Source organism: Saimiri boliviensis, chromosome 13 (genome assembly GCF_048565385.1).
Source record: "Saimiri boliviensis isolate mSaiBol1 chromosome 13, mSaiBol1.pri, whole genome shotgun sequence".
Taxonomy (NCBI): domain Eukaryota; kingdom Metazoa; phylum Chordata; class Mammalia; order Primates; family Cebidae; genus Saimiri; species Saimiri boliviensis.
This window is the reverse complement of record NC_133461.1, coordinates 79,973,647-81,127,079: the sequence shown is the minus strand read 5'-3', so window position 1 is coordinate 81,127,079 and position 1,153,433 is coordinate 79,973,647. Positions and strand designations below refer to the sequence as shown.

The 1,153,433-nt window shown below is 37.9% G+C and overlaps 1 protein-coding gene and 1 non-coding gene across 9 annotated transcripts; both read left to right on the top strand.

Annotated features, from left to right (window-relative positions):
• Positions 1-198,260: 198,260 nt before the first annotated feature.
• UNC5D (unc-5 netrin receptor D) lies at positions 198,261-757,742 on the top strand. 8 transcript variants are annotated; one of them, XM_074383876.1, is made up of 17 exons: positions 198,261-198,671; positions 515,547-515,765; positions 535,683-535,826; positions 562,940-563,043; positions 646,933-647,113; positions 647,969-648,136; positions 649,924-650,088; positions 668,554-668,586; positions 684,479-684,625; positions 688,686-689,063; positions 693,414-693,498; positions 710,841-711,009; positions 713,290-713,517; positions 721,721-721,870; positions 729,610-729,774; positions 736,675-736,853; positions 751,547-757,742. In XM_074383876.1, the coding sequence occupies exons 1-17, from the start codon at positions 198,569-198,571 to the stop codon at positions 751,749-751,751; spliced, it is 2,823 nt and encodes a 940-aa protein (XP_074239977.1). In that variant the 5' UTR covers positions 198,261-198,568; the 3' UTR covers positions 751,752-757,742. The 8 variants fall into 8 exon arrangements, with proteins under 8 accessions (XP_074239977.1, XP_074239974.1, XP_074239981.1 ...); XM_074383873.1 differs by having other exon boundaries at positions 684,479-684,664; XM_074383880.1 differs by lacking the exon at positions 647,969-648,136.
• LOC120361551 (U4 spliceosomal RNA) lies at positions 507,231-507,371 on the top strand. Its single transcript, XR_005577729.2, has one exon. It is a non-coding gene; the product is annotated as a U4 spliceosomal RNA (small nuclear RNA).
• Positions 757,743-1,153,433: the final 395,691 nt, after the last annotated feature.

Below are 1,153,433 nucleotides of genomic sequence, written 5' to 3'. Positions count from 1 at the left end.
AATAGATTTGCCTTATCTTGTGTTTCACTGGGAATTTATTTAACCAAGACTTCACTGATATGAGCAGTTGTTTAAATTGAAAAATTGCAACGCTTTCCCCAACAACCTTGATACAAGTCTTATCTGTGCATGAAAGTGACAAAAACATATCTTTTTGTTGAGACAGTGCTGGGATTAGCTAAGCGACATAAAGGTGTTATTTTATATCTGTGGCTGGGAATAAAGAAAAGTCTTTGTCCTTTCTTTGAGTTCACCTGGTTATCCTCACAAACCTGATGTAAGCCATGACTCCCTCACACCCTGGAGGACTGTCTCAGCAGCCTGAAGGAGGAGGTCATTGCATTTATATAGAAAAACATATAGATTCGTGATGTTTAGATTTACTAAGGGAGAATCTCTAGATGTTATAAGGATTAATTATTTGTTGAATCAGTTAAACATTTTTATGGGGATATCACCAATGTACTAGTAGATCCTAATAATTTAATAGACTCTTTTGTGGTGGCCATAGTTAAGCATCAAAATAATCAAGGTGTACATTCAGAAGAGTTGCTCCTTCTCAAATATATAGCCATTTAGCCATTGAACTTATTATGTGAAATAAATACACTTTAGGCCAGAACATATCACACATATGGATATTTGTTCTTAAAGCATAAAACAATTTTTTGAGTTTAAGGAAATACCTGAGCATAGCATCATGCAATATTGAGCTTTACCTTTGTTTTCCTTTATAATTTCTTTATTACATGTAAAGGTAGAAATGGTACGGATCATAGCATGGAAGGAAGAATGACTGCATGTGTGTATGTGTATGTATGTTGTGTGCACATGTGTGTGAGAGGAGAGAGAGACCAGAGAGACTGAATGATGGTATGGGTAGATATTAAGGGTATAAATGGCCAGATTACTAGACCGTGGGATGTCTAGAGTCAGATGAGAAATGCTTCTCAGAGAATTGCAGCTGGTTTACAGGAATGACACTTGCTGATATATGCACCAGAAGCATACCATTTCCAGATAAATCACTTTGCAGCAATGATTCCCTAGGTGAGACAGTAAGAGCAGATTACTAGTATCAGATGAAAAATCAACCAGGAAAAGATCATATGATATATTTTAGGGTCTTACATGGTCTCTCAGTTTTGTAAAGATACAAAATAAAAATAAGAAATAAAAAATGTTTCATCCCTCTGAGTAAGGAAGAGGTGGGACCAAATACAGTTTGCTGTATTCTCATGCACAGTGCCTGGGCTGGCAATAACAAATTCATCATGAGGCACTTTAAGATATCTTAAATCTGTATGCAAACACACACACACACACACGCACACACACACAGACGCGCGCGCGCGCACACACACACACACACACAGAGAGAGAGAGAGAGAGAGAGTTATCTTGTAGAATTCCTTTTCAGCAGGCAAATCATCCCCCAGTGGGTTTGGCTCACCTATTTATTTCCACTTACATGAATGAAATTTGTCTTTGCAAAAGAAAATGTAGTCACTGGCCTTTACGTGGAATGAGAAGCAACACTGCCACCCTCACTTCCTAATCACTCACTCCTCAGTCAGTCCTCAGCCACAAGACATTGGTAAAATACTAGCTGTCAGGGAATAAAATTTTTAAAAGTCAGGAAAGGGAACAACAGTAGCTAACAATATCCAGCCCCTTTCCAGGAGGCTAAGGAATCCAAGAAGCGAAGGCTCTTTCTGGTGACAAAATAAAATGCTCTGAGCTTCTAAACCCTGCCTTTGCTACATTTTCTTCAATTTGCCAGTTAGGATTCAACGCATTGCCTGTCAGCATAGCATTGTCTTTCTGATGTCTGGAGACAAGTTTAAGCTCCGTTGATGGGATCAGTACTGAAGAGGTAAATCTTGACTTAGACTTGGAGAATGAGGACAACAATATTCCATACATTTCTCTGGGGCTCAGGACTCAAGCAGACACAGATATTATACTCTCAACTTGGGAGAAGCTCGCAATCCTCATAACAGTACGAAAATACTAGAGTGAAACAACCCAACCACATCAATCAAACATGTACTGTTTGTTCTACTTGTACTATCTTTAGTTCATGTAAGATTTTCTGTAGGGAAATATGCTACCCATTTTGCAAATGATTAAACTGAGGCTTAGAGAGGTTAATTTATTTTCTCAGGGTCACCTAGCTTGTGGATAATGACAGAGTCAGAACTGGGTCACTGGTCTAACTGATGCTCAACCTTTACCAAGACTTCACCAAGCCTCTCAAGGGTCAAACTTAAGAGAGGAGAGCTGTTTTCATCCAAAATCACTTGGCCATTGCTTTAATCTAATACTTGTGTCCTGACTTGATATGAGAAAGTCTGCTGGGTGATACGGGAGTATAGAAAAACAACCATACAAACGCAGTATTATGGAGGAGAGAAAAAACACACACAAGGGCAAAGGCATTGTAATGAGTACATAGTAAATACATGCACACAAAAGGACAATGGAGAAACAGGAGAGAAATAGCTTAACTCTGCGTTAGATGATTAAAGACACTCACAAAAAAGATGGAAGTGTAGTTATACTTTGAGGGATAACTACACAGATTCAGGAAATGAGAACATTTCAGCTAAAATGGAAGAGTGGAGATAAGCTCTGAGTGGAAACTTAAGGACAGATCTGGGAGGTTTATGATTTAGCAGGATTCAAGAGCATCTAGGTGTTAAAGTAGACTTCAAAACGCAAGTTAGGAAATTTAGATTGTATTTTGTATATAAAGCAGGTATGTGAAGTTTTCTAAAGATGAAAGTGTAATTGTTTTACAAATTATGAAGGTTATTCTGGCCCCAGCCTGCAGAAAGTACAACTTAATAGACTTTAGGCTCCAGGGGAAGTATGTCGAGTCTAATAGAAATAAGAATTAAAATATCTGGGAAAAAAATATCTCTGGTTGAAAGCACTGAAATTTGAAAAGAGAGTCTAAGAGTCTTACTAATGTGTCTGACCCTACAAACTAATAAATAATGACCCCAGGTAGCACCAATTCAATTAGCATTCCCACCTGGGAACCCATTCCCTGCACTAAAAATGAGGATACTTGTTTTCAGAGGGGTGAATTGAACGCCTCTCCCCTAGGAAGTGAACAATAAACATTATTTCCACCAAGCAAGCTTTGGATAAGCTTTAAGGGCAGTGAGTTTTAGGCCGTGCACTTCCTGACAAGGGTCTGGAGAGCAGTTAAGTATGGAGCTTTATCTCTTACCTGCTAGCTAAGGTAAGCTCTGGGCACATATCCTCTTAGAAAAGTTGAGAATCTGGAAAAGACGCATCTATGTGCTTAAGCCCACTCTCTCTGTGTGCAGAGATTGCCTAATACACCTGGCAAAATGGCTAAACTTCTTTTGACAAAACAGCTTTCATTTGCTACAATCGAGAATCAACAAAATGTACATTGCCTTCAAATCTTTTAAGTACTATCATTTACGTCTGAAAATATTTAAAGCAGACAAAACTAGACTGTATATATCATTATCATTTGCAGTAATGTTCCCAAGAACTCTGAAGTAGATTTACTGTAACGCTAATGAGGTTTATGTTTCAGCACTCCTGATTTCTGGGCTCCTTCTGAGGCTCTTAGAAGGATTCTAGAAACTTGTGAAATAGACTATGTGTCAGCTTTTTGAATTGTGATTTGTTAATTTTTTTCTCATCTATATAAACATTCACATTTACACTGATTTTTAACTCTGTTTTGTAAAGAAGGTCTCCCCAAATTCTATAAGCATCCTTTGAATAACTTTTTACCTTGGGCCATATAACTTCCTGATTTATTCCTCGAGATAAATTGGTTGAAAACTCCATATAAACCCAACTAACTAAATAAATTAACTCACTAAACATGATGATTGATTTTCAGTTATGTAAGTATCAGGAGTTATATACCAGTCATTAAATTGGCTCTGCAATAGTTGTGTTGCAGTCATTCATATTGTCAGTTGACAAATGAGCCTGTTGTCTATTCAGGTCAATCTTTGTTCCTTATGACAATCTATGTAATATGCATAAAAGAGAAGGCATCATCTTTTAGTTCTCTGTGGCAAAGGGCACATATGCATTTTATAGAAGAATGATTTCAAGATATTAAGTAATTAGTTAAAGAATAAAAGTGCAGAACACATCTCCATTTTTTAAAATTTTATTTTAATTTCTGTGGGTACATAGTAGGCATATATATATATTTATGGGTATCTGAGATACTTTGCCATCAGCATGTAATGCATAATAACATCCATTTTGAAATGCCAAAAATTGTGATTATCCAAAATAACTTCTTTATTATTATCATGGCTTTCTGTGAACAATAATAACTCAGTAAGGAGGGATTATCTAGAGCTCCAGCAGTTTACCTGCCAGCTACTCCATGTCCACAAAGTCAAAGTAAGTGGAAAGGTAAAAAAATGACTGTTGGCCGGGCGCGGTGGCTCATGCCTGTAATCCCAGCACTTTGGGAAGCCGAGGCGGGTGGATCACGAGGTCAAGAGATCGAGGCCATCCTGGTCAACATGGTGAAACCCCGTCTCTACTAAAGGTGCAAAAAATTAGCTGGGCATGGTGGCGCGTGCCTGTAATCCCAGCTACTCCAGAGGCTGAGGCAGGAGAATTGCCTGAACCCAGGAGGCGGAGGTTGCGGTGAGCCAAGATCGCGCCATTGCACTCCAGCCTGGGTAACAAGAGCGAAACTCCGTCTCAAAAAAAAAAAAAAAAAAAAAAAAAAAAAAAAAAAAAAAGACTATTGAAGTAAATTGGACTTAAAATGCCTTCAGACGTCGAGTCCTTATGTAACAAACTACAGCCTAACTTAGCATTTAAACTGAAAACCTAATGTAAGGATACACTTTTGTAACAAATATCTGAATTAGCCAATTACAATAGCCATGCCTTAGTCAGTCACAGGCACCAATGGATCAGACCATGTTCATAGGAGGCAAACACCAAGGTAGCCCATCCAGCTGCTTCTGTATCTCACTTTTGTTTTTTGTCCATAAATGCTGCCTGTCCACATTGTAGAGCAGAGCTATCTGAACCTCTATGTGTTCAATTTGTGAATCATTCTTTGCTCAATTACACCCGGTTAAATTTCATTTATCTGAACTTTATATTTTAACACAGTTATAACCTTGTATTCTTTTAGCTGATTTCTATCCCTGGTGATAAACAGTATCATTAATTGGGGTCAACAGCAACACAGCTATATATGGAACTTGTTTTCCTTGTGTAGAATATCCATCTTAGAATAAGCAATGTAATAATCAATATGAGAATTGGCAAATGTTTTATATAGAATGTTTCATGACCTAATAGCTGTTAATTAGGGAAAATAAAGAACTGCTATCTTTATTAAAACCCTGATAAATTCCACAGCGGAGTCTGTCAAAGCAGACCATGTACACAGAGTTGATAAAGGTAAATAAATTGTCACGGACAATGTCAGTCAACCATGAAGAGTGCTATTCGGACAGGTCTAAAGACAGGAAATCAACCTCACTTTATATGTTTGTAAAATTTCCCTTCAATTATGCAAATAAATGAGTATTGTCAGCACTCAGACAGAAAGGGGCTTTGATCTTACAAAGTCCAGGGCAGTTGATCTGCTTTATGAATCTAGGGAAGCCAGCTCCCCAGTGCCCACTGGGGTGTGTACATTTATGTCTCTCCTATTCCAGATGTGTTAGCCAACCAAGCTCATCAGCTTTTCCCACATACCATTATTAAACATGAGGGTTTTTTTTTTTTTTTTGAAATCTATAACAAAATTTAAGTAGAATAAAAATCCTAAAGGAATGCTTAGTGCATTGCAGTGTTGATATATTTGGTTTTATTTTTGTTACCTGCTCATCTTGTTAAACTTGTCTCTCTGTCTATAGTGAGTCACCTGTTCATTGATGTGCTCCAAAGATAAAACTGATTTTAGAGCACCCATCGTCAGCTGCTAATGAGTGGGAGGACAAATTCTCAAAGACTACAAGGAAATTTTCATTTTAATTATATTCACTGCATTTTTACTAACAATAAAAGTAGTAACTTTTCCTTTGAAAACCAACATAATTTTTGTTTTACTGTACTTGTCCATATTCCTACTTCACAGTTACTTGAGATTCTGAATCAATAGAGCTAAGGTGGGACCAAAACATTTCTGATTTTGATAAATTCTCCAGGTGATTCTGAGGTACACCAATTTTGAGAACCAATTTTGAGCTGTATATGCTTTCTTGTTATATTAACACATTTTAACAAAAGATTTTATAAGCATATTCTTAATTCATTAAAAACTCTTTGAAAGCATGATTTTCAGTGGTCTCAGTTTCCCATTATAGGAATAGATCATAAAGTTTTTAAATATTTTTAATATATTACCATATATATTTAAATATTTTAATACACAAGTTTATTTTAATTTCACTATTACAAACTATGTAGCACTAAACATTTCTGTATATAATAAACTTTTCCACACTTATGACAAATTTTTTTCTAGATTTCTAAAAGTAATATTACCCAATCAAGATGAAAGGCATGTTTTTTCTTTAAAACATGTTGCTAAATTATTTTCCAGAAAAGTCTTAATAGTTTATGCTAGCACTAGTAACACTGCTCTTCTGACCCTAGTCCATGAGCTGCAAATGTTATAATTATGTTTGTGATTGCTTATTTGACAGCTGAATATTGTTATCTCCTTATATTTTCAGTTTGCATGTATTTGAGTAAAAAGGTTAGCATTACTTTTTTTCTTTCTGTTTATGGGCTCCTGATATTTTTTCCTTAGTGAACTATCTGCTCATATTTTTCAAGACAGAGTTACAGGTCTTAGATAACCACAGGTGGCCAAGAGATTTATTTTATTTTATTCTATTTTATTTTAGTGACAGGGTCTTGCCTACTCTATCGCCCAGGCTGGAGTGCAGTGGCAGGATCATAACTCACTACAGCCTCCAGCACCTAACCTCAAGTGATCCTCCTGGCTCAGACTCTCAGAGTGCTAGGATTACATAGGATTACACATGTAAGCATTTCAGACACTGGATTTTGGGATAGAAGGTGCTCAACCTGTAAATGTGATTAAATGCAACCACCAACCTTAATCAATGGCAGCAACCACATGCCTGCATGAACCTAGAAGGAAACATACAACCATGCCAACTGGTTTCACTTCAAATTCACAGACTCTTTGTTCTTCCCAGCCATTCAGCTATATTTCTAATCCACAAATACACCCGTTTCATAGGACCAGTTATGACTTTCCTCTTTCTACAGGCATTTAAAACATACTCAATTTTAGCTCATGACTTTGACTTATTTTTCTAAATAAATAGGACATATGAGAAAATAGCATCTACCTCTATCCAATTCTCTTGATCTATATCTGTCCACAAGGCCTTGCCTCTTGTTGAGTATACTTCCCTACCTTTTGATTTTAGATTTGCCATTGTGACTTGCTTTGCCCATAGAATCGAGCAAAAGTGACAATGCCAGTTCCAAGTTTAGGTCTCAAATGAGGCCGGACATGTATATCACACTCAGGTGTTCCAGCACTTTGGGAGGCCAAGGTGGAGGATCTCTTGAGCCCAGGAGTTTAAGATCAGCCTGGACAACATGGTGACACTCCATTTCTACAAAAAAAATATTAAAAAATTAGCCAAGCATAATGGTATGCACCTGTGGTCCCAGCTACTTGGGAGGCTGAAGTGGAAGGATTGCTTGACTCTAGGAGGTTGGGGTTGCAGTGAGCCATGATCTCATGACTACACTCCAGCCTGGGTGACAGAGCGACACTGTCTCAAAAATAAAAAATAAAACACAAAGTTATCAAGTGGCCTTAGTTCTTCCCTGGCATTCATTTGTTTTAGTCATTCCATGAGCCTGGGCTTCAGAATAGGAGATGTGTAGATTAGACTTGAGCCTACTTACCTGGAGACAAGCTGACCCAGCTGCTGGGCTTGAAAGAGAGCTGCATAGCTTCTCTAACCCAGCTTAGATGTGCTGACCCCTAACACACCTGCAGGGTTACACAATGGTCATGGCTATGTGACACTAAAATGGAGTGGTATTTGCTGTCAGCATTGTTGCCTCCATAGCTGCTCTATGATTAAGCTGTGTTAACTATTGTGCATATTAGATTCCAATTCACAACTTAATCTTCCTAAAAACTGTTGCCTCTCTCTCTCTCGCAGTTCAAGTTTTCCTTCTCTCCTGAATCAATTCCATCATAATAAAAACATAATGAAATATCTAACTTCTTTTTAAATACTTCCTGACACAATACTTCTAGTCATAAACCAATTTATCTTTCTTCTTAAAGCAATTTTCTATATTTTCTTCTGTTCTTTCCCAAATTCCTCTTGAACCAACAATAATCAGGCTTTTATTTCTACCATTACACCAAACCAGCCTTGCCAAGGCTAATGAAAACCTCCCAGATGTGAAAATTAAAGGCCCATTTTCAATCATCAGCTTATTTCAATGACTAGAAGCTTTTGGCATAGCTGTTCACTCTTTGTTCTTTGGAACCATTTATTGACTTGGCTCTCAAAACATGAAAAGTAGGAGAATAGCCACCCAAAATATGCCACTTTGGCCTATTGGTTATTTTGAGCTGAAGATAATTATCAAGAAGCAGACAAAAAAAACTCTTTTCCCATCCTATATTTTTTAGGAATGGTGAGAAGATTCTTAATTGACAGAGGAAATGCCAGAAGAATGTATATAATATGCCTTACTAACTAGCCTATCTTTACCAGTAGTTTCACCATATATTTCTTTCCACAATTTGCCACCTCTAGAAGCTCAAAGTCCTCTCCTTTTTCTTATCACTTCTGCAATTATTATTATTATTTGCTAAAATGCTTAAGTTCTAACCCCTTCTTTGAATTACCCATCATTGAGTGTTTTCATGTAGATGAGTGATGCCCATGTTAATAAAAATCTGTGTTTTTTTTTTTTTCTCTTGTTAATCTGTCTTTTGTCAGTCTAATTGGCAGGGTTCCAGCCAATAAGGCTAAGATGAAATAATAATTTTTCCTTCCACTGCAATTCTAATTCTTTTGGTTTTTCTCTAATCTTCACTGGTTATTCCTCCCTGTCTCATTTACTTGGCCCTTCTTATTATTGCAATCTCATATACCAGGGATGCTCTCCTGCTCAACTCTGACTGTATCTCTCTTCTTCTTTACCTTTGTATTAAATGATCTCATATGGTCTCTTGGCTTAAATACCATAAACATGTTATTGAACCCCAAATCATTTCTCCAGCCCAGGTATCTCATTCAAACATAGGATTTACATTAATAGTTTCCTAAGGGAACTTACAATATGGGAAAGGCATCTGAGATTTATGGTTCAGATTCTCACTTATGCCACCTCACCTACAGCTTCCTCCTTGCCAAGCATTATAAAAACAAATCTAAAAATAAGAATAAATATTAGAAGACAAATACTTTTATATTTTAGTTTTCAAAAGTGATTATGGCAGTCAGTTAAATGGAAAATTAAAACACTAAGTGTAAGATAGAAGAGAAAATAAAATGTACAAGCTAAGGATAAAAAAAGTTTAAAACTCCAAGAGAAAGTTAAAAGTTGAAAATAAAAAGATAAAAGAGATGAGATTTATAATAAAAGATAAAGAGCAAGAAGCCAATGAGATAAAAGGTTAAACACATAAAAAAAGAAAATATAAAAAAATTAGAATAAAAGGTTAAAACCTGTGAGATAAAAATTTAAATACGTAAAAGAAGAATGGATTAAAGATTAAAAATAGAATAAGGAACTTTAAATGTGAAGCTGAAAAATGTTAAACTGAATAAGTAAAAAGCATTAGGAGAAAATCATTTTTAAATAAAAATAAAATGAAATGCCTGAATATTAGAGAAACAAATAGTCTTAAAAACATAGGAAAATTCTTCGGCAGTTGACTAGGAGCAAGAATTGCCTGTAGCACATTTCTTAGGTCTTTGTAAGTCCTGGTGGCATTCCTCTTCCTCCTGCGCAACTTGTCCTTTGAAGCAGAACTTGCCTTCCTGAGCCTCACATCTAGAAAGCCTTTCAGTGAGGTAGCTCTCATGGGAGCTCTGGGTTTCATTTTTGTATACCAACAATGGGGCTGAGTTTCAGGCTGACATAAACACCACCAATTTTTGCCTCTAGAAGACTCTAGGAGAAAAATAAAATAAAACGTGTGATATAGAGACTCAATACTCATCACATACATTTATCTATTATTTGTAAAGCACATTTTCATATATTATCTCCCTTTGACTTTTATTGATAAGTTTGGCAGAAATAGTTTGCACCTTCAAGAGGAAACAAGTTTTTAGAGCTTAGAGGTTTACAGAGCTGACAAGGGTGGAATCAGATTAAATACTATGAAGAAAGAGTGCTAAAGATGAGGCTACTTCTGAAGCTGAGGGAGAGAAAACCACATGTAAACATTCATAAAACAGGAGGCAGAACACAGAATGGAGAAGAGGAAGTCTTTCAGAATTTTTGCAATAAAGCTCATGAACTCAACAGTGCTGAAGGACCTCTGTGAATTGTTTCAGCAAGAAGGAAATCTCTAGAAGGGCCTCTGTTCAATTTTAATATAACACTTTTCCTGTTTTCTACTTGCCCTGCCATATGCAATCTATCCCGTAGCCATTTGTGCAGCCACCTAGTGACCTTGCCACTGCAGGTAAGAAATGAGAAATTTTGAGGACAGCTGCACTCCCTGGATTTTCATGGCCTTGGCATAAAATATTTAGTACAGGTGCTTTCTGAGCAGTGAACTGATAGAGAAGGTTTGCAGAATGCTGTGAGCCACAAAATCACCTTTATGCCTGCGAGGGTTGGTTCCAGCCTCACAGGCCATGATATTGTGTAAATATCAAGGCCAGAAAAAGGAGAATCATTGCTTCCTGTGGTATCATTAGAGGGTTACCCCTTCGTCTAGGCTTTTCTAGATCTTGCTATAAAAAAAAAAAAAAAAAAAAAAAAAGAGAATGGGCTTTCTGCTGATCATTGAAAGGTGCATTTTATAACCAATGATTAACATTAGATTTGCACGTCCCTTTGGGTTTGGTAGAACATCATTCATTGACGAATCAAGATGTTTGATGGTGGTAAGGATCTGGAAGGATAGGCAAGGACAATCATTGACTCTCGAGCCTCTGCATCCTGCAATTTTGAAGCTTGTTAATAGGCTGATTTGATTTTCATTGCTCTTGAGTTGTTGAAAGAGAAAAGGTAACAAGGGAAACAAAATAAAGATAGCAAGACAGTATAGGTAATAGAGGAACACTTATACAATTTTTTAAATAAAGAGAGAGTCAAACTTTCTAAGAATAACAAGGAAGACGTGAATGTTATAGAAGAATCCAGAAAGGCTCTCCTTTAGCTTCTGTGTGGTGCATTCATGTTTATTCTCTGCTCTGACCTTCCGTTCCCTTTCTGTCTCTTTTTTCTTTTGTTTTAAAAAGCTAACCTCATAGCTTCTGTCTAGCATCTTCACTCCCATTAGGAGCAGTATGACCATCCATCCATTCGTCTTTCATTTAACAAATACTACCAAGTGACTCTTCTGTGCCAGGCACTATCCTAGGCACAGAGAATGCTAATAACAATAAATGCTTACATTGATACTGCTGTTTGCAGTAATTGAAGCACTGTAGAAAAGAAGCCGAGAACCTTCCAAAAGAAATGCTGGCCAAGGTCTTGCTTCAACTAAGATAATGTCTGCAGTCATCATTTGGTTGCAGAGTCACTATAGATACCATCTTCCTTCCCTTTAAAGAAGAAAAAGGTGGTTGAATAGTTCTCATTGATCATTTTTCTTAATTTCTTTCTTTTAACTTTTATTTTAAATTCAGGGATACATATGCAGGTATGTTACATAGGTAAACTTGTGTCATGGGGCTCGTTACACAGATTATTTCATCACCCAGGTATCAAGCCTGGTACCCATTAGTTATTTTTCCTGAGCTTCTCCCTCCTCCCACCCTCCACCCTCCAAGAGACCCATTGTATAGTGTTTCCCTCTCTGCATCCATGTGTTCTCATTATGTAGCTCTCACTTATAAGTGAGAACATGCAATGTCTAGTTTTCTGTTCCAGTGTTAGTTTGCTAAGGATAGTGGCCTCTAGCTCCATCCATGTTCCTGCAAAGGACATAACCTCATTCTTGTTTACAGTTGCATAGTATTCGATGGTAAAGATGCCAAAAACAATTGAAACAGAAGCAAACATTGACAAATGGGATCTAATTAAACTAAAGAGTTTCCACACAGAAAACAACAACAAAAAACTATCCACCAAGTAAACAGACAACCCACAGAATGAGAGAAAACTTTTGCATAATATACATCCAAAAAAGGTCTAGTATCCAATATCTATAAGAAATATTGACAATTTCTTATTTATCTAAATTTAGCCCTGTTGACAGAAATATTATGATGGTTATCCTTAAAAGTTTCCAACACATGAACTTCATGGCATACATTCAAACCTTAACAAAACATAAAGAAGCCAATGTTGAAAGGGCATTAAGTAATTTTTTTCTAGGATAATTAAGTAAAAAGACTGCTTGATTAAACACTTTCATATGTCACATATATTTTTGTCACCTGAACCCAATTTCAGAAAGCGCAAATAAAAGTAAAGAACTAATCAAGTAAATAAATTAGTTCTAATGAATACAGCATATTGTTTACACCATGTTTTGAAGCAACGGTAACTGACATATTACCTAAGAATAGAAAAAGGAAAGAAAAGGCTGATAATACTGTTTGTTTCTCACTGGTTTTGTTTTTTATTTTTATTATTATTTTTTAATCTAATGACATTGGAAACACTGGTCTAATCAGGAGATCTTTGTTCTTTCCTGTGCTCTATTCAGGCATTGCAAGGAGAGAATCTGGAGGTTTAATTGAAGGGAGGGTCTCAGCATGGAATATTTGTGTCTTAGTTGGATGCAAAATTTCCCCTAATTCCCAACATTGTTCAATAATAAATATTTAACAGGAAACCATGCAGAGATGGAAAGTATTCAACTCAGAGGAAGATGTAGCACACCAGGCCAATAGCTAAGCCAAATGACTACATTTTGCAATTGAAAGCAACAGAGTTATAAAGGAACTGATGGAAAAATTGAACCACCTTGTGAAGAGCATTGAGTCGGAAAAATATTAATCCATCTACAGGCTTAAATTATTTTCATTTAAACATGTATAAAGTGCATTTTCATTGAAACAGACATTTCCATTTAAACGTGTATAAACATTTTATTTAAACATATATTTCATTTATACATAGGTAAACCTGTAAAACATTAAAGGGGGAAATTTATAAGTCCAGGTAATGGGGATCAGACAAAGGCGAGCTTTAAAACAAGGGCTGTGGCTGTCATATCCTGACACAGGTGAAAAGCTCTGAAATGATTGTCTAGAAAGTCTACTCTATAAATCAGATAGAATAAACCCTTCATCAGGTACTAACATATTATTGGCAAGTCTTCCATTCTTTTTCGAAACCTTTTCCAATGCTGGTATCATGTGTTCCTCAATCTCACCACCATTGTTCATTTAGAAATTTGAAGAAGATAAGGATACAGGATTTCACAGAGATTCCAGAGACCCTAGTTAACATTAAGAAAAAGAGAAGCTGGGCATGGTGGCTCATGCCTGTAATCCCAGCACTTTAGGAGGCTGAAGGGGGCAGATCACTTGAGGTCAGAAATTCTAGACCAGACTGGCCAACATGGGGAAACCTCCTCTCTACTAAAAATACAAAAATTAGCCAGTTGTTGTGGCAGGCACCTGTAATCCCAGCTACTCAGGAGGCTGAGGCAAGAGAATCGCTTGAACCCAGTGGCAGAGATTGCAGTGAGCTGAGATCATGCCATTGCACTCCACTCTGGGCAACAGAACAATACTCCATCTAAAAAAAAAAAAAAAAAAGAAAAGAAAAAAGAAACAACAACAACAACAACAACAAAAAAAAAAAACAAAGAAAAGAAAAGAAAAAGAGAAACATGCAAATCAATTAATACATAAATAAAGGAAGAATATTCAGATGTAGATTGTAAACTGATCTCTTTTAAATACATTAATACAGCTTCTGTCTCTAAGGTAGTCCTGTCTTGAATCCCTTAAAGAGCAATGATAGCCTTGTGTCTATTTTGTATGTGTGATTTCTACCCATTGAATTTCCTGAAGCAAGGAAATAAACAAATAAAAATTATAAAACTCACTATGAAGTGTTTAAATGATCCAAGCTATTCCTTTCCCTTCTAGCTTGCTTTCTTTCATTCTTTTGCCCTTTTCCTCTACACCTTCTTCATGAAAGGGGATTAAATCTGATCCCATGGGGCCATTATTTTTCTGAAGACAAAAGAAAAAGACAGCAGCATCCAGCCTCCTTCCCACCCTGTTTCCCACCTCCTTTCTGTTAATACCCCATGAGGGACCTAATTGTCTAACATGGGTTGGATATGAATATACTAAAGGAAGATTTATGGGAGGTTGCCTCTTTCCACTTAAAATTCTTCAGCTACACACATCTTCTGGCAGAGTCTTGTGAAATAGAACAGCTTCAATTGATTTAAATTAGACTCTTTCTCTTTTCTTCCTGTAAAAAAGAAAAAAAAAGTCACTCAATTCATGTGACATTTTGCTAACAGTGATCATGTCATTCAGTGAATACTTAAATGTTTGTAAGCTACTGAAAGTATTCTTTTTAGTTTTAAGCACTGATTTGTTGAGAAGTATGTGCACACATTTTGTATACATCGAAAGTTTTAATACACTTTGAAGCATCTAAATAATGTAAAGGAAAATTAACAGTTACAGTGATAATGAGAGTTCACATTTATTTAAAGAATACTACATGTCAGACACTTCTGAGTTTGCCTAACTAATTTAATACTGCACACTACAATCCTAAAAGATGAGTCATCTTATCTCCATTTAACACGGGAAGAAGCTGAGACAGGTTGACTTGTGCAGGGATCCATGAACTGGAAGTGGTGAAGTCAGCACTGGAACTCCGGTAGCGGTCTCAGAAATCTGTGTTCTTACTGAAATGAGCAAAGGAAGAAATGAAGACAACTTCAAAAGAGAAAAGAAGAAATATCTGCAGGCGGCGGGGCAGTTATTGAAAGATTAAGAGATACACACGTGCCCGCTGTTTGATTACTGGGGAAGAGATGGCGGGAGGTAAACATCATCCAGGACACAGGCATGTCCCTCCAATCTCTTCCAGACCAAGTGGAGCATGATGGTGAGGGAAAGTGTTGGGAATTCCAAAGTCCAGGGATAAACAAAGAGATGGAGACGGTAGTAAAGCAGGGTCGTTTCCTGATGGTGAAGATGCGCTTAGGGAGACAAGAGCCCATTCAGGTCCAGAGTCGATCCATAGACAGCCTGGCAGAGCAGTCCAAGAAGAAATCCAAGGCTATGGATGTAGAAGATTCTAGAGAGAAAAAGAATATGATGCTAGGGGCTGTTGAAAAGGCACCAATAACTGAGAAGAAGGGCCTCTTCCACAGGGCACCTTAACCGGAGAGGTCGGGGAAAGGCGTTGTGAGGTGGAAGAGCCCATTTCGGCTGTGTTCACAACTGTCCACAGTAAAGAGGCAGCCTTAACTAGTCCCACAGCACTCAAAATGGGAAGCTTCTCCACCGTCTGTTCTCAAGAGCAGTCAGAGTCAGCCTTGTAAAATGTAAAACAGGACACGTGCTGTCTCCGTTCCAACTCCTAAAGTGACCGCCTGTCTGAAGGAACAGAACTCAGAACTCAGACTTTCAGCAGCGCGCACAAGCCCTTCCACTCTGGTCCTCATTGACTGTGCTTCAACCCCATTGGCCTCCCTGGTTCTCTGCAAGTCTACCGAGTGAACATCTGCCTCAGGGCCTTCGCACCTTCTTTTCCACTTGCCTTGAATTCTTTCCTGAAATGTCATCGACACTCACTCTCTCTTCTTTATGGTTTTTCTTCCAGTGGCCCCTTATTTTGAGGCTTCTTTCACAAGGCACTTGGTACCTCTACTTCCTGCTCTATGTTGTTCAGAACCCATAGCGACAGCTGGAATATTATCTTTTTATATAACTTCAACTTTTATTTTAGATTCAGGGGTATATGTACAGGTTTGTTACATGGGTGTATCACTTGATACTGAGGTTTTGTGTATGATTGATCCTGTCATCCAGGAAGTGATTGTAGTATCCAATAGTTTCTCAACTCTGGATCCCCTTCTCTTCCTCGTCCCCCTAGTAGTTCCCAGTGTCTATTATTTCCATCTTTATGTGCAAGAGTACCCAATATTTAGCTCCCACTAATAAGTGAAAACACGTAATACTGGGTTTTTTGGTTCCTGCACTAATGTGCTCAGGATAATGTTCTCCAGCTGCATCTATATTGCTGCAAAGGACATGATTTTGTTCTTTTTTTATGGCTGCATAGTATACCCTCTGGAATATTACATATTTATTTATTTTCACTATCTCTTCCCACTAGAATGCAAGCTCCAGAGTGACGTATCTGTCACTCTGTGCTATGTCTGTTATGTCATGTCTGTCACTTAGTGCCTATGTCAAGCACTTAGCATAAAACCAGTTGCACAATAGACATTCTACACTAGTTACTGAATGAGCAAATGCATTAGGCACTACTGGGACTTTTGAATAATGGAAAATGGGATACAAGGTAGAAAAAGACTTACGGTAGTGGTCTTAGAAACCTGAATAACTGCCCTGAGGCTTAACTCAGTCCTCAGCCATGTTTTGTTCTTTTACCTCCACAGCAATATTTCACCAATATAAATGAACATTTAAATATTGAAAGTGCACATAAAAATCCAGAAAATTGTTTTCAAAGAATGGAAAAGATCTGGCAGCCACTGGACCCATATCCCCATTTCAGCAATTGTCTGAACTTGAGTAGCAGCTGCCCTGCTGAGGCCAGGCCTGTCTCTTCCAGCTGGCACACACCTGCTCTGCTCTCCTCAACATCAAGGCCAAGTGTCCATTGCCACTTATGATTGTTATTGTGCTGTTGTGTAGATAAAGGCAGAATAATATTTCTCTGTATTCTTGTCCCTATCAATGGCAGGAAAAGACAAAGAGAGCAACATGATTCAAGAAAAATGGAAGTAAATTTCTTTACAGAAGTGAAGACATTTCTGTATGTTTAAAATACCAATATTGGGCCTCCTGTTTCATATATAAGACCTGTTTGGCACCTGTAATCACTTGTGTTTACCACACTGTACTCTGAGCAAGGCAAGAGCAAATGGTAAACCAGGCCAGCAAGCTTCTTGTTGACTGGATTTCAGTGGCCTTAGGGTAAGAAACGTTGACCGAATTCCTGTTTCTTCTTCTTTGCTTTTGAATTCACTTCTTACTTGTTATTTTTTCCCTTCATTTTGTAGAAAAGTCTCCTTGGTGACCCAGCAATACCATTACTGGGTATATGCCCAAAGGATTACAAAATATTCTTTTATAAAGACACATGTACATGTATGTTTATTGCAGCACTATTTACAATAGCAAATACTTGGAACCAGCCCAAATGCCCATCAAAGATAGACTGGATAAAGAAAATGTGGCACATATACACCATGGAATACTATGTAAGCTATAAAAAAGGATGAATTCTTGTCCTTTACAAGGACATGGATGAAGCTGGAAACCATCATTCTCAGCAAACTGACACAAGAACAGAAAACCAAACACCACATGTTCTCATTCATAAATGGGTGTCGAACAATGAGAACACATGGACACAGGGAGGGAAACATCACACACTGAGGCCTCTCAGGGTGTGGGGGGAGGGTAGGGAAGGATAGCAGAGGGTGAGAGGATTGGGGAGGGATAACACTTTACCTAGTAGATGACGGGCGGATGGATGCAGCAAACCACTATGGCACACGTATCCCTGTGTAACAAACCTGCATGATCTGTATATATACCCCAGAATTTAAAGTATAAATAAAGAAAGAAAAAAAAGAAACGTGTCCTTGGAAAGAACTCTGCATCTCAGTTGAACAGCCAAGAAATCTATAACTTATTATTAAACACTATGTACCTTGAACATTGCTAAGTGTTTTACATATATTAACTTACTCAATCTTCCCAACAAACTTAAACAATAATAATTATTACAGTTTCATTTAATAGACAGTAACATTAAGGCACAGTTAGAAAGTGTAATTTACAGAAAGCATCAGAGTTAGGAAACAGCAGAGGCAGAATTTAAACCCAGGCCTCTCTGGCTCTACAATCTGTTCTCATAACCATCTCGCTGAGTGCCTTCACTGTAACTCTACCGCAGAGTCTCACCACCTCTACATTACTGACATTTGAACAGGAGGTGGAGAGGTGGATGGGTGGAGTGGAGACGTCCTACACACTGTAGAATATTTAGCAGCTTCCTTGGCCTCCATCCACTGCATTCCAGTAGCACTCTATCCCTACCCATTTTTGATAAGCGAAAATTTCTCCAGATATATCTAAATGTTCCATGGGGGACAAAGTGGCCCTTGGCTGGGAACCACTGAACTAAGAGGAAATGAAGGCTCACTTCTTCCTTCTTGGCCAACCAACTTAGAAGGCTCAGTGGACCAAAAGAAAAACAACATTTTGAACTTAAAAATTTTTGTATAGAAAGCTTTTCAAAGAAATAAATCTAGGTACAGTAGGAAAATGAAGTATATAGACAAAGAATGAACCCTGGGAAAAAGAGAAGGAGATGGGAAGTAGTGATTGTCAGTCCACTGTCATCATGAATTTCCTCTTCTCCAGCGATCATGATGTAACTTAAAGTGAAGGTACTCACAGTACTGATCTTGGTTGACTTCGGTGTGAGGTATAGGCAAAGATGACTTGGACAATTAAGAGAAGCAGAAAAGCTAGATATATACTGAAGTAGCCTAACAATGTGCTAGGCATCAAATTGGTTTTTAAAACATATGTACTAATTTTAAAATTGGTTGGTTTTATTTTTTGATAGAATTAAAGCAGACATTTAAAATTTTAACTATATTGGTGGAGAGTATTGGCTCATGCCTGTAATCCCAGCACTTTGGGAGGCTGTGGTCGGAAGATTGCTTGAGCCTAGCAGTTCGAGACCACATTAAGCAACTTTTTTTTTTTTTTTTTTTTTTTTTTGAGGCTGAGATTTGCACTTGTTGCCCAGCTGGAGTGCAGTGGTGCAATCTTGGCACACTGCAACCTTCACCTCCTGGATTCAAGTGATCCTCCTATCTCAGCCTCCTGAGTAGCTAGTTTTTAATATTTTTTATATTTTTAGTAGAGACGGGGTTTCACCATGTTGACCAGGTTGGTCTTGAATTCCTGACCTCAGGTGATCCACCCACCTTGGCCTTCCAAAGTGCTGGGATTACAGGCATAAGCCACTATGCCCAGGCTTTCATCCCTATTTTTAAAAAAATCTGCATTGTTTATGACACAAAAAAAGGAGCAATGCTTGATGTGATGGATACCTCCTTTGCACTGTTCTGATTATTGTACATCAAATGTCTATATGAAAATACCCCATGTGCCCCACAAATATATAACCTATCATGTACCCACAAAAATTTAAAATTAAAAGAAGTAAACTTAAATGTTCACTCTGTGAAATAAACGTGCTTCTCTGACATCAAAACACTTAAAAACAAAATACCACAAGAGTGAAACGGTGGTCCACACTGCCCAGCTTTCACTTTGGCACCACCTCTGCTGTCACTGAGAGTGAGTACACCATGTTTTGGAAAGGTTAGTTTAGCGATATTTTACTTTGATTGTGCAATGGTGGCTTCTGGATTTAATATTACTTGGAAGATTTAGATTCAATCGTATATTTATATTTCACAAAAATAAATGTTGGTTGAAATACCTAAAGGACATTTCTAGCTATAAAATAAGAAGCAAACAGTATAAAAAAGTGAGATACAGGTAATGTTCCTTTTCTGTATGTGTATTTGAGTATGTCCAGCCTTTACTGGGGAAAGAATAATAATATGTGTGCGGTTTAGCAAAATAAGCTTTTTTTGAGAACTGTTTGACAGGTAGCGTGTGTGTACAACAGTCCTAATGAGGGGGCACGGTGGCTTAGAGAAGACCTTTGCTTACAAGTAGCAGGGGCTCCACCATAAAGGAAATTTATCAGAAAGATTCTCAGGTGTCGTGCAGAATCCAAAGCTGTTATTAATAACCGAGACTCAGGAAGACAGGAGCAGAGCAGCCTAAGGATCTTGACAGCAGGAGTTCAGCACCTTCCTGGAGTTGTGCTGTTCACACAGTTCAGACCTCGGTTCCCAGCTCTGAGAATCTTGTTGGCCCTTTCTAAGCAGGTTCTAATCCTTGGTGAAATCAGCTGTGTCCTAAGAGGTCTGAATCCCTTGGTAGAAAGGTGGCTATGGAGGCTCATAAAGTGCTGGCAGTGAGGGTAGTTCTCAGTGATAGATATCTGGAAGTATGATTTTGAGATAGAGAAAAACATAAATGCAATATGGGGAGAAATAGGAATTCAAAAATCACAAAAGTGCATTATATAGTGTTGAAGATTATAGTCTCTGAAACTATAATCTACCTGGCTTCAAATTCTAGCTCTGCCACACATGAAGTGTGTGACCTTAAGCAAGTCACTTGACCTCTGCGTGCTCAGTTTCTCCATCTACAAAGGGAAGCCAAGGGATTCTCTTTCTACCTTTCTCCCAAGGGATTCAGACCTCTTGGGACACAGCTGATTTCACCAAGGATTAGAACCTGACTTAGGAAGGGCCAAAAAGATTCTCAGAGCTGGGAACCGAGGGCTGAACTGTGTGAACAGCACAACTCCGGGAAGGTGCTGAGCTCCTGCTGTCAAGATCCTTAGGCTGCTCCACTCCTGTCTTTCTGAGTCTCGGTTATTCTTATACCTCACTTATTTAGTTGCTGTGAGGATTAAATAAATGAATATATTTAAAGTATTTAGGTAGCATCTGGGTCATAGCAAATGCTAGATAAGTGTTTGCTAGTATTAAAATATTGGAGATGTGACCAAGATGGGACTGGCTGCCTGGGGGTAGCCTTAGCTCTTGACCCTTGCCCAACTGTAGGGCAAAGGTCATACTAAGTTCATATTTTCGATGCCCCTCCCAAAATTCCAAATTCTACAATATATTAGCAAGATAAATAAATAGGTGATAGGTAGGTGATAGATAGATAAATAGATGTATAGCTGTTAAACTTACATAGGAAGACAAAGAAAGATTTGCATATATAAAGGACTATATACATACATATATAAAGGATCACATTTATATCAATAATATGTGATAAAATCCTTACTAGGCACTTCTGATATTTCCTCTAGTTCCTCTCTTGCTGTGGGCTTCTTCTTTTTCCCCACACAGGCTTTGAAAAACCTTCTACTGTCTTTAGCAATTCAACCTAAGTGTGCACTCTACTGAGGGTGTTAAGAAAAAAGCTCAGCATTGAGGCAAACTGACACACCACTCCATGGGGCTAAGTCTCCATAGACAAAGTAAACAGGCATAGTCTTGTGGGTGGTGCAGAAAGAGGAAAAGGAGAAGTGAATAGGAAGAGGAAGGATTTTGCTGCTGAGAAAATCTAGACTTTTTTTCCATATTGTTTCATTTTATAGATATGGAAAGCCTAGAGTGGAGAAACCTGGTGGGGGTAATTTGGAGGACCACTGGGCTTACAGGGCGGGTGGAAGAGAGGTAACAAGGGGTGGGACTGAGCCCTCAAGCTTGGCTTCTCTGTTCTACTCAGTTCTTCTCAGCAGACAAGCATTTTTGTAAAGTTATTTGATCCCTTTCAATTCCAATCTTTTCATCTGTAAAATGAGGATAAAAATAACATGTACCTCATAGCTTTATTTTGAGCATTAAATAATGTAAAACATGTGCAGTGCTTAGAACAATACTTGTATATCACAAGAGCAAGCTATTATTATAAGGATGATGATTCATTATGATTATTGAAGTGTGATTTTATAAGGCAGAAGATGCTGGGGTCAAGGGATAGGGCTGGAGGATGGGGAATCTGGTAGAAAAGCCTGTTGCAATTCTAAACTGGTTCACCAAATGAACATTTTTATTCCACATTTACAGTTATGAAATTTTATACCTGTATACAGGTTTTTCTTAGGATTGCAACAAATGTACTAAAGTAATTTTTCAGCCTTAAGGATGAGGAGATGAAAGAGAAGTAAAAGAACAGGTCATAATCCAATAAAATGTGATTCGAAGAATAGTCCCATCCCTCTACCCGTTCATACCCAGTGACCTCAGGGTGCTGGGACTCCTGACCTCAAAAGTGCTCACAAAAGCATTGTGAGCCAGTGCAGAATGAGTCATAGGTTTGAACCATATGATGCATCCCAAGTACAGCTATCAGTCTTGTGTTCATCACCATCATGACCCACTGCCTAGTCAGTGAATAATACATGTTGGGAGGCTTGGGCATATTTATTTCATAAAATATCAGCTACTGGAGCCAGTATTTAATCCTCTTAACCTTTTGAAGATTGTATCATTATCCACATGTACTAACAATAGAACTGAAGTTCAGAGAGAGGTGTGCTTTTCTAAGATCACACCACTGATAGTAAAAACAGGGTTTAAGTTCTGACCTTTCTTTCATCTTGATATTTTGCAACGTTTGTTTGGGAGACAACGAACAAAAGGAAAACCCTCCTACTGCTTCTCATTGCAGTAAGAAGTGATTAGACAGACATTTCAATGCCTGCAAAGATCTCATACCCTCCGCCTTTCTAACTTCCTTTCCTACTTGTTTCTTATACTTGTATCTCCAACCAAGTAAGATACTCTTGCTGATTCACTGAAATTGCCACGTTTTACTCTTGCTCTTGGTTCCACTAGCTAGAATATCTCCTCTACTATGACACATCTCCTCCATTAAGCCTTTTCTGACCTCCAAACTAGGAGAGACTTTGCCTCCTTCTTAATCACTATAGAATATTCTTTGTGCCTATATTAAATCATTTTTAATTTGTTATTTAAAAATTAACAATTGATGTGACTATATTATCCTTGAAAACTTAAGAGGAGTCAATCACACCAATCTATGATGGCTAAAATATAGTTTCTGCAGCTTCTAATAGTCTTGAATGAGGGTATACTAAGGAACTATTAACTGAGAGAATGAGCATAGGAGACCATTTCAGAGGTGGTCAGGTAGAGGAGTGAAATCTACTTTCAAGTGCTCAGCCAGGCATGGCACTACTTGGGTTCTAATACTTTTACAGGGCCTGATAACATGGTTCAGGTATAATATGTGATTTGAGCCAGCACATGGGTGGGATATACAGGTCTAAGAAGTCAAGACTGGAAACAAGAATGGCTCCTTTTACTAACCTAATAAACCACTAGAAATGTTTAACTTTTCATCATCAAAACTTTGGGTTCTGCTTTTCTAAAACAACAAATGTGTTACAACAAGGGTTTCATGGGCCTGAAAGTTGAGGCTGACATGCGACCACTATGTGGTCCCAGTGTAGTGACCCGCCAGCCAAAGAAAGGGTTTATGTATTGGCTGCATAACTCTTCTTGAGTATCAAGGGGAAACAGAACTACTCTTACACAATGGGGCATAAAGGAACATGACTGGGACCAGAGGGATTTTCTGGGGAACCTCTTAGTGCCCCATATCCCAGAGTAAAAGGTAGTAAGTAACCACAATAACATAACACAAGCCATACCATGGAAAGCATGAACTTACCAGAATTAGACCCATGACTATCTAGGGTGCTGGCTAAGAACAAAGGGAAAATGAAATGAACAGTGGACAAAGAAAGTTACAAATAGCAGTAACAGCCCCATGACCAATTGCAAAAGTGAGAACTAAATTGATTATGCACATTTTAAATTGTTTTAATGTGTATAATTTATATATATGCAATTTTTCTTCCATTCTCCAACTCACTTTCTATCTGATGTCAGTTGTGTTACTAGCAGTTAACTGCATAACTTAGTATTTAAATTGAAGGATAACAGAAGGGTTGTGACTACACTAGAAGAGTAAAAAAATATCACACACTAGGGCTAAAGCAGCATGAACAACTTAGTGTCTTCACTTTGTGGGAAGGTGAGGATGGTTTTGGTTTTAGTTAGAAGAGCAGCATCTTGTAAGATATTTTTCTGGTCTTTACCAGAAGCTAAATAGGATGGGTTAAAGGGGTGGTGTAGGTTCTAAGTTGACAATAGAGTGGGCTGTAATAGATTGTCAGAGTACAGTCTTTGACTAGCTCTTCCAGGCAATGGCCATGTGAATATATTTCACAACCTGCGACTACCGGAAACTTACTTGAGCAAGGGCCTCTGAAATCTGTTGCCAAATTTGCACTGAGACCATACTTACCATGAGCTGCTTCCAGCGAATTACGAAGTGTGGCAGGAATCTAAGGCAGACATCTTTCTGGGAGACCTGGGATTCTTCCAATGATCAAATCTGGCTTGAAGACTTTCTGACACCTTGGCAAATCATTAAATTGCAATGTTATCATTTGCATCTAATCTTCTCTCCTTATTTTAGCATTGATCAGAAGAGCATCATGGTCTAACAGCTCTTTCAGCCTTCCCTAGAACGCTCTCTATTTTCTCTTACAGGCATTTCCCCTAATAAAAGCTATTTTTAACTCCAACATGGAGTCCACTTCTTAGAGGACCTGTACTAATACATCCCCATTCTAAGATCTCCTCTGTAATGCAGTATGGAAGCTACGAGTTACATTTTCAAGATATTCCTTTCCTGTATGGTTCTGGGTTAAAGTTTACCACAAAAGTAACTCGCATGGTATCTAAAAGGCAGGATGGGGAGGGGGTCATTATATTTTCGAGGCCATTTGTGAGCAAAGATAGTGGCTTCATGGATATCTATGAGCTATTTCTTTATTGCATTCAGCTGGGAAAATGATGGGATCCTTCCCAAAGACTTACAATTTGCAGTGGTTTACCTGAATACTTTTGAAAATCAACCAAATTAGTGTTTCAAGGATTGGAGAGGATGTTTACAAACACCTATCATGTCTTTGTTTTATAAGAAAACAGTAACCTCTTAACTGATCAAGAGCCCAGATCATACTAGGTATAGGGGAAAATTATTTTTAAAAAGCAGCTTCAGCCGGGCACGGTGGCTCAAGCCTGTAATCCCAGCACTTTGGGAGGCCGAGGCGGGTGGATCACGAGGTCAAGAGATCGAGACCATCCTGGTCAACATGGTGAAACCCCGTCTCTACTAAAAATTTAAAAAAAAAAAAAAAATTAGCCGGGCATGGTAGCGCGTGCCTGTAATCCCAGCTACTTAGGAGGCTGAGGCAGGAGAATTGCCTGAACCCAGGAGGCGGAGGTTGCGGTGAGCCGAGATTGTGCCATTGCACTCCAGCCTGGGTAATAAGAGAGAAACTCCATCTCAAAATAAATAAATAAATAAATAAAAATAAAAAGCAGCTTCATATACTTAAAGAACTGACCCATATGTTATTTAGAAGAAAATATATATGTTTATAAAATCAAATTAGGTTTAAAAAGAAAGGGATAAAATTTGTAATCTGAATTGAGCTTATTATAGAATTCCAGAGAACATTATATATAGACAATTTCTGATTAAACAATTTTACCTAGATTTACTTGTCTAGGGGATCACCAGGCCCTCCAAATTACCCTCATGTGTACACCTGCCTCTTTTTAATGACTTATCAAATAAGCACACATAGCAATGCTTTAAGACAAGATGCTTTATTTTCTACTTTGAGATAAATGATCTTATTCCATACCAAAGAAAAATACAATACTATTCCATTACTAATTTCAGAAAAAGGCTGTATCTGAGAAAATAACAATACTCCTGACTAAGTTGAAAATCTAAACAAGCCGAAAGTCACCCTTGGAAACCTCCATTGCTGGTAAATGGATTGTATTTGTGTTTCATGCTTCATTTTTTCCCCCTCAACTGAAACATTAAGAAATTTCTCCAAACCACCCGGCCTATTTGTTTAACAGCACCCCAACGGTTATATATCATTCTTTGGACTTTGACCTCAAAAAAAATCTTTTCTTTTCTTTTCTTTTTTTTTTTTTTTTTAACTTTTCCTTCAAGGTAGGCAAATAACACAAAGAAAGCTTTAAAATAGGATCTAACAGGTAACGTGAGTCATATTACAGACAGTCCTGGACATCTACAACTTTCAAAGAATAAAATCAGAATTCAGAAGCCAAAGAAATTAAAAAATCCCATACTTCCACCCTCCATTTCAGTAAACCAAAAGCATTATCCTTCCTCTGGGGGTGTTGCAGAGATTAGTGCCACCATCGAAAGCTGCAAGGTGCAAGAGTATGTGATTTCAGCCTCATTTAACTCACCTGTTTGCCTGGCACAAGATCCATGCAGCTCAGAGAGTGAGGGTAGATTGTTGTAAATTTCAACAGGTGGTGGGGCCTATTGTGGCTATAGTTCTAGAGGTGGGACCCACTGGCACAAATCAACACAGCTCCTGGTACTTGATATGCAGATATTGGCTGAACACACACTTTGTTTTCAGTCCACGTCAACAAACATAATCCAAGGCAATTTGCTTTCAGGAAGCAGAGACAGCAATTTACCTCCACTTTGTAAGCTCAGAGATTTGTGAGCTCTCTAGTTCACTGTCTGGAAAACATTCAAAACTGGATATTGGGATGGGCACGGTGGTCCACACCTATAATCTCAACACTTTGGGAGGCCAAGGTAAGAGGATCACTTGAGGCCAGGGAATAAAGGAATAAAAGTAAAGGGATAAAATAAAGTGATAAATAAAGTTTAAAAATAAAAGGATAAAATTTGTAATCTGAGCTAACCTTATCATAGACTTTCAGAGAACATCACATGTAGACAAGTTCCAGTGAAACAATTTTACCCAGATTTACTTATCTAGGGGAAGCAGCACAGGACCATCATCATGCTGAAAGACCATGTTACTCACACCAGCCTGGGTAACATGGCAAGACCCCGTCTGTACCAAAAATAAATTTATAATTAACTGAGCATGATGGCACACGCTTACAGTCCCAGCTACTTGGGAGGCTGAGGTAGGAGGATTACTTGGAGTTCTAGGCTACAGTGAGCTATTATCATGCCACTGCACTCCAGCCTGTGTGATAGAGCAAGATCCCATCTCAGAACAAAACAAAACAAAACACGAAACTGGATATCTCACAGGAGACCACATCGGTTATTACATTCCGGTTGGAAGTTAGTTGGCAGTTTCTGGTTAAGGTAAAGTTTTCTTTTACAATTTACCCTGTGTTGGGTTTCAGTCTGTTTACATAGGAACCCAGGGAACTGAAGCCTCCTCAGTCTAATGGTTTCCCAATTCATTGTTTTAACATATAATCACGGATGGGATGCAGTCCCCTCTGTAAGAGAACTAAGTCATATGATATCAATTGGCTACCCCATTCATCTCTGCCAATTTCATTTTTCATTCTTTCTACCTTGCTGGAAAGTAGGCTAAACTCTATGGACTGCCTGAACCCTCTTGCCTCTGATTAGGTTCAGCCAATCACAACCAACCACAGTATATCCTAAGACAGAAGATTTATGTCTCTGGATCTTTTCCTGTCTGGCCAAGGATTGCAGAAGCTGCATTCCTCAGCCCAGGGACCACATCTCCTCTTCCCAGCATCCCTATTCTGCAGCTATAACTCTCCCCTAGTTTTGATAACCACATACATTACATCCTCCTTCAGGTTGGGATATAACTACTTTATCAATGCCAACTATGTTATCAATGCCTGAGGGCTTCCATTAACCCTGTCGACACCTTTGCAAACAGTTCCTTCCTTAAATTAGCTTCAATTATACCTTTTGAATGTGCCATTTATTTCCTGCTGTGATTCTGACTAGAACAAATTTCATCCTTTATCCATCCTGGAATTCTGTATTTTTTTTGTTCTTGCTCTCTCTTATCTCTGGGAATGGCTTAGGCTTTTTCTCTTGCCTGGAAGATTCTCCTCCAAATCACACATTAAATACATTGTATTATGCGTCTTCCCTAAACTTAAATTCTATATGCACTGTGAGTGTATTTATCTTACCAGTCCTCATGTTCCCAAGACCTCTGACATAGTTTGGCATAAAATGAGTACTCAATCAGTAGCTGGAATAGATGATGCCATGCTCCCAACTGCTCCATCCAGAAAATGTTACCTTATAACATTTTTGTCATAAAAGGGTTTTGCACAGGAAAAGTGTTCACAATTTATTTGCATAATCTATTCTGCTTTCATTTAGCATATTCTCAGTTCAACTGAATGCCATCTTGTTCGTTCCTGAGGTGACTGCTTTTCTGCTTCCAAGACTACCTGAAGCTTTCAAGACAAAAGGGAGATTGTGCTGATGCATGGCAGACAGTTGAGGATCTGAAGAGTGTGGGTTGCCAAATGAGAGATTTCAAAAGTCACAGAATGACTTCTGGTTTCAGCTCACACATGTAAAGTGTTTGAGTGTTGTCATGCCTATTTTTATAACTATGAAAAACTGAATCATTTTATAACTATTAAAAACAATTATGCCCATTTGTATAACTATTAAAAGCTACTGGCTGGGCGTGGTGGCTCATGTCTGTAATCCCAGCATTTTGGGAGGCTGTGGTGGGCAGATCACGGGATCAGGACATAGAGACCATCGTGGCCAACATGGTGAAACCCCGTCTCTACTAAAAATGCAAATATTAGCTGGCTGTGGTGGCATGTACCTGCAGTCCCAGCTACTTGGGAGGCTGAAGCAGGAGAATCACTTGACCCCGGGAGGTAGAGTTTGCAGTGAGCTGACGTCATGCTACTGCACTCCAGCCTGGTGACATAGAGTCTCCACCTCAAAAAAAAAAAAAAAAAAAAAAAAACTGAAAAAAACTAAAAAAACTAAAAAGCAATGACTCTTCTTGGACACATCAGAGAACTAAGTTTGATGGGAAAAGATACAGCCCTAAATCTGGAGAAACAGTCACATTAACATATTCTCAGTGGAGATATGCTTACCTAGAGCAGAGGTTGCTGGAGCCCATTACTGGCAGGAACAATTAAGGTAAGGAACCCCTGAGGCCTGCAGTTTTAAGGGATCCTTCAGACTTTTGTGCTTTATCTCATGGTGCAGATTTAAGAAAGATTATCTTGCCACGTGAAGGCAAAATAATCGTTTTGAAATTCTGTACACCCAAGAGTGTTTTCCATAACTACTCTCTAGGGAAAAACGCTTTCCTAAGCCCCTATTCTATGTGGGGAAAGGTACTGTTTTCACTGCAGGTGCTCAGGTTCTCCTGTATCACCTAAAGGCAAAATGATGCTGCAACAAAGAAGAAATACCTGTGAAGGTCACAGCCTGAAAATCCAGGCCCTTAGAAAGACTAAAATTAAATCCTAAGATTATAGAACTCTTTCTTCTCTTTTCTTGCCACCACATCTATTCATGGTAAAAACTCTCAACAACCTGGAAATAGAGGGGAACTTTCTCAACTTGATAAAGAACATCCATTCTATTATAAAGACATACACATACATATGTTTACTGCAGCACTGTTGAAAATCAAAGACTTGGAACTAACCCAAATGTCCACCAAAGATAGACTGGATAAAGAAAATGTGGCACATATATACCATGGAATACAATGCAGCCGTAAAAAAGGGTGAGTTTATGTCCTTTGCAGGGACATGGATGAAACTGGAAACCATCATTCTCAGCAAACTGACACAAGAACAGAAAACCAAACACCACATGTTCTCATTCTCATAAGTGGGTGTTGAACAATGAGAACCCACAGAAACAGGGAGGGAAGCATCACATACTGAGCCTGGGGGGTGAGGGTCTAGGGAAGGAATAGCAGGGGCTGGGGGATTGGGGAGGGATAGCATTAGGAGAAATCCCTAATGTAGATGGCGGGGTGATGAATGCAGCAAACCACTGCCATAGTATGTGCATATCTGCATTACAAACCTGCACCATCTGCACATGTATCTCAGAACTTAAAGTATAATAAAATAAATAAATAAATAAAAGAACTATAGAATGCCCCTATGCCAAAGAGAAAACAAAAGCCATAAAAATTAATTCAAAGTGGATCATAGATATTAATGAAATGCGAAATGAAGTACTATGTAACCTGTAGAAGAAAATATAGGACAAAAATCTAAATGGCCATGGGGTTGATAATGAGCTTTTATACATCACACTAAAAGCAAGATCCAAAAAAAGGTAAGTTGGACTTTATTAAAATTAAGACTTTCTGTTGTGTAAAAAGGCACTGCTAAAAGAACACAGGCACAGCCACAGCCTGGGAGAAAATATTTGCAAAATATATATCTGACAAAGGATGTGTTTTCAAAATATACAAAAAATTTCCTCTTAAAACTCAACAATACGAAAACAAACAACCCAATTTAAAAATGGGCAAAAGTCCTGAGCAGACACATCACCAAAGAAGATACACAGATGGCAACTACAATTTGAAAAGATGCTCGTCTTCACTTTTCGTTAGAGAATTGCAAATTAAAGCAACAATGAGATGCCACTAACACCTATTAGAATGACAACAACATAGAACATAAAATGAACAATACCCATTGCTGAGAATGGTGTGGAGTAATAGTAGCTGTCACTACATTCATTACTGGCATAATGTAAAATTATACAGTAATTTTGGAAGACAATTTGACAGTTTCTTAAAAAGGTGAACATTGTCTTAGAAGATCCAGCAATCATGCTCCAAAATATTTGCCCAGCTGATATAAACACTTACACCCACACTAAAACCTGCACTCAAATATGTGTAGCAGCTTTATTCATCACCACCAAACTGGAAGCCACCAAAATGCGCTCCAATATACGAATAGACAAGCAACAGGTAATACATTTATACAATTAAATATTATTCAGCATTTGAAGGAAACAAGCTATCAAACCACAAGAAGACATGGACGTATCTTAAGTGCATATTGTTAAGTGAATTAAGCCATTCCAAAAAGGCTATATGTTGTATGATTCTAATGAGATAAAATTCTGAAAAGAGGAAACCAATAAAAATAGACAATAATAATAATAATAATAATAAACTAGTGATTCCAGCGATTTGGTGAAAGAAGAGAGAAGGTTGAGTAGGGGAAGCAGAGAGATTCTTTAAAGTAGTGAAACTATCCTTTATGATACTGTAATAGCTAATACATGACCCTATGCATTCGTCAAAACTTATAGAACTGTACAGCACTTAATGTATGCAAATTAAATAAGCCTCATGAGAAGGATGGGAGAATCCCAGGATGGAATACAGAATATGACCCAAAAAACTAACTAACTGTATTACAAATGTATGAAACAACCTTGCTGTACAGGATAGGGAGAAATTGCTGTCCTAAATAACATGGAAATGATTGACATCTGTAAACCTAAAGGCAAAATCACCTATATACATAAATTGCATTTTAGTTGATCAAATTGTTCCATATAAATTCTGATTAATAATTCTTTTTTTTTTTTTTTTTTTGGCAGTGTCTTGCTCTGTCACCCGGGCTGGAGAGTGCAGTGGCACTGTGGCACTATCTAGGCCAGGTGTCCCCAAACTACGGCCCACGGGCCGCATGTGGCCCCTGAGGCCATTTATCCAGCCCCCTGCCACACTTCAGGAAGGGGCACCTCTTTCATTGGTGGTCAGTAAGAGGAGCACAGTATGTGGTGGCCCTCCAATGGTCGGAGGGACAGTGAACTGGCTCCCTGTGTAAAAAGTTTGGGGACACCTGATCTAGGCTCACTGCAACCTCTGCCTCCCAGGTTTAGGTGATTCTCATGCCTCAGCCTCCTGAGTAGCTGGGGTTACAGGTGCCCACCACCATGCCAGGCTAATTTTTTTATTTTTAGTAGAGTCAGAGTTTCCCCAAGTTGGCCAAACTGGTATCGAATTCCTGACCTCAGGTAATCTACCCGTCTCAGCCTCCCAAAGTGCTGGGATTATAGGTGTGAGCCTCCGTGCCTGGCCAAATACTGATGAATAATTTTAATGCTTCTACATTACACTATGGTTGAACAATTTAAAAAATAGATGATGAGTGGTAGGAGCCAGATTTCTTGCCATTTGATTTGGAAGTTGCAGATAAGCAAGGGAAGGAGATTAGAAGAATTCATGTGGTAATGGGTTAGAACTGGAAACAACATGCACTCATATTTAGCTTAACTATAGATACAGATGGTTGCATATAGCCATATGTGTAGGTGTGTGTGCATAAATAGAAAATATATGTTAATACACATCTATACCCTTGCTCTGTCAGCTGAGAGGGCCTCAGAGCAAGAGCACACCTGCAAACAAGGAGTGCTTGTAGTGCCCAGACCTTGGTTCCTAATCCTTTTCTTCAGTAAAGAGAGTGAGGTCAACTTTAACAAAGGACTGAGTCTAGACCTAGGTTTGGAAATATACAAGATGAGCCTGGAGCATCTTGGAGTGCCCAGAAGTAAGGAATTGCTAAAACCACACAAACAGAGCAGTGAAGGGGTACGAGAAGTTGAAGTGGCAGAGTAGCCGACAGAAAGTGTTTCCAATGGCCAGAGCTAGAACAACTTGAATGACAAAATTAAGTATTATTATATTATTACCCAAGGTATAAAATAAATATTGATGAGTGCAAACTTATATAAACGAATGATAGGATGAATACATGAGGCAGAAGATTTTCAAATAATTTATGTAGGTACCCTGCCCTCAAAGTGGTAGATTATAATCCCCTTTCCTTAATCGTGGGCTGTACATAGCGACTTCTTTCTAAAGAGTACAGTATGGAAAGAGGGGGGATAAGAGTAACTTTAAGGTAGAAAAACTGACAAACCTTATTATCTCAGCCAGTGGACCAAGGTTAGCATCAACAGTGATAAGTCATATTGTTTGCATGAACCCTTGGTAGGATGTGATGGCAATGGCACTTTAACTCCATAGTCTTCTCAAGAGCTCACACCCGACTGTAATCTTGACGAAAACATCAGGCAAATCCTATTTCAGGCATATTCTATAAACTACCTGTCCAATATATCTGTCAAAATTATCAAGGTCCTAGAAAACAAGAGGTGTCTGAGGAACTCTTGCAGCCAGAGGAGCCTAAGGAGACATGATGACTAAATGGAACGTGGTATGCTGGATGAAATCCTGGCATAGCAAGGACTTAGGAAAAGACTAAAGCAAAATGAATAGGCAGGCGTGGTGGCTCATGGCTGTAATCCCAGCACTTTGGGAGGCCGAGGTGGGTGAATCATCAGAGGTCAGGAGTTCAAGACCAGTTTGACCAACATGGAAAAAACTCATCTCTACTAAAAATACAAAATTAGCCGGGCATGGTGGCATATGCCTATAATCCCAGCTACTCGGGAGGCTGAGGCAGGAGAATTGCTTGAATGCGGGAGGCAAAGGTTGCAGTGAGCCAACATCATGTCATGGTACTCCAGCCTGGGCAACAAGAACAAAACTTCATCTCAAAAAAAAAAAAAAAAAAAAAAAAAAAAAAAAAAAAAAAAAAAGCAAAGATCTATGAATAAATGCATGGACTTTAGTTAATTAACACAATATAAGCAAATGATTAATGTTATCAAAAAATGTTATAGTAAATTGCATTTTCAAGTCTTTATTCATACTAATCTCACAAGATGAAATGCTATGACCTCCTCCCAGGATTTCTGAGGTGCATTTTTTCTTCATACTGAAGCTGGAAACCCACCTTTTTCACCAATCCTAGCTCTGCCACTCTAAACCCCAGTGATCTCTCACTCTGAGGACTCGGTTTTATAATAGGTGTCACACAACTTAGTCACTACTTACAGGTTATAACTTCCCTCTCTATTCTGTTAGCGTTTATATCGTGGCTTCCTGAAATGGTCTCCAGGAAAGTGGCTGTGTCTTTGTAAACTTACTTTTATATGGCAATCATTTTTAAATAATTCTAGGTTTGTGGTAGTTAAATTTTGTTGATTAATTCACAAAAAACATTCATAATATGTCCCAAGATACCTTTTTAGGCTCAAGCATATGTGTATTGCTAGGTATCATTTTCCTGTGCTTATGACCTATTGGTTTTGAGATTTACAAGACTGGAAAAAATTAACTCATCTTTTCTTTCAAAGGTCTCCAGAGATCTCTAATAACGATTATAGGCTGGGTTTGGTGGCTCACACCTGTAATCCCAGCACTTTGGGAGGCGTAGGCTGGTGGATCTTTAGGTCAGGAGTTCGAAACTAGCGTGATAAACATAGAGAAACCCTGTCTCTACTAAAAATACAAAAATTGGCCAGGTATGGTGGCAGACACCTGTAATCTCAGCTACTTTGGGGGCTGAGGCAGGATAATCACTTGAACCCAAGAAGCAGAGGTTGCAGTGAACTGAGATCATGCCACTGCATTCCAGCCTGGGTGACAGAGAAGACTCTGTCTCAAACAAACAAAAGCATTATAACAACTTAACTCTTCAGTCCCTTAACCAATCAAATTTTGCCAGAAACTTCAGTCTTAACCCTTGACATCCTCCCACACTGACACTGTGCTCCAAACAGAAGTAATAACCAGTTTATTGGTGAGAGGGAGAGAGGATGAGTGAAAATTTCCATGCTCTACTCTACCTCTGTGTATTCTGAAGTGAACTTCACTCTGTTCAAATCACTTCCTCAATAAAGCTACTCCTAACCCTTTTACTCCTTCACCTAGCAAAACTTAGACACAAATCCCCCCACCATTCTTTGATATTATTTTGAAGGTAGTATCACATTATTTTGAAGTGACTGTTGCAATACTTATTATATTGATGTAATTATATTTACCTACCTATTTTCCTGACTGTATTGTGAGACTGTCAGCAACAAGACATGTATATTCTTCATCATTACAGTCCCTGTAACCGACATAGTAGTTTACATGTAATACATCTTCAAATGAAGACTTGCTTATTGAGAAAATGAATTAATGATTATAAACCTAGCAAATCTAGAAAAGAATGTAGTTAAGCATATGTGAATCCCAGTGACCTAGAAATTCACAGAAAGTAGGCATTATTGATATATTTCCTACAACATTCCAGAAAATGCAAATTTTCCTGAGAAATGCTTTGTGAAAACACTCACTAACCTCAGTGAGAAAAGTGTAACTTTAAAGCACATGGTTTAGGGATGCTAAGCTGCAGATATGACCCTTTTTTGTCACTCTATGGTGTATATTTCTTATTAATTCATACTTTATATGAGTACTTTATATTCTATAATTGGCCTGTACTGGCTGTCATAAACCTGTCCTGTCCTCCCACACAAATCCTGAAAAAAACACTAACCTAAAGCAAAGTTTACCTTTTTCAGTTCCAAGGTCCCTTTACAATTTCTCCTTATTTTATAAGAATCTGAACCAGCTGAGAAAGTGGCCCCTGTCTTATACTTCCAACCTATCAAACAAAACTTGCATGCACCTTGGTTAAGTGGTTGATCCTGGGCCTAGACCGACGCAGAAGCAGATAATTCCTTTCAAGTTGTGACTTAATATCACAGAAGGGTAAAGCTGGAAGTAATTTCCCATCACACATTTGGCACACATTTGGAGGACATGCCAACTGTGTGCAGATGTGATGCTAGGCTCTGGGACCCTATAACGCCAGTCCCACACTTCCATTGCATACAAGGGAAGACAGAGGCCCAAATGGGTACGTTGATTCTCCCCGGTCACCAAGCTAATGATTGACAGGAAAGACTAGAAGCTGGGTCTCCAAGCTTTCCCATTCATTGTACTTTCTCAGTGAGAAGTGCTTGCTGAAGTTCTCTAAAAGGAAATGCCTGCCCTTTCCAGAGAACACTCGAGACTGAAATTCAGCCATTCAGTCCTTGGGTTAACCTCTTCTCTCAAATTCTCCTACGAGAAGTAAGAAACTAAACTTAAAACTTGTAATTCCTTCTAATAAACTAATTCTTAAGTATGGTGGAAAAAGCAGTGCAACATAGAGATACTGAGCACCATGACAGGAAAATAGATAATTAAAAGAATAAAATGCAGGAAGGAAAGAAAATCTAGGCAAAGGACCAAGGCGCCGATGCCAACTATTTCATGACTTTGCCTCAGGTCAACTCGACCTGTTTCACAATGGAGTAATTAGCTTGCTAGAGTCTGAGCAGCTAGTTTCTCTGTGGGAAGATTTCCCTATGGCTTATTAAACTTCATTCTCTTGTCTATGAGTAGTTGGATTCAGTGAGAAATAACCTATGACATAAAGTTTGCTGATGATTAACAGTTACTTCAGGAGTGTAGACTCTGGAGCCCAAAGAACAAAATGTTACAAGTACTAATTACCTGGTTTTGCCTTGTTTTGGGTCAGAAACATCCACAGGAAGAAATGACATTTAAGAAAGGCATCTTCCTAAAATGGTCAAGACTAGAAGAAATTATAGCAAAAGCACAAGCTTTCTGATAAGAGACATCTAAAAAATGGATTAGCCTAGTGCCTGATTTTTTTAAAACCTGTTAATTGATTAAGAAAACTAGGTGGACCCTGAGTGTAAGTAGAAAAGAACCATTCTGGATAAGGTAAGCCTTCATAGAGCAGAGCTAAGACACGTGGTTAGATACGTGAGGGCATGCCACCTAGAAAAGAATATGAAGGAGACGGGACCAGGAAGGCAGATACATTACCCTTAATAAAGAAGTCATTTTTCTCTCACCTTTACGTAACTATCAGCCACTGAAAATCTAGGACCACAAGTAACAAAAACGAACTTGGTTTGCTCTGTTTGTGGAAGGTCTCATGAGTACTGCAGTAAGCCCTGGTGGCTGCTGCTGGCCCTCTGCTTGAAGCATTCAGCATCAGAATGTGGTGGCAGAAAAGGCACCGTCTATGCAAGGACTGTGACAAATCTACCCTGTGTGGGCCTCATCTGCCACATTCACTTGGAGTCCCCATTTCAGTGCTGGACAAAAACCTTCTCCTCCGAGTCTGGATGTAGTTGGAAGGTCAGTTTTGAAGGGGACAACAAGAAAGGTGGATTGAATACTGTCTTAGTCTTTTATCTGTGGCTAACACTGAGTATCTGAGACAGGATAATGGAAAAGAAAAAGCAATTTTTTTCTCACAGTTCTGGAGTCTGGGAAGTCCAAGGTGGTGGTGGGAGCATCTCGTAAGGACCTTCTTGCTGGTGGGGACATTCTTCAGAGTCCGAAGGTGGCACAGGCCATCACATAATGAAGGGGCTGAGTGTGATAGCCTAGATCTCTTTCCTTCTCTCATAAAACCGCTAGTGCTCCACCCTCATGACCTCACCTAGTCCTGATTACATCTCAAATGTTGCACCTCTCAATTGCTGTAGTCAGATTTCCCACCCTCTTAATACTACAATAGAGATTAGGTTACAATGTGAGATTTGGTGAAGACAAAGATTCAAACCATAGCAGATACTCTTTGGTGCCAATTTATTTAGAAATACAAACTTGTCTCCTAGGGAAGAATTTTTTGTCAAAAGGTAGAGAAGATTTGTTCTTTGGATTGGAATCTATGTCTTTTCTGGGAGTTTTCATGAGAAGTATAACATTAGCCAACCCTGAATTACAAACAGTGTAGAAGATGTTTTGTATTTTGCTGATGCTAAACCTATACATTTTTTTATTTTGCCTGTTTCTTTCTTTGGCTTTTAATTGTGGAGAAATTTAACAAAGACATATAGACAACAGTACACAAGGGTCTGTTCATGTACCCATCACTGAGATGGTAATTGTTTGTCAACTTTGTTTCATCTTTTTTTTCCTACTTTCTTTCCCTACATCCATGGGATTATTTTAAAGAAAACTTCAGACATCATATCATTCCGTCATTTGCATAAGCTATATTTATTTTTTTTCCTTTCTTTCTTCTTCTTTTTTTTTTTTTTGAGAGAATTTCTCATTCTGTTGCTCAGGCTGAAGCGCCGTAGCATGATTATGGTTCAATGAAGCCTCAACCTCCTGGGCTCAAATGATTCTCCTACCTCAGCCTCCTGAGGAGCTAAGATTGATAGTGTGTGTCGCTGCACCCAGCCATTTTTAGAAATTTCTTTGGGCAACAGGCTCTGGTTGCCCAGGTTGATATCAAACTCCTGGTCACAAGCAACCCTCCCATCACAGACTCTCAAAGTGCTGAGATTACAGGCATGAGCCGTCACACCCAAAATAACCTATTTTTCTTAACCTATATTTAACTGATATAAGTTGGCTGGCTCTTCTTGGGATCAGATGCTACAGTCCTAGACAGAACACCCTCTTGTCTATGCCCAGAATTATTTCTTCGGTTGACAGTGATACGCCTAATGGCTTCTGATTCGGAAGTTCAGGAAGAAACAAGAGGAGAGATGGGATGACGACATGGTGCCTATTTTCTTCCTGGCCCCTTAGACGTAGAGTCTCCTTGGTTTGAGCAAGGGCAGAAAGTGGATGGAACAATTTTCATACAAGACTCAGAATCAGTGTAGCATAAGCAATGTTGCCTAGAGGAGTTATTTGGGGAAACATTGAAAACACTGATTAAAATACAGTCAGTCTTCCATACCCATGAGCTCTGCATTCATGGATTCAACCAGCCACAGATCAAAAATATTTGGGGAAAAAATCAAAAATAATTACACTACAACAATAAAAATACAATTAAAAAATATGGTATGATGACTACATAGCATGTACATTGTATTAGGTATTATTTAAAAATCTAGAGATTATTTAAGGTAAAATGGAGGATGTGCATAGGTTGTATGCAAATACTATGCAATTTATATCAGGAAGTTCAGCATCCAAAGATTTTGGTATCTGGGAGAGTTTCTAGCACAGATTCTCCACATATCTGAGGGACGACCATACTGCTTTGGAACTGCTTTGTGACATGAAGCTTGGTGGAAAGTCACCTTTCTTACTTCTGCATGGAACTCAACAATACTCTGACACTGTGAGAAACATATAGTATCTGTAAATAACTTTATTGGTTGAGTCTTAAGGATTTATATAATGGAGGCCAGGTGCAGTGGCTCACACCTATAATCCCAGCACTTTGGGAGACCGAGGCAGGCAGATCACTTGAGGTCAGGAGTTTGAGACCATCCTGGTCAACATGGTGCAACACCATCTCTACTAAAAATACAAAAATTAGCTGAGCATGGTGATGCATGCCTGTAATCCCAGATGCTCAGGAGCCTGAGGCTGGAGAATCCTTTGGACCTAGGAGGCAGAGCCAAGATTGTGCCACTGAACTCTAGCCTGGACAACAGAGTGAGACTCCATCCCAAAAATAAAAATAAAAATAAATCAAAAGAAAGAATGTATACAATGGGCATTTTCAGCTCTAACAAAAGCATATTCCCACAATTCATTTACAGATTCTTGTATTTTTTCAAAAATGCATTATTCCCTACTGTGTGTCAGGTACATTTTATGTTACCAGGGTCATAGCAAAGATAAAGCTAAATGGTTTTTGCTTTCATTAAAAAAACAAACAAACAAACAAAAAAACAAAACAAAAAACAAAAACAAAAACAGACAATATGCTTTAAATATATAATATGATGTCAGGTAGATAAATGCTATAAAACTGAAAGCAAACCAAATTAAAAAGTGAATAACTTTAGGCTGAGGATGGTCTTTTACAAAAGGTGAGCATGGAAGGCCTCTATGAGGAGACAATTTCTAAAAACAAACCTGAATGAAATTTGGGGGCAGGACATACACAGGTGTGGGCGAAGAATATCAAGATTGAAGGAACAGCAAATGCAAACTCCCTGAGATTTAGTTAGCTAAGCACGTCCAAGGCTAGTGCAGCTATTGCATAGTGATCAGGGGGTAGAATGGTAAGAGACAAGACCACAGAGGCAGGCAGGGTCCGTTCTGTAGGACTCAGGGGGCCATAATAACAAAATTGTTTGTATTCAAGCTGAACAGGGTCTCTAGTGCGTAATGACAAAGGCACCGTTCATTTTATAGCCCACACAGCACAACAATAGGTAATTCACATGGGCATGGGCTGTGGGCTTGAGAATAAAGGTTTTGGACAATATCAGTTTAGATTTTAAAAAGAAGACTCTGGTTTCTATGTAGTCAAGGGATTGCAGAGAAATACAATGCAGGCAGAGTAATGGTAGAAGAAGCCACTAGAAGATGGCAGGAGATGATGGGGCTAAGCCTAACAAGGAGATAGTGAAATGTGGTTGGATTGAAGCTATACTATCATGTGGAGCCAACAAGACTAGGACTTGCTGATGAATTAGACGTCAAGTGTGAGTGAAACAAGACTCCTGTTTAGAAGTCTGGTCAACTGGGCATACAGTAGTGCCCTTTACTGAGATAGAGAAGAATAGGTTTGGGAGTAATGGAGACACCTTTAGTTGCTACCAAACCATGTTTCCTTCTTGCTGTCTTTCTTCTGCATCACCAATTTCTCCCTCTCTAATGATTATTCCTATAGGTAAACGAAGATACAACAGTATTGCCCGTGCCATGTTTACTGTTGTCATGGCTTCTCTCTGGACCTGTCTGTCTCTGCAGAGTCTGGCCCCTGCGGGTTGCAATTCTCATGCTGAGGCTTTTGTTAGATCTGGAAAATAGAAGAAAATTGGGGGAAGTTGGAGAAATAGAGCAATGAAAAGATAAAATATTCCTTTTGAGCCCTCTGCTACTGGTGGCATCTCTGGCAGAACCAAGACTGAGCCCTTTGGCCCGCAGACTCCATTTAGTTGAGGAAAAGCATGGTTGTCTCAAGAAGGCACTAAGATGGAGTGACCAATAGCAAAGGAGGAACAGGCCTGGCATGGTGGCTCACACCTATAATTCCAGAATTTGGGGAGACTTAGGTGGGTGAATCACTTGAGGTCAGGAGTTCAAGACCAGCCTTGTCAACATAGTGAAATCTTATCTGTACCCAAAATACAAAAATTAACCTGGCGTGGTGGCACATGTCTGTAATCCCAGCTACTTGGGAGGCTGAGGCAGGAGACTTGCTTGAACCCAAGAGTCGGGGGTTACAATGAGCCAAGATTCCACCACTGTTCTCTAGCCTGGGCAACAGAGCAAGACTCTATCTCAGACAAACAAACAAAAAAACAAAACAGGAGAAGGCGGAATCTCAGGAGAGTACCTTGTTTCACAAGCCAAGTGAGAAACGCCTTTCAAGAAGAGAGAATAATCAACTGTGCCAAATGCTGCTAAGTCCATTTTGATAATGACTAAGAATTATTTACCATAATTCACAGTTAATCCCATGAGATGAGCAGCTTGGTTGGATTGGTACAGATGAATGCCTGTAGGAAAGACTGGGCAAAATATAAGAAGAAGTAGAATTAAATATTGGTAAATGTTAAGAAAACAGGGAAATGTGGCATAGCTTAAGAAGAATATAGCATTTGAGGCAGACGTTTCCTAAAGATGGGAGATATATCAGAGTGCCACCACTAAAATGGAAATCTGTCCAACCATTTAAAACCAAGGTAATTTAATCAGGTAATGGAGGAACTGAGACACCACCAGAAGCAGATGAAGGAGCCCAGAGATCAGCACCTGCAAGCTACAACTTCCTTCTGGCTAAAGAGAAAAAGAAAGGGGAGACACTACTAGAGCTCTAAGTTTGGGGTCATTTGCAGAAGCTAAAACTACAACAGTCATGTCAACTTGGAGCTGGAGCCCAGAAGCCTCAGGTTCTACCAGAGATGGTCCACCATTCACGATCTTCCTGCAGAGCTTGGCATCGCCTTGAATCACCTCAGTGACCCAACGCTCAGTGATTTCAGCATCTATAAACAGGATTCATCTCAGAAGCTTTAAAAAAATACCAGGTTGGGCACAGTAGCTCATGCGTGTAATCTCAGCACTTTGGGAGGCTGAGGAGGATGGATCACAAGGTCAGGAGTTTGAGACTAGCCTGGCCAACATGGTGAAACCCCATCTCTACGAAAAATATGAAAAAGTAGCCGGGGATGGTGGCAGGCACCTGTAATCCCAGCTACTTGGAAGGTTGAGGCAGGAGAATTGTTTGAACCTTGAGGTGAAGGTTGCAGTGAGCCGAGATTGTGCCATAGCACTGCAGCTCAGGCAACAGAGCAAGACTGTGTCTGAAAAAAAAAAAAAAAAAAAAAAAGAATGCTCAGACTATACCCCAACTGATTAAATCAGAATCTCTGAATTGAAGAAGAAAGCATTAGATACAGCCAGGTTTGAGAATCACTGTTAGAAATTCTATATTGTAAAAGAGTACTGAAAGCTTTCTTGCACAAAACTGCCTCCAGTTCCTAAATCCAGACCTAAGATATCCATTACAGCAACAAATGGTAAAAACCCCAAACCTTTGAATTAATTTTCTTAATGAAATAGGCTGCTTGAAAGCTCCATCCCTTTAATACTGTTTTGAGGTTATGAGAGCCAAAGAGGCAAAGCCCAGAAGCAACATTCTCTGAGTTTCTTCTCACAGTAAACAGAATAATTAAGCAGTGTGGTTACCCACATGGCACTGAGAGACACATCTTCCAGGATGCTGTAAGTCTTCACTGGTAGTAGGAGAGAGAGGGAGTGTATGCTAGGTGCATAGGGTAAGAAATTAACACATCTGATCTCTTTTCAAACCACTAAAATACCTTTCAGAGCAGCTCATGTTTGCCCTTCTCTTAATTTGGAATCTATCATGTACCTCGTAATTAGGGATTCTCTCTTTCTTGGAGCCTGAAACATTTGTCACTTTTAGGGAATTGCAATTTTGAGTCTGCAGATCAGAAATAAGCTCCCGGTCTTTTATTGAGAATCCTGCATTTCGGGTAAGTAATTTCCCGAAGCAGCTGGGATTTAGTCAGTGTTCTTAGTTATAATTAAATGATAAATCTTCACGTGGAAGGCATCCAACATTGAATATGTCAGTGCCTTCGAAGTGGAATAGAGTACAAGATACATTTACCTAGGAAAATGATTCCACTTTGGAAACCTATCTTCTCTTGTCAGAAGCCAGACTACAAGCCGTTGCCTATGAACCATCAATAACGAAATGCTCTTTAGTGGCTTATGATACATCTTTTACACTCTGCCTCTATGCAGTTTTCTGGAAATAATGAGTGGTTCCCTACTTGCCTAACATTTCCTTATTGGCATCAACATCCCTAGGTCCAAATAGGCTTGGCTTCCGGCACTGATTTAGGAATGTCCAACCCGGAATGCGCAGCTGGAATGCAGTGTACTCCCGTGTACATAGATCATTCTCCCTTTTATGATAGTCGCTTAAGCTGTTCACCAAACAAGCATTTTTAAAATACCTGTGATGACCTGGGCTTGTACTAAGTAAGGTGAGAGGTACAACCTCCCATCTTGACATCTGTAACACTTTTGGTTCCCATGTGTAGCCAGGCACTGAGTTCATTAAGATGAGGAAGGGGAGGAGTCAGAGTTGATGATTTCAGTGGTCCTTTCTGAACTGAAAATTAGATTGCTCCATGTATGTATGTGTATGTGTTTGTCTTGATATGTTTATATTTAGTACTGTTTAATTCACTTTTGTGTCCCATGTGTCCTAGCAAAATGCACTGTAACTACTAAGATTCAGTAAGTCTTGGCAGAAAATGCACTGTATAAATGAGATAATTAATTATGATTATTGGAAATGCATAGCTTAAAATAAAAATATGGTAACTGACATATTATTGCTTACTATGTACAGAACACCATTATAAAGAGTTTAATCATCATAGTAACTAAAAATGGTAACTGTTATTGTTTTTATCTTTCAGATAATAAACTGAAGATACATAGGAATCAAACAGCCCATCCAAGCACACATAGCTGGGTGGGCAGAACGAGGGTGCATAGTTAAGCTTTTCCTAGTTTTGTTGTTAAATTTAAAAAAAGGAAAAGAAAAAACAAAAGCTACAGTCTAGACAGATAGAGTTACCTAGAGTTTGAGTTCTACTAGGTTTTTCTGAGTTAAGGCAACACAGAGGCCTGAAAAGAGTTTTATATTTGGGATCCAACATGCCCAGATTCAACACTTAATAGCTATGTGACCTTGGGGAAGTTCATGGATCTATCTGAGCCTAAACTAGTGGATCAAAATTGAAATTGGACCTGTCTTGTAAGTACACAAATTCTAGAGCCAGACTGCATCACTATGCAAGATACTTATCCTCTACGTTCCTCAGTTTCCTTGTTTGCAAAGTATCATAGAGTATCAAGATCTCGATTACCTCATAAGGTTGTAGATGAAAAACGTATCAATGTAAATGAAATTCTTTAAATAATTTACAATAACTTAACTTACAGTAAGTGCTACATCAGTACTATTTATTATATTGTTATAGATGCCACTATTTTATTAGGCTTTGCCAGAGAATAATTGTTTCTATTGCCACCTATGGTCAATTCTTCCACACTGCAAAAAATTCTACCCTCTATTACCCACTCAAGGGTCTCTTCCAGTAATTCCTTTTTCTTTGCCCTATGTTAATGTTTGGTCGGGTTTCACACTGCTGGTAAGACATATCCAAGAGGACAATTACAAAAGAAATAGGGTTATTGGATTTACAGTTTGACATGGCTGGGAAGGCCTCACAATCATGGCAGAAGGTAAGACTCATGTCTCACATGGCAGCAGGCAAGAGAAGACAGCTCGTGCAGGGAAACTCCCCCTTACAATACCATCAGATCTCCTAAGACTTATTTACTATCACAAGAACATCATGGGAAAGACCTGCCACCATGATTCAATTACCTCCCACTGGGGGTCCCTCCCGCAATATATGGTAATTCAAGATGAGATTTGGGTGTCAACACAGGCAAACCATATTATCCCATGCCTGATCCTTCCCAAATCTCATATCCTCGCATTTCAAAACCAATCATGCCTTTCCTTCAAGCTGTTTTAAGTCAGTCCTCTTGCACACTCCTAGCTTCAGAAAATAATTTTTTCTGTTCCTTTAATTTTGCATTTTTCAGAATATTTTATACCTAAAAACAACACAGTATATGACTTTCATGTTATACTTCTTCCAGTTAGAATAATGCATGAGACTGCTGAGTAATAATCTGTGCTTATTATATTACATAAATGTACTACACATTGCTTATCCATTCACAAGTTGATAGATATTTTTCTTGTTGTATACAGAATTTTGTGTACACAGAGATTTTCATTTCTCTTGGGATTAAGAATGGGATGAATAACAAATTAAGTATTTTATTAACTTTCTAGCAAACTGCCAAAAAGTTTTTCATAGTCCTTATTCCATTTAGCACACCCAAAAAGAACATGTGATAGTTCCAGTTGCTCCATTCCCTTGAAGCATTTGAAATTGTCAAGTTTCTTTAAAACCATTTGAAGAAAGAAGAAGTGGTATCACATTGTAGGTTAAATATCTATTTCCATAATAATAATAATGTTGGGCATCTTTCCTATGCTTATTTCGCTTTTCTGTATCTTCTTTATTGAAACATCTGTTAAAATCATTTGTACATTTATGACTGGGTTATTAATTTATTATTATTAAGGTTTGACTGTAGAGTTTCTTACATGGGAAAACAGCCTTACAATGGATATAAATTTTACAAAATATTTTCTCTAAATCTATGACTTGTGTTTTTATTTTTGTATATCTTTTGAAAAGAAGAAAAATTATGATTTATTCTAATTTATTTTTTTTCTGTTATGATACAAGCTGTTCCTATTTAAGATTTTTTTCCTAAACCAAGGTAACAAAAATTTTCTCCTATGTTTTCTTATAAAAATTTTATAGTATTAAACTTTATGTTTTAATCTATGATTGTTTTTTTTTTTTTTCTTTTTTCTTTCTTTCTTTTTTTTTTTTTTTGAGACGGAGTTTTGCTCTTGTTACCCAGGCTGGAGTGCAATGGCACGATCTCGGCTCACCGCAACCTCCGCCTCCTGAGTTCAGGCAATTCTCCTGCTTCAGCCTCCTGAGTAGCTGGGATTACAGGCACACACCACCATGCCCAGCTAATGTTTTGTGTTTTTAGTAGAGACGGGGTTTCACCATGTTGACCAGGATGGTCTCGATCTCTCTACCTCGTGATCCGCCCGCCTCAGCTTCCCAAAGTGCTGGGATTACAGGCTTGAGCCACCGCACCCGGCTTAATCTATGATTGTTTAATTTTTCACTGTGGTGCGAGCTTTGGGTCAAGAATCACTTCTTTGCATAAGGATGTCCAATAATTTCAGCAGTAATGTTGTCATATAAAATTACATAACATTTGGAGTGATATCTCATAATACTCGAAGGTCTTTATCATACTCAAGATGTGAATATTATACAGGGTTTAATGATTGGGAGATCTTCATAAAATTGTGCCTCCCACTTTGCCAAACTCAGTGATAATATGAGTTTGGATTAATTTCTGGATCTATTCTGTCTTATCAATCTGTCTCTGTGTTTTTACCAATACTGCATCAATTGAAACTTACCAGAAAGCCTTGATATCACATAATGTATACGTCCTCTAAACTTTTTCTTTTTTTCTTAATGTTGTTTCAACTATTTTAGTTTGTTTATTTTCCCAGAAACATTCAAGAATCAATTTGTCACTGTATACAAAACAGCAGCTGAGGTTAACTCCATAGATGAATCTACGGAGAGTTGATGTTATAATGGTATTGAATCTTCTTATCGGTTACCATAGCACATCTCTCCAGTTATCTAGCCCTCATCTAACTTCTCTTAGCAATGTTTTGTAGATTTTGCATACAAATTTTCCCCATGTTTTATTGGATTTACACCTTAGTTGTAGGGGGATTAGTGGGTGCTTTTGTTTCATTTTATTTTCATAGTTTCTTGGGTACAGGTGATTTTTTATTACATGAGTAAGTTATTTAATGGTGATTTCTGAGACTGTGCTGTACCTGTCACCTGAGCAGTCTACACTGTAACCAATCTGTAGTTTTCATTTCTCACCCCTACCCCAACATCTTCCCCCGGGGTCCCCAAAGTTTGTTATGTCATTCTTACGCATTTGAGTTCCCATAGCTTAGCTCCCACTTATAAATGAGAACATATGATATTTAGTTTTTCATTCCTGAGTTAATTCACTTAGAATAAGGGCCTCCAGCTCTATACAAGTTGCTGCAAAATACATTGTTTCATTCTTTTTTATGGCCAAGTAGTATTTCATGGTGTACATACTCCACATGTTCTTTATCCACTTATTGGTTGACAGGCATTAGGGTTGGTTCCATATCATTGCAGTTGCAAATCGTGCTGCAATAACGTGTATGTATGTGTTTTTTTCATACAATGACTAGTTTTCCTTTGGGTAGACATGAAGTATTGGGATTTCTGGAACCAGTTGCAGTTCTACTTTTAGTAGTAGCTTTGCACAGTGGTTGTACTTGTTTATCTTACCACAAGCAGTGTAAAAGTGTTCCCTTTTCATCGTATTCACAAAAACAACTATTATTTTTTGACTTTTTAATTATGGCTATTCTTGCAGGAGTAAGGTAATATCACATTGTGGTTTTAATTTGCATTTCTCTGATAATTAGTGATGTTGAGCATTTTTAAATATGTTTCTTGGCTGTTTGTTTATCTTTTTTTGAGAATTGTCTATTCATGTTCTTTCCCCACTTTTTGATGGGATTAGTTCTTTCTTGCTGATTTGTTTGCATTCCTTGTAGATTCTGAATATCTGTCAGATGTATAGTTTTACAAATATTTTCTCCCACTCAGTGGGTTGTCTGTTTATCCTGCTGATTATTTCTTTTACTGTGAAGATGCTTTTTAATTTAATTAGGTCCCATTTATTTGTTTTTGTTTTTGTTGCATTTGCTTTTAAGGTCTTAGTCGTGAATTCTTTATGAAAGCCACTGTCACACACTTGCTGTGTGGGCAAGTTTACTGTCTTATATAGGGTTGGAATGCAAGGGATTCCTTAAGCTTCTTTTGTTTTCTCATAGCTTACACTTTATTTTTTTCTTCACTATCTTATTTACTCAGTTGATGATTCAGGCTTCAGGCAAAAAAGAGAAGGCCCCAATAAAATAAAAAATGAAAGAATCATAAAGTGAATCAATACATGCTAACAAATTGGATAACCTAATGTGAATGGATGAATTCCTAGAAAAATACAACCTACCAAGATTGAAGATTGACTAAGGAAGAAATAGGAAGCCTGAACAGATCAATAATAAACAAAACGATTGAAGAAGTATTTAAAAACTTCCTAAGGAAAAAAAGCTCAGGACAAGATGGTTTCACAGATGAATTCCACCAAACATTCAGATAAGAATAATATCAATGCTTCTTAAAATCTTTCTAAACATAGAGTTATATGGAATACTTCCAAAAGTGGGAAGAGATAGCGTGGGGAGAAATGACAGATACAGGTGAGGGGACGGAAGGCAGCAAAGCACACTGCCATGTGTGTACCTATGCAACAATCTTGCATGTTCATCACATGTACCCCAAAACCTAAAATGCAATAAAAAAAAGTATTTTATGAGGCTAGCATCACGTTCATATCTAAGACAAAGATAACACAAGAAAGGCATACTACAGGCTATTTTCTCTGAACATTGATGCGAAAATTATCAAGAAAAGTTTAGAAAACCAAATTTAAAAATGGATAAAAAAAGATTATAAATCATGACAAAAAGGATTTAACAGTGACATGAATGCCAGGTTTAACATATACACATCAATGTGACACATCACATTAACAAAATGAAAGATAAGAACAACATGATTATCTTAGTGGATACAGAAAAGGCATTTGGCAAAATCTAATATCATTTTCATTATAAAAGCTCTTAACAGTTTAGATATAGAAGAAAAGTTTTTCAACATAATAAAGGTCATTTATGGAGAAACTCAGCATAATCAACAAGAAACAACTGAAAGGTTTTCCATTAAGATCCAGTACAAGTCAAGGATGCCTACTCTCATCACTTTTATTCAACATATTACTGAAAGTACTATCAAGAGCAATCAGACAAGGGAAAAAAAGGCATTCAAATCAGAATGCAATGATTAAATCATCTCAATTTGCAAATGACTTGATCCTGTATGTGAAAAACCCTAGAGATTTTAAAGAGAAACCTGTTAGAATTAATACATGCAATTTAGTAAAGTTGCAGGATACAAAAAGTCAGCTGCACTTTACACAAATAATAACCTAACTGAAAAGGAAATTATTGCTTTTTGCCATTTGTAGAGTTGTTCTTTATTTCTTTTCTAGTTCAACAATTTTGTCTATTATATTTTTTCTACCTGAAAATCTTTCTTTAATATTTCTTACAGTACACATCTGTTGGCAAGAAGTTGTCTCAGATTTTTTCTGATAAAGTCTTTATTTATTCTCATTATATAATGAGGTTCTTTGTCTTGACATTCTTTTCTTTCTCAACATCCTCTGTTACTGCTTTTCCCCCTCACAAATTTAGTCTACTAAGAAAGAAAATTAATTCCAACTGTATTTGACTCTTCACTTTTCTTCAAAAATTCCAGGCATCTTCCTACCTTATGACCTTTCTACCGAACATTTCCTCTGACTGCAGCTCTTCCCCAGATATCTATAGAGCATATTCCTTCAACTCCTTCAAATATTAACTCAAACATCATCTTTCAAAATAATATCACACCCACCTCCAAAAAGCACTCTTTTTCCTTCTTGCATTGCTTAATATTCCCTCCTAAGACTTATTATCTTTTATTATAGTGTATTACTTACTTATATTTACCTGTTTTCTTCCACTAAAAGAAAATAATAATTTTCATCTTTTTTTCACTGCTGCACTTAGAATAGTGTCTGGCAAATAGTAGACAATCACTAAATATTTATTAAATGAAATGCTAATTTGTGGTCGACTTCATGAATTAACATATATAAAACACCTGACATTTAATGTGACCTCAGTAAACACTTTTTGTGTGTACAAGAGGCAGTGATGGACACATATTATAAATATATTATGATAAACTGGTATGTCTTTTTAGTTTTTAAGTTTTAAATTTTCTATTCTAAGTGGAAATAATAAGTATGTATTTTAAAATTATATCCTCATATGAGAGGATAAGGTAGTAAAAATCAATGCATATTTTGAGATTATTTTGTTTGTGTGTGTGTGTGTGTGTGTGTGTGTGTGTGTGTGTAAGTATGAAGGGAGTTTTTCTCCATAGACATAAAATCATGCTAATAGTAATTGTCCATGCACGTGAAACTTGGATGTAAGGAGAGCCTATTTTCAGGGTAGGAGTGGAGATCAGTCTTCTAATTAAAACTGCAGAAAGGAATGGCCATGAATCTATGTAAACTGTGGATATGTTTACCACCAATTTCCTACATTCCTATGAATGAAGTAAAAAGAGACTTCTGAATATATTCCTGTTAATAATTTATAATTTGACTCTTTTCACTTAGAGTAAGATTTTTTTTAACATGAAAATGAAAAGTATATAAAATCTATAGTTATCTTGGAAGATTTGGAGGAAAAAATAACATTCCATCAGAATGACATAAACAGATAAATATTTTAAAAAGTAGTTGTCTATGAAGGGTACCCTAGGGAACCAATGACATTCAGGGTGATATAGAGACTTCTTTTTCACTGAACACACTTTGTACCTGTTGATTTTTTAAATCATATGCATTTATAATATATAAAACCTAAATAAAATCCAGTAATTCCATTTACAGATGTATTTATCTGAGTTATTCAGAGAAACAGAACAAAAAGCTTTTCTATATTTATAAAGCTCTATTTTAAGGAATTGGGAACTGCAGAGTCCAAATCTGCAGTGTGGACTAAGAGGCTGGAAACCCAGAAGAGCTGATGGTAAAGATGAACTCTGAAGACAGCATGTTGGAAAATTCTGTTGCTCAGAAGACCATTCTTTGGCTCAATTCAGATCTTCACCTGACTGGTTGAGGTCTACCCACATTATGAAGGGCAATCTGCTTCCTCAAATTTCACCAATCTAAATGTAAATTTCACCCACAATCACTAGATTAAAAAAACACAGATTAACCTCCAATATATTAAGCTGAAAGAAAGACGCCTTTCTTAAGAGGGCACAGAAGGTGTGATTTCATCTGTATAAAGTTCTAGAACAGAAAATCTAATCTATGGTGGAGAAAAATCTAATCTATGGTGGAAAAAAATCAGATCAGTGGTTGCAGCTGTTTAGGTATTGATGAGGAAAAGGCATGAAGAAACATTTCAGAGTAATGGAAATGTTCTATATCTGGAAAGGAATTTGGTTTCCAGAGTTGTATGTGGTTGTCACATACATGGAATGGTATTCTAAAAATTTGTACATTTCATTATGTAAAAATTTTATCTGAACAACTAAAAATAAATATTGAGCACTAGTTAATGACATAGATGCTTAAGTATTTATAGGTAGCTAAAATGTTTCAGCATGCATATCATTAACTAGAATTTAATATTTGTTTACTGTGTACAACCCACTTGAAGATGCTTTAATTCATTTAGATAGATTTGTGGATAAATAATGGAACACATAGATGAATAGTTATGTGAGAGAGTAAATATGGTAAAGTTAATTATGGAAACTATGTGGTGGATATATGGGTATTCATTGAACACACTTACATTTCTCTACGTTTGAAACTTTTGAAAATAAAATGTTAAGACAAAAAAATGTGAATTAAATCATTTTTATAAGTATCTCCCTCTATGCATTCAGCATAATTGACCGTCTTTGGGTAAAATCAGAAACCTACTCTCCTAATCATTTTACATTCAAATATAAAATATCTACCAGGAAAAACTGCAATAAAATTTTCATGTACCTTTTTCCATTCCATTTCTTGCTAGAGAGCAGATGCAAACTGCAGTGAAGACTGCAGCACTACTTGTGAGAAAATCCAGATGATTATTCTCTTTAATGGGGCATAAAAGTAAGAATTTTAAAGAAGGGTTCAAAAGGCTCTAATCTCACTGCCTAAAATGTATTCTTGTTGTTGATTTTGCGAACTGTTAGAACTCTAGACCTACAGCCATGACATTTTATATAGAAATGTTGCTAACAAAACATCATTTGCATCCCTACAATTCTCCAGTCGAGAGCTCTGAGTTCTTCAGGTAGAAAGGGAATAATATCAGTCAACACATTAGTCTAATTTCAGATTGCAAAATGAAGGATGAACTTGTATCACATATTTGATTGCAACTTATGCAAACTGGTCAGTGATTAGGCAAAGTAAATATGGGAAAAATAATGTCTTCTAACTTACCAAAGGTGATTTCAGATATGAAATGAAAACATTACCCATGTCAGATAACTTACATTATGTCAATAACTCTGTACTAATGATGGTGAACTTCACTATAGGAATGCTATTATAATTAAGCAAAGGCTCAATTGGAAGTCTTCTGGATTTACTCCACTTCCAGTGTTGTTAGGGTAAAACTCACAAACTAGTCAATTCCGACAGAGTTTCCTAATGTTGAAAAAGTGGTTTCCAATAATAATGCATCAACGCCCTTTCCTTCACAATGCACTTTGCCATTTTAATGTGCCTTGGAAATGTGCAGCTCACTGAGACTTGTTAAGGCGATGCTGCCTACAGCACTAGCTCTCAAACTGTTGTTCAAATGCAGCTGTATAAAAGTCACTTCAGTTTCTTATTTCAAAAGTAGGTTTATAGGATCTACCCCTCAAGTACTCAAACAGAATTTTGTAAGAGGGCATCCAGAATTTTCTTTATTTCTGTTTATCTATCTAGGTATCTAGATACCTGGGTATCTAGATCTATGTATCTATCTGTCATCTATCATCTATCTAATCTATCTATCTATCTAATCTATGTATGTGTGTGTGTGTGTGTGTGTGTGTGTGTGTGTGTGTCACTTTTTAAGTGATCATTGTAATTAATAAATTTCAAAAATCACATTTTTCTTAATAGTTCTGCCAATTCTTGGCATGAAAATCTTGTTGGCAATTGTTACCTGAGGTTCAGCTGGTTGAGACAATGAATAATCCACAATATGTGAGAAACATTTGAACACTGGAATCAAATGGAGACAAAAGGATTAATAAAATATATGTTAGTATCCGTAATAGGATAGCTTTATTAGTGTATGTGTGTATGGAAAAGAGAAAAAGAGAGGAGTGAAATCTGAGGTACAGTTATACCTACATGATTCTGATTGTAAGGCCTAATTCTTTTTTCCTAGAAATTAGTAACAATACTTACCAAATGAGGCTAAGAATGTATCTTTGTTTGATAAGGGTGTTTCTTTGTCATTCTGGGTCACTTTCTTTTTCTGTCTCGAATTTTCAGTGGAATAGTGGCTTTGCAATATCATCTGTGGACAAACTAACACAGGAACAGAAAACCAAACACCGTATGTTCTCACTCATAAGTGGAAGTTGAATAATGAGAACACATGGACACAGGGAGGGGAACATCACACAATGGGGCCTGTCGGGGTCGGGGGAAGAACAGGAGGGAGAGCATTAGGACAAATGCCTAATGCACGTCAGGCTTAAAACCTAGATGTCGGTTGACAGGTGTGACAAACCACCATGGAACATGTATACCAATGTAACAAACCTGCATGTTCTGCAAATGTATCCTAGAATTTAAAGTAAAATAAATAAAAATCAGCTACGAGATTCCAATGTTGAGAGACAAATCTCTATAAGTGTCTTTTATTCTGCATGCCTTACCACAGAGGCACTAACTGCTTTTGTTCTGAGCTATATTTCAAGAATATTTCTATAACAAAACATCCTTGGAAGATAGAGATAATGTCTTCCTCTAGGACAAAGGGTAGGTTTTCTTAGTATTCAGTGTAAAAGATTCAGGTTTTCTGTGTTCAAGGTTTTATCTTCTGTCTTGCAACCCATCACATGTACAGGTGTCACCTGGGTCTCTTCACTTCACCTGGTGAGAATTGAGGATTAGGGTTCTGGTGCAAGAAAAGACTGGTTCTTTAGCTTCTGCTAGTGGTGTAATTTACTCTTCTTCGTCTCTAACCCAGAGGTCATGTGTCTTTGGCAGAATTCATAAATCTGTGGTAAGGTAATTCACCTGCTTAAAAGGGGTCAAAATCTCAAATTTTTGACTTTTTGACAGGCAATTGCGTAACATTTTCGATTTCTCTCTACTTTCTAAAAGTTCAGGTGAAGCAATAATCCCTTAACAACTTTATTTTATAACTGTAATTATCTCTGTTGGTAATCTTTGAAATTCCAAGAAGCTCTTGCTGGTTCAAAGAAACAAACATTCTGGGCCAGGCGCGATGACTCACATCTGTAATCCCAGAACTTTGGGAGACCCAGGCAGTGGGATCACCTAAAGCCAGGAGTTTGAGGTCAGCCTTGGCCAAAAAGTGAGATCTCCTATCTACAGAAAATAAAGTAAAATGAATTAGCTAGGTGTAGTGGCATGTACCTATAGTTCCAGCTGTTCAGAAGGCTGAGGCAGAGGCTGCCTTGAGCCCAGAAGTTGAAGGTTGACATGAACTATGATTGTGCCACTGCTGGTCAGCCTGAGTGACAACATAGCAAAACCCTGTTTAAAAAAAAAAAGAAAGAAAGAAAAGAAAAGAAAAAAAGAAACACTTTGAAAATTCCTTCTACAAGTAATTACAATTCTAAATATGGCATCTCTCCTTTTGCTAGGTCTATACTGTTGTGCATTATTGCTCCTGAAAGTTCTGATATGTGTTCTTCTGGAGGGAAAAGCTGGTGTTTTATCCCTGTTGGGAATTCAGTTTATCCCTATTGGCCTCTGCATGTGAAGCAACTTCCGGTTTGAAGCTAAACTGAAATATGCACTTCCACTGATTTTATGAATGACTTTCTGAATGCCTGAAAGCCTGACCATAGCTGCCTGTGCAACTAGAAAGAAAGTAGGAAGTTAGCAATTTCTTACCAGTTTCACTTCTAGGGTTATATATAGATTTCCAAACACATTTTTAATTGTATTCTCTATTTTATGTAAATATGTAGTCTCATCAACTTAAATAATTTTAAAATTGAAAAAGATCTTAGAAGCCACCTATGTGCAACCTCCCACATTAAGCAGGCATGTGCTCTACTAACTATAAGCAGCCGTGTTTAGTAACCTACAGTGATGGGAGCTTAGGTATTCACATAACATGCTGACTGTGATTGAGTTAATTTAATAATTTAGCAACACTTGCTTATACGAAGCATAAATCAGTTATCATAATCACCTCCAGTAGTTGATCCTACACTCACACTCAGGAGCGACCACTGAATTAATTTATTCCTTCTCAGATATCATAAGCTATCTACCACCAAACTAAACAAATCACAAAGATTTTTTTCATGACATGGCTTCAAAATCTTTGAGTATCTAGCAAAATCCATACTTAAATGTCCTTCATACCTGCTCAGCCCACAAGAGCCTAATAGCAAAACTTAATACTGTATTAGCCTTATTGTGCAGATATATCATATTGTTGATTTTTATTGTGTTCACAGTTAACTGGAAACATCAGGTCTTTTGCACTTGAATTTCTAACAGCCAAGTTCATCACATTTTAAACTCATGCCATTGATTTTGCTTTCTAAATGCACTGTACTAAGTTAGTTTGGTGGGTTTTAATCCACTTTTCCATCCTCATAAGATTCTTTTTGAATGTTATTGTTGTAATTGAACTATTGGTACCTTTTCTAAGTTGTCTCATTTAAAAATCTGAAAAAAAATGCCTTTTAAACCTTTACTCAAGTTATTGATTAAAATATCAGGTAAAGAAAAAACAAGATGCATGCGTTATTTTCCCCCACCATCACTACCAACATAAAAGTTATTCATTAAAAAAGTAATGTTATGAAACTTACAGGAAAAAAAAATGTGCTTTTGAAACACAAATACAATTATCAAAAGGATAGAATAAAATTAGCCTATTTCCATGTAAAGATACCATATAAGAAAAGCAGAAAATGATAAACAATGTATCTGACTAAAATCTCCCTCAAAAAACAATCTTAAAGTAGGAAAAAATTATAGTGCGACACTCAAACTAAATAAAAATCCTACAAAAAATATTTTTAAGATCATACTTATATAATGAATTCAAAATTTAAAAATGAAAATAAAATAGCAAAAAAGGAAATAAATTGACTGTAGTTACTAGAAGTTAAAGAAAAAGACATACAAGAGAATTATATAACTTTCTTTGCACATTAAAACAATTATTATTATTATTTTTTTTTTTAAAGACGGGGTTTCACCATGTTGGTCAGGCTGGTCTTGAACTCCCGACCTCAGGTGATCTGCCTGCCTTGGTCCCCAAAGTGCTTGGATTACAGGCATGAGCCACCACGCCTGGCCTAAAACAATCATCTTTAGTATACTAAAAATGTTATGCCTTATTTGTTCTAATGATTATCTTTTTATTTTTTCTTTTATGACATCTTTAATTCCTCTTTTTCTTACATTTATTACAGTCATGGATATTTTAATAATGGGATACAGTCTGATAAATGTGTGGTCAGGCAAGTAAGTTGTGTGAACATCATACAGTAGACTTATGCAAGCCTAGAGGTTGTGGCCTACTACACATCTAGGCTATACGGTATAGCTTATTGCTCCTAGGCTGAAAACCTGTATACATGTGAGTGTACTGAATACTGTAGGCGACTGGAACACAATGGAAAGTATTTGTGAATTTAAACATAGAAAAGATACAGTAAAAACACAGATGTTAAACCAACAAAGATCACAAGAGATAAAGAAGGGCATTACATAATGGTAAAAGGATCAAAGCAACAAGAAGAGTTAATAATCCTGAATATATATGCACCCAATACAGGAGCACTCAGATACATAAAGCAAGTTCTTAACAACCTACAAAGAGACTTAGACCCCTACACAATAATAGTGGGAGACTTTAACACTCTGCTGTCAATATTAGACAGATCAATGAGACAGAAAATTAACAAGGATATCCAGGACTTCAGCTCACACCTGGACCAAGCAAATCTAACAGACATTTAGAGAACTCCCCACCCCAAATCCACAGAATATACATTCTTCTCAGCACCACATCACACCTACTCTAAAATTGACCACATAGTTGGAAATAAATCACTCCTCAGCAAATGTGAAAGAATGGAAATCATAACAAACAGTCTCTCGGACCACAGTGGATCAAATTAGAACTCAGGATTAAGAAACTACCTCAGAAATGCACAGCTTCATGGAAACTGAACAACCAGCCCTTGAATGTTGACTGGATAAACAGTGAAATGAAGGCAGAAATAAAACTATTCTTCAAAACCAACGAGAATGAAGACACAACGCACCAGAATCTCTGGGACACATTTAAAGCAGTGTATAGAGGAAAGCTTATAGCAATAAACGCCCACATCAGAAGCAAGGAAAGATCTAAAATTGATACCTTATCATAAAAATTGAAAGAGCTAGAGGAACAAGATCAAGAAAACACAAAAGCTAGCAGAAGACAAGAAATAACTAAGATCAGAGCAGAACTGAAGGAGACAGAGATACAAAAATCCCTTCAAAAAAAATTAGTAAATCCAGGGGCTGTTTTTTGAAAAGATCAACAAAATAGACCACTAGCCAGATTAATAAAAAGGAAAAGAAAGAAGAATCAAATAGATGCAATAAAAAACAATAAAGGGGATATGACCACCAATTCCACGGAAATACAAAATACCATCAGAGATTACTACAAACAACTCTATGCATATTAACCAGTAAATTTGGAAGAAATGGATAAATTCCGGGACACATGCACCCTTCCAAGCCTAAACCAGGAAGAAGTCAAAACCTTGAATAGACCAATAACAAGGGGTGAAGTTGAGGCAGTAATTACTAGCCTACCAACCAAAGAAATCCCAGGTCCAGATGGGTTCACAGCCTAATTCTACCAGACATAAGAAGAGGAGCTGGTACCACTCCTTCTGAAACTATTCCAAGCAATCCAAAAAGAAGGAATCCTTCCCAAATAATTTTATGAGACCAACAACATCCTGATACCGAAACCCAGAAGAGACTCAACAAGAAAAGAAAACTTCAGGGCAATATTAATGATGAACATAGAAGCAAAAATCCTTATCAAAATACTGGCAAACCGATTGCAACAGCACATCAAAAAGCTTATCCATCACGATCAAGTAGGCTCCATCCCAGGGATGCAAGGCTGGTTCAATATATGCAGGTCTACAAAAGTAATCCACCACATATACAGAACCAAACACTAAAACCACATGATTATTTCAATAGATGCAGAGAAGTCCTTCTACTAAATTCAACAGCCCTTTATGCTAAAAACTCTCAATAACCTAGGTATCGACGGAACATATCTCAAAATAATAAAAACTATTTACCACAAACCTACAGCCAATATCATACTGAATGGGCAAAAACTGGAAGCGTTCCCATTGAAATCTGGCACTAGACAAGGATTCCCTCTCTCACCACTCCTATTTAATATGGTATTGGAAGTTCTAGCCAGAGCAATCAGTCAAGAAAAAGAAAGAAAGTGTATTCAACTAGGAAAGGAGGAATTCAAATTGTCTCTATTCACAGATGACATGATTATATATTTAGAAGAAAACCTTATCATCTCAGCCCCAAATCCCCTTAAATTGATAAGCAACTTCAGCAAAGTCTCAGGATACAAAATCAATGTGCAGAAATCACAAGTACTCCTATACACCAATAACAGACTTAAAGAGAGCCAAATCAAGAACGAACTGCCATTCACAATTGCTACAAAGAGAATAAATACCTGGAAATACAATTAACAAAGGATATAAAGGACCTCTTCAAGGAGAACTTCCCCTAATGTCCTGTGGAAATGAATGCCTCCCAGTTTTTCCTGGGCTTTGATGTTGTTTATTGTGTTTTTTCAAGTTAAATAGTACATCTTTTTGCTCCGTTTATCTTCTTTCTGATTTTTCAGGTGGATCATCAGGAATTTCCCTAAGAGTTTTACTCCTAACTCGAACTGTAGAGTCTAGAACTGTATATTCTCTCCGAGTGCCAAATATTCTGATTCGGTCCTCTTGCAGCACTGCTGTGATAATATATTCTCATGTCATACTTACCACCTCAGGAAATGAATGCACCCCTGACTCACATCAAGCTCGTGGTCTACCACGCCTGCCCTCTGGTCTTTTTCCCTCTCACTTGCACATAACTTCTTCTGTCAATTGACAAAGTTAGCTTTGACTTTATAAGAAGAACCTTTTCTTTGTTTCTCTTGCCCTTTTGCAGCTTTCCAGGGAGGCACAAGTGTCAGCTGTAGAGGCGGTTTTTAATTATTGACTCATCAGGCTTGGCCTTCCCAGGGGAAAGGGAAACTGCTATTTCACATTTGTTCTACTGAGGGCAATGACTAAGACATGATAAATAAATAACAGTGCATGATAGATGTCTGATCCTCTACAAGCCACAGGAGAAAACTTCTGTCAAAGCAGCCATGCTTCTTTCTCCTTTTAACAAGTCAGTGTCCTGTAGCAGCTGCAGCTGCCACCGTGGAACAATGAGTGCATGCTCAGAGCACCCACTTTTTCTATGCTTGGAGAAAAGAAGGTGGCAACCTTCATAAATCCTATATTGTAGGGCTTGTCTATTTCATCCTTCCTCTGGCCTGCTTTAAAGGAAGAAGAATGGAAATGAGATTTCTTCCTCTCTGAACACTTAGGAGCATGACCTTGCTACATCATTGTAGGACTCTTAGCAGTACACTGTCTTTCCTTTCTTCAGTTTCCTTAACAATGAAATCGAGATATTACTTCACTCTGCTTATACTATATAATTGCTCCAAGACCCTATGGAGATAATCTGTATAAAAATATAAAAAGAACGGGACAAGAACTGAAAACTTCCTGTTGGGTGCTATGTCCACTCTCTGGGTGATGGGATCAACAAAGCCTGAACCTTGGCATCACGCAGTATACCCTTGTAACAAACCTGCACATGTATCCGCTGAATCTATAATGAAAATGGAAATTTAACAATTCAAAAATATATGTAATAATATACACTTGATTTTAACTATTAGCTGTTTTTTTTTTTCTCTTTCCCTCTTTGACTCTTTTTAAGCTCTGTGAAAGCTAAGGCTTTGTTTCACTCACTACTAAGCTTGCAATACCTACAACAGTGCCTGACACATGGTGAGTATTCATTCAATATTTGAGGAACAAGTGCATTAAGCAATGAAGAAATAACATCAGTATCTTCCATGCAGCTACTCTGGCTGCTATTGGGTCATAGAAAAGTGGGTAAAACAGAGTTAATAACCTCTGCCTTTGTGAGATTTATAATTTCACTGGAAATATAGGATGCTCTGAATAAAGACATCAACTTTCCCTTAAGTGAGACAGGACTGGAAAAAACATGGGTAAAGAAAAAAAATAGGTCTAAAAATAAGTGAAAATTTGAAGCTGTCAAATTTATCTTCAGGATCCAGCTTTTCTCTTGCGGATGTATGTCTTCCTTCTGCTGACTTTCTTCTCTATCTTCTCATTCCGTTTGCCCCTTATGGCCAATTCTGGTTTTCTCCTATTTGCAAACTCTTCTTATGAAAATGTATAGGTGGTTTTTATAACATTAATGCATTTCCCTTTGGGATTTTCTATATAGATGATTATGTCATTTGACAATAAGGACAACATATTTTTTTCATTTTTAATAAATATACCCTTTTTCCCCCTAGCTTGTCTTATTACATTGGCTAAATACCCAGTATAAAAGCTTTCTTCTGTTCCTAGTTTTGTTAAGAGTTTTTCCTGGAATAGCTGTTGGATACTGCCAACTTTTATTCTGCATCTGATTAGATGACCATATGATTTTTTTCTAATGAAAGAAACAAGAGAAGGAGAGAGAAACAGCTAACTCTCACACTGAGTGCCCCTTAAAAGCTTCCGCACACATGTGCTCATCAAGTGCCTATATGCTGACACAGGGTCAGCTTATTTCTCCCCTGTAAGACACCTGAAAAACCAGACTCACTGGTTTATGTCCTCGAAGTGAAAACGTAATTTCACTAAGGATTAAATAAGTTTAATATATCAAATTATTTTTTCAGATTAATCTCGTTAGCCAGTAGAAATTTATTCTCAGAACAATATATATGAATTGTTCTCTTCTTCCTATTTCTATGGAAAAATTCCTTTTAAATACTGAAAATTATTATTAGAAGTCAGTCCTGTTTTATCTATTTCATCTCTAGACACTAAGTTTATTCAAAGATAACTTCTGAAGCCTCAAGGTCAAAAAATCAGCCCTTTAAATATTTACTTGGTATTTCTTGGACACTAAGTCATTGTTTACTAGATCTTAACGAAGTTGTGAACTACTTATAAAAATTTGGGGCTTTTGTTGGGGTTCACCCAAAAGCCTAATCAAATTTTAACATCTAGCGAATGCTCAATAAAAAGTTACTGTTTAATCCCAGAATAAACTACTACTACCAAATCTTATTCCCAACAAAATGATAAGCATTCACCAATAGCATTTTTTCCTATCTCTTCTTCTTCTTTTTCTTTTGGAGATAGAGTCACTCTGTTGCACAGGCTGGAGTGCAATAGCATGATCTTGGCTCACTGCAACCTCTACCTCCCAGGTTCAAGTGATTCTCCTGCCTCAGCCTCCTGAGTATCTGAGACTACAGATACCCACCACAATGCCCGGCTAATTTTTATATTTTTAGTAGAGATGGGATTTCACCATATTGGCCAGGCTGGTCTCGAACTCCTGATCTCAATTTATCCCCTGCCTTGGCCTTTCACTGTGCTGGGCTCTCTATACCTCTTTCTAAAAGGGCACAGCTCCTTGCTGGGAGTTTTTGTAAAGGTGAAGTGCTAGGTTCATAATGGAGATATGCTTCCTTCTTTAAGATAAATTTGAGAAAGCACCTTATCTGGTTTTAAGAAACAGTTAAACCAATCAATTTGAGGTCGGAGGTGAAAGACTAATGATAACTCCATATGAGTCCTAAAGTTACATGTTGAGGAAGAAATATGACATTTAAGGAGAAATGAGGCTACTCTACCTGGGAAGGGGCCCAGATGCTCCCTCCAAACTGGATCTTTGAACACTGACTATGTTTGTGTACTAAGCATCCCTTTAGAAGTGAAAATAAACAAGGCTTGCAAGTCCTTTCTTGATTCTAGTTTATCTGTCAGGAGTGGACCTTTTTCAGGCTCTGTCTCATGAGGGGGATTTCATTGGTCTACTTTCCCAACAGAAGTCAAAACCCCTCTAAACAGCATTTCACTTAATCTAGCTCATTAAGCATTCAAGGCAAACAGAAGGTTAAATTACACAGAACAAACACCAGTGGCTGGAGGTGTCCCTGGAGGGCAGAGAGTGGCAGGGCTGGTAATTTTGTGAATTGTATCGTTAATAAAACATATTTTATTCTATTTGATGCTGACTTTAGGAAGATTCCTATGTGATGATTACATTTTTAAGAAGACAATTTTTTTATGGCTTTACCCAAGGGTAAAGGGATATCGAATACAAAATTCAAAAAGACTTAGCCGAAATAGCTATTAAAATTTTAGTTGTGTCCTTTTAGGCGTTTTTAATAGCTATACATTCAAAGCAACCCAAGACAGAAAAAGAAGAAACTTTAACTATTGTATAACTCATAGTGGGAAACTTACAAACAAAAGTATGATGGTTCTATATTTTTAGTTCAAAAACGTTTTAGAAATTCTTATTTTCCTGATTCTTAATATTTAAAGAAAGTTTGTGTGTAGAGACAACCATCTTATTATTGACAACTGGAATTTTTTTCAAGTTAATGAAAAACAAGTTAATATCTTTTTTGTATCTTACAAACCTAGAATAGTACTTTGCCATAAGTTAATTAATTATGAAGTTTTTAATTTACATAATTACAGCTTTGTTGACATCAGTACCTTCTATATTTTAGAATAGTGAAGAAAGCTATATACTAAACAACATTTGGAAGAAGAAAAACCTGGCATCTTTCTGAGAAATTATCGTCTCTCACTCCAAGCATGCAGTGGATTCTATGGATAAAATGAAAGGAAAAGGATGGATATGGGACAGTTTCCCTGCTTTTCTAGAATCAAATGCAAAACTATTGTTATAATTCAAATCAATTATTAAAATGTACCACATTATTCTTCATATTTTCTAATCCAGCATTTAAGGAGCACCTTCTATGTGTAAGATCCATCTCTGGACATAAGGTATACTCAATAATAAATAAAATAGTCTCTCTCTCTCTCTTTCTCTCTCTCTCTCAGAGCTCATAATCTGGAGAGGAAATAAATTACATTTGTTGACAAATATCTTTATTATCACACAGACTAGGATGTGACACAGGCAAATTGCAAAACTCACGACGTTCCTGATAGAAAGACAAATGTTAACGTTATGGCTAAGAGTGTAAGCTCTAGAGTCAAAACACTTGCATTTAAACACTAACTCTGCCAATATGCTGTTTGACTCTGGGGAAACTATTTACCTTCTCTTGCTTTAGTTTCCTTACCTGTAAAGTTTGGGAAGAACAGTTTTGCCTCAGTGAACTGTTGTGAAGATTAAAGGAGATGGTAAACATAAAACTCTTCATCTAGAGCCTGGCATGTTCTAAATCTTCAATAAATCATGTCTATTTTAATTATTAAACACCTAAAATAGTCTCATTACTCATAAACACCACATGTTCTCACATGGACATGGTGGGAGAGTATCACACACTGGAGTCTGTTGTGGGGGACTAGGAGAGGGACAGCGGAGTTTAGGGAGGTTGGGGAGGGATAACAGGGGGAGATATGCCAGATGTGGGTGACGGGGGGGGATGGAGGCAGCAAATCTCATTGCCATATATGCACCTATGCAATAATCCTGCATGTTTTGCACATGTACCCCAGAACCTAAAGTGCAATAAAATACATATATATATATATATATATATAATCAGTGGCAATAACAATGTCCTGATACATGAATCACCAATACAGTATGCCTGTATCTATTAAAAAAAAATAGTCTTTTCACAGATCTGTACCCTAGGCCAGAGATACCAATTGCCTCTAGTCCACTATCAGCACAAAGAATTCCAACCCATGTTGTTTGAAGCCAGAGAGACTGTAATCAGAAATTATGTCTTATTTGGTAAGTTATTTTAGCACTCACATGGCCTGTGCCTACATACTGGGGTTGCATATTAAATGAGATGTTATGAACCAGATCAAGATTAGTCCATAATGAGCATTCGGTAAATTGTAACTAAGTGACAGAGTACTTGGCTATAATATTTCTATTTTTAAATTTATTTATTTATTTATTGAGACAAGTTTTGCTCTGTTTCCCAGGCTGCCATGCTGGATCTCGGCTCACTGCATCCTCTGCCTCGGGGGTCCAGGTAATTCTCCTACCTCAGCCTCCCAAGTAGCTGGGATTACAGGCACCCACCACCTCACCTGGCTAATTTTTTTGTATTTTTAGTACAGACAGGGTTTCACCAAGTTAACCAGGCCAGTTGTGAACTCCTGACCTCAGGTGATCCACCAGCCTCAACCTCCCAAAGTCCTGGGATTACAGGCGTGAGCCACCATGCAAGGCAATATTCCTATTATTAAGACAAGTTGTCATTGAAAGCCAATTGGAGAGCACAAGTTATCTTTAACTATATTTTGATCAAGAAAAAGTCATATGAGTGGGACATGGTGATATAAATGTAAGTCTCCTAGTTATCCAATGACCTAGAAGAAAATATTGTAATCAAACTTTTTTTTTTTTTTTTTTTTTTTTTTTTTTTTGCATAGGCTAAAGAAGGTCAATCATGTTCAACAAGTGACCTTTGGACCAAGAGGCAAACTAAAGAATGTCAATGAGAGAATGAACCTTCACCACTGAAAAGCCACAGAGGCTTCTGCAAGTGTTTAGAACAGAAAGAATATCATCATTTCAGTGAACAAGTTAACTTTAGACTAGTCGGGTCAGTATTTTACTGATTAGCAAGAGTATAAGAAACAACAGTAGACAAAGTCTTCTAGGGCAAACGTGAAAGAGAATAGAATTACTCTGTTCTCTTACCAAATGCATTTGAGCAGGTGAGCCTCCCTGGTTTCATAAACAATTCTGCCAAACTGTCAAGTGGAGACTCAAGTCAGTTTTAATTTGAAAATTGAGGCCAGGCGCCATGGCTCACACCTGTAATCCCAGCACTTTGGGGGGTTGAGGTGGGAAGATCACTTGAGGTCAGGAGTTCAAGACCAACCTGGCCAACATGGCAAATACCCCATCTCTACTAAAAATACAAAAATTAGCCAGGCATGGTGGCGGGTGCCTGTAAGCCCAGCTATTCGGGAAGCTAAGGCAGGAGAACCACTTGAACCTGGAAGAAGGAAGTTGCAGTGAGCTGAAGCATTGCCATGCCTAGGAAATAGAGCAAGACTCTGTCTCCAAAAAAAAAAAAAAAAAAAAGAAGAAGAAGAAAAGAAAAGAAAACTAAACAAAGATGTAACCTTATTTGATATTAGCCAGTGAATTAGGTCATAACAATTATATGAATATTCCTAACATGATACTCATTATTAAGTGACATGTCATGTCAACAGAGAAACAGAATAGCCCACTGTTTCTCTCTTGTCTGGTTTCTTTCTATGTCCAATGTTTCTCTAAGGCTCTTCATCTCAGTCAGCCAACTAGAACCAAGCTACTAAAACCAGGTTTCCTTTAATTTTCAATGAACACTTCTACCCTGCTTGATTTGCAGCACACGTCACAGATAGAAAAAAAAATAAGCAACTGAATACTTTTATGCCCTCTTTGGAGAAGATGCCAGCCTGGCTTGCATTCCTAGAAAAGCCATAAGCTTTTAGCAGTAAGTATTATCTTACGCTTGATGTTTGGTTCTCCATTACAACCAGTAGTGAGCAGATGTATGATTGATGGGTTTTGACTTGTGGGAATACTTTTCATAGTAGGTAGTGAACCCAGGAGCAAAGAAAGCTCTCTGTCACAGAGGAAATTTCCAATATCCCTGTAGTGCTAATCACAATTTTCCTGCTGCTTTACTTATCTGACATATCAATTTCACATCAACCTCCGCCATGCGCTACCCTACTGTTGATGTTTCATTGTCCTTTACATTGACTCTCATTTGCCCAATACCAAGAAACTCTGGAGACATTTTTTCTGTTGCTTTTTGGTGGAAAATGTCAAGTCTGTAAAACTTTAAAGTTTATGCAAAGATTAAAAAAAAAGGCAGTTGGCAGAAAAACTTTACTTGACATCTTGACACGTCTTTTCCCTCCACTGCTAACACCACCATTTTTGAGCCCTTTCCTCTTGCTTTTGTTATTCTGTTCTATGGCAGCAACTATGTTTAGTACCATGGACTATCTACATTCTTAAAAGCAAAGAAAATTTTAATAATGCTAAAGGCTAAGCATCATTTAATTACATGTTTTAAAGAACGCTAAAGGCACTAAAAATATATAACTTCCAGGTGAACTCAGTAAAGTAGTGAGATTAGGCAGTACAGTTCCAATTCAATGAGCAGCAGCCTGGATTTAAAGAATATAAGTGAATAGAAGAGAAAATGTGATTAAAATGTTAGTCCTGCCAATGGTCAATTACTTTCCCAAAAAAATACACTAATAGACTTCCTCAGGCAGTTTATTGTGTCTCTTATCTACACCATCACTTTCCTTTGTGGGCTGGTGAGGTCTCCAATATGGTTTCTCAAATAGTTTCTTACTATTGAAGGAGAGGCAAGCCTTCAAAAATCATATAATTATTATTTGACAAGCAAGAGCTTGCGTTTTCTGTTCTGGTTTATCTTCCAAAAAGGAATTGCTGCCTTAGGACTTTCAGCCATAGTTTTCTCTGTCTCTGACTCTTAAGACACACACACACACACACACACACACACACACACACAAATGGTGTGGGTAATTTGTTAAATGGGATAGAAATGACTCAAAAGTACTGAAACTATAATTGGATAAGGTAAAAAAAAAAGGACAGATTAAATCCAAGATCCAGAGAGAAGATGCTCACCACACATCATTTACCCTGAAGAAGCTCCTCTGGTAACAGGTTTCCCGGAATCACCCACCACCCACATCTACTCTGTTCCAGGTCACCATCTCCAAGTTACTGTTTTTAAGACTTTGATTTTATTATCTATTCAGTTTGATCATTCAAATATATATTCATATAGTCTATATAACATGCATATTTATATAATAAATGTTATATGTATAAATATATATTTTTAAATATTAATATATAATAATATATGAAAATAAACATTATAAAATATAATATATATTATATATAATATATTATAATATATTATATAAAATATATTTTTATAATATACAAATATAAAATATATTTTTATAATATACAAATAAAATTTATATGTTTATATATTAATAGGTATATATAAATATGTATCTTTATATGATACACTTATTAATATACTTATTATATATTTATATTTATATATGTTTACTTAGTACTTCCTCTGAGCCAGTTATCATGTTACAGAAAAGGAACAGGGAAATGAAATAGCATATGGTGCCTTTCCTAAATGAACCACAGAGTTTTCCACAAAAGCCTCCACCAAGTGCAAAGGCACATAGAAGAAAGAGTAACCAGTTGGGCCTGGTGGCTCCTGCCTGTAATCCCAGCACTTTCATAGGCCGAGACGGGCGGATCACAAGGTCAAGAGATCGCGACCCTCCTGGCCAACATGGTGAAACGTCATCTCTACTAAAAACACAAAAGTCAGCTGGGGTAGGGATGGCAGCACATGCCTGTAGTTCCAGCTACTCAAGAAGCTGAGGCAGAAGAATCGCTTGAACCAGGGAGGCGGATGGTTGCTGTAAGCCGAGATGGCAACACTGCACTACTTCAATCTGGGGTGACAGAGCAAGACTACTCCATCTCAAAAAAAAAAAAAAAAGCAACCAACAATATCTGGGGACACCAGCAAAAGCATCACAGATGCATAGAGCTTGAGCTTTGACATAAAAAGTAAGTGATAGGGAAGATACCCCATTTGATAGAATAGCAGGGACAAGAGCACAGTGGATTAAAAGACAATGCTACATCCAAGGAAATGCATTTGTTGAAACGACAGTCATGCAGGATGCACTGAGGGAAAAGATTACAACAAATAAAGCTAAAAATTGTGGACTTGGCAAAGACCCTGATAAAAGATTGTATCACGAATCGGAAGCTCCCAGACGAATGTTGTGAAGAAAATAATGTGATCATTTATCCTGATAGGCAGTTAAAACTAGAGTCAAGGAAATCAGCTAGAAAGTCATCAACATGTCCAAAAAGAGATAACATAGCCCTTGTGAAGGCATTGACAATGGTGATGGAGAAGTGGGAAAAGATTCAAGATATACTATTAGTTAAAATTCACAAAATTAAGTTATACTGGAAGGTAAGCAAGGAGACCGAAGAAGCTCCTTGTTTTCTGGCTCAGACTTCTGGATGGCTTATAGTGCCCTTAATAAAATTGAGAATATAGGAGAAAGGTAAGCTTGAGCAAATAAGCTACTGTTCAGATTTAAGCATGTTTGAGTTATTTGTGGAATCTCTCAGGCATTGACGACTAGCAGGCACTTAAATATATATGCCTGTAATTCAGGAAAGAGTTCTGGGATGGAAACTTGGATGTCAGACTCAACAGCACACAGGTGCTAATGGAAGCTATGTCTTTATACAAGAAAGCTTTCAAGGTCCCTACCAGTGCACTTCAACCTACAATTCTAGTATCACCTATAATTATTTTTCTAATCAATTTCTTTCCTACAGAGAGCATATTATTTTCATCAAATCAACACTAACGTCATGCATTTTTATCCTCACGCCCTTGTTCATATTGTGACCCCCTCCTCTTCCTTCATTTTGACTCTCAACATGCTATTTTTTCTTTAAAATAAATCTACGTTCCTTTCAGTTTTGGAACTATTTCATGGCTGGGTAAATCACACAAATAATTATTGCTACTTCTTTTAAATTCCTAAACGATATAATTGTCTATCTTGACCATCATTTACTTATGTCTTAGTATTAATTTATAATTTTATACTAATTTATATTAATGTATAATTTTAGTTTACATGTTTATAATATTTGTGTAAGTTACTGTTTTGCAGTTTTCTTGTGTTTAAAGGCAATAAATTACACCCTGTAAGATTTTATATGTTACACTATGCCACATGCAAAATAGGTATGTAACAGATATTTGCTGCCAGCTTTGTGATAGACATATTGTAATAATTGTACTATTAATAATGCTTACAAGCCTTCTTTAAAAAAATGTAAGGTTCAAATGAAATAATTTGTTAAAAGCATATTGTAATTATAAAGCAATTTATAAATTTAAGAAATATTATTACAATGTCAAGTAAATGATAAGAGTACGAGAACTATCATATTCACTATGCACAATGAGTGATTGTAAGAAGTTCTAGATCATCTGATGTAACATTACAGACAAGACCTTGGATAGCACTGCTTCAGAGGCTTAGACTGCTCGTCTTTAAGAGCAGAACTCCTATTTTATGAAGTGACAGAAATATTTGTATCCTGAACTAAAAAAGAAAAGAGAAGAAAAACAATTTTAGGATTATAGTCATTCTGAAGAATGTCATGTCAATTCTTTTCTTCTTCTACTTCCTTAGAATTATGTTTTAAAAAGTGATGTTCACTTGTAAACATTCTTTAGAATGCAAAAATGACCATGGAAATTGATTGATAAATAAAAAGCAATATGGAGTCTTACACTACCTGAACTGTAAACTAAATTGCAAAATTTTAGTAATGAAGACGGTGGCACCATAACCAAAAATATTAGACCAATGGAACTGAATAGACCATCCAGAACTATGCTTATACTCATGTGGTAAACTGTTTTGTGATTAAGATACCAAAACAATTTGTTACAAAGAATCAATAAACAGTGCTGGAACAATTGGACGCCATTTGCAAGAAATGAGTTTTAATTCTTACCTCAGCGTTTATACAAAATTTAACTTAAAATTGATAATAGTCTTAAATGTAAAAACCAAAAATCAAAAACTTAAATTTTTTGTTATTTTGATAGCTTTTGAGGTACAAGTGGTTTTTGTTACAGGGATGAATTATAGCACTGTGAATTCTGAGATTTGAGTGTACCCATCACCCAGGTAGTGTACACTATATCTAATGTGTAATTTTTTTTATCCCTGGCCTTCCTCCTCCCACTCTCTTCCTTCTGAGCCTCTAAAGTCCATTATATCACTCTGTAATGCCTTTGTTTAATCATAGCTTAGCTCCCACTTATAAGCAAGAACGTATGGTTTTTGGTTTTCCACTCCTGTGTTACTGCACTTAGAGTAACAGCCTCCAGCTCCATCTAAGCTGCTGCAAAAGACATTCTTTCAACCCTTTTAATGACTGATTAGTATTCCATGATATGTATATATATCACAAAATTTCTAAAAGAAAACAGAGAAGAAAATCTTAGTGATCTTGGGTTTGGTAACAAATTTTTAGACAGGAAACAAAAAACAGAAGTAATAAATGCAAAAATAAAAAATTTGGACTACATCAACTTTCTTTTAAACATGCTCTTCAAAAGCCACTGCTATCAAAGGGCAAGTCACAAACTTAAAGAAAATATCTGCAAAACATATGTCTGACAAAGATCTTGACTCTAAAACAGATAAAGAATACTTACAATTCAGTATTTAGAAGGCAAACAATTTTATCTAAAAATAGGCAGAACATTGAATAGATGCTTCATAAAGAAATATGGATATCAAATAAGTCCAAGAAAAGATGTTCAATATGATTAGTCATTAAGAAAGTACAAAATTTAATCACAATGAAATATTTCCACACACCCACTAGAATGGCTAAAATTAAATAAAAATAACCTTACAAATTGCTGTTGAGAATGTCAGTTGGATCTCACTTTCTTTCCTGATGAAAATGTGAAATGGCACAACCCCTCGGGAAAAAGAAATGTTTTGCAGTTTCTTCAAAAGTTAAATATAAATATAATATACAATGTAGACATCTCATTCTTATATATTTACCTAAAAGAAATTAACAGCTATACGTCCAGTGAAAGATTTGGACATGCATGTCTGCAAAAGTTTTATTTGTAATAGGAAAAGACTGAAAACCATCAATATGTCCACCAATATGTGAATGAATAAACAATTTATAATATACCCACACAATGTGAGACTATACAGCAAGGAAAAGGAACAAAATATTGACATGCACAACAACAGAAATTTATCTGAAAATGATTGGGCTGAGTAACAGAAACCAGATAACAAAGAGCTCATAGTGTTTATTTCCCTTTATGTAAGATTCTAGAAAATGGAAACTAATCTATTTGGACAGAAAGCAGATCAGTTGTTGCCCAGGATAAGGGGAATGGGGCTAGGAGTAGGAAGAGAAAGAAAGGGGTGACAAAAGGCATAAGAAAATTTTAGAGGGTTACAGATAATACTCATCATCTTGATTGCAATGTGTATACATATGCCAAAATTCATCACATTGTACACTTTCACTACAGGCAGTGCGTCAAATGTCAATTATACCTCAATAAAACTATAAAATATACTAAAGACTAAATGTCCATCTCAAACAAAATAAAATGCCAATTAGTATATGTTCTTGAGAAAGGAAAAATCACCAGCTGAACTTTCATGTCCACCAAACCAACCGCTTTGCTTTATATTTCTTTTATTGAACCTCCCGAAGTCCCACATTCATAAGTCATATTGTGTCAGATCAGTGGAGGAGGAGGAAACTTGGTCATGTATCCAGACAACGGTCAGTGCATGAATCCATCTCTTCAACATGGAACACTGCTCAACACGATATAGCCCTGTGTTCGAGTGAGGACCCAGGAATTTTGCTATGTCATTAAAGCAGAAACCTTTACTGTCAGTATTGAATGATGTCATTTCACTGACAAATTCCTCGTGTTTGGGAACAGGCTTTTACTGCCATCTATTAGAAATCACCCTTCATCACAGCACTTCTATGAGACATTTTTACCACCTTCTTTACAAAGTGAATCTTGAAGACTTTTCTGCCATTTATGATATGTGCATGTTTCCAGGTGCATAAATAGATTACAGGATGTATCATATACACCACAATAAGAGTTATGACTATAAATTACAAAGACAATCTGAGTTGTGCAAGTAATAAGCAGTATCAGATGACTTCCACTGAAAATAGAATGTGCTATACATACATATCCAGGAATAAAGAAACTACGTCTTCTGTGGAAGAAAAGGGAGCTTACCAAATGGGAGTGAGCACTGGCCTCTTGCCTTCACCAGACATTCTCAGCCTCACGCGCTAACAGCATCATTCGAAGCCTTAGCTGTGAGTCAGTCCTGACCATGAGTCAGGGATGTATCAAGACATATGTACAAACAAGGCACGGTAACTGCAGCTTCTCTTTCCACATTAAAGTTGGTGTCAACTTAAAGCACTCGTATATTCACTGAGTTGTTGAGTCCTAAGATTTGATTTTTGGATTTTCTACTTATATTTCAATTCACTTCAGTGAATATTCACTGAACCCTGTGATACACCTTAAATCAAGGGACTACATGAATAAATACTGACCAGAATTTTACAAGTTCATGAAAACAGAAATCTAAAAACACACAGACCTTGACCTCCATGAATTTATATGTAAAATGGGAGAATAACTACCAGCCTTCCTACTAATAATGCTGGTCACACACCTAATTATTGTTTGGTTTCAGGCATCTCCTTCCAGGGCCAATTTCTATTACTGCCCAAAATATTCTTGCTGCCACACCAGAGATCGTCTTGGATTTCCTTGGTTGCTGATCCACAATTTACATGTTTTCCAAACATTTGAACACTGTGGGTTGGCTGCTTGGTGACCCATCTTGGGGTCATTCCTTCCATTAACTGTTAGCCCTGCCCATTCCTGCCTTTTTTTTATCTTCCCTATCAGCTTGTCTTAAATGTTCCATAATTATTTTACACCCAATTGTCTACAGGCTATGACACTGTGGTCAATACTAGCTCCAAATGTCATTATGGACCAGTTTGATATTCAAATATTTATCCTGACTTACAACAAATTCAAGGAGGACATCTGAAGTAAGTATAAATACCAAGGAAGAAGAGATTGAGGGTTTTTTTTTTTACTGTAATTTTACTCAAATGTAAAATTAGAAAGATGATTTGGTCATTCTAGGAAAACAATCACTAGGAAAAAATAGTTTTTTTTTTTTTTTTAGAATAACAGAATAGGAATTTGCTCATTGACACAGGGAAAGAGGAAAAACTATACACAGGAAGATTTTTAAAATACTAAAGGATAGTCAGTTAATCTCTGAGGGCTGGTCCTACAGAAAGAGAAGGGGTTATTTATGAACAGGTACATAGCAAAAAATGGCAAAGATAAGGAATGCAATTTGGTGGGATGCTAGGGTAAGGGAAGAGGGGAACAGGAAGACCTCTGATATATTTTGAAATGTTGAAGAAAGTAGAGAAACTCAAAGCAGAAGTTTTTCATTTTAATCCTGCCCAGCACAGTAGAGGTGGTTAGGACCTTCAGATGACATGCATAGTGGTGGGGAACATGAGGATGTTAATAATGTGGAGCACTGTTAACTGTCGCTGTGTGGGAAACTTTCCTGCATCCCCCATAGTTATATAAATAGATAAATCAAAGGATAGCTGAGCAGTGGGGAAGTTCTGAGTTTACCTAGCATGAAATGGAAGTGGGCCCAATTATCTTAGCTTTGCGACTTTCCTTGGCTCCTGCTGATAGTCCAGCTAGAAGAGCAGCGACAGGGCTTGACGGAGTTATCCAGGGTTAGGGATCTATAAAGTGGACTTGGCAGAAGGTTAGGAGGGGCAGTGGCGGATTCTAGGATGCTGATGAAGCCTCACTGCCTTGTCTGAGTGGGAGTCCCAGACTTTGCAAGAAGGCAAGTGATTGAGACACAGTTGTTGTCGATAGAATGGAGAAAATTTCAGGGATTAGAGTCTGTGAAGACAGTTAAAGCATGTGGGCAAAAATAAAATATTAGAAGAAGGATGTAATAAGAGGTGATATTTTTAAAAAAATAAAGGAAGGAAGAAAAACATCACAGAGATTCCAAACTGAATGCTAAGGAGGTTTTTTGGGCATTTTCACTATTATGTGGCTGAAAAGGAAGGAATGTAAAGGTGAAGATAATGGCAAAAACAGAATACAGAGCAAAACTGTAAAAAAAAAAAAAAAAAGTATTGTATTCATTGAGGAAAACAGGAACGCCCTGGCTGTAGAGAGCTAAATGTGGAGAATGAGGTCATTAAAGGATGTTAAAGCAAATGGCATGAACTTCAAAGCTAAACAAGTTACAGAGTGACACAGTCTAGACGTAGCCATAGCATGAGAGAGGTGTTTGGTTTTGGTTTTGCTTTTGGTTTTGTTTGACACTGAGTTATGCACTCAGGCTGGAGTGCAATGACACAATCTCAGCTCACCACAATCTCCGCCTCCCGGGTTCAAGCGATTCTCCTGCCTCAGCCTCCCAAATAGCTGGGATTCCAGGCATGTGTCACCACATGCTGATGATTTCTTTTTTGTATTTTTAGTAGAGACTGTCTCCATGTTGGTAAGGCTTGTCTCGAACTCCTGGCTTCAGGTGATCCGCCTGCCTCGGCCTCCCAAAGTGCTGGAATTACAGGAATGAGCCACCATGCCTGGCCAAGAGAGGTTTTTAAAAAGGTCTGATTGCATCAACTCATCTCAAGAGTTGTCAGGGAGAGGTAATAAAGAAGTCTTTATTGGTAAGGAATTCAGGAAAAGTAATGTCACTGGGAAAAGCCAATTTTCAATTAAAGCGAGGAGGAGAAGGAAACAGCACTAATAGAATACTTTCAAATCGTGAGGAAATTTCCTCGCTAAAGTACCACAGTTTCCATACATGACAAAGGAGTAGCAGAAGACAGAGCAAATGGGGAAAGCTCCTAACGAAGGAAAAGACTAGCCTCAAAAGAGTGAAAGTGAAGAAATCAGGAAAGAAAGGATTTGCTCCTAACACGGTAAATATTGACAATTGGCATCAAGAAAGGAACCCCAAAGCACCTCAGAAAATGTATGCTAAAGACATTTAAGATGCAGACAGCTTAGCCCTGCTCGAATTATCTTTGCTAAATTCTTACATTTTGACATTACTACGTACACATAAGATTTTAATATTAGAAAAAGGTTAAATGTAGAGTAAGAAAGAAATTTAGATTTCGGCCAGTCCTTTCAGTAAGTAAACTGATTCTAATGAAGTTAAGTAACATCCTGTCTTACTCAGTTCAGGAATAGAATGTATGTCTTTTAACCGTACTGCCCCTAATTACCATCAATCAAAAGACTCATATTTTAGCCACATTTCTGTCATTGACTAGCCTTCTTTTTCTTTATTTTTTATCACTTTGCTTATTTTCTTTTATTGTCTTTTTTTTTTTTTTTTTTTTTTTGGTGTAAGTCACACAAAAAGGCAGAAAGCTTGAATCTCCCTGTATCTCTTGGTGGTAGGATTGGTGGTAAGGCTGGTGGTGAGGTAAACCTAATCTGGGACTATGTACTGCAGTAGACTCATTTATTTTCTCAAGTGGAATAATGGAGTGAACCTTTGAATTTGAATTCAGGATACTCACATTTCCACTGGCAATTTTAGTCAAAATGTTATTTTATTAAAATTGCAAACAGGTATGGAGTTTTCTTTGTAGCCTGATTTTTTAATGCGTTTCTCATATTCTGTCCTATGAAATTGTCTATAAAACATTAACAGACTTTGCCACTGACAAAGTGTTTGAAATTGATCGAGTCAGTCCCTCTCTGTGGGTCCTAAGTCATTTGTATGTGAAATGAAGACATCATGCTACACTTACTCCTCAAGTGGTAAAGAAGATATGAGTTTGCTATGAAATTTTTTCTAGTCTCTTCTTTCCTCACAAAACTTCGAAGTGCCATGATTTCCTTAACCTCTATGAGTTCAGAAGTCTATTTAGTTCTGAAATATGTGGCAGATGGAATCGAAATTGCGATTTATACACAATAAAAGTTACTTATTCTCACAAAGTCCATTGTAAGCCTGAATGAACTCTGTACCTTCTTCCATGTGAAACTTCAGCATTCCAGGCTGCTCTGATCTCATGGTGTGTCCACAGCAGTAGACTCTGTCAAGATCTTTGAGTAGACTAGAGAGTCAAGCGCTGAAAATAAAATGCTTCACAAAAAATGGTGGGCAGTACTACTGCTCATGTTATGTAGATTAAACAAATCTTATAGCCCTGCAGAATTTCAGGGGATGAGATAAGTGGAACCCTCTATGTCCACTGATGAGAAAACTTGTTAATAATGAATAGATAAAATAGTGCTGATGGAAATGTGGCATAATAAATTACATTTTTTCTCACTTTAAGTGAAAAACCATTACTGGCTATTAATAGCTGTAATTCAATCAACTAGGCATTACTGTAATAACAATATTACAATGTTTACAGCAATAGATAGTTGCTCCTGTTGTGGATGAAATTTTAACTAAGAGGAATCTGTTGCTTTTTAAATGGTTATAAACAAAGAATATTTAAGAATCATGAACTCTAATCAGAGGATCCATGGATTTAATTCTCTTTATATAATTTCTAATTCTGCGTGTTTTATTCTTTGTGGAATTTAGTTTTTTTTTTTTTTCTTTTATTCTGGTCTGGAAGCATGTATAGAGTCTAAAAATCATTTATCCAACATGGAACTCTGTTATATTAAAGTATATATTACAAAACATTAAGCTGTCATTCTTATCCATCCTGTTGCTCCGTGCTATATTTAAGAAAAGGCAGCCAGGTGTGGCGGCTCATGCCTATAATCCCAACACTTTAGGACACTGAGGTAAGTAAATCACCTGTGCTCAGGAGTTCAAGATCAGCCTGGCCAACACGGTGAAACCCAGTTTCTACAAAAATATAAAAATTAGCCGGGCATGGTAGCATGTGCCTGTAATTCCAGCTACTCAGGAGGCTCAGGTGGAGAATCGCCTGAACCCAAGAGGCAGAGGTTGCAGTGAGCGGAGATCATGCCGTTGTATTCCAACCTGGATGACAGGGGAGACTCTGTCTCGAAACAAAAGAAAAAAGAAAAGAAAAGCCTTCTAGCAGTGTTACTTAAAAAAAGAGAATTAGAAAAAGACGGCAAAAATAAAATTCACATTCAAAAAACTTGGATTTCTCATTATTTGTGTGACAAAATTACCCCAAATTTACTCAGAATTAGTAAGTCTGAGACAGAATATCTGGATCTATGCATTAGGATGTTCTTAAAGATACATCTTAATACAGATCTTTTCTGTTTTCTTTATTTGCACTTTATCTGTGGATAGAAGGAGATTTTCACCAGTAGCCTGCCAAGCATCATGGGAATTTTTCCAGCATGGCTTCATGCTGTGGTTAGCAGACAAAATAATCAATCTATAGGTTATCTCTAGGCCCTTTCACATTTTGCTCATATAGTATGTTCCCACATTATTAAGTGAACAAGCGGGATCCATGATTCTGGATCTTTGGCCACAGTTGACTGGACCAAATGCAGGGACCACGTGTCCTCAAAGAAAGAGTATCTGCCTTAAAAATGCTCAGGGCTGCCGGGCGCGGTGGCTCAAGCCTGTAATCCCAGCACTTTGGGAGGCCGAGGCGGGTGGATCACAAGGTCAAGAGATTGAGACCATCCTGGTCAACGTGGTGAAATCCCGTCTCTACTAAAAATACAAAAAAAAAAAAAAAAAAAAAAAAAAATCAGCTGGGCATGGTGGCGCGTGCCTGTAATCCCAGCTACTCAGGAGGCTGAGGCAGGAGAATTGCCTGAGCCCAGGAGGCAGAGGTTGCGGTGAGCTGAGATCGCGCATTGCACTCCAGCCTGGGTAACAAGAGCAAAACTCTGTCTCAAACAAACAAACAAAAAAAAAATGCTTAGGGCTTACTGAGTTCTGACACAGACATACCCAGGAAACCAGCTGTACTTCCTTTTCTAAGGTTCATAGAATAGTGCTTTAATTTCAGAAAAAAATGTAATTTGTATGTGTTTGTTTTGCTTAAGGTACTTTCTATGGCTTTATATCCTTTTATAACCAAATATCCCTGATTCAGACATTAGGAACATACTTGTATAATCATAATTACAATACAAAGTAACAGTTTTGAGTAGTTACTATATTTCAGACACTATTTTCAATTCTATTTCTCTTTCCATCTATATATACAGTGCTTGAAAGTGTTTATATACATATATGTATAATTTTTGTGTCACAATTGCTTGAGATATTATCCCCAATTTACCAATAAATAAACCAAGGCACGTAAGGGATAATCACCAGCCAAAAATCACATAGCTAGTAAGTGGCAGAGAGCTAGCATTCAAACCTATGAAATCCAGCACTAGAGCAAGTGCCCTTGGAAGTGGACCTTGGTAGGTATGAGGAGTTTCAAAGCCAAAAATACCCAGAGAAGAAAGTCTGAGAAAGCGTTTGGAATATGAGGGCGTATCAGGGTCTGGGGATGCCAGGGACTAGAATACAGAGATCAGAATCTTGCACTAATTGCCTGAGAAGTTTGCTGAAATCCTTACTTAGAACAATGTTGTGGAGAGGAGTATGAAAGGTAAACATGACGGAGAAGAGAGGGGTACTTTTTCTTTTGCCTTTTAGCCTCTTAAGTGAGAGTTTATAAATTAAGGCAACAGCTTATGTGCATTAATCATTTGCTGAGTGACTAGGTTCAGCAAGTTTCTATTTTGCCTGGGAGATAATAAATTTGGATGTTTAAAATATAATTTTTTCCTACTGTTAATAAACTGTGAGTTCCATAGTGACTGGCAAAGATTAAATAATAAATAAATGGATGAGTTATTATAATTTTATAATCAGCTGTATCCAACAACTGAGGTAGTCTCTAGCACTTCATAACAAGAAGTGGCACAGATTAAGCTTTCTGGTACCTGAACAGATTTCTAAAAAGATACAGCAGAAGTCATGCCTCTAATTTCCTCCCCATTGACAAGAGGCATTGGAGATATTGTGAAGTATGGCTGATTTTTATCCACTGTGCTACACAAAGCATCTCTTTTGTTACCTCCATCATACTCTGTTTCTTTGCAGGAAACACTTAGCATGACTCATAGTACCTGCTGGTGTCTATTACTTTGGGCTATGTAAGGGGTAAAATAAAAATGACTGGATTTAAAGGGCCAGAGATAATAAGGATGTAGGAAGAAAATCATCTGGAATAAATGGTTACATGAGGACATGGCAAATGTCTGGTGGCTACATGTTGAGGCTTGGCAGTCCTTCCAGGTCTCCATTTCTCATAAAGGTAAAACAAAATGTCCTACATTCTAGGCAGCAGGAAACAAATCAGCAACGCTGCAGGGAGAAATGATTGTGATTGCTCTGGCACTCAGGTCTAGAAGTGATAGGTGGATGAGTCAAAATCATTGCAGGCTGTTGAGAGTACATTCCTATTAACAGGTGAACATAAAGTCTGGTATCCAGGTTGGGATAAAGGGGATAATGTAAAAGAATATGTCTATACAAAATCTTCACAGACAGGGGCTACAGAGAAATAGGATTCAGTTTTCCATTTACCATTGAAGTCAAAATGCTTTTTTAAAATATTAGACACTGGAATTATGGACAAGCTACTTGTGCAGCAATGCGCCACTTTCTTTGTACCTTAGAGGTCTAACTTCAGGATCCATATATTTTGGACTCTAAATCTGGGGATTTTCTAAGTGCTGTGGACCCTGTTGTGAAGCTTTAACTACTGCGGTCATGGTCCCTACTAATCAACTCGGCTTCCCCCCCCCCCCCGGCAATTTTAGAGGATTGTCCATCAATTTCACAGTGAGGACAGCAGGTATATTCCACTGAGCAATTTTGTAATCTACAGTGTACTTCTCTATTAGGGTCTTTTGTCATCGACCTACGTTAGGGATTCCCGAGGATCCGTGAATATAAGAATCGCTTACATTCTTTGTTCTGGGGTTGTTCTGGTAGTTCTGAATGAGGTCTAGAAATCTAATTTTTGAGCAACTTTGACACAGTTGATTCCTATGTAGGTGTTCCAAGGACCACATTTTGGGAAACGTTTCCCTGGAGTCAATAGGTTTGCAGGACCCATTATTTAGTGATAACCCTGACCTGGGTTCTGCTTAACTACCAATTTGGACTTAGGTTCAAAGAAGAGCTGCAAAACCGAGTGGAGAGATGAAGACCAGGAGAGTCTGCCACAGGCCTTTAACGCATTCATCTCCATACATGGGAAGCAAGGGTCATTTCCATGGGTAGAGGGAAAGCTAAGAACAAGTTTTTAGGGTCCGGGCGCGGTGGCTCATGCCTATAATCCCAGCACTTTGGGAGGCTGAGGAGGGTGGATCACAAGGTCAAGAGATCGAGACCATCCTGGTCAACATGGTGAAACCCCGTCTCTACTAAAAATACAAAAATTAGCTGGGCATGGTGGTGCGCACCTGTAGTCCCAGCTACTCAGGAGGCTGAGGCAGGAGAATTGCCTGAACCCAGGAGGTGGAGGTTGCGGTGCGCCGAGATCGCACCATTGCACTCCAGCCTGGGTAACAAGAGCGAAACTCCGTCTCAAAAATAAATAAATAAATAAATAAATAAATAAATAACAAGTTTCTAGGAAAGTAAAGTAGTAAAGTTTCCTAACCTCTTAGATATATCCATTCTAAGGGCCAGAATATCACTCATTTCCAATGAGCTATTAAATATTACTAAGGGGGATAAGGTGATTAATATACTGATTGGGATCTGTAATCTCAAAAGAGTAGGTTTAATCTCTCTCTGTTATGGTCTAGAAATCCTGGAGTGTCTTTGATTGATGCTATTCTTTATTTAAGGTTGTTAGGCAAACCAAAACAATTTGTATATTTTTGTTATTCTTCCTATCCAGTCCCCTACAACCCCACTTTCAAGGAGTGTATGATCTAAGTCAAGAGTAACTTTGTGATAGCTCAATCAATTGCCAAGCAACTGTATGTAATGTGACTGAATTTGCTTCCTACCAGCCATACCCTATTTGCGATCAGAACTTGCACCTTGGTGCACATGAAAAAATAGACACACTGCAAAAAAAAAAAAATCAAATACAAAGTTGGTCTTTTATGTTTCATGGTAAAATGGATGGTAGGAACTATTACATTATATATAGCATTTCACTGAACGTCTGTTTTCCAAAACAGTTTAATAAAACTCTCACTTTACACAATCTACTAAACAAAGCCCCTGATACTAGTATACAGGGGAGCCAAACCATGTATGAAACTCACAACTACCTCAGTAAAGTGAGAAAGGTTTCTTGTAAAAATTAGACCTATGTTTGGTTAAGTTTACAATCTGTGACTGCTTCTGAGAATTAAGAGAGACTTTTCTCTCCTCATTAACCATTAGCTCCTATGTTTCTTTCCTTTGGAATCTAAAATAAATCAAATTGGGAAATATTTTTAGCTTTTGAGTTGATTAACTGTTTTACCAACAATTATAGAAGGTATTTGTTAGGACCTATGGGAACAATTTCTTAAAATAAGTACTTACAAGTTGTCTGCTATTTGCATAAAGTGATCCTTCACCTTAAAGCGTAGTGAGATGACTGAATGTCAGTGCTATATCTTTGATGGCCAGCAATCATCCTTTCTCTAAGGGCAGTAGCCTCATTCATTTTACATGACATTCCACAGTAATAGATCATGCTGACACTTAACCCTTTTAAAACTCAGTAGAAATACAGGCTCCTGTTGTGTTAATGTCTATAGGAGAACCAAATGTGCTCAGGGAGGCAATCACTCCTTGTTGAGGAAAGTCTTAGCCTCCAAGTAGCCTGATTTTTAATGTTTCTCAAAAGCTCACTGGTCAGATTGAATAAGCCTGTCAGTAAATTGCCCACATTAAAATTTAATTGTATTATTTTTGCAGAATAGTGGGCTACTTCATGCAGTTAACTTTCTCTAACATCAAATGTAGAATATTAGAAGCAAATGTCAAAAAATAAAACAACAAATCCTGAAATATGAAAGTAAAATGTGTATTTAGAGATGATGGTGTTTCATCTCTTCATTTTGCAAATAAGGAAAATGGGTTCCAGAGAGAAGTATCACTGCTCTCTAAACACACACTTTTTAATGACTCTGTGTTTCCTCCCTTTACCTGGATTTTCAGTTGTTTTTCCACTTGGCCAGCCTCTATATACCCCAAAGCATTAATTCACAGACTGTGGGTCCATAGCACTTTGTTCAGATAATAAAACTCTACAGAAGAGTATCAAGATTGTGTTAATGATTAGTTGCATGCTCATCTCTCTAATGGTAGGCAGCAGCAGTCCCTTAATTATCTTTCTATTTCCAACTCCAACTACAATTGAAAGATAGAAGTTACAAAAATCTGAGTGACTTGCTCCATGACATATAAGTAGCCAAGAAAACCACATTATTTTTTTTTTCAACTCTGTCCTGCTAGTACTGCTTACACTTCACTATGTCGACTCAGAGATTGTAGAAAAATTGGCATTGTCTCTCACTCGTCTCGTTCTATCAAGCTATATCTGGAAAAGGCATGAAGTGTCGAAAAGAGCCAGATGCATTCTTCCTTTTTTTTTTCCTGATAACATTGCATCTCATCTTTATGTAAAAGGTAACAGGGCACTGGGATTTAAACAGCATAGGAGTAATGTGCTGGTCACTGTCTACTTGAGAAATTACTCAGGTTATCTGAATCTCGTTTCCTAAAAGGGTTGTTGTAAAAATTAAATGAGATTATATTTGCACAGCATGGGTAAACAGTAGGTATTTTGTGAAGGTTACTTCTCCTATAATTTGACACTTTATAATTTCTAGTTTTTTCAACACACATTATCTTATTTGGGTTGTATTACAGCTCTGTGAGATGGGAAGGAGAGGTATTATCCTCTAATTATAGACAAAGAAAATGACATGCTTAAGATATGGTTCTGAGAAAATAAAATCAGACATTTTGTGTATCTATTAACACAGTACCCATCCAGTGCCAAGAATTGAAGCTAGCTATTTTTCATGTCTAAAGTATAGCTTAAACACAAGCTCTCTCTTCCATGGACACCAGAACTTCCCTTGCAAATGCCAAGAGAATCTAAGGTGACCTGTGGAGGAGTTCTCAGAGATAACCACCATCCAGCTGGACAAGGACTAGTTTGAGTCAGGTGCACTACCAATGTGAAAGAATTACAATGAAATGCAACAGATTAACATAAATCAAACAGGGAGGTTATTGTTACTAATACAAATAAAATATACAAGCAGATCTTTGTAAATACTGCTGAGACACCCCAGGTCACAAAAGGCCAATATTTTCTCTGAATGGGTCAATCCATTCATTTATACTCCCAATCTTAACCAATGGTCTCAAACACATGTGGACAGCTGATGTATCCAAGAAATCCTGTCATACCTCATGTAATAGAGAAGACAGAAGTCAGATTGCTGAGGTGCAATGTTACTGCAATTCTTTTAAGTAAGGGTGGTGGTAGAGGATAATTTATATTCATCTTTTAAGTAAGGGTGGTGGTAGAGGATAATTTATATTCATCTTTAAACAAGACACAAAGTGACCATGATCTTTAATTGAACTGCTGTGGAAAAAGATGTGAGTAAATATGTGCTTAGCTAAAGCTGAGTCTGGGCAGTGACTGCAGTTGCATGATCCAGTTGTTACGCCTTAATATGGTGCTCACATGGATGTGGGAGGCTCCTGCTTAGTGGATGTGGGTGAAGCCCTTTGTCCACAGCTGTCACTGTGTGCAGCTCCAGTTTTCAGACATTCTCATTTCACCTAGGTGTGGTCAGTGAACACATGCAGGTGATTTTCAAGTTGACCAAGAATGGTAGCACTCTGTCAGTGAACTGAGGTATTTTACAATGTTTTTGACTTCCCATTCTATCTGAGGATGTGCTAACTTTGACTTTAGCGGGGCCCTGCCAATAGGAAAATGGGGTTAGTGAAATTTCTGTTCTCTTTAAAAAAAAAAACATACATATGGTTTCTCTTTTAATTTCCGGTTATCATTTCTCCTCCTTAACTTTACCTTGCTTTGGACAACATTCTAATGATTTTCCTTTCCAAGCCCTAAAATAAAATGCAATTGAAATTGAAGAATGTATTTGGACTTACAGTTGGAAAGATGTGATAACATTCAAAAGGATAAAGTCTCCTCAAGTGCTAAGGTTCATAAGAGGCAGATTTTAACCATTTTTCTTTCATTGTCACTGCTCTTACACCTGAACATTTTGGACATCTAGAATCAAGAAGGAACAGTGGGTATGGCAGCATTAGACTGCAGGAGGCTTCCAGTCTTGGAGAGCAAGACTTTGATATTTAAAAACTGATCGTGAAAATAAATCAATTTAGACGCATGATAACCTCAGGCCATTTAAAAAAAATAAACATAATAGTTTCAGAGTTACAGAAAAATTATTAAGATAGGATATTGAGTTCCCATGTACCTCACACTTAGTTTTCTCTATTTTTAACAGCTTACATTAATAGGCTCTATTTGTCACAATTAATAAACTGATGTTATATATTATTAAATAAATATTGACCGAAATTATACTAAATCAATAATTGGTATTGATTTAAATAACTATTCCTAAGTCCGTACTTGATTCACATTTCCTCATTTTTTTCCTAATATCTTTTCCTGGTTCCAGTATTCCTTCTAGGATAACACGTTGTACGTAGTCATTGTGTTTCCTGAGCTGCCTTCTTTTTTTGGTACATATTTTAAAATTTGTTCTTGTTTTTGATTATCTTAACTACTTTGAGGAGCATTAACTAGGTATTTTGGAGAATGTCTTTCAGTTGGGATTTGTCTCATGGTTTTCTGATAGAGTTACAGGCTTGGGAGAAGACCAAAGAGATACACTGACATTTTGATCACATCATATCCAGGGTGATACTATCAACATGACTCACTGTTATTGACTGCAATCTTGATCACCTGATGGTGGTTGCGTTTGTCAGGTTTTCTACTGTAAAATGATTATTTGTAAATAATTTAGTATGCAAATATCCTTTTCATACTAAAATTTTTGGAAGGAAGTCGCTGTGTGCAGCCCATACTTACGGAATGAGGAGTTTTGCTTCTTTTCCTTGAGAGCAAAATATACATATGAATTATTTGAAATTCTGTGCAGGAGATTTTTCTATTCTGTCTCATTAATTAATTTATTTAATCATTTCTGTGAATCACTGTGAAATTTCATGAATATTTACGAGGTATTGGAATATGATACATGTTGTTATTTATTTTGTTGACTTAATTGTTTCAACTTTAGTCATGTCTCATTGTCTAAAAGAAAGTTTTCCATCAACCTTATTTTAAAAATAAATATTTATTGAACATCTACTATGTATAAAAATTATGCTAGGATTAAGGATATATAAATTGAATGAAGTATTCAAAATGCTTCATTTTTTTGAATGAAGTATTCAGAAAAATGCTTCATATAGTTATTTTAAAAATCAAATTAAAATAATTTAAAGTGAAAAGAGGGTGGTAGATCACTGTAGTTAGGAATCTATTCTTGGAACTGCTTTGGCTCATATTCTGCCTTTCCCACTGCTAGGTCTATGACCAGTGGAGCTAATCTGAAAATGTTAACTAACCTCTCAGACCTTAGATTTCATTGCCTGTGAAACAGGAAAATAGAAAAAGCAGAGGATGGGACAGGCTCGTGGGGTTATCAAGAGTTCTGATTTGTTTACCCTAAGTTTATTATTTCTATTAAAAAGCAGAGGATTATCCAGTGAGAATTTGTAACTGGAGCTATAGATAGAGGAGGCACAGGGCTATGAATGATATTCCAAGTCCCCTTTAGAAGAAAGGCAAAGGTCTGATGATTAAGAGGAAACTTAAAGTGAATTATCTTTGTAAGGCTCCGTAGCAACTGCCAATGGTCTAGTGACTGCTGGAGCCCACCACAGAGCAGCTTCTGCTTGCAGCATGAAAACTTGCACTGAGACTCCAGAAATAAAAGCACAGAAGCGGGAGACAGGTTGTAGGAAACTCTGTTCTTTGTTCGTTCGTTTTTATGATTTCAACTTTTATTTTACAATCAGGGGTACGTGTGCAGGTTTGTTACATGGGTATACCAAATGATGCTAAGGTTTGGGATATGAAGAATCTCAGCACACAGGAAGTGACCATTGGTTTTTCATCCCTTGTTCCCCTCCCTCTGCTCTCTAGTATCCCCTCCTGCTTCCATCTTTACCTCCAGGAGGACCCAATGTTTTACTTCCACTTACAAGGGAGAATATACAGTATTTGGGTTTTTGTTTTTGCATTAATTTGCTTAGGATAATAGCCTTTCACTGCAATCATGTTGCTGCAAAGAACATAGTTCCATTCTTTTTCTTTTTTATAGCTGCAGATATACTCCATGGTATATATGTACCACATTTTCTTTATCCAATCCACGTTGGTAAGCACTGGGGTTGATTCCATGTCTTTGCTATGATAAAATGTGCTGCAATAAACAGATGACTGCATGTGTCTTTTTGGTTGAATGATCCACTTTATTTTAGATATACACCCAGTCATTGGATTGCTGGGCTGAATGGTAGTTCTGTTTTGAGTTCTTTGAGAAGACTCCACACTGCTTTCCACAGCAACTGAACTAATTTAAATGCCCATCAGTGGTGTTTAAGTTTTCACTTTTCTGTTAAGCCTACTCAGCATCTGTTGTTTTTTTGACTTTTTAATAATAGCCATTTTGACTGATGTGAGATGATATGTCATTGTGACTTTGATTTGCATGTCTCTGATGATTAGTGATGTTGAACACTTTTTCATATGTTTTTTGGCCACTGACATGTCTTCTTTTGAAAAGTGTTCATATCCTTTGCCCACTTTTTAATGGGGTTGTTTTTTGCTTGTTTAATTGAGTGCCTTATGGATTCTGGATATTGGTCATTTGTTGAATGCATAGTTTGAAAATATTTTTTCCCCATTACAGCTCACTGCAGCCTACCTACTGGGCTCAATCAAGCCTCCTGCTTCAGGCTCCAGAATAGCTGGGACCACATGTGCATGCCACCACACTTGGCCAGCTTACTCTAGGTAGATTGTCTGGAAATCTATGCTGTTTCAGCTACCAGAGCACACTGACCTCATATGAAATAGCTGTTGATTTAAATGTCGGTCTCTCCATTGGAATCTTAGCTTCCTGAGGGCAGGATCTGTATCATCACAGCCCTAGATCCTAGCATTTGAGCAGATACTGAATAAATATTCATTTTAAAAGAATGATGAGACTGGGCATGATGGCTCATTCCTGTAATGCCAGTACTTTGGAAGGCCAAGACTGGAGGACTGTTTGAGCCCACGAGTTTGAGACTAGCTTGGACAACATACTGAAACCCAAACTCTACCAAAAAAAAATTCACAAATTAGTCAAGTATGGTGGCATGCACTAGTGATCACAGCTGGGCTGGAGGCTGAGGCAGGAGGATCACTTGAGCCTAGGAGGTAGACTGCAGTGAGCTGCGACTGTACCACTACACTGCAACCTGGGCAACAGAGTAAGACCCTGTCTAAAAAAAAAAAAGGCAGAATGATGAATTCTGAAGATTTCATTATGTAAGTTATTAGGAAACTTAGGTAGAGAATATAACAAAAGGACACTGAACTTGGTAACCTCACTACAAACCCTCATTTCTGAGAGTTTGAGTGTGTGTTTGTGGCAATTGTGATATGAAGAATGCTAATTTCCTTTTTCATTGTTTTATAAACCTGCTTTTATTTTTCTCTTTTCCTTAATTTTTTTTTCTGCTATAGGAATAAATGAAATCCCAATGAGAAAATCAAAGTCTGTTTTTTTCAGAGTTTGCTATAGCTAAGAAGTCAACCACCACTACTTGTGTTTAAGCAGAGACTCAGAGCAGATGAAGGAGTGGAAAAGCTTCATGATGGATGAAGGGAGGAAGGCTTCAGGTGTGCCCTGATTGGAGGCTGTTGGCATGGGAGAGCTGTGGGTGAGCTTACCAGAAACAGGACATCCTATGGCATTGGGTAAGGGTGCATACCTGGCTTTCTCTCGTTGGTCTTACCTTGGGAGTAGGGACAAGAAGTAGGGAAGCTGTCAGTTATTAATCAGGCCCTGGCCACTGTGGGTTGACTGTTACAGAAGTTACTGTGCAGCGTACTGGATTGTAACTAGAGAGAGCAATCTGGCTTCCTGCAAATCTGACTCACAGCACGCTGGCTTCTTGGGCTGTTCATTGAAGATAAGGAGGTTTCGCTTCCTGATCAGGTTGCTGCAGGTCATTTTTATACAGGACCTGGTTGTTATCCATTTCTACATTCAGTCTCTGACTCTCCTCATCAACTTTTTCATCTCCTTTTCTCCAAATCCTTTTCTCATTTTTTTTTTCTGACTCTTCTCTTTATATTTATGTGTTTTCTCAGATCCCAGTACAAATTAGGGAAGTGGAATGTGAAATGTGGTGAACATTTAATGAATAAGGCCACAGGTGTTGCTCATTCACATTAAATTCTGAAAATCTCTCATCTTAAAGGATGGAGAATTTGAGCAATTTAGTGATCCTAAATTTGCAATGAAGTTTGTTAGTTTGTTTTTATGAACAGTTATTAAATGCCATGTTGTTATTTGGCTATGTTCAAACATAACATTAAAATGTTTCTGTACAAGTTTCCCAGAAAATAGAAAACCTAAAATCTCCAAATATGATTCAGAATCTTCTGGATGTGAGATTGAACTGAACACTTCAGTTTCTCTTCTCTGGACTTGCCAACACATGAAACTCTTTTGAGATGAGGAAGCAGAAAAAATTCATGTAGCCTCCAATAATGGCCTTCTAAAATATTTTATGTTCTTCATTTTAGAGACTCTGAATGGAGCTTTATTGGGCCATTTGGCCTAACAGTGCTTCCTGTTTGAGGATGCATTCAGATCCAAAACTTAGACTTAAAAAAAAATGTGTGTCGGCAGGTGCGGTGACTCACACCTATGTAATTCCAGCATTTGGGAGGCCAAGGTGTGCTGATCACTTGAAGTCAGAAGTTTGAGACCAGCCTGGCCAAAATGGTGAAGTCCCATGTCTACTAAAAATGCAAAAATTAGCAGGGCATGATGATGTCTCCTGTAGTCCCAGGTGCTTGGGGACACTGAGGCAGGAGAATCACTTGAACACAGGAAGCAGTGGTTGCTGTGAGCTGAGATCATGCCACTGCTCTCCAGCCTGGGTGACAGTGTGAGACTCTGTTTGAAAAAAAAACAATGTAGGTGTTTTCTGTCTTTTTGGAACATTACCAACTGGAGCAGTAAACCAAGGTGAGCTAGAGAAAGAAACTTCTTTAAATTAAGATGCAGAACTAATTTGTATGGTGTCCTGATCTTGTGTGCAGAAGATCTATAATCAAAGAAAAAATTTCATATTCATTGTAGATTTGCTAAGTTTGTGGCTCATACTATATTATAATACATAAAATTTATTATTTTTGTATTCATTTTTGTTTTCTTGAGACAAGGTCTAGCTCTCTCATTCAGGCTGGAGTGCAGTGGCATGATCACAGCTTACTGCAGCCTTGACCTCCCTGTTTCAAGCGATCCACCCACCACAGCCTCCCAAGTAGCTGGGACTAAAGGTGTGCATCACCATGCCTGGCTAATTTTCTCTTATATTTTGTAGAGATGGGGGTCTCACCGTGTCGCCCAGGTTGATCTCGAATTCCTGGGCTCAAGTGATCTTCCTACCTTGGCTTCCCAAAGTGCTGGGATTACAGGTATAAGCAATTACACCCACCCAAAATTTGTTTTTAATGACATTCTTCCTCTCTTCTGGAATTTTTTAAGCCGATTAGACATTGACACTGTTAGCTGCGAGCACCTGCAGCATCTTCTCTGATCTGCTCTTTACCCAACATAACACAGGATTTTTCCAAGGAAAGTGTGTACTGCCTTGGGTCTCTAAACTCAAGGAGGAGTGAGATAAGTTAGGCACCAGATCACAACAGTCTCCTACGGAACAAATGTGCTTAAGAACAGTGCTTTGGAAGGTGATCCAGCTGTGCAAGCTGAATCATTTTTTACAGCAATTTTACTAATGCTTCTCACCCCGAATTTTAAAAGCCTGATGAGTCACACTGAATGGCCAACTGCTTACATTATCAAGCAGAACAGAAAAGCATTTACATACACAAGCACAATATATCACTAGATCAACAAAATTAACGCCTACTTGCATAACCCTTCAAACTCCACACAGACAAAATAAATGGTCATTTAACCAGTAGGATTACTGGCAAATGTAACATTAAAATGTTGATTACTCTATTCAATCTCATTTTATATCTATGCTGTTCTTTCATGAAAGTTAACCAGCACCATGAATCTGAAGGTGAGCAAAGGATGAAGGTAAGTTTCCTAATACACTAAAATAATATCCATATGAGGATCTGAGATATTTTCCCAGCACCGCTTACAAAGAAAACATGCTTTCTTTAACTTAAAAGAGAATGGGAGTGGACTAACTCTCTGTGGATAGTGCATTGAGTCTAGAAAATCTTCAGCCTTAGAGAACCAGGTTTATACAAGGCAACTTAAAATCCTTTATAAAGAAATAGCAATATTACCCGGTTTGAAAGGAGACATCTTGTTCCTGTGGTCATTCCATACCATTAAGATCATCACTCATCAGTTATGGTACCTGGTACTTTTTGTGTTCAGAACATTTGGTGCATTTTATCAAAATTTCCACATATCACTAGAAGGCACAGTGACCTGTAACATCCTGTTTGTCACACAGTACTTTTGAAAAGTGTCTAGGGATTCTATTTATTGGATCATCAATGATAGGAAGAGAACATCTATATTTATCAGCACTTCTAAAAGAACAGAGTCAGTTATTTGCCCAAGACTTGAAAGTATTTTTTCATAATAATCTCCAAGGAAAAGGTGTGATCATTTTCCATATTCTTCTTCTTTTGTGCATGTAATACTTCATTACTATGCCCTTTGCTCTGTATCCAAATCATGTTATGTGCTGTGTCATCAAACACCTAGTATGGCATCTGACTATTTATACTCAGTGCTTATGAATAACAATATCACATAAACAGGACAATGAGTCACACTGAATGGCCAACTGCTTACATTACCAATGGGAATGAAATGCTAGGTAATATTATTGCAGAATCCAATAATCTGAGAGTAAGACATCTTGAGGAATCACACATTCTAATGACATACCCCTTCTATGGATGCTAGAACATCTCCAGCAATACGAAACTCACTACCTCAAATAGCATGAGGAGATGTCAAGTTCTGAAGCTGTTCGGGAACTAGGATATTAACATACATGAAAAGGTGAGAGACAAGCCTTGACCTCTTCAAGATAGGGAAGTAAAACTGAGATTATCATATAAAATAAGAACCTCTGTAGAATTATAGACTTAGCAAGTGGGTATACTAGGACAGAAACTAGGCACAAGAATAGGAAGAGTCACAGAAGTTTGTTTGGTTTTATGTGTACTCATATTTGTGTTCTTCTATGGTTTATTTATTTTATTTTGGTTTGGCTTGCATGTTGCAAAAATTACCTCTCACTAAGAATGTATAACATATGCATTGGGGATTTAAATTTTTTATAACTGAATGACCCAAGACTATCCATTCCCAAGCTAATAAAAAATAAGGCTTGATCAATGACAGCTCTGAGAAGCTTAGCGTCAAATACACAAAACCTCACGAACATCTCTAATGAAGCCAACTAAACAACCCTGAAAATCTCAACAACAAATCATTTTATAAACCAAAATTATAAAACACTTAAGGAAATAATCTAAGTGAAAGAGGGGGCTATTAAAAATTGTTTTAAATCTCTAAAATCTTTGTATCTTTCTGGAGAAGGAAGCAGTATATATTAATTTTTTAATCTCAAAAGTCAAGTATACATGTTAAAAACTTAGGGGTTACTAAACCAAAAGAAATAACAATAGCTACCAAATTAGCAGGAAGAGAATATATAACAGTAAATCAGTGACAGTAAGAAAAAGAAGAAAACACTAAAGGATAGATAAAAAGAGAAACACGAAGCACCAAGAAGCAGGTTTTTTAAAAAGCACAAATAAAATGGAAGAAATAAATCCAAACATATTAAAAATTAGTATAGAAGATGATGTTTTTGAGGAGATGAAGTGTTTTCTCTCTATTTTTCCCACTATTTATAACTAAGAACTGTGGACATTATGTACAAAGTAAATAAAAGAAAATTCAGCAAGAGGTAGAGAAGAAGAAATCAGCTGAAGTCCTCAGTGCATAAGGAACAGCACAGTGGTGACCTCCCTGAGTCATCTTGTTTGCTGCCTATATTTTTCACTTAGAAATGAGGTAGCTAGAAACCGAGAAACACCAACAAGTGCAGAGGAAAACATCTCAAAAGAGCCTGCATTCCCTTTATTCAAAGCACCAGGAAACGAATAATCCTGAAAGACAGGAAACTGTCAAAAGATAATAACTCTATTCCAGTTGTAACCAGAGTCATGTTCAGCTGCTCACCACTCAAAAGCCAGACATGAGAGGCAAGGGCTGGTAGGAGGAAAATCAGGTTTAAAAGGAGAGTCAGCAAACCAAGAAGGTGTTGAACCAGCGTTTTAAAGAACCATCTCAAATTTTAAAATCCAGCATAGGGTTTTTAAAGGGAAAGTTGGTTTGGGAGACACGCAGGAGTGCTGAGGATGCAGGGGCTGTGCGTTCTAGTTCTGTCGGCTATCTTGGACAGCTACCCATCTGGAGGTCTGATTGGCATTATCTTGACTTCTACCCCATGGTGGTGGACTAACTATGACTCTCCCTAAGCAAGCAGATTCAGCCGTCAGGGCTCCATACCTGATTTGTTTCAACATTAGCCTCTAGAATTTCTTAAGCAAGAACATAATTAGATAAGCATGCATTGCCAAAGGACAGTGTCTAGAGAGCAAAGGAACAAAGGAGCGAGAGGGGGGAAAAGGAAGAAAAAGAAAGTAGGTGATTAAAAAATATTTTTAAAACTAAGGTCTCCGGTGACACAGTCAAACATCACACACAACACTATAACCAAACTCTCATTTATATTAGCAAAGGTTGAGAGGGGAACCTAGACTTCCACCCTCAGGATACTTTAGGCAGGTGTTCCAACATCCCTGGCAGAATAATGCAAGAGGTAGCCAAGTGGGAGCTGGGACTTTCAACTCTGTGGATCAGTACCAAGACCTCCACACATAAAGTATCAGAAAACATGCATTTCAATACTCACTGAAAACTAACAAGGAGCCCTAATCCCTTTCCACTGGGGTAGCATCAGAGGAGGCCTGCTAGAGAGTCAGGAGTTCCCCTATTGTCCACAAGGAGGCTCCTCTATCTTTAAATGTCAATGGATGGTGAGTGGTGACCCTGGACTGCTACCTCCACCTGGCAGTAGTGAGGCAGTGCCTCCCTTCCCCTGCCAAAGCAGTGTTGGCCAAAGCCAGCTGCCACAGAAGGCTAAAATAAGAAAAGGACCCTTGTAACACAGTATGAAAATATCCAAGTTCAAATGAAAAATCACTAATCATACAAAAACATCACAAGAAACTCAAATGAGGAAAAAAAGCAATTAACATTTAATAACATCAAGATACCAAAAAATGTTAGAATTATCTGGCAAGGATTTTAAAGCAGATATCATAGAACTGCTTTAACAAGCAATGAAAAAAAATGCTGGAAAGAAATGAAAAAAAAAAAAATTGAGCCTAAGTAAATAAATCAGATGACTAAACAAGATAATAGAAGATATACAAGGCGGGTGGATCACGAGGTCAGGAGATCGAGGCCATCCTGGTCAACATGGTAAAACCCCGTCTCTACTAAAAATACAAAAAATTAGCTGGGCATGGTGATGCGTGCCTGTAATCCCAGCTACTCAGGAGGCTGAGGCAGGAGAATTGCCTGAACCCAGGAGGCGGAAGTTGCGGTGAGCCGAGATCGCGCCATTGCACTCCAGCCTGGGTAACAAGAGCGAAACTCTGTCTCAAAAAAAAAAAAAAAAAAAAAAAAAAGAAGAAGTGAAAGTTAAATTTTAGAACTGAAAGCACAGTAACCCAAATAAAAATGACTGGGTTCAATAGGAGAAGGTAGAGAACAGAGGGAAAAATCAGCGACCTGGAAGAGAGAGCACTAGAAATTACCCAATCTAAACCATAGAAAGGAGATAAACCAAAAAAAGGTAAATAAGCAAACAATCCGAAAGATATGTTGGACCATAACAAACGAGTCTTCCTAAGTTTGCTTTAAGTATGATGGTCGATGTGCCCAGTTATACTTAGTGGGAGGCAACAGGAAAAGTATATCTACTGCATTTTCCTACAAGAGGAAGTTCCTTGCATTTCCTCTTTGGATCTTCTCATTCCCTGGAATAAAGTATATATCACCAGGAGAAATTAATAAGTACAGAAAAGCTTGGTATTCTCCCAAAGCATGTTTACTAAATTTGAATTTCTTTTATGTTTCTGATGCCTTACAAAAAGTAAACTAGAGGCCAGGTGTAGTGACTCATGCCTGTAATCCCAGCACTTTTCGAGGCCAAGGCGGGAAGATCACCTGATGTCAGGAGTTTGAGACCAGCCTGTACGACCATGGCCAACATGGTGAAACCCCGTCTGTACTATAAATACAAAAATTAGCCGGCAGTGGTGGCAGGTGCCTGTAATCCCAGCTAAGTGGGAGGCTGAGGCAGGAGAATCACTTGAACCCAGGAGGCAGAGGTTGCCCTGAGCTGAGATTGTGCCACCGCAGTCTAGCCTGGGTGGCAGAGTGAGACTCCATCTCAAACAACAACAAGAACAGAAACAACAACAAATAATAAATTGGAGTGTTCTAGGCAATGAAAGGCAAGGGAAAAAGTAGAATACATCATAAACTGACAGAGTTGTAGGGACCAGTCCCACAACATCCTGAAACTCCCTTCCAGAAACCATTTTCAGTTTTGCTTTCTTCAGCTTTTCAAGATGTTGCTTCTACCTACCATCTGCTCAAGCCGAAGGGGGTCATGCTTCTAGGACTTGGCAGTGGCATGTCTCTGCTGGTACAGAAGCCTCTCATCACTAGCTGACTATTCATTCCATCTGAATTCAGAAATCTCAAAATAATAACATTCTCTTGTTTATTCAGTCTTCAAAACAGGGCACAAAGTAAGAAATTAAAGGAAAGAGTGTGTTTTAATGAAGCAGTCACATATTAAGAACAGAATTCCATAGTTTCCAAGTCCTAATTCTGCTATGCCTTGACTTCTTATATGTAGAAACGATTGTCTTTCCTTAATAAATCATTTTTTTCCTCCTAGGGAAAATAAAACATAAAGATCTTCAAGGTCAACAAAACCTTAGAGATCCCACAGTGCAGCTCCTCAGTGCAACCGAATATACCCCAGTTTCTAACTCCCACACCCAATGAGTTACTCCACCTTAACGCTGTTATACAGTATAATACTTGCCTGTTATACATAATACTTGCCTTGTTAGTCCTAAGAATTTAAACTAGAATAAATGCTTAGTAATCAGTTCATATGTGTGTATGTATGCAGTATTCATAAACATAATTTATATGCACTTTTAAAATGCAAGTATAAAATAGGTGTACAAGTGCTTTGATTTCTCAGAACAGCTCTACACACCCATGGAAATGGTAGTTACATAAGATGAAGCTGAGTAGTTACAGTTACAGTTTTTCTACCTCAATGTATATTCCTACCTTCTTTAAAGGCAGAGAGTTAACTAGGGATTGCTTCAGGAAAATGAGGCAGAACATTTTCTTTTTTCAGAGCCTGCTGCTCACCTTTCCAGCAAAGAATAAGACTTGTTAAGAGGGAAAAGCATGGAAGAGATTTGCTTTAAGTGAACTAAACTCCAACTGTCAACCTCAAACGAAAATAATATGCAAGAAATAAATTAAAATGAATAATGACTTAATCAGGACATTATTAGAAAGGGAACTGAGAATTTTAACTATACCACTTATAAATTTTTCCTCCTTCTTCAGAATCAAGGCATAATCTGTGAACAACCAAATGTATATCTAGCAAGAATTCAGATAGACTTTGTTTCTGAGATTTTTGTAAACATTTTTCTACTTTTACCAGGAGTAATTCAAATAAACATAAATTCACTCCAGTGACACACCTCACTTTCTTAGCATCTTAGTTGCCTCATGAACCCATCTGACACCTCTCTTTCTTAGTCTCTCTCTAGACCAATATGTTTCACAGTATATTCTGTAGATTCCATTAAAAGTTGACTATACGGCTCAGATTCCACGCTAACTTAAATTTGAGAAATTTTGAATGAAATAAAGCTACAGGTCCATCTTTCTTCTGAGCTCTTAACAAAATTTAAAAGCTGAATCTCCTCTTCCACCCCAGCCCAACATAGGTAGAATCACACTTGAGCAAGGAACACCTTCAGGTATCAAGAATGATACTAGTGTTCCTTAAAATTTAACTGGGAAACCAAAGCCTTAGGTGCCCAAGTCAGGCTGCAATATCTAGCCACATTCATGAAAACCTTGTGTGATTCTACCTATCTATCTGTCTAATTTATTGCAAAAGTGTTTCATAGGATGTAGTGTGATATCTCATCTACCACCTAGGGTGTACAGCTTGGTGCTCATAACTTTCGGAAGCAAGCACCACCGATCAATTTTTCTCTTTATCTGTCTCAAAGCTTGTATCCTACAACATCTAATCTCACTTTTGCATAGCTTAGAGTAGATGTGAGAAACCTCATTCTCGATATCCTTCCCTTTATTTTTCTTTTTTTAAAAGTATCATGTAGCTCTTCCTAGCTATAGATAACAAAGTCATGCTCACTGTAAAAAAAGTCACCAAAACCTAAGATGTAAACTAAAATTATCTAACTTAATATTGTTCAAAATTATCACAAAATTTATATTAAGTAATAAATGCTTAATAATATTCAAGAAAATCATGAAAGAGAAAAACAGGAATGAAAGTGATTTTGAAATTTGCCTTAACAGATAACAGAATAACTAAAACTCCACTATGATATAATCGATGTGATAGTGCATAAGAATGTATATATAGATTATTGAAACCAAATAGAAAATCCAAAAATAGATCCAAGCAAAAACTGAAATTAAATATGTAACGATAATATATTTTGATTCAGTGGAAAAAGATGATTTAGTTAATAAAGGATGCACGGAAAATAATTATGAATTAAGGGAAATTAAAGTTACATCCCTTTTTCACAATATACACAAAAATTAATTACAAATTGATTATACACTTAATTTTTTATTGAAATAATTGAAACCTCTAGCAGAAAATTTAGGAAATTACATGTTTAGAATCTAAGGAATGGGAGAGAATTTTAACTAAGACAAGAAACCCATATAAAATTTACAAAATATATAAAATATATAAATATTATATATTCAAATATTTATTTGATATAAATATATAAAACGTCAAATAAGTATTTGGATGTATAAATTTAAATAAGTATTTGAATACATAAATATGTAAATTTTATATGCCAAAATCTAAAATAAAGAAATCAATAGATAAATGATTGGCTTTGGAAAAATTATATAGATGACAATCTACTATAAATGCTTATGTTTGTAAAGACACAGACATCCTTAAAAGATACAGAAGAAATATAAACAACTCTATAAAAAACAAAAAAGTAGAAAAAACATTCCCTGAATAGAAAATTTTAGTGACAAAATTAAAAGTAATTATGGAATTTACCTCAAAGTAACGATAAAGTGTAACTTTATACCACTAAAATTAGCAAACATTTTTTAAAGTGTCATTTTTATTGTTGGCAGAGATATGCAACAAAAGCGTCAATTGTTATCATCTTTGTAGAATATGGGAAGAAATCTGGCAAAAGCAATTAAAATTAAAAATACACTGTTTAACATTACATTTCTACATTTAATAATATTTCCTATTGAAAAAACCTTCAGTGCATGCGAATGTATGTACGTACATGATTATTGCAGAACTATTTATAATGGCAAAATAATGGAAATGAGCTTTACTTCTACTGGGAATCACAAAGCTTGAAAAAGCATTTTCCTCACACTAACAGTAAGAAAAATCTGGATAAACTAAATAAATCATAACTTCTGTTGAACTGATCAGAATAGTTTGAATAACCAAAGATGGGCACACCCCTCCCTGGAGAGATGAGACAAATAGGCCAACTTCTGTGTCAGAGCACAGGACGAGGGTCACCATAGAAGCAGGTGAAAGACATCAACTAAAATTTTAATAGATTGCTGGACAGTGTCATAGGATAACATAACAGTATAGAACATGCAAAGGCCCCTGACACAAGGTATGATTGCATTCATTTGCAGGCTCTGTTCCATGGAATCTCATCAGGTGGTCAAAAGAAATACTGGTGTTAGGACATGGGAGCAGAGGGAACCAGATGCATATACCTGCTTATTAGTGCAGATGGGCTGGAGGGGATGTTGCGCCCCTGTGGAAAAGGCCCAGAGCCTCATTGCCCTCAGTTTCCTACCTTAGATACTATCTCATTTGAAACTAAGTCTTTAAGGTTCTAAGGAGGAGTAATAAGTGCTATTACCTTCAGGGTACATGCAAAGAGCCATGATGGCTGGTGGGAGGATAACAGGAAAAGCAAAAGAAAATAATACTTTAGGGCTGGTGGAAAAGCCTGTATCAATGCCTTTAGAGGTTACTTAACACTAAGTGATGTACCAGCAAATCTCTCAACAGGAGATTTTTCCACAAATACAAAGAAGAACTTGGCCATGGAGAGGAGAGACAGGAAGACTGAGAGCCCTCCCCTTAGGGCTCAGACATTCAGGGCCTGACTCAGACTGAGGGTGGACCAAAGGCAACACCACCATCCTGGCAAAGTGCTGAGTAAGAAAAACAATAGTTACCGTAGGAGAGAGGAAAGAGCTTGACACTCTGCACGCCTGTAGACAGGCATGGAAGGGGCAAGCGGAACGCAGGCACTAAGAAAAGCCCTCTGGGCTGGGCACAGTGGCTCAGGCCTGTAACCCCAGCACTTTGGGAAGTCAAGGAGGGAGGATTGCTTGAGGCCAGACGTTTGAGACTAGCCTGAGCAACATGGGGAAACCTCATCTCTACAAAAAAAATGCAAAATGAACTGGGCGTGGTGGCGCACGCCCGTGGTCCCAGCTACTCCTAGTCTGGAGGCCGATGCGGAAGAATTTCTTGGGCCCAGCAGGTGGAGGTTGCAGTGAGTCAAGATCGCACCATTGCATGGAAGCCTGGTAGACAGAATGAGCTCTGCCTCAAAAAATTGTAATAATGATAATAATGAAAGAAAAGCCCTCTGGTACCATAGCACCCTCCCTAAGCACAAGACAACAGATGATTTAACACTGGAGAATTTTTTTATGTTGTTGTTGAGGGTGGGTAACAGCTTTATTCAGCTGCTAACAGCTCACACAACATATAATTTACCAATTTAAAGTTCCCATCCAATGATGGTAAAACATTCGAAGAATTGCATTAACCATCATCACAACCAATTTCAGAATCTTTTTATCCACCCTTCCAAAGAACCTGTGTACCATTTAGATGTTACTCCCAATCCTCTTACTTTTTTCCCCCTCCCACCCAACTCTTCTGTCTCTACAGATTTGTCTATACTGGATATTTCATATAAATAGAATTACACAGTACGTTGCCTTTTGCAACTGATTTATTTCACTTAGCATATTGTTTTCGAGTTTCATACATATTGTAGCATGTATAAATATTACATTACTATTTAGAGCCAAATGATATACCACATTTTGTTAATTTATTCATTTGTTAGTGGACATGAGAGTTGTTTCCACTTTTAGGCTATTATAAATAATGATGCTATGAATATACATGTTAAACTCTGTGTGTGAAAAAATGTTTTCTTTTGTTGGGGGGTATACTTAGGATTGAAATTGCTAAATCAAATGGTAACTTAATATTTAAATTTTTGAAGAAGTGCCACATGGTTTTCCAAAGTGGCAACATTATTGTCATTCCCACCAGCAGTGTATGAGCATTGAGATTTATCCACAACCTTGACAACACTTGGTTATCTGTATTTTTGATTCCAGCCCTCATAGTGGATGAGAAATGGTATTTCATTGTGTTTTTCATTTGCAATTCCCTAATGGCTAATGATGTTGACATCTTTTCATACGTTTATTGTCCATTTGTGTATCTTTATTGGGAAAATGTCTATATAGATGCTATGACCATTTTAAATTGGGCTGTCTTTTTATTATTGAGTTGTAAGAGTATTTCATATACTATATATACAAGACCCATGTTACATATATGATTTGCATATGCCTCCACCCATTCTGTGAGTTATCTTTTCATTTTACTAATGGTATCCTTTGAGGCTCAGTTTTTTATTTTGAGGAAGACCAATGTATCTATCTTTTTTTTATTTTGTTGGTTGTGCTTTTGATATCATATCTATGAAACCAATGTCCAATGTCATGATATATCAAAATGATATTTATGAACTATCCAATGTCATGAAGATTTTTTTGTATCTTTTTTTCTGTATGTTATAATTTTAGCTCTTAGATTTAGCTATTTGATTCATTTGAGTTAATTTTTATGTGCAGTGTGAGGAAGAGATCCTATCTCTCTTGCCCTTTTTGAGTATTTGAATATCCAGGTTTCCCAGCTCCATTTTTTGAAAAGATTTTCTTCTCCACATTTAATTATTTATCATCATTTCTTAAAATCAATTGACCATAAATGGATAGATTTATTTCTGAGCTCTCAATTTTATTGCATCAATCATAGTTTGTAGTTTACTCTTATACTAGTATCAAACTGTCTAGATTCGTGTAGCTTTCTAGTAAATTTTAAAATTTAGAAGTTTGAGTCCTGAAATTTTTTTCTTAATTTTCTTTTCAATATTGTTTTGGCTATTTTGAGTCCTTGCATTTTCACACAGGTTTTAGGATCAACCTGTCAATTTCTGCAAAGAAGCCACCTGGAATTCTAAAAGATACTGTGTTACATCTCTAGATTTCTTTGAGGAGTCTTGATGACTTAACAATACTGTCTCCTCACACACAAACATGTGATTTATTTGTTTATTTAGATCTGATTTAATTTCTTTCAAGAAAGTTTTGTACTTAAAAGTATATGTTTTATACATACTTTGTAAAAATTATTTCTGAGTATTTCTACTGTTTTTATGCTATTATAATTATAAGGATTCCATTCATTTTATTTTCAGTTTGTTCATTTCATGTGTTTAGATACAGAAATGAATTTTGTATATTAATCTTGTGTCTTGCAACATTTCTTAGCTTGTTTATTAGTTCTAAAAGATTTCTGGTGGATTCCTCAGAGCTTTCTACATATAAGACATGCTGTCTGTGAATAGTGTTAGCTTTATATTTTTTTCCAATCTGAATGTCTTTTATTGGTGTTTATTATTGGTGTTATTATGTGCAAAATCTCCATTATAATATTAAATATATGTGATGAGAATAGACATCTTTGTCTTGTTTCTGATATTAGGGTAAAACATCTAGTCTTTTATCATTAAGTATAAGGCTACCTTTGAGTTTTTCATAGATTCCTTTTACCAGGTTAAGGAATAGTATGTTGAATGTTTTATAATAAAAGGTCACTGAATTTTAGCAAATGCTTCTCTTATTAAGATTTGAGTGTGAGTTTTGTTTTTTATTCTATTGTTGTGGTATATTACATTTATCAATTTTCAAATATTAAATCAACCTTACATTTCTTGGATAAATCTCAGTCATGGTATATAATTTTTATATGTTGCTTGATTTGGTTTGCTACTACATATTTGAAAATCTTTGCATCTATATCCATAAGAGATATTGGTCAATACTTTTCTTTCCTATCTTGACCTGGTTTTAGTATCAGCGAATGAATTGAAAGTATCCTTCCTTTTCTGTTTTTTTGGGAACAGTTCGTGAAGAAATGCTATTAATTCATCTTTAAATGATTGATACAACTCTAGAAAAATTTTTAGCCCTTTGACAGACTAAAGATTGTCATAACACACAACCCAACTCAGGAGCTTAACTCCTGAGTATTTTTACAGTGACATAGAGGTTTGCCCATTACCAGGTGTAAACATTATTGAACTGAATCTCTACTGTTCTCTACTGTTTATCTCAAAGCTACAAACTGAAAACACACACACACACACACACACACACACAATACAACCCATTTTCAAGAGAAAAGCAAACAAAAGTACCAGATCCAGAGATACCTCAGAGATTGCAACTATCAGTGAGTTCCAAAAAATAAACTACAATAAAAATGTAAAGGATAATTATTAATAATATAAAACATACTAAGTAGAGGGTGAATTTCAGAAGAGAGAGGAAAATTGTAAGAAAGCATAAGATAGAAATGCTATCAAGCAAAAAGTGAAAGAACAGTGGCAAAAGAGATAATGAATGCCATTGATGAACACAGTCAAGTGAAGTATTATTGAATTTGAAAATGGGCTGACATAAAGTTCTGAAACTAAAACACAAAGAGAAAAATCAGTTGAGTTTGGGAGCCAGGACAGAGTCTCTCTAAGAACAGTAAATTAATAAGAAAGATTCTAATAACTATGTAATTGGAGACCTCAAAAGTAATGTTGAAGAAAAAATATTTTAAAATATAAGAGCCAAACTTTTTTTAAAAAACTAATGATATTTACTAAAATTCAGGCCCAAGAAGATAAGAAAACTCTAAACAAATGAATAAATTTTGAAAGAATAAAACAAAACACATAGAAATTATTTCATTAAACTACTAAAATAAAAGTGTTTTTAAAAGCTAAATATTTTTTAAAAGATATATTACATACAGAAGAAGAAAGATAAGAACTACAGTATACTTCTCACCAGAAACTGTGAAAGCCAGGAAACAGTAAAATGACATTCTTAAAGTATTACTTAAACAAATTAACTGTCAATCAATAATTAAATACCCTATAAAATATTTTAAAAGTTTTTTACAAACAAATAATCAGAGAATGCATGACCAGAAGATATATGACATAAGAAATAATAGTTGAAGTGCTTCAACCAGTAGAATATCATATCAGACAGAATGTTAATCTACAAAAAAAGAGAGACCCAAAAATGGCAATATCAGAGATAAATGTGTAATACTTAAATTGTTTTTAAAATTATCTTAACTGTTACGTATTTTAAAAAATAATAATGCATATTGGGAGTTATGGCATACATAAAAGTAAAATGTGTGATAATATCACATTCAATTTAAGAGGAAAATTGGAAGTATATTGTTGTAAGGTTCTTACATATTATGTGAAGTAGTATATTATTAGAAGGTGCAATAATTTGCTAAAACTCACAAAATTCACAAAAACAATTATACTCCTAGTTACAGTTTATTACAGTAAAAGGATATTGATTTATAGCAGCTAATGAAAGAGGCATACCAGGGACAGTCCAGGAGTCAAAAAGCATGAGATACCATTTGTCTTTTCTCTATAGAGCTGTGCAGACAGTGCCTATTATTCCCAGCAATTATGTGTGGCAATATATAGAGTATTGCCAACTGAAGGAGCTCATTCAAACACTCAGTATATAGTGTTTTACTGAGGGTTGATTTCAGAGATATGGTGATCAACCATGTAGCTGACCTCAGTTTCCAGTTTATCCATAACTTAAACTGATAACTATCATAGATCATGTGGTTAGCAGAGACTATCTAGAATGACCCAAGGACTTCATGTAAATAAAGATGCTCTTATTAAGCAGAATATTCCAAAGATTTAGAGGTTACCTTCCAGAATTGATGAAAAAAGGGTAAAACTTGGATTTGGGAAGATTAATATTTTCTGCACACTGTAATAAATTGAAGAAGCATAATGCAAATGCTAGAACAGCACTAAAATATTTTTGAAGGATTATTAATAAGGTAAGGGTAAAAAGTCAAATTATAAAATATACACAAGCCAAAACCAGGTCAAAAATTTAAATAGAATAATGAACACATGAAACAAATAGAGAACAACAAGCAAGATGGTAGATTCAAATACAACCCCATAAACGATTGTTTTAAGTGTAAATGGTCTAAATACCCCAATAAAAAGATAGAGATTATCATATTAGTTAAGAAAAGAAGACCTAACTATATACTACTGTTCACAAGAAATCTGCTTTAAATAGTAAAATATGTGTGTTAGCCTGCTTTCTGTCCCTTATAATAGAATAACTGAACCTGGATAGTTTATACAGAAAACCAATTTATTTCTCACAGTTGTGAAGGTTAGGAAGCTCAAGGTCAAGGGGCCACATCTGGTGACATCCTTCTTGCTGGTGAGGACTCTCTGCAGAGTTCTGAGGCAGCACAGGGCACTACATGGTGGGGTTCTAAGTGTGTTAGCACATTAGCTCAGGTCACTCTTCCTCTTATAAAGTAACTAGTTCCCTTCCCATAACAACTCTTTAAATGATTACTCCATTAAGCCATAAATGTATTAATCCACTAATGAGGGCTGTACCCTCATGATTGAATCACCTCTTAAAGTCCCCTCCTCTCAATACTGCCTCAATGGGAATTAATTTCCATATGGGTTTTAGAGGGAACAAATATTCAAACCATAGAAAAATGGATAGGTTAAAATTTAATGGATGGCTATATATACATATATTCTATGCAACCATTACTCAAAAGCTAAAGAGTCTATATAGAATCAAAGCAGACTTCAGAACAAGGAACATTTACTGGGATAAGTGAGTTAATTCATCAAGAATATCTAAGAATATTCTTAATATTATAATGATCAAGGATCAGTTGATAAATAGGGTCAATTCACGATGAATACCTAATAATTCAAAAAGTGTATTTATTAATATAAAACTTTTCTAAATAGATGCAGCAAAGATAAATAGAACCGAAAGGATAAATAGAAAAGTCCACAGATGGCCAGGCACGGTGGCTCAAGCCTGTAATCCCAGCATTTTGGGAGGCCGAGGTGGGTGGATCACAAGGTCGAGAGATCGAGACCAACCTGGTCAACATGGTGAAACCCCGTCTCTACTAAAAATACAAAAAATTAGCTGGTCATGGTGGTGCGTGCCTATAATCCCAGCTACTCAGGAGGCTGAGGCAGGAGAATTGCCTGAACCCAGGAGGCGGAGGTTGCGGTGAGCTGAGATTGCGCCATTGCACTCCAGCCTGGGTAACAAGAGTGAAATTCCGTCTAAAAAAAAAAAAAAAAAAAAAAAAAAAAGAAAGAAAAGAAAAGTCCACAGATATATTTGGAAATTTTGGCATCCCTCTCTGGAGTCAATAGAACAAAAAGTCATTTTAGTAAACAGAAGAGTTGAACAACATAATTAACCAGCTTTGACCTAAAGCACATGAATAGAAAACGCCACCAAACAACACAATTTATATTGCTTTCAAGTATCAATTGAACACTCATCAGAGACATCATAATTAATAGTGGAAAACTAAACATTGTTATCTCTAAGACCGGGAAAAAATAAGGATATTCACATGTGCCAATCCTATTCAACATCATGGATGGCCTAGCCGGTGAAATGAAAAAAAAAAAAAAAAAAAATGCAGTTCCAAAAAGAGAAATAAAACTGCTTCTATTCACAAAAGGCATAATTTTTTATATAGAAAATAATTAAAGACACTTTCTATTCTTTGAGAGAGGGTCTTGCCCTGTTGTCTGAGCTGGAGTACATTGGTACAATCATGGCTCATTGCTACCTCAAACTCCTGGGGTCAAGCAATCCCCCTGTCTCAGACTCCTGAGTAGCTGGGACTACAGGCATGCACCACCACATCTGGCTAATTGTTTTGATTTTTTGTAAAGATGGGTCTCACTGTTCTAGTAAATGAGTTTAGCAGGGCTCCTGGATATAAGATCACCACACAGAAATTATTTTTATTTTTATATACTAACAACAAATGACTGAAAATAAATGTGAATAGGAATTGTACCATAGCAACAAAAACACTAAGTCTGAATCTTACAAAACATGAGCAGAATTTATATTTTAAAAGCTACATAACTTTAATTAGCCAAATCCCTAGGATAGCCAGTGAAAAGATTTAATCAGCTATGAGTGGGGAAAATGGTATCCAGCATGAGACTTCACAGAAATATTGAAAGCTAGAAGACAGTACAACAAGGTAAAATAGACAGAAATATTGGTAGAAAAAGAAGTATTTCATTCACTCTATCATGCCAAATTAATTGGGAAAAAAAGTGAAGAATATATAAATCACAAAATAACATAAATAATAAGTAGGATAGAGTGGATACTAATTGAATTCTATCACGAAAACAGAGAATGTTCATAAAACCTTCACAAAATTGACCATATGTTAGGCTATAAAGAAAACTGCAAGATAAGATCTAGAATAGAGAAAATACCAACTATATTATTTAAGTACATTGCAATAAAATTAGGTATTTCCAAGAGAGCCAGGAAACAGAAAACCCTACCACTTCTTCCTTTAAAAATTTTTGGCTTAAAGAGGAAAATAAAGAGAAAATTTTAGAACATCTAAAAATAATATTACACATTAGATAATATATGATATAACTCAAAAAGTTCTTAAAGGAAAAAAAAAATCATGGTCTTAAATTTAAAATCACAAATATTAGTTGTCAAAATTGGGAGGGAAAAAATGGTAGAATTAACAAATCAACCCAGGAGTCATTTTGGAGGACAGGAGACAGATAAAGCAATCTCAAAGACATTATATATAAAAAGCTGATTTCTGGAGGTTATGTATTATATAATTTCATTACATAGCATTACACAAAATGTGGTATATACGTTCAATAGAATATTATTCAGTTATAAAAAAGAATAATGTTCTAATAAATGCTACAACATGGAGGAACACTGAAAACATTATGCTGCTTGAAATAAACCAGATAAAAGGGATACATATTGTATGTTTCCACTTCTATTGGCAAATTCATAGAGACAAAGAAAGATCAGAGATTGCTATGGGTGGGGGGACAGAAAAAAATGGGGGAGTTACTGCCTAATGAGTAGTTTCTATTTTGGTGGTGAAGAAGTTATGGAAATTAATAGTGGTGATGGAGGCAAAACATTGTGAATATAATTAATGCCAGTAAATTGTACACTTAAAAATAGTTAAAACAGTAAAGTTTATGAGATCTATATTACAATGATCTTATAGTATCAAAAAGCATTGAATTGTACACTTTAAATAGGTGAACTGTGTGGTAGGTAAATTACATCTTAATAAAACTGTCAAAAAATTAAAATACTAAAATTTTATAGATGGGAACAGTGTAATAATATCCAAGGGACAGTGCTGGGGAAGGTGACTGAAAAAATGTAGAACAAAAGAGTCCCTTTGTAGTGCTGGAACAGTTCTGTGTCTTGACTGTGATAATGATTTATGGACTAAAATAGTCCTAATCTACACACACACACATGCACACACAAACACTACTGCATGTAAAACTACGAACATCTGAATAATCTCCAGTCTAACTATTATATTGAAATAATGTCAGTTTTCTGGTTTTGATACTTTACTACAGTTATTTTTTGTACTGATACCATTGGAGAAAGCTGGGTGAATAATACATAGGACTGTACTATTTTTGCTATTTTCTGTGAGTCTGTAATTATTGAAGAAAGTATTAGAAATGATAAGATATTCTTTACTGATTGTGGAAACATATAAAGAAATTAAAATATGCAAAACAAGCAGTGATGTAAAATAAATAAACATAGATTCAGGAAAAACTCAAATTTGAGAGTGGTTTTTCTCAGTCTTAGGGAAGTGACTTTTTGGAAGAGATTGGTAATTTGATCTGGGGTACGACTGACTCATGTTTCAAATCTTTGCATTTTCTCTCCATCAGAAGCTGTTACCTTCATGTACAACACCATCATTTCTTATCTGCACTTTGTAATAGCCTTCCAACTCATCTCTCTGATTCTATCTTATGTTTCCCAATCATTCTTCACACAATAGCAAGAGTAACCTTTTTAAAATGTCAATCCTATCAGGTCGCTGAAAGGATCCCTTTCCTATATTAAAATATAAAAAGTAATTCTCTTGGCTTTTTTTTCTATTATTCTGTAATTTTGTTCAAGTAATTTCTCTTTTAAATTTCATTTTGATGTAAGTTATGGGAATCTATATTTCTTCCAAGCACTTGACTATACTAAATTTAGTTATTAAGGAAGACTTTCTGAATGTATAAATTTGTGATACTAGTTTTATTATACAATAAATCCAACATACCATTATCTGTTTCTGAATTATTTACTGTGTGGCCTCTCTGTTAATTTGTGGTTCATTGTTACATTATTTTATTGTTGTTTTACTTTTATTATAATATATAGTATATTGAAACATTTGATAATATAAATCCTTTAAAACTTCTAATATCTAAAATTTTTGAGTATTCATTTTTGAATATCGAATACAATTTTTTGCAGGATTCTCAGTCATTTTATCTTTATGGAAGAATTATTTACTCATGCTTGCAAGTTCCAAAAAAAGAGACCATTTAGGATTTTCAATTCGTTTGCATTTAAACATGTAAACTAAGTTGTCATGCTTAAAATATTCAATCATCTAATTGTGGAATGAAATGAGCATACTGGATGAATTTCTGATCATTTCAACATCTACCCTGCTGATACTTCCAACAGAGTGGCTCTAGTTTTTTGATGTTTTCTCCTCCAATGACCTCATCTTCCTCCCTACCTCAGTCATTTACTTTCATAATCATAATCCCAGGCCTCATATACCAATAATTACATTTCTTCTGTATCCTCAATTTCCAGCACTGCCTCCTACCTTTTCAGTTCACTGACTTTAGTATCCCAACTCCATTGGTCCTTAACATTCTTAATTCCATTGTCTTCTCACCTTCTTCGTATCCTCTTTTACTGTCACTGTTTTCTTACACAGCTTGGATACTATATTCCCATTATATTAATGATCATTCTCCTGTATAGATACACTCAACTCAGATCCTCCTCTGTATATTCATTTTATCCACCAGGAAAACCTTAACGCTTACTCATTTCAATTCTCTGCCTCCTTATACCAGCACCCATGAAGCAGAATATGTTTGGAGGACAATCATTATATTCACTTTAAATTGATGGCCACCATCTTCAAAGGGCCCATAGTACTACTTGGGAATCCTGTTACATTTCCCCAGCCTATTCAATCTCCAGGTCATCTAGTAACTATTTCATATACTCCTACAGTCTGCAATATTTCTTCCTCATTCTCACTTTCAACTGATGATTTTGCTTTCTTTTTCGGTAAGAAAATAGAAACAATCAAAAAAGAACGTTTGCATGTTCCTATCAGTACAACTTCTAACCCACCTGCATTTGTGCCCATAAACTCTGCTTTCTATTCTGTTGCTAGAGTTAAATGGTTTATGTGACATTTTAAGACCAGCTCTGCTAAATATAAACTGAATTTCTTTGCTTTTGCCTACCCAGGGACATTTGGTCTGGCAATTGTTCCCTCTCTCTCCAGCAACAAAAAAACTTTTCATCACTAAGTTCATTCCAATCATCATATAAGCTTTTCTCTCGTATTAAAAAAATTTAGGTTGACCTCTGTATTAGTTCATTCCCATGTTGCTTTAAGGACATACTTGAGACTGGGTAATTTATAAAGATAAAAAAACTTTGACTCTCAGTTCCACAGGGCTGGAGAGGCCTCAGGAAACCTAGAATCATGGCAGGAGAGGAAGCAAACAAGTCCTTTCTTCACATGGTGGCAACAAGGAGAAGTGCTGTGCAAAAAAGACAAAGCCCCTTATAAAACCATCAGGTCTCCTGAGAACTCACTCACCATCACAGGAACAGCATGGAGGTAATTGCCCCCATGATTCAATTACCTCCAATGGGGTCCTTTCCATGACATATGGGGATTATTGGAGCTACGATTTAAGATGAGATTTGGGTGGGGACACAACCAAACCATATAAACCTCAGATCCTCTTTCACCAAACACCTCATTCATCTGGTCCCCGTATAACAAATTTCTTAAAAGAGCTGTCAGTATACATGAATGGCAGTTCTCCTCCCATCTATGTTATCTGGAACTACTTAAATTATGCTTTAACCCTGATATTCCACCAACACAAAATCTTATCAAGATTACCAATGGTATCCCTATTGTTAAATTTGATCATCAATTTTTACACAATCTATCACTGGCATGTGAATCAAAGATTATATCCTCCACTTTGATTCAATTTTTCAAGTTGGCTTCCTGGACAACACAGATGCTTTCCTTTGCTGTTTTCTCCTCCTCTTTCCTCCAACTTCCTAATGCAGGGCTCTCTCCAGTTTCCATCCTTTGTGTTTATACTTCTATCTTCAAACCTTGGTAATCTGTTTCAGTTCCAAAGCTTTTGTATAAGACTGAATCATATTAAATTGCATTACTTTCAGTCAAAAATCATCAAGCATTGTTGATTGTATATTACTGACCTATCTCCCATCTACATGGTGCCAACTCCCAGCTCAGAAGTATCCTTTAATCACCACCTGTATGGTCAAATGATAGATAACTTGTTCCCAGCCATCTATGACTGAACTGCTAACTTTCACCAAACCACTCATTCTGCAGCCTAACCCAAGTGAATTCCTGGCAATTCCATCCTTTCCATGGCTCAAACAAACTCCTGTGAGTCATCTGTGACTAGTCTCTTTCTCTTGCTCCCCATATATAAACTGCCAAAAGACCCTATTGGATCTACCTTTAAACTATGTCCAGAATCTAATTATCTTCTTACCTACTCCACTGCTGTTACTGTGGGGTAGGTCTCCAGCATCTCTGTCTTGGGTTACTGCAGTTCCCTTCTATATCTCCCTGCCTCCACCCTTACCTTCTACAGTTTATTCTCAGCACATTGGCCAGGGTCATCTCCTTAGTACATTAAGATCAATTGTTTCACTGCCCTTCTCCAACCCACGGATGGCTCCTCTTCTCACTCAGAGTAAAAACCAAATTCAATGCATTGGCCTTGAGGACCTTCCTAATCTGATTTCTCTGACTATTTCACACTATTCCCCTTCTCTCATCGGGCTTCAGGGTTGTTCTTCCTTCTGCCTGGAGTGTTCTTCCTCTGGTTAACCAAGTGGTGAACTCTACAGCACCTACTTTAAATCCCTTCTTAAATATCACCTTATCAGTGAGACCAATGTGAGCAACCAATCCACCCTTTCAACTCCACCAAGGCACTCCCAATCTCTGCAATCCTGCTGAATTTTTTTCATTATTTCATCATGCTAATTACCTTCTGACACACTATGCAGTTTACAAATTTCTTATATTTATGTTTCATTTCTTATTTACCCCTGCAAAAAGACAAGCTCCAAGATTTCTTGCTTTGTTTATTGATTATGTTCTGAATACCTAGAATAGTATCTGACATGTAGTAGCTAACATTAATGCAATAAAAATATTTATCCTTTCATTTAAAATACTACTCAACTATTAGAAAAATCCATACAGTCTTACTTTCTGTATTGCTTGAACAGAACCACCTTTCATAGAAAATTCTTGCAGTTTTGTTTCTCCAATTGATAGCACTCCAAATATTCTTATGTTAAACTATGGAAAATCCTAACATATCCAACACGTTTCATTCATACTTCCCTGTTTTTTGCTTTAAACTTCAAAATGGTAGACCAAAATCTGAGCCACCAAGTGTGTTGACATTCAAATTTAAACTGAAATATAACCATATTAACGGGCTTTAAAACCCCTATGACAATTCACAATGTGAAGTTTCTCTAGTAACTGCAGGTTCCCTAAACTCAGTTTTAACAGAGATAAAATTTCTTTAACTGATTTTTCCCCCTCTCCTTAAACTTTTTAGCTGACACACTAAATTGATGCAAGTCATGTGATGCACTGGAATATGAATCTGCCATCCATCTTGATACATCCAAATTCAATGTGCCAGCTGAATTCATTTTCAAAAGCCCTGCAGCTCCACAGAAATGCAGCTTTTTAAAGTCACACAAAAATAATAAAAGATTGCAGGTTGGATGTTAACTTTTTAAAACACCACAAGCAATAAAAGATGCACCTCAACAGGAAGTGCTCCCTACCCATCCCTTGAAATAGCACACATCACTCTACAGTGATATTCAGAATATGGTTTCCCCATCCTTGGCCTCTTCCAGGTTCTGTTTCTAAGGTAATCAAAAAATATTTATTGTAAAGTGATCTCATATAGTCAGCAATGACACACACAGATCTCAAGGCTGGCACAAAATGTACCATTCAAGTATGACCACTCACTCTTTTTCTCTTCTACTTTGAGAACCAGCGTTCTCCCTAGACCCCAAATAAGAAATATGTAACTGATAGATATACTTTACTATGTGTAATAAAAATAAATTGTAAACTCAGATTGCATATTGTTTATCTGCTGGCTCTAGATTTTGGAACCAAAGGTCAGTATCTCTTTGCAGAAAAAAAAAAAAAAAAGTGTTCGGAATTTTTTTTTTTTTTTTTTTAATGTGATGGAAATGGTTATGTGGCCATTTGGCTATGCTGTGGTTCTCAGATATTTTGTCAAGTGCTGCTGTTGATGTTGTAGTAAAGGTATTTTTTAAATAAATTAACATTTAAATCAGCAGACATGCAGTAAACAGATTACCCTCTAAATTGTGAGTGGGCTTTATCCAATTAGTTGAAGATCTTAAAAGAAATAAAAAACGCTGCTCTACAGAAACAGAGAATTCTTCCCACAGTCTGCCTTTGGACTTCAAGTGCAACATAAACCCTTCCCTGGGTCTCTAGCCTGCCAGCCTAACCTGTCAATTTTGGATTTACCAGACTTGCCAGTCTCTATCAGGGCATAAATCAATCTTGCAATCCTGAACCCAATCTCTCTCTCTCTCTCTCTCTCTCTCTCTCTCTCTCTCTCTCACACACACACACACACACACACACACACACACACACACAAACAGATATATCCTCTTGGTTCCATTTCTTTGGAGAACTCTGATGAATGCATATGATACAATTCATTAAAAGAATTCAAATTAATATGAAGAAAAATTAAATTGTATTGTTATTTTTCATTTTCTTCTTTTCTCAAACTGAAGTAAATTTGGTATTAATAAACCAAAAAGCTTATTCATTGGGTTATTTTTAATAATCAATACTTCTAGGAAAGAAATTTTTTAAAAAATTTGAACTTATAAAAAACAGGATATGACACATTTCATGTTATAGTATTTCATAGATTTAAAAGTTTCTTTTTGCTAGTATAGGTTATTAAATATCCTTTTACTGAATGGCTCTAGAGAAAACCACCCTTGGTTAACATTAGAAAATTGCTTTCTTAATCAAACTTTTTGAAATGTTAGGCTTAAGGTGTATTCTCTAAGAGTATTTATTTTCTCTAATAAGAGAAGTAGCAAAAACAGTCTAATTTCAGAGTATGTTTAATCTGTTTGATCCTTAGGGATGTGGGAGAAGTGAATTATTTATTTGGTTTGGATGCATTATATTTCTTACCAAGGAAGAATAAAATTTGGCCATCTTCTCCTTTGCTTTCATCAAAACTACAAGAAAAAATGCATAAAATCATTTTATATATATTTTTAAGCCATAGTTTAACATAAATCTATAAACCATGAGCATAGCATGGTGGCTGTGGGTGTATCTGAGTTTGAATCCTAATTTTTTCGTGTACTAGCCATGAAATGTGGGGTGGGTTTTAGTCTTTGGGCCTCTGTTTTCTATACATAAAGAGCGAAAATAATTGTACTTTTCTTCATGTTATTGTGCTGCTTAAATGAATTTATTGTGTATAAAATTCTTAGAATGTAAGAAAGAATCCATTTGATGTACTCATACTATTAGAGAGTTTGTCATTTGTATTTCTGGTTATAGATGTACTAAAACAAATTTAGATTAAGAGACGTGTCTGAGTTTGCTGTAACAAACAGAAAGTAGTTACTACTTATCTGATTTCAAAAGTTTTGTTACTACATAAATTTGAGCATTTTGACTCATTGAAATATGATCTCTCTGGATCCACGTGGTAGAATTACCCAGGTTACTACCCTATCTGTGAGATCTCAGATTTTTTTATTATGAGGGCAAGTAATCAGTTCCACTAGATTGTCCATCTGAGAAATTTTCCAAAAAACAGGTCCTCAGACTTTAGTTCCCTCCCCTGCCCTTCTAGCACCAACTTGTAGGCATGTAATTTATCTCTTCTGCAAATTCATTACAGGATTCCTGCCTATTTTTCTTTGTTCTTCCTTCTTCCATTCCTTCTCCCTTGCCATATTCCTGATGGGTTTTATTCCTTCTGTGCTTTAAGATTACTTCTTTTGTTTTTAAACCAATACTTTGATATCATAATTTCCTCTTGTAGCAGAATGGGCATTGACTGCTTTATCCTCATTTGGCTTTGGCTTTTCTTTAATTTTTCATTCTGTTGTGCTGTTTTCTTGTTCGTTATTTTGTTCAGTTAAAGAAGGTAAAAGTAAAATCCACATTCAAATAATGTAATATGAAGGCATAAAATACAAAACAGCTATTAAGCCATTTCCTCCTAAAAAAAACTAATTGAATCTCAGTATTTTAGTCTATATTTTCCCTACTGCTTCTTCAAGGCAAAAATTAATAATGCATAAAATTGTGTCCTCCCTCAACCATAAGGAAAAAATAAATCTTTACCTTCCCCCTCCCCCCCAATTTCATTTTTAGGTAAGGTAGTTGCCATATGGACATGTTAAAAATCATATCTAAAATTATATGCATGCAGATGTTCTGAAAATACTGTTTTTAGAGAAATATGTTTTTTTCTGAAAATCTGGAACATCAGACATGTTCCATCTTGATTTAATGGAACAGTCTAAACCTTGCTAAAATTATAACTTTCATGATTGATTACATCGTTGATCAAACCAAAGCTATTCTGGCATTAACATCTGTTAATCAGCCAGATGTTCTCTGTGGTCTCACTGACTGAAGAAAACTCTTTCTCTGCTGGTTAGGGACAAATAAGGAAGTGTTTGGTCTTTGTTTTTGGTTTTGTTTTGGTTTAGGTTTGGGTTTTTTTCTTTTTTTCTTTTTTTTGCAAGCAACTATTTTCATTGTTGAAGAAAGAGGAACAAAATAAACTATAAAAAGCAAAAATGTATGGTAAGTTTCTTTAGATTTATGCACTGGTCTACGGGAGTTGAACACACACAATCTGCATCGTCTTTGGGTTAATAAATCTGAGCCATTCGTGACATCAATTTGTCTTATTTTAAAGGAGCATATTTGGACTTTCAGTGACACAACAAAATAAAAACTGCTTGTAAACCACGGCTCTTCACCTATTTTATAATTCAATTTCTTACCAACCTTTGGCTTGTCCAAGTAAAATTGCAATATGTAAATTTATCTATCAGCAGCAATGCCAGACTCTCAGTGAGTGATTCATAATTAAAATCTTTAGTTACATTCACGCAGAATTTTTTTTAAATTCTCCAATAAACTTAACTTTATATCTTTGATGTAAAAGAGAGAAAGTGCAGGGGAGAAAACTAAGGAAGGAAGGAAGGAAGGAAGGTAGGAAGGAAGGAAAGAATTAAAGAAGGAAGACAATATTTTATTTATTTATTCCTAAGCATGTCTCAAATCAGTATAGGGCACAATGTTATCCTTAGGAAGTGTGAAGAAAATTTTGTTTTTAATCTTGCTTCAAGGCACATTCCATGCCTAATATTTACATGTGTTATGCTTTAAATAAACCTAAAACAGCATGAGAATTCATAATCAAAGCTAGAAAACACTTTTGCTTTAGAAATCTGAAGGGAAAAAGATAATGGTCTATGTTAAAGGTTGACCTTGGGGTTACAGAAAACTGAGGTGATATTTGCACATTTTGGAGCCCTGACGTGTAGCAGCAGTTAGCAGACCAGCTTCAAGTCAACCTCCCCCATCCTTTGCTTGCTCACTACCTGCATCTGAATCCCCGACCAGGTAAGCCTGCCAGGGCAAGGGAAAAGCAGGACTGCGCATGCCTCCCTGAAGACATTGCTGTTAATATCACAACAGTCCTACCTTATGCTAACACAATGTTCTTTTCCTGACATTATCTCATTTTCATCCTCATAACAAGCCTATAAGGTAAGCACTATAATACTGACGACATAGCCGGCAGAACTAAGGTTCAGCGTAGCCAAGTGACCACCCTGGGAAGGTACATTTGGTGAGGAAGCTGTAATTCTAAGCCGTGTCTTCAAATCTCAAATTAAAACAGTTCTTTTCCTATTCTCCAGAGTAACGGAGGTAGTTCACAGAAACAGTGAAAGGTCAGAAAGGATCAGGGCTGAACAAGCTGACATTTCTTCCTCTGTATCACAAACTCTCTTTCAGAATAACATAACACGGACTCACACCCCCACACTCTGTTATGCTCACAAACCCAAGATGCTGGATGCCTAATCTGGGAGGAGGGGCAGAAGGGTGGATATCTCCAAAGAAAGTAGCCTGGCCATGTGACTATTGTTTGTCTCTTGTATCCATGGAGAATGAAGGAACAGTGATGAATTTTTGCTCACAAACAACCGTTGGGAAAAAAAAAAGCAAAAAAAAAAAAAAAAAAAAAAACCCGAAGAGCCAAAACAATTTCTATTTGTGAGTGATCTTTGCCAGGTGGGACAATTACTGACCTTTTCTAAAGCCTCTTGCAGTGTTGAGCTGCATGTATCTGTGTTTCACCTTAGAAAATCACAATGAGAATTAATAACAGATTTCTTCACAGTAGGAGGGCTGGAGAGACTTTGATTTTACAGCAGGGACCTGGCAGGCTGTTAGCAGTTCGGAGCTTCTCATGCATTGTGCTCGTGATGCAACATTTCAAGATTACGAAAAGCTGGCTTTGAAGGTGAAGCACCCAGAGAGAAATTTGTTCCTTTCCCAGTTAAGTAAGTGTTCAGCTGCAGCCAAACCCAAGTGGGCACATGTATCCTTTACCTTTTCACAAGCTGACCATAGCAGAGACGGTAAAAAGGGAGAAAGGCATTCCATGAGGTCATCTGACTCAAGTTTAAGAGTTATTTATTTATCGTTGTTGTTGTTTTGCCTTTTATTTCAGTATCCTAATACATAGTCTCTGGTAAGCTATGTAGCCTTGTGATTATTAAGTGTCTTGGCTTGGAATATTAAGAGTTTTTGTTTAAATAGAAGCTCCACCACTTATTAACCACGTTTTTTGGTTAATCTGTTAATGGGGATTAATGATAACTAACTTTTAGAATGATAGTGAAGGTTACAAGAGTAATATTTGTAAAACACCTAGCACATTGTCTAGCACATAACAAGTGCCTAATAAATTTTTAACTCCACAGATAGCATATAAATACATGTATGACACAAAAATGTTAAATAAACCTCACACACTTAAGAAAGAAAGAAAAGAAAAAAATCCTCCTAAAAAAGAATGCCACTACTCTAATTCTTTTAGTAAAGTCCTTCTGAAAAACTGCAATCATGTTAGAAATAATAAATATAGCTATAATGTTACATTCCTAGTCCTGTTTATTTCTCTTCAATCTGATCAGTCCCCATAGTTGACCCTGATGTTAGTTCTCTTAATTGAACTTGTTAATGCTATTGGCTTGAAGGAATAAGATAGTAACCAATCAGGACATAGCAGGCAAAGCTCTCTTCATGCCATCCTTTACAATTTAAAAAACTTGAATGTCTTGTATACTCAATGGGCAATTCAGAGCAATGTCAGGTTGATTTCCCAAAGGATAAAATTCAATGGTATAATCATCACACATATGGAATAGAGTCACATACTTGAAAATGAGAGTAAAGCTAGAATGCATTCCTTGTTTGAAGTTAATTAAGGTTGTAGTGAAACAGCACATGAAACACTGTCTGCAGCCAACTAATTCTTCTGTCACAAAGATGTTGATTTGTCTTGCTTCTGGTGCATATTTTTCAAGGGTATTTTTTTCCCCTTGAATTAAGAGAGAAAGGCCAGCCCTGTGGCTCACACCTGTAATCTCAGCACTTTGGGGAGGCCAATATGGGTGGATCACAAAGTCAGGAGTTCAAAAACAGCCTGGCCAATATGGTGAAACCCCATCTCTACTAAAAATACAAAAATTAGCTGGGCGTGATGGTGGGTGTCTGTAATCTCAGCTACTCCATAGGCTGAGGCAGGAGAATCGTTTGAACCCAGGAGGCGGAGGTTGCAGTGAGCCAAGATTGTGCCATTGCACTCCAGCCTAGGTGATAGAGACAGACTCCATCTCAAAAAAAAAAAAAAAAAAAAAAAAAAAAAAAAAGAAGAAGACAGTTCTGTTACTCAAATAAACAAGAGTGACTTTAAAAAAAAAATTACCACAGAGACTTAAAATTTGAAGCTTCAAGTACTTCTTGCTGGTTTTATACAGTGTTCACTTCAGGCTCTAGATAAAAGGAGCAAAACTTTTTGTTCCTGTTTTACTTTCCCTCTCAATTTCAGAGAATATATATATTTGCCATTAAATACTCCCTGCATCAAGAACAGAGTCTGATTGGCAGTAATTCTTCTGATTGTTTAGTGAATAAATACATAACATTCTATTTTTGCTTTCTAAATGGTTTAAGCCCAGTTTTCTTTCTGTATAATCAATAAGACTCAAGAAACAATATGTGTGTGTGTGTGTATGATAGATATTTGTATCATATATAACATGCATATATGTAACATACATGTAAGATACACATACATATGTATTTATATGTGTCTCTGGAAGGATAAAGTCTAAATTTTCTAAGGGTAAAGTCAAAACTATAAGGGTAAAGTCAAAATTCTCTAACACAACATTCAAGGTTCTATGGCAATTGTCATCTTCATACTTTTGGTACTCCCCAATAATTAACATTTTATTCAAACTATTCACTTTTATTTCCCTAACACTTTATCTTTTCTATTTATAAGTTTATAATTTTAAAGAATTACTATGTTTGTTCTTTGCTGTAAAAATTTTACTTATATTTCAAGGCCCAGAGTCATAGACGTCCTCTATAGTATGTTCTCTAATTTCAAGGTCAGAAATTATTTCTTTGTTTATTGTACATGTAACATGTAACACTCTGGCCACATTGTTAACCTTACCTCTGAACACGCTTGTCTTTCCATAATTTTTTGAGGGATTCTTAAGACAAGTAGCAATGTCTTTTTTAAATGTTTATTTTCTAGTTCTTCAGACCAGGCTTTATCCTTAAAAGAAGAACCCAATAAAAATTCCACAAATGGTTCAGAAAATGAATGAATGTACAAAAGCATTGTCAAACATATTTTCCATATGAAACAAGTTGCTAGGCACTGGTGTTTATGAAAATGGCTCATGGTATAGTCTCTGCTTTCAAAATAGTCTAATGTTTTCTCTCTGTATATTCTAACTCATCAAAGATTTGTTGCTGTTTTTTGTACAGTTGTTCATTTACCTCAACTCTTTGAAGAGGTTGGAGTTCAAAGCTGCCTTTTACCTTTTTTCATATTTTATGATATATTTTAGGCTGTTCTTGAATTAAGATGCATAAAACCACTTACCCTAGAAAATGCATAAGAGATCAAAGTGAAATACCTCTGGAGAGTTCACTTAAGAATCAGGAAAGGGTAGTCATTTTACCATATAATCATTTCTATTGTATCTGTCTTTCAAAGCCAAAAGAATCTTTCTTTGCTTTTCCAGACAATCATCATCTACTCCCTCTTACAAACTCATACAGCATGGTGTACCACTCATTTGCTAATTAATCACTGCCTTATATATATTTTATATTATCACCTATTAGTACTATGCATTCTTCTTTCATTTAATTTCAATATTACAGATACCTCATTTCCTCACTAGAGTTTAAACTCTTTAAGCACAAAATCTCCTTCAGAAATTAGTGGTCTGCTCCAAATATTATTTAAATAATAATTCATTTTTGCTTTGTTTTAAACTTTAGAACATACAGTGAAATATTCTTGTTTGTTTTATTGGGGAGGCGTGTCATTTCTTGTGCTTGGTTCGGTTAATTTCACTCTCTGTCATAGGTTAAGCCCTTGCTGGATTTTTTTTTTTTTTTTTTAACTTTTGCAAGGGTGATCTCAAGGCACTTAATTGCAGCAAGCTTCACTTGATGTATTTTGACTGAGCAGGAATTGTTTGGTGGGACGATACTAAGGGAAATCACTTGTGATTTATATTGTTTTGCTCAGGATTTGAATGATTAAGCATACATAGTTCTACAATTGGTTCTGAGAAACAAGAAAGAAAGAAAAGATTCATTCTGCATTAATAATAATGGAGTTTAAATGTCAAGTCTGATCTTTAACTCACAATTTTTGCTACTCCGTGCCCTGGTGTAGTCCGCTATTATTTTACCAATTTTGTCATTTGTATTTATCTAACATACTGTAAGGAAGGAACTTGCTTCCTTCATGTCTGTTTGACTCAGATTTTTAGATTCACATCTGATTTCAATGAAGAAGAACTGAAAGCAAATGAGGGGCTCCTGTGAGATTCTCGAGGCTATTTAATTACGGATCAATAAATAATGGTGAGAATCATGTTTAAATAGTGGCAGTTAGCCTGTACCAACCTGGGGTGGGAGAGCATGTTAAAAAGAAGCAAAAGTAGTCTCTCTGCTTCTTACCATCAACCTTGACCATAGCCTGCTTGGAACACCAAAATGACTCATATCCCTTCCTTCCCCACTCACACTGAATTTGTGGGGAGGAGGACAGGCAGGGGAGTCGGGGAGTAGGCAGGTAATCAGAAGGAGCAGGTAGAATTAAAACTACCCAGAAAAAAATTAGAACAGAAATGTTGCTAAGTATCTCTCTTTCTCTTCTCCCTGACACCAAAAACAAAAACAAAAACAAAAACAAACAAACAAAAAATTCACTAGTGACTCCAGTTTCATTTGGAATGAAAAATTAAAGAAAGATTTGTATTCAGTGTGTTTTTCTGAATTTTCTGCAAAGCAGCTCCATTCCAGTGTCAACACTGCCATAATGCCTTGCCAAGCATCCACTGAAGAAACCATCTATCCAACTGTACCACCCTGCCTAAGACGTGGTGGGTGGACAGTTTTCTGCTGTGGAATGTCAGTAGGCAACCTGCTCATCAAGCCCTCTGAAATCCCTAAGCCAGAAAGACTGCTGCAGAATGCTCAAAGCTCAGCACTTTTTAAAAGATTCAAACTTCCTTGCCGACAACCGTCTGCTAGATGAAAAAAAGGAGGAGGCTACTGATAGGGTTTTTCAAGGGTGAAAATCTTTGTTAATATTTGTTAGCAACATGGCACTGGGAATCCCTAGGCAGCGTTTCTGTTCATTCAGCCTGCAAAATCCTCTTACTGTCCTTTTTCGTACAATGGAGTTAATTACCAGAGCCAGCACTAAACTAACACACGATGACAACTTCCTCAGCTGGACTTGGGGAGCATGCAGTGTGAGGTTCAAGAGATGATGATCACCTGTACTACTGTTTTCTAGCAGTGATGAACAATACAAACTTTTTGAAATCTGCCTTGAAGACAATTTGCATTGGTCCGTCCCCTGCCACTTGTTACCGATAGGTGGAGCTGCTGCAAAGCAGATCAATGTATATACAGGTACAGTGCCTACAGGGCTGTGCTCAACAGATAGCTGCTGAGACATGCATGCACTCTGGCATATCCTGACAGCTATCAGAGAAACCAGACTTAATTCTGCCACCAAAAATGATATTTATTCACTAAGCAAGAGATACATCCACAAATTAAAAGAGCATGTATTTGCCCAGGACCCAAATCTTAACCTTCACTAAAATAAATCTAAACTTTTCTTTAATCATTTTTGAGTTCTTTTCCTTAAATGAAATTAACTATAATTGACTTCATTAAAATATTTTAAAAATACTTATTACAGTACAATTTCCTCAGCAAGTCCTACTGTTAGAGTATTGTGATCTGTTTTAATATATGAAAAACAAAACTTCTTTTATTTTCTCTGCTTACCTGGCATGGTTCTTCTGGGTTTTGAGAACAATACTATTTAATGATGCCATGGACCCTAGGCAAGAGCAGAAACTGTGACTTCAGTAATCTATCCAATAGAGATAAGAAAAAAAATCAAAACCAGATCAAAGCTCACGCGTGCACACACACATACATACCTACACACATATGTGTATGAATGTCTTTATCTTTCCTACAAAATCTGCCCATGTGTTTTATTACATACCTTTCATATCTTGACAGGAGAAATGTAGTCATTTTATTGCAGTGGTGTACATAAAGATAAAGCCAGCTTAAAGGAACAGCAACGAGTTGAACATTACTCTGATTCATTTAAAATGAGTTGCTGATCAGCTAAAAAGAAGCTGTGAGGAAAGAAATGCTAAATAAAGCCAACTGTCCTGCCTCACCTATAGTTGTCTATTTATCTTCTACAATTGTGGGGCTCATTAGCCAGTGACTGATACTGGAGCTCAGCTTTCTAGAATTATGATTCCAAGGGGAAAATAACATGGACCTGTACAAACTTCCAAACCCACAAGACATCTCTGAATTGTTTCCGTGACACAAAAATGACTCAACACCTTCCAAAATTGGTCCTGAATGTCTTTGCTTATAATTCTAGCAAGACATGTATTTTGAATGACACCCAGCGTAACTTTCCCTGAAATCATTCACTTCGTCAAGAAGCTACTGAACTATCCAAGTTTAGATAGACAAATTAAACTTAACTATTCAATGGTCAACCATGTACTTTCTCCATGATTTAATGAAATCAGGCAAATGTTAGTTTCACAGGCATGGAAGGCCTGGACAGGAGAATAGTAAGCAGAGGGCCAAGCAGATATCAAGAGCAATGACCCACATGAAAGTTGTTGGAACTCAGTTGGCCTCAACTCTAATTTCATCACCAGTGGAGCTTTTTTATTCTTGCCAAGCTCAGACTTTCTAAAAAGGGCCATTTCCTCAGAAGCAGGGTTGGTAAACTCAGCTCAGTATTCACTACATCTAAAACCTAAGCTGAGAACCATAGGTTTATGGGCATTCTTAAGGTATTCCATTAACCAAGGTTCCATGATTAATATTTTTAAATATCTAGTTTCAGGAAGTCTGCCTTTTCCTATATTGTCTAAATAATGTATTTTCACATAAGAGAAGTGTGATAGCATCAGGGAAACCACTCCTAACCCAGGACCTTCATCCCAATGAAAAATTATTGAAGCATAAATTAAATATTATGAAAATCAATTCCTAAACCTCCTACAGGTGAATGTGTATTCAGTTCAGTCCCATCTCCATGCATGCTACTATATCTTTCTCCAAATAATGTCTTTTAAACTAACTCACAGTTTCCTTTAAAAAAATGATTATCTTCCATTTCTAAAGACAAGGAATACTTGAAACCCAATTAAACTGTTTTTTTCTTGATAATACAAACATTTTCTAAAAGTCACTTTTCAGTCAATGCAGGGTCTACCTTAGATAGCCATTGATAAATTCTATTTCTGATCTTTCTTTTCTCTCCCCTTGTTTCTCTACTCCTTATTCTCCACATTATATTTAAAGTAAAATAAAACACAAAGATGCTTGGGCTCATTCCAAGAGATTCTTGTTCACTTGCTTTGCAGGCAAAAGATTTTAGAATCAAAAAGCCAGTGAAAGACTATAGTTTATTGAATTTTCTCTGAACAACACATTGTCAAAGAATCATTTCAAAAAACCTATGACACATTCATTGGTCTCATGAATTTTTATTAAGTTCTTAGTCAGTGGGGCAAATTAAATTTTAAGGTAATGGTTATCAAGGTTGTAATTCTTCAAAGTGATTCATCTCAATCACAGAAGAATATTCTTAATAGCATTCATCACCTTCTAAAAATGTCTAATTGTATCATGTTTATTTTCTCTCTCCTCCAACTGAATTAAATTTTATAAAGAACGTTAGAATAGTATTTGATACATTATAGGGACTCAATAAGATATTCTGATAAGTAAATACATTAAACACTATCCCACACATTCTGGCATTATATATGGATGCCATATAAACAATTAATCAATCCTCATACACGGGTGGTGAAAATGCAAAGTGGCCAGTTTTGAAACTGGTTTTCCATTTTCCTATGAAATAAAACAAACACTTACTGTATTACTCGGCATAATGAGACTCAGCTATCTCATTTCTGGGTATTTGCCCTGGTGAATTGAAAACTAATGTTCATTAAGAACCTGTACAGAAATGTAGCAGCTTTATTCACAATCACCAGAAACTGGAAACAACCAAGATGTCTTCCAATAGGTGAGCAGATAAGCAATCTGTAGTACATCCATGAAATGGAATATTACTCAGAGATAAAAAAGGAATGAGCTATTGATGAAACATAAATTCATTTTTCTAACAAAGGAAATTAGACCCAAAAGACTATACATGGTATAGTTAAGTAACAGTCTTGAGGTAGCAAAAAGGGAGCAGAAAACAAATGAGCATTTGTTAGAGGGATTTGAGGAGGGTAGAGACTGACCACAAGGAGGTCCATAGGGAATTTATAGGGTGATAGAACAATTCTGTATGTACTGCAAAGGTGTATACATGACTCTATAAATTCCTCAATACCCATAGAACTATATGCCATGAAGACTGAAATTCACAACATGCAAATTAAAACAAATGAATAAATAAAAACAGTTTGGGTAATCTCAGATGGAATACAGACTCTGGTAAATTAAATTAACTGTACTAGGATTAGGTGAGAAAACCTTACTGAAGGGAGTGGGGCAAAAAAATGAGCTGGCTTAAGTAACTTTGGTAAAAAGTATATTGACTGGAAAATACAGGACTTAAAGACAATAAAAGAGAACTGTACATAAGCACTACACTGTAATGGAAATGTGTGTCTTTCAGGGGTGTAGCCTAGCAATTCTGAAATGATTTTACATATGTTTAGAGTTTAACAAATAAGTAAATGAATTGTATTACTATGGGGGAGCCAAGTTTCTCACTTTCAGTGAAAGAAGCTACAAATAATCAAACAAAAGGTGGATTAGAGTAAGAGATGTAGTATAAATTCACTTTATTTATTTATTTAGATAGATAGATATAGACAGCTAGATAGCTAGATCGATGTTTGTGTATGTGGGGTAGTGTTCATACATATACATTTCATAGTTCTGTGCACTGAGAGGGCCTAAAAGAAGTGACCACACAGTAATAGCAAGTAGTTCCAGCACCACATCTTGACTTCTAAATAGAAGTTGAACCATCTCTCTTCACAGATGATATAATTCTGCACACAGAAAACCCCATAGCCTCCATCAGAAAGTTTCTAGAACTGATAAATGATTTTGGTTAAATTTTGGGATGCAAAATCAATATACAAAATTAGTAACATTTCTGTACACCAATAACATCCAAGCTCAGGGCCAAATCAAAATGGCAATCCCATTTACAGTAGTCACAAAAAGAATAAAATACCTAGGAATAGAGCTCACCGAGGAGATGAAAGATCTCTACAATGAGAATGACAAAACACTGTTGAAAGAATTCAGAGATGACACAAACAAACAAAAAATTCCATGCTCATGTATAGGAAGAATCAATATTGTTAAGATGGAGCTGGCCATACTACCCAAACCAATCTGTTCAATGGCATCACTATCAAACTACCAAAGTCATTTTTTACATACCTGTGAAAAACTATTCTAAAATTCATATGGAACCAAAAAAGAGTGCAAATTGCCAAAACATTCCTAAGCAAAAAGAACAAAGCCAGAGGCATCATACCACCCAAACTTCAAAGTATCCTATAAGGCTACAGTAACCAAAACAACATGGTACTGCTACAAGAACAGACACATAGACCAAAGGAAAAGGAAATAAAGCCACATGCCCACAAACCATCTTAGCTTCAATAAGGTCAATAATAACTAACAATGAGGAAAGGATTCCCTATTCAATAAATGTTGCTGTGATAACTGGCTAGTCATATGCAGAAGATTGAAAGGTGGAGCCCTTTCCTTCACCATATACAATAATTAACTCAAGATGGATTAAAGACTTAAATGAAAGACCTAAAGCAATAAGAACCCTAAAAGAAAACCTAGGAAATAATCATTATGGACATCAACCTTGACAAATAATTTATGACTGTGTGTATAAGTCATCAAAAGCAAATTGCAAGAAAAACAAAAATTGACAAGTGGGACCAATTAAAGAGCTTCTATACAGCAAAAGAAATTATCAACAAAATAAACAGACAACCTACAGATGGGAGAAAATATTTTTGCAAATTATGCATCCAACAAAGGTCTAATACACAGAAGCTATAAGGACCTTAAACAGATAGCAAGCAAAAAACAAATTACCCCATTAAAAATGGGCAAAGGACATGAACAGGTGCTTCTCAACAGAAGACATATGCAGCCAACAAATTTAATCAACAAATTCAAAACAGTGCTCATCATCATGATTCATTACAGAAATACAAATCAAAACCACAATGAGATAATTATCTTGCACTAGTCAGAATGGCTATGATTAAAAAGTCAAAAAACAGCAAATACTAGCAAGTCTGTGGAGAAAAGAGGACACTTGTATACTGTGAGTGGGAATGTAAATTAATCGCTGTGAAAAGCAGTGTGGAGAATTCTCAAAGAACTTAAAACAGAACTACATTTGACACAGCAATTTCAATATTGGGTATATATCCAAAGAAAATAAATAGTTCTACCAAAAACACACATGCACACATATGTTCATGGTAGTGCTATTCACAATATCGAACATATAGAATCAACCAAGATGTCTATAAGCAGTAAACTAGATAAAGAAAATGTGGTACATATACACCGTATATTATGCAGCCACAAAAATGAATAAAATCATGTCCTTTGTAGCAATATGGATGGAGCTGAAGGCAATTATCATTGGCCTCACTGGAGAACCAATGTAGAAACAGAAGGCCAAATATTGCATATTCTCACTTATAAGTGGAAGCTAAACATTGAATACACATAAACACAAAAATGGAAAAAAATGAACACAAAGATGGAAAAAATAGTAGAACTAATGTAGAAACAGAAAACCAAATATCACATGTTCTCACTTATAAGTGGGAGCTACATATTGAATACACATGAACACAAAGATAGAAAAAAAAATAGACACTGTGAACTACTTGAGGGGGGAGGGTGGGAAGGGAACATGGGTTTCAAGGTTGCATATGGGGTAATATGCTCACTACCTTGGTGATGAAATCAGTTTTACATCAAGCATCAGCGACACACTATCTACTCATGTAACAAATGTGCACATATATCTCTGAACCTGAAATAAAAGTAGGAAGGAAAAACTGTGTCAATATGCTGTGCCCTTTCCTCACCCTTTAATAAATATCATCTGAACCTCTAAATATCAATAATTGAAACCAAGGCTCCTTGTAGAAACAGCTGACTGTAGTGTAGGGCCTAGGAAAATATAAGGTAATTCTGGAGTGTCTTCAGATGCCAGAAATTAAAGAAGTGCTTTAAAAAAATGGATGCATATCAAAAAAATAAGAGCTCTCAAAGGAAAATACTAGAACAAAATAAATAAAAGAAATATTGTATTGTAACACCAATAATAAAATAAAGGTTTATGACATTCCTGTATAAATAAATAAATGAACAAATGGGCAAATATTTTAATGAAAAAAATCTTTAGGATTAAAATGATAAACGTAGGAGAAATGAAGAAAATTAAAAACCACCATTAGACCATCATGGAAATAATTACTGCTTGCAAGATCCACAGATAGATGTTAAAATTAATGAGCAAAATTAGAAGGAGAAACAGAAAGTTTGAAGAGCCTCAAAGTAATCTCTCCCACAACACATATTAATTAATTGCCGTCATGATTCTTAACATATGTCCACAAATTCTTTGGTACACTTTTCTGCAGGAAGTACACTTTAACTCCTCTCCTCTGTAATGTAAGCTGGACTTTGTGACTAAACTCTACTGAATAAAATATGAAAAGGAAAATAATAGTAACTTATTAGAGAAACCTGGTAGACACTAACTTAACAAGTGTTTAACGTTGGCATCATAAATAATAAGTCATAATTATATCATGTACCTTCTATTATGATGTTGTATTAGTCCATTTTCACACTGCTATAAAGAGCTTCCTGAAACTGGGTAATTTATAAGGAAAGAGGTTTAATTGAGTCACAGTTACACATGGCTAGGGAAGCCTCAGGAAAGTTACAGTCATGGTGGAAGGTGGAGAAGAAATAAGGACTTTCTTCACATGGCGGCAGGAAAAGAAAGCAAGCAGAAGGACTGGCAGACGCTTATGAAACCATCAGATCTCATGAGAACTCACTATCACGAGAACAGCATTTGGGGAAACTGCCCCCATGATCCGATTACCTCCACCTGGTAGCTCCCTTAAAATGTGTGGATTATGGAGAGATTATAGGGATTATAATTCAAGATGAGATTTGGGTGGGGACATGCAGCCCAACCATATCAGATGTTATGATGGGGACATTTCATCTTTCCATTATTTTACCAAAACTTCATAACCTTCATATAAACATAAGAAAACCTAAAGGTAAATTCAAACATAGGGACATGCTACAGAATATTTGTCTGGTATGCCTCAAAAGTGTCAAAGTCTCTATCTCACACATATATATACACACGTACACACAAACTGAAAAACTGTCACATATAGGGTAGAGAGTAAGGTGACATGATGACTAAATGCAATGTGGTATTCTGGATTGAATTCTGTACCAGAAAAAGGTCATTTTTAAAAACTAGAGAAAACCAAATAAACTCTGTAATGTAGTTGTACCAATGTTAATTTCTTAATTTGGAGAAGTATACCATAGTGATATAAGACATTAACCTTAGGGACAGCTGGATAAAAGATATACAGGAATTCTATATACTATCTTTGCAATGCTTCTGTAAATCTAAAATCATTTCAAAATAAAAAAGCTTTGAAAAGGAAAGCAAGTTAATAATACATGCCAAATGAATAGTAAGGATCAAAACTGACCGCAGATACCACTGTGAAGCTGGACATTATCAAGGAACCAGGTTAGAAATTGAGTGCTGAAGCGTGGTAGAGATTTGGAGTCCTAGACAGTGACATAAAGTTGCAGCATGAAGAGTAACAGCAAAAGAAGTGCACAAAGTGGGTTAAGAGAGCAGTGAGTGAACCAGTCACTAAGTTGGGGTGGAAAATAAGTAAGATGAAAAGTTAGGGCTCTTTCATGGTATTGCAATATGGGCATTTGATTTAATTACTTGTAGTTATTTCTTTTTCTAAATGAAAATATCTTTACCCTTATTCCTAGATAAAAGGGTGAGTTCCTTACTACTATCCAGACTTTATGTCCTCAAATTGTGTGTGACTAATAAAGATAAAGGATTTGTTTTTATTGAATTTAGGGCTTTTGTTCCCCTTTTCAATGACCATTACTGACCCAAATGGTTGGTAAAACATGTATTCAAGTCAGTGTCTTAGAGGGATATTAGGTGGAGAAGTTAAAATCAATGGGTTAGAAGAAATAATGTGAGCTTCCCTGGATTAGTATGTTTGTTTTGCGGTTGTGGTGGTTGTTTACAATTTTAGCCAAAGACCCAAGCAAGCACTCCAGAGCCAATGTCTTCAGTTATTAGCTATTTCTCCTCACAAGATGGTACCTACCCAAAGTCTTCTCCTCTCTCAACATCTTTGTGCGTGGCTTCAGTGAAGCCATCTTTACTGAAAACATTCCTGGTTGTTTCTATATGATTTAACATTTATGTTGGCTGAGGAGACTGCTTGGAATGACTGTGGCATTGTGCATTTTTACATCCCCTTTTGTTTCCATCTAGAAAGCTTCCTATGGCACTCGAGTCCTCTGTGGTGTTCTTTACTGTGCCACATCTTTTTCACTTCGATGTTTTATGGGAGAAACACAAAGCTCATCCTCTAGGGGCCTAGCATGCTACTTAGTTGAAGTTAGACTAATGATAGGAACTGCAGATGAAGCATGGAAGCTAATTCCCTTCATATCTTTGTTTCATTGACAATCATTAAATGCTCCTGGCAAAGTGTTTCCAAGTATCAATCCTTCCATCCAAATGCAAACACACATTAAGCCTCCTCATTGCTGCCAATCCTACACACACACACACACACACACACACACACACGCACACACTTACTTCACCATTATTGGAGCATCAAGCCTAGAAACAATTGTCTGCTCTTGGAGAGGAAAATTATTTCTTTCCTGATGGCAACGGAATGTGTAAAAATGTGCCCATGAAACCTCTGTCTCCTAGGAATTCACTGCTGCTCAAGCCAGAATCTCTGCTGGTAACAAATTACTGAGGAGAGGGCTGGGGGTATTTTAAACAGCTTGAGATGGGCCAAAAAGGTATCTTCATCACACTCTATGCTAACATCTGGACAGAAGGTGGCAAAGTAATCCTGGAGATTATTTATTTTGTCCTGTAGTCCAGACAACATGATCCAACATGAGTAATTTTAATAAATCTACTTTTGTTCTTAAAATTAATTATGAACTAGTCCACAGAGCACTGAAGATTAGCTCCTGCCTGACAAGAGTATCTTATTGTAGAAGTTGGCAGGAAAACATTTCCTAGAATATAAACCTAATTAAACTGAAAATATGGAATGTTAGATTCAGACCTTAGACTCATAGTGTGATTTAATCCAGCAAAAAAAAAAAAAAAAAAAAAAAAAGGCTTTTAATCCATGCAGAAACTGACATTGTGTAAGAATGTGAGTTTGGTGCCAATGAGAGATTCCAGCCAGAAACTCAGAGACCAAGAGAAACCCAAGTAATTGTAACCAATGACTGTTATCATCTCCTCCTAGCCCTTGCCTGGAACCATAGCCCTGTCCCAGAGTCGCTCCATCCTTTTTACAGAGTAGCACGAAACCCCATTCAGAATTTCATATCACTATGAAAACTCAAGCAATTGCTTGATTACGGAAGTGGGTGTTGTCTTATGAATGCCTCATATTCTGAAAGGAAAAGGATTATGTCTAATTCTGATTTTTTCTTGTTTTGCGGTGGTGGTCAATCTGCCTGCAGGAATTCTCCTAGATCTCCCCATGTTTCCAAATCCTTTCCCCCGATGCCCGCACACACACACATGCACACACACACACACACACACACACACACACACACGAAAATCACTGGAACTGAGCCCCTAAGAAAACTGAAATACAAGCCTCTTTTTTATGCACAGTGACAAGCAGGAGCAAAAGCTGTCTGCTCCTATTCACAAATTCTGTTTTATTTCAACAAGAAAGCATGCTCTTTCTCCATCTCTCTCTTGCACACACTCACATACGTCTACTCACAGAAATGTTCTTAGTTTCAGCACATGATCAATAGAAGGGTATACTCCTTAGGAAACTTGTTGAGTGGGCTTTGTGAATCTAGCAGGCAACAGAAACTCTGGCAAACTTCCAAGGAGAATCAGCAGGGTGATCAGCATGAAACCTGATTTTAGTCACCTGGAGAGAAAGTGAGTGAGCAATGGCCAGTTCAGGGTGGGACTCACACAGTCACTTCAACAGCTGAACCTGCCACAGAGTGTCCTGACATGATAGCTTGACATTATATAAATAGATAACTGGGATGAAAAATCTCTGGGGAACATAATTGCACCTGACAGAAAGGGATAGTGTAACATTTCTGAATCTTCCAATCTTTTTCTAAGAAATCACTCTGCCATCAAAAAGTCTCATAGTTAAAGTCTGGTAAGGTTAAAGGGTTTTATTCTCTTTGAAGAAAAAAAAAACAGAACAGTCAAATAAAAAAAAATTACTAGGAAAACAATACTGTGAGTTCTTTCACACTTCAGACGAATAACTCAAAAATCAATTTACGAAGAAAATCTTGCTATTCCTGTGAATTAGGAACTCTGCAGATGAAAAATTCCCTTCCTTGACTTCATTTTCTGCTGTAAATCTGAGAAGCAGCTCAGCTGATGTTCTTGAAAGCTCCACCTGTTGAGGATATATCATGCCCAGGTATTTTTTTTAATAAAATAATCTTTCTCATGCATACAACTTCCAATTTCTCTTCCTCTATGCTTCAGCAAATACCAGCAATCCCCTGCGTTTAAGCCAAATTTTTTACCTAGCTCATCCTAGACGTCATGACCAAATCTAACTTGAACAATTTTATATAATATTTAATGAAAATACTTTCTTTGTTTAAAAGAAAAAGGGTTATGAAGCTTTGAAATGTGATTATTCTATCTCAGCTCATTACAATTACCCTTTAAATAATCAGCAATTACCCTCTTCTATCGTTTAGTTCTTTCTTGGGCTGTAGCTGAAGGATTCAAAAAAGTTAGAGGAATGGGTGCTCTTCCTCTCCAGGAAGCAATCAGTTTTAAAGCTTTCTTTCTCATCCTTTCAATTCTTCCCACTTTATTTCCTTTACATGGGTAGCTTTCTCTTCACTAGTACTCACATGTACAAAAAATGGTATTTGTCCTAAATAAAAATGGAATTTCCAGAATCTGATAGATATTACCTCTGTTTTTCCTTTTTTGAGATGGAGTCTCACTGTCACCCAGACAAGAGTGCAGTAGCATGATCTCAGCTCACTGCAACCCCCACCTCCTGGGTTCAAGTGATTCTCCTGCCTCAGCCTCCGCTTTAGCTGAGATTACAGTGGCCACCACCAAGCCTGGCCAATTTTTGTATTTTAGTAGAGACAGGATTTCACTATGTTGGCCAAGCTGGTCTCAAACTCCTGACCTCAAGTAATCCACCCATCTCAGTCTCCCAAAGTGTTGGGATTACAGGTGATTACAGGCTGAGCTAACATGCCCAGAGGATATTATCACTTAAAAGCAAGAGAAGAAATATGAACTGTACTTACATTCTGTAATACATCAATATAGTTTGACTTTGTGTCCCTACCCAAATCTCATCTTGAATTGTAATCCCCACATGTGGAGACAGTGACCACATGTGGGAGGCAAATGGAACATGTGGGTGGTTCACCCATGGTGTTCTCATAGTAGTGAGTGTGTTCTCACAAGTCCTATGATTTATAAGTATTGGCATTTCCTCCTGCTCTTTCTCTTTCCTGCTGCCTTATCAAGAAGGTACTTGTTCCTCCTTCTCTTTCCACTATGATTGTAAGTTTTCTGAGGTCTCCCCAGCCATGCAAAACTGTCAGTCAGTTCAACCTCTTTCCTTTATAAATGATCCAGTTTTAAGTAGTATCTTTATAGCAGTATGAGAAGAAACTAATACATACGTTATTTTATTTTATTTTTTCATAGTAAGTGTGCAGCAAGAGTCATTGATCTCCAGTTACTTAAGAGAACTGGGGTGCACAGAGCCTATGTAACTTATGCACAGCTGAGTTGAGAGGTGGGATATCAATTCAAGCTTCTGCTACTACCAAGCCTATCTTCTTTCTGCTGTACCGTGCTACTTCCACAGGTCACAAATGGGTGGGAAAGCACTATCGCGTAAGATCTAGGAAAACTGAAATGGTATAGTTTTGTTTGCTTTTCTTTTAAATGAAATATTAAATCATTAAAAATGGTGTTTGTATTGTTTAAACTTCATTATTAATATAGCTGTTATATGTTTTTTGAATGAACACTGGTGGAAATAAGTTGTTATAAAATAATTTTTAGAAACTAACAAATGTGTATTTTTAATTCCAAGAAAAATAGAATTTTACCACTCTTTAAGAATCATATTGATCTTTAATTTTAAAATGCCAACATAAGGAAAATGGCAGTCCTAAAAGCCAGAAATTTACCAAAAAGAAACATGAATCTGGACTTTGAATTACTTAAGTTTAATGGAATTTCAAAAGCACACCGTGAATGATGAAAAATCTTTTCCTGTTAGGGAAAGAAGCCTATCATCTATTGGTAGCAAGAGCAAGAAACATCTTTTGAAGTCTTAACTCTTATCTTTGTGGAAGACATCTACAAATATACATAGATCAAAAGGCAAAGAATCATTTACCACCTACACACGTAAATATAATCTTAGCATTTTACTTCTTAAAGTTCAACTTATCTTAGCATATTCCTTAAAATAGTCTCAATATCTTACCTTTAAAAATCTAGCTCATGGCTGGGCTTGGTGGCTCACATCTGTAATCCCAGCACTTTGGGAGGCTGAGGTGGGCAGATCACCCGAGGTTAGGAGTTCAAGCCACCCTTGACCAACATGGAGAAACTCCATCTCTACTAAACGTACAAAATTAGCCAGGTGTGGTGCATGCCTGTAATCCCAGCTACTCAGGAGGCTGAGGTGGGAGAATTGCTTGAATCCAGGAGGCAGAGGTTGCAGTGAACTGAGATCATACCATTGCACTCCAGCCTGGGCAGCAAGAGTGAAACTTTGTCTCAAAAACAAAACCAAACCAAACAAAAAACAAACTCATACAACTCAATTTATTCATAGTGTGAATTAAACTTGTGTCTATAAAGGAGGAAATTTAGAAGTCATATGCAATAACACCTATACAGTAATTAATACATAACATCTAACTAAATTCTCATTTATTTATTTTGCATTATAATGTTTTCTATTTTATTTTATTTTATTTTATTTTATTTTATTTTATTTTTTTGAGACAGAGTTTCGCTCTTGTTACCCAGGCTGGAGTGCAATGGGCGATCTCGGCTCACCACAACCTCCGCCTCCTGGGCTCAGGCAATTCTCCTGCCTCAGCCTCCTAAGTAGCTGGGATTACAGGCACGTGCCACCACACCCAGCTAATTTTTTGTATTTTTAGTAGAGACGGGGTTTCATCATGTTGACCAGGATGGTCTCGATCTCTCAACCTTGTGATCCACCCACATCGGCCTCCCAAAGTGCTGGGATTACAGGCTTGAGCCACCGCACCCGACCTATAATGCTTTTTATTGATAAATATCGGAAAACTATTACAAAGACCAGTTGAATATTATACCAATGTTGTCAATAAGTTATATAAAAGGTAGAAATGATATAATTATATATTATGCATATATGGTTTTAAGGTATAACATATATATGTTTGTGTTTATGTAGTGCTTCTTCACCAGGGGTTGGCCAACTACCCTTAGGGCCAAATACTGCCCACTGCTTGTTTTTCTAAATAAAGTTTTATTAGAACAAAGCCACATTCTTTTGTTTATATATTGTTTATGGCTGCTTTTATATACACACAATGAGTCAAATAATTGCAACAGAGCCCTTCTGTCCTGCAAAGCTTAAAATATTTATTATCTGGCCCTTTACAGAAAATTTTTGCCAACCTCTGATCTATATATGACACAGTGCTATCAGTTTTTGTAGAGCTGAGTTTCATTAAGGATCTTTTCTGCATTTATTGCAGTGACAAATTCTGAACTTCTGTAAATAAATGGGTGGATAAATTCACATAGTTGAATGAACTCTGTGATGATTATTTCTGTTCAATATAAAACAACTGAGAAATTAGTACATACTTATATGTCTTTATATAGGTATAAATAGATTAGACAGATAAGATGTATGTGTATATATGTATATGTGTGTGTGTGTATATATATATATGTGTATATATATATATATATATATATAAATTAGAAATAAGGCTTTGCTTTATTTCCCAGGCCTGAGGGAAGTGGCATGATCATAGTTCTGCAATCTTGAACTCCTGGGCTCAAGTGATCTTCCTGCCTCAGCCTCCCAAATAGCTGGGACTTACAGATGTCTAACACCACACCCAACTAATTTTTTTTCTTAGTTTTTATTAAAATGGGACTATGCTGTTCCAACTGGTCTCAAACTTGCCTCAAGTAATTGTCCCACCTCGGCCTTCCCAGATGCTAAGATTTCAGGCTTGAGTCACTATGCCCAGCCTACACATGCCTATATATAAATCCTGTATACCTGTTTTCACCTCTGAGGGAAGACATGATGATCTTTTATACAGGGAAACCTAAGACTCAGAATATCAGTTTCATCATCTGGACCACCAAAATGTAAAGTAAATGGATGCTACCTTAATGATGTGCCAGTAATTTGAACTGAAGATTCTTGTCAGAGCTTAGTCTAGAATACCTTGTCTTTGACTCATGTGAAAAAAAAAATTCAAAAAATTAGAATCTGCTACAGAGAGTGCTAATCATTATTCTTCCCGGATTTCTCTAGTTTATATTGCATGAATTTACACTGAAAGCAAAGAAAAACTCGAGGTGGTGTTTATTTCTCTTCCCATCAATTTATCGGGAGCCAGAGAACACCTTTAGAGCATCGTAAATACTAGTCCAGTCCAACAGAAAATTGGTTTAGATTGGGAGTTTTGTGCACTCAGTGACATTTGGGGTCTTCTCTCTTGTACCTCTTTCTCTCATCAGCTCAACCCGGTTTACTAGTGACTGATCTCAGATGATAGTTTCTTGGCTCTAGCTCTGGTTTCTCTCTTACACAGCTTTTGTCATCTTCTATATTTCATTATCTCAGTGTTCAACTCTCTCTCTCTCTTTCTTTCTCTCTCTCTCTCTTTTTTTTTTTTAACTTCACTACAGGGACTGAAAAAGATTAATTCTCTCTGCTTCTCCAGAAAAGCAGCTCACAACCAGCTTCTGCTGATCATAACCCTTCTGCCGGTATCACACCAGACATAGTAAAATGCTTTCACTGAATTAAAATTTAACATTACATCCCTATTTTTCCTTAGGATCACTATAAGAATTTTTCCTATAAAAGAAGTTTTAAAATCTTCTTGAAAAGTTGCTTTTGAAAGAATTGTTCATTGTTAATCAGGGACCAAAATAAAATTATTTGTGTTAGGTTATGCTTGCAGAATTTAGTGCCAAAACTGTTTGTCTCTTCAAAATAATGGATTTTTTTTTTCAGATCATGAGTAAATTTGATCTTTCTTATTAATTTTTTGTTTTTGCTTTAATATCTGGGAACTCAATACTAAATGAACATTTAAGTGCAATTACTGCTGAGGCCAAATTTCTATGAGAATTCTTTTTTTTTTTTTCAATAGCAAATCAAAGTTTATAAATAGAAATGAAATACAGATCTGGTCATTTTAGTTAGAACCCTTTCTTGGATTCAGGTTGAGAATTTTTACTCCCACTTTATGAAATCACACATCTCCCTTTGGGACCCAAAATAAATATAAAACAAATAATATTTATTTTATTGTGATATTTTTCTGGTATTTTTGTTCTTTTGATGTACGGATAAAGTAGACTTAGTGTTGACATACCACGTGCTCTCAATAAATAATCACTATCTGTGTAGGTATATGATTACTCGTCTATACACATTTGGAAAAAGAGAACCCATTTGTGAAAATGCATGGAGAAACAGACAAGTGTTTCAAGATTAATGTGTCTTTACAGAGACTTACTGACATGGTATGTCACTAGTTTAGTGTAGTAAAGACATAAAGTGAGAAAGTAGTTCATCTACCTGTTAACAGTGATTGCTGCATAATGCAGAAAGCTAGATCTTGGGAAAGACAAAATATACAATGAATGCTACTTGCTTAAAGGAAATAATAATCCTTTTTGTTGCTTAACACAACTCATTATGATTTCTCAGGGTTCTAGGAGTTGACTGGCCCACCTAGCTGGTTTTGCTTGGAGCCTCTCTCACAGTTGAAGTGAGAGGTTTTTCCCTTTTGTGTGTGGTGCTTGGGCTGAGATGTCTGGAATAGTTGAGGATGATTGGGCTTGTCTCTTGCTCCCACTCTCTCTGTGTGCAGCCTTTCCAGGTGAGCTACTTCACAGCATGGCAGTCTCAGAGTAGCTGAACTTCTTACATGGCAAATGGCTTTCCCCAAGCCACAATAACAAGAACTTTTAATGGTAGTAATAGTTTAATAAGCACCTATTCCCATGATAGATACTATAAATACATCTTACTTCATTCTCATAATAACCACACAAAATAGGTACCACTTTTCCTATTTTCATGAAAAGGAGACCAAGACTCAGAATTGTTATGTAATTGTACCAGTCCTCCTCACTATAAAATGAGCTATCCAGGTTTTCTTTCCCTAAAACTCACATATTTTCTTCTATGCTTAGCCATCTCATAAAACCATAAAATGTTAAATGACAAATACAATAGATAAATAACAATTCAATACATAATACAAGAGATGTTATAAATCTCAGGTGATTAACAGCTAAATTAAAATGTAGACATTTACTCCAGGAACAAAGTAAAGGGAAAATTCCCTATGAACCAGTATTTCTGAGGCGCCTTCTTAGAAGAGGCTAAGTCATCTAAGTGCTACAAAGTTTTGTGCACAAAAACTGAAGATACTTTATCAAAGCATACATTTTATTATTTATCAGAAACTTTTGCTTACTTCAGAATTCTGTAACTGTATTTCCCCTTTCTTTATATAGATAAAATCCCAGATCTGTGAAAGACAGAGTAGAGAAAATTTTCTTTAAGTGGCTTGGGTAATAACTCTTGGTCATTAAGATATTTTTGCTGATTTCCTTTTTACTCTATTAGATTATGTGACCGTTATGATATAATCCTGAAAGAGAGTACAATCAGCTGATTCAAGCAGGAAGAAAAGACTATTTCATTAGAAGAGGCAGTTGTCCTTTCCTTTATGGGGAGAATAATGATCATAATGCTAAATTGACTGAGTATTTTCTCTGCTAGTTGCAGAGAGATGGGCCTTGTGCAACCCTAACAGACACTTCCAACTTTGTCTTATGCCTGCTGGATGCGTTCTCACTGAGTTTAGAGCTCCATGCTTATGTTGCTTTTTACTGCTACCACATCCCTGGTGAGAGTTCCAGTGAGGTATAGGGCATGCAGAAGATTCATCTTTATGTTGGCAATTTAACCCAAATCCAGCAAGATGGGCCCAAAACAAGTTAGGCAGTAGAGCCATGTGGTAGGTTCACAAGCTGGAGTTTCATACAACCGTCCATTGTTTCTAACACTAGAGCTAACATTCTTTGCTAGAGCCTTGGAGAACAATGTTGCCTGGGTAAAGTGTACATAAAAATGTTGTTCAAACATTTTTTTCTTATTATGCTTTCTATCTGTAGGATTACAATTGTCTTAAGATTTCTGTGGCACCAACCACAGTCTTTTGGCTTGGTATATGGAGTAATTCAATGATTCTGTCAGGCACCCAGTTTCTTAAGTTGCTGGGGGCAGGGATGTAATCACCACAGCAGAATCCTTCCAGGTTTCTGAGGTGGTACTTGCCTACACTGTAGTTGCTTTGTAAATAATACATTTTGAATGACTTCCTTCTGTACACTTCACTCTCTACTAATATTGAACTTGTGCAGCTGGCTTCACACCCAGGCACTAATCTGTCCCTTGCTTATGCTCTTTGCTTCATTATTCTCCACTCATCCTAGTCCTCCCAAGTTTCAGCTCAGGTGTTTTCTCCTCCAGGAAACTTTCCTAAATTTCCCTTACATTCCATGTACACTTCTATCATGTTACTGAAATAGTCTTTTGGAGGAATCTATGTATTGTATCCAACTCCATGAGGTCATTGAGATTAAAGATATCATTCTTATTTATTTTGAATCTCAGCCACTTGCCCAGTGCCTGACTGGTAGTTTAAACTCACAAGTATATGTTGAGCTGATCTGAAGAATGGAGTGGAGACAAGAAACTCATGAGGAAAGTAAGGCGGTTGAACATTCCAGGAGCCACTAGTATCTGTTGCACCCCTTAGAAAAGTTTCCTTGTATGATAATTTTATTCAAATTATCTTCATATTGCATCACAGAAAAATACTATTAATATATTTTTTTTAACTTTCTAAAGTTCAAAATTGTTATAGAAAACACATTTGGAGGGTTCTAATAAATAACTGAATCTCTCTCACTTTCCTTAGGAGTCATAAGGAAACAGATACAAGTTATACCATCAGAGGGGTCCCATGGGCCTCAGGGCTGAAGTGGGAATTTCTTATTATCATCAGAGAAGCACCAAATCAGAGGTTCCTGATCCTTCCTCAAAGGAGATCTCACAAAGTTTTCTAGCTAACTCATGTGGTGGTTGCAGGCCCAACAGGAGACAGTGAACTTGCTCACACACCTAGAACATTGCTACTACAACCAGCATATGAGAGAGCCATTGAACACATATTCTCTAAAACCAAGAGTTCACACAGGGTCATCACCACTGAAAGCACCCAGAGCTGAAGCTAAGTGACAATAAATAATTAATTTTAAAGTTACAATCTCAAGGGAAAAAATAAGAAATTTAAAAACTCAATTTAGTACAAAATAATTAGAAAAAATACTCTACCCAAATGAAAAGGGACTGAAAAATTAATATTGGCTATGTGAAAAAACAGGGCTCTAGAACACCCCCCAAAGATTATACAAACTCTCCAACAATAGATCCAAACCAAGATGAAATCTTTGAAACATCAGATAAAGAATTTAAAAGTTTGATTATTAAGTTCCTAAAAGAGATACAAGAGAAAGGTAAAAATCGACATACAGATATTTTAAAAGCAATTCGGGATATGAATGAAAAGTTTCTAATGAGATAGTTATTTTAAATAAAAACCAATTCAAACTTCTGAAAGTGAAAGGCACATTTAGAAAACTGCAAAATGCAGTGCAAAGTTTTGACAGTAAACTAGACCAAGTGAAAGAAAGAATTTCAGGGCTGAAAGACCAAACTTTTAGATTAACCTAATAAAAAATAATAATAATAATTAAAAAAATAAAGTATCCAAGAAATGTGAGATTATGTAAAATGGCCAAATCTAAGAATCATAGGTTTTCTTGAGGGAGAAGAAAAATATGTTGGAAAACCTATTTGAGGGAATAATTGGAGAAAACTTCAGTGTTCTTGCTAGAGATTTAGACATCCAAATACAAGAAGCACAAAGAATTCCTGGAGAGTCACTGCAAAAAGGACATCAGCAAGACCTATTGTCATTAGGCCAACTAAAGTCAACCTAAAGGAAAAAAATTCTAAAAGCATGAGAATTTAAGTTTCTGGGGGCAAAGATCTAATCACAACAGCAGAATCATTCCAGGTAACCTGTAAATGGAAGGCAAAACAAACACAAAAACAAAACAGAAAAGACAAAAACATCAGGAAACCTGTAAATGAAAACCTTTCAGAGTAACAGTAGACTTCTCAGGAGAAACTTTGCAAGCTAGAAGGAACCGGGGTCTTTTCTTTAGCCTCCTTAAACAGATTAATTGTCAGCCAATAACTTTATACTAAAAAAACTATGTTTCTGAATATAAAATTCACAATGGAGAAATAAAATCTTTCTCAGACAAGCAAATGCTGAGGGAACTTGTCAATGCTAGACGACCTTTAAAAGAAATGCTAAAAGGAGTTCTAAATATTAAAACAAAAGGTTGATACACACCAGATTGGAAACTCTTGAAAGCATAACATTCACAAGGCTTATAAAACAAAAACACAATGAAGAAAACAAACTCACTAGGTAATAATCAGCACAATAATTGAAACAGTACCCCACATCTCACTATTAAAGTTAAATGTAGATTGGTCTAAATTCTCTACTTAAAAGATACAAATTGGCAGTTTGAATTTAAAAAAAAAAAAAAGGATCACAAACCAAATATCTACTGTCTTCAGGAGACATATTTAATACATATTCTCATAGACTCAAGGTAAAGCAGTGGGAAAAAAAATATATGCAAGTGGAAACCAAAAGCAAGCAGGACTAGTTGTCCTTATATCTTGTAAAAAAGACGTTAAGAAAACAACAGTAAAATAGACAAAGAAGGTTATTATATAATCATAAAAGGATCAGCCATACACATAATAATCCTAAATATGTATGCACCTAATTTCAGGGCTCCTAGATTTATAAATCAATTAACACTAATAAGAAAAGGGATATACAACAACATTCCAACTGAGCACACTGGACAGATCATCAAGGCAGACATTCAACACACAAACATTGGATGAAAACTGTACTTTACTAAAATGGGATGTAACAGATACTTATAGAACATTCAACTGAAGAACTGAAGAATATACATTATTTTCATCAGCACATGGAACATTTGTCGATTTAGACCATATGTTAGGCCACAAAATATGTCTCAGAAATTGAAATTATATCAAATCTCTTCTCAGACAACAGTGGAATAAAACTAGAAACCAATTTCAAAAAAGCCCTCAAAACTATACAAATACATGGAAACTAAACAATCTGCTCCTGAATAATTTATGGGTTAACAATAAAATCAAGATAAATTTTAAAACTTTTTCAAAATGAATAATAATAGTTACATAAGGCCTCAAAACCTCTGAGATACAGCAAAAGCAGTACTGAGGGAAGTTTATAGTGTTAAATGCCTACATCATTAACTCTGAAAGATCACAAACTGGCCGGGCGCGGTGGCTCACGCCTCTAATCCCAGCACTTTGGGAGGCTGAGGCGGGTGGATCACGAGGTCAAGAGATCGAGACCATCCTGGTCAACATGGTGAAACCCTGTCTCTAATAAAAATACAAAAAAAAAAAAAAATTAGCTGGGCATGGTGGCGCGTGCCTGTAATCCCAGCTACTTAGGAGGCTGAGGCAGGAGAATTGCCTGAACCCAGGAGGCAGAGGTTGCGGTGAGCCGAGATCGCCCATTGCACTCCAGCCTGGGTAACAAGAGCGAAACACCGTCTCAGAAAAAAAAAAAAAAAAAAAAAAAAAAAAAAAAAAAAAAAAAAAAAAAAAAATCACAAACTGACTCCCTAGTGTCACAATTCAAAGAACTAGAGAAACAAGAACAGATAAAACCCCAAACTAGTAGAAGAAAATAAACAACAAAGATCAAAGCAGAATTAAATGCAAATGTAACCAAACCAAACAAAAAACAAAGAAAGATTAATGAGACAAAAAGCAAAAAGCTGTTTTAAAATAAATGAACACAATTGACAGACCACTACCTAGATTAACTAAGAGAGGTTTAAGTAAACTGAATTAGAAAAAAAAAAAAGGAGACATTATAGCTGACACTACAGAAATACAAAAGATGATTTGAGACTTCTATGAACAAATCGATGTACAAAAACTAGAAAATCTAGAGGAAATGGATAAACTCTGAAAAACATATCACTCCTTAGCTTGAGTCAGGAAGAACTAGAAATCCTGAACATAGCAGTAGCAAGCAGTAAGATTGAATCAGTAATAAGAGAAATCTGCCAGCAACAACAAAAAAGCCCAGGAATAGATGGATTTACAGCCCAATTCTACCAGATGATGAAAGTGGGATTGGTACCAATTCTACTGAAACTATTCCAAAAGATTATGGAGAAAGAACTCCTCCCTAATACCTTCTACAAAGCCATTATTACCCTGATACCAAAGTGAGAAAGGAATATAGACAAAAAAGAAAACAACAAATCAATTTCTCTGATTAATATAGATGAAAAATCCTTAACAAACTACTAGCAAACTGCATCCAACAGTACATCAAAAAATAATTTAGTATGATCAAATGAATCTTGCACCAGGGATGCAGGGATGGTTCAACATAAGCAAGTCAATAAATGTGATTCATCACATAAACAGAATTAAAAGACAAAAACCATATGATCAACTCAATAGACACAGAAAAGTCATTTGTTAAAATCCAGCATCCCTTTGTGATAAAATTACTCAACAAGTTAGGTAGAGAAGAAACCTACATAAGTCAAAATAATACAAGCCATATATGAAAAACCCACTGCCAACATTATAATGACCAGGGAAACGTTCAAAACATTCCCCTTAAGAATTGGAAAAAGACAAGAATGTCCAATTTCACTAGTCCCATTCAACAGAGTACTGGAAGTCCTAGTCAGAGCAATCAAGAAAGAAAAATAAAGGGCATCCAAATTGGAAAACAGGAAGACAAACTAACTACATTTGCTGATGATAAGATCTTAGACCTAGGAAACCCTAAACATTTTTCAAAAAGACTCCCAGATCTGATAAATGAATTCAGTAATGTATCAGATTATAAAATCAATGTATTCAAATAAGTAGCACTGCCACAAACCAACAATTGTCATGCTGAGAATCGAATCAAGAACTCAATCTCTTTTACAACAATTATACAAAAAATCCTTAGGAATATATTTAATCAAGGAGGTGAAAGATCTCTACAAGGAGATAACTGTGTAGAGATCTCCTTGTAGAGATCTTTCACCTCCTTGATCACAAAACAGTGCTGAAAGATTTCGAAAGTGATACAGACAAATGGAAGCACATCCCATGCTCATGGATCGAAAGAATAAAATCGTGAAAATGACGATACTATCCAAAGCACTATACAGATTCAGTACAATTCCCATAAAAATATGGACAGCATTTTTCACAGAATTAAAAAAAAGTTCTAAAATTCATATGAAACCAATAAAGAGCCAGAATTGCCAAAGCAATTGTAAGCAAAAGGAACAAATCAAGAGGCACCATATTACCTGACTTCAAATTATACCACTAGGATACAGTAACCAAAAGATCGTGGTGCTGGCATAAAAGTAGACACATATTCCAATGCAACAGAACAGGGAGCCCAGAAATAAAACCAAACATTTACAACCAATTGTTCTTTGACAAGTCATGGAAAACCATAAATTGTGAAAACAATGCCCTATTCAGTAAATGGTGATAGGAAAATTGGCTAGTCACGCACAGAACAATGAAACTGGATACCTATTTCTCACTATAGACAAAAATTAACTCAAGATATATCAAAGACTTAAATCTGAGACCTGAAACTGTAAAAAATATAGAAGAAATTCTTCCAGCATGGGCTTAGGCAAAAAATTTATCACTAAGACCCCCAAAATACAACAAAACTAAAAATAAATAAATGTGACTTCATTAAATTAAAAATCTCTGGAAAACAAAAGAAATAATCATCAGAGTAAACAAACAACCTGCAGAATGAGAGAAAATGTTTGCAAATTATGCATTTAACAAAAGACCAATGTCTAGAATCTGCAAGTCAACTCAAAAAAGACAAGTAATCCCATTAAAAGGTAGACAAAGGACATGCATTCCTCAAAAGAAGATATACAAATGGCCAAAAAGCACATAAAAAAAAATCTCCATACTGAATGATCAGGGGATTGCAAATTAAAACCAAAATAAAATACCACCTTACTCCAGCCAGAATGACTGTTATTAAAATGCCAAAACAAAACAAAACAAAACAAACTGTAGATATTGGTGTGGACGTGGTGAAAAAGGAATGCATGTACAATGTTGGTGGGAATGTAAATTAGCACAACCTCCGTGAAAAACAGTATGAAGATTTTTCAAAGATCTAAAAGAAGATCTACCATTAGATTCAACAATCCCACTGCTGGGTAACTACCCAAAGGAAAATAAATCACTATATCAAAATGCACACAGCACACGTACATTTATTGTCATTTAATTCACAATTGCAAAGATATGGAACCAACTTAAATGCCTATCAGCCAATGAGGGAATAAAGAAAATATGATTTATATACACTATAAAATACTTCTTGAATATTAAAAAATGAATTAATGTCTTTCACAGCATCTTGGATGGAACTCGAGGCCATTATTCTATGTGAAGTAACATAAGAATCAAAAACCCAGTACCACAGGTTCTCACTAATAAGCTGGAGCTAAGCTTTTGGGGACACAAAGACATACTGAGTGGTATAATGGACACTGCAGACTCAGAATGGGGGAGTGTGGAAGGGGAGTGAGGAATGATAAACCACCTATTGGGTACACTAAGTGATGAGTGCATTAAATTCTAGTCCTCACCACCATACACTTCATCCATATAACCAAAAACCACTGGTACTCCCAAAGCTACTGACATTTAATTTCTTAAAAAATTAAAAAACAAAAATAAATTTAAAAAGGGAGAAGCAACAAACACAGGAAAGCTGAAAGAATGGAGTGATACAGAATTGAAGGGTGAGTTGTTCTGGCCCAGGAGACAAGAGAACAAGCCCGAAAGGCTTAGCATAAATGCAACAGAATGCAGGTTGATTTCCTAGTAGAACTGACACTATTTGAGACTTGTCCCAGCTTGCCAGACTTGAAACGGCCAAAGACTGAACAGGTAGTGATGCTGGCTGCCTTGCAGTGCTTTCCAGAGACAGGCAGCACATCCAGGCCTGCTCCATGGCAGGTCAGAAATGAGGAAGCCCAAAATGCAGGCTGCTCCTGTGAATAATTCAAGCACTGATCAGCAGATCACAAATTTATTTAAGGCCAGCAGGGAGGAAGGTAGGCATCAAGGGCCCCCTAAGGTTGTCTGATCAGCTCAGAAGGCAAGGAGGTAACGGGATGCTAGAGAGCATCCTCCAAAATGAGTGAACCGTTATTCGCATCTCATTGGGGAATAAGTGATGGTGCCGACATGAAAGGACAGGCAGGCATCTGCTTCACCATCATGCTGTGAAACTCCTAGGAGTTGAGACCGAGCCTCACTGCTCTAATGATACTAGAACGAGATCTTCCTCAATGTGTGGCTTCGGCAAATGAGGGCACGAATGCTTCCCATTGAGCTTAAAGAAAAACAGTGAAAAAATCACATCATCTTCCTTAGTTTCGCCGTCAGTAAACAGGATTCATGATCTTGTACTAAGGGGCTTTGGAGTTCTTTTGGTCAAATCCTGTTCATGAGAGCAAGGCATGTGGCTTGCTTGCCCTGAGCAATTGAGAGATGCTCCTGAACAGAGGAGAACAATGAATTGTGGTTCCCAACTGCATAGTGAATGTTTCCTATTAGCTCACTATCCTTTGCAGTAAATCAACTTAACTCTCCATTACAATAGATGGCAATAGTGCATTACTTGTCAGCAACATGCTGCAATAATAAGGCTCTTTGAGGCAGCCTCTCAAATACAGATAGTGATGTCTGTGGAGAAACAGAACTGCTTTTAAAATGAATATGAGCAGTAGCTTCATATTAAGGCCAGATCCAGTATTTCAACAGGAAGTTCCCTGAATTTTCTTGCATGGCAAGAATTTTATTGAAAAGAACAGATGAGAAGTCATTATTTAATTGAAAACTCTGTAAGAAATTGGGCTCCTATTAATTCAGAGAAATATAGCCTCCAAAATGTCTGAAGCTTACAGACAAATTGTCTGGTGGACTCTGGAACCAGACAGAATGCCTAAATTTAAAACCTGTCTCTGCAGATTACCAGCTGTGGCACTGTAGGTGGGTTATTTAACCAACCACCTCTCAAAACCTTGCATGTATAATGGAAGCAATAATAGCTCTTTCTATATGGGATTGTAGGTTAAATGAAACAATGTCTATAACATTCTTAAAACAATGTCTGCAACAAAAGCATCTAATAGATGTTATTTCTTATTATCTTACACCCAATGCTTTAAGTTTCTAACATTGAAGGTCCAGATGCTACATTTAATTTAGGTGACCCATGGAAATGTGTGCTCCTTGTCTCTTGCCCTTCTCCTCATGCCAACATAGATTTGAATTCTCATAAAATATTCCAGGGGGATTGAATTTTGAGCTTCCCAGAGGAAGAAATAAAGAGACCAAAGTCAGCCTGTCCTCACTGGGGTTGGCATATGACAAAGATCTGAAGTGGCTCTGAGGCATCATGGAATATGGTTGAAAATCACATTGTCAGCTTGAAATGCATCAAAGCTATTTGCTGGCTTGAACTACCCTAGGGAGAATTCCCATTCAGTTCAATCCGTGCAAAATCATGCTTGGCCCTGGCAGGACGGGGACTAAGTTACCACCCCATATGGCACCTAATTTGTGATAATCCCTCTACAAGAAAGAAAGAATGACAGTAATAACCCCACTTCACCCACAAAAACTACTCAGTAAGGGACATTCTCACCACTGAGACAAATTCTGATATTACTCTGTGCTGTGGAAAGGCTGACAAAACTCCTCACTCTGCAGCTAATAAGGAGGATATCTTGCCTAAGCTGTGAACATTAAGGAAGTCCACCAATATTAACAAACACCCCTGCCCCATCACTGTGGGTGTGATGCTAAACACAGAGAAAGAACTGATACATTCACTTCAGACTATTTTTCTTGTGTTTAATTCCACTTCATTAGTCAGAATTTCCCCTGTACCTTAGTGTAATCTAGATTCAGTGACGCTTATTTTTCATTTGGATGGTTGATTAATGTGTCCCTTCTATGAAAAAGGATTCTGCAGCTTCAAGAGGAAGTTCCAACTGTGAAAACTATGACCAGCCCAGTCTTTCCTCCTTTAATGGCTGCATTGAGGACCTCCTGCCACACATGTCTCATGAGCCTTGAATAATTTAGCTTCTCGGTAATCGGGGGTATACCGTATTCCTGGGACCGTGGTTTGTAAAACATACACAGTTCCTTTCAGTTTTCTTGTGGAAGGCCATGTCATAGTGCAGGCTATCTCTACACAGAAAGAAGCAGGTTAATGACAGAACGGGGCAGGTTCCAAACCCTTCAGAATTTGACAAGAGTCAAGATAACATGGAGCCTTTTTTTCCTCATGATTTCTTTGCAGATCTCAATAGTATGATTATCTAGGAGAAGCCAAAATTTTCATCCTTGATTAATCCAAAGAAATGAGCAAGGCCTAGTCAACTGAAATGTCTTCGGTGAAGGCAAACACACTTCACAAAGTAAATGGTAAGTGCCAACACCCTGCTTCTATCTAATTAGAATGTGGTGACCATCACTACTTTGACACTCAAATACTTTTCCTCATATCCTTATCATTCTCACAAGAAATAATGGACCCATGTTAACTGGTTGTGACTCATAAAGCAGCTATAACATTTTCAAATTAGATCTTTCTGTTTGCCACTTAAAACTATTAACATGCACAAATTAAATTCCATAATAATCTGCCTGATATATCAATAATATATTATGTATTACATATGTTCTAAGTAAGTCTAAAGGCAAATGCTCCAAAGGCCTGAGAATAATAACTGAGACTTAGATGAATGGATAGTGTTGGCTGACTAGTAAGAGACCAGGTTCCATACTCTGTTCAGTCTGCTTATGCTCAACTGAGCACTTCCAACCACCCCTCAAATTACCTGTCTTCTGTAAGCCTGCATTTCTCATTTTTAAAATGAGAATAATAATATTCTCATATCATAGAATTTTCATAATGATTAAATGAGCTGATTTGCAGATGACACTTACCCCTATGTCTACAAAGCGATAAGCCCTTAGTAAGACTTATCCACGATGATGTTGATGATTACTATTTTACTTTGCATTTTACTAAGTTTTTCAATCTATGTAAAAACACAGAATTTTCTTTCCCATTTTACTTCTCTTTATCCTCATCTCTAAAAGGAGTGTTTGAGAGATGTGACAATAGTGTCAAGAAGAACTTTCCATTGCCTCAAAAATGCTCCACTAGATAATTACGTTAATTGCAAGAAGCCAGGCACACAAAGACAAACATCCCATGTTCTCACTTATTTGTGGGATCTAAAAATCAAAACAATTAAACTCACGGTGATAGAGAGTAGAAGGATGGTTACCAGAGGCTGGGAAGGGTAATAGGGGGCTGGGGAGGAGGAAGTAAGGATGGTAAATAAATACGAAACATAGTTCAAAAGAATTAATAAGACCTACCATTTGATAGCATAACAGGGTGACCATAATCAATAATAACTTAATTGTACATTTTAAAATAACTAAAAGTTTGTAATTTGATTGTTTGTAACACAACAGATAAATACTTCTAGGATAGATACTTTATTCTCTCTGATGTGATTATTTCACATTGCATACCTGTATTAGTCTCTTCTCATGGTGCTCATAAAAACATACCCAAGAATGGGTAATTTATAAAGAAAGAGGTTTAACTTACTCACAGTTCAGCATGACTGTGGAGGCCTCAGGAAACTTACAATCATGGCAGAAGGGGAGGCAAACATGTCCTTCATCAGATGGCAGCAGGAAGGAGAAGTGAGTGCTCAGCGAAGGGGAAAGGCCCTTATAAAATCATCAGATCTTGTGAGAACTCACTCACCATCAAGGGAACAGCATGGGAGGAAATCACCCCCATGATTTGATTATCTCCACCTGAAGATGATTGAGTCATGGTGATGCCCACTATGATTCGATTATTTTCAGATGGAGATAATCACACCATGGAGGTGGAAGGTTGTTTCCCCCATGGTCCTACCCTTGAAACATGGGGATTGTCACAATTCAAGGTGAGACTTAGGTGAGGACACAAATCATATCAATACCTGTTTCAAAATATCTCATGAACCACATAAATATATGCGCCCACTATATACCCACTGAACGTTAAAAAATGCTTTAAAAAAAACTCCACTCTGGGGGAATGAATATCCGGTGCAAGAGATGAGAGTCCTCATAGCAGGTGAAAAATAGAGAAATAAAGTAAGAAACTTGTGAAAAGAAGTCAAAAAGTGCAGTCTCAACTGGGGGCAGAAGGAAGAGGAGTCAGTTGCACAGATTTACCTTACTGTGAGCCTGTGACAGCTGAGCTTCTCACTGATTGAATGGAGACCCAAGGGAAATGATAAAAGGTGATATTTATACTATTTCCTGGGCACAGATTCTATTCCTAATCGGCTTCCAGGAAGTGTACTAATTCCGAGGGTGAAACAAAATCCCACTCTGTCAGAATCACGCTGTTCTCTTTCCTGACACTGTGACTCTGGGTTGGGACATACCAGCAGCAGTCTGTCTTTAGAATCTCTTTCCTTCCTCCCCTTCTGCCCCGGTGGGGCTCCCACATCCTGAAAGCCAGGAAAGCCTGGAGCATCTTTTCCATCCCAGGTGCCTCCCAGTGGCCAGCGTGTTGGAGCAAGTTTCATTAGCCCCAGGGAAAGCACAGCCTCCCTTAGAACTTCCTTATTTAACTAAGCAATGGAATCAGACGCAGGAGACGGAGGTGCCTGAGGGTGGGGTGGGATTTGTTGGGTCTTTATCAGAATCTGAGGATAACTTTCTTGGCCCAGCTCTAGCCATCTCCTTGGCATCAGCCTCTGTGTTTGTCAGAAGGTGACATGGGTGAGGCCTGACATGGGCCTGCCTTGGCACAAGGCTGGCCAGGGGTCCTGAGAGGTGCTGCTCTGTGAGTCACAGTGGCCTTTGCCTACATTTCTGGTTGACTGGCTGTCCGTGTGCCTCCTGTGTGTCTGTAGATAACTCTTGCTGTTCTTTATTTGTGAAAGTTTAATGAAAGAGGTTTAACTGACTCAATGAAACAATGTACTCCTTTTTGGATATTAAGGACACAAAAGAGTTACATAAGCTCTCTTAGCTGATTATCATTACTCTCTGAGCTAGATAACATTATTAGCCACATTTAATAGGTTAGACAGTGGTTGGTTCCTCAGCTTTTAGGAGCCATACTCACTTTTGAGACTTGAATGAAATGGCTGATCTCTTTCCCAGCAAAGTTCTCATACATGTAAAATGTTGCATACAATTTCTGGGAGTTCACTCATCACATGAGGCTGATTCATAAAATTATTTCAGGATTAATGCAAAGAACCAATATTTCTCCTCCAAAGTACAGAATGTGCTCCCTATGTACATGGACTGTGTCTTGCTCATTCATTGTCCTGCTTCCACTGTCAGATAGATGTGTGAGAGGCGGTTTTTGGTAGAAACATGAAGAAATAAATAAACGTCTCCTCTGGCCATGTGTTTTACAAACACTATCTTAGCTGATGTTTTCAAGACCTTATAAAAAAGAGATTATGAGCCCCATTTTACAGATGAAGAAGTAGGCAATAGAAGGTTTATATGTCTTTTCCAAGGTCATAAGGGTTTTAAATTATAAACTCAGAATTTGAACCCAGGTCTATCTTCTCACTCCTTTACTGTCTTAGTCAGCTTGGGTTGCCATCACAGAATACCACGGACTGGGTGGCTGAAACTACAGGAATGTATTTCCCACAGTTCTAGAGACTGATAATTCAAGATCAGAGTGCTGATTGATTCGGTTCCTGGTGAGGGATCTTTTCCTGGCTTTCAGACAGCCACCTTCTTACAGTGTCCTCACATGCTGCAGAGAAAGAGCTAACTCTGGTGCCTCTTTTCTCTTTTTATAAGGACACCAGCTTTATTGAATCAGAACACATTCCTAATGACTTCATTTAACCTTTGTCACCCCCTCACAGACCCTATCTCTACAAATACAGTCACATGGAAATTGGGGCTTCAACGCATAATTTTGGGGGTGACTCAAATCTTCAGTCCATAACATGCACCATTCTGCATCTAGAGGAAGGTAGTGAGATAGAAATAATTGGGTCTCTCATTGCAATGATATAATGCAATAATTGCATTATATCCAAAGTTGTACATCTTTTATGATGGTCAACTGCTGGGATACATTTTGTCTGGGTAATTTTTGCAAGCTCAGAAGACTGATTTTCTATAGAAAGAAACCCCATGCTAAGTTAGTGGCATGTTCTGGACCTGCAAGAGTGATTTCCTTGCATTCTGTCAGCGTGTGGTTTCCATGAGATGGATCTCCTCACATGCCACTAATCTTATATCAATATCAACATCCCACAGGAGTTGCAGTACCTAGGTCTGATAGGAAAAGTGAAGTCTTGCATTTCTATTCCTACTGAGTTGACTAGCTTTCACAGGCTAGTGGTGGAGATGGAACTTTAAAGTAACTTTTCATTGTAATAAAAGTAAGCTAAATCAGAGGCAGTAGATGAAAGAAGCTGGACCAAAAACCTATCATTTTCTATCTATCCTTCGACCTTCATTCACCCAACTAGGTTTCAGTTGCCTAAGAAAAAGAAGACTTTTTTTCTTTTCTCTTTTTACTTAATGTCTTCTGACGTGTAATCTCAGTTATCATTAACACTCAAGAGTTTCCCTTCCTAAGTTCAACGGGCCACTATCATCAGAACCATAGTGCCTTCTTCAGTGAATTCCCAGATGTTCATTAGTCTGACTCCTTTTCCCATGGTTATTTTACTCTAAGTGGCCAGGAGGGCCCCCAAATAATCTGTACTTTCACAAACTTTTTAAAAACATAGAACATGTAAAGTTACTTCTATATTTATTATTTATTTTGCTCACATATTTTTATTATTTATCTCCTGGAAGAGGTACAAATTGATGAGGTAAAGCAGAATTTATGTGATTTTGAATTAATGAGGTATGACGTGCTGTGCCTAATGTAAGATGGCTTATTCCACCATAAGGTCTTGTTAGTAATGTAATCATGAAAGCTAATATTTATTTTTGTCATTATTATATGTCAATATTTTGCTGAGTACTTAAAGCATGACTTATTTTTCTCTCTTATTTCTTATTTTTCTCTCTTATGTCCCTGAGCAGTGGTTTGTAGTTCTCCTTGAAGAGGTCCTTCACGTCCCTTGTTAGCCCAATTCCTAGGTATTTTATTCTCTTTGTAGCAATTGTGAACAGGAGTTCACTCATGATTTGACTCTCTCTGACTGTTATTGGTGTATAGGAATGCTTTTGATTTTTGCACATTGATTTTGTATCCTGAGACTTTGCTGAAGTTGCTTATCATCTTAAGGAGATTTTGGTCTGAGACGATGGGGTCTTCTAAATATACAATAATCTTATCTGCAAATAGAGACAATTTGATTTTCTCTTTTTCTAATTGAATACACTTTTTTTTCTTGCCCGATTGCCCTGGCCAGAACTTCCAATACTATGTTGAATGGGAGTGGTGAGAGCGGGCATTCTTGTCTTATGCCAGTTTTCAAAGGAAATGCTTCCAGTCTTTGCCCATTCAGTATGATATTGGCTGTGTGTTTGTCATAAATAGCTCTTACTATTTTGAGATACATTCTATTGATACCTAGTTTATTGAGAGTTTTTAGCATAAAGGTCTGTTGAATTTTGTCAAAGGCCTTCTCTGCATCTATTGAGATAATTATGTGGTTTTTGTCTTTCGTTCTGTTTATGTGATGGATTACATTTATAGATTTGCATGTGTTGAACTAGCCTTGCATCCCAGGAATCACTGACTTGATAGTGATGCATAAGCTTTTTGATATGCTGTTGAATTTGGTTTGCCAGTAGTTTACTGAGGATTTTTGCATCAATGTCCATCATGGATATTGGCCTGAAATTTTCTTTTTTAGTTGTGTCTCTTCCAGGTTTTGATATCAAGATGATGTTCATCTCATAGAATGAGTTAGGGAGGATTCCCTCTTTTTGTATTGTTTGCGATAGTTTTAGAAGGAATGATACCAGCTCCTCTTTGTACCTGGGGTAGAATTCAGCTGTGAACCCATCTGGTCCTGCAATTTTTTTTTTTTGGTTGGTCAGCTATTAATTGCTGCATCAATTTCAGACCTTGTTATTGGTCTATTCAGGGATTCAATTTTTTTCTGGTTTAGTCTTGGGAAGGTGTATGTGTCCAGGAATTTATCCATTTTTTTCTAGATGTACCAGTTTATTTGCATAGAGGTGTTTGTAGTAATCTCTGATGGTAGTTTGTATTTGTATGGGATTGGTGGTAATAACCCCTTTATCATTTTTTATTGCATCTATTTGATTCTTCTCTCTGTTTTTGTATTACTCTGGCTAGCAATCTAGCTATTTTGTTGATCTTTCAAAAAAAACCAGCTCCTGAATTTATTGGTTTTTTGAAGGGGTTTTTTTGTGTCTCTGTCTCCTTCAGTTCTGCTCTGATCTTAGTCATAGGCAAGGACTTCATGACTAAAACACAAAAAGCAATGGCAACAAAAGCCAAAAGAGACAAATGGCATCTAAGTAACCTTCTGCACAGCAAAAGAAACTATCACTAGAGTTAACCAGCAACCAGCAGTATGGGAAAAATATTTTGCAATCTACCCATCTGACAAAGGGCTAATATCCAGAATCTGCAAGGAACTCAACCAAATTTACAAGAAAAAAAATCAAACAACCCCATCAAAAAGTGGGCAAAGGATATGAAGACACGTTTCAAAAGAAGACATTTATGCAGCCAACAAACATATGAAAAAAAGCTCATAATCACTGTTCATTAGATAAATGCAAATCAAAACCACATTGAGATGCCATCTCACACCAGTTAGAATGACAATCATTAAAAAACCTAGATACAACAGATGCTGGAGAGGATGTGGAGAAATAGGAACACTTTTACACTGCTGGTGGGAGTGTAAATAAGTTCAACCATTGTGGAAGACAGTGCGGTGATTCCTCAAGGATCTAGAACTAGAAATACCATTTGACCCAGCAATTCCATTACTGGCTGTATGCCCAAAGGATTATAAATTGTTCTATTATAAAGACACATGCACACATACATTTATTGTGGCACTGTTTACAATAGCAAATACTTGAAACCAACCCAAATGCCCAGCAATGATAGACTAGATAAAGAAAATATGGCACATATACTAATGGAATACTATGAAGCCATAAAAAGAATGAGTTTATGTCCTTTGCAGGGACGTGGATGAAGCTGGAAACCATTATTCTCAGAAAACTGACACAAGAACAAAAAACCAAATACCACATGTTCTCACTGAAAAGTGGGTGTTGAACAATGAGAACACATGGACACAGGAAGGGGAACATCACACACCAGGGCCTGTTGGGGGGTAAGAGGGCTAGGGGAGGGATAGCAGGGGATGGGGGGATTGGGGAGGGCTAACATTAGGAGAAATACCTAATGTAGATGATAGGGGGATGGGTGCAGAAAGCCACCAAGGTATGTGTATACCTATGTAACAAACCTGTACATCCTGCACATATACTCCAGAACTTAATGTATGGCAACATCAAGCATTTATAACAGCTGGATAAAATATACGGTATTGTTACCCACATTATGCAGATGAGGAAATCAAGGTAAAAAAGCTTTTAGGACTTGCCTAGTGACAGAGAGATTCGTTAAAATCAGTATTTGAACCTAGGTGGGTCCTAACTCCAGAGTCTATACTTGTAACTACCATGTTCAGGTGATACACTGATATAACAATCTTCCTTGTTATACCTCTCTTGTTCCATTTTAAAAAAAAATCTTTCTTTGCATTGTAGAAGGGCTGGTGGTTTTGACTAAGGCATTCATTTATTGAACAGATGTTTACTATGGCTCATGTGTGTGTAAAAGCAATCTCAACTGGATGAGAAGTAAAGAGAAAGAAGAAAGTGTCTGGAGACAACAGATGCTGGAGAGGATGTGGAGAAATAGGAACACTTTTACACTGTTGGTGGGAGTGTAAATTAGTTCAACCATCGGGAAGACAGTGTGGTGATTCCTCAAGGACCTAGAAATAGAAATCCCATTTGACCCAGCAATCCCATTACTGGGTATATATCCAGAGGATTATAAATCGTTCTACTATAAGGACACATGCACATGAATGTTCATTGCAGCGCTGTTTACAATAGCAAAGACCTGGAACCAACCTGGATGCCTATCGATGATAGACTGGACAGGGAAAATGTGGCACATATACACCATGAAATATTATGCAGCCATCAAAAACAATGAGTTTGTGTCCTTTGTAGGGACATGGATTAACCTGGAAACCATCATTCTCAGCAAACTGACACAAGAGCAAAAAATCAAACACCACATATTCTCACTCACAGGCAGGTGTTGAACAATGAGAACACATGGACACAGGGAGGGGAGCATCACACACTGGGGTCTGTTGGGGGGAAATAGGGGAGGGACAGAGGTGGGTGGGTAGTTGGGGAGAGATAGCATGGGGAGAAATGCCAGATATAGGTGATAGGGAGGAAGGCAGCAAATCACACTGCCACGTGTGTACCGATGCAACAATCTTGCATGTTCTTCACATGTACCCCCAAACCTAAAATGCAATTAAAAAAAAAAAACAACAAAAAGAAAGTGGGTACATAAACAATTATTTTATAAACATGTCCATATTCTTTCTTTCTCCATATCTTATGTGTTAAGTATAATTTCTCTGTCACACTTTCTCCTATAGAGACTCTGTAGCTTTTTGTACTTTAAAATCTCTATTTTAAACTATGCAGTGCTGTGCAAAATATTGTATAAGATGTTTTAAAGACCACCTTGGGTAATTTTCCTGTAATGTTTGAATCTAAAATATTTCCCCCTAAACTCACAATTTCCCATACAGTCAAGCTGCTAAATTGCCTCTCTGAGAGGCAGAAATTACTGTTGATTTGATTTCCTTTGTTTTCTTAAGCAACTGTAAAATATTACTGATTTCTTTTTAATCCTACCACCTTTGCTACATCTCCCTCCTCATTTAAAAAATGCTAGATAATTTTCTACAATAAATACTTGCAGAAATATTAACTTGTAAAGAATAGGAAAAAGTTATGTGCTCTAAAATTTAAATCAGAATCCTTCGCCATCTTTAAGAGTTTTCTAGCTAGGTTTAAAACAAGACAGAAATAATAAGCAAAAATCAAAAGAGCTAGGAGTCAGTGTCTTGGTTTTTTTTCTGTGTTTATGTGTCTATTATTTGTCAAGCATCTATTATAAGATTTTCTTTAAAGTCTCCCTTAAGAACCAAAGGCTGATGTTTTTCTAAAACTTTTCTGTGCACTAATAAGTCAATATGAGTAAAAGCAGACCTTGTGTTATGAAAATTAGTCATAGAAGTGACACTCATTTGGGAAAAGATGGATTTGAACTCTTGCTTCAATATGTCAGAGTTACTTAAAATTAGAAGTGAGTAAGTAGTTAATGATTAGAGCTTCTTCCCTGAACCTGGATCATGACACAATTAAGTCAAGGAAATATCAAATAGGGATAATTTCTCTCAGTTTCAGATCAAGTAAAGTATTATAAGTACTTATGCCACTTTTTAAATAACTGAGTCCAGTGTTTCAAGACCTTGAGTTTGATTATACGCTTATGACCAGAATTCCAGCTTTGTACCTACCGAAAATGCAGCACCTGCTAATATTTTCTGCTTTGCTCAGGAGTTTTTTTTCCCTCCAGGATTTCGTCTGCCTTAAAATGTCTGTTCTGCTTCCTTTTAACATATTCTACTTACACATGCCCAAAGTTAGGTTGATGTAGGCATATGTTGACATAGCTTTGTTTTGTTTGGGATATTTTAGGACCACAAAGCTAAAGCATTCATTACAGTTTATGTGAGATATATATTATTGATAAAGGTTTGTGCACTTTTGTGAATGAAAAAAAGGCTATTTTACAGGGTGATAGAGGCAGCAAACCATCAAGGCACGTGTGTAACTATGCAACAAACCTGCATGTTCTGCACATGCACCCCAGAACTTAAAGTAGAATTTAAAAAATTATAGAAAAGAAATAAAACTTGTAAAACCTTAGGAAAAAAAAAGAGAATGAGAGAGAGCTCATTATTACATTAAGACTTCAATACTTTTCTGAAATAAACAAAATAATTAAGAAAAAGAAGAAATTTCTGATATGAACACATGTGCACGTTAACATAGAACTCACATACTCCCAACACAACCTAAACTTGAAATACAAACAAAATTCAATGACATAGAAAACTTTGGCATTATTTGTATTAATTGAGATTGAGTTATTAAATTATAAAGGGCTAAGATACGCTTTTCTAATTAAGTAAGTTTTTTTTTTTTAATCTAGATGTTTTCACTGGGTTTTATATGCCTGAAAATATTTTCATATTAAGACAAATCAGAGTACTTGACTAAATAATGAATTGAATATTGTGAGTATGATAGTTTATGAAGAATTTTAGACTTTAGATAATATTCATGTGGATGGTTACAACTACAAAAAAAAAAAAGCCAGGGAAATTCATCTGTCCTTACATTGTATAAAGCTTTCTTTACAATTCTGTGGGTATGTTTGAACAGAATTGTGAATGACTTGTGGTTAATGGAGAATGCTTTAGATTAAAGCTCACATTCTAAGACAGTCACTGACCTCATGGTTACCATTTCAGCATAATCTTTATGAGCACTGTGGAAACTTTCCACCCCATGAACTTCTGCCATTTCCATTACACAAATTCTAAAATCCTGACCCATCCATCCTTTCTTTTGCCCCTGGATGTGTTAACTCCCAGCTGCTGAGCATGATGAGAAAAATCAAGAAAAAAAATTTTTTTTTTTTGAGACAGGGTCTCACTGTGTCATCCAAGGTACAATGTGTGGTGCACTGATGCAGTCATAGCTCACTGCAGCCTCGATTTCCTGGGCTCAAGCAACTCTCTTTTCTCAGCCTCCAAGTAGCTGGGAGTAGAAGCACGTACCACCAGGCGGAGTTAATTTTTAAAATTTTTTATAGAGATAAGGTTTCACTATGTTGCTCAGGCTGGTCTCAAACTCCTGTGCTCAAGGGATCCTCCTGCCTTTGGTCTCTCAAAGTTCTAAGATTACAGGTGTGAACCACTGCACTTGGCCTAGAACATTTGTTTTATGTTGTCCCCTAAATTATGTATCCAAACTCAATTAGACTGCCTAGAAAAAAATTTATTTATTATTTTCTAACTCCTTCTTTAATATCACATAGCAGGTTATTCCAAATTTCTTTTGTAGTACTCACTGCTACCTCCAGATCTCTAACTTTCAAGGAATGATAAAATTTTATCTTCACCATGTAGAGAAATTCCAGTTTATCTAACATTAATTTCTAATCTCATTTACCCTTTATCTGAAAATCAGTGTTTCTCATCATCGTGGCATTCCCTTGTTTGTTACCCTATTCTCTCTTCCATTCTGTTTTGGAGGATGTGTAGTATTGACACTATAGTCTTTTGCATCTTGCAAAGCTTCTTTTTCTTGCATCTTTTTTGAGGCATAGTTGACAAATAAAAAGTGGATATATTTATTATGTACAGCATGGTGTTCTGATATATATAGAGAGAGAGAGAAAAGGGAGAGAGACAGAGAGAGAAATGTTTAGCACAATCAAGCTAATTAACATATCCATTGCTTCATATAGTTATCTTGTGTGGGTATGTTTGGTTAGAACATGTAAGACCCACTCTCTTAGAAAATATTAAGCATGTAATACAGTATTATTAACTTAGTCACCATGCTGTATGTTAAATGAATGTATTCACCCTGCCTAACTGAAACTTTATACCCTTTGATCAACATCTCTCCATCACCCCCACCTCCCAATCCCTGGAAGACACTATTCTACTCTCTGCTTCCATGAGTTTGACTATTTCAGATCCCACATATAGATGAGATCTTGCAATATTTGTCTTTCAGCACATGGCTTATTTAACTTAGCATAATTCTTTCCAGGTTTATCCATGTTGCTGTAAATAACTGGATTTCCTTCTTTTTTAAATGCTAATATTCCATTGTGTGTGTGTGTGTGTGTGTGTGTGTGTGTGTGTGTGTGACATTTACATTACTCATTTATTCATCAATGGGCATTTAGACTGATCCCATGTCTGGGTTATTGTGAATAATGCTGCAATTAACACGGGCATACAGCTGTCTCTTAAAGATATTGATCTCATTTTCTTCACATATATACTCAGAAATAGGATTGCTGAATCATATGGTAGTTCTGTTTTCACTTTTTGAGGAACCTACATAATGTTTTCCATAATGGCTATACTAATTTACATTCCCACTAACAGTGTAGGAGGGCTTCCTTTTCTCGACATTCAACTCTTATGTCTTTCTGATAATAGCCATTATAACAGAAATGAAGCTATATCTCCTTGTAGTTCAATTTGCATTTTCCTGATGACAGGTGGTGCTGAACATCTTTTTGTCTACTAGTTGGCATTTGTATGTTTTCTTTAAAGAAATACCTATTCAGATCCTTTACCCATTTTTTTTTAATCAGAAATATATTTTATTGCTATTGAGTAGTTTTTGTTCCCAATATATTTTGAATATGAATCCCTTATCAGCTTATGGTTTGCAAATATTTCTCCCTATTCCATAGTTTGTGTCTTTACTCTAGTTTCCTTTGCTATGCAGAAGTATTTAGTGTGATGCAATCCCATTTGTATATTTTGGCTTTCATTGCTTGTGGTTTTGGGGTCATATCGAAAGAAATCATGAGCCAGACGAATATCAAGATTTTTTTCTGTATTTTCTGTTAGTATTTTTACAGATTCACATCTTACTTTTAAGTCTGTAATACATTTTAAGTTTACTTCATTATGTGATATATGATAGAGATTCAGTTTCATTCTTCTGCATATGAATATCCAGTTTTTACAACAGCATTTGTTGAAGAGACTGTTTTTCCCCACTGTATATTTTTGGCACATTTATCAAAGACCAACTGACCGTAAATACATGGATTTATTTCTGGACTCTGTTATTCTGTTCCATTAGTCTGCATGTCTATTTTTATGCTAGTACCATGTTGTCATGATTACTAGCTTTGTAGTATATTTTGAAAACAATTAGTGTGATACCTTAAGATTTTTTATTCTTTTTGCTTAAGACTGCTTTGATTATTCAGAATCTTTTGTGGTTCTATAAAAATGTTAGAATTGTTTTTCTATTTTTGCGGAAAATGCCATTGAAACTTTTAGTAGGGATTATACTGAATCTATAAATTGCTTTGAGTAGTATGGACATTTTGACAATATTAATTATTCCAATCAAAAAACCTAGGATACCTCTCCATATATTTGCATTACATACCACTTTTTTTTATAAGTGTGTTATAATTTTTAGTATATAGATCTTTCACTTCCTTGGCTAAACATGTTATGGTTAAACATATTACTAAGACTGTTATTCTTTTTGATGCTATTGTAAATAAAATTGTTTTCTTAATTTGAGGGGTAGGTTTTTTGTTATTTTATAGACATATGACAATTTTTATGTTAATTTGATATACTTTGATTTTACTGAATTCATTCATTAGTTCTAATGGTTTTTTGGTGGAACTTTAGGGTTTTCTATATATAAGATCATAACCTTTGCAAACAGTGACAACTTTAGTCCTTCCTGTTCAGTTTGGTGCCTTTTATTTCTTTCTCTTGATTAATTGCTCTGGTTAGGACTTCCAGTACTATGTTGAATGAGTGGTGACAGAAGCATCTTTGTCATGTTCTTAATCTTGGAGGAAAAGCCACTGACTATGATATTACCTGTGGGCTTATCGTATATGGCCTTTATTATGTTAAGCTTCACTCAGTTTCTATCAAGAAAGGTTACTGAATTTTGTCAAAAGCTTTTTCTGCATCTGTTGAGATGATTATATTATTTTTTTCTGTCATTTTTGTTTACATAGTATATCACATTTGTTGGTTTGTGTGTGTTGAACTATCCTTGCATCCTAGGAATAAATCCCACTTGAACATAATGTGCTTTCAATGTGCTGTTAAATTTAATTTGCTAGTATTTTCTTGAGGATATTTTATCAATGCTCTTCAGGGATACTACCCTGTATTTTTTTTTTTCTTATAGAGTCCTCAAATGACTTTGGTATCAGAGTAATTAATAATAAAATAATAAAATGGCTTAATAAAATGAATTTCAAAGTATTCCCCCCTCTTCAAGGATTGGTGACAATTCTTCAAATGTTTGGTGGAACTCATCAGTTAAACCATGAAGTCCTTGGCTTTTCATTGATGGAAGACATCTTATTCAGTCTCGTTACCTGTTATTGGACTGTTCAGATTTTCTTTTTCTCCATGATTCAATCATGATCGGTTACCCGTTTTAAGGAATTTATCCATTTTTTCTAGTTTATTGAATTAGTTGGTATATAATTAAGAACTTACCTCTTTGTTTTTCTTCTCAATAACTTTTTCCTGGTTTTTCATTCCCTTTTTCCTTTCTATTTTTTTACACTTTTTTTCAATTTTCATTTTAAGAAATAATAAAATTTTTTAAAAACTAACAAAAATCATCCTAGTGTATACAAAAATCATCCTAGTGTATAATGGCAAGAATTTAAATCAGAATCTCCCCTCTCCCTGCAGGAAATATTAGAAACAAATAAAGAGGTGGGTGAAAGTGCTTTCAACAAGGCACAAACACTCCATTTAAAGTGGAACAAGAAGATAGAGAGCTGCCAGGCATGGGGCAGAACTGTAAGGGCACTGGCCAGAGCAGCAATGAGCAGTAGGCAAAACGTTAAGGGATCTTCGTGTGGGAGATCCCAGAAAACACCAACAAAAAACATGTTTCCTGAGAATAGAAGAAAATTCTAAGGTACAAAAACCAAAATGAGAGCTACTGAGAACAGAACTGAGGTTATCCAGAAGCTTCAGAGATAGAGACACCAAGAGAAGTGATAAGAGGGGCTGAGGAGCACAGCTGATGTGAAAAAGCAATTTGTGAGATAGCCATGAGATAAGCTTAGAAATAGCCACCATAAGGCCAGAGCTGGTGGCAGAAACCTTTCTGGACCAAGTTAATTTGAGAAAAAGGAGGAGACCTGTTGAGAGGTCATGTGGAGAAGCACACAGAAGTGTCATACTTTCAGTGAATAGTCTATTTCTCTGGCAGCAGAATATAGAACCCTTGAAGCTGTAAGTCCTTTTCTGTGCCCCATATGTCCCCCGTCCCACCTACCACGGAAAACTCCTGCAAATAGCTGGTCAGGAAAAATCTAATCTATTTAACTTTAACTCATAAAAGAACAGTGGCACTGAGTCCACACAAAAGTGCCGTTAAAATGTGTACAAAAGCAATAAAACTTTCCAACAGGCGGAAAGAACCAGAAAAATATTGCCAAGTTGTTGCTGAAGATTTAGCCAAAGATCCCACCGTTAAAATGAGTTATGAAGCAATCACTGTGAGAAGAATACCACAAAGCAGAAAAATAAGAGCTCAGAGGGAAAATGGCGGCGCAATACAGGGATGTGAAACATGAGCTGATCAAACTCAGGAAAAGAGAAGAAAAGTGAAAGGATTAGAGAAATGAAGATTATTGGGAAAGGCACTAGGAGAATAGATGTCGTGGCTACCCGTTGCCACATGAAGAACAAAGTTGATCGAAATGAGAAATAAATAAATAAAATATAAATAAAGCACTAGAAAGACATAGAAGAAACAGGAAAAGGTAATCAATATATTCATTCTTGTTTTTTGTTTTGTTTTGTTTTGTTTTGCCGGCGAGGTTTCACTATGCTGCCCAGGCTGGAGTGCAGTCGTTATTCACAGGTGCCATCATAGCACACTGCATTCTTGAATTCCCAAACTCAAGCAACCTTCATGCCTGAGCCTCTTGAGTAGCTGGGGCTACAGGTGTGCACCACTACACATGGCTCATATTTGGATTTCTTAAAAGCTTGCAACAAAGACAAGTATTTTAAAATATAATTCAAGAAGTTTTTCTGAAAATAGAGAAGATTTGAGCCTACCTTTTGTCCCAGGGAAAGTTGACCAGAACAGTCAACTTCATGATGCATACTAGTGAAGTTACTGGATGTTAAAAATAATGGAAGACTCTCCAGATATGGGACAAAAAATTAAGTCACTTCTATGAAAACAAAATTCCATATGATGCAGCTAACATCAGACTCCTCTCTACCACAATATCCAGTGCCATAAGGCAGTGAACCAGCACCTAAGACATATTATAAGTAAAAAGATTCTGAGTCAAGGAATTTTTATTGGGGCAAGCTATCCTTTAGGCATATAAAATATAAAAAGCCATTTATTAAAACTATGGAGAAACAGTTTAAAATGGAAAAATACAGAGAATACTTCTTCTCTACTTGAAGAAAGGGTTTTCAGAATTCTGCCCACCTAAGAAATAACTGTGGAAAGTTTGGTTTAAAAAAATGATGGTGAGCGATGGATAGATTTTGCTACATCTAAAACTTAAAAAAATAAATGGGGATAAGGGTACCAGAAGAGTATGAAAATACAAGATGGCTTGATGACATGGAAATAAAACAACTAACAAAATGAAGAGTGCAAGAAGACCTGGGAGGCTACATATAAAGTAACTTTGTTTCTTGATATGGTTTGGCTGTGTCCCCACCCAAATCTCTCCCTGAATTGCAATAATCCCCATGTGTCAAGGGCAGGCCCAGGTGGAGATAATTGAATCATGAGGGCAGTTTTCCCCATACTGTTCTTGTGGTAATGAATACACCTCATGAGATCTGACGATTTTATATAAAATGGGAGTTCCTCTGCACAAACCCTTTAAACACTCTTGCCTGCCACTGTGTAAGACGTGACTTTGCTCCTCATTTGCCTTCAGCCATAATTCTGAGGCCTCCCCAGCAATGTGGAACAGTAAGTCGATTAAATCTCTTTCCTTTATATATTACCCAGTCTTGGATATGTCTCTATTAGCAGCATGAGCACAGACTAATATATTTTTGTCTACCCTTAAGTAGCTAGAAGCCAAAAGAGAATTTAAAGCTGGCAAATCAAATTGTATAAATATAGTCATATTTAAGAGTAGAGTGATAACACCTAAAGAAAAATACCATTGAGTACATTTGAGAGGGAGGTATACTGGGTTGAAAGGGAAATGGATAAAGACTGTAAGGAGATATAAATTAATTTTTAAATGCTCATAGTGGGAAACTAATAGAAGTATGATTATAGTGGAAATCACCAGAAAGTGCAAACTTTAAAAATATCAGGCATAAACAATTCTTCTAATGTAAATAGTAAACATAGTGGATGCCATATATTTATATTTCCTTATATTTGCATGAAGAAAAGCCAAAAAGGTATACAAAAGAATTGATATACATGGTTTCCTGTTGGAAGCCAACAGGCAAAAACCAGAGGAAATACAGCTTGACTTAAAGGATAACATTCCATTTATCTTTTTCTCCAGAATGAAAATATTACCCATAAAAAGGTACTTTTATTGTTTAAAATTTAAGAAAACAAAATTTTAATACTTAAAACTAAAATAATTTACATTCCAGTTACAAAAAATTTATGAGAAAACTGTCCTTTTGTCGTGTATCTTCATATCACCATTCTACTTCTCTTCCACATACACTGAGACTTCTTAAAAGAGTAATAAATATTATTTTAATAAAAGCATGAATAAATCACATGAGACTTGTCTACTTCTTCACTATCTTCTACTTATTAAAGAAATATTTGCCATTGATATCCCAAGGTCATTAGTGATCTCATGTGGAAAAAGCTACAAAAAGTACTATCGTTAATATATCCACTTTTACTTAACAGCCATGTGTAATGCTGCAGCTAAAGAAAATATTGGTAAATTGACTAAATTTGGACAATGTTAGGGAAGCTTGATGCAGTTTGTTCTGCATAACAACATTTTGGTCAAAGGCTGACCACATATATGATGATGGGTTCATAAAATTATCATGGATCTGAAAAGTTCCTATCACTTTGTGACATTGTAACCATCAAAGCACAACGCATTGCCTTTCCTATGTCTAGATATGTCTAGAAACACAAATGCTTTCCATTGTATTCTAGTTATCTACAGTGGTCACTTAGTACAGTAACATGTTGGACAGATTAATAGGCTAGGAGCAATAGGCTAGTCCATGTAGCCTGGGTGTGCAGCAGACCATACCATCTAGGTTAGTAGAAGTACACTTTGTGATGTTCACGCAATGACATATTTCCCAGAACATATCCCCATCATTAACTGATGCATGACTGTGTTAAAGGAAGTCATAAAGGAATCTTTGTTAGTGAGTGATATTTGCCTTCTAAGCTTTTTGTTTCTTATGTTTCAATCTTTGGTAGTTTTTTAAAGCAATGTTGAATTAAATGGGACAAGTCTTTTTGTGGGCAGAGAACATCATTGAATATCTCTGAGTCTTGGTGTTCTCTCAAAGACAACATTGCCTATCTGTGAGTTTCAGGAGAGCTAAGTGAGGTGATAGAGGTTAGGACAGTTCTTGGCACATACCAGCTCCTAATTAGAGAACAACAATGTCAACCATCTGGGGCTTATTTTAGGAAAAGGCTTAGTATCTCTGTTCCAACATCCTTCAACCCTGGACTTAACATCCTTCAAGGCCAACCTGGATACCACCTTCCCCATGTGGTGCTTCACAGCCAGCAAACTTCTCCTTCCCTTCAGGTTTCCCAAAGAACTGGCACTACTGCATAGGATGTGGCATGTTCTGCTATCTATCATTCAACCAACAATATTTATTTATTTTTCTGGTGTAAAAATTTCTTTTTTTAAAACTTAATTTTATGTATTATATATATATACACACACACACACACACACACACACACACACATATATATATATATATATATATATATATATATATATATATTAATTGCACTTTAGGTTCTGGGGTACATGAGCAGATCATGCAGGATTGTTGCATAGGTACACATATGGCAATATGGTTTGCTGCCTCCATACCCCTGTCACCTGTATGTGACATTTCTCCCCATGTTATCCCTCCCCAACCTCCAGAGCTTCTGCACAGGTAAAGACACCATCATTAGAGTGAACCAGCAACCAGCAGAATGGGAAAAATTTTTTGCAATCTACCCATCTGACAAAGGGCTAATATTTAGAATCTAGAATCTACAAAGAACTAAAGCAGATTTACAAGAAAACAAACAAACCAACCCATTCAAAAGTGGATGAAGGATATGAACAGACACTTTCCAAAAGAAGAGATACATGAGGCCAACAATCAAATGAAAAAAATGCTCCTCTACTCTTAAAGTGCTTCTTCATATCATTTCCCAAGGTAAAGTCGGAATGGCATTCCAACCTTCATTGTAGATAGAGTCTGCTTTTATTGGGATCCCAGGGTAAAACACTGGGAATTTTATAATAATGAACTTGCATTCTCTAGAGTGTGATCATGGCGTTGATAGTATATTTTAAAAGGGACTCCTTGAGAAATAATTTCTAAAACATTTGCAAATAAAATGCTTAATATCTGAAATGTATTTTAATATAATTTATGATAGGGTTGCTGAAAAAGTAGGTGGAGTTATAGAGGTACAAGATTAGCTCTAATTTGACAACTAGTGAAGTTATGTGGTGGGTACATGGATGTTCATTATACTATTATCTCTACTCTTCTTTATGTTAACATTGTCAGTAATAGAAATGTTTTACAAAATGAAGTTTACAGTAATTAGTATCTCTGGAAAGATGCCAAGATATTAGTAACATTGGTTATTTCATATAAGGGGAACTGGAAGGTCACAAGATATGGTGGAAGAGAAATTTGTACTGTACAATTTTTTAAAAAATCTTTTCAAGTTTGACTAAGAGAGTTACATGTTTAAAAAATAGAAAAGAATTTATATAATAATAATAATAAATTTACAGGGCTTAGAAGGGAATGTGAAAAGCAGTGTAATTGATTATGTCAGTTTCCTGCTTAGAATTCTTTAAATATAGCCTATTGTTCTGAAGATAAAGACCAAAACCTTTAAAACATTCTAAGTCCCTTAAGGATCTGGTTCACATTTACCTCTCAAGACTTATTTCTTTACAACTTGTCTCAATATGCTCCAAACGCAGTGTGTTTGTTTTGTGTGTTGTGTTTTATTTTGTTTTGTGGTCAGGCTTTTTCCTCAAAGCTTTTGCACAAGGAATTCCCTCTTCCTTAGGAAATTAGAATTCCCCTTCCTTTGGAAGGTGTTCTCTAATCTCATACTAAGTCCTCATTTTATAAACAATCACAGTACCCAATTTCACTGATTATCATAACTGTGAATTCATTATTTTTATATAATAATATGCATAGCAGCTATAATCTTAGTCCACAAACATAGCTGTATAAGAAACATATTTTTCTACATGGGAGGCTGAAGCAAGAGGATTGCTTAAGCCCAGGAGTTTGAGACCAGCTTAGGCAATGTAATGAGATCTTGGCTCTAAAAAAAATGAAAAAAAGAAAAAATAGTAGCCAGAAATAGTGGTGTTTTTGTCCCAGCTACTTAGAAGGCTGAGGTAGGAGAATCATTTGAGCCCTAGACTTTGAGACTGCAGTGAGCTACGATTGAGCCAGAGTACTAAAGAGAGAGAGAGAGAAACATATCTTTATGTAATACCCCTTTCTCTCTTGCCAGAAGTTTATATTAATAAGAATAGGTACTCTGTCTATGCTGTTCACTTTGGAAATTCCAACAGATGGTAGTTACTCACTCCAGATTTAGTAGATGGAAAATAATGGACACGTCATGAGATCCTTAGGGTATTACTTCACCAGCCAGAAACCTCTGTGGCCAGCAGCACCTCTATTTGAGTTTTTTCATGCCCACTGGGCTTGTTCTATCCACTCAGGCAGTGCTTGGCTCTCGCTACTGGTCCTGATCCCCCACCTGCCAAGGGCAAGCCAGATGTAGAGTGGTGAGGGGTGTGTGAGTGAGCGAGCGTGGGGTCCAGCCACTGTGCACAGCCAGGCATGTGGGCTACTGCAGTTGAGTGGGCAGCTCCAGGCACTGCACAGGCACCAGCTCTGTGCAAGGCTGTGGCTAGATTAGAGGTACTGTAAGCAGCTTCCACAATGAGCACCTACATCTAGACAAGGGAAATACAGTGGCACCCAGAAGCATGGAGATGCAAGGAAACACAGAGCCTCCAAAGAGGGTGTCAAAGCCCTGGCTTGGGGAGCCTCCAGGTCTGGGCTACCTGAATGGTCACAGGTCTTTTGTCCTTTTTGTCACCTCCAACATGACAAGAGGGTGGGGGTATGTTTTAGCCCTGTTTGTATTACAGCTCTTTCAGTCCCACTGTTTGGTGGGTCCTGAGTTGTCCCACATCCAGAAAGAATGAGGTACTGCAGACAACTGGAAGATAAGCAAAGCAGAGAGGAGCTTCACTGAGCAACAGAACAGCCCTCAGGAGACCCAAAGTGGGTAGCTGCTTTCCACAGGCTGGTCGTCCTGATGAGTGTCCAGCTCTCAGTGGAGAAGAGACCCATAGTGAGCAGCTCTTTTCCACAGTCAGCTCATCTGGAAGAGTGTGGGAGTCTGGCTGAGTCTGGGGTTTTATGGGCTCAGGAGGCAGGAAGTGTGTGATGATTGGTCCATGGCCACCCATGGGTGGGCCTGGAAAAAGCTCTGTAAGTTCTCACTCCACTTCTTGAACTCAACACAGAACTGGCAGCCCAGCCCTCAAACTTCAGGCTCTCCCTGGCTTGAACATGGGGCCTCATCAGGGACCCACCCCTTCCCACCTGGGAACCTGTCTGTCTCCTGCAACCATCAACCTGCTGTCCATGGTGTCTAGGCTGTTCATGCTGAGGGGAGCCTACAGCCCTACCCAGAACCATCCTCAGCCTCTGCCCCCACCTCCCTCCCTGAGCTCATCAGTGCCCAAAGTTTCAGAGAGGGCTGAAGCAGTCAGTGGGGCTAGCATGTCAACACCACCCCAAGCATGCACATGCCTGACTGGGTTGTGACAGCACCAGGATTTAACTTCAACTTTGCTGTGAAATGGGATCAAATATCAGGAGCAGAGAGAGGACAGAGAGTGGGAGCAAGCACTTACAAGCCTTTGTGGGGAGGGGAGCTTCCCAGGCCTCCAAGAACACAGGGATGAACAGACTTGGAGCTGTGACTGGGAGGCTCCAACTGTGCCCAGTAGTGTGGGGCTCCTGTCCAACCAACTTGGAGGGGGTGGGACTCCCACCTGTTTCCACTCCTGCCAGTTCCTCAGAGTGGAGATGGGGCACAGCCCCAATTGTGCCTCCCCTGCTGCAGCTGGTGTTCTGGCAGCAGCTGCTATAGATAAGCCACAGCTGTCATCAGATGGATGGACAGGTAGATGGATGGATGGATGGATGAATGGATGGATGGATGGATGGACTACTGAATAATGAACAAATAAATGAATGGATAAACAGAACTCTTCAAATTCTGATAATCACTTTTGTTTCCCAGTCAATGATTGGATTTAATGTAAAGTAGATCTTTGTATTTGATGTTTATAAACCAAATGAAAGCCTTAGATTTACTGTATTCATAAGAATAGAGGAGGAATACTCAAATTGAAGCAGATGACTCTAACTGAAGCCACTCATTTCCAGGTATCTTAATAAAAGTCACTGATGCTCCTGCTGAACATCTCAATACAGTACGTACTGTGGAAGGCATTTTATCTTCTCCATCACAACAGAGGAATGTTCAAGTTTCTTAATATGAGTGCCAGTAAGTAATAGCATTTGTCTAAGTGGCTTATAAATATCAAGGATATTTAAAATTTAAGTTAGTCTGTACTTTAAATCAGGATAAAGTTAAAATAAATGTTGAAAAAAACTAAATAAAATAAGTGTTGAAGTCATTCTTGGACAGAAAAATTTGTCAAAATTTGTCACAAGAGGCAAAATGCAGACTATGAAATATACAGTAGAGGACCACGTTGATTGTGGTTTTTCAGCAGCAGACTTCACTAAGCAAATTAGATCTTCTAACTCATTACATAACCATGTCTTCAGGATCAGCTAGGCTCTGCAAACATTCCCTTCTCTGAGTCAAAGAGGATATCTTCATTTAATTCCCCTCCTGCTTCGTGTTGTTAGTGCATTAATTCTGTACTCATTCCACACCATATCATATTGCCAGGAACTCAGGCAATCCGAGTGGCTCATTTGAACTAACCTGGCTTTCAGAGGAAATCTGTGTGCATACAAGGGAAAGACTGTAGGCACACAGACTTCCTCAGATATCTTGTACCTGGAAGGAGGCAATTTTAGAACAAATAAAAATAGGTAGGTATAGGCTTCAGATCTGTATTTTTTGTGTGTGATCATAAACACCCACATTGCATATGTGAATCATTTCTTTTTTAAATTTTCCTGCAAGATCAGGCCCATCTCACCAGGCAAGGTTAATTAAGAGAAGAAAAGTGGCATGCTCCCCACATTCATTATTCCACAATAAAGCATGCTGGGCATAGACAATTAAGTTGGTTGGCATTCCTGAGGAGGGTCTCCCTCTTCTATTGCCTTCTTTTTTACACAGCAAGCAACATTATTACTGAGAAGACACACAAACATCTTGAACCCCAGGCAGAATCAATTTAGGTGCTAGCACTTTGTAAGGATTGCTTGGAAATGTAAGCTGCCTAGAATCTGGAACTTTTGTGAAGTTGCAGTGCTCCTGAAAGGTTTCCATGAACCTCATAAGAAGCTGACCTCAGATGCATCCCCTCTGGCTTGGAAATAAACTGTCCATCCCTACCCGCCCAAGCTAGATCTTTGTCCAGACCACCTCAAAGAAGCCTCCAGGATTATTATTATTATTATTATTATTATTATTTTATTATTATTTTGAGATGGGGTCTTGCTCTTTTGCCCAGGCTGGAGTGCAGTGGTGTGATCTCCACTCACTGCAGCCTCTGCCTCCCAAGTTCAAGCAATTCTCCCGCCTCAGGCTCCTGAAAAGCTGAGATTACAGGCATGCACCATCACGCCTGGTTCATTTTTGTATTTTTAGTAGAGACAGGGTTTCATGAATGTTGGTCAGGCTGGTATTGAACTTCTAACCTAGTGATCCATCCACTTCGGCCTCCCAAAGTACTGGGATTACAGATGTAAGCTACCGCGCCCCGCCAAGCCTCCAGAGTTATTTTTAAATAATCTTGCTTCTTGTGTCACACGAGGCAACACTAATACACCTGTTCAAATTCATTCTGAATTATCAGGAATGTCAAGCACATAAACCCAAAAGCAGGTCTACTCACACTACCAATAAAATGAAAAATGTAAATTGACTGAAAAATAAACAATCAGACTCTTCCCAGGCTTTTCCTACCTGTGGATTCGGTAAGAGATAGATAACTGAAAATTCTCTAGTTTTTTCTCAGGCTTATGTAACTGAAAGCCATCTTTTCTCAGTTAAAAATATATAGCCAGGCACAGTGGCTCACACCTGTAATCCCAGCGCTTTGGGAGGCCAAGAATTGAAGATCCCTTGAGGCCATAAGTTCAAGACCAAACTGGGCAATGTAGCAAGATCCCGTTTCTGGGAAAAAAAAAAAGTTAATTAGCCAATCATCGTGGCATGTGTCTGTAGTCCTACCTAGTTGGGAGGTTGAGATAGGAGGATTGCTTTAGCCCAGGAATTCGAGACTGCAGTGAGTTATGATCACAGCACTGCACTTTAGCTTGGATACAGGGTGAGATCCTGTCTAAAAACAGTAATTTAAAACCAATTTTTAAAATATGCATATTTTCTGACCATGAAAAAAGCATCATTTCTACATGGAAAAAAAGAGCCATGTACTCAAAAATAAAGGAAGATCTTCAAATAAAGCACACCAACATGGACTAATAAAGTGAAACCTGTTAACTGCTGCTAGCAGGAGGATCAGTCAGAAAGTAAGATCGTCCTACCTTCAGATGGTTAGAAGTTTTATGTAATACAGACTGATCAGGTGAAAGGTGGAGCATGGAAAAAGGCATGCATTGTGTGAAACAAGATAAATGTTTCACCATTAATTCAAAGTAGGTAGTATAATGACTTGCAATTTAGGGTCAGCAAGGTAAATGGGTGCCTTTCACTGGGAGCTTGTCACTTTCTTCCTGTTGGTGTTGCAAAAGAGGCAGCTTATGATCATGCAGGAGATTCACATAAAAATTTTATCCCTTTACAGAAGCAAAATTGTCAGAAATATTATAGAAGAAGCATGAGCATTTTGATCATTGTCAGTGATATTGTTTACACTGGAGGGAAAAGTCTTTTACCTTCCAGACAAAGTCTTTGTGAAAAGTTCTTGATGGTATAAGATATATATTCATGAAAGTGATTTCTTTTAATAGGAATTTAATATAATTTTTTTTGCAGTATAGCAGGTGCAAATTGATTCCCATTTACCAGCTGTATTTTGTTTTAACAAGAAAAAAACCTTTCTGATGAGACTGAATATGTTAATTCCCTTCTAAGCTAGTTGCAATGATTCACAGAATCATTCCTTCTCATTTTCCTGTGGTACTAAACCATATACCTGACTCAGCTACCAAAATCAGTTGATTCATCAAGCTGAACTCCACTTTAAGAGACTATAAATGATGCAAGAATTTGTCCACCATTTTACAGTGTATCGTCAAAGCACCTAACTCCAGAACCTGTGTTTATGGTTTCACTAATTTCACTAATGTTTTTACTTCTGTAGTCATCTACTTTTACTTATATATTCAAATAGGACTTTTATTCTTACACTTAGAATGTAGGCTTTTAAAAATTATATAATCTACAAGTTACCAAATGTTCAGTTCTTTGAGTTTCTGCTAAGATTAAACCATGCGTGCTTGGGTTACACGGTGTCAAATTATGGGTGTTTTAACTCCTTGCCTTTTGTTGAGTTGCTCAGGAAGCAACAGCGGTATGAGATTGGTGTTTGAAAATTAAGAGTTGTAGAGTGTTGTTCATTGAATTCTATTCACCTCCATTATACAATAGAGTCAGCATAATAGTTACTGTATTTTAGTCTTCAAAATTACACCACCCACATATATGGGAGATATTTTCTGTGGGTATAACTTGTAATCAAAGCATTAACAGAACACTGTTTACTGAATTAAAACAAGGCCTAGTCACTCCCACGTCGCTACAAATACTAGCTGAAGAATATCCCCACTAGAGTCAAAAGGCACATCTTTTTAGCAGTGATGTTAACATTCAACTCAGTTCAAGTCTCCTCCACATGTGGATCTTTTATCATTTTGACAAGCTTTTCACCAGCAATTGTGACTATTCACCAGAAAGCCATGCACACTCATGAATTACAGTATTTTGTCAGAGCTTTGCCCTCATGTCTTATTTAGATCATAATAATTAGATCATGAAGGGAAATATGCCAAACATATCAGTTAGCACAAATGCAGAAAGCCAGGGCTAAATGATGGTTTGGTTCAGTGTGGACATTTTTATACCTCTTGATACTCTGAGATCCTAACTCAAGGTATCACTCCAGTAAGACAAAGCTTGTCTCTTTCCTCTGTGTCTAAAAGGTGTGGGGAGAAGTTATAGATTTAGTTTTCTCTCTCTCTCTCTCTCTCTCTCTCTCGAGAGAGAGAGAGAGAGAGAGAGAGAAAACTAATACTCTTCTTTCTCATATGTGTGTGTGTATATATATATGTGTGTGTGTGTGTGTGTGTGTGTGTGTGTGTGTGTGTGTATATGAGAAAAGTTGATGGTATAATTTGGTGCTCATGAAAGCTATTTTTTAAATATACTTATATATAATTAATTTTAGATAGCCAAAGGCAGAAGACTTGCATTTTTATTGGATTGTTTAATTCTGTAACTGAGCACCTTGGAATGTTTTGCATCATTTAATTACATGCTGGTAATTAAATAACTACATTTGGGGAGGAAAAAAATGCCACCAAGCAGATGTCGTGTACTCAAAGAATGTCATATTTGCTTTACAGATGAAAAACAACTGTATTCATTTAAAGTAGAAGATGTATGTTTAGCACAATCTTTCCCATGCTTTTTCTCAAACAGTATGTACCCTATGCCCAACGTGCCTTCCTATTTTGATCCTAAAAGCTTCTTTGAAGTTGCTCATAAATAATCACCTTTTTCCTTGAGATAGCATGGTAACTGAAGATCTGAAGTGAACAAATATCTTTCACAATCACTACCCAGCCACTTTCCCCTCTCTTAGTTTGTGATTTAAAGTTCACACTTCTCTAAAAACAGAATCCTCTTACACAAATACTCATACCTAATATAATTCCTTTGAATTACATTTAACAGGTGGCTTTGCTTTGACTTGTTTCTCAGTACTTGAAATTCTGACTTGTTTATATTTATTTTGAGAGTGTGCCTTATTTATCTCACGGTTATCATAACTCTCAAGTGAGCAAAACTGCCTACCTTGCATTAACATTTTTTCTTTAATTGGTTAAATTTTCAAATGTGATCTTCTATATTATAGCGATAGCAACGTTGATATGTAGAAATGGCTGGGCCAAGTTAAATGGTGTGATGCACAATTAAACTTTGACAAAAGACTTGAGCAATTACTAATCTAAATGCTTTAAATTGTGAGGTGATAAACATATTCACTTAACATTTAAAACAGATCACACAAGCAGTTTATTGTTGGAATAAAAAGTTAAGCTTATCATTGCATTGTAGAGTTCTTTGGTATAAACCAAATTATATTTTACTTTAATGAGTATCATTGATGCAGGCATATTTTTATATAAGTAATAAGTTATCTTTAGACTGTAGAAAAGGAATCTACCCCCACTTAGAAATTTAGGGATAAAATTGAAAAACATTTTACCCTAACATGTTATCATAGAAGTGTCCACATATATTTTTGATTAGCCATTATAAGAAATCCTAAAAAGAAAATACTTTAACTGTGATTGATGAGCTTTGGCCATCTTCAAAATCATTTTATATCTTCTTTCTATGGTAGTGTCAAATACCAAGATTGTTTGATGACTCCGACAACAGCAAAGACAAGAAATCTCTGAATCAAAGGGTTTGCCAATATGTTTTCATGTTCCAAAATATTTCAGGTAGAAGATGACCCTGTTGCCCAGCCCTGATTATGTGGATGAAATATCCTAAAATGAAGAATGGAAATATATTATGTTATGATAATGCATTATATTTATTCCTCAAGGTCTTCTTTATCTTCAATTCCATGAACTCAAAATAACCACTGCCTATAGAATAGGGTCCAGAAATGAGAACTCTAACAGACACACAGCACACCACGATCTCCTAGCAGCAGGTAAGATTATTTATTTAGCTATTCCTATTGTTTCATTGTAATAATTGAGTATTCTTGTCTGTGAGTTTCATATGGTATTCATATTACAAAGCAGCCAATTCTGTTCAGTCAAATCAGTGACAATAAACTCTTGCGCACATCCAGCTAAAAGACAAGAGTTTCATTAGCAATGTCAAAAAAATAAAACAAAACAAAACAAAACAAAACAAAAAACAGATTTTCCTTGTAACTATGCCTTAAATTGAATGCCAACTTCTTTCTGTCCAATTTAGTGAAATAAATTTTGTCACATCTCATTTAGTAAGGAGTTAATAGAAATGTTTATAAATAATATGATTTTTACAAATCTAAAGCAGATTTTAGTTTCTGTGTCCTCGATTCATGTGTTCTAAACTTGAGTTAATATTCAGAAATTTCTTTATTGCCATTTATTTCTTTATGATCATAATCATTAACAAAATTAGCATTATCATATTTGTACAGATAATAGAATCATCTCATGATTACACAGGAAAAGAAGACGTTTCTGCAAAAGAGTAACTCCCTTTACAGCAATGGAATCAGGACACTTATCACTAAAAGAATGACCATTTATCCAATGACTAGTATAATTCACCCAATAAAACAGCTTCAAACTTGATTTTATTTTTAAGGTGCAATTAATTAATGTTATTTATATAAAAAGAAATAAAATATCATTTTGCAAATGAGTTCTAGTCAAAGCTCAAATTATGCATCAGACATACTCTGTCTTATTTTACAAAGGGGGATCAGTTCCATAGTTCAAGATTCTTTGTTAGTGAGCTTTTGTTATGTGATGTGTCCTGTGAATATGCTTACTTTTTAAATACCTAAATAATTGGTTATATCAAAGCTGGAAGTGTCCTTTTGCCCTATCAGGAAAGATGATAGTTGCTTCTTAGGCCTCATTAGGAATATACTTGTTGTATTAAATATTTAAAAAATCAGAAAGGTTTTGTCTCAATGTACTAATCCATGGGAAAATCATTTAGAAAAGGTGATCATTTTTTTTTTTTAAAGAAGAAATGTGTCTCTTATTCAAATTTATAAATTCATAGATTTGGGGAGTTAGAATTTAATAAATTTTTATATGATTTGATATACAGTAATATCACTGATCTTTGAGAACCTGGAACATTGTACATATTATTAAAATACCAACTTGAATTATTTTCACTGGATAAGATGCAAGAAGCCATTGTATAATCTGAAACCAGAAAGCAACATTGTAATTGAGACCTGGAAAGATCTATCCACCAACGAGTAGCACAGAGGACAGCAGGGAGTGACTGGGAAAAAAAATGAACTAATTTGGGAGCAAAATCATGAGAGCAAACCTAGTTGGGTTGTCTGTGAAAATAAGAATTCAAGAGACATCCATAAATAATTCTGCATCTTTTATTAAAATTTAAAAGAAAATTTTCATTCAAAGTAAAAAATATGGAAATTTAAGGACATGTAAAATTAAAACATTTATATAGCACCATGATTAAGAATATGAGCTCTGAAGTCAAAGAAATAAATTGCTATTATTTAAACCATTACTGGATTTTTAACTTTCAGTACTAAATTTAAATTTCTAGAAATTCAATTTTTTCCTTTTTATTTTATTTTTTGAGACAAGGACTCACTCTGTCACCTAGGCTGTACTATAGTGGCATGATCACAGCTTACTGTAGCCTCAACCTCTTGGACTCAGATGATCTTCCCACTTCAGCTTTCTGAGTAGCCAGGACCACAGGCACACTCCACCATGCCCAGCTAATTTTTGTATTTTTTGTCAAGATGGGGTTTCACCACGTTATCCAGGCTGGTCTCAAAATCCTGGGCTCAAGCAATCTGACTACCTCAGCCTCCGAAAGTGCTGGGGCTACAGGTGTGAGCCACCACTCAACATCTTCTTCTTTTTTTTTTTTTTTAATTGGTGTCTTTAATTTTTTTTAGCAATGTTTTGTAATTTTGAATGCACAAATCTTTCTCCTCCTTAGTTAACTTTATTCCTAGGTATTTTATTCTTTCTGATGCTATTCTAAATTGTTTTCTTAATTTCTCTTTTTACTTCTCATTTTTAGTGTATAGAAACACCACTGATTTTTGTGTGTTGGTTTTTTATCCTGCAAATTTGCTGAATTTGTTTGTTCGTTCTAAAGATTTTTGGGAGTCTTCAGGATTTTCCATATATAAGATCATGTTATTTGTAAAAACTGATAATTTACTTCTTCCTTTGCAATTTGGCTACATTTTTAATTTTTATGCCTAATTGCTTAGAAATTCTGATACTATGTTGAATTGAAGTAATGAAAATTAGCATCCTCATCTTGTTTGTGATTTTGTAGGAAAAGCTTTCAGTTTTTCACCACTGCATGTGATGTTAGCTCTGAGTGTTTCATTATAATGAGATGATTCCTTCTATTACTGGTCTGTTGAGTGTTTTTACTACAAAAAGATGTTAAATTTTCTCAAATGACTTTTCTGCATCAATTGAGATGATCACCTTTTTCCCCTTCATTCTGTTAATCACATTTTTTTTATATGATGAACTATCCTTGCATAACGGGAATAAATCTCACTCGGTAAAGGTGCATGATATACTTAATATACCATTGAATTCAGGTTGCTAGTATTTTGTTGAGAATTCTTGCATCAATATTCTTAAGCTATAGCGGTCTGTAGTTTTCTTGTAGAATTTTGGCTTTGGTATCATGTTAATGTTGTCCTCAGGGAATGGGTTAGGAAGTATTTCCTCCTAGTTGTTTGGTGGTGTTGGAGAAGGATTGCTTATAAGTCTTTAAATATTTCATAAAATGTACCAGTGAAGCTCCATAGTCCTGGGATTTTCTTTGCTTGGAGGTTTTAGATTGCTGATTCAATCTTCTCACTAGTTACATGTCTATTCACCTTTTCTATTTCTATATAACTGAGTCACAGTAAATTGTGTTTCTAGGAATTTGTCCATTTCATCTAGATTATTTATCTATGTATTTATTATTATTATTATTTTCTTTTTGAGATGGAGTTTTGTTCTTTTTGCCCAGGCTGGAGTGCAGTGGTGGAATCACAGCTCATTGCAATCTCCGCCTCCCGGGTTCAAAAGATTCCCCTGACTCAGCCTCCCGAGTAGCTGGGATTGTGGGCACCCGCCACCACACCCAGTTAATTTTGGCTAATGTTGTATTTTTAGTAGCGACAGAGTTTTCCATGTTGGTCAGGCTGGTCTCGAACTCCTGACCTTAGATGATCCACCCTCCTTGGCCTCCCAAAATGCTAGGATTATAGGCATAAGCCACTGCACCCAGCCTTACATTATTTCATTTGTTGGCATACAATTTTGTTCATAGGATTCTCTTGTATTTTTTTTTTTAATTTCTGTATGTTTTCACTTTTATTTCTGTTTCTAGTTGAGTCTTCCCTTTTTTTTCTTCGTGAATACAGCTAAAGGTTTGTCAATTTTGTTGACCTTTTGAAATAATCAGCTCTTGATTTTACTTTTTTCTCCATTATTTGTCTATTGTTTATGTTGTTTCTCTATCATTATTAGTGTTACAACTATAAATTTTCCTTTCAGCAGTAATTTTGTTTCATCTCCTAAGTTTTGATACATTATGTTTTTATTTATCTCAAGATATTTTCTAATTTAACTTGTGGATTTTTTTTTCCTTGATGTTTTGTTTGTTTAGGAGTGAGTTGTTCAATTTCCACATATTTGGAATGTTTTAATGGAGTAGCGAGGGTCGTGTGAGTGAGCCTGGTATCCGGTCACTGCCAGGAATGCCCGTTGATGCAGCAGGGTAGGAAGCTCCAGTTCCCACCGGGTGCAGGCTCTCAGCAAGGCTGCAGCTGGACCAGGTGCACTGCAAGCACTTCCATAGCTGGCACTAGGGAGCACAGTGGACCCCAGAAGCTTGCAGACGCCTGGAACAGCAGGGCCCCAAAGAGTGGGTCACAGCCCTGCCTTCGGGAACTCCAAGGTCTGTGATTCCCAAAGGGCCACAGCTCTTTCCTTCCTTTCACCTGCAACTTGGCGAGCAAGGGGCGTGTCTCAGACCTGTTTGTGTTATCGTTTTTAGCTTCATCAATTGTCCCGTTCTGAGTTCTAATCCTGCGACCGGGAAGAATGAAGTATGCAGACAAGAGGAAGGTGAGCAAGACGAAGGGGAGTTTTATTGAGCAACATAACAGCTCAGAGGAAACCAGCACCTCTCTGCAGCAGGGTATCCCCACCAGTATTCAACTTCTAGCCGAGAAGTTAGCTCCTCTCTGCAGGCACATTATCCCAACAAATGTTTGGTTCTCAGCAGAGAAGGTAGGTGTCTGCAAAGAGGCGCTACCAGTCTCACTAATCAAGCTGGGGAGAAGGAATAGAAGCATTTCCAAACAAGCAGTCCACAGGATCCCATCATGCTTGTCTCTAAATGTCTCTCTCTCTCTCTCCCTCCCTCCCTCCCTCCCTCCCTCCCTCCCTCCCTCCTCTCTCTCTCTCTCTCTCTCTCTCTCTCTCTCTCTCTCTCTCTCTCATCTCTCTCTCTTTTTTTCTTTTGAAAATGCACTCCAGTCTCCAGATGCGATCTCGGCTGACTGCAACCCCCGCCTCCCAGGTTTAAGTGATTCTCCTGCCTCAGCTTCTCAAGTAGTTGGGATTACAAACACATGCCACCACGAGACGGGGTTTCAGCCTCTAAACTTCTCATTTCGTCTTCTTGCATTGCCTCACTTTTCCTCATTTTCAGAGCCTGAAATCCCTTTTTATCTAGTTTTATACTTTTGTTCAGGATTCACGGACATTCCATGCTTCCATAGGCAGAGGTTTATCTTCTATATCAGTTGCTGAACACTCTGAAACACCTGTTGGATTTTACAGCCCACCAAAGTAAGTCAGATAAAACTATTTCTATAGACTAAATTCTGTTTTGTTTTTATTTCTATTTTCAGATAATTCTGCCATGCAGCTTCTGTTTCTATCAGTTTGGGGGCAACACTATCAACTACAAACATTCATTAACTCCTGTCTGCCAATTTTTGTGCTGAATTATAGACACACGGGAAATAATATAGCGTGCTGTGTTCTAGAATACCCTAATCCAGAATATCCTGTAAACTTCCTGAAGGAAAAGATCCATTTAGTGCTTTATTTATGTCTATTTAGCTTCTTGTTTCTTGCTCTGTTTTTCATTATTTCAATTTTAAAATATTGTACAAAGGCTTATTTAAATTTTATAAACAAAAATTGCAGTATCTGAAGTTCTCATTAATGTGATTCTTTAGCTTATTGATTCTGTTGACGCTTATTGTGGGCTAGTTGCTGGTATTTGTCATACTTAATTATAAACTTGTGCTTGTCTGTGTTTTATGTATAAAATTCCCGAGTTCAAGCATTAGCATTCCAAAGAGGATATCCGTTTCCTACTGCTCTGTATCCTGGGACACTACACATCTAGCACGAGTTAATTTCAAGTCTTGGATTTTTCTGTAACCAAGTAGTTAATATCATTTTGATCCCCAAATCTATATGCAGGAAAGTTGCTTTTAAAATACTTATAAACTGTTTTTTTTTTTTAAACCCAGATATTAGGATAAGGAAGACAAATGTTCTAATGTTGTCCCTCTGTTGATAGGTGGATATTTCTGGCCCCGTTTCAGTCTTGTTGTAGTACTATGTTGATCCAAGTTTGCATGCAGATCAGAAGTCCAATTGCTTTCCTCCTGAAGACCCAACATTTGGCCTCAGGTCCCCAGAGTTAGCAATCAAGTTCAAGCCTGTAGGTTGTTAAATTCTTCAGGACAACCAAAGTAGACTTTTCGTTCTAGTGTCCACATCTTTATTTTTGGCTTCAGCATTTTTCTCTTAATTTGAAGTTGCTATGGTTTAAGTCTTTCTCCCAAAAGTTCAGAAGCATTGGAGACTTAATTGACATTCTAATAGTATTAAAAAGCTGCAGGCTTTAAGAGAGAATCAGGTTGTGGGCTGGAATCCCAGCACTAAGGAAGGCTGAGGCAGGTGGATCACCGGTCTGGAGATTGAGATCAACATGGTGAAATCCCATTTCTAGTAAAAATACAACAACAAAAAAAAAAAAAAAAAAAAAAAAAAAAAAAAAAAAAAAAAAAAAAGCCAGTTGTAGTGATGTGTGCCTGTAGTCCCAGCTACTTGGGAAGCTGCAGCAGTAGAATCGATTGAACCCAGCAGGCAGAGGTTGCAGTGAGCTGAGATCGAGCCACTGTACTCCAGCCTGGACAACAGAGCAAGATTCTGTCTCAAAAAAAAAAAAGAGAGAGAGAGAGAGAGAGATGATCAGGTTGTGAGGGCTCTACCTTCATGAACAGATTAATGCCTTTATCTGGTGAGTGAGTTAGTGATGGCAGCAATGAACGCCTGGAAAAAGATAAATCAGGCCTCCATTTCCTCTTCCTCTTATATACCTACTTGCCCTTCTGCCATGAGGTGACTCTCACCAGATGCTATAGCTCCATTTTCTTGGCTTTCCAGCCTCCAGAGCTGTAAGCCAAATAAACTTGTGTTCTTTATAAATTACCGAGTCTGTGGTATTCTGTTATAGCAGCAGAAAACAGACTGAGACAGATGGGAACTTGACTATGCACTAAAAACAAGTTGGTAATATTTTATCTAACATTTATATATATATTTTTCTTTATGTGCTGTAAAATGAAATGTTCATATTAAATTTAGTAATTTTTAGAGTTCAGTTCTGGAGTTTTCTGAGTAAAAAATTATACATATATAAATAACATTTGTTAACTGTCTCTCTGATAAACATAATTTTTAAAATAATGTATTGCCATGGCTGAACCATCTAGAATATTGTCAAATAATTAGAGTGATAGCATTCTTGCTTATTCACAGTTTTAATGAGAATGACACGCCTTTTGCTTTATAACTTTGGCTCTGGGTTTTGAACAGTTATCAATCATGAGAACATTCTACTTTTTATAGCTTAGTAATTTTTAGTCACAAATCAATGCAAAATGTAGTGACTGTCTTCTTTCTGATTTTTTTTTTTTTTTTTTTTGATAGAGTCACCCAGGCTGGAATGCAGTGATGAAGTCATCACTCCCTGCAGCCTTGATCTCCCAGCCTCAAGCAATGCTCCTACCTCAGACTCCCAAGTAGCTGAAATTATAAGTGCATAGCACCATGCCTGAATAGTTTTTTAAAATTTTTTCTGTAGAAATAGGGTCTTGCTATGTCACTCAGGCTCATCTCAAACTCCTGGCCCCAATCAATTCTCTTGCCTTGGCCTCCCAAAGTGCTGGGATTACAGGAATGAACTACCGTGCTGGCCAAATGCACATCTTTAAGCAGAACAAAGAAACACATGTCAAGTCTATAATAAGGAGAGATACTCTCAAACAAGGCAGTATGCTCAGCACTGGTTGTGAGGGCGCTCTCTCGCTCTCTCTCTCTCTCTCTCTCTCTCTCCTCTCTCTCTCTCTCTCTTTCTCTCTCTCTCTGTAAAGAAATGTTGCAAGCCCAGGGCTACTCTTGTGTAGCCATGTAGGGGTCAAAATACTGCACACACAAAACTGCCATTTCCAACAATTTTATAGTCCTAAACTCTTTTAATGAAATTAAAGGGGTTTCCTGAAAATTCCAACTTGGTCACAATATAGACATGTTATACATTGTTATGGACTGAATGTTTGTGTCTCTCCCACACCTAGTTTCATATGTTGCAATCCTAGCCCCCAATGTGATAGTATTAGGGGGTGGGGTCTTTGGAGGGAGTTAGATAAGTTGAGTTCATGAGGATGAAGCCCTCATAAATGGAATAAGTGTCCTTATAAGAGTCCTGAGACAATTGCTTCTCTTTCTACCATGTGAGCATGCAGCAAGAAGGTGGCATCTATAAACCTGGAAATGGGTCCCCACCAGCCCCTGAATCTGCTGATACCTTGATCTTGGATTTTCCAGCCTCCAGAACGTAAGAAATGAATTGCTGTTATTTATAAGCTATCCAGTCTGGGGTATTTTGTTGTAGTAGACTGAATGAAATAAGACACACACACATAAACACACACATATACACAAATACATATATAAACATACACATATACAATGCATTTGTTTTCATTGAGAGCTTTGTAGCTATATTCATATAGGATTTATTTGGTATGTGTATTGTACATTTACATGTTTGAATTATGCTAGTTTTATAACTGGAAATAATTTTTGGTTAAATTTCTATTGTGAAATTTTGAACCTAAAAAGAAATACATGCTCATTTTATCTAGTGGAATAATGTGAAGAAGCCTAAAATGAAGTTAGTCATCTCTTCCCACCCACAAACTTTTCCTATCTTGTTTCCACATTTTTCTATGTTTATAAAGATATAAAAATATTTTATATACTTAAAGTTTTTGTTTTGGTGGCTCATTGGTTTTAATAAAATGGGATCACACCACATCACTCATGACTTAATTTCTTGCATCAATAATATAATATGGATATTCCTTTAGGTCTATATATATGAATTTATCACATGCTTTTTAATAGTTACATAATAGTTCACCATATGAATGAACTGCAATTTATTCAAATTTTCTTGAGTAGATGAATATTCATAAGAGATTTACAAAGATTTTAGTTTAGTTTTGCTTTTGTTTGCCCTTACAAACAGCAAACAGCTTGGTATATGTAAATTATATATAACCATTTTCAGGCTTCTAGGATAAATTTATCAATGTGAGATTATGGTACAATATATACTGCCAGAAAGTTTCCAAGAGGGTTATATCAAGTAACACCTCAATCAGTAAAATATGATAGTGACCATTTCTTATATTATCACTATTAATATATTATATCTAAGTATGGATTAACAATGGTGTAATATACAGTTAATTGGCATTTCCCAAACTATTAATAAAATTTAGTCACTTCTTTGTTTATTTCCCTTTTGGATTTCTTTTTTGATAATTCTTTTTACTATAATTTTATCAAATCATTTTACTTTTAGTTATCAGTATGTAGAAACGTATTACTATTAGAAACAATATCTAGCTTTGATCATAGTTGCAAAAATTTCCATTCTATTGTTTGTTTTTTGATGTTTTGATATCTTGATGTTGTTTTTGAAAACAATAATTATTTTATTGAAGTATAAATTACATAATGAAAAGTAAAAATCATAATTTTACAGCCTGAGGATTTATTGCAAAATGAACATAACCATGAAGATTTCACTCAAACAAACAAACAAAAATAGGACAGCACGAGCAGCACAAAATTCTCCTATTTATTTACTTCATGAATTGTGCTCTCTCTCCTCCTCAATTATAGGCTCATTTTTAACACCATGGATTAGTTTTGCCCATTTTAACGTGTCTCATATCTATTTATATTTTGAACATATTATGATATTCATTGTTTTATACAACCAGTGTGTGTTTTGATAAATGTCATCTTTTCATTGCTTTAAAAAAATTTTTCATACATGTCTTCACATGGCATCATTTTCCTTCTGCCTGAAGAACTCCCCTGAAGTACTTCAATTCAATTGGATCTTCTCATGATAGATTCTATCATATTTTGTTTATCTGAAAATGTTTACTTTGGCTTCATTTTGAAAGGTATTTTCATTGCACATGGAATTTTAGTTGGTATTTCTTTCACTCTTTAGATAACAATTTTCCAGTAACATGTAACTTCAATCATTTTGTTGAGGTGTCAGCAGATTTTTCATCATTACTCTATCATTCCTTTGTTTTCATTGCTTTCTTTAAATTTTTATTCGTCTTATTTTATGAATTTTACTTGATGTGCCTAGGTGTGGTATTCTTTTATGTTCTGTTCCAGCTGTGTAGCAGTTCCTAAAACTTTGTCTTAATGAGTTCCATTGGTTTTAGACAAATTTCAGATTTTATTTCTTCAAATATTGCACTGGCTCTCCCTCTTTTCTTCTGATTAAAATTCCAAATTTAGACCTTTCCAACATGAAATATATCTCTTGTGGTCCTTTCTTTCTCTTTACTTGTTCTTTTCTTAATGTTTCATTCTGGATATTTCTTCTGGGCTACTATGCATATAACCAATTATCTGTTCATCTATATCTTCTAATTTTAACCCATAATTTCAGTTATTGTATTATTTAGCTCTAGAATGTAGATCTAGGATTATTTTTATTTTCTAGTTAATTGCCTCAAGTTTTATAATTTGTGTAATTTATTAAAATGTCATTTAAAAACATATCTGTGCTAGGTAAAGCATATCAATCTTTTATGTATAAAAATTATTTTAACTGCTTTTACTATAGATTTAATTAACTAAGTTTTACATGGATATGTGATTTCACCTCAAGATGTTGGTGATAGTATTCCACAGTCTTTAGCCATCCACAGTAAAAGTTGTAAAATCTGTTGTCATCTGTTTCTTTCTTAGGTAATATCTACTTTTTTTTAAATAGCTGATAAATTTTAATAGTATTTAATCCTTGACTTTCTGTGACATCACTATGATGTGTAGCTGTGTGGATGTATTTATTTATTTATTTATTTATTTATGAGATGGTGTCTTGCTCTGTCACCCAGGCTGGAGTGCAGTGGCACAGTCTTGGATCACTGCACTCTCCACCTCTCAGGTTCAAGCATTCTTCCCACCTCAGCCTTCCAAGTAGCTGGGATTACAAGCTATGCACCACCATGCCCGGCTATTTTTTTTAATTTTTAGTAGAGATGAGGTTTCACCATGTTGGCCAGGCTGGTCTCAAACATCTGACCTCAAATGATCTGCTTACCTTGGCCTCCCAAAGTGCTGAGATTACCATGCCCAGCCTGGATTTATTGTTATACATTGCACTTAATAATTAGAGTTTGCTTTTCGGTGAGTAGTTATTTCTGTTTTTAATCTTAAATTTTTTATCTTCTATTTATTAAAAAGTTACTTTTCCATTATTCTCATGATACTTTAACTCTTATTAGATGTTTATCAGATTATCTCAGTGTAGTTTCAAAGTCTCTCTTTTACAAGTTCGAAGTTGTACTAGCATTGTTTCAATATTCTGATGTTTCCCTGAGTATTATTTTCAATATTATATTTCCTCAGTATTAGCTAATTCTCTCTTCATTTTTTGTCAGCCATGAGCCTTGTGTTTATCACTTTTCAGTTACCATATTATCCACTCCCAAGATTTCTACTTTTTAAAAATCCACCAATACTTGTTTTATTTCAGTTTGTTGGTTTCAATTTTTAATTTAATTCTCATAATTATGTAATAAATGTATTTCTTCTATTTATACTTAGAGTATTTCAAATAAATATATTTTAGGGTCTATGTTTTTTTTTAAATAAAGTGTGAATTGATGTTCAAATGTTGATTTTATTTTTCTGCATTTTTAAACATTATATTTAAGTGTTTAGGATATTGTTTAGTATGGTCATTTGAAGGTAGATAATTATTTTTCTGCCTCTCTCTCCCCACCATATCATCTCTCTCCTTCTGTGATTACTATTCTCTGGATTGCCTCCCATCTAAACCCAGGGCCCCAGGTCTACAAATAGGTCTTATGAAAGTCATTCACAACTTCTTAGCTGTAGTACTATTGTAAGATATCATACTCCTTGAGCTAGTGTATGATTAGTTTCAGTTCCCAGTAAGGAAGCTGTGTCTTTGTAGTTCCGGCTTCCCTAAACAGCAGCCATAGAATGACTGCATTCCTTTCAGGCTGTCCTCTTGCGTTGAGTCATTCCATCCCAATCTCTGCTGCACGCTGTGCAACTGGCTATGGTATCACATATAAGATAGAGCCATTAATTCCCTATTCTGTACTACTCAGACCCCCTACCCCACTGCCTGCTTCAAAAGCAGATCCTAGAAAGTTTCTGGATTTATCCCAACTCAGCATTTAGCAGTTCTGTTCTGTTCATGATCCACGCAGATATTTAACTTGCATTTGAGCCAGGCTCTATGTGTCAAGTTTCCTCTTTTATATGTTATCTTTGTTCCTACATGTATAGAGTGGGTAAAGAATAAAGTATAAAATTACTAGGCCACTCTGGTCAGTAGTCACCTCTTTATTCTCAGAATCTTAAAAAATACCTTCAAATATCTTACTTCTATTGTTTCTCTCTCGTGCTTTCTCTCCCTTTTTCTCTCTCTGTCTCTTTATGTAGATGCACCAGTTCGTTTGTACTCATACACATGCACACACAATACTATGTGTATATAAACATATATGTATCTATATCTATATGGGCCAACTGGTGCATCTACCCAGAATGTGTGTATATGTGTAATTTGCTTTCTCTTCTCAGTAGGCAAATATATTGTCAGTTGTTTAAGTGCAAGAGAATCCAAGGAGCTTTACCATGATTTTCTGTTTGGATAGTTTCTTACCAAAGCATTAATAATGACCATGACCTTCTAGTGACCTCCACTATCTCTAGACCTAGATTGCTGGTCTCTAGGGAAGCAGGTACTTGAATTGATATAAAGTCATCCTATACCTGAAAAGATAAGTGGAATATTTGGTTGAATTAAATTGCAAATGGTACTTTCTTAAATTTTATTTTCAGTAAAATACTACTTAACATGCAAAGCAGATTTTTTCTCCTTCAGAATGCATGATAGTCATTTACTAATGAGTGCTTTTAAATCTACTGGCTGAGCCTTAAGATATCACAAATTATAAATTCAATATTTTTGCTATAAGTTAGAGAAAAGGAAGTAGGCATAAGATTTGGACCAGAAAATCAAAGCTTTATTTAAAAATTGGAGAAGATTCTGTTTGTTAAGCTAGCATCTTCTCTTTGCACAACTTCAGCTGGAATCATGTAACAGCTACTTAAGTCCTGCTTTAAAGGATCTACTAAAGATGTCATCCTTATCTTAGTCACAGAGATCAATTTATAAGATCTTATTCCAGAAGTGAAGTCAACTGAAAAGAAGGAAAAAGGAGGGAAAAGAAGACAAGAAGAAAGTAAAAAATAAATGGAAAGACAACGTATATGTTTACCTTTTTTATTCTACCTTGCAGAGAAACCATATTTTTTCTTTGCTTAGCGATTTCTAGGTGTCATTTTCACAAGTGGCTTCTTATAGTTAAAGTCCTTTAGATTAATTTATAATTATACAGGCAACTTCATGAATACATACTCTATTCGTCACATTTTGTTCAAAGGTCAGATAGCTCTTTTTTATTTTTGTTCTGGCTGTCCAGACAGGAAATGTATTCCTTTCTGGTCTCCAACTCTGACATTCAGATATTCCTTAACTGTACCCATCTATAGTTTTTAGTCTAAGGTAAGAGGAATAGTTATCTTGTAATAACATATGGGCTGATCCTACTCATGTCTGCATTCTGGAAACTCTGCATCTAACTCACTTTCCCCCAATAATTTGTACTGCATGGATTTGCCAGTTACAGAGAAATCAAACATCCTTGGATCTCATATTAATGAGGGGATACAGACATTTGAATATGAGTTTGTTTCACTTGTCACATTTTTTACTTTTGATTCTGTTTCTGACCTGAACTTACAGGGCAATCATTTTCTCAGGCCTCCTTCAGCCGTGTTCTACTGGGACAGTTGTTTGGCTTATCTGTGTGGTTTAGTGGAGACTACGTGACAGTCATATGACTTTGAACCCTTCAAGCACTACAAATTGACTTTAGTTATCTTTAGCTGTCTCTTCCTTCATTCTCTCTATGCACCAAGAGGCATAGAGCCTACCAGAGTAGATAGAGAGAGGCAAATGAGTGAATGAATGAATTAATGATACTCAAAGGTGGAATGTGGAAAGAGTAAAATAAAGCCAAAACTAGTCTGTAAAAACTTGACAAAAATATCCCATCAAGGTTCGGCAGCATCTCTATTTGACAATAGAATTCTACTATGTTCTCTCAATATGGAAGGATGTCAGGCTATTCCTGAGTTACCACAAAGACCTACAAGTGCTGGAATGTGTAATTGTCACATTTCTGATGCTAAATGCAAAGGTCAGGTAACCCAGAGGTTGCATGTCCTGCTGTCAAGGAGGCTACATTTTTTATGAGTTAACACATCTCATCTTTTCTTACCACAGTTTATTATTTTTAAAAGTACTAACACATAAATTTTACTGCCAAAGCATCGTGTTCCTTGTTATTATTTTTAAGTTCTTCCATTCGTCTGTGTCAGTAGCTGTAGCTGAACTCCAAGATGCCTGATTCTAGGAAGAATTCCCAGCGTACAAAATGGTCAAGGCACGCTTGCAGTGTCAGGAAAATCTTTTTAGTTAGAGTCGTATCTTGGTGCCCTGCTGCCCTTTTAAACAAATGTTTGGATTTTTGCACTTTATTGCTGTTTCATAGCCCAATCTCTAAGACAGACTTCTCTAATTTTGTGTGCGAGAGAGAGTTTACTTAACAAACGATCCCATATTGCCTTTAACAGGGAAGGTTGTTAACCTGGATTATTGTACACAGATAGAACATCACATGTGAAGCACTCGCAGCTCCCCAGCTTTTCATATCATTTTTCTCCTGTTTCCAGCGGGTTCATGACTCCTGAGCTGGGCTGTGAGCACACAGTGGTGAATAAAATTCAGCACACTCTCTGTAAGCCACATGCACTTCTAAAATGTGCCACTTTTGAACAAGACCATCCTGGGAAAATGACTGGCATGGAGTATTTTCGATGGAAATATCACTTGTGGAATATCTTTTTAATTGCATTGCCAAGTTCACCAATTGAAGTTGCCAGCTGATTCCCTTTCATACAGTTGATTTTGTTGCCTTTTATTTATTATCATAATTATATGATTAACAGAGATAGTGGCTTTTATCAGAAACATCTGGAGGTCACAGAGCCAGAAATAGATTGTTAGTTGGGTCTTCAGAAATAGTCATCAGTTTCAAGGAAAGGAATGCTACAGTGTTAGTTTCCTAGGTATAGGAAGGTTACCTCTGTTGCCCATGCCCAGGAGAGAAACTGTGTGCAGCTTTAAAAGACCCCAGCAACATTAAAGATTTTTACAGTACTTATAACTAAAACTCCCCATTCTGTCCAGAAGGTTAGGTAAATTATGATGTAAAAATGCATTGTGGAGTTATTTCCAATTCTTCTTCCCCGAAGTCTTCCTTCAATGTTCACATGTTTATCCAATGGGCTCAATCTCACTGATTTTTTGATCTCTTACTTTGGTTCATACTTTGAATGAAGTGCTTTCTGCTTCTAAAAGAATCTAATCTATGATTTAGAGTAATCGAAAGGGTTCCCTATATTTTTTGAATGCTTTTATGTTTAAGGTCTTTTTTATCTTTTCTGTTTTATCTTCAGTAATCTAGACTCAAAATATAGGCATACTTCAAAGATACTGCAGGTTCAGTTCTAGATGACTGCAATAAATCAAGTCACATTCATTTTTTTTTTGGTTTCCCAGTACACATAAAGTTATGTTTACAATATATTATAGTCTATTAATAATAAAATAGCATTATGTCTAACTCACTTTAATTTTAAAATATTTTATTGCTAAAAAATGTTAAGGATAATCTAAGCCATCACTGAGTCATGATTGTTTTGCTGGTGGAGGGCCTTATCTCAGTGTTGATGGCTGTGGTGGTGGCTGCTGAAGGTTGGGGTAGCTGTGGCAATTTCTTAAAATAAGACAGCAATGAAGTCTTCTACATTGATTGACATGTTTACATGAAAGATTTCTCCCCAGCTGTTTGATAGCATTTTACTCACTTCCCCCAGAATTGTAGTCCTCTCAAACCCTGCTTTATCAATTAAGTTTATGAAATATTCTAAATTCTTTGTTGTCATTTCAACAATGTTCACATGATCTTCATCAAGACTAGAGTCCATCTCCAGAAACCATCTTCTTTCCTCTTCCTTAAGAAGTACCTCCTTATGAGTTCAAGTTTTATCACAAGATTGCAGCAGTTCAGTCACATCTTTAGGCTCTACTTCTAATTCTAGTTCTCTTGCTATTTTCATCACACTGCAGTGACCACCTCCACAGAAATCTTGAACCCTTCAAAATCACCCATGAGGATTGGAATCAATTTCTTCCAAACCCCAGTTAATGTCTATATTTTAACCCCTTCACATGAATCACGAATATTCTTAATGATATCTAGAATGGTGAATCCTTTCCAAAGGGTTTTTAATTTTCTTTGCCTGGATCCAATACAATAATCATTGTATGACAGTCATAGTCTTAGAAAATGTATTTCTTGTATTTGTTGAATGATAAGACTTGAAAGTCTTGGTCTAGGGGCTGAAGATACAGTGTTAACAGGCGTTGATCTTGTACATTTCTGTCAGAGCTCTTGGATCATCAGCTACATTGCCAACTAGCAGTAATATTTTGAAAGGCATCTTTTATCTGAGCAGTAGGTCTCAACAGTAGGCTTAAAATATTTAGCAAACCATGCTGTATGGGGGGCTGAGGCAGGTGGATCACTTGAGAAAGGAGTTCCAGACCAGCCTGGCCAATATAGCAAAACCTCATGTCTACTAAAACTACAGAAAACTAGCTGCGTGTGGTGGTGCATGCCTATAATGTCAGCCACTCCAGAGGCTGAGGCACAAGAATCCCTTGAGCTTGGAGGCAGAGCTTGCAGAGCCAAGACTGCATCTCTGCATGCCAGCCTGGGTGACAGAGTGAGACTCTGTCTCAAAAAAAACCAACAAAAATTAAAAGAAACAAAAAACATGCTGTAAACAGATGTGCTGCTACCCAGTTTTTGTTGTTCCATTTATAGAGCACAGGCAGAGAAAAATTAGCATAATTCTTAAGGGTCCTAAGATTTTTGGACGGTCAGTGAGCATTGGCTTCTACTTCAAGTTACCATCTGCAGTACACCCTAACAAGAAAGTCAGCCTGTCCTTTGAAGTTTTGAAGTCAGGTATTGACCTCTCCTCTCCAGCTATAAATGTCCTAGACAGCTCCTTCCCATAGAAGGCTGTTTCACCTACACTGAAAATCTATTATATAGTGCAGTCACCTTCATCAATGAGCCTTAGCTAATCTTCTGGATAACTTGCTGCACCTTCTATATCAGCACCTGTGGGTTCACTTTGCATTTTTATATTACTGAAATGGCTTCTCTCATTAAGCCTCATGAATCAACCTCTGCTGTCTTCCACTTTTCTTCTGCAGCTTCCTCATCACTCACAGACTTCATAGAATTGAAGAGAGTTAGGGCTTTCCTCTGGATTAGGCTTTAGCTTAAGGGAATGTCATGAAATTTTTGACCTTCTATTTAGACTATTCGAACTTTCTACATATCAGCAATAAGGCTATTTTGCTTTCTTATCATTTGTGGGTTCACTGGAGTAGAACTTTTAATTTCCTTCAATAAGTTTTCCTTTGCATTCACGAGTTGGCTGTTTGGTACAAGAAGCCTAGCTTTTGGCCTATCTTTGCTTCAACATGCATTCTTCAGTGAATTTAATTGTGTCTAGCATTTGATTTTATTAATTGACCTAATTCAATGTTTTTAAGTAGTAAGGAATTAGGAGGCCTAAGGAGACAGAGAAAGGGAGAGAGAGAAAGGCACATGGGGGATGGCTACTCAGTGGAGCAGTCAGAAAGCACACAGCACTGATAAATCAAGTTGTCTTATATGAGCATGGTTCATGAGGTCCCAAAACAATTACAACAACAGCAAAGATCACTCATCACAGAATCACTATAACAGATGTAATAATAATGGAAAAGTTTGAATTACTGGGAGAACTGCTAAAACGTGACAGAGAAATGAAGTGAGCACATGCACCTGGAGAAAAATGACACTGATAGACTTTCTCAATGCACCTTTGCTGTAAACCTTCAATTTGTTAAAATAACAACAACAACAGCAACAACAACAACAACAGCAAACCCCACAATATCTGCTAAGTCCAATAAAGTGAAGTGCCATGAAATGAGATGTGCCTGTCCATTGCCTTCACCATTTCTCATAAGGATTTCTATCACCTTTGTAACCGTAATGATGATTCGCAGCTGCAAGGAGAAAGGCCATATCTTAGCAGACTTGGCTTTTCACCAATTCCTTGGCTCCCCTCTGCCTTCTCCGTCTCCTAGAACTATAAATTATTCCCCCTTACTCATGGAGAATATTTCTACATTCTTTAATATCTCTTGGAGTTTTATGACACTCTTATACAATGTATGTTGTTCAAACAATGTATTCCAGAAAAACACAGAGCTCTTCTTAAGTAATTATAATAAACCACTTAAAAAATACTCATTATATGTGGAAGGGCTCATTTATCCATGCTCAATCTCTAACTCCTCTCCTTCAAGTATGACTGAAATATTTTCTATTCTTTTTTTTTTTTTTTTTTTGGAATTTGCTGGGATAGAGATGATCTAGCAATGGAAGTAGAAACTTTCTCTATCTTTACCTTTATGAGTAGAGTGTTAGAAAATGGGTGTAGTCAATTCAAACTACAAATCATTGAGAAAAACACTTCACAAAGTCTGTTCATTGAATTAATATTAGCTGGTGCTGTGGTTGGAACATTTGTTTCTCCCCCAAATACATATGTTGAAACCTAATTACCAATGTGATGATATTAGGAGGTGAGACCTTTGGGAGATGATTAGGTTAAGGGGCAAACTCCTCATGAGTTGAATATTTTAGATATTCAAAATTATAACATGGTAGAGTTAAAAATGATGGCTCCTAAAATAGGAGGGATCTTAAAATCATCTAGTCAAACATTCTCATTTTATAAAGAGGAAATAGGAAATTCTGACTTGACCCAGACTATCTAACCAGTCCCTAGTAGTGTCAGGGCCTAGCATCTGTCTGTCTTGAATCTCAGGACAGTTCTTCTTTTACATGCTGCTATTTGTTGGCCAGAGAAAGTGATTCTAGGCAGCCACTACTCAACTTATTTCTCTAAATGGGTATAAATATTTCTCCATAATGGAATAGAGTACAATTCATACATGTTTTAAAATAGCCAAGATTAGATCAATATAGGGTATATTACTATCTGCAACATAATTAATATGTGATGTGCAATTAATACAGTGTGTATAATGCTGAAGATCCAACTTTTGTCAACCTAGTTTCTAAACAGTTCTGAGGAGGATGAGGTAGACAGTCTATCTCTGGAAAACCTGACTGAATGGACACTATCTTAGCCTTCCTCTTGGGTTTAGAATTATACAAACTAGTTCATCATTCATAACATTCAGCCACTTACTAATGTGATCTTGGGCAAATCACTTCTAAACTCTATCTGACTTTCCTCACCTGCTTAGTAGGAATAATAACGGCTACCTTGCAGAGTTTGGTTCTGCTTTAAAATAATAATCTGCATGAAAGACCCAATCCTGGAGCATGGTATGCACTCAAAGGTTATTAATTTCCCCTTCACTCTCATTTGTCATTGCAATTTTACTTGAATTATTAACCTAAAATTAGCTTATCTATTCCTTGCATTCCATTTCAAAATAAAACTTTTACTTTTGCCCCTGTGGGTCAGTAGTAAGACTTAAATACTCTCTTGAACACACAGTAATTCTTTTTTTCCTTTTTAAAGAAAATCCTCATTTGTGACAGAACTGCCACAGAGTCCTGAAGAATAAGGAAAGTCAGGCAATGAATGACTATTTTCCAGAAGACAGGTAAAGCATATTTGGTAGATTAATTCTGAATTCACCTTCTGAGCAGAAAAGGACAAAACCCTCATTTACCAAGATTCTAAAGAGATTTCCAGACAAGTCCCTAGCCAGCCTCACATCAGTCTTTGCTTTGAAGCATCCATTCCCCAGAGCTTGGTTTCCTTGACTAGGTCCCAAACCTTTTATTGAGCCGCAAGGCAACCAGAGGAAACAATCAGCTTCTTGTACAGATATTCACGTGCCTGGTGGCACTCAGGGGAGGGCTGGTGCATGTGCTTATCAGGGAATCAATCCTTCTTGCCTATCATCCTCCTCTTCCTCAGAAGAAAGTGAGTTAGTGCAGTTACCTTATCCAGAGTAATTACTTCACCTTAAACTGTTTATTCTTCTGAAAAAGGTGTTTGGGAGCAGGTAGCAGTTTGGTGGGAGACACGGTTTTTGAAAAGTACTTGATATTGATCATGGGCAGTGCGGAAGTGCTGGGAAGGTTGCCTTTCAAAACAAGGCTCCCTTTTCTATTGGGGATTACCAGGCAAAAGGTGAGCTATGTTGTCATTTTGAGGTTTCAATCCTGGGAGTGATAATGTGGTGGTCCAATTGGGGAGTCTGGGACTCCCCACCAACTTCCCTAGTGTGCTCTGAAATTGTGACCTAGGACAAGTTCTCTAAAGTTACTCTACTCCTTCAGCAGAGGGAAGAGGCAACCGTGAGGTGAGGTATTTTCAAAAGCTGTTAAATACAAATTTGATAATCTATCTAAAACAAACCACACTTAAGAAAAGAGTCTTCTTTCCTTTCAAAGTCCTTTTAATTGTCAGGCCAAAGAGACATTAGAATGAGACCACGATCTTGCCCTACTCCTTTCTTTAAACAATATATTCACTTCTTATAACTACATATTATTACTACAAATAACTGTAAATTAAACTGATAATACCACATCAAACACTATAAGCCACATCCTATGACTTAGCTATGTATAACCAATCACTAATCAATATTATTTTAATAAACCAGTACAAATTTCTAACAAACAACTTTACATCAGTCCAGTCCCCATCCCTCATTTTTCCCTTTAAAATCTGCTTATAGCTACTACTAATTAAAATATATATTCAAAGCAACTTAAATCTATACTCCTGAGTTATAATCCTCAAACTTGACCCAAATAAACTCTCACTTATGTTAATTTCGCCTCAACTTCTTCCTTAAGTCGACAGTTCTTTCCCTGATACTTACCAGAATGATAATTCCCTGGGCTCAGATTAAAACTGGCAAAAACGGGAGTCATCAGAAATGAGGGAGCTTCTGAAAAGTTTGGGGATTCCGGAGTGTTCAGGACAACAGAAAAGGGAATTTGAAAAAAAAGAAAGCAAAAATAAAAACTGATCACAGAAGCCTTAATGCACCCACGAATGTTATTCCCCAATTCTTTCTTTATATGCATGCATAGTTAGCATAGTTGCAGCAATGGAGTAACTCCATTATTATTTTCTCCCACTTTGCATTTATTTTAAGTCTTCTTCTCAGGATGTTTTCCTGAGTGATGTCTGATCTAATACGAAAAAGTGCAAGTAGGCGAGGCAGGACTTTGGAAGGGCTCAGACTAGACGAACAAAACCGAGGTCTGCTGGAAGCAAGGACTCTGAGTTAGGCAACCGAGATGCCCACGTATCTGCGCGTCAGCCCAAGAGGCCCGCCGGCTCTGCTCAGCTCCCCGCGGCATGGCCGCAGCCCGGCTGCTGGGCTCCCGGCCCGCTTCCTTTCTCCGCGAGCTGGGACTGCAGGTGGGGCCCTAAGCGCCCTAGGGGCACGCGGAGCCGCCTCGGGCTCACCTGCGCCTCCAGGGCCCCCGCTCCGCGCTGCCGCCCCGCCGCCCCTCCCGCCGCCCCGCCCCGGCCCGGCTCATTGGCTGCCGCTCGGAGGGGAGGGGAAGGGGCGGCCGCGGGGGTCTCATTGGCGATGCGGACTCGCGCCTCCGTTCCGTAGTCCGGGGCCGGGCAGCTGCGCGAGGGCTGGGAACTGCGCGGCGGGGACGGCGGGCGACTCCAGCTTCGCCGCTCCGTGGGAAGCTATGGGGACGCGCCCTTTCTCAGGGTGCCCATCCAGCGGCGGCTCCGAGCGCCCTGCCCCGCGGCTTTAGGAAGCGATCGTGGAGCAGAGTCACTCTCTCAAGACCCCCGGGACCCACTCGACTCCGGCCTTGCATCGCCGAGCCTTTCTCCGGCCCCAGGAGCGTGAAGTAGAGCCGTCCTCCGGAGCGCAGCGAGGAGCATGGGGAGAGCGGCGGCCCCCGGAGGCGGCAGCGGAGGGGCGTCCCTCTGGCTCCCGTGGCTGGGGCTGTGCTTCTGGGCGGCAGGGGCTGCGGCTGCCCGAGGTAAGCGCTGGGCGGAGCGGGCAGCTGAGGGCGAGGGCGCAGGGGCGCCAGCCAGACGGAGCGCGGCCCGCACCGATGGCGTGGGCTTCCCAAGTTGCGCCCTGCACCTTTCCGCGCGCCAAGCCCTACCGGGTGGGAGCCGAGTAGAGGACTCCGAGGGGATCACAGCCTTCCAACCCAAGTTTGCGATCTGCCGCAATCCTACAGGTTGCTGTGACCCGGGCCCCTACCCTTTTCCTTGACTCTCCTCGCCTGCTCCATTTTCCAAGCCCTCCCCAGTTGCTGCAGACTGGAGTACCCCGGTCTTCACTCCAGTCTCTCTCTCCCCTGTCCTCTCCACTTGCTTTCAAGCCGATCTTGGTCGTAGGTGGGCGCCCATAGCGATGGCAGGGAGGTCCTGTGGAAAGGGGCCGGATGATGGGAATATTTGTAGAGTGGGTTTGAACAGAGAGGGCATCTTTTCTCTTAGGGGAGGAACATCCATGCTGATGTCCCCTCGCCTTGCGCCAAGCATGGCACCCCTCGGGCGACCTTAGCCTGAGGTCCCAGCCAGCCCTGGGCTTGGCTTGGCAGAGGCCGCCTGTGTGCAGGAGCTCGGGAGAGCAGCATGCACCATCTCGGTTTAACTGCGCCCGCAGTGCCCAGCCGGGATGAGCACTTGGCCGGAGGCTGCTCACCGGGCGCCTCCTCTTCCACCCCGGCGCCTACTCCGATTAGAAGCGCGGGTCCCACAGAGCAGCAGGGAAACCTCTGCTTCTTTCCGACTTAGAAGCCGAGACTGCATTTTCTTGGATCCTCTGGACTCCAGCAGAGGGAAATTTCGCAACTGGCTTCAGCTCCACCTTGAGCGAGGACAGGAAGCATCAACTTAAAGATAAATCCCAAGGACTTGTTTTGAAGATGATCAGAGGCAGTTTCAGACTCAGCTCAAGTACAGCTTTACCTTTGAAAAAAATTCGGAAGCTTTGCCTTCCAGCCCTTCTCTCCCTTTTTCCTTCTCTGTGTGCTATCCATTAGGCTTAGAATATGTGATACCGTTAAATGATTTACTGTGCACTTGCCTGGGAGGTGGAGCTGAGGTGACCACCTCACCTTCTGCTCTGTTCACTCTTGTGAACATATTCCGACCAGCCGGGAGACTGAAAACGGGAAAGGGTTGAGAACGAGCACAAAAGAACCGATGTTCTCTCTCTCTCTCTCTCTCTCTCTCTCTTTTTTTTTAAAAAATAAAAGCTTATAGTGTGTTAAAAGCAGTCCGGCTGCCCAGAAAGATTCCTTTTTTTTTTTTTTTTTTTTTTTTTTAAAGAGGTCGATAGAGGCTCTCCGTTGTATGATCCTGTTCTATGCCTATTTGCATTTCATTTCCTGAAAAGTTTTTTTTTTTTTTCTCCTTTTAATGGAGCAGGCATTTTAAGAAGCAGGGGAGGTTTAAAAATCAGCCTCAGTGATTGTACACACTGAGTTATGATGAAGCTCAGTGCTTTCTCGTGCTGGAAGAAGCACAAGCTTCAGCCATTTAATTTACTACGGCAAATGCCTCATTGCAAAGTCAGCTCTCAGTTGTTTTTGATACACTCTTACGGGAAAAGTGAGTCTTTTCTAAATGTTGATCTAAATGTCTGAGTTTCCACTTACTATTTGTGTGGAATACCTTACAGTCACTAACTCCAGGTACTCACCCTTGGAATTGGGTTGGTGAAGTTGTCTTGAAGCCAGCTCGAAACAAGAGGTGAGGACATGCCAACAGCCTCTTGGATGGAGTTTTGCTGGCTGTGAAACTAAGGCTAGCACCTCTTGTCTGCAAGCTGTTCTTTAAAGGTCTCCTGGAAAACATGCTGTACACTCTGCAGGCTTATTTACAACAAATGTCTTGCACAGATTATAGTAATATGCAAGACACATGGAATGGAGCAGTAAATCTGACTGATATTTCCCATGTCATATTCTACTTTCTGGGGCATGAAGCCCATTCCCCTTAGCAACTGTCAGAGTCCTCAAGAATGAGCACTAGTCAGGCTATGAAACCGGGGAAGCCACATGCACCTGGCTTTGCACAGTTGGGCATAATTGGAGTTTTCAGACCAAAGGGTGTGTTTCAGTGCTGTGAAGTTCTCCCATCCCAGATAGGTGTCCAGTCATTAAAACCAAGATAAGGTGCACTGGCGTGGCATGCCTGCCTGACCGCTAGTCTCACTGTACTCTCTAGGGTGAGCCCTAGGCTGTTCTTATGTAGCCAATTAACAGTTTTTGTTCTTTAAGACTTTTCTTGTTGATTTGAAACAAGACGTTCAACTTGCCCTAACCAACAGGGTATATAATTACGCCACTTGCCCTGATATTATGAGGATATTTAACAATTCAGTAGCATTTTCTTTACCATATTTATCATTTATCTGTTTCCAAAATGATTGCACCAACTTTTTTTTTCTTTTCTTTCCCTCTATTCTTATGTAAAAACCTCTGAAAATCAGAGTGAAATTTCAAATTGGCTTTGAATATACTCTGAGAGGAAGACCCCTGGGACAAGGGACTGTTGCAGAGCCTAGTAGTGGCCCAAGGAGCAATGTTCTGTTTCCCTCCTTTGTAAGCAAGGCTTAGCTCTTCAGATGAACATCTCTGCCTGTCAGCATACTGTAAGGAAGGCACTCTGGTGCCATGATCACTGTATGTTTTTACACTTTCCAACTGAAAAGGAGGTTGTTTAAATGTTATTCATGACCTGCCAAGTGATAATTGAATCCACATCACGTTGTCATACTGATTTGTTTTTGTTCTTTGAATATACAGTGTACTGCTGTTGATATGGTTGTTATTTTTGCCTTAGATACTGTACATAAGATACTCTAGTCATTAAAGGAAGAGAGGAAGATGATCTTAGACAGGCTGAGCTTTCATATAATTTCTTGCTTTAAAACATTTCCTGGACTATGAAATGTTCATTACAATGACTAGAGTAATGTATTAACGGCAAGAGAAGTACACACTTATAACATAGGCATAATAATAGTCTTATGATTTACACATACTTAAATCCATTTATCTGTCTAGCTCATACAGTTTTAAATCTATAGTCATTTCTTCTGTAATGAATGTTCTGAGATCACCCTCTTCCTTTCCACTCTCTTCCCAGGACAATGAGAAACAGTCTTTTCTCCCCATTTCCTTCCAGGCTTGTTTTTTTTTTCCCCTGATTCTTGGGTTATCCTCTTATTTTGAGCAATTCAATGGCACCTTCTTAAGAGATCTTTTAAGCATCTCAGTTTTTAAGAAGAGATTAATCGTTCTGATCTGGCCCTATAATGATAGCGCTTGTTGCCCTTTACATACATTTTTTTTTTTTTTTTTTTTTTTTTTTTTTTTTTTTTTGTTCTGCAAGACCCATCTTTAAGTCGTACCCTATATGGGAGGGAAACATCTGGAGCTGTGGATCCCTTCTGAGTTCTCTCAGCCCTAGATGACTGAATCCATCAAGTAGTTCTACACTGTGCTGTCTTATTAATTAGGAAATCACTTTTCTCTTTATTGTCTCAATGCTTTGTACATTTGTTTTTACCCTCCTCTTTGTACCAAATGTAGTACCCAACTTAAAACACTGCCATTGTTTATCAGGAAATTGGTTTATTAGGAGATAGTGCATGTTCGATATCCTTCTCTTCTGCTTTTTTTTTTTTTCTTTAATATCTAGGCTAGAGACTCAGGCAGCATGTATTAAAATCTAATCCCAAAGACAAGTGATGTATTCCATAGCATCCTCTTAAGGAAGGCGGTGGTGGTGGTATCTGAGGCCTTCGGAATGGGAAGGCACATGGGTTCACAGGGAGCCCAGATGTGTCTTCCTTCTTGATTACACCTTTACCATTTATGCTGATTGTCCCTTCGTCCAGGCAACATCACTGTCTTTTCTTCCTTTCTCCTCCTTCTGATGTCTTCATGAACTAACAGCTCAACAGAATTATCAACGGAAACTCCCTATTTCTATTTTATTCTTAGTCACATACTTTATGTAAAGAAACTTATTTGTTCCTTCCTTCGTTATTTTTTTCTTTCTTTCTCTTTTTTCTCTTTCTTCCCTTCCCCTCCCTTCCCTTCTCCTCTCCTTCTCTCCCCTCCCCGTCCCTCCCTTCCTTTCTTCCTTCCTTCTTTCTTTCACAGCTTCTCATTCTGTCATCCAGGCTAGAGTGCAGTGGTGCCATCATAGCTCACTGCAGTGACAAACTCCTAGGCTCAAGTGATCTTCCCACTCCAGCCTCTTGAGTAACTGGGACTTTAGGCATGAACCATCACACTGGCTAATCAATTTTTTTTTTTTCTGTAGAGATTATTTCTCACTATTTTGCCCATGTTGATCTTGAGTTCCTGGGCTCAGGTGATTCTCCTGCCTTGGCCTCCCGAAGTGTTAGGATTACAGGTGCGAGCCACCACATCTGGCCTCACCCCTTTACTTTCTAAATGGCCACTGATGGCATGAGACCTATTATCATGTTATTAGCACTCTTTTTATACTGTGCCCCTTCCTTAAAAGAATACATTTCTGTAACTTTGATTGAATATGAAATAATACATGAAATAATAATACTTATTAGTAATACTTTCATATTTATTTGAGTACGAAATAATACTTATAAGTATTATTATTATAAATATTATAATAAGTACTTATTTCATGTGTGAAAATCATAATTTTAAATGTTCTCCAAACATTAACTGATGTAATCCTAAAGATAACTCTTTGAGGTAAGTACTATGATTACCCCCATTTGTAAGACATAAAAAGAGGGACACAGATTGAAAGCTTGCCCAAGGCCATAGAATGAGGACATAGTAGGGTGTAGGTTTGTACTGCCTCCATCTGACTCTGGGGCCCACAACAATGACAATTTTCTGAACTATGCAGAAAAGAAAATGACCCTTATATTTTGATGACAGAAGTGCTCAGATGGTATCCTTATGACTATCAAGAGGCGTAGAGGAATTTAGAGTAGCTTAAATAAGTCTATAAATATGTTCAGATAAATCTAAAAGATTTATGTTGTATGAAAATAACCACCCTCTCCCCATTCAGCTTACTATACTTTGGGATTGGATTCACACTTAAAATTCTGAGCGCCGGTTTCCAATATGATAGCTTGCTTTTGTTTTCAATTTTGAATTTCGACAGAAAATATGACTCTGATTGAATACGCCATCCATGGAACGGCAGATCCCACGAGACTATTTGTTGCATGTCTTGTATTTTTAGCCTTGTTTGCCAGGGAAATGTGGAGCATGAGATTTGAGAATAGATTGTTAACACCAGAGGCTGCTGTTTCTGCTGTTTTGGGTACTCCTGCTGCTGCTCTTGTGAGGCAGATGGCTAGATTCATTTATAGAAAATAGATATTCGTTCTATTTTGCATTTCCACTTTGAAAAGAACTTTTAATTGTTTGTGCCACATTGCATCGTATGGCCTTATTGTGTGCATATACACGCTGTGCGTAGATAATTTTCAGAATTAGGCGGATGTTAATGTATTCATTTTGGATTGTGTTGTCTGAAATCCACTGCTAATTTCTGTGCCTTTGGAATTTTCTTTTGAAAGTGAGTATGTTTTTGCTGTGTATTAAGTATTTTGTGCTCACTTTATCACCACTCCCCCCACACCACTTCGCTGAATTCAGTGATATAAATATGAGGGTTGTGTTTATGAGGCTAAAGTATAAACAATAAGCAAGTATTAACATTTTTTCAGATGACATCAGGCCACCATAGAGCAGAAAATATTTCTGAATATTGTTTCTCTCAGGATAAGGATAATGAAGTCGGTATTCTTCTTACGTGACTGGTCCCCCTTTTTTTCAGGTTTCAGAGTAGCTTTTACTTTTTATTTTTAAATTTTAACACCTTTTAAAATTGATGCATAGTACATGTACATAGTTTTGAGGTAGAAGTGATAATTTAACACATCAATATAATTTGTAAAGATCAAATCAGTGCACTTGGGCTATCTATCACCTTTGGATATTTGTCTTTTCTTTATGTTACAAACATTTGAATTATTCTCTTTCAGCTATTTTGGAATGTGCAATAGATTATTGTAAACCACAGTCACCCTACTATCTATCAGACACTCGGTCTTATTCTATTAAGTGGTATATTTGTACCTGTTAATCAACTTCTTCTCTTTTGATAGTTTATTTCACAAATGAGGACACCGAAAAGCTGAAAGGTGTCTTCCAAGTGAGGTCAATCTTGGCTTTATTTAATATAAATATTGACTTTCTGCCCCCAAATTACTGAGTTCATAAAATGCAAAAGAACCGTTATCTCCAGAAAGATTGGCACAGGTACCCGCACCCTCCAGCCCACATTGGAAGAGTATTTTTCCACAGGTGGGAAAATATTACTGTAACCACGTGGAATTTGAATAAGAAACTTTACAAGTGCTTTGTTGTTACCTAAAGTGAGTGCTGTGGTTTCCCAGTTGGGTAAGTCAGTGGGGAGATGACATCACAGACATTTGGGAAGGTAAGTAACTGGTAGGCAGGCATAGGAAGGAGAATTTGTAAGAGGCCACAGTGAAGAAACTGTCTGAACTGCTTCACGTTTTGCGTGCTATCGTTCACAGTTTGGCAACTTATTATCAAAGAGAATGCATTTCCTTAATATTGGAGAAAATTTGCCTCTAAATAAATGTTTATAGTTGCTCAGGAGTCGTTGGTGGCTTCTGTTAACAATAGTACTCATTTAGTAGTTAACATCTTTATTTGAATTTAATGTAATAAATCTACTGGGGGAAGAGGAGAAGTCAAATGATCATGGGTTATGGAAGCTAAGCTGGTAATATTTGAAGCTCACAAATCAGTGCTTTTCAAATGTTAATGTGCGTGTGAATTACTACAGATCTTGTTAAAATGATCATTCTGATTTCATAAACCTGGGGAGGGTCCTGAGGTTCTGCATTTCTAATAAACTCCCAGATGACACCATCTATGGGCCATAGATGATAGTAATTCAAGTTTTCTATTTTCAATATTGTTTTTTCTTTTGCAAGCCAGTAAGAAGTGGAATTCCATGTAAGAATATTTTTTAAATGCCAACTGAAGAATCGGAAAACACAAATGTCAATTTTAACTCGACAAAACACATAGCCACTTATAAAATAATAGGCATTCTGAGGGTGCCGTTCTGATGCAGTGTAAAGCATTTATAAAGACAGAGAGATGCAGTATCTGCTCCAGTTTCATCGTATTTTGAAAGTCTTGGATTTCCTTTTGAGCTAATTGGGGTTATAGATCTGCATCTAATTTATTTCTTGTTATAAAGATGAAATTGATTCACCCAGAATTTTACCAGTTTGCCCAAAGTCAGATTTTTGTTAAATAAGAGGCTTTTCTAACTTTCTTTAGCAGCCCTTCACTGTATTCTCTTGGCAGGAGCTACATATGCTTAAGAATGATGTGGAGTTCAGGATAATGAAGAGATGAGGCTATAGTTAAGCAATAAATAGAATGAAAGCAGTTGTTTAAAAAACAAACAAACAAACAAAAAAAAAAACCAAAAACAACAACAACAAAAAACAGAGCAGTGAGTCCATATGGGGTAGTGATGTTTCTCAAGCAATTGGATCCTTGCCCCAAAATGGTATGGGGTTGTGTCAGGACCCTGTGCCTTTGATGCAAGGCTCATCTTGTTCACATTTACTTACCCAGTCTTTGTTAGGGCTTGTCCCATAGCACATGTTGGATAATGTGTATTACTCAAACTTTATTAAGGCATATATATTTGGAATAAAATTTCAAAAATCTACTCAATACTGTGATAAAACCCTCAGGAAACTTTATTCAACAGAGGAAGAGTAAAATAATTGCAAGAGGGTTTTACATTTTTTTTTATTGCATTTTAGGTTTTTGGACACATGTGAAGGACGTGTAAGATTGTTGCATAGGTACACACATGGCAGTGTGATTTGCTGCCTTCCTCCCCATCACCTATATCTGGCATTTCCCCCCATGCTATCTCCCCCCAACTCCCCACCCTCTGCTGTTCTTCCCCTAGTTCCTCCCGACAGATCCCAGTGTGTGATGCTCCCCTCCCTGGGTCCATGTGTTCTCATTGTTCAACACCCACCTATGAGTGAGAACATGTGGTGTTTGATTTTCTATTCTTGCGTCAATTTGCTGAGAATGATGGTTTCCAGGTTCATCCATGTCCCTACAAAGGACACAAACTCATCATTTTTGATGGCTGCATAATATTCCATGGTGTATATGTTCCACATTTTCCCTGTCTAGTCTATCATCGATGGGTGTTTGGGTTGGTTCCAGGTCTTTGGTATTGTAAACTGTGCTGCAATGAACATTCGTGTGCGTATGTCCTTATAGTAGAATGATTTATAATCCTTTGGATATATGCCCAGTAATGAGATTGCTGGGTCAAATGGAATTTCTATTTCTAGGTCCTCAAGGAATCGCCACACTGTCTTCCACAATGGTTGAACTAATTTACATTCCCATCAACAGTGTAAAAGTGTTCCTATTTCTCCACATTCTCTCCAGCATCTGTCTCTAGATTTTTTAATGATCGTCATTCTAACTGGCGTGAGATGGTATCTCAATGTAGTTTTGATTTGCATTTCTCTAATCACCAGTGATAACGAACATTTTTTCATATGTTTGTTGGCCTCATGTATGTCTTCTTTTGTAAAGTGTCTGTTCATATCCTTCACCCACTTTTGAATGGGCTTGTTTGTTTTTTTCTTGTAAATCTGTTTTAGTTCTTTATAGATTCTGGATATCAGCCCCTTGTCAGATGGGTAGACTGCAAATTTTTTTTCCCATTCTGTTGGTTGCTGATTCACTCTAATGACTGTTTCTTTTCTGTGCAGAAGCTGTGGAGTTTGATTAGGTCCCATTTGTCTATTGTGGCTTTTGTTGCCAATGCGTTTGGTGTTTTGGTCATGAAGTCCTTGCCTACACCTATGTCCTGAATGGTTTTGCCTAGATTTTCTTCTAGGATTTTTATGGTGTTAGGTCTTACATTTAAATCTTTAATCCATCTGGAGTTAATTTTAATGTAAGGTGTCAGGAAGGGGTCCAGTTTCTGCTTTCTGCATGTGGCTAGCCAGTTTTCCCAACACCATTTATTAAACAGGGAATTCTTTCCCCATTGCTTGTTTTTGTCAGGTTTGTCAAAGATCAGATGGTTGTAGATGTGTTGTGTTGCCTCCGAGGCCTCTGTTCTGTTTCACTGGTCTGTATCTCTGTTTTGGTACCGGTACCAATACCATGCTGTTTTGATTACTGTAGCCTTATAGTATAGTTTGAAGTCTGGTAGTTTCATGCCTCCCGCTCTGTTCTTTTTGCTTAGAATTGACTTGGCTATGTGGTCTCTCTTTTGGTTCCATATGAAGTTTAAGGTGGTTTTTTCCAGTTCTGTGAAGAAGTTCATTGGTAACTTGATGGAGGTAGCGTTGAATCTGTAAATTACTTTGGGCAGTATGGCCATTTTCATCATATTGATTCTTCCTAACCATAAACAAGGAATTTTTCTCCATCTGTTTATTTTGTTGAGCAGTGGCTTGTAGTTCTCCTTGAAGAGGTCCTTTACATTCCTTGTTAGTTGTATTCCTAGGTATTTTATTCTCTTTGTAGCAATTGTGAATGGCCATTCGTTCTTGGTTTGGCTCTCTTTAAATCTGTTATTGGTGTATAGGAATGCTTGTGATTTTTGCACATTGATTTTGTATCCTGAGACTTTGCTGAAGTTCCTTATCGGTTTCAGGAGATTTTGGGCTGAGACAATGGGGTCTTCTAGATATACAGTCATGTCATCTGCAGAGACAATTTGACTTCCTCCTTTCCTATTTGAATACCCTTTATTTTTTATTCTTGCCTGATCGCTCTGGCTAGAACTTCCATTACTATATTGAGTAGGAGTGGTGAGAGAGGGCATCCTTGTCTACTGCCAGATTTCAAAGGGAATGCTTCCAGTTTTTGCCTATTCAGTATGATATTGGCTGTTGGTTTGTCATAAATAGCTTTTATTGTTTTGAGATACGTTCTGTCAATACCTAGTTTATTGAGGGTTTTTAGCATAAAGGGCTGTTGAATTTTTTCAAAGGACTTCTCTGCATCAATTGAGGTAATCATGTGGTTTTTGTCTTTGGTTCTGTTTATGTGGTGAATTATGTTTATAGATTTGCATATGTTGAACCAGCCTTGCATCCCCGGGATGAATCCTACTTGATCATGGTGGATAATCTTTTTGATGTGCTGTTGCAATCAGTTTGCCAGTATTTTATTGAAGATTTTTGCCTCTATGTTCATCGTGGATATTGGCCTGAAGTTTTCTTTTCTTGCTGAGTTTCTGCCGGGTTTTGGTATCAGGATGATGTTGGTCTCATAAAATGAGTTGGGAAGGATTCCCTCTTTCTAGACTGTTTGAAATAGTTTCAGAAGGAATGGTACCAGCTCCTCCTTGTATGTCTGATAGAATTCGGCTGTGAGCCCATCTGGACCTGAGCTTATTTTGGGTGGTAGCCTCTTAATTGCTGCCTCAACTTCAGACCTTGTTATTAGTCTATTCAGGGTTTTGACTTCTTCCTGGTTTAGGCTTGGGAGGATGCAAGTGTCAGGAATTTATCCATTTCTTCCAGGTTTACTAGTTTATGTGCATAGAGTTCTTTGTAATAATCTCTGATGATGGTTTGTATTTCTGTGGAATCTGTGGTGATATCCCCTTTATCATTTTTTATTGCATCTCTCTGTTTATTCTCTCTTTTCTTTTTTCTTAATCTGGCTAGTGGTCTGTCTATTTTGTTGATCTTTTTGAAAAACCAGCTCCTGGATGTATTGATTTTTTTGAAGGGTTTTTTTTGGTGTCTCCATCTCCTTCAGTTCTGCTTTGATCTTAGTTATTTCTTGTTTTCTGCTAGGTTTTGAGTTTTTTTGATCTTGCTCCTCTAGCTCTTTCAATTTTGATGATAGGGTGTCTATTTTAGATCTCTCCTTGTGTCTCATATGGGCATTTATTGCTATATATTTTCCCCTAGAAGCTGCTTTAAATATGTCCCAGAGATTCTAGTATGTTGTGTCTCCATTCTCATTGGTTTCAAAGAGCATCTTTATTTCTGCCTTCATTTCATCATTTATCCAGTCAACATTCAAGAGCCAGTTATTCAGTTTCCATGAAGCTGTGCGGTTCAGAGTTAGTTTCTGAATTCTGAGTTCTAACTTGATTGCACTGTGGTCTGAGAGACTGTTTGTTACGATTTCCATTCTTTTGCATTTACTGAGGATTGGTTTACTTCCAATTATGTGGTCAATTTTAGAGTAGGTGTGATGTGGTGCTGAGAAGAATGTATATTTTGTGGATTTGGGGTGGAGAGTTCTGTAAATGTCTATTAGGTTTGCTTGGTCCATGTCTGAGTTCAAGTCCTGGATATCCTTGTTAGTTTTCTGTCTTGTTGACCTTGTCTAATATTGACAATGGGGTGTCTCCCACTATTATTGTGTGGGAGTCTAAGTCTCTTTGTAAGTCACTTGCTTTATGTATCTGGGTACTCCTGTATTGGGTGCATATATACTTAGGATTGTTAGCTCTTCTTGTTGCAGTAATCCTTTTACCATTATGTAATGTCCTTCTTTGTCTCTTTTGATATTTACTGGTTTAAAGTGTATTTTATCAGAGACGAGAATTGCAACTCCTGCTTTTTTTTTGCTCTCCATTTGCTTGGGAAATCTTCCTCCATCCCTTTATTTTGAGCCTTTGTGTATCTTTGCATATGAGTTGGGTTTCCTGGATACAGCACACCAATGGATTTTGCCTTTTTTTTTTTTTTTTTTTTTTTTTTTTTTTTTTTTTTTTTTTTTGAGATGGAGTTTTGCTCTTGTTACCCAGGCTGGAGTGCAATGGCACGATCTCGGATCACCGCGACCTCCACCTCCTGGGTTCAAGCAATTCTCCTGCCTCAGCCTCCCGAGTAGCTGGGACTACAGGCACGCACCACCATGCCCAGCTAATTTTTGTATTTTTAGTAGAGACGGGGTTTCACCTTGTTGACCAGGATGGTCTCGATTTCTTGACCTCGTGATCCACCTGCCTCGGCCTCCCAAAGTGCTGGGATTACAGGCATGAGCCACTGCACCCGGCCGGATTTTGGCTTTTTATCCAATTTGCCAGTCTGTGTCTTTTGATTGGGGCATTTAGCCCATTTACATTTAGGGTTAATATTGTAATGTGTGAATTTGATCCTGCCATTTTGCTGCTAGCTTGCTGTTTTGCACGTTAATTGATGCAGTTTCTTCACTGTGTTGATGCTCATTACCATTTGGTATGTTTTTGGAGTGGCTGGTACTGGTTGTTCCTTTCTTTGTTTAGTGCCTCTTTCAGGAGCTCTCATAAAGCAGGCCTGGTGGTGATGAAATCTGAGTACTTGCTCGTTCACAAAGGATTTTATTTTTCCTTCACTCATGAAGCTTAGTTTCGCTGGATATGAAATCCTAGGTTGAAAGTTCTTTTCTTTAAGGATGTTGAATATCGGATTCCACTCTCTTCTGGCTTGTAGGGCTTCTGCTGAGAGATCTGCTGTGAATCTGATGGGCTTCCCTTTGTGGCTAACCCGACCTTTCTCTCTGGCTGCACTTAGCATTTTCTCCTTCATTTCAACCCTGGTGAATATGATGATTATGTGCCTTGGGGTTTCTCTTCTTGAGGAATATCTTTGTGGTATTCTCTGTCTTTCCTGGACTTGAAAATTGGCCTGCCTTGCTAGGTTGGGGAAGTTTTCCTGGATCATATCCTGAATAGTACTTTCCAGCTTGGATTCATTCTCTCTGTCACATTCAGGTACACCTATCAAACATAGATTAGGTCTTTTCACATAGTCTCATATTTCTTGGAGACTTTGTTCATTCCTTTTTACCACTTTTTCTCTAATCTTGCCTTCTCATTTTATTTCATTGAGTTGATCTTCGACCTCTGATATCCTTTCTTCTGCTTGGTCAATTTGGCTGTTGAGACTTGTGTATGTTTTGCAAAGTTCTCGTGTTGTGTTTTTCAGCTCCATCAATTCACTTATATTCCTCTTTGTTTATTCTCGTTAGCATTTCGTCAACTCTTTTTTCAAGGTTTTTAGTTTTTTTGCATTGGGTTAGGACATGTTCTTTTAGCTCAGAGAAGTTTCTTATTACCCACCTTCTGAAGCCTGATTCTGTCAATTCATCACACTAATTCTCCATCCAGCCTTTTTCCCTTGCTGGTGAGGAGTTGTGATCCCTTGTAGGAGGAGAGGCTTTCCGGTTTTGGGTGTTTTTATCCTTTTTGTGCTGGTTTCTTCCCATCTTTGTGGATTTATCTACCTGTCGTCTTTGTAGTTGTTGAGTTTCAGATTGGGTCTCTGAGTGGATGTCCAGTTTGTTGATGATGAAGTTATTTCTTTCTGTTTCTTAGTTTTCCTTCTAACAGTCTGGCCCCTCTGCTGCAGGACTGCTGAGGTCTACTCCAGGCCCTGCTTGCCTGGGGATCGCTTGCAGAGGCTGTGAAACAGTAAGGGTTGCTGCCACTTTCTTCTTCTGCTATCTTTGTCCCAGAAGAATACCTGCCAGATGTGAGTCTGAGCTCTCCTTTATGAGATGACTCTTTGGATATATGGGGGTCAGGGAGCTGCTTGAAGAGACAGTCTGTCCTTTTTAGGAGCTCAAATGCTGAGCTGTGAGCTCCGTTGTTCATTCAGAGCTGCTGTGCAGGTACGTTTAAGTCAGCTGCAGCAGAACTCATAAATGCCTTTTTTAATTTTATTTTTTTCCCAGGTGCTCTGTCCCGGGGAGTTAGGGCTTTATTTATGAGTTTCTGTTGTGCTGCTGTCTTTTTTCAGGGCTGCCCTGCCCAGCAAGGAGGCAGCCTACTCAGTCTGCCTGCAGAGGATTTGCTGAGCTGCTGTGGGCTCTGCCCAGCTGCCATGTGAACTTCTACATTTGTTTTAAACAGACACTGAAGCCTACATTCCTGGATAGACTCTTCTAGAGAGATTATTAAGTGACATCTATTATGTGGTCCTATGATGAGTGGCTGTTTAATTCATCTGCATGGAACTTAGTATTTTTAAGGTACTCTCATAATTTTTTTTTTTTTTTTTTTTTAGATGGAGTTTAGCTCTTGTTACCCAGGCTGGAGTGCAATGGCGTGATCTTGGCTCACCGCAACCTCCACCTCCTGGGTTCAGGCAATTCTCCTGCCTCAACCTCCTGAGTAGCTGGGATTACAGGCATGCGTCACCATGCCCAGCTAATTTTTTGTATTTTTAGTAGAGACGAGGTTTCACCATGTTGACCAGGATGGTCTTGATCTCTTGATTTAAGGTACTCTCATAATTTTGATTGCTTTGTATCTTTGCACCCATCCTGATATTTAACAGATGGATGAATTTAAGGTTGACTTTAGAGATTTTTTTGACCAAAGCCAAACAGGTAGTGATAAAGAGTGCTAGGACTAGAAGCCAGTCCTTCATGGTTTCAGGACCTTTTTGATGATATTACCATGTAATTCTATTTTATTACCACATAGATTGATTATAGTGAGGTGGGATGATGTAGCACTTCACTCACATTCCATTTGATAGTGGTGTATGTGTATAAACATGTGAGACAGAAAGAGAAATAAATGGATAAAAAATCATTCCACTGCCCATTGTGCCTTCTTGGTTTTTAGGGTGCTGTGTTTCTCATGGTGATAAACAGAAATGGCCCTGTCTGGGATAAAGGGATGTCACACATGTGTCAGAAATGATTGGAGGATAGTCACATTATGAATATACTAAAAATAACATGCTGTAGTATAGAGTAACTGATGTGTAGAATATTCTGAGAAACTTCTAAAAAATCAAGGGATTTAAACTGATGTGTAGAATATTCTGAAGAACTTCTGAAAAATCAAGTAAAATAACAAATTACAGTAGTTTTTTTCAGGTTTTATTTTTAAAGATGCTATTACAGGCTGGTCACAGTGTCTCATGCCTATAATCCCCGCACTTTGGAAGGCCCAGGTGGGAGGATGGCTTAAGGCCTGAAGTTTGAGACTAGCCTGGACAACATAGCCAGACTCTCTTCTCTACAAAATGTTTTTTAAAAAATTATCTGGATGTGGTTGTCTGTGCCTGTGGTCCCAGCTACTCGGGAGGCTGAGGTTGGAAGATTGCTTGAGCCCAGGAATTTGAGGTGACAGTGATCTTTAATCACTACATTCCATCCCTGGAGACAGAGCAAGACCCTGTTTCCTCCAAATAAATACATACATACATACATACATACATAAATAAGATGCCATTAGAGACTCCGTTGTTTTAAGAAGTATACTAGCTCCTCAATCTGTGTGGTTTTCTGAATACATACCTTGTCTTTATAATTACTTTTGAGTGCATGTGCTTTATTTTTACTTTCTGTGTCCAATTGTAAAGCCAAATTCTGATTGTTTTTGAAAGTAATTTAGTGGCATGATACAATTGAACTTACAATAACAAGTTCCATCAATATGCCATTAAGAAGTGTCTAGCCTGTTTTTTAAAAGAGATGGAAAAAAATAGAGAGCACAAAATACAGTTCTTTGCCAGAGAAATATAAGTTTGTTGTAAGCTTTTTGAAAGGAACTGGGAAAAGAAATAATCTACCCTTCCTCTTAATAGACAGCCCTTGTTTCTCCCTCAGTCTTGGGCCCAGAAGCTACAGTGATTGCTAGCAGCTTGTATCAGGAGGTTTCCAAAGTTATTTCTCTTAAAAAAGCAATCAGGATGTTCACAGGTTTTGTCAGTGTGAGGTGTGTGGGTGGGATGTAAGTGTTTAGGGGTTTGTTGTAAAGAAATAACAGGTTTGTCATTAATTGTATTTTTCACCTTAGAGCAAAAAATAAAAATATCCATCTGATGTTTTCTAAAGTTTAGCGGCTAACTTGCAAGGCACATCAGTCTCCAGGATATCAATGTGAAAAGACAGCTCTAAACTACCACATCCTGCAACAGAGAAGACAATTGTAGAGCCAATTATTAATAATTGTCAAGGTGATAAGTACTATAATTCATGAATATCTGTGTGTCTTATGTATTAGTAGAATGTCATATATCATCATCATAGAAAGCTTATATCACTAAAATTCTATGCCATTAATTCAATGGCATTAGTAACACTTAAACTGGGGATGTAATCACAATTTTGATTCAAAAGTCAGCTGCTTAATTCTGGTAACCATCATTTCACTCTCCAGGGTGTCTCCCATCTAACCCTCTAGGTTGGGTCTTTTCTTGCTTCCTTTATCCACTTCAACTCAAAACTTCCTTTTCATTTAATCAATATGGGGGGCTGGAAAGTTCACAATGATGTGTCCTTGAAACATCACTTTTTTTCTCTAGTTCTTTTTATTTGTAGAATGAGAAGCAGTGACTGAATTATCATTAAGGCTCGTGCCTCCTCTGACCTTCCACGACATAGTCATTGTTTTCTGTACTGTTTATTCACATTTTTAAAATATCATTTCAGGAAGCTTTTCTTGGCATTTTAAATATGCATCAAACCTTCAGTAAAGAGATGATACTCTGGAAATAGAAATTGCAGGACAATTAATTGGGCTTCATAATGACGCTGGTAATCCTAGAGCATTTTCGAGAACATATCAACAATAAAAGAAATCTAATTTTTTGTTTTGATTTCTTTTAAAACAGTGGCTGTAGGTTAATGCATACGTGTGTAACTAGAGCAGAAGCAGGTTGGTAGGAGAACACCTGGAGAGTTAGTACCCCTCTGCCTTAGCTCACTGTTGTTCAGTGGGGTGTATGGGACCACCGTTGCTAGACTGACTTTTTTCTTTTTTTATAGATACCAGATTATGAAATTTCATGTTAAACTTCCAGATCTGAAGTCTTGTCAAGTTCTTTTCATGAAGCACAGTGACTCTAGCAAAACTCACAGGATACCACACTCGGCCTTCCAGTTCGATTCAAATAAATGACTTTGTCATGTTTTGTAAAGAGATTTAAAGAATCAGGGAGCCTGTTGGTCCTCATTTTCAGTAATTACCTGCTTGAGCTTTGGTCATACAACACTTTTTCTACATTTGTAGAATAGTGTTATCTCATCGCCTTTTACTGAAGACCGATTTGATCACTGAGTTTCTATGGCCCTCTGTTTCCCATTTGCAAAGAAAAACAATCATAAAATTATATTGCGAAAAAGAACCCTAACATTTCTAGGCCAAAACCCCAATTTATACATGAGAAAACAAGGTTTTGAGAAGTGAAGTTGCTTGTTTGGCTTTTAGAGGTCATTTCTGTCCGTCCCTGTCCATGAATCCAGGTCTTCATTTTCTCAGGGTTGTCCTTGCCCCGTTCCCTTTCAGGCTTATAATAACAAAAGTAATCAATAGAGGCACAAAAGAATTCAGAAGAATGATACAAGAAGGCTAAAGACTATTGATCATTTTATCCCTCTGTTAAAGGATGTTTTCCTTTAATTTAAAATGTTTATATTTTTCTAAAATATCTTTAAAATAGTAATAGATTTTTTTTTTTCCTTTGGCTCACAAAATGCTGAGGTCATGATATGAAGGACTCAGTTTAGTGTAGCAGAACTAATATTGTAAACGAGGTTTGCATTATAGATTTATTTTTTGTTTGCATGAAATTTAGGATGTCTTAAGTCTTAACCTTAAACTTTTGTTCCAGTTACTTACCATCTGTATCCTTGATAATACATTTGTTCAGTATGAATCTACTAGGAGATCTTAAATATCTTCTAACTATATATATATATATATATATATATATATATATATATATAGTTATGAATCTATGAGGAGATCTTAAATACCTTCTAATTATGTATATATTTTTTATTTTAAATATATATATTTTGAAGAAAGCCTTCCATGTTAGCAATCATATGCTCATGGTGGCCTTAAAAAGCCATAAAGCTACATCCCAAAAGAGTGACTGGATATACTTTTAAAAGCTGTGGTGGCTCACACCTATAATCCTAGCATTTTGGGAGGTAAGGCGGATGGATCACCTGAGCTCAGCAGTTCGAGACCAGCTTGGCCAACATGGCGAAACCCTGTCTCTACTAAAAATACAAAAATTACCCAGGCATGCTGGCAGGGACCTGTAATTATAGCTACTCAGGAGGCTAAGGCAGGAGAATTGCTTAAACCTGGGAGGCGGAGGTTGGAGTGAATGGAGTTTGCACCACTGCACTCCAGCCTGAGAGACAAAACAAAACTCTGTCTCAAAAGTAAATAAATAAATAAATAAAAGTTTTGTTTGCTACTTCTCATGCAGTTCCAAGTTTCTTTTAAAGTGAATTCTGCATCTCTTGCATTTCTTGTGGCCATAATAATTTGCAAAAAGCGATCCCTGTATAGACCTTATGAAACTCTGGTGCCTCTGTTATGATTATTCATGTTGAAGGCACCTTGCTGGGGAAGTGTTAGACACATAAGGTATTGAAAACTTCTGATTCTTGGAAGTTAGGTGTCAAAATATTCAAGGTTTTCCTATTTTTAGCAATTTACCAGTGAAGTGTCTTGCTGCTGGAAATGATGGTCGGGGTTTAAATCTATAAATCCCTTGTCTTCACTGAAAGCTATTTTTTTTTTAATTGCAGAAAGGAAAACGTCTGTAGTATTGTTACCTAGGGTCAGTAGAGAACATCATAGATAGGTGCTTTGAGTGTATGTGGGCATCAGCTATTTTTTTTTAAAGTTTAAAACTAATATTTAAAAGTTTAAATAGTTTTATTGGAACATGTTAGATTAAAAGATGAGCACCAAATGTTTAATGTAATCCCTTGTTTATAGAAACACGCATGTGTGTAGTTGAAGTTCTGAAAGAAAGAGTTTAATTCTGAAGTTCTCATCAGCTGATCTTGATCTCAGAGTACTTAAGTCAGAATCTTGATCTGTCAGGTCTTGATCTCAGAGTACTGAAGTCAGAATCTTCATGGGGAAGGACCCCGTATTTTTTGTTTTGTTTTGTTTTGTTTTTAAGTTCTTCAGGTGATTTCCAGGTTGGGAACTCAAAACTGAGAGCCATGGATTTATTTATTATTTCCAAATAATTACAACTTTTATTTTAGATTTGGGGGGTACATGTGCAAGTTTGTTACCTGGGCATACTGCGTGATGCTGAGCTTTGAGGCCTGATTGATCCCATCACCCAGATAGTGAGCATAGTACCCAATAGTTGTTTTTTCATACCTGAGACTGGGAAATTTAGAAAGATGTTTAATTGACTCACAGTTCAGCATGGCTGGGCAGGCCCCAAGAAACTTACAATCATGGCAGAAGGGGAAGAAAACATGTCCTAATTCACATGGTGGCAGCAAGAAGTCCTGAGCAAAAGGGGGAAAGTATCTTATAAAACCATCAGATCTCATGAGAACTTTCGTGAGAACCACCCCCATGATTCAATTACCTCCCATTGGGTTTCTCCCACAACACGTGGCCATTATGGGAACTACAGTTGAAGGTGAGATTTGGGTGGGGACACAGCCAAACCATATCAGATAAACCATAAATCCCTTGGGTGAGTGAAATTGAATGCTGGCACAGAACATTTCACCCTTTGGGAGCTAGATTTTCTTGATAGGGTAAAAGAATTGAGATATTAATAAAAGGAATGTGATTATATAGAAAGATTACATACTAAGGGAGGATAGTTTTAGGAACATGAGGTTAGATTTTGCCATGTTTCTCTTGTGGAGAGCATAGAGGCCCATAAATGGAGATTCCTTGTTTTCCTTTAACCTTCATCTAATGTGTCTTAGATATTACATCTCAGGATGTGCATGATAAGTGGCTGTATTTATGAAAGAACTAATATTTTTCTACTGATCTTAGCATCTGAAGGATGTAGGCCCAGTAGTTCCTCATGTGGTGTAGGGTGAGGTCCTAGTCACCACCTACTGTTAATTAAAAGAGGTGGGCAGGAACCCCTGGCCCATGCACCTTTGCCATCGTAGAAAAGATAGCATAGGAATTATTCCTAAACCAAGCTTTCCTAATATTACTACCATGTTCCTAACAACCAGTGGTTCCTTATTTATGAAATCAAATACAAACTCTAAAACATTTTTGTGATTTATTAATTGTTGCATATGACTAAATATAGTTTCTAAAAAGTATCAGATGAAAATATATATCTGTGAACTTACCATGATACTTAGAAGTAAAGTTACCAACACCTTTCACTCCTCTACGTCTTTCTTCCTTTAACTCAGTTTTCTGGTTCTTCTAAAAAGTAATTACTCTTAAATTTTGTGCTTTTCCCCTTGTTTTAAAAAATAGCTTAAAAAATATGTGTGTACTCCTAAACATAGGTTACTTTTACTTCTTTTTGAGATATATTTAAATTTGATTGTGGTCTACATATTCTTCAGCAGTTTATCACTCAATATTATGTTTTATCTGTATTACTGCATTTACTATACCTGGTTGATTCACTTCCCTGAAGTACAATATTCAGTTGCATGACCGTACCATAATTTACTTATTCATTTCGCTGTCAGTAAAATTTGGGTGATTATCAGATTTTCTTCTAGTATCAAAAATTCTGCTAGGAGCAATCATGTACATGTCTAATGGTATATACTTTCAAGCCTTATATTATGTGAGAGTACATTACTTGGACCTTGAAGATGAACGTGCTAACTTCTCCAGATACTGCCAATTATTTTTCAGCAAGATATGAGTTCCCATCATTTTATGTCTGTCAACATTTGATATTTCCAGGCCTAGCTATTTCTGCTCATTTACTGGATATAATACGATTATCTCTGTAGGAAGTTGATTTCCATCTCCTCAATTACTAATAAAGTTAAAAATCTTTTCATATGTATTATTGCTATTTTTATTTCTTCTGTAAAGTACCTACCCATGACTTTTTCTCATTTTTATTGGTCATCATTGAATTATAGGAGTTTTGAGAGAGTGAACGAGCCAGACTGTGTGTGTGTGTGTGTGTGTGTGTGTGTGTGTGTGTGTGTGTGTATCTTCTTAATGTGTTATATGTGATTGGAATTTCTTCTCCCAGTTTGAGGCTTCCTTTCTTCCCCCCTTGTTTTAGGTATCTTCTGATGAAGTGGTATGTTCACAGGAGCTATAATTATTAATTTTAATGTAGTCAGTGTTTTTTTTTTTTTGAGACGGAGTTTCGCCCTTGTTACCCAGGCTGGAGTGCAATGGTGCGATCTCGGCTCACCGCAACCTCCGCCTCCTGGGCTCAGGCAATTCTCCTGCCTCAGCCTCCTGAGTAGCTGGGATTACAGGCACGTGCCACCATGCCCAGCTGATTTTTTGCACTTTTAGTAGAGACGGGGTTTCACCATGTTGACCAGGATGGTCTCAATCTCTCGACCTCGTGATCCACCCACCTCGGCCTCCCAAAGTGCTGGGATTACGGGCTTGAGCCACCGCACCCGGCGTAGTCAGTGTTTTTAATTATCTTTTGTTTAGCTCTTTTGGGTCATGCTTAGGAAATTCTTCTTAAATTTCATCGATGACAGTCTTCCATATTTTTTTCTTACATCTTATATTTTGATCTTTCATATTTATTCCATTAATCTACCTAGAATAGATTTTTTTTTCTGTGTAGAGTTTGCAGTAGGGATTTCATTTCATTCTTTCATGTGGATAGGCAATTGTTCCAGAATGATTTAGTGAGGAGTTTCTTCTTTCTCTAATGATCTGCAATGTCACCTTCATCATTTATTGAAGGTTTCACATATACATGGGAATTTTTTAGTCTGGCATTAAATGTCCTTCAAAACAGTTTCTGCAAATGTTTTTGGTTTCAATTCCTACTGTTCCCTTCTTGTACTCTCTACTGAAGTAAACTCTGTGATGTGCCTGAAAACTGTCCCACAATATCCCTTGTCTTAAGCATTTTGTGCTTTCATATACCTCTCACGTTCTGCCTTGTGCTATTGTTTTAGGTATATTTATTTCTCTTTTCCACCCAATTATATTGTAAAGTTTTAGAAGCAGGAATGGTATTTTCTTCATCTTTGATAACATTAAACAATAAATACAGTGTCTTTTACTTAATCATTACCATTTGTAAATCATTGAACTAAATTGTGGTTTAGAATTGAAGATCTTGGAAATTACCTCACTACTCCCATTATATTTGCCTGTCCATGATCATTGAGATTTATAGAGTTTAAATGCAATGCCCAGTTTCACATATGCTGTTGCTTCCCTGACTCTTTTTCTCTTTAGCTTATTCCAGAATGTCTTTCATTATCCATTCCATGAGCAACTGGCTGAAGTATTAAAATGCTGTCCAGAAGTGTGAAGAAGTATGAAGATACTAAAAAACAGGTGAAGAGATACATATATGACAGGTTAAAGACCCTTATACTTATTGAGTCTATTACTAAAAATAATGTTCACTTAATATCAAAATAGTCAGCATTACCCAAGCACAATATACTGACTTGCGCCTCTGCCTTTCTTCATGCCTCTTGTTTAGCAGAACTGTTTTCATGTGCTACTGTCCATGGATCTTCTCCATGCTTACACATTAATTTCCTCCTGTTGAATGCTACATTTTCATACTTGACATCCCTTCTGCTACTGCACCATTTATACCATAGTTTAATTAGTTTTTTTTTTTTTTTGGAAAAAAATTATACCATATGTTAATTAGTTTTTTTTTTTTTTTTTTTTTTTTTTGGAGTCTCACTCTGTCACCAGTCTGGAGTGCAGTGGCACAATCTCGGCTCACTCTAACCTCCACCTCCCAGATACAAGTAATTCTCCTGCCTCGGCACCTCAGCCTTCTAAGTAGCTGGGACTACAGACATGTGTCACTAGGCCCAGCTAATTTTTGTATTTTTAGTAGAGGCAGGGTTTGGGTTTCACCATGTTGGGCAGGATGGTCTCGATTTCTTGATTTCATGATCCACCTGCCTTCATCTCCCAAAGTGCTGGGATTACAGGCATGAGCCACTGTGCCCAGCCTATTTTTTTTTTTTTTTTTTTGTGATGTCTCTCAATTTTGATTGCCACCCCCTGAAGTCAAAGACATTTTTTTTTTTAATCTGTATCTTCACAACACATAGCACAGGGCTATGTTTGGTAAAAATTAGGTATCCAAGACATTCTAAATACAAAAACCAAAGAAGCAAAACTTTTTGAAACTTCAAATCAGCTTATAAATAAGCTTTGTTATGTGCTTAAGTAAGAAATTTGAAAATAGAGGAAAGTATTGAAAAGAATAGAGATCTCTAATATTCCCAAAATAACCACCTCAGGAGAATTCTTAAGTTAGAAGCCACATCCCTCCTGGTACCTCTGCTGGTCTGCAGGTCTCTGTTGGTTGTTTTTAGTTGCTATCATTTTGGAAGAGGAACATCCAGTCATCCAAGTACTAAACTAACACTCCAGTGTTACTGTTCTTATCATCTCAGAATGTTGGCTTCCTGATAACTGGTGCCAAGTATCTTGTACGTTCTGTTACACATCTTCAATGCTTTGGATAATGTCAAAATGTCACATACTGGTTATTTTTAACAATGGGCCATCCCAAGTAGACACACCCATCTTAGTGACTCAAAGCCACCAGTAGGAAGCCCTTCAGAAAAGTTATGGAGTAGTGCTTTGTGTTAAATGAACTCATTAAGAAACACAAACCAACATCATTTTTTAATCTCTCAGGATGAGGATGTTGTATGGATAGATTACTACTCTGATATTTAGTACAGAGGTTTATTTGTTTAAAAATTTTATTTATTTGATCTCCCAAAACAACTGTGAAGGCTGGCTTTTCTACTCCTGGTATGTTACCATATACTAGGTTTGTCTCAGCATTGGATCTTGGCTGATAATGAGCTCTTTTGGCAACTGTAGACATAGAGAAATTAGGATGCATTTAGTTAGAATATTTTTTGTTCTTATGTGTGTTGAACAATACATATAAGTGTATTGTGGTAGAACCTCACCTCTGAGTAATGAAATCATGACATACACACAAATTATATTCTGCCTTTTTTGTCTTAGATAGAAATAAACAATTACATGGAATTTTCATAGGCAAAATTAACTAAGATGAGAGCAATCAGTCTTTGCCCAGCCTCCTTCCCACCTTCTTCTTAAAGTGATTTATTAATAAACTGCATCTGAAGTAATTAAGACATAGCAAATAAAAATCTGAAGACCATATTTCTTAGCAGACTTCAATTTTTTTTTTTTTTTTTTTTTTTTTTTTTGAGACGGAGTTTCGCTCTTGTTACCCAGGCTGGAGTGCAATGGCGGGATCTCGGCTCACCGCAACCTCCGCCTCCTGGGTTCAGGCAATTCTCCTGCCTCAGCCTCCTGAGTAGCTGGGATTACAGGCACGTGCCACCATGCCCAGCTAATTTTTTGTACTTTTAGTAGAGACGGGGTTTCACCATGTTGACCAGGATGGTCTCGATCTATCGACCTCGTGATCCACCCACCTCGGCCTTCCAAAGTGCTAGGATTACAGGCTTGAGCCACCCCGCCTGGCCCAGACTTCGATTTTATATGAAACTCTCAATTTATCCATTCCTCCATCACCACCATCTCTCACAGCCAAAGTACTCATCTCTAAATGGAAGCTTTCTAAAATTCCTACAGAACTACCTTATCCTGTATGTATATACACATACATGGTGATAGAGTTGTGTTGCTGATGGTCATCTATGTAGCACATTGAATGTGTGTTTATATTTCTTCACAAAGCACCTTGATGACAGGGCCTTGCTATTTTCTAAATCTTTGTATACTTGTTTGGGACATTTTAGTCACTGAAGGAATAATAGATGAATGGATGAATAGGTACCAACTACAATGAATATTTATTGGTTAACTGAGCCTGACTTGATACTTTTATGTGATAATATGAATGTCTGCTATGGACCATTCATTGTGCTAGATGCTTACCATAAAAATGTTTTCATTTGTACAGTAACCTTATAAAATGAACATTATTATGTGCTTTATATAAAAAAAAGAAATTAAAACTCAGAAATACTATCCGAAATCCATACTTCCAAGAAGTGGAGCAGGAAGAATTTGAATACAGGGCAGCCTAACTTCAACACATATATTGTTTCTTAGTATCATATCAGGGTGCTTCTAACTTCACAATGAAGAGGAGGGACATAGAAATGTCCAGGATTCTTTGGACATAATACACCTTTTAGATCCAGCTATAGTGTGTTTTCCAAAGTAGCTATTCCCAGCTACTTCTTAGCCACCAGATATGGTTGGGAGTTCCCTGAGAAAATATATACTAAAATCCATCTTTTTGGTTTTGTTTTTGGCTATCTCTTATATTACCAGTTTATAGACCACAATTTTTCCTACTCTGTAACTGTCCTTGAGTACAGGTTCTGTTTCCCCATTTGGTAACTAAATGGCACAGAAATGATAGAGTCTGGCTCTCTGGAGTACTGGTCTACTGGCAGGTACTCTACTATTCATATGCTGGCTGATGACTGGACCCTAACTCTCATGGTGCTGGCTGTTTCAGGGCCTGATGCTTTCTGTACATCCAGAGGATTAGGTTTAAAATTGCAATAGTAAGACCTCTTCCATGGAGTCAATGTTATGTATGACATGACCTTGCTTTGGGCAAAGATTATGCATGTGTTGATACACAAACTAATAGCAGTTAGTGATATGAATTATACGCCAAATGGTCACCTCAGGTAAAATTACTAACTTGCATTTCTAACTGAGCTTTTATTGCCAGACACTCACTAAGACTATTAACCCCATTGGTCAGTATTACAGCAGGGGTATTAATACATATTTAACACACTCATGCACCTTGCTAGCCAAACTGGAGATCCTATTTTATGAAGTTCTGAAAGGGAGGAAAGTGACATCACAGAGAGGAAAATAAAAATAGAAGTGATTACATATCTTTTCCTGGGTCATAACAGATTGTGAGCAATGGATCTAAAAGTATTCACTTTCAGTTCATCCCCAAACCAACTATTGAGTACATTTATTGTATACATATGTATGTTAATTTGTTCATGTTACTATAACAAAATGCCTTAGACTTGGTAGTTTATACATAGCAGACATTTCTTGCTCGTAGTTCTGGAGGCTGGCAAGTCCAAGATATCAATGTGCCTGAGAATTGGTGTCTAGTGAGGACTGCTCTCTGCTTCCAAGATGGTGCCTTCTTGCTGAATGGTCACGTGGGGGATGGGAGGAACAGTGTCCTCACATGGTGAAAGGAAAACAAAGGAACAAACTTGCTCCTTCAACTTATTTTATAAGGGCACTAATCCTATTCATGAGGGCCCAGCCCTTATGGCCTAATTACCTCCCAAAGGCTCCACCTCTTCATACGGTTGCATTGGGCATTAAATTTTAACATGAATTTTAGAGAGACACAAACATTCAAACCATAGTAATGTGTTATTTTTAAAAGAGACAATGGAGAATAATGGTAGAGCCCACAGTGTAGGGGATCAGACTACTTGAGTTAGAATTCACTTTTTAGTACTTATGAGCTGTGTGTCCTTAGGAAAATAACCTTTCTGTGTTTCTGTTTCTCATTTGTAAAATGGAGATAAATAATAGTATCTACTGCATCAGGATATTGTGAGTCTAAGCAAATTAATATATGCAAAGTATTTAAAACATTTGTAATAGATAATATGTTATCAACATTTATTATTACTACTGCTGCTGCTGTATTTGAGGCACTGTGCTGGAAACTGAGATCTAGAAATAAAAGTGACTATAACTGCCATCAAAGATCTTTCCATCTAGCAAGGGGGATGCCAGAGTAAACTCTATAAGGAAAAGTGGAAAATATGGGGGGTGAACCATCTCAGAGTGCTGTGGCATCACAGTCAAGAGCTTCCGGAATGGGGGTTTACCCAGAGGAAGTGATTATTGATCTGTGTGGTGAATTTTTAGTAGGAATTATGCAGAGAAGGTTTGAGAGACAGATTATTCAAGGCAGCTCAAAGAATACCAAAGCCCCTTATCCAGACAAGTACTCTTCCCCCTGGCTGATTAGGTCTGGGAGTGTGCATTGACCAGAAAACAAAACCTTATATCCCATGAAAAAAAGGAAACAGATAAACCAGATAAACATCTTTGGGAAAGGTAAGTGTTGGTTTTTTCTGAGGTGTTGAGTTCTAAAATCCAGTCCTTTCGATAAAGTTATTCCTAACAGTGTGGTGGAGAAGGCAGAGAGAAGAAAACTCAGTGCATTAAAGAAAAGTCTGTGGACTTCTGAAAGGAACGAGAATTCACACACCACGGAAGAATCTTCAGAGAAGGGAGAGGAGGTGTTTGGCAGTGACTGGCTGGTGGTTAGGACGGAAGGGGTGTCTGGAGTGGACACAGATTTATTACCCACATTGCAGTACTATCCGGGGCAGAGGTGAATGCTGGCTGGATATGTGCTACCTTGATAGTTGTTAGGAAAAGAATTGGTTCCATCAGAAGCAGACACCACGCAGATTTGAGCTAAGGCTGATGCCTCGTGTTTTGTTTTCCAGCCGTGGACTCCAGGGTGCTATATATTATTACTTTAGGTGCAGTAACTACTCCCCATCACGTTGGTAGTTCATTTTTACCTTTTCCAAGTGAACACTTTAGGCAGGCTGATTTACTTTTTTTCCTCCTCTCTGAAATAGAGGAGTGCTCTTTAGCACTTTTACCCTTTGAAAATATAAAATCACTCAAGGGCTTTCATATTTTCAAAGGGCAGAAGCAACTTTAGCGAGAGAGAAGAGTGCAAAAAGCTGACTGATCTTTTTTTTTTTTAAGTGCTGTAATGAAAACATGTAGAAGACATATCCTGCAGGCCGGTGTACATGGACGCTGGTAAAAAGGTGGAAGAAGGAGAGAGGGGTGAGAGGGTAGGGAAGGGTACACATTTGAAAAGTGAAACTGTTCCGCTGTGGCTGAGATTTGATTTTTATGTTTTCCTTTTTAAGTCACTGGAGGCAAAATAGTCCTTGTCATTTTACCCCCCAGGTTCATGCTAGGATACAAATAAAAAAGCGTCCCTCAAGATTTTAACAGAGAAAATGACCACTTCCTTCTTTGGCAATACTTTGCCAAATATCTGACCCCTGTGAATGAAATCAACTCACCATCAGGAACTTGCCAGCGTTATTCCTGAGTGAATTTTGCCTTCAGAGTGACAGGTATAGTTATGTCTCCTCTAAAATGCAGAGAGAACAGTTCACCTGTCAGGTGAGAAACAAATAACTTAGCCACAAGCCAGCCCCATTATCTCAGCCCCATACCACACCTGCCATACAGCAGACACCTCTGGAGCAGTCCATCATTCCAAAGCACCATATTTTACCCAGTGAGGTGCTTACTACAAGCAGCTATAGAAAAGATCTACTGACTCAAGCTTCATTGGCAATGCTCAACATTGGCATTCTGAGGTGGATAGGCCATTTGCCTCCTCCGCAAAGTACATATAACAAAGTGTTATCTGCAGGAAGTGTTTTTGTTATACTTATTATTATTATGATTACTATTACTTTGGAGATGGAGTCTTGCTCTGTCGCCCAGGCTGGAGTGCAGTGGCACAATCTCAGCTCAGTGCAAACTCTGCCTCCTGGGCTCAAGCAATTCTCCTGCCTCAGCCTCCTGAGTAGCTGGGATTACAGGCACACACAGCAATGCCCAGCTGATTTTTTCTCTTTTTAGCAGACATGGTGTTTCACTGTGTTTCCCAGGCTGGTCTTGAACTCCTATGCTCAGGCAATCCACTTGCCCCCGCCTCCCAAAGTGCTAGTTATGCTAATTATTAAATATAAATTTGAACAATGGCATAGAGTTTGCAGCAGCTGCGATTCTTAATTGCCATTTGCCAAATCATTGTATCTTTTTGGGTCTCCCAGTGGCTACAGCATTAATCTGCAGGCTGAGGATTAGCTCTAGACTCTGGTTCCAAGAAGGCACTCAGGACTCTGCTGGCTGTTTCCAGAATGATCTGGGGTGGGATTTGCAATATAATCTGATAAAGAACACATTTTGCCATTTCAATGACTCAGCAGTATCATAATTTCCCTCTCTTTCTCTCTGTCTCTTTTTTAAGCAGCCATCACTGCTATGGTCACAGCCAGAAAGAATATTCTGAGTGGTAGAGTTACATTCTACCCTGAGTTTACTGCAGAGAAGCAATTAATTGTGAAACTATGTGAGTTTTTTGGTGCTACTTTAGATGGACTTGCCCATCAAAAGACCACTTAAAATTCATGCACAGTAGCAACTGTGAAGAAATACCTAAGACTCATAAATAAAGCAAACCTATCTTAATTTATTGCCAGTACCTTCTATACCCATTGAGCTATTCAGAACCCTGCACAATTGATGTTTCTTTCCTCCAGTTATTTCAGTAAAAAATGAACTCTATTTTATGCCACACAAGCATACTAATAAACCAAGGTTTTGCTGCTTATAAAGGCAAACTGTCACCTGTTAAAATATGTAACTGTCATAGAAAGATAAAAAAGGATCATTTAATAATGATGAACAATGTGCATGTGGCATAAATAGAATTCAAAAGGTAAACAGCAGTTTATTATGCTGGAGCTAGCCAGAGCTATTTCTCAATGGGAGACTCTCAGTGCTCATTTTTGTGCTCTTCCTTTTAAGGGAAATACAACCTGGCTTCAAAATGATTTGTGTGTGTGTATGTGTGTATGTGTGTGTGTATTTCACGGAAACTCATTACTGATTCAGAATATGGACTGTTGCCCTTATACTGCAAGGAAAAAATGGATTTCAGGCATATGTTCTTAACTCTGATGAGAACAATCTTAAGTGCACTATGTCACTATTTTCTTGAGTTTTAGAATAGGGAGCATTTAGAAGTTTCATTGTGCCAGTAGGTTTGGGAAGGAGGTTGTTTTTAATTAAGCTCTCAGCTGCTTTTTCCACTGTTTGAAGCCAGATATATATCTCTAGCAAGAATATGTCTGATGTTACTAAATAAAGTCAGTGCTGACAAAAAATAAAAGTGGGTTATTGTAGTTGTCTGGGTTTCTTGATCTCTTTTTATTGACCTGTGCAAATAATACCACCATGGTACAGCACTGAAAATTCCCCAGATTAAGAGGATGATTCTGGGCACTGAGACAATGTTAAATTTGTGAACATGCTCAGTAAATTTTAACAGTCATATGGGGTTCCTTGTCTCTGGTGCAATGAGTAAGAGCTATAATGAAACTTTTTTTATTAGTAAATACTTCGGGTGGAATATATTAAACTTCAGGGAATTAAAAATGAGAACAGCTTTTCCAATAAGAGCTTCTTCTCTTCTAGGGTCATTTCTCTCTCTTTTTCCAGTTAGCATGTATTTACATTGACTAATGTCTTGGAAACTACAGTTATGGTCGGCTGAATAAATATTGAATGTTTTAAAGACTGTGTAAATATTTGCCCAATAGGCAACCTGGTTTCTTAAATATTTGGCCTTTTATATTAGGTTCAATTTCAAGTGATTTAAAAGCTTACTTAAGTATCGAACACGGCCAAACCAGCTTTAAAAAAAGCAAACAAGCAAGCCTTTCCATGCATGGTTTAATGTAAGGCATTATATTCAGTAGGAAACAGACTTTCACCCAAACCTGAAGAGTTACGGTTGTACTGAAAGAATTTAGAAGAGCTTCATTAGAGAGCCAGAGGGAGCTAGTTTCTGGGATTGAGAATTATAAAAAACTCGGATCCCAGCTCCATTACACACCAAAATGCCTTGTTTCCAGTGAAATTTCTTTGTTTGGAGACTTTATTTCTCAGCAAGATGCTCACAAAAATAATTGTGTTGCTTGTTAAAGTGATTTATAGACAGAAAAACAATTCCTTCATGAGTCCAAGATGGAATCCTGTGAGACTAAGTACTAGAACAAAATTTGGCTACCTTCTCATATCCCATAGTACAATTCATCTTCAGTAACAGAAATCTATTCCTAAAAGCCTCTTATTTTATTGTTCCCCCAAAAACAACAGTAGTTCCCTATGGCCATTAAGATAAGATACAGACTCCTTGGTAATGTGATTTGGCCTCAGTCTACCATTACAGTTTCGTCTCTCACCACTGTCCACCTAGTACTTTATACTCCAACCACAAAATATATCGTGAGCTTTTCATAGCTCTGCACCTTTGCATATTCTTTGCTAAGAGACAAAGTTGCTTCACCTCTCTATCAGGCTAACAAGCTCCTATTTAACTCTCTAAGCCCATTTTAAAGGTAAACACCACTGTAAATCCTTCTAGTAATTCCCCATAGTAGAATGAATTACTCCCCTCTGACACCAGTTCTTAAAATATGGCATTTTGTTTGTTAAATTATAATTCATAAATTATTTATTTCTGTCCATTTGCAGTAAATTTTAAGAGACTGTGTTTTAACCATCTGTGTGTAGCACTTCATACTTAATAAATTGTTATTTTTCTTAATTAGAAGCAATTTTTTTTAGAGACAGGGTCTTGCTGTGTTACCCAGGCTGGAGTGCAGTCTAGCTCAATGCAGCCTTGAACTCCTGGGCTCATGTGAACCTCACACCTCAGCCTCCTGAGTAGCTGTGACTACAGGCTCATGCCACTGCATCTGACTGAATAATTTTTGTTTTTAAGTCATAATGGAGTTTTCCCACCTACTTAATAATGAAGTCACACATCTGTAGCTTTGTATCCAAGCAATAAGACTTTAATATTTAAAAGACAATTGGAATAGTAAGCCTTGATTATAGTAGAGTAGATGTCAGAATACAAATGGTATAATTGACCTGATCTTAGGAATTAGAATAAAGTGGCTGATTTTTGCAATTTTTCAAATTTTCCTGGATGTTCATCAAGTGACCACTGACTCACTGGTGGCAATAAGCAAACTTCTAGCCTGTCACTTTCATTTCACAAGTTAGGGTCAATAATAATGTCTGCACCTCTTGTACTGGCTGCGAACTCCAATAGTAAGAAAATCCCACAAGTTTATCAGAAAATAATGTACATGATTTTTTTGGGCTATAATTAATACCAGTATTTGTTTAATAAATTTCTCATAAAAGTAGCTAATTTTATGTTTTGAGACCAAGCTTACAAATGGGTCCTTCTATGTTTGGTCCAGGCAAAAAACATAATCAAACAGGGTTCTCTGTTTTATAAGATAAAGTAGCATTTTGGAGAGTGAAAGCCTGGGCTCATCCATATCTAGCCATCACATATAAAGACTAAAATTTACAGCACAAATTGTAGCTTATCAATTCGTTAATCTAGTTGCTCAGGTACTGTGGATTTTCTATGTGCAAATGAAGAGAGTAGTAACATTCTTCCACAAGCTTTCAAAGTGGGATTTGCAATACAGTCCCTTGGGGTACAGGAGCAAAATGCCTTTTCATGTGAAATGTTTCAAGTGTATAATAGGATATAGAGAATACTTTGTAATGATTATTCATGTGCTTGCACCAAACTTTGGCCAACATCTTTTAATCTAAAAAAATAGTAAAAGGTGCTAAGCTTTTTTAATATATAAAGTACAAATTACCTCCTGTGCCTACTCAGGCTATTGACAGTGACATTCTGTGGTACCTGAGATGTCTTAGGAGTAGAGTGGAGTTTGCACAGCTCAGAAGGCTTGCAGAGGACAGCTGAGGGATCCTCTAGTCTTCCTTGATCTGCATAAAATGGGCAGATGTTTCATAAATATTCCTGCAAACAAATAGTTGATCGAAAACAGTCATAATAATGCAAACTACAAATGAAACAGAAGAAAATGAAAGAGATGTGCTTCTCCAGGTCTCAGTCTATACTCTCTGTCTTCCACATTGTGAGGAAAAACATTAACAGTCAAAGCAGGTTTGACAAGAAGTCAGGCAAATCACTTTAAAGTGACCTTACTTAGACTACAATTAACAATAAATTCTATGCATAGGTTATATTAAGACTATGACCTTATCATAGTCTGATGCTATTACTTAATCGTATTCTCTAATCTAAGTATGGAGCTATAATGATTAGCAAGGTGTGTTATGCTTGGTCTTTCCACCCCCCCACGACACCTATAAAGATTCTTTAGAGTAGGGGTTGACAAGCTTTTTCTGTAAAAAAGGTAGATAGTAAAAATATTAAGCTTTTCAGCTCATAAGTTCTCTATTACCAGCAACTCAGTTCTGCTGGGGAAAGCAGCTATAGACATTCCATTAATATGAGTGTCACTGGATTCCAATAAAACTTTTTTATTATTTATTTATTTATTTATTTTTTTTTTTGAGATGGGGTTTCGCTCTTGTTACCCAGGCTGGAGTGCAATGGCCCAATTTCGGCTCACTGCGATCTCTGCCTCCTGGGTTCAGGCAATTCTCCTGCCTCAGCCTCCCGACTAGCTTGGGATTACAGGCACATGCCACCATGCCCAGCTAACTTTTTGTATTCTTAGTAGAGATGGGGTTTCACCATGTTGACCAGGATGGTCTCGATCTGCTGACCTTGTGATCCACCTGACTCAGCCTCCCAAAGTGCTGGGATTACAGGTGTGAGCCACTGTGCCTGGCCCAAAACTTTATTTATAAAAGCAGGGAGGAAGCAGGCTGGATTTGACCTGCAGGCTGTAGTTTGCTGAGCCTTGCATTAGTGACACATATAGAAATGCTTATAAAAATAATAGGATATCTGGGATTACTGTTAAAATATGTTAGAAGTGTCGTGGAGAGGGTAGAGATATAAATGAGAACAGACAGACCACGTATTGATAATTGTTGAAGTAAGGTGATGGATACATGATGGTATATTACATATTTCTGACTGTATATGTTTAATTTTTCCATAATAAAAATAAGCTTCCAGAACATTAGGACAAAATTCTTATTTTTTCTTCACAATCTTTAAAATCATCTTTCAGTTTGGTAAGTTGACTACCTTTCACTAAATTTGAAGATATGTGCTTAGAAGCTTATTTGAGGTTTCTTTACAACAAAAGATAATTATCCACCTATAACTGGAAGAAAAGTGTGTTTCTCTTTCCTTTGTAGTGGTGCCTGAAATAATATGTAGCCAACATTATAGCATTCCATTGAAGTGTATTTCTTTGCTGACAAATACTGTTGGACCATATTTAGTAAATACCGTTGAAGATTTGAAGGAACAAGTAGCAGAACAAACTGTTCATGGGAGGTTTGCCAAGTGGTTAGGTAAAAGTGCAGATGTTCCAACATCTCAGAGCTTATGTGGTTTGTTAGATTATATTTCAATTGTGAAATACATAAAGGTCTATTGCAGTTAGTATTATTTGGTAAACCAGCTCAAATTTAGTAGCATAAGTCATTTATTTTATTATACTCTTGGATTCCATGGGTCAGGAATTCAGCACAGTGTAATGGGGATGGCTTGTCTCCACTCCATGAACTCCAGGGCCTCAGTAGGGAAGAACTGAATGCCTGGAGGTGACTAGAATGGTTGGGACTGGAATCAACTGGAAGTTTCTTCACTTAAGTATTTCACTTATATATCTAATGCCTTGATGAAGGCTGGGCTCAGCTGGGATGGTCAACAGAGCACGTACACATGCCTTCTTTATATAGCTTAGCTTCTCGTGGCATGGCAGCTAGTTTCTGGGAGGAAGCATCCCAAAATGGAGCCTCTGGAGAATGCCTATTCCAAGAGAAATAGGCAGAAATTAGAATTTTAAGAGGCAGCCTTGTAAATCACTTCTGCTATTCTATATAGATAGAAGATATCATGAGTCCAGTCAGATTGAAAGGTTAGAGACATAGAACTCACCTCTAGTTGGAAATAATGTCACCATTTTGGGGACCATATATCCCTGCCACAAGGACTGTAACTTTTTTCTTTTCTTTTTTTTTTTGATGAGCCATTAAGGGAAAATTAAACCAGAGAAGATATGTACTCAGTAAGCAATAAATAAATCTTGCAAGTGTAATCACTGATTGAAATAGTCATTTTGATGAGGGAAAAAAAGAATTTTTTCAGGGTAAGTTTAATAAGAAGCCACCCCACGGGAAGTTTATTTATTTCCCCCTCATTCATTATTGAGTTCTTTATACATTAAAAACCTTAAACCAGACAGGCACAAAGGGTAGCATGTTATATTGATATAGCTAATTTTATGTAAGAGCAAGACTTTTAAATTAGTCTAGAATTTGGACAATATTTTGTGCTGAGTTGGGAAATGACCATGAATATTTTTTCAACAATATAGATGTTCTCTGGCTGTCCTAGACAAAAGAACCTAAAGAAATGTCAAACATCAAGATGAATAATGTATTTTTTTTTAATTCAAAAAAGAAAACTGTTCCAGGTTTGCTCACTTTTCTGTGGTGGCAAGTGAGTATCATTAGATTTCTAACTTGTAAAGATTTTGGAAAAAAAAAATCTACATTTAATATTTCTCATCATTATAAAAATGAATGAAAACATAAGTGAATCTAAAAATAAATTAGAATGTAGAGAATATTTAAAAGTGAAGGAGTTTGGAAGTGACTGAATAAATTTATGATTTTTTTGTGCCAAATACTCTGTTTCTATAAATTCCCATATTTATTCCCTTAGAAGTCTTTGAAACATAATTTTATAAACGTACTTTAATGTTTTCCAAATAACAAAAATTTCAGTGGTTTTCAGCCTACTTGTTAAAAATATAAATTTCAGATTATTCTGATTTTTTAGAACAACTTGATATCAGTTGAAGATGAAAATTTATTAAATGAAACTAGCAAAAGAATTACTGAAAATGGTGGATAGAACTGAACAATGATTAAATTACTTAATAAATGCACCTAGAAATGTAGTTCCTTTGGTTTCTTAGTTTCCTTATGATGTCTTTTACAGTGCTAAAAGCGTTACAACCTAGTACTATAGTGACAAACATAATTTTAAAATAGAGACGTGAATTCCTTTATCACCAAGTAAACCAAAATAGTTGAAAGTACTATTGCATATTAAATCACATTTCTCTGGCTAAGGTTATTAATAATTAATGTTTTAGTAATGTCAAAACTTTTGTACCCTTAATCACATCACACAATTAAAAATATATTTACTTCATATTTTCTCATTAATTAAAATTTCCTGTTTGGGATATATTTTATAATATAATAATAATAGATGACTTACTTAGAACTTATTAGACTCTGGGCACCATTCTAAAATATAGTGCTTATTAACTCATTTAATGCTCATAGTAACCCTATGAAAATGATAGTTTATTTCTGTCTTATGGATGAGGAATACAGTCAGAGAGAAGTATCTTATGCAAGGTCCCATAACTGAGCTACAGAGATAATAAAACATCACTGTATGTATTTTCTAAATAAATGTATATTTATTGGGGGTCCAATAAAATTATAACTGAACAAATTATGCAGTGACAAAAGTTTGGCTATTGCTAACCTAGAGGATGAACCACAAACTCATGAAACAGCATATGGATAGGTGACCAGAGATTACAGTAATCTGTTGTCTATTACAAAATAACTAGAAGAGAATATTTAAATGTTTCTTGCATAAAGAAAACACATATTTAAGGTATGGATATCCCAGTTATACTGATTTGATCTTTACAAATTCTATGAATGTAGTAAATAATCACATGTACCCTGAAAATTGGTACATTTTATTGTGTACCAATAAAAAAAATGACAAAACCAAACCAAACAAAAAATGGTATCTGGGCTCTTCACAGCCTGGCCCTAGGCTACAGTCATCCCATTTGCCACCTCCCTGTTCATGCATGCTCTAGTGAGACCCCAGATGTCCCTGAACACCCATTTCTCTTCCTGTCTCTATATCTGGGGTGTGCACTCTCATCTGCTTATACTGGCCTTTCTAGTCTTACCTGTCTTGCCAGTGCTTATTCATTCTTAGAGATCCAGCTCAAATGTTCCCTTCTTCATGCTGCCCTCCTTGACGTACATCTGCAGAATTCATAGTTCCCACTGTCACCATTTCCACTTCCTTTATAATAGTGTCAATGTTTTCCTGTATTCACTTAGTTTTTAAAGTTTTATCATTTATCTTTCCCAGTAATGTATCAGCTTGCAAAGGCCATTGACCACATTGGCTTCAACTTCTTAAAAATCTCCTCTGTTTGGCATAATGCCAGACATATTCTCTTCCAGTTTGTCCTACTGCTGTGCTGATATCCAGCTTCCCATCATCAGTTTGGGTATGAGACACTGTCATCATTACTTTAGCAGATTATTTCATTTAATCTGAACAATGACCCAATGAGGCAGGTTCTTTAGGAGACTGTGTTTACAGGGATTAAGCGGTGAGTCCAAGGTCACACAGGTGGGTGCAGATTCAAACTCAGGTGAGTGACTCTGAAAGGCAGGTCCATATTCACTAGGCTGCATAAAATCCTGTGTTCAGTACAGCTTTGATGGCATCCCCCAACCACTATGAGAGGTCTTTAGTGGCACAGAGTAGGGTTTACTCTTTGGGGTAGGATGGGAGAAGGTGTTTCTTCTTCTGCTTCCTTTTGAATGTTTCTCTTGTGGATAACAGAAGAATATTGAGAGGGAAGAACAAGGAATGAAACTGAGGCAACCAGAGAGATGCACTTTTCTTTCCACCAGCCATGAAATTTAGCTCCGTATCGATCCATAAGAAGTTCTCCCAATTTTCCTCCTGTACTGTTTGTGTTTCATTTTTAAACAGTCACCTAGTGTGGCCAGGTAAACTCATTATGTGGTAAGCAGTCGATTTCTTGGGCTTTTGATAGAAGATAGCATGTGGTTTTAGCTGTTTGTAGAGTTTGGTGGGAGATATTGCTGCACCTACTACACTCATATCACTGATTTAATTCAACCAATGTCCATCTACCTTTCAGTGGAATCATTCTCTACCGATTGTCTCAGGAGATGAGCTCTATGAGAAACCTTTTTCTGACTCTGATTATATTGAGTTAACTTTTAACCGTATTGGCCCAGCTTTTGCCTTTTTCTTTTGAATAGTCTTAATAACAACAATAATGATAATACAATAGGCTGTCTTAATTAGTGATTATGACAAATTGATAGACTGTATGTGTCATTATCTTTATAGTCATGGTTGGTGCAGTTTAGTATATTCTTCAAATTAAAACTGAAATCTTGTGTCCTGTAAGATCTTAAACTGTAAGATCTAAGACACAGCATCACTGCTCATTTATATTTTTATGAACCTCTTAGCTTTGTACAAATGTCTAGCAGATACCTGCTTCGTGGCCATTTAAAGCAGTAGCTCGTAACATATAGTAAATTTATATGCAGTCATTTCTTCCAGTTGCCAACTTATGTCATTGTACTTGTGTCTGCAATAAAAAAAAATCATTATTTATTTCTTTAACTTTTAACATTGAAATATGCCCTTATGGTACATTATGGTTATATTATTGCATTACTGCGGTTGGTCTCTTGCCATTTCTCATCAGCAGAGCATATCTGTTTTGGTGAGCTACATTTAAAAAATATACACATGGCACAATAGTCATAACTGATAATTTAAGAGAGATTAATGAATTCTGTCCTAAAGCTACATTGAAGAAAATCAGCATCCTTAAAGAGAATATAAAAATTGGATTTTGGAGATTTTTGTCATTTGACAAATATATATATATATATATATATATAAATTTAAATATATTCAAGATATATAAAATTGTATACCAGTATAAATATAGGTATACATATATGCATACACTTAGATACACATTTTTATATATGTATACAGGTATACATTTTTATATATGTATACATATGTATACATAGTATACTTATATTTATACAGGTATACATACAGGTATATGTATGTAGGTATATATATAGGTATATATATTTATACAGGTATGCATTTTTATATATTTGTACGGGTATACAAATATATTTGTACAAATATTTATATAGTTATACATATGTACATTTATATTTTATATGTATATTTATATTTTCTTTACATTTAGAAAGCTCTCCAAAAGGTAGATTTAAATTTATAAAATATAAATTTATATATAATATAAATATGCATATGTGTACATGTATAAGTATTTATACATACATATATATTTCTGTGTATGTATATGTATACATATATATGTATTGTGTATATATGTATACATATATATGTATACATATATATGTATTGTGTATATATGTATACATATATATGTATACATATGTATACATGTATAAATATTATAGGCACTCTCCATATATAAGTGCATGTAATTTGCTGGCCATTGCTATAGGCAGGGGATAACCGACAAGGTTTTCCCCCTCATAGGGCTTCCATTTGAATAACTAGGTTTGAAATAAATTGCAGCTCTGTGGTTAGCCTTTGAGAAGCCTTCATGTCACAGCTGTAGATAAGAATATCACGGCAAACACAGTACGGATGGGAGCTCTTTTTAGCTGCACATGCAGTAGAGCCTTGGTTAGGTGTAACATATGGTCATTCTACCCACCACTAAAATAAAACTCTGGCAGAACACAGCAGCTGTGGAATGGAATTAATGCTATGCTGTTTTTGAAGCTGTTAGATTTTCATGAAAAGGAAAAAAAAAAAAAAAAACTTGAGGTTGAGTTGCTGAGTGTTTATGGAGCCCCAAACCAAACTGCAAAATGATGTTTAAAAAATAACTATTACTTGAAGTGTATTTTCAGTTGACTAGCTGGAAAATGTAATGATTTCTTTCTTTTTAAAAATTTTCCATTTTAAATGACCATCCTTGGTTGGGTTCCCTGGCATGTGGGCTCTGAGATGCAGACCAGCTTCTGAGAAGTTCACTGGTCACACCCTGGGAATCAACTCTGCAGGGAAGAGAAGACCCAGGGCTGGAAGAAGAAGAACACCAAGGGCAATATCCTTGCAACAGAGGCCTCAGTGGATTCCACGGGGAGCTCTGGAACTACGGTGGCTCTTTAGAGTGTTCCAAACTCAGGCATGTCCCTGGGACTTGAATACTGCTTTGCCCTGGTTTCATCCCCAATGTCACGTGACATGGCCTGCCCTTGGGAGAGGGTGACTTAGAGTGAGCCAACCTTCCATAGCTCAGGACTGCTTTCTAAACTGCACCAGCTGCCCCAGTGCTTCTCAGTGGACTCAGGGGTGTTGTAGGACTCAGTCGGAGCTACTAGCTCAAGGCAGTTCACTATTTCTATGTATGATGGCAGTTTTCCTCCCAAAGCCAGGCATCTAGTAGTCACTGTGATCAAAAGGCAAGTAACATGTGAAACTCAATGTAAAACAGAAAACAAGGGTGGCGATGTCCAGTCTTCCAGAGTTTGAAAAGTTGTGTAGTGCCCAGTGGGACTTGAATACTTATTAAGCTGTTTGAGCTGCTTATTAAACAGTAGGTTAGGTATCACTTTTAATTGAAGGAATACCATGAAGGGCTCCAAGGACTGATATAATTTAAGGAACTCTGATCTAGAGCAATTGTGAGTGAAGAGGGCTCATGGTTGGGGAGTACAGCTGAAAGATGTCAGCCACTAATACTCCCAGTAGGCAGGAGAAATAGTGCTTTTGTCCTAAAGGTGGAATTTGGACTTAACCCACAGCATTCATTCAGTTGACTAAATATGGAGTATCTCAATAAAGTTTTCAGATACAAGTTTTTGGAGTCCCCAGACACACCACCAAATAAAACAGCACTTCCTGAATTGATCAACTGGAGTCAATTAAAACAATTACGAGAGTTTGGTCTTGTGTGTGTCTTATTCTGTTTCTACACAACTTGTTAGCACACACATAAATAATTGTCAAGAAATAGATAGGTGTTTCAAGATGGAGTCAGTCAGTGCGATTTAAGTACTGAAGGTCATGCCCCAACTTTTCATTTTGAACCTTCACAGTGGATCTTATTAGGATGAAACAGCTTACACAGCAAGGCCTCTTTCAGACTTACAGAATCAAAACTTCCCTCTGTGTGAGTCTATCTGAATTCTGCTGGAAAACATAGTGTTAAAGAGTTTTCTTATTTTTAGAAAGCTTCCCAAAAAGTAAATTTCTGAAGTATTTTCCTCCAAGGAAATTAGAGAAAATTAATAGCTGAAACTCAGGAAAAATATACTCATTTTAATTTTAGTGTTTTACTGTCATGATAACCACTCTAGGATGGTAATATTTGAAAAATCTTGCCATGCAACTGATGGGTGTTTTTTGGCTTGCATAAAATCAGTTGCTTTTCTAGTAAGCTTGGGTCAGAAAACTCTAGTGTCCACAGAGACTGGAAAAGTTTGTTAAATATAAATTTAACATCCTCCTCCATACATTTTATTTATAACCCTGGGAGAAATACAGGCTTAACAACCCAAAGCGTTTCATTTTCTCATAGGTTTCCTAGTATCAGTTTTATGCCTTTTATGGAGTTTTTATATTAATGTCAATTTATTGTGGGTTTTTTTTTAAACTTTCTCAGGAATGAGAATTCATTTGTCTACCTCAACTCACTGAGCATAATTATGGTTTGAATGGAGCTCATTTTAACCTTTGAGAATCTCAGATCTTGTTTCTGTAAAGTTCAAGAGAGCTTGCTGGTACCAGGTGGCATTTAGAGAGTAAAATCTTTTCTTAGTCATCAGAATATATAAGTTCCTCCTACTATGGTGTAAAGGCGAGTTTTTAAAGACACCACAGTGCAAAAGGTCTGCCAGGGTGAAAAGCCAGGAGTGAAATGGTTTCTTCAGATGATCTGGCTAATCTCTAGAGAAGGATTTGTCTTAAGAACTAATTGCTTAAGTTCAGCATAGCTACAATCATGTCCTAAGAAACTAAACTGCCTCAAGAGGGAGAGACAGTGATTGTCCAGCCAGATTGGATTTGTAACCTGTTTATCCAGCAGATATTGGATGAAGTTCAGCACCTCTGGTGTATGGCCTGTGGGTATGGTTGTGAGTGTGTGTGTATGTGTCTAGCCTTGAAGATAACGGCCTGTGGATCGATGACAAGCGTTTGTATCAGCCTAAAGAGAACGTCCATATCTCATTGCTGTGTGATATGCCACATTTTATCCTTTGATGGCAGACTTGCGTAACAACATCAGTTCATCATTTTATTTGTCCCCTAACACAGGTGGGCTGACCTGCAGCTTTATGACGTAGAAGTTTGTGTTTGTATTTGAAATATTGAAAATGTATTTGAATCATAGGCAACCACAATTCAAGAACATTTTTGTTGGTAAAATGATTTCATATATACTTAAAATATTTAAAAATTTTATCAATTCTAAAAAATATATTTTTCTTTGGGAGGCAGAGGTGGGTGGATCACCTGAGGTCAGGAGTTCCAGATCAGCTTGGCCAACATGGTGAAACCCTGTCTGTACTAGAAAACAAAAAATTAGCTGGGTGATGGGCGCCTGTAATCCCAGCTACTCAGGATTAGAGGTGGGTGCCTGTAATCACAGCTATTCAGGAGGCTGAGGCAGGAGAATCTCTTGAATCCAGGAGGCAGGGATTGCAGTGAGCCAAGATTGTGCCACTGCACTACAGCCTGGGTGACAGAGCAAGATTCTGTCTTAAAATATATATATATATAAAATGAAACATAATGAAATAAGAAGACAAAGCTGCACTCTTCACCTTTCTCTTGCACCCTCATTTTGAACACATTTGTCTCCCACCTCTTTTCTTTCTTACCACCCTTCCTCCCAAAGACCTTGGGTAGAAGAAATCGAATATTTTGAATCAAAAGTTCATAACAGACATCCCCATCTGTTATAAATAAATCAATGTGTCCTAATGTCAGGCAAATATTGTTGAAAAATAATTATATAAATATAAATCAGTATCGTTGTGACAAGTCAATGTGGCAAAATGTGTTTTTCATACAGAACATGACCTGCTTTTCTTTTCTGTGGGGCAATATCACTGAAAACTCATATTCATTTCCTTCGTTGTTTTTGTTTTGTTTGTGCACATTTCAGCTCCATGACATTATGCTTATTTTAATTGTTTTTATTTGTGGAAGCTGGGTTCTGTTTTGACAAGCATGGCTTGGCATCTGGCATATGTGGAATCTAATCTTGTCCTCACCATTTGCTCTCTGTGTGACCCGGAGGAAATCACAGTGGCAGTTTCCTCATCTGTAAAATCTCCTGGGGCTTGAAATAACATAGGTAAAATGCTATTGATTTGCCTCTAACTGTAGTTTTGTGTGTGTGTCTTAATTTTTATACATCTGTATTGTAGTTTTTATTTATAATTATTTATTTTTCTCATTATACCAAGCCCTTTTGGAAACAAAATAGGTTAACATTTCTAAGGGATTAGGGACATATGACCAGAGAAATGGGTTATGTCCATATTCAGCATCCATTGTTTGGAAGATGGGGTTGGAAGAGATAGAAGATTTTCTTTGTGGTTTAATATAGGATCATTTTTTTTGTTAATGATTCGTGGAAATTTAAGATACAATGTGGATTTTTTGGTAGGTTGTAAAGATTTCAGTGTACATCTATTTAATCACTCTTCATAATAAAATTTTCAAATCCTCTGAATAAATTGTCAGTACAGAGGTTTACACTGATTTGTCCCACAATAACATGATAACAGCAGTAATCTTGCCCTCTGAGTGTTAAATTGAATATTGACATGTAATAGATCAAAGCGTAGATACGTGGAAGTTGTTTTTTTTCTCCCTCATAACATCAGAATTGCTTCTGGGCCAGCAAGAGTTGACTGGAAGCTAATTGATGGAATTAGCACAGCTAATAAATAACCCATCAGAGTGTCAGACTCAGATGCGTAGACAAGGGATGTCAAGGAGTCCCGCGTGACCCATGTCAGTACTTTCCAACATAGGCTGGGCATCTGACAGTGTACTTCAGGCACTTTAGAGCCATCACTATGGCTGTACATATTTTGAGATAGCGGCATGTAGCTAACTTAAACTGATATCGTTAAAGTTTTGATTTGTCCCTCTCTTTTTCACTTGTTTTGATTCCACATTCACTAAGCAATTTTCTGAGTTATAATATAGTTTCTCATGTAGGTCTGTATACAAAAAGAAATCGGGAATTTTTGCATGATATAGTCTGGCATGTCAGATCTCACTAATGCAGGCCTCCATAGCAACTGTTTCAGCACTGACTAGATGGTTCAGTTACATACCAAAAGCCAGTACCCTGATACAAAGGCTGGAATGTAACAAAAGCCCACCAATAGTTTTGCCTATGCCATACTTAAGGTGTGATTAAACGAGTTTTACTGGGAGTCTGAAGAAATTTCCCAGGTCTCCACAAACAAATTCATTGAGAGTCCGAAGGAATTCCCCAAACATTTATGATTTAGCAGGAGACAAGATAAGGGTTATCACCCTAGCACCTAGACCCACCTGGATTAAATAAACTTACTGAGGCTCCAGAAGAAGGTCTTCAGAACTCAGAGTTTAGTTATACATTAAAAGAAGTTAACCACTAACGTCTTTAGATGAATGTACATTTACATATAGACATGTAGCTTAGATGTTTAATATGCTCTGGAAAACTTTGTAATTTTGAGTTGATCTGGTGATAATTTCAAGGCCTTCTCCCTGTAACTAGTTACAGGAATAAAAACTCTTTCCTCCCCAGTTCATCTGCATCTCATTACTGGGCCATGAGAAATAGCAGCCCAGCCCTCAGGTTGGTCCGGGAACAGCAGTGCTTGGGACAGTTATCTATTGCTGTAAATTAATAAGTTAGCATTGAAACTATTGCTGTGTCTGCTGGCAGGAATATATTCTTGGGGCAGTCTTAAAGGCTAATCCATGGATTGTGCATTTTGGATAATTTTCTCAATTGTGGAGAGTTTTTTTTTTTTTTATTGCATTTTAGGTTTTGGGGTACATGTGATGAACATGCAAGATTGTTGCATAGGTACACACTTGGCAGTGTGGTTTGCTGCCTTCCGTCCCCTCACCTGTATCTGTCATTTCTCCCCATGCTATCTCTTCCCTCCTTCCCACCCCCCGCCCCTCCCCCATTTCCCCCCAACGGACCCCAGTGTGTAGCGCTCCCCTCCCTGTGTCCATGTATTCTCATTGTTCAACACCCACCTATGAGTGAGAATATATGGTGTTTGATTTTCTGCTCTTGTGTCAGTTTGCTGAGAATGATGGTTTCCAGGTTCATCCATGTCCCTACAAAGGACATGAACTCATCGTTTTTGATGGCTGTGTAATATTCCATGGTGTATATGTACCACATTTTCCCTATCCAGTCTATCATCGTTGGGCATTTGGGTTGGTTCCAGGTCTTTGCTATTGTAAACAGTGCTGCAATGAACATTCGTGTGCATGTGTCCTTGTAGTAGAATGATTTATAATCCTTTGGATATATACCCAGTAATGGGATTGCTGGGTCAAATGGGATTTCTATTTTGTGAAAAGACCTAATCTACGTCTGATAGGTGTACCTGAATGTGATGAAGAGAATGAATCCAAGCTGGAAAATACTCTTCAGGATATTATTCAGGAAAACTTCCCCAACCTAGCAAGGCAGACCAATATTCAAATCCAGGAAATACAGAGAACACCACAAAGATATTCCTCAAGAAGAGCAACCCCAAGGCACATAATTGTCAGATTCACCAGGGTTGAAATGAAAGAGAAAATGTTAAGGGCAGCCAGAGAGAAAGGTCGGGTTACCCACAAAGGGAAGCCCATTAGACTCACAGCAGGTCTCTCAGCAGAAACCCTACAAGCCAGAAGAGTTTTTTATTATATTTCTTTGATAATTCTTTTTCCGTGTTCTCTCTGTTTTCTGCTTGGTGCTCCTATAATGCATATTGAGTGTCCTGTACCCGTCTTCATTGTCATTTAGCTTTTGTTTTTTAATCTTCATCTCTTTGATATTACCCCTGAGTCTGGTGACTTTTTTTCAAGCTTCTACTTTACTGATTTGATTTTTTTCAAAAATCCTGACTACTGTTCACTGCCTTCATTGTGGTCTCTCATTATGTGAGCTGAGCTTTCTGTTTCTCCTGCTCTTGACTATTTGTTTTCATGACCTTCTACTTTCATGTCAGAGAGGCAGTGTACTATTGAGTTCTGCTGAAAGAATAAATTTAAAAAATAAGTTCTTGTCTCTTGTTGTCTTTCTTAGGAAGACAGTCATTTTGCTTCTTCAAAATTTTGCTTATGTGTAAGGGAATACCTTTGCTTTTAGTTACACTGGGTTCTTTCAGAGATGGCATTGAGTGCTCGTCAAATTGTGCAGGCTTTAATGAAGGAAAGAGAGAAAATTTGAGAGTCAGCAGCTTGAGCAGGGGTGGCCAGAAGCAAAGTCAGTACCCGAGGCTGCCTGACCTGTTTGTTGCCTGTTTCTATAGTTAGTTAGTGTGCAGGGGTTAGTTAGCCTGACTAACTCCCCCTTCCTTTCCTGGTCCGGGGCTTCTGATTTAACAGCCAACCAGGACTCTGCTCCATCTTTCATCCCGGTGAAAGCCAGCCTTCATCTAGCACTGAGTTCTGATATCTGGTCCCTGCTCACAGTGCCCTCCAGCTCCTGCTGTGCCCCCCAAAAGTCACATGTGCCTGTGGCTGGCCCCTGGCCACACTCGTCACCACCCTGACGCTGTTACCTAATGGTCATTAGTAAGCTGGGATCAGTTCCACAACCTTCCCAGGTGCATGCTTTCTTCACATTTATAATGTCTTTGTTAGGGTGATTTTCCCCAATCTGACTCTATCTGCTTTGTACCTAGCAAAAAATCCTTGTTCTTTTTTGTTGTGAAAGATTTAAACAGATTTTATTCCTTATTAAAAAAAATAATTGGTCATTTCAGTGGATAATTGAATTGGGGGATGGAAATAATTGTGTTTATAGCTGTATATTACCTAGAGGACCAAATATCATTTTTCTGTTGTTGTTAGGGATATAAATTTATGTATTATTATTTTTAAAATAAAAAGTATATATATATATATATATATATATATATATATGTATATAGTATATACATGTTTTGGTATAGGTACACATGACGAAAGATTATTGCAGTAGAACAAATTAACATATTAATCTCCTCAAATAGTAACATTGCTTTTTTGGTGATGACAGCACCTGAAATCTACTCTCAGCAAATTTCCAGTATACAATACAGTATTATCAACTATAGTCATCACGCCGTACCTTAAATCTCTACACTTATTCATCCTATATTCTTCTTACAAAGCTTGGTAACCTTTGATAAACATCTCATCATTTTCCCACCTGTCTGTCTATGGTTATTGGATATCTTTTTAAAATAATCCACCACTAAATGTTGTTTTGTTTAGTATGGTGGGTGCCAGTTATTGTCACCAGTAGTGAGTGATTATTTACCCTAAGAAAGAGCCAGGATTTACAGCCCTGAAGAAATCCAGTTTCTGCCCTGTCCCAGACTCCCTGCTGTGACTGCCAGCCTAGGTGGCTCTGTCGAGCTCCAGCAGAAACTCACCTGCTGAGCTGCTGGAGGAGGCCACGGAGTGTGCTGAATTCTGATGTTGCTGTGTGCACTCAGTGCCTGAGTACTCATTTGTGATATAAATAGTGCCTGATGCTTACAGAGTTAAGGTATTTTTCCTTGGGTGTTTCTGAAAGAGGAAGGTAAATAAACTCAAAAGGAGCGTTTGGTATTTCATTCAGTCATCCCCCTGTACCTTGGTGAGTCTGTATTTATAGCGAGGAGAGACGATGTTGAGAATAAGAACCAGTTGCTTCTGAGATACAGTGATGAACTTGTACAATATCCAGAGAATGTAAAAATAATGTAAATTCTATGTGGGTGGCAAATTGCTCCCAAGTGGACTGACCCTTTGCAATGAAGAGAAAACTTGTCAGCGTTGTATTTTTGTTGTAAGTCATAGTGGTGATTAATGAACACAGATCCCAAATGTAAAATGTGGTAGAATCAGTTTCCACGGCCAGTTAGTAATCAGGTCTGTTACTCCCATAAACCTCAAGAGACATCGGTGACTCTTCCCTTCTACCTTTAACCCAACTACCTCTAGTCTAGACACATGTATCATGTTTTGATGATGAACAGATATGCAGTGACCTTGCTTTGCTTCAGAAAGACATTGAGGTAGAGACAGGCTCAGGCTGCAGTTGCTGTTGGCTCTACCGTTGGCAAAAGATCCCCAGCTTCCAATTAGCTAGAGCAAATTCGAACCAAAGTAGAAAATGGAATCTATAGACTTGGCCTGTAGAATCAAGAAAAATTCAGGATTCTGACTACTCTTATGGTAGAAATAGAACACACTCTCATCAATTATGCAGTTAAAGATCCAAACATATGAACATTATAAATAACTACCTTTCCTTTTTTTTCTTTTTCTTTTCTTTCTTTTTTTTTTTTTAGATGATGTCTTGCTTTGTCAACCAGGCTGGAATGCAATGACATGATCTTGGCTCGCTGAACATTCCTCCTCCTGGGTTCAAACAATTCTCCTGACTCAGCCTCCCAAATAGCTGGGATTACAAGTGCCCGCCACCACACCTTGATAATTTTTGTATTTTCAGTAAAGATGCGGTTTCACCATGTTGGCCAGGCTGACCTTGAACTCCTGACCTGAAGTGATCTGCCTGCCTTTGCCTCTCAAAATGCTGGGATTACAGGCATGTCCTGCCTTTTCTTTATTGAGGTGGATCTGTAATTTCTCCACTCATTCTGCAAAATACCTGTGATGGAGGGTCTTTTCGAGAAGATAGTGGTGACATCCTGGTATTTAATCTTTTGATCTTTTAGTGAGAGAGTCTGCTGTGTCCCATGTTACACATCAGATATCCAGAGTGAAGCTTACAAATATTTATTTCTGCATTGGCATTGATCTGTGAGATTCTGTGTAGGTATTGATGTGCTTTTGCATTCACATGTGTATTGTAGTTGTTACTGTTGGTGGGGTCATTAGTAATGAAAGGGAGCATATCCTCTGTTTGGTGATTCTCTGAACCCCACTGTCAGCTGAAATGGAGTTCATATAGTCTTGGCAATATTTGCAATACTCTTTGATACCTCTTAAAACAAATTATGTCTTTAGATATATACACACTCTAGTTTACAACGCTGCCTTTTTTCTTTTCCATTGCCACCAGTTTAGCCTCAGTTTTCTCTTGCCTGAAAGTGTGTATTTCAGTGGACTTCTCTATTGCTGGTTTTCTTCCCCATAGATTCAGTCCTTCCTCAGTTTGCAAGATTAATCTTTCTAATGCTCAACCCTAACGATGTCTCTCCCATTCCTAAATTTTCTCCGTCTTTCCCATTGCCTAACAAAAATAGAGTTCCAAAGTGATATTTATTTCAAACATATGTGTGCCTGTCTCCCAACTCATTACATCTCTCAGCTTGATGCCTTTTCCCCGGGACTCTGGGCACAAAGCCTTCTCTTTCTGTTCCCCTTGCTGGAACTCACTCAGCTCTTCGACATCTCACCAGGCCTTTGCTGTGCCTTAGATCTCAGTTCTGTGATCACATTTCTGTGCATCATTCTCCCCATGGGCAAACTCCTCTCTATACTGAAGCCCTTGCTTCAAATCTTCTAATTCTTTGCCCTGATGAAAATTCACCTCTTTTTACTGACAATGTTACATTGTCTCATTTTCTCTTTCAGTCTTCTGCCCTGGTTCAAGGAAAGAGAAACATTTTGATGGCTTTCTCCCTACTACGTGGGCTGTATGAGAAGTACCATTTGTCAGCAAGCTATACCTGTGTTACTGAGTGCAAGTGTTTTTTGCACCAAATGAGTGATTACAGCTCTTTCTCTCTTAATACTTCTCTCTCTCTCTCTCTCTCTCTCTCGCTCTCGCTCTCGCTCTCGCTCTCGCTCTCGCTCTTTGGCCAGACTTCTTTTCTTTTTTTTCTTTTTTTGAAACAGAGTTTCGCTCTTGTTACCCAGGCTGGAGTGCAATGGCGTGATCTCGGCTCACCGCAACCTCCGCCTCCTGGGTTCAGGCAATTCTCCTGCCTCAGCCTCCTGAGTAGCTGGGTTTACAGGCACGCGCCACCATGCCCAGCTAATTTTTTGTACTTTTAGTAGAGACGGGGTTTCACCATGTTGACCAGGATGGTCTCGATCTATCGACCTCGTGATCCACCCGCCTCGGCCTCCCAAAGTGCTAGGATTACAGGCGTAAGCCACCGTGCCCGGCCTTCTTTTCTTTTTTTAAGATAGAGTCTTGCTCTGTTGCCCAGGCCGAAGTGCAGTGGCACTATCTTGGCTCACTGCAACCTTCACCTCCTGGGTTTAAGCAGTTCTCCTGCCTCAGCCTCTCAAGTAGCTAGGACTATAGGCATGTGCCACCAGGCCCAGCCCTCTGCTTTTTAAAAAATTAACATTGCTTTGGCACCTTCCCTGAAGAGCCTCTTATGGGTTGTGTGATGTATTCCTGCAGAGTGTTCCCCTGGTAATGTGTCTCACAGTTGAGGTCTAGGACAACCCCATTGCACTGTTCCTTACATCTTCATTAGGATGGGAACTAACTCCTACCATGGCTTTGATACTTCTAAGCAGATATCCCCCTCTCCATTTCTAGCCTGCTTATTTCATTTGGTTTGGTGAATAGAGTTATGATGGTATCCTAAATCTAGATACACTTTTTTGCTTTTACATTTTCTGTTGTGTGGGTTACTTTTATATCACCTTTTGAATATCCACCTTTAATGACCTACCCCTGCACATGTACTCAGTTATTCTTTTAGGCACTAAAATATTGTATTATATTCCATCACTTAATAGCCAGCTAAGCCGTATTCAGCTGTAAAGAGCAGTTCTAAATCTCCAAAGGCTCAGAGCAATTTGCAGAAACAGGAATTTAGTCTAACAAATTGTTTTTCTTAAGATAAGTAACATAGTCATAGTTTGGCTCTTTTTAAAATGCCTTATGAAACAGCGGCCACTCTCTGAATGTTGCTGTTGATGCTCCCATAGCATCCAAGGAGGACAGCATGCTCTCAGCTTGATGGCTGCCAGACCTTTTAAACAATTTCTTTTCCTAGTTTTCTTTATACCTGTTTACAGCTAAAATGTGGTTGCAAATTATGTAAATGTAACATAATAGCCTACATTCTTCTTGTAAGGAGCAATAAGCCAAACTTATACTAAATAATCCCATAACCCTTCTCAATACCCGTTTGTAATTACTTCCATAATTGGATTATCAGAAATTATTGTCACATGTGAAGTCTCTTCATTAGGAATATGGGTTGTCAGGGAGAGGGTATGATTTTTTTATATTTTTGTCCAACATATATGACTTTGCATAAACAACTCCTTGTGACCAAAATTAATATAGAAGAGAGTTTATAAAACTTGATTCGGCACCATAAACTCCAAGATATAAATGTTTCTCGTGTTCTTTAAAATGTGTTATTTCCTTTTTTTTTTTTTTTTTTTTGAGGCGGAGTTTCACTCTTGTTACCCAGGCTGGAGTGCAATGGCGCGATCTCGGCTCACCACAACCTCCGCCTCCTGAGTTCAGGCAATTCTCCTGCCTCAGCCTCCTGAGTAGCTGGGATTACAGGCACGCGCCACCATGCCCAGCTAATTTTTTGTATTTTTAGTGGAGACGGGGTTTCACCATGTTGACCAGGATGGTCTCGATCTCTTGACCTCGTGATCCACCCGCCTCGGCCTCCCAAAGTGCTGGGATTACAGGCTTGAGCCACCGCGCCCGGCCTAAAATGTGTTATTTTTAAACTGAACTTTATTTTGCTTAGTTAACAAGTTATTAAAAAAAAAAAGAGAGAGAGAGAAGAAAAGAAAAAGAAAAAAGCAACCCGAAGCAACATATGCTTCTTTTCTTTCCTTTTTTTTTTTTTTTAAATATTATTCCATCCTGGAGTAATAATATTCATCAGCTAACAGAAAGTCAGGTACTTCAAATAGTGCTAATGAAACTTGCTAAATATACTGATTAGGGCTTTTTACTTTTTAAAATTTATAGTGAAGTACTTAATAAAGGATTTTCTCTTTTTTGGGAAACTCTTTTGCTATATGGAAGCATGAGTATGTTTCTCTTAATAGACTTTCCGCCTTGACTAACACTTTCCATGTTTTATAACTCCCAGGTTGGCTAAAAGTAATAATACCAGTTGACATATGATCGACACAAACATTTTTTATTTGGTGATTTAATGCTCTTGGGAGGCTATTCGGGGTAGTTTTCATTCTCGAAGTTGTCAATGGTAGAGAAAAAGAAAATTAAAGCAAAACTACATCACGTGCAAAGGAGAACAATTTTTAATTTGAGAAAATTTGCTCATGTAATTTTTTTTTTAATAGAGCACTCTCTGTCGGAATATTTCTGGCCACTTTAATCCCCAACATACAAATATAAGGGTTGATTTCTAACTGTTCATGGTCAAGTCTGTGACTGCGACATCAATATTTAGCAGGCTACTTCCTCTAATGATATCTGTGATGGAAGGTGAAACATTTAAAGAACCCTGTGAGCGAGGCATGTCATGTCACGCTGCAAATCAGCAGGGGTCCTCAGATGTGGATTGGAACCACCTGCAGAGCTTAAAAAATCCTCCTACCCATGTCCTAAATTCAGAGATTCTTAAGTTGTTTTAGAATGGGGCCCAGGCATCAGCATTTCTCAAAAGTTCCTCCACATAATTCCAGCACAGCCATGGTTGAGATCTATTTATATATAGATTCATTCAAGTACCTACCCTCTTCAAAATGAATCTTGAAACTTTTAACGAGAGTAATTTCTCTAGGAAGTCTTTTTTGGAATGGATTCATTTTAAATTGCAGAAAGATTTAGTGAGAATACCAACAGAAAATCATGGTCTTGGCCAGTTTTATGAATAAATAAAAAAAAAGATAAAGACTGCATAAGACTATATTAAACTATATTATGCTAGTGTATGCTTTTCACTGAAATAATTATACTGAGTTTAAAAATTATGCATATAAAATAATTATGGACTCATGGGGGCATAAGCAACTTTTATTAAACTAATAGCAAATGTTTATTTCTTTAAAACATACAGGTTACAAAACCATCTTTTAAATAAATGTTTAAAAATTCACTACTTTTGGTGACCGAGATTTTATTTGCACAAGAATGACAAAAATATTACCTTCCTTCGCTACTCCTAGCACTGTCCATCTAAATCCCAGACTTAATGAAATGAGTTGGAGATATTTTACCTCCTGACAATTTCACAGTTTTCTTTATCTGTTATCACTGGCATGTAAGCCATATCTATTTTCTGATTTAGCAGTAGGAAAAATCTGGGGGAAATTAATTTAAAATATGTTTATTTTCTAGAAGCAAAACATTTCTATCTGTGAGCTCTATACCATATAGTAAAGCTATTTTAATCAGTTTACCTCTTTTGACCTGGGGTGCTTTTTTTCCTATTTGATACCTTTATCACTGGTGATTTTAGAATAGACTCATTTTAGTTGGCTTCCTGATAAGATACCAACACCTAAATGATACACTCTTGAAATAATAACACTCATATTTTGGTGACTTTTTGAATTTATGCTGTTATACAATACCACAAATTATATAATCATAAGACTTTCACCTCTGTGGCCTATCAACTCCAAACTGCAGCTAGACGGATATGAAGCTACTTGACAGTGTGGTAGTCTCATTGTTAGACTCATAGATGAGGAAAAGACCTGTGGATTTTTCCAAAGTATTCTTTGCAAGATGTGGCTAATTTATCTTTAGGCAAACACCTTTCCCTGGGTCTCCCTGGGACAATTATGTCATTCATGCTACGACATTCTGTAGCATTTGGAAGATAACCATTGTCCTGAATGTTTGGCTATAGTTTTGTTTAAAAATAGTAATTGGTTTCAGATGAAGCTTTGCATAAGCTCAGTTTCTAGGGTTCTATTAATATGTAAATAACATTAAATTTTCTTCAAGAGAAATGATAGATGAATCCAATAAGCTTTCTGGGTAGCATTCAATTTGCTATTACATGAGGTAATGGGTAAAAATCAAGCTAATTGATCAATTATATTTATTCAGGGATCTAGAAAAAACAATTTGTTTTTCTTAATCCAGAGCAAAGAATTGTAATGACTGCTGTACACAGGTTAAGCTTCTTACTGAAGATGTCTTTCTGGGTGAGCCCTAGAGAAGGGTGTTTCACCCGTTCCTTGGAGTAAGGAGTCAGCCTTACCCCAAGAGAAGGCCAGGGGAATCCACAGATTTATTCCCTTATCCATGAATCTGACAATGAGGCTATCAACATTATAAGCAGTTTTCTATCTAGCTACATTTTGGAGTTTGTAATCCACTGAAGTGAAAGTCCTGTGATTGCACAGTTAGCAAATTTGATATGGCAGTATAATCTTGAAAAAAAAATCAGAAACATTAGAAATATAAGTCACAATTTAGTATGTCATTTTTTAAAGAAAAAAATAAAAAAAAATAACTATTTATGAGGCCCCAAAGTTTTATATAAAAATGAAAAAGCTGTTTTGGAGTTAGAAATTACTGTAGCCTTCTGTCAAATTAGTCTTGACAACTGTTAAAAGACATTATCATCAAAAATAGGGCAGCATTTCACTCTTTGTGTCAAATATAATCAACATACATGGCTTTAAGAAAGTGTGACCATTTTCCCAGAGTGACACAAGCAAGAAGGTGGTATAGGAGTTTGTTTGTTTGTTTGTTTGTTGGTTTTAACTTTACTCCCCTCACAGAAATCCAGCAAGCAACTATCCACAGGCAGGAATACCATCCCAAATATTCAAGAACTTGGGAGTGAGGCTGAGACAACCCCTTGGACTGTAGAACTGAAAAAAGCCACAATTGAATGGTAAGAGAAACTGTTCTTTTTGACCATGCTGCACCCCTCCTAAACTGGTACAAAAAACTATGTACAGAGAATTCACTTGGATCTATGATTTCTACACTGGGAAAAGTGAGTTTGAGGTGGGCATTCAGGTTCCTCACCAATTTGGGAGCCTTCAAAGAAATGTCAATCCCATGGGAGATATTGGGAGTATTGGTAGGGCTAGGCCATCTGAGGTCAGTTAGAAACAAAGAATGGGGGTGGTGCTCACAACTACCAGCACACAGATCTGGGTGGTGGTTCTGCATTCCAGCCAACAGAAGTGCCACATCAGAGAAACTAGCCAACAGTGTCATGCTGTAGGAAACACTGTCGGCAAGTCTTCTAGGCTTGAATTGCTAGCAAGCTTTCCCACATAGCTCATGTGCTCTTAAGTCAATGATTATTGAGGAAGGATCTGCCTGACACTAGCAATGGAGAGGTAATCCAACTAAGCTCTGTTGCTCACATGAAATCTTGCCCAGATTGGGAGAGAAGCAACCGCATGTCGGTAATTACTCGTGGACGCAGTATCTGGTCCTGCCCAAACCTAGCAGTGGAGAGGTGATTCAACTAAGCCCTGATCCTTTTATTATGTCTTCCCCATGTCAGGAGGCAGCTTCAGGTCAGTGATTACCCATGGGAAGTGCATCCGGCCACCACCAAACCTTGTCTACCCTAGACAAGCAGGTAAGCCCAAGTCCACACATATCTATAGGGCATATCATCTGGCCTTGTCCATCTTGTGCGGCTGAGCAAAAACCACAGAAATCTCACCTAGTAGGGAGCCTGTCCTATGGCCATGCCCAACTACAGGTTCCAAATAACAATGCTGCCGAGTCAGGGAAGACAACTTGCAACTCTGCCTAATCAGACATGGCTGCAGAGCCCAACTAGCAGCCTCACCTGATGGCAAAGTTCAGTTAGTGATTTCACTGATCACAGAGCACAGCCAGCAATACTATTTGATCTCAGGGCACAAGAAGCAACCCAGCCCAATTATAGAACCTGACACCAAGCAAAGGCTGCCAGCTACCCATCTAGAATCTCAGGGTAGTCTAAATAGTAAAGAACTATAGCCACCAAAAGAACACCTGCAAAGGCCGGAAAATGTGGGCTTCTCCTCAAATGCACAGGCACTGATATAAGGATACAAGATAAAAACTCAGGCAATACGACACCAACAAAAGAAACCAATAAAGCTTGTATAATAGACCCAGAATAAATGGAGATCTATGAAATGACTGACAAAGAATTTAGAATAATTCTCTAACAGAAATTCAGGGAATTGCAAGAAAATATAGATAGAAAATTCAATGAAATTTGGGAAACAGTTTATAAACAAAATGAAAAGTTTGACAAAAGAGTGGAAGAAACAAATAAAATATCAAATGAAAGTCAGTGATAAAGGATACAACAACTGAACCAAAAATGTCAATAAAAAGCTTCAAAGCAGACTGGGCATGGTGGCACATTCCTGAAATCCCACTACTTTGGGGGCTGAGGCATGCTAATCACTTGAGTTCAGGAGTTCAAGACCAGCCTGAGCAATATGGAGAAAACCTGTCTCTACAAAAAAATACACAAGTTAGTCAGGCATAATGATGTGTGCCTGTAGTACCAGATATTCAGAGGCTGAGGTGGGAGGATTGCTTGAGCCCTGGAGGTTGAGGCTGCAGTGAGCCATGATTGCGCCATTGTAGTCCAGCCTGGGTGACAGAGTAAGACTCCATCTCATAATAAACAATCAAACAAACAAACAAACAAACAAACAAACTTTAATGCAGACTTAAACAGCAGAAAAATCAGTGAGTTTAAATATAGGACAGTTGAAATTATCCAATTAAAGTAGTAAAAATCAAAAATGAAAAAGAGTAAAGATGGCATATGAAAAGATGAGATATTTTATGTAAGCCTTATGACCACCCCAAAAGTGGAAACTTATAATAGTTTCACAAAATGGAAAATAAAGGCTTTAAAGCATATTACCATATAAATCATCAAACAACAAAGGAAGACAGCAGGAGAGGAAGAAAAAAAAATAGGGACATAAACAACAATCAGGAAACAAATTACTAGACAGTAACAAGCTCTTAGCTCAATAATTACCTTGAATATACATGGATTTAATTCTCCAATAAAATGATATAGAGTGGCTGACTGGATTAAAAAATAAATAAGATCTAACCACATGCTACATATAAGAGACTCACCTTACCAGGAAGGACACATGAACTGAAAGAGAAGGGATGGAAAATGTTATTCCATAAAAATGGATACTAAAAGAGGAAGGATAACTAATCTACATCAGACAAAATATAATTTAAGTAAAAAAATACAATAAAAAGATACAAAGAAGTTTATTACATAATGACAAATGAGTTAAATCATTAAGCAGACATAAAAATTATAAATATCTGTGCACTAAATATTGTAGCACTGAAATGCATATATAAATAATTCAATGATCTGAAGGGAGAGATAGATTGCAATACTGTAATAGTAGGGGAATCTCAACACCACACTTTAAACAATGTGCAGATCATCCAGACAGAAAAGAAACACTGGAATTGAATTATACTGTAGATCAAATAGATCTAACAAATATGTACAGAACATTCCATCCAACAATGGTAAAGTACACATTCTCCTCAAGTGCATATGGAACATTCTCCATATAGATTACACATCAGGCCATAAAACAAATCTTAACAAATTTATGAGGATAAAAATAATACATGTGTTAAGAGATTAATATCCAAAATAAATAATGAACTCAAACAACTCAATAGCAAGAAAACAATCCAAGTTATATGTTGGGCAAAGTACTTGAACAGTCATTTCTGAAAAGAAGATATGTAAATGGTCAATAGGTACAAGAACAAATGCTCAGCATCACAAAATGTTAGAAAAAAAATGAAATCACAATGAAAGAGCCAGGCATGGTGGCATGTGCCTGTAATTTCAGCCACTTGGAAGGCTGAGAGAGGAGGATCATTTGAGACCAGCCAGGGCAATATAGTGAGACTCTGACTCTGAAAAAAAAAAAGACAAATAAAAATAAATCATATAATGGTATAACCTCATACCTTTTAGAATGTCTTTATCAAAATGATGAAAGGTAAGTGTTGGAGAGGATATGAAGAAAAGGGAACTTCTGTATATTATCCATGGGAATTAAATTAGTACAGACATTATGGAAAATATTATGGAGGTTCCTCCAAAAGCTAAAGATAGAAATATCATATGACTCAGTAATTCTACTTCTGAGTATATATCCAGAGGAACTGTAATCAGTGTCTAAAGGATGTTCATTGCAGCATTATTCACAATAGCGAGACATGGAAGCAACCTCAGTGTCCATCAATGGATGAATGAATAAAAAAAGGTGGTGTATATACATATATACATAATAAAACGTTCTTTGGACTTACAAAAGGGGGAAATCCTGTCACTTATGACCACATGGATGAATCTGGAGGACATTAGGCCAAATGAAGTAAGCCAGGCACAGAAGACAAATACTATATCACTGTACTTTGAACTCACAGAAATAGAGAGTAGAACAGTGGTTACCAGAGGCTGGGGTAAGGGTAAGGGTTGGGGAGGGAGGAAATGTGAAATTGCTAATCAAAGGTTACCAAGTTTCAAATAGACAGAAAGAGTAGGATTTAAAATCTATTTCACAACAAGGTGCCTATAGTCAATAATAATGTATTATATATTTCAAAGTACCTAAGAGAGTAAATTTCAAATGTCTTACCATGAAGATTGATGAGTAAGCAAGGTAAAGGATATGTTAATTATCTTGATTTAATTATACCATATTGTGTAAAATGTACCAAAACATCACATTATCTCCCATAAATGTACATAATGATTTGTCAATCAAATATAGTAGCAATAATGTTTAAATATTAATTTTTTAAAAAGTGTGACTAGAAAGAGTGTCAGAGAAATTGGAAGAGGTAATGAGAGATAGCTACTTTTGACTATCCTTGGGGAGAGAGCTTTTTGAATTAAATCTCTAAACCAATGCCCAGTAAACCAAGTGGAAACTGGGTTGCTCAGAATTGCCTTTCATGAGCTGGGAGCAAATTGTGTGATATAGAGTGGCTGAATGGATTAAAAAAACAAGATCTAACCACGTGATACCTACAAGAGACTCACATTACTAATAATGAAACAAATTGAAAGAGAAGGGATGGAGAAAGGTTTCCCATGCAAATGGGAACTGAAAGAGAGCAGGGATAATTAACTTACATCAGACAAAATAGAATTTAAGTAAAAAGCAGTAAAAAGAGACAAGGAATTTGAAATCACTTAGTTATTGTCGTATAAGTCAACCAGCAAACTATTCTAAGTACCATAAACAAAGTGTCTCCAGCAAGTTCTCAGGCCATCCTTGGTAGTCTGGCCATCACGTGCTTAGTAATTCAGCATATCCCTGGGCCTCTGGAGCTGCTTGTGGGAAAACAGGCCTGATTCTGCAGTAGAAAAAAAAATACTGAGCTGGAAAACTGAAGATTTCATTCTGGACTCAGCTTTTCCCTGTGTATACTGGTTGGCTTTCAGACTCTTGAGTGATCTCTTGGGGCTCTGTTTCTTTAAGCTGACATTGGTTTGGGTGGTGGATTGTGTGGCCTTTGAGGACGTTACACTTCTGGTACTCCTTGATTCTAAATTCCATTTATTCTGTTCCATTCTTTTATTTCTCTCTATTTTGTTGTTGAATTTCAAGTAACCAGTTATGGATGTAGCTCTAAGTGATGCATTTTTTGTAAAGATAAGTTTCAGTTTGAAGTCTAACCAGGTGATTATTTTTGGTATAAAACCAATTTATTCTTCATACACTGAAGACAAATGTGTACTTCTTTGGAATGATCGCTGTTAGTTATGAGAAGAGATTGTGCAGCCATGGAAAAAGTATTCATTATCTGTAAACATTCACCTGCTGATTTTCTTTTAGTTTTTATCCCCCATTTTGGCAAGCTAATTGAAGTTAGGCTATTTCTAAATAGAGAGATTCACTAATTGCAAGTTGGCCCATTTCTTGGGAAATTTTGGAAAGTCAAAATAGCTAGAAGGAATTCTAACAACTCTCAAGCCCCAGATCCCTTTGTGGTTGATATAGTTTGATTTTCCCATATTCTTTTCTTGATTTGTCTCATTTCTTCCCTTCACTAGTTTCCCATTTCTGAAGAAGGAAGTAAAGTGTCCGAATAGCATTCAGGGCATTTAAAAAGAATTTGTTCTGCATCTCTAATTACCTTTATCTATTATGTGAGGATTTTACTCACTTTGCCAAATTGCATTGCTACAAAGCCCATTAGGGATTTTTAAAACCAGGATTAGTTCATGCTGCATATTCAGAACTTCAGTTATTAATTCATTTCTAGTAGAAAAATTTTCTTCTAATTATTGTAGCGTTGCAATGTTGGACATTGGTCATAGTTTTCAAAAATGGTAAAAAAAAGCAACTTGAATTTACAGTTGAGCTTTGCAAAACACAGAGCTTAGGAATACTGACCCACCAGTGGAGTCAAATATCTTCCTGTTACTGTTGAATCACGCCAAACTTAACTACTAATAACCTACTGCTGTTAGTAAGCCTTAATAGTAACATAAATGATTTATACATATTGTGTGTGTTATTTTGTTATATTCTTTATTCTCTCTTTTTTTTTTTTTTTTTTTCTGAGACAGAGTCTCACTCTGTTGCCCAGGCTGGTGTGCAGTGGTGCAATCTTGACTCACTGCAACTTCCTCTTCCTGGGTTCAAGCAATTCTCCTGCCTCAGCTCCCTAAGAAGCTGGGATTACAGGCCTGTGCCATCATGCATGGCTGATTTTTGATGATGGCCAGGCTAGTCTTGAACTCCCGACCTCAAGTGATCCACCCATCTTGGCCTTCCAAAGTGCTGGGGTTACAGATGTGAGCCACCATTCCCAGCTACTGTATTCTTATGATACAGTAAGATAGAGAAGGGAAAATATTATTAAGAAAATCATAAGGAAAATAAAATATATTTACTATTCATTAAGTAGAAGTGGATCATCATAAAAGTCTTCATCCTTGCCTTCACTTTAACTAGGCTGAGGTGGATCAGGAGGATGAGGGTTTGGTCTCAGAGATAGCAAAGGTGAAAGAGGTAGTGGAGGTGGAAGGGGAAGCAGGAGAGGCAGGCACATTTGATGTAACTTTATGGGAATAAATCATAATTCGTCTGATATTCTTGCTTTTCTATTTTCTCTAAAAATGTCTCTAGGCTACTGATCCTTCTTCCACCATTTGGTTTAGTTTCAGTGCTCTTACCATGGAAGGGTTTACAGTGTAAAAGAAGTCAAAAGCAGTCTTGAATAATGGGACCCCTTCTTTCAGCTTGTCTAATGTCAGTTTATTTTCTGTATCATTCCTCATCATCTGATCCTGGTTTGGAAGCACTTATCTCCATCAAGTCATCTTCCATTAACTTCTCTGGTGTGGTATCTACTAGCTCTTTAATTTCTCCAAGGACCATATCTTGAAACTCTTTACCCCAACCTTTTTTGCCATGCCTATGATCTCTTTCATGATTTCCACAATTGTCTCTGTGGTAAATACTGTAAAGTCAGGCACAACATTTGAAAAACAATTTTGTCCAACAGGAATTTACTGTTTCGGGATTTGATGGCTTTCATAATTTTTTTAATAACAATTATGGCATCTTCAATACTATAATTTTTTTCACACTTACATGATGTCCTCTTTATTGGGGCTCTCTAAATAGTGCTGACTATTCTCTCCATAAGGTGAATATCCTAATGACCCCCTGATCTAGAGACTGAATTAGAGACATCATATTTGGGAGCAGGTGGGCCACTTAGATACCTTGGTGTTGAATCTTGGGGTTCTGGGTGTTCAGGAGTGTTGTCCAGTCAATCCAAGAAAAGGATTTTTGTTGTCCAGACCTTCTTGTACAACCAAAAGACTGGCAGCTGTGTTTCCCTTTTCCTGTCAAGGTTCAGGAGTTAGCAGCTTTATAAATAAGGGCAGTTCAAATTATAAACTCGACTGCATTTGCACAAAACAGCACAGTTAGCCTATCCCTCCTACCTTAAGTCCTGGTGCTTTCTTCTCTTCTTTACTAATACATGTCCTCTGTGGTTCTTTCTCCTCCAGAATAGAGTATTTACATTTGCATTAAAAACCTGTTCAAGTAGATACCCTTTCTCAATAATTTCTTAGTGGCATCTAGGTACTTGTCTGCTGCCTCTTAGTTGACAGAAGCTGTTTCACCTGTTATCTTGACATTTTTAAAGACAAATCACTTTCTAAAATTATCAAACCATCCTTATCTGGCATTTAATTCTTTTTGCTCAAAGTATCATATAATGAATTTGCTTTGCTTTTTCTTAGATCTTGAGTCTACAGGCATGCCTTTCTTATAGCAATCCTGTACCCACATAAAAGCTGCATTTTCAACGTGAAATAAAAATGTGTTTCACAAAAGCTGAAATGTTGTTGCACCTGTTGGTATAAATGCAGAGATGACATCACAAATTTTCTTTTCTTTTTTTTTATGATAGTTGTTATGCTGAATTCATTTATTTTGAAATGACTAGCAACCACAGCTACAGACCTCAATCTACAGTATGTATTAAGCAACTCAACTTTGTCTTGTCATGGCTTGACTTTTCTCTGCTTCCTGAGAACACTCAGCATCACTAGTGGTGCTTCGAAAGTGTATGCATCCCATGGTGTTATTTGAGGTTTATGGCATTGCACTAAATACAATGAAAATTACACAAGAACCATGGGAGATCACTTTATACTGTGATACCCAATTTACTGGAGAGATGAACTGCTCACTGGAAGGTGATTAGTTTCATGTCATATTTTAAGTATAGGTTTGCAATGCTTGAGTTTACTACAATAGCAACAGGAGGTAGCTACAAAGTCATTACAGTAATACAGAGTGGACTACAGTTAAATTTATGCAGTTATGATTTAATACTGCACCTTTATGTTTGTTTACATTTCTCTCAACTGCAAATGGCTCCATGTGTCATCTGTAAGTGTGTGCATAAATTTTGATAAATGTTAACTTTTTACAATCGATTTTATGGTAGTAATTGCCAACATAGACTGGTATCTCTATATATTGTGTGCAACAAATGTTGCACCTTTTTCTTAATTTGTAAAGTATTTCTTAATTTTATAATACATGGATCATCTGCAAGTTTTTACAAATTGTTGCAAATTTCCAAAAAAATTGTCAATGTATTTATTGAAAAACATCTGCATATAAGTGGACTCACACAGCTCAAAACTGTTTTGTTCAAGGATCAACTGTTTTATTTTATATTTGCTTTTTAAAAAATTTTTCCCCAGCTTTACTGAGATAATTGGCTCATGAAATAGTATATATTTCAGGAGCACAAAGAGATTTGCCATACACACACATTGTGAAGTGGTAACTATCCTACAATCAAGTCAGTTAATACATCCATCATCTCACATAGTCAGCTTTTTTTTATATGTATTGAGAACGCTTAAGATCTACCCTTTTATCAATTTTCAAGTAGATAATATAGTATTGTTAAATATCATTACCATGATGTACATTTGATCTCCAGAACTTATTTATGTTATAACTGAAAGTTTATAGCCTTTCACCAATATCTTCCCATTTCCTCTACTCCTCATCCTCTGACAATCACCTTTCCATTCTCTGTTTCTGATTTTGACTCCTTTAGACTCTACTCATGGGATCATACAGTATTTGTGTTTCTCTGTCAGGCTTATTTGACTTAGCCTAATGCCCTCCAGATTCATCTATGTTGCCACAACTGGCAGGATTTCTTTCTTTTTTATGGCTGAATAATATTTCATTATAAATTTACACAATTTTTAGTCATTTGTCAGTTGATGAACATAGTTATTTCCACATATTGGCTATTGTGAATAATAATTCAATGATCATGGAAGTGCAGATGCCTCTTTGAGACACATATTTTATTTCCTTCAGATAAACAGAACAGGGATTGCTGCTTACATTGTAGGTTCATTTTCAGTTCTTTGAGGAGCTTCTATGCTGTGTTCCATAATGGCGGTACCAATTCACATTCCCACCAACAGTGTACAAGGTTCCCTTTTCTCTCCATACCTTGACAACACTTGTTATCTTTTATCCTCTTGATAGTGATAATCCTAACAGGCATGAGATGATACGTCATCGTGGTTTTGATTTACATTTTTCCCATGACAAGTTGTGTTAAGTATCTTTTCTTTTTTCCTGAGATGGAGTTTTGCTCTTGTTGTCCAGGCTGGAGGGCAGTGGTGCGACCTCAGCTCACTGCAACCTTCACCTCCCAGATTCAAGCAATTCTCCTGCCTCAACCTCCCAACTAGTTGCAATTATAGGTGCCCACCACCACGCCCAGCTAATATTTGTATTTTTAATAGAGTGGGGGAGTCTCATCATGTTGGTCAGGCTGGCCTCAAACTCCTGACTTCAGGTGATCCACCTGCCTTGGCCTCCAAAAGTGCTGGGATTACAGGTGTGAGCCAGCATGACCGGCCATGTTAAGTATCTTTTCATGTATCTGTTGGCCATTTGTATATTTTATTTGAATTTATTAAAAAATATATTGGTTGATTTCATTCTAGTGGCCAAAGTAAATATATCACCCCACTCTCTTCTATACAACACCACTCACTGTACTGTGATACCCATATTTTTATCATACATTTAAGGGCAGTCAGTGAATAACGCCATGCCAATTTGTGATATTTAAAGTCAACCACATAATAATATTGATAGTAACAGATTTCTTAAAGTTGAAAATCCTAAATATAAACTCAGAACACTTACAAAAAACAAATTTTGTAAGTCATGGGAGAAACAGATGTCTAGTTGATGCTCTTCAGTGGAAAACTTATGTTTATCTTCATTGAGTACCACAGGGTTTGCCTCAGCTGACATGGTGAAGTGTGTTTATAACACTTCTATTTGGGCACCTTTTTCCTGCTGCCTCCCTCAGTCATAAGTGTTTTCTATCTCTCACTTTCCTTTTCTACTTAGAAAAAATTCTCATAGCAGTCACACAAAGAATTCTTGACTATTAGATTAATTTTTAAAGAAAACTGTTCTGAATTGTAGCCTGAAAAAGGCTTTCTTATTTTTTCAAGAAATTATAGGTATCTAGATATCAGAAAATATTTGAGTAGAAGGGTGAAGAGGCCTTTGAAATGATATTGTGTCCAACTGCTTGGACCTTTATTTCCCATGATTTGTGTAGCAGGGGATAGAAGTAGTTAAATGATGGGATCACATCTATTGAGGATATTATTCCCCTTTGTAGGTTGGCTGAGGCTACATCAGGAAGCTGTGGAGCCAAAGAAACCAGAATTCACTTCAGCAGGTGTCTGGTCTTTACACTAAGATATAGGCCCAGCCTTTTCTCTGTTACCTCTAATCTGAATCCCTTCTTAATGATGTTAGAGGACTTGTTGGTGAGAGCGTGTAGATAAAGTTCCAGTGTTTGCTGCTTTGGGATTTAATGCATTATAAATGTGACAGGTGTGAATAGTGTTCCCTAACACTCAGATATAAGATGTAATAAATTTTTTTTTAATTTTGGTAAGTTTAATAAGGCTCAATATCTACACTCAGCAGGATGTTAAAAATACTAAAACCCTAACTCACTAATTTTACAACATTCCACGACTTCCACTGGGTGGGGTCACACATTGGGAGGCTTCTTTGGTGTCTGAACAGAAGACAGGAGCCTGGCCTTTAGTCAGTAGCATTCCTCTCTGTCTTCACAGTCAGTGCTGGTGATCTTTCTGGTCAGTCTCAGGCTGCTCACAGGGCTTCCCCTTGTAGGAGTCCTGTCTGCAGTACATAAGTTCTGCCTGTTCACCTACAGGGAAGTCCTCTGCTGCTCTGAGTATGCAAGTCCTGGGAGCAGCGTCTGTCTCAGTTATCTGAACTCTGCACACCAGCAGGATCCAGGACTTTGCTACTAACAGAAACACCCCATACTCCCTGGGTCTTTCCAAGCTGAAGGGAAGTTAACCTTTTTCCTCAATTTAGCCACTCCGAATTTCTCCCACACTTAAGCATTCCCTATCCACTTCAAACCTAAACTTTGGCTCTGAGCCTCTTTGAGTGTGTAATTTTGTTCTGTTTGATTTTATATTTGCCTTTTAGTAGAGAGGGGGTTTCATCATGTTAACCAGGCTGGTCTTGAACTTCTGATCTCAGGTGATTCATCGGCCTCGGCCTCACAAAGTGTTGGTATTACAGGTGTGAGCCACCACACCCAGCCTTGAGTGTGTATTTTAATGAACAATTGTGTGTTAGTTCTACTTGGGAGAAGAGAAGGTTCAATTTTCTTGGATTCAGAGACTTCGGTACTGTCTTGAATATGTGTGTTGGAGCTAGGGGAATGGGCAAGGCTCCTTTGGCACCTGAACAAAATACAAATTGATGTCTCAGTATGTTGTGTTGTCGTCAGCTGACCATTTGTCGGGATGAAGATTGGTACTTAGGTTTTTAATCTTTTTGATTGTTCTATTTTTTTTTTATACTACAAGGAGGGGAGGAGGGCTGATAAAGTACATGTATGTTGAGTGGGGCTCAAACATATGTGTTCAATATCAGTAAGGGCTGCACAATATCCTAAGAAATAGAGCAAAGTTCCACATAATGTCAAGAGGAAAGTACTGGAAGCATATATACTTGGCAGTACTGAATTTAAGTATTGGCATTTGCACTTTCAAAATATATTTATTAAGGAAAGTGGTACTTGAACATTAACAAAATGATTAGAAGAAATATGTGAAACAGAAATATGCTTTTGAGTAAAGGGTAATGCTATTTTTATGTATTATTTATGCATTTTTTATTTCAAGATTGGTGCACCTGCCATACTGGAGCTTCAAAGATAATGTCTCCCTTGTCAATGATTAAACACTTGTGCAAAGGAGCCAGATATGCCTGGTGCCTGTAATACCACAGTGCATTCAGGGCAGTCAGGATGGTGTGAATGAAGAACTTTGAGAACACTAAGGAGTAGGTAGAATGTACACTTCTGAGGAAGTAGAGTTGACATTTGAGCTTGAAGCACCAATTGGAATAAGGTTCCTGAAATAAGTTATGATGGGTGAGAGTGTGGAATTGCAAGCAAAGGGAAGAGTGTGACCAAACTGGTAACGTTGGAAACTGATCACAGACCGTTTTACTGGCAGGTGCCCTGATAAAAGCAGTGCCGGGAGGGAGTTGCTAAACCTGGAAAGAGCCTTGCAGGAGTATTCAGTTGTATAGGAACTTCATTTCACAAGCAGCAAGAAATTGTCAGTCATTCCTAAGCTGGACAGTGATGTGTTAAGACTGCTGGGTCAATTCTTCCCTCGTTCTCTCCTTCCTGTCTTCCCTGTTGATGATTTCTGTGCTTTGTGGAGGATGTGTTAGAAGAAAAAGTAAAAAAGTACATAAAGCGTGGCACTGTCATACTTTGCTGGTGGAGATGCAAGCTGATATAGCTCTTCTGGAGGAAAAGTTGACAATGTATAACAAGACCACCTTTTAACTTAGGATCTCACTTTCAGGAATTTATGCAAAAGATCTACCTCCAAGAATATAAAAAGACAAACAGATAAGATTATTTACTGCAGTATTGTTTGTAATAGTAAAATATTAGAAACTATCTACATATTCACACCTAAGAGGATGGTTGAATAAGTGATAGTGCATCTACACAATGGAGAATGATGCAGCTATAAAGTAGGATGAGAAAAATTACTGTGAATTGACTGCTATTGAATAATTGCCAGGATATGCTTTTAAGTGGAAAGGCAAAGTACAAAAGGGCTACTATAAGATATTTCTTACTTAATAAAATAAAAAGGATATATGAAAAATAAGCATGCATTTGCTAATTTGCACAAGAGAAATACTGGAAAGATAAATTAGAAACCAGTGAAATAAATTACCTATAGGAAGCGGGTGAGGAAAAAGTAGAAGGAAGAGAACTAAGACAGTAGAAAGGAGGAAAGAACAGCAGTTCTCTTATACCTTAGTTTAGTTTGGCCTTTAAGAACCAGAGTAGGCTGTGCATGGTGCCTCATGCCTGTAATCCCAGCAATTTGGGAGACCACGGTTTGGCAGATCACCTGAGGTCAGGAGTTCGAGACCAGCCTGGCCAACATGGTGAAACCCCATCTCTGCTCAAAATACAAAAATTAGCTGGGTGTGGTGGTGCTCACCTGTAATCCCAGCTATTTGAGAGGCTGAGGTAGGAGAATCGCTTGAACCTGGGAGGCAGAGGTTGCAGTGAGCTGAGATCATGTCACTACACTCCAGTCTGGGAAACAGAATGAGACTTAATCTCAAAAGAAAAGAAAAGAAAAAAGAACCAGAGTAATTTTTCATTTATATAAATATAAATAAAATTAACCAGAAACCAAAGGGAATAAAAATGAACCTAGCTGTATGATAAATGACTCCGTCTGTAGGAAGAAGAAGAACTAACCTAAGTAACTTTGGAAAACAATATTCTGACTAGTGAATATGGAACTAAAGCTTACAAGAAGGAGAGACAAATAGCAAATACTGTACTTCAGTTAGTAACTTTGTTCCCCACAGAGGTGTGGAACAGTAATTGTGAAGTTACTTTCAATGTTCTGGGATTGAAGAAATCGTACTTTTTAGATAATGAGAGGTAGATTTCTTTATATTAAAAAAAATCAAGTTACATATAAGGAGAGGGAGGAATATGGAATAAACTCTATGGTGCTGGACTGGAATCAGAGGTATTAATTAATATAAATGCGTAGGTTTTAATGAACATGTAGATAGATACAAACAGAAATGTAGATGTGTGGCTACGTTTATGTGTATACATCCATGTATTTCCTAGCTCTGCCTATTGAGAGGGACTAGAAGCAATGAACCTCCAGTAGCAATAAGCAGAGCTTTCTCCTAAATCTTGGCTTCTAAATGCAATTTTTTAATCAAAGAAATTACCTTTTTCAGGAAATTACTGATTCCAGAGGTGGAGCAGGGAGAACGTAAGATGACCTTGAGATGTCTCGTGGTGCCAGAAAGTAAGAAAATGTTCAAAAAGGATAAGGACATGTTGAAAGGATACAGGAGTCAACCTGCAAGAGTTCTCAATGGTCAAAGGCAGCACAATTTGAGCAAATAGATCCATAAATAACAACAGTATTCCATTATAAACTATGGAGTAAATTAATATCTAGATAAGTCCATATTGATAAAAATGTTAAAAGCTTTAGACAAATCTCACAGAGGCTTGTCGGAGCTAAACCAATTCATGAATCAGGCAGCGCTCAGAACCAGAAGAGATTCAGAGCATTCCATCCAGCAGCCTGAGCAGCAACCTGTAACAGGCTGAACGTGGAAACAAGATACGGAAGTTATTTGATTAGTTACGGCTAGGAGTTTGCCTTACTTTGGCATGGTAGGCTGAGGCATTTCTGTTATTTAGCATGGCATATTGAGTTGGCCGCCTCTGATTGGCTTAAGTACAGCTGTTACAAAAACTCTACTTGCAAATTACATTTTGGTTTGTTTGCATTCTTAGGTTAGGTGGCAGTTTGTTATATAAGAACTTTAATTACAGAGACAGCCTCAAAGAAATGGCCTCCTTCTTATATAATTTACTAAAAATGAATACTTGAATAAATGAATGGGGAGAAAGCACTTTTTTCAGTGAATTTGATTAAAAAATGTAAAAATAATGAGGGAAATAGAAAATCTTTTGGGTAAATAATACCATAATTATTGATGCAGGTAGGATAGGTGATAAGATTAGTGGGTGAAAATTTGAGCAGATACAGGTTATTTGCAAAGTCTCAAGGTATCTCGTCTAAAGTATTTATCATAGAAGGAAACATAGAAAACTTTCAGTAGTAAAACTTACAGACAGCATGCTAACAGAGTCATCAAGTTTGACACCAGCCATAATAAGACATATTGGCACTAGGTGTCCTCTAATAAGATGCACTGAGAAGAGCCCAAGGTCAGTAATGTATTCTTACAGAGTCCATTACCTTAACTCTATTATGGAAAAAACATCAGACAAACCCAAGATGAGGGATATTCTACAAAATTATTGACAAAATTATTGACCAGATTTTTTTTTTGTCTCTGTGTGTGTGTGTTTGTGTGTGCACGCGCACACGTGCCAAGGTCATGAAATACAAGGAAAGACTGAAGAACTGTCTTAAACTGGAGGCCAAGGAAGCATGATAACTCAATGTAATGTGGGATCCTGGAATGGATCTTAGATCAGAAGAAAAGGTACTGACGTGGAAACTGTGAAATCTTAATAAGATTAAGGTTTAGTCTAATTGGCTGAGGAACATAGTACCAATATTAACTTCCTGGTTTTCATAATTATTCAATGGCTTTATATAATACTAACATTAGGGGAAGATGGGTGAAGGATGTACAGGAACTATTGATGCAACGTAACTCTAAAATTATTCAACAGAGACAGAGAGAGCGAAAGAGAGAGAACAAACCTGGGAGATGATTTGTGAAATTTGGCAGTGGCGAGAGCATGAGTTAGAGAGATATAAAATTTTATGCCTGATTAAATGGGATTAGAGATGCTGGAGGAAGCGGGGAGGAAGAAGGGATAGAACTGGACTCTTGTTAATCCACTTTGGATAAATTCAACAGCTTACTCTTCTATTTGAAATATTTATTTAGCATTGAGCAGCTCAGTGGTGCCAGTGGGTTTGAAGGAATGAGAGAAGCTCTGAATTTCCAAACGGAGATGGGCTGAGAGCCAAATCTGGAAAATCCTTTCATGGGAGAAATTCGGTCTCTTCACAATTTCTTTTCTTAGGATTCTGGGTATCTCCCTTGTTATAAAAGCAGAGGGCTAAACCAAAAGCAACTGAAAAATGATGCAACAAAATGACCTTATCACCAAATGAGAGAATCGTAGGGCACCCTCCATGCCTTCTTTCCCTTAGATGCTATGCTACACAAGGGCTTTTAGCAGATTTTAGAAAGCTGTTTTAAAGAGCCTTCTTTCTGTGACCAGATGCAATAAGGGTTGAGTTGTGCACAAAAGTGCACATGATATACCAAAGAGAGTAGGGATTTTGACTGGATGCTATCTGAAGGCATGATAGAAGATTAGTTAAATTTCTTTTTAAAAAATCTGTTAATCCTTTGGAGAACACATGTAAAGCATTTGTGAAGATATTGTATTTCAAAGTATTAAAGAGAAAATAAAAACTTGTGGTATAGGTAATAGGTAGACATTTGAAAGATATTTGGACTTTAAGGTATTAAATACTCACAAGGTAAGTATACCATCCTCTGTGTTAGATAATATAGTCTTAATCAAAGTGACCACTTATGTTTTATATGTGTACATTTTAATTTTTATAAGACCCTACAATGTAGTTAATATCCTTGCATTTTACAAATAAGGATTCAAAGATTTGGAGAAGCATTATCTTTTAGAAACGTGCAAGTCACAAATTTGAGTTATGTATATAATTTAAGTCTTTTAGCAGCCACATTATAAAGAGAGAAAGAAACAGCGGAAATAAATTTTAAATAAACAAATATATATATATATATATATATATACACACATATGTATAATTCAACTCAATTCATACAATGTATTATTACGTCAACACATAATCAATATCAAACATTATTAATGAGGTATTTTTTATTCTTATTTTCTATACTAAGTCTTTGAAATCAGTGCCTGTTTCTACATAGAATGCATCTCAATTTGCATGCTAAATTTTCACTGGAAATAGTTAATTGATCTGTATTACAATTTTATAAAATATTTTGTTGAAATAATAGGTTCACAGACCCAAATTATTCCAATGTGTCTCAAAGTTTTTCCAGTAATTAAAGGATCTACTTTAAAATTTTAATTCTAATTAATCAAAACAGAATAACATTTATAATTCAGCTTCCCAGTCACAGTAGCCACATAAGTGTTCAGTGGAATACATGGCTGATATTGGACAGTGTTAAGTTTAGAGAATTAAAATTAATTATGCAAAGCCTCAGAGCTTATAAGTGCTTGGAACCAACATTTTAATCTGTGTTAACATAACTCAAAATTTCATGATCTTAACTCTAACTTCTGGTATAAAAATTCTGTTGCTTAGCAGAAGTTGTGTAGTAATGAGACTTTACTTAGTTGGATACACTCTTTCCCCTGCTTTTTGATAATTGTACCGAACTTAATGGGCTTGAATGCCTAGAATCAATTGTCCACTGTGAGGCAGCTTGCTTACGGGTTCTGAAGAGGAGGCAGGCCTTCTGAGAGCGGCAAGCAAGTACACTTCACAGGCAACAATGCTAATGTAGTTCTTAGTCAATCTTAGTCATTACAGCAACAAAATGAGGACTTGCAAATGGTCAGCTAAAGCCATTTTACTCTGGAGGCTTGTACAGTTTACTCAGGTTTGCTAGTTGTACTTTTATTAATAGCCTAAGTTGTTTATCCTTGTCATGGTGCTTTTAATTTTGTTTTGTATGTTTTGGAGCTCTTCCATGTTAAAAAAAAAAAAAAAAAGAAAAAAAAAGGGCTATTAGACTGCATTTCTATAGGGACTCACATTGATCTCTCCATGAGATTTGACTTCTAAAACAAGGAAAGTCTAGACAGAATCTCTTGATTAGCAGGAAAAATTGCCCTGGACTTGATTTTTTTTTTCCCTTAAGTGTCTCAAGAGAATCATTTGATCTTCACATATTTCACTAATAATAATATTCTAAACTCCACAAACACACTCGTTTGATTTCTTAATAATGTTCTCTCTAATACAGACATGGTTCTCAGGGAAGGTATTTGCTTGCTGTTGATTTGCATTTTTCACACCAGGTATTCCTCTACTTAGAAAAAAAAAGTGTCAGGCAATATCTGTTGATGAAAGAAGGAAACCCATTTCTTGACTCTGACCATTCTTTAGGTGGTGGAATATTGTGTTTGTATTGGGGGGAGGAAAAGAGAAAGAAAAATTGAATGACATCTCAGCAATTTTAGTTAATTTCCTAATAACTTAGTCTATGTCAGACAAAGTAAAATGAATCACAACCTAAAAGACAATGACTTTTTAATGAAAATTGTTCAGGCATGTCATTCATGCTGTAAGTGCACACATGTGTGTGCTCGCACGTGTGTGCTTTTCTATTCCAGAAAGAAAAGCTGTTAAACAGAAAAAAGACTGAATATTAAAAGGCTGTAGTAATTTCTTAAGCCAGTGTTAGGTTTTTCTCTTTCATTTTCTATATGAAATGTTGGATGCAAATTATATGGGATAAAATAATTGTTCTCTCTCTGAACTATAGTCACAGTGTGACCTATTGGGTTTGCTCTATTTACTGTGTCTGCAGCATAATTATTAAGACTTAGCTGCTCTCCCAAATAGTTACAGATGTGGGAGAAAAATAAATTACTTTTGCATGCTAGCTCTGGAAGTCGTGCTGTTGTAATATAATGTAATCAGCCATGAACAAAAGGAAGTTATTATATTCATTTATATTAGTTTGAAAGCCTCAGAAATGTATTATATTATTTTAGGCTGAAGAATTGAAGTAGTGCCATTGATGATTTTTTCCCATGATCATCCAGCTTTACTCTGAAGGTCATCTTCATGAAATGGCAATAATTTTAGACTTATTATTTTAAGAAATAAGCAAATTATGATAGCTGTGATCAAATATTTGAAAACATGTGAAAGAGGGGTTATATTTGTTCTGTGTGATTCCAAGTGGGGAGAGGTAGGGTGGATGGATATGACAAAACAGATTTTAATTGAATATAAATGAGGAAATAATTATAGTCAGCACTATCTTAAAATAGCCTGGAATTCATTGAGAGCTGGTGAGTCTCAATGGCTTATGTCCCACCTGTAGGCCCCTTCCCTTTAAGTCCAGAGATTCTCTAAAATTAGATAGATGTGGTTCAAAAAACAGAGAAACCATCTAAGTCTTTTGTAGTCCAACTCAGAGACCCATGAAATCAGCCCTCTGAAGGGACCCTGGGTTTTTAGCAAAATACCGTAGAATTGTGTGTGAACCACTTAGATACTAAGACTTTTGGGGAAATTCCTTCCTTCCTTTCCACCTACCTACCTTCCTTCCTTCGCTCTCTACCTTCCTCCCTCCCTCTCTCCCTCTTTCCTTTCTCCCTTCCTTCTTTCATCCCTTCCTCCCTTCCGCCCTTCCTCCCTTCTTCTTTTCTTTCTCTCTCTCTCTCTGATGATTTTTCTCCTTACCTATATATAAATGATACTTTTTCTGCTTACCATGCAGAAATATGATTAGGATAATATGGCTTTTTGTGAGATATATTAATTCATTTGCTGAACTTTATGTAAAGTGACTTCAATAAAAGGAAAGCTAAGTATTTTGTTCTTCATCTGAAATGTGGAAAGAATAAGAGGAAGTTGTCTTAAACTACACAGAAGAATAAATAAATTATTTGAGATAAATGAAAAAATGTAAAATTAGGAACGTTGGAATGGGTGGTGTGTGTGTGTGTGTGTGTGTGTGTGTGTGTGTGTGTTGTGTGTCCATTGATGAGATGGCTTCAATATGTTCACATCTAATGTAATTTGCTTGAAAATATCCACTAATTTTTTTTAACAGTTTGTCAAGATGATCAATTATATTTTTAGGTTAAAATGCGATTTTATAACCATAATTTTAGTCTTTTTTTTTTTTTTTTTTTTTTTTTTTTTTTTTTTTTGAGATGGAGTCTCATTCTGTGGCCAGGCTGGAGTGCAGTAGTGCAATCTTGGCTCATTGCACACTCTGCCTCCAGGATTCAAGGGATGCTCCTGCCTCTGCCTCCCAAGTAGCTGGGACTACAGGCATATGCCACCATGCCCAGCTAATTTTTGTATTTTTAGTAGATATGGGATTTCACCATGTTGGCCAGGATGGTCTCAATCTTTTGACCTTGTGATCTGCTCACCTCGGCTTTTCCAAGTGCTGGGATTACAGGCGTGAGCCACTGCGTCCAGACAATTTTAGTCATTTTTAAAGAGAGAGATGCTTTTAGCTTGTTAGGACTTATAGCCAGTTCTAACATGTTAAAATTTTCTACAATTTGCCTGAATAATATGAAGACTATTTACAGAAAAGGAGAGTGAACAAGAGAGAGCAGCCTGTACTGCCTAAAAGTGATTATTTTGAGTGAACATTAATTATTTTTGTTTCAAAATCTTTAGGGAAATATTAGTAACTGTTGGTTACTAACCAGTTCAAATATTAGCTATTTCTTTTTTTTTTTAATTTATTTATTTTACTTTAGGTGTATACTGTATCTGGCACTTCTCCCCATGTTATCCCTCCCCAATCTCCCCTCCCTCCCAACCCCCTCCTGTCTCTTCCCTGCCCCCCCAACTGCCCCCAGTGTGTGATGCTCCTCTCCCTGAGTCCATGTGTTCTCGTTGTTCAACATCCACCTATGAGTGAGAGCATATGGTGTTTGACTTTCTGTTCTTGTGTCAGTTTGCTGAGAATGATGGTTTCCAGATTCATCCAAGTCCCTACAAAGGACACAAACTCATCGTTTTTTGTGGCTGCGTAGTATTCCATGGTGTATATGTACCACATTTTCTTTGTCTAGTCTATCATTGATGAACATTTGGGTTGGTTCCAGGTCTTTGCTATTGTACACAGGGCTGCAATGAACATACGTGTGCATGTATCTTTATAGGAGAATGATTTATAGTTCTTTGGATGTATACCCAGTAGTGGGATTGCTGGGTCAAATGAAATATCTCTTTCTAGATCCTTGATAAATCACCACACTGTCTTCCACAATGGTTGAACTAATTTACACTCCCACCAACTGTATAAAAGTGTTCCTATTTTTCCACATCCTCTCCAGCATCTGTTGTCTCCAGATTTTTTCAGAAAGGAGATTACTTTAGATATACACTGGGAATTAGAGAATAAAGGCCTTCTGTAAAAAAAATCATGACCATCATGAATTATCTCAGAAATTTTACGTTAAGGATGTTCCCATAGAGTATCTGCTTAAGTTGGAATACACTTCTTGGATGGGTAGACATTTTTCTGTGTCTACATTTTCATTTCTATTTGAAATAGTTCAAAAATTGTTTAACTGAAAATGTGATACATTGTTGATAGCTCAGATTCATGCATTTTCACTGTTATTTTTGTTGTTGTATTTACTTTGTCATTTGGGATATCCAGTTTGAGCTATTTGGCAAATCCCAAATTTTGTCAGTACAAATGTATTCACAATTGCAAAAATATACATGATGGGCTATCCCACGGTATCCAATCATTTGGCTTCTCTGGGCCACTTTAGAAGATGAATTATCTTGGGCCACACATGAAATACACTAACACTACTGATAGCTGATGAGTTAAAAAAATTGCAAAAAATCTCAAGTTTTAAGGAAGTTTATGAATCTGTTAGACTGCATGCAAAGTTGTTCTGTGTTGCATGTGGCCTATGGGCCACAGGTCACAGGTTGGACATGCTTGGTCTATTTTATAAGATAACTTAGAATTCAATAACAGAACTTATTTTGAGGCCAATAATGTCTTCATAGTGACTCATACTACTTTTTACTGATTACAGGTCATCTAGACACGAGTCCTTATCTACCTGAGGTATTCTGATCTAGATTTTGCACTTTCTCAAGGAGCCTAGGTGAAGGGGCATTATTAGTCTAAGCAACAGATATTCTTTAGTATTATACAACGTGGTTATGACAGTGCCACTTGACTGGTACTAGTTACTAATAATGGGACAGAAAGAAGACCTAAAAGTTCTTTGGTTAAGTGAGGAGTGGCTCAAGAAAGAGTCAGCAGGGATGGGTAGGGGAAAGGGAAGCCTGAGTTAGTGTAAAATAATTTAAATTGCCTTAGATTTAAATGATAGAGTTTGCAATAGAAAGGAAAGGCAGGCAATGCATCATCATTTGCAGTGAACCAGGTTTAATTAACCTTGCATTTCAACTTGTGTAGTCTTTTGGGTAGGTAAGGAAAAAATGCTGTGGGATAGAGTTGACCTTGCCTTCCTCCACATGCATATGGAAATGCCACGCAGGAACTTTACAATCAATATTGATTCAATGTCAGAAGCGCAACATTGATTGCAATGGAAAAGACTGTTGAGGGGAAGCTTCTGAAATTTTCATCTGGAATGTGAGACAGTGCAAGCCCTAATTATTGGCGTGTGTGGTGATATTGAGGATATGTACTTAGGCTTGTGATAATCGACTTCTCATTTGCTATAGAGGCAGCTTTTTCATAGCACTTTGATTATGCTTTATATATTTCTTACTAAAAAGATGTATGTGCTTGCTATATAAGCCATAGAGATTTCTATTTTAAGCCTTTTCTATGTCACAATGTATACGTATATCTGTAAATATAATCTTAGAGGTAGCAGCCTTCATTTTAATACATGATATTTGTGTACCATGGGTTTCTGTCAAGGGGGTAGTCTGTCAATAAGTAATTAACGAGGCCTTAGATTGAATAGGTATGACCAAATTCTCACCAGTTAATCTAATGCTACGATCTCATCTGGAATTCCATTTTGTGCCTGGAATCTAAGAACACTCTTACAGTGAAACTATAGATGCAAACAAGTTTCATGACCAAACACTCCTGGGTTAACAACTACCTCAGGGAAGTCCAATTAGCAAATTTATTCATTTGGGCCCTATTACACTTCTGCTGTCAACTCTAATTACTTATTTTTGAAATAAAAACTTTGGCCTTCACAATGGTCTCCAGTGCTGTTCAGTGAATGATAATCTGTTTGAATCTCTTCAGCTTTATTAGAATTTCACAGGTTGGCCATCTGGTGGTAGGAACCAAAGCTCAATCAATATTTATACATACAAAATGACGCTTCCTGAGAAGGGAGGGTTTCCATGCATGGTTCACGTTTATACTAGAATTACAAACACGGCCATGATTTGTGAGTCAATAATGATTATTCCATGCCATGGATATTTTAGTCTTTAACAGGGAAGAGTCATCATGCTATGAAACTTAGAGGATGTGAAACTTGTGTCATCGCTGGTTAAAGGGAGGAGAGAGCCAGGCTGGCTAGATAGGGATAGTGATGGTAAGACCATTGCTTACCAATTGCCTTTTACTTGGTGCCTTCCAGAAAAACTGTTTTCCATAAAAACATGGGCTGAGAGCTGATTCCTAATCAGCTGGGCTCTCATTCTTCCGCATGAACAATACTGGGACCTTCAAATACTTGTCAAATTCTCCCACATTTTTGTTATCACCAAACAATGATGATGCTTATTTCAACCTATAGACTGAGGAGCCGAAGCGTGACTCAGATGAATGACAGTGCTACCAAAAGTTGTATCTTTGCAAAACAGAAGGAACGGCAGTGATTTCTAGCCCTGCTTCCTTCGGTTGCAGGTGCAACACTGAGGTACAGGGGAGGTAAGCCCAGCATTAGTTGCCATAGTCACAGCATCATTTACTCAGGGATAACGCCCAGAATCATTGTGTATCCTGTGTCTCCTCCTGGCTCAGGCAAGTTCTTCTCAGCTTTTGTGGGTCTTTGTCTATGTTAATTGGGAAATATGTGTCTGGAAAAATAACTGTCCTTGGTCAATATGAATGTTAATTAAGTGTGAATCTCTTTTGAAACAAGCCAAGAATACTAAAAATAAATATTAATCCCAAAGGTTATTTGTGGATAATTGTTATTATTGGCTTTCAAACATTATTTGTTCTAGGCTGAAATACCAGAATTCCTATGAATCATTTCTCTCACCTTTTTCATCACAAGTTACTGTTTATTAACTAATAATGTAGGATGTTCTCAAACTTTAAAAGATATAAGCCTCTTCTAAGGGAGCTTATTGAAAAAGATAGATTCCAAGGTTCTATCTCTCAGAAATTGCTATTCACTAGTTCTGGGGTGGGGCCCAAAGAATTGCATGTTGAACAAGCGTTCCAGGCAGTCCTGTTACAGATAATCAAAATAACTTTGAGAATCTTCAAACTAGTATGCCGACTTTGAATTTTGATGAATTTTAAAATTAGTGATTGTTTTACTTATTAATTATGAATTACAATATTGTTTTTAAATGAAATGTACGTAAGTGTTTCTGTAGTTTACTGCTATTCAAGATTCTTCATATCTGGACTTCTATTCTGATAATTTGATTTTTATATTTAGGCACATTATTCAAATACCCTTGAAAGTTTCTAGTGTCTCTTTAGAAAGACTGCAAAGCCCTAGAAATTAATACCTAATTTTCTGATTTTGCTTATGTTTTAGAATATAATCCAGTGTGGAAGTGACATTTTATTTGCTTTAATATCTTCTTTTCAAATCGCCCAATAAATGCATAAATGAAATACAAGGGATAGAGAGTAAGCTAGGTATAAATTACCTGAAATGGTTAGGCTTTCAAGAATTTACAAGTAATTTAGGCCAGGAGTGGTGGCACATGCCTGTAATCTCAGCACTTTGGGAGGCAGAGGCAGGCAGATCACTGAAGGTCAGGAGTTTCAGATCAGCCTGGCCAACATGGCAAAACCTCATCTCTACTAAACATTCAAAAATCAGCCAGGCTTGGTAGCGCATCCCTGTAATCCCACCTACTGTGGTGGCTGAGGCAGGAGAATTGACTTAACTCAACTCAGGAGGCTGCGCTTGCAGTGAGTTGAGATTGTGCCACTGCACTCCAGCCTGGGTGACTGAGTGAGACCCTGTCTCAGAAAAAAAAAAAAAAAAAAAAGAGGGAATTTACAAGTAATCTACACAGCTCTAGCTCTGTAAGGCAAGACACATTCTAGACATTCTAGATACTTTTTCTATCTTCTTCTGACCTTTCGTCTGTGTGTGTGCTCCCCTGTCTCTTAATTGTCTTTTTAGGATACTAATGTCGATGAATTAGTCTTCCACTCAAGATTTTGTTTAACTTCAAATACCTCCCTAGAGATTCTATCTCCAGATATGCTCATGCTGAGTGTTAGGGATTCAACATGTGAATTTCTGAGGAACACGGTTGGGTCCGTAGGGATGGATAAATAGGTAAAAGTAAGACATATTTACTTTTCAGAGACACAAGTTAGTGGGCAAGCAGGACTCGATACAGTGTCCACCGTAATGTGATAAATAATTGCATAAATCACAAAGAAAGCCTGGAGCACAGAGTCATCATAGGACTCAGTGCCCAAGGCCTCATGGAGGAGACTGTACCTGAAACAGGTCTTGGCGCTGAATAAAATTTCATAAAAGTAGAGGAGAGAAAGGGAGATTGGAGATAGGACGCAGGGCGTAAGAGTTGCCTATTTGAATGTCTACAAATATAAGCAGTGGACATGGGAATGTGTGTAGGGAAATGGTGGGTTAAGAAGCTGAAAAGATTGTTTCAGAGAATATTTATGAAGGCCTTGGACACTGTACCAAAAAGTTTGGACAATATAGGATGGTAGCTGTTTTTTATAGAGTAGTGATGTGATCGATCTCTGGATTGCCCATTGTGAAATAGCAGTCAAAAGTTCGGATTCAGATGCTGGACAGGCCTGGGTTTTGTATGATCTTGGTTGGATGGGCACATTGTTTAACCTCAGATAAATCCTTTTCTTTGCATATCTCTAAAATAGGAACAACAATATCCTCTTCTTCTTAGGTTTGTTGTGAGGGCTAAATGAAATAATATATGTAAAGTGCTTGCTATGGAGCAAACACCCAGTATATGTCAGGGTGTAGATCATTTGTTTCATTTGGCAAATACTCAGAAAATACATAGACTGGGCATGGTGCATAAGCTATGGTTTGATGATATTAAAATGAATAAAATGGTATAGGCTTTAAAATGCCCTAAATCACATCCCCAGCAGCAACCTGCAAGGGAAGTAGTTTGAGGAGTTGGGTGGAGAAAAAATAGAGGATGACCCTAGAGACAAAGAGAGCAGATCAAAGTTATTTTAAAAGTACAAGGAAGGTAACCTTCTATCAAGATCTCCATGAGAATTACTGGGATATGTTTTAATCTGTGATATTTACAATCCTTCTATCAATGTTCCTGGACTCCATATTGGCATAATATATTTCCATCTGTTTCCTAGAATAATGGGAAAAAAAAAGAACACCTCCCACTGTGTTTTAAAAATTCCCTCATTCATTTGAAATCAGGGCTTTTATGCAAGTGCTGTACTCCATTCAATCAGTATTTCATCCTCGGAGGTAAAGCCATGTTTCCCAAACTAACATTGTTTTTCAATTAATTAAAATCAGTTAAGAACAATTAATTGAATGCTGTCACAGGCACCATAAATCATTGTGATGCCTTCCTGTCATCACCCAGCTTCTGAAAACACATCTTGTGGCAAGATCCGACATAGCTTACAATAATATTCAAAATGTCTAACCAGGATGACATAATTGTCAAATATGTAATTGTGCTTTTTACTGCTGGTAGCATTCACCATCATTTGCAAATGTCAGAAATTACTACTGTAGGCAAGTCAAACATTTAAATATACGTCCAGAATACCTTCTCTGCCGAGATAAAACATCCTTGGTGACTTTAAAGTTTAATGCTCTGTGTATCAGTAAGTGTCTTCCTGTATGTTCATACTACATTTCACGTTGGAAGAATGCAAGGTGGTTCAGCTTCATCTGTCTATGCGACTAAGAGTTATTAGGTGTGGAAATTGGATACAAGGATCTTTTGAAGGCAGTAAGGATGGGCTTGTCACACGGGATAATATTTTAAAATGAATTTTGACATATTCAATAGGCTTCATAACAACTGATTAGCATCTCAGAATGCTTATGAACCCCAGTGACACCAGCTGTCTTATAAGGGCCGTCAAATCGTAGCACAGATTCACTGAAATCAAAGGAAGTATTGAATTTACGTTGAATTTTCTCCTCTGTTTCAGCACTTCATGTTTCAATATAGGCTAGTATTCCATAATATAAACTCTTACTAAATTTTCACTGTTGCGTAACATTTATTTAATCTTTTGCTTTATAACCTAAATTGTCAAATTAGTCTGTCTGGCTGGGTGTGGTGGCTCATGCCTGTAATCGCAGCACTCTGGCAGGCCGAGGTGGGTAGATCACGAGGTCAGGAGTTTGAGACCAGCCTGACCAGCATGGTGAAAATGCGTCTCTACTAAAAATACAAAACGTAACCAGGCATGGTAGTGTGTGCCTGTAATCCCAGCTACTCAGAAGGTTAAGGCAGGATAATAGCTTGAACCTGGGAAGCAGAGGTGGTTGCAGTGAGTCTAGATCGCGCCACTGCACTCTAACCTGGGCGACAGAGCTAGACTCTTGTCTCCAAAAAAAAAATATAATAATAATAAATAAAAAAAATTTAGTCTGTCTTTGCCAGTTTCCTCCACTACCAGTGGAGTACTCAGCTGCATCAGGACACACTCACCTGACAGTTCTGTATCAGATGGTGAGGTAGTTCTGTCAGACAGCTGAGTAACCACATTAAAATAACAACTCGTTTGAAAAGAACAATCAGTTAAATTTAATGAAAAGTTTTACTTACAGGAAGTACAAGTCACCACTGGAGTAGATATTAGCCACATTTATTTTATTAGAGTTCACACATGATAGGTCATTAAGATGAACAGTGTTTTTCTTAAAATACATGGAGTCCAAGCTTATGTAAATTGTAAATATGATGCATCTATCCAAATATTTATCTTGAAGAAGATAGTTCATCGAAACCTTTTTTTTTTTTTTTTTTTTTTGGAGACAGAGTTTCACTCTGTTGCTCAGGCTGGAGTGCAGTGGCGTCATCTTGGCTCACAGCAACCTCTGCCTCCAGGGTTCAATTCTCCTGCCTCCCGAGTAGCTGGGATTGTAGGCGTGTGCCACCATGCCCAGCTAATTTTTGTATTTTTAGTAGAAATGGGGTTTCACCATTTTGGTCAGGTTGGTCTTGAACTCCTGACGTGGTGATCCACCCGCCTTAGCCTCCCAAAGTGCTAGGATTACAGGAGCCACTGCACTTGGCCAGAAAACTTTTCTTTAGTCATTTGGTGGAGTGTGTAACAATGTCCTTTAATATTGTGATGCTTTGTTCCTCTGAAACTGCATTTGACTGTAGAACTGTGCTACAGAAAGCATTTTAACATATTGTAGACTACTCATCAAGTTTTCTCTTCCATGAAGTGCAGTAGGACCATGTCCCAGGTGAGAGAAAATGACTTATAATTATCCCATTCCATATGGAAGTTTGTGATTACTTGCAAAAAGAACAACCAACAACCTTTCAAGCCAGAGATAGGCAGACTATTAATGGTCATCCACTGACATTTCTTCTAAATGGGCTAATGCATGTGGGAAGCTTGATTGATTACACTAGTTATCAAAGCAGTATTTGGGTTGTCGCTTTTTATGCTGCTGAGTAGTTAAAAGGAAGGATCCAGAATAGAGCTGCCCAGGTGCAAATCCTGGCTCTGCTGTGTGGGAGCTATGTGATGTTGCTGAGTTACAGACCTTTAATACCATACCCCAGCTTCTTCATTTGCTGCATAGACCTAATAACAGTACAACTCTCATAGGATTATTTCGAGATTGAATGAGTTCATTTGCCTAATAAGCTTAGAGCAGTGCGTGACACGTGGTAAATGCTCCGTAAATTTAGCCATTATTATTATTTTAACTTTTGTTAATATGAATTGATGTGTTGAAGTTAAGTACTGTTAAATTTTTTATGCTTCATTGAGCACAAGAAAGGTGTCAGGAGAATGGAAATGTTGTTCTAATTTTCTAAACTGATGGAACATTTGGATTCTGAAAATAATAGATTGTTACAATTTCTCTTTCAAAAAATTCTATTTGAAATTACTAAACAGATGGCTTTTGAGCACTCAGAAAAAATGCAGTGGTCACTAACCATCTTATTGTGTTAATTAAAAGAAAGTCATTTCAAACTAGCCTAATCTTGTTTTGGGAAAGTGTTACTGCATTGTTGGTATAAGAGATGCTTTATCTGAGTATATGGGTTCTTTCCTTACGTATTTTGATTGAAATGAACATGAGTTTGATCAAGTGGAGTTACTGTTTCACAGACAGAGCACCACAAAAAATATGGTTATCCTTAAGTAGGGGGGAGGGTTTCATACCCTAAGAAAGTATAATTATTTTGCCTACTTCCATTCAATTTTTGTATCATTGGTTTCTGCATGAAGACCTAGCAAATATAGGTATCATGTACGAGACACCCATTTTAGAGAGAAAGCTAATGTTGACAATAGCTCTGTTTTAAAAAGAAAAGCAATTAGTAAGAATACTGGTTGAATCAACTGAAGTAAAAGTTAATAGGAATATATGTAAAGTCATCTAATTTATTTAAAAATCTTACAATAGTGAAGAAGTCTTGGCCTAACAAGTTTATTTTAAGACATTTTAAGCCTTCAAACATAAATAACTTTGTTTTGGACAGTCAACTCTTGTTGGTTCTATGGGGTTGAAGAGAGCATGGTAATAAAAAGTTGTCAAAGGTAAAATAGCTTATAATACCCAATAGTGAGATAGCTTCTAACCCTCAGCAGCTTGTAAAATGGTGTGGGTGGCAAGTCTATAGATAATAACAGTATACTATGGAAACACTACAGTGAGGTAATAGAGTTCTTGAGAATTCACAGATGGGATGTTAAACACCACGTAATGGTGTCAGGAAATGATCCACAAAAGAAGGTATAGTTAAGCTAAGAGGATTAGGAGTTTACCAGGTAGGTGAGGGTAAGAACCGTGGTATTCCAGATTGATAGAGATGTCAGCATATGCGAAATTCTAGGATTATAAGTACTAGTGGTCTCAGTAAGAACAAAATCTTTTAGAGGTAACTGAGTTAACAGGATATATTCATATATATGCTTCGTACTTTTAAAAATGATTTATGGAGGCCAGGTGCAGTGGCTTATGCCTGTAGTCCCACCACTTTGGGAGGTTTAGACGGGCAGATCACGAGGTCAGGAGTTCCAGATCAGCCTGGCCAACATGGCTAAACTCTGTCTCTACTAAAAATACAAAAAAAAAAAAAAAAAAAAAAAAATCAGCCAGGCATGGTGGTGGGTGCCTGTAACCCCAGCTCGGGAGGCTAAGGCAAGAGAATTGCTTTTAGAATTGCTTGAACCTGGGAGGCGGAGGTTGCATTGAGTCAAGATTGTGCCATTGCACTCTAGCCTGGGAGACAAGAGCAAGACTCTGTCTCAAAAAATAAAATAAAAATAAAAAGTGATTTACATATATTAACTCATTTAATTGTATTGTATCTGTTGGCTTTTCCTACCAAAACAAAAAACAACACACACACAGACACACACACACACACACACACACACACACACACACACACACAACTTAGTAACTTAAGACAATCATTTACTATTGCCCTTGAGTCTAGGAATCTGCAGGATGATTCTTCCCCTATGAGGCAGGCTTGGGTCATCTTGGCTGGATTTGCTCATTCATCTGTGCTCAGCTGTTCATTTGAGATGGCCTCACTCACATGTTTGGCGATTGTTTTTCTTTTGGCTGGGGCAGTGGAGATGACTGGGCCACATGTGCGGTGATTAAGTGAATAAGCCCAGGCTGTTTCACATGACAGCCAGGGGCTCTAAGATCAGCAAGAGAACACATCTCAGTTCTCACGCATGTTGCAAGCCACTATTAACTCCTCTTTAGCCAGATCAAGTCACTTGATTAACCCAGATTGAAGTATGTGAGAAATGACTTCCTTTGTAAGGGGAGTGAAAGTGTGGCCAATGCAGTCTATTGCAACTTAAAAAATCTCAGTGAGGTAGACGCTATTGTTGTCAACCCCAGTTACCTTGGATATACAGAGATATTTGTGAATGTGTTCAAAGTCACACAGCCAGCAAGTGGCAGGACTAGCATTTTGCAACCAGGCAATGTGACTCTAGAGTCAGATTCTTACCCATTGTGCTCTGTGGGCTTTTTAAGGGAGAGGTCAAATAGATACAGACCATGAAGCACGTTGTATACTATTGTAAGGAGTTGGGATTTTATCCTGAGGGCATTGGAGAGCCATTGAAAAATGATGATCAGAAGACTGACATAATCAGCTTTATAGCTTAAAAAAAAATCAGTCGAGCTACATGATGGATAATAAATTATAGGGGGCATGATTGGAAAAAGGTTGACCAACCAACTAGGCAGTACATAAATCTAATAGTATATTGAAGGATGCCTGATCTAAGGTAGCAGTAGTTGAATGGCTGTATTGTTTTATTTAAATTAAGGAAATATGTTAAAAAATTCATATAAATGTGACGGCATTGACTGGGTATGAGTTGCTTGAAAAAATTAGAATAGTCTGGATGTATAAATAACACATTTAGGAAAGCACAGTCACCTTATTACTTATTAGTCAACAAGGAATAATGAAGGCAGAAGATTTTAGTTGGTATAAATAAATGATTGGAGTTGACAATGGAGGTGAGAAAGGGACTTAATGAATATATTTGCTAATTGGTCCTGTAAAGATGCCAGTCCTCATTCTGTCACCATGAGCTAAATGTATAGATGGTATTTATTCAGTGAACACAAAACTCCTTTGTGATTGTCCATCTGCCACACCAACTTGCAAGGTGTGAACATATATTTTTACAAAATACCAACTTACACAGCATCTTAGAAAAATCACATACATTGGCCTAACTATTCAGAAATGGAAGGGGGATTTTGTTATCTTATTTGACTTAGCATTTCCTAGCCTCTTGATTTTTGGGCTGGTTCATGTGAGCCTGAATGAAAATGATTACAGATTTAATCAAGAGTATAATTATTTAGGCTAAATTTCTTTATTGAGGCTGCATTTCTCTGTGAGGAGTAAGTAAGGTCCCAGATAATGCAGAGACTATGGAGTTCAGTTTTCTTCATTGCTTATATTACTTTGCATTTTCAGGAAATACACTGTCAGATGGGTTAGCAATATTAAGGACCACTAGAGGACATTTATTTAATCATCGAGAGCAACCGTGACAGCAGCAAGCCAATATTTGAAAGAAATGAAGTCATTTCAGCACAAAATAAATGTTCTGACTTTTAGAGGATAAGCTAACATCTCAAAGTGAGCAAAAGCTAGCATTTGGAAAGGAAGGTAGACAGTATATATTTTAATTTCTCCATTTTATAGATAAAGATACTGAGGCTCAAAACAGTTAAATGATTTTTCCAAGGTCCTGTAGCTAATTAGCAGCAGAGGTTAGAAATAACCCAACTTTCTAGTTTATGTCCAATGCATCTTCCATTATCATTTTCTATTTCAATGCCCCATAACCATTGTGATTAATTTTTTTCCAAATAGTGTGTGTTATAAATTGTGTTGGTATACCTGTTCCTGCCAAAATAAAGAAGTCTGTCTATTTGCTGATAGATAACACCTCTTCTCAAAGAGTTAAATTGGTTCTGTAAATGTTTGAAAGAAGGTAGTTTGGGTTATCTGTTCACCAGCTAATAACCAGCTGACTTCACTGGCCACAATGGCTGTTATGAAAATACCTTGGTAGGTTTGTCATTGTAAAAGGTAACATTTTTAGGTGAGCAGCCCCAATATTTAATTAGAAGTGTATCAGGATATGCTCAACAAAGGATGGTAAATCATATTAACTAAACTTAAAAGAGACTAACAGAAAGCAGAATGCTCATCGATTTTGCAATGAGAAATGTAACAGTCAGTCAAAGTAGACATTCCTATCGACCTACTGTGTACACTCTCTCTTACCTCCATGGACCTGGGAAGCCAAATTGTTAGTGAACTCAGAGTAATTGTCACAAATTTTACATGACATAAATTATGTTTATATAACATTATATAATTATCTGTATAATTTATATAATTATATAATTATCATATTCCAGGCTAATATTGCTTTTTATGCCCATTTTCACTGTAGGACTGCCTTCTGCTTAGACAACTTAGTTGCCTCCTACTTAGACAAGACAACTTAGTTTTTGGTTGTGTCTGTTGGTCAGTATGAGGACAGGCACTACCAACGCTTGTTCTAGTGACTATTTTTCTTTAGTTCTGACTGTCCTTTCTTCTGGTTGATAATACCCTCCCACCCCATGTGCTAATTCTTTTTCAAGTCTTATTGTGCATAAGACATACTCTGTTTCCGAAAGGGGACTCTACAGGTCTTTACTATTTAACTCTCAGCAGACAACCTGATTGCCTTTATTTCCCAGTTCTTGGAAGATACGGTATCACTTCCCTCTCATTTTCATGTGCTGCCTCCAACTCTCCCTAGATTGGACTTCAAATTCTACATACATATAAAAAATATTCTACTTTGTCAGGGATTTAGATGGACCAACATATAAGGGTGATTGTCTTCCTGGTGCTCTGTTAAACGCCATAATACTAGTTCTCATTCACCCACCCTTAGTAATAATGAAGCTGACAGATGATGTCTCTTGTAAGCAACATAAAAAAGTGAGCATATGATAAACACATGGATTCCTAAGACACATACAATGAGGATCATCTTGGAAGTCAGACACAGCTGGGTTTGAAGCAGGACTCACATTTTACTAACTGTGTGACCTGGGGCAGATACCTTTGTATCTGATTCTGTTTTATCATCCATAACATTTAAATGATACATAATTTTTAGGGTTGTTTTAGGACTAAAAGCATTTCTATCTATTTATTGCCTATCAATGTCACTACCACATAATAGGTCTTTAATAATCCTGTTGTTTCTGCCCGAGAACTATATATAGATGACATTTAAAGATGGCTAAAGTAAATTCTCATTGTATTACACTTTATTATCCTAAGCACAGTCAAAACAGCCTGAACACACCTAAGGCTATGTTTCACTGAGCATTTGGCATATGCTTAGTAAGAATACAAATTTTGACCAGAGACCTTTGATAGTGAAGCAAAAAATATGTGGTTTCTGTAATGAGCTTTAACCTATACATTTTGAGTGTCTTTGAGTGTATATCCTAAAAATACACAACAATTAATACTAACTTAGGAGTCTCATAATAGAAAATCTGTCTGAATGCATAATACCTTAGAGAAGGACCTTACCCATGATCCACAAACAACAGTTATTTCTTCTTCCCTCAGTCTTTAAAAAAGAAAGGATTCCATGATTCCCCCATGGTAGCATTCATACCCGTATGTTGTTTGTGTGAAGTGCATGAAGCTGACAAGGCATCTTTGAACTCAGCTGTGTAAGTATGGTGATGAAGTCTGGATTCTCTCCCTTTGTATAAGGTATAAAACTATATCCTAATTTCCTGTTAAAATATACCCTTCAGGCAAACTTAGTCTCATTTGCAGAAACCTGAGCCTATCTTCCTTCTGCCTTCCACAGGCCCCAGCACTTTTGACTTGCTACAGTTTTCAGACTGCATTTTAAATGTATGCCTCTACTTGTTAGAAATATATCACATTTTGTTTTTGCTGTTACGTGAAGAACAGCTAAGATTCTTTAAGGGTTGCACAGAGGATGTCTGAATTCTTGATCTGATGTGCATTTGGGTAAAGGTCAGATTAATCTGTATTCCTTAATAAGATGGTTTGTTTCCTATGATTTAATAGGTTCTTGCCTCCCTGAATATATGTTTCAGTTAGAACTTCACCTCCATCACTTACTTTCCAGGAACATCTGCCTTTTCCTCTTTTAAATTGGTGGTTAGCAAAGAGAATCACTAGACTGAGATAAATTGATTTCAGCTTACATAGTGAGGAAGCCAGAAAGGAATAAGACTGTATTTTGGCCATTAGCTTCTGATGTGGTTTAAACTTTGAAAAGTAATCAAATCCAATACGGTTCTCCAGTTGTCATGTTCTTTTGGGAACTGTCAGTGGTATTTGGGGACCAAAGGGAGGTAGAAATGGAGAAAGAAAAAAAAAAACAACAACACTTTTACTTGAGAATGTGAGCCCCTTTAAATTATCAGGCCTAGAGAGACGCTTAAAATGTAACAGTCATGCCTCACTCCCCCTTGAGCTAAAAATCACCTTTTGAAGCCTCTTGCCACTTAGTCTCTAGAATAATTGAACCCAAGTAGGAGTAATATGTTGATAAAAATGCCAAATTCTGTAAAATATTTAAAGAGATTTATTCCAAACCAAATATGAGTGACCAGTGGCCCATGAAACCGCTCAGGCAGATGCTGAGAACATGTGCTCAAGGTGGTTGGGCTACAGCTTGGTTTTGTACATTTTAGGGAGAGATAAGCCATCAGTCAGTATATGTAAGATGTATATTGGTTTGGTCCAGAAAGGCAGACAATTCAAAGTTGGGGCAGGGGGAGTTCCAGGTCATAGGTAAATTCAAAGATTTTTGGGTGGGCATTTGGTTGAAAGAATTAAGTTATTCTGTAAAGACTTGTAATCAATGTCTGGGTTAAGATACGGAGTTGTGGAGATCAACGTTTTCATCATGAAGATGAAGGCTCTACATAGCAGGCTTCTGAGCTCTCATCAGACCTAAAAAAGTGCCACACTCTTAGTTAATTTTCTCGTGCATCAGGGAAAAAACCTGGGAAGGGAAAGAGAGCTCAACAGAATGTAGATTTCCTCAAAAGAAACAGCTTTGTGGGGCCATTTCAAACTATTTCAAAGAAGTATATTTTGGGCTAAAATACTTCCATTTCCTTCAGGGCCTGCTGTTAATGTGGTGTTGTACCAGTCTCAGGCTGGAATTTGGTGCCTATTTGCTGCAAAGACTCTGTTTTGTCAGTCTTAAGATACGTGTTTTAATATTAATGCTGATCAGCTCTGCCGGGAAGTCTAAAGTGAGGAGGGTATAATAAGGCATGCCTGACACCCTTTTCCAATCATGGCCTAAATTAGGTTTTTCTGTTAACTTTGGAATGCCCTTGATTGAGAGGAAGGGTTCATTCAGTTGGTTTGGGGGCTTGGAATTTTGTTTTTGAGTTACAAATGCATAGCCAATGACTAACCAATGGTATTTCTGTAAACCAATGAGAATTCTTGATGAACAACCTTTGTAATCACTCTCTCTCCTGATTTGTCCCGTTTTTCTGACAATCTTGGGTATCTCCTGTATTCTCTGAAGCACTCTCCAAGGCAGCTTAGAGCAGTCTTCAACCTTAGCCCAAATAATCTCTCTATATTAGTTTTGCATCAGCTTTATTGCTTTAGGCTGATAAAACTTTACAACCCTTGCACCATAATTTGTTTTTTGGTCACAGGCTATAATGATAGTAGGTTTTACATACACACATTTGTTAGCAAACAGACAAAAACTACCATGCAGCCTGTTAGGTAAGCTCACTTAGGACCTGATTCTGTCCTTGATATTGTTTGGCTGTGTCTGCACCCAAAATCTTGTCTTGAATTGTATTGCCCGTGATACCCGTGTATCAAGGGAGACACCAGGTGGAGGTAATTGAATCATGGGAATCAGCTGGTTTCCCCCGTTTTTCTCCTGATAGTGAGTTAGTCTCACGAGATCTGATGGTTTATAAAGGTTTAGTAGTTCCGCCTTGTTCATTCTCCTTTTTGCTGCCTTGTGGAGAAGGTCTCTTGCTTCCTCTTCGTCTTCTACCCTGATTTTAAGTTTCCTGAGGCCTCCTCAGCCATGCAAAACGGTGAGTCCATTAACCCTGTTTCCTTTCTAAATCACTCAGCCATGGGCATTTCTTTATAGCAGTGTCAGAATGAACTCATACAGTCCTCAAGAGTGCAACCAGCATTAGGCCTGGCAAATACAGGTAGTGCTTGACTTCTGACCACGGTCGGGACCACGGAAGGGTCGTAACACGATTTTGGTCGTAAGTTGAGTAGGCTATATGTACAGTTGAAATGGTCCACGCGGAGATGGTAGTGCTGCCAGAAGCTGGTCCGCACTGTTGTACGCCCAGCTGGGCAACGTTTGCGCTGCCAGACACGGAGCAGTCGTGGCTAGCGATTGTGGTCGTAAAGTCAAATGGTCGTAAGTTGCATAGGTCGTAAGTCAATCAATGCCTGTAACTGGAAAAGATTCAATGACATGCTGAAAACAGGACAAACTGTATAGGCAGATCAGGGGCCAGTCTTCCTTGAAGTTGGGGGTTCCTAGGTCACTAGGCTTTCATATTGCAAGCACTGCCTGGGAGGTATTAGGATGCCCCTGGCTTGTGTTCTGTCTTCAAGATAACTTCTGATTTCACCTTCTCTTATGGTAATTAACAACCCCTGTAGTGCAAATTTTAAGTTGTTTTAAATTATTTAGTGGATATCTTCATGCCTATTTTGTAGGCAGGAAACTAAAACCGGCAGTACCTATTTCGTGGTTTGCTGTGAGGAATGCATTACGAATTTTTATGTGAAATGCTCAGCCCAGTGACTTGAACATAGTAGGTGTTCACTTTTGTTATTGCCTACATAATCAAGACTTGGCCATTAGAAGGAAAAGTGTTTTAATGAGTATTGTGAAAGAAGTCTACAGTATCACTAAGCAGATTCTAGGGTTGAGTTTTATTGAAAGAGATATTTATTTCCTTGGTCAGGGATTTCTCTTTTTAAAGGTGCACATATTTATTGCCTGTGTTTCTCAAACAGTCTCAATTCCAAACATTTAATGCTTTTTATTTCTTCCCTATATAAATAATTGAAAACAAGGGTTTCTTATCCCCTCCAATTTTTTTTTTTTTTTTTTTTTTTTTTTTTTTTTTTTTTTTTTGGTCCTTTAAATTAGAAAGTAGTGTTGTTTACTAGAGTATCTCCCAAGTGGACACAGACAAAACACTTGTAAGTCATCATTTTACAAACTCACCTTTTTAGCTCCTTGGGATTAGCATGTGCTTGGAGTCCATCTCTTCTACCTATGGTCTCACATTCCCTGTTTCAATCTGTTGTTTTCACGTAATACATTTTTGGCTTCCCCTAGAGAACTGAATGAAACAGTGTGCTTTCAGCCCCGCACTGACCCTGTCTTCTCAAGAGGATTTAATAATGATGTGAATAGAGAATATATGTGAAAGTTCCTCATTTGCAATGCACGTTGTCTGCCTCTTTAAAGAAAGTAAAGGTTAATATGTTGATTTCCTATTTATAGGTGACTTAATGCTTCTAATTTTTCCTAATCATGGCACAAGGTTTTGACTCAGTACCTATGATTTCTTAAATGATCTTTCTAAATCATTATAATGATTGGATGAGTTTACTACTCTTCGAAGAGGTTGGATTGAGAGGTTTAAAGAGACAAATCATACAGTACTTTTTTGCCACATAATATCTAGTTAGAGCAGCAAGCCCTTCTATTAACAAGCTATATTTCTTGATGATACATCTTTAGGCTTTTTTATTTTAGCCCAGGCATTTCTCCTTCAGTGATCTGGTCTTAACAGTAGGCTAATATGACCTTCATGTATATCAGAGTGGAATCAGACAATATTTAGGCAACAAGATAAACTAGTACACCTATCAGAGAAGATAAACAATAATTTATTACATCTCTGACATGGAAAAAAAAAAAGCCTTTACGTTTTACTGTTTTTTTTTTTTCCTACTTTTTTTTTTTTTTTCTTAACATGAACTCAAAAAAGGCTTTCATTCAGCCATTATGAGACCTGGGACCATGTAAAAGTAATCAGTATTAAGCTTTGGGAGAAAATGTGTTCTCTAAAAAGGAGTGGCTACCTAATTGATGTCTTTTATGTTTTAGCTGTTTTTGTGGAGTCTAATTGACATAACCTTTGCACTAAGTCACTTGGCTTCTAAAGAAATGCAATGTACCATTTTTAATGAGTTGCAAATTGCCTGCTGTCCCCCCTCAACCGGCTTTAGCCAGCCCTCCACTGTTTTGGAGTAATTCTTGAGAATATAAATTATAAAAAACAAACATTTCTTTCAAGTAGCTACTGTTTGCACCAAGCATTGTGATAGGCAATAGAAATATTGCTACTCCTAATTCCAAATGTTATTTACAATGCATGAATTAAGATTTTTACATACGCTAATCCAGTTTTCCTTAGAACAACTATATGAGGCAGGCACTCTTGTCTCCATTTTTAGCAATAAAGTGAAGCTTAGAAAGTTAATCGTCTAAGGTGCTACTAGGTGGTGGAGCTGAATCTGCACCCAGGTAACATTACTCCATAATCTGTGGAGTGATTAATCTATTATAATTAATAGCAAAGTCATTGTCCTTGTTGGGCCTGCAAGTTGATTACCCATTTTTGTTAGGAAAATCCCTGATCAGTGCTTTTGAGAGCATGCCCCCAAATGTGGCTTCAGGACAAATAAAAGAATGATGTTTAACCAGGTGTGATGGCTCATTCCTGTAATCTCAGCACTTTGGGAAACCAAGGCAGGAAGACGACTTGTGCCCAGAAGTTTGAGACCAGCCTGGAAAACATAGTGAGACCCCATCTATGCCAAAAATCTAAAAATTACCCTAGTGTGGTGGCATGCACCTGTAAGTCCCAATACCTACTATAGAAGTGAGGCAGGAGTATTGCTGGAACCCAGGAGGTTGAGGTGGCACTCAGTGATCACACCACTGAACTTCAGCCTAGGCAACAGAGCAAGGCCCTGTCTCAAAAAAAAGTGATGAGGCATCCCAGCTATTCGTAATTTGTTAAGTGGGCATTTATTGAGTACTTACTGTGTGCCAAGTATCATGCAAGGCATTTGGACACAAAAAGAAATAATAAAAATCCTTCCCCGTTTTCTTTCTAGTTCATGCTGTTCATTATGTCATTTCTGTCTTGTTTTTGTGCTGTTTGTGAGTATTTAAAATAGGTATTGTAGGTATTAAAGCATTTCATAAACTATAAAATGCAGTGCAAATGTAGATTTTTACATTTGTTTTATTGAACAACTTTTATGTGCATTTTCTCCTTGGTAACTACAGCCATTTGTTAATTCCATTTTAGTGATTAAACTTGGTGATGGCAGTTCCTGAATAAAAGACGTATAGTCAATTAAGATTTCAAAACTAATATTCAGTGTGAGATGACCATGTTGCTAAATAAAAATGAATATTATATGATGAAAGAGAAGCCACAAATTTACTTGGATTTTTTGATCAAATTAGCAACTTGCTTGTTACAGAAAATGAATGCTAATTAGTTCTCTGTGCTGAAAAAGGCAGCCTGCACCTGTCCTAGGACAGGATTTGTGAGGCAGGCTTATTTCTCTGAGGTCTATTCTTGGCCCCCTTTTTTCTGGCATTGACATGGAAAAAGGCGTGAGGAGGGACTGGCAACATTGGTGTGTGCCAGGAACGGTGCTGAATGATATCGCTCAGCACAACAGAATCTGGGATAGTCATATTTCTCAAAGTAGAAACAACCTTGTAAAGACTGAAAGTCCCAAATAAAATGGGTTGCTCTCAGCCAACCAAAAAGTGAAACTGGAAATAGCCTTAGAAATGGGAGACCCTTGGAATAAGATAAGCAGAATCCAGAGGGAAATGATGAAGCATTCTATATCAATAAAGAATTTGGGGCTTTGGGGTTAATGGTTAACCAGCTAACTTTCAGAAGCGATCTTTAAAGCACATATATCAAGGTACTAGGCAGGGATGAATAAAACATGCTGGTGATTATTTTTAAAGAGACTTGATAATGCTTCTTAAGTGCTTCTAGGTTGAAAATCCCAAGACCACCAGTGAAAATTTAAGGAGCTTATCAATGGTTTTGAAGGAAGATAGATGTAAGTGCATAGACAAGATATGCAGAAAAGTAAGACTGAAAAAAACCCAAGAATTACGTGGCAGTGAGGTGGAGGTGAAAGGAGGGTTAGGCAGGAGGCTGTGTTACGGTCAGCTGTTGGCAGTGTGAGTCCACGAAGGGAACTTGGAGTGTGTTGTTAGACGTTTAGTATTTAGCAGCAAAGCAAGTGATAGTTGTGCTATACACTCACATGAACACACATGCAATGCATTCTGTTCTCAGGACCATATTAAAAGTATCATCCACTAGAATGGGCTCCATGAAGGGTTGCCAGTTGATTTGAGGAATTTGAAAGCAAAAGCCTTCAAGGAAGGCATGACAAGCCTTCACACATCTGAGACTTGTTCTTAGGTGGAAGAAGGGGAGATGGAAAAGGAGGGAACATTTATTTAAGGTCCCCTATGCTAGCTACTAAAATACCACAATTGATCTTCACCCAAAAATCATCATATCGTGGTCCTCAGTATGTAGTTGGGAAAATGAAGAATATTGAAGCTGGGTATTATACACAGGTTTATACAACAAATACCAAAGTGTTACCATGATCCTAACTGGCATATTTCAGTCCTCAAAGTCGAGATTCTTTAAATTCTTTACTTTGTTCTGTCCTAAGAGATTAGAAATGGGAACAGTGAGTAGAAATGTCAGTGATGGTTTGGACTTCATATAATGAATACTTTTCTACCAAATCTTCTTGCTGTAGAATAGGTTTTTGTATGAGGAAGGGAGATTTTTCAGACCTAAGCAGGCTGTCCCCTTGATTAGAATGTTCAGGGCTAGGTTTAGCAGATGTTCTTCACGTTCCCTCCCAACCCAGGAAATGCTACCCCAATCCTGTGAATAAGCCTGTAGCAAGCACCATGGTGCAGAAGCGTCAGAAGCCACACAGGGTAATTGAAAACAGGCAGAGAAGGGAGAGGTCAAAGCATGTGGTTGGAAACCAAGACACATTTTAGAAAGAAAGGAGATGGCCCAGCTGACAGTAAAGAGTCAGAGGATCCACAAGAACCCCAAGAGAGGGTTTTAAGTGGAAAGAAAATAGACTGGGCACAGTGGCTCACGCCTGTCATCACAGCACTTTGGGAGGCTGAGGGAGAAAAACTGATTGAAACCGGGAATTGGAGACTAGCCTAGGCAACATAGCAAGACCAGGTCTCTACGAAAATAAAAATAAAAGCTAGGTATAGAGGCACGTGCCTGTAGTGTCATCTACTTGGGAGGCTGAGGCAGGAGGGTCACTTGAGCCCAGGAGTCAGGGGCTGCAGTGAGCTGTGATTGTGCCATGTGCTCCAACCTGGGTGACAGAGCAAGACATTTCTCTAAACAAAAAACGGAAGAAAATAAAAAGGAACATAAAAGGCATCAGCACCATGAGAAAATTGGTACAGAGGTAAGTCCTGCAGGAATCCCCACTAGTGGAGGCGCCACACTGGTGCATCCAGAGACTGGGTGATGGCAAATACTTGTACGTATTTGATACAGAAAGAGAGAGGTCAATCCCAGAGGTAACATCATCTTTAACTGGTTTAAGGCTTAGCTGTGGGGGAGTTGTCATGAACATTGCCCCCACTGGATTGGCCTGTTGGAGAGAAGTTTGTCTGAATTAGTGGAAATGGTCAGATATGTATCTCTAAGAAGTGCAAAGCGCCAAGGACGGAAAGATGAACAGCAGGAATCTCCTGTTAAAATTGGATTCCCACTGAGTTCTGCAACATATAGCTGTAATGATATTTTCTGAGGCATGTTTCCCAAAGGATATTTCAGTGATGAGCGTACAGCTCACTCACATGCAACTATGTAAATTGTATCAGTTAATTTCTACATGGACTGTAATGGCCTTTCCAAATGATGATAGTGATGCTATTTGCTCTGGAATGCATTTTCTGCATATCTGCTTCCCACATTGCATGTTTACTGATCCATCTCATGCCGAGGACCCGTGCGTACCGCTGGTGTCAATTTACTCCGACATTTCAAGGTTTAAGAGAGAATTCTCAATTTAGGGAAAATGGCACGTAGTCTGTATTTGGCAAGAAGACCGTTTTCCAGAGTCCAGACTTCGGTGAGTGCAAGAGGTGCTTGGGTGGGCTCCTCTACCAGGGACGTGTTTGACCCCTCTTCTGAATTTATTTTACAAATGTACCCTTTCAACAAGATACTTATCTGTTGTATGTGTGTGGGGGGGTGGGGGGGTCTGGAAAGTTGATCCCTAAACTGCTTAATTGACTGCACCTGCTCTTTCCCACCCTTGTACTGTCTGCAGTTGGAGAGCTGTGACTCTCTTCCAATCCAAGATGATGGATTGAAGGTGACAGCCTGCGTTAAAGTTCTAAGCTCCCAGCTGGTCAGTTGATTTCACAAGTACAGTGTTGAGTCACTTTTCAGAAGCGTGAACCCTGAGATTTGGATGTTCGAGGTGACAGCTGTTATATATATTATGTAGAGAAATAAGTCACAGAAGATTAGGATAAGAGGATCTTTGATGACAGTCTGTGGGTTCATTTGTTAATTTTTGGCCCATACGATTGGGAAATTGTCGTAAGGAAAGGTTTTTATGAACATTTCCACTGTTTATATGTCAGGATGTTTTTTATTATTTTTGACTGGACTAACACTGGCAAAGATCTGTCCACCTCTAAAACTCAGTTGATGCAACCCTTATATAATGTATATATGTGTATTTGTAAAAAAAAAAAAAAAAAAAAAAAAAGTAAAACCTTGAATAAAAGATACCTGGATATGCTTTTAACAAAGGTTTACTTTTTTTCCCCCAATACCGTATTAGTGATGTTTAATAATCCCTTTCAAAACTCACAGGTGGTATTGGTAAAATCCTTTCAATTACGGACTATAAAGCCAGTGACAATTTCTGTCCTCCATGGGAAGTAAAATCAAATCATTATTTGCGGTTCTATTCGCATTTTTGATTTCTAGTCTAACGATTGGCTTTGAGAAGACTTTGGATGTTCACTTCCTGGAAAGGACTTAGGCTCAGTTTATCCTTTTGAACTAATAGTTTCCATCACGGCATAGGCTAAAACTTTGTTTTCTCACTATAATAATTATCCAGTTTGTGCTTCAATGATGAGTCTGTGTATCTCCCTTCTTATAAACTTCTGTTGGTATCGAGTCTCCTGAGGTAACATAGCAGTTCCTAAGGCAGAGAAGACTTGAATTTGAGAGAAAATTTTAATACACCAGCTCAAGCATCACATATAAACTTAATAAGGTTAGATTGGCCCAAGGTGTAAACTTCTTCCAAGGCAGTCAGTCTGCATCAGGAGCTGCATTTACTCTCTCAGGCCACAGGAGTATCCTTCCACATATTACTGTTGAGGTGAACTGTTTCTTTCATGATGCATTTTGGAAGTATTCTATTTTTGTTTCTTCCCCAATCGCACACATATATTCATTCCTCCTGTGATGTGTCTTTTTCTGTTTCTCACATCTCCTTGCCCCGGTTCCCTGGTTTAAAACACACCCTGCATGAATCTCCCCTCACAGCTGTATTTTCTGAGGTACTGGCAGTGAGTTTGTAGCGTTCCTTCACTCATAAAGTCATCTTTTTCTCCAAATAAAAACAATTTTTTTTTAGCCTGCTTCATCTCATATCTGTCTAACTTCCTCTAATCATCACTGGCTCTCATAAAATAGATATTATTTCTCTCTTGGACAGGAAATTGTGCTCAGAGAGGTTAAATAACATGCTCAAAGTCAGAGCCAAAATTTGATTTTGGAATTGTCCACTTCCCAAGTCCTATTTTTTACTGCCATGCTATCGTCTCCAGAGCTTCAGCTCTATTTTTGTCCTCTAGGAAGATTACATATTTCTGATTTAAAAAAAGATAGCTTTCAGCATACAAAACTAATGTAGGTAGAGAATATTCTCAATTTTCTGCTTTTCATTGGGCTGATAGATATCTGGGGGAAAAAGGATAGAAAAATTAGACATCAGTCTTGAAAGCAATGTATTAGATTGGTGTTCTAATGAGACAGAATAGACAAGCACCAGAAAAATGCTGAGTGCTGTTAATTAGCTTCTGTTCCTAGCTAAAGTCTCACTTGTTATTTCAGTTGTGTTTATCAATTTCCTTCTGACTCCTTTCCGTGTATTAGGCCATGATCGGATATGCTACAGAGTTAAACCAGTTTAAAAAATAATCAGAATAGATTTTAAAGTCTCTAACTGTTGCCTAGTGCAATTGCCCCAGGAGGCCCTCACCCTAACCAGAGTTAATGGGTTCACCTGCTTCCTTGCCCTTACTTCTTTGCACAGGACTCTTATTGTACTGAATTAATTCTATTATTCATTGTTTCTCTGCTTGTCTCTATACTTGGATCTTCTAATGCTTGAGCAAGTATGGGCAATACTTCATTCAACTTGTAATAATAATAATAGCTAACATTTAATGAACCCCTGACAAATCCCAGGCACCCTGCTGAGTGCTTCAGTGGCATTACCTCATTTAATCCCCACCAAGCCCCTGTGAGGTCAGTGTGCTGATTATTCACATTTACTAAGGAGAAAACTAAATAATATTTGGAAAAGCAGTAACTTTTCTGATATTTCACAGCAGCTAAGTAATTTCTTCAAAGGCATAAAGATAGTTAGTAGTAAAGCTGGATTCAAAGTCTTCAGTTTCTGACTTGAGAGTCTAGGTCCCGAACCTTACTTAGCACATATTATAGTTTCCTTGTCTAATGCAGTATTTGTCACATATTAATTGCTCAATAAATGCCTCTTAGGTGGAAAAATAAGAGATTGTATGCATTGAAACAAACAAACAGTAGACTTACAAATGGAAGATAAAGGTTTGACTTACATTTATGCCTCTTTCAGCTTTTTACCTTTAGTTCATATCACCTTTGCAGACACCATTTCCTTCATCTGTAAAATAAAGGGGCAGGGGTTAAATGAAGTCTAAGGTCTATTCTGAACTCTGACTAATAAAACCAGAAGTGGTGACTAGAAAAATAATTCAAAACTGCTAGCTGATGTACTACAGTTATTGGGCAAATAGCTATTGCATTATTCCAGCTGATCTTCAGTTCATCTGTCGTGGTATAATTCCATTTAGATCCAATCGAGATACGTTTTTGCAGGGCCTCTATCATTTTTCAGAATGTTTGAAAAACAAAATACATTTAGGCTTCTAACTCTGAGTTTAGAAATCTGAAATATACATAAGATGATATGAATGAGCCTGACTTTGATTACCATAGAGCAGCGTAGCTGGGGGCTGCAATGTAAAAACCTATAAAATTTCACTCGAGATGAACCATGACAGGCCTCCTTAATGCGCTGGTGCTTTGGCTTTCAAGTGTATTCTTTCACTGTATTATACAAAATGTGGATAAAGTGATAAGTGAGTTTAAAAATGATTGTATAAGTGAAGTGCACCATTGCGCTGTAAAGTATTTGGCCCCAGGGAGACCAAAAATGTGATGCAGCCTCATTTCCTTTCTTTTAAGTGCTTCTTGGGGCTGCTCAGGGTTGCTGTGGATGGGTTGGTTTGTTTGTTGTTTGCTAAGTTAAGATCATCTTAAGTCTCGATTTGTTCTTTTGAAAAATTGTTATCCAAAGGGGAGTTTTTGAGAAGCAGAAATAATAGCAGAGAGATTAAGAGAGAGACAGGAAAAAGAGGAAGATGAGTGAGAGATGAGAGCTGAATTCACAAACCTATATAGATATTTGAAACAGTTTAAAAGAACAGGAGTGCTATATTGGGTGGCGAGGCGGGAGTGGGGGGTGGCTATTGGGCTTGCTTGAAGTCCTGTGGTTCAGTAAAAATTAAAGCACATGAATTCATGAGTATGGTAGCTGACTTCTCTAGTTGTTTATAGACCCCTGAGCACTGATGTCGTTTCTCTCCTGGGCTTAGTGAAGTGAATATTTGATACAGGTTTCTTTGCTCCCTGAATATGGTGGATTGCTTAAACCCTGCAGACAGCAGTGACCACAGAACTTCGACAGCACCCTCTGGAAACCTCCTTTGAGGAGGCCAGAGCTATGTCCACTCATCTTAGCCTCCTCGCCTGTATCACTTGCCCTGCTTGTCTCCTGGCTTAATGGTTAGCTGGCGAGAAAACAGCTTCAGGCTGCATCAGCAGTCAATCTTGCTAGTCCTTGAATATGGACCAGCCTTGGAGGGATCCTTTGACTCACAGAAATCTTTTTAATGTTTTTCATCGTGAATCAGTTCTCATGAAGAATTGAAGGTGAATTGAACACAGTCAAATCAAACCTCCTAACAGAGTAAAATAAGCATGGCCTCTGGAGTCAGCCTTACATCCTGCCTCTATTGCTACTGACTGTGGGACATGTGCCAAGTGTTTTTGCTTCTTTCTCTGCTGCATCTGAAGATGGGAAAACACATTTTCTTTGCCCAGATCTTGGGAGAGGTGGCAACAATACATAAAAAACATAGTTCCAGGCAGATAGCACATTTTCAATATTTGATAGTCATCGATACGATTTTGATTTGCACTTGTTTTCTCTTGCTGGAAGGTAGTAAACTCATCGTCCAATACAAGGATGCCCACGCATCAGAATGACTCGGCAAGGGCATTCTGTTGAGCAGCAAAACCATAAACTTTCTGACTCAGGCATAAACATGCTAACATTCGGGTTGACATGATGCTAGGAGTATATGTATCTAGCAGGTTTTTAAAAATCATATTTGATATAGGTTGAGCTTTCACTGAATGTTCAGTCTGCAAATATTTTGGAGGCTTTTCCTGTTGCACTGTGATGCAGCAGAGTGGGTTTATTAAAAGCTCACTTTCAAAGTGCTTGTTCTAATACTCTCAAATAGTAATATTCCAGGCTCCAGTGAGGATAGTGGCAATAATGGCAGCAACAACAAGAAGCAAATGTCTTTCCTTTATTCTGCAGTAATGTCTTGTGAATCTTGTTCAAAATGAAAAAATTTTATCTGAACTCTTGTTGGATTTATACCACTCTTTTGCTTGGGTTGCTATAGTTAAATATGTTGAGTTCTGATAGAGCATGGAATGTTTTTCCATTTGTTTGTGTCCTCCGATTTCCTTGAGCAGTGGTTTGTAGTTCTCCTTGAAGAGGTCCTTCACATCCCTTGTAAGTGGTATTAGGTATTTTATTCCCTTTGCAGTAATTGTGAATCGGAGCTCACTCATCATTTGGCTCTCTGTTTGTCTATTATTGGTATAGAGGAACACTTGTGATTTTTGCACATCTATTTTGTATCCTGAGACCTTACTGAAGTTGCTTATCTGCTTAAGGAGATTTTGCACTGAGACAATGGGGTTTTCTAAATATACAATTATGTCATCTGCAAAGAAATAATTTGACTACCTCTCTTCCTATTTGAATACCTTTCCTTTCTTTCTATTGCCTGATTGCCTGGGCCAGAACTTCTAATACTATGTTGAATGGGAGTGGTGAGGTAAGGAAAAGAGGATTGTCTGAGGTCAGGAGTTCCCAACCAGCCTGGGCAACATAGCAAGATCCCATCTCTACAAATTTTTTTTTCAAAAATTAGCTGAGTTAGGGGCTCCAGTGAGCTCTGATCATGTCACTGCATGCCAGCCTGGTTGACAGAGTGAGACCATGTCTCTAAAAAATAAAGGAAAATAAATGATATATAAGGTTTAAAGCTCTAAACCCCTTAATTATAGAGGGCCCTTCCAAATCCTGCTTGAATTTTACATTTGTTATTTTGTAGTCTTTTCCTTAAAGTGTTCCCTTCAAATTGTACAATTTTCAGGTTTCTCAGAAGTTAAAGAATTAGTGTTTGTTTTGATACTGAGTTTTGCTCTTGTCACCCAGGCTGGAGTGCAGTGGTTCAATCTTGGCTCACTGAGACCTCTGCTTCCCGGGTTCATGCAATTCTCCTGCCTCAGTGTCCGGAGTAGCTGGGACTACAGGTGCATGCCATTATGCTGGGCTAATTTTTTGTATGTTTAGTAGAGATGGAGTTTCGCTATGTTAGCCAGGCTGGTCTCGAATTCCTGACCTCAGTCATATAATCGTGGGATTATAGTTGTGAGCCACCGTACCTGGCCAGGGTTTGTTTTAATCAAGATTTGTGGGTAAATCTGTTATTACAAGTTTAGAATACAAGGTACTTTACTACAGCATTTTAAGACATTACATTAATATTGTAGCTTGTATCTGTAAATTATCCGTATTACTGAGTGTTCTGTTCAAATTTTAGAGTCTTTGGGAGAGCTTTAGATTCCGCTGTAAGTACTCTAAGTGAATAAACCATCAACATCAATAAAAATGACTCCAACAGAGCATTTTACTCTGTGGGAAATGTGGCAGAAAGCCTCCTTCCACACAGAACTTTTTGATAGTTTTTTTTAACTTTATATGCAGTGTATCTTCATTTTTATATAACATCACGACCCAAGGGATTGAAACACAGTGAAGAAAACAGATTAAAAGAGTAGATGAGAAAGAGACCCACCTAGACAAGGAAAAAGTAACTGCAGTGATCAGAGACAGCTGAGTAAAGGCAGAAGTAGTGTCAGTGAAAACATTCTGCATAGGGACAAAATGATCATAACTAAAACTGCCCCTAAAGATTTTACTAGCCAGAAGGTAACAATATCACTACTTAGAACAGCATCAAGTGACCCTTTATATCTTGGAGGTAAAATAAGTGATGACATGGAATTAAAGTCAATATTAAAGACTCTGGTGGTTAAGGGCACAAGCTTTGGAGTTGGATTACTTAGATTTTTTTTTTTTTGGTATGATTAGCATACAATAAACTTTTTTTTTTTTTTTTTTTTTTTTTTTTCTGAAAGAGTTTCACTCTTGCCGCCCAGGCTGTAGTGCAATGGCACCATCTCGGCTCACTACAACTTCTGCCTGCCTAGTTTAAGTGATTCTTCTGCCTCAACCTCCCGAGTAGCTGGGACAATGGGCACCCACTACCATGCCCAGCTAATTTTTTTGTATTTTTAGTAGAGACTGGGTTTTGCCAGGTTGGCCAGGATGGTCTCTAACTCCTGACCTCAGGTGATCCGCCCATCTCAGCCTCCCAAAGTACTGGGATTACAGATGTGAGCCACTGCACCCAGCCTAAACTGTGCATTTTAAAAAGTACCTGGTGGCCCAGTACAGTGGCTCATGCTTGTAATCCCAGTACTTTGGGAGGCCCAGGAAGATGGATCATGATGTTAGGAGTTTGAGACCAGCCTGGCCAACATAGTGAAACTCCGTCTCTACTGAAAATACAAAAATTAGCCAGACATGGTGGCGGGAACCTGAAGTCCCAGCTACTCAGGAGGCCAAGGCAGGAGAATTGCTTGAACCTGGGAGGCAGATGTTGCAGTGAGGTGAGATTGCGCCATTGCACTCCAGCCTGGATGACAAAGCGAAACTGTCTTTTAAAAAAAAAGTGCTTGGTTTGATGAATTTTGACTGATTTCATCAGGTGTGAAACCATCACCATAATCGGGATAATGAACATATGCATCACTCCAGAAGTTTCCTCAAACCCCTGAGTTCATCCTTCCCGACTCTTTACTTCCTCTGGACAGTCAGTGACCTGCTTTGTATTGCTTTAGATTAGTTTGCATTTTCTAGAAATTCATGTAAATAGAATCATAATGTATGTGCCCTTTTTTGGTCAAAATGTTTTCACTTAGCATGTTTGAGTTTCATCCATATTGTTGTGTATATCAGTAGTTTGTTTTTCATTGCTGAATAGTATTCCACTGTAAGTGTACGTGACAGTGTTTATCTCCCCATTGATGAGCATTGGGAGTGTTTCCACCTTTCTGACTATTACAAATAAAGCTGCTACGATCTTTCACGTGCAGACCTTTGTGTGGCCATGCTTTCAACCTCTTGGCTAAATACCTAGAAATAGAATGACTAGGTTGTGTGCTAGATGTGTGTTGACTGCCTGGCTTTCAGTCTCTGTTTTACTACTTACTAGCTTATGACTAATAAGTTTTATAATCCTTTACCCTCTTAGATAATAAAGCACACATGTTTTAGAAGGGTTACATTGTATGACTCATATCAAGCACTTAGCACTCTGTCTAGCTTTTAGTTTTTAAAATCTTAACTGTGATTTTTTTTTTAAGTTTAACAATTTAAAACCTTTAGAAAATTTTAGTGTTAAAAGTTTTAAGGTTTACTTATGTCTCAGGAAAATTTGTTCATGTGATAATTATTTCAATGCACTGCATTATAGTGGATCTAATAAACACTCTTATTTAAAAGATTTTTACTTGTAACATGAGATGTGCGTTAATAGCTAATCAATACATAGAATGTTAAGCAGACGACCTTTGAAAGAATAGACTGGGCTGGGCGTGGTGGCTCATGCCTGTAATCCCAGCACTTGGGGATGACAAGGCAGGCGGATCACGAGGTCAGGAGTTCCAGATCAGCCTGACTAATATGGTGAAACCCTCTCTCTACTAAAAATACAAAAAATTAGCCTGGGCATGGTGGCATGTGCCTGTATTTCCAGCTACTCAGGAGGCTGAGGCAGGAGAATCATTTGAACACGAAAGGCAGAAGTTGCAGTGAGCCGAGGTTGCACCACTATACTCCAGACTGGGGGACAGAGTGAGACTCCGTCTTAAAAAAAAAAAAAAAAAAAAAATTGAGATTTTCAATTCTAAGACTCTATTCATATATTAAAATGCACTGTGTAATCAGTTTCTTTTTTTTTTTTTTTTTTTTTTGAGACGGAGTTTCGCTCTTGTTACCCAGGCTGGAGTGCAATGGCACGATCTCGGCTCACCGCAACCTCCGCCTCCTGGGCTCAGGCAATTCTCCTGTCTCAGCCTCCTAAGTAGCTGGGATTACAGGCACGCGCCACCACGCCCAGCTAGTTTTTTGTATTTTTAGTAGAGACGGGGTTTCACCATGTTGACCAGGATGGTCTCGATCTCTCGACCTCGTGATCCACCCGCCTCGGCCTCCCAAAGTGCTGGGATTACAGGCGTGAGCCACCGCGCCTGGCCGTGTAATCAGTTTCTTAAGAGTTAATAGTAAATATGTATATATGGAGAATCAATGATAGAAGAGGTAAGATAAAGAAAATGCAATTTTGAAACTGCTGCTTTAGTTGGTGCATGGTAATCTCTGGATCGAAAGCTAAAACCACTTTCCTTATTAGCTGTGTTGCTTTGGGGACATCATTTAACCTCTCTGCCACTAAGACAGTTGGCCTCTGGCTCCAAAGTTTTATGATTTTATGACAGATTACATGACGAGATACTTCCTTAACCGTTCTGGTACTCCCTACAACCTAAACATTGAGTAGAAATCATTGTTAATTATGCCCATGGAGAATCTTATGATTGCTCCAGGAGAGGTGTGATTTTTAAAAGTACGTTTGTGCAGAAGTCTTCAGCGTGTGTCTGGATTCAATGCTGCTACAATTTTGGTCTGAATACTGAACCAGCCAAGCATCACAGGAGACATAGCTAAGCTCCCAGGCCATCACTGGTGACAGAGGGTCAGAGTGATAGAGGGTCAGAGCTGAGCTGCTCCCTCCAGGTCTGCTTGAAAGTAGCCTGCATAAGGATATTATGCAGACAGATAGATATAGATATAGATATATATTTTTTTCCTTTCAACCATGGAATAGTACTTAAAGGACCCTCCCTGGAGGAGATAATTTTTCAAACACACAGCCCAGATTGACCAAAGGAAATAGTGGGTTTTATTTTCTGTATTTTATTTTTAGTTTTACTGTTTTGAATTTTCTTTTCTGTTCAGCACTACCTTATATGAAATTAACTATAATGTGGCACTTAAATTGTCACCTGCTTTCAGTCTTTTCCACTAACAGCTGGATGCTGGATGAACAGATGCCAGTGAGCAGTTACTGTCTGATAACCCTGAAACAATTTTGTCAGCACTATCATTTGTATTTTTCATATTTATTTATTTATATATACATAGCTTGTTTTCCCTGAGTAACATTCAAAGTGCTGACCCCATCATAAGAGAGTAATGATTTTGAAATCCTGCAGTGGTTATAAATTCTGATATAATACATCACAGACTTCAACTTAGTGAATGATCTTAATTTAGTCTTCTTTAGATATACGCTTGAGGGAACATCAATATCTCCAATAAATTTGTATCCCTCCTCCTGACTTCCATCCCAATATCACTCCCTGTTACTATGCCAGACCTTGTTACTGATATGAGTTTCTAAGATTGTTGCAGATATCTTTTCAATTAAAGATTGGTTATTTTCTTTGAGGATTTTGAGACAGAGGAAACTTACCTGGCAGTGCCTTATTTAGATCTTGCTTTTAAACAAAGCGTTTTTTTTTTCCATTCTGACATAAAGTAATGTTGGATCCCTAGTGACATTTTGCTTACGTATTTATGCTGTTCAGCGCATCTGCCCAGGTGGTGCGTGTGTTCACTTCAGCTTGCAGTCATCAAGAAAGCAGTCCGCTTCTCCTGCTGAGTTAAGAGAATATGCCCCGATCTGTGGGCAGTTCTTCTTAGCATTCCACTGTGGTATGAAGCACACATTGAATTTTGCTCCTTTCGGTAAGAAGCTGGAATGTTTTCTCTCAAGCAAACTCAACTTCTCATTATCTTTTAGAAAAGCCATAAAAGCCTCATTCTATGCAACTATAGATTGATTCTATTACTTTCATGTTTTCAAAAAAAGAAAAGAAATCAGATAGCCAAGAAAGTCAATTGTTGGTTTAATTTCAACATTTTGAAAGTGGTAATCATATTTTTAGTTATTACCATCAAAGTTATAAATTATTAAAGATTTGTGTTTGGGACACTTACACTTCTGCATTATCCAAATTGATTGGCATACAGTAAAAATTTAATTTGCCTTTTACTTCCTCATTGCTTCAAAATGTTTGCAGAATGCAAATGATCATATTAAAATAATTGTGCAGTATTCATAATCAAAGTGCTACTTCAAGGTTTGAAAAGGAAACTCAAAATGAAGCCTTGCAACTTTCATTCCTTGGTTGTCTTTAATGTCTGTTTTTTTTCCACCTAATTTCTGGAGAGATAAGTGACCATTTAGGATGTAGAAATTGCATCAGAAATTCTCAGAATATGCTGGCAAATGCCAGTCTCTCTACAGGGAAATTTGTTCAAATCATCAAATTTGCTACTACTCAGTTTTTTTTTCTTTTATGTTGAACAACTAATAATAATTGACAAGTGTGACTGTGTGCTTAAACCTCAGATATTTTCAGCAATGTTATTTAAACCAATTTTGTTTTTCTAGGCTGTGTGTGTGTGTGTGTGTGTGTGTGTGTGTGTGTCTAACAAGAGAAGCCAGTGAGTATGTTTGCTATAATGCTTGATTCACAGGATTCACTAAGATAGATTTGAGAACCAGCTCATCTGAGCCAAGGAGAATTAGGTAGATAATTATACTGAGAATTTACAATGACCATGGAGATTTTCTGTTAGAGACCAGAGTACTGAAGGTCCATTGCAGGACTGGCATCGAGCCAGGAGCACAGAAGAGGGCTTGTAGAGGGGAAGAGATTCTGCTCCCATACCTGACTTCAGAGTGTGTGTGTGTGTGTGTGTTTTCCTGGCTCTCTTTTAGACACATTGCAATTTGGTCACAGCTTTCACCCCCGCCAGTTCCTTTTTCCTAGCCTTGTGGCTTATGGCCCAGTCTGTCTTCCATGCACCAGCCCTGACTTGCCTTGTTAAATGCACCCTGACCAACTTCTGCCCTGAACTCCATTCCTCACCTGCACAGGATCAGGCCCTGGAAAGCGACCAGATATTTAATTCCACTCTAGGTTCCCTTGATCTAAGCCCACATGTACCTTGGGGCTGCTGCTTGCACTCTGTAGGGTGTTGTAGTGAATATCACTTTACAGGAGATCTGAATCTACTTTCTATAACACATTTTTATGTCTGAAATGGCTTTCTGATAACTTAGTAGGAAAAGAAAGAATTTAGAGAAAAGCTCCACTTAATAGTTTGATGTAGTCAAAAGTATATTGCCATTGGGACTTAACTCTACCTTTGAATGCAAAGGGCAGTACAAATATTTAAAGAAATATATCCAATTCTCCTCCTTCCTTCCCTGTTGAGAGCTAATCAAGTACTTAATGGTGTATAAGAGGCAGGAAGAAAAATAAAAGAAAACGTTTGTTTTTCCCACACCAACCAATCCCACTTGTTAATAAAATGATGGAAATGATAGAGAAATAAGCAAATAAGCCCTGTATGATGTGATTAAGTTTAATACTTTGTAGTCATGAACATGGTGGCACTTCCAATAAAATACAAAATGTAGTGGGACTCCTTATTTCCTCTCCATTTGTCTATTCATGCTCACCTTGAAGTCTTTACAGAGAAAATGATGTTTGATTTAGGATTTGAAGGAAGAATGGTTCTCCAGGTCATCAAAAGGCGAAAGAGAATTTCAGGAAGAAAAAATAGAATATATGGAGGCATGGAAGCCTGGATGTGTGTTGAGCATTTAGGAGGCCTGAATTCGTTGTGGGGTGCTGCTGCATGGATAGTGTGTCAGAGCAGAAGAACATGTCTAGAATGGAAGACGGGATCTGTAACCAAATCCAGGTTCCAATGCTTACTTCTCAAAAGCCAGAACTCCAGAGACAAGAGTTGTTAGGAGGGAAAGCAGGTTTGTTTGGGGAGGTAGCACTCTGAGAAGATGATGGACTATTGTTCTAAAGCACCATCTTGAGTCAGTAAAAATTTTAGGCTCTTTTCATGTTTAGGGCAGTAGGAGGAAGGAGGGGCCGAGATAAAGTAACTGATGACCACAGACATCTGGATGCCAATGAGGGTCCCAGGAGCCTGGGAACTTCTTAGTCCTTGCTCAGGTCACAGTGCCTCTATAAATCTTCAACAAAACATTGTTAATATACACACGTCTCCTTTAATTCAGAGTTAGTTTTAAAAACTACAAGATTGCTATTTTTGCATATTATCTCACTGTTCTAAAATTATCCTCATCTGTGTTTGGGAATGGGTAAAGTCCCCTTACACAAAAATGGAGTTAGTTATGTTCTTTTGCTGTTTTGCTGTTAGAGAACCAGATGATGGGAAAAGGATTTTTTCATGAACCCTTGTCTGCCCCCATTCCCATGAAAATATACAAAATCACTTGGTCACAATATATAGAAAATTTTTCTGTCTGATAGCAGGGATATATGACCGTAAACAAATATTCCTGGGAATGCCTTGATGCTGGACATCTGGAACAGGATCGTGGAGGAACGCTGTAAGCTGTTGAGGGGTGGGTCCAGCAACACAACACATGGCTCTGTGTGGACCAGAGTTGTTGTTGTTTATAGGTTTTTATTTGGGAACTAATTGCCTTACTTGGGATATGGTCACTAGTTTGGGGTGCTTGAGGGTTCACAGGGAAGTTACAGAGGGTAGATAAAAACATTGGAGAAAGTATCTCTGGTTAAAGGGAAAGTGGAATCTTTTTAAGGGAAAGTGGAAAAAAATTGTCTCTCCTTTGTCTCTGGTACTCAGGTCCAGAATTCATTGTTCATCTCTTTGCAACTTGTTTGGTCATTTGGGATATACGATTGGGAGAAGAAACTGAACATGTACACACTAGTGTGCAAGGCGTGGAGAACAATGAGGACTCTTGTTTTATGACCTTAAAGTTGAGATTTTCATAATAGCCACAGAAGGACGTAAAGATTTGTTGGTTTATTTACAGCCTTGAAGTTCAGGGACCCACGCTTTCAAATCTAATGTTAGGTGGGAGAAACATATTTTGGTCAAAAATTCTTTTGATGTCCACCTTCTTGAGAGTAAAATATATTTTCAGAAATCTAATCTGAATTTAATCTTTCATACTTTAAAAGTGGTTTTAAGGAATCTAAACTGAATCTAATGTTCCCTACTTGAAAAGTGGTTAATTTTAAGAACTAAGAACCTACCCTGCCCTGCGACTACTGTAATAGCAGTTATCTGTGATATTCACCTGCTCTAATAGCAGATGTTGACAGAGCTAAATCAAAAAGATATCATTCAATTTTGGGAATACATAATACTCAGAGCAAAATCTCTGAACTCTTCTATTCTTACTGAAATAATTTAGAATTTTTCCATTATAATCTAGAAATAATTTTTATAAATCCTCAAAACTAATTATATGCAATTTAGGACACTTGTCACTCATTTTTTACATCTATGGGGGAAAAAAGGCATGACCTACTTAAACAAAAATTCTTTTTGGAGTTCTACATTTCACGGATTTTAATTCTTGGCTGACTCGGATATCCTTTCACATTTACAGTAGTGATCAGACCAGCCAATACCAGAATGGTTGGATGAAGGAACTTGTTTTTGTTCTTTTGGTTTTGTTTGATTTTAGTAGGGACAAATTTGAAGTTGATTGAACTGATCACTGGATCTACTCGTAATGATTGAATCTTCTCACTCTTTTCTTTTGCCATTTTAAAACACTTTTTAGCCTGTCTTCTTGATGTAACCTTTATGCAAATACTCATAAGAAAGTGGAGATGCTTAATAATCATGTAAATTAGGCAGAAAAGATACATCTTTGATGGGAGAAATAACTAATAGCAAAATATCTTATTAACAAGTGACCAGAGATGTGGCATATATTTTATGTAAATGGAATTAATAGTGAAACATGCAGCAGCCAGCTAATTTTTTAAAAATGAGCTGACCACAGTTAATTCCATTTTATGAGACATAATATTGAAAAAGACACTGTATAGGTGGTTTATGCAATTGTCATGCATTTCATTCTGCAACATTCTTATATTTGGGAAGAATAGGGCAAAATGTCAAATACTCAATTTCTCAGTAGTCCAAATGGTATGCTTTACAGTATCAATACCAATACTGCAGAATATAGGTCTTCTCTTCTCCCTTTAAGGTTCATTGCTATCAATCTTAAAACATTCTGAAAAATATTTACCATGGATGTGTTTAAGTGGTTTCTCCCCCTGGTTATTTGTTGTGTGAACAAAGCCCTTTGTAGAATTTATAGGGCTCCAATGTAGCTCACATGTAGGATCTTGTAAATAATATAAAACTCAGTGATCCAGGTATATGAGTTTGGACCTTTCCTGTGACCTTGGAATCTTAGGGAGATCAAAATTTGCCTTGGGGACAGGCTGAAGGCGAGAAGAATGCTTTCCTGCCTCTGATGCTTGTTCCTATTCATCATATGGGATTTCATCCTCTACTGAGTGATCACATAATATTATAGAATTACTTGTCATGTCATCTTCTGATTTAAAAGATGTTGGACATGGTCTTCTGTAATATTTGTGAGAAAAAGGGGTTCATCAGGTAAGTTGTTGGGAATCCACCATTGGCAGATAATGGGAGCAGATAGAACCACTCACAGGTTTAGTCTGTCAAATCTTAGAAGTTGCTTGCATATTTTTGAGACAGATGTCTGCTGGGCCACATCCTCACTTACTAGGAAATACTCAAGACATCTAGAATGATGTTGCTTAAATATTTGGTAAAGTGATGTACATCAGGCTAAAGAAAACCTGAGATGCTTGATTAAAAACCCAGATTCCTGGTCACAGATTCCTAGGTACAGACCTACTACCTTTCTAGCTCGAGAAAGGCAGTGTGCTCTGTAATCTCCTTTAGGATTCTACACTAGTTAACAAGTTGGCAAATATTCCAATCTATCTGTAAATATATCTAACATAGAGGGAGATATTATTTTTCTATTTCAAAGTGTGCTACAGAGATTTTTGACATCTTGTCTCTAACTGCTAGAGTGCAGAGCATTTTAAACAAATACCTCTGCTATATTTTATTCAAGCTACAGTCTTCTGAGCAGTGGTTTCTAAGTTTGGTGTGCATCAGAATCACTGGGAGGTCTTATTAGAGCACAAATTCTGGTCCTCCTCCTAGAGATTCTGATTTGGTGTGTCTGGGATGAGCCCTAAGAATCTGTGGTTCTAACAAGCTCCTAGGTGATACTGACGCTGCTGGTCTGGGGACCACACTTGGAGAATCACTGTTATAGTGTATTAAGATGCAAATTGTTTTTGGTGAGGAATAAAAAACTGTTTCTCCTCTGTCAAGCTCTCCTCTTTTTCTTTCCTGCCTCAAGTTTGTGTAATAGAATGAAGAGTCATACTTTAAATTGTACCACCTGTGTACTTTTATGTCTGTTAAACATATTCTTGTTGCTTGAGAAAAACATTAGAGGTCATCATTCTATTTTAATCTTTGTTAACCTGATGGGTGAATAATACATATCTTGCATAACATCTGATTTCATTGATCACTCATTATTGAATACGTTCATTGTATGACACAGTCCTCTTAATTTGGTTTATTGTTTATGGCTTATCTTTTTGTTGAAGTTTTTGGTTTTTTAAAAAATCTTTTGTAAGACGGCTTAACAGGTAAAATAAGTCATCCATTTATCTGGGAAATGTTTTCCAGTTTGGCATTTTCTTTGTAACCCATTCAGCTTTTACATTTGCTACTTGAAGAAATCTAGCTTTAATGAAGAAATTAAAAATATTCTCTGCTAAGTGATTCTCTTTCACTCAGTGGCTGCTACAGGGCTTGTGGTATCATCTCTTCTATGTTAGCCATTATTTAGTTTACAGAGCCTCAGAAACAAAGACACTTGATACAATTCTGCAGCCTTGCTGTCTTGAACATAAATGGATTTGTTTTAAAATTCTATTTAAGGACTGCTTTTACCATTATTTCAGCTTAAAGTTATTAACCTATACAAGAATGTCATGAAACAGTCATCTGAAGGTTACATAAAATTACCTATGAAAATTGGTGTTTCTCGTACTAACCAATGCTAGAAAATTTCAGAGTGCTATGGCCAGTGTCACCTGGAGCAGCTGCTGCTTGTGGGGGATAGTGGCTTGAAATGGCTCTGTTGGAATTTGAATGGACAGAAAGATAGGAAAAGACAGTTCTGGGTTGGGTTCTATTTTTTTTGTAAGCAGGAGAGGCCTCTTGCCACACAAAGCATATAAAGAAAAATAATTGGCAATGCTGGAATGTGGGCCCAGCTGCTCATCTAAATTGATTTGCCAGGTAGTAAGATGCTACTGCACACAACAGGCCTAGCTGACCTTCTGGGGTACTCTCCACACACAAAGCGGGGGACACAGTGTCCTTAGTCCTGGATCAAATTTGGTGGTGAGTTCCACGATCTCCATGTTTCTGCTGGGAGAATATTTTGCCCTCCTCTGTATTTTTATTTCACATTCACTTGCATTGGCTCAGGTGATCCTACTGTGTAACTACAGAAGACTGTAAATGATATCCTGAGATAGGCTGAATAGCTGTGCAGGAGTATAAATGATATTTATGAGGAAGTTGGGAGTGCTTTAAATATTGTGAAAATGCTGACTTTGACACATCCAGGATAATGATGCAGAAACAGTAGGCTCTTTGTAAACTGTTTAATGGCAACAATTTTCTAAATCAAAGCAATCTACACTTCCACATTTACAATTTCATCTCCAACTACTACGGTCTCATAAAGAGGTTTACTACGCTGAATCTTTTGCCTTTTTGAATGATTATCTTAGTACCCTGATGCTTCAGATCATTTACATTTTATCTTTCAAAAGTATAGAAATTTTACATGGGGGACGAAGGGGGACATCATTTTTGCCAAAACATAGTATTATTGATAGATACAAAATTTCTTTAAGAAGCACACATTTCTAAAATTATGAGGATTACTTCGTCATAATAGTGTTTAACAACTTAGAAAAGTACTAATACTTGAGTGGGTTTGGGCACTTATATATAGATAAAAGGATATTAGTAATCTATACGTGCCTCTAGCCTATCGGTTAGTGGGTTTGCTATAGTAAATGTCAAGAGGATTATACAGTGTAACTCCATTACATTTAATGTTTTAAATATGGCAAAGTTTAATCTATATATTAACTTTTGTGTTGGCTAAATCATAGGCATTTACCTAAAAATACATATTTTTCTCCATGTGTACTGAAAAGAATGCTTGTGATCTAATTATATTTGATTATAGTCAGCGCTGTTTACATTTTATAAAGCCTACTTATTCCTGACCTGCTGTGTCTTCATTTAATGATTTTCTTCTAGAATTTTCCGTGACCCCTTTTGTTTGCATCAGCAGAGAAAATAACACAAAACAGCAGAAATATTAAAAGTGCCTGCTAGGAAGTACCTGAGCCTTCTCGGGAGAACCTGGAAAGAAGGAAGTGTCCTACTGTGTGGTTTGGTTTTGTTATGTAGGGCATTTCTAGAAATATAAATTCTGCTATACTCTGCTTCAAATATATATTAATAACATATTTCTGTTAGTGAATTTTCTGATTCCACTTTCACTTTAATTTAAAAAGAGGGATTTCTTTTATTCACTGAAGTGATTTTCATCTTTGACAGTGTTGGGCATGGGAAGAAGGGTAGACGTTGCTGTGTGCTCAGAAACACAATATGCCAACTTTATGTCTCTGGGACTTTGCTATAAACTTTTATTTTAAATGCTCTGTGTGCTCACAAAAATTTAGAGGATATGAAACACATATTAGACTTTTTTTTTTCCTCAAACACTGAATAAAAACTCATGCATGAAAGTGCCTAATAAAATAGAAAATGCCTGAAGTAAGGAACAGAGATTTTATGGTTCTAATACAGACCTGACAGAAAAAAAATTAAGGTGAAGCAGAGTCATCTCTTTGTGAAGAGCATCAACCCACTGGAAGAAAGATTTGCACATTTAATTCTGGTGGCCTTTTGTGTCTATGGATAGTCTCTCCTGACCCTTCACGTCATGGCACGTGTTTTCTTTGGAGGAATCTCAAGTCATGTTTAACATGCTGAAATTCTTAAGAGAAAAGAATTCTGAGTTCAAAACCCTTGTGCTTTACTGATAATGTGTTTCCAGTCTGTATATTCCCTGGGGTGAAAGGAAAATGAACTCTAGCTTTGGGGCTAGCACAAGTAAGAACTGTGAGCAGAAGCCATGGTGTCATGATCATTCAGACAGTAGGATTGGACTGAGGACGTCTGTGGAAACAATTGATTTTCTTCGTTTGGGAATGCATGTCTCATTAGAGACTGTTGACATGATAATGATTAGTATGTATGTACGTAGAAAGTATTGAAAATGGAATAAGATTTTAAAGGTTTTTTTCCTTGAATGTTTGAAGTCGATGCAAAAACATTGGTGATATATGGAACTTCGGAGTCTATTTTAATCTTTAGATATGCAGGCTGTCTTCTTCCTTGTTTCAATACATGGTTGCACAGTCCATATGTGAACTATAGTTGGAACAGGCTTAATTGTCAAAAGAAAATGGAGGGGTAATATAGAAGAGAAGAAATTTCTTTGGACATTTTACTTTTTGGGAAATATAAAGCCATGAAATTACTTATGCATGGTTAATACATATCATCATATGTATCAAATATTGTATTACATCTCCATATAATTAAAATTTTTGTGTTCAGCTATGTAATATTTGGTATAATCAAAAATCAGAAAAATGGGTATCATGGTCTTGAGCATGCAATGGAATGAGTTGCTTATTTTGACTATAGATAGTAGTGTGTCACTATTCCAAGTATTAATTGCTTTATTAGAATTATTACTGTGATCATTCTGATAAGGCAGTAAGTGTTCACTGCTCCTTAAAATAGACATTTTTTTTTCTTCGAATGATCCTGTATTTCAGATGTTAGCATTCATAGTAATAATTTTCTGTTTGTGTTTGTTTCTGAGAAGCCACATTGGACCTCTTCAGAGCAACACAATACATTAATGCAGACAAGACAATTTATACATTAGAGCACAATAAACATGATTCTTTACTCTAGGTTAATTGAATCTTGTCAGAAGTTTGGAACTAAAATATAGGGGAGAGGTGCTCACCAACATTAGAAGGACAACAACAGCTTAATATTCTGGAAAATATCCTTTGAGTCTTGTAATGTGAATGTGTTCCAAAGATCACATCGATTGACCAGTTAAAAATGGTAGGTTTGGAGAATTAGGTTCTTTTTGGCAGTGTGCTGGAACAGACTCTGGTCCCACAAGCAGCAGCTGAAATAGTGCAAGAGCTAATCTACCCAGGCAGTCAGTGGGTTTTGTAGGGTGTGTATTGAGTCATTCATGTTTACAGGCTTTGTAGCCCAACAAAATTTCTTGTCATATTCTGAGGATTTTGCTTACATGTGTGATGAACACATGGCATTCACCCTTTATCGTTATTCTGTACCCATTCTGAAAAACAAATGAGGTGACTTTCATTGCAGTCAGCATGCATACTCTGGGAAGAGGTGAGAGTCCCCTCAGAATATCAACATAAAAATTTTGTGAAAAATAGTTATAATGGTAAAACCATAATTGTCTCCCCCAGTATACTTTGAGTTGATTTTTGGTGATGTGATTTCTTTAGGATTTGGTTGGGAAATATTTGAATGCCATCATACCTTCTGCTCAAACTCCAAAACTTCTCTTCTTGCTAAGTTCACTTACATGAACCATGATACAATGACAGGCAGCAAGGAGAGAAGGTGGCCAGGTCTCAAAATCAGCGCTCTTTGTACTTCATGAGTGCCTTCCTCATTTGTGATTTGTTGTATGAGAATTTTGACTTGTTGAACTCTAGAATTCAGTTGAAATATCACTTGAAATTCATGCTGCATAGCCCAAGAAGTCACCCAAAGAAAGACCAGGGAAGTTTACAAAAGATGAATGGAAAGTCTAACAGAAACAGAGCTGAGAATAACCTGTGATTGGGAACTAAGTGCAGAGGAGATATATTTAGCTTCATTTCATATTTTTTTAAATGAAATTCTTCAAACTGCGGAAGTAATACCTCTTCCTTTTATCAAGTGAAACATGGCAATACAAAGATGTATAAAGGCAAACTTGGTTATCTCTTTTCTCCTGACCTTATCCCCACCTCTCCGCCTGATGCAGCTAATATTGGTAGCTTAGTCTCTACTCTTACACTTTTTTGATTGCATATAAAATTATTGGAACTTAAATATACTTTCATATGTCATTAGGGTATCATTTTACCAAAAAAATTATTCTGTATATATTAGTCTGTAACTTGCCTTTTCCCTTAAATATATGCCATGGAATTAAAAGTTATCAATGCCAGACATAGAAGCAGGGGAGCAGGAGTAAAGGGGTATCTGGAATGTTGGTTGGCACAGCTGGGAAACAAACACATTCAACGATTACAAAGTCTATTAGGTAGTACAAGATAGGTGGATATTCTGAATATTAATGATTAGGTTGAAACTTCTGTATTTCTAGTAATCAAACATGTAGAAATGCTGTTTGAAGCTTTAGATTAGCCTAGGAAAATCAATGTAGAAAACACCAAATTCTCTCATCTAGTCATGAGAAGATGAACTTAAGGCTACAATGAAATAGCCTTTCTTTGATATTTCAAAGATTGACAATGAGAATGACAAACATTAAAAATTCTGATAGTTGCCAAAATGGAGTAGATGTAGAAAATAGGAATGTTTTTACCTACTATAAGAATTTGAAGACATGTTTTCATTATCCAGTAAAGTTGAAGATGTATGCATCCTGAACTGAATGCTTCTATACTAAGAAAATACCTTAGAACAAATGTTCTCAAATAGTACTAAATCAGGACCCCTTTAGAATCTTTAAAAAGATCGAGAACTCTAAAGATTTTTTTTCTTATGTAAGTTTTCATGTATTCCCAATATTAGACATAAAATTTTAGTTAACTTTATTACATTAGAGACAAACCCATTATGTTAACACAAACAGCATATTATCAAAAATAACTTTTAAAACAAATTTACTAAATTTACATGACATTACTTAAAAATTTTTTGCAAGTGTCTTTTCAAATGTTTGGCTTAATAAAAAGCTTATTCTCATATTTGCTTCTGCATTTACTGTGTGATATATTGTTTGGTTCCAATATGTGAAGAAAATCTGGCCCCACTAGTATACTTGACAAAGGAAGCAGTTTTCTTACAGCCCTTTCAGATATTGATGGAATTCTTTTTGATGCTACACCAAAACTTCATGAGTGGTAGTTTTTGAAGTTAAGTGACAATGTAAGAATCTGAACCCATATCAAAGAATTTTTACACTCAGTTCTATTAGCCTGCATATCTTTACCCATCATTTCGTCACTCAAACAATGATCATTAGAAAATGTCGGTTCACTGAGTTATTTATATCTTCCAAGTGTTGAACCATTTCATAATGCAATTTCAAAACCATCTTCATTAATATTACCACTGGTTTCATCAGAAAAGTCTTTGTATATTAGAAAGCTATAAAGTTCAGAGTAGCAGATACAAGTTTTCCAAAATTCTGATTTTCAATTGAAGGCACACATTTTGTCATTGGCAACGAACACTGTCAGTTTCTTAAAACAATTATAGTCTTACTGTTTATTTTGGAGAAAATGTCTGCTAAATATTCAAGTCTGAATAATTCTGTGAGACATTCCTTCAAGTAACACATGGTGTTCCATGAAAATGAAGTCAGTTTAGTTTATAACTCAGTCACATGAGAGATTTTTCTTAAGATTACCATCGTACTTCAGTATGCTGCAGAATGGCTTTATGCATAATTTTTGTTATTAAAGAGATGTATCCTCAAGAGTAGAGACCTACTAAACTTGATGACTTTTAATGTCATCAAGACTTGAAACTGGCACTTTTTTCTGCTGCGAGTGAGTGTGGCAGTAAAGGAGACAGCGATTAGTTAAGACTGGTGCCACAGTTTCCATTGTGCTAAGGGTGCCAGTGGTTGTGTCCACATTGATTTTTGCACCATCTGTACAATATCAGTGTAGTGAAAACAGCACATAATATTCTTGTGTTATTACTAAATTAGTTTTTACTGCCTGGATCTCCCAAAAAATTCTTAGGAACCCCCAGTTATGGAAACCATGTTTTGAGAATAATTGCCTTAAAAGCTTGGACATGTGCAACAAATTGTATGTACAAAAATGTTTACAATATCCGTGTAATGGAAAAATATCTGGAAATAATTTAAGTGTCCATTAACTTGAGTGTGGATAAACAAATTGTAGCACAGCAATTTAATGGGGCTCTGTCTCAAAAACGTAATGTTACCTGAAGAAAGAAGTGCAGGAGATTAGGAAATCTAACTTGCTTACTAAAGTGGGAATCCGTTAGTGTAGGTGTCTTTGTCTATTTCATTCATTTTGATGTTTTAAGTAAAGTGCCTAGTATGTAGGAGGCATGCAATAAGTATTTGTTTATGTTTGGATAATTTTCATCAGTAAAACTCAAACATGTATTATTCAATGATATATTTAGAGAACGCTGTGGGAATCAATTTCCTCAAACTTCCCCACTTTTTTTTTTTTTTTTTTTTTTTTTTTTTGAGACGGAGTTTCACTCTTGTTTCCCAGGCTGGAGTGCAATGGCGTGATCTCGGCTCACCACAACCTCCACCTCCTGGGTTCAGGCAATTCTCCTGCCTCAGCCTCCTGAGTACCTGGGATTACAGGCACACACCACCATGCCCAGCTGATTTTTTGTATTTTTAGTAGAGACGGGGTTTCACCATGTTGACCAGGACGGTCTCGATCTGTTGACCTCGTGATCCACCCGCCTCGGCCTCCCAAAGTGCTGGGATTACAGGCTTGAGCCATAGCGCCCGGCCCCTTCCCCACTTTTAATTTCAAAACTTCTAGCTTTAAAATGGACTCCAAAAGTGGCCCAAAGGATTATTTTTGGTGTAATAATTTCGAAACAGTTAATTTCCTGTCTTCCATCCTTTTTTCTAAGTCTCAATGGAAGTGATATTTATAGTTTGTTTAATAAACCAGGGGAATGGGAACCATTATGTTTAGAAAAAATGTGTAAGAACATGCTGTCTTAATGTTTTTGAGTTTGTTTTGATTTCCAATCTGTGCACTCTTTCATGACCATCAAGTGCTTGCAGAACGTTGCAGCTTTTGTTTTCAGCACAATCCCTTAAATTCATTAAGAAGATAATATTTGTATTTCATTTAATGGGAAAGGAGAGATTCTGAAAATATCTAGTTATTTCAAACAGACTGTGTCTTGAGACTCCATGTCATTCTGAGAATATTTCTTTCTGCTGACTTGAAACAGTTAGAGAGAGAGAGAGAGAGAGACAGACATATACAGAGAGAGTTTGTAATAAAATGTTCTAAGCAGCCAAATTTAAAATAGTAGTATAAATATACTTAAGCCTTTGCCCCGAAAAGTAGCTGCAGAAATCCACGTGTGCAAATACTTTTAACAGAGGCCCCACTTCCACAGCCTAGATACTAGATACCTTTTTTCCCCCAAAACACCATTGAAAATCCTTTTTCTTTCTCCTACCCACTTAATCCCTTACATGACTCGTGGACCTTTAAAACTAGTATAGCTATTAAAAATCCCTGACAGTGGTATCTAAAGCAACTCAACTCAGAAAATGAAATATATCTATACATTTAGATTGCCTTGTATAAAGGTAGGCAGGTAGAACTTCAATTTAAATAATTTGAAGTCTCAAGTATCATGGAAAGTGGCACCATCACAGCAGTATCTTCCATGTCTCTGAATTGTAGCCAGTGCCATCTTACTCATGGTGTTCTTGAAGATTATAGACCCAAACAACTTTTTTGTGTGTATGCATAAAGACTGAGGATTATTGTCCCCTAGAAAGGAAGAAGATTATAGCATTAAATATTTGCCACCTTAAAGAAATGTACTAATTTCACTCTCCCTAGCTTTAGGTATAGTCATTAGATCACCTGTCTACTATGAGAAATTGTTTGCTTTAGTAGAATTGTAAATGATAAAGATTTAACTTTATTTTTTAATTATTGTGAATAAATTCAAGATAAAATGTGGAGGTAATATTTTTTACCCTTTAATATTAACAAAGAGTTAAAAGTTTGAAAATGACTTGTGCTGTTATTGGCATGGATATGGAACGTAGAAACACACATATATTGGTTAACTGGTGAGGCCTCTTTTCTTGGAGGGCAATTTATCAGTAAACATCAAAATCTCTTGAAAGTGATACATATATTTCAATTTTTAAAAAATATTCTAAGAAACAAGATAATCATGCAAGTACACATGTAAGCATTTACATAAGGATAAGTTGAAGTATTTTTGATATTTACAAAAATTAAAGCAACAACCTGATATTCCATTAAGGGATTGGAAAAATATGAGGGTATTAGATAACTAATTATTAACACAAAGGTATGGTCCTATATTTACTGACACATAGATGGTTATTATAATGTTAAAATAATGTTCAAATTATGATTAAAAGTTACATATACATGTGCATTGAAACAAAACAGGAAAGACATACATATAAGTAATAGTTATGATCCTGCGTGGAGAAATTTCCAATGATTTTGAGTTGGTTTGATTGGTCTTTATTCTCTTTACAAGATTTTCATAACATTTATTGAACATGTGATTTTAAGAGTAAGGAAAAAGCTACCAACATACAAGTAAAATTCTGTTTGTCAATAAAAAGTAAGAAATTATTTCCCTTTTTATTATACTATAGTTGTATTGATTGTATTGATTCAAATGTTGCTAGAAATAAGTTATTCATTAATAAGGTCTTAGAAGACTTTTTTGTTCTATAAAGATTTTCTCAATGCGAGTGACATGATCTCGGCTCATTGCAACCTCCATTTCCCAGGTTCAAACGATTCTTCTGCCTCAGTTCCCCCAGTAGCTGGGACTGCAGGCTACCATACCTGGCTAGTTTTCATGTTTTTAGTAGAGACGGGGTTTCACCATGTTGGCCAGGCTGGTCTCAGATTCCTGAACTCAAGTGATCCACCCAGCCCATCTTCTCAAAGTGCTGGGATTACAGGCATGAGCCCCTGAGCCTGACCAATGCTTGTATTTCTTAATAATGGCACTTGACCAACATCCTTTTGATTTTTGTGGAGAAAAATAGTGGACACCTTACAACAAAATAAACCTAAAGTAGTCTTTGCAACTATGACCCTAAAGGTAGAAGCCATTGAAATAAAGTTTGGTAAATTTAACTACATAAAAAAATTCTCATAACAAAATGTAACCTAAGCAAATTCAAAAGACCAATGCAATTTAGGAAAAATTTTCAAATTTCTATTACAACCAAAGGGCTTATTTCTTTAAAATAAAGAATTTCTAGAAATCAATAGGAAAAAGACCAACAACTCAATAGAAAAATAGCCTAAGAATATGAGACAAGCATTCAGAGGAGAAAACACAAATGGCTCCTAACATAAGTAACACAATTGTAACAGGTAGAATTTGAGAATTACAAAAGAAATCACTCTGAAATGTCAGTTTGTCACCTATCAAATTGGCAAAAGCCCAACCATTTTATAACACTGTTGCTGTATCTGTGGATAAAATCAACTGTAGTTTTTGGGACTGTAGCTTTATAGAATCTGCACATGTATAACCCTGACAGTGATTACTTAAACTACGAACCTACCTAGCCTTTGATTCACAACTCATATTTTTGAAATGCCAAATATATTGCATACTAGCACACTCTGTATGGAAGAGGTAATTCATCATAGCATTGTTGGTAAAAAGCAAAGACTACAGGCATTTTAGTGTTCATTGATAGAGTTCCAGTTAAATGCAGAGCAGTGTGCTAAATATTGAGAAGAAGAAGATATTCCTATGTGCCTTAATCTTGAAAAAATCAAAAGTAAAAGTTCAGGACATTGAATAATGTGTGTGTAGAAAAGGGGACAGTTAGGCAACTCTACACCTCTACATGTATATACAATTTATAAAATGAGCATATAATTACATAAACTATTTGTTTAAATATAATTATTTACATAAAAGCAGGAAACTAATCACATTTGTTGCATCCAGAAACAAATACTGTCTGGCTAGAGACATTGTGGAAAGGTTCCCCCCCCCCCCATACTCTTTACAAAGCTTGTAGTTTGGATAGTTTAAGTAAATTGCTTAGCTTGAAAATGAAATATATACTTAAAGTATAATATGAATAATGTAATAATGCGACTGCCTTCGGCTATTTGTTTTAGGTATGTTTAGTAATTTCGTGCAAAGGAGATTGTACTGAACACAGGAAAATTTACTGGAATCAGAGTATTGCTATTTTTTTCTCCTGTCCCCAAGTCTTAATCTGGAGTTACAGTACAAATAAGATGAAATAAGTAGATAATTTCTCTCTGTGCCATGTTTATTCTCTTTTATCCCCCACCCCTTGCTTTGTTCTTTTGACATATTAAGCAAAGCAGAGACAAATATGAGTGACAGGCTGTCACTGAGAAACCTCATGTAAGAATTTTTGAGTTTATGACATCTTTGTTAATAAGCACTTAAAATTAACATATTACAAGATGTTAACAGAGAAATGTTGTGAATTCCAGAGCAACTTGAATTGTTTCATATGAATGTGTTTTCAAGGTAACTGAGCTTTTCCTTTTCATTATGGTTTATTTTATTTTGCTTAGTTTATATAGTACCCACCATCATTGACCTGGCCTTTTTCTCATTGTTAAAGTATCCTTACTAAGGTGAGGGAGAGGTTCTCTTAATATCAGAAAAGCAGGTTTTTGCTTTAAAAAAAAGTGGCCCTGTTTTCTTTTACTTGTGATTTTGTCCAATGTATCCTTTGTTGCATAAAACAACCTCAAAACCTAATGGCCTCGAATAACTATTTTGTGTAGCTTTCTTCCGTAAAGACCTTTTGAAAGTAGCTTTCTTGGTCTTCCATCCTGGTATGTCAAGCAGAGTGAAGTATCCTCCTAGAATGTTGTTATTGTAAGGCCACTATTAACAATGGGTCTTAGTGCCAATTCTTTGGCTTTCTTACTCATGTGGTGTGAATGTATTCCCCAAAATTTATATGCTGAAATGGAATCACGAATATGGTATTATTTACAGGCAGGGCTTTTAGGAAGTGATTAAGTCATAAGAATGAAACCCTCGTGAATGAGATTAGTGACCTTATAAAACGGCTGTATGGAACTAGCTAGACCCCTTTTGCTCTTCCATTCCTTCCACCAAGTGAGAACAGAGTTTTCTCTTCTTGAGGTTGGCTTACAAGGTGTTGTCTTGAAAGCAGAGATGGGACCCTCACCAGACACTGAACCTGGGGAGTCCTGATCTTGGACTTCCCAGCCTTCAGGCTGGAGTTCAGTGGCATTTAGCTCACTGTAACCTCCACCTCCCTGGTTCAAACAGTTCTCCTGCCTCAGCCTCCCAAGTAGCTGGGATTAGAGCTGTGTGCCACCACGCAAGGCTGTCTTATCTTTATAAATTATCCAGTTCCAGGTTTTGTTATATTGCCACAAATGGACTAAGACACTTGCCATTCTATCTGTGTAGGAGATCACATTTGCCTCTTGTTTGCTTGTTTCCTCCACACTAAGCTACTCCCATAACGTGATCAGTGCTCAGTATATTAGCTATGTAATGAATTATGATAAAATTCTCTTTAAACACTTATGAACTCAATTTTATTTTCTATTCCCTTTACTACTACAGTACTCCCTTCCTATTTTGAGGGGATACATTCTACAACCCCCACTGGATGCCTTTAGGCATTCCAGCTGTGGATAGTACTGAGCCCTGTTGCCACCAGTTGGAACACATTTTTGTTCACAACTTCCACCCAGAAATTTAATGCCTTTTCTATCTTAACTAAGCACTTATCATGGTCTGTAGCCATTCATATTTCAGTTTGAGTCATGACAGAAAAGTAGCATGAATTTTTTTCCTTGACAATTTCATGGATAGAAGATATATCCTTATCATAGATCTTACTGTAGCAACATCAACAAAGATTTTTTATTCTCTCCTTATTCAATTGAGAACTTTAACCCTTTCACTTAAAGGAAGAACCTGACAGCTTTTCTATGGCCATCCAAATTGCCTGCGTCACTATTTTTGCACTTTCCAGCCATTATGAAATAAAGTAAGGGTGACTTGAACACAAGCTCTGTGATACTGTGACAGTTGGTCTGAGAACTGAGCTGGTTCCTAAGTGACTAATGAGTGGGGAGCATCAACAGCATAAATCCGCTGGACAAAGAGATGATTCCTGTCCTGGGTGGGACAGATGGGGATGGCAGGAGATTTCACTATCTTCCCAGAGTACTGCTTTAAAATACATATTTTTATTTCTGGAAGTTTTTATTTAACTCTTTCAGACCAAGATTGACCATGAGTAACTGCACTGTGGGAAAAGAAACCACAGATGAGGGAGGACTTCTGTGTCTCCTTTGGCTCCCATCATCTCTTGTTCATCTGCCGTCTGTTAATTGATTTCCCAGTTAACCAGTCTTATCTCCCTCTTCTCTGCACTGCATCCGAAAGGATTATCCTAATGTAAAAATCTAATGATTTGATTTCCCAGCTTAAATGTCTTTAATTAATGGCTTTGTTACCACCAGAAGAAAACTCAAAAACCTGACAAGCCTCTGAATGACAGCTTCTGCTTTCCTCTGGCTGTATTCTTACCTGTTTCCTTTTCTCACTTGATGTCACAACAGTGTGGATTAAGTCTGTCCCCCTAGCTTTGCTTATTAACCACAGACCCACTGGGCGTGATGAACACTGGGTTGCATCAATCTTCCCTTCACTTTGCTGCTTTTTTGCCCCTGCCACATCTTAGGTCTCAGATTGGATGATGGGGCCTTCCTTGACCCACCAGAGCAAGGTTAATTCTAATTTTGTGCGGTCCTATTTTGCTCTTATTTCCCCCATGACATGGTCCTTTGAGTCAAGAAATTTTCACATGTTTTCATTGACAACATGCTTTTGCTGACTAGAAGCTGTCTATCTAGCTTATTCCTTCTATCCTTCCATCTTCTCTTTCTTCTTTCCTATTTTTTTTTGCCCGTTACATTCTTGGTGGTGTTTTTAAGCAGGTGAGATTACCATATGAATGACTTCCACATCAATGGGAAGTTACTGTCATTTATAATATCTTCCCATATTTATATCAAATTTGGAGCACTGGAAACATTTTCTCATGCCCCAGATCTTTGCTTAGTATCTGGATTTTTAGAACGAGTTCGCTGTTTCCAGAAATACCATATGACCTGGCAATCCCATTACTGGGTATATACCCAAAGGAATATAAATCATTCTGTTATAAAGACACATGCATGTGTATATTCACTGAAGCACTATTCACAATAGCAAAGACATGGAATCAATCCAAATGCCCATCAATGATAGACTGGATAAAGAAAATGTGGCACATATATACCATGGAATATTATACAACCATAAAGAGGAATGAGATCATGTCCTTTGCAGGGACCAGGATGTAGCAGGAAGCCATTATTCTTGGCAAGCTAATGGAAATGCAAAACCAAACGGTGCATGTTCTCACTTAAAAAGTGGGAGCTGAACAATGAGAACACAAGACACAGGGATGGGAACAACACATACTAGGGCCTGTTAGTGGTAGGGTTCAGGGGGAGGGATAACGTCAGGAAAAACAGCTAATGTATGCTGAGCTTAATACAGGTGATGGGTTGATAGGTGCAGCAAAACAGCATGGCACACGTTTACCTATGCAACAAACCTGTGTATCTTGCACATGTATCCTGGAACTTAAAGTATCCTGTTCCTGTCTGCTGTATCATCTATTGAAATCACAATCCAATATCCATCCCTCCTTCAAGGAGTGCTCCAGTCATTCTATTACAACTTTTTTCTTATGAGATATTCTCTAGATTTCTGACACACACAATTATGTCCATTGACTGTAATTTATGTTTTCCTATTTATGAAATCATAGAAAGTGGTACTGTATTTTTTGGTATTTGGAGCAAATATCACAATACGCTTTTATTGGCACTGGGTTTTTATATGAATGAGTTAAGAATTAGTATATTTAAAATTTGATTGCCATGAACAAACAAGATATAGTTAGAAAATGGCCAGGCATGTGGTCACACCCAGGTACTTGAGAGGCTGAGGCAGAAGGATCACTTGAGCCCAGGAGTTCAAGGCTATAATAAGCTGTGATTTGTACCACTGCACTCTGCCTGGATGGCCAAGCGAGACTCCGTCTTTAAAAAACAGACAAATACAGATTATAAGACTCTTTAACAAAAATGTATTATTTGTTTTTGAATGCAACTATTATTGTTTTGTTATGTATTCTTGTTTTAGCACTTAGCAGAGATCTGGCCAGTGTGACCCTGTAGCTTCTTTTCTTCCTCAAACATGGACTGTGAAATCTCAAACAGAAATTCTTCACCCATCTACCAACTTCTATGTGATTGCCAAACCATGGGATGCAATGACTTCATCACCCCTTTAAAATAATAGTCTCTTTGAAGGTATCTTTATTAGTGGACTGTCACAATGTTACCAAAGTTTCTGTGTGAGGGGATTGTGGGTCTTGTGACAATCATGTATATGAGTTCTAATGTTCTTTGACATGGACCATTCTAATTGAGTAACCTGATTACTAAAGTTTGCATTTATACCATACATGGGTTACTTAGTTTTGAAAAATGTAGTTAAATAAGGTTTCTCTTTTTTTAAATACCTATTTTATGTCCCATTTATTTTCTAACCCCTCAGCATCGAGTACAGTAGTTTATTCAAACTACATTCTACATCACATTCATTAAATAGATGTATTTCTGAATCCCATTCTTACATGAAAATTCAAAATTTTAGGGTCTAAAATGATGAATGCTGATTATCCTTATACTATAAAAGCCTGGAAGGGGGGTTAATGGAAAGTTTCTGTACATTAGCTGACTTTATGAGTTTCCTTTTTTTTCTGAATTACTTGCAATTACTTTAGTTTGCAAACTCAAAGAATCCACTAGAAATTTGGTTTCTTCTAGAGGATTTTCTTTTATGTCGCTGTACCACTTAGCACTTTCTTTCCCTGTCCTTGAGGGCTCTGCTTGCAGCTCATTTATCAGGCTCTGGTCAGATGCTGTGCATGTCTCACCATTTTCCAACATCAGTGTTGTCTGATTTTCTTTTAATACAAATCTGAATCCCCTTTCCAGAAGGTTGTAACATATTGAATTCCTATAATTCATACTAGAAGCTTTCACTTTTATAGGGAGGGCTTTCATTAGAGAATCTCTCTATCCTAAATTTTGTCAAATGCTTCCTTCCTTTAAAGCAACTTTTGGGAACTTCATTAAGTCAGAGTTAGGGAAGATGTGGGTTTTGGACTTGGGCTTTGCTGAGCTGCTGATTGGCTCAGTGCACAGCTTGGCATATTCTCGGGAATGCTGAGTGTGTTCCAGAATTCTGTAATCGGTCTTGTTTAGTGCATTGTCTGTAGGTTACCAGTCATTACTTGGAAGGAAAAATTGTCTTCCATGTTACGTGTGTCTGCATTTTGACTACAGTTGTATTGTAAGTGAAGTTATGTTCATCTTTGAATTCAATCTATTAATTTCTGCTGTGTGAGTACATATTTTAGGAGTCTGGGAAACTATATGGGCATGGTGGCAGATGCAAACTGTGGCTACATCGTATGAATGTATGTTCCAAGAAGTGATGTGAAATTGGCAATATATTTTTTAAAAACTCACACTGCAGCTACTGACAATGTGTAGTTTAAAACTCCTACTGTGTTTTCTGCTTGGTTTCCCCAGATGGGAGAACTGTGATTGGAACATTATTGCAGAATTGCTCTTGCTTTAGATAGCTTTATTTTTATTCAAGTTGCTTTTAAAAAGATTTTTAAAATATATATACTCTCAAACATCAAAAGCACATTTAGGCTCATTTTTGAAGAAGGAAAATAAATTTAATGGATGCCAAAATGTCTGAAAACTAGCATGCTTGCCAGGATTGTGATAATGGTATGTGGGTGATGAGGGAGTTTCATGGTGGTTGCAAATATTAAACAAGGTTTAATCGTCTGCATAATGAAATGGGAAGAGCTTTGGACTGGGAGTTAGCGGACCTATGTTCTGCTCTGGGCTCTGTTCCAGTCTACCTTATCTGTTTTCTTCATGCAAATTTTCTCACCTTTCTCTGCTCTGTCAACTCATTTTTAGAAAAAAAGGGTGGACTGGATAATGTCTAAGAAGACTAACTATGGAATCTCATGGCTGTCCTTGATTTTAAAATGAACAGTAAATAAAACAAATGGAGCAATGTGACCTTACATTAAGACTGTGTAACCTCTACTAGGCAACACACATTCAGGACAAAAGTCACAAAACGTAGCTATTCATCTAAGTATCTTATCTCAGAGACCTTCAGGAAGTCAACTCTGAATGCCTAGAAATCCCTCACTAATGGACAGATTTCTTTTCGATGGGGTATTGACTGTCATTGACACCAGTAGAAAAGCACTAATGGAAATGCAGAGATGCATGAGAAGGTGATTAGCTTGCAGCCAGCTGAGTCTGTGGAGGAGGGAATTTGGGTTCTCAGAATCATTTATGCAGCTTGTCTTTCATTCCTCAGAGATGAAATCTTCCAGTCTTGTCTGCCATTTTCAATAGTGTGAGGCTTAGCAACAGCTTTAACCGGACATCTGTTTCAGTTATTAAGTTATGCCTCAAAAATAATTCTACCTAGAATGGCCCAAATGAGTAAAATGTGCTTCCAAAAATGCATATTGACCATATTGATTGTGTGCTATACTGCATTTCATTCAAAGGTACACATCTTTTCAAGTTGTGAATTTGAAATTATTATTGATGGCATCTTTCAATTAAAATTGGTAAACCTTTGCTCTTAGTGGCAAGTAAAATCCTTGTGCATCAAAGACATTCAGTGATATCTTTGATTTGATTGGTTATAGTATTAATCTGTATTATCAGGCATGATCTAAATTCCTTTTAAGGAAAATATTTATAATAGAGACAGAAAACCTCCATTAATATGGTCAGGATGTTGAATGTAGAAGAATTTTGCTAAAAATAACAAAGTTGTGTTTCACAGTTGAGTCAACTGTCTCACGCTGCTCTCCTGTAGCCCTCGCCTGCTCACTTTACTAGCTAGTAAAAAGTGTTTTTATGGAATTAGAACTCTTTAAGTAAATGGATTTTCCCTTTTGCAAATGTACTTCCTTACAAGAAAATAGGTGTAAAGCACTTAGCCCAGAGCCTGACATGGAATAAATGGTAACCATAAAGTGCCTTCTGGGTAGAGCACTTTCTAGCTAAGTGCATGGGTTTTGCATTTCCATATTTAGCTTTCTGTGAGGGTTGCTGTGTCTCACCAGGAGCAATGAAGACCCAAACTTCAATGCAGTGAGCCAAATTACTGGACCATTCTGACAATGGAAATAATTAGGCCCTAAGGTATGGCTAATTTTTAAATTTTTCATTTTGAATTATTCTCAGAATTACAAAACAGTTTCAAAAACAGAATTCCCGTAATCTGTCTCTTAGATTCCCCAAACTGACGTTTTCAAGAACCACATGCAGTTATTAACATCATGAAATTTACATGATGCAATATTCTTTTATAATTCAGAGATTAGAGTGCCTTTTCAGTAAAGGGCCAGAGAATAAATACTTTTGGCTTTGTTGGCTGTAAGGTCTTAATTTCATCTCATTTCTGTTGTAGTAGCTATGAAAGACACTTAAAAGAATAGTAATGGCTATGTTTCCAAAACCTTAGCGATGAAAATAGGTGACCAGCCAGCCTTAGTTTACCAAGCCATAAATCCACAAATCGTATTTCTAATTTGACAATTTTCCTATTAATACCCTTTCTCTGGTCCAGAGTCCAATCTAGGGTCATGTGTTGCATACTGTTGTCATCATCTTAGTCTCTAATTTGGAACAGTTTCTTCATCTGTTTTTATATTTAATGACTTCAAAACTTGGGAAGCATATCAGCCTGTTATTTTATACGCTGTATTAGTCCGTTTTCACAGACATACCTGAGACTGGGAAATTTCTGAAATAAAGAGGTTTAACTGGACTTATAGTTCCACGTGGCTGGGGAAGCCTCACAATTATAGCGGAGGGCAAGGAGGAGCAAGTCGCGTCTTACATGGATGGCATCAGGCAGAGAGAATGAGAAGGATGTAAAACTGGAACTCCCTGATAAAACCATCAGAACTTGTGAGACATTCACTACCACAAGAACAGTATGGGGGAAACTGCCCCCATGATTCAATTGTCTCCCACTGGGTCCCTCCCACAACACATGGGAATTACGGGAGTACAATGCAAGATGAAATTTGGGTGGGGACATAGAGCCAAACCTTACTGTAAGCTGTATGTCCATTTGGGCATCTCTAGTATTTCTTCATGGTTATATTTAGATTGTGTATTTTCATTATCCATAGTACAGATGTGATGTTGTGGCCTTCTCTGCTTTATATTAGGAGGCACAATCTTAATTTATCCCATTGTTGGCAATGCTAACCTGAGTCATTTGGTTAACATGTTATCTGCCAGGTTTCTCCCCTGTAAACTTATTCCTTTTCCATTTGGAATTTAGAAGTTACAATTTTCCCTTTGTAATGATCATATGGCTATACTTTAAGAATACATGAATATTGTTTATACTTTTCCGATTAATTTTATCATCTAGTGATGATTCTTTGCTTGAATAGTTAATACTGTATTTTTTTGCCAAATGGTGAAATTTATATTTTATCCTAGCCTGGGCATGGTGGCTTATGCCTGTAATTCCAGCACTTTGGGAGGCTGAGGCAAGGCAGATCACTTGAGGTCAGGAGTCTGAGACCAGCCTGGCCAACTTAACGAAACCCTGCCTCTAATAAAAAATACAAAAATCAGCCAGATGTCTCAGCCTTCCAAGCAGCTAAGCTTGGGAGAATCACTTGAACCCAGGAGGCAGAGGCTGCAGTAAGCTGAGATCATGCCATTGCGTATCAGCCTGAATGGCAGAGTGAGACTTTATCTCAAATATAAATTATTTTTCCAATTATTTTATTTTTTCATTGTTTCTGTGTTTATCACTTGGTATTCTCTGAGAAACACATGCTTTCTCTTATACTTTGTTACTTCATGTTAGCATAAGCTCATGGGTTATTATACTTTTGGTTAAGTTTTCATTGCTGTCATTGTGTATTTTGTTGCTCAAAGTTATCCCATATTTGCCTGCAATGAGGCCCTTGGAATTAGCTGGTGTCTTCTTTTGATGTCCCCATTTTCTAAAGCACTTTTCCTGTTGTATGATACAGGTATTCCAGGCTCATCTTGTGCTTTGCTTGCTCTGGCCCTGGAATCGGGGTGTTTTACCAGTGATTGCTGGTTTCTTTTATTACAGAAAAGTATTTAGGAACCATGGTGGGGGAGTAAGTCATGTTATTGTTACTGGAGTACCATTGGTTTCTGGCCCTTTCTGAACAGAGCTAGAAAATGTACATATATGTGCACACACATACACACATTTGTATACATTTCCGTACTTATCAGTATGTCTGTTAAAATCCACAAATTCATACCAGTACTTCTAATTTCAGTTCAACATAACAGGAACCTACTGCTTCCCTATTTCTTTATTTCTAACTCTTTTTCCATTGTGGAAGTTGGCTACCATTATTGATGATATGCTTGCTTATTTGCTAAGGAATATAAAAAGGTAGGGTTGAAATTTCTAACCCATACCCCTGTGAAAGTCAGTCTATTTGTATGAAGTTTTTTTTTTTTATCTCCAAAGAATTAATTTACTATATCCAAGGTCATATCGGTTATCTCCAGACTTCAGTGTGGATCAGGCTATGTGTTTCTAATAGAGTTAGTTTCATTTGCTGGTAGTAGCATGTCATCTTCTATCTTTAGTTGTTACATAATGTGTGAAACATTATCATAGTTCTGAAGTCAGAAAGACAGACATTATGCTCAGAGAAATGCCTCCTTCCCATCCTCTGTCTCAATCCCAGTTGCTCATTCTTACCATTCCATTCCCATTATCTCCTAGGTGTAGCCAATCTCATTAGTGTCTGAAATATCCCTCCTGTATTTCATTTTGCACAACTAAGCAGATACATAGATATTTTTCAGCAGTAGGAAATATGCCTAAAGTTTGATGTTGCAGCATTATTTTTAATTGCAAAATATTGGAAACAGCCTGAATGCCCACACCTAGGAGAGAGGTTGGGCTAACTTTTGTACATTCTCACTATGGAGGGCTATGTAGCTGTTGCAGAGAATGAAGATCTCTGTGAACTGATACAGCAATAAGTCCAAGATGCATTGTTGTCTGAAGAAAAACAATGTGAGAAGAACAGTTTTAAGAAAAGATTCCATCTGAAAGCCCCTACAACATCTACCTCCACAGTTATTTCCTTACCACTGTTGTTGTCAGAAATTCTCTCACTGGAGGATTATCTTGGGCTTTCATTCAGCCCCTGGGGGAAAAAAATGTGGCTGTGAAGGATAACACAGTTAACTGGTCACTTGCAGGCAGAGGAGATGTAAGCTCAAATATGGCAGATATAATTCCCGTAGATACCAGGCATCAGGAGAAATGGGAAGCGTATCGCTGACTGGGAATACAATCCTGGTATTAAATAAAATAGACAGTTTTTCCTTCTATAGGGCAGCTAGGTTTAGATATAGTTAATACTTTGAGTGTATCTTATTAAGAAAAATAGTGAGAGGTTAGTGAACTAGTAACAATGCAGAATCCCTGACTTCAAAGGTTTCACCTGTGGTTTATATTAACGAGGCAATGAAAGAACTGCCCAACTTTTGGGAGGAGGAAAGAAACAGAATAAATCAGATACAACAAATAAGAATTAAATCTCTAGCCACAATAAGTCACTGAAACAAAAGGTATAAGAAATTTAACAACCTATTCACTATTCCAAAAATATTATGGATTTGGGCAGAGTAGGAAAGAGGAAAGAAGAGGTGATTTCATATGGATTCCTGGGATGCTTTGCCAAAAATGTAGGCATTGTTGGAATTAAACTCCATTTAAGTGAACTAACTGCAATTTTTTTTCTAGATCAGTCATCTTGGAGTGTTTGAAGGCTCATAGGTTCCTATTTTTTCACTGTTTTTCCTTGTCCCTTACCCTTCCTTCAAGAGTAATGCTAAGGAACCTCTGTGTGCCCCAGTATCCCTTTTTCTCTTGCCTCATGGTCTTGTGCATGTAGTTTACTTTAGGTGGACACCTGCTCACTCTCCACTCCAAACATAAGCCACCTTATTTTGGCTAATTACACTCAATCTTCGGTCTCAGATGAGATGTAACTTCTCAGGCAGTATTTTTCTTGACTCTCCAGAACTGGTGAGAGTTTTCTGTTTTGCATTTGTTTTGTCAACTTATGTAGCAAACTGCCCTCCACTTTCTTACATAATTGTCCACTTACTCTTCTTGTAAAATCTTTGAGTACAAAGGCTATATCTGTCATGTATATCATTAGATTCACCTAGAGCACTGTTAACCACCCACAACCTATTTGCTAAGTGAATGACTTATCAATGGCTCAACAATTTAGGATGCTGGATAACGTGCATTCTAGATCCTCTCACTGAATAATGTAGAGATATGGACATAATTGAAATGTATTCGAAAACAGTTAAAACAGGGTTATTGTGGCATTACACCATCTAAGATATATTACATATTATTTGTTGCATGGTAGGCAGCCTGATAAAAAGCCTAATAACCTAAGATTAATGGAAATTATTTTCTTAGCTCATGTCTTAATAGAGATTATTCTTCTAGTGCAGTCTTTCCTGCAATTTCAAATGGGATACGATTAATAAAATAATTTTAAATGTGCAACTCTTTGACATGACTCCAGTGGTTCTAATTTAGTTAATGGAAATAACAATAGTCTGCAGATCCCTTAAAATCAAACAAGTAATTTGTTACTGAAGAACTTCATAGAACCTCTCCTATGTTGCCATTCATTGTGAATCTCTCAGGGGATATAGTATAGAGCATTTCCACAATGATCATGGGGTGCTTTTCAGCTTCTTCCCACAACTTCAGAGCATTTTCTAGAACTAGTGCATGTTGCTGTCTGTCTACCCACCCACCTGCCTACCTGTTTATTGAAAGAACGACTTGTGAATTTTTACCTTCTCTTCTCTTTTCCCATCGTTTTATGCCCTTCCACAATTCCTGTCTGCCATTAAACTTTAGCTTTTCAATTTCTTGTTTCCTTCCTACAGAAAGAAAAAGAAAATAAAGAAAAAGGGGGAGATACTGATTCCAGACATGCTCTTTTTGTGTGTTGAAAGCAACCCAGCACTTCTGTAGATGAGAACATAAGCATAAATGAATCATGCTGGGCACTAGTGTGTTGATGGCAGATGTGGGAATGTGCCCCTACAATTTTCCAGAGGAGGAAAATCATTTGTAATTATTGGGAACATAATAGAACTATTGAACATGCATATCTCAACTGTATAAAGTCTCAAATACTTCACTTCTGTTTCCATAATGGTATAATATGGCAAGTATGAAAGTAGTAAAGTCAAAAATTAAAAATATGGCATTAGGCAGAGACATCCATAAAACAAAATAGGCAAGAAGAGTGAATTTATAATGACAGTTCTTGGGGCTACTGGAGCCCTGGAGTTTGCTTCCACTGGCTCTGATTGGTCTCCTTAGCTTGTTCTACCAAATGAGTCAAACCAGTTAATCATCCTGTCATGTGGTGTGGGACAGAACAAAGAGGTTGGCCATACATAAGTCATTTTCAATGCCCTTTGCCCCTTGCTTTCACTCTCCCTCATTTGTTTCTCTGTATGTCTTCTCTATACGTCTGTTTTTAATTTACTAGCCAACAGGTTCCTTGTAAAGTGTGTCTGTGCCTACCTTTGTTTTTAATTAGAAGTGCTGTAATAATGTGGGAAAGTTCATTGCGAAACAAAATAGGTCAAAGTATGTCCATTAAGTGACATATTTCCAAAGGCCTGGCAAAAGCGACCTTAAAGCTAGTACAACTATAATAAGAGTATTCTTTGGATTGAAAATACTGTCTTTGTTAATTTGCTATTTTTCTGTTTTTGCTTGGAAGAATTTCAAACCTGTAGAGAGGCTTAAACAATAGAACAACAGTGGTATTGGAGCTCCTCGTCCAGGTTCACCAATTACTGACATTTTGTGGTCTTTGCCACCCCCCCACCCCGACTCACGTGCACATGTGCACACACACACAACACACACAGATACTTTTAGGTTAAGCCATTTTAAAAAGAGGTTCAGATATCTTTACAGTTCATTCCTGAATACTTCAGCTTATAGTCCTTGCTAAAAAGACATTGTTATATAACCACTCTATTGTATCAAATTCTAGAAACTATAAATATTTTAATATTGCCTAAAAATGTAAATTAAGATAATATAGATAATATATTTGTAATTCAATTATAACTATTATATGTGAAATGTATTATGTCTATTATATATTTGGAATGGTCTAAATCAGGCGTCCCCAAACTGCGGCCCCCGAGGCCATTTATCCGGCCCCCCGCCACACTTTAGGAAGGGGCACCTCTTTCATTGGTGGTCAGTGAGAGGAGCACAGTATGTGGCGGCCCTCCAGTGGTCTGAGGGACAGTGAACTGGCCCCCTGTGTAAAAAGTTTGGGGATGCCTGGAAATGTTTGTGTATCTCTAAAATTCGTATGTTCCAGCCCTAACCTACCATGGGATTTATTTGAAGGTGGTACCATTGTAAAGTAATTAGGTCTAGCTGAGGACACACAGGTGGTACCCTCATGATATTTGTTCCCTTAGAACAAGAGAAAGTAGAGAGCTTCTCCTCTCTCCTTGTTTATTCGTGGAGGAAAAACCGTGTAAGGTCACAATGAGAGGGTGTCTGATTGCAAGCCAGAAACAGAGCGTACACCAACCCTGACCTTCCTAGCACCCTAATCGTAGACTTCCAGCCTCAGGATCTATGAGAAAACTAATTTCTGTTTAAGCTTCCCATGCTATAGTATGTTGTTATAGCTGTCTGACCTAAGATTTTATCATATTAAATGGCAGTCTGACCTAAGACTATATCCTATTATCTATATATTATAATATAGATAATCTGTCTTTATCTTCAAACACGTTGTATCTAATCATGTACAATTTTAAAGTGGAGAGAAACAGTGTTGGTGGTGAGCATACTGTAATAAAATCGCTTGTCTCTCAGGTAGTCTTTCTTCCTACAGGATGGGTTTTTTAAGAATCACATGGAGTCCAGGGCTCCTATACTGTTTGTCCTTGCATTCTCAGCCTCTAAAGTTGAGCTATACTTTGAATTCATTGTATCGAAATCAACAGATAGAATGAGAGTCCTTTAAATCAGATTTTAGGACCTTTGGAGCAGAATTCAAGTATACACACATTTCAGAGATAGTACTATTATAATTAAGTGGAAAACACTAATAGGGAATATTTATGAAGAAAGGTTGGAATGCTTCTTGCCTCTGTCAGAGAAGGACCGAATTCATATTAAGTTTGTGAATCTCATGTGCCCACAGTTTTCACTTCTTGACTTGGCCCAGGAGTGCCAGGACTTAGTCTAGTTCGTCAAGTCCATGCAGAGATGTGTCCTGTGCAGCTCTTTATTCTCTTCCGATTTGTTTTCTTTGTGTACAGCTTTTCTGGGAGTAGACATGACGGTGGCTGTGGAGTGATCTATAGATAACTCTAGTTTGTCTTTATTCCCTCAGAACAGACTATGAAGAGCAGACCTATGTCTCTTGAGCTTTGCCATGGTAGGGATTGCATTAGCTCCTTCCGTGTCAGGCTTTCTCTGTATATTCAATAACCAGATTGTCCATGATATAAGGAATGGAGAATTGAACCGACCCATTTATTTTCTGGGTTGCAGGTTTCTCTCTTTGCTGTACCTTTGGATCCTCTTTCCTGAATTTTTTCTGTCCCACTCTTGAAAGTATTATACATAAGCTTCCCTTTCTTTTCTTCATGTTTCTTATAACTGGAGGCCAATGTGGTGACAGATTTTTTTTATGCAGACTTTCTAAGAAGCTAATACTTTTGGGGTGAAGGCTTTCTCTAAATTGTATCTGTGGTCTTTCAAACTTGAACCTAGTGAAATAGGACTCTCTGATCATCTACAGTGCAGAATAAATACCATGGATTAACCATGGCTACTCATTTTGAAGGAGGGTTTTCAAACGGAAAAATCAAGAAAAGCTTGGGTGCTCTGCCACGGCATATGGCAATGCTAAAATAAAGAAAAAATATAGTTTGTAGTAACAGATGGATTTGAACCACACTTGGATCTGTTGAATACTTTTTAATATTTAATTTACAATGAATCTTTAATGTAACATTTAACTAAGTGTTCTGTCATATTCCTTTGAAATGTATAAAGCCTTGTCAATATAATTGTGTCTAGGAGATTTCATATGAATATTAAGTATTTAAAATTAAAACTGTTGTTGAGAAAATGGTAATTTTCCTGAGATTTTTATGGTTCACTTATATTTGTGCTGTTTGAATGTTGTGTATGTTTGGTAACAGTCTGTCAGCTTTTTCTTTATTTCCTGTTAGCTAAAAAAGAAAAAAAAAGGAACCAAATAATGAAAGTGACTTTTAGCCATGGAAATGAAATAAACATGAAAACCATGCTGAGGCCATTGAATCTATTGTGTTTGTTTGTATAGAGCCAAGTGCCACAATAGTTTTCTAACAATATAAAACATTATGGTTGTAGCTGAATCATAGTTTGTATCCTTCATGGAAATGGGCTGAATAAATGTAGTCACTAAGTAAGTGGTAAAACAACCTAGTCAATCACATCTGAATTTATGCAGAATTACTTACAATGTACTTAAGACATTTCATACAAAATTTATTTTTTTAAGTATATTAAAGCTGAATATGGTGGCTTACACCTGTAATCCCAGCACTTTGTAGAATTGAGGCAAGAGGATTGCTTGAAGCCAGGAGTTCAAGACCAGCCTGGGCAATATAGCAAGACCCTATGTCTACTAAAAAGTAAAGCAAATTATTTGCTGGGCATGGTAGTGTGTGCTTTAGTCTCAGGTACTTGGGAGGCTGAGGCAGGAGGATTACTCAAACCCAGGAGCTCAAAGTTTCAGTGATCTATGATTGTGCCACTGCACACACCAAAAAAGGTTTTTAGATAGCAAAGATGGAGAACATAGCATTTAAGATGTGTTCTGATTTATGCTTCATACTTTGAATGCTTCATTGGATTGCCACCTCTTGATCATGATTATAACAACTGGGTCTATTAATGTAGAAAAGAAAAATAAGTTCCTACTTCCAAGCCAAGACATATAATAGTTCCTTCTCTCTCATTTGATATTCTGTATTTTGGTATGTGTTGGGCTGACATTATTATTTTAAGAAGTATAGTGGGAAAGGGGATGTTAAAGACATGCAAAGCTCATAGAGAATTATGTCTAGATATCAAGCCTTTGTCTAGTAAACACCTGCTGTAGAAGAGAAGGGAAGGACTGGGCTGAGGAACTGGTTTTTGTTTGTTTTTCTTTCCTGGTTTGGTAAGAAAAACTTGAGCCAAGTTAGGGTTTGTTAAGCATTTGTAGCTATCAAGACTTCAGAAAACTCACAGGAAAAAAAAAATCCAGGTCCTAATTCTCGTAGTCTGTTTCTCTGACCATTACCTGTGCACGCTCACATAATTCCGGGTCCTACAGGTTTTCTTGTTTTTGGTATATTTTTGCCTTGCTGTGTATTACGGTATTTCCACATAATGTCCCATTAAGTATAGATATTTAAAGATAGTTCTATATTCCTTCCTCTTAAGACCTGTGGATATATGGTCCTTTTTGAATAAAACCAAACACGGATGAGCAATGAATAGTTGTCTAACTGGGTGAGTTATGGGGGAATCATCATGACATGGCGTCATCTGCTCTTTGGGTCTTTGATCTTAGCCTCTGATCTGTGTCTAGCTATTCCCTGTCTGCATCTAGCTATTCCTTGTTCCCCTCACCCTGACCATTTGATAATGGCATGGGAAGATGTATTTGACTTGGCTCATCTGTAGGTTTTGGTTTGGTTTGGTTTGGTTGGCTTTCACCTTTTTGAGACAGTCCCACTCAGGCTGGAGTGTAGTGGTGTGATGTCGGCTCACTGAAACCTTCACCCGCTGGGGCCAAGCGATCCTCTCACCTCAGCCTCCCAAGTAGCTGGGACCACAAATGTGTACTGCCATGCCTGGTTACATGTTTGTATTTTTGGTAGAGACAGGGTTTTGCCATGTGCTCAGTCTGGTCTTGAATACCTGAGTTCAAGCAATCCGCCCACCTTGGCCTCCCAGAGTGCTGAGATTACAAGCATAAGCCACCATGCCCAACTCTAGTTTTTAACTCTAATATTGGATCAACTTTGTATATTTTGGTGGGTTATAAAGCTTTTACAGAAAAGCAGCTGGGCTTATCCTACATAGCCATTGTTTGATATTCAGACCTGGAGCTTCAGAAGGAAAAGGAGTAAGTACTCAATTTCATAATAGGCCAAATGCTCTAATATTTTATTGTATTTTTTCTTTTCAAGAGACAGGGTCTTGCTCTGTCACCCAGGCTGTAGTACAGTGGCACCATCCTAGCTTATTGCAGTTTTGAACTCTTGAGCTGAAGGAATACTTTCACCTCAGCCTCTCAAGTAGCTGGGACTACAGACAACTGTGACCACACCCAGCTAATTTAAAAATTAGAGATGAGGTCTCACTATTTTACCCAAGCCGGTGTCAAATTTCTGGCCTCAAGCGATCCTCCTGCCTTGGCCTCCCAAAGTCCTGGGATTACAAACGTGAGCCACTGTACCCTACCTCAATATTTTAATATACTCAATCAATTCATAGTTCCTTTGAGTAAATAGTCTCTTTGCCTACTCAGTAAGTGCCAAATTCTATTTTGAGTCTTTCAGCCAGTGGTTTGCTTTAGTTTGGGGGCCACGTAAATGGAATCTAGGTTTCCTCTCCCTGGTATGCTCTGTTCCCAAGCCTTGACTAACTTTGATATCCTTTCCTGAGGGTATCCTTTTCACATGTACTACTTCTACAGCTTCCTATGTGAAATAGCATCACTAATGCTCAGCTTACCTCAATTCTTTGTGAAGGACAACAAATGGCATTATTGCAATCCATAACAGTTTTGCTTTTTTAAACAAATAAGAGTGCACAGTGAAATAGATGGTGAGTGATTTGTGCCCCACCGTTCAGTGACATTACTGAACCATATAGTGCTCAATGAGTGATTTCAAACATACTGGGAAATGTTACCTACTCCACAGTACAATAGGATTTCTTTAAAAATACATGTAGCAATAAAGCATGGACTTATTTAGCTGCCTTTTCTTCTGTCAGGCATATTATTTTAACAGAGCTTTTATTTTCTAGTTAATAAGCATCACATAATATGAGGCTACCTGCTTTTTCTCCTTGTGCCGGGACATGTGCTGGAGCTGGTGAAGGTTTAATTACTATCTCTGGTGCGATAAAGCCCACGATTTGTGCAGCTGAGAGGCTCCCTGATAAGGAATATGATGATGTTATTTTGAATTTACCCTGTCTTGTGAACATATCAGCAATGCATTTAGGATTGCTTATAGTGGAAGGGGATTGAAGGCTGAGAAAAGAGATCCAACTATCTGCTGTTGTACATAATTTGAAAGTTTAAACCCCAGAGTTAACTCGCAGTTCATGAGTGTAAAATCATACTCACTTTTTTTTTATTACAGAAAAATGGTGTTGATCGATTCATCAGCAGTGAGACTCTCTTATCTCATTTGAGCACCAGGGTTCCAAAGATCACACTGATCTTTCTCAGGCATCCTTTATTTTCCAAAATGGGTCAGGAATTATTTCATCTTCAGGGAAGGGAGAGCAAGGGAGTGAATAATGTAGATTTAAAAGGCTATTTTTTTATATGAGGGATTTGCTTCAAAAACTAATATGAACTTTGCAGAGATATCCTGTGGGTTTTTGTGGTGACGTCCTGGTAGTGTAATGAGCATCCTAAATGTGCATTGCTGACACTGCATTTCAGTTGGAGAAATTACCACTACACCTTCACTTTGCTTTTACCATAAACTGTTCCTTTGCTGTTTAGTGTAAGATGTGATTCACTTAAATGATGACAGAAAGTGTGTGTTTTAAATAGTTTGTCTGGTGTTCCCAGCCAGGTGTCCAAAGATGATGATGTGATGTTAGAGTTTTAAAGTTGTGCTGGTCAAAACAAGCCAGAGGAAAGAAACATTGATAAGAATGAGTTTTCAAAGGGTAGTGAGCCATTTCTGTTGAGCATGAAAAGTTACTATGAAAGCAGTCTCCTTAAGGGCTACAAGAACGTAACAATGTACAGATTAAAGCATGTGCAAAGCTTTTGTTTATGGAGAATGGAATAACTATGGTATAGCTAGGTTGCGCGCAGAAAGAGACCAGACCAAAAGGAGGTTATTAGGAATTAGCTTCTTCCTCACATCCATGTTCACATCTCATGTTAGGCATCAGTGAGCTCCCAGATGCTTATTTGTTACTGTCTCAAAAGGACACACTAAACTCTCCTTTCATTTATTTTTATTTTTATTTTTATTTTTTATTTTTTCGAGGCTGTCTTGCTCTGTCTTCTAACAGAGATTGCAGATGTATGGCCAGGATCTTCATAGGTTCAGACATTTTGTGAGGGAAGCAGAACTGGTGAAAATTTGGGGTTGTAGAATTTTCAAAAACAAAATGCATTTTATGGTTGTATATTGCATTGAGAGTTAAATGCTTAGTTATTTTCTGAGATCTTTGGGGCTCTACTTCAATGAGGAAGCAAGACTAGTTTTAACTAGCAGATCAAATTTTCATACATAAACGAACTTTCTAAGGAGAATGAGAAAATTAGTTTTATTATAAGGACCTAAATTTTCTTTTTACAACCTTTTCTATATTTATTTTCATAGTTGACTTGAGAATTCTATATAATAGAAAAGTGGATGTCAGCTAAGGCTTGTATCTAAATTACTAAAGCCTATGATGAACAGTTGAAATTAGTGAGGTTATTTTATAGGGAAAAATATTTTAAGGGAGAAAAAATATTTATATGTAGGTTCTTTCCATCTCTTGCATTAAAAGGTGAAGAAAGAAAGCTCCATGAGTTTGCTGTTTGTGTAAGACTCTGCAGTGGAATCACAAAGTAATTAAACTAAAAAATGTCTGTTGCCAACAGTTTGTTAAAGACACCAACTTAATTAGCATGAGTCACTGAAGTATAGGTTCTTAATGTTCCACACCTTGATCATTGCTACACTTACTTGTGCTGGAGAAGGAGAGAAAAGAAAAAGAATGTTCAACAAATTACATGTGGAGAAATCAGAGATAGTTAAGAAACCCTCCCCCTGCAGTTGAGCTTTTATCTAATAAAAAAGACAACATGCACACAAAAAAGGAACGTGAGTTACAGTTCAGACCATGCTCAGTGATGACAATCCAAGGTTCATACAATAACAATAGAGACAAATAAGATTAATGGTGTTGGCTTTGCAAGCTATATTTAATTTTAACAGTGGAATTTCATCTGTTACAAATCAACATTAGAGAGAAAGCAATGGAATGAATACAGGTCATTGAGAATTTTCTTCTCTTATCCAAACTATTCATTTAGCTGCATTTTATGGAGTTGGCAGTTCCTAAAGCTATATAGGAATTGCCTAGCAACTGAATTTGTCCCATTAGTTCAAATGCATTTTTGAAATGAGGAATTATATTTTTAATCTCTTTTGTATTAGAGTGAAGGGCAGCACTTGGAATTCTAACTGCTGATCATTTTTAGATTTTCAATATAATGATTTTCAATATGAAAATTCCAAGTATTCCACCTCTTTGTACTCTCCCGCCTCCTGAATCTCAGAAGAAATTTGAGATGTTTTTAGAAATTGGTTTGGGCAGACTGCAATCTGTATCTCATGGTGCTGAAAACATTCTTGTGTTGTGTTTTTTTCATCACATACATATAAAATCTTACTACTTTCTATCTCAAGTAAAATTGGAGTTATCAAAATGAGTTGAAATGTGCTGTAGTTGTGCTATCTGAGTAATAAGTGGGATGCTGAGTATCACTTGCTTGGGGGAACCCTTTGATTTGGTGCAATCATTTGTTCCATGCATTTTCCTTTTCGCTAGTTGGCAACAGCAACAGGGGAGAAGAGAATTGTTTGAATTCTGTCTTTCTTGAAAGTCTTTTCCCTAAAAGAAGAGATTATCATTTGATCCAGCAATCCAGTTACTGGGTACATACCCAGAGGATTGTAAATCATTCTATTATAAAGACACATGTACATGTACGTTTATTGCGGCATTGTTTACAATAGCAAAGACTTGGAACCAACCCAAATGCCCATCAGTGATAGACTGGATAGAGAAAACGTGGAACATATATGCCATGCAATACTATGCAGCCATAAAAAAGATGATTTCATGTCCCTCACAGGGACATGGATGAAGCTGGAAACCCATCATTCTCAGCAAACTAATACAAGAACAGAAAACCAGACACCACATGTTCTCACTTATAAGTCGGAGTTGAACAATGAGAACACACAAACACAAGGATGGCAACATCATGCACCGGGGCCTGTCGGGGTAGGGGGCTAGGGGAGGGATAGCATTTTAGGGGTAGCACTAATGTAGATGACAGGGTGTTGGATACGCAAACCACCATAGCTTGTGTATAGCTATGTAACAAGCCACACGTTCTGCACATATACCCCAGAACTTAAAGTATAATAAATAGATTATCATACCTTCTGACCATAGGCCAGAGAGAATTTTTACAGAATGATGTATTTGGTGAAGGCTATGTGATCCTGTTTCTGAAAAGTCCCATGTGGTAGAAATCAATGCTAGACCTAGTGGTGAGTGAGTAAAACCATGTGAATGGGGGCTACCTAGCTTGGCTGGAAAGAACTCTGGACTGAAAAAAACAGATTATATGTACGTGAAGAAGCATGGCTATTTAGGGCAAGAGAATGGGGGAGTAGATGCCTTTTTGGGAGTTGATGCTATTGATAAAAAGAGAGTTGATGAAAATTTCTGGGAAGACATGTCCTAAAAACCTATGATGTCTTTCATACTCCTTGGAAGTCACTCCCGAACTTCAGAACTTAGCGATCCCTCCTGCCTAGATAATGGAATCTATTCAAAGCCTTCTGCATTTGGTCCTAACCTTCCTCTGCAACATGGCTCTCCACAGCCATCTCTGAACTCTAGCCAGCAAGCCTCTCCTCCTCACCTCTGTTCATAGTGTTCATAAGCCAGGAACGATCACTCCTATGTCACCATCAGCCCACGTACTTACCATCCTCTAAGCAAAAGTCATGTCTTTCTCATAACAGCATCCTTGAGTCCCACACCTCATAGTGCACTCTTCTTTTCTGCTTTCCTTTGGCAAACTTGGTTTGTTATTGATTGACTGCTTGTGTCTCCTTGCATGTTTATTTTATGTATGTGTTGTCATCTTTAGTTGGATATGAGGCTTTTTCATGGGAGCACCAGCTGGTGTATCATTTTGTCTGCTTCTCAGGTCATCCTCTGCATAGGGCCTTGTTGTCTAGCAAATACTCCTTGTGTGCTGTGTGGATGATGGCAGACCTCCATCACAAAACTATTTTGAGACACTCCAGCCTCAGCTGGGGTGCACTGGTCCTTTAACCTGTATAACACGGTGAGGATTTTAGGACCCTGTCCTGGCTCAGCTTTGGAGTGACTGTTGTCCTGTGCTGTGGAAGTGCAGGTGCCCTATCTGCATTTTAAATCTTCCAAGAACCTCTGAACCCAGCTCCTACTGAGCACAGCTCTCCTGGAAAGCACAACAGGCAGCACCAGGGCTGAGAGTGCTCCGTGTGTCTCTGCAGGGCCTGGACTTGGGGTTATTAAAGCAGAGTGTTTCTGTAATTGCAGCTCAGTGGGAAAGCTCCCGGTGCCACCTTCCAGTCTGTTGACCTCTGCTTCCTGCTGAGCAGGCTGGGAATGTATCTGTAAACCAAGCTAGGACTGCAGGGACAGCTTGAGTTCCTTTGATTCATCTGCCCTTGTTCCCTAGTTTGTCTGTGTTTACACAGAAAGGAGATGATATATATCAGAGGCGCCCCAGGTGCAGCAAGAGGAAGACTCTCATACACGTGGGTACGGCTGGATCCCTGTGACCTCTTAAGTCGCTTTTCTGAAGGATTTAGGCCAAGGGTCATATCTGGACTTTTTGAAATGTGTGCTTCATGTGAGTCATTTTATTTGCTTTATGCTTGTGGTTAGTTTTCCTCTTGAGATAAGTGTGTCAGTCTTTATTTTGTTTTTCTTGTTTTAGGAGGCTCATCCTTCATTCTCTCCATACTGCAAGCATTGCGGTGCCACTTAGGACTTTTGCTGCTTTGTGCTGTCTCCCACCTAACTCTTTGTATAATGTTTGGTTCCCAGCGATTAGGTGATTACCAATCACTCTGGCTGCTGCTATCTGGTCTCTTGCACCCTGTCACTCTATACTCCCAAACCTTTACTGTTGAAAACAACTTTAAGAAGATAAATGTGCTGGCTTCCTGACTGCTCTCCCCTTGCCTCGTGGAAGCCCTTTCTAACAAGTGTTATGTACACATCGTTTTTGAATATGTCTCCTTTCAAATACAAAGCGTCCTGTACATGTCATCTGCTAACAGAAAATTTTCTCTTGTGACTCAATTTTTGCTTTGTGTCAACCCCCTAGTTGTCTTGCAGTACTTCCCTGGAGTGTCTGATCTCCTCCATGGGTTCTGAGCACAGCAAAAGGTCTTGAAGAGCAAATAATGCAAGCTTTGCATATCTCTCAGTACACAAAGGATGCTTCAAGCATTTTTGCAAGACTGCAAGCCTAGGTTGATGTCAGGAGGCTCACTCCCTCTGGTTTGCCCCATATTTGAGACCGTGACCTACCCTGTGGGTTTGCTGCATTATGGTGTCTCCTGCCAGAGGTGTGAATTATCCAGCATTCATACTTTTGGCTGCACCTGCGTGATCCTGGCTTGGGCTCTCTTTCTCTTACCTTTTGGAAGCCATGTGGCCACTCAGACATGACGTCTACACAATCAATCCATTAGTTTTAGAGCTCATTTTACTGTATTGGTCAATGGAAGCTCTAGAGAGAGCTGAAAAATTTGAGTGTTTCTGTTATACAGCCAGATTGTAAAGGTGCTATGGCCTAACGGTGCAGGAAAGATGAGGAATGGAACAGGTGTGGTCTAGAACGGGAATGGTGGCTGGGAAACTCCTGTAGCGGTCCCAGATTGCCTTCTTACTGTGTTTCATCTGCACAGCTAAAAAGCAAAAGGCAGTGTCTCTGGTCTATCAGGTGTAAGAGTGGATGTGATTCAGCAGGTGTCTTTGATGATTGGGAAAACTCTAGAAAGGATAGGAGCAAATTCTCTGGCCTTACATTTATAGCTACCTCCCAAGTTGAGAAAAATAGATACTTCTTTGGATTTCCTGCATTGCTGACTGAGGAAGTAGAACTGCTAACATTAGCATGGTGGTCTCTGAACTGAGGAATGAATAAAAGTCATCTCCTTCCACCTGCTCCTTTGACAGGAGATTACCAAATCCTGCTAACGTATAGTCGCACAGCTACCCAGTGAGGACCCCTGACCGCCTCTCCAGTTTTCTAGGACACCGTGTACATTGCTTAGTTACATTTTAGTCCAACTCCCACTAACCTGATGAAACAATCCACCATCCCCTTTCCCCTCCTGGTTTATTAAGTGGCACAGCAGCCGCTCCTGAGCCCCGCAAGTTGGAGATCTGAACATCATCTTCACTCTTCTCTTTCCACCCTAGAAGACTGAGTGACTGAGCTGCACTGATTCTGCCGTATCTGGAGATGCTGTTGTCAGTTCCCTCCCTTCCATTATCTTACGTCCACATGAATCTTTTCTAGAACAACTGTGGGCGTATTCCCTGCAGCTTTTTCTGGCTTGCCTGGACTGTCCAGCACTAAATTCCACCGGTAGGTCTACCTCCCCGGTGCCTCTCTGTGTTCTATGGACCCCTATCTTTAAGTCTCCCTGGACTCTGTTGCATGAGAATATCTACCTGAGAACCCAAGTGAGGAAAAGCAGTGACTTTATGAGGAGAAACCAAAATTTATAGTTCAGTTACACAAAGGTGTATGTAAGGAGAGAGAGAGAGGGATTACTGAGATGTCATAAAGTCTAGCTTTGCTTTGTCTGGTAGCTAAACAGTGTACACTTTGATATATAAAGCTGCCAATTTTTGTACATGTACATTATATATGCATATACATTTTTATATATCATCTTAGGCTGTTCATGCTTCCATAATGAAGTACTGTAGACGAGGTGGCTTAAACAAACTTATCTCTCTCGGTTCTGCAGGCCGGGATGTCCATAATAAAGGCTCCAGCAAGGTGGGTTTTATTCTGAGTTGTCCTTTCATGGCTTGTAGACAACTCCTAACCTTTCTGTATGCTTAAGTGCAGAGAGAGAGAGTATGTGTGTCCACACCCTCTGGTCTCTTCATATAAGGTCACTAGTCCCACTATGAGGACCCCACTCTCATTATGTATTTAAACTTAATTATTTCCCAAATACATTGCCTGCTGATACCAGTATACTGGAGGTTAGAGCTTTAATATATGAACTTGGTAGGGGGCATGCAGCATTTAGTACATAGTGTACACACATAAACAGATATGTAAAGATTATAATATGACGCATGTGAACTGTTCATCATATTTGAAAGAATAATGTGCTAAGGCATATTTTATTTAGGGAAATGCTGAAATCTTTTCCCAAGAGACTCCATTTAGAGTATGATTTTTATTAACATTGATTATTCTTTTTATTATAATTTCATACTGTTAGGATTCTCACTTCCAGATCAGAAAGTTGAAAGCAAAGCTTATTTGAACCTGGTCTCTTCAAGCAGAGGAAGCAAAAGTTTCCTGTAAAACTAGAATTTAGATGATAGAGGATGATTCCAGATGTTGTTACAATTGGGAATAACATCCATTGACAATTAAAGCAATATGTCAATCTTTATATATTGTGCAGAAACTGATAACTGTGTATGCATTGGAATTATCCTTCTTAAACCTATAGCAATTTTTATGTCCACTTTAAGAGAATGAAGAAGCATTGAAGAAAAAGTGATTTATTTAACATCACACCTCCCCAGACTGTGCTTGCCAAGCTCTTGCTTCTAATCACTGAATAATGATTAAAAGGAAGGTATTCCGTGTTAAATTCTGTGGATGGCTTCAAAGGAGGGAGGGAGGGGGAGAAAATTAGGAAGGGAGGGAGAGAGAGAGAAATATTCTTCCAGGAAGAATTATTGATCTAGTTAAATATATAAGGCAGTCAAATTGGTATGATAGCCAGCACTAAAACCTAGCTTCTTAAATGCTCCAAATGAATGGCAGAGAAAATGCCTAGGAATTTGAATGAGATCTGTGTGGGGTGACTGGGATGTCCATGAAAGATTTTATGGAGCAAATGACACTTAAATTTTGCCTTTAGAATCCAAATAATTTATCTTGTTCTTTTTACCTCTGCCTCTTCCAGGACCCTAATCCTAGGTGATTTATAATCAACGACTCTCACACTGGAGAGAAGTTGGGCCAGTCGCGCTGGCTGTGCTAACAGACCCCTTCCAGCTACTGCCTGACACAAGTCCCTTACTCAGTGGTTCTGCTTTCCGGAGAGCCTCACATAATCATCAGCTCTGCAGCAGAATCTTCCGCACACTCAGCTGTGGGCCGTGATTATGTGTCTTAACTATTCTTATTTAGAGTGAGTCATTTAATTCAAGAGAAGATGATCTATATTCTTTTAAGTTTCATTAGCAGCCATTAGAATGCTTAATCTCGTGTATCTTTTTTTTTCCCCCTAGTCTGAAGCACTGCCATTAGTTTAGATAGCGCTTATTAAATTTTTAGCCTGCCAAGCCACTGTGGTAACATGAAACACTGAAGTTTTGCTGCTTTGATTCTAAGCATAAAGTCATTATCACAAAGCATATAGTCACCCTGTGTTCTGCACACCTGCGTAGGCTTGACTTGGCAGAGCCGGTGCCTCCTCTCCTCTTCGTGATTTCTTGTCACAAATTTCTGTTGCTTTTGTTTTGTGCCAGTGATTTTCATTTCATGTTTAATCTTCATTAACTGAAAAGGTGAGTAGATGTAGTACAGGAACACCGCCAGGAGAACCAGTTTGAAAGTTGGATGTAATTTCAAAAGTGAGCATTGCAGCATTTTGAAAGGACTCATTTGCCTTTTGGGATTTAAAAATAACTTTGTAATTATGGATTGTTTCAGCATAGATACACTTTTAAGTAACAAGTGCCTGAAAATCTTAACACAGTAGACCTATCACAGAGCGGTCTGGAATAACCTTGAGGAGTTCACAGTTCTGCACAGACTGATAGAATCTGTCAAGGTGAATTGAAAGGCATCTAGACGGCTGGAGTTTGAGGTTCTGTGTTTTCCCCTAAAGCGGTTGATGACATTTTTTGATATGTAACTCAGGCCAGACAACTGTATTTCTTATCCTTCTTTAGGTGTCTGTGATGTCCTTAGCCAAAAAAGAAAAGAACACTGGAGAGACTCTCAGAATTGCTGCAAGTCACTTTTTCTAAAACTAAACTTGCTCATGGTCTTTAACTTCTGCATCTGTGAACAGAGATGCCCCTTACTTTTTTTTATTTTAAAAAATTTAATGCTTTATTTTGCTGGTTTGGGTTTTTAAGGATATATTATTTATAAAAAGTGCAGTTTTTCATTCACCTTAAAGTTTACTGGCTAAAGTACTTTATCTTTTGTGTTGTCTTGAGACGGGGCTTTAATATTTCATTGGTAATAAATTCCAAAAGATGAATAAGAATTGCAAAGGAGGGTTTTGCTTTGTAGATTTATAGTGACTCTGTCTGGACTTGGCTCCTGCTGTCATACCTCAAGAAGGGCATTAAGACTCGCCAGCTTACACATTGCTTGGATCCTAGAATGCTGGTGAGCTTCTTCATGCCTCTGGACTGTGACCATGGCTTTGATGTTTCTGTGAAAGTGTGTGTTTCACTTTCACATCCTTGGTCATAATTACTTCTTTAGTTTATAGATACTACCCACATTTTGTTAACACTATCGTTGTCTGTTTTTCACTGCAAGTCCCAGGAATTCTGTGGCACGAGGCAGCACGGGCTCAGTAAACTTGAGATATTGGATTAAACCTTGCTTAAAATGCACCCCCCCATACGAATTACAAGAAAAGAAAGTACATTTAGTGATGGTTTGACAGTCCTTTACAGTTTAAAGAACACTTTGATATCAATGACCACATTAAAGCAATTCAATAAGAGGGTAATCAACTATCACCCTGATTTTATAGACAAGGAAACTTCATCACAATGACATTAAATAGTTTGTCCAGCAGCTTACCATAAAACCTGAGCCCAGGGTAGAACTCATGCCTTTCTATTCCAGGGCCAGTGTTGCTTTCATTAATCTGTGCCATTTCCTCCATACCCATTACTGACAAACATTCTAGTAAAAAACAAATCCTCATTAAGAGAAAATATCTATACATCATATAGTAATTAGATCATGCTCTCGAGCCGCAGTCATGTGCAAGGAGTGAAAATGACTAGGCAATGCGAGAAGTGTTATTAGAATTAGATAAATGTATATACCCATTCCTTTGAGTCTATAGAGGGAAACACTGACTGCTGTTATTTGAGAGGTTTCCAGGTAAAACGATCTTTCAACAGGGGCCTGATGAATAAATATGCAGATAAAAAGCCTCTAAGGTAGGCAAGAGAGCATAGGCAAACACATAGTGGCCAAATGAGTGTGGTCTGTGGTTGACCACAGGAAGAAGTGGTAACAAATGAAGTGGAACAGGTAGGCTTTACAATTAATTTCAGACCAAAGCTTAGTTTCCAGTGTATGACCTGGTTTTATTGTTGAAATGTCCTTAATTTTTAAATAAAGCTAAGTTCATGTGTGCAGCAGTGATAAAACACCATTTAAGACCTGATGTGGAGACTCACATCTTGTAATCCCAGGGCTTTGGGAAGAAGAAGCAGGAGCATGCATTTAGCCCAGGAGTTTGAGACCAGCCAGGGTGACAGAATGAGACCCCATCTCTACTAAAACTAAAATAAAATTTAAAAACCCAATATTTAAAATAATATTAAACTAATATGGCCTTACAGATGTATTTATAAAATTAACTATTTCTCACAGTATTTGGAACAGGTTGTGTACATAGGGGCTCAATGAATGTGATTTGACACATGCTGTGTGCTATAAATGAGTCCACTCACATGTATGCATTCAAACATACCTGGTCTAATGTTACAGTATATCTCTTCTTTCTTTAAACTGGAAGGGATTTGTGTCTTTGAAGTCTTTGCTGACAGAGCCAACCTTGTCAAAGAGCCTTCTGCTGTTCTTGCTTGTTTATGCTGTAGAACTTCACTGCTCCTTCCTCTAAACCCTTATGGCCTCCTAATGAAATGCAGAATATTTAATCAAAGTTACATACAGTGGCAATTGCAGAAACTCAAAGTGGGACAAAGAGAAGAAAGAGGTGAGCCACTGACCTGCATTTATAGATCGTGTCAATTAATTAGGAGGTAAAAGTTTCAGTGTATTTCTTTCTCATTTTTTTGTTTAACTTGACAGGCCTAGTGAAGATATTTGCTCTCTAAAAGGGAGGTTCATCTAACTGCCGTAAGTGTATCTCTGGTCTTGTTTATAACTAAAGGTTTACACTTTTACTTTTGTGAGTTGACAGAAGTCTGGCAGCAATGTCGGAGTGTCTAGGTACCCCAGAAGGTGTGCGACTAAGCCTGGGAATCTGCATGAATGGTCACTCAGTTACATGGGAGCTCTCTAAAAGATACACTAAAGTCGAGGTAGAGGATCATCAGGTCTAGGTCCTCCATACCGTGTGTTGAAATGGCACCCACTTGTTATTCTGAGAAAGTCAGTGTGAAGTCACAGGAGACCTTGGCAGACAGCCATGCAACCTCACTCTTTCCTTAGTGAAGTTTTCTTGGCTTTGCTAGTGCAATGAAATCATAGAAATTAAGATGGGAAAGGTCTGTTTCATCTGATGATCTCACCCATCCCTTTACTCTGGCAGCATGGGGATTACTCCTTATGCTTGATTCTCTAGTTCTTTGTCCAGTCCACTTTTTAATGATGTGAGTGATAAGGTATTGATCTTCCCTAGGGCTGAATTTCTTTTGACTTGTTAAAGCTGCCATTCTGCACACAAACTCTGGTACCGCCTTGTTAAGATTCTTCTGCTACTGAATTCTGCATGCCACCAATCTCATAATGGGGATGGTTACTCTACTAGAGTCACACCTGTTTTGTCTTCACATCCCTCTCCCTACCTCTTTTAAACAAAGAACAACAGTAAGGGACTATCTTCAGATTTATGCAGAAATTTAGCTAATAAAGAGATGGGTGATCGTCTTCTTTCACGTTGAAATTGTTTCTCATGGTTCACAATAAATTCTGACATCTTTAACCATATCCAGCTAACGATATTGTATTTTGTTATAGTAAATTGCCTTACTTTCACATCTAGATACGATTCCATACTATCTATAATTGGTTTAGTTTCTTAAGTACATCTCAGCCGTGACTATAGCATGGAATAATTGTTGTTCACACTCAAAATTTAAAGGAGACCATACTGCACTTGAAATGCCAATGTTCATGCTTAATTTAATCTCTTATTTTTTATTTTTACATCTTTCTCCCAAGTTTCTCTTTTCAGTATAAATTTCTAAGAGTAAGAAGTATTCATAAAATCTATCACTGACTTTTTAAGCCATTTAAACCCTATCATAGCATCATTCTTTCCAATTTAAAAATGAACTTTCCAACAACAAATTATTAAAATTGTTAGCGAAGAAACATGGTATTTCTTTCTATAGATACATGCACACCCCACCCCACTCAATTTAAATAAGAAAATCACTCACCCCTGAGAGCCTGCAAATCAATTGCTTGCCTTTCTAAAAGTACCTCCTTGTTTTTTTAATTGGAAGATTGAGTGATTTCTTCTGTTAATTATTTTTTTACTAAAGGAAGACTCAGTGCTGTGAAAGAGAAATCGACTAAAAGCCTGAGGAGGGGGAAAAAAAAAAGTCTAGCTTGTAATTTTAGAAGAGCTGTTGCTGTATTGTTAACCAAACTCTGCCTGCACTGGGCTCACGGAATCTCTGACCTATGAAAAATTGTTTGGGTTCCCCCCATTTATCTTGTTTGAGCAGTAAAGAAAATATAATTGAAGAAGTGGCATTGAAGAGTGTCCTGAGTTATTTGTTATCAAAAGTGGCATGCAGGAGGCTTTCCACATTAAATTTAAACACAGGAAATGGCTAAATCTGTGACTGTAGGAAAGGGACAGTTTTGAGCTTACCTTTCCTTTGAAACCTGTGGTAGAAAATGAAATGGATAGGGCTTACTGGTTTTTTTTTTTGTTGTTGTTAAATTATTTTTTATTTTTCACTTTGAATTTTTTCTGAAGGTGATGATGAAGGGGAGTTAAAGATTGGAAACGAGAAGTGACTTATGACTTATGTTCATAAATAGTGAAATGTGATTATAGCAGTTTGCAAATGATGGATGACGAGAAGGAATGCCTGCCCTCTGCTGTAGTGACAGCATCAATATCATCTAGGTACTTGTTAGAAATGCAAGTTCTCAGGGCCTCTGCATTCATCTGATGCATTCCCAAATGTGAAAATCCCTGGCTTAAGCAGTTTTCGTAGATAAACTTTGTGTTGAAAGTACTTTCTTTACCTGCTCAAAATGCTTCTTTTGCTGGTGCTGGCACCTTCTTCATCATTTAGTGATATCAGTAAGTAAAAGTAGAGACATACAGAGTTAAGATTCAGAATGGGAACACTTAAGCTGACTACCTGTATTTGAAACTCACCTGGGCCACTTGATGACTATGTAATGTTGAACAAGTTCCTTAACATCTTTGAATTTCAGTTAATGTGTAGGATTAGGAGGGTGCCATGATCTTCATATCATCCATCTCAGTAGGATTTAAAAGTACATGTTTAGGGATACAGTGCTTGGGACCTAGTGTGCCAGAAGAATTAACTATTATTATAACTATGATTGGCAATAAAAATGATTTTGGAATAGTCTATGTATTTAGTATTATAGCGGTATTTAAATAATACTATCTGATGGGATAAGGAGTAATACTGAGGAGGAATTACTTTAAGACCTCAGGAATCGGATCTTTTATGAAGAAGAAAGTCTTAACAATGACTCCTTTTCCCTAAGTTGCCTAGCACTGAATCTTCAGTCTACTACACTGAGCACATTGAACATGTAGTTACAAAGACAGTGTGTTTTCTTGTTTTCATAGATATAAAAGTTTCCATTAAAATATTCTACCACATTTCATCAGTAATCCAAATAAAAGGGTTATATGGTAAAATAGATCACGGGCAAGTGTATGGCATGACTGTAGATTTTTGGAGGAGTTAGTAGTAATACTCATCTATAGGCATATTTTTGACCAGTTCAGTTAAATTCAAACGGAACTTCAGTGTATAATCTCCGTGCACAGTGCTGTGGCTATAAAGACGGATGAAAGATAGTCTGTTAACAAGATTCTCATGTGTCATTTTCCTAAATAACTGCTATATTTGGCTTATTTGTTTGATTATTGAATTAAGAGAGGTGGATTTGTTCCAGAATATATTCGAATAAACTATCTTTTGATGTGAAATTTTGGCATTGATAAGGGAGTTAACTTTTAGAGCTGAAAAAATAGAATGCTCGTGTTGAAAGTCTAAGGTTTTCTAGTGAAAATAAGGCATTTTTTTCAATGTTCGTCTCATTGAATCCATTCAGAGTTCATTGTCATTGCTCTTTGTGTTACTTTCACAAATTTCAGAGTTGAGAAGTGAATTTGGAATCATTTAGGGTTTGTGTGTATAGTTATTTCTTATCTGAATGGAAGCATGATTCATCACATTTTATCATCTGGTTTTCTACACTAACTACATGTGTATCATAACCACTTGTGGAATTTTAAAACATTCAAAACCTTGGAGTTTATTTCTGGATGTTTTGTTGATCATGTTCTGCCCTGATGTCTAATGGACATTAAGATTGAGAAATTCTGCATTATTCTTGGTTTCTGTTATATGTGGTCTTCTAAAACTGTATTAGAAGAAACTAGGTCATCACACTCACATTTTAATGTGTGTGCAAATCACATGAGCACCTTGTTAAAATGTGGGTATGGCCTGGGGCTCTGCATTTCTGTGAAGTTCACAGTAATGCAGATGCTGCTGCAGGCTTTTGGACCACACTTTGAGTAATCGAGAACTAGATGATTTGCCTTTTGTTTGGAAAACAATACCATAACATGACTGTAAGTATGGAAATCCTGATGCCCACTGTTGAATCTAGATCTCCCACATCTTCCCTGTGCCTCTTTTTTTTTTTTTAATAAAACAAGAAAGAACATTATGACTTGCTAAATAACTTGTCCTTTTGTTCTTTGCATGATTATATATTACGAAGACAAAAAATACTTTGTAGTATAGAATGGATTTTGTGACGGTGGTTCACCTCCTTAATGGAATTCTGGAAGTTAATGTTCTGGCTGGGAGGAAAAAAAAAAAAAGCCTGGAGGGGTAATACATAGAAGCAATGAGAAGTTAAAGGGATTGAGAAAGAATATGTGCATGACTATCCAGATACAGTTATATCTACATGGTTATAATCATTTCCTATTAACAGAATTGGCAACTGAAGATATCCACCTGTTAATCACACTTGTTAAAAGAATCTTATTAGTCTCTTCTTGCATTGCTGTAAAGAAATACCTGAGACAGAGTAATTCAAGAAGAAAAGAGGTTTAATTCACTCATGGTTCTGCATGCTGTTCAGGAAGCCTGATGCTGGCATCAACTGGGAATCTGGGAGGCCTCAGGAAACTTACAATTATGGCGGAAGGCAAAGGGGAGCAGGTATGTCACATGGCCAGAGGAGGAGCAAGGAAGGGGGAGGTCCTACATACTTTTAAATGACCAGATATGAGAATTCAGGAGGACAGCACCAAGAGGGATGGTGAAAAACTATTTATGAGAAAACCACCCCCATAATCCAGTCACCTCCCACCAGGCCCCATCTCCAGCATTGAGGATTACATTTCAATATGAGATTTCAGGTAAATATCCAAACTATAGTAAGAGTTAAAGTAGGCTCTAGATATATAGTAGGTTATCAATAAATAGTGGTTATCCTGATTATTGTTGTTAGTATTTCATGAATGATGTCAATGCTCATTTTTTCCCCAAGATTCTTTTAAGGGTGTGTTCTCAGTTTTGGTTACAATATCAGGAAAAAAATATATATATTCTGGAGAAAAATTCCCAGAGAGAAGCAAAGTCTTTAAGGAATAGAACTGAAAGAAAATATCCTAAAAATGTTTTTCAAAAAAAGTAAAGTTGATATTTGTGTTAAGTAAACACATCCAAAAGAAATACTTATTTGTTGGTAACACTCTGGCATTTCATTAATCCTAGCTAAGTCTCTCTAAATTTACTGATGCATGTATTTCATTTTCAAATATCTCATTAGCTCCTCTTTATGGATTAAATGTTGATGTTCACTAGTGAAAACCCAGTTCCAACTGACATGTAATTTGGATCTAATGGATTGTAACTCTTCTTTATTGTCTTCTGAACTTGTTAAACAAATGTATCACGTATTCTCCCTATTTCCTAAGAGTTATAAAACAATAAAAATGGGAACAAAACACCTAAATTCCACATGCAGAAAAGCAGTTGATTTTTAGCAGGCAATGCCCAAATGCTTTTAAGGTGCACTGGGAGCCTTCTTATTTTGGGTTGAGCTTCTGTGCTCTCATCTGTGATTGCTAACCGGGAACTACGAGAGGGAGCAAAATCTGGGAGAGAGACACAAAGGATGTTATATGCTGTAGACTGAGGAGGAACAGTCTTGACAAAAATGTTTGCAAAGAACTAGACCTGGTTCTGCTAAGACAGCATATCTGTTCAGCCTGAATGTTAAGAAATACAAGGTTGTAAAGTACGGAAAAAGCCACCCCATGTACTTTCCTGCAAAATATTCCTGGGATTTCTTCTCCATCATTTCTCAGCTCCAGATTGAAATTCTCCAGTTCTTTGCACCATAAGCCAAGCAAATTAGTTTCTGGAGTAACTCCTATCCCAGCATCACTAAAAAATACATGCAAAATTTACATAATTAAAAAAAATGGGAAACATCATGGTATTTAATTAATGTATATTTTTATTTCTATAACTTCATTTTTATATTCTCTTCAGCATAGTAATAGTCTAAGTATATTCTGGGTCTATGCCCCTCAATCTTTACCACTATATGAAAACATGTTCAGTTAAACCAGTGTAAGAAATGCCCCATGTTGGATGTGACCAACACGCTAAATAGGAAAAACTATTGGTCAAGCAAAGCTAAGTTTATTAGACTCACTGTAGCAGAAGAGAATCCCAACTTGAAGTCTTTGTTAGCCTCTCAAAAAAGAGAAAAGGAGAAGTGTATTTAAAATTTTAAAAGCTTGGGGTGAGTGATTTGGGGGCAGGTCTTGCAAAGTGAGTATGATTAGCACTGGCAGTTCTTGGCATAAAAGCTTTGGTCTGGTGGGCAAAGTGAGATGAGTGTCAGGATGTGAATAGTGGTGAAGCCATTTGTCTTGCTGGTTAAGTGCATTGGCACACCTATTCTTGGTTTACAAGCATTTTTTTTTAAGTCTCATGTTCTTTAGCACAGGGATTGGAGACTATAGTGGATTCAATTCTCAGTCTTAATGATGTAGAAATGATATGTGCCCTCTTGTTGCCATAGCAAATTACCACAACTTTAAGAGTTAAAATAACAAGATTTCTTTTAGAGTTCTGTAGGTAAGAAGTCTGAAATGGATTTCACTACTCTAAATTCAAGTTGTCTGTAAGGCTGCATTTCTTTCCAAAGGTTCTCTAGGGGAGAGTTTATTTTCTTGGATTTCTCAGCTTTTAGAGGTTGCCCATGTTCCTTAACTAGTGGATCTCTCCCTCCAATTTCATTTTAGTTTATTTCGTGTCAGCATCTCTGTCACTCAGGCTGGAGTGCAATGGCGCCATCCTTAGCATACTAAAGCCTCAAATTCCTGGGCTCTAGGCAACTGACCCTCCTATCTCAGTCTCTGCAGTAGCTGGGACAATGGGCATGTGCCATCACACTCAGCCAATTTTTAAATTTTTACCCTTTTGTAGAGACAAGATTTTGCTGTGTTTTCCAGGCTGGTCTCAAACTCTTGGCCTCAAGTTAGCCTTCCACCTTGGCTTTCCAAAGCACTGGGATTACTGGTGTGAGCCATGCCTGGCCCCTCCCTCTGTCTTTACAGCCAGTAAAATTGTGTATCTCTATTCATTCTTCTGAAAGTTACACCTGTCTTTTATGTTTAAAGAAACTTGTGATTATATTGGCATATCTAGTAATCTAAGATATTCTGTCCATTACAAAGTCACAACTGCAAAGTCCCTTTTGCGATATAAAGTAATACAGGTTCTAGGGATTAGGATAAAGACATCTTGGTGGCAGTAAAGGGGTGGAGGAGGGTGATATTTGGCTTACCATATAGAAGATGGATTCCACAGAAATTGGAAGAACCTTGTTCATTGCAACCTTTGGCCACTGAAACAGTTATCTCATGGTACATATAATTCTTTGGTATTTATTACTTAGCATTTATTTATATTCATAAAGAACAAGAATTACAGCATTTCTTCTTGGAATAAGATTGGGTCTCAATGGCACTTATTTGATAACATTCATATATTTTGTTCTTTTTCAAAAATCCTTTTTGGGGTGATTTTAGGAAGCCACTATTCTTTTCATCAGGAAACCTACTTTCGATGATTATGCAAATATAACTAAATATCTAAATACCTATTCCTACTTTTATCCTCTGTAGTCTTAATGTCTTTCACTGTCAAAATAGTATTTCAAATTATTTTCAATGAGAAATGACTTGCATTTGGGTTTTTGTATCTCACTGTCATGTAGATCATTGTCAGTAATGCATTATATGAATTAGGAATCCACCCTGCTCTCAGGCACACTGCAAATAGTACTCACCAAATTAAAGAATTCAGCAGCACAGTCATTGAGTCATTTGAAAAGCACCAGTGACATGAGTAGATTGTAGTGTCCTACTTTAGGTATTGAAAATGAAAAGCACCTGTGATTCAGGGGAAACTCCTCCTCCTCCTCCCTTTCTCATTATTTTAAGGTCTTCCAGTTGTAGAAGCTATGTGGCTCCCATGTGAAGGCCTGTATTAAGAAAAGGAAAATTGGAGGAACCCATTGTAGATCTTAAAGATCATTTTAGTTTTACACTCTTGTGTGGCTGAAAGAAAATGCAAATACATACCTGCTAAAGGAATTTCTTTCTCTTCCCTCTTTCTTCTCTTCCTCCCTTTCTTCACTTTCTCCTTCATCCTTCATCCTTCTTACTCTTTCTCCTTTTTGTCTCTCATCTTGTTTTTTTTTCCTTTTTTTTTTTTTCTTTTTGGTCCTAGGATTTCACATGACATATATTTGAGGCAAACCACTTAACCTCTCCTATGAAACCAATCAAGTTTGTGTCGTAGGAGTAGTTCTCCAAAAACAGAAGAAAATTATATGTACAAAGACATTTGTCATATGATTCTTTATGTGATGAAAAATTGGAAATTACCTAAATGATCATTAAGTGGTTAAATAATTTATGAAAGCAATGCAATGTCAGTGAATATATACTGACAGGGGAAGTTGCAGAACAGTAACATTCTATTTGTGATATATTTATTATGTTTCTTGAGCTAGAAACAAGTTACAGTGGTATCAAAATACAAAAGACTTGTACCCTAATGATTTATACTTTTGTGTATACATATTTATTTCAAATATTAAAGTCCATGTTATAGTAAGAATATGGAAAAACATTTTCAAAAATAATGCTAGGATTGGAATATTGGGGCTTTTGTTTCCTCCTTGACCTACATCTAGATAATTTGAAATTTATGATCAGCATTTATTTTTCTAAATAAATTTTTCTAAAAAATTAAAATTAATTTATAGTATATAAAATATAAATAGGCCTCAGTAAAGCTGTTTAAAACAAATACAAAACAAAAACCACACTGAGATTCCACCAAAAAGGGAGTAACCTAATTCCAGCTTCCAGATCATCTCAATAGCAGGGAACTTTAAGGAAGTAGAGTTTCTACATAAACATGGAAACATTTCTCTTATCGCAAGAAATCTTACCATTATAATTGTTGGGTGACGTAGGTAGTGACAAAGGCACGAGGGACAATCTTTAGATAAAGGGCAATGGAAATTGTGTGTCATACTCTTTCTGTATCCCCAGAAACGAGCAGAGTTTCCAGCACTTGACACGTAATATGTTTGTTGGATAAAGAGATGGATGGAGCAGTAGGAAGACCTCAGTTTCTGTCGGCTTTCTTTGGCAAATATTTGTTTCTTCTGTAATGTACTTTGCGTAGTTACTTTTGTTAAAATAAGAAGCATAGGGCTACTCTTCTGTGTAAAACTAGTGGGAAATTACATGGATAATGTGTGCTAAGTGCTTTGGGAACTTCAGGTTGGAAGAAAGACCTTTTATTCAAAGCAGTGTTTCTTTCCTATGTTCAAATTTTAAAGAACAAGGGCTGTTGCTATTTTTTGCTCTCTGCTAATGTCTAGCACTATGACTTGACTATTTGGGCAGTTTATAATGCTAGTTTATTATAAAAATAAAGATAAGTATTGCTTTTCCCTGAAGATGTGAGTATCAGGAAGGAGGATTTAACCAAAAATGTTACTTGCAAATTTCATAGTGTAAAAGACAACACCATTTGAGCAAACTTTTCAATATCAAAATGAAAAGAAAACGGGAGACAGTGGGGTGGAATCAATTATCCAATCAACATTATCCGAACATTTGGATTTTACTTTGTCTGTATTGCTAGAGTCTTTTTTTAAAGAATTTCTCTGAAGAACTTACTTTTAGATTTAGTAGTAGAGAGTAAATCATTTGAAAGCTGGAGCGGCCATGAATAATCAACATACACCATCACTCCAAACTTCTCAAAACGCACTTCTCTGTGTTTAGTGCTAGCTCATTTCCATCCACAGTACGTAGACAATGGCTAACACTAGGTTTTCACAAGACAAGAAAGCACTTTTCATTCAGCACAAAAATCTGCAAACACTTCCTCAGCCTTTGACATGATTTTCCTCGGATGTCAGCAGGTCTCAATCTCCTGTTGTCTTACAGCCCTCATATGTCCCGTGTGGCCCACAGCTGCGGGATTCAAACTCGTTTCTTGGCACAGGATAGAGCTGGGGCACTGGCACCCAGGATACTTGACCTGAACATCAAGAAAGTACTTTTCTCAGCAATGATTTTTCCTGCTATGGTGACTTTATATCTCTGGGGTTCAGAAGATACAGCCCCAGAGCTTAAGCCATGGGAATACCAATTTGTAGAGCATTTAATATTAATAATTTAGTAAGTATTAGACTAAGTAGCCCCTCAAGGCATAACCCTGAGATACTTATTTATCCCAATTGGTCAGTTCCTCTTGTTTAACCTCCTCTCTGTGTTAGCTTTTAAGCCTACATTTAGGAATTTGATCATTGACTACCCATGACTACCCTCAGTTTTGATGAGTCACTGGAGCACTCATAGGACTCAGCATATGGTTTTATTCAGTGCCTGTGATGCATTACAGCGAAAGGTGAAACAGCAAAATCAGCAAAGGGAAAAGGCTCGTGGGGCTGAGTCACAGGAAGCAGGGACAAGCAGTCAAGGGTCCTCTTCCAGTAGTCACACCAGGTACACCTCGTTCCTCCAGCAGCAAGCTTGGTGACACATGCACATATTCCCAACTAAGGAAGCTCCTTAGAGACTCGGAACGCAAGGTGGCTTTTCTTTCTTTTTTCCCTGGGAGATAGTCTCCCTTGGCCTCCCAGGCTGGAGTTCAGTGATGCGATCTCAGCTCACTGCAACGTGTGCTTCCTGGGTTGAAGCAATTCTTGAACCTCCCGTTTCCCAAGTAGCTGGGATTACAGATGTGTTCCATCATGCCAAGCTAATTTTTGTGTTTTTAGTAGAGATGAGGTTTCACCATGTTGAGGCTGATCTCGATCTCTTGACCTTAACTGATCCACCTCCCAAAGTGCTGGGATTACAGATGTGAACCACTGTACCTGGCCCCAAGATGGCTTTTTGGGGTATAAATTTATGGAGTACAGGTGAAATTTTATCGTGTGTATAATGTGTGCCTTATGAACCCAATGGTAGGTTGGTTGGTTGGTGGTTTTTTGAGACGGGGTCTAGCTCTGTCACCTAGGACAGAATACAGTGGCACAATCTTGGCTCATTGCAACCTCTGCCTTCCAGGTTCCAAGCGATTCTCACACCTCAGCCTCCCGAGTAGCTGGGATTACAGGCAGGCACCACCACACCTGGCTAATTTTTGTTTTTAGTAGTGACAGGGTTTCACCATGTTGGTCTTGAACTCCTGACCTCAGGTGATTGCTGGCCTTGGCCTCCCAAAGTGCTGGGATTACAGATGTGTGCCACCATACCTAGTCCCAGCCCAAGGTTTTTAATGGAGACTGGTCCTGTAGACACTTCCTGCTGGGCACATGCCAACATTCCAGACTTCCCTAAGGAAGCAGGAGTTCAACACAAATGATAATGTTTGTACAAACAGTTCAGGCAGAGTGAGCCACTCTTAGCATTTCTGGGAATGGTATAAACCTTCACAAAATACAAGTTCCCAGATGCCAGGCAAGTTGCATTTAACATCATGCACTGAGTAGGTGCTTTTCAGTTGCTTGTTCTCCTGCTCCCTCACCCAGTATACAGTTGTCTGCCAAGTTCTATTTCATCGAGATCTAAAATAAGTTCTGAGTCTGTCCCATTTGTTCTCTTCTGTCTCCGAACTCAAGCCACAATCGTTTATAGTCTGGATTCCTGCAATAGGGTCCAAACTGGCTTATCTGTTCAATATTTGCCTTCCTTTAATCCACATTCCACAAAGGGCTTGAGACTTTTTCTTGACTTATAATTGGATGTTACCTCTTTACTTAAAATTCTTCCTAGACTTCACCTTGCTCTTAAGATTGAATGAAGTCCAGTGTTCATAATATGACATTAGGTGGCCCTGACCTGTCCAGCCCTGTCTACACCCATTCTTTTTGTTACTTTGCAGCTATGCTGGTCTTCTGTCATTTCTCCAAATTCACCAGCCTCTCTGAACCTCCAGGGTTTCAACAAATTAATTCATATATAGGAACACTGTTATCTCCTACTGTTAGTGAATGCCTACTAAATTTTTGGAGCTTAACGTTAAAGGTAGGGCATCACATCATTTATCATCCAAACCAGGACACTATTTAGAGGAAAAGGGGATGTTATTTAAATTGTTACAGTTTAACAACTGTAACCTGAGAATTTCAGTCACCCTACTAATAGGGTCTTTCCCTTGCTGGGGCCTTTCTTGACCTTATTCTTGTAAATTTAATCTTTCTCTCTCTCTCTGTAGCAACCTATCTTTTTTCCTTCATACTACTCATCTCATAATCACTAATTATATTATAATTTATGTGATTATTTAACATCTTTTACCTCCACTAGGCTGTGAAGTTTCATGAGTTCATGGGCTTTATAGCCAGCAGCCTACAGTGCTAGTAGATGCTTTATAAATAGCCCCTTAATTTGTAATTAGATACTAACAGTGCTTCTAAACTGACATAAAAAAAAATGTCTCTTCCTTATTCCACTTGCTGTATTTTCCTTTCATCTCTTCCCACATTGAAGTTATATTTGAGAGGCTCTTCCTTAAATTCCTGGATTCATCTTTTAGGTGTCATACTGAATACATAAGGAATTAATGTAATCAAATTAATTATTATCTTAGAAAATAATCTTAGAAAAATTTAGTGGTGGACAGTTAAGTGGTAGATGTTTTACCTCTGCAAAAAAGTCTCAGGTTCGTGGTTTTGCTAGTGATTTGGTCACATTTTAAATAAAATGGGCTTACTTCAAATCCCATTTCATTCTTTAAGTTTTTAAACAGGTGTTTTAAAAAGTTTAAGTAGTTTTCCGTTAAAACAAACAAAAAAGTGGCCAGATAAGGTGGCTCACGCCTGTAATCCTAGCACTTTGGGAGGCCAGGGTAGGCAGATGGACTGAGCTCAGCAATTTGAGACCAGCCTGGCAACATGGTGAAACCCCATCTCTACTAAAATACAAAAAATTTGCTAGGTGTGCCAGCATGCACCTCTAGTCCCAGCTACACGGGAGGCTGAGTCAGGAGAATTGCTTGAACCAGAGAGGCGGAGGTTGCAGTGAGCCAAGATCATGCCACTGCACTGCTGCCTGAGTGACAGAGTGAGACTCAGTCCCCCCCCACCACCAAAAAAAAAGTTCTCTACATATCCATTAATTCATCTTACCATTGGAGGAATTAATTTTGCTCTGACCTCCCGGAAGTGGTAAACACAAAATAGGTTTATAAGAGCAAAGCAATAGACTCTTCATGCTAGGCAGAACCTCTGGTATTTCCCAATCCTTTCAGTGGTAATCCAGACATTGCTGCCTGTTTTTTTCTCTTTTAAGGTCTAAATAAGTCACATAGTATACAACTTGTGGGTAAAATCAAAATTTGCCCCAACTGCTGTAATTTTGCTATTTCGATATTCTATTCTCCAGAGAGAGAAAGCTTTTATTTTGTTCTAGATTCAACTCAAAGTGAAGTTTGTCAACTTTCAAGCCACGTATTTTCTGCTATCTTTAGAAACTTATTTATAAGCCAGTTTCTACATCTGGGCATCACAAATTTGCATACTTACATATGTCAAAAGTTAGTACACTTAACATCTGTGTCTCTTTAAGGGATAAGAAAAAAATTGGGAATTGGAATCAAGTTTGCTTTAATTACAGAATAAAGACTTTTCATTGCTCTTAATTCATTATAACAATTTAAATTTTAATTGTAAAAACTGTGTATGGATGCAGTTGATTGCCCTCCGAGAAGGCTCCTTTTTTGCCTACAGAGTTATCCTCCACTATAAGGATGAAAGATGGAATATTCAGTGGTTTCTGAAGCCCCTATAGCCAAAGAATAGTGGGCATTTGATACAATGGGACCTGAAGGGAAACCTAAGAATAGGATCTGACTATAAGCAGCTTAGTGAGTTCTGGAAATGTTTCCCTCATGATAGAAAACAGCTGCATGAGGAGAAACTACCAATCATTCTGCCTTTGTATAAGATTAAGGATATGATGCCTGGATCAGTGGCAGCCCCATTGTGATCATGAAAAGTCAACCTTGGTGATAGCTGAGGGGAAGGATGGGAAGAGCTGGGGCTTTCAAGACATTATTAGGTAGGTGCATCAGCCTTGGAAGCATCTTATCCCCCAACACTTGTGCTTGGGAGATAATATGTCTGTTTTTTAAGTGACTTTCAGTTGAGATCCTTTTTTTTTAACAGAAAAAAGTGCTGATACACTTAAAAAAATAATTTTTAAAATCCAAATGCATTTTAATGAATTTAGCTTTAAGATGCCTATTATGAGTGTGTGGTTGTGTGCATATTCTGGTGATAGGTTATTAAGTCAGTATCTGAAATGGGAAGATAGATATTTCCCCACTGTGCTTAACCATCAAGCTCTTTATTATCCTGGATTACACTAACAATTGAAGTGAAATTTTATCAGGCAGGGACACTTTCTTCTCTGTTAGCCTTTTCTCTTCCTTACAGGTCTGAAACAGATGTAGATTTTATTTTTTGGTTAACAAAACCCTGCACTCACCTCTCCTAGCTGAATTTTCCTTCAGGTCATTAGGGAAACAAAGATACCAGCTGGGTAATTTATAAAGAGAAAGAGGTTTAATGGACTTACAGTTCCACATGGCTGGGGAGGCCTCGCAATCATGTTGGAAGGTGAAAGGCATGTCTTACATGGCGGCAGACAAGAGAGTATGAGAACCAAGCAAAGGGACTTCCCCTTATTTATTAAAAACAACAACAACAACAACAAACCCCATCTTATCTCATGGGACTTACTGCCACCAGAACAGTATGCAGGAAACCGCCCCTGTGATTGAATTATCCCCCACCAGGTTCTTCCCACTATAAGTGGGAATTATGGGAGCTACAATTCAAGATGAGATTTAGGTGGTACACCATATTATCACCTAAGTCAGAATTTGAAAAGTTCACAGAATCCATGTTCTCGTGACATACGAGGAGATTGGTTTTTTTGGGCTGTTCACCAACAAGATTGGTTTTCTTGGGCTGTTCACCAACTCGATGACAAGCTTAGTGGCCTCTGATCTTGGCCTCCAAGTGTTGGAGGCATTAGGATTCTGCAGCAGGATGCTTAGTTTCCTGCTATGGCTTCCTCTTCTGACCATCCTTGCTAACCTTACCCCTTCTTACTCATTAGCCCCAAAGGAGTAGTGAGAGGTTGAGTACAGTGGCCCTTAAATATCAAGGCACCTTGGGGTCAGTTTGATGAACTTCAGATCATCCTGTACCTAATTTTCTTAGGGGCTCTCCATATTTCTACCCACCTTAGATCTGGTGCTGCACCAACTTTGGAAAACCACACCTGTATCAGCATTCATTTTGCCTCATAGACCTGTTCTTTCTCTCCAGTATCATGGTCAAATCCTGTTAGGTCATTACAAGACAGATGCTATCAGGTTCTGGGAGTCAGGAAATATATAAGCTAATGTTTACTAGCCTTTGCTGTTTCTACTCAATGTCACCTGTATCTACTAATCAGGCCAGGCCATCATATTATACCATGTAAATCACTGAAATGGAGGCATAAGCTATTTGTAATGTTCTCACCTTTTGCTAAAGTTTGTTGTCCACCAACCTATGTCACTGTCACATTTATAAAAGCTTCATTCAGGGCACCCCCTTAGCAAAACTGCTGCATGTTAACACCTTTGTGTTGCTATCTACTGTGGCTGTGTGGGCAGCTAAAGGAAGATGCTTCTGAATCCAGCCTAAAGCCTACATCTTAGAGCTGCAGTCCTCCTCACCATCCCCAAATCCATTGCATTACATCAGCTGTGTATGAGACACTGAACTAGGCACTGGGGACATAAAGGCTTCATAAATACCTCACATGGAAACAAGTACAAATATAGATTGTGTGGTCCTTACCCCAAATGCTCGCCACCAGAAGTATTTCGGATTTCTTTGAGTTTTGGAATATTTGCAAAACACATACTAATTGAGCCTCGTAACGTAAACATCTGAGGTCTGAAATATTCCAGAGACCATTTTCTTTGAGCATTATGTTGGCAGTGAACAAGTTACAGATGTGGGAGCATTTTGGACTTTTGGATTTTTCTGTCGGGGATGCTCAACCTGTGCCTCAGTGCTATTATTTCACTCACAGTAAGAAAATTCTGCTGCTGATGTAGGGGATTACCAAAAGGGTAATCATTATCTTCTTTAACTGAATAATTAGATCAAGCTAAATTCAGGTAGTCCCTCCTGGCGGGGCAAAGTCTGCTGTCCCCTGGACTGCATTCCCTCTGCCCATCTTCCCCTCTGTTCCTTTCACTGACATTCTCTCCATTCCTCTCCCCGAGTTGTCTCTCATGCTAGCTCTCTGGTTTGCTGTGTGAGATGGCAGTGTGGGTGTTGACGTGTATTGGCTGAACTTGTTCTTCCAGCCTAAGGTCCTGCAGATGGTATTCCCTTCTCCAGCAGCTACTCCCTAGCAGCCTGAAACAGGCTGTTACAGGGCAGGAAGTCTCTAGAGCCTCTCTTATATTGAAAACAAAGACAACCCTTCTGATAAATGATAACTTTTGGTAGATCTATTAGGAAAGACAACAGTATGTGGAGATGGGCTGGAAGAGGAATTCACCCAGCATGGTTAGAAATTTCAGAAGGAATGAGCTTCTTAATGGTTTGGCAAGAGGCCAAGAAAGTCATTGAAGGTTGAGTCACATATGTGAGATACACTGTTCATTGCAACACTCAGCAGTAGGGTTTGAGAAGGAAGAGAAGGAATAGATATTATTACAAAGAAAGCTGGGTTTTGTGGTGCTTGGACTTAGAAAGTTCGTATTCAAATGCTGTCTATACTTTCCTGTTCAATGTATGATCTTAGAACAGCACAGCTGACATCACCTAGAGATTGTTAGATTATTAAAAAGGCAAATATTCAGGTCTTACCTGAAACTATGCCAAATTAGAACCTGCATTTTAACAAGATTTCCCATGCAATTCTTATACACATTCAAGTTTGAGAAGCATTGGTCTGTACTAACAACGGTTAAAGTGACTTATTAAGTTAGGCTTTTTATAACTTCAATATTCTATTCTTAAACTGTAAAAAAATGAAAGTTTTAGAGCTACCTCACTATTAGTGCACATATTTAAAAAAAAAAAAAAAAAACATTTGGATGCACTCATGAAACATAAAGCTTTTTAAAAACAATATATGAGCAAAGAGCTGTTAAACCCAAGAATTCAGAGACTTCCTGCAAGGAATCTCATTTTTCACACCAGCAGCAATCCATTCCCAAATAATGGTAGCTGCATGCACCCAGATGATGGGGAAAGGAGGAGCAACTAGAAGCTCGAGGTTGGGAGCGCAGGGAGGCTAGTGGTGGTATGTATGATAGAAATCAGGTTATGGGTAGTAAGAGCATACTGGCTCCCAAAGAAAATCTTGTATCCTAATTAATGTGTTGCATTTTTCTGAAATTCCACAGATTGAATAGATAGCATCACAGAGTTACCTGTGAATTTAATCTGAACCTATGATACACATGTTACCTTGTGCCAGATTTGACCAAATGGCTTTAAATTGCATAGAAATCCAACCTGTTTCTCCACATCCTCTCCAGCATCTGTTGTTTCCTGATTTTTTAATGATCGCCATTCTAACTGGTGTGAGATGGTATCTCAATGTGGTTTTGATTTGCATTTCTCTGATGACCAGTGATGATGAGCATTTTTTCATATGTTTGTTGGCCTCCTGTATGTCTTCTTTTGTAAAGTATCTGTTCATATCCTTTGCCCATTTTTGAATGGGCTTGTTTGTTTTTTTCTTGTAGATCTGCTTTAGTTCTTTGTAAATTCTGGATATCAGCCCCTTGTCAGATGGGTAGACTGCAAAAATTTTTTCCCATTCTGTTGGTTGCCGATTCACTCTACTGACTGTTTCTTTTGCCGTGCAGAAGCTGTGGAGTTTGATTAGGTCCCATTTGTCTATTTTGGCTTTTGTTGCCATTGCTTTTGGCGTTTTGGTCATGAAGTTCTTACCTACACCTATGTCCTGAATGGTTTTGCCTAGATTTTCTTCTAGGGTTTTTATGGTATTAGGTCGGGAAACAACAGATGCTGGAGAGGATGTGGAGAAATAGGAACACTTTTACACTGTTGGTGGGAATGTAAATTAATTCAACCATTGTGGAAGACAGTGTGGCGATTCCTCAAGGACTTAAAAATAGAAATCCCATTTGACCCAGCAATCCCATTACTGGGTATATATCCAAAGGATTATAAATCATTCTACTACAAGGACACGTGCACACGAATGTTCATTGCAGCACTGTTTACAATAGCAAAGACCTGGAACCAACCCAAATGCCCAACGATGATAGACTGGATAGGGAAAATGTGGTACATATACACCATGGAATATTATGCAGCCATCAAAAACGATGAGTTCACGTCCTTTATAGGGACATGGATGAACCTGGAAACCATCATTCTCAGCAAACTGACACAAGAGCAGAAAATCAAACACCGTATATTCTCACTCATAGGTGGGTGTTGAACAATGAGAACACATGGACACAGGGAGGGGAGCACTACACACTGGGGTCCGTTGGGGGGAAATGGGGGAGGGGTGGGGGGTGGGGAGGTGGGAAGAGATAGCATGGGGAGAAATGACAGATACAGGTGAGGGGACGGAAGGCAGCAAAGCACACTGCCATGTGTGTACCTATGCAACAATCTTGCATGTTCATCACATGTACCCCAAAACCTAAAATGCAATAAAAAAAAAAAGAAAAAAAAAAAAAAAAAAAAAAGAAAGAAATCCAACCTGGCAATAGCAATATAGATTTGATAATAATTGGAAATATCTAGCCAATGATAAATAAGTATAAGAAAAAATTCCCTCCACATTTTGTTTTCTATTTCTGTCAGAAACAGTGTTCATTTGGTAATGACGGTTCCCCTAATGTTAAACTGTTTCTTAGAGTTGACATTCTCTATTCACAACTCTTTTTATGGGCTCAGAAATCACATTATCACAATTGATTCATTTTCTAATTTTCATCTTCATTTCTAGTTACAACTCTGACCAGCTTTCAGCACTTCTTTCTTGTATGAAAATATTATTACATGTTACAATTTCCTTTTAGTGTGCTGAACTGCAGTATGTAAAAATAATATCTATGTGAATATAAATATAATTCACTGAATTTAGAATCCTGACATATGTAACTCAAAGACTCAGCTGGATTCTAGGTTTGCAGACTTAAGTGGAGTAAAGAGAAGGAAAACGCAAAAATTAGATGTTTGAGTACACTAAATTTGTTAAGATAGTATTAATTTATAGAATACAAATAATTGAATGTGTTTAATGAGATTCTTTGATTTTTCCTTCTATTTCATATTTCAGGTTTGATAGTAAAATAGTGCCTCAAATGGGATAGACTAGAGATAACAAACTTTGATCCTTCAGATTATAAATATCTTTTTTAAAATGCCTTTAAAAATAACTGAATCTCTTTAATGATTTATGTTGAATGCCAAACCAAAAGATGACAATACTTGGTAAACTGTAACTATTTTCACTATTTGCATTCTAAGATAGTGACAAATTGCACATATTTTTAGAAATTATGAGTAATGCTACTTTGCAAGGAGCCTGTTTTCTGCAAGTTATTTTTTTTATGAAAATGAATATTTCCATGAATCACTGTGTTTCTCAGTAATAGCAAATACTGCTACTTTTTTCAGCATGATTAAACTTACCTACCTTAATTTTCCAAGATGGCACTTCATCTCTGTCATATTGGGCTGGTCCTGAACAATTGATGTAGGGTTATTTGGTCTAAAGAAGTTCTAAGACTGAAAGACAGTACCAGCCTCAGCTTCAAAAAGTGTATTTCCCAGAGAGAATCTTGGGACCAAGTGAAGTGTGGGAAGGCCAGGGAGGGAAAATAAACAGGAAGTGCTCCCCTTCCTTTTACAGGCTTCCTCAAGGCTCTGATAGAATTTTAGGACTTGAAATGATGCTCTGGATTTAGGAAGCTGAAATCTAAAGAATGCTAGTGTCTTATCCAAGATCCTGTAACTAGTTGGTGACAGAGTTAGGATTATAATCTCCTATTTTAGTAGTTTCATTTTCCAGTTTTGTGTTCATTACACCACAAATTTGCACATACAGAAGAATTACATAATATGGTGTGTATAGTACGTATATAGATGGTATATATGGTGCATAGTATATATGTGTATACCTGCATATATGTGTATACATATATGAATTATGTACAGACATATCCTACATAATGACATTGTAGTTGACAGGGACTGTATATATGGCCATGGTCCTGCAGGATTGTAATACTCTATTTTTACTGTACCTTTTCTGTGTTAACGTATGTTGATATACACAGATACATTGTGTTACAACTGCTTAGGGTGTTCAATATAGAAACATGCTGTTCAGGTTTGTTGCCTAGCAGAAGTAGGCTATACCATGCAGCCTAGGTGTGAAGTAGACAATATCTATGTTTGTGTAAGAGTTCTCTGTGATATTTGCACAATGATGAAATTGCCTAACAATGCATTTCTCAGAACACATCCTCCTTCTTAAGTGACACATGACTGTATATTTATACACATTCATTTAAGTAAAAAACAATCACTTTCTCAGAGTCCTGGAAGTTGGACTATAGAAATAAAGGTTTTATTTTTATTTATTATGCTTTATTTAAGTTCAGGGTAGAAGTTCAGGTTTGTTGCATAGGTAATCTTGTATCATGGGGGTTTGTTGTACAGATTATTTCATCACACAGGTATTAAGCCTAGTACCCATTAGGTATTTTTCCTGATCCTTTCCTACCTCCCACCTTTCACCCTCTGAAAGGCCCCGGTGTATGTTGGTTCCCTCTGTGTGTCTGTGTGTTCTCATCTTTCAGCTCCCACTTATAATTGAGAACATGCAGTATTTGGTTTTGTTTCTGTCATGGTAAGACTAATGGCCTCCAGCTTCATTCATGTCCCTGTAAATGAACTTTTTCTTCTTATGGCTGCATAGTATTCCATGGTGTATATGTACCACATTTTCTTTATCCAATCTATCATTGATGGGCATTTAGGTTGATTTCATGTCTTTGCTATTGTTAGTAGTGTTGCAATAAACATAGGCATGCATGTTTTAAAATCAAAGACTAAATTTCAATTATTCCTTAACTATTAGATGATTTAAAATTAGCTCTTTGTCTGAGTATGTTTGTAGTCATTCATATCAATTTCAGATAGGTACTTTTATGAAAATATTAAATTATTGTTTGAATAAATGCTAGTAAGATCTATTGTAAACATGCTGACGTGTAATGATTTGTTTTCAATGTTGACTTGTAGTTTACTCAGCAGTTAAACATTAAGAAACTATTTTGTCATCTCCCTTTGTTTAATTACTTATGCTCCTGAAAGTTCTTTTCTTCCTTTTTTATTTTTATTTTTGGTTTAATATGGTGATGTAGATATGACAATCTAGGAATAAACACCTAAATTTTAACAATGATAGAGTCTTAACACACATCAGGCAAAATGCAGAGAATGGAAAGTAAAAAGTCCATTGGGGGAATCACGTTCATGTGTGTATCATTTTTGTCATATGGTGTTACATGAAAATTACATGGCGAGCCATACCTGGACAATTGACCCCTATGATACTGCTGTTAACATTTCACTGCTGGTTTATTTACATGCCTCTCAGAGTGTCACTAAAATGGGTTATTTCGTGTGTATGTGGGAACTGGAAGGGATATTTTCTGTATTAAATTGAAGAGTATGGTTAATTGTTGAATGCTTTAATGCCACCACAATTTAAAACCCACATTCACCCATAAAACTTAAGAAATCCCACTGTGTAACCATATGTAGGTATATCGAGATAAAAAAAAAAAAAAAAAAACCTGCCTTTTTTTGTCCATGGACTTAAGTATTTTAATTTACAAACAGTAAAGCATATAGCTCTACGGATTTCACAAATGCATAGAGTTGTGTAATCGCCATCACATTCAAGATATAGAGTAGTTATTTCATTCCCCAAAAATCTCCCTCACGATTTGGGAAACACTCCATCCCTAGCTACTGGTAACCAACTTGAAAACTCCTGTAGTTTAGCATTTCTAAAGTATCTTATAAATAAAATCACACAGTCTGTGTCTTTTTAAGTTTAACTTCTTTCACTTAATGGCTATGTGTTTCATCCTTGTTGTGTGAGTCAATAATTTGCTTTTATTTCTGAGTAGTACTCTGCTGTCTGGGTGTACAACTGAAAAATATTTGAGTTGGTTCCAGTTTCGGGCAATTGTGAGTAATGCCGCTTTAAAAATTCTCACACAGGTTTCTCTGTGGGCATACCTTTTCATTTTTCTCAGGTAAATAGCTAGGAGTAGCAATGTTGGGTCATGTGTAAGTATATGTGAGCACGTAAAAAACTTTTAGCAACTTTCTTCCAAAGAGGCTGTACCGTATTTCACTCCGCATTTCCATCTGCGGTGGATGAGAGCTCCAGCGCCTCTACAGCCTTGGGGTTGTCAGCTTTAGCTTTTTGTTTGTTTTCATTTTTTGCCTTCTAACAGATGGATACTGGTCTCATTGTGCTTATAAATTATTTTTCGTAATAACTCATGAGGTTGAGAATTTCTAATATGCTTGTTTGTCATCTACCTGTTTTCTGTGGAAATGTGTGTTTTCAAATCTTTTGCTCATTTTCAAATTGGGACTTTGGCTTTCTTCTTGTTGAGGTTTGGGATTTCTTTATATATTCTGAGTATAAATTTTTTATTGAATATGTGATTTGAATACATTTTTCCTCAGTCTCTGGCTTGTCTTCTCATTCTCTTAGCATTAAGTTTTGCAGAGCAAAAGTTCTTAATTTTGATTTACCAAGTTTTTTCCTTACGATTATGCCTTCATGTCGCAGTTAAACCCATCATCAGCAAACTTAATATCATGCAGATTTCCTCCTATTTTTTAAAGAAATGTTATAGTTTTACATTTTACATTTAAGTCTGTATTTTTGTATAAAGCAGGATTTAAGGATCTAGATTTTCTTTCTTTTTTTTTTTAAAGAAAGTACACCTAGTTGTTAAGCAACATTTGTTGAAAACTGTCCTTTCTCCATTGAATTTCCTTTGCATCACCCAGCCATGGCCTCCTCAAAATTGGGAAGAACTGACACTTTAACTGTAAGGAATTTTCCAATCTATGACCATGGCAACTCTGCACTTTAGGTCTTGGATTTATGTTTAATTGGAGATTATTCTCTAATTTGAGAAAATCTAGTAGCTCACATGAGTAACTGTTTTCTGGTATGTAGTAAGCATTTAATAAATACTGATTGAATAATGTAGCTTAACCTATTAACTTTGCTTTTCTCCCTATATACTGTCAGCTAGGGAAAATTTCAGAAGTAAAGGAGTTTACATATTACCTTAAAAAGAAGTCTGTATGGGATTTGCTGCAATTTACTGAGTTCAGTTGTCAAAATGAAATTCTAGCAGTACCATGGAAGGGTGTGTTTCTTCTTTGAACAGGGGAAAGTAGCAAGTGGCTTTGTAAGGTAGTATATAGTTTGTTTTTTAAAAAGGTCCTCTCCCTGCTCCTTCCCCACTTAAGTTTGAGGGATTTTTGGATCTTACTAAGAGTCTTGGTATTGTGGAATAGAGAGAGAATGCAAAGAACATCTCTTTCAGTGATTATAAAATTTTATTTTTCATCAGAGCACCTGTTTTTCAAAAGAAACCTTACCCAGAAACACAGAACAGATAAAAGCAGAGCTACTGAGGTTGAACTGAGTTCTGCAGAGGTATTTGAAAGCCTCATATCATAACTGCAGTGATGAGAAAATAGAGCCTCAAAGATATTATGTAACTTGCCCAAGGTTGAACAACAAATTGATGCCGAATCGTGGAGCCCCATCTTCTGATTCTTAGGACAAAGCTCCAAATGACCTTTTCAGATTTTTTTCAGGTTGTATTGCATGTTTCTATGGGAACTGTTTTTCGTAATTCCTTTGCATGCTATCCTGAGAAATGTGCCTGGACTTTTTCTTAGCTTAAATATTTGATTTGTGAGGTGGACATCTTGCAGTCCCTTCTCCATGGAAAGAAGCTCTCAATGCTAAGCCTCCGCTCTTGATATTTTATGTCATCCCTGCATCCAGACGGAAAATACTGGTAGACTTGAGAAATAGAGATCACTGAAAACTAAATAGCAGGTTAATTTGAGAGAGGCACCTAGGATAGGACAGTGCTATTCTAGTGATTACCCATGCCTCCATGAGCACCACAGAGGTGCTTCTGAACTTAAATTTTGTTTTCACCTCACCTTGATATAAAATGCTTCCTAACATCTCAGAGAGGATGGAAAACCCTCCTGAGATTTGCAGGTTAAGTTGTTTAAACCTGTTGCAAGTAGAATTCCTTTAACATGTATATTAAACATGTGAGTAAACAAGAAAACTCCAAACAGAAATTGGATGAGTCCTACCTAAGATGGGTCACCATTCCTAATTTGAGAGTAGCAGCACTCTTTCCTAACCCTAAATATTTTTTAGGGTGCAGGGACTTTGTGAAGGCCATTTATTAATGTATGCTGAATGCCCAGAACAATGATAGTGTATAGTAGACACTTGTTAAATTTTTCATGAATTGAATGAAAGATGAAATAAAATCATTCTCATTTAGATCTCAGCTTGTATATCACCTATTTGGAGATGTCTACCCTGGCCATATTACCTGTAAACCACAATCTCATCATTCTTAATTCTTTTAACAAACTTTATTTTCTTTAAATCTTACATCATAAGTAGTACTAACATTGCATTACATATATATTTATTCATTTTCTCTCTTCCCTCCTAGAATACAATCTCCAGGAGAGTGACGACTATTTAATTTTTTATCAGTGTATATCCAGAGTACCCATTAATGGTCCTTGCCATATTGTATTTTAAAAAGTGTTCAATATGTGTTTCTTCAATGAGTGAAACAATTCGTATTTTCTTGGTATGATTTTACTCAAAATGAAAGATGAGATCTATGTCACCTCATGACCTCTCCTGTCCCCATGATACAGGGAAATTACTAAAGAGAGGGTAGGTGGTATTCTTTCAAGATGAACAGAAATCTTTAACTGAAAGTGTATGTGCCATTGTCTACCTGACTTTTTAAAAAATTACTCTGTTATTTCATTGGTGTCTAAACTGCCTCTGGTCATTATCTGGTGGTCTGCTTTACATCATGTTCAGTAGAAATGCTTTTGGAACATCTCGAATGCAGGATTGGCTGTTAGGTTCCCTGAGCTCTTGTAGTTGATTCTATGTTTAGAAACTTCCTTTGGGCACCAGTTAGGATTATACTTAATTGTCCTCACTGACAGTAATGGAGAGAAAATGTTCTGCTTAGATTGGTTGAATTGGCTCTTCTGATCTGATCTTATGCTAAAAATATAAGCACTATTGCATTGAGCAAAAACAATGACTTGACAGAGACTTCAGAGATGTTCCCTTGGGCTAAGGTTGCTCATAGTTTCTATTGCAGGGGTCCCTTGATTTTCATATGCAATGACAGAAAAATCACTGAAAGATCTGACTTCTATTCCTGAATACCACAGGTTCTTTATGACCTTAGGCAGAATTCTTAGCCTGCCCCTCCCATGGTGTTACTATCTTTAATATGATAAAAGTGGCATCTTCCTTTTAGAAATGGAAATCTTAAATGAATCAACACATGTAAATAAAGCACTACGAGACCTTTAGGAAGGAAGTTCTTACTAGAAGATAAGACATCTGTAGATTGGCCATTCTGCTCTGTTCTGATGAGCCTTTCCTACTGAGTAGACTGCTTGTTATCAGGTATGGGAGATGGCTCCAGTGCCCTCCTATTTATTATGCATAAGAGTTAGATGTTTGTTCCAACTCCCAAGACTAGCAATCTAGAAACTGAACAGAGCTCTGATTCTATGGAGGGCTGCAGGAAATTCTTTGGAGAGGAAGTCAGGTATGCATGCAGGTCCACAGAGTGCTTCATAACACATGTGTGGGTCCCACTGGATTCTTTTTCAGCATATGAAATGACCTGGTTCTATTGAATTTCACTGTCAAGGCAGTTTCTTGTTTACGTTGACAGCCTGCAAATGTGCTATGTGGTGGATTAATGCTAAGAGCTCCATGCAAAGTTTGCCAGTAACTGGTTTGTTTACTTCAAGGAACAACCATGAACTTCACTGTCCAGTCAATGCAAAACGAATCTACATTAGCTATGTTCCATGCTCCTGCATCTTAGATTTCTGCAGGCACCCCTCTCAGAATTCCTAATCAGGTGTGTGTGTGTGTGTGTGTGTGTGTGTGTGTGTGTGTGTGTTTTCTCTTAGCTGTCTTGGGCAAATTGGAGATGTATATCAAGAGATTAGCATTTTCATAGACTTTGGGGGGGAAAAAGTAAACAGCTGTTCATTAACTCCCCTCTTAAATTCATTAGGAATATAGTCAGAAGCCTAAAGATACCATCTTGGGCTCTTTTTTTTTTTTTCCTTGTAAAAGGGTACATTTATTATAGAGGATATTGCAAAAGATACAGATAAACAGCCAGGTAGAAGAGATGTGCAGGACAAGGTGTGAGGGAAGAGGCACAGGGCTTCCATGGCCTCTCAGGGTTCACCACCCTCCAGGCACTGCTGTGTGTTCAGCAGACCAGAAGCTCTCTGAATGTCGTAGCTCAGGGATTGTTATGTAGGTTTCACCATGTGGGCATGATTGATTAAATCCTTGGTCATTGGTGATCAACATGTAAAAATAGCTGGCGTACTTCTTACAGGCAGAATGACGATGATATGAGTGCCCTTTGACTTTCTGCTGCTATGTCACATGACAACATTTAAAAGTAGACAATTTGATCTTGATGAAATGATCTCTCTATGCAGGGAACTTATCATAGTGTACAAAGCCCTGACCACTCACTCCAGGTTCCTTATGTCATCCATTTAACTTAAAGAATAATTATGATCTTCATAAATGGCCATGTGCAAGTAGTGAGAATGGCTTAAGAAATCACAAAAAGTAGAGGAAAAAGGAGCTATCTTAATTCATCTCTTAAGTGGGTAGCAGAGATTGTTATTAGTTTTTCTAGTAGGATAAGTCTGTAAGTTTTCTGTCACATAGAATATTACAGAATATAGATGCTACATCAGTGGGTCTTAATGCTGACCCTATATTAGAACCATCTTGAGGGCTTTTAAAAAGCTAACCTCAGGTTCTTGATTTGAAGGGTCCCAAATCCTGATATGTTGTTTGTTCTGTTTTTGTTTCTGAAGCTTTAGATTGTTTGAAAGTGCTGCTAAGGATGATAACAACCAGGTTAAGCATTAATTAATCCTCCTAGTTTAAATTTTTTTCTTGTTATAGATGCCAGAGTCTGCAGTCAAGGGAGGTCCCAAAACATCTAAAATAGACTCAAGAGCCTATGACCATATTGTGATTGCATTGTTCCTCAAAGGCAGGAACAATCTCTTTATTTCTTCTTTGTGTGCTCTGGAACATTTACGCCGTACCTTAGTGCAGGATTTTAGTTATTCTAAAGTAAACATTATGGTGATTACTTTGTCATGTAGTTATGACACATTATCATGCCTCCATCTATCCTCAGACTGTAGACTTCTATCTTTGCTATACTCTTCTTACAGCTGCACCTGCCTTATTTAAAAAAATGTAGTCTGCCTGTTGTTAATCTAGTATAGTCCTTCCAGCATTTTACTTACTGACCTAAAACTCTAGAATTAAACCTCAAAACTATGGTCAACTATAAGGATAATTTCTTTTTTTAAAAACAATATTTTTTCAAAACCAAAAAAATCACACAGGCCATAAGTTTAGAGGAATTTGAGGAAAATTTCTGAGGCAGTTAAGCTTCTTGAAAAATAATATATTGTCTTATTTGTCACGTTTACCACAGTCTGTGAAAAGTCTGACCCGGGCTGAGGTTTTAGAGTTTACCTTAGAAGAAATTTTCTCATTGGTCACACTGGTTGTCTTATTTATTCCTAGCTTTCCTTCAACTCTTGAAGGGTCAGGTTTTCAAATTATAATAAACTTAATTTTCTTTTCGGTCCCAGTAGTGAACATGGAATTATGCACTTGGCCCCCAAAAAGAAAACTCATTATTTTTCTTTATTTCTTGTTATTTAATAAAAAATATGCTCTAATAACTGTCACAATGCTTAATGTAACTCGGAGTGTGAAGCCAAATTATCCAGGAAACTTCTTCAAGGTACCTAAGGGTAGACCTAACCTTTGGTCTAAATCAGAATTTTGTTTTGAGAAAGGCAGGTTGGGTTCCTTGGTAACTATAAAAACATAATGATGTAGGAATTCTGCAAAGGGTATTTTGGTATTTTGCCTCTCCCAACATTATTACAAAAATTATTATATACTTTTCTTCTAATGTTTTACAGTTTGTTTCTAAGACTGTAATTGATCAAGACCTAATTGTGTGTTGATGGACTAAGAAACCACAGGATTTACCTTTATTTTCTCTGGATACTCTAGTAACCCACATGAATGGGTGAGTCTGATGTTATGTCAGCTTCAAAATTAAATTTCCAGTCCTTCTCTGTCAGTGCAATCTACTGGCTTATTTTCACTTTTTAATGTAGTGAATAAGCAATAAATGCATGTCATATGTTATTTAAGATCTATTGAGAGTTACACAGGGAAGAGAAAGTCTCCATCTCACTGCTATTCCATGGCCATTTAGTTTTACTCTATTTCCTAAAGCAACCACTCTTTGGTTTCTTGAATGGTCTCCCCCTGACTTCCTTCTATGAAGGTAGCTCTGTACTTCTATTATACATTGACCATGGGATGCAGGAAGTGTCCTGTGACTTGCTAATAGGGAATTGTCCAGGCAGCTATTTTGAATTTCTAGTCACCAGCTGTTTCTACTACTTTCCTGACTTTTGTGTTCAGTTTAGCTACAGTTCTTTGAACATTAATTAAGTATTTCCAAATATATAGCAGTTATGAAGGCCATGACATTTTCCCCTCTGCTCGCTATTCTACTTTCAATCGTGCATACTATATGAAATTTTTAATTGTTTTATGGATTATAAAAGTAGGCTACAGTAGAGTAGGAAGGTAACTCAGCTTGTATCTGAAAGGCCGGAGTTTGATTTGTGCTGGAAATTTGTCTTGCAAACTGTAAAGTCCTGAGCAAAGTGAAGTTCTGTCATTGTTGCTGTTGCTATTAGTGTTACACTTACATGATGCAATATTCCAAGGTACCAAGAAGGGTCAAAATTGGACTGTTTGTAACACAAGGGATAAATGTTTGAGGTGATGGACACCCCATTTACCCTGATGTGATTATTATGCATTGTGTGCCTGTATCAAAATATCTCATATATCCCATAAGTCTATACATCTATATACTCACAGAAATTAAAATTTTTAAAAAGGTGAGGCATAATCGTAGGAAGACTGACTTGGTCTAGGGATTGCACTTGCTGGCTACATTTTTTTGACTGACTGATAGTTAACTAAAAAAGGAGAACCAGATTTCAGGCATACGAAGGGCATGTAAAATAAAATTTTAAAAAAAACACCGTAAAGAGACATACAGAGCCCAGCAAAAGAAAGGTTCATGTTGTAATGCACTGATTTTTTTTTCTTTATACTTAAAAAATAACTAATTGAGAACACATTTAAATCTGGCATTTGGTTTAATCATTATTTCATAAACAAATTGATCTTTAAATGCCGGAACAATGTAAATATCAAAAAAATGGTTAGTCACTGACAACAGATAAAGTTGAAACTGGCCCTAAAAATACATAATTGGTTAAATGTATAAAGAAAATACAGGTGGCCTTCCTCTTTTCACTTTTGTTGTATTCTTACAAGTGTTTGACTTTGTGATACTTCTTTTCTTATATAAGATTAGAATTAGGAGTAATGGTTAAGATTTTCCAATTGGAAAAGAAAAAAAAATGTGCATAACCTTGGTTTACTTACGATCATATTCTACATACAATTTTGCATACATTGTAGACAAACTTAATCTGAAAGGCAGCCCGTAAGTATATAGCAATAATTGTATTTTTAGCACCCATAATTCAACAGCAAGCTCAGTTGTCATTGAGATGGTACTTGACTATTTGAGGGTTCTTTATGACAGAAGGGAATTTAATTTTTATTTTTTATTTTTTGTTGTTGTGGGTATGTAGTAGATGTATATATTGAGTACATGAGACGTTTTGATACCCGCAATACATGTTAATCACATCATGGAGAATGGCGTATCCATCCCCTGAAGCATTTATCATTTGTATGACAAACAATCTAACTACACTCTTATTTAAGAAGATATAATTAAATGATTATTGACTATAGTTATTCTGTTGTGATATCAAATACTAGGTCTTATTTATTCATTTTAACTATCATTTTCATGCCTATTACCATGCCCACCTCTCTCCCACCCCTTCACCCCGCTACCCTTCTCAGCCTCTGGTAACCATCCTTTGACTCTATCTCCATGAGTTTTGGGGGTTCCTTAAAATGATCCCTGTGGATGTGGGGCCTACAATGATGAGTTCACCTCTGGAACTCTAGAACTCATAGTCGAGGAAGGATGTGTGGACTTATTTTCCCCTCAGATTCACTGGGCGGTATGTGTTTGGGTACTTGGATTAGGTTTGGATATACATTTTAAATAGGATTGATATGTGTAAGGAGTGAGCTGTACAGATGATTTATTTTCTCCAACAGAGCCATTTGAAAAAGTTAGTGTGCAGAAAAGCAATATAACATGGAATGAATCAGCCAGTACAGGACTCCATTCTTATTTTGCTTGAAGTAACAAGCCAAACAGAGATTTTTTAATGACACAAGTCTAGGTGTTTCACTAATAAATTTTTTCATTTAAACATGCTAATGTCTTTTCATTTGCTTATTATGACGTCTTCACCTTTTTGTTATTAAATTTCCCTGCTGAAATGGAAACTGTCTCTTCATTTTAAAAGCAATTTGCCAAAGAGCCATCCTGGGCATGTTATATTTCTGCTTCCATATTTCTAAACAAATCAGCAAAAGAATCATTGTCCTAGATTCACAGATGTGACCGTATCAAAGGCACAGTATTTGTGTCACATAGTAAATCAGTGGAGGGGAGATGATGGGACTTTTGACTCTGATTTCCAGATTTTAACTGCTAATTTTCAACTCTGCTAAACAGTGCTTAGGTGAGCTAGTTTAAATCAGGTGAGTCCATTTGTTTTTCATTGAATGCGAGCTTTCCTTTTTGCAGACCCTGATCCCCCTGCAGAGTGAGTGAGCTTTGAAAATAGAGAAGTGGGATAGAGCTACCTTGGAGTTAATTGGTTTTAGATATATTTCTTTATTTAAAAAAAATCTGTCCTGTTTCTTTTTGTCTCTTACTGCCCAGGGTTGAGGTCAGTCATGTGCGGAAACTATCTCAGTTGTTTATTTTGATAACCGCTGCCTCCCTGGTTTTGCTCACAGCAATCTCACAGCCTCCAGAGAGCAATTGTTATCAGAGATTCAACCTGTTCCCTTGTGGATTTAGAGAGTTGCTGCCAGCATTTCATTTCAGTTCCACCTGCAAGTGCAAAAACCTTGTCTCATACTTGACATGTAAAGGCATTTTGAGCATATTGTTAACACAAGTGCACATTAATGATGATTTTGTAGCCCCTGTTGCAACCCTTCTTTTCCATGTAATATAGACCCCTGTTGCCCGCCGAGGGAGCAAGGAAGCATCTGTGATGAATTGGACTTCAGCACTTCCTAATCTTCAAAATGTGTGTCAGAATGGTACTAAAGATCTGGTCTCAGTTCCTGATTGTTGTGTAAAAACAAGACAAGGTGGAAATTAATTGATGGACCTTATTAAGGAAAGTTCCAACCCATGACCACTTCATAGCTCATCAGTAATGTGATCTGCACAAAACTAACATGACAAAATGTTCTTACCTACAGAGTTTGGTGCTTTCAACTTGTCACTCTGTGTCTCCAGTGACTTAAAGGCATGTCAGAAATTGTTTAATACAGATTTCCAGGAGGTTTATTTTTGAGTCTGTGAACTGTGTTCAAGGTTGGAAGGAAGAAGTGATAGAGGTGGATATTTAATGCTTAGGTATTTGTGGAGATAGCCTAAGAGTTCAGAGCATGGTCACTCACTTCTGCTGGACATTGGGACCCTGAAAATCTGAACAAACTGTTAAGGTACAATAGCAGAAACAGCCAGAAATCTTCTAGAAACACTTATTAGCTGAAAAATTCACAGCTCTATATGGTTCCCAAAATACAGCCCCAAGTATTACAACAAACTGGCTCATTAACCACTTTTACTTCACTCCTTAAGTTGTGTGACTGCCTTCCAGTAAGTATGATGCCAATCACATGTGGGGAATCTTTTGAATCCTTGTGACCAGTTAACTGGCACTGGATTCTTTTGGTCCTGCTTTGCCAGCTGGAAATCTCTGTGGCCAGTGGCACTTCTGCCCAGGCCTCGCTGAGCTCCAGACTCACCACTGGGCTCGTTCTGCCCACTTGGCTCAGCAGGCTGCACTCAGCTTTCCCTACCAGCCTAGATGACATGTGTGTTGCAGTTCTGTGCTCAGCTCATGGCTGGTCCCAGCGTGCTGCGACCGTCTTCCACCCTAGGCACCAGCCTCTGAATGAGGGGGATGTGGTGGCCCCAGAAAACTTGGAGAAGCCAGCAGCCATGGAGCCCCAAGGGGTACCGCGGCTCTTGCCTGAGGAGTCCCAAGGACTGTTACAGGTCTCTCTCCTTTCCACCAATCACAGAGCAGTGAATGGGAGGAGGTGTGTTATAGTTAGTTCATGTTGCAGCTTGTTCCTGCTGCCTGTAGTGCAGCAAAGGGCATGGGTATATGGTGTCCAGCAGCTTCCTCTCTCCTGTTGCTTGGTGAGTGGGAGGGGGGATCACAGTGTCACAGCTCCTTTCACCTGCACTGTTCAGCAGGCTCTATGTTCTTGTCCTGTGTCCAAGAAGAATGAGGTTGCATGGACACCGGAGAGTAAGCATGGCAGAGAAAGGTTTTATTGAGGAACAGAACAGCTCTCAACACAAGAGGAGACCCAAATTGGGCAGCCCTCTGTGTGAGAGGGAGCCTGAAAGCAGATAGCCCCAGGTGTGGCTAAGTCTGGAGTTTTTATGAGCTGAGAATGGGGGAGTGCATGCTGATTGGTCCTGAAAAAAAACAAAACATTATTTGATTGGCTAAAAGTCATGGAGGACGTTCTCATTCCAGCTGTGGACTCCACCTGGAACTGGAGGCTCAGTCTTCCACCCTTAAATTGTCTTTGGTTTGAAGGTGAGATTTCACCAGGAACCTGTACCTACCTGCCTATGAATTTTCTATCAAAATGAAGAATCATTTGAGCAACTCTTTGTTTTGTTTCTTCGTTTTTAAAAATAAAAGAACACGAAGTTGAAGAAGCTACAGAGTTTTTATTAATATACATATAATTTAAAGCATTCACAAACCTGGTGTATAGTTCATACATACCTTCTTGATGAGAGATTTAAGAAAAAGATCTGTCTGCCTAGGGAACTTCTCATTAGAATCAATGAACACAGCCTTTCCTCTTCCTATTTCTTTCTCCTACACTGGTGCCTTTCTGGGAGTTCATAAAGGTGATTGCCAGTGTGGTACTCTGAACTGTCTTTTGTATGTCTTTAAGATGTGAAACGAAACTCAGGATAAAGTGCCTGTTACCTCCGTTAATTGGAATACAATTAGTCTGAAGTCTGTAGAAGCCACAACTCAGGAACAGCCTAGCAGATGTATCTGCAAAGATACCAGTTTCCCCCTTGGGAGCCAGATGTGTCTCCTACCCTCCCCTGCTTCCCTTAATAGCCTATTGTTTAAGATATGAGTGGCTGGAAAAGTCATACTGATATCTTATTAATTAAATGGCATTAATTCTATGATTTTTTTTTCTCCTAGAGAGACTGCCATTTCAGTGTGTTGGAAGAAAGTACATATATTTCTCTCATGCCTTAGTGTAGAAAGGGTAGGCCCAGGAGAGCTATAAAAAGCCATCATTACATAAAGTATCTGACAAGTCAAGTAGGTTACAGGTCAGAAATTATGTGTGATTACTTTGTTCTGGCATTACCAGAGACTTTGACTTAAGTTATAGGTTGGTTGCTGCTGTCTTTCTTTGCAAGACTGATCCCCAGGCTAAATGGTGATGGTAGAAAGTGCCCTCTTTTTCTAGCTTCTATTGAATCGCTCTCCATTCCCTCTGTCCCTTTAGGGACTCTTGCCACAGAGGTCTACTACTTCTTTGCCTGTATCAAAATTTGCTCTCAGGAAAGGGGATGACATTAACCTTAATCTAAACATGCCTCGGTGGTTTACAATCTCAAGAGCACAGCAGGAGTAATTAAGGGAGCTGTGGAATTTGGAAGCCAAACATGGCTTCTTGGTATCTCTGAAATGGCACAGGCTGAAGTACAAACTTTGTGCTGGGTAACTTGCCCCTACCTGGCAGCTGTGTCTGAAAGGCCAGTGGTGGCATTTGCCTGAAGACCTCACCTAACGCCTGTATTAGGAAGGGGAGAAGAGAATTATTAGTATTGGGGAATAAACATGATTTATAGAAATACAAATAAAAAGGCCATTATTGGGCCAGGCGCAGTGGCTCATGCCTGTAATCCCAGCACTTTGGGAGGTCGAGGCAGGTGGATCACCTGAGGTCAGGAGTTGGAGACCAGCCTGACCAGGGTGGAAAAACCCCATTTCTATTAAAAATACAAAAATTATCCTGGTGTGTTGGTGCATGCCTGTAATCTCAGCTACTTGGGAAGCTGAGGCAGGAGATTCACTTTAAGCCAGGAAGCAGAGGTTGCGGTAAGCTGAGATTGTGCCATTGTACTCCATTCTGGGCAACAAGAGTGAAACTGTCTCAAAAAAAAAAATATGTTATTAATAAACATACACTAGATTCTAACTGAAGATAATTAGGGAATAAGTACAGTTCTTATTTTTAGAGACTTTTAAATTTTACTTTAATAGGAATTGTTGCTAATTCATCCAGTTTTGTATAAAAGCTAGTTTTATAATGTATGTAATTTTGATTGATTGCATTTTCATTATGAACATGTATTTTTATAGGCATAAAATAGTTATGTATCAGATATCAATACATATGTATATATAAAATATATATGCATGTACATATGTATATGCACTCACATAAATACAACATTATGAAAAAATAGGAATGGTAAACTGCAATAACCCTACCCTTCAGGTTTAGATTATTCTTGGCTAGTCTGAACCTTTTTTTTTTTTAACACCGTCATTTACCTTTTAAAAATCGTGAGAAAGAAAACTTAAACCCAGCATATCTACCAACATATTCTACAATGGGCTTTTTTGAGTAGATATTCACTGATGCTCTTCAGAAAGACACAAGATAAAAACCTACCTTGGGACAGAATAATATACCTTCAACTTTGTTAAAGTCCATTAAGATAACCTTTTTTCAATAACTGTTACATGTAGGCTTTTTAAACTCAGATGTTTTGGATGTGGTAAGCCATGAAATGCGTAGCCTCATGCTAGGATTGTTGCAGTGATTAGATACCTAGAGATCCCCACCTCACACTCTCGGAGTTGCCACCAGTTGTCACTGGTTGCAATACGGCCCCTTTCCTGCAAGCTTAGGGCCCACAGTAATAGCCACAGTTGGAATGCTTGTTAATGGCACTCCCTGGAAACAGCAACACTGAGGAATGTGCTAATAAAAATGTATCATGCTTAGAAAGAGGTTGTAGAAGACTTGGTTTCATTGGAATACTATTTTCTCAGTTATTTAATGTTTTGCTGAGCCAAGTACATTTGAATCAATCCTGGCAGGAGAGAGGATTTGACTGTTCTCTAAAGGGACAATATTCTTTCATCATCAGTGAAGATCTGGAAACTTAGCTGTCATACCTAGTAGGAGACCACTCGTTGGATTCAATCACTAATAAGCAGAAGAATTGCCTCTGCAATACAAAATGACAAAAGGTGTCTTGCCATCAATGCTAAAATTCTATTTCTCTACAAATTTCAATATCTGTACACACAGAATTATATTTTCATGTGACCAAAACCAATGCTGATTTTGTTTACATAAAAATTTGGATATGGTTTGGCATCACTTGACATCATAGCAATGGAGAAACGGACCATTATTGTTTATTGAATACCTACTATATGCCAGGTCTTCGAGGGAAATAATTCCATTTAATTTGCAACAACCATAGGAGGCATGATATTTTCTCTCTTTTGGAAAAAGGGGATATAAAAATGTGGACGTCATCTGTCCTCAAAGCCCATGCTCCTCCTAGTCTATGTGTAGTTATAGTAATTAAAGTGGCCACATGGGCAGATGTCTTACTTGAGGCTCTCAGATGCCCCACAGGTGAAGAAACAAAGCCACCACAAGTTTCAGTGACTTGCCTCAGGTTATGCAGTTACAATGTGAAGAGCAGTTGCTGGAATCCAGGTTTCATATTTGTCCTCCAGTACTGACCCCCACCAAGTGAAAATAACCCTTTTGCCTTAGAGAAGCAGCTGCAATGCAACTTAGCCCGTGGCTTTGCGGTCCATTTTATGACATGTGCATGGAGAACAGTTCTTAGAGTTCAATTGGTAAGGAGAGAACAGAGAACATGGTTGTGCTGAGCAGGACTCCTTCTTGTGAGTGAGACTTAGACACCCGATGCATTAGTCCCTGTCACCACATGTGTCCTTGAGCATCTTCACAGAGGAGCTCAGGGGCCAGGCTGTGCCCTCTGGATGCTGTGCTCGCTGCAGCTGCCGCTTTGTTCATGACATCTCCCGTCTCTGAAATGTCCTCCCCCTTTCTGCCAAGTCAGCGCTCCTACCTCAGGTTATGATAGATCGTCTCTTATACACATAAGCCCTTTTCCCTTCTGAAACTATTTTGAGGTTAGAAACCATATAACTCATTTTATTTTTCTCAGTTGATTAGGAGACAGTTGTGTATAGAAATTTCCTCAAATTTTCAATGTTTGGATATAATAAACAGGCTAATTGTGAAACTTGAACCAATGCTATTTTGAGAAGTACTGCTTGATTGTTAAATTTGTTATGACAATTTTTAACAGGTGTCATGTTTTGGGGATAAAGCAATTGGAAACTGTCTCCTGAAGAATGCAAAAGTAGGGATAGTGTTATTTCTGTAGACGTATGAAGAATGATTGCCTTTAAATGGAAACTAAAAGGTTTGAAATGAAGCTGAAGTGTGTTACCAAATAATATAAAAGTTTATAAAGTGGAAGATGTTAATGAGGAGTACTTATTTATTTATTTTGAGGCAGATTCTTACTCTGCCCCTCAGGCTGAAGTTCAGTAGTACAATCATAGCTCACTGCAACTACTGGCATGTGCCACCATATCTGGCTAATTTAAAAAGAAAACAAACCAAAAAAAAAAAAAAAACACCTTTTTTTTAGAGATTGGGTCTTGCTAGGTTGTCCTAGCTGGTCTGGGACTACTGGCTTCAAGCCATTCTCCCACCTTGGCTTCTCAAACTGCTGAGATTACATACATGAGCCACTGCACCCAGCCAGGAGTACTTCATTCTGAGGGAGTTTGGGGAATTTTCTTCTGAGTTGTTATATGGGTGATGAGACAATGTATGGGAAAGAAAATTAGAAAGTCTATAGAAATGCAAGAGGAAATTCCTATGTCTGTGAGCTACATATATACTTTCAGAAGTTTTAGTTATCACATTAATAAAAATGAGAGAAATTAATTTTAATGATATATTTAACATAAATGCAAAATATCATTTCAACGTGTAATCCATATTTTATATTCTCTCGTTAGTAGTAGTCTTAGAAACCCTGTGTGTATTTTACACTTACAACACATCTCAGTGTGGCCTAGTCTCATTTCAAGTGCTCTGTCCGCCATGTGGCTGGTGCTTATCATATTGGCAAGGCAGATCCAGGCTGTCAATCTAGGAATGAGCTAAGAAGTGTGTGTCTAGTGTGAACTGCAGAATATTCTACAAAGGTTTCAAGCACAAGACCCCTAGACCCCACGCCTAGAGGTTTTGGCTTGGCAAATCTTAGTGGGAGGCCCTCACATCTGTGTTTATGAAGCTCTTCAGGTGACCTGGAGGTGACTCTGAGATTCAGTTTCACACTAGTCTCTGGAGTGTGGGCTTAGGACTTATGCCCCTGCAACCTGGGAAGGAACATCAGGAAATCTGGGGGCCTTCTCTTACTCTTACCTTCTCCAATTCAAGTTGCTCTGCTCTTCAGAAGGTAACTCAGTATGAAACGTATTTATAGCAGTGAGGAATTGGCACTTAAGTTGATGCCTAGGTGTTATGTTCTACTGGGTACCAGCTGGCTTATTCTCTCCATTTAAGCTTTGGTTGTGGGATGGTGATGGTGATGTTTATTAGAATGTGGGTGATCATGTACTGGGTTGAAATTGTTCCTCCTCTTTTCACAAAGGTGAGCGTTAGGTAATTTATCTTCACCCTTGGTTTTTTGCCTTGCCCAAATGCACATTGCTTGTGAAATCTCAGTGTAGAAATGAAGTCAGTAAAAAGGTAGAGATCTGGGAAGGTTTCACTTCAGCTCCTGCCTAAAGACATTACTCTCTTAGCTATCCTTTCAGCTTCTTAGAGATTCTGTTTACCCAGCCACAAGATGTGGTAAATTCTGATGCGTATACCCTCCAAGACCCCCAGGTTAAAACACTGCTGTGCTCAGTGCACCTTGTCACCTTCAGATTGTGGTAAGCCCCACAGCATGCCCATAAGTTAAGTGTTGATAGAAATATGAACAAAGCTGTATTTTAGATGGTCAAATTGACTTGCTCTAGGACAATGCATTTCTTAAGCATCCTGATTCTCCTCCCTCAGAACCAACTGACTTTCTCCTATTCACACTGTCATCCTCTGGCGCCTTTTCTGCCAGCTCTACCCTGCTCTGCCCTTCAGAGAGAATATATTGGCAGGCTTTGAATTTGTATGAGTTTGTTTTTGATTAAGTAATGTTGGCCTCTCTTTTTTTAATTGGACATAAATAATTATACATATTTATAGGATACATAGTTACGTCTCGATAAAATAGTGGTCAGACTAGAGTTTAACCCTCTGAGTCAGAAGAAACCTGAAAAACTTCTGGTTTAGGCACTAACATGACTTTTGTACGTCTTTTGTAATAGCCTGACATGTAACCCTCCATGTAATACCATCAATGACAGAAATTTAACCAACAGCAGAGGCAGCCCATTTCATGTTTAAACAGCTCATTTTCTCCTTTAATGTAACCAAAAGATGTATCCCTGTAAATCCTACCCTTGAAACTACATAGTATACCTAGACATAAGAACTCAAGTGTTTGACACTAAAAGGTGGATTCTTCCCAACTCCATCAATGTATTCCACTGCTTTTTCTTCCTTAGGCTGAATAAGTCTGAGTTCTTTCGAATGTTCCTCATAAAACATGGTTCCAGGTAGCCTTATGTCCTTTGAATGGAATTCATAGACTATATGTTAATTATACTACATTAAATATAATTTGATTAGTGCAGATTCATAAAAAATAGAGAATAGGGAAAATAAAGATGTAAATAAACTTCTGTAAAGGTTTTCTTTTCTCTTCTGAATAATCATTAGCGTTTGTGATTTAGAAAATCATCATCATGACAACATTTGTATCATGAAGATGAAACCAAGTCAGAGGAAAGTAGATATTTTTGCTCTGCTAAACATAACATTCTAGTAATAAACTAGGGTAATTATTTTGAGGTCAATTTAATGTAATCAGTAAAATATCCTGCAGTTGTTTTATGGAGACATCCCTTTGTATTTCTTGAAGTCATCTATATTTTATTTGTATAGTTACCAGACTTAAAACTATTAAAAAGGTGATATTTTTGACTTAAGAGTTTTGTTGCACCCACAAGCTCCTTTTTAATGTTAGAAATTAAACAGCAGGGAGATTGAGGCTGAATGTTCCAGGACCATTATAGTTAGCTACACCTCTGAGATGCATTTAGCTTTGCAGAGCTAACAGAGTATTTAATCCACATCATTTCTTGGACTCTAGAGTGAGCACCCAGTGGAAGGCATTTATTTAGCAAATTAAAAGCATGGTGAGTAAAAGCCAAGGTATTATTTAAGCACATTTGTTGACTCCTATTTTGCAACTATTTACTAAATTTCTTGGTGATGGAAGATGATGAACGGGTTGATTTTTGCAATCACTTGGCTCTCCTAAAGGTAAAATATATCTTTCTTGATTTATTCCCCTTGAATTGACCAAACAGCGTGTGTGTGTGTGTGTGTGTGTGTGTGTGTGTGTGTGTGTGCGCGCTTTAGGTTCTGGGGTACATGTGCTGATCGTGCAGGATTGTTGCATAGGTACATACTTAGCAAGGAGGTTTGCTTCCTCCATCCCTCCATCACCTATAACTGGCGTTTCTCCCCATGTTATACCTCCCAGTCTCCCCACCCACCCCCAATGTCCCTCCCTTAGCTCCACCACCATCGAAACCAGTATGCAATGCTCCCCTCCGTGTCTGTGCGTTCTTGTGTTCTCATTGTTCAACACCCACCTATAAGTGAGAAGATGCGGTGTTCGGTTTTTGACCAAACAGCTTTTGACAGCAGTAGAGAATTTCCAGCTCTAGTTCAGTATAATATGCAGAATTCAGCATTCCCTGCAACCAACACTTGGAATTATTCTGTTACAGGCTTCACTAAGCTTTTTACACAGGGGGCCAGTTCACTGTCCCTGAGACAGTTGGAGGGCTGCCACATACTGTGCTCCTCTCACTGAACACCAGTGAAAGAGGTGCCCCTTCCTGAAGTGCGGTGGGGGGCCGGATAAATGGCCTCAGGGGGCTGCAGTTTGGGGACACCTGTTCTGTTAGGTCTGTCAGGTAAAATTTCTTAATAAGGAGATGCCGACCCATGCTTGGAACTCAAGGCCAGCTGTCACCTCTGCTCAACAAATTTTCTCCTTTCTCTTCTGAATGCTCACATGCACATAGTGAGTACACATGTGCATAGACAGTTGAGTGCTGGTCCTCACAAACCCACCTGGGGCTATCTTGGGTGGCATCTTGCTAGATGGGAAAACGAGTTCAAGGATTTTTAGACTGCTGTGGTATGAAATTCTACTTACTGAATTGCCTTTATTAGTGAATTCCCCATGTGTTTTAGCAGGATGGATGACAAACATGATATCTTTGTCCATCAGCAGGCCTGAAGAAACAAAGGGATTAGCACTGTTTTTAGAAGAATGAGTAAGGATATTAGATATAGATGATGAAATGTTGATAAAATAACAAGTTGTTTATCACAGACTATTTCAGTTATGACCTTTCCTGTTCTGTGATCATGGTAGGAGTCTCCTGTAATCCCTGTCCTTTCTTATATGAATACACTGATCAGACTAGAATAATTCATTCTTGGTTCTCTTTAACAATTTTGTCCTCACTCAAAATCCTCAATGTGAAATCAGTGCGATCAAAAGAAAATTTACTCTGGAAAGCTCATTATAAATTACAAGCTTCTGGGATATATTTCTTTCCTGCTGATAAAACTTTGTAAGCCACTGTATCAGAGCAGTGCATGTAAAACTGCATGTAAAACTCACTGATGCAGCAGGACTGGTGGCTGTATCATAAAGACCTGGTTTACAAACACTTGCAATAACAAAGCCTTTGGTTCAAAAGAAATAGTCCATGGAAGCCCAATATTTGATAAAGATAAAGGAAGTGCCACCCAAACTGAACTGTAGATGGATAATCAGCATTCCAAAGCTTTAATAGGCTAAGAACCTTGCTCACATAGCATTTCCTGAATTCATGGAAACAAATCTGACACTCAAGGGTATATTAGGTCGTGTTTTTAACTCTACTTTCTTTTTCTGAGACAAGATCTCACTCTGTAACCCAGGCTGGAGTGCACAGTGGCATCATCTCAGCTCAAGCCAACCTCTGCCTCTCAGGGCTTAAGCAGTCTTCCCACCTCAGCTTTCTAAGTAGTTGAGGTTACAGGTGCATGCCACCATGCCTCGATAATTTGTGTTTTTGTTTTGTTTTGTTTTGTTTGACAGTGTTTTGCCATGTTGCCCATGATGGTCTCGAACACCTGGGCTTAAGCAGTCCTCCTGTCTCAGCCTCCCAAAGTGCTGAGATTATAGATATGAGCCACTGCCTCTGAGCCGACTCTTTCTTCTTGCAGAATAAATGGATTGTGCTCCTCCTTGGCTCTCTTCTGCTCCACTGAAAACACATTTTCTCTTGCACAGCATTAAGAACCCTATGCTGACGTTTGGAGGCTGTGATACACATGCACACCCCGACCTCCCCATAAACTTTTGTTGGATATCCATGTTTCACAATGGGTACCTGAGATTACAAAATTGGTGTTGAACCTTTGACCAGCAAGGACTTACCCATTAAGGCTTTCTAATATCACTTGACGGGAGCCAAAGCAAAGGAAAAAAAAAAAAAGTCTGTGGTACTGACAGCTCAGATATGAAAACACCACCAACCATCCCTCACTGAAGAGAGAGTGACTGTCTTCATAACCATGTTCACTATTTGTGAAAGACTTTACTGACTTTATTTAAATAAACAATTACTGAAAAACAAGTAGGCAATTCACAAAGAAATCTAATATGTTAATTGACTAGTCGTTGAGAAAATGGGAGATGTGACTAAGTTGGATTAAATCATTTTTTTAAAAGCCTTCGCCCCAGTTTGCTGGTTAAATGGAAAATATGGTAGCTACATCCATAAAAATGAGATACGTTTGCTATTTTATGCTTCATTTACATTGTATAGAACATATCATGGTTAACTGTCAGAATGAAAATAGACTTTTTTTTTTTTTTAATCTGCAGTCATCTTCATTTTATCCCTTTCTTCTTTGATAATGAAGAACTGAGGAGCCATAGGAGTTAGTCTCTTTAGGAGATCAGGAAGTGTTGTGCTAGAGATTCTGAGCTATAGGTTTTCATAGAGAGAGCAATGAACTGAGATTATGAATTAATTAGATTCTCTCTATGAAACCTGTTTTTTTTTTTTGTTTTTTTTTTTTTTTTTCCTGTATCAACATTTCAGTGAATAGTCAGATCACCAGTAACTTTGTTTTCTGTGTATTCAGGACTTATGTGGGTTTGTTCAGCTCAAATTGTTACTTACAATGCCATTCTTGAGATTTTAGATACTGATGCCAGAGCAAAAATATACAAACTTGTTTTGTATTTTATTATGTCATTAATTTTATTATTTAGCCATTAAGGTTAAAACTATTACTAGAGGAAATGAGTTTCTTAAGCTTTCTCTACAAGGTGTAAAGTAACACTTTCTTCTGTGTTACCAGTCTTATAACAGTGCAGTTTATGTGTGATAAACTAAATCAATTTAAAGAATATTCTTTGAGGTTTGACTCCGCCACATTTGAGATAGAGAACATGTTTATCACCTCTAAAAGTTTCTTAGGATCCTTTGTGATTTCTTCCTACCCTCGTCCCAGTCCTGTAATAATCACTGATCTTTTTTTGTCGCTATAGAGGCTGACATTTTGTTTTCATTTGCCCTAAAACCGTTTTCTCAAATTTCAAGACTGTTTTTGCATTTGACTAACAACTATATTTCCTCTTTACCCTTAGTATCTCTATAAATTTTGACTATTGTGAAATACATATTTGGTCTTTGTCCCAGTGTCACAAAATATAACTGCTATAATACCCTTGGAATTTCCAAGGTGATGTCTTTTGTGTGCTAATAAGTTGACAGAGGGGCTGGTAGCTCCTAAATAGCTCCAGGATGGTGGCTGGTCACTAAAGAGAACATGATTTGACTGGAGGGTTGGGACTTTCTGCCTCCTCAACCTCTGAGGAGAGAGGAGCTTAAGGTTAAGCTGATCACCAATGGCCAATAGTTTAATCCATCATGTTTACTTAATAAAGCTTCCATAAAACCCCAAATTACTGGGTTAAGAGCTACCAGATAGCCAAACATCTGGATGTTCCTGGAGGCTGGCTTACCCTGAGAGGGCATGGAAGCTCCACGCCCTTTTCCCATGTGTTGCTCTGTGCCTCTCTTTATCTGTATTCTTTGTAGCATACTTTATAATAAATTGGTAAACATAAGTGCTTCCCTGAGTTCTGTGAGCCTCTGTGTCATATCAGTTAAACCCAAGAAGGGGGTCACCAGAAACTCTACAGCCAGTTGATCAGAAGCACAAGTAAAACAACCTAGGGATTGTGATTGGCATCTGAAATGGAGGACAGTCTTATGTGACTAAGCCCTCATCCTGGGGCATCTGATGCTATCTTCATGTAGATAGTGTTGAAATTGAATTGAATTAGAGGATGCCAGTTGTGTTCTCTGCAGAACTGATTGCTTGCTTGGTGGGCAGGGGGAAAAGCCTCCACATATATATGCTCACAGAAGTATTCTGTGTTGTGTGAAAACATAGGAAAAATATTTTTGCTACTGAGAACAAATCTTTTCGGATTTGTTCTCAGAGTTTTAAGATTTACCTCAAAGCCCAGAGTAAGAGTGCAGAGTGACAGATGCTGGAAAAAGCACCTTAGTGACAAATGCTAAATCACATACACATGCACCAACACACCACTTAAGGGCTGTCATAGAATGTTGAACATTGTGATGGACACGTGGCATGGAAAAGTTTGAGAAAGTATATTATTATTAATTACCTCTGTGATCTTGGGCCAGTCATTTAACTTGCTCAGTTATCTATAAACTTTAACATTAAATGATAATAAATAATAGTTAACAAATTGCTATAAACTGTTGATAAGATAAACCAGGAATCTTTATTGACATCTGCTTCAGTTTCCATTTACAGTAATTGGTAAATAGTTGTTTAAATATTTGCCTGTAAAAGAAAGACCATAAGTGTAAAAAGTTACCGTGATGGTTAGCTGTCATGAGAATGATGCCCATAACTTAGTTATGCATGATAACTGTTACTTAGTTTATTACTTATGTGAACATCACCACCTGCATTGGTCATTTGGAAGAATGCATAATTTTACATGGAATTTATGCTTAATCTTGTATTATTTATCATGTGCCTAAAATAATAAATTAGGACTATTGGAGATTATAATGTAAACATTTATCTCAAGATATATTTATCATATTTTCAAGGCTCCTTAAGTAAACAAAAAATGTTTCTTAGACTTCAAATGGTAGAAAGAAAAATACAGTTACATTCCATCTGGCTTTTCATTGAGGAAAGTATAAAAACTCTGCAAATACAATAGGTTATTTATGGAGAAGAGCTTGAAAATAACACTGTAACACTTCTTTTATTTAGAAATAAAAACATAAATATTATATATATCAACATGTTTTATGAACAAAGTACAATAATTTTAAACATCAGATAATGAAATTAGTTTGGTGTTATTTTTGATTCCACAGTACATAATTTTCAGTCCATATTTTTGTGTTTTCTTTCCAAACCTAATACAGTGTAATATTTAATATAAAAGTAATTTATAAATTATGCTTTCATTCAAATAATAAATAATTCTTAAATTAAGCAGAATGAGCCATTTGTTAAATGGAAGAAAGTAAACAGTTTTCTTCATAAATTGCAGTTAACTTTAAACAGAATATTAAAATGAATTGTAGGACATAATCCTTAAGAGCATATTGATTTTAATTTAAACTTTTTTATTAAGTCACAAAGTAATGGTTAAGAGCATGGTCTCTGGAGTCAGTATACCTGGGCTGGAATCCTGGATCTGTAATATACTAGTTCTGTGACCTTAGGTAAGTTATTTAATCTATCTATTTATACAATATGGAAAGTAATGCCATGTATATCATAATATCACCATAAGAATCAAACAGCTTTAGTTGGGGAAAATATTTAAAATAGCGTTTGTCACTTAGAAAAACCTCTATTGTTGTTGTTGTTATTAACCCATCCTGAAATAGTTTTTTTTAATTCTTAGATTTTTGTTGTTTTTTATTCTTGTTTCCTTTTTTTTTTTTTTTTTTTTTTTTTTGAGGCAGTCTTGCTCCAGCGCCCGGAGCCCAGCTGGAGTGCAGTGGCGTGATCTCAGCTCACTGCAACCTCCACCTCCTGGGTTCAAGCAATTCTCCTGCCTCAGCCTCCCGAGTAGCTGGGACTACAGGCATGTGCCACCACGTCCAGCTAACTTTTGTATTTTTTAGTAGAGACAGGATTTCACCATTTTGGCCAGGATGGTCTCAATCTCTTGACCTCGTGTTCCACCGGCCTTGGCCTCCCAAAGTGCTGGGATTACGGGCGCGAGCCACCGCGCCTGGCCCTTTTCTCAGTTTTAATGAGACAACAATATTATTATGATAGTTTTATAAATCAGAAAATTTTGGGAAGTACTTAACTGGAAGATCTTAAATTTTTTTTTCTCTTGTTTTACAAAGTAAGTCTTTCCATGCTGACTGCTGGTGCTGTCCAATGTGCTGAAAAGCCCTATACCCGCTTCACTGTATCCACTTCACTCTTACCAATAAGCTTTATACTAAATATTTTAACTCTAACTAGAATCACTTGTGTTAGAACAACTTGGGGTTAGCTCATAGTTCTATGCAACTAATGTTTTATGCTTGGTAATGGAAAAGCAGGAGGAAAATGATTGGTGGTGGAATGAGCTGGAAAAATGTGTCCCTCATCAGTGAAATAATAAACCGTCTTACTTGCACGGATATAATATTTGTGTATTTTTCATCTTTGCAAGAGAAGAAAGGTTTTAGTTTTCCAATTCAGTTCACCAAATAGTTGGCTGTCTTGCCTGAGTACTTTTATCTGCCATCACTTTCAAGGCCAAGGCAGCTTTGTCTGGTGCCAAGAACAATTAATTTCCTTGAGACTCCTATAAAGAATATTTCATCCTGTTACACAGGTAAACAGCAATGAACAAACAAACACAAAGCATATTTACAGATTAACTATGAAATTTTTGGAGGTGAGGGACCATGTCTGAAACATCATTATATCATTAACTAATCAGGTGTTGGCATTACTTTTTAATGAATTTGAATTGAATGCTTAATTTATTTCTGATGTTCTATGTGAAAGCTAATACATTTATTTTCATTGACCATGTTTTCATGAAGACTTGCATGATGAATTTCTGTTGGTATGTCAAATTTATCTAAAAAGAACAAGAATCAAATTGTAGTTGGATGACCTAATAAAATAGTGAGGTCTCAAGAGAGATCTACCTGGCACTTACAAGCACTTTGGAATCTCTTCTTTCATCTCAAAATGTTTATTTACTTGCTCCATTTGTTAAGGATATATTGAGTCACAAATCGTTTAAAATGTTCTCTTTCTGATTTTCTAAAATTTCCTTGTTAGTTTATAATAGCGTATGATAGGAAAAACTGATAGACTCACTAAAGAAAGAAATGGTAACTGACACAAGTTTACATGGATTAATTTCTATCGACTCTTCCCTACAAAAAATTCATAAAAATTTACTTAATTTGGTTATGAAAAGACTCCTATTAAAAATGGTTGCATATTTTATTAGCATAGAATATGAACATAAATGAATAGAATAGTCATGAACACTAAATTTGCATTTAATTCTTATATATTTTTAATTGGTTTATGAACCATCAGTACTCAAAGGCCTTAAGAATAAAGAAAATGCATTTGTAAAATATTGTAATGTAAAATAATTCTTGGCTTCATGTTAATGAAGTAGAACATTTTCACTAGCAGTCACACCATATTCTAATTTACCAGTGGAACTTTATTAAATTATGATCTTTACCAATTTTTTTTACTCCTACTGTTTTATGACATAGGTTTGCAGTGTTTTCTTTGATTCTCACCTTATTTATGCAATAATTTATTTTAAAACCAGCATTATTTTTAGATATTAAAAAGTCAGAATATGTAACATAGTAATAAGCCTTGGTATAAAGCATTAAAATCTGTTGTTTGATTTGGGAAAGTATGAATTTTAAGCTTAATTGAAAAACCTGGTGAAATCTATGAAGTGTTAGCACAAAATTGACAGTAAATTAAATCTAATCAATTTCATGTGGATTTTATGTATTAGCTCATGTATAAAACTAAAGAAGATATAAATTTGGTAACATCTTAATGAAAATGTAGGAAGTTCCACTAATGACAGTCAACTATTCCATCTTAGATGTTAAAAATATCAATTGTTGTCTTAGAATTGCTCCAAAATGAGAATTTTTATTTGAGGGGGGTGTTTTGGAAATTAAAGGAAGTAATTTTAAAATTACTTTCGTTTTAAGTAATAGCTATGTAACAGAAGTAATCTGTTTTTAAACTTCTCACCCGAAAATATACAATATATGTTTTCAGTTTTCTTACACAATATTGTTTTTTTTTTTTTTTTTTTTTTTTTTTTTTTTGGTAAGAAACTGTTCTCCAGAACAAATTAACTTTTCTTCCACTTCAACTTTCTCTCCTCTTTCCTAAATAATTGTCATTCTCTTACTATAAATCAAGATACAAATCTTGTGGCACTAATACAGTCCCACAATTTAATTTAGAAGTGATTTTCAGATATTCTTTAGGAAGCATATATTTTTATTGATATACCAAAATTTAAAAGCAAGTTAGTAGCGTGAAAACTTACATGATAGTTCTTTCCTAGATCAAATTGTATTAAAAGCAAACAAAAAGCATACAGCTTATGTAGTAAGTATAAAATATTTTCTCTGGCAAATGCTAGACCTAAAGTGGTGATGCTGTCAGTTATTAATGAAAAGATATGAACCAGTCCTTGGTCTGCTATTCAAATTGTATGTAGGATGTGTGTGTGTGTGTGTGTGTGTGTGTGTGTGTGTGTGTGTGTGTGTGTTTTAGTCAGTCCATATCTTCATCTGTGTACTTCATGAATCCTTCTACATTAACTGCTGCTAAACTTAAAAAAAAAAAAAAAAAAAAAAAGTTGATGATTTTAAACCTGGAAAAACTATGAAGTATGGCTTTTTCTGAAGAGAGTTCACTGATAATTTGGAATTTAAAAAAAATCTTTGTTTATGTAGGGGTTTATTAAAATTATGATATCTATTTTACATATAACTACCAATATGGTAAATTCTTAGTTTTGTTTTGAAATATATTAAACATTATAAACAGATTAATCCAAGTACACTTGAAAGATTAAATATGATTCACATCTTAATGTAGGCTTTTAAGACTGCATTTCATTTTTGTATTAACAGAGGATAGGTTATAACTTTACAACAGTAGCAAAATGTTCTCTGTCTTCACCCCTACATTTCTTTCATGCATTTCTGGAGAAAACTGGCAAAAGAAATATGCTGGCTAAAATATGACTAACTTGGTAGTACAGGAGTACTATAGTTTCTAAGAACTGGAAATTACTGGTGGAATGACACTGGAAGTTATATCCAGATAGTGCAATAGAGCTATGTGTGATAACAATCCAATTGGCCATCATTTTAATATTTCTAAGCATATGAAACAATGTAAGAATTCATACAAAAAATGTAAAGCTTTTTTGGGAGATAAAATGAAAATAATTCAAAGGGCCAAAGAAGAAAATAAATGTAATCAACTGATGCGTCTAAATTATTTGTGGGTGGGGAGATGAACTGTAAACCTTGGATTTCAACTGTTGGGCACTGTCTCCTCTGGGTCATGGAATCATTGACATGGAAGCTATAAATAGTGTTCAAAGTTTCCTCCAAGGGTAGCTGTCAAAGGCAGTCAACCTCTTTGTTTGAATTCTGGTCATTTTCCAAGCTGCAGAATACTGAGAAATCAACACCCAAAATTATGTTGCAGGGTTACATTATGGATTTGAAATGATTATTTTCTTGGAAATAGGCATTTATCAAACTCTTAGAAAGTTTTAGCATGAAGAATAGAAGATACAGTTTTATTAATGTTTATATTAAAAGGGATTCTTAAATATTTGTACTTATGAATATTTGGACTATTGAAAAAATTATGTGACTTCAATTTGAAATTTTTAATTTGAATGATTAAGTTATAACTGTTAAGTCGGAACTTAGCAAGCTTGTAAACATTAGAGCACATGATTTGTAGATGTTGCATTTCTTCACATTATAGTTTTAATGTATTTGATTCTAGCAGAAATTTGATTATACACTGGGGTTTATCAGTGAGACTGTTGAAGTCTTCAGAAATATTAAATATTAAAGCTGTTTAAAATGTTTGAATATGTTTAAATTTATAACAAAAACAAGCATTAGTCAAAGAATGCTTAAAATAGTATTTATCACACTTACAGGATAAGATTCACTAAGCTACTTAATTTAAGAAAGAGTTATATTTTGGGGCTTATAAGTCTTTTAAAATTAGTATTACAGAAGCTAAACAAAAGCCCTGAACTGAATCATTTTCTGCACTCCAAAACTGCTCTTGAGGATGCCAAAAACTGTGTATTTAGCTGAGAAACTTTTGGTATTTTCAACAGTGTCATTCAGTTGGGTCAGTTGATGTCCTATGGAAGTTTTTAGTACTATATTGTGTATCTTCATATAAATACTAACCAAAAACTCTATTCTGTCATAATAGGAGAGATTGGGAAAGTGGAGACTGGAAGACAAAAATTTCTTATAACACACAAATGTTTAAGGGACTGTATACCCTAAAATGATGAATACTGAGATTCATAATTCCTACTGTGTTTCAGTTAAGAAACAAACCAAAAAAATGACGAACACATATACACACATATAAAAAGCCTAGAGATTGTTTAAAATGAAATATTTAGTACCAATTACTGGGTCATGGAATCATTGACATGGAAGCTATAAATAGTGTTCAAAGTTTCCTCTAAAGGTAGCTGTCAAAGGCAGTCAACCTCTGTGAAATATTTAGTATCAACTGCTATATGATTCTATATCTGGGAGGAAAAAAAAGTATCTAGAAACTATTTTAAATATGTTTAATAGCAATACTTGAATCTTATTCCATTTATTACTGTCATTTACTATATAGGAACTTCATTTTAAAAATCTCATTTTCATATTTAGTCATTTTTTTTTCCTTTGGGACAGGATCTCACCATGTTTGTTTCCCAGGCTAGTCTTGAATCGCTGGGCATAAGAAATTTCATGCCCCAGCTTCATGAGTAGCTGGGATTACAAGTATATGTCACTGTGCCTGGTTCATATTTAGTTATTCTAAGGGATAAAGTATGCCCTCATATCCTTAGAATGGATATTGCATTTATCATTCTCATTATAAAAATGTAAACGTATGCCATGACTCTAGGTGTTTTCCTGAAAACCATCATATTATGGACTTCTTGATTTTTCAGTGTGTTACATTTCCTTTCCAGCATGGAATGAGTAGATGTCACATCTGTAATATAAAACTGCAGTGAGGAAAAAAAAAATAGTCCTTTTGGTCCATGTAGAATGGTCAACAAAGCTCTTTTCTGGCAGCAGATAAACAAGTCTTCCTCATATCATTGTGCAGCTGAAGGAAATCTCATCTATGGATGGGTATCTGATGAATACCTATTCAATACTCTAAACCGGGCGTCCCCAAACTTTTTACACAGGGGGCCAGTTCACTGTCCCTCAGACCATTGGAGGGCCACCACATACTGTGCTCCTCTCACTGGCCACCAATGAAAGAGGTGCCCCTTCCTGAAGTGTGGCGGGGGGCCGGATAAATGGCCTCAGGGGGCCTCATGTGGCCTACGGGCCCGTAGTTTGGGGATGCCTGCTCTAAACCATTTAATGTGCTAATATCCATCCCAGAATCAAGCCCAATCAATATTTATATATACGAATTTTATTGGCTTCCTGTAAAATCGGTCTTTCTCCTCCATCCTCCAACACCTACTCACGGAGTCTTCTGAATTATGGTTTGGAGTGGTGCCATTAGCTGATATCTAAGAAGGCTATAGAAAAGAGACCTATAAAAACTTACGGGGTCTTACATAAAGATGTCATTATGATCTTTGTCATTGGATTACAGTATCCCTTTTGTGAGTACCCTTTCTGTGAGAAGTGGTTTGCTGCTTTGTGAACTTAGTAACAGGAGCAATTGGGTTCCTTCTGAGAAGTTTACTTTTTTTTTCTCTTACTGATATTTGGTTTGAAAACTGGCTTTCTCTCATGAGAAGTCAGAATATTGAATCTTATGGTAAGTAATCTGATATTACTATTACACCTGAATCAGTTTTAACTCTGTACTTTGTTTTTCAGCATTCTTATTTCCATTTTTTCAAATTTGTTATATTAGTATGTTTTAAGTCTATTTGGGAGTCAGCCTTCATCCATTTTGGAAGAAGAAAAAAAAAAAGACATTTGTTGAGAAAGCCTCATAGAAGGCAGTATGATACAGTGAGGAGACTGACTCCAGACAGATGTGGCTTTGAATTTTTTCTCCATTTAGTAATAATGGGATTTTGAATTAAATATTTTGACCTTTCTGATTTTCACCTAACTCATTTGAATAATGGGAATAAAATTAGCTATATTTTTAAATGTGAAAATTTGTAGAGTGTCTTCGTGGTGCTGCCTCGGTGCACAGGATTAGGATAACTTTGAAATTTATTATTCAAACTCAGGTGGCTTGGAGAGTTTAATGGGGTACTATTAGAAATTACATTAGGACAATCAGCTTTAAAATCAGATCTGTTCTAAGCAAAGATGCATGGGCATCTTGTATATAGGAAATTATAAATGTCTTTATGCTCACATTCACTATCAAGGATCACCTTATTTATGTGAGTATATACGTATTTTTCTCTGCAGAGACTAACATAAGACAAACTACCTTTAGTGGGAGATGTATATTGATGCTGGCTTTTGCATCAATTTGATTTGACAAAGCCTACAGCAGGAAGCAAGGCTCAAAGTATAAGGTTGGAGTTAGGTGAAAACACTAGTAAATGATCAAGAATGTGTAACGCAAGACCTAGAGCTAGAGATTTTAGGATTATCAACTTATCCAAGAGCAGGGAACATTTATCAGAGGCCCATTTAGCAGAATTAGGACATGAGGTTATAGTCTAATATCAGGGAATTCTGAGGTCAGGTCTGGCTTAAGAGACAGCAAGACTAAGCATATAAGTGGAGTTAAAAGGACCCCTGTTTTGGGAGAGATGGATGCAGGGGCCAGAATTCTGACCTGATGAATTAGACAGCTCTGGTTCATACATTGACTTTTTTTTTTTTTTTTCCTAAGCTGAATGTGACTTTGGGCAGATTATTTAAACTATCTTAGTCCCTAATTGCAGATCTTGAAATGCAGATAATACCTATGTCACAGATTGCCTTGTAGACTTAAAAGTACTTAAAACAATGCCTGGTACACAGTAGGCTGTCAGTAATCACCATTGTCTTTGTGGTCATCATTGTCGACATTGTCGTCATGTCTGTATATGATGCTGCATTCTGCAAGCAACTTCAGTGTATGTCACTGTTAGGAAAAATGACATGAGAGAAGCTTCTTAATTTGCAGGAATCCTAAATTTGTTTGGGATATTCTCCATTGACAGTTTCTCTGATATCAACGTTTTTCCCTTTGGTGTTTGCTGCTGCTTGTCGGCCAGTGGGTGGCAACAGATGACAAAAGAAATGAATGAGCTGTGTAAATACTTCATGCCATTCTTCCCAAATCAACCCATTCCAAGTACTAACTACTTGGGCAAGTTTAAGAACCAATGTCTGATTTAGAACACTGCATTGGTGACATCATGGATTCTGGTTTTAGCAGAAGTCTCTTGAAGCTATGGAAAAGCAATACCGTAATTCCTCAGGCTTCGTTTTCTCCACCTGCCAAAGCCATGGGGTAGGCTAAGATATGTCTGAGTTCCCTGTCATTCCCAAGAAGGGTGGTATCTTCTAAATTTGGAAAGTCATTTTTCCTAGGACACTGTGCTATGTGTCTATACCTTTGCTGAATTCCTGACTCCACCGAAGTGTCAAAAATCTCTCAGCTTGGCATATTTCACTTTTAAAGGTAACCCGAAGGAGGTAGCAAAATTATTTTCAGTTGGAAGAAAGTATGTCTGATTGCACTATATAGAGATAAAAAGGTCACAAAATAAGTATTTTCAGAATCGGTGCTTTCTCCCCCATAACCCACCCTCTACAATGTTTTCTTACCACGCTGTCCTCAAGTTCAACTCTGTCACTCTGGTGACCTGTATTGGCAGACAGTAGCAATGGGTCCCTGAGGGCTCTAACTAACTCCATTCTTTATTGTAGAGAAATGTTTCTTCATAGGTAAGAAACTAAGCGTGTCCATCTGGGCTTAGCTGAGATCCTAAAAGCCCTCTGAATGCGTGTCGATGGTCTCATTTTAAAATCCCTAGTGTATCATGGGAGCACATCACAGGAACACAGATCACTGTTAGCAATTGCATTCTTCCAAACTCAGCCCAGATCTCTCAGAAAATTCAGACACTTCTGGCTGCTTTTCATGAAGACTGCTTTATGAGAAAATAATCAAAAACTGAATTTTAAGGCTTTTTTTAAAAAAATTCTGTTGTGATTTCTTTGAAACTTTGAGCTTATTATATTCAGCCAGACAAATAACCCAGTATCTGCTTCTGTTGGCATCTTCCTGATGAATGTATTAAACTAGCACCGTTAAACAAGTTAAGTACCTAACTAGCAAGCTAAATTAAATAACTAATTTAGAAGCAAATCTTTGCATCCCACCTCCTCCCCAAAGCCGTCCTGGGCTACCCTTGCTGTTTATTTTAGACACGAATATTAATGCACATGGAAGAGCTGTGCAAATGTGAGCTGCTGTTGCCAATTTTTATCTTCCCTGGACAACTCTGCCACGTAAAACATTTGTCACAGATGAATTTGTAAATGTTCATTGATTGATGAGTGCTATTTTTGTCTTCCTAATTTTGTTCCTGATTCATGTGTTTTCATATATACTGATCAGCAATTCAAACATGGTAATCTTAAATCCATGAAAGACTGTACATGTTCTGACAGGAGGGTAGGGACCAGACTGTATCCACTCTTTCGAGAAAGGTTTACTAAGAGTCTGCAATTTAGATGTTTTCTAAAACTTTGGCTGCTGGAAGGTTGCAGATCTTTGGGACAGGCAGTCTTCCATTGGTGTGACTCCCTCTTGGCCTTGAACATTTGGTTTTCTTATGCCAGTAGAACTTGACCTAAAATTTCATAAGTCTGGATCCAGGGATTTATAGTTGCTCTTCACAATTGCAGTTTCAAAGGTAGCCAGAAAGGAGCGAAACTCAGAACATACTCCTCGTCGATCCATATTTTCTCTTTCCTAGCTGTCGATTTCCTGCATTCAACTGCAGTCCAAAAATAGGTGAGTAGATCACAGTAAAGATTGTGAGAAACCACATTTAAATAGCTTTTATTACAGTATTATAATTGTTCTATTTTATTATTATCATTGATCTCTTACTGTGCCTAATTTATAAATCAAAATTTATCATAGTTATGTATGTATAGGAAAAAACCTAGTATAGATCGAGTTTGTTACTGTCCACAGTTTCAGGCATTCACAGAGGGCCTTGGAATGTCCCCCCTGCAAATTAAACTGACTACTGTACTTGAGTTTCCTCCACCTCCTTTTCCTGGTAGTGTCTTGAATTATGAACTTCATAGTATATGAGAACAGAAGTAGGCCTAAATGTTAGTTAAGAAACTGAGTATGTTAGACATGGGTCACTGGCTTTCAAAGTGATTGCTAACAATTGACATTTCTTTGATTTTGGTATAATGAAACTGAGGTATAAAATAGGGTGCCCATTTGGGCTATGATGCGTCATAGAGTAAGTCAATGAGAATATGCTGGCTGAAGAGGCTATACTAGATCTTACTCGGGAGGAATGAAGGAGAATCAGTGCCATTCTATATGTAATAGGATCCTTTGACTGACCATTATGTATCTAATATGAAGAAGTGGAGCAATGAACAAGAAGCAGAAATTCTATAAAGGGTTTGATGAAGGACGCTGTCTTGTGCCAATAGAATTATGATTCCAGGACCTGTTTGATTTGTAGAATGATTTAAAGTATTTTTTAACACCATCTTTATTCCATGTACCTCATAGCACATGTTGTCCTAACAAAACCCTGTACGTCCTGCATAGCCCATGTTTCTTTGCAAAGCTTAAAATTACTTTCATTTTATTTTTCTTCTTGTTTATTAAAAATTAAACACATTTGGCTATGCAAGATTATTAGACTTTCTTATTGGTAGTTTTTATTCTGTTTTTTAATAGCAGGGACCTACAGTTACTGAAGATAGGTAAGTTATATGTGTCTTCCTTTATAACCTTGCTGCCAGAATCCAAAGATTTTGGACCAAATCTTGCTACACATAAATATATGTATTTATATGTATTAGAAGGAAAGTATATAGTTATATAAAAGTTAGGTAAACAGTGACATCCAGATTCCCTTCAAGGGTTCTGCCCTCAGCACAATTTGATTGTGGCAAACACAACAGTTATTCTAGAGGCATGAAGTATTTAATTTTATAATATCAACGTTGGTAACCAGAATCTTCTGAAATAGTGGTTGGATTTGAGACTCTAAAAACCAAAGCTCAAGTCCCACCTCAGAGGTCCAGTCTTTGTATAACTTGTTCATAGAATAGTATATTTCATAGTTTGAATAAGATTTACAGTCAATCCAAGGAATTTGAGTACCACAAAATTCACCAATTAAAATCCATATGAAAAATCTGTTTTATGTTAATTAATGAAACTTCTGTTCCCAAGTAGAGATAAAGATAGCTGAAGTGATTGTTGTAGCTATTATAATGCTTAGATTATATGAGAACAAACAAAATTCAGACAAGTAATTACCTTGGGTTGATTGTAAATTAAAAGTATTTCTTACACCATCTCTTTTTGTTTTCTTCTCTCTCTCTCTCTCTCTCTCTCTCTCTCTCTCTCACACACACACACACACACACACACACCCCACTGTGATTAAGTATTTGACAGTAAATTATAGACATCAAAATACCATTTTATAGGTGAAGACCATTAGACTCGGGGAACTTCCTCTGGATTTACAACCAGTACTTGAAAGAGGAGAGGAATGTGACCTCATGGCTTTGGACATGTTTTTATGTGTTCTTTATACTATGTCATGTATCCGGAGCTTATTCTCTCTCAGGGTGCTAAAACCAAGGAACTCTATTTACAGAGAACACTGTACTATGTTTTACCAAGGAGGATATACTGAGAACTTCTGTATAATATGTACCTACTGTGTTTGCTGTCTTGGGGCATACAGAGACTTCTCTGCTGGTGAGTCGGTTTGCTCTTTGTGGCAATGAGGGAGGATCTGGGGAAAGGCATGGAGATGATCTTGTGGAGTCATAGACTCAACAGAATGCTGAACTGAGGGGCAGGCAGCCACCAAAGCTGGCATGGTTAGGCTGGAAAAAAAAAGTGAAAAAGTAAGAGGAGATGGGAGTATAAAGCACACAGCTGAAACTTGAACAGAAGAGGCATGTTATGGCGTCATCTTCTCCAGCTTGGTCTAAGTGATGGTGGGTTTAGTTCTTTGGTAATTTGCAAAAGAAAGATTACAAATCTCCATAGGAATCTGGAATATTTAGTTGTAGTTCAGAAGGAGGGCACTGTATTATTTCTGTTTCAGAACGTTGCCTGCCAATAGTAATGGCTTCACACGAGAACAACTTTTTTTTTTTTTTTTTTTTTTTTTTTTGAGACGGAGTTTCACTCTTGTTACCCAGGCTGGAGTGCAATGGCACGATCTTGGCTCACCGCAACCTCCGCCTCCTGGGTTCAGGCAATTCTCCTGCCTCAGCCTCCTGAGTAGCTGGGATTACAGGCACGCACCACCACGCCCAGCTAGTTTTTTGTATTTTTAGTAGAGACGGGGTTTCACCATGTTGACCAGGATGGTCTTGATCTCTCGACCTCGTAATCCACCCGCCTCGGCCTCCCAAAGTGCTGGGATTACAGGCTTGAGCCACCGCGCCCGGCCGAGAACAACTTTTTTTTAAATTACAGTTGCAAGTATCAGATTATTTTGTAAATGAACTTTCCTAACTTATTTTCTTGACATCTGATTGTTGTCATAAATACTTGGGATATAACATATAATGATATTTGCATATACAGCTTTCCATGGAAATGTATCAAAAGGTTATATATTAGACAGAAATAGCTGAACATCTTTTGTAATGAGAATAGAATCAAACTGTATGCTATTTAAGTCCTCTTACATGACATAAGAAATGGTCACTTTTCTCAATGCTTTTAATATAGAAATATGTATTTATTGTAAGCTTTTTCACTCATTCTTTAAACACAAACTTTTGCTGAGAAAAATTAGTTGATCCTAACAAAATCATTTGATTTGGTAGTCTTTCTTATCTAATGTTCAAAGGTATTTGGGGAACCTTTTTTTCCCACCCGTCTCTGAATGTTCATCCTCCGTACAGAGGGTGACTGAATTTGCAGTCATGACTGAGAGAAACATCAAATTTCACATTCTCCATTCTGCCCCACCCAAGTATGGATATGTTTCAGTACTTGGTTTCATACTCTTTAAACATTCTGCTAGCTCTGTTTACTGACCTGACTGATAAGCTCTTTGGGGGACTTGGCTAATTTCAGTTTATAAGCACGTTCAATCTGAGATTGCTCTAAACATTTATAGAATGTTTATCTCCTGGAAAGTAATCAACCTATTGCAGATTTCTCTTCTTTTTTTCAGCCTTTATGGAAGGGCCTGATTAATTTTCTTTTTCTTTTTCAAGTAACACATAGAATGAGTGAGTGTGTGTGTGTGTGTGTGTGTGTGTGTGTGTGTGTGTGTCTGTATACATGCATACACATACTTGAATGTGCCATATGTATACAAACACACACTTCCTCTCTTTTACAAAATTCATTCATCTTCAGAAATCAAAATAAGAAGATGAAAAACTAATGTCTTAATTAACCCTAGCCTTTGGAAGATCAGTGGCAACAGACATGAGAGTATATGTGGATCCAGAATGGAAAATTCTGGCCTGGTTCACTGTCCATCCTGAATTGAAGACTTGACTCCTAGATTTCTATTATTTCAACTACACTTATGCTTCCTCTGAAGACATCAGCAGTCCAAAACCCCATAGTAATACAAACCTCATAAGAATTATTTTTGCTGATAAAGGAAAAGAATAACAAATTTTTATTTAGTAATTTTGATATTTTAAAAGGTGGAAGCTACAGATAGTATCATTTTTGCCTTTTAACCCATTGTAATTGTTGACAATCAATTACTCCTTCTGTTTACTTTTAAAGTGTCTGAGTTTAGAAGATAAACTATAGTGTCACCCTAGCTGTGAAACATGGCGTTTTCATCCTAGAGTCATAGTTTCACTATTTAAATGTAGATAATCGTTCTTGACCAAGTGACGTGTATCAGCCCTTATCCATTCTTCTGTTGGCATCAGAGTGTAGCCCCAGCTTCCTCTCTCCCTGTCTCTCACACCAGCACCCAGTACCTCCACTCTGTCCACTCCTCGTCCTTCAGTAAACACATACTTCTTTTCAAGATTCCGAAAGATGCAGTGGCAAGCAACTACAAAGGAATTGAAAAGGAGTTAATGAAATAAAAACCATGAATAAGTTTTAAAATGTGGTAGAAATCTTAAAAACTATTACTTGATTTTTTGGTGAAATACGAACAATGCTAGATTTTCATTCTCACTAAAATAATACATTTAGCATTTACTATGTCATAAGTGCTCTTCTGAGTTCCTTGTAAATGTTAATTTATTTAAACTACGTGACAGTTTTAAGGGGTTGGTACTATTATGTGGCATTTTTATTTTCACTTTACAAATGAAGAAACTAAAGCTCGGAAGATAATTTACCCATTAAAAACAAGTGTTGAAGGTGAGATTTAAACTTGATAATCTGGCTCAGAAGTCTATGATCCTACCTATAATCCAGTAGTTGAAAATGTGGTCCCTCCAGTATGGGAACAACAGCATCACCTGGGAATCTGTTGCATCAGAAGCTTCGGGTGGGACCCATCAGCAAACTCTAGAGGTGATGCTCATTAATGTTTGAGAAATGCACATCTTTCAGTTCTTTTTACTTATGTTAAAAAAAGGTGATGTATACATCTGTAGTATTTATTTATAAGTGATCAAGATTTACTTCAGAAAATTTAGAAAAATATATAAATTTGAAACTGAAAACTGAATTGGTGCCCAATATGATGATTTCAATTTTATAATTTGCTTGTATTTGCTTAATGTATTGTAAAAGCATTTTTAGTCATTGACTATTTTTTCTTAAATTTTTTATTTCTGTAGGTTTTTGGGTAACAGGTGGTATTTGGTTACCTAAGTTTTTCAGTTGTGATTTGTGAGGTTCTGGTGCACCCATCACCCAAGCAGTGTACACTGAACCCAATTTGTAGCCTTTTATTACTCACCCTTTCTCACTCTTTCCTCCCAGGTCTCCAAAGTCTATTGTCTCATTCTTAAGGCATTGAAAACTTTAAAATATCGTCATAAATGACTCCCTGCATACAGGTGTTTTATTTATATGTGGGATTTATCTTTTAAAGTTTTTAAAATTTTAATTGCAGTGTAACTCAGGTACCATATTATACTGTCTCTATGCCCAAAAGAATCTGCAACTGGAGATGAGAAGAAAATTCACTTATATTTTCTTGTAATTACTTCATGCATTTGATCTTTACATTTAATTCATTAACCTCTATAGCAGTTGATTTATTGTGATATTTAGATGTAGATCTAATTTTTAAAAACTAAAAGTAAACAGTAACTATATTACCCTAGTGTCAGTAATTGACTAATTCATTCCTTTTAATTCTTTTAAAAAGCCTAGCAAAATAATTAGGTATGGTTTAACAAATATTTGTTAAATAAATGAGTTGCATTAAACATCTCTGAATCGCAGAAGTTTCCTGTTTCAATGAAGGTTTTAGTTTCCTCACCCCATTTTCTAATTTTGTAAATTCTGAGGTGGAGCATTAGTTAGTTGCCCTTGGGTCTGTAGGTCTTTTACCTCATAGAGGAAACCCAGTTTGTTCCCCGTACCCACTCCTTGTCTAACACAATGACTCTGATGGCCCATTCTGCGAGGATTACTTCTTCCCTAACAGAATCTCAGTTGCGTGTGAGCTTCACCTTGAGGGAAGGTGGTACACCTGTGCTGTTCTGCAGTTTGTACTTTCACAAGCATGGATGCCGTCTTCACAGGGAAATCCAGAGGTGGTTGGAGCAGATATGAATTAATACCACTTAGCATAGTGACTCATCCATCACCACCACCACTAGCATCATTGCCGTTATCCTCAGAGTTGAGAGTGAGCATTTTGGTGTGACTACTTAATGCCATGTGGCTTTATGTATTCCTCCTGTAATACCTTGTCTAATTTGTATAAAAACTCGTTTTCACAGTGGCACAGAGGTGGAAAAAGTTGGCTAACCTCACACAGCAAGGAAGTAGAAAATATCAATATTTTGTAGGTGTACAATCTAGTTAATGCTTACCAGTAAATCTAAATACATACTAAAATGCTTATTGAATTGGTATCATTTAACTTTATTTATAAGGCATATGGCATTTGGGGGTTAATTAATTTGTCCAAGGACAAACGGCTAGCTATTTTGTAAGAGAGCTGCAGCTAAACTCAGAAGTTTGGATTATAAATTTTTTTTATTGACTTCAAAAAGTAATTGGCCTATGGGAGAATAGCACGGAGAGTCCACATTTGAAACTAGCATCCAGTCCTTCTATTGACATGTATTGCCTTTTTGTCCTTCAATTCATTCAAATTTTCTTAGCCTGTTTCTGCAGCTATAAAGTGGAGAGAATATTAATGTCTTTTTAGGAGACATTGTGAGGCTAAAGTAACATTTAAAGTGCTTAAAAGTCTGCCTGCAGTCAATAGTGCCCCAAAAATACCAATGAATCAATAAATTCTATCAAAACAGTAGATGGTTTGGACGAACAAACTTGTGGATCTCATATGGGTACTGACATTGCAAGGAGAGGAAAAATTACTTTAACACATTTATTGTTCATCCTCTACCTCCATCAAGTGATAGAGATTTGCAGAAAATCTGACTTTTTAGGAACGAATTTGGAAACTTTCAGACAGAGGACTATTCCAGTATTCTTCCAAACCTCCCAGCCTACCACCACCCGCCCCCCTTTCCCGCCTTTAGGTTAGTTGCCGAATTTTTTAGCTACAGCAGCAACATATTTTATCATTAGTTCAAAATTAATCTTTTTAAAGGAACTGGCTCAACTTGAGTTAATATACGTGCAGATAGATAGATAGATAACAGCTAGTGCTCGACTTACCACCACGGTCGGGCCCGCGGAACAGTCGTAACACGATTTGGTCGTAAGTTGAGTAGGCTGTATGTACAGTTGAAATGGTGCACGCGGAGATGGTAGTGCTGCCGGAAGCTGGTCCACACTGTCGTATGCCCAGCTGGGCAACATTTGCACTGCCAGACGTGGAGCAGTCGTGGCTAGCGATTGTGGTCGTAAAGTCAAATGGTCGTAAGTTGTGTAGGTCGTAAGTCGATGAATACCTGTAGATAGATAGATAGATAGATAGTTGTTGTTGTTGTTGGAGTTTTGCTCTTGTCCAGGCTGGAGTGCAATGGCATGATCTTGGCTCACTGCAACTTCTGCCTCCTGGGTTCAAGGATTCTCCTGCCTCAGCCTCCCAAGTCGCTGGGATTACAGACATGCACCACCACACCTGGCTAATTTTGTATTTTTGTAGAAACAGTTTCTCCATGTTGGTCAGACTGGTATCAAACTCCTAACCTCAGGTGATCCGCCTGCCTTGGCCTCCCAAAATGCTTGGATTACAGGCATGAGCCACCGCACCCAGCTGAGTTAAAAAATCATATATATTCTATTCATATTTCTGTCACCCTCACCATATGCCTATCCCTGAAGGATTTCAGGCTGGTGGTTGTGCCATATGCTTTTGACCAGTGGAGTTTGGGGGCTCCAGTCTGCTAGTTATCACATTTTTAAGACATTTAAAGGTGTTTTTGAGACAGTTTTGAGGCAAGGAGTTAAATGAGGGTTTATTTCAAAATTGCTTTAAAGTTGATGTCGCTGGTTGCATCATCATCTTTAAAGCAATAAGAAAAATCATTTATTTTTTAGTAAATGTTTTTTCCTGATTTAAATAATTTCCAATATAGGTATAACTTGACTCAAACTCTTTGGTCTTTAAGTTTCTTTTGGTCAGTGCTATTTAAAAGCCAGGCAGCATCAGCAGCACCTGGGAGTGTTTAGAATTTCAGATTCTTGGCCCTACTCTGCACTTTCTCAGCAGAAATGGGGTGCAGGAATCAGTGACTTGATAATTTCTCATATTTCTATTTATTTGCAAAATTTAGAAAATGAAAATGCAGTTTTGTTACATGGATTTATTGTATAGTGTTGAAATCTGGGTTTTTACTATAACCATCCTGGAATATGTTCATTGTATCCATTATGTTCTCATCTCTCACCCCTCTCCCACCTTTTCACCCTTCCAAATCTTAATATCTATTATTTTATACTTTATGCCCATGGGTACACATGTTTAGCTCCCACTTATAAGTAAGAACATGTGATATTTGACTTTGTTTTTTAATTGTTTCAATTAAGATAATGGCGTCCAGTTCTAACCATGTTGCTACAAAAGATAGGATGTTATTCTTTTTCACTTCTGAGTAGTATTTTACGGTATCTGAGGGCAAGAACCAAACCCATTGTGCTTATTGTTTTGGCAAAGTAGATGTTCATTAAATACTTGTTTAATTAGTGAGCACCAAAGCAACATTTAGAAAGATCAGTCTTTTGTGGATGGACACTTACACTGATGACATATCTTTGATATTGTGAGGCGTATTGGGATAAACATGCAAGTACAGGTAGCTGTTTGATATGATTTCTTAATGATCACCAATAGGATGAAGACTCGCAAAGCTTTCTTCTTTCTAGGTTGGTGCCTATTGAGTTGAACTGCTCACCATTCTTCTCCCAAACCCTGTGTTTCTCCTCCCTTCTTTTGCTCCCTCCCCATGAGACCTTTCCTCTGGCACCTTCCGTGTCCTCTGTTATTGAACTTCTCCTCATGGACTCTGACTCAATGAAGATGTCAGCTCATTCAGGAAGCATTTCTTGAGTCTCAGTCTTCCCCTCCACTCTACCGAACTGCCCTGCCCCGTGCATTTAGCATATTTCTTAGTGCTTTGGGGTTCATTCGTTAAATATTCATCGGAAATCTGCTGTTCAGTACAATGAGCCAAAACAATAAGCATAACAGATTTCTTTCTTGCCTCCACGGAGCTTTTATTTTATGTGCTTGGGGACTGGAATTCGCTTATGTATGCCATTCTGTTGTCATTATTCTTGCCCATTTTTTGTCTCACACCATATCAAAAGCTCCATGAGATCATCGTATCCTCTCCTCTAGCCTCCCATCTCTGTCACCTGGCCTATTGTTTGCACATGGTAGCCATGTAATATATTTTAGACTCACACAGGCTCCTCTCCATTGTAAGTAACTGATCTCTGGCATTAATTACTATGTGGCAGCTTCTAGTCTTTGGCCTTTGGGCTTCCATGGTAATCTATTCAGCATGATCTGCCCCTCTTTTGCAGCTGTTCAAGGGATTCCTTTCCTTCAAGAATCCATTCCCATTTATCTTCCTTACCCAGAAAGCCTTTTCAGATTGTTTTGATACATGCTGATCTCTTTCCACACTCTAGTCTGAATATTGCTTTGTATTATCCTGGAACTATTCAGTGATATGTTTGTTAGGTTCATGTTACACAAGTCACTGTCCCTCTGAGTTTTAAGCTGCCTGAGGACAAAAAATGAAAATGGAACTTGTTTAGCACTTAGTAGGGTGTCTTGTCTATAAGTGCTGGATAAATCTGGATGAGGAAATTCACACTAATTCACACGCTAGTGACTCACCAAAACACCATCTTTGCCACTTTTATAGAACATGGATCACATGTCCTGTCTCTTGCTCAGAGTGAGTTACTGGTCTTCTCCCAATACAGAGAATAATCCTCAAAAAAACCACTGTATGCTCACCGAGGTTTTCTATTCTGGGAACCAGATCCTTTACATTTATCTATTCATAATATATATATATATATATATTATATACATTACATATATTTAATATACATAATATAAATATATAAAAATATAAAAGGCAGCTTAAAACTCAGCAGCATTATATATATATATATATATATATATATATATATATATATATAAAATCAATACTTTTTTTTTTAGCTTAGAAATTTAGGAAGCCAAAAATGCTTTTTGACTGTATCTAATAAATAATAATTTTCCTGCATCTATGGTAAGGTATTATTGCTGCCTGTATTCTCCAAAGAAAGCTACATATTGATTATAAAACATTTTAAACAAATGAAGATAAACTTAAGTATTGTTTCTGAAGGTGGTCTGCATCTTCCTCAGTAAGAAACAACAGATTGTCCCTGACTTACAATGATCCAATTTATAATTATTTTAACTTTATAGTGGTGTGAAGATGATATGTTTTCCATAGAAACCATAATTTGAGTACCCATACACCTATTCTGTTTTTCACTTTCAGTGCAATATTCAAAAAATTATTAAAGATATTCAGTACTTAGATAGGATTTTGGTTGAATGATTTTGTCTAAGTATAGGCAAAAGTAAGTGCTCTGAGCACCTTTAAGGTAGGTTAGGCTAAGTTAAGATATTCGGTAGTTCCGTATTTTTGATTTAGTTTATTGGGATGTAACACCATCATAAATTGAGGATCAGGCTAGAGTGCAATGGCATGATCTTGGCTCACTGCAACCTCTGCCCTCTTGAGTTCCAGTGATTTTCCTTCCTCAGCCTCTCAAGTAGCTGGGATTACAGGCATGTGCCACCCTGCTCGGCTAATTTTCTATTTTTAGTAGAGGTGGATTTTCTCCATGTTGGTCAGATTGGTCTTGAACTCCCAACCTCAGGTGATCTGCTCACCTCAGCCTCCCAAAATGCTGGGATTACAGGCATGAGCCACCGCTCCTGACCCTGTAGTAATAACCTTTTATAAAAGTTTACTAGATGGCAAATGAACAGTTCATTTAATTAGCACATCCTCATAAAACACTATGTACTAGGCATGATTTAAAGGTCTTTACATTTATGAAGACATCGAGACTACAATGGTTCAAAGTGGTGGCCATTGTTATCTCAGTTTTGCAAATGATGAAACAGAGGCACAGAAAAGTGAGATGACTTGCCCAAGGTCACAGAGCAGTAGGTGGCTGAGCTAAGGTTCCAGATGTAGAAGAATTGCTCTACAGTTTTAATCTCTTTATACTCTTAAGCAATATGCTATGTTTATCTCCGGCTCTTCTGTATTCCTGTGTGTGTATCCCAAAGGGTCTTGGCCCTATTGTAATGCTTTCCTCTGACTACTGCATGTAGGGCATTTTTAGTTTGAACTTGTTGCTGAATGTCTCTAAGTTTATCATGTTTTAGTTACGTGCCTTCAGTCTTCCTGATTGTTCTCAAATTCATGTTGTTCTGTACGGTGTGACATTGAGAGATTAAATTTCAAGTTTCTTTGATGAGAAAGCCTTGAAAAGAGGGAGGCAAACTTAAAGTAGATCTTTCTTTTGTGAAGACCCTACCTAACACTTCCTCTGAAATTCCTTCTTTCATTCCCATGCCTAGGCAATAAGCAACAGTTTAGCGCATTTGTTTAATTAAAAGGTTGGATGTGTTACTTCTTCCTATAGTGGTAGCTCTATATGAATAAGGCAGTACCATACCTGTCCATGTCACAATGCAGTGCTCAGTGTCTGGCACACAGTAACCACTTAATACGTATTTGATGAATTAGTATATGATTCAATATTGTGAGTCTCAAGTGAACCATACGATTTATTAATTCCTTTGAATTTCAGTGAGTTTGTACACGTGTATGTGTGCAGAAAAGAAAATTCTAATATCATCAACAAATTTTACCAACCACCCAGGCACGCATAAAGGTATCTTAGTTACCACCCCGTTAGGTAAAAAGACATGGTAGTAGCTTTTGTTGAATTCCTTCTGATTTAAAGCACAAAAACAGTGTTGCTGATAAATTTGCACAAGACATACAGAGAAAGAAGGACATTACATAGAAAAATAAATGGGCATTACCTACTACTGTTCTGTGAGCCACAGGTATTTACTGTCCAAATGGACTTACCTGAAAGGGTTCTAATGGAAAGATAACAGACTTACGGCCTCTTCAGATAGAGGCATTAGTATTCTGATCCAAGAGCTTCAGGAGGCATTAGTTTACTTTGAATATTTTTATATCTTTTTACTACTGGGGCCTTTAGTATTGGAACAAATTGATGTCTAGAGTCCAAAAAAGCTGTTTAGTGTGTGATAGTGGAAAATTAACTAATGCATTTGTCCTGCAGGCTTCTGGCTTTTACACTTATGCAAAATCAGTAGAATACCCACCGCCTCTTTTTTGAATGCCCAGTATCTTCATTGGAAAGTAGAGAAATCTATTTAATTCCTGACCTCAAATAAATGGCATAAAGATTAATTTACATTTTTTATATTTAAATTTCTGTTCCTGTCTCCAGTAGCATTTTCTAGGACTCAGAAGAGTGAATGATGATCCCAGAATTCCAGAGTTATTTTTTTAGCCATGACCAATGTGACCATCTGTGTACCATCTCTATCAAAATGGAGATTTACGATTTATGAAGCAAATATATTGTACTGTGAGGGTCTTGAAAAATGGGTGTGCTAAAAAGGAAATCCAAGGCCAAAGTTAACTTGGAAGTCTGTGGCATTGCATATGAAGGTTCAAATTTCTGGAAATCCCTGGTCACATCAATCTAAATGATTATAATTTCAGGCATATAGTAAGGCCACCTTGACCACAGAGTCTTAAAAGAGATGAGCAAATCCAATAATAGGGTAAGTTTGTTTCTTTAACATTTAGTTTTAAATTTGTATCAGGGGAACGGGAAACGAGGGAAGAAAGTACTCTGGTTTTTTCTCAGTTAATTTCTTCTCTAATTGCTGTTTGGCCTAGTTCTTTTTTTGTCTGTGTTCATTCCTTGCAGGCCTCTTGGCTGCTTTTGCATCTCAAGGGGGTAGCATATTCGGGACTCTACTTTCAAACATGTGTTTCTAAAAGGCAGAGTAAGACATCTGCCACCCACCCACTCTCCTGCCTACCAGGACATTCCTCATCTTCCTTTAGCTGGAGTATAAAATTAACCTCCTGCCCACACTCAGTGGAAGGGGCTGGATGTATTTTTTCTAAGCAGTCTTTTTCTTTCCTTCCCTCACCCCCTGCCATTTTTCCTAATGGTAGAAAACTATAGAATCAGAGATAGGTGATGGTATAAAAGAAAAATATTAATACAAGACCTGTTTTCTTTTAATTGCATGGCAAATATAGTTACCCATTATACTTGGGTCTTGGAGTCCTGGTTTTGGGATCTAACATGAACACTAGCAACCTGACAGACTTTCCTTCTTTTGCCTCAGTGACTTCATGTTATATAGAACAGAAATGGAATGGGAAAGATAATGCTCATAATGGTTGCAATAAGGGTTCTCAAACCTCTCTGCCTGGCAGAGGGTAAATTCCAGGTTTTAGAAGAGGTGACGCACAGGAACATACCAGAAGAGACCCATCCAACAGGGATATATATTTTTTTCACCTCACACAGAGATGCAGAACTTAACTAGTGAAAGGAATCAGAATATACCATTTACAAAATGTCACTTTGATACAAGGATTATTTTGAGATAAAGGCAATGGATGAAAAGCAAACACAGGAAGAGCTGCTCACCCTTCCCACTTGCCTAAAAACAGGGCATATATTTCCCTTTGTGAAGGTTTCCTCCTCCACTTCCCTGTATCAGGAGGAGAACAACCCTCATCAGCAGAGACAAAGTAGGTTCTGAGTCTGCACAAAGAAACATTATTAAAAGATTCTTATCTTCTATTAGTTTTCTCATATATATACCTCCCCACATTTTGTGTTCCTACAAGCCCACACCCCTTTTTCTTTATTTACTTTCTTCCCCACAATTTATTACCCTTTGTTAAAATGATATATTTCTTTTCTGTGTAGCCCCTATGCACATAAAAATTTAAAACACCAGTGAAATTTATATGCCTTTCTCCTGTTAATCTGCTTTTTTTTTTTTTTTTTTTTTTTTGAGACGGAGTTTCGCTCTTGTTACCCAGGCTGGAGTGCAATGGCGTGATCTCGGCTCACCGCTACCTCTGCCTCCTGGGTTCAGGCAATTCTGCCTCAGCCTTCTGAGTAGCTGGGATTATAGGCACGCGCCACCATGCCCAGCTATTTTCAGTTTTATTCACAGACATTCACAGAACCTGAGGGTAAAGGGGAAAAAAAAATTTCCTATCTACCGTATACTGGTGAGGAATTGCCATTTGGCAGCTTCCCTTTCCTGACTCAGGCAATTCTCTAGACATCATTTAGAAGTCTGAGTCTCAAATGAAATTTAACCCTTGTTATGGAGTTTACTCTTTTACTCAACACACATTTACTGAGCACCCTCATAATAAGGCTTACTTCTTATACTTACGTAGTTGACAATCTAGTAGATGGAAATTTGTAGGGTCCATAGAGACTTTAGATTTGTTCCACTAAAAATCACTATACAAACAGAAAATATTATGTCATCCATCAACCTGTCATCTGTCCGTGTATCTGCTTTGTAGAATGCTATGTTTGGACATAAAGTGACCCCATTTTATAAAGTACTAATAAATGTTTGACCTTCCTGATCATAATATTTTTCTATAAAATAAAGTTTTGAAGCTAGGAATGGATTTTTTCTTTTTTGAAATGGAGTCTTACTCTGTCACCCAGGCTGGAGTACAGTGGTACAATCCCAGCTTACTACAGCCTCTGCCTTCTGAGTCCAAATGATTCTCCTGCCTTGGCCTCCCAAGGATCTGGGAATTCTGGCACATACCACCATGCCCAGCTAATTTTTTTGTGTGTTTTTAGTAGAGACAGGGTTTCACCCTATTGGCTAGGCTGGTCTTGAACTTCTGACCTCAGGTGATCCACTGGCCTTGGCCTCCCAAAGTGCTGGGATTACAGGTGGGAGTCAACACACCTGGCCAAAGCTAAGAATGGATATTCTACTATCTTCTCGTATCCATGTTTTTATGCTACTGATAAAGACATACCTGAGACTGGGTAATTTATAAAGAAAGCGAGGTTTAATGGACTCACAGTTTTACATGGCTAGTGAGACCTCACAATCATGGCAGAAGGTGAAAGTCACCTCTTACATGGTGGCAGGCAAGAGAATGAGAACCAAGTGAAAGGTAAAACCCCTTATAAAACCGTCAGATCTTGTGAGACTTACTACCACAGGAACAGTATGGGGGAAATGTCCCTATGATTTGATTATCTCCTGCTGCTTCCCTCCCACAACACATGAGAATTATGCTACAATTCAAGATGAGATTTTGATGGGGACGCAGCCAAACTATATTACTTGTAAAAAAAAAAAAAAAGCTCAGGGTGGCAGTTGTAAAACGAATATACAAAACAAACATATATATAGGGACTCTACTTCCTAGCAATTAAGTTAGAACTACCTGACCTGCCTAACTCAAATAATTTTTAAGGAGGAGAATCCATTTATCAAAAGAGGCAAATATGTCTTTGATTCTCTGGAGTTTGATTAGAGCATTATCTAGCATTATCATTCAATGGAGTTTCTGATTCTTCCCCTCCAGTTTCCAATCCAGATTACTAGACCATTGTTTTCTTTTGGCCAGTGCTGGTCAAATCTGAATGTGTATTAAAATTACCTGGAGGGCTTGTGAAAACACAGATTGCTGGCTCCTAGTCCCAGAGTTTCTGATAGGTTAGGAATGGAGCTAAAATTTTACATGTCTGGGTGATGCTAATGCTGCTGATTAAGGGACCACACTTTGAGATCCACTAGTGAAGATTACAACAAGCCCCAACAAGGATAAGTTTGGATACAATTAGCTCCTGTTTGTGGATGCCTGAGCAGTTTAGCATTCATTTGCAGATCTCCACTTCTACCTAACATTGGGCTCCATGTCCTTAAAGAGTTGTGAGAATTGATGGGGAGTGCTCTCCCAGAAATATTTTATTTCAGTGTGACTTCTCAAAGCATCACTTTGCCTAAAGTACAGACGTTTTAAGTGAGTCAAGACTCACTTGACCATAATGGGCAATGGGAGAAGTTATTGATGTTATTGACCTTGTCTGTCAGCATATTTGTTAGAAGTCAGGAGTTGTTAAATCTAATAGTGCCTCACTGCATTACATGGGAATCTGGGCCTTAATGCTGTATTCCTTAGTGATGTTCTTTGGCTTGTTAGGAAAGGGCAATAGTAAACATGCTTTATGCGTTAGTTATTCGACCATTTTAGGAGGATGGCACCCACTAAACATGCATCTCCCTTTTAACTTAGTAGCTGTAATCTATATGATGCATGAAATGCCTCTCCCTATGTTACTTGTGGTGCATTTTCTCAAGGTTTTGAGTCTTCACTCAAATTTATTGTATGTCCTTGAGCAAGTTTCTTATTGTCTCCAACTGGGCTTCATTTTCCTTCTCTGTTAAAGAGATAATAATACCTGCCATTAATTAGAGTTGATTTGAAAATGAAATCAGATAGCCTATAAAATGACTGGTAGGTAACATACTTAATTCTTTCCTTTCTCTTTTTATGTCATTTGCTTAACATTAAAACAAAATGAAATTTAATTGACATTTCCTGATTTCAAATATAATTGGAAAGATTCTTTGGTGTCATGATATTTCAAAGTTTTTTCAAGTTTCAGACTGGAGGCTCTCCTAGTTTAAAGATGTAAACTGTAAATTCTGATTCCTTACTCTCTTTCACACTTTCTGCTCCATCTCAACAGAATGACAATGGCCAGGGTCTGTCTACAACTACCACAGATTTTTATCGTACCATTTATCATTCTCAAGGTAGCAAGTTTGAAGGTGCCTTTATGGTTCTGATAGGTACTGCTAACTTACCAGGTTCCATTGTGATAAAACCAAGTGTTCACCTTGTTAATTGTTCAAGCTGTTTGGCATATGTCCTTCTCTTTGGTGTGGCTGCTACCTGGGGCAGGAATATGGAGACTGAGTCTAATTGGGTGAGTTGGGAAAGGATTTGATGCCCCGAATCTATAAGAAAGGGATATGACTGAGGAAAGTTCTCTGCTGCGTTGTAAGTTTTCGAGACATTTATTTGCTGAGTCCCTTGGGAACCCAATGGGAAGCATCTGCTTGAGGACACTAGGTCTTACTTACCTTCATATTCCCAGTGGTTAGCCCAGTGTCCACACAGTAAAGGCTCAATGGTTATTTTTGAATAAAAAGCTTATGAAAATAGCACACTGGTCTTGGAATTTTTACACAGTCCCAAATGATCCAAGAATCTCATGAAAGGCTAACAATTTTTTCGAAGACCTCTTCAAATTTGCCGTAAAGCATGGAACATCCTATGAAGACCAAGAGGCCTTATGGAGTTTAGAAGTTGATCAGCTCTGCAGTGGACTGAGAATCTGCCCTTATAGCGGTTACTGGAGAGCACTGCTGCCTGCTCTGCCCTGTAGTAACATGGTTGCTGAAGAGCCCCCATTCTTTTGAAACAGTGTTAGGGCAGGACCTTAGGGGTTGCCCAGGGCAATGTCCTCATTGTACAGAGGAGGAAACTCAGTTTCCTTGTGCGTAGACTGTGTTTTCAGGCACAGAAATTCCTCCGGGTACCTTTTCCTACCTTGTAATGAACTCAGTCATGAATTCCCCAGTTTAGTACAAATTATCATTAGGACCACAGAGGGGACTGTTAATGGTAGTTCTTGACCCTGACAGTTGCTTGCTGCTGAAGCTCGCCATGATTAGCAGTTGGGATAGTGCTCCCATTTCCTGAAGCCACCAGCACTGACCTGTCGGCCATGGGATTCTTTCCCTTTTCCCTTTAAATAGGAAATCTTTAATAGCATCTAAAAGAAAGCAAGAGAAAGGAAAGCCTTTACTCTTGCCACTAAGGAAAACCAAGAAGCTGATCTGAAATAATGAGACACTTCTAGTTAGATGAAAAAAGGTATGCTAAGAGCAGAACCCAGGGATACTGAAAGTGGTTGGTACACATTCAGTGTCAGAGAGCTGCTCCAAATGGATATCAATGAAACAAAACCACGCAAGTAACCTTTTTAAGGCCATTGTGCCTTAGGTAAGCTCCGGATTTTACTGTTTTCCTGTTGTTTCTTATTATCAGAATTTGTATGCAATCCAAAATGATCCAAGAATCTCATGAAAGGCTGGTAAACAATTTTGTTTGAAGTCCTTTTGAAATTGGCAATAAAGCATGGAGAATCCTATAAAGACCAAGACCTTGTGGAGTTGATTAGTTGATCAGCTCTGTAGTGGATGAAGTAGCATTTTAATTAAGCATAAAAACAACCTTTTTCCTCCCTGTGTTTTGTGCCTCCTTTATTTACCTCTTGACCTCCACTCCCATACATGTATGGGAAAAAACTTTTCAGAATGTCCATGAGCTGGTAAGTTATCTCCATTGAAGTCATTGGTTGATATATTAATAACTCATTTTTCTTTTTTCTGGCTCTTTTGCAGGGTGTGGTATAAGGCGAAGAAGGGTATTGTGGGACCGGCTAATTGATCTGATTTCATAAATAATTCTGGCTCCTTAAGAGTAAAAACTTTGTTTTCTTAGTGCAGGCAAGAGACTTTTGCATTTACTCATTTGGGGTATCTTGGTCAGTTAGTTGAGGCTGGAGAATTTCAAATAGCCATCCCAAGCCTGTAACCAGAAATGATACTGTTGCTAATAACAAGGAAAAGCAGGCTAAGAGCATTTCAATTTTTAAATTTTTGGTCCCATTTTTCTTTCATGGTGAAATGTTATTGAAGTATAACTGCTTGTTGAACACACATTAATCCTGGAAGTGGTGTTGAATCCAATCACACATAGCTGAATTTGCTGGGCTGACTGCATGAGCCTTTTGACATTTGAGGCCAAATGTTCAAATCACAAAGCTGAAGGTCGTGATGTGTATTAGATAGGGAAGAATTAAGAAGATGCGTAGCCTCTGCAATTTCTAGCACAGTCTTTACAAACCTGTCACCATCACCAATGCATTATTCATCAGATTAGGTGAAGGAAATATTCGTTTGTTTGTTTGTTTTTAAATCATACTTCATTATGGAGAATGGTGGAGTCAACTTGTATTGTCAAATGGGAAAGCATCTTATTTCAAACTTGGGCCTTTTCTGTTTCACTAATGAGCCTGTGTTTTGATTTCTAACATATTGTCACATGTATTTTTAGCATGATTTTATGCCATCGGACAATCCTATAACTGAAAAACCATTGCATGAACATGGCTCATTAGGTATTTTTAGATCTCCCGTGGCCTTTAGACAAGTGTAACTAAACTGGAGGAGTCTAACCATCCAAGATTCAGCTCCACGATTCTACATCATCACTGAAAGTGATTAGAGCAACTAGTGTCTGTTATCCAGCCCACCTGAGAAAAAGAGCCACTCTCTAAATGATTTGGAAGTTTGGAGTGAAGGGAAAGACACAATAAGCTTACTTTTACATGCACAGACTCCAAGTGTGCCAACTTGGATCTTCACTTTGTATTTACTCACAGAAAAATTAAAGATGTCTTAACTGGGCAGTGTGATGCCAGATATTAGTTCTGCTGCTTGCTTGCTGAGTAACTGTGGGGAAGCATTCAGTGTTCAAAACATTCCTAAGGCTTGCTCTCCCTAGAAGAGGTTATAAACTCCCTGGGGGAGGCTTTCTTGACAGCTTGAGAGACACCAGAGTGGAGCCAACTCAGGAATCCTGATGGAAATGTAGGTTAGAACAAACTCCACATCAGGAAATATTCCAGATGCTGCAACATAAAATGTAAAACCTGAACTTGTTAACTGGAAATTACACCAGGACCACAAAACCTCATGAATGTGGCTTCAAGTTATTCGAAATCCCCTGGGTAAGGTAAAGTTTAAACCAAGGAAATGCAATAGCTACAGTGCTAAACCACAATGCCAATTAATTTTTATTCATTGATTTTTGAGAGTATGTTTTATTTATCACTCCTGCATCTTTTATTCCTTTTGTTTAGAGCATGATGCAGATTTCTTTAAAGATCTGCAAGCTGCTTGAAGCCTTTGCACACATAGTAGAGACAGTTTTTCCTTATCCATCTCTATCTGGCTGGGTTTTGTTGTTGTTTGTTTTCCTTGCTGTCTTCTGGGCATATGCCCTTCAGAGTAATTTCAATCACCCTGCCCTTTACTTCAGCACATTTAGAAGGCTCATTTGTCCCCAACATTAACAACAGTGAATCACTCTATTTACATTTTTCTAACTTCCTCCACCCAGTGGTTTATTTGGAAAGCAAAACAGGACATGTGATCAGGGCAATCGTATTTGTTGAACAGACCTGTACCTTTTTATTATTTCATGTTTGCATTTAGGCAAATGAAGATTTAATTGTTCTCAGAGTTGTTGTACTTGACATTATGTTTTGAGCATAAAATTTGGTGGCTGTGTGGAATTTGGTACCTGGGTAGCTAGCAGAAAATGATGGTGCTCGTAGTCTTTCCCAGGAGGGTTATAGGTGAATTGGTTAGGAAATGGACACCTGATGAAGTTTATTTGTTGAAAAGTTCATATCCATTGTTTCTGTAGATGAGCTGGGGGCCTTTTTATGCTTGAGCTTCCTGTCCGACTTTATATCTTATGAGGCTGCATTGCTTATGTTCAGAATCTCCTACTTCTATGCTATACTCATGTGAAAAGTGGAATACTCAGGGTTGCACCTGGGAAGGGTCCATGATCAGAAGTACAGTGGAGCTGTGTTTGGTGGTAGAGAGCCCATTCTTCACCTGGAGGAAGTGAAAAAAAATCTGTATACAGCATCATTAATGGATCATAACACATAATAGTAGCAATTCCATTCTAGCTGGAGAAGACATACATCTATCCCACTCTTTGAACCATGTTCACATGTACGTTTTAGCATTGTCGAAGTGAATGAGAACAGAAAACTCTTCAAAACACATCTTGTGGGAATGCAGTTTATAAACACGGCTTCATTTGTGCTCATAGCTCCCCGTTGAGCGGCTGCTAGAGACTATGCTTTTTCAGGAGAGGGCAGGTTACAGTAAGGAGAAGGCAGATAACAGTGCTTGGAAAATAATTTGCTTAAGATCATAACTGTAGATCTGTAATAAGAATTAAAATGAGATCTGGTTGCCCTATATAAAAGACTGAAAATATGACCAACATTGAATAAACTATAATAACAAACTGCTTAGCAGGTGAGGCATGGCCTTCAGATGTTTAGAACTGGAAGGGGTTTTAGAGTTTCTTTAATTCAGGCCTTTCATAATGAGGAAACCAACATCCTGGAAGGTTTCATGGTAACTGTGAGTTTTTGGTGTCCTTAAAATTTGCTCTAGTGCTTAGAAAAAAAAATTATTCAAGGGTTACTTTTATTTTGAATATTAATATTCAATTTATTAAAATTACAAATTCAAAAACCCAATTTTCTCTTAAGTCCTTAAATTCAATTTACAAATCTAATTATTCTTTTACTGAATCTAGCAACTTTAGCAATCCCTTTTTTTTTTTTACAACTTAGTTAATTAAATTGCTCAAATGTTTTAAACTGCACTTAAAATTTATTTTCTGTTTAAGTACTTAAATTGTCTAACAAATAGACTTACCCACGTGGTTAACACACATATATTTCATAAATTAAGTATGGTAGATCTTAATTCTTCTGTATGGTACAATATTATTTAAGAATTTAGAAAAAATTTCTCCTACTGACTTGAAATTAGTTTAAAAGGTTATTATTACATCACTTTAAACTTGAATCATAGAGATGATATCTAAGATACTTTGTTAAATTCTGTTTAAACAGTATGAATGGTATAAATAAAATACCAACTATCAAAATATTTTTAAATCTAACAAAAAAATAATGTTGTGGTACTAATTTACTTATTTCTGTACTTTATTCTAAATTTCCCAGGGATTAAATAAAACATTTTAACTGGACAGAAAAAAGAAAGTCGTATCAAAGAAAATGGGATCTCTTTTCTAGCATGGGTGAGTTATGGACCCAAAGGCGGAGGAGCCAACTACTTCATTCTTGCCAAAGTCACTGCCCTGATGATGGGGATAATCAAGTAGAGACTCCAGAATTTATAAGGAGGGTTGGTCTCACATCTCCACCCCCAGATTGAAGTAAGACAGCAACTGAGTTTCTTGATCTCTCCTTACAAAGATATAACCATTTAGGGCACATAGTTAAAAGTAGATTGTTTTTCATGGCGCTTTCTTAAGACATGAGATCTTCTCTGGACCAACACACACTTAGGTAATCCTTCCCATCCTCTTTGGATTGGATAGAGGCTGAGTCTGTATTCTTGACAAGTGCTTCCTGTCTGGCAGGACTACAACATGCATAGTTATTAAAAGCATTTCCAATTGGATTTGTGTCTGTTGCAGCCTTGGATGTGTTCCCACAAACTAAAATCATGTCCCATTCCTACCCACAGAGCACACCCTCTCCTCTCTACTGAGTGATGCATCCCAGTATCTGTTTTCTTTATTGGTGTAGCTATCAGACTTTCAAAAAATGAGTTACGAGACAGATAAGACAAACAGAAGCATTTATGCAAATATGAAGTCTCTAAAGTGAATATAGAAATACAACAGTTTTAAACAGTCTATTTATCACTTTTTTCTGGGTAGGGATTACATTGTGAAAGGCAGTACCTGCCAAGGTTTTTGTGAAGCCAGGCTACTTGAGCTTGTCCCTCGCTCCACCTGTTAGTGCTGTGTGTTCTTACAGAAATCGGTGATACCTGCTCCATCTGTAAAACAATGATAAGACTTGCATTATAGTACTATTGTTTGAATTAAATTACTAGAATTGAATCTTCATAAAGACAATTTTAAACAAAGCAAGACCCTATCTCTATTTAAAAAAAAAAAAATTAAGCTAGCCAGGTGTGGTGGCACACACCTGTAGTCCCAGCTACTTGAGAGGCTAAGGGGTGAGGATCACTTGATCCCAAGAGTTGGAGGCTGCAGTGAGCTCTGATTGTGCCACTGCACTGCACTCCAGCCTGGGCATTAGAGGAAAAAAAAAAAAACAGTTTTGTCGGTTTGGTTATTGCTACATTCATTCATAGCGTGTAGAGTAGTGCCTTGATATTATATATTCTCTGAAACCCTTTGCTCATTTAGCTAAATATAAGTGCTTGTCCAATAAAAGTTGGTTTTCTATTATGCTTTGGTGACCACCTGCCCATAGTCACTTGCAATTTTCTAATCTTACACAGGTGCTTATTTATTAGAAAACAGTTGACTAAGGATTCTCATGCCAGATTTCCAAACTTGTATTCTTATTTGTGATAAGTGGTCTTACCACCTGGAGAAGAACCTTGGGAAAGCCAACACTTGGGTGCCCAGGTTACTTGTAGTTTTCTGGGATTGCATGCCATCTTTGCTGTACTGCTCAGCCAATCTGCAGCTTTCATTTTTCACTAATTTTTCTTTTTTTCCTTAAGCTTTCTTGTTCTTAGTCTTCTTGATTCTCTTAGCCATTTTTCTGTTTCTTTTTTTCTTCAACTTTTACATGGAGGCAGTCTTTGATGGTCAGTCCTAAGCTGCTTATTTTTATATTTCATCTAGCCTTTCTGGACCATTTTATTGATTCCTGTAGCTTTACGTAAACCTACTGTATCCCTATCCCTGACTATCTCTCAAGTCATAGGCTGTTATGTTCCCGTGCATAATAGCATAATTTTTTTCTCACACATTTGAAATATGAGTGATTTTAAAATCCTTTTCTTCCCTCTCCAGAGCCCTGAGAACAGTCACAACCTTGTCCGTTCTGCCTTTACAGTGATTTTCATGTCTGCCGTTTCCTTCATGCAATCCTTATACGAGTTCTGGCACTTACTACTTGGTTTTTCACCTTGGGGAGATACCTCCTCCAATCTACCATACATATCACTGCCAGGATTATATCCTTTATGACAAGGTCAAATATTTTTTGGCTGGGCTCAGTGGCTCATGCCTGTAATCCCAGTACTTTGGGAGGCAGAGATGGGCAGATCTCTTGAATCCAGGAGTCGCAGACCAGCATGGGCAACATGGTGAAACCCTGTCTCTGCAGAAAGTACAGAAAATTAGCTGGATATGGTGGCATGCACCTGTTGTCCCAGCTACGTGGGAGATTGAGGTGGGAGGATCACCTGAGCCTGGGAGGTCAAGGCAGTGAGTCGAAATTATGCCACTGTACTCCAACCTGGGCAACAGAGCAAGATCCAACCTCAAAAAAAAAAAAAAAAAAAAAAGCCACATAAGAGTCTCAGTCCTTTCATTTTCAGTTGTATCTCTCCTTACATCTTTTTTGTGTGTCTTTGTTTCTTTATGTGAAACTCAGTCTACTTATCATTCTCTTAATATTGTCTTCTTCCACTGTTGTAAACAGAATAATGGTCTCCCAGAGATGGCCTAATCTCTGAAACCTGTGAATATGTTATGTTAGATGCAATTAAAGATGCTACTCAGCTAACCTTAAAATAGGAATAGGATCTAGATTTCTCATGTGGGCCCAATGAAATCCCAGGGGTTCTTAAAAGCAGAAGATGAAAGAGGAGAGGAGTTAGCGAGGGATGTTACTGTGGAAGATGATGGAAATAACTCCATCCATTGTTGCTCATTTTGAAGGCAGAGGAAGGGACTATGAGCCAAGGTATGTGGACAGCTTCTAGAAGCTGGAAGAGGAAAGGAAGCAGGGTTTTTTTCCTAGAGTATCCAAAAAGGAACACAGCCTACTGACACCTGATTTTGCGCAGTGCTACCTATATTAGACTTTTAACCTTCAGAACTATAAGATGATGAATTTGTGTTGTAAGGCAACAAGCTTGTAGTAGATTATTTGTTATAGCAGCAGGAAGAAACTGATACACCTTCCTTCGTGCTTTTACTCATGCTGATCATAACATTGGGAATAATCTTCCTTTTTACAAGGACTTAAGGAAGTCTAATAAAGACGTCAAAATCCAGTGCTAATCTCACCTGCTCCAAGACTTCAATTTCTTGCAGTCAGAATTCATCTGTCACTGTCTCCTGAACATAACTAAAACCTTACGTACTGCATCAGCACTTTCTTTCTTATTAGATACCTGTGTATGCAGGTGTGCGTAACCTTGGATTTGAGTGTCCAAGAAGTAGAATAAATATATAATTTATCTTTGCATCCTTCTATGTTATCTAATTCATAAAGCTTTACATTTAAGCCAGTGCTTTTGGAATCAGATTGTAAAAATGCAACACATTGGAAATGGTATTGAGCATTAGAGTCCTAAATGCCCACAAGATGGTGATATTTCCTTTAAAAAGTCATTTTTATTATCCCATGAGATTACTTCTCATGGACACCATTCAAAAATGGAAATTGAGGTTTTAGTTGAAAATGAGAAAAATTTGGATTTCAACAATACTGTACTTGTCATTATAATTTAGTTTTTTTTCATATTTTATATAATGAGAATTCCATTGATCATAAAAAAGGTTGATATGCACATACATTGAAATAAAAACAATATCTTTGGCTCCAAGGACTTCCGTAGACAGCACAACTGCATGCTCCCAAGTGCAGTATAGGCCAATGGTGGCTTGTGTTTCTCTGAGCATGGTTGTATTACGTAGTACATTTTTGGAATTTCTTTCAGCATGAAGTGAGGAGAAAATGGGGACGCCTGTTGCTGCACTTAATTTTACCTTTTCTACTGGAATAAAAACTATTAAAGTCAAGGATTCTGACTTCTAGAGACTCTTTGATAAGGGGTGAAATTCCAGGTCATGTGAACATGCATGGCAAACAACCATAAAATGAGCGGGCGAACACATTTGGGATGCCTTGTGAGGTTTTCTCAGACAAGTAGGTTTTGAGTGTGTAAGTTCAGAAATTCGTATTCCCTCACCAGTTTTTTCTTAAGATAAATTCCTTAAAACATGCTGTAACTCAAGTACTAGTTGTCTTTACAATAAGCACTGAATGGATAGTTTGTAATTTCCAACGTCCTTTCCAGAGAACTCAGCTGAGGTTACCTGTTCTCTTTCTCAATGCTGAATTCATCGTGAAACTGTGTTCTGGGAAGATGAGGAAGTGGGAAGCGTGTGGACACACCAAATTAGCTGGTTTCAAAGCAGTAGTGGATTGACAGTTTGAAAGCACAAGTTAAGCTATGAAGGTGGGGGGAAGATAATTTAAATTCAGCTGCAGTACATGAGGTTGTTTGATTCATCCTCTTATGTATGCAGCATTAATGTTCAGACTAATTCAGAACATTATATTTGAAATCTTCCATGCCATAATGAAACTATGACAGGCAAAAAAAAAAAATCAGACTTGTTTGAGTAAGCTATCAGTAACTGTCTCAAAATATTTAAAGAACTTTCAGATAGTGAAGGGAGCTGTTCTCATTCATTCAGTGTCTATTATAGGGCAAAACTAGAACCTCTGGACAGATGCTGGGGTAGGGTGGAGGGAATAGCATTCATTCAAGATTACCAAGCAATATCTTCCAACAAGAGCCGTGTAATCATGGAATGTGTCTCTGATAACAAAAAGCCTTCATCAGATGGCCAGATGATCACTTTTTAGTGGAAGATTGTTTGAAAGTAGTATTAGATGACCATTGTGATATTTTTTCTACCAAATCTAAAATTCTGTGATCTTATCAAAAGGATGTATGAACAATCCCTTTACAAATTCTTTAAGTTTCTCTCAAAGAAATTCAGAAATATGTCAACTTTTTTCTTAAGGATAACACACAAAGTTTAAAATTATTAAAGCAGATATTTACCTGCTTTTACCGTGAATTAGATAAATTTCTCAACATCAAAACCAAGATAGGATTCAGAATGCAATAGTTGAAACTAAGCCCAGAATGAGTTTGTCATGTAGAGATTGCCCTAAACTAGAGTAGTGAATAACTATTGAGAGCATGTGACATGAAGACGCAGATAAATGGGGATAGGCAAGTGCTTTTGACCGTTCCCACAGACGGATCACTAGCTCTCCTTTACCATTTACAGGGTTTTCTTTGTTTGCCTACACTCTTTGAGGAAATCAAAATCATCCGTCCCGTTAGGTAAAATTAGTGAGTGCGTTGTTGTAACAGTTGGATTTCAGTCCTGACTGTTCCTATACAGGAGAAATGAGTTGTCAAATGTGGATATTCTGTTCTCAGCTATCTATTGTATGAGTTGAAATGAGTTGTCAAGTTTGAATATTCAGTCCCTAGCTATCTCAATTATGTAGAGCCATGGTTTCCCCCTGTTGGTAGTGTTATTGTCTGTGTCCTCTGTCTCCTTGAGTTATTACATTCATGTGTAAACATGGTGGACAGAATTCTTTGTTTTTTAAAGTTATGTCATGACTTGGAATGGTTTCCAGCACTAACTGCTTTATCGGCTGGCCAGTGGCAGCAAATTGCCCTGGGACATTTAATCTTGCAAAGTGATTGGAGTCACATTTTATCATCATTCCTGATTAACAACACATGGTGTCATTGAAGACACCTCCTGGCAAAGAAGGTGTGATTTCCATGGGACAGTGCTGATGACTTTTTAATTAAGATTCGTGTCTTCAGCCTGCTACCTTACCAGGTGAGTTAGGAGAAAACTGAGGGTGTGGATGTGCTTGGGAAAAAGAAGAGCCCTTGCTAATTGGAGTTAGAAATAGGAAAAAAGTGGCCAGCAAAGCCTCTGCAGAGAGAAAATAAATATTCGTGCCGTGTGGAGGTGGGAGTTGGAGAGGGTGGTAGCTGATATGAAATAATCTATTATTGCACCTTCCTCACTAAGCTAATGGGGTTTTCGTGAGTTTATAACAGGATGCATCAACCTATTCTTGTCAAAGAGAAAGCAAGTTTTTATGAACAGCATTCATTTTTCAGACCTGTATAGGTAAAAGCTTCTCCTTATCAGGAGAAAGTATACTAATTAGTTAATACTTGAAGTCAGATAGATTGATTTAAACTTCGATGGCCCATTTATGTTCTATGATTATCGTGTTCTTTATTTTAAAGTAGGGTGATAATATTTGCCTAATAGCATTGCCTTGCAATTTAAAGTAAGTGGAATAATGCATGAAAAGTCTTAGCCTAATATTCTTCGTATAGGGAGTAATGAGTAAGTAGGAGTCAACAGGATCTTCAGAACCAAAGCTAAGGAGCCCGTAGATTGCCAAAAACATTGTAATCATTTACTGGAACAGCCCATGTTGAGTGTCTATATTTGAGGGGAAAGGGACTGTATAGCTTTGATTTAATAACTTTCTTTGGTGTGGAATACCCACTTAAAGTACTGTCTGTGCCTTAATTTATTTACTTTCCAGAAGCACAATAACACCAACTCCTCAATTAGCTTTCAGAGAAGTAAAAAAAAAAAAAGGTAGAGATTATAAATTCACGTAATATTTGCATTTGACCAAAGAAGGACATTTAAGGAAAACTACAGTGCATTTCCCCAGAAAGACCTGAATGACCAGTATGAGGTTTTCAGCTCAAAATGAGATTTCATGACTTCATTATTGTAATTGTGTCTAACATCAATCATAATTTTTGTACCTTATGAGAGGAACAAATACCAAAATATGTTACAGCTTTAGTTATATGTTAGAGGCGCTTTTTTGGTTGTATGGGAACAAAGGAAAGGACCCTGGAACTTCTTGTTCTTCTTCATTGCATGCTACACAATTATTAAACCACTCCTCATCTTTCAAGCACAATTGATGAAGGATGTTGTAAACATAGTGCTGGGCAAATCACTGGTCTCAGTACATACTTTTTAATTTTGATTTTGAATCTAGGTTAATATTAAGTAGAATTATGAATAAACATTCAGCCAGGAGCTAAGAACAAAAAGTAAATAAATCGAGTAATTTTGGGAGAAAAACATGTATTTAAATAATTGTAGTCCATTATGGCAGGTACTAATGTAGGTCTGTGTGAAATGGCTTGTAAGCAATGCAGGATGGTGTTGGGGACATTAGAGAAAGACTCTTTTAAATATGGTTTTGAGACTGTAACATAAAATTCTAGGTAATTTTTCATTAACACAACAAACATTTATTGAGCATCTCTTCTGCAGGCCATGACACTTTGCTGACCCAGGGGAATTAGCAATGGATCCTGATACTGAGATGATGGTCTAGCAGGGGAAGGAAGATGTATGCATGTGTACTTGGTGTAAAGAATGAGCATAGGCCAGGTGTGGTGGCTCTTGTGTGTAATCCCAGCACTTCTAGGCAGGGAGGCTGAGGCAAGAAGATCCCCTAAGTCTAAGAGATCAAGACCAGCTTGGGCAACATGGTGAAACCCTGTATCTACAAAAAATGCAAAAATTACTTAGGCATGGTGGTGCATGCCTGTAGGCCTATACTCTGAAGGCTGAGGTGGGAAGATCACTCGAGTCCAGAATGTTGAGGCTGCAGTGAGCTGAGATCACACCACTGCACTCCAGCCTGGGTAACAGAGCAAGACTGTCTCAAAAAATAAATAAAAAGAATGAACCATGGTGGTATGACACTGACTTGTGAAGCACGACTTGGTAGCATTGGGTAAGAACGTCACCTCCAAGGCCTTACTTACATTTGTGTTGTGTGTGTATCACTCAGGCATTGCAACAGCTGTTTGGGGTGAGTTTCCATTCTGTAACTATAAACACAAACTTAAAGAGATTTAAATGTTAGTCTTAACTTCCCACAGGAAGTTATTAGAGATCACAGCGCTTGAACCTGACTTCTCAATTCTAGTACCACAGGGGCAATTCCTCCATTACTGCTGTCTGTTCACGCTTTCCCCCCAGTACTGAGCTGTTGCTTGGGAAGGAATCTTCTGTGACCTTGCTCTGCAGCTAAAGGTGACAGAAACTGTTTAGCCACTAACAACCTTTTCATCTCACTTTTATTTCAAGCTCCTAAGGTCCAAGGAATGACTATACCAGAAGATTCCTTGAGCAAATGATTATCTCTGTTGGCTTATTTATATCACAGAAGGTTTGGTTAAAAGATTTCACAGGAATAGGGAATTCAGGAATTAGGCAGTGCACATCCTCCTCAGCAAATGGAAGGCACTGCATGAAGCTAGTAATACTTTAACGAAGCATTCAGTGAGGTTTTTGTGTAGTTAAAATGAATTATACCTTGCAAACCAATGTATAACATTGGGGAAAAAAACATGACTTTTTTCTGTATCAAGTTCCCCAGTGGACTTTACATAAATTAATACCAAAAGAAAAATAGCAGAAGCATCTAAATTTTGCTGTAGCATATTCTATTACTTTACATCTTTCTCTTGTTAGTCTTTCCTTGTATTTTCATTTTTGCTCCTTCTTGGTTAAGAAAATTAATATTCTAAGATCTAGCAACGCTATTGTGGATGCAGTAGACCACAACCACTTCTTCGTTCCCCTTAATGAATTACACAAACACATTCCGGTAAAGATATCTTTTGCCTGGTGGCTATTGTAGAATGTGATGTTTGGTGAGTGTTTAAAGATCCATGGAGTTATTAAGAAAGGAAGCTGCCATTACATTGAGATATACTGATGCCTTATTGTGGTTTATTGCCAACCATGTAATGACTAAATAAATTAAACCAAACAAAATAAGCAGACATATCAGTGTTTTCTTTGTGAATCAGTACCAGACAGGTAAAGCTGTTAAATGTTGTTAGTTCCTATAAGAAGTTAAGATGATAAGAGCAAAATGAAAGTAAGATAAATAAGTATACACAGAGTACATGTATATAATGTTTAAATGAAGTTACTACTAATGTAGAAATAAAAGATCAAATCTATTGTAAGAAGGCAAAAGAATCCTGATTTGAATGTTTAGATAAGGCTATCTCACCAGAACACTTAATATTCCCATAGGTAGGAAAATTGTAATGGTGAAGGAGATTTGTGTGGGGGGGTGGGCACAGGCAGGAAACCTCCACTCACAAGAGGAGGTTTGGTGAGCATCAGCTTAGGAGAACAGCCCCCAGTAAGTGTGTGATGAGTGATTTCTGGAGATGGGAGTGGTTTGGCAGGATGCATAGAAAATTGACAAATGGTCTTAACCTGAGATGAATGTTGGAGTGGGAGGAAGGTAAAAAAAAAAAAAACCTATTCGGAAAAACTGAGAAAAATGTGAGGCTCTGGATCTTGCTTTGGATCTTGATGCAGAGTGCCCTGGTAAGCAACCAGGTGAACTATAACCTTGTGTTTTTTTGGGGAAATCAAGACCATCTGACAAGAATGATAGCACACTTATGCAAAGGGATATGGGAAATAGAGACCATTCTAGGGAAAGAAAATAAAATAGAGCATGCTGTTTCCATCACCATAAAGCCCCAAGATAAAGAGAGAAAACACTCTTTGTTTAGAAACCCTGAACAGAGAATCCTCTTAAAGCTCAGAAGAGTAAAAGTGACTTGCTTAAAGTCTAGAAATATTTAGTTGCCAGAATGCAGAGAATGCAGGTTTCCTCTCATCCTGGACATTGCCATGTGTTACTTGTCCTGACATGAAGGGGAGTGAGTACAGAGTAGGAAAGAATGAAAGGTGGAAAATAAAGATCCCAGGATGAAGGCATTGCATAAAGGTGTTATGTTGGATTTTCCACAGGTGGTCAATAACACCAGGTGGAAATAACAAATACAAGTCACAGAGGTAGACAGAATTGGTCTTACCAGGATGCCTGAGCAGTAAACTAAGTAAAATAGAAGGTGAAAATAGTATTCAAGTGGTCAATTATAGAATGAAGTGTTTCTTTAAATATGATTGTCCTGATGATAGATGACAAAACTTCCAAGAAGCAAGAGAGCCAATGACCTGGATTACAGGGAATATGCCAACTTCAGTGGATAATGCATGAGGAATGAGAGATGGTGTAGTATTTGGAAACATATCTAGGGAGGTCATCTGGGGATGACCCAGAGGATGGGGAAGGGAGAAGAATAACAACACTGAAGGAAAGAACCAGTTAGAAAAGGCTATTGCAAGTTAGTGAACACAGATTTATTCTAGAAGGTAAGTTCTATGAGGACAGGAATTTTTGTAAATATTCACTGCCATATGCACAGCTTTAAGAATAGTGGCTGGCACATGATACGTATCCAATAAATATTTGGTAGATGGAATGGTGTGCAAATCCCTCACATATTTTTTTCTCAACCATTGCACATTAATTGACACTCATTATTAAAAGATACGTTCTTCATATATTTTTATGTTGAAAGAATTCCCTTTACAAAGTTAAGGGCTCCCTGCAGCTCCAAGAATTATGTGAAGCACATCTAATCATTCGCCTTATTAAGTCAGTGTTCTCGACTGAGGGCACAGAATGATAGAAGGTGGAACCACCAGGATAATTACATCATTATATTCCATTTGTTTGAGGCATTAAGTAAAAAATCTAACGTATGTGCACACAATTAACAGTGTCTCCGTGATATTTTTGGCTATTTATGGTGTGTGTGCAGATGTGTTTGTCTTTGTTTGTGTTGCTATAACAGAATCCCTGAGACTGGGTAATTTATGTACTGAAATATATTAACAGAAACTTATTGGCTCTGAGTTCAAGAGGTTGGCATCTTGTGAGGGTCTTCTTGCTGTGTCTTCCCATGGCAGAAGGGCAAAGAAAGCAAGAGAGCAAGATGGGGATAAGCTGATAAGGAACCCACTCCTGGAGTGACAGCATTAAACTATGCATGGGGACAGCGCCTTCATGATGCAAACACCTCCCATTAAGTTTGCCTCCCAACACCACTGCATTGGAGATCAAGTTTTCAATACAGGACCCTTGGAGGACACATTTCACACCACAGCAGGGTGCACATGCACTATAGGATATTATATCCAGATGCAGATCCATGCAATGTGTTCATCAGAGATGTTACCGATTGTAATTTTTCCCTTTATATTGTACTCACCCCTTTCCTAGTTGTTTACCACAGTTCGTTCTTAACCATGTCTACTTGCTGATTCTTCATATATGCAAAGACAGAAGAATTATTCCTCTTTGTTTGATATTGCTTTTGTTTTTAATGATTTTTCTATTTAGGTAGCTACCTCAGCAGAACATCAGAAGATAACGCTTTCTACCACCCCAAACAGATAATAGCTGTTGAGAGGTAGACTGTAGAAATATGAGGGAAAGACCATTCCAGATATGGTGTATATAATATGCATATAATACATGTAAGTTATAATTGCTATTGAGTTTGTACACATTAAGTATTCCATAAACTTTGCCATTTTTACTGGCTTATCCTGCAGTGAGGGTGAAGCTGTGGGACTAGTTTGGGCTATTGGACAGAAGTGTGATTTGTTAGCTCTGTGTGGAGGTAGTTAAAATTATTGTATGTAAGTTATAATTGGGTGGAGGTAGTTAGAATTATTACATGTAAGTTATAATTGCTATTGTACTTGAGTTTGTATACAATATTTCACAAAATTCCCTATTTTTCCTCACCTATCCTACAATATGGGACTAGTTTGATCCATTGGAAGGGAGTGTTATTTGTTACTTTTGGGTGGAGGTAGTTAAACGCCCCTGCCATGTCTTTTGTCTCTTTCTCTGCATCATCAACTTTGGAGGCCCCACGTGGCAATTGGCACCATCACAGGATGGCAGGATTGGGGGTCCTGGAGTTCTGTATGGAGGAGGGTCCCTCTTCTGCTTAGAACTGTGTGTGAGCAGGAAATAACCTCTCATTGCACGAGGCCACTGAAATTTCATTGTTTGTTGCAGTAGCTAAGATAATAAATTATGTTGACTAATAAAACTCTATAAGGCTTTAGTGAACTCAACCACTTCACAATGGTGGAAAAGAGGCTCACCAGGGGAGTGAATCATGCACATCCCCTTAGGTGGGGCATTGATAGTCTGAGTGCCAATAGGTGGGTGAGGTCGTTCATTACGTAAATCACTTAAATCCTGTGAGGGTCCATTGTGAAAAGGAAATGGGTGTTGTTTGGGTGGTTCTTCGTGGAGGAGTCTGGAAGGCTTTATCTTTAGTATGTTAAAAAAAAAATGGCAGTAAAATACTCAGGGATAAGGGAAAGAGTGTTTCTGTTTGTGTGGTTTAGGTTTTGTGTTGCTTGCTTTTATTTTTCCTTAAACTTGAAGAAAAGTATTAAATGAGTAGGAAGTGACTGTGGGAGTCCAGACTTGGTACTGTGGGTGTCAGTCAAATGGAGGGGACCCCAGTGAGACAGCGGGATGAAGGCAGGAGAGCCAAGGCAGTGTCTGTTGAATATCCATTTTTCTCCACATTCTGCCCTTTTTTTTGCTAGGCATGCCTACACAGCAGTCACGTGGAGGCCCAGAAGGGGGCCTGAAAACAGCCACCAAGGCCGCCCAGAGCCTTGCCACATGCTTGCCTGGCTTTGTCTGGGGACTTGAACTTTGGGCTTCTCTGAACTTGTGTACCTGGTGTGTGTGAACTCCCACCTTCTACAGTCCTCAGGCTTATCTTGTGCCTGTAGCCTTTCCCAGTGATTTCCCAAAGGAGCCCAACTATAGCTGCTTTTGCCTGTACTGGCTTCTCTCAACGGGCTTGTGGGAAGAGAAGGGGGTGGGAGGTATATGTCAACACCTTTTTTCCAGAATTATCCATCCTGAAAATCATCTTACTGCTTTGCATTGTGTTTTAACAAGGGGGTGAGGACAAATTGGTTTGGATCCAAATTTTCTGAGTGTTTAAGAAATTGCAGCATAGAAGCTTCCTATCAAGATTTTACTGATGACCATAATGACCGATCCCCTTTTCTATTCTGTGCATCTGTGGGAAGTTTACAACTGGTATTATACTTGGAGTCGAATCATTTCTTTCTACTATGGAACATCTGTGAATTACCAGCTGGCAGGGACTAGCCCCATCATTTTCAACTAATGCTTACTGAATGCCCACTGGATTCTTGGTCTGAAATAAGCAGTGAAGTTACTAGATTGAAAGCCTTTTGAGGACAGTTTTTTCGTCAGTGACTCTATCATCTGGTAGTATCTTGCAAACAAAAAGACCTCAGTTAACAACATCTGCTCTGGATTTAAGGCAGTTGTGCTATGTGAAGGCTGGAATAATTCTAGTTCAAGATTGTTTGCTGTCTTCTGCTTTTGGGTTAGGGCCATTATTTCTGCAGTTGCCCTTTAACAAGTGAGCCTTCAGATGACTCTACTACAAACAAAAGTGTGGGAACTGAGTTGGGCAATGGGCCTTTGCAAGCAGAGGCAAAATACCACTCTCGACACCTGAGTTCTAATCTTGGCTATGCTGTGAGGTCAACTAAACACTTCCCCTCTTTAGGTATTAGTCCATTCGTCTAACTATAAAGATGTATAAAAATGCTTACGAAGTTTTCTTCTCTAATATTTGATGAATCTCTTTCACAGCATTTTCCCAAGGAAGTATTTTACGGTGTTGTGTGTGATATGCCGATAAGGAGAAAGGAGATGTGTTTCTTCTGTGATTTACAACATGAACACTCTCTGGCCAGGACTCTGAATCTCACCCCTACAGGGTCAGAACTGTAGCATCTGCTGTTCTCTCCACTACCAATGACAAGTGTCCTTCCTTTGTTTATTGCAGAGCCAAGTTTTCCTACTTTATCTCCCACCCTGCCTTCTGAAAGGCTACTGTCCTAGATTAGCCTCCAGTGACATTCAGATTTCTCCTGAAAATTAAGGCAGCTTACCATCTCTAGCAATTCAGTCCTGTTTATTTTATTTTTCTTCTCAAAGCTCAGGCTGGATAATAAATGAAGGATTTTGCATATACATATTTTTTCACTTATTTCAAGCTTCGCAGCCCAGGGCTTGGACATTGTGTTGTTATGCTTTGATAACCCGTTCTAGCATTAATATTGATTTCCATTCTGCTTTGCCCCGCCTGCTGTGCTCCTGGACTTAGGTCCTTCTCTGCAATCTTGGCATCTTATTCTTCTGTGATCATTATAGCAGGGCATTCATTTGAATGTTTAGCATCATCTGTCCATTTCATTTACTAGGCAACCCCTTGTGGGTCCTTCTGGTCTGATGTGCTGTACTTGAAAAGATACTCCTCATCTTCTTAAGTAATTTTCTTTGTGCCTTAAAAGTCATTTGCCTGCTTTCTGTGAGTCATTTCACTTAATTTTAAAATTAGTCCATGGCCTAATTTTAATGTGTTCAAGCCTTAGAATGTAGCCCTTTTCCCTTTGATTAGTTTAAGAATTTCCTTTTCATTTCTCGTAATAACTTGTAGTTTGAGTGTTGCTTCCATAAGGCTGAGACTCATAGTATTTTATTTTTCTCTCTGGTCTTTTTTTTTTTTAAGTCTTTTTTATTCATTACATGACATTTGGATATTTACTGGCATAGTTTTAAAATCTGCATCACATCATTGAAAATCAACCTCTGGTTTCTTTTTTCACAGAATGATTTTTATGATGCTCACTATTTGAAGATGCAATTGCTGATTATGCTAATTTTGGTACAGAAAGAAATATTCTTGAATTGGTATGTGGAGAAAATGTGGATGGATTTATGAACAGGCTATTCTGACACCCAATCAAAGCCAATCGTGTGGCTACTAAGCAACATGAAAAAGGGAAAAAAAATGTTTAAAAGACAACTGAAAAATAAAAATTCTTACAGCATCTCATAGCCCCAAAACTTAATATTGCATTTTTATGCTATAATTTTTGCAAAATAACCACTAATTAACACTTGATAGTAATATTAGATACATAGTGCAACTTAGAAAAAGTCAGTAGGATGTCTTGAATGCTTGCTGGTGATCACAAGAAACAAAAGCAATTACTACTCTTCCTGAGTTTCTAATTGTATTTTTATTCCCAAAGCCACTGGTTTCAGTAGGAAGATATTTTTTTGGCATTATTATTGGTAAATAAAAGTAAATATTTAGAAGGGGTTTTGAATCCTGTGCTAGGAAGTTGATGCCACTAATGGAGATGAAGAGAAGGGCTTATATTAATCAAGAATTTGATTTTAAGCTAGAAAATTGTGCACAGATTTATAATTCACACACTGACCGATTCTCTTCCTTCCCATTGTCTTTAGATATTGACAGATCTTAGGTCAATATTCAGAATCTCTATTTCAAAATCAGATAAAAATTAAGATTAGTCAACACAGATGGGTTTACCTCTTCAAACATTTTTAAATTTTTAAAGTATTCCACAATTTGAAAAGAAAATCATATATGAGCCCACATGACAACGTCAACACAGCGGTTTTCTTTTAAATATTGATAAGACTGACTTTGTTCTTTCAGGTTGGTAACTAAGCAACCTTTAACTTGATAACAGAAGTTCCATTAAATTAGATGCACATATGTGAAATCCCTTTGGCCCTCAGCAGCTTATAGAAAAAATGACTTCTCTTTATAAAAAGTTGTGACATTGTACATTAATATCCTAGATGAAAACATGTAAGCAATTTTAGCTTTAAATATATATTCTCAATAGGATTCTTATTTCAAAATGCTATGCTCCCTCAGCTCTTGCTGACTTGGTGCTAAAGTTATTTATTCCTATGAGAACAAAATTTCAAGCATAAGACCATGCTTTACTTATGGAAATATAGCTGTCTCTTAAAGGAGAAATCAGCATTGAGTCCTGATCTTTAATTTGGGTTTTATTTTAAATGCTTTTGAATATCAGATCTGAAACTGACGGCATTGAAATGTGTTAATAACATTAAACATTCTGTGCTTTTTGATCAAGTGTGAGGTATCTGAGGAAGCAAAAAGTACAACATTCTTTAACCTGTTTTTAATTATATCATTAGGGATTTTAGGCTCTATTGGTTGAATTACATTGTAGCTCCTCATTCTTAGCTATTGAGTTTATTTAAATTACTTTTCAAACTAGGCATTGTAGAAGAGGATTTTAGAAAATTTTCTGAGTAAAATAAAGGGCAAATCTTTGGAGAGCATGATGTCTTTTTGGAATGACAGACTGAGAGAAATTTTGTCTTTGGAGCTCAGAAATATCAATGCAGTTTACAAAAACATCTTAAGTATCGGATTGCAGAATTTTTCTTTTCTAGCTGTTAAAAGTTCATACAGGCTTTGGAGAGCTTTATCCCTGCCATTTGGTGACGTGGACAAACATAGAACCAGTGAGCCTACTATACCTCAAGCCTAAAGCAGAAAGTTACCTGGAATTTCTAATAAATCATTAGCCATTAGGAGTCTTTGATTCCTTATGAAGGCAATTTTCTTCTAGTAGAGAAGGAAAACAAAGGAATCAGAAATCAAGATTGCTGATCTCCATATCTGATTAGTGGGGGAAAAAGTGTCAATCCCATGACTGTGGAGCCCACTACTAACAAAATGTACTGTATATAAAGTTTTCTCAACTTAAAATAAATTTGTCCCAGCATCCCACTACTGCATATATGCCCCCCACCAAAATAGTTTTACCAAAAGACATCCACACATGTGTTTATTGCAGCAGTGTTCACAATAGCAGCAGCATGGGATCAGCCAACATGCCCATCAACAGTAGACCCGATAAGGAAAATGTGGTACATATACAACATGGAATAGTATGCAGCCATAGGAAAGAATGAAATCATGTTTTGTGCAAAAACATGGATGTAACTGGAGGCCATTGTTTTAAGTGAAATAATATAGGAACAGAAAACAAAATACCATATTTCCTCACTTATAAGTGAGAGCTAAACATTGAATACATATGGGAACAATAGACACGAGGGACTGCTTGGTCAGGGAAGGGAACATGGGTTGGAAGGCTACCCATCAGGTACCATGTTCACTACGTTGTTGACAGTATCATTTGTACACCAAGCCTCAGTGACACACAATTTAACCATGTAGCAAGCCTGCACATCTAGCTCCTGAACCTAAAATGAAAATAGTAAAAGAAAAGTACTTCAAAATGTGGTGATCTAGCACTCTGTTCTGTGGAATGCACTACTAATGGACTTCTGTGTGCTTCCAATGGCAATCCCTAACAAATTACTCTGAGTTATCAGTGAAGTGCCAAAAATATATTCAAGATAATTTTAGTCTCCAGTATTTTATTGTGTTGCATTTCAGTAGTAAACTAGTAATTTAGATACAGAATATTGAGCATATCATCCTTCTAGAACATAAATTCCCCTAGATTTACTCTGAACAATAAATATATGGTTCCACTGCAAAACACTATACTTCTGAAGAAAAAATAAGCTAAAGTCATATACAGCAATCTATGTATTGCCACTTACAAGATAAATGAAAACTCTACTAAGTTCAAGTTTAAACTGAACAAAGCAACCATAATACAATCTGGACTATTTTGAAGAAAGGCTTTGTTTTGTTGCAAGAGTGGTCAGTGAGAATGAAAATTCATGCTGGATTTTGAGGATTGTCTTGGTGTTAGAGTAACTTTAATCTTTTTTCCTTGGTGATGTTCCTGAGGAGTCCTTATGAGTTTTCCTGGAAGAAAGAGAAGATACTATGTTTTTTCATTGTTCATTCCTAGTTTTTATTGCAAACCAAACAATAATCATTATTGAATAACATTTTTTTAATTGTCTACTATATGTGAGAGTCTGTTCTATGCTCCTAGGATACATCTACAATAAGAATTGAGAAAAGTTTTTTCTTTCGAGGCTTACATTCTAGCAAGTATGGGGTAGAAAATCCATAATAACTGAGCAAATTATAGAGGTGATAAGTGCTATGGGACAAACAAATAGGGGACAATAAAGGAGATCAGGAAAGGTTACTGTTCATGTGGAATACTAACTCCAGACCCTTGGTCTGACTACCTACAAGGATAAAGTTTCCCTTCACTGAGATGAGGAGGAGTTTGGTAGAGTTTGTCTGGGTAGAGGTGGTGGGTAAGAAGTTCATTTTTGGATATGGATGGTTTAAGGTGACAAGTAGATCTCCAAGTGGAGAAATACCAAGTGGAGATGCAGAGGAATATCTAAACATCTGCAGTTTGTGAACTGAGAACCTGAGATGTCAATAGATTCCTGCAAAGTGTCTTCTGTGGCAAAATCTTTTAGTTGATTCTGTGGAGATATAATCTTGGTTGAAGCCAATTGACTTTATTTGCTTTCTAACACATAAAGCTGAGCACATATTTTACTGGACAAACATATCCTACCAGAAGAGGGGATTGACCTTTTAACATTGAATAAAGTGCTGACTGCCCATCTGATGAGGCAGAGAATTTAGAGAGCAGAAGGCACAGTGGTAATGTCATCATCCCTGTTCTTATCAGAGCTGAGGCAGTGTGTATTAGTACAATGTGAAATGTTGCGAGTGAGCTATGATCGCACCACTGCACTCTAGCCTGATGGTAGAGTAAGACCCTGTCTCAAAAAAGGGGGGTTGGGGAGTGGGGGGAAGAAAACGAAAATGACCACAAAAACAAAAAACAAAAACTCAACCTTATAGAGTGGATTTGTATCAGGTCTTCAGTCCCTGCATGCCTAACACAACATTTTCACTGACTTTCTATATTTTGTAGTATTAAACTTTAGGATAAATATTCTCAGTACTTTCCTAGCTGTTACATCTTTGTCAACCTTTGAGTTCAGGTGTTAAGTAGAGTTTACTCTTTTAAAAAGCGTAAAAGTGAAAAAGGGTTAAAACAACAGATATTGAAGACTGAAGTCTATCATCTCGTTAATCAGTTGCTTCCATTAAACAGTTATTTTATTATTAGTGTCCATATGCATATTTCCTAAGTGGACTTTGCAATGTGGATGGAATTTTATGTTCTTGATTTTTATTTAACTTTGTGCCAGAGTTTTCACTGGGTGGGTTTTTTTCTGTTTGTTTCAGTTTTTAATATCCCACTCTTCAATACCCTCTGCTTTTCAAGATCACTAACAGTCTGATGATTTAGCTATCCAGAAATTTATGTACTGTGGTAGGTATATATTAAAGAGAGAGTCAAAAAGATTTTGTGAAAAATTGCATGTGAAGTAAGAGAGGGAAAGAGAGAGAGAGAGGGAGGTAGATAGATGATAGATAATATGCACTTGGAAGATGATAGATAATATGCACTTTGATATGTAATTTGTATTTCTCTGTGAACTTTCTTGAAGTAGGGTCAAACTATATAAATTTCTTGTAGTTAGGCTGAATAGTGAACGTCTCTCCAGGTCTATAAGCTCAGAGGTAATCCTTGTTTTTAATGCCTATATCGTATTTCTTGTAATTAATTTACCATTATTTTCTAAATTGTTCCTTTTTGGATGGATTTGTCCTTTTTCCTCCTGACTGTAGTGCTCATAAAGCATCTTATACGATATCCGACACAAAGTAAGCACACAAAAAATGCTAGCTATTATTATTGACAAACTGGACTAAGCAGAAAAGCACTAGAAGCCTACACGCTAACGTTGTTGTAACTCTCCTCCTTCCTCTGCTCTTCCTCAGCTCCCTTTCTTCCTACTCCTCTTTTTCTAACAGTCACATCGCCACACTTTCTAGTCACTTTGCCACACTTGATGAACTACTGAAAATCCTCTTATATGGACCTTTGAATTGAAATCAATTGTCTAAATGAGGCCTGATAAATAACATTTCATTAATTTGACCAATATTTAAGTATTTACTTTGGCCTAGATTCAGTAATAAATGTCAGGAAATAGACACAGTTGCTGACCTCATGGAACTTAGAGAACACAAATCAAATATTAACAAATCTAAAAATGAATCTAATTTGCAAGGTAACTACCATTACTTATTATCAGTGTGCCATTAAAGAGATCCTTCCATTGTTTTGCTGTTCAATCTCACATCAGTTAGAGAGACATTGGGCATTGGGAGTTTCCAATCTTGGTGGGCAGGCCTCCAAATCTCAGATTTCTGTGGTTACAGCACAAAGTGATACAGAACCTGCTCTGAGCATTGTGAACAAGTCTGTTTCTGAAAAACTCTTTCTTGCTAGTGCACAGAGACATCTGAAATAAACTAGTGCTGTCTAGTGATGGTGACTAAATTTTACAAATTTGCATATCTAAGTTAACTTGCCATGAATAGTTCAGAATAGTTTATCTTTTTACCTCTGCAGTCACCAGCAGGAGGTGTGTGTGAGAGAGAGATCACATTCTCCATATTTCATACCTTGCTAGCAAGGCTAGTCTTCCAGATCATACTTTAGAATAGTTCATTCATTATGACTGCTTTCGTTAAAGAAATTTAGCTTGAAAGATGGAAACTAATCTCAGGACATAGAACATTTTAACGTGTTTGACCACTTCTACATAGCAATATGATTCTTTCTCCAAAACTGTACTCTCTACTAATAGAGCAATCCAAGAACTTGTATCTCTCAATTTATTATAACAGATAAGTGGAAAGCACAAAGGAAAAGCAGGGTTTTTCTCTACCCACCCCCGATCTCCATGGGGCTAAGAGAGTATTGATTTTAAAATACCATTCATAGGAGCAATGGTCGAATCAATATATTAGCTTAGGTTGAGTCTCAATAACAGATAAAAACATTGTAATTATGTTTTTATTCAGGCAGTCGCTTAGGCTGCTTTTCTGACATTAGAAACTCAGAATGTGGTTAACACAAGGCTGCTGGAATGAAGATTCTAAGCAGGAAATTTGTGCTGCATCCAATTGTGGGGAGATGAGGGGTTTGTGAACTGGCAGATCAATTGGCTGCCTCCAGAGACCTAGATCAATTGACAATATAATCATATCTGGATGATGACCCTTAAGGGAAGGCTGAGGTCCCTTATCTCTGCCTGTAGCGAATTAAGCATATTTATATTCAATCACCAAGACATCAATGCCAAGCTCCTTGTCCAAAGCCCATTAAGGACAAAAAAGCGAAGAAAAACATTATGAAGGGAAAACAACATCAGCAGCAGCCCTACATAACCTCTCGATTGTACTTTTGTCAGAAACTTCCTACGCAGCCAAAGCCTGATGTTGGCAGTGTTGACTGTCCAGGTTTCCACCAAGGCCAGCTGGGCAGCTACTCAAGCCAGAATCTCTAGTTATTGTCATTTTCTTCTGCTCATCCCATACCAACCTGTCTATCAGTCTTATTACTTATCCTACCATATACCTCTATTTCCTTTATTATCCCCATTCCCATCATCAGTCCCTTCTGCAAGGCACCACTTCATCATTCCTGTCACTGCCGCAGCTGCCTGACCCGTCTCCTCACTCCCCCATGACAGCATTGGAGGCCCTTATTTGCCTAATGTAAAAGTGATCTTCTTATAAGATAAAGAGTGTCACACCACTCCTCTGCTAAAACCCTTCCATGGCTTCCCACTGACGTGTTACGAAAATTGCAGATACTAGGATGAAATACCAAGTAAAATAGGTATTTTACAGACCAAGACATAGCACGACTTGGGCAAAGGATCCTGGTGCTCTTTAAGACTCTTCGACTTAATATCATGGATCCTATCATTCCAACAATAAAATCTAAAATGAGTAGAGTGCATACTATCTGCAGCCAGTATACCAAGGACTTCACATCTCTTGCTTGATGCTTGTAACAGCCCTGTGGAGAGGGTATTATTATCACCATCTTCAACGGAGGAGCTTAGAATGAATGACAAAGTCTAGACAACTTACTCAATGTTGATGTAGCAAGCAGAGCAGAGATTCTAACCCAGGAAGTCTAGTGCCAGTTCTCAATATTTCAACAGCACTAATAAATATATTTGCCTTAAATATTAGCTTTCCTCTAAAAATTGTTTTATTTTTACTGAGGCAGGGGTTGTATGGTAGCAACACTCTAAGTCTCTGGCATAATACTTTATATAATTTCATTGGATCACCCTCCCCTACAATGGGAGGAATTCATGAGCTCAGGAGAGGCAAACCCTTAGAAGCAGAACACAAAGCATGACAGGCATGATTAAAGACCTATGCCATCTACATCAGTATTTGGCCCCAAGTTCATTCTGGTGCTGAAGATCATACTGATAATAATTGTTCCTATATCAGCAGTACTAAGCTAATATTTGTTTCTAGAATACTGTCAGGATAACATTTCTGAGAGATGGACAAGATGACTGTCATATATTTCCCTTAAATATGTTCATAGTTTAGGATTCCAGGATGTTAGGAAGAACCCTGGCTTATATCCTTAGTATGTGTTACATAGGAGTATCTCATGTAATCTCCATAACATATTTAGATGTGTAATTATTATTCCATGCTATGGTAGTAAAAACTGAAGCATAGACGGATTTATATAATATTAAATCCCAGAGGCCTTATGAATATCCAGTGTGTTAAAATACCTTGCTGCTTTGTGGTACAACTCACCAAAATACCCATAGTACCCCAGTAGCATGAGCAGTGTGGGGCAGTGAAAATGACACAGGCTTTGAAGTCAGACTTGACTTGTCAATCCTGACTCCCCCTTTTGCTGGCAGTGAGACCCTGAGCAAAGTGTGTCAATTTTCCTAAGTTTAGTTTCTTAATCTATAAAATGGAAAGGATTGGAAGCTAAGAGCTGTCCTAAGAATGGAATGAAATAACATATGTAAAGGCATGGTGGACCTAAGGGAGATGATCGAAGAATGTTTCTTCTAGATGGTCCCCATTGTTTGCACGGGTGTCACAGGTACGAGTGGAACAGGACCTCCCAGGCCCTGGCCTCTCCTGCAGATCACACCTTTGATTTTCTGCAGCCTGAGGATCGCTCCGGGGACTAGCTGACCATTTCCCAATGCTTTAAATGTCACACTCCTTTTTTGTCTAGGTAGTAATTTACCTCTGACGGTGATGGATTATTATTCCGCTTTGATTCATATCAGCGTTCTCATATAAGGAGAGAGTGGCATATTAATGAGGAGTGCTGCTGTTTTAAGTATGGGAAATATTTTCAGTATTTCCTAATTAGCATGAGTAGATATAAAAGCCATTTTTCGGGGCTCTGTGAGGAGCACATTCTAATTCCTGTTATGCATACGTATGACTAAATTCCCTTTGCAGTGGCGATGCATCTAACACATGCTGTCTAATAGGATCCATCCCTTAAACACATAATCAGGTGCCCAGAGTGATGACATTAACCTCAATGAAGTTCAATACTAATACTGATGCTGATGAAGAGGGGCCCAAGGAAGCATTCAGTCTGAGCCTTTTCTTCTGAAAAAATGTTCAAATAATCTTTGATCTGTTCTACTCCATAAGAAACTTATGAGGATTTGAACCTTTAAAAACCGAAACCTAGAGTAAGTCATAATTTTAAAAATTAGTATTATTATTAACTAGATTTTATTTAAATCCTTATGTCTGACTGGTTTGGTCCATGAGATCAAAGCTAGTGCTAGCCAGACTGCCTGTAATTTGTCACGGGGGAACCAGGTAAGGATATATGATTAAATAATATGTCTATCTTAACTAGGAAAAAATGCAAAGTGAGTACATACTTCCATGGATTAAGTATTGTTATTGCCCATATGAAAAGTATCACACATTTCTATTTTCTTCTTAAGGAAGAGTTCTTTGGAGTGGCTACTCTGTGTATTAGTATTTTAGAAATCGAAGAATCCTTTTCTTCTAATGCATCCTCTGAACTGTTAAGGAAACCCAGACAAGGAGATGAGAATGGACTTTTCCAGGGTCATACAACTAAACTGCATGTGAGGTGGGATTCTCAGTTTTAAGGCTCCCAGAGCAGGACTCAGAGTAAACAGTGACAGAATCCGAGGCCATACTATCCAACCCCCCAGGTCACTGAGGAATAACTAAGTTTTGCTAGATAACATTTGGTGTGCTCAAAGCCTAAGCAATTTAGTCTAGTTACTCTTCTTGGAAGGCAAAAATCATCAGTCCTTGGAACCTCACCGTGGCTGCTGATCTTGTAATGGGTCATAGCACTCCTGATGAATGCCTTATGAAATTGAAATGATACTGCATAATGGTTAATTCTTTGTGTCAATGTGGCTGATACACAATGCCCAGCTATTTGGTCAGACATCATTCTAGGTGTTTCTGTGAAGGTATGGTTTTGGCTGAGATTAACATTTAAATCTGTGGACTCTGAGTAGAGATTATTCTTCATAATATGAGTGGACATCATCCAATCAGTTGGAATAAAAACTGACCTCCTTTCAGCAAGCAGGAATTCTTCCAGCTGACTTCCTCTGGGCTAAGAGGAAAGCTCTTCTCTGGCTCCCCAGCCTGCCTGTCATCCTTGCAGATTTTAGACATAGCTAGCCATCCACAAGTACATGAGCCAGTTCCTTAAAATCAGTCTTTATCTCTCTCTCCTTACACACACACACACACACAGTTCTAGTTCTCTGGAGAAGTCTGCTCAACAAATTTTAGTACTAATTGGATCCTGCTGTAACAAATACCCAAAAATATGGAGTGGATTTGGAACTGAGTGATGGATATAGGCTGAAAGCATTTTGAGGTACATACCAGATAAAACTTGCATTACCTTGAAGAGACTGTTGGTAGAAATGTGAACATAAAAGCAGGTTCTGGTGACAACTCAGATGGAAATGAGGAACATCGTAGTGAACATGGAGTAGAGGTGATCCTTGTTATTAAACAGTAAAGGACTTGACTGAAACAGTAAAGGACTTGACTGACTTGTTTTCTAGTGGTTTGTGGAAGGTACAATTTGTAAGTGATAAAAACTTAGATATTTGTTTAAAATAAGATGTCCAAGCAAAGTATTTAAGGTGTGGTCTGGTTTCTCCTTACTGCTTATAAGTAAAATATGGAAGGTGAATTATAAATGAGGAATTGATAAGCAAAAATAAAGCAGAACATGAAGATTCAGAAATTTCTCAGCCTATCTAGATTGCAAAAATTGAGATAGTGTATACTGGAGAACACACCAAAGGTAATGCTGAGCAACCATTTGATGAAGAGATTGTGGATGTAACCCATGGATACAGTCAAAGAGATGGGCTACACCAGCAGAAACAGTGATACCTGGTACTAAAGATTAGAGATGTGATGAAATAAAGAGAGGCTGGAAGATTTCTCAGATTCTAAAGGATGGGACAATAGAGCTATCCAGCTGTGAACAGGGATTATCTTAAAGAAAAGGACAGAATAACCCAGAAGGTGATTTCAAAATCAGCAGGGGTGCCACTGCTTCGATGAGCTCAGAGGTCACAAGTTTGGAGGTGGAGGATGTCTCCTCCTTGGTTTTAACAGGCCAGGTTGCCTCCTAGGTCTTTGGGAACTGGGCTGCTTTCCAGGGTTGCAAGCATAATACTTCTATCCCAAGGGGCCCAAAAGGCAGGGTTGTCACCTGGTAGACCCAAAGAGTGTAACATTAAACCAAGGAGGACGATCCTTAACATTGAATTGTATTTTCTCTGCTGTGTTTCAGACTTGCTTTATGCGATGATATTCTTATTTCCTGTTGGGCTTTCATGAAATAAGGTCTGTCTTATGCCTGTCCTACCACTGTATTTTGGAAGCAGATAACTTACCTGGTTTCTCAGATTCACAATGGGACAAGGAATTTGTCTCAGGATGAATCACACTTCAGTTTTCAACCACACTTGATTTAGATGATATTTAGAGATTTGACATTTAGAGCTGAGGATGGAATAGGTTTGGGTTACTAAGCTGGAGGTGCATGGAGTTTGCATGTGACAGGAACGTGAGTTTGGGTGCGGAGCATAGGGCAGAGTACTATGGGCTGAATTATCTCCTACCAATTTTTATCTTACTCAGGTTTTTTTTTTTTTTTTTTTTTTTTTTTTTTTTTTTTTTTTTTTTTTAAAGAGGGAGTCTCACTCTGTCACCTAGGCTGGAGTGCAGCGGTGCGATCTCAGTTCACTGCAGCCTCTGCCTCCCGGGTTCAAGTGATTCTCTTGCCTAAGCCTCCTAAGTAGCTGGTACTACAGGCGTGCGGTGCCATATCCCGGCTAATTTTTGTATTTTTAGTAGAGATGGGGTTTCAAGATTTTGGCTTGGCTGGTCTCAATTCCTGACCTCAGGTGGTCCACCTGTGTTGAGCTCTGAAAGTGCTGGGATTACAGGCGGCATGAGCCACTGTGCCCAGCCACTCCCGAAGTTCTAACACTGTAACACCCGGCCACCCCCAAATTCATATGTCGAAGTTCTAAAACCCAGTGTCTCAGACTGTGATTACATTTTTAGATAGGACATTTAGAAAGGTGATTAAATTAACATGACTCCACCAAGGTGGTTGTCCTTAATCTGTCCTGAATCTAATCTGGCTGGTGTTCTTATAGAAAGTAGAAATTTGGATGCACAGAGAAGCACTAGGGATGTGCAGACACAGAGGAAAAGCCAGGTGAGGACATGCAGAAAAAACAAATTTGCCAATAACTTGATCTTGGACATTCAGCCTCCAGAACTGTGAGAAACTAAGTATCTGTTGTTTAAGCCACCCAGTCTGTGGTATCATGTTATGTCAACCCTGGCAAACTAATACACTTGGCATAATCTTCCAGTGATATTATTCCGAAATGTTGACTTATTAAAGAGCCTGTTGTATTGGTGCTGTCTACTTCTACAAACATGTAGCTTTGATTTATTGCAAACGTTTAAACATTATAGCCTAGGGTATTCCATCTACTTTGAAATAATGAGACATGATCTGAGACAAGCCCATCAAAGATTTATGTTCAGTTACAATAACATTCAACATTAGTAGATTTTGTGTTATTTATTTTTTGGTTGAAGATGATTTTTAGATTCTATGCTTAGAAAATATCTGCTAAAAACAAAGAGATCACTACTCATTTACAAACCTTGATTTATATTTATACATAGCCCAGAGGAAAGGATACATTATAAAGATAATATATTTGTTATGATATTTTACGAATAAAATTGTCGGTTGTTTTTGTAACCAGGGACTTCCTTATTTAGCAATTCCCTTTCCTCTTTTGGTAGTCACCAGAAACAAAAGTACAGAAATGTCTTGTTTTGGTTTATTAACAATTTTGTAGTGGGGCACTGTGGTCTATTCCTATAATCTCAGCACTTTGGGAGGGTGAGGCAGAAGGATTGCTTGAGGCCAGGAATATGAGACCAGCCTGGGCAACATAGCGAGTCTCTGCCTCTACAAAAAAAAAAAAAAAAAAAAAAAAAAGTATTTTTAAATTATCCATGTCTACAGTTTTTTTTTTTTTTTTTTTTAATTAGCCATATGTGGTGGTCCATGCTTGTAGTCTCAGCCACTTCAGAGGCTGATCACTTAAGCCCAGGAGTTTAAGGCTACAGTGAGCTGTGACTGAGCCACTGTACTCCAGCCTGGGTGACAGAGTGAGACCCTATCTCTTATAAGAAAAATTAAAATAAGAATTTTGGGCCTCCAATGAAGAAAACTTTCTATATAGCTTTTATGTATCAAATCTAAAACACCTGAAGAATCTTTGATGGCAATGTCTTTAAGCATACTTTTTAATGCCTTAGATTGGTCTGTCAGATACAGTAGACGTGCATTAAATGTTTTAGGTGTTTTAGAGGCTTCATCTTGAACATTATTATTCTATAGGCCTCTGGAAGAGCCAGCACTGTCAAAAGCGGCTAGAGGCTTTGGAGCTGTTTGTTATTTCATCAAATGGCTGCAGATTTTCATTTGATTTGACTTATCAGGAATAGTTTTATAATTTTTATTTTTAATTTTTTACCAACATTTTCTTTAACTATTTCTGGCTTTTTCTTCATCTACTCACCTGTGGAATTCCTTTTCCTCATTCCTATTTTGCTTTGCTTTTTTTTTTTTTTTTTTTTTCCCCCTCCACTGTGTACTTAATCAAATTGGCAAAAATTGGTTGCAAAGTAAGCATCGATAATCTTGGGTTACATTACTAGTTTTTACTACCTGAACTTCGCTTCTTTAATATTACTTATTAAGGGTTTACCAATGTTTTTTGTTTGCTTGTTTATATTCAGATAGTTAAGGCTGATGAGTGGATTGCAAAAGTATTTCTGAAATAGGTATCAAAAAAGGACATCTTTCCAGGAGGTATATCTTCATGATCTTTGATGACTTTGTGATCATGAAATAAAAATGCTCTGTCTTAGAGGGTGTGTGATCATTTATTCACCATGTATTTTTTTTTTTAAATAAGCATAGACTGAACTAGGGAGATACTGGCAATTAACAAAGATTTACATGATAGATTTGGCTTTAAACAATAGGCCCATGTGATAGATTATACCTGGCTTACACAAGAGATACCATTATTTAAAGAAATTCCAATGCTAGAATATTACATCACCATTCTTTCATATTAACTAATTTTTTAAACTGAAATTGTTATATGGCCATTAACGTAAGATGAGAGACTTCAGCATTATTATCCTTGGTAGTTAGCAATGTAACATACTCAAAAATATACTACAAGGAGTAGGCAACGTGTGTTTGTGTGTGTGTGTGTGTGTGTGTGTGTGTGTGTGTGTGTGTGTGTGTAGAGATCCACAGCTAGAAATACTTGTAACTGGTTTGCAGCATCTAGGAGGAGTGTTCTTTACATATTGATAGAGTGGTACTTTGTTATACATGTATCCTTTGCTTTGATTAATTTTCCTCCTAGTATGCCATGTCCTGCATCTTGTATTTTCAACTGCATTTTCTTATTTATTCTACACTTTAGTTGCCAGAAACCGACCAGCCATCACATATGTTAAATATTATGTAATTAGCTTATGTGAGAATAGTTAGAGTCCCTTCTTCCTTAGGTTTTCCTTTTACCCATTTTCTTCTCATCCCTTGTGTAACCACATAAAAGGAAAGATATATCTGACTCATTTTTGAAAGGTGGCTTTGCATGGAGCAGTTCTCCTTCAGTGATAATCTCAAATGTTTCACTTACTAATTTTATTTACCTTCCATTGTTTCCAGAACATCACCTTTTTTTTTTTCCCTGCCTTTCCTAGGATCCAAATATGAGTCTATATCAGTGCCATTATTTCCTTAAGAAAGAATGAACTCCAAGTTTATGTCAAATGCAACAGATAGCTATTCTATTATTCTGCCCTCAGAGCTTAGTGATTTCTTTCTCTTATCTTTCATCTGTTTTATTTTAACTGTGTCATGATGTAAGTCAGAAGAATGATTTTTGTCAGTAGGATATGCTGCATCTGTCAGAGCATTTTGAGATGGAAAATATATAAAGAGGGAAATGTAAAGTTACTACTCGCATTTTCATCCTTAATGAGGAAAAGCTAAAGTTGGCCATCAGTGATTGAGAACTTGAGTTCTCCCAAACTGTTGTATGTATGACATACGTGTAGGGGCAAGAAGGATTTTTCCTCCTTCACTGAGTTTTTAGTCTGCTGTTATTAACTGACAATAGAAAGATTAACAGGATAAAAAACATGTAAATTAATTAATGTACCTAAGCACAGGAACCATACAAAATATGTGACTCGAAGAAGGGCCAGATGGTTGAGGCTTAAATGGCCTTTTCATGAGGAGAAGGAAATGAAGGTAAGCAATTGCGAGGGGTAGTGAATGATTTTCAGGGGAAATAAATGGGCCCAAGGAGAAGGTACAAGTGTGTAAATGATTCTCTTAGGAAACCAGCTGCAACTGGCAAGTTACAGGAAGGTGAGGGCAGAACTAAACTGCAAACAAAGTTTGTCTTATTATGCGAGCAAAGTCTCCTAGGTAATCTTGCAGAGCTGCTTTCAAAAGAATAGATTGGAAGTCTGGGTGTGGTGAAGGCTTTGTCTCTTGTCTTCTCCTTTTAATCTTGGTTATCCCATGAAATTCCTAGGGAGGGGGATCTTAAGAAAATTGCATTTCTTTTGGAGGAGGTTTTTCTCAGTCCGATAAGGGAACTTGCAGAGAGAGCTCTGCTTGTGCTTTGAGAGGAAGAATAATAGATTAAAAAGTCCTTACTTTGAGGCAGCTTCTGAAACCTTCCAGTTTTCTTTAATTCAATAGTTCTCAGTATGCCAAAGCACTTTAAGGCAGCATTCTTTGCACCCCAATAACAATTTAAATATGCTCTTATTCATACTTTGATTTCACTAACAATTAAGAAATGCTTCAATAAAGTCTGTGTCCAAAAAAAAACCTAAAAAACAAAAAACCATAACAGTTTGCCTTGCAGTCAAGCATCTGTTCCTCGTCTTGAAAATAGGAAATGTGTTATCCATCTCACTGTGAGGAAGTGTCTGGGTTGTGTATGTTACAAAATGTTGTGTCAAAGTGGATCTGGAAGCCAGTTGCTTTAAAACTTGATAGCATTTTCTTATGTTGTTGGTCTTGTCTTTGTAATTAATAAACTTGCCTTTCTAGCTGGCAATTAATTTAAAGGTGGCTTTAGGTTGTTTCTGTCTCAAAGCAAGACAAAAAAACAAACAAATGTATGGTCCCAAATGGAATTTAACCAGAAAGAGTTGTTGCTGTTACAAATATAAATAATAATATTGAATATTTAGGGCTTTTAAAATTAAAGAGAATATTATTGTGTTTTTTCTATACTAAGTTTGCTTTGTAGAATGTTTTAAAATGAGTTTCAATGGAGACTTTTCTTTCTTTAATGCACAATTCTCCGTATTTCCATGAATAAGACCCTGCATTGTTAGGTTATACTAGAATATACCATGGGCAAAGTAACAAAAATTAATAGGTAAATTTTTTGGTAAGCAAAGAAAACATATGTAAAAATATTTCATAGTTAATTTGATTTTTAGTTATTTTGTTTTAAAATAACCAATATCTGGATACACTGGGGGAGGATTTAAGCCACCTTCCACCAGTAGATGGTTCAACTGAAAAGTGAAGCTCTCAAGATGACCTTTCTTATCCTCCCTATCTTTTTTGTCTCTTCTGAATTTTTATTGTTTCACTTTAGCTGTCTCTTTCTCAAACTCTAAACAAATGCACAAACTACCTTTTTCTGTGAAATAATTAGCACTTAGTATTATAAAGTTGAAAATGATGCTGTTTCTGTTAATAAATGTCTGATTAAGTATTTGGTATCTCTTCAGAAATGTTCCTTAGACTGTAATCCAAAATGTTTGTAAAGAAAAGAAAATAATGTATTAAGCACAATGTTCTCTAATAATATTTTGTATTATAATGAATTTTTATTTACATGTATTACATAAGGGTTATTTCCCTTGATAACAGAATGTATCTCATTCCTAGCACTTCCAGAAACTTTACTTGTACAATATTTTTTGTTACTCTTAAAAAAAAAACCTATAAGAATGCCAAGTAGTATTATATTCATTTTACAGAGAGAAAATCAATAATCTCTAGAAAGAATTGATTTCCTAAGACTTACAAATAGTGACCATGATGAAAAGCAGCACTCTCCATTCAACTACTTACTATTCAAATCATTTGTATACCCTGGCAGGATTCTAATTCTGAAAGCTCCGCCTTGCATAAGTTGAGTCAGTGTTTAGAATATTTATTCAGATACAATTGTCTAGAATAATTCTGACAGCCCCATCTATAACATTAAAATATATTTGTTATTTTTTTATGTCATTTTAGTTCTTTCTTTCCAAGGATATTTTATTTCTATTATGTAAAAAGGGACTTTTATTTGCCCTGCTTTAATTATTCTTTTGTTTGTTTTTTAATCATTTCATTGTAAGAGTCTTTAATAGGAGATCCTTTAGAACATGACTCTGGCATTTGTTCTAGCCTATAATTCAGATTTCTTTCTTCACAGGGTAGTCTCTGTGGGCTTTGGATTTTGGATTAAGAAATTTTACTCAGGGAATAGACAAGTTCTCTCCCAGGGGACTGATCCAGTGAGTGTCAGGATTCTGCTGAGGGAAAGAAAAGTAGTGACTGCGTTGAGACTGAGAGCTTGATGCCATGGTGCTGCCAAGCCATGGTTGGAAGCATATTTTTAATCACAGGGCAAAGAGAGAGTGAGGACTCTCTACTTGCCATGGGTGCTGTCATACTTCAGAACAGCACTGGAATGAGACAAAGAAAAGATGTCAAAATATCTTTTTCCTAGCAAAATTTTGGAGTGTAAGCATTTGCATGTGATGGGAAGAGGTATTTTTATACCAAATAGGAAGAGAGATTTGATTTAGAGCAGGGGTGTCCAATCTTTTGGCTTTTCTAGGCCACATTAGAAGAAGAAGGATTGTCTTGGGTGACACATAAAATACACTAATAAAAGTTGATGAACTAAAAAAATAAAATTGCAAAAGAAATCTCATAATGCATTAAGAAGTTCACAAATTTGTGTTGGGCCACATTCACTGTTGTTCTGCAGGTTGCAGATTGGACAAGCTTGATTTAGACATCGGCCTTAAAGTTAATTTCTGCCTGACTTACAGGAAGTTGAAGGTTTACCATATTTCCATTCTGGAGCCCCTCTCTGTGCCTCTCAGAGATGAGTCTTCCATTTACCTGGGTTCAACAGCAATAAAGACAGCAGAAATCTAATTTCACAAGTGTGTGCAAAAATTTTATTGAAATACTAAGTAACAGCAGTAAAAACCTATTTTTTTTGACTCTCCTATCAAAGAAGAGATTTCTTATTCGTTAATAAAAAGTGTTACTATTTCACCACCACTAATAGAAATTATTCTTTAAATAATTATTTAAGGTCAAGGACCAGTGTAAGTCCTGAAGATACAATGCTGAACAAAGGGGTCAAAGGATATGCATTCCCTTCTTTCAGGCAACTTTAATGGTGGCAAAAGGGGCAGATATTAACCCACATCATCACAGTGTGGAATGCTAGATTGCAAACTCTAATTAGGTTTTAGAAGCAAGAATTGTGGTTCTTTGAAAACAATAACCAATAAGGCTGAGTTAGACTGAAGTTTCAGTCTAAACTACTTTGGGTAGCTTTCCCCATGGTCATTCTTCAGCTGCAACCTAAAAGAGGAGTAGAAACTGAGCACGTGAGTTCGGGGTAGAAGAGGTTGCACACAGAGATACGTAAGTATCTGTGAGGTAGGGGAGAGGGGAAGACTGGAAAGAGGAGCTAGAGTCATGCTGAATTGCTGAGGTCAGTTTAAGGAATGTGGTCTTCATCTGAGGACTTTTGGAAGCTAGTAAAGTGTTTGTAAGTAGAAAAGATCTTTCTGGCTGTAGTATAGAGAACAGTTTGTTGTGGGTGTCAGAACTGATGGGACAGACCGTTGAAAACTCTATCGCAGTACTCAGGGAAAAGAGAATGCTAATTTACATCAAAGTGGAGCAAGATGGAAAGATGAATAACTCAAGAAATAGTTGGTTAGGCTAACGGCCGAACTCAGGAATGGGACAGTAATGGAGGGTTAGGAGAAAAGGGAGGGAGTCACGCGTCACTCCTACTTACATAATTTTTAAGAACAGTTTTATTAAGATACCACTTATATGCCATAAGATTTCCCACTTTTAAGTGTACAACTCAATAAATTTTGGTATATTTTTAGAACTGTACTGCCATCACCACAGTCTAATTTTAAAACATTTTCAACACCCTAGAAAGAAATCCTATGCTCATTTGCAGCCACTCCCCATTCCCATCCCTAGCCCTACAAAGCAGCTATTCTACAGACTTGCCTTTTCTGGACATTTCATATAAATGGAATCATATAATATGTGAGGTTTTTAAAAAAATCTGGGTTCTTTCATGCAGCATGATGTTTGAGGTGCACGTGTAGGGGAGAAAAAGGTCTTTCCCTTACGCATTTTACATTCATGACTGAGGCCCCTATAGCAAAGATAGATTAACAAGAAAAGCATACACATTTAATATACACTTTATATGACTCGGAAGCACTACAGGGAATGGAGACCCCAATAAGTTCTTAAATTTGTGTATTTTTATGCTAGGTTTGATGAAGAAGTAAATAGTCATGGAGAAATGGAATTGGAAAAAGAGGATGATCCAATGGTCATACACTAGGGGATACTTAGCAAGGTCCATTTGCTCAAGATTTTATCTGGGTCACTCCCTGTGTCTTCAGAAATTAAGATGTTCCTTTCTTCTGGATATAGGGAAGGCACCTCTGGAATGAGGGTCTTATGACCCTCAGAAGGTCAGAAAATCTTTTCTAGGTTATTATGATATGCTTCAGGGGGCTAGAGTGGGTGAAAGTGAGGTAACCTTCCTACTGCTGTTTTCTATATTGCCAGGGCAGCATGTCATGACTCCCGTCACATCCATTCTATGGCCCTCTCTCCAATTAGAAACCTGGTGTTTCCTTTATTTTAGAGGAGTAGCACCAGCAGAGAAACAGGGTTGGCAACAGCAAGGGAGAGATGATGAGTTAGATTTTGGACATGTCAAGTGTGAGATGCCTTTTTGACAGCCTGTGGAAATATCTAAGTTTAATAGATGGTAATGGAAGCCTGGAGCATGGATAAAAAGAAGGGGGAAGAATTGTGGTCTAGGACTGGGCTTTGTAGAACTCAGAACATCTTAATGGTTGTTTAAAGGGTAAACTGGAAGGAAACCAAGAAAACGTTGTCCATTTAGATAAGAGAAAAATCGCAGCAAAGTGAAGATACTATTTCAAGGAAATAGGAATCGTTAAATGATATCTGTCAAACGATACTGATATGTCTACTAAGTCAGGGGCTGAAAGTTCCCTTTGATAGTATCATCTTGGATGCTGTTTTTGACCTGGGTGGGAGCTGTGTTGCTTGGAGTATGTCAGTTAGAGTAGATCAGAGTAAATTAAAGAGTGGGTGACAAACCCAGTGAAAAGGTGCAAAACCATCCTTCGGTGAAGAAGAAAGATATGTGGAATGTAAATCTGAATGATGTTTTTAAAATCATGGTAGCAATTTGACCATAGCTGAATGCTGACTGGAAGGATCAGTACAGGAAACATGGAAAGTTAGATGTAAGAGAGAGATGGCACACATGACGGTTAAGCATACCAGAGGAGTGGGATCAAAGGCTTACTTGGAGAATAGGAAGCTGGATGCTCCTCCAGTATCCTGGGAAGGAAAATGCAGGGCTGGGTGGAGATATGGGTAAATTTATGTTTGGTTTTAGAACTTGCTATAAAACCTATTGATTCATTTGCATGGATGTGGCTGTAAGTTGGCTGAATTTAGTCATCAGACCTCAGCACAGAGCCATGGTGATTGTGTATAGAGGATCCACACACCAGGCTTTCCTGGCTCAGAACTACAATCACTAAAGGAAGTGTGTGATTAACAACACAGTTGGCAACATTTTTATTTTTCAGAAATTTCCCTCTGTATTTTTATTACTTTTATTCTTATGTTCTTTCTCTATTGGATCCTGCTCCCCAATACTTACTTCCAAGCATTCAGCAATGCTTTATAAACATTTCTTGCTTGAAAAGAGGAACCCAAACAGTTGAGTACAAAGCAGAATGTGAAGAACACTGCAGTAAGCACCTCTACCATTTGAATCAGCACTTGGCTCCTTCACACCCCTTAACTTTAATCATGACAATTGATCTGCAAATCAAGTTGAGGGAAGAGCTTGGGGATTGGTTCAGATGAATAGCTTCAATAAATGAAATGTTTCTCTAGCTAAGAATAAACATGACACCACAGGGGCAATTTTGATCAGGGCAAGATTCAGTTTTATTTTTTACTCTCCTCCTGCCAGTTTGCAAGTCCATGCATTAGCAAACATTTCAGACCTAAGGGCTGGTAGGCATCTATGTTAAGTCAATAATTATACTTCAGAGGAAACTCAACTTTAGATATCCTTTGTGGAAGATTGAGTATTAGCCTTGCTATCATTTAGTTCTCCCTCTTGGTTGTTTATCTCTTTGATTCATCATAACTTAACTGACCAAATGACAGAAATTTCCTCAACCAACAAACCACATGTGATTCAGTGACTGTACTGAGAGTACGAAGATCATTTGTTGGGGAAACTTTGTTCTCTGGAGTGTACACTTTTAAACAAATGTGGTAAATATATTTTAATTATATCTGTGCTGGCACCATTTAGCCAGAGGAGATGTTTTTTTGAGGAGCCATTTAATCCCTTTGAAAGTTTTGGTTTTAATGTAGAAAAGCAGCTTGGAGGAAGGAATGGAGCCAGGGACAAGCTACAGGAGCACTACAAGCTGTTTATAAGCAGCATGGAGCAGGAGTGTCTTTATTCTCAAGCAGGACATTAATAACATGGAACAGTTAAATCCCTCTATTGCGTCTCAGCTATTGCTCATTAGTTGGAGCATTGCACGATATTGAAAAAATCCGTGAATCATGTAGACACAAACGTTTCATTTTCTCATCCCCCACCTTTGCAATGTTTTATTAATGCTTACACTGGAAATGCAAAATATCTGATACTCTAATTGGATTCTGTGCAAGTGAAAATATCAAATTGGGAATAGCAAACATCTTGCACCACTCAAACCCTAAACAGTATTGAACAATAACAAAAGCCAATTGTCACCCTCACCTTTCATTTTAAATAATTGATTTCATGTTTGAATGACATTAAGCCATGTATTCTGATAGTATTGATTAGTGTTTAAGGAGATAGGTCTTTGCCTCTTAGTCTACTTTCTGAATAAAGAAGATAAATGTATTTCTTATCGTTTTGGAGACTGGGAAGTCCAAGAGCATAGTGCTAGCATCTGGTGATGTCCTTCCTACCGTATCAAAATGTGGTGGAGGGCATTATATGGTGAGAGGGAGGGAGCCAGAGAGAGCTTGCTTCATGGCAAAACCACTTTGATGATAAGGAACCCACTGTCCTGGTAGTGACACTAATCCGTGCATGAGGGCAGAGAGATCATGCGTTTTAACACATCTTTTAGGGGCTGCATTTAACCCATAATGCCTTTTATTGACTATGTTAGTCCTATAAGATGTTAAGTACTTATTTTTAAACCTTCATGTTCCTATTCAATTACATATTTATGTGACCCAATTAATTAAATATTTTCTTTTCTGTAGAAGTCATCCCTGACATCTCTTTTCTGAACTTGTCACAACCCTGTCTGTAAACCATATTTATGCCACTCATCACATTATATTTTAACCCACTAAGGTTTTTGACCTTGCTTACTAGGCTGTGGGCATCTTGGGCTAGTTATTATCCTCATATGTAGCGCAGGGCCTTGTATACCACGGCTGCCTGATAAATGATTGGTGATGGACCGAATGCAGGTGTATGAATGAATGACGTAAAACAAAATATCAGGCTAAATTCATTGCTTATTTTCCAAATTTAAGGGCATGGGGAGGGCCGGGCATGGTGGCTCACACCTGTAATCCCAGCACTTTGGGAGGCCGAGGCAGGTAGATCACAAGGGCAGGAGATCGAAACCATCCTGGTCAACATGGTGAAACCCCGTCTCTGCTGAGGCAGGAGAATTGCCTGAACCCACGAGGCGGAGGTTGCGGTGAGCCAAGATCGCGCCATTGCACTCCAGCCTGGGTGACAAGAGCGAAACTCCGTCTCAGAAAAAAAAAAAAAAAAGGGGGGGTGGCAAGGGGAATGACAAGTATGACATTTTAAAATGTGTTAGCAGTAAAATCCAAAACCTTTCTAACAGGAGTTTGGAAATGCTTAAAATTCAAAGAAAATAGGGGGAAAGTAGCATTTAGAATACCATGATTCTCAGTACTGCACCTCTGGGTGTTTTTTATGAGCTCTGAGGTCAGGGGACATGCCTGACTTGGTTGCCAGTAGTTAGCACAGCACTTGTTAAACAGTAGTTGCTCAATAAGTCTGATGTCTGACCAAAGTCTGTCTGCCCAGAGAGTCAGCCATGAAATTACTCTGTGGAAAAGCTGACACAGTTCAGAAAATATGATTACCAAGGCATTCAAAATAATGTCATCTATTTAGAAAGGCTTAGTGTCAGAAATAAATTTTCCTGAGACCTCTGTCACTTTCATGTGCTGCTTGACCAAGGTTAAAAGCAAAGAGTCCCCACCAGCTGGCCTAACACATGTTTGTCACCTAGTTGTAGCTTTTGTGCTGATGGTGGCTTTCCTTTATGTTTTTATACTTGAAGGCATAAGGCTGGGGGAGAGGAGTGGGGAGGGGGAACGTTTTCAAATTCAGATGGGCAGAGCCCCTTAGTGGAGCAGTGGTGCTCTGTGAGGGAGATAGATATAATCTCCTCTTGGAGGGAAATGCCTCTCAAGTCACCTACAGCCAAAGCCTAGCTGAAGATGTGTCTGTTTTGGAAATCTCTGAGCAAGGGCAGAAGGCAAATGTTATAAATATGTCAGAAAGCCTCCAACATTCTGAGTAGTTTGTATCTTTTCAAAAAAGAAGAAACAAACATTTAAAATACATTCAGAATTGATAGTACATTCTTACCATCATTACAATGTACTTCATAAATACAGAATTCCCATGAGCCTTACAAACTTCCTGCTCTGGTAGTTTACCTCTGAGCAAATACTATTTTGTGCTTTATTTGATGTGTTAACAAATAAAACTTTCTGTGTGTTGAAGAAAGTGATCTGTGTTAATTGAATATGTTTTCCCCTAACTTTGGCGTTAAACAAATGTGGGAGAGATGATTATTTGTGATAACTTGCCCTCCGCTTAATATTTAAAGTTCGAGTGTTTTTTAAATGTACATAAATAAAATATGAATTAATAAGACAGGAGGCTACAAAAGGGATGATGCATTCTTTTCAGCTGGCAAGAGAGACTGCTACTACCAGTGTTTTATGAGCATATTAATCCTCATTGGTACATATAATATGTTGGTCTCCCATAGCCAATTATAAACATGTTTTATGGGAAGTTATCCCTCAATTTCTGCAGAGTCTCACTAAGGTAAGCATATCGTGGCAGAGGCTATAGAAAACAGAGGACTGGATAAACAGTCCAAGGGTGGGTGAACTTAGAGATGAGGGCTGCCCGTAACGTTTATCCTTCCTATATGCCAAAGCTCGTTTTCTATAAAGAATAGGTGCTATTTAGATCTAAGCAGAGTTATCATGTGTGTGTGGCAGGGTCAAATTTCAGGACTGCCGTTACCATCCTGGTTATCCCAGATGACGGTGGAAGCTCCCTGACCATCAGTCCTGCTAATACTTCCTACCTAAAATCATTTTACATATAATATCTCAAGTGGATTTGAATGCTTTCTAAGGCTGTGTAATAAAGATTTTATATGGATTCTCTCATTTCATTCTCACAAAAAGGATGATCGGGTCATTTTTATTTTCATTAATAAACAAGGAAACTGCTCAAGTTCCTTGCTACTCAAAGTGTGGCCCATAGACCAGGAGCATCCGTGTCACTTTGGAATTTGTTAAAAATGCAAAATCAGTTGTAGAAATACCAATCAGTTATCCCCAGAACAACTGATTGAAAACCTGAGTTTTTACCAGATTCCCAGGTGACCTGTAGCCTTGCCTAATTTCTCTCAGCTATAAGAGCATGGCAGAGCAGGGACTCAAAGGGTATGGCTGGTACCAAAAATCTGACTTGGGACAGTGAGCTCTCAGAGATCACGTAGTTGATGTATTAGTTCATGTTCACACTGCTGATAAAGACATACCTCAGACTGGGTAATTTGTTAAGAAAGAGAGGTTTAATGGACTCACAGTTCCACATGAATGTGGAACATGGTGGCAGTCATGGTGGCAGGCAAGAGAGAATGAGAGCCAAGCAAAAAAAAGAAAAAAAAGAAACCTTCTAAAGCTATCAGGCCTCATGAGACTTATTCACTATCTCGAGAACAGTATGGGGGAACCACCTCCGTGATTCAATTATCTCCCACCAGTTTCCCTCCCATGATACATAGGAATTGTGGGAGCTACAATTCAAGATGAGATTTGGGTGGGGCACAGCCAAATCGTATCAGGTGACAAGTGTCCGAGATAGGACTTGACCCTGTGCTCAGAACTGTGACTATTTCACTCCATTATATTTGCATTCTCTCAGGAAGCATTGGAGGGTAATTAGTAATGTAAGTTTTTGTTAATTAAAATGGTTAAACACTGTGCTGGTGGTTTTCTTAATAGAGAGGGAGTTAGAATTTTAATTCCCACTCCTGGTGTTGCTCCCTCTGAATCATCATTATTGAAGAGTGTGTACTAAAAAAGCCTCCCTGTGTCTGGTGCTGCCTTAAGAGCTAAAGAAAGAGAATGGGACAGTCAGAAGAACATTAAATATAGCTACCTGCTCAACATGCTAGCGGAGTGCCCGGCACAGTGCTTATTAGCATTTAAAATATATGACTTAAATTTTCAGAAACAACCCTATAAAGCAGAAAGTATTATCTCTCATGCTTTTAACTCTTGAAGTGGTTGCCAGGTTTGGCTGACCTTTAGCTGTAGGCCTGGAAGGATGGGTGAGAGGCAAAAGGATTATGAAGATGTGTTATTTTATGTAGGAGAAAGTATGAGGAAAATGTTTAGAAGGACACAGTGTCACATACTCATGGGGGTTTGATGACAGTGAAGCAAAAACCATGATGACTTCTCACATAATTCTGGCATCTGGCACCAGCTGGATACCTGGTCAAATGCTGGATCAGCCCTGACCTGCCGGGTGACCTTGGATAAGCTGTTTAGGCTCTCTGTTTTGATCTTTGTAATTGGAAAAAATGACAGCCCCATAGCTTTGTGAGGCTAATTGAAAGAGTTAATATCTCTGAGTGCTTTGTCATGGCCTCTCACTGGTGCTATGCAATTGTCAGCTCTTATTTTTAAGGCTCATTGGGAACATTAAGAGGTATTAGATATAGCCTTCCTAAAACCTTCAAGCTAGTAACCAGCTTGTGAATGGTGGAGAGGTCCTGAGGTGGGAAGTGATGAATGCACTGTAGAAGAGTAAAGGAAGCGAAATTAAGGAAGGCTACGGTTTTACCACCAGGCTTAATCACCTTATCAAGGTACTTAGACTCCATTCAAAGCCTCTACTCTGTTGGCTCCTTTGTTCTTTCTGGCAACTACAATAGAGTCTGAGATGTTTGTGAGCATCAGAATTACTGAGGAATGGTGTACAGTGCATCTTCCTGAGCCTTTTTCTTAAATGTTTAATGTGAAGTCTGTTGTAGGATTCAGACATCTGAATTCTGTTGAGCTCCTCATCCACTAATGTTCTAGATGATGATTCTTCTCTCTTGGTGAAACAGAATCTACCCTCACCTCTTACCACACGGCTCCCTGTGTTCACTTTCAAGTTTCCTCTGCAGATGAATAGGAAACTGTGCTGAACACCCATGTGTAGTCCCCCAAAACAGCCATTGTTCTAGACAGGGTAAAGTATTCATGTAAACTTTGGATGACTTGAATCAAATTACTTGCAAACACTGAAAGAGTATAATTGAATTATTTCAAACACAAAGGATAAGTATGGGAGGTAATGTATACCCCACACCCTAATGTGATTGTTATATATCACAAGCCTGTATCAAAATATCTCATGTAACCAAGAAATATATACACCTATTCTGTACCCACAAAAATAAAAAAAAATAAGGAAAAACACTTGTAAATGATGATGACCTGTTTTTTTAATTTTCTACATTTTCATAATTTGAGATAAATTTATTTTGAGATAAATGGGGCAAAGGTTAAAATTCCCCAAATTATTCCAAAATAAATGATCTCCCAAATTATGGGATTACTTTGGAGATAAGAAAAAGGAACTGGATCTTAGTTCAATCCAATGGCCACTCCGCTTGGCTGGCTTGAAGAAACTAAATCAGTTCTTTTAAAAATAGCTTGAGGCTCATGCAGCTTTGGAAACTCCTGACAGTACAAAGGCTAGCACTGAGTGTCAGATGTGAGGGGAATTAATTTGAAACCAGGTCTGTGGTAGGAGTGTAGACAATTCAGATAGGATTGAGAGGTTTGCGGTGAGGGTTAATACAAATAATAAACTCAAAGATGTGGATACTAGGAGGGTTAGCAGAAGCAATTGCAGTGAGTGGGGAGACATTTGATATTGCAGGAAGCAGATGGAAAATATCAGCATTACTGCAAAATTACTAGTATATTTGAATCCCTCTAACTTTTTATTAGGGGCTGCCGAGGTGGTTTTATTTTTAAACCAAAGCCTGTTTCCCTCATTTGAGATAGAGTATGTAGGGAAAGTGATTTTGCACAGTGGTTGGCTCCAGAGCCAGACTTTGGTCAGACTCCAGATTTCCTGCTCCCTACTCGGTGAATCAAGCAGGTTGCTTAACCTCTCTGTGCTGTTCCCTAACAAACTCAGAGGGCTGTTGTGATAATGAAATAATATACCGAAATGTTTCACATTGTACTTGACACTGAGAAATTTCTTGATGAGTGTTTAGCTATTGTCATTATTTTTCAATTATTATTTTTTCTTTCAAGCTTCAAGTGGTGGGAAAAAGCCCTGATTCAGATGACCTAGATGATATTTATTATTTGATGAAAGGTAGGTTATTAATTCTGTAGTTTCGTGAGGTTATTAGAAGTCCAGTTACTTTCAATCTTAATACTCTGTGATCTTCAGTGTGTTGATTACATGCACAAGCTGGTTCCACTCATGGAAGCAGGATAGCTGCAGTAGCTCCTGTCTGTATTCAGAAGAGGAAAAGAAAAGCTTTTCTTCTTGGGTACATCTTTTTAAGTCCCAAGGTTCCCCTGTCATGCACATTTCAATGGTCAAAATGGTTTCTTCTACTTGTTACTTATATGGCAAATGGAATTATCCTGACTGGCATATGGAATTCTGGGGCCTTGATAAAGAATGTACTAGGTAAAGTGGCTCCCTTCAAAAGGTGGAAGAAGTTCAGCAACAGTAGCATTCCCTAGAGGACCAAGTATAATCGCTCATTGTCAGAGACAAAGAATCTGAGGATTGAAGATTTAAATTGTTAGTCTGAGGTCACAGAGTTAGGAAATGATGAGACAGTGTTTGAACTCAAGTGTTTCAGATTCTAAAGTCATAATTTAAGGACTACACCTTCCAACATGATTCATGGACTTTTTGCTTTGGATTAGGACATGTATCTATTTAGGAGTCTGATTGTATAATCTTAGGGAATATAATGGAAAGGTTCAGAACAGGCCAGCTGTGTCCGGCATTTTCCAGTGATGGTGTAGGCATCTAAGGACTGTGCAGGAAAAAGCCCTGTGAATCTCAAGTGGGACAGATGTGAGTCTGTGGGTCAAGATTTTTGAAAAAGGGCCAAAGGGCTGTCAACCTCCAGGAGCAAACAATACAGGCCATGTTGCTTTAATGATTTATTTAATATTGTTCTGGCTTAGAGGTAAGTCCTTTGTGCACACTTCATTAGGGCTTTTCTTATCAATCCCTGTACATAAACCACACTATGGCTGAAATACTGTGGCTATTGGTGCCATTAGAGGCAGTTTGTCTTCACCCTGTAAGAAAGAATCACTTCATGACAAAGGTCCTAGAGGCCATAACAACACAGCCTGGGGAACAGAGAAATTTTCATGGGCCTTGGTTATTGATAAAAGGAGAGGAAACAGGTGAACCCATGGAAATAGGCAGTAGAAGGATGGTTACCAAAGGTTCGGAAGAGTAGTGGGGTGGTGGGAGAGGTGAGGGGAAGGTAGGGATGATTAATGGGTACAAAAAATAGAATGTATGAATAAGGCCCAGTATTTTATAGCACAACAGTGACTATAGTCAATAATTTAATTGTACATTTTAAAATAACTAAAAGAGTATAATTGGATTATTTATACCACAAAGGAAGAATGCATGAGGGGATAGATACCCCATTTTCCATGATGTGATCATCACACAGTACATTCCTGTATCAAAACACTTCATGTTCTCTGTAAGTGTACCTATGTACTATATACCACAAAAATGAAAAATTAATTGTTTTAACAAATGAAGAGGAAAAAAGCATACCAAGAAGCCTTGCTTTTGGAGCTGAGCAGGTTGCAAGGGCTGTGATTTAGTTGGGCTCATGGTGGAGCTTGAGTTGGAAGGCCTCTCACTGTCACTCATTGGTCCTCTCATGACAGTCATGACACTTACATTTTCTTGTTCAGGAAAATGAATTTAATAACGACAATCCCAAGATAGTTGCGAGCAATGAAAGGGAGAATACATGTGGAAGTGCTTTGAAAGTCCAAAAGCTCCCTCCAGGAGCTTCTCGGCACTCTGATACTCTGTTTCCTCACTGTTTGGATTTCAGTGCATTCTTCATACAGTGATCTTGGTGGTGGTGGGGGGGCGAGGTGGGGTGCTTTTGTGACTTCTGTTTAAAGTTTATGATTATTTTCAGATAGAGCTGGGAAGAAAAGTGAAATTTTTGATCTAGGTCTGGATCATTTTAATGTCCTAAATTATCATCATCTGCTGAGGGCCTGACATATTGACTTGGTGTTCTCTTTATCAGAGAACACCGAGAGTTTCCTAACGCAAAAGACTGTGTTTCTCTTCAGAGACTAGTGAGAGACAAAGGCAGGGATCACTTGCACCAGGCTACCACCTTTGAATCTTCTCTCACAATGGCTAAATGGCCAAGTCCAGAGTGAGGCCTCTAAAAAGACAGATTGTACATTTTTTGAAGCACTGCTGAGAGGTAGAAAGTGGTCTCGTATCTCTTCCAGCTTTCTCTTCAAAAAAATTCCAGAGACTGAAGTGGCAGGATGGCAGAAAATAAATTTGGATAGATTGGTAGGTGGCATCAGGGCAGGGGCTATGCCTCTTGGAATGCCAGCTAAACACTAAGCCCTGTACTTACACACATGGGTGATAAGCTTGGCAGAGCTGAGAGGAACAGCACTGGAAAACAAAGAGGTAGAACTTTGTTTGCAGTCTAGAAATGAACTGGCGGTATTCGGCAGAATTCTAGCATCTTTAGAAAATGAAATGGAGCAGTATGAATGCCTCAGGTTTGATTTAGTGCGTATTTTGTCAAAACTTAAATAGTTTGCATTTATGATTAATAGCTAAGATCTAATGTAAATGAAAAATTATTTATTTTCTGTGATTCTTGCTACGACTCTTCAAGATGGATATTGTAAACTTTATCTTAATAGATAAGGAGGACAGGGAGTCTTCTGGGGTGGGGGGCGGTGGGGCGGAGGGGGCCTGGGAGCTAAGGAACTTTAATTGTGTGCCTGGCAGCCAAGTGTTCTCTTTCCCTAGTATTTTCTACTATGCCATAGAATAAAGGTTTGTATGCAGAAATTGTGTAGAATAGTACATGGTGGGGAGCAGGGTCAGAGAAGCAGAATCACAGGAACAGCACGAGTTATTCATTTCCCGTGCGCCAATCGAGGAAAATGGGTTTATTATTGCAGCAGAGTAGTAGAGATAAGGGCAAGAGGTCTGGCTTCAGCCCTCCATGGAATGCAGAGGTATGTACAAGGACCAAGAAGCAGCAAGGGAGGTCTAAGGAAGGGTACAAATAGCTAGAGCCCTGCAGTCAAGAAGAGAATACAGGGTCAAACACAGAGCTCTGTAAAAGTTTTTAGCTTGTCTGCCTTGCTGGGAGAACAGGAAGTTTCCTCTCCCCTCTTTTCTCCTCCTCCTCCTTTTCCCTCCCCTTCTTTTCCCCTCCCCTCCTCTCCTCTCTTCTTCTCTTCCTTTTTCTTTCTGAGACCCTGGATCATACTACATGCTGACCTTCTTCCTCTGTACTGGGTACTTTTCCCATCCTTTCTCACTGTGAGCATACAGGAAAAATAAATGTGGGGTCCTCCTATTCTCTTCTTAACACAATACAAAATATTTTTTGTGACCTCACACCAAATAATTTTCTGGCAGATTCTCCAGCGGACACCACTTGGCTGTCAGATCCCAAGGGCTGAGGACTTAGTCCCGTACAATTGTCTACATTTCAGATGCCAACTGAAAGCCTGACTATAAACTGGGGTTTCCAGGACCCCCTCCTCGAGTTTGACTAATTTGCTAGGATGAATCACAGAGCTTAAGAGCACACTTACATAAAGGCTGTTAGAAATGATACAGGTGAATGCCAGATTGCCATGATGCAGGGGAGGAAGTGCAGAGCTTTTATGCCCTCTTTGAGTGTACCATCGTTCAAGCACCTCCAGTGTCCAGCAGCCTTCAAGCTCCCAGAATCTAGTCCTTTGGGGGTTTAATGGAAATGTCATTACTAGGCATTTTTCATTACATCCGTGGCTAATGGTGATCCACTCAACTTTCATTCTCTCTCCTTTCCCCGCTACGTGAAGTTCAGGAGGTGGAGCTGAAAGTCACAACATTCTATTGAAACCTTGGCCTTGGTCTTTCCAGTGACCAGCCCCCATCCTGGAGCTACCTAGGGGTTATGAGCTACAAATCTTTTTCTTTTTTTTTTTTTTAAACCTACAAAAAAAATAAAATCTCTTTAAAGATTCCCAGGGTATTAGGATATTGTTGCCCAAGAAAAGGGGACAAAGACCAAGTATATATTTGTATATATTTCATGTATCACACACGTCATTGACTGTGTTGAAATAGATATTATCCATTGTTGCATGCATGTTTTTGCACCTGTGATTAGTTATCAACTGCTGCCTCTGACTTTGAGCAACAATAAGGCTTCATTGCTGAGGTTGTGATAAATAGCCTCTTGAAATTCTGCCTCATGAGTTGGCCCTGAGACCAAGAAACATTTGATCCCACCATATCCTCACCAGTTAGCTCAGGATCCACCAGGAAGCTCAGTACAGATAAACAGGCTTGTTCAACATCTCAGCTTGGCCAGACCAGTAGGGCTTGCTGTCTGTAAGTTGGAATCAGTCCACATGATTTTCTTATTTATTTTACTTTATTTTTTTTTTAAGTTGTACTTTAGGTTCTGGGGTACATGTATAGATCATGCAGGATTGTTGCATAGATATACACATGGCAATGTGGTTTGCTGCCTCCATCCACCCATCACCTACATCTGGCATTTCTCCCCATGTTATCCCCCCACCCTCCCCTGCTGTCCCTCCCTTGGGCCCCACAAATAGATCCCAATGTGTGATGCTCCCGTCCCTGTGCCCCTGTGTTCTCATTGTTCAACACCTGCCTATAAGTGAGAATATGCAGTGTTTGATTTTCTGTTATTGAGTCAGTTTCCTGAGAATGATGGTTTCCAGATTTATCTGTGTCTCTATGAAGGCCATGAATTCATCATTTTTTATGGCTGCATAGTATTCCATGATGTATATGTGCCACCTTTTCCCTGTCCAGTCTATCTTTGATGGGTATTTGGGTTGGTTCCAGGTCTTTGATATTGTAAACAGTGCCGCTATGAAGATATGTGTGCATGTGTCTTTGTAATAGAACAATTTACAATCCTTTGGGTATATTTCCAGTAATGGGATTGCTGGGTCAAATGGAATTTCTATTTCTAGGTCCTTGAGGAATTGCCACACTGTCTTCTGCAATGGTTGAACTAATTTACACTCCCATGAACAGTGTAAAGTTGTTCCTATTTCTCCACATACTCTCCAGCATCTGTTGTTTCCAGATTTTTTAATGATTGCCATTCTAACTGGCATGAGGTGGTATCTCAATGTGGTTTTGATTTGCATTTCTCTAATGGCTAGATGAGCTTTTTTTCATGTTTGTTGGCCTCATATATGTCTTTTTTTGAAAAGTGTCTGTTCATATCCTTTGCCCATGTTTGGATGGGTTAGTTTGTTTGTTTCTTGTAAATCTGTTTTAGTTCTTTGTAGATTCTGGATATTAGTCCTTTCTCAGGTGGGTAGATTGCAAAAATTTTTTCCCATTCTGTTGGTTGCTGGTTCACTCTAATGATTGTTTCTTTGGCTGCACAGAAGCTCTGGAATTTAATTAGGTCCCATTTGTCCATTTTGGCTTTTATTGCCAGTGCTTTTGGTGTTTTAGTCATGAAGTCCTTGCCTACACCAACATCCTGAATGATATTGCCTAGGTTTTCTTCTAGGGTTTTTATGGTCTTAGATCTTATGTTTAAGTCTTTAATCTGTCTGGAGTTAATTTTAGTGTAAGATGTCAGGAAGGGGTCCAGTTTCTGCTTTCTGCACACTGCTAGCCAGTTTTCCTAACACTATTTATTAAATAGGAAATTCATTCCCCATTGCTCATTTTTGTCAGGTTTGTCAAAGATCAGACGGTTGTAGATGTGTGGCATTACCTCCAAGGCCTCTGTTCTGTTTCCTTGGTTTATATCTCTGTTTTGGCACCAGTACCATCCTGTTTTGATTACTGTAGCCTTGTAGTATAGTTTGAAATCAGGTAGCGTGATGCCTCTCACTTTGTTCTTTTAGCTTAAAATTGTCTTGGCTATGGGGGCTCCCTTTATTCCATGTGAAGTTTAAGGTGTTTTTTTTTTCTTTTTTTCCATTTCTGTGAAGAAGGTCATCGGTAGCTTGATGGGCATAGAGTTGAATCTATAAATTCTTTGGGCGGTATGGCCATTTTTATGATACGGATTCTATCTAACCATGAGCATGGAATGTTTCTCCATCTCTTTGTGTCCTCTCTTATTTCCTTGAGCAGTGGTTTGTAGTTCTCCTTGAAGAGGTCCTTTATATCCTTTGTTAGTTGTATTCCTAGGTATTTTATTCTTTGTAGCAATTGCGAATAGGAGTTCACTCCTGATTTGGCTGTTAGTCTGCTATTGGTGTATAGAAATGCTTATGATTTCTGCACATTGAGGTTGTATCCTGAGACTTTGCTGAAGTTGCTTATCAGTTTCAGGACATTTTGGGCTGAGACAATGGTGTCTTCTAAATATACAATCATGTCGCCTGTGAATGGAGACAATTTGACTTCCTCCTTTCCTATTTGAATACTCTTTCTTCCTTTCCTTTCCTTTTCCTTTCCTTTTCCCTTCCTTTTCCCTTCCTTTTCCCTTCCTTTTCCCTTCCTTTTCCCTTCCTTTCTTTCTTTTTCCTGATTGTTCTGGCTAGAACTTCAATACTATGTTGAATAGGAGTGGTGAGAGAGGGCATCCTTGTCTAGTGCCTGATTTCAAAGGGAATGCTTCCAGTTTTTGCCCATTCAGTATGACATTGGATGTGGGTTTGTCATAGATAGCTTTTATTATTTTGAGATATGTTCCTGTTATACCTAGTTTATTGAGAGTTTTTAGCATAAAAGTTGTTGAATTTTATTCGAAGACCTTCTCTGCATCTATTGAGATAATCATGTGGTTTTCGTCTTTGGTTCTGTTTCTGTGGTGGATTATGTTTATAGACTTGCATATGTTGAACCAGTCTTGAATCCCTGGAAGGAAGCCTACTTGATCATGATGGATAAGCTTTTTGATGTGCTTTTGCAATTGGTTTACCAGTATTTTATTGAAGACTTTTGCATCTATGTTCATCATGGATATTGGCCTGAAGTTTTATTTTTTTGCTGAGTCTCTGCCAGGTTTTGGTATCAGGATGATGTTTGTCTCATAAAATGATTTGTGAAGGATTCCCACTTTTTGTGTTGTTTGGAGTAGTTTCAGAAGGAATAGTACCAGCTTCTCTTTGTGCGTCTGGTAGGATTCAGCTGTGAATCTGTTAGGACCTGGACTATTTTTGGTTGGTAGGCTATTAATTGCTTCCTCAACTTCACTCCTTGTTATTGGTCTATTCAGGGTTTCCATTTCTTCCTGGTTTAGCCTTGGGAGGATGCAAATGTCCAGGAATCTATCCATTTCTTCCAGGTTTACTGGTTTATGTGCATAGAGCTGTTTGTAGTAATCTGTAATGGTAGTTTGTATTTCTGAGGAATTGGTGGTGATATCCCTGTTTTCATTTTTTATTGCATCTATATGATTCTTCTCCCTTTTCCTTTTTATTAATCTGACTAGCTGTCTGTCTATTTTGTTGATCTTTTCAGAAAACCAGCTCCTGGATTTATTGATTTTTTTAAAGGGTTTTTTGTATCTCTATCTCCTTCATTTCTGCTCTGATCTTAGTTATTTGTCTTCTGCTAGCTTTTGAGTTTTTTTGATCTTGTTCCTCTAGCTCTTTCAATTTTGTAGATAGGATGTCGATTTTAGATTTTTCCTCACTTCTCTGGTGGACATTTATTGCTATAAATTTCCCTCTTGACACTGCTTTAAATGTGTCCCAGAGATTCTGGTACACTGTGTCTTCATTCTTGTTGGTTTCAAAGAACATCTTTATACCTGCCTTCATTTCATTGTTTATCCAGTCAACATTCAGGAGCAGGTTGTTCAGTTTCCATGAAGTTCTGAGTTAGTTTCTTAATTCTGAATTCTAATTTGATTGCCCTGTGATCTGAGAGACTATTTGTTATGATTTCTGTTCTTTTGCATTTGCTGAGGAGTGATTTACTTCCAATTATGTGGTTAATTTTAGAGTAGGTGCAATGCAGTGCTGAGAAGAATGTATATTCTGTGATTTGGGATGGAGATTTCTGTAGACGTCTATTAGGTCTGCTTGGTCCAGATCTGAGTTCAAGTCCTGGATATCCTTGTTAATTTTCTGTCCCATTGATCTGCCTAATATTGACAGTAGAGTGTTGAAGTTTCCCAGTATTATTGTGTGGGAGTCTAAGTCTCTTTGTAGATCGTTAAGAACTTGCTTTATGTATCTGGGTGCTCCTGTATTGGGTGAGTTTATATTTAGGATCTTTAGCTTTTCTTCATGCCTTGGTTCTTTTACCATTATATAATGCCCTTCTTTGTCTCTTTTGATCTTTGTTGGTTTAAAGTCCATTTTATCAGAGACTAGGATTGCAACTCCTGCTTTTTTTGCTCTCCATTTGCTTGATAAATCTTCCCCCATCCCTTTCTTTTTAGCCTATATGTGACCTTGCATGTGAGATGGGTTTCCTGAATACAGTACATCAATGAGTCTTGACTTTTAATGAATTTGCCAGTCTGTGACTTTTGATTGGGGCATTTAGCCCATTTACATTTAAGGTTAGTATTAATTATGTGTGAATTTGATCCTGCCATCTTGATGGTAGCTGAATGTTTTGCCCATTAGTTGATGCATTTTCTTTATTGTATTGATGGTCTTTACCATTTGGTACATTTTTGGAGTGGCTGGTACTGGTTGTTCCTTTCTTTGTTTAGTACTTCTTTCAGGAGCTCTTGTAAGGCAGTTCTGGTGATGACAAAATATCTCAGCACTTGCTTGTCTGTAAAGGATTTTATTTCTCCTTTGCATATAAAGCTTAGTTTGGCTGGATATGAAATTCAAGGTTGAAAGTTCTTTTCTTTAAGGATGTTGAATATTGACCCCCACTCTCTTCTGGCTTGTAGGGTTTCTGCAGAGAGATCCGCCGGGAGTCTGATGGGCTTCCCTTTGTGGGTAATCTGATCTTTCTCTCTAGCTGCTCTTAGCATTCTTTCCTTCATTTCAACCCTGATGAATCTAATGATTTTGTGCCTTGGGGTTGCTCTTCTTGAGGAATATCTTTGTGAGGATCTCCATATTTCCTGGACTTGAATGTTGGCTTGCTTTGCTAGGTTGGGGAAGCTCTCCTGGATAATATCCTGAAGTTTGTTTTTCAGCTTGGATTCATTCTCTCCATCACATTCAGGTACACCTATCAAACGTAGATTAGGTCTTTTCACATAATCCCATATTTCTCGGAGGCTTTGTTCATTTATTTTCACTCTTTTTTCTCTATTGTTGGCCTTCTCCATTTATTTCATTGAGTTAACCTTCAGTCTCTGATATCCTTTCTTCTGCTTGGTTGATTTGGCTATTGAAACTTGTGTATGCTTCATGAAGTTCTCGTACTGTGTTTTTCAGCTCCATCAAGTCCTTAATATTCTTCCTTAAGCTGTTTATTATAGTTAGCATCTCATCAAACCTATTTTCTAGGTTCTTAGTTTCTTTGCATTGGGTTAGCACATGTTCTTTTAGCTCTGAGCAGTTTATTATCCACCTTCTGAAGCCTGTTTCTGTCAATTCACCAGATTCATTCTCCATCCATCTTTGATCCCTAGCTGGTGAGGAGTTGTGATCCCTTGGAGAAGGAGAAGCATTCTGGTTTTTGGTGTTTTCATCCTTTTTGCACTGGTTTCTTCCCATCTTAGTGGCTTTGTATACCTGTGGTCTTTGTAGTTGGTGACTTTTGGATGGAGTCTCTGAGTGGACGTCTTTTTTATTGATGTTGAAGCTATTTCTTTGTTTCTTAGTTTTCCTTCTAACAGGCCTCTCTGCTGAAGGTCTGCTGGGGGTCCACTCCAGATCCTGTTTTTCTGGGGATCACCTGTGGCGACTGCAGAACAGCAAGGGTTGCTGCGGTTTATTCTTCTGTTATCTTTGTCCCAGAAGGGTACCTGCCAGATGTTGGCCTGAGCTCTCCTTTATGAGGTATCTCTTTGGGTGTACGGGGTTTGGGGAGCTGCTTGAGGAGACAGTGTGCCCCTTATAGGAGCTCAAGTGCTGTGCTGGGAGCTCCATTGTTCTGTGCAGAGCTGTTGGGCAGGTACCTTTAAGTCTGCTGTAGCGGAACTTATAACCGCTTCTTTTCCCAGGTGCTCTGACCTAGAAAGTTCAGCATTATTTATAAGTTCCTGTCATGCTGCTGCCCTTTTTCAGATATGCCCTGCTCCACACAGAGTAGTCTAGTCACAGTCTGCCAGCAGAGGCATTGCTGAGCTGCTTCAGGCTCTTCCCAGCTGTTGTGTGAACTGCCTTGGTAGTGGTGGACTGCCTTGGTAGTGGCAGACACCCTTCGCCTCATGGAACTGGACAATCCTGGGTCCAGCTGCTCTTGCTGCAAAACTCTCAATCCGGAGCATTTCAGATTGCTTGTTTTGTGGGGTAGTACCTGCCGAGCCAGATCACCTGCCTCCCTGTCTCAGTCCCCTCCCTTTCAGTTGAATGGGCAGCTCTGTCTCCCAGGCATTCCAGGTGCTAGTTGAAATGGCCACCCAGATATGTGTGAGTTTCTGTGCGCCAACCTGCAGCACCAGCTGTGCTGAAAACTTGTGACACTTTTCGGCCTGGGAATCTCCTTATCTGTGGGCAGTGAAAACATATTTGGGAATGCAGTCAGCACTCACCCTCTGTGTTGTTCTTTCTGGGAACTGCCCTCCAGAGCTATTCCTATTTGGCCATCTTGGATCCTCCCTCAATCCACTTGATTTTCTGAGGAGGAAGCTTTCCACATTTTTTTGTCCTGAGTGGTATACAAAAGTGAAGCAAAATCTCCTGACACCACTGTCTGCTACCTTCACTTGCCACTGTCAAGGGATTGCCAGGAAAATGGATGTTTTCAGAGATGACACATATAAATCAATGTCTGCTATTTATTTAATGTCACACCTAAATTATTAATTCACTCTTGACAGGAACAAATGTACAGTAAAATTTACTAATTTGGAGTAATTGAGGGAAAGGCCAATTACATAGCAAAGCCTGCATTAATTGGCCTCCAACTAAGAGGACTTCAATTAATCACTTTTTTGTTGTTGTTGGTCTTCCATCAAGTATAAGAGATTTGTTATCTCTTGGGAAAATCAAGCTTTCAGAGACTTTCTTTTTCAAAAATGGTTTCTAGATTATACCTTAAGGTCTGTGTACGAGTAGCTTTTCTTTCGCTGATCTTCCCATACCTCACACAATGATGGGCTGCAAAATCCTGAGATGCCAAAAAAATACTGAAATGACGCCTTGTGTAAATACAGTGAACATGATTTCTGGCTAAACTGTGGTAGTTTAGGACCAGTGTGTAAAATCATGTTAATAATCCTGTGTGCACCGGATACTGAAATAAGCATTTGATGTGATTTAGGTCATTTTTATAGCTGGTTCAGTGGTATGTGTCTATGGTCCCAGCCACTTGGTAGGCCTGGGTGGGGGGATTGCTTGAGCCCAGGAATTCAAGGCCATCCTGACCATCGTAGTAAGATCCCATCTCTAAGTTTAAAAAAAAAAAAAAAGTCTCAATTTTTGCAGTCCCCTTCCAGGAAGGAAGTTGTATGTCTATTCCTATGTTAAATAGAAGAATACAAAGGTTTAGAGCAGTTAAGCAAATTGCTGAAGTTCTCACAGTAATAAGTGGTAGGAAGGATCTAAACCAGAAGTATTTAATCTTTTGGCTTTTCTGGGCCACGTTGAAAGAATTGTCTTCGGTCACACAGAAAATACATTAATAATAGGCGATAAGCTTAAAAAAATCACAAAACAAAATCTCATAATGTTTTAAGAAAGTTTATAAATTTCTGTTGGGCTACATTCAAAGCCATCCTTGGCTACATGCAGCCACAGATCATAGATTGGACATGCTTGATCTAAACTCAAGATGTCTGACTCTGTAACTGATATACTTAACCTTGACGAGGACTTTCTGAGTGTCTGACTATTCAAAGGAGGAGATGGTCTTGGCAGACAGTGGTTGCCACCACATCAGATATGGTCTAGCAGAAGATGGGTGACATGTTGATAGGATTCAAAAATTGAAATGATGTTGAGGTGTTTAAATTTCATTCCAGCTCTAAGATTCTGAGATACTGTGGTTCTAACCAGAATACATTCCAGATCAAAACACCTCACCTTATTAGAATATCAACTAATGGAGGTTATACTACAGTAAAACACATTGAAGTATAAGTTTATATTAAAAGTATAAGTTCAAAAGTTTACTTTTCCATTTCATATACTCATGCAAATAAGGTTAAGGGCTATCTGAGTTGGAAGCAGTGGCTCATGCCTGTAATCACAGCCCTTTGGGAGGTAGAGGCAGGAGGATTGCTTGAGGCCAGGAGTTCAAGACTAGCCTGAGCAAGATGGTGAGACCCTGTCTTTATAAAACATCATATAATTAGCCAGGCATGTGGTTATATAGTCTGTTACTCAGGAAGCTGAGGCAAGAGGCTCGCTTGAGCCTGGAAGTTCAAGGCTAACAGTGACCCATGATCACACCACTGCATTCCAACGTAGGGTGACAGAATAAGACCCTGCCTCAAAAAAATACAGTGTCTTCTGAATAGATTACTAAATGGAGATCCTTGGCTACCATGTAGAATGGAGGTGTCTGACATCCTTTGCAAACAGAGGTCTTTATCTGGCTTTGACAGTCTGCTCCTTCCCTGGTCTTGTGTACATTTTAAATTTACTTGGGCCGGGTGCGGTAGCTCAAGCTTGTAATCCCAGCACTTTGGGAGGCCGAGGTGGGTGGATCACGAGGTCAAGAGATCGAGACCATCCTGGTCAACATGGTGAAACCCCATCTCTACTAAAAATACAAAACATTAGCTGGGCATGGTGGTGCGTGCCTGTAATCCCAGCTACTCAGGAGGCTGAGGCAGGAGAATTGCCTGAACCCAGGGGACGGAGGTTGTGGTGAGCTGAGATCGCGCCATTGCACTCTAGCCTGGGCAACAAGAGCGAAACTCCGTCTCAAAAAAAAAAAAAAAAAAAAAAAAAAAAAAAAAAAAAAATTTACTTGGTGAACTTTCCTTTTGTAAAAAATACAGAGATCTATCATTCTAAGGTGTTATAATATCTAATTAGTAGGTGTATATTAAGGTATATAGGTCTTGCTATAGAAATGTATGTATCTATTAAATTACGGAGACGAAGTACAGATGTGTTTGTGGGGTATAGTATAGTGCCCCACAAACAGGGTCTTACTATGTTACTTAGACTGGCCTTGACCCCTTGACCTAAAGCAATCTGCCCACCTCAGCCTCCCAGCGTGCTGGGATTGCAGACGTGAGACACCATGCCCAGCCTGACTCCTTTAATCTCATCTCTTCCTCTTCTCTGTAGCTTCCTACCAGTCCTCTCCTGCCTTCCCTCCTCATTTCCTTGCTCCACACTTGCTTTCTTTTTTTTTTTTTTTCTTGTATTCCAGACATGCTCCCACCTCTGGGACTTCGCACTTGCTATTTCCTGGCCTTGACATGTTCTTCCCAAAATATCCATGTGCATTGCTTCCCCATCTCCTTTGTCCTTTGACTTATTGTACCCTCTTATGTTTATTTATTTATTTATTTATTTTCTGAGACAGAGTTTCTCTCTGTCGCCCAGGCTGGAGTGCAATGGCACAATCTTGGCTTACTGCAACTTCTGCCTCCCAGGTTCAAGCAATTCTCCTGCCTTAGCCTCTCAAGTAGCTGGGATTACAGGTGTATGCCACCATGCCAAGCTGATTTTTTTTTGTATTTAGTAGAGAAGGGTTTTCACTGTGTGGGTCAGTCTGGTCTCAAACCCCTAACCTCAGGTGATCCACTCACCTTGCCTCGGCCTCCCGAAGTGCTGGGATTACAGGCGTGAGGCACTGCGACCTGCGGGGTCCTTCCTTACCAAGCTATTCTAAGTTACAGTTCTCTCTCATCCGACATCCCTAGTTCTTCTCCCCTGCTTTATTTTTCCTACAGCACTTACTTGTCATCTAACATACTATATGCTTGTTAAAAATCAGTGCCTTGTTCCTTCCAAGAATGTCAGCTACTTGAGGGGCAAGAATTGTGTCTCCTTTTATTGCTGAATATTTCAAACTCTGATCACAGAGCCTTGTACACAGAAAGCACCAAAGATATTGCTGAATGTGAATGGTGGGTGTATAATATTTGTTTACCTGTTAAATAGGTTTTCTAAAAATCCATGAAGAGTTTGCCTTCTGAAACCAAATGATGCAGTAAACTGGAAATTTGTTTACATCTCTTATTTGTTTACCATTTTTAAGCTATTGCAAACATACACTTCACCAATGGATTTTCCAGAATTCCAGCTAACTAAATTGTAATCAATTGGCGATCATTATGTACACAAGCTATGGAAGAAAATCATTGACAGAAAGGATGGAAAAGTCCTCAAATGAAAGAAAGATTTAATGAAATTGTTCAAAGTGGCATTGTAAGAGCAGAATCCATCTTTCTGGCCTTTCCCTCAGCTGAGTCCATTTTGCATCTCTGTAGCCACGTGAACACCTGCCAGGCAGAATCCATACACAGGAAAGCAGAGTTGAGCAGTTCATGTATAACATGGCAGACCCAGATTGCTAGTATGCAATCTTCTCTCCCTCATTAACTTGTTGCAAACCCTGTCAGCCTCCCATGCCATCACGTACATGTCTGCCAGACTTACACAGCTAGGGAGTGAGCACATGAGGGCTTTTGAGAGAAACCTTTAAAAGAACATTATCAGGAATGCCAACTGATCTATCCCTGCATGGGAGAGCAGATGGAAGTTGCTTCAACCAACTAGGAAGAGTCAAAGCCCGACGCATTTCTAGGCTGGCTTGTGTACAGCCTTCCAATCAAAGCAGATGATCTCGCAATTGCTGGAAATTAGGTAACCGTAGAAAATGGCCTTTTGGTCTTTATATCCTGACCCAAGAAATGCTACTAACCAAGTGTTGCTTTCAACATTGCTTTACGTTGTTTGAATTTAGCATTTCTCTGGCTTTTTATGTTTGACAATATTTTCTCGTTCCTTAGTGGCAATTCAAACATAAAGAGAAATCAACATTTTAAAATTCAGATAAGCAGGAGTTAGTTTACAGTTGGAGATTTTGAGCACGCTGCTTTTGTGTGATAATATTTGAAATTTATTTCCACAAGTTATTGCACATTCATTTCTGGAGTTTTCATTGCAGAAAATTGCCAGAAGGAATGGATTTTGTCTTCTTCAGCTGGCAGAACAATTTTCCACCTGTCGCCCAAATATTTGATGAGAAGGATTATGTTGCCGGCTCTGAAAGTTTATACTGTGGATCCTGTGAAAGTGAAAGGGTCTAATGAAACTACTACATGATATCAGAGTCCAGCTTGCTAAAGTGTCTGTGAAACTGTGGATGGATTTCCGGTGGTTAGGGCAATTTCTTAAAGACTAGCTTCAATGACACAAACATACTCACATAGTTCTGAACCTGCAGCATGGCAAATGATGCTTTTCATCTTTTATGTTGTAACTGTTTCCTTGTATTCAGCAAAACTCTTGTGGCCTTGCCAAAGATCTGAATTAATTGCGCCTGAAATTATTGTTGTTCATCTTCTTGGTAAATGGAACCAAAAAACAGCGCTGGTGCATGGGTATACATGAAATTGCCATTTGATTTCAGGTTCAACTGATTTACTGTCTTCGCTGAGTTTGTTTAGTTACATAGACAGCATAGTAAGTACAATTAACCAAGTAACAGATTTAGGACCAGGTGCGGAGGCTCATACTTGTAATCCTAGCACTTTGGGAGGCTGAGGCAGGCTGATCACTTGAGGTCAGGAGTTCAAGACTAGCCTGACCAACATGGTGAAACCCTGTCTCTACTAAAAATATAAAAATTAGCTGGACGTGGTGGTGCGTGCCTGTAATCCCCAGGTATTTGGGAGGCTGAGACAGGAGAATTGCTTGAACCTGGGAGGTGGAGGTTACAGTGAGCCGAGATCATGCCACTGTACTCCAGCCTGGATGACAAAGCGAGACTCCATCTCAGAAAACACACAGACAAACAAAACACATTTTTAAAGTCCATGAATAAGGACAGCAGCCTTTTAAACTGTCAGAATAAATATAAAACTGCTTTTTCCCTTATTTCTTTGAATGCTTTATGGACATTATAAGTAATAATAATATTGCTGCTGTCGAAAGAATTTTTCTGAAGTGCAGACTTTACCATGTCATATCAAGACCCCTTCAGCTGACTCAGAGAAGAGGCTAAAATTCTTAAACTGACGTTCATGTCCCTGGACAATGACACTCTGACTTAACTTTTGTGCCTTAGTTTTCCCTATCCCATCTTCTGTTCAAGCCCATCAAACTAAACTATTGTCTCCTTCAGGTTCCTGTCAAATTACCTAATTTCTATGTTTTTTTTTAAATGTCATTTATCATCCTACTTATTTATCAAACTTAAATATTGCCTACCCCTTGTGAGCCAGCTCAAATTCCACTTTCTTGAAAAAGCCTTTCATGATATATGCAGCAAGAAATAATGTCTTCTTTTCTGGTCTTGGACCACTTCATAGATATTGTTTATGGAATTTTTCATGTTATGGTTTTGATTCCCATCGGTTGCATGCAAATCTGGAATAAGACAGATGTGATCGTGAAGAGCATTTTGTTGTATTGTTGTCAATATGGAAATAACAGCCTTGCTCCAAACTAAATTGCTTATTTTTCTCCCGAAAATCTGTTCTGGTTTGTAACAGACGTTTGTACTTCCTGCGCCTCGTATAAGTGTCACCTGGCTTGTCATTTGGTGGTGGTCCACCACTAGCAGAGCCATGCAGTATGTTGAAGGCTTCAATAATCTGCTAGAAGCCACCGTGTTGATCATAATCTTTCCTAGACCATGCCATCAATAGAGGGAAGCCAAGCAGTCTTTATACTAGATACACTCAAGATGTAGAATGGAAGCTAGGTGTGGTGGCTCACACCTGTAATCCCAGCACTTTGGGAGGCCAAGGCGGGTGGATCACAGGGTTGGAAGTTCAAGACCAGCCTGGCCAATCTGGTGAAAACCCTGTCTCTACTAAAGATATAATAGTTAGCCAGCCGTGATGGCAGGCACCTGTAATCCCAGCTCTCAGGAGGCCGAGGCAGAGAATTGCTTGAACCTGGGAGGCAGATGTTGCAGTGAGTCAAGATCATGCCACTGCACTCCAGCCTGGGTGACAGCAAGACTCCATCTCAAAAAAAAAAAAAAATATATATATATATAAATATATATATATATATATATATATATATATATAAATACATATATATATATGTGTGTGTGTGTGTATATATATATATATATGTGTGTGTGTATATATATGTGTATATATATGTGTATATATGTGTATATATATGTGTATATGTATATATGTGTGTATATGTATATATGTGTGTATATGTATATATGTGTATATATTTGTATATATGTGTATATATATGTATATATGTGTATATATGTGTATATATATGTGTGTGTGTGTATATATATATATGTATACATACATATATATGTGTGTATATATATATATATATATATATATATGGAGAATGGGAAACCTGACAGTAAACTCCTCAACTTTCTTCCTAACACTTTTTCTACTCTCTCTCCCAATTTCATCTACCCAGATCTTCCCCTTCAACCTCAGTCTCTGGGTTCCTCCTTTCTTCCTGTATCCAGCACAAGCCCTGCAGATATCTTTGTTTGCTTATTTTGTGCTTCCCAAGAAGAGCTGTACCATTCTAGGTAATTGACAGTGTACAAGTGGATGAGGAATCCCAGGATGAACATGCCACATCTTATTAATTTTACCTCAGTGTTATTTTTACTTGAAAATACAGCTTTTTTTTTTATTTTTGTTAACTAGATATATCATAAAGCAAAAATCTAAAATTGCCTGAACTTTTAAGTTGCAATGGATGATAAGACAAACATCTTATATGAGGGCATGCTGTTTTCCTCACTGATATTCTTGAAAATCTGCATTCATTCATTTCTGCTGTTACAATCATTTCGGCATAAGAGTTTTTAAAGCACTGATTGAAGATTTTTATCTTGTCCAGCCTTTTGGTAATTGAGAGTTTCTTCCCTCTCTGTCTTTCTTTCCAAGATCCTTCCTTTATGCCTCCTCTCCCCAATGCCACGTAGATTGCCCCATTTTCAGACGTGTGCCTCTCATTAACTTTTTTAAGACGTCTGGAATTTGTATAGAGTACATAAACTGCCATTCAGTCATGTTGAAAGAATTTGGGAACCAGGCGTATGGGTGGAAAAACTAGACAGTAGGAGCCAATTATCCTTGCTGGTGGGATGACCATTCTGAAACAAAGCAAATCTTAACATGAAGATCAATTGACAATAGGCAACATTTTTGTCACAGTTTCCTTTTGCTCTTAAAGGAAGGAGAGGGAGACTGGGGATGGACCTACAATTAGGAGCGCATAGTTTACTTCTTAGTGTGTAGACTTACGCTGTTCTGGAGCCAAAAAGGAGAGGCCACTACGCAGCAGTACATGCAGCAGACAAAACCTCTCCACCACCAAACTGAGAAAGGAAGTGGCTTTTTATTCAGCTGGGAGTTGCGGCAGGCTCATGCCTTCACCAAACTCTCTGAAAAGCAGCTTCTTTCTCTTTTTTTTTTTTTTTTTTTTTTTTTTTTTTTTTCTCTTGAGACGGAGTTTCACTCTTGTTACCCAGGCTGGAGTGCAATGGCGCGATCTCGGCTCACCGCAACCTCCGCCTCCTGGGTTCAGGCAATTCTCCTGCCTCAGCCTCCTGAGTAGCTGGGATTACAGGCACGCGCCACCATGCCCAGCTAATTTTCTGTATTTTTAGTAGAGACGGGGTTTCACCATGTTGACCAGGATGGTCTCGATCTCTTGACCTCCACCCGCCTCAGCCTCCCAAAGTGCTGGGATTACAGGCTTGAGCCACCGCACCCGGCCTTCTTTCCCTTTTTATAGGCTTACAACTCTAAAGGAGAAACTGAGGTGAAACTGTGTCCTTGCCCATTGGCCGGACAGTTGACCTCACAGTCTTTGGCTTCATTGATTTGTTAGTTCATATGCGGCACACACAGAAATAGGCAGGGGACGGGGCTTACAGAGATAAGACAGGCAGTAAATCATTGTTGGCAGATGTATTTCCAGGAAGGGGTCTGGGTTGTGTAAATGTGGAGGATGTGACCCAGTGCCGGGCTCTGGCTGGTAGGGATAACATTCTTTGCAACACTTCGAGGTTTATAGATAGTATCGATGCTGGGAACCAAAAACGGAGTTATCTTCCCAGTCCTTGGGCCTCATTATGGACTGGTCAGTGGCATCAGCAAGTCGCCTGAGCATGGAGTCCAGTTCTTCAGGATGTGATTTCTCTTTACCTTCCTTCTCATCTGGATGGTGGAGATGGAGGCCTGTGAGGAGAGAGTCGGGGGGCGGGCTCCTTTCTCAACTATCCCCTTGATGTTAGTGTGGGATCTTAGATGTCGTGGGCTTGCAGAACAGTTGAGGTGAGTGCCCAGTTTTCAGAGTTTCATAAAGCATAATGCAAAGTGTGAATTGCTCACAATGCATTTATTTGACTTGTGGCTGGAGCTTTTTAAGTTCAGCAGGGCTATACTGGTAATGATGGATGTCTGAGTTTGTTCAGGGCTGCCACAACAAAGTACTGTGGACTGGGTAGCTTACAAACAATAGAAATTTATTTCTTATAGTTCCGGAGCTTGGGAATTCCAAGCTCGAAGTGCTAGCAGTTTCAGTTTCTAGGGCAGGACCACTTCCTCATAAATAGCCGTCTTCTCACTGTAACATCAGGTAGTGGAAGGAACAAGGGATCTTGCAGGTACCCCTTTCATAAGGGCACTAATCTCATTCATGAAGGCAGAGCACTTCTCAGAGGTTTCACTCTGTTGCCCAGTCTAGAGTGCAGTGGCACAGTCTGGGTTGACTGCAACCTCTGCCTCCCAGGTTCAAGTGATTCTCATGCCTCTGCCTTCCAAGTAGCTAGGATTACGGATGCCTGCCACAATGTATTTTGTATTTTTAGTAGAGACAGGGTTTCACCATGTCAGCCAAGCTGATCTCAAACTCCTGACCTCACGTAATCCACCCACCTCGGCCTCCCAAAGTGCTGGGATTACAGGCATAAGCCACCATGACCAGCCCATCTCCTCATATTACCTTTGGGGTTAATATTTCAACATGAATTTTTGTGATCATAAACATTGTTGGTTGCAATGGATTAATCAGAATTGGAAAACTTTTTGCCTAAGAACTTCTAAAAATACCAAAACAAACAAACAAAACCCAAACAAACACTTATGTATCTGTAACCTTGACAACAATTATGTATTATCAAGTAGGATTGTTTTACATATCCACTAATGTATTTTTTAACAAGAGAAATAAGCATTATTGATACCAATAAAGTGCCTTTTCTTTCACATTTGTTTCCGCTTTCTTTCCCTTCCCCATCTTTAAAGCAGTTCCTCTCAGTAATTTAATATCTTTGCATTTTATCTTTATATTTTAGCATACATCTATGTACTTGTGAGTAATACATATTGCATTGCTTTATGACTATGATTTATCAAAATTTACAAAAATAGAACCCTACAGAATATATCCTTCTGCATTTTATGCAACATAAATTGAATTTACATATGTTGGTAGATAGATCGATGGTCCCTTCTTACTGCAGTATAGTATTCTATTCTGTGAATATGTCATCTTTGATTTATTAGATTTACTATTGGTAGACAGGTATATTGATTGTAATTTTTCTCTGGAAAACATGCAGAACATATTTATGCATGTTTTCTTTGGCTCATGTTCTGGTAGAAATTTCTACATGTCTCCAATTATTAAAAGCTTTAGGGAGAACGATTATTTAAATAATGCTATTTGGCAAGCAGAATCCTTTACAACATGGACTCCCTAGGAAGACATGGTCAAAGGAATTGGATGTCATTGATGTAGTGCACCTCTCTGCCTCTGAACAGGGCTAAATTTAACTCATCTTAGAAATTCTCTCTACCTTTAGAAAGAATACTAGAGTAGGAGTCCACAAATCCCTTTGGTTACATATTTGTGTCTCAGAACACAAGAGGTGGGAAATTTTTAACAACATTTGACCTAAAATCCTACTTCTATAATTGAAGCCTCATTCCATCTTGCTTTCTCCAGAAGTAATGATGAACATCTACAAGCTTGCTTCCACTCTTAAAATAACTTCTTCTAATCCCATACACTGATTTAAAGTACTTTTTTTCCTTTAGCCTGCATGAGCCTAGTCTCTTTAGCATTTTTTCTATGGTTGCCTCCTTTTGGTCACTTGTATAGTTCTAATCAACTCTTTTTCAGCTGTATCTATATTTTATTTTGTTTTTAGGGCTTAAAACTATAATGATATGATCTTATAATGGCCTTCCTTGTATGGGGCTGACATGATTACCTTCCAGTTTTTACATATGACTTTCTGTACTTATGCTTAGGCATACATATGTATATATCTATCCCTTTATTCAGGAAATATATATTGTGTTCCATCTGCTTAACAGGCCTCATACATTTATAACTTACCCACATGTGCACAAGCAGTACTGAGTGGCTGGTTTATATTTAGTGTGTGGCCCACTAGTAGGGACAGTTATGCCTCTTGATATGTTGTACAAAGGCATTTTTTTTTATATAGGTATTTATTAGAATGATAATGAGTGGGGAGGGGGAGGGGATTATTTAAAGTATATCAAAAGGTATATCAAAAATGTTCATAGCACAATTGTTTCAAATAGCAAAACAAAGCAAACACCCAAATGTCCATCGACAGATTGAATAAGTAAATCATGTTATTTTCACATAATAGAATACTATAATGAAAATGCAAAAACTCCAAATACATGCATGGATAAAGGTGAACTGAAAAAACAACACTGAGTTCAAAAAAGCAATCAGAAGAATATGAATGGCTAAGAAACATGGAAAAAAAGTTCAACATCCTTAGCCTTTAGGGAAATCAAAACCGTACTGAGATACCACTTCACACCCGCTAGGATGGCTATAATAAAAAAGACAGATGATAACAAATGTTTGCAAGGATGTGGAGAAAATTGAACCCTCACACATTGCTGGTGAAAGTGTAGAATGGTACAGGCACTTTGGAAGACATTTTGGCCCTTCTTCAAAGTTAAGCCGAGTTGCCATTTGACCTCCCAATTTTACACCTAGGTTATATGCTACCCAAGAGAAATGAAAACACATATTCACTTAAAATATCATTCACGTGAGTCATAACAGAGTTACCCCTAATAGTTAAAATGTCCCGAATGCCTATCAACTGATGAATGAAAAAACAAGCAGTAGTATAGCCACACAGGTAATATTACTTATTATGAAATGAAGCTTCAAGATATACTACAAAACAGATGAACCTTGAAAATTCTATGCCAAGTGAGGAAGGACAGTCACAAGTGGTCACATTTTATGATTCCATTTATATGGAATACCCAAAGTAGGCAAATCCATAGACACAGAAAATAGACTGATGGTTGCCAAGGACTGGAATAGGGAAGGGTGGGGAACAACTGTTAATGGGTTCAGGATTTCTTTTTGAGGCGATGAAGATGTTCTACTTTTAGATTGTGGTGATAGTTGTACAGCTCTGTGACTATATTAAAACTGTTGAATTGGCCAGGTGTGGTGGCTCACGTCTGTAATCCCAGCACTTTGGGAGGCGGAGGTGGGCTAATCCTGAGGTCAGGAGATCAAGACCATCCTGGTCATGACTAAAATACAAAAAATTATCCAGGTGTGTTGAGGCACGCCTGTAGTCCCAGCTACTCAAGAGGCTGAGGCAGGGGAGTCACTTGAACCTAGGAGACAAGTTGCAGTGAGCCAAGATCATGCCACTGCACTCCAGCCTGGCAACAGAGCAAGACTCTGTCTCAAAAACAAAATGAAAACTGTTGAATTGTACACTTTAAATCAGTGAATTATATGGTATGTGGGTTATATATCAAATATTTCTATAAGATGCAATCAGAAGAACGCATGTATTCTGCTGCAGGTTATATAAAGTTCAAGTCCGATCAACTCAACAGTATGTTGTCTAGGCTTCCATGTATACCCATGTGATAAAACCATGAACATATAAAGGAGGGAGAGCTCTGGAAAAAAAAAAAAAATCCAGCCCAAAGTGGTGGTCATTACCATCGAGTTTCACATGAGGTTCATTGCGGAGCCACTGTGCTGGAAAAGTCCCATTTTCTGAGACTGAGTGACGGGTTTACTGTCCTGTTTTGTTTCTAATATTTATAATACATATCTTGTTTTAATAGATGCTTATTACTAAAAGTTTTGTTTGTATAAACTACTTCATAATGAAATTCAACACAGCCTTCTCTATTTTTTGAAGGAGATAGAGCAATTGACATTAGTGGAACAGTAGATGTTTCTATTGTTCCTTTTTCATTCAGGAGACTGCTAGGGAGAGGCAGAGGATGATGTGAAGAGATTGCTCATTGCTTGCTTAGCCCAGTACATTAACAAGTCTTTGGATGTATAAATATGAAGTGTTTTGGATCAGAAAATGGAATGCATTTTTTTTTCCTAAAACAACAAGGTTTTTAAAAACTTTTTTGAGAGGGAGGAGGCAGAGGAGGAGTGGATGAGTGTGAGAGGTGAGAGAAAATAACAAGAAAATGAGTGGGCATATTACTTTTATGAAAATGAAAATCTGATACTCAGTGTAAATTATGTGTCTACCACTTAAATGCCTTCCAATACTAAGGATGTTAAATTAATCCTGCTATTCAACAAAGACTTTGTGTAATCAGTAAGTCGGGGCATTTTAATTTTTATATTTTTAGGAAATCATGAAAAGGATCATGTTCTAAGACTGGCTGATGTATGACAGAGAAACAGTGTCTCAAATAACATAAGAGATAATTGATTTTTGTAGAAGTGCCTAAGTTCAACAGAAACAAAACAGGAGTCCTCAAAATGCTCAGGCCTCTAGGCTTCTGCCTTGTTAGGCCCCCTGTTGAGGTGACAAGCAGTTAGTTGAACCTAATGCTGTAATCTCCAGCCCTTTGATGGATTGTTTGGTAGGAATTTCAATTGAATTTTAAAAGATCATAAGATCCTGGGTTAGAAGATTATTCTTCCATCCAAAGTGTTCCTAGTGACCTCTTTTATTTGTTTTTCTATTTTTAGATACCCACTTTTCCAAACTGTTAAAAGGTTACATGATATTTTAAGTAGCTGCTCTAAGGTTGTTACGTGCTTAGCTAAATCGGTTCTCATCAGCATTAGCACCTTAATGAACAAATTCTCTATAGCCCAGCCTTAATCAGAACATTTTTATAAATTAGAGCAGTGATCAGCTATCAGGCTTTATGTGCCTCCCTCAGATACTGAACTTAAGATCCCTGGAGGAACAGCCCAAACCACATGGTTGGTTGTGCATCCAAACTCTTAGGTTTCTTAACACCATGCTTCCCATCAAAAAAATTGATACACAACCCCTGTTCATCCTACCATTTTTGTAAAATATCTAGTGATTCTAAAATTAACATTTAATTTTTTTTTAATTTTGCTCAGTATTTTTTGGATAATTTCTGTTACCGTGGCTTAGATAACTGGTGTTGTCCTTGGATGTCTAAAAGCTGATTTGGGGAATCACTTTTCTAATCAGTTCTTCACCTACTTAGCAGTAATCTGATCTAAACTCAATTCTCCTGGTCTTTGATGAGCTCTCATGTGAAGCCAAATCTAAATTCCCTCAAAGATATATGTTTCATTTGCCCTTTTTCTGATCAGAGGAGCCCTCACAGAACTCTAGGAGTTTATGAAAATGATTACAGTGAGCTTGTGATTTCAACCAATTGCCAAAATGCCTTGGGATATTTTTACTTTGTGAACTATCTTTGCAAAGAGAGGACATTTCATCTAGAAGAAAACATTTAAGGCAACTTTGGGTTTAAATGTCAGATGTTTTTCACTCGAATCTCTATTACTATATGATAGGAAGAATTCTTAGAGCTGTGTTCCTAGAACCTTTACCTCCATTGTGCTATTAACTACTTCAGTGAACCTAGACAAATTACTAAGTATCTAAGAAGATAGTCTTCTTGTTTATAAAATATGAAATTGGAGGATCTCTACTATCTCTTCTAGCCTTAATAGGCAATGATTCCGAAAATAGATTTGGACCACTCTGTTCCTTTCTGCATTTTCCATAATGAAGACATCCCTAATATTCATCTATAGTTTTTCCTTAAGCACTTTTTTTAACCCATAATATAATATTGATTTGTACCCTTGCTCTGAAAACTTGCTTGAATAAGCCTGATTAACATTGTTTGCCAATCAATAATTATCTTTGATATCTAACAATATAATAAAGTCTATTACATGGATCTAGATGTATTTCTTCAACAGTTTTTGTGATTTAGGAACTACTTTTTAAAAATTACAATTGTACCATTGTATTAGGTTTGTTTTTTTTTTGTTTTTTTTTTTTTTTTTTTTTTTTTTGAGACAGGCCCACACTGAGTGCAGTGGTACTATCTTGGCTCACTGCAGACTCGATATTTAGGACCAAAGTGATCTTCCTAACTCAGCCTCCCAAGTAGCTAGAGCTGCATGTTTCCACTGCCACTTTTAGATACCCACTTTTCCAAATTGTTAAAAGTTTACATGATATTTTAAGTAGCTGCTCTAAGGTTGTTATGTACTTAGATAAATCAGTTCTCATCAGCATTAGCACATTAATGAACAAATTTTTATTTGTTCACTAACTTTTTATTGTTTGTGGGAATGGGGGTCTTACTACGTTGCTGCCCAAGTTGGTCTTGAATTTCTGGACACAAGCAATCTTCCCACCTCAGCCTCCCAAAGTGCTAGGATTACAGGCATGAGCCACCATCCCTGACCTGTTGTATTAGTTAACCTACAACATTAATTCACAATTTGAAAAAGCAGCTATACAGAGATACCCTGGTGTAAGTAGAACATTTTCAAGAAACGATAGACCTGATTATTCCTCTGAAGGTCATGAGGATAAAATCTAGTTGAAGTTTCAGAGCAATCAAAAATTCCAATTGTATCATCTGAAATCAGGAATGTGCTCCTTTAACTTTTTTTAATTGTGCAGAAAAGCCATGTGTTACTTCAACAGCATTTAGTCATAGTAAAATCCAGTTCAGCTGTTAAAAAAGAAAATCATCTTTTCTCTCCCTGCCCTGGAGTGTTGATAAAGAATCTACAAATATGGTCCCTTATTTCGTGTGTGTCCCAAATATAACTGGCATAATTATCTTCGTATTTGGCTCATTAAGCATTACATTCTTCTGTGATTCACTGTAGTGTGACACTGGCCCAGCAGTGAAATCATTCTCTGTGACACAAAGGGAAAAAACATGATTCTGTTCTACTAGTTTTACTGTTAAGTCTATGGTTACCAATTGAGAACATTACTTTGATGTATAATTAATCTCACTGAAGGATGGCATTTTCTACTTTCTAGTAGAAAACTAGTCATCTGCATTTGCAACAGGCCCAGACCGTCAACCAAACCCAGGGTCCACATTTATCTTGAAGGCTTGCCTTGTTCTCTGCAGTCATGGGGAGAGCTGCACATTCTTCAGAAAGTGGCTCCATGAGTCCTTGGACACTGCAGCTGTAATAATAGCAGGAACTCACCTCATCCATCTCACCTGTTCTGCACATGGTCACTGCCTCCAAAGCATTTTGTACCTTGAAAGCTAAGCAGATTCCTAGATCAGTGGCCTCTTCCACCTGAGTTGCTGTTGTAGCTGTCATAATCATTTTATCTGGGATTAGTGTGGGGTAGAGGTAGGGACCACATTCTCAGGGTAAAATAGAAGAGTGAATTGTTTCTTTTCTTCTTTTTTCCAATGGTAACATTTTAATTTCTCCAGAATTATTTGCAAGCATTAAGCATTTTAAATATTGAGAGATAAAGAGTTGATTGTTTTCCCCATCTGGAAAAAAAAAAAAACAAAAAACAAAAAAAAAAAACTGTTTTCTGCCATCTAAGGAAAGGAGATTAATTAACCAGGAGGGATACATGTTTATCTCATATATATGAGTTTCCTCTGAGTATCCAAATGCCTTCCACCATTTAAAAAAATGGCATATAAATGCCCCATGTGCTTCAGTAAGTGTCATCTATTGATAGATCTGATCGTTGGGTACCATCCCTGACTGCATCTGCTGCAGGCACAGGGCCTTCCTCCTTGACCCTCTTTATAATGAATGTGTAAATGACTATTTGTATTCATCATAGGTCAAAACTTTGTGTGCCTTTACTTCTGCTCTCGTCACATTTTATAATGGGGTTCTCTCTGTAATGCACTATCAGTCAGAAAAAAGATTAAAAAGAAAATTAACACCTATCACTTATATTCCAACACATTGAATGGTAAGAATTGCAGGCTGACTTTTTGGTTACATTTTTTTTTCTTCTTTGTTCCAAATTGAGACTTTTATGATTTTCCCTAATTTCTTTATGTTCAAGTACTTCCAGAGCAATTTCCTTGTCTGGCCAGTGCGGTATACAGCAGGTGATCCCATAGGGATTGTTTTTATTTGAATTATTTGTATGTGATAGTCATTGTATTCCAGAGCTCCTTCCTGAAAGAGGCATATCTGTCATGATCAGTTCAGACCAGTATAGAAAAATTCTGTAGACTAGGTAGCTTAAACAAGAGAAACTCATTGCTTGAAGTTCTTGGGACTGAGAAGTGCAAGATAAAGGTACTGGAAAATTTCTTTTTTTTTTTTTTTTTTTTTTTTTTTTTTTGTTTGTTTGTTTCTGTTTTGAGACTCTTACTTTGTCGCCTAGGCTGGAGTATGGTGGCTTGATCTCGACACACTGCTATCTCTGCCTGCAGTGTTCAAGCCTTTCTCCTGACTCTGCCTCCTGAGTAGCTAGGACTACAGGTGCATGCCACCACGTGCAGTTAATTTTTATATTTTTAGTAGAGACAGGGTTTCACCGTATTTGCCAGGCTGGTCTTAAACTCCTGGCCTCAGGTGATCTGCCTGCCTCTACTTCTCAAAGTGCTGAGATAACAGGTGTGAGCCATCACTTCTAGTCTCTCCTGTTTCTTCTAAGTTTACTGATTCTGTTCATATGGTCACTATTCTCATGACCTAATTGATTTATAAGGGGCCCACCTCCTAACGCCAGCACATTGGGCATCAGATTTTCAACATTTTAATTTGGTGATGAGAAGTGGGAGGATTCAACATTTAATCCTTAACAATGCCCAGTTAAGTTTATCATGAATTCTAGAAACAACTGGCTATTTTCATAGTTGATTTCATATATCATCATTTATCAATGGACAAAAGTAATTTCTAGGCCTCAGTTTTCTTTTATAGTTTTTGATCGCAGGAATTATAGGGAGGAAATGGTAATGTAGCATATATCTAGAGATTTTTACGATGAGCAAGTCATAATGCTGTTGGTCAGCTTTCCCTGACACTGTTGTGCCATAGCTTGAATCATACTGTCAACTTTAAACACTGTCTAAACATGGATTTTAATGTCTTTTAATGACATTATATTGTCTTCATAAGTGGGTACCAAGTGTGCTTATTTCTAATTTGCAGTTATAATGTTAAATTCTAACCCTATTGCATCATCAGCTATAAACACTTTCACTGGTCTCCTGTTTGAGAAACTACCTGTTGATGGTTCTAGATGTACTTAAAGATAAAGTCAAAATAAGTTACATTTACTTTGGTCTTCTGCTAGAGAAATACTGTGTTGATGGTTCTAGATTTACTTCACGATCAATTCAAAGTAACTGTTTACTCATTTATATAAAATAGTATCCAAAAAATGTTCAGGGCCATTTTTAAGTAAAGGTATCACAAAATAGGTTCTTCCTGGGATATACAATGTCCTTTCTCTAATTTAATATTTGAAATCCTCAAAGATACTATATATGATCAGGAAAGGCCTGTAGTCAAACTTGTTTTAATATATATTTGGGCTATAAAAAAATAAAAGATTGAGAGATAGGAAAATATTTATATATGTATATGTATGTGTGTGTGTGTATGTGTGTGTGTGTGTGTGTGTATATATATATATATATATATATATATATATATATATAGTGTAATGATATCAATATCCATTCTTTTCTTTCCCTTTCTATGCCTACTTACCTAACAAGAAAATTTTGAAACTCTCTGAACTCTTACATATTTGCTCTGGAAATTACCTCTAAATGTTAGGGAATGACTCATTCCTCTTAGGGCACACTGACCCCCTTTGATTGATGGTTTAATATCTTCCCTCAAAGTACCAAGTAATGTTGGTTGTTTCTTTTAATTTCAAAACCTGTGCAGTAATAATACAGGTCATTACCGGTCTCTTGACCCAGACCTTGGGTGCCAACAAAATTAAGTTCTTGCTATAAGCCATAGACACCTGCAAGCTCTCAACCTACTGATGATAAATAGCAAACTATAATGGCCTAGCAATATGCACATGATTGTGTGATTCCTTTTCATTTGTTCATGGAGGTAGGGTGCTGAGATCACTAAATAATTAAATCACATAATGCAATTAGACTTACTCCATTAGGGTGCTCTTCACCCCGCCATTCTTCTTGCTGACAGTATGCATACCAGATTTCACTTCAGTGCTATTAAGCTGATTAGGTAATACTAAGCTGCTCAAATATGTAGCAGGTTTTTGTTGTTGTTGTTGGTTTAAGCTCCATAAGTCAAAGGCCAAATTCTTGAGATACAACAGCAGGTCTTCAAGTGATGTACATAAAGCTCTTTACCCAACACATTATGGCAAAGTCAAGTAGTCTTAACCCTTCAAGAGCATCCAGTTCCCCAGAATTGGTTACTAGGTTATAACATCAGATATTGTGTTGTAAGGAAAAAATATGTAAATTACTCATGCATTTCCTGGAGTGCTGCTGAGCTGACTGGGCTCTTGCTCTAGCATCCATAGGATGCAACGCTATTTCTGTTCTATCCTTCACCATCCATCCATCCCTTAATTTTTCCTTAATTAATATGTTAACAATATCCTATTATAGACTGAGTACCTATTATATGCCATGCAATATCCAAGATTATTTGCATGTAGCTGTTGAATGCACACAATAGCCTTGTGGTTCGATATTCTCTATCTGGGAGAATACAGAAGCTAAGGTAGGTTAGCTATCTTGCCTAAGATCACACAGCTAATTAGAAAGCCTGGACTTGAATCTAGCTCTGTCTTAACTCCAAAGTCCACATTTGTTTCCCTGTAGCAGGTTGCCTCTTGATAAAAAATAACAGGAGGAACAATATTTTGCGCTTCAAATACAACTTGGTATAAATCTGTTTCTGACATTGTTTAGCTTCTTCTCCAAGGAGGACAAGGGAACCAAGCCCCCTCTGTTGTAAAAGTTTCACATCTCAGATAACTGTCAAATCAGGGCATGGCTTCTGTTGCTGGACACTAGTACCATGTGGCTTATTGTCAATCTTAACTAAATACGACATCACAGCAGGCTCAACTAAATCTGTGTATTAGGAAAAATAACAAAGGAATTAAAAGATTTCATCTTTGCATCAGTGTCTTAGGCGATTTCCAGAAGAAGGACTTCGTTGTGAAAAGGTCATCTCATTAAGAAACAGAAAACAAATCCCGTTTCTTTTATGAATTATCCATATAAAGCATTAATTTCTATTTTTATTTTTTAAAGATGTATGTTATTCCCTGCACGAGACCTTTTGTCTAGAGGTACCCATTCTGATCAAAATTCTGTTGCATTTGGAATAGTGAAACTCATCTCTTGATTGCTGTAACCCAAAATTCTTTTAAAAAATATGGTCAAAAATGAATTAATGAATTGGAAGAAATAACACAAAAAGCAAGGTGTTATTGGTATCATTTAAGACCTTGATGCTAAGACAATGGAATATATACATTCAAATTATGTTCTACTTCTTTTTAGATATTATACAGCTACATTCTTCTTAAAACTGTGTAAAACATGAATGTTAAATCAAAATATGAACAAACAATTCAGAAGGTAAACAAAAATAGTTGATAATATGACTTAATATTTAATTTTGCTAGTAATCAGAAAATGTATATTAAGCAATTAATACTTTTATCCATTAACAAATATGTCAAAAATATATTCAAATCTGGTGAGGTGAGAAAACATGGTCAACTTCTGTAATGCTGGTGCCTGCATCAATTTGCATTGTCCTTTTGAAAATAAATTTAGGGCTGGATATGGTGGCTCATACCTATAATTCTAACATTTTGGGAGGCTGAGGTGAGAGGATCACTTGACACCAGGAGTTCAAGACCATTTTGGGAAACAGAAAGACCATGTTTCTATAAAAAGTGAAAATAATTCGCTGGTCATGGTGTAACACATCCATAGTACCAGCTACTAAGGAGGCTGGGGTGTGAAGACCACATGACCCAAGAATTCCAGGCTACGGTGAGCTACAATGGCACTACTGCAATCAAGCCTGGAAAAGATCTTGTCTTAAATAAATAAAAAGTAAAATAAATAAAATTTCAAAAAGACACCTGATAATGCATCATTTTCACTCAGTACATATTATTGCATAGATGATGGTCACAATGTTTTTTCATAGCTTCATTTTTTTTTTTTAAATGTATTCGACAAACACATGTAGAGTCGCAGAGTTATTTAGCCATTGGGGAAATAAATAGTAAAGGGTCTCATATCCTTTTCTCTCATGGAACCTATAGTCTAGATATACATGATATTCATGAATAGTTACATACATGAGTAGTTGGGCATTGGTATACATGAATAGTTGTTTAGTAGTGCAAAGTATTCTGGAAGGGCAAAAAAGAGGAATGTAACCAATCTAGGATTTGGGGGACTCTGGTAGCCTTAAATAAGATGTGTCAACTAAGCTGAACCTAAAGGAGAAGAACTGGCTAAAGCAAAAGAGGGGGGAATGTTTGTATCATAGGGCAGAAGGAAAAACAGATGTGTGAGCTCCAGGTGAAGAGCACTTAGATCCCTAAAATATTTGAGTGGCAGTCCCTGTAGCTTCCAGGTGGTGAAGTGATTAGGCATTGAAGCTAAGGATAAATTCAGGGATCTCATCATGAAAGGCCTGGTCAATCATGCTAGAAAAAAATATATATAAGAAATTTTATTGACAAGGCTGAATAATTTTATCCAAAGGATTAAGAACTTCAAGACAGAATGACATGTTTGAATTTGCATTTTGGAAAGAGCATTCTGCTTTGCAGTGTGTAGGAAGGATGAAAGGAGGGCGGGCAGGAACAAAGGCAGAAGAGAAAAAGGATCCATTCTAGTCATGTAAGGGAATAATGGTGGTGACTCAGACAAGCATAGGAAGAATGAAGATGAAGAGCAATTGCTGAATTTGAAGGATATTTAGAGGGGGAGGAATCAATAGGGTTTAGTGATGAATTGGATATAGGGGCTGAATGGGAGAGAAGTAAGTGATATGTAGGTTCTAGCTTGAGGGAACCCAGTGATGCTTCAGAGAAAGAATGTTACTTAAGACATAAATTTGGATAGGATGTCAATAAGTGGAGAATTATAGTATCAATATAATGCTAAAGTTTGGATATAACTAAATGTTAAATAGCAAAGAAGTAGATCAACACTGACACATCTGCCATCATTTGAATTAGTTTTACAAGGAGATAATATGAAAAAATGAGATCACATATTACAAATATATTTGTGTATTCTATGTATACACAACCTAAATATTAAGTATACATCTGAAACAGATACTGTATTAAATTATATCAAATTATTAATAGTATTGGTCTTTGGGAATTTGGTGACAATGGGTAGAAATATTTTTAACATGTATATGTATTTTACTATAATGTCGTAGAAACTGTAATTTTCTCTATAAAATATACAACGTTAAAAACTATATTTTCAGTTTCACTATGTTGAACTATAGTATGTTTACAAGTTACAAGATCACCATAAAAGATACTTTCCAAGATTTTGGAAGGCAAAATTTCTCAACAGGTAATAACGCAAAGTTCAGCTGTCAATGTAATATTTTGTGTTCCATCAAACATTTCAGCATAATGAAACATTGCTGTTCTGAATGTCATTGCAAAGAGGTTTTTATCCTGAGCCTGTGACTTAGAACTTGTTGGCAAGTTGTTGAGCCTCTGAGAAGGAGCCTGGATGACTGCTGAGAGAGGAGAGTCAGTTTGGATTTTCTCTAAAGTGATCTTCCACCCTATTTTGCCTGTGTACACATCACACACAAAAAATTCCATCAAACCACGTTTCAGTCAAATCAGCCTATGTTTACATTTTGAGATATGCAGCTAAATAGCCACAGTCTGAGATTATATGTGACCTGACATCTAATAGGAGTGTATTTCTTTCAAAGAGAATTTAATGTTTGTTCCTTACACTTTTGTTTTCCCTCTTTTATTCTTTTTGTCATAAAAAGATTGAAAATCCTCGCTGTTAGTGTGCAGAACATAAAACATAAAGCTCTTCCTGAAAGGTAATTTTCCAAGAATGAAAAATATGAGAATGGCATTTGATTGTTTGGTTTTCTGTCATTCAATGTTGCATTAAAACAACCATTTTTCCATAACTATGAATGGCCTTACTCTTGAAAACTGTCAGTTACAAATGAAATCGATAATAATTTGAAAGCAAAACCTTTCCTAAATTCCTCTAGGTTTTCAGATGAATTTGAAAATTAGTTAGTGGTACATATTCATATACAAATGTATCCATTGTTGGGGAAGAAATTAAATAATTTATAAACTCCATCTCCATATTCTCAGCAAAATATTCTTTTTTACATCTTAAAATGAACAATTGTTATAAATCTTATCCTACTCTTTTTCTTTTTTTCCTGAGGACATTTATATTTTGTTTTTCCCTGATATGTGGATTTTAATATACTAAAGTTACATACCATGAAGTGAAACCTAGAATTGCCATAGTTTATGAAGCCTTTTATATTATTTCACTAAAACAGGTGTGTGTGTGTGTGTGTGTGTGTGTGTGTGTGTGTGTGTGTGTGTGTTTGTGTTTGTTTCTTGGTTATGTGTTGATTCTAGAAACCTGAAAAGAGAAAAAGCATAAAAACTTAATATAATTTCCAACATTGAACAACCCAGAGGAAAACACCTGGATTAAATTTGACATCTTACTTCGAAATCTCTTTGGATAAACTCTTAATGGGAACAAGTGACTCAGGTTAAATCACTGTATGTTTCCATTAAGGGATGAAACTCTACCTGTCATCGTAACTAGACTCTGGCTTAGACCTAATTTGAGAGGCCAGTCTTGGAGATTACTTAAGTGAAAGCTAAAATGATGGTTTCAAACTAAATTAACAATCAGAAAAACAAAACTTTTCCTTGTTGCCCTCTTGGGGAAATTAGTCAACTGTGCTAGTGTGGCTGAAAGAGTAACTGTCCTGTGTATTAGGACCAGCATGGATTCTCCTGCATTCAAAGTATGCACAGCTAAACTGGTCTTAGGGCTCATGCTGTAAGCCAAGACAGCTTTCTTTCTGTAATCTGATGGTTGCTCTGTGTCTGAATCTCTAAAAGTTCCTAGTTCAAGGCATGCAGAAAAGAGAGATGTTAGAATTCCTTAAAGAAAAACTTTAAGCAAATTAAATTTAAGTGAGTTTAATTGAGCAAAGAACTGTTTGTGAATCAGGCAGTCCTTGAACCAAAATAGGTTTAGAGAGACTCCAGGCTGCCACATGGTCAAAGAAGATTTATGGACAGAAAAGGAAAGTGACGTTTAGAAAACGGAAGTGAAGTTTAGAAACAGCCAGATCAGTTACAGCTCAGTGTTTATCTTATTTGAACACGATGTGAACCGTTGGCTTTAGGCATAATTTAAAATATGTGAGGAGGCAGCTTTAGTCTAAACTTAATTTAACAGACCCACATAAGACCAATGGTTTAATAAGATCTCAAACTCTTTAAAATGTGCATTCTAATGAAGATGATATTTAGCTCTACCTAACTTTTCAAATGCCTTTTCATGCACTCATAGCATGTAATGTTTCAGCCATCCCACACTTCCTACAGTTTCTCTCTTACCTTTTTATCTCTGCATGTGGCATGCCCGCTGTTGGAACACCTTCTCCAGCTTGCCCAGTTGGTCATGACATATATCCAGACTGTGTTGAGGGGTAATCTTCCCTGTGATGCCTGCCATAAACTCTCCCAGGGACAGATAGTCTCTCTCCTCTGTACTTCATGGCACTTGGCACTTGGCATATATTTCCAATTTACTGTAAGCATGCTAGTCATAGGTTTGTTATTATTTATCTCTATTTTTAGTCTGTGAGCTCCTGGCAGAAAGTAACTATGCCTTAGTCATCTTTGAATCCCTAGTACCTAGAACATTGTCTAATCGTAGTAGGTGTGCACACATGTCTGTTTAAAAAAAAAAAAGCCTTTGCGCAGTGGCAGTATCATAGCCAGTGAGTTTCATCCGAGGCGCGATTATTGCTAATAGAAAACTTTTCCTGATACCTCACCATGCCGACTTGGATTATAGTCGGAACTGGCATTTTTTGACAGTCTCCACGGAGACTGAATAAAGAAAAAATTAAAAGTACAAAAAATATAAAATAATAAACATTAAATATATTAAACTGTAGTAAATTGGAGAATAATTACTATGCTTTTGTAGGGTCTACTGAAATTTGAAGTTCCTTGTTTAAAGAACTAAGAATGGCTATTTGATTTCTTTGTGTCTTAAGTGCTGTTTTCCATCTGTCACTCTGCACAATTTATGATCCGCTCGATGAAATAATGTCTAAGTATGGTAATATATAAGATTGGCACAGGTGAGGTGAACTATGCAAATGCATTGATATCAAACATTTCCATTTTTATTACAGGTTAGGAAGAAAGCATAAGAGTTTTCAAGTTAAAAAGAAACAAAAACTTATATTGGGGCCTAGGGAAAGAATCTGTGTTTCATAAATTGCATTAAATATTTGGTATGTAAAATTCCGGCTGCTGTTCTGTGTTAAATGGGTGAAATGCATCCCCTATCTAATTAAGTAACCATATGGAGACAAGTCACATTTACATAAACAAAAGCAGAGAGCCTGGCTCTATTGTATTCTCTTCTAGATTATATAACTTGGTTTCCGTGCTATGGCTTTCTGCTCTGACTTGCACATTGCCATGGACCAATACACTAACAGAAAATGAATGGAAGTTAAAGAGCTAATTCTAAAGAGCCTTACTCTATTTACATATTGCAGTGAGAAGGACTTTTGAATATTATGAAATCTCCTATGTTTACTAACTGCTTGCCTGTTAAAGCCAGTAGTGTTGGTATCTGGCCAACAGGAAACCCATTGTGTATTAGCCTGCTTTGCAAGATAGCCATGTGCCTGGTGTACGGTGTAACCATTTCCCTGCATGTTTATTGAATAAATGCTTCACAGCATGTGTTCAGAATTTTTGACCTAACAGAATTTTACTAATGTAGCTACAGGGGGCAAATGATAAGGAAGTGTTATAGGCAATGGTCCTTATCACTAAGGCTCTAAGATGAAAACAATAATAGCAATCAGAAAATCAAAACATAAATGTTAGGATAATATGTTGGAGAATGGTAATAATAGGGATGATAACTGTAATTCCTTCCTTTTTATACTGTACTTTGTCCACACAGGGATCTTGCTGGAGGTTGTGGTCATAGTGGCACATTATATGTATGTGACATTTAATCACTTTATTTTTACATATATTTTAACATCACAAAACACCAACAGATTTTAATCATCCATTTTTGTGAATGAGAAAAATGGAACCTCAGAGTTAAGTTACTCACCCAAGGTCACAGAGTTAATGCAGACCATGTCAGGTTATTTGATTCTCATGTAAAGTTCTTTAGTTTGAGCAGATTGAGTCTTTGCTTTTGGGTATGTTCCCTGTTCACAATTTGAAACAAATACCAGTGTAGTGAAAAGACAACCATACTTTGGAGACCAAAGAGGGGAAAGAAAGTGAAATGTATTTCAAAGTAATATCATCTCAAGAAAAAAGTATATGAATAATTTAGAAAGTCTCAAAACCTTTTGATACTCACCTTCACTTAAACAATAAGGATTTTATGAATCCCAATTCTGGATGACTGTGGTCCCCAGTGTGCCCGATTGCATTACATATACAACACATCAGATGATCAAATATAGGCAGTTTACTGTGGTTAACCCTGATAGAATGGCAGTGCCTTTGACCCAGTTATTTTACTTGCTGATGTTCACTGCCTCCTTATATATTAATTTGGTTTTTAATTGTTAAATATTCTTGCTTTAAAATAAACATTTGTTTCTCAATGAAACACAGAAAAATTCTTAATTTATTCTCAAACAATTATTCTTTGCCTTGCTTACCTCTAACTTTGGTGAGGATGTCTGGTCAGTTAAATACAGTTGTTAGAATACTTGTTCTCTCAAAAGTACTTATTTTCTCAAGACCTTCTCTGGGATGGGTTCCTAACACATCCATCCTGATCTGGAATCATCATCCAGCTGATAGGTTAACCAAATGGTCTTTAAGGTAAATGTCATATTTATTGTAAATAAAGAGGTGATACACAGACAATGTGTCTTTTGATATCATCTTTTGTTATCCTTTTGTTTGTTTGTTTTTGTTTTTTGAGATGGAGTCTTGCTCTGTTGCCAGCCTGGCATGCAGTGGCATGATCTCGGCTCACTGCAACCTCCACCTCCTGGGTTCAAGCTATTCTCCTGTCTCAGCCTCCTGAGTAGCTGGGACTACAGGTGTGCACCACCACGCCTGGCTAATTTTTGTAATTTAGTAGAAATGGAGCTTCACCACGTTAGCCAGGATGGTCTTGATCTTATGACCTCGTGATTCACCCACCTCAGCCTCCCAAAATACTGGGATTACAGTCTCGAGCCACGCCTTGTCTCATCTTTTGGTTTTATGAACTACATGCCATTACTCTACAACAGGCATTCACTAAATTAGAATATCAGACTTACAAGGGTCCATTCCTCTGAAACAGTGGAATCCTGAGGTGGTTGGAGTCACAGACCTGCGTTACTGTCACTGCAGCCTTAGACAAGGTGCATAATTAACACATATCCTCAGATACACAATGACACTCACCTTGGAGAGTTCGTGTCTCTTAAATGACCAAATCACTGTAGGAGGTTTATTACCATAATCTGTAGTTACTTAGTAAACAGCAGCTCTTATTTTGACTTTCTGCTAATGGAGGTTCCGTGTTTCTTAATCTACCAATGATCTTTCCTGAACAGCTGATGGCATTAGAATTTAATTAAGTGAAGCTTGGAGTGCTTGCTTTGTGTAAGATGGAAGATGCAGCTGTATCAGTGAGGAATGTTTTCTGCCACAAATAACAGAAAATCTCTCAGTAGCTTTAAGTAGGGATTTTTTTTTAAACTGTAATGTATTATCTGGGAGTGGATGACTCCTGGTGTTAGTTAAAGCTCTCGGTGATATCTGTGCTGGGACTTCTGTGTTCCTGTTGGACTTTGCTTCCTGAACTCCAATTGAGGCAGGAATAGGAGAAAGGACAGTACCAGCCACACCTATTTTTATTTATTTATTTTTTGAGACAGTCTTGCTTGGTCACTCAGGCTGGAGTGCAGTCGCGCCATCTTGGCTCACTGCAACCTCCGCCTCCCAGATTCAAGTAATTCTCCAGCCTCAGCCTCCTGAGTAGCTGGGATCACAGGTAGGTACGCACCACTACACCTGGCTAATTTTTGTATTTTTAGTAGAGACGGGATTTCACCATGTTGGCCAGGCTGGTCTCAAACTCCTGACATCTGTTGATCTGCTGACCTCTCCCTCTCAAAGTGTTGGGATTACAGAAGTGAGCCACCAACACTGGTCACATCTACTGTGTTTTATCAGGGAAATACAAGCTTTCACAGAAGCTTCTGTTCATGACTCACATGCTAAACCAGTGTTACCTGACCATGCTGACCTGCAAGAAGGTCATCGAGTGTGTGACTTTTCTAGCCTCTGCTGTGAATGTGGTGTGGAAGGAGGCAGATGGCTTGATCAGTCACCAGCCATTTGTCCTACCACAATTTCAGACTTCTCTCTGAATTATACAGTGGAGTTGTGGCATATGTGTTGAGATTATAAATAAATTTATCTTGAAGGAAGAAAGGCGTTCATGCAGTCTTGCATAAAACTATTTATTAAAGTAAGTGACCTCTTCTCACCCTGTCCCAAAGAATAGAATCTGTCAGCAATGTATAAGCCCCTTAAAAGTTTCCACTTCAGTTCTTGTTCCTCTTCCTTGCCTACCCTTCCTTTTTACTGAAAGAATTGACAATCTCCTGAAGAATTCAATTCTAAACTACTGAGCAGGGCTAAGCATGGTTGGCAGGTGTGTGGTGAGGGAGGTGACTCCTTGCCCTTTGGGATGAGGAAGGGGTGTCCTGGAGAGGCAGCCTGCTGAGGGGATTCAGCCTTCTTGCTGGAAGGAAGCCACCTGCCGGGCAGGGCTTTGCTGCACCAGGAATGAGAACTTGACCCAGTGTGGAACTTGGGGTGTGGGAAGGTGGGGCCAGGTATAGAGATAGGCATTAACCACTCCCAGCACTTCACTATACAAAGCAAAAAAAAAAAAAAAAAAAAAAAAGCAAATATATTATTATTTTCACCTACCTTATTTGTTAGAAGGGTACAAATAAACAGTGATGTGCATACAAATATATACATACAATCAATCCCTCAACTTCTCAATGCCACTCTAACAAATCATTCTCCTTTGTTTCTTACTTTCATGGGTCCCAGCCCTTTTTGTATTTATGCAATAATAAAAATGTAATGTTGCATTCTACCATTTTTGTCCTTCTCTGAACATTAACATTAACTGATACTTTTTTATTTCTGAAAAAGGATCTCCCTCCCTCCCTCCCTTCCCCCTTCCTTCCACCCCCCCTTCCTCCCTCCCCTCTTCCTTCCTCCCTCCCCTCCTCCCCACTTCCTCCGTTCTTCCTTTCCTCCCTCCCTCCCCTCCTTTCCTCTTCCCCCTTCCTCCCCTCATCCCCTCTCCCCCCTTCCTCCCTTTCTCCCCCCTCCCTTCCTCCTCCCCTCCCTTCCTCCTCCCCTCCCTTCCTCCTCCCCTCCCTCCCTTCCTCCCCCTCCCTCCCTCCTCCCCTTCTTTCCTCTTCCCCACCCTCCCTCCTCCACCCCCATCCCCAGGCTTGAGTGCCAGTGGTGTGATTTCAATTCACTGCAGCCCCTACCTCTGAACTCAACCAATCTTCCCACCTCAACCTCCCAAGTAACTGGGACTACAGGCATGCACCCAGTGAAATTTTTTATTTTTAATTTTTTTGTAGAAAGAGGGTCTCACTATGTTGCCCAGGCTGTTCTCAAACTCCTGGACTCAAGTGATCCTCCTACCTTTGCTTTCCAAAGTGCTGGGATTACAGGTTAGAGCTACTGTGCCTGGTCTAAGATTAACTGATCGTTAAGGGGGATCCTTGGGTACTTTGGACAGTTACCCTTCGGCTTTTCCATTCTACTCTTCTGCTCTGTTTGCTGGCTGAGCATGCTGCTTTATCTAAAGGATATTTATTACAATGGGAGGACGGGAACCTAATTGCTTTTAGATATCTCTGTGTTTTGTGAGTTGAATGGTTAAAACTTGATCTATTATATGATCTGGCGCCTTTTTTTGTTTGGCATTTATGTATGCCGGATAAATAGACATGTTCATGCCTTATTACTAGTTAAGCAAAAATGCATCATTCAAATTGCACGTCTGAACCTGTCTGCTCAGCCTACCACTATATGTTTATGTTTTATCAAGTGACCCTTTTAGGGAACAATGAATCGGACAGAACTAAAGCCCCTGATGGGAGTATAAGCAGTTGATGCTCATATAAAATCTTTTAATACTTTTGTCATTTCCTTTAATGTATGGATTTACTAAAGCTTGCAGGGACTTGGTATTTGTTGAAGATAGAAATTGGCATAAGCATTCAGTAACAAAACAAATTAATATGTGATTTATGAAATTCATTTAAATATAATTTAAAATATTTTTTTAAAACCACATCTGAGATTCTACCCTGAAACCCCTCTTACTCCCTGTGACATATACACATTTTATTTTCTGACTTTATTGTACTTTTGACATAAACTGTTTGCCCTTTTTAGAATACTTGCTTTACAATTTTTTGATGCTGACTGACAATTACTTACATGAATTAGCTTTTTCATTCCAAATACATTTCAAGGCTTATAGTATCTTAAACTCTTTGTTATGTGAGGCTGTTTTTTCTCCCCTTAAGCCGATGTATTTAATGGGGAAAAAAATCTTATTTGGAAGAATCAAGTTACAGTTACATTTAATTTGTTGCAGTGGCAAACTGTGTATGTGTGTTCTCAGTCATTAGGAGCTGTTTACTAAGTCTCGTTTTATTTTCTTCCTCTTGAAGTCTGAGCCTTTGTACCTCTATTTACGTTTGAAAATTCCTCCTAGAGTTCTTAAATAGAACATTACTTTTTTTTTTTTTTTTTTTTTTTTTTTTTTTTTTTTTTAAATTGAGACAGAGTCTCACTCTGTCACCCAGGCTGGAGGGCAGTGACATGATCTTGGCTCACTGCAACCTCTGCCTCCCAGGTTCAAGCAAGTCTCCTGCCTCAGCCTCCCGAGTAGCTGGGATTACAGGGGTGTACCACCACACCTGCATAGTATTTTTATTTTTAGTGGAGATGGGTTTTTTCCATGTTGGCCAGCCTGGTCTCATACTCCTGACCTCAAGTGATCTGCCTGCCTAGCGCCTCTCAAAGTGTTGAGATTACACGTGTGAGCCACTAATCTCAACACTTTAAAAGGCCTAGGCAGAAAATTAAGTCAGAAAATTACTCCTATTTTTAATGAATTAGGTTTACCATTGACAGTGCTTCCTTATTTGGGTTGTTGATGACTTAAGCATGAATAGTAGGAGGCTCTGGTCAAAGCTGCATGAATGGCATGCAGAAAGCCAGGTTAGGTGACAAGATGCACCCTTTTTCCCAGACTCTCTCAGGAGAGCTGGATCTGATGTGTGAGTGCATTAGTCAGGTTGCTGTAGAGGGGCAGGGTGCTCTAGAGAGCTTTAAAGAATAAGCTCTCACACATCAGACTATAGAATATATATATATATATATATATATATATATATATATATATATATAAAGGATATAGATACATATATAAAGAATATAGAACAGATGCATATATATGTAAAGAATATAAAATAGATGTATATATAAAGGAGAGTTTATTAGGGAGTATTGACTCCCAGTCACAAGGTGAGGTCCCACAATAGGCCATCTGCAAGCTCAGAGGAGCAAGGAAGCCAGTCCAAGTCCCAAAACTGAAGAACTTGAAGTCCAATGTTTAAGAGCAGGAAGCATCCAGCACAAAAGAAAGATGTAGGCCAGAAGTCTCAACCAATCTAGTCTTTCCGTGTTTTTCTGCCTGCTTTTATTCTGGCCACGCTGGCAGCTGATTACATGGTACCCATCCAGATTGAGGGTGTGTCTGCTTTTCCCAGTCCACCTACTCAAGTGTTATTCTCCCTTGACAACACCTTGACAGACACACCCAGGAACAGTACTTTGCATGCTTCCATACGTTTAAGTTGACACGCCTTGTTAACCATCACAGTGAGAATGTTCTTCCAGTCATTCACTAGGTTGTTGTCCTCCACTTCATCCTAAAGACTGACTTGGTCTCAATGGGAACACCCATTTCTAGGGCAGAGTTAATCTTGGTTTGGAAATGTTTGCTTTCTTTGGTCTTACAGTCGAATGGCCTTTGGAGGGTACAAGATGCCGCTCCCCCTTGTCCTCTTCCCTGTGCTCAGCAATCAGACCCTGCTGCCTTTGATTTTGTGGCAGTTTACTGGGACTTAAGTGTTTGCTGACTGCATGAAGAAACAAGGAGGTACAGTTTTGCCTCCTGCTCTTCCCTTCTTATATTGCTTCCTCAGTTTCCTGAGATTAGGAGAGAGTACAATTTGTTCTTTTCATTTGAAATGTAATTATAGCTACTGGCTATAGGATCAGAGCTATTAGTGATTTTAGTTCTCACCCTTGGTAGTGCAGTCCATCGTATATGGTGGAAGGTTGCTGGGGGCAGAGGGTGAGCTGAAGGCAAGCAGAATGGAATCACATCCCCTTTGAAGGGGCAGTGAGCTGGTGAGTTATCCAAGATCCAAGATGGATTACCAGTCAATCTCCACAGTTTCATAGGTAAAGAAAGCAGACCATTTGGAATCTTTTGACCATATTTTATGGCTGAGTATCCTCTATGATCTTCCCTGTCATCATTCACATACATGCGTGGGAGAACAACATCTATTCTCACCTTTTTTTTTTTTTTCAAAATATTGAAGAAGGTTGGGGTTGTTAGTGACCCTTTAATGTAGCCATTCACCAGAGTCTCTCACCTCACAGATGCAAAGACGCTCAGATTCAAAATGGAAACTTGAGTGATGTATTCATTCTTATGCTTTGACCAATAACGCTGAAGCCGTGCCTAGCTGGAGGCGCCATATCCTCTTAGTTCAGCTTCTAGAAGATAATTCACTTACATAGGTTCTACAAGCATGCTTTATTAATACAGTAGAAAGTTCTCCATCACAGATTCTTAACACTGATGTGGGTTTGCCATTGTGTCCTGATGTATGTGCTGTCAACATAGGCTGTGTTCTGATGTACTCTTTGATTTCACAGGAACTGACAACAGCGAAGTCCTTCCTGAATCCATCCCATCTGCCCCCGGGACACTGCCTCATTTCATAGAGGAGCCAGATGATGCTTATATTATTAAGAGCAACCCTATTGCACTCAGGTGCAAAGCAAGGCCAGCCATGCAGATATTCTTCAAATGCAACGGCGAGTGGGTCCATCAGAATGAGCACGTCTCTGAGGAGAGTCTGGATGAGAGCTCAGGTAGGAGCATGCAGCATTCAGAAGCAGCCATAGCAACTCTTCAAATTCTCCAGTGATTATGTGTCTGGGAAAGACTAGAAATCACCCCTCATCGCCTAGTGTAAATGCGGTCATAGTTAAATCACTCTTGGCATATAAGATGTGATCCTTTCTTCAAACGACTTCACAGTTGCCTTTCTAGTCTCTTCCAATAAAATGCAGAGGCATTTTCTTCCGGCTATATATAACTTTAAACATTGCATTTTGTATGGAAGTTGATACTCTTATAGTCACTGTTTTCATTTGCAGAATTGTGAATATTTTTGAGGACAAATATTGACTCTTGCATCAAACCCCTTGTTAAGCAGCATGATTTGAGTTTTGATAATCTTTCATAGATTTTTATTCTTTGCACTTTATTCTCCACCGTTGGTGGTTTTTTGAGTCCTCTTTTAGTTTTTTTGACTGTGGCTATAGTGGCAGATCCCAAATTAGGTTACCATATTCTAGCAGGATCTCGAATATGAAAGAATTGTGGGACCACGTTTACGTTATTAGTTTGGTGAATTTGGCTGATAAGTGGTGATCATGGACATTATGATTATACTAGCTACAGCATGTTGAGCACTCACTTGTAAAACAGGCTTTATCTAAGCATTTGACATGCATTGTTATCTGGCTCAGTTTTTACAACGGCCCTCTGCAGTAGGTAATGCTATTACCTTATAGACGAAGAAACTAAGGCTCAAAGAGATTAAGTAAACTAAGTGCTTGCTCTGGATGTCAAAGTGAGATAATTTGACTCAAAACCTTCAAAATGTATATACCCTTTTATATTTTAATGTTGACAGAAACAATCTATGCTTTTGAACTTTGTTTTCTCAGAAAATATTTAATCTGTTCACATGTTAGATTATTGATTTTTTTTTTTTTTTTTTTTTTTTTTTTTTTTTTTTTTTTAGTTGGTCAACTATTTGACTTGGTCAGCTCACTAGATCTCAGATTTTTAAATAAGTCAGAAAACATCAGTATAACTGAAGTTTCAAGTTAGCTTAATTTATTAACTATATAGCAGTGATATTCTGTATAACAAGGTAGGCCTTTCAGAGTGTTCAGAGACAGGTAAGATAATAGCCCATATAGGTGGGCTTTACACATAATGATAGAGATAAGATAAATATACCCATAAATACAGTGCAGATGAAGTTAAGATAAATATCTGGAGACAAGACTCTGGTGCTATGGAAGATTTGGACTATCAGTAAAGGTATTGTGGACTCAATAGAGGTTGAAAAGAACATTGATGTATATGTAACTCAAATGGGCATAATAGATGCTATACTATGTGGGGGAGAGAGGAGTTTTAGTGGTCTGAAGGTAACAAATATTAGTAAATGAAGAAAGCTTAGTATATTTCCAGCAAAATATTTGGTTTTGTTGAAATATAAAATTTATCTACAAAAATAACAGCCAGTAGCTAGAAAACTCAGTTTAATCAGTAGCATGAAAGGCCTCGAATAAGAGTGTAGAGTACTTTTCATAGTTTTATCGATATTTTGGTTGTGGTGATGGATCATATTGATGTACGGCTGGAGCTCTGCTTTAAAGAATGAATCTGGCAGAAAAGTTGGTAGGCAGAAACCAGAACAAGGAAGCTAAGAGACTTGGGTAATTCAGATGAGAGAAGATAAGAACTGGTTCAAGAATTGGGGGGTGTGAGGGCACAGAAATAAAACCAGAATATAAGTAATTGTATTAACAAGGAGAAGAATCTGAGATCACAGTTTTCACAAGCTAAATTTCAAGTGCTTATGGTATATAATGAAGAGATGTAGATTTGGAACTTGGGATAATTAGAGGTAGAAGAGTAGATTTGGGGAACATTAGGAAAGAATGAAGCCATGTAGATGGAAGAATTGTTAGAGGGGAAGGGGCAATATGGAAAGGAAGTAGACCTGGAAATATAGACCTCTTCAGAAGACAGGAACAGGAGTGTCAGCCTCCAGCAAAGAAGGAAAGAGCATGCTGTGTTCTAAAGCAAAAGGAGAAAATTATCTCAAAAAGATCTGTGGGTAAAACTCTGTGAATAAAGAAAAAAGCCAAAAATTAAACATTTTATTTATATGTATAGAAAGAGCACTAATCATTACACAGTTCTCAGCTACTGTTGGATTGCACTGTAAATTCAAAACACCAAAAGTAGAGAAACACCTAAAACCCTATCATAATTCCCTATTCATTCCAAATTGGAATTAGGAGGAGGAAGAAGAAGCAAAGTGCCCCATTTAGAGATTTTGTTCTTCAGACCAAAGCATGCTTAGAATCCTAGAATCTAAATGTAAGAACTGGACAGCTCTTAGTGATAAAGTAGCCCTGTTTTATACTTTAAAAATCTTAAGAGTCAAGAGACATAATTAGGCTGGGCACAATCCAGCACTTTAGGAGGTTGAGGCAGGTGGATCATGAGGTCAGGAGTATGAGATCAGCCTGGGCAACATGGTGAAACTCCATCTCTACTAAAAATACAAAAATTAGCCAGGTGTCATGGTGGGTGCCTGTAATCCCAACTACTCGGGAGGCTGAGGCAGGAGAATCACTTGAACCTGGGACACGGAGGTTGTAGTGTGCCAATTCCACACCATTGAACTCCAGCCTGGGTAACAGAGCGAGGCACTGTTTCAAAAAAAAAAAAAAAAAAAAAAAAAAAAAAAAAAAAAAGAGATACAATTGGTTCATGGCATAGCTGTTTCGGAACCAGATCTCCTGATTGCTCCTTCAGGTGAATTTCTTCAACAACATCAGCCACCTTTGCTTACAAATTTATATACTTTTCTCCCAAATCAAAATATTGACAAGTTTTCTTGTTGACATAAGGAAGGATTGAAGTACACGTACATGGCTCATCATTTTCCATTATGAATCTATTTAGGGTTTTAGTCACTCAAGTGTATAATCCTATACATACATCATTAGGATTTCTTTATTGCTGACCATTTCTTCCATCTTTGTAAAAGATGGGTCATGTTTCTGGTACTGTTAGACGAAAATTTAGAGAAAGCAATGATAGATATTTCCAGGATGGCCGATACTGTTTACTTTTTGAAGGAAGGATTTGGCATTTTGATGGGAAAAGGAGAGAACAAATTGAATCTTGATTGCAGGAACATTTCCAATCTTGCACTCCCAAGGCTGGGATCCAGGAGAGACCTAGATGGATAGGCCTGGTGCTGGGAGAGATTGAGTCAGAGACAACAGCAGTCTTCCTTACGTTGGCATTAAAAATTCAAAGGAAGACACTGGAGTTTGGGAGAGGGCAACCATGAGAATGACATCTACCATATAAGCAGAAGCCTGCAAAACAATGACAGAATATGAAATGCTCATGTGTCTTTTGCTCAATTAGTACCACTGAAAAGGACTCAAATACCAGTGGCTCACTGGGGCTGTACGTTATCATTAGATATCTCTGTCCTAGATTTTGCCCAGCAATGAACTCAAAATAGCAGAATCCCATTGGGTAAACACTTCCAAATGAAAGATAGAACATTGAAAAAAGATCAGCCATTTCTCTTACCACTGCTAGAAAAATCTTATATCCTTTCTCATATAAAGACCTCTTTAAGTATTGCAAGCCAATTCAACAGTGCACCCTCTTGTAATTTCACTACATTCTGTTTTGTTATTGCTTCCCCCTTTTTATTCCCCTAGCATTGCTAGGCAACTCCATGTCATGTGGATAGTGTTGTTGATTACATTTTCTACTTCCATGTAGAAATCTCCTCTTCACTTTGATTAAAAAAAAAAAGCCAATAAAGGACACATACTTCGAAAATTCATAAATGATAAAATCTAAAGAGATTATATACCAATTTTTTTAAATATGCTATTGAGAAAGAATTTAAATTTTAGCAGTTACCTTTTTGAAAAGGACTTAATAAGCACAACCTTTCCTTCCAAGTCATTTTGATCGAATCAATGCGAAGAAAATGCCTCTCCCTAAACTGTTTTCTTCTGTGTAGTTAATGAAAATCAGTATGTACCACACACTGCAATTATGTTTCCTAAGCTCTGTATTAATAGTAGAATTGTGGAAACAAGAGCAAGATGAGTGGAGATACTATACCCTGAACCAATACATAAGTGCAATTTAAGTTGGAAACAAAATGGCCTCAGGTATTGAACCATAGATGCATTACCTCCCTTGGGTTCTCCAAGGCAGAGCTGGGGAACAGGACTTGACTACCTTTACAGACTTAATGGCTTTTGACTAGATCCATAAAATAATCCCTCCCAGCCTAATAGGAGTAAATGACACTGAGAAGCCAAGGACAATGGGACCACATTTGACCAAAGAGAGAGAGTACTGTCCATATTTTTTAAGTCCTGTCAAAAGTAACTTCTATGTCTCTTTGGACAATATATTCTCCATTTCTGAAATTCTAGAGAAATTTGATATATTTTTTTTTTTTATTTACAGGCATTTTGGCTTCAGAACTCATAGGAAATGCATAGGACCTGGTAGTGTTTGGAGTAGACACAGAATCTTTTGTGTTCCTAAATTGGAAGCAATAAGTCCTTTCAGTTGTTAAAGGCTGCAAACTGCCTTTGGTCTTTCTGGTAATTTGGCCCTGTCATCTAACAGTTCAAATAAGAAGAAAATGGATTGGGTGTTTTCATGCAGTTTAGCTTGGAAAACCCAGAGCTAGAGTTCTTTCCTGCAAAAAGTACAATTTATTTGACATGAGTTACTGTGTTTGCACAGACAAGGCTATACCTCTTAGTAATGTACACTTGCAGTTCCCTGCACTAGCCAAGAGATCCTCTTTCATTTGTTCTGCCTCATTTCATTTGGAAATATGGGAACTCATCTTCCTTGTGTTGTTCTTCTGTTAACATCTGGAAGCTTAGAGTTGAGAAGTAATCTCAATCCAAGAGCCATGTGTGCCCCTGTGAAAGGATGAAGTATGCAGTAACACCAAAATTAAGAGCTTTAATCTAACAGGCAGACACACGTATATCATACACACAATAGTAAACAACAACAAACCACATGTATCTCGGCAATCAAGATTATGTGGCCTGTGGGGAGCTTGAGTTATCGATAAGCTAAACCACTTCTTTATTGTTCAATAAAAGCAGGAATTCTCTTAACAACACACTGTGGCTCTTATCTTATTCCACCTCAGAGATATTGAATTCTAATGAGTGAAATAATGTGTATTCCAATGTGTTATGGGAAAAGTCTCAACTCTGGTAAACTAATATTTTTCTTCTTAAAGAATTTCATTTCAGGGACCTCATTGTGTGTGATTTCCTTTTTAAACAACTGGTGTCACTCTCTGGGGATAAAAGGTTAATGGATTGTATTGAGAAAAGGGAGAAGAATAGAAATAAAAATGTATTAAATCTTAAAAGTTTATATCTTAGAATGTTGCTATGCTGGTGATGAGGATTTGAATATAGTATCTTCCAGAAAACCATTAATTTGAAGGTATCTTGAATGACTCACAAATCACCAAGGTACATTTGGGAAGCATATATTTTAGACCGCATAACATAGAAATAATCTCTTAAGTGTTTCATTGACAGTTTGTGGATTTAAAACTCACTTTGATAGAAGCCTTCTCCCTCCCCACCTTAGATTTCATCTTGTGTATCACTCTACTTCTCAGAGAAGACTGACATATTCTTAAAAGGTTTTCAGGAAACTATTATGAATTCCCTACATAAACTATGGCAGAATATGAAAGCTTTTTTTCTTGTAGCTAATTTAACTTTTCTTACAAAAGGGAAATAAAAAGGAGATTATTTATTTTCATTGCACCCTTAGCAGTGATAGAAGTGACCTAATCATTTCATATAATTTAATAAATTCTGATACCGATCAGACCTTTGTCTTAAAGCCTAAATTCTTGACCAGTCTCTTCGGTGCACACATTAAGAAGTGTCAGATATAGGTGTTGGGGATGAAGGCAGCAAATCACACTGTGATGTGTGTACCTATGCAACAATCTTGCATGTTCTTCACATGTACCCCCAAACCTAAAATGCAATTAAAAATTTTTTAAGTGTGTATATTGATTTAAAATACCAATTATAAAGATCTATAAAAAAAATGCAGAGAGAGAAACCTGAGGTTAGTCTAATGGTTAAGAACATGGATTTTGGTATGGAGAAAGCAATGTTTGAATTCAGGCTTTCCATTTACAAACTTTTTCAGGTAGCTATGAAATTGAGCTTCCTTTCTCCTTGGTTCCTCCATATGTGAAATGGCAGTGAAAATTGTATCCACTGTCACATAGCACCTAATATATGTGACACGCTTAGCCTAGGTCTTCGTGTGCAGAAAATGCTTGGTCAAATGCTTGGTCAAGACTAGCCCTCAAAATAATGAATATAAAATAGCTATTTTCTTCTATTTTTTTTGAGACAGAGTCTCACTCTGTCACCCAGGCTGGAGTGCAGTGGCACTATCTTGGCTCACTGAAACCTCTGACTCTCAGATTCTAGCAATTCCCTGCCTCAGACTCCCAAGTACCTAGGAGTACAGGCACCCACCACCACGCCTGACCAGTTTTTGTTTGTTTGTTTGTTTGTTTTTTAGTAGAGAAGGCATTTCACCATCTTGGCCAGATCTTGGCCAGGCTGGTCTTGAACTCCTGACTTCATGACCCACCCAGCTCAGCCTTCCAAACTGCTGGCATTACAGGTGTGAGCCACCACACCTGTCATTTATTTTTGAATGAGACAAGTGGCTGATGATTATGATTCAAAAAACAAATATATAATTGTAGCATTTTGCATTCCAAGGAGATAACAGGGCTAATATTATTGACAGATAAATATTTGCTCTTCCTAGGGTAACATTGCCTTATTTGCATGTGATTCAACCATTCAGGTCACTTTGTTTCTTTATGTTACTCTGAGTCCATGGGAGTTTTACAGGAAAAGGGTCTCAATCCAGACCCCAAAAGAGTGTTCTTGGATCTTGTGCAAGAAATTCAGGGCAAGTCTGCAGTGCAAAGTAAAAGCAAATTTATTTAAAAAGTACTGAAAGTACAGCTACTCCATAGACAGAGCATGACATTCCTGAAAGTAAGAGGAGGAAGGCGTCCACCCTAGGTACAATGCTTGTATATATGGGAGATCTGCTCTGCTTGAAGGGTTTGCAATAACAGATTAATTTTCTTAATTATTATATTTTGCAATAAATGATATTATCTTTAAAGCAAATTAGGAATGCCTTTGTTCTCCAGATATCAGGATATCTGTACTCTCCCAAGTCTGGGTCTGTTTGTTAAACATTATTAATTTGTTCCCTTAACTATCAACATCTAGAGGCTAGGGATGCATAACTTTCTGAGAATATAGCCCAGGAAGCCCCAGCCTCATTTTCTTAGCCCTCACTCAAAATAGAGTTGCTCTGATTTGAATGCCTCTGATAGTAGCACTGTGGGGCTTACAAGTAGTACAATATATGCCCTAACCTGAGGTCATAAGCCACTAGCAGGAGGTGATTTCAATGACTGCGGGAATGGAAAATCATTGATTGAAGGAACAGGATTGGAAATCATGACCGTGTTGCCTATCATGTTGTGAGTAAGACATGGAAGTGAGTCATGCACGGGATGCTGTCTTCTAAACAACCCTTCTGTGTCCACTTCTGCCTCAAGTTTCTTTTCTTACTGTTTTCAGACAACACTATTAAATTAATTTGCTTTCCTTTGCCAGACACCTGAGCTGATTAATTCTAATCTCTGGTGTGGAAGAAACTGGAGAGCTTGGGTGTGTTCTTTGTTTCTGTACTTAATTCTGAACTGATGCTGCTTCTGAGGAATACGTGGAGGGCTTATTATCCTGGGAAAACTGAAGACTATTCATTAGGCATAGCGCATATGCACATTCAAAGGATAACCATTTATTTTTGGTCAAGATACATTTTTATCTTGTTGCTAGGATGAAGTGATAAAAGACATTTAGCCCTAATTAATTATCTGCTAGTAAAATGGACCATTGTTCTGCCTTTTCATTTCTGTATTTAATGTACTACTTACAGTAGTATGTTGGCCTAAAGACGTCTAAGCTCTCTTAAGATATGGAGGTACAGTTCCATGACATTTCTTCCCTGTCAGTTTTGAAACTTGAAATGTGTGTGAGATACATGTGTCCTTACAAGAGTCCCCAGAGCCATGTTCTAGAAGCCAGGCTATTTATTGAATAAGGATAGAGCTTTCAAATCATAGGTAGAATGGCACCCAGCCTCTGCTTCTGGTGCCATGGCTGTTGTCACAATGGGTACTGCCGAGGCAGATTAAAATGTCTCCCCCTCCAGCATAGAAGCTCCTTGAGAGTAGGGATCTTGAGAATTTGCTTATCAATGTGTCCTCAGCACCTAACATAGTGACAGGCACATACAGGGTACTCAATAATTGTCTTTCTAATGAAATATGTCATAAACCTTATGACATCTTTGATCTATTGCTTATGGTAGGAGACCAGTGGCAAAATAGTAATACTAAAAAATAGTAGTAATAAGATGTTAAAAGACCAAAATGTATATGACGGTATTAGTGAAAGTAAAGGGCCATGCAAATATTATATAAGCAACTAATAATAATATAATATGTTACTCAAAATCTGAGTGGGAGTCTCATTGTTGAAGCATATTTTTCAATGCTCTGAACCTGAAGCAGTGAGACAAATGGAAAACATTCCTTATGTATGTGGAAGACTCACTTTTTCCAGCTGAAAGGGCTTTCTGTCTGCTCAAGAGACATCAGTAAGACAGGATACCTCACCCAAATGCGGGCATCAAAGGGGCTGAGAAACCTTGGAAGTTCATGATTCTTTCAAGAAAACTCTTGAATATAAGAGAATATTGCTTTTCAGGTGGGGTACAGTGGCTCACACCTGTAATCCAAGCACTTTGGGAGACTAAGCTGGGTGGATCCCATGAGGCCAAGAGTTCTAAACCAACCTGGCCATCAAGGTGAAACCTCAGCTCTACCAAAAATGCAAAAATTAGGTGGGTCTGATGGCACATTCTTGTAGTCCCAGCTACTTGGGAGACTGAGGCACAAAAATTTCTTGAACTTGGAAGGTGGAGGCTGTAGTGAGCCAAGATTGCAGCACTGCACTCTGCCCTGGGCAACAGATACTATTGCTTTTCTTTCTTTTCTTCTCTTTCTTTCTTTCTTTCAACAGAGTCTTGCTCTGTTGCCGAGGCTTGCATGTAACAGCGCGATCTCAGCTCCTTGCAACCTCTGCCTCTTGGGTTCAAGCGATTCTTCCTGCCTCAGCCTCCTGAGTAGCTGGGATTACAGGCACCTGCCACCATGACAAGCTAATTTTTTAATTTTTAGTAGAGACAGGATTTCGCCATGTTGACCAGGCTGGTCTTGAACTCCTGACCTCAGGTATTTACCCACCTCTGCCTCCCAAAGTGCTGGGATTACAAGGGTGAGCCACTGCGCTTGGCCCTGTTGGGATCCAGCTCAACCCTGTACGTGGGTGCTCCAAGTCCCGTTGGTGACAAGGGAGTAAGAAAAGAAATGAGACAAAGACAAGAGTAGGAGTTCACAGTGGGTCCAGTGGGCCAACTCACTCTCGCGTGCGGTGAATCGCATTGGCACTGGGCTCTGGGCTCCACACTTTTATTAGGTGCATTGTCTTATTAATCTGTCCACTGTTGGAAGGGGAGGTAAGAAGGAAGATGGCTGGGTGGGCATGGGGCGGGGTGGGCAGGACAGTGTGTGTCTCGCAGCATTCAATAGGAAATGTGGTTCTTCTAATTTGGATTGTCTGTCTAGGTGCATCTGCAAAGAGGCACAGCAGATAAGGCGCCATAAGGTCTGACCACATACAGTGCATCAAGGGGCTTTTATCTACCGAGCATTGCAGACACAGCAATCAAAATTACTCCATATTCTGAGAGCATAGGCAGAGCCTGTGGTGTTCTGGTTACCTCAGCCTTGTAAGGCTTTCCAGCCTCACAAGCTCCTATCTGCAAAGACCCTCCCGAGTCTTGTGAGGAGAGGTTGCATTCCTTCTCAGAGTTCTTGCACAAGCCCTCTTTATGAGATCCTTATGCAGACCCTATGTTGGGAAGAGATCGCGGGACAAAAGCAGTCTTTGCCGCCTTGCAACCACACTGCAGCTTTCCCCGGTTATAAAGCGCTCTCAGATGGTGTTTAGTGTAGGCCTCCTGTTACCGATTGATCTCTGCTTTTATTTTACTGAACCAAAGTTTGGAGTTTTCTTAATTCAATATTTGATCCATGGCACAAATCTCCGTGTATAAAAAGTAAAGCAAGCTTGTAATAATTTAACCGTGAGTAACACAGGTCTGCCCTGGACATCTTGACCTACATGGCCCATTATTGCTTTTCAAGGGAATTTGATTGCTTTGTTTTTCTCCCAGAGAACTGAGCAAGGTCCTACATCACTCATGAAGTTGTACTGGAATAATTCTTTGGGACTTTGTCTACGAAGAATGGAACACTCATTGTCTCAGCCCTGATCATGAAGCGCTAAAATGGGGACAGTAAGGCACAAAGAAAGTGAAATAGTGAAATGAAAAGGCCCCAGAAAACAGGCACCAAGCCTGGGATGAGAAAACCATTCTACCAAAACCTAGATGGCTGGTCATTTACTGCTTCTGTATGATTGGGGGTATGAGAAACATCTTACAGGGGAGGGATTCTCACTTCTTTCTTGACTCTAATGATTCCAGTTGGTAAGCTGAGCATCCTGCTACAGAGAACTTCCGAATGATTGAAGTAGTAAGGCTGAGTGGGGAGGCAAGTATTTGAGAACTGTGTCAAATTCCTCCCCAATTGCCCGTCACCAGGTGTGTCTGAGAACCGGCTGGAAATGGTAGCCACAGCAGGATACTGCTGTCGGGCTTTGTGTCAGTGCGATAATGAGCGCTGGATGAAAAGCTCAGAGCCAGCTGTTGGTAGGCACCAGGCTGCGGTTGGCATAGTACTGAATGTTAAATACTATTCCAGAATTCTCTGTTTTGTCCAGAGGAAGTTAGGATCTTAGGCTGTGACTGTTGCCCTTTTATTAAAAGTTGACCAGAAATAAAGCATTTTATTTCTTTACCACTCTCCATTTCTTTCCTTCTCTCGTTTGCATTTCTCTTCCTTGCACAGTGAAGCATATACCTTCAATTAGTTTGAAAATCCTCTAACTTTTAGTCTCCCAATAGGATTAGACCTGCTAAGAGTAACTAGTGTTTTCTATCTGATAAATAAGGGGATTATAGCAGTAACTGCTGTCAGCATTTTTCTCATTTAAACAAATAAAGCTGACAAATGATGAAGTTCTGTGCTGCTCTGTTATGTTTAGTACAGGCAGAGCAATTATTCATCTGCTGCCAACATTAGTCTATCTACAGCTAAACCATCTAACGGCATAGAAAGCTTATTAGCATATCAGTACCATAGTCATATTTGTGTATTCTTTAAGAGTCCATAACAAAGGCTGATGGTTATAATTTGCACAATAATTTAAAAGGTTGGACTTTTCTATGCTTATTAGAGTTATGCAAGTTATCAGGTACAATGCTACTCTTATTGATGACATGTCATTTCTTATTTGCCTGGAACTTCTGCTCCCCTGTAGTATTTTCTATGAACCAACTTCCATCTCCGGAGATATAGAAGTAGATCTCTGTTTTTGCATGAATACTGATAGATGAAATTCAGTGGAGGAAGAGATAGGGAAGAGCAATTTTCTTAAAGCCACATCCGTTGAATATTTCTCATGTGTGAATATATCATGTATATGTATGCATATATATGTATACACACATATACTCATGTGTATATGGGTATGTATATATACATGTATACTGTATGTAAAGGTATACATATATATATGTGTGTGTGTGTGTGTATATATATATATCATTGATCAGTGATGAGTTGAGAACTAATATATTTAAAAATTGTTTCTTATTCAATAGTTTCTTGTTATGGTAGGGAAAAATATAATAGATACAAAGAATCCATGATTTGCCAAGGCTTCTTTTAGAGGGGATAGTTCGATAAAACTGAAGACCTCATGTTAGAAGAAGGCCTAATCTAGAGAGATAATATAGCTTTTGTGGGATGGCAGTGACACTTGCGGCCTTTTAAAGAAGCCTGCCACTCTGATGCTATTGGCTGGGAAAATACTGTGTTTGGGAGCAGTTGTTTTATAGGCACTTTGCTCTGCTGATCACATGGGGAGCCTCTGCTGGTAACTGTGCCATTCTAATATTGAAACCATGACTTCAGCATTTTCCTCCCAGCTGTGGTTTGCCTGAATGAGGGGTTACAAAACCTCCTGACAAGAATGGCCTAAGACCAGATACAATCTTCATAGTGGGGTGCTCTGGTCCCTTATATATGCTTTCTAAAGCACAGTGTGCAGCTGTTTATGCGGCCATATTTTCTAATAGGGGCCTTGCTGACCCTGTAGGGACTGCCCTGCCCAGGACTGGCTAATTCCTAGAGAGAGAAAGCAACTTGCCTGTGAGTTTACCTTTCATATGTAAACCAAGCAATCCAGAGGCCACACCCCTAACCACCATTTCTATGAAGTTCTTCTACTCCAGACCACTGTTCCACTGCCCTAACCCCAGGACTAGGTACCAGACAACTGGGTAGTCATGATGCCCCAGAGCCCATCACTATTATGCAAACTAGCCAATCCCAGCATATTCTGTTTCTTCTCATGCAGACCATAGTAGAAAGCCCCTTTCCACCTGTTCCCCCATCCCCACTGCCTCCTGAAAGACCCTGATGCTTCCCCATGTGGCTCTATATGGCTTGCTGTGCCTCCTGTCTCTAGGTATCTGTGAGTGTCAGCTTCTTCCTTCTTGAAAGTCACTGCCATGTCTAAATGTCTTACAACACATTATTGAAAAAAATCCTGGGTGCTCTTCAAACACTATAGTGCTAAGATTAAATCACAGTGAGTTTTGTGATTTGGATTTGGACATTTCCTACCTTATAAACATGATAACCCTGAACCATTTCAGGATGGTGCTTGTCTTCATTTCCAAGCTGAAAAAAATCGATAGCTAGATATTCTTATAAGACGGGAAAGTGAAAACATGAAAGTGCTTCCCATTAGCTTAAACCTATTTCTTCTTTTTAATTGATACATATAAATTTACATATTTTGGGCATGTGTGATATTTTGATACATTCATATAATGATTAATAATTAAATCAAGATAATAGGAATATCCCTCCCCTCAAACATTTATCTTTATGCTGGGAATATTCAAATTCCTCTTTTCTAGCTATTTTGAAATATGCAACAGATTATTGTTAACTATAGTCACTCTACTGAGCTATCATACAGTGGACTTTAGTTCTTCTACTTAACTGTCTTTTATTGCCCATTCATCAACCTGTCTTCATCTCTTTATTGCCCTTCTTGACCTCTGGTAGCCACAGTCTACTGTCTATCTTCATGAGATCTACTTTTTCAATTCTCACATATGAGTAAGAACGTGTGATATTTGTGTCTCTGTGCTTGGCCTATTGCACTTAACATATGACCTCCAATTTCATTTATGTTGCTACAAATGACAAGATATCTTTTCTTTTTATGGTTGAATATTTCATTATACACACACACACACACCCCAAATTTTCTTCATTGCTTTATTGATGGATACACAGATTGATTCCATATTTTGACTATTGTGGATAGTGTGATAAACATGGGGCTGCACATACCTCTTTGATATATTAATTTCCTTTTGGGGGAGATATATATGCCTAGTAATGGGATTTCTGAATCATATGGAATATATATTTTAGTCATATATGGCCTTTATACTGTCTTCTATAGTAACTATATTAATTTACATGCCCCAAATGGTATATGAGGGTTATCTGTCTCCATATTCTCTCTAGTACCTATTGTTTGTCTTTTTGACAAAAATCATTTTAACTAGGGTGAGATGTGGTTTTGATTTGCATTTCCCTGATGATGATTAGAGATGCTGGCTGTTTTAAAATATATTTTTTGGCCATTTGTATGTCTTTTGGTAAATTTCTATTCAGGTCTTGATTCTTTGCCCATTCATAAATCTTTGGTTCTGTTTTTTGCTATTGAGTGATTTGGGCTCCTCATATATTCTGGTTATTAATACCTTGTCAGATAGATAGTTTGCAAATATTTTCTCATATTCTGTGAATTGTCTCTTAGGTGCTTATTTACTTTCCAGTGCAGAAGCTTTTTAGCTTGATGTAATCCTGTTTTTCTATTTTTACATTGGTTACCTGTGCTTTTCAGATCTTAGCAAATAAATTTTTAGCTCAACCAGTGTCCTGGAGAGTTTTCTCAGTGTCTTCTTTTAGTGATTGCATAGTTTCATGTCTTAGATTTGTTTTTTTTTTTTTTTTTTGTTTTTTTTTTTGAGATGGAGTTTCGCTCTTGTTACCCAGGCTGGAGTGCAATGGCGCGATCTCGGCTCACCGCAACCTCCGCCTCCTGAGTTCAGGCAATTCTCCTGCCTCAGCCTCCTGAGTAGCTGGGATTATAGGCACGCGCCACCATGCCCAGCTAATTTTTTGTATTTTTAGTAGAGACGGGGTTTTACCGTGTTGACCAGGATGGTCTCGATCTGTTGACCTCGTGATCCACCCGCCTCGGCCTCCCAAAGTGCTGGGATTACAGGCTTGAGCCACCGCGCCCGGCAGATTTGTTTTTATTTTGATCTGATTTTCTTATATGGTGAGAGATAAGGGTACAATTTCATTTTTCTGTATGTGAATGTCCAGTTTCCCCAGAACCATTTATTGAAGATACTACCCTTTTGTCAATGTTGTTCTTGGTTCCTTTGGTCTTGGCTATTCAGGGTTTTTTGTGGCTTCATACAAATTTTAGGATTACTTTTTCCATGTTTGGGAAAGATGTCATCAGTATTTTAATAAGGAGTGTCTTGAATTTGTACATTGCTTTGCATAGTATTGGCATTTTAATACCATTAATTCTTGCAATCCATGAATGTGGAGTATCTTTACTTTTGTGTGTGTATGTCCTCTTCAATGTCTTTCATCAGAGTTTCATCATTTTCTTTGCAGAGATCTTTCATGTCTTTGGTGAAGTTTATTCCGAGGTTTGTTTTTTTTTTGGGGGGGGGTGGGGAGGGGACGGGGGGCGGGGGCTATTGTAAATGAGATTGCTTACTTGATTTATTTTTCAGATTATTCACCACTAACGTATTTAATTGCTACTGATATTTGTACATTGATTTTGTATCCTGCAACTATACAGAATTTGTTTACCAATTCCAACATTTCTTAGTGGAATCTTTACATATTTCTAAATATAAGATCAAGTCATCTACAAACGAGGCTAATTTGACTTCTTTCTTTCCATATGAATGCCTCTTACTTGTTTCTCTTGCCTGATTGCTCTGGCTAGGACTTCAGTACTACGCTCAATAAAAATGTAAAAGCGGACACCCTTGTTGTGTTTCAGATTTAGGGGAAACACTTTCAGTGTTCCTCTGTTCAGTAAACTGTTAGCTGTAGGTTTGTCAGATACGGACTTTATTGTTTGAGGTATGTTCTTTATATGTATAGTTATTTGAGGTTTTTATCATGAAGGGATGTTGAATTTCATCAAATGCTTTTTCAGCATCTATTTAAAGGATCACTTTTTTCTTTTTTTTTCGTTCTGTTAATATGGTATGTCATGTTTATTGATTTGCTTATGTTGAAGTGTCCTCACCCTCTGAGATCAATCCTGCTTGATTATGGTGAATGATTCTTTTAATGTGTTACTGAATTTGATTTGCTAGTATTTCATTGAATATCTTTGCATCTGTATTCATCAAGTATATTGGCGTGTAGTTTTGTTTTTATTGTGTCTTTGTGTGGTTTTGGTATCAGAATAATGCTGCTCTCACAGAATGAGTTTGGAAGTATCCTCTCTTCTTCAGTTTCTTCTTTAATTTTTTGAGGCTTGTTTTATGACCTATCCTATGGTCCATCCTGGAGAATATGTTATGTGCTAAAGAGATGAATGTGTCTTCTGCAGCAGCTGGGTAAAATGCTTGAACACATTTCTTACCTTAAAAGTTATTAAGTGCTTCTTTGGTGAGACTCCACTTCTCAACGTGTGGGTATATTCTGCTTTAATAGGTCTCCCTGTTCTGTAATATAGGAGCTCTGGCATATTAAAGTCACTCTAACTCCTCCTACCTGTGTGCATTGATGGATGTTCTCTCTCCTCCGTTGTCTCTCTTCTGCCGAGATCATCGACCATTTGGCCAGATAGGAAAACATAAAGCAAGCCCTCTTCTCCAGAGCCTACTGCCTCTGTCTTACCTGCTCAACTTTACTTTCTAATATGCATTTTCTACTCCAGTCTGCTTTCTGTCCTGATAAGCTTAAAAAAATAATAATGGCTTTAGAGGTACAAGTGGTTTTTGGTTACATGGATGAATTGTATATTGGCAAAGTCTGGGCTTTTAACATACCTGACACCCAAATAGTGTACATTGTACCCTATAAGTAGTTTTATATCCCTCACTCTGTTTAATCCTCCCTGCTTCTGAGACTCCAGTGTCCATTATACCACTCTGTATTTCCCTGCATACCTATGGTTTGGCTCCCAATCAGATGTGAAAACATGCAGTATTTGGTTTCCTATTCCTGAGTTACTTCATTTAGGAGAATGGTCTCCAGGTCCATCCAAGTTAATGCAAAATACATGATTTTATTCTTTTTTTATGGCTGAGTGGCATTTCCTGATATATTTTCATTATCCGTTCATTGGCTGATGGGCCTTTTGCTTGATTCAGTTTCTTTGTAATTGTGTATTGTGGTATGATATACGAGTGCAGGTATATTCTTGATATAATGACTTATTTTCCTTTGAGTAGATACCCAGTAGTGAGATTATTGGATCAAGCAGCAGATCTACTTGTAGTACTTTGAGAAATATCCATATTGTTTTCAGCAGAGGTTTTACTGATTTATGCTTCCACCAACTATAAGTATTCCCTTTTCACTACATCCATGCCAACAACTATTGTAGTTAGACTTTTTAGTAATGGTCATTTTGACTGGGGTAAGGTGGTGGCTTATGGTGGTATTAATTTGCATTTTCTTATGATTAGTAATGTTGAGCATTTTTCTATGTTTGTTGGACCCGTGTATATCTTTTTTTGAAAAATCTGTTCATGATGTTTGCCTACTTTTTATTGGGATTATTTGTCTTTTCTTCCTGACTTGCTTGAGTCCTCTGTAGATTTTGAATATTATTTCTTTGTGAAATACATAGTTTGCTAATATTTTTCTCCTGTTCTGTAGGTTGGCTATTTACTCTCATTTCTTTTGTTGTGCTTTTCAGTTTAAGTCTCATTTATTTTTGTTTTTAATGCATTTGCTTTTGGTTCTTAGTCATAAATTATTTGCCTAGGCCAGTGTCCAGTAGACTTTTTCTAGGTTTTCTCCGCAGACTTTTTCTAGATTTTCTTCTAGAATTTTTATGGTTTAAGGTCCTGCATTCAAGTCTTTAATCCATTTTTAGTTAATTGTTGTATATGGTGAGATAGATCCGGTTTCATTCTTCTGCATTGGAGATCCAGTTTACCCAGCACCATTTATTGAATTAGGGTGTCCTTTCCCCAGTGTATATTTTTGTCTGCTTGTAACCATTTCTTAACACCTTCCTTTATTTCCACTTTCTGTGATAATCTTTCCTGTCACCTTTGCCTGCCAACTCCACCTTCTCCTAGACTTTGTCTGCCCACTCATATTTCTTATTTCATTAAAGTGCAAAGAAAGAAAAAACAAAGCAGCAGGAACAACATCATCACCTCTAAGGCTCCTTTTCTCCTATTTGATTTAGGAGTTAGCTTTCAGGACCCTTAGTCTCTGACAGGGAAAAAAAAAAAACATGGTACTTTTGTACTTTTCACAAACAGGAAGAAATGTGAGTTATCAACTGTCATCAAGATGATTTTCTGTTATGTGGGTTCCTCCTACAAATTTAGGAAATATACCTCACACTGCACATGGTGACTTATGTGGCCACAACCATGTCTCACTACACACTATAAATAACATGTTATTGATTGGGTAGAAGGGAACGTTTCCTCTGTCTGACTAATCCTATCCTTCATTCTTGTTTTTTAAATCCTGCAACCAAGATATAATCATGATCCACCTCCTCCATCGAGAGTTTTGAACTCCTTTTGATTATAGTGATGATCCTATCCCCTGAATTTCTTTTAGACTTAAAGGGAAAAGCATAGTTATGTACTTAATTTAAAAAATAGTTCCATGTATTAATCTTATTGCCGTAATTAAGTGTAAGTACCTAAAATAAAGGGATAGAATTGAATCATTGAGAGGTACCTAAACATACACTGGTTTTGGTGTAAGACCACCAGTCTCAAACTTTGGACTCTTCATTTACAGACTCTGTGACTGTGGACAAATGGCATAGCCTCTATGAGTCATAGTTCTTTCCTCTGCAAAGTAGGGACACAATAACATGCATTGCCACAGAGTACTGTGGAAATGTAAGGAGCAAATTGGTTCAAGGTTTATCATGATTATAAGGCAGTTAGGTGGAATGCAATAAGCATTGCCTCTTCTTCTCCCACACTGTCTATCCCAGAGCAAGGCACAACCTCACAGAATGTGTGCTGGATGGAGAGGACATGCTGGCTGTAAAGGCTGCCTCCCTGTTTGTGATGAGCTAACTGGTAAGGCAAGTGAGGTGCCCCCTCCATCCTTGGCACAGAGCAACTGTTATTCTCAAGGAGAGAACGGTTGGTAGTCCGTGGTCAAAGGTGGAGAAGAAGCTCACACTCTCCAGTTAGAAGCACCAAACAATTTCTTTAATTTTAGAAGGATGACTGTAAAGTGACAAAAAGTTAAAAGATTATGGTCATAACAGCTCCATCTCAGTTTTTTTGCTGTGCCCTTAGCTACTCTCTCTATAAAAACCCATCTTTCTTCAAATCCTCATACCATTACTGTGGGGGCCTCCCTCGGTTCTCCTCTCAGGACTTTTAAGACTAACCTGGTTTATGTGTACTATGATATATTGTTTAAAAATACGGAAAGGCAAAAAATAAATATTTTAAGTGATAGATATCCTACTTACTCTGATTTGATCATTACGTATTGTATACATGTATCAAAATATCACATGTAGCTGGGCACAGTGGCTCACACCTAAATTCCCAGCATTTTGGAAGGCCAAAATGGGAGGATTACTTGAGGCCAGGAGTTTGAGATCAGCCTGGTCAACATAGAGAGACCCCCATTGCTAAAAGAAAAATACTTATTTCAATTTGTCTCCTCTTTGTGCTCATTCCTTCTTGTGGTCCCACTGGTTTTGTTGTCCTGAGCCTTGATGCCGGTGCCTTGGTCCTTCCTCGGATTTTCAGCCTGGTCACCCCATCTGCACATGTTCACTGCCTCCTTTCTTCTAAGCAATACTGTTACAATGACCCTCCCCAGCTGCCAAACCCAGAAGTAGGGGCCTTAGAACAACCTGGAACTGTGTCCCTGGCATTGGTGTGTAGAGACCTCTTTGGCTTGTCGTATCCCACCAATTAACATTGTGCAAAATCTAGTAGATCCCACCAATTAACATTGTACAAAATCTTTGAGTAAGGTAGTACCAAAGAAAGACAAACAGTACTGTGTCAAGGTATTGCGAGAACTGTTCTACTGCACCGGAGCCACAATTGGTTGGTAATACTTTACACATGTGCTTTCCAGCCTACTCAGCTATTGAAATTTAATTAGCAGTAATATGTTATTGTCAAAGTAATTAAAACCTTGCCTTGATTAAAAACAGGATTGTTTAATTAAAAAGAAAAGGTTCGGCTAACCTGAACTTTCTGTTTGAGAAATACGACAGTGTCAGCTGATTTTTCTCTCTCTCTCCCACCATCAGGCTTGAAGGTCCGCGAGGTGTTCATCAATGTTACCAGGCAACAGGTGGAGGACTTCCATGGGCCCGAGGACTACTGGTGCCAGTGTGTGGCGTGGAGCCACCTGGGTACCTCCAAGAGCAGGAAGGCCTCTGTGCGCATAGCCTGTGAGTACATTCTGGGTGACCTTGTCTTGTAAGAACACAAATGAGAGTTAAATAGAGCTGAAGAGAAGCTTTAGAGATGTCAGATGCTTCTGGAGAATGTAGATGAGATGACTTAAATTTACTCTTTCAAGATGGCATTTTAAAATGTCTGATAATTTCTGGCCAGACGTGGTATAGTCGTTCACGACTGTAATCCTAGCACTTTGGGAGGCCGAGGTGGGATGATCACTTGAGATCAGGAGGTAGAGACAAGCCTGGCCAACATGGTGAAACCTCGTCTCTGCTGAAAATACAAAAATTAGCCAGGCATAGTGGTGTGCATCTGTCACAGCTACTGCGGAGGCTGAGACAGGAGAATCACTTGAACCCAGGAGGTAGAAGTTGCAGGGAGCTGAGATCTTTCCACTGCACTTCTGCCCGGGTGAAAGAAGGAAAGAGACTCCTTCTCAAAAAATAAATAAGTTTGATAATTTCCTCCAGAGTACAATCAGCAAATCAGTTTGGCTAAGAGAGTCTGCCTAGACGGTCAGAGTGCAGGCGTCTCAACAATGCCAGGAAGAACCCGTTCCTGAGAGAATGAAATTCACACCAATGGATTCTGCTGTTTGCCGTCAATGACAAAGTTCAAGGGACACTTATGGGAAAAGTTGAGCAATGACTGTTTACTTTCCAGCAGATCTGCAAAAATGCTACATTAAAGACATTAAGGGATTTTTATAGCCTACTGTTCAATCTCTTCTCTCTGAATCTTAAAACATGGAAATGAGTTTTAAAACTGCATTAGTTTGACCCAGGTAGGATGAAAAAAATATACACACTTGAAAAATAATATGGAAGAAAGAAAATTGCTTTTCAGGAGAGTCCAAGATTTCTTTATCATATTTCTCAGTGTTTTTATAATTTTTAAAAAGGTTCATAAATACACAAACTTCTTTTCTCCTTCTTGAAAATGTCTTCAGCCCTCCCACTTCTATTATTCCGCCTCCATGGATCCCCAGAAGACCTCCTTTGTGTGCCCAGGACTGTAAAAACCCCTCCAGAAAGAATCAGGAGATGGGGAAAGAGATGGTTATTGTTGTTTTATTCAAATATTGCCTTTTGAGAGCGTCATAAAAAAATACAGGACGAGAGAGATTTATTTGAGGACTCAAGTAATTCTTCATAGCAGATGCTGATGGTTTAGGGATTAAGAATAGGAGTGAATTGCTATTTGTAGAGGCATTTATGTTTCCTGGGAAATGAAATCTTCCTCTTGAAATATGCATTTCACCTTCATTCTACTAGTGATTTGGGGTGGCCCTTTCCTGGGTGAGGCCCGAGTTCTAATAGGCCAGGGAGAAGATATCACCTCATAAGCCGTGTTCTTGATTTGAGAGTCATGGGAAATATTTTTCTATAGTTATTTAGTTAATTAACTTTACCCAACAATTATTTCATGACTTTAAAGTAGCAGATAACTGAGAGAGGGAATATGTTTGCATTTAATCCAGGCGTCCCCAAACTACGGCCCGCGGGCTGTATGCGGCCCCCGAGGTCATTTATCCGGCCCCCCGCCATGCTTCAGGAAGGGGCACCTCTTTCATTGGTCGTCAGTGAGAGGAACACAGTATGTGGCGGCCCTCCAACGGTCTGAGGGACAGTGAACTGGCCCCCTGTGTAACAAGTTTGGGGATGCCTGAATTTCTTCTTGACAATTTCACATCTGTGCTCCCAGTGTGGTCTCAATCAGGCCAGCCAGGGCATCTGACTTGAGTCAACCTAAAGTAGGTAATTTCAAGGCTCTTGCTGCCAAACAGCAGAGGGGATTTCAACGTAAGCCCCCTCAGGTTTTTCTGCTCACCCTCACTTTTCCTTTCCTGTTCACTTCTCTGAGGCCCACATGACCTATACTCTGAACTGCTGTAAATAGCATCTCCCTGATCTCTGCACATGCTCATCCTTCCCATCTTCATCTTCCTTGCTCCCTTAATTTTACATTGCCACTTGCTGCTAGAAACTTCCAGGGGTTTTGTCCAAGGAAAAGCTTTCTTTTTGCTTAAAAAATGTTGCAAAAAATGGCTCAAATATACCTTTGTTGATTTCCCATTGCCATCATGGGTACAGTATTCTTTGTCCTTTCAAACACTTTGCACTTCTGTGTGTCACCCTCACGTGTCTCACTTGTGCCTTCACTCCTGCAGTTTCTACTTTCATACGTGCATGGCATGGGGAGGAAACCAGACTCAGACTCCTATCGGTTTCCAGCTTCAGTTCCACTATTGAGTTTTGTGATGGTAGGCAAATTATTTTGTCTCTCTCTGTCTTAATGTTTACATTGATAAAAGGGTGCCTAGTTCATAGAATTATTTTGATAGAGGTAAACTATATCTAAAACTGTGCCTGGCACTGATAAGCATTTATCAATCATCAAGTGTTATTTTATGATATATTTGATTCTCCATAGCACCAGCATCTTTCACTTGCAGATGTGTTAATCCTTATCGAAACTAATTGAATTAAAACTTTAGTAACATTAATTTTCATGTAAATTATGGACATATATGGATATGTTTGTGTGTGTGTGTATATATATATACACATATACATATACATATTTGTGTGTGTGTATATAATATATACATATATACATATACATATTTGCATGTGTATATATACATATATACATATACATATTTGCATGTGTGTATATATATATATGTATATACACACACACAAACATATCCATATATGTCCATAATTTATATGAAAATTGTTACTAAAGTTTTAATTCAATTAGTTTCGATAAGGATTAACACATCTGCAAGTGAAAGATGCTGGTGCTATGGAGAATCAAATATATCATAAAATAATAGCTGATGATTGATAAATGCATATATATATATATATATATATATATATATATATATACACACACACACAGAGAGAGAGAGAAGTGGGGAAGGGAGAAAGAGAGAGAGTGAGAGAGACAAAGATGGGGTCTTGCTATGTTGCCCAGGCTGCTTGAATTCCTGGCCTCCCAAAGTGCTGGGATGACAGGCACAAACCACTGAGCCTGTCCCCAGAAAACACTTTTCTGTCATTTCCCACCTTTTTAGAATCATAAAATATGTTTTGTGCTAATAATCTCACAAGTCACCTTAGAGATTAAAAAAAATATTTTGTCATTCTTTTGTATCGTTATCAAAGATGTGATAAGGATGTGATTTTTTTTTTAATTGCATTTTAGGTTTTGGGGTACATGTGAACATGCAAGATTGTTGCATAGGTACACACATGGCAGTGTGGTTTTCTGCCTTCTGTTCCCTCACCTGTATCTGTCCTTTCTCCCCATGCTATCTCTTCCCACCTCCTCACCCCCCGTCCCTCCCCCATTTCCCCCCAACAGATGTGATTTTTAAATAAAAGTATGTCTGAATATTATTAAAGCCTATATTACCAGTTTACTTAATATAATATCTAATATTTGCAAGATATATTTAGTTTCTTCTCATGTAGCGAGAGGGTTTTTAATTTATTTAAAATTATTTATGCAAGTCAAGACATGATTTGTCATTAAATATTGCATTTGACTTGGGGACCAGTGTACATTAAAATGTAAATTGAAATTTAACTAGTGTAATGGCATCAAAAGTCAGGGAGTGGGGGAATTGCCTTTATACCTTACTTGGAATTCTTTTGATTTGCTTGCAGGGAAAAGAAAAAATCCACTTTAGAAAAGAAAAAAAAAAAAAGTCTTTCATGTTATATGGGGATACGAATAATTTCTGGCTGCTATTTGTAAACACTTTCCTGCAAGTGATACACTGTGCGTGAGGATAGTCTTTATTCCCAATAAATGAAAAGCTAAATTGGGTATAATTCACTATGTTTCTTCTTTTTAAGATTGGTTTTTGAAGTACTAGAGACATCTTAATGTGCTAAATGAGGATTTTGATAGATGAATGTAGCTTATGAATCTGATGACAATCATCTTGAGGGGGCTTTGCAAAATTAGTATCATTTTAATATTGTTCATTAAATTGTTGGAGTTCACCATCAGAGCCCCTTATATTTCCTGCATTTAACCAATTATCCAGCAAGAATTACTAATTTTAAAACTGCCGTGGGCTGGGCTCAGTGGCTCATGCCTATAATTCCAGCACTTTGGGAGGCTGAGGTAGGCGATTGCTTGAGCCCAGGGGTCTGAGACCAGCCTGGCCAAGATGTCAAAACCCCATTTCTAGAAAAAAAAAATCCAAAAATTAGATGGGCATAATGGCATGTGCCTGTGGTGGCAGCTACTTGGGAGGCTGAAGTGGGAGGATTATTTGAGACCAGGAAGTGAAGGTTGCAGTGAGCCAAGATTGTGCCACTGCACTCCAGCCTTGTCGACAGAGTGAGACTCTCTCAAAACAACAACAACAAAAACACAAACCAAACAAACAATAAAACTGAAAAAACTGTATGGGCTAAACCTCTGTAGTGTCTGGGACAATTCAGCAGAGTAATGCATTGACCCGTAGGGTCTTGACATGATCACCTTAACCAGTGTTTACAGAAACACCAGAAAGCTCAATAGAATGATATCACTTAGAGATCATTTGATTTTAAAGGGAAATTAATAAACAAAACTAATTAATTTATATAATGCATATATTTACTGAACTACATTCAGTTAAATACTCAGAGTCCTAGCTTTCACCCCAGGCTTTTAGGTTGAGACTGGAGAAAGGACCTAGAAAGGCATGTTTGTATCCAGTGGTATCCAGGTGATTATATGATCACCTTGGGGATGTCTTCCCCAGAAGCAGTGTTTCTCAAACTTTAATATGCATGCAGAAATCAACTAGGCTCTTATTAAAATGCTGGTGATTCAGTTAAAATGATTTGGTATGGCTGGTATGAGGTCTGCAATTTTATATTTCTAATGAAGTCCCTGGATATGTATGGATGATGCCATTTGGTCTGTAGACCATACTTTTAGTAATAAGACCCTAAGATATGTTTCTGAAGCAACTATTTGGAAAATGTTGATTTAAACATTCATCTAAATTCCTCACTTAACAGCTGGGAAAGTGACGTTTCAAAAGGCAATAGTTAGGTGAGCTGGATATGTTGGTGCATGCCTGTAGTCATGGCAACTCAGGAAGCAAAGGTGGGAGGGTCACTTGAGCCCAGGAGTTCAGGGCTGTTGTGTACTCTGATCACACCTGTGAATAGCCACTGCACCCCAGCCTGGGATACACAGCAAGAACCCATCTCTTAGGAAAGAAAAAAAAAAAAAGAAAGAAAAAAAGTTAGGTGACTAAAAGTCACCCAGCTAATACCAGATATGGTTCCAGGTCCTGTATCTTTCACCCTGTCTTCCTGAGTTCTGTTGTCACTAAGGTATGTTAATTCTTTTCTGTTACATGGAAGTTTAAAAATCATAATAGAAAAAAGTTCATGTGCCTTTGAGTGTTTGCTTGAGGAAAGCAGTAATAGCTTTCCTTTCGTATTCTATTTATGAGTGAATTTCATTTCTCCTCATCTAGTTATAGTGTGTGTGTGTCTGTGAGTGTACACATGCATGCACACACACATTTGGTTTTAGGAGCCAAAGTGCCTGTTATCTTAAACTATTGTTTTTTTCCTTAATAATTCCTCACTGTGTCAGGAAGATGTTGGCCGCCATCCAACTGCCTGGGGCTGGAAATTGTGGAGGCCTAGTTTCAAAAGTGATTTTATAGAGGTAAAAATAAATAAATAAAGTCAACCTACATTTACCCCACAAAACTGGCAGAAGTCCGTCTCTAGGGAACAACTCCCACGGGCCTCCTCTCGTTTGTCTGGTTCAATAGAGCCGGAGATAGACGGGCATGCCATAGCATCTGTTACTTCTGGTGCTGGATGGTTGTCAAAGCTAGGAATATTCAATTATTTGTTGTTGTTTATTTTCATGTGTGCACATTTGGCTGCCTAGCCCTTTATTTTCTTCCCTGTTTTTCTCCTTCTTCTTCATCTGCTTATAGAATGTTGGGCCCGTATCACTAACCCTTGGCCAGGCAAACCCTTCTTAACACTTGGACCCTTTCTCCAATGTGGTCATTGGTATTGGAGAAGAAAGGAAATGTTTGCCCATTTTAGTGAAGCCTGTTATAGCGAGTTAGCCACTTGAAAGTAAACACAGCAGAAAACCACTATTTTGTTTGTTTGTTTTTTCATAGATAAAATGTGATACATCCTGAATATAATTTAAATATGCTGCCGATTTAAGACACCCCTAAAATATCTATGCAATTGTGCCAAGAAGGAGTGAAGAAATTAGAAGAGAATTTCACTCAAAAGCTTTGAAAGTCCCATAGTCAAAGCAGTATTATTTTCATTTCCTTTTTGAAGAGTAAAAATTTTTTGAAAATGATGGAAGAGAGACATCAAATGAAACCTCAGTTATAGATCTTGGCTTCATGGCTTCGATAAATAATTTCTTACCCACTAAAAACTGTTAATTGCCCTCTGCTACCCACAAATTTGAATATATAAAGAAATAAATCTATACACATCTTCCTGGCTTACAGATTCAGCTTTCCTGTACATTTCTGTTCTTACCTCCAGTGATATCCCTACAAGTGTGCTTTGTCTACTTGAGTGGCATGACCTAGATGCTTACAGTCTGGGATATGGGATTCTCTTTTTTCCTCCTTGACTTCTTTGTCTCTTTTTTTCCTCCTTGGAACATATTCTGTGGCCCATCTCACACTCCTATCTCTCCCTAAATCCGAGGGCCATCTTTCTTGCTGTTTCCTTCACAAAACCTAGTTTACCAAATTGCCTATAACTTGTTGATTCCAGCAGCCTCACATACCAACTAAGTCATTGAACGGAATGCTCTCTGGCATCCCCAGCGTCAACATTTCATAAATTCTAAATGTCTAAAACTCTGAGTTTTCAAAGCATCTATTTAGTACTTCTACCACACTATGTAAAATACTCTGAATGATAGTTGTTTTGAAGGTATTTGTGGATTTATATCCCTAGTTAGCTCTAACTGCTTAAAGATTCAACCTGCATTACCCTTTTTTGCTTGACTCCCTAGTCTACTACAGAACCATACATATTACCTTTGTTTTATAAATGTGTTTGGCTTGAAAAGCAACTATATTAATGTAGGATATAGCTCTAGGAAAAGGCCTTTGTTAGCTGTATGTTGTGATTGCACCATGGAGCCAGCATGACATCTGACTTTTTAGTGAATTCATAGCTTACATGGACAGATAAAGATCATCGTTGTCCTTCCTCGTTTGTTTATTCTTAACAGTACTGCAATGAAGCCATTCTAAAATGGGAACGGAAGGTAGGACACATGAGAATCACTAAGTCTGTGTCCTTCAGTATACAGCTCTGGAAGAGCCCTAAGCTGCCAACAATACCTCCAATGTTCCCTTCCTATCTGTTCAGAATGTGAATATATTCCCATGGTATGGAACATAATGTTAAGACTGATGCTCAACATTTTGTATAAATCATACAAAAGCTTGAAACTCTCCTTTCTCTCCCATGAAAAAAGTGTCCAAAGCCAAGAGACAGTATTATTCTACTCTGTCAATGCTCAGTCCTTCTTCATAGACTGAAATTAAGGTATAGGAATACTACTGCAGGGTATGAAAGTCTGGACTTCCAAATAAAATTGTGCATCTAACCAAGTAACAGCATGTAGCCAAGTAAAAAGATGAGTGTTGAGCTGCAGCTCCTGTACTTCAGGTGGATGCAATCACATTCCGGAGTATGCATTAGCTAGCTGAGATACACACTCTAGGATATGATTTCATCCACTTGAAGGAAGAAGAGGCTAATTTTTCTGGGCACGTAGGTAAGGTACTGTTTTCTTGCCAGGCCTTATACCTATGGGTATCCAGTTTATGTAAAGGTACCACATAGACTTTCTGCAGCAGGACTGGTTACCTAATTTGCAGGACCCAGTGTGAAATGAAAATGCAGAGCCCTTTTTTCAAAAATGATTAAGAGTTTTAAACCATCAACAGCAAGAGCATGAAATCAAGTGTGGCGCTCTGTGTAACAGCATGGGTCCCACATCCATGAAGTTGGTTTTGAGTGGCAGTAATGGTGATGGTTCAAGAAATCATTTCAGATATACAATTATTATATAAAAAGCAAATAATTGGCCTAGAAAAGGTAGGCATGCTTTCAAACTGATGTAGAATTGGGACAGGGTAATTCTGTTTTGGTCAAAAGCCAGAGGCAGCATCACATGAGCTGAGTTTTAAGGTGGTGTATGTGGGGTTGAATTAACAACTAGAAATGCTCACTGATGAGACGGGAAAACTGCTTGAAAAGCAACTGTATTAATGTAGGCTATAGCTCTAGGAAAAGGCCTTTGTTAGCTGTATGTTGTGATTGCACCATATGATTGCACCAGGAAGACTGTCTCATCAGTGGGCATGTCTCAACTCCCCATAGACTGTACATAGACAGGCAAGGAATACATATCTGGCAGTGATACTGGGGAAGGAATTACTGCATTCAATGAGTAGGTGAGGTATGGACTAAAAGAGTTTTTAAAAAAGTGACATAATTGGAGACTTTCAGGAAAGTTGCAGTATATACAAAGAATTCCCTTAAGCACTTAACTGAGAATCTTCAAACATTAATATTTTGCTAAGTTAGCATGATCTCTTTCTGTGTTTATCTACATGTCTATTTATATAGAGAAAATTAAACTTTTTTCAGAACTGTTTGAGATTAAGGTGCAGATATGACACACTTTTGTTCATAAATACTTTGTAGTGTATGGTTTTTTTTAAATCAAGGACATTTTCTGACATAACTAGTATAAGTATCAATAATTTGACAAAACACTCTTACCTATTCTAGAGGCCTTATTGTAGTTTATTAATTGTGCAATAATGTCCTTTAGTAACAAATTCCTAAATCCTATGTTGCATTCAGTTGTGAGGTCAGTTTAGCCTTCTTTAATCTGGATAGGTCTCTGGTCTCTCTTCGCCTTCGATAATGTTGAGTTTTTGGAGAGTGAAGGTCCATTGTTCTTCATACTGCCCCTCCATTCGAACATGGTAAAAGGAAGCAGCATCCCGAGGGGGCTCCCACTCACCAAATCTGAGGCAACTTGAACATGAAAATAAATGATAGCAAAGATAGATAAGAATCCATGAATCTACACTGATGATAATTTAAAAGATGAATGAATGAATTAACATGTAAGTAAATGGCACAAAGGAGAGCTCTTTCCTATTGTAGAATAAAGACATCTTTTAAAATACAAATTGATTTAGACAAGCATCAGCATGGAGGCTAAAACTGTGGGTGAAAGTTTCAGGAAAACTGGATATTTACATTTTCTGGATATGTCACTTCATAAGATACTTATTATAAAGAGGTAACTAGTTTAATAGCATTTCAAAGGAAAATTCTGTAATACACCACTCTGATCAAGTAATCAATGTTAACATCACCAGAAATGGGGCAAATCAACAGTATGTGTCTCCTGATGTGATAGACCCAGGAGACTGTATCACTTCAATGATATTCTTAGAAAATTGTGGCTGGGCACAGTGGTTCACGCCTGTAATCCTAGTACTTTGGGAGGCCAAGGCAGACAGACGAATCACCTGAGGTCAGAAGTTGGAGACCAGCCTGGCCAACATGGTGAAACCCCAACTCTACTAAACATACAAAAATTAGCAAGGTATGGTGGCACCTGCCTATAATCCCAGCTTCTTGGGAGGCTGAGGCAGGTGAATCACTTGAACTTGGGAGGAGGAGGTTGCAGTGAGCCAAGATCATGCCATTGCACTCCCCTGGGGAACAAGAGTGAAACTCCATCTCAAAAAAAAAAAAAAAAAAGGTGTAATCTGTGTTTAACCATGGGAATACATTAAGGCATTACACAAACGTGTGTTGAGGAATTTTTAAAATACTGGTTCATTTCTTTATGTTTCTCAAAATGTTGTCTACATGTGGGATACTGCTTGGTGTTCTGGGAATATGAGAAGCCATGAGATAGACATAGCACATCTTTCTAAAGTATCAATTGTATTCCCTTTAGATCTGTGAAAATAAAACATGGATATGGTATGGAGAAATGCAAAAACTTGCATGAATCTTGAAGATTTAATTTGAAACTTCAAAGTTACTTTGTGCCTGCCACATCTTTTTAGGTTCCACCCACAGATGGTATGGGGTTAATCAATTTTTCTCCTTTTTTAGTAGAAACATTTTAATAGTGTGAGCAACATTGAACTGTAAGAGACTGTGGTTCTAGGAACAGAGAATGACTCGTGTGTGATTGATATAAGTTATGCTACTTTCGCTTAATTAACACATGCACAGTGATGAACACCAAGATGGAACCACTAAGGCAAACGCATATTCCCCTGCATCTTACTGTGGATGGTGAAAAAGACAATTTCCCCAAATAGTATTCTTTCATGCTATTTATTGCCAACCATTATTTTACCAAGAAGAATTTGCAGAAATATAGCCATTACCTTTGAAGGAAATCACAGCTTAATTCAGTCTGCCATTCTTATGGTGAAATTCACCTTAAAAGTTCCTAGAAGACAGCTATTTCTATAAAAACCTCAGTAAAGGTTTATCAGAGGAGAGGAGATAGATTTTATTTCAATTCAACTCTCATTTTCTCCACTAAAGGAATCTCCTGACAGATAATATGAACAGCTGATAGGCAAAACAAACAAAAATCTTATCTTAGTTTATCTTTGAGGAATCTTTGAGCCTAGGAACGTCTTAGATTATTTCACATTTTTCCACCAGGTAGGTAAGAATCAGAAGGTGCATTCCAGAAATTTGCCAAGTGGTAAAATAATACTAACTAAGATCTAAGAGTATCAGGCATCCATGAATAATTATCTGGCTGTTCTAGACAGCACAGTAATTAATACAATATTGTCTCTTTCTCTGAAGAGTTTATAATCTAATAAGGGAGGTATAAACAAGTGTTTTTGTGGAATGTGGCTTGTGGTAGGTTAAGTGTATTTTGGGAGCCAACAAGAGTGACTATTTGCTGATCCTTGAAGCATAAGATACACTTCCTGATCAACGTGTGAGCTAAATTCTGAGGAAAAAGGAGGAGTAACCAGTCAGCGAGTGCATTCCAAGTAAAGAAAGAGTTTCAGTACAGACATAAAATGGCACAGCATGCGACCTATGTGGGAAAGTAAGCAACATGGTACTTGTAATGAATGAATTGCAAGGTAGCTGAAGATGGGGCTACCAAAAAGAAGTGGACAGGTCAAATTATGGAGGGTGTCTGAATTCTCCACTAAGTGTTTAGATTTGTCCAGAATGTAGTTTGGGGTCATTGAAATGCCATAGGCAAGGCAATGATGTGATCATACTTTCCAAACTCTTAACCCTCCCATTCACTGCTGTCAGAGATTTAAGGGGAGCAAGAGTCAAGGCAAGGAAGTTTTGCGCCAATCCATGAGAGTGTTGACGGGGCCTGAACTTCTGCGGCCATAGTGTGGGTTGAAGAGGAAGTGAGCGTTCAGGAATGTAAAATTAGCTAGAGTTTATGGCTGCTTAGATGTGGGGAAGTAAGAGAGGAGTTTGGGGACTCGCTCAAGTTTGGGACTCACGAGGTTTCTGGCTCAAGTGACTCCATTAAGTGGGTTACAAGTAGAGTAAACCATTTTGGAGAATGAGATATTGGTTTTACTTTCTGATCATGTCACTTGTGAACTACCCATGAACTATTCAATGGACTGCTTTCATCATGTGGCTGTATTTATGAGACTGAACCTCAAGGATACAAGAGCAGGATCAAAAATACTGAATTGAGAGTCACTGGCAAGTAGGTGGTAGTTGGGTGAGTAGACCTCTGTCAGGGAGATAGAAGGAGCAGACTGTTATGAGAAATACCTACATTTTTTTCTGTACTGCACAATCTCCACCTTAGTCCTAGGTTCTCAAATTACCGATGAGGAAAAAAAGAAACCAAAACAAACAAAACCAGCAGACCATACGTGAAAATCTGTATATGGTAAAGGGGTGAACATGAGAGAAGGAGCCTATGAATAAGACTGAGAGAGAAAAAAAAGTAGAATAGGCACTAGGAGACCCAAGAGGGAGGAGAGAAAGATTTATGGAGGAAGGAATGGTCAGTGGTGTCAGTGGGATCTAACGATCGGAGTAAGAAGTGAGAAGTGTTCATTACATTTGATGTGAAGGCCTCCATTGACTTGGAAAAAACAATGTAATGAGCCAGGGTCATGGGAGATTAGCGTGGATGTAGGAATGTATAGGAGGGGAGAATGCAGAGATGGTAACAGACAACACCTTCCCAACATTTGACTAAAGAGAGAACAGCTGGAGCAATAGCTGGTGTTAATCATTTGGGGAATAGATGGGAATTTAATATCAGCATGAAGATGAAATGGCTTGTATTTAAAATGTGTAGAGAGGGAATAGGAGTGACAGAGTGAGGAAGTAGAGGTCAGAAGAGCTGGGTTCGAGTTCTGGGAACAGCTAACTGGTTCCGTGCACTTTCAGAGTGACTCCTGATACCGGCCACACATGAGAATCACGTGGGGAAGTCTGAAAAATTAAGATTCCTGGATCTCACTCAAGACCTTTAGAATAATCTCTGGAAGGAGGGCTTGATTTTGCTGTCTTCTGGTTTTCCTTCTCCTCACTCACCACAGTTGAATTTTCAGTCAAGATTCTTTCTCTTCCCACCTCTAAATGTTGTAATATTCTAGATCTCATCTGGCGGCCTCTTCCCTCCATAATCCATAGTCCCTCTTTCAGTGAAATCTTTCACTCCAGGGCTTTGTACATGTCTATATTCTGATCATGCCCAGCCTTAACATGGCACCTTGTCTACCAGATTCTTCGTCTGCTGTCTACCTGTTACATCCACTTGGATGTCTAGTAACTGGCTATGTCCTAAAAAGTACCCTTTGATTTTCACCCCATCAATATTGCTTTAGGGTGGTAGTGGAGGAAGTGAGGGGTAGTTAATGGATTCAAAAATGTAGTTAAAGAATGAATAAGATCTAGTATTCGATAGCATAACAGGGTGAACTATCGTTGAGCAGTACTTTATATTTTAAGATAACTGAAAGAATGGAATTGGAATGTTCTTAACACAAATAATAAATGCTTGAGGTGATGGGTATCCCAATAAGCTGAGGGGATTCTTACACATTTTAAGCCTGTATCAAAACATCAATTATACTCCATAAACACATGTACCTCTTATGTACCCATAGTAATTTTAAAAAGCGAAAAATTATTTTTGTAAATTTGTGTTTACTTCCCAGTGTTTCCTGTTTCTGTAAAGGCACCACAGGGGCTCCTGACAAGACCCTGGAGTCATCCTGAACTTTTCTTTCCTTCAGTCACTTCCTGTTCACCGAAAAGTCCAGCCACCTCTGCCTCCAAACTGTCTCCTGAATGTGTCCTCATCTCTCCACCTGGTACAAACATTATTTCTCTCCTCTAATCATCTCTTTGCTGCTTCCACCCTTGTTGCCTTGAAATGCATTCTGCACACAGCAACAAGAATGATCAGTCTTTTGAAGAAAAATACAAACCAGATCATGCTGTTCCCATGGTTGCACTTCCAATGACTCCCCAAACGTGGAATGTTTGGCCTCAAAGGCATGAACCCCCATGTCTCTCTGACCTTCCCTGGCTCTGCTGTGCTTCTGGTCTCTGTTGCAGCCACAAGGATTTCTTTTCTGTCTCAGATCCCTATGATAGGTCCTATTTCACAGCTGTTGAACATTCACTTTTCCTGTAAAGCATCCTCTGGGTGCAGCGGTTATCTTTCTTCTCATAGTTTCATCTGCATTCTGCTGGGTCATTTTATTTAAAAATACATGGATTTTCCTACCCAAAGGTGAACAACTTCGAGCCAAAGTGGCTCCTTAGATCTTCCTGTTTCTGGCAAGACTGGCTTAAGGAAAGCAAAATGCAGCTCTCTTTTTTTCCACTCAGTTGCTCTGTGGGGCCACGCTGAAAGCCGAGGTGCTAGATACTTGGCGGCATATCCATGTTTAAATGCCCACGACACTGGCCACATCTTGTCCTGATTGACCCTCCAGGCCTCATAGAGACATGGGTGAGAGAAGAACCAAAAAACTAAAAATGTGGTTAAATTGTTTTTCTTGCTGCTGGGTTGGCTTTTTCTGTTTGATTCTTTTCTCTTCTTTTGTTTTCTTTCATCCCACTCCAGGTCTGGTAGGGAATTACAATGAAGTAAGTGAGTATTGAAAGCTTAAGGTTATTTTTAGGTCATTTCTTCTTACACTTGTTGCTAGTTCACATCTCTCTAATTTCCTGTAGAAGACTCAGAGGTCACTCAGGAAGGTCAGGCACGGTTCTCCATGTCCACGTGATGTTTAAAATTTTATTTCTTCGACCATGGAGTTCATTTTGCATTCGAGTACCCAGCCAGATGCTGAGCTGCAGATAAGCTCTATTGCTGCTTATAGGAGATGTAGACATTAAGCTGTCTCAGGGAAGGGATGCTTGACAACAGGATGAACTGCACAGCTGGGTACAGTGGTTCATGCCTGTTATTTCAGCATTTTGGGAGGTTATAGCAGGAAGATCACTTGAGGTCTGGAGTTGGAGAACAGCCTGGGCAACATAGTGAGATCCCATCTCTAAAAAAAAAAAAAAAAAAAATTAAAAATTAGCCAGGCATGATGGCATGTGCCTGTAGTTCTAGCTACTTGGGAGGCCAAGGCAGGAGGATTGCTTGAGCCCAGGAGTTTTAGGCTGTGGTGAACTATGATTGCACCACTGCACTCCAACCTGGGTGACGGAGTGAGTCCCAGTCTCTAAAACGGGTGGGTGGGTGGATGGATGGATGGACAGATAGATGAGCAACATAGACTTTCCATATCCTACTTGAGAACTGAGCAGCCCAGGTGCAGTCAGTGCTTCCAGGCACTGCTCCTTTGGTTTTTGTTTTCCATCAAAAGCACTTTGATTGGTGGCTGTTTCTGCATTCACCTAGGACTCGATTTTTCCCATTAGCACAGCAAGTAGAACAGCAGTCCTCTCGAATGTACAGAATGTGGAACTCACAGATATTTTGTCCCCACAGCTTTTGGTGGATTGTGATGTAAAGATAGAAAATAAAAGTTAACGGCATATTTTCACTTGGTTTAAGGCCTTAAAAACAAGACAGAAGAGAATTTCTGTATTTTCAGTTAATGACTTTTCCTGTTGAAGATTGTTAACATCTCCTATTTAGGTTAAGCTTCAGCTGACCTTTACGTATTGACACAGCCAAATCAATGCAGTCAATATGCAGAAAGTGCCTTCTATGGAACTTGGAGACAAAGCAAACAGTAATCCTTTCTACAGGCATGATTTCCTCGTGTGGGGTTCTTCCCATTATTTTCTTGCCAAGGGAATTGGTGCTGAGTGGCTTCATAGGCAGGGTTGGTCATTCTGGTGCCACATGTGCCCACTGATGTGTCCTTGGGGCCAAGAATCTACCACCAGGCAGGAATGACACATGAATTGACTCAGGGTAGATTCACTTGAGAAGAATTGAAGTGATTATGGTCTTGTAGATTTTTACTGTTCTGAGTATAACCTCATCCTGAAAGAGAATCAGCAGTTGGTAGTGACAACTGAAGGTAGAAGGCACAAAATAAGAGAAGCAGGTGGCAGTCGCCCTGAGACACCAGAACTCATGAGTGAATGCAATCAATAGAGAAGACCATTAGGGCAATAGAAAGGTGATTGGTTAGGAAGGGCAGAAGTGACATGGCCGTAACGGCCATATATGTGCTAAGAGGGGCAGAGGATGGTGAAATTACACCAAGCCTCTGTGTGTGTGTGTGTGTGTGTGTGTGTGTGTGTGTGTGTGTCTTGAGACAGAACATCACTCTGTTTCCCAGACTGGAGTGAAGTGGCATGATTATAGTTTACTGTGGCCTCCAACTCCTGAGCACAAGCAATTCTCCTGCCTCATCCTCCCAAGTAGCTGGGACTACAGGCATGCAGCACCAAGCCTGACTATTTTTGTTGTTGTTGTTTGTTTTATTTTCTTTCTTTCTTTTTTATTTTGGGAGCAGGGGTCTTACTATGTTGCCCAGGCTGGTCCCAAACTCCTGGCCTGAAGTGATCTTCCCTCCTTGGCTTCCCCAAATGCTGGGATTACAGGCAAGAGGCACTGTGCGTGGCCCTAACTGGATCTCTTTATCTCCTTGTTTGGCTGTGTTACAGCCTCTTTAAGACACAGTTGTATTTTGTTTCTTGTTCTTCACACCTGGTCTTTCTTGGTTTCCAGTCAGTCTTAAACTCAACGTTAAGATTTTTATCTTCCTAATTTTCAGTAAATTCTCAATTTCTTCTTGGAATATGAATGATCTTGCTTTTATAAACAATGCTGAACACAATATATTTTACTGTGTTGGGAGTATCGCAGTAGAAAACAGGTTAAATTAGTTCTCAAAGCATTTTGGAAAACTACAACTGTCTCCACCCAGCATAATGTGTCCCTACAGCAGGCACAACCACTGCTACTCCCTTGGCAGCCCCGCTGTTACCTGACAAGCTACACTACTTGTGAACACAGGATAATGATACGCAGTGCTAGTTATAAAATGCTTTATTGATAATAGCAATTTACCAGCAGAGGGATTACAGAGTACAAGGGATCTCACAAAGGCCCAAAGTTATTTTATGGTCCTGGAAATAGCCTTGAGGAGGCTCAGCATGGCAAGACCTTTTGCATCAGCCAAACACCTTGCTGTCTCAGTACACAGAGTCTGCTCAGTGCCCAGCGTTAAGAGAAGAGTGCATGGAGAGTTGTAGGGTGATCCAATGGTGGCCAAAGGTGGCCCGTCTTCATTATTGCTGCAAGATTTACTGATCAGGAGTTATGGTTGCAATATTCAGGAATTTCACGAAGATGTCATTCATATATATACATATATATATATATATATATGTGTGTATATATATGTATGTATGTTATATATTATTGCAACCATAGCTTGCTCGCACTCTCTCTCTCTCTCTCTCTCTCTCTCTCTCTCTGTGTGTGTGTGTATGTGTGTGTGTGTATGTATATATATATATATATATATGTGTGTGTGTGTGTGTGTATATATATATTTTTTTTTTCCAGAAATATGGAAATAAACAGAACCAATGAAAAGGTTTGTGCTATGTGCAGATTCCTATGACTAAGATGCAATTAAAGAAGAAAATTTTAGAATTTGTGATTCACTAAAGTTTGAAGGATATGGCCTTTCTCACTTCCTTCTTTGATGGATATTGTAGCAGTGAAACTTGATACAATAAAATGAATATAATACATAGTGCTGAGGAATATATATGATGTCTAGGAATCTGTGTGTGGCATTGTCCTTTAATGCCAGTTATCACTCAAGGAGACACAGCTGAAATAAGAACTGGAAGATCCAACACAAAGACATGAAATGAAAGGTGGCAACAGCCTAATATCAATATGGTCTTTAGGTCAAGAAATGTGCAAAATCTGCTGGTCGCGGTGGCTCACTCCTGTAATCCCAGCACTTTGGGAGGCTGAGATGGGTGGATCACTTCAGATCAGGAGTTGGAGACCAGCCCGGCCAACATGGCAAAACCCCATTTCTACTAAAAATACATAAGTTAGCCAGGCATGGTAGCATGTGTCTATAATCCCACCTATTCAGGAGGCTGAGACAGGAGAATCATTTGAACCCAGGAAACAAAGGTTACAGTGAGCTGAGATCACACCACTGGACTCCATTATAGGCAACAAAACGAGATTCTAAGTCTCAAAAATAAAAGGGAATGCACAGAATCCATAGATCTAAGCAAGGTAGAGGTTTTAAGCCAGGCTTGCGGGAGGAGCAAAGAAAACGTGTCAAATTCAAGAGTATCACAATGAGGAAAAAATTGACCTAACAGGAAGCCTTTTATGTGCTTTCCCTTGGGAACTGGAGTCAGTAGCTGATTTCTCAGGTCATAACCACTCAGGGCGGAGGATTGAGGCAGAACCACGCAGAAGCACCAGGCCTTGACTTCGCTGGCGTGCACCTGTCCTGCCTGTGAATTAGCCCTTTTATTATAATAAATGATCTGTATTTGAGTAAGTTACAAATTCCTTTTGTGTAAGACAAATGGGATTTGTTGTTTCTTCAGCAAAATATGGGTGGAAAAGATTCAAAGCTGATTTGAATACAGTGTAGTTGGGCACTAATAGGACATCAGACCATCCTCCTGGAATCTTAACAAATGGCTTTGACTATGACTATTAAAAAGATGACTATGATTTTTCACTGGCTGATTTGGTTTGAATGAGTAAATTATTTTTATTTCATTGCATTAACTGCCAGAACATTGAATGAGCCGATAACTCCCTGGTGTTGCTGAGCTGCAAAGAACTATTATTTGGAATTGAATTTTTATTGATTTTCTTGTGCTACAATGACTTTTCTAACATAGTAGCATGAAAGGAAAATGAGAAAAAGGCCAAATAGGGCATGGGGTGAGGAAGGGAGGCTGCTGCTTCCCAAGGTCTAGCCCCAGATGTACTACTTATTGGCAGGTACTGCTGACTCTAGATGATCCTGTTGCTGGTCATATGATTTACAGGTTAGCCAAGTACCTGGCTTCATCACCTCTCTTCCTTTCCGCTGTCTTTGATTCTAGGCGTTGTGGACCTTGTTGGCATTCTACTGTGGAACTGAACAGGGTGAAGGGGTGAAGAAGAAACAGTGCTGCTCCAAATTGATCTGTGCTGATGATTGTTCATACTATTCAAGTACACACACACACACACACACACACACACACACAGTGTGTGTGTAAAGATGACAGTGAATGAGTGTGTTATTTTAGCATCATTGCAGTGCCTATTGTACGTACCTGTTCATGGTTTTGTTTGTCCTAGTCATCTTAACTGCCAGAGACTTAGTTGCACATTAGCTCATAGTCATCATTCAGATGAGTTGAAGTCGGAACTCATTTGCTCATTCATTCATTCATTCATTCAACAAATATGTATTAAGCCACTATCTTCCAGCTGCCAGAAATCTGTCAATAAAGAGAACCAATGAAAAGTTTGGTCTTCATGTGCAGATTCCCATGACTAAAATAAAATTAGAGAAGGGTATTTCAGAATTTGCAATTCTGAAAAGTTTGAGGGATATGATCTTCCTTGCTTCCTTCTTTGATAGACATCGTAGGAGTGAAACTTGGTACAATAAAATGAAACAAAATGTACTTCTCTCCTGGCTTCTGATACAGTTTGGTCTAGTACAGAGATGCTTGACAACTCATAGAAGAAAGGGATCTTTTTTTGGATGTGATTTTTGGTGGCTATAAAAGTAATCCATATTCATTACAGAAATTTTGGAAAATGAAGAAACAGATAAAGGAGATAATTAATATACAAAATTTCATCCAGTGGAAAATCTTTAAAATGTTTAGTAGTTTCTTTTTAGGGTTTTTCCTATAACTATAATAATATAGATACTAATCCCACACCAGTTGCTATTTTCAGATGGTAAGATTTTATATTTTTAAACCACATTTAAAAATCTATCTTTATGCGTATGTATGCAACTTGGTTCAGTTCCCTTATACAGAACAATGTGACAGTGACTGCTTTTCTTCTTCCCATAGACCATGTGCACACGATTATGAGTGAGATCAGAGGGTGGAAATCTATTTATGCCCCACCCTCTCAATATACATGAATAGAAGACAAGTCTAATAAAAGAGTGTCCTCATGTGATGTGAAAACTTGTGGAAAGAGAGGTAACTAGGCAAGCATTTTGCAGGGACTCGCAAGAAAAAAAGTGAGAGCATATGTATAAATGTTTAAAAGGAAAGAGATATGGTGGTTATGCCTTAAGCCAGTGCAAGAAACTTCTCTGCCTCAGTTTAGATATAAATCTCAGAGAAACTTTTCTGCAATCACTAGATTTATGTGGGCCCCACTGTGCTACATTTACAGGGTACTTCCCACTGCTCCATCTCATCACTCAGACATATACCTCTTAAGTGCTTGTTTAATAGCTAGTTGCCCTGCTAGAGCATATGCTATGGGAAGGCCAGGGCAGTCTGTGGCATGTTCGGTCAGGTCCTCCACTGCCTGGCACCATGTCCAGCCCATGGGCAACAGTGTGAGTGAGTGAAGAAGGCTATTGCACTTCTACAGAACACCTGAAGGCAAATTAAGAAAGATTACCTACCGGCTGGGTGCAGTGGCTAATGCCTGTCATCCCAGCACTTTGGGACTCTGAGGCAGGTGGCATACATGAGGTCAGGAGTTCAAGACCAGTATGGCCAACAAAGCAAAACCCCGTCTGTACTAAAAGTACAAAAAATTAGCCAGACATGGTGGCACACACCTCTAATCTCAGCTACTCAGGAGGCTGAGGTAGGAGAATCGCTTAAACCTGGGAGGTGGAGGTTGCAGTGAGCTGAGATTGCACCATTGCACTTCAGCTTAGGTGACAAGAGTAAGATTCCATCTCCAAAAAAAAAAAAAAAAAAGGATTATGTACCAAAACAGGTGTTTCATGCAGGTGTACCTACTTTTATTTGGAAGTAGATGCATTTAATAACAATACAATTACTACATTTGGGAGAGAATATTGTTTACTAATATGCATATGATAGAGATCATGCTCTCCACTCTATTTAATATAATCTGAATATTTACCTATTATTTTAAATATTTTGAGCTTATGATTTTTAATGGTTGCATAGTGTTCCATTGTATGACACACCAAAAAATTAACCATCCCTATATTATTAAATGTTTAGGTTATTAGAAAGTGTTCATAATTATAAATGATTATTTGATCAATGCCACTATGCATTTTTCTGTGGAGCTCTCTAATCATATTTTAAGAAAACTTTAGAAATGGAATTATGGAATCATATGAATGATTTTTAATAACTATATTGAAATATCCACATGCCATGCAATTTACCTATTTAAAGTGTACAATTTGGTAGTTTTTAGTCTACTCAGAGAGTTGCATAACCATTACCAGGGTCAATTATAGAATATTTCTGTCACACTATAAAAATCCACCAAAACTATTTATCTTAGCTGTCCTTCTACTTCTCACTCAACTGCAGCCCTAGGTAACCATTCATCTATTTTCTATCTCTATGGATTTACCTATCCTGTATATTTCACATAAATGAATTATAGAATAGGTGCCCTTTTATGAATGGCTTCTTTCCCTTAGCATAGCATTTTTAAGATTCATCCAGGTTGTAACATGCATCAATACTTCTTTCTTTTTTTTTATTTTTTTAAATTGCATTTTAGGTTTTGGGGTATATGTGAAGAACATGCAAGATTGTTGCATAGGTATACATGTGGCAGTGTGATTTGCTGCCTTTCTTCCCCTCACCTATATCTGGCATTTCTCCCCATGCCATCCCCCCCAACTCTCCACCTCCCACTGTCCTTCCCCTATTTCCCCCCAACAGACCCCAGTGTGTAGTGCTCCCCTCCCTGTGTCCATGTGTTCTCATTGTTCAACACCCGCCATCATTCTCAGCAAACTGACACAGGAGCAGAAAATCAAACACCGCATGTTCTCACTTCTTTCTTTTTTATTGGGAAAAGAATCCGTACTGTTAATCTATGAACTTTTGAAGTAATTTTGGTACACATTACAGCTCTCTATATATGCTCATTTTTACTTGTAGCAATGTTTAGGACTGCTTAGTTTCTTATATGCTTGCTCACCTTGGGCACTATTTCATGAAGAAACAAAACTAAGCTTTTTTGGAAGAGGAAGGAGATTTATTGATGGTTTAGAATTCATATTCCTTTAGTAATTAGTGATTTGGCCCTTTTAGATATTTTTATTAGCCACTTGTATCTCTTCTTGTGTAAATTTTATTTCACATCCCTTTGCCATTTTATATGATGGTATTGTTTTCATTTTGTTTCATAAGAGCTCTTTACATATTAAGGTTGTTAACCCTTTGCCCCTGATGTTGCTTATAATGTTTTAGATAAAAACAATTTTTTAATTTTGACAAAACACTATCTACCAATCATTTCCTTGAACGTCAAGTCTGGAAAGGCCTTCCTCTTCCTAAGAGCCAATAAATATTTTATTACTGCTGTAGTTTTATGTAAAAATATTTCTTATAAATATGGAATTTATTTTGGTATAAAGGCATCAATGTAATTTTATTTTCTTCTCCATAATGGCAATTAGTCATCTTAATACCTTTTCCCACTTAATTTATGTATCATTTTTATCTTATACTGCATTATTCTTTTTGAGCATCTCTGAAAAATAAACTGGTTTATAGTTACTTTGTCTGACTTACGACAAAGCTACCCTATTTTAATCATCATGGCTTTAAAATAGGATCTAGTAACATACGGGACCTCTGTGAATGAAGCTCTGTTAAGAAACCAGTGCTCTTAAACGAACTTCACATATATTAGCATTTAGTCCTTAACAAAATATATGTGAATTATTATCCTCATACCACTGATGAGGAAGCTGAAGCAGAGAGATTAAAGATACTGAATCAAGGTGCTTATAAGTAGTGGTTCCCAAATTCAAACAAAAACAGGCTCCAGCCTCCACCTTCCTCACCAGTGGCCACTCCTGCCTGGTGGGGTCCTGAGATCTAGGACCCAGCAGTTTTCAGCACATATCATTCATTATCATGCATATGTATGATAGATCATGCATCTTTCTTCTCTGATCCTTTGGATATTTATCTGAATATTTTTAGTTATAAAAAGTATTTAGGTTTAAAACTTTTAAGTGTTTTTTATTGCCCATTGCCAGGTTTTTAAAAAACCACAGCTTCCAAATAGTGAAATTAGTGCATTGAGTTGTATTTTCATTGGTTAGTTTATTTCACAAGGTAATGTTTTCAGGAAGAGTATGTGGCTTCTTACAATGTCATGGCCTTATCATGTCTGAGACTACATTATTGTTAGGTTACTCATGAATACTAACTTGTTTGGGAATAAATTAGCGCCTATGGTTTTTACCAAGAAAAAAAAAAGCCAAAAATAAAGAATTTGATTAATTATACTCTGATATACAAAAAAAATGGGAAATAAATTCCATATTCTTGTTCCATTATTCTTTTTACTTGTTTTCTGCAAAAATACATATAAATTTATTTTTGCATTTTATTAGTTTTGTTAACAGTTTCATCTAAGATCTATCTAGGGTTGTTTCTTTTTAAAACTATTTTGCCTCATTTCCAGTGAGTCATTTTGCAAACCCAAGTCCTTATTTAGCTTAGAGAACTATTATTATTAAATTGATTGTTTCCTTCAGCTTATTGTGTCCTTTTAAAATTCCTATTAGAAGTAATATTGTATTCCTCTTTCTCCACTTTGTCATTTATTTCATTCTTTCTCAGACAAATTCGTTGTCACTTTATCACTTTCCCCTTACTTCATTTGCTCACCAGGTATTTATTAAGAATCTGCCCTGTATCAGATATTATAATAGGCGCTGGGAATAGAGGGGTGAAAGTCTCGGACAGAGAACCTTTTGTAGAACTGATTATTGAACAGGGAAAACAGATGAACCATAGAGAACAAGTCACCATAAGCAAAATAACACATAAGCAAGTCGCCAATAAGCAGCAGATGCACCAAACAGAACAAGTCACCATAAGCACCGTACTAGAGGACATTTCTTACACTGTTACCAGCACAACAGTCTCTCATGTCTATACCAACTGATCTATCTATAAATTAAGCAGAAGGGAACGGGGCTCCTTTGCCAGGCCCAGGCTCCCTGTAATGTTTCTGTGGTTCCCCCTTTGCCTACTTAGTCCTTCCATTTTATTAATATTTTCTGTTAAACTAACTGATGTACTTGCCATTTTTCTGATACATCCTGACTGATATGCCTGTCTTGTTGTTCAGTGTTCTGCAATATTCGATATGCTATTTACAGTCTCCATATTTATTTATATATTTCTAAATCAGCAGTTATGTTTTTTCTTCATAGTGGCAGTTTCTTGATCTCAGATGTTATCCTATTTATAACTCTCTACTCTAGATTCTCAGTTGCTATTTCCTTTTGACTTTAAAGAACTAAAATTAGAAATTATCTAAAAATATGCCTCTTGCTTCATGTCTTTTTAGAGGAAGAAATCTATTTTCAGTTCTGTGGTTTGTTTCCTTGTAGTATATTTCTTGTTATATGGCTAAGGATGTTTTCCGTACTATTAGAAGTCGGATCAGTTCCTGTCTGTTTCTTTCAAGCCTTGGAGCTCATATACGTGATTAATGTGTTCAGATTGCCTAGTCAGAAAGAAATTAGACTGGGTGCCCTATGGTGAGAATCATAGCTATACCACTGTGTCTAAAAAGTTTATTTCCATAATTTCTACTATATCTGCTAGCTAACTGAAATTTTTTGGTGAGTTTACCCTCCTTAGGATTCAGAAGTTTCCCCTCCTTAGTAGTCAGTGTCTTGGTACCAGTATCAGCTATAAGCCAGAACTAGGACTCCATGATACTTGGGTTTCTCACTTGGTGTAATGATACCTGATCATTACAGGTCCCTAACAGGTCAGTGGCCTGTTACCACTGTTGAATCCAGATATATATAGTGCCCTGTTATTCCCTGTCCTTCAACCACTACCTTTCATTGTCATTCTTTTTATGTATACATTTGGGAGGGAAATGTGTGTCTCACTAGGACTCTTCCAATGATTTCAAATGTCATTTGGAAACAGCAGCAGTTTGGATTGGTCTTTCTTCTACCCCATCTTGGCTTTGTGAGATCTATTAGAAGTTCCTCAAAGTTTCTAGTTTATGGACAATACCCTTTCCTATGTCCCACTGTCAATACAGTTCACACACATGCACACTCACACACACACACACACGTGTAAATTATATATACATGTGTGTATATATGTATGTATTTACCTATTTTACTAAGAGGCTGGAATGGGGAGAAAAAAATCACATATAAACAAACAAACGAAATAAGCTATAACAAAAACCACAACTTCTAGCCAGGCACAGTGGCTCATGCCTGTAATCCAAGCACTTTGGGAGGCCAAGATAGGAGGATCACTTGAGCCCAGGGGTTGGAGACCAGACTGGGCAGCAAAGCAAGAAGTGAGACCCTGACCATTTCTACAGAAAATTTGTTTAAAAATCCACTGGGTGTGATGTCACAAACCTGTAGTTCTAGCTACTTGGAAGCTGAGGTGGGAGGATAGCTTGAGTTTGGGAAGGTCAAGGTTGCAATGAGCTAAATACCACGGCACTCCTGCACTCCAGCCTGGGTGATGGAGTGAGGCCTTATCTCTAAAACAAAACAAAACAAAACAGCTCCTTCATCAGCAAACTGACACCTCATACGTTAAAGTCACTCTCACTCCGTGATAGACTAATTGTGATATAGTTCTGATAAATAACCAAGTCATATGGAGGAGAGATTTTTGACCCAAAGATCCCTTGTGAGACAGCAGAGGAGAATTTTGCGGGAAACGTGAGATTTTTCATTCTGGATTTATTCACAATAACTTCACAGTTTTGTTGTCAGCTATGTGACCTTCATCATACTTGGAGTCAAAAGTCCTGAATCAAATGGGCTGTGGCAATTTACGGTTCCCGGATAGAGGGAAACTGGCTTTAAAACTCAGGGGACGGCAGAGAAATGAGAGAACGGATCTTGTCACCCACCTGCAGTTTGAGCCGTTTTAAGATCTTTTGCCTTATATATAATCATGAAGACCTCCAAATATGTAGCACTGCTACTAACAAAAGACATTGGTTGCCTCTGGGAGGGAAAGCATTAAGAGTAGAATGCAGAGGAAAGTGAATACATGGCTTGCTGTGCTTGTTATTCATTGAGTGTTTTTGACTTGCTAAAAGCAAGTTTAATGTATTTATACAATTTATAAAGATGTAACCGATTCTGGAGCTCTCCTCCTTACAGGGAACATATTTCATGTTATTGTAAGCACTGAAGAAAATTAAATCAATAAATTCACAGCCCATAATTTGAGATACTCAATTTGAAGAAAAATGTATTGTCAGGGAGGGAGAGCAAAATCTTTTGTGTTGAGGAAGACTTGTAAACAACCTGTCTTTGCCCTACTATCCTGTGCTTCCAAGTGACAGCAAGAATTACCCTCGTGCTGCAAGATTATCAAAGAGTTGTCATGACACCTCCAGAGAAGTAAAGGCCAACTCCCCACCTTTTTTTTTTTTTTTTTTTTTTTTTTTTTTTATGCAGCTTGTGCTCAAGTGGAAAGCAATGCAATTGACCCTTTCTGCACTGTCCATCTATGTCCTTTTCCCTGAGAAGGCTTTGCTGGTTAGCACTCAGCCAGGGTGTCAGGGAGCTCAGTGTACTGTTCCCCATCACTGGCACCGATGCTCTCTGTGACCACTGGCAAGCCAATTAACCTCTACAAGTGTCATTCTTCCGTATGTAAAAGGTTAATAGTACAGCTTGTTTGCAAAGTGCCTGGAGTCTTCCATGAAGGGCATTAACCAAATAGCCAGCATTGCTGTCTGACTGGAGGGCATTGTGTTTTATAATTATATGTTTGGTTGGATAGGTTATAGATTTCGCTGTGGTTGAATGTTGCCCCTTCTCCCTGGTTACAAATAAAAAGACTAATAGGTAATCTCACCCTATTAGCATCTTCTAGAGCCCCCCAGAGGGCTAAGGGAATGGCAGAGGTTACAGATTAATAATGTATCCTTTAGTTAATAGAAAAAAAACATGTGCATCTCAACTGCATAATAGCTGTGGATGGCAATTTATTAGGCCAAGTGTTTCATCAGATGCTCAGCAGATAATGCTGGCAAAGACTCATGAAACAATGAGGTTGTTCTGTTTTGTTTTGTTTTCTACTTTCCTAGTTATTTCTTTCATCCTTCATATTAATATAGAACATCAGAGACTGTTTTGTCCAGGTTATTTCACATGCATTTATAACTATTTGGAAAAATGATTCTTTTATTCTGGAATTTCTGAAGCAAGTGACTTATATGGGTGTGTCTTCATTGTGACATTAAGCTTTTTTTTTTTTTTTGTACTTGGACCAAATTTGAATAACACTGGACTTGAGGCAAAGTATCACCTATCTCATGCTTGCTTTTTTTTTTTTTTTTGCAGATTTACGGAAAAACTTTGAACAAGACCCACAAGGAAGGGAGGTTCCCATTGAAGGCATGATTGTGCTGCACTGTCGCCCGCCAGAGGGAGTCCCTGCGGCTGAGGTAAGACAGGCTCCTGGGAACCCATGTCTGGGATTCTTGTTGCCTGGGCTCAGTTGCTAAAGATAATGAAGACATTGTCAAGGAAATAAGCTAGGAAGAAACTTGTCTCCCGTTCACTTCTGTGTTTGCACAAGGCCCTTGTAGGCAGCCTGGGTAGGATTTAATCTGTGTTCTTGGCTCTGGGGACCTTGAATCATGCAGATGCCATTCGTTCTGTCTTCAGTCAGGATCCTCTGACATGCACATTGGCTTAGGAGCAAATCTGAGCTTTAACAGGCAAACATGCATGAAAAAGCCCATAAGAAAGGTCAGAAGTCCTCAGTCCCAGTGTCACTAGTGTTTGTTCATTCTTGACTTTTTTGTGGAACAAGCATTAATTTATCGAGTGTTTGTTACATTCTCTGCACTGTACAGGCATCAGGGATATAAAACCTGATGAAGCCACGGGTCTCTGCCCTGATATCCTTCCTTCACAGCGAGGTGTCCAGAATCCAGAGTCACCATATTTTTTGCTTCTTGAATGTTTTCTAGAACATCTACCACACTATTTGAATATAATATTCCCTGGTGTTACACTATGGTTATAGGAAAAGCTTTCTAAATTTTTTATTCACAATGAAAAGATGGCCCTGATAGACAAGTAATATAGCTATTATTGGAGGAAAAACACTAAGAAGTATAAGGCATGCTTAGTATAATGAAAAGTTTATGGACTTAGTCCTGTGAACCCCGAAGATCTGAAACAGATCTTAGTTAATTTAGAAAGTTTATTTTGGTCCTTGAGGAATCGCCACACTGTCTTCCACAATGGTTGAATTAATTTACATTCCCACCAACAGTGTAAAAGTGTTCCTATTTCTCCACATCCTCTCCAGCATCTGTTGTTTCCCAATTTTTTAATGATCGCCATTCTTACTGGTGTGAGATGGTATCTCAATGTGGTTTTGATTTGCATTTCTCTGATGACCAGTGATGATGAGCATTTTTTCATATGTTTGTTGGCCTCCTGTATGTCTTCTTTTGTAAAGTATCTGTTCATATCCTTCGCCCATTTTTGAATGGGCTTGTTTGTTTTTTTCTTGTAAATCTGCTTTAGTTCTTTGTAAATTCTGGATATCAGTCCCTTGTCAGATGGGTAGGCTGCAAAAATTTTTTCCCATTCTGTTGGTTGCCGATTCACTCTACTGATTTGTAGGGACATGGATGAACCTGGAAACCATCATTCTCAGCAAACTGACACAAGAGCAGAAAATCAAACACCGTATATTCTCACTCATAGGTGGGTGTTGAACAATGAGAACACATGGACACAGGGAGGGGAGCACTACACACTGGGGTCCGTTGGGGGGAAATGGGGGAGGGACGGGGGGTGGGGAGGTGGGAAGAGATAGCATGGGGAGAAATGACAGATACAGGTGAGGGGACGGAAGGCAGCAAAGCACACTGCCATGTGTGTACCTATGCAACAATCTTGCATGTTCATCACATGTACCCCAAAACCTAAAATGCAATAAAAAAAAAAAAAGAAAGTTTATTTTGGCAAGGTTGAGGACACGCACCCATGACACAACCTCAGGAGGTCCTGATGACATGTGACCATTGTGGTCAGAGCACAGTTAGGTTTTACACATTTTAGGAAGACATGAGACATCAATAAACATGTAAGATGAACATTGGTTCGGGTCTGGGAAAAGCCGGACAACTGAAAGCAAAGGTGGGAGAAGAACTCTGGAATCAAGGAGGGGGCTTCTAGGTCACAGGTAGATAAGTGACAAATGGTTGCATTCTTTCGAGTTTCTGATTAGACTTTCCAAAGGAGGCAATCAGTTATGCATTTATCTCAGTGAGCAGAGGGGTGACTTTGAATAGAATGGGAGGCATGTGGCCCTAAACAGTTCCCAGCTTGACTTTTCTCTTTAGCTTAGTGATTTGGGGGCCGCACGGTTTATTTTTCTTTCACAGGCCTGAGTTCAGCGGCACGCGGTGCAGGTTTGATTCTTCTGTAGGAAGCTAGGGCACTGCTTGGAGCTATTGTTGATTCACTGAGAAGCAGATATACAAAGAAAAAGAAAAAAAAACCAGGAGCCTTTGCCTCATATTTTAGTAAAATTGGGATTTTGTAATTGGAAGGACAAAAAAGGAGAGAAAATAAAAGGGAATGAAAAAACACACATACTTCCATATTTAGAGAGCGGGCTGGATGGACACTATTCAAAGCTCAAATGGCTCACAGAAATGAAGTAAACGGACTTGAAAATTAAAGTGAACCCTCCATGCATGATAAAAAATGATTAGAAAGGAAAACGCTTATTTAAAACAAAAACAATATTGATCTCTTCCTTTTGCTGCCCTCTTGTTTCCTGCAAACAGTGTGCCCTCCTTTCCTGAGCAGGGCATTAAATGTCAGGGAAGGGAATGTGTCCCTCTCATTTAGGAGGTCGCATGTGTTCCTGGGAGCCCAGCAGTGGTATCAGCAGTTCTCTACATTCACTGTCCATCTTTCAAAAACCCAAGTTTACAAATGTTTTATGCATTCAAGTGTCCAGCCTCTGTCATGCCAGCTGTGTGGGAGTCCCCTGGTACACCCGTGTTTCCTTCTGGTTCTGTTCAGGGTCACTACCCTCAACTTTGGCAGCAGCGGAGAGGGGTGCTAATGTTTTCAAGAGCTATCAGTCTATAGGAACCTAGCATACTCCAGATCTCTAGTAATCTGTTTTTATTTCAGATGGATGATAACTTAGATATTTATTGGCATAACTTTTGCATTTTTGAAGCAGAGAAGCTGATGCTTATATCAGTGACCTACCAAAGTTCTTGCAGTCATTCTAGGGCTCTGTTCAAAATTCTTCAAACTCCAAAGCACTCCAGGTAAAAGTCTATGTTCTTTTAGTGCTTTATAAGATTCAACATGATCTGGCCTGGTGTGACCTTATTTATTTATTTATTTTAACTCTGTACCTGACCCCACTACAGCCACCCTGCCCCTTCAGTCTCTCTCAGATGCACCAGCCATGCTCCCACCTCAGGGCTTTTGCACGTGCTGGCCTTGGCTGGAGGGCTCTTCCCCAGCTGTCACACTGCTTTGTCCCCTCTTTCTTCAGGGCTTACTCAGGTATCACCTGCTCAGTAAGGCCTGCTCTGTACACTCTACAAATGTTACCAATATCTGCTTCCCCCACTCTACCTTTCCCTCCTGTTTCCCAGCAATTTGTCTTAGTAGGTATATACTTTCTTTTTACCTCTTATCACAAGCATACTATATTCACATTATTTATTTCTCTCTACCCCACTGGAACTTAAGTGTAGTGAGGGAAATTTGTGTTTACTCCTCTTCATTGCTGTATCCTCAGAACATGAAACAGGGTTTCTCCATGTTGGTCAGGCTGGTCTCAAACTCCCAACTTCAGGTGATCTGCCCTCCTCGGCCTCCCAAAGTGCTGGAATTGCAAGGCATGAGCCACTGTGCCCAACCAAAAAAATAAATTTTAAAAGCATGCTTCTCACATCCAGTTGTTCAATAAATATTTGTTGAATATGAATGGAAATTAGTCTGCTAATTATATTGATGAATATTTAAGTTTATACCAGGATTAGCCCTAGACAAAATGTAAAATACATTAGACAACATTTTGACTTTGTTTTATTTTGTCTTATGATTGGGTACTAACAAGTAAAGAAAACATTCCCCACCTGCTTTTTTCATATATGCAAAAATAAATTTATTGGCTCAATCACTAGTCCTACAACTAAAGAAATAAAGATATATTTTCACTTCAAGTCTGATTCGCTTTTAATATTAAAGAACACCTCAATGCAATATTTAGACATTTGGCTGATTGTTAAACATTAACTAAAATGGAGCTTTTGCTGAGAGAGTGTTGCCATGTTTTTAAATTAATAGACATTTTGTGAAACCATTTTGAATTAACATAAAAGTTGAAGTAGTACTACAGAAGGTTATCATGTACTGTTCCCCCTCTGCTTCCTTTTTTAAATTTTTTTCTTTTTTGAGATGGAGTGTCACTGTGTCACCCAGGCTGGAGTACAGTGGTGTGATCTTGGCTCACTGCAACCTCTGCCTCCTGGGTTCAAGTAATTCTCCTACCTTAGCCTTCCGAGTAGCAGGCACCTTTAGTGCCTGCCACCACACCTAGCAGATTTTTGTACGTTTAGTAGAGATGGGGTTTCACCATGTCGGTCAGGCTGGTCTTGAACTCCTAACCTTGTGATCCACCCTCCCAAAGTGTTGGGATTACAAGCATGAGCCACTGGGCCTGGCCCAGTTTCCTTTTTTGTAATCACACCTTACATGAGTGTGGTATATCCCTTACAATGGCCAAATCAATACTGATATGTTGTTATTAAGGAGAGCCTAGAGCAGGCGTCCCCAAACTTTTTACACAGGGGGCCAGTTCACTGTCCCTCAGACCGTGGGAGGGCCGCCACATACTGTGCTCCTCTCACTGACCACCAAGGAAAGAGGTGCTCCTTCCTGAAGTGCGGCGGGGGGCCGGATAAATGGCCTCAGGGGGCCGCATGCGGCCCACGGGCCCCGTAGTTTGGGGACGCCTGGCCTAGAGTTTGCATTAAGGTTCACCCTGTGCTGTTGTCTGTGGCTTTCTTTAAATTTTGTTTCAAATTCAGGAGTAGGTGTGCAGGTTTATTACAAAGGTAAATTTCATGTCACCAGAGTTTGGTGTACTGACAGGTTACTTTCTCACCCAGGTGATACACAGTACCCCACAGGTAGCTTTTTGAGCGTGCTCCTCCTCCCACCCTCTCCCTTCAAGTAGAATGCGGTGTCTGTTGTTCCCTTCTGTGTGTCCACGTGTTCTCAGTGTTCAGCTCCCACTTTCTGCCCCCACTGCTTGTTGAAGACATAAATTTAGAAAAAAAAAAAAAAAAAAAAAAAAAAGAACAAAAGAGAGAAGAATAAAAGATGTACAGTCTGGTAAGATGGTAGCCAAAAGCAAAAATATATTTTGGTCCATAAATGCACACATGAGCGTACATACGCAGCCACTCACACTGAAGTATCTTTCAAGAGAATGCAGGGGACTTATGAATTAAAGGAACTCTGTGGCTGTTCAGGACTGAGATTGGGAGGGGATTCCTATGAGAGGACAGACTGGCTCCTAGGAGGTGAGCGGCAACCCCATCTGCTCAGTTATTTAGAGGCTGAACTCCACCGAATCCTTGGAAGCAGCTCTTTACACATCCCTCCCTCTTCCTTGCCCCAGCGCCCTACGCATGAAGGCAAATGAGCTCTATAGATTGGCTCAGCCCCTTTTCTTTCTTCATTTGCTTCTGAGGGTGCTTTTCAGCTGTAGCCACAAGGAGGAGAGCAAGATATGAAAAATTTTCACTGGCAGCACAGTCCCATGTCAGTGAAAAAAATATTTGGGAGAGCTGTGGAATGAGGGAACACAATATAGACATATCAGAAAGTATATTTCCTTTTCTGGTATCTGCCTTTCTGACACATTTCCAAATTGTAGTTATTCACTTGCTATATTAGTTTCCTAGGGCTGCTGTAATAAATTACTACCACTGAGGAGGCTTGAAACAGCAGAAGTTTATTTTCCAACAGTTCTGTATGTAGAAGTCTGAAATCCAACAGCATTAATTCCTTCTGAGGGCTCTGAAAGAGAAACTGTTCCATACTTTTCCCCTAGATGCTGGTGGTTATTGGCAATCTTTGGTGTCCCGTGGCTTTGTACACTGATATGGTTACACTTCGTGTCCTCGCCTAAATCTCATCTTGAATTGTAATCCTACACAATCCCCATGTATGAGGGAGAGACCAGGTGGAGGTAATTGAATCATGGGGACAGTTTCCCACAGACTGTTCTCATGATAGTGCCTGAGTTCTCAGGAGATTTAATGGTTTTTAATGGCTTTCCTCTCTTTGATCAGCATGTCTCCCTCCTGCCGTATTCTGAAGAAGGGACCTTGCTTCCCTTCTTCCCTCCCCAGCCATGGGGAACTGTGAGTCAATTAAACTTCTTTCCTTTATAAATTACTCAGTCTCAGGTAGTTCTTTCTAGCAGTATGCAAATGGACTACTACCTAGATACATCACTCAGTCTCTGCCTCCATCGATCGCATCTTCACATGGTGTTCTCCTCTTTGTGTCTCTGTGTGCCTGAATTTCCTTGTTTTTATAAGAACAGCAGCCCTGCATGGCCTCATACTGTACATTCTGTTTCACAAAACATCTGCAAAGACCCAATTTCCAAATAAGGTAAAGTTCCTAGGTTCCGGATCGAATTATGGGGGACTGCCATTCAGCCCAGTACTCTTCCCATTATACCTCTGGCATCATGTCACTCTTTTATCTTAATAAATACAGAAGAAAATTGAGAAAAAAAATTATATGCTTTTAGGAATAAATTTCAGACCAGGCCAGATGAAATTAAATAGAAACTAATTGCAAGGAGCAGCTGGGGCTTTATGGTGGTTTAAAACAGACATTCTGAGCTGAGAAGGGGGGAAAGCTTTGTTTTATAAATTTTGTATTATAGACGACTATGGAAAATATTTCTGCTGCATTAAGGGTTAACTAGACTATTGATGCCTTAGCAAACATTTATTTTAAGAAATCTTATCTGTATAAATTTATGGGGTGCAAGTGTAATTTCGTTACGTGCACAGGTTGCATAATGGTGAAGATGGGGCTTTTAGTGTGTTCACCCAAATAACAAGTAATTTCTCATCATCCATCCCCTCCTCTTCCTGGTCCCCACTGCCTATTGTTCTATACTCTTTGTCCCCCTTACCCTGCCTCATCTCCACTGTTTATCATTTCAAACTCTATGTGCACATTTAGCTCCAGCTTACATGTGAGAACACATGGTATTTGTCTTTCTGTATCTGAGTCGTTTCATTAACATATTGCCTCTGGTTCCATTCATGTTGTTTCAAAAGACATGATTTCATTTTTTTAGAGCTCACTGGGATTTCATTACATTTTTTTATCCAAATTATTTGATGGACACTTAGATTTGTTTCATATGTTTGCTATTGTACATAGTAGTACAAAAAATATGTGAGTACATTTATCTGTTTAATGATTTCTTTTTTGGTGGGTAGATACTCAGTAGTGAGATTGCAGGACCTAATGGTAATTCTGTTTTTAGTTCTTCAAGAAATACCCAAACTATTTTTCATAGATTTTGTACTAATACACATTCCTACCAACAGTATGTAAGAGTTGCTTTTTCTCCATATCATTTCCAATATTACTTTTTTTAAAATTTTTTAATAATAGCCATTATGATTGGTATAACACTATGGTATCTCATAGTGGCTTTAATTTACATTTCTTAATGATTAGTAATGTTGAGCATTTATTCATTTTTCTTGGCCATTTTTATGTCTTCTTGTGAAACATGTCTATTCATATCCTTTGCCTACTCTTTAACAGGGTTATTTATGTATCACATCATCTTAATGTGGGACAGTAACCTAGTCCCAGACACATTATTTTGGAATTGTATTTCTCCATGATTTGGATACTGCCATTATCTGTGCACCAATATCTGGAGCTCTTTTACGTTCAGCAGTAGCTTGCACAGTAAGTCAGTGCTATTGACATCTGTGTTTTTGCTGAAAACAATGCAGAATGAAAGAAGAAAGCTAAGAAATGATAATGATGGAGAAGAAAAGTGAAAATCTTCATAACCTTCCACAGTCGTGGTGTTCCTTAGTGTAGAGATGTCCACCAATGTCTGTTACGTGGTCAGGTCACTGAGAGTGTATCATTCTGCCTATTAACTTCATAGCGATATAAGTATATTATATATAGGTAATGACTCTCCAGTATGGCAATAATTGGGTACTATGTTTAGACATCGGTCAGTCATGTAGTCATCACTGTGAAATACTATCACTCAACATCATCTTCCCTGGGCAGGTCATGTTCTGCCCTCTTCATGCCACCACTTCGTTCCCTTTCTGCCCACCTTCTGTGGGACACATGGGGTAACCACTGGAAAAGCATGTAGCTGGTGGGGTCCCCAGTCCATCAGCTGGCTTTGTTTCTCTGAGGAATAGACAGTTTCCTACTTGACACGTTGAAAGTCACATTGAGGGACATGTCCAAATTCTGTTTTCACAAGACATATACAATAGACTTCTCTCTGCAAGACAGAACTTTCTTGGCAGCTAACTCATTTGTCCAAACAGGAAAGTGTTGTGAATAATAAAAAGAGAAAGAGCTACCATTTTTGAAATGTTCTCATGTACCAAGTACTATAGTAGGTGGTTTATCTTCTGCTATTTCAATTAATTGGGAGACAAAATGCTATGAGACGCTGAAAAGCTCTATGAGTTTCCAGGTGTGTCCCACAGCCACTTGTCTAAGCTCTCTGGACACTAGGAAGCACCAAAAGACAAATTTAAAGCTCAGATCTGTCCTTTCTCTAATTGTTTTTGCTTTTGTTTTTAATTGGACTAAGCCTTCTTGAAGGTTGGCAACTGCCAGGCCAACGATAATCTGTCTGCTGTGCTACCATTATCCCACCCTTAGAATTGAAGGTGTTGGGATTCAATTATCTTCCAGTGAATATTCTAAGCTCAGATTTGCTATGTATTCTGTGCCTCTTTATTTCAAATATGTAATCTGATAATAAAACTAAGAACAGAGTGCTGAGAGTGTAGAAGTTTTGGAGGCCAAGGGGATAAGGAGCCTGGGGCAGGACATCACTGTGTCCTTTGAAGGGCAAGGAGCCCAGCTTTGATGCTATCCTAGAAGATAGGATGCTTAGAGTTACATAGAGGGGTCCATGTAGAAGAAAAAGGGGAACATGAAAAGGGAAGCCAGGAAACCAAGTGCCATCTCTACCCTCATTACAATTTTCTCTACGTTTGGCCATTGCTCTGACAGATCACATTGTCAAAAAGGTCCCCAAATTTACTCTGATAAATGTGAACTTGTGTCTGCATCACAGTGTTATTTTACCTAGTATACATCAGTGGGGTATGGAAATGGTAGAAATAGAATCAAGGATTGTCAGGGTGGCACAATGGGAAAAGTATGAACTTTGAAGCCAACAGACCCTGGCTAGTAACTTTGTAATGCAATTAATTAGCCAATCTGACCCTCAGTCTCCTCTTCTAAAAATGAGAAAAATGTTTTCATTGTAGGATTGCTATGAGACAAAGAAGAAAAAAAAAAGTACAAAACACTTAACAGTTTCTAATACTAAATAAATAGTAAAGATTATCTTGATTTCTGTTGTTTTCTTCTTCCTTCATTTTCAAAGTTTTAAGAAAGTTTGATTCTCTCATAAAGATGTAAAGACTCATTATGTTTGGGGAACCAGATTAAAACAGAAAATTCTTGCAATGTCTAGCATGTTTTTAGCCTTTGAAGAAGTAGACAGCTGCTAAGACCAGCCCACCCCCCCGGAGCGCCACCTCCCCCAACCATTGCCCTCTCTTCTTGTCCTTCAAGGTCAAGAAAGACAAAGACACTTATCAAAAAGCTTCCTGGCCCCTTCTCTTGTAATCTATCACTTGGAAGAATTAAATAATTATTGACAAAGGCTGGTGACCACCAATGTTTGTTCACCTTACCACCATTGAAGTGTTTTATGAATGATATTATGGTTATTAAAACACTTATGAAAATGTTATGTGAACTGGAAGTTTCTCATTACACTTAGCCACTGGCTTAGATAACATATAATAGGTCATGTGCGTTTTTAAAAAACAGGTCACACACATTGCTTTACAAAACACCTGAAATATGAATGGATGATAACTCAAACGTTTCTAAACTTCATGAGCTCATCTTAATAGCTGGATGTATTAGAACATATTTGTCACTGCACTTAATTTTAGCCTTACTTTGGGGGCAGTTCTAACTAAAGATAGCAACTTTAGTGTTTGACCCTTGTTGTTTAGCTAAAACCAATTTGCTCTTCTCAAAACAATTCATTATCCCACACAGCACTTTTTTATATTCCCTAATTAAATGGAAAATCTATCTTTCATAAAAGTTAGAAATTATGTCCAATGAAAATCCAACATTTTAATGGTTTTCCACAGATTAAAATTGTAGAGTTCTCAATAAACCCTGATTTACTGATGTTGGCTGTAAAATGGTTATTGCTGTTAATAAAGCCTGTAAATCTTAACAGGTTATATTTGCCTTGGACAATAAAACTTGCCATAAAGGCTCAGTGTCTAAGGCTAATTCTGCTCACATCAAGGTAAACAGCCTACTCAAAATAATTCAATGTCTTTGAGAATTCAGGCCTTAAAGCTAAGCAACAGACAGATTCCAGCCTTGAGGCATTGCATGCCAGGCACTGTTCCTGTTTTTAATCTCACCAAGGAGTCAAGATGATGCTAGAATTAGAAAAATTCTGGAAGGTCAAGGGCTTTTGTCATTTCAGTATGGATAAGGAGAAAGTTCTCTGCTTCTTCCTCAGCCCCGAATCAGCTTTGTCATTGGGTGATCACTAGCAGCGGAATGAAAGAATGTATTTTTTGTATGATAAAGTGTGTTGAAGTTACACAAGTGTTAGGAGCCAAATTTGGGGGTGATGGGGCGGGGTGGGCAGTTATGAAAAGGAGATCATTTTCCTTATTTGACTTCCAAATGGCTACCTGGAAATGAAGGACGTTTTGAGAAGCCCTGTTAATCTTGGGACACATAGATATTTGTCATGTTTTCCAATATTTAGGGAATTTCTTTTTAAGTTTCACTTACCTAAGATAGAAGCCCAACAAATGGCTTTTCTAGTCATCTTTGCAGTTAGGTTCCCTGCAGTCAGCTGGTCTTTTACAAGGTGTGTTGGGCAGGTGAATGCTGTGGGTTTGTGGAAACCCTCTGCAGAGGATGGTGGCAGAGGTACCCTGCTCTTCAAGGCAGCTAGAACAACCAGCATCTCTCCCAGGTCTCACAGTGGTGAGCTGTGTATTTTCTTTGAGATTCCCAGACTGAAGTGCAGTGGTATGATCACATTTCAGTTTACTGCAACCTCTGCCCCCCAGGCTTAAAGCAATTTTCCTGCCTTAGCCTCCTGAGTAGCTAGGACTACTATGCCAGCTAATTTTTGTGTTTTGTGTAGAGAAGATGTTTCATCATACTGCCCAGGCTGGTCTTGAATATCTGGTCTCCAGCGATCTGCCTGCCCTGGCCTCCTCAAGTCCTGGGATTACAGGCCTGAGCCACTGCTTCCAGCTTCTGTCGTGGTTTTTTTTCACACTGCAGGAGTGTTGTTGAGTGCACTTTTCCCTGTGGTGTGTTTCAACATTATTTCTGGCCAGTTAGCAGTCTTGCCTGGCTCTTTTGCCCACTTGGTTGTTCTGAGCACTACTAATACTCTTTAATAAATTTATTTTTCACATAAATCAGCCAGAGCAGAGTTTATTGTTTGCAATGAAGAAACCTGGCCAGGCATGGTGGCTCATGCCTGTAATCCCAGCACTTTGGGAGGCCAAATTGGTTGGGTCACTTGAAGCCAGGAGTTTGAGACCATCATGGACAAAATAGCAAAACCTCATCTATACCAAAAATACAAATATTAGCCAAGCATGGTGGCATGTGCCTGTAATCCCAGCTACTTGGGTGGCTGAGGCACAAGAATCCCTTGAACCTGGGAGGCAGAGGTTGCAGTCAGCTGACATAGTGCCACTACGCTCCAGCCTGGGTGACAGAGCAAAACTGCCTCAAACAAAAACAAAAACCGTGCACATATTAGTATCTATGCCATCTCTTACTGCTTTCAGAATGTCTTTGACAAATATTTGAAAGTTCCATTGGAACAAAGCAAGTCACCGTGTGCTAGACAGTGTGCGGAGTGTTAATCTTTCTTCATCTATAGAATAAAGAGGGGGGACCCCAAAGTCCCTTTATATCTCTAATTATTTCTGATGCATTAACAGTAGACTCTGTACACTGTCTATGACTTGCCCGCTGTTTTAATAATTCTGCCCAGACTGGTGCCAGACAGTTTTCAAGTGAGAAGCTCTTTACCCTTCTCCCCTGTGAGGGTATTCTTAATGAAAGGTTCATTTGTTTCAAATGTGCTCATTGGCATAATACCCAGGAGAGAGTCTTATGACATTGGACTGTTTAATACAGGAATCGCTAGACTATTGTGTTTAACCTCAATCAAACAGACTATGAAATGAGGATTTTATTTTAAAAATAAGACTCTTAATAATTCACTAGAGAAATGTTAAGTGGGGTGCCCATGTGCTGAAGCAGTAGGCCTCAGGTATAAATAATTAACGTAATTTGGTGCAGCCAAAGCAGAGAGAATGTCTAATAGTCCAGATAAATTTTGCTTTAAGTAGACTGACAATGAGAACCTTTGCAGAAAGCCACGTTTGATTAGAATGTATGTTACAATAGAAACCTAATATACTTACAAAAAACAGTGACTTTTGAATTGGTTAAACCATAGTAATTAAAGGCTAGTAAATGAGTTCTCTGAATACATTTCCACAAAAAAAAAATTTGCTATGGTAAAAGACATGAGAAAATGAGGTTAATAGAAGTTATTTAAAAAGTGCATGTCTGCATCACAAATACTCTCATCATTAATACTGATCCTTAAATAAGTTCTATTAATGGACTGACTTTTGCCCACATTCTTAGCTAGAAAGCTCTAGTTCCTTACTGAAAGAGAAGGAAAGAAGATATCTAAAGCTCCTAATTGATTATTTTCCTTTTCCCTCTTGTTCTGTATTTCTGGAAGGCCTGAAGAATATATGTTAGAATTACAATTTTCAGCTGGGTGAGATGGCTCATGCCTGTAATCCCAGCACTTTGGGAAGCCAAAGTAAGAGGATCGCTTGAGGCCAGCAGTTCAAGACCAGCCTGGGCAACATAGCAAGACCCCCATCTCCACAAAACTAAAAAAAATAATAATAATAATTAGCTGGCATGGTGGCACGCACATGTAGTCCCAGCTACTTGGGAGGGTGAGACAGGAGGACTGCTTGAGCCCAGGAGGTTGAGGTTGCAGTGAGGCGTGGTTGTTCCATGGCACTTTAGCTTGGGGCCAGAGATAACACTACAGAGCTTTCCTAGGTGTGTGCCTTTGCCTCCTCTTTTCTTTGTGCCTGTCAGCTCTACACAATCAGCCCTCTTTCTTTCTAAGAACCACTCTCTGACAATGTTATTTCTAGACCTGTTCTCCATGTCCTTGTCATTTCTCCTTGCTTGGAATGTCCTTGCCCTCATCCATCTGTCTGTGGTTTACACAGCCTAGGAGAATTTGCTCTAACCCAGCCAGTCTCTGAGTTCTTCCCTGCCCATCCCAGGTGACATTGATCTCTCTTTTCCATAAATCCTAATTTAACTGGCATGAACTGCTCAAGTAAAGACAGCATTTTTTTCCCTCCTAAAGGCTTTGATAGCATATTGCTTTTTTGTTTTTAAATTTTTCTCTTATATTTAATTTTTCATGCCTGTGTCATATTTTCTAGTTTCTTTCAGGATAGGAAATGAACAGGATGTTTTTCAGTATCCTCTCCCATCACTCTCAGTAGATAACATAAAGACATCTAAAAATAAAGTAGATATTTGGGGAGCATATGTGACTCAGTGGATGAATATTTGCACAACCGCTGTGGGCTGCATATAGTAATAAGCTCTTAAAGATGAATATCACTTTATAATTTACAAAGATTCTCACATTCATGAGCTCATCTGATCCTTAAAGCTACCAAATTTCGATAGGTAAATATATCAATATCCCTGATACAAAGATAGACTCGTTGAATATATACATTCATTGAGAAACTGCTATATAGCTAACAGTGGTACATGTGCACTCAATGCCAGCCACTGTTCACTGAATCTTCCCACCTCTCTGAAGCACCTAGATGCCAGTTTTATAAATAAGCAAACTGAGGCACAGAGAAGCCAAGCAGCTTATTCAAGGCCATAGATACCGAATGACTTGAGCCAATATTTGTACCAGACAGCCTAATTTCAGAGCCTGGTCTGTTAAACTTGACCTGATAACGCTGCTTTATGTGTCAGACATTGTGTGCAGAGTCGGATAGCTTGCCTGTCTCACTAGTTCACCATCTGATTTAATTGCTTGCAAAGCTAAGCAGAAGGCAAGAGAAAGGCATTTATGAGTGTGTGTGTGTGTGTGTGTGTGTGCGCGCGCGCGCGCGCGCGCATAAACACGTGTAAGCCCACTGTTTTTCCTCCATTTTGCTGGGCATGTCTGTGATTCCAGGCTGGAGTTTTACTGCTCCCCACTTGCAGTTAACTCTCCAGATTTGATGGCATTGGACTCTGCACTACGTTCAGTTTCTAGAGATGGTTTGGCAAGGTTGCTTAATGCCGGTGACAACTTTGAGCAGGCTTTGATGGGACGGGAGAAACACTGTTGACAAAACCTGTCTTTATCCTCCTCCCTCTCCTTTCCAGTTTTTTCCCCCCCTTGCAGGAAATAACATCCTTTATCCTGTACCAACATAGGGTTTTTCAAAAATATAAAATTTGCAAGTTGTGCTTAAGGTTTTTCCGATGGAAAGAAGCAGCAAATGGATCAGAGGGAAGGCAGTTTGGAAGAAAGATCCAAAGGCCAGCAGTCAATTGGTAGTAAGCATTTTAAAAGAAACCTCATATAAGAAAGGGAAATGTATGATTTCTAAATTAACATAATGAAAGCGTAGAGCTATTTCTCTGTCCTGTGCCTTCTTATCCAGTTTAGCGGCAATAAACAGTCTTTATATCTTGAATTATGCAGAAGTAAAAGCAGTCTCGGATGCTGCCACATAAGGAGCTATAAGGAGCTGCAGATCTGTAATTCAGCAGTAATCTTCCATGGGCATGAATCAAGAACTCATCCCAATCCTGCTGAGGCAGCATGGATTTTAATGTTTCCATGAAGCGCACCACACACCGCCCTGATTCACTTAGCAATTGTAGACCGCCTTTGTTTCTTAGGCAGAGCTTATTAAAACAGATAAACAATGGCTACCTCCGCCACAGCCGCAGCTTCTGCTGGTGATCCTTTGCTGTGATCCCTGCATCCTAATTACTCTGTGTATCATCTGTTTAGGAAGAAATGCCACCTTCTGTGATGCCTTTCCTATTTAGCTGATTTGGGTGACTAGAAGGTACACTAGCCCCCACCCTGGAGAGTTTTCTGCATAACTGCTAGTGAAATAGAGCATGCCCATTTCTCCTTCATGGGTAGTTTAGAGACCTGCAGAATAAGCACCTGCCTGTAGGTACTATTGAGATACACCTAGCTGATCTTACTGCAGTTGAGCTTCAGTTCTAGAATGTGTAACTGCTACAAGAATCCTAATGGCCTCTTTCATTGCATTGCACAGCTCTTAAGCTTCTCCACCCTGTAAAATCTTAAGGAGCTGTGATCTTCCCTCAGAGCTACCTTAGATTCAGCACACTGAGTACACAGAGTGAATGAATGACTTACTGAAACTCCCAGAGCTTTGATTTGTGCAAATTGCAGTGGCTTCCATGGCACCGATTACAGGCACACCGCCCCAGCTTAGCAGCTGCACCGTTCCCTCCTCACGTAACTCAGATTCACTTGGTTCTATCAGTTAAGTTTCCAAGAAAAACATCCAACATTCAGAACTGAACAGCTGAGAATCCCCTGCTGTGGTGAATTTTGATTTAAATATAACTGAGTCTCTCTTGGCTCTGGCTTAACTGAATTGGAACTGTTCTTTTAATTGTTGATTCAGTATTGGCTTCCAGATCTGACTGTCAATCCTCTCAACAGATTCTCTCTATAGATGTATTTATTAATCATGTGCAATATTTCTCATCCTCCGTGAGCTGCCAGCACTGGCCCCTGTGAGTTACAAGTGATGGCTTAAACCTTAATTTCTGTATGCAGGAAGTATCAGGCTGACGATTCATATACTGGCTCAACAGCATCATTTGGAGATCACCTTCTAGAGGCAGCTCTGGCATGCCACTGCAGGGAAACAAAAAACAGATCTGCATAATACCACTGGGACTTGACAAGAGCACTCACTCTAGTGCATCAGTCATCTGTGGGCTTAGGCAATCTGTTTCATCTCTTTTTTTTTTTTTTTTTTAACACTGTCATCTAGGTAACACTGGAAATGCTGTAGTTACAGTATCTGGGTATTTTTAGAAGGATTAGTAAATGTTAATGCAATTGTACATTGATCTGGGAAAGTCTGTCTTCTTAGAGCTTCCATTCTCAGTTTTAATTAACTCATTAAACTAATAGGCAATGTGAATTGGTGCTATAGATTGCTGATGGTCATGATAGATTTGCAAAAAGGGTTAATAAAAGCTAAATGGAGAGAAAAGACTTCAAAGTAGAGATGGGAGCTACCAAATACTAAATGTTGTTTATATGGCATGTCGTTGAATTGTGAAAACTGCCGAAATGACAGAATCCTTTTTACTTATCATCATCGTTAGTTTCCATACATAGAGAAGCACATGCCATGCTTTCTCCTAGGTATTTATGCCGTTCTGTTGTGTTCTTTCGGCTGAGTTAGGTTACTTTATTCTTTTTTATTGTACAGATGTGGTCATTGAAGCTTAGATTAAATAACTTCCCCAAAGTTTGTCAGATGGTAAGAGCCTTGTTCTCTTTGGTTTCAAAGCCTAAATCTTGTCCCTTCCTGACACTTTTTGTTAATTACTACATAGTGTGAAGTTGGTGAATGAGGAAATAGATATTACAGCAGGGCTGTGTCTTTCCTGTCTATTGTATCACATTGCTCCCTGCCCCTCCACACCCCCAGTGGTGCTGGGTCAACTTTATTGTACTTGAAATCAGAGCATGGTTCAAAGACAATTCATGGACAGCGTCTTGCTTGGTCTGCTACAGCTTTAATCTCTTACTACAGATTTCAATTTATTTAATAAATGGTTTCTTCACCTCGAAGGATACAGTAATAAATGAGACATGGTTTCTGTTCTTGACAAGTTCAACCATCCAATAAATGAAATAAATATGTAAATAAGTGTCTAAAATAGAATGTGTTACCTGTAATAATAACAACAGCAAAAAAATAGAAGGGACGTGATAGCTTCTCTTGGCCAGTGTGGTCAACCAAGACATTGCAGAATATCATTCCCATACAGGGTTTTGAAGGACAAATGAGCTCATTGTGGTGAGAGGTTGTACAGAACACTCAAGAAGCAGGATGGGCATGGCCAAAAGCATGCAGGTATGAAATGGCATGGTTGCCCAGGAAGCACAGTTAGTTTGATTTTGAGAGTGCCTAAGACACAAGTGGGAGAATCACTGAAGCAGAGACTAGAAAATATTCAGGCATTGGATTGCAGAGTGTCTTGTCTTCCATCCTGTAAAAACTGGATTTTTTCACTTGTAGGTGGTAGGGAGCCATTGAGGGACTTCCTTCTCAAGGTTTATGTATCTGTCTGTCTGTTTCAGTGTCCATATCATTTGTTATTTCAAGGACCTGGTAATCTAATTGAAACTGGGAAGCTGGTAGGAAGTTTCAGATAGGTGTGATTTGTCTTTATATCATTGTTGGAACTAACTTTTTACAAACTGCTTGTAAATGATTTCGGACTTGAATGCAATCTTAAGAATAAGAAATTCATAGCGGATGCCGCCTTTTACTATTGCCCTGCCAGGTGCTGTGACCACTGTCTCTGGTCACCTTAGCTTCAGCAAGCCCAGGTCTGTCTTTTCAAGCTCTCGTGTTCTTTCTGCTGCGCCTGTTGCATGGAGCCTGTGAGAGACAGTGTAGAAAGTGCAGATGCTTTGTATTGCTGATGTGGAGCAGTGGGGCTCCGCCCTAGCCTTGCTCTGCAGCCTGTAAGCATGACTGCCTCAATTTAGCTCCATTCATTCAGCATAGCTCATCTAATGGGTGCTCTTGCTCTTCCCTCATTCAGAATAAAAGCAGCAACTAAAGAGGGGGTCAAAGATCTTCATGTCATTAGATGTCCCTGCACCATCCCTTCACCTCTGTATTCAGCATGGAACTTCCAGAACTATTTGACAAATCTTTGAAGATTTCCTTTACCTCCTTTGTACTTGATCCACATTCTCCCTGAAACATTTACCAGTGACTTTGATCCCATTAGAGGCAGGTAGGAAACTCTGGTTTCTCGGGCTGTACCAAGTTGATACAGCATTTCACCGAAGCCGGCATTAAGGGCAGACAAAGGACAGCAGAGTGTTGCCCTCATTGTCTCCATAAGGCAGGATCTTTTCATCCATCGAGTGCAGATAGCCTGTCAAAGGTTCTTTGGTCCCGCAATCGAAGGGGGCTTTTGTGTTCTCCTGGATCACTTCTGCGACTCATCATGTGCAGTGAGTTTCTCCCCACATCAGACCCTTCTCCCCACTGTCCCGATTACCCTTTACATCTGCTTTTACCCTGTGTGCCTGTGTGCAGTTGGGCTTATTCAACCAAGTCTCACTCAGGCAATTATGGTTTACCTTATTTCCCGCATTTAAAGTGCCGGAACCATTTTAAGTGCTGAAACCATTCTTTCTTTCATCTGCCTGCTTTAAAATCTAAAAGTTAGCTCTCATTTACTTATGCACTTAGGCCTAATCATGCTCTTATTATTGGGCTTTCATCCCTGAGTTTCCTAGTTTCTGTTGTCTTCTTGGCTCCCAAAAGCAGTTGTGGATTCCTAAGGCAATTAAGGACGGCTTCTATCAAAGACAGTCTTCTTTCCACATTGCAGTCGCTAGTCATTCAACAATGAAGACTTGTTCAGACTTTAAGGAGCCTAAGATAGCAAAGATTCTCAACCTTAACACTGTTGATGTTTGGGGTCGGATAATCCTTTATTATGGGGAGTTTTCCTGTTCGGGGTAGAATGTTTAGCTACATGCCTCTCCCCATTCGATACTAGTAGACCATCCATTCCCCCGTGAGTCGCATCCAGTTGTGACAACCAAAATGTCAGCAGGCATTGCCAAATGTCATTCCTGGCTGAGAATCCCCAAGACAGTCTTTGCTCTCAGGGAGCTTAGAATCTCAGTAATATGCTCTCCATAGCACCTCATACATTGGCTGTCATATAGCAGGTGCTTAATTTTTGGTTGAATTGAGTCCAGCATCAACAGGTAGTTGTCAACGTGTGCCTGTTAGCCTGGGATCACATTGCAGGGAGTGAGTATCATGCCTCATCTCTCTCTCTCTCTCTCTCTCTCTCTCTCTCTCTCTCTCTCTCTCTCCCAGCATCCCACAGCAGAGTACCTAGCATGTAATAGGTACTCAGAAAATATATGTTGAAGGAATACCTAATTGAAAAGACTAGGCAAAAAGCTCAAATATAATGATTATGGTAGGTTTGCTGATGAGTCAGGGAGTTACATGTATTGGGTCATTGTGAGCTAGAATTCGAGGGATGAGATGGATCCATATAAGAAGAGATGAATAAAAAGGAAGAAAGTGAAGGAAATATGGTGAAGGCATAAGTTGTAGATCCTGCACCAAGGTCATTGTCTACCCTCTGCCACTGAATTCTCATATATATATATATATGTATGTACACAGACACACACACACACGCAGAGCTGTGGCTAACTGCATCCCTGCCCTTGAACTGGTAGGTCAAAAACACACACCATGGATGAATCACATCAGGCCACCACCCTGCAAAGAAACTCACCTCAAAGTAGAGGCCTGCTGAAGCATGTCAGATTCCAGAAGGTGCAGCGTGGAAAGTGCTGCATATTCCTGGAGCATGTGCCTGAGCCTCCTTATCTCCCGCATTAACCTTGTCTCCTGCAGTAGGGTGGTTTCTTCAAAACTCAAGATGAACACACGTACCCATGGCTCCACTTAGCATGTCTGAAGAGGAAATCGGACATGTCAAAGACAGACCTGGCTGGGTGTGGTGGCTCACACCTGTGATCCCAGCACTTTGCAGGTCCAAGGCGAGTAGATCATGAGGTCAGGAGATTGAGATGATCCTGGCCAATATGGTGAAACCCCATCTCTACTAAAAATACAAAAATTAGACAGGTGTGGTGGTGGGTGCCTGTAGTCCCAGCTACTCAGGAGGCTGAGGCAGGAGAATCACTTGAGCCCAGGAGGCGGGGCCTGTAGTGAGCAGAGATTGCACCACAACATTGCAGCCTGGGTGACAGAGTAAGACTCTGTCTCAAAAAAAAAAAAAAAAAAAAAAAAAAAAGAAAGAAAGAAAGAAAATAACAGGAGACGTGTGTTGTAAACTCCCTCCACCTCAGAGCAAGGAAAGTGTGCAATCTTTTGGGTTTTCTTAACTGGAGATACTACCTTTCCTATTTGAAAGGCAATGGGCTTGCAAAACACAGTTGTGTGAGGGCCCCTTAAAATCCTGAAAGGGAGGCATTATTTATTAAAAGAGTATTGTTTAAGACCATGGATCTTGACACCATGAGTCAGGTAGGGGAGGGGTGCAGTCTAAGCTTCTCCTCTTAGCTGTGTGTTATTAGGCTAATTCTATAACTTCTCTGAACATAAGGATCTTCATATGAAAAAAACAGAATAAAATGCCTTTAAGGATGCTTTGGAGATTAATTTAAATAAGATAATGTCTTTTTAACATTTACCTTGGTTCTGGGTGCATTAAACGTTTATCGTTATGAGATAGATAATAAAATCTAATAAGACTTTATTTCTGTATGTTATTGTTTGCCCACAGCATTCCACTTGAGTGTTTGGGGACATAGTTCTGCCTTCGTGTTTATTCTTACCTTGTAATATGTTGTTGAAGTAAGATCATGTTGAAATGTAAACTTATTATTCTCTCTTCCTGCAATAATTGGGTCCAACTTCACACCTGTCCTACTTAGCCTGTAATAGCTCATCCTATTCCAGTCAGGGCTAATGCCTTCTTTCTGAATGATCATGATCTCTCTGTTTTAGCCATGTAGCCACTGTTGGACTCGTGTTTTCTCAGTGACAAAGCCATTTACTTTCACAGTAAAACAATGAAGAATGTGAACAACTTGATTTTGTCATTGGAAGTGCTCTGTACCAGTCAAGGTGGAATGTCTAGAATCAATATGACTAATGGATCCCAACTCCAAGTGATAGAGTCAGCGAAAGGGATAAATTATCACTGCCCCTCTGTCTCTCGGATGGTAATTTCTTTTCACTATCCGATCTGATAGCCATCCTTGTGCTCTCCGCCACGGCTATCAGACCATTCCCACGCCAAGCCGGGGAATGACTTGGTCAATACATCTGGTGTGTCAAGCTTCGAGCCATTTTTATGTTTGTTTGTTCTCCTTATTACTTTCTTTGGCTGAGTAAAATCTCTATTACTTTGGGCTCAGGAATAGAGAATGTGCTAGGAATACCCAAGGCATATATTTTGTTTTGCTTTTATTATTTTTTGTGATGACTTCATTATTCCCTGTTGCCAAAGTTTTTGTCAAAATTATTTTTCTCCCTTCCTCTTTTCTCAGCATCCTCTTCTCTGGCATCTCTGTTTATTTATCGCAGCCACACAGAAGTCAGCCTTTCCATTGCACAGCCTCTCTTCTCAAAGCCTCCAGTGGCTCCTAGACTTCTGGGTTTCACGAACCAGTAAAATGTCCCCTCTTCCCCTTCCCTAAGAGAAGGGATTAGACAAGTGTTGCCAACTTTTAATAATTGTTTTTCAGGGAAGGATTTTAATATATAATAACAGCCATGTTTTTATAACCATTATTTTATTTAGAAACAGACATTTAACAACATGCCATCTGATTTACACATTTTTTAAGTTAATTTTTAAAAAAAATTCATTTGGTCTCATTTTTTCCTCTTTCTCTACAAAGCTAAAACAGTCATCACAGATCATGAATGTTGTGAATGAATGATATATGGCATTAATTTTAAAGATTAGTCATCTTCACTCACGTAACACTAATGGATTACAGATAAGAAGAGTGCTGGCCGGGCATGGTGGCTCACGCCTGTAATCCCAGCACTTTGGGAGGCTGAGGCGAGCAGATCACCTGAGGTGAGGAGTTCGAGACTGGCCTGCCCAACCCAACATGGTGAAACCCTGTCTCTACTAAAAACACAAAAAATTAGCCAGGCGTGGTGGTGGACGCCTGTAATCCCAGCTGCTCAGGAGGCTGAGGCAGCAGAATCACTTGAGCCCTTGAGGCGTAGGTTGCAGTGAGTCGAGAATGTGCCACTGCACTCCATCCTAGCAACAGATTGAGACTCTGTCTCAGAAAAAAAAAAAAAAAAAGAGTGCCGTGTGGCATCTATAGTGGAAGCCTCAGTCTGTTTAGTCCTTTAATCAAAACCTATGCAATATTCTAATATTTAGCAATACCTTTCCTCACACTTAGTGTGTTTGCAGTGATAAACACTAGTGTTGCACAGATGGAGATGATTGGTGTTTAAAACGGATATTTATTCTTCATTCCCAACATGCATGACCTGTGATGATTGTTTATAATAGTCCTGTATTTGTCTTGCACATTCATGCACAAAAGGCCTGAACTTTGGAATCAACAGAAACTAATTCAAACTCTGCTTCTGACAATCGTTGACTGAGTGACCTTGGACAAGTTCTGCCTCACAAGCTGATATCCTCATTTATAGAAATTTAAGTAATAATAATGCCCATCCCTCTGGCTTGTCCTAAGATTTAAAAGAAAGGTCTTTAAGAATGACTGGCAGACTACTTGACACATCATAGTAAGGGATACAGATACCTTTCCATATTCCTTTCTCCTTAACTACAATTTCTTTTTTTCTTTTTTGAGACAGAGTCTCGCTCTGTTGCCAGGCTGCAGGACAGTGGCTCGATCTCAACTCACTGCAACCTCCACCTCCCGGGTTCAAGTGATTTTCCTGCCTCAGCCTCCTGAGTACCTGGGACTACAGGGGCACGCTACCAGAACTCACTAATTTTTTTTGTGTTTTTAGTAGAGACGAGGTTTCACCATGTTGGCCAGGATGGTCTTAATCTCTTGACCTCGTGATCCGCCCACCTTGGCCTCGCAAAGTGCTGGGATTACAGGCATGAGCCATCGTGCCTGACCTACAATTTCTTTCTTTTTCTTTTTTTGTTCATGTTTTTGTTTTGTCTTTAGATACTTTTATTTTTTACTACAGTTTACAATTTCATTTTTTAAGGGGAGACTTGCGTGGGGTTATCTCAGAGCAATCCACAGCGTCTCTCTGAATTAAGAAATTGCTGCAGTTCTTCCCTCTCCACAGTCAGCCAACTGCAGAGAGTCACATTTCATGTATATATGTAACCACATAAACCTCCTTGTTAATTCTTTAAAATAGAGCCTTTTCAATTACGGACTGTTAATTATTATTAATCACCCCTTAAGTATTGTAATCTACTTCCTGCTTATTTTGAATGTACATATGCGTGTGCATGGGTGTGTGTGAATCTGAGCCCAGCAGTCTATGAACTTCCGCGACCTGGTAGCCTTTCATCTGTTTCCTGATATCACCATTTCATTTTCGACCCTGACAGGGCATTCTGTTGTGATGAGCTGTACAGCTGCTTTATTGACAAACATAAACTTCCCTTGATTTTTGAGTGTTCTGCAGAGGTTGGTACAGTATTATAAAATATCTTTAAAACTCTATCACTTGAAAAAAAATGTGAGGAATGTGCCTGATAGGTGCTCCTTTATCAAATGTTTAACACAGGGTTTGGCACTTTAATGGGTTCCCCCTCAATGTTCTGGTGGATATCTACATAAACTCTGATGGTTTATTTACTACTGTAGCTTTTAATGGAAATGTAAAATAATTTCTCTTCTGGGCAGTACTGATTTCATTGCAAACACATCAACAAAATGTGAAATTCACATAAAACGCAAAGTTGCAAGTATCACTAAAGCTGGGAGAGCCATTGCTGCATATTTTAGATGGACTAGTGTATTTATGGTTCTTGTACACATACTGTAAAATGTAATGTGGCAGGATTGCTATATTGTAATAAAACAATGTGCTGCTTGCTGAAGAAAAAAAAAAGGATGGTGAATTATTGCAGTCATTGTACCTTGTTTCCCGTTACTGAAAATGGAGTATGATTATTAAATGCATGCCGTGTGCATTTTACACACTTAGTTATAGATCTTGGTTTTTATGTGTGCCTAGAATATCAATATTTGCTTTACTTTTAAGGAACATTAGTTACAAATACAATAAGTGTGCTTCATTTTTCATTGAAGACTTACTGGCTTCAGTTCTAAAGTCAGAGTGAGCAATATATGTCTCAATGATTATTGATCTAAAAACCCTGTTGAAAGTAAGCAAGGCTGGTTTTGCAATAAGCAAACATTGTGCTGCTGCTGCTGCTGCTCTCTGAAACCCATGAAACTGGAGTGAGAAGCAATAAATAAGAGTTTAATTAAATTGCTCCTTGGCAGATAGCAGGGCTGTCTTTCAGCTTTGGTTTAGAACCCGTGGGGTCTTTTTTCCCTCTTGATGTATGTGTAGCATTCTCATTAATGCTAATGGGAGCCGTATGCAGTAAAGGGGCAGCTGACCTCATGTAACAGTGTGTCTGCAAAATGCCACATGGATTTCTCTCCCTGGGGCCACACAGACTTTTTTTTTTTTTTTTTTTTTTTTTAATGCAAGGAAAAGAAATCGACATCTAAGGAAGTCTCAATGTATAAACCCTATGTATTAGAGTATCTTACATATGCTAAAATCATAGTCAAAATATTCTGAAAACCCATAAATATCCATATGTATTTTGTATATGACTTAGTTTCAAATTGTAATTATAACCAAAAGATTAAAATATAGCCTCCCTTTGGAATTTAACTCTCTGATTAGCCATATGCATATATGAGATTATGGTGCTGGGTAAACCATGGAAACCATGCTCCTAGGCTAGAATGGAATGAAAATGATTAATTAGATTCTGTAAGGTGTTGCATTTATAGCAGGGCACACGTAGCCTTCAGCTCATTTGGGTTCAAAGCTGTCTGCAAGATATGAGTGCTTGAAAATGATTAAAGCAGAGCTAGCAAGGTACAATTTCCACTTGCTGTGTTGCTATTACTTTCCCTAGAGCACAGGCTGGGAATATGTATCATCCAGGCATTCTCATGCTCTTGCAAAAGAGATATTTCATTATGACTTTGTAAGAGTTCAAACATTTTCCAGATAATACTATCAGGCAAACCTATATATACATGTAGGGCCTAGTCTATATATGAAAACACCTTGCTGATATTATTTTTGCTTTCTCCCAGATATCTGACTTGTTGGTACTGGAGATCTATTCACTTACTAAAAATCTGTAAACTGGCTCATGCTATTGTCAACGTGAGAAGTAGCTGCTGACTCAAAGCAGAATAGTTTCTTTAGCACTTTGGTAAATATTCAGTACTGATAACCTAGTAAATGCTCACTCTTCATTCATAGAAACCAATTCCACCAACACCCATCTACTAAGAAATGGTTAAAAAGGCAACAGTTTCATTAATCTTGTTAAATTAAGCATAGATGTAAACAAAATATATTCAGGCATTTTAAAATTAAAACAGGGATAAGAAAAAGCTTTCCATAGATTCCATTTATAGTAACCTCTTCCCTGATTCTTAACAACTTGAGACACACCCTCTAGAGTAAAATCCACTGACCTTTAAGGCAGAGCTCTAAGTTCCAAACAATAACATTCAGATATAATCACCTGGCTTAATTAATCTCCTAATGTCTGCCCTGATTTGTTTGATTTGTCATCATGCAGTGATGGAGGAGCGGGGGAGCTGCAGATTCTTAACATACTCAGGGCATCTTTATTATATTAATTTGTCATCATTTCTTTCATAGCAGTCATGCAGCCTTTGGCCCTGGTAAATAAGTTACAGTATGTGGGTCGTCTTCTCGCATTCTGTCTGAGAATGCAACCATTTTTACTTAGTAAAATCCAGTCTTTTTGTTTCTATAGAAAATGACCCTAGACTTTAAAATATTCATCATTATAAGAAATTCCAAATGCCATTCCCCAGTTGACAGTGCCGTATTTAAAAAGAGTAAAACTCCACTGGGCGTGGTATCTCACATCTGTAATCCCAGCACTCTGGGAGGCTGAGGAGGAAGGTTCACTTGAGCCCAGGAGCTTGAGACCAGCAGCCTAGGCAACATAGTAGACCCTGTCTCCCCCTCCCCCCACACACAAAAAAAGCAAATCGGCTAGGAATGGTGGCACATGCCGATAGTTGCAGCTACTCGGAAGGCTGAGGCGGGAAAATTGCTTGAGTCCAGGAGGTTGAGGCTGCACTGAGCTGTGGTTGTACTACTGCACTGCTCTCTCTGGATGACAGAGTAAGAATCTGTCTCCACAGAGAAGAAAACTCTTGTTGTATTTATTCATCTGTTGGTTTATTTTTTTATTTATTTTTTGGTGTGGAAGGGGTGCTTTGCGGGGGAGGGCATGCATTATTTTGTATGTGATGGATAATACCATGTTTCATGGACTTAATTATAAGAATTATTGTTTTATATACTCCTTTAAGAAGGCCATTTTTTAAAAAAAATATACTTACTTGACTTACTTACTTAATTACTTACTTTTTTGAGACCTAGTCTCACCCTGTTGCCCAGGCAGGAGTGCAATGACATGATGTCAGCTCACTACAACCTCTACCTCCCAGGTTCAAGAGATTTTTATGCCTCAGTCTCCCAAGTAGCTGGGATTACAGGTGCCAGCCATCACAACTGTCTAATTTTTGTATTTTTATTGCAGACGGGGTTTTACCATGTTGGTCAGGCTTGTACTGAACTTCTTATCTTCTCGAGTCATCCACCCACCTTGGCCTCCCAAAGTTCTGGGATTACAGATGTGAGCCACCATGCCTGGCCAGAAAGCCCTTTGCTCTTTTTTTTTTTTTTTTTTTTTTTCAGACCGAGTCTAGAGTGCAGTGGTGTGATCTTGGTCCACTGCAATGTCCACCTCCCAAGTTCAAGCGATTCTCCTGCCTCAGCCTCCTGAGTAGCTGAGATTACAGGCATTTGCCACCATGCCTAACTAATTTTTGTATTTTTAGTAGAGACGGAGTTTCACCCTGTTGGCCAGGATGATCTTGATCTCCTGACCTCATGATCCATCCACCTCTGCCTCCCAAAGTGCTGGGATTACAGGTGTGAGCCACCATGCCCAGCCCAGAAAGCCCTTTTTAATGTTAAGATGTCATCAACTAAAAACACATCCTGCTTTTAAAGATGTTCATAAGCAAAGTGTGCATGAATTTTCAGAACCAGAGAAACATGTATTGTTTCTATTCTTCCTTGACTTTTCTTCCTTTCCTTTTCTTAGTATTGAACCTTAAAAGTTTTCAACTAGTCTGAAATGAATGTTTTCAGAAATGGATTAGGAATTAAGTAACTAGGTACCACATAACCCTAGGTAAGTTTTATAGGTCCAAAAGGAAGGCAGGTTTCTGAAAGGTATAAAGCAAAGCTTGTTAGCATAGACACTCTGAGGAGTTAGCTTACTGCCTATCATGGTATGAGACTTACTCTCAGTGATATACTAATTAGAGATTTCCAACAATGTGGACCCTTCTAGAAAATTTCTGTGTATCTGATAGAATTAGTGATTGTCAAATCTGGATAAAATTATAATAATTATATAAGCTTATCCAACCCTCTGATTATACAAATGAGGAAAATCAATCTCAAAATGAAAACAGTCAAATTCCTCTCTGATGCTGTTTCCTCTGTGAGTATCTTTGATGCAGAGGAGGGGAGGGGCCCATAGAACAGTTTTATATGCAGAGTTTCTAATTCTTTGCCTTTATGGTTTGCCATTATTCTCTCAAACTCTCAATACTGTTTCAGTAGCAAACCTTTTTCTCTCCACCTAAATAATGGCAGCAATGCCTTGTGCTTTAAGTCCAAGAGTAGAAAGCTACTTAAACACAGACACTGTACTACATTTTAAATTGCTCATAACACCACCCTGACTGGTGTAAAATGATATCTCATTATGGCCTTAATTTGCATTTCTCCGATAATTAGTGATGTTGAGCATTTTTCTATGTCTTTGTTGGCCATTTGCATTTCTTTTTTTGAAAAATGTCAGTTCATGTTGTTTGCCCAGTTTTTAATGGGGTGTGTTTTTTTTTTTTTTTTTTCTTGTTCAGTTGCACCTTAAGTGAACAAATTTAGCAACAGAAAATCAAATACTGTATTTTCTCACTGTGGTCACTTATAAGTTGGAGCTAAACATAAGGTATTCATGGACATAAAAATGGAAATAATAGACACTAGGACTCCAAAAGGGGGGGTAGGGGAGAGGAGGGAGTGTTGCAAAATAATTGATTCAGTATTGTGTTCAATATTTGGGTGATGGGTAGATTAAAAGCCCAATCCCCAACATTACACAACATACCTACATAGCAAGCATGTACATGTATCTCCCAAATCTATAATTTAAAAAACATAGATGAATTAAGTCATTCTGTAATTAGGGATATGTTTTAGTTTCACAAAAACACAGTTTCTAACACATATCTGTAGCCTCTGTATTCTAATGGTTTATCTATTTAATCACAATCTTAAGTCATCCCCCCACCCGAGTTGTAAAAGTATTGAGATCATTATAAGTGAGTTAATAGTTACAGAGTTGTATTGTAACTGAGGGGTAATCCTAAGATTTCATTTCCCCTGCTTTTCCATTTCCCTTTATATTGAATTATTCCTTTAGAATTCTTTCTTTCATGGAAATCTTCTATTTTATCTTAATAATTATTTTATTGATATTTACATGTGAAAAAGACTTTGTTTTGCAAGTCTTTTATTGACTGGACTGATGAAATTGCTTAATCCGATGAAATAAGTTTAATAAGTTGCTTCTTCCACAACAGATGAACTCTGGCCTTTTTCATACTGAACTTTACTTCTTGTAAGAAATACTATGATGATACTGGAATTAGTTGGCAAAGATTATATTTCAGCAATGTCGACCATATATACTCTTCTATCCATTGATCTACAACATTTTTTCCTGTTTGCAATTGTTTTTTTTTTTTTTTTTTTATGATTAGGTATTATAAAGGATTATTAGCCATTCATTTGAATTCTAACCAGCCCTGATCTCAGAAAATAAGTCTTACTTCATGGATAGCTTACTTTTCCTGTGACATTGCCTGAGTTGTCCAGACTAGCTATACCTGGAATACAGGAAAATGCAAAGCTAAGGCTGGTTGGCACCTCAGCAGTGGTGTCTTTCTCTCCCTGTGTGTGATATCAAGCCAAGGATATCGTCACAGGGAAGTGTGTCTGACCCTGTTCTGGTTCTCTAGGGCCACATTGCAAATTCTTGTCTTGGGTAAATTCTCATGATTTTCTAAAGAATTTTAGGATCGTTCATACCCTCTGATCAAATTTTCTTTGCTCATTTAGTGATTCCTAAGGAGGGAGAAAGGCTACTTAAATCTCCCACATCGACTTTGGTTAACTGGTTACAATGCCACCAAAGTCATTAATTCAGAGCCAGAATAATGTACTGAGGCAAGGGAGAATCAGCTAGAAGTTAGTTTGCAAACTTCATCCCTAATTTAAGCCAAGCTTCTCCCTAGGGCACAATTTCGGGGTCCCAAGGTTTCAAGATAGCAGGTGGATGTCTTTGGACTCAGTGATCATCATTTGGGAATGAGAGCAGTTTCTCTGGACAGTGGGACTAGGGTTTCTCCTTTGTGGAAATACAGAATGTTTGAGCTGGAAGGAGTCTTAAAAATCATTTGGCCTGGGCCTGGCGCAGTGGCTCCTGCCTGTAATCCTAGCACTTTGGGAGGCCAAGGCGGGCAGATTGCCTGAGCTCAGGAATTTGAGACTAGCCTGGGCAACATGATGAAATCCCATCTCTACTAAAATATAAATAATTATCTGGGCATAGCAGCATGCCCCTGTAGTCCCAGCTACTCGGGAGGCTGAGGCAGAAGAATTGCTTCAACCCAGGAGGTGGAGGTTTCGGTGAGCCAACATGGCACCACTACACTCCAACCTGGGCGACAGAGCAAGTCTTAAAAAATAATAATAATAATAACAATAATAATAATAATAATAATAATTTGGCCTGACTGTTTTATACAGGATGTTAAATGAGACCCAGAGAGGCCTGATGATTCACCCAGAGTCACACAGCTTAACATAGCTCTGCAGACGCCTGGTCAAATGGCTCTTTAACTGCACTATGCACTGCTGGGCAGCTTCAACTAACTGTCCATTGTTAGAAAGCTGTTGACCCAATTCTCTCAAATCAGTGGATGTCAAACCTCATTTGTCTTTGTCACCACAGTCCATGCATGGACTTGGGAAATTAGAGTTTATTGAAGCAGAAAAGGGCCAAAGTTGCTCACTTCTCCAGCAAGTAGTCCGAACTTATTCTGATCTTACTTACAGCTCTTCCGCAATACAGTTTACTCCCTGGAACTCACTTTCTTCACCTGTAATATAAGGATATTGACCATGAGAATCCTTAGGTGGTCTGCTTTATATGAGTACAATATAGGGATTATTGAGAGTAGTTACAGAGCTTTGAAATCTGCAGAGATTTGCTCTTACCCTTTCTTCAAAGCCTGTTTTAACATTACCTTGACTTGTTTTCTTATTTAGTATGTTTTTATATTAGCCAGAACAATGAAGTGTTAGGCATCATTTATCGATCAGACAGTTTCTCTCTGAGACACATGTAGGCATTTGCCTCTGCATGCATCTGGTCTTGTCCAGTGTCCATCAGGCTCATCACAATCCTCACTGGTCTACCTCAGCTCAAGCACAGAAAGCTATCGCATTTCCACAGAGCAATCCAAGCCTTCTTGCACTTGAGACTAAGAAAAGATGAAGCCAGGGTCAAATCTGTAACTCTGCTGTCACTGGATATGCATTCATTTGGTACAGAAAAGTTCCCATTATTTTTTCTATTTGGGGTGAAATTCCGGTATCTTAGCCACTCGTGCTTACTTGTTGAGACATGAGTGAGGAAACTCTGCATTCTTTAGAAAAGTCATCTTTAGCACACCATTGATACCCTGCATAACCTGGAACTCCAAGACTAGCTACTTTCATTTTGTATGTTCTGTGGAATGAAATACAAATCTCTTATTTGTGATCTGATCACAATGATCACCATGGTTATGGAGGCCAAGGAAGGGGGCATGAGCATTTCTGAAGCTTGAGTGTCATTTGACCTCGAGCCTACCTGATGGTCCTCCAACATAGGTCACCTCTTTTTCAAAGGAATAAAAGAACATTCAGCCCACCGGGGCCTCATCCCTGTGCTATTGCTGCTGCATGCAGAAGTAAGAGGAGAAAGGGGATTTTCCTCTGAAGAGTATGTTCCTAAAGCCAGGGCATACCCTTCTGTTCTCTTTTGTTCGCTGTAGAGCAGTGCACATGGTCAGGCCAATGGCACACTTCTACCTCCAGTGTACCTAGACCTGCCGGCATTGTGCTCATCCAGATGTTACCACCTTACAGGCCAGAAGGGCTCAGGCAAGGAGAGGAGTCCAGGCTGGCTCACCAGGGTGTGTGGTCTAGCTTACTCGTCAGCCATCTCTTTTTCTCAGCTACTTGCTGCAATTTCTTTGGTGCCCCTTTCCTGATCCAAAACTACTCTTCACCTCTCTCATTTCTGCCAACAACCTGCCCACAGGTTATCACTTCCTTTGGGCTTTACCTTTAACAATCAGCTCCCTCTTACAGAAGAGAGGTTGGTTGTCAGGCACCAACTTGCAGCTCTAGTAGTGTACGTCCCAGGTAATTTCCTCTATGTCAGTGTGTGGGGGGTTGCCTCTGTAAGGCTCTCTGCCTCCCCAATAGCACCACTGACAGTATGTAGCCTGCAGCCATTCCACCTGCAAATGTCAGGGCTCCTCGACATCCTGAGCTCCCTTAGGATAGGACTTCTTGTGTAAAAGGTTGGAAACACAACTTACAATGCTTAAGTAAATCAGCAGCGTATCTTTACATGGCTTGTTCACTTGCTGCCAGATCACAACTTAAATACTCCCTTGGAGGTATTCCGCTGTGTCTCATCTTTTTCTGATTTACAATGACCTTTTCTAAACCACAGCCAATAATTTTATAACCACATATACCTTCCAGTCTAATACTGAGCAATTTCTTTTAGCCTCTTTTGGTTATGTGAGATTTTTTTAAAAAAAAATCCTTTTCTGTACAGGGCACAGTGGCTTGCACCTGTAATCCTAGCACTTTAGGAAGTCGAGGTGGGAGGATCTCTGGAGACCAGGAGTTCAAGACAAACCCGGGCAACATAGTGAGACTGTGACTTTACCAAAAAATAAATAAATAAAATAAAATAAAATTTTATATATATATATATATATATATATATATATATATATATATATATATATGTATATATATATATATGTATAAGTATATGTATATATATATGTATATGTATATGTATATATATATATATATATATATATATATATATGTATTTTTTGAACTAGCCAGACATGGTGGTACATGCCTATAATCCTAGCTACTTGGGAGGTTGAGGCAGAAAGATTGCTTGAGCCTCAGAGTTTGAGGTTGTGGTGAGCTGTGATTGTACCATTGCACACAGACTTGGTTCTCAGGTACAGCTTATAATATTCCTGTTCAAAATGGCCAGGTCTGCAGTTTCTAGGACCCGATACAAACTTAGAGAATCATGGAGGATGAAGGAGTGTGCCAATGCAGAGAAGTGATATCACAGAGCCTGGGCCAGGCGTAAGGTGGAAAGTCACTTACCCAAGAGTCATGATCTATAGAGCTAAGAAAGAAATGTGAAAGATACAATCTTGACAAGAATCCGAATCAAAGCCTAGTCATTAGTTCAAACCAATCATCCATTAGAATTTACAGAGAACACAAGCTTTGTAAAACCCAATAAAAAATACTGGCATTTGATTTTAACTTTATCATGCACTAGCCTGTGTGATCTTTAGGTTTCTACATCTTAGTCAAGATAGTATCTAGCTCCCTAGGGTATTGTTAACATTTAACATCAGAATTATTTGGGAAATGGTTTGTAAACTCCAAAGTGAGATGAAAACCTTAGGCATTTTGTTTGCATTGCACTCTTAAGCATTTTTCCAGAATCACACAGAATTTCCACCCGATCAAGGCAAGTTAGCACGGCATGCATTTTCCCTGAGAAGCAGGTGGCTTGCACATTTTTACTTCTGTGTTAAACTGTAAACTAAACAAGGCAATGCACAAAGGACTAGCAAAGGTTGCAGAATAGAAGCACTATAGCAATACACGTCCCTACTAATGGGAGAGCTAAAATGAGAACGATTTGCATCCTAAGGTCCTCTGGTTCCAACTAGATAGCTCCTGTTAGAGCTTTGTGAATTCATTTCCTAGGCTGACAGTGACCTAAATGGATCTATTTGATAGAATTACGAGCACTTAGAAGAAGCATAGTGAATTCCAGCGTACAGAGAGACAAGTTATTTAGTTTTGAAAGGTTGCAAATACTGATGTAGGGAAAAAACAGATGATGGGATGGCGCATATTGATTCTGAAGTGCTTTTTGTGCAATTATAAGGTAAATAAGGAAATAGTTCTTACAGTTGTTTTTCTCCCTCTGGATTTTTCTAAAAAGTTACACAAATTAGACACTGACTTCTTACTGCACTATTTTTCTTCTCTCTCTATCCTTCAGCACCATAATATACAACGTGTTTTGGGAAGAATGTATCCCCTATTCTCTTCTTTCCTTGACTCCCCCTTTCCTCCTCCATCTCAGGTATCTCATTTTGATATTTGCACAAAGGCATTTCCTTTGGGGTACAGTGATACTCCTATATATTAATACCTCTCTTGCTGTCACTCAACATCAGCCAGTATATTCAGATATGACACAATCTTCTGACTTTGAAAGGAATGCATGTTTTGTCTTAACCCATTAAATGTTTGTCATCTGCTTTTCCTGTCACTTGTCCAAGGTCTACTCACCTATCCAGGAAACCAGCTCTGGCTTTGAAGCAGTTCAGCTCTTAATAAGAAGTTGAGCAGAAGTTATAATAACTCATTGCCTTGCCTGCTTGGAAAACATGATAATGCTTCTTCGTTGTAAGAAATCATTTTAACAGCGCTGACTGGTGGCAGTTCATTGATGAAGGCTATGTGAAACCTGCTATAAATAGCACATGCTGCATGTAGTAAAGGGTTCTTCTGTGTGGCATTTATTTATTTGTAATTTATATGCTGCCTGCTCTCACAAAAGGACTTGAGCAGGCTAACAATAAAAGACACATATGCAATAGGGTTGTTAGGTATGTAGAAACTAAAGATCAAAAATCATATGGAAAGGAGAAGGAAAAAGAGTTATGTGTGTAGTTTTTTCTTCCTCATCAATGCAATAGGAGAAGATTATGTTTTCAGCCTTCTTTCTCTCTCTCAGACGCACTGAGGTGTGCTGAAAAAGAGCAAGCACTTCATCCCTCATAGAAACCAAATAAGTAAAATTATGGTGGACATAGGGGAGGAAACTATAGGAAGAAGGAAACAAATCTTGGGAGATCTTATTTTTGGCTGAGAGGAGGTATAGAAGGAAGGCCATACAGTAGCACAACCTCAGAGTGACTATATTCTTGCTCATCATTAAGAGTTCTGATTATCTGTTGCCGAATTCTATATTGCACATGCTTGTGATTATGCAGGAGACATTGATTTTCTTCTGCACTCATTAGTATAAATCAATTTCATAGAGCAAGGGAAAAAAGCAAATGGGGTCTAACAATGGGTTTTGTACATACCAGTAATAGTTTCTAGTAACTAAGCATCTGTCATAAAGGAAATGGTCAATGGCCTAGAATTAAATAAAGCAAGGATACTTTCCTTTAAATTAGGTCAGGTTTTCTCAATCTCAGCATTTGGTGCCTGGTAATTCTTTGTCCTGGGGGCTATCCTGTGAACTGTGGGTGTTTGGTGGCATCCCTGAGCTGTACCCACTGGGTGTCTGTAGAACTCCCTGATGCCCTCTCAGTTGTGCCCCTAACATGGAGACACCATTGCTGCCCAGTATAGCTACTGATTTAAGTACAGAGTCTAAAAACTTGCCTCTACACAGACTGCCTCCCAGAGCAGGAGACTCCACAGATCCTTCTTGGCCCTGTCTTCCCCAGTGAGGGATCCATCACTCCCGAAAAGTGCTGGGGATGGGGCAGGGAGGACTCCCCCATCAGGCCTCCACAGGCGCATCTTCCTTTCTGTTCTCAAAGGAATAGTTGTGTATCGTGCCCATCCAAACATGTTGGAGAATCTGGCTGCATTTCTGCTAACTCAGCAGATATAAGTAACCCCAGTTACATTCAAAATAATCCCAGCAATGTTCCTGTGTGTTTGCTCTGGCAGTGGGTAAGTCAAAAGTCAGTTTTATAGGCTATTGCCTAGTGAGACCTGGCCTTCAAGTTTTCCTGAAGTCTGTTCCTGCAGACATTCTGACTGCCTGTCAAATAACTCTAATAAACCCTTTCTCATTTCTCACTTCCAATGAAGGTGAAGTGTTTGCAGCACAGAAAGCTTAATTTCCTTGTCATCATGCCCAAGCATATAGTACAAGTTATTGCTATTAGTTTTCCAAGTAGAGGTGCAATCACTTGTTTCTTAAAGTGGTTCCTAATTATTAGCATACATTGTTTCTATGTAAAGCCCATAAACAGGTTTGTACCTTTTTTGTCTTATTTTTCCGCTTTTTTTTTTTTTTAAGTAATCACACTTTTCCTTTGTAACAGGTCACAAAGAGACTCTAGCAGAACTAGGATAGATTGTCATACCAATCAAAAATATTAATTTAGGTTTCATGTGGAAGCTAAGCTTCTCAGGTGCATAAGTTATATTCATTTATAGGTAGTTTTACTTCACCTCCCACCTAAAATCTCCAAAATACTTGTGGAACAGCTTTTTTGTCTTTATAATTCACCTGTAAAATGGAGAGGAAAGCCAGTGATCATTAGCCCATTTGAGGGATGGGTATGAAAGATAGAATTAGAGTTTACATGTTCATGAGGCCTCTCTAATTGGTATGAGGGTAGTCTTGAGTATGGAAAGTATTCATATAGTAAATTGGCGAAATGAACACATGGTCATCATATATTAACCAAAGAATTAAACACAGGTCATCATATCTTAACAGGGGAATTCAGCCTGCGCTGCTTGCATTCACAAACATTAGCATCAACATTCACATCTTGATGCTAATGGGAATTTTTCACATGTTTAAATCAAAAGGAAAAATAAAATGGGATGCTCCGTTTCCAAAGAAAGGACTTCTCCATTCTTGCATGATAATGAGGATGCTTTCAAGAGACACTCAGCCTCTGATATTATTCAACAGCTGTTTTTTGAACTGCGAGTTTTGCTGACCTTGCTCTTCAGTCCCCATGCACCAACCAATGTACAACATGATAGATCAGGTCAATCTATTATGTTTCTGATTCTGGACCAGCTGCCACTCTCGGCCCTATGTATCTTAAGAAGGATAGCAAGGGAAAAATGAAAAAGCCTGTGATGTGTTCTTTTATGGAATCTTTTATTCATATATTTTATTTAAATATCTACATATGCTTGGATTAGAGATTTTCATACTTTTTCCATCTTTAAGAAAAGGCAATTATTTGCTTTATAAATTCACAATAGTGAAAGAAGACATGTCATCTACACTTCCTGTACATATTTTTTTGAGAACAAACACTTGTCTCATAGTGATGAAATCATGCATAGTAACTTAAATACTGTGCTTTCAGAAAGATGGTAATGGGAATCAACTAAAATTGGAGCAGTGTTTGGCAGGTGAAGACTGGTTTAAATACAGTAAGAATTTCCTGAATGAGAACTTAATGCCTGCAAAAGTATCTGGCACCTAATGAATATTCATTTTGCCTAAATGAAAGACAACTGGAAGAATGGACTGTATCATCTATATTTTTCAATTTTTAAATTTTTATGTGTAGTTGTTTGTCCTCTAACAAGATAAGTATTAAGATTTAGGCTGGGTGCAGTGGCTCACACCTTTAATGTCAACACTTTGGGAGGCCAAGCAGGCAGATCACAAGGTCAAGAGATCGAGAACATCCTGGCTAACATGGTGAAACCCAGTCTCTACTAAAAATACAAAATGTTAGCCAGGTATGGTGTCATGCGCCTGTAGTTCCAGATACCCAGGAGGCTGAGACATGAGAGTCTCTTGAACCAGGGAAGTAGAGGCTGCAGTGAGCCAAGATTGCATCACTGTACTCTAGCCTGGGTAACAGAGGGAGACTCCATTTAAAAAAAAAAAAAATAGATTTAACGTAATTGGCAAGGCTTGGTGGCTCACACCTCTAATCCTAGTGCTTTAGGAAGCCAGGGAGGGAGGATCGCTTGAGGCCAGGAATCTGAGCCAGCCTGGGCAACATACTGAGACCTCATCTCTATTACAAAGTTAAAAAATTAGAGGGCATGATGGCATACACCTATGTAGTCCTGGCTACTCAGGAAGCTGAGCTGAGCTGGGAGGATACCTTAAGCCCAGATGTTGGAAGTGACAGTGAGCTGTGATCCAGCCTGGGTGATAAAGCAACACCTTGTCTCTTAAAAAAATAAAGTAACATAATTTATCCTGAGACTAGCCTCAGCCACGGTATGAAGAGTAGATAAAAAGAACTAAAATAAACTCTTTATTCATGTGGAAACTTAGTTAAGATCTTGGTAAAAGCAATCGAAGCCAAGTAAGTTAAACTTACTTGGTTCATTTCATTTTTCTAACATTTGTTGAGTCTTCCATAGGCCAGATTCAGGAAAGATGCTACAGATACTATAGTAAGTATACTCTTCCCACACTGAATTGTATACCCAAAGCGAACCTCAACAGTAAGGGAAAATGAACATTGTTCAAATATGATTGGATTCAGCCTAGGAGATAAATCAATGGAGACCAAAGAATGATGGTGAATGAGATCCCAGGACCATGTCCACCAAAGGCTGTGCATAGCCCTGTGTGGAACTAAGGGGCAGGGAGACCAGGAAAGCACACCTCAAGGAAGAAAGTGGAACTGACAGGTTGCCAAATTTATTTGCTCATATTGAGTGGTTTACAGTTCTTTAGGATATTTGGTATAAAAATTGCCTTCACCAAAAATTAATGCAATTATTAACTATGGGGAAAAACGTCAAGATAGAAAAGTAATCATAGCATATTGCTTTCATAATTTGAAAGCAACCAATGGCAAATAGTCATAATACAATTAATTTAATCAAATATGTAATATATTTATTACATTGGCAGGACGGTTATAAAAAATGTGTTTCTGAGGGGTATTGTAATATTAAATCTTAATCCTTAATATGGGAAAGAGATAATTACTAATATCTGAAAGGCAATTAATAACTGTAAACACATATTGCCTTTATTTTAAAATATTGATATCAATTCTGGAAGATAAAACTCAAGAGTAAGGAACAGTGGGAGAAAAAAACTTCTGATTTTCATTAGAAGTTATATGAAATATTTTGCCTTTTTTTTTCTTAAGACCAGGTCTTGCTCTGTCATCCAGGCTGAAGAGCAGTGGTATGATCTCAGCTCACTGCAACCTTTACCTCTTTGGCTCAAGCAATCCTTTCACCTTAGACTCCTGAGTAGCTGGGACTACAGGCATGCACGTACATGCCTGGCTAACTTTTTAATTTTCTGTAGTGATGAGGTCTCACTTTATTGCCCTGTCTGGGTCTTAAACTCCAGCCCTCAAATGATCCTCCTGCTGTGACTCCGCCGCCCCCCCCCCCCCCCAGAGTATTGGGATTACAGGTATGAGCCACTGTGCCTGGCCTATTTTGACTTTTTAAATAATGTACATATGGTCTATTTAATGTATTTGGAAAATATTTAAGATGTATCCTATATGTCTTCATATAATTTTATTTTTTTAATGAAAGCAAAAAGAGGGATTTCTGCTAATTACAAAACCCCAGTTTCTGCTTACACTTTAATTCCTACTTTGTATGTAGCAAAGTTAAACCCAAGCTAAGCCAAATATTTTCTTGCTCTCATTGTTTCATGGTTGCACAAAATGAAGGGTTTATTCATGCCCTGACCTTGAACTTTTCATATCCTGATCAGACTGTGATTCGTCCACTCAGGATTGTGTAGTGAAAGTAAACAGCCCTTCAAGAATCATGTACCCAAAATAATGCAACTCAAAATAATGTAGCTTATGGTCAAAACTACTTTTTGCTTTTTTGATATAATGTTACATGGACTGGGTAGCTTTTTTGATATAATGTTACATGGACTGGGTAGCTTACAGTCAGATTCTGGAGTTTGAATTGATGGCATAAAGCTGTCTTGAGTAACTCCACATGAGCAAAATGCTTTGATGTTATGAATCACAGATATCTCTCATTATTACGGTCCTGTCTTGAGAAAGCTAATGTAGCAGGATGATGCAGTGAAAGACTAAGGTAAAAATTCTGCACTGATTTCATATCATAATTATATTTTCCAAAATCTAAATTCCCTGAAAACTCAGAGATGTTTTCCACAGTTGCAATTTTAAGTGTCATGTCTTTTGAATTCTGATCTAATTACAGTGTCTATGAGTGGACTATGATTTTTAAAATATGGCCAAGTCCAGATATAGAAATAAAAAAATGTTTTCTTTGAAATAGATTTTTAGAAAATTTTTATTAGTTTTCTTCAGTCATTTAGACATAATTCTCTGTCCTCTTCCTCTTCTGCTGTCTCTCTTTAATAGTTCTCTGAAATGTAACTGTAGCCCATTAGAGCACATCCTTTCTTTCTTTTCTTTTAGTTTCATTCTATTTATAAGATAGCTTTTTTTGAGATAAGAAATTCGATTAGATTTGGGCCCAGTCAAAGCCTAGAACTACAAGTTGTTTAATAGAAACATTCACAAAACATAGATTAGGATTAAGAAAGTTTCTCAAAGGCACAAGGATCCCACATTTCTTGAAACTGTGTGTGTGTGTGTGTGTGTGTGTGTGTGTGTGTGTATGTGTGTGTGCATGTGTGTGTATGAGTAATGAGCAAATTTTTTCCTGTGTTGATACTCATCTGATTTAATACAAAGGTGAAGTCTACTAAGCATTATTTTATAGCTGCCAAAAGCTTCTAATCATTAAATCTCTTCAATTTTAGGGCAGCAGAATTGTGAATGTATGATATATCTTACTGCCACACAAGGAAAAAAAAAGACACTAAAAACCCAGCATCTATAACATTTGAGAACTCATACGTCACTGGGATGGAGTGCCGGATCAGATCTTTGCAAACTGTTTCTTAAGTGGAGGGCCTGCAGGGACATAATTATCTTTCTCTTAGTGAGAACACATATAGCCTTCATTAGAGATTAAATCATATTCTACAATTTGTAATATTTTATGACAGTCATCAAGTATGACTATGCTAGCCATCAGTCATAAAATATGAAATAATACCTATTCTGTATCATTTCATGGATACAAAGAAAAGGACACATTGAGCCTCAAATTCCTGGGCTCTGTTCATAGCTCCTGTGCAGAAATACCGCTATTTCAGAGTAGCTCCGGAAAATAAAAGTGTAGGACCTCTTAGAAGGTTGACCCTGAAACGATATGTTTACTTCATACTCCGGGTTCAAAGATCCTAATTGCGAATGCTGTTTTAAGATTTTAATAAACCTATGTAAAAAGGGTTGGCACAATTAGAGCTCCTTATATCTCTAGGTTCTTCCTTAGGTATGGATGGTGGCACCATCTCACTGTTAAATACCCTGAAAATTGTCTCAAACACTCCAAGACATGGTTATGAATAGGGAGCTAAAATCTCTCTTAAAACACATTGCCATTTGTTATTACTTTGTAGAGTGAAAGTAAACAGCCCTTCGAGAAATCATGTACATAAAATAAACTCAGAATAATGTAACCCAAAATAATGTAGCTTGTGGTCAAGACAGTATGAGACTTAGAACCTCCCCTGCCTCTCTGACCTCAGGAATAACTTCTCCCCTGTGAGAGATTTTGGACCTCCTCCTAGAGTTTATCTTATACTTGCTGATCTTTGAAAGCAGCAAATCTTATTCCAGTATTCTCACATTCATGTGTTCAGAATTAACTGGAGTGCTGCTGCCCGTCACCTCATTTTATAGCAGTGAAATGAGCCACATTATCTCTGGGACAAGGGTGTTAATGAAAGCAGTGGCTCAATCCCAGGCCCTGGGATCAAGAGCTCTTTCATCTTTTACAGTACCATTTTTCTTTACCTGTATTGTACTAACATCATATCTGGTATTATATTCTTGAGTTTTTCAGGACTCTGATTATAAACAAATAGAAACAACCTGATACTTTTTTTTTTTGAGAGTTTTTTCTGTCCTCTCTCTTACACAAGTCTGAAAACAGACAAATCATAGTTGTATGTCTCAGTTTACACTCAGGGTTTAAGTAGGCGGTTTATTTCTTCTCTGATAAACCAAGTTGCACTGGCCATGGGTGCTCTTCTGAAGCCTGTGTGATCCAAATCAGTGCAGCCTACCCTTCAAATCAATCTGCAGAGGGGGCAGATCAGCAGATTGCTTTCCTAGCTGGGTTCCAGGCTAATCTTAAGGCTTTTGCTAAATTTAATTAGCACATACTGCAAAGATTACTAGGAAGTATTGTTTTGTGGCCAGTACAGATTTAATTTTGATGAGATTTTAAGCTCCTAGAAGACATTTTAATGATGTCCTAAGCACCTACAAGATGCAATTTTGCGATAATTACAAAATACATTTTCCCCTCTTTTTAGTTACAAGATTGTTTTCCCCTTCTCCCCAATCTTCTTCAGATCAAGTAAAGCACACAGGTCTTATGTTGAACAGTGTTAATGCTCACTGAGCAGGCTTAGAGTCATGCTGGGAAGACATCCTTAACAAAAGGACAGGCCAGCTTCTGGTCACTGTGCTGTTTCTTGTCTATAGGAGAAGTGAGAGTTATTCTCCCTGATTCATGGCTTCTCAGCCTCGGCACTGTTGGCATTTTGGTCCAGAGAAGTCTTTGTTGTGGGAGCTGCCCTGTGCATGGGAGATGTTTAGTAGGACCCCTGACCTCTACCCAATAGGTGCCACTGAGTACCAGCTTCCAATTGTGACAGACAAAAATGTCTCCAGACATTGCCAAATGTCCCCTGGAGGAAAAAATCACCCTCGGTTGAGAACCACCACCCTAATTCTATCCTGATCTCATGTCTCCTCCTTTTTGCAGCCCATCTCTGTTTCTCTGTTTTAAAAGCTCTGCAATTGAGTTTTTTTTTTTTTTGGAGGCAGAGTCTTACTCTGTCACCCAGGCTGAAATGCAGTGGCACCATCTCGGATCACTGCATCCTCTGCCTCCCGGGTTCAAGCATTGCTCCTGTCTCAGCCTTCCAAGTAGCTGAGACTATAGGCACATGTCACCACGCCCAGCTAATTTTTTTTTATTTTTTATCTTTAGTAGGGACGGGGTTTCACCATATTGGGCAGGCTGATCTGGAACTCCTGACCTCAAGTGATCCACCCACCTCACCTCTCAAAGTGCTGGGATTACAGGCATGAGCCACCGTACCTGGCCTGCAATTGAGATTTAAAAATCAGATCAGTCCTTGAGTGAGTTCAAAGTCACTTAGTAGCTTCTAAGTGTCTAAAAATGTTTTAGGACGCTAATGGTTCAAGAAGAATGGAGCAGGAAATGAAATCTGGAGAGGTTGTTTTAGCCTGTTTAATTAAGCTCTATGAACAAGACTAGAGGTATGATTAAAAAATAAATGCCTGCTCTTCATTAGTCTCAGGTCCTGAGAGCTTCATTATTCTCCAAGCTGAAATGAAGCCCCCCATTTTCCCCATAATATTTATACCTACATAAAACAAGTAGAGAACAATCAAGCTCTTGGAGGTACTGAGCCATCGGCTGTGTTTCTAACTGCTTAATTCTTCACTGCTGCCCGCAGTTTCACTATGCACATTTCACATTTGTCCTACAAAATTCTAAATCATCATGTATTGTGGACATTTGTAACTGCTAACAAATATTAATAGTCAAAAGTCCAGGCTCTACTGGGTTGAAATTAAAGTTTATATAGAGTTAGGGTTTTTGATCTCCTGATTCTTTTTCAGTAAGAGTGGGAAGAGTCGGATAATGATTGAGACAGAAGTGGTTAACAGAGAAATGGGAAACAGGAATCCAGTGGGACAATTGTATACCTGTTGGTGGCTATGCTTTGAGCGTTTAAAGAAAGCCCTACTTCTTTTTAACACAGCCTATGTCACTAGTCTATCCACAGGGGACCAAGATGTTTGTCTTTGCTGTAGCTTAGTTGATTTCTGCTGATTTACCATTTTCCCTGTCCTCCCATTTCTCCAGTTATTTGTAAGACCCTGAGAATTAAAGTTCATTATAATCCCAGAATGAAAAACTTCTCATCACCCTCAGTTCCTGAATCCACAATCTAGCACTGTTTTGATCAGTTTTAAAGATCTGTGGGCTTACTGTATCAGACTGAAAATAACTGAGTCAACACTCAGAATACTCACTTTGTGACCTCATGCAGGTTGTCTGCAGCTCACAAGCCTGTTTCTTGCCTTCATTGATAGAGAGCATCTCAGATTATATTTTTAAAATGTATAACGTTTTCTTCTTTCATGTGAAAGTTCTTTTCTGGTCATCTAAAGGGTGTGGCTCATCATATCTGTGCCCAGTGAATAGGGAGACCACATGAAATCACTGAAAGAGTTAGATATTTGTGTATAGAATTTTCATTGACATAGATACATATCAGAACATGAGACTTCGATTAGTCGGATAATGGTGGTGTTCTGATATTTAGTCTCTTACAATACAGCTGATATAATCGTGTCTAGGGACTCTAAATAAAGGTGTTTGTCTTTCTATACCACTGATCTGATTTGAGCAATCTAACAATACAGACAATTGTTGTGACTTTTGATCAGGGCAGTTGCAATGTCCCCTAGCTGTACTTAATGCTTTCTGCTTCTGGCACAGTGAGAGTTTGCACACACACACACACACACACACACATTGCAACATGTCCATCTACCCACTTCGTGTTTCTGCACAGGCCAGATTTAGCTGTCTTAATATGTGTCTCTTTCAGGTACCTTGGAAACCTCGAACAAGCTTCCCTGAACTAGATGCATAGGGAAATTTCCTTTGCATGGGTGACAGAGTCCTAATTTGGGCATTATTTACTGTTTTGGAAGAAGCTGAAGCAGCAACCCAGTTGCTCTAATTAATTAATTATTGAATCCACTGGGCATGCATTGTGTTCTATTAGAAAGATGCAGGCAAGCTGCCCAGCTTGCAATTTTAAGCCTTTGGAAAATCTTTTAACAAAACGATGCAGGAAAACTAAAGAAAATAATGCATACAAATCCTAAGGTTACTTTAACAACCTACTTGGAACATTTCTCTGTCATATGTCTATGTATACATGTATACGTATATATGTAAATGTGTGTATAGATGTATGTGTGTGTGCATATATATATATATATATATATATATATATATATATATATGAATTCTTTCTTGTTTCTAGTACTCTCACCCTTCTTTCCAGCATATGAAATCTAAGTGAAGTGCTTTTCCTGAGTGGAAAACTTGGAACCTCACTTCCCTGCTGGAGCGTTATGCAAAGGTCTTTGAACTCGGCTGCTTTCAAGTAGATATAGGTGTTTTTCAGAGAATATAAAATGGCAAAGCAAAGGAATTACACTGTTTTCTTGAGGTTATTGTTCACTTTCCTAACATTCTAGACACTTGCTGGTCAAGGTCAAGATGGACAAAACATATATGTCAAAGAACGGTAAAATGATAAGACCTAGACCTTGCACCCTTTGTCTGAGCCCCCTGGTCCTTGATAAGAATGAAGTCTGTGTGTGCCTTTAGATTATACACACACACACACACACACACACACACACACACACACACATACACACACACACACACACACATACACACACACACACACACACACACACACACCCACCACTTAAAAATTATGCAAAGGATTCCCACATTACATTAATATTTCTATCTGTTGAGTTTGGCAGCTACTGTCAACCCAGGAAGTAATGTAAATGATTCGAAAATAACCAATAAAAAAATTGGATTTGAATAATACCAATTAAGCAATGTTTTTGTATAATGTAGTGCATTGGCATGCAATTGAGTAGATTTAACATTTTGTGAGCACTTACTATGTTGTCATTTTGCCAGGTTGGAGAAAGGCAGAGAAAACAGTCTCTGCTTTCAGCTTGCAGATTACTAGGTGAAAGGTGAAGTGGAATCAAAGGAGAAACACACTACATGTTTTTTTTGTTTGTTTGTTTGTTTTTTTCTACAACATTAAAACATTCTTCATGAAAGTGATGAGATGTCAGAAGTTGTTTGACTCAAGAAAGATGTTTATGGAATAAAGCACAGGGAGAACATTGAAGAACATTCGAAGGTAGTCAGGAGCTGGTTAAAATCAGCTTATTTTTGCCTGTCCCTATTTCTTTCTGATTTCATCTTTAGTTTGGAGGTCATTGCCAGTACACTGCCTCAACCCGGTCCTGAAATACCTAGGATTATAGAAACATGAGCTCCTGTGTCATGGTTGATTTTGTCAGTAATGCTCTAAGAAATAGAAGCAATTTAAATGACAGATGATTTATAACACTTAAAGTTTAATACTTTTATGTGTACAAATACCTCTCCCTCTGCTCTAGACATGGGTACATATAAAGGTACATCTGTAATAAAAAATATAGCTAGATTCCAAAATTATAAAAATGGTTATCCCTAAATGAGATCATTATCATTTATTCTTTATTTTGTCTTTTTTTTTTTTTTTTTTTTCTCCAGCCATGCCAGTGGGAATCTCAGCTGTGACAGGAGGGCCTATTTGTCCTGGTTTCATGGTTGGTTTTGTTTTGTTTTGAGACCCTGTTCTATCCAGCTCTGTTGTTTTTCTTTCTTTCTTTCTTCCTTTTTTTGATTTTTTGTACTTTAGGTTCTGGGGTACATGTGCAGATCATGCAGTATTGCCGCATAGGTACATACATGGCAAGGTGGTTTGCTGCCTCCATCCCCCTGTCACCTATATCTGGCATTTCTCCCCATGTTATCCCTCTCCAGCCTCCCCACCACCCCGCTGTCCCTCCCCTAGCCTCCCCCTAACAGACTCCAGTGCGTGATGCTCCCCTCCCTGTGTCCATGTGCTCTCATTGTTCAACACCTGCCTGAGTGAGAACATGTGGTGTTTGATTTTCTGTTCTGTGTCAGTTTGCTGAGAATGATGGTTTCTAAATTCATCTATGTCCCTACAAAGGACATGAACTCATCCTTTTTTATGGCTGCATAGTATTCCATAGTGTATATGTGCCACATTTTCCTTGTCTAGTTGATTACCGATGGGCATTTTTGCACATTTTAATCATAAACATGTTTCCGTGAAAAAGAGCAGTATTAATTTTAAAAGAATTTTAAAAGAATAAATTTGACAACATGTTTAATGTGTATTTGCTTAGGTGAAAATGGGATATGTCACCATTGATGTACTGTGTTATTCTAGCCTACCACACTTGATGCTTACTTGCTTGTAGTTAGCATTCAGTGAACCTTACCAACTAAATGTAACACGTTTGTTAACCAATAGTTGTATTTCTTCAAATATAGATATAGCTTTGAGTTCAAACACTTATTTCTAGTGCAAATAGGAGGATGATTCATTAGCAGATCTTAATGATGTTTCTATTCGTTTGACTTCACCTGCATCTTATAAACAAACCAAAACAAATGTATTCTTTGAAAGAAACTGTTTATCAAGAGAAAATGTCTTGTAGCTGAGCCTTCCTGGTTAGCTGTAACTCTGAACATAATCACATCTAGTCTTCATTACTTTTACACATAGTGCAGAGCTATTCGAGTTGCTGCTGTAATCAAAAATAAGGACCAGATGAGCCAGCAGTGGAAAACAGTTTATTTCTTTAGGCCATAGTATATTTATCAAGATGCTTTGTTATTTAAAAATCCCAATGTTGAGCTCCTGTGTGTGTGTGTGTGTGTGTGTGTGTGTGTGAGAGAGAGAGAGAGAGAGAGAGAGAGAGAGATGCTTATGTGTTTATGTACAATTATGTGTGTTTAGAACACCCAGAATTATACAAGCATTACATTTATTTTTTCAATTTACTCAGTCTTTTTAATGCTTAGTCATCATGTTGGGGAATAGGAACTATTCAAGGAGGAGTTTACTGGTTTATAGCATTAATTTTCTATGATTATTGTGTAGATTCTAATCTCTGAAATGACTGCTATATAGACAAATGCTCTCAGCAGATTATATAAAAATACAGTCACCTGTATTCTTATCTACAATGGTCCTTTGTGTGGTTTTTCTACTGGCAACATGCAGGCACTTCTTGGTTAATTATAAATGAAGACATACTAGAAATAAGTATAGGCAATGGTTTTGGGCCTCTTTTATCTTTTAATCTAGATTCAAGAAATTTGCTTACATAAGCATGGTAGAAAGCAAGCCTGGGTGTTTCTCTACATTTTTTATTCCCAAGTTAGCAAGATAAAGTAGATTCCAAAGACAACTCAGATAATTTGCTGTTCTCATTCTCATGAACTACAGTCAAGGGATTAAGAGTTTTGACAATGGTCAGGTCATTTATTTCTTACTAGAAAATAATTGAAGTTAACTGATGGCTATCCTGTGTGCCACGTAAAAGTGTACCGCATATGCCTACCGGACAATCTGGAGTCCTCTGCAAACAGCAAATCATAATACAGCACCTACAGGAAGGAAAACATGAGTGGGTGTTTTGAATAAAACCACAAATTAAAAGCCAAATATGCAACTCATCTCTACAGAACGTGATCTTTCATCTCCCATTATACTTACCTTTCAAGTACAAAATTACTGTGAAATTATGTGGCCTGAATCTAGAAAGAACCCTTTACCTTGCAATAGTGTTCACTTCATGATTGTTAACATCATTAGCAAATGGGACAGAGGTACCTGGTCCCACAATATCCTCAAAGGCCTGAATGCTCAAAGAAATTAAAGCATTATCTCCGGCAGGGTGTGGTGGTTCAGGCCTCTAATCTCAGCATTTTGGGAGGCCAAGTGGGGCTGATCACCTGAGGTCAGGAGTTTGTTATTAGCTGGGCCAACGTGGTAAAACACCATCTCTACTAAAAATACAACAATTAGCCAGGTGTGGTTGCAGGCGCCTGTAATCCCAGCTACTTGGGACACTGCGGTTGGCGAATCACTTAAACTTCAGAGGCAGAGGTTGCAGTGAGCTGAGGTCGTGCCACTGAACTCCAGCATGGGTGACAGAAAAATAAAAAAGATTTACAGCTCTTTCTAAAGAAGTCAGTACTGAGCGAGGTTGCAAGGAACAAAATTTAAAGTGACAACTCTTAACAATGTACAAGTTGGGGGTCTGAGAATGCAATCATATGATTAACAAATGGCATTCATTACACCATCATATGATATTGTGTCAAGGAAGTCCTTGGACAAAGTCAATACTGACTGTAGAGCTAATAGATTATAATCTGAAATACCTAACACTGATTTAGGCATCCTTAAAAAGTAAAAGCACCTGTATAGGGTCTAGTAAGGCAAATATAATGTTGAGAACAAAAATAGTTAGAATGAGATGATACTGCACTTTTATTACATACAAAGATTTAGCTGATTTTGAGATCATGTTCTTAGAAAAAGAAAAAAATAAAAGATTCCTGTCACATTTCCATGGTCCCATTTGTAACATCAGATTTCTAGAATCGTCAGAGGAGAGGACTTCTAGAATAGAGGAAATTTCTTAAAATAATATGGAGGGACTATTATATGGACTAGGCAAGAGAAATTGCATACCTTCCACTCAGACCATGAAGACTGAGATTGAGAAAAGCAGGCAGGAGTGGCATTGGTTGGCAGCTAGAGTCCTACCCAGTGACCCTCTCTGTTGAAGCCCTGTATGAAGCTCAGACTCTGGCCGGCACACTGGACTGTGAGATGGTCTGGCTGCAGCCAGCACTGCACAGAGAGTATGTTCACACTGATGACCTTGAAGATGATCCAATGAGAATTTTACTTGACCTTCATATAGAGGTCTGGACTCTATGATTACTTTGAATGAGTTAGTCTGCCTGTGATTGCTGAACTTACTGGCTCCTTTCCAATCACCACTATGAAGATGGAAACATACATAATAAGTTTACAGTGGAGAAACCTGGAAAACACCACCTGAACCAAGTGACCAAGGTTAACATCACCAGTGGTATCGTGTTAATTACATGAACTCCCTGATACAATAGCACATGATGATATGAGACATTCTTCTAAACATCTGTAAACTCAGTCTAGTCATGGAAAAACACCAGACAAACTCAATGTTAGATATTTTCTAGGAAATACCGGACCAGTGCTTTTTAAGTCTGCCAAGGTTATGAAAACAATAGGAAATACTTAGAAACAGACATAAAACAGAAAAGCCTGGGGAAACCAATGACTGAATCTACCATAGTATTCTGGTCTCCATTCTGGAACAGAAAAGAAGATATTGGTGTTACAAATGGTGAAATACGAATGAAGCCTGCAGTTTATTTAATAATCATGGGTCAGATGTTAATGTAACATGTTAACATCAGTGGAAACTGGATGGGCATATGAGTGTAGTGTATTGTCTTTGAAACTGTTCCACAAATCCAATTTTATTTCAAAATAAAAATGTACATTAAAACTGCAAAATTAGCCGGGCGCGGTGGCTCAAGCCTGTAATCCCAGCACTTTGGGAGGCCGAGGCGGGTGGATCACGAGGTCGAGAGATCGAGACCATCCTGGTCAACATGGTGAAACCCCGTCTCTACTAAAAGTGCAAAAAATTAGCTGGGCATGGTGGCACGTGCCTGTAATCCCAGCTACTCAGGAGGCTGAGGCAGGAGAATTGCCTGAGCCCAGGAGGCGGAGGTTGCGGTGAGCCGAGATCGCGCCATTGCACTCCAGCCTGGGTAACAAGGGCGAAACTCCGTCTCAAAAAAAAAAAAAAAAAAAAAACTGCAAAATTAAATAAACTACCCCACAACCACTTAACCTGTATCAGAAAAATAATTCCATAGCACCAGGAACATAGAACAGAGAATGGGTGATGACTCTGCTCTGTCATTGATTTGGTGTGAGCCTGGTGGGTGTCATCTTCCTGCTATTCTTATTTCTTCCTCTCTGTGGTCATATACTGTGGGTCTCAGGAGCCTCCCTTATCCCTGATAAGCAGTTTCTAATATGATAGATTCTACTGAGAGGGAGTATTTTACTCTTCCTTGATGATCACTACCTTGGATTACAAAATGTGAAACTGCAGAAAGAAACTGCTGTCTTTTGGTTTTGTTTTTTATTTTTGTATTTTGAGTTTCACTCTTGTTGCCCAGGCTAGAATGCAGTGGTGCGATCTCGGCTCACTGCAACCTTTGCCTCCCAGGTTCAAGCAATTCTCCTGCCTCAGCCTCCAGAGAAGCTGGGATTACAGGTACGTGCCACTATGCCCAGCTAATCTTTTTTTTTTATTATTTTATTTTTAGTGGAGTTGGGGTTTTGCCATGTTGGCCAGGCTGGTCTTGAACTCCTGATCTTATGCAATATGCCTGCCTTGGCCTCCCAAAGTGCTGGAATCACAGGTGTGAGCCACCATGCCCAGCCGAGAACTGCTGTCTTTTTGATACAGTATTGGGCCAGCAGTTACAACAGAGAAGGCAGGGAGTAAAAATTTGCATTCCTGTTACTCAGGAGCATCTTTGCAAATCCTCATGGTTTTCAATAAGAATGAGATACCTTGGTAAGAAATGGGTATGTCTTATCTGTCCCTTGAAGTCTCTTCAAAGTCTGGTAGTCTCATTAGCCTGACAGATGTTTGGTTCTGTGGTCATGTGACAGGCTCACCACATAGAATATTCCTTGTCTGTCAGGGATAATGGGACATTCATGGGACCTGGCCACCGTTATATTGCATGACATAACTGAGTTGACGTTGTTGAAAGGAGACAGCCCTGGGTGGGGAGTAAATATGGGCAGAATTTATTTTTCTGGTGTCTATATATTAACTAAGCCAATCTGGGTGGGATGTATTCCTTAAAAGCAGTGTATCTGAATACTGCGGGAATTCCTTGGGGCCAATCCAGATTGAAAGGCTGTGTGTAAATATAAGGAACTAAAGAAAAAGAAGAAAAAGAGTGGCTCAAGGGAACCAAGATTAGAAGCTAAGAATCACCATGAAAGATGAAAGATGAAGGGAATGATGTAAGGAGTAAATGAATAAAAAGAGAAGTGAACACAGTTGAGAAAACAGAACTAGGAGCAAAGTGACAGAAGCTGAGATCAGACAATTTGCAAAATCGTACATTGTAAATGGGTGGCCTGAACCAGATTGTACTTTAATGGGGAATACAAAAGAGTATATGTAATTTGTATTTTCAGTTTTAGAAAGAATGACAATTTACCAAACAATTTAAGAAATAAAACCCTGCTGTGTGACTTCCTGCTCCTGCAACCTCTCTCTTCCCCAACTAGAGATCACTTCCATTTTAAAATGATTCCTTCACTTTGCTGTAGTATATATTTTTTAACATTTTGCTATATATAATATACCCCTAGTTAGTTTTGTCTAGTTTTGAATTTTGTATAGGTGAAACTGCACACTTAAGTATCTTGCTTATTTCATGCACTTTTGTTGTTTGAGATTCATTTAAGTTAGTATGTATAATTCTAGTTCATTCATGCTCACTGCTGTTTACTTTGCTATGTGAGTAGGTCACAGCATATGAAGTCATTCTGCTCCGTAGGAAATGTATCCAGGTTTCAGATACATACAAATGGTGCTGCTCTTTCCTTTCATGTGCACCCATCATGGGCCAACGTATAGATATTTCTCTAGGCTACAGCCTAACGAATAAGCCACATTCCAAAGCTTGGACATATCCTTCCTTGCCTTGCCATGCCAAGTTTGTCTTATAAAAGTGGTTATATAATACGAGCTCTCACCAGCTGTGACTGATCCTTATAGACTCACACACACAATAATGCTTTTGTTTTCAAACTTCCAACTTTGACAGTGAGCCAGAAGACAAAGTGTTATTTTATGAAGGTTAAACATAGTTGAATTTAGAGTCAACTAGTTCAAGAAAGCTGGCTGAAAAAATAAAAACATTAGTGGCTTTTTAAAGTCATCTACTACTTATTTTAGTAATTTTAAAAATATGTCCATCCCTGCCTCAATTGCTGTCTTGATTTTGCAAACTGAGACATTACTTACCATATTACTCATAGAAAATGAGGGTTTACCTACTGTCATTTCATATGCATGAACTTCCCAGCCTCCCATGTTCCCAATACAGTTATAGTGAAATTCTTTAGGTACTACATGATATTTATATTAGCATGAGTATACAAAAGCTATTCACAGATGAGTAAAGCATAGCATGATTACTTTTATTACACAATATTTTATTTTCCCAAGAGAGTAATTATAGTTTGTTTTTTTTTTTGTTTGTTTGTTTGTTTGTTTTTTCTCTTAGTTGTTTTGTATGGTTATCACTCAACCTCTGAAATTTTTGCCAAGTGTGAAAATCTTCTCTTTATATAATCAAACATATTAGATATCAAGTGTTGAATGTACATTATCATCTGGAAGAAATACTGCCTCTGACTCTCTTACCTGCTTTTGTTTGGACTTCTTTCTCTCTCTCCGGGAGGCTGCATTCTTTTGATCTCGTATGACTCTAACTTGAACTTCTTCTCTGACTTTGAAGATCATCTTGTCTTTGGTGTTTTTCATTTTCACTGCAAGTGAGAATATCTTTTTATTTATTCACTTGAGATTCATTGACCTTCCTCAGTCTGAGGATTGGTATCATTAATTATAATAAATTTCAATTATTTTTCAATACTACAATATTTTATATATCCTGTATGAAAACTCAGATTAGAGATATATTTGAGCCATGCTTCTCAATACCTGGGCTAACAAAAAGTAATCTAAAGGGCTTCCTATAGCACAAATTTCTATAGCATGGTATGTCCACATGTCCTCAGAAAATGCTGATGCCAACGCTGTTAGATTGTGGACCACCATGCTGTGCTAGACCTTCTCATTCTATTTTCACATGCCTACTAGCTAGTTGCTCCTGTGCACCATCTTTTTTTTCTTTTTCTCTCAGTGCTACTTTTCATGTAATTTCTTAATATTTATGTGTCAATTCACAAACTCCAAACTGTGTCAAATATTGAGGTTTCAAAGTGGAAGATAGACTAAATTACTGAATATACATTTGAGTTTTAAATTTGGTTACTTTTCATTTATGTAAGTTCTATTTTAGTCTTTTCCAGTCAATTTTAATAGACTAATTTTAATGTGTTATACCATTATACATTCTTTTATTTAAGTATATTGAAACTTATACTCTGTACTTGTTAATTATAATATCAGTCTTTGCAAATCTGATACTTTGTTGTTTCTGCACATTCTTATTCATAAGACTTGTTTCCTCATGTACTTAGCTACATCTTTTAATAATAAGCTCATGCTTAACTGAAATTCATCTGCAGTAATTCATCAGCAGAAATTCTAGGCCTGTGTTTAGAATATGTAAATTGTTTCTGCCAGGTACTTACGGACACTTCTTATTTGATAACCACTTTAAATTCTTCCCTGATATGTTTCCTATTATATGAATTTCTTTTTTTTTTTTTAATTTCAATTGCTTTTGGAGTATAAGTAAGTTTAGGTTACATGGATAAATTTTATAATGGTAAATTCTGAGATTTTAGTGCATCTATCAGTGAATTCTGACTTCACTTTTTAGAAAATAGGCTTTAGGTGAAGAACTCTTGAAAGAGTCATTTGTTTTTCCCTGCCCCACTTTCAACACCAAGAAAAGGTAAGTTTTCTGTGAACAGGGTGTCTTCTAGTTCATGCTCTGTAAGTTACTGCTCTTTGTTGATACCTGCTTTGTGCCAGGCTCCCTAATCTGATATTCTTCTCTACCTGAGTGTCAGTCTTTGTCCCCTGTCTATATAGGTGACTCACTACACTGGGGTTTGGAGTGCATAGCAGTGGAAAACTCCTGCTCTTGGGCTCACCCACCCAGATCACTCCTTGAGAAGACTGGCTTTATCACCAGCCTAGTGAGCTTAGTGATGCTTTTCAAAGTTTTCTTTTCCTTTTTTTTTTTTTTTTTTTTTTTTTTTTTTAATGACATGCTTTATCTAACATTTTTAGTTATTCTGTTCTAGTAAGATTTGTTTGCACATTGATTCTATCATGTTTTCAGAACCCAAATTCTTAGCTATTTCTTTCTGTTTTGGGGGAGGAATGGGTGGATTTTGACATACTTTCCATGATTTCAGTGGCTAACTTCAGTTAATAGACTAGATCGGGCCGGGCGCGGTGGCTCACGCCTGTAATCCCAGCACTTTGGGAAGCCGAGGCGGGTGGATCACGAGGTCAAGAGATCGAGACCATCCTGGTCAACATAGTGAAACCCCGTCTCTACTAAAAATACAAAAAGTTAGCTGGGCATGGTGGTGCGTGCCTGTAATCCCAGCTACTCAGGAGGCTGAGGCAGGAGACTTGCCTGAACCCAGGAGGTGGAGGTTGCAGTGAGCCGAGATCGCGCCATTGCACTCCAGCCTGGGTAACAAGAGTGAAACTCCGTCTCAAAAAAAAAAAAAAAATAGACTAGATCAGAAATTACACATTGTGTGATTTGAAGTAACTTGTATCATTCTGCCCCTGGTTTTCTCAGATCAAAAGTAAGGGGACTGAGCTAGATGGAGACCCTTCTCTGAAGTCCTGTGACGTGAGGGTGGTGAAAATGATGCATAGAACCTAGTTGGTCAAGTAGAAGACAGATTGGACTACAGAATGTACCAGGACATTGAACAGATATAAGTGGCTTTGGATAATACACTTGTGCATAAAATTCAGCCATTCAGTGTTTCTCTTTTCTAATATGAAAAATAGTAACAATATTATAGAATTTTCTTCCAACCTCTTTGTGTAGGAAACTTTAAGGGTTTATTGGATTATAAATTGTTTTACATGCATCTTAAACATGCTTAAGCTATCATTCTCTGTAATTAAGTTTTTCATAGTCATCTGGTTTTAGCAAATTATCACATGGGTATTAGCCAAAAATATTGTCATCTTCTCTTATTAGATGAAAGTCTCCTAGTTATATAACAAGTATTTGCATACATTGTCTTCTCAACTGGTGACACTAGATGGATGCCATTGCTTTAGGGAATTTAATTGCGATCTAAGGAGTTATACATAGAGGTAATGGGCTTTATAACTAGCTCTCTAACTCCTTTTGTATTTCAGCTGCTCTATTAGAATGATATTGATCCTTTCTTCATTTATTCATAAGAAAAAGCAATCTTATCATCATCGTAATCATAAACATTTCATAATAAACCCAGTTAGATATCAGAGATTCCCAAAGATAGATTTCATTCCTTCAGTAACTTTCCAATTTAATTCAGGAGAGAGGACTTATGAAAAAGTGGTTCATAATATAAGATTGACGATGCTAAGTCCTAGGTATGTGGTAGAGACAATAAGTGTTTTAGAAATATTGAGCAGGATGATAGAATAGTCAGATGGAGAAGAATCATCATAAGAAGCGCAGTCGTTTTAGACAGTATGGTGTAGACGAGAGAAGGACGGATGCCCACAGCCAAATTATAATAAACAGCTACAGTGCGTCGGGTTTTGTCTAGAATTGGCCAATTGTACTAGATGTAACTTCGTAGTCTCAATTTAAGCAGTGCAAAGCTGGGCCAAATGTTAGTCATGTACTTACATAAAAATCTATTTGAATTTGCAAGGGAATAATAGTCAACTTGGGCACTATTAATATTAAATCCTTCTTTGTTCAGCAGAAAGAAAATGTTAGTTTTTAATTATGCTTATGTAATCCGAGTCTTAGCCTCCTTCCCTCAAGAGTTACCCTTTTCTTCTTCATTTGGGGGAGAGAGGATCGGTCTCACATCCACTCCGGAGTCATCTGCCTCTCTGCTGATAGGAAAGTGCCAAGCATTCCTTGTACAAACTACTGCTTACTTTGCTCCTGGCCTCCTGAGATTTCCACAGTAAATTTAGTGCAAGGGCCTGTGTTCAACAAAACACACTTTATTTTATTGCCTCCAAGCAACTTCAGTGCAAAGGGCATGTGTTCAGTAGGGCACACTTTGTGTATTGCCTGCCACCTTTATTCCATCCCACTATAACCAGACAATGCCGTATGGTATATCAGTTTTTTTTTTTTTTTTTTTTTTTCTGATAAGTTGACAGTTAATGAAAAGAGAATTTTAGCATAGAAAGCAAACACTTCAATTCTGTAGATTAAATATGATTTCCCCCATCATCCAAGGGAAAAGCATTAAGAGATAAACACTTCACAGTGTTGCCTTTATTGAACAAACTGTACTTTATATCTTTCCTGTTATTCTTTCTTCTTAATTCTCAAATCATAGCATAGGGAGAGTCACTTCTATTGAACCTCCGTAATGCAAACCTGAACCCTCTTTGGGAAGCTGCACCTGCCCAGACTGGTCTCAAACTCCTGGCCTCAAACATCTTCCAACCTCGGCCTCCAAAGTGCTAGCATTATAGGCATGATGCACCACATTGAGCTTATATGTATGTATGTGTATGATTATATATGTATGTATACATACACTACTGTATATATACATATACATATATACATACACATATATACATATATTCATATATATACCAATATACATGTATATTCACACACACACACACACACACACATGAACCAGTTGCTTTTTGATGACCATTCTATCTAAACAAAGTCCCAGCTAAAAGTTTAAAATTGCTAGAGATTTTGTTGTTGTTATTGTTTGTTAGTTTTACCTTGGGCCAAATCATGTTCTTAGGTCAGCGTATATTTACACTAATTTCCATTTGTAGAAAGGGGGTGATATGAAACTTTTTGACCTATATGGCCAAAAAGTATGAAGTACTAATTACCAATTATAACTTACAGTTCTTGGGTGTTACCAGTGTTTTGCCTGATATAATATTGTGATCATTATTTATGTATTTTTTTTTTTTAGAGGTAGGATCTTGCTCCCTCAGACTGCAGTGCAGTGGTAGGATCAAAGCTCACTGTAACCTTGTACTCCAGGCTCAAATGATCCTCCCACCTCAGCTGCCTGAGTAGCTGAGAGTGCAAGCATGTGCCACCATGCCTGACTAAAGTTTAAATTTTGTTTGTAAAGATGAAATCTTGTTATATTGCCTAAGCTGGTCTTGAACTCGTGGCCTCAAGTGATCTTCCTACCTTGGACTCCCAAAGTGCTGAAACTGTAGGCATAAGTCACCATGTCTAGTTGTGGTTATTTTCATAACAATTTAATACTAGCAAATCATCTGTAAATTTGACATCTAGAGAAGGGAATTTTTAGTCTGAAGCATTATTGGATTATGTACACTATTTTTTTTTTTTTTAAGATGGAGTCTCGCTCTGTTGCCCAGGCTGGAGTACAGTGGTGCAATCTCAGCTCTCTGCAGTCTCCTCCTGGGTTCAAGTGATTCTCCTGCCTCAGCCTCCTGAGTAGCTGGGACTACAGGCATCCACCCCCACACCTAGCCAATCTCTGTATTTTTAGTAGTGATAGGGTTTCACTGTGTTGGCCAGGCTGGTCTTAAACTACTGACCTTGTGATCTTTCTGTCTTGGCCTGCCAAAGTGCTGCAATTACAGGTGTAAGCCACCATGCCTGGCCACCTACATGTAGGTAATCTATCTACAGACAGGCTGTGGTCTGCAAGTACCCAGTACACAATTATAACTTGCTAAGTAAGATTTAAATTTAAATGAAGCTTGGAAAAGACAAATAGAAAGATAAAGGTTTTAAAGAATATGCTCTATAACATGTTACCACCAAAGACATAATGACTACATACATGTTATATGGGAAGGCATCATAATATTACTAGTAAGCTAACAGATATATTTTTAATATCTGTCTAATCCCTAACAGAATTTATATTTTCCTAGGTTTTGTTCCCCTTTGAGATTGAAACTCTTATTAATGACTTCAATAAACTAATGATCCTGGAAAGGTAAAAATGTTACAAAATAGAGAAACAGCTTGTTTTGTCTCTGCAATAAACTGTTTGCAATCTTTTAATATTTTAAGTAGAAATATATTGTGTCAGCAAATAGGTGTTTCACGAGTGGTGTCTATTTATTATAGATACGTCAGCATGTACATCCATACTGAGAAAACCTCTTTAGTTGGGATTAAAAATTAGAGTATTTTTTTCCCTACCTGTATTGTACCATCTTTGAAGCCACAGTATATGTCCACTAGTCTCTTCCATCCCATTTAAGACTGGACAAAGTATAAGACATGTTGTAGGTGTACTATCAATAGACAGGCTGATGGTCTGTAAGTACACAGGTACTGCATAATGATGTATAAATGATAGATGTTGCATGATGATACAAAAATAAAGAACAGCTGATGTGATTAAGTGGAGAAAAGGTAGGAAGTAACCTTAAAGGGAACAATTCGTCAGTGACATATGTTTTAAAAGTCTGCATAGAAAAATGGAGTCAGCATGATAGTACCTGTGGTACTATCATGGAAGTAGGATACATCAACAATAAGAATAGAAAATGGAGTGGCATTTCTGAGTGGTTGAGACAATGGTATGCTCTACATTTTTATCACACATTGTTGTAGTTCCTCCTTTTGGGCTGTAGGAATAGAAGTCGAAGCTGATTTATGAGTTGAGAGTTGGTGTGGAGTATCAGATTCATCTAATGAAATTATATATTAAATCTAATGAAGGGAAAATATGCTTACCCAAACCAAATGACACCACGGTGATTAAACATCTCAAGATCCCTCTCTGGATTTGTTTAGACAATATAGCAGGTAAAGTGACCTCCTTTTCTGTTAGGTTTGAGATCAATTTTGTGAAATGAAGACTTATATGTCTTTTGGTATTACCGTGACATAACGATATGATCATAAAAACAAACAGGAACAAGGCAGAACTAGTAAACTAAGTGATGTGTTGTGGGTATGGTGGAGGTTTGTTTAATCACTTGTTGTTACAAGTTTATGATGACTGCCGACTTCTCACAGCAATTCAGTTCTCTTCCTCTGTTTACTGTTTAACTTGAACCTTTAAGGTTCATTTGTGTAAGCACACATATGTATGTACACATACACACCCACACACATGCATCTATGTAGAGGTATGGGCTCATGCTGCATAGTGAATGTGATGGTGATTTAAATGGGTCTCGTCTCCACAGCAAGTGTGTTCCGTGAGAATAGCTTCTAATTGGTGCTTCTGTATTGCTGATGTCATTGCTGAAACAATGGAGAGAGTGTTATGAAAAGCATGAACAGTAATCACACTTTTGCAGAATCAACACCTGAAAGGCTTGATACACCTAAGCTATAGGGAATCCCACTTCCCCAGGCCACCATTTCCCATTCTTGGAAGGAAAAAGAATAGACCAAGTAGCAGTCAGCCCCAAGGACAAGAACTGGCATGAATGAAGAAAACCATTTAAGGGATATGATTTAAGGAAGAGTTCACGTCCCAAAACTTCCATCCATTTCTACATAGCCTTCATTTTCCCATTTTTGCCTGAAGTTTCACTATTGGAAAGTTGTCATTCCTTACATTAAACCTTTTGTCCCAATTAAAATACAAATATCCAGGGCCTATGCCATTTATGTATTCTCCTAATAATTATATTCCGATCCTACCTCTGTAGGAAGAACACGATAGAAATAGAATGATTAAGGAGCATAGGGAGAAGAGAGAAATGGTAAAACATGAATCTAGAAGAAAAGGTTTATCTATTACAGTTTTGCCTAGAGCTGGTCGTATAAAAGGAAGTAAACTGGGTGAATGTGGTTTTCTCTTAGTAGCTTCTTCCACTCACTGTTAGTTGCTTTGCAGCTATTTTCTTCTTTAATATTCATGCATTTAAGGTCTGTAATCTGTAACCATGACTTCATGGTATTTAATGTTGCCACATGGAGATACTTTTAAAAACTACTCCATTAAAGATTGTTTTCCCTTGGAGCATTCTGTACTCTCTGGTGGTGTTTATCACTCAGCATTTAGTTTTGATCCCTGTTGTGTATGCAAAGCCAAAGGCACTCCTTCATCACTCTGATTCTGCTGGGAGTTAGCTTACATTGTAAAACAAGAGAAACAGGAAAGAAGAGAACCAGCGATGAGCAGACTTTCATCTATATATAATCCATCTAGATAAAATAATGCCATGGGGCTAATCAACTAGGGAGGAGGTGTGGGACTAGGTAAAGTCCCTCCCCTTGGTGCTGTCTGTTTACGGCAGTCTGGCTGACAACTACCTACTGCCCAATGCCCAACTCTACTGGGTTCTAATTGCTCTTAGTCCATGAAGTGAGCTTAGAGCAAGCCACTGCACTCCCTCTCCCACAAATCCCCAGACCTAAGATGTGTGTTTAGAAGTTTCAGTCACTAGCTGAGGGTCCTAGATAAATGTGGACAATTTAAAAATGACTTCTATGCCAGTCATGGTGGTTCACACCTATAATCCCAGCACTTTGGGGAGCCTAGCTGGAAGGATTGCCTGAAGCCAGGAGATCGAGACCAGCCTGAAGTGAGACCCCATCTCTACCAAAAAAAAAAAAAAAAAAAAAAAAAAAAAATTATTTAAATAACTAGCCAGGCATGGTGGCTGCTGCCTATGGGAGGTTGAGGTGGGAGGATAGGTTGAGCCCAGGACTTCAAGGCTGCAGTGAGCGATGATCATGCTACTGTAATCCAGTCTGTGTGACAGAGAGAGACCCTGTTAGGTTAAAAAAAAAGTTTTGTAGATTCCTCTGGTAATTATTTCAGGTAAAATGCTGCAAGAACAGTGGAATAAACATAGAGATGCCTCAAACAAGAAATGTCTATGGGATTCATTGGTGCAGATGTAGAGAGGCATGTTTTGGAAAGGGACTGGCATCCTGGATGCATTACCCGTTTCTAACGGTTGAAATAATGAGACCTCCTTTGCTGAGAAGAGAGAAAACAACATGATCTTTACTCCATGTCTTGGAGTAGGCGGATTGGTTCTAATGTCCTCTTTGTTCCTGGCTTCCTTTTAGGTTGGTATTCTTAGGAGAGATTTTGTGGGGAATGGCTCCTGTCTCCAGAGGGTTCAATACAAAGAAACCATGACAAAAGAGAAATCTACTACTTTAACACTGATATCTGCAATGATTAGCTTTTCTTCCTGGCCTTGTCCTACTCTAGACTTAATGCTGGTTTCCTTAGCCACCTCTTCTACGTTGATCCTTGTGTCAGATTCCAGAACCAACCCCCTGCACTGCTTGGAAAGTTGAGAAGTCCTGGGCCAGCCTGTTCATCTTGCATAGCACATGAGACTTCTTGTCAGCTTGGCGAAAAATTTCTACCTAGTTATCTACCTGTCTTATAACATTTTACCACTTTTTTTGTAACCATTCTCAGTAACAGGTAAAGTATGTGCTATTTGATAAATAAACTAAGAAATGTGTCTATTTAGTTAAAGATGTTCTCACTGCACAGGCTTCCTTTCTGGAATTCCTGATGGGCTTCATCAGTGAAACCTGGAACTGTCCTGACCAAGAGGTTACATTCCACTTACTCCCTGATTCTCGGTGCTTCTCCTCCCGCCACTCCACATGCTGGAGCTAAGGACCTAGCATCATCTTGCCAACATTATCTTCTCACAGGAAAAATTGCAACGGGTTGCAAAAATACATTTTTCTGATGCCAGGACTGATTACTCTCATAAATGTGTATCCATTCCAGCATTTTCCCTTATGAAATGCCTAGGAAGTAAATCCCTTTGTATCTCTTATGTTTAGCAGAGTCCAAAAGGAACTAGATAAAAGCTTTCAAAAACAACAGCAACTGTGCATAGTGGTTTAGACTGATTTAAATGAAATCTCGTTCTATGATAAGACGTGGTCTGACAGCCCCATCTGTAGTTAGACTCACAGACTAGACAGGTATTGTAAAGCCAGACCTATGCTTTATTGAAGTTGCAGTAGTTCATAAAGCAGATGATGCCCTCAGGTGATATTGCGTTACTACCAAGGTTGATAGAGATTGCAGGTGTGTGGATGAGAAGGTGAAGTACTGCACTTAGCTCTGATTTGTGCAAAAAAAAAATGTGAGCTTTAATAGATGAGTCTTGGTCTAAAGCAAAAATAAACACTGGCAGGGAAAAAAAAAAAAAAAAAAGGTTGTATAGTTCCAATGTCATGATGGGGACAGAAAGATGCACAGCCCGGAGCAGGAAACACTAAGTCCTCCCTGCATAAATGTATCGCACCCCACTAACATCTTTCCACGAGCAAATCTGGGCTAAAAATGCATAGCTCACAGCTCTAAAAAGGAAAGTCATAAATGGTCAGTCTGCAGTCACAAGTTTGTTAGGGAGGTGAGGCTTTTTCCGCGTAGTTCCTGTAGAGCAGGGGTCCCCAATCCCTACCACAGACCAGTATCAGTATGTGGTCAGTTAGGAACTGGGCCCAACAGCAGGAAGTGAGCAGCAGGTGGGGGAGCATTACCACCTGAGCTCTGCGTCATGTGAGATCAGCAGCAACATTAGATGCTCATAGGGGCACAGACTCTATTGTGAACTGCGCACATGAGGGACCCAGGTTGTACACTCATACAAGAATCTATCTAATGCCTGATAATCTGAGACAGAGCAGTTTCATCCCAAAACCATCCTCCACTTCCCCTACCCACAGTCCATGGAAAAATTATCTTTCACAAAACCGGTCCATGTTACCAAAAAGGTTGGGGACCGCTGCTTTAGAGCATCATGAAGGGGGTTTACTTATTACCAGCCAGTGTATACAGATACACCAATGATTGGATTGACTTGAGGAGCTACTGATGCATGCCAGATGCACTGCTGAGAGCAGAGAACAGTCAACGCATTCCTGTTCTGTAGGTGGCCAAAAGCCTACTAGAAGATGATTAGCTGATCTTTGTAGTCCTTCTTGGCTAAGCATCCTTTCTGTCCTTATTCCAATTCAGGGTACTCTAGAAAAAGATTCAAACATTTCTTCTGGTCTTAAACACCTAACAGAGTGACAACATCGATAGCAGTAGCAACTGTGGTATTTGACAGCTTGAGCCTTCTGGCTTAAAGGTAATATGTGAGTGTTCATGTCCAGCTAAAACTCTGCAGGAAAATAAAGTGTTCTTTGTCAGTAACCATATCTGTGAGTCTGTCTGGCGTGCTCTGATGCTGGTGGTGACGGGAGGCGTATGCAGTGGTGATATATGTATGTAGCCTATGCAGCAGTGATGTATGTATGTAGTGGTTATGGTGTTTACATGTAAATGTGGGAGAGAAAGAGATAAAGACAGAGAATGGTTTATAAAATGGGAGAAAGATTTTGATGGTAATTATTTCCTGTAAAATGCCCCCATATCTATGCTAGGTCCTGTGCACTTGGTAAAATGATTAAAGGAAATATGTAATGGTGGTTTATTTTGATGTGCCCTACTTACAGTAGAAAGTGCAGATGAGAGGTGGTTGATTTGAAAATATGAGATAAAGAGTCTCCTACAAACTTTTATTTTTAAAAAAGAGTGTGCCTTATAAACTGAAAAGAACAGGCTATTAGCAAATGAATTGTGACCAGCAGCCAGATGTTGCACTTTTGTATATTAAAAACTTGTCACAGTACTTACTGTCTTACATCCAGAAGCCACTGATTGCTCTCTTTGAGGAGTGCTGACATTCCAGATGTGATACTTCTGATGTTTGTGTATTTCACTTATTGACCACAATCAAAAGTCAGACATATTTAAAGGGCAGAAAAGCCTCATCTTAACTCAGGAACTGCAGTTATTTTGTAGTTTTGCCTGTAAAATTATCACTGCCAACCTGAAGCCCACAAAGAAGCACTGTTTTCATTGATGAGGATTCTACAGATCTTGGGATAAAATGTGCTTTATTCTCAAATCAGAAAGAGTTTGCTGCATGTTACTTGGATGTCTGTTTTAACTGGATTGAATCCAATTGCCTAAGTCAATGATTGGTTTTTGTTTGTTTGAGACAGTCTCTCACTGTGTTGCCCAGGCTGGAGTGCAGTGGTGTGATCTCGGCTCCCTGTAACCTCTGCCTTCTGGGTTCAAGTGATTCTCCTGCCTCAGCCTCCCAAGTAGCTGGAATTGCAGCCACGTGCCACCATGCCCAGATACCTTTTGTATTTTTAGTAGAGACAGGGTTTCGCCATGTTGGCCAGGCTTATCTTTGAACTCCTGATCTCGAGGAATCCACCCACCTCAACCTCCCAAAGTGCTGAGATTACAAGCATGAGCCACCATGCCTGGCCCAATGATAGGTTCATAAAATGTCCCATACTACCTCAACAAAGACATGTACGAAAAGACATTTGACCTTGAAGATCTGGACCCATTAATCAAGTTGCCAAAGCTAGAAACTTTTGAGTCATTTTTAGGATTCTTTCACTCATCTATTCTCTCAATATATTTTATTTTCTTTTTATTTATTTACTCAGACATGGGTCTTCCCCTATCATCCAGGCTGGAATGCGGTGATTTGATCATAACTCGAACTCCTGGGCTGAAGTCATCCTTCCACTGCAGCCTCCCAAGTAGCTGGAACTACAGGTGTGCACCACCATGCCCAGCTAATGTGTTATGTTTTTGTAGAGACAGGGTCTTGCTTTGTTGCCCAGGCTGGTCTTAAACTCCAGGTCTCAAGCCATCCTCCCACCTTGACCTCCCAAAGGACTGGGATTACAGATATGAGTTGCTATGCCCAGGCTTTATTGTCGCTAGTTGTCGATGCTGTTTTATGTATTGTGTCTTCTCCAGCTGAACCACGTTGTGCTATTCAAGCTCTCATCCTTTATCCCCCTTAATGGAATTATGACTTTCTTCCTGGCTTCTCATTCCCCAGTGTCACCTATCGCCATCTGTGTTGCTGTCAGAATAATAAGTTTTCTTTTTTTTTAATTTATTATACTTTAAGCTCTGGGGTACATGTGCAGATCATGCAGGTTTGTTACATAGATGTACACATGCCATGGTGGTGGCCTGCTGCATCCATTCTCCCCACCATCTCCACCATCTTCTACATTAGGTATTTCTCCTAATGCTATCCCTCCCCACTTCCCCACTTCCTCAACCCCCTGCTCTTCCTTCCCTAGCCCCCACCCCCAGGCCCCAGTGTGTGATGTTCCCCTCCCTGTGTCTGTGTGTTCTCATTGTTCAACACTCACTTATGAGTGAGAACATGTAATGTTTGGTTTTCTGTTCCTGTGTCAGTTTGCTAAGAGTGACGGTTTCCAGTTTCATCCATGTCCCTGCCAAGGACGTGAACTCATCCTTTTTTGTGGGTGCATAGTATTCCATGGTGTATATGTGCCACATTTTGTTTATCCAGTCTATCATTTATGTAGCCAACAAAAATATGAATAATGAGCTTTCTTAAGTAGAACTCCTTTGGTTCCTCCTTTCAGTGGCTCCTCAGCATCTTCAAAGTTGAGTGTAAGCCCCTTGAGTGGTGTGTAGGATCCAGGACAAGCTGCTGCTGTTCTGGCCTCAGTCTCTTTGAACTATTGATGTTACATCCAAATGAAACCATGGGTTTTGGAAACCTGCTACCAGATTATTTTAATTTATTGCTTTCTACTTTTACAAAAAGCTGTCTTCTACAGTTTCATTTTCAACATCCCAAAAGCCCATGAGGTAGGAGAGAGAAGGTACTATTTTTTATTATTATTATTTTGCAGAGGAAGATTAGGGTTTGACCTCACAGGGACTAGATAAGTACTGCACAGAAGTAACTCTCAATAATGTTGATGTAAATTATCGAACTGATGAATTATCTGTGATCATATAGAATGTATACATTTATGTTCTAGCATATTACTGCTTCTTACCCTACATTTGGTTAATTATAAACTGTATGTTTCATATGTACATTAATATGTTCATATGTACATTTTTCATTAATCAAATATTTAATTTCAAACTTAATCGTACTTTCTTTTTTGACAGTTTTGACTATGGTTTTCCTTCTTTGAATGGATTATTAGGGATTGACTCTCCAGGTACCCTGAGATAAATCTATGACCACTTCCTCTTTCAAACAATATTTTATGGTGGAATGAGGGTTGCATGGAAATTTAATTTTTTTTGAAAATGTATGCCTAGGAAGAAATAAGTAATATGGAAAGGTGGACTTTTTAAGGCAAGTGAATTGCTAACTATTTTATCTATATAGGCATCAGTAAGGTCAAATAACAATGAAGGATTGGAGTGAGGAGAATTGTAGACTAATCACTATATTGCGTTGGAAAGAAGTGTCTTCCCTAGCGATATTAATAGAATATTGTAAACTCATTTTAGTAGCAAAATTTAAATTAAAAATGAAGGAGGGGGCTGTAGAATGGAGGCTGTTGAAAAATCTCATTTTCAGCAAGTTTAAAAAAATAGTCACAAAGGCAATTTAGTTTATTTTTTAAACATTCCCTGTAGTGTTGTGAAGCCCAAACCACAGCTCTGAGCTAGTTCATAAAAACCAGAATGCAAAGAGGTGGTGGATAAACTGGATAGAAACAAATAGAACACTGTCCAATTTAATTGACCAGGTTGATTAAGATGAGAAACGTAAACACCCTCCCCAAATGAGAAAATGTTGGATGTGCAAAGCTACTTCTTTTTAGATTCCTCTTGGAATGCTTGTAACTCATGAAACTACCTGTGTTATTTAAAAAATAAAAACAGGAATGAAAACTCAATTTGGTTAGTGAAATTGCATGGTCAACTGAAGTACCTATGACATGTAAAGGCAATGTAATTTCATTTAAATTTCCCTCTGTGAATTTAGAGCCTAGAGTTTTGACACAGTGGTTTATTATCCATGATCCACACTGTGTAAGATTATGTAAAAATAAAATATTTGTCTAAAATAACTAGGTGAAGATAGCCAGAAAGGTAAAATGTAGTATGAGACAAACACAGCCCACTAGCCATCGAGAAATAGATTGGCTTCTAGTTAATATATTAGTTTATAGAACTAAAAGAAAAACAATATAAGAGAATTTGTTTACTTCTTAAAGACCTGGAGCTCTAGACATTTTTTTTCCAAACTTGGAACATGTATTTGTTTAATGAAAATAGCTTTTTCCCCCTGCTTATAAACATAATATAGATTGCAGAAAATAGGATAGTCTAATTATGATAAAGTAGCAAACAACTTAGAAATCTCAGCGGCTTAACACAAGAAAGATTTATTTTTTTCTTATGCTATAAAGCCATTACATATCAGCTGGGTGCTGTATGTTTCATGACACATAGCTGTGCGTTTCAAGGCTGATGGAGTAGCCATTTTCCAAAACATTGTTAGCTAGTTGTTGTGGCAGAGGGAGACAGAGAAAAGTCTGGAGATATCAATACAGGAAACTGACTACTTTGTCCTGGAACTAACAAGTTTCTTCTACTGACAACTCACTGGCCAGAACTAGACACGTAATCCTGCCAAACTACAAAGCAGCCAGGAAATACAATCTATCTGTAAAACAGAGAGCCAGAAATATTTAATGAATAGCTCAGACAGAAAATTATAGCAATCTAGGAACCTGTAAGGTAAAACTACCAATCACCAAATAACATTTGTTGACCTACCTTTCAGGTATTTATCTGTTTCTTTGAATGTAGATATAATAACAAGACAATTTGTTGATCTGCTTTTTGTGCTCAAGAATGTTTCATGGAGATATTTCCCATTCTATTATAAAAGAAATGCATACTTTTTGATGGTTCTATATTATTTCATTGAATAAATCTGCCATAATTGATTTAATCGAGCGAAGAACATTTGAGTTGTTTCCAATTTTTTTATTACTATAAAAAAGTTGTGATTAAAGTTACTCTTAGCCCATATCTCTTGATCTTTTACTAATGATTATTCTCCTGGAATCAGTAGAATTTTACATTAAATTATACAAACATTTTAATTTTTGATAAAAGTAAGATTCTCCTATGAGGAATGTACTAATTTAGATTTGCGAGAAGTGCATAAAAACTTCTGTTTCTATACTTCTGCAAACCTTAGATTCAATATTTGGCTTGGCAACAGGCTAATAGTAATATTTCATTTTCATATTCATTATTGGTAAGGATGAACAACTTTTCATAGGTAACTTCATTTGTATTTTTCCTCCTTTACATCATCTATTCAAGTACTTAGATCGTCTTTCTGTTGGAGTTTTATTTCCTATTGATTTTTGGGTGCTCTTTGTATATTAAAGACCAGGCAGTATATACAGGTTCAACATACTAACCAGCTTCTGTTCTTATTGAATGTGAAATATATTTAGTATCATCCTTTATATTGGTATAACAACACTTTGTCATGCTGCAAACATTTCTAAAACTTTTTTTCTTTATTCACCCTTTTGCTATATAAAACTTACATTTTAATAATCAGTCTTTATGGCTTCTGGTTTTCATACCATGCAGTAACTCCTTCCTTATCCTTATATTACAAGAATATTTAAAGATGCTTTTTTTACAGTACTTTTGTGGTTGCACTTATTATATTTTAATATTTTATGTGTCTAGGGTTGATTTTGCAGTTGTGAGTGAATTAGAGATGCCACTTTATTTTTTAAGAGAACAGTTGACTCTGGACAAGTTTTACTGAATATTGAGAAAAAGTAGCAGAGTGGGAAAGTATAGTTTATTGTCATTATTTGCATTAAAATAACAAAGACAAAGGTGGAATCCTTTAAACTGATTTTAGTTAACATACTGTGGAAGGATCTTCCGGTAGAAATGGAGCCTGGGACTTTACCCAGACTCACTTTTTACTCCAGTGAAAATTTTCAGTACTTAAAATGTTTTTTTTTTTTTTTTTCTTGGTGTTCATGATTCATGAATTTCTGATTTGTCTCTTACCTATGATCAGCATATTTCTGCATTCTCCTCTTCCTTTCCTTGATCTTAAAATGTTGCTTTGCTGTAGGGTTGTATCCGAACTCAGACTCCTCTCCATCCCCGCTTCTTTCCCTTGTACACTTTTTGCATGATTTCAATCAGTCCATAGTTTCTGATAGAATGTATGCTGAAGGCTTGAATAAATATGTTCCAAAGTCATTGACTTGGTCTGGAGCTCATGACATATCTGTGTTGAAAATATTTATTTCAGTGTCTTACGTGCATTTCAAACTTAAGTATAAGCATCACTGAATTAACTAGTTACATCTTTAGCCTATTTTTCTATTGTTGTGTTTAATTTCATCTTTCTTGCTCTTTTTTTCTTTCTTCATTTAACTCTATTGATTTTCAGGGGGCTCTTTGTGTATTAGAGACCAAGGTGATAGTCAGTACCTACAAGTACAGCATGCAAAAAATACCTTTCCACCTGGTGTTCCCTGTATCACTTGTCTAAGTCGAAAATAGGGGTGCCAACTTTTGATTCCCTTCTCCTTAAACCGAATAGCAAGTCAGTTGCAAATTTTTCCAGTCTAATTTACCCCCTAATTCCTTTTCAATATTCTTTACTATATACACATCATAAACCTTCCATTCAAGCCACTGTAATTCCTCCCTGGCCTTGTTATGGTTTCCCAGTGACCTCTCTGTTGTGAGCTGTGCCTGCCCCTCCCCATCTCACATGTTCTATACATTATCAAAAGTGATGTTTTTAATGTAATATTATTGGCACCTACTCTTTAAATGTTTTCGGTGAATATGTCTCAGATGATAAGTTTCAAATATTTTAATGTCAGACAGGTAAGGAAATAATCTCTCCCTTTCTTATTTATGTAGAAAACAATAAATCCAAGCTCAGTTTGACATGTTGAGCTGAAAGTACCTTTGAAGCACACAGAAGTAGACACTGAGTAGTAAATCTCTGTATCTTAGAGTCTGTAGCCCAGGAGGTTCAGTGAACTGAGGATGTCAATCTGGGAATGTTCAGTGTATGACCATGCATGACATGAGTCTGGGTATAATCATGTGGGGAGAGGTTTTGTAGTGAGATGTGAAACGGGGCCTAAACCTGAGACTTGAAGAAATACAACACTGGGCCAGGCATGGTGGTTCACGCCTGTAATCCCAGCACTTTGGGAGGCAGAGGGGGGTGGATCACAAAGTCAGGAGTTTGAGACTAGCCTAAGGAACATGGCAAAACCCCATCTCTGCTAAAAATACAAAAATTAGCCAGATGTGGTGATATGTGCCTGGAATCCCAGCTACTCAGTAGACTTAGGCAGGAGAATAGCTTGAACCCAGGAGATGGAGTTTGTAGTGAGCTGAGATTGCACCACTGCACTCCAGCCTGGACTACAGAACTAGACTCCATCTCACAAAAAAAAAAAAAAAAAAGAAAAGAAAGAAAAACACAGCACTGAATGTTTCAATAGAGAAGGAATGACCAGAGTGGGAGGAGGAAAGACTATACGGTATTATAAAAACAGGTGAAAGAACAAATTCAAGAATGGCCATCATTACCCTTAACAGTAAAATAAGAATACAGATCAATGTACACCAAATGTAACAGCTTGAAAATCCTTAGTGATCTTAGCGAGAGCCATTTCAAAGATTTGATAAAATGGATATGATGGCAAGAGGTGAATATTTGATAAAGAATTCAACATAGATTGACCATGAAGGGAAAAGAGGATTTTGTTTGTTTACTTATCTTTTAAGATGGCAGAATTTTGATTCTGTTTATTGCAGCACTATTTACAATAGCAAAGACATGGAACCAACCCAAATGTCCACATGTGGTAGACTAGATAAAGAAAATGTGGTGCATATGTACCACGGAATACCATGCAGCCCTGAAAAGGAATGAGGTCATGTCCTTTGCGGGGACATGGATGGAGCTGGAAGCCATCATCCTCAGCAAACTAACACAGGAACAGAAAACCAAACACCACACGTTGTCACTCATAAGTGGGAATCGTACAATGAGAACACATGGATACAGGGATGGGAATAATACACACTAGGCTCTTTTAGGGGTGGGGAGCAAGTGCTAATGTATGCAGGACTTAAAACCTTGATGACAGGTTGATAGGTACAGCAACTCACCATGGCACATGTATATCTATGTAACAAACCTGCATGTTCTGCACATGTATCCATTTTGTATGTATTTCTGTATTTATTTTACTTAAATGTATTGATGGTAAAATTTTGAACATGTTGGCATATTTAAGCTCTTTGATGCTCAGTTATTTTTAGATGATGAAAACATATCATAGTTAATGATGTCTAACTCACCAAGTGGTTCAAGATGAGAAAGAACCTAGAATATTATCTGTCACATCTAACACATTTTGGATCATCAATATGTGTAAAATGTGTCTCCCTTCTGTCCCTTCTCTTCTCCTCCCCTGTTCCTTGCCCCACCTCCACTGAATCAGCCACCCTTCGTAATAGTAAAACCATTGTGCTGAATTACAATGGAAATGCGATTTTGTCTCTTATTAATGTGTGATCTCATGTCTCTCTTACATTCGTTTCCTTCATTGGTAGGCATATTCTAATACGGATGTATAATCTTAGCTCATTAAATGGAATTGCATTTTCAGCTCTACAATTTGGAGACCAAATCTATTGAATCCTTCTCAAAATATGTTTGACTTGACTTTGCTCTTTCCAGGTTAGCAATGGTTAACACAGCAACAGGTTACATGTATAACGGAAAGCCAAATGAAAACAAATAATATAAGCAGCAGTGGGTATGCCTTTGTATTATAATAAAATAGCACTTGATTTCTGCATAAAGATCTTTTGTTTGGAGCAGGTAATGACAGAATTAATCTCAGTTTTATTCCTAATTAGTATTTTGGAGAGAGCTCAAGAGGTAATGTGAATTCCTGTCTAAAATTTAAAAGCACTGTCTGAACCACTGATGTAGACAAAGTATAGATACAAGACATTAGAGTTTGAATTTGGTTGTTTTGCAGTTGTTTTATTATATTAAGCATGACTTTTAAAATGTTTTTCTGCCTCCATGGTGACTTTGTGTCTGTCAGCTGAAGGGAAACTTGGATAGAGTATTTAGTAATCAAAGGAATGGAAGATAAATAAGTGTAGGGTCTTTTTTTTTTCCTTAAGCACAATTAACTCAATGGCATCTACCTGGAATATAGATGCACTTCGCTGTTTTAATTTTGAAATGCTGTAAGCTGGTCTCCAACAATTACCTTCTGTAATTGGAACAAATTTATAATTATGCTAATGCCTTCTTAGCCACCCAATATATGGAATCCAAGCTCATTCATATGTGTGCCTGAATTTTTGTTGGCGATCATTCCATTATTAGCCTTTGCTCACTGACAAAAATATTTTTATTCTTTGTCGATTTGATTTCTCCAGTGATGCATGTACCTGCATGTGTGATATGTGTATGTATATCATTATCTAATTGTACGGAACTCTGGCATCAGCTTTTAACACTCACTTACGTATGAACATTCGGAATCTTTAGTGGTTTAATGAGGTATTTTCTCGGCACTTGAGGATATATTACATGGTAACAAGGAACAAGAAAAAGAAAATTAATATTCCCTCATCACCACTTACAACATTATTTACATACCTCGGATAATGGAGGGAGGGGGTAAATGTGAACGCAGAAGCAGTTTTCAGTGTCTCTGAAAGCCAGCTCCTTATAATCTGTCTTAGAGAGTCTCCCAGCCAAGTGAAAGATCACTTCACAGTATGTTTTAGAGCGCCCTGGATATCAGGCTTTGACAGCATCTTCTAGGCGGTGCTTCACCAGAGATTCGAAAGCAGATCGTTTCCCCCTTTGCAGCTGAGAAAAAGCAAAAGTAGAAACAGCAAAGAGCAAGATCTGTCCTACTATGGAAAGCACAGCTGAAAAGCAAGTGGCAACATGTAACTTCCCTTACAAGCCGCCTTTTGATTACACCTCTCTCCTCTCTTTCCATTCTTCTATTTATGTTTCTTCTGTTTAATGTTCTTTTCCTCCGATCATCCTTCTTGCATACTCTTTACATGAAAGTAAACATGTTTCAGTCTTCACTCATGACAGTGTTACAGTTTCAGTAAACAGTGGTTGGGGATGATCAATTTCCCAGAGACTATTTACTTGTCATAATGAATAATAATAATAATAAATAGTATGAGACTGCACCTGACTTTCACAACTGAAACGGGGGAAGTAAAGGACAGCACTGTCTGACAAGAGACACACAATGTCAGAACACAAAGTTCCATAATCAGTATTCAGGTTTCTGCAGAGGTACTGATGTCTGTCATTTCATTCAGCATCAGTGAGTGTGATTCTGTCTGTGATCATGAGGTTTTTTATCATTTGCATGGTTCTGCTGCAATGGCTTCACAATTAAGCTAAGTTTCTGCTTCCTTTTGTGATGCATAATCAGATAAGTGGAGCTAAATTGAAGAAACTGCAGTGTAGGTGGCTTTAAAATCAATCTGTAGAGCCTGCAAAGAAAAGCAAGTCAAAAGGGGAAACATGGTAGTACTGTCATAAATAACTTGAAAGAAATATTATCAAGGAGAGAGGAGAGGACAGGTGACATCTAATCTGAAAGTGACAAAGCAAATAATGGCCGAAACTAACATTGGGCAAGAATATGCCCCATTGTGAGTAAAGAAGTGTCACTGTGTAATGGCTCAGTCCCAGTGGAGACTTATTAGACAATGCCAAGTCAAATTAGGCAAATATTAAGGAGCAGCCTTTCATGTCATCAGTAAGAAGCCTAAGAAAATGGGTAATGGCCTTGTGGTAGAAAAAACATATTTATTTGAAGGCTACTAATTCTAGTTCTACCATTTCCCAAGCATATAGCCTTAAGCAAATCATGTAATCGGTAAAATGGGAAGAGTAAAATTTTCTTTGCCTATCTTGGGGTTGCTGTGAGTATCAAATAAGATAATGTGTTGAATAGCAATGTGTTCAATTGTGAGTGTAAAGACAGTGGCCGACAGCCCTGTGGTTCTCTTTGCCTTTTCCTCATGATCCCAAAATGGCTGCAATGTCATTAAAATCAGGTTCATGTCCAATACAGTCACAAGAACAGAAATACCAGTCCCTTTTCTCAGAAAAGCAAATGCATTCTTCTAAGTTTCCCAGCTGACTTCGATGCAGTCAGTCTTAAACGTTTTAATACATTAGGATGTATCACCACAGCAGGACTTCATGGGTGTATGCTACACTCATTTCTGTGCAGTGCCAAAAGCAAAATGAGACCTTAGATAACATTGAGCGGGCTAGCCTGACTTCTCATGACCTACCCGTGGACAGATACTGAGCTGGAGTAATTTTTGGATGTCAGAATAATTCAGGTCACATTCTGAATATCTGACAGTAATGATATAACTGGAGTGTGTGCATTCAACTGAGAGTTGTCCTTTAAATCACCCACCTGGGAGACAATACCCTTGTTTTAAAATGTTGCAATTGCCAAAAAAAATTGTTTTCAATTCTTCCTTCAGAATGATCATAAAAGCCCAAAATATGTTTTCAGAATTTCCTTTAATGGTGACAAGTCTCTGTATTTCAGTGTAATTTTGCAAAGAGCCAATGGTCTTTCCACCCAAATCTAGCAAATGATAGAATGACCAAGCCTAGTGGATAAAAGCAAGACTTAAATTTAGACTTGGAATCAAATTATGTCTCTGTGTGTGTGTGTGTGTGTGTGTGTGTGTGTGTGTGTGTGTGTGTGTTTGTATGCATGTGTATATGGTTTGGACAAGGTAGTTAACATCTGTGTTTCTTTGTCTATAAAATGGGGGTGATAAAAGTGGTATTTACCCCATAAAGATGTTTTAAGGATTAATTTAACACACATATAATATCTAAAAGAGTATATGGCACATGGTAAGTGTTCATGAAATGCTAGCTAGATATTATTGTTAGGTGGGGAAATAATCCATTTGATCAAAACTCACACTAGCATTTAAAGCAAATGAGAAATGTATGGGTTAGACCAGTGTGTATGAGTCTAGAGGCATTTCTGGTGGTTCTTGGAATCCTCTCTTTACCTCTGCTGTCCCTGCCTCATGTCCTCAAGTGCCAACTCAGTTCAGCCCCTCAGCAGCTGGAATGCAGAGCTCATCCTTCTCCATGTTTTCTCACAAAAACACAATCAGACTTGCTTTTTGTAAGATGCTACCTTTACAAAAGCTTTGAGTTTATGTAGGGAGTGATCATACTGGGAACTTCTGTGGGCTTCTGGCTTTTCCCTGGCTCTACCCCTTATACATTTGCCCTCTCTACCCTGTCTCACTGAATATGGTTGTCTTTCCAAGACATTTTTTTTATTATAATGTGAAAATAATATTTATTACTCCAATATAACTCATAAATCTTAAGTGGATATGTGAAATTTGGTATGAAAAATGTGTAGCCATCATGAAATATTAGTGGCTCCCAGAATATGTTGAAGAACAGCTCTATCAGCAGACTCACTCTTCTAGGTCATTTCTATGCTCAACTCTGGGAACTAAAGCAAAGAATAATGGACCTCTCCCTTGCCCCTACCCATAAAATATAGTTTGAAGTTTTCTCATATGTGTGCATGTATGTATATTGCACCAACCTCTAAATCTGCATGGACAGCAATTTGGGCTAGCACATTTATTCAGCAGGTGCCATTGAACACCCTTAGATGGGAGATTTGAAATATTGCTCATGTTCTTAAGGAGCTTGCTGGCAAGTATAGTGAAAAGGAAATGATAAGAGGCAATGAGATGAATTGAGACACTTCAGAAGTTATAAAGCTGAGGTCATATCTATAGTGTATATTAACAACTCGATTTGAAATTGAATCTACCAAATCCCAAGAGATAGGGCTAGGAATGAAGTGTAGGGGCACGTGGTACATGGTATCAATTAATGACCCCAATATGCAGTTTCTATGGGATAGGAGGGTAGATTTTCAGGTTGGTCCCATCTAGAATTCAAAGGTCAAGGGACTTGGGGTCCTGCATGTTAAGAGATCTCTATTTTAAAGTACCTTTCTCATCTTTCTAGACTGGTTTTTGGGTTTTTGTTGTTACTGTTGTTGTTTTTCATTTCTAAAGCATACACCACTCTCCTTCTCATTCTTTTATAGAACATTAAGAACAAGAACAGGAGCATGAAAATTCTCACCTATTGTCTGGTGAAAATAAACATTTAGGTGTAAGGTTTACGTATATACATACTAGATGTCTTTAATAAAAGGTCAGAGTAAGTGATATATTAGGACTCATGCAGACATATTCATATGCAAGCCAGGTGTCAGGTAACATAATCTCTCACAATGCATCAATCCACTTCCTTTCCAGTGAAGGGTCCCCGGCAATCTGATTATATCATGCTGCCTATTGGTGAGAAAACTAGAAGCTCATCAGTTGCATACCTTCTGTCCCCAGCTAAACAGAATGACTGATCAGGAACCTGCTGTCTGGCATGAAATCTAATTGTCTTTGATGTTCTGCTTTTCCAGATTTGTTTATAAACTGGAAAAAAAAATCTACAAATTGCAGACCATCTGTATATAACACTATGCTAATGAATGCCGGCATTCTGCAAATCCATAAGCTCATTACCTCTAAGTAACTAGTTTCTTTGCATGTTCTGAACTGGGATTATCAATCTGAACCAAGTAAGTAGAAACCAGATGAAGAATTGTTTGTCCGAGGGGTGAATGCCTTCAACAACCTTCAGGAATGTTAAGCCTCTCTGTCAAAAGGATGACCTCTTAGCAGGAGGTCGTGTGGATAAGTGATACCAATGTCTGTTAGCCTCAAGGTGGTCAATTTATTGATCCCATAATGCTAATTTGAAAATCTGTATTGCTTTTGTTACGAGCTTAATTAGGGGTTTACAGTGTAGGCAATTTATTATAAAATAAGTTCTGAACTCAGTATACATGCAAACCCTTATCATATCTGTAGAATATTGGATATAGGTTCAAAAGTTATTTGGTTGTCAGTCATTTCCATGAGAAAGCCATGAGAGTGGGCAGTAACGCATATGCACTATAACATTCATGGATGGTTGGGGAAGATGATTTAGTGAAAGGGAATTAAATCCAGTGAAGAGCATTGAGCTTCTCTTTGCGATAACATTCACCAGGGGTCGGAAGCCTGATTTATTGTGGTTTTTGTGGAGAAGGGGGGCAAATCTACGTAACACTCATGAATATATTTTGTTTAGTCCTCATAATACATTTTGTAATATATGGGCCATCGTGTAAGAATAAAACAATATTACATTGAAATAAACATCTCTGGCTTTTCATGAAAAGTTGTACACCAAACGTAATGCTTTCAATTCATGTAGATTTTTTTTTATTACATCGAAGTAGAGACCTGGCCACACTGTGCTTGTGTTATCTCATGGTAATGATAATCTGACCCTAACTAGTGGCTACACTTTTACACAGGTCTTGTAGTCTACATTTTGCCACAGTCATCACTTTCCTATAATTACTGATGCTAAAACTAAATACTCTATAAATTAAGGACCACTGTGACATATGAAAAGCAAAAGAGATTCTTAAGCAAAAATGAGTTCATTGTCATTTTTCACTGCACTATCATTTAAAAAAAAATACCCATGCCTCTGTCTAAAAAGAAGACAGAAAATGCCACATTTTTTAAGAAAAATGAGTGTGAGCTCATCCCTCTGTGGAAATGAAGAACGGTCCCTTGTCTTTAATATGCAAGCAATGCACGTGGAAGTCTCATACCCAGCACCAGTTCACTAATTTATGTTGCCTCCCTGGCCCCCAGGAACAGTTTAGTTTGTAACTGCTGGTGTAGATAATTTTTTTTCTATTTTATTTATTAAACTGTTCTACATTAGGAGCACTTAGCTCATCAAAAATGTTTTAAAGTTTCTCTAAGTGACAAAAACATAAATCCAAGTGCAATTTGTCACTTTTATAAGCCCAGAAAATACCAAACTGATTTCCTCATAAAGATCCTGCCATCAGTTAAATGGATAAACTATTAGGTTACAAATAAAAAACAGTTCCACAGTTAAGTGTCTACTACTGTGTTGATTGTTTATAGACATAATTGGATTGATAGACCCCAGTCATAACACCATAAACATCAAGTACACCAGCATATACATATATGCTGATATGTTGGGATCTGTATATATGTAAAAAGCTGTTTGATGCTTACCTGTCATTTCCATGAGAAAACCATGAGAGCAGGTTTCCACGAAAGGGTGCGTATATTTGTGTGTGTATATATATGTGTGTCTGTGTATATATGTGTGCATATGTGTATATATGTGTGTGTCTGTGTATAGTTACACACACCTATGAGATCTCATTTATATATTCATATATATATATATATATATATATATATATATATATGTTTTTTGTTTTTTGTTTGTTTGTTTGTTTGTTTTTGAGATGGAGTCTTGCTCTGTCGCCCAGGCTAGAATTCAGTGGCACAATTTCGGTTCACTGCAACCTCCTCCTCTGGGTTCTAGCAATTATCTGCCTCAGCCTCCCTAGTAGCTGGGATTACAGGCTCCTGACACCATACAGCTACATTTTTTAAAAATTGTTTTTAATAGACACAGAGTTTCACCATCTTGGCCAGGCTGGTCTTGAACTCCTGACCTCGTGATCCACCCACCTTGGCCTCCCAAAGTGATGGGATTATAAGCATGAGCCACCATGCCCAGGCTATCCTATACATATTCTTCAAATTCTGATTTTGGAAGACCCAGAAGCAGACTACAGTATATGTCTATAGGGCCTGTGAGTGATTAGGGGTAGACTGCAGGCAGTGCCAGCTCATATGACAGTACAGGTTGTGCACCAAACATCTCTAGTAAGCATCATTTACATAGACAAGGGAGGATGTGAATCATCTCTTGCAGAGCTGTGCAAACAGTAGGCCTGGCACGACCAAGTTTATGCATCTTAGGATCCCTCAACGTCTGCAGCTCAAAGACCTCACTTCTGCAACAGTCATATTATCTTCCCTTTTTTAATCCTCGTTTTCATTTTGGGTTTCAGATAAGCTTTGAATTGGAAAAACATTCTGTAGCTAAATATAAACTTGAAAATCACTGTGCTACATAATAAGTAAAAGATTTTTTAAAAGCTAATTTGTTTTTAGATTATGAAAGATTTTACCTTGAATTTGCCATAATTAACTACCAGGAAAAAAAAAAAAAAAAAAAAACTATTACCCCAGTTAAGACTTCTATAAACACTGCATTCTCTTCCAATGTTTACTTTAAGCATATATATGTTTATGATTGTTTTTGTTTTATACATTTATGATAATACACATAATTTTATCTATTGACTCTTTCATGTATTATGAACACTTTTTTGTGTTTTTACTAGTTGAAACCAGAACCTTTAATGTTTACATAATATTAAATTAACAGATGATTTTAGCCCCCTTCCCCCCCAAAAAAGCTTCATTATTTGACATGTTCCTATAGCATGCTTTTTCTCTTTCCTCCTTTCATCCTCTTTTTTCCTCTTTATTTTTCTCTCTCTTCATCAAAAATAATTTATTGTTGTTAAATTTTCACTTGCACCCTTAATATTTTCTTTTGGTAAATTCCTAAACCTATAATGATAAGTACAAATGATAAACCTATCTTTAAGACTATCAAATGGAACCAGACACCGTGATTCATGCCAGTAATGTCCACACTTTACGAGGCCGAGGTAGATTGCTTGAGCCCAAGAGTTCAAGACCAGCCTGAGCAACATAGTAAAATCCTGTCTCTACAAAAAACAGAAATAAAGTTAACTGAGTGTGGTGGTGTGCCTGTAGTCCCAGCTAGTCAGGAGGCTGAGACGGGAGGATTGCTTGCGCCTGGGAGGGCAAGACTATGGTGAGCTCTGATTGCACTGCTGTGATCCAGCAGTCTCAAGGAAAAAAGGACTAGCAAATGGAGGTAAGCGTTAGGAAAACAATCAAAGCAGGAAGGGAGGAAGGAGAGTGGCTTACTATGTTTGAAAGGTTAAGTAAGGCCACTGTGAGGAAATAACAGTTGACTGAGATTTAAATGCAAAGTAGGATTAAGCCATGGGGCCACCTATGGGAAAGTTCTTCGGGGCAGAGGAATCAGTGGGTGTGGAGGCTCTGAGGCTGGAACTTGTTTTCAGCTTTCTGTGGCAGCAAGGAGTACAGCAGGGCTAAGGCGAGTGAGCTTGAGGCTCTGAGGCAGGTAACCGACGGGGTGCTAGACCCCATAGAAGGATTTTGTTAGCCTAGGGGTAACAAATCTAAGTAAGATTCGGAGCCATTGAAGGATTTCAAGCTAGAAAGTGGCATGTTCTTATCCCTTTGTAGAAAATCAGCTGTAGAGGCAAGAATAGAAGCCACAGGCAGACCAGTTTAAGAAAGCACTGCAAAGGTCCCACAGAGAAGATCATGGTAGGGCAGTGTCTTAGGTCATTTCTTGTTGCTCATAACAAAATACCCAAAACAGGGTAATTTTTCAGGGAAAGAAATGTCTTACAGTTCTGGAGGCTGAGAAATCCAAGGTGGGGGAGCTGTGTCTGTTGAGAGCCTTCTTGCTGGTGGGGACTTTCTGCAGAGTCCAGAGGCGGCACAAGACATGACATCACATGGCAATGGGGCTGAGCACTCACATGTTCCAGGTCAGGTCTCTCATCTTCTTGTGAAGCCACCAGTTTCTCTCCCGTGATAAACCATTAATTCATTAATCCACTCATTCATAATTTCATGAGGGGAGAGTCCTCATGATCTAATCACCTCTTAAAGGCTCCATCTTGCAATCTTGCCACATTGGAGGTTAAATTTCAACATGAATTTTGGAAGGGACAAATAGTCAATCCACAGCGTGGTATCACATAATAGTTGAAATGTTCTCTGGTATGCACTCTCAACAACAAACAAACAAACAAACAAACAAACAAACGAAATCCCTAAAATAAAAGCTCCATGTGTTTGAGAGAGAGATTTTGATCTTTGCTATTTTGGTAGGAAACATATTGCTCTACCTTCTAGCTTATTAATCATTAGACTTTATAGTTCTACAAAATATTTATTCAATTGTTTGTCATGTGTTTTGTGGATTTTTTTTCATGTGCTGTATATTCATCTTTACGCCAGATTTATTGAAATGAGTTTTTATTATCAACTTAAAGCTTGAGAATTCATATTATTTTTACTCATACCATTCATATTAACCTTTTGTCTATCAAAATTATGCCAAATATTTTCCTAGTTTATTGGCCTAGTTTTTTCGTGTAAGATTTTATTTTTCTTTAAGTTTTCAATTTGAGGCCAAGCCTCTTCTTGATAGTTGTACCTTTAATTTTCTTCTGAGACAAGATTCCTTTAGGACAGCTGTTCTTGATTTCCAGGTGCTAGGGCTTCTTTAGTTTCAATCTTCAGGAGCACTGGCCACAGGGCTCTCTCTGGCTGTCTACTTACTGTGAATAATTTATTTATGGGTCAGTGCCAGACTTTCTCTACTTCTTGACCAACTGTTAGAGGAGAAGTATGAAAGAAGAGGCTGGCTGAGCTGGAGACATAGAAGTGCTTGTTAGATGCTATAAATAGCAAGTATATGGAATTAATCAGAAAGCAGGCAATTTCCACCTGAATTTCTGACCTAGAAGGTGAGTAGGGGTGGAGCAAAAGTTCCCAGACCTGCTTTAAGCTAACCACTTCCTTGCAGTGACATAGTAGTGATGGGAATTTAAAGACCTAATTCCATTGACTTTACAGTAAGTGTTACACCCTAAAATCAACTGTTGAGGTAAGAATAGAAGCCGCAGGCAGACCAGTTAAAAAGTTAGTTAAGAAGCCACTGTAAAAAAAATCCCAGAAAGCAGATCATAGCAGGATGGTGTCTTAATCCACTTCTTATTCCTTATAACAAAATATCCAAAACTGGGTAATTTTCAAGGGAAAGGAATTTATTTCTTATAATCATTGTTGTGAGACAATGTGACTCTCAAGTATTATGTTTTGGTGAGAATGTAGATATACTTATTTTTATCTTACCAAGAAGACACCATCTGGGTTTTGTTCGCCTAGTTTTATCCAGCTCTCCGTATAATTTCTAAACAAATGTTTAGATATTTGTCAAATGAACAAATGGAGGACTCTGAATTAAGCCATGGTAGTAGTGAATGGAAGACATTGTATCACAGGCTGGTAGTCAGATGTGTTATAAAATTGGTTCCAATGCCCTACTTGGTAAAAGAGAGCAGTGCTTTTTGGCTTTGATCATTGTTAGTACCTACACTTCCAAACTGGTGCCATCAGGAACCTCAGGATTTGGTAGTAAGATTTGCTTTTTGACTTCATTGTCTGGTACCACTCAGCTCTGGCAGTTTTTCTTTGTTTTACTGTAGTTCTCAGATCTCTTCTTTGTGCTAGTTGGTATCATTTTCCTTCAAATTAACTTCTTCTAAAGTAAGTTTTGGATGGTGATGATTTGGGGTATTTAAGCTCTCATTCACGGGGTAGTACTTGGGGTAAGTATGGAAGTATCGTTATATGCTTTTCCCTGGTAAATAAATCCCTTTTTACAGAGATGAACAAATCATTATTAAACCAAATGATTATAGAACAGATGATGCTTTTTATTGGTGATAAATTAGAATTCTTTAGACTGAAGAAATCAAATGAGGTATCTTATTCTAAAACCAGCTTTCAATGAGCATTCATCAGAGTATGATGAAATGCCCCTGACGTGTATGCTTCTGTGTGACTTCTCTTTGATGTCATCACTGTCATTGCTTTCTGTGATAAAGTTTAGTTTTGATGCGTCTGTTATATTACTGTGTTTTCCCTATGCTGTAACTAGAGCTGAATGTTTGTTGCTAAACAAGAGATATGTCTAGTCCTACCAAGGGGCACTAGAAAGTAGAGAGGTTGCTTAGGTATAGAAGCAGAGAGCCAATAAGGAAATAACACAGTTAGATCAGAGGAAACTGGCATGTGATAAAATAGAGGGGCTTAGGGTGGTATATCTCCACTTGGAGTAAATTGAGGATCCAGGGAGCAGAAGGCGTCCATCTGTGTCTTCCTTATGTGTTCAAGGAAAGAGAAGTTTGGACCAAGGATAAGACTAAGATAAAACTGGGAGGAATAAAATAGGTTCTTCAGCATCTAGAAGAAGACACATCAGAAATGGGAATAGCCTGTGCTCAGAGGATAGCGAAGGTGAGCTTCTCCAGAAGAGGGACTGGGCAGCTACCTAACTGTGTCAGCTACATAACCCCAGGCCTAAATGTCTCTCTGCTCGCTGGAGGAGTAACATAAATGATCACCAAATAGACTTATCTCAAAATCTACAGAGCACTGAGCTTTAAATTTATCTGCTTATGATTTCTCAAATCTTTATTACTATAGCCCTGGTACAATCCCAAACCTTTATCAAAACTTGTTTAAATTCAAGCATCTTGACTTAAAACCTTGTCTTATAATGTAATATCCTCTCAACACAAAATATAAGTTCTACATTTATATGTTGATTTTTCTGAGCTCTACTTTGGACCGATTATTGAAATATTATCATCATCATGAATGTTGTAATGAAATGAAATGGCCTAATTGCAGTCACCTCTTTTCTGTCTTCCACTGCGTTTTTAGAAAATGGGTACGGTATTTGTGTTCTTTTCCTGCTTCCAGTTTGTTAGCTTGAGTCTCCATCTCCTGAATAAAACCAAATTTACTAAATAAAAGGAACAGACGATGGGATAAAGAAACAAGTCATTACTCTTGCTCTGTATTTTAGATACATCTCTCTTCCACACTTGAATCTGCTCGCCTCGCAATTCCAGGAAAGAGTTCTGATTTTTTAGTGACTTGTAAACATTCTTTTCTTCCTGTAGGTGGAATGGCTGAAAAATGAGGAGCCCATTGACTCTGAACAAGATGAGAACATTGACACCAGGGCTGACCATAACCTGATCATCAGGCAGGCACGGCTCTCAGACTCAGGAAATTATACCTGCATGGCAGCCAACATCGTGGCTAAACGGAGGAGCCTGTCAGCCACTGTTGTGGTCTATGGTAAGACCAGCCCAAAGGCCAGGAGTGGATAGGGAGGGCAGAAAGCAGAGAGGTAGAGGGATGTGTGTTTTATCAAAACTTTGAATATAGAGAGCTGCAAAGACCTTGGGGTTCATTCACTGCAGTACTCTATCCTGCCTCCCCCATCTGGCAGGTGAAAAAAATCACGATTTCTATTAATGTGTTTGCTGTTCCATCTAATATTGCACTTCCTTGTGACAGTCAGCGACATTTCCAATCTCTCTTTTAAAAATAATAAAAAGGTGTTTATTTTCTTCTATTATGTTTATATTTGAAAAGAATTGAGATGGGCTACTTCTGCTCCCCATGCCTCTCAAACCCAACACACACCCCAGTTTTTCCTAGACCTGCTGTCAGATAGTCTCTCCCCTGGTATGTGAAATCCTCCAAAAATAAACAATACTATTTGCTGAATATCTCAGGTATTGTATAAAAGAAGTTCCCAGCTATTTAAGTAAAGGCATTCCCTTCCACAATAGAAGAGCCCTGGGATTTATTTTTGAAGCACTTAAAGTCGTAGATATTCAAAGGCTGATATTTTCTTCTTATACTCTGGATATTCAAGTGCTTTAGAGATTTATTGATCACTTCTTTCTATTTCTTATAATTTCCCTGCAAGGCAAATTCTGTGTCCCTCCTATATCAGATGAATAGGCTGAGGACTGGATGAGGTGACCCCACTGTTGTCTCATGATGGAGCAGCCAGTGGGGCTGCACAGCCTCTCGGTCCCCGGATGCCTGACTCACAGCACCTGGCACAGTGGCTTGCACATAGTAGGCAATCAGTAAAAACCTCTCTCCTTTTTTTCTCCCCTCCCCATTTTTCTCTCTCAGTGAATGGAGGCTGGTCTTCCTGGACAGAGTGGTCAGCCTGCAATGTTCGCTGTGGTAGAGGATGGCAGAAACGTTCCCGGACCTGCACCAACCCAGCTCCTCTCAATGGTGGGGCCTTTTGTGAGGGAATGTCAGTGCAGAAAATAACCTGCACTTCTCTTTGTCCTGGTGAGATATATGCAGATTCCCTTTTTCCCTTCTGATCCACCAACACTATTAAGCTGGTGTGAAGCAATCAGTGTTACCTTCTTTTCCAAAGTCACCCTCTCCCAAGTTCTTAGCATAGAACCTTTATCCAAGGTGTGAATGTAGAGCTCATTGTCACGGCAGGAATATGGGTGAAATACCTCTGTGCAATGTTTTGGGGCATATTTTTAAATACTCAGATGACACTGAACATTCACCATCAATAAGCCAATTGCTACGAAGTCTTGTTATACTGTCAGTGTTTGGTGGGGCTAAGCCATCGCCTTCTCTCCTTGGGTTCTCCCATCTTGTGGCCTGTATTTGTATAACAGCAGGGATTCGATAAAGTGTCTTAAAGCACAAAAGAACGGGTAACAAATGTTTGACTCTTTATCATTAGTCAATCATAACACTTTATCAGTTCTAGCTTTGTATTGATTTACAAGACAATTGATAGAAACTGGACACCGTCACAGCAGTCTATGTTTTATATTTGGCCTATGCTTACCTTTCTTTCTGTAAAAAGAGATACTTCATTTACCAAGTATGGCTTTTATAAATTCCTTTGTCTCTTACTGGCTGTAACCCAATTTATACAAACAAGAAATAGATGAGATGGAAGATGACTTTATGGAACGCATATCCTCCCACTGAGAAATAAATTGATCCTGGGTCTCACATTCACTACAGAACGTTAACTCCAAGGACACCAGACTAGGGCCTCGTGTCTTTATAATAAAATTGCAAATTTAGTTGCAATCAAAGTTAAGGTGGGGCTCTTCCCAGCAGCATATTCTTGGAGTTTCATTTTGGATTTACGTTCAATAAGCATTTATTGAGTGCTTACTATGTGCCAGGTACTGTGCAGGATACTTTTACATACATAATGTCTTTTACTCCTGTGTTGTGAGTTTTATTATCCCTAGTTGGCAGACACGGTAAAGTGAGGCTAAGTAACTCACCCAGGGTTGCCTAGGGGATAAGTTGACAGATCCAAGACAAGGACACAGACATTTTGCTTCAAGTTCAGTATTTTCTTATATTACCCTATTCTTGTCTAATTGCTTTAAATCAAAAAATTGCAATATCTTAAATAACCCACATAAGCATGGTTGGACTATTCCTAGGAGGTAAAGGGCAATTGCCTCAGACATCTGCCGTGATCTCTAGGGTCGCTTTTTAGTGGAACTAAATTCAGTTTGTTCATTTCTACATACAGCAGCAGTCCATGACCCAAGAAATTCTATTTATATAAGTCCTGGTGTCTTGAGGGTTTGACTGACCTGTTTTAGTTTAATACTATCAATATATTTGGGTTTAACTTTGTATTGTTTAGGGGTTGCTAGGGGTTAAAGGTAATTCATTCTATGCTGTTCTAAATGATCAACCCCTAAGAAAGTGGCTGATTATCAGTGGTTACTGCACACAGTTTATCTGTCCACTTAAGATGTATTTAGGCATGAAAGACTGGGAAAGAATGGGTCATGACAAATTTTTAGCAAACCCAGTGGTGCTGAAAATATGAATGCTTGCCTAAATTTGGTAATTGGTCTTATCCTGAAATAGCAGGAGTATTATACCACTGCTTTTGTAAGCCTGTCTCTTCAGGAAAGAAACCATAGAGAGAAGATAAGTAGATATGTTCTTTTGTTTCTGTTTGGTGGTTATTTCCTTAAAATCCAGCTCTAGAACAACAGCAGTCCTGGGGTGAGTCTCCTGATAGCTACTTGATTCAATCTAATGATAGCTTCTTTTGTTTCCCTTTGAAGTGGACGGGAGCTGGGAAGTGTGGAGTGAATGGTCCGTCTGCAGTCCAGAGTGTGAACATTTGCGGATCCGGGAGTGCACAGCACCAGCCCCGAGAAATGGGGGAAAATTCTGTGAAGGTCTAAGCCAGGAATCCGAAAACTGCACAGATGGTCTTTGCATCCTAGGTAACACCTTCGGTTTAGCGTCTTCAGTGTTTGTTCATAATACCAGTTACGCATCTCAAGAAAGGAAGCTACAGCCATTAATGTGGTTAAATGAGTTAGCAGAAAGCCAAGTTGCTAAGGGCAAAAAGATATTAGGTAAAAAGTGCAGAAAGGCAGACAAATGCATTTTAATAGAGATAGTATAAATGCATATATTTTTTCACTGTGTATTCTGTATATGTGTATTAATTTAATTCAATAACATCTTAGAAAATACTTAAGAAAATATTTTACATTTTTAGAAGCTACCATTTTTAATTTTGGCAAAATTCTTATACTGATCACTCTATGCTTATATTTCCCCCCAAGAATTTTGCAGCACAGTAAAGCATTTAATAAATCTTTACAGACCATGGGTTCTGTGTCAGGGAACATGTGTTATGACTGTTATCTTAAAAATGATGGGGGAGGCCGGGCACGGTGGCTCACGCCTGTAATCTTAGCACTTTGGGAGGCCAAGGCAGGCAGATCACAAGGTCACGAGTTTGCGACCAGCCTGACCAATATGGTGAAACACAGTCTCTACTAAAAATACCAAAAAAAAAAAAAAAAAAAAAAAAAAAAAAAAAAAAAAAAAAAATTAGCTGGGTGTGGTGGTGCATGTCTATAATCCCAACTACTCAGGAGGGTGGATCAGGAGAATTGCTTGAACCTGGGACTTTATGGAGATTGCAGTGAGCTGAGATTGCACCACTGCACTCCAGCCTGGGCAACATGGCAAGACTTGATCTCATATTAAAAAAAAAAAAAAAAAAAAAAAAATCGGGGAAAGGAGAGTGATACCTGAGGAAGTGGGTGGCTTTATATCACATTAATCTGACCGAGTAACAAGTAGAATGTTTGTTTCAGAATTCTCAAGCCTTTGCTTTATTGCTGAAATTACATTATTACCGTCACCAAGGGACTATCTGCTTGGGTTACAAGACATGGTTGGATCAAGTAGAGTCAAAGAGAAATAGTTTTAATTTGGTGCTCTTCCTTATTTACTTTGTTGTCTTTGGGCAAGTTGCTTAACCTCTTAACTTCTCTGACTATAATTACCAATTATGATACCCACATTTTAATATTATCAAGGCTAAATGATAACCTATTTGAATGTTGTATGGCACAGAGTAGGAACACAACTGATATGGATCTCTTCTTCACTCACCCACTCAGATGAGCCAAGGTGTATTGATTTTGCTGGGTCTTTAAAAAACACCAGAGTGAGCACTTATTTCTCTGGAACTATTTGCCTTCTTAGAAAATTCCTTGGGAAATACCCAGCAAAAAATACCATCGCTTACTAGTTTGTGATCTTAGGAAGATGCATCACCTTTGCTTTGGGAAGATGTCAGTATGGAGGAAATATCTAAGTTGGTTTTATTTTTCTGCCTTGGTATGACTGAGTGTCCTTGAAGGCAGGCACCTGCTACTTGTATTTTCAACCTAAATCTGTATGATTCATACATTGGTTAAAATAATTAGTACATTGAAATGAGCACTACCTCATAGCCTGCAGTGCCTTTATTTGCTAGTGTAAGCACTGATGATCCTGCATGCATCAGATAAAATACGGGAGGTTATAATGGAAGACCACCTACCCACCAGTTGTAGTTTGGGTATGCTCTCCAAGCCTTCCCCCTTCCTAAATGTAAGGAAATTGAACACAAGCTCAATAGAAGGATGTTTAAAGAAATGTGCTTCTCACCTCTCTTGAATACCACCAGATTTTTCTAAAACATACACTTGCAGTATGACTGTTTTTATTTTGATTACAGGAAAATACAAACAGAACACTTAGAAAACCACTCACATGTCACTAAAACTACACAGGGACAACGTCTATGGGAAGAGTTCATTTAGTAAGCCAATGAACTGCTTAAAGCAACTGTATGTGCCTGAACTATGGCCATGAGTGGCTTTAAGGAAAGAACTAAGCTTTTTGAATTTTCCAAGTACATATACATCTGGTTAATTTTATGTGTCAACCTGACTGAGCCATGGATGCCCATGTTTTTAAGTTAGGATACTTGGGCTGTGAACTTCATGTCTTCTAAAGAACCATGAAGATATAACTATTTGACCACTGGTTGTATTTTTTATGGTCATAGTAATAACCTTCACTTATCAACCACAGATTGGACTTGCACTTGGGGAAAATTTATGGATATCAGCCTTCAATCTTAATTGACTAAGACTTAATCTTACAATTACTGATTGGAAACAGATAATGGTTAGCTCTTAATATAACAAAGAATTGTTATCCAACACACAAATATTTATTTTTGCATTTGCATTGTAATAGCTTGTCACTTATCAGTTGAATTAAGAGTTCTGTTTAAGGCTGAAAGGACTTATCAGCACTGAAAATGTACTGGCAAGCCTCAATCCTAACTCTGACATCTATCTGAGATGCTATATGAGTCAGGGTTCTCCAGAGAAACAGAACTAATAGGATATGCACACACATAGAGAAAGAGTGCAATGGAGAGATATTGAAAGATATTTATTATGAAAATTGGCTCATGTGAGTCTGAAGCCCAGCAAATTCAAAATCGGCAAAGCCAGCGTCCCAGTTCAGGTCCAAAGGTTAGTGGGCTGCTGTGGAACCAGGAACATCTGGCAAGGAGCATTCTCTCATATTCAGGGGAGAGTGGGTCTTTTGTTCTGTTTAGGTCTTCAACTAATTGAATGAAGCCCTCCCACACTATGGAGGGGCATCTGCTTTATTGAGTCTATGAATTTAAACATTAATCCCATCTAAAAACACTCTCACATAACCACCTAGAATAATATATGACTAGATATCTGGGTACCCCATAGCCCACTCAAGTCAATGCAAAATTAACCATCACAGATGCATATCTTACTTTTATGAAATTAAAACAGCTTAATCCTTTCCTATAGTGGAAATAAAACAGCTAGGAAGATAGGCTTGGAATGTGTAAAAAGATCTCTGTTAAATCCCCCATGAGTTGAAAATGCTATATAAGCCTTTTCTTTCTATTCAGTCTATTATTAATTTCTTCCATTTCCTTTTTCACTTCAGCATATTTTTCTAGCCTTCATTGTATGCATATTTGTATATTTGTCAAATGATAAGATACTTTTGATGGCTATAGTGACTAAGATTTTTGAAGGAAAAAGGGTGAAGTCTATGAGATTATTGATGTAATGGAAATATATTTGCATATCAGTAGGAAAGGGATGGGTTCATAAGAGCCCAACACCAGGATGTAGTCTTTTTAGATAGAAAGTGGCTACCAGTATCAGTAAAAATGAATAATATCAGGCATAGTGGCTCACACCTGTAATCCCGATGCTTTGGAAGGCCAGGGCAGGAGGATCACTTGAGACCAAAAGTTCAAGGCCAGCTTGGGCAACATAGCCAGACCCTGTCTCTACAAAAAATAAAAATTAAAAAAATGTAAGTCAGCTAGGCACAGTGGCTCATGCCTGTAATCCCAGCACTTTGGGAAGCAGAGGTGGGCAGATCACCTGAGGTTGGGAGTTTGAGACCAGCCTGACCAACACTGAGAAACCCTCTTTCTACTAATAATACAAAATTAGCCAGGTGTGGTGGTGCATGCCTATAATCTTAGCTACTCGGGAGGCTGAGGCAGGAGAATCGCTTGAACCAGAGAGACGTAGGTTGCATTGAGCTGAGATCATGCCATTGTACTCCAGCCTGGGCAACAAGAGTGAAACTCTGTCTCAAACAAACAAACAGATAAATAAATAAACATCAGCCAGGCATGGTGGCTTGTGCCTGTAGTTCCAGCTGTTCTGGAAGCTGACTGTGAGGATTGCCTAAGCCCAGGAGGCTGAAGCTGCAATGAGCCATGATCATGCTATTGCAACCTAGTCAAGGCAACAGAGTGAGAGCCTGTCTCAAAAAAATAATAAAACAAAAATAACACTTCACTGTCTCTTCAGGAAGCAATGAACAGCAATCCAGTTAAATGATGCCAACATCACTCTGAGCTTCTCACTGGTACTCTGTCGGAGTTCTCTTGGTGAAAATAGCTGTGCTCTGAGGATTGAGCTCCAGTGAATGCTGGCTTTGATTAAAATAGCATTTGGCAACAGCTTTATGGAGCAGTAACTTTGTTGAAAGATCTAAGTCATATTACAATTTGGGAATTTTCTTCATCCCGATTTTATTCCTTGACATTCAACATGATCCTAAAGCAATTCCTCAATTTCCACCTTCTCTTGGAGTTTTCACAATGGCATTTCTTGGCTGTCAAATGACCCACAAGTCTTTGATTTTACTCAGCCTTCAACAAAATATCTGGTTTTTCTTTGTTGTCTCTGAGGGCTGCATTTCTCTTAAAGATGAAGCTCCCAGCGCTGAATGATCACTTTAATATCTGAGTAGTATTATTGCTTGTTTAGTTGTGACTGGAACAGAGAACCTTTAATGCTACACTGTCAAAGATGGCCACACCTAGATACTCTCAACAAGAAAATAAATACTGCTGGCACACAGCAGCTTATGCCTGTTATCCTAGCATTTGGGAGACCCAGGATGGAGGATCACTTGAGGCTAAGGGTTCAAGACTAGCCTGAGTAACATAGCAAGACCCTGGTCTCTACTAAGGAAAAATGGAAAAGTAGCCAAGTGTGGTGGTACATGCCTGTAGTCCCAGCCATTCAGGAGGCTGAGGCAGGAGGATCACTTGAACCCAGGAGATCGAGGCTGCAGTGAGCTATGATTTCACCATTGCACTCCAACCTGGGTGACACATGGGGACTCTGTCACTTAAAAATTAAAAATTAAGTAAATGTCCCAAGACTGGTAAGAAGCAGATTAGGAAATTTTTGTCAATAACAGTGACTCCACAAATCTAAATTGCAAGCATAAACATGCAGCCTTTATACCAGAGTACTGCGTTTCCAGAGGAAAAAGGTAATTATGTGGTATGACTGTCAGGAAACGACATCTTGTAGAACCGTATTTTCTGTGCTTGAACACCAGCATCAGGTAGCTCCCTGACCATTGGTCCTTCTCCTTGCTGAACAGAGCAGCCTCTGTGCTCACAGACCGCAGCCAGAGGGAAATAACCTGTGTATGCCTCATTGACAGGAAAAGAATGGTGAAAATGACGGGGTGTTTAGTTTGATCCTGAGGAATAAGAGAAGCCAGCTCCCTCTCTCTTCTCTCCATCAGCTATAAAACTAAGGGCATTGGCTTGAGAAGATTAAATGGGTATGCTTCAAAAGGCATTAGCACCTAGATGGCAGTGAGACTAAAGCTAGAGAAATGCCACAGGGGCCTGTAAGACAGAGGAGGTTTTCAAGGCTTAGCTTACCTAATGGCTAATCTCTTCCTCTGGTCAAGATATAACGTGGGTCAGTTCAACATTGACAGTTAAAAAACTGAAATATCACTAAAAAACTGTGGTTTGTTTCCATTTCTGATGGCTACAGTGATAAGGAAAGTTTGAGTTGATGGTTAGGAAACTCCATCAAGGATAAAGACATCTACAGAATAGCAGGTTCAAATAAACATCCCTGAGCTACATCCAGTAATGTAACCACATTGTCTATTAAATGATCTACTTAAATAACCTAGAGGAAGCACTTGAAAAAGTGAAACTGTAATCACAGGAAAGCCTTGTTTTCTTTGTTAAGCATTTTCTCTTGGACCATTCCAAACATCATTGTTATCCATTACAGTAATTACCTGAGTTTCCTCCCTGTGTTTCCTAGGGCATTGAATCAGATAAATTTCATCCTGGAGATAGCTCTGGACATCTAAAACAACTTACTTCTGTGCTAGTGGTTTCATGAAATACCTCTTTTGTATATAGGATTATAACAGATGAGTGTCCCTTTACCAAAACAAAACCTATTGATTCCTTTCTTTAGTGAGAGTCAGAAATCATACTTGACTCAATCTTAAACTTTTTGTTGGACAAGTGCATATTTCAGAACCAGCTGAACCAGCTGCACTGAACAAGTGCTTAATTATAGCATAGTTAAACTCTCTAAAGCCAAGAAATGGAAACGGCCTTAGCGAGACAACATACCAACACAGTACATTTTTATGTGGCCATGAAGCATCCTACTGCTTGCTAATTCTCCCAAGTGCTTTTAATTTATATGACATAGTAGGTGCTCCATATTACATAAAGACTTTTTCCTAGAAATACTCAATAGTTTGCCTTTCTGCATAACAGTTGATTAATTCAGAATTTGCTTTCATGTATACTGCATAGCAAATGCGGATATAATATTGCAGACCCACAGGAGTAGTAAGAATGTAGATTTGGGCACATATGTTGTCATTAGCAGCTTAGCAACAATCCCTTCCCCATGCCCCAATAAACACTTTCCCATTATGGGACCCAACATGAAGACCAGTGAGGAACAAGCTTTAACAAGACAGAGTGGAGTGGCTCAGGACTGAAGTTTCCATTATGCTTAATTAAAAAGAAAATAAAGCAGAGATGGTGCAATATCCATGTGTCTTAGTGAAGGCTTTAAAAACAATTTTTTTACAAAGCTAGAACTGTCATTATTGTGCCTCTCGATGGGCATTTGCACTCAAGTGCCATATCCTGAGTGGATTGACATCAACAAGATCAAGAATAAAATACATGCAACAAATTACCATAATGCTTCTCCCTTTGTTACCCACCCACTATTGACTTTTCTATGTTTATGCCTCCTTAATGAAAAGAAAAAGACATCTGATTGTTTTTTTGAACGTGATCTCCCTTTTCAATGAAAACTGGCCCTCATCCATTGGTTTATGATTGATGTGTATTTCATAAGCTATTAAAAATCTGTGGCCTTTCTTACCAACCAGGTCTGAAACACTTAAGATACCTTTTGTCATCCAGGACACTTTTTCTGTTGTCACCATCTTCTCTTTATTTTGTCATGGATCTATGCTACAGGTACATAGCCAGGACTGAGGAGCCTAGGTAAAAGATGCTTTCTCAGCTAATAGAAATGAAGGCAGTTATTCTGCTTGTCTTTCTCTTCCTCTCCTTCTACCTACTTTTTCCATTGCTACCCACTCCCCCTACCCTGCCCCGGCCCACACCATATTTCAATATGTACTTTTCCACTATACTTGCATTCTTTTGGTGAAATTAGACAAGAAGTGCTATGTAGCACTTCAGAAAGACAGTCTCTGGAAGGTTGTTTCTCTCAAGCACATCTTGTTAACTTTGTTCATTTTATGAAAGAAATCGAAATAAAACACCTCCACTGTAAGTAAGGGCTCTAAAACTGAATTTGGGCAGCTGGAGAGCAGGATGTATGTACCTCCAGATCATATTACTTAGAGAGCGAGGAAAAAGACAGCAAAGCAAAGTAAAACAAACACAAACCCAAGAAAACTAAACAAGCAGGTAAAAACAAGTCCCTGTGATGCTGTAAACCAGAGACAAAGCCATTAGGAAGCTTAAAAATATTTCCTAAATTATAATCTTAGAACCAGATCATCGGTAAGCGTGCACATCCGTAACAAAGAAGACCTTTATAGATGACAGCCCCGAGAAACACTGAACTGGGGACTGTTGGAAGGTACAGACGTCGAGCTTCAGGGAGGCTGGCCCAGGTTGGGCCTGCATTGATCTGGCATTGAGAACACAGGCTAAATAACCGTCAGAGCTCCTCTGTGACTGAGTTGAAACCAGCTATTCTCTTTTGGAGGTACTCAAAATGGACAGGAACCTAGAATTGGAAGAAATGAATGAACTTCTCATAAGTAGCTGAATGAACTACTCTCCATTGGCTATCCTTTCTCTGCTCAGCTGGTAGGATTTGGTCTGAGAAGGTGATAGACCAGGAGAGCTATAAGGTCTCAACAATTTCTAAAATTGTGTGATTATAACGAACAGTTAAAAACAGCTCAAAGTCATACACTGTTGTCATCTATATAGCCCCAGCTATTCTAGAGGCTGAGGCAGGAGGATCACTTGAGGCCTATAATTCAAGGCCCTATAGATTCAAGGCTATAGAGTGTTATGATAGCCCACTGCACTTCAACCTGGGCAACACAGCAATACTCTGTCTCTTAAAAGTAAAGTAAAAAAAATCTCTCAAGAGAAACTCGGGAAAGGAAAAGAACAGCTGAACCACAGGTAAGAAAATCATTTCTCACCATACTGAGAGCAGAATATACCAGCTTCTGTCCTCACCATGTTGAGAGTAGGAGATATATACAAGCTTCTGTCATTCATAAGAAATACATTTATTCTGACAACCTGAGCAGAAAATACTTTTTATATTTTTCCTTATTTATTTGAGACAGAGTCTTGCTCTGTCATATGGGCTGGAGTGCGGTGGCACAGTCTCAGCTCACTGCAACCTCTGCCTCCTGGGTTCAAGCGATTCTTCCATCTCGGCCTGCTGAGTATCTGGGATTATAGGCGCCTGCCACCATTCCTAGCTAATGTTTATATTTTTAATAGAGATGGGGTTTTGCCATGTTGGCCAAGCTGGTCTCGAACTCCTGATCTCAGGTGATCTGTCCACCTTGGCCTCCCAAAGTGCTGAGATTACAGGTGGTAGAAAATATTTTTTATAAAGCAAATCCTAATTTGTCAACCCAAATTCAAAAAATTTTTTTAATGGAGTCCGGAGAAACAAAACCCAACAACATATACACTACTGGAGTGTATTGCAATCTATAGATTCCAGAATTGCCATTCTGTTATGAACCAGTTCTAGAACAGTGATTTGTTACATGCCTGGTACTCTCTTATTCCATATTCCCAGATTCCAAAATTAGCAATCTTGCCATATTTATTATCAATATTTAATTTATTTTTTTATTTTTATTTATTTATTTATTTTTTTTTTTTTGCTTTTAGTAATGATTGATATCCAAGGTCCCTTTTAGTCAGGATGTTTCCAAAATTTTGGCTTTCTGTCATATAAAGCAAACTCTCCTCATTTCATTAGTTCTGTAAATTATAAATTTTACATTTGCAGTATAATTTATCAGGATTCAACAACAGAAAACCCTGGGCAAGAAATATTAGTCTGGACTAGAGAAAGATTTAATGTCTGAGATCATAGAGTGGTTTGGCTATAAAAGAAGTGGCAAGAACCCAATCAGGGCAGTGATTTAAAACTGAGTAATCTACTGTTGTAAGAAACCCAGTGGCCTCTGGGGTGTGCTGAACAAAGCAAATTAATAGAGATAAAGGAAATCTCTTTGTTTTGATGCCACCTTTTCTCTTTAAATTACAAACTAAATACACGGCTCTTCAAGACCATTATGAAAGGTGATAAATAGCATAAAGATAACGATATTGTCTATTGATGATGTTAGTATCAACTCCATTAACCCTGCCCTTCCCCTTTCTCCAGAGCTTCAGTGCTATGAATAAGAAAAGACCTGGCCTTGCTTACATATGTTTAGTACAGGACAATGCTAGTGTTCAGCGGAATGGAAAATTGCCATGATCATTTAGAAAGTTATCACAGGGTACTAAAAAGAGCTCTAAACAAGGAGTCAGGAGTCCTAGTTCCCAGTTCAGATCTTTTGTTAACTAGTGTGTTAACTTGGGAAAATCTTATAATCTTGCATCTTGTGTCTGTAACTGTAAAATGAGTAAATTTGGCAAGAAGATCACTAAGTTTTATTTTAGCTTAAAAACTTGAGATAGATACACACATCTCTCTGTCTCTCTATATATACATATACACACACACTACATAAACACATTAAAATATACATGTAAAACATGAACATAATACATTGCAGCCATATATTTACCAGATTCCAGATACACACACACACACACACACACACACACACACATTATATAATATGAAAATAATACCACTGACATTTCAGTGACTTCAGATTATCTGTTTTTAATGAGTTTTGAGGAGAAGTTTATCCTAATTCATTTGCACCTAAAATCAGCCATTTGAGTCATTGGGTCATGAAGTGAGTTGGGTAACTTTTAGATGTGAAACAAATTGCCATACGCCAACAAAACCAGTTGCTGGCCTCAGCCAGGGACTGACTTTTCAAATCCAACCTCTTTAGCATTGTACTCCAAACTCCTCATCAAGAAGCCACAACGTCCTACGAATTCATGTAGGACATAGGAAATTGATGAATCTCAACTTTGTAATATTTGTGATTGAAACTATATACACTGTATAAGGCTTAACAGTTCCCATTCATCTGATAGATATTTATTGAGTACCAACTATATTATATTTATTGTTCTAGGTACTGGAAATAGGTAAACAAAACAGATGTAGACCCTGTGTACAGTTAGTTTGGTCTGCAATGTTAGATAAATGTTTGGGCTAGCGTGAGAACTAATGAAGCTGAAAAACAATTTGAAAGTTGAGGGTCCTCAATTTATAATTTCCCTTTAAGCATTTTTTAATGAGTCAGGACTGATAGCCTCATATCAGTTAAGTATTTTCTTAGCCATCATAATAAACTCTCCCAAATCTCAACCCCCACCATCTTCCCTCTCCAAACTTACCTACCTCCCTCCTGAGCAATTTAAGGAACAACCCTTGACACAGCAGGAAGCCACTGTGACCCTCTGGGCAAGGCTGGCACTTACAAATAGGATTCCTTTTTTATAACTGTATTGAGCTATAGTTGACAGTTAAAAATTGTATACATTTAATTTGCACAGTTTGATGATCTGATCTGTACGCTTGTACAGTACTTGCCACATCAAGCTAATTAGCATATCTATCACCTCACATAGCTCGTTTTTTTTTGTTTTTTTTTTACTGCACGTGTGGTGAGAACATTTAAGTCTTGCCCTCTTAGCAGATTTCAAGTACACAGTACAATATTGTTAGCAGTAGTCACATTGTTTCACATTAGATTTCTAGGACTTCTTTATCTTGCCTAATTAAACTTTATACCCCTTGACCAATCTCTCTCCACATCCTCCATCCCAGCCTCAGCCTTTGGCAACCACCATGCTACTCTCTGTTTCTATGAGTTTGATATTTTTAGATTCCTCATATAAGTGAGATCATACACTATCTTTCTGCATCTGGCTTGTTTTACTTACTATATTCTCCAGGTTAATCAGTGTTGTTGAAAGTGGCAGGATGGCCTTCTCTTTTAAGGTGAATTATATTTCATTGTGTGTATATACTACATTTTCTTTATCCATTTATTTATCAACAAGCATTTAGGCTGTTTCCATATCTTTACTATTTTAAATCACATGGCAGTAAACATGGGAATGTGGATAGCTCTTCAATATATTAATTTCATTTTGATATTTTTAAATGATTTTAACTATTTGAATATTACTCTTTCCTCAGTGATCATCATGACATTAACCAATACATGACTCTCTTAAGCTTAAATTATAGAATCTGGACATTTTTTGTTCTGTTTTGAATATATACATATATATTTCTATTAAATGGAAGGTAGAGGATCAAAGCAAAAGAATTCATAGGCTAGAAAAAGGACTTCATTATGCATCTTCCCTTGGAGCAGAAGCAGAGTTGGAAGCATTGCATTTTATCACTTTGAGGCTAATTATTGATAAGAATGTATTATAGATATGGGCTTAAAAGTGTTCACAGTGGTCCAAGAGATATTTTTCTCTGCATATTCATCACAAAAACCAACTAACACACATGGAATCAGTAGGAATGGATAGAAATCACAATGAAGTTGGTATCAATTTAGAATTTTCAATGATTGAGCTCAAAAGTAAAATATGCAAATTCATTAAGGACACTTATTTGTCGAGGCCCCCCCTAGTTTGAAAGAAAAAAGGGGGAAGACTACATCACCTAAATGCACATTAATTATACGCTTTAACTAAGGGCAGTTCTGGAAGGTCATTGTCATCAGAAGTGACAGCCATGAGCCATCTGTTTTGGTACCCTCCTGACTTCATCTAATTAACATGATGGGATCTTGAACAATGCATAGGTAGAAGATGTCAGTAAAACAGTTTTTCATTTACTAATGTGCATCTCAACTCATAGGACTTGTTATTTAGGAGGGTATTTTTGCCATTCAGCCCTGGAATCCCACTAATTACTCAGATTTCTCTGGGGAAACCAATGATTTCTCTAACAGACATCACCAATTGGAAAACTCCGGGAGGAATCTCTAAAAAGTTAATATTCTCTGTGCTTGTCCTCCATGAGTATGCTCAGATTGCATTTTAAAAGGGGTAATAGATCTTGTGATGTCTATACAGGCTGGGAAGCTATAGGGAGTGGGGTTGGAGTGAGAAAGCAAGTACTGAACTAACCCAGTAATAAGTAGAATAAATATGGCCTCTGAGGAGTCATTGCTGAGCAAGATCTTTAAAAATGAACTGAAAAGAAAAGTGCGATAAGGTAACTAAAAAGTGTCAAAGCTAGAGATGTGTTATATTTTATGCTCTTTTGATATTTCTGCATTTTTAATCACTGAAATAGTTTTAGGATGTACACAAGAGCTAGAGGTTGTTTTCCTGCATGTTCTACTACCTAAATGAACTTTGAACACTCAGAGGAGAACAGAATCCCCACTTGTCATTGTCTCCCTGACAGATTCCAGCATAGCGCTGTTGCCAATGCAAAGCAGGCCTCATGTTTGTCTAATTATCCTTCGCTGCTAATACAAGGTCTATCTGCCAGGCCCTGGGATTTCCTGCAGGCTTGGATAGCATTCAGAGGGTATAGCACCAGCTCTTAATTATTTCTAGTTATGGAGAGAGAGGAAAAGCATCAATACATGAAATACACTGATAATCAATAACCTCAATCTCTTTTCCACCAGTCAGCAAATAATCAAGCAAATAGCTCTTAATTTCATTCCCCCTTCTCTTTTTCTTGCTGTGACTCTGTGGTCGCAGTGACACACAAATAAGCATTTAAATATGATTTACATGTTAGAGACCCATAACTGACAATGATTTTTAAAGTATAAAATATATAAAATGAACATTTGTGGTATAAATTTTTGGAAAAAGACACATCGTGTTTTTGTGACTGTAAGTAAGACAAACTGTCAAGAGAGGGACGCAATGCCTGGAAATGGAGTAATCTCCAGAGATTTCGGGAAATAATCAAATTGATCTTTGCCATGGAGTGAGGAAACATTTCTGGAAGGGCTTCCCAAGGTGAGGCAACAGCCTGGATAAAAGCTTTGAGTTGACCCTGGAGAGAGTCAATAGATTGATCAGACTAGTGCATAGATTGTACTGAGGTACTCCAGAAATTAAGTCATTTCTGGCACGATGGGACCAGTAGTGCAAGATCATAAAGGTAGGCAGAGCAGCTGGCCATGACACAGAAGCAATGTGGAGTGATGGTAGATTCTTGCACACGAACACTAGAGAATTATTGCAACACATAAGGAAATAAGCCAGAGAATAGATAGAAAAAGCAGACTATTCTGCAGACGATTCCACAGACTTCAGAGTCAACTCCTAAATCATTTAAGAGTACAACATATGTGGAGGGTAAATTAAAATACAAAACAGTTAGCAAATATGTTTTTGGGGGGTGGCAAAGGTTTCAAACATATGATTAATGAAAATTTAAAAAAAAACTGGTCTTTGGAAGTAAAACTATGGGATATGACTAGTCTAGTAAAATAAAAGAAAGGTAAACATTGACTTTCATGATGTATTTGAAATGCTACTGGGAAAAGAGTTGCTGTCCCACTGGGTATTTAGTCTACATTTAAGCAACCCTACTAACTGAATCTTGAAAATGACATAGACCCAGGTATCAGGCATATCTGTGCAGTATTCAAAACCAGTAAGAGCAGATTTCAAGTAATCACCATCTACAAATTTTGAGGAGCAGCCCTCTGTCTGAAACCCTCAGTCTATGGTTGGAGATGAACCCATCTGTCCACAAGTGCCATCTCCCCCAGGCCTGCTCTCTGCAGTCCCAGGGATGTGGGCTGCATGCAGCTGACCACATTTGTTCTCTAGTAGAGGCTGGATGTGGGTGGATGGGTAGGGATGAGGATATAAATAGCTCCTAAGAACAATGGATACCATGGAAATGCTTCAGAAGCATGGAATATAAAAAAGGAAGCAAGAAATTAAAGGTGAAAAAGAAATGAATCATCACCAAAAATGAAAAATAGTTTGTTCTCTCTGTCCATCATATAGATATATACCTCCCTCTCTCATATACACACAGGCAGACACAAAGCAATGTCTGCCTTACAGTACTAAGTGACAAAAGCAGATTACAGAATATATAAAAGACAATTCCACGTTTTTGTAGGTAAAAATGACAAATCACTAGAAATTTTATGTAGTTTTGTATCTATAAAATCACAGGGGATAAAGACGTAGGTTTGTATATATAAATTAACCTTAACAGTGGTTATCCCTTGGTGCTGGAATTATTCCTTTTTTCCCTTTGTGATTATCTATATATGTATTTTTTGTTTTGGATGCAGCAACTGCCTTGTAACTGTATAAGTTATAAAAATGAAGTAAAATGAAAAAGGTAAAATGTGACAATTTAAAACACTTAAAAATGTTTGCATTTTAACTTGTAAATACACAAAAAGATGGTGAGACTGAGTTATAATTTATCATCAATTTCCATTTACTCAGAAGGTTCCAATCAGTATATGTTAGGCCCTGGGAAAACTGCTATGATTTTTTTTTTCCCCCAAACTATAGCTCAGCTTCCACTGGCTCAAAACTGCAACATCTCGCACCTGCAAGATATAGGAGAGACACTTCTGAGACCATTTGTGTACCATAGCTAGCTACCTCAAGGCCTCTTAGGGAGGCAGAGACTAAAACTGACCACACAGATCCCAGATGTGTTGCCTGGAAGTGATCGTAATCACAAAAACTCAAACCTCAAATAATCAAGATCTCTTTGAGTAGGGCCCAGGTAGGAGTATTTGTTTAAAAATCTCCCCAGGTGATTCTAAATATGCAGCCAACATTAAGAACCATGACCCTAATGGATTAATCTACTAAGGGTCATTTGAACTTGTCCTTTGGAGAGAGGTAAAATTAAAGCAGTGTCTCACCCTGAGCGTTGTGAGAAGCTGATTATGCAAACAGAATAAAAATCATAGCACACAGAGTGGGTACTTCTTGCAAAGTTAGTGAAGTCAGTGGGTAGCCCTCTCTTGTGCTTACTGTAGGACAATCTCGATCAGATATTTCTTGGGAAAATGCTCTATGTTAGCAGATTCCTGTCAAGGTACCATTATTTTACAAAACACAGCAGAATCAAATTTTGATGCTAATGCCAGAAAACTAAAGGTCTCTTGGACATCAGAGGTTTCCATCCATTTCCATAGGAGGATACACATTGATACAAGACATGCTAGACCGTAGCATAACAAGTCCCACTGTAGAGTAGTGGCCATTTGAGTAATTTTTACTCTACTTTAGGACATCATTGTGAATGGATTCTTGTAGAATGTGAAGGCAAGGGAGCCTGCATTCTGGCCCCTGCCCTACTTTTTAACATATCAGAAAACTGAACTTTTGCTTTACATTGGTCTCATAATAGCAGAGGCTGGGACTACATACAGTTTTAATGTGCATTCAAGAATCCCCCAATTTCACTAGAATTTCTTATTTAGAGTTGTGACTTCTCTCCAAGCAGCAGCAATGCAAACAGGCATTTTTTTCTTTTCTTTTCTTTTTTTTTTCTTTTTTTTTTTTTTTTTTTTTTTTTTTTAACTCTGGTGATCATGATAATCCTAACAGGTTGAAATTGTGTCATTAGCTATCGTTTATTACATTTATTGATGACAAACATGAGCTAACCCTATGCCGCATGGATTTCCAGTTATCATGCATAATCATCAGTAGCAACCTTTAATGGGAAGTTTTATTCGCATTTTACTGTGAGAACACTGAGGTTACACAGACAGAACGTAGACAACTGAAGGTTTAAATCCAGTTCTGATCCTGAGTCTACTAATTCTATCAAGCCACAATGCCAATAACAGTGACTCCAGAGCTAGGTTAGAGGGGGAAATGCCTCACTCATGCCCCATGTGCCCTTGCCGCCCTTGATTTCTGTGTCTCAAGTCCAAGTCCACAGCCCTGGGCTTTTCAGCTACAGTCATCCATTCATTCTTTCAGAGATATACCTGATAGAACTCTACTACTCCAGTTTTTTCATAGCCTGGCTATATTAGATTTATTTTTCTGGGGCATAGTTATATATCTCACCCTGTTTTTAATGGAGTTTCATTTTGCTCTCCAGCGTAATCTCTTCCTGTGGTTTAGAAGAAAGAAAATACTGTTAAGCTCAGTCAGAGTTCTAAACAGATGTTCTACATGTCTCCTTGTGTAGTCGTGGCAATGTATCACTTTCAGACATCTCAGCCTTGTCCTGCCAGCCTCACTCTGCCCCATGCCAAATGCTTTCAAATACCGTGCAATAAGCAAAAACTGAGGTTAGCTTAAAACCACCAGTCATTTTATTCTGATTCTTGAATGCATTAGCATCTGGACTTTGGGAGGGACCACCTGCTCTCAGGAAAACTAGTGCTGTCACATCTGTTCAGCAAGGGAAATGCAAGTGTTCTCTGTTTTAAGAGCTCTGACTGTAAAAAAAAAAAAAAAAAAAAAAAAAAAAAAAAAAAAAAAAAAAAAAAAAAAAATCTGACTACGATCATATCAAAATAAACAAGTCATTACTTTTATGAGGACTTTTCTTTTTAAAGAAAGATTTGGCAGAAATTACCTTTTACCATCTCACTTTGCTTTTTCTATTTTAAAAAACAGTGGCCCAGGCTAGGTGTGGTGACTCACGCCTGTAATCCCAGCACATTAGGAGGCAGAGGTGGGTGGATCACCTGATGTCGGGAGTTCTAAACCAGCCTGACCAACATGGTGAAACCTCATCTCTACTAAAAATACAAAATTAGCTGGGCATGGTGGCACATGCCTGTAATACCAGCTACTCGGGAGACAAGGCAGGAGAATCGCTTGAACCCAGGAGGTAGAGGTGGCAGTGAGCCAAGATCACACCATTGCACTCCAACCTGGGCAACAAGAACGCAAAACTCCATCTCAAAAAAAAAAAAAAAAAATAGTGGCCCATTTGCAGGAGTGTGATTTGCACACATCTTGTGAAAGTTACTTCTAAGACAAATCAGATGGCAAAACACATTGGAGCTGCATTTATAGCACACTGCATTCACATAATACAAGAGCACTCTGCAGAAACCATGTTAAGTGCAGCAATGAGTTAGAGTGGGAAAGAGTCTATGGAGAACTCAAGAGAGCTGTGTTGATCTGCCTGGGAGGGGTGATGGTGCAGTCAGTCAGATAATATATAAGTTTTCAAATGTGTACTGTGCCAGATTTGCTTCAGTTAAAAACATAATCCAAAATGACAGTCTCAACTCACGCAGCTCACCTTCAGGTAAACAGAGATGGGGATTGCGTGGGGTCCCCCTACCACTGTGTGAATGTGTGAATAATTAGCAACACCCTGGATCCCTGTCTACCTCATCTGATTAGACAGTGCCTGACTAGACAGTGCCTCATCTGAACCCTAAAAAGGGACTCATGAGAAGGCAGAAACACCATGCAGATCTTCTGGAATCTTGGCATAGCGTCTGAAGGGCAGTCACCTTGAGTTCCTGCACTGTCGTGGAGTTGTGTGACCAGGTCGGGGGAATGGGGAGAAGAGGGACTGTGGTGTGACACAGAATAAGCCACAGAGGCCCAGTCTCAAAGTGACCCGCAAGATTAGATCATTTTACTGATGGGAGATGGGACAGGAGACAGTGACTGGGGGACACTGGGGGCACTGAGAACATTCCTCAGCTGAGCTCTGACTCCTTTGGCCCTGCTGAATGCCATTTTATCTACCTCATCTGATGGGTGCACTGCTAAATCTGTGATTATAAAATGATACCTTTTCCATCGAGAGAGATGGAACAGATTTTAGCAGATAATGGAGGTGCAAAACAAAAAAGAGTGATTTTTTTTTTCAAAACAAAGCTCTAACTTGTTCACTGTGCCACACCCATACCTAATAAGAATGGATAAACAGGCAGAGTTGGGGACTTTTTAATCCAGGCTATGATTACTGCAAACCAAGGCAGGATCCCTTTAAATATTTATTTGCTGGTTCATTTTTCTATCATCTAGAGTGAAACGGCATCCCTTACCTGAGCAGGCTTCTGGCTGTATATGATAGAGTGACAGGCTGAAAGCTCACTGCTCTCCTCATGCTGATAAGAATCTGGCACACACAACAGACAGAAATGCTAGTAAACCCACAGGAAAATAAATTTTTAAATGATGAAGTAATACCATTTTTTAAATTATTTTTCAAAAGAGAAATTAAAAAAATAGAATGAAAAAAACTATGGACAGTGCCATTCCTGTTGTCCATAAAAATGGAGAAAATGTTTTATTTATAGAGGTAGATACAAAGTGATACAGAAAATATATCTGCTCCATGTAAATTTATTAAATGCAACTTTCTTTTTCTCTTTCTTTCTTTTAGATAAAAAACCTCTTCATGAAATAAAACCCCAAAGTAAGTTATTTTTCCTCTTGTGCATATAATTTATTCTCATATTTGCTGCCTTGCTGTTGTATTTGTTTAGGAGCTAAGCAGAACTGAAGTTCCTATGAAAGATCCAGGGCTTTTGGGGCCTCTCCTCATTGAGTTCAGAGTCACATATCAGAGGTTTAAATCCAAAAGAAATATGCACACCCCTCTCCTCCCTCCCAGTAAAAGTAAATCTCTCCTCTTGATTCTTTCTGCCTCTAAGTCCATTTCTCTGCAAATGTCATCTAGGATTCTTATTTCTGAAGAGATTTATCACATCAAAATTAATAAATATTTGTCAGTACATGCTTTCTTAAAGCAGCCTTGGGCAAAAGCCTGACTACAGGTCTCTCCACCTAGCAGGAGGAGGGGGCTCACCTGAGAGCACAAACCCAATATCTTATATCCCGTGGAGTCCATGGCAACTGGGCAGATTAGGACCAAGAACTACATGGTGAAATAATTATGAGCTGAGGATTGGGGTGTTCGTACTGGCTTAGGCTCCTTGTCCAAGGCTTGCTTCCCAGAGAGGTCTTTGCATTCTCTTCATTTTATGCTTCCTGCAGAGTTGGAGACAGGAGATGGCTGGAATGGCTAGCAATATGGCATGTGACATTATGCTCTTTGGTATCACCTTTTAAACTTCTCAATTTCCAGGCTGTATCAAGAAAAATCAGAATTTAAGTTGGAGGGTCTTAGGACCCAGGAAGCTCTATTTTTCAGAGCTCCTCAGGTGATTCCAAGGTGCAGGTGAGGCTGAGAAGCATGGTCTTGGAAACATTTTTCTCAAAAGATAGATCAGAATCTACATGCATCAGAATCTCAGGGTGTGGCCAGAGCTTGTTAAATGAAATATGCACCACCTCAGGACAGAACAAGTAAATTTGAATTCCAGGTTGAGGAGCTTTTAAGAATCTATGTTTCCCAAATCATTCTCATACATCAGAAATATGTAAAGGATGCTAGGGAAAGTTCAAGATACTGGGGCAACATTAATACAGCTCTCATCAATAGGAGATTAAACACCAGTCTGGCTGGTTTGGTTTGCAAAGCTTGTGAAAGATGTTCTTGCCTAGCATCACTCATTCTAGTATAAACTGAATGACTTTTGATCTTTTAAATCCTAGGGTATTAAAATTCAAAGAGCTTGGAAGAGTTAATAGCTATTATGAGGTAACTTCTTTGAGAGAATTAAGACCCTGTGAGAACAGACAGAAATAGGTACCTTGGGACAGGGGTCACAAGACATGAGGGAAAAATCCAGTAAAGCCATTCTGTTCCTATTTCCTTATGTTGCTTCAGGAAGGCTGGAGATACAAAGGCATCATTACTTGTTGAGTCTGAGAATTTTGGAAAACAACAAAAATAAACATTTAAACTTTCCCTGCTATCTGCTGCCCACCCCCACCACCCTTACTTCTTAAGTGTTGGCCCTCGATACCGTGCTTGTTTGATACTGAATTTATGGGAAGACCGAGTTTGGGAGCACCTGCCTGTGTATATGTGTGTTCGTGTGTCTATGCATTGAGGGAGAGAGAAACAGGTCACTGAATATTTGGCTTGCACTTGTGTCAAGACTCTCAGGATGACAGGTGGAGTAAGGAGACTCTTAACTTTCTCGTGGCCGCATGGTGCATGCTGTTTACTGATTCTGTCATATAGCACAAAAAATATCATAGGTATCCACGTGGTGGCCAATGTGAGAGTTACTTAGAAATGCATGTGTGTGTGTGTTTTTAAAATTAATTTCATGCTTAGTTTGTGAGTCCTGTGCCATCCTAATTTGGTTACATCTGTACTGCCAGCCATAAACCCCACAGAAGCTATTCCCAGTCCTTAGGGACTTCAGCATTAGTCTTTGCTTGAGGTTCTCGCTCCTGAGCACCATGCTTAATTGCTGGATACTGCAATGGAATCGCTTAAACTGTTTTAATTTGTGATTTCTCTAAAAATAAGACCTTAGAGAATCAATGTGATTGCAAAAGGCTCCCAGAGGAATCCATTCGGGGTTCTGTAAGCTGCATGGTTAGGAGTGTATTATAGAAATTCAGGCTGCAGTTGTTCAGCAAAAGAGGGGCTTAGTCTGAGACTACATGAATCATCACTGATGCAAAATCAAAGTCAATTATGAAGATAATTGAGAAACAACCTGTGCCTATATATAGCTGTACGCATGATCTTCCATAAGGTCTGGCAGATAGAAAACATCACTCAGAGCTCTGCATAGAGTGCTCCATGAGCAGACAGGCAGAGGCATGAGCTTAGAGTTGTGGGGAGGTATAAAAAGAAAGAGAAGTCTTAAGATATCTGTTGGCAAATCCTAATGACAAACTGGGGGAAATAGGTGCACTGCATAGCTCGTGAAAGCACTTATTGTAAATGAGATAATTTAATCAATTACGTTTCCTAATGTACTAAACTGAATGTTTCATTTTCTGCTTCTGCACATCTTAAATTATCTTCAGGTGCTTTATGAGATTTAATCATAGTTAATAGAAACTTCATTACCATCAAATGTGCTTTCAATAAATGTTGTGTAACAATGTCAGGAGGTGCGGTAAAATGTAGTAGATTCTGAATGGCAAACACGCACCCCCAGAGTCAAACTGAAAAATGGTTGCGTTCAGACAATAAGACTCCTTGGAGGCTTGGAGTATGCCATTTTCTGAAAGGCTCTGAGCTTCTGAGTAGCGGCTGGTTTGGTAAGCTTACCTGAAGGGTTGAAAAGGATTTAGCTTTTCCCTGGAAAATAACTCATATTACACAGTCTCTTCATTCCTTTCCATGCAGTTGTGTGCCTAACAGAGATTAGACCTCAGCGTTAACTCAGTTAATAGTTCTAGAGCCGGCTACCTCCAAGACATTTTCAGTTGAATATGTACTAATAACCCTACTCTCAACTTTTTCAGAGTTGAATTTATCCTTCTCTCTCCCTGTCTTTAATCCATTCTTCTTCCTATCTTCTTTATTTCAGGGAACAGTATACCATCAACACAGTGTGTAGGGCAGAAACTTGGAAAGCCTCCTAGATTCCTCTTGGGGATCCAGGCAGGAAAAGGAAGATTTCCTTCATCTCCCTTTTCCTGCTTACTACCCAATAATTCATCACAATCTGGCTATTTTGCCACATACTAGATTTCAATTTCATCAGCTGATCTCCGTCTCCACTCTGCTCAAACCCATACCTTCCTTCCTTCAGCAACTTACTGAGTGCTGACCTTGTGGCTAGGAGGTGTTCTGGGTGGTGAAGAATCAACACTGAGCAAAACACATACAGTTTCTCTTTCTATCAAGCCCACAGTGTTAGGAAGGACAGGAATAAACAAACCAGAAAATGCATAGTGCTAAGTGGACTGGAGATGGTCGTAAGTGTTAGGAAGAGAAGCAGAACAGGGTGGGGGCTCAGATAGGGTCAGAGGGAGTGATACTTTTTGATGTGAAGAGTTCAGGTGTGTCTATAATAAAGTTAAGTTGTTGGGTGTGTTGGCTCACTCCTGTAATCCCAGCACTTTGGGAGGCCTAGACAGATGGGTCACTTGAGGCCAGGAGTTTGAGACCAGCCTGGCCAACATGGTGAAACCTCGCCTCTACTACAAATACTAAAATTATCCAGATGTGGTGGTGTGTACTTGTAATTCCAGCTACTTGGGAGGCTGAGGCAGTAGAAGCACTTGAACCCAAGAGGTGGAGGTTGCAGTGAGCCAAGATTGCAGTGAGCCAAGATTGTACCACGGCACTCCAGCCTGGGCAACAAGAGTGAGACTCTCTTATCTGAAAAATAAAGAAGTTGTGTTTGAGAAGAAACCTGAGGGGAGAAAAACAAGGAAACAAACATTCTGGGTAGCTGGAGGCTGAGCAGACAAGGCAAAGGGAACAGCAAGGCACAAATGCTATTAGGTGGGAGTTTGGTTGGAGTCTCTGAGGGATGGCAAGGAGAGCAGGATGTCCGCAACAGAATCACAGGTGAAAAATAGTAAGAGATCAAAGAAGCTGGGTGAAGGAAGAAAACTTCAGTTTATTATAGATCGCTGTAAGGACTTTGACCTTCACTCTGAGGATGTTGGGAAACTATTCAGGGTTTTTATTCAGAGTGACATGATCTAATATATTCACGGATAACCTCTTAACTAGTGGGTTGAGTGTAAACCTGCAGGGAACCAGAGCAGAAGCAAGATCTGTCAGTGACCTATTATAACGATAATCCTTTACAGTACCTGGGCTCTTAGAGTAATCTGGCTTTAAGATGATTGTTGTTTGAGCCAGCTGTACAGCGAGAGGAATTGTAAAAATGGGTCATATTCTGGATGTCTTTTGAAGGCAGAGACAAAAGGATTTTCTGATGTATTGGGTGTAGAGTACAAGAGAAAGAAAAATGTTATGGATGATTCCAAAATTTTGGCTATGCAGCTGGAAGAATGGAGTTGGCCATTATTGGTTTGGGAAAAACTTGGCGTAGCAAACCTAGAGGAAGAATTAGGAGTTCAGTGTTATAAACTGTGAGTTTAATAGACCTAGTAAACATCTAAATGGAGAGGTTCGGTAGAAGGTTGAGGTTGGCCAGAGAGTCTAGAAGTCAGTGGACTGTGTGGGCTGGTAATATAAATTTGGGGCTTGTCAATGTCCAGATGGTATTTAAAGCCCTTAGGTTGGATGAGGTCACTAGATAGTGAGTGTGAATACAGAAGAGGAAGGACCTGAGGACTGAACCCTAAAGGACATGAACATTTAGATACAGAGGAGGTTAAAAGTCACTGCAGAGAAGAAAGAAAAGTATTCAGTCCATGGAGCAAGAGAAAAACCAAATGTAAGGAAAATGGTGTCCCAGAAGAAAAGTCTAAAAATTCAGACCATCTTCACTCCCACACCAGGATTTCTAGAGTTGCCTCTTCATAGCCAGTCTTGCTCAGCATCAGTTTACCTAATCTAAAACAAGTCCTGACTACATCACATTCCTGTTTAAGCCTTTTCAGTAGCTCAGTGTTATTCTTAAGAGGAAGCCTAGAGCACTTAACATGCATGCATATGATCTGGTCCCAGCTTCTTGCTTGCTTTCTCTCTCTCTTTTTTTTTGAGACCAAGTCTTAGCTCTCTGTTGCCTGCGTTGAAGTACAGTGGCACAATCTTGGCTCACTGCAACCTCCGCCTCCCAGCTTCAAGTAATTCTCCTGCCTCAGACTCCCGAGTAGTGGGATTACAGGTGCCTGCCATGACACCTGGCTAATTTTTGTATTTTTAGTAGAGACAGGGTTTTGCCATGTTGGCTAGGCTGGTCTCGAACTCCTGACCTCAAGTGGTCCGCCCATCTCAGCCTCCCAAAGTACTGGGATTATAGACATGAGCCACGACACCCAGCCCCAGCTTTGCTTTCTTTTCTTAACCATCTTCACTATTAGGCATTCTCCTTCCTACCCTCTCACCATTGCTGTATTCTTCAGTGAAACAAAGCTGCTCATTTTGAATGCCTGGTGGCCATGTTGGCCCGTAGTGTCCCCTACGTGTTCTATTACTTCTCCCTATGTCTCTTTCCTTCTAACATTTAACCTGTTTTTAGCTTACTCTTCCTTCAGTTTCAGCTTAGATATCATGTCTGCAAGGCCTTCACCATCCCACCTCAAGTGTGAGTTAGTCGCTCTTGTAATTTGCCTCAGTATCACAGTGTCCCCTATTTTTCTGCTATATTTGTATTGCTTTTATTCTGGTCTGGATTCCCTGTCTGATAGACATAGTCCCTGCCATCTGTCATACAATATAGAGTCTTATTCATCATTACGCCCTTTGAATTTACCACAGAGCCTAGCATGTAGATACTCAATAAATATTTGTTGTGCTGTGATTTTCGTTCTTCCTCCTAACTTCTCACTGGACCTTTTGGTGTTAAAGTAAAAGAAAATCAAGATTTTGTTTCAATATAGTCAACTTTATTCATTCATGTAGAAGACATTTATTGTACAGTTGTCCTATACAAAGCTTGACTCAGTAAAACAAGAAATGTATCTTCCCCACAATTTTAATACAAGACAGAAAGAGGAAACGTGATTTGAGAAAAGAAGAAGTAAGGAAACTATTGGTAATGGTCATCTGCTTTGTGCCAGATGCTAGGTTAAAGCCCAAAATACATGCACGTAGAAATCATTTCCACCAAATGATGGCCTGAATGCACCCTTAAAGTCTGAAAAGTAGGTATGCTCTTCTCACTGAAGAAAACCTCATTCTGTACCTTTCCCCAAAAGACACTGGGTTCATTCGGAGTGAGATAATGTAGATCTATATTCTTTATGATCTTCACCAGGTACAGAATTCCGCAGAGGATGTGGGGGCTACATCGGCAACTTGGCATGTTCTTTTAGGCTATGGAGACTTGATGAGGATCTGGAACCCACAAAACCATCTGTATCTTTGGTCAGACTTTTCAATTCTCAAAAGACTTCTAGGCTCTCCTAAACTAACATTAAGCTATAGGCATTGATGCTGATCCTCTAACCACTCTCTCAAAATCTTTTTTTTCCCCCATTTTGTCCATTTTTCCTCATCTCCTGCTGGTTATTTTCAATTACATAAATACAGCACTTTCTGAAAATTGCCTGACTTGCTTCATCCTTCAGAATCATTCCTACTGTGAACCAATTCAGCCCATATAAATGTGTAACATTTGTACATTTTGTACTATTTTCTATTTTTTATGATCTAATTTTTATGCAATCATAAGTATGTCTTTTCTTACTACCATTTTCAACGATTTTGTAGACTCTGCCCTTAATGGACATGATGCAATTTTGTTAATTAAATATCTCAGACCTAAGCACAGACACGAGTAAGTGATAAACTATTAATAGTATGTTCTTGGCACCAGAATAACTTGGGTACTTGTTAAAAATGTGAATTTACAAGCCAAACCTCTCTACCTCTCAGTAACTAAAAATGTGTAGAGTTTATAACTTCTGTTTTCAGAATAACACTTAAAGTGAAGTAGTTTTCTCAAAAGCTGAAGTTCAAATTCTGTCCTTTTTGGCACTGTCTTCCATTTTGTCTCCCCATCTCATGGGCAAAAGCACAGTTCTTTCACAGTTCAAAGGTGGAAGTACCAGATAAAATAAAGGAACCTTCATTAAATTCAGATTTCAAGGAAACATCAAATAAATGTTTAGGATAAATATGTCCCACATATTGCATGGGAAATACTTATGCTAAAGCTACTCATTTTTTTGTCTGAAATTTAGATTCAACTGTGGGTCAAACTTCTATTTGTTCAATCTGGCAAACTTACTAAAAGGAGCTCTAAACATGTCTGAATAAGCACTATCAAAAAATATTTTATAAGACAGATGACCTTTGTTGCCAACCTTGTAAAGCTGGTTAGAATTGAAGCAGATATTGGAAGAGAGAGGCTCTGAGTAAGGGTAAAAAGTTGGAACCAAAAATAAAAGTCTGCAGAAGTACATGGTCTACTTGAAAAAATGAGTAGTAAGGTTTGAACAGAGAACAGGGTTCACATAGATGAGAGCTGGATAAACAGCATTGAAATGTAGTGTGAGCAGGGCAGAATTGTCTTGGGCAGTGAGAGAAGTCCACCAGGAGTGGACCCAGTCCATCCTGCAGAGTCATGAAAGATGTTAGGGTGCCCATACTAAACAAGGTTTGGGAAGAGTCATCCACAGGTAAAATGGTTCCGAGTAAGCAAAGACTATCAGTGTGGGTGGAGGGGACTGTCCCATGTGGGTGTTCACTGGATGTCTGCTTTTGAAATTGAGATGGCAGAGGCTCTGGAGACATAATCACTCAGACATGTGAGTGGTTTGAGGAGGGAGTCAGTGGAAACAGACTCAGAGATGACTCTTTGATCTTGAACCATGTCCCTGGTGGTGCCATTACTGGAAAATGGAGAATTCAAGAGAAGAAAATATGTGAAGAGGTAAGAATAAATGCTGATAATGATGAATCTGTAAATCAGATGACAAATGTGAGATGTGAGCATGAGATGCAGGTGGTTTTATCCAGCAAGCAGGAAGGAAATACAGCAACAGATCTTCAGAGAGAAGATGAGGCAGGAGATGTTAATCTGAGACTGTTCAGGATCAAGGAAATCATTGGCACTGTCTGTCTGTGAGTGATTATCCAATTAGATGAGAACAGAGAAAGGAAAAAGGGCCAAGAACTGAATTTTACAGCCTGTATTTAGAGCTAGGAGAATGAAGTGTAGTTACTAAGCAATCGGTAAAGAACAGGTCAGAGAAGCAAGAGAATCAAATTTAAGGGGCAGGCTTTTTTCTAAAAGGAAGTTTGCTCTTCTTGTCTATTGCTGCAGAGCAGTGGTAAAGAGTAAGATGAAGAACATTATAGTTGATGCAGTTGAAATGACCTTCAAGAGAGAACAGTGGTTTGGGCAAACACAGACTTTACAGGATATAGAAACAATCAAATGATGTAACAGTAGGGGAGTAGTTAAATAAATGATCATCCAGCCTGAGTGTGCGCTGGGCAAATGAAAAAGGAATCAAGTAGGTATATTATGTTCTGATAAGAAGTGACCAACAAGATAGTTTACATTTTTAAAGGATAGTAAAAGAAGTATAATATAGAGCCTTTAGTATAGGGAAACAGAAAGAAAAACAAATGGAGGACATTTACATACATTTTTTTTTTTTTTCCCTGAAAGGTCACATAAGGTACTATCAAGAGTGATTACTTTTGGAGAAGGGGTAGTTGGAGGGGAAGCTTTCTTTTTGCATGGTATATATACTATTATACTTTCTAGAACATTTTCTAATCTTACATATGTATTCTATTTGTTCCTTTTTCTGTTAACAGTATGAGGTTAACTGGTTGGGGAGATTACGGAACAAGTATTAAGAAATACTTAATACTAAAAAATGCTTAAGGTTCTTGTAGACAAAGAGCTAAGAATTCAGGAGATGTTTAAAAGGTGGCATCTTTGAGAAGTTTGTGAAAGAGTAAGTTGAGCAAAGGACTTGGGGAGAGGTGATTAGAGAGACTAGACTTTGTTTGTAGGCAGGGGGCAAGGCCCAGCTGTGGTAGAAAAATTTGAAGATGCAAGACCAAAAGAGAATAATGAATGAGGCCAGGTCCTCGTGGGGCAGCCCTTCAGGGAACAGAAAAAAAGAAAAAGAAAATTGGTTGAAGAAACAGGAATTTTGAGCTGCAGGGGAGTGAACTCACATGGGATAGTCTCCATTTTTTCAATAAGAAAGAGAGCAGGTGAGAAGTAGGAGTCTTGAAGAAAAGGAACAAAGTTCAGAGCAGCTGTTGTGATGAAAGGACTATGTGGCCGTAAAAGAATTATTCAGTTGCAAGGAAAGCTTGGGTGAGGTTACATAGCATCAGTTTTTTGATGATGCCAGTGCTGTAGTTAGTGACTTCCTTCAGCAGGGCAAGTTAACCGGGGTGCCAGTGTGGAAAAGACAGAGAGGAGATTCAAGGAAGAGACACTGTGTCATGGTTAAGCATCTTAGGTGTGAAGATAGACGTGTGTCCAAAGCCTGACTTTGGCATTTTCCAAGTTACCAACTTACTTGACACTGTGTCGTCGTCGTCATGAGTAAAATAAGATATGAATATATAAAACCTACCTCATAGATTTTATTTATGAGGATGACAATGCAATCATCTGTGTAGTTCTCAGAGCAAGAGAAGTCAGCATAGCTTAGTGCTCAGTTATTGAGTTACTGTGGTTCCTGAGAGGTTGTCACACAGTGTTCAGGAAGACAGGAGTCAACACCGGATAGAGAGGGATCAAAAAGCATTGATTCTGGAGCCAGACTGCATGGGATTGAGTCCCAACTCTGCTACTTACCGATCATGAGGCTTTGAACAAGGCAAGTAATTCTCTCACCTCAGTTTACACATCTCAATAAAGATATTTTTAGAAGGTTGTTGGAAGGATTAAAATGAGTTAATAAATGTAAAGTCCTAGAACAGTGCCTGCTAAGCGCTTTTTTAAGATATAGCTGCTATTGTCATTAATTACAATAGTAAAACAACTTCAATAGCAAAATGAAATTTTTGGGGTTGGGAAATTGGAAAGGCAGAAATGTTACAAGATTCTAAAAATTTTGCAAATATGATTGAAATGTCTTAGCATGGTTGGCCATGGCTAACCATTTAAAAGCTATTTTCTGATGCACTAAAAAAAGTTTACTTTTTGATGATGGCACATATCAACAACTTTAACAATGACTTCCATTTTATTGTATTTCAGCATGCAATTAAATATTTTGGCAGGGCACTTTGAATCAACACCACCTCGTATGCTGAGGGTACTTCCTATGGTGTCTGTTACCTGGCTTTCCATGGGATTCCATCTCCATGGCTGAATGCTTTGTTTTCTGTTTGTTCTACCCGTCTCAGGATGTGCTGTATTTATCATGTGAATTCCTTAGTAATTCACTGCCTCATATATGCCAATTCAAGTTTGTTTTTCTGAAATGGGAGCAATAGCATTCTGCAATATCCAGTAGGACATAAAAGAATATCATATGTTGGGAAAGGTATTTGCTATGCTCCTATATTGATTCTCAGTCACTTATCTGAATTCTGCAAAATAGATTCTAATCTGTAATATAGTTAAGGTCATAATATGAGAATTGAGTTAAATTTACATTAGTAAGTGGCTGGCATTAATACATCTTTTAGAGGGGAGTTATGTAAAGGAAGAGGAAAACCAACTAACAAGCCCTTCTATAGGGTCCTTTGGGCACACTGGTGACAATAAATGACTGGATATGATTATCATGCATAAAGCCATCAACCTCATTAATACCTATTCCCTGAACTGTGAAGTTCAAAGGGGCTTTGAAAGGTCATTTAGTACCTCTCCCCAGCTTTGACCAAAAAACTAAAATAACTGCAGAGTACTGTAAAATCGTGCTTTTTTTTAGAGACTTTCTGAAAGGAGATTTCACAGTCTCCCACAGAAATACAATCGGATTTTTAACAACCCTCATTGTAGAAAAGGTCATTGTAATATCTAACCAGAGTCCCAATTGCTATAATAAAAGGTCATGTCCTCTTTTTCAGCTCTTGTTAAAGATGGTGAAGAGTTGGTTACTAGCTTCATCATAAAGAATGGTCACTGAGCACCCACCCAGACCATAGGCCTCTTTTCTCCTCATAACAGCGCTTTATGTATTCAAGATCACCAGGAAGTCACTTTACAGCTCTCTTTTCTCCAGGCCAAATGAACCCATAAACATTTCCTCTCCAGGGTCCCAGTTTCCAAGCTCTCGATTAATCTTTGCAGCCCTCCCTGCAGATGTTCTGTGTCCCTTCCAGCAGTGAGCACATTCCTCAGTAGTTTCTAATTTGGAATACAAGAGAGTTTGCAGTCGGTTCTCTGCATTGTTTGTGGGGTTTGGGGGCTTTTTTTTTAATACCTGTAGATCGTACACAGTAATTTTTGCTGCCACCTGGTGAGTCCTCCTAAGCTTTGCCCGAAGCTTTTGTGACTCTGGGACAGAAGAAAATAGGGAAGAAGAAAACAGGAAAGAGATTTGTAACACATTGATATGTAAAGCTTCGTTTATGAAACAAAGTTGGGAAAGTATCCTGTGCCCACAAAGAGACAGAATAGCCTGCTCAGTTAGGGTTTTTGTTCAAAGTAACTTTGAGCAAACAAACGAGACACACTGTACTTGAAAGACTGGCTAGGTATAATCATATGTGTAAATGTAAATGAAAAGAGAATCCTGGCAGCAGGGGTTCTAAAATCAACCTAAGACTGTGGTTTCTTTGATATTTCTCTTCTTGCAGTTGGAGGCCAGGCAAGCAATCAATAAATAGCTGTTCGTGATGATTGGCAAGGTTCTCTGGGAAGTTATAGAGATATTGCAGCTTTTGAAGAGTTTAAGGCAGTTAGGGAGAACAAAGCACCTCACTGACATTTGGAAAATTAACAATCAAAAGTACAACCCCGAAATGAGATCTAGGAAGGACAAGTGATACCAGGAGTTCAGAAGACCACGGGGCAGCAGCACTGGCTGGATTGGCTAGGACAGATTCACCTTAATGGAAGAGAAGGACCTGGCACTGGGTACTGTGATTGATGGGTAGATGGAGAGGGCTAAGGTCTAGATGCCTAGGGGAGTTGGAGGAGTATATATTACACTAACCACTACATATGGCCTCTTGTTAGCAGGCATCCATCTAACAGAGATACCAATTACAATTTCACTTGGGATGAATGATAATGCAATAAAGGGCTGAAAGCCTGTGCACAGGAATGGTCATGGGAAAAGCTGCCAGTCCCTGGGAAGTGATTGCACCTTGCAGTCCTGTTGCTGGAGCAATTCTCCCAGAAAAGAGGGGCAGAAACTTCCAAGGTTCTTTAGGAGAAATGAGTGCATGCTTGTGTGCACATGTGTATGTGATGATCCTGCAGGGGCATTGCTCAACTGCACGTGTGCTTACACATACACACCCCTTTCTCCCTTCTCTCATGAAGCCAGAGTAAAAAAATCTAGAACTAAACTTTGGGACTAGTACTGGACAGATGAAGGAGAATCACTTCAACTTTTGTAAATACACAGAAATCCTTACAAAGAAAACCACTGTATACCCTTGGAAAGAAAGATCAGAAAACAGCGGGATGGGGGTATGGGTGGGAAGAGGAAAAAGAATGAGGTGAAGTATAAGCAGATGGATGGAAAAGAGAAGAGTAAAACAGAAAAGAAAGAAGCCCAGTGGCCCAACTGCAGAGGAATGCGACCTGTAGGTAAGGATGTCTGGTTCCATCCCCCGAGGTGTAAAATGTGGCTTTGAGGACTTGTATATACGTCTGTGGCTGCACTTGAAATAGCCAGATCCCATCACTACCCTGTCCTTACCACCTGTAGATAGGAAATGACAGAGAATATGGGCCATGTGTTAATTCATCTATGCATCCTCATTGCTGCTCCTCAATAAATGTTGAGTTAGTGAAGTATTATAAGCTGAACTTCGTAATTCCTAGGACAAACGGTTCTGTAAAATAGTTACCTCTTTGCTCACCTCTCCATAGACATCCCTTTCCTCTGCCACTTAGCTTATAGGTCATGCTGTCCCAGTGTTGAGGTGAGCGTTAGGGGAACCAGTGCTCGCCACAGAGGTTTCTGTCTTTTCTTTCCCTACCTTGTCTCTGATGTTCCTCTATTCATTTTTAAAATCATATAATTTAGTATTTTATTCCTTTAAGTCAAATGGATTCTACAAATGTTCCTGAGAGGAAATACACTGAGCCATATCAAACATTGATACTTGGGTCTGCAGGCAGGCAAAGGGTCATTCCTAAAGCAGGATATATATCTGGAGGTTACCTGGTTACCTAGTAGGTAGGGAGTGGAAACATAAAAGACAAAGTGGCAGCCGGACGCTGTGGCTCACACCTGTAATCCCAGCACTTTTGGAGGCCGAGGTGGGTAGATCACAAGATCAGGAGTGTGAGACCGGCCTGGCCAACATGGTGAAACCCCATCTATACTAAAAATACAAAAATTAGATGAGCATGGTGGCATGTGCCTGTAATGCTAGCACTTTGGGAGGCTGAGGCAGGTGGATCACAAGGTCAGTAGTTCAAGACCAGCCTGGCCAACATGGCGAAAACCCGCCTCTACTAAAAATACAAACATTATCCAGACATGGTTGTGGGCACCTTTAATACCAGATACTCGGAGGGGGCTGAGGCAGGAGAATCTCTTGAAGCCACAAGGTGGTGATTGCCATGGGCTGAGATCATGCCACTGCACTCATCCTGTGTGACAAGAATGAAACTCCATCTAAAAAAATAAAAAATAAAAAGACAAAATGGCAATCCAGGGGAACAAAGATAACTTGTTCCTGCTGCTTGGTTTTTTGTCTTAGCCGAAATCCATTTCCAGCCCAGGTGGTTTGCCCTGGTCATCCTCCCGGCTTCTGGTCTTCCTTATTTTAGTACCTGGAAAACTGAGATGTCTTTGTCTCTACTTCGTCAAATCAGCAACAAAGCAGCTGCGTTCTGCACACTGCCAGGCTGTTTCTCTGCATGTGCTCATTTGCTGAGCAGGTGTGTCCTCCCCAGATACACCTTTTAAGGTGAGAGTGTCATCAGTCAACAGTGCCCAAGGAACTGGGGGAAGAGAAGGGAAAATGCTGGTTGGTTTCAATCCAAAGTTCCCTCACTGCTTCCCATACTCTGGCATGATGCATTTTCTGTGTTCTGTATCCTATGTCTGCTCTGGGAATGATTATTCCCTCCAAGGCACTTAATTGAGTAGAGGGAAGATGGGAGCTTAAGAATGATAGTTGCCCTCCTTCTTCCCCACATGACACAGGCACATGTGGAAATTGAGGTTGACATTGATCATCACAGCCATGGTTCCGGGTGGTTGGAGCACTAGGCCCCATCCTTGTCTCTCTCAGATTTGAATCATCATGAAGCTGGAACGGAAGTCTAAATCACACCCGATTTCTCAGCAGCCACCAGGCTGTTATGGTTATTAAATGTATTTAATAAACCTCTGACCTTTCAGACGCTGTTCTTTTTTAATTTTCTGATGGTTGTGTTCTCCCTTGTGAATTACTTTTATGTGTTTATTGCCCTATTACTGAACTAGTTCTGCTTGATTTCCTTGTTCACCCTTTGATTTGGTAGCACCTTATTTTACAGTCCACTAACTTTGTTGAAAATAAATTCACTTTCCTTGTGTGGTTAGTTTACTCATTTGATAACATAAGTACCATATTAGGGTGCGGTGAATATATAGTAAGTGCTGCACAATTACAAGGTAAATATATGATGGGTTTATATTATGGTCTAAGCCCAACACGGGGTGACAGAGTAATTACTTTTGGACCCATTAAGTGTACTTGCCACATAATCTGTAGGAAGATTAACTATGTAGTTAGCAATTGCCACCTTCCATTTCCACACACCTTCTAAGATCACACCTCTTTTAGGATTACGTTATCTCACATAAATCTCATATGCTGTATTGCAGGAGGCACTATGGATCTGCTACAGGAATAACCATACCCAATGCACATCTAGAAGAAAGGGTGAAAAGCAGCTACAGCACATCTTGGGGGGTGGGGAGGCACCCACATTCTAAATTCAAACTAACGCTTTTATTTTTGCTTTGCCCATGCATTCAATAGGATGGAGTAGGAGAGGTATGGGAGAAACAGCATGTGCCGTCTTAGCGACCAGTCCTCTTCCACAATCAGTGATTAGAGTCTAGCATTTGATTGGTGTCAGAAAACATTTACCATGGACATAACAGCACCTGGGACCAAGACCTTCATATCCCACAATAAAATTTTCTCATAACGACTGTGTGCCCTAAACTGATGTTGCCAGTGTACTCTTAATCTGAATGATTTGTGCCAAAGCTAACATTCATATTTGTGAACTCTGGTCTTTCTCTCAACTCATAGACTGCGTTACCTCCTTGCCCCGGACTGCTCTCTGCAAACGCATGTGCCCCAGGTTTCATAAAAGCAGAGAAGATCACCCATATTTTATCATTGTGTGTGGGTCTGCCCTCGCTCTGGTAAAAGTAAAATGTAAAAAGCATTCTGCAGATAAACATGATGCCCTAAAATGTTAAAGAGGTGTTTGCTCTTACTAGAAAAATTTTTTTTCTTTGCAAAATTGACTCTCTTCAAGAGTCTATTACATGCTAAGCTACCTTAATGCGGTTAAGATGTTTGCCTAGCATCCCTTTGATTGATACAAGTCATTCTAGAAACACGATTATTGTGTGAAAGGGAGTACAACTTGAGTTCACTGTACATACGTCATTTCTCTGAGCAGTAGCTCCAAAACTCCAAGAGCATTTCCTTTTGTATCCCCGAGTGGGTCTTTGGCTTTGTGCCCATGCTGGTCACTGACCATTTCTCCTGTGTCTTTCAGGCATTGAGAGTGCCAGCGACATTGCTTTGTACTCGGGCTTGGGCGCTGCCGTGGTGGCCGTTGCAGTCCTGGTCATCGGCGTCACCCTTTATAGACGGAGCCAGAGTGACTATGGTGTGGACGTCATTGACTCGTCTGCATTGACAGGTGGCTTCCAGACCTTCAACTTCAAAACAGTCCGTCAAGGTCAGAGGCGTAGGTCCCTCCACACCTCGTCCTCATTACCACAGACTGCGCTCACACTGGACCCCAGCCTTCTCCTGGGCCCGGTGTGAAGGTAGCTCTTGGCACTGGGAGCCGCTACCAAATTGTCTTCCTACACAAACAGACCAGGCTGGGCGAAGTGGTCTCCTTAGGTCCTTATCTGTCACAAGGACACAAGGATCTCAGTTTATTATCAGCAACATTTTCAGTGAGGCATTTCCGTTTTTGATGTATGGTGAGCCTAATGAGGTATTTTATTTCAAATGATCCTTCTTTTTAAAAAGTCCCTTTGAGGATGTATATTTAATTTAGTTAACTAAAGTATTGATTATTTAAGACTGAGGACTAACACCTATATCACAACCTCCCAGTTATATTTATTATCCTATTTATGAAGTGGAGTGATTTTTGTTATTTCTATTTTAAATAAGTAAACAGACTTTAAGAGAATAGATGATGGGTCAGCTAGCCAGGGGAAAAAAAATGAAATTCCAGCCTAAATGATTCTCAGCTGTGGCCAAGTCCAAGCAATCTTTAGTTGTGGGGGAAGGAAAATCTATCATGTCAAACTGTAGCAATACTCATTTTCAAAACAGAGTCATTTAATTCTCTTATAGGAACCAAATCTATTCCTTATTGCCAGGTGGGGATGAAACATACACAGCTTTCATTTTGGAAAAAAAAATGAAACTGTTCCTCTTCAGAGGATGAAGTTTTCTACTTTGACCCTCATCGTCAATAGCATCACCTTTATTTCTGTTGATTGTGCATCAGTGGTGCCTGTAGCTCGGAACCAGGAGTCTCAGTGCAAGGCAGTGATTGAGTAGACAGGCTTCCGAAGTGGAAACACAGGCAGGCTGGAAAACATTGCGAGATGGCCAGAGAGATGAGTACTTCCCTCTTGCCATTTACTTCTGGGGACCTCAGAGTTAGACCTCAGAAGGGACACATCCCCTGCTTTTGGACATACAGTTTAGTATATGTAGTTAATTGAAAATAAATCCAAATATAGAACTGAATTTTTTTAAGTGGTGCTACCCAAGCTGGAGTGCAGTGGTGTAATCAGAGCTCATTGTAGCCTCTAACCAATGAGTTTAAGTGATCCTCCCACCTCAGCCTCCTGAGTAGCTAGGACTGCAGGCACCTGCCCCCACACCAAGTTTTTTTTAATTTTTATTTTTTTTTATATATGGACGGGGGTCTCACTATGTTGTGCAGGCTGGTGTCAAACTCCTGTCCTCAAGCAGTCCTCACACCTCAGCCTCTGAAAGTGCTGGGATTATAGGAATGAGCCACTCTGTCTGGACAAGAACTGATTTTTATGCTACATAAAAACTAGAAACATTTTCATCAAATAATAAAATACCAATATCTTAGACCATAACATTTGAAAACAGGAGCTATATTAGTGTGAGTGACAGTTTTGTGCATAAGTCCACCAGCTTTGAAGTTAGATTTTAGTCTAAAACTGCCATCAATTAGTCCATTATCCTCCTGAGTCTCAATTTTTACAGCTATAAAATGGGGTTAGTAACATTCACCTCAAAGTGTTCTTGTGAGGATGAAATTACCTGAAATAACATGGGTAAGCCCTTGGCATATGGAAAGTGCTCACAAATGCAGTGAAGAGAGTTCTAGAAGCTGGTTTCTTCCTCTCACCCTAGGACAGGATTCCAGTGGTTCCATGGAACACCAGGCAGCAGGTGAGAGGGGTGGATCCCTGGCTGACACTTGTCTGGGAAGTGCTGACTTGCTTACACTCAAAGACAACTTATGTGCATTGTGAATCTCTAACATAATATGTAGTCTTACCAAACTTATCTGACCGTTCTGTTTTATTTTTATTTTTGGCCAATATTATATCACAAAACTAATGATATAAACAAAAATCCTTTGGGAAGTGCAACTTGCCCTGTATTTACTATGGTGATCTGCCTCATGCTGATATCATGTGGTTTTCACCTCCACGGTCTTAGAGAGATCCATTCTTGAACAATACATTCAGTGCCCCAGCAAGGTGAACAGTGAGTAAATAGAATGCCATACAAAGAATAGACCAGGGACTTGAAAAAGGATTTTCAAAGAGAAGACTCGGGTGACCAGGGGTGGGTGGCCGGCGCTGGTCAGACTTCAGTCAAGCTGGCAGCCAATTTCCTCCAACTGTGAATACTATCATATGTACATATGTCCAGAATCAGGCATTTCCTGCTCAAGTGCTGTCTCACTCTAGGAAATATTTTTGCTTCCGTGTGTTGCTTAGACTAGGAGGATCTTCTAAGCATAGCCAAAAATTAAATTACAGAGGCTAGGACTTGAGATAAAAGAGCCAGGTGGGCCAGGCACAGTAGCTCACGCCTCTAATACCAGCACTTTCGGAGGCCAAGGAGGGTGGATCATGAGGTCGAGAGATCGAGACCACCCTGGCTAACATGGTAATCTCTAACAAAAATCTCTACTTTAAAGTGATCTCTGCTTTAGTAGAGACAACATGGTGACTCTACTAAAAATAAAAAAAATTAGCTGGGCATGGTGGCACACACCTGTAGTCCCAGGTAATCAGAAGGCTGAAGCAGGAGAATCGCTTGAATGCGGGAGGCAGAGGTTGCAGTGAGCTGAGGTCACTGCACTCCAGCCTAGAGACAGAGCAAGACTCCATCTCAGAGAAAAAAAAAAAAAAAAAATTAAAAAGCCAGCTGACTGAGGCAGATGGTCTCTGAGGTCTCTATGAAGGTGCCTGGGCCTTGGTACAACATGCCCATGCAAGGGGTGGGTGGGGGGTGGGGGAAGCATCAGCAAGGATCCTTTAGCTCTATAGCATTATTTATTTGATCCAATTTGTGTATGTATTTTTCTCTGATTCTGGATTCTTGGAGCATCCGAAGAAGAGGTGGAAAAAGTCAGGGTGATAGATTTCCTGCTGGCGTTGCTGCAAATTATGAAAATGGAAAAATAATAAAGGCTTATACAATATGGCCCAGAATTACAAAAAGATTTTCAAAAAAGATCGTACTTTAAACATTTTTGTCAGGCCCCAAAGGAAACTTGTTTAATATGGTTTGGGTTTCAGTTTGAGATGTCACATTGACGGACTGATATGGGTGGGAAGCTTGGGACTGAGGGTTATTTTGTTATTTACTAACAAATGAGATTACTTCATCACAAGAAAATATCACAGCATTTCTTTTTAATATTTGGCTTGGAAAAAATTGGTAGGCCCTAGCAGATGACAAAGCCCGATTTCTCATGTTTTTGCAAAGATGTTATATATTGTTTTCCCTTTATTTTGAGACAGAAAGGAAACCATTCTAAGCTGCTCCCCATGTAGAATCTAAGCCTCTCACTGTCTCTGGGTGGTGCATTCTTTCCCTCACAGGGTGACATATGAATTATTAGAGCAAATTGGCTACTCAGATGTGGTATGATTCATGAGGTGCCCTGACCCTTTTGCTCTGAGGACACATCATTTCCTCCCCAGCTCCAGAATCTGCCCAGAATTCCATATGAAATGCACTGGAACCGATGTAGCTTCGGTTATAAACAGCACTACCTAGTCACCATGCTGTGTCAACTCTTGCGATTTAAAATGAACAGATGTTATTTTTGCTCCAAACTGGACTACAAAACATCTTTCTTCCTTTTTTTTTTTTTTTAATTTTACCTTTTCTTTGCCAGTTAAAATTATCACATACACAGTAATACCTGAGTTCATTGCCTGATAGAGTGCCAGAAATAACTAGTTCTGAAAAGATAGCATGGAAAGATCTCTGGAAAGTGAAAGATTTGAGTCAGCGATATTTAGAGACTGGACTCAGAAAGCCAGGGCTCTTGATTCAAAAGTTCTGATCACGAGAGCCCAACCTGGCAGTGTGGGCCGGAAGAGCTAGCTTGGATTGGAACTGCTGGCACCCATGCAGGCTTGTCGTGCAGTTTGTAGAGGCAGAAGTACAGGGGTCACTGAGATGCCTTTTAGTTTCTGAGTGACAGATCAATTTTCTTTTACCAGGTAACTCCCTGCTCCTGAATTCCGCCATGCAGCCAGATCTGACAGTGAGCCGGACATACAGCGGACCCATCTGTTTGCAGGACCCTCTGGACAAGGAGCTCATGACAGAGTCCTCACTCTTTAACCCTTTGTCCGACATCAAAGTCAAAGTCCAGAGCTCATTCATGGTTTCCCTGGGAGTGTCTGAGAGAGCTGAGTACCACGGCAAGAATCATTCCAGAACTTTTCCCCACGGAAACAACCACAGCTTTAGTACAATGCATCCCAGAAACAAAATGCCCTACATCCAAAATCTGTCATCACTCCCCACAAGGACAGAACTGAGGACAACTGGTGTCTTTGGCCACTTAGGGGGGCGCTTAGTAATGCCAAATACAGGTAGGTGGGTGGTAAGTGTGTGTGTGTTTGTGTTTTCCAACATTTGTTTAAACAAACATTTTATTTTTACACAGTTACTTCCCATCAGATTCATTTTAAGATGTTTACTGTCCCCTTGTCAGACCTGCAAACACCGTGGCTCTACTAGTCCACTTGATTTACACAGCAAACCAGAACCAATGCTGAGATTAGATTTTGCAATCTTCATCTCACCATGGATTGAACGCTCCCTCTGATTCCCTGTTAGAGTTGATAACTATATTTTCCTGAAAGGTTTGTAGTCCCCATGCTTTAAGCCCCTTTGGAGTGTATTTCCCAGACATGATCAGAAAGCACTGAAAACATTATCTGACATGACAGATCAGGGCCATGTTTGTACCTAGACATGGTTTATGATAATTCAGATAATTTAGTGAAACAACATCTCATCAGTAACTGATCTAATGAACACTCCATAGCCCTCTCTATATAGTGTTACTTTCTGATAGATGTGGGGTCATTGTGGAGCTGCTGTTCTAAATTCAAGCTTCAGTTCCAGGGCTATGTCAGTATAATGAATTCTCACATTTTTTTCCCCTTCTTTTGGCTAGAAAGAGGAGATTGTCCTGATGTTTTGACATGATACTTAAGGTATCCAGCCCAGATCACTTTTAAAATGATGTCCTTTCTATGGAGTAGTTTTCAGACCTAAGTGGTTGGTAGAGAAGGTCAATTTCTGCTCGGATTTCTAAGCAACAAGAATTAGGTAGTGCACTGAAGCAGGTAGTAATCTGTTGGATCTGTAGGTGTTTGTCAAACAATGGGCCAGCATTGAGTCAGAGCAATTATAGTCTAGACAGATGTCTCTCTAGGGTGGAGCTAACCAACCTCTTGAATCAAGCATTTTATCCCATAAATAAAATCTGTAATAGGACTAGTCTGATTCTGCCATTCCAGCTAAACTGACCCCTCTAGTAGCTTAGTGACTTGAGACTGAAACTCATTTCTGGTTGATGAATGTTGTCTTGTTCTCACCCAGATCAATTACTTCCTTAAAATCTTCATTTTAATACATATTTTACTCATCAAAATAGCCCTCAATGGCAATCCTAATTGAAAGGTTTTGTTTTTTAAACTTCTAATTCCCTAAAGCTTCCTTGGTCAGTATTTTAAGACATGGCAAGGATCTTGGTTCAAATGCGTATGAGTATCAATGTGGAATGTCTATGCACGATTTAATTCTTCCAGTTGATGACTGGCCCATAGGAAATTCAAAGGACTACCAATTAACTTTTCCTTAAGAATCCATAGACTAGACATGTGAGTCCTGAGGAAAGAAAAAGAATACAACCCTTGCCCTCTCGAAAGGAACAGGACATATCAGAATTATATAAAGTTTGGCAGGGTGTGGTGGCATGCACCTGTAGTCCCAGCTACTCAGAAAGTTGAGGTGGAGAAATCGCTTGAGTCTAGGAATTCGAGACCAGTGAGGGCAACATAGCAAGATGCGGTCTCTTAAAAAATGCTATAAAAACAAACAATCATATAAAGCTGTGCATTTATCTTACCTCTTTATAGCTCATGCGTGGCACTTAGAAGGCTCTCGGTAGTTATTGGTTGATAAATTGCCCATTAATCCTTCTCCCTCTTTGCATCCTCCTTTCTTAGTGTGTGTGCCTTTCGTTTATGCATGTGTAGAGGGAGTGCCATGATGAACCTGTTCATTGGCTGTGTTTGCTGTTTATCAACAAAAGCGAAATGATATCACGATGAGTCAGATTTATCTTCACCTTTGAGAAGCACTCATGTTGAAAACTGAAAGTTCTCATAGCATTGTCAGTGATTCCCAAACAATTTCTCCCTAAAATGGGGCATTTTCAAAGCTCCTGACAAGGAGTGTTGGACAAGATTGAAGCTGTTCACTGGGAATGAGTTTGATGTAAAATAACTGTGGGGAAGTAAAACATATGCTCTGTTATTTGCAGGAAATAAATGCAAAATATGCCCTAGGGAGCTAAAGTGTAAAGAAAGCAAGGCACTGAAACTAGATTGCTCCAATGCCTTCCATCCTAAATTTGTTGTATGGTGCCTGACAATGTTTTCTCCAAAAGGTTAGGGTGGTCTCCACACACTCTATTTTTTTTTTTTCCAAATATAAAACAGGAAGCTCAGACTGGTGCTTCTGTGATCATATTAAATAAAAGGTTGTTAGGGTAGCAGGTAGAGTATGGGGGTATTATATTTTTCTTTAATCAGAGATAACTGGTGAGGGACATATTGAAATGAATTCCACTTTAGGGAATCACAGGCATAAAGTTGTCCCACCATGCCTCCCATTCTTCACGATCTGTTAAGTTGCCACTCCCCATGTGCCTTTGTGTGTACTATTTCAGACTCCACGTAGTATTTGCATGTTTGGAAAGGAGAAGCGGGTGAAGTATGTCTGAAAGATAATAACACCATTTCTGATTGAGGAAGAGAGAAAATCATTTAAAGCTCCAGTGATCATATAGATTCAGGTTGAATTTAGGAGTATTCTGAACAATGTTTCAATCAAAACACAGAATTAAACTGACTTGAAAGGAATAAGATGTGATCTACACAGACAGCTCTTTCTCAAATGTCCTCACACATCTTTCTTCTATTATAAGAGTTGGCCATCAGGCTATGATGATCTATAGAAGCTAACATGTCTCAGAGCCTGGCTTTTTTACTAAGAATTTTGAATTCTTTTGTTTATATCTTCATGATGGGTTTTTTGGCTTCCTCCTCAAGGGCTGGCTTTGTGATAAGTGTAATGGATTTAATATTATTATTATTGCTTGATGATAGCCTCCTGTACTTCTAGTCTAAAGAATACAGACTGCATGTGTCATCATAATGACCTAGACAGCCTGAAAGCGCAGCAGCAGAGAGGAAGTTTTAGGTCAAACTAAGAGAAAGAATGTCTAGGGCATGTATTCAGGTTGACTTCCAAGCACACTGGATGTCCTGTGTATTGCAGTTTGCCTTTAGCAGCAGGAAGGGTTGTAATGGAGGCCCCTTCATTTGGCAACTGCATTTAAGGAAGAGTAGACAATGAAGGGAAGAGCCAGAGTGGAGGTCTCTAAGTGTGGCAATTATGTTTCTATTGACATTAAGGTCCAGAATATAAATGGATCTCCCTGTTGCGAAGCTGTAACCAAGATTTAAATCTGCCTTATTCTTAGTGCTAGTGAAAGATACTGATGATAACTCGCATGTTACTGAATAATGCTCATAAATGTGAATCACAAATAACGTGTTTTGCAACGAGGCTTACATTTTTTGATTCTGTAGCTGCTAACAGGCACATAGAAGGAGATTAGGAAACCCTATCATCTCTAGATTTAAATTATCAGCAACCTGAAAGTTTTCTGAATGATTATATTAGCTCTAATGAAAGGAAGAAAAGATGAGAGCTGCCTTACTCAAAGAATAGGAGGAAGCTTTGGGATTTTATTTTCTAAGATCTTACTATGTCTCTAGTTCATTTCTTTTTATAAACAAAAAGCTACAGTGAACCCCTGCCTTCCTTAGACTCTTCTGTCTTGGCCAAGGTGCAATATTTTCTTCACAGCATTCAAGAGGAAAGAGAGGACGTTTAAGATGCAGTGAGATGTGGCTTCCTGTGCCTTCCCTGCATTGTATGATTTTATGAAAGTAAGGCTGTTAGTTTTTCAATCTGACATTGACATGACTCTGGTTAAGTAACCTTTCCTCTTAACCCTTTCTAGCTTCTGGTTGCTGGAAAGGGTCATCCTGGTTGTACAATCACCTGTAAGACTCCTAAGCACATCAGATGCTTTTTACTTTATCTTTTCCTTCACAAAATGCAATACCCTATTGAGTGCCACCTTCAACTTGCTTCCAGATGCACAATTGATAAGACAGTTTCATCCCAGGTTCTAGCATAGTATTAGATTGCTCACCCATCATTTCATATACTTTTTCACAAAACAATTAGTGACGAGATAGAAAAATACATTTTTAAATTTTGAAGCAGATTAAGTGATACATGGATAACCTCTTATGTTCTCTGATATGTTTAATATTGCCTGGTCATAGAATACTCAATCTTTTAAAAGAATTAGGAAATGCTGGGAAGACTTAAAAAAAAAAAAAAGACTAATTTCAGTACTCAGTTGAATAATATGCCCTTCTTTATGTCACCATTATAAAACAATGTTTTTCCTTTTATCATCCTGAACTTTAAATTTTCCAAGGATTGAGAGTTCATAAATTACCATGAGAAAGTAGCTCATTTTCCAGGTATCTGTATGGTGCTTAAGTGAGGGACTTCAAGATAATTGTAAAAATCTATGAATAATCTGTTGGCTTTTTTTGTTTTAGGAGTGAGCTTACTCATACCACATGGTGCCATCCCAGAGGAGAATTCGTGGGAGATTTATATGTCTATCAATCAAGGTGAACCCAGGTGAGAGACAGAGAATGACATAGTAAAGACAGTTTAGGCTGGGCACAGAGGCTCACGCCTGTAATTGGGAGGCTGAGGCGGACAGATCACTTGAGGGAAAGTGTTCAACACCAGCCTGGCCAACATGATGAAACCGTGCCTCTGTTAAAAATACAAAAAATATGTATATATAGTTGGGTGTGGTAGTGTATGCCTGTAATCCCAGCTACTCAGGAGGCTGGGGCTGGAGAATTACTTGAACCTGGAAGGCAGAGGTTGCAGTAAGCCGAGATCATGCCACTGTAATCCAGCTTGGGTGACAGACTGTCTAAAAAAAAAAAAAATAAAAAAAAAAAATAAGTATGGAATGGAACTTTTGTAGAAAATCTGAAACTATTAAGAGAATGAGACTTAGAGGTGTATAGATGAGATCATGGACTCTAGAAAGGACAAAAGTTGTTGCAAAACTGGCTGAAGTGAAAAAGTATATGACTCCACAGTTTCATAGTCACCAGTCTGTACATGGGAGACACCAAATGGAAAACAGTGAATTGTTAGACAGGTCAGTAGCAGGGCCACTCCATAAACCTTAACTGTCTCACGGAGTGTTCCTCTTAAAGGAAAATATCCCCAGAGGCACTCATTGGTCCTAAGTATGAGGTAAATACATACAATGATGGATTCCTAATTCTTTTAAGGTCAGAAGAAGACCTACTCTATATAGCCTAAGAGACAATTTCCTAGGCAATTTTTGGCAATGTAAAAATATGATCTGAAACTTCAATAGCTTTCAGGCTTGACAAATTTCAGCAGCACTAAATTCAATTACAGGAACAAATACAAATCTTGTCGCATTCTCTTTTAATGAAAGTAGTTGGTTATTTTCTTAGTGCAACTATAATATTTTTGGAAATGTTCTCTTCCTCCACATAAGATAAACCTAACTCCTCTTCAGAAAGCAATTTCTCTCATAAACTGGATCTGTACCTCTGGCACTTTTAGTCATAACATCTTGGTGATTTTAGAATAGATTTTTGTTGTTGTTAGCGGAGAACACATGAAAGAAAAACACTGGGAGGAAAAAAAGCCAGAGAAACAGATGGTTTCAACAGATTTTGATAGCTATTTCTATAAAAGTGTTTGTTGGTGCCCAGTGGTTTTAACTTTCTGCTGTACAGGGCTTGAGAGGCATGGAAGAAGAGGGTCGGCCAGTTGGTTGCTGGTGAGGCTGACTCTTAGAGGATGTGTGTGCAGGTTGTCCTATCTTGGAGTCTCATGTTACTATCTCAGTTGTCTAAAGCTAGATTCTTTCCTGATAGATCTGAAACAGTGCTGGTGTCTAAACATCTCCAATTGGCAAGTGGGGGAAACGGGGGATCAGAAAGTTTGGAGAGTTTACCCAAAACCTTAGGTTTGTCACTTAAGCAGACCTAATAATGGAGTACCCTGTAGGAAAGTCACCTCTTTTTTACTCATTGGGTTGATTTACTTAAGAAAGCAAACCTATTTGAATTTGTGGTTATGGCCTATTACATATATGCTTTAAAACATATCATGCTGCAAAAATCAAATAAGAGGTATAATTCAGTCTGCCTTCCCTGAATCACAGCTTCCTACACACTCCTAGTTATGCATCCCCCTCCCTTGGTTGTAGTTGATCCAGTGAGCCTGTATTGAGTTTATTCCTCTCAAGCCCAGCGTCTTCCACCTTATTACATGAGAGCCAACCTAGGGCAATGTCGCATTTTCCAAGGCACCTCATTTATAACTTACCTGCAATTTTAAAGAGAGAGGAATAGCTAAAAACTCGCAAGAGGCCAAAAATACCTCAAAAGACAGGTTGGCCTCACATGGTCACCCCTTGAATGCTTCAGAAGTTCCATGGTAACCAATTTGGTTTATCCTTCTGTGTCTTCTCCTGTCCAAGAAGGCAGACAAAGACAGAAGGATCTTATCTAAGACTTCAGATCTGTGAGGTCTGCATTTTTCTCTCTACTAAACTGTGGGGGAAAAAAACCCACAAAATTACAGGAAGCTGCACTTTCCTTTTCGGGTAGCTGAAACCTTCCCAGATGTTATCTCTAAGGAAATGACCTGTCTCCGGGCTACAGGCCATTTACCTTCCTTGGCAAGCCTCACTACTTTTTGACAACTCAAAACTACTTAGAAAAACACTGAAAATAGCAAATACCTTTTTACTACTTTTTTTTAAGCTGGGGTGAATTATTTCATCTCTGCAAGGAAACTGCTTGGGTCTGAGTTCTTCAGCTTTTAAACTTGTGATTAATCAGAAAAAGGTCATTGGGTCATCTTTTCTTTGTAATAGCCCTTGAAAACCCATTTTCATTTTGTACTGTATGTCTGCCATCCTGAACTTGTGCTGAGAACAAGGCCTGTTTTCCTCAAAGTTCATGGAGCTGGAACACACTGCTCAGTTCCTTTCATCTTTACCTCTACAGCCACTGCAATCCCCTCACTCTTAGTTCATTGGTGTGAGAACTGGATTTATGGACTCTCCGTGACCTCCACACACACACACAGAGCACAGTAGGGTCTTCCAAACCACGTCTTTATGCTGTATTGCAATTCAAGTCTGCTCCATTTTTCCTATTGACTATGCATTCCTGTTGCCGACGTCCGAGTTGCAGCCCCAATATGGCAGGGTGATGATTTAATGGAAGTGGAACTGATATGTTTAATCAGGGCTCTGAATCCATTCTAAGGACTGGGTTAAAGAGGGGTAGAGGGCCGGGCGCGGCGGCTCATGCCTGTAATCCCAGCACTTTGGGAGGCTGAGGCAGGTGGATCACGAGGTCAAGAGATCGAGACCATCCTGGTCAACATGGTGAAACCCCATCTCTACTAAAAATACAAAAAATTAGCTGGGCATGGTGGCATGTGCCTGTAATCCCGGCTACTCAGGAGGCTGAGGCAGGAGAATTGCCTGAACCCAGGAGGCAGAGGTTGCAATGAGCTGAGATCGTGCCATTGTACTCCAGCCTGGGCAACAAGAGCAAAACTGTGTCTCAAAAAAAAAAAAAAAAAAAAAAAGAGGGGTAGAGGGGGTGAGGGTGGCTTCCTGCAGATGTCACTAAACTGAGTCTTAAAAGATGAATAGGAATTTACCAGACAAAGGAATAAGGTCTATCACTCAATGATTTCCACCCTCCAGAATACATTTTCCTGTAGTTTTCAGTAGAGGTTTGAGGGATAGAGGAGTCTAAACCCATTGATTTTTTTCCCCCCTTTAAAGTGACCCTAAGGTCAGAACATTGCATTCAACAGCTTCCTTCCAACTGTAGCCCAGGTCTTGCCACAGACAGAACCGAGAGTTGGTTTAATGCATTGTCCCATTTATAATAGGACATTTAGTGACATCCTAGGAACAGGGACTGGAGTGCCTGACACAAAGGCCATGGCGTGAAATTGGAGCTGTCAGAATTAGCCTGTTGATGAGAAGTCCTGGGGCTGCTCCTGGCTCAAGGATCTGTAAACCCTCCATGCTAGATGTGGCCTCCTCCCTTCACAGGGCTTTACCCCTTGTGCAAGGGAGGAAACCAGCAGTAATCACTCAAAAAAAAAAAAAAGGGCTTTAATTTGAAAATTTTGGGGCATTTCTTTTTATACATTTTATTGGGAATGGTTTCGAGGCAGTGAAATTTTGTCCTACACACGTTAGATCTTTTTTTTTTTTTCCCCCTGAGATGCAGTCTTGCTGTGTTGCTCAGGCTGGAGTGCAGAGGTGCGATATCTGCTCACTGCAACCTCAGCCTCCCAAGTAACTGGGATTACAGGTGCCTGCCACCACACCCAGCTAATTTTTGTATTTTCAGTAGAGAGAGGGTTTCACCATGTTGGCCAGTCTGATCGTGAACGTCTGACATCAGGTGATACGCCAGCCTCGGTCTGCCAAAGTGCTGGGATTACAGGCATGAGCCAAAGGCTGTTTGTGGTGCCCAGCCTTTAGATCATTTTTATAAAATTATGGCATTCAAACAGGATTTAAAAAATCAACAATCTCATTTCAGAGGTTCTTGTCACCAATGTTACAATAAGAGAATGATACAGTTGTCACAGGAAGTTCCTACTACTCCTCTCCCAGCTCTCCTTTGGCAACCCTCCCCACCCCGTGGTTAAAGAGGAGAGAACTGGACCAGAAAATTATTATATGGGGCTTTCTTCTGAAAAGCAATAAAATGAAACCAAAGGCAAACATTCATTTATTTTTCCAATTACGCTGTCATGTGGATATTCCTGACCAAATTCTTAGACTAGCATCGAAAATGTTGTAAGTTGTGTTATTGAAGAATTTACAAAACGATACGCGTTTTTGAATTTGGGTTCAGCCCAGATGGAACATTTTAACAACTTCTATTTTGTCAGATGGTATGATCTGCCCAGTAGATACATTTGGGGGTAAGGATTGAGAAGGTAGAGATGGTGGTAATAGTAAACATTATCTTTTTTTAGGGTGCTTAGATGCTATAGTGGTTTTAATATCAAGGAATAAAATAAGAGCAAATACAAGGCTAGAAAGACAAAAAAAATCTAGCTCTGGAAAATAGGGAAGAAAAGATGGAACTTCATTCCCAGTAATGGGCTCACAAACACTGCAGTATAAGCTATTATTGTGGAGATGATTGTGTTTTTTCTTCCCTAGTATCAAAAATCACACACACGAAAACAAAATCATAAACGCACATATATACATACCTCATATTTCATGCAGACCTAAGCACTCAGAAATGTCCTTGGACTATTTGAGAGGACCTAATCTCCAGAAGGGTAAAAAGAGAGCAGGCATATATGTTTTATCAACGAGATTAAGAGATGGGTCAGCTGGCCATTCTCTTAATAAGAATGGAGTTTTTATGATACGAATCTGTTTGTAGTGAACTATTCTTTGTTATAGCAGACATTTGTGGCCATTCTAAACTACCCATCTCAGCAAAATATGAAACTGTATATGCTTTATTCTGGCACCTTTGAGGGCCTTGATTTTTCAGAAGGTAACACACCCCCTCCTGCTGCCAAGTCCAGGAGTTTGAGACCAGCCTGGGCAACAAGTGAGACTTTGTCTGTACAGAAAATAAAAATAATAAAACAAAATTAGTCGGGCATGGTGGTGAACGCCTGTAGTCCCAGGTACTCAGGAAGCTGGGGTGGGAGGGTGGGAGGATGGCTTGAGCCTGGGAGGTCAAGGCTGCAGTGAGCCAAGATTGTCACACTTCACCCCAGCCTGTGCTATAGAGCAAGACCCTGACTCAAACAACAATTTTTTTTTTTTAAAAAAAGAGTCTTAAAGACCAAATTACACTCTTTTGATAACTAGATGTTACTGAACAGTTATGTAATGGAATGTCTTCAAGGGACACTTACTATCGATGGTTTCACCAGGCATAATTGTTAACGATTACTAGAAAAACCAAAACCAAAGCTCACAAATTTCATACATAATAGGTTAAGCCCCATAAGCAAACCCAGTCCTTTAAACAAATGACCATATTGCAGTGTGGTATATATGGTGACCAGATCTAAAGGATGGGCTCTGTTTAAAGGCTCAGGGAAAGTTTCAGAGAAGTAACAGTTGTCTTATAAACTAAAACAGAGTAAAAGGGGTTCTACTCCAAGGGAGTGGTGTGTTCACAGGCACAGAGATGTAAATAGCATCACATATTTTGGAAACTAAGCAAAGCCGAACAAAACGTGAAAAGAAGGATGACCAGGAATGAGGCTGAAAAAAAATAGAGGCTAGATCATGTAGCAATGTTTGCCACCCAAAGACTACCCAGTTCTTCTGGTGGGTAGGGGTAAATGAGGCTTAAGATTTGGGAGACCTAGTCATGCTTTTATTTTAGATGGATTGCGTTTCATCTCCACCAATGCTGCCCAAGTTCAAATCTTCATTAGGTAAGCACCTTCCTTGAGAGCACAGTGAAACTGTTTTATTTTCCTTGGTACAGTTATTAATAGCGTTTCTTTTCCTCCTCAAAAGTATCTCAATTTGGGCAATAACTTATAGTCACTGTACTTTGGAGTGTCCTTGTCTCTAGTTTTTAATGTTTCTAAATCCGTCCTCTAATCCCCACCTTGCTCTCAGTGGGGAGTTTTTTGAGATAGACTTGGGGCAGAGCTTGGCAAGATCTGTTCTGTGTGTGTGTTTTAATGTGTGGTGAAGGAGTTGAAGATAAATCCCAGAATTCTGGCCCAGAAACTGATGATTAATTAGGAGAGAGAGGTTTGCCGACTGAAGGTCACTTGAGAGTTTGTGATAATAGTTGCTCTGGGAGCAACCTTGGATTTCTTTCCAGGGAATAAACATAGCTCTTTGACTTACAAGAGAAAGGGTAGGGGAAAAAAAAGACTGAAGAATAAAGAAAGGGAAAATAATATTTATAACTCAGAACAAAAATTGACTGCTGAATTGAAATCCCACATCAGCTTTTGACAGAGCACGGGACCATAATCTCATTTTACTAGTAAGATATCATGATATTAGGCATAATTATGCCTACCTGCTTCATTCAAGGCAAAATCTTCTGCCTTCATTTTCTTTGCCTTCCAAAATAAGAATATTTTGGAACTCATTGAAGTGAACTGATAACCTACATAACTTGTCAGGAAAATAAAGCAGACTTTGATGTTGACAATGCATAAGAATTAAAAGAATCTCAGAAATGACATAGCATGGTAGAGTGGAGAGGACATGGGAGTCTGGGGTTCCAAGCCCCTCTCAGCAGCAGCCTGCGTAACCTTGAGCAAATCATTCTCTTTCTCTAGGCCTCAGTTTTATCATCTGCCAATTTTATATATTAGTAACTTTGCTTTCACATTTTGGTGAGGATGATAAAATAACTTGATAGCTGAGAAGTCTGATACAAACTATGAAGTACTGTTTAAATGCTATATTTGGAAATCATCTTATACCTGGTCTTAATTTTTTTTTTTTTTTTTTTTTTTTTTTTTTTTTTTTTTTTTTGAGACAGAGTTTTGCTCTTGTTGCCCAGGCTAGAGGGCAAAGGCAGGATCTCAGCTCACTGCAACCTCCACCTCCCGGGTTCAAAGGATTCTCCTGCCTCAGCCTCCTGAGTAGCTAGGATTACAGACATGTGCCACCATACCTGGCTAATTTTGTATTTTTAGTAGAGACAGGGTTTCTCCATGTTGCTCAGGCTGGTCTTAAACTCCCAACCTCAGGTGATCCGCCTGCCTTGGCCTCCCAAAGTGCTGGGATTACAGGTGTGAGCCACCATGCCCGGCCTAGTCTTGTTTTGTTACATAGATGATAGAAATTCTCGGAAGTGCATGGAATTTGCTTTAGCTCTGTCCCAATGATGTAGAGTATATCTCTTTTTTTATTGCTAACACAGTGCTAGACTCAAAGGACAGATTAATTCAATTACAGCAAACATATTAATAGTTGGCTTTAAAATCAAAAGCCTCATGAAGATACAAATAACTCCCTGCATCAATTCCTCTGAATCTATCTCTATTTCTTATAACACTCTGGCATGTGATTTATATTTTAAGGGTATGTTGTATGAGCCTCTACACAGTAGACTCCACATGGGCTGGTGTGAAGATTAGGAAATCAGTGACCAGTCAAGCAGGGCAGGCCAGTCAAGCATATGCCACCTTGAACAAGATTTTTCCCTAACCATTTTGCCAGGCTTTTCTTGCTGGTGATGGATGAAAATGCTTGAATCATCCCTGTCATCATTTGTGTTCAGTGGTCAATCACAGATTTGAATCCGGTTTGTTGCTGTAAGTGGGATTTAGAAACTTGTCTTTTGTCTTGGAAGAATCCAATTGATGGCATATACCTATTTCTTCCAAGAGATTTGGCATTAATTAACTCTATACCAGGCATAGAGAATTACTGAGAAAAGATGCTTTCCAGGTATCAAAGGGGGCTTTTTCTGTTAGTGCCAGGGGAGTAAATTGCTGCCATTTGGGAAATACATTAATTCTTTCAGGCAACCAGTGCCATGCGGTGTAATAAAAAGGGCAATTTATCACATGGTATCTTAATGGCCTAGAAGGGTTAATGCATCTTTAGTTGAGGATTGTACTCTGTTCCCCAGTGAAATCATGATGATTTCTTCACAGAGTCATTTAGGTTAGAATATAATGCCATTAATCCCCCACCATCCACGCATTACCCGCCCCCCCAAAAAAATGAGCAGAGGAACAGATAGAAAAAGGAACAAAATTTTTTAAAATCACATTGTCATTTTAAGACCTGCTCTTTTTGGAAAGGAGCATTTCTCCATGCTATTCCTATCCACCTCACACTCCCAAGGTCCACAAGTAAACACATGTAAATGCAAACTGCCACCATTTTAATCAGAGTGCATTTGAAGCCCATGGGCACTCACAATGTGAAATGATTAGAGTGGCCCAGAGGAGTCTTTAATGAAAGATGCCATTGACAAGATAACAGTGGTTTTTGAATGTTGTTAATAGATCTGAATGGAAGTTGCACCTTAATTCAATAAGGGGAAAGTCACTGGTTCATGAGTTTGATTGCACATTGTAAAGGGGCACCACATACTGTAATTATTTTTATTTGTATGTGCCATCTCCTTTATTGTCCATGCTGGAAGTAGAAATAACCTGTCTTATTAAGATATTTAATATATATCATCCTTTCCACTTCACTTTGTTATAGCCTAATAAAAATGCCAGAAAACACCAGCCCACAAGGAGACAGCCCCCACACTTTCTAAGACAATCCACATAGCCCTTTGAAAATCTGGACAATCAACCTCCTATTTCTCACAGTTATAATCTTTAAAATAAACCATAATAACTTCCCAGGATTCCATACAGTCATATACAAATATAGAGCTTCGCTTTGCAAATTATGGTGGGGGTTCTGGAAACTGAAACAATGAAGATAGCCCTAAAGTGAATAGATACCTTGGTTGGATTGCATGGTGTGTGAGAGACAATAGTGGCTCAGGAGGCAGCCACAGGAGGTCTCAAGGCATGAAAAGCATGGCAGAAGGTAGAAAGCTGGCTCCCTAGAGATGTCATGTCTGTGAATCTACAACTGTGCAAAGGGGAATTTGCAGATGTAATTAAGATCAAAGACTTTGAGAAGCAGATTATCCTGGACTATCCAAGGAGACCTAACATAAGGGTCCTTAGGAGAGGAAGGTAGGAATATCAGAGTGAGAGATGGATTTGAAGGTGTCATGTTCCTGGCTTGAAGATGGAAGAAGGGGCCTTGAGCCAAGGAATACAGGTAGCCTCTAGAAACTGGATTCTCCTAGAACCTTCAGAAGGAGAACAAGCCTGCTGTCGGCAGTCTCATTAGCTTAATGAGACTTCTGACCTAGAGAACTGTGAGATAATTTGTGTTTTAAACCAGGAAATCTGTGCTATAGCAGTTGGGAAACTAATACAAGCCTCTGTTTTGACCCCTTTGTGTACCTCGGGGCCCTTCTTTCCTTGGGCTTTGTTTAGTAGTGTCTTTGAGTCCATTCTTAACAATTCCCGTGCCAACATTTTAATTTAAATTCCAGATGTGGAGATTATATTCCAGGGAACATATTCCTTCTTCCTTCCACTGCCTACCTACCATGTCCCCACTGAAGACACATGCCAATCACAAGAGAGCAGTAGACTGTGGTTCCAGCTCTACCTCGAAGTTGAGCTGTGACTTTGGATCACCCACCCCAGGCCATGCATCTGAATAAAGAAGGTGTTGGCCTCATAACTCCTGAGCCCCTCCCCAGCCTAAAATAAAAGGATTCCGTGAAATAGGTTTCAGTATAAATGGATAAACCACGTGGTGGCTATAAAAAAAAATGCCCCAGCAGCGTGACACATAGTCCCACTCTTCTCCCATCCTCTTCACTCTCATTCATTTTCAGGCATTTTCAATGAGCCATCCTCTCACTGTCTCCCTTCTTCTGAAAAGACAAGCTAAATGCAAGCCCGACACTGCATGAAAGATGAGGCTTAAAATTGTGTCTAGGAACTGGTGATTTACACATAATTTGTGATTCCTGCAGTATATTAATTGGTAAACATCTTAGGAATGTGTGTGTAAACTAAAGTCATTTAACATATGCAAACAGGGTAATCTCTCTGTGTGGTGTTGCTCAGATTTCAGCAAATTCAGATACTCATTGTGAATTGTGTATGTAATTCCCATCCCACCCCAACCCCATGCCATCTCTCTTTCTGTGATCCTATTTCAGATAATAGCATGTAGGTGACCCAGATCTTTAAGCCCTTTACTAGTAGATCCATATGCTTCTATTCTCAGTAAATTGTGCTTGTTGCTTTTAATAATCCACTGTTCTAACTGCTCCTTTTCCTGCCCCAATGAATGGAATATAATGGCTTGATGAGCTATAACATTACGAGTTACTGCTAATCAACCCCTCAACCTGACATCCTTGCTTATTAATTCACATGTTACTTAGAGAAATGGGATGTAGGAACAGTCCCTGTGTGGTTGGATTTTCCATCTTAGTAGTATCAGCCAGATTCTTAATATTCAGAATTTAAAATTGACCATCATCCAAATTCCACTTCAGAATGGAATGTCCTATATTTGATGGAGCACCAAGGCCCCAGGACATGAGGTCTTGTTTTGCATATTTTCTTAAGAATTATACAACTTTGTTCTCAAATGTTAGTGCTAGCACCACCTTGCATGTAGAAAATGCAGGTTCCTGGGCCCTATCCCTGAAATAACAAATCAGTGTCTTCATTGCTGGCATCCAGGAATATAATTTTAAATAAGCTTCCTAAGAAATTTTGAAAAAAAAAAATAACAGTTTCAGAACCACTTGAAGATTAAAACAGGAATCTGTTATAATAAAGAGATATTGCTGAATGTCACTTTTGTCCTCCATTCTGCCCCTGACTTCCTGTTCCCTCTCTCCAGAGTTTGTTTTCTTAAGTCACACATAGTGATTACCAGAAGTAGAGGACATAGCCACAGTGTTGGGATTGACTGATGGGGAAAGCTGGTTTTAAAGGGTCCATCTCTCTGGGAGATTCTATGATGTCATTTCCCTGGGGCTGATCTGAAATCTCTAGTCAGAGCAATTGAGAGAGAGATCTGACTGAGAGAGAGAGAGAGAGAGAGAGAGAGAGAGAGAGAGAGAGAGAGAAATAATAAGCCTTAAGACCTTAATGTTTATCCACAGCACTTTTAGCACCCCAGGTCAAAATCTGAGGATCTTAATGGAAAATGAATAACAAAACTATATGTCTTGTTGCTGGAAAACTCTAGGAGGCTGCTTTCTGAGCTTTTAAGACTGAGTACAGCTTTCATCTATCAGCCTTGATATCTTTTCCATTCAAATATGATTTAATTTTATATCGACCCAGGGTCTGACATAGTAAAACCATCATTACTCTCCTGCCTGGATTCCTGAGTGATACTCTGGGTAAAGATGATCAAATTGACATTAATATAGAATATAGACCATAAGGAGGAAAGGGGGAAACAGTAATTACTAAGCCCAGCATGGAAGACAACATCTACAGTAAAAACCTCATCTGGGACCTTGGAACTGGTTGGTAGCTTTCCTTAAAGAAAGTAAAGTGTTGCTGGTCTAACAGCATGTCAAGGAGTATTGAGCACAGAGGCAAAATGTCCATGATACACCTCCAGTGCTGCCGTGGTTATTAGCAGTTGCTGCCTTGTAGTTGACTTCCAGTATGACCTGCAGTTGGCAGTGGTGTGCAGTTGGGTGCTGCAGGATGTCAGGTACTACGTGGTGAGGTCTGGACCATCACCCTGTCGCTGCCAACTGTAGTGCCTTCATCATTCTCCACCATTGGTTTCATACATTAAGCAGTGGCCCTGCTGATTTCTTTTTAAATTATTTCAATAGTTTTGGGGAAACAGGTATTGTTTGGTTACATGAATGAGTTATTCAGTGGTGATTTCTGAGATTCTGGTACACCCACCACCCCAGTGGTGTATACTGTACCCAACCACTGACAGCACTAGATAGGTCATCAAGACAGAACGTCAACAAAGAAACAATGGACTTAAATTTTGCCTAGAACAAAATAGACTTAACAGATATTTATAAAATAGTCTGCCTGCCGATTTCTTTGTAAAAATTCTGGAAAAATTCTCCCTGGGCCTTTTATTTTCATGCATTCATTTTTTACTTTATTTTATTTTATTTTATTTTTTGAGACAGAGTCTCACTCTGTCGCCCAGGCTGGAGTGCACTAGGGTGATCTCAGCTCACTGCAACCTCCGCCTCCTGGGTTTGAGCAATTCTCTTGCCTTGGCCTCCTAACTGGGACTGCAAGTGCCACCATGCCTAAAATTTTTTTTTTGTATATCTATATATATATATGTGTATGTGTGTGTGTGTGTGTGTGTGTGTGCATATATATATATATATATATATATATATTCATTCAGTAGAGACAGGGTCTTATCATTTTGGCCAGCCTAGTCTTGAACTCTTGACCTCAAGTGATCCTCCCGCCTCAGCCTCCCAAAGTGCTGTGACTGCAGACATGAGCCGCCATGCCTGGCTGCATTCACTTTTTTTAAACAAATATTTTTTTTAATATTGACAGAATTTCAAACTCAAGTTGCCAGAATAGTATCAAGAATCCCTGTGTATCCTGCACTCAGATTCACAAATGTCAATATTTTACTAATTTTTTTGTATTTGTCTCTTTCTTCTCTCCTTCATTTCCATATACATACAAATGAATAAAATACATGTATATATACGTGCATGTATACATATATATGTATACGTATATATGTATTTTATTCATTTGTATGTATATAGAAATGAAGGAGGAAAGAGACAAATACAAAAAAATTAGTAAAATATTAACATTTTAACATTTGTTAATATTAACATTTTAACATATTAACATTTGTGGAAAAAAAAAATATATATATATATATATAATTTTTTTTTAAACCACAGTGAATAAGATGACGGATACTTCCATGTATATATCCCCCAAACAAGAAATTCTCGTATATAACCATAGCACAATTAACAGGGGAAATTAACATTAATACTCTTACTATGCTCAACACCTGATTTGTATTTCATTTGTTTTCTGAATAATGTTCTTGAGAGCAAATTAAAGTCCAAGTACCCTCATTGCATGCTCTTGTCCTGTGCCTCTGGTCTGCTTTCTTCTGGAACCATTCCTGAGACTGTATTTCATGACATTGACAGGTTTAAAAAGTGCAGATGAGTTATTTTGGAGAATACGCCTTTCTCTGAGCTTGTCTAATGTTTCCTTATGAGGAGATTCAGGCTGTGGACTTTTGGCACAAATGTCACAGAAGTGATGCTAGGTTCTCTTCATGGTGTCCTGTCAGGAAGGTATATTCTGTGGATCCATCCCATTCCTGGGAATTTTAACTTGGAAATTCATGTTAGGTGATGTCTGCTGGGAAAGTACTATTTTACCCTTGGTAATTAGTTAAGTACCTTGTGGGAAGATACTTTGAGAATGTGTAAATGGTTCTTTATTACTGTTTAAACTTTCACCCAATAGATTAACATCCATTTGATTCTCAACTGAACCAAGTATTCATGTAGTTGATTGGTAATTGATGGTTTTCTACATTTATTAGTTGGTTTTCTCTTGTGTGGAAGAGTTTTCCCTTCTTATTGATTGATTTCTATGTGAATTTTTATTTTGTGGATTCTTATAGTATTAATGAGTTATAATTCTTTACTGTCACAATTTAATGTAATGCTCAAAAGGTTCCAGATTTGATTAGTGAGAATCTCTTTAAGCTGGCTTCTGTGTCCTTTTCAACAAGTATTTTTGAGTGCTTACAGGATATATCAGGCACTGGGAATGCAATTAAGAGCTAATCAGAAAAAAAGAAAAAATCCCTGCAATCCTAGCTACACAAGAGGCTGAGGCAGGAGAATCACTTGAACCCAGGATATGGAGGCTGCAGTGAGCAAAGATGGTGCCACTGCACTTCAGCCAGGGCAAAAAGAGTGAAACGCTACTTCAAAAAAAAAAAAAAAAAAAAAAAAAAAAAAAAAGCACCCTGGCTTCAAGGAAATTATGCAGAGAAAAAATAATAAATAGGCAAATGGTGTGGCACACTAGAGGGCATTAAGTGTTGAGGAGAAAAAGCAAAACCAATATCTGCTTTTAGTCTTGGGAACATTTCGATTACCAAGTCCTGGTCAGAGAAAGCCTCATTAGTAAATGTCAGTTAAGCAAGGACCTGACACGCACAAGGTGGGTAAATCATGTGGATGTCTAGGGAAAAACTCTTCCAAGCAGCACCCAGCACCCCAGAGGAGGAGGAACTATAGCAGTTCCATGAGGTGAGAACACACTGGCATTTTTAGTAGGATGACTGAGGTGGCTGCATGGAGGACAGACTGTGAAAGGTAAGAATAAAAGCAAGGAGACCAGCATCATTTCCAAGGAGTCTGAAATGCCCATCATGCACATTCCTAAGGCATTGAGAATTTTAGTCAGAGTGTACATTGACGCAATGACAATATATGACAATTGCATGAATTAGTCATCTCAGAAAGAGGAGTTCCTACAGAAATAAGACCCATCTCTTAAATTATTAAACTTTTTGTATTGATACACAGCATTTAAACTACAAATATATATGCATGTATGTATATGTGAATATGTATGTACAGATAGAGAACAATGAAAAACATTATGTAGCAAAAGCTCTATGCAAAAAGGTTTTTCAGTCTACAGACCATACTAGGGTGTGTGATACATCAAGGTGATTGGTATTTTTATCTTAAAATTACCGCTGTTATTAGTTCACAGTTATTGGCTCACAGCAATTTTAGAAAAATGTGTTCCTTTTTTTCCCAGCAAGGACATGTATACTGCTTTGTTGTGGATTATGAAATATGGGAAAGCTTAAATGCCATCTATGCTTTCTTTAAGAAGGAGGTTCATTTTTGTCCACATCCAGTTAAAGGTTTCTCTCCCCAGCCCTCTGTCCTCAAATGTCCTGAATCTGTATCCATGATTACACTTGGACTATATTGCACCTTCTTCCCTGATCTTTCCTTGGAATGTCATAAGATCCAGCAATTTGGCCAGAAATTTCCTAATGGTAACAGAAAAGAAAAGTACAATCTGGTCACAGAGAGTGAGAAATTTTGGGTTATTTTCCTGCCATCACCTTGATTGACTCCTCTGTGACCTTATGCTGTTAACACCTGCCTCCACAGGTGTGTGAAGAGCTTTAATTAATATTTGTAAATCTCCCTTTTTGTCACAGATAGGAGGTAGCAGAAAAGGATGTGTTGTTATTAATCATGGGGAGAAAAACATGGAGAGATTTTTGTGAAGTTCTGGTGAACTTCCTTCACCAGAGACCTACACCCTACACCCATGGACACTATTTTCACAGGAGGAGAATTAAATATAAATCTTGATTTACTTACTTTGCACTTAAGGAAATGCCCAATGCCTATTTAGTGTAAAGCTCCTATTCGATACCCTGGCTCATATTCAATATGTGCTACCTCTGACTCTTAAGCCTGTTTAAGTTACCACTGTGAAAGGAGTCTTGCTATTCACAACGAGTGTGAGAGTTCATCTAATTAGCTGATTTCAGTTCATTTGGCCTTAAATAATTCCCCAAATTCCCATATGTTTGAACAATATGTTCAACAAGGGGGATGATTCTCTGAAAGCAATTAAATAGTTCTTTTAGGAGAGCTTGTCATCGGTCACTCACAAGCTTCCCTACTATTCCTGTCCATGATGAATGCAGGCGGTAATTACATGGAAAGTGCTTCACCCTCGCTGATGGCCGCTGGCAGGCACCCACATACAGGCTGCACATTGGAATTTTATATTTTTTTCAAACCTCAAGTATATTATTCTAGGCTTTCCATAGAGTGTTTGCTGTTGCTAATATACTGCTTTCCAATCCCTCCTCTCCTCGCGTGCCCTACTTAAAGGTAAATTAAGACATAATCATCTTAACCATGTTTTGTCCATATAGGGAGTATTATGCATTTTGGACTGTGGTTACCTTCGTGGAGGACTGAATTTTTTAAAGATATCTCCAGGGCTTCTTGGAGAGGAGAGGAGACAGTGTGGTAACATTACATCTACTGTTTTAGACACAGTAGACATAAGATGCTTCTCAATTATATGGCTTAGCTTTATTGCAGCAGCAAATGATAATGAGCTCAAGTATAACCATTACTAACTTGAGAGAATAGGAGATGTCAACATAAGCAATTCACCAATGAATAGCACATTAGATGAACTCAGAGAAAAACTCTTTGTTTATATAAGATCATGGGGAAGGTGGCATATTTTAGCACTAAATTTTATCTTTATTTTGCCCAAGGGGTTGCTTTTTTGGTCAAGGATGACAAATGTAAATGTCCTTCCTAGGTAGTATAAGTAAAAGCTTTGGTAATAATACCAATGCCAGCTCTCCCACTATCATTGCTCTATATTCAATATTATTATCTTTCTTACAAGTGAAAATACAGCCAACAAAAAAGAATCAAATAGCTTGCTGAAGAGCACATATGCCATTAGGGGAAAAATAAGCAGACTTCTGGGTTCTTCTCACTGATGACTGTTCCGTAAACTATTCCTCCTTACTGTTTGAGGCACAGATTAAAAACAAAAGCCAAAAAAATGAAAGAGGGAGGCATTCAGTTAGGTATTATTATTCCATTTTAGTTAACCGTCACTTTTTTTTATCTGTTCCATGACTCTGCATTCTCTCTGTAAATAATTCACAATTCAGAAAATCTGAACACCAGGTTTGGATGCAATAATTTTAAATTTAGATCTAAAATAGAAAATAGTTGGAAGTTATATATTTATGTATTATATTATCCACATTTGTAGCTGTCTACTATGCTATCGCTTTATAAGCTATGTATTTGTGCATTGGCAAAAAGTTTTCAAAGCAAGAATAGACACTCGTTCTTTATATTCAAAATACTGTTTGGCTTCATAATAATTTGCTTTATAATTTACCAACATTAAACATATTTTAGATAGTTTTTGTTTGCTCATTGGTAATGGCATCAACAAGAATAAAGATTTGGTAGCTGGTACGTGATCCACCAACCAGGTCTTTGCATTCTCCAATTCTGCCCCATATTTCTAAAGAAGCATTTGTCATTTTGTTAATTGGTTTGTCAAAACCTAGATTTGAAATCTAGATGTAAACTCCCTCCCTGTGTCTAAGAAGTTCAGGACAAATGCCTGTTCTCCAGACCAGTCCTTTGTAAAAGAAAATTCTGGAAAGGAATACTTACAAGCCTGAAGAAAACCCCAGTTCATTAACCAAGGTAATACGCCCCCTCCTCTACCTACTTCTCTCTTTTATCCTTTTCTCTGCTGTGAAGCCTTCAGTCAGATGGCTCTGAGGTGCTCCTGAGTCCTGAAGTCACCTGTGGTCCTCCAGACATGATCGTCACCACTCCCTTTGCATTGACTATCCCACACTGTGCAGATGTCAGTTCTGAGCACTGGAATATCCATTTAAAGAAGAGGACACAGCAAGGCAAATGGGAGGTGAGACCCTTTACTTTCTTTTTTAAACAATGGGATTTCGTTTCCACCTATGGAATAGATTTAACTTTAACATTAGAACACCACAAATCAGTATTTCTTTGTTTGGCAAATGGTTGGTGGCAAGTGTTTTATAATATCTTAAACGTATTGTTTAGTTTAGTTTTGTTTTGTTTTCCGTGATAACAGAAAAGAGAAGCAAGAGGTAATCCAAAGCTTTCTTGTTTGGTGTTAGAATATACTTGTAATTACCCACATAATCATCTCCGCTTACATACCTGCTCATTAACCCCCTTCACTTCCTCCTTCGCCTTGTCCCTGTCTGAATGGACATTATTCTGTGGCCTCTGTGGAGTTAAGGAGGAGGTTCAGGGCAGGCAGTCTGTGTTCAGAAAGGAAATAACTATTATCTATTTATTTTCCATCCTGGGGATGAGAAGGCATCTATGTTTAATCAGGAACACATTTAGTACTTAATATTTTTTTTTAGTTAACAAATGCATTAAAAATGATCATCAGTGTCTGTTTCCTCGTGTGTATGAAAGCATACAGAAGGGATAAGTATGAGACACGGAAAGAGAATGAGGACACGTAATAGGACATGAACAAGGGAGACAGTCACAGCAAAGACAGACTGTAGTTGAATTACTATTTTAAGTGAACGCTCTGATTTATCTGCCTGATAGTGCTTCCTTACGTCCATCTGAAGTCAGTTTGTATGAAAGCAGAATTATCTCGTTGGAACACAGTGACCTGTTCCAGACAGTTCTGGGGTCCTGCTTCCCAGGAGGTACTTCAGGCCAAATAAGTAAAAGGAAAATCCTGAGTGTTTTTTGTTTGTTTGTTTGTTTGTTTTTTGAGACGGAGTTTTGCTCTTGTTACCCAGGCTGGAGTGCAGTGGCTCGATCTCGACTCACCGCAACCTCCGCCTCCTGGGTTCAAGCAATTCTCCTGCCTCAGCCTCCTGAGTAGCTGGGATTACAGGCATGCGCCACCATGCCCAGCTACTTTTTTTGTATTTTTAGTAGAGACGAGGTTTCACCATGTTGACCAGAATCTCTTGACCTCGTGATCCACCTGCCTCGGCCTCCCAAAGTGCTGGGATTACAGGCGTGAGCCACTACACCCGGCCGAAAATCATGTTTATTTAGGAGAAGAAAATTCCCAGTTGCTGCAATGGATTATCTTTACCTTGCCAACTGGTATCTTCAAACTATTTTCTTTGTTCTGGAATGCATTCTGCTATTGAGTGAGTCCTAGTGCAACCACAAGTGGATTTCCTGGGACATGAAATTCTATCGGTTCATTTAAGGGCCATGTTTCAGTCCCCTTCCCATTATGTTTGGCGTTGCTTTGATTTTTGCCACTTTAGTTTTTCTTCTCAGCACTTCCTCACAATCTCTTATACACAGATGGTATAATAGTTATCCTCTATCAAACTAGTCACACATATTAAAGTTCTTATCAGGGAGGGTGAAATATTCTAGTAGATCTTATCTGGTTCACATATCTAGTGGTCACTTATAAATGATTTCAGTGGGATGAAAGGGGATAAAATATTTGAGGGAAAATAAACATTACCTTAAGGATTTTTAAAGAGTTGTAAGAAATAGATGTTTGTTAAAAAAAAAAAAAAAAAGTTTGATCATCGATAAGGTTTAAGATTTTTAAAACTCAACATTGAATAAGCCAGAAATAGAACTTCTAAAGTGATTTTTGTTATTACGACCAATGAAGTAGAAATTCCAACACAATGAACATAACCATTTCTTGAGGTTTTTTTTTTTTTTTTTTTTTTTTTTTTTTTTTTTTTTTTTTTTTAAAACAGAGTTTCCCTCTATCACCCAGGCTGTAGTGCAGTGGTGCAATCTCAGCTCACTGCAGCCTCTGCCTTCCAGGTTCAAGCAATTCTCCTGCCTCAGTCCCTCACATAGCTGGGACTACAGGCCTGTGCTACCACACTTGGCTAATTTTTGTTAGTAGAGACAGAGTTTCATCATTTTAGCCAGGCTGGTCTTGAACTCCTCACCTGAGATGATTTGCCTGCCTCAGCCTCCCAAAGTGCTACAATTAAAGGCATGAGCTACTGCACCGGGCCCATTTCTTGAATTCTTGGTGTCAGCAGTTATTTTGATAGAAATGGAACAGTTAACATCAGGAAAATTGGGACAATAGGAATATTCTGAAGAAAATGTTTATATTTGTGTGTGTATTTATTTGTAACCTGGCAATATAATCGCATCTTATTTCCAAGTGAGAGAATAAACATACCTTTCCCAACAGGAAGTGATGTCAGTGGAGGATGAATCCACATCCTGTTACTGCCTTTTGGACCCCTTTGCGTGTCATGTGCTCCTAGACAGCTTTGGGACCTATGCACTCACAGGAGAGCCAATAACAGACTGTGCTGTGAAGCAACTGAAGGTGGCGGTTTTTGGCTGCATGTCCTGTAACTCCCTGGATTACAACTTGAGAGTTTACTGTGTGGACAATACCCCTTGTGCATTTCAGGTCAGCCTTTGTTTTAATAATTTTCTTTTGGTGTCATGAAAGTGTAGGTTTTCCAAAAGATCAGTATCAATTGAAAATTCTATTATTGAGTGTCTGGAAAATGAACCCAAGCTACTGTAACTACCCAGTGGATTCACCTTGCCCGCTGCCTAGACAGAGCCGATTTATCAAGACAGAAGAATTGCAATAAAGAGATACATGCAGAGCCAGCTGTGCTGAAAACCAGAGTATTATTATTACTCAAACCAGTCTCCCCAAGAATTCACGGATCATTGTTTTGAAGGACAATTTGGTGGGGAGGGGCTAATGATTGGAAGTGCTGACTGGTTGCACTGGAGATGAAGTCTTAGGGAGTCTAAGCTGTCTTCTTGCACTGAATCAGTTCCTGGGTTAGGGCTACAAGATAGATAAGCCAGTTTATTCACGGGGTGGTGCCTACTGATTCATGTACAGGGTATGCAAAATATCTCAAGCACTGATTTTAGGATTTACAATAGTGATGTTATCCTCAGGAGCAATTTGGAGAGTGTCAGAATCTTGCAGCCTCCAGCCGCAAGACTTCCAAACCATCATTTCTAACCTTGTGGCTGATTTGCTAGTCCTACAAAGGCAGTGTAGTCTCCAGGCAGGAAGGGGGATTGTTTCAAAGTTAAATTATAATGTAAGCTAAGTTTCTCCCAAAGTGCCTATACACAGGAATGAACAAGGACAGCTTGGAGGTGGCCTAGGAGCAAGGTGAAATTGGTTAGGTCAGATCTCTTTCACTGTAATAATTTTCTGTTATAATTTTGGAATGGCAGTTTCACCACTGGTTTGACTGGGATTGAAGCAAAAGCCGTGCTACTGTGTGGTCAGCAATATAAAATGGGTTGGGGTACTTGGCATTCAAGAAGAGAGAAAAGCTAAACACATGTGCAGAACATTGTGTACTAAATTATGCAACCGGCCAGAAATGTAGTCAGAATTCAGCAAACAGAGACACAAACGGAGAAGAGTTTTTGAGAACCATTTTACAGATTTTCATGGAGGGATGCGATTTAGGAACATAACAGAAAGGAACATGACATCAAGAGAAAAAAATAGCATGAGCCACAGGAACAAAGAGAGTTATTTGATGTTCAGAGGGCAGTGAGAAAATTGCTTGAATCAACTGAAGGTTGTAGTTAGGGAACGACAATTATAAATCATACCTATCACCAGGCAGTGATTTTATATCCCAGACTATAGTCTATTAATTATCAGGGCTACTAGGGCAGAGATGGTTCAAGGTTCCTTTCCATTTTTGGTACTTTTAATCATGTAAAATTCATTTTAATTTAGCTACTCAGGAAGACTGCACGTTTATTAATAGCAACAAGGATGATGCAGAACTGCCTGTGTTAGCTCTGCCCATACATAAATAGCACAGCTCTCCTGACACACCTCATTCCAGATCCCTGCTATTTCAGTTTGGGGTCATTAAGTCCATTATGCAGAGCATTTTCTCAGTAACTAGATTTCAAGACACTTAACTAGAAAACTCATGTTTACCAGTAGAAAAAAATACCATGACTTCACTCCTGAACAATAAGCCAGTAAAAGTGACATAGAGCCAGCCTGTGTTTCCAGACCACCCCTGAGTATCTCTTAAGTAGCACAGGTCATTGCGAAGGGCATGCTTCATCTTTGGCTGCTCACAAAAGGGGCTTCTTTCAGAGGTGTGCCATTTTGTGGAATTAGACACTTCAGTGTAAGTAGTTAAACTTCCTCCCACAATTGTCATTTAATACTTTTCCTCTGCACTCCCCACCCCCTAGTAAAAAGATTGCTCCAAAAGAAAATATTTAACAGATATTCAGAAAGCAAAAATAAAGAATAAATATCTTAAATGGAGGGTTCATGTTGGGGTCGCTACTATCACTAAGCAGGTGTAAAACGCACCATGACTCAAGTTGAGTGTTTAGTAACTCAGCCAGATTTTAAAGGCGGAGTAAACTGGAATAGCCATGGAGCATCATGGAAGATTTCCAATCTCCTGGCTGATATAGATAACCCACTGCTGACTGCTGTGCCTGTATGAAGCTGCTCACCCAACTGCCTTGGAAGTCAGCCCTCATAACCAGTTTGGAGTTTTCTTTGAATAATGGTCTCCCTGCTGATGTATACAGCAGTGAGATAGACGTGTACTTAAAAGAGCTTTTTCTCAGTGACTTTCAGATCATCTATTTTCATGTCTGTTCATTGCTACCATATTCTACCATGGCTCCACTCTTCACAGATGAATACAAATTACCGTGGACGTCATGAAGACACCCTAAACATAGCTTTTCAAACCACTATTCATTTCTGGTTGGTAATAGAATCTTTTTAGCCAGTACCAGGGAGAATGCTATTCTCCCTTTAATTGAATCCAAATGTATTTCATCATAGAAAGATATTTCTTAAATTAGTAAAACTCTTTAATTTCGCTCCAGAGAAATGTTTTTCCATAGATATATCTTTTTACCTCCAGTGGTTCTCTCTCCTATTATGGCAAATAAAACTGATTTTAAAGCTGTATTCGGTTGCGCTTATTGACAGGATGTATATGACAGCTGTCACGAGCAGAAAGGCCATGTATCCCCTCTGGGGTTTTGAAAGATCATCAACCTTGCTTGGATAAGTTTTCTGGCCCACATATGGATTAAAATGAAACTTGTGGCTTTTCTGAACTGTGACTTCCTAATATAGGAAACAGCCATTTACTCCTCAGTCTTAGTTTCTGAAACTGTCTTGCTTTCTGGATTTTTACTTTGCTAAGTGAATGTGTTCAGGGCCTTCTGCATAGATTTACTTTTATCACCTGCATATTCCAAATAATTTGTTTCATATTGTGATGCTTTCATATGTGTTATTGAATTGGAGGAGGAAATTAGAATCCATTAAAACAGTTCTATTTTAGGAAAGTCTTAAAAACAGTTCCTTTTTTGAACCCCTAAAAGACCTCACAAATTAGTATTTAGCGCTCTCATCTTCTGTGGGGCGTAAGCTGAAAATATAGTATATGGTAATAACATTTTCTGCAACCCTCAAAGAACCCTGACTTCTTAATCACAATCAGTAAGTAGTTTTTTGTAGAGCATTTCTGCAGAAATTGCCCACCCTGGAATGTGCTTCAACCACCTTATAATGATATGTTTGTTGTAATTAGGAAATCGATGTGAACATGGTTGTGACAGATGCTGTATTTATTGAGTGCATCTTTCATATCCCAAAGACTGATAACAGCTATGTGCCCAATTCTAACTAACTGTACTCTTAACCACAAAGAAGCTGGGGTTAAGTGCATTGTTGCATCTTTGATTTCATTCATGTCTCACTGGGAGATTATATCCCATGAAACACTTAAATGCCTACCCTCTCCCTGGAAGACCTTACGAGAAGGAACAGGTAGAGACTCAACTCCACCTGTCCTCTCAGAACTGAGAGGAGACCAGGAAATATAATGGGCTCCCCATAGAATATTCCTTGAGATAATTTCAGTATCTAAATAGGGACATTCTCTATTTTTAGTCCTGTCTTTCTTTCCTTGTACCCCATACAGGGCTATTTGATTTGAGTCTCATTTGCTCTCAGGGTAGCTTATCTGAGTAATGGTAGCAATTTCTTTGACAAAAACAAAATACCTCATGTACCTGGCTAAGACATAATTAGTTTCAGATTTCTGAAGATCTGTTCTGATAAACACATCTAAAGCCATCTCTGAAAAATCTGCTATGTTTTTAAAAAATGAAAACATCACCTGCCTGTAGGTAGGTGAAAAAAAGTAAGAAGCCAATGAGTAAATAACTTCTTGTCCTTCCTGCTTTTCTTTTTCTGTAATAATTAGGGCTGCCATTTTATGCTTGTGTATTTGACATTGCCTCCTTTGATAAATTCAAACCAAAGGTTGGGAAATGGTGATATTTCTTCAAAGCAGTAACATTTTGAGACCTGGTTTTGCCTTTTGTTACACACACACACACACACACACACACCGCTCAGATAAACCTTGACATAGATAAGATAGGGTAACTGCTTAATTCCTTGCTTTCCTAAGAATGAAAATAGAAAAAAAAAAAAAAAAAGCTAGGTTTGTTGTTGTTGTTTGGCCATTGTTCCCAGCACTCCTATATAGTACCTCTTGGTACTCATTTCTTACTTGGCATTAACATGGATTTAGAATCTAATTTCAAAGGATTTCCTCCAGATGTAGTTCTTGTGTTTATCAATAATGCAATCTTGAGAAATATTGTTCATGTAAAGCATTTAAAGGAAGACACCATAGCGAACTAATGTGTGTGTGTGTGGTGGGGGGGGGCAGTGTGTGTGTGTAAGTTCAAACAGTTTTGTCTCATAAATATGTAAATTCGGCCTGCCTGTTTTAGTATCCTTGAAGCACACCTAAATATTGCTGCCTGTCAGATTAAATCAACATAGACCTCAATGAGGCACAAAGCACCCTGGCCACAGCTCCTAGAACTGGATGACTTGCAACCCCAGTGTAAAATGATGGAGTAGAATGCTGAGAAAAACCACCATCCAGAGCCTTCAGGTACATTTTATATACAAGAAACTGGCCAGATCCTAACTCCTAGTTTCATTAACTCAGATTATCAGTTTAACAATGGAATGAGGTATTTAGCAGGAGGTCCTTGTCATATAGAGGGCAGATCAGAAAAATCAAATGAATATCACTCACTCTTGGGGCAATTCATCCATGTGAGTGATTTAGAACTAGCTAAGCAGAGTTGTCCATACCTGGCTTGTCATCAGAATCATCCGAGAAATGCTTATAAATACCAAGGCCTAGCCCTGGTATAATACAATAGACTCGGGGAACTCTGTGTTAAGTACAATCCACTGTGTTTGAAGAGTATTTTAAAGCTAGTACTCAGGAGTCTATTTATTTAACTTTGAAGCCAATTGTGCCTTTACAAATTTATAAATACAATTATTAGTTCATTATTGGGCTTTTTCATTTTAATAATTGTTTCGATATAGAGTAACTATAATTGCTTAATATCTTGTACCAGATTACAAGACAGTGTTAATTGTATATTGTTGGCTCAATATGTGCAGATTTAAGGAGTAAGCTAATAGAGCAAAAAATAAATCATGCTGTATTTAAGTTTGAGGCCCTAGAGTAGAAATTTTTAAAGGGTATTCTTCCATGATAATTATAAGCTGATATCTATTATTAAAATTCTTAATATTCTCCATTCTGTGTTTAGACAGTATATTTAATTCTATGGCAAATATAGATGGACTTATGTCATCTTATACATATATCCTACACCGATGAAAAATTATTTATGGGACAGAGTTAATGACAGTCTGACTTTCACATGACTCTTTAAAAACATATCAAGCATACTAATAAGAAAAGGCAGGGAAATCTAAGAGAAAAACCACTGGATCATGATCAAGTTGCCCTGGTCTAGTCTCAGCTCTCCCATTAACTATGTGGTTTTAGGTAAATAACTTTCTTCAGGGGACTTCCATGTTTTCATCTGTAAATAAGGAACTTGGTTGTTCTCAATCTTAAATTCTCTTCTAAATAGAAAAATTCTGTGTAGTTTCTAAATGACAAGATAGTCTAGCACTACACTAAATAACACATGATCTTGGCCAAGTCACTTCATTTCTTTCAAGTTGTAGGTAACAACTACTTCATATTTATTAAGAAAAAATTAAATTTAAAGAGAAGGGTTTACTTGAGAGAGCCTAGTTCAAATACACTTGGAAGAGTTGCTGTTATACTAGGGCTTTAATATGGTCTTAATAAGCACATTTCTTGTTCCTACTTGTTTCTAATCTTTCACCAGAATTGCAAAAAGAGGTTAATATAGGTTAATATATTACCATATTAATTATTTTGTTTGACTATAAATAAACTCAGGTAAGGAACTGAGGTCTAAAGAAAATGATTTGCCCAAGACCACACAGAAATGTGATTAGAATTTTATGCTGCTATCTTCAGTTTATGAAATTGGTATTCTTTTGAGAATATGAAGTCACCCAAAGAGTTGTAATGCACCTTAAAACCGGAGCAATATTACTCAAAAATAAAATACAAAGTCCTTAGCATAGCAAGTAAGAATTCATTATGTGTTTTCTGCCCCAGATTTTCATCATCTCCAATCACACACTTTCCACCCCAGCCTTCCATCCCAGCTCTGTCTAGCCACCATGCCTGTGAATGTCCTGCTCAGCATCTGGAATGTCCTCTCCTTCCTTTTCAAGTGGCAAGTTCCTCCATTTATTTCAAAACGTGGCTCAAATACTGTCTCCTCTAATAATTCCCTGACTCCTTTTCCGATCTCCCCTCCCACCTGGGTCATGGTCACCTTCTGTCTTCCTTAACCTCCTGGGCATACATGTATAGTAACAGTTAGATACTATATTAGAATCAATGCCTAGTGTTCTGACCCTTTCTCAATATTGGAAGTTTCTTGATGGTAAAGATTGGTTCATTTCCACATGCCCAGTGTTCAGCTCCAACATAACTCTGATGGAAATTTAGTAAATCTCCAAGAAGGAACCAGTGACCAGAGACTGCCTAATGTCTCACCCAAGTAGGCATTCATAATTAATTTCCTATCCTGCCCATAGTGCCTCTTTTCTTCCATTCCTTGTAGCCCTCACCAGACATTGGCTACCACGTTATCATGTTCAACTCTGAAATCCACAAGATTATCAATTACCTAGCACTGTACTGTCAAGTATGGTCATTACGAACCACATGTGGATATTTAACTTTAATTAAAATTAAAAATTCAGCTCCTTCATCACTCTAGCCACATTTCAGGTGCTTACTAGCACCTGTAGTCAGTGGGTACCATAACAGACCATGCAGATATAGAATATTTCTACCATCACAGCTAGTTTAGCACAGATCCTTTGGCCCCAAGAAACACCCTTCCCACAAACACCACTAAAGAGCTGGAGAAAATGCCACTGATTTAGTCTTGGAAAAATATACCAGCAACCTTTTAGTAGTTCATGTGTACCTAAAGGATAAAACTTGGATGGCTGCTTCTTCGTCAGAAATGTTTTTGTTACTGTCATTCTACTTATGGACAAGAGACGGTTAAGATAACTGGTAAAGGTGTTTTTACTCATTGATAATTGAAATGCAAATCACACTGCCATGTGTGTACCTATGCAACAATCTTGCATGTTCTTCACATGTACCCCAAACCTAAAATGCAATTAAAAAAAAAGAAATGTATGTTTTATTGTGTTTACAAATGTATTTGTTTTCTACGAGCCTTTTTGTTTTAGAATCTGGATTATAAGACAAAGGATTTCAGCTTTTAATTTTTCCTAGCTCTTCAAGGAAATAACATGTCAATTAATGGTGATTTCAAAAATGGACTTTGGAAGCCTCAATCCCACACAGTCATTTATCATTTCACTGAATATGTATTTGTTTTGATATTCTGTTTGTTATATCATCTCTCCAATGTGATTCTAATACCACAAATTTGGAACCAATGAAGTGGTTTGCTCAACAGAATGTATGCGGATTAAGTTTGTATTAGATTGTATTATATAAAGATTTTTCAGTGAAAGCTACAGGAGTGTTTCCTCGGGAATTTGATTTCTGTTTTCCTGAGCTACAGCTAACTTGATAAACAACTTATTTTTCCTTGGCCTTTTGGTATGATAACTTTTACAAACATTACTACAAATAAATATGATACATGCACACTAGAACATTTATTTTAAGCCAAAAGAATAAATAAAATATAATGCCTGCATTTGTGAAGAAAAATTGAACCAGAGTGGAGGGGTGGCTGTTTCTACTTAGTGTGAAATATGATGATGTGTCAGGTTAAGCATTAATGCATCCCTTGATTATGGTCATAGCAGAGTGAAATTCCTACAGTTGTGGAAACCCAGCAGTATTACAGTTTGCTTGGTGGCAGGGGAGGTGTCTGAATTCTAAACAAAGGCACAGTGTGGTTCAAAGCCTAAGCAACACAAATTGTCTCTTTCTAACCAAGTACTGATCACTCAGCAGTGGTTAATCCTTAGTCCTGAACTTTGTGGGCTATGGAGCTGTAAAGAAGTATGTTTCTCCTCTACTGTCTGCCCGTTTGTGGAAGACACATGGTGGTGAGTGTGCATATCCCTAGACAGGAAATATATAAGCAGTGGGATGTTTCATTATTGATCCTCTTTTCTTTTTCTTCTATAGGAAGTGGTTTCAGATGAAAGGCATCAAGGTGGACAGCTCCTGGAAGAACCAAAGTTGCTGCATTTCAAAGGGAATACCTTTAGTCTTCAGATCTCTGTCCTTGATATTCCCCCCTTCCTCTGGAGAATTAAACCATTCACTGCCTGCCAGGTACTGGCCAAACGGGTTTCTCACAGAAACAGCTTTGCTTTAACTAGCAAGCATGTCACAGATCCCGGCAAGGGTCAGCTTGATTTTCCTCTTCCTTTAAAGGATGGATTTCATCTCAAAACTGTCACAGAAAAGTAACAGTTTGGGCTACACGCAGGGAGTGAAACATATTGTCATAAATTCACAGCATTCTAACAGGTAGGAAGAAAGATACTTGCACATTAGGTGAGATCACATTTCTCCTCTTTCCTGTTGGAATCATTGCTCAATATAGGTTGAAGATGCCAATTTAGCAACATAGAGCCAGGTTTATGGGTTTGTTTGCTTTTATTAAAATCAGTTCATTATGAGACAGCATTTTAATCATATTCAGCAATGAAGAAACAATGTCACTGAGAAACTTTTTAAGGGTGATGATTTTGAGTTATAGGGAGTTATGGCTAGCCAGATGAAAATAAGAGGTTTTGTCTTTTGTATATGAAGTACACTTGCTGCCAAATGAATTAGGCAAGATGGGAAGAAGAAATTTAAAAAATTGAAAAGCAAAGAAAAATCATGCCTTTCTCTTTTGAGATGGAGTCTCTGTTGTCCAGGCTGGAGTGCAATGGTGCGATCTCGGCTCATTGCAACCTCCACCTCCCAGGTTCAAGTGATTCTCTTGCCTCAGCCTTCCAAGTAGCTGGGATTACAGGTGCCTGCCACCATGCCTGGATAATTTTTGTATTTTTTACTAAAGATGGGGTTTCACCATGTTGGCCAAACTAGTCTTGAACTCCTGACCTCAGGTGATCCACCCACCTCAGCATCCCAAAGTGCTGGGATTACAGACATGAGCCACCACACCTGGCCAGAACATGCCTTTCTTAAGAATCCTTTTTATAAATATATAAAGATACTTATTATTGTACACATCTCCTATTAGAGGTTTTTTAAAACATTTTGGGGAGGCTCAGAATCTCTTTGGATCCTATTTAGTTACCGCAAGTACATGCTGAGCATTAAAAGATCTCTTATAAACTTGCGATCCTGCTGCTGAAGTCTATGAAAATTCCCAGTGACACGTATTAAAGTAAGCAGCTAGCTAGCCTACCATAGTTTCTGAAGCCAGTCATCTGTGCTTCAAGTGCTTAAGGACAGGATAGTTCCTTAACTCTGGAAAAGCTTCTGGTGGACTCACACCGATCTAGAATCACAGAATGCTTTCAGGCTTGTTTTGCCCATAAGCATAGTGTGTAGAATCCTGTGGGTTTTGTAACCTTCCATCCTTGCAGCATTTATTTTTTAAAAAAACTATACACAGGTATACCAGCTTGTCAGTATGGGAACAAGCCTAGTCACAAAGAAGCTCTGACTGCATCATGATGGTCAGAAAAAATTGCACCAACAACCATCCATCTTCTAAAATTTAGGATTTTTAAACTGGACAGGGATACATTTTTCTATTGACTTTTTAGACTTATTACCTGAGGAATTGCCTATCTGTCCAGTTTTAGTGCATTCAAAGACAAAACCATCTCTCATGGCCCTGAACATTTTTGAGGTGTGGGGGCCAGGGGAATATTCAGCACATTTTTTCTATGGAGAGAAGTTTTCTATGAATAAATATATTGTGTATGACATTTAAGGTATAGGTATCTTTGCTTCCCAGTAAGCAGTATTCAAAGTTTCTAGTCCAAATTGAACTTCAGAGTATTGTTAAAGCAAGCCCTGATAGTCATGCAAATTCCTCTGTATTAATCTTTATAGGTTATAAGGGCCTCATTTCACTGGATGTGATACAAGTGACTCAGTCCAAAGTGAACTATTAAGTTTAATGCTTGGAGATAAAAAATCAGATGAAAGAACCATTATCTTGCAGCATCACTTAAACAATAATTCTGACACCAGTGATACTGAAAGACCCCTAAGCCTCTTCTTCCTGGGGCTCTCAAGAGATTACTGACCTCAGAGGGTATAACAGGACCTGCCAAAGCCAGAGGATATTGGCTTTCAAGGAAACCCAGCAAGCTTTACTGCTGGGATGGGTTGGATTACATGGAAGTTGTGAACATGTATAAATATTTGCCTTGTGTAATTGAGCATAATTTGAAAGAGTCTTGGAAGGCTGAGAAACAATTTAATTTTCTCTGCATCAGGAGGCTTGCCACTGAGTTTATTTTCACTTCATTTTTCTTACCCCAAATGGCTTTCCGCTCTATTCCTCCTTTCTCTTCACCACCCCGACCACCAATTTTCTTGCCCCTCATCATCATTGAAATCCCTCAGCTTGTGTGAATGCATATTGTGCTTGGCCTAATGGCCATGCTGTGTTTGCTCTGGGCATTAGATGTAAGCACTTAGGGGAGGGTTTGTGTTCAGCCTGCTTGAACCTCATGTAGAACATCGTGTGCACTGACAAACTTGGCATGGATAATAGAGAATGGCTTTTCATTAGGGCTTAGTGGTTAGGAACTAACAGGGCCTGTTTCTTGCTATGTCAGAGAGCTATTGTAGAGATAGAAAATCACATTATTCCTGACATCGTTATAGGTCTCTCCTTCAATTGGTGAATCTCCCTTTCTTGAATTTCAACTCAGGAATCTCAGAGCCAACATATTACCAATTGGTACCCAAACTATTCTACTAGGAAACTTTCCTGTTTTCTTCTGGGAAAGGTGGAATTTCCCAGAAAGGTACAAGCTGGGGAAATACCCAGTGCATATAATGTTTTCCCTATCTGACACCAACGAACTGCATGAGAAATGTTTTTAGAATGGTGTGAGTTCAAGGTTGGGACCAGAGGTATGCCATGAGAGCCTGTATATTGAAAGACCAACTCGATTTTAAATCTTGTTGATTTAGGTTCTGGAGGATTAGTTTATGGATGTCATTGCTTACGAAGCCAGTTATGTTGGGTGAGAAGTCGGAAAGACTATGTCAGCTCTTCTGAGATCTCATTATGGTAGCAACCACTGACCTTAGTTCAAATAAACCTGAGGCCCACAATGCTAGTCTCCCCAAGTAAACAATTCATTATTCCCCATTTTCTTGTCAATACCTAAGATTTTACCATGATTAGGGTTATGTACTTTTCCCATCTGTAGAATTAGCAACCCTCCTCTGGGAGGTAAATAATTATACTTTCAATAAGTTACTGGGACCTGAGAGCACCTAAATCAGTTCCTTTTATTCTTGCTGGGACCTGACAGCTCCTAAATCAATTTCCTTTATTCCTTGCTGGCTGTGGGTTAGGGAAGCCATAATAAACATAATACAATAAATTAATAATTTATTTTTAAAAGCCAACAAAACACAAAGTCAAGTTGTCACCTCCCTAGGGTAAAAGCAGCTGTCTTTCCAACATGCTGTGTATCTTGGAAAACCCAGTGTCTGTCTCCTGCTAAGATATGATTTACATTCTCTCCATCTGCTAGGAACCTAATTATAATAGGAGTCAAAATGAAAACATTTCCGGAATTCTTTAAACACCCATAACTTTGCTACACTATCTCCTCCCATATTACTTTCCACATAATTCCTCTCCGCTCAGCAAGCTTGTTGGTGATTTTTGTTTTTGTTTTTGGAATAAATGAAAGTGAAGATGATTGCCCTGAAAACACACTAATCATAGTGCTTCTAATTCTATTATTTTAAAATGTTTTGTTGACTGCTATTGACAGCTGCTACTCAAGTCAACAATAAAAAAATATTCCTTTGATACTTTCTTAAAATCAGATTTTCAAAATGTTTGGATAGTGTTCAATGGAATGGAAAGAGAGAAGAGGGTTGTTTGTTTTTGTTTTTGATGCTGATTCTCATGTCTTTCTGCAAGGAAAAATTATCTCTGCAGTATGCATTACTTTTTTATATTTCTTCCAGTGTTTATAGTGGGAAATGTAAGGAATTTAGTAAATGATATCAGAGAAGACACACTTAAATGAGTGGTCAGTGTCTTTTTTTCAGAAGGCAAACAGTACTAAGGATTCGAATCAAATTGCAGAAAACATACATTTGCCTAAGAGCTGCATCTTGAGCACAGTTCTTTGTCTAGCCCTGAAGTCCAACTGCTTGCATTACAGTATGATAACCTGAATCTCAATTTTAGGAAACAAAAATTTCCTAGTTAGCTTAGCTGGGCAAAACTACCTTAGGCAAAAGCACCTGTGAACCTCAGAGTGCTATGTTATGGTTACTTTCATTGAAGCACATGGTGCAAAGCAACTCTACAAAAATTCACTGGTTTGAAGAGAGTTTATTTGAGGGCTAATAAAAATAATGAAGAAACAAGTACAGGGCACTAGATGGTGGAAGCTTTTGAAGGCCAGGCAGGAGATGGAGTTCCACACAGCAGGCATCAAAGGACCATTGTGATCCCCCAAGCAAAAGACTCATGTAAGAAATGCAGAGTTCCTAGGTGACCTGGTCACATCAATGCCTACCCCCCATCATTAGAGATAGAAAAGAGACCATAGTGCTATTTCCTGAATAATTCCAATCAACTGCCTTCTGTTTGCCTCTCCAATTAAGCTCCAACCCCCTCATTTGCTCTATCTAGTAGAATTTGAAGGCAGGAAGACTGGGAATAGGTAAATACAGTTAGCCATGATGAAAGTGTAACATCAACCAGAATATTAGAGGAGAGTAAAGATCGGAGAGAGATGATGGCAATCAGTTTCCAAAAGTTACATTTGCCAGACAAGTAAAGACCAAACAAGATTATTTGTAGTGCTTAGGAGTATCATACCAGAGATTGATAATAATGAAATAAATACCAGAGATGAAGTTTTTGGAATCCTCCACAGGGAGATGGCAGTTGGGGCAAGTGTGAGCATATGGGATCTTGAAGAGTGCAGTAGGCAGGGAGAGAAGCGTAGGAGGCTGAGGTGGAGGAAGGACTGCCCATGGTTTATAAAGTGGAACAAGGCTTAGGAGAATTAGGAAGAGACTCAGATTAGATAACAAGGAGAAATGGCAGAACTTGTAAGTGCATATGATGGTACAGGTGAAAAGTCATTTTGGAGTATTTTAGAGAAAATGACTTCCTATAGGCATTGCCAGGAGGTCCCACCAATCAGAAATGCCCTCTGCTGCAGGATCTACCACAGGAAGAAAAGAGATCATAGGTAAAACCTTTTTGTATTAGAGGAAAGTGGGAAAGTGTTATCATTAAATGGACGTGTGTTGTCAGCTGATGGTACAACCAAGTTTTCCTCCAACCAAAAGCATTCTTAGTGATCATTAGCTTGGTGCATCTTCCAGCATTTTCTAGGCAATAACTTCCCTCCGGAACTCACTACTAGCCCCTTTAAGGGTTGCCCAACTCACATCAGTTTCTAACGTAACATTTTCAAATCAAGAAACATTGTTTTCATCAAGAAAACAGAAGGCACTCAAGACATTTAAAACTGAGATGAAGGCCGGGCGCGGTGGCTCAAGCCTGTAATCCCAGCACTTTGGGAGGCCGAGGCGGGTGGATCACGAGGTCAAGAGATCGAGACCATCCTCGTCAACATAATGAAACCCCGTCTCTACTAAAAATACAAAAAAAATTAGCTGGGCATGGTGGCGCATGCCTGTAATCCCAGCTACTCAGGAGGCTGAGGCAGGAGAATTGCCTGAACCCAGGAGGCGGAGGTTGCGGTGAGCCGAGATCGCACCATTGCACTCCAGCCTGGGTAACAAGAGCGAAACTCCGTCTAAAAAAAAATTTAAAAAAAATAAAAAAAAAAAAAAACTGAGATGAAATTTAATTAAGTGGTTTATGTGATTACAAAACCACTATGGGGAGCCAAGGTGACAGAAAGCCACTAGTGGTATTAGAAAACCAGTCAGGTCAGGAATTTCAGGAAAGTACACCAGCACTGAAGCAGTGGATTCTCCAGGGAATATCCAGGAGCCCCTGCACACCTTTCTTGGGCTGTCGATTGAAGCCTTCCAGTACGCCCGTTAGCTGGGCTGTGATGGCCTCTGCACTTCCTCTCCCTTCCAAATCTAACATGAGTACCTCTTATGGGAAGAATGGAAATGGGAACTCCTTCCAGCAAGGGAGTCTATAAAATGCAGTTTTGAGGCTTCCAGCCCCTGCCACATGGAGAAGAATAGAGAATGGCAAAGATTCGAGTTCCATACTAACAGCACACATCATGCACAGGAATGAAGTCCATGAAATGCCAGATCATTTCCCCCCTATAGACCTTCTCTGCATCCTTCTTGAAATTCCACTTTTCCTTTGGTTCTGGGTTAAGAACAAACAAAACAACCCAGAAAATTCTTACATTTATTGCTGAGATGCATGGTAGAATATTTGCTTTTGTTATATGTCCTATTCCCTTAAAGCTAACTCTCCTCTCTTCAAATTCAAAGCAATCTAAAATCCATCCATCCCTCCTCCCTGAATCTACCAGAAAGTATCCAACATAAAAATCTGTGAGGATTCCTATAGATAAAATTAGGAAACAAGGTATCTAAACAAGTGTTCACATAAGGGCTCAGGAATAACTAGGTAACTCATAGCTTCTCAAAGGGAACAGATCATTTTATTCAGGCTCTGCAGTCTCATGACCTGTACTGGCTTCATCACCAGTCATAGTTCAGGGTTCCAAACTTCCAGACTTGATACCTGTCTTGCCACTTTTCAGTTCTAGTATTGCAGAAAACTATATTTTAGCAATAGGTAAAGGAGCAAACTAATAAGAAATAGAGGAAAAAGTGAGCGTGAGGATTATTAGAGGCATATGTGGTCATTGCCAAGGGCCAAGCCACATTTGAGTAGAAAGGAGAGAGACTTTTTAGTACATGAAAAAATTTCAGTGATTAACATCTACTTCACATTATTAGACACAGTCTGGTAGTAAGCACTGGCTAATACTAGGAAACATGAGTAATTACAGATTTTATAAGTTCCCTTCTCATTGACTAAAAGATACTTTTGCCTCTTAATTGTCTATAAGCCCCTTGAGAGTGGGGAACTGAATCTGTTATTGTTTCTTATTGTTTACCTAGTATGGTGATCATTAGCAGGCCCTTTATATATTATAGTTGAATGGACAAATTGAGGAAATGAAGAATTGACAAACTAGATCACTCTGGGGTGACCCTGTATATGTGTTTATCTGTCTCTCTCCCCACCCTCTGTCACTCTCTCTTTCCCCTCCTCCCTCCCTCTCTCTCTTTCCCTGGCTGTGTGTATATGTGTGTGATTTTGTACTAGGTATTAATTTTTATGTTGGATATATTAGCAATACTGCGTTCTCACAATTCTGCATGAGTTTGGGGTATGGGGTTAAGTTTTGGCCAGTCAGTTCCTTAGCATAATTTTTACCTAAGTGAAAAGATAACTTCCCACCCCAGACTAAAGTAGAAGCATGGCCTGTAGGAGTCTTCCAAAGGAAAATATTTTCTAAGTGGGGAAAGAAAAATGATAATTTTTGATGGCATTCTAATGGTGTGTCACCAAGTGAAAGCTGAGCTCTTGCAGTGTGTTTTTGGAATTCAAATGTTATCATTTGGAATTGATATTAATTACTTTTGTGCTCCTTGGCATTTGCTGAAATGTTATTTCTACAACAATTCCACTAAAGTTGCCTAGGCAATTATCTCCACTGTGATCGTTGTCATCATCACCATCATCATTGCTTTAATCATCATCATCATCATCATCATCATCATCCTCCTCCTCATTGCTTTAAGTCCCTCCTGTGCTAGTTCATCTCAGCCGGGCTCTGCACACCATACCTCCCTTCTCTCCCTCTCCCCTGCAGGAAGTTCCGTTCTCCCGTGTGTGGTGCAGTAACCGGCAGCCCCTGCACTGTGCCTTCTCCCTGGAGCGTTACACGCCCACCACCACACAGCTGTCCTGCAAAATCTGCATTCGGCAGCTCAAAGGCCATGAACAGATCCTCCAAGTGCAGACATCAATCCTAGAGGTGAGTCCTTGATCTACAGGTCATTTGACCCTCTTTCTGAAGGATGATAAGAATAATAAAGCTATCCCTACCAGCCGTGCTATTCAGTTTCTTCAAGAGCTTCAAAATGCACAAACTCTTAATCTTCATTACTGATAAGTAAAAGTAAACCTTGTTTCAGGCCAAGGACTGAACTAAAGGAGGTAACTTTGAGGAAGGCTTTTGATACACAAAATAGCAAGAAGCCCCTCTCAGTCCACAGCAGGCTAGGATTATCAGGTGAGATTCATTATAGAATGAAGCCAGATGGTGCAGTTGAGATACATGCCACAAAGAGGCACAAAGCTACCCTCAGACTGTTTTTCTACTGGTTCTGACTAGTTTCCCAGAAGTCAGTTGCCCTATATGTGTTATTTTATCTCCAGCAACTGGACTCCCTGTCTTACCGTTTCTCATGCCCCCCCAGGCTTAGAATTCTGTACATCCACATTTCCATTACTTCATTCCAATACAATAATATAAGAAGGACCTCATTCTACAAGGTAAGGAAATGCAAGTGCAAAGAGAAATAGGACTTCATCCAGGTCAGATCAGTATTGTAAGGTGGAGTTAGAGTAGCAGTCAAGGGAGGATTCACTTGAGCATTTTTGAAAAAAGACATCTGATTTCCGCCATGGCTCTAATTTGTGCTAAACCACCAAGTGACTTCATGGGTTTGAACTTAAGCTTATAAAGTAGACAATAGCCATCCTTCCTGAATGGGATAGAGGGAGAGATTAGCAGAGGGATTGTGATGCTTTTCTTTGACAGTTTCCAGGTCATTCGAGGCTAGTGCAGGAAAACATGCATATTTTGCTCACTTATAGGATAAATATATACATATACATACATATATGCATTTATTAATATAAAAATACATATTTATAAATTTAGGCTTGGTAGAAGATTGAACACATTTATATACATGTTATTCAATTTCAGGGTTTTTTCTTGGAAAATTTATAGCTGTAGAGCATTATTCCTTCTCACTCTTCTCATTTGAATTCATTGTTTATGCAAAATGAGTATTGCTAATTCCCCAAATAGTTTTTCTAAAGAGTAGACGGCTTTCCAAAGGATTGTGCCTTAAAATTGATAGCTGTCTAAATTGACATGTTTATGCACTATTTGCATTCATTATTGCCAGTTAGCATTATGTGCTCAAGTAGTTTTGATGGCGAAGGTAGATCTGGAAACCCGGGGTAGGATAATTTTAGGGGCTCTTTCTTGAACAGTGATGGTGTATTTCACACGATATGTTTCAAAGTAAAATAAAAATTGTAGGAAGGTTTTAAAAATAAAAAGAAAATCCTAGAAGAGCTGGTATTCAGAAGGTAGGTATGAAATGGCATCACATAACATCTCTCATCCAAATTGCCCTAGATGTCTGTTAACAGGCCAAATAAAGAGTTCAGGTTTAAAGGTTTTTGTTGGTGAACACATGCAGATATTAGTGATCAATGTGTGCTATTACAGGATGTGGTAGGTATTTTTGCTCCCTGTTTAATAAATTCTTAAAGGTGCTTGAAAGGAAAATTAGCTAATAAATACAACCTTATTGTTTATTCTCCAATTTCTTTTCTAATGCTTTACCAGTTTACAGTCACTTAGAAATGCCTTGCAGAAGATAACATCTCTTGATAATGAGAGGAAAGTATCAGAATAATATTTCAATATTTATTGTTAGGCTATAGTCATCCAATTTGAGGGCTGCTACATTTTGGAGGCTTTATTAACCCTTTGATCCTTTTAAGGATCACTTTATTAATTGCTTCAAGCATTGCTGGAGAATTTGGCCCAGGTTGTCTTCTTCACTTTGTGATAAACTGTATTTCCTAGACAAGCCTAATTTGCTCTCATTTTTTATGTCAAAAGGTGACTAATAACTTCAGTAAGCTGCTATATTTCAGCTATCGTTTCATTTGCTTTTATATTGGTCATACAGCCATCAAAACTCTGTGGGTTAAGTACGAGTACTATCACAATTTGACATGCTATAAAAGTCTCAAAGGCATCAACTTTCTTGTCCAAGATCAAAGATCATGGAACTCATAAGGAAGTGGAGCCACAGTACTCAACTCAGAGACCTGACTTCAGGATCAAAGTCTGACTACACCACTATACTACTCCTTGATCCCAATCAAGGCCGTCTAATGGATTAGCTTTAACTGTGGGCCTTGTTCATAATATGACTTCTCTTTGGGGGCTCAGGTACTAGTGACAAACATCATAGCATCAAGTAATGATTTCAAGTACCTGAAAATATATGAAAATTAAGAAGTTCTTTCTTCAAAAGAAGAAAGGATGAGATGTAACCATCTGTGTGATGGACTAGAACAGTTCATTCTATAATAGAGATCCTACACATAGCTCTGCCAACAAATGGATGTCTTAGTTGAATGATTGCTCAAACCCATTTAATCCTGGGATTGCTGGACTCACAGGAAAGACATGCATCTGGTGACACATCTGATGAATAAAAACTGTCCTCTTGGCTGGGCACAGTGGCTCATGCCTGTAATCCCAGCACTTTGGGAGGCTGAGGTGGGCAAATCATGAGGTCAGGAGATTGGGACCATCCTGGCTAACATGGTGAAACCCAGAATCTACTAAAATACTCAAAGTAGAAAAAATTAGCCAGGCATGGTGGCAGGTGCCTGTAGTCCCAGCTACTTGGGAGGCTGAGGCCGAAGAATCACTTGAATCTGGGAGACGGAGGTTGCAGTGAGCCAAGATCATGGCACTGCACTCCAGCCTGTGTGACAGAGCGAGACTCTATCTTAAAAAAAAAAAAAAAAAAAAGAAAAAAAGAAAAAAAGAAAAAAGAAACCTGTCTTCTTTTCCCTAAAAATGACTTAATTTTTTGGTAAATGGTTTTAGCAAAAGTGAAGATGCAGAAAGTGCTGAGAAATTGGGACAACCTGGGGAAGTGCCAGATACATTCTAAAATTCTAGACACAGGTCTCTGTCAGTGAGTTAGGAATAATAGATCGACTTTTAAAGTGCATCACACTTCATGTCCCCTAGGCAGAAAAAGACTACATTTAGGTGATTTAATATGTTAGTAAGATAAATTAATCAAATTAACATTTATAATATATATAAGATTTAAGATTTATAAGATACTTTATATCTGAAATACTGATTTTATGTATTAATAGCAGTAAGATACCTATCTTAAATACTGCTTCAAATATTTAAGTCAATGCAGTAATCATCCTTACTGAAGGCATTTGATCCTTCATGTTCAGCCTCATCCCTGACATATCTCTTCATCCCTCTTATCTACGTGATTTTTCAAATAAACCCAGTCCTTCATATCACCTTCACACTTAAAGTTATTTTTGTGAACAAGATAATATATCTTTTTTTTTTTCTTTAGAGTGGTCATTATTGTATCAGTCTTTAGAAGCAAGTTTTTCCTCTTAAATTTAACTCTATGGAATTACCTAATGATTATTGCCAATCAATACTCCAATAAACCAAGAGTATCAACAGTCTAAAATTATAGACCTGAGTAAACAAACAGTTTTACAAATATTGAAGAGAAGAATCCCCAAGTAATTTATTTCATCATTCCTTATTAATGTTACATTATTAAAGAATCTTTTTTTTTTTTCAGTATAAACAACTTAAAGGAAGCTTGCATGCTACAATTTTCCCTTCAAGCATTTCTCTTATCATTTTTTTTTAAAGTGTTGGAAGTTGGGGGATAATTTGTCTGTTACAATAGACAGAATAGTTGGAATTTCTCATTGATTTACAAGTCCCTTAGCTTACCAGGTAGCAGCTGCTTATCTCAGATGTCCAGAGCGTGAAAATCTACTGTGCCTCTGCATATTAATTTAAACAATCAGAAAATGTGATGTATCTACAGGATTCTTATTACTTGGCCCAGATGTCCTTTAGAATGCATCATAAATGTTACATAAAGTATCATCCTTATGCATGGAAAATATTTAAATTTGAAAACTTTAAGAGGGAAATGGGGACCCACTTATTAACATGTCATAAATTGAAAAGTTACTTGTTTTTAGACTCAGTCTTATATAATAGTTTATTCACCTTCAAATAAGACTACCCTGTTCAGCTTTTTCTGAAGATATCATGCATCAAGGTGTTTTTTCTTCTGCCCACAGAGAAGAGAGAGCTTGGTCAACAAGTTTATGGGTACCATGAGGGCTTTCAGAGGCCAATTCTGTCTCTTGGGATCCTTCAGCAAGGGCACTTCAGTGTTTAAGTTTAATTGATAAGCTATGTCTTTGGCATTAAGACCCTTTGGTGTCATTTTACACTGACAGCTACCATGTTAGCTTGCATAGAATTAATAGAAAAAAATCCTTCCAGTTTCTATCATAGTCTTAAGTCAGAAAATATGCAAGGATACTATTCCTATTTGATTTGCATTTTTAGAGGCTAGAGGAAATGTTACAAACCATGATAAAAATGATGTCTCTTGTAACCTATTTTAAGCAGTAAGAAGCCGAATTGGTTCATTTTACAACCATTCAAAATATCAGAACAGAATTGTCCACTCTGCCTGAAATAACCACCTATCCACCTAATTTCTATTCAGTTAATGCCTACTTATATTTCAGGCCAACTCAAATGCCTTCCCCGTGAAGTATTTCCTACTGTACTCACAAAACGTTTTCCGTAACCACCTAGTACTGTAGATTTCTTGGCACTTGTCTTGAAACAGGGTGGTATGTTGAAATAAGCACTGTTACAGTTGTTAGGATATCAGAATTATAGTTTCACCTATGTCGATAACCACTTGGGTGAATTTTTCCAGGTTTCATAACCTCTGTGGAGTCTATACAAATGCAAAATAACTGATTAGGAAATTGGGGCTGAGATACATAAGGTAGCATCCAAGGTCACTGAACCAGGAAGTGTTGAGTTTTACTCCAAAGTGGGGCCTTTCTGGTTCTAAAAACGATGTTTGTGTTACACTACGACAACCTCAAGTACTAGTATAGTTTGACAAGCATTGTTTATTCCAGGAACATAACTAAAACCAGTAAGAAGAATCTGTTTAATATGATAACATGTACTTTGAGGTTCTAAGAAGAGCATGTGATATTCAGCGTTTCTCACATGTGCATGACCATGAAACTGCCGTTTCTTTTAATCTCTTCTGAGATACCCTTTTGGAACTGGTGGATTAAGGCATTTTGTTTCCAAAACAGAGCCCTTAAGATGCAACTGTGTTAAATAGTTACAGAAAAAGAAAAATTTTTATTAATCATTAATGAAATTTCTGTATCAACCAGTTTTCTCATTTAACAGATTTAAGAAACTCTATTTTCAACCTACCAAGTCTGATAGATTTATACTTATGTGAGCCTGGCTGCTGGCTGAAAAAGGCCACCATGGCTGTGGTGCCCACATTAGGAATAATATTTAATAATTGGAAGAGGCATTAGGGCAGGATTTCAGGGAGGGAAGGCAGGGCGTGTATTGACTTGGGGGGCACAACAGGCAAGTTTTTAAGGCAAGGGACAGCTTCTTGGAGTTTAAACAGTTCTAACTAGTCCCTTTACCCAATCCCAGATCTGATGCTTTAATTACCCCTTGAATTAGTTTTCTTTTGCTACGTAACAAACTACTACTTTAGAAGCACAAAACAACACTTACTTATTATCTCACAAGACTGAAACCAAAGTGTTGGTGAGGGCATGTCCTCACCTGGAGCTCCGAGTCCTATTCTAAGTTTATTCAGGTTGTGGGCACCACGTTGTTCCTTATAGCTTTAGGACTAAGGTCCCCATTTTCTTGCTGGCTATTGGCCAGAGGTCACTCTTTACTCCCAGAAGCCACCCACAGGTCCTAGACACATGGCCCCCTCTATAGGAAGTTCACAAAGTGGCTGTTTGCTTTCTTTTAGGCCAGGAGAAAAGGTGCCTCCAGACACGAAGCGCTATCTCCTATCTCATTTGAGGACCACCTGATTAGGTCAGGCCCACCCAGAAAAATCTCTCAATTGATTCAGAGTCAACTGACTAGGGGTGTTAATTATATCAGCAAAGTCCTTTTGTCTTATGATCATGGAAGTGATTCAATCGGCTATTTTTCCGTCCTTAAAATTCTGTTAGTCCACTTAAACTTATTAGCAACCATTACAGCCTGGCACATTTCTGTTGGATTTCATGTTGGAGATAAGGATTAGTACTGAAATGACAAATTCTTACTGGACAACTTTAAACCAGAAGCAGATAGGCAGGCAGCAGGCAGAAACCTTCCTTATTGTACCACCATACAAGCTGGCTATGCATTACTTTGACTCAAGGCTGGCTCTGTTATGCCAAAGCAATTTAATTCTGAAATAATTTTAATTTTGAAATAAAGATATTATAAAAGCACACAATTTTAGGACTAGGGGATAAAAAACATAATTAAAGGTAATCAACATACAATCATACCTTTGTAGCTTTCATACATTTCTTAGCTCCTTTAATCAGCCTGTTCATCATTGGTCAGTTATGACTATCAGAGGGCCATTCCTTACTCTGAACTGAAATCTGTCATTTGATATCTAGAAGCTGAATCTAGATTTATCCCTGAGAGCAGAAAAAAAAAAAAAAAAAGTCTAATTCTGTTCTCACCTGATAGCTCTTTTAATGGTGGAAGCTGGTTATTGTGACTCCCCTGAGTGGAAGAGGCAGTTATAAATTTCCAGTACACAATTTATTAGGCTACTAGAGAAGTTCTTTACTATCTTAGAAGAAAGGGGAACTTATCAATGTATTTTATAGAGTCCGTCACAACAGGCAAGCATTTTGTGCATGTGTATTAACTCAGATTTTCTTAAAAAATAAAAGCGTTAATCAGGACTGCTTTTAGATGGATCTGATCATGTGTTCCTTATTTTGTTTATAGAGTGAACGAGAAGCCATCACTTTCTTTGCACAAGAGGACAGCACTTTTCCTGCACAGACTGGCCCCAAAGCCTTCAAAATTCCCTACTCCATCAGACAGCGGATTTGTGCTACATTTGATACCCCCAATGCCAAAGGCAAGGACTGGCAGATGTTAGCACAGAAAAACAGCATCAACAGGTAACTGGGGGTAACTTCTGGAGGGTGATGTTACTAAGTAAATTTGGAAACATAAAGTAGGCTAAGTGTAACCATGTAGTTTCTGAGACCTAATATTTTTATGCGTTCCTCTGGCCATATTTCATGTGTGTTCCCACTAAGTAAGTGAGAAAAGATCAAGAATTTGACAGTTGGCTAAGCATAGTGGGTCATGCCTGAAATCCCAGCACTTTGGGAGGCTGAGGGAGGCAGATGGCTTGAGGCTAGAAGTTTGAGACCAGCCTGGGCAACATGGTGAGACCCCATCTTAAAAAAAACATAATTAGCTGGGAGCGGTGGTGTGCACCTATAGTCCCAGCTACCTGGGAGGCTGAGGAGAGAGGATCACTTGAGCCAAGACTGCACCGCTGCACTCCAGCCTGGGCAACAGAGTGAGACCCTGTCTCAAAACAAAACAAAACAAAAAACACCTTGTGTGACATTTCCTGTTACCCCATTCTGCCTTTGGCAACATTATAGAAAAGCCCTGCTTTGGTTCTTGTACCATCTCTAGTTTTGCAAATTGAGTCACCCAAATGGGGACTTAGATTATTTTATCTTGGAGATTGTGAGTGAACAGAACACTTTCTCAAGCTAGTGATGCAGAAACAAGCACATTTTTCACCTCTCCTCTCTACTTTCAGGTAACCTTAAGCATGCTTTAACCCTTGTGAGGACATGCTCAACCTACAAAGTCAGTTGCCTGAATAGAAAAAAGGAAGTTTGAGGATAACTTTTGAGTCAGAAGCCAGAAGACGTGAAATAAGCTGAAGCTTGCCTAGGCACTCTGTATGGGCATGCTGCTAAAACTGACACTGCTCATGACTGCACTAACATTTGTAGTTGAGTTGAGAGTAGAATAGAGAGACCCATAATGGGCTTTATTACTAAACCCACTGTACGCCCCAAAATGAATAGAAAACACCTTTTATTTCCCTTTCCTTTGGTACTATGTTTTTCCTTTGAGGCAAAGCCTTATTTTCTTACTGTTCGACTTGCTCTGTCATTTTCAATTTTTGTTCTTTATTTTCACAGACATCCTACCTGACTCTTTCTTCTCTGAAAGGGAGGGTAAATGTCTGTCAAGAAGAAATGGAGTGCTTACTGTCTGTTTCATAGAGGATCGGAAGCCAAGAACTAAGGGCACAACTAGAAATCAGTCACAGTCAGAAAAGTCAAGACAGAGGCATTGCTGCAAGAGAAAACTGAATTTACAGAGACAGGCAAGCCCAAAAAGAATAGACACATGTTTGAAAAGGCATATATCAAAAATGAAATAAAAATGTGTGAATGTACAGGGGAAAAAATTAGGTTGAATATTTCCCAGCAACTTTGACAAAAGATGAGTTGTCTTGTATATACACAATCAGTGAACACCATGACTGTGTCAAGTTCCCTTTCTGATCAACATGGATACAAAAATGAAAAATGAACCTAGAAAACATCATGTGGTTAAAAAAGAACAGTGAACAGAGACTCAAAGATCTACATGGCAGCTGTGGTTCTGCTACCAATACCAGTCTGCCTAATGAGTCACTTACTATCCCTGTGTTTCTTTTTCTAAAAATGCAATTGACTCTGAACTATGTTAAGTCTAGTTCATGCTGGCTATAAAAGTTTATGATTTTTTAAGTTACCATTTTAAAAAAATGGTCACAGAATACCTGTGTGCCCATAGATGCTGTCATTAATTTGCTGAATGAGTGTATGCATGTTCCTACCTTATTATGTTTTATTCTTCATTTAGAGTAGACATAAGAGAACTACAGGGAGTACCTCCAAAGTCATCAGTGTCTGACCTTGCACAGTAGTGAAAATGCATTTCATACTGGGAGACTAAGTTTAACAACCTTTTGTTTCTGGGCACTAATGAGCCGTCTATGACTATACTGGAGCCAACTCCCCGCTTCTGTGTCTGGGGTCATAAAAACCTGAGTGCTCCTGTGCATGTTGGTTTACTTGTTTTTGTTTTTCTCTAAGATCCCATCTCCAGGAAGATTTTTTTGACATAATTCATATAACCTATTACATGGAAAATTTCTAACACAGTATCCAAAATATGTGGATTCTTAATAAATGCTGATTTTTCCCCTTGACATTTCCACAATTAGCAGCAAAATTAGAATAGCACAAATACGTGGAACCTACTTCTGTCTTTAAATCTTATATAGTCAGGCTCATACCTATAATCCTAGCACTATAGGAGGCCAAGGTGGAAGTATCGCTTGAGGCCACAAGTTCAAGGCCAGCTTGCACTTAGGGAGAACCCTGTCTCTACAAAGAATTAATAAATTAGCCAGGCATGGTTGTGTATGCCTCTTGTCCCCACTATTTGGGATGCTGAGCCAGGAAGATTGCTTGCACCAGGGAGTTTGAGACTGCAGTGAGCTATGATTGTGCCACTACACTTCAGCCTAGGTGACAGAACAAGACCCTGATTCAAAACAATAATAATACTAAATAAATGAAAATCTTATAGTGTCAACATACCAATTTCACTGAGTGTCATTCTCTACCTTTCTCTTTAATCTCCAGCTTTACTCTCAAAAAGCAGTCAAATTATGGAGTGAAAATGATTTAAACTAAGGGCTAACAAATGTATTTTTTCTATAAAGGATCAGACAGGAAAGAGGTCAGGCCATATGAGATCTGTTGCAACTACTCAGCAACTATTAAACTCTGATGCTGTAACAGAAAAGCAGCCAGAGAGCGTCTGTAAACAAATAGATAGGACTGTGTGCCGGTAAGCTGTATTCACAAAAACAGAAAATGGCCCCTATTTGGTCCTGCAATCTGTAGTTCGCTGACCTTTGATTTAAGTGAATCTGCCTTGAAAAACTTCCATAGGATGTTGTTGGCTCTATCAGGATAATACCTGGAGCTGAGGCTTCTCATCCAGCTCTGTCTTAAGGCTGACGTGGTTACAGCAGAGCTGGCCACCAAGATACTTGGAGAATAGGAGAAAACTACTCACAGCCACCTTGCACTCTGTTAGTTTATTCTATTTTGCAGAAATTGTCAAGCTTCCTTTATGTTTTGAGTACTGTCCCAAAGACAAGAGGGATTTGGGGGGATGTAATCCGTCACAACTTTCCATTGTTAAAATCCCAAACCACTGTCTTTGCTCTCTTATGATTCCAAATGATATAGTCTAGAACTAATAGTAAATGTGTTAAAACACTGAAATCTAAAGTTGTCTCTATGCCAATATTATTGAGTAAGAAAGCCATGCACAGCTTGGGATTTCATCAACCCTGGGATCACAAAAAGATGATCACAGAGTACACACACAGTCAGTCATTCTATTCAGGCAGTTCACCTACCTTGATCTTGAGACAGCACTTTCGCCTGACTCTTCCCCTCCATTCAATTCCAAAAAAGTGTTTAAAAGCTAGTAAAGCTACCACCCTCAAATCATTAAGGAAGACTTTCAAAACAAGTGGAAGAAAACATTTGCTTTTACTTTATTGCCAGTGAAAATGTTTTCTTACCCGCCTTTTGGTAAATGCAAATGTAACTGATGATAATATGCCTTTTTGCCAGTCAGGCCTCTACTTGGATCTGAACACAAAGGAAAAGACAGGGAATGTAAAGTAAAAAGCTTAGCAGTCGATGAGAATGCGAGAAATATCAGTAGTGTGCTCTGTACGGCTGGCAACACAGGTGGCCTTGAAACCCGCCTGGCATATGGATCACACTAAATAAGCTATACAGACTCGCAAGGGATGTCAGAGATAACAGTTGCAGTTATAGATTCTGTGAACAAACTTTGCCTATTACTCAGAGTTCATACTTGCTGCATTTCAAAGCTGAGATTGCACATTTATTCTGAAAATTCAGCCATAGTAACTCCATTTCAATGCTCCTGGCTACCTGTGATTGGTAGATGGGTAGAACTGTGAAATAAGGAATTGCTCATGCAGCGGGTAGGTGGTGGGGATCCATGCAAAGGACTTAACAAATTAAATGTTGGAAACTAATTGCTTTATGGAGAAGTGTTCCCCCATATCTAATCTTCCATGGTGCTTTGTATTTTCTGTGATACTTCTTATTTCTTAATTACAGTTAATCATACTGAGAGAAGACTATGTACTTGGGGGTTATTCAATAAACACTTCTTTAATGAATGATATTAACTTCTTCACAGGAGAGTGTTTTTCTGTTTGGAGATGGAGTCTTTCTCTGTTGCCCACACTGGAGTGCAGTGGTGTGATCTTGGCTCACTGCCACCTCTGCCTCCTGGGTTCAAGTGATTCTCCTGCCTCAGCCTCCAAAGTAGCTGGGATTTCAGGCACTAGCCACCATGCCTGGCTAATGTTTGTATTTTTGCAGAGATGGGGTTTCACCATGTGGGCCAGGCTGGTCTCAAACTCCTGGCCTCCATAATCTACCCATCTCAGCCTCCCAAATAGCTGAGATTATAGGCATGAGCCACCGCGCCTAGCCAGGAAAGTGGTCCTGACTCTAAAAACCTGCCTTCTAATAGATAGAATTGATATGAACAAGCATCAGGAGATCTTGAAAGTGAGTCTTAAAACAGGCTACATGGCTGATGTTGTGGAAGATTCCTATCTTTTCCCTCAGGTATGAACAGTACCTGAAATTCTACTATTAGATGCCTCCTAATTTTCATATTCCAGAAACCCTTGTGGAAACACAGCCAGCTTGACCAAGTTGCTATGGGAACAGATTCATGAGATGGGAACAGATCTATGAGATACGGGCAGATGAGTAGAGGGAGGTCTCCACAATGGAAGAAAGGATTCCAAAATGGAAAGCAGCAGATAAATGACATCTTATTAACAGTTTTTCCCAGTGCCCTCCCAATACTATATTTGTTTGAACATGTATAAGCACTCGCCATGGAAAACATATTTCTTATTGGTCTGCTAGTTAAAACGTTTCAAACATACTTTAGATTTAATGGGTTACGGTGTAAAAACTGTACACATGAAATTCCTCCTATCTCATGGCTGACATGCTGTGCTAGAATTTGTTTCCAATGAAATCTTTTAACATGAGAAACAATCTTCTCACACTGAGGGGCTCTCTTTTCATTTCCTCTGTCCATCCTATAAGGAACAGTGAGATGGCCAGAGAGCTGAGGGAAAGGATAGAGGAAGGTCGCAAGGCAGCTTTGCAATCTGTTTCTGAATAGCTGTGGAGAACTCACCTGAGGTAGAAGAGTCCTAGAGTCAGGTTTCTTTGGAATGAAAGAAGATGGGAGAGAAAGAGAGAGGGAACAAGTTGAGTATAAGATGCAGACAGAGCACCTGCTTCACAGGCGGACCAGTAAGTGTGGTGGTTACTTGGTGACCAGGGGCTGTAAGTATTTTCATTCTTGAGTTTGGAGATTTACTATGATCATACTAAACTAAGGTTCTGCAGGTTAGAAAACACATTCTAGCCTTCAAACAATGGGTATGAGGCAGCCATTTCTAAAAAATCAGTCCTCATGCCCTAAGTAGTGCTGAGAAAGCTGACGATGTCAGTAGGTCTAAATAAGAATGTTTTTATAATTTGAGAAAGTCAAATCCTAGGAATGATTCATCTAATTTATGAGAGAACATTTTAAGTGATTAACTATTTCCTTATCAAGTTTTATTAGCTGGTTCTAGAAACCAGATGACTCTTCTTAGAAGAATGATTGCATAGGGAGATAGCATGAAACATAGGTCTTGTAGTCAAAATACAATAAAGCCCAAATCAGATTTTTCTGATTCTGGTCCAGTGTGGAGTTATGCAGGGTCTAAAATTTAAAAAGCCCTTACAGTGGAGTCAGAGGGACCCAACACAGCAAAGTGGAGGATGTTTGGGTTTCATTTTGTCAAAGTCAATGACTCACGAAACAATCTGCTAATATGAAGCTGAACACAGACAGCCCTGGGACACGTTTAGCCATGAACAAGCTATATATGGTTTGTAAGTGGCAGGTGTCCGTCCTAAAGGCAATATGGAAAAGAAGCTTTTTATGTTCTTCCAAAAGAACTAAAGCTATGCTCCTATTGTGAGCTCTAGGGGATGTTGACAAGGAGTGTCACATTTCTTCTAGGCAGTGTGTGTGTATGTGTGTGTGTGTGTGTGTGTGTGTGTGTGCACGCGCTAGGCTTTGAAGGAACAAGTTCCCTCCTAGAAGCTAATTTTTTCAGAAAAGACAGTCATGCCAAAACCCCTTTATAGCCTAACTAGTCCCCTTAACAAGTGCTGTTTCAAATAGTACTGAAAAAAGTTAACTATGTCAGTATGTCTAAGGATGTTTTCATAATTTGAGAATGTAAAATTCTAGAAATGATTGTATCTAATTTATTAGTGTCCTTTTAGTGATTGTTTCTTCCCAGTTATTTGTGAGGTTTTGTCATCTTTTCATTTTCCGAACTGAGAAACTGTCATAAGCTTATCCTGTCAGGAATGAAACTGGAGAATTGAAAACAGACCGCAGCTGACCTCGTTCTCATTTGGCAACAGACCTCAAGGATCCAGGGCTCTCATACATTTCCAAAGAAGAAAGAATTCTTGCTATTATTATTATTTTTTTTCCCCAAGAAACAGATAATGAAATAGGTAAAAGGATAATGATGAGGGAAATTTTATTGCCAAATTAATTGGCCTGAAATGATTAATGCACCACTTTTAGAACAAGGCAGACTGGAACTCAGCATGTTTTCAGGTGCCCATCTCCTTCCCTTTCAGGTTTTCCATGCCAGCTTCCTCTCTGGAAGATGCTGGGGGCAGCAGGGATTATCTAGTGCTCACCTCTTGCTTAGTCTTTTAAAATGCTGCACTGACTCGCTTTGTCCTGCAGGTGGCTTTGCTGCTTGTTGACTACCCAGCGAAGCTGAAGTTTGGGGATAAGAGCTTGATGAATGGGCCAAATGCTTATGGTGTGTTCAGTGACTGCTTTTGAGGATAAATGGCTTTTCTCTTCTATTTGCATTTAAAGAAGGATATGGAGGGTTGGTTTTGGTCACATAAGAGGCTTTCAGTAAATTAGACAATTAAAATGATAGCAGAGATATTAATATTTTTCCGTTACGATTATGTTTCAATTCCCTATTTGGTGCTATACAGTTTGATTATACACTATTTTTGTAATGATGTTTTCCAATTTATTACAGGCAGCTTAACTTTGTTTTTACTTTTTGTGCTGACAAACTACTCAAAAAGATCTTTTAAAAATAAGCTTTTTAGCAGCTAAATTGAAAACAGTGGCCAGGCGGGGTGGCTCACACCTGTAGTCCTGGTACTTTAAGAGGCCAAGATGGGAGAATCACTTGATCTCAGAGAGCTCAAGGTGAGCCCTGGTAACGTAGTCAGACTCCCATCTCTACCAAAAATATCCTTTTTAAAAATTACCCAGGCATGGTGATGCTCACCTGTGGTCCTGGCTACTTGAGAGGATCACTTGAGCCTGAGAGGTCAAAGCTGCAGTGAGCTATGATCACACCGCTGCACTCTGGCCTGGGTGATAGAGTGAGACCTTATCTTGTGAAAAAAAAAAAAAAAAAAATTCTGTCAGATGTAAGTTGCAACAATTTCTAGACTATAAACAGTTAAACTTGCTGTCTTAATGTCACAGGTACAAGTGTTCCCTTCTATGTGAAAGTGCTGGGCAAAAGCTCAAATTCTGAAGGAAATTATTCCATGTACCTGGGTTGAGGAGTCTTCTCTACTAAGGACTTGGGGCTGCAACTCAGATGCAATCCCCTCGTATGTTTTAGTATGAAATTCATTCTCACACACAGTCACGAGAAGAGCTTATAAGCTTGCAAATAGGTAGATTGTCCTCTTGGTAGCACGGTTCTGAGTAACTGAAATAAAAGCTTTGTTATCTGGAATTTTGAATAAAAGAGAGGCCCTTACAGACTAAGAAAACAGCTGGACAGATGCCAGCTGGAAGTGCAAGGTGCCCTTGGTGGCTCTTCAGTGTACCTCCCCAGGGCTAAGATAGAGCCTGAGCCCTGTGCCTTTCTCTCCATTCCTGTTATCTAATCTCTTTGTTAACTGATGGAGGATTTAGATGTACTAGTCCCTAAGATATTTGCATTTGCATACTCAGGGATTTGGGAAGATCTGAAAGCTTTCACACTCCTAAAGAAAGGGTGGTATCTCTAGCCACTTTTCCTTTTCATAAAATTAGCCCTGTGTTGCAATAATTTATAAAGACCTATAAGGCAGAATTCTATCCCGGTTCCCCAATTCTCCACCCTGCCTTTATACAGCCAAAAAAGAAAACAGAAAGCTCAATAACTATTTCCAAAAATCCTCAAATCTAAAGTTTTATTATTTTAAACTTGTTATTAAAGATGTATTTTGAAAATTAAGATTCTATATACAAATTTGGTTTTAACTCATAGACACCATTATAAGTTGGCCTATGTCTAGCAGGTGAAATTAGTAAGGTAAAGATTCAGAAGTTTCTAGTATTGCCCTGGCTTCTACATAAAAAAATGGGCTTTTAATTGAGGCCAAGGGATGGAGATAGAGAAGTCTCTGAAAGATAAAATTAATCATGGTAATAAAACAAATCCCCTGGAACTCAGGTGTATAGAAAGCATGTACACTCAAGAAAACAAAATTAGATTTAATAAACTATTAGTACTCAATGCACTTACATGGATGAATGTATTGGGCTGTCTTTGCCCAAGCTTTAATCAGCTTGTCCCTGTATTTTACAGTTTATCTGTGCTCACTCAGAGTTCCAAAGGAAAAGATTAAAGTCATTGAGTCCATAGGGCTTAGGGAAATGAATTAAAGACAAAATGATGCTAAAGTAAATTCCAAAAATTTAGAGATTAGAATGTTTAGGCCAGGCACAACAGCTCACACCTATAATCCCAGCACTTTGGGAGGTGAAAGCAGGCTGATTACTGGAGGCCAGGTGTTTGAGACCAGCCTCTGCAACATGGTGAAACCCCATGTCTACTAAAAATACAAAAATTAGCTGGGCATGGTAGCACATGCCTGTAAGCACAGCTACTTGGGAGGCTGAGGCATAAGAATTGCTGGAACCTGGGAGGTGGAGGTTGCAGTGAGCTGAGATCACGCCACTGAACTCCAGCCAGGGAGACAGAGCAAGACTCTGTCTCAAAAATAAGATAATTAACAAATAAAAAAATAGAAAGTAGATTGTTTACATCTGCTTGTTATATAAGATCTTAATGACACTACAAAAAAATAAATCTTAGTTTTCAGAGTTACCTCCATTGATCAGAATTTGAAAAGGGTATGATGAACGTTCCCTGAAGTTCAATGCATAAAAAAAGTGAATCTGAAGCATCTAAGATGAGGCATTAAGCATTTACATCCTTAAAAATTTGTCAAATAAAAAAATAAATTTTTCAGACATCTATCTGAATATTCAGGATTACTGTGTTTGCAGATATTCTGGTTCCATTTCAGAAAAAAATCAAACACATTCAGGAAATTGCTTAAAATCAACTATTGCTGTGAATTCAGTTTTGTTGTACTGTATAAACAACGTTCCCTAAATGGTATGTTCATTTACCTGCCAGTGCCCAAATGCACCAGTGTTACGATGATGAGAAATGGGTCACATAGATTAGGATTGGAAAAATTTCACAAGGAAATGAGATGAATATATGACATACCAGTTTTCATCAAATCATAACGCATTTGCACACATGTAAGCAGCAAAATAATGCAGCTATCTTTGAGAAATAGCCTATTGCATTGAAATTTTAGAGGGGTTTTTTTTTTTAATATATATTATTAGTTTTTTAGATAGAGTCTCACTCTGCCATCCAGGTGCGATCTTGGGTCACTGCAACCTCTGCCTCCTGGGTTCAAGCAATTCTTGTGCTTTAGCCTCCCAAGTAGCTAGGATTACAGGTGCCTGCCACCACACCCAGCTAATCTGTGAATGTTTAGTACAGACAGAGGTTTCACCATGTTGGCCATGCTGGTCTTGAACTCCTGACCTCAGGTGATCGTCCTGCCTCGGCTTCCCAAAGTGCCGGGATTATAGGCATGAGCCACCATGCCCAGCCTGTATATTATTCTATTGTTAACAAATAAATGTAATTTAATAGTGTGAGAAACATGCTCACCTGTCCAAACTCAAAGAATAGACTCAGAGGCAGGAAGAACAGCAAAAGTGAGACTTTTAATAACGGCCTTGCGGGATCAGCTGTCTGGTAGGCAGGCATACTCAGGGCAGCTACAACAGGTAATTTATCTCCTAGCACCCAAGTGTCTGCTCCAGTTCCTCACCGGTCGAGTACTGTGGGGTAACAATCTTCCTGGCGTCACCGAAGTTTCATTTTTACCTCATAAGGTTATACCCTGTCACCTTCCCTAAGTTTTGACTTCCTAATAATGAAACTGTCTTCCCTTTTATGAGTGAGCCCTCCTCTACATTCTGTTCACTTATTGTGACCTTCTGGTGCATGAGCTGTGTGGCCTGTTACATTCGTAGTGCTTAGATTTATACCTTGAAAATGGACCATTTAACATGTTTTCTCACAATAGAATGTGTTAACTGAAAAACTGATTCTACTATTTTTAATAAAGTCAACACATTCTTCTATGTATGTATTAAAATTAAGTGGAATTTGAGATTTGTTTATGTTGTGCTGAATGTGCTTGTGCAAATTCAAAGAATAAATCTGAAACTTGCTTTAGGAGCACATGTCACTTGCTGCAGTATGTTCAGAGAGCTGTGCCAAGCGAGTTATGTTTCTGCCTCTTTTGATCATTTAGCTTCCTTTAGCCCTGGGTGCTTATTCCATAAACCAGGACATTTGCAGGACTTTTCAGAACCATGTGACTGGCAGGAGTCCTTCTCCCACCCTTCTCTTCCTCAAGGCAGGTGTACTCATGAACATTTTTAATATTGTATTGAGACAATGATTCATTAGAAGCCTCAAAACCTACTTTTTATGCCTCTCTAAAGGTTCTGTCATTGAGTTTTTAATGCCCTGGTGTTCCTGTCATGTCTTGAAATGTCAAATATCTCCAAACATTTACGAAGAATAAAGTTCTCAGAGCGCCTGAGGCAGGACATAGAGGTAGAAATTCAGCAACTTTGGCCATCTAGTTGTGTATTTTCAAATGCAGGAAGATCAGCCTGATCTTTCAAATCACTACTAGCTATGGAAATCTACTTTGGGTTATAAGACAGTGGAGGAGTGAGGTCAGCATGGCAGCCTGCAGGCCACATCTGGCCCACCGTCTGCTTATATGAAGCCCATGAGCTAAGGATGGTTTTCGTATTTTTAAATGGCCAGAAAAAAAAAAATCAAGAGTAATATTGTGTGCCACACATGAAAACTGTGTGACAATCAGATATCGGTGTGCCACGTAAAGTTTTATTGGGACACAGCCACAGTCATTCACTTAACGTGTTGCTTCTGTCTGTTTTTGCAATACCAAGGCAGAGTAGAGTAGCAGCAACACAGACCATATGTGGCCCCCAAAACCAAAAGCATTCACTATCTGTTCATTTACAGAGAAAGTTTATCAACACCTGGTACAGAATAGAGTGTTAACTCTTAAGGTAAGTAGGATCACAAAGATTCTAGTCATTCCCATAAGGCAAAAGTTCATTGTTGTTCAACAGCAAATACAAAATGTAAATAGAAATCCTTAATAAAATTAGGAGAAAGTACCGCTGCTTTTTTGTTATAGCTGTTGTTTTTGAAACAATAATAGAGATCATAAAGGATCATTTACCCATGCTAGAAACAAAAGAATCTTCATGGTCATCATTCTTAAAATGAACATAAAAGAAGACTGTCACACAGGCCACCCGGAGTCAACTCAGGCCTTATCTCTCAGTTTGCCTCTCTCCCAGCTGTTCCTTCAGTTTGCATTTCTACCTGTTTTTTGGTGACAGTGTTTGTAGGAAGATATTGCAACTTTCCTTATAAACATCTCTACATATCAAGGAAGAAGTGCCAATATTCAAAACGAAGTTTTTGTTTGTTTGTTTTTGTTTTGTTTTTTTGGGACAGGGTCTCACTCTGCTGCCCAGCCTGGAATGCAGTGGTGCAATCATAGCCCACTGCAGTTTTGAACTCCTGGGCTTAAGTGAATCTCCTGAGTATCTGGGACTACAGATATTCACTACCGCACCCTGGCTAATTTATTTTATTTTTGTGGAGAGAGGTCTTGCTTTGTTTTCCAGGTTTTCCTGGCATCAAGTGATTCTCCCACCTGCATCTTCCCAAATGCTAACATTACAGGCTTGAGCCACCACACTCAGCCAATACAAATTTCTTAAATAAGAGGAACTAAAATCTCTTCAACTACTTAAGCAAGGTTTGCTTTGCCATTTCTATTAGTATAGAAATGAATAACCATCAAAGAAAAACAAGAGGAGGAAGGAAAGGAAGAAGAAAAGAAAAGATAAAAGACAAACTACCAAGAATGTTTTTAAGCTGGGCTTCTCTATTTCACAATTAAAGATGTCTATTAGTAGAACTGACCCATAGTGCTATTTGGCAACCAACTGACTGTAAACGGGATCTTAAGACCTTTGAATAAAACAGCACTTTTTTCACTCTGTGTTGTGTGCATGCATCTGTGGCTCCTGTAAAAGGCAACATGTCCTTAAAAGCTTGTCTGTCATCTGAGTGTTCTGGTCTACATCAATCCTATTTGTGACCATAAGCTGGGCATGGTGAGAGAAAGTAATACCATCTTCAAGATAGGAAATATTTGGCTGGCTCTGGAAAACCTTTTCAACTCATCAGAATTTTACCAGAGATGACATTTCTATCCTTACTGTAAAAGTCCCTATGAAAAACAGTGACCTTTAATCTTTTGTGTTGTCTTTGTCTTCGTCATAGCAAAGTTACTATCCTAAAGGTTACCGTGCTTTTACTGACGATACCATGTTATTGAAAAGAATTGTAGGAATCAATTACTTGGCTGAAGATTGTTGAATAAACACCTGTCACTGTATTATCAAAAGTGTGGTAGCAGATTCAGAAAATTAATAGATACTATCCTTGCCCTTCAGATGTTCTTGTCAAATTGGGAAGGCAGAGTTCATGCACACACACACGCGCACACACACACACACACACACACACACAATAGATAAGCATTTTATTCACATGAAAGTTAAGTACAAGCATAAAAAGAGTTCAGAGAAGAGAATAAATGAGAATTGAACCATTGGAAACAGCCAAAAACCATTGGGATTTTGAACCATGGGGACACACACAAAAAAATTGAGTCATTTTTTCCTGAGACAAATCTATGCTTGTTCCTTCCTCCTCCTCTTTACTCCTTGCAGTAGAGAGGTATCGAGGAGCATAATTCAACTTGTCAATTTGTGGGGGCATATGATCTTGATAAACAGGCTAAAGGGAGAAAGTAGACCTTCCTAGTGAACAGAATAAATGAAAAGCAGAAGTAAAATGTTACCTAAGTCAGGGTCAGTGGCTCAAAGAGCAAAAGACGACTGTGTGGAAGAAAAAAAAAAGAAAAAATATATATATATCCATAATACATAATACATATATCCATAATAGCGATAATAGATATATGTAATATTTTATATATATGCACACATATATGTAATGAATAGGGATATCCATATCTAGCTATGGCTATTCATATCCATAGGTAGATCAAGGCCAGACCAAGGAAGTCACTGAAGACAACTAGAGTAGGTATTTCATGATTGAGGAAATAGAATGCAGGGTATATCCGAGTTTGCAAAAACTCTAAAGATTTTGTGTGATTTAGACCATAAAGTGATAGAGTATAAATTAGGTATAAGTAGTAAACATGGAGAGCAACAAAGAAGCTGATGAGTAGGTTAAAAAGAAAAAAATATAAAAGGAAGAATTGAAAACAGATGGTCTAGTGTGAGAGATTAAAAAGACAGCTATAAATACTGGGATACTTGTTCTAGTTAGAAAGAAGACCCGTTAGGAGGCATGGAGATACCAGTTTCTGATGCATTGCATTTGTAAAGGTGAAGGAATCTGTAATTGGAGCAACCCCAAGGTCATTTGGAGATCCATTATTAGTTCACACTAACTTAAACATTGGAGGTACACATTTAGAATACTATCTACTTGGTTTGATAACTACTCCACTTAGTATATAAGCCCACTGAGGAAGGAAAGAACAAGAAATCAAAGATTAAAAACTTGAAAGGCTTTATGTTTGTCTAAGTAGAGACAGGTCAGATACTTGGAAAAAAATAGGAATGAGTGAAAGTATGACATAAACCAATGAAATAGAGCATGTCAAGGGAATGGTCAAGAAGAAAACACACACAAACACAAAGAGTTCAAGGAAGGTGAGGACTCAAAAGACTTGTGGGCAAACATAGTTTCGCATGCCTGTAATCCCAACATTTTGGGAGGTTGAGTCAGCAGGATAACTTAAGCCCAGGAGGCCAAGGCTGCAGTGAGCTATGATCATGCCATTGCACTCCAGCCTGGGTGACAGAGCAAGACCCTGTCTCTAAAGACAAAACAAATCTTGGGAGATGATAACGTTGTTGTTAATATTTCATAGTACAGTTTCAGTTGAGTGCTAGGATACAAACTAGACTGCCCCAGACCTGCCTTAGTATAGCTTTTTACCCCTACTGTAATAATATCTATTAACATATATTTTTAATGCTCTTATTGGAGTTTATTCCTTTATTTTCATATTTTGTTTTGTTCTTCTTTTTAACTCTCTCCATCTAGGAATTTATCTTATTTCGCTACACAAAGTAGCCCATCTGCTGTCATTTTGAACCTGTGGGAGGCTCGTCATCAGCACGATGGTGACCTTGACTCCCTGGCCTGTGCCCTTGAAGAGATTGGGAGGACACACACGAAACTCTCAAACATTTCGGAATCCCAGCTTGATGAAGCCGACTTCAACTACAGCAGGCAAAATGGACTCTAGTCCATTTCCTCCCATGAAACAGAGTGATGGCCAGCTTGGGGACATTTGCTTTAAATGGGAAAGAAAGAGGCCGCTTTCTGCCCAGTGGCATTGGGGAAATTCAGCCTTCATTTACAATCAGATTCCCTGGGTGAAGAAACTAAATTTTTTGTATAGGTAAAACATGTTAATAGGAAAAAGTACGAGCTCTCGTACATAGAAGAGGGCTCTACTGTCTCCTCGGAATCCACATTTGGGTTAATTCTTCACATTTGGAGTGGCAAGGATAAAAGTGAGGGCAGAAGTAGTTGTGGGAAAAGATGAGCTACAATAATGCTGGGAAGGCAGTTTTAAAACAGGTTTTCAATGATGTGCCCAAAGGACCAGCTGATTCTGGTAGTAGACTGTCAGAGTTTTCTACCAACTGGCATCTGTGATAATCAGAAATCATTGTAAAATTGTCTTTTAGAAGCAAAACAGGTTGCCAACCCACATGTATGACTTCAACAATGTCAAGGAGGGCATTTAGAATTTAGAATCTGAGCATATCATACCAGCACCAGCTCCCTTCTCTTCTAGCCACTTAATGGAGACACAATGGAGAGGTAAGACAGACCACAAACTAGAGTACTCCACCTTTTTATTTCTTCCTGAGACAAATGTACCCTTATTCTTTCTTCCTCTGCCTTAGCCCTTGCAGTAGAGAGGTATCAAGGAGCATCATTAAACTTGTCAATATGGAAAGTTGTTTTTTCTAACCCAAAAAAGTGGGACCACCTCTGTTCCCTTCTAAGCCACTCAAATTGCTGAGTGCTATTAGAACACAGCTTATTCCATGGATATGGAGACAGGAGAGATTAAAGCAGGTTCAAAAACACATGAACTGCAGATGTCGTAGGCCTCAGATCAGCTATAATTATAGGAGGCATGTTTTGATCTAGTTCTCTAACATTGTTATCACAAGAAAATGGGTTTTACTGTATTTTTCAATCCAGATTCTTGATATTGTGTAATGTGTTGGTACGATGTCATCACATAATCTCTCAATAAGACTACATGTGATCCTCATTTTGCCTCTTGGGAAATTTGTAGACAGTCTTTGCTCAAAACAATATTTGAGTAAATATACTTGAGGAATACCTCTACCACAGTGTCCCTGAAACCACATACATTGTTTAGGTAGCCTTCACGCTGTGACTATTCAGTCCCCTGAATATGCTTTCTCTATGGAATATGCTTTTCCCTACAGAAAGCATATTCAGGGAGGCTGAATAGTCTATTGCTCTATGACTTTTTTTTTTTTTTTTTTTTTTTTTTACATGAGGTGGCACTGATATTGTGGAGGATTGAAATCCACAGATAATTCATGATCCTCATCTTATCACTTTACTTCGTCTTTTTATCGTATTAAATCATTTTTGACAAGATGTCCTGGTAGACTAAAGATGAACAGATTTGCTCTTGTTCGTCTTCTGGTGGATATTGTAATTTGCTTTCCACAATCAGGACAACCAAAGTCAAGGACCCAAATGAACCACAAGACAGCTAGTCAGCTACTTTGAGGCTGGTTACATTAGAATAAAAAGTGGTCAGGGAATGGGGAAAGTAGGGAGTACTTTCATATCAGTTGGGATATGATCCATATTTTTCAATAATGTTTTTGTAGATCCCTTGTAAAAAAAAAAAATAATAATTTTGCGAATCTCCACGCAAGTGAAAAAGGCCTAAAGATGGGTTGAATTTGTGATACCATGGATAAGGCATGGAATAACTCTTGAATGTGTTGGCCATTTTCTCTAACTAATGTGTGGTATATGTGGTCCCCTGTATTAGATAGAAGGCTTTGCTACATGTAATTCAAAAGCATCACGCTTTTCTCAGGAACCAAAGGCTTATTATGTAAAACAAAGAAATCATCTTAGAACTGTCAAGCATATTTTCACAATACCATATCAAGATCAGAAAAACATCATTTCGCTAGTTTGCTTAACTTATTTGTTTCTTCTAGGAAACAATAGAGAAACAGAATGAAAATGTAAATCATCTGACATCACTGATATAATTTCTGAAAAAGAAAGAGAAGTAGATGGTCAACCAGTCACAATAAGCTAAAGTTGGTTGGCATGGGGTGGCGTGCAGAAGAAATATGCATTAATTGCTGAGTCAAAACTTGGAGAAAGCACATTATAGAGGTTGTGTTAGAATCCATCTTGGAGGATTTTTGTTTTAGACCATCCTAAGCATTTTCCTTCTTCCCTTCTAATTGATGTTGTAATTATTTCATCTATTCTGTGAATCTATACAGGTCTTTAGATGTTTGATATGTTTTAAATATTTGTAAACAGATGAAAATTCTAAATGATTTTCCCTCAAATCTGCCTAAATTATTTTAAGATGAGATGAGATTGTTGTCAATCCTGAATCGGGAGTTCCCTCCCATGGATTTTTTTTTCCTTTGGCCTGGGTTTTATAAACACACTTGAACATCATATCATATAGGTTAACAAAGGAAGAAGTTAACATGATTCACCTCAGACTTCAGCCTTAAGGTTCAATCAAATTCATCCTTCAGCCCATTTTGTTTCTTCTTTATGTTTTTCTCTTCTACTTATTTCTGCTAGGATCCTACATAGGATTTCTATAGAAATGTAAGAAATTCTGTGGTCGCTGCATGTCAGGATTGTACAGCACTTTTATAATGGAATTTCAAAGAGAACCTTATGTTTGTGAGATTTACACACCAAGGTGTGGGGAGGAGGTGGAATTGCAGATCAGATAAAAAGTTAGGTTACACTTGAACTTACATTTATTCACTGTGACCTAAATTTAGTCCTATTGTAATATTTGTTCACTACCACACAAATGCCCCTCTTCAAAGAGATTTATTTATCTATCCAAATACTTAATTTGGAAGTTTTATTCTGTTGCAGAATGAAGCAAAATTAAAAGTGGCCTTGAGTATTAGGTAAGTTACTTATTTTTTTTTTGCAAAAATTATCCCACTCTATGTCAAATCTTTCAATCCTCAAAGGCATTTAAGTCTAATAGTCATACTTTAAATATAGCTTTAAATTATGCCACCAAAATGGTGCACTTCACAGCTTCACCAGACTGTAGCATCATAAAGTTAATTTACAGTTTTTACAACATGCTTGTACAGTCTTACTGGTTTACATTAAAATCCTTTAAGCCAAAAGAAGCTTGCTCTATGGATTTAAATGCAAACTTCATTTACCAGTGCAAGAAGTCTCATAAAACTCAGATGTACTCCCACAAAAATTTTATTGGCCTTTTTGTAAGAGATGAAAAAGAATTGACACAGTTCTCTTTAAAGAGAACTTTTCTTCTTCTTATTTTTATCTCCAGGTGGTGTCTTCTGCCGAGGTGTCTGTATTTTTCTTTCAATTATCTTTGGGAGGGGATATTAAGTCAAATCACTAAAACAGGGTTCTCTTTGCATTAAAAGTTCTGGATTTATTGTAACTATTTTCCTTGACAAACATTCTCAGCATTAGGATTGATAAGCAAATACAGATGATTAAAATAGGATCATTGGTTTTAGATAGAGTTTTCTACTTGCCAAACTTCTGGCAAACATACCTGTGAATTTTAAAATGTTATAAAAATCTCTTAATATGCTTTTGTTTTCTTTTAGCCATTTTCCCTTCAATTTCTTAGTCCTTCTACCCTCTGTAAATGTATTGAGTGATATAGCTATCAGATGTGTTGAAGGCAAAGTCCTCGCAGAGGTTTGTTCCAGCTCTGTAGAGGTCACAGGAATCGTGAAGGAGCTGAGAAATCTTCCACTCCGGCCTACTGTGTGTGGCCCATTGTCATTGTTTCCTCATGAAACACCGCAGAGTTTGAATCCTCAGTAACCCTCATTGACTGGACTAGAGGTGATGGCCACAGCAAATGGGAGAGCAAAATGTTGGCCTACAGAGGATGACACAATTGTATTTGCCTTTGGTGTTACTTGCTGTAGCGCTGTATTTTAAAATCGATGCTTTAGCAAAAAGCTGAATGGCCACCGTTTCTGTATTTTCCACTGTTTTGTCTGCATAGAATTTTCCTGAACTACAAGCAAAAATGTATTTTGTCCAATGTCACAAAAGTGAAAATGTTGCTAATCTTAGACGTGTTGCATATTTTGTGTTTTTACGTTCCAAACTATTCCGAAAGCTGCCGTTACAAAGCTGTTTGGCTGTATTGACAGCATGTGGTGTTTTTGCAAAAGCAATTCTAGGAGAGCCAGTGTCTACCATGAACTCCTCACATCCCCACTCCAGGGTCATTTGTAACATCTAAAATGGCAACTTGTACACTATAATTCTTCAAAAAATAGCAGGGGATGGAAACCAGACCTGGCTGTTAGTCACTAGTGTGTAGTACCGTGATCTGAAGTAGGAAATTTAACTCACTAGAATAATTGTGGTTTTTGAAGCAGCTACTCATTGCTTTTTCCTTTTGCTGTGAAGATCATGGATTTGGAACGTCCTCATGAGGTGGACTTAAGGCAGTAACATTTAAACTTCATGTCCTAGCACCCGCCCTCCATCTGACCCAAAGACAAAAAAGGTAGTAAGCTTCATGATTACACCCAAGTATAAAAATTCCCTTCCCCATACTAATGATGAGTTCAGCAGGGCCCCATATTATTTTTCAAAAAAGTTATGGCTTTGAATGATAGACTGTATTACTAAATTCGGTAAGACAGTTCTTTGCATGAAGGGGAAGGTATGTCAAAATACTTTCACAAAAGGCATGATTACAATGAAAATGCCCTTTTGCCTCCAGCTTTGGTAACCCTAAAAAGTATTTCACTAATTTCAAGCACTGTTTACACTAAAATCCCCAAATTGGCCAAATTATATAATTCTCTTAAATTTTAATATCTGTAGGTGGAGATTTAACTGTGGTTCTGGTGAACTGTAGAAAGGAGAGGTGATATTTGAGGGGATTTTGTCAGCAGAGTATCACGCTTTATGACCCCATTACTGAAACACAGACATTACAATCAGAAATAGATCTAATAATTCCCATATTCTTCCATTAGCTAGTTCCGATGATGCTGAGAGAGAGCACACACCCTGTGCCAGGTGTCAGGAACATAAGCCTCAGCAGAGGGTAACTGAGAACTTTCAATCAGAAACACCCTCCAAGGCTTATCCTAGATCATATAGGTCACTCCCTTTCAAAACTTTTCTATACAAAGGTGGGAAAGCACTCAGAATCTGGGAACTTTCTGGTTGGAAAAACAATGTTCTCCTTTTCCGAACTGGAATAAAGACTCAGAATTACCCATTCTTCATAATCATGTCTGATTGGTACATGCACTCCAGGAAGTCTCAACCTAGAAACGTTGCCACCCTCAGCATTTAGAGGAAAACTGGCTCATTCTTCTGACCCAGACTCAAAAACATATGAGGACTTTCGTACCTCCATTTCTGCATGGATGAATTTTAAGACAGATTCATTTTGTTCTGTTTATTTTGGGAAGGTGCGTGGGGTGTTCTTTCAAGTGATTCATATCTCAAACCCATATCACTCTCAACTTTTATTTGATGTGTTCAAAGCCAAAAATTAAAGTAAAATATAAAGCAGGGCTGAACACTTAATTTGACATGAAGCTGAAGGAGTGAGCAAGCCAGAGGAGAGAGGTTGAATGGAGCATGGCCTTGGCTTCATACCACACTTTTTGTGCCTTGTATTATCAATGTAAATTCTGAATGTTGTATAGTAAATACTTGGATGGACTTCTTAGAAAAGGCTGCACTGGCTTCTTTTTCAGCACATGTACATATCTATAAATATATATACATATATATTTGGTAATGCCAAACAGCTGTGTTATATTGTATTGAACAAAATGGACAGTTTGGATGTTTTATGTAGAGTTTGCAAAAAAAAAAAAAAATACAAAACTGGATGGTTACAGACTTTTCAAGATAAATGTACAGACGTAAATTACTGCATATCAGTTATTTATGAATAAAGAGTCTTTTATTGACATTTTAGGATACTACATGAGTGGCACTTTGAAATCTCGATGAGGATGAGATTTGTATACTGCCTGCCTGCCGTGTCCTAGCAGGAGTTGAAATTCTCTCTGAAAGGGCAGTTTTCAAGTATCTGTTAACATATGGAACCAAATTCCTTGCTCAAATCTCAAGAGTGAGGCAGTGTTGTGAGGCTACTGGAAGCAAGAAGACTGTCTTTCTAACACCCTCACTCTGGTACACACACACACACTTCCTTGGGACATAGTTTTATACAATCCAAGGTCATCATAGCCATTCCATAATTGGAATACTGGAATATGAATCACCTTATTTCTCAAAAATGCTTGGATTAATTTTCCAGACTGTATTGAACATTTCTGCCCTTCTGTGGGAAAATATTAATAGGTATAAGTGTTGTACATTCCAAATACATGTGGCTGATTAAACCTGTTCTAAGTGGTTTTAAAATGCTGCCAGCTTCCCCAAATTTACTCATAACTACCTAGAGAACAGGTCAGAGCCAGTCGAACCAGAATGATCCACCCAAAGATGGCTTCTGGTCTACTTATAATTTTTTAAAAAGGTCAAAAGTTGGTTTAAACCAGATTTTTAAAAAATACCATTTCCAAAGGAAGATAACTTTTTTTTTTCAAATTAAGTTTAAAAAGCTGTGAAGTAAAATAATATATTCTCAACACTAGATTTTTGAAAACCTTTATGTATATGACAGCCAGGCACAGTGGCCCATGCCTATAATCCCATCACTTTGGGAGCCCAAGGTGAGCAGATCACTTGAGGTCAGGAGTTCAAGACAAACCTGGCCAACACAGTGAAGCCTTGTTTCTACTAAAAAGAATATAAGAGTTAGCTGGGCATGGTGGCACATGCCTGTAATCCCAGCTACTTGGGAGGCTAAAACAGGAGAATCGCCTGACCCAGGAGGCAGAGGTTGCAGTGAGGCAAGATCATGCCACTGCACTGCAGCCTAGATAACAGAGTGAAACTCAATCTCAAAAAGAAAACCTTTATGTATGTGGTATATCTGAAGGAGGGGAGTCTATGCCACACTTCCTAAGCCCTGTTGATGATGTCATTCTTTTTCTTATGGGACTACTGGGAACAGATAAGAATACCTACGAAGAGGCTATGCATGGTTCCAACAGTTCTTTCTGACCACTTTAAGTCAGACAGAGCTTTAATGCTACTTAAAATATATTTAATCTACTGACTGAATGAAAATCAGTTTAAATTAACTTAAACAAGGTAAATCAGTTATAGTTATGCAAAACCAGACCCAAAATTTCAGACTTATTTGAATAGTTAGAGCAAATAAATCCAATTTGAGTTCCTCAAAATAGATTTTAACTAGAAGAATGATGTGACTAGCATGAAAATCTGGATATAACTAGTTCATCTGGATGAAAGCATAACAGATTGGCTTGAACTTGTAATAAACTATTTAAAAAATTGAATCTTCATTTAAAAGCTGCTTTATTGAGTTAGGAACGAATTTTAAATGGATTAACTTAGTTTGCATGAAATTATGCTTGTTTTATTTAGTGAACGTTTGTTAGAATTTGATTTTATTCTGACAGGGGTTTACTCATTCACTCAAAAAATATTTATTTAGCATTTTCTGCATGATAGCAGAGTCTGGGTTCAAGTCCTGACTCTATCATTTTGCACTTGAGGTCAGACAAGATACTTAATATTTCTTCTACTTTTATGATATAGGGTCAAGAACAGAATTGTATTTTTCCCCTAAGTCCAAAGATTAAATGAAAAGGTTCATGTAAAGCCAATGGCATGTTCCATGGTCCTTAGTAAATTGTCAGTGAGGGTTCACTTTCATCTTATTTTAGAGAGGTGATATGCATCATAGTTGGCAGAATGAGTTTGAGAGCAGACAAGCTTGGATGGGAAGCCTGAGTCTGCCCCACTTTGGATTTGTGACCTTGGCCAAGAGACTGTCTCTAAAGGAGGATAATCATATCTAGTTCACGGGTCATAAAGTAAGTGTTCAAGAACTATTTCAACCATAAACACATCTACAACTGGTTTCTGACTAGTTGTCCTTCTGAACAGAGACATTCTGGAGCATTCATCATGTAGACATAGTGAGGTTACAGCAAGACCAATAATGTTCTCAATCTTAGCATGTTTCTTATACTTAAGAAAAAAAAAAAAAAGCATGCCTTGCTGACCCTGAATTAAGTGAAATGCAACGTATTTCCTAATATAAAGGTTAATGCTTCATACAGTGAGTTAAAAAATAATAAGGTCCCATATTTTCATACCACATAGGATGATTTTAGGAAATAACTTGATGAGGCAAATGCATGTTTAAAGAATATCTAAAGCAAAACACATTTTATCTAAATGATAGTGTTCCTAATTAAATTAAGTGCTCGGCCAGTGAGACAATCCATTCTCTGGTTTTCAGATGACACCAGGGCTTTAAAACCATGATCATTTGCACAAATCAAACATTAAAGAGTTATGAAAATGCTATCATCTGCTATGTGCTAGTCCTCTCTGCTACAATCAGGCATTTGCAATTAAGACATTGACCCAGCCTTCAAGAGGCTCACTATCTCCAACTTAAGAGATTATTTTACCATCCAACAAAAAGTGTTAGGAAAAAGGGAAGCACTACTGTTAAGAGAAAACAAAAGAGGAACCCTGAAACCAGGTTGTGTTGTGTGAGGAAAAGTTACACGGAGAAGCTACCATTGAGCTAAGACCTAAAGGTGGTATATTAATAAAGCTACTTCTGTAATAACAGTGTATAACATACCCTAGAATGTGTGGCTTAAAGTAACACCACATACACATGAATATGGTACACCTGGGAGATTCTCATGACCTAAGCCTGGCAAGGTTGATCTCCGCTGGACTCAGGCGTATATCTGCAATCAGTTGAAACGTTGAGCTGGGCCAGTTCTTCCAGACTAGCTCCTTCCACAACTGGGGCCTTGGTTAGGACAGCAGGACTGACTATACTCTTCCTTGTGCTTTGTGGTCCAAGAGGCTAGGCTGCACATGTTCTCATGGTAAAGGCAGATAAAGATGTGTGGAGTCTTTTGTGAAACTTACACTTGGAACATCATTTTTTTGCAATATACTAATAGCTAACACAGCTCACAAGACCTGCCCATTCAAGGGATAAGGAAATAGAATCCACCTCTCAATGGGAATTGCTACAAAATCACATTGCAAAGAGGGTGGATACACGAAGGGATGGAGAATTGGGGCCAAGATTTCAGGTTCTCCATCAGAGATGAGTAAAGATTTGTCAGACAAAAAATAAAAGAGCATTCAAACACAAAGATTAGCATTGACAATTAATAGGCATTTCATTTAAGAGGGGCTGCCAGACTATTTTCATGCCTCTGGTCCTTACAACCTTGAGTCCAGTAGCCCTCCTCAAACTTCTCTGCTATGTTATTAGGTGCTGATTCCGTAATTAGCCATGTTTAGGAAAGGATGAGTTAATTTCATTTACAGAGGTTTATTTATTGTGTGATCTCTCAAAGGCTTTAACACAATAATGGTAGTTATTTTCAATGCAGTTGATGTGCTGGACAATTTATATGAATTCACTCATTTTAATCCCCTAGCAATCATATGAAGTACAATTTTTGCTCATATTTTATAAATAGAGAAACTGAGGAAAAGGGAAGTTAATGTGCATTTTTAATCATTCAACTGCAGCTACTGTTTGGAGCATTTTCCAAATATTTATCATCACCTAACTCTTACATAATGAGCTGTAGTAACATCTCCAAGTTTACATTTTGGTGTTTATTTTCTCTAAAGATACGTGAACTAAAATATGTTCTCCAAGCTAAATTAATTTAGTCCAGATTTTCTTCAGTTTCTGTTTTCTCATCTATCCAACCATTTTATTCAATTTACAAAATTTCATCCTTCTAAACATGTAAGTTCATAGCAACCTTTTTAATGTTATAATTCTTTCCTGTGAATGCTTGATTTAACATTTCTCTATAACTTATTAGAAATCCATTCTTAAAACTGATAAGAATTAGTTATATTTTAGCTAAACCTTATAAAGAATACTTCTTTAAAAAGCTGAAGGCATGTTTATAAGCAATTAAATGACTTGTGTCAAGTCATTGTAATTTTGCTCTCCCTAAACTCAGAGCAAAATTTAATGTGCCATTTCTTTCAAAAAAGTGTTGGGTGTTCAGCCATCGATAAGATGCTGTGTAGCTAAGTGGGAAGAGCCTGGACTAGGATGAGAAAACATGTGTTCTAATCTCAGCTGTCATGCCTACCAGTGGAGTCACAATTTCTTCATTTATTGAATCTCAGTTTTCACCTCTTTAAAATCAACATTATGAATATCCTACCCCACTTCCCATATTTGGCTACAGCAGAGGTCAAATGAAATACTGTATATGAGGGGAAAAAAACCTTTGTATTCTAGTAAGGGGTATATAGGTACACATTTAACATAATGCGAACTCCACATTGACTGTCAAAAAGTAATAAAAGACTAGAAATTAATTATTTTAGACCAAATTGTTAGAAATACACATAAACAATTTTAAGTGACCATGACTTGTCCCTTCATCTCCAGTCCCTAGACTGAAGAATTTAGCTAGAATAGCCATAGAAACAGATAGTCTCTTCTAGTATCATATCTCTAAAAACCCAAAGACTGAAAAAGATCATCAATATGTTTATGTAGTTAGCCATGTCCTAAGTGAAAAATTATACAAAATCCTAAAGTCAACGCATATTTGTTTTTATCACTGAAAGAGATAAAAGTTAACACTTCTTATTCTAGGCTCTTATGGCCCCAAACTATCATTTCTTTTTATTGTCCTTTAAAATCTAGGCAAACAAGAAAACACAATTCACATTTAATTGTGCCTTCTATTGTCTTGCTGCTTTACAGTGAGCTTTTTTTAAAAAAAAAAAAATAACATTTACTGAGTGTAACTATAGAGGAAGTACTGTAGTATAAAATGGAAATTCAGCAGTGAACGAAAAATATCCCATTCTCACATAAATTTTGTTCTTGTGGGAAAAGGCAGGGGAAAGGCTAACTAAGTGAAATACAGAGTAATTTACATGCAGAAAAGAGAAATGGGATATCAGAGGTGCGATTTTTTTTTTTTTTTTTTTTTTTTTTTTGTAAGAAACAGTGTCTCACTCTGTTGCCCAGGCTGGAGTGCAGTGGCACCATCATAGCTCATTGAAGCATCCAACTCTCCAACTCTTGGACTCAAGCAATCCTCCTGCCTCAGCCTCCTGAGTAGCTAGTACTACAGGTACATGCCACCATATCCAACTAAATTAAAAAAAAAAAATTGTAGCGATATAGTCTTGCTATGTTTCCAGGCTGGTCTCAAATGTCTGGCATCAACCCATCTTCCCACCTTGGCCTCTCAAATAGTTCGGAATACAGGCATGAGCTACTGCACTGAGCCATTGGCTTGTATTTTTAAATAGGGTTATCAGACAAGAGTTAATTCAGAAGGTGACTTTTGACTAAATACCTGAAGGAGATCAGGAAGATCCTTGGAAGGAGAGGATTTGAAATCAAGGAACCAGCAGCTGTAGAGGCTTTGAGGTAGAAGTGTGTTGCACCTATTCAAGGAGCAGCAAGGAAGTCAGTGTGAGCAACAGAATAGTAGGAGACAAGAGAAGTGAAAGGGTAGATCATTGATGGCTTACCAGGCTGTAGCTTATCCTCCATATGAAATGGGGAACTATTGGAGGAATTTGAGCTGTGTCAGCAGGATTACACTGGCAACTAGAGAACAGGTTGGAGTGGAGGAAGGAGGGAAGCAGGGAGATTACTACTATAGTAATTCACAGGAGATGTCTGAATTGGTGAAGGTCAATTGTAGTAAAGGTGACCAGAGCTGTTTGAATCATAGATATATTCTGAAGGCGGAGCTGGCAGAATTTGCTAATGTAACAGATGCATGTTCTGAAAGGAAGAAATCCATCACGACTAAGGTTTTGGTCTAAGCAACCAAAAACATGGAGATGTCACTACCTGGGATGCAGTTTTATGGAGAAAGGTTTTGAAGAAAGTGCAGACCAGTAGCTCTATTTTGTGTGTTTGAGGTTCACAGCACCTGCAAGACAACCAAGTGAACATTTGGAGTATACATCTGGGCTTATCAGGTTGAAGCCCAAGGGAGAGGTATACACTTCATAGTTGCCAAAATACAGAAATGTTCCACATCTCCCTAAAATGTATACAGGCAAGCTGTACCCTGATCACCTTGGGCCCATGTTGTCAGGACATCCTGAGGCTGTATCATGGGTACCTTCTTAACCTTGGGAAAATAAACTATCTAAATTGATTGAGACCTGTTCTCAGTTACTTATGAATTCACAAGTGCTTTGGAAAGAAACTGACTTTTATGTCCAAAAGAATCTTGTAGTGAGAATACATTGATACCAGTCTTTATATTATTAAGAGAAAAATGTTTTCAGAGTTCAAAACATGACACACAGGCAAATATAAAAAACATATGACAGAAATTGTATTTACTTCACTAATGAAAAAGTTGATGTTAAAAATCAGTTCAAAGAAGAATTTTGAAGAATGATACACATGTGCATATAAATGTATTTAAAATCATGAGACCTCACCAAGCCTTAGGGCACTCAAATATTAAGACCTTCAAGAGATGGGAAGAAATCTGAAGAGACTGGGAAAGAGTTGTGTGTGAGGGAAAATGAGAATCAGGAGAGTGATGTCTCAACAAGGGAAGAATGTGCAACCAAGAAATGGGCATGGGCCAGGCACAGTGGCTCACGCTTGTACTCCCAGCACTTTGGGAGGCTGAGATGGGCGGATCACCTGAGGTCAGGAGTTCAAGGCCAGCCTGGCCAACATGGCGAAACCCCCCCATCTCTACTAAAATGCAAAAATCATCTGGGTGTAGTGGTGCACACCTGTAACCCCAGCTACTCAACAGGCTTGAGGCAGGAGAATCACTTGAAACCAGGAGGTGGAGGTTGCGGTGAGCTGATATGACACCGCTGCACTCTAGCCTGGGCAACAGAGCAAGACTCCATCTCAAAGACAGAAAAAAAAAGAAAATGAAAAAGAATAAAAAGTGGGCATAATCATCTGTCTCAGATACTGCTGACAGGTCAAGTATGATGAAGATTAATAATCTACCTTTGGATTTAGCAATGTGGACATTCTTTATGATCATGGCAAGATCCGTTTAAATGGAGTATGGTGTTAGAAAGCCTATATTAAAGTAGATTCAAGGAAAAAAATGAGAGGAGAAAAAGGAGCCAGCACATACAATCCATCCTTTTGAGGAGCTTTGCTGTAATGGAAAGAGGGGTCTTTTTTTCTCTTTTATAAAGGAAGTCAAAGTGAGATGCTTGAAACTGTGAATGTGAAGGGGCATATTCATTGTAAACAATATCTGTAAGAGAGGGTTTTCAATCTCAGCCCTACTGACATCTGGGGCTGGAAAATTCTTTGTTATAAGGGACGATTCTGTGCTTTGTAGAATATTTACCAGTTTCTCTATCCTGTATCCATTAAATGCCAGTATCACCTACCAGCTATGATAATCAAAAACATCTCCAGACATTCCTATATGTCCGCTGGGAAGCAAAATTGCCTGCAGTTGAGAACCACTGGTATATAACAATGATAGTACATAGCTGAGACAGGGTAAAAGACAAAGTCATTGGAGAATCAAAATTCAAGTGATTGAGAGAATTAGGAGGTAGAAAAATCATGTACAGGTTTATCAAAATCTCCAAAAACTAAAAGACAAGCATGCTGAATAGAATGACACTGAGCCAAAGCTAATTCTCCCAAGAACAAGGAGGACTGAGTTGGGCATCAGATGATCGCAACCAGAAGAGATAGTGGGTGGTATTACCTCAAAATAGTAGCATCAGAAATGGAAAATATTAGGGAGAGAAGAGGAAAAGCTATCTGGAAATGACAACAAGAAGGAGAAAGAACACCTACCCTACCTCCGGGGGTAGAGAAAATGTAGGAGCGAAAATAGCAACCACCTAAAAGGGCCACAGTAGTTTTAAGGAAGCACTGGGTTTCAGTAAGAACAGAAAAGACGAGGGAAACGGGGAAATTACTGAGGATATAAGGCATTTTGCTGATGACTCAAGGTACTGGAAAAGGACTTCACTATTTGGGAAGAGTGGGAGATGGGTCAGATGTACAGACTCTTGTGAGGCGTATAGTACAAGAGATAAAGATTCCTGGAAGTTAGGGCATCTTTTAGAGATTTACCTTAACAGAGATAAAGAGTACAATAATAGTAGGCACTAAAATGGGGTAAATTAAGGAATGGATTGAATACAAGTGTGCTTGGTTTATGCACTTATTTATACATTTTAACATTTACTTGGTTTATGTCTATAAATTTTCTTCAAAGCCTGGTGATGTAGGTAATAATATGCTTATTTAGCAAAATAAAATAGATAAATTAAGGACTTAGGCAAAGATTATAAAACTAGTTAGTGGCGGTGTTTAAATTAGGTCTACTTATGGGGTGATACTTCTGTTAAAAATACATTGCCTTGATGTTTCTTCAGCCATAAGATATGTACATCAGAAAGTCTTCCTAATTCAAGAGCAGAATATAAGGCTACTTACAGGATGGACAACCAGAGTACACAATGAAAAAGTTCTACATGCTGTAACTTTTTGAGGCTATGCAAGTCTAAGCTGTCCAAGTCAGCTGGGAACCATGAGAACATACTACAGTTGGTCAAGACACATTCATGTTTTCTCCAGACTTCCTTCCTAATGCAATCAGAAGAAAAGAATACATAAAAAAGAGTGTGTAAACCAAAAATAAAATGGCCTATTTGAATAGACCCCTCCTGTCAGCCAAAGGTATTCCAGAGTTAACCTGAAAATATAGTTCAGGCAGTGGTGGAAGATGGGGTCAGACACACCTCATTATACCCTCCAGTATTAATGTCAACACAAACTTTTAGTCAGGACTTCCTGAGGCTGTGTCCCAGGCATGTTCCTAATGTTGGCAAAATAAATTGAGACCCATCTCAGATACTTACGGGTTCACAACGCTTTGCAAAGAAACCTACTCTTATGTTTAAAATAACTTTGTAGTGAAGATATTGATATAAACCTTTAAAGGAAAAATGTTTTCAAATGGTTAAAAACATGACACATGCAAACGTAAAAAAATGATGAAAATTTCATTTACCTCATTCACTATTTATAAAAAAGTTAATATTAAAAATCAGTTCAAAGAAGAATTTGAACACATACACATGCACATATACACTATATACATCCATGTATATATAAATGAGAATTCTGAAGTGAATTTGATAATTCAGGCAAAACTGTTTAATATGTTTTATCAGGTAATAAAAGATACAAAATTGTCTGTCGGGAATATTAATCTACATGACAATACCTCATTGGGAAATAAAAATCAGGTTATCTTTTCTATCAGAGTGTAAATTCATTGTATCTGAACAAAATTCCTTTGCATTTCTAGGGACAGGAGACATTTGCATGACTTCAGTTTTCTGTCATTTAACTTCTACCCCTGCAGAGCTAATAATGCAGCTAAGTCAATAGAAGTCAAAGAAGTATACCCCCACGGAATCAGATACTCCTGAAAGGTCAGTAGGCACACCCAACACTCCACTGTTTTTGTGCATGTTCAAGTCTTTCACAACTTTTTCTTGACAGTGCTGTGTGTCTTGGAAATGTGTTGGGAGCCTTTTATTTGTGTATCATCTCTCAACAACTTTCCAAGTCACTTGGAAAGGGTTCCCCCCCTCTTCTTTTACCCTAACAATTGACAGCCTTTTTTCTTTTTTGTGTGTGCAAATAAAAAGTATCTGAGACAGGGTCCCAATCAATTTAGAAAGTATATTTTGCTAAGGTTAAGGACTTGCCCATGACAGCCTCAGGAGGTCGTGATGACATGTACCCAAAGTGGCTGGCATACAGCTTGACTTTATACATTTTACGGCTGCATAACACATCAACCAATACATGTAAGATGTACATTGGTTCAGTCCAGAAAGTCAGGACAACTCAAAGCAGGGGCTACTAGGTTATAGGTAGATTTAAAGGCTTTCCGATTGGCAGTTGGGTGAAAGAGTTATCACAATAGAAAAGAAAGTCTGGGTTAAGACAGAGGTTGTAGAAACCAAGATTTTGTCATGCAGATGATACCCCCAGGTAGCAAGCTTTAGAGAGAGTAGACTGTAAATGTTTTTTATCAGATGTAGAGAGTCTGTTCTATCAGTAATTTCAAAATGGAAGAGAGTATAATGAGGCATGTCTAGCTCCCCTTTCCCATGATAGCCTGAACTGGTTTTTCAGGTTAACTTTGAAATGCCTTTGCTGAGAGGATGGGTTCATTCAGATGGTTGAAGGGCTTAGAATTTCATTTTTGGTTTACATTTGAAACCAACCAACAACAGTAACTCAACATCTGTAACTACTAAGGGAATATAGAAGTCGTATGGCCTCTCTTATTTTCCATCTTTGTAAATCTAAGCAACTGCCAATTCTGAACTTGTTTGAGAATTGTTTTTCATAGTTATTGTAATGTGATTAGCCTGTAGGAGGTATAAAAGAAGTCTGTTTCAATGCGTGAGGCTTCATCCATCACTGACATGTACCAATTGCCCCATTTTTCTTTCTTTTCTTTGTTTTTTTCCCTTTTTAATATAATTAGACTCAAGGGGACTTGATATTTGTCTTCAAATATTTGAAAGTCTGTCACATGGAAGACAAATTAGTCCTGTTCTCTCTAGTTTCAAGTAGTAGAACTAAGACCAACTCTGCAGAAACTACAAGAGTCTTTTATTTCTCTTACAGTGTGCATAATTTTTACGGAGCTGTCTAAAACTGGGATGAGCTTTTAAGGAATCTTAAAAGCTTCTCATACTTATGATCCATGGCATTCATTGAAATGCAAATAGTTCCAAGCTCTCTTTGTTGACATTCTTTCCAGTTTTTGATGAATTCTTTCTTCCCAAACCCTCATCAGATTGTTTACTTCTTTTCCTTCAGAATGAGATCTTGGTCCCTTCCACTTAATAGATCTTCATTTTCTAGCCCAAGATTGAGATAACTGTTTTGTAAAGCAAGATAGTAAACATATTACGTGCCTTATAGACCACAAGGTCTCTATTGAAATTATTAAACTCTACTATTGTAACAAAAAAGTAGTCATAGACCATACATAAATAAATGTGGCTGTGTTTCAGGGAAATTTCATGGACATTGAAATTTGATTTTTCTATAATGTTATGAATTTATAGTATCATTCTTCTTTTGTTTTTTTTCCAACCATTTAAAAAGTAAGGGGGAGAGCAAGATGGCCGACTAGACACAGCCTGGGGGAACAGCTCAGAGGAATGGACTGAGATGACTCATGCTCCTAATAGATCTTTAGAAGTAAAGCACCAAGAGGGCATATTGAGAAGACACAGAAGCTGGGCTGAAGGGAGAGAAATCTGGGTACCCTGCACAAGGCTACTATGAACCAGGACTCATTATTAGGTCCCAAGAGCTCAGGAGCAACAGGTGAGTTGAACTGGCAAGAAGCAACCCACTCTTGCTACAAGCCTCTGAAACCTGAGTAGGAGGAGACTCCTTGACCACCATGGACACTTGATTTGGGAGGAAGAGCTGTTTAAAGAAAGAGTAAGGGCAGCAAGCCAACTAAGGTGGAGCCCAGAGAGTTTACTGCAAGAGCATGTGTAGTGAAGCATGGCCTAAAATGGCCCCAGGCTTGACTTGTTTCCATAGGAGATTTTAGTCCTAGGGAAACTGTCAAACCTGAAATCTGCAGGACAGCCTTGACCATCAGAAGGGACTGGTTCAACCTGAGCACCCCTTGGTCTGCTGGCATATCCCAGGGCTCCATCCTGGTCACACCTGCTAGCATGGCAGAATTGGGTGCCCTGGGGGCCTGCCCCAGAGCTTCTGCACTCATGAACCATGTCTGACTGGCAGAGAGTTCCAGTAGAGTGTCCCTGTGGCTACCAACCATGATCCCTTCCCATAATGCAGCTTCTCTGGGGCCCGTGGCAACTCCCCACATCACTTTGCTGGCATGTGTCTACACTGACAGGTTTCGCTTTCCTTGCCCTGACAGTGGGTGGGAGTGCAGTCCACACCTCCTCTCCCTACCAGCCGCCATTGCAGATCAAGCCTTGGCAGGCACAGAGCCAGCCAGACTCACTCCTGCCAGTGTCCCACCCTTGTGCTAACACTATGCCAAGAACAGTAGATCCTCCTATGTCCTCAGTGACCACTCGTGCTTGCAGAACACAGAGAATGCATTCAGATCTGCACCCACAACACCCTTTCCCCAAGCCATCTCCACCTTCAGCATGACCATGCACACAGTCACCAGCAGAGCCCCCCCACACCCCCTAGCTATATTTCCTCTGCCACCATGGTGAATGCCTGCAAGGAGGCAGGCACCCTGGCACCCGTTAGCAATCTGCTGTAGCTGCCACACCTTGCCCCCCAAACACAGTGGATTGCTAACCTCAAGGAGCCAGAGCACAAAGTCAGGACCCAAAATAAGTCCCCCAGAGTTACAGCACACAGTCCAGGAGTTGGGAGCTGAGTGTTGCCCCCTAAAATTTTTCAAAAATAAAGCCTAGTCAGCTGAATCTACCTTATATCACAATCAAACCCACAAGGTCATCAAATAGGATAAAAGTAAAAAAAAAATCTAAAGATTATAAACCTCAAAGATTGAAGGTAGAAAAGCACACAAAGATTAGAAAGAATCAGCACAAGAACTCTGACAACCCAAAAGGCCAGAGTGCCTTCTTTCCTCCAAACAACTGCAACACCTCTCTAGCAAGGGTTCTGAACCAGGCTGAGATGGCTGAAATAACAGAAATAGCATTCAGAATATGGATAGGAATGAAGATCATTGAAACTCAATCTAAGGAAGCTAGAAATTGAGACAAAAGTTTGCAGGAGCAGACAGACAAAATAGCCAGTATGGAAAAGAATATAACCAACTATAGAGCTAAAAAAACACACTATAATAATTTCATATTGCAATCACAAGTATTAATAATAGAATAGACCAAGCAGAGGCAAGAATCTCAGAGCACGAAGAATGGCTTTCTGAAATATAACAGTCAGACAAGAATAGAACAAAAAGAATGAAAAGAAATGAACAAAACTGACGAGAAATATGGAATTATGTAAAGAGATGAAATCTACGACTCACTGGTGTCCCTAAAAGAGATGAGAAGAATGTAAGCAACTTGGAAAACATATTTCAGGATAAGGTCCTTGAGAACTCCCCAACCTAGCTAGAGAGGCCAACATTAAAATTCAGGAAATGCAGAGAACCCCAGTAAGACACTTCACAAGAAGATCCTCCTCAAGACACATAATCAACTGGTTCTCCAAGGTTGAAAAAAAATTTTTTTTTAAATGTTAAAGGCAGCTAAAGAGAAAAGTCAGGTTACCTACAAAGGGAAGCCCATCAGACTACCAGCAGATGTCTCAGGAGAAATCCTATGAGACAGAAGAGACTGGGGGCCAATACCCAACATTATTAAAGAAAAGAAATTCCAAACCAGAATTTTGTATTCAGCCAAACAAAGCTCCATAAGCAAAGGGAAAAATAAGAAACTTTTCAGACAGACAAAAGCTGAGGAAATTTGTTACTACCAGACTTGCCTTACAAAAGCTCCTAAAGGAAGCACCAAATATGGAAAGGAAAGACCATTATCAGCCAAAACCAGGTCTGTATACAAAAACACACCTAAGTACACAGACCAGTGACACTGTAAAGCAACCACACAATCAAGTCTATAAAATGACCAGCTAACATCATGATGACAAGATCAAATCCACACATGTCAATACTAAGCTTGAATGTAAATGGGCTAAATGCCCCCAATTAAAAGACACAGAGTGATGAGCTGGATAAAGAACCAAGATCTGTCTAAGAGCGGTGGTTCATGCCCAAAATCCCAATACTGGAAGGCCAAGGCAAGTGGATTGCTTGAGACCAGTTCAAGACTAGCCCGGGCAACATAGTGAAAACCTATCTCTACTAAAAATACAAAAAGCTAGCCAGATATGGTGTCTCATGCCTGTAGTACCAGCTACTTGGGAGTCTTAGGTGGGAAAATCACCTGAGTTCAGGGGTTCAAGTTTGCAGTAAGCTGAGATTATGCCACTGCATTCCAGCCTGGTCAACCAGAGTGAGATCCTATCTCAAAAAAAGAAAAAGAAAAGAAAAAATAAAGAAAGAAAAAAGAAAAAAAGAAAAAAAAGAAGAAAAACCAAGACCCATTTGTATATTTTCTTTAAGGGATCTGTCTCACACATAGTGATACTCAAAAGCTCAAAATAAAAAAAATGGAGAAAAATTTACCAAGCAAATGGGAAACAGAAAAAAGTAGGGGTTGCAATCCTAGTTTCAGACCAAACAGACTTTAAACCAACAAAGCTCAAAAAAGACAAAGAAAGGCATTTTAGACAATGGTAAAGGGTTCAGTTCAACTAAAAGATGTAACTATCCTAAGTATACATGTACCAAACACAGGAGAACCCAGATTCATAAAGCAAGTTCTTAGAGACCTTCCAAGAGACTTAGACCCCCACACAATAGTAGTGGGAGACTTTAGCACCTCGCTGACAATGTTAGATCATTGAGATAGAAAATCAACCAAGATATTCAGGACCTGAAGTCAATCAGCTCCATTTGACCTAGTGCTGACATCTATGAAATTCTCTGAAAACAACAGAATATACATTCTTCTCATTACCACATGGCAAATACTCTAAAATCAATCAAATTATAGGAAGTAAAACACTCCCTGGCAAATGCAAAAGAACTATAATCATAACAATCTCTTGGACCACAGTGCAATCAAATTAGAAATCAAGACTAAGAAATTCACTCATAACCATATGATTACATGAGAATTAAATAACCTGCTCCCAGATGACTTTTGGGCAAATAATGAAATTAAGGCAGAAATCAAGAAGTTCTTAGAAGCTGAGAACAAAGATAAAACATACCAGAATATCTGGGACACAGCAAAGTCAGTGCTAAAAAGAAAATTTATAGCACCAAATGTCTACATCAAAAAGTTAGAAAGATCTCAAGTTAACAACCTAACATCACAACTAAAAGAACTAGGGAACCAGGAGGAAACAAGTCCAAAAAGTAGCAGAAGACAAGAAATAACCAAATTCAGAGCTGAACTGAAGGAGACTGAGACACATGCATACACACAAAAAAACATTCAAAACATCAACAAATCCAGGAGCTGCTTTTTGAAAAAATTAGCAAAATAGACAGACAGCTAGACTATAAAGAAAAAAAGAGAGATGATTCAAATAAATACAATCAGAAATCACAAGGGGGATATTACCACTGACCCCACTGACATACAAATAACCATCAGAGGATATTATGAACACTTCTGTGCACATAAACTAGAAAATATAGAAGAAACTGATAAATTCCTGGACAGATACACCCTCTCAAGACTCAACCAGGAAGAAATTGAATCCCTGAACAGACCAGTAACAAGCTCTGAAATTGAGTCAGTAATAAATAGCTTACCAACCAAAAAAAGCCCAGGAACAGATGGATTCACAGCTGAGTTCTACCAGATGTACAAAGAGCTGGTACCATTCCCGTTGAAAGTATTCCAAAAAATTGAGGAGGAAGGACTCCTCCCTAACTCATTCTATGAGGCCAGCATCATCCTGATAACAAAACCTGGCAGAGACCCTAGAAAAGAAAACTTCAGGCCAATATCCTTAACAGACACTGATGCAAAAATCCTCAACAAAATACTAGCAAACCAAATTCAGCAGCACATCAAAAAGCTTATCTACCATGATCAAGTAGGCTTTATCCCCAGGATGCAAGGCTGGTTCAATATACCTTAATCAAAAAATGTGATTCATTACATAAACAGAACTAAAGACAAACACCACATAATTATTTCAATAGATGCAGAAAGGTCTTTCAATAAAATTCAATATCCCTTCACATTAAAAACTCTCAATAAAATAGGTATTGAAAGAACATACTTCAAAATAATAAGAGCCATCTATGGCAAACCCACAACCAACATCATACTGAATAGGCAAAAGCTTGAAGCATTCACCTCGAAAACTAAAGACAGGAATGCCCTCTCTCACCACTCCTATTCAACATAGTATTGAAAGTCCTGGCCAGGGCTATCAGGCAAGAGAAAAAATAAAAGGCATCCAAATAGGAAGAGAGGAAGTCAAACTATCCCTCTTTACTGATGACATAATCCTTTACCTAGAAAACTTCATAGTCTCAGCCCAAAAGCTCCTGAAGCTGATAAACAACTTCAGCAAAGTCTCAGAATGTAACATCAATGTGCAAAAATCACTAACATTCCTATACAACAGTCAAACCAAGAGCCAAATCAGCAATTCAATCCCATTCACAATTGCTCCACCCACCCCAACACCCCCGACACACACACAACTAGAAATATAGCTAACCAAGAACCTGAACAATCTCTACAAAGAGAACTATGAAACACTGCTCAAAGAAATCAAAGATGATATAAACAGTAACATTTTGTGCTCATGGATGGGAAGAATTGATGTCATTCAAATGGTCATACTTCCCCAAACAATTTGTAGATTCAGTGCTATTCCTATTAAAATACAATTGAGAGGCTGGACAAGGTGGCTCACGCCTGTAATCCCAGCACTTTGGGAGGCCAAAGAGAGTAAATTACCTGAGATCAGAAGTTTGAGACCAGCCTGGCCAACATGGTGAAACCCGGTCTCTACTAAAACATACAAAACCTAGCCAGGCATGGTGGCAGGCACCTGTAATCCCAGCTACTCAGGAGGCTGAGTTAGAAGAATCCACTTGAACCTGGGAGGCAGAGGTTGTGGTGAGCAGAGATTGCACCATTGTGCTCCAGTCTGGATGACAGAGTAAGACTCCATCTCATAAAAAACAAAAACCAGTACAATTGAGTGTCTTTGCAGAACTAGGAAAAACTGCTTTTAAATTCATATAGAACTAGCAAACAGCCCAAATAGTCAAGGCAATCCTAAGCAAAAAGTAAAAAGCTAGAGGCATTATGCTGACTTCAAAGTATGATACAGTGCCTCAGTAACCAAAACAGCATTTAACTAGTATAAAAACAGACTAATAGACCAATAGAACAGAGTAGGAAACTCAGAAATAAGGCCACACAACTACAACTATCTGATTTTTGACAAACCTGACAGAAACAAGCAAACAAACAATGGGTGTGATGATTAATATTGAGTGTCAAATTGATTGGATTGAAGGGTGCAAAGTAGCATTCCTGGGTGTATCTGTGAGGGTGTTGCCAAAGGAGATTAACATTTGAGTCAGTGGACTGGGAGAGGTGGATCCACCCTCAATCTGGGTGGACACCATCTAATCAGCTGCCAGTGTGGCTAGGATAAAAGCAAGCAAGGAAACATGAAAAGACTTAATTGGCTGAGTCTTTCAGCCTTCATCTTTCTCTGGTGCTTGATGCTTCTTCCTCCCTTTGAACATCAGATTCCAGGTTCTTCAGCTTTTGGACTCTTGGACTTATACTAGCAGTTTTCCAGGGGCTCTTGGGCCTTTGACCACAGACTGAAGGGTGCACTGTTGGCTTTCTTAATTTTGAGGGTCTGGGACTTGGACTGGCTTCCTTGCTCCACAGTTTACAGGTGGCCTATTGTGGGACTTCACCTTGTACTCCTGTGAGTCAATACCCCTTAATAAGCTCCCTTTCATATATACATCTATCCTAGTAGTCCTGTCCCTCTAGAGACCCCTGACTAATACAAATGGGGGAAGGATTCCCTATTCAATAATTGATGCTGAAATAACTAGCTAGCCATATGCAGAAGACTGAAACTGAACCTCTTCCTTACATCATTAAAAAAAAAAAAAAATTAACTTAAGATGGAGTAAAGGCTTAAATGGAAAACACAAAAGTATAGAAACCCTGGAAGATAACCTAGGCAATATCATTGTGGGTAGAAAAGAGCAATGATTTGATGATAAAGATACACAAAGCAATTGCATCAAAAGCAAATGTTGACAACTGAAATTTATATAACCAAAGAGTTTCTGCATAGCAAAAGGAACTATGAACAGACATCCTACAGTATGGGAGAAAATTTATGCAAACTATGAATCCAACAAAGTAATATCCAGCATCTATAAGGAACTTAAATTTACAAGAAAAAAAAAATTAAAAAGTGGGCAAGGATAGGAACAGACACTTTTCAAAAGAACATGAACACGTGGCCAACAAACATATTTTTAAAAAGCTTGAATGATGATGATGGGGGGCAGGGCCAAGATGGCTGACTAGAAGCTGTGGCAATGGGAGGCTCCCATTAAACAGAAACAAAACAGCATGCGAATCTCCCACCAGCAACCGAGCTATCCAGGTTCTGCCATCAGAACTGACTAGGTGGCTGACATGACCCATGGAGAGGCAGGAAGAGAAATGCGGTGCAGCGGGCCACCTGAGAACCACACAGGGCAAGGAGTTCCCAACCCCCAGCCAAGGGAAGTGATGAGTGAGCATGCTACCCAGCCTTGGAAACTATGCTTTTTCCAAAGAACTTTTCAACCCATGGATCAGAAGATCCCACTCATGAGCTCATGCCTCTGGAGCCTAGGATCCCAACCATGGAGCCACACAGATTCTCAACAGCCACTCAGCTAGAATCTGCCTAATCCTGGCAAGTTCCTGGAGGGAGAGGCAGCATCACCACAGCTGCAGCTGCCTGCTGTCTAAACTGTCTTAGCTTTTTGGGGGAGGGGCGGCATCCAACACTGGGACTGCTAGCTGCCTGACACACTACTATCTAAGGGTGGGAAAAGGGTAGTAGCCATCTCTACAACTCCACACAAAGGTCTAATGTCCAGTATCTATTAAAAAACAAACAAACAAAAAACAACTTAAGTTTATAAGAAAAACAGCCCCATTAAAAAGTGGACAAAGGTGTGAACAGACACTTTTCCCCTGCTGGAGTGAGCAAGACTGGACCAATTGGTCCCAAGAGGGCAAGGTGTGAACACATACTTTTCCCCTGCTGAAGCCAGGGAGGCTGGACCAATTGGTCCTAAGAGGTATTCCCCATAGCTTAACACACAGGTTGTGGCAACCTGTGGCCAGAGTACCTCTTCAGGTCTGACCCTGACCCATCCCTCCTCACTAGGTAGGGCCTCCTGCAGGAATTCCAACAACTCCAGCCAGGGCCTCAAGGATAGAATTCTGATCTCCCTGGCCTGAGCCCCTAGGGGAAAGGGTGGCCATAGTCTCCACGGACAAACAGACTTAGTCTTTCCTCCTGCTAATTCTGAGGAATCTGGGAGCCCAGATGAGTTGGTTTCCCTCCAGCAAGGCTAACCTCCTCCACCAAGGGACAGCCAAAGTTATTCGTTAAATGGGTCCTACATCCCATGCCACCCAACTGGGTGAGACCCTCCAACAGGCGTTGTCAGACACCCTATATAGGAACATTTCTGCTGGCATCAGGTTGGTGCCGTTCAAGGTCAGAGATCGCAGAGGAAGAAGCAGCCACCCATCTTTGCTGTTCTCCAACCACTTCAAGTGACATCTCCAAGCACAGGAGCAAACCAGAAGTAAACCTGAAGTGAGCCACCAGAAAACTGCAGCAGTGCCACAGAAAAGAGACCTAACCATTGAAATAAAAACAAATAGAAAGCAACAACAGCAGCATAAAAAATCCCTACAAAAACCTTATCCAAGAGTCAGCAGCCTCAAAGATCAAAACTAGACAAACTCATGAAGATAAGGAAAAAATAAACAAAAAAGGGCTAAAAATCCAAAAGGCCAGAGTGCCATTTTTCCTCCAAATGATTGCAACACCTCTTCAGCAAGTGCACAGAACTGGTTGGAGGATGAGATGGATGAATTGACAGAAGTAGGCTTCAGAAGGTAGGTAATAACAAATTCTGCTGAGGTAAAGAAGCATGTTCTAACCCAACGCAAAGAAGCTAAGAATCTTAATAAAAGGTTATCAGAACTTTTAACTAGAATAACCAGTTTAGAGAGGAATGTAAATGACCTGATGGAGCTGAAAAATACAGCATGAGAATTTCATGAAGCCTACTCAGTATCAATAGCTGAATTGATTAAACGGGAGAAAGAATATCAGAGATTGGAGACCGACCATCTTGCTGAAATAAGGCAGGCAGACAAGATTAGAGAAAAAAGAATAAAAAGGAATGACCAAAACCTCCGAGAAATATGGGACTATTTAAGAAAATGGAACTTATAATTGTTTGGAGTACATGAAAGAGATAGAGAGAATGGAACCAAGTTGGAAAATACACTTCAGGATATTATCCAGAAGAACTTCTCCAGCCTAGCATGACCAGACCAACATTCAAATTCAGGAAACAGAGATCACCACTAAGATACTCCATGAGAAAACCAACCCCAAGACACATAATCATCAGATTCTGTGAGGTCAAAATGAACGTAAAATGTTAAAGGCAGCCAAAGAGAAAGGCCAGGTCACCCGAAACCCATCAGACTAACAGTGGACCCCTCAGCAAAAACCCTACAAGACAGAAGTGATTGGGGGCCACTAGTCAACATTCTTAAAGAATTCCAACTCAGAATTTCATATCCAGCCAAACTAAGATTCATTAAAGAAAAAAGGAGAAATAAAATCTTTTTTTTTAGATCAGCAAATGCTGATGGATTATGTTACCACCAGGTCTGCCTTTCAAGAGCTCTTAAAGGAAGCACTAAATATCAAAAGGAAAAACTGGTACCAGCCATTGCAAAAACACACCAAAATATAAAAACCAATGACACCATGAAGAAACTGCATCAACTAGTGTGCAAAATAACCAGCTAGCATAACAAGGTCAAATTCACACATAATAATATCAACATTAAATGTAAATGGGCTAAATGTCCCAATTAAAAGACACTGATTGGAAAATTGGATAGAGTCAAAACCCGTCAGTATGTTATATTCAAGAGACCCGTCTCATATGCAAAGACACACACAGGCTCAAAATAAAGGAATGAAGGAAAATTTACCAAGCAAATGGAAAGAAAAAAAAAAAGCAGATTGCTACTCTCTAAAAAAACAGACTTTAAACCAACAAAGATCAAAAGAGACAAAGAAGAGCATTACATAATGGTAATGGGATCAATTCCACAAGAGGAGCTAATTATCCTAAATCTATATGCACCCAATACAGGAGCATCCAAATTCATAAAACAAGTTCTTAGAGACCTACAAAGAGACTTAAACCTCCACACAATTATAGTGAGAGACTTTAACACCTCACTGTCAATATTAGATTTACAAGACAGAATATTAGCAAGTATATTTAGGACTTAAACTCAGATCTAGATCAAAGGGACCTAATAGATATCTATAGATATCTCAAATCAACAGAATATACATTTTTCTCAGTGCCACATGGCACTTATTCTAAAATTGACCACATAATTGGAAGTAAAACACTCCTCAGTCTCTCAGATCACAGTGCAATCAAATTAGAACTCAGGATTAAGAAACTCACCCAAAACAACACAACTACATAAACACAAATTGAACAATCTGCTTCTGAATGACTCCTGGTAAATAAGGACATTAAGGCAGAAATCAATAAGTTCTTTGAAACCAATGAGAACAAAGAGACAATGTACCAGAATGTATGAAACACAGCTAAAGCAGTGTTAAAACAGAAATGTATAGCTCTAAATGCTCACATCAGAAAGGTAGAAAGATCTCAAATCGACACTCCAACATCACAATTAAAAGAACTGGAGAAATAAATGTGAATAAATCCAAAAGCTAGCAGAGGACTAGAAATAACTAAGGTCAGAGCGGAACTGAAGAAGACAGAGACACGAAAATCCTTCAAAATGTCAATGAATTCAGGAACTGGTTTTTCAAAAAAAGTTAACAAAATAGACCACTAGCTAGACTAATAAAGAAGAAAAGAGAAAAGAATCAAATAAACTCAATAAAAAATGATAAAGGGGATAGCACCACTGACCCCACAGAAATACAAACTAGCATCAGAGAATACTATAAATACCTCTACGCAAATAAACTAGACACTCCAGAAGAAATGGATAATTTCCTAGACACATACACCCTCCCAAGACTAAACCATGAAGAAGTCAAATCCATGAATAGACCAATAACAAGTTCTGAAATTGAGGCAGTGATTAGTAGCCTGTCAACCAAAAGAAAAGCCCAGGGCAGATGGATTCACAGTCAAATTCTACCAAGTAAATGGAAAGGAGTTGGTACCATTCCTTCTGAGTACTAAAGAAGCTCATACAATTCCTTCTGAAACTATTCCAAACAATTGAAAAGGAGGGACTCCTCCCTAACTCACTTTATGAGGCTGGCATCATCCTAATACCAAAACCTGGCAGACACACTACAAAAAAAGAACTTCAGGTCAATATCCCTGATAAACATTAATGCAAAATCTTCAATAAAATAGTGGCCAAAAATCCAGCAGCATAGCAAATAGCTTATTCACCATGATCAAATCAGCTTCTTTCCTGGGATGCAAGCCTGGTTTGAAATATGCAAATCAATAAATGTAATCCATCACATAAACAGGACCAATGACAAAAACCATATGATTATCTCAATAGATGCAGAAAAGGGCTTTAATAAAATTCAACATCCCTTCATGTTAAAAACTCTCAATAAACTAGGTATTGATGGAACATATCTCAAAATAGTAAGAGCTATTTATGAGAAACCCATAGCCAATATCATATTGAATGGGCAAAAGCTGGAAGCATTCCTTTTGAAAATCAGCGCAAAACAAGGATGCCTCATTCGTCACTCCTATTCAACATAGTATTGGAAGTTCTGGCCAAGGCAATCAGGCATGAGAAAGACATAAAGGGAATTTGAACAGGAAGAGAAAATGTCAAATTGTCTCTGTTTGCATATGACATGATTCTATATTAAGAAAGTGCCATTGCCTCAGCCCCAAAACTCCTTAAGCTGATAAACAACTTCAGCAAAGTCTCAGGATACAACATATATGTGCAAAAATAACAACTATTCCCATACACCAACAATAGACAAGCAGAGAGCCAAATCATGGGTGAAATCTCATTCACGATTGCTACAAAGAGAATAAAATACCTAGGAATACAACGTACGAGGGATGTGAAGGACCTCTTCAAGTAGAACTACAAATCACTGCTCAAGGACATAAGAGAGGATACAAATAGATGACAATCTACAGAATTTGATATTTTTTGCAATCTACCCATCTGACAAAGGTCTAATATCCAGAATTAAGGAACTTAAAGAAATTTACGAGAAAAAGCAAACACCTCCATCAAAAAGTGGGCAAAATATATGAACAGACACTTCTCAAAAGAAGACATTTGTGTGGCCAAAAAACATGCAAAAAAGCTCAACATCGCTGATCGTTAGAGAAATGCAAACCCAAATCACAATGAGATACCATCTCATACCCATCAGAATTTTGATAGTTAAAAAGTCAAGAAACAATAGATGCTGGTGAGCCAGTGGAGAAATATGAACACTTTTACATCATTGGTGGAAATGTAAATTAGTTCAACCATTGTGGAAGACAGTGTGATGATCAGTCAAGGATCTAGAACCAGTGATATCATTTGACCTAGCAATCCCATTACTGGATATATACCCAAAGTGATGTAAATCATTCCACTATAAAGATACATGCACATACATGTTTACTGCAGCACTATTTACAATAGCCAAGACATGGAAACAACCCAAATGCCCATCAATAATAGACTGGATAAAGAAAATGTGGTACATATATACTGTGGAATACTATGTAGACATTAAAAGTATGAGATCATGTCCTTTGCAGGGACATGGATGAAGCTGGAAGACAACATCCTCAGCAAACTAACAAAAGAACAGAAAACCAAATCCCACATGTTCTCATTCTTAAGTGGGAGTCGAACAATGAGAATGCATGGACACATGGAGGGGAACAACACACACTGGGGCCTGATGGTGGGAAAAGGAGGGAGAGCATCAGCAGAAATAGCTAATGCATGCAGTGTTGAAAACCTAAATGATGAGTTGACAGGTACAGCAAACCGCCATGGCACTCATATACCTATGTAACATTCACATTCTGCACATGTATCCTGGAATTTAAAGTAAAATAAAACTGATTTTTTTTTAAAAAAAGCCCAACACCACTGATCATTAGAGAAATGCAAATCAAAACCACAATGAGATATCATCTCATGTCAATCAGAATGGCTGTGACTAAAATGTCAACAAATAACGGATGCTGGTGAGGTTGTGAACAAAAAGGAATGCTGATACACTGTTGTGCTGTTGTGGGTGTATAAATTAGTTTCCATGGTGGAAGACAGTGTGGCAGTTCCTCAAGGCAGAAAAACCATTCAACCTAGCAATCCTATTACTGAGTATATACCAAAATGAAGATAAATCATTCTATTATAAAGACACATGCATGTGTATGTTTGTTATAGCACTATTCACAATGCAAAAACAAGGAATCAACCTAAATGCTATCAACAGTAGACTGGATAAAGAACATCTAATGTATATTCACCATGGAATACTATGCAGCCATTAAAAAGAACTAGATTATGTCCTTTGTAGGAATATAGAGCTGGAGACTATTCTTAGGAAATTAACACAGAAACAGGAAACTAAATACTATGTTTTCTCACTTAAAAATAGGAGTTAAGTGATGAAAACACATGGACACATACAGAGGAACAACAGACACTGGGCCCTATTTGAGGGTGGAGGGTGACAGGTGGAAGAGGATCAGGTTTTCCTGATATATATATATATGGCTATCAGGTACTAAATTCAGTACCTGGGTGATGAAATAATCTCTACCACAAATCCCCATGACACATTTACCTATATAATAAACCTGCACATGGACTCCTGAACGTAAATTAAAAACAACAAAAAGAAAGACTGGAAGACCCTCAGCAGACCCAGATACATGGATATTTGCTTCCTTTATTCCCTTCCTCAGTCTGTTCATTTAGATAAACCACAACCAAAGAGGGCTACAGGCACCAATGCCTGGTTGCAGACTCAGATGCATACGTGAAGAAGTCATGCTGTCCATTCCAGCCCAATGGACGGTGAAGGAAACAGAGATAAGATTCCCCACTGTGTCATGTCTAAATTCCTGACCAAGAGAATCATGAAAAATAATAACTTTTTAAGCCACTAAAAAAAAAATGTAAAAATTATTCTTAGCTCATGAGTCATACCTAAACAGGTATCTGGCTAGATCTGGCATGGGAGCCAGAGTTTTCCCAGCCCTGTCCTAGCCACTCATCATAGACCCTAATGAGGAACAACTTGTTCAAACTATACTGTAAGCTTTGTTGGCCAGATGTGCTGTCTCACACCTGTAGTCCCAGAACTTTGGGAGGCTGAGGTGGGCAGAACACTTAAGGACAGAAGTGGAGACCAGCCTGGCCAACATGGTGAAACCCTGTCTCTATTAAAAATACAAAAACATTAGCTGGGCATGGTGGTTTGCACTTGTAGTCCCAGCTACTTGGGAGAATGAGCCAGGAGAATTGCTTGAACCCTGAAGGCAGAGGTTTCAGTGAGCCAAGATTGTGCCACTGCACTCCAGTCTGGGCAACAGAACGAGTCTGTCTCAAAAAATAAAATAAAATAAAATAAATCTATACTGTAAAATTTGTTGACATCTCAAAGGAGACTGCAGGCTGAGAATCTGCAGTGATTTGGGGGGAAAAGTGCTCAATCAGAAGTCTTTATATTTTATTGCTTTTATATAAGTGGGCTATTTAAGAAAGACCTTCAGTGGAAGATAATGATGATAAGTGTATATTGTGCATGTTTTGAACACAGTACCTGGAGTAAAAGTTAGTTAAAATTCCAATGAGGGAGAAGAACTATTTTTTTTAACCAAAGACTTCCTGAAACTAATCGCACCTCTGGATTGGTAGCAGTTCTGCAGTAGTCAGAGTTTCTCTGGATAAACTACTCTGCAGTCTGCCTCTCCATAAAGTTTGACTGCTCAGATACCACATTATTGCCTTGTAAAACCAGAGCGTCCCTTCTATTATTATCCATTTCAGGATTAAAGTATAACAGATTACAATAAAGACTCTCTTTATAAGATATGTTTAAAGATTATTTCCCAGTCCATTTGGTAGCACTTATGTTAATACTGTCAAAGCAGGTCCCCAAAAGGTAGTAACAAAAAAATTTAATGGCACTTACAAGATTTCCTCAAAAGGAGGTTCTGGTGACAGCTTTTCCTTTTGGAGGAACTGGTAAAAGTGGAAGTTCTAAGGTACTTATTTCTTTTACCTATTTGTTTCAATACGTGAGGCTTTATTCATCTCTGACATGCATCAGTTCCCTTCTTCTTCCTTTTTCTGTTTTCGATATAATTAGACTCAAGGGGACTTGATATTTGTCTTCAAATATTTGAAAGTCTGTCACATGGAAGAGGGATTAGACTTGTTCTGCCTGGTCCCAAGTGGTAGAACTAAGACCAATTCTGTAGAAACTACAGGGAAACTTTTTTTTTTTTCCCTGATACTGAACATATTTTTCACAAAGCTGTCCAAAACTGGGATGACTCTCTTAGAATTTCAAGTCACTTAAGGTATTCAGGCAGAACCCAGATTACTATTTGAAGGGAAATTTTCAAAGAGAATTCAAACATTCTACAATAATTACACTATCAGTTACAAGATTCTGTGAGTCATTGAATTGTTGGCCATTATGTAACATCGTAATGATAGCAGCTCCGTTATTTGACTATTTACTGTTTTCAAACACTGCACCAAAGTCTACATACTTAATCCCCACAACACCAATAAGGTCTATAATTAGTACATAAATTTCATAAATAATGATATCAAGGGCTAAAAAGTAACTTGCCCTAAATTACATGAGTAATAAATGAAAGATTCTGGGTTTGAATCCAGACCTACTTGAAACCAGGATTCAGACTCTTAAAACTATGCTGCTGCTTTGTAATGAATGGTGGCATGTAATGAGCTTTAAGGACCCCATTTGTGTTCCATGATAAATTTTAATCTAAGATAGACAAAAACCAAGGACAAAGAGTACCTGCATACAACACCTTAAGCTGTAAAATGAATGTATCAACATGTATGTCATGTATGTGACAAAAACATGCTGAGTGAAAAAAGTGGCAGAATATGTGCAATTTGACTGTATTTATATAGAATTTTAACAATAGAAACAACATAAGCTATATGGGGCTACATACATGTACATTAAAAAATAAACATGGATGGATATAAAATATACCAAATGAAGTTGTAGTAATTATTTCTGAGGAATGAGGGAAAGAAATGTAATTGAAGTAAGTTAAAAGAGGCTTTAACGATCCATCTGTGATATTTGGGTTCTCTAAAAATGAAAGCAAGAGAGAGATCTGAAGCAAAGTGAGTAAAATAAGATTTTTCTAAAAGATATGAAAATATACATGGTTTTTATCTTATATACTTTGATACTTGAAATATTATATATATGTGTGTGTGTGTGTATGTATATATATATATATATATATATATATATATATATATATATAATTGAAGCAGAAAATTTCATATGTCATTATGTGGCAGACTAAATATACATTAACCTGTATCTCTCCCATTGCCAATGTCAACAAAAACGACAGAAAAAAAAAAATAAACAGTCTATGAGCCACATAGATATCTAGAACAGGAAAGGATCCAAGTGTAGTGAAGAGAAATTGATCTGGGTGGAACGCAGCAGCTGAAGTAGGATACCTGAGAACACTGATCACCAGACCTACAGGGCAGGGGTGTGCAAGGGAACTAAAAATGCTCAGTCATCAAAGCCAAAAGTTATGAAGTCATGTATTCATTAGTTCAACAAATATTTATTGAGTACCTAATAGATGCCAAGCGCTGTTCTAAACATGGGGCTTTTCACTATGAGCACATAGTGAACGTGGTGAGCAGAGTCAGTAGGTGAGCAGGACTGACCGAAAGGCTTAAAGAGTTGCAGGGAGACTCCCAGGTATGTTCTACATCACACTGGGTGGCTGCCTTGTGTCCCCTACACCTAGGTTACTTACTTTGGAGAAGTTGAAACAAATAAGCTCTAAATAAAGTAGAGATACAGTTAGAGAAGAGTGTGTCTCATACTAGAGCAGAGAGTGACAGTGAATACACTGAATAGTGAGACTGCTGTACAACCCCTCCATCTCCACCCCGGGCTTATCTCCTGAAGTGCTACCTGTCAGGTTTTTATCCCCTTCCCAGAAAATTGCCACATTCTTAAGTGGAGAAGTGGAGAAGTTCCAGGGAAAGAAATTTGGATACTGACATTTGTAGGTCCTCCACCCAGACAGGCAGAGTCAACCTTATTACCCAACTGTGAAGCTCTTTAGTTGACAACCACAGAGTTTTCTTTTTTTCTTTTTTCGTATATAAAATAGCTGTATTATTTTTTTCTAAACCTTATTATTTGAATATTCAGGTATTAGGAGAAAAGCCCAAAGAGACAGACTGTCTATATTTTAGAACATATTTTTAGCTGAAATCTTTTTTGAAACAAATACTGAAAATTTGTTTGATGAAATTCCTTGGATATTTTAATAGCCAAAACGAAAGTTTATTTTTATAAGACTTTTATAGGTCCTTTTTTTAAAGGCTGCAATCACACTTGGTTAACAACAATTTCTTCAGGTTCAATTTTTAAAAAAATTCATTATTTTGAGCTATTGCAAAAGAAGGACAATTTTTCTTATTAGAATGAATTAATAAAATTATCAACATGACTGTGCTTTTATATCGAATTTTTTTCCCTTCATTCCCCCCTCCCCAGCCCATCTCTGCTGCCCCTTCCAGGCCTCTGGTAACTACAATTCTTCTATGTTGATGAGATACACTTTCTTAGCTCCTATATATGAATGAGAGCAGGTGCTACTTCAGAGAGCATTTGAATAGGGCTTTTTGTTTGTTTGTTGTTTTCTTGGTGTCTCATGTTTTAAATATGAAAGTCAATAGTGACCAGACATTTGAAGAAAGCTTCTAACATAAAAGGAGGATTCCAAATTGAAAAAGAGAATACAAAAAACAAACAAACAAACAAAAAAACCCTGAGGAAAAAAATGCAATATGAGAGGAAGAAGAAAGTTAAGACGAAAACTAAAATGCAAAACCAAATAAAAGCATCTATAATTAATAAACTTAGAAAGATACGAGAAATGCATCACTAAAATAAGAAAAAGATTCCATATAAAAATGTCAGAGAAAGCTAGGCACTGTGGCTCACACCCATAATCCCAGCACTTTGGGAGGCCTAGGCTGGTGGATCAGGAGGTCAGGAGTTAGAGACCAGCCTTGCCAACATAGTGAAACACCCTCTCTACTAAAAAATACAAAAAAATTAGCCAGCGTGGTATCAGGCAACTGATTGTATACCGAGCTACTCGGGAGGCTGAGGCAGGGAAATCACCTGAACGTGAGAGGTGGAGGTTGCAGTAAGCTGAGATTGTTCCATTGCACTCCATCCTGAGTGACAGTTCGAGATGCTGTCTCAAAAAAAAAAAAAAAAAAAAAAAAAAAAGAAAAAAGAAAAAAAAAGAAAGAAGAAAGAAAATAGTGTCAGAGAATAAAAAAGTGCTCTAAGAAACTAATAATATTACATAATAATTTAAGGAATTCCATACATATATTTGTACAATCAACTTAATGGTTGAGAAAAACTCCCCAAAAACTAGAATGAAAGATAAGAATATCAGTGCAGAAATATAAGAAGATTAAAAAATCAAACTTGGAAATGTATATTTCCAGATATAGTATATAAAGTGAAGGGTGTGATGGGTAGAATAAATGGCCAAAATATAATTTTTTTCATCTACAATATCAGGGATGACATAAATTGAAGATAATTATCTTTACAATTATTTAAGCATAAAGATAATTTAAGATCTGCAATTAAACCTATACTTTGAAATTTCAGAATTTCAAACACCTAACATGGAAGATCCTAAATGTTTTCAGAGCAGACAGATAAAAATATGAGAAATGGTATTATTGAACTTCTCTATTCCAAGGAAAACGATTTAAAACCCGGAATTCTGTACCTGGCCAAGCTATCACTAAGTTAGGAGGATATGCTAAAAACATTTTCAGACAAGAAATGTCTCAAAATTGTCGTTTCCTAGGAAACTCCTGAAAGATATGCTTCTGAAAACAAAAGAGAAAACCTGAAAGGGAAAAACACAATACTAAAAATAAGGATCCTAAACAAATGAGAAGCAAAAGGAATTTCCAGGATTTTAGAGAAAGATAGTTTCAGGATGTCTGGTGCACTTCAAACTTAGAAATCAATGAATCAAACTTGGAGCCAGAAGTCTCTGGGTTGCAGAAATTGTATTTCTGCCAAAAAAATAAAACAAATGTAATGCCCAATGTATTTGAATATATTCAGGGGTTATCATCACATCTATTAGCGAATCTGGAGATAAATTTGTGATTAATATGGAGATAACTATGCAAAATTAAATGAGGTAATAAGAGACCTTGGGACTTAATATTACACTAGAAATAAGATGTGATTGTGTTATACTACATGGCTCAGCTGTGAATGATTGTTTCAAAATCCTAGTAATATAAACACATAATATTGATCTAACAAAAATGTGATATAACTGTATTGAAAGAAAAGAATAACTGTATTGAGAAAATAGTGTATTATGAGTGAATATGGTTGTGTTATGCGTACATGCATTTATGTGTGGGTGGTTGGGTAGGTGTGTTGTTAAGTATTCAAAAGAACTGAAGTCTTATCCTCTCTAGTAGGCATTCAATGGAGAATATAAAAACCTAAAAATTTTCAAGAAAAAGTATACAAACAGTATCTACAAATACAGAAGTAAATAGAATAGCTTAAAAAGTTGAAAAGCATTTCCTCAGGGGAGGAAGAATTGAGAATGAATAAGATGGAGAAGAAAATTGCTATTTTTGAGTACAAGTTTAGAAGTATCATTTAACTTTTTAAAATTTCTATTTGTAATGTACTGCAATAAGGAAAGGATGAAAAAAGAAAAGGGGCTTATATATACAAAGAGACAACGAGACATATTCATAAAAATAAAAGGATTTCTCTGGCAAGGGCAATTCATAGTATAGGAAAGAATAAGTGCCGGATTGAAGTGGAATGCCCCCACCACCTATTTGTTCACTTAAACCGGAGAATGGAAAAAAAGAGACTTCACCAATCCTAAATGTAAATACATTTAACAGTCGCAACTAAGTGAGGCAGAAACCAGAATGAGGCCAGAGGTTAAGTGCATGATTATTTGCTCTGAGGTTTTACATGGTTCTCCCACCAAGTTAAATGCCAAGTATGCTGTTACAGATGCAATTAAAATTATAATTATCCTTAACCTACATGGTGGGCTTAGGGAATGTTAGATGTATTAAGCTTAATAAAGAAAAAAAAAACAATGAGTAGATGCCTTTTTCTGACACATGGAAGATACAATCCAAGTCAGATCAATGATGTGACATTACTTCAGGCTGTGGAAGCTGAGACAGGTCAGAGCTGGAAAAGCAGTAAGAAAGATAAATTGCCCCAAATCACAAGAAGCTGTAAAGCAGAAACACAAACAACCAAGCCTCTCATCATATATCAAACATTTCTCTGTTCTGAATCTTTAAAAAATGTGTTCCAAACTCCAGAAGGTGAATGTTCAGGATAGTCTTATTAAGAGACATAAGCTATGCAAAGAATTAGATAATTCAACAAAATCACCTATGTTCTTTGCCCTGTGCTAGGTTCTGTATGAGACACAGAGAGAATATAAGATATGGTTTCTGATTTTGAGGAGCATGCCATCTAGTTGTGGAGATATAACTGGCATAGAAGAAGCTTAAAGAAACAATTTGGACACTCTTATAATGAATAATAGATAACCAAAATTAAAGGAAAACTTGAAGAGTAGGATCATCTGAGGCTGGGAGTTTGAGAGCAACTGGGGCAACATAGCAAGATCCTGTCTCTAAAAATAAAAAAATAAAATTTAGCAGGATATGGTGGCAGACAAGAGTGACCATCAGAGGTGGGCAGCATTAAGCCAAGGAAGATAATTTACTGACAAAATGCCCAGCCAGGAAGGATAAAGTCAACAGATCCCCATTTCTACCTCAGCAACAGCTTAACAGGACTAGACCAGAGCAGATAAAGTCAATGTAGAACTAATACAGACTACCTCATTTTACTGCACCTCACTTTACTGAATGTCACAGGTAATTTTTTTTTTTTTTTAACAAATTGAAGCTTTGTAGCAACCCGGTGTTGAGCAAATCTAATTGTTTTTTTTTTTTTTTTTTTTTTTTTTTTTTTTTTTTTTTTTTTTTCCCCCAACAGCATGTACTCACTTCATATCTCTGTGTCACATTTTGGTAATTCTCACAATATTTCAAACCTTGTCATTATTATTGTATCTTTTAGAGTGATCTGTGGTCTTTGATATGACTATTATTGTTTGGAGCATCATGAACCATACTAATATAAGATGGTGAGCTTATCTGATAAATGTGTGTGTTCTGACTTTTCCACTAATCATTCACCTACCTTACCTCTTTGCCTCTCCTTGAGACTCTGTATTCCTTGAGATACAACAATATTTTAATCAGGTCAATTAATAATCATATAGTGGCCTCTATTCAAGTGACAGGAAGTGTTGCACATCTCTCATTTCTTTATTTATTGAGATGGAATCTCACTATGTCATACATCTCTTTCCTTCCTTCTTTCCTTTCTCCCTCCCTCCCTTCCTTCCATCTTCTTCCTCTTTCTTTCTGAGATGGAGTCTCACTCTGTCACCCAGGCTGGAGTGCAGTGGCACGATCTAGGCTCACTGCAACCTCCATCTCCCAGGTTCAAGTAATTCCCCTCCCTCAGCCTCCTGAGTAGCTGGGATTACAGGTGTGCACAACCACACCCAGCTAATTTTTGTATTTTTAGTAGATACAGGGTTTCACGGTATTGGTCATGCTGGTCTCAAACTCCTGACCTTGTGATCTGCTCGCCTCAGCCTCCCATAGTTCTGGAATTGCAGGCATGAGCCAACATACTCAGCCACATCTCTCACTTTAAATCAAAAGCTAGAAATGATTAAGCTCAGTGAGGAAGCCATGTTGAATGCCAAGAGAGATCATTTGTGCCAGACAGCCAAGTTGTGAATGCAAAATATTCTTAAAGGAGATTAAAAGTGCTACTCCAATCAACCCACAAAAAAAAACAAAAAAGCAAAACAGTCTTTAATACTTATAAGGAGAACGTCTTGGTGATCTGGATAGGAGATAAAACCAGCCACAACATTCCCTCGAGCTGAAGCCCAGCCTGAAGCCAAGCCCTAATGCTCTTCAATTCTATGAAGGCTAAGAAAGGGGACCAATCACAGAATAAAAGTTTGAAGCTAGAAGAAGTTGATTTGTGAGATTTAAGAAAGGAAAGCATCTTCAGGACACAAAAAGTGCAAGGTGAAGCAACAAGTGCTGATATAGAAGCTGCAGCAAGTTATCCAGATTAGCTAAGGTCATTAATGGCAGTGGCTATATTAACAACAGATTTTCAATGTGGATCAGAAAGCCTTCTATTGGAAGAAGATGCCATCTATAACTTTCAAACTAGAGAGAAGTCAATGTCTAGTTTCAAAGTTTCAAAGGACAGGCTGACTCATTTGTTAGGGGATAATGCTGCCGGTCACTTGAAGATGAAACCAATGCTAATTTATCATGTCAAAAATTGTAAGGCTCTTAAGGATTAGGATAAATCTAATTCCACCTGTAATTTATAAATGGAACAACAAAGCCTGAATGACAGTACATCTCTTTACAGAAGAGTTAACTGAATATTTTAAGCCCATTGTTGAGAACTACTATTCAGAATATATAAATTCCTTTCAAAATATTACTACTCACTGAAAATGCACCTAGTTACCCAAGAGCTCTGATAGCTTTTATGCCAGCTAACAAAACATCCATTTTGCAGCTCATGGATCAAGGAGTAATTCTGGCTTTCAAGTCTTCTTATGTTAAAAGTATTTTTTTTTTGTAGTGCTATAGCTTCCATAGATAGTGATTCCTCTGGTGGACCTGGACAAAGTCCAGGATCCTTTCCTGGATCAGGAAAGGATTCACCATTCTAGATGCCATAAAGAACATTTGTGATTCCTGGGAGGAGGTCAAATATCAAAAGGAATAGGGGTTTGGAAGAAGTTGATTCTACTTCTGAGGGTGATTCAGAGGGCTTCAAGACTTCAGTGAAGGAAGTAGCTGCAGATGTGGTAGAAATAGAGAACTAGAACTAAAGTGAAAACTGGAGATGTGACTGAATCACTACAGTCTCATGATAAAACTTGAATAGCTGAGAAGATGCTTTTATTGGATGAGCAAAGACAGTGGTTTCTTAAGATGGAATCTATTCCTGTAAACATTGTTAAAAAGACAACAAATGATTTAGAATATTGCAAAAACTTATTTGATAAAGTGGCGGCAGAGTTTTAAAGGACTGACTCCAATTTTCAATGAAGTTCTACTCTGAGTAAAATGCTATCAAATAGCTTTACCTGCTACAGACATGAAAAAGAAAAAACTCAATCGATGTTGCAAACTTCATTGTTACCTTAAGAAATTTTCACAGCCTCCACAACCTTCAATGACCACCCTTCTGATCAGTCAGCAGCCATTAACACTGTAGCAAGACCCTCCACCAGCAAAAAGATTGTGACTCACTGAAGGATCAGATAATCATTAACATTTTTAAAGGAATAATGTATTTTTAAATTATGATATACGTGGCTTTTAAAAACATGATGCTATTGCTCACCTAATAGATTACTGTATAGTATAAATAATTTGTATATGCCTTAGGAAACAAAAAAATTTATATGACTTGCTTTATTGTGTTATTTGCTCTTTAGTGGTGGTTGGAACCAATCTAAAATATCTTCAAGGCATGCCTGAAAATGAATTCAGCAAAGTTGCAGGATTAGAGCTAATAAATGCATTCAGTAAAGTTGCAGGATACAAAATGAACATAGAAAAAACAGGAAAACCCAGTAGCATTTTTTTTCCTCTAACAACTTCCTGAAATAGAAAATTTTAAAAACTCTTATGATAGCTACAGAAAAAAATAGGGGTACAAAATAGAATGAATAAGACTTACTATTTGATAGCACAACAGGGTAACTACAGTTGAAAATAACTTAACTGTGCATTTTAAAATAACTAAGAGTACAACTGGATTGTTTGTAACACAAAGGATAAATACCTGAGAGGATCAATTCCCTACTCTCCATGTGATTATTACTCTCTGCATACTTGTATCAAAACATTTTATGTACCCATAAATATATTCACCTACCACCCATAAAATAAAAAATTTTAAAAAATGAGTTTCAAAAAAAGCACTTAGAAATAAATTTAATCAAGGAGGTGAAAGATCTGTAAACTGAAAACTACACTGTTGGTGGGAATGTAAATTAGTATTACAATTATGTAAAACAGTATGGAGGTTTTTCAAAAAGTTATCATATGATCATAATTTACCATATGATCCAGCAATACTATTACTGGGTACATCCGTAGAAAATGAAAGCACTGTGTGGAAGACTCAAATGCACTTCTATGTTCATGCAGCATTATTCAGAATAGCCAAGATAAACCATCAGCCGAAGTGTCCATCAAATGGATGAATGGACAAACAAAATGTGGTATATATACACAACTGTATACTCTTCAGCCTTAAAAAGAAGGAAATTCTTACACTTGTGACACTAATTAACCTAGAAGACATTACGTTAAGTGAAATAAGCCAGGCACAAAATGGTAAATACTACATGATTTCACTTATATGTGGAATCTAAAAATGAGGAGTTCATAGAAGCAGAGAGTAGAATGGTAGTTAATGGGGCCTAAGGAAAGGGAAAGATGGGGGAGGTATTAGTCAGAAGGTACAACATTTCATTTAGACAGGAGGAATAAGTTTAGGAGATTTATTGTACACCATGGTGACTATAGTTAATAACAATGTATTGAATTATCAAAAATTGCTTAGAGTAGATTTTAAAAGTATTCACCACAAAAACAAAAGATTAAGTATGTGGGGCAGTGTTTACATTAGGTAGCTTGACTTATCAATTCCACAATGTATATTAAAACATTATTGGAGAATGCTGGGAAGATGGCTGCCTAAGAACAGCTCAGGACTTCAGCTCCCAGTGAAATTGCAGAGGGTGAGTGGACGCTGCATTTCCAGACGAACTCTTATTGCCCACAGACCAGGAGATACCCAGGCAGAGGGGTCGCCAGCGTCGCAGTCCCAGCCGGTGCGGCAGTTTTGGCCCCCGTGGGGCTGATTCAACCCGCACGGCTGCTGTGACCACTCCCTGTTGCTGCGGTTCTCCGTACAAAAGCCACTGGTCTGGGAGCCCTCTTAGCTGGCGAGCAGAGCCCTGAGACGGCAGAGTTGCCCATTCATCTGAAATAGCGAGTCAGGCCAGGAGATTCCTAGGCAAAAAATCCGCCAGGAGCCGGCGCCGCAGTGCCAGCCGACTCCGTGAGTCGCAGCACGGGAGATCCCGGCGCCTTTTCAACAAGCGACCAGAACCCGGGGTCGTTCAACTTAAAAGAAAAGACTCTGAGTCAGGGAACCAGGTGATCAGGCTCGGTTGGTCCCACCCCTCCACCCCCAACAACAACGAAAACAAAAACAGTAATTGGAAACCCTCTGGGTTGAGCCCTTCAAACCAAGCACAGCTGAACCAGGACTGTCCTGCTCCGTGGGGGAGGGGCTTCCGCCATTACTGAGACTCTCCACCAGTACGGAGGCAGGCTGCCGTTGCCGAGGCAACCCGCCGTTGCCGAGGCAAGCTGCCACAACAGAGAGAGTCCACCATAACAGAGGCGGGGCCACCATTGCAGAGACAGTTCTAACCACGCCCATATAAAAAGGACTGCAGGGAAGAGCTCAGGGCAGCTGGGCGGAGCCCACAGCAGCTCAGCAAAGCCCCTGCGGGCAGGCAATGGCTAGGCCTGCTGCTAGCTGGGCGGGTCCGACCTGAAAGAAAAATCAAAAAAGGCAGTAGTGCAACGGAAACTCATAAAGCTCCAACTCCCTGGCACAGAGACAGACAACAGGTGGATAAACCCACAAAAATGGGAAGAAACCAGCGCAAAAAGGATGAAAACTCCCGAAACCAGAACACTTCTCCTCCTAAAAGGGATCACAACTCCTCACCAGCAAAGGAACCAGACCGGATGGAGAAGGAGGGTGATGAAATAACAGAATCAGACTTCAGAAGGTGGGTAGTAAGAAGCTACAATGAGCTAAAAGAACATGTTCTAACCCATCGCAAAGAAAATAGGAACCTTGAAAAAAGATTGGACGAACTGCTGACGAGAATGGACAGCACAGAGAGGAGTATAAGTGAATTGATGGAGCTGAAAAACGCAACACGAGAACTTCGTGAAGCATGCACAAGCTTCAACAGCTGAATTGACCAAGCAGAAGAAAGGATATCAGAGGTCGAAGATCAACTCAATGAAATAAAAAGAGAAGGCAAGAACAGAGAAAAAAGCGGAAAAAGGAATGAACAAAATCTTCAAGAAACGTGGGACTATGTGAAAAGACCTAATCTACGTCTGATAGGTGTACCTGAATGTGATAAAGAGAATGAATCCAAGCTGGAAAATACTCTTCAGGATATTATCCAGGAAAACTTCCCTAACCTAGCAAGGCAGACCAATATTCAAATCCAGGAAATACAGAGACCACCACAAAGATATTCCTCAAGAAGAGCAACCCCAAGGCACATAATCGTCAGATTCACCAGGGTTGAAATGAAAGAGAAAATGCTAAGGGCAGCCAGAGAGAAAGGTCGGGTTACCCACAAAGGGAAGCCCATTAGACTCACAGCAGATCTCTCAGCAGAAACCCTACAAGCCAGAAGAGATTGGGGGCCAATATTCAACATCCTTAAAGAAAAGAACTTTCAACCCAGAATCTCCTATCCAGCCAAACTAAGCTTCATAAGTGAAGGAAAAATAAAATCCTTTGTGAACAAGCAAGCACTCAGAGATTTCATCACCACCAAACCTGCTCTACAAGAACTCCTGAAAGAGGCTCTACACATATAAAGGAACAACCAGTACCAGCCACTCCAAAAACAAACCAAATGGTAAAAAAGCATCAACACAATCAAGAATCTGCATCAACTAACCAACAAAACAGCCAGGTAGCATCAAAATGACAGCATCAAATTCACACATAACAATACTACCCCTAAATGTCAATGGACTAAATGCCCCAATCAAAAGACACAGATTGGCAAATTGGATAAAAAGCCAAAACCCATCAGTGTGCTGTATCCAGGAAACCCATCTTACATGCAAGGATACACAAAGGCTCAAAAGAAAGGGATGGAGGAAGATCTACCAAGCAAATGGAGAGCAAAAAAAGGCAGGAGTTGCAATTCTCATCTCTGATAAAATAGACTTTAAAGCAACAAAGATCAAAAGAGACAAAGAAGGACATTACATAATGGTAAAAGGATCACTGCAACAAGAAGAGCTAACAATCCTAAATATATACGCACCCAATACAGGAGCACCCAGATACATAAGGCAAGTTCTTAATGACTTACAAAGAGACTTAGACTCCCGCACAATAATAGTGGGAGACTTTAACACCCCATTGTCAATATTAGACAGATCAACCAGACAGAAAATCAACAAGGATATCCAGGACCTGAATACAGACCTGGAACAAGCAAACCTAATAGACATTTACAGAACTCTCCACCCCAAATCCACAGAATATACATTCTTCTCAGCACCACATCACACCTACTCTAAAATTGACCACATGATTGGCAATAAATCACTCTTCACAGAACCGCACAGCTTCATGGAAACTGAACAACTTGCTCTTGAATGTTGACTGGATAAACAATGAAATGAAGGCAGAAATAAAGATGTTCTTCGAAACCAATGAGAATGAAGACACAACATACCAGAATCTCTGGGACACATTTAAAGCAGTCTCTAGAGGAAAATATATAGCAATGAGTGCCCACATGAGAAGAAAGGAGGGATCTAAAATTGACACCCTATCATCAAAATTGAAAGAGCTAGAGGAGCAAGATCAAAAAAACTCAAAACCTAGCAGAAGACAGGAAATAACTAAGATCAGAGCAGAACTGAAGGAAATAGAGACACAAAAAATTCTTCAAAAAATCAATAAATCCAGGAGCTGGTTTTTTGAAAAGATCAACAAAATAGACAGACCACTAGCCAGATTAATAAAAAAGAAAAGAGAGAATAACCAAATTGATGCAATAAAAAACGATAAAGGGGATATCACCACAGATTCCACAGAAATCCAAACCATCATCAGAGATTATTACAAACAACTCTATTCACATAAACTAGTAAACCTGGAAGAAATGGATAAATTCCTGGACACCTGCAACCTCCCAAGCCTAAACCTGGAAGAAGCCGAAACCCTGAATAGACCAATAACATGGTCTGAAGTTGAGGCAGCAATAAAGAGCCTACCACCCAAAAAAAGCCCAGGCCCAGATGGGTTCACAGCTGAATTCTACCAGACATACAAGGAGGAGCTGATACCATTCCTTCTGAAACTATTCCAGACAATCCAAAAAGAGGGAATCCTTCCCAAATCATTTTACGAGACAAACATCATCCTGATACCAAAACCCGGCAGAGACTCAACAAGAAAAGAAAATTTCAGGCCAATATCCATGATGAACATAGATGCAAAAATCTTCAATAAAATACTGGCAAACCGATTGCAACAGCGTATCAAAAAGCTCATCCACCATGATCAAGTAGGATTCATCCCAGGGATGCAAAGCTGGTTCAATATACGCAAGTCCATAAATGTAATTCACCACATAAACAGAACCAAAGACAAAAACCACATGATTATCTCGATTGATGCAGAGAAGGCTTTTGACAAAATTCAACAACCCTTTATGCTAAAAACCCTCAATAAACTAGGTATTGACGGAACGTATCTCAAAACAATAAAAGCTATTTACGACAAACCAACAGCCAATATCATACTGAATGGGCAAAAACTGGAAGCATTCCCTTTGAAATCTGGCACTAGACAAGGATGCCCTCTCTCACCACTCCTATTCAATATAGTACTGGAAGTTCTAGCCAGAGCAATCAGGCAAGAAAAAGAAATAAAGGGTATCCAAATTGGAAAGGAGGAAATCAAATTGTCTCTATTTGCAGATGACATGATTGTATATCTGGAAGACCCCATCATCTCAGCCCAAAATCTCCTGAAACTGATAAACAACTTCAGCAAAGTCTCAGAATACAAAATCAACGTGCAAAAATCACAAGCATTCCTATACACCAGTAATAGACTTCAAGAGAGCCAAATCAAGAACGAACTGCCATTCACAATTGCTACAAAGAGAATAAAGTACCTAGGAATACAACTAACAAGGAACGTAAAGGACCTCTTCAAGGAGAACTACAAGCCATTGCTCAACGAAATAAGAGAGGATACAAACAGATGGAGAAACATTCCATGTTCATGGTTAGGAAGAATCAACATCGTGAAAATGGCCATACTGCCCAAAGTAATTTACAGATTCAACGCTATTCCCATCAAGCTACCAATGACCTTCTTCACAGAACTGGAAACAAACACCTTAAACTTCATATGGAACCAAAAGAGAGCCCACATAGCCAAGTCAATTCTAAGCAAAAAGAACAAAGCAGGAGGCATCACACTACCGGACTTCAAACTATACTACAAGGCTACAGTAATCAAAACAGCATGGTACTGGTACCAAAACAGAGATATAGACCAGTGGAATAGAACAGAGGCCTCAGAGAAAATATAACATACCCATAACCATCTGATCTTCGACAAACCTGACAAAAACAAGCAATGGGGAAAGGACTCCTTGTTTAATAAATGGTGTTGGGAAAACTGGCTAGCCATGTGCAGAAAGCAGAAACAGGACACCTTCCTGACACCTTACACCAAAATTAACTCCAGATGGATTAAAGACTTAAACATCAGACCTAATACCATAAAAACCTTAGAAGAAAATCTAGGCAAAACCATTCAGGACATAGGTGTAGGCAAGGACTTCATGACCAAAACGTCAAAAGCAATGGCAACAAAAGCCAAAATAGACAAATGGGACCTAATCAAACTCCACAGCTTCTGCATGGCAAAAGAAACAGTCAGTAGAGTGAATCGGCAACCAACAGAATGGGAAAACATTTTTGCAGTCTACCCATCTGACAAGGGGCTGATATCCAGAATTTACAAAGAACTAAAGCAGATCTACAAGAAAAAAACAAACAAGCCTATTCAAAAATGGGCGAAGGATATGAACAGATACTTTACAAAAGAAGACATACAGGAGGCCAACAAACATATGAAAAAATGCTCATCATCACTGGTCATCAGAGAAATGCAAATCAAAACTACATTGAGATACCATCTCACACCAGTTAGAATGGCGATCATTAAAAAATCGGGAAACGACAGATGCTGGAGAGGATGTGGAGAAATAGGAACACTTTTACACTGTTGGTGGGAATGTAAATTAATTCAACCATTGTGGAAGACAGTGTGGCGATTCCTCAAGGACCTAAAAATAGAAATCCCATTTGACCCAGCAATCCCATTACTGGGTATATATCCAAAGGATTATAAATCATTCTACTACAAGGACACGTGCACACGAATGTTCATTGCAGCACTGTTTACAATAGCAAAGACCTGGAACCAACCCAAATGCCCAACGATGATAGACTGGATAGGGAAAATGTGGTACATATACACCATGGAATATTATGCAGCCATCAAAAACGATGAGTTCACGTCCTTTGCAGGGACATGGATGAACCTGGAAACCATCATTCTCAGCAAACTGACACAAGAGTAGAAAATCAAACACCGTATATTCTCGCTCATAGGCGGGTGTTGAACAATGAGAACACATGGACACAGGGAGGGGAGCACTACACACTGGGGTCCTTTGGGGGGAAATGGGGGAGGGGCGGGGGGGTGGGGAGGTGGGAAGAGATAGCATGGGGAGAAATGACAGATACAGGTGAGGGGACGGAAGGCAGCAAAGCACACTGCCATGTGTGTACCTATGCAACAATCTTGCATGTTCATCACATGTACCCCAAAACCTAAAATGCAATTAAAAAAAAAACATTATCCTGTATTTAATGTATACAGTTTCATTAATTAAATAATAGAAAATAGTACTGAGGTTACAGAGTGTGAGTTTGGAGGTAGATGGTCACCTAAGCACACCTAAACTGTGTTTTTTTTTTTTAGGTTTTGTAGAGCAAGTGTAATGAAGAATCCCACAAAGATTACAGGAAGGAATGAACAAAGTAGGGAATCAGGACTAAACTCAGAAAGTTCAGTGGATATTTTTAGACTAAAACAGTATTTTTAGTGAGGAAGTTATTCACAGAAATGAGTAGGGGTAAATAGAATTATTTGTTACAAGATACTGCGTTTTGGAGTTGGAAAAATTCTGGAATTTGGAATTGGATCTGGGTTCCACTTCATCCCACTTATTGTATGTATGAACTTGAGTAAGTTACTTAACATGTCCAGAACTCATAATTCTCTTCTGTAATTTGAGCAAAATAAAAGTACGCATATCCTTGAAAGTTGTTTTATTTAAAGACTAAATAAGCAATTGCTACAAAGAGAATAAAATACCTAGGAATACAACTAACAAGGAACGTAAAGGACCTCTTCAAGGAGAACTGCAAGCCACTGCTCGACGAAATAAGAGAGGACACAAACAGATGGAGAAACATTCCATGTTCATGGTTAGGAAGAATCAACATCGTGAAAATGGCCATACTGCCCAAAGTAATCTACAAATTCAACGCTATTCCCATCAAGCTACCAATGACCTTCTTCACAGAACTGGAAAAAAACACCTTAAACTTCATATGGAACCAAAAGAGAGCCCGCATAGCCAAGTCAATTCTAAGCAAAAAGAACAAAGCAGGAGGCATCACACTACCGGACTTCAAACTATACTACAAGTCTACAGTAATCAAAACAGCATGGTACTGGTAACAAAACAGAGATATAGACCAATGGAACAGAACAGAGGCCTCAGAGGAAATACAACATATGTACAACCATCTGATCTTTGACAAACCTGACAAAAACAAGCAATGGGGAAAGGATTCCCTGTTTAATAAATGGTGTTGGGAAAACTGGCTAGCCATGTGCAGAAAGCAGAAACAGGACACCTTCCTGACACCTTACACCAAAATTAACTCCAGATGGATTAAAGACTTAAACATCAGACCTAACACCATAAAAACCCTAGAAGACAATGTAGGCAAAACCATTCAGAACATAGGCGTAGGCAAGGACTTCATGACCAAAACGCCAAAAGCAATGGCAACGAAAGCCAAAATAGACAAATGGGACCTAATCAAACTCCACAGCTTCTGCACGGCAAAAGAAACAGTCAGTAGAGTGAATTGGCAACCAACAGAATGGGAAAAATTTTTTGCAGTCTACCCATCTGACAAGGGGCTGATATCCAGAATTTACAAAGAACTAAAACAGATCTACAAGAAAAAAACAAACAAGCCCATTCAAAAATGGGTGAAGGATATGAACAGACACTACAAAAGAAGACATACAGGAGGCCAACAAACATGAAAAAATGCTCATCATCACTGGTCATTAGAGAAATGCAAATCAAAACTACATTGAGATACCATCTCACACCAGTTAGAATGGTGATCATTAAAAAATCTGGAGGCAACAGATGCTGGAGAGGATGTGGAGAAATAGGAACAATTTTACACTGTTGGTGGGAGTGTAAATTAATTCAATCATTGTGGAAGACAGTGTGGCGATTCCTCAATGACCTAAAAATAGAAATCCCATTTGACCCAGCAATCCCATTACTGGGTATATATCCAAAGGATTATAAATCATTCTACTATAAGGACACATGCACACGAATGTTCATTGCAGCACTGTTTACAATAGCAAAGACCTGGAACCAACCCAAATGCCCATCGTTGATGGACTGGATAGGGAAAACATGGTACATATACACCATGGAATATTACGCAGACATCAAAAACGATGAGTTCGCGTCCTTTGTAGGAACATGGTTGAACCTGGAAACCATCATTCTCAGCAAACTGACACACGAGCAGAAAATCAAACACCACATATTCTCACTCATAGGCAGGTGCTGAACAATGAGAACACATGGACACAGGGAGGGGAGCACTACACACTGGGGTCCTTTGGTGGGAAATGGGGGAGGGGGTTTGGGAGGTGGGAAGAGATAGCATGGGGAGAAATGACAGATACAGGCAAGGGGACGGAAGGCAGCAAACCACACTGCCATGTGTGTACCTATGCAACAATCTTGCATGTTCTTCACATTTACCCCCAAACCTAATATGCAATAATAATAAAAAAAAAGACTAAATAAGCAAATGTATAAAAAGTGCTTAGCATAATTACTGGCATATAGCAAATGTTCAATAAATGTTAGCTGTTATTATACTTGTTATTAGTGGGTCAAGGATCTACCCAGAAATTACACCATGGATATCTTTGTGCTTCTTAGTGGCTTCCTAGGTAAAATTCAAAGAAATTTTTATATCTTGGATGTACAGGCAGAGCTTCCTAGAAGAATTAAATTTCTAACAATGTAGAAGAAAACATCACTTTGGTGTGAAAGGCTAACACTAGCAACTAATATTAAGACTTTTATTGTATATAAACACAATTGTTCCAAGCACAGTTTTGTGGCTAAAGGACAAAGAGCCTGAATTCCTATCACACCCATGAACGCTATCATCCACATAATCTTGTCAAATCTACTTATTGTCCTGATACCTCAACATCTGCATCAGCATCAGCATAATGTATCAAGAATTCTTGGGAGGCCGAGGCGGGTGGATCACGAGGTCGAGAGATCGAGACCATCCTGGTCAACATGGTGAAACCCCGTCTCTACTAAAAATAAAAAAAACTAGCTGGGCATGGTGGCGCGTGCCTGTAATCCCAACTACTCAGGAAGCTGAGGCAGGAGAATTGCCTGAACCCAGGAGGCGGAGGTTGCGGTGAGCCGAGATCGCGCCATTGCACTCCAGCCTGGGTAACAAGAGCGAAACTCTGTCTCAAAAAAAAAAAAAAAAAAAAAAAAAAAAAGAATTCTACATTGCCTATAGGTTGTTTGGAGGATTTAATATCAACAATGTATCTCCAAATGACCAGAGAACAGTAAGTACTATGATAGTTATACAAAAATTATTAACCTTTATGAAATGACTACTATATATTAGTGTTAAAACATTTGTTAATAGATATGTCATTGGTATGATGATCATCATTGATGTAACAATGATGAATGTTTTTTCCCTGTTAGAAAACTAAAAGAGGATTTAAGAAGTTAAGGGCCCCAATAATTAAAATATACTTGTTCTTTCTCTTTTATTTTTTGAGACAGAGTCTCACTCTGTTGCTCAGGCTGGAGTGCAGGGGCACAATCTTGTCTCACTGCAACCTCCATCTCCCAGGTTCAAGCTATTCTCCTGCCTCAGCCTCCTGAGTAGCTGGAACTACAGGCGCACACCACCATACCCAGGTAATATTTGTATTTTTAGTTGAGACAGTGTTTCACCATGTTGGCCAGGATGCTCTCGATCTCTCAACCTTGTGATCTGCCCACCTTGGCCTCCCAAAGTGCTGGTACTACAGGCGTGAGCCACCATGCCTGGCATAGAATATAGTTGTAAAAGCATGAACTCTGAAGCCAGCCTACATGGATGAATAACTTTGCACTATCACTTACTAGCTCTGGAGAGTTCGGGTAGTTTCTTAACCTCACTATGCTTTGAATTTATTATACTTTTAATGATGAGAGTAATAATCTAACTAAGGCTTTCTAGGGTTCACATAATACATGTGAAGGGCTTAAAACAGTTCCGACACATTTATGTGCCACAAAAGTATCATAATAGCTACTATATGACATCATCGCTACCTTTCCAAAGATAATTTAACGGGAATATTGGCACAGTTACAAATTTAAAGGTATAGGGGAAGACAGACATAGTAATTAGATTACAAGTATATGAAACATTTAGCCCAGTGACTGTCATATTAGCCAATATTAGTGTTGCTAATATCATTATGACTGTTGCTGTTATCACTGAGATAGAGCTAAAAATTGAAATTATTATGAATTGCTTACAGCAGAAGAGAGCTGACCGCAATGACATAAAGCACCAAAGGAATCAATGTTTTAAGGGTCCATCCTGCAGTTTTATCCTAGATGTGATATTCACTTAAAAAATACAGACTCAATCAATGAATAAGTGAATAAATGAATTTGCACATGATACGTCTTTCTGGATAAGCCTATGAAATTTTCAGCAGATGCCATTTTTTTTTTCTTTTCTTTTTAGCAATAGGATCTCATTCTATCACCCAGGCTGGAGTGCTATGGTGTAATTATGTCTCACTGCAGCCTCAAACACCTATGTTTAAGCAATTTTCCTGCCTTGGCCTTGTGAGTAGCTAGAAATACAGGTTTGCATGACCTCACCCAGCTGATTGTTTTATTTTTAACTTTTTGTAGAGACACTATATTGGTCAGGTTGATCTCGAATTCCTGGGCTTAAGCAATCCTCCCACATTGGTCTCCCAAAGTGCTGTGGTTACAGACATGAGCTACTGCACATGGCCTGCAAATACTATTTCTATCAAACTTAGAAGTCAGCCCTCTCAACAGCCTGCCTGGAATCTTTACACTCTACCAAATATAAAGACAGAAAACCTAGATACTTTTCTTTCTCCAGCAATGATTTCAGTTCCTGTCTACATTAACTTGTCTCACATTATATTTTGAATTTCCTAAGCAATATTTGGTATCCTAGTTCTCTCTTATAACAGTGCATTTAACTGCTTAGTTCCTTATTATATTGGGACATTTTGAGGATAGACTTTTCAATTAAGAAACAATTGTTACTATTAAAGTATGTGCTGAGGGACTTATAGTTTCCCATCAATTTGCCTAGAAATAGACTGATACAAGGAGTCCAAACACAATTAAGAATTTGGTAACACTTTTACAAAATGTTATTTTGTAAGTAATGAAACATTTTAAAATAGCAAAACTTAGTCCAAATAAGGGTGTTAATACTAACAATCTATCACACCGTGATCTAGTTCTTCAATGGAGAGTAATCATTGTATCATATTCAGCAAACAAAGAGCCCCATCCATTGGGTACCAATGAGAACATGTATAATGGGCCTTCAAAGTCTTTTTAATACAATATCTTGGGTAGCCACCTCTACTCACTAGAAATTAGCCTTTGAATAAAAACTATTTAATATTTCTGTCCAAAGGAAAAAAAAATGGTTTTAAAAAATATATTTGACTTACATAAACAACCATATAACATACACACAGAAGTTCATTCCTATTTATTAAAAGAATATAATTAAAATGGTTCAGGCCCATCCCAGTAGACTTCAGTGCCAGGTGAGTCATTGTGAATGCAGACTCCAGGACTACCCCTGCAGACCAAGGTTTCAGGCAGCTCTCACAGTACCAGGCCTGCCGCCAGGCCCACCCTTGAGCCAAACCAGCTGATATAGCCCCAGGCTCCAGGCTAACATTTATACACCAAACCTTCAGACTGGCCCCCATGGGCCCAGGCTCCAAGCCTGCTCCAGAACCAGACTGGCTTCAAGTTCCATGCAGGTTCTCATGGTGCTATTCTCTCATAGATCCATGACCCAAGCCCACCCCTGCAGACTCAGGATCTAGGCCCACCTCAGTGCCAGACTAGTCTCTAGACACTCACACTCCAGAGTCATACCTATTGACCTGGTTTCCAGGCCCATCCCAGCACCTGGCTGGACTTCACGGACCCAGAATATAACCCACCCCAGCAGATCCATGCTTCATCCCTGCCGCAGTAGACCCAGGCTGAAGGTCCAAAGCCTGAAACCCAGGCACCAGAGGTGCTGACCTGTTGACTGAGCCTTCATGTTAGGCTACACAAAGACACCAGCAGCAAGTCTACTTATGGAACATGCTATATGGCCTTCCTAGAATCTCTGAAAAGGCTGACTGATGAAGGGCTTTCCTGCCACAGCCAGTCTGTAAAAACAGAAATAAATGCCTATGCTTTCAAATATGCAAACACTAATGCATAGGCAAAGAATCACAAACAATTAGAGAAGACACCACCAAAAGAATGAAATAAAGCCTAAGTAGCTGACCCTAAAGAAAGAGAGATCTATGAACTGACAATTAAAAATAATTAACTTTCATAGACAAACAAAAGTTGTGGGAGGTCATAACCACTACATGGAATACAAAACCTGCATTTCAAGAAATACTAAAGGATATTCTCGAAGCTGAAATAAAAGGACACTGCTTAATAACATGAAAACATATAAAAGTATAAGACTCACTGGTAAAAGTAAGTATCTAGTAAAATTCAGAATACTCTAATATTATAATGGTGATATGTAAATCATGTATATTTTTAAAGTTTTTTTTTTTTGTTTGTTTGTTTGTTTTAATTTCACTTTAACTTCCAGGATACAAGTGTGGAGTGTGCAGGTTTGTTACATAGGCATACATGTGCATTGTGGTTTGCTGCATCTATCAACCCATCATCTAGGTTTTAAGCCCCACATGCATTAGGTATTTGTCCTAATGCTCTTCCACCCCTCTTTCCCACCCCTAAAAGGGCCCAGTGTGTGTTATTTCCCTCATGTCCACAGGTTCTCATTGTTCAGCTCCCACTTATGAGTGAGAACAATCATGTTTATCTTTAGTATGAAGGTTAAAAGACAAAACTATTCTAAATATTAAGAACTATAATAATGTTTTAACAATACACAATATAAAAAATAAACTGACATAAAATATAGTATGTAGGGATATATGGAGTAAAACTGTGGAGTTTTTTAATGTAATCAAAGTTAAGCTGCCATAAGCTTAGTTTGTTATAACTGTAGGATATATTATGTGACCCTCACAGTAACCACAAAAAAGAAACCTATAGTAGATATGCAAAAAATAAAGACACAGGATTCAAAGTATACCTGATATGGCTTGGCTCTGTGTCCACACCCAAATCTCATATTGAATTGTAATCCCCGGTGTTGGAGGAGGAACCTGATGGGAGGTGACTGGATCATGGGGGCAGATTTCACCACTTGCTGTTCCCATGATACTGAGTGAGTTCTCACAAGATCTCATTATTTGAAAATGTGTAGTACTTACCTCTTTGCTCACTCTCTCTCCTTCTGTCCATGTGAATAGGTGTTTGCTTTCCCTTCACCTTCTGCCACTATTGTAAGTTTCCTGAGGTCTCACCAGAAGCAGAAGACTGTACAACCCACAGAACTATGAACTGATTAAACCTCCTTTCTTTATAAATTACTCAATCTCAGGTATGTCTTTATGGTAGTGTGAGAACAGACTAATACAGACAACAGGAATGAAAAATGGAACAAAGAAAATTATTTATTCAGAAAATTACACCACAAAGAAAGACAACAAGAATGGAAAAATGGAACAGAAGAATTACAGAACAGTCAGAAAACAGCAAATGAAATAAAGAAACTTTAAAATAACCAGAGTGCAATCAACAAAATGATAGTAATTATTTGGTTATCAATAATTACTTTAAATGTAAATGGATTAAATACTACAATCAAAACAAAGTGGCTAAAAAAAGATCCCACTACATATTGCCTATAGGTGATTCACTTTAAGGACTTTATAGGCTATATGTAAAGGGATGAAAAAAATATTCCATGCTAATGGTAACCAAAAGAGACCACAGGCTTCTGATATTCTTATATTGGATAAAAGGGACTTTAAAACTGTAAAAGAGATAAAGAAGTTATCTTTATCTAATGATAAAGAGGTAAATTCAATGAGAAGATATAACAATTGTAAATATATATACACCAACATCAGGCCACCTAAATATATAAAACAAATGTTAATAGATTTGAAAGGAGAGACTGACTGCAATACATTAATAACAGGTAGCATCACTACACAACCTCCAACAATGGACATATAATCTAGAAAGAAAATTAATAAGGAAACTTTGAATTTAAACTACACTATGGACAAAATGGCCTAATAGACATATAAAAGCATTCCATCCAACAGTAGGAAAATACACATTTATCTCAAACACTCATAGGATATTCTCCATGATAGGTCGTATCATGTCTTAACAAATGTAATAAGACTAGAATCATATCAAGTATGTATTCTGACAAAAATGGTATGAAACTAAAAATCAATAACAAGAGAAAAATGGGAAAAATAACGAATATATGGAAAGTAAGGAACATACTTCTAACACGCAAGTCAAAGAAAAAATTAAACTTAAAAAATATTTTGAGATGAATGAAAATGAAAATACAAAATACCAAAGCATATAGGATACAGCAAATGCAGTTCTAAGAGGAAAGTTTATGACAACAAATGCCTACATCAAAAGAGACCAAAAAAAATCAAATAAACAACTAACATTACACTGAAAGGATCCTAAAAAGAAAAAGAAGCTAAGCCTAATGCTAGTCTAAGGAAGGAAATAATAAAGATCAGAGGACATACATAAAATAGAGACTAGAAGAATACAAAATTTCAATGAAATTAGTTTCAATGCACTAAACTTCAATGAAACCAGTTGGACTTTTGAAAAGATAAACAAAATTGATAAACCTTTAGCTAGCCTAAAAAAAGAAAAAAGAAGACTCGTATATATCAAATAAGAAATGAAAGAGGAAACATTACAAATAATACTGTGATAATACAAATTATAAAAAACTACTATGAACAGTCATATACCAACAAATTGAATAACATAGAAGAAATAAATTGCTAGAAACATATAATCTACCAAGACTGAATCCCGAAAAATAAAACAGAAAATCTGAACATACCAGAAATGAGTAAGCAAATTGACTCAGTATTACAAAGACTCCCATCAACAAAAGAATGCCCTGGATTTTATGCCTTCGTTGCTGAATTCTAAAGAATTAATGCCAATTGTTCTCAAACTCTTCCAAAATACTGAAAAGGAAAGAATTGTTCCAAGCTTATTTTCCAAAGCCAGCATTACCCTCACAACAAAGTAAGAAAAGAACATACTAAGAAAATTTTAAGCCAATATTCTGATGTATATGGATGTAAAAATCCTTAATAAAATACTAGCAAACCAAATTCAGTATTTAAAGGATCAGTCACCATAGGCAAGTGGGATGACCATTAAAAGAATTATTCACCATAAGCAAGTGAGATTTATTTGGGGGATCAAGCATTGTTTAGCCTAGGCAAATCAATAAATATGATACATTGCACTAACAGAATGAAGGAAAAAAATATAATTTCAATAGACACAGAAAAGACATTTGACAAAATTTAATGTCCTTTTATGATTAAAAAAATCGACAACTTAGGTATTAAAGGATATACCTCTATACAATAAAATCATATATGACAATGTCACAGCTAACACCGTATTCCATGGTGAAATGTTAAAAGCTTTTGTGCTAAGATCAGGTGCAAGATAAATTACTCATTTTTGCCTTTTATTTCCACCATAATACTGGAAGTCCTTGCCAGAACAATTAGGTAAGAGGAAAAAATAAAAGATATCTAGTCAGAAAACAAGTATTTAAACAGTCTTTGTTTGCAGATCACATGACTTTATACAGCATAGAAAATCCTGGAGACTCCACCAAAAAACTATTCAAACTAATAAATTCAGTAAAGTTGTTGATTCAAAATCAACACACAAAAATCAGTAACATTTCTATATAGTAATAATAAATACTCTGAAAAAGAAATCAAGAAAATTTTATTTACAATATCTACCAAAAAATACTTAGGAATACATTCAACCACAGAGGTAAAAGATCTGTACACTGAAAACTAAAAAACATTGATAAAAAATAGAAGAAAACACAAATACATGGAAACATATCCTGTGCTCATGAATCAAAAGAATTATTATTATAATGTCTGTACTACCCAAAACTATATACAGACTCAATGTGATATATATGAAAATCCCAATGACATGTTCACAGAAATAAGAAAAATGATTCTAAACATAGTAAGGAACAACAAAAGATCTGAAATAGCTAAAGTGATCTTGAGCAATAGAACAAAGATACAACTGAACTCATGGAGATAGAGAGTAGAATGATGATTACTAGAATCTAGGAAGCATAGTAAGGGGTCAATGAAGGGTAGTGGGGATGTTAAAGTGTACAAAACTGTAGTTAGATGAAATGAATAAGATCTAGTCAATAAGACTCTAGTCACAAAAGGGTGACTAGAGTTAATAATTTATTGTACATTTTAAAATAACTAAGTCTATTTAGATTGTCTGTAATACAAAGAAAGGATAAATGCTTGAGGTGGACATCCCATTTATTCTGATGTAATTATTATACATTGTATGCCTGTAACAAAGTACCTTATGTGATTCATAAATACTATGTACCTACACAAATTAAAAATAATTTTTCAAAAAGAACAAAAGTAGAGGCATCATATGACCTGGTTTCAGAATATACTATAAAGTTATAGTAATCAAAACAGATTGGTACTGGCATAAAGATAGACACAGACAAATGGAATAGAATAGAGAGCCCAGAAATAAATACATATATTTAGAGTCAACTGATTTTTTACAAAGATGCTGACAGCACACAATTAAGACAGGACAGCCTCTTTAATAAGTGGTGTTGAGAAACTGTTATCTACATCGAGAAGAATAAAATTGGACCTAATTCTCACACCACATATGAAAATCAATGCAAAATGGATTAAATACTTAAACATAAGACCTGCTACAATAACATCACTAAAAGAAGACATAGAGGAAAAGCTACATGACAATGGTCTAGGCGATTTTTTTTTTCACATGTGACTCCAAAATCATAGGCAACAAAAGGAAAAAAAGACAAATTTATCTCGTAAATATTCTACACAGCAAAGGAAACAACTGACTTTACTCTGAGAATCCACACAGTGAGAGAAAAGATTTGCAGACTATACATTTGAAAAGTGATTAATATCCAAAATATATAAGAAATACAATAGCAATAAAACAAATAACTTGATTTTAAAACTGGGCAAAGGACTTAAAGAGACATTTCTCAAAAGAAGATATACAAATGGCCAAAAGGTAAATGAAAAAAATGCTCAATACAACTAATCGTCAGGAAAATACAAATTAAAACCATAACAAGATGTCACCTCACACCTGTTAGAATGGCTATTACTGAAAAGAAGAAAGATAGCAAGTGTTAGTGAGGATATGGAGAAGAGGGAACACCTACACACTGCTGATGTGAATTTGAATTAGTACAGCTGTTATGGAAAACAGTACTGAGGTTTCTCAAGAAACTAAAAATAGAACTACCATATAATCCAGCAATCCTATTACTGACTATATATCCAGTAAAATGAAAGGATTATTGTAGAGATATCTACACTCCTATGTTCACTGCAGGATTATTCACAATATCTAAGTGGAATATCTAAGTACCTATCAATAGATGAACTGAAAAAGAAAGTGCGGTCTGTATTATATATACAATAGAATACTAATCAGTCTTAAGAGAGAAATCTTGTTTGTGACACTATGGATGAACCTCCAGGATGTTAAGTGAAATAAGCCAGGAACAGAAAGAAATATACACAGTCTCACTTAGGTGTGGAATCTAAAAAAGTCAAACTCACAGAAGCAGACAGTAGAATGGTGGTATCAGGAGGTGGGGAGAGGGGTTGGAGAGGGAACTGGCTTAGGGAGATGTTGGTCAAAAGATAAAATATTTCAATCAGACAGAAAGAATATGTTCAATGATCTACTGTACACCAATGAGGATGTAGTTAGTAAAAGTGTATTGCATACTTGAAAATGCTAAGAGTATAAATTTTAAGTGTTTTCAACACCAAAGAATGATAAATATGTGGGATTATGCATGTTAATTAACTTGATCTAGCCATTCCACAATGTATACATATTTCAATGTATCAAGTTTTACACCATAAATATACCCAATTATTATTTGTCAATTAAAAAATAAAGGATGAAAAAGAAGTGCTAAGAAACTTTTAATTACAGTTGTTTCTGTAGAGGCGAATTGAGTATTCAAACATGATAAGGTACTTTAGTGAACATTTTTTTCTTACGGTATGTTTAACATGACTGATGCCCTACATAATTTTTTCATCTTAAAAGATAATTAAAAGAATTTGAGTAGTAAATAAATGTAACCTAAAGAGTTTAATGAATACATATTACAGTAATCACTTTATTCTTAATTGTATTCTTACATTTTTACTTCTAAGCAACCATTCATGTTTCTGTTTATGCTCAAAAAGAACAAAAAAGCCTGCAAACAGTACCTCTAAGAGGAAATATCATCTCTTCCAAATCAGTACACCTAAAAGGGAGGCAAATCCTCCTATAAATCATAAAGGGCTGTGCAAATTCATGGCATTGCTTTTCTTCAATGAGAGGCAGTAAAATCCTTTAGTTCACCTGATTCTGAGAATAATGGTGCAAAGTAGGTAGATGATTCAATTTTAAGGATTTCAAGTCAATTGGGCTTCAGAATTCAGACACAGTGGCTTAGCAATGACACCCTGCACAGCTCTTTAGAGTCTAAATCGTCTAAGCCTGTATGTAGTGTTTTAAACTGCAACCTAGATCCTCTTTATATCATTACTGTTCTGTAAGAAATTACAACTTCTCAATAAATAAGAAAACTGCCAATATCAGAAAGTCAAGCGCCCAAAAGATTTTTTTTAAAAGAATGCAATATATGAAATAACATATAATGGAAAGAGCAATGCTACTGACCTCTTAAAACAGAATCATTTACACAGCACGTTGATTTTAGAGTTTCCTTGGATTCCTCTCCAATCAGAAAAAAAAATATATTATTTTTCTGCTATACATGGTTGATGTTGCCTGAGATATATTTCCTAAGTAGGACATTAACCAGATTATTATTTAATTTTAACTTTCATTTCAGATACATGAAGTACACATGCAGATTTGTAACATGGAAATATTGTGTGATGCTGAGGTTTGAGGTATGAATCCTATCAGCCAGGTAGTGAGCATAGGACCCGATAGGTAGTTTTTCAACCCACTTCGCTCTCCCTCCTTTCCATCCCCCTCTGATAGTCATTGCTATTTACTGTTCTCATATTTATGTCCACATTTGCTAAATGTTTAGCTCCCACTTATAAGTGAGAACATGCAATATTTGATTTTAGTTCCTGTGTTAATTTGCTTAGAATTATGGCCTCCAGCTCCATTCATGTTGCTCCAAAGGACACAATTTCAATCTTTTTTATCGCTACATAGTATTCTATGATATATACATACCACATTTTCTTTAGACACTGATAGATACCTGGGTTGATTCCATGCCTTTGCTATTGTGAATAGCACAACAATGAAAATATGAGTGCATGTGTCTTTTTTAATAATTTATTTCCCTTTGGCTATATATCCAGTAGTGGGATTGCTGGGTCAAAAGATAGTTTCATTTCAAGTTCTTTGAGAAATCTCCAGACTGCTTTCCACAGTGCTGGCTGAACTAATTTACATTTCTACCAACAGTGTATAAATATGTCCTATTTTCTGAAGCCTGGCTAGCATGTTATCTTTTGACTTTTTAGTAATAGCCATTCTGACTGTTGTGAGGTGGTATCTCACCACAGTTTTGATTTGCATTTATCTGATGATTTATAATGCTGAACATTTTTTCATTTGTTGGCAACACGTGTTTTTTGTTTTTTGTTTTTGAGATGGAGTCTCGCTCTGTCTTCCAGGCTGGAGTGCAGTGGCATAATCTCGGCTCACTGTAACCTCTGCATCCTGGGTTCAAGCTATTCTTCTGCCTCAGCCTCCCAAGTAGATGGGAGTACAAGCATGCGCCACCATGCCTGACTAATTTTTGTATTTTTAGTAGAGACAGGGTTTCACCGTTTTGACCAGACTCATCTCGAACTCCTGACCTCATGATTCACTCGACTCAGCCTGCCAAAGTGCTGGGATCACAAGCATGAGCCACTGCACCAAGACATATGTCTTCTTTAAAGAAGTGTCTGTTCATTTCCTTTGCCCATGTTTTAATGGGGTTGTTTTTTGCTTGTTGATTTGTTACCTATTGATTCTGCATACTGGGATTTTGTTGGGCTCATAGTTTACAAATATCTTCTCTCACATATAAGTTGTCTGTTTACTTTGTTGATGGTTTCTCTTGCTGGGTAGAAGCTCTTTAGTTTAATTAGGTCTCATTCGTTTATATTTGTTTTGCTGCTTTTGAGGTCTTAGCCAAAAATAATTTGCCAAATTCAATATTGAGAAGAGTATTTCCTAGGTTGTCTTCTAGAAATTTTTATAGTTTGAGTTCTTATATTTAAATCTTTGACTCATTTGAGGTTAATTTTTCTACATGCTGAAAGGTAGGGATCCAAATTTAATCTTCTGTTTATGGATAGCCAGTAATACCAAAACCATTCATTGAATAGAGTCATTTGCCCATTGCTTTTGTTAGCCTTGCTGAGCATCAGGTGATTGTAGATGTGAGGCTTTATTTCTGAGTTTTCTATTCTGTTCAGTTTGCCTATGTGTCTATTTTTGTACCATTACCACACTCTTTGGATTATTGTTGTTTTCTAGTACAGTTTGAAGTCTGGTTGTGTGATGCCTCCAGCTTTGCATTTTTTTTTTCTTTCTTAGAATTGCTTTGGTGATTTGGGTTCTTTTGTATTCCATATGAATTTCAGAAGAATATTTTCCTATTTTGTAAAGAATGATGTTGGTATTTTAATGGGAATAGTGTTGAATCTATAAATTGCTTTGGGAAGTATGGCTATTTTACTGATACTGATTCTTCCCATCCATGAACATGGAATTTTTTTCATTTATTAATGCCATCTCTAATTAATTTCAGCAGTGTTTTCTAGTTCTTCCTGTGGAGATGTTTTACCTCTGTGGTTAGTTGTAGTCCTAAGTATTTCATTTTTTGAGGCCATTGTAAATGTAATTGTGTTCTCGATTTGACTCTCATAACCTGGATATTATTGGTGTATGGAAATGCTCCTGAGCTTTGTATTGATTTTGCATCAATGTGCAAACCTTACTAAAATTCTTTACCAGTTCTAGTAGCCTTTTGGTGGAATCGCTACAGTTTTCTAAGTACAGAATTAGGTTATCCATGAAGAGAGATCGTTTAGCTTTTTTTTTTTTTTTTTTTTGGATGCTTTTTTTCTTTTTTCTTTTTCTTGCCTGATTGGCTCTGGCTAAAACTTCCAAGCATTATGCTGAATAGAAGTGGTCAGAGTAGAAATCTTTGTCTTATTCCAGTTCTCATTGTGGGTTTGTCATAGATGGTTCTTATTATTTTGAGGTATAATCCTTTTATGCCTAGTTTGTTAATGGTTTTTATTATGAAAGTATGTTGGATTTTATCCAAAGCTTTTCTCTATCCATTGAGAGTATCATATAGTTTTTGCTTTCCATTCTGTTTATGTGGTGAATCACATTTATTGTTTTGTGTATGTTGAACCAGGTTTGCATCCCAGAAATAAAGCCTAATTTACTATAATGCATTAACTTTTGATGTGCTGCTGGATTCAGTTTGCTAATATTTTGTTGAAGATTTTTGCATCTTTGTTTATCAGGAAGGGTGGCCTGAAGTCTTCTTTTATTGTTGTGTCTCTGCAGATTTTGGTATCAGGCTGACACATGCTTTACAGAATGAGTTGGGGGGAGGTTCTCCTCATTAATTTTTTTTGAAATAATGTCAGTATGACTGGTATCAATTCTTCTTTGCATGCCTGGTAGAATTCAGTGGTGAATTTACATGATCCAGAGCTTATTATGGTTGGATGATTCTTTATTATTTATTCAATTTCAGAAATTGATATTTGTCTAATCAGGGTCTCTTCCTGATTTAATCTTGGGAGATTGTATGCATCCAGAATTTATCAATTTCCTCTAGATTTTCTAATTTGTTTGCATAGAGTTGTTCACACTAGTCTGAGGATCTTTTGTATTTTTGTGGGATCAGTTGTAATACTGATCTGATTTGTCATTTCTGATTGTGCTTATGTGGATCTTCTTTTCCTTTTCTTTGTTAATCTAGCTAGCAGTTTATCCATCTCATTTGCTTTTTCACAGAATAAACTCTTGGTTTTATTAATCTTTTGTGTAAATTTTTGCATCTCAGTTTTATTAAATTCTTCTCTAATTTCATTTATTTCTTTTATTCTGTTAGCTTTGATATTTTTGTTAGTTCCTTTAATGTAAAAATTTAGATTGCTAATTTGACATCTTTCTAATTTATTGATGAAGGTATTTCAGGATATAAACTCTCCTTTTAACACTACTTTGGCTGCATCCTACAGATTTTTTGTAAACTGTGTTCCTATTTTCATTGCCTTCAAAAATCTTTGGTTTCTGACTTAATTTCGATGTTCACCCAGGAGTTATTCAGGAGGAAATTGTTTAATTTCTATGTATTTGTATACTTTTGAGGAATCTTCCTCATATCAATTTCTTTTTTTATTGTATTGTGGTCTGAGTATGACTTCACTTTTTAAAAACATTACTGAGATTTGCTTTATGACTAAGAATGTGATCAATCTTATATGTGAAGATGAAAAAAACATATACTCTGTGCTTTTTGGGTGGAGTGTTCTATAGATGTCTATAAGTCCAATTCATCAAGCGTCAAGTTTAAGTACAGAGTTTGTTAGTTTTCTGTCTTGATGATTTAACACCAACAGTGGAATGTTAAAGTCTCCCACCATTATTTTGTTGTTAAGTCTTTTCATAGACTAAGAGAAACTTGTTTTAAGAATCTGGGTGTTCCAAAGTTGGGTGCACAAATATTTAGAATAGTTAACGCTTCTTGTTGGATTACACCCTTTATTATTATTCTTCATTGTCCTTCTTAACTATATGGGTTTAAAATATATTTTGTGGCCTCTAGATCTGCACTGTTTAATTGAGTAGCCACTACCTTCATACAGCAATTTAGCACCTGAAATGTAACTGATCCAGAATGTGGAATAGGGGGATCATGGCAGATGGGAGGCAGGACTAGATTTCAGCTCCTAACAGAACATGTTAGAGGCTTACACTGTGAATTTTATCTCCAAATCAACTACAAGAACAAACCAGCAATCCCGAGACAATTCACAGACCCTCTGAAGGAAGTAGACTGCTCCTGCAACACCCAGGAGACACCCCAAATACTATGAACGTCCAAATTGTGGAAGCGGAAAAGGGAGACCCTCCTGTTCCAAATATGCCCCCCACTTAACAAGATTAAGTTCTGTTTGCAGGATAAGTTTCCAACTTTACCTGGAGCTGAGTCAAATTAGAAAGCCAAGTGAAATACAGGGGTAGAAGAAGTGGCATACAGGCCCTAGGAGCTCGCTGGGTCCCCAGCAGCCCATTCCTGCCTGGCACCACAGGGATCAGGGATCCATTGGGAGGGTGGCCAGAGAACAGAGGGTAAAACTCCACAGGAGGAAGGAATTATCTAGCTAAACCTTGTAACAATTTGAACGAGGTGAGAAGCCTCCTAATCAGAACTTGAGAAAGTGTGCAAATCAAGCACGCAGAATTTACAGGCAGAGGAAGAACTAAAGCCCATTTCTTTTGCTTTAAGGAGGAGGTGGATAACCTCAGGCAAATTTTCAAGCCCATCTTGCCCTTCACCTGAAAATAGATTTGGGGCTGTCAGTGGGGCTGGGAGGAGGCACAGTGGGAGTGAAACCAGCCCCGGTTTGCATAGGAGCTGGGTGAGACCTGTGACTGCTGTCTTTCCCCTTTTTCCTAACAACTTGCATGACTCAGCAGAGGCAGCCATAATTCTCCCAGATACACAACTCCAGTGACCTGGGAATCCAACCACATCCCCCACAGCAGCTGCAGCAAGACTCACCCAAGGAGAGTCTGAGCTCAGGCCTGCCTAGCCCTGCCCCCACCTGACAGTCCTTCCCTATCCACCCTGGTAGCAAAAGACAAAAGGCATATAATCATGGGAGTTCTATGGCCCTACCCACCACCAGTCCCTCTCCACACTACTACAGCTGATGCTTTCTGGAAAGTGCCACCTCCTGGCAGAAGGCCAACCAGCACAAAAATAGAGCATTAAACCACCGAAGGTAAGGACCCTCACAGAGTCCATTGTACTCTCCGCCACCTTCACCAGAACAGGTACTGGTAACCATGACTGAGAAATCCATAGTCAGTTCACATCACAGGATTCTCTGCAGACAAGCCCCAGGACCAGACCAGGGCCAGGTAGACTTGCTGGGGGGCTAGACCCAGAAAAGAGACAACAATCACCAGTTTGGCTCACAGGAAGCCACATTCACAGGAAAAGGGAAAGTGTACTACATGAAGGGAACACCCCATGGAACAGTTGACAACTGGAGTTGATTCTGAATAACAGCCTTCAAGCCTAGACTTTCCCTCTGACACAGCCTACACAAATGAGAAGGAATTAGGAAACCAAGCCTGGTAATATGACAAAACAAGTCTCTTTGACACTCCCAAATTCACCAGCAATAGATCTAAGCCAAGAAATCCCTGATTTACCTGAAAAAGAATTCAGGAGGTTTGTTATTAAGCAAATCAGGGAGGGACCAGAGAAAGGCAAAGCTCAATGCAAGGAAATCCTAAAAATGATACAAAAAGTGAAGGGAGAAATACTCATGGAAATAGATAGCTTCAAAAAAAAATTCAGGAAACTTTGGACACACTTTTAGAATTGTGAAATGCTCTGGAAAGTCTGCAATGGAACTGAATCAGGAGAAGAAAGAAATTCAGAGCTCGAAGACAAGGTCTTTGAATTAACCCAATCCAACAAATTCAAAGAAAAATAATAAGAAAATATAAATAAAGACTGCAAGAAGTCTGTGATTATGTTAAATGATCAAACCTAAGAATAATTGGTGTTCCTGAGAAGAGAATTGTAAAAGCCTAGAAAACATATTTGGAGGAATAATTGAGGAAAAATTCCCTGGCCTTGTGAGAAACCTAGACATTGAAATACAAAAGGCACAAAAATCCCTGGGAAATTCATCACAAAAAGATATTTGCCTAGGCATGTTGTCATCAGGTTATCCAAAGTTAAGGTGTAAGAAAGAATCTTAAGAGCTGTGAGACAGAAGCACAGGTAACCTATGAAGGAAAATCTATTAACAGCAGATTTCTAGTCAAAACCCTACAAACTAGAAGGGATTCGGGATCTATATTTAGCATCCTCAAATAAAACAATTATCAGCCTAGAATTCTGTATCCAGTGAAACTAAGCATCATATATGAAGGAAAGATAGCCATTTTCCTATAAGTACCACGCACTAACTGATTGAGCCACTGGAACCGTGATAGTCATTTTCAAATAAACAAATGCTGAGAAAATTTACCATTACCAAACCACCATTTCAAGAACTGCTAAAAGGAGCTCTAAATCTTGAAACAAATCCTGGAAACAAATTAAAACAGAACCTCTTTAAAGCATAAATCACACAGAACTTATAAAACAAATATGAAAGTTAAAAAGCAAAAACGAAAAACAGAAAACCAGGGTACACAGGCAACAAAGAACATGATGAAAGCAATGATACCTCACATTTCAATACTAACATTGAAAGTAAATGGCTGAAATGCTCCACTTAAAAGATACGTAACCTCAGAACGGATAAGAACTCACCAACCATCTGCTGCCTTCAGCAGACTCATCTAACACATAAGGACTCACATAAAGTTCAAGGAGTGGAAAAAGGCATTTCATGCAAATGGACATTGAAAGTGAGCAGGGGTAGCTATTCTCATATCAGACAAAACAAACTTTAAAGCAACAGTGGTTAAAAGAGAAAAAAGGGGACAGTATATAATAGTAAATGGCCTTGTCCAACAAGAAAATATCTCGATCTTAAACAAACATGCACCTAACACTGGAGATTCAAAATTTATAAAACAATTACTAATAGGCTGAAGAAATGAGACAGACAGCAACACAATAAAAGAAGGGGACCTTCAAGACCTGACTGACAGCCCTAGACAGGTCATCAAGATAGAACACCAACAAATAAACAACGGATTTAAACTATACCTTGGAACAAATGGACTTAACAGATGTATACACAACATTTCATCCAACAACCACACAATACACTTTCTATTCAACAGTGCATGAAACTTTCTCCAAGATAAACCATATGATAGGCCATAAAACGAGCCTCAATAAATTTAAGAAAATTGAAATTGTATCAAGCACTGTCTTAGACCACAGTAGAATAAAACTGGAAATCAACTCAAAAGGAACCTTCAAAACCACGGAAATACATGGAAATTAAATAACCTGCTCCTGAATGAGCATTGGGTAAAAAAATGAAATCAAGATGGAAATGAAAAACTTCTTCGAACTGAATAATACTGACACACTTATTAAAACCTCTGTGATACAGCAAAGGTGTCACTAAGAGGAAAGTTCATAGCTCTGAATGCCTACATCAAAAAGTCTGAAAGAGCAAAATCAGACAATCCAAGGTCACAACTCAAGGAACTAGAGAAATAAGAACAAACCAAACCTAAACCCAGCAGAAGAAAAGAAATAACCAAGATCAGAGCAGAACTAAATGAAATTGAAACAAACAAACAAAAAAATACAAAAGATAAATGAAACAAGAATCTGGTTCTTTGAAAAGAAAAATAAAAATGTATATGCCATTAGCAAGAATAACCGAGACAAGAGAAAATCCAAATAGCCTCAGTAAGAAATGAAACAGGATATATTACAACTGATACCACTGAAATACAAAAAATCATTCAGGGCTGCGATGAACACCTTTACACACATAAACTAGAAAACCTACAAAAGAGGGATAAATTCCTGGAAAATACAATCCTCCTAGCTTAAATCAGGAAGAATTAGATACCCTAAACAGTCCAATAATAAACAGTGAGATTGAAATGATAATTAGAAATTACCAACAACAACAACAAAAAATCCATGGCCACACAGGTTCACAGCAGAATTCCACCAGACATTCAAGGAAGAATTGGTACCAATACTTTTGACATTATTCCACAAGATAAAGAAGAAACCCTCCCTAATTCATTCTATGAAACCAGCATCACACTAATACCAAAACCAGTAAAGGACATAACCAAAAATGAAAACTACAGACTGATATCCTTGGTGAAGATAGATGCTAAATCCTTAACAAAATACTAGCTACCCAAATCCAACAACATATGAAAAAGATAATCCATCATGATCAAGTGGGTTTCATACCAGGGATGCAGGGATGGTTTAACATAATCAAGTCAATAAATGTGATACATCACATAAAAAGAATTAAAAATAAAAATCATATGATCATCTCAATAGATGCAGAAAAAGCACTTGACAAAATACAGCATCTTTTTATGATTAAAACTCTCAGGAAAATCTGCATACAAGGGACATAACTTAAGGTAATACAAGCCATATATGACAAACCTACAGCCAACATAATACTGAATGGGAAAAAAGATGAAAACATTCCCTCTGAGGACCAGAACAGGACAATCATGCCCACTCTCATGGCTCTTCTTCTCCATAATAGTGGAAGTCTTAGCCAGAGCAATCAGACAAAAGAAAGAAATAAAGGAAATCCAAATCAGTTAAGAGGAAGTCAAACTGTTACTGTTTGCTGATGATATGATTGTTTACCTTGAAAACCCTAAAAACTTCTCCAGAAAGCTCCCAGAACTGTTAAAAGAATTCAGCAATGTTTCAAGATACAAGATTAATATACACAAATCAACAGTGACCAAGCAGAGAATGAAATCAAGCACTCAACCCCTTTTTACAATACTTGCAAGAAAAAATAAGAAGAAAAAACTTAAGAATAAATCTAACAAAGGAGTCAAAAGACCTTTATAAGGAAAACTACAGAACACTGCTTAAAGAAATCATAAATGACACAAACAAATGGAAACACATCCCATGCTTATGGAAAGGTAGACTCAATATTGTGAAAATGACTATACAATGAAAATAACTAACCAAAAGCAATCAACAAATTCAATACAATCCCCATCAGGATACAACCATCATTCTTCACTGAATTAGAAAAAAAAAAAACAATTCTAAAATTCATATAGAACCAAGAAAGAGCCCACATAGCCAAAGCAAGACTAAGCAAAAGGAACAAATCTAGAGGCATCATATTACCTGATTTGAAACTATACTATAAGGCCACTGTCACCAAAACAGCATGGTACTAGTATAAAAATAGGCATGTAGACCAATGGAACAGAATAGAAAATCCAGAAATAAATGCCATACTTATAGCCAACTGATCTCTGACAAAGCAAACAAAAACAAAGTGAGAAAAGGACATCCTTTTCAACAAATGGTGCTGGGATAATTCTCCAGTGACGTGTAAGAGAATGAAACAATCCTCATCTCTCACCTTATACAAAAATCAACTCAAGATGTATTAACTTAAACCTAAGACCTGAAATTATAAAAATTCTAGAAGAGAACATTGTAAAAACCCTTCTGGACTTTGTCATAGGCAAGAATTTCATGACCAAGAACCCAAAAGCAAATGCAATAAAAACAAAGATAAATAGCTGGGACTTAATTAAAATAAAGAGCTTCTGCATGACAAAAGGAATAGTCAGCAAAGTAAACAGAAAACCCACAGAGTGGGAGAAAATCTTCACAATCTATAAATCTATACATCTGACAAAAGATTAATATCCAGAATCTACAATCAACCCAAACAAATCAGTAAGGAAAAAAAAAAAAAACAATAAAAAATGGGCTAAGGTCATGAATAGACAATTATCAAAAGAAAATATACAAATGGCCAACAAACATGAAAAAATGCCCAGCATCACTAATGATCAGAGAAATACAAATCAAAACCACAATGAGACACTACCTTACTCTTGCAAGAATGGCCATAATAATTTTTTTTTTTTAAGTAGCTGTTGATGTAGATGTGGTGAACAGGGAACACTTCTACACTCACTGGTAGGAATGTAAAGTATTATAGCCGCTATGGAAAACAGTGTGGAAATTCCTGAAAGTACTAAATGTAGAACCACCATTTGATCCAGGAATCCACTACTCGGTATCTACCCAGAGGAGAAAAATTCATTATTCACAAAAGATACTAGCACACACATGTTTACAGCAGCACAATTCACAATTGTAAAATTGTGGAACCAACCCAAATTCCCATCAAAGAATGGATAAAGAAACTGACACACACACACACACACACACACACACACACACAATGGAATACTACACAGTCATAAAAAGGAATGAGTTAACAGCATTGCAGTGACCTGATGACATTGGAGACTATTATTCTAAGTGATGTAATGCAGGAATGGAATACCAAACATTGTATGTTCTCACTGATATGTGAAAGCTAAGCTATGAGGATGCAAAGGCATATGAATGATACAATGGTATTTAGGGACTTTGTGGGGAAGAGTGGGAGGGGGGCAAAGGATAAAAGACTACAAATACAGTTCAGTGTGTACTGCTTGGGTGATGCATGCACCAGTATCTCACAAATCACCATTACAGAATTTACTCATGTAACCAAATACCACCTGTACTTATGGAACAATAAAATGACATAACATTAGAAATGTAACTGATCCAAATTAAGACATGCTTTAAGTAAAAAGTACATGCCAGAATTCAAAGATGTGTGTGAAAAAAGATGTATACACATGTGTATACACACACACACACACACACACACAAACACACACACATTTATAGTCTGATATAAGGATAGGACTCCTTATTTTTGTTTTTCATTTGCATGGTAGATTTTGCTCCATTGTTTCACCTTGAGCCTGTGGGTATCACTATATGTGAGATGAGTCTCTTGAAGACATCAAATGGTTGAGTCTTGTCTTTTTATCCAGACCAGTTATATTCTGTCTTTTCATCCACTCTGCCTTTCAAGTGGGATGTTTACACATTTACATTCAAGGTTAGTATTGATATGTGTGATTTTGATCCTGTCATTGTGTTAACAGATTTTTATGTAGACTTGATTGAATAGGTGCTTTATAGTGCCTGTGGGCTATGTGCTTAAAGGTATTTTTGTGGTAGCAGCTGTCATTCTTTCAATTCCATGCTTAGCACTCCCTTAAGACTCTCTTGTAAGGCTGGTCTAGTTAAAATGTATTCCCTCAGCATTTGCTTGTCTGAGAAGGAATTTATTTCTCCTTCACTTATGAAGCTTCGTTTGGCAGAATATAAAATTAATGGTTATAATTTTTCTTTAAATATGCTAAAAATATGCTTCTAATCTCTTCTGGTTTGTAAGGTTTCTGCTGAGAGGTCTGCTGCTAGCCTGTTGGGTGCCCTCTGTAAGTGTCCTTCCCCTTCTCTCTAGTTGCCTTGAGGATTTTTTTGTTTTACATTAATCTTGGTGAATCTGATGATCATGTGTATTGTGGATGGTCATTTTGTTATATCTGGCCGAGGTCTTTTGTAATTCTTGGATTTGCATGTCACCCTCTCTAGAAAGATTAGAAAAAATTTTGTGGACTATATCCTCAAATATATTTTCTGAGTTGCTCATTCTTTCTCCTGCTTTCTTAGGAATGCCAATGAGTTGCAGATTTGGTCTCTTTACATAATCCCCTATTTCTCAGTGGTTTTGTTTATTTCTCTTAATTCAATTTTCTTTATTTTTATATAAATGAGTTGATTAAAAGAATCAGTCTTCATGACCAATATGGTGAAACTCTGTCTACTAAACATACGAAAATTAGCCAGGCATGGTGGCAGGTGCCTGTAGTTTCAGCAACTTGCTGAGACAGAATTGCTGTAACCCAGAAGGCAGAGGTTGCAGTGAGCCAAGATCATGCCACTGCACTCCAGCCTGGGCAACAGAAAAAGAATCCATCTAAAAAAAAAAAAAAAAAAGAAGAATCAGTCTTCAAACTTCAAGCTTCTTTTATTCTGCTGTTAATACTTTCATTTGTATTATGAGATCCTTATAGTAAATTTTTCAGCTCAAGAAGTTCAGTTTGGGCCTTTCTTAAAATGGTTATTTCATCTTTCAGCTCTTCAATCATTTTACTGGACTACATGACTTCCTTAGATTAAATTTCAACTTTCTTTTCAATCTCAATGAACTTCCTTGCCATCAGGATTCTTAATTTCACGTCTGTCATTTTAGACATTTCAGACTGGTTAAGAACCATTGCTGAGGAGCTAGTGGGCTCATTTGGAGGTAAAGAAGTCAGCTTGCAGTGATTCTTTCTCATCTAGGAGAGTTGATGTAAATTGAGTATATTCATTTAACTTCATTTCTGGAAGTTTTTAGAGGGCTAAGGCTCTGTACAGTTTCCGTTGGTGAATTCTTCCTTTGGTTTTACAGGAGGGGAGAATAGCAAAGTGTTTTTTGGTTTTGCAGTTAGGACTGCAATTCAGTAGATTGCACTTGAGAAAAAATGGGTGGTAGACTGCTCTCAGCTGTGTGGCTGCTTTGCTTATCCTTGTGTTTGCAGCTGTGCTTGGCACTGTATCTAGTCAGGGCCAGATTATTAATACTGGCATTAAATGATATTAAATGAGAGATAAAATGAGTTGAATTCATTGGTCCTCTTCCACTTAAAGTTTTATATTTGAGGACAGTTAAGCCTATCAGTTTATCCTTTGTGAAACTGAAATTCACAATTTTTCCTGGGGTAGTAGTCACAACAGTAAATTCTATCAGGGGTCCTCTTCTCTATTCTACTATGAAATTGATTTAAAATGGATACCAAAGACTCCTTCAAAGGCTCAGTAGTAGTATGTAGCCCAATAATTATCTGCATATGAAGTAGAGGCAGGTCACACAATTGACCTTTGAGAAGATGGATGATACATTATCAATAGCAATAATAATATATAGCAGTTATTAAATATTCCTACGTGGGACTACCAGGTGCCCAATTCCAGGCAGCACCTTTCACATCACTTTCGTTGCCAATGAAGCCTTCCTGGATAGTTCAGCAGGGTCACTGCTACTCTTTTCCAGCCAGTTTGTTGAACACTGTGCATGTATTATTTCATGTATAGTGTTGACAGCAATACTGAGGTATGAATAATAAATGGTAAGCATTTGTTGGATAATTATGTGCTAGAAATTATGATTCAAATGTATTAATTAATAGTTCTATAATGACTAATATTTCTTCTCTCATTCTACAAATAAGAAACTGGGTTTTAGAGTATCTAAATGACTTATTTGATAGCTATTGAGTGTTGGAGCCAAGATACAGGGATATGTATTGATTGCCCAAGATTGTAACTACCCAACCTTAAGCCTGTTATCAAAATTCTTCCTTGCATCAGTTAGCTGTCAGGCATGTCTTCAAGTTAGCACTCACTGACTATGCTTGAGTTTCTAAAAGATGGCCTTCATACAGGCTGCTGAGCACAACCAGATAGGCTGTCTACCGCATGGATTAGACAGCATATGATGCTCCAAAGCCATGCAAGGTACTAATACATGAACAATTCCCCTAAGCATGCCCAGTCTTTTAGGAAGTGTGACTTCTGGAATAGCATTCTCAGGAAGTATGTGGTTTCTAAGAGTACTAGTCCTTTCTTGGTACATATCACATATATGTAGTTTACACATTCTTTAAACACCTCAGGCAGGTGGTATAACAACATTAGTTGTTGTCATAACCATAGGACTGTAACCTATAAATGCTGACAATGAACATACAACACCACCACCACCAAAACAGATGCCCTTGTAAAAACTAAACGCAAGTGAATAACACATACTTCCATCGGCATTAAGTACATGACACTTCCTTCATCATGAATATAGGCCTAAAACTCATAAACAACAAATCCTGAATGTGTTCACAATGATAAGGTCCCAAGTGTGTCTTACTCCTACAGCCTTTCAGCATTCCTCCACTGATTTAAAACAAAATGCAATGAAAGGTAGGTCTTATGATAATTATTTTACGTGGGGAGAGACACTTTTGGTTGACCACTCAACTGATTCTGTTCTGTTCTTCCTATTTCTATTATGTTTAGGTATTCTTCCTCCACCCTCCATATGATTTTGAATTGAATTCTGATTAGTCTAAGTTAATCGTAGTGTCCCATTTCCTTGCCAGCAATTGGTTAAAAGGTGGGTATCTGACCCAGTTCTAGACAATAGGATAGGAGAAGAGACCTGCTTGAGGCCTGGGAGAGGGGTCCTTATACCTAAAGAGAGTTATAAGGGTAAGAAGAGTCCCTTTTGTTCCTTCCACTAGTCTGGATTCCTGGCACTATAGCTTATTCTGCAAGCTGGAGAACCTTCGCTTTTCCTGTCTTGAGGCTTTTAGAAAACTTTGAATTTGGTTATCATTTTATCAAAATACATGCGCATACTTAAAAAGAATCAAGTGATGTACAAGATTTATTCTAATGATAAAGAACTCCCTGACTCACCCATCCCCATTCAATTTGTTCAGCAGAGGGAGCTGTTTTCAACTCTTAGTTTTCTTTTCTTTACCTCCATACTTCTAAATGTAGCAACATTGCTATTTCTTAAATTTTAAGTTTCAGACATTTTAAAACTTTCTATGATGAAAGATGATTTAACCCTCAAAACTTCCACATAACCTCTACCACTACCTCTATTGTCCCAATATATTCATTCATTAAATATTTAGTTTTTACAGCTGAGCCAAGTGGAGCAGTAGGTCACATTGTCTTCTTTTATCACCTTTGGTCTTCCCTAGAGTTAATAGTTGCCTGAATATTTTCCTTTGCATAGTTTTGTTTTTAAAATATATGTCACCAATCTATTTGTAGGTTTTTTAACAACACCGCAATACTGCTTTCAATATGATCAAGCTCACCATCTATCCAGTTCAATTTTTTCTATGTAGCATCCCCATGCTGGCAAAGGCAATGATAGTCTACATAGTCAAATTCAGAGGAAGAGCAATACATCTCCTTTCCCTCTCCTGTTCTTTAAACACCTATGCCATTGTCTATATTGATATTTTGTATTTTTTTAAGAGACAGGTTTTCATTGTCCCTCAGGTTGGAGTTCAGTGGTGCAATCAAAGCTCACTGCAGCCTTAAACTCCTGGGCTCAAGATGTCCCTTCTGCCTCAACCTACCAAGTAGCTAGGACTACAGGGACATATCACTATGTCTGCTAATTTGTGTGTGTTTGTGTGGAGATGGGGTCTTGCTATGTTGCCCACTCTGGTCTTGGATTTCCAGGCTTGACAGATCCTCTCCTCTTGACCTCCCAAAGTGCTAGGATTACAGAAGTGGGACACCATGCTCAGCCTTGAATTTTTACTTTCATATCCTCATATTAGTCATGAGGTTCTCCTGATGACCATCTTTGAAAATATGTGCACACTTAACAGGGAGAACACGTTGAGTCACCGACCTGGGTCCTACGTGTGGGTCTCACATATCTCTTCTTCTGTGGCTGAGGGAGGCAGTGGTGAAGAAAAGAGAATGGGCAGGCAGTAACAGTGATGAATTCAGCTCTTATTTGACAGATTCACTCTGCATAGTTCAACCAGAGTGTTCTCTATACAGTTTTTGAAGCACCAAGCAAAGGAGAGAACACTAGTCAGATTTGAGACAGGTAACATTTATGGGCTTTCATCCCCTAGAATGCACAATAAATGGGTCTTGCCTTAAAGGCCACCACTATCAGCCTAGTCTGTCTTTGGAGACTATCCCCCCACCACAAGTGAATGGCAATGACACACACACACACACATTCTCTCGCTCTTCCATGCACATGCAAACGTATCTCTACACACAGAAATGCACCTAAGGAGAGTTGAAACCAGCCCAGAGGGGCTTGATTTTGGCCAGCTGAGTAAGATCTCATTCAGCATCCCATCTTTCTCCTTCTGCTATTTCCAGTAGTGAGTAGAATAAAAAAGCTGCGAGAGACTAATATTAAAACAGTTGTTGCTTTCCTGGCATTCAACTGGGCACCTTCAGACACACAAAACAAAGTCTGAACAGCAAGCGATGCATAGAATAGACAACCAGATTTCCCTTGGTCTCAGTTTTTGGTTTGACAATGCAATATCTCCATGGTCAATATTGACATAATCATTAGGCTAAGGTTTAACATCACCAGGCTATTGTTTACAGTGTTTCTCCTTGTTTGGCTTGGATCTTAACATTATTTAGTGAATGCACAGATAAATTAATCTCAGGGCTACCTAGTTTCAGCCTCACTTGCTCTCTTTTATTTGCTTTTCCTCGAATTCCTCTCCCCTTCTGGTTATGCTTCCAACTAAATACAGCTCAATCAAAGATATGCAAGAATGTGCATTGAAGAAAACAAACATTTCTTTATCTCCCGCTACTAAGAATGGCCACATTCCATGATTTACCTGGAAGCAAGAGCCAGTGAATAAAAACATAAAATCTGACCACAACTGGGATTCAGAGAAGTACAGATATTTATGAGGAATTGAATAGACCCTGATAGAAACCAGATTGCAGGGAGAAATGTTACAGCTTTGATGAAAAACATCACCATAAGGAAGGAAGGAGCTGACTTAATAATAGTGGCTAAGTCAGAGGGAAGAGTATTTCTAAGTACACTGAGGCCGTGTTTAAATGCATCCCAACTTAGCCCCCTGAGAGTGACTCAGCTCCCTTGAGGAGAGGTGTATTAAACTTTCAATAACTGTATTTTTGAGGGTAGTGGCAAATGCCAGGGCTGGAAGATACCCTACTGCTATAACCAGCTCCCCATGCCCTCAGTAAAAAATCATCATGCCAGAGAAGAGAGAGGCAGGAATTTCTTTGCAAGCCAGAAATGAATATGAGACATCTGGAGAGAAAAGCTGAGAATTCTGAAATTCTCAACAGTAAAGAAGTGAGCACAGAAGTCTGTGACTTGTTTGTGTGTGTTTGGTGGGGGTGGGGATGAGGGTGGGAGGTGAGGGGGTTGGAAGTTGAAAGAGGATTGGCAGCACTCCTTTTGAGCAGATGTAAATTCCATCAACTGAGGCAAGCATTAATGCCTAGTGGGCTGGCAGGGAAGCATAGGGTAGTCCAGAGCCCAAAGTGAACGTAAAACAAATTCCACCTCCTGTTTACAACAGGAGCAAGTACCTGGTAGTACCTGGAACAAAACAATGAGCTCCTGCCATTCAGCAAGAGGAAGTTATCAAAACCACAAATACAGGGTCTGACACCTATAGGAATTCAACTTAGCACCCATAAGTGGATAAGCTTAGGGAGCATTAAGGGGTTTCACCTATTTATGTGTACATTTATATATACATGTGTTTATATATACACATAAGCATACACCACATATATGTCACATATAACTACATAGCTTTATATAAGGCTCATCTATAACAAAAGCTAACATTTGCTCCGCAACTAACATTTACTCTGGATAGAAATTTGAGAAATGGTAATTACTATATGCACATAAGTATCAAATATATTTTTTCTTTCACAGATGAATCATGTCCAAGAGGGAACTAAAGGCATGTATTTCTTGAATGGAAAATGGTAGTAATATTTTTCTCTGGAGGCTTTCATATCATGTGGTTTTCACAGTTAATACTAAATAACAATGTTGAGATGAAGAATGGTGATGTGCCACCCTTCCCTGCCCCAGAGGACAGGACATGGCTTTAGGTCTCTCTGTCAAATCGCTCACCATATGGTACTAGCAAAACTGTGTTATTTCCATTTCAATGAAGAGGGTACAAAAACTGACAAACATGCTAAAAGCCTAAATTGCTGCAAATTCATTAGCTTTAATCCTATTTGGGCCACAAATATGAACCCCAGGGTTCCCTTCCCAGCCACAGGTTTGGAGATCTGAGGGTTGCTAACTGTTCCCACCAGACAGCTTTCTGGCTACACAGCCACCATGCACCCCTAGGAGCTGGGGAGCCTGTTGCCTGCTGCATCTTCTCCCCTTTGTAATTGGGTGCGTCTTGAGGAAAGCTGGGAAGCTTGGGCGACAGCTTCCCCCTTCCCTTTTGGTGAGATAACCAGCTCATTAAATCTAAACGTGAAGGGCATTTTATTATGAAGAGTCAGACCCAAAGATTTACTTGCCCATTTTTCACCTGCTTCCCCATTCTGCTTATTCCTTTGTATTCGCTAATGGCCTTTCTCTAAGTTATATAATCCTGTCATGGGTATAAAAATATCACTCTAAGGCTGCTCATTTGGCCTAAATCATTCAGCCGTTAGCAGTGGCAGGGCGGGTGTCTGAACCACAGTGGAGGCAGGAGGACAGCTGTGCCACTCTCTATTTGTTGTCACAGGGCTAAGAAATGCAGAGATTTTAATAAGATCATAAAGTAGATTGACATGGACTGTTATGATAGGTGGTTTTCATTAGCATTCAGAATGCCTGGGATAATAAATTAGAGCAATTGAGCAGAAATGGGCAATTTGATTATTCAACATTTTTCAATACCAGCGCAAGCAGCTGGACCCAGAGCTGTTCTGCTGACTTCTCCCCACGCAGTCAGGCTGGCGGAGCACAGGTGAATGCACAGCAATCATTTTCTCCTACCCAGACTCTGGAGTGAGAGTCTTGGACAGTGTCTAACATGCTGGGTGAGTATGAATTGATGATCGGGTAGAGGAAGTCTTCATACATCTTTGTAGTGGAGGTGGCAGGCTTTGACTGGCTGACTTTCTTTTACGGCAATGGGCCTATGCTTATTGAGAATACTGGTACAAAACAACATAAGGGGAGGCCCTACACACACAGCAATTTACATCCCTGGCAGAGGGGTGATCAGTCAACTTGCTTTTCCCGTGGAAACTCTATTAATATAGTGTGAGACTAGCCTTTAATTTATCCACTCTAGCTAAGGGGCTGGGGGCCACCTTTCCAAGCACTGTTATCAAACCACATATAAATATACACACATACACACAAATATCTATAATAAACCTTATATATAAATTGATTAGATGACGATGCATCATAAACAATTATAGAATTTTGTATATGACACAGGATCATTTGAACCCTATAAAATCCTCACTGTTCTTTTGTGCTTCCTGTTTTTCTTGATATTCCATTAAAATAACTTTAAACTTTTTGTTAATAAGAGGGTGAATGAAAAGTTCATCAGAACTGATGAATGTACAATGTCTTCCTTAGATATTTTCACAGGTATCTTTGAGGAAGTTTAAAGCTATGTTCAGAGCTACACCATAGCTTTATGAGTACCTGAGCCTCAAGGCTGTGTTTTGACAACCTGTTTTCTTCGCATCATAGTATCTTACAAACATCATGTGGTTCTACTGCTTTTGAACAGAAAGCCTTTGGCTTTTCTTGACTTGTCTTCTCATTAATGCTAGACGCTTGGCTTCGCCTCCTAGTGTCATGGTGGGGTCTTACACTTTTAGTTTGAACAGCAGAGAAACTCCAAGGTGTTCAGTGCTAAAATGGATTATAATGCCACATGTTTAAAAATTTACCAATTTGGCCGCAGAGACTCTACATATTGATATATAATGGAGGGCTATTATTATCCTTTGATGCTTTTTGGGATGTGGTATTAGCATATATGTGTGTGTATATAATATGTACATATATATATGTGCATATACATGCAAATTTTGCTTTTGAAATAACTTAATTTTAAAGTCTACCCAGCCATCCAATAATCATGCCAATACATTTCAAACTACATTTCACTGATGTTTTAATAGTAATATTATAAATATCAGTATTATTAGTAGAAGATAGACAGAATCTGTCTTAGTCCCTTTGTGTTGCTATAAGGAATACTTGAGGCTGGTATTTCTTTATAAAGAAAAGAGGTTTGTTTGACTCACAGATCTGCAGGTTGTACAAGAAACATGGCCCATCCTCTGCTTCTAGTGAGGACCTTTGGCTGCTTCCACTCAAGGCAGAAGGTAAAGGAGAGTTAGTATGGGCAGACCAGAAAGCAAAAGAAAAAATGAGAGAGAGGACAGGCACCAGGCTGTTTTTTCTTTTTTTTTCTTTTCTTTTTTTTTTTTTTTTTTTAAACAACTAGCTCTCATAAGAATTAATAGAGTAAGGGTCAGGCACTGTGACTCATGCCTGTAATTCCGGCACTTTGGGAGGTAAAGGTGGGCAGATTGTTTGAGCTCAGGAGTTCGAGACTAGCCTGGGCAACACAGCAAAACCCTGTCTCTACCAAAAATGCAAAACAATTTGTTTTGTCTTTCTTAAGCCCAGGAGATCAAGTCTGCAGTGATCCGAGATCATGTCACTGCACTCCAGCCTGGGTGACAAAGTAAAAACACTGTCTCTATACACAAACAAAAATTAAAACTAATAGAGTATGAACACACTGATTACCTAGAGGAGGGCACCGTGACATGCATGAGGCATTTGCCTCCGTGACTCAAACTCCTCCCACCAGCTCCATTCTAACATTGAGAAATTGAGAATCAAATTTCAACATGAGATTTGGCAAGATCAAATATGCAAACTACAGCAGCATCCTATATTAACCAAATATTTGTATTCTATTTTCCTCTCCTCTCCTCGTTTCTTTTAGAAAATCCTGCTTCCTTTTAGTTATTCAGCCAATAGCATAATAGTCTCTCAGAATGTGTGGACTGGAGTGGAATGAAAGCCAAGTGACCTGGGAAGAACCTTGGGAATAGAGCTTTGCAGTGGCGGCTCTGAGAGTCCTGCCTGAAGCTGCAACACAGAGAAAAGCGTATGGGCAATGGCATGGAGTCTTACTTTTGGAATATTAAAGAGATGTGCTTTGAAGTCCAGAGCCTAGTCCAAATCCTGATTTAAGTACTCATAGAGGTATGACTTTTGATGACCAGGTTGACTTCTTAGCACTGTTTATCTCATCTACAAAGTAAGGATAATAATTTAGTTATGTCATGGGATTGTTCTGGGGGTTAATTATGTTGAACTATTTAAGGTATCTCAGGACGCAGAATTTAGACCTCTCCTCTATTAATACTCCCTTGGTGGTCTCATGTGATCGCAGGACTTCAAATACTATCCATACACTGATGACCCCTGATTTATATATTGAGCTAAAATTTTCCCCTGAACTCCAGACTTGTATATACAACTGTGTACTAGACAACTCCTCTGTGATATCTAAAGGCAACTAAAGTTTAACACATCCCAGACTGAGTTATTTATCTCCATCTCCTCATCAACCTTCTCGTCTTGTTGTTGCCCTCCTAGGCGAGCCCACCCTCCTCATTCCTCAGGCCAGAATTTCTGGAGACATTCTTGACTCCTCTTTTTTTCTCTCAAGCTCCAAACCCAAGTCATTTGTAATTCTCTGGGATCTACCTTCAAAACAATTCCAGAATCCAGTCACTTCTCACTATCTCCTCTGCTAACAATTAACGTTTATAGAATACTTCATCAAACAACAGAAGAGTATCTGTGCTTTTCAATTGCTCCTGGAACACTTATCAAGATAGGCCATAGATGGAGATATACAACATATCCCAACCCCTGTTATCTCTTTTCTGGTATGATAGATAGCTGCCATTTGCCCCTCCTTGGCCATGGCCCACCATACTTTTTATCTTGGATCCTGGAGGCAAACTGGTGTGAACTAACTCAGGGGTCAAAACAATTTCTGTAAAGGGTTAGACAGTAAATATTTAATGCTTTGCTGGTCAAATGGTGTCTATTAAAGCAATTCAGTTCCACCATTATGGTGTGAAAGCAGCTACAGATGAAAAGAAAATGACCAAGAGTGCATTCCAATAAAACTCTTACTGAAACAGACATCAGGGTACAAACCTACAGTTGGATGACATCAAGGATTTCCCTTTTATGCCACTGGGATTCCACTGGTTTGGTCAATATGAAATAGTAGCAAGATATGAAAGGAGGAGAGAAAAGAAGGTTGGTGTGTTTACTCCACAGGAACCTGCAGGGTTTCTGCAGCTGTTACTGAAACACCAGGAATTTGATGTAGGTCCTGCCTCTCTCTGCACAGAAATTCAATCACTGAGACAATGAGTATTTCCAGGAATAAAGGCTTTAATCAGGTGCTGCACCTGAGGAAATGGGCGATCAGTCTCAAATCCACCTCCCTATCAACTGAAATTAGGGGTTAATATAGCAAGGGCTAAATATAATTTGCAGGAAAACAGGAATTAGGGCAGGGTAGTGAAGAGGAGGTGGTCAACAGGAAGCAGGTGGTTGGTTAGGTAGTCACAGTGGTTGAGGGGTCTGGGGTCTCACTGTCCAGACACAAGAGATCTGGTAAGTTTCAGTTCCTTTCCTTCATACTATTTGGGAGGCTTGATGGTTGATTTCCTGAGAAAAGACCTCAAATAAGACAAGTGTAACTTCCTAAAGTTGCAAGATTGGGAGGGCTAATTTCTATGTTTATTTAAAGGAAACCGTACACATCAGTACTCTGGATCGACTGCACAGGTGTCACAGTCTGGTTGTACTATACTTCAACCAAAGGTCTCAGCTTCCCTCAGGGACCCTCTCCACCCAGCTCTCTCTGTCCCTGGTTCCTTCTTGCTCATTCATGCAGGTCTCTAAGTGGTTATAGTATCTGCTCTTTTTTTCTGGTTTCCTGATATCCTGCCCAGAGTTTTATAGTATCATAGCCCCGTTACTGAACTATTACTTAGATTAATTCTTTACTGAACTGTTCTTTAGATTAACTGTTCTTTAGATGACACAAATTGACCCAGTGCAGTGTGCCTGTGCTGTTTCTGGGATTCTAATACACTTAGATTACAGCAACAGTCCTAAACCTAGTCTCCCTCCATCACCCAGTCTGGGTTTTTTGTTTGTTTTGTTTTGTTTTGTTTTTGTATTTTATTAATATATGATTGTTATACAAATTTTGGAGGTAAAGTGATTTTTTGATGTATATAATGCATTATGATCAAATCCAGGTAATTGGGTTACCCATCTCTCAAACATTTATCTTTTCTTTGTGTTGGCACCAGTCTTTTTTGTTGTTATTGGTGCCAACACAAAGAAAAGAGTCTCACTCTGTCACCCTGGCTGGAGTAGTACAGTGGTGAGATCTCAGCTCACTGCAATGTCTTGAAACCTGGGTTCAAGCAACTCTCCTGCCTCAGCCTCCTGAGTAGCTGGGACTATAGGTGCACACTATCACACCAAGGTTGATTTTGCATTTTTAGTAGCGATGGGGTTTCACCGTATTGGCCAGGCTGGTGTCAAACTCCTGACCTCAAGTGATCTGCCTGCCTCATCCTCCCAAAGTGCTGGGGTTATAGTGTGAACCCCCATGCCCAGACTGTGTTGGCAGCACTCTAACACAACAGATAGAATGATCCTGCTAAAACCAGTAACTCCAGGTCATGTCATTCATCTGCTTCATGATCCAGTGGCCCCTCGGTTTCCCTCAGAGCAAATGGCAAAATTTCTGACATGGTCTGGAAGACACCAAGATCTGGGCCTAGGGAATCTGAGGCCAATTTGTGATAATTTCCTCAAATTAAATCAAAGGGAAAAAACCTGGGTCTGGGGGCAGGGAACCTTAAAGCCAATTAATACAAACTTTCTAAAGCTAAACCAAAATGAAAATGCTATCTCCTCACATCAAGTAATAAAGAATCCAAGGCTACTCTCCTTACCATCCTTCCGCTTCCACCACATCTCAAATGGAAGAGTGTCTTGGATTGGCCTGGGGCCAAGCACGGGCCATCCCTTCATCTGCAAAGGGCGCCAATTCACCTCAGCTTTTAATTAGCCACCAGCCAAATCCTTCATTCAGGTAAAGAGGTAGCTGATAGAGACCTCAAAATCCAGAAAATGTTGTAACCGGGCCCTTGAGCCATTTGCTGGGGCCCACTCTACCCTGTGACCTTGTTGTACTATACCTCAACCAAAGGTCTCAGCTTCCGTCAGGGGCCCCTGTCCACCCAGCTCTCTCTGTCCCTGGTTCCCTCTTGCTCATTTATTCGGCCTGAAAGTGGTTACAGTACCTGTGGAGTGCTTTCTTGTTTTAATAAATCAATCCCTGCTTTCACTGCTTCATTCCTGTGTTTCATTCCTGTGTTGTTTGTGCATTTTGTTTAACTCTTCGTTCAACACGCCAAGGACCTGGACAGCTCATGCTCAGGGCCTTCCTTCTGGTAATAGGAGGGCTCTGCATTTTCTGCTCCCCACAGCCCAGAATATCTGCATTTCTCAATTCTCCCCTCATGCCATGCCTCAGTCATGGGAACACTTTGAGGATCTGGCACTGCCTGTTCTTCCTGCTGGACAGGTTCTCTCAGTACCCAGAAGGCTTCCTCTCACATCACTGGGCTTCTTCCCTCAAATTGACCCCAAAGTCAATGAGTCCTCCTCTCGCTGCCCCATTTAACATTTTTAATTTTTTTAAATTTATTTTCATAGGTTTTTGGGGAGCAGGTGGTGTTTGGTTACATAAATTCTTGAGCGGTGATTTGTGAGATTTCGGTACACCCATTACCCCAGCAGTATACATTGCACTCAATGTTAAGTCTTCTTATCCCCCACCCCCTTCCCACCCTTACACCCCGCCCCTGAGTCCTCAAAGTCCATTATATCATTCTCACAGCTTTGCATCCTCATAGTTTAGCTCCCACTTATAAGTGAGAACATACAATGTTTGGTTTTCCATTCCTGAGTCATTTCACTTACAATAATAGTCTCCAATCCCATCTACCCACAGGAAAAGAAGTCATTATACAAAAAAGATGCTTGCACACTCATGTTTATAGCAGCGCAATTCACAATCACAAAAATGTGGAACTAGCCCTAATACGCATCAATGAATGAGTGGATAAAGAAACTGTGGTATTATGTATATGATGGAATACTAAGCCACAAAAATGAATTAATTAATGGCATTTGCAGCAACCCATTTAACATTTTATGTCCTCATTCCTCTTTGATTTCTAAGCCTACTATATGAGCTTTGTTTTGTTTGCTGTAAGGCTTACCGGATTCTAACAGGCTATATAATTTACTTCCTGCTTATTGTCTCTCTCCCTACTATACAGTACGCTTCATGAGGGCAGGGATTTTCATCTCATTTATACGTTCATGTACTTCTAGAATCTGACCATTATGACAGCATAGGCAACCAGTACATGCTTACTGAATGAATATTGGTTATTTATGAAAAGTGCTAGACTTCGAATTGGGAAACCTGATCTGTAATCAAGGTTGTGCTTCATGTTTTCCAACAGTCCTTTCTTCCTTCCAGTGTGGTTCCCTTTCTTCCTCCAACAGCCCTTGAAATAAGTGATTTTATAATGGCACAAGGAAATTAATAGAACTCTAAATTTTTTTTAAAAAGTTATTCTAACCTTTTCAACCTCTCAAACTGATGTCAATATTCAGTATTACTTTCCAACCACGGTTTGTGTGCAGATACAATCTTATAAACATAACATGGGTACTCTTTGCATTTTACTTTTGGCTTATTTTTTCCACAATGAAAATGGCTTTTCTCCCTGATTATGCATACACGTTTATTATAAAATAAATGAATGGTGAATAACACAAGGAAAAGAAAATAATATTGGAATCCTACCACCTGAAATACCACTATTAGCATTTTACTGATCATCTGTATTTGCTTCTCTTTAGGCATCTGTTATTTGTATAGATGTCTACCTTTTTTTCTTAAACAGAAAAAGGACTGTAAATTCTATTTATGGTAGATCATTGGATCTACTTAAAAATACACATGAATACAGCTTTTTAAACAGGATATTAACCTGGTGTATAACATTTTATCCATAATTTTCTTTAGTTTGCTTCATTTTTAGATTGAGATTCCGATATTTATTTTTACCTAAAGGAAGCAGTTTGTGTAATCTCTTTCAAACTTGAATATTGCCTATGGACCATTTTAAAGTAAAAATAAAATCATTCTAAATCCTGAGTACTGATTGTAGCTGTCTTGTTGGAATATTATTTAATATATATTAACATGTAATTCAACTTTTTTTGCTTATAGCTCTTATGTAAACTCAAAGCAAATTTACAAATTAAATATAAAAGCAACACTGCAAAAATCAAAATTCAAAGTAATAACATTAAATTAATATAATGCATGATGCCATTTTGATGAAACGAAATTTCTATGTTTAGGTTAATGATTAAATGAAATAGCCTCAACTTCTGTCTTATATTTAATCTCTTAGTATTTTTGCTTAATACTACAGAAAATGTTAATTTGTAATTGTTTTGCCAATTAAAATTAATATCTTTAAGGCATTATCAGCGAGTTCAAGTTAGGCCACATGCCTAAGCAAAACTGCCACCAATCAATTCATGATTTCAAATGTTAATGAAACTTCATTCTATAAAACTGTCTCATTCAATTAAAGATACTAGTAATCTTAGCATTGTGGCACTATGAAAGTCTACTTTCAAATGGTGTTTTCGCCAGGATTATGAACATAAATAGTTGTCATTTCATTTTTACTCCTACCTTACTGCCACTTCACCAGCATACACAGAGATGGGCATCTTTGCAGGATATCGCCTGGCAATCTGCCAAAGGCCATGGCAACTCTGGTGCCGCTTTAGTTATGTGAGGTTGCAGGACATGGGATGGTTCCACTTCTTGGTCCTTTTCCCTATTTAAATCAAAATAAAACAAGGGTTTGTCAGGTGTCCTGTGACATTATTTGGTTATTACTCAGAAGGAATCTGCTCATAAATACAAACTTGGACTTTGAAGCTACGCGATTATTACATTGTTACATTTCATTGTAAGTTGGCCACAGTGCTGATGAAGGTGCCTATCTTTTTCATGTAAATTACTGCTATAATGAAGACCGTTCCAATCAACACATCCTATCTCTGTGGTCAGGAGGGCTGGTGTGAATGCAAGATGCCACTGAAGTCGCAAGGGCGAAAATGACCAGGGAGCCCTATCATTCCTCTGTCTTTGGGGCATATACCTTCCCTCAATAGGCAATGTTTTTTTTCTTTTTTCTAATTCTTTCTGATGTATTTATTTTTAATTTTTTAATTTTAGTAGCTTTAGGCGTGCAAGTGACCCCTTAGTTAAAAGGGGTCTACATGAAAAAGATAAGCACCTTCACAGAGACCTCACTGCTAGAGAACTCACTGCTTGAGGACTTCAGGAATGGGAGTTTTGTGTCCCAGATGGGAAAACACAGGCATGATGGGGTTTAGAATCTAGATAGTCTTGAGCTCAAATGTAGCTTCGCAACTTTATAAGCCAGGCGTCCCCAGACTTTTTACACAGGGGGCCAGTTCACTGTCCCTCAGACCGTTGGAGGGTCGCCACATACTGTGCTCTTCTCACTGACCACCAATGAAAGAGGTGCCCTTTTCTGAAGTGCAGCGGGGGGCCGAATAAATGGCCTCAGGGGGCAGCATGCGGCCTGCGGGGCCGTAGTTTGGGGACGCCTGTTATAGGCTATGCAAACTTGGGCAGTTTATTTAACCTTTCTGAACCTAATTTTTCTTATTTGTAAAATGATTATTATCCCCATGACTCTCATGAGAGGTTCAACATTGCAGAGTTGTGGGGAGGACTTGATGAATTGATCCATGCCAAGTGTCTGTCCAGGTCCAACTGTTACCTATCTTTCAGTTCCAATATAAACAGTACAGCTGGTGGAGCCTCTAGCCCCAGGAAAAAAGCCTCAATAGCATCAACAGTTCGTTTACTGAGTTCCTAAATCACTCCACAGAGTGGGTGATTATAGACTTAATCACCAGCTAGATATTAAGACCTAATTTTACAACCACAACATTGCATAACTTTTCAGCAAGCAAGGGGATAATCTTTTTGTATATGAACAGTCCCTGATCTAATAGAAGCATTTTTCTTTTTGAAGGTTAAGACCCAAACTCAGTCCAGAGACAGCAGGCCAGTTTAATATGCTTTCAAATTAGCTGCAACACTCTTAAGGAGCAGTGTTCAAGGCAGAGGAGGCTATGAGGTAATTAAGAAACATTTGTGGCTGGGTGCGGTGGCTCACACCTGTAATCCCAGCACTTTGGGAGGCTGAGGTGGGCAGATCAAGAGGTCAGGAGATCGACACCCTCCTGGCCAACATGGTGAAACCCTGTCTCCACTAAAAACACAAAAATAGCTGGGTATGGTGGCGCATCCCTGTAATCCCAGTTACTCGGGAGGCTGAAGCACCAGAGTCGCTTGAATCCAGGAGGCAGAGGCTGCATCACGGCACTATACTCCAACCTAGCAAGAGAGTGAGACTCTGTCCCAAAACAACAATCACAAAACCAACAAAAAGAACATTTTGTGGATGATTAAGTGCTCAAACATGCTGTGGACAGCTTTCCATATCCAATGACAGTAAAAAGCAGAGCTAGGGCTGATTGTCATGGCTTCTATTTAAAGAACAGCTTTTATTTCATTCAGTAGATATATATTCAGACCTTTTTTTTTTTCTAAGCATCTTGAAGAGTAGATGGTAACATACTAGAGAAAATCATGCATAGCTACACGAACACAAGGCAGTATGAGATGTGCTGTATTCCTGACATCTACTAAATGCTGCAGAGAAGTTGAGAGTTCTATCGATGGATTTAAAATAAGACTTTGCAGATCAAGAAAGCTTTCTTTCTGCTTTTTTAAAACTTTTTCACATGTACACTTGGAAGCATAGTGGACTTACTACTCTGTCAGTTCACTTGCATTTTCTTTAGAGCCAAAAGTTAGATAATTACCTCAAGATGGAGTCCAAGCTGATGCCCAGGAAGGTTTACACTTGAAGGAGTAGTGATAAGTTCAAGCGTGCATCGTACCCATAGTACTGAGCTAGGAAAGACCCCACTCTCCTTTCAGCGTGACAATGGAAAGTTTGCTTTCGTCTTCAAATGCACGCTTCCTGAGTCAGTGCAGGAGACGAACTGGTTAAAACTTGGTGGTTTAAAAAAAAATAGACGAAGGGTGAGGAGCTGACTATACACTGCCAGGGGAGGCTGGAAAGAAAGAACTGACTCTAACTGTGTTATCCATGTAGTAATGGAGGCCTCTAAGCCTGGCACCAGCTGACAGCATTAGATCTAGTGCCAGAGCAAAGAAATATTCCTCTCTCTTCCCACTGGAGCCCCGGCCACCTACCGTCATGATTTCCATTATCTCCTCTTCCACGAGGCCACCTGGCCGCTGCCAAGCTTTTCTCAGCTGACACTGTTGATTGTGTTTATTCAAAGTCCTCCACGTGTCTCGCTCTGCATCCACGTTTCCCCCACTGGGGAAACGTGTGGGTCTGTGGAGCTTTATAACTTTCCTTTCAACAGCTGGCAGCTACAAATTAACTTTTTGACTTCATTAGGCTAATAGGCTGAATTATCCCTAATTTGGAGCACCTGAAACCTCCCCAGCACCTCCCTCTCCCCTCTAACCACCTTTTCTCATCAATCAGGAGCTGAGTAGCAGGGAAGCAGCATATGGAGAGTCAGGCAGGCTTGGTCAGAGTCCTGAAGTTTGTTTTTCCATCCCTGCCGAATCGCTGAATGGCTCAGACCGTTCCAATCAACACATCCTACCTCTGCGGTCAGGGCTGGTGTGACAGCAAAATGCTATTGCAGTTGCAAGGGCCAAAATGACCAGGAAGACCAATCATTCCTCTTCTTCTGGGACATGTACCTTCCCTCAATGGGCAATTTCTTTTCTTTTTTCTAAATTCTTTTAAATGTATTTTTAAATTTTTTAATTTCAGCAGCTTTAAGGGTGCAAGTGGTTTTTGGTTACATGGATGGATTGTACATTGATTAAGTATAGGATTTTAGTGTACCTGTCATCCATGTAGTGTACGTTCCACCCAACAGGTAAATTTTCATCCCTCATCTCCCGTCCATCCTCCAACTTCTGAGTCTCCAATGTCTATTATACCACTTCATATGCCTTTGTGTGCCCACAGCTTTGCTCCCACTTTTAAGTGTGAACTAAGTATCTGTTTTTTTTTTATTTTTTTATTTTCCTGAGTTAATTCACTGAGAATAATGGCCTCCAGTTCCACCCAAGTTGCTGCAAAAGACATTATCTCATTTTGCCCCCCTTGGGTGAGTAGTATCCCATGATTTACATACTGCATTTTCCTTATCCACCTATCAGTTGATGGGCACTCAGGTTGACTCCATATCTTTGCAATTGTGAATTGTGCTGCAGTAAACACATGTGTGCAGGTGTCTTTTTGGTATAGTAACTTATTTTTCTTTGGGTAGAGATCCAGTACTAGGACTGCGGGATCAAATGACAGACTTAGTTCTTTGAGAGAGCTCCACCCTGTTTTCCATGGAGGTTGTACTCCCACATTCCACCAGCAGTGTCTATGCATTCCCTTTTCACTGTATCCATACCAACATCTATTGCTTTTGTGACTTTTTAATAATAGCCATTCCAGCTGGGGAAAGGTGTTATCATTTTGTGGTCTTAATTTGCCTTTCCCTGATGATTAGTGATGTGGAGCATTTTTTCATAAGTTGTTGGCCTTTTGTATATTTTATTTTGAGAAATATCCATGCATATCCCTTACCCACTTTTGTTTGTTGTTTCGAGACGGAGTCTTGCCCTGTCACCCAGGCTGGAGTGCAGTGGTGCGATCTCGACTCACTGCAACTTTTGCCTCCCAGGCTTGGGCAGTTATCCTGCCTCAGCCTCCCAAGTAGCTGAGATTACCAGCACATGCCACCACGTCCAGCGAATTTTTGTATTTTTAGTAGAGATGGGGTTTCACCATGTTGCCCAGGTTAGTCTTGAACTCCTGACCTCAGGAGTTCAAGATCCACCTGCCTTGGCCTCCCAGAGTGCTGGGATTACAGGAGTGAGCCACTGAGCCCGGCCCCCTTTTACCCACTTTTTAATGTGTTTGGGGTTTTTTTTTTTTTTTTCTTGCTAGTTTGAGTTCCTCGTAGATTCTAGATATTAGTAGTTTGTCAGAGGCATAATTTGCAGATGTTTTCTCCCATTCTGTGGGTTGTCTCAATAGGCAATTTCCATCCTAGAAAGTCTAATTCAGGGTTGCCTGTGGCACCACAAGCTTTAACGTCCTCCAGTATTGCCGGGAGGTTAGACTAAGCGGGACAGTGTTCTCTTTCTCCCTCCTCATTTGCTCCTGGACCAGATGGTTGAAACTCACTTCGCTCAATCAGTAAGAAATGAAAAAAAAAAAAAAAAAAAAAAAAAAAAAAAAAAAAAAAAGTTTTATCTTCCTCCTCAGAATCACACCTGCATCTACTGATAGGCGCTTCTAACCCACTCTCTTCCAGCTGGATTTCCTTAAAACCTGCAAAATAGTTCAATACAGTCTGTAAAGTTGAACAAAGCTCTCCCTACTATCCTGTCAGGCTCAAGTACCAGTTTTCTTCCCAGAGAGTTTTCCCTAGAGGGCACTGAAGGAAAACCAGCACAAACACAACTCTTAAAATCTCTTGCAGATCCATGATGCTCTGCTCCCTGCAGTTTTAGCTGCTAAAGCTCTTTTCATCATACGGCTCTCCTGGAACTTCCCCTCCTTAAAAGCTTGGCCTGGAGAATGAGGCTGGGGAGAGGAGAAAGGCAGATAAACAAGATTTGCTGGAACAAAAAAGCCAAAACATCCCTGACTTAAATCTTATAAGGAGAGTTACACTTTATAAAGGCAATTCAGATGCACTTTGTACATGGAACAGAGCGGAAATAGTTTCCTAGAGATAGAATTGGAGTACAGGAAGAGAACATCCATGCCAGAACCTTAAACTGGATGTCACTTGATTTTATCCCCGCTAGGTTTTGTTTTCTGTAAGCTCTTATTTTACAGTTTATAGTTTAGTCAACCATATTGACCAAATGGATTTTTTTTTCCTAGGATTTTTTTCTAGGATTACCCTTGTTTATACCTGTTGTCATGACATAATTTAAAATACAGTATTCCTCTACTTGTAGAAATATTCCTATTAAGAAGTACGTTTTATAAGGTCAACCTATTTGCTGTTCACTCTCAAATCATCATTCGTCCCATCTCCCAACCTAAAGATGATAGGCAGATTGACTCCGTTGCTTTTGGAGAATTTACATTAATATTATAAGAGGAAAATATCATTTTAAGTCTCATTTCCTCTCTATAACCTTTTCCCCTTCACTTGGGGCATAAAGTTATTGAGAGGCAGTGTATTGGAAAGAGTGTGAAATTTGAAGTGCTACAGGCTTGGGTTTTAATCCCCCGTGATGACATTGACTCTAACCTTGGTCAAGTCGATTAAGCTCTTTTTTTTTTTTTCCCCTCATTGCCTTCATCTGAAAAATGAAGCTAATTATAACGATCCTAAAAGGCAGTTGAAAGGATTATACCAAGATAATATCGGTGTGGAACCTAGCATGATGACTAGAAGTGGCAACTAGAACGGTCAGCAAAAGCTCTAGTGCTAGATGCAGCCACCATGGTTGTGATCATCATGGGCAGGTCAGCCTCAATAGTAGCAGAGAAAAAGGCATGACATTTGGGTCACAGATCTCTGGCTAAACTTTTGCTCTGCAGCAAAATAAACAGGACAAGCAAACCAGTTTCCTCCCATGAGTTTTATCTAGGCTGTGCCAAAATTGCAATTACAATTGACCCTTGAACAACATGGGTTTGAGGTGCGTGAGTCCACTTATTCAGATTGTTTTCAACTGAATATTGATCAAAAATGCAATATTCACTGGATGGGAAACCTGAGTAGATGGAGGGCTGGGCAGGGCCAGCTTGGGACTTGAGTAGGGGTGAATTTTGGCATACATATGGAGTACTAGAACCGATCCTCAGATATACTGAGATGACTGTAATGTCTTTTAATGGGAAAATAAAATAATGCTTATGAAGAACTTAATAAGTTTATATGGACTTCAAGTATTATCTTCTGGATGTTCTATCAGCGAGGTTTTGGAGTATTCCTGCACATTGTGAGATAATGGTTGATGCTGCAGTCTAAGGGCTGGGAGGTACACTAAGCTCAGAAATGTCAGCCGTGTCTTGAAAACCTAAGGTCTGCAAGCAGTGAACTGGGAAGTGAAGTTAATGAGTGGAGACATATAGAAGCAAATTAGTTGTCAATGCAAGAAAGAACTCTAACAATCCAAGGTGTTGAAGGAACACTCTCTACTCTACGTGCCTGACATGATTAATTGCTTATCCAAGAGCCACCTTCTCTCATTTTCTTGAAACAGACCCCTGATGTTTAGGTAGAAAGAGACCCTCCATCTTAGTGGAAGTTGGCCTTGCATCCAGGCCCAGGCAATGATTCAATGTTTGGTTCAAGCCAAAAATGTGATTCCATTTTCCTGTGATGGTGATCGTCCTAGAAGTGGGATCCTTCTCCCATTCTAGCCACAAGACATAAATCCAGGTGTGGGAGATGGAGCAGAGGGGTGGGGGGCGTGATTTGCAGATTTAAAAAATCCACTCTTTCCTTTCATTCCTGCTTGTTCCCATTCCTACTTTCTGCCTTGACTTCATTGTGGAAGGAGTTTGGTAGTCATATTGCAATCAAGAGACCACAAACATGAGAATGAGCAGCCAAAATAGTGAAAATGGTACCAATGACATTTCTGTACTACTAATCAACCCAGGAGAATCTGCCACTGTCCACTTAAGGGAGATAATACATGTATATGTGTCATTTGTTCCACTCTTAGACATACAGTCTATGACTTACAGCAAGAAGTATTTCTAACTGACATATCCTCATAAGCTAGAATTAGATAAATTCCAAAGAGTGCTTAATAGTCTCTTTTTTTCCTGCATTCCCTTTCAATTGTCTTTGACAATTAGCAATTTGATGAAATATCATGCTTGGGTCATGCAAAGAAGAAAATTAATCAGCTGCAGAGAGGACTCTTTCATATTAACAAAAACATATCCTTCCTTATTTGCAAAGAGAAGTGTAGAAATTAGATGTAGCAAAAGATGTTGTTCTCTAAAAAAGAATGGGATTTTTAGATTCTCAATCAGTGGCTGCGTACAATCCTGCTGTGATGAAAACCATGAAGTGCGACTCACTCAAATGGTCTGAACATTTTGAATTTGCAATTTTGGAGTCAGCTGGCATCCTTTTTATGTCTCCAGTCCACATAATGCGCACATAAAATGAAGAGTTAAAAATAATAAAAATAAGATCTGGAAATCCACACTGGGCTTACCTGTCAGTAGTGGTTCGGTTTTTGTATGTCAGGATTAATATTTGACACATACCAGCTCATTAAAAAAAGTAACCTTGGAACACAGTGTTAGGTGGAGATATTTTGTTAAGATGTGCTTGAAATTATGCAGCCATAAAGAGCATTCCCACTAATTATCTTGGCACTCACGTTAGGCTGACCGATTTGTCACCAAGTTGGGGGTGGCAGAATAGAGAGCCTCCTTCATGTTATCACATGCATTGCTTTGCTCCATTTTTCTCTCAAACTCATTTACTTGATGTTCAAATTTATGCAAAAGAGGGTAATGAAGTAGCCAAAGGTGATGGGGGGAGGAGCAAAGGGCTTTTGGATGATGAGAGCATTGGCAACTAGGGAGGCCAGCCTCAGGCTGTCTGAAATTGAAATTTGGGGCTAAATTAATAACTCAACCCGAACACAAGCAATTTTACAGTAAGACTCCTTGAGGGTTGAAACGATGTAGTTTGACATAAAGGAATCTCCAGATATGACAGGAAAAACAAAGTTCAAGACTGTTCCATTGTAAAATATCACCTTTTGGGCAAGGTAAATAGAAAGACATTGTGGTGCACTCATTATTCAAACTTTCTATGGAATATGCTTTCATATTTTGATCTATAGTGTGTTTCTGTATACAGTCTTAGGGATCAATAGTGATCTTGCACATAATTATATGTGCAAACAAACAGACACCTATTCTACAGTTACCCTCCTCATGACCTGTCCAGAGTCAATATCAGCTGGTGTCTCAGAAAAGCTCAGGAGCGGAGCCAGATACTGACTGGCACCATGCTTGTGCTTTCCCTTTATTTCTTTGCATTTCAGGGCCAGGAACATTGAGAAAATTTCCCAAAGTCTACTTAAAAATACAGTGGACTATTTATTTCTATTTTCAGGGTGGGCATGTCTAAGGAAGCGCTCCTAGAGGGATAAAGATGTCAAAGAACAACAGCAAATAATTCAAAGAAGATACCTGGGAGACAGTATAGATTGGTCTCTGAAGACACTAGCCTACAGCTATTCTGTAGACTGAAAGGTTATCACAATCATTGGCATTAGAGATAGATGAGAATGAAAATAGAAAATACAATTCTACCATTCTCCTAAACCATGTTTGCCCTTCCAGTATTGGATGCTATACTTGATTATGTTTCAAATTAATTATAACCTCTTGATAAAATCAAAAGAAGGATGCCAAATTGATTAGGAGGATTAAGAGGTTGGCATAAGATGGCCAACTGCAATTCTTTGACCTATATAGTATGGGAAGTCATGGTTAAAACACAATTGATCAGAGGCTACACTGGGAATGGAGGTAATGATCTAGCAATATTTGCAATTTAAAATACTCAAACATTGGACAAATCAAACAATTTCTTTGTACAAATGGAAGAAGACAGGATTTAAGTGATCTTTTGAATGTCAGACAGAAGCTGACCTAAAGCTCTGGTCTTGTGATGCACACTGCAGGAGTTTTTCACTACCCAGCAGTGCTCTCGTGAACTGTGAGATGAAACAGATGAAATAAATGATCTGGAAGCTCTATTCCAGCTATCTGTTGTTGACTGTGCCATCTCATTATCTGTGAGGGGACGTTGATAAGGGCCAACTTTGTCTGCTGATAACACAGAGGTTGTTAGGTGGTCTGTGTTCTTTTTAAGAAAGAGGTGTTCCATGAGTTCCTTTCTTCCAAAAGTTTATTCACATCAGTCCAGAAGTGGCCACAAAAAGTAGAAGACCTTTTCCTCTCTCTTAGCACAACCAGGAATAAAGATTTTTATAAAAAAGAGTCTCTTCTATTTAAGTTGAAAAATAAAGTAGCTTTTAGCTACAGGTTTCTTTTTCCCAATTATCCAGTAAGTCAGCCAGAAGTGAAAGGGCAGGCATGGTGAGCTTTACTTACCAAAACTGTCTGCAGTCTGCCCCCAATTTCCACTCCCAACCTAATTTCTGACAATTTCCACCACTCAAACCCTGAGTCAAACTGAACTGCATTTTTCTTCTTACAAAGGCCCATTTTCATTCTCTTCAACTTCTAACAGCATTTCCTTTCTCTACATTTTTTAAACAATAAGGAAATAATCTGGCCTCCTGTTTCTCAGAGAAATAGAACCAAAGGTGCAACCTCAACTTACCACTTCTAAATCAATAAACCCTATTCATAGACCCATTTTCTTTTGGTTCTGATTTTTAAAATCTGAGGTCGTGTTCTCCGGAGACTATCTTTTTTGCATTTTATAAAATATAATTCCTTGGTTAATTTCCATCTTAATCTTATCTTCCATATTTCTGTTATCAGGATTAGAACATGTTCAAATTTCACTCAAGCCCATCAGTGGTAGACTGGACAAAGAAAATGTGATACATATACACCATGGAACACTACACAGCCATAGAAAAGAATGAGATCATTCCTTTGCAGCAACATGGATAGAGCTGGAGGTCCATTTCCTTAGCATACTAATTCAGAAATAGAAAACCAAATACTAGTAAATACTGGACTTAGTACCTGAGTGACAAAGTAATTTGTACACCAAACCCCCATGACACACAGTTTACCTGTATAACAAACCTGCACCTTTGCCCCTGAACCTAGAATAAAAGCTATCATAAAAAAGTACTTCCTCAATCTCGTTCTCCTGATAAGTATGACCTTCTTCTTCCCTATAGTTAGTATATTACTTTATAACAATAGGTAGATAATAATTATGAACTAGTTAATGTTTTCCTTTCCTCTTAATAAAAGTGTTATGGAGCAGCTGCTGAGGTTGTTTAACTCACTACTGAATATGTAGTGCCTAGCACAGTTTCTGACACATAGTAGGAAGATGGTCAATAAATTTTTCATCACTGATTAATATGTAAATGAATGAATGAATATATGAATAACATTCTATCTTTGGATTTTTGTTTATATTGTTCCTTCCCTGTAATTAGAATGATCTGTCCTGCCTTCTCTTTATGTGAATCTTACATATCAACTGTTGATATTAGCATAAAATGCCCTATGTTGTCCACCTTCTCTTACACCAGAAGAATTTCCTGATATCTCCAAGGAAAAATAGTTGCCTCTTCCTCAGAACTCTTGTTATTAGAATCTTTTAGTAATTTATACTCTAGTAATTTGTGTGCATGACTCTTCTGCAGTGAAATGCTGAGTGTTCGTTTCAGTACAGGGACATCATTGTGTCCACAAGAACACGGCATTGCATAGAAAAAGTGCTCAATAAGTGTTGAGCTCATTGATTCATTCATTTGTTCATTTACTGAAGAATACCCACCAAGCACCTACTAAGGCCAGGGCTAGAAATAAAACGGTATATAAGAGATAGTCTCTGTCTTCACAGGACTTGTCATAGGTGATACAGAAAAATTAACAGGCAATTACGTTAGTGTGTAAATATTATGGTAAATATAACTGAAGAACGAGGAACACCTGGGATAGTCTTGTGTCTATAGGAGGCTTCCCAGAAGAAGGAATACTTGAGTTGAGGTCTAAAAGATGGGTAGAAATCAACCTAGGCTAAAGAAGAAAAAAGAAAGCATATGAAAGCTCCAAAGATGATTCAAGCCATCCCAGAAAATTAACAAGAATTCTAGCCAGAAATCGTTATAATTAAGCACTAATTAGTCTGCACTTCGACCTACTTCCTTGTAACTGGAAGTCATGTAACACTAGATACAGAGCATATGCATCTTCATGGTTTCTATAGATACGATCTCTGACATTAGAATCTTAAGGCTTTTCTTTAAGAATTGCTTAAGCAGATCCAGGACCCTGAATTCCAGTGAAGCAGGTGACATCAACCAGTTTGAACCTCTCCACCCCCAAAGGAACTAAATCAGCGTGAAAATGCAGTTCTTTATCTCCCTGTCCCATGACTTTGCCCTGAACTCTCTGACCAATCGACAATCTCCACACACTTCAGCCCACTCCAAAATCCTTAAAAACCCTAACTCCAGACTCCTTGGGGACATGAATTTGAGATTTTCTCTCATCTTTTCTTTCGGCAGACCTCCAATTAAATCTCTTTCTCTGATGCAACCTGGTGTCTTAGCATGTTAACTTGTCATATGCATCAGGCAACAAACCTATTATAGTTAAAAGAACATGGCAAACTCGGGGAACAGAAATGGTCAGGTATGGTGGGGACTAAATGGACAGGTGGAGAAGGAGTCAGAGTTAGATCCTCAAAATCATTATAGCTTTCTTCAAAAGGAAAGAGGAATCACTAAAGCAGAGAAATAAGTGACTGTGCGTTGGTGGTACAGAAAGTTCTTCACTGAAAAAATGGCCCCAAACAAACAAACAAAAAAGACAAGGACTTCCATGGCAGAATGTGAAAGTTAACCCCTCTCATCTTAGATTTCTCACTCTGGGTATATAGTTTCTAGGATTATTACATTCACCCGATAGTAATGTGTATTGTGTATCATGTCCTTTGTTCAATTTTTTTTTCCTGTAAGACTTTAATAGTCTTCTCAGGTTGTTTAAAATTAATGAGGCAAATGTCCTCAATCAAGAAGCAATTTAGGAACATGCCGCTAATTTCAATGAGTTCTGTAAATGAACTAATTTAATACCAGTTGACCTTTTTATTTGGGGAGAATGATTTGTAGCTATATTTTCTTGATTTGTGCCTATAAGCTTTGGCAGCTTGAACGGGCATTCTGAGCCCAGGGGTAAACATGAATCATGATACAAGGATTGTGTTCTTGTAAGGGGGGCATAGAACATTCTCCTCAGTAAGTAAATGGAGGGTATCTTTTTAACAGGAATGTCTTGGCCATGTTTATTAAAACTGAAAGCCATAGAATAAAGAATACTGATATAGTTTGGATGTTTGTTCCCTCCAAATTTCATGTTGAAATGTAATCCCCAGTGTTAGAAGTGTTGCCCAGTAGAAGGTGTTTGGGTCATAAGTGTGGACCTCTCATGAATGGCTTGGTGCTCTACTCACTGTAATGAGTGAGTTCTCACTTTATTAGTTACCCCAAGACCTGCTTGTTGAAAAGGGCCTGGCATCTCTCCTGCTCTTTTCTCTTGCTATGTGACATGCTATGTGACATATTCCAACTTCATCTTCTGCCGTGAGTGAAAGCTTCCTTAGGCCTCACCAGAACACAAGCAGATATCGGTGTCCTGCTTCTTGTACAGCCTGCAGAACCATGAGCCAAATAAACCTCTTTTCTTTATAAATTACCTAGTCTCAGGTATTCCTTTATAGCAATGCAGAACAAATGAACACAAATAACATTCTTCATGGGTGAAATAAACCAGGTAGGCAAATGCTAATATTATAAAATATTGCTATCCTGTTCTTGTTTATTTTTTAAACCTCTTTACAGGTGAGATTATACCAACTGTTTTTAAAATTTCTTTATTACCAAAAAGAAAAATCTCACTTCCTGAATAAAACTGATGCATGCTTAATGGCATTTTGATCATCTTGCCATTTCTGCTGCGTTTTACCACTTCCTCCAGTGAAGAGTCAATATTTCGGTAGCATTTTCTTGAAAACCAAGCTATCAGTAGGAATGTATCTTTTACTGATGATATCTTAGGAAGGGTTTTGCTTTAAACCAGCAAATCCACAGGTCTGCAAGCGATGAGAACATTTTACAATGCCATCATATCAATAAAAGGATAAAATATGATTTCTGCCACTGAAACAGTTTCCATTTAATAGGACACTTTTGTTCTAAGTATGGTTTAGCATTGTTCAATCAAAGCTGAATCAACAGCTTTCAAGAGCCCGGTAAACTCAATCTTCTCTGAAAACAGAGGGGAAGGAGAATGGAACTGATACAATCAGAGTAGGGTGGAATTTCTTTGAAAATAAGTAAAAAGCACTAACCATAATGGAAATGATTAATAAAATGACTACAATAAAATTAAGAACTCCTACTCATAAAAAAGACTTCATAAGCAGAACAAAAAGACAAGTCACTGAATAGGAATAGATATTTGCCACATACATGACTGCTATGAGACATATGTCAAGAATAATAACAGAATTCCTACAATCCTGTAGGAAAATGGCCAAGAGAGTTGAATTAGCACTTTAGGAAAGAGGAAATCCAATGTTAATGAATATTTGAAAAGGAGCCCAAATCTCTTCATAATCAAAGAAATGTAAATTAAACTATTAGATATGTACCATTATACACCCACCAGATATGCCAAAATTTTACAAATCAAACAATGCCTTCCTAATTGGTCTGAACCAAGAAAAACAGGAACTTTTCTACACTGCTGGTAGGAGTAAAAACTGTCAAAACCCAGTTGAGAAACAGTTTGGCATTAACTAGAAAAGTTGAGGATACATGTATACTTAGTGACTCAGTATTTCCACTTGAAGTTGACCAAGTTGTGCACATACATTTACTCACATGTTTCACTTTAAAGTTTGTAAAAGAGAGTTTGTTGTTGTTATTGTTTTGAATAAAAGAGACATTCCTCTGGGAATGAGGAAAAGGAGCCTTTCCAGAAAGAAAGAAGAAAATGAGTTTCTTCTTGAAGAAATGAAAAATGTCTGGATTTTAAAGCTCTGCAAATCAGTTAATTCCCTTTATTTCTTGTAAGATACTAACTGGGATAAAGAAACTTATTTCTGAAATTATTATATTACTTTTTATGGAAAAAAATCACAATTATTTTTGCACCAACCTAATAGATCCTGTGGCCTGATAAACTAATGTTGTCCAAAATGTGGGAAAGAATAGATGAAGCGATACTAATTTATCTTGGATTTTAATGAACACACACACACACACACAGCATGATTTAGTACTTACTATGTTCTATGCATGGTATAAAACACTTAACATGTAAAACTCTTATGTAATCACCACATAAGACAACCCCAAATATCACACTAAAACTAAGCTCTATAAAAGATTATCCCTATTTTACAAAAAATAACACTTAGAAAGAGTAAAGCCTAGGATTACAGAATTTATAGATGATGCAGCTGGAATTCAAATGCAGGCCCATGGTTCCCAAGGAAAACAGACAGGTCTATGGCAGCCTCTCTTCTTTTGAGCTCTGGACCAAAAGTGTACGTTAAAGAGAAACTTAGCCAGAAACACTTAAAACCTAGCCCCCTTTTCCTCCCCAGAAAGCAAAAAGATTCCTCTTTGTTGCTTGCCAAATTAATAGTTCTTAGACATTACCAGCCCTGCTTCTCCTCTAAAGCACTATTTTTGCCTACAGAGAATAAGGAAAATAACAGAGCAGATGGTTCAGTCCTACCACCCCTTTCTGATTCCTGCTTTCATTACATCACCTTCTGTGCTTCTCCAGGTAGAGCAGAAACACAGGAAGAATTCATCATTGTCAAGCTGAGTAGCTTATCTTCAGAAAGTGGGAATATTTACTGAGGTGGAAAAGACAGGTCCATGAAGAATTTCCTGAGCTTAAACATAGTTATATATAAAGATATACATGTACGAATACATAAAGTCTTCTTCACTTATGCCTGTTTGTCTGTGACTTTTGGGTTGTTTTCTATCAGGTCTTTTAGCTTCTTCTAGGTCCTACCTGCACTTGACATGTGTGGTCACAGCAAAGCTTCGATTTGACCACTGTACTCTGTCTTTTGGCTGGAACCCAAAGCCTCTGGGTTCCAGAGAAAAGGGGTAATTTCTGTCATTGTCAGTTGGTTAAATCTTATCCACAATTATGTCAGATACCTGGGAAACACCCCCACACACACCCCCACACACAACTTTTTTTCTTGGTTTAATATAAATATTTGACATGTTTATCTAACACACCAAATTTGTTCATTTGCAGGTCCCTGTTTCAAAACACTGTGCTAGGTCTTGTGGGTGATGTAGAGACGGGAATGACACGGTCTGTGGCCTTCAGAGGTACTCAAAGGAGGAAGTGACTTTGGCACTGTGGTCCTACATTAGCATACAGGATATAAAGATCTTTGCAAGCCGAAAGGCAACTTTGGTGAAGATACAAAATTTACACATTGAGCACAAATTTAATGCTATCAAGTTCGGTTTTTGTTTTTTTTTTCCTCTTGGGCAATTGATTCATCTTTAAAATAATATACAACAACCAAACTAAAAGCAATAACCATTGTCAACAACAGGAAGCTATTAGCAACGTCATTTTAACTGCTTGATACTTGGAAAACATATCAGGGAAGTCTAACACATCTCCTTTTAAGAAGGAGTGGGATATTTGAGGAAGCATTTTACTTCCTTGGTGGCATAGATGAAAACACAGGAACATTCATCTAGTTTCCTCTGTCTTGACACGCTCTAATTATTCATGTTGAGTCTGAGTGACACATCTACAGAAATGTCTGCTACTTGTGCTCCCCAATGCTTGAGCAAAGTGTTGTCAGTGTATATTCTCTAAAGCAGGTGTCCCCAAACTACAGCGCGTGGGCCGCATGTGGCCCCCTGAGGCCATGTATCCAGTCCCCCGCCGCACTTCAGGAAGGGGCACCTCTTTCATTGTTGGTCAGTGAGAGGAGCACGGTATGTGGCGGCCCTCCAACGGTCTGAGGGACATTGAACTGGCCCCCTGTGTAAAAAGCTTGGGGACGCCTGCTCTAGAGTTAGTAACAGCTAAAGAGCAAAACGTAAAAGGAGAATAGAAGAGTACAAGAATCAAAAGTATAAGGTGTGTTTTATTCCGGGATCTTAACATACTTTGCTTGGGGTCTGAGATTAATCTTTCTTTGAAATGTTATTTCACAAAGAAGAGAGGAAATGACGTATTGGTGACTTTGTTATTTTTATACCCATTTTTTCTTCATGTTCCCCAATTTTTACTCAGTTTACAAGTTTCAAGTAATACTTATTCCTCCAAATTCTATCCTTTCTTTCCTTTCATTGACATTTTCTAACCACAAGCTTAATTTCTGCGTCTCATTGACCTCTATGATTAAACAGAAAGAGTAATATATTCATTTATCTATTTCCCAAGGAAATTGTTCTCATTATCAATGTTATAAGAGAATTACATCAATAAGCAAATATGCTGAATTCCTTAGCAAAAGCGTACACAGGTGGTCTCTACTTTCCATAGCTATAAGTTTGGCTAATGTGCTCATCTAAAAATGCTTACCACACAATTGTAGTTAGTATTTTTTTGCAGCATTCTGAATATTCATCACTGTTTCTTAATGTGGGGAAAAATACTAAGTGAACACTCAGCTGTGGAAGGCCATCTGGTGTCGGTGGAGAGTAACTACGTGCTTATGTGGAAGTTTAGGAAATGTGTTTCCCCTTCATTCTGCTCACTAGTGTCTGTTTCAAAGCACTCACTAGACACATCCAGACAGTATACACAGAAACTCTTCTTTATCCCTGCAGACTGGGAGCGTTATGGTACCTTTTTGGTGGTGGCATTATGTCATGGTATAATATTTATAGGATTTATACTTCAGAATATGTTGGAAGTATCATTTGATTGGGGATATATCTGGTAAGTTGAGATTTTTAATCTATTTCTACAATGCCGTGCAAAGTTCTGGTTCAGAAGACTCTACCAAATTGTTCTGGTTTCATACTGGGTCCGCTCACTTAGCTCTTCTCTTCTGCATCAGTTCATACCAAGCAGAAATAACATGACCTCTGAGATTAATACAAAGTCCTCCTTCTACCACATTCTTGCCCATAGAACCCTGCCACTCATGTTCATGGAGCCATAATCATGTCACTTGGGACATAGGCCCATCCTGACGACTCCTTTTGGCCTGAAGGGAAAAAGGAAGGGCTATGTGCTCAAAAAAAAAAGTTTCTAATTCTAGTGATGAAAACATTCAATTAATGACCTAAATGCAGTAATTGTAGGAAGTAAATTACAAGTGACGATATAATGATTATTTTATGGAATTTAATATGCTCAATTCAGTAGGCGTAGAACAGATAAATCTTCCTTTACCCTTCATGAAAAGTTTTCAAAATAAAAACTTCAGAAATGATAACTGTGGAAGTTCTATTCAGTTGTTTAAAGTGAGAACAAATGGACCCATTCGTGACTTTCCATCTCATCTTTGTTCATAAACCCCAAAAAAACTCACTCAGGATAGATTTTTATAAAGAAGTAATTATAAATCCAAAAGGACTCACTCAGGATAGAGTTTTATAAAGAAGTGACTTGGAACTTAAATGGACCTGTAATGAACGTTGCTCTCTTTGGCAATTATCTTCTTTCTCACTGTATAATGGATGACGTTGTCAATGACTCACTCAGTTTTGGGAAATAGCTTGTGTCACGTAACCTGTCCTTTTCAGTGCTTTCAGGGTGGAGCACACATGGATAATGGAGATGCCTACTGAGAAAACATTGAATTTGGGAGCATCTCTCTTTTGGTCTTTGTCCTTCCACAGAGAGAGTTTTGAAAATTCTGGGCAGATCAATTTCCTGCAGATAATTTCAGATGTAGGACAGACAAAATTAGTGGGGATTGAGGGTCTGCCTGTTCCCTTTTAAAATGATCTCATTAAGCCTCTTAATGCTTCAGATTTACCTATGAAACAGTAGATAAAATGGGAAGCAAAAAAATGATAAAATATTTTTTAAAATCATGGCTACTCTCTAATGGCTTGTGCTGCTAGAAGTAAAGCATTTTGCTATGAAAATGGATGGGAGGTTTTCTGCCTTGCTGGGATGTTAGGAAGCGTAATTCATTAGTGGTTTGAAAAGTGCTTTGAGCTAATGGAATAAAAGGCACTGGAGAAATTTGAACTAATATTATTAAAAATGAAAGATTGCAACAGAGAAACTTATTTCCCCTAGAACATAGACATCAATTTTGAGTCTAATATTGCCTAAACAACTAGTTTGAGAAGGAAAAATGCCAGTCACTCATGTGAACATTTTGTGCACATGTTCCCAAATTACCAATTTGACTGATTTTGTTTTCCCAGCGAATTTTATAAATTTAGTTCTTTTCTAAGAGCCTAGATTCTTGCTCAGATTTGGGGTACAACAGATTTAAATCCATGCTATGTGGTGTAAACTCTTCAATTATACTACCTTGTTTGTTTTCTCTGTCACTCTATCATGACCTGCAAGGTCACATGTGTTGTTCTCAACCTCTCGTCATACAACCCTTGAAAATCATATTTGAAATCGATGCATTTCCTCATCATCTTCAGAGGCTGTTATATTCATTATATTGCCACAGTAATTAAGATGGGACGTTCCGAAGTAAAGGTAATGAATAGAGAGCATTTGCACAGGTTTCTGAGACTATGAGGTAGATTATTGCTTTGTTCACATTTAGTTTTCCCACAATAATGTTGGACTGGGAATTAATGAACACAATTAGAGCTTTTTGATATGGTAAACCTTTGAAACTATTCATTATTCTGTTAACAGAACCTTGCTAATTTTCTTCTAAATTAATGTTCTCCTGTTATGATGTAGAGTATGTTTTATAATGCAACTTAGTCGGCTTTCTCTTTCCTTTCTTTGTTGGCTGATTTCAGTTTCTTTGTTCATTATGTCATTCAGGCGAATAATAAACTAGAATATCTTTCAAAAATCTTTTAGGGAAGAAACTATAATTTATCTTAATGATAACAGCTTATCATTGCACCTTGCCTGTAATGCTTCATCCAAATGCAAAGACACAAAAAAATTAGTGTATAAAATTAATTAATATATATTTTCAAATAGACTTACTAGGACAGTTTTGAAATAGTCAAGAAGATCCTCTTTTTATTCCTCTGATAATTATACTTCATGTCCTCTGTCAAGCCTCTTAACACAATTCATATTTTGTTATTACTTTGTAATGTAATGTAAAATGCCAATAGCAACCAGAGAAAGTGAACATTAGAGACTCCGGACATATATTATGTTGATGTTCCTGACCTAATTACCAAATAACTGTACACTGGAAATGGAAGGAAGCAAAGGTTAAGTATTTTCCTTTCGATAAGTTTTAAACCTGGATGAGCTATGCTGAGCCTTAACTCAAAAGCAGAATTGGCCCATGCTAATTCACAAATATAAGTGTTAACAACACTACTATTTCATGACATTTTTTTTTTTTCTCAGCTTTGAAGAGAGAACCTCTTTCTCATTCAAAATCAAAACTGGAGTGAACTCAGGAAATGAATGACAACATAAGCCATCTTTTTTTTTTTTTTTTTTTTTTTTTTTTTTTGCAGGTGGAAAGGGATGCTTTGGAGTTGGCAATTAGCATGGAACATTTTCTTTCCTTTATTATTTCTTGTCTCATTTGGTCTTCCTTTCTCATTCCTTTCCTCTCTACTTTCCTTCCTTCCATCTTTTTCCTTGGGTGGAAAAAAAAAACCCAAAACACAACAAAATTATCTGCCATGAGAATCTATATCAATATAGGAAATGAAAACTGCCAAGTTCAAACCTTGAGAAATCTTTGACAGAATTCCCCCTGCAATGTTTTCAAACAGCTAAATGTGTGTGTGTGTGTGTGTGTGTGTGTGTGTGTGTGTGTGTGTTTGTGTGTGTGTGTTTGCATGTGTGTGTGTGTGTCCACCCATTTTAGACAGCTTTAGTGTCTCAGGATCACCTTTCCCTAATCCAAATGGAGTTTGGTCTAATAGAAAAGTTCACAGAGGATTAAGTTTAATGCACTACAATAGGTAACTGAGCTTTTGCCAGTGTGCATTTTATAAATGTGACTCTCAGTAAGGACCCAGAAAATTAGGTTTACAAGCATCTTGAAGTGTTTCCTTATGGCCTTTTGCATCTTTTCTTTTATGTGGAGATCTCCAAAGAGACCATATGAGCATTGGAAATACCAAGTGAAGAGTCAGAGAAGGCAGGGAGGGAAAGAGACTTTGAAGCCTGGTGTTTTGAAACTCTTGTTTCAAGAGGCTGATGGTGAGATTAAATTGAATTGATTTATGCAAAAATTGGATATGGAGTACCAAGTAAAATGTCAAATGCAAAGGAAGAATTACAAAACCCGTAAGTGCAATAATTATACAAAAGAATAATAATGGTTTTCACAGCAAGGAGCTAAGTGTGTCTGACTTTAGCTTGTTTACCTCTGTAGCAGAGCAGAAATTAAGGGCCAATGAAGACAGTGTATCACCCCATGTTATATATGAAAGCCTGTAAAACCTGGTGCTATCAGAACTTTGCTGAGCAAAAAAGTCAACAGAAATAATTATAAATGCAACCTGAATGCATTTGGAGTTTTACATTCTTCATAGCATTTTCACTTTTCCATTTTTAATTAATATTCTCAATTATTTTGAAACATGGGTAAAGTAGGTCTCCCATTTTAACAGATGAAAATATTAACATAGAGAAGATTCACAGAAAAAAGTATATTTTTCCCCACTTTACTAATACAAATGTATATCTGTGTAACTCAGCCTGCATTCATTTTCTGTTCAGGAATTTGAACTTTATACCTCAGGCAATGGGGAAACAAAGAAGATGCCTGAATACAGAAATATCAGAATCAGAACTGTGTTTGCCAGGAGATATCCAGAACGGTTTGAAGGAGTTGGGTGTGGTACCTGGGAGGAACAAGAGGCTGTGCTAGGAGTGGATATTAGTTGAAAAATAAAGGGTGAAGCCAGGCACAGCGGCTCAAGCCTATAGTCCCAGAGTTTTGGGAGGCTGAGACAGGAGGATCCCTGGAGGCCAGGAGTTCAAGACCACCCTGGACAACATAGCGAGGCCCTATATCTACAAAGAAATTAAAAAATTAACTCAGCATGGTTGTGCATACTTTCAGCCCTAGATACTTGAAACGCTTGCTTGAGCTCAGGAGTTTGAGGCCAGAGTGAGCTATGATTGCAACCTTGCACTCCAGCCTGGGCCACAGGCTGACTTTGTCTCAAAAAAAAAAAAAAAAAAAAAAAAAAAGATGCTTTTTAAAAGACTCTGAATGAGAACTGTCAAATGTGCCAGAGATGAGAAGACAGGAACAACACTTGGGAGAAGGAGGGACACAGATTGGGAAATGTGGGTGGAGCTCATTTAAGGTTGGCAGAAACACCATTGACATTATGTTGTTGCTTGTTGTTTGAGACAGAGGCTTACTGTGTCACCCTGGCTGAAGTGCAGTGGCGTGATCTTGGTTCACTGCAACTTCCACCTACAGGGTTCAAGTGATTCTCCTGCCTCAGCCTCCCGAGTAGCTGGGATTACAAGCATCCGCCACCATGCCTGAGTAATTTTTGTATTTTTTTAGTAGAGATGAGGTTTCACTATGTTGGCTGGGCTGGTCTTGAACTCCTGATCTCAAGTGATCTGTCTGCCTTGGCTTCCCAAAGTGCTTGGATTACAGGCATGAGCCACCATGTCCAACCACCACTGGCATTGTGAGTACCCACATTAAGTTAACTCTTATACTATTTATGGCTTTGATGGAATTTGAACTCTAATCCCCCAGAAAAAAATCTTGGATATGAAATAAATAATAAATGCTAGCTTCACTAATTTGAAAGCTGTGATCACTTGAATAGAATCTATTAGTTGGAAATTCTAAACCATCTGTAGAAAATAATTATTCCTTGGGCAGATTACTAATAAAGGCAGACCAGACATTTTCCTCAAAATCACAAGGAAATTAATTGTTTTCATGTATTCTGAAACTACTTAAACAACAGTCACTAGCTTATGATTAATGTTAAAAATGCAAAGGTCTCATTATTATTACAAACAGAGTGTTTCACAGCCTTCTGTTGAAAATAGTTTAATTATATAACACAGTATATATGTGCTAAAAATAATGTTAACATTTCTATACTCTGGATACTTTACTTTTGCCTAATTATTCTAAATTAATGTGAGATTACTGACACAGCAAACCTATATATCAAATCTATATTTTTATTTTTCCTAACTCAGGAGTCATGTGTCTAAACAAAAGTAAACAAATTTAAAGAACTTCAGACTAGCTCCAGAAAATTCTGAAATACTCCAAGTTTTATGGACATTTCAGTTTTAGAATTAGATTATTTTTAATTGTCACATAATTATACATGTTTAGGGAGTATAGTGTGATATTTCCATACATGTATACAATGTGCAATGATCAAATCATGATAATTAGCATACCCATCACCTCAAACATTAATCATTTCTTTGTGTTGGGAACATTCAAAATCTACTCCACCTGTTATTTGAAAATAGGCAATCAATTATTGTTAATTATAATCACCTTACAGAACTACAGAACAACAGAACTTGTTTCTCCTATCTAGTCATAATTTTGTATTCATTAACCAAGTTCTGGTTCTCTCTCTCCTTCCTAGCCCTTAGTATACACTATTCTACTCTTTGATTCTGTGAGATCAACTTTTTCAGCTCCTCATATGAGTGAGAACGTGCACTACTTTTCTTTCTTTACCTGGCTTATTTCACTTAACATAATGTCCTCCAAGTTCATCTGTGCCACCAGAAATAACAGGATTTCATTCATTTTAATTGCTGAATAGTATTCCACTGTTTATGTATACCACATTCTCTTTATCAGTTCACCTGTTGATGAGCATTTAGGTTGAATCCATACCTTGGCTGTTACGAACTGTGCTGCAATAAGCATGGGGATACAGATATCTCCTTGGCATATTGATTATACCATAAATATCCAGCAGTGGGATTGTTGGGTCATATGGTAGCTGTCTTTTTAGGGTTTTGTTTTGTTTTGTTTTTGAGGAACCTCCATACTATTTTCCCTATTGGCTGAACTAATTTACATTCCTACTGTTTTTTTGAGCAACGTGTATTCAACTCATTTGCCCATGTTGTTAAGTGGATGATGATGATGATGATGTTGATTTTGCTGTTTAGTTATTTGAATTCCTTGTATATTCTGCATACTAATCCCCTATAGGATAAATTGTTTGCAAATGTTTTCTTCTATCATGCCAGTCGTCTCTTCACTATGTTGATTTCTTCTGATATGCAGAAGTTTTTTGGTTTGATATAATCCCATTTGTCTATTTTTGCTTCTGTTACCTATGCTTTTGAAGTCTTCTTCATACTATGTCTTCCCAGACCAATGTCCTAAAGTGTTTTTACTATATTTTCCTCTACTAGTGTCATAGGTTCAGGTCTTACAATTAAGACTTTAATTAATTTTGAATTAATTTCTGTATGTGGTGAGAGATAGGGGGTCTAGTTTAATTCTTCTCCATATGGATATCCACTTTTCCAAGCACCATTTATTGAAGAGACCTAGACATGTTTTCCATTATGGGGGGATATGGAAAGAAAGTAAACTAAGCTATTGAACTTTAAGGTTGTTTGATTCATTTCACCATGCCTATTTCTACTTTCCAAATACAATGTAGTTTCCGTGGAACACTAAGGCCTTGCCAATTTCACTTATCATGGTAGGGCCTGAGCAGGTATGGGCTGTTTAAGGTCAGCAGCAAATCACACTGAGCTCACTGCATTTATGAATGGATTCCTCCTGGTTCCCATTTGCATCCATGTGAAATTAGATTAAAACGAACATCAAAACTGTCAGTCTGAGGCTATGTGGAAAAAGAAGCCCACTTTTATGCTTTGCAATGCTGCCAAGGCATATAGGGGCTAGCATTATACATACATTTGCAGTAAAGTGTTTGAAAGGCTGCTCTTTCTTCCAGTGATCCCCAAGATGGTGGTCCTAACACACTATGCCCAGCATGTGAATATTCTTAATTTAACCATCTATATTTCTGCTAGAGTTGTGTTAAATAACATGATACAGTAAGTTTCTGTTATGTGTTATGCAGGAGGGGTAGGTGATACTCTCTTTAAAAAATGTTGATCTGATTTTTCATGTGTATAACTAGCTGTAATGTAGAAACACACAAAGGTCTGTTTGCTAAGACATTGGAGAATAGTTTTGTTTTCTCATGTGTGTATGCATCACAGGCTTTATTCCTGGCTGCCTTTTTTGGGCTTATCCCAAGAAAATGTTGCATGTATAATCATCTAGGTGTTCACATCAATGTCTGCCATTGCTTGGAGAGTTTAAAATGGAAATATCTATTTCCTCTGGCAGAGTTTCTGCCTTATTTTAGTTATTTCTGGGAATTTTTATGAAACCATGTCATGTTGTCAGAAATGGCCTCCTTGTTGAACTTTGCCTTGTCAAAATAATTTTATCATTCATAAATATTTCAGTGAAAACCAAAGACTGCTTATAAATGATTGATTCTGTAGAGTTCACTGACCTTTCCTGTGAAGGCTTCTATTAAAATTAGAGTATCCCATCCTAAATCTGACCATTAATTGTTAATATGTGCAGATTGAAACCTAGGTGTCTCTAAAACATGAAAAATTAAATTAGTAGTTATAATGATACATTGAAATTAAGAAGGATCATCACAGTTCAAAGAAGCTCATTCTCAAGCTTAGCACTGCACTAAAGTATATTTTGGTTTCTAAATTAAATAAGGCAAGCTTTGTACCTAGAAGTATTATATATGATATAGAGAGGACCAGAAGCAATGAGTAAAGAAAGTTGGATAGGCTGGAAATTAACATGGATGGGTTATTTATGTCATTTATTTAATGTTACCATTTTTTTCTATGATGAAGAATGTCACTATTACTTTAGATGGGCAGATAAAAGCAATGATCACTTAATTACTAAGTTATTTGAACATTGAAGCTTCTGATATTAGATAGATCTAGTCCTGAGTATTGGACTAAATTTGATTTTCAGAAGTAGCCAGTTTCTTTGCTTTCGTCATTGTTAGACAAGCAGTTTTTTTTTTTTAAAAATTGTTCTTTCTATACTTTCCAAATTCTCTACAAGAGCACATACTGCTTTTCTGAAAAGTTAAAAATAAAAGAAAGCAAAAGAAAAGACAGAAAACAATTCCACTAGCCATAGATACCATTTCTAAAACATATTTCTTTTTAGTATTTTCTATACTTACTTTTTACAGTTTATCCAAGGCAACAAGTATTTGTAGAACATTGCTGTATGGTAGGCACTGAGAATGGCACAGAATTGTAATACAGAGGCTCTATTCTGCAGAAACTTACAGTATAGTTAGGAAGACAAGTCATTCATTTTCTTATAGAACAAAAAAAGAATGCAGTAAGTTCTGAATGGGTGGTAGAGACAAAAACCTTCATAAAAACAGTTTGAAGAAAATGAAGAAGCTTGGCTGTGGTGATTAGGAGGGGCAGATGGAGGCAGTAAGCTTGAGTTGGTTTTGAAGTGTTCATGTTTTTGGGTTTTTTTCCCTCAGTGGCCTCCTTAGGTGGAACAATCTAGAGTAATCTACAGACTGTGTACATGACACATCACAGAGTTCCCAAATCTTCTGTATATACCATAGGGGCTTAACAAATTGACCGCTTTTAGAGCAGATGTTCTCAGTGGCCCCTTTATACCCTTGTCATCATGATTTCCATGCAAGCTGGCTGACTGAACACCAGGCACCACAGCTCTTTGCCTGAGGGTATTCTCTGGCCACCCAAGTCTGTTCTGCCTACCTGTGGCATCAGCCACAAATGCTGGGGAGCTGATGCTCCAGTTGAAATTATCCTCAAGATATAACTAATAGGAGTTAGTGAGTAAACACATCAATTCCTCTATTCAGCATATTCCAGGGGTATAATCTATACTGCCTTTCAGAATTTCCAATGGAATTGAGGGCTAGTTTACAGCTGTAGTCACAGACTTCTAAAGCGTACTGTATTGCAAAAATATTCTAAATATGTAGTACTATAGCATTCAACACCATCCCTGTCAGTTAAATAAGATTTCAGGGGTTGGAGGCATGTTAGAAGTTATCTAATCCAATTACCTTCTAGCAGATTCTGTCTGACTGCCTACATTCTGGTGGCCTACCCTGGAGATAGTCCCGTACTTGGATGGTTTCCTACAGCTCTCTGCCTGTGGGCGTCCTTTGGCTGCAGAAGCGGCCTGGTCCACATGGTACAGGCCTAAGTGTCCGAGGGACAAACAGCAAGACATAAGAAATGAGTGCTAATGAACAAATACTACCGTGGGAAATTCTGAGCAGTGATCATCCCAAAAGAGCTCCTGCAGGATTTGTCTTTGATGTTTCAGAGTTAACTCATTGATCAGCACCCTTTTTTCTTTTCTGGATTTTACTTATCTACCCATTCTTCACTGTGCTTCCTGAAGCCATTGCCCTGATAAACAACCTGTACTCAAACACTTGATCAGGGTGGGCATACTCTGAGGAAACTCAACCTGGGACACTTCTCATTATAGAGAAGAAGAAACTGGGACTGAAAGAGTGGAAGTCATTTACTGTTAGCTCTGTGCAATTTTGTTATGTGGTAAAGATTATAGTACATATGCAGTTTGTATCATACTTTTGCCATTTAAATATTTTTCAAAATATTTGAATTTAAATAAACGTTTAAAAATAATACTCCATCATGTAAAAGAACCATGATTTGCTTAACCAGTCCCTAATGTTGGACATTTAGGTTGACTAATTTATTAAAAGATTCATGGAAGCCCATGAAGAAACTGATTCTTCCTGAAATGAAGATATTCTTCAGTTGGCATTTATATCTGTCAAAGTCCACAATCCATTGCATCTATTTATGAATACCAGATGGACTTTTTTTGAATGATAGCACAGTAAAATAATGGCAACCGATTAAGGTCATTAAAGGAAGACTGCATGGAATTTATGATTGGTGGACTGCCATTTATACAACCAACCAGGATCCATAAACTACAAGACAATCTGACATTGATTTCATTTCTGATCTGAGTGAATGCCTAGGAACCCCTATAACTGTGGACATTTGATGTTTTCCAAGCTCTTTTCCAATACTGTTCATTTTTGTCCCATTTATTGTCATTTCCACTGCATTAGTCAGAGATAAAATTAATTGCTAACTGCAAGGTTTCCTGAGTGCAGTCAGTTAATGCATAAGCCAGTTTACTGCATGCCAGATGGTTCCACAGTTACTTAAGAAGGGACAAATATCGATAAAACAGTGTCTTCAATTCTATATAATAGATATCTGAAGTGAGGGGACTTAGAGGAAAAAAAATCTTGCAAGTAGTTACAGATTATTTCTTTGAAAAACAATTAGGACTGCAAAACCTTATTCTTTAACCTCAAGTTCTGCAAGACAAGAGGATAATTTTCTTAGATGTCCTTAAAATGAGTCCTACTTTCACATTGCTGTTTAACAGGATAGACAATGAAGATTAAAAGGGAGAATGGCCAAAAGTTTGCCAAGTGGGAGTGGCAAATGAACCCCTGGAGGTATTTCTATCCCCAGCCTTAGCAATGTTTTGTTTAGGGTACTGGCAGGGTGCACCCTCTTCTGAGACCTCTATTCCTGGAATCAATAACTCCCTGAAGGTGTTCTTCCATGTTTGGACTGGCTGTCTATGCCTTTCATCCTATGTAGTGACAGAAGGACACTTGCTTGTCAGTGTTGTCAGAGTGACAAATACATCTAGACTTTTGCCAGATGTACCACCAGGGGCTGATGTGTTTTTCCAAGGGCTGTCACCCAAGCAGCAGGCTTCTGCTGTTCAGGGTGGACTCACAGTTGCAGAACCATTTTGAGAAACTGGCTATTGATTTTTCATCTTTCAGGCAAAAAGAAGTGGAGTGAAGTTGCTCTTCCTGCAAGTGGCTGCATATGAGACTGTGAATTAGCACTGAGTTCTATTAAAAGCAGCAAATACCATCTTGAAAATGTGAGGTTGCTCCTTTATATGAAAGCCCTGGAAACAGGCAAAAATGCAAGTATGTAAGCATGTTGTTTTGGAGGGAGAACACATGAAACTCTTATAAACCATTAACATGTGCATGCAAATTAGATTATTACAATCACTTTAGTATTGTAGCAAGATGTTTTAGGAATAGAGAGGAAGGGAAGCAGAACATCAAGAGTTATTGAGGGATATGGGTAACAGTGGGCAGGAGGAAGACACTGTTCACCTGGGAGAAGAGGCACTGATCAGAGATGGGATGGAACAGGTACAGAGAGTTCCTAAGGGCACACTTCTTTCATAATACTGCCCTTACAAGAACTGGTTTTGGTGTTTTTCTCTGCATCACCAACAGGCCTCTGTTCGTGTCTTGAAAATTGTAAATGTGTCTATGAATATTGATGAAAGATGATGAAGCAGGTATAAAATGTTACAGGGTCCCTGGAGAGATTTAGAGAGCCATTTCTTGATCAGATTAGGAAATAGAATGCTCATTAACATTACCACTTTGGAATCACCTTGCAGACAAAACATTAGCATTTAGTTAAAAATCTAAGTTATATTTCTGCATTTACAATTTGAGTAATTCTTTCAACTTGGGAAATGAAAAAAAAAATTGTCATCTTTCAGTCACTAATTAAAGAATGCCCATAGGCGTGGCTTCTAACACCTTAATGTTCTTAATAATTCTGGTGAACACATGGCACTAGAGATTCACGTATTTGTAGGATGGATTATAGAACATTTGTCTCATCAGTATAAGTCTAACACTTTAAGATCACTGAGTTCAACATTGCACAGGGCTTGTCAGTTATGGCATTTGAAACCTAGTGAAGTATAAACGGAATGAAATTATTCTAGAATATTCTATACTATTCTATATTATTCTTTCCTTTTTTCTCCCTTCCTTCCTCCTTTCCTTTCTTCCTTCCTTCCTTCTGTCCATCCTTCCTTTTCTTCCCCACTTTCTTTGTGTCCTACCTTTCTTTCTTCCTTCCAATGACAAGATGTAGCTTTCATTACACACTAAGCTTTCCTTTCAGGTAAACAATTTCCTGCTTCCTGTTTCTCATGTATACAACTTCTTTTTGAAGGAAGGTGACAGGCAGGGGACTTGCATGGTGATCAGAAATGGCTACTTAGAAGAACTGGCCTTTGTTTTGATTTTAGTCACAAATATAATTATATCTGTATTTACAGTGTTCTGATGCTATATTTAAAAAGCCATATTTAAGCAAAAGAAATCACTGAGAAAATCAGTCTGTTGGGCCCACAGACTTGAAAATAAGCCTTGGCTCTCTGGAAATGAGGTGATATTTTCAACATTTGACAAATGAGAATTGAACCAAGTAAACAGTGTATATTACTTTTTGTTTTATATTGCTTTTTAGGATTCTGGAAAATCACCAAATTATATCTGTTGTGTCTAATGATTGCAGAGGAGGTTAATTGGTACAAATTAAAAATGGTATCCTGGGCCTTCTTTTTATACCTCCCTCTGTTATATTACAGAAGGTTATTATTTAGAAGTGGAAGTTTCTCCAATCAATCCCTCCCCAAGAGAACTGCCAGAGTTTTAGTTTCATGTGACCTCACTAATTTAAATGCGAGACAGAAATACAGTGGAATACGACAATAATTTGAAAAACACCAAATCAGTAGGTTTCATAACCTCTGAGAGCTGCAGTTTCATTTTTTTAACTCAGCAAGTAGTAGCTGTTCCAGTATCTAGAGAAATACATTCTTAATTGGTCTTCAGCATTATACTTATTCCAGCTAAATAAATGTCAAAGGTGTGTTAGTTGGTAATGTTGAAGGTCATTAACTCTGACATCGCATCCTGTCCTCAAAATTATGTTTATCTTGATTAGCTATATATATATATAAATGTACCCAAGCAGATAGAGAAAAGGTCTGGTCTTGTGATTAAATAGTGAAAAACATTTCAGCCTGTAATATGCAAAAATCTGGGGAATAACTTACGCTTATGGAGTCCAGTCTTTGCATTTCATGGGGTTTTAAATGTATCTTTAGTTTTAATAGCATTCACATTTATAACACAAGCATTTTGATTTCCACACAATGGTGAAAAATGCAAAATATGGTTTCTAAAGGTTTCCGGTATTCTAGTTAGCATTTTCTCAGGTAGGGTAAAAACAAGTTTAACGATATTGAGAAGCTTAAGCCAGGTAACAGAGGGTGGCAATGAGTAGAAGTCACTATTCTAGCAATTAGTTGCTCTTTCTGGGAAACTTAGGCAAGGAAAGGGAAATTATTTTTTTTTTTTCTTAAGAACTGTATTTTTTTTTTTTTTAAATCTACCACTAGAAGAAGCTTAGTCTTATGCCATTGTTAATGTTTTTGAGATCAGGGATTCTGTTTTGATACTTAATATGCCAAATTCTAGATATATTTATGAATGATAGAATTTGGGGGAGGACATAAAAGAACTAATACTGCATATGCTTCCTGGCACTTTGAAAACAAATGAATTCTTATAGCATTATCTTAGAATTGTTATTAGTATGTAACGTGGTTTGGCTGCATCCCCACCCAAAATCTCGTCTTGAATTGTAATCCCTGTAATCCCCATGTGTCCAGGGAGAAACCAGGTGGTGGTAACTGAATCATGGGGGTTGTTCTCCCATGCTGTTCTCATGATAGTGGGTTCTCACAAGATCTAATGGTTTTATAGGCTTTTGGTAGCTCCTCCTGTATTCATTCTCTTTCCTGCCACCTTGTGAAGAAGATGTCTTGCTTCCCCTTCACCTTCTGCCATGATTGTTTCCTGAGGTCTCCCCAGCTATGTTGAACTGTGAGTTAATTAAACCTCTTTCCTTTATAAATTACCCAGCATTGGGTAGTTCTTTATAGAAGTGTGAGAATGGACTAATACAGTATCTGACAGATAAGAAGAAACTAAGGCTTAGACAGGTTTACATAGCCTATGTGTGGCAAAGCTAAGATGTGAAGCCAAGGTATCATCCGCTACACTGTAGTGAGAGAGCATCTGATTACCTAGCACCCCTGTGGTAAGAGCCATCTCAGTATCTCCATTGCTATTGTAATTGAGCATGGAGTGAATAGTAACCATATGTTCTACAGCAAATATGAGGAGGGTAGGAAGAAACTAGGGGATAAACATTCTTAACAACCTATAAAACCACCAAAGCTATAGTGCGTCTGGTCAGGATTCTCCAAGAAAGACAAAAGGTGATTAAATAATTGAAGTGAAGAGGTGCTTCTAATCTTTTGAGGCAACAGATTGCTATTGGGTCAGTTGTGGGTATAAGGTAAGGCTTTAAACCCTCCCAGTATGGTTCTACTATTCTTCTTTCTTCTTCTTCTTCCTTCTTCTTCTTTCTCCTTCTTCTTCTTTCTTCTTTCTTCTTTCTTCTTTCTTCTTTCTTCTTCTTCTTCTTCTTCTTCTTCTTCTTCTTCTTCTTCTTCTCCTTCTCCTTCTCCTTCTCCTTCCTCTTCCTCTTCCTCCTCCTCTTTCTCCTCCTCTTCCTCCTCCTCCTCCTCTTTCTCCTCCTCTTCCTCCTCCTCCTCCTCTCCCTCCTCCTTCTTTTTTTGTCTTTTTGAGATTGAGTCTTGTTCTGTCATCAGGCTGGAGTGCAGTGGCGCAATCTCAGCTCAATGCAACCTCCACCTCCAAGGTCCAACAATTTTCCTTCCTTGGCCTCCCAAGTAGCTGGGACTACAGGCATATGCCACCACACGCAGCTAATTTTTATATTTTTAGTGGAGACAGGGTTTTACCATGTTTGCCAGGATGGTCTCGATCTCTTGACCTTGTGATCTGCCTGCATCAGCCTCTAAAAGTGTTGGGATTACAGGCATGAGCCACTGTACCCAGCCTATTCTTTCAGTCCTTTAGTTTCGATATTTGTCCCCTCCAAATGGCATGTTGAAATGTGATCCCCAATGTCGGATATGGAGCCTGGTGGGAGCTGTTGAGGTCATGGGGTTGGATCCCTCAGGCTGGCTTGGTGCCCTCTACATGATAATGAGTAAGTTTTTGCTTTACTGGTTCATATGAGAGCTGGTTGTTAAAAAGAGCCTGGCATTTCTTTAGCTCCCTCTCTCGTCATGTGACTGCCTGCTCCTTGTTTGACTTCTACTGTGAGTAAAAGCTTCCTGAGTTCTCACCAGAAACCAAGCAGATGTGACTGTCATGCTTCTTGTATAGTCTGCAGAACCATAAGCCAAAATAAACCTCTTCTTTATAAATTACCCAGTCTCAGGTATGCCATTATAGCAACACAAATCAGACTAATACAGTCCTTTAGTTCTACAAAGCTTTGGGGCCAGAAAGAAATTAGAAATATCCCTGGGGTATATTAAATCTGTTCAGAAGAAATCAAAGAACTAGAATAGAGTTGAGGCACCAAATATTTTTAGTAGCAGAAGAGCTAAGGAGGGAAGTGGAAACAAAAGGACTTCAAAGACAAACTAACTTCACATTTGTCCTTGATCAAATAGGCTACCAGATTATTTTAGAGAGCAAAACAAATATATTTAAATGGTCTGCTTTCCCAGTTAATTTAACATTTATTATGGACATACTTTTCCAGATCTCTGGTTTAACAGGAATGAATATATGGAAAAATATCATCTTATTATTAAAATTGTTTGAGCATGACAAATTGTGGCCAAAACTGACAAAATCATGAGGTCCATCAATGTCTTGTAGGCTGAAATTCTAAAAATGACATGAAAGGTCCAAATATTAGTGATAGGTGACAGAATCTTTCTCTTCAGCTATGGAAAAATAAGTAGAGGAAGGAGGAAAAGAGATAGCGCTGTTATCACGTTACAGATCGTGTCTGACATGGAGAACACAGTCCCACAACATACACATTTAGCACCTGGATTAGAGGCAAGATTCATATATTCTGCAAAATGCCTTAGTTCAGTCATTCGGTGAATCAACACTTTCCCTTAAGACATAGAACAGTTGGCAGATGAAGCAAGCTTTTTTGCTGTCTTTGCCTGTAGCTAAGGGAGATTACTCCTGGTAATCTTTTCAATGATGTGGGTATAACAAATTGCATCTCTGTATTTTTCTGTATTCTAAAGGTGAGAGAAGATATTCAACTTGAGGTCCAGCTTCTCTGCCTTCCTCGCTCAACCTGCAAACATTTTCTGTGTAGTTTTCAGATCAAGGCACTCATGGTAAGTGCTGGTCATTGCAAGAAAAATGTGCCGGGCAAATAAATTGAGCCTCTTAGAAAAGATCAGTGGTGACAAGCAAACAAATTAGCAAACAAAATATAAATTTAGATTCCTTCAGATAGGCAAAGCAATCTGTTTAGAATTTCTGCTTTTATATCACCTTTCTCTTTAAGAGTGTGTACATTGTGTATTTTAATTGAATATTACATGAAGGAATAAACTCCTACCTTACCCCCTGATGCTGAGGTGTACAGTTAATTTTAAATGACATATCACTTCCTCAAAATCACAGCTAGCTTTTGGCCCTAAAATGCTACAACAGACATTAAGAAAAGTAGAATTGAGTGAGGAAGAAGACAGGAGGTAGAAATATTTTAATCTGTCAGCAGGAAGTTTTTGAAGATGTCTGGAGTTAAATGTAAGACATGAAAAGTGTTGTGAACAAGACAGACACAGGGAAGGTAGGTAACCATTTACAACAGGCAGCATCTCCAAAAAGAAGGGGGTGTAAATTCAAAAGTGCTAAAATGCCTTCCCAACTGAAAAGATGTCTACCGGCTTTTGCCAGAAATTACACTGTTAGCTTTTCCAGCTTGGTGGGGTGGTTCCTTTCACTCTACTAGACCACAGAATTTTGGAGTTGAGATAAATCAGAGGAAATCTGTATGAAGGTTTTGAATGGTTTGACTATTTCTTGACACCTGAGAGAGACATGCTTATGAGTGATGGTGGCTTATTATGACAGCAATAAAAGGGTGTGTATGTGTCTGTGTGCATGTGTGTACACGTTTGGAAGAGAATATAGAATGCCTTAACGGGGCATTTTAAAATGCCTGTGGTTTGGAGATATGTGATTTGAAAATATTCCCCAAGTACTGAATCGTGATTTTTGCCATCAACCCCTTAAGAAATAGTGATTAGCAGTTTTCAAATCTATCATCCATCAGAGTCACAAAGAGGGCTTGTTTAAACACCAGTTGCTGCCCTCTATTCCCAGAGTTTCTGATTCAGTAGGTTTCAGGAGTCTAAGAATTTACATTTCTATTAAGTTCATAGAGAAGGCTGATTCTGCAGGGCTGAAATTACTAATCTAGTTCAGTTGAGTCCAATTGCACCTTATTTATTTTCTCTCCACATTTTATAGATAAGGAAACCTAAGTCTCAACATACTAAAGGGCTCTATGTGTTTTGACTCCAATTCCAGGCTTCTCAATGCAAATCAAAGAAAGTGGTATTTAGAAAGGAGGCCTTTCTCAAGAGTGGCCTAGCAGGTGTGCCAATCATTCATAGCGAATCAGCACATGGGTCATTTGTACTCCAGCCCAGAGACATTGCCATCCCAGGATTTGATAAATATGTCTTTTATATAGATGTTTTTCACCACAAATAGCTCTCTTTGGCATACTGAGAAGTTTGTTATATTAGCCAGTGTTTTCTCCATTTTAATCACTTAAAATTAAACTTTATTTTTTCTCTCTAAAAATAGTATTTGTGAATGTTGAAAATACAGCAGCAGTGTAAAGGGGAATATAATAACCTTTAATTTTACCACCTAGAAATAATCGCAGTGAATGTTTTAAAGATTTTTGAGGTTAAGTTTTTGTTTAATAGAGTTGTATAAGTTTTTTTTTTTTCTCAGTACTCTTTAAAAAGCAGATATCCATTCATAGTTATATGAATATATAATTCATATGCCATTCAATCTAACATGTGCAATTCAGTGGGCTTCTCGTATTCACAGAGTTTTTGAAGCATTAACACAGCCAATTAAAACATTTTTGTCAACCAAAAGGAGCCACATACTGTCACGTTCACAACTACACCGAATGTCATGTTGAGTTCTAAAGGGACTGGGTGGATGAGCCTGAAGAACCTTAGGGGGGCCGCAGGCAGAACTAAGATGACTTTATTCAGCCCCTCTCACCAACAGCTTTCTTACACTAGCTCTCTTCAGTTTGCCTTTATCTTGGTGTCTGCTCTGGCTCTATGGCTCCTGCGACCCCAACTCCTGAAGCTGTATGGCTGGCTCTCCCTTAGCTTCAGGGTCAGCAGCTCTTTCTCTTTTTGGGCATGAACCAGCTGAGCTGTGTCCTGGCTCCCCTCTATTTTGTTGGCCAGGCTGGTCTCAAACACCTGACCTCAGGTGATACCTCCGCCTCGGCCTCTCAAAATTCTGTGATTTGCAGATGGACAACTCTGAATCTCTCTCTTTCTCTGGGTATGCATGCCTGCACAGTGTCAGGCATTAGCCACTGCACCCAGCCATATGATTCTATTTGCATGAAACATCCAGAACAGGCAAATCCACAGAGACAGAAAGTAGTACATTAGCAACTCCCCAGGGCTGGAGGAATGCCTGGGAGGTGCGGAGGGGACTGACTGCTAAGGCGGTGTATAAGGACAATTATACCTTTTACAGACAATAGTGGTGTAGAGCCAAGGGATGGCCCTCCCATGTTATGGCTACATGGTTGTGATAATGAGTGGAGTTATACGCCTGTGCTTCGAACTCGCTGAGTCACACAGAATATAAACATCCTGCCTCGGCCTATGCTTGACCAAAGCACAGCCACATTTCTTACACATATCCTTAGCACCCTCCATACCTCCCAAACGTTCCTCCAGCCCCGGGAAGCTGCTAAGGTACTACTTTCTGTCTGTACGGATTTGCCTATTCTGGATGTCTCATGTAAGTAGGATCATATGGTTGGGTATGGTAGCTAATGCATGTAATCATAGAATATTGAGAGGCTGACGCTGGGGGAATCACCTGAGGTCAGGTGTTCCAGACTAGCCTGGCCAACATGGCAAAATCCTGTCTCTACTTAAAAAAAAAAAAAAAAAAAAAAAAAAAAAAAAAAAAAATTAGCCAGGTGAGGTGGTGAGTGCCTGTAATCCTAGCTACTTAGCTACTTGGGAGGCTGAGGCACAAGAATCAGTCATACCTGGGAGGTGGAAATTTCAGTGAACTGAGATCACGCCACTGCACACCAGCCTGGGTGACAGAGTGAGACTCCATCTCAAAAATAAAAATAAATAAATAGAATCATATAATACATGCTCTTTTGTGGCTGGCTTATTTTACTTAGCATAATTCTCAAGGTTCATCCATGCTTTGGCATACGTCAATACTTCATTATTTATTTATTTATTTTTTGAGATGGAGTCTCGCTCTGTCACCCAGGCTGGAGTGCAATTCTCCCACCTCAGCCTCCTGATTAGCTGGGATTACAGGCACACACCACTATGCCTGGTTAATTTTTGTATTTTTCTTTTCATCATGTTGGCCAGGTTGGTCTCAAACTCTTGGCCTCAAGTGATCCACCCTCCACGGCCTCCCAAAGTGCTGTGATTACCACTGTACCCAACCAATACTTCATTACTTTTTGCTGAAACATACTTTGCTGTGTGGATATACTATGTATTATTTATCCATCCAACGATCCATCCATCCATCCATTCATTCATCGGCTTTTATTTCTTAACTATAACAATAATGCATATTTCTGTACAAATTTTTGTGAGAATATGTTTTTTGTTCTCTGGAGTATATACCTGAGAGTGGAATTCTTACAGTATATAGTTACTTTGTTTCACTTTTTGAGGAGCTGCCAGATTATTTTCTAAAGCAGCTGTACCATTTTACATTTCCAGCAGCAAAATATGAGGGTTCTAATTTCTCCACATCCTACTTGTTATTATCTGACTTTTGATAATAGCCATCTTAGTAGGTGCAAAGTGACATCTCACTGTGGTTTTAATTTGCATTTCCCAAGTGGCTAATAATTTAGAGCATCATTTCATGTGATTTTTGATTATTTATTTATCATCTTTGGAGAAATGTCCATTCAGATCCTTTGCCCCCTTTCAAATTAGTTTACGTATCCTTTTATGACTGAGTTGTAGAAATTCTTTATATATTCCAAATACAATTCCCTTATCAGATACATAATTTGCAAACATTTTCTCCCATTCTGTGGGTTTTTACTCTCTTGATAGTTGTCTTCACTTTCTTTGAAGCACAATTTTTTTTTTTTATTCTGATGATGTCCATGTCACATCTAAGAAAGCTTTGCCTAACCCAAAATCATTCCTATGTTTTCTTCTAAATATTTCAACTTTAGCTTTTACATGTTTTAGGTCTGCTATCCATTTTGAGTTAATTCCTTTGCATTATATGAGGAAAGGGCCCAGCTTTATTCTTTTGCATGTGGATATCCAGTTGTCCCAGAACATTTATTAAGAAGACTATTCTTTGCCCATTGAGTTGTTTTGGCATCTTGTATATAATGTTTTTACATACAATTTTAGGAACATATCTCTGTGGTTTTAGATACCGTTCCCTATTTTAAATGAGTTAAAATTCCTTGATAGATATACTTTCCTACCTGCTTTCAAGAATTATTTTAGAAAAACTGCCCTTGCCACCGCCTGCACTGAAATAGAAGCCCTGTACAAATCATGTGACCTCATATAGCTGACCATCATAGCTGATTAGACTAAAGTGTAGGTGTTTTAGGGAAGACTCCACCTCACACATTTAAAACCACTGGAAAGACAGAAGCAGGAAAAGGCAGATGTTCGCTTTATTACTGATACAGAATTAGAAAATGTGACTCTAGAACTTTGACCAAAGCAGCTTTCTAGCATTCCTCTCTCAATCCTGCCCTAAATCAAGACCTTGTAAAAGCCAACCTGAGTGAAAATTTTATTTTGTAAAGCACGGATCCAGGGGAAAGAGAGAAGCAAAAGGAACAGTAATCTGGTTCTTGTAGTCCCACTTGAAAAATATAGAAAAATGAATGTCATCTCTATGGAGAGAAATAATGAGAGGAAGAATCAAGGACTATTAATCCAGTGTAATAATCCTCTAACTTTAGTATGCATCAGAATCAACTGGAGAGATTTCTCTAAGCATTTGTTTTTATAACTTTTTAGTTGGAAATGATTTTAAATTTATAGAAAAGTTGCAAAAATAGCTCCCACGAACTCTCCATCCAGCTTTTCCTAAGCAGAGTACAGTTACCAACAATAGAAAACTAACACTGATGCAATGTATTAGTCAGGTCAAGCTGCCATAACAAAATACCATAGAGCGGATGGTTAAACAACAGAAATTTATTCCTCACAGTTTAGGAGTCTGAGCAGTCAAAGATCAAGGTGCTGGCAGATTCAGTTCCTGGTGAAGTTGCCCCTCCTGTCTTGTGACTGCTGCTTTATTACAGGCAGTGCTCGACTTATGACCATGGTCGGGACCACGGAACGGTCATAACACGATTTGGTCGTAAGTTGAGTAGGCTGTATGTACAGTTGAAATGGTGCACGTGGAGATGGTAGTGCTGCCAGAAGCTGGTCCTCACTGTCGTACGCCCAGCTGGGCAATGTTTGCGGAGCAGTCGTGGCTAGCGATTGTGGTTGTAAAGTTGAATGGTCATAAGTTGCATAGGTCGTAAGTCAATCAATACCTGTACTATGTCCTTACATGGCAGAGACAGAGAGTTCTTTGGTCTCTACCTCATCCTTTCAGGGTACCTAGCCTATCAGAGACCCCACTCTTATGACCTTATTTAACCTCATAACTTCCAAAAAGCCTTGTCTCTCAATACAGTCATACTGAGGATTAGAGCTTCATTGAAAATATACAGTTGTGGGGACATAATTCAGTCCATAACCTTCTGCCCCAGCTCCCTGCAAATTCATGTCCTTCTGATATATACAATACTTTCATTTCATCCTAACAGTCCCCAGAGTCTTAACTAATTCTGGCATCAATTCTAATGTCTGAAGTCCAAAATTTTATTAAATCAGATACAAATGAGACTAGAGGCAAAATTCATCTCCAGCCATGAACTTGTAAAACTAGACACGTTATGTTCTAAAATATAGTGATAAGCAGGTATAGAAAAAACATTCACATTCTAAAAGGGAGAAATAGAAAAAAAAAGAGAGAGAGAGAGAGAGAGAGAGAGAGAGAAAGATAACATATCCCAAACAAATCCAAAACTTAGTAAGGCATATTCCATTAGATCTTAATGCTCAAGAAACAATCATCTTTGGCTTAACGCCCTGCCCGCTAGGTCCACTGGGCTGGCAGCATCTCTCCCAGAAATCTTGGCTGAAGTCATTCTAGGTCTAACAGGTTCAAATTTGGCAATGTGTATTTCCCTAAAAAAATTTTTCAACTAGGTTTTGAAATGTATTTGTATAGCTGTCTGTAACATATTATTTTATTTTTAAATTTCTGTAGTGGTATTTCCATTCCATTTCTTATTTTATATACTGTGATTTCCTCCCCTTTTCTCCCTTCAGGTAGGCTAGTGTCTTGTCTATTTTTTTTTAAAGCATAGATTTGATTTGCTCATTAGGTCTATGGTTTTATTATTTTTTACCTCATTGATTTACACCTTTATTTATTTCTTGGTTCTTTGTTTTGTTGTAACTTTTTCTGATTTTTTCGTCTGGTACTCAACTCATTTATTTTCATTCTTCCACTTCATTATAGCATTTGATAGAAATGTTCAGTATAAATTTTACTCTGATCATGGCTTTAAATGTGTTCCATAGGTTTTTGGTATGTAGTTAGATTAGTCTGTTCTCACGATACTAATAAAAACATTCCCAAGACTGGGTAATTTATAAAGGAAAGACGTTTAGTGTACTCACAGTTCCACAAGGCTGGGGAGGCCTCACAATCATGGCAGAAGGCAAAGGAAAAGCAAAGGCACATCACACATGGCTATAGGAAAGAAGAGAAACCATGTGCAGGGGAATTTCCCTTTGTAAGACTCAGATCTCAAGAGACTTATTCACTATCACAAGAACAAGACAGGAAAGACCTACAATCATGGTTCAGTTAACTCCCAGTGGGTCCCTTCCATGAAATGTGGGAATTATGGGAGCTATAATTCAAGATTTGGGTGGAGATACAGTCAAAACATATTGGTAGTGTTTTCATTTATTATTAAAATTCTGTAATTTTAGTTTGTATGATTGAAGAAGTATTTAATAGAAGTGTTTAAAATTTCTAGATTTAAGGGCTGTTGTGTTGTTAGTAATCTCTAACTTTGTTATACTGTAATCAGAAAGTAGTGTTTGACATCAAATGTTTTTTCTTAGTTAATGTGAGATGGGGATTTTTATATATAATGAATCCATTTATTCTGCCTGTAAATTACTTTGGGGGTAAGTCATTTCAAAAAATTGTGCTAAGAAAGCTATGACTATGATGCATCCATTTTTGTTATAAACTATCTGATAAACATATGGCTGATTTTGTAGATTATTTTCACTATAAAATTCAAATATTCCAATTCAAAATGGATGTTGTTTCTAAGAATAAAAGAAGCATACTATCTTTGGTGATTAGACACAATCATTTTAAAATGTTTAATTGACAAGTAATAGTTGTATATACTTATGGGAGATAATGTGATGCCTTGATAAATGTTTATACTGTGGAATGATTAAATCAAGGTAATTAACAAAGCCACCACCTCACATACTTACCACCTTTTTGTGGTGAAAACATCTAAAATCTCATCTTTTAGCAAGTTTGAAACACATAATGCATTTTTATTATAGTCACCATTCTACACAACAGACCACTAAAGCTTATTCCTCTTGGCTAATTGAAATTGTGTACTCTTCATGGACACGGAGGGGAGCACTACACACTGGGTCTGTTGGCGGGAAATAGGGGAGGGACAGCAGGGAGTGGGGAGTAGGGGAGAGATAGCATGGAGAGAAATGCCAGATATAGGTGAAGGGGAGGAAGGCAGCAAATCACACTGCCACGTGTGTACCTATGCAACAATCTTGCATGTTCTTCACATGTACCTCAAAACCTAAAATGCAATACAAACATAAATAAATAAATAATAAAAAAAAGAAAGTGGTGTTTGAAACATTCGTACTATATCAAATGGTAATTTTTAAAAATCTAATATGTGGTTAATTCTTATAAATGTACCATGAACATTTCATAAGGGGCATTCTCTATTTTCAGCTGTAGAAACTGAAGTGTATGCCTGTAAGATCTACCTTGCTGGTTATGTTGCTTATGTCTTGTACTCTTTGTTCATTTGATTTGACTTGTACTGTGAATGGCATATTTGAGTCTACTATTTTTAGTGGATTTCTATCTATTTCTCCTTGTATCTACTGTATCTTTTACTTAATGAAAATAGTTGCTGTGTTATATGGTAAGCATTCACAAATTTTCAATGTTTGTAAATTGTTAATTTAGTATTGAAAAACGGCCTTGTCCTTTGTTTTGGCTTGAATTCTATTTTGACATCAAGACTATTTTCCTCATTTATTTTTCTTTCCATTTGCTTTTGTCGCTTTGTCTACTACTTATCTTTCAGTTTAAATCTATTGGGTTTGGTTCTTCTATCAAAAATATAGTTGGGATCTATTGCCTAAATTGCAATTAATTATTTTCTATTCTTTCTACTATGGAGATGACAGTTTTTATTTTTATGGGAGTGGGGTGGAGGTGGGTAGCATTATTGATATCTAGTGAATAAAGGCTAGGAATACTGCTAAACGTCTTATGATTTATAAACGGTCCAAAACCAAAACAGAATTATCCTGCTAAAATGTCAATAGGTGCAAAGTTGAGAAACCCTAACATGTATTTTATTTTCTAAAAAGCTTACCATCAGACTTTTTGCTAAGGATTTCTTAGTCATCTTCTGGCTTGGTAAACCTCATCCTTTGTATACTGCATTCATGTAGAATTCCTCAAGTTATTCTACGTCATCAAGTGTTTCATGTCGTCAAGTACTTGGTTGAGTATATTTTATTTCATTGGGATTATTGTTTTACAGTTTTATTTTGTTTTGTGGTCATTTTTTAAGAGGAAGAAAGGGAATTTCTCTTAGTATATGTATTGACATTTATTGTCTGACTTTTCATAATACCTCTGTATGAATCTGTTAGTTTTAATTTTAATTAATTTGTTGTGGTATTAGGTGTTTTACAAGAGTCCTTACTTAACAATTCCTCTTCTATCAGATACTTTGATGAATTTTGTTTATTTTGTGGTAAAAGACGGATTGTGAAATGTGATATGTGTGTGTGTGTGTGTGTGTGTGTGTGTGTATGTGTATGCATGTGTGTTTACCTTTTGAGTTACAGAATTGTTTTTTTTTTCTTTGCTTCTTGTTTCTATTATCTAAAGATACTTATTTCTTCTTTTTCTCACCCAGAATCTCTAAGTTTGAAGACTGAACCTTCAAAATGCACATACTTTTAAGTCCTTCCCTCTGTAGTCTGTGCTCTGATCTCCCTGGATAAATTCTTAGTACTTTTGGACTGAAAGTAGACAGTCTCTCTGGTGGTATATTTAGATCCAACCACATCTCCTTCTCTGGCTTTCATTTTCTGTCTTCCATGAAGTCTTTCTTAGTTTTTCTTTTCATGCCCCAAACCCTGCTTTGAAGCAGGGGTGGTGGGAGTCTGAGAAATAGTGGACTGAGATTTGTCCAGTGTTCTTTTTTAATTTACAGTTATTTTGAAGCTTGGGCATTCTCTTAAAGTTATTCTGAAGGTATGGTTTGTGGAGACTTATCTTTCCTTTTTTAGTATTCCATATTGTTTTCTGGAGGGCATATTAGGAGACAGAAAGATAGGCATCTCTATCATCCTCAGGAACCTGGAAGTTCCAGAGGGTTTGTCCAAACAGGTTGAAATACTGGTTATTAAAATACTCCTAGAGTTTCTGAGTCAGTAGGTCTGGGGTGGGCCTAAGGAATATGTACTTATTCTTTTTTCTTTTTTTCGAGACAGAGTCTTGCTCTGTCACCAGGCGCCAGGCTGGAGTGCAGTGGTGTGATCTCGGCTCACTGCAACCTCTGCCTCCCGAGTTCAAGCAATTCTCCTGCCTCAGCCTCCCGAGTAGCTGGGACTACAGGCTTGCACCACCCTGCCCAGCTAATTTTTGTATTTTTTTAGTAGAGACGGGGTTTCACCATGTTGGCCAGGATGGTTTCGATCTCTTGACCTTGTGATCTGCCCGACTCAGCCTCCCAAAGTGCTGGGATTACAGGCGTGAGCAACAGCACCCGGCCCAAAATTTGCACTTCTAACAAGGTCTCAGGTGATACTTGATTCTAATGATCTGGGAACCACACATTGAAAACCACTTGTTTGGTGCAAAACCAGCCAGTTGGAAAAGTAAAACAAGAGGAAAGGACTATTTTCCATCCTACAGGGATATACACCTGACCTAAGGATAAATTATGCTTAAGCTGATTGCGTCCTTCTGAATTGGCTTTAGGAAAAAAATATGTCTAATGAAATTATCTTGGAAACTTTAAACTTTGAAATTGTAAGAAGACATGAAGCCATAGCCATAAAAAAGAACGAATTTGTGTCCTTTGCAGGGACATGGATGAAGCTGGAAGCCATCATTCTCAGCTAACTAACGCAGGAACAGAAAAACAAACACCACATGTTCTCACTCATAAGTGGGAGTTGAACAATGAGAACACATGAACGCAGGGAGAGGAACAACACACAGTGGGGCCTGTCAGAGGTTAGTGGGGAAAGGGAAGGGAAAGCATTAGGACAAATACCTAATGAATTCAAAATCTAAATGACAGGTTGATAGGTGCAGCAAACCACCATGGCACATGTATATCAATGTAACAAACCTGCACGTGTATCCCAGAATCTAAAGTAAAATAAAAATAAATAAATAAATAAAATTAAATTAAAAGAAGAAATGAAGCAAAGATAGTATCTAAAGGTAGAGTCACGGCTATAAGGCCATGAGTGTGATGAGGTACTATTACAGCTCAAAGTTTGAGAATCCATAAATATAGAGACAAAGAAGAAAAGTAAAGACTGAGACAAGTACATATTTCAAAATAGTGATAAAGCCTATGAAGAAAACAAAAAAGGGTTACATAATTAAATGAGTGGTAAAGATATAGCATTGGTGAGTAAGGCAAACAGCATGAAATTTACATAAATAAAAAAATCTTCTTTGAGGAGGTGATATCTGAGCTAAGTACTAAATGATGATCTGCAGTAAACTATGCAAAAATCAAGGGAAGAGATTTCCAGAGGGAATTCCAAGTGTAGGTGCCCTAAAGTACGAAGTAAATAATAAGAATGTAGCTTTGAGTCCACGTCTTCATAGCTCTAGGACTAAACACCAAAAGGCCTCTTTCCCACCAGTTCTTGCTTGAAAAATATGGGAGCAGGACACCTAATGCTTTGGTTTGGTTCATGTACTCATCATTACCCCAACCGTGGCCAGGAGGTAGGGTCTATAAACCGAAGGAGAGAGAGGAGTCATGGAAATAGCCACTAGAGATGTGTTGGGAGCTAGATAGCCACTCATATGTATTCCTTATGATTTTGCAATCTTTGTGCTAAAATTGCACAACTTTTCATCCTCCCAATGGACAAGCTATGGAAAAAGTAGAGTTGTCACATTAAGAACTCCAATGTAGGAAAAGGGAGTGTGGAAAAACACCTAGTACTATATCCTGTGTTTTATTCTGTTTGTGCTGCTATAACAGAATACCTGAGACTAAATAATTTATAAAAATAGAAATTTACTTTTTCACAGTTCCAGAGGCTGAAGAGGTCCAAGAAGAAGGCCTGGCAGGTCCAGTTGTCTGATGAGGGCTGCATACTCTGAAGGGAAGGAACCCTGTATCCTCACATGGTAGAAGGGCTGTGCTGTAAGACACCTCTTTTATGAGAGCCTTAATCCCATTCACGAAGGAGAAGCCATCATGAAAAGCCTAATCACGTTTTAAAGGCCATCATTATTGGCACCTATCATGTTGGCAAGGCCTGAATTTTAGAGGAGATACATTCAAATCACAGCATCCTGCTTTCTAGGAAAAGTGCAGAATCCTTGATGAGGTAAGCTGGCCACCCCAAAATTTGTTCTTTGGAATAATTTCTTTTGTCCCTTGTCTATTATGGCTAACAAAGGGTACTGAAAGGTCTTTGGTATTGGGGTAATTCCCCTTTATTTTTGGCAAAATTGTGGAAACCCAGGGATTGCTGAAAAAAGGTAAAAATTACATATCTCAAAGTGTGGTCCTGACTGAGCCAGTGAAAAACGGAAGAAGGGAGAGAAGACATCAGCTACGAGTAATTTATGTCTGTCATAGAGCCCAGTCCTATGAAAGCAAACCTTGATTCATCTAAGCAAAAACTATGCTGCTAATAGTCTGGAAGATCATATCAGTTGAAATCTGTGATACAATAAAGAAGAGAATAGAATCATTTCTTAAATATTCATAACCTAGCCATTATGGATTTACTATTCATGAACTTTTTTTTCTCCTTTCAGTCTGGATATAGATTATACCTGGTGAAATTTAAAAAAAAGACTTTGTAAAGGAATTTTTTTTTTCCTAGCTAAGTTTAATTGATTCTTCACTTACAATTTTAGGAAAAAAAATGTCATCGACTTAGGATTCTATGCAAAGGAAGAGATAAAATAATCTACAGAATGTAATTATAATAAGGATGAATAAAGATCTAGTACTGGATAAGTTTTTTTTATAAATTATGTATAATATGAAGGTGACATATGTATGTAAAGATAATCCAATAATCCACACTAATAAAAAGTAGGTATCAGTAGCATGCCTCAGACACTCAAAAATATTTTCTTTCCAGGTAGCTATTTTATTTAGATAATGGCCAGTAATTCTGACACTTCTTAAGTACTCCTATTTATCATTCTCTAGTCCAGTGCTTTTTAAAATTTTTAGACATATTTCATAATAAAATGCTACATGAACTCCACATATATAAAGCAAATAACAGCATATTTCATTCATCTATTACACATTAAAAATATTATATAAATTCAAATTCATAACAAAGCTAATCAGTAAGTAACAAAGTTAATACATTGGTCAACTTGAATTTGAGTTTCTATAACACATTTGAATGTGCATATTTTATTTTGAATTCAGGTTTTAAAATAGTTTAAAATAAAGTAAAAGATGAGGTTAGAATAGTTTGTGGAACCTGTAAAACACGTTTGAGGAATAAATGTAGTTTGAAAGCCACCATCTATTTCAGTTAGTAAGTTTCTATGAAGTAGATGTTGTACCGATTTAGCTCCTTTGTCATATGAAAAATTGTCTTTCTATAGTTCCTTTTAGTGTATAGTGTTTTAGAGCTATTAACTCACTTATAAACATTATCCTGCTTAGGTAAATGACTCTAAAAGCCATCAATGGTTGTTTTAATAGATGCCCAGTAAACAATAGTCATAGGTTCTATCATATTTCCCTTTGAGATATGCTTCTTAAAAATTTGCCAGCATCGAGATTACTGTTTTCAATATTCCATCCCTATAATCCTGTTAAATGTTAACTTAGAAGAGAGTATATTTGATAACCTTTGTCAACAAACCCACATATCCATGTTTATATGAAAAACTAGAACTCTGAGTGGTAGGTGTGTGTAAGGAAATATTTGAACAACTATTGATGGAATGAAAAAGTAAAACATTAATAGCCTTCTTATTCCAAAATTCTTGGATACTCCTTTGGCAAGTGTGTTAGACAACTAAATACTTGCAATATTTTTACTCTGCTATTTTTTTCCTAAAAGAGATGATTGCAAAACAATTAATACAATACAATGAAATACATGTGATTTAAGACTGGCTTAAGTATTAGAACATCTGGGTTAGAGTCCAAATTGGCTCTGTGACCTTCATAAATCATTTAATTTCTAACAGCACCCTTCATTTACATAATTAGATTGTTTAAAAATCTGTGAGGTTTAATGGGAATAACATGAGAATTTTTTAAAGATGCTGATTCCTAGGCTCCATCCTACCCCAAACAAATATAAATTTCTGGAGCCAAAGCCAGAATTTGGTACTTAATACATCTTTTCCTAGGTAATTCTGGTGTACAGACCAGGTAGGGAATTATCGTTCAAGATAGAATCTAGTTGGCCTCTCAAACCCTCTTCAATAAGTCTCTTCTAATCTCCTAGCTCAGTGTTTCTCAGACTTTAGGGTACATCAGAATCACCTGGAGAACTTGCTAAATAACAGCTGTTGTGCCACTGCTTCACAATTTGCATATCTAACTAGTTTCCAGATGATGCTGATGCTACCGATTCTTTCAGAATCATCGTTCTAGTCAGCTAACTCAGATCTGTTCCATGAGGTACAACTGGGCATACACATGTTCCACTTAGAAACACAGAGGTCTTCAGCTTGCAAGTAACCTTTGGGATCATCTTCTAAACACTTCGTTTTATAGCAGAAGTAATCTGAGACCCAAAGAATTGAAGTAGTCTACAAGGTCACGGTTAAACACTGCGCAGCTTTTAGAATCACAGTCCACTGACTCCTATTTCTGAATCCTTTCCAATGTTTAGGAGAAGATAAAGGAAGAATTGTTGCTCCCTAACTAATTCAGAGACAATAATCTTATTAGTAAACTATTATTAATAAATAATTAGTAAATGGTAGCTGCTATTTATTTTATTTTATTTTTTGAGATTGAGTCTTGCTCTGTCACCCAGGCTGCAGTGCAGTGGCATGAATTTGGGTCATTGCAACCTCTGCCTCCTGGGTTCAAGAAGTTCTCCTGCCTTAGCCCCCTAAGTAGCTGGGACTACCATGCCATCACACCTGGCTAATTTTTGTATTTTTGCAGAAATGGGATTTTGCCTTGTTGGCCAGGCTAGTCTCAAAGTTCTAACTTCAAGTGATCTTCCCACCTTGGCCTCCCAAGGTGCTGGGATTACAGGTGTGAGCCAACATGCCCCGCCAGTAGCTGCCATTTAATGAATGCCTATAGGTATCAGACACTGCTTTAGATGTTTCATTATATTGAAACTAAAACTTATTGAGGTCTTGTTAAGTGTCCAGCACTGCCCTAAGTGGCTGTACATATATTAATCCATTTAATCTTCTGAAAAAGTTTGAGGTAAATAATATTAATAATATTAACATCGCTATCTCAGAAAAGAAGGGCTAAAGCAGGGGAGGTCAAATACCTTGCCCAAAGTCACAGATTCAAACTCCACAATATTCTATTGTCTCCGTTTCTTTTAATCCTCACAACAATCAAAAGATCATTATTATTATCTCTTCTTTTACAGATAAGAGGACAAGGTCAGAGAATGTACAAATTGCTTCTAATAACTTGCTTTCTAATAAAGCAATGAAGATAGTGGTTGGATCCAGGGTTGACTAACTTCAAAATCCTGGCTTTTCCTACTTGGGCAGCTCCTTAATCTGTGCACATATCCATCAAGGTTAGAATCAGGTAGGTTATGCCAATCAGTCAAGCTGAACTTGTCTGCTTATCTTTGAGCATAAGAATTAGCATCTCATCTTTCCATTTTCCAGGAGTAATCACACTCAAAAATGGTGTGAACAGGGCATTGTAGATAAGTTATTTTCTTCCTCCTGTTCATTATCTTTACCTATTGAAGCTTTCCCAGAACATCTGTCCTCCTTCCAGCTTCTTTGGGCCATGTGTCTGACATAGCTCGAGGGTGAAGTCATGTTGACTTGATGGTTTTGCTTTGCTTCAGAGGTTCCTCTTTCCAAACTAAAATTGGGCCTGCATTATTTACTAACAGTCAGAGGCTTGCTATTTATTAAATGGCTACTATATTATAGGAACTGTGCTAAGAATTACTGAGATAGAAAATATTAACACCTACCCATATTGTCTTTACAGTCTTGTTTTCTGGTTGGGAAACAGAAATTAATCCACAAAACACAGTGAGATAATCTATTAAAAAGGGTCAGGTGTATAGTATAGAAGATAAGTGCCAAAGAATTTGGGAACTGAGAGATGATATGGAAGGCTTCATGGAAATAACTGAAATTGATGAAATAGATGGTGTCAGTAATTACAAGCTTCGGAAGAGAAAGGATCCATAGAGGGGTAGAGGAAGAAAGGTCCCTGAGGCAGGAAACATGTGAGCCCAGTGGGAATTGGACTAAGACAAATGCTTCCATATCACATGGTTTAGGCATGAAGTAGGCTTTGTTGGGAAACTTACATGAGCAAAAATATCGACAAAATAGAATGCATGGCTGTATGAAAGATGAACCTAACAGCAATAAGTTAATGTAAGAATACCTTGAGAATGACCCTGTGGTCTAAGAAGAATGACTGATCAGAGTTCTGAGAAAAGGAAACCAGAAGTGGCCAAGCTGGAGAATCATTCCTTATCTCTGAGGAGCATCTCAACCCCCAGCCCATCCTGTGGAATGCAGGCCATACAGGGGATTGAGGTCATTTGGGGTTAAATGAAGTTTGTCAGGTGAACGTTGCTAGGGGTGGCGTGCTAAGTGAAAATGCTATATAAACTGCATGCTTTTTACAAATGGTAGTGCTTCTACTAACCAGTCTGTGGTCACTTACTCACTCTGTACGTAAGTCCCCTCAATAAATTCTGTTTCCTTCACTGGATTCAGGTCTCTTTGGCCTCTCAAACATGGTGCCCTCCCTATTGAAGTCAATAGGGGTCTGGCATGGTAATGGCCCCATATCTTTCTGCCATTCTGCAGAGAAGTATGCTTGATGTATTTACAGTAAATGTTAAGAAGGGTTTCACAAGCAGGAAAAAACATTCTGAATTTGGCCCGTCACTTATTTTTGGGAGACAATTTTTTATGTGTCTCTTACATTTCTGCAAATCTTACAAATTGACATATTGACTGTCCTTTGTTTAAACTATCTTTTTAAGGATGTTTATGTAGCAAACAACCTTAGAAAATATAGTGTCTCCCTCTGGAGCAAAAGGCAGTTTTGATCAAAGCCTTGGAAGGTGAAGACTGTTTCCTTCCACAGCAAAGGGTAAATACACTTATTATCATTGTAAAAGATTGGATTCCCAAAAGTCCAAGTGTCTCTCCTGGAATGTAATCCATTGCACAAGAAGATATCATCTGTCTCTTTCCATATCACTAGGTAGGAATTAAGACTACTAAGGCTATTAAGGGAACCAGAACAAATATTATTACTCTGAATACACTGACCAGGGCTATTGCTGTAATATACTGTTCTTTGTCTCTAATTTAGTGGCCCCATGTTTTCTACCAGAATCCATGAAAATGCAGCAAGGTACCATGTTAGCATATAAGTAAAGAAACATTTCAGGGTTAGAGAGATGTGCATCTACACAATGATGAATGCAGTAAAATTCACAGCCATGATGATCAGAATCCAGGCAAATTGTCAGAACATTGGCTGATTACCCGGGAGAGAAAGGGCAGGGCATGTTATGTGTGTGAAAGAACAGAGATGGCAGCTGGGTCATCTTATCACTCATCCCTTCCTGCAGCCTTACATAAACCTTAGATCCATTTGAAGATAGCAATAAAAGATCTCAGAGTTTTTGGCTGTAGGATTTGGCAGCTATAAGGCAGTTTAGTCTCCTTGGCTAGATTTCCCTGAGAGAGAGAAAAATCCCACGGAAAACCAGAGGTAATGCACTGAGTATGCAGAATGAGTTTCAGTGCTGATTGATGAAGTGGCCCACTGGAGAATGATAAACTGTCTCAAATAAATTTATATAAATTCTTGTGATCAGTTCCATTGTCCTATAAAACTCTTTTATTCCTTATGTTGGAAGAAGACAAGAATTTATGAGGTTTTACCATGACAATGGAGAGCAAACGCTCAGGATTAAGGCAAACTCCTTCAAAACAAGGTGCTACTGAACAAAAGAACAGACACCATCGATCAACAGAACAGAATCAGAAGTCTAGAAATAAAGCCTTATATTTTGGTCAGTTGATTTTCAACACAGATACCAAGACAATTCACTGAAGAAAAGAATGGCCCTTTCAACACATCCTGGGACAACTAATACCCATCTGCAATAACATGGAGTTGGGCCCTTTCCTTACATATTAAGAAAAATTAACTCAAAGTGGTTTATTGATTTAAATGTAAGAGCTAGAATTTCGAAACTCTTACAAGGAAATCATGACAGTAAATCTTTTTGACTTTGGGTTTGGCATCCTAGATATGACATCAAAATCAAAAGCAGAAAAAAAAGATGAATTAGATTTCATCAAAATTAAAATCTTTTTGCTTCAAAGAAGACCATCAAGAAAATGAGAAGATATACCACATAAAGGGATAAAATATATGCAAATCACATATCAGGTAATTGCAACTAGAATATATAAATAATAATAAAAGACCAATATTCCACTTCAAAATTGGGCAAAGGATATAGATAGACATATCTCCAAAGAATATATGTAAGGACATAAATAAGCACATGAAATCATGCTCAATATTAATACTCAAAAAATCCAAATTGAAACCACAATGACATACCACTTCATAACCTCTACGACTGCTGTAACAAAAATGACAGCTAATAACAAGGGTGATGAGGACATGGAGGAATTAGAACTTCCATACCTTGCTGTTGGTCATGTAAAATCATGTAGCAGATTTGGCAAATAGTTTGGGAGCTCCTTCAAAAGCAAAGCACTAAGTTACCATGTGACACAGTGATTCCACACCTAGCTATATGTCTTAGTCTGTTCAAGCTGCTACAACAAAATGTGACAGTTTGAGTAATCTATAAAGAATATAAAATTATTTCTTACAGTTCTGGATTCTGGGAAGTCCAAGATTAAGGCACTAGCATTTGGGTGACTGGTAAGGGCTATTCTGTTTTCAAGGTGGTGCTTTGTTGCTGCATCCTTACAGGCCAGAAGGGGCAAGTGGGACGGGGTGTATCCTCACGTGATGGAAGAAATAGAGGAGCAGAAAGACCGAATGTTGTTTCCTCACGTGGTGGAGGGGAAAAAGGACAAAAAGGGGCTGGATGCTGTGTGAAGCCTCCTGACCTTAGTCCCTTTTATAAGGGTTCCACCTCCATCATTTAATTACCTCCTAAAGTCCTCACTGTTTAATACTATCACATTGGCAATTAAGTTTCAACATATGAATTTTAGGGAACATTCAGATTATAGCAATACCCAAGAGAATGGGAAAACACATGTCCACACAAAAACATATACATGAATGTTTATAGCAGAGTAATTCATAATAGCTAAAAACTAGGAACAACTAAAATGTCCATCATTTGATGACTGGATAAACAAAATATGGTATTCATATAACAGAACATTTGGCCATAAAAAGGAAGGGAAGTACTGAAATGTAGTATAACACAGATGAATCTTGCCAGGGGATGGCAGGGAGTGAGGAATTGGGAGTTTCTTATAATAAGTACATGGTTTCTCTTTGGGGAGATGGAAATGTTCTAGAATTTGATAGTAGTGATGGATGTACAACATCGTGAATACACTAAAAACCACTGAGTCGTACACTTTGAAATGGCAGATTTTATGTTGTGTGAATTATAGCTCGACAATAAAACTTACAAAAAATACATTGATAAACCTTGAAATCATTATGCTAAGTGAAAGAAACCAGACTCAAAATGCCGTATACGGTGTACATGTGTTTCTATGAAATGTCCAGCATAGGCAAATCCATAGAGACAGAAAATAGAGCAGTGATTACCAGGGGCTGGGTGGGAAGGGTGTGTGGATGAATGGGCAGTGACTGATAATGTGTAGAAAGATTCTTTTGAGGGGTGAAAAAAATGTTTTAAAATTGTGTGTGGTGATGGTTGTACAACTCTAAATATATGAAAAAGCATTGAATTGTAGACTTTAAAAAATCAGTTATATTGTGTGTTAATTATATCTCAATAAAACTGTTACAGAAGGACAATTATATCTATGTAAGAAGTTGAAAATTATGTGGTACTCATAGATAATAACACTGTTTAATAAATCTGTATATCTTATCTACCAATAAAAAAAGAAAAGTGTAAGTACTGTGCAAGTCAAGTTCAAGTTCACCCAAACATGGCAATCCTATGTGTTCTACCTAGAAAGTCATGTGGGGACCCCAAAGATACAATTTCCTGGTGAGTCAAAGAGTTCTCATAGCTAAAATAGGCTTTGGATGAATTAAGATACACTGGAATTTCATTTGGTTGAGACACAAATAGCCACCATATTGCTAAAAACTGAAACTAAACATCCTTGCTGTTAGTGCCACTGGATCTCTCCCTCTCCCTTTTTCCAACCTCACCTTCTTTAAGGAAAAGATGATTTGAGGTAGGGCTGAGGTCTCCCTGTCCCCAAGGAGTACCAAAGGCTGTATGCTTACCAGTCTGAGTATGCTGGGGAACTTCTGGGCACGGAAGGACTTAAGCTTGAATGGTTCCATTGAACAGAAGCATGCAAGTCACCACCTTACCAAATCCTGTGGAGAGAGAGGGGACCTGAATTCAACTTGTAGGTTTTGAGCAAGGTTTCTGGGAAAGAAAAACTGACATGACCTTGTTGGTAAAGCCTTTTGGGCCAATTCAATGTACTGCTGTTACTGTTTCTACACCTGAAATGTGAAAGAGGAATTGGTATCTTACATGCTTTTACTTCTCTGTCCTACAAATGCCAGAGGGGAATATTCCAATTAGGAAGAGTTACATGTAGAGTGAGGTACTGGTGCCTTTGGGGTCCCTTAACTCTCAAGTCCACTTTGAACTATAGATCTGTATGACTTATGATTTTGCCAATTAAAGCCTCTGGCAAAGGGAGCCAGTGTCAATTTTGGGGTGCTTCTTTGGGAGTTTGGACTCACTGACTACCTTTTAAAAAGCAGCTATGAGCTTACTATTGGGCTTTTATAGAAACTGAACCCTTAACGTATGGAGATTTTGCTGTTCTATAGACTGGTATTTCTAGGGTGGATCAATTTATACTTACTGAGTGACAAAGTAAGAGGGGCATAAGATTTTCTTTTCCATTGAAAATGTTGTATTTAAGAATGTAGAGGGATCAGCCCCAGTAGTTTTATATAGAAAAGTAACAGTTGTTTCATTTGTAGGAAAATTTGCCTTCCCCTAGGAAAGCCACTGGCTCAATAAGGCCCTCAATTCACAGAGTTTCTTCTAAATGCTCGAGCCTCATTAACTGATGATTTAGTGATGCTGAAACCTGATGACATCTATTGTCACCACTCAGTGGACAGAATAAAAGGTTGTGCTTACAGCTGTAGCCAATATCCACCTTCATGAACTTGGTAATATTCTTATTGACTTTTCAGCTATTCCCAGTGATTCAGCCTGCTCCTTGGAAAACCAGAGACTGGTAGATTAAAGACACTCTTTGGAGAATATTAAAATAGTGCTCAGGATTGAACCATCTGTGTCACTGAGGCAGATGTCCATGGGAAGGGCCTGTTCTGTGATGAGACAGATGGTGATGAAGCTGCTAGTGGAATGTGCGCTACAGAGACTGGCATATGGCTGCCTGGGTCCATCATCAGACTGGACATGGCCAGACATCAACTATCATATACTGGGCACAATAGACTCTATATTGCTGATGCTAGCCCAGCCATTTGATTTGGGATACACCATTATGGCCTTAGAAATGAACCGTATTTTCAGCTTTCCTGAGCATTCATTTTCAAACTTAAAATGTGATGCAACAGTTTACATTTTACTACAACAGCCACTCACCAACAGGCTGAGAGTCAACATAGTTGATTAACCTTCCATGTTCCTTATCATCTGCAGGCATCTGGTATCACTGAGCTTGGAATAGCCTCTTTAAAAATCAACTCAAGAGATTTCTGACTCTCTTTTTTTTTTTACCTGTTCCGTACCCTAGTAAGGTAGTCTGGTCACTGAATACAGGTCTGCCCAGAGAGGAATCATCTTCTCTCAGCTGGATAGTGACCAGGATGAAGGCAGTAGGGTTTTTAAAGGTCTATTTTTAAACCTTGGGATTCCTCCCCCATCATTCTTGGATATGGTGTTTTTTCCTTTTCCCTGAAGACAACCCCATACCAGCCCAGCTGACATGTCCTCTGAATGACAGTGCAGCCAAGAGGGCACATACGGCAGTCAAACCTGGTCAGGTCCTTGAATTCTGTTGTTTGATCAACAGAATTCAAGATCATAAAAATAATAGTCTTGGCCGGGCGCGGTGGCTCAAGCCTGTAATCCCAGCACTTTGGGAGGCCGAGGTGGGCGGATCACGAGGTCAACAGATCGAGACCATCCTGGTCAACATGGTGAAACCCCATCTCTACTAAAAATACAAAAAGTTAGCTGGGCATGGTGGTGCGTGCCTGGAATCCCAGCTACTCAGGAGGCTGAGGCAGGAGAATTGCCTGAACCCAGGAGGCGGAGGTTGCAGTGAGCCGAGATCGGGCCATTGCACTCCAGCCTGGTTAGCAAGAGCGAAACTCTGTCTCAAAAAAAAAAAATAATAATAATAATAATAACAATAATAGTCTTGGTTGGGTATACTGCCATGTGGTACAAAGTTGGAAGCTATAATTAGTCTCTGAAAGGTTTATACAAATTCTTTTTTTTTTTTCTTTCTTGCACTGGGCTCTCCTAGATAAAAGTTTCGAGGGTGCTTAAGAGTCAGGCCACAATTTGTGGCAATCGGATAAAAACAACCATCTCAGCAGGTGGGGAGACAATACCTTAGGACCTGGGAGCTGTGGCTGGGGGATGGTAGTTTCTCCAAAAATATGGTGACTTGTATCTCACAGGTGATGTAAGAGACCTTCAAGTGCTTACAGAAATGGCAATATTATATCATGTAGCCCTCAGATGACTCCAAGATCTCTCCAAACAAGGCCATCCACGTATATTTGTAGGAACTTCTTGGAGAGATAACTGGCTCATTATTGATGCTCACCCCATAGACAGTTATCCATATGATGGACAGTTGTCCACACAATAAGTGTCATTTAAAAGTTGGTACAAGCTTTGTCCCTGATATTGGCTGAAATCATCCATGACACCAGCTTTGTTCTCAAAGGCAATGTATTTAACCCCAGTTCACTAGAAAGAGTTGTTGTGGATGAAAATATTGCCCTAGATTTCCTCCTTATTGGAAAAGGCACAGAGTCTGTGTAAATGCTAATATATCCTGCTGTGCCTGGATTAGTGCCTCAGGTGAAGTGAGAAAAGTCAACACAGAAACCTAGAGAAAGACACTTGATTTCTGAGGTAGATCCTGAGGGTATATGTGGTTTGTTTAGCTGGATCAAGGAACCAGGGATGGATGGTCAGGTTACTACTGCAGGTTGGCTGCCTCTTGAGGCTTGGAGTCATATTGGTGGTAGCCTTTATTAAATACTGCATGAGACTAATTGAGTGGATTTGGTCCTAGCCTCTGCTGGTGAAATTAATCAGAGTAAGCATTGGAGTGGCATACTCATGGGAAAACTTGCCAGAAACAGAATGACATAGAAATGAGTGGTGGGGGCTGATTTTCCACGGTATCTTGCATTTCTGTGCAGCTTATGAAGTAAGTAATTGCTTGCCCTTTTTGTGCTAGATTTGCATAGCAAACATCCTTAGAAGGTAAAGATAGTGTTTCCCTCTACAGCAAAGGGCAGATATAACTACATCCTGGAAAGGCAGAGATACTACCTTCCTCTGGAACAAAGAGCAGGCATGCTTTCTGACCCTTACAAAGGATTCCAGTTCCACAAACTCAGGGTTCCTTTCTTGGAATGGAACCTACTGCATGTGATGGTTTGATATGGTCCTCTTTGTGTTGCTAGATTGAGCAATCAGCATAAATGGTAATACTCTGGCACGTGCTGTTGCTGTGAGTAATGTGTTCTGCATGTGATGGTTTGATACAACCCTCTGTGTGTTGCTAGATGGGGGAATCAATGTAAATGCTAATACTCTGACAGGCTGTTGCTGTGAGTAATGTGCTTTTTGTGTGTGTCTGACATAGGAGTACTGTGTTTTTTTTATCAGCATCCATGAAACTGGCAGGCTCACTTGTTAGCTTGTAAGCAGAGAAAAATTTCACAGTTCTTGATACTGTTCAGGGAAGTTACATGCCTTTACTGGAAATAAAACTGCTTATACTAAAGACCGTATAAGCTACTGAGACCTTAGCAGGCATCTCTTTCTGGGGTTGGAGGAAAAGGAGCTTTTAGAGCAATGTAGAGTAAATCCATAAGGAAAACAGAAAGTTTACTGTCTGTATCAGGCTGGCAATAAAAGACCAACATTAGGTGACAATAGGGCACTTGTGAAGATCCTTATGTCAGAAAAAGTATGATGAAAGCAGTTTGTTAGGTACATTAATCTGATACTGTCTCATAAAATGGACTATGAATCAATGAAATTAATTCAAGTCAGCTAACATATTGAACACCTACTAGGTACAAAGCCACTATACTGGGTTCTGCAGATGATGCAGAGATGAATAAAATGAGAAATGCAACAACTGATAATTTGGTTGGAAAAAAAATGTATAAAATAATGTTACTTGTTTGAATAAATTAAGTGAAATAAATTGTATAAATGCCCTATAAAGGGGTGAAAATTATAAGGAATTAGAAATCTTGGAGGAAGAGGAAGGAAGACAGGAGAATTTGCATTGTTTTAGCAAGGCTTTAGATAAGTGCATTTCATATTTGAGTTAATCTTAAGTTTCGAATGGAAATTTCATGAGTGGACCGCTCCTTAAGGAAGAACAGAGTAGGGATCTGAGAAAACAATAATTGCTAAACATCACCAAGGCTTTGTGGCAGTGAACTAGATTTACCCACCTCAGGTTTTAGAGTTGGGATCACTCACCTTTCACTGAGGAAAACATTACTGAAGACAGAGAGAGAGCAGAAGATGGATTTAAGGAAAAGAGGAGATAAAGAAAAGTATTCTTCATTTTCTTATGTTGGATCTTCTGTGCTCAAAATTAAGAGAGATCCAAACATTAGATTGCTGCTTACATGTCTGTGGTTGCTTATAGCAACACAAAGTATCTCAGAATAATTCTTTCACTAGCATATGCTATCATGGCTTTCTCCTCAAGCGCTTGTACACATGGGATACGCAAAGTAAGCCTGTAATAAAGTAATTTTTTAAACAAGTTTATATTTTTTGACAGGGTTGGAAGATATGAACCGACACTTCTCAAAGGGAGACATTTATGCCGCCAACAAACATTTGAAAAAAATCTCATCGTAGCTAGTCATTAGAGAAATGCAAATCAAAACCACATTGAGACACTATCTCACACCAGTTAGAATAACCATCATTAAAAAGTCAGGAGACAACAGATACTAGACAGGATGTGGAGAAATAGAAATGCTTTTACACTGTGTGTGGTAGTGTAAATTAGTTCAACTACTGTGCAAGACAGTGTGGCGATTCCTCAAGGATCTAGAACTAGAAATAACATTTGACCCAGCAATCCCATTACTGGGCATATACCCAAAGAATTATAAATCATTCTATTATAAATACACAAGCACATGTATGATTACTGCAGCATTGTTCACAATAGCAAATACTTGAACCAACCCAAATGCCCATCAGTGGCAGACTGGATAAAGAAAATGTGTTACATATACACCATGGAATACTATGCAGCCATAAAAAAGGATGGGTTCATGTCCTTTGCAGGTACATAGATTAAGCTAGAAACAACATTCTCGGCAAACTAACACAGGAACAGAAAGCCAAACACTACATGTTCTCACTCATAAGTGGGAGTTGAATAATGAAAACACATGGACACAAGGAGGGGAACATCACACACTGGAGCTTGTCAGGGGCTGGGGGTTAAGGGAGGGATAGCATTAGGAGAAATACCTAATGTAGATGACGGGGTGATGGATGCAGCTAACCACCATGGCACGTGTATACCTATGTAACAAACCTGCATGTTCTGCACATGTACCGCAAAACTTAAAGTAAAATTAAAAAGTTCGTATTTTTTAATAAAACACTTGATGAGGTAACTTTATCTGCTATCAACTTTTAAACTCACAATTTACAGTTTTATTCTAACAATGAACTCCTTTGGGACTACTTACAGGGTGATTATAGGGATTAACCAAAGTTATTATATGTGAAATTAACTTGGTTAACAATAAAATGGTATACAAATTTAAAAATGTATTTACTTATGCACCCTAAGTCTTGATCCAGAAAGAAGTGAAGACCTACTACTTATACTTCTATTAGTACTGGTCATCTACCTTTTGGGTGGGAGTGAAACAACTCAAAATACTATCTTTAAACGTTTATTCTGACTGTACTTTCTCTCCAGTGTTCTCACACTGGAAAACTCCTGCCTTTGGAGAGCAGGTGTGCCTTCAGAAAGACAACAAATAGATACAAACTCTGTATATACATAAACTACATATTGCTACTTCTTTGGTAACACAATTCTGTCTCTGTAGCTACAAAAAATGAAAATTGGCCAGGCTCAGTGGCTCATGCCTATAATCCCAGCACTTTGGGAGCTCAAGGCGGGTAGATCACAAGGTCAGGAGATTGAGACCATCCTGGCCAACATGATGAAACCCGGTCTCTACTAAAAATACAAAAATTAGCTGGGCATGGTGGTGCGCACACTCCTGGGTACTCGGGAGGATGAGGCAGGAGAATCGCTTGAACCCGGCAGAGGTTGCAGTGAGCCAAGATAGCACCACTGCACTCCAGCCTGGGCGACAGAGTAAGACTCCATCTAAAAAATAAGAATAATAATAAACGAAAAAAAATATAGAAAAGAAAAAAATGAAAATTACCTTCACAACTAAGCATTGTTGAAATTATTGTACATTCTTCAAGTATTTTTTCTAAGGATCATGCATATTGTTTGAGAGCCTGTTTTTCTGCTATTTTTACATAACAATTTATTAAGAACATTTTTTCATGTTCATAAAATTCTTCAGAATCATACTTTTAAAATTAGAAATTAATGCATAGTAGTTCCATTTGGAGATAGCATCTTTGATTTACTTACTGTTATTTGTTTAGGTAGTTAAAATTTTTCACTTAATGAATTAAACATATACCTACCACATGGTATGGCCATTCTACTGCTTAGATGTTTACCAAAGGCAAAGGAAACATCTTCCCATACAAAATCTTGTATATGAATATTCATAGAAGATTTATTTGTAATACCCCAAGCTGCAAATGACCCGAATGTCTATCAGCAGGTGAACAGATAAAATGAAATGTAGTACATCCTTACAATGCAATATTCCTCAGCAATAAAAAGGAACAAACTACAATACATACTTCATAGATTGCTCTCAAAATCACAGACTTAAGATTGCATACACAACAACATACACTACATGATTTCATTTGCATATAATTCTATAAAAACTACAGTGGCAGTGGTTACCTATAGGCAAGAAGGGAAGGCGGGATGTATTCCAACGGGCCATGAGATAACGTTTGAGAGTAATGGAAATGTTCAGTATCTTGATTTTTTTTATTGTTTCATGAGTAGAAACTTAAATTAAAATTCATTTAATTTGAAATGAAACTGTTTATATGTAATGATGATTAACTGAATTCATAAATCTATTTTACAGCACTTGGCTTTATTGACTATATTTCTAGAGGCAATATTACTGGAGAAAATGGTATGAACTTGGTAAGGCTTTTGGCACATATTATAAAGCTGGCCTCCAATAGATTTTAATATTTAGAATCCCACTAGCAATATAAGTGTACACTTGTTTTCTGGCAATTGGGAAGCTATTTGTATTTGTGTAGCATTTTATACCCAGACAAGTTAAACTCACTTTGTAACTTTTGCAATTTCTTTCTGGATAAATTAGTAGGCAGAGCAGAACCAATTCATTCCTAATTGGGTAATGTTTGGCTCTAGAAATTAGCATTAGAGAATCAAAGACAAAAGAAATGATTCATGTACAGAACTGTCTGTTATTCAACACTGGTCTAGACACACCAAAAAGAATCTTCTTTGAGTTATCTAGGTTGTTACTGAACTCAAACTGTCCAGTCTTATGGAACTTGAACACATTCCCACAGCCCAGGAAGCTGGCCATGGAGATCAAGACAGGAATTTCATTTGCACTGAGTCGTATGAGTCTGAGAATCAGAATCTGAGCTAACAGCCCGGCAGATACCCACAGTCCATGAAATCCCACCTGGTCATCCCTATTGCTGACCTCACTAACCTTTAAACACTCATAACCTGGGGTTCTTCAGCAGCCACCAGAGTTTTTGTTCCTGCAGAAGACAGTTGTTAAAAATAACAGTCTGCATGATTTAATGGAAGAAGCTTAGGTTTTGGAGTTGATTTCAAATATGTCTCTGTACTAGTCGTTTCTCTGAGGCTAATTCAGGCAATAACATTTATCTTGAATGGTAATTGTGAGGATTAAATGAGATGATATATGTAAAAATTTTCCACAATGCTTGGTACAATATTAGGTAAATATTTTCTCCCTTCCTAGTTAAAAAATCAAGTGAATATGTGTAAGTCTTGCCTTCTAAAATAAAATGCTACTGTATCTTATACTTATCCAACCTGTATTTGGAAAAAATATGTAACATCTATGCAAATGTTTTGTAAAGTGTAGAGTGCTATCTGTATTTAAAACGCGATTTTTATCTTTCCCTTTGTACCCTGGAACACGTGGATCAAAGTTATCTCCTCAGAAACAAACAGAAAGCCTGTAGTGGTTGATCAATAAACAGTAGACAGCAAGTTTACAAAATTTTAATGCCAGAATGCCAAACTACTACATTAAAAAAAAAAAAAAAAAAAAAAAAAAAAAAAAACAACTGGTTGGACACAGTGGCTCATGCCTGTAATCCCAGCACTTTGAGAGTCCGAGGCAGGCGGCTCACAAGGTCTGGAGTTCGAGATCAGCCTGCCCAACATGATAAAACCCCACCTCTATTAAAACTACAAAAATTAGCCAGGAGTGGTGGCTCATGCCTGTAGTCCCAGCTACTCAAGAGGCTAAGCAGGAGAATCACTTGAACTCAGGAGGCAGAGGTTGTCGTGAGCCGAGATCGTACCACTGCACTCCAGCCTGAATGACAGAGTGAAACTCTGTCTCAAAAAAAAAAAAAAAAGAAGAAGAAGAAAGAAAGAAAGAAAAGAAAAGCCCTGGGCAAACTATATCCACTGGATAATTACGGTGTTTGCTAGTTCCTGCTGTTGGCAGTGGTTTGGACTCATTGTGAAAAACCTGGAATGGAGCCAGGCAATTTTATTTAAGGAAGGAAGGTTGTGGGATGAAATTTATTCACAAAAGCAGTAATGGCTACAGTTTCTAACAAAAGGGAGACTTGAAGAAAACGAGGCTTGCAGAAAAAGTCTTTTCTTACCCTTGATAACGAGGTCTATGTTGATAGCGACTGAATTTGAAACAGCTGACCTGCTGTTAACAAAATGCTCACATGGACTGCAAAGTGGGGAAGAAAAACAGATAGCCTTGTTTCCTAAGGGGCACCGAACATGCCTACACGCTATCTTCAAACCTTATGACAGCTTGGGAAACCTCTGATGTTACCCTGTATTTTTGGAAAGTGGGAAGCCAAAGAGAAAGAAAAAAAAAAAAAGAAAAATATCCTGGGAAACCATCCAAGTTTTAAAAACATCTTTTTTTCATGGCCCTCCTGCTGTGATTTCAACTCTCGGCAAAGAAGGACAATCAATAGTTATTTTTAGATATTTAACATACCATGAGATTGGCAATTAACCAAGGCAACGCTTCTGAGAATAATTCGCATCTATAGAATATGATGGTAACATTTGCATGAATGTGCTTCCCTCCTCTTAAGAAAATGTTTGTTAGATCATTATGAACTTTAATACCAGTCAGCCACGTATAAAGTTTGTGATTATTTGTCTTGCTGTAAATTGCATTCTTACCTTGTGTCCAGCCCAATGTGACAGAATGAAACATAAAGGACCAGAAAATCTGAGCAAGCGGACTAGCTAACAGCAGGTGTTAGGCAGCACCAAATCACTGCTCTTTTAAAAATATTCTCTTGTAAAATAGAGAAAAAGATGGAGTAGAACAAAAAGGAATGAGAAATACATAAGCAAAAATGAGATAATAGTTGGTAAGCTGTGCTGATAAAAGGTGAGAGAAAAATAAGATAATGTTATGGGCCATTACATGTAGAAACAGAATACAAAAGAAGGAGCTCTCCAGCAAGTAAATCATTCTTATTTTATTCTAAACAAGCATATAGGAAATAGCAAAGATGATTATCTCATGTTTAATAAGCAGCAAGCTGATTTTTTGTTTCCATTTTCTTTGAAGATGCAATTTTTAAAAATAGCTGTTTTCCTTTTTTTCCTGAGAGTGGGAGGTAGAGTCTCCACATTCTCTGCCGAAGTCACCCCATTTTCTTGTAATTGCAAGATCTGCTTCAGGGGTATGAAATCCATGGGAGAGAGATGCCAGGACATGAGCACATTGTGAACATCTGACCCCTGGTTGGGGGAAATGATGAAAAATTAATGGGTGCAGATGTGCCCATCCTGCAGTGGACAGATGTTCACTTTACACACCATTTAGAATTCCCTGGTGTGTTTGACTATAGGATGATGAACACAACAGCTAAATGATATGAGGAGCAGCAAAAATGCTAGAAAAAATACAGGTTTATGCTTGAGCATGGCAACATTGTTCTCCATCAGCTGGTACTGTGATAACTGAGAACCCTCTGTTTAGGACGGGGCAGAGGTCACACTGAAACTGACTGGGAATATCCTAACTCATGTGCTGGTCTCCTCAGAAAATGAGTCACTTTTTAATGTTTAGGCAGAGTCTAGGACCGGTGAAGGTTATTTGTTTAATTTGGTGACCACTGGCCACCATCCACTGACATTTATCAAATGAGCATTGTGGTCAGAGTAGGCTGGGCTTCTGGTACCATACTCCCTGGATTTTGTTTTCAAAATGTGTAGATATTGTGTAATATCCTTTCCAATAAACATGTAATCAAGTATGTTTTTTCTTGTATAACCTTACACATTTATAACTTCCAAGCAGAAAAAAAAATCTTCTGTGACAACATTTGTACCCAATTTGTTTAAACCCAACCCCACAAAGGTTTTAAAATAAGGTATAATACCAAAGATCTTTCTCATTCAATGAGTGTTTGGTGAATATTTACTACATGCCAAGGAATGTATTGAGGAGAATATCCTAACATATATTATGTAACATCTAATATATAATGCATACAATCATATATACAATATAATTACATGTTATTATCTAAACTTGTATTTGGTGCATTGCATATATGTAGCTACTTAAATTCTGTATGGAGGGTATTTGTGGATTGCCCAGTTGTTCAGTCCTCAGTTATATGGCAAAATCTGTGCAGCTATGTGTGAAGTGTGCTGAAAGGGACACTTGGACAATAATTGCAATAATATTTCAGAAAAAAAGATTAATATAGCCTAAAACAAACAAGAATGGCTTTGTGGAAGAGAAACAATAGAGAGAAGATAAGAGAGTGAGAGAAATGAATAGTCTATGTTGAGAGAGAGCCTGAAGAAACCTCTTTAATTAAGAATAGCCTCATGGCTGTTTGGGGGTCAGGGAAACATAGTAGCTTAGATAATAAGAGGCCATTGGCCATTTCTAAATAGTTAAGCAAAATGATAAACCAGTTTTAAGGAATCACTTCCCCAACTCAGGCCAAAAGAGGCACCAGATTAAATGAAGCATGGGGAATAACTCTATTAGAGGCAGCCTTGCACATGACAGTATCCTCACTCGAGGTCATTTGAGTTCACCTCTAGGTTGCTGAGCCATGAACCAAGAGTTTAAATCAGGAACCATATGTCCCCTCACTTTGTCCACATAGGGCTCTTTCATACAGCAAGCATGTTTGAGATGTCCCAGAAGAGGTCACTTTTGGAAAAACCAAAGTATGAAAATAGCATCTATGTTTAAAAGTTAAAGAAAGAAAATAAATATATCTGTCTGAAGAAAAGAAGGCTTGCTGATGAGATGGTAGTTTGTTTAGGTTCACTACTAAAACTGGAAAAAGAGGATAGATGCTTAAATCAAACAATGCAGGAAGTAGGATCAAAGTAAATGTGTCATTACAATAGATTAGAACCCTAGAACATTCTAAAAGAACAATATTTGAAATCCAATTCCTTTAAAATAGGACAGCTATCCCTCTAACTGGAAGTTTATTCATTTTCTCTAAAGACAGATGAAATGAATGAATGAATGAACGACTGTTTGGAGCTTTCCTGAGGAAATGGAATCTTAGAAGACTAAGGAACAAAGACATACAGTAAAGTCCACCTTGCATTTCTCAGATCACATAAAGTTTTCTGCCTCCTTATTCCTCTTCCTGATGTATCATAACATCCTCAGGTATTTCTTTCACAGCCATTATAGATAATTTGTATTTTTTTTTTTTTTTTTTTTACTAGTATAGCACTTCTTCCCAAACAAGAAGGCATGATCCTGAATGCAGGGGCCTGGTCATTACCTCCCCAACATATAATGTCTGTTTTGTACATAGTAGAAGCTCACTAAATACTTATGGAAAACAGCAGCACGCATGTCTTTGCTTAAGTGATGAGGGAAATGAAGTAGGATGGAATGGAAATACAGGATTCTCTCTTCAGAAAAGTCTTACTGGAATTACTCCAATTTTCTGCTGCCTTTTGCAGTAACATGGAGGGCAGAGTGGCAGCCAACATTCCTCTGATTGTAAACTCAGACGCCGCGTAGGCTATCCCCTTCTAAGTTTCTTGACAATCGTTAGGTGTCTCCTGGTCTGATGCTTTCGGCTTGAGGAGTTGACTGCCTTTCCTGAATTTTTTTTTTTCTCTTCTATTATGCTTGTCTGATGTGACTCTTACACTTTAATGCCTTAGAGATAAAATGGTCTCTGTCAGTCTGCACATCTCACGCCTGGAAAAAGTTTTACTGCTTCATAAAATCCTGTAATGCCCCAGTGTTTAAAAAAGATCTATCACTCTATCAGTGTGTCTTTATGGGCTCTGTGTACCTTTTTTTTTTTTTTTTTTTTTTTTGCAATGCAAGGTTGGTTCCTGAAGCAAAACAGAGACAGAGATAAATGGATTTTTGTATGCTGACAAATGTCAAGATCCCAGCTCAGTTTATGCTGAGGTGGTATTAAATAGCTAAAGCAAATTGTAGAATATTTCACGGGCAATAGCATTAAGCACTAGGAAGGAACTGTAATATAAAATTTCCTCTTTATCAGTGATTACAGAAATATAACTATTTCATTCACTGGTTTGGGTTGGAGGATCTTCATAGTTGCTGTTTCTCAATTGTTTTTCCCTCCTGACAGATGCTCAGAGGCCCCATGCCTGATGAGTCAGTGGACAGGGGACATTGAACATGACCTGCTTCTGCCACCTGTTTTACACCAAACAACTCCGTGTGGCCTACAAAATCTTTTAAAGGCACCTTTTCAGGGTGTAAGCTGCAGGACGATATGTCAGATTTCAGACATGAAATTTATCTCTCTCATCTATTTTAGGACCGTGTTAGCCACAAGCTGAAGATTTTTGTCAAGGATGTGTTTACATAAGCGTGTGTGTGTGTGTGTGTGTGTGTGTGTGTGTGTGTGAGTATGCAAACAGGAACATGTGTGCACTGGGGATGTCTGTATGTATGCAGGTAACCCCGAGTGGCCTGGTGAAAAGGCGTCTTATCCACAGTGTGGGAGGTCTCAAGTTGCTGCTTCTCTTTGAGAAGCTGCTCAATCACTGCCTGTAATGGCTGTGAGTGTGGCAGCAATTCAGTCTCCTATCATCCCAGGCAGGGATGCAGATGCAGGGAGAATAAGAAAACCATCACCTCTCGTGTGGCCAGAAAAGTGGGAATAGCTCGATTACTTGTTGGTGGTACTCATACTGAACAAGCATGTAACTGCCACTTCACTTCCTATCTCTCTACGATGGTACATAGAAACCTTACTTTTGGAAGCTTTCAGGAAGTAAATGAGCATCTGTTTCTGCACTGCTGAACAATTTGTTGTGTTTTGTTCAGAAAGTATTTACTAGTTTATGCTCTGTGCTTTGATAACAGCTATGATGAATAAACATATAACACTAGTGACAAAAAAATGGGAGTGGGTGCGGGAATACTTGGATACTTTTAGCCAAATAATGCAAATAACACAGAAAGCTGGCACACAGGAACCAGGCAGCTCCTCCAAGGATGTTCCCTTGAAATCGGATCCATCCCACAAACTTTGCATCTCTATCGCTTGCCAGTGTGCACTGAGCAAATGCGTAGGACACCCCCTTTGCTTGTTCTCCTCAGGGTGCAGGATCAAAAACCAAAGCATAAAACACAAACACGAGCCACAAAAGAATTTATTTCTGACCCCCAAAGATGTGATTTTCAAAAAGGAAAGAGAAGTAATGGTCTGTTAGTATTGATAAAAAGTGTGTGTAGTGGGAGGAAAGTAGAAAAAATGTTATGTGCTTTCCAGGGTTATTGCATCAAGAAAGAGAATATGTGTACATGAACTTTGTGAAGTGGATTGCACATTACAAGGTAGTCATTATGCATTAGGTGTGAGGAGTGCAGACAAATGACAGATAGGAAGCTGACTCAGGGGTAAGTGATGCTTGCAGAAAGAGTGCTGAAGAGGAACATCTCCTGATTGGGAGCATGTACATTGCCTGCTTAATCTTGATGTTCTCAGCCCCATGCTCCTCCTACTCGCAAAGCACCAAGCACTGACCAACACAAATTGGCACCCAATAAAAGCTGAGGTTTATGACTCTTTTTAATATTATTAGCATTGAAATTCTAATTATTACCTTGTATTCTCTGGAAAGCAGTATCAGACCCCCAGCTGAAGTCACTCCAGGATGTGACACAACAAATGACTAGAATAAAGACATTAATTTACAAGCAATCCAACCATAAGTGATGCTGAAAACCAAAAAGCACATATTGCAGTCTTTACACCAACCTATTTGGGTGTGGGGAGGGCTTTTCTGCTCCTGCATTAATGAGCTCCATTCTGGTTGCTATGTGTCAAGGAAGATATGACACAGCTGGAGTGTCAGTCCTTGCCTGAGGACCAGCTGTCACAAGGATCAAAAATCTGCTGTCTTGAGCATGAGTCAATAATTGCTGAGACTGCCATCCTGTTACAATAGGGTCTGATTAATCTGCTGCTTGGGTAGGTCTTCCCAAGAATGGCTCTTCCCTCTAATCCTGTGGGGAGAACACAGTCTCCATGCCTACATTTCTGTCCTGGCTTCTGGTCTGTTCACTGGCCTCTTTGAGTGGTGGGAGCCTAGCCCAGTTCTGTGACTTGAGTCCTCTCCCTCTCTGCAGAGGATGGACACAGCTAACAGTGCCTTCAGCTCAACTTGGGGCCCAGGTTCATTCAAAAATTTCTCCAGATGGTCCTGTTCTGAATTGTTTTTCCCCACTTAGATTTACAATGAGTAAGCACTGAAAAATGTGTTGTTGAAAAGCTAGTAAAGCATGTTCTACTTCAAATGTGGAGGTTTGAATTTTTATTTTCTGCATAACTAAAAGGCTTATTTTAGAGTTCCCCCAATCAAAGACTTTGCTAAAATAGTTATGATGAAGAATTCCCATCCTAAAGCAGAAGCAGAAAATTGTTATCTGGGGGAGATCATGTTCTTTTGGGAGAGGCTTCTTTTTCTTTTTCTTTTTTCTTTTTTTTTTTTTTTTTTTTTTTTTTTTTTTGAGATGGAGTCTCACTCTATCACCCAGGCTAGAGTTCAGTGGCCCAATCTTGGCTCACTGCAACCTCCGCCTCCTAGGTTCAAGCGATTCTCCTACCTTAGCCTCCCGAGTAGCTGGGATTACAGGTGTGCGCCACCACACCCAGCAAATTTTTGTATCTATAGTAGAGACAGGGCTTCACCATGTTGGTTAGGCAGGTCTCGAACTTTTGACCTCATGATCCACCTGCCTTGGCCTCCCAAAGTGCTAGGATTACAGGTGCGAGCCACCACATGACCTGGGAGAGGCTTCTTAACGTAAGCTGAAGGATGAGGAGGAAAATGGACCCAACTCCACTTCTCTGTTTGGTCCACTGAATTGGATTGGGAGCTCTATGACTGAGTGAGGAGCTCTCTTAATTGTGAAACTATTTATGAGAAAAATCTGTGGGTCTCTAGTCTTAAGCAAAGCTCCTTTGATAGACAACAAAACATGACACAGTTTTAGTAAGAACGTTGCTCTCTCTGCTTCTGTGCAGAACTCAGGTCTCCTTTGGTTCCCTGAGAAATGGCAGCTTTGGGATGGACCAGCTGAGACTGCACCCCTGTCTGAGTTATTTCAGTCTCCTGACAGTCACGCTGAGAAGTGGGGTAGGGGAGACTTCATGAGATGTAACAAGTGGGACCAATGTAGAAGAAGATGTATGTCATGTGGTGTTTGTAGCCAAATGATTGGTCTTTGGGCACATGGGCGGTACCACTTAAGGAACCACTGGGAAAATTGAAGAGGGTAAATATCATGCTATTTTGATGCTACAGGGCCAAGAGAACTTGACTTGCACCTAAGGCCACAATTCTACCACCTGTTTGATGAAGACAGATTGTTCCTGTTCGGTGAATCTTGCTGTTCATTAGTTATGGGCATTGAGATTATCAGCACCAATTTTCATCAACCTCAAGCCTGCTTTGGGTGTTATTTAGGTTGGATCTGCTGATAGACACTTCTACAAGATTAATTCCTTGAACCACAGGCAAAACATTGTTCCATTTCTGGGGTCGAAGTCTATAGATTCATAATATGGAATACAGTTGGAAAGAGAATCTGAAATGCTTGAGAGATTATAGGTTTAAGAGCTACCATGTGAAGGGAGATAAATGGTGAAGAGTCTAAAGTATAGAAAGACAAGGCAAAAGGTGATATAAACACATATCTGTGAAAAAGCAAAGTGTATAGATAAGATAGACATGTATTTATAAAAACACAGGCTAAAAAATTAGGAAGCTCCATTGAAAAGTTAAAACAAAGGTGTGTAACAGAAATAGTATGCAGTTCACTAGTATCTCAACATAGAAAGTAATACATAATTTATCAAACTTTTCATAGAGCCTTCAGCCATTTTTTTTGTGCAGTGTTGAAAATATATTTTAAATTTTTGAGTAAGGAGTTAGCGTAGAGGGTTATGATCTGGGGTTATCCACAACTTTTGAGTTGATGCCAGGGACAACGAACATTTTCCCTCCACATTGTGTCTGATGCCATTGTCTTAGAAACATTTTGGTTCCATAAACCATAGAAAGAATCAGAGTTAATGTTTACAGTTATTAGGGTTTTTTGTTTTAGCACCATTTTAATAATTCGGGAACTTGATCATCAGCTTTCAAATAGCACAAGAATTAACTTTTAAGCGAGTCTTGCAACAAACTAAAGCCCTGTGGTTGGGTAAAACATATTGGCTACATTAATTCAACTGGTTAATTTCTCAAATATGATTCTACATTTCCCAGAAATAAACATGTTTAGTATATTTAGAAATGTTGAGCTTCAATCCAACAAACATTTATTGATCCGTTAATATCTTCCAGGCCCATATGCTAGCACTAAAATTTAGAGCCGAACAGGATGGGACCCTGCTTACAGTCTTTGAACCTACAGAAAATATTCAGAACTGTCTTTATTTCCTCATTGAGTTTTCTAATTTTCTCTCAAGAGATCTAGAACTATGAAGTTGACATTACAGATTCTAGAGACAAATTTATTAAATGCCTCACCTCAAACTTTGATCTACTCTTCGAAAAATATTCTTACCATTATCTTAGGAGGACTTTCTAGCCATAGGGCCAGAATTGCTATTAATGCTGCTTAAAGTGTATCATTTGAGCTTCCTGTCTCAAGTAAGGCAGAAAGGGGAGAGTTTGAGATGCGGGGAAGGGAAGAGAGTAAGAGAAGTAGTTTCCTTTCAAAACAGAAAGAAGGAAGGACAGAGAGAAGGAGGGAGGAAGGAAAGAAGGAGAAAAGAAAAAGGCAAAGAAGCGAGATACTCTGTACACTGTACATATTCTGGGTGTTGGGAAGTCATACTTAATGAGGATAACCTTCAGACCTCTCTATGCTTTTAAGCAAAAGTCAATTTATGTGATCACTCTAAAATTGAGTATCTGTCTATATTAGAAAAGTAATCTAATGTCATGACCAAGAAATGCCAAAAATATTGGTACAGTTAAATTAGTATCTAAAATGTTATGAATGTGTTTGTGTTTCCTAGTTTAAAATATGCTAGCATGAAATACGCATTTACAGCTCAGAATAGCATACAAAAAGGGAAATTCTGCTAAATTTTTGGTAAAAAGCTAGTAAACATGCTGAATCTGCTTGATTTCCAGGATGTCTCAGGACAATGTATATTAGAATTTAATGAAATTAAGTGAGATTTTTAAACAGTAGATATGTGATAAATAGAAAAAAATTGTTACTAAGAGGAGAAGTGTGAAATTGGTAAGTAGTCATAGTTAGAACAGTTGATTAACCATTCCTAAGAGCTTTGTACTAGTTAAAATATGCAAATCTTTAAGACAATAGCTAAAAGTTCCCTTTGTTTCCCATGGCTGTAGTAATTTGGCCAATATAGAAAGAAAGTGAATTTCTATAGTTGAAATTATACCTATCTTTTGAAAGAAAATGAGTTAGCCCTAGAGAGTATTTTCCAGAAGACTGAATGGAGAAAAAATTATATTGTTACTCCAGTGAGGAATTCCTAGAGCCTCTACCAGCTCCAAACTTCCAAGTGTTAATATGTGATACTAATACGTTAGCACTGGAGAAATTAGCTTCCCTGGAATGAATAGCTGCTTAGTGAGAGAACTCCTTAGCACCAGTTCAATGCCTTTTGCACTTCACTTTGTTGCCTCTCACTCCCAACTGGATGCACAAGACTTACCTATGCATGCTACAAATTACTTCTTGAGAATTAGCTTAAAATTCAATTATTGCTTGATACAAAAGTGATTTGGTGGCCAAGTATGTCTTAGAAAAAGGAAGTTTTGACATATCATACATATACCCCATTTTATTTGTTTTACAGGGAAGAATGGAGATAGATTCTTTACGAATCAAGAGATTGAAATTGTCCTGTTTTGATGTAAAGTTAGAATCTCTCTTATTCCTTTTTCCACAGCCACTTTAGAGGAAAAGTTATGACAGCTCAGGCAGATGTGTAAATGCTTAGGCTTTTGACTTAAATAAAATTTCCTATGTTGCAACTCCAAACTTAGTGAATCTGAACAATTTGCTTAAGTTACCAAGGTCTCAGCTTGGATATCTCTAAAACAAGATTCATAGTACCACTCTTACAGAAATGTTATGAAGATGAAATAGCATATGTGAAACACTGACATAAATGATGTATCAAGTAGACATTCAATAAATGATTGCTCTCATATCTTTTTTCCAATATGAAACATTAATATGATTAATTTATAATTAATATTGGTTGCCTGGAGTTTTCTCTTTTCTTTTTCTTTTATTATTATTTTTTTAATTAATGAGCTCCTTTTGGTTTTGTGCAAAGTTTATCTTAGGGAGACACCAGTTTTCACATGAATGTTCTTACCTACAACTGTTTTTATCATAAGCTAATTTAGGAAAAGAATGGGGATTCATGGGACGCAGAGGATGCTTTCATAAGCTTTGTCACTAAATACAGTGAGGGTGTAATCATGTCTCCCTGAGCAGGGGTGCAGGACTCAGGCCAGAAACCACCCAAAGAGTGTCAGTGCTGGCATATTCTGCTGAAGGGATGCAATCAACATTAATCCTTGAATATTACTTACAGAGTTTCTGAGGAAGAAAATGTGATTAATCCACACAAAAAAGAAAAAAAAAAAAAACCATTTCTCAACTGAGGGGAAAAATTCCTTTGAGCATAAACAGATTGCACTATTTATACATGAAATATTTTTGCATCTATAAACTTACCATGCTCAAGTATTCTAATTAATCGTGGTTGTTGCCAGGGAAACCAAACTAACTCAATTATAGGTCTGCAGGAAGGTGCAGTGTATTTATGATTGTGAAGCAGGTAGTTTTCTGTGCAAAAACTAAAACTGAACAGATGCTTAAAGATTTTAAATGTTCTACAGAACACATTGTTATCTAGACAGATTTCCTTAAAGAATCTCTTGATTTTCTTTCTTCATAACAACTTGGTTTGGGAATATGGACAGTGAATGTGATAGATTATAAAGAGATAATGAGGAACATGATCCACAATAAAACCACAGGAAATGACTGAATTAGGAGCCTGTGAGTTGCACTGAAAGAGAGCCATAATTCTACCCCATTTGTGTTTGGCTACCTTATCTAAAACCCAAGATCTAAATAATACAAGAAGTAAGATGGACACAGCTTTTAGGGAAAAAAATTAAAAACAGAACTAGTGAGTTTAGCTAAAGTAACTGTTAGAGGAAATTGTGGAAAATTGATCACTTTTGGCTAGAGGACCCAGGAATGTCCACACCTGCATCTATAACAACCCCTCTTCTCATAAACATCTCATGCACTGAAAAGAACTACTAGCAAATGAGACCAGTGGAAGATGAGGGAGAAAGTTTGATCAGGTTTGAGAAATTTTCTAACATGCCATTTTCATTAAGTAAAGCTCTTGTCATTATTATTAAAACCCATTGTTTTATTTTTATAACTTGGATGACCCTGATTTTTCCTCACTATATTATTAAAGTTATTAGCATTATTAAAACTATAAGTTATGCAATTGTTTTCAGAAATATATAATTTCACTTACCATATAAATAAAAGACTCCTTTTCTGAAGCCTAGACTACCGTCTGCCCATCAATTCATTCCCTCATTTATTCAATTAAAAATCATTTTTTGATTTATTTCTCCATGCTTGGTCCTGTGCTACATCTTGGGTATACAATAATGAATAGAATTTCTACATAGTGAATTTATAATATGACTAGGGAGATGAATCATAAACTGATAATTTTAGAAATAAATGTTTAATAAATTAGAGCTTTGGGAGTAGGTCTTAGAATGACTTGACCAGAGCTCAAAGCTTAGTCTATTCTGTCTTCATAAAAAGCCATCCTCTGGATGAACTGCCACTTTTATCATTAATTTCATTATGTACAGTAATGTTCTTGCTTTAAAGTCTACTTTTTATACTACTGATAGGCTCAAATTATCTTTCTGTTAGTGCTACAATCTTTCTGTATCATTTTTTAAAGGAATAATTTAAGGTATATCTTTTATAAGTAGCATATAACTGAATATATTCTAAAATCAATCTGGTAATCTAGTTTTTAATTGGAATATTTATTCTTTTAAATTTAATGTAATCACTTATATATTTGGTTTCAAACATACCATCTTGATACTTGTTTTCATTTCACCTATTGTATTACTTTTCTTCTTCTCATCTCTTCTTTGGATCAATTAGTATTTTCTCATCATTATTCAAATTTCCCAGGCTATTAGTTTGCAAATTATACATTTTTAATTATTCATCTTATGTTATCCTAGAGGTAATAAAATGAATCCATAGCTTGTTAAAATCTCGTATAAATTGAAATGTTTACCACTTTCCAGACAATGCAAAGACCTAAGAACACAACTCCCTTTACTTGTCTTACCTTTTGGCTAATTTTGTTACTTCATATTTCATTTGTATTCTGACTCAAGACTGATTTCATGGAATCGGTATTTCTGATTTTGTTTAAGAACATTATTTATTGACTGAGCCACGCTGACCTCAGTGGGTGAATCCACTGGAGTTTTGTGCTCACAAGTGTTCCAGAGAGCACTGAGTCAAACATTTCTTCTGCCTGACTTCCTTCTTTTTCTGTATTATATACCATTCATTCATTTATTCATTTATTTAAGATTCAGTGGGTATATGTGCAAATTTGTTACATGGTTACATTGTGTGATTATGAGGCTTGGGGTATGGATGGTCCCAATACCCAGATGGTAAGCATAGTATCCAATAGGTAGTTTTTTAGTCTATGTCTCCCTCCCTCTCTTCTCCTTCTAGTAGCCCTCAGTATCTCTTGTTCTTATCTTTATGTCCATGTGTATTCAAAGTTTATCTTCCACTTATAAGTGAAAACACGCAATATTTGGTTTTCTGATTCTGCATTAACTGGCTTAGAATAATGGCCTCTGTCTGCATCCATGTTGCTAAAAAGGACAAGATTTTGTTCTTTTCAATGACTACATAGTATTCCATGGTGTATATGTACCACATTTCCTTTATCCAGTCTATCACTGATGGGCACCTACGTCGAGTCCATGTCTTCACTGTTGTGAATATTGCTGTGGTGAACATGTGAATGCATGTATCTTTATGGTAGAATAATCTATTTTCCTTTGAATATATACTTATGAATGGGGTTGTTGGGTTGAATGATAGTTCTACATTTTTTGAGAACTCTCCAAACTGATTTCCACAGTGGCTGAACTAATTTGTATTCCCACCAACTATGTATAAGCATTCCCTTTTTTTCAGCAGCCTCTCCAGTGTCTGCTATTTTTTGACTTTTAAATAATAGCCATTCTGACTGGTATGAGATGGTATCTCATTATGGTTTTGATTTGCATTTGTCTGATGATTAGTGATGTTGAACATTTCTTCACTCTTGTGTATCTTCTTTTGAGAAGTATCTGTTCATATTCTTTGGCCATTTTTACTTGCATTATTTATTTTTTGCTTATTGATTTAAGTTCTTTGTAGATTCTGGGTATTAAACCTTTGTCAAATACATAGTTTGCATATATTTTCTTACATTCTGTAGGTTGCCTGTTTTACTCTGTTGATAATTTATTTTGCTGTGCAGAAGCTCTTAGGTTTGATTAGGTCCTACTTGCCAATTTTTGTTTTTGTTGCAATTGCTTTTGGAGACTTAGCCATAAATTCTTTGCTAAAGACAATGCTGAAAAGGGTATTTCTTACATTTTCTTCTAGGATTTTTATAGTTTGAAGTCTCATATTTAAATCTTTAATCCATCTTAGTTTTTATATATGGTAAAATGTAGAGGTTGAGTTTCATTCTTCTATATATGGCTAGCCAGCTATCCCAGTACCATTTTTTGAAATAATCCTTTCCCCAATGCTTATTTTTGTTGACTTTATTGAAGATCAGATAGTTGTAGGTGTGCAGTCTTATTTCTGTGTTCTTCTCTATTCTGGTCTAATAGTCTGTGTCTGTTTTTGTACTAGTACCATGCTGTTTTGGCTACTGTAGCCTTGTTGTATAATTTGATGTTGGGTAATATGATTCCCCTGGCTTTGTTCTTGCTTGGTTAGGATTGTTTTGGCTATTTGGGCTTTCATTTGGTTTCATATGAATTATAGAATAGTGTTTGCCACTAATGCAAAAAATGATCTTGATATTTTGATATGGATAGCATTGAATGTATACATTGCTTTGGACATTATGGCCATTTTAACGATACTGATTCTTCTAGTCCATGAGCATGGAATATTTTTCCATTTATTTGTGTCATTACTGATTTCTTTCAGCAGTGTTTTATAGTTTTCCTTGTAGAGAGGATTCACCTCTTGTTAGATGTATTCCTAGATATTTCAATTTTTTTTATGGCCATTATAACTGGGATTGTGTCTCTCTCTCTCTCTCTCTCTCTCTCTCTCTCTCTCTCTGTGTGTGTGTGTGTGTGTGTGTGCGTGTGTGTGCGTGTGTGTGTGTGTGTGTGTGTGTGTGTGTGTGTGTGTTTATGGTGTGTTTTGAGAAAGGGTCTCACTCTGCTACCCAGGTTGGAGTGCAGTGGTGTGCTCACTGTAGCCTTCAATTCCTGGGCTCAATGGATCCTTCTGCCTCAGCCTCTCAAGTAGCTGGGAATACAGGAGAATGCCATCAAACCTTGCTAATTCTCCTCCTCCTCCTCCTTCTTCTTCTTCTTACTCTTCTTCTTCCTCTTCTCTTCTTCCTTCTCCTCCTCTTCCGCCTCCTCCTCCTCCTTCTTCTTTCTTCTTCTTTCTTCTTCTTCTTTTTTTAAGAGATGGAGTCTTGCTATATTGCCTAAGCTAGTCCTGAACTCCTGGGTTCAAGTGATCCTCATGTCTTGGCCTCTCAAAATGCTGGGAATATAAGCACGAGTGATTGTGCCTGGCTGGGATTATGTTCTTAATTTGATACCTTGCTAGAAACTTATTGGTATGTAGAAGTACTACTGATTTTTGTACATTTATTTCATAGGCTGAAACTTTACTAAAGTCATTCCTATATATTGATTCACATATTTTCTCTTCTGGTTTCTCTTCATTTTTCCTGATTTTCCATGTTTCAATCTGGGAGCATTTTCCTTCAGCCTAAATTACTTACTTTCATAGTTCTTTTAGTACAAGTCTAGTGGTGGAAAACATTCCCTGGTTTGGGATTTTGGTTGTTTGAAAACACTTTTATTTAATACATGAGAGATATTTTTACTGGGCATAGAATTCTATGTTGGCAGTTATTCTGCCACCTCCATTGTTTTCAGGACTACTTTCATTGCCTTCTGTCTTCTATTTTATTGTTGCTTCTTCAAAGCATATATGTATTTTTTTTTCCTCTGGCTGCTTATGAATTTTTATTTATTTTTATTTTTTTATTTTTAGAGATGAGCTCTTGCTATGTTGCCCAGGCTGGACTCAACTCTTGGCTTCCAGTCTCAAGTGATCCTCTCCTACCTCAGCCTCCCCAGTAGCTGGGACTGGCTCATGCCACATGCTTGGCTGAAACTATTTTCTTTTGTCTTTGGTCCCTAAAAGTTCTACCATGATAGAGCTAAATGTGGCTTTCCTTGTAATTGACCCACTTGGGAAAAAAGGGAGATTTTTGCTTTGGTGGTCTGATTTTTAAAATATCAGTTTTTATAAATATCTTGGCCAATATACTACTTTTCTCTCCTCTTTCCTCTCCTATTACATATGTATCATAGCTTGTCACAATATCCTGTCTCCTATATCTTTGCTTTTTTCTCTGGTGCTTCTCTTGTTCTAACTTGAGTTTACTCTTCGCTTCTTCTGTTGTGTCTAATCTATTTTAAACTCATCTATTAAGTTGTAAATTTTGATTGTTGATGTTTTTATTTTTTCAGATGTAGAACTTTCATTTGGCTTTTAATAGATTCCAGTTTCTGGTGAAATTTTCTATCATCTGCTAGGATTTTGAACATATTATTAATAGATTTTTTTATATCTTGTACTTGCTAACTATAATATCTGGATAATTGAATAATCTGTTTGTACTGGGTATTTTCAGATCTTGTTTGCAGTCATTTGGTACTTCCTCCCAGCATACCTAATAATTCCTGACTGAATGCCAGACATAATTATAAAGAAGCATATGGATATTTTAAGGATCTGTCTCAGGTTGTCATTCTCAAGAGAAGATTTACTTTTGTTTGGGGCCTGGCAATTAGAGTTTATGTCTGAATTGTTTCTAGTTTGGATTTTGGAGTTTCGTGACAAAAGATCTAGCTTTGGTTGTTCTTATTCCTAAAATACAGTCCTTTTTGGTCTTAAACAATAGTCTGAGGTGCTCACCAAGGACCTTCCAACTTGGTGGGTCCTGAAGGATATTTTTGTTACTCCATTCCCATGAGACTGTTAAAAGTTTTGGTAAGTTTTGTAACCTCTTAGTCACTGATTTGCCTTGTGCTCTTTTTGTCCTGGACACTTGACAAATGCTTTGAAGAGAAAAACACTTGTCTCAATAGTCTTCTTGCTGGCATCCCAAACTTCAAGTTCTGGCTGATACAAGAACGTCACAAAGCCTTCAAACACAAGTTTTTAAAATTGCCCAGCTTTTCTAGTTTTTGTCAAATGGACAGTTTGTTTGCAACCAACTCCTCCATTACCAGAAGAAAAAAATAATCATTTCTTTATTTTCATTTCTCTAATTTTCCACATTTATTTAAGCTTCACTGACAGGTCAGAATCATGTGCATATTTATCCTACCTTTTATTTTCCACTTTGTGTTATTTCCTTGAAGAGGAATCAGAATTTCCACTGAGTTTTTTGTTGGTTTGTTTTATCAGGATTTATCATTCATAGATCTGTTGGCAAAAATGTTTGTCAGACTTTATTCAGCCCCTTAGTAGGCAGCTTTTTTATAATCTCCATAGTGAGATAATTCCTTGGACTGAATAATAATTTTGCTTCTAACGTTTACGTGGATATCTCTTATGCAAAGTCATTTGATAGCTATTTCTGTTTCTCTTGACTCTAAGGTACCTTTCGCCTGGACTAATCTACCTGTACTTCTGTTCCCACCCAAGCAGATACTTGCAGAGGATGGAAGGCCATTTTTGACATATGCCTAAATCTACCTACTGGCAGGACAGTTTTCCATAGTGTAGCTGAAATAACTGGAAAACAAATAAATTGCTCAACAGGAAAAATTAAAAAATGAATTTTAACCAGTTCTGTGGTATTCACCTCTCTAGATCCTCCAGAGGGGTTTCTCTGGTGACTTGAAAAGAGATAAAATGAATCCTAGATATTGTTGGTATGCTGTGAGACAAGAAAGTGGTTATGAGATACTCCTTATTTTAATAGCATTCAGGAAAGGGACTGTATTCCGTAGTTTGACCAACCTGGCTTGACAGCACATCACATAGTGCCTTTGACAGCACCAAGGATTGGAAAATGGAATTGCAACTATCGGGCATTGAGTTATGTTTTAACATTTAGTTATAAAGGCCATGTCATGCCCTCAGAGATGCAGCAGGAGTATTCGGCCTGACATTTTGAATTTCAAATGCAAATTGGAAAGTCCAACCCAAACTAGGAAAGGACAATTCATGTAGATTGACTAAGTTCAGTATTCAGAAATGTCTCATTGGTTAGGCCAATCAAATCTCCCAAAGGCTCTCATTTTACTATAAACTATCACCCACAAAAACGAAGAAAAATTTCAATTAATTCATCTGAGCAATATCTCAAGAGTACTACTTGAATACCTTATTTGCCAGAGGTTACTGATAAGATCTATCCACATGACACAAGCAAATTATGCTACACTAATACAGTTTGCTTCACAATGAAATTATTTCACAGATTTTTTTTTAATTAACGCTATTCAAAACCTCCCAGTAATGCTACCCATATTAAATAGAATTATTTTTTTCAAAGCCCCTACCCTGTTATCACCATGTTTCACAGTAGTTAAGTACTTTGCCCAAAATCACAGTTTGAGGAAGTAATAAAGTTAAGACTAGTGCTTGGTGGTCTGGTTTCCATTTCATTGCTGTTGCCACTACTTCAGTAGACAGTGCAATTGCACACCACATACAAAGTACTGATAATGAGAAATGAGAAAATACATAGTTTAGCTGAAACATGAGTCTATTCTTTTCTGTTTAATAAGACAAGTGTGTAGATAGGAAGTACCGATTGGCCAATAGAGGCACTGGCTTTGCCAGTAGATCAAAGCCACTAGAAACTTGTTCCGTCTTTAGTGATCCCTCTAGGACACCACTTTGATAAAGTTCCTTTTCCACTTAAAACCCTTTAATGGCTCCTCATTTTCTAGGCTAAAGTCTACCTTCTGTTGCACAGCTCACGACTGCTTCCCCCGCCGCTGCCCCTTTTCCCTTTTTATGGTACATTGAATGTTTCTTGCCTTCTTAACCACTGGGTCTGCAACTTTGCAACTCTCCTTCCTTCTTGCCCTTTGCCCAAATTCCTTCTTAGTCATATGGTTTCTGCTGTTGCTACTCTCTCTAAGAAGCACTTTGTTTGAGAGGCCAAGGTGAAAGGATCACTTGAGTGCAGGAGTTAGAAACTACCCTGGGCAACATAGCAAGGCACCCTTTCTATTTTTTTTTTTTTAAGTATTTTGTATGTCACAGATCTAAATTAGATGCATCTCCTGTGTTTTCAGGTACCCAGTACTTGTCTTACCATAGACATCATAATAGGCATGATAATTGTCTATTTGTCGATTTTATTTATCCATCATTCTCTATGGACTATGTGTGTAGAATCCCAGTCTATCTTGTTCTTCATTTTATTCTGCATTTAGCACCCTGCCTGGCCTATAGGAGCACTCTGTGTATCTGAAGAATGAATAAATAAAAACATTCTAACACTTTGAGAAAGGCTTTCAATGAGCACAGATATTCACGGGGACAAATGTACTCTGATCTATGATTCATTATGTCAAGCTATTTTCTGTACATTATCTCTCAGAGCTATTTTTATGGAAATTTTTTTTTTTAAAAAAGCTCTTGTGATGGATTGCCTTAGCATTCACCAATATTCAGTGCTCCTCCCTGAGGATGTATATCCTCTCCTGTTGAAGTCAGATATGGTCATGAGGCTCCCCTTACCAATGAAATGGGAACACAAATGACAAGTGTGACTTCCACATAGTAAATCCATAAACTAGCTTATGGTGGTTTGCCATGTAATTGATGATTGATGGGTTTCAATAAGGCCTTTTTTTGGCCTCAGACATTGTCAAACAGAGCCCCAACTAACTTGGGCTGGCCATGTAGTATAAGAGATAAATAGAAGTTTTTGTGACTATAAAACATTGAGATTTTCTTGTGTGTGTTACCATGGCACACTCTAGTTCTCACTTATAGAGATCCATGCAACCTAGTTTGAGGTAAGAGGAGCGTCATGAAAATATTCAATAAGGAATCTTAGGCATATCCTAGATTAGAACCAGGAACAGTTAGCTTGCACTGGAATCGGAAGCTAAACCATCAGAAACTAGGGCTATTTTATTAATATCCTAGGAGCTGTATATAGCCTCTCACATTTCTGCATCTCTCTGCTTACTCATGACTATTTATTTCTCCCTCAATAAATGTTATATACTGACTCATCATACATAGGATCCAATGGGGATGATACCAGCCTTGGTCTGATCTTACAGCTCAGAACCCTACCAACTGCCACCTCTCTCTAAGTCTCTTGATTTATTTTATTGAGAGAAATATTAATAATTCTAGTGCCTCTTTTCAACTAGGTCGCAAACTACATGTCACTGGCTAGTCAGTGTTACTGGTTACTGGTTTACAGTTTGCCAAATCACTTGTGCCTCTGTGAGTGTGCTGAGGAGGTTGGTAGTAGTTTAGTAACATGCTATCTGGCATAAAACGTAGCTGTTTGGGGCAGCAAAGACTATGCGGCAGGGTTCAGTTTCTTCAAAAAATTTATAGACAGAACAGGTATCTTAAAATGTGTTAATTTGTCACACTGGTTTTATGAAAGAAATATAATTAGTAGTATTATATCATCATCATTATTACCAAATTAAATTTATGAAACCCAAATCAGCAAAATAACTTAGTTGAAATTGCATGCTGATAAGTGTAAGGTACAGTGAATTTAAAATTTAGGCTTTGGTATATTTAGCTGACTCCATATTTCATGCTCTGCAACATGCTAAATCATCTCAGAGATTTGAATTGTCCCTATCAGCAAAAAAAAGTAAGAGTAACTTCATAGTGGAAATAAAAGAAAAATAATTTGAACATGTCACAGATAGGCTATTTATTGTGAATGGAAGGAGTTTCTTCATTCCCATGTTTATAACAGCACTCTTCACCATAGCTAAAATACAGATGCAGCTTTAGTGTTCAACAGCAAATAAATGCATAAGGAAAATGTGGTATATATAAATAATAGAATATTATTCAGCCATGAAAAGGAATAAAATCTTGTCATTCATGGCAACAAGTATGGAACTGGAAGACATTATGTTAAGTGAAATAAGCCAGGAACAGAAAGTTAACCACCATATGTTCTCAGTTATAAGTGCAAGCTAAAAAAAAAAGAAAAAAGTTGATCTCAGAAGTTAAAAGTAGGACAGAGAATGCTAGAGGCTGGGAAGGGTAGGGTGAAGGGAGAGATGGAGAGGGATTTGTTAAAGGATACAAAATTACAGCTAGATAGGAGGAAAAGGTTCTAGTGTTGTACAGCAGCAGTCCTCAGCCTTTTTGACACCAGGGAATGGTTAGGGGTAGATAATTTTTCCATAGCCCGGAAGGGGAAATGGTTTGAGAGTGAAACTCTTCCATCTCAGATCCTCAAGCAATAGTTAGATTCTCATAAGAAGCGTACAACCTAGATCCCTTGCATGCACAGTTGACAGTAGGGTTCAGAGTCCTATGAAAATCTATAGCCCCCAGTGATCTGACAGGAGGGGGAGCTCAGATGATAATGCTCACTTGCCGCTGCTCACCTGCTGTGCAGCCTGGTTCCTAATAGGCTACCGACCGCTACTGGTCTGTGGCCCGGGGCTGGGGACCCCTGTTATATAGCACTACAGGATGACTATAGTTAAAAATAATATATGATATATAGTTTCAAATAGCTAGAAGACAGAGGATTGTGAAGGTTTCCAACAGAAATAAATAAATGTATGAGATAATGGATATGTCAATTTCCCTGATCTGATCACTATACAGTACATGGTATATATTGAAACATCACTATGCACCCTATGCATAGGTAAAATTATTATTTGTCAATTTAAAAAGAAGAGGAGTGAGATGGCTGGTGCATTCTGAAAGGGGAGAAGAGTTTCAGAGCCCCAAAAAGATTTCCTTCCCAATCCATTTTTTTCCAATATTTTTTGTGAACAAAATTTTGAATGTACAGAATTTTAGATTATAGGCCATATATTCAGCTCCTAGATTCTAAAATTTTTATTTTACTATATTTGCTTTAATATCTACATATTCATCTATCAATCCATCTTATTTTTGATGCATTTATAAGTGAGGTGTAGGTATTACTACACTTTCTTTTCAGCATGTCCTTTCCTTTCAGTATGAACTATAGTTCCATATTTTTTTGGTCTTATTTAGAAAAAATATATTTAAAGTGAAATGTACAAACTTAAGTGTACTATGTGGTACATTTTCACTGATGTACAAACCTCCAAAGCCCAGCTCCTTCACAAGAACATCACGGTCACTCAGAAAACTTCCACCTTCTCTTTCCCAGGTAGTCTTCACTCTCAACATCCCCTCCAGCCAACTGCTATTCTGATTTTCCCTCCAGAAACTGACTTCTACAGTTCCACAACTTCATAAAAATGGATCATTCAGTATGTATTCTTATCTGCAGGCTTTTTATACTTCCATGTTTTTGAAATGCAGCCATGTTGGTGTTTGTATCAGTGGTTTGTTTTCTACTGAGCAAGCTTATAAGCACTAAATAAGATGACTGTCTTCATTTTATGCTGCTTCTACTTATCAATGGTGCAATCTTGAACAAGAACTAGCTCGATGTTAGTTATTTTACATGGAGTATGGGGAGAACATGATGTGGAGTGGGTATTCTGGCCTATGTGCAGAGTCGTCACATTCCATTACATCAATATACCAGGATTTATCATTCTTCTATTCACAAACAACTGGGCTTTCCCATTGTTGGTTACTAAAAATTAACCTCTTATCAACATTCTTCTTCAAGTCTTTTTGTGAATACATGTTTACATTTTTCTTGAGTAAATAGCTAGGAGTGAAATGATTGAGTCATGGGTGGGTGGATGTTTAGTTTTAAAAGAAATTGCCAGACCTTTTCCCAAAGTAATTGTGTTGCCATTTGAAACTCTCACCAATGATGTTTAAAAGTTGTTTCTTTCTGCATCTTTACTAACATTTGGTGTTTTCAGTCTCTATAATTTTAGCTCTTTTGGTGGGTGTGTAGTGCCATCTCAATGTGGTTTTCATTTGGATTTCTCTGATGACTAATGATGTTGAGGACTTTGTTCATGTGCTTCTTGGCCACTTGCATATCTTCCTTTGTCAAGTATTTATTCAAATATTTTGCCCATTTTTAAATAGGTGGTTTATTCTTTGGTTATTGAATTATAGAAGCTCTGTATATGTCCTGGATATTGAATATTTGTCAGATATATGTTTTGTGACTCTCTTTTCCCAGTCTGTGGGGTACATATTCATTTTCTAAATGATGTCTGTCAATGAAGGATTTTATATTTTGATAAATTCTTATTGGTCATTCTTTTCCTTTTATGCTCATTGCTTTCTGTGTTCTAAGAAACCTTTGATTTCTTCAAGTTGTAAAGACATTCACCTACATTTTCTTCAACAAGTTTTATAGTTTTAGCTTTTATGTTTAGGTCTGGGATCTGTCTCAAATTAGTTATAGTGGATGGTGTGAATAGTGAGTCACTTTCTTCCATGGGATGATTCAGTTTTTGCAGCAGTATTTGTTGAAAAGGCTTTTCTCTCTCTGTTACATTGCTTTGGCTTCTCTGTGAAAAATCAAATAGTCCTTCATAACATACATGGGTCTGTTGCTGGGCTGTGTTCTCTTCCACTGATTTATCTGTAGATCCTTAAGCCAGCATTATACTATCTTGACTATGGTAGTTTCATAATGTCTTAAAGCCAAGTGGTGTGAGTCTTGTATTGTTGTTTTGTTATTCAAGATTGATTGAGATATTATAAATCCCTTTTCATCCTTTGGAGGCCAAATGTTAGCCCCCAAAGATAACCACATCCTAGTCTCTGAAGCCCATAAATTTTACCTTATTTGAAAAAGGGTCTTTGTGATTAAGTTTTAGATTTTGAGATGGGAAGATGATTTCAGAGTCCCCAGGTGGGTTCTAATTCCATCACATATTCTTATAAGAAGGAAGCAGAGGGAGATTTGACACACAGAGAAGAAGGCCATATGAAGGCACAAGGTGAAATATGAGTAATGTGTTCACAAACCAAGGAATGTTAGTATTTGCCAAAATCTGGAAAGGCAAAGAACAGATTATTCCCTCCGTATTAAAGAGAATGTAGCCCTGTTAAACCTTAGTTACAGTCCAGTGCTACTAATTTTAGACCTCTGTCCACTGAACTGTGAGAGAATAAATTTCTGTTGTTTTAACTACCTAGATTATAGTATTTTTAAAATAACAGCCACAAAATCTAATACACATCTTTCTACCCTCTCTTAACTATTTGATACATTGACAAGTAGTATCTAAAGTACTACTTAGATAGACAGACTTCAGTAAAATAAGTTCTTATTAGAAGGCATTGTTTATGGTGGAATACCTGCACACTTTCAGGTCAGACCAGTAGTTTTCAATTACGCCTAGGCATCAGTCTTCCAGGCAACAATTAACAAATCTCTGTGCCTGGTGGCCATCTTTAAAGACTGAAATGGTTTAGTGGGGTCTGGCACAAATATTTCCTTATAAGCACTCAAGGTCTTTGCTCCTCAAAGTACATTCTGTGACTACCAGCAGCACTGGCATCACTGGCGACTTTCTTAGAAATGCCGAATTTGGGGCCCTACCCTAGATCATAAATCTGCATTTCATCAAGATCCCCAGTGAAATTTATATGCAGTAAATATTAAGATACACTGATATGGGTGACTCCAATGAGCAATAAGGGTTGAGGAGCACTAAATTAGATATGTAGTTTCATTTTACATCTCTTTCCCTTATCAAGAGTATGCTCCTTACCAATAACTCATTTAAATCTTAGAATTTTGGTGGGGCACGGCGGCTCAAGCCTGTAATCCCAGAACTTTGGGAGGCCGAGGCGGGTGGATCACGAGGTCGAGAGATCGAGACCATCCTGGTCAACATGGTGAAACCCTGTCTCTACTAAAAATCCAAAAAATTAGCCAGGCATGGTGGCGTGTGCCTGTAATCCCAGCTACTCAGGAAGCTGAGGCAGGAGAATTGCTTGAACCCAGGAGGTGGAGGTTGCAGTGAGCCAAGATCGTGCCATTGCACTCCAGCCTGGGTAACAAGAGCGAAACTCCGTCTAAAAAAAAAAAAAAAAAATCTTAGAATTTTAATCTGTGGCATAGAAAGAAAAATACCTACTTTGTAGAGTTGTTATAAGGGCTAGATGTGATAATTAATGAAGCAGGACACTGGCATAGATACTTGTTTCCATAAGCAAATGAATGTTGATATGGGCACACAAGCAGTGACGTCCAAATAGACAGCTCCCCAAAGTAAGATGCCCTAGGGTTATCTTGTGTTATTACTCAATTCTGTAGAGAATGTAAAGAAAATAATCTGGTATGGTCTAGAGACCGTAGATGGAGCAGAGTTTGAGGTAGGTTAGATGAGGCTGAATTAAGGCCTAGGCAGCCATAAGCCTGAATCAGAATTAGATGTAGAGGAGGAAAATAAAGTTTTGAGTTAGTCTTGAGGACAAAGAGAATGGAGAAACGCACATTTCTTTGTAATATACAGTTAAGATTTACTGAGCTGAAACGTCCAATAAGGTAGGGCCATTGATTCAGAGATGCCAGGAGTTCATAGAAAGAATAAAAGGTGACCAAGTGATTTGACTGTAGGATTTACCGGAAATCAGCAAACATTGACTGGATGCATAGTAACTACCACACTGAGCACCAAAGGCAACATGTTTGAGTCTGTGAGAGAAACAGAAGGAAACAAATGGATCACAAATTCCAAGAACTCAAATTTTTAAGAAGAGAAAGATACGTTTCACAACGGTAAACTTCAGAGGGAAAGCAAAACTACCTATATTAGTCAGGGTTTTCTAGAGGGAGAGAACTAACAGGATAGATGTATATATTAAGGGCTGTTTATTAAGGAGTTTTTAGTCACACGATCACAAGGTTCCACAATAGGCTGTCTGCAAGCTGAGGAGCAAGGACCAATCCATGTCCCAAAGCTGAAGAATCTGGAGTCCAATGTTTGAGGGCAGGAAGCATCCAGCATGGGAGAAAGATGCAGGCTGGGAGGCTAAGCCTTTCTAGTGTTTCCAAGTTCTTCTGCCTGTTTTTACTCTGGCTGTACTGGCAGCTGATTAGAGCATGCCCACCCAGATTAAGGGTGAGTCTACCTTTTCCAGTCACTGAATCAAATGTTAATCTCCATTGGCAACATCCTCACAGAGACAAACCCAGGCACAATACTTTGCATCCTTCATTCCAATCAAGTTGATACATAGTATTAACCATCACACTACCCTCTCAGCATTTCCATAGCAAATGCATGCTCATCTGGGCACACAAGCAACAGAAACACATTCAGAACTCTCCAAAATGAATCACTATAAAGTTCTCTGGAATTATGACCCAACTATGTATCATGCCATCACCCCCTAGGTCTACAGAACTCAACGTTTGAGTGAAAGTCCTTTCAATAACCAGTTTCTCTTACCTAACCTACTTGTTGCATCATCAATTACACATTCTTTATGGATATGTTTTTTATTTTCTTTCTTTTTCAAAAGTTTTAAAAATAAAGGCTCAATGAAGGCAGGGGAAGCCTCTTTCTTTCACAAATAGAAAGTCCCATTTCTAGAAGACAGAAAGCTAACACCATTTATTTTATACCCTAAACATTATGAATAATGTTCTTGGTCTGTTTTCTACTCAAGCTTCTTAAGGCTGTCATCATATTGGTATAGTTACAATGTCCTGAATGCTGCAGGCACCTTCTCAAAAGTGCCACCTGACAAATGTATTCTTTCTACCAGATGTGCCTTTTCCTCACAGCAGTTATGGATGCTATTTTTAGCTGGGCCTGAGTGTTATCTTTCCACAGCATGGCTGTTGCTTCAGTTCCTTTCATTATACTTTGCTTCCATTTGTTTAAAACATAAGATTTCAAAAATTTCCAAGGATGCCTTTAGCAAATCCCAGTGCTATTTCTTCTCGTCACCTAAATAGAAAAGGCCAAAGAATGTAGCCTTTAGACATTCTATTAAAGGTTAGTATTTGATTTTGAGAAAATAATCTGAACTGTAATGATTCAAAGCTAAAAAATCCAAACCTTCTAAGGATTAAATATTTTTATTTTATAAAGAAAGGAATAAGTGATGTATAAACTGTGAAAATACATCGCTTTTTTTTTTTTTTTTAGATCCACGGCCTTGTTTATAAAAAAATTTTTAAAAAAGAAAAAGAAAAATACATAGTTTTTAGTATAAATAAAATTTACATTCTACGACAAATGTATGCTAATTTTTTAAATAAGGCTTTTGTTTTATCCCATCCAGTAAGACAATGTAAATATAAAAGAATACAAATATACAAAAATTTTTCCTTTTCCTTTGCAAACTCAGTCTCCAGCCTTTCCGGCCCCATTTGCACTCAGTTCTGGCTATTAGGTACTCTATTGGGAGGCCCTCTTATCTTCCACCTTGCAGCTGGGCTTGGCCAAGGGGAGGCATTCTCAGGAGAGATGGGGGCAAGAGGAGGCTGAGGTCTGGCTCCTTCTTTACTGTGCAGGCCCCTTCCCTACTGGTCATCTTTGATTGACTTCACGTTTCTACTGAAGGCTACAACTTCTGTTAGGCAGCTTGATTTTATGGTGACTCTGTATACATTCTGGCATCTGATTCCTTCCCATGCTCCTTTAGGTATAAGAATAAGAATTCCCACTGTGCCTGGCCCTGAGTATTGCACCACTCTGACTGGCATCCTTCAATCTTGCACACTTTTATAAATAGCCCCATACTCAAACTTGTCTAAGTTTCCTCATTTGATTTTTTTCCATTTATTTCCTGCTTAAGGCCCTGATTGATTCAGAATAGTTTAGCTTTATTCATTCATTAGTTTATTTACTCATTCATTCGGTCCCATATTGATTTGTTTATTCAGAAAATGTTGAATATTACGTGCTATGTGCTATTCTGGGCCTTAGGAATACAAACACTGAACAAACAAGAAATCTCTGCTCTTATGGATCTTAGATCTAGTTACAGATAACACAATACAATTAGCTAAACTATAATATGTTAGAAGACAGAAAGTACTATGAAGGCAGAATAAAGAGGGAAAGAGGGATAGGAAGCATAAGTGAAAGAAGGGACAGAGTATGGTTAGGGAAGGTCTCACTAAGAAACTGACATTTAAGTAACAATCTGTAGGAGATGAGAAAAAAAAAGCAGCTCTACAGAAGGAAGCATTAGAGGCTGAAAAAATAGTATCTGCGAAGGAAGGCAGGGAAGTACATGGATGCTTGAGGGCAGTGTGGCTAGAATGAAATGAGGGGAGGTGAGTTCTGGGGAATGAGTTCAGAGAGCTGACAGGATGCAGGATATATAGTGCAGATAGCCTATTACCTGGGCTTTGACTTCTACCCTGAGTGGGTCCGGGAGCCATTGGAAGGCACTCGGTGTATGAGTAACATGAGGAAGCTTCTGTTTTGGCAGGATTACCCTGGATGTTGTATTAAGAACAGAATGTGGCCAGGCGCTGCGGCTTACGCCTGCAATCCCAGGACTTTGGGTGACTGAGGTGGGTGAATCACAAGGTCAGGAGTTCAAGACCAGCCTGGTCAACATGGTGAAACCCCTCTCTACTAAAAATACAAAAAATTAGCAGGGCATGGTAGCAGGCACCTGTAAACCCAGCTCTCCGGGAGGCTGATGCTGGAGAATGGCTTAAGCCTGTGAGGCAAAGGTTGCGGTGAGCCGAGACCATACCACAGCACTCCAGCCTGGGCAACAGAGCAAGACTCCTTCTTAAAAAATAAAATAACAGAATATAAGAAAGTGAAAGTATCTCAGGGAGAATTATTAGGAGGCCACTGTAATAATCAAGTGAAGAGAAATGTTGGCTTAGAGCAGAAAGGTGGCAGAAGGGCTGAGACATGGCCAGCTTTTGGATATATGCTGAAAAAAAAAGCACTTGATAGATGTACTGAGGGACCAGATGTAGTATGGTGAATGAGTACATTCTTGAATAACTCCAGGGCTTATAGATTGAGAAAACGGACAGAGATTGACCACTAATTGAGATAGGAAGGACTTGGACTTTTTTAGAAGGAGAAGGTTTGGGATGAGGGACTGGACTTTAGGTTTGAACATAGTAAGTTTTGAGATGTCTTTTAGAAATTCCAATATACATGTCACAAAGAATATATATATCTGGAGTTCAGAGGAAAGGGTTAGGTAAAAAATGTAAACATGATAGCTATTTAGCTTGTATGTTGTTGTTGTGAGCATGAGGCTGCATGAATTTACCAAGGGAGGGAAGCATCAACAGAGCAGAGTACCGATCCTAGGGCACTCCAGCAATAAGCCGTCGTGATGATGGGTGAGTGTTGGCAGAGAAGACCAAGACTGTCCAAAGAGGTCAAAGGATATCCAGGATAATATTAATCTTAGAAGTCAAGTGAATACAATGCTTCACAAAAGAGGGAGTGATTAACTATATTAAATGATCCTGAACAAGATGAGGATTTATTGGCCATTGGATTTAGTAGCATGGTAGTCACTGGTGGCAGTAGTTTCTGTGGAGTGACGATGGTAAAAGCCATAATGGAATAGGTTGAAAAAGAAATGTGATAAGATGAATCAAGGAAATAATATAGACCACTTTTGAAGGTCTTTGCTTAACAGAAGATCAGAAAACGGGGAAGTGATTGGACAATGAAATGTTGTTAAGAGGAAAACACAGCAGTATGTTTGTGTGCAGATGGGTAATATCGAACAGAAAGACAAAACAGTAATATGCATGGGAATGAACTGAGAATTTCTGGAGCAGTATCCATGAGGAAAGAGGTGCTGGAATAAATTTTTCCTTGTGTAGGAAGTGGCCCTTGCCAGGAACATGCATGGTATAAAGAGTAACAGGTATAAGTGCAGGCAGGTAAGTAGAGGAGGAAGTGGGAGTATGTGGAAGTTCTATTCTGAATGCTTGTATGTTCTCATTAAAATAAAAAGCAAGATTGTCAGCTGGAAGTGAGAATGGAGAGGAGGTGTTGGAGATTTCAGAAGAGAAAAAAGGAAGTGAAATAATAGTCTAAAAGAGTGTGAGATTAAGATATGCCCAAGGTAAATATAGTAAGATTTCTGGGAAGCATTAAGGATTCAACTTCAAATGGCTGAAGTTACTGATGTTGAGTCTGAAGTTGTGCCAGTAAGCATTGCTGTATGTTTTCCTGAGCCATCAACAACGTATGAAAGTAAACATGGAATGAGGAAAGAACTGCATTTAACCAGGCAGTGGTTTAGCCAGGTGTCATAGGTTATCTTCCCTGGAAAATAGACTTAGAAGCAGACATTTGCATGCAGGTGGTTTTGCAGGGAATATTCTTCTAAAAAGTATTTCTAAGGGAATAAGGGAAGCAGATTTTCAGACAAGGAGAAAGTAGAACTGATGTCTGGTATTTCCTTTAGAGATTGTCAGGACTCTGAAACTGGAATGGCCCTTGAAAGATGGCCTCAATTGAAGAAAGGGGGCAACATGCCTATGTATCCTAATTTTAACCAGTCATGCGATGTGGGCTGCTCCTAGGGATGGAGGGCAACTTTGGATAGGGTAGTTCCCTCTGGCTGAGGACAATGCTGGGGAAGGAGTCAGCTATGAGTCATCAGCAGGCAGCACTTCTGGTAACTGGGAAAATAATTGCTTCAGTACTAAAAAGAGGATCTGGGAGGCATACCACAGCATTCATTATAGCCCACCCCTTGTGCAACTGAAACCCACTTGCTTCATATGATAAATTCTCACTATCTAAGGACAGCTACCCCAGGATTCCAGATGATCTATTTTCCTGGGGAAACCTATAACAGAGAGATTGGAAGGGTGAACTACAATCTCTGTTGCTATAGCTGGTTTTGGGGCCACAACTGATACTTAGGGTCATCTTTCCTACTACCCATTATAGACTATGAGTGCTATCCTTTAGTGCTATCCTTGACTAGCACTTTTGTTAGTCTAGACGGCTAACATGGGAGGTATTCAAACCCTAATCCATTGGGAGTCTGACCCTTTGGTCACCATGCCCCTCATGAGCCATGACTACTGCACTTGTTGACATAGTAGGAAAAGTTATCAAGAGAATACTAAAACAGATAGACCCTAAGGTGACCCCCAAAGATTCCTACCTGCTGATGTTTGTGCCCTTGTGACATCTCCTCCCTCCAAAGGTGGGACTTACAAGGTAATATTTGAGGACAGATTCTGTCACCCAGGCTGGAGTGCCTGTGGTACATTTGGCTCATGGCAACCTCCACATACCAGGTTAAAGGGAATCTTGTGCTTCAGCCTTCTGAGTAGCTGGGATTACAGGCATGTGCCCCCAAACCCAGCTAATTTTTGTGTTTTAAATAGAGACAGGGTTTCGCCATATTGGCCAGGCTGGTCTCAAACTCCTGGCCTCAAGTGATCTACCCACCTTGGCCTTCCAAAGTGTTGAGATTACAGGCATGAGCCACTGCACCTGGCCATATAATGTACTTAGTAGGATATGGCGAAGGTCATGGGATGTCACTCCTGTGATTACATTGCAGTATATAAGGGTCTGTGTTGCTGGTAGACTTCTACTGCTCTTTTGCTAGCCTTGATAATCCAAACTTCTGTATTGTGAGCCATCTATGGTCACATGCCAGGGAAATATGTGGATGGCCTGTAGTGGTTGAGTGAAGCCTCTGACTGATAAGCAAAAATGATCTGAAGCTCTCAGTCCCACATTTACAAGAAAATACATTCCGTCAAGCACCTTAGTGAGCTTGGAAGTGGATTCTTTTTTAGTCGAAGAAGGGGAGAACACTGGCCTTTAGTAGAAAAGGCTGTCTACTATAGCCCCTGAACATTCTAGGCTATAGAATGTTCCAGAAATCTAGTCACTCAAAATTTTCAAATACCTACATTTTCCCATATCAAGGCCCAGAATCGCATTACTTCTCACTCAGAGTCTTAACCTTAGAAGAGCAGAGTTTCCAGGTTTTAGAATTCAACTGTATATGGCACTCTGCTACCAAATGAGTCCTGGGCCTCACCTTCAGATTTGTCTATTCCCCATTTGCAGAAGATGAAAAACTCTGCATGTTGCAAAGGAAGCTTTCACTGTTCACCTTAAAATGGAGATTAACCACTGTTGGCCTTTCATTGTCTTTCTATGATGCTTTAACCACCTCCAGCAGCAGCCATTCAATTCTATAATTCTACATAATTAGTATTTCCTAGTCTCTCGAATGCTTGAGACATGATATCTGCCAGTATACTCTTACCACAGATATCCCATCTCAGCTTGCCACAAACAGTAGTTTTAATAATCACAGCACTGCAGGATGCCAGGAGTTGTCATAACTCCACCTCCCACCAGTGATTTGTCCTTTTTGCTGTCTTGGAGACAGATGATCCCTTTCCAGAATTTGACTTTAGCATCTGCTCCCTAGCACCACTCCTGATGCTGTTTCAAGTCTCGTTCCCTGTTGAACAGACTTGGAGGTGGAGATTTGTATGCAGGTGTTTTGTAGGGCAGCAGTGGGGCAAGAAACCTGCATGGCAGTAAAGAGCATAGGATTAGGCACAAGGAGAGGCTGAAATGCCACATGGTTGCAACAGAATACAGCTCTTAGCTGATCCCATTGGGAGAACAGAGCTGAGATGGCCCTTCAGAAATGTCCTTAATGGAGGCAAAAAAAAAAAGTGCTGGGCTTTGTACACCAATGTCAACCAGTCATTGGATGTAAGCTGCCCCTGAGAGGAGGTATTGGCTTAGGCAAGTTAACTCTCTTTGGTGGAGGGAAATTCCTGGGGATGAAACCCGGTTGTAGGCCAGGAGCAGCCAACAGACTTAGCCTTGCACAGTGAATGCCTCTGTCGGGAAGTGGGGATCTGGGTGGTACAGTGCAGTGGAAAGGTGATGCTGGAGAGCTATGAGAGAGCATGATATTTAGATAGGTGAGGAGGAAAGAGGGGGTGCAAGGATAAGGAGGGTCATGAATTGTAGATTCAAATGATGTCAGTTGATTGTTGGAGTCAGCGAACCAGAGGTAATAAAGCCAGAAAAGTAAAAGATGGCGTTTGGAGAGTGGAATGATTATATTTGGTATTTTTCAAAGCTTCTTTCTCAGGTCCTTACGTATGACCATTTATTCTAAAGCTTCAATCACTCAATCACAAAGTCTCAACATATATCAAATTACTTGCCCAATGAAAGCTTTTCTAGATATTGCCAGTGTATAATTCTATTAGAATTGTATGCATTGAAACACACCCACATTTACAATCACAAGAGTATGCAGCCTACAGTCATTTTTGCTCCAGGGCTGGTGACAAATTACACTGAAAAGTTTCATGATAACTAGTTCAGCAGTTTTCAAATTATTTCAATGACATAAATGGTGTTTTTGCCTCAGAAGCAGCTATTGCTATTTTTTCCCCAAATATAGTTTAAAAGTACGTATTAAAACACAAGTCATCAAATATTCCACTTTGTCTATCTATTCTTCAAAAGCCAATTTTCTTACCTCTGACCTCTGAAATTCTTGTTATCGCAATTAAAATGCAGGGATTCCTTCACAAGGACAGTTCAGAAAAAGAAATTGAAGTTTGTAAACTTCAAATGCCAAGTAAAAGTTTGCAGGCTTCGAAACTCCAACTAGAATATTCTTCACCAGGAACTTCAATTTTTCACTCATTACGAGAAGAAACTTCTCTCCTTCACTAAATTTTGAAGGCTGCCAGAATAATTTAGGATGAAATGGCTACTTGCCCAGAGACAGAAGGCAATGATGTGAACTTTAATCAAAATTAGAGACTGAAAAGAATATTTGAAATATTCTTTCCCTAGAGGTAGATGTTTCCAACAGTCCAATACACTTTTATTAAAAAAATTCTGCCTCTACTTCTGCAACTCTGCGGTCATGCACTGCATGATGGTGTTTCAGTCAAGGATGGATCGCATATAGGATGGTGGTCCCATAAGGTTGTAATCGCGTATTTGTACTGAACCTTTTCTACATTTGGATAGGTTCCGATACACAGATATTTACTATTTGCTTATTTGCCTACAGCATTCAGTACAGTAACATGCTGTACAGGTTTATAAGCTGAAAAAAATAGGCTACACTATAGAACACAAGCACATAAGTACACTCTACCATCTTGGTTTGTGCAACTGCACTCTATGATGTTTCCACAACAAAAATCACCTAACAAGGCATTTTACAGAACACATCCCTGTCATTCAGTGACATGACTATACTTGTTCAAGCACATTTGTACTGGAACAGCTCTATTCTGAATATCATTAAAGTCCAATTTCTTTGCTTTTCTCAGAGCCCTGTGAATGCTTTCCCTTAATATTCATGGCTGCCCTGTTTACGTGCGTTGAACAAGTATTGTGTACTTCATGGGACTCACATGGCATGACCAAGAAGTGCGGTCAATCTTACCAAAGTATGTTGAGTAGTAAGTGGTAACAGAAACTTTAAAAAGATCAGTGCAAGTAGCCAATCAGATTACTTTTGAGAGGTCTTCAAGATTAGTTTTGCACTTTCCCCTTGGTATATATGATAGAATGTTCAAAGGATATTCAGGTTTTTTAGTGGAATTCAATTAAACTAATGTGTAAAATATATTTTCTTATGAAAAAGATTGAGTGACACACTAGACATAAAAATAAACTATACGTTGATTTTGTTCTCAATTTTAAAAGACAAACTCGTGTACAGTTAGGGAGCACTAAAATTGATAAAGGATATTTACTTCATTATATTTGTTGCCATTTATTTGTATATTTTTAGAGGCAGGATCTGGCTCTGTTGCACAGTCTGGAGTACAGTGGTTAGATGACATCTCACTGCAGCCTTGAACTTCTAGCCTAAAGTGATCCTCCTGCCTCAGTCTCCTAAAGTGCTGGGATTATAGGCATGAGCCACTTTGCCTGGCCTTTAAATAATATTTTCTATAGTTCCCCAGATGAGGTTGGAATTGAGGGAAGAGTGCACGTGTGCTTCTACTGTTCTAGTTATTTCAAAAATATCAAAAGGAAATACATTACATTAATATAGTATTTAACAAAGGTTGTTGATGGCTGCATAGATATTCATTATAATATTCCTGTTTTTGTATGTTTGCAATGTTTTTTGTTTTTCTGAAAAGTACTTTACTTTCATTTTTTTAAATTAAAAAATTGTGGGTAAATAGAGTATATTTATAGGGTACATAAGATGTTTTGATATAAGCTTGCAATGTGAAATAAGCATATCATGGAGAATAGGGTATCCATCCCATCAAGCATTTACCCTTTGAGTTACAAACAGTCCAATTATACTCTTTACATTATTTTAAAATGCACAATTAAGTTATTGACTATAGTCACTCTCTTGTGCTATCAAATATAAGTTTTTATTGATTATTTCTAACTATTTCATACCCATTAACCCTCCCCACATGCCCCCCCATTCCACTCTCCACTACCCTTCCACCCTTTGGTAACTATCCCTTTACTCTCTACATCCATGAGTTCAATTGTTTTGATTTTTAGATCCAACAAATAAGTGAGAACATATGATGTCTGTCTATCTATATCTGGCTTATTTCACTTAACATAATAACCTTCAGTTCCATTTATGTTGTTGCAAATGCCTGGATCTCATTTCTTATGACTGAATAATACTCAATTGGGTATATCTACCACATTTTTCTTTCTTTCTTTTTAAAATAGTAGATAGCTTTTTAAAATTTTATTTTAAGTTCTGGGGCACATGTGCAGATCTTGCAGGATTGTTATATAGGTATACATATATCATGGTGGTTTGCTGCCTCCATCCCCCCATAACCTACATTAGGTATTTCTCCTAAAGTTATCCCTCCCCAAACTACCCACCCCTTGCTATCCCTCCCCTAGACCCCCACCCCACAAAAGACCCTAGTGTGTGATGTTCTCCTCCCTGTGTCCATGTATTCTCATTGTTCAACACCCACTTATGAATAAGAACATGCAGTGTTTGGTTTTCTGTTCTTGTGTCAGTTTGCTGAGAATGATGATTTCTAGATTCATCCATATCCCTGCAAAGAACATGAACCAATCCTTTTTTATGGCAGCACAGTATTCCATGGCATATATGTGCCACATTTTCTTTATCCAGTCTATCTTTGATGGGCATTTGGGTTGGTTCCAAGTCTTTGCTATTGTAAATAGTGCTGCAGTGAAGATAGGTGTCCATGTGTCTTAATAATAAATTGATTTATAATCCTTTGGGCATATACCCAGTAATAGGATTTCTGAGTCAAATGGTATTTCTATTTCTAGATCCTTGAGGAGTCACCACACTGTCTTCCACAATGGTTGAACTAATTTACTCTTCCACCAACTGTGTAAAAGTATTCTTATTTCTACACATCCTCTCTAGCATCTATTGTCTCCAGATCGCCATTGTAAATGGCATGAGATGGTGTCTCAATGTGGTTTGGATTTGCATTTCTCTGATGACCAGTGATGATGATCATTCTTTTCATATGTTTGTTGGCCACATAAACATCTTCATTTGAAAAGTGTCTGTTCATATCTTTTGCATACTTTTTGATACGGTTGTTTTTTTTTTCTTATATATTTGTTTCAGTTCTTTGTAGATTCTGGATGTTAGCTCTTTGTCAGGTGGGTAGATTGCAAAAAATTTTCCCATTCTGTTGTTTGCTGGTTCACTCTAATGATTGTTTCTTTTGCTGTGCAGAAGCTCTTGAGTTTAATTAGGTCCCATTTGTCTATTTTGGCTTTTGTTGCCATTGCTTTTGGTGTTTTAGTCATGAAGTCCTTGCCTATGCCTATGTCCTAATGGTATTGCCTAGATTTGGTTGTCTGTTCTTGTGTCAGTTTGCTGAGAATGATAGTTTCTAGATTCATGCATGTTCCTGCAAAGGACATGAACCCATCCTTTGTTATGGTTGCATAGTATTCCATGGTGTGCCACATTTTAAAAATCCAGTCTATCTTTGATGGGCATTTGGGTTGGTTCCAAGTCTTTGCCATTAAAAACTGTGCTGCAATGGACATATTTACCCTTCCTAGGGTTTGTATGATGTTAGGTTATGTTTATATATTTAATCCATCTGGAGTTAATTTTTGTATAAGGTGTAAGGAAGGGGTCCAGTTTCAGCTTTCTGCAGGTGGCTAACCAGTTTTCCCAACATCATTTATTAAACAGGAAATCCTTTCCCCATTGCTTGTTTTTGTCCGGTTAGTTAAAGATCAAATGGTTGGAGATGTGTGGCATTATTTCTGAGGCCTCTGTTCAGTTCCATTGGTTTATATCTCAGTTTTGGTACCAGTACAATGCTATTTTGATTATTATAGCCTTGTAGTATAGTTTGAAGGCATGCCTCCAGCTTTTTTTTTTTTTTTTTTTTTTTTTTTTTGCTTGGCTATGCAGGCTCTTTTTTGGTTCCATATGAAGTTTAAAGTGATTTTTTCCAGTTCTGTGAAGAAGGTCAATGGTAGTTTGATGGGAATAGCATTGAATCTACAAATTACTTTGGGCAGTATGGCCACTTTCACAATATTGATTCTTCCTAATCATGAGCTTGGAATGTGTTACCATCTGTTTGTGTCCTCTCTTATTTCCTTGACTAGTGGTTTGTAGTTCTCCTTGAAGAGGTCCTTCACATCCCTTGTTAGTTGTAGTCTGAAGTATTTTATTTTCTTTGTAGCAACTGTGAATGGGAGTTCACTCATGATTTGGCTCTCTGTGTGTTATTGATGTATAGGAATGCTTCTGATTTTTGCATGTTGGGATTTTGTATCCAGAGACTTTGCTCAAGTTGCTTATCATCTTAAGGAGATTTTGGGCTGAGACAATGGGGTCTTCTAAATACACAATCATGTCATCTGCAAATAGAGACAATATGACTTTCTCTTTTCCCAGTTGAATACCCTTTATCTCGTCTGATTTCTCTGGCTAGAACTTTCAATACTATGTTGAATAGGAATGGTGAGAGAAGGCACCCTTGTCTAGTGCCAGTTTTCAAAGGGAATGCTTCTAGTTTTTGCCCATTCAGTATAATATTGGCTGTGGGTTTGTCATAAATAGCTTTTATTATTTTGACATATGTTTCATTGATACCTATTTTATTCAGAGTTTTTAGCATAAAGCACTATTGAATTTTGTCAAAGGCCTTCTCTGTGTCTATTGAAATAATCATGTGTTTTTTTGTCTTTGATTCTGTTTATGTGATGGATTACATTTATAGATTTGAGTATGTTGAACCAGCCTTGCATCCCTGGGATGAAGCCTACTTGATCGTGATGGATATGCTTTTTGATGTACTGTTGCATTTGGTTTGCCAGTATTTTACTGAAGATATTTGCATTGATGTTCATCGTGGATATTGCCTGAAATTTTCTTTTCTAGTTGTATCCCTGCCAGGTTTTAGTATCAGGATGATGTTGGTCCCATAAAATGAGTTATGGAAGATTCCCTCTTTTTGTATTTTTTGGAATAATTTCAGAAGGAATGGTACCAGTTCCTTTTGGTATGTATGGTAGAATTCAGCTGCGAACCCATCTGGACCTGGAATTTTTTTAGTTGATAGGCTATTAGTTGCTGCCTCTACCTCATATCTTGTTATTGGTCCATTCAGAGATTCAATTTCTTCCTGGTTGAGTATTGGGAGGGTGTAAGTGTCCAGGAATTTATCTATTTCTTCTAGATTTACTGGTTTATGTGCACAGAGCTGTTTGTAGTAATCTCTGGTGGTAATTTGTATTTCTGTGGAATTGGTAGTGATATCCCCTTTATCATTTTTTATTGCATCTATGCAATTCTTCTCTCTTCTTTTTTATTAATCTGGCTAGCAGTCTGTCTCTTTTGTTGATCTTTTTTTAAAAAAAAAAAACTTTGGGAGGCCGAGGCGGGTGGATCACGAGGTCAAGAGATCGAGACCATCCTGGTCAACAAGGTGAAACCCCGTCTCTACTAAAAATACAAAAAATTAGCTGGGTATGGTGGTGTGTGCCTGTAATCCCAGCTACTCAGGAGGTTGAGGCAGGAGAATTGCCTGAACCCAGGAGGTGGAGGTTGCGGTGAGCCGAGATAGCGCCATTGCACTCCAGCCTGGGTAATGAGTGAAACTCCATCTCAAAAAAAAAAAAAAAAAAAAAAAAAAAAACCAGCTCCTGGGTTTATTGATTTTTTAAAGGGTTTTTATGTCTCTATCTCCTTCAGTTCTGCTCTGATATTAGTTATTTATTGTCTTCTGCTAGCTCTGGAATTTATTTGATCTTGCTCCTCTAGTTTTTAATTTTGATGATAGGGTGTCTATTTTAATTCTTTCCTCACTTCTCATATGGGCATTTAATGCTATAAATTTTGTTCTAGACACTGCTTTAAATGTGTCCCAGAGATTCTGGTACATTGCATCTTTGTTCTCATTAGTTTCAAAGAACATCTCTATTTCTGCCTTCATTTCATTATTTATCCAGCAGTCATTCAGGAGCAAGTTGTTCAGTTTCCAAGTAGTTGTGCAGTTTTGAATGAGTTTCTTAATCCTGGTTTATGTGCAAAGAGCTGTTTGTAGTAATTTGATTGCACTGTGGTCTGAGAGACGGGTTGTTACAATTTCTGTTCTTTTGTATTTGCTGAGGAGTGATTTACTTCCATTTATGTGGTCAATTTTAGAGTAAGCATGATGTGGTGCTGGGAAGAATGTATAGTCTGTGGTTTTGGGGCGGAGAGTTCTGTAGATGTCTATTCATTCTGCTTGGTCCAGATCTAAGTTCAAGTCCTGGAAATCCTTGCTTATTTTCTGTCTCGTTGATCTGTCTAATATTGACAGTGGAATGTTAAAGTCTCCCACTATTACTGTGTGGGAGTCTAAGTCCCTTTGTAGGTCATTAAGAACTTGCTCTATATATCTGGGTGCTCCTGTATTGGGTGCATATATATTTAGAGTCATTAGCTCTTCTTGTTGCATTGATCCTTATACCATTATGTAATGTCCTTCTTTGTCTCTTTTGATCTTTGTTGGTTTAAAGTCCATTTTATCAGATACTAGGATTGCAACCCCTGCTTTTTTTTGCTCTTCATTTGCTTGGTAAATCTTTCTCCATCCCTTTATTTTGAATCTATGTGTGTCTTCACACATGAGATGGGTCTCCTGAATACAGTGCACCTATAGGTCTTGACTTTCTATCCAATTTGCCAGTCTGTGTCTTTTGATTGGGGTATTTAGACCATTTATATTTAAGGTTAATATTGTTATGTGCGAATTTTTTCTTGCCATTTTGATACTAGCTGGTTGTTTTTCCCATTAGCTGACACAGTTTCTTCATTGTATTGACGGTCTTTACCATTTGGTACTTTTTTGCAGTGGTTGGTACCAGTTGTTCCTTTCCAGGTTATTCCTTTCTCCTGCTTCCTTCAGGAGCTCTTGCAAGGCAGGCCCAGTGGTGACAAAATCTCTTAGCAACTGCTTGTCCATAAAGGATTTTATTTCTCCTTCACGTATGAAGCATAGTTTAGCTGGATATGAAATTCTGGGTTGTATGTTCTTTTTTTTAAGGATGTTAAATATTGGACTCCACTGTCTTCTGACTTGTAGGATTTCTGTTGAGAGATCCACTTTGAGTCTGATGGGCTTCCCTTTGTGGGTAACCCAACCTTTCTTTCTGACTGCTCTTAGCATTTTTTCCTTCATTTCAACACTGGTGAATCTGATGATTACGTGCCTTAGGGTTGCTCTTCTTGAGGAATATCTTTATGGTGTTCTCTGTATTTCCTGGATTTGGATGTTGGCCTGCCTTGCTAGCTTGGGGAAGTTTTCCTGGATAATATCCTAAAGAGCATTTTCCAACTTAGATTCTTTCTCCCCATCACATTGAGGTACACCGATCAAATGTAGATTAGGTCTTTTCACACAATCCCGTATTTCTTGAAGGTTTTGTTCATTTCTTTTCACTCTTTTTTCTCTAATCTTGCCTCGTCATTTTATTTCATTGAGTTGGTCTTCAATCTCTGATATCCTTTCTTCTGCTTGATTGATTCAGCTGTTGAAACTTGTGTGTGCTTCACAAAGTTCTTGTGCTGTATTTTTCAGCTCCATCAAGTCATTTATGTTCTTCTCTAAGTTGGTTATTCTAGTTAGCATTTCATCTAACCTTTTTTCAAAGTTCTTAGTTTCTTTGCATTGGTTTAGAACATGTTCCTTTAGCTCAGAGAAGTTTGTTATTGCCCATCTTCTGAAGCCTGCTTCTGTCAATTCATCAAACTCATTCTCCATCCAGTTTTGTTCACTTGGTAGTGAGGAGTTGTGATTCCTTGGAGGAGGAGAAGCATTCTGGATTTTGGTGATTGAATCTTCCTTTTGCTGGTTTCTTCCCATCTTCATGGATTTATCTACTTTTGGTCTATGAAGCTGGTGACTTCTGGATGGGGTCTCTGAGTGGACATCCTTTCTGTTGATGTAGAACTTATTTCTTTCTGTTTCTTAGTGTTCCTTCTAACAGGCAGGCCTCTCTGCTGCAGGACTGCTGGAGGTTCAGTCCAGACTCTGCTTGCCTGGGAATCACCTGCAGGGTCTGCAGAACAGTAAGGGTTGCTGCTTTTTCCTTCTTCAGGTATCTTCGTTCCAGAAGAGTACCTGCCAGATGTCAGCCAGAGCTTTCCTTTATGAGATGCCTCTTTGCAGACATGGGGAGCAAGGAGCCACTTGAGGATGTAGTCTGTCCCTTATCAGAGCTCAAGTGCTGTGCTGGGAGCTCCATTGTTCCTTTCAGAACTGTTGTGCGGGACATTTAAGTCTTCTGCAGTGAAACTCACAACTCCCTCTTTTCCCAGGTGCTCTTTCCCAGGAAGGTGGCTTTATTTATAAGTCCCTGGTATGCTGCTGCCTTCTTCAGAGACGCCCTGCCCAGTAAGGAGGGAATCTAGTCGCAGTCTTCTTGTAGAGGCATTGCTGAGCTGCTATGGGTTCTGTCCAGCTGCTGTGTAAATGCCCTTGCAGTTTTGTTTACACAGGTAAGGTTAGAACTGCCTCGGTAATGGCAGATTGCCTTGGTAATGGCAACTGCCTCAGTAATGGTGGACTACCTCAGTTATGGTGGACTGCCTTGGTAATGGTGAACACCCTTCCCCCTATGGAGCTTGACCAGTGCTGGTTGAGCTCAAACTGCTGTTCTGGCTGTGAAACTCTCAAGCCAGTCCGTTTCATATTGCTAGTCCTTGTCGGGGTAGAACCCATGGAGCCAGAGCACCTGGCGCCCTGCCTTCAGGCCCCTCTTCTCCAGGGCAATGTGTGGCCCTGTCTTGCAGGTATACTAGGCTCCAGTTAAAATGGCCAACCAGATTTGTGTGGGTTTTTGTGCTGGAAACCTGAGGTGCTTGTCGGCCAGTGAGAATCTCCTGGTCTGTTGGCCGTAAAGACTATGGGAGAAGCACAGTATCTGAACCAGAGTGCCAGAATGGCCGGAAAAGCCCCCAATGGCCTCTGCTGGGTAGAAGGGGTGGCCCTTCCATCTGCTCCACTTCCCAGGTGAGGAAGCACCCCACCTTGCCTCAGCTCACCCTCCTTGGGATAAACTCACTCTCCAACTAGTCCCACTGAGAAGCACCTGATACCTAGGTTGGAAATGCGGTGATCATTTGCCCTCTGTGTCACTCTTGCTAGAAACTGTACTCTGTACTCCAGAGCTGTTCCTATTCTGCCATCTTGGTGGAGCTCTCTGTACCATCTTTTTCTTACCCATTCATCTGTTAATAGACACATAGGTTGCTTCCAAATCTTAGCTATTATAAACAATGGTGCAACAAACATAGGAGTAAAGATATCTCTCCAATATACTGATTTTCTTTCTTTTGGGTTATATACCCAGCAGTGGAATTACTAGATCACATGGTAGCTAAACTGTTAGTTTTTTGAGGGACTATCAAACTGTTCTTTGAGGGACTATCAAACTGTTCACCATAGTGATTGTACTAGTTTACATTCCCCCTTCTCACCAACAGTGTACAAGGGTTCCCTTTTCTCCACATCCTTGCCAGCATTTGGTTTTCCCTGGGATGATGATGATGATTATTATTATTATTATTATTATTATTGATAAAAGCCATTTAAACTGGGCTGAGATGGTATGTCATTGTAATTTTGATTTGTATTTCTCTGATGATCAGTGATGTTGAACACCTTTCACATGCCTGTTTTCCATTTGTTTGTCTTCTTTTGAAAAATGTCTATGTAAATCTCTTGCCCATTTTTGATCAGGTTATTAGATTATTTCATATAGAGTTGTTTGTTTGAGCTCCTTAGATATTCTGGTTATTAATCTTGTCAGATGGATAGTTTGCAAATATTTTCTCTCATCGGTGGGTTGTCTTTTCACTGTGTTGATTGTATTCTTTGCTGTTCAGAAGCTTTTTAACTTAATGTGATCCTATTTGTCCATGTTTGCTTTTGTTGCCTCTAGTTGTAGGGTATTGATCAATAAATTTTTGCCCAGACCAATATCCTAAAGATTATTCCCAGTTTTCTTGTAGTAGCTTTATAGTTTGAGGTACTAGATTTAAGTCTTTAATCCATTTTGATTTGGAGTTTATATATGGTGAGAGATAGGGGTCTAGTTTCATTCTGCTGCATATGGATATCTAGTTTTCCCAGCATCATTTATTGGAGAGACTCTCTTTTCCCCTGTGCATGTTCTTGGCAGATTTGTCAAAAATGGGTTCACTGTAGGTGTGTGGATTCATTCCTGCATTCTTTATTACATTTCATTGGTCTGTGTGTCTGTTTTTATGACTGTACCATGCTGTTTGGGTTACTATAGCTCTACAGTATAATTTGAAATCAGGTATGTGATTCCTCCAGTATTATTCTTTTTGCTTAGAATAGATTTGGCTATTTTGGATCTTTTGAAGTTTCATACATGGAACCAAAAAAAAAAAAAAAAAAAGGATTGTTTTTTTCTATCCCTGTAAAGAATGTCATTGGTATGTTGATAGGGATTGCTTAAATCTGTAGATTCCTTTGGGTTGTATGGGCATTAAAAAATTTTGATGCTTCCAATCCATGAACATGGAATATTTTTCCACTTTTGGTGTCTTTTTCAATTCTTTCATTAGTGTTTTACAGCTTTCATTATAGAGATCTTTCACTTCTTTGGTTAATTTCTAGGTATTTCATTTTAGGTTTGGCTATTGTAAATGGAATTACTTTTATAAAAATAATCTTTTTCACATTGTTCACTGTTGGCATATAAAAATGCTACTGATTTTTGTATGTTAATTTTGTATACTGCAACTTTATTGGATTTATCAGTTTTAATAGTTTTCTTGTGGAGTCATTAGGTTTATACAAATATAAGATCATATTATCTACAAGCAAAGATAATAAGATTTTCTTTTTTTCAATTTTGATCCCATTTATATCTTTCTCTTGTCTGATTGCTCTACTCAGGACTTTCAGTATGATGTTGAATAACAGTGATGACTAGTTATCCTTGTCATATTTCAGATCTTAGAGAAAAGACTTTCAAGTTTTCCCCATTCAGTATGATATTAGCTGTGGGATCTGTTGTATATGGCTTTTATTATATTGATGTATGTTTCTTCTATTCCCAGTTTTTTGAGAGTTTTTTTTTTTTTTTTTTTTTTTTTTTTTTAATCATGAGGTGGGTATTGAATTTATCAAATGCTTTTTCAGCAGTGGAAACAATCATATGATTTTTGTCCTTCATTCTGTTGATATGATGTATCTGATCGGTTTGCTTATGTTCAACCATCCTTGCATGCCAGGAATAAATCCCACTGGGTCATGATGAATGATCTTTGTAATGTATTGTTGAATTTGGTTTGCTATATTTTGTTGAGGATTTTGGCATCAATATTAATCAGAGACATTGGCCTGTAGTTTTCTTTTTTTGATGTGTTTTTGGTTTGATATCAGGATAATAATGGCCTTGTAGAATGAGTTGGAAGTACTCTCTCCTTCTCTATTTTTTGGAATAGGTTGAGTAGGATTGGTATTGATTTCTGTTTAAATATTTGGTAGAATTCAGCCATGAAGCCATTGGGTCCCAGGCTTTTTTTTTTTAAATTGTGAATTTTTTATTACAGCTTTGATCTTGTTACTTGTTATTGATCTGTTCAGGTTTTGGATTTCTTTCTGGCTCAATCTTATTAGATTGCATGTATCTAGGAATTTGTCCATTTATTCTAGATTTTCCAATTTATTGGCATATAGTCACTCAGAGTAGCCACTCATGCTCTTTTGAATTTGTGTAAAGCATTTTAATATCTCCATTATTTCTGATTTTATTTGAATCTTTTTTTCTTAGTCTGTCAAAAGGTTTGTCAATTTTGTTTAACTTTTCAAAAAAACAATTTTTTGTTTCATTGATTTTTTTGTATTATTTTTTCATTTCAATTTCACTTATTTCCACTCTGATCTTTATTATTTCTTTTCTTCTACTAATGTGGGGTTTGATTTGCTCTTGCTTTTCTACTTTAAGATGCATCTTTAGATTGTTCATTTGAATTATTTTTTAATGTATGCACTTATAAACTTCCTTCTGAGCACTGCTTTTGCTGTATCCCATAGGTTTTGGTATATTGTGTTTCCAATATAATTTATTTCAAATAAGCTTTCAACTTCTTTCTTAATTTCTTCATTGGCCCACTGACAATTCAGGAACATGTTGTGTAATTTCTATGTATCTGTACAGTTTCCGAAATTTCTATTGTTGTCAATTTCTAGTTTTATTCCATTGTGGTCACAGAAGATGCCTGATATTATTTTATTTTTGAATGCTTTAAGACTTTTCTTGTGACTTAATATAAGGTATGTACTTGAGAATAATCCATGTGCTGAGAAAAAGAAGAAATATTTCACAGCTCTTGGATGAAATGCTCTATAAATATCTATTAGAGAAATTTGGTCAATAGTGTAAATTAAATCTGATGTTTACGAATTTTCTGTCAGGAGGATCTGTCCAGTACTGAAAGTGGGGTGTTAAAGTCTCCAACTATTACTGTATTGGGGCCTGTCTCTTTAGCTCTAATAATATTATTTCCTTTATATATCTGGGTCCTTCAGTGTTGGGCACATATATATTTAAAATTATTATATCCTCTTGTTGAATTAACCCCTTTATCAATACGGAGTGACTTTTTTGTTTCTTCTTTCAGTTTTTGTCTTGAAATCTATTTTATCCGATATAAGTATAGTAACCCTTGCTCTTGTTTGGTTTCCATTGGCATGGAATATCTTTTTCCATCCCTTTAAGTCTACGTGTTATTTACAGGTAAAGTACAATTCTTATAGGCAACAGAATAATGGGTCTTTTTTTTTTTCCATCCATGCATACAGTCTATGTATTTTGAGTGGAGAGTTTAGTGTATTTACATTCAATGTTATTATTGATAAGTAAGGACTTACTTATGCCATTTTGTCATATGTTTTCTGGTTTTGTGGCCTTCTCTTCCTTCTTTATTCCTGTCTTTCTCTAGTGAAGATGGTTTTCTCTGCTGATACCATATAGTTTCTTGCTTTTTATTTTTTCTGTATTGATTGTATGTTTTTTGGTTTGAGGTTACCATGAAGCTTGCAAATACTACCTTAACACCCATTATTTTAACCCGAGAACAACTTAATACTATTTTTTATAAACAAACCAACAAGCAAAAAGGAAACTAATAATAACTTACCTTAACTTGATGCCCCCCACTTTTTAATTTTTTTGTTTTAATTTGTATCTTATTGTACTATGTCATGAATATTTGTAGGTATTTTTGATTGGTTTGTTGTTAAGTCTGTTTTCTTAATGTAAGAATAGTTTAAATCTGTTTTCTCAATGTCAGAGTAGTTTATACACTATGGTGACAGTGTTATAATATTTTGGGTTTTACTGTTTATTTACTATTACCAGCATGTTTTGTACCTTTAGGTAATTATTTATTGCTCATTAATGTCCTTTTCTTTCTGATTGAAGTACTTCCTTTAGTATTTCTTGTAGGATGGATCTAGTATTGTTGAAATCCCTCAGCTTTGTTTGTCTGGGAAAATCTTTATTTCTCCTTAATGTTTGAAGGATGTTTTTTGCCAGATGTACTACTCTAGTGTAAAAAAAAAAATTTTTTTTTCCTTCAGCACTTTAAATATGTCATGCCATTCTCTTCTGGTCTGTAAGAATTCCACTGAAAAGTCTGTTGCCAGATGTATTGGAGCTCCATTGTATGTTATTTGTTTCTTTTCCTGCTTTCACGATACTTTCCTTATTCTTGACCTTTGACAGTTTATTAATTTCACGAGATAGTCTTCTTTGGGTTAAATCTGCTTGGTTTTCTATAATCTTCTTGTAGTTGGATACTAATATCTTTCTCTAGGTTTGTGAAGTTCACTGTTATTATCCCTTTAAACAAACTTTCTAGGCTATCTCCTCCACATCCTCTTTAAAGCCAATAACTCTTAGATTTTTCCTTTTGGGGCTATTTTCTAGATCCTGTAGCATACTTCATTTTTTTAAAATTCTTTTTTCTATTGTCTCCTCTATTTTCAAATAGCACATCCTCAAACTCACTATTTTTTTCTTATTCTTGATCCATTCTGCAATCAAAGGACTCTGATAAATTCTTCAGTATGTGTATTGCATTTTTGAAAATTACAATTTAAGTTCTTGGATGTATGTGCAGAACGTGCAGGTTTGTTACATAGGTATGCACATGTCATTTCTTGCACCCATCAACCCATCATCTACATTAGGTATTTCTCCTACTGCTATCCCTCCCCTAGCTCCCCACCCCCGAAAAGGCCCTGGTATGTGATGTTACACTTAGTGCGTTTATGTTTTCTCATTGTTCAGTTCCTACTTATGAGTGAGAACATGTGGTTTTTGGTTTTCTGTTCCTGTGTTAGTTTGCTAAAAATGATGGTTTCCAGCTTCATCCATGTTCCTGCAAAGAACATGAACTCATCCTTTTTTATGGCTGCATAGTATTCCATGCTGTATATGTGCCATATTTTCTTTATTCATACTATCATTGGCAGGCATTTGGGTGGTTCCAACTCTTTGTCATTATGAGTTAGTGCTGCAATAAACAAACATGTGGATGTGTCTTTATAGTAGGATGATTTATAATCATTTGGGTATATACCCTGTAATGGGATTGCTGGATGAAATTATATTTCTGGTTCTAGATCCTCAAGGAAGTGCCACACTGTCTTCCACAGTAGTTGAAATAATTTACACTCTCACCAACAATGTAAAACTGTTCCTATTACTCCACAACCTCTCCAGCATCTGTTGTTTCCTGCTTTTTTAATGATCACATTTTACCTTGCATGAGATGGTATCTCATTGTGGTTTTAATTTGCATTTCTCTAGTGACCAGTGATGATGAGCTTTTTTTCATGTTTCTTGGCTACATAAATGTCTTCTTTTGAGAAGTGTCTGTTCATATCCTTTGTCCACTTTTTGATTTTTTTTCTTGTATATTTGTTTTAGTTCTTTGTAGATTATGGATATTAGTCCTTTGTCAGATAAATAGATTGCAAAAATTTTCTCCCATTCTGTGGGTTGCCTGTTCACTCTGATGCTAGTTTCTTTTGCTGTGCAGTAGGTCTTTCATTTAATTAGACCCTATTTGACAGTTTTGGCTTTTGTTGCCATTGCTTTTGGTGTTTTAATCATGAAGGCTTTGCCCATGCCTATGTCCTAAATGGTATTGCCTAGGCTTTCTTATAAGGATTTTATGGTTTTTGGTTTTATGTTTAAATCTTTAATCCATCTTGAGTAAAGCCCAGGACCAGATGGATTCACAACCAAATTTTACCAGAGGTACAAAGAGGAGCTGGTACCATTCCTTCTGAAACTATTTCAAACAATAGAAAGAGGGACTCCTCCCTAACTCATTTTATGAGGTGAGTGTTATCCTGATACCAAAACCTGGCAGAGATACAACTAAAAAAGAAAATTTCAGGCCAATATCCAGGATGAACATTGATGTAAAAATCTTTGATAAAATACTGGCAAACCGAACCCAGCAGCACATCAGAAAGCTTATTCACCGTGATCAAGTCAGCTTCATCCCTGGGAGGCAAGGCTGGTTCTACATACGCGAATCAATAAATATAATCCATCACATAAACAGAACCAATGACAAAAACCACATGATTATCTCAATACATACAGAAAAGGCCGTCAATAAAATTCCACGCCCCTTCATTCTAACAATTCTCAATAAACTAGGTATTAATGGAACTTACCTCAAAATAATAAGAGGTGTTTATGACAAACCCACAGCCAATATTATACTGAATGGGCAAAAACTTGAAGCATTCCCTTTGAAAACCAGCACAAGACAAGGATGCCCTCTCTCATCACTCCCATTCAACACAGTATTGGATGTTCTGGCCAGGGCAATCAGGCAAGAGAAAGACATAAGGGGTATTCAAATAGGAAAAGAGGAAGCCAAGTTGTCTGTTTATAGATGTCATGATTGTATATTTAGAAAACCCCACTGTCGCCGGGCGCGGTGGCTCAAGCCTGTAATCCCAGCACTTTGGGAGGCCGAGGTGGGTGGATCACGAGGTCAAGAGATCGAGACCATCCCGGTCAACATGGTGAAACCCCGCCTCTACTCAAAATACAAAAAAATTAGCTGGGCATGGTGGCACGTGCCTGTAATCCCAGCTACTCTGGAGGCCGAGGCAGGAGAATTGCCTGAACCCAGGAGGTGGAGGTTGTGGTGAGCCGAGATCGCGCCATTTCACTCCAGCCTGGGTAACAAGAGCGAAACTCCGTCTCAAAAAAAAAAAAAAAAAGAAAGAAAAAAAAAAAAAAGAAAACCCCACTGTCTCAGCTTAAAATATCCTTAAGCTAATAAGCAACTTCAGCAAAGTCTCAGGATACAAAATCAATGTGCAAAAATCACCAGCATTTTTATACACCAATAATAGAGAGCCAAATCATGAGTGAACTCCCATTTATAATTGCTACAAAGAGAATAAAATACCTAGGGATACAACTTACAAGGGCTGTGAAGGACCTCTTCAAGGAAAACTACAAGCCACTGCTCAAGGAAATAAGAAAGGAAACAAACAGATGAAAAAATATTCCATGCCTATGGTTAGGAAGAATCAATATTGTAAAAATGGCCATACTGCTCAAAGTAATTTATAAAGTCAATGTTATCAACATCAAGGTACCATTGACTTTCTTCACAAAATTAGAAAAAAACTAAATTTCCAATAGAACCAAAAAGGAGGCTGCATAGCCAAGACAATCCTAAGCAAAAAGAACCAAGCTAGAGGCATCATGCTACCTGGCTTCAAACTATACTACAAGGCTACAATAACCAAAAACAGCATTGTACTGGTACCAAAACAGATATATAGACCAATAAAACAGAGCAGAAGCCTCAGAAATACCGCACATCTGCAACCATCTGATCTCTGACAAACCTGACAAAAACAAGCAACGGGAAAAGGATTCCCCATTTAATAAACAGTGTTTGGAAAACTGGCTACCCATATGTGTATTGCATTTTTAAGCTCCAGAGTTTCTGATTTTTATTTCAATATCTTTGTTAAAATTATCTGATTTTTTCTGTCTTATCTTGAATTTCTTTGAGTTTTCTCAACACAGCCATTTTGAATGGTCTGTCTGAAAGGTCATATACGTCTTTTTCTCCAGATTTGTTCCTGGTGCCTTATTTAGTTCATTTGTTTAGATCATGTTTTTCTGGATGATGTTGATGCTAGTAGATGTTGTTCAGTGTCTGGACATTGAAGAGTTAGGTATTAATTGTAGTCTTCACTGTCTGGGCTTATTTGTAGCAATTATTCTTGGAAAGGCTTTTTAGAAATTTGAAAAAAATAAACTGGGTGTTGTGATCTAAGCTCTATCTCCTTTAGGGGGCACCCCAAGACCAGCAACACTGTGGTTCTTAAAAGATTTATAGAGGTACCACCTTGATGGTTTGGGGCAGTATCTGGGAGAATTCTCTGGATCACCAGGCAGGGACACTTGTTCTTTTCCCTGACTTTCTCCCAAACATACAGAATCTCTCTGTTCTGAGCCACTCAAGCCTGGGAGTGAAGTGACATGAGTAACCCTGTGGTCACCATGACTATGACTGTGCTGGGTCAGGCCTGAAGCCAGGATAGCACTGGGTCTTCCCCAAGGTCTGCGGTAAGCACTCACTGGCTACTGCCTATGTTCACTCACGGCCTCGAGACTACACAATCAGCAGGTGGCAAAGCCAGCCAGGCCATCCTTCCCTTCAGGATGACAAGTTCCCCTAGACCATCGTGGGTCCAGAAGTGTAATCCAGGAATCAGGGACTAGAGTGAAAACTCTTAGACATCTACCTGGTGTTCTAAAACCACAAGTTGCTGTTTTTTTCTACCCTTTCCTCCTCTTTCCAAAGGAAGAGAAGCCTAGCACTGTAGTTACCACCATCCCAGGCAACAACGAGTACTGCCAGACTAGTACTGACATTCTCATAAGTCTCAAGGCCTCTTAAGTGAGCTTGCCAGGAATGCAACCCAGCCTTGGACTCACCTTTCCGGGGAATGGGCTCACCACTGGCCCATGGTAGGTCCAGAAATAGCATCTAAGAGTCATGTCTTAGAACTGGGGACCCCAAGAGCCCATTTGGTGCTTCACCCACCATGACCATGCTGGTACCTAAGGTGTAAGCCAAAGTTTTCTTTTTCTTCCTGTTTTTCTCTGGCAGAGGGAGTTTTTCCCTGTAGCTACCACAGCTGGTAATGTGCTGAGGCTCAACCTGAAACCAGCAAGCCTCAGAGGCTTGCGCAAGTCCCTTGATGTAGTACCTGGGTATCACTGCTTGTTATTCAGAGCCAAAGGACTCTTAAGTTTGCAGATGAGGAATGCTACCAGTACTGAGTTCTTTCTTTCAAGATAGAGGGTTCTTTTCTGACCCAAGGTGTGTCTAGAAATGTCATCTGGAAGCTAGGGCCAGAAAAGGGGGCCTCACGAGGGTGACTGGTGCCCTGTTGTGCTGTGGCTGAGGGGTGTATCCTTTCCTCCAGCAGATGGAAGAGGTCTCTTTTGGAGACATGAGCTGTGTAGCCTGGTTAGGGGAGGAATGATGCCAGTGCTCTTTTGGCTGCCCCAGCTAGTGTCTCATGTCCTCCAGTCCATGTCGCATGCCCTCCAGTCTACTGTCTCTGGGCCTAGTTCAGCACTAGGACTCACCTAAGAGTTGCAGTTCCTAAGGCCTAGTGTGCCTTTCAAGTTTTTGGAGACGTAGAGGGCCGTAGGCCTTGGTAGCAAGGTTTGCTGGCGCTTAAATTTGGACCACTGGGATCAGTGCTTCCCCTCTGGTAAGGGCTGGTTTCAAAGTTACATCTGTGGGTGGTTGTCGGCTGAGTTTAGTCCAGTTTTCCTTTCTGCTCTAACAGGACAGCACTGAGTTCAGTGTCTTGCAATTGCTGTGATCTCCCTTCCTCTGTGCCCAGAGATGCTCTCTGAACCAGATTGCTGCTGCTGTGGGTGCGGGAGGGTGGTGCTGGCAATTCAAGGCAATTGTTTTTCTCTGTCTTCAGTGCTTTTTTCAGTGATGTGAAGTTAAAACCAGGAACTCACCTGATCTTATGAAGGTTTTTTTTTTCTGTGTAGATACTAACTTGGTATCCTTGCTGAGTGGGGGCAATCAGTGGAGCTTTTGTTTTTTACACAGTTCAACCTAATAGCATAGCTATCTGAAATATTTCTTCCCTGCTACTACTCTTGGGATACATTTTTCCTTATACCCCATCTATTGGTTAGTGTGGCCCACAAAAGGGAAATACATTTACATAGTTATATGTTATATTACTATTTCAGAAATACAGTTTATACAGCGTCATGTTTATTTTTATAGGCAGTAATGTATAGTGCATTTTTTATTACTCTAAATAGAAAATCTTATCACATATGTTACTCTGTTCCTTAATATCAATGTGAAATACTAAAAGTAGTTCTAATATGTTTTCTAGGGGCAACTTAAGCCTTTGTAGCTAGACTATTCTAAAAAAATATCAGATGAAAAGAAAAGCACTTGAAGTATCTGATAGGCTGAATAATAATCGTCTAAAAAGATCCAGGTTCTAACCTTCAGAACCTGTGAACAGGGCACTTTACATGGCAAAAGAGACTTTGCAGACGTGATTCAGTTAAAGATCTTATTGGGGTTTTAATTTGCATTTCTCAAGTTTTTGGGGGTATATACCCAGTAACAGGATTGCTGGGTTGAATGACAGTTCTCATTTACATTCTTTGAGAAATTTCCAGACTGCTTCCCACAATGGCTGAACGAATTTACATTCCCACCAGCAGTGTATAAGGGTTCCCTTTTCTCTAGAACCTTGTCAGCATCTGTTATTTTTTGACTTTTTAATAAATAAACTATGTGTGCACACACACATGTGTATATGCTATTCTTGATTGTACTTTTTGTCTGCTATATACATTGTAAATATATGTACCCAGTTCAAATAAACAAGCAAATAAAATAAAAGCCATTCTGACTAGTGTGGGAGAGTATCTCATTGTGGTTTTGATTTGCATCTTCCTAATGATTAGTTTTATTACATTTTTTTCATATACTTTTGGCTCACACATATGTCTTCTATTGAGAAGTGTCTGTTCTTATCCTTTGCCCATTTTTTAATGGGCGAGCCCACTCATATTTGAATACGCCCACTGATATTTCACATTGGATTTCAGCAAAAAGTTGGAAGACTGCTATTAAGAACTTCTTCCTCACTATAGCATCATAAATATGGGATTTGCGTCCAAGAATTTCAGTTACTGAAAATGTATCATGATAGTTCCAAATTGGTCATGGTAGCTCTATTGCCTGTATCACAGATTATTTTAGGATAAATATGTGGTCAGATCAAACAGTGACACATATTGGGTATTATGCTATTTTTCTCATCATTGAAAAATAATAAAGGCACACAAAGAGAAAGTTACCATCCTGATTTGGTCATGGGTGTTTGAATTAATAATAGGGCAGCCATCTTTCATCCATGAGTGACCAAGTCACAGCTTGAAAGGCAAAAAGTTGAGGATAATTTAGAGAATAATAGAATAAACCTGGGTTCTTGATGACACTACTGGACAATGTTCAGTAATGTCTTAGTTTGGGTGGCTACAACAAAATACCATAGATGAGGTTGCCTAATTTATTTATTATTATTTATTTTCTCACAGTTCTAGAGGCTGGGAGTCCAAGACCAGGATGCCATCATGTCAAGTTCTGGCAAGAATATTTTTTTCTGGCTTGTAGCCTTCTATTAATAACTGTGTCCACCAGCTGAAGGGAGATAGAGCTCTAGTCTCTTTCTCCTCTCATAAATACATTAATCCCAACATGGAGACCCTATCTTTATGATCTCATTAGACCTAATTTCCTGTCAAAGACCCCAATCCAAATACCATCACATTTAGGGTTAGAGTTTCAACATAAAAATTTTGGAGGGAAACATTCAGTCCATTACAATTCTTCAAGCTACTTGTAGTTGAACATTTTGTTACAGTCAGCCAAACAGTGCTAACATTTTTATCACACTTCCTTCAATATTCTTCACATAAATGGTGTGCAAAACCCTTCACAGACTCAGTTAATATACATTTTTTATACAGTTACCTAAAACTCTTTTAAGAGTGAAGGTATGAACAGACAGCCTTGATCCAAGTCCAAACTGACAACACAGAGAGAGTGAGATTATGTCATTGTTCATTTTAGATTTTACAGTTCTATTCAGATTATGCTGTTACAGTTTTTTTCAGTTCAATTATTTTAGCCCTTATTTAACTGAAAATAAATTCATCACTGATTCCCTAGTATTTGGTAAGATACAACTTATCAGTCCTACTCAGATGATTATTAGGACCACAAAATAGGCTATTAGCCAGTTGATCTTAGACCTATTTAATCTTTTTTAGATTTATCTTTTTTTTTCACTTACTTTCAAATATACTTGAATTTTGATACAAATTGTTCCAAATTTGCAATTTTCCTGTCAGCTACAGATGATTCACAGCTGTGATGAATGGGCATTTTTTAAATAAAGTCGTTGTAGAAGATGGAGCTTTGTGTTACTCCATGAGAATTCTCTCTTCAAGATCATAATGGTTCAATGTTACAATTGGCTAGAAATTTAAATAACTGAACAAGAATCTCCATTAGACTGATTACCTTTAAAGCAGTGATCAGAACTCATTTATCTTTGCCAGGTGTTGCAGATAAGGAGCATCTGATTTTTGGCGGAGACCAACAGAATGTTTAATGCCTTGGTTCTCACCCCAATGCCTTTGTCCTCAAACCTTCCTACCTGTTACCATGCTCAGTAAAGTCTTCACAAAATACCAGTGTCTCGCTCCAGTCTAAATGAATCAGAACTTTAATTATTAGACCCAGAGTCTGATATTTTTAAATACCTCTTCAGGTAATTCTAATATACTGCTATAGTTTCAAACCACTGATTTATTGAATAAATATTGCGTGAACCTAACTAAATTTCTTTTATCATGTCCATAAGATAACCATGTCCTAAATGTACCTTTTGTCATTTCCCTCCATCATAAGCTGTTTTTATTTATAATACATGTAAATGGCTGCCTTTTCTGTTACATAATAAGTTACTTTGGAACACAAACCATGGTTTATTTCCTGTAACAAAGAATATAGTATCTTCCCTGCAGTAGCAACTCAATGCAGGCTTAATAAGAGCAGAAGAAGGATATTTACGAACAAGGATTAGAAGTAATTTGCCTGTTCTTGGAAAAGATCATATGGATGCTATACTTTTAAACTTTAGCTTTTAGTAATAATACACTATTTTTGGAATCTGTTTCCTTGCTGTTCTTTTTCTTTTTTCTTCAGACAGTTCCCCTCTTTATGCTTGTTTGCTTGTTTTTCTAGATTCCTGCTAATGTAATGAGTGAGAACAGAGATTAGAGAGATTAGTCAATGTTTGGCAGAGAGACTTTTGAAGATAGAGAATTTCACCATGTGTCTGCCATATGTATGTCTGGTGTTTATACAGTGTGTATTTTGTCTAAGAATAAAGATTATACAACTTATGTGAATCCTTTTTCCATAGCAATTGTGATCATCAGTGTAGTTGAAGGGGTAAGAAAGATAAGAAATGGTGTAGGAATGTATCAAACTACTACAGGGACTTAGAGTAAATCTAGAGTGAATTTTTTTCAGCAATTAAATTGTACATGTTTAGTGACCTGTCATACATTTGCTTTCTGTGTATTGTTATTACTGACCAAAATGTATTCTGATTATAATGCTTAGATGTTCTCAAAAGATAACCTGACCACAAAATGTGGAGTAAAGAAACTTCTGGGTCAGGTATGGTGCCTCATGCCTGAAATCAGCGAAGGTGGGAGGACAGCTTGAAACCAGGAGTTTTGAGACAAGCCTGGGCAACAGAGCAAGAACCCATATATACAAAAATAAAAATAAAAAACATATTTAGGTGTAGTGACACATGCCTTTAGTTGCAGCTACTTGGGAGGCTGAGGCAGGAGGATTGCTTAATCTCAGGAGTTCAAGGCTGCAGTGAGCTATGATTGTGTCACTGCACCTCAGCCTGGACAACAGAGCAAGACCTTGTCTCTAAAAAGAAAGAGAAAAACTTCCATATTGCAAGACAATTGAAAAGTTTTCTCATATTACAACCAAATAAATTATCTACTTAAAAGACTTACTGTGGCACTCATTTAAAAATATGATGTCATCAAATTTGATTTCTTAAACATATGGACCAAGAGATTTTTATTTTACCATAAAAGCCCAGAATATTAATGTTGGAAGATATTTTTTAACCTCTCTGATTCCTATTCTCCTCATTAATATGAAGAAATTCAACCAGGTGAAGTGACTTTTCCAAAGTCATACATCTGCTTAAAAGCAGTGTCAGAATTAACCCTGAATTTTTACATTTTCTTTCCATCTATATTACCTGGTCTCCTTTCAGAAAGAGAACAGACTTTAAAAATAAACACACATAATGCTCCATCAATTTATGAAATTCTCTTATGATGTTATATTAAAACATTTTCTTTTCTGATTTTACCCAGATTTGACACTTAATTGACTTGTGAGATTGTTGAATATATCCTTCTCCTCAGCATCAAATGCATATTATTCAATAAAGTTCCTCAGGGCTTTGCTTTTTCTATTGCTGGACTTTCTATGCACATCAGTACTGCAATTTTAGTGGTTCCTTGAACAGCAAGTTTTAAGATAATAGGTTGAAAACAAAATCATCACAATCTTCTTTCATAACTTACACTAGGCACAATAAACAGTGAAGCAAATTTTTAAACCATCACTATCAAGATGATTTATAAGCTTTAACCAATCATAGTAAAAAAAAAAGTTTTTTTTTTTTGTTTTTTTTTTTTTTTTTGAGGCGGAGTTTCGCTCTTGTTACCCAGGCTGGAGTGCAATGGCGCGATCTCGGCTCACCGCAACCTCCGCCTCCTGGGTTCATGCAATTGTCCTGCCTCAACCTCCTAAGTAGCTGGGATTACAGGCACGCACCACCAAGCCCAGCTAGTGTTTTGTATTTTTAGTAGAGACGGGGTTTCACCATGTTGACCAGGATGGTCTCAATCTCTCGACCTCGTGATCCGCCCGCCTCGGCCTCCCAAAGTGCTGGGATTACAGGTTTGAGCCACCGCGCCCGGCCAAAAAAAAGTTTTAATTATTCATTATAAAACATAGGTCTAGGTTGAAATTTTCATGCCTATTGCAAATGACAATATATGCAAAAGAGCAAAAGGTCTGATTTTGGTGGAGATGTATTAACCTTGGAGGCAGCATGTCGCACTGGAGAGACCAAGAAATTTGAAGTCAGATTGAACTTCAAGAATCAAACCCTGATACTGCCACTCCAATTGTATGGCATTGTGACAGCTGCTTGACTTTTCTAGGCTTCACTTTCTTCATCTGTAAATTGAGGAAAATAGTACCAGAATTCTTTTCAGCATTAAAGGAACATATGAAAAGGTACGATGAATATAGCCATCACTTAATAAATGTTTTCTGAATTTATAGAGTCATATTGACCATAACCAATGATCCAAAAATGAACCAAAATACATGAAACAACAATTTCCCACTGGAAAAGTTTCCAGGTCAAGGTACTAGAGGGAAAATCCAGATAGTGTCTGGGAGAATTCCTGAACTGCAAAGACAGAGCTGCAAATCTGGCACAACCGAAGAAACTAGAGTCCAAAGAACAGAGTACTGGAAAGGAGAAAATTATACAGACAAAAAATCCCAGAGAGCTGAAGAGGATTCCTGAGTATTTAGTAGCATATTAATAAAAACAAGTTTATTAGAAAGCTACTCAAGTCTGGGGAAAGACCTACATAAAATGATTAGAAATAACAGAGTCTGGCACTCACAAAGAGCTAGAAGTAGTGCCTTTACCTGTTTCAGCAGCCAGATTGGAAATCCTCTCATAATTCACAAGGCATTAAGAATACACAAAGGAGTCTACATTCAGTGCTGGAGCATGATTGGCCATATGTTGTTGATAGAGTTTGGCTGTGTCCCCACCCAAATCTCATCTTGAATTGTAACCCCATTATCCTCATATGTCATGGGAGGGACCCAGTGGGAGGTAATTGAATCATAGGCGTGGGTTTTTCTTGTGCTGTTCTTGTGATAGTTAATAAGTCTCATGAGATCTGATGGTTTAATAAAGAGCAGTTTCCCTGCACATGCTCTCTTGCCTGCCACCATATAAGACATGACTTTGCTCCTCCTTCACCTTTTGCCATGATTGTGAGACCTCCCCATTCATATGGAACTGTGAGTCTATTCAACCTTTTTTTCTTTATAAATTACCCAGTCTCAATATGAAACTGGACTAAACTTTATAGCAGTATGAAAATGGACTAATATAGTTAAGCATTGCTCTCATCCTGTCTTATCAGTTTTAAAATCAACAAAGGATTACACTGATTCCAAGTAAAGTGAATGCATTTTAGAGTAAAGAGTAAGAATATTTGTAGGAAAACAAATATATTTAGGATATAAAATATAAAATATCTGGATTCCAATTAAAAAAAATTGCCAGGTCTGAAAAGAAGCAGAAAAGTGTAAACCATGTTGATAGAAAAAACAATCAAAACCAACGCAGAGCACATACAAGTGTTAGACTTAGCAAAAAAGAACAATAAAGCAGTTATGATAATTGTGTTTCAGATGTACAAAAAGTTAAGTAGAGTTATGGAAGCCACAATAAATACCCATATCAAATTTCTAGATTGAAAACTTCAATATACGAGATGAAAAACAGATAAAATGGGATTCATGGCTGATTAGACATTGAAGAAGAAAATATTAGTAAATGTAAAACACAGAAATAGAAATTATCAAAATTGAACATGAAGGGAAAAGGGAATAATAATTAAAAAAACTTGCATCAGTTAGCTTAAGCCCACTTCAAGTAGGTTAATATACCTATAATAAAAATCTCCTAAGGAGAGAACAAGTGGGTGGATGAGCAAGCAAAAAAATAAATGAAAATAATGAAAGCGCTTAAATTTTTGTGACGATTACAGACCCACAAATACAAAAAGCACAATGAATGTCAAGCACAAGAAATATAAATAAAACCACACCAGAGAGATCATAATCAAATAGCGAAAAACCAATGACAAAAGGAAAATTGGCTGGGTGTGGTGGCTCACGTCTGTAATCCCAGCCTTTTGGGAGGCCAAAGTGAGTGTATCACTTGAAGTCAGGAGTTCAAGACCAGCCCAGCCAGCATGATAGAACCACGTATCTATTTAAAAAATACAAAAACTTAGCCAGGTACATTGATGCACAGCTGTAATCTCAGCTACTCAGGAGGCTGAGCCACAAGAATAACTTGAACCTAAGAGGTAGAGGTTGCAATGAGCCAAGACTGTGCCACTGCACTCCAGCCTGGGCAACAAAGTAAGACTCCATCTCAAAGAAAAAAAAAAGATAAAAACTTAAAAGAATTCAGAGGGGGAAAATGATGTTACATACAGGGTAACAAACATAAATCTTACTGCAAATTTCTCATTGGAAACAGTGTAAGTGAGCTGATAGTGAAGCAATGTTCTTTAAAATGTAGAAAGAAAGAAACTCTTCAACCTAGAATTCTAGTCCCAGAATAAATTTCTTTTCTTTCAAAAACAATGGAAAAATAAAATTTTTTTAGACATATGGAAGATAAAAGAAGTAACCACAAGCAGACTACTACTGTGAAATATTTCTTTGAAAGTGGATTATAGACTCTCCAAGATGGCTGAATAGACACAACTCTGGTGCACAACACCTAGTGAGAGAGACAGAAATCCAGAGATCTCCTAGCTCCAACCAAGGTACCAGGGGCATTTCAGTGGGTCTGGTCCTACAGTGAGCAAAGCCCAGTCAAGGCAGAGTGAGGTGGGGAGGGGTGCTGCTTCACCTAGAAAGTGCATCTGACTAGCAAGTCACAGTCTCCCACTCTGACACTCTGGTCCAGATACAGTACTTCCCCCAAAGCCTCAGTAATACACAGAACAGGGGATCTCTGTCAGTCAAGTGCCAGGAATTACAATTGCAGGGTTGAATGATAATCAAGGATGGTGTACTAGATTGGTGCACAGACCTAAACATACGCATAAGCCCAAAAGCCATCTGGGAGAGCCTGTGGACTGAGCTATTGCCCCTTCCCCCTGCCTGGAGAGAGAAGGAGCTGTAAGTGGGAGGACGGATAGAGTAGTGCAACGGGTCTCCAACCCATGACTGGAGAGAGAGAGGAAGCTGAAAGGGGAAAATGGCCAGGTGCAGCTGGGTGGATCCCTACCTTCACCCACAAGCTCCAGAGGGCTGAAGCTCTGACTCTAGTGGGTTGTGCAACCAGTGCCACAGTCTGAGCTGAACCCTGAATGATGCAGCCCAGTGGAGGAAGGGCACAACCCACCATTAGAGGGGTGGGACAGGCTACATGTTTTAACAAAAAACACAGGGAACTTATATAGCAACGGGACAGTGTTCTTGATCAACCAGGAGAGCCTACAGGTCAGCAGAAGAGGCGGGCCTAATCTCCCAGGATAAACAAAAAAAGACACAGGAAGCTTCCCTAGTAACCTGAAGGAGTCCCTAGTAACCCAGTAGTGCCTCAACAGGCAGAGAAATGACCTCATCCAGCAGCTCCCTGACACCACAGCCAGGTAAATCCATGAAGATGGGGGGAAAAACAGCACAAAAAAGATGAAACCATCAAAGACCAGAACACCTCTTCTCCTTCAAGAGATCACAACTCCTTAACAACACAGGAACACAATGTGATCAAGAAAGAGTGTGACAAACTGACAGAAACAGGCTTCAGAAGGTATATAATAACAAACTTTTCTGAGCTAAAGGAACACATTCTAACTCAATGCAAAGAAACGAAAAACCTTGAAAAAATGTTCGATGAAATGCTAACTAGAATAACCAACTTAGAGAAGAACATAAACAACTTGATGGAGTTGAAAAACACAGCACGAGAACTACGTGAAGCAAACACAAGTTTTAATAGCTGAATCGATCAAGTAGAAGAAAGGATATCAGAGATTGAAGATCAACTCGATGAAATAAAAAGAGAAGGCACAATAAGAGAAAAAAGGGTGAAAAGAAGTGAACAAAGCCTCCAAGAAATATGGGATTATTTGAAAAGACCTAATCTACACTTGATCAGTGTACCTGAATATGATGGGGAGAATGAATCCAAGCTGGAAAACACACTTCAGGATATTATCCAGGAGAACTTCCCAAGCCTAGCAAGGTAATCCAACGTTCAAATTCAAGAAATACAGAGAACTCCATAAAGATATTCATCAAGAAGAGCAACCCAAAAGGCACATAATTGTCAGATTCACCAGGGTTGAAATGAAGGAAAAAATGCTAAGTGCAGCCGGAGAGAAAGGTCACGTTACCCACAGAGGGAAGCCAATCAGACTTACAGTGGATCTCTTAGCAGAAACTCTACATGCCGGAAGAGAGTGAGGGCCAATATTCAACATCCTTAAAGAAAAGAACTTTCAACCCAGAATCTCCTATCCAGTCAAACTAAGCTTCTTAAGTGAAGGAGAAATAAAATCCTTTATGGACAAGCAATTACTGAGAGATTTTGTCACCACCAGACCTGCCCTACAAGATCTCCTAAAAGAAACACTAAGCACAGAAAGGAACAAGTGCCAGCCACTGCAAAAGCAAACCAGTTGGCAAAGTACAAAAACGCAAAGACAATGAGTCAACTAATGAGAAAGAAAACTAGCCAGTAACAAAATGACAGGATCATATTCACACATAACAATATTAACATCAAATGTAAATGGCCTAAATGCCCCAATCAAAAGACACAGACTGGGAAACTGGATAAAAAGTCAGAACCCATCGGTGTGCTGTATTCAAGAAACCCATCACACATACAAAGACACACATAGACTCAAAATAAAGGGATGGAAGAAGATTTACTAAGCAAATGGAGAACAAAAAAAGCAGGGGTTACAATCCTAATATCTGATCAAATGGACTTCAAACCAACAAATATCAAAAGAGACAAAGAAGGACATTACATAATGGTAAAAGGATCAATCCAAAAAGAAGAGCTAACTATCCTAAATATAAACGCACCCAACACAGAAGCACCCAGATACATAAAGCAAGTTCTTAACGACCTAAAACGAGATTTACACTTCTGCACAATAATAGTGGGAGACTTCAACATTCCACTATCAATATTAGACAGATCAATGAAACAGAAAATGAACAAGGACATCCAGACTTGAATGCAGAGCTGGACCAAGCATACCTAATGGATGTATACAGAATGCTCCACCCCAAATCGACAGAATATACATTTTTCTCAGCACCACATTATACTTACTCTAAAATTGACCACATCATTGGAAGCAAATCATTCCTCAGCAAATGCAAAATAATGAAAATCCTAACAGTCTGTCATACCACAGTGCAATCAGACTAGAACTCAGGATTAAGAAACACTCAAACCCGCACAAACACTTGGTAACTGAACAATTTGCTTCTGAGTGTTGACTGGATAAACAATGAAATGAAGGCAGAAATAAAGATGTTCTTTGAAACCAATCAGAATGAAGACACAACTTACCAGACTCTCTGGGACACCTTTAAAGTAATGCCGAGAGGGATACTTATAGCAATAAATGCTCACATGAGAAACAAGGAAAGATCTAAAACTGACACCCTATCATCAAAATTGAAAGAGCTAGAGGGGAAAGATAAAAAAAAAAGGAAAAAAAACAACCTCAAAAGTTAGTAGAAGGCAAGAAATAACTAAGATTATAGTGGAACTGAAGGAGACAGAGACACAAAAAAACCCTTCAAAAAATCAGGAGCTGGTTTTTTGAAGAGTTCCCAAAATGTACAGACCATTAGCCAGACTAATGAAAAAAGAAAAGACAGAAGAATCAAATAGATGCAATAAAACAGATAAAGGAGACATCACCACTGATCCCACAGAAATACAAACTATCATCAGACATTACTAAAAACAGCCCTATGTACATAAACCAGTAAACCTTCTGAAGTAGAGGCAGCAATCAATAGTCTGCCAACCAAAAAAAGTTCAGGTCCAGACAGGTTCACAGCTGAATTCCACCAGAGTACAAAGAGGAGCTGGTTCCATTCCTTCTAAAATTGTATCAAATAATACAAAAGGAGAGAATCCTTCCTAACTCATTTTATGAGACCAACATCGTTCTGATACCAAAACCAGGCAGAGACTCAACTAAAAAAGAAAACTTCAGGCCAATATCCATGATGAACATCTATGCAAAAATCTTCAACAAAATAGTGACAAACTGATTGCAACAGCACATCAAAGAGCTTATCCATAACAATCAAGTAGGCTTCATCCCGGAGATGCAAGGCTGGTTCAACATACATAAATCCATAAATGTAATCGATCACAGAAACGGAACCAAAGACAAAAACCACATGATTATTTCAATAGATGCAGAGAAGGCCTTCAATAAAATTCAACAGCCCTTTATGCTAAAAACTCTCAATAAACTAGGTACTGATGGAATGTATCATAAAATGATAAAAGTCATTTATGAGAAACCTACAGTTAATATCATACTGAGTGGGCAAAAGCTGGAAGAATTCCCTTTGAAATCAGGCACTAGAGAAGGATGCCCTCTCTCACCACTCCTATTCAATATACTATTGGAAGTTCTAGCCAGAGCAATCAGGCAAGAAAAAGAAATAAAGAGTATTCAAATAGGAAAGGAGGAATTCAAACTATGTTTGCAGATTATTTGATTGTATATCTAGAAGACACCATCGTCTCAGTCCAAAATCTTCTCAAACTAATAAGCAACTTCAGCAAAGTCTCAGGATATAAAATCAATGTGCAGAAATCACAAGCATTCCTATATACCAAAAACAGATACAGAGCCAAATCAAGAGTGAACTCCCATTCACAATTGCTACAAAGAGAATAAAATACCTAGGAATACAACCAACAAACGATGTCAAGGACCTCTTCAAGGAAAACTACAAACCACTGCTCAATGAAATAAGAGAGGACACAAACAGATGGAAAAACATTCCATGCTCATGGTTAGGAAGAATTAATATCATGAAAATGGCCATACTGCCTTAAGTAATCTATGGATTCAACACTATCCCCATCAAGCTACCAATGACCTTCTTCACAGAACTGGAAAAAAACATTTTCAACTTCATATGGAATCACAAGAGAGCTTGCATAACCAAGAAAATCCTAAGCAAATAAACAAAGCTGAAGGCATCACACTGCCAGACTTCAAACTATACTATAAGGCTATAGTAATCAAAACAGCATGGTACTGGTACCAAAACAGAGACATAGACCAATGGAACAGAACAGAGGCCCCAGAAGCAACACCACACATCTACAACCATCTGATCTTTGACAAACTTGAAAAAAAAAAAGCAATAGAGAAAGGACTCTATTTTTAATAAGTGGTTTTGGGAAAACTGGCTAGCAACGTGCAGAAAGCAGAAACTGGACCCCTTCCTGTCACCTTACACTAAAATTAATTCCAGATGGCTTAAAGATTTAAACATAAAACCTAACACCATAAAAACACTAGAAGAAAACATAGGCATCTTACAAGCCATGTAAGACATAGGCATAGGCAAGGACTTTATGATTAAAACACCAAAAGCAATGGCAATAAAAGCCAAGATAGGCAAATGGGATCTAATTAAAATTCAGAGCTTCTGTACAGCAAAAGAAACCATCATTAGAGTGAACCGGCAACCAACAGAATGGGAAAAAATTTTTGCAATCTACCCATCTGATAAAGGGCTAATATCCAGAATCTACAAAGAACTAAAACAGACATACAAGAAAAAAAACAAAGAACCCCATTCAAAAGTCAGTGAAGGATACGAACAGAGACTTTTCATAAGAAGACATATATGAGGCCAGCAAACATACAAAAAAATGCTCATCATCACTGGTCATTAAAGAAATGCAAATCAAAACCACATTGAGATACCATCTCATGACAGTTAGAAAGGTGATTGTTAAAAAATATGGAGCTAACAGATGCTGGAGAGGATGTGTAGAAATAGGAACACTCCTACACAGTGACTGGGAGTATAAATTAGTTCAATCATTGTGGAAGACAATGTGCTGATTTCTCAAGTATCTAGAAATAGAAATTCCATTTGAACCAGCAATCCCATTACTGTTCTACTATAAAGAACTATAAATTGTTCTACTATAAATACACATGCACACATATGTTCATTGCAGCCCTGTGTACAATAGCAAAGACCTGGAACCAACCCAAATGCCCATCAATGATAGAGTGGACAAAGAAAATGTGGTACATGTACAACATGGAATACTATGTAGCCATAAAAAAGATGAGTTTGTGTCCTTTGTAGGGACGTGGATGAATCTGGAAGCCATCATTCTCAGCAAACTGACACAAGAATAGAAAACTAAACACTGCATGTTCTCACTCATAGGTGAGTATTGAACAATAAGAACACATGGACTCAGGGAGAGGAGCATCACACACTGGGGGCAGTTGAGGGGATAGGGGAGGGACAGCGGGAGGTGGGGAGGGTGGGGAGGGATAGCATGGGGGTAAATGTTGGATCTAGTATACACATAAAGTAAAATAAAATAAAATAAAATAAAAAGAAAGTGGATTTTATAGGATTTCTACACTATTACTGTATTACTCTTCTTTCAAGTGATATTGCAACATTTTACCAATAAGAACATTGAAACTACATACTTCTATTTCTCCCTTTTGACTTTTGTAGTATTGTAGATATCTATATCTATAAATGTACATATATATATACACATATATATATATATATATACATATACACACACACACATATATATAAAGTACTGTAGGCATAAGGAAAAAGCCAATAGAAATATGAAATTTACACAGAGGAAAGAAGAATGGTGGAAATTCTCAGTATATGAATTAATATAAAATATTTCATTGTTATTTAAATAACTATAAAAGAGATTTTTAAACCATTTAAACAAAATAACTATATAATGTGTAGTTTATAATTTATGTAGAATTAAAATATATAGCTTCAATATTGCAAAAGTCAAGAGGAGATAAATGAAATTATGCAGTTTTTAGGTTCTTATACCATAGGTAAAATATTGTAATATGACTTGAAGAAGAAATGTGACACATTAACAATGTAGAAATTCTATAGATTCCACTAAAATAACAAATAAAATCTAGCTAGCTTCTATGCCAACAATAGAGATGAAATAAAAATTTAAGATCCAATTAATCTAAAAGTAGACAGACAAAAGAAGGAAAAAGGAACAAAAAACAAATGAGATGAATAGAAAACAAATAACAAGATATCAGATTTAACTCATCTATATAATTCATCACATTAAATATAAATGTTCTACATCACACTAAATATAAATGGTCTAAATACCCAAATTAAAAGGCAAATCTTATTATTCTGCATGGAAAAAAAAAAGCAAAACCCAATTATTTTCTCTCTAGAGGAAATGCAATTTAAATGTAATAATATAAATAATGTAAAAGTAAAGGATAAAGAAATATATACTATTCTAACATTAATTAGAGTGGAGTAGCCATATAAATATCAAGCAAAGCTGATATCGGAGCCCAGAATATTACCAGGAACGAAGAAGTTATTTCATAATGATAAAGGAGACAGTTCACTAAGATGACGTAATATTTCTAAATGTTTATAAATCTAGAAGCTTAGCTACAAAACAAGTAAAGCAAAAACTGATACAACTACAAGGAGAAGCATAAAAAAAATTACAGTTAAGATGGGAGATTTTAATACCCCTTCCTTGATAATTTATAAAACAAGTAGACAGATAATTAACTAAAAATGTATATTTGAACAGTCCCATATGTAACTTTATCTAATTGATATTTATATAACACTTCACTCAGAATAACACATATATTTTCCAGTAGATAGGAAACATTTATCAATGTAGGTCACTGTCTAGTCTGTAAAACAAAATTATATCTATCAAAACAAATCTAACAAATTTAAAATAACTGAGATTGTGCAAAGAATGTTCTCTAACCAAAATGATATTAAATTACAAATCAATCACAGAAGTAATATCTACACTCTACAAATAATTTGAAACTGCAAAGGATTTAGAGTTGCCAAGAAAGCTTTGAGAATGAAAAAGACAGAAGACTAACACTGTCTGATTTTAAGTGTTATTGTAAAGCTACAATAATCAAAACAAAGTAGAATTGATGTAAAGATATCAACAAAACAGAATACAGAGTTGAGAAATAAACCTACACATATATGGATGACTAATTTTCAACAAAGGTATAAACATTATTTAGTAAAGAAAAGAAAATCTTTCTACACTTAATGTTGAAAGAGCTGCACATCCATACATAAAAGAAATAAAATATTTTTAAAATTAAAAAAAAAGAATGCTAATGTATATTGCATACCATATGTAAAAAAAAAAAAAAAAAAAAAAAAAAAAAACTAAACTAAAAAGTGGATTCTAGGCCAGGCATGATGGCTCACACCTGTAACCTACCCCAGCACTTTGGGAAGCTGAGACGAGCAGATCACCTGAGGTCTGGAGTTTGAGACCAGACTGGCCAATATGGAAAAACCCCATCTCTACTAAAAATATAAAAATTAGCTGGGCATGGTGGCAGGCATCTGTAATCCCAGCTATTTGGGAGACTGAGGCAGGAGAATTGCTAGAATCTGGGAGGCAGAGGTTGCAGTGAGCCAAGATTGCACTCCAGCCTGGGAGCCAGAGTGAAACTCTGTCTCAAAAATAAAATAAAATAAAAAATCCTAAATCAAAATGTAAGACCTAAAACTATAACATTTATAGAGGAAAGCATAGAAGAGAACTTTTGTGACCTTGGGTTAGTGAAGATTTTTTTCAGATATAACATCAAAAGCATGGTACATAAAATTAAGATTTACATTTAAGATTTTATCAAAAATTACATACTTTTCTCAGCAAAAAACACTGTTAACAGAATGGAAAGCCAGACCACACATTGGGAAAATGTTTGATAAATATATTTGATGGACTTGCATTCAAAATAGAGAAAAAAACTCTTAATACTTTATAATAAGCAAACAAAAGTTCAGTAAGCTCAACTATAGGATAGGCAAAAGATATAAACAGATACGTACTCAAAGATAATATAGAGCTAGCAAATAATCACATGAAATGTCATTAGTCTTTTGAGAAGTGCAAATTAATAACAATTAGATAGCACTAGATATCTATTAGAATTACTAAAGTTATGGACAGATCAAATTAAATGTTAGTAATGACATGGAAGAAACAGAACTCATACACTTCTGTTGGAAATATAAAACAGTGTAAGCACTTTGGAAAAGTTAGAAATTTTCTTGAAAAAGTGAAGTATGTAGCTACAATACTACCAGCGACTCCTAGATTTTTTCCTAAAAATATGAAAGCTATATGTTTACAGCAATTTTATATGTAAAGGCAAAAACCAGAAACAACCCAATGTCCAACATGCGAATAACGTGAATATACTGTGGGATCTATATACAATGAAATACTACTCAACAATAAAAAGAAATATATTACAGATATATACAACATGGATAAATCTTAAAATAATTATACTGAGTGAAAGAAGCTGAGAAAAAAGTATATGTAGTATGAATTTATTTATATAAAATTCTAGAAAATGAAAACAAATCTATCATGATACAAAGACCAGCCTCTGTCTTGGGAGGGCAAGACATGAATGCTGGGAAGGTGAATTTACCAAAGGAAATGAAGGTATCTGAGCCTTAAGGTGTCAGCCTTACTTCTGCCTTCTAATTTAGTGTAAACATCCATTGCCAAGATTCACTTTCATGGCATTTATTGACCTGTTCAGTCCATAGAGCTCTGCTTCAACTCAGGCATAACATCTGTGCACATGTATTCTGTCTATTCTGTGTATGCATGCAGATGTAAAGAGGTGTATGATTCTTTCTAGACATTGTTGGTGATTGGAAATGATTTTTTTTCAGCAGCAAATGCTGAGCTAGAATCTGATTGGGAATTAGTCCACGCCTCATCTGCATAAATAAATCTCAAGGGCTGGGATTATCATGCTTAGTTTAGCAGCTAGTTTCATTACAGTTTATTATATGTGACTGGATGTCGGGGTGGGGGTTGGAGAGCCTTTCTAAGGCATTCAGGTGCTATCAGCCTGGATGGGCTTATGTGTGCAAATAGGGAAGGCACTTTTTTTTTTTTTTCCCATTGTGTTAAAGCTGCGGTAATTAAACATGACAGAGCTAATCTGTTGCTGGAATTGGTATAGCCAGTGGTTATTACTGCACATTGAAGGATGACAGCCTCACCTCAAGCTGTCTTCTTCCCAAATGAGTCAGCATTTTTCCATCTTGCCAAGTCAACTCACTGTCTGTGGGGTTGTGGGGATGGTATTTTGCAGGGAAGTAAGAATTAGAACTTGGAAGTCTTAAGTGAAAGGGAAGAACCAGCACTCAGGGTCTAAATTCCTTGAAAGCAAAAGCTGTATTGTTTCCATTTTTGTAACATAGACCAGTACCTGCTTCATAGTAAGTGCTCAACCAAAATTTTTAGCAATTCACTGAAGCATGATTTTAAAAAGAAGGCCAAAGCAAAATTCAGCATTGTTAAGAATTGCGTTTCGTGAATTTCTTTAGACACTGTCCACTTCAAATCCCACCTCCCTGCTATTTGGTAAGCTTGTTTGTGGTAGCTATAGTTACTTATACATATTTATTTGTATTGTATTTTACTTATATTTACATATTCATATATTTAAAATATTTTTATTTATATAAACATATTAATTCATATGCAGTAATTTATATTGGATTTAGAAAGCAATAAAGGAAGCAGTAGAAATCAAAAAGAAAATCTATCCTGAAAAGATCACTTGTGGTGGGAATTAATTTCTGACTTATCAGTAGGCCTGGAAGATTATGCAACAATTCCTAAGTAGAGAATTAGTTTTAGGTCTTTAAGACCATACCACTGGGTCTTTAGACTTTGGCTCTGTAAATTTTGTACAACATACAAATAAAACTTAGAACCTCCTTGTTTTCTTAACCGTTTGGCTTAGATACTATATGCATTATCTATTATTTTTCTCAGGTATTTTTTATCTTTATTTTTATACCCTTTCTTTTATATCATTTTTGAATCATGGTTAAGTTGATATTGTTTATAATAATAATTCTTGTAAGGAAAGTTGTTTTACCTTAACATGCATCTTCTCATGTTGCTGTATTCTTGACTTGATTATTATCAATTATAATTATGCACATGCTACATAATTAAATTACATATATTGTTATATGGAGTCTGTTTAATCATATTTTGTTGTATTATTAAATGTTCAGAAATTATTGTTTCTAGTGCTCCTTTAAATAAAATATTAGAATACAGCAGATCATATATGTACATGTGCATAAAACAGATATATTAATATATTCAATATTTACTTTAAAAATTAATCTGTGATAATAAATGATTTGAGAATTGCTATGACATTTTGAATTCAGGATTCCATAGACATAGAATACCTTGTAGAGAATAAAATACCTTACAAAACAATAAATTATTTGTCTGTCTGAGACATCATAGACAGAGAAGGCAAATTTATTTTGTGATTTTTATTTATTTTAGAGACAGGATCTCACTCTGTCACCCAGGCTGGAATGCAGTGGCATGATCATAACTCCTCACAGCCTCAAACTCCTGGGCTCAAAGAATCCTTCCATCTTAGCCTCCCAAGTAGCTAGAACTACTGGTGCACACCACTGTGCCTGGCTAATTTTGAAAATTTTTTTGTGGAGATGAAGTCTCACTGTATTGCCCAGACTTGTCTGGAACTCCTGGGCTTAAGTAATTCTCCCACCTTAGTCTCCTTGAATAGGTGGGATTACTGGCATGAGCCGTAATGCCCAGCTTTATTTTTGATTCTGTGTTTAATAGCAGCTAATAGCTTTGAGTATGTAAGTTTGCATTGAAGAGAAGGACATACACTAAACCTTTTTGTCCATATATTTTCACCTGAAAGCAACCCAAATAATCTCTTAAAATAATGTGTGCAAAACTTTCAATTTCCCTCTGAATTAATCCATCAATCAATACATTTATCAAACACCAACTATATGGGAACCACTATGCTATGCAGAAATCAAAAAACAAAGAAATAATGAGCACATAATCTGTACTTACAGACCTTATAGTTTATTTGGGAAAACACATTTATAAAACATACTCTTTTTGGTTTGTATTACCCTGTAGAAGGTATGGTCATAGGTGTTATGATGACTATAAAAAAGATTAAAACACAGACCTCAACATGAGACATATTGTTTAGTAGGAGGAATAAAATGAGCATATAAATACATTGAATGATGAAGGAGAGTATGAAGTATATTATAAAAGAGAGCTAAATAAAGTGCTTTGGAATTTGAAAGGCAAAGAGAGAATATGTGATGTCAGGGATTTCATTGAGCAGGTAGCCTTTTGAATAAAAATTGACAGATATAAAATACCAATTGCCTTCCAGTCACCTTCAATATTTCTAAGATTCCAAAAAGTGTATGACACACTCCCTATTGCTCTTAGCAGTTATTATCTCAGATGGCTCAGGAGACAAGTCATGATAGAATATGATGTGTGAGTTTATCTGTGTATAAAGAAGTGTGTGCCTTATAGGATATCTATAGATGACATTTATTTTTGTAATCTCTTCCATGCTCATGACTTTAAATAACCACCTATATGTCAATGACCACCTCATGTGTTTCTTTAGCCCAGACCTCTTCTCTAAGCTCCCAATCTCACAAACCAGCTGCCTATTTAATACATTTCTCTGAGTATTTTAAAGGCATCTCAAATTCAACATGTCTACAGTGGAACTCTTGATCTCTCCCTCTCCCCAGTCCTGGTGCTAGTAGTCCTTAATGTGTTTCTGGATCTCTTCTTTTTAGTAAGATTGTGCTTCTCTGTGCTCTTGAACTTTGTCACATGGCTTGCTTTGGGCCAATGTGACATGAGCAGAAATGACATGAATTACTTTCAAGTATAAGCCTTTAAAAGCTTCTGTGAAATTTGTCATGTTCTTTTCATGCACCCTACCCCAAACAAATCAACATTTCAGACGGTACAAAAACCACAAGTTTAGTTCCTAAATGAGCATGCCATAGAGCAGAACCCCCGTCTTCCCTGAAATCAACATACAATGTGAATGAGAATGAACTGAAGCTTTCTTAAGATATATTTCACATGCAATAAAATTAATTCGATGGTTTTTAGTAATCCAGGTTATGCAACTATCAACACAATCTAATTTTAGAGCATTTTAAATAGTACCCCCCACAAAGGAACTATACATATCAGCATTCAGCACTAACTGTAGGTAACCACTACTCTACTTTCTGTTTCTGAATCTCTGTTGTTTACATCAGCAGTAATTGGGGGATGCTTGTTTTTTAAGCATAGCTCAGTCTATCCTGACTGATACATTGGTCCTCTTTCAATGCTATCTTAATAAATGGCACACACCATCACAATAACAGAAGCTAGAAGTTATTCTTGATACTCTTCTGTACCTCATTCTCCACATCCAGTTATTCTGCCACTCCTATGAATTTAACTTCCTGGATATTTCTTTGCCTATTTCTCTCCATCTCCATTGTTTTCCACTATTGTTCAAGATACTACCATTCCTTTCTTGCACTTCTGTTAATGTTTCCAAGTTCCTGACAGATAGTAATTTTCATCATTTGAGAATGAGAAATCAGAATTCCAGGGAATTCTTTAGAAATCCTGACATCATAAGCTATTCTGTACAACAGTTTACGTGTTTTTTTAGGGAGACGTTGTAATAATACTTTGTAACAATATTTACATATATTTAATAACGAGTGCTCATAATAATAGTGCATTATTCTTCTGTGACAGAAACATACTGTTTCAGATGTATCCTATAAAGGTATAATAACAAATACATACTTTATTATTGTTATGAATCAAATATTGTGACAAGATTCTATATTTTAATAGCATGTACAAATAATCTCTGCCTGACAAAGGCATTTGGGAGCAGAAATAAATAAGGGGAACAACAACAGAAAATAAATGTCAAAAATAATTTTAAAATGAAAAAATTAAGCCATAAGCATTTAATAGTTAAAAGCTATTCATACATTTAAAAACACACACAGTACTAATTGTCCTTTCTTATAATTGCCTTGCTCTTCATTTATGTCAGATATTGTGCATATAAAAAAAGTCTTAACTTGTTCATTTGTGGTTCAAATTTTTAAGAATTCATTCAGAAGCATTTTCGAGTTTGTCATTAAGATACATATTGCTTCATATATGCTTATTTTCCTTTTTATCAGTGAAAGTATTCTGCCTACTTGTCCTAATTTTGGTTTTGCCATAACATCCATATTGCTTTTGCTAATTCACATTTTAGATCAGTTTCTCATTTCGTGTTGGTCTTCCAAAAAAACATCTTCCTCTTTGTACTTTCTCAGTTAAAGTGTTTACACTGAACTATAGCCCATGGCAAATATTCAAACACTAGAAAACACCCTTTGAATTAGCTTGTTGGAAGGTATTTGAATAAAACGACTTCAGATCTCCAAGAAATCTCAATACTATTACTCAGAATCATGTGTCAAAAGTGCCCATTTGGAGGACTTAGCATCTACAACTTGATATTTTTTGTAGCATTACACATAAGATTTGCATAAAATGTACTACATATATACATTTATTAATTATTTTTATTTGTAAGAACAACTCACCCTTGTCAGCAGAGAGGATCACACATGCACACTTACAATGTGACAAGAGCTACAGATAAAATGGACTGATTGGGCTATGACCACTTCTCTCCTAGTGCTCCTGTCTCAGTTTTAAAAAATGTCAGCCTCCACCTTCCACTCTACGAGTGTCAACATTTCCTGCTTGGGCTTGTGATAATGGTTTGGCTGTGTCCCCAGATCTCATCTTGAATCTCATCTTGAATTACAGCTCCCATAATTCCCATGTGTTGTGAGAGGGACCCGGTGGGAGATCATTGAATCAAGGGGGCGGTTTACCCCATACTGTTTTTGTGCTAGTGAATAAGTCTCATGAGAGCTGATGGTTTATAAGGGGAAACCCCTCTCACTATCAGCTCTCATTCTGTCTTGCCACCACCATGCACGATGTGCCTTTTGCCTTCCTCCATGAATGAACAACATCTCTTTCACCGATGCTTCATCAGCAGACTCCCCAGCCATATGGAACTGTGAGTCCACAAAACCTTTCTTTTTTAAATAAATTACCCAGTCTCAGATATGTCTTTATCAGCAATGTGAAAATGGATTAATACAGCTTGTTACTTGAAGTCAGTGGATTCTGTCAAACCAGCAGTCTCTCTGTTGGTTGCTAAGCTTTAATTTTCACAGGAAGCTTATATTCCTTTGTCCTGTTTTTCTGAACTTTTGACTGACTTTTGTTGAAATTCAGAAAAACAAATATCTTGAAAAATATATAAAGGAAATCCCACATGGAAACATTAGTTCTTGCAACAGTCTCCTCTATCCAGTCTGGCTCTCCTTCAATCTTTCATCATATCATATTCAGAGTTACTTTCTAAAAATACAAACCTGATGAGGTCTTTCCCTTGTTTAAATATTTTAATGACTTTAATGGCTTTGCCATTGCTCTTATGATAAAGACCAAATCCTTAACCTGGAGAAGGAACCTGCGAATCTACCTGCCCTATTAATTCACTATTCTTCCTCTCACCTTCTGCATGTGGCTTGACCTATGCAGGTCCCCTTAAGTTCCATGCTCTTCCTCCCCCAGAGCCTTTGCATGTACTATTTCCTGCATCCAAAAATCTTCTTCACAACTCATCCTTCTAATCACAGCTCAAATGATATTTCTTTCATTGTTTTGCTGACCTCAAGTCTATGTCAGGTTTAAGTGTTCTCCCAAGCTGCCTTCTTTCCTCCAAAACACTTAGCACAATCATAATCATACAATTTGCGTAGGGTTATCTGATTAATGTGTCTCTGTGTTTTATAACTTCTGTGAAAACAGAATTCTCTTTTTGCTCACCAGTGTAGCCCTGATGTCTTGCAGAATGAAGGAATCATTATCTGAAAGGTGAGCAGGAAGGACATTGTGAAACTAGGTTTGGACTAGAGGGGCATGGAGAAAAAAGTGACTGCATCTTGGATGCTAATCAGCCATGTTGACTTCTGATTAGCCCCAGTCCTATGAATGTCTCCTGATTTCTATTTTATTTCCTATTGTTAGTGTAACAGTGTGTCAACCTTGATGTTACCACACACATTATAGGCTATGACACATGTAATAATGGCAGTCTTTCCTGTTCTGGAGGGTTGTCTTTCATCATATTCCTGAAGCATGTATGTTTTTTCCCTATGGTACATAAGCCCTAGGTCTGGGGGTAACAGGTGCAGAGCCCTATCTGTCTTGAAGCTCCCCAAAACCAGGCTTCTGTAAGTTCCTCAGTAAAACATCCATTACCAGAAAACTGGACATAGCTTCCTTGATCTTTGGTTTTTCAACTCCTTTCACATTTGGGGGTCGTTTTGTATACTGAGCCCTTTCACGGAGCAGGGAGGGCAGAAATCTAGATTCGGATTTGTTAAGTCTGAGATGACTAGGATCAATCCAAATGAACATATTGAGTAGATAATACGATAAGTATAAAGTTCAGGAAAGAGAATGGGGTTGGATATATTAATTTGGGAGTTACTAAAGATAGTATTTATAGCCATGTTGCATGATGATGGACCCAAAAGAGTGACTAACATTAAAAAGAGAAAAGGTGCAAGGACAGAGACCTGAACATTTTAATCACAGGAAGAAGAGAAGAAAACCAGCAAAGAAGATTGAGTAGTAACCAAAGTGAGAGAGAAGCCTGGAAAGTGACTAGAGGTCTCGACAACACAGTGGCCTAACTTTGAATGTATGTGATTCCTTTCATCTTAACCAGTTGGCAAAGAAACTGTCTCACATCAAGTACACAGGCTACTTCTTGATATCTGCTGATAGAAAACTCACTGATGAAAGAGAAGTGGTATCACTTGAGAACATGAAATTCCCACTTGACTCCTATCAATGGCCTTGGGGATGTCCGCAGCTGTGCGCTGACACTGGATGCTCCCTTTTGAGGTCTATGGATGAAAGTATTAAAGCTAACCAAGAGATTGTACTTAATATGAAATAAAATATGCATATCTATGAATATAATACAATGATTTGCCAGAGAATTGCTGAACAAATACCTTTTACCCTGTGTTGATTTATAAAAGTAAAAATACTACTTTTATAAATTAGTTTACCTTTTTGTTTGGGGAATGAAGAAAGCCATTATTAGGACATTAGGGGGTCCTGAATGAAAACCTCTCTCAGCAGTGGCTGGTGATATCACACAACAGTGGGATAGGCTTAAATTCTCATTTTAGCTAACTCCTCTTAAACCACTTTGTATGATTGTCTGTGTTAATGTACTTTTCTGTAGATTTCAGGTATTATTTTTTCAGATGTTTCTTGGATAGACAAAGTGTATTATCTGTCTGATTTTATCTTAAAGTGAGAATGAGGTATAGGAACCAACTATCCTTTGGTTAAAGATAAAATTTCAGCTTATTCCAAAGGCATAATGTTAGCTTACAGCTGTTCAAAGAGGGCTAAAGGTGGTTTAACACATTGGCCCTGTCGGACCAGCAAACCAACAAGTTCCTTATGACTCTGAGGGAGCTACTGGTAAGCTAGCTTCAAATCCTGACCCTGACACTGCATTTGAATTACCTTGGGCAAGTCAGTTAATATCTCTGAGGCTTGATCATCATTTGTGAAATAAATAGCATCTCCTTCACTGATTTATTTGAGGGTTAGTGAAGATATTATATGTGAAATCCCCTAGACAAAGTAGATATTCAACAAAGTTGAACACATGGCGGGTAAGGTCAGTCTAGCGATGCATGTGTAGAAGAAGACATAATAAAGTGAACAAGCTCAAAATTAGAAGGCCTACAAATGAAAGAGAGGGACAGAAAAAGTGAAGGGAACATTTGTGATTTCATGGGTAGTCACTTCCTGGAGGGTAGCACAGAGCATGCATCATTCAAGTAGTCAGCAGAGGAGAAAAAACAAATGGCAGCCGGGCATGCAGAGGTGCCAGCCCAAAGAAAACACTTAGTTTACTTTTTTTTTTTTTGAGTCTACCTCCATCACCCAGGCTGGAGTGCAGTGGCATGATCTTGAGTTCAAGCGATTCTCATGCCTCAGTTTCCAGAGTAGCTAGAATTACAGGCATGCATCACCATGCCAGGCTAATTTTTGTATTTTTAGTAGAGACAAGGTTTCACCATGTTGGCCAGGTGGATCTCAAACTCCTGACCTCAGTGATCTACCCACATTGGCCTCTGAAAGTGCTAGGATTACAGGCATGAGCCACTGCACCTGGCCTTAAAGAAAACATTTCTAATTGACAATGAGAAATAATAGTAATGACAACTAGCAGATATTTAGAAAGCCTGCCTCCATTTTTTAATTATTCCATTTTGTATGTGCTATTTTCTTCATTTTGCCAATGATAAAAGTCAAAGTGTTTAACTGACTTAATCAAGGACACACACAGGAAAAATCAGCAGGGATAGCTGCAGCATCTAGGAAGGGCTTTCAGTTTTTGTCTTTCAGAACTGATTTTTTTTAAGAGAGAATAGCATTAAAAGGAGACGAATACAAAGCTGAGGCTTGACAGCTGAATAAGCATGGTAGTTTAGGAATATATAAACATTTCTTGTAGAATAGTCATTGAAAATATGTTAAGATCACAAGGCCATCTTTAGCTGGCAGCAAAACAACAGTAAAAGTCATTTAGAAAAAGGATACAGTAACCATCAAGGACTGGATCATAATTAACACTTAGTTGCCTCTGCCTGAAGAATAGAGTAGTGAGAAGGAAATGTGTCTTAGTCACAATCAAATGAAATGTTTTGGGCCTAGAGCCAAACAAAAATTTTCTGTGGTTAAATTATTTTCAGGTCCCTAAATATTAACTTGCTCATTTTTATTTTTGCCTCCTATGTCCTAAGACATCCATAAAATAAGGGCTTGGGACCAAACAATCTCTATGTTCTTTTTTATTTCTTAAATTTCAGGATTCTATTGTATGTTTTAGTTAAGGAGGGTAGGGAAGGGATTGAAGTTTTAGTGGAAATTTTCTGTTTCATCAGAAAGATAAAGTCATGTGTCCTTGACTTAGTAATTCCCCATATAACATTATTTTTTCTCTTTATACTTCATGCTTAGGACAGCAGCAAGAAAAGATTTCAAAAAATTCATTTCAGGCCAGATGGAAGGATCATAAATGCAGAAATTATAACAAGCACTCTCAGAATCCTAATCCTCGATTGGAAAGATTCTTAAGCAAACTTAAAAATTAAGAACCAAAAATTAAGAACCTCTATAATCAAAATCACCAAAATTTGCCATCTTGAATGGTCTGTTTATTTGGTTATTCTAACGATCAATTTGGTGTGAGAAGCAGTTGACTGTGTTGCAGAATTAATCAATACACTGACTAAATCAAATCTATAAATGTAAGTAAATTTGGGGAATATTTTTAATGGAGGCTTAAAGTCATCTAATTATTTTAGTGGCAATATACACTATTATTAGATATAAAAAGTCAAGGACAAGTTCATTCTGTGACATGCTAGGACTTGGATATTCTAAAATTCATGCTATACTGGCTAAATATCTCATCCTTTGCAGAATACAATATAACCCTATCAACTTCTCAATCTCAAGTTACAGGAAATTGAGAAAGAAATAAAATATGTTCATAGGATTCTCATTACTAAAGCATGAGTGTTTTGTTGATTACATCATCGATTAATTAAGAATTATTAGTAATAAGAAAACAGGTGTTTTTAAAATTCTGTCACCACTGAAAACAGATTTGTTGCATGCTGATTCAACAGTACAAAATAATCTTAATGTGACAAGTTTTATAATATAATGCCAATACACTGTTTTGTGTAAATTATTTAAGTTCTCTGGGACGCTATTTCTTCATCTGTAATAGCAGTTTAGATTGAATTAATCATTCTCAGATAATGAGGACACATAATAATTATAAATATCTTTGAACACTGTATTAGTCTCTTTTCATATTGCTATAAAGAAATATTTGAGACTGGGAAATTTATAAAGAAAAGATGTTTAATCAGCTTACGGTTTCTCAGGCTGTACGGGGGGATGCTGGCATCTGCTTGGCATCTTGGAGGCCTGAGGGAACTTACAATCATGGTAGAAGGCAAAGGGGGATCCATTCTTTCACATGGCCAGAGCAGGAGGAAGCGAGAGAGTGGGGATGAGATAAATACTTCAAAGATGAGCTAATTGAGCCAGTTTCAATCTATAACACCACTAAGCAAAGTCTAAATCATGATATAATAAGGAGATTTATCTAGAAAAAAAGTAGGGGATTATATTAAACTCACAGAAGAAAAAAAAATCTATGTGCATAATTCTTTGTATAATCATTTGATAAGCTTCTTGAATATTTCAAAATATCAGAAAATTTTGAGTCATTCTTACAGCAATATTTAGCTGACATAAATGACCTTGATATTGTCTTATATTTAGGTTGCATATAGGGATTCTTCTCAGTTACCTGCAGGGATATCAGAAACAGGTTCAGAAATGAACAAACTGGCAAACACTTAGAGAGGTACTTGCTCAGGATCACATAAATTACAGTGTTTTATAATGCCTTACACAACATTGAAATTATTTAGAGAGTATCATGGCAAGAAGCTAAATCTCAGGGGAACTTTAAAAAAATTTAACATCTTAGAATTTTCAGCCCATGTGGAAAAGTGGATTCTATTTCCTGAAGTGAATATAATAACTGTGTGAATATTAGAACAGAGTTGCTTGTGTTGCTCAGCTGGTTTTCCCTGAAACTTATTACTGTACAAATAGAAAATGATTGCATGCATTTTACAAAAACATTGTGTTGTCTCGGAGTAGTATCTTCCATTCAGAGGTGTGGGGTTAGGAAGTTCACTTCAGGAGGTTAACAGTTGTTTATAAAACATGAATTCATAAAGTGCATATTATAGAACTGCAAAAGGGCAAAAGAGTGATCCAAAAAGAAGGAAGTGAATATTTTTTTCAAAGATCTACTTAGACAAGCAAGACACGAATACAAGAGCAGAATGGATAAAAATGATGCACACAAAAAGTATATAATAATGTAACCTGGGCTGTGGCCATGAGTGCTGAGAAAAGCGAAGGTGAGGCAGATGGATGGAAGCTCAGTTAGTGAGGAAAGGCTCCTGAAAAGTAAGTCTGGAGTGGTCAGGCTCTGGCATTCACAGGAAAGAAGAGCCTTCCAGGCAGATGAGAATGAAAAAACTAATGGACATGTATTGAATGATGCCTTTGTGTCAAAAATAGTCCTAGGTGCTAACAAAATATTGCTAAGTAAAAAAAAAAAAAAAAAAAAAAAAAAAAAAAAAAAAAAAAATGCCTTCCCTTATAGTTTACATTTTGTAAAAATAAGTAAAATGAATAGTTTTTCTTGTTGTTGTTGTTGGGGTTTTTTGTTTTTGTTTTTGTTTTTGTTTTTAAGAGACAGGGTCTTGCTCTGTTGCCCAGGCTAGAGCACAGTGGCAGGATTGCAGTTCACTCAGCGTCAAACTCCTGGGATCAAGTGTTTTTCCTGCCTCTGCCTCCTGAGAAGCTAGATACAGATGTGCATTACCATACCCAGCTAATTAAAAAAACAAATTATAGATATCAGGTCTTGCTGTGTTGCCCAGGCTGGTCATGATGTCCTGATCTCAAATGATTTTCCTTCCTTGGCCTCCCAAATTTCTGGGATTATGGGTGTGAGCCACTGCATGTGAACAAAATGAATAGTTTTTTAGATGCTTATAAGTATTATAGAGAAAATAAAGCAGAAAAGATTATTCAGGACCATTGGGTGGGGGAGCAACTGTAAATAAAATAATTAGGGTAGATCTCACTCCCCAGAATATTACATTGGTGTAAGATCATATGGAAATGCAAGAGCAGAGTGTTCAGGCAGAAGGATCAGACCCTGGGGCAAAATCAGGCCTGGTATTTGAACAAGAATGGGCAGGAAAATGAGCTAAAGCAAGATCAATAAAGGTAGAATTGCAGTAGATGAGGCCAGAAAAATGACAAAAGCCAAATAACATGAGACCACCTGGGTCATTTTAAGGACTCACTTACTCTGGATGACAGAAGGAGGCAATGCAGAGTTAAAACAGAGGAGTAGCGTGAGCTGGTTTATGTTTAATAGGATCATTCTGAATGATGTGCTGAGAATAGACTGTGTGGGGTGAAAGTGGAAAGGGGAACATAGGTGGAAAATGAGAAAGCCACTGCAATAACCCACAAGACAGAACCTGGTGGCTTGGATCTCAGTGGTAGTTGTTGCGGAGCTTCGGAAAAGTGGTCAATGAATCTATTATTTTGCAGGTAGAACTAACAGATTTTGCTGACAGCTTAAAAACATGGGGAGAGAAGAAGGAGAAAAAGAAACGGAAGTTTAAAGGAGAAAAGGAGAGAGACGATGAATGGAAATGAATTCCAAGCAACTGGAAAGATGGAGTCTCCATGACCTGAAACGAGGAAGATCGCAGGAAGAGCAAGTTTGAGGTGAAGATAAAATGCTTAGTTGGGGACATGTTGAGTTGATGATGCCTGTAGACATTCAAGTGGGGATGTGATTGGATATGAGTCTATAACTGAGGAAAGTTACATGAGGGAGATGTGTATTTGGCAGCTACAGGTATACATTGTATTTAAAGCCTTGAAATTGCATAAGGTCAGGAAGGACTGAGTATAGATAAAACAGAGGCTTAAGTAACAAACTCTAGGACTTTCCAATGTTTTGGAATTAAAGAGATTAGAGGGAAATGGTACATGTGATTGAAAGCAAGCAGCTAGTTAGAGGCAGGAGAAAAGCCAGGAGGATTTGGTGATCTGGAAGCCAAATGAAGAAACTATTTCAAGGAAAAAAAGACATTATCTCCAATGTTACTGAAAGGTTAAGTTGAAACTTGAGAATATTTCATTATAGTTAGTTATGTTGAACTTATTGGTAGCAGAAAGACTTGGCAAGTTCTGATGACATAAATATAGTCATCATTTTCCTAAGCCATGTCTGACTGGGGGTGCAATATGATTCTATTAATAATTTCAATAATAAATGTTTTAGGCTTCTGGTGGTTTTAAAATCTGATGACCAATTTTTTGGTATACTCACCTTCAGAAGGGGGAGATTAATACTTTTCCTCTTGAGTTGGGGCTGGCCTTCCTAACTCTCTTCTGTCACATGTGAACAAAGTGAAAGCATGTGATGTCCAACGGGACATTAAAAAAAAAAAAAAAAAAAAAAAAAAAAAAAAACTGTGGCTTTCTCCTGGACTTCGCTGCAACCTCATGAGAAAGATATCAGAACCACCTACATAAACCAGTCCCAAATTTATGACCCACAGAAATAGAGAACAAATATTTACTATTTAGAGACACTCAGTTTTGGGATATCTTGTTATTGTGGAATTAGATAACTAATACAGATTTTGGTGCCTGGAAGTGGGATGCTGTCATAGCAAATATCTAAAAATGTGGATTGGCTTTGAGACTAACGAATGTGTGGGAGCTGGAAAGAATTTGAGGAGAGTAAAAGCTAATGTACCCTGACCACGCTATTAGTAGAAGTCAGAACTTTTAAGAAGACTGTCAACGCGGCTCCAAGGAAAGTGAGAAATTTCTTCTTGGAAACAGGAGGAGAGGGGTCCTTGTTATATGGTGGCAGACACATTAGCAATATTGTCACCTGCAATACTATGGAAAGTAAAAAATGTATCTAACAAACTAAATGGATTAGCGAAGGCAATTTCTACACAGAATGCTGATTTTGCTGCTTAATTTCTTCTTTCTACTTACAGTAAAATTTGAGAGGAGAGATGCTATGGAAAGTCCACTAAGTAAAAAGAAGGTAATGTCTCTAGTTTTAAAAATTCTCAGCCTCCAAAGGAGGCAAAAGATGTTAAAATTAGGGAACAGTGTCAGGGAAAATATCAAATCAAGGGCTTCACCAGGTCTAACAACAAAGATGAAGGTGCAGCCATAAAGTCTCTTATTAAGACATCAGAAAGATCAATGGAAATGCCTCAAAATGTCATTTTGTCAGGGGGGCAAAAGGCCTTTAAAAGATTTGAATGTCTCATAACTCCCCTCAATAAAACATTATGGCTTCTGAGAAGCATAAGGATACTGTTCCTCAGCAAAAGTCTTAGAGAAGAGCTTATCTTGATTTGAAGATGTAGCTTTGTCTAATGAATTGGAGCCTAGTAACATTTACAGGAGACCCACGTTTTTAATAGAATTTTATCAGCAGAACCACTGCCAGCTTGAATGAAAGGGAACAGAAACAGCACTAAATAAAGAGAGTCCTCTGGACTCCCCCAAATTCTACTGACAGGAAGTAGGCTCAGAACAAACACATGATTCCTTTCATGAAAAAGAAAGGATGACACAGAGAGAAGAATGGACCCAAGAGCCACAGATAATTATTCCCTGTGCTTTTGTATTCCACTCAAGAAACAACTCATTTCAGATTTGATGTCACAATTGGTATAAACCAGTGACTCTTGTTAATCTTCCACATTCACTGTGCCTATCCCACCACTGAAAATAGGGTATGGGGAGGGAGCAAGAATTTTCTCTTTAGTTAACTGGTCTTCAGACCAAGAGGAAATACATCCGAGAAGCTTTGTTCACACCTCAACCTCATTTTTGTGACCACATCCTGAATTTCAAGCTAGTAGTGTATTGAGATTCTTGTGGAGAGTGGTGTGAATATATTTTACATGTGGGAGAAATATAAATAAGATGTAGCCAGAGTATGAATTGTGAATTACCAATATGTCTATGGCTTTCTTTGCTACCAATCTCCTTAGGAAGCACAGCTTAACACTGCTCCCTTGAATATGAGCTGAACTTAGTGACTCATTTCTAATGAATAGAGTATAGTAGAAGTGACAGGGTGTGACTTCAGAGAACATAAAAGGCATTGTAGCTTCCTCTTTTTTCTTGCCTGGGGAAAGCCAACTGCCATATCATAGGAACCCTCAAGCAGCTCTGTGGAGAGGCGTAGGATGTAGTGAAGGCTGAGGCCTCCAGCCAAATACCACTGTGTTTGGAAGCAAATCATCCAGCTCTAGTCAAAGCTTCATGTGGGTGAAGCCTCAATCAGCACTTTATTGCCACGTCATGAGAAACACTGAGCCAGAAACCACTAAAATTCATGATCTGCAGAAACGACAGGATTAACAACTGTTTGTAGTTTTATGCTATAAAGTTTTGGGGCAAATTATTACACCCTCCAAGAACCACTGGAATCCTAGCCCCTAAATTCTCCTTTCTGGTTTAAGAGATTGGTAGGGGGAGATGTGCACGTGTGGGAGGGGGCTGGGGCAGAATCCAGGGCTTATGAGTGACATTATCCCTCATGCTTCCATCTGGCTTTCCTCTTCTGGTCATGGGAGGCCTCGCTCTCTGCCATATTCATCTCCCACTGGCATAGCAATATTCTTTTATCTTGTGCCAATACTCATACCACCAAGCTGGAGAAAGGCTGCTTCTCCTCACCTGTGGTGCAGTCTGTCATTAAAGCCACAGAAGAGAACTTTTTTTTTTTTTTTTTACATAATTTTCCAGCCAGGCCTCTAGGATTTATACCTTTTTATTTGCCTGCTTTAGGTTTAAGGCCCTTCTTTTCTAGGAAGCTGACATACTTAGTTCCTGAAAGGCAAGGCTGAGTGGGGGCCAATCTGAGAGACAGCACACCCTGAAGCACTCAGCATCCTCTCTGTCCTCTGCTTGCCAGCCAGTGTTCGTATCAGGGGACTGCATATCCCCTCCTTCCACGTAATCCATCTTATCTCCAAGCTTAATGACTGTATAGTAAAACCAGGATGGGAAAGATCATTTTTTAAAGTTTAAGAACTTAAGACACAGATGTTATTTGATTGATAAGATCTAAAATATCTTACTACATAATTTCTTTATAAGGTAAAGTTCAGCATTGTTATCAAGTTATTTACAATGATATCAAATGTTGTTTCTCAATATAAACTTTCCTGAAGGGAACAATTGGACAATAGTCACTCAGAGTTTCGTGGATATCTCTGTGATACAACATCAAGCATTATGATCAAAATGACAACCCTTTAATTCTCCTTGGAAAAATGAACAAAAATGACTTATTACACAAATGCTGCCAAACTTTGGGGCATTGTACTTTGCCATGATTACCACCAAGGGTAATGCTGTGGGTCGAAATTTAGCCACAATCATCTATAGGGGCTGCCTAGGAGTCTGTGAGCTGGCTTGGCATGAAAAGCTTACTCACTTGGATAATCTACATTGTATAGTTATACTTTCTAAGGCAGGATCTAGTTTTATCGGTTAATTCTGAGACACAGAATAAGATAAGAGAATGCCAAAGAAAGACACAGATTCAGAAACAGAGTCAAAAGAATAGTGGATTATACAGAAGAACCCTTGGCACCTGCAGAATAGAAGCAGAGCAGGGAGTAGAGTTAAGGGGAAGATGGACAGTGAGAGCCCTGTGGGGAGATAGGCTCCACCCTGTCTGTAAGTGTCAATTCTTGATGAGGCTTTATGGGATGATGGATAAGACTGATTTCCCCTTTTTCTTACTTCTCACATGGTTTTCCATTTTAAATTCTATCATTAGATATAACCCGGGCATTTGGTTATTTTAGATGATGTGAACTGAGCACCAAACAGCTCTTTCTTAGGGCCAGCCATTAGCCTCATTACCTCCAGTTTGTCTTTCATGTGCTTCCCCAAGTCCTCATAAAAATGACTCCATCATAAAAATGACCCCTGGCTGGCCAGTTCTCTACTTCTACATCTAAATAGTAACAGTGGATGCCATTTATTGAGTGAGGCACTGTATCTACCATACATCATCCCCAATCCTTACATTTACCCGAGAGTTTCATTATTGAATTGGCACATATTTATTTTAGAATTTATGATCCTCACTTTTAAAATGAGGAAACTGAAACTCAGAAAGACCTTGGACTGCCCCAAGGTCACAGAGCTAATAAATGCCAGAGCTGGGATTCAAACTAAGAATTATCTGGCTCCAGTGATCCATCACTAAACCAATACTTTCCAAACCTGGCTGCAGATGAGAATTTGTTCATTCAACTAGTAAATATTGAACAACCAATACCAGTCACTGATCTAGGCGCTAAGGATTCAGCAGTGAAGAAAACAAAAATTCCTGTCCTCTTGGAGCCTATAACCTAAAAGGCAGAGACAACAAATAAAATTGTGAGTTCAAGGCCCTAAAATCAAAGATTCCTAGGTGTTAGTCCCAAAAATGATGCTTTTGCTGGTCATGGGGTTGGGCTATAAAAATCTGCATTTTTAACAAGAATTCCAGGTGACATTTTGATACTCAGTCTTGGTTTGACTCGCATGCACTTGAGAAAGCTGATAACTGAAAATGTTTGAATTCATTGTTGGTATGGCATGTAGATCCTAGTATACTTGAATACTCCTTACATAGTGTTTCCTTAAGATTAAATTTCAAGAGAAATGATACGACTCTCTTAAAATTACAGATTAATCCTGGGTAGTGCAATGCATACTGATCATTTATAGGGATCCTGCACAAGCACACATTTCTAAACATCAGATTAGTGTTGCAGAGAGACTTAAAAGAGCCTTATACACTTACTAGAAAGGAAAGCAGCCATTTTAAAGGAATAATCACAAGGTTGTTATAAAGGGATCTCTAGTGGGTTATTTGTTAATACTTTGAAAATTTGACTTCTTAGGTACAATACCTAAAAAGAAATAATGAGGTTTGGAGGCCTGATCTTGGAAACACTAGATTTTTAGGTAGGTTCATGGGGTGAGAGGAGATGGGCTTGAATCTATTGACAAGGACGGAAGGCAAGAAGTGGGGATAAGGAAGGTGAGAAGGGCAAGTCAGAACATTTGTTAAAGGCCATTGGGTGCTGACACGTGCTTTGACTTACGATTATAGGAAGTGATATAAAGTTATTTCATTCAAAACTGGGAAGGAAGAAATAGGCAATTAGAGCACATGGCTGGTCTGGGAAAAGGAATAGCAACTGCCAAATTAATTCATTTGCTCAGGGAAAAAGGGACCCTGGTAAGTCACTGGTTCTAAGGAGGGCTTGCTTTGTTGACACGAGCCTTTGGCAGCAACCCTACTCCTTCTCTGATGTTGTTCCCCGCATTTCCTGGGTCTCCAGCCTTCTCTGACATCAGGTTGGTGCAAAAATAATCAGTTTTTGCCATTGTAGAAGGGAACATAGAAATATGCTTGGCCTGTTCTAAATGTGACCTGTCTTTGAGGTGAGTCACTGGGATGCTCAATTCTGGCCACTGCCATGGAAAAAATATTCTCAAACCCCAATACTAAAAGACATGCTGCATTTCCCATTGTTTTTCTCTTCTTCAGCTAGGACTCTACATGTTGAATAATAACTATGCAAGAAATTACCAGCATGAGTCAGCCTTATTACAGATGAACAGTTCATCGCTAATGTATTTAACTCAAGTTCTTCTTATTCTAATGAATTAACTGCACTTAAGTGACCTGCAGCTGAGGACTTCTTTGGGGAAAATGGCTTGGCTGCAAATCCCATCTGTAATCACCCCTCCAAAGCAGTTAATACTTGTGCAATATTTAAATCAGGGATACTTTCCAATTCCATTATCAGAACATCTTAAAGGAATGTAAACAACTTGTGATTTTTTTTTAATATGGCAATACACAATGCATGCAGATGACCATTAGGGATAAGTAAAAATAAATGTAAAAGGCGTCTGTAATTGGGATCGCTTTTCCCCTTTAGACTGCAACTGCAGTATTTCTGTGCAGCTTAATTACTTTGCCTGAGAAAATTCCAGCTGATGACTTTATCTACAAGGCACAAAATTACGTTATAGATCAGGTCTAAATATTGTGAAGTCAAACAACTGTTATTTGATTTATCCACAGTTGGAGAAAAGAGAAAGACATGTCTAAAGTGATTCTTTGGAGTTAATATCAGAAGTGCCAGAAGATCATCTAATGTGCAGTTCATCATGTAGTGATTTGAACAGCATTTGGGAGCCTCATATCACTTCATTGAAGGAACACCTATAAATAAACACTGCTTAAAGTGTTTTACCTATGAGCTAACAATGTCAGTGATGTCTACAGAGAGCTAATGCCACTTGAAGAATCCACAGCAACTTCTTTTGGTCAGTGAACACAGATAAGAGTTCTTTCTTGCAATATCCTAGTTTCGAGAGGGCTCAGTCAGGCTACACTGACCTTGAGCACAAAAAGACTCACTTTCAATGATTCTGGGAGTTTAATAAGATGCAGAAACATGGATGCTATTCAAACTTGGTCAAGATCTTACAAGTCATTGCACCAGTTTTAACTTCAGTGTGTTAAAAGAAAAAAAAAAAAGGAGATTGGATGTAGTCCAGAGAAGAAGACAACAGCAATAAGTAAAGGGTAGGAAAAGTAATTGTTCCCAGAAAAATCTAAAGCATTGAGACTTTTTTTCTGAGGAAGATGGGAGTTGGAAATTTCTTTAAAAATCATCTTCCTTTTCATGACAAAGTATTGTAAAGCTAGATTGAGAAGTTGTATATAAAGGTAGTGCTATTTATTTATTTATATAATTATATTATTAGATAATACATAGTATACCTTGATATATGGATATTAACACATTTATATATACATATTTTAGATACAGCAAAAGGAAGATGTATTCTCTGGTTTAAAGTTTTTATATGCAGAAAAAAAGCACTGAGGTGATAATGATTCCCTTTTCCTCTTATTATTCTTTAAAAATCACTGGTTTCAGAGTCAGCACTGACAATCACTGGGATATCTCCACAATTAACTTTGGATTTTATTTCAGTCTTGGTGTGATTTACCCTAGACATTTACTCCTGTCTTTTACCAGAGGCTTACTGTGATATTTTATTTTTTCTAATCCTGTCTGGGGAAGTATATATACTTTTTTCTACTGATTTTTTCATCTACTTAATATATTAGGTATAAAACACTTGATGTAGTTTTATGAAGTATGATGATGTGAAATTCTGCATATCTACCTTTGTTCAGTCCAAACCATACATTTGGGAACACCAACCTCCTTCATTTTACCTACTGCAAACTAGCAAAAGAAGTATCTTTAACTTGCTGGTTCACTGCATTTTCTTTCTGACTGCTCTTGCCATGGAGATAGATACAGAGGCTGTAAAAGTATTAGTGATTAACTCTGCCTACCCTACATAATTGAATTTTCACCTAGGTAAAGGTCTTTTGACAAGACCATTACATACTGTAATTAGTCAAATAGCTTTTATAAACTGGGAAGAGATTAATTTCTCTTTGAATGAAAGATGTGTCAAGATCATTCTGAATAAAGGGCATCTATGTCTGTCTGTCTGTCTGTCTGTCTCTCTCTCTCTCTCTCTCTCTCTCTATCTATCTATCTCTATCTCCATCTCCATCTCTCTCTCTCTCTCTCTATCTGCCTGTCTGCCTGTCTGGGGCAGATATATATGTTTGCTGAATGAATGGTTTTGAAAACAGTGTTTTTGAAAGACAAATTACCCTCAAACCACACATAGTGGTAATATTGGCTATTGTGCTGATTTCTGACTTTTCTCAGAGGGTCACCAGTGTTTTGAGTTCGATAAAGACATTTGTTTTTCACCCTGAATGGGTAATAAACTCCATCTTCCGTCTTCTCATAACCATAAGCCAAAATAGTCAAGGATATTTGCCTACCATTGAAAAATCACTCAATAGCAGTAGCTTAAGTATAATTCCATAAATAATGAATCAAAGGCTGTTATATCTCCTGTACCTTATTGAATCATTGCACACTTTAAATTGTTCTGTGGTGTGTTTAGCAAATCTTTAACCATGTCCCAAAGTATTACTCATAATTTAGTCTGAAGCACTTAGCGATTTCGTGAAGTTTTGCATTCTGGCTCCAAAGAGAACTCAGAGAACAAAACTGAAATGTAAAATGTGTTTTCTGTAACTGGAAGTGATGTGTATTCATGGATTACTAAATAATTTTATACTTCTTTCCATTTAATAGTTAAGGCTTTCTTCCCTCCTCGTAGCCATTAACTTTTGTGGTAGCCAACAGATACTAAGCTCCTTCCTGTTTGCTTATAATGAAGTCTATAGACGCAAAAGAAGAAAGGAAAATAGAAGATACTTATATATGGACCTATCTGGCGTCCTGGAATGTTTGAGTGTTCCTGTTAATAACCTTGCAGGGCTAGAATACAGACTATGAAGAAAATAGCACTGGCATTACTGACCGGCCATGCAGGCTCTCCCATAGTAGTTGGAAAGACAACTATTCCAGGAAGGAGGGTAAATGCCAGTAGCCGTCATGAAATCATGTGTGTCTATTAAAGCAGCTGCTCATTTGGTTCTCTCTTGTCCTTCCTTTGTCTCTGTTTCCCTTTCTCCTGCTTTCTATTCCATTCTCACCCTTAGTAATTCAGCAAACGTCACATCTTTTTTACGTCTCTCCTAGCCCAGCATCCTTTCCTGAGGTGTTGATTGTCAGCAGAGCCAGCCCCTCAGACTGGACGCACCTGTTACTTTTGTTTCTGCTCCATGCAGACAAGCTGACTAAAGAGAAGTAGGAGTGATGGGAATTATGACTGAGATCCATCCCATTGTTCTATATCCATCTACTGCACAGCTTGCTTTTCATGCTCTAATCTATAGTCTTAATTTAGAAACCGTCTCATATTTGTCTCTGTGAATAAAAGTTGATGACAAAAAAATTTTCTTTGAAAACATTTTAAATAGAATGGTACACAAGATTCATGAAAGCATTTTAGCCTTTTAGCATAATGTAGTCTATTAGCGCTCTATTGCTACATAAAAATTTACATTATTATCTCACAGTTTCCATGGGTCAGGGTCTGGGTGTGGCTCAGCTGGGTCCTCTGCTCAGGATCTCACAAGACTACAGTCAAGGTATCAGCCAGGGCTGAGGTCTTATTGCGGCTTGGGGGTTCTCTTCCAAGCTCATGTGGTTATAGGAGTGAAACTCTCAGCCCCTATGCCACCTCAGTGTCTTGGAACTTTGCAACATGGCTATTGGTTTCTTAAGATCAGCAGGAGAGCATTTCTCTGATGTTCTTCCATCTCTGACCTTGAAACCCCTTTTAAGGGCTCACCAGACAAGGTTGGGCTTACCCAGAATAATCTTCTTATTGATTAACTTAAAGTTAATTGATTAGGGGCCTTGATTACATCTGCAAAATCCCTCATTTATGTCATGAAATATAACATAATCATGGGAATAAGATTCTATCATTGTTGTACATCCTATTGGTCAGGAGCAAGTTACTGGTCCTATCCACATTCCAGGGGGTGGAGAATTCTACAAGGTTGTGGACCACAGAGGGTCATTTAGGAATTCTGCCAATCACATGGAGGAATGAAGAGTTCAATAATTTTCCTATTCTTTCCCAGCCATCCTTGCAACAATTGCCCCTTCCCCAAACACACATAACAATTGTTTATACCCTCCACATCAACAAGAATGACTTCAATGTCTATTTCCACAACGTAAACATATTATCTTCACATTTCTTTTATTTATCTAACTCTAAAGATTTCCCTTGAGCATCACTCAAACTGCACCCTTTCCATGTCTTAATCCTCATTATCAACTGTACCAAATCAGAAATGTTAAATGCAAATATCCCACTTTCTAACCTCAAACTCTTTTTCATCATGTTCCTCATGTCCTCACTCCAAATAGTCAATATCTCACCAACATTCTCAACTACCATAAACCCCAGAATTTTCAATGTACCTTTAAAACTGCATAGAATTGGTGGAGAATCAACCAAACATATCCTTTATAGTCATTGTAAACTTATTAGGCAAGCCTCTTAATTAGGTTTAAGTTTTAACTTCTATTTGTTCTCTCTCCTCCTCCCCTCAGGGATGCCACATTTTTGGTATTCTGTTCAAATCTCCTACCCAACTCCTACATCCTTTAATTTAAGCAAACAACCTCTATTTCACACAGAATGTTGAAGCATTCACAAATACCCTGATCCTTCTACCATCTACAAAATGTGTCCTTAACTACATCCGTGCATTGACTGCCATGTCCTCTAAGATAATTAATTATCCTCTTTATCTTCAGTGCAGTCAATCTTCCTTCCCTTCTTAATCTTTACCTTTTTCCTATGAATATTTTATCTGCTAAATAAGAATACAACACCTCATGCCCCCTCCTGATCTATTACCATAGCTCTGCTTCAAACCCTCATTAGCACCCACAGAGTTTGAGGAAATTAACTCCTAACTGGTCTCCCATATTTGCCATTGCCAGAATGCTGCTTATAAAGTGAAAATATCACTGTGTTGCTGCTTAAAGATCTGCAATAATTCTCCTTTGCTTATAAAACAAAAAGCACATGATCTTAGGATAGCATATAGGGCCTTCCAAATACATCTCATCTAATACTCTACTAGTCCTGCACTCTCCATGAATATGCTATTGTTAGTGAACTTCACCCTCCAGCTTCAATTCTATGGGAGATTGCAGAATTTCTGTAAAATATTTGTGGCTCATGGTTGTGAAAGGAAAATATTTCCCTAATTCATTATGTTAGCTTGGCCATATGACTTTCTTTAGCCAATAAAACATGGGCAAAAGTATTAACTGACATGTCAAAGAATCAAGTGCCACTGAATCATTTAACCATTTTGTTTTGTCCCCTTGTTGTTAGGCTGGGTGTTCCAAATTAGAGGCTGCTCTTTCAGTTTGGGTCCCAAAATAAAGAGGCTGTGGAGCACAGCAAACAGACAGACAACATTAATATGAGAAATACGCTTTTGTCGTTGTAAGCCATTAAAATTTGAGGGTTAGTGTAGCACAGTCTAGCAACGTCTAATACAAAAATTGATGCTTCCATGAAAAAAACAAAAATATGTGGCTTTGGATTCTGGGTCATGTGTGGGTGTTGATTAAACTGAGGAAATGTGTTTTGTCACTATTCTCCCAAACTCCATTCTGTAAAACAGTCACACTTAATAACTTAGAAGTCCAAAGTAATGTATCTAATGAATGTGTGGCTTGGGAAAATAAGTCTGTTGGTAACATGGGTGTTAGTGGCTGCGTTTGACAAAGTACCATAGAAAAAGATGAGCACAAAAAAGAACCAGCTGATTTGCCTAGAATTAAAAGGAATATAGAAAATCCAGAAATTCTGTTATGTCCAGAGTTTGAGGATACATTTGATTGTCATTTTCAACTAGAGAGATACAAATTTAGGTTAGTGAATGCCAAGAACCAATCAAAATCCAGCCTGATCATATGGTCTGAATGAAGGGTGTGGCAAACAATAATCCTGCTAAAATTTCTGAATTGATTTGGAGAATGCAGTTAATCTTGGGCCCCAGAGCTTTTATAAAAAGAAAGCAGGTATGGAATGCTTTTGAGTCTTTAAGAATGGCATATTCTCCAGTGTCATCTTCCAATGTAGCCGATGATGATAAAAGAAAGAGAAGGGGCCTCCCAAAGAAGGGAGCCAAAGGTCACAGGATGATGAACTGGAGAACAACCCCTAGGCTGTAGAACTTGCGCTCCATCAAAAAACCTTTCAGATCTCCAGCACAGGGATCTGTCGTAACATCTGCCCCACAAAATTTGTGAATGCTGTTGACAGTGGCTGAAGAATGTCTCCTGTTTCCCCCTTTCCAAATGGAAGAGTATAATCTTCCTGTTCCACTATTATATAAGGGACATATGAGGAAATATGATTTATCTTTTTAGTTCACAGGTCACTGGATTGAGAAGAGTCACATCCAGATTCGATATAGAACCTACCAAGAGAGCCTAGATTTTGAGCCCAGATGAGACTTCTGGGAGAGGGAGTAGACTTAGCATGCACACTGACGGGGTATGAATATTTGTGACCTAGATACCAGCACTTTATTTATTTGAAATATCTGCTATTACTCCTTATAAGATGCCTATACTTCCTTGCCTCATCGAAATCAGGCTTGGACATAGGACTTTCTTTGGCCAACAAGATATGAGAGGAAATGAATTCTGTAATCTTCCTGAGCAGCTTTAGGGAGCCACCATGTCATTTGGCTAGTTTCTCTTTACTTCTCCTTTGAGGCAAGTATGTCTTAGGTGGGTACTGCTTTTTCAGCCTGAGGCTCGCAATGAAGCAGATTGGAAGGAGATCCAGCCAAATGCAATAGACATTAATGTGAGCAAAACAAACAAACAGAAAACAAACCTATGTTGAGATTTTGGAATTTGCTCTAGGGTAATCTAGTGAAAGCTGATTTATACACCCTCTTTGTGTCTTTGCTTTGATGCTTTCTTTGTCTGCAACTGCATTCCTATTATTCTTTGTCTCTTTATTTCACACATATTGTCTAAGACTTAACTCCTTTAGAAAGTTTTCTTTGAACCCTCAGACAAGGAAAAAAGCCGCCCATGGCTCCCAGAGCACCTATGTATGCTTTTACATTTAAACCTACCACATGATTTGAAAAAACATTCGTCATAGAATGTCAGAAAACATGGTCTTAATCTTTATAGTACTACTCCAAAATGGCACAGTGTCTATGATGGCTTTGTGATGTGTCAACCGGTCTAGGCTGAACTGCATTTTCCAGAATTTTCTTGTATATTTCTTGTTAGTGTGGGCAATAAGGAGATCCTTGGGAAGTTTAGAAGGTGGAAGGGAGGCAGCTGGCGTTTTGTGGCTCATAAATGTGGCTCAACAGCTGACTCACCTTTGGCATGAAGCAGCAGCTGGGCCTGCAATTGTTCTGCCTTCCTCCTGTCCTCCTTCGATTTTTTTGTCTCCTAGGCCAGGTGTGTGGCAGGAGGGCAGAGGTGGGGAGAATATTTAGTTCTTCCATGATGGGTCCCAGCTTCTGTAAGATTACCAAAGTCAGAGATTACAAAAACAGATAAGGTTTCATTTTGTTCTTATGGGGTTCTGTTGCCAAAATATCAGGTGTTTGGTTTAAGTCCGTTTGCTCACTGCACAGAAAGCCAGTCAGGGAGACAGTAAGTATTGCCAGAGAAGAAGGCTTTCTTTGGGTGCTACAGCCAAGGAAATGCAACGTCATTCTGAAATCTGTCTCCTCAACTGGCTAAGTTTAGGGGTTTATATATCAGGGAAAAACTGTAACTACATGTGCACAAACAGTAATTAGGGAGGGCTACGGAAGAGAGTTGGTTAGCAAGCATGAGGCGGTCATGCCAGGTGAGAGGTCTGGCGTATAATCACTATCTGGGAAGCCTGATCGTTGGTTTCCTGATAAAGGACCTCAGACAAGACAAATTTAAGTTTCTCAAGACTGGGAAAGTCAATTTCTATATGTATTCAAAAGAAACTCTAAACATCAGTTCTATGGGACAGTTGGGCTGGTTTCAGTTCCAGCCTGCTTGTGACCTTCCTTTCCTGAATGTCTGTCCTGTGAACTCCAAGCTCTTGAATCAGACTCAGAGACAAAGTTCTTACAGAGATTTGATTTTCTAGGCTTCCCAAATTGTTTTGTAAGCCAATTCCATGTTACAAATACATACATATATATGTGTATATATATGTTTATAAATATGCACACATACACATAATGGCCTGGGGTGGTTTGGGAAGTATGTAACACTCAAAATCAAAACACAGAAAAGAAAGGGAAGAGTAAAATACCATGAAGCCATATTTGTAAATCTGTGCAAGAGGGCTCTGTTAAATGGGTTAAAGATGTTAGTCTTTCTTTTAAGGCCAACAGGAAGGCACCAAAGTGTTTGAAGCAGCAGGTCAATATGAGCATAGTTATTTTTAGAAACTGTGACTGTTGCAAAATGGAGAACTGACTTAGTAAGCACACATGACGCAGGTAGAAGAGTTAGACGGCTCTGGGGTCATTCACTCAAGGGATAAGAGTCGTTTAAGCCAAGTTATTGATAATGGAGATACAGAGTGTTAGGTATTTCAGAGATAAATAGTAGGTATAGTTGGTAGGATTCAGTGATGGTTTACGTGTAAAGGATGGAAGAAAAGGAATTCTCAAGGAAGGCTTTGGCTTTTAGGTTATGTAATAGGATGAATGGTAGCGTCAGTCACTTAGATGACTAAGTATGAGTGAGCAATAAAAATGTACAGACTATGATGCATTTGAGTTGCCTTTAAAATATTCAAGTGAAGTTAACAAATAGCTATGTTTTAGGTACTGTATCAGTCAGGTTTGAACTAGAGAAGCAGAACCAATAAGAAATATGCCTAGATAATACATGTTATTTCATCTGTCTGTAACGTCCCTTCACCTATTCCACATGACCTAATTAATCTCTATTTCTTTTTCAAAAATAAGGCCAGCCTGGGCAATGTAGCTCATGCCTACAATCTTAGCACCTTGGGAGGCTGAGGTGGGAGGATCACATGATCACGTTACCCAAGATCAGCCTGGGTAACATGGCAAAATCCCATCTCTACAAAATAATTTTAAAGTTAGCCTGGTGTGGTAGCATGTAACTGTGGCCACAGCTACCAGCGAAGCTGAGGCAGGAAGATCACCTGATCCTGGGACGTTGAGGTTGCAGTGAGTCATGAATGCACAACTGTACTCCAGCCTAGGCCACAGAGCAAGACCCTGTCTAAAACAAGAAAACGAAAACAAAAATAGAAACAAGCAAACAATAAATCAGGCTAATTATTAGTTTTGATTGTAAAACAACATACCAAACTTTCTAAAAAGTAAGAAATTTACATTATTGCCCCACCCAAGGTAGGATGGCATTACAAAATTATTCTTTATAATTTTTTTTCTTTTCTTTTTTCTTTTTTTTTTTTTTACACAGAGTTTTGCTCTTGTTACCCAGGCTGGAGTGCAATGGCATGATCTTGGCTCATCGCAACCTCTGCCTCCTGGGTTCAAGCAATTCTTCTGCCTCAGCCTCCCAAGTAGCTGGGTCTATAGGTGCATGCCACCATGCCCAGCTAATTTTTGTATTTTTGGTAGAGATAGGGTTTCACCATGTTGACCAGGATGGTCTCGATCTCTTGACCTCATGATCCACCCACCTCGGCCTCCCAAAGTGCTGGGATTATAGGCGTGAGCCACCATGCCCGGCCCTTTATGATTTTTTCTATGAATTTCCTTAAAGAGTTAATTTTTTTCCTGAATTTCAGTTCAGATTTGCTTTAATTCTCCTAAACCTTAGCCATTTTTTATTTATTTTTAAAAATTTCTTTTTTTGAGACAGAGTCTCACTCTGTCACCAGGCTGGAGTGCAGTGGCACTATCTTGGCTCACTATAATCTCTCTCTCCCGGGTTCAAGTAATTCTTCTATCTTAGCCTCCCAAGTAGCTGGGACTACAGGTGCCTGCTGCCACACCTGGCTAATTTTTTGTGTTTTAGTAGAAACGGAGTATCACCACGTTGACCAGGATGGTCTCAGTTTTCTGACCTCGTGATCTACCCACCTTGGCCTCTCAAAATGCTGGGATTACAGACGTGAGCCACCACGCCCAGCCAGCCATCGTTTATTACGGCATTCTCAGGTAGGAACATTTTGTGGAAGAGATTACTAGGGAATTGAGCTTAGAGATAAAACCACATAATCAGTCATATGCATAATGCTATAACATGAACAAAGTTATTATTAATGTTTTCCTATAGTTCTGTAAGTTACTTGAGGGCAAGAACTTTATTTTGTTGTTTATTTTAGTGTTCTGAAAGTAAGTAGTATCTTGTTTTGCACATGGTAGCTGTTCAATAAATACTTGGTATATTCTATTTGTTTCTGTTTTAGCATGTATTACAGTGTGCTTTTACCATTATTTATGTATTTGCTTACATGTTCATATGTGACTGCCCATAAATAGAAGGCAAGTTCCATGAAGAAGTAAGCTGGTCTGCCTTGTTTACTCCTATGTCATTAGTTTTTTGGACAGTGTCTGGCACTTAACAGATATTTGTTAAATGAATAAATAACATGTATAAAAATATGTAGGTTGTAAAATATTCTCCAAAAATTTAAAAATACATCTTGGAATAGGTACAAGTTCAAAATGAAAAACTGCCAATTTTCTTTCAAATCAGCTTTGTAGGGCCCAAGGGAAAACTTCTCCTTTGCCCTCTGAAAGTTTGATGAAAAATCAACTCACAAAAGGCAGATTAATAGGAGAAAAGGCACACATTTATTTAATGTGTATACCCAGGAGCCTTCAGAATGAAGACCAAAAGATACGGACAAAATTGTCCATTTTAATGCTTAGATTTAACAAACATGGGTAACATGGGGAAATATGATTGGACAAACAGGTCTTGCTTCAGACAAAATGAGAGTCCTTCCCTTCCTACAATTCCCCATGACAAAGGGATAAGAACTAATGCAAATAGGCTGAGTAGGGAAATCCAGCAGGACCTGCCTGTCTAGATTCTTTTTGGCCTCTCTGAGCACTTACTCTTTCCTTCTGGGTGTGGGGCAGGACCTTTTCTGTAAAGGTGGTCTTACAACCTGTAGTCAAATAAAGTGAGTCAGATCATTTCTTAATGGACAGTTCTTACACAGAAAGGCAGAGGGAATGTTAGTGTGACATTTTTATGTTTTATGGCTGGCTTTGGAGGGAAGGGGTTCTGGTTTCTATGATCCAGGAAGAGGGATTCTAGTTTCCATGGCTAGCCTCATGGTAGAATGGGACTGAGAGAGGATGATAGGAGAAAATCAAGGAGAAACTTTTGTTTCTGAGGCCATTATTTTAGGGTATTCTATAATTAAAAAATAAAATCCACGCAAGAAGAGTATAGGACTTAAGAAACAGTCATGAGAAAATTCCATAGGCGTTACTGTTTCTCTCTGGCTTTACAAGAAAACCTAATAGAGCATAAAAAAAAAAAAAAGTCTTATTGAATGACACAAAGCATTATCCAAAGCACAGAGGGTGTTTAGAAGGTAGGTTTAGTCATATTGTAATACGATTACATTGTTTTGAAGTTTCATTACTTTTTCATCTGAATGAATATAAAACCTAGAATATTAATACGATGAAGACTGACAGTTGATGACCCTACAGAGACTGCTTTGAGTTACTGATAAAACACAGATTGTGGTACCTCAAATCTCAGAGTCATTTGTAGGTGTCTTGTCTGTAATCAGAATTTGCAAGTGATGGTATATGAGCTCTTCACTGCCCATTGTTATTCAAAACCATTGCCTGCCATTGTCTGCAATCTTAAATGGGCTGTCTCATCAATCAAACCTCTCCTTCCTATGCTCACAGTACCTGAGAATCAACAAAGCATATGAAATCAGCACTTTACGTGGTCCTTAAGAGGGTGCTGCTTCAGACAAGATGAGAGTCCATCCTTTCCCATAACTCCCCATGACAATTTATAACCCATTCTGCATTTGACTTCTGCAAATATCTTCTTTCAGATATAATGAGGTCCCCTGGAGTTGAAAGGTGAAAAGGGGTTTTGAGGAATGCTATTCCTTTTCTGACGCCTTGGTGTCTAAATGCCACGCAGAAGATTTAATACTAACTTTATTCCTCTGATGCATATGACAATATAATATCCTCTAATTTCATCTGTTATGTCTTTGTACAAGCAGGAAAAATATTCTTTATAGCAGGACTACAAAATTACACACATCACAACTGAATATTCAGGTACTAAAATAGCTTTTCCTGCTTGTTAGGCAAAATAAGAAACTGAAAGTTGTTATTGTTTTTATTTGCTGCTTTATACACCATGGGGCTGAAGGAGCGGGATTCGGTAATTTTACAGGTGCTTAAAAATACATGGTTCATGGATATTTGATAGGACTATGGTGATGCAAAAGTTATTTCAAGTAAACAATGGATGAATCCAATCTATGGCATTTTTAGTGTTATTAAGAAGAAAGTTAAAGGGTAATTGAATTGCCTTTTAAAAAAAAAATGAGCATCTGTTTTGCTTTTTTGCTACTTTTAGCCATGCAAAGTTGACCACAGTTGTGATCGATCCATGTAAGTACATGAAACTACCTGGCTTCATGTCTGTCCCAATTTGACCATTCACCTTGCAAAAATAGGAGCTGCATCTTTGTAGAATGCTGCACATCCATGTCCACTAGTAAATAAAGGGTCAATGCAACTGAAGGTGGCTTTCCATCATTAAAAAATAAAACCATAGGCCCGGTGCAGTGGCTTATGCCTGTAATCCCAGCACTTTGGGAGGCCGAGGTGGGCAGATCACAAGGTCAGGAGTTAGAGACCAGCCTGACCAAAATGGTGAAACACCGTCTCTACTAAAAATACAAAACTTAGCTGGATGTGGTGGCATGCATCTGTAATCCCAGCTACTCAGAAGGCTGAGGCAGGAGAATTGCTTGAACCTGGGAGGCAGAGGTTGCAGTGAGCTGATATTACACTACTGCGCTCCAACCTGGGTGACAGAGCGAGACTTTGTCTCTAAATAAATAAATAATAATAATAAAAAACATATATTCAGCATCCACCTAACTTTCCACTGTGGTATGACTCATTTATTTTATTTCTGCTTCTAAAGAATTCTTCATTCTCAGTAATGGCACAGCCCACCTGATAAATGGCAAGTGCACATATAAGCAAATAAGTACTTTTTGTTTTCCTCAAATATGATGCTGCATGTTCATGAGACCTATCCCTCCTTCCTGTGGGAATAATCTGTGATAACCCATTCTTGCCCACTTTTCCTTGTGGAAAGAAAGGCGTGTGACAGCACTCATATCTGGATACTCAAAGCAGAATTTTATCCCACTAAAGGTGGCTTTCCTAGAAGGGAATGGAGCTCACCATCTTGATCTCACAAAATGCCCTGAATCAACAAATCCATTTAGGGCAGTGCCGCAACACACCTTTTTTTTTCTCCTCACTGAGGTGCCTGATATTCTCCATCTTATTATACAAAAAATTGATTATCTTGCAGCTTTGAATAAAGAATGCATTGCATAATATGCATGCATACACACAAACATACACACATGCTTACACACATAATGTAAATAATAACCTAAAGGTAACTGCTTTCTCACTGACTTTGTCACTGAGTTCACTACCAGCCTTACAACTACACAAAAACACACAATATACTTGAGACGAGGGGAATGCAGTCAGTTCTGTTTATTTGTATTTTCTTGGTCCCAGCAGAGCTTGTAGTAGCATAGGCAGCACTCTACATATATTTCTCTTGGGGTTAATTTGAGTCATCAGGATAGACTAAATGACAGAATGAAATATAAAATGTAACAAATTTTACAATTTATCAAAATCTTGGTTTTGAGTCTGATGGAAGAGCGCACCAATTAATACTCTCAGAGAAACAGAGGACAATGACTTCACCTAATCTTATTCCTTTCCCTTATCTTTCTTGGTCATAACTAAGAAGTGATTAAATAGAACAAATTAACAGCTTTCATACTCCAAATTGATAATGCATCACGTTATGTGGTACACTGTAAATAATTGGAAAATTAATAGGTCTTCTTGTATTCATCATCACCAAACTATATCTATGTCCTTAGGTAAAACCCCTCCATGTTTTCCCTTGGCCTCAAAACTAAAAGTGTTACTAGAAAGGGTCCTTATCCAGAACCCAGGAGAGGGTTCTTAGATCTCACTCAATAATTCAAAATTCATAGAGTGAAGTAAAAGCAAGTTTATTAAGAAACTAAAGGAATAAAGAATGGCTACTCCATAGGCACAGCAGCAGCATGGGCCGCTCCACTGATTATATTCTTAGTTATTTCTTGATTATATGCTAAACGAGAGGTGGATTATTTGTGTATTTTCTGGGAAAAGGGTGGGTCATTCCCAGAACTGAGGGTCTCTCCCCTTTTTGACCATATAGGGTAACTTCCTGACATTGCCATGGCATTTATAAACTGTCATGGCTCTGGAGAGGGTGTCTTTTAGCATGCAAATGTATTATAGTTAGCGTATAATGAGCAGTGAGAACAACCAGATGTTACTTTCATGGCCATCTTGGTTTCGGTGGGTTTTGGCTGGCTTTTTTTTTTTTTTTTTTACCACATACTGCTTTATGAGCAGGGTCGTTGTGACCTGTATCTTATGCCAACCTCCTGTCTTGTCCTGTAACTTAGAATGCCTAGCCTAACCTCCTAGGAATGCAGCCCAGTAGGTCTCAGCCATATTTACCCAGCCCATACTCAAGATGGAGTCACTCTGGTTAGAATGCCTCTGACAAGAGTACACCTTTTGCATTGTGTACAAGGCCTTTCTAACTCATGTTGCTACCTGTATCTGCCTCTCTATTGCTGCTGTTTGAAATGAGTACAAAGACTGAGGTTCAGGCCTCAAGTGTTAATGTGTCCTGCTATGAAAGACAAAACAGTCAAGGAAACTCAGCATGTTAACCTAAGTATGTCCTTGGTGTGTTTTCTTCCAGAATCCCACTTCAGCTATTTTTCCTATCACTGGGTTCATTTGTTCTATAGCAACGTCCTCATTTTTAGCTGTCAATTTACTACAGTGACAAGGGAATAAAGGAATCATACACTTTGAGAATCAGATAAATTAGAGACTATCAGGGGCCTCATTTTCAGATGAAGTTATTGAAGTTGAGCCGATGACAGCTGCTAACAGTCGAGATTAGAAAACTATGTCTCCTGACTCCATGGACAAAGTGGCATCTGTTAACATGCAGTCGCATATGACCCACAGTGACAGCAGGGCTAAATGTCTACTAATTTAAATGTATCATGAGGATTTAGTATTTTATTTTGTTCTATTCCAGACCATAGGTCTGTCTCAGTACATCTGTATTAGTCTTCAGAATATTAAAACATCTCCATTTCTTCTAATAAACCTTCGAACTGCCCATCAGCTGTGTCATTTATTCAACCAATATACGACACAGCCCACTGAAAAGTGTACTAGGTACCAAAAATAAACAAGTACATTGTACGCATCATACTCTGAGATAGATCAGAAGAAACAAGGACAAAAAATGTTGTAGATAAGTTTGGAGCTAAGAGGTAGGAAACTGAAAGAATCCATATATGACAGCATCTATTTTTTTAAATAGAAAATATGTGGTCCTGTGTTGAGAATGAGGGTGATGGGATATAGATGGATGTGTAAAAATACGTAATAATCTGTTTTGAAGATGAGAAAGAACATCTTAGGCATTAGGGGTGACATAAAGATGACCAAGCAGAGCAAAGATTCTGCTCTGCTCTCAACTCTGGAACAGAACAAGAGGAAAAGAACATTGTCCTTGCAAAGTTTATTGATATTGTAAGTCCAAACATGTTGCCAAAGTCCAATATACGGTCAGGTGACTAAGAAATTCTTTTAAGGTCTTGGGAGAGTGCACTAAATTAGTCATCAGTTAGCCATTTAGTTCAGAAGAAGATGAGAGAGGAAATGAAATTTAGGGGTTAATTACGAAGTAGAAGAAAAGATATTCAAGGATCCATAAACCAATACATGCTTCAAGGGAAGATTCAGTAGAAATTAAGAAAAGAGTGTGATAGGTAATTGTGATCTAAGGAGGTGGATTGTAGAAGTTCAAGATGATGACAAATTATGGCTCTGAAAATGGCTCATTGAGGTAGAGAATGGTGAAATACATTTAAGAAGAATTTTAAAAACCATACAATAGGGTACTGAATAGGCCACTGATGGGACCTGGGCATGCATTTAGAGCACTGAGAATACAAAGAGTGACCTGGAAGTTGGTGAATGTCAGCTAGGAGGATAAGAAGAAAGTACACTTATTATTTATTTATACATCAGGTACTATACTAAGTGGAATATGGCAAATGAGAGCTTACACTGCAGCCATAAACAAGTGAATGTTCAAATACCATATATTAAGAGAGCGACAATTACTATAACAGTAAAGCATGGTAATAAAGAATGACAGAATGAGAGTCCCACTGGAAAAGAAACATCTCCTTAAGAAGATGACATTTGAGCTTAGGCATGAGAAGAAGCTGGCCATGCTGAGATCTAGGGAAAACATTCTATACAGAGGTAAAACATGCACAAAATGCCTGAGACAGAAAAAAAAAATTGATGTATTTAAGAAAGAAGATGGTCAGAGTAGCTAAAATGTAATGAATAAAGTCAGACAAAAAGTGAGGGTCAGATCTCTGGGGCATTATTGTCCATGAGAAGGAATTTAAATGTCATTCTAGGTACAATTGGAAGCCATTAGTAACTTCTAGTGGATGCAATTAACTTCAAAAGGCAAGGATTATTAAACAGAAATGAAAAGTCACAGTCTCAAAATGACAGAGAAGAGCTAACAGAATATCGTACCTTCTGCTCATTCCACAATATTGAGGGAAGACAGGAAGAAGTTGGGAGACACAGAATTAAGACTCCATATTATTCCCTTGTCATCTTCTTTGCTATAGAGAGTGTTGAGCCATCAGTTAGGTGTCATGGTGGTTAATTAGGACAATAAGCCAAATTAAAATCACCATCAAGGCTTATTCAGTTACTGCAAAAGTAGAAGCAAGAGCCACTAGCTCCCCAATGTTCCCTTTTTTCCACAGAACAGCACCAGGTAAGAGGTAGGTTGGTGCAGCACAGATTAAAAAAATCATCTCACAATAGAGAATCCCCAAACAAGAGGCTCCTGCCCTTTTATGGACCCCTGGATTTGGGAAGAGAAAGGTAAAAAGTCTTGGTAGTGATAGATACTGAGTCAAGGTGAGGAAAAGTGCCTTAGCCTGAAGTCCCCTAGAACGATCCCTCCAAATGGAGGCTCCTGGACTAGGAACGTAGATATTGCACATGAGCATGTCTGCATAGGGAAGAGGGTGGTTGCATGTGTGGGCAAGGAATGGTGCCCTTGAAAAAGAGGCAATCTCTCCAGAAAATCTCTCCAGAAAACTCTAATGCACTGACTGTGCAACAAGTCTGGAATAGGGAGGGAAGCTTCTCTCCATAAGGCTGACAGACAAAGGCTGGTTGGTTCTGAAAAATCACAGATTTTGGCATGAAGCAAAGATAAATCTATTTTTCAGTTAAGATGGGAAAATAGGAGAAATATTCTGAGGAAAACCTGAAAGAGGAGAGTGTGAAGAAAGGAAGGAAACATCTAATAATATGCTGGTATTGAGATTGCCTTTTTAAACACTATGAAAGAGAGCATAACTGACTCTACTGTTTTTTCTAACCTCACAGGCTAACCATCTTTGTTTATCCCAAACCAACTATGGGAAGAATATAGTTTATAGTTTAATTGTAAGACAAAGATAATAACAGCCTTGCGACAGTTTGGATCTGTGTCTCCATCCAAATCTCATGGGTATTGTAACCCCCAATGCTGGAGGAGGGGCCTGGAGGAAGGGCAGAGTTCCTATGAATAGATTCGCACCATTTCCCCTTGCTACTGCATAGTAAGTTCTTATGAGACATGGTTGTTTAAAAGTGCATAGCAGCCGGGCGCGGTGGCTCAAGCCTGTAATCCCAGCACTTTGGGAGGCCGAGGTGAGGCGGGTGGATCACGAGATCGAGAGATCGAGACCATCCTGGTCAATATGGTGAAACCCCGTCTCTACTAAAAATACAAAAACTAGCTGGGCGTGGTGGCGCGTGCCTGTAATCCCAGCTACTTAGGAGGCTGAGGCAGGAGAATTGCCTGAGCCCAGGAGGCGGAGGTTGCGGTGAGCCGAGATCGCGCCATTGCACTCCAGCCTGGGTAACAAGAGTGAAACTCCATCTCAAAAAAAAAAAAAAAAAAAAAAAGTGCATAGCACTTCTCTCCTTTTTTTCTCCTGCTACAGTCATGTGATGTACTGGCTCCCATTTCACCTTCTGCCATGATTGTAGGTTCTCTGAGGCCTCTCTAAAAGCCAAGCAGATGCTGCCATGCCTCCTGTACAGCTTGTGGAACCACGAGCCAATGAAACCTCTTTTCCTTATAAATTACCCAGTCTTAGGTATTTCTTTATAGCAGTGCAAAAATGGACTAATGAAAGTTCCTTCCCGAACTAACCTCCTTCTTGCTCGGGGACTGAAACTGTCTTTTTGTACAATTAAAAAACAAAACAAAACAAAACAAAAACCAACAACAACAACAACAACAACAAAAACCACAAGGCTAAAATTGTAATGGGGCCTAAATTCTGCTAAAATGTAGCCATAGTTAAACTCTATCTAGCCATTGTCTCTTCTGCTAGGATGTAGGCATAAACTCTAACCAGTCTTTGTTTTATAACTTATTTTATTAAAACTACTTACTACTCAAGAGTCATGTAGCTAGTGACTGTACAATTTAAAACTTTTCCAACTGCCCCTATAAATAATATTTCTAATGTAAAACCTAAGACTGATAATTGAGATTTTTTTCAGATCTTGCATTCTATATGAACTTACTGGTGTCACCTGGAATGGTAAATCCCCCACTTAGAAACTGACTCAGTACAAGAAGATAGCTCTAACACCCTAACAATATTATCCACAACCCAACCAATGACCATTCTCCATTGCCTAGTCCCCCGCCTATCAAACTGTCCTTGAATAGCCTTATCCTTCAAATTATTGGAGAAGCTGATTTGAATAAAAAATTCCCACTCTTCCATTTGGCTAGCTCGTCATTTAATAAACTCTCTACTGCAGTATCACTGTCTCAGTGAATTGGCTTTCTGTGCGGTAGGTAAGAAGAACTTGTCAGGTGATTATAGTCTAATGGCATCTTTGAGATGTGCCTTTCTTGGGAAGAAATAAAAGTTATTTGCATGAAACTGGTTTACTAGAAATGGGATTTGGACTTTATGTGACAATAAAAATAAGAAATATAAAAACATTTCTTATTTTTGAGAAAGGGACTTAATCTTTGATTCTTTGGCATTAGCAAAGTTTATAAAAATGCTCAATTCACAATATATGAATCAATGAAAAAATGAAATCAATTAATGAATCAATGACTCTTGGCCTCTGTAAAACTGCTCTACAGAGAAGTCTTTAAAGTGATATTATCAGGGTCACAAACTCAAATGCTTTCTAAAGCCAAGCAAATAAGGTTAATGTTTCAATCAGCCAAGTGTGAGACATGAGGATAAGAATGGTAGTGAACAGTAGCATCCATGGTCTGCCTAGAAGTATTCAAGTCCAATGAAAATAACAACAAAAACAATATTGTACAAACAAAAGAAATTAGTTGTACTGACATTTTCTATGTGGAGGCTGTCTCTGCAGAACTCATTACCCTAAGGCTAATTTCTAAAAATGGCAGAAAATAAGGATTTACTAACAACCCAAAGTACACTAAGTTTTTCCTCTATTCATCAATGTGTAATTCATTCAACAAATATACTTTTTGAGTGTCTACTCTAGGCCAAGTACTATTCTAAATGCTGGAGAGACTACCATACACAAAACAGACAAAAATTTCTCCCCCCACAGCAGTCACATTCTAGAGTTGCAGGACACACAATTAACAAAATAAAAAATATAGTACACTAGGTCCTGGTAAGAAAGATGGAGAAAAAGAAAACACAGAAGGATTACGAGGGAATATGAGAGAAGTAATGTAAGAGAATTTTTCGTCTTAAATACAGTGGTCAAAGAAGACCTCATGGAGTGCCTCTGGAAAAAAGCCCAGAAGTGAAGGAAAGCTATAAGACTGTTCCAGAAAAGGTATGCCTGTGGAAGGAATGGACCGCTTACAGTGTTTGAAGGCAGGAGAGTGTGTGTCATGTTTGAGCAGTAGGATGAAGTCCACTGTAACAAAAGCTGACTAAGGGGTGAAGAAACAGAAGAGGAAGTTAGAGAGCTAGGAGGAGACCAGGCCATGTGTGGTTTTGTGAGTTGCTGGCAGCACTTTGGCTTTTGGCTCAAAAGAGATGGGAAGCCATGGAGGGTATTGAGTAGAGATGATGAGATCTGACCTATGATTTAAACAGGATTATGCTGGCATGGGATAGCAAATTGATATGGACAAATTGATGGAGACAAGAGTAGCAGCAGATAGAACAATAAGGAAGCCATTAAAATAGTCCAAGAAAGAGATGACTAATTTCGATTGTGGTGGAGGTAATAGGAACTCTAGTCATATTGAAGCATATCTTGAGGGTAGAGCTCAGAAGATTTGCTAATAAACTCAATGTATAGCATAAGAAAAGGAGAGTACTCAAGGACGATGCTAAGCTTTTTAAGATTTTTTGAGCTTTTTTTGGGGGCATTAACTAAGATAAGGATGATCTAGGTGGAGGAAGTTGGGAAGAAAGATAAGATGTTCAGTTTTGCACTTTTTAACTTTGAGCATACGTATGGTCTTCTGTAACACGATGCACCTGTAGTGAAGTAGCCAGTTCTCTGGAACTTCAGCTAGCATGCAGAAGCAATGCCAAGTGACAATATTAGTTATTGTGTCATATGTCATTATATCTCAAAGATGCATCTACCCATCAATGGTATAACTTAAGTTTATTCCAATTGCTTCTTTCTGGTTGACTTAAAAGGCTAATTGTTGTCAAACAAATCCAATGTGTATACCTTGATATTTTTTATAATGTAATTCTTACTAAGAATTTATAAAGTTTTTACTTTTTCATATATGTAAGTGTCTTAGTGTCTTTTGTTTTGTTGTGACAGAATACTTGAGGCCAGGAAATTTATAAAGAAAATAGACTTATTTAGTGAATGATATTGCAGACTGGAAAGTTCAAAAACATGGCTCTGACTTCTGGTGAGAGCTTCCACTGTTTGTCCCAACACAGTGGACAAGGTCAAAGAGGGAAGCATGAGAAGAGAAAAAAAACAAGGGGCATCCTGGCTTTATAACAGACACACACACACACACACACACACACACAGTCTCACTCTATTGCCCAGGCTGGAGGGCAGTGGTGCAATCTCAGCTCACTGCACCCTCTCCCTCTGGGTACAAGCAATTCTCTTGCCTCCGCCTCCCCAGTAGCTGGGATTACAGATATATGCCACCACATCTAGCTAATTTCTGTATTTTTAGTAGAGATAGAGTTTCACCATGCTGGCCAGGCCGGTCTTGAACTCGTGACCACAGGTGATCCACCTACGTTGGCTTCCCAAAGTACTGGGATTACAGGTGTGAGCCACTGCACCCAGCCCACAGTGCACTCTTCAGGGAACTAATTCCATTGCCTCAAGAACTAACCCCATCTTGCTAGAGTGTGAACTCACTACTACAGGAACAACTCTAAGCCATTTATGAAGGATTTGTTCCCTACCCTAATCCAGATATCTCCTGTTAGCCTCCACCTCCCAATACCACAAAATTTGGGATAAAATTTTAACACCAGTTTTGGTCACTTTATATCCAAACTTAACAGTAACTGTATTCTCTATAATGTTAATTTGTACTGAGCATAGAAGAGAATATATGTCAGCTTTTGTCCCTTACCTCTATTCCACCCCAACCCCCCAAGAGATGAACAACTGTATAAAATATTGTATGCTACATTCAAAGACATAGGTGATGTTGCTATTTGTAGGTACAGAAACACCATCTTTAAGGTTAACGATAAAGAATATTGTTTTATCCTTGCTTTTCAGTATATTATACCACTGGATAGAAGACAGAGTGTTAAGATAAAAATAATTCTGGATGAGAAATCAAGAGATCTAAATTCCGGTGCTGACTCTCTTACATCACGCCAATTATTTTTCATCTGGGGTCAAATATTCAAAATGAAGGACTAGGAAAGTAGATAGCTTCTAAAATTCTCCAGGCTCAATAAGAAAAGAATAGGTTATGTTGATACATGTTCATTACAGCTTCATTGTAATAGTTAAAATCTAGAAGAACCCAAGTGTCCATCAACAGCCGAATAGATAAACAAATTGTTATGTATGCATTCAATGGAATACTATTCAGCAATAAAGTGTTAATAAACTATTAATATGAACAACCAGAGAGATGAACCTCAAGATAATTATGCTAAATGAAAGATGTCAGATAAAAATGAGCACATACTATATGATTCCATTTGTATAAGATTCTAGAAAATGCAAACTACTCTGCAGAGACAAAGCAGATCAGTAGCTACATAGGGAGGACTAAGGAAGACAGAGAGGAAGGGATTATAAAAAAAAAAGAAAGAGAGAAAAAAGAAAATAAAAGAATAGGTTAGAGTCTGACTACACCCAAAGGTGACTTACACATTTCAACAAGAGACTCATGAAACCAAAACCCCATGTGTGTTAGACAAAGCATTGGAAACTGTTTTGGAGCCAACATAGGAAACATTTTAGAAGACAGGTATACATGTTTGCCTTCTTCAAATTAAAACAAAGAGGTTTCTACTTAGTCCAGCCACTGCCACTGGCTCTGCTTCTGCCTTTCTTGGTGAAGAACAAGTGGTGGGAGCCTTTGTCTCACCTATTCCAAAGTCATGGCAGCAGCCAGACACTTCACAGGAGGTAACTCTGCCTACTCTCACCCCTGGAGAAAATGTCTCAGAAATGTTTCTTTGTCATCATTCGTGCCCATATTATCTATATGGACCAATCTGCTTTCTTTCCTTCTCTTCCTACAAATACAAATCAAACAAAACAAAATCCTGCTGTCAGGAAGAAATCTGGCAAGTTAGTTCACCACTACATGTCTATGCTTATCAAACAAGACTAGGGAGAGATTCCTATCTCCTAGCTGTGTTAGGGAATCAATTACTCCAATTGCCAAGAAGAGGTCTGGGCTGGGGCACACTTGGATGGCTAACGAGATAGTAACAGTTTTGGATATTAGAAGACTGTGCTGGGGGGGAGGTATCATATATAAGAGCAATAATGCCTTATATCATACTTTTCTTCAAAATATTGATTATTTATATTCCTGCATGTAAGAGTTCCCAAAACCGTGCTAAAGAGAAGGACAGGCAGATACTACCCCATTTTACAGATGAAAAAAATGAAGTTGTGAGGCTCAGTTTATCTCAGAGTACTCATACTGGGGTTAGGCTATGTGAAGCAACCTGTTCTATCAAGCTCCTAAATCCAAATAACTCAACAAATAAAAATTTCATAGTCATACAGAGCCCAATGTACACATGTTTGCAATTGGGGGAGGCATTCTATTAAGACATTCAAGGATCTAGTATCTTGCCATCCTGTGGCTGCCTCTTCCTGTAAGTAATCTCCACAATGCCATCTTCATTCATTCAGTCAGTATATAGGGAAAAATACAGCTATAATTATGGGCCAGGCATAGCAATGACAAATGTCACTTCCACCCACATTTCACTGGCCAGCACTCAGCATGGTCATGCTGAATAGCAAAGAAGATTGGGAAATGAAGTCTAGCTTGTGCCCAGGAGGAACATGAGACAAGTTTTGGCAAGCATATAGCCATTTCTGCCACCGTCAGTAGCAGAACACAGGACATGCCCCTAGTTCATGTTCTTTACATCAGACTATTTACTTTTGCTAGTTGTCACTCCTAGTCCTAATTTTAGGTTTGTTTGTTTGTTTGTTTGTTTTTTTCAATTTCTCAGCAAAGGAAACATATCTAGAAGAGAGGGCATATTTATAAATTCCATTTATTTCACCATCCACCAAGTCATTCTGAAAGTCACAGTTTCTCTCAAGAGGATTTAAGAAACAGATAACAGAGAAGCAAAATGAGTTTTGACCATATCTGAGAATTTGAATGCTGACAGGGACATTTCAATGCCACGAGTTTGTCATTACTCTATTAAGTTTTGTGATAATGATTGAACACAAATTCTAGCAAGGTATTTTGCCCAGTCCTGTGATTTGTAGATAGGAAGTCTACAGGTGAAAGGAACAAAAAACCTCTTTTGCCATTTCAACCCCTTCTGGGGGTTCAGGAAACCCTTCCTGCTATGGATGTTCAGGGAACCCACAAATCCAATCCCAGAATACCTGCTTACCACGTTTCTCCCTTTTCCTCGGCTTCCGCACTCCCTGGCGTCCTCCATAACCGGAGTGCTTCCTCCCCAGGCTTTCTCATCCGGTTTCCAGTATCAGGTCTCATGCAGGTGTATGTAATCTTACCGAAGGCTCCTAAACAGAACTTTCCTAATTTGTGACTTGGCCAACTTTGTGTTTCCCTTTCTCTGGCTTTTAAAGAGCTCTTGGACTCAAAGAATGAAAATAGAATATGCAGATGAGAAGTAGGATTTCAAGCCAGAGGGGAGAAGTTCACATATATATTCCATGTAATTTTTTAGGAGGAAACATCTTGTCCTTACCAGGTGAGGCCCATTTTAATTTTCACTAGCCTTGGGCACCTGGGCAAGTGATTATCTGCAGAGTCAGATCCAAAGTTTAAGGATCCTGGCCTTTTCTTTTCTGCTGCAGAGCCCTGAGTCTTGCTCTGGCATTTATGCCGTGTTACAAAGGTTAAAGGGGAGAGAAGATCTCCCTCTGTCACCCCGTGCAAAGAAAAGGGAGTCTCTGTCTGCTCTTGGGACTCTGCTTTTTATGGTTGTGTCATGCTGTTTTGGTTTTGACTGATTTAAATGACAATATTATTACTTTTACTATTGTTATTTTTAGAAAGAACAACACTCTCAAATCCTTTTTGTTATTTTTTTCATAATTTCTAGGAATTAGTGTTCTTGTTGCTGCAGCCTCTGCTGTTAAAATAACATTTATTGTGAAGCTTTCATCAAATATTCAGAACACCTCTATTATTTAGAACCTGTGTCTGGTGACAACTCCTCTAGATTGTCCTGGAGAGGTTGGAGCAAAGAAAAGTATCAGTACTTCCAAGTGGGGTGTAGTTTTCTCTTTTACTCTCTCACCAAAAAATAGCCTTCCACCAGCCCTCTGGGCACTGAGGGTCAAATAATTAGTTTTTAACCCAGAATGTAAAATAAAAATCACTTTCCTGCCCACTGTTTTTTTCGAATGGGCTAGAGACAAATTCGTGAAGTGGTCAAAATTTGTCTTTGGACTTCTTCCTAGAGCCACTTCCTCAGCCACGTTACAGGCCAACAGGTGTCTTTGAGTTGTTGATACTTCTACCCACAATCCATTTCTCAGCTCCCTCAAACTCTGCCTGTCCTCTCCCTAAAGTGCCCATTTCCATTCATTTAAAGGCATTATTTGAGCCTCCACTATATGTTATATATGTTTCTTTATACAAGAGATATAAAGATGATCAAGTATCATCCCTACCTGTGAAGACTTGAAAATCTAGCAAGAGGAAGGGCAGACTCCAGAACAATTACGTGAAAAATTCAAGGGCAGACATTAAAATGCTGTGAAAGCACAGAGGCCAGGAAAACTAACTCTCCCTGCGAGCCGACCAGGAGTAGGCGTTCCAGAGTAGAAACACCTGAGCCAGGCATTTAACAATGAATAGGAAAAGCAGGCTGGGTGCAGTGGCTCACACCTGCAATCCCAACAATCTGGGGGCTGAGGCAGGAGAATCTCTTGAGCCCAGGGATTTGAGACTAGCTTCGGCAACATAGCAAATGCCCTTGCTTCCATCTCCCAAAAAAATTAGCTGGGTATGGTGGTGTATAGCTGTAGTCTCAACTATTCCGGAGGCTGAGATAAAAGGATTACTTGAGCCCATGAGGTCAAGACTGCAGTGAGTTGTGATTGCATTGTTGCACTCCAGCCTGTGTGATAGACCCTGTCTCAAATAATAATGATAATATTAAAGCAGAAAAAGAAATGAAGAAGAGGGAAGAGCATGTGTAGGCTTACATATTCAAATAAAGTACTCAGGAGATAAATCTAAAACCCGTCTTCTAACAAATCCCACTTAACAAAATACGTTTTATTCAATATAGACCAATGGTTCTCAATGCTATTTTATAGCCCAGATACACATGAGAGATAGGTGTGCTATAGATGTTAACAGTAGCTCTGTGATCTGCCTCACATCAGAGTGTATCTGCTTCTCTGCAGGAGGAAGCATCATGGGATATAGTTTAGAAAAATCCTCAGGAGTAACTTTAGTGACCATGGTTGCTCAGATGCTCCAAAAAGGGTGATCATTATGTCTTACCTTTCCCTGTTAAATTTGTAATAAAAAAAATATCCAGGAGCGGTGGCTTACACCTGTAATCCCAGCAGTTTGGGATGCCAAGGCAGAAGGATGGCTTGAGCCCAGGAGGTTGAGGCCCAGTGAGCCATGATCACACCATTGTACTCTAGCCTGGGTGACAGAGGGAGGCTTATCTCAACAAACAAATAAATAAATAAACATCCCAGAGTGATAAAATAGAAATAAAAATTTCAAAACAATCAAAAAAGCTTCCTCAAGGACAAGTAGCTTTCTCATATAGTTTAAAATATATCCTCCTAAAAATAAACAATGTTTTTATTAGCAGTTCCTATGCAAAATGTTTTAAAAAATATTTACCTACAAAATTCATTCTTTTGGATAGCACCCTTAAAAGATTGTAGCATAAATGATCAGGATTAGAAATCTTTTAAGGTAAGTTATTATATTTCTAATAAAGTAATGGATAAAGCAGAAACAATATTCTGGAGGATTTAGCTTAATATCATTCTCAATTGAAATGAGGATTTTCTCTTATTTGCTTCACCTCTGAATTAAAAAAAAAAAAAAATGCACCTTCCCTAGAGATGCATTACTATATGGAGGAGTTGGGGCAGAGGAAATAGTCTGAGATGAATAGATAAAGATGTTCCAAAATATGAAGGTCTCTGGGACAGTTGTTTTTTATGTTGTCTCACGGCAAGATGAGTGTAGGGGCTACAAAGTGATCAGGCAGTAAATTTAGAGCCAATAAAAAGGAAACACTTCACAGGGCATGTAGTTTGCTTCTGGGAATCTCTGACACGGAAGGTCAAGGAATTAAATACTGGAGTTGGATTTATGCTAGGGCTGACTGTTTTTATGGCCAATACAACATTTATTGGTATGCTAAGATAAAGTTAATCAAGTCTTGAGCTTCATGGTGGGGAAGAAAAGATTGCCTCTCAAGAGTTAGAAAGAGATCTCCCCCCAAACACTACAAAAACACACTTGTCTGATCATTTAGTGTTCTCTTTCCTCTGGAGGTTATTAGAAGTTCAGGTACTATTTAACGAACATGTGGGTTCATAAGAAAAAATGAAAAGCTTTCTGAAGTTGTCACATTTGTGAGGGGGGGTGCATTGTCTCAGGCATTTTTCACAGGCAGAGCATGTCTTAATTTTATGCCTATTTCTTTGTGTAATTAAAAGCAATATTTTAACTCACCCTCTCTGACTTCTTTATCTTTAAAATTGGGGTTGAAATTATATATCTTGCAATTAAAATTGTGTGAGCAACTAAAAAAATTGGGGTATTGTACATTTTAGGGTTAGATGAATGTTTAGATTAAGCTAAAGTTTATAATCTGTTGTTCTTAAAGTGTATCCTTCTGTCTAGTTTTCAATTAGAGAGAAGAGTTAGTGTAATGTCAGGTTGACAATCTGCAATAACCTTTGGTCAGTGGTTGGAGAGAGACAATGGATTTATAGTTTAAATTTTGACAAAGAGATTTTAAAAAGCGTTGTCACATGGTAATTACTAGTTATTTTTAAGTCAACATTTCAGAGTTTGATTTACCTGGCTTAGAGACAGTGGTGAATGTTGGAGAGGTATAGAGTGGCCAGAAACGAGAAGCTTAATGTCATGAGAAAAGTCACAAGTGTTCAAATTCTGGCCCTGACACTCAATCTGTATGTGACCTTGGGCAGTCTTTTAACCTCTCTTAATCTTAGTGTCTTCCTCTATAAAGCAGAAATATTAAAAGTTATCTTGCAATGTTGAGTTAAAGATTAGGCTTGGTATGGCACAGTGGCTCATGTCTGTAATCCCAGCAATTTGGGAGACAGTGGCAGGAGGATTACTTGAAGTCAGGGATGTAAGACCAGCCTGGGCAACAAAGCGAGACCCTGTCTCTACAAAAAATAAAAAAATTAACCAGGCACAGTGGTATGCATCTGTAGTTACAGCTACTCAGAAAGCTGAGGTGGGAGGATTGCTTGAGCCCAAAAATTTTATGGCAGCTGCAGTGAGCTATCCTCATGCCCCTCTACTACAACCTGGGCAATGGAGTGTAATCCTGTCTCTGGTTCTCAAGTGGGGTAATTTTGTCTCCCAGCGGGTATGTGACAATGTCTAGAGACATTTTGGTTGTCATCACCTGGGAAAGGACTATTACAAATACCTAACAGGTAGAAGCCAGGGATGACCCTAGACATCTGATAATACACAGCACAGACTCCCACCCACAGCCCCAACACAGCATTATCTGGTTCAAATGTCAACAGTGTTGTTTGAGAAACTCTGAACTTAATTTAGGTGAAGTTATTAGAATCATGTCTGCCAGAATAATAATAACTGTTATGGATGTAATTCTGTCTCCCAAAACTTATAGATTGAAGCCCTAGTCCTGGAATTTCACAATACAACTGTGTCTGGAGATGAGGTCTTTAAAGAGGTAATTAAGTTAAAAGGGGGCCTTTAGCATCAACCATAATCCAATATGACTTGTGTACTAATAAGAGGAGATTAGGATACAGTTAGAGATAAAATGGGTGCTTATGCATAAACCCCATCTGAGGACACAGCAAGCCATGAAGACAGGCTTCCGAAAAAATCAAACCTGTTGACACACTGATCCTGAACTTCTTGCATCCAGAACTGCAGGAGATAAATTTCTGTTGTTTCTGCCACCTAGTCTGTGTTTTACCTTATGGAAGCCCTAACAAACTAATAGAGTCACTTCTATTATTATCATTATTATTTAAAAGTATTTGATCATGAGAAACATTACAAAACTCAGAAAAAAATATTAACTATTAATATTCTATTAGGTTAGTGCAAAAATAATTGTGGTTTTCTACACAGCCAAAAGCGCTGTTAGTAAAAGAGTAAGTAGAGATGGTAAAAGCAAAGGAAATTTTTTAATAAAGGCAATGCATAGCCCACAGGTGTGGCAAAGTTCAGCATTAGTAGGGAGCAGAGTCGTAAGAATTTATCCAAGCAGAATTTACATGTGTAATGCACTCTGAATTTTTATTTATATTAGTTGAGCCCAAACTAACCAGAATCTGACACTGTGAACCTTCTAGGTGGCTGCGAAAGTCAGATTCCTGAGTGATATCTGTACAGGGCACAAAGCCAGGAAATGAATATTCTGATTAAAAGTTAATTTGGTGGTCCCACGCACCAGGGAGAATGCCAATCCTGAAGCATCTCGCTGGGCATCTGTTGGGTGGAAGGGCTCTTTGTATCTTGCTATTCTATGGCATCCTACAAAAAATAGACCTCTTCATGCACTTAACCTCGATCACATACCTGCATCTAGAAGACTAAGGTCTTACTCTTCTAATAATGACAAACAGCAAGAAAAGACAAACCAGCTGGGCGCAGTGACTCACGCCTGTAATTCCAGCAGTTTGGTTGGTCAAGTTGGGCTGATCACCTGAGGTCAGGAGTTCCAGACCAGCCTGCCCAACATGGGGAAACCCCATCTCTACTAAAAATACAAAAATTAGCTGGGTGTGGTGGTGCATGCCTGGAATCCCACCCGGGAGGCAGAGGTGCAGTGAGCCAAGATCAAGCCACTGCACTCCAGCCTGGGTGACAGAGTAACTTTGTCTCAAAAAAACAAACAAACAAACAACAAGAACAACAAAAAACCAAGGCAAAGAACCTTTCTCTGGAAGCTCAGAGAAGAGCTTGTCTGACCAATACTCCCTTAAACATTTCCCCAAGCCTTCCTTTGACTTGTTCTTTCCAAGAGGAAGTTAATCTTAGACATCAGGTATAAGGGGGAGAATGTCACTGACAATTAGTGAACAGTAGGTGATGTTTTTATGAGGATGAGGCATTGTTGCTGTCATCATGTGCTTGTACTCAATTAGAAGAAAATGGTAATTATGTTAATCCACAGCTCAAGAGGAGAACATGAAACTTGTGCAGGTCTTACTCCCATTTTACTAGAGACAATGAGCAGAGACCATAAGGGGCAAGACCAAGGGTAGCCACATGGCAATTTCAGATAATTTTAAAAGGTATTCCCTTTGGTAGGCACATGGGATGTTCATATTCTTATTGAAAGCTGCCTCTTTGAAAACTGAACAAAATAGCACTTTGTTCTAGCAGGCAGAACCCAGCACAGCAGGCTGGTTAAATTTCAGACTTGGCCGGGCGCGGTGGCTCAAGCCTGTAATCCCAGCACTTTGGGAGGCCGAGGCGGGTGGTTCACGAGGTCGAGAGATCGAGACCATCCTGGTCAACATGGTGAAACCCCGTCTCTACTAAAAGTGCAAAAAATTAGCTGGGCATGGTGGCACGTGCCTGTAATCCCAGCTACTCAGGAGGCTGAGGCTGGAGAATTGCCTGAACCCAGAGGTGGAGGTTGCGGTGAGCCGAGATCGTGCCATTGCACTCCAGCCTGGGTAACAAGGGCGAAACTCCATCTCAAAAAAAAAAAAAAATTCAGACTTATACGCTCTCTCCTCCGGATGTCCTTGTACAGTGAATCAAAAGATTGGATTATTTTATATCCATGGTGCTTACAACTCTAACACTCTCATAAGTGCAGAAACTGAGGTCTAGACAAGACAGGTGATGTACCAACCACAAGAAACTAGTTAGTCATGCAAGGTGCCTTGGGATGCAAGCATGATAACTTCCAAGACAGGGCTCCTTGCTCTCTACCATGTGCAGAGCACTCACCTTGGAGGATCTTCACTCTCAGGGGAGTGTCAAGATACAGGGAACCACTGAAACTGAGTGTCTATTCGAGAACATGCATCACCCTTTGTTATCATTTCCTAGTTATATCTGCCAGTGTTTTGGATGCCTCCCTTCCCTCCACCCCTACCAGGCTCTATCTAGTGTATTGATGAAGATTGGATAATCGTCATGAAGTATTTTTGATATATAATAAATCCATAGCATAGATTACTATCTAGGTTTTACTTGTGAAGCCTAAAATGTTCACTTTTAGTCTTGGCCAAATCCACCAGTTCTCAAATTTTCTTTTAATTAGAGAAAATGAATAAATTATTTAGATGGAGTAATGAAGTCTAATGAGAGTTTGAACAGAGAGGGAGGAAGAAAGGCACTAAAATTTGATAAGAATTTAACAGAGTTGAAACTATTCAAACAGAGAAATAGATTAAATAAGAGTAAACAAAAAGTAAGGATTTGGGGCCACATAAATCCTGGTCCAAGAGCACGAGATTGTTTGCTTATTATTTATGATCCTGGACAAGTTACTTAGTTCATCTGTTTTTTTTTTTTTTTTTCACCTTTAAAATGTAAACTTTCTGAGTTGTTCTAAAACTTGGTGAAAATATACAAAAGTTGCCTAGTGTCCTTTGTACTAATGAGTAATGAGGTGGATTGCAAATACAGCCCTTCTTTGTATCACATCCTTTGCAAGGCACTTTGCAGCCTGTCCCACCAAACCCTGGCAGTAATTCCCCACCTGGTGAATTGAGCCAAGGCTTTTTACTTGCTTTGGGCTAATAGACATTACACCAGTTTCCAGTCAAGGTCACTTCTTGCTTTCTTGAACTCTTGTGACCACATGTGACTACACTTGGTCTGTGATGCTGGAAGGTGAGAGAATTGTAGCCCAGTCTCACTTGCCATCACTCCATCTGACAGCCAGACAGCCCCTTAGCCAACTTGCCTTGCTGACATACAGATGACTGCACCGGATGCCTGGCCAAGGCTTGAAGAACTACAAGAGGAAACCAGCCTAAAATGCCCACCCACAGAAATAAGAACTAAATAAATGAATGTTGTCTTAATCACTAAGTTCTGGGATCATCAGTTATGTGGCAATAATGAAATAAGTAGTATTTATACTACAGTGTTTAAACTATCAAGGATCTTACCTTAAGTTTAAACAACCCTAGGTTTCATCATTTCCTGAAATTCACAAGAGACATCTGCAGAACTTTCTTTTCTTACTGAAGGACAGAAGGATCCTTACTCAAAATTTTGAATTTGGCTCTAAAAGCATTGATTTTGTCCAAAATGTCAGAAAGTACCTTCAATAAACTACAATAGCAAAGAGTAGGAATAAATGATAACAAGAAAGACTGGAAGTCCAGGTTGTATCTTGGAAAAAAATTCTCTTTAAAAAGACTTTAAAAAGAATATAAAGGAGTAGTGGAATTACTGTAGAATGATTTGGTGATAGTCTATAGCTTTTAGTTATTAATAACATACTCTTTTTTTTTCTCTCTGTCTCTCATGCACACACATACACACACACACACAAACACACACATACACACAAACACACACATGGAGTCATGCTTTCTTCTTGCAAAAACTTTTTTAAGGGCCATCATTAGACAATTTTACTCTTTGCTCCTCTTCTCCAGGAAACAGTATCAGCCTCAGGCCACCCATTGTCCCCAGAATGTTTTCTGTTTATTCCTACTGTCAAAAACAACCCCATTTATCTCCCTCAACACTGACCTCTTGATCTCCAGATGAATTCTGACCGAGTATAGCTTGGCCTTCCACTCAGATTGAGGCACCAAAAGGAAGTTGTGCCATGGTCCCCACACCAGATGTCTGCCTAATGGGCAAACTGCATTTGGCTTGCAGACAGAGATAGAGACTCCTGAAAGCAATTTGCCTTGGCTCTCTCTGGGAAATAAGGGTCCAGACATCACAGAGGATAAGAAAATCAGGTCACATGTGATGGGAACTTGAATAGAGGCAATGGTAGCTTTTTATATCTGTGTTTATAGATTTTTTTTTTTCCCCTGCAGGAATAGCTTTCAAGAGCAGCAGGCATAAGAAAGTTTGGCAAACGGACTTTTTCCTTTCAGCAAATTGCTCCTGGATATAGCTTTGGCTGAATTTTGGACCAAAGTCAGTTTTACCTTTAGATTTTGATAAATAAATTGATCTATGAAAGAAAATGTGGTATGGTGTATTATCTCAAATGCAAATGCAAGAAATCGCAAAACAGGGACAAAGAATATTTTTTCCCCAATTATTTTACACAGTTAGGAAGATTTCACTAAAAAGTAAATTATATTTACTTTGAGGGAGAAATATAAACAGAGAATTACAGCATTTAAAATACTGAATAGACTTAAAGACCCTAGCACTTTATAGGTTAGGAAACTGAGGCTCTAATAATTGAAGTTGCACAGCAAATATCTTCTTCCAGAAAAGCAGAAAAATTTAGAGATTTGGAGTTGGCTAAAGTTGATTGTGCCAATTGGAACACAGTGACTTAATTTTTCAACTATATCTTAGAGAAATTGGCAAATGCCTTTTGTAAGTTGTAGCAATTGCATCTAAATTTTCTCCTCTGGTGCTGATGGACCACACCTGACCAGCAGAGAGCTCTAGCTGGGCAGCCCCCATGGTAATGTACCAGCTTGCCTCCTCCCTCTCCACACTGCAGCTGCCCTCAGGCCCAAGGCAACCAGCTACATCACTTGGCTGGCATGTGTGTGTGTGGGCAGGTTTTGCCTTCCTTGCCCCACCAGCATATGTGTGTGTGTGTGTGTGTGTGTGTCTGTGTGTGAGTGAACCCTGCCTTGCCACCATTGGCAGGAGTACAGTGTCCACCCCCATCCCCATGTGACCACCACTACAGTTGGAGTCTTGGCAGACACAGAGCCAGCCAGTCTCACTCCTGTCAGCACCATGACCTTGAACCAACACGGCCAAGGGAGTGAAACTCGGCACAGGGAACAGTGGACCCTGCCTGCCTTGAGCAATCACCCCTGCCTGTGGCATATAAGAGTACACAGAGATCTGTGTCCAGCAGTACAACCCCTGTGCTAACACCACTGCCAGAATGGCTGTGTGCACAGTTGCTACCAAGAGCCACCCAGGTTTCCCTGTGCTAGCTGCCTTTGCCACTATAGTGAACTCCTGCACTAAGGTAGGTACCCTGGCACCTATTAGCATCCTGCCACAGCTAAAAAGCATGCACCCTACCAGGCTGCCATGTTTGCAGCTGCTGGCATGTGGGAAAAAGGATGGATCATGCTGCTATTGCACTATGAAACACTTTGGCTGACACCACCCATTGGAGTGTAATAACCAGCAGTCTGGGAACACATGAGCACTCCAAGCAGAGTGAATTGCTCACCTCAAGGAACCAGAGAACAAAGTTGGGGCCCAATATAAGACCCCAGAGTTGCAGCACACAGTCCAGGAGATGGGACCCGAGGAGTGGCCCCACGAAATCTTCCAAAAATAAACCTAGTCAGCTGAATCGACCGTATACCACAACCAAACCCTTAAGGTCATCATAAAGGATAAAAGATAAAAACAAAACATCCAAAGGTCAACACTTCAAAGATTGAAGGAACATCAACCCACAAAGATAAGAAAGAACCAACACATGAACCCTGACAACTCAGAAAGCCAGGGTACCTTCTTTCCTTCAAACAACCACACCACCTCTCTAGCAAGCATTCTGAACTGGCTGAAATGACAGAAATATTATGGAAGGAAAATCACTGAGATGTAGGAGTATATTTAAACCCAATCCAAGGAAGCTAAAAATAACAATAAAACAATACAGGAGCTGAAACATAAAATAGCCAGTATAGGAAAGAATATAACTGACCTGATAGAGCTGAAAAACACAATACAAGAATTTCAGAGTACCAATAGCAGAATAGATCAACCAGAGGAAAGAAATCTCAGAGCCTGAAGACTGGCTTTCTGAAATAAGTCAGCCAGACAAGAATAGAGAAAAGGGAATAAAAAGAAGTAAACAGAATCTCTGAGAAATATAGGATTGTGTAGAGATAAACACTACAACATATTGGTGTCCCTAAAAGAGTTGGGGAGACTGTAAGCAACTTAGAAAATATATTTCAAGATACCATACATGAGGACTTTCCAAACCCACATAGAGAAGCAAACATTCAAGCTCAAAAATGCAGAAAACCCCCTTAAGAAACTTCACAAGAAGATCTTCCCCAAGACACATAATTATTCTACTATACAAGGTGAAATGAAAGAAAAAAAAAAACAAAACGTGAAAACCATCTAGAGAGAAAGTTTAGGTCACATACAAAGAGAAGCCTATAAGACAAACAGAAGACCTCTTAGCAGAAACTTTACAAACCAAAAGAGATAGTGGACACAGATCAGGCTGTGTTTAGAGGAAAATTTACAGCACTGAATGCCCACATCAAAATGTTAGAAAGATCTCAAGTTGGCCAGGCGCGGGAGGCCGAGGCAGGTGGATCACGAGGTCAAGAGATCGAAACAATCATGGTCAACAAGGTGAAACCCCGTCTCTACTAAAAATACAAAAAAAAAGTTAGCTGGGCATGGTGGTGTGTGCCTGTAATCCCAGTTACTCAGGAGGCTGAGGCAGGAGAATTGCCTGAACCCAGGGGGCGGAGGTTGCAGTGAGCCGAGATCGCGCTATTGCACTCCAGCCTGGGTAGCAAGAGCGAAACTCCATCTACAAAAAAAAAAAAAAAAAAAAAAAAAAAAGCAAAGAAAGATCTCAAGTTAGCAACCCAACATCACAGCTAAAAAAACTGGAGAATCAAGAGAAAACCAATCCTAAATCTAGCTGAAGAGGAGGAATAACCCAAATCAGAGCTGAAGGAAATTGAGACATGAAAAACCATTCAAAAGTCAATGAATCCAGGTGTTTTTTAGAAAAATTTAAAATGCATAGAAAACTAGACTAATTTTTAAAAAGGAGAAAATCCAGATAAACATAATTTAAAACAACAAAATGGATATTACTGCTGACCCCACAAAAATACAAATAACCATCAGAGACTATTATGAACATCCTTATGCATATAGCCTAGAAAATCTGGAATAAACAGGTAAAGTCCTGGACTCATACACTCTCCTAAGACAAAGCCAGCAAGAAACCGAATCCCTAAACAGACCAATAATGAGCTCTGAAATGAAATCAGTTATAAATAGCCTACAAACCAAAAAAAATCCAGTACCAAATATATTCATGGGCAAATTCTACCAGATGTACAAAGAAGATCTGGTACCACTTCTACTGAAGCTACTCCAAAAAATTGAGGAGGAGTGACTTCCTAAATCATTCTATGAAGCCAGCATCATCCTGATACCAAAACCTGGCAAAGACACCACAAAAAAGAAAACTTCAGGCCAATATCCTTGATAAACCCCAATGCAAAAATCTTCAGCAAAATCATGGCAAACCAATTCCAGCAGTACATCAAAAAGCTTATCCACCATGATCAAGTAGGCTTTATCCCTGGAATGCAAGTTTGATATAACATAAGCAAATCAATAAATGTGATTCATCACATAAACAGAACCAAAGTAAAAAAAAACACGATTAGTTCAATAGATGTCAAAAAGGCTTTCAATAAAATTAAACACTCTTCATGTTAAAAGCTCTCAATAAACTAGGTATTGATGGAACATATCTTAACATAATAAGAGCCGTCTATAATAAACCCACAACCAACATCATACTGAATAGGCAAAAGCTGGAAGCACTCCATATGGAAACTGGCACAAGATAAGAATGTCCTATTTCACCCTCCCTCTTCAACATAGTACTGGAAGTCCTGGCCAGAGCAATCAGGCATGAAAAATAAATAAAAAGTATCCAAATAGGAAGAGAGAAAGTCAAACTACCCCTATGTGCAGAAGACATGATTCTCTATCTAGAAAATTCCACAGTCTCAAGCCAAAAGCTTCCTAAGTTGATAAACAACCTCAGCAAAGTCTCAGGACACAAAATCCATGTACAAAATTCACTAGCATTTCTATACTTCAAAACCAGTCAAGCCTACAGCCAAAGCAGCAATGCAGTTCCATTGACAATTGTCACAAAAAGAATAAAATTCCTAGGAATATGCTAACCAGAAAAATGAAAATATCTCTACAAGAATAACTACAAAACACTGCTCAAAGAAATCAGAAATGACACACAGAAATGGAAAAATATTCCATGCTCATAGATGCTTAGAATCAATATTGTAAACATGACTTTACTGCCTAAAGCAATCAATAGATTCAGGCTACTCCTATTAAACTACAAATGATGTTCTTCTCAGATCTAGAAAAAAACTATTTCAAAATACACATGAAACAAACAAACAAACAAAAATCCAGAATATCCAAGGCAATCATAAGCAAAATGAACAAAGCAGGAGGCATCATGCTACCTGACTTCTTACTACAGTGCTACATCAACCAAAATAGCACAATACTGGTACATAAACAGACACGCAAACAAATGCAAGAGAATAGAGAGCCCAGAGTAAGGCTGCACATCTACATCTTTCTGAACTTTGACAAAGCTGCCAAAACAATCAATCGCAAAAGAACTCTCTCTTCAATAAATGGTACTGGGATAACTGGCTAGCCATATGCAGAAGATTGAAACTGGACCCCTTCCTTACACCATATACAGAAATTATCTCAACATAGATAAAAGACTTAAATGTACAATCCAAACCTCTAGAGTCCTGGAAGACAAACAAGACAATACAATTCTCAATATAGTAATAAGCAAAGATTTCATGACAAAGATGCCAAAAGCAATTGCAAAAAAAAAAAAAAAAAAAAAAGAAAAAAATTGATCTAACTAAAGAGCTTCTGCACAGCAAAGGAAACTATCAACAGAGTGAACAGACAGCATACAGCATAAGAGAAAATATCTGCAAACTATGCATCTGACAAAAGTCTATATCCAGCATCTATAAGTGGCTTGAAGAAATTTACAAGATAAAAATTTTTTTTAAATGGGCAAAGCACATGAACAGACACTTTTCAAAAGAAGACATACATGTATCCAAAAAACATATGAAAAAAAGCTCAATATCACTGATCATTAGAGAAATATAAATTAAAACCACAGTGAGATACAATCTCATCCCAGTCAGGATGACTATTACTAAAAAGTCAAAAAATAGCAGATGCCTGTGAGGTTGTAGAGTAAATAGAACACTTATACACTGCTGATAGGAGTGTGCACTTGTTCAACTATTGTGGAAAGCAGTGTGGCAATTCCTCAAAGACTTAAAACAGAAATGTTATTAGATTCAGAAATCCCATTACTAGGTCTATACGCAAAGGAATATTAATCATTCTTTTGCAAAGACACATACATGTGTATGTTCACAATAGCAAAGACATAGAATAAACCTAAATGCCCAACAATAGTAGACTGAATAAAGAAAATGTGGCACATATATACTATGGAAGACCATGCAGCTGAAAAAAAGAACAAGATCATGTTTTTTGCAGGAACATGAATGAAGTTGAAGGCCATCATCCTTAGCAAATTAATACAAGAACAGAAAAACAAATATAACATGTTCTCACTTATGAATGGGAGCTACATGATGAGATTTTAATTAAATAAAAGGCATCCAAGGAGAAAGAGAGGAAGTCAAACTACTCCTGTAGGCAGACCACATGATTGTCTATCTAGAAAGTTCCACAGTCTTGATCCAAAAGCTTCCTAAGTTGACAAACAACCTCAGCAAAGTCTCAGGACACAAAATCAATGTACAAAAAATCACTAGCATTCCTATAATCCAAATGGAATGGACACATAAAGAGGAACAGAATTAATGCTTATTGGAGGGCAAAGAGTGAAACGAGAGAGAAGATCAGTAAAAATAACTAATGGGTACTAGAGTTAATACCTGGGTGATGAAATAATCTATGCAACAAATAACCATGAGAAATTTGCCCATATAAAAAACCAACACATGTACCCCTGAGCCTGAAATTAAACTTAAACACAAACTAATAAATAAAATTTTCCCTCTCACTTGCTTTTCCTTTCTAGCAACAATGCCTGGATATTCCTTGAGATATCAATACATAATTCTAAATTAACTATAATCTGTTTACTGCAGAAACCAATACTTTGCTCCATAATTATGTAGTGTTTCTCACTAGTCCCTCCCCTCTCAAAGCTGAAATTTGTGAATTAGTAGTAAGAATAACTCATATAGGATTTATCTTTTAATAGTAATCATATCCTTAAAAATTATACAATACTATACACAGTAGTTTTCTTCCAAATCCACAGAATGGGCACAGAATGGTTACAAGGGTCAGGGCCAAGGGAAAATTTCCCCTTTGCCCTCTGAAGTTTCACTGAAAAATCAACTCACATAAGGCAGATCAATGGGAGAAAAGGTATACAGAATTATTCACATGCACACTGGAGATTTCAGAATGAAGAATTAAAGATAGAGGGAAAATTGTCGATTATTATGCTTAGGTTCAACAAAGTATGGTCAACCATGTAGAAATATTGAAATGGGTATGACTTAATCCTAACAGACTGAGTGGGGATGCCCAGCAAGATTCTTCTTAGACTCTCTGTGCAGCATTCTTTCCTACTGAGTTTGAGACAGGACCCTTTCTGGAATGAGAGTTCTTGTGATTTACAGTCAAACAAGGTAGGTAAGATCAGTTCTTCATGGCCATTTTTTACACTGAGGGGCAAAGAGTGAGAGGAAGTTCAAGTAATAATTTTAGTTTTTATAACTAGCATTGGGAAAAATGCATTCTGATTTCTATGTCTCATCTTGGGTAAGGAAGGATTCTAGTTTCTATAGTTAGCTTCAGAGGAGAATGGGAGAGACAGGACGGAAGGAGAAGGTCAGAGAAAAATTTTTGCTTCTGAGTCTGCTTCAGAAGCTTCATTTTGGGCATTGTTTTCTGAGTCCCAACACAGAATTAGAATTTGTCATGATGATCCACCTGGTGTTTTACATGGCCCTGTGTAATATGGCCTCTGCCTGTATCGTAAATCTCATATCTTTCCATGGTACTCCAGAAACTCTGAACTTACTTCAGTTCCTGGAGTCCATTAAGCTCAAGACCCAGGACCTTCCAGCTTGCTACAGTATTTCCAAAACCTACAAGATTCTTCCCCACCCACATTGGTGGGCTGCCTTCTTGTCATTCCTCAGGTGTCAGCTCACATGTCTGCTCCTCAGAGTCGCTTTTTCAAACAGCCCTATCTAAACCTTCCTCTCCGAATATTTCCTACTATAGCAACCTGTTATTTTACTTTTTAGTCTTTAAAACAGTGGCTCTAAACCTGGAGTGATTTTGCCTCCTCCAATATATTTGGCAATATTTGGAGAAATTTTTGGTTGTCACAGCAGTGGAGAGAGAGGGCTAACAGCCTTTTTAAGTAAAAATAGGGAAAGGCCATACAGAAAATGTATACTCCAAATTTAGGAAGAGGTAACAATTTATGAGACATTAATAAAATATTTTTTCTCATTAAAATCGAGAGACTGTCCTCAGGATTTGATACATAATTTGTTCTGGTCAAAGAAGTAAACAAAATGCTAAGCATATCTGACCCATGTCATTAAATTTTTTGAGTATGTACCCCAATAAATGCATAAATATTTATTTGCAATTTATGTTCATACAATACTGGGATTAGATTACATAATAAGGAACAACATTTACTTGGGCTTGAGTTCATTATGGAGCACAACCAGATGACATTTATTGATGCTGAATATAAAACCACATTCTAAAACACTTGCCTGACAACTTTTTTTTGTTTGTAGTGAATTCTTATAAGTTGCACTCCATTGCCTTTTTGTCCTTGTAAAACTTACCAAGAGAATATGCTGGAAAGACAGATTGCTATCCCTATAAAGTTGGTTTTGTTCCCTTATACTTGCATGATTATCTTCAATCAGTGATGTTTTTGTTCAGGAAGCTAGATGTACATCTTTGAGGGTCAGTTTAGTTAAATTTGGACAATAAAATGTATCAGCTTAACTGAGCAAGTATAAATTGCACGCTATAGCAGCACCCTAAAGCAAACAAGGATGCCACTGTTAATTCATCTGTGTGGCAAAACTAGTGTTTTTTTTTTCTTCTAGGCACCTCACTTAGTACCATCATAGTATCATAGGGAAGTTTTAATATTTTCTTCCTATGCTCCAGAGGATTCTCTTCCATAAGGTACATGCTCCTGGATTATGGAAAATAATCCAGTGGTTGAAGATAAGATATAGGTCTCATTGCTTGCAGTCTAGAAAGCCAATCATGGAGGCAATAAGTATTGCCAGGGAAGAAGGCTTTATTTGGGTGCTACAGCTGAGGAGATAGGAGATCAGTCTCAAGTCCATCTCCTCAACTGATTCGATTTAGAGATTCATATAGCAGGAAAGAAATGCAGTTACATGTAGGAAAATAGGAACTAAAGAGTGGAGCCGGTTAACAATAAGCAGGTCGTTCATTAGGCAGCCATGATGGGAGAGGGGTCTGGCTTCTCATTGTTCAGATATGGTGATCCAGAAAGTTTCAGTTCCTTGATACTATCTGGGAGTACTGATGGTCAGATTTCTGAAAAGGGAACTCAGAGAAGGCTAATGAAAGTTTCTTAAGTTTTATAACTAGGAAGGTCAGCTTCCATGTTTATTGAAAGAAATCATAAACACCAGTTTTATGGGACCATTTGTCTGCTTTCAAGTTTAACAGTCTTGGAGAAGATGGGCCAGTGAGGCTGGCACTATTTTGGATGTATCAGAGCAGGACCAGGAACATGAAGAGAACTGAGACTTAGTCATAAGATGGAACTATTGTGGGTAGCAAAATTACGTTTTTCTGTTTCACATAGTACCTTGAGTTTTTGACCTTTTATTTGTTGTTGTTAAAGGTCTAACACAAAATCTGACCCAATCAAATTATAGTCAAGAGGGATTGGTAGTCTTGAATGGGTCACCATCCACATATATCTTAAAGGAAACACACGATCTTATAAGCAACCTGTCCTTGGGTCAGCATGGAAGAAAGAAGATTAGGCAGTTGGGGCCACACCACCTTTTCCCATTGCTACCCTCAAATAAGCATGATGCTCAGTGTGACAGGCAAACACTGATGAGATTGGAAGGGATAGGATACACATTTCAGACTCTTACTAATTCATGGCCATTGAGGACATTAAGCATATTGTTAAATATATCAGCATGTTGTGTACCCTAATACTGTTTTTCCCCTTTTGTTTATAAATACTTTATTTTTCCTTTTTTGCTCAAGCCTCAAGATAAAGAGCTTCTTTATAGATTTCCTTTATATATTTTAAGCCAGCATTTCTTTGACCTAGAGGACTAACCCTCCCCCTGCCTCATAAAGACCCTGCAGTAATTGCAACAGAAGCAACTGTCCCTTAGTACCAGAACAGATCTGCCATGGAACCAGCTATGCCACTCTGATGCTGGACTTACATATAGCAGTTGTTCAGCACCTATGTGTTCCATCATCTGATGGGAAATGATGAGTCCAGTTGGTAACACCTGTGCTATGTACAAAAAAGACTTAGATTCTTAATCAATAATATCTTCACAGATGTTCTGAAATTCAGTACTCAGTAGATGATTCCTATTATCCTCCACAAATAGAAATTGTCATAGACAAGATCATTAAAATATATAAAAGACATGATTCAGTAAACTACCACCTGGAAGAATCAGAATGTGTGTGGCAGGGGAAGGGAACAGAGAAAGTATAAGGTAGAGATTCTTAAATATAAGGAAACGACAGCAACTTCTGTCTTAACCTCTTCAGCTCTGGTTGCTAAGTTACCATGACATACCACTGTGTGTGCTTTTCAGTTTTTGGTCCTGGACTTGACAGTTTGATTAATTCTCTGGAGTGCAAAATGTGCACATAGAATATTTAAAAATTACACACACATGCACACACACACCCACACCCACTCACCCAGCACCCCATTATTACTTCTGATTTATAAAATCTGTTTTATAATTAAATTGACATATGTAGGTGGAAAACTAAAGTGATGCTTCATTTTGGGAAGAGAAAATCTTCCACTGGGTGATATTTCTTGAGATTTTCCTTAACTATACCACAATTCACTCCATCCTAAGAGTAGGCATTTCTCTCTCTTAATGTGTTCATTTAACCCTTGACTTCACATCTATGAAATATGAAAAAATAAGGCAAGTGTTATTTAATAGTTGCCATTGTTTTACCTTCTTCTGTATGTCTATGTGATTATCTTCAAAGGTGTCCATAAATATTACTGTAAGCCGGTGACTAGTGGGCTGTGTGTTGTCAGATGTATCTATAGGTTGTCAGTGTCAGTGAGCTAGACCAGCCAGGCTCAAAATCCCAGGGCACTGCACTGAAGACAATGTAAAAAAAAAAAAAAAAAGAAAATCAAGTATATCAAAAAATGGTTTCCAAGCCATGTTTTTGTTGTATTCAGCATTGCAATGTAGTGGTTCAGTTTTCAAAAGATATTGGAAATTCCTCTCCCAGTCTATATGTGAACTTCCTTGTTTTTAGTTTTAAAATAAGAGTGACAACTTCAAATTCTTACCACTAAAACAAAATGAGTTTTTGTAATACTGATAAGAAAAGATTCAAAGCAACAGGCATAACATATGTGGGTAAATACAGGCAAAGCTATTTCAAATGCTGAAATGAAGCTACCTTTACTACCACAGCTGCACTGTTATTCAGAGTCTCGCAGCTGACTCCCAGAAAGCAGCTAAAAAGTTAGAGGTTGGAATCTATGGTTAATCAGGTGACAAAGAGAAATCTAGCTGGTTTAGTCTTCATTTGACTTTGTTATTTCATTTCTACCTAAGTAGGATAAGGTCGTCCTTCTGATGACTGATCTGAGTATGTGATGGAGTCTTTACTCCAATTGCTAACAGAAAAGGAGGGGTTGTTAAAATCCTAAATTGTTCTCTGTAGGGAATCCATTAGCTCCACATTGGCTGACAGAATGTAGGGATTTATAAGCCCCACAAATTGGGTGCCAGAATGCAGGGTTCCATGAGCCCCACATTGGGCACCAGAATGTAGGCAGCCAGCCCTACATCGTCCGTGGGTACCCCAAGTTCAGTGGTGCAAAGGAAAGAGAAAAAGACAGATTAAGAGAGACAGTGGGACTGGGGGGCCATGACATTACTCTGGAGGAGGCAGTGAAGGCCCTGAGCTCTGATCATCCACATTATTTATTGATTATAATCACTTTGATCTATAGAGTAGGGGTGGAGTGATAGTGAAGTGAATCAGTCAGCCAGAAGTAAATCAGTGAGCCAGAACTGGTGTATCATTCAAGGATTGATAACAATGGCATTCTGGGAGTTTCATAAAACAAGAACATGTGGTTATCTTTAGCCTGTTATCTATGTGCCGCTGATGGAATGTGAGCCTTACAAGGAGCCTACGAGTCTGGCTACGTCATAGTGCTACAAAGGGGTTTTACATCCTTGTGCACAATGTTTATGGTAACAGAGCCTAGGTCACACTGCACTGAGACATGAGGCATGGAGAGGCCTTCCTCTTCAGAGGCCTCTTGCATCCTTCCTCAGTTTCTTGTTCCTTGTTTTTATGTTACTCATAACCAATTTATGCAGGCACTCTGTAAGTCCTTTCTCCTTTGCTGCTTTTCCCAACATCCTCTAAGACTATACTTACCTGCATCTAATCTTTTTTGTTTTTGTTTTCTTAGACAAGGTCTCACTCTGTTGCCCAGATAAGTACAATGGTGTGATCTCAGCTCACTGCAACCTCCACCTTCCAGGTTCAAGCAATCCTCCCACCTCAGCCTCCAGAATAGCTGGAACCCCGGGCATGTACCACCACAACCCACTAATGTTTTGTAATTTTGGTATATACAGGGTTTTTCCATGTTGCTCAGGCTGATCTCAAACTCCTAGACTCCAGCAATCCATCCACTTCTGCTTCCCAAAGTGCTGGGATTATAAGCATGAGCCACCGCACATGGCCACCTACATCTATTCTTTCTCTTTGTTCTTCCTACTACAATAGCTAAAGTTTCCTTCCAGTTATCAAAATCCAATTCCTTCTTTGTGGTCTTGATCCCATTCTTTCTCAACTTGTTACCAAAATACGAGGGGTTTGGTCTACGTTTTGTTGCTCACCATACAGAAAGCTGATCACTGAAACAATGAGTATGGCCAGGGAAGAAGAATTCTTATTCAGATGACATAAGCCAGAAAGATGGGAGTCAAACCTCAAATTCCTCTCTCCTAATTTACTAAATTTAGTGATTTGTTTAGCAGGGAAGAAATGTAGCTTCCAGGTGGGGGGAGGGATACAATACAAATGAGGGAGGACTTAAAAGTGATGATGATGAATGAGGGGTCCGGCAGCTGACTGTCTGAACGAAGTGATCTAGTGAGTTTCAGGTCCTTGCCTAAGGGTTGTTTCCTGAGAGAGAAACTCAGAAGAAAGTTTCAAGTTCGAAGAGCAAAGAGGGTCAATTTCTATGTTGATCAAAAAAAAAAAAAAAAAAAAAATCTGTAAACTTGAGTTCTATGGGATAATTTGTCTGGTTTCAAACTTCTCAGGAACATCACGCTTACTGATAACGTCTCTTGGGATTGCAGCATTAGTCTCTTTCACCTATCCTAGATCACTATGATTAGTAGATAAACATGTTCTAGAATCTCCCAACTTAAAAATATCTCCCTTAATCTCTTCTCTTCCTTTCTTCTCTTGGTTTTCATATAACTCAGAGCACTAGTTTTTCTTTTACATCATTGTCCTCTCCTTTTTAGTCTCCCTTGCAGGCTCCTCCACTTCCACACAATTTCTAAATGTTGGACTTTATCTTCTTAGATGATATATTTTATTCATATGTCTTTAAACTTTATATATATATGCTATGGCTGCAAAAGTTTTATTGCTAGCAGTTCAGCTGTCTAGAAGAATTCCAGGAACATATATTCAACTACATAGTTGACTCAAAGACTTACCAAAAACATCACTGAGATGGGAGAGTTCCTTTGACCCCTTTGAGGGGTGTGGCTGGTTTACTCAACCCCCTTTCAGGAGGTGAGTGGGTGCAGGAGTTGGGTGAGTGCCTTTGGGTGCCAGCATGAACAAACCCCGTACCAGGCTGCATAAGTGTCTAGAGGTTGCCTGCAACCTCTAGAGCCCAGAGCATGTGCGTTACAAACAATGCTCTTTTAGCATTTGCCATTCATGGACACCTAAATATAAACCAGCTCAGATGAGAGTTAGTGTGACAACCTCTTTGGGTTGTTGCAGCCAGTGTATTGCAAACTTTTGTCCAGTGTCCAAGAGGAATCAGGCCAAATGGACTTCAAGAATAGTAAATGTGGAAATTTTATTGAGCAATGGAAGTGACTGTCAGCAGGATGGGGAGTTGGAAAGGGGATGGAGTGGGACGATAATCTTCCCCTGAAGTTCAGCTGTCCCTGGCCAAACTCCTCTCTGACCATTCCTGGCTGAACTCCTCTCTGACTATAGTCTCCAATGTCCAGATGCCTCTTATCTTATTGACATTCAGACAGTTCTCTTTTCTTCTTCTCTGCCATGCCACTCTGCTCTTCCACCAGTGGAGCCTGGGATTTTTATGGGTACAGGGTGGGGTACATGCTGGGCCACTGTGGTTTTGAAAAAGGCAACATGTGGGAGGGAAAACAGGAATGCATGTTCTCATTTATGGCCATAGGTCCAGGCTTGAGGGTGGAGTCATTGCCAGGGACCCACCCTCTTCTATCCAGTATTTCCCTGCCTCCTGTCCATATCATCATGTCCAAACACAAACTCTTGATTTCTCTTTCTCCTACAAAACTGGTCCCCTCTAGTTGGGTATATGCCTGTAGATCTAGCTACTCAGGAATCTGAGGCAGGAGAATCACTTCAGTCCGAGAGTTTGAGGTTGCAATGTACTATGTTAATACCTGTGAACAGCCACTCGCCTCCAGCCTGGGAGACATAGTGAAACCTCACCTTCAAAAATACAAACAAAAAAATGTTGCTTTCTCAATCTTTCACATTTTAATACAAGGTATTGTCACTCACTCAGTTTCTCAAGCAAGAATGCTAAAGGTACCCCTGATTGTTTCTTGTACTGTGTATCCTATATCCAAACTCTCAATCCTACCTGTGAAATACATTTCAAATGTGTCCAGTTTTGGTGTGGGTTTTGTAATAACCTGAAGGGCCTTCCTGCTTCCATTCTTTCTCCATTCCCCATTCCAGAATCACATTTTTGAAATATATTATTCCTTATTTAAAATGTCCTGTTATTCCTTATTTAAAATTTTGTAATGGCTTCACGCCATATTTAGAATTTATTCCATTTTCCTTACCTTCAAAATCTGCATGTTTTGTTCCATGCCTACCTCTCCAACTCTCATGCTCAGACTCCCTTCCCACTGTCCTCCAATCGCTCTCCTGATTCCTACCTCAGAACCTTTCCACTTGCAATTCTCCCTAGGACATCAACTATCATCCTCATACCATGTTATAAAATCGGCTTCTTCTCAATTAAAACGCAGGAGTCTGCAGCCACCTTATTTAAATTAATCCCCTCTGCATTCCCTTACCAAAGCTCACAGTTTATTCTTCATAATGAGCAATGTAACTGTTATAAATATTTTTTACTTGTTTACTAGCTTTCTTCTCATTAAACTATATGTTTTATGAGCACAAAAACTATGCATTACTCATCATCACATCTCTAGTGCCCAACACAGAGCCTAGTAACATATTTGCTGGCCAAATGAATGAATGATTGCTGTTATCACAGCAGAGTTCTCAGCTCATAGTGATCACTGGTGACAGTCAATGAACTGACTGACTTATTGTGTTGCAGCAGGAAAAGTGACTTTATTTCAGAGAGCCAGTAAACCAAGAAGAAGGTGGACTACCATTCTCAAGAGCCATCTTAACAGGCATGAATCTCAAACTTCTTTTTATATTGGGGAAGAGAGAACAAAAAAGGGTTTGAGGTCAGGAGGTGACTGGTGACCACAGACCTCTGAGCATCAGCAGGAGTCTGACTGGGTGGCAGAATTTCTTTGTCCTTGGTCAGGGGACAACACTTTTATAAATCTTTAATATAACATTGTAACTTGTGAGTACACTCTCATAATCTTTTTGTGGATTTGTTTTGGGAAGGGACTATTATCATCTTTGCTTTAAGTGAAACTAGAAACTAAATTCCTCCCATAATTAGCATGGCCTATGTGCAGGAAAAGCAAAGGCAGTTAGCTTGTGAGGTTAGCTGCAAGATGAAGTCCACCATGTTAGATTTCTCTCACTGTTTGATAAAACAGATACAGGAAATTCTAGGGAGGTAAAAAGGAGATGGAATGAGATAAATCACCTAGAAAAAAAAGGGTTGACATGGGGTTGAATCCATCAAATTCTTGTATATACAAGATCAGAGAGTGAGGTCTTAAATTTTCAAAGGGAAGAAAACTAACTTCTACTGAGCAGTTAAAAACTCCTCTTTCCCCTCTTTTGACATGATTCTATACAACACTTTCAAATATAAAATATAATTGACAGCTATAATGGAAAGAGGTTAGTGGTTTGCAAGTTAGGTCTCAAGTTTTTAAAGGGAAAGGGCTGAAGCTTGCAGGAGAATTGCAGATGGGGAGTCATATTTTTCACTTATCTTTTGTGATAAGTGAGAACCACAGACTGCTTCATGTTGTACAGAATAAACTCTGCTCCTAATAGGAAGGTAACCAAGAAGCAGAAAAGACCAGCCATTCAAATAAAAGGCTATAATGCACTGGAAATTGGGTTCAAGTGTGTGTATCATGAACCCAAATATCTGAGACAGGTCTCAGTCAATTTAGAATGTTTATTTTTCCAAGGTTAAGGACACACTTGTGACAGCTTCAGGAGGTCCTGATGACATGTGCCCAAGGTGGTTGGGGTACAGTTTTCTTGTATATATTTTAGGGAGTCACGAGACATCAATCAACATGTGCAAGATGTACACTGGTTCAGTCCAGAGGGGTGGAATAATAACTCAAAGGTGGGGGATAGCTGCCAGGTTACAGGTAGATAAGAAACAAAAGGTTGCATTTTTCTGAGTCCTTGATCAGTCTTTTAACTGAATAGGAATTTAGCCTGGCTCAGTGAATCTGCATTTTTACATAAACAATAGGGCAGATAAAGTAATCATATATGCATTTGTCTCAGTTGAGCAGATGTATGACTTTCTGTCCTGCACCTGTGAAGATAAGCTATTTGTTTTTATTGCCACGGTGAAATTCAACAGAACTGCTTTAGGGTAAGGGTCTTGAAGCCCACAAGAAACATCCTTCTGGACAAATTATCGGGAGGTATTTTGCTTTTTTAATCTTTGTAGCTATCTTATTTAGGAATAAAATGGGAGGCAGGTTTGCCTGACAGTTCCCAGCTTGACTTTCCCCTTGGCTTAGTGGTTTTGGGGTCTGGCGATTTCTTTACCTCTCACGGTACCTCATTTAGCACTCCTTCTAAGCAATCTGTTATAAGAGGAGGAGTCTGGAAGCAATCAATAAGGAGAATCAGCCAGAATCTACTTCCTCACTTAGGTGAAGGGATTTAGGAATCTGTCTTTCCTAAAGAAGGAAGGAAACAATGAAGGAAAGAAGGAAACACAAAAAAGATGGAGTCTATAGACCTATTCTGGACTATACATGAGAACTGAAGCAGAAGCTAAAAGTGTTTCTAAATATGATCTATAACTGGATACATAAGTAAATTTCATACAGGATGTGGTTTATGCTCTCAAGAAAATTCATAAAAACAGATCTCTGAATGAAATCGAAATACTTTACCCCCAAAGATATGTACTTGACATATTTTTAAATGGCTGCCACAGAACCAACAGAGAAGTGAAGTTGAAAAGCTGACTTTTGTAGGGGGAGATTTGCATTTGCGGAGAATCTCCATTAGTGTAGTCAGGCTTTCTATACGTTTCCTGGATCTAGAAGAGTTTCAGAGTCTGACATTTTTTAAAGTCTGAAAGGAAACATTTACCATCTATTCTCTCTAAAGAGGCTTTCGCTATGTAGCAAGGCTACCTCTGCCTGCCAAGTCCCTTCCTTTCTCCCTCCCATAACCTTTCTTGCCGCTAAAACCTGCTTACAGTCATGCCCTGAGTCCTCATTCTTTGTATACTCTCAAGATAGTATATAAGCTTCTGTAATTGATTTTTGAGTTGAGTCTTCATCCTGAAGGCTCCTGTGTATACAAATTAAATAAATTTGTATGCCCTTTCCTCCTGTTAATCAATCTGCCTAATGTCAGTAATTTTTCAGCAAATCTTGAGAAGGTCAAAAACCTATATGGGCCCCACGCTTTAAGAGATGAGAACTGATCAAACAAACAAACAAAAAAAACCAGAAAACTGAAATTTAAAAGGTGCTGGGTGAAAGGCAGAATTAAAAAAGAACTAAGAGATAAAGCAAGACTGCACCGTAAGTACAAACACAATAGAATAATTAAATGAGTATTAATCGTAATAAAGTGCAGAATCAGCACTGGGTTACACTGAATTGTGGATGACATCCCAAAGATATTCTTCCAGAATGTGGAGAGGGCAGAAATAGTAAGAGCGTGCACATATGGAAGACAGAGATTGGAGATCAAAGATGAAGATAGCTGATGTTCGGTAAGAGATAACAGAATATCTCAAAGAGAAGAAATAAAATAAAGGCATAATCAAAGTCAATTTTCTCAAGTTCAAAAGAGATGTAAAACTGAAAATCAAAATAGTTAAGGAAACCAACATAATTTTACCTCAAAATATACTTCTTTGACTTCCTTCAAGGTGGCTGTTCAAAGGGCCTGCAAAAATAACCCTGAAAAGCTGTCTTTCGTGGAGGAGATTTGCATCTGCAGAAGAAATAAAGTGGAATCAACAACAGAAGCAAACAGGCTTTCTCTGAGCCTCCCCTTTGTCTGGATCTAGTAGAGATTAACAGAGAGTCTGACACCTTGAAAGATCTGACAGAGAAACATTTATCATCTGTTTCTTCTAAGGGCACTACTTGTGAGATTTTATCTGCCTAACACCACAGCCTTTGCCCCAAGGCTTTTCTCCTCTTCTCTGTCTCCTATAACCTGTCTTGCCACCTTAATCTATTTTGCCAATCTCTAAGCCCCCATTCTCTCTGTATCTCAAGATGGTATAAAAACATCAACCAGCCTGGGTGCCGTGCCTCACGCCTGTAATCCCAGCACTTTGGGAGGCTGAGGCTGGCAGATCATGAGGTCAGGAGTTTGAGACCAGCCTGGCCAACATGGTGAAACACTATCTCTACTAAAAATATAAAAATTAGCCAGGTGCAGTGGCGGACAGCTGTAATCCCAGCTGCTCAGGAGGCTGAGGCAGGGGAATCACTTGAACCTGGGAGGTTGACGTTGCAGTGAGCCAAGATCATGCTACTGTACCCCAGCCTGGGTGACAGAGCAAGAATCTGCCTCGAGAAACAAAAAAGAGAAATAAACCATCTGGCCATCTCTTTGAATTGTTCATGTTTGTATGATTCTTGTACCTGTAAGCACATTAATAAAATCTGACTGCTGTTTTCTTTTCTCTATTAATCCATTATGAGTTTGTTTTATAGACTCAAATCAAACCTTCTGGTAGCTACTGTAGGTATCCTCTACAGTAGCTACCAAGCAAAATTAACAAAATGAGATGTACAGGTAAACATATCCTTGTAAAAGTATTGAACATAAAAAGATCAAGGCAATCAGCATCTTCCACCCCCACTCCCAGGTTTTTCTCTCCCAGACAACCTCACCTGCTGATACCACCAGATTCTCCCATTTTCCTCCTTCGCATTTATTTTTCAATCTACCAACATGCTCTTTAACCCCTCGTGAGCTATCTGGATACTGGTTTGTATTAAGAATTGAGGGGGACTCAGGAAATGAGGAGAAAGGGGAGAAGAGGGAGACGGGAAGAGAAAGAGGCAAAGTAGGAAAATGGAGGGGAAGACCTAACTTGAAAAGACTTCCTGGAATTTGAATGTCCCTCCCCTCAGGCCCCTGCCGTTCTCAGTTTGCAGACCAATCAGCAAGGATGTAGAGCTAATGAGGTCCTTTACTTGATTATATCACACAGAGTGTCTGACTGCTTTCTGTTCTCTGCTAGAGGAGGGGAGAGAAGCACCTCAGAAGGCATAGAAGACTCTGCCCCTGCCCACTTTGGGAGGCTGAGGCAGGTGGTCAGGAGTCTGAGACCAGCCTGGCCAACATGATGAAACCCCACCTCTACTAAATATACAAAAATTAGCCGGGCATAGTGGTGGGCTCCTGTAATCCTAGCTGTTTGGGAGGCTGAGGTGGGAAAATTGCTTGAACCTGGGAAGCAGAGGTTGCAGTGAGCCGAGATTGCTCCATTGCACTCTAGCCTGGGCAGCAAGAGTGAAACTAAGTCTAAAAAAAAAAAAGAAGAAGATGAAGAAGATTCTGCACTGAAGAGTGTTTTTACCTTCTGAACCAGTTATCCAGAGAGACCAAAAGGCTTTAGTCACAGCAAATCCGAGGACCTCTAGGTGCCCTACTGAGTGCTTAGAACCATAAAGAGTAGAAAGGTAAGTGGAAAATTTTGGTTTTCAATTAACCAGAAATAAGTATAGGAAAGATGATTTTATGGTGGAGACAAATCAGAATTCTGGTAAAACAAAGCTGGGAGTGCTGGTGATGTCACAGACAGCATTGATCCTTTAACTTTGCAGGCATGGTGATAGCTTCAAGGACAGATACTGGCTCCCCAAGATGCAAACCAGGATTGGGATGGCTGACCAGGGACTACAGATTAATTCCTTAGTCCCAGAATTTCTGCAATGAGCCAGGCAGCAGAAACTGAAAGGGGCTTCAAATTAGTGAATTCCTTGATAGAGCTCACTTGGTAGGAGTGAAGCAGCTATGTTTTCTGGGGTATATACCTTGGAGTTTGCAATCTTGTGCCAGGAAATTCTAGGACATGGACACACATGAGTTTGGGAATGGAGGTTTAACATGCAGAACAGAAGAGAAAGAGAAACAGCTCTCTCTATGGAGAGAGGTGTCTCCAAGAGGAAAAGATTGGCAGGCAGCATATGCACATGATTTGATAGTCCAGCATGAGGAGGCATGTCTGATTTACATAGGGTTCACAGATTGGTTCAATCAGGTGTGATGTTTACATAGCACTGGGAAGGCTGGTAGCCCTACCATCATCTAATTATGCAAATAATTCTCCTTGGATGGTGCCATATTGTCTGCTCCTTATTGTGCACCTGGCTGGCAGATAAGGGAAGATGGCCCCTCCATCTTGAACATGTTTAGTCTCCAGTTTCTGACTATATTCACCGGTGCAAGCTCTCAGCTTGCTTATCTGTCTGCAGCTTGACTTTACAGGCTTCTCTTGGTTAGATAATGATTTGGGGCTGCTTTCAATTAAAAAGAAAACCCTTGCTGATCACTCCCATATCCTACTAGTTGCCTAAGTGATTTCTTCTTAATTCCTATATCAGTAGGTACCATTAAGCTAGGAAATATGGAGGCAGAAGAAGAGCAGAATAATAGATGGAAAGGTAGTTCTTGGAAGTCATAAAACTATTAGTCCTCTAGACAATTTTAGACTTGCTTAAAGGCTCACAACCTCACTCCTGACCCAAAGTGAACCTGCTGTCTGGAATGCATCCAAAAGTATTGATTCCTGTACTTTCGATTGTCTCCCAGTCCAGCCAAACTGCCTCCATTTGGCCAAAACAACAACTGTCTTGAGGCTGTGGGCCAAAGTGTTGATTTGTCTTCCAAAACACTGGAAGTACAAAAGTGACTATAAAAAGAACAAGAGAAATGGCAACGTCTGCTGGAGTAGCCAAAATTGGGAAGAAGGTATGGTGAGACACTCAAGCTGGCAGAGTGAAGAATGCAGGAACCAGAACAGTCAAGGATTGGAGGTGAATTGCAGCCATCTCATAGCTCAGTCCCTTTGGAAAGGATAAAAACACCAAGGAGTGAAAGTGAGAAAAGCCTAGGAAAAAAACCAATGAAACATCATACAAAGAGGAAGACTCTCTCCTAGTTTTGTATCTCAGCCTTCCAAGCTTAACTTATCTTATCTAAAAAAAAGAAGGAAAAAAAGAAGACAATCCTTCCATCAAGTAGAATTCCTGAGTGAAGCAAAGCCACGAAGCAAAACTAGAATATTTTCCTTTCACTCCTGCAGCAGTCAAATATAATGGTGGTGGAAATAATAGCTCTAGACTTACAGTCTGAGAGGCAACTAGGAAAGAGAAGAAGGAAAAAAGAATGAGACCAAAGTGGAATTCCAAATTGGTGATCCAAGGAGATGGAGCACAGATCACTAGAAAAAATATGAAAGGAAAAGTAGCTGAAAGCAACGAGATTTCAGATCTGCACTCCAAGAGAAAAAAAAAAAAAAAAAAAAAAAAAAAAGGAAGAAAATCCAGTTTCTAAAGTAGGGGAGGGGTTGCTTGGAAATGAAAGAAGACAAAACAGAGCTCCACTTTTCTCACATGACTCTAGAACATTCTAGAGCTGTAGTACTCAATATGGTAACCCATATGTAGTTATTTAAGTAATTGATTAAAGAAAATTAATTAATGGTAGCCGTATTTCAAGTATTCAGTAGCCACATGTGGTTTGTTGCTACTGTAACTACTGTATTGGACAGTGCAGATAAAAGACAAGTTTTTTGGACAGATCTGTTCTAAAGCAAATTAGACCTCTCTCTAGACAAGAGAAATTAAAATTCTGTGTTCATACAGGTATGGGGGGGGGAAAGTAAGTATAAAGGAGCAGTGATTACTCTGAAAGCCCAAGCATCAAAAGATAATTCAGTTAGAGTTCACCTGAAAGTAAGAGGAATAACTGTCATATGAACATGATCAGAAAGTACTATGTTTAAATATATTTATTTTCCTGTAAAGGAAGATATTTAAACATGTCTTCTTGTGTAAATTAGTGATAAATGAAAACAAAGAACTCAAATATGGGAAAATTGTGCTATAAAAGCTGAAGTAAACCTTGAAACTAGTTGAACATAGAAGTAAAACTAAAGACATATAAATATAAATGAAATAAAAATTGAAATATCAAGAATAATTCCTAACAAAGAAGATGTATAATGTGTACAGTATGAGTACCTATATTCTGGTCTACAGTCTTAGATTTTTTTTAAAAAAAAGTGTGTGTAGGGAACTGGTGCTGAGGGGTGCAGGGAGAATAAAAGCATGCTTTTTTCCCTAATTTTGTATATGTGGAAAATAGTATATTATTTTCTGTGATACACTGATCTATTGAGAATGTTTATGATTCTAAATATTTGCAAATGTGTCCTATTAAGACACCATGTATATATTTTATTATGGTAAATAGAAAAAACAAAGGACATTTATAAAAAACTGTAGAAAAAGAAACAGAAGAAAGCCTAACAATCCAAAGCATAAAAAACATTTATGACATGTCACAATTTAGAAGCCATAGGCTCATATTAATTAAAACAATCAAAACATAGAATTTAGATAGTCTTTACAAGAAACACAACCGTAAATGCATTTCAATGAAAAGGTAAAAAAATGGGACAAAGATGTATCAGGCAGTACAGAAGAACACTGGAACTGCCAAATGCATCAAAATAGAAATCAATTCCAGAAAGCAATAAATGGACAGAGATGGTAATTTTATTTTGATAGAAAAATCCACGATGATGATATCACAGTTATGAACCTTGATACGCCAAATAATATAGAATGTAAATATAGCTGAATGTTTTTAAACATGTTGGGAAAAATTGACAGAATAATAGTCATGGGGAGTTTTTAAGACATCTTTTATTGTTTGACAGATCATGTGGGGGAAAAGAATAAATGAAAGTAATGACGAATATCTCTTGAGTATGCCTGGCATTGTGTCCTACTCTAATGACACAATAATGAGGACACATATAGTATATCTATTGTACAATGTAATATATAGAGGAAAAACTTATTCATAAAGATATATGTATATTAAGGATTTACCTACATATAATTATATCCTTTGGACAATATATTGCCTTTTAAGCATTCATGGAAAATTGTTTAAAGAAAAAGAGATGAGGAAAATAGAAACTTTCAATTATTATAACAGTAAGATTCTCAAACCATCCTGTTTTAAAAATCTAGATTGATTACAAAAAATTAAAGTGACAGTTTTATTAAACTGGAAAAAAATAAATATTTCTAAATAACTAAAATAAAATATAATAATTACAACCTCATATAATTTAAGAATTAAGGACAATGAGAACTCTATATTCAGTATGATCACTTATAGCATATAGTCAAATCTATGCTGAAAAGAAAATCCATATTCTAAAATGCTTATTAAAAATAAATGAACCAATCATTTTATTCTAAATTCCAAAAATAGATTCAGAAAATATAACAGAGAATTTACAGTTAATAATAGAGAATAGTGAATTAGAAAACAAAAAGTATAATAGTGATATGTGATAGCACAAAATAAATAGGAGTAAATTCATAAAACTACAAAAACTACATAAAGAAATATACATGGATATATACAGATACCTATGTAAAAATCTTCATATATATGTATGTATGTGTATATATATATACATATTATTGTATGTGTATATATATATGTATATATATATACATATTATATATATATACATACCTATTTATATATATAAAGTAATAGGTTCTTATATATTACTTAGAAAAAAATCAGACAAAGCATACACATTATCTGTATGAATAAAACTGCAAAAAACCCCATAAGCCATGATGCGTATAAATAGAGAGATATATCATATTTCTGGAAGAGAAAAACTCAGTAGTGGAAAGATATCATTGCTTACTACAATATTCTGTACCTAAAATAAGTGAAAAATATAGAAGCAGAAATTCAGAGAGCAAAAAATAGAAATAAAAAATAAAGGAATGAAAAATGTCAACAGAACTTTTTTGGGTTGTTTAGGAACTATCAGTAGGGCTATTTAAACATTTATCTAAGAACAAATAGATGAGAACAGTAAACTAAAATGCCATTTTAATTTCATTGTGATTATAGATGTCTGTGCACTTAGAGCTGAACAAGTTGAGTTTATTACTCATCACATCATAGGTGATTATTCACTGGAGTTTGACAGAGCATCTTGGTAGGAGGATGCTATAAGTGACATATCAAATTTGAGCTTTAGTTGGGTAATTTGGGCTTTAGTTGGGTGATTTGGAGGACAATCTAAAAAAGAGAGGTTTATGCTGGGTTTAGTGCTGTTAGAAACTGGGACAATTCTATAATTGGGTGTCTTAACAAATCTTCGCTAAAGGGATATGGGCTAGAGTGATACAAAAGCTAAGACTGGTCTAGAAAACAATAACATTCACTCATATTTGCTAGGAGATGGAGTTGTTTGGTGTTTTGTGGTCTGCTAAGTGACAGTGACTGTGCTTAGAGTCTCACTTTATCATGGCCTCACAATGACTTTGTCTAAAGTTGTTTTTTTGAGATTATTTATGTCCGAAAAGAATTTTTAAAACTTTTATCGTTATTCATTTTTTTCTTTTCTTTCCAAGACAGAGTCTCACTCTGTTGCCCAGGCTGCAGTACACTGGCACAGTCATAGCTCACCGTAGCTTCTACCTCCTGAGCTCAAGTGATCCTCCTGCCTCAGCCTCTAGAATATCTGGGATTATAGGTGCACACCACTATACCTGGCTAATTTTTGTATTATTTTGTAGAGATGAGGGTCTCACTATATTACCTAGACTGGTCTTGAACTCCTGGTCTCAAGCAAACTGCCTATTTCCACCTCCCAAACTGCTGGAATTACAGATGTGAGCTACTAGTGCCCAGCCTTCACAAACTTTTAAAATTCTTATTTTTCTTTTTTTTTCTGACTTCTTCTTAATGTCATATAACTTGTGTCTGTTCTTTCAGTGCTGAACCTTAAAATGTTTAATGGTCTTGGCCAGGTGTGGTGGCTCACACCTGTAATCCCAGCACTTTGGGAGGCTAAGGCAGATGTATCACCTGAGATCAGGAGTTTGAGACCAGCCTGGCCAACATAGCAAAACTCTGTCTCTACTAAAAACACACAAAAATTAGCCAGGCATGGTGGTGGGCACCTGTAATCCCAGCTACTTGGGCGGTTGAGGCAGGAGAATCACTTGAACCCAGGAGGCGGAGGTTGCAGTGAGCTGAGATTGCACCACTGCAGTCCAGTCTGGGTGACAGAGCAAGACTCCATGTCAAAAAAAAAAAAAAAAAAAAAAAAAAGTGTTTAACAGTCTTTAGGTAAAAATCTGAAGTTAGCCACAGTCTCTGTCCCGTGGTTGATATTTTGGAATATTTTAACTCTGATTTATTCTCATTTCCCATATTATTGCTTCTATTCTAGTACTTTAGTTTTTTCTCACTTTGAGACAACAAACCAGGTCATTCTTCATATTGTGAATAACCAATCCTCATGTACGTTCTGCCAACGTATTTCCAGGTCTTTATTCACACTCATTTTTTTGTATCACCTTGCTTTCTTCTGGTTCCGTTTTATTCCCTATTAAATGAAATAGATCCTTTTAGAAGTTATTTTACTTGTAAGTGTGTAAATATTTTGTTTGTCAGGAAATACTTTTAATTTTGTTCTCCATTCCTATATGATAGCCTATCAAGGTACAGAATTTCAATTGAAAGCAATTTTCTTATTTTTTTTCCAGCAGTTTGGAGATAGTATTGTACTATTTTTGAGACTCTATTGGTGCTGATGTGAATCTGCTATACAGAAAGAGTTATGCCATTACTTTTTAGTTGCTTTTAAGATTTTCCTCATCTTTGATAATTTCTCATGTATTTGTATGAGTCTTCTAAATTTTGTAAACCTTGATAGGTTTTGTAATGTGCTAGCAAACCTAGGTGACCCCCAAAATTATGTATTTGTTGGTTAAACAAATATTTGTTGAAAGCACATTACTTGCCAGGCAGTATTTCTATGTATTTTGGATGCATAGAAATACTGGATAATACTAAAAAATGCCCTATGTGTAAAATATTACATATAAAATTAGGTTATCAAAAAAGACTTTTTCTGCTATCTGTGTGTTTGGTCTTAAAATGCAGAGAACATTAGTTGCCATATAGTCTATGTAGGATATGCTAAGACTATTAAAGACTGATTTTATGACTCCTAGCTCATCAACAATCTCCAGGTCTCATAAAACGAGGCTAAAAATTTATCATAAAGTTGAAGATTAAAAAAGAATATGTTCTTAGAGAGTTGTCCAAGTTCTTCATGTGAGAGGAAGTGTGGCTCAAAAAAAGAATCTCAAAGCAATGGACACGTTCACTGGAATTTGGATATTCAGTGAATAATGGTGAACACTATAAAAGTTTAAAAGTAGACAACATGCCAATATAGACTCTTACTGTGCAGTGAAAGAAGGAAGCTTCAATAGCAGAAAGCTGAACTTTCACTGACAGCTATGGAAAGGATATGTGGTATCTGTTGGACAGATGGGGAAACGACCGAAGAAAACCATACTTAGTCTTCAAGAACAATTTTCTCTCTCTCTTCTTTTTTAATTTTTAATTTTTGTGGGAACATAGAAGTGGATATATTTATGGGGTACATGACATACTTTACAGGCATGCAATGCATAATAATTCCATCATGGTAAATAAGGTATCCATGACCTCAAGCATCTATCTTTTGTGTTGCAAATGATCTCATTAAACTCTTTTGCTATTTTGAAATGTACAATTAAATTATTATTGACTATAGTCACCCTGTTGTGCTATCAACTACTAGGTCTTATTCATTCTTTGTAACTACTTTTTGTACCAATAGAGTACAGGGGCGTTTTAGAGGAGTGACACATTTGTCTGATACTATAATGATTGATACATGTCATTATACATTTGTCAGAACACATAGAATGTACAAACACTAAGGGTGAGGTAAACTATGGACTTAGGTAAAAAATGAACCGTCAGTATTGGTTCATCAATTATAGCAAATGTACCACAATGGTAGAGGATAACTGATGGTGGAGAAAGCTGAGTGGAAAGGGAGGAATATGTTGGAACTCTGTACTTTGTGCTCAATTTTGCTGTGACCCTAAAAGTCTGTAAATTTAAAAAAAAAGGATTAATATTAACAGATTAGACATTCAAAAAAAAACAATTAGGAGGCTTGAAAACATAAGCTAGAAACCATTAGGGAGCTTGGAAATATAATATTTCACTGTAATATCTATAATGGAAAATACAGAGAAATAGACTGAAAATACAGAAAGAACTTCAGTGAACTGGTGAGCAACATCATCAGCAAACTTGACCTACTTGGTATTTATAGAATACTACATCAAACGACTCAAAATATGTGTTATTTTGAAGTATATATAAAACATTTACCCAAATAGACCTTATTAATGCCCATAAACTAAGTCTAAATGAATTGAAAAGAATTCAAAGAATACGAAGTATCTTGTATAACCATACTGGAATTAAACCAAAAATAAATAACAGAAGCTGTCAGAATCTGGAAGCTGAATAACACAGTTCTAAATACCCTAGAGATCAGAGAATACATTGAAGTGAAAATCAAAAAGTATTTTGAACTGAATGAAAATAACACATCATATCAAATTTTATGGAATGCATCTAAAGCAGTATTTATAGGGAAATTTATAGAACCAAGCATCTATATTAGTGTAGAAGAAAGGTCTCAAATTAACAATCTTAGCTCCCACTTAAACAAACTAATAAGCAGGGTGTAAATGAAACCCCTAAGTAAGGAGGAGAAAGGAAATAATAAATATCAGGGAGCAAAGACGAATGAAATAAAAAACGGAAAGGCAATAAATAAAATCAAATAAACTAAAGGCTGGTTCTTTGCAAAAATAAAATTTATAAGCTTTTAGTCAGATGGATTAGGAAATAAAAATACACAAATTACAGATACCTAAAATGAGAAAAGTGACATTGCTACAGTTGTCACTTACAGATATTTAAACAGATAATAAAGGGACTATTATGAACTAGTTTATAGCCAATACCTTCAATGCAATGAGCAAATTGACTGAAAGACATCAGCTACCAAAGCTTACTCAAGAAGTGGACAACCTGAATAACCTTCTACCTACTACAAACATGAATTTGTCTTAAATGCCTTCCAAAAAAAAAAAAAAAGTATAAAACAAATCTACAGGCCCAGGTGGCTTCACTGGGAAATTCACAAGAGAATATCATTCAGTCATAAAAAGGATTGAAGTACTGATACATGTTACAACATAGAAAATCACAAAAATATTATGCTGTGTGAAAGAAACCAGATTAAAAATGTCGTATATTAGTGGTTACCATGTAAAAGATCACATGGGGCCATATAAAATATCCAGAAGAGGAAAATCCTTAGAAACAGAAAACAGACTGGTGGTTTCCAAGGCTTGGGATGGCGGGGTAGGAAGGGGAGCAACTACTTATTTGATACAGGGTTTTCTTTTAGAGTGATGAAAATCCTTCAGAACTAGATAGAGCTGGTGGTTATACACATCATAAATATGGTAAATGCCACCAAATCGTTCACCTTAAAATAGTTAATTTTATGTGATATGAATTCCACCCAGAAATAAAAAGCAGGCAGGGAGACTTAGAGAATCTAAAAATTATTAAAAAGTGATATTATTTATAATACCATTGAAATATGAAGTAAGAATAACTCTAACAAAACATGTACCAGGTGCAAACCCTGAAAACTGTAAGTATTGCTAAAAAAAATTAAAGAATTAAATAGAATGAGATAAAGCATGTTCCATGGACAGGAATTCACAATTTCAAAATGTCAATACTTTCCAAATTGAGCTATAGATTCAATACGATACCAACTAAAATTATAGCAGGCTTTTTGGCTGGGGGTAGAAATTGAAAAGCTTATTCTAAAATTCAGACGGTAAAACAAAGTACCTAGAACAGCCAAAACTATTAAAGAAGAAGAAGAAGAAAAAAAAAAAAAAAAAAAAAAAAAAAAAAAAAAAAAAAAAAACTTAGAGAACGTATACTACTTGACTTCAAGAATTTTAAATTTAGTGAGTGTGATGTTAACCTGAAGATTGGCAGATTAACCCAGGGAATGAAATGGAGAGCTCAGAAATAAACTAATACATATTATTTAGTCAGTTGATTTTTCTGACCAAGTTGTAAAGGCAATTCAGTGGAATAAGGATAGCCTTTCCATAAACAGTGCTGGAATAATTGGATGTACCCACGCAAAAAAGGGGGCAATTTTAATCAATATTTCGCATTATACATATTAAAAAAAATTATGTGTACTATAGACCTAAATGTAAAACCTGAATCTATACAACTGCTAGGAGAAAACATCAAAGTATATTTGTGTGAGCCTGGGTTAGACAGACATTTCTTAGATATAACACCAAAAGGAGAATCTGAAATGAAAAAATAATGGATAAATTGGACACCACAGAAGTTAAGAACTTTTGCTCTTTAAATGTCAGTAAACATTTGCTCTTTAAATGACAATAATAATTTAAAAAAAAAAACAGGTTACAGATGGGGGAAAGTATTTGTAAATCATATATATAATAAACAGCTTGAATCCAGAAAATGTAAAGAACCCTCAAACCTCAATAATTAAAAAACCAAACCAATAAAAATGAGAAAAATGTTTGAATGTATACTTTATCAAGGAATATTTAAAGGTGGCAAAAAGACAAATGAAAAAATACTTAGCATTGTTCATCATAAGTAGACTACAAATGTCCACATTAGACACCACGACACAGGTATCAAGTGTTAGTAAGGACGTGTAGCCATTAGAACCCTCATACACTGTTGCTGAAAATGCAACAGTTTGGTGTAAACACACACACACACACATGTGCTATATTTCCCAGCCATTCCACTACTAGATATTTATCCAGGAGAAATAAAACACATATGCATCCAAACTCCTATATAGGAATGTTCAGCTTATTTGTAATAACCCAAAATTGGGTTTGCAATAACCCAAAATTAATTATTACAATTGGTCAAACATGAACATCCATCAACAATGAATTTATAAACAAATTGTGAATTTTCATACAATGTATAAATGTATACACACATACACAAACATATTCATAACAACAGAAAACATACCCATGACAGTTGCAATCCTCTGTAACTGATCACATGGTCAAAACCTTGCATTTTTTAACTACCCTCTTTCACCACTCATTGTGTGTTCCCTTTGCTCTCAGAAAGCAGCTCACTGTTTGTGAATTTTAACCTAATGGGGTGACCCAGACCCTTATTCCTTGAGGGTCTGAGCCATTAGTGGTACTTCTTAAATTGAGTTGTAGTTTTCTATTGACTTTAGTCAAAGGGCATGATAATACTAAGATATATCCTAAGGGATCTCCTGTATTATAGTCATATACTTCCTTACCTCCATTTATCTTCCTATTGATTCAGTTGCATAATGGGGGTCCAGGTATTTGAGTGGGGGGGGGTCTTAACTTCCTGTTTAATTGAATCATTGTGTGTTTTGGCAGAAGCACTCTCCCTTTTGGAATTACCATCTCTAGGCCAGCAGGGCATAAAATCATAGGGAGAAGAAGCAAAAATTTAACTGGTGAGTCAATAGGGGTAGTAGTGAGTGATGTCACTTCCATTTTTATCTCTTAATTCTTGAACTGATGAATCTTGACTATGGGAGAAACAATATCATATGCTAAAAGCTGATTCAGAGCATACACAGAACCCTAGAGAATCTTGCCTGAGTCTTCTAAGGTGTCACTACAACAGTCCTCTAAGGTGGCGCTACAACTAAGTCTTCAAAAGGTTATTTCCTCATTCTGTCAAGCATGGCTCCTTCAGGGTGATGGATGACTATGGAAAGACCAAAGAATTCTATGAGCACGAGCCTGTTGCTGCACTTTTTTTGTTGCAAAGTTTGTTCTTTGATCAGAAGCAATGCTGTGTGGAATACCATGATGGTGAATAAGGCATTTTGTTAAGTCCACAGATGATAGTTTTGGCAGAAGTATTGCATGCCAGGGAGGCAATTCCATTTCTAGAGTCAGTGTTTACTCCAGGAGGAACAAAATACTGCCTCTTCTGAGATGGAAGCTCTCCAATGTAATCAACCTGCCACCAGCTAGCTGTCTGGTCACCCTAGGGAACAGTGACATGTCAGGGATTCCTTAGACTCTTGGCTTCTTAAGCACCCAGCAGTGGCTAAAGCCAGTTTAGCTTTGGTAAATGAAAGTCCATGTTACTGAGCCCATGTGTAAGCTCCATCCCTGCCACAATGGCCACTTTGCTCATGAGCTCATTGGGCAATGACAGGGGTTGGCTGGAGAAAGAAACTAACTGAGATCCACAGAACAGGTCCTCTGCTGATGTCATCATTTGGTGAGCATTCACATAAAACTCAAATATCTTCACATTTTTTTGCTCATTCAAAGAAGTCTATCTATATGCTTCTTCCACAAATTTCTGTGCCATCTATTTTCTAGTCACGTTCCTTCCAAGTTCCATCACGGTCACTTTCAGCCAAACCACTGACCACAGCCCATAAATCAGTATGTAATTGCATGTCTGGCCATTCCTCCTTCCAAGTAAAGTGCAAAACCAGATGAACTTCTTGAGGTTCTGCCCAGTGTGAGGATTTCCCTTCACTACTGTCTTTCAGGGATGCCCCAGGCTTTAGTGCTGCCACTCTGCATTGCAGCCGGTGCCTGATATCATGCTGAACCATCTGTAAACCAGGCCTGAGTCTCTTCCTCTATCAACTGGCTGTAGGGAACCCTGCATGAAATCACAGGAGCAGGCTGGGAGAAAGAAGGTAGTGTAGCAGGAGTACGGACCATAAGTGTTTAGGCACACTGCTTTCAGAGCCAGCTTGACATTGATTTCATACATAAAACTTCCATTTCATAAGGGAGTACCACTGTGAATGCCCAAACTTCATGGGTTGATAGATCAGATAATGCCCAGTTCATGGTGGGCAACTCAGGTTGCAACTTGGTGGCCCATGTTAAATATTTAGTCTCTGAGACCCAGGTGTAGAATAAAGCTGTTTCTCAAATAGAGAGTAGATATCTACAGAGGATAGCAGGGCTTTGCTCCAAATTCTAAGAGACTGAATTGTGATTCACTTGTAAGAGGCTGGAAAAGGCTCCAAACAACAGTTTTTGCAATTGACACCTCAAACCCATTGACGCTTATGGATCATATGATTCAAGTGGCTGGCAGCTTGCATGGCAGCATGAACCTGTCAAAGAACCTTCTGTTGTTTTAGGCTCCACTCAAAACTATCAGCTTTTCAAATTACCCAGTAAATAGTTTGGAGCAGCACATTCAAATGGGAAGACATTGCCTCCAAAATCCAAGAGGCCCACTAGGCATTGTGCATCTTTTTTGGCTGTGGGAGGGGAAGACGTGATGACTTGTTCACCTTCAAAAGGATATCTCAACATGCCCCACACCACTGGACCCCCAAACAATTCACTCAGTTAGAAGCCATGAATTTTCATAGGATTTATTTTGTACCTTCTGACATGCAGATATTTTACCAGTAAGTTTAGAGTAGTTGTTACATCTTGCTAACTATGTCCAATCAGCAAAATGTCAGCAATGTAAAGAACCAGTATGATGTCTTGTGGATGAGAAAAGTGATCAAGTTACCTATGGCTAAATTATGACATAGAGCTGAAGAGTGGATTCACCCCTGTGAAAGGGCAGTAAAGGTGTACTTCTGGCCTTTCCAGTTGAAAGCAAATTTCTTCTGGTGTTCTCTTCTAACAGATCAAGAGAAGAATGCATTTACCAGACCAATAGCTGCATACCAAGTGCCAGAGGATGTGGTAAATTGCTCAAGCAATGAAGCCAATTCTGGTACAGAAGCTGCAATTGGAGTCACCACCTGGGTAAGCTTAAAATAATTCACTGTCATTCTTCAAGATTCATCTGTCTTCTACACAGGCCAAATAGATGAATGGGGATGGGATGGGAGTCATCTCCACATTCTTCAACTTCTTAATGGTGGCGCTAATTTTCTGTGATGCCTCCAGAAATGTGGTATTGCTTCTGTTTTATTTTCCTCCCAGGTAGGGGAAATTCTAGAGGCTTCCACTTGGCCTTTCTAAACTTAACAGCTCTCACCCATTGGTCCAGGGAGTCAATGTGACAATTCTGCCAACTTCTGAATATCTCTATCCAATTATGCCTTCCACGTCTGAGGAAATAGCCACATAACGGGTCCAGGAGCCCTCTGGGCCCACTGCAAGATGGACCCATATTAAAATTACATTGACTTCCTTAAGCCCCTACTCTGAGAGATGGAACACAGTGGTGTTTTGGGTTTCTTTGAATTACTGTCACTTTAGAGCCAGAGTTTTGCAGTTCTTGAAAGGTCTGATTATTTCCTTTTCTCTAATGCACAGTTACCCTGGTCAAAGGTATTAGGTGTTTTTGGCAAAGGCTAAGAGAAAGATTAACAGTATAAATTTTGGCAAAATACCAGGGGTCTTCCTTAAAGGGACCTGTCTTCTCATTCATTTAAGGGATTCTAAGTCTGTAAAGAAGCTCAAGTCTGAGAATTAATTGTAGGGCTATGATTGCCTGTTTTTATGGTTCAAGTAAGACTTTTGCTCACTTAACTTATGACTGTTCTGCATATGTAGATCAAGTAAGAATTTAATAAGCTTCTCCCATCTATTTTACTTCTGGACATACCTTGATCAACTTGCCAACTCCATAGTCTCTGTGTGTCACAGTATGCTGATTGCTGCTTTGATTCTGCTGCCTATTATGGTAACAACACCTACTTTGCCTTTTAAATCTAGCCACTTGGCCCCTGCAACTTCAAAATTCAATCACCTCCATTGCATTTAGGCTTCCCAATTCAGTGACTGCAGTTCCCACTATAATTTCTGACCTACAGAGATTTACCATAGAGTATCATAGAGTTCTTCAAGGATGCTGGGGCTCCCCTCACAAAACTGTTTCTTACAGTCACAATGCAAGGTATGTTCTCTGGACTCTCCCCATGTGGATAAGCGTGTCTTAAATGGCAAATGCACTCAAACATTTTACTCTTCCTTAGCTTTTGAATTCCTTCCTCTACAATATCTCAATGAAGTTATGGCACTTTAAGTGCATGGACTTTTGTTTCATATTTCAGCCAACCAACCAAATTGTTAGAGCCCTTTCTTACTCCTAGAGCTGCAACCTTAAATCCATAATCTCTGCTTCATGGGGCCATATCGGTAAATTCACCCTGACTCAACTTTGCATTTCTTTTACTGTTGTCTCACGTTCTTGACATCCATTTCATAGTCCTTGCACTTCTGTTTGTGTACATTAAAGAAATCACGTGAAGTTCCTTGTGTGTCATAGCTTGTACCTTGCCTTTAGGAGCTTGCTTGCTAAGACTTAAGGTTAGTTACAGGTCTAGAAGAAAGGAGGAGAAACACAGAGGTGATTCCTACAGAGAATCAGCAGTTTTGGAAGGCAGCAACCTCAGAAGAGGCCATTACAGTTTCCTCAGGCAAAGCAGGGTCAATCCCCTTAGACAGGAGCGGAGCAGCTGCTTTCTACTGATAAAGAAGATGCATCTGAATTTAGGAGTTCAATGTCTCCAGACTCATCTGGATCTTCCTATATGTTCCCGTTCAAACTTTTAGAATCTTATTTCTTCCCAACCAACGCCTTTAACAGCAAACACTGAGAGGCTGGGAATTCCATTTGTGTTTTAATTCAGCCACTTGCAGGATGAGATTCTGGGTTTAGTTTTCACCAACCTCAAGTCTGTGGCTACAGAAGATCAGAGTCTTTTTAAGGGCAGACATAGAATTTTAAGTCATTTACACAGCACTTGGCTGGGGATTCAAATCAAGAGCTCATTCTTTTCTTTCTCCACTTTCTCTAGTAAAATTAGAAGCAACCAGCCAGTCTCATTATACATATTAGTTAACAAAAATGTTCAAAGATATCGTATACATAGACTCCTGAAACCTTGTTTATAAGTATTTGATTAGGAGTATCCAGTGGCGTTACTTTATTAATCTCTATTGCTACATCATGCTTTGAACTATCAGTGCTTTCTTTACTAATGGAAATGGAGTCATTGGTGCTTTTAAATCTAATTTATTCTATTTATATTACAATTCTAGAAACCTCAGAACCAATTCAGAAAATACATTCTTAAGATTAACTTTCTCTAAAACCCTTCTCAGCCAATCTATATTAATCAGGATTCTGCAGAGAAACAGAACCAATAGGGTGTGTGTGTGTGTGTGTGTGTGTGTGTGTGTGTGTGTGTGTGTAAGAGAGAAACAGAGAGGGAGAGAGAGAAGAGAGACAAAGTAGAGAGAGAGAAGAGAGACAAAGAGAGAGGGAGAAGAGGGAGGGAGGAAGAGAGAGAGAAACAGAGAGAGAAAGAGACAGAGAGAGAGGAAGGAGAGAGACAGAGAGAGGAAGAAGAGGGATGGAGGAAGAGAGAGAGAAAAAAGAGAGAGAGAGAAAAAGAGAGAGAGAAGAGAGACAAAGAGAGAGGGAGAAGAGGGAGGGAGGAAGAGAGAGAGAGAAACAGAGAAAGAGAGAAGAGAGACAAAGAGAGAGGGAGAAGAGGGAGGGAAGAAGAGAGAGAGAGAGAAAGACACACAGAGAGAGAGAGAGAGAGAGAGAGAGAGAGAGAGAGAGAGACTGTAAAGAACTGACTCACAGGATTGAGGAGGCTAACAGTTCTAAAATCTGCAGGGTAGGGCTAGCAGGCCAGAGTCCCTGGATGTTGCTTGAATCAAAATTTCTGGATGTTGCCGCAGTCACTGGATGTTGCAGAGTGTTGCCTCAATCTGCTGGCTGACTGTCCCCTTTCTTGAGGGAGGTGAATCTTTTTCTATTTAGGACTTCAACTGATTGGTTGAGTCCCACCCATATTATGGAGGGTAATCTGATTTCCTAAAAGTCTACTGATTTAAATATCAAACTCATATAAAAATATCTTTAAAGTAACATCTAGGACTAGGGCTGGTGATTCAAGCCTGCAATCCCAGCACTTTGGGGGGCCAAGGTGGGTAGATCACCTGAGGTCAGGAGTTCAAGACCAGACTGACTAATATGGTGAAACCCTGTCTCTGCTAAAAATATAAAAAATTACCCAGGTATGGTGGCAGGTGGCTGTAATGCCAGCTACTCAGGAGGCTGAGGCAGAGGAATTGCTTGAACCTGGGAGGCAGAGGTTGCAATGAGCCAAGATTGTGCCATTGCACTCCAGCCTGGGTGACAAAAGCAAAACTCCATCTAAAAGAGAAAGAAAAAAACAAGAAACATCTAAAATAATGTATGACTAATAATATGAGTACTCTGGGCTTAGAAATCACTGTGAGAACTTAATACTTTGCTTATCATGTCATAGTTATAAATGCAAAGATACATTGCACAAATAAGCTGATGTTTTAAATATATAGTGTGAGTTTTCAGAGAAGTACTTTATGTGCATTTTGAAGCAAATTACTTTCCTTCTGAAAAAAAAATGAAGCTGTGATTATATTTTTCAGTCTCGTTTGTTTCTTTTTAAGTGGAGGTTTCTACCAGAGATCTAAATTCATGCTCCAGAAATCCAAAATAGGAACTTAGTTTTTGTTTCATATTTCAATGAAGTTTCAGAAAAATAATTATAATTATGTCAGTCTTTATTTTTTACTGTTAGCCATACCACATGCTGAATCTTGTGATTCAATATTTAGTAAAGGACTTTATTAAGTTTTTCTGTTTACAGGGAAGGGATGGTGGTGGATGTTTTTAGCTATGCCAAATCTCATTTCTCAAATCTCAGTGATAAATTAAATTAAAAATAGCTTTTTTCCACTTTAGATCTGTTGAGTAAGTGAATACAGCAATATTTTTTTTTTTGCAGGAGAAAACCCACTATACTTATTTGAAATACCCACTTTGTATTTTTACTGCTTTGGCTTAAGTGTGCCCTATGTTCTAAACTTGCTGGTGTTGTCTCAGTTTTATCTCTATTTTCCTAACTTGCTATTTGTATTTCTGATTCCACAGCTTAGGCAGTGATTTTTTTTTATTTCCTGAAACCATGAATACTTGAGTATTCTTCATATCTAGAGATTAACACAGAGCAGGAATGACAATTATTTTTATAATAATTTTTATTAATTGTTACATTGAGATAATTACAGATTCACATACAGTTGTAAGAAGTAAATAGAATTCCTATATATTGTGTCCTTTGTTTCCCCACCCCAATAATAACATATTTAAAAACCAAAGAACAGCCTTACAACCAAGATACAAACATTTATTCAATCGAGATGCAAAACGTTTTCATTCCTACTCCGTATTTTTGACCACTGCCAGCCACTACTCTGTTCTCCATTTCTGTACTTTTGTCATTTTATGATTATGTAATGAAGCCATATAGTATATAACCTTTTGAGATTCGCTTTTTAGAAGTCAGCATAATTCTCTGGAGATTCATCTAAGTTGCTGTGTATAATGACAATTTGTTTTTTTTTTATTATTATTTCTGAATAGTGTTTCTTGGCACGGATATATCACAATTCATTTAAACATTCACTCACTGAAGGAAATCTTTATTGTTTTCAATTTGAGACTATTACAATTAACACTGCTACAAACATTTGTGTGCAAGTTTTTGTATGATGATATACTTTTATTTCTCTGGGATAAATGCCCAGAAGGGCAATCACTGATTTGTATGGTAGTTGAAAATTTGGTGTTTTAAAAGAAATTGCCAAGCTGTTTTTCAGAGTTGCTATACTATTTATATTGCTACCAGCAATATATGAGTGCAAGTCATTGTTTCTGCATCTTCATTTGGTATTGTCACTAGTTTTTTTGTTGTTCATTCTAATAGATATTAGTTGCAATATTCATTGTAACTTTAATTTACATTTTCTTAATGTTGAACATATTTTCATATGTTTGTCATCTATATATCCACTTCGATAAAATATCCATTAATGCCTTTTGCCCATTTTGTAAATATATTATTTATTTTTTCACTATTGAGCTTTGATTGTTATTTTCTATTCTAGATACAAATTCTTTATCAAAGATGCAGTTTGCAAATATTTTTTCCCAGTCCATAGCTTGTTGTTTTATCTTCCTAAAAGACTATTTTACAAAACTAAAGTTGTTAATTTTGATGAAGTCCAATTAAATGATATTTCCTTTTATGGATTGTCTTTTTGATATAAAGTCTAAGAATTTTTTGCCTAATGTTTAATCCTGGAGATTTTCTTCTATATATATAAAAATATATTTAAAGTGTTATACTTTAAATACAGTTATAATTTAAAGTGTTATACATTTAATTTGTATTTAAATTATACAATTATAATTTAAAGTATTATACATTTAATTCTGGAGTGATTCATTTTGACTTAATTTTTGCTTGAGGTATAATTCTTAGGTCAAGGTTATTTTTTTCTCTCTTTCCTTTTTCTTATATTCAGATGTTCAATTTGTCCAGCAAAATTTGTTGACAGGCCATTCTTGCTCCATTTAATTGCTTTGAGATTTTTGTGAAAAATCGGTTTGTCATATAAGTGTGGCTCTATTTCTGGGTTATCTATTCCATTCCATTATCTATGTGACTATCCCTCTGCTAGCAAAACACAGTCTTGATACTGTAGCTATGTAATAAATCTTGAAATCAGATAGAGAATTACTTCCGCTATGTTATTCTTTGACAAAATTAGTTCACCTATGCCTTTGCATGTACAATTTACAATAATCCCTATGTGTACAAATAATGGTACTGACATCCTGATAAAAATTGCAATAAAACAGTCTATCATTTTAGGGAGAAGTAAAATGTTTACTATATTAAATTTTCCAATCCATTAAAGTGTATATGTCTCTATTTATTTTATTCTTTCTTGATTTCTTTCATTAACATTGCGAAATTGCCTACATAACAACTCCTACACGTTTTGTTAGATTTATACCTAAGCAATTCATTGTTTAAAGCAATTATAAGTAGCGTTATATTTTAAATTTACTTTCCATGGGTTCATTGCTAATGTCTAGAAATACAATTGATTTTTTTAACGTTTATCTTGTAATTTGCAATGTTGCTGAACCTATTCATTTGTTCTAGGACATTGTTGTAGATTACCTGGAATCTACAGCATGTGCTTTGCAAATAGAATCCATGTGCTTTGAAAATAAAAGAATTTTATTTCTTCATTTCCACTAGATATGACTTTTATTTTGTTTTCTTTCCTTATTGCATCAGCTAAACTTTCTAGGACAGTGCTATGTTAGATAATAGTGTAGAGAGAAAACATTCTTGTCTTGTTTCTGATCTTAAGGGAAAGTCTTCAGTGTATCATCGTTAATTAAACTTCATATGGAACCAAAAAAGAGTCTGCAGAGCCAAGACAATCCTAAGGGTGGAAAAAAAAAAAAACTAACAGAACAAAACAGAGGGCCTCAGAAATAATGCTGCCACACATCTACAACCATCTGATCTTTGACAGACCAGCAGACTTAGTCTCTGCTCCTTCTAGTTCTGAGGAATCCAGGCAGCCCAGACAAGTGGGCTCCCCCCAGCAAAATACATCCTCTCCAAGGGACAACGTGTTTTGTTAAATAGGTCCTGCTCTTCCTGCCACACAACTGGGTAAGACCCTCCAACAGGGATTGTCAGACACCCTATTCAGGAGCAATCCTACTGGCATCAGGTTTGTGTCCTTCACATCCCTTGTTAGTTGTAGTCCTAGGTATTTTATTCACTGTTTTAAAGTGACAGAACTTTCTTCAAATTAAAATTTATAGATTCAGTGCTGTCCCCATCAAGTTACCATTGATTTTCTTCACAGAATTGAAAAATAAAATAAAATAAGAACCTTAAACTATTAATTACTTTGGGCAGTATGGCAATTTCACAATATCAATTCTGATCTTTAACAAACCTGACAAAAACAAGCAATTGGGAAAGGATTCCCTATTTAATAAATGGTGTTGCGAAAACTGGCTAACCATATGCAGAAAGCTGAGACTGGATCCCTTCCTTACACCTTATACAAAAATTAACTCCCGATGTATTAAAGATTTAAACATAAAACCTGACACCATAAAAACCCTGGAAGAAAATCCAGGCAATACCATCAGGACATAGGCATAGGCAAGGACTTCATGACTAAAACACCAAAAGCAATGGCAACAAAAGCCAAAATAGACAAATGGATCTGATTAAACTAAAGAGCTTCTGCACAGCAAAAGAAACTATTATTAGAGTGAACCGGCAACCAACAGAATGGGAAAAAATTTTTGCAATCTACCCATGTAACAAAGAGCTAATATCCAGAATCTACAAAGAACTTAAGCAAATTTTCAAGGAAAAAACAACCCCATCAAAAAGAGAGCAAGAAGAATATGAACAGACACTTCTCAAAAGAAGACATTTATGCAGCCAACAAACCTATGAATAAAAGCTCATCATCACTGTCATTGGAGAAATGCAAATGAAAACCACATTGAGATACCATCTCACACCGGTTAGAATGGTAATCATTTAAAAAATCAGGAGACAGCAGATAATGGAGAGGATGTGGACAAATAGGAATGCTTTTACACTGTCGGTGGGAGTATAAATTAGTTCAATCACTGTGGAAGACAAATAATGCATAATCTTATTTACATGTGGAAACAAAGTCAGAATCGTAAAGGGAGAGAGTAAAATGGTATGAATAGTTTCCAGGTTCTGAGGGATGGGAGAAAGCAGAGCATGCTAGTCCAAGGGTACAAAGTTTCTGCTATGCAGGATGAATAAGTTGTGGAGCTCTAATGTACAGCATACTGATGATAATTAGCAATACGGTATTGTACACTTGAAATTTGCTAAGAATAAATCTTTTGTTCTCACCATTTTAAAAAAGTAACTCTGTGAAGTGATAGATATGTTAGACTGATTACAGTAGTCATTTTACAATGTATGTGTATATCAAAGCATCATTTTGTACACCTTAAATATAAACAATTTTGTCAATTATACCTCAGTAAAACTGGAAAAAGAATTTCCTCTGCATACATTTAGATACATATCACATACTGTTATAATTTTGTTTCAGTTGTGAAGCATAACTTAGCAAACTCAAAAAAGAAACTAAGTTTTTTATGCATGACACTTCTCTTTTCATCGTTCTTTCTTACTAATATTACAAGACTTATTTTGTTTAGAGAATTATCTTCAGGTATTTTTTTAAGGTGCATCTGCTAATGACAAATTATCTTAATTTTTATTTCATTTGAAAGCTTATTTCCCCTTCGTTTCTAAAGGATATTTCACAGGAGATAGAATTCTATATTTACAATTCTTAAAGCCTATGAAACATGTTGTGGTGCTTCCTCATGGTCTTCATAATTTTTGGTGAGAAATTTTTTGTCATTTGGATTGATTTTCCCTACATATAGATAAGGTGTTATTTTTCATTCTTTGCTATTTTTACAATTTTTTCTTGGTCTTCAGTTTTCAGAAATATACTTAGGATGTTTTCCTGTAGATTGTTTGGGATACATTCTGTTTAGGGTTTTCTCAGCCTCTTAGATCAATGTCTTTTTTCAAATGTTGTAATTTTCAGTTAGTATTTTTTGCATAATTTTTCATCATTGCCCTCATTTACCTCTCCTTCTGAGACTCTGATGACATGAGTTTTAAATATTTGTTATAGATGCACATGTTCCTGACGTTCCATTCATTTTGCTTTCAGAGTAATCTTTTTATGGTGTTTGGATAGGATAATTTCTAATGTTCTATATTGAAGTTTGCTAATTCCTTCTTTTCCCCCTCCATCCTGCTACTGAGTCCTTCTGCTATGGACTGAATTGTGTCCTCCGACCCCGAATTTATATGTTGTAGCTTTAACGCCTAATGTTACAGTGTTATAGTAGTTGCAGCTGGAGTCTTTGGGAGTTTTTAAGTTTGGATGATCTCATGGGATGGGACCTTTATGATTGGATTAGCATCCTTAGAAGAAAAAGAAACGTGAGTGAGATTGATTTCTCACTCCCTGTTATGCAACTGAGGACAGGCCATGTGAACACACAGAGAGAGGTGGCCATCTGCAAGGCAGGAGGAAAGCACTCACCAAAATCTAACCATGCTGGCACCAACCGTGAACTTCTAGATTCAGAACTATGAGAATATATACATTTTTGATGTTTAAGCCATCCAATCTGTAGTATTTTATAATAGCAGCTTGAGCTAAATAAGATACTTTCCATTGAGTTTTTAAAATTTTGTTTATTGTATTTTTCAGTTCTAAAACTTTCATATATATATATAGAAAGTATATATATACACATAAATATAATGTGTATATATGATATAATGTATACATTATATGTATATATAATATATAATATATGTAAATATGTATATTATATATTCATTATATTTATATGTACTATAATATATGTATATAATATATGTAAGCATTATATTATACAATATATATACTATATAATGCATATATTTGCATATACATTATATGTATATATTATATATATGATGTATAAATATATATTTTTTATATATATATAATATATATTTCTTTTCTGTAACCTATTTTCTTGCCAATACATTCACTGTTTGGTTTCAAGTATGTTTGTATTTGCTTATTGAAGCATTTTTATGATGACTTCTTTAAAATCTCTGTCAGATAATTCTAACATCTCTGTCATCAAAGGTGGCATGTATTGATTGCCCCTTTTTTTTCGTAAGTTGGTATTTTCCTGGTTCTTTGCATAAGTGATTTTTAAAATTGAGAACTGAACATTGGGATAGTATATTATGAAATTCTGAATCTTATTTAAACCCTCTTTTTTAACTTGCTCCCTTTGACACTGCTTCAGCAGTGAGAGGCTGGGAGTGCTGAATCGTTACTGTCCGGTGGGAGTAGAAGCCCAGTTTCCACACTGGCCTCCATTGAATCCAATGACAGGGAGAGCTCCTCATTACTGTTGGGTAGAGGATGAGTTCTGGCTTCCCTCTGAGCCTCTACTGACAACACCCAAGCTGAGGGGAGTACTTGTCACTGCTCCTCATGTAGCCTTCCCTGAAATCACAGAGGGATAACCTTAACACTAATGGCTAGTGGTGAAAAACTTAACTCTTTGCTAGATATCCTCTGATACTACTTCAGTGGGGAGGAAAAGGGCCCTCTCTTTAACTTCCAGCTCGGTGGAAGTCCAGGCAACCTATGTAGCCTCCAGTGACATCAGAGCCCAACGATGCTGGAAGTCCTAACTCCCTCCTTAGCTTCCTTGGGCCTCATGCTAGGAGGGTTCCTAGGGCATCCTGCAACATCATCAATAGTGTGGGAATTTTTGCTTGTTTCCGGTTTTTGTTAATGTGGGTAGGGAGTTGTCTGTATTTTCATGATATTTGGTTGAAATAGAGACTTTATAGTGTAAAAGTGTTTTGTATTTTTATGTTACCCCTTCCTGATCTTTCGGCTAGAGAGAACAAGCTTTTGTGGAGGCTTTCCAGTCTTCCTACACTGTTTCTGGGTTGCTGGCTTTTCAGCTGTTAGTTTGGGGTATATGATGGAAACAGAAAACCTAGGAAATTCACCACCATGTTGTTCCTTGGATCTTGACATCCCTATTCAGTATGCCTTCTTCTCTCCATCTTTCAGAGTCTTCTTATGTTTGTTCTATATATAATGTCTAGAGTGTCTGAATGGTGCTTAGTGGGAAGAATAGGGAAATGACAACTACTCTATCTTATGAGAAGTGGAAGTCATGATAATCTTGCATATCTCTAAAATGTCCCACCAGTACAGTTATGATCTTCTCCTTTTCATTTCCTCTCCCAAATTTGTTAAAAAACAACAACAACGACAACAACAACAACAAAAACAAAAACTTTTGCTGATGAAATTACCATCTTTTGATTCACTTAGATTAAATATTTAACATACTCTATTATTTCCTTCAGGTATACACAACTTGTTAAACTAAGACAACTGTGTTTATTGAGAAATGCATTCATCTAATAACTCACACTCTTTATGCCTGTATTCTATGGCTCGGTGCTTCACCATCAAACTCAGAAATTCCCATAAAACTCTCTTGAATGATTGGGGTTGGAGTGATAAATGCGAGAGTCATAGTATTATAATAAGCTTTGAAGTATGGAGATGGAATCCACAATAGCAAAATTAAATAGCGAAAGTTGTTATAATTTCTGGTATAATTAGCATTATAATATGTTCTCTGGTTCTTTTGACATGATTGAAAAATGTCAATAGGGACTACCCTCCATATACATAGTCATCTCCTTACTGACAGACACAAGGAGTCATCGTAAAGAATACAAACACATCCTTCATGCTTCTCTTTTTCCCAGAGTAGGTGACAGCTGAGCACTACTTAGAAGGAACATTGTGTCTAATTTTGACAAATTTCTCTGAAAGTTTATCTTGTAATTGAAAGCCATAATATAATAGAATCTTCGTTTTCACTCTCTTGACCTCTCCTCCAAACCACATCACATTTCTTTGATAATGTAGAAAATGTTGGCTGATTCACAGGGTTTCTCGCAAATGACAGATTGCTTACTCCGATAATATAATTCTGACAGAAAGACAGAAAGCATTACAGAGGATGCCTGAATCTCTCTCTCTCTCTCTCTCTCTCTCTCTCTCTCTCTCTCTCTCATTTCTTCTCTCTCTCTGCTTTCCAAGTCAGTAGACTAGAGAACCTGTGTCCTTGGAGACTACCATGAAGAGGTCCTCACCTCCTAAGCTTTTAAGCCAAGACCAGAGCTTCTATCTCTGAGTAGAAATATCATATCTTTGCCACATGTGTTTCTGCACCTTTGTCTCAATAGAATTTCAATATTTAGTGAAGATGAGATTGTAAGCAAATTCCCGATGCTATCTTGAGTGTCTATGATAGGTAGAAAATTTTTTTAATAAATATAAAATACAAAAGTTTGAGTAAACTTTTAAGAATTTTTATATTTAAGCAAAAAATTGCTAAATATTTTATTTTTAAATAAAAATTGTTTTTTTAAGTCTCTGCTTTTTACGAATAAGGATTTAGAAAAGTTTATCTTTTTGTTTTTTTGCTTCACAATTTGTTGCCAGTAATATATAAATTTTTTAGGAGTATGGTCATATTTTCATAAATCTCTATCAAGTTTCATTTATGAGATATTACAAACATACTTAATTACTATTTGTAGTATCCCTATACTTTTGCATTTTACAATAACATGGATTTAGGTAAATTCTATTTTGCATAACTACCATGCAGAAAAAGTGTGGTAGTTTTATGATTTTGTGTGTTGCATTATTGAGTAATTTTCTGTTTTGACTAGACATTGATAGGAACTGAGTTATCTGCTTATAACATTTCATTTCTAATAATTAAAAGAATTTTTATATAGAAAAGCTTATGGCTTAATATTTGTAAACTTTGTTTTTCCTTCACTATTCACAGAGTTTCTGTGTCAGGTATTGTAGTATGTATTTATATCTTTTTGCATCATACCACTACCGTAATGATTGAGTTAGCAAAGTGTCCAGAGATAGAATGCCAGATGCTGTTTTTAATGGAATTGCTAGCAGTAAGTTAACTTCACTGGGAAATGATTATAGACAGCATTAGTATATCTCAATCAACCCAATCTAAATGAATGCCCAACTCAACTTTTTCTTAGCAGCATCCCACAAAATGCTCACAGCCATCATAAGAGAGTTCTTCCATTCTACCCATCATAACAGAAAGTGAGACAGAAAGAAACTAACAATGGAAAGAGCCATTTGCCAACTTTTGCAAATTTTCAAATACATATGGCCTTGTGTACACATTTCCTGGGATCCTGTCAGAGCCTTGGAAGGAGCTTATACAAGTGTGGGGCCATGTAGCTTAAATATCATGAGTTTATAGTGAATGCATCTCTGCCTTCATCAAAGTTTACCATAACCATTTTTAAATATTCAGTTCGGTAGCATTAAGTACATTCACATTGTTGTGTACCTATCATCATGACGAATGAATAAAAAAAAATGTGGCACATACCTACAATGGAATTTTTCAGTCTTAATTAACGAAGGGAATTTCAACACATGCCACAATATGGATGAAATTTAATGACATTCTACTAAGTGAAATAAGGATACAAAAAGACATATTTGGAGCCATAAAAGGGCAAATGTTGTGTACTTCCTCTTATCTCAGTTTCCTAAAATAGTCAAATTTGTAGAAACAGAAAACAGAATGATGGTTTTTAGGGGCTGGGAGAAAAGGCAGTGGGGCGTTAGTGTTTAACAGATACAGAGTTTCAGTTTGGGAAGATAAAAGGTTCTGGAGACAGATGGTGATGATGGTTGCACAACTATATAAGTGGACTTAATGCCACAGAACTGTACAGTTAAAAATGTATAAAATGGGCTGGGCATGGTGGCTCATGCTTGTAATCCCAGCACTTTGGGAGGCTGAGGCAAGTGGATCGTCTAAGGTTAGGAGTTCGAGACCAGCCTGGCTAACATGGTGAAACCCTGTTTCTACTAAAAATACAAAAAAAAAAAAAAAAAAAAAAAAAAAAAAAATAGCTGAGTTTGGTGGTGCGAGCCTGTAATCTCAGCTCTCAGGAGGCTGAGGCAGGAGAGTCACCTGAACCCAGGAGGCAGAAGTTGTAGCGAACTGAGATCAAGCCATTGCACTCCAGCTTGGGCAACCAGAGCGAAACTCAATCTCAAAAAAAAAAAAAAAAAAGGCTTGGCGCGGTGGCTCATGCCTGTAATCCCAGCACTTTGGGAGGCTGAGGTGGGTGGACCACTTGAGGCCAGGAGATCGAGACCAGCCTGGCCAACACGGTGACAGTCCAACTCAAAAAAAAAAAAAAAAAAAAAAAAAAAAGATGTAAAATGGGAATTTTGTTATATATACTGTACGACAACAAAAAAGAACCAAATATGTTTACAAAAACCTAGTCAAATTGAGAGCAGTTATTATTAATATTGCTGTTAATTTCTGAATAGATAAAAATGCTAAGCCACAGAAAGGTTAAATATTTAGTGCAATGTTACATAATTAATGTGCAGAGGGACTAAGCTTCAGACCCATATCTTCTGATCAAAAATCAGTTTTTCTTTCCAGAAATACAAAACATTTTATAAATCTACCCCAGGGCTCAGAATAATCCCAAGTTTATCATCTCTAAGGTCACTAAATGAGGCTGCTGATGGTTAGATGAAGAAAATCAAATCCATTTTCATGAATAAGTAATATGTTTGTAAAGAAGTTGCTAATTGGTAAAATCCATAATCCTCAAAGGTAACTGTTAACGATTTGATGCATAGTATTTGTTTCTCATTAAACTGTGTTGCTAGTTTTCTGGTATCTTGGTAATGTTTGTTTTCAGTGTTGGAATCTGCAATTCTGAATATCTCTTCCATCAATGCCAAAAGTACAAAAACAAAGGACTCATCTTTGCATTTTTGTTGCTTTTCAACTTTACCTTATGCATAAAATAGAACCCATTTATCCGTGTGTGTGTGTGTGTGTGTGTATGTGTGTGTGTGTGAGTGTGCACAGAGAGTAAAATGAGAGCTCATGAGTACACTGGATAGGTTTTGGTTAGAAAGTTTCCTCACAACAATGTAGGTTTTTAGATTATACTTGCCCAGATGAATCTTGACAAATGTTCACAGCAAAAAAAAAATTTAAAAATATGGAAACTGATTATGTTTATCTTTCATTTAAGAAGGAATACGTTTTCTGAATTTAACTTTACATGTTATTAATCAGTACTGGAGCTATAAGATGCTGAGTGAGTTACTGGGTGGGTCTCTACCATCTAAATACCTGTGTGGAAAACTTTATGCTTTCATTTGATGGTGAACATGACACAACCGAAGGGAAAATATTCTAATTGGAATTTTAAAAATATCTTTACTAGGGATTAAGTGTATACATCTATTCTAAAAATTACTAAATATTTTTTTCTTAATGCAGATATTAACTGGAGTATCAATTTTAGCCCTAATATTATACAACTTAATTAGGCAAAATAGACAAAAAAGAAACCAATTCAAGCGAAATCAGTTAGCAATATGGACATCATTTGGGAAAGACTCAGTGATTACTTTAGGTTTATCAACTTTAAGAAATCTATTTAGTGTCCTTTTGGGATCTCAGCCTCAGTTCCTTACTAAATAGGTGTAGACTAGTGCTTGGAGATCAGAAAGATCTGAGTGTTAAGCAGGATTGAAGCCTGATGTTATTCAAATGTTGACATCCACAGTCACTATTAAGGTGAGGAACATTTTTATTTTCTTTCCTTAGACCAAGTTCCAAATAGGCACTCAATATATGTTTGGAAGGAAAGAATAAGAACTTAACTGTAGGCTGGGCATAGTGGTCCATGCCTGTAATCCCAGCCCTTTAGTAGGCCAAGACAGGCAGATTGTTTGATCACAGGAGTTCAAGACCAGCCTGGGAAGCATGGCAAAATCCCATCTCTAAACACACACACACACACACACACACACACACACACACACACACACACACACTACAAAAATTAACCAGAGATGGTGATGCATACCTGTAGTTCCAGCTACTCGAGTGTCTGAGGTGGGAGGACTGCTTGGGCCCAGGAGGCAGAGGTTGGAGTGAGTCAAGATGGTGCCAATACAGTCCACACAGGTGACAGAGTGAGACCCTGTTTCAAAAACAAACAAACAAAAACAAAAACAAAAAATACTTAACACTAAAGCTGAGAAATTTGCTAATGTTAGAATGGAAATATATGTACATCAAGTAATGCAGAATAATAAATGAATACAAGCAAATAGGTTGGAGGCACATGGGCATGTATTGGGTAAATTAGAACAAGTATTGGGTAAATTAAGGTTCAGAGACAAAATCAAGCCACAGATATACATCACTTTAAGGTTATCAACTTAATCATGATAACTGGAGAACATGTCAAAAATCTAGTTATTGAGAACCTTGTTACTAAGATCAAAAAGACCCAATATTAAAACCGCCCTTGAGGTTGAACTAGAGAGTTAATGCCAAACTTAAGCATCATATTTGCCACTCATTTAGGGTGAGGGTTAATACCAGATTCTGGTTAGAAAGTGGCTCTTTGGGCATGATTTAAGTAATTGTATTGAGAGATGCAGGCTGGTTGGTTTCCAGTTTTAATATAGTCTAGAGAACAGGATAAAAGCCCCTCACTCAAGCTCTAACTTATCTAACTCTCAACCAATCAGTAAAAAAAGACTCGATGAGCTTTTAACTGAAAATTTCTATTTCAGATGGCTATGGACTTTGCCAGAGCCCCTGCATGCACAATTAGAGTTGGAGACTTAAAATGCTAATGCTACGTATAATGTATGAAGAAGCATGTTGAGACACTGTGAAAGCACTAAAAACACCCCTCTTCCACATGACCTTACATAACTTTTCCCTACAGAAAGACCCTATAAAACTAACCCACACACTATCCTCAGTAGGCAGCCCATCCCTTTTCCTTTTTCAGTGCTGGCCCCTTTGTGCATAAGCTAAATAAACGTTCTCTTCCATGCTATACTTTATAGGCTCTCTTGATTTCTATCCTGGGAGACTCCAAGAACCTGGGGCACCAGTAACAATATTGAGGTTATAATTGTTATAACTGAGAGCTGGGTGAAAATTACAAAGGTCAGGGAAGGGATAGGAGCCCTTTCTTAAGTGATCCAAGTTGGTTGCAATTTGGATTGTTATTTTTAAATTTCCAGATTTTCAGGTGTGATTTTCTGCCTTCCTGGTTGCTTGTTTCAGAGTTTAGCTAACATAAGCGGGGGTTGGTGGAGGGAGTTCCAGTTTTAGGGAGGCTTCTTTAGAGACTTACAGACCACACTTGCTAGAAAAAGAATCTTCAAATAATAATAATTTTAAAAATTGAAGTGGTCTGGATCCCCATTTCCTTGAGTGACTTTTAATTTTCCTTGGCTTCTCTGAAGTGCTTACTTAGTTCTACTGCAAATGCCCATTGTCACATATTCTAACTTGTCTTTGCATGTTTCAATAGTTAACATAAGCCACTGAACTTGTGGATATTTATCCAGATAAGGGATGTGAACATTTGGAGCTTTGTTCCTAAGTCCCTTCCACTGAAATTTTCTTTTCTGAGCACTCATTTGGGCTGAACACACAAAGTACAGATTGGCTCTTACAACAGAGACGTCAGGCTGAGGCTGATAAAAGATTTACTGTAGTGTTTTAGAATCATGTAGCTTTGTTAGGGAATTATTATAGCCCTTCCCACTGGGATGCTATGATTTATAACCAACCGATAAACAAAAGTATTTAACTCTGTTCCCATTAATTGACTGAACAATTTATTTTCTGCTTTGTGCTCACACCTGCTCTTGATCAAAGCTGGTTCATATTCTGCTCTTGGCTATTGCATGATGCCACATTAATGGTTTATTGGTTCCACTGTGCCTATAACACAGCAGAGTTTATGATGTTTAATAAAATGACATGTCTAAACACTCTCTTGGCTTCGAATTCTCTTTTCATCAAATTAATACGATGATGTGGGTTTTCCTTGTTCTTCAAAATTGCAAATTTCTGTAAAAATCTGCCATGCAGACTTTAAATATTTTAACAGTGTTCTTGCAATATGTGAGTGGGCAAAAAGTATTTTCTTGTTAATTGGTGGGGTTTTTTGTTTTTTGTTTTTTGTTTTTTTGCCTGTATGCTTCAGGCAGCTAGAGAACTCCAGTAGGATTCTCTTAGGAGGGAGAACCTAGATGAATGAAGAAAATTTTAGGCCTACTCTATATGTGCTCCTCTTGGAATCAGGTACTTCTAGGAGAGAATGAAGGGTACTTCACTCTAAAGAGTACAGTGAAGAAGATGATTCCTTTTTAAGAACAAGAAAGCCAGTAAACATATGAAAGGACAAAGTGAACAGAAGTCCCATGGTATTTGAGTCAGGTTGTAGTATCTTCTCTTAGGGTTGCTAGAAGTCACCTAAGAGGTGAGCATCTCAACTTTTTGAGTTTGTACTCTTTATCACTACACTCTTCTGCATCTAATAATACTAAAATTTATTGGTGTCTTTGTTAAGAGTTAAGAACATGGGTCTGGAGCCAGAATATTTGGGTTAAACATTCAAACAACACATTTAAGGGGTGCTAAGCTTCAGATACCTCTATAGATTGGATAAAATATCTAGTCTAGGAGTTGATATTTTTACATAAGCTAAGTTAGTGACATTTTTAGCATAGCACTTGACATTTAATAAATATTCTGTAAGTGTTAGCAGTTATTTTTTTTTTCTTTTTTTTTTAATTGCATTTTAGGTTTTGGGGTACATGTGATGAACATGCAGGTACACACTTGGCAGTGTGGTTTGCTGCCTTCCGTACCCTCACCTGTATCTGTCATTTCTCCCCATGCTATCTCTTCCCACCTCCCCACCCCCCCGCCCCTCCCCCATTTCCCCCCAACGGACCCCAGTGTGTAGTGCTCCCCTCCCTGTGTCCATGTGTTCTCATTGTTCAACACCCACCTATGAGTGAGAATATACAGTGTTTGATTTTCTGCTCTTGTGTCAGTTTGCTGAGAATGATGGTTTCCAGGTTCATCCAGGTCCCTACAAAGGACGTGAACTCATCGTTTTTGATGGCTGTGTAATATTCCATGGTGTATATGTACCACATTTTCCCTATCCAGTCTATCATCGTTGGGCATTTGGGTTGGTTCCAGGTCTTTGCTATTGTAAACAGTGCTGCAATGAACATTCGTGTGCACGTGTCCTTGTAGTAGAATGATTTATAATCCTTTGGATATATACCCAGTAATGGGATTGCTGGGTCAAATGGGATTTCTATTTTTAGGTCCTTGAGGAATCGCCACACTGTCTTCCACAATGGTTGAATTAATTTACATTCCCACCAACAGTGTAAAAGTGTTCCTATTTCTCCACATCCTCTCCAGCATCTGTTGTTTCCCGATTTTTTAATGATCGCCATTCTAATTGGTGTGAGATGGTATCTCAATGTGGTTTTGATTTGCATTTCTCTGATGACCAGTGATGATGAGCATTTTTTCATATGTTTGTTGGCCTCCTGTATGTCTTCTTTTGTAAAGTATCTGTTCATATCCTTCGCCCATTTTTGAATAGGCTTGTTTTTTTCTTGTAGATCTGATTTAGTTCTTTGTAAATTCTGGATATCAGCCCCTTGTCAGATGGGTAGGCTGCAAAAATTTTTTCCCATTCTGTTGGTTGCCGATTCACTCTACTGACTGTTTCTTTTGCCGTGCAGAAGCTGTGGAGTTTGATTAGGTCCCATTTGTCTATTTTGGCTTTTGTTGCCATTGCTTTTCGCGTTTTGGTCATGAAGTCCTTGCCTACACCTATGTCCTGAATGGTTTTGCCTAGATTTTCTTCTAAGGTTTTTATGATATTAGGTCTGATGTTTAAGTCTTTAATCCATCTGGAGTTGATTTTGGTGTAAGATGTCAGGAAGGGGTCCTGTTTCTTCTTTCTGCACATGGCTAGCCAGTTTTCCCAACACCATTTATTAAACAGAGAGTCCTTTCCCCATTGCTTGTTTTTGTCAAGTTTGTCGAAGATCAGATGGTTGTGGGTATGTTGTATTTCCTCTGAGGCCTCTGTTCTGTTCCATTGGTCTATATCTCTGTTTTGGTACCAGTACCGTGCTGTTTTGGTTACTGTAGCCTTGTAGCATAGTTTGAAGTCCGGTAGTGTGATGCCTCCTACTTTGTTCTTTTTGCTTAGAATTGATTTGGCTATGCGGGCTCTCTTTTGGTTCCATATGAAGTTTAAGGTGTTTTTTTCCAGTTCTGTGAAGAAGGTCATTGGTAGCTTGATGGGAATAGCATTGAATCTGTAAATTACTTTGGGCAGTATGGCCATTTTCACGATGTTGATTCTTCCTAACCATGAACATGGAATGTTTCTCCATCTGTTTGTATCCTCTCTTATTTCGTTGAGCAATGGCTTGTAGTTCTCCTTGAAGAGGTCCTTTACGTTCCTTGTTAGTTGTATTCCTAGGTACTTTATTCTCTTTGTAGCAATTGTGAATGGCAGTTCGTTCTTGATTTGGCTCTCTTGAAGTCTATTACTGGTGTATAGGAATGCTTGTGATTTTTGCACGTTGATTTTGTATCCTGAGACTTTGCTGAAGTTGTTTATCGGTTTCAGGAGATTTTGGACTGAGATGATGGGGTCTTCCAGATATACAATCATGTCATCTGCAAATAGAGACAATTTGATTTCCTCCTTTCCAATTTGGATACCCTTTATTTCTTTTTCTTGCCTGATTGCTCTGGCTAGAACTTCCAGTACTATATTGAATAGGAGTGGTGAGAGAGGGCACCCTTGTCTAGTGCCAGATTTCAAAGGGAATGCTTCCAGTTTTTGCCCATTCAGTATGATATTGGCTGTTGGTTTGTCGTAAATAGCTTTTATTGTTTTGAGATACGTTCCGTCAATACCTAGTTTATTGAGGGTTTTTAGCATAAAGGGTTGTTGAATTTTGTCAAAAGCCTTCTCTGCATCAATCGAGATAATCATGTGGTTTTTGTCTTTGGTTCTGTTTATGTGGTGAATTACGTTTATGGACTTGCGTATGTTGAACCAGCCTTGCATCCCCGGGATGAATCCTACTTGATCATGGTGGATGAGCTTTTTGATATGCTGTTGCAATCGGTTTGCCAGTATTTTATTGAAGATTTTTGCATCTATGTTCATCATGGATATTGGCCTGAAATTTTCTTTTCTTGTTGAGTCTCTGCCGGGTTTTGGTATCAGGATGATGTTTGTCTCGTAAAATGATTTGGGAAGAATTCCCTCTTTTTGGCTTGTCTGGAATAGTTTCAGAAGGAATGGTATCAGCTCCTCTTTGTATGTCTGGTAGAATTCAGCTGTGAACCCATCTGGACCTGGGCTTTTTTTGGGTGGTAGGCTCTTTATTGCTGCCTCAACTTCAGACCATGTTATTGGTCTATTCAGGGTTTCGGCTTCTTCCAGGTTTAGGCTTGGGAGGTTGCAGGTGTCCAGGAATTTATCCATTTCTTCCAGGTTTACTAGTTTATGTGCATAGAGTTGTTTGTAATAATCTCTGTTGATGGTTTGGATTTCTGTGGAATCTGTGGTGATATCACCTTTATCGTTTTTTATTGCATCAATTTGGTTATTCTCTCTTTTCTTTTTTATTAATCTGGCTAGTGGTCTGTCTATTTTGTTGATCTTTTCAAAAAACCAGCTCCTGGATTTATTGATTTTTTGAAGAGTTTTTTGTGTCTCTATTTCCTTCAGTTCTGCTCTGATCTTAGTTATTTCCTGTCTTCTGCTAGGTTTTGAGTTTTTTTGATCTTGCTCCTCTAGCTCTTTCAATTTTGATGATAGGGTGTCAATTTTAGATCTCTCCTTTCTTCTCATGTGGGCACTCATTGCTATATATTTTCCTCTAGAGACTGCTTTAAATGTGTCCCAGAGATTCTGGTATGTTGTGTCTTCGTTCTCATTGGTTTTGAAGAACATCTTTATTTCTGCCTTCATTTCATTGTTTATCCAGTCAACATTCAAGAGCAAGTTGTTCAGTTTCCATGAAGCTGTGCGGTTCTGAGTTAGTTTCTGCATTCTGAGTTCTAACTCGATTGCACTGTGGTCTGAGAGACTGTTTGCTATGATTTCTGTTCTTTTGCATTTGCTGAGGAGTGATTTATTGCCAATTATGTGGTCAATTTTAGAGTAGGTGTGATGTGGTGCTGAGAAGAATGTATATTCTGTGGATTTGGGGTGGAGAGTTCTGTAAATGTCTATTAGGTTTGCTTGTTCCAGGTCTGTATTCAGGTCCTGGATATCCTTGTTGATTTTCTGTCTGGATGATCTGTCTAATATTGACAATGGGGTGTTAAAGTCTCCCACTATTATTGTGTGGGAGTCTAAGTCTCTTTGTAAGTCACTAAGAACTTGCCTTATGTATCTGGGTGCTCCTGTATTGGGTGCGTATATATTTAGGATCGTTAGCTCTTCTTGTTGCAGTGATCCTTTTACCATTATGTAATGTCCTTCTTTGTCTCTTTTGATCTTTGCTGCTTTAAAGTCTATTTTATCAGAGATGAGAATTGCAACTCCTGCCTTTTTTTGCTCTCCATTTGCTTGGTAGATCTTCCTCCATCCCTTTATTTTGAGCCTTTGTGTATCCTTGCATGTAAGATGGGTTTCCTGGATACAGCACACTGATGGGTTTTGGCTTTTTATCCAATTTGCCAGTCTGTGTCTTTTGATTGGGGCATTTAGTCCATTGACATTTAGGGATAGTATTGTTATGTGTGAATTTGATACTGTCATTTTGATGCTACCTGGCTGTTTTGTTGGTTAGTTGATGCAGCTTCTTGATTGTGTTGATGCTCTTTTACCATTTGGTGTGTTTTTGGAGTGGCTGGTACTGGTTGTTCCTTTATATGTGTAGAGTCTCTTTCAGGAGTTCTTGTAGAGCAGGTTTGGTGGTGATGAAATCTCTGAGTGCTTGCTTGTTCACAAAGGATTTTATTTTTCCTTCACTTATGAAACTTAGTTTGGCTGGATAGGAGATTCTGGGTTGAAAGTTCTTTTCTTTAAGGATGTTGAATATTGGCCCCCAATCTCTTCTGGCTTGTAGGGTTTCTGCTGAGAGATCTGCTGTGAGTCTAATGGGCTTCCCTTTGTGGGTAACCCGACCTTTCTCTCTGGCTGCCCTTAGCATTTTCTCTTTCATTTCAACCCTGGTGAATCTGACGATTATGTGCCTTGGGGTTGCTCTTCTTGAGGAATATCTTTGTGGTTTTCTCTATATTTCCTGGATTTGAATATTGGTCTGCCTTGCTAGGTTAGGGAAGTTTTCCTGGATAATATCCTGAAGAGTATTTTCCAGCTTGGATTCATTCTCTTCATCACATTCAGGTACTCCTATCAGACGTAGATTAGGTCTTTTCACATAGTCCCACATTTCTTGAAGATTTTGTTCATTCCTTTTTGCGCTTTTTTCTCTGTTCTTGCCTTCTCTTTTTATTTCATTGAGTTGATCTTCGACCTCTGATATCCTTTCTTCTGCTTGGTGAATTCGGCTGTTGAAGCTTGTGCATGCTTCACGAAGTTCTCGTGTTGCATTTTTCAGCTCCATCAATTCACTTATACTCCTCTCTATGCTGTCCATTCTCGTCAGCAGTTCGTCCAATCTTTTTTCAAGGTTCCGATTTTCTTTGCGTTGGGTTAGAACATGTTCTTTTAGCTCATTGTAGTTTCTTACTACCCACCTTCTGAAGTCTGATTCTGTCATTTCATCACCCTCCTTCTCCATCCGGTCTGGTTCCCTTGCTGGTGAGGAGTTGTGATCCCTTTTAGGAGGAGAGGTGTTCTGGTTTCGGGAGTTTTCATCCTTTTTGCGCTGGTTTCTTCCCATTTTTGTGGGTTTATCCACCTGTTGTCTGTCTCTGTGCCAGGGAGTTGGAGCTTTATGAGTTTCCGTTGCACTACTGCCTTTTTTGATTTTTCTTTCAGGCGGACCCGCCCAGCTAGCAGCACGCCTAGCCACTGCCTGCCCGCAGGGGCTTTGCTGAGCTGCTGTGGGCTCCGCCCAGCTGCCCTGAGCTCTTCCCTGTAGTCCTTTTTATATGGGCATAGTTAGAACTGTCTGGGCAATGGTGGCCCCGCCTCTGTTATGGCGGACTCTCTCTGTTGTGGCAGGTTGCCTCGGCAACGGCGGGTTGCCTCGGCAACGGCAGCCTGCCTCCGTAGCGGTGGAGAGTCTCAGTAATGGCGGAAGCCCCTCCCCCACGGAGCCGGACCATCCCGGTTCAGCTGTGCTTGGTTTGGAGGGCTCAACCCAGAGAGTTTCTAATTACTGTTTTTGTTTTCGTTGTTGTTGGGGGTGGAGGGGTGGGACCAACCGAGCCTGATCACCTGGCTCCCTGACTCAGAGTCTTTTAAGTTGAACGACCCCGCGTTCCTGTCGCTTGTTTAAAAGGCGCGGGAATCTCCCGTGCTGCGACTCACAGAGTCGGCTCGAACTGCGGCCGGCTCCTGGCGGATTTTTTGCCTAGGAATCTCCTGGCCTGACTCGCTATTTCAGATGAATGGGCTACTCTGCCATCTCAGGGCTCTGCTAGCCAGCTAAGAGGGCTCCCAGACCAGTGGCTTTTGTACGGAGAACCGCAGCAACAGGGAGTGGTCACAGCAGCCGCGCGGGCAGAATCAGCCCTGTGGGGGCCAAAACAGCCGGTGCACCGGCTGGGACTGTGACGCTGGCGACCCCTCTGCCTGGGTATCTCCTGGTCTGTGGGCAATAAGAGTTCATCTGGAAATGCGGCGTCCACTCACCCTCTGCACTTTCACTGGGAGCTGAAGTCCTGAGCTGTTCTTAGGCGGCCATCTTCCCAGCATTCTCTCAGCAGTTATTATTTTAAGAAGATATATAATATAGAGATATTTTAACTCTATTGTATGGCTAAAATATATTAGCCATACATATCTAATATTATAAGATATATTTTTACATATAGATATTTTAACTAAACTCTATTATATGGTACCTGTTACACAGAAGGAACGATGACAGAAAGGGCTAATATATAGTAATGGAAGTTTCCTTGAAGACTGATTAGGTCAAATTAATTGTTCAGTACCTTCTGCCAATGAGATCATTCCATTAGGTTATGTGCCCAAATATTAAGTCCTTAACCTTAGAAAAAAGCCCTGGAAAGGAGGGAGAAAGGAGATTACATCATTACCAGTGGAACCAAAAACTATGCAAATCAGAGACTCTGCTAGTGAAAACTGTGTTCATCTATGAAGAACTTTATGATTATCACTGTAAAAATATAATGTCAAAACAAGCAAACCAAAAGCAGAGTGGATAATATGAAGCACACACTTTTCCCTCTTTCTGGAGTGTTCTTAACTCCTGTTCTCCAAATGACTGACTCTTATTTATCTGTAGCTTAAATGTCACCTCATCAAAGTGGTCTTATCTGACTTTCTTTTTAAAGTTTATCTCCCTTTTTCAGAACTTTCAGTAGTCCACATACTGCCTTTGGGCAAATTGGAGAAAAAGCAGCACTTCTTTAAGAGTCTTATAGCTGTCAGAAAAAAATTAATTTTAATATACCAATATGTTTGAACCAGACACTTTGCTGCCATCTGCCGGAAAATGTTTGCTATAAATATACACATCTGCAGTGTCCATAAAATGAGTGGCGCCTCCTAGGGTTGTGTTGTGCCAAACATGCATAATTGTACACAAGAATTCTCCTGCAACCCTTAACCCTTTATCATGGCATCCAGTTTGTTTCATCCACAGCATTTATTGCATGCTGCAATTATTTATTGCTTATTTATTCCTCCACAGTTTTAGAAGCTCTAACACTGCTATATGTTTAATATCCCAAACGGGTAGTTCATTAAAGGTGCTCAAAATATATTTGTTAAATGAATGAATAAATGATGAAGTAAATGCTTATACTTGTTAAATCTTTGGTCCAACTTATCCATTCACATTGCTGAATACAGCATAGAGCAGGAAATCCGATTTAAAGCCTGGTTCGCCATAGTAGTAAAAAGTGTGGTGACTTTTTATGTAGTAGAAAATTATTAACTATGTGTTGATGGAAATTAAAAGCATTTTCCCGGGATTTGCAAGGATTATGAATCATATAAAACATGGGTCTTGCCATTATTAAATTAAAATCGGGTATGAATGATCACAACAGCTGCTTAATTCCATTTGGTTCTCAGGATAAGAAGGGGATATTGAAGAACTGTAATTATAAGAGTAGTTTCGAATTCTTACTTTGATGGAAATTCAGTTTTGGACCTCAAGACTCACACATGTTTTGAGCTTACCCTTAGTCCATGAACAAGCCTTCTCACTTTTTTGGGTCTCAGTTTCTCCCTTTAGAAAATATTTTGATGAGAATTATCAACTTTTTAATTTATTCTACTTCTTCTTTTTTCTTTTTTTGAAATACCAAAACAGCCTTCTGGCCAGGTGTGGTAGCCTATGGCTGGAATTCTAGCACTTTAACAGGCCAAGGCAGGAAAATTGCTTGAGGCCAGGAGTTCAAGACCACCCTGGACAACATAGTGAAACTATTTTTATTCAAATATATATATATATATATATATATATATATATATATATATATATATATATAAATTAGCCAGGTATGCTGGGATGCACCTGTAGTCCTAACTACTCAAGAGGCTGATGTAGGAGGATTGCTTAAGGCGAGAAGTTTAAGGCTACAATGAGCTATGATCATGCCACTTCACTCCAGGCTTGGTGACAGAGCAAGACCTCATCTCTAACAAATAAACAAATAAAATTAAAAGCAACCAACAACATCAGAAAAACCTCCACACACTACTGTGAATTGAGAACCCTGCTCAAGATGATCTTTCTAAGATCTCTTAGACCGTTAACAGTCTATGAATATGGTACTTGCTCTCAGTTTTTGCATTTACGAAAAGGAAAGTGATACTGCATGTTTTCCCCTATATTGTTATGAATTTGGTAGATATATGCAGTGACATGCTGGTGCATGCTAACCAATCTTGAGCTTCTATGGCTAATTTAACTAACACAGTAATTCTTAGTCATGATCTGTCAATTGTGTCAAATAAAAGTACTGGCCCCCTATTCCCTGTGACAATGAAATGATCAACTCATGCTTCTATGGTTGTAAATTTGTAATTGTAAGCATGAAAGGCTATATTAGTCAGGATCTATTCAGCAAACAGTATTCAGAGTATTTAGAACAGAAAGACTTAAATGGAGGGAACTGGTTATATAGTTGATAGAAGAGAGGAACTGAGAAACCAATAACTGTCAGTAAAGCCACTCAGAAAGAAGAAAGTCAGAAGGAATAGAGACAGGAGGTAGCATTACTAGAGCCAGCAAGCAGGAGGTCCCAGCAGGAGCTAAAACTATAGTAGAGTTGTAAGGTGGAAGTTGGAATGATGAAGGAAATACAATTGCTTCTTAAGACGCTTTCTGGAGGAGAAAGGGAAGGAGATAAATAACTGGATATTCTCTTCTTTCCATCTTCAGTCTTCTAACAGGACCTCCTCATGACTATATACAGCTGTAAACAAGCCTTCTACATTCTTTGCAGTACGGGGCAGAGCAAGGAGAGAAAACAATGGATCTAAGGGCGAACAGGCCAGAGACTGGCACAAATATGTCACATCTGTTATCTAATAAAGAAGAGTCCCAGCATATGAGAAACTCAGAAGAGAATGGACTTTGTCTCAGATAAAGCAAACTGTGTTTTCCTGTTATCACTTTATTGTGATAAAATAAAATCTGATACCAGAGCTAGATTGTTGACGTATATAAACCTTGATAAATGATCCATTTTGACTATAACAGTGGTAAAAATTGCTGAACTCTTATACTTTCAACTCAATCAATTGCTACATGACCAATCACTGAGTGAAAAATATGAAATTGATCACGCCGTAGTCAATTTATACCATTGGCTGGGCTGATGTAAATTTGGATGAGTGCTAACAATCTGAGAAAAAAAAAGATTCAAATCGACATTGTAAATGCTAGAATGAAATTCCATCATGAAAGATACAGCACTGAATTGTGCACCCACAAAAAACAATTAAGCCACAGTGGGAAGTATTATAAAGAAAAAAATGTTATTGAGATGGGGGAAGGGAGCGGCATTCGCTTAACCAAGCAGGAAATTTAAATTTAAAACACTATGTTAATTTATGAACTATCATCTCTTTGAATAAAAATTTTAAATGGCTATTGAAAACAACAGGCTGGGAATACACTTTACCTTGGCTTCACCTTTAGCTGATAGGATTTTATCTGGATTTCAGGGTAAATTTCAAAACCAATCTCTCGTAGACTTTCTTTCTTCCCATTCTCAATTGAAAGTTGTCTTTCAGTAATTTATTTGTATTTATCGTATAACATTTATTTTATTAGACCTTCCAATAATACTATTATATATTTGTAATATCTTATATATTATATACATCTTGAGTAAAGAGATTGTGGTAATTCATTGTGGCACCCCTCAGAGCATTAATATAGTAAGTTCTTCATACATTTTTGTTTAATTTTCTATAGGATTATATGTTCATTTATTCTATAAGTATTTAAACATTTACGGTTGCTCCCCACACTGGAAGCTCATACATGGTGCTTTGGAATAAGTTTTAACTTTATAACTCTTTAATAATTTAGGCTGCTTTAGATTTATCTTATTATATGACATTTAATTAATTTATTTAAGATTTTATTCAAATACAATATACTTACAGAGAGGGGCTCATATTACAAGTATTCAGCTTTCAGCTTGATGACTTTTCACAAATTAAGCACAACTATAAGACCAGCACTCGTTTAAAATATCATGTTACTGACACCACAGAAACTATTTTCTTCCATTTCCAGAGACTAACTGCTTGTCCTTGCCAAGGATAACCACAATCCTGACATCTGTAGTAGAAATTTAGTTTTGATTGGCATATTTTATTCAATAGTAAGTTTAAAAACAAAAAAATCTGTGTAGGTACTATTGCTGTAAATTATTCACATTTACAATACTACATAGTTTTAAATCATGTGATTATAATAATTTTTTAAATGATTTAATTGTTTATGAGAATTTTGGTAGTTTCCAGTTTGGAACGATTACTATACTGTTGTTGTGTATATTCTAGTACATATACACCTGCGTCTGTTTTTGCATTTTTTTTTTTTTTTTTTTTTTGAGACCAAGTCTCACTCTGTCACCCAGACTGGAGTGAAGTGGCCTGATCTTGGCTCACTGCAAACTCTGCATCCAGGGTTCAAGCTATTTCCTGCCTCGGCCCCCCAAGTAACTGGGATTACAAGTGCACTCCACCACAGCCAGAAAATTTTCTTTTTTTGTATTTTTAGTAGAAATTAGATTTCACCAAGCTGGCCAGGCTGGTCTTGAACTCATGACCTCAAGTGATTGCCTGCCTTGATTTCCCAAAGTGCTGACATTACAGGTGCAAGCCACTATGCTCAGCTTGCATCTGTATTTTTGTGGGTTATATGATAGAAGTAAACTGTTGTGTCATTGGGTATTGATATGGTTTAGCTGTGTCCCCACCCAAATCTCATCTTGAAATTTTAGTTCCCATAATCCCCATGTGTTGTGGGAAGGACCTGGTGGGAAGTAATTTAATGATGGGGTAGGTTACCCTCTTGCTGTTCTTGTGATAGTGAGTGAGTCTTTAATGAAATGATTTGATGGTTTTGTAAAGGCTTTTCCCCCTTTGCTGGGCACTTCTCCTTGCTACCACCATTTGAAGAAGGACTTGTTTGATTCTTTTCTTTTTTTGCCATGCTGAACTGTGAGTCAATTAAACCACTTTTCTTTATAAAGTACCCAGTCTCAGGTATGTCTTTATTAGAAGGGTGAGAATGGATTAATACAGGTATGCTTTTATTACTGGATACTATTCTTTTCATTGGTCAGTTTGTCTATCCCTGCAGCACAGATTTATAATGAATCTTGATATCGGGCAAAAGTAAGTCATTCACCATTTTGGCTTTATTAAGATTTCCTTGATATTCTCAAGTTTTTGCATGCCCACACGAATGTTTAAATTATCTTTTTAAGTTTCACCAACAAATTTTTTTTTCACAATTTTTTTATTGCATTTTAGGTTTTGGGGTACATGTGAAGAACATGCAAGATTGTTGCATAGGTACATACATGGCAGTGTGATTTGCTGCCTTCCTCCCCTTCACCTATATCTGGCATTTCTCCCCATGCTATCTCTCCCCAATTCCCCACCCCCTCCTGTCCCTCCCTTATTTCCCATTAACAGACCCCAGCATGCAGTGCTCCCCTCCCTGTGTCCATGTGTTCTCATTGTTCAACACCCACCTATGAGTGAGAACATGCGGTGTTTGATTTTCTGTTATGTCAGTTTGCTGAGAATGATGGTTTCCAGGTTCATCCATGTCCCTACAAAGGACACGAACTCATCGTTTTTGATGGCTGCATAATAGTCCATTGTGTATATGTGCCACATTTTCCCTGTCCAGTTGATCATTGATGGGTATTTGGGTTGGTTCCAGGTCTTTGCTATTGTAAACAGTGCTGCAATGAACATTCGTGTGCATGTGTCCAAATATTTTTTTTAAAAAGGAGGAATTGTATTAACTTTAGAGGTTGATTTTGGGGAGAATGGATAAGTTTACAATACTGAGTCTTCCTGTTCATTATTATGATATATTCATCCATTTATTTGGGACCTTTAAAATTTCTCCCAAACATATTTTGCAATTTTTAGCTTACAAGTTCTTCATATTTTCTTTTCTTTTCTTTTCTTTTTTTAAGAAAAAGAATAAAGAAGAGGAAGAAAGAGAAAGAGGAAGAGGGAGAGAGGATCAGGGTATTGCTTTATTGCCCGGGCTAGAATGTAATCTAAATATGGGTATGCCTATAATTGTCCTTAATAATGGAGACACGAAAGAAAATGAGGGAAGAGAATAACAAATAAGGAGCCAACCAACATTTCGTTTAAACTTCTAAGTTGATATGATGTGGTACTGATAAGAGTGTATATTTTGTGTATATAAAGTGGAGAGTTCTATAAATGTTAATTAAGTTTACTTGTTCCAGATCTGAGTTCAAGTCCTGGATATCGTTGTTAATTTTCTGTCTCATTGATCTGTCTAATATTAATGTTGAAGTCTTCCACTATTATTGTGTGGGAGTCTAAGTCTCTTTATTAGTCTTGTATGTCTGGGTATTCCTGTATTGGGTGCGTATATATTTAGGATCTTTAGCTCTTCTTGTTGTTGCATGATCCTTTTATCATTATATAATGTCCTTCTTTGCTTCTTTTGATCTTTGTTGCTTTAACGACTATTTTATCAGAGGCAAAAATTGTAACTTCTGTTTTTTTATTTATTTATTTTAGCTCTCTGTTTGGTTGGTAAATCTTTCTCCATCCCTTGTTTTGAGTCTTTGTGTATCCTTAAATGTGAGATGGGTCTGGATGCAGCATACTGATGGGTTTTAGTTTTTTATTCAAATTGCCTGTCTGTCTTTGGATTGGGGGATTTAGTCGATTTAAATTTAGAATTAATAATGACATATGTGAGTTTAATACTGCCATTTAATATTAGCTGGCTATTTTGCCCATTAGTTGATGTAAATTCTTCATTTTATTGATGCTCTTTTTAGTATTTTTTAAAAAGGCTGATACTGTTTGTTCCTTTCTATGTGTAGTGGTTCTTTCAGAAGCTCTTGTAAAGCAGGTCTGATGGTGATGAAATCTCTGAGTGCTTGTTTATTCAGAAAAAAACTTTATTTTTCCTTCACTTATGAAGCTTAGTTTGGCTGGATGTGAAATTCTTGGTTGAAAGTTCTTTTCTTTAAGGATGTTGAATATTGGTCCCCACTCTCTTCTGGCTTGTAGGGTTTCTGCTGAGAGATCTGCTGTAAGTCTGATAGGCTTCCCTTTGTGGGTAACCTGGCCTTTCTCTCTGGCTGCCCTTAGTATTTTCTCCTTCATTTCAACCCTGGTGAATCTGATGATTATGTGCATTGGAGTTGCTCTTCTTGAGGAATATCTTTGTGGTGTTCTGTGTATTACCTGGAGTTGAATATTATCCTGCCTTAGTAGGTTGGGAAAATTTTCCTGAATAATATCCTGAAGAGTATTTTCCAGCTTGGATTCATTCTCTTCGTCACATTCAGGTACACCCATCAAGCGTAGATTAGGTCTTTTCACATAGTCCCATATTTCTTGGAGACTTTGCTCATTCCTTTTTATCCTTTTTTCTCTAATCTTGTCTTCTAGTTTTATTTCATTGAGTTGGTCTTCGACCTCTGATATCCTTTCTTCTGCTTGATCAATTCGGCTGTTAAAACTTGTGCATACTTCACGTAGTTCTCGTATTGTTTTTCAGCTCCATCAATTCACTTATATTCCTCTCTAAATTGTGTATTCTTGTTAACATTTCGTCAAACCTTTTTTCAAAGTTCTTTGTTTCTTTAGATTGAGTTAGAACAAGTTCTTTTAATTCACAGAAGTTTCTCATTATCCACATTTTGAAGCCTGCTTCTGTAATTGGAACACACTCGTTCTCCATCAAGCCTTGTTTCCTTGCTGATGAGGAACTGTGATCCCCCGCTGAGGGAGAGGCATTCTGATCTTGGGCATTCTCAGCCTTTTTTGGCTGTTTTCTTCCCTTCGTTATAAATTTATCCATCTGTGGTCTTTTTATTTACCATCTTTGTAATTGGGTTTCTAAGTGGACGTCCAACTTATTGATTCTCAGCGCCAAAATCTGAGCAACCCACTGTGCCGACTAAATCAGCAGCGTTAAGATTGATGGTGCTTTTCTGACTCTGCACCAAGAACCGACGCTCCGAGGCGCCAGCAAAACCGCTTCGCCGGTCACAAGAGTCGCGCTGGCGACCCGTGGGGCTCCTCCGCTGGGAATCTCCTGGTGCGTGAGCAACAAGAATTCATGTGAAGGTGTGGCGTCCTCTCGTTCTTTGCGCTTTCACTGTGAGCAACAGTCCCGAGCTGCTAGTGATCAGCCATCTTGGATATCTCTCCAAGTTCTTCATATTTTCTTAGGAGATATTATTTCCTAGGAATTTTATGTTTTATTTAGTTTTGTATCTCCTCTAGAGACAGGGTCTTGCTCTGCACCCAGGCTAAAGTAAAGTGGTGCAATCCCGGCTCACTGCAGCTTTGACCTGCTGGGCTCAAACAATCATTCTCCCTCTCCAGTAGCTGCAACAGCAGACATGTGGCACCATGGCTAGCTACATTTTAAATTTTTTGTACAGGTGGGGTCTTGCTATGGTGCCCAGGCTGTTCTCAAATTCCTGGGCTCAAAGGATATTCCTGCCTCAGGCTGCCAAAATCAGTGGGATTACAGGCATGATACACAGTATCTGGCAATATTTTGATAGTGTTATAAATGATATGTTTAACATTTATTTTTCGTTCTTTGCTACTATATAAAAATACAATTAATGTTTAATACTGACCTAGTATTTTACAATTCCATTAACTTCAACTATTAATTATAATATTCTTTTCAAAGCCTTTTTTTCTGTGTTGGTAGATTTTGTATACATAATTATGTAACTTGCCAGCAGTAACAGTTTTATCTTTTCCTTTTTAGTCAATTTACCTTTTGTTTCTTTTCTTACTTTAATGTATTTTAGGACTTTGCCAACAGTGTTGAACAGAGTGGTCTAAAGTGAGTATCCTTGTCTTATTTCTAATCTTAGTTGAAAGCTTCCCATACTTCACTATTGAGCATATTTTCTATGGTTTTTTAAAAATATATATTCTTTAGTCTTAATTTGCTAAAAGTATTTTTTAAAGTCATGACAGGTTTTTAATTTTGTTAATATTTTTTTGCATTTATCTGGATGATCCTATCTATGACTATCTTCTTTATTCTGTTGATTTAGAAAATTCAGTACATTAATTTTTGAATTTTACTACAACCTTACACTATGTAATACCCAAGGTGGCAATGATATCTTTCATGTATATATACATATATAAATATATATATATAATCTTATATATATATAAAAGATAATATTGATCTATCTATCTCCATATATATAAGTTGTTTTGCTAATCTTTTCTTAAAGATTTTTGCATCTATGTTTATGTGAGAAATTGGTTTATAGTTTTTCTTGTTTTTTGAAAATTTTTAAAATCAAGTTTATGTTAGCTAATAAATAAAGGCAGAATGTTAGTTAGCTAATAAATAAAGTCAGAAATAAAGGCACTCTTTCAATTATTCTGGACTAATTTGTACAAAATTAGTATGATTTATTTTTTAAATATTCAGAAGATTTCACCAAAAAAGCCATCTGGGTTTTTGTTGTGGGAAGGTTTTAATAAGTGTTTCAAATTTATTATTAAATACCAGAGTATTCAGGTATTAAATTCTTCCGTCAGGTTTTGTAATTTGTATTTCTCAAGGAATTTGCTCATTTCATTCAAATTTTCAAATATATTAGCTAATTAAGTGAATAACAATATCATAATTAAGCTAATTAACACATTCGCCATCTCACAAAATAATCATTTTCTTCTCTTTCACTCTTCCTCCTCTTCTCCCTTCTCCTTCTCCTCTTTTGAAGTGGGAGCACTTAAGATGTACTTACTTTCTTAGCACATATCAAGTATACAATACAGTATTGTTAATAGTCATCATGCTGTACATTAGATCTCCAGGACTTATTCATGTTGCATCACTGAAAATTTGCACCTCATTGACCAATATCTTTCTATGTCCCTCATCCCCCAGACCTGGCAATTCAGCATTCTACTCTCTGCTTCTACTCGATTTGACTATGTTGCTCCCACATTGAGTGAGATCATGCAGTATTTATCTTTTTGTACCTGGCTTATTTCACTTAGGATAATGTCCTCCAAGCTCATTCATGTTGTCACATCAGACATGGTTCTTTTCTTTGTTGTTAAGCTGAATAATATGACACTATACACATAGAGCTTGATAGATAGATAGATAGATAGATAGATAGATAGATAGAGCGATAGATAGGGCAGGTTTTCTTTATTCATATCCATTCATAATTTGACAGATATTTAGGTTGTTGCCATATCTTCACTATTGTGAAACATGCTGCAAGTAACATGGGAGAGTGGTTATTTCTTCGAAGACACTGATCTCAATTCATTTGGTTATAGAAGAGGAATGGCTGGAGCCTTTATGGAACCTCTGTGCTGTCTTCCACAATGGCTGTGCCAATTTACATTCCTACCAACAGTGTATATGTGTTCTCTTTTCTACACATTCTTGTCAACACATGTTATCTTTTGTTTTTGTTTTTGTTTTTGTTTTGATAGTAGCTATCAGTTAGTGAGAGACATGTGCTGAATTTCCCACAATAAGGATTTGTACATTTCTCTTTCTATAATACTTTTATTATTTTTTGTTTTCTGCTGTACCATAGGATTTATACAAATTAGGATTATGATGTGGTCTCTGTTTGACACTTTTTACTTTAGAAACTACCTATTCATTTATTTTAAGAACCTTATTGAGATCTAATTCATACATCACACAATTTATCCATTTAAAGTAGGCAATTCAACGTCTTTGAATATTGACAGAGTTGTGTAACTGTCACCACAAATGTTTAAAATATTTTCAGTAATCTCCAAAGACTTTTTGTATCTAATAGCTATCACCCCCTATTGTTTCACATTAACCTTCACAGATAGGCAAACATTAATATACTTTTTGTCTTCATAGTGTTACCTATACTGAAGATTTTCTACTAATAGGATCATATAATATGTTGTCTTTTTTGATTTTTTTTTCATTTTGCAAAATGTTTTCACAGTCTACCTATGTTTTAGCATGTATTCCTTTCCCTTTCATTGCTAAATAGCATTTCATTTAGTGTGTATACAACATACTGCATATTGTTTGCCTACTGTGGACATCTGGCTTGTTTCCACTTTTTGCCTATTATGAATAATGCAGCTTTGAACCTTCTTGTACAAGTATTTGAGTGAACATACATTTTCACTTCTCATGAGCCCGTACTAAAGAAGAATTACTGGGTAATATGGTCACTCTGTGTTTAATCTTTTGAGCAACTGCCAGAATATTCCGTGGTTCTTTGTTCTTAATAATATTTCCTTAATTAAAATTAGCTTTTTTGAACATTAGAAAATTTCATTTGGTTAGTGCTCACATGATACTATGGTATATATTTTTTCAAAGATTTGTCTGTCTTATATTTAAACTGTTTACTTTTAAACACTACACAGTTACAATTTCTTTTTCTCTGACAATTTTATTTAGTCTTCTATTTGGAGTTTTTAAGATTTAATGTAGTCTTCTATTTGTAGTTTTTAAGATTTAATGAAGATAGGTTTATATCTATCTTCGTACTGGTGATTTTCTATGGGTCTTTTTAAATGTTTTTTTATTTAAAAAATATTTTCCTGCTTTTTCTTTTATTATCAAATATTTTTTATTATACATTTTTCATAAACTTATATGTTCTCTTATTAGTTTTCTAGAGCTTACAACATGTGTCTTTTACTTATTACAGCTCAGTAGAAGTGATTACTTTTCCCATATTACTAGTGCTATTAAGCCCTTAGAATCTTTAAATTCCATTTAACAACTCCTATATATTATTAATACATTTTAATTCTACATATAATTTTAACTCCCCAAAACATTGCAATTATTGTTTTATGAAAACAATATTCACTTATATTTATAATTCCAAACACTCTTCATTTCTTATTACATTTTAACTTTTTTTCTGGAATCTGATGGAATCTCTGCTTGAAGAATTCTCTTTGTTCTTTTTCTGTTGGGCAGATTTTCTGGCTATAGATAATTTTATCTTTGTCTGAAAACTTCTTTATTTTACCCTCATTTTCAAAGGCTCTTTTACTGGTTATAACATTCTAGCTGGACTATGTTTTGATCAGATTTTTAAAATGTCTGAAAAAAGTTTATTGCCTTCTCATTTATATGACTTCTTTTGAAAAATCAGCTGTCACTCCTATTGTTCTTTTGAATGCAGTGTGTGATTTTATCTCTCTTCTCACTGCTTTTCAGCTTTTCTTTTTGCCAATGGTTTCCAGAAAATTTACCTTAATTTACATAGATAAGAGAGAGAGAGAGAGAGAGAGAGAGAGAGAGTGTGTGTGTGTGTGTGTGTGTGTGTGTGTTGCTAGGGTTTAATTGACCCTCTTGAATTTTGAGGTTGATATCTTTCATCCATTTTGAGAAAATTGTCAACACTGCAGTCTTTGAAGATGGCTCTGTCTCATTCCCTCTACTTCCTTTCTAGAATTACAAGCCTACATATATTAGCCTCTTTAGACATATTTCTCAAGTATCTTATGCTCATTTGTCTTTTTTCCTAGTGTTTTTAAAATCTCTGCTTCAATTTGTGTGTGTGTTATTGACCTGTTCACTTAACTACTGATTAGTTCATTAATCCTATGTTATTTATAAATAAACCCATGCATTGAATCATAAATGTTATATTTTTAGTTTCAGATTGTTTTTTGACTCTGCTTTACAGATTACACTCTCTGTTGAAATTATCCAGTTTTCATTCATTTTGTCCATATTGTCCTCTGTTTTTTTTTCAACATATTAATCATTGCTATTTTAAGTTGCCTGACTTCTCATTTCAATGTCTATATTACCTGTAGGTTTCCCCTTTCTCATTATTTGTAATATTTTCTTGTCTCTTTACCTGCTTCGTTTTTTTTTTGTTGTTGTTGTTTGGTTTTTTTTGTTGTTGTTTTTTGTTTTTTTTAGACTGAGTCTCATTCTATTACCCAGGCTGGAGTGTAGTAACACAATCACAACTTGCTGCAGCCTCAGCCTCCCAGGCTCAGGATATCCTTCCACCTCAGTCTCCAGAGTAGCTGTTACTAGAGACGTGTGCCACTTCCCCTTCCTAATTTTTGTATTTTTTGTAGAAATGGAGTTTTGCCATGTTGCCCAGGCTCTGTACAGCAATTTATAAATATATGCTAGCCATTGTGTGTAATGAAATTGTAGACACTCCAACTGGTCTTATACTTCATTCTCCTATTTCTCTTAGAGTGTGGGAAGCTAAACGTCTCAATCCAGTCAGAAATAGATCTTAGTAAGGACTGGTTTGTAGTTTTAATCAGATCAAACTACCCCTGGCTTACCTCTTTACTTAATGTATGGCCATCCTAGGCTTTCTTTAAGAGTCTCTGGCAATTCATATTTTAGCTCTAGAAGACATCAGAGATCAAGTTTTTTCTTCACAGTTTCTAGCCCAGTTCCCCAGCCTCTGCATCCATACAGCTTCAAAATCTGACAAATATTTATAGGGAAAGATTGACAGTATGTTTGAAGCAGGCCTCCTCTTTGCAAATTTCTTTGTTCCTAAGCACCATGAACCTGCAGAAAATTTTATTCTGCCTTGTAGAAACGTTCAGCATACAGTCCTAGTCATCTACTCAGCACTGGAATTTAGCAAGTTTCTCATAGGGAAAACTGACTAACTGCCTATGCATTTGCACTCCCTCAAATTTCCAAACTGTTAGTCCATCACCACAGAATCTCTACAAAGGTTTACTGATGTCTCATTCTCCCCAGAAGAGGTTCTCAGTGAGCACTATCCTTAGCTTATTCACAGAATTGGCAAATCCTCCTAGATGAATACAAAGGTTGGATATAATCAGGTCATCTAGCAAATATTCTATTCTTGAGCTGTAGATCATCTAATTATTCTCGCTTACATGGCTGTTTGATGCTTAAAATACATTTAGGGTATTTTGTGGGATTTTTTTGGTAATGTATCTGACTTTTTCTAGTTATTGCAGCAGAAGCACTGGCTTATAATTACCTACCACATTCTCCTTGTGTAGAGAAGTCTAGGTTGCATTAGTTTTTCAAAGAGGTGGTGATCTTTCACCTGTCTGGGGTCAGGGTTTTAGAAGGCTCACAAGTGCCCTTTTTGTCTTTTTTATGTTTACAATTGTTACCCATTGATTGAGTCAGAAAATAATGACTGCTGATTGTAAATGCATGTTAGTCATAGTGCTTTTATAAATTTCCAAACTGGGGGCTGGAATAAGCATCACCTTTGTTCTTGTTTAAAACACAGATTAAAGGGAGTCAATTCTGGAGATTCTTCTGAATGATTGGGTTGGGGCCTGGGAATCTGTAATTTTAATATACTTCCCAGGCAATTCTGATGCAGTCCATTTACACAAAGCCATTTGGAAACCACTGAAGTAGGCGTGAAGTGATTAAAAAGTAATGTCTGAGTCACTGTTTTTGTGATGGAATACAGGAAATTTTATGGACTGTAAATAGGGGGAAGATCAATTTTCAGTTCCCATTGCCAGTAGGTATAGAAATATACCTGAAAGAAAGTTTAAAACCACTTCCCAACATCATCACAGTACATAAAGTAAAAGTAATAGAAAGAACATAAGGGCCAGGACTAAAGGATTCTGATCCTACAGGTAGAGAACTATGTCTCACCTGAGGCCATAATTAGTTATGGAGGCTGAAAGTCATGCCTATTAGTAATTAGAAAATATGAATAACTTTCTGTGATTATTTAATTAAGGTCCAGAAACAAAAAGCAAATGCTTCTGAGTAGACCAGATTTTGTGGAAGAGCAATGTGACTCACACAGAAGAAAGGCCACTCTAGAACCCAAACTACTCTTGTGGCCATACAATACCATTATAAGTGTTTCAGTGAACAGGAAATAGAATACGATGCTGAAACTATAACTACTTTTTGTAAGTAATTATATATTTAGAATCAATTTATAAAAGACCTCATTTCAAAATACAGGTCTGGTTATTTTCAATAAGTCATTTTACTGTCTTCATAGTTTCAAATTCTAGAAAAATCCTTACTTGATGGTGCACTCTATATTGACATCAAGAGTCCAGCACCCAGAAATGGCCGAAGAGGTCAATCAAAGCAACATTTACCACATTCTCTCTAAATGAAGCTTCCTCTACATGTGCCACTCATGAGGTGACACTGAAGATGCCATCACTGTCCAAAGGGCATAGGATGTGAACAAGCACACTGGATGCACTGTGACAATGAGAGGCTGCATGGAGAATACTCTACGTCTTCTAACTGCGGACTTAACATAAATGACTGCCTCTCTGGGGAAGGAGGAGTGAGAAGATTCTTCCCGTATTTTTTTATTGCGTTTTAGGTTTTGGGGTACATGCGAAGAACATGCAAGATTGTTACATAGGTACACACATGGCAGTGTGATTTGCTGCCTTCCTCCCCTTCACCTATATCTGGAATTTCTCTCCATGCTATCTCTCCCCAACTCTCCACCCCCCGCTGTCCCTCCCCTATTTCCCCTCAACAGACCCCAGTGTGTAGTGCTCCCCTCCCTGTGTCCATGTGTTCTCATTGTTCAACACCCACCTATGAATGAGAACATGCAGTGTTTGAATTTCTGTTCTTGTGTCAGTTTGCTGAGAATGATGGTTTCCAGGTTCATCCATGTCCCTATAAAGGACATGAACTCATCGTTTATGATGGCTGCATAATATTCCATGGTGTATATGTGCCACATTTTCCCTGTCCAGTCTATCATCGATGGGTGTTTGGGTTGGTTCCAGGTCTTTGCTATTGTAAACAGTGCTGCAATGAACATTCTTGTGCATGTGTCCTTATAGTAGAATGATTTATAATCCTTTGGATATATATCCAGTAATGAGATTACTGGGTCAAATGGAACTTCTATTTCTAGGTCCTTGAGGAATCTCCACATTGTCTTCCACAATGGTTGAACTAATTTACACTCCCACCAACAGTATTAAAGTGTTCCTATTTCTCCACATCCTCTCCAGCATCTGTTGTCTCCAGATTTTTTAATGATCGCCATTCTAACTGGCGTGAGATGTTATCTCAATGTAGTTTTGATTTGCATTTCTCTAATGACCAGTGATGATGAGTATTTTTTCATATGTTTGTTGGCCTTATGTATGTCTTCTTTTGTAAAGTGTCTGTTCATATCCTTCGGCCAGTTTTGAATGGGCTTCTTTGTGTTTTTCTTTTAAATCTGTTTTGGTTCTTTGTAGATTCTGGGTATCAGCCCTTTGTCAGACGGGTAGATTGCAAAAATTTTTTCCCATTCTGTTGAGTAGGGGAGTAGACATTGGCTCCTATTGCCAGTGCCATTTTTCTCCCTTTACAATTCCCAGTGCCCTGGCATTGTCCCAAGTAGCACAGGACTGCCACAAGCTTACTGTCTTCAGTTTGGTCCTTACTTAAAGTGCTCATGGTTTCTCATTCTCTCTCTTATTTTCTGTTGTCTTTTCACGCTCTTCTACACAATACCAACTGAAATACTTGATCTATACTTTAGGTAGTATATTCCACACTTCACAAATAGGGGACTATACTATGGCTGTGAAGATCTTCATCCAAGGCTGTATAGGATGCTGTTGGGGGAGATATTGAGAGGAAAGCAGGTCGTAATAAATATCCTCAGCTCATATGTTAAAGCAGCAGATTATCTGGGAATCAGCCCTGCTACAAAGCTGTCCTTTAAACTACCCATCCATTCTAGCTAGCTGCAATACATGGATTAAGAAGATACTCTTTTCAAGAAGGCATTTTTGTTGCTGTCAAACAAAAATATTCAGTTTGGAGTGACGTATTCTTACAGCCCATTTATACTATTGATAAATCAATCTCATTGATGATGCTCTGGTGCCTCCTGCTTCATATAGCTAGGAATATCTTAATTTAACATTACAAACTCAGATATCTACAAGCACTGAGTAAACCATGTAATGAGCAAAGCAGAAAGGTGGAAGTAATGAGCAAGAATGGGAAGTGTGGCCAACAGAAAGTAGCCACCCGACTTGAAGAGGCAGCAGCTACATCATTTTGTGGTTTGTCATTATTTTGCATGGTAATCTAGCTGTCTTCTAATTTAAAAAAACAAAAACAAAAACAAAACTGAAAAACTCAGATTTTTATGTCAGATACTCAGAATATGAAATATTTAAAGCTGATTTAAATATAGAAAAACTTCCACCATAGTAATACAAGACAAATAAAAACAAAATAAAATAAAACCCCAAGCTAAGATATCCAGTCCAAATTCAGCCTATAGCTGCACATTTACAGCTGTCCTTCTGTATTAATTCATTTGATTCTTGACCAACCTGGACTTCTTTTTACCAGATAGGGCCTGAGCATGTTCCCTGCCAACAATCTTCTCTGCCTGATACCCATGTTATAGCCCCCGCTCCAAAAGTGTGAATTTGCAGAGCCAAGTTTCTCTTCTTGCTCATTCTCAGAGTTCCAGAATCAGAAAAAAAATATTTTTCAAATTAGAGTTTGACTTTTAAGAAAAACAGGAATTTTCATAATTTGAGATATGGAATGTCAATTTCAAATTTGTTCGATTTTCAGATTTCATATTGGACCTGGCACAGAGTAGAAAGGTTTTAGGTTAGCTTTGGAAGTGTGAGCAAATCCTTGATGAAGAGTCTGACAAACTCAGCTTCTACTGTTGTCTCTGACACTTCTTAGCAGCAAGAACTTGTTAAAGTCCCTTAGATTCACTTGGTTTTCATTTTCTCATAGACAAAATGGAGATACTAATAAAAGATTATTATATGGATTAAAAAGGACAGAATATAAGAAAGTACCAAGAAAATCACTAAGTGCTGTTGAAACATAGGGCATGATTATGATGGATGCTTTTAATATTTAAATCTAAACCTGCCTGAGAATTTCTTTTGCTTTATTGAAATTCCTGTTTTCCTTTTTTATCTCATAAAATGGAATTAAGAAAAGGCCATTGTAAAAAAAGGAAAAAGCTAAATTGCAAAACAGAGTCAGATTTTAATTAAGTATATTGACCTGATACAATATTTTCTTCAATATTTCATTTGTAAAATACTTACTGAATGTGTACTATGGGCCAGACATTGCTTTAAGCTCTGGGGATACAGGGATGAACAATGTAGGCCAAGAGCCTACCTCATGGTGCTTATATTTTTAATTAGGAAGACAGATCATAAATATGTAAACAAACAAATCCACAATTCCATGTAGTTTACATGTTTCAAGGTAAAATCAAGCAGTGTATGGAAATAGAAAGTGACAATAGAGAGAAAGAGGAGCTCTTTTGAGTAGCACAGTCAGGGCAAGCCTCTAGAGCTAGTGATGTTTGAACAGACATGTGACTGGACAGTAGGAATTAACCATGCAGGTCCTTCCAAGAGAAGTGTTTCAGACAGAGGAAGGAACAAGTGCAAATTATCAAAAGCAAGAATAAGCTTGGTATAACCAATGAATAGGAAAGAGAAAAACCTGCTGTTGCTAGAACAAAGTGAGAGAAGAGGAGAAAGAGGTAGAGGATACAACATGAGAGCTGGGAAGGGCTGGATCATGCAGAGTCCTGAGGATCACAGTATGGATTGCAGTCAGACTCTGTTCTGACTATCACTCGGGTTTGAGCTGGAGCAACATTACTTCAGCTGCTAAGCATAAGAGAGTTAGTTTTAGGGAGACAAAAGTGAAAGAAGAGAGAGCAGTCTAGGAGAGACATAATACCAGTCATAACCAGAGTTGTAGTGGTGTAGGCAGCCTGAAGCTATCAGTAAGGATACACTACGTTGTGAAGGTGGCACCAATAAGACTTGCTGATGGGTTATATGTAAGAGTAAGGAAAGGGAGCCATCATGGATGATTACTCCATGTGGGGTCTGAGTTTCCAGGTTAATGCTATTTCTATTTTCATACACTGCTTGATTTAATGTCACCTTTCTCTTTCCTGATATTTTCAACTTGTTACTGTTTTCTTGATCACTCTGGGTAGAGATTTTTTTGTTTTTAGTGATGCTCTCAAATAACCAACTTATAGTTTCATTGGTTTTCCCTAATGCCTTCCTTTCTGTTATTTTTCTTTTGCTCATACCTTTATTATTTCTTTCTTCTACTTACTTTACGTTGAATTTGCTTTTTTTTTTTTTAACTGTGGAAGCTAAGGTTATTCGGTTGAGCATTTCTTCTTTACCTATGTAGTTTTGAAGCTATAAATTTCCCTCTTGGTACTGTTTTATACTCATCTAGCAGATTTTGGTATATTGTGCTTTCTTTTTCACTAAGGGAAAAATGTTTTCTAATTTCCCTATTGATTTCTTTTTTGACTTACAGACTATTCATTTTTTTTTTTTAATATGTGGGCATTTCCCAGAAACTGTTCTGCTATTTGTTTCTAATTTAATTCCAGTTGCCTCCCTGCGGATCTACTGTCTTCTCTCCACTTTAATTTGTGCCGTGAAAGGCTGCCTGCAGAGACTGCAGCAGCGGGCTCAGCTTTGCCTTCACACTTGCTTTTGCTTTCCTTTTGGATTTTCAGTAGGGAGCACCACCAGGAAACTGAAGGGAAAGAGGCTTATGTGGCCAAGGCACCAATGTTTCTAGGATCCTCCTTACAGGACACTACTCCTAAATGCTTACCTTGTGTAAAGATCAGTCAGCATGCTCTACAAAGTTTTCTTTGCTTCTGACTTTTGATACTGTCTTTTAGGACTAGTCAGGGAATCAACCCTGTGACTGATTTCCTGCGATTTCTTCTTGTCTTTTAACACTAGTCAGGGAATCAACCCTACGATTACTAGCCTATGGGTACTAAACTATCTTTTAGGAGTTGTAAATAATCGCTTAATTAAATTTCCTCCTCGTCTTCCAGTTTGAGTATGCCATCTGCTTCCTCTCAGGACCCTGACTAATACAGAAAGTATCATTAAGGGTGGTAAAGCTGTTCTCAGAAAGTTTTTTTTTTTTTTTTTTTTTTTTTTTTTTGAGACGGAGTTTCGCCCTTGTTACCCAGGCTGGAGTGCAATGGCGCGATCTCGGCTCACCGCAACCTCCGCCTCCTGGGCTCAGGCAATTCTCCTGCCTCAGCCTCCTAGAAAGTTTTTAATCTAACTGAAGAAACATATATTCTATAACCAAATGTTAATTATTTTTAATGTATCTGTAAATACCAAATGAATGAAACAGATGTCAACTACAAGGGTTCCAGCATGTGGAAAGGATTCCGAGTCATAAATCTAGTTCTAAGTTCCTGTCTGATTTTGAAACACCTTTTCAGACTAAGAAGAGAAAGCTTTAACCTAAATTGAGAATTAGGTTATAAGAAGACCTCCCATAACTGCTTGGTTTTAACTCCCAACTGCTTGGTTTCAACTCCCTTCAACCAAGCAGTTGAAACATGGAGTATATTTGAATAGGCAGAGACGTAGCATGAAGTCATATGTTAACTGGGATTTGTTCTCTAAATATTTAATGTGTATACCCTGTTTCCTCAAACCTGTGCATTTTTGGAAGGCCAGCAATAGTGCTATGTGGTTTATTCCCTCCATCAGAAGATAGGGGATAAAAGCCAGCCACTTGAACTATAGCTAGGGTAGGATGCTTTGGCTCTGCTTCTAGGAAACGGAATCAAAGAGAAATTACAATTTCAGTTAACACCCAGAGTCAGGTTAAGAGCCTGAGCAGTGACATCAACCTCACGTTCAAGAGAAAGACTAAAGTCAATAGACAGTTGACAAAATATTAAATAAGAGCCCAGAGGATCAATAATAGATGAGGAAATGAAGCACAGGGTGCAATGAATCAAAAGATTTTAAGACATACGTGTGAGAAAAGAAAAACTTTTGAGTACATATTATTACAGAGCACCATCCAGGAATCCTTGAAGTGACACTTTGATAAATCTCAATAGAGTAGCCGAAAGAATGGTTACAGGAATGCTTCCATAGACAACACGTAAATGTCTACTTAGAGAACATTTATGGGATGAAGTGAATTAATGTGTACACGCTCTTAGATATTGAGACTACAAGAAGTTAAGTTTCAGGCATGATGGGAGAGATACATGTCAGTGATGGACTGTTACCTTGGAAATGCACTGAAATGTGTGGGCCCAAGCAAATGAGTCATGACTTTATTAACCACTGTGAAGTAAAAGTAGACCAGAATATATGAATATTGTGGATAAGCTAATAGTTTTGAAGTTTTTAAAACTTACTTGATTTTTTTTTTTAAAGGATTCCTGACTACCAGAATCGGCACTCAGCTTTTCCTTTTTGCTTCATGAAATTTGACTTTGTCTCAAATTGCACATCCCACTCACTGATACAAAAGCTTGAAGCTGACTGGGTGAGGTGGCTCACACCTGTAATCCTAGCATTTTGGGAGGTCAAGGAGGGCTGATTACTTGAGGTCAGGAGTTCCAAACCAGTCTAAACAACATGATAAAACCCTGTCTCTACTAAAAGTATTAGCTGGGTGTGGTGACCATCACCTGTAATCCTAGCTACTTGAGAGGCTAAGGCAGGAGAATTGCTGGAACAGAGGAGGCAGAGGCTGCAGTGAGCCAAAATTGGACCACTGCACTCCAGCCTGGGCTATAGAGTAAGACTCCATCTCAAAAAAAAAAAAAAAAAAAAAAAAAAATGCTTCAAGTTGACCGGACTCATTCTTCTTGAAACAGAAATGGGCACTACCTGTTGTGATTCATGCATGTTCCTCAGGAACTATAATCTACCTCTTACAGCGTTCAGCCTCTCTCCAAAAAGAAAGACTTCTGGGAACTTGTCATTAATAAAGTCAAACCTGGGAGCCTTGAAATACCACTTTAACAAATACTAATTGATTATACAAATGACACTGACCTAACTTCTATCTACACACATAATGAGCAACTATTTTTTCCCAATTTCACTTTTATAATAATAATTTTTTTCACATTGATCTGCTATGTCACCTTTCAAAATTCCATAGATGTGTTGGTCTTTCCATGAGCTCTCTATTCTGTACCATTTGTCAATTTGTCTGTTCTTGTATTAGTATACCCTGTCTTAATTACTATAGTTTCATCATGAACCCTGATATATAGCAAAATTGGTTTCCTTCATTATTGGTCTTTAGACATGTCTTGTCTAATGTTGACCTTTCATATTTTGATAGAAATTTAAGAATCAGTCCAATTATGAGGCCAGGTGCTGTGGCTCATGCCTTTAACCTAGCACTTTGGGAGAGCAAGGTGAGCAGATCACTTAGGGTCAGGAGTTTGAGCCAGCCTGGCCAACATGGTGAAACCCCTTGTCTACTAAAAATACAAAAATTAGCTGGGCATGGCAGCTAATCCCAGTTACTAGGGAGGCTGAGGCACAAGAATCACTTAAACTCAGGAGGTGGAGGTTTCAATGAGCCAAGATCGGGCCACTGTACTCCAGCCTGGGCAACAGAGTAACAGAGTGAGCCTCTGTTCCAAAATTAAAAAAAAAAAAAAAAAAAAAAAAAAATTCAATTATGACTGTGGAATTGTGTCAAATCTTTAGATAAATCTGGGGTGAATTGACATCTCTATGATAAATCTCTGTCACAAACACAGCCTTCCTTTTAATTGTTCAAGTCTTCTTGACTGTCTCTCAGTTAAATTTTTATAATTTTTTGCTCTCAGGTCTTTTGCATCTTAGTTGGATTTATTTTTAAGTAATTTGGAGTTTTAACTTGCTATGTGAATTATATCTTTATTAAAATATTTACATTTTCTTATGTGTTACTGATGTATAGAAATACAATAGATGATCATGCATGGTTGCTCAAGCCTGTATCCTAGCACTTTGAGAGGCTGAGGTGAGAGGATCACTTCAACCCAGGAGTTTGAGACAAACCAGGGCAACATAGTGAGACTCAGTCCCTCAAAAAAAAAAAAAAAAAAAAAAAAAAATTAGTTGGGCACAGTGATGCATGCCTGTAGCCCCAGCTATTCGGGGGGCTGAAGTGGGAAAATCCCTTGAGCCCAGAAGGTCAAAGCTGCAATGAGTCATGATGGAGTCACTTAATTCCAGCTTGGGTGACAGAGTGAGACCCTGCTCAATTCTCCTATTATTTGTAATTACATTTTAATAATATAACCTGTGATAGTTTCATATGACAATTTTCTTTCATTTTTTTTGTGTGTGTGTTATCTATGTTAATAATTATATCATCTAAAAATAATGATGGTTTTATTTCTTCCTTTCCAAGTCTTATTACTTAATTTTTTATCTTATTTCACTAGCTAAAAAATTGAAATCTCTTTGACAACATGCAAAACAAACAACTTCAGATGCATTGATGATTCAAATATCAAAAGTAAAATTAGCATTTTGATAGGTAATATAGATAATGTATAAGTGGGAAACTTTTTAAAAAATAAGATATCAAAAGTGATAACCATAAAGCAAACAACAGATAAATTTGTGCATATTAAAATTAAAATCCCTGCTAATCAAACAATAGCTTGAAGAAAATGGGAAAAAATACAAACTATAAATAGGAAAGAGTAGATTAGCAACACATAAAATGATAAAGTATACTCATTGTCTCTTTAAAGAATAAAGAGCTTCTACAATATAATATTAAATTGAGAAAATTGTCATTTCACAGAAGACAAAATATTTATCACCAATAATCACACTTAGAAATATTAAACTACATTTGTGATGAGGAAAAAATAATATAAAAAATGAAAAATAATACTGTAATAATAAGTAATCTAGAGATGATTTAAATTACTGTAGATGGGAGGACTGCATAGGTTATATTGCAAATATGACACCAATTTGTGTAAGGGGCTTGAGCATCCATGGATTTTGGTATTTTCAGGGAATCTTGAAACTAATCAATCCCCCATAAATATCAATGGAAATGAGTACTATCTTGGAAAGTTGAATAGTTATGTATCTTACAACCCAGCAATTCAAATTTTTGGTATATGCCCGAGAGAAATAATTGCATGGGATCACCAGAAGACAATGGACAACAACTTTCACATTACCACTGTTCACTGAAAACCTAGAAATAAATTTAAGAGCATGAATAATTAAAGTTTGGTCTATTCAAACAACGGAATTTTGTAGGACAGTGAGCCGAATTGACCTCATGTATTCACTGTAACATAGATGAAAAAAATCAAATCATAGTGAGCTATGTATAGCAAAATATTATTTTCCAAAAATCAAAAGTAAAAGTAAATAACATGGTTTAAGCATACATATACAGCTCTAAGACTTCATATTTAAGGGAACACATAACACAAAATTTGGGATTGTATTTATTTTAGAGTGAAAAGGAAATGGGAACAGTATGGGAGAAGCATATAAATAGATAAACATTATTGTTAGAGTTCCAATTATTTGATTGCATGGTACATTTTTGAGTGTTTATTATATTATCAAAATTAATAAACTAAGTAAATTAACATCATATATGAATCATTAATGATAGGATATCAGGAACTGAGGCTAATGTTTAATTCTGTACACCTGAGATTCTTTAAATATTATATGTAACAAGGACACATATGAGCTGGAATTTATCCCTATGCAGGACCTCTCAGGAAGTAGAGGGGAAAGAGGAAGAGAAAAGACAAGTACTTTAGAGAGAAATGCTCTGGAAATGCACTGATACCAGGAAAAATGCACTTTTCAAGCAATGAGGGATGTGACTTCCTTAGTCACTATTGGGGTTAGATTAGCCAATATTATCTATTTCCTATTCAGAGGCACGAACAATTTGTTAATATGAACCTTAGCTTTTTATCTATTCCAACGATTCAAAAGATTCTCCGATATTTCTTTTTGTTTATTTTTTTGAGACAGAGTCTCGCTGTGTCGCCCATCCTGTAGTGTAGCGGTGGCATCTTGGCTCACTGTGATCTCTGCCTCCCAGGCTTAAGTGATCCTCCTGTGCCTGTCTCCCAAATAGCTGGGATTACAGGTGCCCACCACCGTGACAGCTAACTTTTGCGTTTTTAGTAGGGATGGGGTTTCACCATGTTGGCCAGACTAGTCTCCAACTCCTGACCTCAGGTGATCTGCCCACCTCGGGCTTCCAAAGTGCTGAGATTATAGGCAAGAGACACCATGCCCATCCTCTGATATTTCTTTCTAGCTGTTTGAATGATGTGACCTTTTCTTTTAACCCCGCTGTTATGGTACTCAGCTTCTCCCCTTCCCAACCCATCCCTGGGGTTTTGGTCTTGTGGAGATAATTAACGGAGGAATGCGACAGTGTTGCCTGTGGATTCCCTAGTTAATGTTATCTATCAGTAAGACTGTACTTCACATTGTTTCCTAGTTGTAGGAATGTGTAATGCCACCTTTCTCTCCCAGAACCTTAAAGCACTTGTCAAAGGCAGGGACCAGGACAGGGTATAGCACAGGGAATCAAGAGGTGTCTGAGGTAAAAAGGGCATTAGAAAACGTGTAGATGAGAAAATTAAAGCAGAGACAGATAAAAAAATGAATGACTAAAAGCACTCAGTTGATTAACTGAGTAATTCAAGGGACGTTTGTCATGGCTGGTAGCAGAGCTGAACCAGAACCTGAGACAGGAGAATAGGGTCTGGAAGCAGGGAACCTAAGGCTGATTCACTCTGACTGCTTAGAAGTAAATCAAAAGGAAAACCCAAACTTCCCACACCTAAGTAACAAAAGGACCAGAGGCTACTCCCTCTGGAAACCCCACTCTTTTGTCTTTGTGGCAGATGGAAAATTGAAATTATCTCTGATTGGTTGCTTTCTGCAACCAATCAGATGCTTGCATAGGGTGTAACCTTTGTAACTTCAGCTTCTGATTGGTTGCTTTCCACAACCAATCAGATTGACTGTGGGCCACTAATTCATTACATAGGGTGTATACCAAATAACCAGTGGGAAACCTCTAGAGGGTATTTAAACCTCAGAAAATTCTGTAAAGGAGCCCCTATACTCAACCTGCTCCCATCCTGTGGAGTGTACTTTCATTTTCAATGAATCTCTGCTTTTGTGACTTCATTCTTTTTTTGCTTTGTGTGTTTTGCACAATTATTTGTTCAAGACACCAAGAACCTGGACACCCTCCACCAGTAACAAACCTATTCCCCTTGGCTCTGAACTGAGGCACTTCCTGTTTCACCAGGCAACTCTTTAACCATGCCTTGTGGCCAGAGAGGAAACCATTTTTATTTTCCAGTTCCATTTGTATCTAGAAGTTTCTAAGGTATACTCTGATAATACCTGAGATTCCACTCCACAGGAGAGCTATCATGTTACTTCTTTTAGGAAGTCTCTTCCTAAAAGAAAGTTATCTCAGTTCTTGTTGCCGAGGGACCCGAGAAGGGTTATCACCAGCCGCCATGCACAGGGTTGCAAGGAGTTCTCTGAGCTACCTGAACCGCTTTGGGCGGTGGGAGGAGGAGGCTATGACAGGTGGCAGCTGGGGGTGGTAGACAATAAACAAAACATATTTGTGGAATAGTGTAGACAGAACGTGGGAGCCCTGTAAGACACTCAGTGCATCTATTTGTCTGCCTTTAGACTAAGACTCACAGAATGAACTGATGACCTCGTATATTTCATTTTATTATAGAGTCGCTTGAACTTGTTTTATTTGAACTGTGTCTTCCTTGCAGCTTGCCTTTTAATTAAACTCTTAATATATCTATTTAAGACTTCTCCAGACTGATTAATCAAGTGCCACCAGGAAACTGAAATTCCATCATAAAACAGTTACTAATGTGTGAGGGGGGATTATTAAATTGCTATTTTATTACTGAAATTGACAAAGATCAGTGATGAAGAGTGAGCATACTGGAGTCGCATGGCAACATGCTCATCTAATTAATGAAGTGACAGTTTTATGCTGTGAAGTAGCAAAAGGACTTGACAAGACTCATGGCTTTTCTCATTGACTCTAACAGCTGGAATGATGTTTCTTAACATTCGCACAAGGTTTGGCAGTAATATATTACTCTTGTCACACTTAAAGAAGGAGGGAGGGGCAGTTAAATTCTCTTCCACTGTCCACGAATGAATCCCAATAGGAAGACATTGCTGAGAGCTGAGTATTCCCCTGGCCCCACCTTATCTAACTACCATCATCCACGCCTCCACCATACATGCTACAATCAGATACCTCTATTGTGAAGCAGCTTCCTTTTTTTTTTTTTTTTTGGTACCTTTGTTGGGCAAAGATGAAGAAACCAATAGGGACTGACTTTAATTTTCCCAGGAAGAAAAGGAAATAAAAGCTTAAGACATTGACACACAATTTGTTAATGATTCTGAATTTATAAACCAATGGGACCTAAAACAGAAAACAGGACTCATTCTGAATTAATCAGACATTTATAATATTGATGGATGTTTTCTGTGACAATGGTAAAACTGTCTTTATCAGGAGAAAAGGTAGGTGACTTAATCCGACTTTTTCAGTTGATTTTTTTTTTTTTTTTTTTTTTTTAGTATCTGTTGCCTGGCTACTTGTGTTGTTTCGCCAAATATTTGGGCCTCTGTGTGTTTTGATTCTGCTCAGATGGGTGAAGGGGATCAGATGGATTTGAGAACTGTATCTCTCTTGAGTCTACAAGAGTCCTCGGGAGATCAGATGAAAACAGCCTGCTCATTTCTGGGAATACAAAGTTCCAGAAAAACAGGATACATAGTACTAATAAAGGCAGTCTTGCTTCTGATATTTCAACTGTTCACTTCTTTCATTATTTCCCCTCTAAATTTCCCCTGTTAAATTAAAGAGGGAGAAAAGAGCTGCTTTTCTCTTACTTAGTTGATACTGATAGGTCCAGCCTCAGGTCTAAATCAGATCTAACCCAAGGTTATGTTTGTGGAGCTTGGTTCTGCAAACTCACACTTTTGAAGGTAAATGATTACAAATTTAAATTTCAGCTCCCTATGGGGATGCTTGGCTGAGAAGGATTTCTGGACTTGGCACAGCTCAGTAGTAATTATCCAGACTTGAACACAGTTTTTGTTTCAAGGGAAAAGGCATTTGGCAGCAGCTTTTCAGACTCTAAAGGGCCGCATGATTTTTTTTTTCTCAGAGAAGCCAAAACCTCTAATTTCCAGAAGTAAAATGTTAATGCTCCTCTCTCACCCATACCCTGGTCCCCACCAGCTTTGAGGAACAGGTATGGCTTTTTCTGGAACACTCTCATCACAGGCAACTACAGAGCTCACAACCCGGCAGGATTACTTTCAGTGCCAGTGGACCATTTAGCCCCGTCCTTGTCTGATGGCTTTCAAATCTCCACAGCCAAACATGTGTTTCACTTGAAGGGATAAACCAGAGTTACTCAAGCAAATGATACCTATGCTTTTCTTTACAATCCACTCAAAAGATGAATTTCTTTTTCTCTTTGAGGCGAGGAGAGGAGAAACCAACAGAACATTTTTAAGCATCTAATCGGTGCTTGGTGTCATGTTATTGAATGTAGAGAGAGCCTAATCCCAAAGGTATAGCTCTTGACCATTAAAGATCTGAGATCTTTTTAGGTAGTAATCAAAATCAGCAAAGTTTGATCTTAAGGCCCTACACGAGCAAGTAAAAACTAATATGTGTGTGTGTGTATGAGAGAGAGAATATGTGGTACATTCATTCATTTATTCATTCAACAAACACTGGTTTAGTATCTCAGAATGCAAAGATGACTAATTGTTCCCATCCTTAAGGAGCATACAGATGATGGAGAACACATTGGATGAATTGACCATTTATTCATTCAGAAAATATTTGGGTACCTCTTATAAGCCAGGCCCTCTGCTATATGATGTGAACATAATGCTAAGAAGCTAGATACAGCTAGGTGTAGTGTCTATGTCTGTAATCCCAGCTACTCTGGAAGGCTAAAGTAGGGGGATTGCTTGAGGCCAGTAGTTCAGGACCAATCTGGTGATACCCCACCTGTAAAAAAATAAAAATAAAAAAGAAACTAGATATAATCCTTGGATAAGTCTGGATTTTTATCCTGAAGATAATGAGAAGGCACTGGATTCTCAATTACGGGAACATTTCTTGAAGGAAATGGTACTCAAGTTAGGCCTTGACTGATGAATAGGATTCAGGCTGGCAGAGAAAGAGGATTGGAATGGAAGAGGAAGAGAAGCAAGTGTTCAGTGCTATGAGGTACAAGAGAGCTCAGCACTTATAGCACCTAATTGTCCTCATGGGGTTTTTAGCTCTTGTTTGTCTTAGAGCAATCTTAGAAGACCATCATCTTAACTGATGATTCCAGAAGGGTTTTAGGGTTAGAGCTGCTAAGATGTGTGACTGAGATCAATCCCAGTACATTTCCTTCCTTAAATTGTTTTATAATCAAATCAGTTTCTATCCTGGAGCAGCAGGTCTCTGGTTATTATTTATATATATGTAAGAAGTAGGGATGATCCATTTCCTCACTATTACAATAATGATGGTTCATATTTGCCTACAAAATCTTAGATGCTTCTGGCTGTTACAGTGAGCTTGTCTTTTTGACAGTTCTGTCTAGCACAGGATATAGACATGATAACTATTTTCTAAACTCTATTTTCTAAACTCAAAATCATTCAGATGGTTTGACATATCTAGTAGTATCATGGGAACAACCACAGGATTGCCTGCTTGACACCAAGGTGTGTGGTCAGATCAGGCTTCCGATAACTAAGAAAGCATGGCTATTTCAAAAGGGCAACACTGCATGGGGTAGACATGTACTCAGGCCCCAGCTAAGGAAGGAACTGAGAGGAAGCTGCTCTTTGACTCAGTATTTCAAAACCATTGTCAGCAACAGAAGCTGTCTCCTTATAATTTAATCCAACTGTAGGTCAGTTCTGAAAGAACATTTTTAAAAATCATAATTTTTTGTGTGTTTCAGAAATAAAAAATATTCTTTCATATTTCTAAAGAATATATGGTTCTTAAGTAACTTATAAAGATGTGCGTGTGGGTGTCTGTGTGTGTGTGTGTGTGCGTGTGTGTTTTCTGCTTCCCACATGCCTCTGCTTTCTCTGAATGTCCGTTTCTTGTTTGACTTGGTCTCTATCTTTCCTGATAATGGTGATCCTCAAATGTTCTGAGATCACAGATGTGAATTAACGGCATGGGCTTGGAATGAGTGTCTGAAAGTCACACTTCACATTGTACAACTTTCAATTAATCCTGTTTTTGCTTCACTTCCCACCATGGCCAGTGGAGGTATCTGAGACCTCCAGCTCCTGAGCTTGCCTTATTCTCTGCATGGGTCAGCTTGCTGCTCATTACTCTTTTTCTCTGCAGCCACTCAAGGTCTGACCTTCCCTGCTGTGTCCAGGAAGTTATCACTCAGACATTGTTTTCCATCTTTTAGAATAGCATTGACCTCTCTTTTCTGGTGCTGTTTCTCTCCCACAGTCTTTTGTCTTTGTGGGATGATGACTTAGTGGATGCCAGAGGGAAGAAGATATAAACACGTGTGCAATTTAATTTACTCAAGGAGAAGGGTATTCTTTTAAAAAAATAATAAAAATAACAATCTTCATTTAAAATCATTAATGTAATTTGTACAGAAAGGTACTCTGAGGCTGGCATTCAATATTTTGACCTATCAAACCTAGAAATAGGGAAAATGTGATTATTTGAAAAGTGCTAGAGATTTGCTCTCTGTGGTTCAAAAGGTGTAATGGGAAGTTTATCTTTAAGATGGGTTCTTTTTTCTGGAATAGGATCATTTTCGTTGGGTTTCTTCATCATGAAGTGTTTTATTTCATTGTATTTAAAGTAACTGTAAATGTTTTTGAGGCAAACCAAATGCAAATGCTTTTGTTCATTCATTCATTCATTCACTCACAATTCGGCTGTTCATTCTTTCATCTGCTCACTTATTTATACGACAAATATTTATTGAACCCCTATTTTATGCTCGGCCCTATTCTAAGCTCTGCATACAAAACAGAAAAGAAGGCACATGAGATTACTGTCCATGTGTTAGTTGCAGGTTATTGACATTGTAAAAGTTGTGTTAAGAGGTTGGAGGATTGGTTTAACTCCAAAGCAGCCATTCTCCAAGTTTGGTATCCTGACTAGCAGTGTCTGCAACATCTAGAAATTTGATAGAAATGCAAATTCTCTGGCCCTGCCCCAGATATATTGAATCAAAAACTGTGAAGTTGGGCACAACAGTCTGCTTTAAAAAGCCTTTAAGGTGATTTCAATATACTCTATAGTTTAAAAAACACTGTTCAAAAAAAAAAAAAAAGATAAAAGAGAAATGCCTTAAAATAAAAAAGTAAATACACTGACTTCTGTATGTGAACTGGAAAATAAGCAATCTACTGAAAGAAGAGTAGCAGTGGGAATAAAGGGTGCTGAAATGATGGAATTTCTAGAGGTCCATTTCTTTTAAAATGTAGTCTGTCTTATGTTAGGACTTCATGTTCTGAAACCAAGGACATGCTACTATGTGTCTTATTGAGGATTGTCTGTGATTTTTTTAACTTATTTTATGTACTTTTAAATCCATTTGCTGGTGGGATATGAGAATAAGACCCTTATATTACGGCATTTATGTTGAAACTATTGCCTGCATGCTGACAGCACCAACAAATCAGCTATGAATTGGCCCTCATCAGGATTAGCTCCTCCAATGTCAGTGCTCTTGATACCCTTCCCAATGCCATACCCAGGGCCAGTACTGCTCTCAATGTCACATTGATATTTTATTGAAATTCATCTTGCAGCTTTTACTTTTTCTGGGATGTGGATGTCAGTTAAGGAGAGCTGGACTGGGTACATTAAAGGAGAGCTGTACTGGGTACATTATTAGTGATAACCTACTATTTTCAGATTTACCTAATCCTTTCAATAATGATTTAATATGTATACCAATTGATTTCCTCATACCTCAATCTCTCTTCCTTTTGGGAACATTATTTTCCACAAGACTTTCTCTGCACACCTGTAAGCAGATATCTTGGAAACTTGTCCTCAGTTCTTCATTTATGTCCACGTATGTCGTTATGCTTAGAGTGAAGCTGTCATCCTGACACACACATCATTCATTTGAATTTGTTAATGAAGGGCAATAACAGCAACAGCAGCAAATGCTTTTCATTTCTTTTATACCTTGAGGGGTATTATGGTGCAATGGAAAGAGAAGTAGATTTAGTGTCAGAGGTGAAACTAAAGGCTCTTGTTTCCAGGAAAACCACATGTCAGAGGAAAAAGCTTTCCTCTCTTATTGCCTTATTCGCAAAACTTTAGGATCATATGATTTCTGAAGACCTTCCATTTCTAATGTCTGATGATTCCATATTATACAAAGATCACAATTTGTACCTAACATTATTCTTGGAATTTCAGCCATGAATATCATATCTATTTGGGAATCGGAAGTATGAGTGGGTTTGGAGTATTGGCAGGACACTGGAAGAGGGGAATTTAAGGTCAGTTCCTTACCTCCCAATTCCTAGGTTTTATAGAAATCTTTTGCTTGAAGAAATAACCCATGTGGGAAGCCTATTTCTCACTATTAAGTTTATTGTTATGTGATTAAGTTCGCATTGCTATATTGCTGTTCTATGGTGAATGCAAATGCATCTTCAGTCATTAAGGTTTTTCCAGTCAGTACAACTCTTTTATTACTATTCTTCCATTCTTCAGATGCAGATAATTTCTCAGAGCATATGGCTATAAAAACTGTCTTGGAAATATTCATTATATGTATACTAGTCTTGTGTCACATATTATGCTGGAGGTCCTATCATAAAATCTGAGTCTTGCTTACTTGCGAGGAGGGACCCTGTGTTTAACACAGTGCCACATGTATACTAAGTAGTTATTGCATAAATTAAACTTTTTCTTTATTAATAAAAGGGGGATCATCATTTGGGTAGTGGTTTGTAGGCTGTTATCAGTCCATGAACTTCTTGTTACAAACCCAAAATGAGAGATGTACAAAAATTGAGAATGAGTGTTAGAAACTGTTATAGAAATTGGATATTGTTGCAGCATCAAAATATGTCTTCAATAGATTTATCTCACTGAATAGTGTATACAATAAATTTTTCATACAGCGTTGACCTTGTATTCTAAATTAATCAAAGTTTCTAAATTAATCTATCATTTCTTGTATCATTTTAGTAGATTTATTGGGATTCTAAGTACTCAATTGGGTCCTTGGCAAAGAATGTTTTATTTCTTCATTGCTAATCTGTGTGGGGTTTTTGTTTCTTTTTTTATAGTTTAAGACCTTTAGGATAACGTTGGATAGAAGTGATAAGAAGGGTATTTGTGTTTCAGTCACAATCTAGAGAGAACACAGTCAATCTTTCATCATTAATTATGATATTATCCATAAATTTTATAATAGATATCATTTATCAAATGAGGATGTTCCCTTCTATTTCAAGTTGGCTAATAAGTATTATTACAAATGTGTGCTAAATTTTGTCAAATTTTCTGTAATCAATAAGTTGTTTTATTTTGATTGTCAACATAGTGAATGCCATGGATTGATTTGCAAATGTTAAACCAATTTTGCGTGATCCCAAATAGTTAAGATGCATATATTGCTGGGTTTGATTTGCTAAATGTATGTTAGGGATTTTTGCATTTATGTTCATAAGGGATATTAGTCTGTGGTTTCTTTTATTGCAATATATTTGTCTGGTTTTGAATTCAAGGTAATAGTAGCCTCATAAGTTGAGAGATGGAATTCATCTTCTATGCTCTGGAAGAGTTTTTTGTGTAATGGATATTATTTCTTCCTTAAATGTTGAAACTACTGGAGTCTGAATATTTTTCTGTGGAATTCTAAAAACTATGATTTAAATTTTACAAATTAAATATAGGACTATTTATTTCTTCCGTAGTGAACTTTAGTAGTTTGTGTCTTTGAACAGCATTTTTACTCATCAATGATGGCTACTTCTTTTCATAAAGTTATTCATAATGGTCCCTTATGAGATTTCTAATATTTGTAAGATCTACAGTGATGGCCTTTTTTACATTTCCGACTGATAATTTGTATTCTCGATTTTCTTGATCAGTCTGGCTAGAGCATGTTCAATTTTGCTTATCTTTTCTTTGAAACAGCATGGAGTTTAATTGATATTCTCTATTGTTTTTGTATTTTCTATTTTATTGATTTCTGCTATTACCATTTTAATTTTTTTTATGGTACTTTAGGTTCTGGGGTACATGTGCAGATCATACAGGGTTGTTGCATAGGTACATACATAACCAGGTGGTTTGCTGCCTCCATTCCCCCTTCATCTATATCCAGCATTTCTCCCCACTTTATCCCTCCCCACCCTCTTCACCTTCCCCACCCCCTGCTGTCCCTCCCCTAAACACCCTCCACAACTGACCCTAGTGTGTGATACTCCTCTCCCTGAGTCCATTGTTCTCATTGTTCAACACTCACCTATGAGTGAGGGACTCTCTTTGTTGCCAATGCTGGAGTGCAGTGGCATGATCATAGCTCATTGTAACTTCAAACTCCTGGGCTCAAGCAATCCTCCGGTCTCAGACTCCCAAGTAGCTGGGACTATGGGTGTATGCCACTAAGCCCAGAAATTTTTAAAAAATGTTTTGTAGAGATGGGATCTTGCTTTGTTGCTCAGGCTGGTGTCTAACTCTGGGGCTGAAGTGATCCTCCTGCCTCAGCCTCCCAAAATTCTGGGATTGTAGGTGTGAGCCACTGCATCCAATCAATTTCTGGAATTAGATTTATTATTTCCTTCCTCCACTATTGTTTCATTTGCTATGCCTCTTTTTATCCTAGTGGTTGTTTTAATGTTCTCAGTGTATGTTTTTAACTTATCACAACCTATTTTCAAATAAAATTATGCCACTTCAAGTATAACTGACAAATTTAAAACATATGCTGTGACTATATTTTAAAATACATATGTTATAAAGCACATGCTATATTGCTATTATTTTTATTTAAACTTTTAGTTACTTTTTAAAGAGATTGAAAAGTTTAGTAAAATTTTCTATACTTACCCAAATTTTGTTTTGTATTTATTTGGTCATCATGCAATCTGCATTAGACTTACCCACATTTTGAATGCTTTATTTTTTTAAGTAGATCAACACTTATATTTTTTATTATTTTCCTTTTGTGTTGGGAAATTTCTTTATCATTTCTTATGGTATAGGTCTGTCATAGATACATTTTCTCTCCACTTTTGTTTGTCTGATAAGTCTTATTTTCATTTTTGAAAGCTACTTCTGCTGAATATAGAATTCTGAGTAGACCATTTTTTTCCTTCAGCATTTAAAGATGTTACTGTATTTTCTTCTAGGTTGCATAGTTTCTCATTAGATGTCAAGTTCATTTTTTCTGTTTGCTTCTTTGTACTTAATATTTCTCCTTTTCTGAATGTTTTAAAGATTTTCTATTTATCATAGTTTTTCAGCAATTTAGTAACGATGTGTTTGATCATAATCTTATTTTGTCATTCTGTTTGGAATTTATTGATCGGGATTCTTGGTTCATTTCATTCTAAGTATTCATCAAATTTGAACAAAAATGAACATTATGTTATCAGTTTTATCCATTATTCTTTTTCCTGCTGAGATTCTTAATACAAGTTTCTTAGGTCACTCAATATTGTTCCACGTGTCAATGATATGTACCTTTTGTTCTTTCATTTTATTATTTTCCCCTGTATTTTATTTTGGGTCATTTCTATTTCTTAATTCAAATTCACCTTTTTTTTCTTCCTCGGAATACCACCTGTTGTAATTCCACCGAAGGTATGTCTTTTTATTTTTGGTATTTCATTTGTAATCTGTCAGTGTTTCACTTGGGTTACTTGGATACATTCCATTTCTTTCCACATCATATTTATGTTTTCCTCTACCTTATTGATCATATGGAATATATTCCTGATAGTTGCTTTGATATCTGTATTAGTTTGTTCTCACACTGCTTATAAAGACATACCCAAGATTGGGTAATTTATAAAGAAAGAGAAGTTCAATGGACTCAGAGTTCCACATGGCTGAGAGGCCTCACAATCATGATGGAACAAAGGCACATCTTACATGGTGGCAGGCAAGAGAGCATGTGCAAGAGAACTGCCCTTTATAAAACCATAAGATCTTATGAGACTTATTTACGATCATTAGAGCAGCAGGAGAAAACTGCCACCATGATTCAGTTACCTTCCTTGAGTCCCTTCCATGACACATGAGGATTATGAGATGTACAATTCAAGTGAGATTTCAGTAAGAGCACAGTCCAACCATACCATTCTGTTCCAGCCCCTCCCAAATCTCATACCTCCATATTTCAAAACCAATCATGCCTTCCCAACATTCCCCCAAAGTATGAATTTATTGTAGCATTAACTAAAAAGTTCATAGTCCAGCTGAGTGTGGTGGCTCACATCTGTTATCCTAGCACTTTGGGAGACTGAGTCAGGTAGATTACTTGAGGTCAGGAGTTTGAGACCAACCTGGCCAACATGGTAACCCTTGTCTCTACTGAAAATACAAAAATTAGCTGGGCAAGGTGGCTCATGTCTATTGTCCCAACTATTCAGGAGGCTGAGGCACAAGAATTGGTTGAACACAGGAGGCAGAGGTTTCAGTAAGCTGAGATTGCACCACCACTGCACTCCAGTCTGGGTGACAGAGTGAGACTGTCTCAAAAAATAAAATAAAACGTTCACAGTCCAAAGCCTAATCTAAGACAAGGCAAGTCTCTTCTGCCTGTTAGCCTATAAAGTCAAAAGCAAGTCAGTTACTTCCTAGATACAATGGGGGTACAGACATTGGGTAAATACCCTGATTCCAAATGGGAGAAATTGGCCAAAATGAAGGGGCTACAGGCCCAATGCAAGTCCCAAATCCAGCAGAGCAGTCAAATATTAAAGATCCAAAATCACCTCGTTTGACTCTATGTCTCACATCTAGGGCACATGGATGGAAGAGGTGGGTTTCTATGGTTTTGGGCAGCTCCACCTCTGGCTGCTTTCATGGGCTGGTGTTGAATGTCTGCAGCTTTTCCTGGTGCACGGTGCAAGCTGTTGGTGGATCTACCATCCTGGGGTCTGGAGGATGGTAGCCCTCTTCTCACTGCTTCAGTGCCCCAGTAGGGACTCCAGGTGGTGGCTCCCACCCCACATTTCCCTTCTGTACTGACCTAGCAGAGGTTATCTGTGAGGGCTCTGCTCACTGCCACCTCCACCTCCTGAGTTCAAGCGATTATCCTGTCTCAGCCTCCTGAGTAGCTGGGAAGCTGAGATTACAGATGCCTGCCACCATACACAGTGATTTTTTTTTTTTTTTTTTTTCTAGCAAGGATGGGGTTTCACCATGTTGGCCATGGTTGTCTCGAACTCCTGACCTCAGATGATCCGCCTACCTCAGCCTCCCAAAGTGTTGGGATTACAGGTATGAGCCACTGCACCCAACCTGGCCTATTTTTTTTCAGTGGTTCTTTCTCCAGTCCTTGGTAGTTTACTGTCATGATGTGTAGATCAATAATCAGCCCACGTCATGAAGGCTACTCTCTACTGGCATCTGGAATTCTTTCTCATTGTGAATTCCCTTTTCCTGGCACTCTACTCCCATGCGTTCTGACCTTACTGACCTCCCTTTCTTCGAATATTTGTCTCCTCTGCAGAGACTCATGGAGATATCTATGCTGTGTTTGAAGTTTTTAAGCCTAAAAACTGTTACTAGGCATGCATTGGGTCAATTATAGAACTTACCTGTCTTTATTTTACCGTTTTCAGAGGTCAAGCTCTTTGCTGCCTCTTTCCCAATGCCTGAAAACCACAAAATATATTTCATATTTTTTCGGTTTTCTAGTTGTTTAAGGTCAAAGGGTAAATATGGGGTACCTGTGATCCCATTATGGCCTGAAGAGGAATTTCTGAATAGAGTATAGACCATAAATGATTTGTTTGAGATGATTGGGAAAATAAAACAATGACAACATCAAAAATAACTAAACTTTCACTATAGAACAATATCGTTCAATGGAACTTTCTGAACATGTAAGTCTTCTATATCTGTACTATGCTCTACAATAGCCAATAGCAGATGTGGCTTTTTTTTTTTTAATCCAGGATGGCACCTCTTCCAGGATGTTAAGAGACCTGGCACTTTTCCAAAATTGAAGGCAAGGGGGTAGCTGCTTGTTAAACTTGCATGTCTCAGTTACCTGCTGACCAAAGTGATCATCCACAGTCACATTCAATTTGGGACGCCCTAACACTGTAGCACAGACACTGAAAGACCAACCAGTATGTCAGGAACCCTTCCTGGAAGCCCTAATACCGTAGATAAAACACTGGGAGACCAGTATATCAGAAACCCTTCCTTGTGTGCAATATTCATATTAAATAATGGTCTCGGCCAGGCACAGTGGCTCATGCCTGCAATCTTAGCACTTTGAGAGGTGGAGGCAGGTGGATCACGAGGTCAGGAGATTGAGACCATCCTGGCTAACATGGTGAAAACCCGTCTCTACTAACAACACAAAAAATTAGCCAGGCGTGGTGGCATGCACCGGTAGTCCCCAGTTGCTTAAGAGGCTGAGGCAGAAGAATTGTTTGAACCCAGAAGGCGAAGGTTGCAGTGAGCCGAGTTCATGCCACTGCACTCCAGCCTGGGGGACAGAGAGAGACTGTCTCAAAAAAAGAAAAAAAATGGTCTCTGGATGTGAAAAATTTGTAAGGATCTTCCCAGTAAGTTGTAGATGTCTGCAATGACTTCAGGCTAAATCAGAGTCAAGGGATTCATTCTTCCCTTGGCGTCCTATTACATATGAGTGTCTATATGGAAGTTTTATTTTCCAGGTTATCATTTCACCTTTTATTAAAATGTGCCTTCATGATAGACCTATTTTATAGGCCAGATCCTTAAAGACATGGGAGATAAATTGTATTTTCTGTCATTTGCGTATACAGTGCAGCATATATAATTCACTAAAAGATACACAAGGACACAAACTTCTATTAGTCACTGTCAGGATATATTACAGCTTTGCTTGCTTGTATCTAGTCCACCATAAGTTTTAATCAGAAACATGATGTAGTTGTGCTTTTCTTTGGAAAATGCTCACCTTTGACATATAATAACATAATAAGCTGTGCGGTAGATGGCAGTTCAGTTACTATATCATTAGAGAACAGCAGAGACTCCAGTTGGTCACAAGGGTAATGGAAGTAGAATAAAATACAAGAGAAACGTGTGAAGAACATGAAGCGTTCTGAGACAAGGAACACTGAGAAAGTAGGCAAGAACCCGACTGGTGCTGGGTAGAGGACTGTAGTTGGGAGGTGGTAAGGGAAGGCTTTCGTGAGTCCCATAGGAGGCTCAGTAGCAAAATGCCCAGAGGATAGGCTCAGACATTCGGTCAATTCCTGGCTCTCACTCCGGGCTTTAGATGATAATAGATCATGTACTTTGGATATGACCTTAGGCTGATATCCAAAGGACAAAGTCAATAGTTCCTACGAGTAACAGTTTTGTTAAAATCAAATGAGTTAAAATTTGTGTCAGTGCAATCTTCTAAATTAAGATTTATGTTCAGATATGACTGGTGTGGAAGTCACGGAGAACCCGGGCAGGGTGTGTATGTGAAGGTAACCCATTGTAATGCAATGGGGAAGCTTAGGAGACAAGCTTGTTTAAGGACAAGATGGAAGTGCTGTACTGGAGAGGTGATTTTAGGACCACACATGGCACGTCAGATCCCACATGGACCTTATTTCTGAGTCTTAGAACATGGGCTATAATCAGCAAAGGAAAGTCTTTAAAGTAGTGTTCAGTACATGAATACTGAGAATATAAGACCTGCTTTGTTGAAGCTATGTGTTGTGTTTGTGGCAAGGAACACAATTTCCCTCCTTTTGATTTTCTACTGGAGCAGGATGTGGTAAGAAAAACGTAACAGCTTGATTAGTGAGGCAGAACCATGCATGGCAGGAAACACCAAAAAGTTATCATACTGTGGTGGCTTCACAGGCAGCAGCATCTCCACTGAGCTTGTGGTCATAAAATATCCTTTTCAATAACTGCAGTAAGAGAAGAGGAAAATCGTAGATGCCACTTAGCTGCTGTAAAGATGTTGATTAGCAGATGTGAAGCATCCCCATGGGATATTCAGAATTGATTCAGGAGGGAGAATTTAGAGGGGATCTGGCTTTCCCATTATGATGAGAGAGTGCACTTATTTTCTCCAGTTTTTAGATCCAGATTAGTGAAGCCTGGAAAACGTGAGGCCATGGAAGGACGTAAAAGCATGGTGCCAGCTACACTGTAAAGACTCAATATTACCGCCTTTCTTCCTGGAGTTAGATGCTTACACGCTGCAGTAACAACAGAAGCAAAGACATTTCTCTTTAATTCCTGCATGGCTGCTTATGCTACCCCCAAGATATCCCTGCAAGGAATTATGAGTGGTTATTTCTGTCTAGAAGTTGCCAAATTGAAACAAATCAGCAAGCTGAGGCAGGCAGGCATACCAGCCCAGTGCAGGATGGAGTTGGGAGTCTGGGGTTTTTATTCTGCTTTTGCCGTTGTCTAAATGTGTGACCTTGAACAAGGTATTTAATCTTTCAGAACTCAATGTTTTATTTTTTTGTAAAAAGGTCTCTAAGGTCCTTTTTCACCCTGACATTTTGTGAGTTCCTCTAAGTTCTCAATTCTCTGATCTGTCCATGGTTCTTCAATAAGTGCCAGAGAGAATGAAGTTTACATCAAAGGCAGTGGTGGTTGCAGAAAGCTTCTCAGAGTAGTTGGGAAATGACTAGGGTGCAGGAGTGCTCAGCAGACACTAAGAAAACTGATTTTACTAAAATTGCATGTTCTTTGGGATTATTAGTAAGATATAAGCCTGAAAAATGTGAGCGGGGGTCCAGGTCATCTGAAGACTCCTCTCTACCTTGATGTTTTTAGGTTAGTCTGTTTGAAACTAGAATCTGAGCTCATCTCAAGAAGTCGGCTTATCACTTTAGGGCAAAGCAAACAAAGATTCTATGCATTTTTCTTTGGTGGATAAGTATATGGTTAGCATTTTTTCAAATTGATAAAAATAATAATTACCATTTATAGAGTGATTGCCTAAAATCATCGTAAGTCCAAAATTTTAATTTTTATAATAGCCTTAGGAAGTAGAAATCATTTACAAAGGACATACCCATAGCTCAGAAGTGGTTAATCACATTACTGATAAGTAATGAAGCCAAGGTTTGATTTCTAATCTCTTTTGACCCCCAATACTGAACTTTAATGTTGACTCCTTTAAGGAATCCATATAACTAACACACTGATATACCACACATTGCAGAATGTGTCAAAGTCTTTGGGCAGTTTAATGGTAAATGAATTAATCAAAAATAATTAAACATTGCAAGCATATTAAACACAAAATAACTAGGGCATGGTTGGATCTCCACATGAATTCTTCCCAATGAAGCACTTTCTGCTGTGACAGAAATAAAATGAAGTCTGTCAGTAATTCGAAGCATATACAGCAATTAATGCTACATTTATATGGTCTTCTTTTTAGAACTGTGTTTTAATTTTTAAAGTGCACTTTTAATATCTGTGCTATAACTGATAATTATTTTGGGAAAGGAGCAGGAGCAAGAAAATTTTCATGGCAGCACAACAATTTTTAACGCAACAGCTGCAAGGCTTAAATCAACCATGTGCCTAGAGCTCTGAAACCTGTCAGAGGAAAGACAGTACATAGTTAGCCCCTCCCACTGCAAGGTCACTGCTTTGAGGCTAGCCAGAGTTGATTGTGGCTTAAGGTCACTTTCATTGGATGGCTCCTTGGTGGCCTCAGTAAATGAGACAGTGGTTGTATTCAATTTCCTCCTGGGCAACAACCCAGGACTAATTCTGAAGACCCTCACTGCAAATAGGAGGAACAACCCTGGCATAGACACTCATCATTGTGCCCCCTCAAGGTCTAGGTCATGCTGATGCTGATTCTGATTACTATTGTTATTATTAGTAGTAGATTCTCTGGGAAGCATCTGACAGAACACAAATTTGGAAAAAAAAAAAAACAAAAAACAAGCACATTAGTTTCAGAGTTTCTGTTGGTCAATATGAAAACAGGGGACAATTGTGAAATTTATTCTTGCTGTTTCACCCATCTCCTACCCACACATCAAGGTCCACTTCAGGCCCCAGCCCCCAACAGCGCTGTTCAGGACCAGTAAGTCCATGATGTCCCATGAATTCCAATTGCCTCTGCTATCTATGTGTCATTTTATGGCTCATGATCACTTCTGACTTCAAATTGTTTTGCACCCTTGTGGATGTTCAAGTGAGAAATAGCAAGCAGGACATTAAAATCTTCCATTGATTCATTGACTCGTGAAACTTGGCTTAATATAAGCCCTAGATGTCCTTATTGGAACAACCATGGTTTGTTTAAGATTTCAAGGAGTCTGTCTCTGAGGCCCTCCTTAGCATACAAAATCTAAAATTACCTACAGCAGCCATACTCCACTGCATTCTTACCTTAGAATAAATAAAGCCTATTTATGCCATATAAGAGGTGAATATTCACTCTCTCAGGTTACTCCCTTAACAGTAACATTATACCTTTGCATTCTTATGTTCATTAAAGAAAGAGGTAGAACATTAGCTAATTACATTATTATTTAAATATTTAGTTCTGCTGGACATATTTCCATTATATCTCTGTTTTAATATTTTATTCCAAATATATATTTGCTTTTTGTTATGACTTTGGTTCTTCTCATATTTCAGCCTTTCTGTCTTACATATGAATGCTTGGGCACATGTAGGGTAGTGAAGTTCTATTTCACATGAATCACAAAACCTCTCCTGCTAAGCCACTTCTCCCACAGGTAACTCTTCAATCTGAGACAATGTGTACTTGTTGGAAAGACCTTCATAGTATATAGCAGGCGTCCCCAAACTTTTTACACAGGGGGCCAGTTCACTGTCCCTCAGACCGTTGGAGGGCTGCCACATACTGTGCTCCTCTCACTGACCACCAATGAAAGAGGTGCCCCTTCCTGAAGTGTGGTGGGGGGCCGGATAAATGGCCTCAGGGGGCTGCATGCTGCCCGCTTGGTATATAGTCTATGAATCCATGGATGAGAGACTTCATTACAGCTATGGAGGAGTTGATGCCGAATAACTCTGTAAACTCTATTCACTTGATTGAATAAATTACTGACCTTGCAGTGGTTCTGTCATCAATTCCCTCCATTATTTACCACTTTGGTTCATAAGACCCTACAAGAATCTGAGGCTATTGATCACATCAACCTCACATGTTCATTGTGGGATCTCAAGACTTCAGATTGAACCACCTGGTCCTGTTGGTCCTCAACAACCATCTGCCTACCAATTACTTTGGTGATTCAAACAGAAGCTCTTAGCTATGTTTATTTTATGTATAATTTCTTTACCTCTTCAGTTTTATTCTTTCTAAATCAAATTGGTTCTGACTTTGTGTACCTACACCAGTCATAGGATTTTTCTCTCCCAAAGATATTCAAACTCTAATATTTTTTGGAAACAGATGGCTATGTAAGTATCCAGAAACTGAGAAAATGTTCTCTAATCTTGAGTCTATCATGATGGTCTCTGATATGTATGTTGTTATGATCATGTTATATGATATTATACATGATCTATGCACAATATGAAGACCTGTTACTACTCAAGCTTGAGTGTAGGGGTCTTGGTGTAGTCTGGGTTTTTAACATCTGGCATCAACCTCAATAGACATATTAGGAAGGTCCAAGGTACTATGAGGAAATTGTTTCCTTGTAAACCCCTGCTTCTTTTCCTTCTTTAAGACCAGCCCTTCTGTCTAACTCTCTAGGTATTTCTCTCTCTTTCTTTCTTTTGGGGCAAATTTTGCCAAGTAGTGTAACCATATATCATCCAAAACAGAACACTTTCAAGACTACAAGCAAGCATTAGATATAACTACATTAGGAAAGCAGGTGGTATAAACTAGAATGTATGATTATCCTGTGTGTAGATGTGATATTATGACATAAAAAATACATATATTTGGTCTCTGCCCCTGGTTCCTGGAGCATAGCTCCAAACATCCTTAGAATCTTCCTACTGATAAGATTTGTATGCTAATAAGATGACTGGTGGCTGGTGACACCTAGATAGCTTTAGGATGGGTGTGGTCACAAGAAAGACAAAGGCATAATTAGAAAGTTGAGATTTTCAGCCCTACTCTCCCATGCCTCCAACATCTAGGGAGGAAGGGAAGAGGGGCTGAAGGTTGACTTGATCACCAACGGTCAATAATTTAATCAAGCATGCCTAGGTAATAAAGCCTCCACAAAATCCTTAAAGGACTGGGTTCGGAGAGATTCTAGATTGTTGAACACATGGAGCTTCCTGGAGGCTGTGCATCCAAAGAGGGCATGGAAGCACCACACTCCTCCTTCCAACCCCGTACGTTGCCATGTGCATCTCTTGGTCTGGCTCTTCATCTCGATTCTTTGTAATATCCTTCATAATAAACAAATAAACATAAGTCATGTGTTTCCTTGAGAGTTCTGTAGGCTGTTCTAGAGAATTAACTGAACCCCAGGAGTGGGTAATGGGCAAATGATTTATAGCCAGTTGGTCAGAAGCACACAGCTCACAATTTGTGACTTGTAATTGGCATCTGAAGTGGGGACAGTCTTGTGGGACTGAATGCTGAACCTGTGGGATCTGACGCTACCTCCAGGTAGATAGTGTGAAAATTGAATTGGATTATAGGACACCCAGCTGGCGTCTACTGGAGAACGGATTGCTTGCTATGTATAGAAAACTACCATAGGTCTGGTCACAGATGTGTTCTGTGTTGTATTGTGTGCAAGAGAAAGAAAAAGTTTGATTTCTCCTTTTTCTTTCAGAGTAGATCTTCCTCAATGAGTCTTTTGAAACACAATGTTGATTTCCTTTTCCTGGAGGTGACAGTAGGGAAAAAAGATGCTACCATTGCTTCGCCATCCCACCAACTCATCCTATTGCATCTGTACACACAGTTCAACAGGCAAAACCTTCTCTGGGAATGTTATTCTTCCTGGCGAAGCAGGCATGAACAGAGATGAAGAATGCTAATACCCTCTTGACCATCAAGATCTGCCAAAACCACTTTAGAGGATATTGGAATAAAGTGTCTGAGAACAGATCATCCAAGAAAAAATGGGTATAATTCTAAAATGTTCATGTACCATGCCAAATGGCTGCCATTTCCCTTTGTGGATGTCATAAGTAACTGGAATTAGAGGTTATATTCTGCAGTGAAGCCGCTGCGTAACTACAGAGATACAGCTTATCCAGGATGCTTTCAGATTTCAGCTTTCAGAGGCAGGAGATGCAGACAGCCTCCACTTCCAGAAGCCATTAAAAGAGAGTTGCAGGAACTCATGCTTTTACGAACCCCTCCATCTCAGAAGCATTAATCTGTCTCCAAGGTGAACCTAGGAAGGTGGTAGAAGTGTAGCTATTATTATCGCAATTTGTTTCCTACAAACAGCAGCCTCCAGGTGGAGAACTGTGAGTAGTTAACTTGCTTTTTTCTTCTAGATTATTTCCCCCTGAGTCCACAGGGAGCCACCTCAGACAGGGCAGAGCTGCCCTTTCTTGTCCCATCATGTGGAGAATAGCCCAGGATCTATTGGTTGCTGCAGAACTGAGTCTCTCCCCAATGGACAGTTAGACATTTTGAGAGCAGAGCATGCCAATCCTCAATCAAAAGACACAGAGAAATCCAATTATCCTATAAAGAAAACAGAAAATAAAAGTTATCACCCCCCTCCTCTTCAGAAGTTGACAGAGGAACAATTTCTGATTCATTCGGATGACACTTTTGAGATAAAGACATGGTTCTGTTGCTTTTGTGAATCGTCTTTTTAAAAAATATTTTGGGGCTCTGAAAAAAATATGGCTGTACTTCTGCTTACAATCTGAAAAAAAAATTAGAAAGCCTCCCATAATGCTTAAGAGATTTTAAAAAAATGTTTCTGCTTTTACTCCTCAGGCCTCCAAAAAATCGTATTTTTTTCACACTTCTTCTATCAGAACTTTTTTTTTGGGGGGGGTCTCATTTCTAACTGAGGGAAAAACAGTAAGGCATATTAAAAAAAAAAAAAGTTTACTCCCTGTAATAGAATTTTTCATATTTCAAGAAAAGAATGTTATGTTAAATATGAGCTGAGGGCCTGGACTTTATTTCCCTATCTTGTAACAAGGAGTATGAAAAATATTTATTTGCTCCTGAGAGATGCTGGAGGAACTTAATGAAAGCTGTCAAATACTTTGGAATCCTTTGTTGGAAGAGAATGTATGAAAGTCTGATATGCTTTTCTTTCATGTGAAGTTTTCAGAAACCAGAAGGAAACCCTTCCACACCCCACCCCATTGCAATGTGCTCACAAAGATATCTTTTCAATATCCATGTGTGTTTGATTGTGATATGTATAGTATCTGACTTTTAACAGTTGTAAAAGTGAAAACATAAAGAAACTGGACACACTTTGATGGCTATCGCCTATTTCACAGAGCCTCTCAGCATACTGATTGGCTGGAAGTCACTGCTAAGAGCTGGTATATGACTCTTAACAAACACACTCTATTATGGGAGGAGTTTGTAGGCTTTTGAGACCCTATGCAGGACAAATCACGTGGAACAAAGACTGAGATAGTCCATAAACCTGACCTTGCGACAGGAGGCCAGTAGGAAGCTGTGCATGACTTTTGTCTGGAGATAGCCACTTGCCCCTCTTGGTTCTCTCTCTCTCTCTCGTTAACTTTTTCATTTTTGAGACAGAGTTTCACTTTGGTCATGCAGGCTGGAGTGCAGTGGCGTGATCTGGACTCCCTGCAACCTCTGACTCCTGGGTTCAAACGATTCTCCTGCCTCAGCCTCCCAAGTAGCTGGGATTACAGGCGTCTACCACCACACCCAGCTAATTTTTGTGATTTTTTTAGTAGAGATGAGGTTTTGCCATGTTGGCCAGGCTGGTTTTGAACTCCTGACCTCGTGTTCCACCTGCTTCTACTCCCTAAGTGCTGGGATTAAAGTCATGAGCCACCGTGCCCGACAGACCCTATCTTGGTTCTCTATACAGTGGAGAGCATATCTATACCCCTGACTAAAGGCTCTGAAAGATAGTCTTAGCTGATGCCTCCCAGAGCAAGTTGGTCTTCTGTCAACAAAGTTACCATGAAATTCAACTGGAGAAGCTTTGGCTTTTCCCCACAATTCTGTCAAGAACTTATCTGATTCACTTTTCTCTCTTCAGCCTCCCAGAGTTCTCTCTCTGGCCTGTGTCTACATAATAAAGTTATTGTTGAAGCAGTGTTTCTGAACCTTTATCTGTGAGAGAACTGTACACATTTCCTTAGGCATTGAAGACTTTCTTTCCTGCAGGTCTTGTGCTGGCTATGACTTTCTGATTGGGTTCTAGCAGAATTCTGTGTTTGGAATTTTAGCAAGGGAGGCTGCTTCTCAGGAGATAGCCTGTATTATCACTGTTAGAAATTTTCTGTTAGTGGAAAATGGAGTAGGGAGTTTGGCAGCGAGGAGAAAGTTTTCCTTGGGTAACTTAGTAGTATTCAGTTGGCCTTGAAGAGCTGTAGTGTATACAGTCACACACTGGGCTGAAGACAGAGTAAGAGAAGTAAATTTCTTCACACTTGTGAATCCTTTTCTTCCTTGGCCTCTCACCTAATGAAAAGAAACTTCAGGGCTGGGCACCGTGGCTCACACCTGTAATCCCAGAACTTTGGGTGGCCAAGGCAGGCAAATCACTTGACATCAGGTGTTTGAGACCAGCCTGGCCAACATGGTGAAACCTCGTTTCTACTAAAAATGCAAAACTTAGTTGGGTGTGGTGGTATGCACCTGTAATCCCAGCTACTCAAGAGGCTGAGGCAGCAGAATCGTTTGGACCTGGGAGGCAGAGGTTGCAGTGAGCTGGGATTATACCACTGCACTCCAGCTTGGGTGACAGCAAGACTCTGTCTCAAAAAAAAAAAAAAAAATTAAAACAACTTCAACTCTACTCACTTGTTTTTGGGCCAGTCTTGTTAGGCTCAGATTGAATGTCTGATGGTTTCTGCTCAGATCATGGCCTTTTAAACTGGCCGGGCCACTTAAAGAAAGAGTAGGTTTGTGAAACTTTAATCTTCTGGCATTATTACCCTTACCTCAACTTTGGCTTCTACCCGCACTTTGGGATTTGAACATGGATCTTAAGTACTTGAATTTTGGCTTTTCACAGTGCACAGGATCTGGCTGTTCCTCTAGCCTTGAAGCCCCTGGTTATTTCTCAAGAGTATCACATCCTAAAACCTAAAACTGACCTCAGTCCCTGGACTAACCTCCCAAATGGGCTATCCCTGGCCATCCACTGTTGAAAAGGACTCATGTGAGGCTGTGGGACTTGAAATTAATGTCATTGTGATGGGTCCTGGACACTTAAATGCTTTCTCAGTATGCTTCATCTTCATCCCTGCCATGGTTGTTCAAACCACACAACTAGCATTTCAGGTCCTGGGTAAGAGTGCATTTCTCCCCTGAAACCAGAGAGAAACCAAACAACTGGAAACCTGGAATTCTGCTAGGCTGCTTTCTACAGGCTCAGTCCTACTACTTTTTTTTCTTTGAGAAGCTGGGTGGTTTCCAATTCAAGTTGGGGTCCTTATACTTTTTTACTGCTGAATAGTATTCCACATTATAGAAGCATCATAACATTTTTCTATTGATATTAGGTTGTTTCTGATTTTTTTCTAGTATAAACATTCTATTATGAATATCCTTATACATGGTTTTGTGCACTCTTTCACACCGTGGAGTTTAAACTTCTTTGTCATAAGGCATAAATATTTTGACAGATACTGCCAGATGGCCTTTCTAAAATGTTGTATCAGCCAGCCATCTAAGAAACTATTGGGAGAATCTTCAGCTTTGCATGTGCTATTCCACTAGTTGGAATGCCTTTCCCCATAAGTTCTCAGGGTGCTTTCTTCTTATCTTTCAGATCTCAGCTAAAATATGACTCTTCCTAAGAAACATTCTCTGATCACCATAGCTAAAGCCACCTCTCCTCATCACTTTAACATGCCTCACCTCCATAGCATTTGTTAGTGCTGAAAGTATCCAACTAAATTATTTATTTTTAAATATGTGGTTTTCTCTGTATGTATATATTCTCTGTATATATTCTATGTATATATTTCTCTGTATGTATATATTCTATACGTATATATTCTCCATTAGAATATATACACCCTGAGGGAGGGATTCTGTCTTATATCCTCAGCACCTAGAATAGTGGCTGTTGCAGTGGAAATGCTCAGGAAACAAGTGATGAATGACCAGTTACTCTAAATTCTTGCTGACACTGGTCTTACCTATTTGCCAAACATGTTAAGAGCACTTACTGTTGACTAGGTGCTGTTCTCAGTACTTTATACATAATAATGAATTTTATAGTCATGATAGCCCTTGAGCTAGGTAGTATTACTAACCCCATTTACAGGTAAGAAAACAGACCTGGGGAGAGTAAGTCGTCATTTGTCGGCGATTTGACACCTCATCAGTGAGGGAGCTGGGATTCAAACTCAGGCTTTTTGATGGGAGAACAATGAGATCTCGTTGCCATTTTACTTTTTATTGCTGTGATTGCCAATGGTGCTGGGGCTCATTCCATGTTCCCACTGACGATGTTAAGTTCCTTTATGTGAACTGGTTCTTTTGTGAGGTAGTGGGGGGTGTTTTATTAACCTTCTCCTCCTTCTTTTCGGCTTTCATTCCTTCCGTTTGTTATTGTTGTATAGGAGTGATATTTGAATAATTTTAAATACTTTGAAATATTCTTTTTCTATTGCTCCATGGGCTGAGTTTGCACCAACAAAGAGTATAACTGGTCAGAGCAGTTTGGATCAGATAGAAAGAATCAGCAAGGAATTCTGCAGAGTTATTTTCATTCCAATTTGGACCAGATGCTGAGTTTAGAGCTAGAGGGCTTTCCACCAGGCCTGCTGTGCTGGGGTGAGATACTCAGGGATGGTGGCCTCATCCAGGACCCAGAGGGGACAGGACATGAGCTCAGAGGCAGATGCCAGACCAAAGACAGTGGCAAAAACACTGCATGTGGAGGGGTGCCTGAGCCCTGGTAGAGCCAAGGAGGAAGAGAAGACTACAGTTCTACAGACACCAAGGTTAAATGCAAACACTGCAGAATGTGCATGCCTCAGATGGCAGGCAGGACACACCCAGGGGCGTGTCAGAAGCCTGCAAGTTCCCTTTTTTCCTGTGTCACACAGTAAGGCCTCCTTATACCCCAGGAGCATCTGAAGAGCTGGGGAAAAGGGAACGAAACGGAAAGACAGTCAATATCTCATCAAATAATGAGTTACACCCAGAGAAACTGTTTAAATTATTGGGTCATATTTTAGTTTAAATTAAATTGGCCTGAATTAAGTACCTCAGTTCCTGCTACTTATTAGCTGGGGGCTGTGAGGGCAGTCAAAGGAATTTTGAAGACACGAGGAAACAAGGAAATTTGCTATCTTGCTACAATGAGAATTTTTCTCTGTTTCTGATATTAATAATGCTTACCATAAGTTTCTGGAACATAACTTAAACAGATTTGGACTGATTCCATCTATTGCTACTTTCTATGAATTTTTATAGTGAATGGAAATTAAATTAAAAATATTTTAGCTTTTATTGTTTTCACTTTGTAAGTTTTTGCAGTAAAGTGGATCAATATATTGCCTAATGTCAAATCATCCCTAAATTTTTGGGATAAATGATTTTTCTAAATATTAACTTAGTTTACTAACTAAATTTTTCTACATATTAACTAAATATTAACTGCTGTTAATATATTTTGGGATTTTTCAATAGAAATAAAGTTACATAGGCATACAGAACCTACCACCTTGATCAATACCCTATCTGTGCTACTCTGTAAATAACATTTTCCCCATAAAATATCTAGTGATATTAACATTTCAAGAAGCTGCACAATGGCTATCCTCTAAGTAACTGTCATTCTTTAGAGGCAAAGTCTCTCTCTGTCATCCAGGCTGGAGTGCAATGGTATGATCACAGCTCACTGCAGCCTCGACTTCCTGCGCTCAAGCAATCCTCCTGTCTCGGCCTTTAGAGTAGCTGAGAATGCAGGCATGCAGCATTACCCCTGGCTTATTTTCTTTTTAAAATTTTTGTAGAGATAAGGTATTGCTAATGTTGCCCAAGCTGGTCTCAAACTCCTGTTTGTAAGTGATCCTCCTGCCTTGGCCTCCCAAAACATTGGGATTACAGGTGTGAGGCATCACATCCAGCTGTCCAAGTAACTGACTTTTAGTGATTCACTTTCTTTCCTCATAATTTCTTCTTAGAGATTCTTGTTCTTTGTCATCCCCACCAAGGCAGCAGAAGTGATGGATCCCTTCTGTTAGTGTGTGATCTACTAACCCCAGACTTTGTTGGATAACTGGACTATGCATAAGTATCTGACCCATGAGATTTCTTTCTAACCTTCTTTCTCGTGAGCATTTTGATCAGGAGTTGGTTTCCAGTTGTCTGTGACGATGGGAGGTTAGGTAGACTTTGCATCCAGAGTGACCATGTTTGGGTCATATATGCTGCTAAATAAGCAGGGTGAGTGTCTTAGCAAAGAGAAATCATCAGTGCACTGGCAAAATCCCCCACCTTTTTGTGATTCCTTGTATTGGGGAAAACAGCTAACCATAGAGGACTGACTTTCCCTTGCATATTCTGAGACAAAATCCATTTCCAGCATTCATCAATGATTCCCTCATTTTACAAAATCCCAAGATGTCTCCACTTCTTTGAGATGTTCCTCATTAATGAGTGCTCTTCCTATTGCAATATCCTAAATAAAAGCATCGTAGTTGTCTGGTGTGTTCTGTTTTTAAACTACATGTAAAAAAATGACCCTGTGAGTGGCCAGGCAAGATGAAAGACATGAATAGAGAGGGAGAGGACCTGCCCTGGTTCCAGATGTCATCAGCCAGTGGACTCTTCCTGCTTGCTGCCCAGACAAAACTAATTCATTGAGATTGTAGTATTGCAATAAAGAAAGACTTGGATTAACATGCAGCCAGCCTCATGAGAGAACTGAAGTTATCACTCAAATCAGTTTCCCCAAAGGCTCAGAGTTGAGGATTTTTAAAGGATATTTTGGTGGGCAGGGGACTAGGGATTTGGTCTGCTGATTGGCTGGGGATGCAATCACAGGAATGTGAAAAACAGTCCTTGTGCACTGAATCTGCCTCTGGGTAGGGGCTACAGTGTTGGTTGAATCATGAGTCGTGAGTCCACGTGAGATTGGTTTAAAAAAATCTCAATAGACCAATATTAGATTTTAAAATAGTGATGTTATCTATAGAAGCAATTGGGGAAGTCTCTTAACCTGTGACCTCTGGCCACATGACTTCTGGGTATTAAAGGATTATAGAAACTATATCTATATTTTAGTAGAATTGCAGCCTCTTCCATAATTCTAATCTTGTGGCCTCTCATTAGTCTTACAAAGGTGGCTTCAGTCCCAGAACAAGGAGAGGAGCAGTTTTAGCAAGGAACTATTATCATCCTTGATCCAAAATTAAACAATAAACTAAAGTCCTCCTATGGTTAGCTTGGCCTATGCCCAGGAATGAGCCAAGAGAGTCAGCCTGTGAAGCTAGAGGCAGGATGGAGTCAGCCATGCTAGATTTCTCTTGCTATCATAATACTGACAAAGGACGTTTCACTGACAGCTTTCCAGAGTCCAGGCCTCACTCCTCAAGAGGTATTTCTGTGCTTCCTGCTTTGGTATTCTATGAGTTATTCTGTACTCTTATCTCAGGTCCCCATACCAAGCCAGCTTAAGATGATTTCTACATCTTGTGACTCAATTACTCCTTGCTAAGACTCTGTTATTTTGCACATTCCTGGAGCATTTTGTCTAAAATGCATGAATGTAATAGATAAACCAATGGGGGAAAAAAAGAATACCTGGATTTAACTCTAGTTCTTCCGCTTTACTTCAGAAAGTAAAATCAGTCCTGAAAACTGCAATTATCAGTTTATCTCACACCTGCCCCTTTTCCTGACCAATCTTTCATAAAATACCATAATACTGTTAAAAACAAAGACTGAGTCTTTTAATTTTTTTTATTCTAAGGGTCTAAAATGTGCCTAGCATATAGTGGGCTCTTCTAAGCATTGGTGGAATCTTTTAAACATTGACGTGGTACCAAGAAGGATTATGCGCACACTTGAGTTCTGCCTTGAGCCACCAGTAAGATCTGGTGTGTATTACTTTGTATCTCTCACCTCTTTTTTGCATATCTGCTTACCTAATGGGTGTCCATAAAGATCAAGAAAAACATGAGATAAAGGAACCCAAAGCACTTTAAAAACTTAGGGTCACGGAAACCAGTGTAAAAATCATTGGCATAAAATCTTTCCAGATTCTTCATTACTACTTATTTACTCATTTCTTTTTATTTTTTAGAGAAGAAGTTTCTCTCTATTAACCTGGCTGGAGTGCAGTGGCACAGCCATGGTTCACTATAGCCTGGAATTCCTGGGCTCAAGTGATCCTCCCACCCCAGTCTCCTGAGGAGCTGGAACTACAGGTGCATACCACCATGCAAGGCTAATTTTATTTTTTGTAGAAACAGGGTCTTGCTATGTTACCTAGGCTGGTCTGGAGCTCCTGGACAAAAGTGATCCTCCTGCTTCATCCTCCTAAAGTGCTGAGAGATTACAGATGTGAGCCACCATGCCTGGCCCCAGACTCTTTAGACAAGATTTCTTTCTTTTTTTTTGGAGACAGGAGTCCCTCTTGGTCACCCAGGCTAGAGTGTGGTGGTGCAATCTCTGCTCACTGCAACCTCGGCTTCCTGGGTTCAAGCAATTCTCATGCCTCAACCTCCCAAGTAGCTGAGGCTACAGGCATGTTCCACCATGCCCAACTAATTTTTGTATTTTTAGTAGAGATGGGATTTCACCATGTTGGCCAGGCTGGTCTTGAACTCCTGACCTCAAGTGATCTGCCTGTGTCAACCTCCCAAATTGCTGGGATTACAGGCATGAGCCAACGCACCTAGCCTAGTCAATCTTTTTCTGTTTAATTAGACAGTTACCACCACAATCCAGTACATAGCCACATTGGAATTATAGTAAGAAAAAAATAATAAAATTTTATATGCAGGCTGTAGGTGCTTTGTTCAGCATTTAGCATGTAAGGTTGGTTACAATTTACTGTGGAAGAGGTGCTCTTGTCACTGAAAAATATCTAGCCTCAACTGTAAATGGGAGGCAATACAAGAGAAGGGGTCCCCAGCTCCAGCTGCACCCTACATTGAGGCTTCCAGATGTTTTTAGTACACAGGAATGAATAAATAGGTTGGTTTTTGCATGATATTGCTGAGTTAATGAACAAACACACAACTGGGGGCAGATTCTGTCAGAAAGTATACTCAATTCTAAGTTTCCATCAATGGAAACCATTAATAAAAAGAAGTTAAATGTGGCAAGAAAACAAGGGATTAGCTGTTTGTTTGTTTGTTTAATAAAAAACCAGATATTTATTGATAAAACCATAATTATGTTTCACTTTTGCAGAATAGCTGTTTTCCTCTCAGTTAATGTTATAATTAAATGGAACAATTGTTATCTTTTGGGATTTAAAATTTATAAGCAATATGGGATTTACCTTGAGTTAAAAAAATAAGAGAAAAACAAAAAGCAAGTCAAAATTCAGGAACTTTCAGTTGAGCAAACAGAATTTGTTTTTGTACTATGGTATGGTAATTTAATTTCAAAACAATGAAATCATATATTTGAAGAAAAATAAGTAATTATTAGTAGTGAAAAAACAAATACAAACATTTCTATTATGTTCTATACAGCAATTATTTTATAAATTAGATTTATCTTGAATCTCATCCACTTACATTAACATGCCCCATTTGTTTATTGAATACAGACTGCATAACACATGCTGTGCTATATGCCCAAGATACAAAAATATATAATTACCATATGTAATTCCAATACATCCACAAAGAGGGGGAACTGGAGGAATCCCCAACTTGGTAGATACCTATGAGGATGAAATATATCTCTACCCTGCTTCCATGGTGCCTTTAGGTCCTTCCCAGCTATGCATAGGAGGGAAGAATCTTGGGAGGCCATTGTTCTGCGCCTATATGCTTGAATTAAAGCTTGCAGTGAGACCTCTCTGGTGTCCTGGTCCCACAACTTGGCAAGCCAATAATCTCTCTCCTGCAATCTAGTAGAATATCTTCTCTAGTTTGGGCAAGGGCTTCTCTCTCTCTCTCTCTCTCTCTCTCTCTCTCTCTCTCTCTCTCTCTCCCTCTCTCTCATTTCTTGCACACTCCGCTTCCTCAACCCATTTACTTCCTGAAAACTTCATAAGGTATTATATGGGATTAAACTTTTGGAAAAACAAAAACCACCTCTGCTTCTTGGCTTAGCCACACTTCCTTTGAGGCAATGATAATGAGTCTTCTCTTTTCCATAACTGTGGTCTTAATTCAGACAAGTGAAGTTTTTCAGGAACTATTACAATTACTTTCTCATTTTATTTCTCTCTTTGCACTCTAAAGCATTCCACACAAAACTACCAAATTACTTTCCCATAAAAGTAGCTCTGATCTTGTGATCTCTGGCTCAAATATCCTTCCTGGTGTTGGGGCCGAAAATCAATGTTCCAAAATATGGCGCTTTGTTATGCTCAAATGAGGAAAAAGCCTGAAGGTCTCTCTAATTTTCCCATACCCCACTAAAATGGAATAGTTCCCTGACTCCCCTTACAGGACATGTGCCAAAGGTGTGGCTCATTTGTTCAGCTGCCACTGCTGCTCAAAACCCTTGTAAGAAGGGGAGCATGCAGGTGGGCTCATGCAGGAACTGGGGCAAGCACTTTTTGGGCTCCAGTCCCACAGTAGCATCTAGGGGTGGGTCCCTGCGACTCATGAAGCCCAAGTAGGCATGTGTTATCATGTGCTCTTTTAGCTTTGCTGTCAATGAATGGCTTAAGTGTTAAACAGCTCAGTAGACCCTCTGACTTTTTGCAAGGGCAGAGTGCCAGTGTGACAGCTTTCTGTATCCTGAGCTCTTGTCCAGCATCCAAGAAAAATCAGGTCAAACATACACTTGAAGGAGAGTAAATGTGAGGGTTTTACTGAGTGGTGGAGGCAGCTCTCAGTAGGATGGATGGGGAGCTGGGAAGGGGATGGAATGAGAAGATGATCTTCAACTGGAGTTTGGCCACCCAGCAGCTGATCTCTCTGATTGTTCCCAGCTGAAATACTCTCAACATTCAGATGTTCTGTCTCTTCCCTCCTTCTCTGCTGCTCTTCTGCTCTTCTGTTTGTCTGCTCATCTGCTTGGGGAGCCTGGGGTTTGGTGTCTATATGGGTACAGGATAGGGTGGTGTGACAGGTTAAAAGGTAACTTTTGGGCATGCAAACAAGAATGCCTGTTCCCATTTAGGCCTGCAGGTTTTTAGGCTTGAGGGTGGGGCCTTTGCCAGGGAACCACCCTATTCTACCCAGTGTTTCCCTATCTCCTGTCTGTATCATCAGCATGACTTTCCCAAAGCACAGAGTGAAGTTGTTGACTGAAGTTCCTTTTTTGTCTAAAGTCTGGACCCACCAACAGGGAGAGAAATCTAACATGGCTGACTCTATCTTGTTTTTAACCTAACAAGCTAACTTCCTTTGCTCTTTCCTGAACATAAGTAAAGCTAACTATGGGAGGGATTTAGTTTGTAGTTTAACTTTAAAGCAAGAATAATAATAGCCCCTTGTCAAAACTAACCCTCGAGGAGACAAGGAGGGTGTACACACAAATAACAATGTTATGCTGAAGATTTATAGAAGCAGTGTGACCTGATCAAGGACAAAGACATTTGCAACCTCCTCGAACTCCTGCTGATGCCTATACATATGTGGTCACCGGTCACTTCCTGACCTCAACTCCCTCTTTGGTGTCCCCTTCCCCGTATGAAAGGAATTTTTGAGATCCATGCTTTTTAAGATGATTCTTTGGGACACTAGTCCACCATCTTTTCAGTCTGCTGGCTGTCCAAAATAACTTCACTTTCCTTGCCCTAACTCCTTGTCTCTCAACTTACCAACTATCATGCATTGAGCAGGACAAGCTTTGGTCTCAACTAGAGCAGGAGAACAATCATTTATTTCCTTTATTTCCCCTCCCTGCCATCTCACCATTTGTTGCAGAAAAGAAGACCAAGAATTTAACCATACTTGAACAGATGCTTTCACAGGACAATGTCTGTCTCTCGGGATCATTCAACTTCCAAAGAGAACTATTAACAACTTAATCTTTATTTCCCATCCATTCATTCTCCCTAGCAATCATTTATTGCCCCTCATCCCACTCCCATAACCTGTTTTGCCACTGTCGTGTTTTTGCTAGGGTGGTACATAAACTTCCAAACCAACTGGAAGTGTGGGTAAACTCTGCGAATCTCCCTGTGTATTCATTAATGGTTTTGTATGCCATTTTTCCAGTTAATCTGCCTGTCGTTAGTTTTTCAGTGAACTTTTAGAGGTCAAATGGGGAGTGTTCCCTTAGTACCTATACTGGCTTCCCATTGTCAATAAAATTAACCCTCACACCTTGGATATTTAAATCTCCCATGTTGGCCTTAATGTAACTGTTAAACTTTCCTCTCCCTCATTTCTCCTTTATGTCCTTGGGCGTCAGGAAACATGCAAAACAACATACATGCTTTTCTTTTTTCTGTCTTAGTTCATGATGTACCTTCTGTAAGAAATGTTCTTCCCTCCCTTCACACCAATTTTCATATGACCAAATTCTGTCCATCCTTCAAAGGCCAGATGCCATGCTGCTTTCTTCATGAAGACTTCCCTACCCTCAGCCAATGCCAGCTGCAGGAAATGAAATAATGAAAAGCAAAACTGAGATGAGTTTATGGCTGGTATTAAAAGAAAAGAATAAAATGTTAGTGAGGACTAAGCTTTGATTTTTTTTACCATGCCCAAATTCCTGTCTAAGGGATCTGGGGAGTCATGCCCTACTTACCATAAATTCTCATCAGATGGGTTTTATTTAACGCTACATCTTGTGACTTACTTTCCAATCTGATTCTGGCACAGCACTAGGTGACAAAGAAGAAAATCAAAATATTTTACTACAAAACATGTTTCTTTGCCATATTTTTAAATGACCCTGCAAGCCATCCTTCACAGGGGGCAGGGAGGATTTGCGACTGTAAAGAATATTAACATACCTAGATCATTTTCTTCCAGGCCCTCCCAATCCTGAAGAGATGAACTGAGAGTCTAGCACCTTTTAAAGATCTCAATAGGAAACATTTGTCACTATTGTCTCTAAGAGCAGCCACCACGAGACTTCAAAAGAATCACAATCTTTTATCTTAACCCAAATGTTTCCTTTCTATTAATCCTAGGTCTTTAGACTAAACCGATTGTAAATCAGAAAATGTTTCAATTTACTTATAGCTGGAAGCCCCCTGCTTTGAATTGTCCCACCTTTCTGTACCAAACCAATGTATTTTTCAAATGTATTTGATTGATGTCTCATGCCTCCTTAAAATGTTCAAAACCAAGTTGTACCCTGACCACCTTGAAGACATATTCTCAGGACCGTCTGAGGGCTATGTCACAGGCCATGGCCACTCATATTTGGCTCAGAATAAATCTCTTTAAATATTTTACAGAATTTGACTCTTTTTCTCAACATTAGTCTAGAAACAAAGGTAAACATGTAGAATAAAGTCATAATTCTATAACAGATATCAGGATGTGCCTGAATGAGATCTAAGTATGGGATTATCCAAGACTGAGTAGTGACTGAGCCCCTCAGAGCCTTGAGTAGGAATGGTCTACTTGGTAGCAGGGCTGGACATTGAGAAAGAGCTAGTTCTTTCTATGGTACTGGCTGACATGAGGGACCTTTCCAACTCGGACCTTATGCAATGCCGATGTTCAACATTGTAAAAATAGCTCCTGATGACTTATCTAAACTCCAGTTGTACTTTTGTTGTGTCTCTCTTACGATACTAAAATTAATGATAATATAATGAAGACATTGTTTATCTGTCCCATCTCCACTGACAAATGACAGCATGCTCAAAGGCCAGGCTCACCTGATACAATACCCTGCACATAATTCTCAGACCACCCAGTTAAAAAGTTGAGACATCGAAGCATTGATATCCATGCTGGCTCCATCACATTAAGCATTGTTACAATAGCGAATTCAAAGACGGATGATTCTGGTGCCGTAAAGAGGCTTGTCCTGGTACTTGGCAGTCTCCCGATGAAACAGCGATGTTCTGAAACTATCCAGTCTGTATTGATCAATACAGCATATGCCAATTAGACAGCAAATTCCATATTTTTTTTTCTGTTCTAAGGGTATCTTGACACTGCAGATGATTAAATAAAGTGTGAGAGGTATACTCACTGTCATATTATATCAATGTCTGCAGCATGACTGGAGTGAGAGCAGGAATTTCCATGAGACCCAAATTATTCCCATATGAGGAAAGAATACAGTCATACTTACCTTAGTAAAAGGAGAACATGATTTAAAAAAATAGTATTTCTATAAAATATGGGAGCTACTTTAATCTATCACTTCCATCTTTAATGAAGTAGAAAAAAACTTTGCAATCAGCTCACCTGTGAGGGTCATGATCTGCTTTATAAATGAGACATTAGGGTAAACCTGGTCAGAGGAACATGATGAGGGAAGTAGCTTTTGTTAATTAAAATAAATAATTTCCTGTCTGTTTTGAATTCTGTTTTATCCGTTCCTACTTTCCCTGACAAGCCCTCTCTGTCTATGAATAATGAAAGACCTGGTCTCAAATCATTGATATATAAACAATTAGACATATGTGACTTCAATGAGCATTGGTCCTGCTCAGGGATGTTCCTATGGAAGGCTGTGAAAGCACAATTTTAGAATGTTTCTTTTCTCCTATGCATCCTGAAAAGCACTGGGATTTAAATTTACTCTCATTCTGTCATCTTTCAATAAAATGATTTTCCCCACTTTGGAAAAATTGTTCCAATGTTTTTGGACATCAGGGTTAATGTCAGTTTTCCTAAGTTGTGAGTACATCTGACTGAAGTAAATAAACGTTTTAATTCTCAAATAGTATCTCTTACACCCCACAACCCTCTTCCCCAGTTGGAAAGAACCAAGGAGAAGAAAGATTTGATTTAAAAGATGATCCAGTAATACATTCTGTTTGCTTTCCTGCCTTCTCTTTGGCTAAATGCTACATGGATTGTAGCACTTGAAGTGTTGCCACATTCAGCAATACAAGCTTCACATGATTTGATATTTAACTTGTGGGAAAGAAGCCCAGATCTTTCTCTCCCTCTTTCTTTCTCCCTGTGTGTTTACTGAAATAAGAAGTGTCATAACCAGCTTGTCTGTTTACTTTCAGCCTATTGTTTTGGGAAGAATGAGGAAAAAACTGACTAGCATTCAGAAGCAGCAGTCAAGAAAAGCACACATCTTTTTTCCTCTTATATACAAACTTCTTTAATCAGAGCATTTGTACTTTGATGTATTATTATTACTTCTCTCTATGGGAATTTATTTGTAATGCTACCTAATCAGTGTGGTTCCAATTTTAATCTTGGAGCTGAGTAATAAATATAAGACATTAATTTCCATAAACCATATATATTTGAAAGCTTCATTTACATAGTAAACAATTTAGTCCTATAAAATCTAATGTGTTTCTATTCCTTTTGGGTTACTGTTTGCATAACCTTTTTATAGCTCTGGTGAACCATAATGCTGTCCAATGTTGACAAATTTCTCACTATTGTCCAATGCATAAAAATGTATTTTAAGTAACTCTCCAATGTTTTCTCAGTAATTTTTCTTCTTTTTTTCCCCCTCACTTACTATTGAGAGTAATTCCCTTTTAGGAGCTGAAACATTCCATTTATTTCCCCTTCCAATTTCAGCATCTCATTTGGCAGTTTTCTGTAGCCTAGTATAGGCTTCTGATATAGTTGGTACCAAGACAACCCCATTTATCCCAGACAAGACTACTCAGCTTTAAGAAAAGTGCAGATTCAGCTGTAAGTAATATCATCTTTGTCTCTAAGAGGTTGGGGAAATGAGACTGAGTGTAACTGAGTACACTTAACATATAAACTGAGCATTTTTAGGTAATTGAAGATGAATTGAAAATGTTGAAATAGATTATCATATTTTAGAAAAATATATATGTGCATAAATATAGTGTGCATATATATGGATACATCTATATCTACATGTATATATGTATATATTATAAATATATATACAGAGAGAGAGAGAAAGAAAGGCTTAACATATAAAATAGATTTAGCTTCCAACCATTCATCTTTAGCAATTTCTACATGCTTGAAGTTTTGATTATTTAAGTTTTTTTTTTTTACTTTTTATAAACAACTTGAACCTAATCTTGTAATATCCTAAATGTGGATTACAATTTATAGTTTTAATGCATTTTCATGCATATTATCACATTTGATCATTACAACATTTCCATGAGGTATTAGTATATTACTGTTGAAGAGAAGGAATCTAAGAACCAGGAATTTTTATGATTATATATTATTGACACAAAGGGAATACTTAGTAGGTTTATCTGGAGTATAAGAACAACTGAAACATACACCTGTTTCAGCACAAATAGTCATTAAGATATTGACATCATTTTATAAGACCACAGTAAATGTTCCCCTGGTTACCCAAGCCTTTTGAACCTAGGGGAAGATGAATTACTGCCAAGGCAGAAGTGCATTGGCTCTCGCCCTTACTATGTTCTCCTGTGACTCCCCCAAACAACTTGCCCTGAATCCAGTCCAGGTGGGTAGTGAACCAAAATCATTAGCTGTTGTTTCAAAAACAATGTGGAATAAATCAGGGGTCTCAGTTCAATTCCTAAAAACAAGACTCTATTTCAACCTTCCTACCTCTGCTAGGCAGTCTTCCTGGTCAAAGATTAATTGGTACATGAGAAGAGTGTTTCTTGCTCTCCCTGGAGTCAGATAAATGAATGCCGAAGAGCACGCTGGGTCTGTGTTGTAGATAGGGGCAGCACAGAGACCGGAACAAAGGTTTTCAATGAGGATGCTAAGCTTTAGTTATACCTGTCGCACCACTGTGCCATCCAGCTGACTCTACTTCTCTGCATGAGCAATGAGGGAGAGAATCAGGGGATTTGGAGTCAGGTGTGCCTGGGTTGCAATTCTTGCTGGTCCACTTACCAGCACTGGGAATTAGGGCATGTTACCTCCCAGAGCTTCAGCATGGAGAATTGTCGAGTAAGAAGTGTGCACTAGTTTCCTACTGCTGTATAACAAATTGCCACCAGCTTAGCAGCTTAAAGCAACACCCATTCATTATCTCAAGTTTCAGTTGGTCAGAAGCCCAGGCACAGCATGGCTGATCTCTGCCCAGGATACCACAAACAAGGTATTGGCCTAGGCTGTGATTCTCATCTGCTGCTTGAGACCTTCTTTCAGGCTCACAGGGTGTGGGCAGAATTCATTTCCTTCGAGTTGGAGCTAAGTTCCTGGTTTTCCTGCTAGCTTTAGGCAAGGAGCTGCCCTCATCTCCCAGAGGTTGCCAGCAGTTTCTTGCCATGGAATCCCCAGGGACAGTCCACAGGATGCACATTTGCATTTTTCCAGGTGAGCTGACGCACACCTCTCTGACTTCCTTTTCTGTTAACAGATAGAAAAAAAAGTCTACTTTTAAATGGCTCTTGTGTTTAGGTCAGGCCCACCTGTATGCTCTCCCAACGTTAAGGTCAGCTGCACCATATAACATAACTTAAGCATGGGAGTAAAATCTATGATAGTCACAAACCCAGGATAATGCAGAGTATGCACATCACTGGCAGGAATCTTGGGGACAGTTTAGACTTCAACATGTCACCCAGGGGTAAAATTTCTATGAAAATAATCTATCTCCAGGCAAATAGTTGGCATATAATAAATGGTAATTCCTCTGTAAAATATGGTTAAGACTTAATAGATTTTTAGAGGTATGACAATTCTGGTTAACTATTTTCTACATCTGTCTCCCATTAAGAGAAAAATTTCATGTAAATTACACTAATTTTACTAATCATAGTGTCCAGCCCACCACTGAGCACACAGAGTGCCTAGTAAAGACTTGTTTGAATGATGTGGGCTATGGAAAGGTAAAGTCATACTTTCATACTAAATAATCGTGTTGACATTTTGAAGACTGTAGGCTATGTGTCAAGACTCTCTAAGGGCATTTATATTCACATGTATAGTTTTAACCAATGGTCATTCATTAGCAATTCATAAATCTTTATTTACAGATCAAATGACTGTCAACACTCAAACCTGTATTGACAGCTGCATACTGGCCATTGCTGCTTGCATGTTACCTAAACATCTCAGACTCAACATGTTGCAAATAGAACTGCATCCCACAAATAATTTCCTTCTTTTATATCTTCTGTCTCCATGAATATGTTAAAATTTCTCCAATGTCCAAGGCCATAAACTGGATAATTATTCATTTTTGACTCTCATCCTTCTTCCCTTTTTTATCCAATTGGCCAAATCATGCCAGTTCTGTCTCCTGAATGCCTCTTTCACTTATTCTGGCTTCTTCGTTTATGTCATCCCCGGTCTCCATCATTCCCTATCTGGCAATGGCAGTGGTGTAATCAAGTTTTTGTTCTCAGGTTCTCTAATTCATTCTGAAGTCTATTGTTCAACTTGTTTTTCGGAAGTATAAATCTGATCCTGTTTCTTGCCAGTTTTCAATGAAACTCAATCAATTTTAAGAAGAAAAAAAAACAAAAAACTGGCTGTCCAGCTTCTACTTTCACTACCTGGCCATACATGAGCCTCCATATAGCATGAACAGTTACCTTTTAAAAATATTTTTGAAGCATAATTTACACACAATAAAACACAGATACTATGTATGTGTTGATGTATTTTGATAAATAAATATATTTGTGAAACCATTATCTAATTAAGATATAACACATCAGTCATCTTTTTTGTAAAATATAAACCTTCTTATGTTTCTTGTTACTCTCAAAAGCATTTCATCACAGAATGAAATTCTATTCCCATTCTTGAAACTGCCTTTGCAAAATTATGACTGAGACAGTGAAAGATCTAATTTACCCAACTCCACCTTGCTTCTAACCTCCAAGCTGTCCTCGTTCATTCCTGGCCACAGGCTGAACTAACTTTAGGGGTAACTTAGTTTGTAGTTTAAACAAAGATGGTAATAGCCTTTTGCCATTGCAGACCTTCTTGCCTGTGGACTATACTGCCTTTGTAGTACTAACATTAGCCACAAGACTAGAAATTATGGTTTAGGAGTCAGGCAGCTGGAGGCTACAAGATTCTGACCCTCCCTAAACTGCTTCTAAGATCAGTGCTTGAGATATTTTGCAGACCCTGCACTTGATGGATCAGCTGGCAGCCCCCCAAGATCAATAAACTGGGTCATATGATCTTGTGGCCCCACCCAGGAACTGACTCAGTGTAAGAAGACCACTTTGACTACTTATACTCCTGCACAGCCACATCTGCATGAATTACTCTTTCTCTGTTGCAGTTCCCCTGTCTTGATGAATTGGCTGTATCTAGTCAGTGGGTAAGGTGAAACCCTTGGGTGATTACATTCTTATTTATATAATTACATAGGTAGGACCCTGCCCAACGCTCTGACCTTTTCTCCTACAAATCTACCCCTCATTCATACATCCCATGCCTGCGGTCTTTTCTAGTTGTCTCAAGTCCATCTCTGCCTTTGCCTAGAACACTTACATAGCTTTCTGCCTTGCTTCTGTCAACCTTAAATAATGAGATTCAGAAAATATTATTAAGTATAGAGTGTATTTCAGTGAAAAGCTTGAGGATAGCCACCCAGGAAGCACTGACTCCAAATAAATGGGGTCAGTGCTCCAAGGTAGAGAGGTTAAGATTTTATTTACAAAGGGGAGAGAAAGAGAATTTGCAGCAGAATTACATTTTTAATACAAGACAAATGCATACATTATAGCAATTTGATTATTTACAGATTGCAGCATTCCAAGGAAGGTTATTTTATTACTCTATGAGGAGGGATAATGATGGAATGGGTCTTATCTCTGTTACTGTTTCATCTTCCTAATAACTTATATAAAAAAAATAAAGGGCAGAAAGAAGAAGCTATAGCTATATGCCTCATCACACAAGTCATATAGCCAGATCCCTTTCAAGGCTCATAATAACTTCAAATTTCAACAGCTTTAAGTCTGAATCATTTTCTTTCTTTTTCTTTTCTTTCCTTTTTTTTTTTTTTTTTTTTTTTTTTTTTTTTTTTTTTTTTTTTTTTTTTTTTTTTGAGACAGAGTTTTGCTCTTATTGCCCAGGCTGGAGAGCAATGGTGCGATCTCTTCTCACCACAACCTCTGCCTCCTGGGTTCAAGCAATTCTCCTACCTCAGCCTCCCAAGTAGCTGGGATTACAGGCACGCGCCACCATGCCCAGCTAATTTTGAGTTTTTAGTAGAGATGGGGTTTCACCATGTTGACCAGGATGGTCTCGATCTCTTGACCTAGTGATCCACCTGCCTCGACCTCCCAAAGTGCTGGGATTATAAGCATGAGCCACCACGCCCAGCCCAAATTATTTTATTTTACATTTCCTTCAGGTTTGTTCAAATGTCCTTTCTTACAGCCCAATAGATCCTTGTTTAAATGACGTGTCTTATGGGGAGCTTCTTGATGATTCTGTTTTAAATTGCACTCATAACAGGGCCCAAGCTCTTACTTGTATCATCAGCTGACAGAATTTATAAATTATTTATTTATTTATTTATTTATTTAGACACAGGGCCTTACCCTGTCTCTCAGGTGTGTGATCATGCAGCCTCGACATCCCACACTCTAGCAATTGTCCCACCTAAGCCTCCCAAGGAGCTGGGACCACAGCCCACCACCACACCCAGATAATATTTTATTTTTTTAGTGATGGGGTCCTACTGTATTGCCCAACTTGGTCTCAAACTCCTGCTTTCAAACAGTCCTCCTTCCTTGGCTTCCCAAAGTGCCAGAATTACAGACGTGAGGCACCAGGCCCAGCCCACATTTGTTTATATGTTTGCTACAATGTAAGATGACTTGGGATGGCTTGTTTACTGCCATTTTCTCAATGTTCCAAATGGTATCTAAGAGTAGTCCTCAGTAAATATTTGTTGAATGGAGTGGGTGAAATCTACACTCTATAGCATGGCATAAAAAGTCCTTCATGATATGAACCTTGCCTTGTATCTTACCTGTATTTTCTGCTTCCAATAATCCATAAACTTCACAGTTTCAACTACTTAGAGTTCCTTAAAGACACTAGGTTTCCCTTCACCTCTGGCCACATAATCTTACTGTTCCTGGAATTTCCTTGCTTCCTTTGTTTGCCTTTCAAATGCTTGCTCCTTCTTAGCTGAAGTTTCTTTCTTTGTGTAACACCTTGACTCTTTCAGCAGACTTCAGTCTCCCTGCTCTGTATACCTCCTCCCCACATTCTTCTTAGGATAGCCCCTAGAATGTCAGGAAAAATTCATTTTTCAGTGCTGTGTTTTTCCACCAGTGTCTGAGCTCTTTGAAGATTTAATGATGTTTTTCATCTTTGTATCGCTGATACTTAGTTGAATAATTTGAACTCAATAAATTATTGAGTGTTCAAAGAAAATAATAGAAAACAAAAGAAAGAAGGAAAAGGTAGGAAGAAAGGAGAAAAAAGAAATAGCTAGAAAAGAAAAATAAAATGGATATTTAGATAAATATTGACATATAAATTTAGTCCCTCAAAAGTGAAGAGTCGAAGGTCTCAGAAAAATAATCTAGTTAATTCATGGCTACCTTCAATTGTTCGATCTAGGGCTTATTTAGATTAAATGTTTTTCAATTCTTGCTCTCCATCTCTGTGTGTGAGAGAAAGAAAGAGGAAAAAAGAGCAGGGATACTGTTTCTAAAAGGAAAAAGAAGATCATATATGTTAAAAGTAAAATTCCAGCCAAACTGAATTTAAGGAGTTTAATTGAGCAATGAATGATTTGAGGTAGCCCCCAGAATCAGAGCAGATTCAGACAGACTCCAGGGGTGCCTCATGGTCAGAACAAATTTATAGACAAAAAAAGGAAAGTGATGCAAAGAAATAGGAAATGAGTTACATAAACAGCTGGATTGGTTACAGCTCAGTGTTTGCTTTATTTGAATACAGTTTGAACACTCAGCATTGTATGAGCAGTTGAAGTATGGCTGCTGGGACTGGCCAAGGCTCAGCTATTGTTACAGGTGCATATCCCTAAGACAGGCTTTCAGTCTTGGTAAGCTATTAAGTTAGGTTGCAGTTAGGACTCAAATACAGAATTACAGAGTCCTTCTCAGGCCATATTTAGTTTGCTTTAACATATAGAAGAAAAATATATTCCTAAATAGTAGTTTGAGTATAAACTCATAACAGGTTTAAGTACAAACAAATAGTAATACACACACGTATACATATCCATATGATGTTTGTTAGACATATAATTCATTTCCTAATATTTTATTTTAACGATGGGAAACCCATTTACCACAAGATCAGATGTGAAGATAACTTTTTTGTGTGACACTTCGTAAAATCCCCCAGTTTTCCCTTATTTCAGTTTCATTTCTTCTTTAACCAATTTTTTCTTTTGAAGTTGCACAGACCAAGAATAATAGAGAGGAAACTTATGAGATCGTTATGTTAATTGTGTTATTTCTACTTCATATTTTATAAAGCTTTGACATCTTGGGGGCCTCTCTGGCCTGGGAGAGACTGTCCCTCCAAAGGTTATCTAATTTCTAGATATAGCAAATTCGATCCCCTCACCCCAGCCCACCCACGCTGTGAACATGCCTTTCATTTGTAAACCAAGAAGCTAAAGCTCTTATCTCCCACCTCCTCCTTTATGTAACTCTCAGATACCAAGCCAATATTTCCCCTGCCCTAAAGTATCCCTGGGTCAGGTACTAAACAACTAAAGACCAGCCCTGTAGCCCAGAGCCTGCTGAAATTATTCCAACTGTCTAATCCTCGACTTAATCAAACTTGCCCACTTTGTCTCACCCATTTCTTCCCAAGGAAACAACAGTGAAGGCTCCGAGCCATGCTTTTCCCTTCTTCCTTCTGCTTCCTGAATGAACCGGCTACTTTCCTATGTGGCCCTGTGTTTTCTTCTCTTCGGAACTGCGAGTAATAAAACTTTGTGTGTCATCATTCAGTCACTTCTATAAAGTAAATCTAGGTACAACCAAGAAACGGTTTTGTATACGTAAAAGAAAACTAGTCATGAATCTTTGAATAATATGATTAATTTTAATTATCAGTACTCTGCCTGCTCCTTTCCCTCAAGACTTTCATGTAATAGTAATCAAACCAGTAAAATCAAGAATTGCCTCTAATATTAATCACACTAGAATGCAGGGAGCTGTGAGGAAAAGAAATGAAAGAATTCCCTGGAAAACACTGCAATACGTGTTCACATCATTCTCTGGAACAATACTTTGGACAAAAATCCATTTAACTTGTTCTCAGCCATCATAGTTGTTTTCTTGAATCATAAAATTTCCATTATGAAATAAACCCTGACATTAACTTGATTAGTATAATCATAAATCTCAGCAGCCACATGCATGCTTTAAACTGCCGTTTTTCAGGCCACAATTATAGATTCTATTATTTTCCCTACCTATAGCAGTAATTAGATATTATTTCCATGCACAACCAATGTTTGTCAGTATTTTTTAAAGCCATGTAAAAGACTCATTGGTGTAAAACCAGACACAAAGTTGTGAGAGTTCAGTGGCAATATATTAATTATGTTGATTAATTATAAACTCAGTTGAAAACAAACCAAAATTATCCATGGCCTTTGTTATGAAGGTGTATACTCCCATTTACACATAGCTTTCTTTGAATGTTTACATGTATGGGCGTATCTATTGTTGGGGCTCAGAAACTGATGTCTCAAAATATGGTGCTTTGAACTGAAGTCTCTCAATCATCTGTCTCTCACAATGCACCAGATGCAGTTGTTCTCCGAAGTTCCTTTATCTGCCTAAAGATCAGACCTACCAAAGAAGACAACAATTACCTGTGGGCCCCTTTCTCGTGTGTTCATTAATTGAATTCATACTGTCACAGGAAAGGGGTCTCGATCCAGACCCCAAGAGAGCTTTCTTGGATCTTGCGCAAGAAGGAAGTCAGGGTGAGTTCTTAGAGTGAAAGCAGGTTTATTAAGAAATTAAAGGAATAAAGAATGGCTACTCTATAGACAGAGCAGGCCCAAGGGCTCCTGGTTGTCCATTTTTATGGTTATTTCTTGATGACATGCTGAACAAGGGGTGGGTTATTCATGCCTCCCCTTTAGACCATATAGGGTAGCTTCCTGACTCTGCCATGGTATTTGTAAAGCATCAGGCACTGGTGGGAGTGTAGCAGTGAGGATGACCAGAGGTCACACTCGCAGCCATCTTGATTTTGGTGGGTTTTAGCCAGCTTCTTTACTGTAACCTGTTTTATCAGCAACATCTCTATGACTTGTATCTTGTACTGACCTCCTATCTCATCCTGTGAGTTAGAATGTCTTAACCATCTGAGAATGCAGCCAAGTAAGTTTCAGCCTCATTTTACTCAGCTCCTGTTCATCATGCAGTTGCTCTGGTTCAAATGCCTCTGACAATATTGCAGGAAGAAAGACATAAGTCTGTCAACACACCTGGGCAGACTTTTGTCACAAACCATTCTCTGCTCTTTGAATCCAACAGGCTTTGGCCCAGGCCATTATATGTTCCTTAAGCCTGTTGAACTCCCCTAAAAATTGTTTACTCCCCCTAACATCATCCAGACTTCCCATTTCCCTTTCCCTGAAAAACTGGATACATAATCATCAATACCCATTGTGTGGTGGCATAATTACTGTCCCTCATGCACACTAACAAATTTGTGTGCCATTTCTCATATTAGCCTGCCTTCTGTGAATTGCCTTTTCAGCCAAGGTTGCTGCAGTGGTGAAGGTGAAGTTTTTCCTTGGCCCCTACACTACATGTAGATGAATAGTTACATTGTTTAGATAAGACATTAAGAAGAGCTTTCTATTCTAAAGTAAATGCTTTGTAATAAAGATTTTTCTTTGAATCATATCTATATAAATTTCATAAAATAAGAAAAGGAAATGTTCACCTATAATTTGCTATTTAATGGATTGCTGAAATGAGGTGATCTGTGGACATTAGCTCAGGCATGGAGGCTTGGAATTCAGTTCTTTGGAACTGTGTTGGTCTCATTCCTGAGGATGATGGAGCTTCTTGCCGAAGACCATGCACAGATGATGTCAGCACTCAGAATCTCCATTTACAATGAAACTCATCTGCAGGGAACCACTCTTACCCCTGAGTTTGGATTTCAGCTTTGCTTCCATTTAATTGTGAGTGACCTTGAGTCTATTGCTTGGCCTCTATAATTCTTAGTTCCGTGATTTGAAAAAGGAGAGGTCGAAATGAAAAATCATAGGTCTTTTTAAAACTGAGGGCTAACCTAATTAGGCCCGCCAATGTTAACTTGTCTCACTTAATTTTAGTCACTTGATTTTAGTTGATTTTAAAATGAATAGACCTAAAGTCATGAAGCTAAGCAATATATAACTAACCTTTCACTGGCTTCCTTATAGGTAAATCTCTGGTGTATAGGTCACCACAGTAACAGCTGCGTAAGTTGTTCTGTGGCAACTTAGAGTCCATTTCTGTTCAGCTCAAGCCAGCTGAGACCTGTTGACTGGTCTGTATGAATCTCTGATGGGGGACCTTTTGATGTCAAAGGGCAAAAATCCCCACCCTTAGTTCATGCAAATGATGCCACTTTGTGAACATGCATCCTGTGGAGAGCCAGGAAGCTTGACTGGGCTTGTGCAGATCACCGATTGACTCATTTTTCCTTACCCCAATTACCTTTCCCTATGCCTCAGGCCACCTTCCTTCTCTATCCCATAAATATCCCTGAAACCTCATCTTCAGGGAGGTTAATTTGAGATCTGTTCTCCTATCTCCTTGCTTGGCTGACTCATAAATAGCCCTTTCTCTATACAAAACGCGTCTTCTCAGGAACTGGCACACTACACAACAGACAGAAGGAGCCTGGCTTAATAAATTTTCAATTGCTAATCTGACAAAGATATAGACATTAAGGAATTGCATAATGTAAACATCTAGATCTACAGATACATAAGATAGTGAAAATAACTGTTTGGGTGTGGTGACTCATGCCTGTATTCTCAACACTTTGGGAGGCTGAGTTAGGTGGATCATTTGAGGTCAGGAGTTTGAGACCAGCCTGACCAACATGGTGAAACCCTGTCTCTACTAAAAATACAAAAAAAATTTGCTAGGTGTGGTGGGGCATGCCTGTAGTCCCAGCTAGTCAGGTGGTTGAGGTAGGAGAATCATTCGAACCTGGAAGCAGAGGTTGCAGTGAGCCGAGATCGTGCCACTACAGCCTGGGTGACAGAGTGTGACTCTGTCTCAAAAAACAATTTTTTTTTTTTTTGCTGTGTCACTCAGACACATTCAGTCACTCATTCATTCATTCCTCATGAGTCAACACACATTTGTGAAGTATGTATTAGACTAATGGTGAGAGATAAACAAGTTGGGCTCTTTGGTTTCATAATGACCTCTCTACCTCCCCATCAGAAGTCTGTAAGAGAAACACCATTTTAATCTGTACTATGGCCAGATAATTTGCTCTAAATTCTGGCGTATCAGATAACACAAAGAAATTTTTGAGCAGTCAGTTATCTTGCTGGGATTAGGAAAGTTGTTTATTTATTAATGGAAATTAAAAATAAATTTTCAGTTCTTGTTCAACTTAATTACCTTGAAAAGTATAGCCATAGCAATCTTTGCTGTTCTGCAGCCTTCACTGGTGATACCCAGATGAACAGGTTCTGGAGTGGACCTCCAGCAAACTGCAGCAGACCTGCGGAAGAGGGTCCTGACTATTAGAAGAAAAACTAACAAACGGCAACAACAACAACAAAACACCCCCTTACACACACACACACACACACACACACACACACACACACACACACCTCCTCCAAAGCTCATCAACTTCAAAGATTGAAGGTAGATAAATCCACAAAAAATGAGGAAAAAATCGTGCAAAAACTGAAAATTCCAAAGGCCAGATGCCTCTTATCCTCCAATGATTGCAACACCTCTCCAACAAGGGCCACATCTGGACAGTGGATTAGATGGACGAATTGACAGAAGTAGGCTTCAGAAGGTGGATAATAAAAAATCCCTCTGATCTAAAGGAGCACGTTCTAATCCAATTCAAGGAAGCTAAGAACCTTGATAAAAGGTTACAGGAACTGCTAACTAGAATATCTAGTTTAGAGAGGAATATAAATGATCTGATGAAGCTGAAAAATATAGCACGAGAACTTTGTGGAGCATACCCAAGTATCAATAGCTGAATCAATCAAGTGGAATAAAGGATATCAGAAATTGAAGACCAACTTGCTGAAATAAGGCATACAGACAAGATGAGAGAAAAAAGAATGGAAAAGAATTAATGAAGCCTACAAGATATATAGGGCTATGTGAAAGGGCAAATCTATGATTGACTGTTGTACCTGAAAGTGACAGGGAGAATGGAACAAAGCTGGAAAACACACTTGAGGATATTATCCAGGAGAACTTCCCCAACCTAGCAAGACAGGCCAACATTCAAATTCAGGAAATACAGAGAACACCACTAAGATACTTCACAAGAAGATCAACCACAAGACACATAATCATCAGATTCTCCAAGGTCAAAATAAAATTAAAAATGTTACAGGTAGCCAGAGAGAAAGGTCGAGTCACCTACAA

Coding starts and splice junctions, on each gene's coding strand:
- UNC5D (XM_074383873.1), top strand. CDS start 198,569: ATGGGGAGAGCGGCGGCCCCCGGAGGCGGCAGCGGAGGGGCGTCCCTC. Junction 684,665..688,685: donor CTTCAAAACAGTCCGTCAAG/GTCAGAGGCGTA, acceptor TTCTTTTACCAG/GTAACTCCCTGCTCCTGAAT. Junction 713,518..721,720: donor ATACCCCTTGTGCATTTCAG/GTCAGCCTTTGT, acceptor TTTCTTCTATAG/GAAGTGGTTTCAGATGAAAG.